At 41.8% G+C, this 947,500-nt stretch overlaps 11 protein-coding genes, 1 long non-coding RNA gene, 1 other non-coding gene and 3 pseudogenes across 47 annotated transcripts; 11 read left to right on the top strand and 5 right to left on the bottom strand.

The window, feature by feature from the left end:
- The first annotated feature begins 7,353 nt into the window (after positions 1–7,353).
- Positions 7,354–113,187, top strand: Mapt (microtubule associated protein tau). 13 transcript variants are annotated; one of them, XM_028882677.2, is made up of 15 exons: positions 7,354–7,512; positions 61,030–61,141; positions 64,210–64,296; positions 67,472–67,558; positions 72,388–72,453; positions 75,665–76,405; positions 79,734–79,789; positions 82,368–82,568; positions 83,955–84,087; positions 85,177–85,230; positions 87,279–87,544; positions 102,556–102,648; positions 105,882–105,963; positions 106,974–107,086; positions 110,754–113,187. In XM_028882677.2, the coding sequence occupies exons 2-15, from the start codon at positions 61,072–61,074 to the stop codon at positions 110,967–110,969; spliced, it is 2,265 nt and encodes a 754-aa protein (XP_028738510.1). In that variant the 5' UTR covers positions 7,354–7,512; positions 61,030–61,071; the 3' UTR covers positions 110,970–113,187. The 13 variants fall into 13 exon arrangements, with proteins under 13 accessions (XP_028738510.1, XP_037057328.1, XP_037057326.1 ...); XM_037201431.1 differs by lacking the exon at positions 82,368–82,568 and having other exon boundaries at positions 7,359–7,512; XM_037201433.1 differs by lacking the exons at positions 82,368–82,568; positions 102,556–102,648 and having other exon boundaries at positions 7,356–7,512.
- A 2,889-nt stretch (positions 113,188–116,076) lies between these two features.
- Positions 116,077–260,529, bottom strand: Kansl1 (KAT8 regulatory NSL complex subunit 1). Of its 9 annotated transcripts, none has more exons than XM_028882678.2 (16): positions 260,465–260,529; positions 258,628–258,745; positions 215,196–216,567; positions 166,911–167,052; positions 157,416–157,514; positions 141,949–142,064; positions 141,020–141,215; positions 137,442–137,613; positions 126,009–126,191; positions 125,334–125,525; positions 124,847–124,995; positions 120,654–120,775; positions 119,373–119,430; positions 119,038–119,150; positions 118,087–118,339; positions 116,077–117,808 (listed from the first exon to the last, which is right to left on the bottom strand). In XM_028882678.2, exons 3-16 carry the CDS (start codon positions 216,482–216,484, stop codon positions 117,581–117,583), a joined length of 3,312 nt encoding a protein of 1,103 aa, XP_028738511.1. In that variant the 5' UTR covers positions 216,485–216,567; positions 258,628–258,745; positions 260,465–260,529; the 3' UTR covers positions 116,077–117,580. The 9 variants fall into 9 exon arrangements, with proteins under 9 accessions (XP_028738511.1, XP_028738512.1, XP_028738515.1 ...); XM_028882679.2 differs by lacking the exon at positions 260,465–260,529 and adding an exon at positions 259,603–259,814; XM_028882682.2 differs by lacking the exon at positions 125,334–125,525.
- On the top strand, positions 202,724–203,351 carry LOC114702288 (annotated as a pseudogene).
- A 4,288-nt stretch (positions 260,530–264,817) lies between the features above and the next one.
- On the top strand, positions 264,818–265,655 carry LOC114702193 (transcription factor BTF3-like). Its single transcript, XM_037200816.1, has one exon. The coding sequence runs from the start codon at positions 264,908–264,910 to the stop codon at positions 265,394–265,396; it is 489 nt and encodes a 162-aa protein (XP_037056711.1). The 5' UTR covers positions 264,818–264,907; the 3' UTR covers positions 265,397–265,655.
- Positions 265,656–269,014: 3,359 nt separating this feature from the next.
- LOC114702194 lies at positions 269,015–283,490 on the bottom strand (annotated as a pseudogene).
- Positions 283,491–315,479: 31,989 nt separating this feature from the next.
- Cdc27 (cell division cycle 27) lies at positions 315,480–364,626 on the bottom strand. 12 transcript variants are annotated; one of them, XM_028882685.2, is made up of 20 exons: positions 364,373–364,566; positions 356,003–356,086; positions 349,407–349,482; positions 347,601–347,748; positions 346,923–347,048; positions 342,623–342,720; positions 341,513–341,667; positions 341,199–341,410; positions 340,020–340,134; positions 339,248–339,381; positions 334,976–335,075; positions 333,656–333,863; positions 332,865–333,037; positions 330,037–330,189; positions 329,296–329,504; positions 325,545–325,662; positions 323,563–323,691; positions 321,581–321,655; positions 319,488–319,644; positions 315,480–318,430 (listed from the first exon to the last, which is right to left on the bottom strand). In XM_028882685.2, exons 1-20 carry the CDS (start codon positions 364,397–364,399, stop codon positions 318,348–318,350), a joined length of 2,580 nt encoding a protein of 859 aa, XP_028738518.1. In that variant the 5' UTR covers positions 364,400–364,566; the 3' UTR covers positions 315,480–318,347. The 12 variants fall into 12 exon arrangements, with proteins under 12 accessions (XP_028738518.1, XP_028738519.1, XP_028738520.1 ...); XM_028882686.2 differs by having other exon boundaries at positions 332,865–333,034; XM_028882687.2 differs by having other exon boundaries at positions 339,248–339,363; positions 364,373–364,565.
- Positions 364,627–385,081: 20,455 nt separating this feature from the next.
- On the bottom strand, positions 385,082–388,315 carry LOC114702203 (annotated as a pseudogene).
- A 5,616-nt stretch (positions 388,316–393,931) lies between these two features.
- On the top strand, positions 393,932–405,763 carry Myl4 (myosin light chain 4). Of its 2 annotated transcripts, XM_037201284.1 has the most exons (8): positions 393,932–394,105; positions 394,366–394,519; positions 398,035–398,062; positions 402,823–402,972; positions 403,230–403,403; positions 403,813–403,890; positions 404,658–404,703; positions 405,600–405,763. In XM_037201284.1, the coding sequence occupies exons 2-7, from the start codon at positions 394,397–394,399 to the stop codon at positions 404,684–404,686; spliced, it is 582 nt and encodes a 193-aa protein (XP_037057179.1). In that variant the 5' UTR covers positions 393,932–394,105; positions 394,366–394,396; the 3' UTR covers positions 404,687–404,703; positions 405,600–405,763. The 2 variants fall into 2 exon arrangements, with proteins under 2 accessions (XP_037057179.1, XP_028738530.1); XM_028882697.2 differs by lacking the exon at positions 393,932–394,105 and having other exon boundaries at positions 394,217–394,519.
- A 1,346-nt stretch (positions 405,764–407,109) lies between these two features.
- Positions 407,110–429,760, bottom strand: LOC119086907. Its single transcript, XR_005090300.1, has 3 exons — positions 429,652–429,760; positions 411,989–412,092; positions 407,110–407,908 (listed from the first exon to the last, which is right to left on the bottom strand). It is a non-coding gene; the product is annotated as an uncharacterized LOC119086907 (long non-coding RNA).
- Positions 429,761–429,883: 123 nt separating this feature from the next.
- Positions 429,884–488,172, top strand: Itgb3 (integrin subunit beta 3). The gene is made up of 15 exons (XM_028882698.2): positions 429,884–430,015; positions 446,819–446,904; positions 457,208–457,403; positions 458,434–458,686; positions 461,442–461,604; positions 462,215–462,376; positions 464,743–464,838; positions 465,408–465,497; positions 466,532–466,666; positions 468,080–468,509; positions 477,011–477,233; positions 478,231–478,331; positions 480,456–480,575; positions 484,978–485,144; positions 487,230–488,172. The coding sequence occupies exons 1-15, from the start codon at positions 429,940–429,942 to the stop codon at positions 487,293–487,295; spliced, it is 2,364 nt and encodes a 787-aa protein (XP_028738531.1). The 5' UTR covers positions 429,884–429,939; the 3' UTR covers positions 487,296–488,172.
- Positions 488,173–504,287: 16,115 nt separating this feature from the next.
- On the top strand, positions 504,288–679,736 carry LOC114702204. The gene is made up of 62 exons (XM_037200852.1): positions 504,288–504,893; positions 506,494–506,606; positions 511,395–511,555; positions 513,999–514,113; positions 517,204–517,337; positions 518,525–518,607; positions 521,791–521,934; positions 524,612–524,686; positions 528,811–528,954; positions 533,029–533,100; positions 545,874–546,797; positions 549,064–549,201; positions 552,053–552,124; positions 555,674–555,817; positions 557,079–557,153; positions 570,421–570,564; positions 573,014–573,082; positions 576,202–576,345; positions 576,952–577,020; positions 579,541–579,633; positions 581,894–581,944; positions 584,114–584,257; positions 587,125–587,196; positions 589,303–589,446; positions 593,159–593,230; positions 595,320–595,463; positions 596,424–596,492; positions 597,569–597,712; positions 602,598–602,669; positions 603,509–603,652; positions 608,577–608,648; positions 610,144–610,287; positions 612,474–612,545; positions 614,149–614,292; positions 615,361–615,432; positions 617,442–617,585; positions 617,946–618,017; positions 621,687–621,791; positions 624,300–624,353; positions 627,091–627,192; positions 629,331–629,384; positions 630,601–630,705; positions 631,457–631,516; positions 632,226–632,324; positions 634,220–634,261; positions 641,358–641,462; positions 643,881–643,934; positions 649,669–649,770; positions 651,590–651,685; positions 652,271–652,372; positions 654,848–654,946; positions 662,035–662,088; positions 662,800–662,892; positions 663,451–663,504; positions 664,054–664,158; positions 667,498–667,551; positions 667,991–668,095; positions 672,310–672,414; positions 675,579–675,692; positions 676,592–676,645; positions 678,298–678,402; positions 679,320–679,736. Exons 2-62 carry the CDS (start codon positions 506,580–506,582, stop codon positions 679,385–679,387), a joined length of 6,693 nt encoding a protein of 2,230 aa, XP_037056747.1. The 5' UTR covers positions 504,288–504,893; positions 506,494–506,579; the 3' UTR covers positions 679,388–679,736.
- A 3,207-nt stretch (positions 679,737–682,943) lies between these two features.
- LOC119086985 lies at positions 682,944–698,717 on the top strand. The gene is made up of 13 exons (XM_037201187.1): positions 682,944–683,776; positions 685,467–685,520; positions 686,138–686,242; positions 686,783–686,836; positions 688,103–688,207; positions 691,066–691,119; positions 691,674–691,778; positions 693,468–693,521; positions 694,032–694,136; positions 697,010–697,063; positions 697,699–697,803; positions 698,426–698,479; positions 698,668–698,717. Exons 1-13 carry the CDS (start codon positions 683,716–683,718, stop codon positions 698,715–698,717), a joined length of 960 nt encoding a protein of 319 aa, XP_037057082.1. The 5' UTR covers positions 682,944–683,715.
- Positions 698,718–699,907: 1,190 nt separating this feature from the next.
- Positions 699,908–811,374, top strand: LOC119086963. The gene is made up of 64 exons (XM_037201094.1): positions 699,908–700,009; positions 701,106–701,159; positions 702,593–702,697; positions 705,083–705,136; positions 705,753–705,857; positions 709,491–709,541; positions 710,974–711,078; positions 711,630–711,683; positions 712,275–712,379; positions 718,972–719,025; positions 719,680–719,784; positions 720,710–720,763; positions 721,365–721,469; positions 722,993–723,046; positions 723,770–723,874; positions 724,663–724,716; positions 725,401–725,505; positions 726,754–726,807; positions 727,586–727,690; positions 728,986–729,039; positions 729,725–729,829; positions 732,247–732,300; positions 732,873–732,977; positions 734,076–734,129; positions 734,778–734,882; positions 737,035–737,088; positions 738,732–738,836; positions 739,567–739,620; positions 740,542–740,646; positions 741,567–741,620; positions 743,178–743,282; positions 744,264–744,317; positions 745,559–745,663; positions 746,683–746,736; positions 749,387–749,491; positions 750,221–750,274; positions 750,864–750,968; positions 753,330–753,383; positions 754,324–754,428; positions 758,431–758,484; positions 759,916–760,020; positions 764,023–764,076; positions 766,877–766,978; positions 768,081–768,134; positions 768,801–768,905; positions 769,377–769,430; positions 770,494–770,595; positions 773,254–773,310; positions 782,296–782,400; positions 783,227–783,277; positions 784,209–784,313; positions 787,476–787,529; positions 788,448–788,552; positions 789,950–790,003; positions 791,847–791,951; positions 795,935–795,988; positions 800,738–800,842; positions 802,002–802,055; positions 802,447–802,551; positions 803,688–803,741; positions 804,959–805,063; positions 808,573–808,626; positions 810,006–810,113; positions 811,090–811,374. The coding sequence occupies exons 1-64, from the start codon at positions 699,949–699,951 to the stop codon at positions 811,161–811,163; spliced, it is 5,058 nt and encodes a 1,685-aa protein (XP_037056989.1). The 5' UTR covers positions 699,908–699,948; the 3' UTR covers positions 811,164–811,374.
- A 385-nt stretch (positions 811,375–811,759) lies between these two features.
- Efcab3 (EF-hand calcium binding domain 3) lies at positions 811,760–916,118 on the top strand. Of its 3 annotated transcripts, XM_037200901.1 has the most exons (48): positions 811,760–811,879; positions 812,469–812,522; positions 813,250–813,354; positions 817,140–817,193; positions 818,056–818,160; positions 819,576–819,629; positions 820,155–820,259; positions 824,604–824,654; positions 826,306–826,410; positions 826,968–827,021; positions 827,684–827,788; positions 828,679–828,732; positions 830,472–830,576; positions 831,057–831,110; positions 831,550–831,654; positions 835,743–835,796; positions 837,545–837,649; positions 839,217–839,270; positions 839,680–839,784; positions 842,039–842,092; positions 844,518–844,622; positions 845,071–845,124; positions 846,641–846,745; positions 850,569–850,622; positions 854,621–854,725; positions 856,701–856,754; positions 858,862–858,966; positions 861,346–861,399; positions 862,373–862,477; positions 864,215–864,268; positions 864,956–865,060; positions 865,716–865,769; positions 866,971–867,075; positions 867,732–867,785; positions 869,817–869,921; positions 874,837–874,890; positions 879,786–879,890; positions 883,004–883,057; positions 884,704–884,757; positions 892,113–892,197; positions 894,919–894,986; positions 898,705–898,848; positions 901,164–901,235; positions 902,346–902,466; positions 904,534–904,709; positions 905,041–905,225; positions 913,158–913,280; positions 915,643–916,118. In XM_037200901.1, the coding sequence occupies exons 1-48, from the start codon at positions 811,858–811,860 to the stop codon at positions 915,967–915,969; spliced, it is 4,290 nt and encodes a 1,429-aa protein (XP_037056796.1). In that variant the 5' UTR covers positions 811,760–811,857; the 3' UTR covers positions 915,970–916,118. The 3 variants fall into 3 exon arrangements, with proteins under 3 accessions (XP_037056796.1, XP_037056798.1, XP_037056797.1); XM_037200903.1 differs by lacking the exons at positions 811,760–811,879; positions 812,469–812,522; positions 813,250–813,354; ... (34 more) ...; positions 883,004–883,057; positions 884,704–884,757 and adding an exon at positions 890,103–890,187; XM_037200902.1 differs by lacking the exons at positions 811,760–811,879; positions 812,469–812,522; positions 813,250–813,354; ... (34 more) ...; positions 883,004–883,057; positions 884,704–884,757 and adding an exon at positions 890,194–890,367.
- LOC114702295 lies at positions 877,161–877,264 on the top strand. Its single transcript, XR_003735959.1, has one exon. It is a non-coding gene; the product is annotated as a U6 spliceosomal RNA (small nuclear RNA).
- A 12,289-nt stretch (positions 916,119–928,407) lies between the features above and the next one.
- Positions 928,408–941,622, top strand: Mettl2a (methyltransferase like 2A). Its single transcript, XM_028882702.2, has 9 exons — positions 928,408–928,537; positions 928,663–928,754; positions 930,809–931,158; positions 932,608–932,657; positions 933,339–933,399; positions 934,484–934,623; positions 935,369–935,475; positions 939,699–939,764; positions 941,259–941,622. The coding sequence occupies exons 1-9, from the start codon at positions 928,428–928,430 to the stop codon at positions 941,435–941,437; spliced, it is 1,155 nt and encodes a 384-aa protein (XP_028738535.1). The 5' UTR covers positions 928,408–928,427; the 3' UTR covers positions 941,438–941,622.
- Positions 941,623–947,500: the final 5,878 nt, after the last annotated feature.

Here is a 947,500-nt window from a genome sequence, read left to right as displayed (position 1 = left end):
CGAGAACCAGAAGGGAAAGCCTCTTCCTTCTGGGTGCTCACTCCGGGGCATTGCTTGACAAAGCTTAACCACGGACTCAGCACTAAGATGAGCCACTTAATATGAGCCCAGCTCCATTAGCACCAAGCAAGTGAGGAAGGACTTGAGGATGAAGGGCAGCAAATGGGAAGATACCCAAACTAGCCAGGCCCAGTGGCTTACACTGGTAATCCCAGACCTCGGAAAGCAGAGACAGGACAATTGCTGCAAATTTGAGGTCACCCTGGTCTACGTAGCTAATTGTAAGCCAGCCAGGATTACAGAGTAAGACTAAAACTAAGATAATAATAGGAAAAAACTTCTACAGACTAGATTTTAACAGAGGCTGGAAAATTTAGCACAGTCAGGATTATAAACATTTGGGATGTTCTTTCCAGAAAGGGAAAGAATGGAATAAATTCACAACATGTATCTGAAACTATTAATCTTTTCTGGCAAAGACAGTGCCTCTCTCTGGCTTGTTAGGCACTGGGGGCTGCTACTCCGCTGAGCCTACGGCAGCTCAGTATCATCTTAGATTCTGTGCTTTGTGAGCCAAAGTGGTGAGTAATGGAGCGATGAAGGGACCATCACTCCTGCCCCTCCATATCCCCGAGGGGAGCATCGCTCTCCTCAGCTCTCCTGTTTGCTCCTCAATTAGGATGTTGCCATAGGGTGAAGAGTAGGGGCTCCCCAACTGCTATAGTTTCGCACTCCAAGCCCACATAGTGTGTGTGTGTGTGTGTGTATGTGTGTGTGTGTGTGTGTGTGTGTGTGTGTGTGTGTAGCAGTGATGGGACAGGGATACTCAACTCTTGAGTACATCAGTCTCAATTTTTTACATGGGAACCATGGAAATCATGGCTGTGTGGGGTTTATGGACCCAAAGGACTCCTGTCAGCCAATCATAGGACAGGACTCCATGTCTATCTATGGAGCCAGAGCCTCTTTCTATATGGAGACAGAAGAAGGCCCCATACTAAACGAAGACCACAACATATACCCTTTAATAAGCAGGTACTAATTATCCTTTGCTTGTTTACTTATTCCTCTTTTCTTAAGATATAGTCTTATGTAATCAGGTTGGCCTTGAGCTCACCATGGAGTCCAGTATAACCATGAACTTTTGATCTTCCTGACTCTACCTCCCCAGAACTGGTATTTCAGGCATGAGTCACCAGGCCTGGCTTCCTTGCATTTTTTAGACTTAGCACAGAATCAATTCCTCAAAAATTTGGAAGCTGTAGTCTAGATGGGCTGAGGGTCACCAGCACCATGGCTTGGGTCCCCTGGAAATGAACACAGGTTGCAACAAACCATGTAGTATTAATCAACAAAAGGCCACATCTGGCCTCTATTGCTCTGGGACCTATCAATTCCCATGACCAACAGTGGGTCTGACTCTATAAGAACATGTTCTAGGCTGGGCAGTGGTGGCGCACGCCTTTAATCCCAGCACTCGGGAGGCAGAGCCAGGCGGATCTCTGTGAGTTCGAGGCCAGCCTGGGCTACCAAGTGAGTCCCAGGAAAGGCGCAAAGCTACACAGAGAAACCCTGTCTCGAAAAACCAAAAAACATGTTCTGGAGCTGGAGAGATGGCTCAGTAGTTAAGATTGTGTGCTTTGCCCACCAGGTGGCTCACAATCACCTGTAACTCCAGCTCCAGAGGGATCCAATTTCTCCGGCCTCCACAGGCACCTGCAGGTCCATACCCATACCCCACACAGACACACATATAATTAAAAATAATAAAAAGAAATCCAGCACCCCATGTCCCTCATGCTGGTAACTACCGGTTATGTCTTGCAGGTCCCTTGGGCGTTTTCCTTTTTATTCCTCGTTAGATCATCATACCTGACTGAGTTATACTGTGACTTAATCCTTGTTTTTATTTAGTTTGTATTTATGCCAGGAGAGAGTGTAAGGGACAGATATCCTGCTGAAGTTACGTGTTAGTCCAGGGGAAGGCTGCATTTTCTTCCAAAAGAGATTGACAAGGGCACTCCTGCGGGCTCAGAGCTGTCCAAGGAATCTGGAAATCCAAGCATTTTAGCAACATCACCTACAATGTCTTCCTTTCCCAACAAGGGCTCTGACCTTGCTGTTGTGCCCCTGCCTTGCTGGGAAGCTCAGCCTTTGGTGCTACTCAGCTACCCTGAGCAAACTCCACTCAGTGTTTCAAACACCTGACATGCCACACCAAATATACCACATACCATGCCAAGTGACATTAACAGCTGCCTGCTGCCTGTGCTGAGCTGGCTGTGCTCAAATGACCGTGGGTGATGGGGTCCTCACTAACGAGCGCCAGCACCCTGCTTACGCTCTGCTCTCTTGGACCATTCCTAACACCAGTTAGGAATTGGATTGAGGGTCATAGGCAGCAAAGAGTCTGTTTATTAGAATAGTCTATCAACACCTGCCCAAACTGGGGCTAAGAAAAGTTGAGCCTCCATTCACCGTGAAACAGCCTGGCAGAGCTTGACTTCCTCTAAAGTTAACATGAGCCATAATGAGTGTCTGTTGTGGACCAAGAAGACCTCCATCAGTCGTTGAGTATGGGTCTTCCCAGAACAAGAGAATTTATTTATTTTTGGTTTGTTTTTGAGACAGTGTCATGTAGCCCAGGCTAACCTCAAATTTGCTCAACAACCTAAGATTATCTTGAACTTCTGATTCTCCAGACTGTTGGACTTATAGGTGTGTGCCACCATGTCCACTTGAAGCAGGGGACTTTTGTAGCTGAGGCTATCCCTGAATGTTTGAACAGCCAAAGGCCTGTCTGAAGAGAGCTCTCCAGTACTGGAGCATGTCCTCCTCCCTGAAGAGATCTGGGCAGGACATCACCATGTCACCACATACCATAGCACAGTGATTTAATGTTTTGATGACCATACATAAAATGTATGCTATGTAATTGCACACATTCTAAAGATTTGTTTCTTTTTACTTATGTGTGTGTGTGTGTGTGTATCCACGTGAGTTTATATGTACCACATGCATGCAGGTGCCTGTAGAGGCCAGAGAGCATGAGATCCCCCTGGAATTGGAGTTACAAGCAGTTATGAGCCACCTAATATGGGTTCTGGGAACCATACCTGGGTCCTCGGCAAGAAAGGCAAGCACTCTAACCACTGACCCAGCTCTCCGGCCTGTGACTATACATATTTCACTTTATGCATTTAAAAATGTTCTTCTGGAAAGGGGTTTCCTGAGATGTTCAAGAGTTCCGTGGTGTAGAACAGGCGAACCACTGTAGTGGCTGGTTTTGTATGTCAACTTGACACGAGCTGGAGTCATCAGAGAGGAAGGAGCCTCAGTAGAGGAAATGTCTCTATGAGATCCAGCTGTAAGGCATTTTCTCAATTAGTGATCAATGCGGGAGGGCCCAGCCCATGGTGGTTGGTGCCATCCCTGGGCTGGTAGTCCTGGCCTCTATAAGAAAGCAGGCTGAGCAAGCCATGGGAAGCAAGTCAGTAAGCAGCACTTCTCCATGGCTGCTACATCAGCTCTTGCCTCTAGGATCCTGCCCTGTTTGAGTTCCCTGTCCTGACTTCTTTTGGTGATGAACAGAAATGTGAAAGTGTAAGCCAAATAAACTCTTTCCTCCCAACTTGCTTTTTGGTCATAACGTTTTGTTGCAGCAATAGAAACCCTAACTAAGACAAGCACTCTCTGATACAGAAGTATTAGCAACACCTTCTTTCTTGGGAGAAATTGGCTTCATCTTTCCCTAGAAGCTTTCCACCCCCCACCCCACCCCACCCCCATCCTCCATGGTCTTCCAATATATTCATCACATCCACACAGTCTCATAACAGAGTTTTGATTTTCCCAGGGTCCTTTTAGCCCCCAGCATAGAATATATGAGGCAGACACTGGCATTTACTGAAATCCTTTTTCCTCTTCCAGAATCCACGACTCTCCTGCATTTATTGATCTTTCAGTTGGAGACTAAAGATCTGACTAAAGTGATCCCATGCCGGCCTCTGGGACAAACAGTAGCTCCTCCACATGCTCCTCCCCTTCCTCACCCCCACAAAGAACAAGGCCCTAAGAAGCAGGAGAGTCACAATATGGAAGGAGCCTGGTTCCGTAATCTCTCAGGGAGGAAGAACTTATGCACCCCAACCTGGAAAACCTACCTGTACTACTGAACTACTGAAACCAGGTTAGAACCAGTACAGCTAGGATCCATTCGTTCCAATGCATCAGGGTGTGTGTGTGTGTGTGTGTGTGTGTGAATACATTTAGTGGCAGAGCTTCCAGACTATCGATCTCGGGTCTAACCGTATCTGAGACTGTTCAATAAAGGACTTGAAGCCAGGAGAAGGTAATGAATTTGTCTAACCTCACAAGATTGGGCCCACAGTTCCTGCTATCCCTGTCAATTTCTTTCCCCTTATACTAATCTGCCTTCTATGGTCCTACACGTGTGGGCATGTGCTGGACCCAAGAGGCCATAAGCTTTCTGTTTCAGCAAGAGGGAGGGGCAGAGGGATGGGAGGGGATACATTTTCTTGGCCTGCATTAGTGAGCCATTAGCTACCCACAGTGATCAAATTATCTGGAATGAACACTCAACTTCACATCACATACATTTAAAGGACAGACTCACTCAAGACTCTTTGTAGCATTCATTACTCCATTTAGTGTGGGCAAATGTGAACACTCGGTATCAGGGGACTGGTGTCATCAGGTCCTTGACAGTTCTCCGTCATACTCTATATTACGGGCTCATAATGATAAGTTTGAATGTGGAGGAGTGTCACTTTGATGGTGACAGATGACACATATTAAGAAAATAAAGTGTAACGGAAGCATTGACCTTGAAAATGATAATGACATAAATACAATTTATCATTTAGTGAGTGAAATTTGTTACTGTAGGAGAAACCACACAGAGAGACCTGTATTAAAATGCCACAGTCAGCTTTGTCAGGCTAACAACCAGCACCCAGACTCTCGGTGGCTCCTGCAACCAATTTTAATTTTTGCTCATTTTTGTATGTACTTCCTTAGGCCTTTCGCTCCAGGATTTGGGTGGCGGTGGCGGGAGCAGCGCCAGGCAATATGTCTTTCTAGTAGTGGAAAGGAAGCCAAAGACACAGAAACTTGCCATGCCTTACATTTCTATTTGGACAGGTCCACATCTCATAGCTGGTAATGGGCAGGGGTGTGTGATTGCCCACCCAGGAAACAGCGACTACTGAAGACAATAAGAAAAACGCCAGCCCTGCAAGATAAATGTTAATTCTACTCCTCTCCTCGGGAATAATTTGGCTACGTTCCTTGTAGAGACCAGAAATAGTCCTTCTGCTTGGGTCGAGAGAAGAAGGGGCTGGTAGAATCTGAGCTTGATTGTCAAGGTTAGGTGGGTATTAACAGGTGGCAGGGACCTTGGAGGCAAAAGGAACCCAGAGCACAGAGGTGGAAAAGAGACTCAGTTAAGCAGCCTTGGTCACAGAGGTGGTGATTGATAGAAGTGGAATAGACCGGAGTTCTGATCGAGGGAAGGGCTTAAGCTAGGCCAGAGAGTTCAGTGCACCTGTTGGAAGCTGGTAGACATCTTTGGGCAAGGGACTACCATGAATGAAAGGATCGTGTCTGAAAATTGATCTGACCAGAAGAGCAGGGGAAAACTGAAAGCAGGGAACACTGAGAGTGGGGAGGCCACTAAGGTCCTAGATGTCCAGAATCTAAGTAAGAGTTTTGAAGTAGGATGGTCATAGTTGGAAGAACAGCAAGGTCAAACCTAGAAATTCAGAACCCGAGGCATAAGAAATCAGTCCCGTTTCTATCATCTACCCAGGGCTCCCAAAATAATACAGTAATTAAGCCCCTATGAAAAAAATATCGGTGGTGCCTGAAAATCGAGCCCAAAGCCTTGCACATTAGTTAGTTCAAAGATTTATGAGTGTTTTGCCTGTATGTATGTATGCATGTATGTGCCCCACAGGCATGCCTGGTGTGCCCTTAGGATCTGGAAGAGGGTGTGGGATCCCCCAGATCTGCAGTTACAGACAGCTGTGGGCTGCCATGTGGGTGCTGGGAATCTGGTCTTCTGCAAGCGCAGCAAAATTCACTAAGTAGTCCAGGATGATCTTGAACTCATGGATGATCGTGACCCTCCTGCCTCAGCCTTCCTGAATGCTGGGATTAGAGATATGAGCCACCACACTGAGTTGGTACAACACTGGAGTTTTTTAAACAATAGCTGGATGGGGACACACATCAGGCCGCGTTCTGGAGACAGAAGCAAGCGGGCAGATCTCTGTGAGCCCTGGGCCAGCCAGGGCTACATAGTGAGAACCTGCCTTGTAAAAGAAAGAAAGAAAAAAAGTTGTGCAAATTAAAGCTTCAAGACAAGATTCCACCTCTCTGGCAAGAGCTGTCTGCCCCTCTTCCTTGCATTTGAACAGGCTCCAAGAGCTTTGAGCTTTGGGGAGGTGAGAAATCTTAAATTACAGCCACAGCCCACACCTAGGTGGCTAGAATAAGGACTAGTGGCCAATTTCCACATGGAAGCCTGACATCGAGGAGGTGGCCATCTCCAGCAAGCGCCTTAAAAATTCAGCTCTCAAGCTGTACAAAGGTGTCTCAACAAACGAGATAAAAATAACTCTGTGGAAACGCCTTGCAGTGCGGTAAGCATCATTAAAACGTACCTATTTTAAGATTTCTTTTTCTCTTCCCTAGGGTCACGGTTAGATACCTAATGGGACTGAATGCTCCTTTGATTAAAAAAAAAAAATTTTTTTTTCAAGAAAACTCTAAACTGTATTACTATCAAAATCAACCTGTTTCAAGAGATTTGTCAAGGAAATAAATTCACTTTAGCCATTAACAAAAAAAGGTGGAAAAGCAAGCAAGCAAACAGCGGCCCCTGGGGAAGTGGTCTCCATCCGGAGGACCACATTTCGGGAGACGCCTGCAGGAGGCCTCGGGGTCCCGCATGTATCCCTGGCGAGCCAGCAAGGATGCGCACACCGCTCACCCTCGACCCCTCGGGGACCAAGGGAGGAGACCCCTGGACTAGACAAAGGCTGCAGCCCCGGGAGGCCAGGGTGCGCGTGCGCCACGGAGCACGCGCGTGCGCGCGGCGGTCAGCGCGGCGGCCCGAGGCGTGGCGGGACCCGGGAAAGGAAGCGAGGAGAGCAGCGAGGCCGGGCGGCGCGGGCAGGGGAGGGCTGTGGGGCGCTCGCGCGCGCCTCCTGGTGGCCGAAAGGGAGGTGCCCCGCAGGCCTCACCGCCCGCCCCTCCCCTCGCGAGGTTCGCGCTCCCGTGGCTCGCGCCTGCGCCGCCCGCCGGCCTCGGGAACGCGCTCTCTCGGCGGCGCGCGCGCTCCCAGTCTCCACCACCCACCAGCTCCTCCGGCACCAGCAGCAAGCCTCGCCGCCGCCACCGCCCACCTTCTGCCGCCGCCGCCGCCGCCGCCACAACCACCTTCTCCTCCGCTGTCCTCTCCTATCCTCGCCTTCTGTAGACCATCAGGTAAGTGCTGCAGCTCTGAAATCGGGTCTCCATCTGGCCCTGTGCGCCATCCTCCTGTCGCCCCTCACCCCAGAGATGGATTTAGGGCGCTGGGCATCAGTCAGGCGCAACGGCGGGGGCCTCTCTGCGCCCTCGGCGCTGGGGAGCTGGGAAGGAACGCGTGCAAAAGATGCACGCACGCGGGCGAATGCGTGTGTCTGTGGGTGCTGGGGTCTGCACCATCCGTTCCACGCAAACGGGGGGGGGCGTCTGTGCCAGCAGGGTGGGGCGCGGATGGCGGTGACCTAGGGGAGGGGGTTGCTCTGTGCTCTGGATCTCAGCGTTTTGCCGCAATGGGCGTGGGTCTGTGTGTGTGTATTGGGGTCCAACGACGACCCCAGAAACTGAACCTGTAATCAAATTTCTCTGCCCCTGATTGCCATCAGTCCCAAGGAAGGTGTGGATTGGGTCCTAGAAAAGATGACTGCGTGCATGCTTCGCCCCACACCTCCTTGACAGTGATTCTGATGGGGCCTTCACTGGCCCTGATTTAAGGCGGTGTCCCGCCCCCTCCCCTTTTCCTCCTTCAGAAGCCGGCAGGGGACATTTGGGGGCTGGGAGGATTCGGGAGGATGGGGAGGGGTCCAGGCGCTGTCACTTTAGCCGCCCTTCCCCCTGCGCGCGCTTGGTACAGTGACAGGGGCAGCGCCGTGCCCGAGAGAAGGTAGTGCGCGGATCCCAGGGTGGAAGCTCGAAGAGGCAGGGGTCACCTGGCCTCGCGGTGTCAGCGGGCTTGCCAGGCGCGGTTCCCCCGCCCGAGGGCTCGCACAGTCACAGCCGAGCACAGACCTGCGCTAGGGCTGCAGGTGCATTTCAGGGCGGATTCCTTTCTCTGCGTTCTGCGCCCGGCTCCCGGCATGTGCGCTCCCTGCCGGAGGCACCGGCTGGCGCGCAGGGCTCGCCCCTCACTGCGGCAGTGGGTGTGGACCTGGGTGGGCGAGGAGGGGGAGAGTAGGATGTGTCTCCTCCCGCTGCCACCCCTCCCCCGGTTTTTTCCCCCTCTGAACGCGAGGTGCCATCTTTTTGCGGCGAGTCACGTCTCTATCGTAGCATGCCAAGTGCTGTGGCCAGGCTTTGGAGGACCCGGCTGGGACTCGCGTTAAGGAGCAAGTGGGGTGTTGAACGTGGAAACCTTGGCTTTTAGCTTCTGCGCCGTGCGCACCCGCTCGTTCACCTGGGGTCTTCTAAGGGAGCTCGCTGCTTTGTTCGTCGAGGTTGTGTGATTTAGGATCTTCGCTCCTAGTCCTGTTTTTTTTTGGGGCGGGGGGCTTTCATTCGACGAGGGTATTACCTAGGCGTTACGCGCAACTCCATCCTTTTTTTCACTGCTCATTTCAGACCCTTTGTTGGATCTACTGACTTGCTGGGGGGGTCTAGTCACAGCCCCCAGGGCACACATGGAACGGACGTGACCCCCGCGCAGCCCTCTCCCCCAGTTCGGCCCAAATCCAGGGGGCGTTAGCTGAGCCACACGGGTGGGATTCGAGGTAGACTGTCGTGTGCAGGTGTCCTCAGAGGAACCACGTCCCTCCCCACACCCAGGGCGTCCTGGGGACAACACCCCACCACGTTTCACTGCTAGGGGCGCCAACTCACCCTTGGGAGTGGGGAGATTAGGCAAGCTCGGCTTCCCCACCACCACCTTTGAGCACTCTTACCTCTCCCGGTGCGAGAGTGTGAGAAGGGGCAAGAGATCCCCTGGGGTGCAGCGACCACACCCATCCCTCCCAACCCACGGGGAGGAGGGCGGGTTAGGGGTTGCCATGGAAACCATACCAGCCAGAGGAGGAACCTCTGGGCGTTACCCCGCCCCTTACTCAGCCCCTGGGCTAGTCTGACAGTGCCAACATGTCCTACTAGAAGACGCGGGGAAGGAGCCTCTCATCCTGACCTCATCATTCCCATTGGCACTGGAAACCGTAGCCATCCAGATTCGTACTTCTGCTGTATTTTGTTATAGGCATACTGACTGATATTATTTTGTTAATATTATTTAAACGAGGGAGTTTCACTTAAAAGTCCACATTTACAACCTCCCTTGAAACCGAAGAGGGATGGAAAGCGAACAGGTCCCAGCCTCCCCCATCCTGCAGTAAGCCCCAGTCTTCGAGATTTTCTAGTTAATTCTACCACTGAATACTGGTGCAGGCGTGCATTTTTGAGACCGACGAGCACCTTAAGGGCGGAATCGCCCACGTCGGCTGCCCAGCTTGATCTGCATTTCTGAGAATGTCTCGGATGGGGGTGGAACGCCCTCTCCCGGCCAGACGCGGCCCGAGGCTGTGGCGTCGTGGCTGGGCCCGCCCGATAGAGATTTCCCGAGCAGCTGAAGGATGGATTCAAAAATGATGGATTCAAATGTTCAAATATGGGAACCGGATTCTTAATCCAGAGCGGGTGGACACGGAAAAGGGAAGCCTGAGAGGGAGGCTTTCTATTGCGGCCAGTTGGGCAAAGGTGTCACAGTCCTGTAGGTGGGAGATCGGCGGGAGGGGGAGGAAGGAGAACATTTCACCCAGTGCAGAAACAAAGCACAGACCACGCGTCTTCGAACTCGCTCCATTTTGCACTGTGTTGGCGGTTGGGTGAGGTACTGTGGTCGCCAAGGCCTGAGTTGTTAATGAAAGATCATCGGGGTTTTCTGCGTGGTCCTTCTGCGGGAATCGAGAGACTCGGTTCCTGGCTCGGCCCTTGCTTTAACAAATGAGCTAGAAGTTTGTGCTGGAGCAAGAGCTGAGGAGCGCTGAGCCAGCCTGGGCTCATCCCAGAGGGTTCAAGTACGCAACAAAGGCTAAGATTTCAACCACTAGCCTCAGCGGGTGGATGAGCCCTTTTATGTCCTGGAGGCCCTATTCATTTTTCAGGCTGGTTAGCATTGGGTGGATGACAGATTCTGGAACAGACTAACCATCCCCTCTAGATCTCTTTTGGCTGGGGCCGGGCTCTTTAAGATCCCTGGCCTGTCCCTTCAACTGTCGGGTCTCGCAGCAATAAGTGAAATATGGACCTCCGTAGGCTAATTCTGTGGTCACAATTCTGAGATGGCATCTTGTGTGTATTGCTGCCGCTTGTGTCCACCACCACGGAAGGACTGCCTGCCTGCTGCCCTTTGCAAAGCTTCTCTAAATCAACGGTTATCCAGCTAAGTGCGCCAGGCTGGCTGCAATGCCTGCTGATTTTTCTGCACCATTTGCCTCGCTGGCAGATGTGTATAGATTACAGCAGTAACCTGGCTTGGCTTTGGGGTGCATCTTTGGATGATCTGAGTATTCCTTAGCTTGGCTAGGTTTGTTGTTGTTGTTTGTTTGTTTGTTTGTAATGAGTGCCAGCCCAGGGTGTGTCTCTCTGACCCTGCACAGACCCTGTATACACACTTGCATGGTGGTGGAAGGGTGTGGCTTTTAAGTGGTTTTTCTAGTGTCAAGCTCTATTCCCCGGAGAGGAACAAAGGAAGCAGAGAGTGCCCTGGAATTGCCAGAAGAAAACTTAGTAGTGGTTTGATTGAGGTAAGGTCAGGCTTGTTCCCATTGGGAAAATGAGCCCTTGTACTGAGCAAGCTTTGACCCACTCGTCCTTGGAGGGCTAGACAGCGTTCTGGTGCCCTTTGTGCAGACTGCTTCTCCTTCTCCCTTTTTAAAACCAACACATCCGGTTCATGTGTTTAACACTGTAAGGAATTGTGTTTTATTCCATCTCCCCTCAGCATGTTGTCTATGGCCTTTGTGACTCCCTGGCAATGTGTGCGAATGTGCATTGTTTTTCCAATTGAATATATGAACCTGTCCAACTATGCCTTCTCTTCTGTTTATTTAGTTAAGATCTTCCTTGATCCCCTCTTGAAAAGGAATCACTTCAAACGAGATTGTTACATATATATATGTATATATACACATATATTATATATCTCCTTAGAGATCTAATACAGAGCTAGACATATAATAGGTATTTGGCCAAAATAGTTTAACAGATAAGTGGACAAAATAGAGAGGTCAAGAAGGCATCCAAGAGAAAGTGGAGTGGGGTACATATTCAAGGTCACAGCATCTGGGAAGCTTGGGAACAAACCCAATCTATTTTGTCTGAGTGTCCAATTGGTGCACAGACAGCTAGCTGCCTACGATCTGCTGTGTGACCTTGCTCTGCTTCCGGTCCCTTGGCTCCCACAGGTGGCTCGCCTGCCCCTGCTGGTGAAAAGGGGAAGAAGCGTGAGAGAGGGCTATCACACTGCACCAGCCCCCCTGTGGGGTGGCCACGGTCCTGTTGCGGGTGGCTGGAATGGAGGTGGGGAACCCCCCCCTCTGCTCCCCCACGGTCCTCACCCTGTTTGCATCAACAGTGCAGAAGCCCTCATTACTCTTCACCCTCAGAGGCACCCATCTGGTTACTCCACACAGGAATTAGGGGTACCTGGCCAGGGGAGAAGTCCCTAACTGCTCAGCGGATCTTTTCCTACAAAATCGTGGTCCTCAGATGGTGTCTGAGATGCCTGGAAAGTAGTTGGTGGGGGGGTGGGGGTGCTGCTACTGGCATCTTGTGGGTAGAGGCCAGAGAGGCTGCTAAACATTACAGGACAGTCCCCGGGTGTCACTGGCACTGGTATGGGGAAGCCCTTTTGTAGAAACAGTGTTTCTCTGGCACTTTTTTTTTTTTTTCCGGAGCTGAGGACCGAACCCAGGGCCTTGTGCTTGCTAGGCAAGCGCTCTACCACTGAGCTAAATCCCCAGCCATCTCTGGCACTTTTATCTCAGTTGTATCTATTGTGTGTCTTCTAGGAGTGCTGCATGCATGCATGCATGCATGCTGCTGGAGATGGCATCATATGGTCCTCAGCTACCTCACTTGCAGGGTAGTAACTCTTAGAGATGGAGAAGCTGCAGTCCAGAGAGGTTTCATAACCAACTGAGGATGCACATCACATGACACACAGCTAAGCCTCCTGAGGTTTAATAGACCTTTGTGAGCTAGCCTGGGAACCTAGTCAGGCTCTCCAACCACCCAGGCCTTTTGCAAGAGTCTGATTGGATCACAGGCTATAATAAGTTACAGAGGTGTGGATTTAAGTGCTTGGTGTCTGATTTTGACATCTGGAGCAAAGAATTTCACTTCACCTTGGTGCTCTGCTTATCAAACAGAGAGAGAATCTTCCCCAGGGACCTTAACCCTGACCTGGTTCAGGGATTCTGGACTCATCTGTTATGTAAAGAGGCATCCAGGCTTGATCGACTCAGAGACAACTGTTAATTAAGACTGGGGAATCAAGGGCTGGGAAAATGGTTCAGCTGTTAAAATGCCCATCCCCCAGCATGAGGACCTTCCTGAGCTCAGATCCCCAGCATTGACATAAAAGCCGAGTGTTGTGGTGTGCATCTGTTACCCCAGTGCTAGGCAAGGGTGGAAACAGAAAGTTCGGCCAGATTCATGACCTCCAGGTTCACTAAGAGATTCTGTCTCTACAAAATCAGGTAGGAAGTGATGCAGGAAGGCACTGTCAGCCTACATATAAATATCACACACACACACACACCTGCACTCACAGCATACATACACAGAGATTGGAAGATCGGTCGGATTCAGCTGTGGCCAGGGTGAAATCACTAAGGTTTGGGGGATGTCAGATTCCTGTCTTAGATTCTGTCCCTCCTAGAGGTTGAGCATTGCTCTGAACCCATTGATCTGTGTCGAGTCGTGGGCACAAGAAGCCCTCACTGCAAACATCCCAGGTCTTTCTGGGCAACTTGGGACCCTGGAGGCTGTGTTCCCTGCCTGGCCAGACTCGGAGGTGCATTGGCATTTCTGTGTGCCACGGCGCTACTGAGACGGCTTGGGCCAGAGACGTGAGGCAGCTGCAAGTGAGCAGGCCTCCCTCCTACCCGGCCAGTACCAGGGATGGGACATACACCGTCACACTTGCCTCACTACTGTCACTCTGCCCAAGGGGTGGCTGGCCAAGAATTCCTTCCCTGCCTCCAGTTGCTAGACTTCTGCTCTTGGTGCTCCCCTGGAGCACGGGGAGGCAGTGTTGAGTTCACCCCAGGTAGCTGTGGCATTCCGGATTGTTCGGTGGGTGTGTGAATAGAAGGAGCTTTTGCAAAATGAAAGCTTAAGTGACTTCCAGGCAATTATCTTAACTTTTTCTCTCTGATCATGGTCTCTAGCAGGCTCTTTGCTGAGCCCAACCAGCTACTCAATAGAACCCCAGGAAATGTTTCTTGTACCTCAGCTACTCAAGGAAATGTTGTTGTAAGGGCCTGGAGAGCAGGTGCCCAGCACAGAGCAACGTCCTGCAAGAAGTCCTTTGGTCTAGAGTCCTGGGATGCCAATCCCAGCTTCCCCAACAATTCAACACAAGGTGGTGCATAGCTTCTTGGGGAGTTTTTTCTTTTTAATATATTCATATGTGGCCCAGGGTATAATAATGCCTGTCTAGAAGGTTGCCAAGGAGTTTCAATGAGGTGACATGGTGCTTACCGTGGCCTGGCATGTAACTGCTCAGTAAATGGCTTCCTTAACAGGATCCTTTGGATGGACACTTGTGATAACATGTGGAGGTATCTCGAGCCACTAGAGTTGGGATATGCTGTAATGGATAAATTATACCAAGTAGGAATCGAGCCCAGATCCTCTGGAGCTAGGCATTGTTATTTGGGCGGAAGTGGATCTCCAAGATCACACACACCCATGTTTAAATGTACACACAGAACTCTTGCCACAGCGAACACAGGGACTTATCTGTTGTCCTGCTTCTGTCTGCTTCCTTCCTGAAACCTGCTCCGTGCCAGGAATAAACTGCAAACTCCCCACGCCAGCCTTCCCTCCGTGCCCCCCACTGGCCCTCCCTCACGGGAAGAGTGGCCTGGTTCAGTCTGTCAGGCCCAGAGGTCTTCTGTTTACTCTTTGGATAAGAGCGGCTGCTGATGACTGAGAAAGTGTTGGTGGTAACGGAAGGCAGTGCCTGTGGGGGAGATTTCGGATGGACTGATTCCCATCCTGCAGAAGTCAGTAGATGAGCGGCCTTCGTGGCAAATGGTGTCAAGAGGCAGAGACAAATGTTAAGTAAAACACACTCCCGGGAAATGGAGCCTAGGGAGTCCAAACACCCAATAAGCCGAGTCGTGTGTGATTCAATATAGCAAGCTAAAGAAGACTTCTCAGCTGTGGAATCAAGACTAAGATCAAAATACGTCAGTTCTGAATCATTTTTAGGAATAGTTTTTAATTTTATTTATTTGTTTGTTTAGTTATGTGTATGTGAATGAGCGCCATGGATGTAAGGGTACCCTCAGAGGCCAAAAGAGCATCAGATTGGGTCTCCTAGAGCTGGAGTTAGAGGTAGTTGTGAGCCACAGATGTGAGTGCTGAGAACCAAACCTGAGTCTTTACAAGAGCAGTGTGTGTGTGTGTGTGTGTGTGTGTGTGTGTGTGTGTTTATGTATATCTCACACATATGTATTTACTTAATGTGTGTGCATGCATGCCATAGCTCACAGAACAATTTGTGAGTGTCAGTTCTCTCCTTCCAACATCTGTATCCTGCCACTCAAACTCAGGTCATCAGGCCTGGGAACAAAGCACTTTACCTGTTCAGCCATCCTACTAGACCATGCTTATACTTTTGGAGAAAATTTTATTATTTGTGTGTGCACATGTGTGGTACATGTGTATACGTGCTATGTGTATGTGTACACACAGGTGGAGGCCAGAGGACAGCATCAGGTACCTTCCTACATTGCTTTCTACCTTATTTGTTTACTTATTTCACAGTTTTTATTTTATGAGTGTTTGGTCTACCTGGAAGTGTGTGCACCACATATGTGCCTGGTGCCCACAGAGGCCAGGAGAGGGTGTTGGATCCTCTGGGACTGGAGTTACAGATATTTGTGGGCTGTGATGTTGCTGCTGGGAATCAAACCTAGGTCCACTGGAAGAACAGCTAGCACTCTTAACCACTGAGCCATCTCTCCAGCCCCCTGTTTACTTTTGAGGCAACATCTCTTGGGGAATCCAAAGCTATGCAATTGGCTAGGCTGGCTGGCTCATGAGTTCTGGGATCTCCTGTCTCCATGCCTGCCTGGGCTCACATGCTGGGGTTACAGAAGAGCATCTGTAGTGCTGAAAATCTAAAGTAAGAGTTCCTGGACTTCGAGGGAGGAGGTTTGGGAGGTGAAGTCTTTGCTGAACACGCATCAAGACCTGAGTTCAGATCCCCAGCACCCACATATAAGGCAGGTGAGGTAGTGTGGGTCTTCATGCTTTCAAGACAGGCAATTTACTGATGTCTCCCCAGCCTCTACCTTGTACTTATGTGAGTGATGCAATTGTTATGGCAAGATAAAATAGCTATATGATGATTCAAGTTATATGATTAGCATGGCAAGTAGGTTAGCTGGAGAAGGTTTCCAAACAAGCCTAGACGATCTTGAGCAAGAGCTAGGCTGTGGCAGGAGGCTGCCCTGGCCGAAGACAGGCCCTGTGGACCCCAGCCTTGACGAGTTGGTCTTTCATTTCTTACTGCAAGAGGCCAGGAAGGCATCTGTGAGGGAGACTTTTATGTTAAGTTCAAGGCAGGTATATTCCTGCCTGCCCACCCTTGCCTGTCTCTGAGGCCCCCAGCACTCTGAAATCTTTCTTGTAGAAAACACATCAGACTCAAGTTTAAATTCCTTTGACCCAGTGCCCTCCTCCTAGGAAAATGTTTTATTCAAGGTCTGACAAGATAAAGAAAGTTGAAATCAGCAAGACGTGAATCTGTGGTCACTGATGCTGGCATTTCATCTGTGGCCCCTGCACTCCCTGGCTACGTCAAAGCATCGAGGAAAAGAGGGACAGAAATGGTCGTCCCCCCACCCCACCCCCGTTGCTCACTTTCCTTCCAGTCTGTGGCTCGGTGCCACTTTCCCCGGAAGCTTGGGTGATGCTGTCCTGGTACCTAGGTCACAGCTATGCCGCAGAAAATCCAGGGATGCACTTGGATCTTGGTGTCTTCCTCCCTGGGATGCCAAGGACATCAGAAAATCTCAGGGTCCATAACTGCTTGTCATATGGTGTGCAGCCAGCAAAAGATACGTAAGGAGTGCTGGGAAGACTCAGTGGGTGGACCCACAGAAGGATGCCTTCCCCAGGCCAGCTCTTTGTGGTGGTATTGTGTTCTCCAAAATATTGTGTACTCTAATAAATTTATCTGGGGTCAGAGAACAGACAGCCACTAGATACAAAGGAAAAAAGCATCACACTTAATCCTAGCATTCAGAGATAAAATCCTTGATCTTGTGATCAAGGCAATTGAAATAGCCAAGCATGGTGAACACCTAATCCAGAAAGCCAGCCTTAATCCAGGAGTGGTGGTAGAAAGCAGAGATATATAGCGTGAGGACCAGAAACTAGAAGCATTTGGCTGGTTAAGCATTCAGGCTTTTGAGCAGTAATTCAGCTGAGACCATTCTGGATGAGGACTCAGAGGCCTCCAGTCTGAGAGACAAAACAGCTGAGACCGCGAGGTGAATATAGCTGTGCTTGTTCTGTCTCTCTATCTACCAGCATAGACCCAATAACTGCCTCAGGTTTGATTTTATTAATAAGAACTTTTAAGATTCCTGCTACAGCTCTTCCCTCCAACTGCATCAAATTATGTGTAAACAAAATTGAAGAGGGCGGGGGCTAAAAACAAAATAAAAAGGAAGCAAAACTAACAAAACCCCTCAAATTGTTCTCTATTAAATTTAGTCCTGCCACTGATTTATATGTAACTTCGGGAGTGTGTGTGTGTGTGTGTGTGTGTGTGTGTGTGTGTCTGGAAGCCAGAGGCCGAGGTTGGGTGTCTCCCTCTATGGCCCCACACCTTATTTTTTAATTTAATTTTATTATTTTATATGTATAAATGTTTGTCTGCATGTATGTACCATGTGTGTGCCTGCTGCATATGGAGGTCAGCAGAGGCATCAGATGCCCTGGAACTGGACTTACAGATGGTTTTGAGCTGCCGTGTGGGTGCCAGGAATTGAATCCAGGTCCCATGGAAGAGCAGCCACTCCACACCTTACTTGAGCTCTCCATTTCCAGTTGACTGACTAGCCAACAGCGCCCACCTGACACCCCTCCCCGACTGCCCATCCAGTATTGGTGTTAGGGACATATGCTTCCACACCTGGTTCTTATGTCGGTGCTAGGGGTCTGAACTTGACTCTTCGTGCTTGTGTGGCTGGCACTTTGCTCACTGAGCCACCCCCCACAAAGCCTCAGGACCACTTATTTCCCCAAATTATTTGTCTTGCCTTATCCTGCCTGAGTAGGGTATCCTATCCCTGCTCCCTGCCAAAAAAAAAAAAAAAAAAAAAGAGGTTTGCAGATAAGCTAATAACCTCAGAAAGTTTTAACTTAAAGACTGTCTTTGGTTACACATGCCCATAAATGTGAATATTTACTATTGTGTGTCTGTTTTTATATTGAGTTTGCTGAAAACCTGGTCACTTTTTAACTTTGATATTGGCAGTGTGTCAGAATGTAAGTGAATTTATGTTAATAGTCAGAGGAAAAGTTGGCTATGCGAATTGAACAGTGTGACCGCCGGATGCCCCTGGGGCACAGTGGAAACCGAGGTGTGAACCAGTAGGAACAGGTCTCTTTCAAAGCTGCCCATTGCCTAGAAGACTAGGACAGCATTCGGAGGCACCGCTAGCCCATTCCCTGCCTAGTCTTTTTCCAGAAGGACACAGGAAATACTGCATGGCTCAGTCTGCTCTGGGCACACTGGTTCTGTCTCTGCGCGTCCCTGTGCGGCCAGCTCAGAACAGGAGGATGGACTTTGTTTTTTTTAAAAAAAAAAAAAAAAAAAAAAAAAAAAAAAAAAAACCTAAATCCAATTAATGGAAAGATCTTCACACTCTCCCCTGACCTTCTTTAAGCCTGTTGAATATTCTCCTCCAATAAACCCCAGGGAATGATATGCCTCCCAGGTGGCTCAGTGCTGGGATGAAGCTCCTCCTCCTGGCTCCAAAGTCCCTCCCTCACCCCAACCCCACTCCCCAGCTGTGCCTGGGAAAAGGCTAGCCGTGTGCTGTTCCCTGCAGAGTGCTAATAAGGACTGAGAACACTGAAAATACCTGCCTTTTGTTGTCATAAAATATTATAAACAATCACATGCTATTGTTTAATCGCTGATGGAGAATTGCAGAAAGAAAAAAAAAAACTTTGATGAGCAGGATTCATGCTATAAGTTGACAGTCAGGACCAAGGCTTAAAATTAAGACTTTAAAAGATTTGATCCATCATTTGTCGCTGGCAAGACTGAATTAGAGAAGCCAGTGAGCCACTCACAGTGTGGTCTTGGTCATCACCCGCTGCTGCGTCCTGATTTTAATTACACTTCCCATTGGCCAGTAAAAGATTTTTGGCAAAGAAGGAGAAGTCCTGGACCTCTATGCTTCATCTGTGCCGTGGGGATGATTCCCTCTCCCCTTGAAGTGGAATGGATAGTAAGGCCTCAGCCTCCATTTTCACTGGCTAGTCACAGAACTGGAGTGAAGCGATCCATAAGAATTCCTTTGGGCATCTCAGAACACAGCGCACGGGGAGGGGTTGTCTCCCAGGAGCTGCTGCACATGCCTGACCAGAGGTCCCTCGTGGGCTGAGTGTGGCCTGAAATGGTACAGCTGCTGTCACCCTGTTCCTGTTTCCAGCCAGCCGGGGGCAGCTGGTCCCCCGTGGTGAACACCAGGTCAGCACAGGCTGTGCCCAGTAGGGTGAACAGGCGGCCAAAGTCTGATCTGTATTAGCTGGGTCTGTCCCCATTTTGGAGAGAAGGAAAAGACTCAACATCAGGGTGCAGGGCACTGGGTGTGGTAACCTCAAGCCCATGCCAGCACTGACTTTGCTGGAAAGGGGCTGGGACTTCCTCTTGGGCTGGAGTTGTGACCCTTGAATGGAATTTCCTGGGAGCGTTCCCATTTTTTATGGAATTTTCAGTGTCTTCCTAATTGCTGCAGACTTGATACAGAACCTTGTATTCTAAATATTCCCAGGGTGGATGCTCCCTGCCAGTCAATGTTAGCTCCTGGCAGGAATCGACCAAGGCAAGAGTAACTTAGAGCTGGACATTGACTTTGATAGCACGATACTCTGGTGGCTCATTAACTGAATGGCTTTAATTGAACTGCAGCTGAAGTCCATTGGCGTAGCCCTGTGAATGCAAGTTTTCTTCTTGCCCCCCCCCCCAGGAGTGGGGATTGAACTCAGGGCTTAATGCATACTGAGCAAGTGTTCTATCACCAAGCTACAGCTGCAGCCTGAATGGAAGGCTTCTGAGGCCTGGGGCTGGTGGGAGATCTGTAGCACCAATGTGTAACCTCGTCCTCACAGGGGCCGTTGGCTTCACCTCAAGGCTGGGATTCAGTGTCTACTGTCCCCACATCACTGCCCCTTTGGAAGCCCAAGACCCATTACCATCTGATCCTTCCCACTTGGGCTGTTGAAACCTGCCACCTTCCAGTCCCCTGTAGGGCAAACTACAGTCTTAAGCTTTCCTCCCGCCACCCGGCATGGACCTGTCGGTTTCCTGCAGACATCGTCCACCCAGCTTTGTCTCTCTAGTTCTGCTTTCACGGACTCCAACATGGGTGTGGTTCTTACCCTGGCATCCTTATAGAAACAGTGTTTCCTAGAGTAAGTCCTAAAATTTATGTCCAACCCGTTTTGCATTCCGTTGCCCAAGTCTCCCCAGAGCAGCATGTTGGCAGCCGTGCCCATGTTGACCCATAAATCCCCGGTCATGTCGTCTGTCACCTGCTAAGCCAAGCCTGCCCTCGTGCCTGCCACGCAGACTCTGGACCTCCCACTTCTCACTGCCAGCTGCCTGCCTTATCTCCTTCAGAGATGGCACCCACTCGCTGCTCCCATTCACCATGGCAGACCACACAGTCCCTGTCCCCACCTGTGTGCACTAGATCCAGGAGCTCCACACACTTCCTCTCCCCACTCACGCCTCCCCCCACACAGTAGTTTATGTCCAGCATTCACCTTATTGTCTTGCTTCGTGTGGATTCCGGTCTTTGCCCCCACGGTGTCTATCCTCTGAGAGCAGGAGACCGTGCATCGCCTACCGCGCCTGCTCTCTTGGCGCATGCGCAGTCAGCCAACCAGCACCCAGAAAGTTCTGTCTTGGTTTGGGCTTTTGTTTTGTTTTAAGACAGGGGTCTCACTCTAGAGCCTAGGCTGGCCCGGATCTCACTCGATAGTCCAAGTGAACTTCAAACTCATGGCACGCCTCCTGTCTCAGCTTCTTGGGTGCTGGGATTACAGAGTGTACCTGCTAGAACATGCTGGCTGAATGCAGCGGCTTGCTCATAGGCTCTACAGGCTGGTGTTGGGTGAGCCTGACCTGTTTCAATAGAGCAAGCCTCTCCCTGCTGAGCCACAGTCCCACTGCTCTGAACACCTAAAAATAAAAACCACATTTTCTTTGAGTTACTTGATTGCTGTCTGTTCTACTTCAGACCAGCCAATCAGCCAGTCTCCCCTGTGATCCAGATCTGTTTGGCTGTATGAAGATGCACAGAGCACAGCAATTATTGGCTGTGTTTCTTTTACTAAAAACTGTGCCTTGGTCCTCATTCCCCCATGAGGCTGGGTCATGGGGAGCATTCTTTGCAGAGGAGCAAAGAAATCTGGGGGCTTAGGAAAGAACCAGATGGTCCCTTAAACCCAGGTTTGCCCGTCAAGCCCACGGGGCCACCTCCATCAGACTCCACACTCTCTGCCAACCCAGGAGGAGCCAAAGGACCTGTCTTGAGTGCTAAGGACCTGGGAAGCATGCCCTGCGAATGGGTCACTTGTAACACGAGCCTGGAGAAATTATTTTAACCTGAAAGCAAGCTCTAAACCAGACTGCTGCTTCATGTGACATGACGACAGAACCAAATTTAGCAGCGTGGACAGGTCCATCCTTACCAAACTCCACTCCTTAAAAATCTTCCAGCTCACAGGAAGCGGAGGGAAACGTTCACACTCACCATAGTGCCACGGGGTTCCGAAAGATCAGAGGCTGGAAGATGAGTGTGAGAGGAGCAGTGTGTAAATAAACTCAGGGAAGAGCGAGGCCGTGTCTCCAGGGAGAGAGTTAGGTAAAGGGACAGTTTCCCTGAACGAGTCGAAGGCAGCAGCTGCTGCTGGGGAGAGGGTCAAAGTGGGTGGTGGGGTGGTGGGACAGAGGGGGACCCTGTGGTGTGCATCTTCCAGCCCATTGACCCCCTGACTCCGCATTCACAAGCTCCTGTGCTTTGTACTCTGGGACCCAGAAAAGGGGCGTGACGGGGGGGGGGCAGAGGGGCGGAGGTCCCAGGGAAGGCTGGGGTTCTGTTACCTGGACTGTTGAGGTTCAGGACGATTCTTTGGCACTGAGATCCATCTCCCACTGCTCCTCCCCCTGACTGAGACAGCATTTCTGTTCCTCTCTGCCTCCCACATTCTTACCAGCATTTAAAAAAACAAAAATCTACCAGCTGCAAAGAGAAGATACCATATGTGAGCCATATGAGATCCTACCCATTTTTTGCACTCTCTCTCTCTCTCTCTCTCTCTCTCTCTCTCTCTCTCTCTGGGGTCATTTCAGCCTATAAAAAGTATTCAGGGAGAGAACTGAGAAGTTCTACAATAAAGTCCTGTATAAGTACCCCACGCTAACCGATTACACCACTGGAGCATCCCAATAAAGTCCTAAAAGTACCATAACTGAAGGGCACAGTCCCTGGAGAGCACATCCCCATTTAGTGGGTCCTGTGGCACCCTAGACTGGATGTCTGTGGCACCCTAGACTGGATGTCTGTGGCACCCTAGACTGGATGTCTGTGGCACCCTAGACTGGATGTCTGTGGCACCCTAGACTGGATGTCTGTGGCACCCTAGACTGGATGTGTATGGCGGCAGGGACAAGAACAAGGGCATCTCTCTCAGTGGCCCACTAGACAGCTCATAGAAGACTGGTCACATTGGTGTTTGGGAACCCCATTGCCAAAGGGTGTGCCACATAAGACTCCTGACCATCCTCACCGGGACTCCAATAGTGAGGCCCTGGGAGTTGCCACTTGCTAGTAGGACAAACCCTGCCCCACTGTGAGTCCCAAATTGGCAAAGAACACTTGAGAAAACTTTTCTGGATTTACTAGAATTGGTGTCATTTGGACGAATTTAGGGACGATGAGTTGTAACTTCTGGGAGTCTGAGATCAGTGAGTGACATGGGTCACCTAAAGCAGGTACAGCAGCAGGGCATGGTGGTACACAGCTTTAATTCCAGCACTCAGGTCAGGAGGTAGAGGCCAGCAGCTCTCTCTAAGTTCAAAGTCAGCCAGGTCTACGTAGTGAGAGCCTGTCTGAAAACAAAACAAACAGAAACAGAGAGGGGCAGGGAAGCAGGCACAAGATGGATTCATGTTTGGACTGCCTAGGCAGTATAATTCATCATTTTGAAGTGTCTCCTGTGCTCAAAATTATAATCAAGGAGATAGTACTTTACAGTTTACACAATGTCATTTCATTCTTGACAGGAGCCTGTACATTAAGAATTCTTGAGGGGCGGTGGTGGCGCATGCCTTTAATCCCAGCACTGAGGAGGCAGAGGCAGGTGGGTCTCTGAATTCCAGGCCAGCCTGGTGTACAAAGTGAGTTCCAGGATAGCCAGGGCTACACAGAAAAACCCTGTCTTAAAAACAAAAACAAAAACGGAATTCTTTTTCCTCCAGGGTGTTTCAGTGATAGAGCAAGGTCCTAGATTCTGTCCCCAGCACCACAAAAAGGAGTGTGTGGGGGGGGAGTAGAGGCTGTGTGAGCGAGAGTGCTTCCACCCGAGTTTAATCCCTCACCCCCACATTGGGAGGAGAAAACTGAGCCCCAGAGGTTTCCTCCTACCTTGACTATGGCGCACAAGCACCATATGCATGCATATATGCATGCACCTGCACTTATGCATGCACCTGCACTTATGCATGCACCTTGTGTGTGTGCACGCGCTTTAACTTTTTTTTTTTTAATTTAGAAAGAGGACAAAAAGGACATCAAGACACTGAGATTTGGGGAGGTATGGTGGGGTCAAGGAAAGTCAAGGGGTACCTGAAATCACCTGGCTAGTTTGAGGCAGATGGGGAATTTGAACCCAGGATTTTTCCTTAACCCTTGCACTCACCTGAGGGGCTCCTGCCATCAGGGTATAGACAGACATCTCCACATTCCCCTCAAAGACAAAGAAATGGCTGCCTGGCTGCCTGGCTGGTCAGAGACCTGAGAGTTTGTACCAGATGATAAATAAAGGCACAGGTTGCTTTCTCCTTTAAAGGAAAAACTGAAACCATCCCACACAAGATGTGCTTGGGTGTAGGTGTCGTGTGTGGCTGCAGCACTCTCCCGTGCTGTAGCCATGAGGGATAGATGAGAAGAAAAGCCACAGTCCAGGCAGCCCCGTGGAGCTGAGAGGAGTGGGTGGGGGCTGCGGGCTTGACAGGCTGTCCTGGGAAGCAAGGGACTGCTGGACCTGGGGTGGCCGAAGGAGGCTGAGGCCAAGGCCCACGCTCACTCATATTTCCAGGGATCCAGATGGCACAGGAAGAGGAGGGCCCACACCAGGTTAACCCAGCCCCAGTTAAGCAACTCATCTTCAGATACAAGTTATTTTCCCCCCTGAAAGTAAAGGCTTAAAATAGGAAAAAGAATTTAAAGATAATTGGTAAATTAATGAGTTTCAAATCAAACTGATGTTTCCCCTTTCTCATTGCTTATGGCCATTATGTGTAATTCCCGTGACATTGTCTCATTCCACTCTTTTAAGCCTCCCTGGGGAGCAGGCTCCTCAGTTCACCCGTATGTTGAGGGGAGCTTCAGCTCTGTGTCCTCAGCCCCTGGCATACTGCAGGGCACAGAATGAGTTCCAGTCACAGTTGAGTGGATGAATAAATAGATATGGACTCATGAATGAATAAAAGGAATGGTCAGGGGAAGGATGATGTACATAAATCTATGTGTTCAGATATGGACTCATGAATGAATTAAAGGAATGGATAGAGGAAAGATGATGTACATAAATCTATATGTTCAGATATGCATTCATGAATGAATTAAAGGAATGGACAGAGGAAAGATGATGTGCATAGGTCTATGCTTTCCTCTCTCTACATTCTGGAGAGTAGTTACAGTTCTGCATTTGAGTTTTGCATGCTAAAAGTAGAAATACATGCACAATTTGGCAGTGTGTGTGTGTGTGTGTGTTACAGTTGCCTTAACTTGAAAGTTAAGTCAGTGCCTTTAAAGTTCCCCTGAACACTAGAATGGCACCGTGAGCCATAAGTTCCACTTCAGTGACAAAGGGTCTTTGTGACCAGGCTTGGGCCTGTGGCACGGGCCAAAGGCTAACCCCGGCACTCCAGCTGGCTCTATGGTTAGATTTCCAGATAGAGGTGTCAAATTAGGGCTGGTGAGATGGCTCAGCAGTTAAGGACACTGGCTGCTCTTCCAGGGGACCTGGGTTTGGTTTCCAGCACCCACATGATGGCTTACAACTGTCCGTTGTAACTCCTGTCACAAAGGATGCAATGCCCTCACCTCATCTCCAAGGGCACAGGGCATGCACATGGTACACACATAGGCAAAACACACACACACACACACACACACACACACACACACACACACACACATATATATATATAATATTGTTTTCTTTTTAAACAACTGGAATTGGCAAAATAAAACACAGAATGTCCAAGAGCTAGAGACATGGCCCATTGTTTAAGAGATCTTACTCTTCTTTCAGAGGATCTGAGTTCAGTACTGAGCTCTCATGTCCTGTAACGTCAGCTCCAGGGGAATCTAGTGCCCTCTTCTGGCCTCCATGGGCTCTGCACTCACATGCACATATCCTACTCCCTCACATCCATATACATAACTAAAAATATAATTATAAAAAATACACAATGTGTCCAGTTAAATTTGGACAGCAAAAAAAAAAAAAAAAAAAAAACTTTTAGCATAGGAGTAGGAAGCTACAGAATGTCCCCAAAAAGTGTCTGATCCTAATCCCAAGAGCCTGTGACCTTAGCTGCTAAAAGGGTCTCTGCAGCTGTGACTATATGAAGGGTCTTCTGATGAAGAGGGGATGCTGGATTGTCCTAATGATCTTAGGACAGAAACAGGGGAGGGCAAGCTGTGGCTCAGTGGTAGGGCACTTGCCTGGCATGCTTGAGGCCCTAGATTCAGTCTGAAGAAGGGGAAAGGGCACAAAAAGTACAATGTTGGTGATGGAGGCAGAGGGGAGTGATGTGGTCACAAGCTAAGGATAGCTGGGAGCCACAGGAGACGCAAGCAAGGGTTTTTCCTCTCAACCCAAGGGGGAGTTCAGTCCCACTGACACCTTACTGCTGCTGCTGTTTGAGATATAGTATCACTCTGTAACTCAGGCTGGTCTTGAACTCATTCTCTATCCCAGCTGGCCTCAAACCCATGGTGATCCTCCTGCCTCAGCCTCTTAAGAATTGAGCTTACAGACTTGTGCCACCACACCTAGTTCTGCACCGTTACTGCCCCTGGGAATTTCCTATCCTGTGGGGCTATTTTTATAATTTCCTGTTCTTTCAGTGATGGGTGGGGGCCCTGCTGAATGGGGGTCGGGGGAGGACATGACAAACAGGCCTAGAAGATTCTGTTGGGTCCAGATTCCCAGAAGAACTTTCAAGGAAAATGGATCAAAGTGCCTCCATCATTTCCTGTCAGACCATACTCTGAAAAGCATTGGACTGGAGGCCACTGTCACAGACTCGCACCCCATTTTCTCATGTGAAGAGACCTCCTCCCAAGCCAGCATGGAAGGAAGCGCAGGACAGCTCTGTAAAGGTTTCTTTTTATCACCATTGTCTTTCGCACCAGGCCAGTTTCCCCACACTCACGGGATCCACAGTTCTAGACCAAGGGTCATCCAGAATAGGACATGATTCTTAGATTCCAGGATTGCTCTCCAAATACTTCAGCGTTTGTGAAGAGAAAATGTGCTTCATGGGAGAAAGAGGAAAAGCAGGAGAGGAAAATAAACGTGAAACGCTGTCTGGTCTCACCGATAATAGGCTGCTGGTCAGACCACGGTGAGATGTCTCACTGTGCCCCAGACAACAGAGATCCGGAATGGTGGGGGCCATAACTGCAGCCTATAGACCAAGCAGCAGCCTTCGACAGAGCATCACACTCTGGAGAATTCATCCTTCCTGTGTGAGCAGAGGTTACATGCGGGGAATTGTCTGTCACGTGACAGCTGGGCAGGCACTACTTAATAGAATGTGGTCCTTAAGGAAAGGCAATGTGTCCCTGCATGTGGCTGTAGATGCATCTTAAATGCATGGTTCCTTGGAGAGCAAGGTAGGCATGGCTGGTACCACGAGTTAGTAAAGAAAGGTGCCTGCAGTCTATAAAGCTGCACTCAAGGGAAGATGGAACTCACCTTCAACAACAGCCTCTGTGGGGGACAGTTTTGAGTGAGACACGGGAGAGACCATTTTCACTCTTTCTACTTGCCATTCTTTTTCCCAAGTGTGTGAACTGCTTTGCTAAAAGATAAATGTGTACACTAAGGTACCAGCTCATCTCAAAGTGGGGATATGCCACTTTGCTTCTTAGCCAGATTGATTGGTGGTTCACACTTGTAATTCTAGACTTGGGAGCTACATCAGGAGGGTTGTAACATCAGAGCTATAACTTGGGAAACACAAAAAAGACCCTGGCCCAGGTACCACTGTCTGCTCCTCCCTAAAAATTCAAGGCCTACTATGAAGACTGTTCTTTTAAAGGTTCTCCTAGGCTGGCAGTGGTGGTGCACGCCTTTAATCCTAGCACTTGGGAGGCAGAGCCAGGTGAGTTCAAGGCCATCCTGGTCTACAGAGTGAGATTCAGGACAGGCACTAAAACTACACAGAGAAACCCTGTCTCAAAAAAACCAAAATAAAAAATTTTTAAAATTAAAAAAAGAAATTAAAGGTTCCCCAGGTGGAGGTGACCTGAGTAACATCCCTAGGGAAGAAATTCTGGTCTTCACTAACCGTCTTATGTCACAGAGAGATGGAAGCTGTTACACCATGCCCTTGCCAGCTAGCCTAGAGACAGAGGAACCTTCTAGATGAGGCATAAGGATAGAATAGCTAGGAACAGCCAGGCAGTGGTGGCGCACGCCTTTAGTCCTAGCACTCAGGAGGCAGAGGCAGGTGGATCTCTGAGTTCAAGTCCAGCCTGGTCTACAGAGTGAGTTCCAGAACAGCCAGGGCTACAAAGTAGAGAGAATGTATCTCAAAACAACAACAAAATACCTTAGAAGCATAACATGCATGAGTGTGCACATGTGTCTATGTAAAACATGCATAGAACATATATGTAGTTGAACCCAGGAACCAAGTGTTCTCAGGGAGGCAAACATGGATTAGATAGGTGAGCAAGGAGAAGTGGGTTAATGTGTTTTACTCTCTACCTTGACATGGACTGGGATAATCCAGACTAGTCACTAGGGTCCTACATGTCATGTGACCACTCATAGACAAAGCTGTTTTATAATGCCAAATCCTTTTTATATCAAAATAGCCCTGTTGCTATTTTTTCTCTTGGTGCTTTCATCCAGATGACCTCATTACAGCTCCAGGCCACTCCAGGGCTGGTGGCACTTCCTGTTTGGCCGAGGGAGGAAATGGATGCTGCCTGTCTCCATCTCCCTGCCTCCCTGGGTGCAGATTCCACACCCTACCCCTGCCCAGTCCTTTCCAAGGCAGATCATCATGGTGGGTGGTGGGCAGAACTCTTTCCAAATCCCTCCCTGCTCAGTTCTCTCCCTGTCTCTGTCTCTGTCTCTGTCTCTGTCTGTCTGTCTCTCTCTCTCTGTCTGTCTGTCTGTCTGTCTGTCTCTCTCTCTCTCTCTCTCTCTGTCACACACACACACACACACACACACACACACACACACACACACACACCACTTCCTTTGAAGGATGGAGAGAATATCCTATAGACTCTGCTCCTTGGGGACCATCTCTCCACCCCAGGAAGCAACCAGAGCCCCATCCCTCAGAAGGCTCAGCTCACCACAGCACAGCAATTTACTGAGCAGATTCCCTCCCCTGAGGCTGGAATATTGGGCTGAGCATCTCCCACCGACTGAGCAGGGATACTGTTGGCTCAGAATGGCTCCTATGACTCCATCCTTCCAGAACCATCACAGCCCCTGGCCCCACATCCTGCCCAAGCCTCCCCTTCTGCCCATGAGAGTCACCCCAACTCCCTGGTGGACCTCATTAACTAACCAGAGGACTTGGATGGATTGGATGCTTTGGTGAGGAGAAACATCCATCAAAACAAATGCAAGAGTCTGGAGAGATGATTTAGCGTTAGGAGCACTGACTGCTCTTACAGAGAATCCAGGTTCAGTTCCCAGACCCCACATGGCTGCTCACAACCTCCTGTAACTCTGCTTCCAGAGGACCCATAACCTTCTTCCAACTGCCACATGCTACTACATGCGTGTGGTGCACATACATACTCTCAGACACATACACAATAAATAAATATTTTCATTTAAAAAACAAACAGCAATGAAGGTGCACCTCGAAAGAAGGCCCCACTGGAGGTGGGTCCTCTCACTAAAGCAGGTGCTGGAAGCACCCCAAAATATGTGACATCCTTTGACTGTTCTCCCCCTTCCAGAACCTGACCCCACATTCCCTTGCTTCTTGAGGTTATGGTGAGAAGAACCCACATGAAGGATCATGAGTTCGGCATTCCAACAGATGCCAGGGCCACTTGATGAGTGAGGGAACTGGGCCCAGAGAGGTAAAGTGACAACTCCCTAGTCACACAGCAAGTTCAAGGCAAAACTCAGTTACAAAGGTCTCTCCTTCCTTCAGGTAGATGCCTCCCGTGTTCCACATCAGCTCCCTCTAGTGACTGGGCCACCCACTGAGAGACCCTCAGATTCACCTGGCCAGTAGCACCATGAAGCCTTGGTATCTGAGAGCCCAGGGAGATGAAGGCTTAGCATCCCAGATGATGGAGACCATGCCCTGGGAGACACAATCTGACTTAGAGATGCATCCCAGATGATGGAGACCATGCCCTGGGACACACAATCTGACTTAGAGATGCATCCCAGATGATGGAGACCATGCCCTGGGACACACAATCTGACTTAGAGATGCATCCCTGAGCATCAGATTCCAGAATTGTCCCGCTGTCTTCCACAGCATAAAGAACTCTTCTGTTGTCTCCTGCTCACTGAATTTGATGAGCCCTGTCACTTTGCAGTTTGGCAAAGCTCTGCCTCAGAGGGGTGGCCCCAGCCTGCATTAGTGATAAATATTGAGGCTGGGTTGTTACCCCCTTTATAGGCTGGGCAGGAGCTTGAGGGGGCTGGGGTTGGACCTGAGGAAAAAAATACACCACAAAAGCAAAGAAAAAGCAATGGCGTGCCTCAGAAGAAGGTGGGTTGGGGAAGGGGTCCTCTCTAGAGCAGCAGTGAGGCCCACCCATCTCCCCCATTCCCCGTGACCCCTCAGCAGACAATGGAAGAAGACAGTTGTTTCCCACATGCACGAACAACTCAACAGTGTTGGCTGCAGGAGAAAATCAATTAGACTTTCAAGGTCTCCCTGCCTAGGGAGGTAGGGCATTCCCGATGGCAAACACAGTCCAGAGAGCAGGCGACCCACCTGCGCCTTGGCGCACCCACGGGGCACCCGGAGATCCTGGGGGCTCTGGTCTCGGAGCTCATTCTCTGTCCACTTTGGCCAATCCTCTTTTACCTCCTCCAGACTCAGCACGGAAAACTGTGGGCCCTTTGCTGCTCACTGCTCCTCCCCCAAGGCAGGCCCACTCTCTGCTGGGTGTGAGATGACATTGACCCACCTCTCCTCGTCATCCTGGAGAGCAGGTGAGGCACAGTGGGAAGAGCCAGGAAGGAAGGCCTGACTGTAGGTCTATAATGGACAAGGGGCTTAACCTCTTTGAGCCTGGTCCCACATCTGGAAATTAAAATGGTGCTCCTCCTGCAGAGCTGCGGAAGGAGTAGCAATGATGTGTGTATAAAGCACCCGGTGAGCGCTGGTGCCCCACCCCCTCCTGAGACCCTACTGTGCTGACCTAGACCTAGGGTAGGCTTGTGTAAAGCACCACCCCCCAGCTCTGCCATGGAGAGCATTTACAAAGCATTTACAAGGCCACACAAATGAAGGCAGTAACAAATCAACTCCATTTTCTACACTTGGATTTTTTTTTTTCCAAAACCAGTAGGTCCTCATTTCTTTAGTGAGTGGTTAAAAAACCTAAAAAAAAATAAAATAAAATAAAAAATAATAAAAAAAACAATAAGGGGGGCTGGAGAGGTGGCTCATCGGTTAAGAGCACTGACTGTTCTTCCAGAGGTCCTGAGTTCAATTCCCAGCAACCACATGGTGGCTTACAACCACCTGTAATGAGATCTGGTGCCCTCTTCTGGCCTGCAGTCATACATGCTGTATACATAATAAATAAATAAATATTTAAAAAAAATAATAAATTAAACGAGAGAGAGAGAGAGAGAGAGAGAGAGAGAGAGAGAGAGAGAGAGAGAGAGAGAAAGCTAGGCAGTGGTGGTGCACACCTTTAATTCCAACACTTGGGAGGCAGAAGCAAGTGGATCTTTGTGAGTTCAAGGCCAGACTGATCTACAGAGAGAGTTCTAGGACACGTTCCAAAGCTACAGAGAAACCCTATCTTGAAGAAAACAATTAGTGATTTTTGAGATTCTCAAGTAACTCACTACATAGCTGAGGATGGTCTTGAACTTCTGATCCTCCTCCCTGCACCTCCTAGGATTGGAGAGATTACAGGGTCATTGGGATTACAGAAGTACACTACCACACTTGGTTTGTGTGGTGCTGGGGATCGAACCCAGGGCTCTGTGTGTGCTTAGCGAATACTTTACCATCTGAACTATAACCCAGCCCCCCACCCTTATTTTTATACAAGTCACACATGAAGAGATTTCCCATTGCCAAGGACCCTATAAAACTGCCTGGATTACTTCTATGATAATAATATATTTTAAAGCAGACTTCATTTTGAAAAACTCACCAACTCTTATCTCCACCATGCTGGCCATAGAGAGTCAGCCATGATCTGAATGCTGTGTCTCTGAAATTGGTGTAAGGAGATGGAGCTTAGATAAAACATGGAGCCCTCATGAATGAGAGTCTGGCCCTTTTAGGAGTCTCCAGAGAGCTAGCTCACCTCTTCTGTGGTATGAGGCCACCGTGTGAAGGCTGTGGTCTGTGAGGAAGACATGGAGTCCTCCAGTGCTTTGGTCTTAAACTTCTGGCCTCCAGAATGGTGAAGGATACGTGTCTGTTGCCCCTAAGTCGCCCGGGCTATGGGTTTCTGCAGTGTCCACTGGACCCACTTTGCTCTCACCTGCCTTGACCACGCCTCCCTCCTGGCCCCCCTTCCCCTCCTGCATGGGTTCTTCTCTGCTGACTGATTCTACCCACACCAGGCATGCTCACCAGAAAGAAGCTGGAGGGAGGTTGGAAAGGCCTCACCATAACGCCCTCACCCCAGCCTCCCACCTGCCTCCCCTCTGGAGACCCATGAAAGTTTCCTCACGCCTTACACAGAGAGCTTTACCCACAGTCAGTCCCTGGGACTGGACCTACACATGCCCTCGTGGAAAACAACTGGTTTACATCTAGAGTGGGCTGTGATCACCGTGGGTCCTCTTCTCCTCCCTCCTAACCCTAACTCTAATCTTGGTGGGGTTCAATTCTCAGCAGAGTTAAAGGGGCTGAGTCCCTGGTAGCTCGGTGTTCTAAAAGCCTACGTCAATCAAGTACATGCTGTTACCAGTCTTGGCAGGCTAGCCTGGGCGCCTGGGTGCCTCAGCGGGGGGAACCTTCCAGATGTGCTTTGGGCTTACAGCATGGGTGTTAAGAATGCTCTTCCCAGGCTCCTTCATGCTCAGACCCCTGGGTAGGTCACACACGTGATACAGGCCCCAGGCCTGGGGCCCATTTTCGGATTTTCTATTTGGAGACGTGGGGGTGGCCACTGAGCACGAAACAGCTGGTACATTCCTGGTTCACCTCCTTTCTTTGCCGTAATGGGTTTACACCAGTGTGTCTGCAGATTCTGTCTGTCACCCCCTTTAGGGAAACTGAGGATGACCTTCCCGTGGGCCCTTCGCTCACAGCATCCTCTCTGGGCAGGGGTTGCTGGGCCCTACTACTACCGACATTGCTTCATGAGAGCTCTCCTCCCCTCCTCGCTGTGGACTCTCTGTCTCGTCCCCTCATCCGCTGCCCACTCACCAGTGGCCTCACATTACCTTTGCCCCTTTCCAGTCCCCCAAGGATGCCAGTCTCGCGGGAACAGGGTGGCTGCGTGGGTGCCTGCCTGTGAGTTAGGATCCCACAGACGCACTACACACAGCCCTGTTGTGTGCCCACCTCCAGAGAACACATCTGAAATCCCCAAGACAGCAAGGCACATCTGCAGGGCCCAGCTGCAGGCCCAGGTCAGAGCAGCAGCAGATCACAGGGTTCTAGACGCTGACTGGTGTGCACCTGAGTCCTGCCTGGCGCTCAGCGCTGTCCAGCACCACTAATTGCATGCATCGTTGCAGACATCACACTGCTTTGTCACAAAGCAGGACAGAGACATAGTTCATTGCAAACCCAGGGAAACCTGACTGAGGAGATTTTTTCTCTCTCTCTGTTTCCCTCACCGGACTTTTAGGTGAAAGTCTGCTGATAATGTCCCTTCATTTGTCCCAGCAGTTGGGTCAGGAACTGAAAATATTGGATCAAGACCTGTATGAGCTTCTCCATTGTTGGGGGGGGGGCTGTTTGTTTTGTAATCTTAAAAAAAAAAAAGCCAGGCGGTGGTAGCACACGCCTTTGCCACTTGGGAGGCAGAGGCAGGTGGATCTCTGTGAGTTCCAGGCCAACCTGGGCTACAGAGTGAGTTCCAGGAAAGGCTCCAAAGCTACACAGAGAAACCCTGTGCTGTGGGATGTTCTGTATGTCCTGTGGGAGCCCTTCTTGGGTTCTTTGTGGCATTACCCAGCAGGTCCGTATAGAGGATGATTAGGACCATGGGCCTGAGTGCAGGTGTTTGAGATGGTCTGCACTTGGCTGTGCTGGGGGATGGTCTGTATGTCAAGTTGTTCTGATTGGTCAATAAATAAAACCTGATCGGCCGTGGCTAGGCAGGAAAGATAGGCGGGACTAACAGAGAGGAGAAATAAAAGGACAGAAAGGCAGAAGGAGACGCTGCAGCCGCCGCCATGACCAGCAGCATGTGAAGACGCCGATAAGCCACCAGCCACGTGGTGAGGTATAGATTTATGGAAATGGACTAATTTAAGCTATAAGCACAGTTAGCAAGAAGCCTGCCACGGCCATACAGTTTGTAAGCGATATAAGTCTCTGTGTTTACTTGGTTGGGTCTGAGCGGCTGTGGGACTGGCGGGTGACAGAGATTTGTCCTGACTGTGGGCAAGGCAGGAAAACTCGAGCAACAACCCTGTCTCAAAAACCAAAATAAATAAAAATAAACAAACAAATAAAAATAAACTTCAGATTTATTTTATTTTAGGTGTAAGAGTATTTTGCCTGCATGTATATCTGCGCTCCACACTCTTGCCTGGTGACTGCAGGGATCAGACTAGGATGTTGGAACCCCTGGAAGTGAAGTTACAGGTTGCTGTGAGCCACCATGTGGGTGCCGGGAATCGAACCTGGGTCCTCTGCAAACATAACAAGTGCTCTTAACCGACGAGCCGTCTCTTTGTTGTTTTGGTTTTGAGATTGAGTCTCGGTGTAGACGCTGCTAGCTTTGAATTCCTGATCCTCCTGCCTCCATCTCCCAAGTGCTGGATTAGACAGGTGACACCATACCTGGATTCCATCAGGACCGGGTGTTCCTTACCTGAAAGCGTGATACAGAGCTGACAGTGGGGACGTCCAGAAGCAGTTGTCCTTGTCAACAGACTCCATACCCAGCCTGAGGCCCTGACAGCCACTGTGTATCCTCAAACAAAGCCGACCTAGCCAGAGTCTGCCATCAGCTTATCAATCTCCCCCTGCCTACAGGCTTTGAGAGCAAGAGGCCCAGCTCCCAACCTGCAGGGCAGGAGAGCGACAGGCTCGGCAGCCTACAGGCGAGGCTAAGGGTGCCACAGAGTGTTTATGATAGTAGGTGACAGCACAATTCTTATTAACCAAGAGACGGTGTAAAAATCTCAACGGAGCATCATGCCACCTGGTGCCCTTGCAGTTGCTGCTGCGGGGTCCTCTCTCCACCGCCTCTAATGCTGGCGTCTCAAGGGAATGAGAGCCCAGAGCGGCCAGGTCATCCTAAATTTCCAAGCTAAGTTGGAAACCGTACTCTCTCTCTCATCAGGGCTGGCTGGCTGGTTTAGTGGGTAATGGCTCCTGTGGCCAAGTCAGACAGTCTGAGTTCAGAATCCCCATGGTAGAAAGAGAGCTCCCAGAAGTGATCCTCTGACCTCCACTTGTGCACCCTGGCACACACACACACACACACACACACACACACACACACATACACACTAAAATGTAATATAAAAATTTAAAAGCAGCTCTGCTACTACCATCAAAAATCCCTCTTGACACCAAGCATGGTGGCATATACCTTTAATCCTGCCACTTGGGAGGCAGAGGCAGGCAGATCTCTGAGTGGAATGTCTATATTGTAAGTTCCAGGTTAGCCAGGGTTACAAAGCGAGACCATCTGAAAAAAAAAAAAATTCCTCTTGTCAAATGTTGGCAACCAAGCTAGAGAAATTAATACACTCCTGGGATGTTTGTCTGGTTTGGACTTAATCTGGAGGGAGTACTCGAGGCAGACGGCAGGTAGAACTTCCTTAGATGAGGGTTTGGGGACTGTAAGGAAGAGGACAAGAGAGCAAGTCAGAGAGCAGGGGCTGCCTCCAGGGAGCGTGCCGCAGTGATGAGGCCCTCTCACAACTCATCCTGAATGTCCCTCTCGGCCACTCATGATCCGGACAACCTGGAGCCACACCCTAAGGGTGCCTCTAGGGACTCGTTTCCCTGTGGAGAGGCATAGTGGGCTCTCCCTCAACAGGGTGCCGAGAGGACCAGGCGTGGGGACCCCATCTGGCGGCAGGATTATACTAAATGCCCTGTCTCTTTCCCTTCCTCTGATGGCTGCTGCCAGGGGCTGTGAATTCTAAAGTGACCGAGACAAACCTCTGCCTTCTGGAAGCCTCTAGGAACCCGAGAGCTAGACCATCTGGAAAAAGGGGAACTGGGGTCTAGATGAGGTTTGGGAGCTCACAGAACAGGAGCGTCCCCAGACCTGGGATGGTCATGGCCAGGTTCACAGCAGACCCTCCATGGTGGGTTTACTCTCAACCTAAACCGGAGTAAGACACCCTGGGGGTGTTCCACCTTCAGGCCCCTCGTGTCTCTGGGTGCTCCTGTGACGGTGACCCAAGTCCTCCACATTCAGGTCTCTCATGTGCTCGGTCAGCACCTATCTCGCCCAGCACACTTTAGTCCTTAGTCATCAGTCCCTTCCTGAATAACACAAACCAGTGAGGGGACAGACTCAACTCCCACCCCAGTGAGAGTTATGTGCCCTAAATGTCATTGACATGGCAGTGAGATTTTTCATGCACACACGGGAAGCTTGGGTTCAAAACCTAACTCTGTCATGACTGTGTGACCCTGGGCAGGTCACTCAGCCTCTCTGGGCTTCAGCTGCCTCCTCTGTAAAATTCATACAGTGGGTTATGAAGAGAATGTAGTGAATCGAGAACGGTGTAAGTCCTTGGCATAGAGCTTTTCTGTCAGAGGAGCTATGTGGGATGGAATGGAAAGACAAGATCTTTGAGTATCTTTTACGTGCATTTCCCAAGCCCTCTGCGGTACTGTTCCCACCGAGCTTGGTAGTTGGCTCTGCCTTGGGTGTGACGCAGGCTGTAACAGATCTGTATGTAGGACGAAGAGGCTGCCCCAGCTGCAGGGGGTAAACCGGGGCCGCTCCTCCACCCCCAGCCGCTGTCCACCGTCTGCAGCCTCCGAGGCCATTCCCAGTACGTGCAGTGGCAGTCCCTTACCCCTGAGGAGCCTCGGCTCAGGCTGTAGTCATTAGCAGAGGTCATGGGAATGGGGCGTGTTTACTGACCCCCCCCCCAGACATTGGGGAGCTCTGGGTTGGCTTTCCTGCCTCCCAGTCTGGAGCCTTGTTAACCTGTTCATTCATCTGCCCTCTGAAGGTAAGCCAGATTCCCATCAGTGCCAGAGTTGGGATTGTTCCTATTCAAAGTTCCCATCAAAGGCCACAGACGCAGCTACTCCTGGGGTCACTGTGACGTCCTGTCTTCTGGCCTAGACAATCTGCCCCTGGGCTTCTTCAGGAACCATAGCATCCATTTCTATTACACAGGCGCAGGACCCTGTCCCCAGGGCCATCCTCAGGCCAGCTCACCCATCTCAACCTGTAGCGCCACTCCTAGCCACATATGATGGCGATCTGCAACTCATGCTGCAAGCATTTCTTGAATTTTGTTTAAGAGCCAGGCAGAATGGGAGGCCTGGAGTCAGTGGTCCCTGAACCTCTTCCCCCCGGGTTTCCACATGAAGAGGATCTGCTGTGGGTCCTGTGCTCCGGGACCTCACCTTTCCCCCTCCCATTCAGTCATTGCAGGCTCTGTCCCCACTCCAAAGGCAGCGTTTGTCCAATCAGGTGCCTACACAGTACAAGTGCCTACACAGACAATTTGTCAGGAAGCCATTCGGGGTGGGAGTCTTAAAAAAAAAGTTGCTGCTCTCTGATACAGAATATCACTCCTAGGAACCTGTTCTAAGGAAATAATTAGTAAGGAGAAAAGGTCCATATTAGAGCCAGATTAGAGCATGTGATGGCACATGCCTGTCATCCCAGCACTCTGTAGGCTCAGGCAGGAAGGTACAGACTTGTAGTCCATCCTGAGCTACATAGAAAGACCCTGTCTCAGCAGGTGGGGGACAAACCAGGAAGATGTTTGTCAAACTGTTGTTGATAGTACAAAATCTCAGACAAGATACACTTCCACACCGGGCGGTGGTGGCACACGCCTTTAATCCCAGCACTCAGGAGGCAGAGGCAGACAGATCTCTGTGAGTTCAAGGCTAGCCTGGTCTCCAAAGCGAGTTCCAGGAAAGACCTAAATAAATAAATAAATAAATAAATAAATAAATAAATAAATAAATAAATAAATAAAAGATACACTTCCACTCTATAGAAGATAGATATGTAGTGTCATGCCAGCTATTAGAAAATTGCGTCTGTGGGATTTTTTAAAGATGTATTTATTTTATGCACATGAGTGTTTGCCTGCATGTATGTATGTATGTGCACCACATGTGTGCCTGGTGCCCACAGAAGCCAGAAGAGGGCATCAGATCCCTTGGAAACTGGAGTTACAGATGGTTATTAGCCACTATATGGATACCAGGAACCAAACCCAGGTCCTCTGCGAGAGCCCTAAGTATAATCTAAACTGTTTCAACATGTACGGGGAAAGCTAAGCATGGTGGTGTACACTTGTTATCCCAGCATGAGGGAGACTGAGGCAGGAAGAGCAATTCGCAGGTTCAAGTCCAGCCTAGGCTACATGGTAAGAGCCTGTCTCAGTAGATGGATGGATGGATAAATAAACAAACAAACAGGTGGAAAGAGGAAATGGGTGAAAAGATTAATCGGATGTGTCCATTGGTAGCGACTTCTATCTCTATACTTCATAATATAGAAACATGTTACTTCTAAAATACAGAATTTTAAATTGGATTAAGACAGTCCACTGGTATATATCTGTAGGGCCAGCTTCTCCGAAAGCTGAGACAGGAGGATCAGTTAACACCAAGAGTTTAGGCCAGCCTGGGTAAGAGTGAGATCACATCTCCTAATATAAAATAGGTTGAAAAGGTCTTCTAGACCTTTTCAAATATCACACTTGCCTGTAACCCCAACATATAATCTAGCCAAGGCCGGAAGATCTTAAATTCAAAGCCCGTGTGAGCTACATGGTGAGACACTGTCTCAAAACAAACAAAATGCCAACCAGTCTATAAAGGATATGGTTGGACAATGGCCCCACACAAGGCAAGCCCAACCCAATGATTGCCTGAAATGCTTGGGACTAGGAGTGTTTTAGATTGAGGGGGTGTTTTGGGGAGGGGTTGGAGTATTTGTTTAGATATGCCAGTTAAACATCCCTGATCCCAAAGCCCAAAATCCAAACTGCTCAGAAATATGAATTTTTGGAGCATCAAAAAGTTTTGGATTTCAAAAGACTCTATGGAGAGGTAGCTCAGCAATGAAGAACATCACTGCACAATCATAAAGACTGGAGGTCGGGTCACAGCACTCAAGTGACAACCTGGGCACCCCAAGCATGCCCATAACTCCAGCTTTCAGGAGGTGGGGGTAGGATGACCAGCCTAGCCTGGAAAATCTGAGTCCCAGGTTCAGGGAGAGATCCTGCCTCGAAGGTATAAGCCGAGAGTGGTAGAGAATGATGCCCTCTTCTGGCCTGTACTCCTTCCTGTGTGACTACACAGACATTTTACACATAAATAAATAAGAAGTCTTTAAAAAAGATTTTCATCTTGAGCATTTCAAGTCTTAGATTTCAGCTCAGGAATGCTCACTCTGTTCGTGTTGTTTTGAGACAGGGTCTTCCTATGCAGCCTTGGTTGTCGTGGAACTCACTAACACAGACCAGGCTCTATAGAATATAGAACTCACTCTGTAGACCAGGTTGGTCTCAAACTCACAGGGATCCACCTGACTCTGTCTCCCAAGTGCTGGGACTAAAGGCGTGCGCCACCTGCCCGACCTGGAATACTCACCCTGTGGTACCCTGTGGTAATTATCACATGAGTGGCTTAAGGACTCTGTCTGTGGGCTCATTTTCTGAAGGGAATATTCCTCTACATCCTCTCTATGCCTTGCCCACTTCTCAGCCTCTACATCACTACCCCTCCCCCAGGAAGATTCTTAGGGATGTGTAAGCAGCTGATTCTCACATAGTTCGGGTGAAAATATGAATATAAATATTCATGCATGTACCGATGCACTTGATTACATACGGAACATTATATATACCTAAGTAGAGACAGCTGAAATGTAACCACCTTAGCAGGTGGTGAACTGGATCCTGGGCCTATGGTGTTCATTGTATTATTGGGCAACTCTATAGGTTTGAAACTTTCCAAAGTGGAAATATTTGAGGGAAGGAGTACCAGCCCAGCCCTCTGCCCTTTTGCCACAATGGAAGTTGAGCCCATCTAGTTTGACAGTTTAATTCCCTGAGTGTCGGTAATCCTTACGTGCTGGGGGTGGGAACTCTGGGGCTGTGGTTGTCCAATGTCCACACTCCCGGGGTACAGGTGTTTCGCTCTACTGACCTGTGGAGTGGGAGGTCCTGGTCTGTGGTGGGGATGCGCCGATTCAGCAAAGTGCACTGGCTGCAGCCTGTGCCTCCTCAGCCTGTTCCTCCCAGCGCTGTGGTGGCCCAGCCTCCCACCCCAAGCTTCAGATTCTGCTCATTGCCTTTTCCTCCATCTCACAACCCTTGCTGAGATTTCGCTTTTCCCTTTTCTATTTCTATTTCCTCCTCCGATGCCTCCCTGCCAGTATTTATTAAACTTTAAATAATTCCCCTTGGGCTGGCGAGGTTGTTCATTGGGTATTACCACACAAATATAAACCAAACCGAATGACCTGAGTTTGATCCTCAGAACCCATGATGGATGGAGAGAACCAACTCCTGAAAGGTGTCCTGTGACTGCCACACATGTGCCATGGCATACATGTGTGGGTACATACACATGCATAATTAAAATCCCCAAAGTATTAATAATTAAAGAATAAATTAAGTAAGCAATTATTATCTTTATGACAAAGTAAAGCCAGGGCCTCCTTCATTCATCCTTAGCCTCTCTCTCTCTTTCCCAGCTGCGTATGAGTTGGTTTGTTTGTGTGGGTTTGTTTTTTGTGGGTTTTTTTTTTCCTTCTGTGCTGGGGCTTGAACCCAGGGCCTTATTTCTGTTAGGCAGGTGCTCTACCATTGAGCCACATCACTAGTCCTTTTTATTATTTTCATTTTAAGACAAGGTCTTACTAAGTTGCCCAAGCAGGCTTTGGCCTCCTTAGGTAGCCCAGGGAAGCTTTGAACTTTTCATTCTCCTGCCTCAGCCTCTGAAGTAGCTGAGATTACAGGCCTGCCCCACCAGGCCCAGCTCCAGACAGATGTTTGCTAAGGCATCCTGGACATTTCCAACATGGTCACCGTCTTCAGAGGAATCCACAGAGGCCTGGACTTGGCCTTTCTCCCGAAACCACCTGTATTTGTCAGGAGGGCCAGGTAGACGCCTCAGTAACAGGCAGGTCCCAAGGTTCAGCGGCTTCACACGAGTCCAGTGCCCTGGCTGCTGTGTGTTCCTGCAGTCTGATCTTCCTTTGAGTCCTCAGGGCTTCCGTAGTTTGCTGCCCTGGGGCCTCTCATGTGCAAGCCCCTCAGCCTGGACTGCCCCTTCCTCCTGCCTCCCTTTCCTTGAGAACTTGTCTGCATCCTTTGGGTCTCAGCATGAATATCACTTCCCCAAACCTGTCCACGCTTGTGACCTACTTAGTAGGAAAATACAGGAAGAGCTCAATAAACGTTACCCACACCCCAAAGCAAACCCAAAACCTCATTGTTTTTTAATCCCTACTTAAACCTCCCCTCTTTCCTCGTTAGTCTCCCCACCTGCAATCCTGTCCCCCGCTTCTCAAGTATAGAGTGTTCTGGGGGTGGATTCATATCCACAATGCACAATGCACGTGAGTATTACAAATGCCATTTTTTTTTTTTTTTACTGTTAATAGATCCCTGAAGCACAGGCTCCCAGGCAGGTGACCCTGACACTTGGTCCCTGAGGCATTCACCTCTATCAAGCTAAATTCCTGCACGGATGAGGCCTGAGGCTCTGAAGAGGGGTATAGGCACCTGCAGAATTTACCGTGTTGCTAAGAACTAAAGGAAGGGATGGTGAGGTGTATCCGGGGAAAGGCACGTGGCAGCAAGTCTGACAGCTGAGTTTCCTCTCCGGATCCCACACGGTGGACAGAGAGAACGAACTCCTTCAGGTTGTCCGCTGGCCTTCACATGCCTGTGCCGTGGCGTGTGCATACACACGTATGTGAATAGAGAAGTAAATAGATAAATGAGTGAGGGGGAAATGAAAGGAGAGGAAGCCGAGATGCTCTCCAGGGTTTTAGATTTTGCTGTATCCCGGCACATCACAAAGCGAGAAATTGGAGCTCAGCGTGGTTATACCATGTATCCAAGACCACACAGCCAGCCTGTCAAGAACCAGACTTTGAACTCAGCTTCATGATGTTTTTATTTGTGAATTCATTACAATAAAATTATATTTATTTTTAAAAAAAAAAAAAACTAGAATTTGAACCTAGATCTGTCAGCCACAGCCTGTTTTTTTTTTTTTTTTTATCCTTCCCACCCCCATAAATTGTTTGATTTCCAAGATTAGGTCTTCTATCTATGACTTTCATCCCCAGAATATGATCGCTGTTGTTCAGAAATAAGCCTGTGATAACTCCGAATACACCTAATTCTGCTTTGTCATAGCTGCCTGGTCCCTGCCAAGCAGACCCGAGAAGTAGGTCACGGCTGAGGGGACCATGTGCTGGCTGATGCTTCTGTTTCCGGGACCAAGTGAAGGAAGGCCTAAACCTGCCAGGAGTATCGCCCTCCACGAGCCCTGCTTAAGTTTCATATCCTGACCCTGGGGAGCCATGGCCAGCTTTCACACTGCTGAGCTTTGCCTTCTAGAAGTCTCTGTCTGCGGCTGAGAAACAGGCCTTGGCAGTAACCAGGCATTTGATGAGCTAAGAACACCTCTCTTCATCCTCCTGAGGGCTACTGACCACTGACACCTACTGGGTACTGAAGGAGGGTTACCCTGTATCCCATGCCATCTTACAGAATAGTGGCATAATCTATGACAAAATTATTTTAAAAAATAACCATGGGATGAGATGATTTAACAATGGCTAGAAAAGAAACAGTTACTTTCATTAACTCGTATATTTTACTGTGACAAGATTCTTATGAGAGTTAAAGTAAGTGTCTGGGCATGATGGTGCATCCCTTTAGTCTCAGACTCATGAGGCAAGCACAGGTGGATCTCTGTGAGTTCAAGGCCAGCCTGGTCTATATAATGAGTTTCCAGGCCAGCCCAGAACTACATAGTGAGACCCTGTCTCAAAGACAAATCAAATAAAATAAAGATTTTAAGTAAATGTTAGGCAAAGTGTGGTGATCCTTGCCTTTAATCCCAGCACGTGGGAGGTAGAGGCAGAAGGCTCAACAGAGGTTCGAGGCTAGCCTGAGCTACATAGTGAGCTCCAGGTCAACACAACCTGGGCTACAAAACAACCCTGTCTCCAAACCTCACCACCCTGCAAAATAGTACAGAAGAGGAGAAGGGGAGCTGGACATGGTGACTCCTGCCTGTGATTCCCCTGCTTGGGAAGCTGAAACAGGGGGATTGCCACAAGTTTGAGAACTGCCTGGTTTGCATAGCAAGATTCTGTCTTAATGGGTGAGGGGCTGGGCGTATAACTCTGTGAGAGCACTTGCCTAGTGTGTGAGGCCCTGAGTTCAGTTCCCGGCACAGCAAAGAAAAAAAGAAAAAAAACGTGTTTATTTGTAGATCCCTAAGTTTTTTGTTTGTTTATTTGTTTGTTTTTGTTTTTGTTTTTGTTTTTGTTTTTGTTTTTCGAGACAGGGTTTCTCTGTGTAGCTTTGCGCCTTTCCTGGAACTCACTCACTTTGTCATAGATTATGCCACTATTCTGTAAGATGGCATGGGATACGGGGTAACCCTCCTTCAGGTCCAGGCTGGCCTCGAACTCACAGAGATCCGGCTGCCTCTGCCTCCCGAGTGCTGGGATTAAAGGTGTGCGCCAACACCGCCGGCTAATCCCTAAGTTTTGATCTTATGATTGCAGCCTGGCAGTGTGAAACTTTTATTTTGTTTGACTTTTTTTGATATAGGGAATCACTCTATAGCCCAGGCTGGTCTGGACTAGTGACTTGTGACTAGTCCCCTGCCTCAGCTTCTTGTGTTGTGGTTATAAGCTTGAGCCACCACAAACAGCTCTCTGCTTTCATACATCACGACTGGATTGCTAATAAATTAATTTCAAGGGAAGGAAGTGTCTGAAAAAGTCACCTACGTTTAGCAAGCATCAAACCATACCCTGAGTTACAGCTTTGCTTTTTTAATTTTTATTCACTTTTTAACTTTAAACAGTAAAATCTTTTCCTTCCTTCCTTCCTTCCTTCCTTCCTCCCTCCCTCACTCACTCACTCACTCACTCACTCACTCTCTTCTTCCCTCCCTCTCTCCCTCTCTCCCTCTCTCCCTTCCTTCCTTCTTTTTTGTTTGAGACAGGCTCTATATTCAAGGTTGACTTCAAATTTGCTATGTTGTAGTCAATGATGACTTTGAACTTTTAATCCTCCTACCTCCACCTCTGAGATTACAGATGTTTATCATCACACCCAGTCTGTGCAGTTCTGGGGATCCAGCCCAGAGCTTTATGCATCTTATGTGGGCATTGTACACACTGGGCTATATCCTCAGTCTAGCATGATTTTAACAAAGGGAGGGGCAGGGGCTGGAGAAATTCTGTGTGTGTGTGTGTGTGTGTGTGTGTGTGTGTGTGTGTGTGTGTGTGAAGAGATGGTCCCGCAGTTAGGAGTGTAGTCTGCTCCTGTAGAGGACCCCGGTTCAGATCCTGGCACCCATTTCAGGTGGCTGACAACCTTCTGTGTCTCCAGCTCCGGTGGATCTGATGTCTCTGGTCTCCTTGAACAATTGTACACGTGTGTACAAACCCACACACAGACACACATATATACACATAATTTAAAATAAATCTTTAAATATAACTCAAGTTGAGTTAAAATACAGCATGTCTAAGTAAAAATTTGTATTTACTGATTAAAAACCTAGTTTGCAATTCAGTCTTCCTTTTTCCCACACATTCATTCAGTCATCCAGGCTGTACTGGATGAAACCAGGGTCTACGTCAAGAATGCTTGGCAAGCACTCTGCGCTCACCAAACTCCCAGCTCTGGTTTCATACTTCATTGTTCGCTAATTTAGCTTTTTTAAATGGATCTCCTGTAACTAAAGCTTGTCCTGAGCTTGGTATATAGCTGAGGGTGACTTTGAACTCCCAATCCTTCTATCTCCACCTCCTGAATGCTGGCATTACAGTGCGCACCCCTGTGCCTGGCTCCTTCTTACACGCCCAAGTAAAACCTGCAGGTGGTCACACACAGTGACGGAATTGAAGGCCCGGGCCAAAAGTCCCTCCGTCTGTGTTACTCTGCTCTTGTTCAAGTTGGGAATCTGCTACTTCCATTCAGGGCCAGGAGTCCCTCAGGGGAGAGGTACCTATTGCCCCCCCGAAGCTGGAAATTCTCAGCTCTTGAACACATGTATGTGTCTGAGTCCAAGTATGTTGGTGCCGACCACGGGGCTGGGAGTGCTCCGAATAATTTCCACGGGGAAAACAAAGCGTGTTGAAGAATGACCTCTTTGAAATGCTCCTCTGGACTTGACACTCGTGTTAACTCAATAGAGATGGCTCCAATTGTTTGTAACTTAGACAGGGAAAGTATTTCTTCCGAGAGGAGTGTCTTATCGCTGGCAGTTAACCACTGCTGCCCTGTAATGCTAAAAGAAAGCTAACCAGCTTTTGGTCATGTGGTTTGATGTCTCTGTTGTGGAGGGGGCATTTTTTTTCTGGGTTTTAATTGTTTGTTTTTACTTTCTTTGAACTCTGGAGTCCACCTCTTTATTACTTGTCCTGGGGGAACTATTTGTCCCCACAGCACATCCCAGACCCAGGTCCTTGGAGAGCTGAAGGAGGATTGGGTCAGCTTCCTCGGAAGTTTCCTGGGAAACTGAGGCCCCTAACACAAAATGCCTTTGTTCAAAGCAGAGCAGCCCATCTGCCGGGTCTGAGACCCCATGACCTTCCTTCTGGAAGGAGGAAGACGCTCTGGGTTCTAGTGCTGTTGTGTTTGGTGCTCTAGACATCTTTGCACAGTAAAGTTTGTTTGTTTGTTTGTTTGTTTGAGACAGAGTTTCTCTATGTAGCTTTGTGCCTTTCCTGGAACTCATTCTGTAGCCCATGCTGGCTTCAAACTCACAGAGATCCGCCTGCTTCTGCCTCCAGAGTGCTAGGATTAAAGGCGTGTGCCGCCGCCGCCGCCGCCGCCACCCGGCTAAAATGTTTTTAGGTGGCCTTTTCTGTTATATTAACTTCTAAAAAGTAATAAGCAATAATATGTTAGATTTGAGAGGATAGACACAAGTGATTATAGTGAGCTAAATTCTTTTTCAAGCCTTATTTATTTTTATTTTATGTGTATGGGTGTTTTACCTGCAGGTATATCTGTGCACCATGTGCATGTCTGGTATCCAAGGAGGACAGAAGAGCAAACCTGAGTGCTGGGAATTGAACCTGGGTCCTCTGGAAGAGCAGCCAGTGCTCCTAACCACTGAGCTGTCTTTGCAGCCCGTGAGCTAAATATCTAACAGGCTTCACATAGGAGAAGTGATGTCACTCTCAGGCTTTGCACCGTGGCTTTGTTCTTTCACTTACCATCATTAGTGAGCGCTCATAATTAAACTGCTCATAGAATCTAAGTGATATTTACTTCATTTTATTCTCAGCTAGCAGTATGTATTGTAAGTTTTAATTTAATTTTTAAAAACCTTAGTTGGGACCAATAAGATGGCCCAGTAGGTAAAGGTGCTGGTCACACAAGCTTGATGACCCGAGCTGGAGGTGAAGAGAGAGAACCACAAATTTGTCTGATGACTTCCACATGTGTGTGCCCCCCATATCATACACACACACACACACACACACACACACACACACACACACACTGACTTCCACATGCATTTGCCCCCCATATCATAACAAACACACACACACACACACACACACACACACACACACACTCTGACTTCCACATGCATTTGCCCCCATATCATAACAAACACACACACACACACACACACACACACACACACACTCTGACTTCCACATGCATGTGCCCCCCTATCATACATACACACACACACACACACACTCTGACTTCCACATACGTGTGCCCTCCATATCATACACACACACATGCACACACACACACACACACTCTGACTTCCACATACGTGTGCCCCCCATATCATACACACACACAGCAATGATGCTCATGATAAGTAAAATAAAGTTTAAGAAAACCTTAGTTGGACAGTTGCCCAGATGGTATCGTCGGCCATCTGGTAAAGTGTGTGTATCACACTAGCTTCTTCATCGCTAGACTTTTACTGGCCGATGCTGCTGACCAGGTAGACCAGGCCACATCCTGACAAGTGTGAGACTGCAGGGCGGAACACTTCTCAGAAACACAGAAAGCTGCTGGCTGGGACTGGCACAGCCCAAGAGGAGAGGCCAACGTCCTATTCTCCCTCTGTAGTTAACTGGCTAGGCCACCTCCCACATCTTAGTCGGCCTCATCACAGTGGCATCCTCTTTCCTTCCCACAGAGAAGGTGGACCCTGGACCTGAGGCCGGCTTGTGTTTTCTCCTTGGAGTCTAACCATTGTGGGTTACTGACTGGGAAAAGCACAGGCAAGCACTTGACTCTGTCTGGATGAGTGAGCTGCTTGCATCCCAGCCTCCTGGGGTGACGGGGAAGGTCTGCAGCTGATGCTGTGCTGGGACTCATCCCTCCTAAGAGAACTTCCCCTCGGGCAGCAGTCGGGCAGCCTCCCCTGGGTACCCTGCCCCGGCTCCATTCTTCCCTCCTCCATTCTCTTCTCCTTCTCATCACAAGGCCGGGGCCTCTTCAGAGCTTTGTTTTGCAGCTTGATGGTGCTCCTGGCCCAAGACTGCCTGGAACAGTGGTCAGGGGTGTGTCTGCAGGGGGCTCTGGTACTTACCATTCCTATCCTTTGGAGCCTAGAGACGGCAAAGGAGTCTGGAGTCTGCAGGACTCAGGGGCTTCCCCAACAGCCCCGGAACCCAGACACGAGGGGGGTGTCCTTCGACCTTTGCTAACTTCTAGCTCAGTCTCTGGCTCCTGTGGTCGTCAGGGAGCCGTCCCCTGAAGCTGGTGCAGACTTTCAGCCATCTTTGGGCCTCATGTCTCTCAGATCTGGGTCCTTCCAATATATTCTTTCCCATCCCGCCCCTCTGTCTCTCTCTCTCTACCTCAGTGAAGCTTGTGTGGTAGCACATGCAGGCCTGGAAGTGAGACCAGAAGGGATGTATGGCGTGCACTCTGAGCATCCACTATTCCACTCTCCCACTCATTCCTGAAGTGCCTGTCCCATGCAGAAGTACTGAGTGGTTCCCAGTAGTTCAAAATAATTCATTCAGGAGTCTCTGCTCTGCTTAGCGCCAGGGGTGTGGTGTGACGGTGATAACCTACCTGCCCAATGTCAAGTGGAAAACAATGAAGTCAGTGATTCCTGCCCGTGTCTCCAGGTTGCTAGATTCCAGCCCAATCCTCCAGGGAAAGAGGCAGGACCAGGGAGACCAACTGTGGAATTCTTTCAAAGTGGGAGTGTGCTGGTGGACCTGTTTCTGACACTCTGCAGCTTCTGCAGCTTCCTCTGCACTCCTAGCCTTGGAGGGTGGCAGGGATTGGGAGGGGTGGGGTGGGGGGGTCCCTCTGAAACCCATCCTCCACCCCAGCACCTTCCCCTGGCAGCCACCTGCTCTCCTTGTACAGGAACACCTGCCCTTTCCTGTTCATGAGCGCTTTTCTCTGATGCACTAACCCAGCACCGGGTGTGTGTCCCCCAGCAGGGACGGTTGACCTGCCAGTCCCTGAAGGCACCTTTGGCAGGGCCTTTTTCCTGCGCCCCTCTGCTTCCTGGTAGCAGCCACATTCCACCACTGCCCTGTCCTCTGGGATCCCCACCTCCAGTAACAATCCTGAGATTGTACAAACAGTGGGCAAGCTACCTTGGCAGCTTAATACAGACAAAATTTCCTCAGCAACGTGGTTTAAGCCAAAGCCGGATTGACAAGTGCAGAAATCTGTGTACACACCATTCCTTGGGGCGAATTGCTTTTTACCCTGTGGAGCCAGAGGGCCCTGCTGGGCAACTGGAGATGGGGGCGCTGAGGCTGACCAGCACCAATCTCTGCAGGCCAGCTGGGAGTTCTGCCTTCTGTCCAGGCTCAAAGGGCATCTCTATTTTTAGACATGGCCAAAGAAAGGAAATTTAATTTCATGCCTTTTATGTAATGTTTTCTCGTTAAATTTATTTATTTGTTTTGTTTTTAGACAGGGTCTCACTGTGTTACTCTGGCTGGCCTAGATTCACTATGTAGACCAGGCTGGCCTTGAATGTGTAATAATTCTGCCTCAGCCTCCCAAGTGCCAGCAGTATAAGTACAGACCCACCACACTCACCCGAGTGTGCTTCGGCTAGTGACTCCTGAGACACTAGACGACCCAGAGTAGACATGCAGTGTGGTCATAGTTCTCATTGGCCGGTTTTCCCTCTTGATATGCACATGTGCACACAGCACACACACACATGCACACACACACACACATGCACACACACATACATAAACACACACATATATACAAAAACACACAGACACATATACATACATAAACACACACATCCATGCATGCATACACACACATGCACACATGCTCTCCCTCACCCACCCCAGTGAAATGTTTGGTCTTTTTTTTTTTTTTCAATTTTCCAAATAGAATTTTATTTCCTACTATAAGCCTAAGTTCTTCGGACTTCCTTCTCATTCCCCCTTCCCACCTCTCTTTCCCTGCCTCCCACTTCTCCCCTCCCACCAGCCTCGCTGTTTCTGGACATGACTCCTGTCCAGTCTGTCTGTCTTCAGATCTTTCTGTAGTGGGTGTTTAGCATCTAGCAAGGCTGTCGCTTCAACAGCATGTTGTTGCCCGGGCCTCCTGTTCCGTCTCTCCCTGACCCAGATTGCTGCCGTGTCCACGCTAATTGGCCCAGGTCTGCAGTGCGCAGCCAGCCCTCCTCAGCGGGCTGGACTCTGGTGCAAGGGTGTTTTGTGTTGCCCAAAGGAGAGTATGTTTGCTGCTCTTCAGAACCGTCAGCATGGCAGGTGTTTGAAAACAGTGCAATGGAGGAAATGCCCGCTCACAAGGGGGCGTCTTGGGCCGGGTGGGGGGTCCCCATGATGTGTATTTGAAGAAGCACTTGTTCTTCCTGCAACCTGAGGATTTTTGTCTGCAGTCACACTTCCTCTATAAAAGTAGCATTTGTGAATAATCTCTGCTGGCACCCTTTGCTCTGGCAGGGACCTCTGTAGGCCCCTCACCCCTCCTACAAAGTGCTTGGCTTCGCGAAGGGTGTGCCAGGACAGAGTTTTGGCATGGTCCCCGGGGTGTCACGGGACCAGGGGATGATCTCACAGGGTCTTCCATCTGCCCTGCCTGGCCAGAGGCTGCATTGGGAGGGCCAAGGGCACCACGTGCCCTGAGTATTTTCAAACAAGAGCCCTTAGAGAGAGCAGGCAATTCTCACAATCTCCCTTTTGCTGATGGGTGTTTCTCCCCGGGGTGGGCTCCAGAGCCTTCTGCAAGGGCAGGCTCGGGGAGAGTATTATTATAACACAACCCGAGGAAGACCTGTCCCATTGGAGGATCTGGGATGAGAAGGGGCATTTTCCCTGAGCAGCTTTTTGGTCTGCAAATACATTTATCCCATAAAGGTTCAGGCGCATTGATGGACGATCAAGCTTTAATGATAACTACCAGAGATGGTCCTTATGTAGTTTAAAAGCACGCGTATTCATTGTTTAACCCCCACATCTTACAGATAACTGAGGCTCAGAGAGGTTGAGTGATTGCCCTAGGGTCACACAGCTAGTGAGGAAGGAGCCAGGCAGTCAAGGCAGAGTATGCTGTGAACTCTGTCCCTGCTGCCATTACACAGAAGGATTGGGGCAACCAGGTGTGGTGGCACATACCTGTGCTCCGAGCACTTGAAAGCCTCAGCAAGGGAGATGAAGTGTTCAGGGCCAGCCTGGGCAACACAGTGATGCCCCTCTCGCCGCCCCACCATTGCAGAGAGAATTCAAACCTCATTGTCCTTGACCCAGAGAGGCATTTCTTACATGTGTTCCCGGACATTGTTTATTTTCCGTCCTTCCAAGACAACCCCAAGTTCGGGTCATTCATTACTGAGAGACAACTGCTGGTTAGCCAGCCCTCCTGACACCAGCCCCTCCCCTACGCCCCTCAGGACATGTCCTCAGACTCAAAAAATAGGAATGAAGACATCTAAAAAATTGCCACCTTCCCTTCCCAGTTCTTCCCTTCCTTCCCCGGCTTCCTGGCTGTCCCCGTCTAATGAAATGTCTTTGCAAAAAGAGCCAATTTCAGCCTGCTCCCCGTGGCCTTTCAAACTCCTGCCTCCCCCGCTGCCCCCCCTACACACACACACACACACACACACACACACACACACACTACTTACAGGCAAATCCCCAACAAGCTGAGACTCTCCTGTGGCTTTCCAGGCTCACTCAGTCCGTCCCCCCAGACCTGCCTCATCTTCCCTGCGCTTCCCGTTCACCCAAGGTCTGCACTAGGAGTGAGAAGCCAGCACCCCAACCTTCCCCTAAGGTTTCCTTCATTCCACCTCTGCCGAAACCACCCCCTGGGTCCCTCCTTTCCCTTCCCCTCCAGCTGAACCCCCCCCCCCCCCCGTCCATGGCTGCCTTCTCTCACCTCCGTCAAATTAGAGCTCAGGTTAGCCCCTGAATGCCCCTCCCTCAGTGTCTGTGTGTCCCTCAGTGCGATGGGTCTTTTCAGGCTACGGCCCTGCAGCTGCTCATGCGCCTGCCACCTTCCAAATGCAGCGTTTCCGTGACACTCACTGCAGCCTTGCATGTCAGCCATAGCACTGCTCTGTTACACAGGAAGACGCTGCACTTTGGAGAGGCAGGCGGCCCCTGCGTCTCCCCTGGGGTGAGTTTCCCAGCTGACTTAGACCTGACTTTGGACTCCACGCTGGTATCTTGTCTAGCGAGTCTGGGGCGGGAGATTCAAACCCCAGAGTGACACATTTGGAGCCACCAATTCATCTAGTAAGCTGGACCCGCTGCATTCTGGGAGGGGGTGGGTCAGGTTGGGGGTCTTTCCGGTGCAGGGAGGCTTGATATAACACTGCATCATAAGATCTTGAGGTCTGGCCTCGGGGAACCCGGTTCAAAGGGAGGCAAAAAAAAAAAAAAAAAAAAAAGAAAAGAAATTGCTCCTCTGGAGGCTCTCGCCCTGCCATGAAGATGAGGCTGCACACTTCCAGGTGCCTTCAGAGAGGCAGGTGAGGGCTGAGGAGATGCTTTAGTGGGGAAATTAGTACTTGAGCAAGCATGAGGACTTGAATTCGAATCCCTTTGTAAAGCCGGGCGCTGTCACATGAGTGTCTGTAATCCTGGTGGCACAGGAAGCAGAGACTGGAGACGCTCCATAAGCTGGCATGCTAGCTAGCCTGGCACATGCAGAGGCAAAGAGTGGAAAGGCGGAGTTGAGACAAGGTCTCACTATGTAGACCAGGCTAGCCTCGAACTAATGAACTTACAGAGATCCACTCGCCTCTGCCTCCTTAAGTGCTAGGATTTCAGGTGTGCCCCACCTTTAAGGCTGAACTATTTAGTAGTTAGAAAGCATGTAGTTCAAACAAGCAAACAGAATCTCCAGAAACTCTTACTTAAAACCAAAACTATACCCAGGCATAGTAGTGTACGCCTCTAATCCTAACAAGGTGTAGGGGGGAGGGGAGATAAGCAGGAAGATCATGAGTTCAAAGCTAGCCTGGGCTATATAGCCAGATATTTCAAAAATACCAGAGCCGTCCTCTCAGGCACAATGTGTGACTCTTCTACACTGGTGGACATCAGCCAGCTGACATCAGCCGTGACATCTGTGTGCACACGGCAGCACCGGCTTCTCTCTGAAGCAATTTCCATTCATCTTTTCACACAAATGCTATTGTTCTCCTGTCACAGAGGCCCAGAGTCCTCCCAGCTCCTCAACAACATAGCCTCCTCTACATATACTCAATTTTCCCACATTTAATTTGGCCATTCTGTTCGGTCCTTGGAGGTCTATTATTGCTCAGTTCTAGAATATTCTGTGGTAAACTGCAATGTGATATGACCATGAGCTCAGAGGTTGTCACATGATGCTGCCTTCCTCCAGCCTCCCAGAGTACCTGTCCCCACCTGCCTTGCTAGAGTGAGGACATCCAAAAGGATCTGCAGCCTCTGAGCTGCCAGGACTCGGCTTCAAGAGGTCATGCATGCATTTAAGCCTTAGAGGATCCGTCTTGTCCTTCAGTTGTGGCCTGGCCCCCTCGCTCTTCTGTGTCCTGACAGGAGGGCTTTCCTCAAAGTCTGGGCTCCAGCAGAGGCTAGACTGCCTGCTGCTTCAGTAGACTTGGTATGGAAAAGTGGAAGAGTTGGACCACAGGCATTTGTAGTAGAGTGCGAACTCGAGGAGACCAGGGATTCGAAGGTCCTCAGAGGAAACCAGGGATTCCATTTGGATGAGCCAATGCGCTTACATTCCTTAGCTGTCATCAGCCACTGCTGATAACTCATGTAGCCCAGGCTAGCCTCAAACAAGCTGAGGATGGCTTGAACTCCCTCCATCTCCCAAGTACTGGGGTTGTTTTTTTGTTTTGTTTTGTTTTTTGTTTGTTTGTTTGGTTGGTTGGTTGGTTGGTTGGTTGGTTTGGTTTTTAGAGACCAGGTTTCTCTGTGTAGCCTTGACTGCCCTAGAACTTGCTCTGTAGACCAGGCTGACCTCAAACTCAGATCTGCATACCTCTGCTTCCCAAGGGCTGGGATTTAAGGCATGTGCCACCGCTGCCTGGCCCAAGTACTGGGTTTTGAACCCCAGCTCTCTTAATATACTTTCTGTGTGGCTTCGAGAAATCGATCTTTCTAAGCCACCTGTGGAAGCAGACACAGTAACCAGCTGTTGCAGGAATTAAATAAACCAATCCCAGGAATTGTTTAAAACTTGGATCCTGGGGAGCAGAGGGGAGATGAGGTGCATAAGCCAAAACCAGCCTCTTTTTAAAGACGTTCTCACTCTGTGTGAATGACTGCTTTCCCTGCATGGACACATTGCACCACATGTGTGCCTGGTGCCCACAGAGCTTAGAAAACGGCACTGGAGTTGCGCATGGTTGTGAACCACTGTGTGGGTCCTGGGAACCGAACCCAGCTCCTCTGCAAGAACAAGTGTTCCTAACCACTGAGCTGTCTGTCCAGCCCTTGATTTTTTTTGAAACAGGGTCTTACTCTGTCATCCAGGCTGGCCTTGTTCCTGGGTGCTGAGATTATAGGTCAAAAATAACCTTTGAGAGCAGAGCCCGTTGGGAGGTAATTTGGGGACTCTATCTCTACTTGCTTTTCAGCATACATGCCTGATATCTATTTTAGTGGGTTTCTTTGGCGGGAAGGGCTTCTTTGTTGAGACAGTCTCTCTATGTAGGCTGGCCTAGAATTCGCTATGTAGACCAGGCTGGCCTTGAACTCCCAGAGATCCGCCTGATTCTGCCTCTTGAGTGCTGAGGTTAAAGGCATGGGCAACCACTCCCAGTTAAGATTTTTGTTGTTGTTGTTGTTTAAAAAGAACAAAAAACAACTAATCACTTCTGGACATAATTCAAATGCTGTTAAATGCCGTGCATGTTTTCAGGACATTCACAATGCAATGCAGTCATCCCTGTTATCCGAGCCCAGTTTGGGTTTTTAACCAGAGGCTAGTGAGGACGGTCCCTCCTTCCTTTGGATCAGAACCTGGCTGGCGGTGGTGGCCGTTCAGCTGAGTCACAAGGCAGGTGTCCGCGGTGATTCCGGGACTTATGTTTGGCGCCCCCTAGCGAGGCCTGAGCGCGGCCGAAAAACCCCACCCGCTGCCGCTCCGGGGACCGCGGTCCACCGCCACCCTGGAAGCTTCTGGGGTCCGGGCTCGCAGTGCACCCGCCTGCCACTGAGTCACTCCGGCTGCCCCTCAACTGCTCTCCCACTCCCCGTTTACAAAAGAAGGACAGCTTGTGGGAAACGCGGCCGTGTGACACAGTAGCTTAGAGATGGCAGTGTCGGAAGATCTGAGTTAGAACCCTGCCTGCCCCAGCTGCAAGGGTTACTCAGTCTCTCCTCAGGTATGAGAAAGCTGGGTAGCTGCACTTCAGAGACTATCCCGTAAACTCCTGCGGCTGGAGTTTAGAAGCCATCCTATTTAATTACCCAGCTACCAGAGGGTGTCGAGGCCCTCCCGTACTCAAGGAGCTCCCCAGAAACTCAAGCGCCGGTCCCTGAACAGTTTTGCCATGAGCAGGACCCAGGCAATGACGGACGCCTATTGTGTCTTCTCTTTAGGAAAAAAAACAAAACACAGCCCCAGAGTGGGGACCCGCAGTCCAGGGAGGTTCCTGCGTCCCTTGGGAAGAAGGTTGGATGCTCTGGGAGTTGGGAAACACCAGGGCTTCTCTGGAGCCTGCAGGGGAGTTCTCACCCGGGAGCGGCTAATTGGTATTTGTAGACTTCTCCTGCAAGTCAGTCCCAGGCAGGGAATCAGGCCCCAGCCCCAGTGCCATTGGGAACCTTGCTCCCAGGGTGGCAGGGTGGGAAGCCAGGGGGCATCAGTCAGGTGTCTTCCAAGTCTGTCACGTTCCTGGGGCACCTTGCCTGTCTGGGATCCCCATTCTGCCCACCTTAAAGGTTTCTGGTGAGCTCAGTCACTCTGTCATGGAAAGGAGCCCAGGGAAAACGGCAGACATGTTGAGGAGATCAAGCAGGGCTCCAGGAGAGCTCCAGAGGGCTCAGTGAGGGGTCAGTTGCTGAGGATTCCCTTGTCCACCTGAGACGTCAAATGGCCTGTACAGAAGACTCCCACTCTGCTGGACAGAAGGGCCGATGTCTTCCAGCTGGGAAGTCCTGTTCTTTGGAAACAGAAAGGCCTGGGGCTTCATCTGCACATCCCTGGGCCTCAGAAGGTCTGGGAAATGTATGTGTCAGGATGAACACGGCGATGTCAACAGGGATACTTATCTGAAAGGAGAGCCTACAAGGGCACCCCAGGGTCCTATGGGAAGCACACAGTGAATAATGCCCCTCTTTGGCAGGTGCCTGGTAAGCACTTCCTAATGCCATCTTGGGGCTCTGAGCCATCAGCCCAGGTAGGTGCCCCATGGGGCTCTTCTGCTCTGTGTCATCAGTGTGGATCATAAAGTTCAGGAAAGGATCTCTCCTTCTTGCTCTCCAGGGATCGGTTCTGGTCCCTCAAGGATGTTCCAGAACATTCTTTCCTTTCCTCACCATCCCTCTCTCCCTTCCTCTTCTCCTCCCTTCCTTCTGCCTTTCCTATGCTTCAGATGGAACATGGGGCCTTGTACATGCTAAGCTGGTGTTCTACCACAGAGCTACATTCCTGTCTTGGCTTGGTTCCTAGGTCCTGAAACCCCAAGCTGACCCAGCCTTGCCATGGAGGGTATGAAGAAGGAACAGAATCCTAAGGACACCTGCCCTCCCAGGACTGGGGGACTTCCCTACTTACCCAGATTTTCCTATTCCCCACGAAGGAAAATAGTGGCCCTTGAGATGTGCACAGTCTATTTATTTTACATAGTGAATAGTAGCCTGTGTTTTTAAGATGACTTAATTTCTGCACAGACCCCTGTAATTCATCCCACTTCCGGAGGGGGTGACTGGCCCTCTAGTCCTGACCGGAGGTCGGGGGTGTGTGCAGGGGCAGAGGGGTCGTTAGGAGCCAGGTCATGGCATGGATGGCGGTGTGTGAGTGCGTTGAATGAGACAACTGAGCCGTCAGACACACCCTGGACCATTATCCCCAACTGGTAAACTGCAGGCATCACCCAAATGCTTGAGTGATGCTTGGCTCTCCAGCTCCAAAGTTGGAACGTATAGAAACTTCCAGAAATAGCTGAAGACAGCCCACCATAGAAAGCAAGCCGAAGTTCACATTGAGAATACAGGGAATATGGCCATACCACCCTGAACGTGAGTGATCTCACTTGATCCTGTAATCTAAGAAGGGTCTGGGCCTGGCTAGTGCTTGGATGGGAGAATACAGGGAGAGACTACAAGGCAGAGATTCTTGCTTACAACTCATTTACTTTTAAATTATTATTATTATTATTATTATTATTATTATTATTATTTGGAGGAGTATTGAAGATATACTGGAGAGGGGGCTGGAGAGATGGCTCAGTGGTTAAAAGCACTGGCTGCCCTTCCAGAGGACCCAGGTTCAATTCCCAGCACCCACATGGCAGCTCATAACTGTTATCCACAGCAGTCTGTAATTCCATTTCCAGGGCATCTGACACCCTCACAGACATTCATGCAGGCAAACACCAATGCACATGAGATGAAGATTTTTTAAAAAGAAAACATACTGGAGAAGAGACAGGTCTGGTAATGTAAACCTGAAATCCTAGCACTCAGGAGCCTGAGGCAGGAGGATGGAGAGTTTGAGGCTCACCTGTGTCTCAACAGTAAAATGAAGGGTGAGGAGATGGCTTAGTGCATAAAATGTTTGTAGCACAAGCATCAGGACCTGAGTTCTAGTCCCTAGAACCCACATGAAGCGGGACATGCCAGCACATGTGTCTGTAAACACACCGCTCCTACAGCCAACTGGGAGACACAGACAGGAAATGGCTGAAAGAGAGGACCTAGCCTGGTGTCTGCAGCAGGAAGAAACCAGGAGACCCTGCCTCAGTTAATGTGAGCAAAACAGACAGACAGACGCCCAAGGTTGCCCTCTCGCTTCCACCATATGCTAAAGCACCTAAGCACACATAAGTGACATTCACATATACAAGTGTGTGTGTGCACTTACACACACACAATGATTAAAAAGATAATATATTTAAAAATAAAATAAAATAAGTGGTGAGTGGTGGCTCATGCCTTTAATCCTTGCCCTTGGAAGGCAGAGGCAGGTGGATCTCTGTAGCTAGAGTTTTCCTGCCTTGCCCACAGTCGGGACAAATCTCTCTCACCCGCCAGTCCCACAGCTGCTCAGACCCAACCAAGTAAACACAGAGACTTATATTCCTTACAAACTGTGTGGCCGTGGCAGGCTTCTTGCTAACTGTTCTTATAGCTTAAATTAATCCATTTCCATAAATCTATACCTTGCCACGTGGTTCATGGCTTACTGGCATCTTCACATTCTGCTTGTCCTGGCAGCAGCTGGCGGTGACTCTCTCCACCTTCCTGTTCTCTCAATTCTCCTCTCTGTTAGTCCCACCTACACTTCCTGCCTGGCCACTGGCCAATTTATTTAGTGTTTTATTTATTGACCAATCAGAGCAATTTGACATACAGACCATCCCACAGCAGATCTCTGTAAGTTTAAGGGCAGTGTGGTCTACAGATTGAGATCCAGAACAGCCAGAGCTATGTAGTAAGACTCTGTCTTGAAAAATAAATAAAAGAAAGAGAGAGAGAGAGAGAGAGAGAGAGAGAGAGAGAGAGAGAGAGAGAGAAAGGAAGGAAGGAAGGAAGGAAGGAAGGAAGGAAGGAAGGAAGGAAGGAAGGAAGGAAGGAAGGAAGGAAGGAAGGAAGAGGGGGCTGGAGAGATGGCTCAGAGGTTAAGAGCACTGGTTTTTCTTCTGTAAGGGCCTGAGTTCAATTCCCAGCACCCACATGGCAACTCACAACTGTCTGTAAGTCCAGTTTCTGGGGATCCGAGACCCTCACACAGACATACATGCAGGAAAACACCAATGCACATTAAGTAAATAAAATGGTGAAAAAAAAAATACAAGTTGAACAAGCCATGGAGAGCAAGTTGGTAAGCAGCATTCTTCCCCGGTCTCTACCTCAGCTCCTGCTCTGACTTCCCTCGATGATGAACTATGATGTGGATATTTAAGTCAAATTGAAAAAAAAAAAAGAAAGAAAGAAAGAAAAGAAAAGGTGGACAGTGCCTGAGGAGCAACATCTAAAATTGGACCTCTGGTCTCCACTCTGAGCACAGGCATACGTGAGCACACACACACATGAGCACATGCACCCTCTTGTGTGCTGGTGTGCACACGTGCACTCTCTCTCGCGCACACACAGAGGCGTGCACACACACACCAATAAATTAATAAAGTGGAATACCTCTGTGTTGAAAAAAAATTCCAGAACAGCCAGAGCTTTTATACAGAGGAACCCTGTCTCACAAAAACCAAACCAAAAATAAATAAATAAATAAATAAATTTGTAAAAATCCATAAAAACAAAAACCCATGGGGAAAAAACTTGTAATTTTAATGTAAGTCAGAGGGGGTGGTAGAAAAAAATCCCTAGAGCTTATTGTGTCATGGTTGTTTTTGTTTTGTTTTTCAACTTGACTGAAGCTCAAGTTATGAGAAGAGAAAATGGCTCCATCAGAGTGCCCGTGAGCAAGTCTACGGGGTATTTTCCTGATTGATGATTGGCGTGGATGGACCCAGCCCGCTGTGGGCAGCGCCACCCCTGGGCAGATGACCTGGGTTGTATAAGAAGGCAGTGAGTGAGCCGTGAGGAGCAGGCCAGGAAGCCTCATTCCTCCATGGCCTCTGCTTCAGTCCCTGCCTTGAGCTCCTGCCCCGACTCCCCTCGGTGACGTGTGACCTGACAGTTGAACGATGAAATCAACGCTTTTGGGTCCTGGTGTTTTCTCACGGCAGTAGAAACCCAATTAAGACAAAGTGAACTGAATCTCCAGGTAGAGGACCGTGCAGCCTTGGGGAAGCAGAGATATGCGAACGGAACTGCCCTGTCATCCAGCCCCTTCCCCTGTCCCCATGGTGCCCCTTTATCCTACCCATCTTTGCCCAGCCATGCAGGCCCCTGCCTCAGTATACTTGTGGATTCTAATCTCCCTGCCTAACTGTGGGCTAAATTTAAAAGCCAATCTACCATTTTCTCAGGTACACCTTCCTCGCCATCTGCTCTACCCACGATCTAGTTGTGGACTTTGAACTTTCCCCTGGACCGTGGCTGTCGCTCCCATGCCAGCCTGCATTCTTTTGCTCCCATTAACCCTGCACACTGCTGCCAAGATCACCTCAGGGCACCTCTTTGGTGCTGTCCCTGCTGGTGAGCAGAGTCTAAACCAACCACTTCACCCTTCTCCAGACACTGCTGTGCCCTGCAATTTACTCGGTTCGTCACTGGCTGGGTGGACCCGAAGGGGCTGGAGGAGGGTGCTGGCAGCAGCAGCAGCAGCAGCAGCAGCAGCAGCAGCAGCGTGTCTCCCTGTCTGGATGCAAGGCAGGAGGCTATCTGTCTATCGTTCAAAGGGAAGATGGTTTGCTCTGCAAAAGCACTCCCTTGACGTTGTGCCCATTTTCCCTGTGTGGGGGCTTGGCATATAGCCCAGCTGACAGACTGCTTGCCTGGGGTGCAGAAACCCTCGATTCCACCTCAGCTCTGCATGATCACGGCATGGTGGTGACTAGTTTCTGTAAACCACCCAGGAGGTGGAGGTTCAAGGCTGTTTCTGGATGCATAGCTAGTCTGGGGCCAGCCTGTGCTACCTGTGACCCTGTCTCAGAAATCAATGAAAGGAGTTCAAGAGTCAGAGACAGGAGCTGAGATTGGGGTAGGGGTGTGGCTTCCTGAAAAAAGATATAGGCTTGGAGGCTCAGCAGTTAAGAGCACTGGCTGCTCTTCCAGAGGGACCCAGGTTCGATTCCTAGCACCCACATGGCAGCTCACAACTGTCTGTAACTCCAACACCTGACAGAGACATACATACAGGCAAAAAACAACAATGCACATAAAATAAAAATAAGTACAATTTTTTTAAATACTTAAAAAAAATACATATTCAGTATTAACATAGCTGACAGCCAGGCAAGCCATAGTCCCAAACGTTTGGAAGGCTGAGACAAAAGGCTCCCTTGAGCCCAGGAGTTTGGAGAGTTGGTTTTGCAGTCAGTTGGCATTCATGGGGCAAGGCCATTCACTATTTCCTGACAAGGGAGGTGCTGTTGAACTACCTACTTGTCAGTGCCATGGAAAGAGTAGGGACTGACGGACCATAAGTCAGCTGCTTCCTCTGGTGGTTGTGGATATGAGCTAATGAGATGGCAGATGATGGGGATATTGAACACTCAGTGAGAATGAGCATCAGTCTTCTGGATGGGAAGTGGGGAAACTGAGGTCCTCCTACTGTGACTTGGGGGAGGGGTGCCTCTCTCCTTGTCCCTAAGAGGTCAGGTTGCTGGTCTCAGCATCCCACCTATAACTCTCTCTCTCTTGCCTTATTTTTCTTCAGGCTTTGAACCAGTATGGCTGAACCCGACAGGAGTTTGACACCATGGAAGATCATGCAGGGGGCTACACTCTGCTCCAAGACCAAGACGGAGACATGGACCAGGGCTTAAAAGGTCAGTGGACAGCCATGCACAGCAGGCCAGCCACAGTGGGACACAGTCTGTGTCGGCTTCAGCAAGGGCTGGCAAGAAGGGTTCAAACCGTAGTTTTTATTTTTTTATTTTTAAGAAACATCACTGCAATTCAACACAGTAGGGGTCTCCTCATCACCATCAAACTGTAGTTTTTAAAGGAGGCATTCATACTACGTAGTATTAGATCATTAGGAGAGGGACCTCTCAATTTGAGTGGGCTAAGAAAAGTCAAAATGTGAACGTGTTTGAAAATTCACTTCTGCAGATCAGGTATTTGGAGGAGAGGTTGTCTTTCTCAGCTCTAAAGGAGCCTCTTCAAGTCCTTAGCTACACAAACTGCCCATCTGGACTCTATCGGGCGAGAATAGGTTACTCTGGGATTCTGAGTCTATCCACACTAATGAACTGCATCAGGAGTGGAACGTGATGGCGCTGGTGTGTAATTCCAGTACTCAAAAGGCAGGGCAGGAGGATTGCTACAAGGCCAAAGGCAACCTGTTTTATATAGTGAGTTCCAGTTCAGCCAGGACTACATAGAGAGATCCTGTCTCAGACTGTCTCAGAGAGATGGCTCAAAGGTTCAGAGCACCTGCTGCTCTTCCATAGGACCTGAGTTGGGTTCCCAGCACCCACATCCATCAGCCCACAGAATCTGTTGTCTCCAGCTTTGGAGAACCGACACCCTGTACCTATATGGCATTCACAGATTCACACACATATGCATAAATAAAAATAATAGAAGTAAATTTTTAAAGCACTTCTCAAATTTAGTTTCATTAATTGAAACTGCAGTCTGTAATGTAGTCTTCTGGCCACATTGACTTGGCCCGACCTCTCCTCCTCCAAACTCACTGGGGGAAGGGGGTGCTTAGACACACACACACACACACACACACACACACACACTCACACGTTCTATGCTAACACTCTCCACACCGCCTTGCAAGACAAAAATCCAGCAAAGTTCATCTATATTAATACACCACACACATTCACACATACACACACACACACACACACACACACACACACACATACACACACACAAAGTTGCTACCCCCTGGAAGGTGCTGTGAAACAAGTGTGTTGCCCTACCCATAGCTCCCCCAAAAGCCAAAGAAACCTAAGAGATTTTCATGAATTAAATCTTGCTACTGGGGGTTTATAATGAGCTGTTTGTAGGTGTGCAGACAGCTCTGACTCAGCAGAAAGTATCACAGTGCTAACAACAGTTCAGATAGTGACAAAAGACTGTTTTGAATAATAGCAGGGGCCTACACGCTGAATACCGGAACAGAGAGGGTGTCTAAGTGGATGCTAAACGTTGGAATAGGACTGGATCCAGCCAGAGAGGCTGTGGAGTGGAGGAGGTGCTGATGTTTACACTTCCCAGGCCTTTGAATGGGGACTTCTTCTCCCTCCTCCCTCCCTCTGAGGATAATGTAAATGATGAGGATGGGCGTACAAAGTGATTCTGAGCCCAGCCTAGGATCTGTGAGACACTGTGATAAAGAAAATATAAAACAGGTCCTTCTTTGGCTGTGTAAGCATTTCATCCCTCACTGTACTTGAACTCCATCTGTCTTTCTTTGTGTTCTGCTTCGCCCATAGAACCAGCCACCCCCCCATCACCCTAGGACCCCAGAATACCACTGTTGCCCCAAGGGACAGCATCTGTCTCCACTGAATGTCCCAGGAGCCCTGCAGCCTAGCGAGTGCCATCCATGCTCAGTGCTCCCCACCCACTGGTTCGCCATAGCCCTGGTCAGACTTCATATAATGTCCTGTAGCTCCCTGGGGACCTCGCACTGTCTCACTTAGTCTAGACCTCCTTGACACAAACCTCAGGTTTACCTCCAGCAGTTTTGTGACCTGAACACTGCTCCCTCTTTGTCCAGTCGTCCATCATCAAGGACAGAGAGGGTCTCTCTCTACATTGCCCCAACTGTCCTGGTACTCACTATGTAGCCCTTGTTGGCCTCACACTCACAGAGATCCCCCTGCCTCTGCCTCCCAAGTGCTGGGATTAAAAGTGTGTGCACCACCGCACCCAGCCCAAGGGCCATTTCTCATGTTACAGTATTGCCTTGGCAAGCATGGCCCTTAAGGCCCTCCCTCGCCCGTGTGCATACAGCCAGCTCGCCGAGAATGGGTCTCAGTCTTCGCATGGTTGAGAAAACCAGCCCTCGTGAGTGTATGGCTTCCATCTTCGAGCTCTCTCGTATATCAGGAAGATGTGTGCCTAGCTAAGCACAGCTCTGTCCTGAATTCTGTTTTCAAGGACAGCTGATTGAATGGGCTCCAGGTGGGACCCCTCTTTGCCGAAGAGTGGGTGCTCAGACTGCACCTGATGGGGGTGTTAATCTCTTGTGGAGCGTGAGGTGATACTGAACTTTCCCCCATGGCCAGAGTCCACTTGTCCATCTGATACAGAGGACAGCTGGCTCTTGGAGCCTCTGGAGATTCCCAGTCAACATCTGCACCATAGCAAAAAAGAAAGAAAAAAAGAACCTTCCTATTGAGACACAGGGCTACCCTGAGCCCTTCATACCAAGGCGAAGACAGAGCGACAGAATGGCCATCGCCTATGAAGGGTCTCACACGCCCTTTAAGCACAGCCCCGGTTACAAAAGCCTAGGAGAGTTAGCAGAGAAAACCCTTCAGCCAATGCAGGCATGGAAGCGGAAACTTCTCCTGCACGGAGGCGGGTGAGTTTTCTGAGCTGAGCGCTGAGGCGCTGTGACCCAAAGCCTGAGATGCCACAGTGGAGGGATTTCTGAGCATGCAGGAGCATGCTTTCTAGATCCGCTGCCAGGTTGTCCTCAGTTGGACCTGGGTGATTAAAGCTTTGTCTTCTCCCACCCAGGAGCAGACACACATCACCCACATCTTCCTCCAGGGACCGCAGGAGTGGAGTATGGTTGTGTCGGGGAGGGGGGCATGGGGGGCGGAGAGGAGGCTGGTCCCTCCATGGTTTGATCATAAAGCTACGGTATCCACACTGAAGGTTCCTCTTGAGGTCTGAGGGCTCACTGTATATGTTCCAGAGTCTCCCCCACAGCCCCCTGCCGATGATGGATCGGAGGAACCAGGGTCGGAGACCTCTGATGCTAAGAGCACCCCAACTGCTGAAGGTGGGGCCTCCCTACTCCCCCCACGCCCTTCAGCCTGGTCCTTACCTTGCTTTGAGCTACCCCTCCGGCGCTGCATCCGCTGCTTCCTGTCCTGCTGGCTGAGATACGCTTACGCAGTGCTTTGCAGGGCAGCGCTTTGGGAGCCGGGCCCTGCTTCTGTGCCTGGCTCAGCAGTGTGCACTTTGGGCATCATCGTGTGTGTGTGTGTGTGTGTGTGTGTGTGTGCGCGTGTTCCATGCTTGGAGAAGCTGGGCTGCACGGCACAGTGGGGCTCACGCACAGCTCAGGAGGGTTCCCATCCTGTACCCACTACCTTCCATGACCCCTCATTTCTTTCAGGGATCAACCAGGGCCCAGAATGCTTGCTCAGTTGGCTGAGGAGGGAGGCAGGTCAGACATCTCCCTGCTCATGTGTTAGGAATGGTTTTGGTGTGGCGTCTTCATTTCTTGGGTTCTGGACTTTGGGCATGGAGTTTGTTTTCTCTCTTCTAATCCATCCACTCCAGATATTTGGTGTCTGGTCCTTTGGTTGTCGTGAAGCTGCTTGTCTTTTTCCTGAAATGCTCCTTGGTCTCTCTTGCTTCCCATGTGGGTCAGTCAAGACTATACCACATTTCACCTGGCATTGGTGGTGCACGCCTTTAATCCCAGCACTTGGGAAGCAGAGCCAGGCGGATCTCTGTGAGTTTGAGGTCAACCTGGTCTACAGAGTGAGTTCCAGGACAGCCAGGGCTACACAGAGAAACAGAGAAACCCTGTCTCAGAGGTGGGTGGGGTGGGGGTGGGAGAAAAGACTACCATATTTGACTGCAGAAAGCGGAAAGACCTCCTAACTGAAGAGGCTTATTTGCCTGCCTCGCATCATAAGACGTCTGCACGTGCGTACAGCCCCCCCCCACGGTCATTTATGTGCCCCTTACTCATCTTTGGCCATCCTAAGTGGTTGGACTGTCGCTTCATAGTTGAAAGATGGCTGCTATTCCCAAACACTGTGTCTGCCTTGGAACCAGGAGCTATGGCTGGAGAGATGGCTCAGAGGCTAAGAGGTGCTTACCACACAAGCCCGGTGACCAGCGTCCAATTCCCAGAACCTGTGTAAAGAAGAAAACAGACGGGGGCTGGAGAGATGGCTCAGTGGTCAAGAGCACTGGCTGTTCTTCCAGAGGACCCAGGTTCAATCCCCAGCACCCACATGGCAGCTCACAACTGTCTATAGCTCCAAGATCTGACACCCTCACATAGGCAAGATACCAATGTACATAAAATAAGAATAAATAAGTTATTTTAAAAAGAAAGAAAACAGACTCCACAAAGCTGTCCTTGAAACTCCATGTTATCATGGCCTGTGCCCACATAGACACATTATGCACATGTTCCATAATAATAAATGAAAGCTGGGTGGTGGTGGCACACACCTTCAATCCCAGCACTTGAGGCAGAGGCAGGTGGGTCTCTGAGTTTGAGACCAGCCTGGTCTATAGAGTGAGTTCTGGGATAGCCAAAGCTACAAAGAGAAACCCTGTTGAAAGGGAAGAGAGAGAGAGAGAGAGAGGAGAGAGAGAGAGAGAGAGAAGAGAGGAGGGGAGAGAGAGAGAAGAAGAGAAGAAGAAGAAAAGAAAGAAAAGAAATCTTCAAAAAGAAAAGAAAAGAACCAGTGCAAAACAAAGTAGCCAAAAAGACCCCCAAAGCACCAGATATGTTGCAGAATTAAGAAAATGAGAACTTTAAGTCCAACCTGGCAGTTTCCACTTTCATTCATTGGCCAGAACTGGGTCTCTGGCCAGCAAGGCTGGGATGTTGGGCATCTTTTTTTTTTTTTTCAACCTATTGAGTAGAAGAAATGAAGGAAAAAGGACATTGAGAATGACTTTTAACTAACTGTCCATAACACTGTCCCTCCGTCTCTCTAACCGCCTGAGGAGGTCGGAACATCCACTCTGAGCCCTTCCTGCAGCCCGGCACATTGTTCAGGAGTTCTGTTACAGAATGAGAATTTGGCCTCCGCATCTCCCCCAGCATCTGCCTTTGGATAAATCCAGAACATGGCTGTCAAGCTCCTGCCATTGGCTTGGTATGCTGGCTCATCCCTGGAGGATGCAGGTGGCATGGCCCTTAGCCTGGTGAGAACATCCTGGCCAGATTCCCTTTGCCCTCCTGAAAACCAGTGATGCAAGACATTTCCTGCTCATCCTGTTCGGACAGTTCTGCAAGCTGTCTGCCACCCTGAGGAAGGCTTGAAACTCGATGCTAAACCCGGTGCCGGCTTCCCAAACATGGCTTTCAGTACTCTGTCAGCACTGTCCTGGAAGAAACTCCCCCTCATGCAGTCTGGACCTGTACATGCGTGGGTCCCACATGCCTCACTCTCGCCCTCAGGGAGGGAGGGTAGCCTGGGCTGCGCTTTGTTAGCAGTTTTATCGGCACCAGAGAGGATCGTAGTGAAAATGGCCTTTGTGGACTAAGCTGTGTGGAATCCTGGGAATCTCTTAGAGCTGGCCACTCCTTAGGTGTGTGTGCCGGGCATGCATGGTGGAGAGGCAGAGCGCTCCAGAAGACTTCTGAGCTGAAGTGTTTCCCTTGAAGAGATGGCGCCCCCAGCTCCTAGCCTGTGATCCCTATCTCTTGCCTCCGCTAGAAATCTGGACTCTGGACAGAACCTGGCCTGGTTGTTGCCACATATGGAACTCTGTGCCTTTTAATTGGGTGTTAGGAGGTTGGGGAGGCAGGGAGTTAAAACCGGTAGAAGTTTTTAAGGTCACCAAGAGATGGCACTCCTGTTCTGTAAATGCGGAAACAAAGGCTTAGAGGTGACAGAGTGCTTGCCCAGGCCTCACAGGAAAATCACGGGCTCACTCTCACCCTCAGCTTCCTCACACTGCCTGGGTCCCAGCTGTGGGCACCCTGCATTGCCATAAAGATCACACAGCTGCCTTCAGGATTTCATCAATTCTCTTTAGGGGACCCCCCACCCCCAATCATGCTATGTCCTTGTAGTGCTTACATGGCCCCTCTAGGCTTTCCAGGCAGGTGACTTGCTGCCTCACTTCTGATAACTGGGGAAATGGGAGGAGAACTGTGGCCCTGCTTCGAGCTGGCTTTTCTTGCATGTGGCTGGCAGGCCCTGTCCCAGCACTGCCCCTGTATAAACAGGAGGGTGACTATTGGTGGTTTCCAGACGTGACTGCGCCCCTAGTGGAAGAGAGAGCTTCCGACAAGCAGGCTGCTGCCCAGCCCCACATGGAGATCCCAGAAGGAACCACAGGTGAGGGTGACGCCCAGAGCCCCAGGGCCGCCAGAGCCCGGCGGACCTGCCTTGAACAGGTCATCCTCATAGCCAAGTGAAGCAGATATGTAAGTGACTCGGACTTCTGGGGATCTTGGCTAGTTAGCAGTGGCTGCCTTGGAGTCTAGCTGCTTCCCACGAGGGTGTAGAGTCCTCGGATTCCTGCTGGATCCTGCCTCAGTCAACATGTCAATTAGAAATGTTCTCAGCAAGATTCTCTGGGGAAAGAGAGGATAGACCTCTGCCGTCCTCACACTTCCTCTCCGGTTCCAGCTGTAGCAAGTAGCAGGTCGCCCTCAGGGAACAGTTTGCCTTTGGAGCGCCCAGCATGCCATTGTGACCACATAGCTGGATCTCTTTGAAGGTCTAATGGGCGGGTCCTGGAGTTCAGGAGTGTGACCACAGGTCCATGTCTAGGACTGTGCTGCCTTCCAACCCTGTCTCTGTGTCCTGTGCTACCCATGGGGATGATGGAGGCATTGGTCAGGCAGCACACTGGCCTAAAACGGGCTGGGCTTGGGGCTGCTCAGTCCCTCATGAGTCAGCCTGTGTCACATCCCAGAGCCCCGGATCGCCTTCCCCACATGTCCTCTTCCAGGGGCTCACAAAAAAACTCCAGTGTGATAAACCTGAGGTGTCCACTTACTTACCAAGAACTGCCTAGTCACTGCTCATGGGACACTGTGGCAGTGGAGATGGGAAATGTCCCTTCCTTTGGATGGGCTCTCTGCAACCATGCTAGCTAGTTACTCTTTTCCTCGTGGTGACGAATGCCCGACAGAAGCAGCTTAAGGTCTGTTCGGGCTCCTGGTTTCAGGGGATGGAGTCCACGTGACAGGGAAGGCATGGTGGCGGAGGTGGCGGTGACTGGTCACGTTGCATCTGATGTCAGAAAGCAGAGAGAGTTGGATGCTGGTGCTCAGCTGGCTTTCTCCTTTTTCCCCAGGACGTCAGCCCAGGGGATGGCGCTGCCCGTATTCAGGGTAGGTCCTCCCTCCTGTGAATACCCTCAAAGGCACAGAGGTGTGTCTCCACACCCAGAGGTGGGTTCCAGCTCCATCAGGTTGACCACAAAGAGTAAACATCACAGCAGTCTGTAGTAAGCTTTCCCTCACACATTCACTGAGAACGCTCATTATGGAGCAAGCAGTGCCATCCCTGTCTTTCAAAATGTGTTTCCGCTTTGCAAAGTGATTGACTAGCAGGGAGACCTTCTGAGACAGGTGGACTAGAAGTTCTGAAAGCCTGGCCAGGCCTCAGCTTTGAGCAATGAAGGATGCTTGAAAGCCACAGAACACCTTATAGGGTGACGCCATGGCTGACTTGATTTTTGTCTCTGGCTATCCCTTCAAAGTTTTGTCATTGAAGAAATTTGTCTTCTGTCTGGGATGAAAACTATCCACATGCTTCATGGTCACAAAACAGCCTGCAAAAGGCTGGGATGTAGCTCAGTGCCTGGTTTAGCATACATGAACCCCAAGAACTTGATCCCCACGGTTATGCCCAGGTCATGGAGACCCCCAAAGGACCACCACAGAAACTGAATCCTGTATGTAAAAGCAAAGAGCCTTTATTTCAAGCTCTGAGCTTGGTCCTTCTGTCTGTCTGACACAGCGGTGAGAGCAGAGAGCCCAGGCAGGGTAGGGTCTTTATCATAGCAGAGGTTGGGGTGAGGGGTTTCCAGGGTTCAGGACCCTGATTGGCTAGGAGTATCTTGGTAAGAAGGGGAAATAGGTGTGTACTAGGTTCAAGAACATCTGGCTATCTTATTTAATGGTTGCAACGTTTGGGATGTTAGGTACTTCCCCATCCTTGGGTAGATCCCTGGGTGGTGTCAGCTTATGGCTTTTCCTGGATCTGGGTGTTGCCTGCCAGTAAGCCTGTCACAGAAGCTGTGTCTGGGCCTCTAGGCCTATCATGGCAGCTGTGTGGTCAAGCTGTTTTGGGTCCCTCTACACTCACCATGTTATTAATTAAGTGTGAAGAGGGGGAAAAACCACAGTTTATAAATGCTTATCAGAAGGGCCAATCTGATGTGATGGTCAGGCCCACAACCTTGTTCTAAACCAGCCCCTACTCTGGGATGGTGAGAGCAAGCATGTAGGAGGAGGCAGTGGCAGCTTCCCACTCCCTGCAGGAGCCTAGAGGCTACCGTTTCTCTCATGGAGACTGTATTAGCTTCTCATAAGTGTCCAGATACCTGGCAGAAACGACTCCAGGAGGAAAGCCTTATTCAGTTCATGGACCCAGAGGGCTCACAGTTGTTTAATTCCGTGGCCTTGAGCAGGGCATTATGGTAGCATGTGTGGTGGAGGAAGCTCTTCCCCTCTTGGTGGACAGGGAGCAGAGGAGTGTAGCGTTGGGCACCTTTCTCCTTCATCAGCTTTTGTTCGTCACTGCCCCAGCCCCAGTTCATGGGATGGTGCCAGCCACATTCAAAGTAGGTCTTCACTTCAGTGAATCCCATCTATAAATACCCTCAGACATAGCCACATGTGTGCCTCAGCAGTTCCCCAGGTGGTTCCAAATCTAGGCAAGCTGACTCTGAAGATAAACGGCCACAGAGACTTTTCTTGAATCTGTCCAGATTCTTTCCTCTCAGTTCCTATGTCCTGCTTCCATAAAGATTGATGCCTCTGCCTCGGACTCTGAGGGACATGTCATCCCTCCTCTCAGGGATCTAGCTGCAGCATCACCTCTGTGGAGGATGACTCGTTCCCACTAGTGACCCCTTAGGCGTGATCTAAGATGCCGCCTCTGGCCTGTGCCCACAGTTCCATGGGGGAAAAACAGTCATCCATCTTGTCTGCACTGCTGCTCACAGACAATGCTCCTTTGCTCAGCCACCGTAGCTGGGCCAGCCCTCCCCTTTCCTGCTGTGATCCTGGGCAGGGCCCTGACTGCAGTCCACCAGCTCACAAGCCAGAGGGAGCAGGAGCCAAGTGTCTGTCTGTAGGTGATGCCTTGAAGACCAGGGAGACAAGCCAGGCATGCCAGCACTTGACTGTTATCCTAGCACTTGGGCGGCAGGGTGAGATGATCAAGAGTTCAAGACCTGCCTGGGGTACATAGTGAGTGCAAGGATAAGCTACATAGCAAGACCCTCTGGAGCCACCGCAGCCCCGGGGAAGGGCCAGTCGCCTCCTGCTGGGTTTAGAGTTGAGCGGGTTTCCAGCTATTGGTGAAACTGGTAGCTCACATTGCCCTCACTTGAGCACTCGTCTGCTGCTTCTTGGTGCTCAGTGAAGCTGCCCAAGGATGCTGTGTGACTTGCTACTGTGGGAGGCCTGTCTCCCTGGAGAGCAGGAGACCTGTACCTCCCTGAAAATGCTCCTCCACCCCACCCCACTCCCGGGGAACATTCAAAGTCCTTAGTGGTACACCATTTTGACCTCACACCCGGGGCAGGATGTCACAATCCGGCACTGCAGGGGAAGATGAATAGACTCTCCCAGTGCCAGGACAGTGATGGAGTCCCGGAATGCCTCCTTAGGTCTGCTAAGGACTCCACGACTGCTTAGCTGGATTTGCTGTGGCTCTGAGCCTGCCTTCCATTCCCGTAATCTTGCTCAGACCAAATCCGCACTTGGACTTTGCCTTCCCAGACAGTTGACACAATATGTGACCATTGTTGTGTTATCTGACAAGGAACTGTCACCAAAACTCCTCCTGGGTATCACAGAGGACCTAGATGGGTCTGAGCTGATAACTGGTGGGTGGAGAGCTTCCAAGTTCACCGCCACTCACTGTGGCCCCACCCTCACTCAGCCATCTGGCTAGGTGCTTACCAGGACACCACGTGACTGTGCGGTGACCCAGGCTCTTTCCTTGTCGTGCCCTCGGTAGCAAGTGAAGTGAAAACTGGCTTGCAGTTTTAGGTGCAAAGGCCGAGCACCTCAGTCCAGAGACAAGGCTGACGGCCCAGCTGGCACTGTGTGAGCATTTCTCGAAAGCAGCAACTTCTGGTGTGCCTCAAGGCCTTGAGGTCAGCATGGGCCAGCTTGCTTTATAAACCCTACCGCTCGACTTGTGTGTCTAGACTTGTGTGTGTCCCATAGCTGTGTCCTGGTTTCTGTGTTCCCCCATAAGTGTTTACCAACTGGAGTACTGCTCCCGTGGTCTGGAACTTTCTCAGCCTTCTTCATTTGGGGTGACTGTCGGCTCCTTAAGTAGAACACAGAGACCCCAAAAAGCTGCGCATAGGCCCTGTTGGCCTTGCTCCAGCCAGGTAATGCTGGTTTCAGGCGGCGTGATGTGTGAGGGGTTTAGAGGGAAGAAACTTAGCAGCCTGAGCACCTCCTGTGTGTCAGATTCTCTTCTCCACACCTTCACTATCCTCCTACAAGACAAACCCGAATCCTATCCTTGAGATTCCCGATGAGGAAACAGGCTCAGAGAGGCTGGGCAAGTGGCGGCTCCTGGGTCCACACCCCAGCTACCTCACCCCAGCAACCTCTCCCTGAGCCCCTGTCCTCCCGAAGTGCTGGCCAGGGCAGGCAGTGGTCTTGAGAGTCCTGGCATCTCTGTGGAGCCAGGCAAGACGCAGGACCTCGGCCCCCTGTGGAGAAGCTCTTTCCTCCTAGGTCGCAGTCACCTGGAAGGTGTGTGGTAGCCGTGGGTTTTGTCTGGGCACATCTCGTCACCACTGTCCCTAGCTGCGGCCTTTGCAGAGTGGAGTGCAGCAGCTGACCTTGCAGGGCACACCCCTCCTGCACGTTTCGTGTGAGAAGCGCCAGGTACAGAGAACACGGGTCCCAGCAAGTAGTAACTGTCCACTTCTGTCCTCTCCCTTTGCTGCCTTGGACCAGCTGAAGAAGCAGGCATTGGAGATACCCCGAACTTGGAGGACCAAGCCGCTGGGCATGTGACTCAAGGTCAGTAGTCCGAATCGCCTCTAGGACTCAGAGATCAGGAGGAGGGAGATGGGAGCACCCGGTGGGCTCTGCCTTGAAAAGACAGCTTAGCCCTGGGTCCTAATTTGCAAGTCCAGGAGACCTGGGCTCTGTAGACACAGAGTTTTCTAATACCATTCTGATTCATTCCTGGGGGGTGGAGGGTGTGTGTGGGGGGGAGAGTCCTGAAGGAAACAGGCCTTGCCTAGCCTTGTGATGAGCACGGTGGGTGATGCTCCCACAGCGCCCTATGACCTGTCAGTCACGTCACCAAAGAACTTGTCCATCCGAGCTTCCTTCTCCGTGGTCTTCACTCCTTATTCTAATTTTCTTCTCAGGAACCAAACTTCTGTAGTCAAGACAAGTACTCTTCTGCAGCTGTTTATCAAAAACACATTTTTAAAAAGAATTTTTAAAACCTTAGGGAGTCTTGATTTTAGGCAGTGGAGACCTCTGGTGTAGCTAAAGCGTGAGTTAGCTTTGTTTTCAACTATTTTTCTGGATAGATGAACTTGAGTGTCCTGTATAACAAGGAGGCCCACAGACGACAGAGGAGCTGGGAGATGGTGTCCTTTCCTCTGTAAAATGATAGAGTATTTGTCCTCTAGCTGCCTATGAAGGACTCTGCTGCTTGTGAAGAAAGTCTCACTGACCTCTAGCCTGGTTCATCCCCCTTTTGGTGACTTGGACACTAGGCTCCTGAGGAGGAGTTTGGGGAGAGATTTTGTTTGGTCCTGTTTACCTTGTGCCCCTCCCCCACTCCCAGTGAGGCTGCGTGTTGAAAGGTTTGGGTTCTTTGTTTGTTTGTTTGTTTGTTTGAGATGACTTCCCATGTAGCCCAAGCTGGCCTCCATTTGTATCCAAGGATGACCTTGAACTTTTGATCTTCCTACTTCGGCCTCCTGAGTGTTAAGGTTGCAGGTATGTGCCTCCACACCCAGTATATGCAGTGCCCGGGATCAAACGCAGGGCTTCGTGTGTGCCAGGCAAGCATTCTGATAACTGAGCTGCATCCTGGCCCCTGTTTCATATTTACTGAGAAGTTTATAGTATCCTGGAGACGGAAGAGATCATTCTCCCAGCCCAGATCCTCCCTCTAGGAGTTTTGATTATGCTTAGGTTCCTCATCAGTTCACACACACAGCAATGTATGCTTACTGCAGGTGTTTACTGTGTGGGTCTGTTTGAGGCCTCGCCTCAACTTGAATGGAGTCTTTGAAAGGCCTGCAGTATATCAGACTGCAGGACACCCCAGTCAAAAATAATTTCTAGGGAGCATCTTCTTGAAGGTAGTAGAGGCCCAAGTCTGTGGGGTGGCATCATGGCTGGTAGCTGCTTTGGCCTCTGGTCCATGAGCCGGCCGGTACTGGGTAGCCGGACCCTGCTGGTTTCCTACTTCGATCCTTGAGCCAGATCAAGGGCCTCAATAAGGCATCTGATAAGGAGCAGAAATGGGTGCTTTGTCTAGACAGTAGCTATCCTATGTAGAATGCATGATTGATCAGCTATCATGTGACAACCTTGACACTGGGACCGTAGACGAATGTCACTGTGAACTCAGTCTGGCAGAAGGAAGGAGAGGGCCAGGCTGGAGCTGGGTCCCTTGGTAGTGAGCCAGCCACACTGGTCCCACAGGGTTAGAGACAGAGGTTTAGTGGACATATTACTGGTGTGTGTCCGGAGTTACACATACTTGTGGATACACATGTTCTCCCCCTCATACCCTCCCCCACCCAGACTTCTCTTCTATGTCCCCAAAGCCTTTGAGAATATTATAGGTTTTGTTACAGGAGAGCAACTGGGTAGTTGTTCGAGATATTGTGTTGGGACCAGGTAGGATGTTCAAAAACTTCAGTTACCCAAGTGTGGTGGCACATGCCTGTAATCTCAACACTTGGAGAGTAAAGATAGGAGAACCAGGGGTTCAAGGTCACCCTTGGTCACCTACTGAGTTTGACACCAGCCTCAAGTGTAGGAGACTCTGTCCCAAACGGGCGATCTAACAGAACCAGAGGGTGACCTCATTGAGGACCTTATTGAGTCAGTAAGACTCAAGTGGACTCCCTCATCCCTCACGCACAGCCAGATGCTCTAAAGAGGGTTTTTACACGAATATCACATGACTGGTCCAGGGAAAAAACAACGTGCTTAGACCGGCTGAGCTGGTGAGCAGCGTGCTGGGTGAGCAGTTAGAGCAGGGGTCCCAATGCTCCTGCCTCACCTGGGGCAAAAGACTGGCCATGAAGGTTGACCACAGAGCTATGCATGTCCTGCTGTTCCACACAGAGGCACCATACTGCGGTCAGTTAGCAAAGCTCCATGGCAACAGTCACAGCTTATGAATTTTCCAAATCAGAGCAGGGCTAGAGAGGCCAGGTTTCACCTGCCCAAAGGGGAGGGGAGAGAGGGAGAGAGAGAGAGAGGAAGAGAGGGAGAGGGAGGGAGGGAGGGAGGGACAAAGACAGAGAGAGAAAGAGACAGAGAGAACACACAGAGATCACTGTCATAACCCAGACAAGGCGACCGGGAGCCCAGAATCTTCTGGGAGCTTGGGTTCTGTAAATGGTAGCTGAGCATGCATCTGAGCCCATAATCACATGCTGGGTAACCACAGAGATGCCAGCAGGCTATGGCCCAGCCGAATGCCAGAGGACCTCAGAGGTTACCAAGTCTAAGTCTCCCTTTTATGGACAAGAACACTGATGCCCAGAGAGGGTCGTGCAGCAAGCTGGTGGCAGACAGACCAAGAGAACATTTACTCCAAGCAATGAGCTGGGCCCAAGACAGGCTTCTGTCTCTGTTGGGAGAGTCCTGATACCTTTGAGGGGTCTTTTCTTATGGCAAGTACCGTGGCCCCTTTAGATAATATCTGTTCCCTTGTTAACCATTTACCACCACTGCCTCTGCAAGCAGCAGAGAGAGATGCCTGAGAGGCTCCTGAGCAGGAAGCTTAGTGTTCAAGTCCAGCCCGGACTGAGCACAGAAGTTTCTGGGGTCTCACTACCACCTCTAGGTGAAAAGCAGTCAGGTACTCCAGGCTTGGACATCACTCACTGTCCCTAGAAGTACCCCACCTGCCCAGCCCCTCCTCCACCAGCTGGTCCTCAGGAGGCCACCCAGGAGTTGAGACCAGAGCCTGTCAAGGTGGGCCTGCCCATTCTGAAGCCCTCCTCTGCTGGATATCTTCACACAGAGCCAGAGAAGGTCCAGATTTTCCCAGAAAGTTTGCATGGAGGGCCAGGGCGCCATGAAGGCCAGGCTCCAGACCTAGGGATCTCAGAGTGGATCTGCCAACCGGTGCCCAAGGTGTCTGGGGCTCCCTTCCTGCCACACGGCCTCAGAGAGGCTACATGCCAACCTTCGGGGACAAGACCTGAGGATGTAGAGAGAAGCCACCCGGCCTCTGAGCTGCTGCAGCAAGAGCCGCCTCAGAAGGAGGCATGGGGCAAAGACAGGCTGGGGAGTGAGGAGGAGGTGGATGAAGATCTTGACATGGATGAGTCATCCCAGGATTCCCCTCCCTCCCAGGCCCCCCTGGCCCCTGGCAGGGCAGCCCCTCAGGCGGTCTCCAAGGAAACCACTGGCATGCCTGGGTCCCCAGATGAGGGTATCATCCCACTTCCTGTTGACCTCCTCTCCAAAGTCTCCACAGAGACCCAGGCCTCACAGCCTGACGGGCCTGGCGCAGGGCCCATGGAGGAAGGGCCCGAGGCTGCCCCAGAGTTCACATTCCACGTGGAAATCAAAGCCAGCATGCCGAAGGAGCAGGATTTGGAAGGGGCTACGTTGGTGGGGGCCTCTGGAGAGGAGCCCCAGGCCCAGGGCCCCTCTGTGGGAAAGGGCATCAAAGATGCTAGCCTTCTGGAACCATCTGAGAAGCAGCCCACAGCTGGCCTGCCAGGAAGGCCAGTCAGTCGGGTTCCTCAACTTAAAGGTCTGTGGTTTAAAGCCTTCTCACTCCCCCCTGGCACCCTCCAGGCTGTGGACACCGTCACTGAGCTTCTGGCCTTCCTGACTCCCGCACCTGAGATTCCAGGAGGGGCACTAAAGCCACCGCCTGGGCCGCTGCCCCCTCCCAGCCCCTGCCCTGCAGCCTCTGGTAGCACGATTCCTTTCACGCTTGCCCTCACTGTGCATGTCACCAGCACCTGGCCCTGTGCTCCCTGCCCTGTCTGGCTCTCTGCCCACTTGACGTATCCACCCTGGCCCGCCAGCCCACGGGCGGCTGGTGGACACACTACATAGAGTGGCTAACAGCATCCCTCGTTTTTGGAGGCTTGTGATGCATTTTTACATTCACAGTCGAGAACCTTCCCAGCGCTCTGAGGAGGCATCATGAGCCCCACTTTTCAGATGAGGAAACTGAGCCTCAGGGTGGTAAATTGACCTTCTGATAAGCACCCAGAGTAAATAATGGTTGGGGTCAAGTTCAGAATCCGGTTAGGTCTGCTCTGAGAGGCACCCTCTTGCCATGGTCCCCCACATCGCCTTCCAGGAGACTCTGGAGTGTGTCTTCCTGGTGCAGAGCCACTGAGTTCACCTGCCTGTCCTCTGATGCTCTCACCGACAGATGGCGTGTCACATTTGACAGGTGACAGCCACCCCTGTGAAGTGGCTAGCAGCCCCCAAACCTCTCCCCGTGTCTGCCTGCAGCAGAATGATGTATAAAGCATACCTTCCAGGTCCAGAGTGACCCTCCTGTCAGTCAGGGACGGGCTGAGTCCCTGTGTGCAGCCCCATCTGGAACCCTTTGGAGGCTGCAGGGTGAGCAGCCTCTGGGTAGCGACATTCGTGGCTTTAAGATTTTAGAATACTTGGCGTTTGGGCCTTCAGGATGGCTCAGTGGGTAAAGCTACTCGCTACCAAACCTAATGATCAAAGTTCCATCCCCAAGACCCACACGGTGCAAGGACATGCTGCCACATGGATACAGAGATCCGAGGACAACTGTGGAGTCAGTTCTCTGTTTGTCCTTTGACCTCCATATGCATGGGGTGGCATGTACGTGGTACACACACACACACACACACACACACACACACACACACACATTCATGTGCTCTTGTACGAGAACTAAACAAATGTCAGGATAGACTACTTGGCATGTTAGAACTATTTGCAGGGCCCAGAAACTGATGCCTCGTAAGCGCAGAGTCAAAAGCATCTATTAGCTACGGATTAAATTCTGCTTATAGAGAACACTCCAATATCACAAGTAGTAGAGCCTGTCGGGATGGTGGCACAGACCTGCCATTCCAGCATATTCCAGCTAAGACAAAAGGGTCACTGCAAGTTTGAGGCCAATCTGGGATACATAGTGGGATACACAGTGAGTTCAAGGCTAGCCTGGGCTACATAGTATGATCATTAAAAAAAAACAAAAAAAAACACCTGGGCATGATGCCCTGTGCCAAGAATGAGCACGGTACTCAGGATGGAGAAAAATGGGGATCAGGAGTTCAAGACCCGATGCCTCTACTTAAGACCCTGTCTTAAAACAAAAATTAGGCAGAGTAGGGAAAACCTCTGTTTTAAACTCCAAGGCAAAGGAGGACAAATGATTGCCTTAAATGTTTTCCAAAGTAACATTCTATCAAATTCTGGTCCTCCAGGTGTCAAGAGGAATGGGGGAGGGGGGTGGTAGGAGGGTATAGTTCTATGACACAGAATTTAGAAGGGGAAAAAAAAAAAAAAAAACAGGCTAAGCAAAGCTCAAGAATGTCCGTGTTTGTGGGACTCCTCAGAGCCCTTACTGTGCTGTGCACAGGGATCCTCTACAAAGGATGGGTCCTCTGGATTTCCCAAGTGTATTTGATACCATGTGCTGACATCTCCCGGAGCAGGGCTTGTTGAGTCCTGCCTGGACTCAGGAAGTGCTGATCTAGCAGGTTGATTTGCAGTAATGACGGTGATAAGCGGGTTACTCTGGTGAAATAATTCACCAACACAAAAAGTGGGCGAGTGTGTTAGCAACACTGTAGAACAGGGGCGAAGGGCAACTCGGCAGGAACTCTGCACAGAGCATCCTCAGGATCTGCTTTCTCCGGTAAGGCTGGGAATTAGTCAGGCGGTGTTCCCACGTCACTGATCCCAGGAACAATCTCAGTTGGAGCGCTTGCGGTTAGAAACAGTCTGGCCTTGTGGAAATGGTGGTTTTTCCCTCAGTCAGAATCGGATTGGCACGGCTGTTTGTCCTAAACACATACACATGGTTGACAGAGAAAGGAATGCCTAAGAGCCACTGAACTACTGCAATGCAGATTCCTGGGTACCTGTTAGCTGCACACCCAGCCTCGGGGCACCCAGGAGTCTGTAGGCCGTCTCCGCAGGTGATTCTTCCACGGTAAAATGGGGAGACTCCCCCCTGGGCTGGAGAGTCAGCACTGGTCACTCTGTAAGTCCAGTCTTCGTCCACCTGCAGGGAACCACAGGTTAACAGTGATGCTGCGGTTCCATGAGCAGGACGTGGCATATCTGAAGGGCCTTAGGAGTGGCAGAGTGCCCTCAGGCCTGTGCCAGAGTGGGAAGGACTGCCTTGAAAGCAGCTGAGGCTGATGGGGAAGGTCCCTGTTAGTGAGTTGCTCTGGGTTGTGGGTTGTACTCCATAACGGAGGGGAGGATATCCCCACGAGGCTCATCTATTCTGGTAGCAGATGACCTGGAGTGGGGGTTGGGATGGTCAGCATAAGATGGCCAAGAAGGTGAGACTGAGGACCCTTCCAGCATGGGGTAGGGAAATAGCGAGGTGGTTTCAATCGGGCCTTGAGACCCTGGAGGATAAGTGGGGCTCTCACAGGAAAGCAAGGCCAAGCTTGGCCAGAGAGAGAGAGAGAGAGAGAGAGAGAGAGAGAGAGAGAGAGAGAGAGAGAGAGAGAGAGGTCCTCCACACTGATCCAAGGATCCTGCTGCAGCCTGGAGCCAGGCTGGGCTGTCCCATCCGTGGCCTTGGGGCATTTAAATGGCCCCTGCATTCAGTGTGGTTGGCAGATGCAGAGAGTGAGCTCGCCACAGCCGCGTGTGGACCTGCACCTCTAACCGCACCTGCTGCGCTCCCTCTGCATGTGCCCCCCCTCAGCCAGCCTGCTGCCCCCTCTCGCTGGATTGCTCTGAGCAGTGGCCCTATGTGCTGTGTGACACTAACGATGGGCAAGCTAGCAGATTTGAGGCCTAAGAAAATGAGCCGGGGTTTCAGCCAAAGGGAACCGTGTCTGCGAACCTTACGCACGGGGCATCACATGCGTTCTCCTTTTCTATTTCATCAGCTCGAGTGGCCAGTGTTGGCAAAGACAGGACTGGGAACGACGAGAAGAAAGCGAAGGTAAGTTACTGACCAGCCGGTCTCCTTCGCCAAGAGGCTCTGCTTCATGCCTGGGTTTGCCCTCATCCATGATGTGTGCAAAGTGCTTGTCACTAGGGTGTGGCTGTCATTTTTGTTTTATAATTTATTTAATTTTATTTTATGTGCATTGGTGTGAGGGTGCCAGATCCCCGGGAACTGGAGTTACAGACAGTTGTGAGCTGCCATGTGGGTGCTGGGAATTGAACCCAGGTCTTCTGGAAGAACAGTCAGTGCTCTTAACCGCTGAGCCATCTCTCCAGTCCACAGCTGTCATTTAAAGGCCCTTGCTTTTTTACAAAGGCAGTGTTTCCATCTTGGTATTTAACAAAGGGAAGGGTAATCCTCAAGTTCTTCAGCCCCTCCCCGACACCCACCTCTTGTCATTTCCTCATAGTTTAAATGAAGGTGTGTGTGTGAATTTTCTGGGTGAAGTTTGGGGTTTGTGTTCCTTACCCTTACCACTACAGATCTAGGCTCAGTAAATATTCAGTGTTTCATATCCACAGAGTCCACTGGGGGTCAGAGAGCTATGAGCAAGGGAAGAAGTGATCTCCAGACAGAGGCAGGGAGGATTCTGGGTGAGCCCAGAAGAGCTGGGAGTCAAATGGGAGAGGTACTATGCAGTGGCTGCCTCAGAGCAGGGGGCAGCAGTCAGAGGCAGGAGGAAGAGACAGAGCTGGGTCTGTGGGGAGTAGGCAGACGGCCTACTACCCTGAGGTGGCTGTTGTATATGGGGCTGCCTTGGGTTCGGAATTAGTACAGCCTCCCTGAGGCCGAGCGTGGAGAAGTGTGGATTGGAAGGAAGGCCTCTCAGTCTTCTGCAGCCACGCCCGGTAGATAAAGAAAGCAGCTGCTTGCCACAGACCGGCGTCCCAAGCCCCACCTGTCCCTCACTTCTCATCCACAGTCCCCTCCCTCCATGACTTCTTATCTTAGAACCCTCTAGAACTGTGCAGTGGTGTCTTCCTGGAAAAATCCCACCACGACCCAGATTGGATCAACCGGGCAGCTAGTGTGAATGCTGCCCGGAGCATCGAGCCTGTAATCAGCGCCAGAGCCCCAGTGGGTCTCCAGATGTGAGTGATGGTGCTAGAATCGGGTAGCAGGGGTTGAGGACCACTCCCAGAAGGCCCTGTTCTGTACTCATTAGGACTTCCCGTCATGGGTGCTTAGAGAGAGAGGCAGCTGGGCCTCGGGCAGAAACTTAGCCCTGCCCTATTGCGTGAAGCAAGATCCACAGCTGCTTGTCAGTCAAGATGGTCATCCCCTTCCGGGGAGAGGCAGGGAGTTCCGGCCTCATGCTTGCACAAGTGTGCACGTACTTATTATCATTTATATGTTCATTTAGCGCACAGTCTTTGCCCTGGATTGGCTCACAGGACATCGTGGAGCCAAATCTGTTACAGATCTAGGCTGGGTGGAGAATGCTGCCTGTGGAGAGGGGTCTTGTCCAGCTAGGGAGCAAGGGGCTCCAGGCCCACTCCAGCTTTCCCTCTGTGGAAGCAGCTGTCCCTTGGCCTGTCCTGCCGCTGGCGGCACAGACTGCGTGCACCCCAGTCCCTTCAGTGAAGGGATGAGGAAATACACTGAACAGCACAGTGCAGTCTCTGGTCAGGACTCCAGACCACCCCACACTTGGCCTCTTAATTCTTTATTCCCAAAGGTCTGGTTTCACAGCCTGCATCATACCAGGCCCACCCTTCCAGTCAGAGTCCCCAGAGGCAAATGTTGAGTGTCAGCCTTCAGCCTTTAGGTACCCTGGTTCAGGGAGTCCTTTCTCGGAGAATATCCAGCAACACTTATTTCCTTAGGTGGAGTATGTTCTGGTGTTAACTTTGGCCAGTTCAAGACTCCATAGCATTAAGATTAGTATTATTCGAGTCTTTGTTTAATCAGAAAGTATGTGTGTATGTGCGTGTGTGCATATGCATGTGTATGTGCGTGTGCGAGTGCAGGCACATACGTGCATGTATATGTGTGTCCTTGTGGCATGTGTGTGTCCTCGTGACATCTGAACAAAGCTTTTGGTTGACTCTGGCACAATCCTCCTTGAAGGATTCTGTTGGCATGGTGGGAAGAGAAGGTGGGTGTCAGTGAGCCCGCACAGATGCTTCCCCTGAGGTCGAGCAAAACCTGGAAAGCCTCTGACCCATGACACATTGGCATTCTTTCTGGAGAAAACCTTGCTGCCTTTTCTCTCATGGTCTCCATGCACTTAGTAAGTGGAAGTACCTCAGAGCCAGTGTTCTCCAGTGCTAGAGACAGGATGTGCCAGAACATCTCTCCATGTCCAGCATCTCTTTAGAAGTTCTACGCTGTGTGATTTTACTCATGTCCATCCCATGTCAGCTGTGTAGCACGCGTAGCTGATAGGGGACCCAGTGCTGAGGGGACAGGACCGCTCTCCTTGCTGGAAGGGCGGTGGATGGAGAGGGCTGCTTTGACCTGCGACCCGCCTTCTTTGTGTTCAGGGTTTTTGTTGTTGTTGTTCCTTTTCAGTGTGCTTCCCTCCTCTAATGCTGACTTTTATTTCGATTTTGTTTATTTTATGTTTAAGACATCCACACCTTCCTGTGCTAAACCCCTGAGCAGTAGGCCCCACCTTAGCCCCCCACGCCCCGGTCCTGGTAGCTCAGACCCTTTGATCAAACCCTCCAGCCCTGCCGTGTGCCCTGAGCCGGCGGCCACCTCTCCTAAACACGTCTCTTCTGTCACACCCCGAAATGGCAGTCCTGGAACAAAGCAGATGAAACTCAAGGTAAGGAACGGACCTCCGGCGAGGCGCAGGCTGCTGTTCCGTGGTGTTCGAGGCCTTTCCTCACCTAAACTCACAGGCAGCACTGGATGGCTGAAGAAGGGACAGGGAGGGGACTGAGGACTAGGACCTGTACTCTCTGCCTCCCTTCCCCCCCCCCCAAACAGCAGTCCCCAAGGTAACCAGGGGACCCCAGTTTGAAAACTGAGGCTCCAAGCTAAGCACAGCACCTGATGCCTGTAACCATCCCCAACGCTGAGGAACATTCCTGTAAATCTGAGGCTAGCTTGAGCTATAGAGTGAGTTCCAGGCTAGCCTGGGCTACAGAGTGAGTTTCCATTTTGAAAACAAAAAAACAAAAACAAACAAACAAGAAAAAGCCAAGTGTGGTGATGCTTATAATTTCAGCACCCAGAGGCAGGGGGATCAACCAGTAATACTTAGAAAGACTCTTTCTCTTAAAAAATAAACAAAAACAGCCAGTTGGTGGTGGCACACACCTTTAACTCCAGCACTGGGGAAACAAAGGCAGAAGGATCTCTGTGTGTTGGAGGCCAGCCTGGTCTACAGAGTGAGTTCCAGGGTAGCCAAGGCAGTTGCACAGTAAAGCCCTCCCCAAAAAAGGGAAATTAGTTAATTAGTTAATTAAAAAATAAAAATAAATGGTGAAGAAAGCCTCAGGTCCCTCTAGAGTTCCTGTGGTAACTGGCCACGCCTCCAGCTGCACCCATATCCACAGCTCCTTCTCTCTTCCCTTCCTCCAGAGTCTGTGGTTTATGTGGTATCTTTGTGAGGTTCTAAGGGTCGTCTCCTGACCACCAGACCTGTCACCACTCACGATCAGCTGATTGTGTCTGTTCTACCCCTGGCTCCCCACTTTCAGCCAGTGTTCATGGCCAAGGGTTCTTAGCACACCTAAGGAGTCACCCAGACCCTCGGGCCATGGAGAGGGAAGAAAAAGACATGGCTTGGCTGTTGAGTGTTCTGCTGAAGGCTGAAGCATAAGTCTCTTCCAGGGCCTCTGGTGAACCCAGCCTCCATCAGCTACCTCCATAGTGAAGAGTCTGGGGAGGGGTGTCCACAAGGCATGGTCCTCCTGGGCCAGCCTATTGATCTACCTGACCCTGCTCTTGCTCCAAGCACTACTGTTATTTTATGACACAGGCTAGCTCACAATTCATCTAAGAGGAAATAGGAACCTGATACTTGACGTGCCGTGAACTGTGCGGTTGTGTGCCCCACAAACCCTTGAGACTGTACAAGACCTTTCTAGCATCCCTCTCCACCTTCACCATCTCCCAGTCAAGATGGGAGGATGGTCTACCTCTCCTGGGGGATAGTCACCTTTCCCAGTGGTAAAAAAACCTTTTACCCTGATTCGGTTTACAGGGGGCCGACGGTAAAACTGGAACCAAGATTGCCACACCTCGGGGAGCAGCCCCTCCAGGCCAGAAAGGCACATCCAACGCCACCAGGATCCCAGCCAAGACCACGCCCAGCCCAAAGACTCCTCCTGGCTCAGGTGAGAATGCTCCCTGGAGTCTTAATCCAGAAGCTTCCAGAAGGTGTAACAATTAGTAACCAGCCCCTGGCACCGACTAACTAACGCATTGCAGTTTGCTGAGCACTGGAGACTTTGTTTTCTTTTTCATCCTTTGACAATTGTCTGAGGTAGATGATGAACCCTTGCCTTTTAATCAATGAAGAAACCCTGCTCATTTTAAAAGCATGAGGAAAATGCAATCAGGTGACTGATGAATAAGTGGTAGAGAAGGAGCATGCCCCCTAATCCATGGCTCTGGGGAGGCAGCCCCCCATTGAAGGTCCCCTGCCTCTTTGGAGAAGAGTTAGCCTGGGCAGGACATCATGGAGGATCTCCAGCAAATCAGCCTCCTGCAGCTGGAATGTTAGGAATCTTCTAGCAAAACTCAAGGGTTGTAACTGAGCAGCTGGCATGCTGTGATCATTATTCCGGCCTCCTGTAAATAAAACCCAGTTGGCATGGAGAACCTGGCCAGACTCCAGTGGGGTTGTTTCGTGTCCAGTAGAGAGATACCAGGAACTGAAACCTAGAGACCTGCTCCCAGAAGGGACTTGGAGGCCACGTGACTCAGTGTTATCTGCCTGCATTTGCTCCCTCGTGGTGCCCAGGAGACCTGTGGGTCTCTGTGTCTGGCCTGGCTCTTGGTGTCCCTGCTCTCCTGGCCAGGGGCAGTCGCTGTTGTCCGCTGCATGCTTCTGCCTGGATTGCAAAGGGTGCTGCTGCCTGACGGTCGGGCTTTTTCTTCGCTCAGTCTGGTGTGTTTCCTGTGCGCTGATTGAAGTAGAGGCATTAATGGAGTGTTACGTGGGTTTGCATCCTGGTGCTTCTCCCTCAGCACTGTGCTGGCCCCACTCACACAGTAGCCTGGAGCAAGTGCCCGCCTTGCTCTTCCGACCTCACCTGTCCTTAGGTGGCTCCATGTCGATGGCTCCGTCTTCCTCACTGGTCCCCTGTTCCTGCTTCCGGCTCCCGTGCTAGGTGGACCAGCCAGACGCTGCTACCTGAAGTGCTCGCAGAGACCCCTGTGAGCCTGGTTATAATGAGGCTGTCTGGATTTTTCTTTTTAAGCTTCCAAGCAAGTGCAGAGAAAACTACCCCCTGCAGGGGCAAAACCTGAGAGAGGTAATTCTGGGTCCACTGCCCTGGGTGGGCAGACTCTCTTGGTGTGTGTTCTGCCCCTGTGCTTGTCTGCAAGGCTGGGAGGGCCTGCTGCTTCTAGCCCAGGCTACCCCAGAGAGGCGTAGACTCGAAACATCCATCATGTATGCTTTTCTTCTCAAGTGTGGTTTGTACTGGGGGCATCTGTGGACTCGAGTCCTGTGTGTTTGCATTTCCTTCAGCAACGAGGGCTGTTTGTAGGATGGGGACCATGTGCCTGCAGACATGTGGGAGTGTTGGAGGTTTGGACTGCCTCTCACCTAAGTTCCAATAGGAAAGTGTCACTGGTAGGCAGAGGGTTTTGCTGGGCTGAGTTTTTTGTTTCATTTAAGAAATGGCATTTGGGAACTGGGGAGATGGATCAGTGGTTAAGAGCACTGGCTGCTCTTCCAGAGGACCAGGTTCGATTCCCAGCACCCACATGGCAGCTCACAACTGTCTGTCACTCCAGTTCCAAGGAATCCAGCATCCTCCCATAGGCAAACCAATGTACATGAACTAAAAATAAATAAATCATGGGCTGGAGAGATGGCTCAGTGGTTAAGAGCACTGACTGCTCTTCCAGATGACCCAGGTTCAATTCCCAGCACCCATGTGGCAGCTAACAACTGTCTGTAACTCCAAGATCTGACGTACATGCAGGCAAAATACCAATGTACATAAGAATAAATAAATTTAAAAAATAAATAAATCACTTAAAGAAATGGCATTTCACTCTGAGATGTTACAGACAGATGTGAGCTACCATGTGGGTGCCAGGAATAGAACCCGAGTCCTTTGAAAGAGTAGCCAGTGCTCTTAACTACTGAGCCACCTCTCCACCCCCTACCCCCCAATACCCTTCTCAAAATAAGGTCTTGAGGGTTCTGATCTCCCTCATCTTTCAGATGAGGACGTGGGCATGATGAGGACCGTCGGCTCACCCAAGGTTACTCTGCAAGTGTCAGGAAAAGAACACAAGCCACCGCCATCCCGTGTCCCTGGGACATGGAGGAAGAGCTAAGTCCAGACCAGTGGTGGCTCCACATATCCCAGAACTCGATTGATGGCTTTAGGGCTTCCCAAGACGTGGAACTGGAGACTGAGCATGGATGTTTAGGCAGAGATCAGCAGGAAGCGTGTTTGCTATGATGCTTCTCGCCCGCTGTGGGCTGGGAAGCTTAAGAAAGGCCGGTTTTGCAGGCCTCTATCAGATCTGGATGGGGGCCCAAACATTTGCATATCACAAGTCCCACCTCCTGCTAAGAACATTAGAGGTTTTCAAACACAGAACAAAAGCCCAGGGGTGTGGTGGCTGGGTGAACTCTAGGTGTGTCCCAGGCATGCTGAGTACTATCACAGAAGCATGTGGGGGTAAAGGACGCAGGGAAGGGGCTGGACAGAACCTGCTGAGAAGTTCAGACAGGCTTCCTGGCAGTTAATGGTATTAGGAAAGGTGTGTGGGGAAGGGCATTGCACGGGCTGGAACAGCAAGGTAGGGTTCAGCAGTGTGGGGTGTGGCTTGTATGCAAAGCTCTGGGCAGGTGGTTCATACACTGTTCTGCAGCCCTGTAGTTAGGGGAGCCCTGGATGTGCCCCATGGGGGAAGGGTCAGGAGGATCCCAGCTTGAAGGCTGCCGTGGGGTCCTGTCATGGCGTCGCCTCAGTTAAGGTAAAGGACGGGCAGGAGTTTGTGGAGCAGTACCCCATCCCTTCCTTTCCCGAGGTGAGGAGGCCTCAGCTCAGTGAAAGGGGGTGACACACAGCTAGCTAGAACCCACCTCCTGACTTCAGGACACTTCAGGGCTTGGGGAGAGTTGGGCCGTCCGCGGGAGGAGGTGCCATGTTGGAGCAGGGATGAGAATGCGGTTGGTGTGCTGGGAAATAGTTGTCACTGCATCTAAGAGACAGGGCAAGAGGAGATGCTTCGCCAGAGATGGTCCTCTCCCAGATCCCCCTCTCCAGGGGTTTTAGGGACTTTGCAGACCCCCATCCACCTGGCCTCAGTCCCGTCCTCTCTCCCCACCCTCCAGGAGAACCACCAAAATCTGGAGAACGCAGCGGCTACAGCAGCCCCGGCTCCCCTGGGACCCCTGGCAGTCGCTCCCGCACCCCATCCCTACCAACGCCGCCGACCCGGGAGCCCAAGAAGGTGGCAGTGGTCCGCACGCCCCCCAAGTCGCCATCTGCCAGTAAGAGCCGCCTGCAGACTGCGCCTGTGCCTATGCCAGACCTGAAGAACGTCAGGTCCAAGATTGGCTCCACTGAGAACCTGAAGCATCAGCCAGGAGGCGGGAAGGTAAGGGGCATGGCCAGCCATGCGGGTCGGTCGGGGTGCAGCCTGCAAAGGCGTCCAGGCGGGTCTCTAGCCAGACTTGCCTCTGTCCCCCAGAGCACTGGCCCTCCTTTCCTCCCTTTCGCCTTGCTAATTGGACAGTGGATTTCACTGGTACTGCCCAGGTTGGGCTTGGCTTTCTCCCTTGGTTCTGGGGAAATTCAAGGTTTTAATAGGAGCAGCTGGTTCTATGGCTGCCGCGAACTTTCTAGGCCCTGAGGCTCCCCTTGCTTTCTGAGCATTGTCCAGGCTGACTGACATGTCCTCAGAGTTCTAGAATCTGTAACTGAGAGATTATGTGGATGTCAGCAGGCCTGACTCCCCGAGTTTCTCCTGAGCCCTCCTGCGCACCCCGATGACTCACTTGAGTCCTTGTCTCTTTTAATGAAGACATTAGCCCTGTGGGATTAGGGTCGCCCTCCGACCTCATTTCAACACAGTCGTCTAAAGTCATAAACACAGTCACATTGTGATGTTGGGGTGTCAACACGTAAATGAGGGAACACACAGCATGTCCCCTCCCCACGCAGGGCTGGAGTAAGGGGAGGCCAGTGAGGGGCCTAGATGGAGCCGTGACCCTTGCCGAGTCCACGGTCCTTGTCTTCTGGACTGCGTACTTCTGGGGCACCTGAGGTGCTGAGAGAGCTCCACAGACATTCGGGCCAATGCTTACCCCCACTCCAGCATAGCGGACACTCCCCATAGCTGAATTTGCTTTGAGCTGGTCACTGGAGGGAAGGTGGCTATGGCCTGGGTGGGCACCTACCCTGAAGCCCCGTGTGTTGTTATGGGGGAGTCTTGGGGCCCTCCTATTGGCTCTACATAGTGGAGTTTGTGCAGCATCTGGGTCAGAGTACACAACTCACATCTTCTTCAAGCCTGAGGCCGACTTTAGGTTCAGGGCTACGTCTCACTAACAACACTGGCTTGGTCCCAGCTTGTGAGCCCTCAGTCACCTGTGCTGTCCTACCTCCAGAGATGCTTACCTGCCTCCTTCGGAAGCGGCCCTAGAGTCAGGCATTGCATTCGAGAGGATCACGAGTTTGAGGCCAACTTGAGCCATGTGATAAAAAAAAAAAAAAATAGAAAGGTGCACTGGTGGAACAAACCCTTAATCCCAGCACTCAGGAGTGCCTGAGACCTGCTTCGGCGGGGTTTCAGGTCCCAAAGAGGATGTATGGAGTTGTCGGGAGAAGAGGAAGAGACAGATCTGAGGGTGAATCAGGATGGCTGCCAGCAGCATTTAATTGAAAAAAAGACTCCACCTTTTATACTCTATAGTTGCACATAGGATTAAACGGGAGATAAGGGGCATGTGAGCTGGGGTGTGGCCTGAGATCAGGAACCGAGGAATCTAACATTGACCTTGACCATAGGCACCAGTCATACGTTAATGGAAGGGCCACAAGTTCCTCTTGCTAGAGATAAGAATGAATGCTTATCAAGCAGGAACTTTCCTCAATGAAATGGAGACCCTTATTTCTCAAATACCTTGGGAAAAGGACTCTGCGGAGCAGATGCTAACTACAATTTCTTAGTCTTACTGTGTGGGCCTGTTCTCAAATGCTCCTAAAAGGGAAGGTCTTGATGTCTTACTCTTCCCATTATACCGGACCATTCTGATTTCTCTGTATTTATTAACTGAACTCTTGTACTCAATGGCCTCAGGCTTGGGGTCTGAATTGTAGGCATTTCATCCTTGGGGCCAGTAATTAGTAAATTAGTAAAATTAGTAAATTTCTAACTTTCCTGTTCTTGGTGTAATTAGGAGGGTACATTGGAATTCCTGGTTCCGTGGTGGTGGAAAATTTTTTTCCAAAGAATTATTTTGTTTAGAGAAGCTACCATTGTACACATTTTCATCCTTTACCAAAGCCCACACAGAATTTCCTGAAGGGAAAGGCATTAGTAGTGAGAATCATTGAAAAGAAGAGTAAAATGGTGCTGGAGAAGTGTGGTCTGCAATGTCGAAATGCTGGAACTTTGTCAAGCAGCAATGGTCGCCATGAGTCCAAGTCACAGGAAACAGAGTCAGGTAGATCCGTCATATGTGAGTTCCAGGCCAGCCTGGTCTATACAGTAATCTCCAGGCTAGCCAGGGGAATGTGTGAGACCCTGCCTCAAAGAAGGATAGGAGGAGAAGGAGGAGAAAATCCACAAAGCCACATGCTCACCTTGGAGGAAAATGAGCGAGGAGGTCACAATGACTTGCTGTAGCAACAGGGACATGGTGGCCATCAGCACCTTCCTGGTCCCAGCCCCAGGCCCTGGAACTCCTCTGGCAGCCACCATCTGCCCACCCCCCACCCCCACTGACAGGATGAAACTGTGGACGTGGAGCTGCACCCTCCCTGGGAAGAGGACCAGCGGGCAGAAGAGGATCTGCATTCAGAACGCCTCGGCCAGCAGCCTTCGAGTACCTCCCACCCCTGACCTAGGCTGAGCAAAGAGCCCTCTTCTGGAGGAAAAGATGATATCCACTTGTTTATCGCTCACTTACCGCAGTGCTGGAGATGCTGCAAGGAGGTGAAAAAGTGTCTCTCCGCAGCAGTGGCTCTGGGTCCGTTAAAGATCCCGAGTGTCCCCATTGTGACTTACATGTGCTTTATAGACGGAAGGTTCACAGGGCCCCATGGCTTGGTCAGGGCCTCGGCAGAGTAACTCCGAAGCCACGTGGAGGCTCTGGCCAGCACCACAGCTCCCATCTGTCATTTGGCTTCACGGTCTCCAGACTTCCAGGCCTCATCCACTTCTCAGAAATGACTGTCAGGATCTGCAAGATGGTTCAGAGGGTGAAAGTACGTGCCATCGAGCCTGAGGATGGAGTTTGGTCTCCAGAACCCACGTGGGTGAAGAGAGAACTGACTCCTGGAGGTTGTCCTCTGACACATATGCACACACACACATACAGGCACACACACACGCACACCCCACACACCACACGCACACGCACAGTAGATTAAAAATATCAAAACAGCCGGGCGGTGGTGGCACACGCCTTTAATCCCAGCACTCAGAAGGCAGAGCCAGGCGGATCTCTGTGAGTTCGAGGCCAGCCTGGGCTACAGAGTGAGTTCCAGGAAAGGCGCAAAGCTACACAGAGAAACCCTGTCTCGAAAAACAAACAAACAAACAAACATGTCAAAACAAAACAAGTGACCTCCTGGAAGCTACATCTCAGAAGCCCTCACTGTCCCAGCTGTCAGGACTTAGACAGAATCTGGGAGGCACCCTGACTTATTCTCTAGCGTCCTTCCCAGCCACAGCACCAAGACCAGGAGGCAGACCTACATAGAGTACCTGCAGCTCAGAGACCCTGAGGCAAACACAGCCCTCCTCTCTTTCCCGCACCCCAGATGCCACTCTAGCCTCAGCCTCTGCCAGGCCCCTGTCCATTCTCCCCCTTTCCTGTTTGTGCGCCCTCCTTCCTTGCTGAATCGTCCTGTTCCCACTGGTTCTGGTCCTGGATGGTGTCTCCTGCAGCACTGTGTCCAGTGAGCCCTGGGATTCTGCCAACCCCAAGCTGGGCTTCTCAGTCTCACCTCTGCTGCCTACCCCTCGGGAACTTCCGGTTCTTGCTCTGTCTGGCTGTTAGCCTAGAATGCCCTTCCCTCATCTCTCTCTTCCCCCTGGACTGCCCTGTCGGATTAGCCTTGGGCACCCTAATAGGTGGTAACTGACAGGAACTCTGCATCCCATGAGGCCTGGAGGGCGGTGAGCCCTCATGGATCAGGGCTGCTGGATCTCATCTTGGGCTCAGCAGAACCTGCAGTGTGGGTGGAGGGTGTCTGCCCGGGCAGCCCCTGCCCATAGTGGGGTGGCTTGTCCGGTTGGGCAGTTCTTTCAAATGAATACCAGGAACTGGCCTAAACGGGGAGGGCAGCATTCTGCAATGTTCCATAGAAGACAAGGGCTTGGCTTGCCCCATCTGAGGAGCTGTGCTGGGTGGTGATGACTTGCCCATATCCGCAGAGGGCTAGAAGAAACAACCACGTGACTTGTCCTGGGACTTCAGGGGTGACAGCGTGGGAAGTGACAGGCCCAGGGACAGCCTCCCTCACGTTCTGTGAGAGCAGGAGGATTGTCTGAACAAGCCCCCAGCCCTGCAAGCGAAGAGCAACGCAGTGACAAGCCATTCATTCATTCATTCATTCATTCGGGGTCGATGGACAAGGCCTGTAACACCCGCTGATGAAAGAGTCTGAGAGCTGAGCTGACACCTTGGGTCCTGAAAGGTTTGCTTAATGAGACCCTATCGCAAAATAATGATTGGCCTTGAAAGGGCAAAATTCTAGGAGTCTGAAGGACAGGGCCGGAGATGTAGCTAAGTGCTTGCCTAGCACGCACGAGGCCCTGGGTTCAGTCCACGGCACCAGATAAACACTTTGTGGTAGAGCTCGGTCAATCTCAGAACTCCAGAGGAAGCAGAAGGATGAGAAATTCAAGGCCGAGCTCCACTGCATGAAGATTCAAGGGTAGCCTAGCCTGGGTTATATGAGACCCTGTCTTTATAATAATAATAATAGTAATAATAGTATTAGTAATAATGTGATTGGAAAAAAAAGTGCCAGGGGCCTGGTGAGAGGGCTCGTGACTTAAAGGTGCTTGCTGCCAGGTCTGACGACCTGAGTTCAATTCCCAGGGCCCATGTTGTTGCAAAGTGTCTCACTCTTGCAAGTTGTTTTCTGACCTCCAGGCCCCACCTCCCACACAATGAATAAACTGGGGCTGGAGCCTGGCGTCACGGCGCTCGCCTTTAATCCCAGCACTCCGGAGGCAGAGCCAGGTGGATCTCTGTGAGTTCGAGACCAGCCTGGGCTACAGAGCGAGATCCAGGAAAGGCACTAAAACTACATGGAGAAACCATGTCTCGAAAAACCAAGAACAATAACAACAAAACCCCTGGGGCTGGAGAAATGGCTGAGGGGTTAAGAGCTCTTGCTCTTGCAAAGAACCAGAGCTCCAGTCTCAAGCACCCACTGTGGGCATCTCAAAACTGCCTCTGACCCCAGCTCCGTGGCGTCTGACACTTTTCTTCTAACTTCTGTGAGGATCCACACGCAGGCATATACACAGACACCTATATAAAAATAAAAATAAACCTTAAGTGCAATAATTCTAAAAACTACACAGGGGTCAGTGAGATGGCACAACAGTTAAGGGTACTTGCCGTGGCCATCTGAGCTTGATCTTCAGGACCGACGTGGTGGGAGGAGAGAACTGATGACTCCCACAGCGTTTCCTCTGATGCCCATAAGCACACTGTGTCACATTCCTGTCCCTACACCCACACACATAAATAAATGTAATTTACGTTTTTGTTTGTTTGTTTTTTGAGACAGGGTTTCTCTGTGTAGTTTTGGTGCCTGTCCTGGATCTCACTCTGTAGACCAGGCTGGTCTCGAACTCACAGAGATCCGCCTGGCTCTGCCTCCCGAGTGCTGGGATTAAAGGCCTGCGCCACCACCGCCCGGCTATAATTTACATATTTTTTTAAAAGACACTAAGGAAGGGGTTGGGGATTTAGCTCAGTGGTAGAACGCTTGCCTAGCAAGCACAAGGTCCTGGGTTCGGTCCTCAGCTCTGGAAAAAAAAAAAAAGACACTAGGGAATATAGACCACCTTGGAGTGACATTTACCTTGAAGAAAGGGACTAGAGGGGACTCAGCAGACACTGAGCATCCAGAGAGCCATTCAAAGTCTCTGTCAGACTGAACAAGATAGTGGCATGCTAGTAATCCTAGCACCTGAGAGGCTGAGGCAGGAGGATGCCTAGCCTGGGCTCCACATCAAGATCGTTGATTAGAAAAGAGAGTGAAACATCTCTTCCTCTACTTTGAGCTTTTTCCTGGCTTCCATGATTTGCTGCAGTGAACACGTTTCGCCATAAGACTCCACAGAGAGGTGGCATTAAAAGGGGGTGCAGCCGGTCAGAGATCCTCACTGGAGAACACGGAGATGGAGTGTGAAACTGGAGACAAGAGCCAGCCACTTGGAAGTTCTTTTAAATGCTTAATGCTGTAGTCTACCCCAGCCTCTCTGTAACCCCTGGGGACAGAGCCCACTACCCCAGCCTCTGTAACCCCCAGGGATGGACTAGGGTGTTTCCAAGGTACAGCCCAGGCTGAGGACCAAGACCACCATGTTCTTACCTGCTGGCTTCTAGTTCATCCCAACCCCTGGGGATGCCTGTGTACAAGGATCTTCCCCATTTGCTGATTCCATACCTGCCTCCTCAGCTCCTGGGTCTACATCCCCATCCAGAGTTGACCCAGCCCTGTACAGTGTCTGAGGGAAGAGAGTGGGAAGTTCACAGTAAGATGAAGGACCAGCATTTAAAACAGATTTGAAAAAGTACTTATTGGAGCCAAGCATGATAGAACATGCCTAGAATCCCAGCTCTTGAGACAATAAGACAAGAAGATTTGCTGTGAGTTCAAGGACAGCCTGCTCTGTGTGTAGCAAATGCCAGGTCTGGCAGGGCTACATATCAAAATCCTATCTAAAAAAAAAAAAAAATTGAAAAAGGAAAGGAAAGGATAGTGATCTCTTGTGAGATCTCATGTCCCTGCCTCTAGAACAGTGGTTCTCAACCTTCCTAATGCTGTGACCCTTTAATACAGTTCCTCATGTTGTGGTGACCCCCAACCATAAAATTATTTCCATTGCTACTTCATAACTGTAATTTTGCTAGTCATGAATTGTAATTATATATATATGTAAATATATATATATATGTTTTCTAATGGTCTTAGATGACCTGTGAAAGGGTTGTTCTACCCCCAAAGAGGTCTTGACCCACAGCTAGAGAATGCCTGGGAAGCCCACCACAGATCATTCTGTCCTCTGGCTTCTCACAGAGCATGAGATACAGCGAGTGCTATATTCTTGGAATGGAGGAAACCACGTGTGGTACTGATCCACGAGAATTGGTGGTTCAGGAGCGGCCTTGGTTACACAGTGAGTTCAAGCCAGTTCACTTGTAACCGGAAGTAATAAATAATGGGAGATGGTGAAGCGCGGGATAAAAGGACCATCTAGGGCTGCAGCTCAGGGGCCCCAGGTCCCATCCTGACACTAACACCAAAACTGTAGCCTGGGATCCTTGAGAGTGTCTTAAGATGTGGTGACTTCCCCCCACCAGGTAGAGGCCAGGCGGTGGTGGCGCACGCCTTTAATCCCAGCACTCGGGAGGCAGAGCCAGGCAGATCTCTGTGAGTTCAAGGCCAGCCTGGTCTACAGAGTGAGTTCCAGGAAAAGCGCAAAGCTACATAGAGAAAAACCTGTCTCGAAAAACCAAAAAAGAAAAGAAAAAAATACTTCAGGGAGCTACTTCCTGTGTGTATGTCTTTAAATAGTGTTTTTGTTCTGCCTTCTCATTGGTTGTAAACCCAAACACGTGACTGCCTCATCACTGCCTGTATGTACAGCCCTCCAGGTCTTAAAGGCGTATGTCTCCAATGCTGGCTGTATCCCTGAACACACAGAGATCTATGGGATTAAAGGCATGCACCACCACCACCACCACCACACCACCACCACCACCACCACCACCACCACCACCACCACCACCACGACGCTCTTTCTATGGCTCTAATAGCTCTGACCCCCAGACAACTTTATTTATTAACATACAATCAAAATAATAATTCAGTACAATTAGATTACCACCACATTTCCCCTTTTCTATTTTAATAAAAAGAAAAAAAGCAAAAGGTTATAACTAACAAGAGAAAAACTATATACAAAAGTACAATAACTATATACAATATATACAAGTAATAAATACCTAAACAATGTCTAGTCCATTTGTATTTGACAAATCAGAGAAAATAATTCCATTATCCTATTTTGGTAAGTCTAAAATGTATCTAATTCACTTTCTATCCTAATTAATCTTCAACTATAACTAACTAACCTTCAACTATAACTAACTAATCTTCAACTCCCTCAGAGACCCAAGAAGGAAATAATATTAGCTAACAAAAATAAAAACAGGAAGTGCATGCAAGCAACTTCCAAAAAATTTGTGAGTTGACAGAAACAGCCAGCTGCCTGGACAGTCACCTGACGTTTCTCCGCAGTGTTGGGGCATCATCTTCAGCCTATGGGCTTAGCATATCTGACAGACTCATTTGTGAAGTAGGTTGTACACAAGGTCAACAGTTCAACCTCACATTGGGTGAGAGCAGTCCATGTACCAGAAACACCTGAATTCCACTAGTGTCATGTCATGATTCAGGATTTTAAATTCTGGAAATTGTTGACGGTTTTTGAATTCATCTGTCCATTCTTCTTGGCTGTGTGTATATGGCTTCATCTTAGCATCCCCTTTTTCTCCACATCCCTCTATTAAATGCCAGTCTACTATTGAGAGGCATGAGCTTTCAGCTGCTGTTCCATTGCACAACAGAAGCCATCGACCCACTGCCTGTTAAGCTGCCTTCGAAAAAAAAGGGCACTGTACCTTTTCTGGATTACGAAGGCCACTTCAGGGATGGTGCCATATTGCCCTGGCCTCAGAAGATGCCTTTTGATAAAGCCATAACCACACTTGTTTTGGCAAGAATCAGTAGTCCTTTGTTTCATGTTCTGTCTGTCCATTTTGTCCTGTTGATTCGAGGATACTTTGTTGTCCAGTGGCTAACTTTTGCCACAATGAAAGTTAACTCCATATGCAGTTTCTTCAATGCCCATATTTTCTCTGAAGTAGATTGGTACTGCCAGGAGCTGACATGTCTCAAAAAAGAAAAATTTCTAAGTTATTAAAACATTTTAAATGCCATATTCTGTAGATCTCTGAAGGGTTTGAAGATGACCTGTCTAAAATATATCTGCTCAATTTTTAAAACATATCTAATATGACTACAAGTTCTATTGTAATGTCTAACTACTAACTTTCATTTCTTTATATCCTAATAGTTGGTAATAATAACATCCAAGGATCAGAAAATTGCATTACATTGTTAAATGAATGGTATAAATACAATTAGAAATATATATATAGCATTTTCTAACAATATCAATTTCAAATTTGTATACAATATAAAACAATCCAATCCAATGTAAAGTATTTAAAACTAGTAATTGTCTTTTTCTTTTCTTTCTTTCTTTCTCTCTCTTCCTTCCTTCCTTCCTTCCTTCCTTCCTTCCTTCCTTCCTTCCTTCCTTCCTTTCTTTCTTTCTTTTTTAACAAGAACCTTAAATCTAATCTCCTTCGCTTAGCCTTTTTCCTAACCCTTGACAACAACTTGTAACCAACCCCCCTAAACAATGAAAATTATCCCAGACCCAAAACCCATTTAAAAAGACCAAAAAACCACCCGCCCCACACCACCTCTTTGGGAATGTGGGCATCATATTCTTAAAATTGCTTCCTGCTGGGTATGGGCGAAGTTATCTTTATCCTGAAAGAAAATTTTAGGTTAGTTGTCAAATTCTAGGAAAGGTAACTATATCCTTCATTATCCAGTCTATGTATAATGCCAAAGTTCAGGGTTTATCTCAAGTCCTTATTCAAGTAGTCTTTGAGACTGGATCATCTCAGCTAGTCATATCAAAATTGCTCTGAGCACCTTGTAGTTCAAAGTTGATCTGTAGATGATGTTTGTCAGCTTAATGATATTATTATTGTCCACATTGAATTGTTGTTGTTGTGGGACCCCATCTTCTTCCTGGAGACTTCAGTTGATGTTAGGCCTGGCCGTGATTTCCTGCAGAAAACTGATAAGAGACTCGAACACAAAGACATATATATGCAGGTAATTGAAGCCTTTTTTTCTAGAATTAGAATTTTCTATATGACCATTCATAGCTTAACAAAGTTTAAAATGTATATATATCTATATATATTAATCTTGTAAATTTTGATATAAAATTCATACTTTAAGAAAAGTTTAAAGAATCAGAATAGAATCAAAGAGTTGAGATTAGTAATAGAATAGTCCCTTGGGCTGGAGAGATGGCTCAGAGGTTAAGAGCACTGACTGTTCTTCTAGAGGTCCTGAGTTCAATTCCCAGCAACCACATGGTGGCTCACAACCATCTGTAATGAGATTTGGTGCCCTCTTCTGGCCTGCAGTCATACATGCTGTATACCTAATAAATAAATCTTTAAAAAAAAAAAAAAGAAAGAAAGAAAAGAATAGACCCTTAATTAATTTGGCTTTTGTCCTGTCCCATAGCAGAAGATGGCTATGCTTGTAACCCCAGCACTTGGGAGGCTGAGGCAGGAGAATCATGGTGCAAAGCTTCCTCTACATAGCAAGTTAAGGCCAGCCTATGTTACATGAGATCCTGTCTCAAAAAACTAAATACTACTAATATTAATGGGCCAGCGAGGTGGCTCAGCAGGCAAAAGCCTGCTGAGTAAACTCAGGTACACTCAAGATGCAAGTCTGGCAACCTGAGTTCAACCCCTAGACACACGTAAGGTAGAGGGAGAGAACTGACCCCACACAGTGTCTGTCATACACATGACTGCATATGTCCATACATCATGCATGCAGTGCACACACTCTAATAATAAGCAGCAACAATAGTGATTTTAAAAAAGGCTTTAGGAGCCAGGCAGTGGTGGTGCACGCCCTTAATCCCAGCACTCGGGAGGTAGAGGCAGGTGACTTAAGGGCCAGCCTGGTCTACAGAGTTCCAGGACAGCCAGAGCTCTACAGGGAGACCCTGTCTCAAAAAGAAAGAAATTATTTCCTAACCAGTTTTTGGTTAGTGCCCAAGCACGGAAGCAGCCTGGTTGACTGAGCAGTTGGAGCGCTCCTCTGAAGATTTCCAAGACAACCCGAGTCCCTCAAGTCAAAAGGTTCCAGAGCCTGGGTGCACCAAGGGCAGAGGGCTGTTATATTACGGGTGACCACAAGATGGCGATAGAGCGCTGTAGACAGCAGCCTCCATCCCTGGACCACCCACAGCTGCTTCCTTCTCTCCAAGTGTGTTATGATTTTGAGTCGTCTTCTTTCCTGACCTTTTGGGTTTTTTTCTCTCTCTCATCCTTACCCATTTCTTTCTGTTCCTGTCTGCCCAACCTTCTTCTCCTTCACCACTGGTCATATGGAAACGAAAGCTTTTTTTAAAAAATGTTAATATTCATTTAATTGTGTGTGTGTGTGTGTGTGTGTGTGTGTGTGTTTAGGGGTGGGAGTTGGAAGTGTTTTAAATGCAACATATTCACTGACACAGAAAAAAAAGTCATCATTTTTTTTTTTTTAGACAGAGGCTCATGTGTTCCAAGCTGGCCTCATGTGGCTGAGAATGGCCTTGAACTTCTGATGTTCCTGCTCTGTCTCCCAAGTGCTAAGATTACAGGCTTGCATCACTGCATCCAATTTTATACAGGGTGAGGGCTTGAACCCAAGGCCTTGTGCATGCTGGGAAAATCCTCTACCAACTGATCTACTAACTCAGCCAATGTTTTTTTTTGTTTGTTTGTTTTTTTGTTTTTGTTTTTTTTGAGACAGGGTTTTTCCTCTGTGTAGCTTTGGATCCTGTTCTGGATCTCACTTGGTAGTCCAGGCTGGCCTCGAACTCACAGATCTGCCTGGCTCTGCCTCCCTAGTGCTGGGATTAAAGGTGTGCCGCCGCCGCCGCCGCCGCCGCCGCCGCCGCCGCCGCCGCCGCCACCACCACCCGGCTCCAGCCACTGTTGACAGGGCAGCCTTAATAGTGCCTGGCCTTGGCACTTCATTGCTTTTCACAGGTTGGCTGGACTGGATACAAGTAGGCTTTCCGCATCCGTCCCAAGCTGACGACCTTGGACTCTCAGGCAAGGCTTTCTGTGGGCCTAGCTGCTCACACCAGGTTCATTTCCCAAATGGGGCGTGGCCCTGGCCCACTGTCCAAGCGAGGCCCAGCCCAGTGCACCCGGCACCAGCAGTCTGGGCGCTCCTTGGTCTAGAGGCTTGGGGCCAAGAAGGGATCCCCTGAGAGTTCTGAACCCAAGCAGAACCAGAGGGCTTGAAAAGGCTTTGGGGGTCTCTGGGAAGTGGGTAAACCAAAGTGGACCCAGCCAGGTTCTCAGGACAACTCTGTGACCCCAGACACTTCCCTCCTGAACAGAAGGCCCTCAGATGGAAGCGTCCTCCTTCCCCTCCGGGGTATTTCCAGTGCCTAGTCAGAGCCAAAGCCCGGTAGGGTAGAAACTGAACACGCCACTGTCACTGCGACACCAGTTTCACAATGCCAACCACCTCCCCCTTCCCCACACTCTGTAAATCTGAGCTCCAGTGAAGGGCATTGGTTTAAGATGGCCACTAACAGTCACTCGAGTTTGCTTTGTAAATATCCATCTGGTGCCAAACCCCACAAAAGCTTGCTTCATTTCCTGTGGGGTTAGAATAAGAACAAACCACCCAGGGGGCGAGTGGGGGGGATCTATGTATATTACAGACTGTGTATGATTGCAACGTCCTTTGATTAATTCGGTTTCTTTGTATCCAGAAAACAGCTATCTTCCTCCAGAAACTTTTCTTTGTCAAATAAGGAGTTACGTAATCAATTGTGTTTCCTTTTTCTCATTGGCTTTCAGGAAGCTCAGGGCTGAATATAATAGTGCTGAATGCGTAGCTCAGTGACCTCCCTTTATTGTAACATCATTCTTTTTTGTTTGTTCGGTTGTTTGTTTTTGGTTTTTTCAAGACAGGGTTTCTCTCTGTAGCTTTGGAGCCTGTCCTGGATCTCGCTTTGTAGACTGGGCTGGCCTTGAACTTACAGAGATCCACTTGGCTCTGCCTCCCGAGTGCTGGGATTAAAGATGTGTGCCACTCACCGCCCAGCTGATATCATTTTTATATCTACTTGTCTTAACTGAGTGTGTGTTTTCTGATTCCAAACTGCTCCCATTCTGGTTTTCTTTTTCTTTCTTTTTTCTTTTTTTTTTTTTTTTTTTTTTTAAGATTTATTTATTTATTATGTATGCAGTGTTCTGTCTGCATATACACCTGCAGGGCAGAAGAGGGCACCAGATCTCATTACAGATGGTTGTGAGCCACCATGTGGTTGCTGGGAATTGAACTCATGACCTCTTGGAAGAACAGCCAGTGCTCTTAACCTCTGAGCCATCTCTCCTGCCCCCTTTTCTGAGACAGGGTTTCTTTGTGTAGTTTTGGTGCCTGACCTGGCTCTTGATTTGTAGACCAGGCTGGCCTCGAACTCATAGAGATCCGCCTGCCTCTGCCTCCCAAGTGTTGAGATTAAAGTGTGTGCCATCTATGGGCAGTTGATCCGTGCCGACCCTGTTCTCAAGCCTCCCAGAGGTGGATTCATTTCACTTCTCCCATGTTCTGCGAAGTCAGCAGCCCCCATCTGTAGGGGAAGCTGAGGTACAGAGGGGCTAAATGGCTATCCAAGGCCAGCAGTTGAGTGGGGTTCACACCCAAGTTTTTCAGTGCCAGCCCATGCTCTCCACTGGGAAGCACTTGCCCCTGCCTGGAACTCACCTCGGGTGAGAATCAAGCACCACCAAATCCCTGCAGTGGGCAGCACAGCAAACTGGCCTTGTCAGCAGAGGGCCCGGGGAGGATTAACCACCCTTTCAGGAGGCCATTTGGAGGGTTGGCTTGAGAGTTTTTAGAACACGTATCATTTTGACTTAGAAATCCTATTTCTGGGAGTCTATGCTATGAAAATGATCCACAATATGGAAAAAAATTCCTTGCTGAAATATGTTCCCAGTGGGCTGCTCATACTGCCTAACATGGAGTCAATGCAAATATTTGGTGGCCCAGAGACGGCGCATACAGCGAGGATGCTTATGGGAGCAATTTTACCCATTTTGGCCAGAAGCTACGAAGCAGACTCCAAGCCGGTGCTCTGAAGTAGAAGCGGGAGGCTGTGGTGTTTAAGGTCATCCCTGGCTACACACTGGGTTTTGAGACCAGCCTGGGATACATGAGACTCTTTCCAAAAAACTGAAAACATGTCTGCAAAAGGAAAACAAAACAAAACAAAACACATTTTTAGCCACTTAAACCAGATATCAGCATTCAAATCCTAGGTCAGGGTTAGGTCTAGACTTGCCTTGGTGCCCCTCGGGTTTGAGAACAGCCTGTAACACTTCCTGGGGATGCTCCATGGCTCCTCCTGTGAGTGAGAACACAGCTATCACCTCAAAGGGAAGGAGTTTATCCTGAAGCCAAATGTGAGTGACCATGGCCCCCAAACAGGAATTTACATTACCCCCAAATACTATGTTCTGATCTGGTAATAGTGGAGTGAAGGTTTTCTAATAACATGGTAAAATTATACATGGAGGTAGTTTAATTTTTTTTTTTAATCTAAAATTAAGCTGGTCAGGTGGCACACACCTTTGATCCCAGCACCTGGGAGGCAGAGGCAGGCAGATTTCTGTAAGTTCAAGGGCAGCCTGGTCGACAGAGTGAGTTCCAGCACAGCCAGGGCTATGTAGAGAGACCCTGTCTCAACAGCCCCCCCCCAAAAAAAAAAAACCTAAAAAATATTTTAAAGTATTTATTTATTGTGTGTATGAGTGTGAGTGTGTGTGTGTGCCACTGCATGCGTGTGGGAGTCAGAGGGCACGTGGGAGTCCGATGGCAGCTGTCTGTACCCTCACTAAGCCATCTCACCAGCTCAGCTCAAGAGAATTTGGCTGGGGACCTTTAACATAACAACTCTTCAGCGGCCGGGAATCGTGTATATACGTTGTCTTGCGCTGGTGTGGGTGTTTGGGGTTTTGTTGTTTTTCTTCTGAGAACTTGACACACAGGGGACTCCCTATTTACACTTGTCAGTGCCCCCCAACCTGGCAGCCTCCCACCCCTGCTCTCGAGTGCCCGGTCATGTTTTGTGATCTCCCAGTGGAGGGGGTTTGCAGTGTGCCTTTCCAGGCAGCCTCCTTGCATCCCCCGAGGAGGCGGGGCTCAGACCTGGTTCTCCCCAGCAGCCCACAGGTCAGGGGTCATGCTCGGGGTGTGGTCATCACTCATTCTTTTTTTTGGCTATCAAAGGTGCAGATAATTAATAAGAAGCTGGATCTTAGCAACGTCCAGTCCAAGTGTGGCTCAAAGGACAATATCAAACACGTCCCGGGCGGCGGCAGTGTGAGTACGATCACACTCTCCGTGCAGTGTGCTGCAGCCTTCCGTGTGAGGAGTGTCTGAGTGTGTACTTGTGAGACATTGCACAGAATAAATCACCGCAGGCTCGGGGCCTCCTGTGTCCCTACACTTAATCTGCTGTCCCCAGACTCCCCTCCCCATGTTCAATGGAGGGTTCGGCAGAATAGGGACGGCAATTGGCTCTCCCGCTGGCCCTTCCCTGAGAAGCTGGGTCCCCACAGTACCATGCCCATGTCCCTAGGAGCCCAATAGCCTACTAGAAATGGGAATTAAGACCGTGGCACCCAAGACTGGCTGTCACCTCTTCCCTCACCTCTGGAACAGGTTCTGCTGTGGATGGATGGTCCACATGATCTTAGAGGACACTAAGGACTTCTGTCCCATGCCAAGGGCAGAAAGGGCCCTAGCCACCCTAGTCACCCTCTATTTCTCATCTGAGTCTCCATCTTCAAGAGAGGAAGCACTTCCTAAGCCTCAGTTAAAGTTTAAAACCAGCCCTCCCCCCCCCTCCACCCCCCAGGGACTCTGGTTGCAAAGAGCCTAATAGAAAGGTCATGGGTGATATCTATTGTCTGAGTTCAGTTTGCCAGAAAAAGGCTGCTTAGGGTTTTAAATTTGTCCTCCTCTAAACACCCCTGTGGACCCAGTTTGTCCCCAGTGAGTCTGTGTGAGATGTTCTCAGGCTCCCTGGATGGGCTTAGAAACTCCGTTGTCCTTCAGGCTGGCCTGTGCCCACAGGGCAGGATACGCAAACTGGCCTCAGGGTTCTCCTGGCCAGCTCACTCATCCCAGCTCTGGGTCAATCCCAGAAGGGGCCCAGGCTCTCCGAGAGAGAGTTCCTGCTGGCTGTGTCCTGTGACTGCTGGAACATTGGGATGGGCCCTTCCCAGAAACTGTCTCAGCCCACAGGGTTTATTCTTGCAATGTGCTTCTGCCTCCTGCCCTGGCCCCTGCCCTGCCTTCTGCCTCTTGGACCCTTGGCCCCAGAGCAGCAAGTGCTGGCCCTGTGGCTACTGCTTCTCACGCTTACTCACTCACGGTGTCTGCCATTTCCTCTGTCCTCCACTCCCTGCCACCCCTGCCACCCCCACCCCATACTTTTTTTTTCTTCAGAAAGAGAGGCACAGCTGTCTGCCACACCGTAGTTACTGCCCAGCCTGACGCTCTCCCAGTGTACACTCAATAAACTGTTCTTTAAAGCGATGGGTGGGGCTAAGAGATGGTCACTAACGACTGCCATTGCTGTCTTTGTCCCTGGGCCCTTGAATGTTGTCATTTAGGGTACGCTGACTTCCCAGCCCAGGCCTGCCGTGGTTGGGGAGGAAAGGCAGGGGTGTCTGCTTGGGCTCGTGTCTGACGTGCTGCTCGGGCTGCAGGCTCTGGCTTCACTGGGCTGCAAAGGGCGGATGCCCCTGCAGGGGACGTTGGGAAGAGCCAGCTCAGGGCAGCTCTGGTCACATGCTGATTGCCGGATGAGAGGCTCCAGTAGGCAGGCCATCAGGGAACTTTGTAATGTGTGCAGCAGTGTGTGAGCCTGTGAACTAGCCCGTGACCACCTTATACAGAGTCACAAGATAGCCTGGGCTGGCCATGAGGGCTGTCCTTGGCCTGTGGCCACGGTTGACTACAGGATGGACCTGTAGAGAAGCGCTCTGGAGGGAGAGGGGCAGTGGCTATGGCCTCTGGCATTTCGGGCTGAAGGATCCCTGGTCTGTCTGCACATCCGGGTTGCTGCTTGCTCTCACTCTAGGGTGGAGGGATTTGCAGCAGACAGGCTGCTCCTCCATCTGTGCCTCCTGGCCGAGCTGTGGCCTCCTCTCCAGAGCTGCTTCTCCAGGCTCCGTACATTCCTCTCTCCTCTGACCATTCGAGGCTTCCAACACCTCTTACCTCTGCCACCCCCTGGTACTGACTCTCACGGGACTCTACCTAGGCCGGAGGAAGAGTGAGGCTCTGGGCATCCCTGTAGCATCCCCGTCCCTTCTTGGAGGTCTCTGGCTCCCATGGCTGCAGAGGGCCAATGCTCCCTTGGCTCTCCCATCATCAACTGCCCCAGAACTCCCACGATGCCCTGGATCTGTTTGTAGAAGGTCTTTGGGATCATCTGCTCTTCACCCACCTTCACGGGGGCAGGCTGACACCCCAGCACACTGACATGTGAGGCCACAGCCCTCCTCTTCCATGAGGTCCATTAGCGCGCGCACGCGTGCTCGAGCACACACACACACACACACACACACACACACCACCACACCACCAGCACAGCTAACCATGAAAATGAGAGCGATTTGTTCATTTACATTTCTGTAGCACATCCACCTTGCTTTGCTGATTCTCACACATAAGGCCACCCCTCTCCCAGGACAGGAGATGCCCCTACCTGTGGTCTATAGAGGAGACCCATGGGACTTGGAAGGTGGCAGTTAGTGACCGGCTATCTAAGCTGTAAACCACAGTTCTGAGAGACTGGCTTCCAGGAGCCCCATCGGCCTGGGTGGTCTTCTGGGCATTTCTCTCAGGAAGCAACTGTCATTCCTCAGAGCAGGCATTGCTGCTGGGCAATGAAGGACCCTTGGGCTGGCAGGTCTCCCTGTGTGTCCTGTCTGCTCACTCACGCTTGCTGAGACACTAACCCTGTGATTTCTGCTGTGTGTCTGCCCCCCCCCCCTTGCTGGTGTCGGCTTTGCGCTTTTCAGTAGAGGATGAAGAACCCAGGAGACTGTGTGCCCTGAGCTGTAGCGCTGTCCTGGGCCGTTTGCCGACTGGTGGTCCAGGACTGTGGGAGCTTCCAGGATGAAGCACACCCATCCTTGTGGATTCTCCTCTTTGAATCCCTTCCAAGGAGAGCACCTGGAGGCTGCATAGGCCGGTCACTTCTTCCTCCACTGCGTGTGACCGGGCTCTCCTCAATGAAAGGATTTACGTCTTTATATTTAAGTATCTGCTAAATAGATACCCCTGCTTTTCCATGGAAGTCTCTTGGGTTTCTGAGATTGAAGATGTTCAGGTCCCATAGTTACTTGGTGAAGACCCAGCGTCCTGGGGGACGGGGATTGGTTGGATTTGGGGAGCATATTTTCCTCCCTGAGTGGGGTGTATCCAGTAGCTGATGGGAGCCACTGACAAGTGGTCCATCAGGCTTTGCATTGTGTTACACACACCTAGTCATGTAACCCTTTATTCTCTGTCTCCTTCCTACCCTCTCTGACCCACAGGTACAAATAGTCTACAAGCCAGTGGACCTGAGCAAGGTGACCTCCAAGTGTGGCTCATTAGGCAACATCCATCATAAACCAGGTAGCCCTTGAGGAAGGCAGGCTTTGGGCTAGGAAGGCGCTGGCTAGGCTGGCAGGTGCTTCCTGGAATCAGCCAACCTGGGCTGTGAACAGTAAATGTGAAAGTGCTCTGTGGCCTGGGAGGTGTGACTGTCCCTGCTGGCTCCTGAGAAGGAAGGGTCTTTTCAGCCTAGACAAGGGTGGAGGGAGAGGACAAGCTGGTCCCAGACACCATCTGTGGCTCTTCAGAAAAGCCTGTAATAGAGGACCAGCCATGGGACTGATTGGGTCCCTAAAGGCCAGTTCTGTGGACATCTCAGCTTCGTCCTAGCCAGCATGGGGGGGGGGAACTGCATCAACAGTTGTGACATGAGACCATTCTGGGCTGTTGTCCTATCCTTGCTGTGACTTTGTTTAAACAAAGCACCCTTCCCAGAACAGCAGTACAGGTCACCTCCCCTCCTGCCACACCCAAGTGTGGTGACCCAAGTCAAAGAGGCAGAAGGGGGTTCGGGTTTCTCCTCCCTGTGCATTTGACATGCAGTTTCACTCCAAGGTCTTGAGGGGTTCCGCTTTACAGGACGATCATATGAAAATCTCCACCGCTGGAAGGCATCCAGTTTAGAGTTTAGCATGCCTTCTCCTGGCCAAGCTTCCTGTACCATTGGACCATTTCATGAGGAAGATTTTGTAGAGTAAATATCCAATGTGCATCTCGATTAGAGGCGAGGCAGGTGGTTTGGAAGTCCTTACAAGGGCTGCCTTGTGGCTAAGCCTCCTTCTGAATAAGTAGAGCCCTGGCAACTCCAAGAGGGTGGGCTGTTCTTGTGATCACTGGCCCAGCCTCTGTTGGAGTCAGAATGGGCACATTAACTAATGTTCCCCTCCAGAATGGTGACATCTGACCTAATTTTTATCAAGCCTCCAGCAGCCCCAGGCGCTTTGCTCTGCAGGCTGAAACTTCATTTAATACATGCTAAGTCCCCAGACCACAGAAGATGGCAAGCGGCTCTTGTGTGGGTTGTGTTCCAGGAGGTGGCCAGGTGGAAGTGAAATCTGAGAAGCTGGACTTCAAGGACAGAGTCCAGTCGAAGATTGGTTCCCTGGATAACATCACCCATGTCCCTGGAGGAGGGAATAAGAAGGTAAAGAGGGACAAACGGGGAGGTCACATGGGGATACGGGGGTTAATGGAGTGCACAAGGCTGGTCCTAGAGGGTCCCATATGGACCAGCTACAGACAGATTCTCACTCTCAGCCTGGTGTACCAAGAACAAGGCATGAGACCAAAGACAGATCTTTCCCACTGGTTACCAGAAAGCTAGAGCAAAATAGTGATGCTGGCCGAGGGTGTGGCTGGCAGAGTGACCGTTGGGCTGCCCTGGTTTTCCTCTCCGGCATAAACCACCTCCACACTTGCCTGGCCCCATATTGTGGAGGTAGCCTCCTCGGCAGGATCCTCCCAGCAAATGACTAAACAGAGGGAATGTCCCGCAGTCAGACCCAGCCTAGCCCGAGAAAGGGTACTTACCCAAGGTGGCTCAGCCGTCTTTCTACTTGGCCATGTTGGTGGCCCCTGGGAGTCCCCTGGCTGGCAAGTCCCCCCAGCTCCCTGCTTTCTTCTGCAGCCACATGTCTGCAACCTGCTGCTTATGTAAAGCCCCTGGTATCACTATGAAGCACCCGCTAAAGCAATGGACACACAGCCAACAGGCTGAGAGGGCCTTGCCCCGAGATGGCCTCTCAGGGCAGATCCTCTGGCCTTCAGGACCCCAAAGTGGACATGGACCTTTGCTGCTCCAAAGAAGGAGACCCTTCAGTCATGGAAGCTGTCAGAAGCTGAAGACAGGAGGCCATACCCGAGGGCTGCCAGGCAGGGCTCCCTTCTCTGGGAAGGTGGGAAAGCCTCCTCATCAAAGGCCAGAGCTCCGCCATTTCTGCCACACACCACTCAGTTTAAATGCAACGTCTCCGTATATTGTTCATATATGGGACTTCTTGGCCCCAGAGTGCCATAGGGACCACAGGCCTAGCTCTACCTCAGTCTGACTCAGTGGGGCTGGAACAGACCTAGGCCTTGGAGATTCCCTGGGCCCGGGGAGTTCTCCACCAGCTTGGGAAGGAAACTCTGGGGAGGCAGGACTCCCTTGGAGGCCTGATTTAGGCAGATCTTCAACCTCTTGGCTATTTCTCCTTCAGAGAAATACCTGCACCCCAGATGTGGGGTAGAATCTGAACAAAAGAAGGACCCTGTATCCCAGGACTGGAAAACTGGAGAGAGGTGGATCAGGAGTTCAAGATTATCCTGAGCGACACAGAATTTGAGCCAGCCTGGGCTATATGAGACCTTGTGTCACAAAACTAGAAACAGCTAGACATAATGGTGCATGCCTTTAATCCCAGCATTTGGGAGGCAGAGGCAGAAGATCTCTGAATTTGAGGGCTGCCTGGTCTGGACAGGTAGAGCTAATAGAATGACCCTGCAACATACACGCACACATGCACATACATTTTTATCAAAGCTTCTTGCAAGTACAATAATAATATGGAAGGCCCCTCTTTATCAAAAAGAACAGCATATGAATGTAGCCTGAGTTTTCTCTGTCCACATTCAAGCACCCAGCAAGAAGGGCTCTTCTTCACCTAGGGTCTCTGGCCTCCGAAGTCGTATGGAAATGCAGTATGTGTGCAGCATGCATATGTGCAGACATGGCTCAAAGCCTGGGATCCAGAACAAGGTTGAGGCATTTTGTGTCCACCCCTTATATGTAAAGACTGTTATACCTGCCTCAAACTGCCACCTCATGCTTTCTGCTTCCCTCTGGATTCCTGGCTATAGCATTGTGCGTCTCCACCCCGCACCGATGTGTGTGTGTGTGTGTGTGTGTGTGTGTGTGTGTGTGTACATGAGTATGCAGGTGAGCACACCCATGCACATACATGCAGAGGCCAGAACAGAACATCAGGTGCCTTCCTCTATCACTGTCCACCTCATTGTCTTGAGACAGGGTGTCTCACTGAACCGGAAGCTTGCTGTTTTTGCTGGGCTGGCTATGAGTGAGCTCCTGGGATGTACCTGTTTCCATCCCCAAATGCTGAGGTTACAAGTTACAGGCATGCGCAGATGCGCGCTGCTTTTTTATTTGAGTGCCGAGAATCCGAACTGAGGCCTTTGTGTGTGCAGAGCAAGCACTCCTACCCACTGGGCCATCTCCCCAGGCCTGTGGTAGCATTTCCTAGGAAGGGCTTCTTGGCTGCACAGCTTCTAGCACACGTGCTAGTGGGTGCCACCTGAAAATACCTTAATCTTTGACAAAAAGTCTGTGTATGGCAGTGGCTGCTGGTACCGGTGATTCTACAGCCAGCCCTTTCCCCTCTTGCGGCTTCTCCTGCAAAGCCTTTAGCTGCAAGTGGGCAAAAATCTAGCAAAGCACAGAGTCCAGATCAAGGGGTGGGAAGCATCGGTACAGCGTGTGTTCGGTGTGCTTGAGGCCTCGGGTTCCACCCCCAGCACAAACAAACAAACAAACAGTCATTACATTCTTAGGATACACATACACATGTAAAATGATGTGTGGCAGGTCACTGAAGGTTATTCATACTCAGCATTGTAGTTGCAGAAAAATGGAACTGCCTCCACTTCTAGCTGCAGGAAGGAGATAGATTTTGATGCAGATGCTGTGATGGTGTAGAATAAGCAGCCACTGGCAGGAGGAAGTTCTCTCTGCAATAACAAAGTATTAAGCCTGAACTTTGGTATCACACGCCTGTAATCTCAGAAACTGAGAGAGGGAGGGACTCATAAGGACAGCTAGTTCCAGGCCAACCTGAGCTAAATAGTAAGCTCTGGCCTTAAAAATCAAACCAGGCCAGTGAGATTGCTCAGTAGGTAAAGTAAGCCTGATGCCCTGAGTTTGGTCGCCAGGCCCCAGATGTTAGAAGGAGAGAACCAACTCCCACAAGTTGTCCTCTGCTCTCCCCACATGCACTGGGGCACAAGAACACACACACACACACACACACACACACACACACACACACACACACACACACACACACACACACACACACACACACACACACACACCACACACAAAATATAAAAGGATTAGACAAACAGCCAGGTGTGGCAGCACACGCCTTTACTCCTATCACTCAGGAGGCAGGGGCAGGCAGATCTCTGTGATTTCCAAGCCAGAATGGTCTACAGAGTGAGTTACAAGCAGGCCACAGCTAAATATTGGTATCCTGTCTCAGAGTAAATAAATAAATTAATAAAAACTAAGCGAGCAAGAATGAACAATACAAATAAGGAGGGTGGTGCTCCTGGGAGGTTGGTTAACAGAGTGCATGCCTAGTGTGCAGGGAGTCCTGGGTCTGACCCATGCCACTGCATGAACTAGGTGTGGTGGCATATACCTGTGATGGGGGACAAGGAGACAGGAAGATCCAAAGCCAAGGTCATCCTCAGCTGGATAGAGAATTCCGGGAGAGAGCCTGTTTCAAGAATAAATGTATAGCCAGGTGTGGTGGCAAATGTCTTACAGCCCTCGGGACGCAGAGGCAGGCAGATCTCTGAGTTCCAGGTCAGCCTGGTCTACAGAGCAAGTTCCAGGACAGCCAGGGCTGCACAGAGAAACCTGTATCCAAAAAAAGGGGAGGGGGAATAAATGAATGAATGAATGAAAATTAATTAATTAATTTAAAAAAAAAAAAGAGCGTTTTCCTCCCACCACAGACTGGTGTGTAGACAGTCAGGGTTTGTCTGCTTCCCCCAGCATTGATTTTCACCTCACCCTATACTTCTTGCAGATTGAAACCCACAAGCTGACCTTCCGGGAGAATGCCAAAGCCAAGACGGACCATGGAGCAGAAATCGTGTACAAGTCACCTGTGGTGTCTGGGGACACATCTCCACGGCACCTCAGCAACGTGTCCTCCACGGGCAGCATCAACATGGTGGACTCCCCACAACTCGCCACACTAGCCGACGAAGTGTCTGCTTCTTTGGCCAAGCAGGGTTTGTGATCAGGCCCCTGGGGTGGTCAGTAATCGTGGAGAGAAGAGAGAGTGAGTGTGGAAAAAAAAAAAAAAGAATGACCTGGCCCCTCGCCCTCTGCCCTCCCCGCTGCTCCTCACAGACCGGCTGACCGGCTTGTCACCTAACCTGCTTTTGTGGCTCGGCTTTGGCTCGGGACTTCAAAATCAGTGATGGGAATAAGAGTCAATTTCATCTTTCCAAATTGATTTGTAGGCTAGTAATAAAATATTTTTTAAGAAAAACACGTAAAAACATGGCCAAACCCAACATTTCCTTGGGCAATTGCTATTGATTCCCCCATCCCCACCCCACCCCCCCTCTTTGAGTATTAGAGGGTGAAGGAGGCTCTGGAGGCTGCTTCTGGGGAGTTTTGAGGGACTAGGGCAACTGATTGCCCGCAGCCCCATCCTAGGGGCATCAGGGACAGCGGCAAAAAGATTGGAAACTTGGTGTGTTCGTGGAGCCCTAGGCAGGTGATGTTACCAGTGTGGATGTGAAGGAGGGCTGAGGCAGCGAAGGCTGAGGGATGGGTGGGCTGGGAGTCAGAGGGGAGGGTGAGGAAGACAGGCTAGAGAGCACACTGGCTCCTGGAAGGACAGGTAACCTCGGCTGTCAGTCTTAGATGGCAGAGCTGCCTGCTGGGTAAGGCCCTGGAGAGTGCTGTGGGTCCCTGTGCCCCTTCTGCAGGGCAGCCTGTGGGAGAAGACACAGTGGGCCGAAGGAAGGTGGCCAGAAGGTGGCACCTTGTCGATTGGGTCTCTGAAGGCTGGCCTTGACATCGCAGGGCACTGGCTTCTTCCTCCCTCTCTGCAGGGTGGGAGTCCTGAGCTGAGGGGCTTTGCGCTCCTCTCACAGAAGAACCTCTTTGCTGAGTTCTGGATTTCTGCAGCCATGATTGGGCCACTTCACAGACCTGGGACATTAGGGCTAACCAGTTCTTTGTAAGGACTTGTGCCTCTTGGGGGACATCTGCCTGTTCTCAAGCCTGGTCCTCTGGGACTTCTGCAGTGTGAGGGTGGGGTATTCTGGGATGATGGCTCCAGCCCCCCATCCCTCCCACAGCCACTGCAGCCCCTCTACCTGTCCATCACACCCACGTCTGCCATGAGAGCCAGTCACTGCCGTCTCCCATCGTGTCTCACTGTCCTGAGTGCTCCGCCTCTCCCAGCCCCTACTCTGGCCCCTGGGTAGATGTGGGTAGTCCCTGTTCTACACTAAGAGGTGGAGTCCTGGGAAGGCAAAGATTTTGGGGCTCAGTCTCTAGTCCTACGAATCCAACCAGTGTGCCTGGAGATAACCCTGGACACCTCTGTCTGCTCTTTTTTAACTTTATAGTGGTTGCCTCCTAGGCCTGGCCCTCTTCTGGGGTTGAGCTGGAGGCAGCGAGTCAGGTGCCAAATGCTAGCACCAGTGTGAGCAGGCAAGAATCCCAGGGCAGGGTCACGCTCCTCCCATCTTTCGCTTCCACCCCAGCTCGTGATCGCTAGCCTCCCAGAGCCCAGCCGCCATTAAGTCCCCGTGCACGTAATCAGCCCTCTCCATACCCCAATTTGGGGAACATACCCCCTGGAAATGTTTTTCCTCCAGTCCCCATGGAAGTGGTGCTGCCTGCCCTGCTGGAGCAGCCAGACATCTCCATAGATACAGCCCTTCCCTCCCTGTCTGTACCCTGTTGTGTTGTAGTTGGATTTGTTTGTTCGTCTGGGTTCACCAGAGTGACTATGATAGTAAAAAGAAAAGAAAAAAAAGAAAAGAAAAAAGAAAAAAAGAAAAACGGAAAAAAAAAAAAAAAAGAAAAGGACGCATGTATCTTGGACTGTTTGTCGAAAGGTTCTAGCTCACCACCAGGGATGGAGGTCCTCGGTATTTCTTGTCTCCACTGGGACTCGGCTCCAGGCCAGTGCAGTGCTTTCCTGCTAGGACAGCCCATGCTTTGAAGGTTTTCCTCTGCATCTGGGACCTCACAGACACTGGATTGTGACATTGGAGGTCTCCTAGCTGCCAAGGCCTGAAGCACAGGACCAGCTAGACTCCAGCTGCCAGAGACAGCAGGCCCCACCTGTCAGGGAGAGCTTTCCAGCTGGCCTGTTTTGCAGAGTGAAGATGGTCCTCTCTAATCACAGCCTCATGTCCCACGGCAGCCGTGAAAGATGGTCTAATAAGACTGCATCACAAGAGAAAGAAGAAAAAAAAAAAAAAAAAAAAGGGCATCAGTGCCAGCTGGGAGAGCTGTGGCCCTAGAAATCCCATGACTCTCCAGAAGACATCCCTGGGCCCTCTCCAAGCTTCGGCCAGCTGAGGAAGGGGACATCTTAGGAGACTCCCTTTGTTTCCAAGGTGTCAGCCCACTGACTTTGCATGATCATCTCCTACAGCTGCAGGGAAGAGGCCTTAAGAGTTTAGGGAACTGCAGGCCCAGTTCTATCACTTTTGGATTGGGTACAGATAAGGACAATGTGGAGGGGAGAAGGAAGCAGCCAGCCTTTCCCATGAAAGAACTGTGCACCCAGAACTACCTACGGTGAGGCTCCCCACTGCTGATGGACTTCAACTGTCCTTAGAAATGAAGGGTCTGATGGAGATAAAGGAAGTGTGGTTGAAGGTCTGTGGTCCCTTCATCATGGCTACCTATTCTGGTTTTATCTCTTACATCCATTTGCCCATCCTGCTGCAGTTCCTGTCCTTGAATGGGGGCACTCTGCCATATCTCTTGTAGGGTGGTCAGCTCCAAAATCATGATTTGGAGTGACCAGGTCAGTGCTGACAGGCAGCTTACAAAGGGATTCTGGCTTGTGACTTCAGTGAGGACAATCTCCAGGGGCCCAGCATCTGTCCTTTCTTTCCATGCCTCCCCACTCCAGATCTTTGGGTGGGCTAGATAGGGTATACCATATGCCTGGTTCCTCCAAGCTCTTAATTCACTTTATCAATAGTTCCATTTAAATTGACTTCAATGGTAAGACTGTATCTGTTTGAGATTGCTTGTGCTGTAGGGGGCGGGGGGAGGAGCAACATGTTAACATAGTTCACATGGGCAAAGCAGCCTTGGAGTGTAGCCATCTGTGACCTCACTTGTGATATTGACCACTTGCTAGAGAAGAGGTGCCAAGAGGCTTTGTTCTGGAGGCTTGGTTGTCCCACTGACAGGCTTTACCAAGGCAGAGGCAGCCAGCTAGTTCCCTGCCTTCCCAGGCAGGTGCAGCTCCCAGGTTTGTGAAGGAATCTATAAACTACTCTTGCCTGCGGCCTTCTTGTGGTATCCAGAGCCCACAATGATGCCTCCTTAAAATTTACCCTGGCCTCCTTCCCTCATTAGCACATCAGTATCACCTCTGGATTGGCTTCAGATCCACAGCCTACATTACTAGCAGTGGCCAAGACCTCTTCCTTTAGTCTGTTCTCCAGTAAAGTAAGTGGGGACGAAGGCAGAGATGGTAATCAACTATAGGTCTGTAGCATTATGAGCCTTCCACCTTCTCTCTGGCTTCTGGAAGGGTTACTTTGGGCAGTATCTCAGTCTCACCCTCCTCATGGATTGTAGCCTGTGCAGTTACTGTGCTGGGCATGATCTCCAGTGCTTGCAAGTCCCATGATTTCTTTGGTGATTTTGAGGGTGGGGGAGGGGAGGGGGAGGGACATGAAATCATCTTAGCTTAGCTTCCTGTCTGTGAATGTCCATATAGTGTATTGTGTTTTAACAAATGATTTACACTGACTGTTGCTGTAAAAGTGAATTTGGGAATAAAGTTATTACTCTGATTAAACAAAATCTCTGTTCATGAGTTCCAAGTACAAGAAAACAATAGTTTACAAGTCCCTGTCCACCCTTGGAAAATTCACAACAGAAAATTAAAGTAAAAGCTAGACATTATCTGGGTGGTGGTGGCACACACCTTTAATCCCAGCCTAGTCTACAGAGGGAGTTCTAGGATAGGCTCCAAAACTACATAGAAAAACACTGTAGAAAAAACAAACAAAAAGCCAGACACTGGAGTGACAGTTTTCTGGAGTCCTGAAGATATAGAGTACAGACTTGGTTCCTTCTCATATCCCACTTTTGGCAAACTACCCTCAGACAATCAGTACTCTCTGGCTGAACTCACAAGGCTACATCCAAGTTTCTAGGGCCTGTGCCAGTTCATTTGAACGGAAGAAGTTTGGGGTGGGGTGTATGAGATCCTTCATCCCTGGAACTTAAATGGAGGGGCCTGGGGCTGAAGCAAACTCAAAAGCCCAAGATGCAAACCCAACATGCATACACAGGTACTGCTGCCCTCATACCTTGTAATCTTACTGTATATAGATCAAGGAGTATTTCTGCTAGGGATAGGGCAGCTTCTTGCTTGCAGTATCTGAAAGGGAAACAAGTAACCCATATTTTTTGAGACAGGCTTTGATCCTCCTAAGTACTGGGATAGGGGTCCACTATGCTGTTAATGAGATGTAGGGCCTCATGTATGCTTAGACAAGCACTCTACCAATTAAGCAATATCCCATCCTCAGCCCAAATTTTTTATTCAGTGCTACAGCATGTGGCCAAAGGACTACCTTGGGTGTCAGTCTGTCCGCCCTGAGACACTGTTCTCCTGCACATGTGCCATGTTATGTTGTTGGACTTCCTAGCTGCTAGGGATTCTTGAGTCCCAGCCTCCTATCTCATAGCAACACTGGGATTACAGATGCCTGGCTTTATATTCACTCAGGACCTCACACTGTGCACTTCATCCACTGGGCCATCTCCCTTACTGAGTTCATTGGTAGTGTGTATGTCAAGGTCACGATAGTCCTTAGACTTCCAATCTTAAAATCCTTGTCTTCTGCAGTTCCCCTTAGTGTGCCTGGCCTCTGTAGGCAACTGATTTAGTTCAGGATATCCCCATTAAAGAGAACTTTCAAATCCTACACTGCTTACCTCTTAAAGGAACAATGAGAGGCAATAAATCAACTGCTTTACTCATGAGCAGATATATCTTACCTTAGTGAAACACCCTTCACAACACCTACCTAGCAGGTCTCCTAACCCCAGAAAATGCTGAGGCTGCCACCTTCGCCAGAGACACCAGTCCAGTATATCAAGAAAAGCCGGACACATGATTTTCTGTATCTTTTTTTTTATTATTTTTTTCATTTTTCCTTCCTTTTTTTTTAAGCACTAGTCTGTGCTTTGCGAACAGAATCAAGACATTAACAAAGATCAGCTTCTCTGAAGAAAAGCATTTCTATACAACAAGGACAGCTACATGTCCGCTGCCATTACACAGCTCAAAGCAGGAAAAGAAAATATTTACAAAATACAAGTTTTTTTAAATTTTTGTCTTTTTTTGTTTTTTTTGTTTTGTTTTGTTTTTTTTACAATGCTAAAAGGGTTATTCAGAATTTTCAACCTTATAAATAGAAGAAGCACTTTATGCATAGGGATACGGTGCATTATTGTTGTTTAAAGAAACAATGACAAACCTTTTAACTTGCAAACAGAAAAAAATCACTAATGTTGAAAATTGTGAAAAAACCCCAACCATTAAGCAGTCTGCCTACTATTTTTGTATGATTATAAAATGGCAGAAAAAGAAAATGTCTTTCTCCCTCCCCTTTTTTGGTGATGTGAGTATACATGAGACAGGCACGAGGCTAACAGGAGGTTGGTGGGAACAATGGAAACCACAGCTAGGACCAGACAGTGTTCCACAGGCCAGGGAGGCCAAGAGGGAGAGTCTAAGTGACCGTCTGACAGGGACGTCAAAGAAACATGATGTGTGACTGACTCAGTGAAAACATGATACAGAAGTGATGAAGCTGTGTATTCCACAGACTTCCTAGACTGTAGGGAGTGGGAAGGGTTAACAATCCAAACCCTATCGTCATAGATGCTGAGCGGAAGGACTAACGTGTCTGTGTGAATGGATGGGAGAGGAAGATGAAGGGTACAACAGGGTGACCTGAGCAGTTGCAGCAGGGTCCTGCAGTCAAGGAGCCAAGATGGATGACCAAATGCAGATGAAACTGAAAACAGGTCTTCAAGGTCCAGGTGACAAGGAAAAGCTAGCTGCACTGCTGGCCCAGAGCTCAGTGAGAACTGGCCAACAGAGCAAAGAAGCTGGCTGAAGGGTGCTATAGCACAGAAGACCAAGGAGGTGCCCAGCTAGAGCCAAGCAACAGACTGAGGGGAAGGCTAAGATAGAGAGCCCAGACTGCTCTTGTTCTATCCACCCTAACCTAAGGAGGCTGGGCTGACTTGGAGCTTTCTAGCTGCTGCCATCTGGCTGGTGTACCCTACCGCACAGGTGCAAGAGAGAGAGAGGGTGATCATCTAATATTGGGAAGTCCAGTGATCCAACAGTGCAGAGGATATGCAGGACCAGGCCAGCAGGGTCTCTTCCTGAACTTGTCTGCTAACTGGAGGAAGTGCTCAGGTGTGACATGAAAACAAAACAAGAAAACAGAAACAACAAAAACCAAACCAACCAAAGGAGGATCTAAATTCCTTAAATTCACTAAAAACTGTGAAAATTCCAGCATATGATGTTTGAATATCAAACGCAGAGATTTCTGAAGCTTTAATGCCAATAGTAGTGAGTCTGTATAGAGTCTCATTTCCCGCTCATCTGTGAGTTGGGCGCTGAGCTGCGACTGTTGCTGCCAGATGCCGACTCTTGAGGGGGACAACAGGAGGTGAGGTGGGTGCCACCTCTGTCTCCCGACCAGTCTTGCTGCCTGAGGTGCGGCGAGTGCAGCGGGCTGCTATGTCCTGTGCATCCAGCTGCTCCTCACATTCTGCCTGGGGACTGTAAGCCAGAGGGAAGGTCCGCCGCTCCCACGGTTGGACAGACTGTGGACAGATAAGATGATCTGGTTACGATGACCTAGTTTCAGCTCATTTATTTCCTGCACCAAGGCCCTGCTCTCAAGCTGTGGCCCAGAGTTGATAACCAGTCTGTCTACTATTATTGGGAGAAGTTGAAGACCACCCCTCCCGAGGTGGGTACCCTTTGAACAATGACCAGCACACTTCTACTGCACTTCAAAACAATGGAGAGGAAGGCTCTGCCTTCACTACATGCTGCCTCCTCTCACACTCTCCCCCCATTTAAAGGAGACACCCCTCACCTGTTCATCTAGCCCCAGCTCTGGTGTGGAGCAACGGGTGTCTTCATTGGCCAAGTGTCGCAGACTGTCCCGAGCCACGGGGGTAAGGGGGGCTGAGTGCAGTTCTGGGCTAATGGGACTCCTAGGAGACTGACCGTGGGAGAACTCTGACAGAGAGTGGCTACTACTGACATCAGGAGAGGCAGGCTGAGGGGTGGAGGGGTTGGCACTGCCCAACTGCGGGGTGGTCCGGCCGTCTGATGACCTGTAAGACCTATGAACCAAGGAATACACAAGTAAGTATGACCTGGGGATCATAGGCATTTCTTCTGTTTCTTTCTGCAGAGTAGTGAGAAGAGTTATGAAAAAAGCATCTACACCAAAGCAGTTAATTTGAACTGACAGCAATGATGCTCTTCTAAGATTTATTAATTACACTTGCTCCCACTTTTACCCACATAGGTAGGTATAAAACACGACAGCTAAGAGCTGTAACCATGAGCCTAAGAAAAAGTCCTGCCTAGTGAATTCACACCAGGGACTAGCTGAGGTTTTGAAAACAAGTCAAAGAGAAATAGGTGGTCTGCTGCCACTGTCTTTCTAGTTTGTGTGTTTTTTTTTTTTTTTTTTTTTTTTTGGGGGGGGGGTATTAATGAACACGAGCACCATGCTGTAGCATAAGGCATGGAGGTAAAGGGACACTTTTTAGGTAATGGTCCTTCCCTTCCACTGTGGGTTTCAGTGATCGAACTCAGGTTCATCAAACTTGGAGGGCAGGCACTTTCAACCTACTGAGCCGTCCAAAGTTAAGATTGCAAAACCAGTCCTCATCAAAAAGAGGATCAACTTGTGAGGCCTTCTAAACTCCTCTGGCTAAATCACCATGACAACCAATAGGCCTATAATCATACTTTCCCTGGCTACCACCCTCTTTCCCTCAACATATTCTGCGAACCTGTGCCTGCCCATTACCTGCTGCCCCGACGCTGGGGTGGCACACTTGTGGTCCACAGCCACCTTGCCCTCTCCATCTCCTCACATTTGGCATGCAGGGCGGCAAAGGCTGCATCAGATAGGTCCTCGATCTGCAACAGAGCAGTTTCATTGATCTCTTTTCCCCAAGGAAGCTAAGGTTATGAATTGGAAGAATAATTCTAGAACCAGTCTTTCCCCGTTGTAGATGCTTCTAGTCACAGAAAGAATACGATTCTCAAGTTTGACACCCCTATGTCTTAAGGCATTTTGAGTGTATGTACCCATGACTGGTGTGTGTGTGTTCTTCTAAGACAGTATAACTATGGTATTACCTCCTCATTCTCTTCATCAGGACTCCCCTTCAGAGACTGAAGATCAACCTCTCGCCAGCTGCAGGAATTAAAAAAAAAGAAAAGAAAATGATGGGGTTGTAGGCAGGCTATGACTTCCCTACCTCTAAATGAAGCCTATATGTGAATAAATACCCCCAAAGGGTAGAAACAGAAGCAGCAAGTTGAGGCTGGTAGGACTGTTAAACTCAAGTAAAAGTTTAACTATTTAAATAAACACTATTTAATATTAGTCGATAGGTACCATATAGGACATATCAGTCAGACTCTCAAAATTTTTACAACTGGATACATGAATTGCCAGCTCTTTACACGGACTCTCAACTTGCCTACAAAGGCTAGAAATAAAGATTTACAAGAAATCTGGTTTGATGTTGAGATAACACATTCAGTATTTTAAAACACAGTCTGAGGGGCTTGCCAGGTTGTGACCTTGGGTTGGTGGATTCATCCAATGGAATAAGAGAAGCTAACACAGAAATAATTTCACTCCTACCCAACACCCACCCACCCTGCTCCACTAACTCCCCTCACCCCCTTATTTGCTTTTGCTCTGTGAAACAACAGCCTTACTATGTAGCCCAAGCTGACTGCAAACCCACAGCAATCCACCCGCCTTGGTCTCCCAACTGCTAAGACTATAAGCACGTACCATCCATGTCTGGCAAGAAGCAACCCCCAATAAAATAAAGTAAAATAATAATAATAATAATAATAATAATAATAATAATAATAATAAAAGAGGGACTGGAGAGATGGCTCAGTGGTTAAGAACACTGACTGCTCTTCCAGGTCATGAGTTCAATTCCCAGCACCCACAAGGGAGCTAACAACTGTCTGTAAGTACAAGATCAGACACCCTCACACAGACATGCATACAGGCAGAACACCAATGCACATAAAATAAAAATAAATTATTTAAAAAAACTACTCATACTCATTAAATAAATACATAATATTTAACAATAAAATAAAAAAAAAAAAAGAGAAAAAAGGAGACTAAGTCTGGCTACATTCTGTAGCCCAGGCTGGCCTTGAACCTGGCAATGACTGTCTAGCCTCAGCTTCCCAAGGTCTGGGATTATAGGCATGAGCTACATGTCCGTTGACCCCCCTTTTATTGTTGTTTTTGAAGACCCATAGCCCATTGTGCACGCAAGTGCAGACTCTTGAAAAGAAAACAACCCAGGGATAGGGACTGCTTGGTCAGGAGAGAAAAGGACAACAGGAAGAGAGACAGGAGCTGACCGAATAGGGCTCTACCTTGGAGTAAGGATTTCTTTGTATTGTAGTTTCTCAACACGAGTTGTTGCAGCAACAGACATCGGGATGACAATGTTGTTAATATCAAATGAGCTCTCTCCCCTTCTCCTCCTCACTGGCTGCTGTAAGACAAAAGTTTAAGTTTCAAGGGATATATAAAGCTACGAATTTAGAGTCATCAGTCATGGCAGGCTGACCACGCACACAGGTTGCGGGGTAGCAGTGTCCATCACAGCACCAATGTATATCTAAACAGACTGTCTCTGGCAGCAGAGTTCTTGGGGGGGTGGGGTGGGGAGAGGGTAACAGGTGCTGGCTCCGAGGAGTAAATCCCATTTCATAAGGCTCCCTCTAGAACTGCTGGGTTTTATAGGTGGGTGTCCTAGATCTAGAACCAATTTGGGGGTTCCTATTCCTTCATTCTACTAACACTCCTCTTTTAAAATCCTAAACTCCCTGTTACAGAACTGGAGGATTGCTCTGTGGTTAAGAGCACTGGTTGCTCTGGGAAAGACCAGATTTCTAGCACCAACATGGTGGCTCACAACTGTGTATAACCCCAGTTTGGGGATATGACATCCTTTTCTGACCTCTGCAGCTACCAGATACACATCTGCAAATATATACACGCAGGCAAAACACTCATAAATATATAAAATAAAATTCATCTTAAAATGTTTCACCCCTTCTCCTTTGTCAACAACTTTGGCTCTTGAACACAATGTTTTCATTTAGTGGTGACAGTTAAGATGAAAAGCATTGACTTCTCTCACCAGAAAAGAGGCTCAAAGGACAGGCCCATCTTAACAAACCATCTTACCTTATCTGCCATAAAAACACCTTCTTGAGGATCTCAACTCTTCAGCTAAGTCTGTACCAACCACCTTCTCAGCCCTTACATTATTCTCATCCTTCTATTATTTTGGGAGAAAGAGAAGAGTGGAAGAAAACCGGAAAAAAAAAAAAAAAAAAAAAAAAAAAAAGACCTGTCTATAGCTTCCATCCTCTCCCCTCCAAAAGGAAATGTGTTCCACAGTAAGTGGGAACATTAAACCTTTGGGGAAGTAAGACTTTCAAGAGTCCAGTAACAAAAGCAGAGTTAGACATCTACACTAGACAGGACACCAAGAATGAATAAAGAGAGGTGTAGTGCCGTACATCTTTAATCTCAGCACTTGGGTGGCAGATGTAGGCAGATCTCTGTGAATTCCAAGTTTAGCCTGGTCTACATAGCAAGTTCTGGGACAGCCAGAGCTACATAGAGAGACACTGTCTTAAAGACAGACAGAATGAATAAAGCAAAGAGCCAAATGATCGAATCTCCTGGACAGAAGAAAAACCTATTAGCTGCTTCTACCTGGAGAGCAAATACCTTTCCTGAAACAGCCTGTTAACTGAGCTGTGAGAGGCCATAGGGAAACAGTGGGATGACAAACATGTTGTCATGGCAACAATACAGCTGGAAACACCCAAGAGGCTGCATTCATACCCAAACCACCAAGTGTGGTCAGCCCACAAGGGGTAAGGAAGATGAGCTACTACCTCTAACCATTATATCTATCTCCTTGGAAGGTAAGATAATTTATTCACTCCATCATCTTAAGACACTGTAAGAATATTAAAACAACAACAACAACAACAACAAAAAACCCCAGGATTTTGGATGGTGCCATGAATGATTCCAGGTCATCATAATTTTCAATTTCCTTCTTTATCAGTAATACTAGATGGTCATTAACTTCACAATTTTTTTTTTTTTTTTTTTTTTTTTTTGGTTTTTTTAGAGACAGGGTTTCTCTGTGTAGCTTTGCGCCTTTCCTGGAACTCACTTGATAGCCCAGGCTGGCCTCGAACTCACAGAAATCCGCCTGGCTCTGCCTCCCGAGTGCTGGGATTAAAGGCGTGCGCCATCAGCGCCCGGCTAACTTCACAAATTTTTGATCATAGCTTAACTAAAATGGTTGAGATTTTTGGAATCTTGCCTGGCTGAATTCTGCAAGTAAGCATAAGTGAGCACATACCCAAAAGTTTCTGTCACTATCATACCTTGGCTGAAGTTCTATGACACTCAAGAAATAAGTCTTGAAGAAGCCCCAAAACAGACAGCTTTCTATCTTGGTCAAGAAGAAAACTCCCGCTAGAAACACCTATGTATTTCTCCGAGACATCTCAGGCCTCTGGCCTGTTCTCTCCACTTGAACAACCCATTCTGCTAGCACTCATTCAATCCAATTTAACTACTTTTTCCTATTTAGAGCCAGAAAAGGGGGGAGAGTGGGAGCATTGAGAACAGCAAGTCATTTCTAAATCTGGTTTCACAACACAAAGAAACAGGACTCTGCCTAACCTGTCCTAAGAGTCACCATACCTAGCTTCTAAAATTTTCAAAGGGTTTTTTAAAAAGCCACTGTATTAAGACACAAAACAAACACAATTTGTTTAAAAAGCACTAAGATGATTTTAATGCAAGCAATAACCACTGTGAACCACAGCTACAAATACCCGAAAGCCCTGTCTTGCCCACTTTGTCCAGGTACCACCTTGCTTCTCAACCTAAATTTGGTGTATCACTCTCTCTGCTTTCTGTTTAAATCCGGATTCCCTGAACAAATGAGGCAATAAGAACCAGAACCTGAAGGAGCTAGGTGTGGTGGTGACGCAAGCCTTTAACCCCAGCACCTGGGAGGCAGAGGCAGGAGGATTTCTGTAAGTCTGAGGTCAGTGAGCTACAGGACAGCCAGGACTACCTAGAGACACCTTGTCTCAAAAAAAGCCTAACAGATTAGCACAGTGCTGTGCATAGAATCTGTATCTAGTAAGGTTGAATTCCAAATGATCTAGTTCTAAGTCAACACTTATTAGGGCTTGAAAAAATGCTGACTTACCAAGTCGTGGACCTTAGAGTTCAGATTTTTAATTATTAGAATTATTCTCTTCTCTATCATCTGATTATGTGAAACCTTTTGCTAGTGTTTGGTTGAGTGTGGGAGGAATACTATGCACTATTCAGACAAAGTATGTGAGTTGAGAAGGTGAAAAAAGAAGGCTATTTGGAAAAGACAGTCTGATTTGTAAGAGCAAAGAACAATGTGAATTTATACCTGATGCCAGGAGCTTAGGGAGCACATTTTGTGAGCTTAGAGCCTCTCCAACACCCCTTCTCTCAGGTCAAGGCTGTGTGGTGTGCTGGTGAAGAGAGCTGACTCTGAAGTCAGTCTACAAGAGTTTGAATCACAATCACAACCCTTACAAGCTGCCTCACCTTATGAAATACATTTAACCCTGTGAAGCCTTAGTTTTCATGTCCACAAAATCAGGATTCATAATACCATCTATTTACCAAAGGACAGTATAGAATTAAATGGGATGGCATGTGTGTGCACTGATCCTTTTGCCTCAGACTCCTGAGTGCTAGAATTACAGACCTGTAACATCAAGTCCAATAGTAGTAGTGTTTAGTAAATAATCACAGCACCAGAATATTACTAATATAGTTACATTTGTTATTGTGATTACTATAGAAGGGATGTTTGGATAACTATACTCAGCTGTTACAGGTATGTGTTTAATTAGACTATGTCTGCTATGGCTATACAAATAGATTCCTGAATGGGATTTACAAGGTAGTATGCCTTACGTGGTCTTCCATTATGCATATACAAAATGCCATAGTAACCGGATGCCATCATACTTCTGCTCTATACAGCTGAAAAAGCATGGATTCTGCTGTTTCCCTTCTACCCTACTGTTCATTTTAAGCATCCCACTGCCACTGATCAATAGTAGAAACAAGGAAACTGACTGTTGTCTTCAATGCCTAAAAAGATTAGGGTCATGGTATTCAAGTTCTGGGTGAAATAGATCCCGAACAGTCACAAAGCACCTTCAAAAAACCTGCCTCTAGACCTTCTAAGTAGGCAAGGTAGACCTTGCTTCCATAAACAGCACCCTAGCACTACTCCAGGGGGGCGGATGGGAATCAACCAACCAAACCCATCATCATCAACAACAAAACCCACACCCTTGCTTCTACAGCAAACTTTCTACCCATGGCTCAGCAGAGAATCATTTTACTATGAAAAACAACTCCAAGAAGGTCAAGTACTACAACTATACTCTACATTGGTCTCTAGAGTTGATATGAGGGCCCTGTAATCTGTAGAAGGTCCTATCAACTCCACATAGATACTTACAGATGTGCTGGCTGCAACTTGTGAGCTAGAGCTGGTGGGTGTGGAGGTGTCTGATGAGGTGGAGAGCTGTCTCACCAGGGGGCTGTGTGGTGGATGGTGAGTAGTTGTCAAGTAGCTCGAACTGCTCATGTCTGTATGATGCTTCAACACTGCAAAAGTCAACAGAAAAGAGAGGAAGACATGGCTAAATGAATATTGTAACCAGTTCTACTTCTAACTTATGTTAGGAATGCCAGAAATACACACTAAAGGCAAAAAAATGCTTTTTTAAGCCTAGAGGATAAAAAGCTGCAGCAACTAGTTGATGGAAAACAGGGGACTGGGCAGATGCTGTGACAGTAAGAAGTGATCTGCATTTAGAAGCAATAGTGCCCCCTGCTATGCCTTTCTAGAAAGTAATGGACAAAGCTTGGGATAGGGGATTTTAAGAGAAGCTTGAGCTCTGAGCAAGTGCCAATGCAGGTAGAGGTGCCGGGCCTGGCCCTACCTTCACTTCTCTCAGATGAATGGTCTCGCAATCTCATTTTGCTGTGGTTTGGGTCATGGACAGGTGGCGGTAGATTGAGCAAGCGCTCTGCTTTTGGAGCTGTCACTCGCTCCACCATGGGCACAGCCCCCACATCGTCTAAGTGCTGCCTGTGGGTCCTGTCAGGCCGGGTTTGGTGGTGATGGGACAGCTCTGAAGAGGGGAACAAAAAAGAGCTGTGAAGTACATTCACTCAAATCTTATTTGAGTTCTGAGCTCTTCAGTTCTCCTTAGGCCAATGCTATATACCCAGGGCAGCATGATAGTCGTTGGGACTCAATCGTCTAGTTAATGGTACAATAGCTACTTGGACAGGGACAGGGAGTCACAAACAGACATGTTAATACCAGATTTCAGAAATCAACCTGCCCAGAGGTGGACCCAGTATCATGTTACTACTAGCTAGTCACTGAACATTTTGGGTTCTGCCTATTTGAAATAGCCTCCAAAGTCTACCTGAGAGCATCCAAACAAGCAGATATGGTAAGTACACTGTGAGCTGAATCTGTATTGGGTAACTAAATGCTTTCTCCAATCCCTAAATACTGGCACAGCAAACCAGTAACTAGAGAATATAAAAGGTATAAAATACAGCAGTAGTGATTCCAGAGGACTCCTTAGTTCCCTGAAACTTACTGGCTGTTGTAAGGAAGGAGTTGACCAACTTATGCCTGTCTTTACGAACTGGATCCGACAGACTGCATGGCATGGGTGCTCTGTGCTTAAGTGAAAACTTTTTGGTAGGTTTGATCTTGTCAAAAGGCTTGTTTTGCCACTGAGACTTCAGCATGCTCTGGAAGTGCAGGCTTGTGGGAACATCTGTAACAAACACAAAACATCACAGGTTAGTCCAAGGACCTGGCCTCTGAGCTCCTTTCTCCTTGAATGGTGTTCAGTCACTGACTCTCCAGAGGTCAATACACCTCTCTGGCTTAACAAGTAGTCTCACTTGTCAAAGCAGGGACTGGGATATGAAAGATCCACTTATGTGAACTTTACTGATGTTCATTCTATGCATAAGTAAGTAGTGTTACCATCTTGGTATGGTGATATTTTATTTGTACTGAAATGTAATTTTAATTTTATGTTAATAAAGTTGCCCTGGGGTCAGAGCTATTAGAGCCATAGCAAGAGCGTGGTGGTTAGAAGAGCTAGGTAGATTTCTGTGTGTTCAGGGATACAGCCAGTATTGGAGACATACGCCTTTAAGACCTGGAGGGCGGTACTTACAGGCAGTGATGAGGCAGTCATGTGGTTGGGTTTATAACCAATGAGAAGGCAGAACAGAAAGACTATTTAAACACAGACAAACAGGAAGTAGCTCTCTCTCGGGGAAGTTAGGAGCACTGCAGGAGGTAAGAATTTATCTCTGAGCTCTGACCTCTTGGCTTTCTCTTTTACATTGGCTCTGTGTTTTTTATTTTAATAAGACGACTGGTTACATCTACATCTTGGCCTTCCAATGGGGATAAAAATATAAAACTTTTTTGTTATACTGATGAGAGACTTCCCTTTCCATGTTGATCTTATTGGTGTGGCAGACTATGAACATCCTATTTCAATTGTTATATTTAAACTACTTCTTTCTACATGTACAAGCATGATGGACACGTTAAGCAATTAATTATGCTCCCAACGGGCCTAAGTTGGTTCTGTGATACAGCACAGGCTCTGCCATCTGGCATTATAGTAAATACTGTTACCCTTCTTCCAGGACAAGCTATGCCATCTTCCTTGCTCTGAAGCTCTATCATCTTGTCTAGTATCTATGTGGGTTTTTTTTTTGTTTGTTTGTTTGTTTTTCGAGACAGGGTTTCTCTGTGCAGCTTTCTGCCTTTCCTGGATCTCGCGTTGTAGACCAGGCTGGCCTCAAACTCACAAAGATCCGCTTGGCTCTTGCCTCCCAAGTGCTGGGATTAAAAGTATGCACCACCACTGCCCTGCCTCTATGTGTTTTATTAAGCTGACTAGTTAATGTTAATTACTAGAAAACTAATTATAGTTTACTTCCTCACTACTATTTTTTATCACACATCCCCAACACCCTCTAAGACAAAGTCTCACTATGTTGTTTAGGCTGGCCCCCAAATTCCGAGGCTCTAGGGATCCTCCTGCCTTAGCCTCCTGAATAGCTGTTACTGTAGGTATGAACATCATGCTTATCTCTAAGTTAATTTGTATTTTCCTAAGAATTAAGTATTCTAGTAATTCCTTAGAAAATCATTTCTAGTGTTATAATTATTTTCCTGTAAACTTTAAGCTATTCTTCCATCTAATATCTAGTGTTTATTTACTAATTGTCTTTCAAGCTTTTGTGAAAAACCTCTAAACACAGCACTCAGGAAACTTAGGCAGGAGGATTGCCATGAGATCTAGGCTATAGCCTAAGAGACTGTCTCAATAAAATCAGACCAGGCCCTTTAGTACCTTCTCAATTTAGGTGGCCCATTGTTCACTTATAGTGTACTTCTGATCTATATTACTGCTTTTGATTTGGCTTTTCTTTGTGACAGGATCTCTCTATGTAGCCTTTGCTATGTACACCAGGCTGGTCCAGGCTCACTTTCTTGCTACCTGTAAAAAAAACACCAACCCCCAAGCTCCAGGAGTAGGGGGGAGGGGAACCTACAAAACCAAAAAGAAGGGGTTGGGGATTTAGCTCAGTGGTATAGTGCTTGCTTAGCAAGCGCAAGGCCCTGGGTTTGGTCCTCAGCTCTGAAAATTAAAACAAAACAAAACACCTGTGGCACTCACTGAATTGCTGAATACAGATCATGAGAGTTCACTGCCATGGACAGATTACTTCAGTACATGAACACTTACTTATCTCTTTCCCTATTTCTTTTCTTTTCTTTGGGTGGTGCTATAGATTAAACCCAAGCCATGTACTTGCTACATATACTCAAGCCACATCCCCTAAGCCCTTTTTAGGTTTTCTTAATTTCTTCCTTCTATGATGTTTGGTAGTTATCAATCAAGTTTACCCCTCCAACCAACCAAGGGAAGTTGAGAAACTGTCTTTGATATGTACGAGAGGCTGGTCTTGAACTCACAGCAAGTTCTCTAAACTTGTGTTTTAATTACTGAGATTATAGGTAACATACTCATGTTTTTTTCAGACAAGGTTTCTCTGTGTAGCCCTGGCTGTGAGCTCAGAGAGCCGCCTGCCTCTGCTTCCCAAGTGCTGGGATTAAAGGTGTGTGGCACCATCACCTGGCAACTCAGGGTCTTGCTTCATAGTTCAGGCTGGCTTTAGACTTGAGGTGATCATCTTGCCTAAAATACCAAGTGCTGGGATTAAAGAATCTAGCAACCACCTTTTTTTTTTTTTTGGTTTTCAGAGACAGGTTCTCCGTGTAGCTTTGCGCCTTTCCTGGAACTCACTCTGTAGCCCAGGCTGGCCTTGAACTCACAGAGATCTGTCTGCCTCTGCCTCCCAAGTGCTGGGATTAAAAGCGTGCGCTGGGCTGGTGAGATGGCTCAGAGGTTAAGAGCACTGGCTGCTCTTCAATTCCCAGCAACTACATGGTGGTTCACAACCACCTATATAGTAAGACCTGGAGCCCTCTTCTGGCGTGCAGGGACACATGCAGGCAGAACACTGTATACATAGTAAATAAATAAATCCTTAAAAGTGTGTGCTACCACCACCCAGCTCACACTCGGGGGTTTTTTTTTCCCCCCGAGACAGGGTTTCTCTGTGTAGCTTTGCGCCTTTTCCTGGAACTCACTTGGTAGCCCAGGCTGGCCTCGAACTCACAGAGATCCACCTGGCTCTGCCTCTCGAGTGCTGGGATTAAAGGCGTGCGCCACCACCGCCCGGCCTCACACTCGGGTTTTTTAAAACAACAAAATTTTATTTTTAAATTATATGTATATGTGTGTGTCTCTGTGTAAGGTATGTGCACACAGGGCAGGTATCTACAGACGCCAGAGGCCTCAGATGTCCTTGGATCAACACAAGTGTCGGGAACTGAACTCAGGTCCTAGGCAAGAGAAGTATTCATTTTAACAGCTAAACCATCTCTTCAGGGCCCCCAATTCTGGTAGTTGGTTTGTTTGTTTGTTTGTTTGAGATGAGGGTCTCTCTATTACGTAGCTCTGGAACTTGCTATGTTATCAGGCTGGCCTTCAATTCAGAGATCCACTTGTCTCCAAGTGTAAGCCACCATGCCATCCTCATACTGGCTACACAAGGGACACTGTCTCAAAAATTCCTATCCCTTCCCACAAAAAAAGGAAACAACCTCCCTGCAAGACACACTTGTATAATAGTGGCACAAATGTTCTGGGAGTATGCAACCACTTCAAACAAACAAACAAAAACCAACAACTGGATTTAAGGCCTACTCCATGAGATAGAACCTACATCTAACACTGCTGAAGTAGCCAAGAACCTGAGACTATGTAGGTAATGAACCCCTAAGACTAGTAAGGGAAAACCTGCTGCCACCATTCTGCTAAAGAAATACATCAACGAAATGATTGTTAATAGCATATTGCTACACCCATAAATCAGAATATCACTCCACCCTCAGAGAAGCTTCTTGCAGTAGATAGTATTAACACAGAGACCCACAAATGAAAAATATGCTGAGTGAGAGACTTTAGGGCAAACTCTTTTCCCACCTTGAATGTCTATGAGGAAGAGCACAGGAAGATTCTAAGCACTAGAGGTGGTAGACAATTTCAAGCAAACAGCAATTTCCAGACACAATAGGACTGAGACACATATGAACTCATGAAGACTGTAACAGCATGCATTAAGAATTACACAGGTTCGGGCTGGAGAAATGGCTTAGAGGTTAAGAGTACTGACTGCTCTTCCAGAGGTCCTGAGTTCAATTCCCAGCAACCACATGGTGGCTTCACAACCACCTGTAATAAGGTCTGGTGCCCTCTTCTGGTCATACATGCTGTATACATAATAAATAAATAAATCTTAAAAAAAAATACACAGGTTCAAACTACACAAAATTATAATATTGGGAAGTAGAAGCAGACACAAAGTTCTACTCATAAGCAAAAAGCTGTTTGCAATTGACAGCCTCTGAGAAAGTGAAAATCAGTTTTCTCCAATGGAGTGTCACTGGGTGTATCAACCAGACCCCAGGGCAAGCCCTACATCCCAGAGTAGTTGGACAGTACAAGATTGACTTCCTGTTCTTATGTGTGCTTTTAATTTTGTTCTGTAATTTCTGACTTTTTGGTTCATTGTTGCTGAGAGAGAAAGAACACGAAGTTAGTTGGGTATGAAAATGGGGAGGACCTGGAAGGAGATGGGAAAAAGGAAAGATTACAACTAAAATCTATTCCATGGAAAAAAAAAATTTAGGCCAGGCAGTGGTGGCACCCGCCTTTAATCCCAGCACTCAGGAGGCAGAGGCAGAAGGATCTCTGTGAATTCGAGGCTAGCCTAGTCTACAGAGCGAGTTCCAGGACAGCCAGGGATACACAGAGAAACTCTTTTAAAAATCAAAAACAAATACGACAAACACACACAAAGAAAAAGAATTTTAATTAAAAAATAGGAATTCCAGGGTAAAAGGGTAATTTTTTTTATAATATTCACTACTACAACATGGAAAAAAAAATGTTCAGCTGTCTTAGGGCCAAGCTAAAACTATGTAACATGTATCATTTTTAAAAGGCTGGGCAGTGGTGGCCCACGCCTTTAATCCTAGCACTCTGGAGGCAGAGCCAAGTGGATCTCTGTGAGTTTGAGGTCAGCCTGGTCTACAGAGCGAGATCCAGGACAGGCACCAAAACCACATGAAGAAACCCTGTCTCAAAACCCTCCCACCCCCACCCCACCTACCTTTCAGCAAAAAAATATAAAAGAAAAAAAGTGTGTGCTACTAGGGCTAAGTAGATGGCTCAGGGGTAAGCGCACTTACTGCTCCATTACAAGACTAGATTTTGGATCCCAGAATACCCATTGGTAGATGGCTCATAAAGGCCTGTAAAGCACAGCTCCAAGAGATCTGATCACCCTTTTGGCTCCTGTGAGCATTCACACCCATACCCAGACAGGTAGGCATGGACTCAGACAGACAAACAGAGACACCTTTAAAAGAAAAAGTATGTCATTTGACTACAGCTTCTGTCAGTCTAGCTCCACTTACTTTATTTTTTAGTTTGTTTGAGACAGTGCCTCATGGTGTAGCCTTGGCTGGCCTAAACCCATAGGGATCTGACTGCCTTTGCTTCCTAAGTGCTGGGATTAAAGGCATATGTCACCAACTCCAGTTCACATGGTGCTGGGGAAGGAATTAAGAGCTTCATCCATGCTAGGCAAGTGTTAACTAGTTGAGCTATATCCCAAATCCCTGGATAAATGCTATTTTAACTGTACTCATGAATTTAAAGAAAATTTATAGCCCTCTTACTTCTTTGTTAAAAACTAAAAACAGGCCAGGTGGTGGCGGTGGCGCACCCCTTTAATCCCAGCACTCAGGAGGCAGAGCCAGGCGGATCTCTGTTGAGTTTGAGGCCAGCCTGGTCTACAGAGTGAGATCCAGGGCAGGCACCAAAACTATACGGAGAAACCTCTGTAGACCAGGCTGACCTGGAACTCACAGAGATCTGCCTGGCTCTGCCTCCTGAGTGCTGGGATTAAAGGTGTGTGCCACTACCGCCCGGCTCATCCCCCCCACCCCCCCCAGGGTTTCTCTGTGTAGTTTTGGTGCCTGTCCTGGATCTTGCTCTGTAAACCAGGCTGGCCTTGAACTCACAGAGATCGGCCTGCCTCTGCCTCCTGAGTGCTGGGATTAAAGGCGTGAGCCACCATCGCCCAGCTTCATTTTTATTTTATATGCATGAGTATTCTGTATGTATGTGTACTGTGTGTACCTGGTGTTTTCAGAGGCTAGAAGAGGGTGTCCAATCCCCTGGAGGTAGCTACAGATAGTTGTGAGCCACCATGTGGGTGTTGGAAACTGAATCCTGGGTCCTCTGCAAGAGCAGTAATGGCTCTTACCCAGTAAGCCATCTCTCCAGCTCCTTTAGGAGATTTTAAAAACATACTAAAATAGCATGAGTTCTTGTTAGCAACTACTGATCACAATCTGGGGCCTACCTCCCACTCTGAACTGTGGAACCAATAACAAGACTGACTGAACACTAAAAAGACTTATTCTTGGTCAAAAATAGAAAAGGTTAGACACAGACTTAAAAACAAAAACAAAAGCCTTCCACCTGTTAGGGCCCAGGTTATTATAGATCCCCCCCCCCCCCAATGAGGGTGAAAGGGTCAAGGCTATAGTTCAGTTGCAAGGCACTTTTCTATCCCAGGATTCAGGAGGCAGAGACAAAAGGATCACTTCAAGTTTGGTTAGCTAAGGCTACATATAGTGATACCTTATCTCAAAACAACAAAATATAAAATAGACTCACACTTGCCAAAACTTTACTGTATTTTCTTTTAAACGCTTCTATAAAAGAATAAGCAGGACTCTGTTAAATTCTCCAATCAGTGGACAATGCAAGTTCCTAGGCATTGTTGGCCTCCGTATACACACTAACTGAATAGTAGTTATACTAGGACATGGGAAGAACCAAAAATTTGAACAAGTTGGGGCTGTAGTTCAGTGGTAAAGTGCTTGCCTATATACACAAAGCTCTGGGTTTAAAAACAAGTACTGAGCCGGGCGGTGGTGGCACTCGCCTTTAATCCCAGCACTCGGGAGGCAGAGGCAGGCAGATCTCTGTGAGTTCGAGGCCAGCCTGGGCTACAGAGTGAGTTCTAGGACAGGCTCCAAAGCTAAACAGAGAAACCCTGTCTTGGGGGAAAAAAAAAGTACTGAAAATTAAATCAAACTAAATAGAAGACCCAAAGGGATGAAATACTAAAAATATTAAAAAATATTTCACTATTAGAATAAAAATTTATACTGCATCAAGCTGATAATAGAAAAATAAATTTTAAAAAAAGGCAGAAAAAAAATGCTGGACATGTAGCTCTCATCTATATAATCCCAGCACTTAGGAGGCTAAGGAAAGAGGGTTGATCATTAGTCTGAGGTCAGCCTGGATACAGTGATACTCTGCCTCCCTGCTCCCCCCAAAAAAGTAAAAAATGCAATAGAGATCCATTGAGTTACAGGATGTCCCACTTTCCATTTATATAAGACTGAAGTGCTGTTATCAAAGAAGGTGTAGTACTTATCGGGTAAGTAAAGGAAAATACAAATTGATAATTAACTCCATCTTAAATTACTGCTTCATCAAAGAAAATGAAATGAGACTGCGTTAAGTTCACTAAGTTCGGATATTCTGTGTTCACAAGCCTGCTCTTCTTGGGGTATTTCGCAATGCTCACTTCCTCCTCCTGCTGGAGTCATAGTACCCTCAAGAACACATGTTGGTAGTTTCTCACAAAACAGCACAGATCTTCCCAGCCAGCAGGTGGAGCTCTCATCTGGTCTTGTTTCCTTTCCCAAAGAGCACACACATAACGCATACCTGTTATTTCCAGGTAGGAACTAAGCTGATTACTAAATAAGGTGATAAGAAAACAAAGGCCATGCAAGATGGTGGTGGCGCACGCCTTTAGACCCAGCACGCAAGTTCAAGGCCAGACTGGTCTGGAGCTCCAGGGCAGTCAGAGCTGGTATAGTGATAAATCCTGTCTCCAAAACCCTGCTACAATACTAATAAATGTTCACACCCTAATTCCTTCCCTTCCCTTCCCTTCCAAAGCTAGGGACAGGAAAGGCTTCATATAATTACTGAATTTATTTTTTGATATTGGGGGCAAAAGCTCTACTACTGAGCTACACACCCAGTCTCCCCCACCCCCCAAAGCCACCACTTCCTCTTTTTTTTTTTTTTTTTTCGAGACAGGGTTTCACTGTTTAGCCTTGGCTGTCCTGGAACTTGCTCTGTAGACCAGGCTGGCCCGAACTCACAGAGTCCTGGAAATAAAGGCATGTGCCACCACACCCGGCTTTCTATTTTCTTCTTAGCACTGTTTAGATTAAATGACCTGTTACCGGTCTATAGTCTGACTCTCCATCATTAGGATAGATGCAAGCAAGGACCTGACCTCACTCAATCCCTTGATGGTATCTCCAGAGACCAGGCCAGTGTTGAGTGACAGGAGTCCATATGAAGAGCAGTGGACATGCTCAATCACTGTTGACCACTGTTACTGCAATTTCCGAGTCTTGATTCCATGTGTTCACACTTGTCTAGTTAAGGAAAATGTACTGAATGGCCTCTGCAAGCCAGGCCCAGATTGGCTGAACACACACGTGTTTCAAACAAGAAAAGGCCCTGAGAACCTTCCAGGATCCACAGCCACGCCCCTGTCTCTCTCCCACCAGGTTGAAGTACCAGAGCCTGTGCCCACCTGTTCTTCAGTCAGAAAACTGACCCAGGGGCCAAGTTGCACATTCCTGCCAGTGTGCCCTGTATCTGGTACAGTCCTGGCCCTGTTGGCAGAGCTGACTGGGATCTGGGAGACACGGGGGCTGGGTGGAGAAGTTCCAGAAAGTGCAAAGATGGGCTCCTGTGACCACTCCATGCCCCAGCAGGTCTGGGCTTTCCACACCCGCCTTCCCCTCCGCAATCTGCCTTCTTCCTCTACCCAGGTACTTAGCCTAGTACTCCAGTTTCAACTTCATGAAGCACTGTGCAGGGCCACAGGCCCTCTGCACCAGTGTGATATCTATAACTCCAAGGTGACCGGGAAGATTATTTCTTTCTCGGTCTTTTGAGATGGGAATCTCACTACAGTGTAGAACTTGTTATGCCTACCAGGTGGGCCTCAAACTCATGGCAATTTCTCTGCTTTTCTGCCTCCCAGGTGCTGTGATTTTAAGTGTATACCATCATATCTGGCCCTTTTTATTTTGAGAGAGACTCTATGTTGCTAGCAGTCCTCCTGTCTTAGCTTCCCCTGAAAGCTAGGATCATAACCCTACATCATGAGGCCCAGTTCAATCCCCCCAACCCCCTCAAAGACACAGGATTTCTCTGTGTAGCTTTGGCTGTCCTAGAATTAGTTCTGTAGAGGAGGCTGGCCTTGAACTCAAAGAGATTCACCTGCCGTTGCCGCCCCCCCCCCCGCTGGGATTAAAGGCTGGGCTAAAAAGTTTCCTTTTTTTTTTTTTGATTTTTTGAGACAGGGTTTCTCTGTGTAGCTTTGCGCCTTTCCTGGATCTTGCTCTGTAGACCAGGCTGGTCTCGAACTCACAGAGATCCGCCTGGCTCTGCCTCCCAAGTGCTAGGATTAAAGGCATGTGCCACTACCACCTGGACCAAAAGTTTCCTTTTCTTGAGACAAGGTTTCTCTATGTAGTTCTGGCAGTCCTTGAACTCAAAGATCTGCCTGCCTCTGCCTGCTTCCCAAGGGCTAGGATTAAAAGCATGTGCTGCACCACCGCCGGGCTAAATTTATCTGGACAGTAGGAGTGGCTAATGTGCTGAAGGCGGAAAAACACCACAAAATTTCAGGACAAAGAATGGCAGTTGACTAGTTGACTATGATCCTAACAACTCTTATAAACTGATTAGGAAACACAAATAAAAATTACTTTTTTTTTTTTTTTTGGTTTTGGTTTTTCGAGACAGGGTTTCTCTGTGTAGCTTTGCGCCTTTCCTGGGACTCACTTGGTAGCCCAGGCTGGCCTCGAACTCACAGAGATCCGCCTGGCTCTGCCTCCCAAGTGCTGGGATTAAAGGCGTGGGCCACCACTGCCCGACTACTATTTTTTTTTAAAACAGGGACATAGAATAGCTATCATATTCAAAGATTCTAAGTGTAGAGAGGGAAACCCCAATAGACACTCAATAAATTAATAGATAAGAAATTTGATGGAAGCAGTGCCTGTCTTCTTAAAGTCCTGGGTTCAGTGTTCAGCACCACACAGACCCAATGTGGTGATGCACATGTCTGTAAATCCAGCACTCTGGAGGTGGAGGCAGGAGGATCAGCCGTTCAAAAGTCATTCTTGGCTACACAATGAGTTTGAGGCCAGTACAGACTACATGGGACCCTGAAACACTCCCTGCTCCTAATTGAGGACAAGGAAATTAATGTAACCACATTCACACTATGGCTTAGAAGGAACATAACCATCTATAAAACTTAATTAAAGGCATCAAAACAATACTAATATTGTGTTTAAAAAAAAAAGTGGGGGCAAGGCATGGTGGCACCTCCCTTTAATCCCAGCACTCTGGAGGGAGAAGCAGCCACTGAGTTCAAGGCCCAAAGCTGGTGATGAGAACCAAACTCAGGTTCTTTGCAAGAGCAGTACATGCCCATCACTAAGCTACCTCTCCAGACTCTTGTTTTATTTTATCTTATTATTTTTGTATAGTTTGGCTGTACATAGTCTGTGCACCACATGTGTAACTAGTACTCATCGAGGCCAGAACAGGGTGTTGGTTCTCTGGAAATCGAAGTTATGGACAGTTGTGAGCCACTATGTGGGTGCTGGGAATGAAACCAGGGTCCTCTGGAAGAGCAACAAGTGCTCTCAACTGCTAAGTAAACTTCAGCCCCTGATTTTTTATTTTAAATATTTATTTTTATTTTATTTATATGCATGTTTTGATTGCATGATGAATACATACCATATGCATGCGATACCCTCAGAAGCTAGAAAAGACACCCTGGAACTGGGACTCAAACCTAGGTCTTCTTCAAGAGAGCAAGTATTCTTTTTTTTTTTCCTCTGTGTAGCTTTGCACCTTTCCTGGAACTCGCTTTGGAGACCAGGCTGGCCTCGAACTCACAGAGATCCGCCTGGCTCTGCCTCCCGAGTGCTGGAATTAAAGGCGTGCACCACCACCGACCGGCGAGAGCAAGTATTCTTAACCTCTGAGTCACTGCTCCAGTCCTACTTATATTACCCCCCCCCCCAATGTGTATACAACAAGGTCAGAAAATGACTTATAGGAACTGATCTTTCCACATGAATCACAGGATCAAACAGCAGAATTCTGACACGTTTTTGAAGATAGAAAGTGATACAGAGTATTTGACATCACTGATTTTCTTTCACCTGGAACCTTATTAGATTTCATTGGTTAGACTTAAAATTCTGTTGTCTTTCTTACCATCTGGAAATGCTAGAACAGGGTGAACACAGGAGTCCAACTGAGAAAGACGCTCCAACAGAGGGGCTTCATAGTGAATTTCAGGAGGCATGGTGTTTACACTGCCTGAACCACACAGAGCACAAGAGGGATTGACATCACAGCCAGAGCGGGCGGTGCTATTCCGGTAAACCTGTGAAAAGTAAAACAAAACTGACCATTTGTCTCTGATGAAAAACCTAACATCCTCCATGGGTATGGTGGTGGCACATGCTTTTGGTCCCAAGCACCCAGATCTCTCAAATTGTCCTCTACTTTCAAAAAACAAAACACAACTCAAGACTATATAATGTAAATAAATTATGCATATTGAATGTTCTCATTCACAATTTTTGTGTTAGATTAATTTCAAGGGTAAATTATTTTCTTTAAATTCCTTTACATACAAAGGAACAAGACAGAGTTAAATGAATAAATTTAAGTCCTCCAAAGACTTAATTATTTAAAACCACAAGCTTTTAGGCTTTGAGACAAAAAGCTGAGATGTCTAATGTGGGATCCCTACAATCTTGTGTTACAAAGAACAAGCCCGGCACTTGCCAAGCATGACTCATAACATCATCTAGGCAACACCCAATCTGCAAGAAGAATATGTCTGGGAATGGCACTGTGAAAAGGAATGCTAGAAAAAAGACTAGTTATCATAATAAAACAAAACAGGAGTACCGAAACTCTACCCAAAACTGTCATCTCTCTCCTCTCAAAATTCACAGAAATCCTTAGTTTTCCCCATTGAATGCTGGCTTCTGTTATTTTTTTGAGACAAGGTTGTACTATGTTTCCCAGATTGATCTTAAACACCCACGAATCCCTTCTTATTCTGTGTGCTAGAGTATAGGTATGTGTACCACACCTGGCTTATAATTATTATGTCTTTTCTGATTCCCCTTTTGATGGAGAAGTTAAGACAATGTCTTAGGTAGCCAAGGTTAATCTCAACTCCTAATGCTGCTACCTCTACCACCCAAATGCTAGAAGCCAGTCATCACAGCGCGTGTGTGTGTGTGCGCGCATGTGCGAGAGAGAGAGAGAGAGAGAGAGAGAGAGAGAGAGAGAGAGAGAGAGAGAGAGAGAGAGAGAGAAACAGACAGACTTTGGAAGTGCTCATTCAATGTTCCCTCAAACCTGGAGTACTGGATTAGGGACCCTGAACTATATTATATTCACAGCCTCTTCACAGACATGTTTTCAGTATGTTAAATAAGGGAAAAATAAATACTTAAGAACAATGTGGTCTTTTATCAACATTCCACAACTGCTTCTTTGTGAAGATAGGCTGCACAGAGGGGTGGCATACAAAGAAAGTCTCCTGAAGATTATATTGGGTAAAGTGAAGGGGTTAAATTAAATCCTAGTAAGTTTCAATGGTAGATTCTACTAGGAAAAAAATGAAACTAAATATATTTATGTAACCACTATTAATTACTGTTTGAAGACAAAATTACCCATTTTACCCAGTTAATTAAGGTTGCAAGACTGTAACAAAACAAACAACCAAAAACCTTAAACAAAACACCAAACCAAACCACCAAAATGTCTCCCCTTTAAAATAAAACTTTCAGAAAAAACAAAAGCTGGAGAGACAGTTCACCAGTTAAGAGCACTGGCTGCTCTTCCAGAGATCTAAGTTCAATTCCATAGAACTACCATTAAAATCTATTACTTTTACAGAACTTTTTATCATGTGGATGCTGGGAATTGAACCCAGGTCCTCTAAAAGAGCAGTTAGTGCTCTTAAGCCGTAGGCCATCTCTCCAGACGCTATAATAGAACTTTTTAAATAAAAATAAAAAATAAATAAATAAATAAATAAATAAAAAGATTTTTTAAAAGTGTGTATGTGTTTGTGTGTAGGTCAGAGCTGATCTCTCTTTCCACTATGTAGCTTCCAGGGATCAAACTCAAGTAGTTGTTCTTGATGGCAAGTACGGTTATCTGTGCTAAGCTATCTTATCAGACCATTATCTTCAGAACTTTAAGAGTCTTTATAGATGAACAGTGGTGGCTCGCTCCTTTAATTCTAGCACTTGGGAGACACAGGCAGGTGAATCTCTGTGAGTTCAAGGCCAGCCTGGTCTACAAAGTGAGTTCAAGGACAGACAGGACTACACAAAAGGAAACCCTGACTCAAAAAAACAAAAACAAAAACCAATACAAATCAAAACAAAGAGCCTTTAAACTATTGTTGCTCTGGAATTACTACTGTCATGTCCCTTTGCAGTTCCCATTCTCTTTTTCTAATTCATCCCCAATATAAATTATCCCTAGATTAATCTTCCAACAAAGAGTTTATCTTCTAACAAATACTTTGTGACACATTCCTCTCAATTTCCAAACAATAGCCTTGGAATTCAAGACCTTTTATATTTTATAATTTATCATTAAGTCATTTTCAGCTATTTCCAACAAGTTTATCTTACTGAAGCCTTTATTCTAACACTAGTATTAAGATCTACAAATGACAGGCATATAGATGAAACACCCATACACATAAAATACACTCAGACCTCAGAGGGTAAAGGCAGAAGGCCTAAGTGTTGAAGAGCAGCCTGGGCTAACTAGTGGAGACAGTCTCCAAAGCACAAAGGAAGAAGGGAGGGATGAAGAAGTTAGGAGGAAAAGAAACTGTAATGCAGATTCTCTTTCCAAAGCAGTCTTTGTAGTCGGGCTTGGCAGCTAAGAGCATGTTCAGTTCCCAGCACCCCAGATGGTGGGCTACAACCATCTGTAACCCAAGCCCAAGGGGATCCATTATCCTTTTCTGATCTCTGAGTGTACATGGCAACGCATAGGGCACACATACTAACATGCCGGTAAAACATGCAGACCATCAAAACAAAATTCTAAAAATAAAATAAAATAAAGCAAAACCTTCAACACTGTCACTTTTGGCAGGGTGTGGTGGTGTACACCTGTAACCCTTGAACCTAAGGCAGGATTAGGTTCAGGCCAGCTTGGTAACATATTGAGACCTTATATCAAAAAACAAACAACAAACAATCTCAAAAGCAAGAGTCAGGCCTGGTGGTTCACACCTGTACACAGGAGGTGAGATAGGAGTGTCACACAAGAAATCTTGTCTCAAAATGAAAAAGTGGGAGGAAGAAGCAAGAGACGGCTCCGTGGTCAAGAGGGCTTACTGCTCCACCACACCTGGTTAACAGTGCCAATGTCAGTGAAAACAGTGCAGATGAGAAACAGAAAAGTGTTTCTGGGAGTACCTCAACTTCCAGTCTCTTCCAGCAGTTTTCAAATCTGGCTGCAGTTGTCTAAGAGCTTTTTGAAAAGAAGACCTTCCTATGCACAAAGTACAATTACACACGGGAAACTGCCACATCAAACAAGGCATGCTAACTCAAAAAATTAAAATAGAAAATTTCAATCCTAACTCCAAAGCAACTAAACCAAGCTCTAGGGAGGAGCAGATTTATGAACTTTGTACTTTTTTAAGGCTCCCAGGAAATCTTGGGGGCTAGGCAGATTTGGAAAGTTGTGGGTAAATGGAGTGAGGTTGAGAACAGCCTGATCTGAGTACTCACCTTCTTAGAAAGAGGAACAATGCTGCTGGGCCTAACAAGCCGCCGTTTCTTACAGCTCAGTACAGGACGAGTCCGGGCTGCCACACAGGTGCCATCAGACGATGAAGAAACTAAATTCAGTCGTTGCTTTTTATGTAATTGTTCCTCGGCATCAGAACTGTCACCTGGAACATGGTCTGCCAGGACAGGCTGAAGACTACAAAAAGGGAGGAAGACACATTTCAGAACACAGAGGAAACAAAGCCTCTCATATGGGCTCCTGACTTTCAAATGTTCAAAGACACAGATAGGCCTTCTACAGAAGCAGGTCAACTCTGGATGAAAATGCACACTTATCTCTATGTGTGCTGACTCATGAGGCTCTCGGTGCACAACACCTATTGTGTCTGAAAGGTGTAAAAGTCAATAAGCAAACTCAAGTTTTCATTGTTAGTTTCTCTTCCGTGACAGAAATATGCCTAATAATAACTATAGAAAAAAAATGATTGTAAGAAAACAATTTTGCAAATATTAATGAACAGTCTTAAAAACAGTTCTCCAGTGAATAATGAATTCTAAGGATAAATATATTTTATTCACATGCATAGGGATCTTAGGAACTTTCACATAATTTAACTGTAGGACTTTTACTCCACGGCCAGTCTCTTTTAGATAATGGTAGGTACAAAGGATTACATAAACATACTAAACAAAATACACTTGGTATTGGGAGGCAGACACAGGTGGATCTTTAGAGTTCTACAGAGTGAGTTCCAGGACAACCAGGGCTACAAAGAAACCCTGTTTTGAGGGAAAAAAACAAACAAACAAACAAAAACCCTGGCTTACTACAAGATAAAGTATTACTGAATAATAGGGTTTCTTTAGTCAGTCCTGGCTGGGAATAACTAGGGGCATTAAGTGTTAGAAATAGAAGAGCTAAAAATTACCTGTTAACAACTCCATTGACAGGTCTCAGTGCTCCACATGATTTGGTAGACAAGGACTCTGAAATATGACTAACAGGAATACCATGGTTTTCTGAAGGCTGAGAAACAGACTCAATCTGAAGAAGGAAAAGAAATACAAAACACGCATTAGCATTTATCCCAGCAGCACCACTTCTCTGACATTTCTGACAGTGAACTTGAGAAACAAAACAAAATGTACACAAGTGAGATAAAATAATTAGAGAATTAGCTCTGGAGAAAGAGGAACCCAAATATTTACGAGATTACATGTGGCACATACATAATGACAGAGGAAGAACCTCAACATAATTCTATGGAACAAAAGTCCAGTTATATAGTAACATGGCTCTTCCAAAAGGGTAAGGTTACAGTAAACAAAGTATCAAGACAGCTAAAAGGTAATTTCAATGTCAACCCCTGCTCCTGTACCATGAAAATTTGTTTTTCAAAAACTTATTTTAGTCCATGGTACTGGAAATCAAACTCAGTACCCTGAAATCTAGGATCTTCAGTTTTAGTTTGAGAGCCTACACACATTACACATAACGTGTGTTGTCGTGCCCCCCGTCTCTCTTTGTTGCCCTGGAACTTACAGTGTAGACCAGGCTAGCCTCAAACTCAAGACACCCACCTGCCTCTGCCTTCCAAATGCTGGAATTAAAGTCACGTGCAACCCCCACCTGGCTTGCATATATTATTTTTTGACAGAAAATAAAATGAAAACTGAAATGACGGCTAAGGAGATGGATCACTTAGTAATGTGCTTGCCACACTAACACGATAACCTGAGTTCAGAGCCCTGAACAAAAAAATCAGGTCAAGCAGTACACAGATAAAAAAGGTAGGTGCAGAGGTTGGAGTGGTTAAGACTGTGTATGGCAGGCCAGAGGGGTAGGGGTGGGAGGTGGCTCACACCTTTAATCCAAGCACTGAGGAGGCAGAGGCTGGCCTATTTTCACGAGTTCAAGACCAGACCAGTCTACAAACAAACAAAAGCCTGTATACTGGTCTTACAGTTTGGTTCCCAGCACCTACATCCAGTGTCTCACAACCACTTGTAATTCCAGACACAAACATACACACATAATAGAAAAAAGGAAAAATAAAGGGAGAGATGGCTCCATAATCAAGATCGTTGACTGCTCTTTCAGAGAACCTGGGTTTGAGTCCCAGCAACACCTGACAGCTTACAACCATCTGTAACACCAATCTCAGGGGATCCCATGCCCTCTTTTAGTCTCCACAAGTACCAGAAACACATGTGGTACACAGACCTACATGCAGGCAAAATACCTAGACACACAAAAAATTAAAATCACAATCTTAAAAAAGTTGGGTGTAGTGTACATCTATAATCATTGTTGGAGAGACAGACACAGGTGGATTCTTGGAGCTTGCTTGCTAGCTAGCCTAGCTGAATCAGTGCACACCAAATCTACTGAGAGACAATTATCTCAAAAAAAAAAAAAAGTGGAGTTAGTGAGATACCATCTGATGTTGCCTCCTACTTCAATACTCATATGCACATACACATACACGCACCTGTACACAAACACAAATTTCAAATGAGTGCAACCATCTGACACTCTTTATATTTTCTATCCGGTGCTAGGCATCAAACCCAGGGCCTAGTGCATGCTAGGCTAATGACTACTTTTATACAAATCAAATATATAAGTAGAATATAAACAAGGAAGCTGTGTAAGGAAACTCCATAGTGTCAATATTCAAAATAAATTTTATACTTACAGGGCTCAAAAAAAGGTAAGAGAACTGAGTACGGTGATAATGCCAGCACACGGGAGGCCAAGGCAAGAGGAACAAGACGTTAAGGGTAGAATGGGCTATGAGGACCCTTTCTCATGATAAAAACAACAAAATGGGGGCTGTGGTGAAGAGCGGGTTTGAGTGTCAATCATAATTGTTTCTTTGAGGTATAGGCAATTGTGGTAGTTTGAATGTAATTGGCCCCTATAAGCTCAAAGGAAATGTCACTATTAGGAGGTGTGGCTGTGTTGGGGTAGAGATGGCCCTGTTGGAGGAAGTGGGTCACTCTGGGGGTGGGCTTTGAGGTCTCATAGATGCTAAAGCCAAACCTAGTATTCAGATCCACAGTCACCTGTGAATCAAGATGTAACTTCTTCTCTACTCTCAGCGCCTTCTCCAGCACAATGTCTGCTCATCACCATGTCGCAACATAAAATAATGAAATTTAAAAAAAATTATTTCATGTGCATTGGTGTTTCCTGCATATAAGTCTGTGTGAGGGTGTCAGGTCCCAGGTCCTCTGGAAGAGCAGTCAGTGCTGTTAACTGCTGAGCCATCTCTTCAGCCCCTGAAATAATTAAATCTTAAAAATTTTAATTCATTAAAATGGCCAAAGGTATTCCTCCCTTAAAGCCTCTTTCCACTCATGCTCTTACTTTTCCTTAGCCCTCTTAAAAAGGGTATGAGGGCTGGAGCCCACAGAAATTGTAATGGCACCTGCAAATAATCCACAAGCACATCTGACACACAGTATAAACTGTGGTATACCAAACTGAAATAAAAAAAAAAAAAGAAACACACCTGTGTGTCTCTGTGTGTACACTCGTGCTTGAAACTAGGGCCTAGTACATGGTAGGCAAGCACTTTACCAATGAACTGTATTCCCAGCTCTCTTTTTATATATTCTTTGAGACAAGTTCTAAGTTGCTCTGACTGGAATAAAACCTGCAGTCCTCTGTTTTGGTCTCCTAAGGAGCTATGACCACAAGTCCGTGCTATGCTCTAGCTTTAAAAAGAAAAAAAGAAAAAGAAAAAGAAGACTCAGCAGTTAAAAGCACTGGTTGCTTGCTCTTCCAGAGGACCAGAGTTCCCATGTGGCAGCTGTCTTTAACTACAGTTCCAAGGAATCTGACACCTTCTTCTGGTCTCTGTGGGCACCAGACACGCAGCTGTCACACAGATACAATGCAAGCAAAACACCCATAAACATAAAAAATTTTAAAACATTATTCTGAAAAAAAGTAAATTTAAGGAAGACTTATCTAGCATGCCTAAGACCCTAGAGGTGACCCCCAAGCATTGCAAATGGGGGGAGAGGGAGAGGGATCTTGCACTCACACACAAGCAAACCCAAAATTGTGGTTAGTTAAAAATATACATATAAAAATAATGGAACCGCATTAGAGAAGAACTATTTTAAATTTTCCTTTACAGTGGGTAATAGAAGCTGGGCATGGTGACATGGGCCTGTAATCTAAGCACCTGGGAAGCAGAGGCAGAAATAAAGAGTTCAAAGCCAAAATGAATTATACAGCCAAACCAGGTCACAACAAAACACCAGATGAGTCCAAATAGCCTCTGACATACTTGTGAAGATTTACTATTTGCAAGGAATCTGAAAAGGTACAAACAAATATTACAGCAAGAAAAAGGAATGGGGCCTGATACTACAGGCCTGTTTTTGGAAGGGGCATGAGGACCAAGAGTTCAATGGCATCCTCAGCTATAGGAAACCCCGCCTCTACCTCCCCACCCAACTCCCCAAATACCAAACAAAACAAGTATGGGGGAGCACCATGACACAAAAGAAAGATGTAGGACATCATACATGTTACAGCCTTTTTCCAGATTTACAAAAATATGGTTCAGAAGACATTCCAATTAACTTGAAGATGCTGTGACTGTCTACTTGCTGGTATGTACAAATAGGCAATTTCATATTCATTTAAAATATAGCCAAGCATGATGTTGTACATCTGTGATCCTAGTATTTGCGAGGCAAAAGGATTTCAAGCTAAGGGTTAGCGAGAGCTGGAGCCCAATTTGGGTTATATAGTAAGACTATAGCTCAGGAACAAAAATCAAATAAAACAATCTATGTGTAAAATGTTTCAGCACTAAAATACTGAAATCAGCATGATTTGTGTGCCTAAAATTTTTAAGTTACCAATGCTGACTCTTCAATCTGATTAAGGTTTCTTTAGAAGAAAAGTTGAGAGGATCATTTTTATTTTTTGACACAGGGTCTCAGTATGCACTTGGCTGGACTGGAACTTGCTATGTGAACCAGATTTGCTTCAAACTCACCAAGACCAGCCTACCTCTGTGCCTTCTAAGTGCTGGGGTTAAAGGTGTTGGCCACCACACTCAGCCCAGAGTATGAGATTTTTAACCGCAAAGACAGTTGTCAGGATAAAATGTTACTACTCTTAACAAAATCTTATTACAAAACAAATTTATAAAAATTCATTACAGAAACAATCTTCCCTAAAGGAAAAGGGAGGAAGTAAAATCAGAGGCAATCTTATCATTCACAGCAAACTACTGCTCAGCAGCCCGTTTTCATTTTTATGTCTATAGATATACACATGTAAATACAAAATTATGTCTTTGCTCTGATGAAAGAGCCAGGTTTTGTTATAAAATAATTAACACAGCAATGAAATTGAAATTTATTATTCTTTAATGTGATTTTTTTTCCACAAAGGAAGCTAAATTTTTCTCAGGTAAGTTAGTGCAAACACAAATACTGAAGTTTATTTAAAAAATATTACTTAGTGATGCCAGGGTTGAAGAACACATAGACATCAAGAAAATTTAGTTAAGAAGGTGGCTCTAGAAACTTAAAATGGATCTTTTATTTTAAGAGAAATGGCTTAGTGGTTAAGTGCATTGGCTGCTCTTCCAGAGGAGCATGGTTCAATCCCAGCAACCACATGGTGGTTCACAGCTGCCTGTAACTCCAGTTCCAGGGGATCTGGCACCCTCACACAGAATATATACAGGCAAAACACCAATGCACATAAAATAAAAATCAATTATTAGAGAGACAGAGACAGAGAAACAGACAGACAAGACAGACAGATAGACACTGACTTTGAGTTGGGTGGTGGTGGCCCATACCTTCAATCCCAGCACTAGGGAGGCAGAGGCAGGTGGATCTATTTAAATTCCAGGACAACCAGGAGGACTACACAGTGAAACTCGGTCTTGAAAAACCAAAACCAAAACCAAACCAAACCAAATCACCACAGAGACTTTGAGAGAAATCCTGTATTAAAAGCAGGGTATTTGGAGAAATAGATTAAATCATTCTCAAATGAAAAGAACTTAAAATACTAAGCCTGATCATTATGTTCCACTTAGAAATAGAACACTACTTACAAATATGTGTGAAGTGACCCAGTTTCTTTCTTTTTAAAAAATTTTTATTTTATGTGCACTGGTGTTTTGTCTGTGTGAGGGTCTCAGGTCCCCTGTAACTGGAGTTACAGGCAGCTGTGAACAGCAACGTGGGTGCTGAGAATTGAACCCAGGTCCTCTGGAAGAGCAGTCAGTGCTCTTAACCCCTGAGCCATCTCTCCAGTCCCGTTACCCAGTTTCTTAGACACATTCATAATGCCTTAAGACAAAAAGTACACACCTTATTCTGCAGTCTAAAAAGCTGCAAACATGTTAACAAGTATTTAATGAACAATCTTGATCCAGATGGACTTTGGGCTTGATCACTACTACTGTAGGGGCTCACATCATTAGTGTTTTCAGAAAATGGAAAGTATAATTCAAATGTCTTAAATACCTCCAGCAAGAAAGTATAAAAAGGAACTGGATGTGGTGGCACATTCTTTTAACTCTAGCCCTCCATGAAATAGAGTCAGGCAGATAGATCAATTTGATCTATATAGCAAGTTCCAGGTCAGCTAGAGTTACAAACTGAGACCCTGTCTTTGTTTGTTTGTTTGTTTTAAGACAGGGTTTCTCTGCACTTAGCTCTGGCTGTTCTGGAACTCACTTTGTAGACTCTGGCCTCCGGTGCAGAGATTCTCTTGCCTCTGCTTTGATTGCTGAGACTAAAGGCATGTGTCACCATCACCCAGCAGAGACCTTGCCTTAAACTGTAAGAGTCAAAGAATCGGATTTCCCTGGCCCAAAGAGTAGGCATTATCACAGAAGCTTCCATGAGTTTTTTTTTTTTTTTTTAAATAGAAGATTTATTTATTCATTATGTGTACAGTGTTCTGTTGGCATGTATCCCTGCAGGCCAGAAGAGGGAGCCAGATCTTTTTTTTTTTTGAGCTGAGGATCGAACCTAGGGCCTAGAGCATAGAGCCTAGCAAGTGCTCTACCACTGAGCTAAATCCCCAACCTGAGGGAGCCAGATCTTATTACAGATGGTTGTGAGCCACCATGTGTGTGCTGGGAATTGAACTCAGGACCTCTGGAAGAGCAGCCAGTGCTCTTAACCTCTGAGACATCTCTCCAGCCCCAGTTTTTTTTTTTTTTTTTTTTTTTTAAACATTCAGATGAACTCGATTACATGGCTCACATTTACATAAAAGGATAAAAAAGTTTTAAAGTGGCAGGCAGAATGCATTTATAATCCTTGTGTCTAAAGCAGGGCCACAAAGGATTGCCTTTTGGAATAATCATGAGAATTAAAAGGGATACATACTGTCAACTTTTTTTTTATTGAAAGAGTAAGGTTAAGCATAAAACAATTCACATAGCAATGGAAAAAGCAAGCACTAGACTTGATAATCTGCCCTTTTAGCCAAAGCAGAGAAACGTGACAAAAATCCCTGAAGAGTCATATTATGTAGAGGTTCTATAGAGTGGGCGGACACACAAGCACAAGCTTTCAAAGGAACCCCTTCTTAGCTCAAAGCCCCCATCATCTCAATGATACATTGCATAGTTTTGGGTTTTTGTTCTTTAAAATAGCTTGGGTCTGTGTGTGCCCTTGCCTGTACGTGGAGGTCAAAAGACAACTTTGTGGAGTTGGTTCTCTCCTTTCCAACTTTATGTAGGTGCAGGAGGACTGAACTTAAGTCACCAGGCTTTTGTAGCAAGTGCCTTTACCAGCTAAGTCATCTTGTCAGCTTGATAATCAAGAACAGTTTTAAATGATATCAGTAAATATTGTTAGCGACATACACAATATACCATTCAATCCTACAAACTAGCACTTTGGTCAGGAAATTATCCTAAATGGAAGTGGGAGACTCTCACTAAGTTACTTATCTGGTATCAGTTTAAGCATATTTTAAAATGAGGTCACAAACCTCACTGCACTTTCCTGTTTGCGGATTGATCATTAAAGAAAATCTACACAATTTGGTATCTGTTTGAGACATGTATTCTCATGTATCAATGGTTGGCCTCAAACGCTCTAGAGCTGGCTTATATGGTGTTAGCAAGTGAACCAGGAGCTTTCATCCCTAGGCCCTAGAACTACTATTTTCAAAATTTCAAAAGGAATAATGTTGTAAGTCCAATAAACCTACAACCAAGATTTATATTTATATACAGTATTGCAAATATGTATAATCTAAGGAAATACCAACTGAAAACCATCTTGTAAATTCTTATTGCTTAACTTCGTTATTTACAGCCAATTTTACTCAAAAAGATTGTTATGGATCAGTATTTCTTAGCCAGGTTCTATCCCTTTAATTCTATCCTCAAACGTTTGTAGGACCAAAGACTCACTCAACATCCCCAGAAAATGCAATAACTCAAGGAAAAGAAACGATTCCTGCTTAACCAAAGGTAAGAATGTTATCTTCAACTACTGAAAAAGCAATAGCTTACATTTTTAGCATACCTTTCTTGTGAGAAACCATATTAAGACTTAATAGTTCAGTTGTTTTTCCCATCACTTCTATAAAGTAGAATGAGTATGGAAAGGACAAAAGATAACCAACATATAATACTTTACTGACATTATTAACCAATACTCAAGAAAGAAATGTTTTCACTAAACAAAATCCTCAATTTTTGAATTTAAGGCTATATGGTCATTTAACCATGGTCACTCTCAGCTACATACTAGGTTTTTGGGCTATATAAAATCTCATCTTGAAACAACAACATAAACATATCAACAACAAAAATGTACAAGTGCCTATTTGTGTACAAAACAATAAAACAAAACTAAAACCAAGGAAAAGATAATCCAAAACTAATGGAAGATGGAAAAAAAGCTAAAAAAACAAAAAGAAAAAAGAAAAAGAAAAAACCCGAAAGAATGTATCTTTTAGAACCATACAATTGTTTCTTGAACCTCCTCTCCTCAAAAACAAACAAAAAACCCAAAACAAAAAACAAAACAAAGCAAAAAACCCAAAACAAAAAAATCCCCAAATCCCTCAACCATTTTGTGAAGTGGAATATAGTATGTATGTATGTATGTATATATTTATTTTAGGTTTTTCAAGCCAGGGTTTCTCTGTGTAGCTTTGCGCCTTTCCTGGAACTCACTTAGTAGCCCGGGCTGACCTCGAATTCACAGAGATCCGCCTGCCTCTGCCTCCCGAGTGCCGGGATTAAAGGCGTGAGCCACCGCCACCAGGCCAGTATTTATAAACAAATAGACCCCTATCACAAAAACACTATTAACCACCACAAAAGACATAAAGAAGGCCAAGAATAGAACATGCCTTTAATCCCAGCACTCAGAGACAGAGCCAGGACAGTCAGTTCTATGTAGAAACACCTTATGTCAAACAAACAAACAAAACACAACAACAATGAAACCAACAACAAACCCATAAAGAAAGAAATTAATTTCTACTTCAGAAAACAGTCTGAACTGTATGATAAGATAAGCATTAATATTCTGTACCCAAGCATTATACTCTAGGGTAGTAATATTTCACACTGTATATGACCAGGGGTTAATAAAACTATTTTACATAGGTATTCTATTGGATAGATAATTATTGTCAAATGTAGTGACACACATATCTAACTGCAGCACTTTGGAGGCCGAGTTAAGAGGACTGCTGTGAGTTGGAGGTCAGCCTTGGAAAGCAGTATCAAGTAACAAAATAAAAATAAACAAGTAACTGTTGATAACAAAGTGAAAACTATTATGATGAACTGTTAGCAATGGGTTGGTTTGTTTATTGACACAGGATTTAACTATGTAGCCAGGCTGTTCTCAATCTCATTTTTTTCTTTTTTAGATTATTTTATGTGCATGAGTATTTTCCTTGCATATGTGTATGGGTGCCTGGTGCCTTTATAGGAAAGGCATCAGATCCCCTACAACTGGAGTTCCATAGGTTGTGAGTCATGATGCATGTAGTTTGAAGTTTTCCTGTATCCAGCCCAGTCCAGAGCAGCTTATAAAATAAACACACAGAGGCTTATATTAATTACAAACTGTTTGGTCCATGGCCCAGGCTTCTTACTAGCCAGCTCTTTCTTCTTAAATCAACCTATTTCTATTAATCTATATGTTGCCACATAGCTGTTTATGCTGGCATCTTGTTGCTCCTTGGGTGGTGGGCTAGTGTCTCTCATGATTCCACTCTTCTTTATCTCCATCTTCAGTCTGAATGTACCACCTGACCTTATTCTGCCTCACCATTGGCCAAAAAGCTTTATTTATCAACCAGTGAGAGCAACACATATTCACAGCATACACCAAGACATCCCACAGCAGATGCAGGGGGCCGAGAAAAGAATGAAAGTCCTCTGCAAAAGCAACTTGTACTCTTAACTACAGAGCCATCTCTTTTTTTTTTTTTTTTTGGTTTTTCGAGACAGGGTTTCTCTGTGTAGCTTTGCGCCTTTCCTGGAACTCACTTGGTAGACCAGGCTGGCCTCGAACTCACAGAGATCCGCCTGCCTCTGCCTCCCGAGTGCTGGGATTAAAGGCGTGCGCCACCACCGCCCGGCTATCTAGCCCTTAGTCTTAAACTCTTGATTTTGCCCAAAGCCTTTCTAGTAGTGCTGGGATAGCGCCAACTCATAATTTTTAAAACATAAAGATAAACAGATAATGAAATAAAATAGATGTGTTAGATATATGAACACCAGTAGTTAAGTTTCTTGGCTTTATCTATTGAGAAATCTTATAATCAATGATACAGATAACATTGAGTGTAACCAGTAACCAGATCTTGGTTTCTAGACAATGTTCTCCAAGGCCAGCCAGGGCAGCTTAGTCACATATTATCTCAAAACAAAAAAAAATAAAACAAGTAACTAAACAAGTAAAAATGCCATAGGGGCCAATCTAAAGGCGATCCCAATGTCATAACTAGATAATTCAAGCATATGAATCTAAAAAAAGAACCCATATAAAATAAGATCAATGGTCACAGATCTATTATGAAACAAGTAACTGAATAAAGAGCTGAGCAAATAGGTTCAGTGAGTAAAACACTTGCCAAGCAAGCATAAGGATCTTAATTTGGATCCCCGGAGCTTTCATAAATCATGAGCTAGAGTGACAGCCCTCCTATAATCCCAGAGCCAGGGAAGCAGAGACAATGGAGCCCCTGGAGCAAGCTGTCAAAGCTAGACTACCTGAATTGGAGAACTCTGCCTTATAGTGAGGATCTCAATATAAAAGATGGAATGCAAACAGGAAAACAACAGATATCAACCTTTTGCTCCCCTCCCCAGCACACACACACTAAATAAATAACTGAATGACAAGGAAAGACATTATTGTATGTAATGGCAGTTCTTGCTTGTAATCACAGCACTTCAGAGGCTGAAGCAGTGGGATTGAGACTCTGATGCTTAACTTGACCTATACTGCCTCAGAACAAAAAAACCAATTTTTAAAATTTCTTTAGATTTCTTCAAATAAGGGCTATTACATAAATTCACTGAGCCACATCCCTCACATCCCTTGCCCACAATAAATTATCTTAACATTTGATGAAAAGTAACTAACTGCACACCATGTGCCATTCTCTCTATTCTGGTTTCTTCTTCCTCTTAATTTGGAGACAGTCTCATGTATCCCAGGCTGCCTTCAAACTGACTATATAGTCAGGGTTGACCTTGAACTCCTGATATTTCTGCTCCTACCTAGCATGTGATGTTATTACATGTGTGTACTACCATATACTCAGCTTTACTTTCTCTCTCTCTCTCTCTCTCTCTCTCTCTCTCTCTCTCTCTCTCTCTCTCTCTCTCTCTCTCTCTCTCTCTCTCTCAAGACAGGGTTTCTCTGTGCAGCCTTGGCTGTGCGGGAATTTGCTCTGTAGTCCAGGCTGGCCTCAAACTCAGAGCTCTATCTCCCTCTAACTCCCAAGTATTGGGTTTAAAGACATGTGCTACCACCGCTTTACTGTTTCTTGATGGTAATTATTCAATTACTTGCTGCCAATAAATCGAAATGCAACTAAATTTAATGTATTGACACCCCCCCCCAACACAGGGTTTCTTCATACAGTTTTGGTGCCTGTCCTGGATCTCACTCACTCTGTAGACCAGGTTGGCCTCGAATTCAGAGATCCACCTGGCTCTGCCTCCCAAGTGCTGGGATTAAAGGCATGCACCACTGCTGCCCAGCAATGTACCTTTTATCGTGAGATCTTTATATGAAAGGTCTAATGGCTTCTGCATAAAGTTTTCAAAATTGAGTTTTGCTTTGTCTTATATCCTAGCTATGACAAAGTACAATGCCTTTACAATATTCCTTCTTCTACACAGGCAAAAATGCACTGTTTTACCAAATAGTATTAACAGTGAATATATGTTTTCTAAGGAAGTTTGCTTCTAGTCACAGTTCACTGACAATTTTATTTCTTTAAACATTTTAAGTTACATTTATTTGTGTGTGGGTAAATGCATACTAAAGTACATGTGTGGAGGCCATAAGATAACCTGTGGGAGTTTTCTTTCCTCTCACCACGTGAAGTTTCCAAACCCACGAATTGAATTCGGGTTATCAGGCTCGGGGACAAGCATTCTTACTTGCTGAGCCACCACTCAAGGCCTGGTTTGTTTTTTGAAGCAGCCTATCCAGTTGGCTTTTAACTCTAATGAAGGCCTCTAACTCTAATGGTGCACCAATAGAAGCCTTTTTGTTGTTTATGACACGTCCTATATTCATTCATTTTATCTGCTACTATGTTATTGAAGGTTTTTGCTTCTGCATTCAGAAGAACAATAATGGTTAGAAATTTTTCCTTCTACTTTTTTCCATCAGATTTTGGGTACACTGCACTTATCAATTTAATTTGAAAATGTTTGCAAAACCAAATTCAATTTATTAGAAAAAAACATGGCTATTCACTTACTTATATTTGGCTCACTGTAACCACAAATGCCACCACTATGGAGTCAACACACAATGAATAGAAAATAGTCAGAAAAACATATCTGTATAGAACATTCACAGACTTTTGGGGTTATTATTCCTTCATACAATGTATATTATGTATGAGAGGTAATTTAAATGTTATTTAAGAGACAAAAGAATATGGGGAGGTACATGTAAGTTATATGGAAACATTACTATCTTCTCTATTAGAGACTGTGATGTTCATTGATGGGGAGGGGTAAAAGATAGGGGCAGTCAGTTTCAAAATCTGTATCTCTTATAGAATTTGAGTATTTCATCTATGTAGCCAAAGCAGCATTAAACTGTTTATACAATTTTATTATTTGTAAAATCTGTAGTGATAGTCTTTTTTCATGTTGGCAATTTTTATCTTTTCTTCTTTGTACTGGTAATGACTTATTAACTTTACTATCTTTGTCTTGCCTGCATGTCTGTGCATCATGCGCACACACAGCCTGCAGAGGCCAGAGGCATGGGATTCCCTCAGACTGGAGTATTAAATGGTTATGAGCTACCACATAGATGCTGGGAATCTAACTTTACTCCTCTGAAGGAGCAGCCTGTGTTCCTAACCTCTAAGCCATCTCTCCAGCCTTCGTGTGTGTGTGTGTGTGTGTGTGTGTGTGTGTGTGTGTGTGTGTTGTTTTAAATAAGGTTTCTTGATGGCTGGATAGGCCTGTGTATGAATTATCTTAATTAGGCTAACTAGTGAGTGGCTCCATTCCCTGGGATAGGGTCCTAAACTACATAAAGAAGAAAGATAACTGAGCACCAGAATTTATGGCTCTTGGCTTCTTGACTGCTGATAGAATGTGTGACTAGTTATGTCACAAGCTCCTTGACTTCCCTGCCGTGACATACTATACCCTGGAAGTATGAGCATCCTTTCATCAGGTTATCTAATCACAGCAACAGGAAAGGTAGTAATTAACAGAGCTCGAAGCCAGCCTGAGAAACTTATTAAGACCCCGTTCTCCATTATTTTTGTTTGAGACAGGGTTTCGCTGTGTAGCCCTGGCTATCCTGGAATTAGCTCTCTAGATCAGGCTGTTCTGGAATTACAGAGATCTGTTTGCCTATGCCTCCCAAGTGCTGGGATAAAGGTGTGTGCCACCACTGCCTAAAGACTGGGTCTCTCTCTCTCTCTCTCTCTCTCTCTCTGAGACAGGGTTTCTCTGTGTAGTTTTGAAGGAGAACAAAATAATTGTATTTTTACTGCCCTGCTATGTCTGAAAGACACTGTTTCCTAGCTGTCATTAAACATCTCTGGCTCTTATAATCTTTTTATTCTTCTTCCCCAATGATGTCTGACCCTAAATGGGACATCTTTATCAAACTTCCTCCTCTCCCAAAGGCTAACCCACCTGTGTGTGTGTGTGTGTGTGTGTGTGTGTGTGTGTGTGTGTGTGTTTTGAGACAAGGTCCCACGTTTCCTAATCTTGACTCAAACTCACTATGTAGCAAAATACAATATTTTTTTCTCCTTCAAACATTACGAATACCTGTTCATCTCTAGTAATGCTACACTATAATCAGTGTTTCTACAGTATAGACCCTGGATTTTGTTGTGTTTGTTTTTGTTTTTTCTGAGACAGGGTTTCTCTGTTTATCCCTGACTGTCCTGGATCTCGCTCTGTAGACCAGGCTGGCCTTGAACTCACAGACCCACCTGCCTCTGCCACCCGAGTGCTGGGATTAAAGGTGTGCACTACCACCACTGCCCTGGCAAGACCGGGTCTCAAGACAAGAAAAAGCAAGCAAGCATGAACCAAAAATAGCAGAACTAGATAAAGACCAATCCAAGATTCAGACATCTCTAAGCTCTTCCTTGGGAAAAAACTGGTTTTCACCAAATCATGAGTTCATACTAATAATAATAGAAAATAAGTGATGACAAAGTATTTTGGGTTGCAGATAAAAGTAAACTCCTTAATTTAACTTAAACAATCACCACCACCACGCACAATTTCTTTTTCTTTTAGGAAGCACAGCCAAAAGAAAACATTAACATCAACAAAGTCTGTAGTTTCAAAGTCACTGAAACTTCTACCAAGTAATGTTAATATTCATAAAAGTCAGTAGCACCTTTTTAAGGAGAAAGGATAAAGAAAAAACTTGAATCAGGACCTAATAATATAGAAGATTATTAAGATGGCAGTTTTATTCTCATTACAAAGTAAGAATCATTCACAAAAGTATTTTTGGTATTATTCTCTAATCTGACTTTTTTTTTTTTTTTTTAACCCTTTGCTCTTTTTATTTGTTCTTTGAGAATTTTGTACAATGTGTTTGGTCATATTTACAGACATACCTGTCCCATCTCCTCCCATATCTACTCTTCCCTTTCCTACACAACCAAATTTATGTAATAAAAAGAAAAAAATCTAGCCAGTCATCATGACATATGCCTTTAATCTTAATCTCAGCACTCTGTGAAGCAGAGGCAGGAGGATTTGTGTGTTCAAGGCTAGACTGGTCTACACAGTGAGTTCCAGGATTGCCTGGACTACATAAGAGAGAGTCTGTCTCCAACCCCCAGTCCCCCTAGCCGACAAACTACAACTGTGTTGTCTATATACTCCTGAATGAGTGGCCTTCCGCTGGAAAAACCTAACTCCCTCTCAGCAGCTACAGTGGGTGGCAACTTCTTGGCTATAGGTAGGACTTTGTGACTACCTCACCTCTTCTCTCTATGTTGGTATTTTGTCTGGCTAGAGAATCTATACAGGTCTTATACATACTGTCATAACCACTATGAATTTATATGTGCAACTGCCCTGCTATGTCTGAAAGACACTGTTTCCCAGCTGTCATTAAACATCTCTGGCTCTTATAATCTTTTTAATGATGTCTGACCCTAAATGGGACACCTTTATCATACTTCCTCTTTCCCAAAGGCTAACCCAACTTTTGATGTTTTTGTGGGCTGTTTTTTTTTTTTTTTTGTTGTTTGTTTTTTTTGAGACAAGGTCCCATGTTTCCTAATCTTGGCTCAAACTCACTATGTAGCAAAAGATGACCTTGATATTCTGATGCTCCTCCCAAGTGCTGGAATTATCTGGCTTATGCAGTGCTGAGAACTGAAATAGAGAGTTGTGCATGACATACAATCCCTCTACTAGGTAAGCTTCATCCCCAGCCTTAATCTTACATTTTACTTAAAAAGCATTCACACACACGCACCCATGCACGTGCACACGTTATACTGGTTCAGAAAGTTACCCCATCAAAAACGTATGAGCATGTTGTAACAACAGTGCCCTGATTTCAACCACTACTCTAACTTAGTGTTTGAGCTGGCTGTAGTTTGCTTGACTTGTTAAGAGCTACCTTATTTCTTTCCCCCTTTTCTAACTTTTATACTTACCAATTTATCAGTCCCATGATCTGTCTTCACCTCAGAACTAAGTGAAAATAAGTCTGTTGTATGGTCTGAGAAAGGTGCCTCCCCAAGGACTATCAACCCCTGTAGGACAAAGAGTAGAAAAACAGTGTGAGTGGTATAAACTCCAAGCTTAGGAATTAATCTCAAATTGGTTGGGGAAGGGAGTTTGTTAACTAGAGGCCTTTTCCCTTACCCTATGGCTCAAAAACAGCCTGGAAAAGCAACAGCTTTACTTCCCTGAAATTTATTTCAGGGTTGCAGGTAAGCTCAGTGGTAGAGCACTTGCACCCTTCTGTGCAAGGCCTTGGATTCTAACCCTGTCAAAAAGGCTTCAACAAAAAGTTGAGGAACAGCGACAAATTCAGCAAGATGTTAGGACTCAGACACAAGCCAGAGATGATTCAGTAAGTACAGGAGCTTGCTGCTATGCCTGATAATATACATGATGGAGCAGGAGAGTTGACTCCATAAGTTTTCCTTTGGCCTCCAAGTTCTCACTATGGCATATATGTGCATGTGCGTGTGAATTTAAAAGAAAGATTTAGACCTTCACATTCCCCTTTTTCTTTCACTATAATTCACCTACAAAGCTTGTCTTACATGTCACTCCTTTTATTCTGACATACCAGATCTAGAATCTTATCAAATTAGAGTACTTCACTATACCTGATAAATTATCAACTAGACTTTATTAGATCAACATGAGCAAGGGAAGGTTTTCAGTTAACCTGTCATAAATGTGTATAAAGAATTACTACAGTGGGCTACTTTTGTAAATGATGAATTCATGAACTCAAACAACTCTGAGCACAAAAACAAAACAAAAAACAAAAAAGGGAGGGTGAAGCACAAATGGAATAGTCTGTGCAACTGAACAAGGAACTTCTTTTTTTTTTTTTTTTTTTTTTTTGGTTTTTCGAGACAGGGTTTCTCTGTGTAGCTTTGCGCCTTTCCTGGAGCTCACTTGGTAGCCCAGGCTGGCCTCGAACTCACAGAGATCCGCCTGGCTCTGCCTCCCGAGTGCTGGGATTAAAGGCGTGCGCCACCACCGCCCGGCAAGGAACTTCTTAAAACAGGTCCCAAATGTGCCTATTTCTTAGAAGCTACATAATACCTCAGACTGATCTGTTCCTAACAATTTCAAATCCAGACTTTATAATCATCATATGAAAGAAGTTATTTATGAGAGCAAACAAAATTAAGTTTTTTAGTTAGCTGGTGACACAGGCTTATGCTTTTAGTACTTGGGAGACCTGAGTCAAAAAGACATTGAGTTTGAGGTGAAACTGAACTACATAGTAAGACTTAGCCTCAAAAGTAAACTTAGTAGTTTTGTTTTATTTGGCATATGTATGTGGGGTATGTGTGTGATTGCATCTATGTGAATGTTAGATCTGAAGTTAATGTCAAGTTGTCTTTCTCCATCCCTGAATTTTATTGAAGTAGAGTCCCACACTGAACCTGGAGCTTGTCAAATCGGGCCAGTCTAGCTCACCAGCTCCTCCTGGGGATCTTAGGTCTCTGTCTTCCCCATCCCCAATTACTTCTCCCTCTTGACAGAATCTCACTATGAAGCCCAAGCTGTCCTTGAACTCACAAATCTTTCTGCCTTAATTTCCTGAGTTCTGAGCATAGTCATGTGCCACAACATTCACCTGAAGATTCTGACTGTATTAGTAGTTTCAGCTTTTTAGGTCATAATATAAGCTTTTTGAACTAGTGAACCAATGATCCAGCACTAGAATCCTTCCTAACTCTACATCTTTATGAAGCAAGAGATGAAAGGGGGGAGAAAAGAACACCGGCTGCTCTTCCAAAGGACCCACGTTCAATTTCCAGTACCCACACCATGGCTTAAAATTGTCTGTAACCACAGTTCCTGGGGATACATTGCCTTCTTCTGGCCTCTGTGGAACTAGGCACACAAGTAGTGCACAGAAACACATAGTGGAAATACACAGAGACAAAACACCCAGACACATAAAGTGAAATTTAAAAAATTTAACAAACAATGAAAATAGAAAAAAATTAAAAGCACCAAGAAAACAATCTGTAGTTTAAGGGGTGGGGGTAGGGGATGGTGTCTTTTTATTTATTTTTATTTTTTTTCTCTCTGAAAGAGAAAAATCTAACTATACTAGAATGGGACTATGTATACACACACACACACACACACACACACACACACACACACACACACACACACACAAAATGAAGACTGCTAAGAAAAAAAGAGAGAGGCCAGTACTCATATAGGAGAAACATTTACCTTTGGAGAAATGGGGTTCCATACCAAGTTGATACTGAAATTTTTTATTACTTTAAAATTCATAAGCTCAGGGGCTAACGATACATTTCAGTAGCATAGCCCATGTTTACTGTGAAGGCCCCCAAGTTCAAACTCCAGTACATGAAAAAGTCCTTTATGAGACCACAAAAAGACATTTTTTTTTTTTCTCGAGACAGGATTTCTCTGTGTAGCTTTGCGCCTTTCCTGGAACTCACTTGGTAGTCCAGGCTGGCCTCGAACTCACAGAGATCCGCCTGGCTCTGCCTCCCGAGTGCTGGGATTAAAGGCATGCGCCACCACCGCCCAGCAACACAAAAAGACTCTTAAAACATTTCCACAAATGCACTTTCAAATTTTCAAATTTAATATAAAGCAGTATACATCAATCAAAAGTTTCTCCATTTAAGAGAAACTTCCATTTGAGCATAGTGGCTCATATCCAACACCATAGCATTGAGGAAGATGAATCAAGAGGAAGGCCACAAATTCAAGGTCATTCTTCAGGCCCATAATAGGATTCTGCCTCAAAAAACATAAATATTAAAAATATTTTCTTCCTTAATTTGTAAGCATAAAACAGACCCCCTAAACCTTACCACTTTAAAGTTAAACACTTTGAAAAGGCAGCGTTCTTGTATATTATTTCTGAAAAATATTCCATCTAAACTGAGTATGATAGTAATGCCTATCATCTCAGAACTTGTAAGTAGACAAAAGCATTAGGAGTTCAAGGTCAGTTTGGGATATATGAGACCCATCTCAGAAAACAAAGCAAAATTCATGAGGCTGAGATGAGTATTTGGAGTGGTGACTAATGGGGGAATCAAGACAAGGACTTGAAACATAGTCCAAGCTGGCTCTGAACTCACAATCCTCTTATCTCAGTCTTCAGGAGGTTGAGATTAAAGCTATGTACCATCATACCCATCTAAGTTAATTTCTGCGTTTAAATAAGGACCAAAAGATTAAGAATTGAGAGAGATCACAATGGTATATAGTTAAATAAATTATTAAAGTATAAGTCTTCAGTTGATTCCACTCATCTCCCTTCCATATTTTTATTAAATTCAGGGTGTGTGTGTGTGTGTGTGTGTGTGTGTGTGTGTGTGTGTTACCCATGTGCCTCAATCTCTTTAAGTACTAAAATTCCAGGCCTTAGCTCTTTCTGTATCCAGAGGTTTCAATGCTCATTTTTCCCCCTTTTCGTTCTTTTCTTCTTTCCACTGAGACAGGGTTTCTCCGTGTAGCTTTGCCTGTCCTGGAACTCACTTTATAGACCACCTGGCCTCAAAACTCAGAGATCAGTCTGCATCTTTCTGCCTGGGATTAAAGGTGTACACCAGTAGGCTTGGCTTCAAGTGTTTTTTCAGTTTCCCATCTTCAATATTTCTCTTACTAACAACTGACATTTAATTTCACAGGTGACCAAACAGGAAGAATAAAAAATAGTAATGGATACTCAAGACTGCTTACACAAAAGAAGTAGCTGTTAACATCAAACCCAACTTGGTCTCTATGCTTTTCCTCAGTTTTATTTACTAGATGTAAAATTTCAATACATATGTCCTAAAGAAATGATGAAAAGACAAAAAGCACACAATGTGTTAAAAAGAAAATAGTGTGAAGAGAGTTTACATGTATTTCTTATAAGCCTCTAACCAGATATTAACTCTAAAACTTGGATAAAGATATATGAATGAACTTCTGCATAGGAAAGTGCATGCATGTCAGATGACAGATGCTGCTACTGTAAGAGGAATTAGCCAGGACCCTCCTGCAGCCTCTTTTCCCCATCCAAGGTACACCAGACAAACTACGCACTATGTTGTTTACAAGGCAGAAGTCCCTAAAGTGGGTAGGACAAGATCAGCTTATGTCTATTCAGAGACCATTCCCCTTTCAAAGTATTCAAAGTAAGAAATTTCCTTTTTTCTGCTGGGTTGCTATTACATCTCTAAGCTACCTTCTCTAAGGAATGAATATTTCACCTAAAAACTATCTTAGCACTTCTCAATGGATCTTTGTGTCAAGAATCTTTTTTTTTTTTTTCTTCTTCCCCGAGAGAGGGTTTCTCTTGTGTAGCTTTGCGCCTTTCCTGGAACTCACTTGGTAGCCCAGGCTGGCCTCGAACTCAGAGATCCGCCTGCCTCTGCCTCCCGAGTGCTGGGATTAAAGGCGTGCGCCACCACCGCCCGGCGTGTCAAGAATCTTTATGACTCAAAAACAATGCATTATTTTCCCTTTTCTAAGGTAAGGAAACATCTTACAAGGGGGGGGGGGGAGTTAACTAGCTGACCTAGGAAAATTCAAACGAAAATGTAAGTATGTATGAGGTCCTCAATACTCTCTCTGAGTGCAACACAAACAATAAGTGGTACTGCACTCAGGAGTTAGCAACAAGAAAATGAGTTCAAGATCCCCCTTGGATACAAGTTGAAGGCCAGACTATTCTCCAAACAAAAATCTAATGATACCACAGTGTACAAAAGAGGAGGAGGGCTGGGTGGTGGCTGCGCATGCCTCTAATCCCAGCACTTGAGAGGCAGAGCCAGGTGGATCTCTGTGAGTTAGAGGCCAGCCTGGTCTACAGAGCGAGATCCAGGACAGGCACCAAAACTACACAGAGGAACCCTGTCTTGGAAAACAACAAAAAAAAGCAACCCCCCCCCAAAGGAGGAATTACTAGAAATTGTACTTTTGTCAGATAACAACAAAAATACTTATTTCCAAAAGGAACCTTTGGGAGGGTAAGTACATAAGATTTAGAAGGTAACAGCAAACTTTGATAGAACAGAAATCAGTGTCTAGACCCTGGAACCCCCTAGCAACACAATGGTCCTCAAATGCTTTTCCCTTTTTTTGGTTTTGAGCCTAGCCTTTAATGGCTGAGCCATCTCTCCAGCCCGCTTTTCCCTTTTTTTAAATGAATAGATCGCTTTAAAATTTTATTATTAAACTTTATTTTTACTTTATGTATATGGTATTTTGCCTTAATCTATGTCTATGTACCACGTGTATACAATATCTTTGGAAGGTGTTTGATCCCCTGGGACTGGGGTTATTGACAGTTGTCGGCTGCTATGTGGGTGTTGGGAATCAAAATCTGGAAAGAGTAGTCTGTGCTTAACTGCTGAATGTCTCTCAAGGCCCCTGGAATAGAATACTTTTAAGAAAGGTAAAAATCAGCCAGGTGGTGTTGGTGATTTAATCCCAGTACTCTAGAGACACAGACAGATGGATCTCTGTGAGTTCATGACCAGGACAGCCAGGAATGTTACACAGAGAAACCCTAACTTGGAGGGAGGGAGGGGTCAATGTATAGCAAAGTAAATCAGGAATGATGGTACACCCTCTATAACCCCCAGTAACTAAGGGGGCAGAATTGAACTGAGGATAACCTGAGCTACAAAGCAGAGTACTAGGCTAGAGTGTGCTACACAGTGAGAGACTGCCTAAAAACCTTTACATACAACAAAGCACCACCTTAAAAAGCCAAATATGGCAGACACCTTTAACTTGAGAACGTGGAAGACAGAGGCAGGTGGATCAGCCATTCAACACCATCCTTGGTTACATGGTGAGTTGAGGCAAGTCTGAGCTAAATGACACCTTGGGAAGGGAGGGCAGAAAATGTAACTGAGCTTCCTCATATGTAACAAAATTAATGATAACATGTGGCAAGTACTTAAAAAAAGTTCCATGTCCCCTAACCTACCCAAAGACAAATTCACAACTCAGCCAGCTGTCACCAAGCATAAAATCATCTCATAAAAAAGGAAGTACAGGGGTTGGGGATTTAGCTCAGTGGTAGAGCACTTGCCTAGCAAGCACAAGGCCCTGGATTTGGTCCTCAGCTCTGGGGGGTGGGGGTGGGGGGGAGTACAATCCATGCAAGCTTGGCAAATCATGGAAGTGAAATTTGGCAGTACTTAGCATACTTCTTCTCCAGTTTGACACATCTACTATCGCAGGAGAAAAATATCCTCCCACTTTGTATGTAAAAAAAGTAAACAAAGCAACTGCTAAATTGAACCACAGCCCTGGAATTAGATACTCAAATCTCAGCTCTGTGCACTCATTTAAATGACCTTTCATTTGTTTATTTTTAAAATCCTGGAATAAATTAAATAAAAATTAAACCATGAGCTGGGCCTCATGGTCCAAGCCCATGTCTAGGCTACAAAGTGAGTTAATGACAACCTGGGTTAATTAGTAAGACCCTGAAGATAGAGCACAATATTAGTACTTGTGCAGGATGTGCAAATGCAGGGAATTAATGTCCAGAATCACCAAACTAATTAGTTAAAGTGAATGTGGATAACATTAAAATATTTAGAAAAGGGCCTGGTGCACTTTAAAAAAAAAAAAAAAAAAAAAAAAAAAAGACCTCTATTATTATACCGCTATATAAAAACCAAACTCATGTTAATGTATAATTGGAGTAAGTTTTAAGACTTATCTGCTAGGCTGAGCCGAAGATTACTCCTTCAAAATTCATGCTGAGAATGAGGTTGTGCAGTTATTTCAAAGTAGGATCTTTACAGATGACATCAAGGGAAGATACACTCTCTAGTGTGGATAGTAATTATAACACTGTTTATATATTTTTAGTTTTATTGTTATTTGTTTTATTATTATTATTAGTATTAGTATTATTATAGTGTGTGTGCACGCGCGTGTGCGTGCGTGCGTGCACATGATATGCATGTTAACATGCCATCTGTGGAGGAGAAAGGACAAATCTGTGGACTTGGCTCTCCCCTTCAAGCTTTACATGATTCTGGAGTAAGACACTGTGGCAAGTGCCTTTACTCTGAGTCATCTTGTGAGCGCCCTGAGTGGTGTTATTTTTAAGAGGAAAATTTGGACACAGAAATACAGCAAAAAGTTAGCATTGTGAAGACAGGCAACGAGTGATGCACCTACAAGCCAAAAAACAAAACTAAACAAAAAAACCCAAGGACAGGCAGCAGCGATCATTTAGGAAAAGGCAAGAAATGAATCTTTCCTATAACCCCAGACAGAGCATGGCTTGGTGAATATCCTGACTTTCCAACTTCTAAACTTTGAAAATAACTTATTTCTATTCTTCTAAACCCATTCCACTTGCGATACTTTCTTGTGTCTGCATAGAAAAGTACTAAATCTTCAGAACAGGGGCTGGAGAGAAGGCTTAGCAGTATTATTTAGAGTATTGCTGCTTTTGTAGAGAACTGGGTTTGGTTCCCAGCATCCACATGGTAGCTCACAAACATCCACTAGTCTAGTTTCAAAAGATGTGCACCTTCTTCTGACCTCCATAGGCATCAGGCACATATAGGTGCACATATACACAGGCAAGCATAACACTCATACCCATAAAATATCAAAACAAATACATTTTAAAAAGCAAATGCTATTCCAGCACTTTGTCTGTAGAAGCATAAGGTACAGAAGTTCAAGGCCAGCATAAGCTACTTGTTTACAAACAAACAACAAAAGCAGATAAAATAATTACTTTTTTTGAATCAGGTAAAAATGTTTTATCACAGCATTCCTCATAACGTCATTTAAAGAGGAGGATTTTTTTTTTTAATGCTCTAACAAGAACTGTATTAAAGTATGTGAGCAGCAGTGACATAATAAGGACCTAGGTTCTTTATCTGTTTATACCCTGTCACCAGCATCAGTATATCAGTATCATCCATGTCATGTCACCAGATGGTGGCATCTGTCCCCAGACTGGTGCGCCCCGCCCCCCCAGAAGGTATATACAGGGACAGCACAGGGAATCTGAACAAGCACATAACAGTCAACAAAGAAAGGTCATAGTTAAAGTCAAAAACATTTTTTTAAATGATGGGGAAATATTCAAGGTTCACAGTAAGAAATTTTTATGTGCCTAGGCGAAAAAAGTAGCTAAAAAGTATACAAACACTTCCAAAATTTTATGCTGGATTAGCTTTGACTTGGGGGTAAAAAGGGTTATCAACACAAATCTAAACCTGTTTTTCTTTGATTTTTCTATATGATTTACAAAAGTTTCCTAAAAGAATTACTCCAGAGAATCAGCAACCTTAAGCCATACATTTAGATATTCTAAGATTAAAATGTATTCTTTTTTACTTCATTTATTTACATGTGTATGTGTAAGCATGCACACAAATATGCCTTGTATAAGGACATTAGGGGCCAACTCAAGTGATTAAGTTCTCTCCTTCTACCATGGAGGTCCTGGAGATCCAACTCAGGTCATCAGGTTTGGCAGCAAGCACCTTAATCCACTTTAAAGTGTTTGCAGGGGACTGATGAGCTGACCTAGCAGGTTACAGTGCTTGCCACCAAGCCTGATAACCTGAGCTTGGTCTCTAGAGCCCCAAACCACAAACTATTTTATAAAAGTTGCTTTGCAAGAATGTAAGCACCATGAAAGTAGGATTTTTGTTCACTGGTAAATCCTACTAGAGGCCACTGTGGGTACAGAGTAAGCACCCACTATTTGTTGAAGGGTTTGCTTCCTTGTATAATTTCCCTCAAGTCAAATTCAAAATGAACAGAAGACTTTTTTTTTTTTTTCCCTAAAATGACTTTTCAAGTCAGTGTTTAATGTCACTATCAAGGTAATTTATCAGTCATCTGCAAACAGAAGACAAGAAAATAAGATTTCTACCTATGTTATGTCTAAGTTTTTGAAATTTGGAAAATACTTTAATTAAAATTTTTTTCATCAATGGGCAGTGGTGGTGCACACCTTTAATCCCAGCATTCGGGAGGCAGAGCCAGGCAGACTTATTCTCTTATTGCTAAGCTTCTCTTACTTGATGAAAAAAACAAAATTTTTTTTTTCATCAAGAGAAGCTTAGCAATAAGAGAATAAGTCTAATCAAATAAGCAAAATGAAGAAGCAGCTCTCATGTCTTCCTCAAAATTAAATAAACAAGAGAGTCTGTAGTTGTATCATATGGTTTTTATTTTTCTCATATTGGCCCAGATCCCATTTTTCCTAATCATATGTCAACTGAACATTACATTCTACTATTTTCTGAGCTACACTAGTACCATCAGACTCTTAAACTATTATACCGAGTAAGTGAAACCATTTATTTTGACATAGTTAAAGCGTTGTTGAAAGAATGAGAAGGAGTGGGAGAAAAAGGATAATGGTAGCTTTTAAACGGGTCAGAAAACACCAGAAATGCATCCCTTACCTTATTAGCACGTATCTGTTTATAAATATCAGTTTGCTGACGAATTCGATATTCCAAGTCGGAAACATGGGCCTGAAGCCAGTTCCAGCGGCTGACAATAGCTGCTCGGTCTGCAGCCCATCTCCATTCAGATCTGCGTTTCCTACAAGAGAATAAACGGAGTGAAACCCAAGAGCAGCACCAACATCTATACCAAATAGGGAGAGGAACAGAGTGGGCAGGTTCTTATGCAGACTATGTTGTAAAGACAGACACAGAAAAAACACACAATCCACAGTAGTCTTGGGGTAAAGCCCTTCATTAAATTTCCTTCCAAAGTTAACTTAAGTAGAGGTGCAACTAAGTAGAGATGCTTATTGTACTCCAATAGTGTAGATAATGTTTTTCTGGAATTGCTTTAGATTCTCACGAAATAAAAGACATTTTGTTAATATTTTATCCATCCATCCATCCTTGTTTATTCTGAAGCAGGGTTTCACTATTTAGCTCTGGCTAGCCACCCGAGTGCTGAGATTAAAGAGGTGCACCATCACCACCCGGCTTTTTTTTTTTTTTTTTTTTTTTTTTAAAATCCAAGAAGCATTAAGAATTATTACAAATACAGAAATTCAAAGTTTCTGAGTAAAGATCAAGATAAAAAACTTCACAGCAGAGAAGAAAGCTTCACTTACCTAGCAAGTAACACTAACGAAAGCTAATACTAAAGAAATTTTACATATATATAAAATCAGAAAGCCATAAATATGCTACATACATTATAGAATATACTCTTTAGTACTGTGATTCTCATATACAGTCAAGAATTTTTTTTTTTATCTCAATTAAATTTAAAAAGTGATTTACCAGTATGGTGGTTTCTCAGAAAATTAGGAATCGAACTACCTCAAGACCCAGCCATCCCACTCTTGGGCATATACCCAAGGAATGCTGATTCATACCATAAAGATACATGCTCAGCTATGTTCATAGCAGCACTATTTATAATAGCCAGAACCTGGAAACAACCTAGATGCCCATCAACGGAAGAATGGATGAAAAAAATGTGGTACATATACATAATGGAGTACTACTCAGCAGAGAAAAACAATGAAAGCATGAAATTTGCAGGCAAATGGATGGAACTAGAAAAAATCATCCTGAGTGAGGTAACCCAAACCCAGAAAGACAGTCATGTTATATACTCACCCACAGGTGGATTTTAGATATAAAATAAAGAACATTCAGACCACAACCCATAGAACCATAGAGGCTATATATATATAGCATGGAGGTCCCTAGGACGACTGTGGCTTATAATAAATTTCAGTTTTACTCAATTATTGAAAAAAAAAATAGCCAAATGAATGGAAACATATGAACTATGAACCAAAGGCTGAGGGGCCCCCAGTTGGATCAGGCCCTCTGAATAGGTGAGACAGTTGATTGGCTTGATCAGTTTGGGAAGCAACTAGGCAGTGGGACCAAGTCCTGTGCTCATTGCATGAGTAGGCTGTTTGAAACCTGGAGCTTATGCAGGGACACTTGGCTCAATCTGGGAGAAAGGGACTGGACCTTCCTGGACTGAGTCTACCAGGTTGATTGCAGTCCTCGGGGGAGGACTTGTCCTGGAGGAGGTGGGAATGGGGGGGTAGGCTGGGGGTAAGGGGAGGGGGTGGGAGGGGGGAGAATAGGGGAACCCATGGCTGATATGTAGAACTGAATAGTATTGTAAAATAATATATATACATATATACATATATATGTGTGTGTATATATATATATAAAACCAATAAAGTAAAAAATAAGAAGAAAAAAAAAGTGATTTACTTGGGTTTTTGTTATTGCTGCTGCTGCTGCTGTTGTTTAGAGGTAGTCTCATGTATCTCAAGTTGGTCTTAAACTTGCTATACATCTAAGGATAACCTTGAATTCCTCATCATCCAGCCTCCATCTCCTCAGTGCAAAGTTATAGGTGTTTGCTGTATTTTGGGAGGGTGTGGCATTTGATTTAAAATTTTTTATTTTATGTGTATGGGTGACTTTTTTCTGCATGTATGTTTACTCATAGTGTGCATGCCTGGTACTCATGAAGGCCAACAGAGGGAGTCGGATCCCTTGGAGCTGGAGTTAAGAGTTGTGAGCCACTATTTGAGAGCTGGGAATCAAACCTAAGTCCTCTTAAGAGTAGTCAGTGTTCTTAATCACAGTGCCACCTCTCTAAGGCCTCTAAAATAGTTCTAATTGGAAGCAGAGAACAGAAATTCAGAAAAGAAAAGTATGATAGAAATTAGAATGACCAGGCTTCACAGATTTATTATAAAGTAGTAATAATTATGGCAGGATAAGATGAACAGAAGACCAAAAGAACACAATGCAGACTCAAAATTTATAACTGGATACATGAAATGTCATCTCTTTACATGGACAAAATTAAAATCACTTTTTGTTGTGATTTGCTGCTATGACTCTGGCTTAGCCATTTTAAAATAAAAATGAATATTTGAGACTTAGAGCGGGGAAGAATTTTCAAATAAGACATGGAAACAATCAAAATTTCAGCATACAACAAAAATTTAGTGAACAAAGTTAAAGGACAAATACTTGTTAATACAGAATGTCTAAATCAAGCATACTAAAGAGTCAGTATCATGCTGGACACAGCAGCACACACCTGTAATCTCCATCCTCATGAAGCTGAGAGACAGGAGGGATTACTACAAGACTGAGGGCAGCCTAGGCTGCAGAGTGAAATCCTGTCTCTAAAACACAAGAATAATATTCTTAAAAGAACTAAAGATAAGACATAACAGGAGCCCAAGATATAGTTTAAGACAACTTTTAAAGAAATATTAATTCACTAAGGAAAATTTAAATCTACAAACATATAAAGTCTTTCAAAACAGACTGGAAAAAGTCCCATAGAAAGCAGGAGTTGTTAAGAAAAACAAAACCTATTTTATATTGCGGGTAAATGTTAAAACTGGTACAACCAGTCTTCAAAGAATTTGGCTAAGTTAAAAAAAAATGCATGCCCAATCACAGAGAAATTATGCTTCTGAGAATATATTTTTACGTGTGTACAAGAAGCAAATGCATAACATAATCTACTTCTGCTAATGAAGGTAAATAAATTGGTTTATTCCTTGAAAGATTTTCCTATAATAATACAAATAAAACCAGATCTCTGTGTATCAACATGACTAATTCTCAAGACAATGCTAAGGGAAAAATTCACATCAAAGCAAGAATTAAGTGTAAATGCTATTGCAGGTACACACAAGTATTAAAGAAACTCAATGTACTACTGCTTAGCAATTACAGTATAAACCAATGCCTAATTTCAACAATACAGAAAGGGAAAACATGGGGGGGGGGAAACACACACACAAAAAGACTGTTACTATTACAGGTCAATAAAAATATGTATATTGTATATTGGAGATGACATGTGACAGATTCAGGGTCACAGCTAGTCACAGTTGGTGGACTAAGAATTCAGGCAGTCTCTGACAATGATCCTGAACTCAGCTCATGAACCTCTAAGTCTTCTCAGGAAACTGTTCCAGAACACCAATCACTTAAACTGTTATCTCTGAGTTTAGGCATTTTAACAGCAGCAGCAGCAATATATAATCAAGTGAGTTTGGGGGGGGGGGGGAAGCAACACTTTAAAAGTCTGTTTGAGGGGGAACAGGGGTTGGTATGTAAAATGAAAAAAAAATTAAATAAAAATAAATAAATAGCCAAAAAAATCTGTTTGAAAAGATACTGAAAGAATAACACATTTCAATATAGCAAACTAAAGCTAGTTCTAGTTTATAAACAGTATTACTAGGTTTCTTCATAGTGACCTGGACTTCTGTTTTAATAGTCCTCCCAGATTTAGTAGAGTTATACACCTCTAATTCTACCAAAACCAACATATAATCTTTGGGGAAAAAGTCATAAAAAAAAGCTCTATAATCATTCTAAAACCATATGCTGAAAAGTACTAAATTTCTCTTTGTAAATATAAGACTCAGCTTAATGTTTGGCTAATGTGTCCAAATAAAAAGGATTAGTTTTCATCTTTAAGTTTTTATTCTGAGGTTCCTTTGGTTCGTTAAAATCATCTTGAACGGTACAGTCAGTGAAAATACTGTTAGAAGGAACACTAAGCAGATTAATCTCTCTTAATGTGAGGACCAGAGTTTTTTGTAAAAATTATATAGTGGATTCTGAAAGGCATCAGTGATACCATCCACAGAAAAATTACTCAAATTAAAATAAAAAGTGCTAAATTAGGAGGTTCATGAATTTGAAGATAGCCTAGGCTGCCTAATAAAACAGCAAGACATCCTCCAACACATTTTTTTCTCCCCTGAGACAGTGTGTAGCCTTGGCTGTCCTGAAACATGCTATATAGATCAGGCTGGCCTCTAACTCAAAAAAGAATCCACCTTCTTTTGCCACTGGGGTTAAAGTTCAGTACCATTAAACCTAGCAGCAAGACCATTTTAAAACAGAAAGTGCTAAGTGATTTGATTTCTGCTAATACTGACAAGTGAGAAATTCCTGTATTACCCCTTCCACTCAATTCATTAGGCCACAAATCCAAATATGATTATTGCTATCAAAACTGCACTTTCATACACCCCATCTTCAATGATTGCCAGTACTGCCCAAACCAACAGAGCAATGGAAACTAACAAACATTTTTATCCAAGATAAACTACAGCAAGTTACTGATCTATCTTAAAGTAACAACAAAACCTAGATTCGGAACTATATCACAAACATCTGACTCCAGTGCTGCCAAGCCATCTAATTTTACTCAAGACAGAACAAGGCTGGATGAGAGCTGGAGAGTTGGCTCAGTGGTTAAGAGTACTTGCTGTTGCAAAGGACATGGATTCAATTCCCATATGGAGGGTTCATGCTCACTGCCTCTTCAAGCAGCAGGCTCACATGTGGTATACAGAGATACAAGCAGGAAAAATACTCATACACTTAAATAAAAATAATGAAAGAAGAGGGTTGGTGGATTTTACTTCTCTTCCTTGAGCTAGAATAAAAAATATATATATACATCTTGCCAGGCAGTGGTGGCGCACGCCTTTAATCCCAGCACTTGGGAGGCAGAGCCAGGCGGATCTCTGTGAGTTCAAGGCCAGCCTGGTCTCCAAAGCGAGTTCCAGGAAAGGCGCAAAGCTAAACAGAGAAACCATGTCTCGAAAAACCAAAAAGAAAAAAAAAAGAAAAAAGAAAAAAAAAAAAAGGCAACAATAACTATGCCAGAGGGACTCTAGGGCGGTATTTCTGGTGTTCATTGTTTGTTTGTTTTGTTTTTTTTTAAATATCCCATCTACAATCCTGTCTTCAGTTCTTCCCTTATAATCCAAAGAAAGGGCCTATTAGGAAACCCAAAGTAAGGGCTGGAAAGATGGCTTAGAGGTTAAGAGCACTGGCTGTTTCTTCCAGAAGTCTGCAAATAGCAGCTTACAAACATTTATATGAGATCCAATGCCCTCTTCTGGCACGCAGGCATACACGCAGGCAAAACACTGTATACATAATAAACAACACAGACACAGAACAACAATTAATAAATGGGACCTCTTGAAACTGAGAAGCTTTTGTAGGGCAAAAGACACTGTCAATAAGACAAAAAGACAGCCTACAGAATGGGAGAAGATCTTCACCAACCCCACATCTGACAGAGGACTGATCTCCAAAGTATATAAAGAACTCAAGAAAACAGACATCAAAATACTGAACAATCCAATTTAAAAAATGGGCTAAAGAGCTAAACAGAATTCTCCAAAGAAGAATCTCAAATGGCTGAAAGACATTTAAAGAAATGCTCAATGTCCTTAGTCATCAGAAAAATGCAAACCAAAACAATACCACCTTACAACTGTCAGAATAGCTATGATCAAAAACACCAATGACAGCCAATGTTGGAGAGGATGTGGAGCAAAGGGAACACTCCTCCACTGTTGGTGGGAGTGCAAACTTGTACAACCACTGTGGAAATCAGTATGGCGGGTTCTCAGAAAATTGGGAATCGATCTACCTCAAGACCCAGCCATACCACTCTTGGGCATATACCCAAGGAATGCGCAATCATACCACAAAGATACATGCTCAACTATGTTCATAGCAGCACTATTTGTAATAGCCAGAACCTGGAAACAACCTAGATGCCCATCAACTGAAGAATGGATTAAGAAAATATGGTACATATACACAATGGAGTACTACTCAGCAGAGAAAAACAATGAAAGCATGAAATTTGCAGGTAAATGGATGGAACTAGAAAATATCCTGAGTGAGGTAACGCAAACCCAGAAGGACAAACATGGTATGTACTCACTCATAAGTGGATACTAAATATAAAGCAAAGAACAATCAGACTGCGACCCACAGAACCAGGAAGGCTATATAGCAGGGGGGACCCTAGGATGACTGTGGCTTATAAGTTTTGGTTTTACTCAATCACTGGCAAGCCTCAGTGAAACATTTCACTATTAGGGTAAGAATTTGTACTGTATCAAGCTGATGATAGAAATAAATAAATAAAAATGAAAAAATAAACATACTTCAGAGTCTTAAAAAAAGAAATCCTAAGTAAAATGACTTTATAACAAATTACAAATAACAGAGCTATGCTCAACCAATAATTGGCAGGTAAGTTATTTCAAAGGGTTACGTGCTACTTCCAAGAGTGCAAGAAAGAAAGTCTGAAATCTTCCTGTTTAGATTCATAAAACCAAAAGGAAAAAGTAAGTAAAACTGTGGCTGTCCCAGAGCATACAGAGAACAACATGGTTGCCAGCATCCCAGTAAAAGAGTGACTACAAGATAGGAAGAAGAAACCTCAAAGCTACTAACTCCAGGGGAAGCAAAGATAAATTCGAAAACGTTGTGAAATAAAGAGCAGAATTAGAATAGTGTTCAAGCAATGTTTCCACTTTTTATAATCCTAGAACTGTAAACTGACCTTTGGAAATAACAGCAATATCTATCTGCCTCATAGTGATGTTATTCATAAAATAGTGAAATCCTACTATCAATGCAGTATGTATATTAAATAAGAACATGTAATAACTATAATCTGGGTTTCAATTCTTTATCATCAAAGGTACAAAAGAGAAAAAGGTGAAAGAGTAAGATGAAAGAAATTTCTAAGAGACAAAAATCATGAAATAAATTTCTTTTTGAAAGATTTATTTATATTTTATGTGTGTTGGTGTTTTGCCAGTATGCATGTCTGTGTGAGGGTGCCTGGAACTGGAACTACAGACAGTTGTGAGTCACCATGTGGGTGCTGGGAAATAAACCCAGGTCCTCTGGAAGAGCAGCCAGTGCTCTTAGGTCATCTTTTCAGCTCTGAAATAGATGTTTTAAAGTTATCTACAAGTCTAACCTTTTGTTGTTGTTGCTTTCAAGACAGGGTTTCTCCGTGTTACAGCTCTGGCTGTCCTGGAACTCACTCTGTAGAACAGGTTGACCTTGAACAACTCATCGAGATCTGCCTACCTCTGCCTCCTGAGTGCTGGGATTAAAGGCGTGAGCCACCATTGCCAGGTATCAAGTCTGACTTTCTTAAGCCTTGGGCTTTATAATCATTTACAAGTTCCATCTTAGATGGTAAAACCTAGCTTCAATAACATTAACCACTCCCCTTAAATTTACAGGCTGAGGAAGAACACATGGGTCAAGAGAAAACAATCAAATTGTCTGGTGTAAAATAATCAAGTTTAAAATAAATCCAAGACAGAGAAAAGAAAGCTCTTTTCAAATTTTCCATTAGCTTATTCTCATTTTCCTTTTTACTAGGTTACAGCTTTCTAGAGATGTTTGTAGCAATAGGAAACCTGTTTCATAGGTGCTTTTATACTGCTGACACACCTTTCAACATTTAATTTTTTTTTTTTTTTTTACCAGATTTCCTCTGATGTTAAAATGAGATGTGTGTATGTTGGTAGATTATTCAGCCAAGAAGTTAACACATTTTTCAATTCTCTCACTCATCCCCTACTTCTATTAGCAAATATTTAAACAACTATTATTTAGGAGCAGTGATTTTTGGTGATAAGAATATAAGAACCATGTTTTGTTAAGTTTAGATTTCTAGAGTAGACAGATGTTTAGTATAAACTGGAACCTGCATGGGGAATAGGGTGGAGGGAACTATCTTTTAAGAGAAATGCATGCTATGGTCAAGGGGTCTAGAGCTGGGGCGGTGGGGACTTTATACTCAAATAGACACTGTACACCTCAGCAGGATTGGACCACACATAGACATATCATGCATGTTTAGTTTAAACTTTGTGAAGCAATGTAAGTATTCTGCTCATTTTGGCCTCTGTGCACATATGCAAGCGAACACCATTTTTGTTTGTTAAATTGAAAAAGTTAAAAAAAATTGCCATCTGCTAAGTTTCAGAGAAATGCTGCTATAAACAGCAATTTCTTCTGAAGAACATAACATTTATGAAAAGAAATCTTCACAAAGTTTTGTTCCATGACCAAAAATGTTCCCACATCAAAAATCTAACCAAGGATGATCTGAGACAGAAGGTAACTTGTTCTTGCCTACATGAATGTATATATACCCACATGTGTACCTGGTGCCCAGAGAAGCCAGAAGAGGACGTCAAATCCCTTTTTGTAAAAGCAGCCAGTGCTCTTAACTGCAGAACTATCTTTTCCAAGCCTACATTCACATTTTTAAACTTCTACAGAAAAGATCTCAAAGTTAAGATTCCCATTTACATAGCTCCTGTTATTTGCTTGTACCTAAGTGTTTTCTGACCTCCACAAATGTTAATTTTTTTCTCAAATGACTGCAAGTATTTTAGCTTTTTGGGGATGGGATAAGGTGAAGGTAGGTACTTAAACTGTGTAGCCCAAACTGTACTCAAACTTGTGGCAATTCTCTTGCCTCAGTTTGCCAAGTACTTTGATTGCAGGTATAAATGAGCCTGCACTCCCAAGCAGAAGTTATTACAAAGACAAGACAACTATTTTATCAGCAAAGTTCCTAATGACTATGATAAAACAGCAGCTGATTCCTTCAGATCTGAACATGATCTGCAGTTTGAAAACCATTCCTGTTCTGAAAGATTGACTCATTTATTTTTGTCTTATCCACTGAAGAAATATAAATAAGAAACCCTGTATGAAGTTTAACTTTAAGCCTGCCAAGTTTGCTAAATGCTAGCTGTTGGTCTCCAACCCAAGTTTTTCATTCAGGAGCTCTGAGGCAAGTCGAATAATTTCTATTAGTTTCCTAAATGATGATCCATTTTTTAAATTAATGACTCATTTTACCCAGACAGGGTCAACTACTGGACTCCTTAACAATACCAACAATTTAATTAATGGAGGATGAGAGTAAGGATAGAAAAGCGGATAGATTAAGTAATCAAGTCAAATTCCCATTATTAAGTGGAAAACCACTCCTCTAAACTAAATACAGAAATATTTCTTGCCCACTTTAATAATTCTACATGTTCTCAGGATTTATGTACCCATTTCCAAGGTTGAATTACTCCTTCTACACTTCACATAGACCAGTGGTTCTCAATATTCCTAATGCTGAGACCTTTTTAATATAGTTCATGTTGTGGTAAACCCCCAAACTATAAAATTATTTCATTGCTACTTCATAACTGTAATTTTGTTACTATTATGAATTGTAATGTAAATTTCTGATATGTGACCCCTAAAGGGTTGCAACCCACAGGTAGAGAACTGCTAATGTAGACAATAAGGGCTGTAAAAATGCTGCAAAACAGCCTAAGGGTTTTATTACTTTAATTTCAACAAATGTCTATCACCAGTCTTAATATTCCTATTGATGTGTGTGTGTGTAACTGCCCTGGCTGTCCTAGAACTTGCTTTGTAGACTAGGCTGGCCTCGAATTCAGAGATCCGCCTGCCTCTGCCTCCGGAGTACTGGCATTAAAGACATGTGCTCAAGTACCACAACAGTGACAAATAATCAGAACTTCTTATTTCTAAAGGAGAGAAGGAACAATAAAAATGTCCCATGTGTGTGTGACTAAGTCAACTACCAAAGGAAGAAGTCTTAACCAACAAGTCACTCAAACAGCTCTCACAGAGCTGTTCACAGTAAAAAAAAAAAAAAAAAACTCATGAGGCACCCCAACAGGAATAACATGAGAAGCTGGGCTTACAGCTATTGAAAAAAACAATTTTAGAGACCCTATATAAATCTGTTTGAAATAAAAGAATTAAGGTGCTTATTACGTAAGACCCTAGTGTTTTCTATTTTGGCCAAAAGCATCATAATTTTCTAAAGCACTTTAATTTAAACCACATAGTTTTACACAACATAGAGTAGCAGTCTACCACAGAAGTCTTTTTTTGTTTGTTTGTTTTCTTTTTGGTTTTTTGAGACAGGGTTTCTCTATGTAACATTCCTGGCCACCCTGGAACTCACTGTAGATCCGCCTGCCTCTGCCTCCCGAGTGCTGGGATTAAAGGTGTGAATCACCATTGCCGGCTTACTACAGAGGTCTTGATGACAGCTCCAGCTATGTTTAAAGGTAATTGTCTTAGTCAGGCTTCTCACTACTGTGAGAAATACTTAGAGAAACAGTTTAAATGAGGATGTCCTTTGTCTTGCTCTTTCAGATCTGACCATTGGTAGCTGGCTTCAGTGTTTCTGGGCTTGTAACAAAGCAGTGTGTCCCAGTACAACACTGTGACAGAAAAGAGCTGCTCACTTACTGGCAGCAAGGAAAGAGAAAGGAGAGGAAAGAAAGGGCCAGGACCAGGATTTCCCCAAGGATATGCCCTCTGTGTGGCTCTTCCTCCTACAATTTCTGTAACACCACTAGCAGTAGAGGAACCTTCAATACATGTGCCTGTGGAAGAATTACCTTTTCTTGTTCTTCCTCAATATTGGGTAGTGAAGCTAGGACCTCATATCTTAAGCAACTGTTCTGTCTCAAAGTCCCCATTTTTTGTTTTGAGAAAGGATCTTGGGAAGTTACCTTGGCAGCCCTTGAATTTGTAATCTCTTGCCAGAGCTTCCTGAGTAACTGGGGTGATAAGCTTGAACCAAGGCAGGGCACAATGCATGTGACATTTCATATCCAAACTCTAAAAAGTGATATATTATATGTCTCACTTTTTTGTTTTGGAGAAGGGATTTTGTTACAAAGTCAACAAAGTTGGCCTCAGTTTTCCTGTCTCTGCCTCCTAAGTCCTGGGCTCATATGGGTATATGGCAATGGCTATGAATATTTCTCATAAAAAAATAAAGATGTGAGAAGCAGTACTTCAAAGAGCAGAGTTGAAGCAAAATAACCAATTAGACTGAGTTCAGAAGGCATGATTATATACAATTCACAACGTTTCCTTCCCCCCCCCCTTTTTTTTTTCGAGACAGGGTTTCTCTGTGTAGCTTTGCGCCTTTCCTGGGTCTCACTCTGTAGACTAGGCTGGCCTCGAACTCACAAAGATCCGCCTGCCTCTGCCTCCCAAGTGCTGGGATTAAAGGCGAGCGCCGCCGCCCGGCTCTTTCTCCTTTCTTTAAGTCTATTTTTTCCTTGTTAAAATGAGGGTACTATCCTACTTCAAAGCATTGTTACCCTGACTTAGTATTTATCTAGCACAAAGAAAAGCACACGAATTATACTTAACAAAAGTGTGAACATTATCTCTAGATTTTAGATTTGGTGCATGTGTGTACACACGTACACGTGATTGTGGATGACATTGGAGGCCAGAAAGTATCTGATCCCTTGGAGCTGCAGTTACAGGAAGTTTTGAGTCACCCGATGGGGGTGCTAGGAATCAAATTCCAGTCTCTCTAAAAGCAGCAAGAGTTCCTAACTGCCGAGCCATCTCTCCAGTCCTTATCTCTACATTTTAGGGCAATAATACAGTTACTGTTTTAATGTATTACATTAACTTTATTACTTGCCTCTCACTATTGGTGGAGACGATGCTCAACGATAGTAGTAACAGTACACAAGGCACTATGTATGTACTCAAATACATTGAATTCTGCTTGGAAATACTAGCAAGATCAAAGATGGAATCACAAAAATTTTTACTAATTTTAGTAATTTCTGTTCCAGAATAATAAACCCCAAGATTTCCTGGCCCCTATATATAAAACCACAAAATACTTTTAGCAAAAAGAACTAAAAACATATAGGGTTGGAGCGATGGCTCAGTGATTAAGAGCACATGTTCTGGCAGAGGACCTGGGTTCAATTCCCATCATCCACATGGCCGTTGAAAATTATCTGGCTCCAGTTCCAAGGGATCCACTACCCTCTTCCGACCTCCAGGGACACCAAACATAGAAGCGGTCTTCATTCAATTAAATACTCATACACATAAAATAAAACATCTTTTAAAAAGCACGCGCATGTATGTGGGAGTGGGAGTGGCGGGGGGTGGCAGCTGGAGAGATGGCTCAGCAGTTAAGAGGACCTCCAGAGGACCTGAGTTCAATTCCCAGCAGCACATGGTGGCTCATAACCACCTGTAACTATAGCTTTTTTTTTTTTTTGGGGGGGGGGAGCCAAGTGCCTATGTGAGTAATTGTCATGTATGTGCCGGTACCCATGGAGAACAGAAGAGTTTAGAAGATCCCCTAAGGGATGGAGTTACAAGTGGCTGGAAGCTACCAGACACAGCTGCTAGGAACCAACTTTGGAACCTCAGAGAGCAGGAAGCACTCCTTCTGAGCCACTTCTCCAGCCCTGAAAAAAGGACCTTTATCTATCTACTCTGAACATTTTGCCAGTTTTTTGCATACACACAAAACTGAGTATATTTATTTGTAGCCTCATTTCCATTCAGTATGCCAAACATCCTCCATTAATTACAACACATGAACGAAATAACAGAAAGATCTACTAACTACCCTATAAGTTAAATAAGTTATTTATAGATTCTAAAGACCCTGAATTCACATTAAGTCTATGGCTTTCATAAAGCTGAGAGGCAGGAAGTTTAGCTTATCTTAGCTACAGAGCAAGATACTGACTCCAAAAGATGTATTCTTTTTTTTTTTTTTTGGTTTTTCGAGACAGGGTTTCTCTGTGTAGCTTTGCGCCTTTCCTGGAACTCACTTTGTAGCCCAGGCTGGCCTCGAACTCACAAAGATCCGCCTGGCTCTGCCTCCCGAGTGCTGGGATTAAAGGTGTGCGCCACCACCGCCCGGCAAGATGTATTCTTTTTTAAGATTTTACTTCTATTTTATGCATATGGTTGCTTTGTCTATATGTACATATGTGGACCACATGGGTGCATAGTGCCCGAAGGAAGCCGGAAAATGCACTGGATCCCTGTAACCATAGTTACAGGCAGATATGAGTTATGTGGGTGCTGGGAACTGAACACCGGTCTTCTGCAAAAGCAGCAAGTGCTCTTCATTGCTGAGTCACCTCTACAGCCCCAACCAAAATAAATTTTAAAAAAGAAGCTTGGGCTAGGCACACCTTTAATCCTAGCACTTGGGAAAAAGAAGCAGGAGGATCTCTGAAATCGAGGCCAGCCTGGTCTATAGAGCAAGTTCCAGGACAGCCAGGGCTACACAGAGAAATCAGGTCTCAAAAAAATAAAAAAATAAAAAAAAATAAAAAATAAAAAAAGAAAAGAAAAAGAGGCATGGAAGATAGCTCAGTTGGCAAAGTGCTCGCCTTGCAAGCCTGAGAATCTGGGTTCCATCTCTAATCCTCATGTTCATAAGCATGTAATTCTAGCACTGAGAATAGAGGAAAAGGAGAATCCAACTGCCCAGCCAAGACTGAGAGACCTGTCTCAAAAGGTAGAGTTTCTAAGGATAAAACTGTCCTGTGGTCTGCACCTTTAGTGCACACTCACACAGGCACTTGCTCTTTAAAACACAGTAGCTTTGCTGGGTGGTGATGGCATACAACTTTAATCCCAGCACTTAGAAGGCAGAAGAAGGTGAATCTCTTTGAGTGAGGCCAGCCTGGTCTACAGTGCAAGTTCCAAGACAGCCAGGAACTTTTACTCTGTCTCGAAAAACCAAATACAAAACAAAAATAAACAAACACAGAAACCTTACACTGGATAAACTAACACCTCAACCTAACCTAATGATGAACCTTAATATCACAATAAAAGACATCATTTAACTTTTAGATGCAATTGGCAGGACACAGCTTCATCTACAAAGCACTTTTGCCTCCTTGAAACCAATGATTAAATCTCTAGAATAAATGATCAGTACATAGAAAGTAAACTGAGCACAGTAATACGATAGAGACACAAACATTCAGAATGTTGAGAGCGGCATAGAGTAAATGATCTATTGTAATATGGATGAGCAGTAATAAGGTACTGTTACAGATTTAAAATGAGGTTTAAAGACCTAACAGAAAAGCATAGTGTGTTTAGGACATTTTTGGATCCTGATCTAAATAAATCCACTTTCACATATATACAAACACATATATAAATTCATACAACAAAGAACAATAGCAGAACACTGGCCATTTATTACACTATGTAATGAAATAATTTTAGTACGGAGAATGTACTTTCAACCAAACGAACCACCATCCCTTAAGAATACAGGGTAGCCGCCTGGCGGTGGTGGCGCACACACTTTTAATCCCAGCGTTTGGGAGGCAGAGGCAGGAGGATCTCTGTGAGTTCGAGGCCAGCCTGGTCTACAAAACAAGTTCCAGGACAGGTTCCTAAGCTACACAGAGAAACCCTGTCTCAAAAAAACCAAAAGAAAGAATATAGGCTAGCATATACACAGGCAGAATAAAATAAAATGCATGAAATATGTATTAAAAGCAATACAATACTGCAATGAGGCCTAAAGGAAATAAATGAAACAGACTATGTATTGATAATTATTAACACTCCCTAAAGAGTATCTGAAAGTCAAATTTTCTCTTTTTATATTTGTAAACCTACAAATGTCTATAAAACAAGGTCATATAACTATAATTGGCTGGGGGTTTATTTACTGTTTTGGTTTTTTGCTTCATTTTAAAGTAGAATACTTCTTTAAAGACGCTAGACCTGAGAGAGATAGCGGTGGTGCCCATCTGCAATACAGACACCTGGAAGGCCTAATCGGGACATACATGGGTTTGAGATCAGTTTGGGCTACATATCAAGTGCTAAGCCAGACAGAGTTACAAACATATGACCTTGTTTTAAAATAGGTGAGGTGCATTATATACCTATATGCATCTGTATGTGTGCACACACAAGAAATGAAAATGTAAAAGAAGAAGTACTGGATCCTGTACCTTCTTGATAATTTTGACAGTTCTCTTGACAGATTGGACTTTTGAATGTTGAGGTTTAAACACAACTTTTCTATTTTCTTTCTGCTCTATCCTCACCTCTTACTGTTACCTTACCTATTACTAAAATTGAGTTATTTTCATTCTAAGTACTGTATTTTTTTTTTTAAATTCATGTCAGGATGGGCATGGTAATGCAGTGCCTATAATCCCAGTACTCAAGAGGAATAGTGGGCAGTTTCTGGCCAGCCAATAAAAGCATGTCTTATAGCCTTGATGACACTGCAATTCAACAATGAGAAGATGGTTCTTCACTTTCTCATGCTCAAATTGTCAACTTTGAGGAACAATGTCTTATTCTTTTATATATATACATATACATATATATGGAAGCCCAGCATTCGAAATTATGAAGATAATGAATAAATCTTCTACATGAATCAAAGTGGCATATATTGTGACCATATAAAGAACAGATTGCAAACCATGCATAATTCCTAGTATAGAGTATAACTTAAAAAAAAATCACAGATATAAAACAACACATTATGTACTTAAAATTTCAGAATTGTTTATAGTAGTGCTACTTTTCAATTATAAAATCAACAGAGGTTAACAACATAGCATAGCTGGTAAACACTTCCTAATCAAACCTGAGGATCTAGGTTCAGATCCCTAAGCATTCATGTAAAGCTGGACATGGGGTAAGCAGTTAGCACTAGGGGGTGGAACTCAGTGGCTATCCATCCTTGACAAATTCAGGAAATCCAGGTTCAGGAAGAAACCCTGCTTCAACTAATAAGGTAAAGCCAGGCAGGATGGCCCATGCCTTTAATCCCAGCACTGAAGGAGGCTGACTGAAGCCTGTGAGTTCAAAGCCAACATGGTCACTAGCAAATTTCAGGCCAGCCAGAGCTACAAAGTGAGACTCTATATCCCCCAAACAAGCAAAGAAAACAAAAATAAATAAGATATAGATTTAGGCAGACTCCTAATGTAGACCTGTATCCTCTACATACCCATACCCACACATCCGTATAAACAAGTACAAATAAAAATGTATGTGCCAAAAATAAAAAATAAAGGGGGGGGGATAGCAGACATTCCATTAGAACATTGACAGTCCATTGAATAAAATGATTATATGAGATAAAAAAATTGAAATACATTAGCTTCTGCTCTTAATTAAAATGTAACATGTAGGTGATCAGGTAGTCCAGGAAGAATTTTACCAGGGTTACATAAGTCAGTCTGGCAGATAAAACCAATGGGAATTGTGGTGAAATGGCAAGAAGAAAATGATACCACAAATCATCTAACCACCTCATCTCACACAAGCCATCCTAAATACCTCCTGGCCTGAGGCTGATGTACTTTTCTAGAGTGCAAAAGGATTCTGGATGACTGAGGAGCTTTACCCAGAGCTGGGTTATTAGTAGTCTTAAGGAACAGCAATCTCTTTTGTAATAGAGCTTGGGATAGTTTTCAATATATCTGGCATGCCTGCACATATTTGGAGGTCAGGGAATAACTTTAGGGAGTCATTTCTCTCTTTTTACTATAGAATCCAAGGATGAAACCCAGGTTGAAGCCTTGTGTAGTGGCACACGCCTTTAATCCTAGCACTTGGGAGACAGAAGCAGGAGGACCTTTGTGAGCTTAAGGCCAGCCAGGGCTCCATAACAAAATTCTATCTCCAAATAAAATAAAATTCAAGCGGTCAGGCCTGCACAGCAAGATTTTTACCTTCTGAACCAATTTTGCCATCCCAGGGTTAAAGTTTTTTGTTTTTGTTTGTTTTTAAACTTTTATTCCATGCAACATGGTTTACTTGAGGCATATTACATTTTACCCAAATTCAATCTTCATAAAGAAAAGTATAATGGAAAGCCTGGTATAGTGCCACATGCCTATAGTTCCAGCACTCGGAAACCTGAGTTTCAGGCTAGCTTTATGCACAGGAAGAACATAGGAAGACCATTAGAATAAACCACCACACACAGTTTAAAAAAAAAAAAAGATGGAAAGACAAGAATTTGTTAAGTATTTTTTTTAGGGACCATTGGTGACCAGTACATAAAGCTCAACAGACATCTTAGGATGTTTCAGTGACTGAACAAAGAACAATGAAACTGCACTTCCAAACCAGTTATCACTACAATTATGCTTCTTAGGTGCCACTGTTTTTATGAGCACTTTATTGGGTGAATGGAAATTTATCTGTATATTCCAAGACAAAACTTTTGAGAAATATAAGAGGGACAATACTGTGACAACAGAATGAACTATGAAGTAACTGGATAACCAAGAGGTGGTGGCACATGTCTTTAATCCTAGCTCTCAGAAGGAAGAGGCAGGTGAATCATGAGTTCAACGCCAGCATGTTCTACAGTGAGCTCCAGGACAGCAAGGGCTACACAGAGAAGCCCTGTCTTGAAAAACCAAAAGAAAAGGAAAAAAAAAACAAAAAACAAAAAACAAACAAACAAAAAAAAAAAAACCAAAAACATGCATCGCTGTGGTAGGGTTGTCATAGATGATATACCAATACTCATATTATTTTTGACAAAAGCCCGTAATTTACATTATAGTTCATCTTTATTTTGGATTCTGAAGAACATATAATGACATGCATTCAATATCTATGTAATGTTATATCCCCTTCAAAAAAAAGTCCCAGAACAGTGTTCTAGCAGCTCAGTATCTTTATCATAGGAATATGAACTCTCCTGCCCACCAACAAGTACTAGTCTTTCCACCTCAGTAGGGAGACATCTTCTACCTACTTTCTGACACCACAAAGTCTTTTCTTCTTTTTAATTCATATATCCAGCCCATCATCAAATCCTTCCTAAGATGCTGTCAAAATACAGCAAGCTAATTGTTATGTTTATTCACATAACCTCTATCATCACCTCCCTGGCCCAAGTCAGCATTTTCTCACTAGAATACTACAACAACCCCCTAATCCTCATTCCCCTGCTCCTGTCCATGGCAGTGAAGCACTCCTTTCAAACTAGATCAGTTCAAGGAGGCCACTTTCTTTCCATACCTTGGAGATATGGTTCTTAACCTGTGGGTAGCGACACCAGGTTGACTAATGCATCAGAAAACACAAATATTTACACTACAATTCATAAGTTATAAAGTAGCAACAAAAATAACTTCATGTCACCACAACATGAGGAACTGTATTAAAGGGTCACAGCATTAGGAAGGTTGAGAAACACTGCCTTACAGAGTAAGACCTACAATCCTAAAAACAAATAGCATACCAGTTTACATACAAACTGCCTCAGCCTTACCTCTCTGATTTTACCTTCTATTTCCCCTTCACTTATTTGAGCATCACTCACTCACTTGCTGAGACTACATTCAGGCTCTATCAAAGGTTTTGGCACCTGCTGTTTCCTTTTCTGTGCCTCCATGGTTGCTCATTTTTATACAAAGAATATGTTCAGTTAGGCTAGAACCATCCTACTTATCACTATACTGCCTATGGTTCTACCCTCTGTACATCCTCTTTTCTAGTTTATTTTCCCCCATAGTGTTTATCACAATATGTGACTATTAAGTTGTTCTTGAAAAACTCTCCCACAAGAAAATAGGGGCAGTATTTATATGCTGTTTTCTGCAGCAAAATGTCCAACCTTCAAAAATAGGCAGTAATTACTTATTGAATTGGTGAATTAATGAATGAATAACAAATAATGATTCTTTAAGATGACATAACTGAGAATTGATGGGGAACTGAGAACACAATATAATATAAGGCTAGCCTTTGCTTACAGGCTTGAAATTCCTCTATTAGAAATGCTCATAGCCTGAAAGGCTGGGTTTCTATTTTTTGGAAATTCCCTTATCTATTTTTCAAGGCCCTAATATAGCAAGTAAGTATACAAACATATTTATCCTATCAATAATTATAGGCAGATTTTGTAAAAAATACTTAGGCATCCACACCATAAAATATGGCATATTCATGTTTATAACACAAGTGCTATAAAATTAGCTGGCTAAGAAAAACTGTATGTGGAAGGTCCCTATCAACCACAGATTATTTAGAAATAAGTACAAAATAAATTATTTATACTAATCAAGCAACTTCATCTCATGAAAATGAAAGGATTCCCACTAAAAACCACCAAGTGCCAATACCTTGATTAGAGTGGGAGGAATGTGTGCCTCTGATCTCTGTTCACAAGACAACTTCGTGTCAAGACTCTGGCTCCTAATTCAACAAAACCAACTCTTATGGTTGAGAATAAAAGTCAACAGAAGGGTGGTCCCTGATATCAAAATTAACAGTCCTTCTTTATTTTTACTTACATATGGATTTACTATATATTCCTGGTGGGCCTGGAATTTGCTATGTAGACCAGGCTGGCCTCTGAGAACTCACAGAGCTATTCCAGCCACTGCCTCCAAACGCTAGGATTAAAGGCATGTGCCACCAGTCAGCCTAACTCTGCTTGTATGAATGCTCTATATTACAAGGGAAAAAACGGTTTAAAGAAAAAGTGGGCCACTGAGATGGCTTCAGCAGTACAAGTACTTGTTGGCAAGCCAGAAGATCTGAGTGTGAGCTCTAGAGACCACATGGTTAAAGGGGAAAACACACTCCCACTAGCTGTCCTTGACCTTTACATTTGCTCCAAGGCAGTCACCTAACAACTAAATAAATAAATGTATTTTTTTTAAAAGATAAGGAGACCAACCCCCACTCCCCTAAAACCCAAACCAAACAACATACCTGGACATAGAAACACACATCTGTAAACCTAGCACTTGGGAAGATCATGAGTTTGAGGTCAGCCTGAAACACACAGCAAGAAGCCTGCCTGGAAAAAGAGTAACAACAAAGTAGCTAAAATGATAGTTTCAATGTTTCAGATCCATATGGTTGTTCTCCATAACAAATCCCTGTAATCACTACTATCCATTTCACTTCAGTTCTTAGGCTTTAAAACACCACAATGATGGCAAGAGAGGAATATACTTCACACTGGTATCAGTAATACTAAAAGTGGCGACTACTTACTCAGTAAAGCCTGTAGAACCTTGACATACATTATTTTCTATTCCTTCTAACGACCTAACAAAATAAACATAACATTTCAAGGATGTTTACTGTTTTGTTTTGTTTTTCAAGACAAGGTTTGTGTGTGTAGTTTTGGTGCCTGTCCTGGATCTCTGTAGACCTGACTGGCCTCAAACTCACAGAGATCTGCCTGGCTCTGCCTCCTGAGTGCTGGGATTAAAGGCGTGTGCCACCACTGCCCAGCGATATTTACTCTTATTAGAAATGCAACTACCTCAACAAACATGTATCTAAGGCACTGTAAGTAGGAACTGAGGCTCAGGTTTAGCTGATAGTCTAATTGCTAAAATATACTCTATGTATTGGATTCTGAATAATATCAAGGAGTACTATCAGTAGACTACTGGAGCAAATTAAACAAAGGGAGGTTAAAAATCTTAAAATACTTTAATAACAGCAATATACTTTCTCAACTTCATGAATTTACTTGAGTCTTCCACAATCCTTTACAAAACAGTTGAGTAACCCACCCTGGGTATTTAGTTGCTTTGACTGACTAGGGAAAAAATGTGAAGATGTATCTGGTATATATTCTAATAAAATGGATTATGATGCTAATAAAAGAGAACAGGGAAACTACAGGAATTTCAGTTAACATGTCTTTAGCTTTAATTTATTATTGTGGGGGGTAATAAGTGTAAAAGTGTGGGTGTACATGTGAAGGCCGCATGACAACTGTCAGGTTCTCTATGTCATAGGTTCCAGGGATTGAAATCAGGTCACCAACACTGTGCAGCAAACACTTTTACCTGAGTTAACTTTTAACTACCTCTAGTCAGTCTACTTAAGTGGACCTATTCAGAAATCAGACAATGTGATAGCATTATGGAAGCAGATAAATATATTTAACAAAGCATCTTCTTCCGGGTATCCCCTTTTTTCCTGCAAGTGAGTTCAAAAGTTCATGTTCACCCCTCACTAAGGACAAGTATCCAATCACAGCTCAGAGGCTTTCTGAACAGAAGCTTAACTTAATTATCTAAAGAATTTTCCTTTTCCAAAAATGGAAATAGGTTCCATGGTTCAAAGTGAGAGAAAAACAGAAAATCGCTAATGGCCTGGAAAATCTATGCTCATTACCTTCAAAATGGCAACAGTCTTTAAAAGTCAAAGGCCAGTAACTTAGCACACCATTCTGTTAATTCTCAACTTTCCAAGTCAGTTGCTTGTGAAGAACCTAAGAGAGCACCATTCTGTACAGGCGTACTTAGACCAGACATAGCAACTGCTTCAGAGATACTGAAAACTCCCTTTTCTGAGTTTTAACATGGCCTATGAAATTCCTATTTGCTATGGTTCCTCCCTGCATCAATATCTTTAGGAAGCACACTTTCTTCCATGTGCTTTTATGGTCTAGCCACACTGACAAACCAAAGTAAAGTTTACTGGTAGGCCTTCTCTTAGGACCCTTAATTTGTGGTTTCCTAGACTCACAGTAACTACAATTTTCATCAGGAAATTAAAGCACTTTTTGGATGATTATGTTTCAAAGTATTTTTGTTAGGATGACGAACAAGGCAATCGCGCTAACAATAGATTTATATTCCAGAGAAGGAAAGAGAGCAAAAAGGCCCAAACTGTGTGTGCATATATTGAAAGTAAGTGTTTCTAATGAGTGCTGCAAAGGAAAACAAAATAGGTAATAGGAGAAAATGAGGTTTGTCTTTTAAAGCTGGATCTTTTTTTTTTTCTTTCAAATTGAAATTGGTAGAAACTTGAACAAGGGTAAAGAACTGAATAACCACAGATCTGGAGCAAAGCTTTTAAACAGAGGGAACCTCAAATGAACAGGGAAGAATACACTCACCTTACTGAGTAGATGATCAGTTTGACTGAACCCAGTGAGACAAGTGATAAGAGGTAAGACTATATAGCAAAAGGCAGAACCTGTATCCTGTAGGTACTTTGTAGAGCCTAAATTTTAGGTTGTGACAGGAAGGAAATTTGAGCAGGGGTACAGTATGTTATTATTTACATTTGGAGATCATATGAATGTTATTGAAGAACACAATGTAGATGATCAAGAACATCAGGGAGATATAGAAGGCGGGGGATGCCCAGGCAAAAGATGAAAAGTTAAAATAGGGTGAGAGAAACCAAACTGCACAGAGCCATATGAATTCAGAATGTAATCTGAAGGGAAGAGTTGACAACATTCATCAGTGGAATAAAACACAAGATATGAGGAAGGCCACTCATGATGATCATGACTTTTGTCTCATTTACAGGAATGTTTCTGACCACCACATATGCAGGAGTCTTGGTTGACACAGGTAAGTCTTGGACACAGGTATTATGTAATATGTTCTAGTTCAATGAATAAACAGTTCCTAATAGACCTAAAATAGTGCAATTATTTTGGTGAGAAAATATTAAGATTGTTGGGTGTAAAAATTAAACACTTTTGGGGAAAACAAAACATGACGATAAACATCCACAAGTTTAAATGAAGTTAAATGCTCAAGTAGCTAAGCCTAGTGTGGATTCTTTTCACTCTAACCACCACACATTTCCCTGAACTCGAAAATTCAATTTAAAGCACCATATGCTTGAAAATGGAATGGAATATGTGCATGTAAAAACTGCTCATTTATGGAGCTGGAGAGATGGTACCATGGTTGAGAGCACTGGCTGCACTGTCTAAGGACCTGGGCTTGATTGCCAGCACTTATATGGCAGCCAACAGCTGTCAGTAACTCCAGGTTCCAAGAGACTAAACATGACTTCTGGACTTGGAAAATATTGTACACGTGGTACACAGACTTAAGTGCAAGCAAAACACACACATATAAAAGTAAATAATTTAAAAAAACTGCTCATTCACAAGGAGAAATCACACAATTTAACCAACAGTGTTTTGCTAGAAGATTACAATATTCTCTACATATGGCAGGGTGTATTTGGCACATGTATATTTTTTTGAGACAGTTTATGTTAATGTGTACATTCTTATGTTTATGTACATAGATAGAGCCAGAGACCAACTTAATGTTCCATTTCTCAAGTGCCAACCACCTTGTTTGTTTTTGGTTTTTTCCTGACAAGGTTTCTCTGTGTATCCATCCCTAACTGTCCTGGAACTCACTCTGTAGACCAGGCTGGACTTGGAACTCAAAAATCCTGCTTCTGCCTCCTGAGTGCTAGGAATAAAGGTGCACATGTGCCACCACGCCTGACTTGTAACTTTTTTGTTTGTCTGTTTTTTGAGACAGGGTTTTCTTTGTGTAGCCTTAGCTATCCTAGAACTAGCTCTGTAGAACAGGCTGGCCTGACCTCACAGAGATTCCCCCCTGCCTCTCTCTCAGAGTGCTGAGACTAATAGGTGTGCATCACCACTGCCCAATCACCTTGTTTTTTGAGCCAAGGTCTCTCACTGGCGTGGAATCTGCTGATTAATCTAGTCTGTCCCGCTGGATTCTACGGATCCATCTGCCTTTGTCTCCCCATCTGGTGACAGAATTACAAGTGCAGACGAGCTCATGTGCAGTGAGTTTTCTTTTTCCACCTTCATGTGGATTCTGGAGGTTGAACTCCTCATTATCAGGTTTGAGAACAAGTACTAGCTGAAACCATCTAGCCAGTTCAGGGAATAATTTTAAATGTGAGTTGTTGATAACGTCAGATTGCTCCTTTTTGTGGATCATGTCACTCCTTGACATTTATTGTGGAAAATACTTTTTTTTTTTCCAAACAGGGTTTCTCTGTGTAGCTTTGCACGGAAAATACTTATTATTTTACCAGAAAAGGAGAGAGAGATAGAGATAGAGATAGAGATAGAGATAGAGATAGAGATAGAGAGAGAGAGAGAGAGAGAGAGAGAGAGAGAGAAAGACACAGACACAGACACTTGGTTATTTTCTCTGCTACCAAGAATAATACCAAGAGTAGTGAACCGGTATATATAAATTTAAGCCATGTGGTAATGTGAAAATAACTTTGCCAGCTTTCAGAAAAAAAAATATCGCTTTCAATTAAAGAAAGGCACATCAGCCTAATTTACAGAAGTAGTTAATCAAAGAATGATAAGGAATATGACATCATTTTTGTATCAGTTCCCATGTTTCTGCAGCTGCAAAAAGAAAACTCAGTTATAAAAACTGTGGTTTATAACCAGTCCCATCTACGTATATCAGCAATGAATAGAAATACTCTGCAGGAGAATATTACTCCCATATATGCAGATAAACACTTGCTTTCAGATCCGTAAGTCAAGAACACAACCAGTTATATAGATAGATATATGTGGGCAAAGGTTCCAAGTACTTTAAATCACTAAGTCTGATACAAAGATGATGTCATATTCCTTATCATTCTTTGATAACATGAACTGACATCAGATGATCATAATAATAACTAATCAACATAGACACAAATTACAATGCTAGAAGATAAAAAGTAAAAGACATGAAAGATACACAAATTTTACCTCTAATTAGGAATTCTGTGATAAAAATTCATCAAATTTCACTCAACTGACTGAATTAAGAATCAATCCTGCTGGGCAGTAATAGCAAATGCCTTTAATCCTAGCACCCAGGAGGCAGAAGCAGGCAGATCTCAGTGCATTCAGAGCTAGGTTGGTCTACAGACTAAGTTCCTGGATGGCGGTAGAGGAAGGGAGATGGCCCTACACAGAGAAATCCTGTCTGAAAAACAACAACTAAGGAATAAAAAAAAACAAACCTAAAACAACAACAAAACGAACAACAGCAGCAGCACACAGTCACTAAGGAGGATTATAACTGTAATTATAGTAAGTCTTGGGTTTTCAATGACAGACCAGTGCCATTTCATTAGATAAAAAGGAAAGCACACAAATAAAATTACAAGGTTTTATACTGTAGTCTAAGACACAAAACAATAGCAGAGATAACAGAGGACAACAAAGGACTAGCTAGAAAGCAGGAAATGAAAACACACAAGCACACGAGGCCCCACTCTGATCTCATGGCTTCTGCATTCCCAGACTCAACAGCAGATATTCAGGAAAGGCTCTGAGGGAATCTTCCTTCATTTTACTAGCCTACTTCCACTCTTATTAGGCCCTTTTTATTTCTTAATAAGTGATATCTATTTCATGCCTAACTTAAAAGGCATGACATTTTCTCCAAACCTTTTCTTGGTGAATGCTGCAATTTTCACCTTACCTCACTGGTTTTATCTTAAACTCTAAATAAATAAAATTTAAAATTAAAATGTCCAGGGAAAAAGGAATCATGAATGTGAACATAAAACATGCTTTGTCATTACTACCTAAGTAATACAGCATAACTACTTATTAACTTACAAGTAACATAACTTCCTACTTACATGGCATCAGGTATTATCCAGACACGACTTTTTACTTGAATTATAAGATGGATATACACACTAGACATACATAACTTTATAGACTTGAGCATCCTCAGATTTTGGGTGTGTAGGATGCTGTTCTGGACCCAATCCTCCAGGGACACCAAGTGACAACTGCACTGCTCTTTTTCATAAGGCTCTGGCCACATTTTGGGAAGTAAGTTTCAAATGTATTCACAAGCAAAGAAATGTATAAATGATTAATATGTTTTACATAATCATATCAAATAAAATACTTGTTCTCATTAAATTAAAAATTCCTTATTCCCTCAAGTTGAAGTTACTCATTTTATAGTTTACAATAATTTTCCCCTCACTGTTCACCAATTATGTCACTCGCATTTCTACAGGTGCACACTCCAAATACACAAGGAACTGCTTACTGTTTACTACTGAATATAAGAGAACCATAGAGAAATCCTGGCTTTCAAGCAATACAAATCTGATTCTAGCTCTTGCTTTCAGCAAATTAATAAACTGTGTAGCCTTCCTAAGTCACTTATGGTATCTAGAACATATTTTTCCACCTGTAAAAACGTGTACGTTTAAGGTATATAAATAAACATAATGCCTGGGATATTGAGATGGCTCAGTGGGTAAAACGCTTAGCATACAAACCTCATAACCCGAGCTTGATCCCTAAAGTGTAAGAGAACTAATTTCACAAAGTTGTCTTTCGGACCTCATGCACACACCCTCCACCACTTAAAAATTAAAACTGTAATACCTGGAATAGGGACTGTAAGTTTCCTTCCTTTTCTCGTCCTGTAAACAACATTCCTTTGACTCTGGGAACTAATTCTCTAACAGAATGGATTCTTAGAAAACACCATCCAAAGCAACAAATGGACTCAAATTTTAAAAAGCATTCAGGTAAAAATTTCCCATTAGTAACTTAAGTAAATCAGTTTAAGCAAGAAAGGTAAGGCCTTAAATTGAACACACACACACACACACACACACACACACACACACACACACGATTCCATAATACAATTTATAAGAGTAACATAAAAAACATTTCTCCTTCATTTTGAGATAGTTCTAGTGAATAGGCAATTCTGTTGATGTTTCCTTGAAATATATAGCTTCCATACAAGCACCCCAAATTTTAACACATACACTTCCACAGTAACATTAACATTTATTTCTCTGAAACATTTGTAGAAGAAAATATTTTTAATGTACATTCAACAAACTCAAAGTGGATCAGCTCCATATAAATGAAGAATATTAAAGTATAATCTTCCTGAAAGAAAGCATAAAGCAAAAATTGCTCAGAGTCTTAAGTTAGGCAAAAATTTCTTACACTATGACACAAAAGGCAAAAGGTGGTCAAGGGAAAACAAATGAATCACAGTAAGGTATTGCATTACGAGAAATATGGTTAGGTTATTTTGTTTTGGTCTAAACATTCTACTCTGTACTTACACAAACCTAGACAGAATAAGGCAATCACTTAATGTGGTCTTTAGATGCAATCCAAAGACACATAAGATGTACAAGGATACAACTAATATAGCACTACATACTATGTTGCAGCAAGTGTTATTTAATAAACAAGAAAACACCAACAAGTACTGTACCAAAGCCAGGAGATAAATCAGCAGTGAAAGACTTCCTGAGCAAATCTAGCAATCATGGCACATGTACTCACATATATCATGCACACACAAACAATAAAATAAAATGAAAGTAAAATAAAATGGCTAATGATCTGAAGAGACATTTCTTTACATGTATACAAATAACCAATAAATACTTAAGAGTTACTGTATTGACTCAGTAATTGTACTCCTAAGTACATGCAAAAACTGAAAGCACATCTTCACATGAAGAAACCAGTATATGAATCTTCTTATCAATATTGTTTGTAGAGTCAAAAGGAAGAAATAACCCAAAGCACATCAAAAGATGAACAAACAAAATGTCGCAGAACCACCACTGGAATACTATTAGATCAAAGAAAAAGTATTAAATATAGATGTAGTGATACAAGCCTTTAATCCCAGCATTCAGGACCGGAGGCAGAGGCAGGTGGAGTTCTACAACTGAGTCAGTCTCTCTTACTGCTCTATTCCTCTGGATTCGGTTCCAAGCATCCACATGGCAGCTCACAACTGAGTCAAACTCCAGTTCCAGGGGTTCCTGTTCCCACTTCTGACTTCCCCAAGTATTTCACAAATGTGGTGCACAGACATACACACAGGAAAAGCATTCATACACATAAAATAACGTTTCTGGATGACAATGGTTGGATTCCCCCATTTTCAGGGCCACTCTCTGAAAATAACTATAAGGTCAAATGGCACATGATTTAGACTAAATTTGAAATAACTTGTTATTTTTGTTGTTATTATTATTATATAGTATTTTATATAAACTCTTGTGTCAAGGTACCCACAGAGGCCAGAAAGGACATCAGATCCTCTGGGACAGTTATATCCGTATGACTTGAGTGGTGGGACTCAAATTCCAGTCCTCTACAAGAGCAGTCTGCACTCTTAACCCGAGTCATCTCTCCAGCCCTTTTATTATGGTACTTTGATTGTTACTTAAGACAGAGTAAAAAGTTCAAAATAGGTCTTGTCTATACTTTTTGTTAAAAAAAAAAATAAAATAAAGAAAATATTTGCCCAATACCATACAAATTAGTATCTAGAGGAAAAGGTTAGGATGCATAATTGCTCAAAATGTGTAATTTTGTAGCTCAGTGATGATATAATGCCTAGTGTGTGTTGCCCTGGGAGAGAAGGAAGAAAGAACAGGGAGGAAAAGAAAAAACCCAGCAACACTCACACCCAGGTCACTAACAACATACCTCACTATTTTCTTACTACCAATGACTCAACATCACTGATCACTAGCAACATACCTATTTTCTTAACTAACAATGACTCAACACCTTTTGATGTACAAACGTTCAATGAAATAATAACCTGGGCAGGTAGACCACAAAAGGAATTAATCTTTAAGAAAAGAGGGGGCTGGTCAGGTGGCTCATCAGGTAATAGTGTTTGTCGCCAAACAAAAGTCTAAGCTCAGTGTTAAGGATTCCTAAAAATTCATAGTACTTCAAGATCACTAACTGTTTCTTCGTGTTTGTAAAACTAGACAATGTATGCAGCTATTAAAGCACCCACAGTTCTCTGTAGAAGGCTTAACTCTAAATACAAACTATTTTAAAGTGAAAAAAATTGTTTTTTCTTGTTTTCTGAACTAAAATTTCCTTTTATTACCAAATGTGAAACAAATGTTTTTAAATCTAGTAGAGGTCTTGAGATAAAGAATAATTACATTTAAGGGTGAAGGTAGATCTGGGAAGAGGAGTTGGGGAGGAGTAAGAAGGTTAATGTGATCAAAATATACACTGTATACATGTATGAAATTTTCAAAAAATTAATAAATCTTGTTAAAAATGAATCTCCACACTTAAACTCAGAGGTTATCCAACAGAAGAGAGTTCAAACAGAAATTCTGCTAGTAAGAAATATTTCAGAAACCTCTAGACTTAGCTTATCCTGGAAGTAAGAAAAGTGCTTTTTTTTTCTGAAGACTGCACATCTGAGTCACTGGAGGTAGTGTGGTAACTGAAAGGTCTAAATCAAAGTCTTGTAATGCAGTCTATAAATGATCTCTCAATACTACTCTCAACTGTTCCACTGAACTGTTGGAAACAATGGGTTCAAAGAAAGGATAATTTTCAACATAGACACTGAAAACTGAAATACAATTACAATGACGGTTCTCTGCTATTATGGTTTTACTGTTTACTACATGAAGTGTCTCCCACAAAAGTTGTTAGTTTGGGGACATTATTTTGTTCTGTTTTAAATCAACACCAATCAATCTGAGGATGTGTATGCTAGCTAAGACCCTTGCTGTACTGGGGTAGGAAAGGTGTATTATAATCAAAATCACTTCCTGACCCTTTTATAGACAGATCAGTGTTGTCATAGTTAAACTAAAATTTAAATGATGTTGTCAACTTTTATTAAGCAAAACCTCCCCACTTTTACCTTCTTGTAAAGATGATGAACCACCAATTAAAAACTAAGGAAAATGAGACAAATACAAGAAACTGAGGCAGAAAAACCTCAATTTCCCAATCAGCCTCAGCTACAGCTCAAGACTCAGCTGAAATACAAGCACACAACAACAAAATAAAATACGTATTAACTGTCTATAGAGTTTACAGATAATGTATGTTTCTGATGAGATCATTAGTGGGCACACAACTTAAGATAATGACTGCCCCCTCCTCCAGCAGCCATCAATAGTCAGAAGAGGGTGTTGGATTCCTTGAAATTAGAGTTAGGGATGATTGTGACCCACTGGCAACTGAACTCAGGTCCTCTGCAAGAGTAGAGTGCTCTTAACTGTGGAACCATCTCTCCAGCACCACAATTTTCTTTTCTTACATAACCAATTTGTTAATGCAGTATCTAGAAATGATAGTAAATTCCTCAAATTTTTCATCTAAAATTTTGAAAAGGGGCTCTGAGAAGTAAGGTACTTACCAAGAAAGCATGAGAATCTCAGTCAGAATCTTTAGCACATGTCAAAAGCTAGGCACAGCAGAGCTCATGATTATAATACCAAGGAGGAAAGAAGGTGTAACAAGGCTTCCTGGGCCTTGTTAGCCAGACTTTCTAGCCAATCACTGAGCTCCAACTTCAGTGAAAAAAAAATAGGTAAGGTAGAGAAACAATGGAAGAAGACATCACTGTCAACGTCTAGCCTCTATGTGCATAACATGTATACATATACATATGCACACAGTTTTTTAAATAACTTTGAAAAGAGCTAAAAAGCTCTAAAGCTAAAGAGCTTTAGAGACTATCTCTCTAAAGAATGCTTTTGTGCTGTTAAAACAACAATTTCCTTTTCTTAGGAGCTAATGAGCAGCTATTATTTAGCTCTCCATTTTCATCTCAATAATTCTGTACAATTTTTAACTTAAAAAAATAAGTAGGGAGGCAGAGTTTTCTTGTGTCTCACCTGGTCCATGGTCAGGACATATCTCTCTCACCCGCCAGTCCTGCAGCCACTTGGACCCAAGTGAACACGCAGAGGCTCATATTAATTAAAACTGCTCAACCATTAGCTCAGGCCTACCACTGACTAGATCTTACATTTAAATTCACCCATAATTGTTATTTATGCTTAGCCACGTGGCTTGGTACCTTTTCCCAGTTCTGCCTTCACATCTTGTTTTTTTCTGTGTCTGGCTGGCGACTCCTGACTCAGCCTTCCTGTTCCCAGAATTCTGGTCTTTATTTATTCCGCCTATACTACAATTCCTCCCTGGCTACTGACCAATCAGCATTTTATTTATCAACCAAATCAGAGCAATACACATTCACAGCATACAGAAAGACATCCCCAGCAGAGCTCCAGAGGATCAAGGCTAGCCTGGTCTACATAGAGATCCTATGCAAAAAAAAAAAAAAAAAATACATATATACATACATATATATATATATATACACACACACAGGTATATATATATACAGGATCAAGCTAAACCAGCTTAACAGCTTTAGAAATCCTTTCTGTTATGAGCAACGGTTGCAAACAAGACTTGCCAGATAGCATACATCTGCAACCTAAGCAGTCGAGAGGCTAAAGCGGAACTCTGAATTCAAGGTCATTGTGACTATCACAGTGAGTCAGTCCTTATCAAAATGAAAAACAGCAAAAAAAAAATCACAAACAAGCAAGCAAGCAAACAAAAACCAAAAACCACCTTCATCTGAAATGTGTCTAAGGAAAAAAAAAAAAAAAAAACGTAAGGCTCTAAGTGAAATAAGCAAGATGCTCCATCCACATTAATTTCCCTCTTTATTTATTCCTTTTTTCTTTATTTGAGAAATAAAGATTGTCGACATACAATGTGCTTCCACAAAACTCAGAAGGCACTCATTATTGTGAGACTTGACTGAAAAGCACTAAAATAAAAGCATTGTTAACCACAGGATTGTGAAACTTTCTCCATAGCACATATGACTAAGCTTTCAGTTTTCATGTCCATTTGATCCTATTTAAAAACCATAGTAAACAAGATAAGCTGTCAAACTACATATCAGGTCTATTTTGCATAGGAAAGATATTTTCAATTAAAAAGTATGGTACTGGCAAGAATGGTGCTTTAATCCCAGCACTTGCAGAGGCAGGTGGAGCCCTGTAAATTCCAGGCCAATCTTCTACATAGTGTGTTCCAGGACAGCCAGGGCTATGTAGAGACCTATCTCAAATTAAATAAAAATTAAAAAATGTGGTATAGCTTAATCTAGGTCATAAAGTGATTAACTGCCCAAGCTGTTACCCAGGATCCTTTCCTCTCCGTTGATCAGGCAAAGTAGAAAAATCTCCTTCACAGGAATTTTTACAATATTTTGCTTTTTATGATTTTATTAAATTATCCAATGAACTAAGAAATGTGTTACATCACTCTGCCCATCCAACTCTCTCAAAATAAATAAATAAACGCCACACACAAAACCTAAAAAGCACTGAGGGAAGGGCATAAAGCAATATCCTTAAAAATTTTTTTTGATTTATTTTGTATGTATGGGAGCTTTGAATGTATATATGAGTACACACCATATGTGTGCCTGGTGCCCCAGAAGATCTTAAGAAGGTATCCAATCTCCTGGCACTGGAGTTACACATAGTTGTGAGTCACCATGTGGATACTGAGAATTAATTGAACCCAAATCCTTTGCAAAAGCAGTAAAACGCTCTTAACCACTGAGTCATCTCTCTAGCCTCAACCAACATTCTTTTCAATTTCACAAGGACAAGTGAGTTTTGTCACATTTCAAGGATTAGAATTAAAATATTTTAGGCCAGGCGGTGGTGGCGCACGCCTTTAATCCCAGCACTCGGGAGGCAGAGCCAGGCGGATCTCTGTGAGTTCGAGGCCAGCCTGGGCTACCAAGTGAGTTCCAGGAAAAGGCGCAAAGCTACACAGAGAAACCCTGTCTCGAAAAACAAAACAAAACAAAACAAAAAAAAAAAAAAAAATTTATATCCTCATATACTCACATCTATAAGCATTACCTAGAATGACCATTATTATTATCAACTTGACAAGATATGGAAATCACCTAGGAGACAAGCCTCTGGACACATCTGTGAGGAATTATGATTCGGTTAATTGAAGTGGGAACCCACCCAATGTGTGGTAGTGCCACTGCATGGGCTAAGGCCCCACACTGAACAAAGAGAAAGCAGATGAGTGTAAAAATCCATTGTTCCTCCCTTTCTGATTATGGATGTAAAGTGACTGACCACCTCAATTCCTTGTTGCCAGAACTCCTGTCCAATATAGACAATTCCTTCCAACTATAAACTGAAATACAGCCTTCTTCCCTTAAGTTGCTTCTTGTCAGGTAACCTTTCAAAAAAAAAAAAAAAAAATGAGAAAAGTAACTAATACACCTAATTCATCTGTCTAAAATACCCCCAACAATATGGAAGAAATATTGCATGGCTGTGTTCCAATAAAGCTCTATTTACCAAAACAAACAAAAACTAGCCTTAGATGGCTGTGGAATATTCCTTTACACTGTGTGAATCTATGTCGCTGTGATTAGTTTAATAAAGCTGATTGGCCAATAGCTGAACAGGATAAGGTTAGGCTGGAGAGCCAAACTGAGAATGCTGTGAGGAAGAAGGGTGGAATTCGGAGTCATCAGCAAGACAGAGATCAGAAGATGGACATGCCATATTGATAAAAGGTACCAAGCCACATGGCATAGCATATATAAAAATATGGGTTAATTTAAATGGAAGAGTTAACTAGTAACAAGCTTGAGCTATTGGCCAAGCATTTATAGTTAATACTAGGTCTCCATGTTGGTTATTTGGGAGGAAAGAAAAGTCCACCTACAGATGGCTGCATTTGCACTACAGAGCTAATTCTGCTAACTCAACCAACTAATACCAGCTTTCAAAATTCCATGACAAACCATGCTATTTTAAACTTTTGAATTATATTGATTAATTCTTTATTTCATTTGGGGCCATAGTACATATGTGAGGTCAAAGGACAACTTAAACTATGTATCTCTCCTACCACTATGTGGGTCCCAAGAATTGAGCCAAACAAGTCATCAGGTTTGGAAGCAAGTGCCTTTACCCAGAGCCATCTCACCAACTCTACCAAATGATTTCTGATCAAAAGTCCCTTTTCTCACAGGAGAGCTAAACACTCCCTTATCCATTTACTCAAGGGCTTCCTTCATGTAGGATTTATTCTACCATAGTTATCTCTTTACTCCTACACTATTACACTGGCCCAACTGTACTATTTGGGTGCTTTTTGTTTCTGCAATTTTGTGATAGGCTTTTTCTTCTTTCCTTCCACCATCACCTCGTTTCCTGAACTCTCGATCTAGAGCTAAATATTACTTATGCCCCAATGTCTGCTTTTCTAAGAAACTCTCACAGCATACTATTTCTCTTTTGTGACAATAACTTTTGTTAACTAGTTACCTCTGTGATATATGTAAATGTCTTAGTTTTTTTAGGCTGTGCAAAGAATATGAGTAATCTATATTTTCCATAACACTTTATACTCAACAACAAAAACTTTTTCAAAGAAAATGTTTCTAAAATTAAAAGTACTTTAATGGCATTTAAGTGAGTCTGTGTCGCTCTTATTTTGCGTTATATTATCTTTAAAAACTAATGACACTGCTTTAACAAACTATCACTTAAAAACTGAGTCTCAATTGCCAGTAATGGTAGACACCTTTAATCCCAGCACTCAGGAGACGGAGGCAGGAGGATCTCTGATTGAGGCCATCCTGTTCTAATTAGTGAATTCCAGGACATCCAGGGCAACCCAAAGAAACCCTAGGGGAAGCAGGAGGCAGGGGTAGAGAGATTGCTCAATGGTTAAGGGCACTGTCTGTTCTTGAAGAGGACCTGGGTTCAATTCCCAGCACCCACATGGTGCCTAAGAAGCATCTGTAACTCCAGCTCCAGGAGATCTGACGCTCTCTTCTGGCCTCTTTGGGCACTGTACACAAATGATACGAACACACTGATTTAGGCAAAACACCATGCACATAAAAAAGATAAAATAAAAAATTTAAAGGGTGGGGGCTGGAGAGATGCTTCATCAGTTAAAAAGCACTGGCTGCTCTTCCACAGGACCTGGGTTCAATTCCCAACTCCCACATGGCAGCTCACAACTGTCTGTAACTCCAGTTTCAGGGGATCCAACAACCTCACAGACATTCATGAAGGTAAAATACCAAGGCATATAAAATAAATTAAAAAAAAAAAAAAAAAAAGAACCTTTTTTTTCTCTGAGACAAATTAACCTCAATCACCAGACATGATGGCACGAATCAATTAGCCTAGACCTCATAAGACTAAAAGAGGTGGGGGGATCACAAGTTTAAGGCTACTACTATGGGCTATCATAAAACACTATCTCAAAAAAATGAAGGCCAGTGAGATGGCTCAGTGGGTACAAGTGCTTGCCAGCCAGCCTAACAGACTGGGTCTGTTCCCTAGAACCCAGGGGAAAGGAGAGAAAATTCCTTTCAACTGTCCTCTCCTACACACATGCATTCTGGCATCCACACACCCACCCACACAAAATAAATAAATGGAAATAAAATAAAATTTTAATAATATCAATCCCATTACTCAAGGAGAGCAAGTTTTAATAATTTAAAAGAAGATTTTTTTAAAAAAAAAAAAATCCTGACTCTGCCTCTATTGTTTAATGTTTCCTCCTCATGTAAATTGACTAAGAATTTAATAAATATTTTTTAGGGGGAGGAGAGGAGTTGTTTTGTTTTGACAGGGTTTCTCTGTGTACCTTTGGATGCCCTGGAACTCATTCTGTAGGCCAGAACTCAGGGATCACCTGCCCCTGCCTCCAACTGCTGGGATTCAAGGTGTGCACTACCTCCTTGCAAAACTATAAACATTTACTAGCACCATTTGATTCTTTGCCATAAAAAAAGTCAAAGTCACCATTCTTCAACAAAAAAGCCCTTCACTCTGGATGCCATCCTTTATATAACTTTCAGAAATATAAACTTAGGATCCCTATTTTGTCAACAAAAACTTCTGTGTTCAGAATTATGAATGTGGAGCAGTGTGAAGAAGCAGAGAGAACGACCCCCGGACGGACCAAAACCACGCACTGCTGCATCCCCGACGTCCCCCACCGCCATGCCCTAAAGAAAGGCTGACGGTGCCGGGCAGTGGTGGCGCACGCCTTTAACCCCAGCACTCGGGAGGCAGAGCCAGGCGGATCTCTGTGAGTTCGAGGCCAGCCTGGGCTACCAAGTGAGTTCCAGGAAAAGGCGCAAAGCTACACAGAGAAACCCTGTCTCGAAAAAACCAAAAAAAAAAAAAAAAAGAAAAAAAAAAGAAAGGCTGACGGGGATACTAAAGGACATAAAGCCAAGGTGAAGGACGAGCCACAGAGAAGATCTGCAAGGTTGTCTGCTAAACCTGTTCCTCCAAAGCCAGAGCCCAAGTCTAAAAAGGCCCCTGCAAAGAAGGGAGAGAAGGTCCCCAAGGGGAAGCCAATGCTGGTAAGGATGCAAATAATCCTGCAGAAAATGCAGACGCCAAAACAGACCAGGCACAAAAAGATGAAGGTGCTGGAGATGCCAAGTGAAATGTGTGCATTTTTGATAACTGTGTACTTCTGGTGACTGTACAGTTTGAAATACTATTTTTTAATCAAGTTTTACAAAAATGCAAAATTTTGTTTTTACTTTTTTTTAAGCTATGTTGTTAGCACACAGAACATTCCTTTTTTTTTGGGGGGGGGGGACATGTGTCACTAACAAAATGTGTCCCAAGCTGGATTGATGATGGTTGATGTTAGAAAACATCTTTTCCTGATAATTTTGAAAGACTGCTCTTGGCTCTCAGGAGAGACGTCCTGGTCTTGACATATGTGGCCACCATGGCACAAAATGCCTTGTGTGGGAAACTCTAAATTCATTTCTGTGTCTTCCTCCCCTGTACCATCAACATAGACTTAACTCCCTTCAAACCAGAGACCTGTTGGAACCTGAATCCCAAAATTGGCTTTGCCAGTCTATCAGGCAATCTGGACTTTGCAGTGGTATCATTGTGCCCTCAAAAGATCAGTGGTTCCTTTTATAAAAGATTGTGGATCTTCAGATTAATAATTTTGCCATGTGTGTTTTGCTTCCTCAAAGTCAGGGTTGGCTTGTGAAAAGTTGTTAAACAGCATCCTCAATGTGAACTGTCAGCCCTCACTCTAAGCTCTTGCCCTTTTCAAAGCATCGAATGAAGACTCATTGGGTTTTATAGTGGCTTTCTGATTTTGATAGAAGGGAGTCTGGAAGTTCTTGTATTCTGTTAATGATTGTCTGCCCATGTCCTGCCTGAAAAAATATGATTGTTTATGGAAAGTATCTTTAATAAAGTTGAATACAGTTTGGCTTGGGAAAAAAAAAGAATAATGAATGCCAAAAAAAAAAAAAAAATCGGGGGGGGGGGTGGTGGTGGTGGTGGTGGTGGTGGTGGTGGTGGTGGTGGTGTATCCCTCACCATAGAAATTCAGTGCAATATGAACATTAACTTTCATGTTTGGATAATAGAACATAATGAGTGCTAACTTGCCAGATGTATCTGAAAAAATGATCATTAAGTATTATTCCTAAATTATCTCAAACACAAAGGTAACATTTAATTCTAACTAACAATGTTCCATCAAATTAAAATGCCAAGGTTATTAGAGTCACATAGGGCTATCTACCACCCATTCTACACCGTTTTCTAAGAAATGCTTTCTTCATTTATTTTTCTGTTTTTTTTTTTTTTTTTTTTTTTTTTTTTTTTTTTTTTCCAGACAGGGTTTTACCGTGTAGCCCTGGCTGTCCTGAATTCTTTCTGTAGACCAGGCTGTCCTTGAACTCAGAGATCCGAATGCCTTTGCCTCCCCAGTGCTGAGATTAAAGGCATAAGTACCACTGCCCAGCTGAAAGTAGAATTTGTAATCAGAGTAATAGTAAACTTACTCAATACATTCTTTCTGGCTAACTGGTTGTTCATGGAGTATAGGAAATTTTAAGTTAAAATCTTGTTTCAAAGTCATAGACAAAAACCTAGGATCTAAAGATAAAAGCTAAAAGTCAAAGTCACCATTCTTCAACAAAAAAAGCCCTTCCACTCTGGATGCCATCCTTAAGTTTTCCTTCTCAAACACCAATATCTTTTTTTTGCCACCTTTCCTATTTCCATCAGTATTCTGCCAATTTCCTAAAACCAAAATCCAGTCATGTCACCAAGTTTCCAGTGTGTTTAATCAAGGAAAGGTATTAAATTGGAGTTAAGACTGCTACTACAGCCCTGACTCTTAACTTCAATAATCTTTAGCATGGAAGTCACCTGATGTGTCTCTTTTCGTATCTGTAAATGACAAATTTGTGCTTGTCCCCAATCTCATCTCTAAAATTCTCCAGGACATCAATATTATACCTAGACCGTTCTTTTTTTTTTTTTCTTCTTCATTCTATGAAAGCAATTTTATTTTACTTTTGACCATTCTTTCTTCTATTCCATACGCCTGCCGATACTACTCAAGGCCCCTATCTGAAGTAAGGCTATAGCAACAGCCTCTCTGCCTTATATTACACGACCTTTAGTCCCATACTACCAGAGAGCCACCAATTGATCCAACTCACAATAGCACTGACTGAGTCCTTTATGAACACCTAAAGCATTCTAACACTTAAGCAATTCTTTACCATTCTTGGGATAAAATTCTAATGTGCTAGCCTGTTAATCAAAAATTCATCACTCCAACCTACCCTTCCAACCTCATTTTTCCACTTTGAACATTTTATCTTTGGCAGACAGATCTTTTCTGTTTTCTATTTTAGAGACTTTATTAGCTTTTTTTAAAATAAAATACACATATGTAAAACCTTACATATTTAATACCATCTACATGTACAAATGGGGAAAAATTAAATTTGACATTTCTAGACTAATATGGCTATTGATTTCTGTACAATGCCAAGGCTACAGATAGCTTTTTACTGATAGCCAATACAACTTCCTCACTCTGAGCTCTCTCACCCTTAGAACTGACGCATTCTATTTCTTATTGAAATTATGCATTATCCTTGACCCAAAGTCAACTTGTGTCTCTGTTCCAAACTTTTTCATCTTAGTCCAAAGCAAATTACTCCTGCCCCTCCAAGATCCCCCAGTATTATTGCCCATATTATGTAAATTCCTACCAGGGGTTGTATTACACACCTTTAATCCCAGCATTCAGGAGGCAGAGGCAGGTGGATCTCTGTTGGTTCAAGGATAGCCTGGTCTACATGTAGTTCTAGGAGAGCCTGAGCTAAATAGAGACCCTGACTCAAAGAAAAAAACAAAATAAAACAACAACAAAACCCTTTATAAATGCCCATGACATATAACTAGTACTGGGCACACAATGTCTAACAAATGCTTCCTTTCCCACTACGCTGTAGGTGGTAATTAATAAAACACAAGACTCTTTGAAGACAAGAACTAAACTTCCATTTTCATGTGTCCTCATCATTCCTTACTTCCAAAAGCGTTGCCTTGCCCTTTTGAGGCAAAGTTAATATGGATAACTGGATCCCGAAAAGCTAGTCTCCAAATAATAAGAATCCACTGAAAGTTATTATTATTAGTCTGGGCTCAAAGAATTCTAAACTCTTCTAGAATGGCCTCAGGAACATTGTAACTAACCTCAGGATGTCACATTCAGAATAACTATTAAGGTTACTCCTCTGATCAATGTTATAGGGCTCATGGAACAAAGGGATGGGACATAAGCTTATGCAACATCTTAAAAACCATTCTTCAAGGAAATGTGGAAGCAGTTCCATGCCTTACCCTTCCATAAAATTCATCAGCCAATCTATTCACTGATGAATTCAGAGATATTTGCAGATATGGTAGTATAATTAATTACACGACTTGAGGCTTAGGTAAGGCAGGATGATCAGGAGTTCAAGGTCATCCTTAGCAACATAATAACTTCAAGGCTAGTCTCAAAAGATTTTTTTTTTTTTTTTTGGTTTTTCGAGACAGGGTTTCTCTGTGTAGCTTTGCGCCTTTCCTGGAGCTCACTTGGTAGCCCAGGCTGGCCTCGAACTCAGAGATCCGCCTTGCTCTGCCTCCCGAGTGCTGGGATTAAAGGCGTGCGCCACCAACGCCCGGCGTCTCAAAAGATTTTTAAAGAAAGAAATTAGAGCTGAGTGTGTTGGCAGACAAATTTAATCCAAGCACTTGAAGGCAGAGGTAGGCAGATCTGGCAGTTTGAGGCAGGATGATCTACATAGCAAGTTCCAGACAAACCAGAGCTATACGATGTCATCTCAAAAAAAAAAGTTAAAGATGTTTGATCGATTAATACTCTAGCACTGTGTATTTAGAGCAAACCAAAGAAAAATATTTTAACACTGCTTTAGACATTTATGGAAATAGCCCTCATACTTAATAAAATATAAAATTATAGAGGGACTAGAGAGAGAGCTCAGTAGTTAAAAAGTATATGCTGCTCTTCTAGAGGATCCAGATTCAATTCCTAATACCTACATGGTACCATTTGTAACTCTAGTTCTAGGGAACCAGACACCCTCTTCTGACCTCTACAGGTACATGTGTGGTACAGGTACATATGTAGAGAGAAAACACTCACTCATATAAAATAAATATTTTTAAAAATATATAAAAACTATATTACCAGGTGTGGTGGCACACATCTTTAATACCCATTCTAGAACAGACAGCTACAGAGACAATGTCTCAAAAATCAAAATATAAAACCATGTATATATAATATACACATACACACTTCATCATTGGGATTGCACACTTACCTGTATTTCAAGTCTAGAATGCAGGACCCACTTCCTGATAGGTTATCATTACAACAAAGCCTTAAGAATTCTCAAAATGTAGAACAACCATTAACTACACTAAGCAAATTTACTACAAATACAAAATTAACTTTTCTACTTACCCTTCCAAGCCAAATTTCTTCCATGAATGTATTTACACATGAATTTCATATACATATGGTTAGAACCAAATAAATCTTAAGAAAGCTTCATTCTGTTTTCATCTTACATAGGCCTGTCCTCCTAGCCTTCTGAATAAGGACCTTGCAAAATACACTATACACAGGGGTACTTAAAGAATACTTAGAAAAGAAAATTCTCCTGGGAGAGTGCCAGTTTCACCCAATTGGACATCTATATAAACCCTGGACTGGGGGAAGGACACCAACCTTTTTGACCTCAGACTAAAAGTTTATTAAACGCAAAAAACGTCAATGAAAGAGTCAACTATGCTTTCTTCATGCATCTAAAAAGCAGACATGAAGTTGTGCTGATATGGATGGATCAGACAGCTTTATATACCTTTTTTGTTCTACATATATCAATATTTACAATGTCATAGTTTTACTTTTGTTTGTATGTTTTTCAGTACTAGGGCATCAAGCCTAAGGGCCTCAGGTTTCTTTATTATTATTTTTTTCTTTATTTTTTTTTCCCCCGAGACAGGGTTTCTCTGTGTAGCCTTGGCTGTCCTGGAACTCTGTAGGCCTCAAACTCACAGAGATCTGAGTGCTGGGATTAAAGGAGTGTGCCACCACAGTCCAGCAAAGGCCTTATCAGACTTTTAAAAAATAAAAGTCTATTTCTGGGGGGGAAAAACTTTTGCCCATGCTTTTGATACCAGCAGAGGCAGAAACTCTTGAGTTTTGAGTTCAGCCAGGGCTACCTAAACAAACAAAAACAATAAAAGGTAGGGGGAAGCTAGAGAGAGAGAGCTCAGCCATTAAAGAGTGATCACGCTACTGCAGAGGACCCAAGTTGAGTTCCCAGTACCCACACCAGGCTGTTCATAGCTATCTATAACTCCAGATCTGGGGGATCCAATACCCTAATCTGTTCTCTGCAGGAACTGTATGTATTCATGTTCACAAACCCACACACATACACAGAAAGTTTTAAAATATGTACTTACCAAAAATACAAGACAGAAAGCAAATTATTTTATCATTTTGCTTTTTTGGGAAGGAAGAGATTAAATGATAGTTTTTTTTGGTAGATTTTTTTTTTTTCAAATCTTATCATTCCAACAAGCAGCATTACGAAGTGAAAATATTTTCATCTGGAAAAAGATCTTTGTCTTTATTATTACTATATCCCACCCTCCTCTTCCACTCAATAATCTTACACACCGATTATTTCATTTCTGCAGGGGAACATACATCAACACTAAACAGTTACTATAAGCACACATACAGATCACCAAACTGGCTGACTCTTTAGAGAACCAAGAGGCCTACTCCAGCTCTGAAAGCGAATCCCTATTGAAATGTAAGTGATCAGAGTTAAGTGACCAGGCCCCTCAGCATATACAACAAAGTACAAGGATATCACTGCTGAATAGTAAAGACAGCCTTTCCCAGATATGTAGGTCTAACCCAATAATTACCAAACAAGTTAGCAATAATGAAAAAGGTGCAATCTGCAAGTGTTAAGTGAGGGACTCAAGCCTAAAAAGACAAAAAAAATAATTCTCAACAGTGGTAAAGAATTCTACTATGCTCCTCCCTCTTTAGGAATAATTTCACAAATTCTAAGAAAATAAACTGTACTTCATCTATCAGGTGTTCTGATGCTTGCAAAAAAACTAAGACAACAAAAATAAGTATCAAGTGTAGATCATAAACCTAACTTTGGCACTGAAATGACAGAAATGCAAACTAAGTAGATGAAAAACAATCAGGATATCCTTCAATGTTCCTTCATACCTTTCAAGCTCTTGTAGTAACTAGATTTACAAGAAAAAACTGAGACAGGGTGTCTCTACATCAGTGGTTCTCAACCTTGGGTCCGAACCCCTTCAGGGTCAAGCGATTTTTTCATAGGAGTCGCTTAAGACCACTGCAAAACAAAGATACTTATATTACAATTCATAACAGCAGCTACATCTGCAGCAGTTAAAGCCCCAAATTCCTTTTACCTCACTTCCTTCAGAATCCTACAAGCATCAAGAAATTTTCAGTATCTGTGAAGAAATAAAAAAGGGAGCCAGAGGGCTGGAGAGATGGCTCAGAGGTTAAGAGCACAGACTGCTCTTCCAGAGGTCCTAAGTTCAATTCCCAGCACCCACATGATGGCTCACAACCATCTGTAATGAGATCTGGCACCCCCTTCTGTATACATAATAAATAAATAAATCTTTAAAAAAAAATTTTTTTAAAGGGAGCATATGCCTTTAATCTCTGCACTTGGCAGGCAGAGACAGGTGGATCTTTTTGAGTTCGAGGCCAGCCTGTTCCACAGAGTGAGTTCCAGGACAGCCAGGGCTGTTATACAGAGAAACCCTGTCTCGAAAAACCAGAGAGAGAGAGAGAGAGAGAGAGAGAGAGAGAGAGAGAGAAGAAGAAAAAGAAATAAAAAGGGGGAGAGAATTGGGAAGGGGTATCTGTCTCACACACAGATCATAGAAAAGGAAGAGGTATTAAATTTAAGATGTTGAGCAAATCAAATACCAAGAAACACAATAGCTTCAACAGACTACTTTTTTTTTTTTAAGTAATCATACTTAGTCCTAGAGTCAGTATTTTTGTCTTTTGTTTTTAGTTCTTTGAGAATTTATATGATGTATTTTGCTCATATCCACCACTATCTCCACCCAATAGATGATTTATCAGAGATGACAACTTAGTCCCTCTGGCTGAGTTTTCTTCTACCTTATCACTGTGGAAATGAAAGCATAGAAAAGGAACAAAACAATCTGACTGCCACTTTTGGAAGCAGCATCTCTGCATCTTTAATTTCAAAGAGGAACTGTAATATACAGCATTTCAGAGTGCCTCAAAAAACAAACAACAAACCACAAGACCTACAAAATTCTAGAAAGCCACTCTATTACACAAGTTCCACCGCAATCAAGAACATCCAAAATTCAAGGGGCTTCACTGCCTTGAATTGCACACCAGCAAGTTTATCTGGAGGTAACTGATTAGAAATAAGTCTTCAGAAGGCTACTACACAAATAAAATACAGGTTAGCATAAATTAAGCCCAAAACTAAAGCATGAAACAAGAACAGAAAAACAACATGAATCCAGGAAGGAAGCTTACTTAAAAGGATACTCACTCCTTTGGGCTGGGAAGTAGCTCAGCAGGTGGTGTGTACTTGTCCCTAGTGCACAAAGCCCAGTTTGCTCTCAGAAACTCATAAGGCACAGCAGTATCACATGTTATCTCAGCACTCAGGGTAGGAAAAGGACCCTATCTCCCCAACCCCACCCCCCAAAAGTACAATCCTTGCCAGGCAGGCGGTGGTGGTGCATCTCTTTAATCCCAGTATTACAAACTAAGAGGCAGGTGGATCTCTTGAATTTGAGGCCAGCCTGGTCTACAGAGCTAGTTCCAGAACAACCAGGGCCACACAGAGAAACCCTGTCTTGGAAAAAAACAAACAAAACAAAAGGTACACATTCCTCCAAAACTCCAAACCAATGGACGCTTGTATATGTCTCAATGACTAGATTATCCTATAGATTAAGTTCTCTCCTTGGGTACTTTAAGTTTTTGTTGTTATTTGAGGGTTGTTAATTTGGTTTTGGTTGTGGTTTATGTGGGAGTGAGGAGTGCTCGGGATTGAATCCAGGGCCTTTGCGCATGTTACAAAAATGTTCAACCACTAAGTCATATTTTCGGCCCTCTTAATCAAGATTTCACACTGGATTAAAATACTCTTAATGGTCGTTGGTGGTGCACGCCTTTAATTCCAGCACTCACGAGGCAGAGCCAGGCAGATCTCTGCAAGTTCAAGGCCAGCCTGGTCTAGAGAGAGAGAGATACAGGACAGGCACCAAAACTACAGAGAAAAACCCTGTCTCAAAAAAACCAAAATAAATACTCTTAAAAACACAAATACCCTTACAAAAACACAAAAAAGCTCTCATTGTAATATATCCTTAACACGGTAAGCATACAGATTAATATGTTTGTTTTAAAATTTTGGAAACATGACAGAGTCTATGTAGCCCTAGCTGGCTGGCCTGGAACTTACTATATAGACTAGGCTGGCTCTGAACTCACAGAAATCCAATTGCCTCTGCCTGAGTGCTGGAACTAAGTGCATACCACCCACCACGCTGGCCAAATGGTTCTATTTTTTGTTTTTTTAATTAAATAAACAAAGTAAGTTCATATGATTTACAATGTTTCAAATGCAGTGACTGTTGTATCTTTTAAAAAACGTTGGCACGCCTTTAATCCCAGCACTCGGGAGGCAGAGCCAGGTGGATCTATGTGAGTTCGAGGCCAGGCTGGTCTACAGAGCGAGATTCAGGAAAGGCGCAGAAAAACCCTGTCTCAAAAAACCAAAAAAAAAAACCAAAACAAAAAAAAAAAATGTTGGAATACAGGCATGGACCCTTAAAGTTTCCTGTCAGATACATAGTATTATCCATGCCCATAATATAAACAAACTTAATGAAGCAGCTAATTCACGGACTAAAAGCATAGCTATCTCAACACTCAAACTCTCCAATGGAAATGAATTTTATTAGCATCAAGGAGAAACTATTCTTAAGCATCTCTATATATTCAGCCTTGTCTAATACAGCAGACTGTACATCTCTAGCAAAAGAAGTAGATCTACTTTCAAATATATAGCCCATCTTTCCCAAGTCTTTTTGTCTCTGTTCTCACAAATCTAACACACAAAGAGTAAAAGGTAGGTTAAGCAGGGGACGCACACCTTTAATCCCAGCACTCGGGAGGCAGAGGCAGGCAGATTTCTCTGAGTTCAAGGCCAGCCTGGTTCACAAAGCCAGTTAGTTATAGAACACCCAGAGCTGTGAAACAGAGAAAACCTATCTCAAAAGCACTCCTCCCATCCCCACAAAAAGTAAAGGTAGATTAAGTCACCTTCAAGTATGTTTCCTTAAGTATATAAATGTAAGAAGAAAAATACCCAAGCTGGATGGTAACGGTGCATGCCTTTAATCTTAGCACTCGGGAGGCAGAGGCAGGCACGTATCTCTGAGTTTGAGGCCAGCCTGGTCTACAGAGTAAGTTCCAGGACAGCCAGGGCTATACAAAGAAAACTTGTGTTTTGGGGGGGGGGGAGAGAGAGAGACAGGAGAGAGAGAGAGAGAGAGAGAGAGAGAGAGAGAGAGAGAGGAGAGAGAGAGAGAGGGAGGGAGGGAGGAGAGAGAGAGAGGAGAGAGAGAGAGAGAGAGAGAAAGAGAGAAGAGAGAGAGAGAGAGAGGAGAGAGGGAGAGAGGAGAGAGGGAGAGAGAGAGAGGGAGAGAGGGGGAGGGAGAGAGAGGGGGAGAGAGAGAGAGAGAGAGAGAGAGAGAGAGAGAGAGAGAGAAGAGAGAGAGAGAGAAGAGCGCATGCTATCCTGAGGAGATTATGTATTTTATTTGATAAAACTAACAGATTTGGGAAACAGTAAAACTTTATCTAAAACACAAAATACGTAATACATTAACTTTTGCTGAATTGAAAAAAAAATATCTAGCTGGGTATGGTAGTATACACCTGTAATTCTCAGAAGACTGAGACAGGATGATTTTGAATAAAGGCCAGCCTATGCTGTATATTACGACTGGTTTCACAAACAAGAGCAAAAGTTTTAAGAGTCAGCTCAGTGGTTAAGAGCAGTTGCTATTCTTGCAAAGAACCCAGTTTCCTGATACACACAGCAGCTTGTTCTGTAATTCCAATTCCAGGGGATTCCACATGTCCTCTTCTGACCGCCAAAGGTACCAGGCACATACATGGTTCACAATACAATTGGTGGTGGTTTCGAGACAGGGATTCTCTGTATAGCCCTGGCTGGCCTAGAACTCAGAGAAATCCACCTGCCTCTGCCTCCTGAGTGCTGGGATTAAAGGTGTGTACCACCACTGCCAGGCTACAATATACTTTTAATAATATCTAAAAAAATTTTAATAAGACAAAACAAAAAATTATATATATATATGTACATATGTGCACACACACACTTGTGCAAGCATACACACAGCGTTTAAAGAACAGAATCAAGAAGTAAAAAGTGGATTACGTAAAAAGGCAATGTTTAAAATATTCTGCAGTATTTTCTAATTAGTCCTTAGAACATGATACTGTAAAATACATATTGGTCTTTGTCTCCTGGCACCAAACTACTAGAATCCTTGGGCTCTCCAAAGTGATAGTCTTTTTCAAAGGTTGAACTGATTGATGGCTAGCATCCAGAAGTAACTTTAAGACGAAGGTAGTCACCAGGAAGACAAAGGTGTGTTTAGACCACTGGAATTTTTGCTCTCACCAACCAAACAGACATGAAAGGGAATAAATATCATCACCAGTGACAACTTAGGTAATTATGATTTCAGACCTATCTAACCAAACTTCCCCATAAAAAACAAAAAGGACAGAGTCTAGAATGGCAGGATAGTTGTACTCAAGTTCCTAGAGACTAGAAAGTCCCGACAAGGCACTGAATCTCTACACCTCCCTTCCTCACATCTCACCCATATGCATGTATTCATCTGTTTTCTTTGTAATACCATTTACAACAAAAAATGGTAAATATTAAGAAATATAATTTCTAAGTATTGAGTTGCACAGTCAAATTAGTCAAATGTGAGTACCAAATTTTAAGAATATTGGTTTATAGCACTCGGGAGGTAGAGCCAGGTGGATCTCTGTGAGTTCGAGGCCAACCTGGTCTATAGAGCAAGCTCCAGGACAGGAACCAAAACTATCCTGTCTCGAAAAACAAAAACAAAACAAAACAAGAATATTGGTTTATAGCCAAGTAGTCAGAAGCACAGATAAAAACAATCTGGGTTTGCAACTGGAATCTGAAGCAGTACTGGGGGAGGAAGCGGGGGAAAGCAATCCTGAAGACCATATCCTGCTACTGTGAGATCTGGCACAATTACCTCTAGAAGTGTCAGAATTAAAATTAAATTGCAAGACAATCAGTTGCTATCCACTACAGGTGACTGCTTGCTTGCTGATAGGGAGACATCGTCAAACTATTTATGGTCATGGATGTATTCTCTATGTTGACTGTTAAGATAGTTGAAAGCAAAAGGGAAACAGGTTTACTTTTCAACACAAAGAAACTCTTATTAAGATGGTAGACCAGGTATGCTGGAAGTGCAATGGAAAGCACTATAAATTCCAACCAATCTAACTAAATCATCACTTGTCCCAACTTCCTAGAAACAACAAAATGTCAAGCCACACATTAAAGCTTAAAATGTTCTACAGTTTCAAAAGAAATCTACTCAGTTATGTTTTCTAGTTTCTTTCCAGTAAGACTTAAAAAGGAAAACTTTTAGCACACAGCAACACAATATTATAGCAGAAATGCCTTCCGTTTTTCCACTTCAGGTATATGCATTTACTTACCTAAAACCAGGAAATGATTAATGCAATCTAGTTGTCAATATACAAGAACTATATTCTTTACAAAATGGGGATTTACTTAAATCTTGCCAACATTTTTCAAGAATGACTGCATCATCACGGGTTCTACTCACAGGGGTACATGGCATTGCTCAGGATCAGCTCGAGTCAGTTCTTCCTCTTCAATATCAGACTCCCCTCCTGAACTACTGTCCGTGACATCTGAATCAAATGCTTGCTCACTGCACCTCAGATTGGCTATACCACTAGCTGTAAATCTCTCCAATTCTTCTGAAATTGAATCACTTTTCAAGAAGTTGCTAAGTCCCTCTGAAGTAGTAGTCTCACTGGCAGCTTTTCTCAAGGCAGCTTCAGCCTTTCGGGTCAACATCAACTGGCTCCGAGACCTCAAGGATTCCAAGTTTGGCAGTTTACTCAATGTCTTTTCCAAAAATCCACCCAGTTGGTGCTGTAAATGCCTCTCCACTTGCTTGGCTTGCACAACCTGTAATCGCTTCTGCAACCTGCGGGCACGGATCTCAATATCAGCCTGCCGCCTCAGTAAAGCTGTTATCCTTGTGTCAGAGTCTAAAGCACTGAAAAGAATGGAAGACAGAGGAGACTTTTTGACTTCTAACTTAACATTTGTCAAGTTAGAGCTGGAGTCTGTACTAGGTGATAACCTACTGCTTCCTTGAAGTGCCGGCTGTTCCATGGAATTAACAGAAGATTTGTTTGCAGTGCTATTATTGCTATATAGAGTTGTGTGTTCTATATCAAGGCTTCTATGTGGAAGAGTGCAATTGGTCATACCCCCCTTCAAGTTCCCAGAGTCAGATCCTCCCACTTCACCTCCCTGCAGAGCAGATGAAGTGAGGGACCGTTTTCCCCCATTGAGGGAACTGGAATTGTCATGATCCGAATGTGTTGAACTTTTAGTCAATTTCTTAGCCAACCCATTTACAGGCGCTTGCGGCAGAGCTGTTTGACCACTTGTATTCATGGTTCTAAGATTTTCTAACGAAAACTCCAAAACTGGCTGTCTCCCCAACAGCTCAGCTCGGAGTTCATAGGACTGAGATAAAAGAGGATGAGATTTAAGGACTGTCTGCTTGCTGAAAACTCCTTGCAATTTCAAAGACTCTTTTGCCGGAACAGATGTTACATCAGAGCAGAGATAAGATGCTACCAATGGTTGCAGCTTTCCCAAGTCTTCCTTGGTAGGATTATTTCGGAAGTCTAGACCGGAATCCTCTGCAGCAATGGCTTTTCTTTTGGTTCCGTTGGCAGATATAAGAATATTGGCGTTGCCCTTATTTTCGGCACTGCCAGGGGACAAGGTGGAGGATGGGGGAGCCAGTTTGAACCGGATGTGGTGTGCTTCAGCTGCTGCGTCAGTGAGAGCGGGCGCCATCGCAGCCATTCAGCACAGAGAGACAGGAAGTCCAGCCTCTCCCAGTGCTGAGGCCAGCTCCACGGCCCCTTACTGCCTCCCTTGAGAACAGACTGAAAGAGAGAGAAAAAGGGAAGTCAGAAATACAAGCACATTCAAAAACAACACACATTTTCAACAGAAGCACCACTTGAGGCTACTGTCCAAACTCTGCCTCAAAAAAAAAAAAAAAAAGAGGGAGAGAGAGAATTAACTAAGGAACCATTCTGGAGCCTTCAGATGTCTTTCACCTAGGGGAAGGAGAGGAACCACAATCCTTGCACAAGAAAATAACTTTACCCTTTACATCACTTGTTAACCACAGATTCAATTTTGTCAAAATAAGTCTTATTCTGAAATAATCACAAATGGTTACAATTACCTGCATTTAAAATAAAATCTCTTTGCCGGGTACTGGTGGCATATGCCTTTAATCCCAGCACTCAGGAGGCAGAGGCAGGAGGATCTTCATTTGAGGCCAGCCTGGTCTACAGAGTGAGTTCCAGGACAGCCAGGGCTACACAAGAGAAAGCCTGTCTCAAAAAACCAAAAAGAGGGGGGAGAAAAAGAAAACCTCTTTAAATGTTAAATTACTAGATTTAATATGACCATATAAGATGACTACCCAGCAATATAAGAAAAAAATTTCTTATTCTCATAAAGTCTATGCCGAATCTCATGGATCTATGCTATTTTTTCTGGCCAGAAATTCAGTTTTCATTAGCTTCTTCCTTACAAATTTAGATTGTTATTACCAAGTTAACTACATCACACTGTAACATCAATTCGCTTCATTAATTTTCTTTTCTTTCACATAGCACCTTTTCTACTGGGCTATTTTCAGAGTAAATCTGTCTTTAAATTAACAGCCCAACATAACTCTCTCCCCTTTCCCCCAAAACACTTCAAAAGACTAGTTACAGTTGCCTTTGCACTCTTCACTCCTCTAGAACTTAGTTTCTACCACTACCACACTCTAGGACAGTTAACTACTAATATTATTAAAGTATTAAATCAACAGTCCCATTCTTACTTTTCCCTAAGCATTAGGTAGTGTGGACTTTCTTGAAATTTCCTTTCCCAATATTCTTGGCATTGTAATTCTACTCTCTTCTTCCTTTCAAACCCCTAAGATGCTGGTACTGCCCAAGACCCCTTCCCCTAAACTCACTTCCTTAGCAACAACAACTACAGTATGAGGGCCACTAACTTTCAAAAAACCTTTTTTTTTTTTTTTCTGAGCTGCACTAATCAACTTTCTAATCTTCTCATCCTTGGAAATTCAGAATTCACTTCCTTCCCTCAATAAACTTTTTCCTTTCTCGTGGCTGCCTCATTTTCTTAATGATATTCCCCAATTAACTGCTGCTTCTTCATTCCTGATTCATCTATCTGGGTCTGGAAGCAAACCTATATAAAGGACTATACCAACTACCCCTAAAAACACAATCTCTTACCTCTGAGAATCTCAAAATACCCACCCCCAATTATTTGGTTGCTGGTGGTGGGGGTGGGGGTGTATACACTTGTGCTTGCAGGCATACATATGCCTATGGTGTGAGTATGGCCAGAGAACTATTATAAATTGGTTCTTTCCTTCACAGTAGATTCTAGACATGGAATTCAGGTCATCAGAATTCAACACATTCAGCAAGTGTGCTTTTGCCTAAGCCATCTAACCAGCCTTGAAAGACCATTTTTGAAAGTCAATGTTTTCACAGTAATGCTAAAACATCATTTGCCTTTAGAAAAAAAAATATATATTGGGGGCTAGAGAGATGGCTCAGCGGTTGAGAGTAATGTTTGCTCTTCCAGAGGGACCCAGGTTCAATTACTAGCACTCACAACTGTCTGTAACTCCAGCTCCAAGGAATGACACCCTCACACAGACATACATACAGGCAAAATACCCACACACATAATATAAAAATAAATCATTTTAATAAAAAGCAAAAAAAATTATGTTTATACCTATTTATTTTTGGATGGGTGTGTGTGCACGCATGCCATAGCACACCTATGGAAGTCAGAGGGCAATGTGCAGGATTTGGTTCTCTTATTGTACCATGTAGGATCCAGCCAGCAATGGAACTCAGACCATTAAGTTCCTTAAGGCCCACTGAGCCATCTCTACTGGCCCTGCCCTTTACAAACTGTGTTAACATTTGCAATGAGGGTCCAAAAACAAATGTAAGCAAAACTGCTGGTATCTTAGAACAAACCAAGACAATAGCACCAAATAAAAAAAGTAGTCACAGTATTCCTTACTCGCAGCTTAAAAAAGAATGCCAATTACATTTAAAATGTTCTTGGGCCTGTTAGATGGCCTAGCAAGTAAAGATACCTGCTATCAAAACTGACCATCTGGGTTTAAGCAATTCCTTCAAGTTGTCCTGACTTCCACACATGCACTATAGCATGAGGATCACATGGACACAGTCACAAAATTAACTAATAGCTGATTTCCTCCCTCTAAGCCCTCCCATATACACCTCCTTACTCTTTTTTCAAATTCATGGCCTCTTTTTTATTAATTGTTACATTCATAAATATAACCTGCTCAGTCGTGTAATGTTACTTTGTATTCAGAGCTGACCATTTCGTATGGGATAACAAACTGGTGTGTTCCCCCAGGATTTTATTAAGTCTTGACTCCCAAGTACATTTTTAATAATCTGTGTTGAAAGGGAAAGTATGTGTAAAAAATTTCAGCTTTACAGAATCTCAGGGAAAACTCAGGAGTTCTGAAGAGGGCACGGTATCCCCTAGAACTGGAGTTACGGAAGGTAGTAAACCACTACAGAGCACTAGAAATAGAACTCCAGTCCTCTGGAAGAGTGATCAGTGCTCTTAAGCACTAAGCTATCTCTCCAACCCCCACACTATTACTTTTAGGTTGCCAAGATTAACCAGCCTTCTTCTTGGAATACTATCCTTTTATAAAGATTATTTTATGTGTATGAATGTTCTTCTTCCATATATGCATATACGTATGTATGTCCACTGCACGCATGGTTCATGCCAGAGGAGGTCAGAAGACAGCAAGGAATCCCCTGGAACTGGATCGGAGTTGCTGTTATGGGTACTGGGAACTGAACCAGGGTCTTCTGCAAAATCAGCAAGAACTCTTTACTGCTGAACCATCTCTCCAGCCCCTGAGTACTGTCTCTATGTAACAGAGCAGACAAATGAGCTATGACTATTCAAACGAGTACAAGGCACAGGAATACAGCCTGGCTGCCCCAAGATGAAAGTGTTTGATGCCAGACTGAGATACTTAGACCATTAGCTCAAAAAAAACCTGGGTCATTAACAAATTTCTTTGTAAAATGAACAAAGTAAAACTCCAAGGAAAATCACTAATAATATTTGCTGGGTTTTCAAGTGAAATCAGTATTTTGAAAAACTATACAGAGTTTAAACCAACTTTTAAAAAAAGATGAGTAGTGACTTCTACATGAATTTCTGTTGTTTCAGCATTTAGAAGCTCTGTAAGTAACCACATGACCAAATAAATGCTTGTTAGAAAATTCACATATGGCTAAAATCAACTGCAAGACAAGCCAAAAGATTTTAATGTAACAGGGTATAAAAAGAACTGATTTTTATCTCACACAGCCTGGCCTCCTACTTGAAGGAGTTCCTTCTCTCCCCCCACCTTCCCAGTGCTGAAGTTACAGATGATACCTCCATTAAATTCTCAAAAACTTTTAAAAGTGAAAATAGACTCCTGAAATCATGAAGTTTGAATCCACTAAACTAATTCTTCTACCAAAAGAAGATAACTTCCACTTTGGGCAAGTATTCACAACTCAAGTGAGCAGGTCTGGGGTAACATCCTAGCCTGCTGGTCACATCACCACCTGTTATCAATTACTTAACTCTTCTGTTCCCTCAGCTTCTTCATCTAGTTATAGACCTATACTGCCTACCTTTTAAGACTGCTGTGATGATTACATAAGACATTTTCACTTACTTATTAGCCTATTACCTGGCCAATATTTGGTTATTATTATCTGGACCCAAAGGTTAATGTATAAGAAATAAATTCACTGGGTGTGGTGGTGCACACCTTTCATCCTAGCACTCAAAGAGGCAGAGAAAGGCAGATCTCTTTTGAGTTTGAGGTCAACCTCCTCTACATAGTGAGTTCTAGGTCAGCCAGGGCTACAAAGTGAGACCCTGTGTCAAAAAGAACTTTTTAAAAAAAGTTTCCACAGAACTTTCTATAAAAGAGGGGGAAAAAATGTGTGTGCACATGTGGGAGTGAGGGTGGGGGATGACCAAAGAGGACAGAAGAGGGCATTAGATCCTTTAAAGCTGGAGTTTCAAGCAATTAGGTGGTTGCTGGGAAACCAATTAAGGTCCTCAGGGAGAGCAGCAAGTGTTCTTAGCCACTGAGCCATCTCTCTAGCCCACATAAGACTTTTTAATGTGTGTGTGTGTGTGTGTGTGTGTGTGTGCATGTGCGCACAATATAAAACAAATAATCTGCTAAAATATCATCATTATACTAAGAACTCATGTACATAAGAAATCACCAAAACACTGGATATGGAGCTTATCAAATTCACTTCATTAGTTACAATTGCCCATAAAATACCTTAATTTAAGACTGATTCATTTTACTTTTTTTTTAAAATAATGTATTAACGTTTAAAAAAAAATTATTTCAGAATGTGGCTTGTAAAGCAAGGTATGGTTATGCACACCAGTAATCCCAGCACTTCCTAAGTGGAAGCAGGAGGATCAGAAGTTCAAGGCCAACCTCTGTTACATAGAAAGTCTAAGCCCATGTGGGTGCTGGGGAACCTAACCCATGTCTGCTGCAAAAGCAACAAGTGCCCTTACCCACAAACCCACCAAAATTAGATTAAATTTTAAAAGGATGACTAATGAGATGACCCAAGAATTTAAATTATGAACTATTCATATAAAGGAATAGGAATATATGCAACATAGAATAGCATTGCTATCTATATTTACTGATATAAAAAATGTTGTTAAACAAAAACAAACATTATACAATTTAGAAGCTCATTTTGTTTTATAAGGTAGATAGTAAAATTTTGTCCTTTGTAATGTCTACACTATAAAAAGGTATTAATCGTCAATAAAATGGAGACAAAATAAAAGAGTCAAGTTTTAGGAAGCCAAAAATCCAAGTAGAGCAAAACATTATAGTACACTTTCTTTCTTTCTTTCTTTCCTTCTTTTTAAATCAAGACAGTCTCAACTATGTAGCTATGGCTGTCCTGTAACTCACTCTGTAGACCAGGCTGGCCTTAAACTCACAGGGATCAGCCCACCTCTGCCCCCCAAGGGCTGGGATTAAAGGCCCGTGCCACTACACCCAGCAATCACAGTACACTTCCTTAAATTTAACAAACTGAGTGAATGTTGATGAAAACAATCACAGTAATCTCAGTCTTATAAATCCCCAAAAGCACCACTTAACACTCTAAAACCAAAAGACAGCTAGCTCAGAGGCATTGATCAGAGTTCATTCCCAGAATCAATGTAAAAGTGGAAGAAATACATGTGTGCCCCCACATACTCACACTATATGCACACATACAATAATAAACTTTTTAATTAAAGGGGAAAAAAGGGACCAGAAATCCTTTAATAAATAAAACAAAGTTGGGGCTGGAGAGATGGCTTATTGGTCAAAAGTAACGGCTGTCCTTCTTGAAGACTTGGGTTTGATTCCCATCAAACCATCTCAAAACCACCTAACTGTAACTCCAGTTCCAGGAGATCCAATTACCCTCTTCTGACCTCCACACGCATCATGCATCCAAGTGAGACACAGGCATACATGCAGGCAAAACACTCATACATACTTTAAGATTGTGATAAATCACTTTCTTCAAAGATATCAAGGCATGGGGGATGGAGAAGACTGGGGTTCAATTCTCAGCATCCACATGGCAGTCACAACTGTTTGTAACTCCATTTCCAGGGCTTCTGACACCCTCACACAGACATACATGCAGGCAAAACACCAATGAACAAAAAATAAAAAATAAAGAATTCAAGGCATTAAAAGCTATAATTAACTATAATATTCATAACCACCTGAGCAGTATATTTAGAGCTGACATTACATTTTTCAATTTATTGATGGAGCTACGTAACAGTCAAATTATATACACAGAATTCTAATGTATGTTTATTTTTAGCTCATCTAGTAGAATACAAAAACAGATGGCTCAGTTGGACGTTGTGATGTACGCTTTTGATCCCAGCACTTGGGAAGCAGAGGCAGGCAGATCTCTATTCTAGGCCAACCAAGGCTACACAGTGAGACCCTGTCTCAGAAAAAAAGCAAAAACAAAGAACTGGGGGGCTAAGGAGATGGCTCAGAGGTTAAGTGCACTGACTGCTCTTCCAAAGGTCCTGAGTTCAATTACCAGCAACCACATAGTGGCTCACAATCATCTGTAATGAGATATGGTACCCTCTTCTGGCATGCAGACAGGCAGAACACTGCATACATAATAAGTAAATAAATCTAAAAACAAAAAACGAAAGCACAAAGAACTGTGTGGTACCTGGCTGTGCAAAACCCGCTATCACTGACATAAATTTTGTGAAGCAAGCTTGTAGAAACAAAGGATCAACAAATCAAGGTATTTTAGCTATAGAAAGGAGAGTTGGGTAATAGTTTCTCAATTCCAAAGCAGTATTTTAAAGACAGGAAGATGAAAAATCCATTCAGAAAATATCTTTAAGGAGGGCTGACAAGATAGTTTAAGCAATTAAGGAGTAGTCTCAAGCCTGACCACCTAAATTTGATCCCAGAAAACCCACATGGTGAAAGGAGAGGACAGACTCCTATGGGTTTTCCTCTGGCCTCTACTTGTGCACCGTGGCACACATGTACACAGACTCATACAAGCACGCACACATGTAAACACATGTAAAAAGTTTCAATTAAAAAAAAAAACTCAGAAAGCTTCCCTGATTGATTCACACAGTTTGTCATCATACTGAATAAAAAGAACTGTTTCTATTAAATCTCCTAATAAGCTGGGCGGTGGTGGTGTACACCTTTAATCCCAGTACAGAGGAAGGCAGAGCTCTGTGAAACACAGAGAAACCTTGTCTCAATAACCAAAACAAACAATCTACTAATAGCATGTACAGCATCATTTTGAGGGATGTAAGACTGGACAGTGTAACTACATGACTTCTATGTTGTGATTCTATTACTTTTAATTGTGATAAAGTTCCAAAGGCAAACTCCTTAATACAAGTGGCACTTGGAAGTCGGGTGGTAAATGGTGCCTGCCTTTAGTCCCATGGGGGGGGGGGTGCGGCGGCGCCAGAGGCAGGCAGATCTCTGTGAGTTGGAGGCCAGCCTGGTCTACAAAGTGAGTTCCAGGTCAGGCACCAAAGCTATACAAAGAAACCCTGTCTCAAAAAACAAAAACAAACAAAAAACAAACAAACAAGTGGCACTTGCAAAACAAAAATATATACCCAGGGGGCAATTTCTCAACCACAGCATTACTAACATCTTGGATTGGAAATTTCTGTCATAGTGGGGAATGAAAGACATTCCTATGCACTGCAGAGTATCTGACAGAATTTCCAACTTAATAGTGACTTCTCTGGAAAGAAAAAGAAAAAAAAATGTGTCAAGTGCACCCCCAACGACAGCAAAGCAAAAGCACAACTCCCTAAGAATAGTAACTTCTGACTAGAAACAAAGCCCTCTCCCCACTCCTCTTCTGAGTAATCTAAGTCAGAACCTACACATGAATGCCTCACTTTTATTCCTTGTAATTCCCTAGTCAGAAACTCGGGTGCACAAAGACTTACCTGGAAACATGTATCCGGCAAAAAAAAAAAAAGTACATACAGAGACCCAAGTAGAAGGATTAAGGCCACTGGCTAGCCAATAAACCAAGTATTACAAGCAACCAAACTAACACTGGAAACGAAAGCAAAAATCAAGCAAGAAAGAAAATCCTACTGTTCCTAATGGGGCTTCTACTAACAGGACTTTCTCAACATTACCTCATTACTCTACACAAAGCAAAAATTTTTAAAAATTAAACTAAATAACACTTTTTTCTAAGTGCAGGGAGGTTAGAAAAGTATATATAAAGTTGGCAAGATTTCAACTGAGCTCTAAACATTTAGTGAAATTTCAGCATGAAAAAATAAGGACAAGAAAATGTTCTTTTCTGGTGAGAGGAAATAACATGAAGAAAATCGAGGCTCTAGAAAACAACAGGACATACTAACACAACTAATACAAAGGAAGAATGTTCTTGAATATATAGCATATTAATAGAAAGGCAATTTTTTAAAAAACACTGGGAAGGTATTTTGATGCTTGATTATGAATGGCCAGCATTTACTTAAGCTTCAAACAACTGGATTACCATTAAGTTTCTCAAATGTAAGCTGAGTTCTTAGACCAGTTGAATAGATGGATTTACAAGTTAAAAAGGAAAAAAGGGGGAAAAAATCTAGAGATCTAGCATTAATCAATACATGACTACAATGCAATGAAAACCTCTAAGGTTGTCATCAAAGCAAAATATTCAACACTTAAACCAGAAATGTGAAGGGGCTGAAGTCTACATAAAACTCAAATATATGGTATATACAAAAGTGTAATATTTACAAAGACAACATACAGAGAAAGCTCTCATCCATCCTAATTTCACTTTCTTTATGATCAAATTCTTTCATTTATTATTTCTCAGGCTCATGTTTGCCATATCCTATTACTAACCCTACCAGTGCAGCCCAGGCCCTCATCAACTCACTTCCTGTTACTTCAGCCCTGAAAACTATGCTTTACTTTTTTTTTTAAGTTTTTATTTTATGTGCATTGGTGTTTCACCTGTATGTATGTCTGTGTGAGGGTGTCAGATCCTCTGAACTGGAGTTACCAACAGATGTGAGCTGTCATGTGGGTGCTGGGAATTGAACCCGGTTCCTCTGGAAGAGCAGAGTGCTCTTAATCGCTGAGTCATCTCTCCAGCCCCCTATGCTTTACTTTTTTTATCACCTCACTTCCATACTCTTGAAGTTGCTACACTGCTTTTCCCACAAGTTCAAGTTCTTCAAAATAAAACTTAAAAATAACCATCAGGATATCATGGACCTAGAAACTCCCATCCCACAGACCCTCAAACTAGGTATTTTTGCTTATACTGCTACCTCTACCTGAAGTATTTTAGTCCAAAACTTCATCTCCAAAAGCTCCACAAGAACTTCTCTTCTGAATGTTCCCCAACTGCCAATTTATTAATTCTAAGAAAAGCAAAATTCCTTGATAGTTTCTTTCTTTTACCTGCTTACCAACTTTATATAGATAGTATAATCATTAAGTACCATCATGGAAACAGTTAAGAGTTCCCAAGATCACCTTCAAATACAAACTAGTTTGTTAAAAAGAAAATCTAATCAAATGACAAAGAGAGAACTTGAAAGATGACCCAAACAGCAGCTGGAATAAATCAGATGATGTACTATAGTTTCAGGAAGACAGCAACTACAGGGATCTGTGATCAAGCAACTAGAAGCTACACCACAGGATACACTTTTTTTTCCTCTGTGTAGTCCTGGCTGTCCTGGAACTAGCTTTATAGACCAGGCTGGCCTTGAACTCAGAGAGATCTGCTTTCCTCTGCCTCCCAAATACTGGGATGGGGTTAAAGGCTTGGGCTGCCACCACCATGTGCATATATACTGCAGAATGTGCTAGAGAAGAGTAACAAACTATTTTAAAAATGTGAGTCTGACCACCTTAATACTTTCCTATAACTGAGCCTCTTAACTGAAAATGTTTCATAATTACTCAGAGTATCGTAACTAGAGTATAGGTCATAAAGAGCGTTGTTCATTGGGCCAGAGAGAAGGCTTAACAGGCTTATTACCAAGCCTGACTTCTTCAATTTGATCCCCAGAGTAAAATGGTGGAAGCAGAGACCCAACTTTCACAAATAGTCCTCTGACTTTCACACCAGGTACACGCATACCCACATGCCATGGTACATGTGTGCCTAAACACACACATACACACAAACTGGAAATGTTAAAACTGCTGTTTACTAACAATAAATGTCCCTTTACTGTCAGCCAATGTTCTATTTTACATATATTCTTATTTAATCTTCACAGTTAACATTGTTTAGTAAATCCTACTGCCCTGATTTTATGAATGAGGAAAACTTGACGTTCCAAGATAAGCAATTTGCCCAAGGTCATACTACTAAGTAGCAGAGGCAAAATCTCATACTTTTAAAAGACTCATACTTTATAGTTTTGTTTTGTTTTTTAATCCATGAATATATGGGTGTGCCTATGTGCCTGTAGGCCTAAGAAGGCCAGAAAAGGGTGTCAGATCCCCTGGAGTTGAAGTTCCAGACAGTTGTGAGAAGCCTCATGTGGGTGCTAGGAACCAAACCAAGCCCTAGAAGAACAGGAAGTGCTCTTAACAGCTGAGCCATCTCTAGCCTCAGGCGCAAGCTTACAACTATTATACTAAGTAGAGTTCAAGGCTAGATTTAACACCGGAGGGCCTTAACTGCTTGACATTAAAACTTAAATTTTAGTCTTTAGAGGAAAGTCAATAAGAACACCCAACTGTTATTTCCAATACATATTTATTAAAATACATATATCAATCAAAACATTGGACTAAGCATCCACAAAGGATAACAAGACCCTGTAAAGGAAAACACATTAAGGGATTCAGATACAGGCAGAGAAGTAGTCAGGGTAGGCTTTGCAGAGGAAACAGGTCTAATTAGAATTCAGCACTACACAAACAGCTCATACAAGCCAGCATCCTATGCCAAAAAGAAAGGAAAAAAAAAAAAAAAAAACTGTTCCATCAAACTCAAAACCAATTTCTGTCCTTCAATAAATATCCCCTATGTAAATGAATTCTGATTTCAATCAGTGGTTTACCTTCTAACACAAACACATCTTTACATGTCTACTAATGTCAAGCCCAAATCATAAAGACTACAAGAGGCACTAAAAATTGTACAACCTCATTAATGCTAAAAATAAGATGTAAATTATGTGTGAAGACAGTTTTCTGTGTTTTGTCTGAAAGGGTTAAGGGAAGTTTCCAAGACAGAAGACATCCTGAATGATTCTAAGGGTGGGCACAGCTTACTCCACTTCATGAAGACACTAGGTAAGCAACTCACAGGCTTAAGGACCCTGAAAGTATTGCAATGGACATGCAATCTGTTTACCCCATTTTCCCTAAGATAGACAATTGAGCTGAACAGGTGGGTCAAAAAGCAATTCCATCCTGAAACAAAGAAGCAGTGCAGAACAATCTAAATTTTTAAAAGCCAAGTGGAAAGGTGTTCCGTGGGCAGAATGATCATCACATTCACTATATCTTTAGTGCCACTGGCCTTACTTCAGAACCTCATTATGTACAATAATTAAGGCAGCAGTAGTAATAACCTCCAGTTCTTCATCCTTTTTCTATCCAGTCTCAACAAGCTTTCAATCTTGCCTCTATTATCATGACTCTATCAAAGGCAAGAGAGGGAAGGAGGAAAATCAAATCTGAATATTATGTGGTGCTTAGACTAAGGATACATTTCAAATTCTCTATCTACTCCCTTAGCATTCATCATTATCTGAAGCTCTCTACACTCTACCCTCACTACACTCACCAGAACATACAAAATTCCAGGCTCTTTCATGCTCCTCCTTTATGTTTACCTATTCTGCTCTTTCAAGGTTCAATTCCAAATAACAAAGTCATGCAAGTATGCCTCATTCCTTCCAGGTTAAGTTAAAGATCTGTCCTCCTAAGTGCTGGAATTAGATATATGCTCAACAACCATTTGGGAAATCTTTGAACTATACTAAATATTAAATTTGGCTACATTATACTTTGAAGACAATGTCCACCAAATCTTAAATGCAGTTACTCAAACTTTTTATCTAGCAGCTATACTTCTAAGGATCTACCAAGCAGAAGTACTTTTATTGATGCAGAAAATATATGCACAATCTTTTCACTGAAAAAAAAAAGCTAAATTTTAAAAATATAAAACCATCTAAGAAATATAATCCAATTTATGCATAAGACAAGGAAACAGAGAAAGAGAAGAATGTGACAAATTTTAAGATGTCTGTGTACAACCACAGAGGCCAAAAGGCAGCACTGGATTCCCTGGAGCGGGACTTACAGGTGGTTGTGAGGCCACCTGACATGCATGCTGAGAACCAAACTCCAGGATTCTGCATAAACAGGAAGTACTCCAGAGCCATCTCTTCAGCCCCAGAATGTTTTTTTTTTGAAGAATGATTATATAGTCAAACTATTAACCATGTTCATCTATTTCTACTCTATCATGATTCAAATTCCTTACCAGTTTTTAGCTCACAGATACAAACACACAGAACTTTTATCTTTAACAAACCTAGTGGTTTTGAACAGTCATAAAATTAGAAACTTCAGCCGGGCGTTGGTGGCGCATGCCTTTAATCCCAGCACTCGGGAGGCAGAGCCAGGTGGATCTCTGTGAGTTCGAGGCCAGCCGGGGCTACCAAGTGAGCTCCAGGAAAGGTGCAAAGCTACACAGAGAAACCCTGTCTCTAAAAACCAAAAAAAAAAAAAAAGAAATTTCTTGAAAAGCCCAAGCAAATTTGGAAAGGGTTATTTTCCAAGGGTTTAAAGTCAAATTCCAGAAATCCTACCAAATCCTACTTTATCCCTTTAAATTGAATTTATTATCAAAAACATTTTCCAAGCTAGGGTAGTGGTGGCTCACGCCTTTAATCCCAGCATTCAGGAGGCAGAGGCAGGCAGATAGATCTCTGGAGTCTAGCCTGGTCTACAAAGAGAGTTCCAGGACATCGAGGGCTACTCGGAGAAACCAGTCTCATTTAAAAAAACAAACAAACAAACAAACCAAACAGACAAAAAACAAAAACAAAACATTTTTCCAATGCCAGAGAAATGTTAAAATTAATACTAATAGCCTTCTTTTATTCTATTGAGAGGCCTAAGACTAGATGGTATGGAATAAATTACCAACTACAAAAAAACTGCATATGTACAAATATACATATACACATACATTTCTTAAGGTCTTCATATATTCTGTTCTCCACATAAAAACAGCTAAGTGAAACTTTCAAGACTTAAATATTTCTTTGTGCCTATGTATGTGTGTAATGCTAGAGAACCCTGCAGGACCTCACAAGTGCTAAGCAAGCATTCTACTGCTAAGTTACACTCTTGCCACACAATACACATGCATGCACACATTCTATAAAATCTCTGTACTAGTAAATGTTAGAAACCCTCCGAAACTAGCCCTAAGCCTCTTCACACTCTCTTGAGTACTAACAAGCAGTCAATAAAGGCCAAACAGCAAGTAGGTACCTGGGTATCGGTTCTTATCTTAACAAATTACTCAACCTTGATATTCCTCAACATTTCCCCTCCAACTGAATTTAACCAGGTCTAACCTTAAACTGCTCTATTTTTTTTTTTTAAAGAAATTAAAGGGTGAGAGATATTATTAAGTTCATGCCCCTGAAGCAACTTTTTCTAAAGAAAAACAATCTACTGTACTTAAACTTATAACTAAAATCTCAGTTCGGATTCCTGGTTCGAGTACCAACTTTTGGTAAGAAAAACTACACTGAATTTAAGCTCTACTTTTCATTTCCCGAAGCCATCAGAGAAGAAATTTAAATACAAAAGTTTAGAACTAGCAGGGCAGTGCCTCCGCAGGCAGAGACAGAGGCAGGCGGATCTCTGGGAGTTGGAGGCCAGCTTGGTCTAAGGTCTAACAAAGCAAGTTTCAGGACAGCCAGAGCTGCTTACAGAGAAACTCTGGGAGGTGAGGGTGACACTTAGAACTAGATTTAAAAAACAACAACAACAAATTCAGAGCCAGTAATTACATAAATTACTCTTTGGTAGAAGTCATTCAAATGCTCAAATTCTATGAAGCTGGTTTGAAATCTTAGAAAAGCAGACTTGTGGAAAATAACTTTTATGTAGGGCATGTTGTCATACACCTATAAGCCAGCACCCAGGAGGCTGATGCAAGGTTCTTAAGTTAGCCGTAGTGAGTTGGAGGCCTGCCTAATAGACTACGTTTTGAAAAACTCTGGAGTTGGCATTACAGTTTAGCACCACAAAAGAAAAGCAACTTTTATTAAACAATTAGCATTTGCCAAACTGTGGCAGCCAACAGAGGATTAAAGACTTTACAAGAGGAATAGAGAAATGGACTAGACAGTTCCCAGCACCCTATCAGGCAGTTCACAACCACCTATATTCTTCAGTTGCAGGGGATCCAATGCCACTGGCCTCCAAAGTCATCTACACTCACTCTCACATACCCACACAAAGGCACAAACATACACATAGCTAATAAAAATAAATCTTTTTTAAAACCTGGAAAAAATTTAAAAAAGGTTCCCTTCACCTTGAAAAAGCCTCTTGGTTCCTAAAGGCTTAAAACATTCATTAAAATCTTCATATATAATCATTAAATTTTTTCTTGCAGAATACCCCAATTTGTTTTTCTTTCTTGAGACAAGGTATCACTATGTAGCACTGGCTATCCTGGAACTTACTATATAAAGCAGGCTGGCCTCAAACTCAGAGATCCACCTGCCTCTGCAGGGATTAAGGGCTTTGTGCCATTCCACCTGGCTCTCAAGTTTATTTTTTTATTAATGGGAAGTTGGTTACCTTTACCCGATCAAAAGTTAGAAAAAGCTTAACATAAAGAAAAAAAATCTATTCCAAGCTTTTTGGTAAATCACAACTATTATCTAGCTAAGTTTTTCTAATACCCTATATCCAAGAGGTCAGACCTGTAGCTAAACACAGAAACAAATCCCAGAGTATTATCTTCACTGTTTCATTTTAAAAGACCTGTCTTTGTATCCTTTCTTCATTTTAAATAAGCTCCTCCTTGGTTAGGCTGTTCTGGTCTCAGGAAGGATATTTTACATTAGTGTCCTTTCCTTGTTCAATTTATGGAATACAGTGCAGGTGTCTCAAAAAAAAAAAGTGGACTCAATAGTGGGCCTGCTGTCTAGTGCAAAACAGATTTGGATCATTTCCTTTACCTAAAAAAGACTTCTTTTATTGTTTTTTGATTTTCTTTAAATCTATATTAAGAATAATTTTTCAATCTGAATAGACATATTTATATTTCTAACCTAATAAATTTCATACTAGCTTATAGACAACCAGAGTACAGTAATTAGTCACACAAAGTAGGGCTCTTATTGATTCTTCCCATTCCCCAAAATGTAAGCTCAAAACTCAGTTGGACAACTAAAGACAATATGAATTAGGAAAGCACTGCAAGTAGAGGTCATCAGTATTTCAAGGCTGCCAGAAGAGATAGGAAGCGACATCTTTTTAATGTTATTTGTACACTGAGGAAAGACTTGTGAGTCATAGAAATAACCAGGGGATTACTGTTAGTTATCACTACCACATACTTAATCTACACTATTCCTTAACATCGAGATCAAGGAATAGACGGGTCTTGGTACTGGAAGTAATGTGTTTTTATATATGTTTAATATATATTATATATAACATGCAAAAATTTTCCAGGAAGTCACTTGCATTTCTCTGTCTTAACTGCCTCACCAAAAGGGTGGTGGGCGAGATGATCCCTAGGAACTCCCACACAAATAAGAAAAAGTAAGGATTACTATTTAAACCCAAAGCTTTCTATATGCTACATAGATTAACGTTTTAAAGAGTGTTTTCAAAAATTCTTTTTCTAAAATAAGGAAACAATTTCACTCACAACTACAACTACTCAATACTAAAGTACATTTGAAAACAGGCATCACCAACCACAAAGGCCATATGCTAGCAGAATACATGAAACAGGTCATATCAAACACAGCAAACCTAAAATTTGTTCACTTTAAAAGTAATTAATGCCAGGCATGGTGGTGCACACCTTTTGTCCCAGCACTGTGGAGGCAGAGGCAGGCAGATCTCTGTGGGTTCAAGGCCAGCTTGTTCTACAAAGCAAGTTCCAGGGCAGCTAGAGCTGTTACACAGAGAAACCCTGTCTTGAAAAACCACCACCAACAACAACAACAATAATAAATCTGTGGTCAAACTAACAAAATCCAAGCTGGGAATAGTGGCACACACCTTTAATCACAGCAGTCGGGAGGAGGCAGAGGCAAAAACGGATCTGTGAGCTCGAGGCCAGCCTGATCTACAGTTAGTTCCAGGACAATCATGGCTACACAGAGAAATCCTGTCTCAGAAAAACACACACACACACACACACACACACACACACACACACCAAAATCCAGGGTCTATACTGTAGAAACACTGATTATAGTGTAGCATTACTAGAGATGAACAGGTATTGGTAATGTTTGAAGGAGGAAAAAAATACAATATTCTTTTCTTCTCATCTTGATAAAAGTTCACAAGTAAATTAAACTGTTTTCTAGCTTCCAGACCTTTCCACAACAGGATAGTAAGTTTACCAAAGAGTGCTCTGCAAATTTAACATTATGGTAAAGCATGAAAGTCAGATACTAATGGTCTGAATAAGGTTTTCAGGACAGATGCAGCAACCCAATCAATATTTCCAGATTCCTATAGGTGGAAAGACCAAAACTAATTTATCTCAAAATCTATTGTATGTAACTGATGGTTCTTAATTGTGTAGAGAAACGAATCATAAATATTTGCTTCACATATACTTAACTGTGGTAGTTATCAAAGATAACTTCACCTGAATAAAGATGTTAAGAATTTATGTGACAGCTAATGTTTCCAAGTAGTTCACACTTCAAAAATAAAGTCAAACCACCACAAGTTCTGAGGTCACAACAAATCACACCGAATATTCTAAAGATCAAAAGATCTGCACACTTGGTTGGCTAAACCTAGTGGAAATCCAATTCAGAATTCCATGACTAAGGATCGTTATCTCATACTTATAATACATTTTTTAAATTTCCAAGGGACAAGCATTTTTACCTTGCCTTATTTTTAGAACAACACATCACATTACACCTATCACATGACATGATGTAACTGTTAGCAAAGAAAATGGTTCAAGCCATTGATAACATACATGGCAGGAAAAAACAGATGAACCATACCCAAGAATCACATTTTCATTTTTACTTTTTAAACTTAGTAACTTATCTACAAAAGAAAAATGTACTTTTGGATAATTAGAATTTATCCAATTATGTGGAAAACTGAAATGAAATAGGTAACCAAGTAGCATGCTTCTAAAACTAGAATTACAAACTTCTCTATCAAAAATGCAACAGAGAAACACATTAAAGTATCCACTGTTAGGGGGGAAAAAAAAGCCTCAACGGACAACACCTGCAGCTAATTGAAAATTTCTAAATTGGTGAGAGTATCTAAGACAAGGAACCAAGTACAGCTCATAGAAGAGGGGGAAGGGAAACACGCCCACTTTATGCCTTTGTAAATACTGGTACTTTAAATAACACTTTAAATAACCTTTAAAACAAAAACGGGGGGAAATACAAACTACAGACCATTCTAAGAAACAGAAGTCATTTTAATGTAACGATTTTCCTTACTTGAAAGTAGTTTTGAGAAGAAGTTCTGTAACTATATCATGATTATGCAAGGCAAGGATTATGTAATTTTATCGTTTATTTTAAAATGTTCTCCGAACGTATCAAAAAAAAAAAAAAAAGCCTGAAGCATTGTGATCTCTCCAATAGGCAGAGGAACGCTTCCCTAGCTACAATTAAAATTATTAACATATACCCCCAAAACAAACAAACAAACAAAAAACCCCACGCTGATTGCTAACCACGTGACGAAGGATATGGCAACACCAGGATTGTGAATGGAGGGGAGGGAAGCTAGGTTGGAGGACTAGCGAGATTTCTCTTAACTTTGGGGACTGCAGAATTCGGGTCTCTCGATTCTTTAGGTACCGAATTCTAACCCCCAGGAGTTGTACAGTTAACACCCTCAAGTGCGGTTTTATTAATAGGTCACGGGAAAATGCTCCAGTGACCTCCAGGATAAAGGAGGAAAAAACAGGCGGAGGAAAGAGCAATTTAAAGTGGCGCCATCATGTCACCCCTTTTCCCCTAAGGCAATCAATAAGCAATAGTTAAGTAACGAGTTTCTCTAAAAATCCACATTGGGATTCCAACATTGGAAAACAAAAGGATTTCTAGGTAAAACATGGGAGCAGGATTGTTTACAATATGTAAAACAATTATAAACTATTTGCTGAGACTCAAAAGATCGTCAGGCGGAAAAAAGGCCCCCCTCAAAAACAGTAAGATTCCAACTCACTTAAAAGCAAATAAATGCCTCTTCCTCTTTAGTTACAAAGAAAAAAAAAAAAAGGTCTGCCTGAGAGCAGATCCGAAAACGCAAATGACCTCAATATACAAGCAACAAAAAATGTTAACAATCAGAGTTGCGATACAAACCGTGAGAGACATACAAGACGTGTTCGAGCAAAGAAAGGCCTTTTGCAGTCAAGAGAAGTTCAAGGGAAGAGCAAGAGTTTGTTTTTGGTCTTTTTTTTTTTTTTTTTTTTTTTTTTTTTTACGGAAATAAACCATGTTCTCCAGGCCGCCTTTTTAAATAGAACGCCAAAGGAAAGCCCGGCGAACGAGGCGGCAGCTGGTGGGGAAGGGCCCCCGCACACCCCCGCCCTTGGGGCGACTCCCAGCCAGGACCCGCAGCGGGGAAGCCCGGAGAGGCCATTTAAAGTTCCGGGGATTTTTCTTCCCCTGCCCTGCCTTTCTAGTTACAACTAACAAAGAGAGGGAGAAATGGGAGCCACAGGGAGAGCGAGGAGAAGGAGAAAGGGCAGCGGGAGGAGGAGGAAAGGAGCAGCAGCAGCACCTACCACGTGATGGAGGAGCGTAGCCCGGGCGGATTCGGCCCCACAAAATGGGCGCAGTTTGCAAACAGCCCCCCGGCCTGGGCGCCGAGGACCAGCGGGCGGAGGCGCGCGGCGGCGGCTCCGGCCCGGCCCGCCGCTCTCCTCCCCCCGGCGCCCGGAGCCGCCCTGACTTTCCGGGCGGGGGGGCGAGGCGAAGGGGGAGGGGAAGGCGGCGGCGGGGAGCGGCCGCTTTTTCTTCTCTTTTGAGCCCTTTCTCCGGCCTTCCTCCGTTCCGGCGGGGCCTGGGCACGGCCGGGGACCGCAGCCCCGGCGGGCGGGCGGGGGCAGAGGGTAAAGCCGCCCCCCCCGCCCCGCACAAACAAGCGCCACCGTCTGCAGCCCGCGCCCGCACCCCGGTCGCCACCCCGGGTGCTTCTTCCCGGCCGGGGAGCGCGCTTCAGCCGCCCCCCAAGCCGCCGCGGCGAGACGAGTCGGCTTCGCTACGGCGCTTGGTTCTCCCGCCGGCTCGGCGAGCGGTGGCGGTGGCGGCGGCGGCACTGGGAAAATGGCGGCCGAGCTCCTTTTCCCTCCCCCCCTTTAATCTGAAGCGGAGGGAGAATGGAGCGAGCAAGCGAGCGGGCGAGTGCCGGGGACACGGGGAGGAGGGACAGCAGCGCCTCCGCCGGCTGCGGCTGCGGCGGGCCGCTCCGCCCCGGCGCGCCGCCAGGGGGCGCCCGCCGCGCCGCCCCCGCGGGCTGCCAGGAGGCGCGGCCGCCGCCGCCGCCTCAGTCATGGCTCCTCGCCGCGGCCGCTGCTTCTGCACCTCTGTTTGCGGAAGCCGAAGCCCGCTGCCTGGTACGTGCGGCAGCGGCACGCGGCACTGCGGCAAGCGGTGCGGGCCCTCGCTCCGACCGAGGTGAGGCTAACCTGAGGCGCGGACGCCGTCACGTTCCCTCCGCACTGGGGCTGGCGGTGCAGCGCGCCGGTATGAGGGGAGGGCGGACTGGCGCGGTAGAGCCAGAGGACGTGAGCGAAGAACTGTGTGTACAGTGAACGAAGGAAGCTGTTGCCGCCACACTACCCCAGGGCCAACCGTGCTCTGAGCCGGGCAGGAAGCTCCCTGACCGGTGACGCGGTCTCTGCCACCCGCCCTTTGTCCTACACCCTGCTCTGTATACTGCAGCACACGGCTGGCTGCTAGCCCTAGCGCCACGCTCCGCAGCCGCCAAACCAAAAAATAAGCGGACGCCATTGCGCAGGCGCGAGCTAGGGCCGACTCCGGGCTAGCCCGGGCAGGGGCAGCTGGGAGCCAAAGGGGAAGTGATGGCCCACCAGCGCCGGGCCAGCTGGGAACTGTAGTTTTCGTTAAGAACCCCACGTTTTGTTTTAGGTTTCGTGGTTTGCCAGATCCGCCAAAATAGGCAAAAAGGCATTCATCACACAATGATATTTACGTTTCCTGCTACCACTGAATTAAAAGTTCATTGCCCCGCTAAAACTTTAGCAATGAACAACAAAAACAAACTTGTCATGTAGGAACCAGCGTTGGCTTAAAAGTGGTGGCATCTTATTCCTCATGACAACTAGTTTGTCGGCACAATATTTATTTCTTCCAAATAAGGTCTTAATAAGAATTTTTTTTCCCCTGGATTTAAGGAGCTCAATATAATGCAAAGTGCCACATACACAAAGTAAAAAAAATACCACACTTTAAAGCTAAAGATGCCAAATGATCACTAGGACTAAAAAATCAAATAGCAAAATTGGTTGCAACAACTAAATCACCAAACTCAGCAAATGAGAAGGGTAAAGTCTACCAAAAAGGAAGATGCAAAATGCTCAGTACTTTTTTTGTGTGGTTTACCAAAACCAGTATCCGGTGTTATGTGTCACTGCAGCATCTTAAAAAAAATAAAAAAAATCTGCCTCGTTACAGAACATTTTGTCAGCCCTCAAAGTCAATAACTCACCAGGCCTCTGTGCAACATCTGCATCTATATTTCTCTTGAGTTTCCATCTGTATTTTTTATTAACTACACTCTCAAGCATAATCTTGGTTCTCAACTATCAAAGGCAGGAGGCAGTATAGAGTCCCAAGGTCAAATTACACAGGGATAAGCTGATAGATGTATACATATTTACATACACATCCAGAAAAGATCTGGGCTTTTAAATTTATAATCTGGGTAAGATTTATTTAACTATATACATATATAATATAGATAAATATCCACATAAATGGTAATGCCACAGAAGATGTTTATACATAATTCCAGGACCAACAGATGGCGAACGAGAGCCTCAATCTGAAGATTATGAAATCCAAATTAGAACAATGAAAATACCAAATAAGGCAACACTTTCTGCAATGTATACTTAAATATTAGTGAAAGAAGCTCATAACATAATCTTGTTACTATCCCAACTCTTAAAAACTTAGTCATCTAGCTAGCCTTTTATTTTAATTTCAGCACTAGGCAAGTAGAAGCAGGTGGATCTCTGTGAGTTCAAGGCCAGCCTGGTCTACATTGTGAGTTCTAAGACAGCTCAGGCTGGGTACAGAGATCGTGTCTCAAAAACACACACAAACAAACAAAACAAAACAAAAAACACCACCAACAACCAAAACTTCACTATCTAACTCAAGCAGGTTGATGCATGCCTATAATATATAAGTGGGGTAGGGAGGACAATCTGGTGTTCCAAATCAACCTAAACCAACTGTCAAAACAAAAAAAGGCACCAATTTTATAAACAAGTGCATTCAAGGTGAACAACTATGGACACAAATCTTTAGAGAAATACATTTCTTTTTAAAAATTTCCTCCAGCGACAGCCAGACATGGTGACAACTCCTGAAATTCAATCAATCCTGAGGTCGAGGCAGGAAGATTAGGAGTTCAAGCCTTGGCTATACATCTAGAATTGGAAGTTCAAGACCAGATGGAGTCATAAGAAATCCAGTCTCAAAAACTAACAAGGGCCATGTGACTGCTGGTATACAAGGTACAGAGAAGAGAGGAAGCACTAGGAGCCGAGAATGGGGGTGGGGCGCCAAAATGAAGAAAAAAAAATTCCCCCAGAAAAACAATGCTTGAGAAGGCTGATTAAAAACATAAACATAAGCCCGGGAAGTGGTGGCGCACACCTTTGGCCCCAGCACTCTGTTTCAAAAAAAAGGTATAGCTCTCCCTACCCCTTTCTTTTTGTTTTGCTTTGTTTTTCAAGACAGGGTTTTTCTGTGTAGCCTTGGCTGTCCTGGAACTCCTTCTGTAGACCAGGCTGGCCTTGAACTCAGAGATCCGGCTGCTTCTGCCTCCGAGCTTCCCCTTTATAAACCCCACTTAAAAATTAAGACAACTTTCCTCCTCAGATAGCATTAAAATTCAACCCAAGCCACCACAATGGCACACTGTAATCTCAACTACTCAGGAGTCTAATGCAGGAAAATCCTGAATATGATCCCAGCCTGGGCCAGGAAGGGTGACTCCATTATTGGCAGAATGCTTACTTAGCATGCACAAAATCCCAGCCAATCCCTGTCATTACATGCTCCAGACACGGATGACCCAAACATGTAATTCCAACACTTGAGTGGAGGCAGGAGTTATCTTCTACTACACAGAGAGTTCAAGGCTAGCATGCGATACATAAAACTGTGTCTAAATAAATCAATAATTTTTTCATAAGTCAGTTGCCAACTCTAAAAATACAACAAAACAAAATCTGCTCTGATAGCATAGCAAACCTAGGGATTTTGAAAAATAACACTATTCCCTCCAATGAAAAGGTACATCATTCTTAGAAAGGGTCATTCCATCCCCAAACCCCACCTCTGTTGTCTCTGTGTATGTTTCTGTGTTGGGGAAGCACATGTTACATATGTGAATGCACATGGCCATAAGGAGGCCAGAGGTGTGTAAACTTAAGTCATTGTGCTTGTACATTGTGCTCCTATCCACTGAGCTAACTCCCCAGCCTAACCATTCTTTCTTAAGCCACTGACTCTTGGGTTCTAGGCATACATAAAAACATACATTGATAGAGTAAGAAATGTCTAAAGCAGGGGGATGGAGAGATGGCTCGGTGGTTAAGGGCATTGGCTACTCTTCCAGAGGTCCTGAGTTCAACTCCCAGCACCTACATGGTAGCTCATGGCTCACAGCCATCTATAATAGGATTTGATGTCATGTTCTGTCTGATTCCCTCTTCTGTCCAGCAGGCATACATGGAAATAGAGCACTCATATACTAAATGTGAGAGAGAGAGAGAGAGAGAGAGAGAGAGAGAGAGAGAGAGAGAGAGAGAGAGAAAAGAAAGAAAGGTCTGAAGCTATTTGAATAAAAAGGAAAAAACTACCTAGGTATGATTAAAAAAACTTTAATCCCAGCACTCCAGAGGCAGGTAGATGTTTCTGAGTTCGAGGCCTGCTTGGTCTACATAGCGAGTTTCAGGACAGCCAGAGCTATATAATAGAGAGACCTTGTCTCAAGGAGAGAGAGAGAGAGAGAGAGAGAGAGAGAGAGAGAGAGAGAGAGAGAGAGAGAGAGAGAGAGAGAGAGAACTTGTTTGGATGTTAATTTAAACAAATATTGTAATAAAATCAGAAATACTTCTGCCAAAATAAACACAATTATGTAACAAAACACAAAATTGCCATCTTTGAGACAGGGTATCTCCATGTAGGTCAGGCTAGCCGTGAGCTCATGAACCCCCATGCCCCTGACTCCCAAATGGTAGGATCACAGGCACTACCATGCCTGGCAGAGAAGGTATCTATAGCAACAAGATTCTGGGGGCACTTGGATAGAGGGTAGAGGAACAACTAATTCAAACCATTCCTAGAGAGATACACACTGCAAAACCCACACAAAAATCACATGTTCAGATGATGAAACCTGAAGACATCTAACAAATCATCAAGGGTACAAAATTATCAAAGAGATGTTATGTTACTGAGAACATAACTAGAATTCAGGAAAAACTAAAGTCCCTATCTTATCTCTGTCATTCATTTACTAAGAAATCCAAATAATTTCCTCAACAGTTTTTTCATTTTTGTGTTAAGACTGACAAAAATACAAAATTCAGTATTATTTTCAACCATATTCCAAACTAATTTCTACAATCACATTAAGACACAAATTTAAGAAAATTATTCCAAATGAACTAATTTCAAGCACATAGCAAAACCATATAATAGCTAACTGAATCACTCTTCTATGATCAAAGAAGAGGAAAGCCAGGTATCTGGTGCTGTCTATAACCTCAGCTACTTGAGCTCAAGCATAGCCAGCCTCATGCACACACCCAGACCCTACCTTAAAACGGAGGAAGAAGACGCGCTGCACACATGGCTACAGAGGACTAAGGTTTGATTCCCAGCACCCACATAATGGCTCACAACCGTCCATAGCACTAGCTACAGGATCCAACACCCTCCTCTGACTTCTGCAAAGCAATAGTCATGCATATGCAAGCAAAATACTCAGACACATAAAAGAAATAAATCTAAAATAAGTTTTCAAAAAAGAAATACTTTACTAGGTAGATACCACACACTGTAATCCTAGTATGGGGAAGGTAAGAGAGAAGGATCAAGAGTTCATGGACAGCCTAGGTTATATAATGAGTGACTTCTGGGCCAGCCTAGGCACAAACAAAACTGTGCTAAAAGAAAAGGGGGGGTGGGACTCTCACAATTCCTAGAATATTTATGATAGTACTATCAAAATATAACTTTGTCCAGCTGAGCATAATGGCACACACCTTTAATCTAAGTACTTAGGAAGCAGAAATAGACAGATCTCTGTGAGCTCTAGGCCAGCCTAGAGCAAACTTACATGGCAAGTTCTACACAGTGTGAGACCCTGCTCCAAAAATAATTTTTCTTTCTTTTTTTTTTTTGGTTTTTTGAGACAGGGTTTCTCTGCGTAGTTTTGCGCTTTTCCTGGAGCTCACTTGGTAGCCCAGGCTGGCCTCGAACTCACATCACAGCGATCCGCCTGGCTCTGCCTCCCGAGTGCTGGGATTAAAGGCGTGCGCCACCACTGCCCGGCCTTCTTTTTTTTTTTTTTTTTTTTTTAAATAAAACCTTGAGCCAGGCGTTGGTGGTACACACCTTTAGTCCCAGCACTCGGGAGGCAAAGGCAGGCAGAGACAGGCAGATCTCTGGGAGTTTAAGGCCAGGCTGATCTTTCAAATTGAGTTCCAGGACAGCCAGAGCTGTTAATATAGAGAAAAAAACCAGTCTAAAAAAACCAAAACAAATAAATAAAGCCTTGTCACTAGTATTTAGGCCCACACAATAAATTTTTTATAACGACGATAATACCACTATTCTTAACTAAAACAAAGTTAATGACGATTGAACCCACAGTCTCAAACATGCTAAATACACAATAGCTAATTAACAACTGTGCTATATAATAGCCCTCATTCAACTTTAATTGTCACTGAAAATGGACATACCTTTAAAGCCCTACCATTCACTTTCTTTCATCTATAAGTATTTATTAAGCTACTGGGGGCAGGTGGGGGTATGGTTCGATTAAAAAAAATCAAAGCTAACAATTGACAAAGATCAATTAGTAAGATGTTAGTAGGTTTATGCTTCCAATTCTCTCTTCTGGACCCTTTTTCTGAAGACTGCCTAAATCATCACAAGAAGTCTAAAATTAAGTGTTACTTAAAAGCATAACCAAAATGAGGTAGCAATGCAAGTACCCCAAATAAAAGAGCCAAGTATGCAACAGGGATCTAAAGTGTTAGACTTGTCACCTCTACCCTATGTGTCTCAAAATAAGCAAAATGTCTACAAAGGGAAATTTTGTGAACTAATCTAATAATATTTGATTCTGCCTTTTCCATTCTCAAGTGTTTGCTGTTACCCCGACAAATACAGAGATTTCTCTATTTCTTCCGTCTGTAACAGACTTTTAAACATCAGTTATACCTTTAACTATTTTTATCTTCATTGAGTTATTAGACAATTAGACACATCTCAATTGAAGCCAGTATTACTGATACCAAAACCAGACAAAAACTTCCTGATAAAATTAAACAGATCAATATCCTTTATGATATAGTTATAAAAATCTTCAATAAAGCAAAAATGAATCCAAAAACATACAAAAAGGATGACCTTTGTTAAATGTGGTTTTCTTCCAGTAATTCAAGGTTAGTTTAACAACTGAAAGTCTGTTGTAATACACAATGTTATTAGAGGACAAAAACCACATGACCAGAGCTGGAGAGATGGCTCAGCAGTTAAGAACACCCTTCACAACTCCAGTTCTAGGTGACCTAACACCCTCTTCTGTTCTCCTTGGGCACTGTACACATGTGGATACATAACATACATATGGGCCAAACTTCCACACAAATAAAAATAAATCTTAAATTAAAAAATAAAAATAAAAATACTCATGTGACCATCTACACATACAAAAAAGCACTTGGCAAATTCTAATAAAAAAAATATCTAACAAACTAGAAATTGAAGGAAACTTCCTCAACCTGATTAAATGGTATCTATGAAGAATTCATAGTTAAGATTGATTTTTTTTTTTTTTTTTTTTAAGATTTGCTATGTAGCTTAGGCTGGCCTTGAACTTGTAGCTATCCTCCTACTTCAGACTCTGAGTGCCACGAATATAGATCCACACTGCTGACCTATAATGTATGTGTATATAACATACATATTTTGGAGAGGGGAGGTTGCAGGGGAGGACAGGATATCACTGTGTAACCCTGGTTTGTCTGGAACTTACTACAGAGATTAGGCAGGCCTTGAACTCACAGAAATCCACCTGCCTCTGCTTCCCAAGTACTGGAATTAAAGCTAGGCAAGACCAGATTTAAAATCCTGATAGAGAAAAAACTAAATGCTTCTCTCTAAAATCAAGAATAAAAGAAGTATGTACACTGTCCTCACTTCTAGACAACACTGTACTAAAAGTTCTAGCATGTGTGAATAGTCAAGAAAAAAATAACATCTGATAGAAAAGAAAAACTAAGACTACTTTTATTTGCAGAAAATGTAATCTTGTATGTAGAAAATCTTTGGGCTGGAGAGATGGCTCAGCAGTTGAGAGTACTGACTGCTCTTCCAGAGGACCCAGGTTCAATTTCCAGCACCCACATGGCAGCTCACAACTCTCTGTAACTTCAGTTCTAGGGGATCTGACATCCTCACATAGACATATGCAGGCAAAACACCAATGCACATTAAATAAATAAATGAATGAATGAATGAATAAGTAAGTAAATAAATAATAAAAAAAGAGAAGAAAATACAAAATAGAGCTAGGTGTAGTACATGGCTGTAATCCCAGCACTTAGAGGTGGAAGGAAACCGGGAGCCTTACTACCAAATAGCAAATCTGAGTCCAGCCTGAAATGCATGAGAGACACTCTGTCTGAAGAAAGGAAACATCAGAAAATATAAGGAGAAAATCACCAAGTATTGGCACTAATAAATACAATAAGGCTATGTCAGGTCAGTATACAAATAGTAATTTTTATTCCCCCTGCCCCCCCCCCTTTTTTTTTTTGGTTTTTGGCTTTTTGAGACAGGGTTTCTCTGGGTTAACAGCTCTTGCTATCCTGTAACTTGCTCTGTAGACCAGGCTGGCCTTAAACTCACAGAGATCTGCCTCTGCCTCTCACATGCTGAGATTAAAGGCATGCACCACCACTGCACAGCTAGTAACGGTATTTCTACTGGGCAGGTGGCTTAGTAGTAATTGTATTTCTAATGGAAGGTGGCTCAGTTGTTAAAGTACTTGCTAAGCAAGAATGTACAGAGTTCAGATCCTCAGAACCCTCATGAACATGGACTGGGCATCTCAGCCCGCCTGTACTTTCAATCTCAGAAATAGATTCCCTGGAGCGAACTGGCTAGTGACACTACCGGACCGTGCCTCAGTGAATAAGGTGCAAGAGCAACTGAGGATGATTCTCAGCATGAACCTCATCCTCCATATAAACACACACACACACACACACACACACACCTACACATATATGCCCACATATGTGTAAACACGCATACATATATACATATACCACATAGAGAGTCAAAATATGGGGGCAGGCAGGGGGGTAAAAAATTCAATCACAATAGCACCAAAAAGAACAAAATGGGAGCTGGAGAGATGGCTCAGTAGTTAAGAGAATGTGTTACTTTTGCAGAGGACCTGGATTCAATTCCCAACACCTACATAGCAGCTCACAACCATCTGTAACACCAGTTCCAAAGGATCTGATGTCCTCTTCTGACCTCTGCGGACACCAGGCCCATACATGGTACCTAGACACATATGCAGGCAAAATACACATATACATAAAATACTTTTTTAAACTTAAATTTGTTGCTAGGTGTGGTGGTGCATGCCTTTAATCCCAGCAGAAGCAGGTAGATCTCTGAGTTTGAGGCCAGTCTAGTTTTCAGAGCTAGTTCCAGGACAGCCATGGCTACACAGAGAAACCCTGTCTTGAAAATACCGATAGATAGATAGATAGATAGATAGATAGATAGATAGATAGATAGATAGATAGATAGATAGATTTGTTTTAAAAAGATGAAGCTAAGATGCAGTGGTAGCACACACCTCTAATCCCAGTACTCGGGAGGCAGAGGCAAATGGATCTCTGAGCTCGAGGCCAGCCTGGTCTACAAAGCAAGTTCCAGGCCAGGCTCCAAGCTACACAGAGAAACCCTGTCTTGGAAAAAAACAAAAAAAAAGATCGAGCTAAAATAGTATTTAATTTCTAAACAATTTCACTTTGCATAACAATAAGCCACTTGTGAAATAATAGAAGGCAAAACATATTTCTGCCCTTAATTTCTCCTTGAGAAATTACCGAAATGCACTAATCTGCCTTCATGTCATACTTGCAACTTCACTGATAATAGTGCATATATGGGAAACTTAGGTTTCTTTCAAATTGAAGTTACTCTAAATTACTCTATTGGAGAATGAAGTGAAGAGACCCAGCATGTCACAGTATAATCAGTCATCTACCAGAAAAACAGTAGCTAGATCAGTGAGTTGAAGAGTTTGAGGAACACAAAATCCTATTACTGGAAGAGTTATCTTCAGGGACTTAGGACTGGAATTATTATTTTAAAAGCTTAAGCAAAAACAACAGTATTATACATTTGCCTAAAGAATATTGTAACATAAAGTTAGCAAGGCACCTATAAAAGGGTAATTCAAAGAGAGAAGTATTGAGCATTCTTGTTACCAAAACAATCCAGGGCATAAAGATGCTCAGAATGAGCATCTAGAAGAGGGTGTGCTAGAGAGAGAATATGAAGCCATCTAAATCAACAGGTGCTTTTTCTGCATATAGTCTGACATAATTATGATTAGGAAACGTCACTGGAGTCCTGGAGTCACTGGACTGAGACAATGTCGGGCTACATTTCAAGTTATGCATCTATATTGAAATAGACATGTGATATTTGGGAAATGACTTTATTGCTCTAAATGTCCTTGTGTATAAGATGCAAACTTTCATTGGTTTAAATCAAGGTTCTCCTCTTATTTTAAGTTTTTTTTTTTCATCTTTTTTATGTGCATGAATGTTTTGCTTACACGAATATATGTGTACCACATGCATGCCTGGTGCCTGCTGAGGTCAGAAGAATTGTATCCCCTGGGAATGGAGTTACAAATGGCTATGAGCCACCCTACTGTTGCTAGGAGTCAAACCTGGGTCCTTTACAAGCACAGCAATAGCCCAAAACCAAGGTTTCTTTTATCACTAAAGTTCATGACTTGAAAACATGGAAAGTACATAATGAAGTGAGGTTCAATATTCCACGTTTAATAGCACAAAATTTTGGAGAAACTGTAAATTTTAACTAATATAACCAATATTTTCTCCAAAATTATTAAGGCCCCCTAATACATATATACATACATAATAGAACTTCTGAATTATGATCAGAAGTTCACTTCTATGAGTTGTGCTCAGTAGTTAAAGCATGGAGACTTAAGTCCTAATCCCCAGAGCCCATGGTAAGTCAGGTACAGTAGCCTGCATCCATAGCACCAATGCTCCTACCTTGAGATGGGAGGCAGAGACAGGAGACTGGCAAATATAGAACAATGTGTGTGTGTGTGAGAGAGAGACAGAGACAGACAGACAGACTCTTGTCACAAACAAGGTAGAAAGTGAAGACTGATGTCTAAAGTCCTCTGCCCTCCACATACATAATGGAATGTACACACCCTCATTCACATAATCATACACTCTCCTGTGCGCACACACAGAAAGAAATTGACATATATGACCACTAGTAATATAAAAACAAAATTATCGGGCTGGAGAGATGGCTCAGGAGTTAAGAGCACTGACTGCTCTTCCAGAGGTCCTGAGTTCAAATCCCAGCAACCACATGGTAGCTCACAACCATCTGTAATGAGATATGGTGCCCTCTTCTGGCCTGCAAGGACACATGCAGGCCAAACACTGTATACATAATAAATAAATAAATCTTAAAAAAAAAAAAAAAAAATGCAAAATGCTTCCAAACTGATGTATCAAACGTCAGACAGACATTTAAAGTATCAATTACAAAACTGTTCAGGAAAACATATACTAGCTGGCAGTCATACAGGAGAAATGACCTTCTTTAAGTCCCAGGTGGATAGAACTGGGATCTGTTTGCTTTAGCATCATTTACCCAATCCCCTGTTCAACTCTTTACATATTTATCTACTCAATAAATACTTGCTGGACAAAAATGTCAACATAACTTCCATCTACTCAAGAAATGGCAATCAGAGACATTAGCATGAATACTACATGAGATGGGATTGGAGACATTAGCAAGAAAAAGACACCCTGGCTCAAAAAGGAGAAATCACACACCAGCCTACACAAATTCTTTGAGAAGGAATTATGCAAATACTATTTATGTGTGCTTTTATGGGAAAATTGATAAAGCTCCAAATAAATGGTCTTTTTAAAAGATAAGTGACCAGAGAATGGAGAACATTTGCTATAGATGGGATGGAACTAAACATAAAAATTATGTGCTCCCCAAATGAAAAGAAATAAATGGAAGGCTGATCCTGGGCAATGTTTTAGAAAACCTATATTCAACCTTTAATATATGAAAAATATATAAAGAAATGTCTTGTGTTGCAAATGGAAGTATGATCTTCCCGAATATAAAACCACACTGAGTTAGGAAAATAAAAATCTGAGAGATGGAAAGATTTCTAAATAAGTATATCAAATGCGAAAAAGCTTTCTTTTCAGCTGACTGAATTTTTGAGCAAACATGAATGCTGCCTCAATACTGTAGTTATGTCCAGCTGAAGAGAAACTGCTCCTGCTCCAGGCAGTTCCTGTGTAGACAAAATTACAAAATCCTTAGGGATACACTTGAAACCAAGCTTCCTAATGACCTCACATGCTCTGCTTTCATTGAAGAGCCGACTAAGACAAGACAAACTATTACAGACAGAAAACAGCAAGTATGCCACTGTACCTATAGAATAAAATCTAAGTGTAGTTAAAGAATTCATCTTCTGATCAAAAAGGTATTTTTGATTAATTATAGAACTTTTTGCATTCTATAAAAGATGTTCTATGCAAAAGAGGGAAAGTAAAATTAAAAAAAAGAAAAAAATCCATTCACAACAAATAAAAGGACCACAAACAGAACTTACTTTTCTATTCTACCAAATCACAGTTTAGCTCTATCTAAAACAGTCTCAAGTTTTAATTTTTTTCTGGGAGTGGAGGAGTAGTATTTTAAGACAGAGTCTTGTTCTGTAGTCCAGGTAGCCTTTCAATTCACTATGTAGCCCCAACTGGCCTCAAACTTACAAGTGCTGGTGGTATTTACAAGCATGTGCTACCTACACAACTCAAAAAAGTTTAGTAATAAAAAAATAAAAGCCTCAGACCAGCAAGTGACCTAGCAGGGAAAGGCCTGTTGCCAGGGCTTATGAGGACCTGAGTTCTCCCAGGAATCCACATGGTGGAAGAACTTACTCATACAAGCTGTCCTTTGCTCTCCACACAAGTCGCATGGTATGCTTCTGTGATATCATACATGCACAAGCATTCACAGAAAATAAATATACAAAAAATGCTAATAGAAAAATAAAAGCAGGGTTGAGGATGTAGTTCAGTTGGCAGAGTGCTTTCGTAGCACACAGGAAGCACTGGAATCTACCCCCAGTACCACATAAACCACCCTATATTCCTAAAACTCACAAAGGAGAAGCAAGTGAAGCAAAAGTGAGTTGAAGGCCCCCTGGGCTCGAGTCCCATCTCAAAAATCAAATAAGTAAATAAATACCAAGTGTGCTAGCATATGCCTGTAATCCCAGAATTTAGAAGCCGAAGCAGGGCCTAGACTACATAGCAAGACTCCATCTCAAAATATAATAAAAGAAAAAAGAAAGTAGTTCTAGGTGATTATTATAAATCCAGAAGGGGAAATCAAGCTGTCAAAGACACAGAGAAGGTCAAATGAATGAAGAGGCTGAAGCAGGTTTTCCTGAATACTAAATTTAAAAACCATGCATCTTCAACTGAGAAAACATGAAAAACCAAGCGACAATGTGATTTATTTTTAGAAGATAGAAAAATCCAAGGCTGGAGATATTGCTCAGTGGTTAAGAGCACTGGTTGCTCCTCAGAGGACCTGAGTAAGGTTCAATTCCCAGCACCCACATTGGGGTCTCACTATTGGCTGTAATCCTAGTCCCAGGGGGATCCAACGTCCTCTTCTGGCCTGTATAGGCATGGTGCACAGACATACATGCAGGCAAAATACCCCTACATAAAATACTAAAATTAGGAGGGTGGTGTTCGTGCATGCCTTTAATCCTGGCACTTGCGATATAGAGGCAGGCAGACTCTGAGTTTGAGGCCAGTCTGGTCTACAGAGTGAGTTCCAGGGCAGCCAGGTCTACTCTGAGAAACCTTGTCTCAGAAAAAAAACAAAAAAACGAAAAACAAGAAAAATCCAATATGGTAATTCTAATCAACCAAATCTTAATACAATATATTAACCACTTACAACCAAAAATTAGAATGTGTCTTTCTATAAAACAAACAAACAACAACAAAAAACAAGCCAGGCAGTGGTAGCACATGTCTTTGGGAGGCAAAAGCAGGTGGATCTCTGAGTGCAAGGCAAGCCTGTTATATATAGAGAATTTCAGGATAGCCAGGCTATACAGAAAAACAGTCTCAAAAAAAAAAAAAAAAAAAAAAAAAAAAAAAAAAAACATAAAAGAAATCTATGGGATGGGTTATCACCAAGTGGTATGTGGAGTTAAAAATATATTTCAAGAAGTGCTTACATCTATGGATAAATTCACCCTAGCAACCTACAAGACCGAAGTAATTTCAAGAAGCCCTAAGGTTCTAAGAGTATTTCTTCAACCCAGCATTCCATGGTGCCAATCAAGACAGAGATGGATGAGAGCCTCAATGAACCTCTAGTTAATAAGTGACAGTGAGTTGTCAGCAAATTGGTTCTGCTTTTCCAAAAGCAAGCAAGTTGTTGGCAAAGTTTCTTCCATTCTCTGTATCTATTTTTATATGTGTAACAAATATATATTTTTCTATTTCATACTTAGAATCCTTTATATAGCTTTCCATCCTAACATTCTCAAGATAAAAAAAAAAAAAAAAAACCTCCAAAAAGCAGTCTTGGAGGTGAACACCTGTAACCCCAGCACTCCAGGGATACAAGCAGGATTGTCAAGGCCTGCCTAGTTTAAACAGAGTTCCAGGCAGTACAGGGCTGCATAGCAAGAAGCTGTCTCAAGAAACAAAAACAAGCCGGGTGGTGGTGGCGAAGGCGGCGGCAGCGCACAAAACAAAACCATCTTCAAGAGCTGGAGAGATGGTCCAGCAGTTAGAAGCATTTGTTTTCTTGCAGGGAGCCCAGCACCCACATGGTAGCCCACAACCATCTGTAACTCCAGTTTCTGGAGCTCCAACACCCTCTGCTGACCTCTGAAAGCAACAGGCTCAGTATAGTGGTGCATATACATGCATGCAGGCAAAAGATTCATACTCCTCAAGTAAAATAAACACAACTAAGAAAAAATTTTAATCTTCAAAACATTTTATTTCGGTCAGGCATGTTGGACTCCTGCTTTCAATCTCACCACTTAGGAGGTAGAGACAGACAGATCTCTGTGAGTTCCAGGATAGGAAAGACTACTACAGTGAGACTCTTGTCTCAAATTAATTATTAAATTTCAGCAGGGCATGGTGGAACACACCTTTAATCCCAGAACTGGAAGGCAAAGGCAGACTCTCTCTGTGAGTTCAAGGCCAGCATGGTCAACATAGAGTCCCAAGCCAGCCACAGCCACAGCCACACAGTGAGACACTGTCCCAAAAATAGAGGCTAGAGGGATGGCTCTTCAGTTAACAGTGTTTACTGCTGTTCCAAAGAACCTGAGTTCAGTTCCAAGCACCTATTTCTTTTCTTTTCTTTTCTTTTCTTTTTTCTGGAGTTAAGGACGGAACCCAGGGCCTTGTGCTTGCTAGGCAAGCGCTCTACCACTGAGCTAAATCCCCAACCCCCCAAGCACCCATTTCAATTGACTCACAACCACCTATAACACCAAATCCAGGATTCAATGCCCTATTCTGGCTTCCTTGGGCACTGCACATACATGATATATATAAATAAAAATAAAATTTTAAAAGTAAATAGAGACTGCTCCGTCAGTGGTGGCACACGTGCGCCTTTAATCCCAGCACTTGGGAGGCAGAGGCAGGCAGATCTCTGTAAGTTCGAGGGCTACAGAGTGAGTTCCAGGAAAGGTGCAAAGCTACATAGAGAAACCCTGTCTCGAAAAACCAGGAAAAAAAAAAAAAAAAAAAAAAAAAAAAAAAAAAACATAATTATCTTTATCTTCCCATTAATCTTGCTGCTCATTTAGAGGTAGTCTTAATTTTCTTTATTATGCTACAATGAGTCTCTTTATTTACAAATATTTATAAATATCTTTCCCCCTTTGGATAAATTCATAGAGCTGGAACCCCAAATGAAGGATATTTTTAGGTTTATTGATATGTACTACCCACTCTCTTCAAGAAAAATCTGGCCCAGTGCACATTCCCACAAGTAGTATTTAGAGAATTTTTAGTATCTCTGACAGTTTCATTTGCCAATTTAATAGGTGAAAATCATTTACTTTGTATACCTTTGATTAATTATCAGAATAAAAATGTTCATATGCTTCTTGATAATTTCTTTTTCTTTCTTTCTTTCCTTTTCTTTCTCTCTCTCTCTCTCTCTCTTTTTCCTTTTCTTTTCTTTAGTTTCTCAAGATAGGGTCTCTCTGTGTAACTGCCGTGGCTGTCCTGGAACTCACTTTGTAGTTCAAGCTGGCCTTGAACTCACAGAGATTCGCCTGCCTCTGCCTCCTGAGTGCTGGGATTAAAGGCATGTGCCATTACCACCTGGTGATTTATCATTTCTTTTTTTTTTTTAAGATTTATTTATTTATTATGTATACAGTGTTCTGTCTGCATGCCAGAAGAGGGCAACAGATCTCATTACAGATGGTTGTGGTTGCCAGGAATTGAACCCAGGACCTCTGGAAGAGCAGCCAGTGCTGTTAACCTCTGAGCCATCTCTCCAGCCCCGATTTTTCATTTCTTCTTGTAAACTTTTATCATGTTTGTTGTCAAAGTTATTACTTTCTCTTGACAAACTTGAAAATCAGTCATAAGTAACTTTGGCTCCCTCTGCTGGTCATATATAACTATGATCAAGAGGCAGATAAACTGGATACAACTATTGTTACAAACACCACATACAGTGTTAAGTTCTTTGTCTCTTAAACTTATACTTAACATGTTCTAGACAAAGGGAGGGCAAAAATCACTCATTAATATGTAAGAACAATTGTAACAGCTCCCTACTAGATATACTGCTTGGCTGGTACATTATAGGTCTACATTATTAATTTTGCTATACTTTATTTTTTATTTTTTGGTTTTTCAAGACAAGGTTTCTCTGTGTAGCTTTGCACCTTTCCTGGAACTCGCTTTGTAGACCAGGCTGGCCTCAAACTCACACCTGGCTCTGCCTCCTGAGTGCTGGGATTAAAGGCGTGCCCCACCACCAGCCGGCTAATTTTGCTGTACTTTAATAACGTGAAAACATTCTGGTTACTTTTTGACACTGGATTAGGGCTTGGATATAGCTCAATGACAGAATGTATACCAACATAAGTGAGGTCATAGATTCAATCCTCAGCACCGGGAAGAAAAATAAAAAGGCGAGTGGAGGGGGGCTGATAGTGTACTTGGTGTTTCCCTAATATGCATTAGGTCATAGGTTTGGTTCTCAACACCACCAAATGTAACTGTAACTACTGCCAACCCTCATCTCAAAGCTGCTTACACTTACCAGCCTGGACTCTGTACTTCAAAGAATAAGGCCAAGACTGGCGAATAGATACAACTGATTGAGCCTTTCCATTGATACTGTCCTAAAGATGTATATCCCACTGTTCCTGGAAGACCAAAGTGGGAGGACCACCTTAACTGTGAGCTACAGAGTGAAATCCAAGTCAGCCTGGGCTACAGAGTAAGACCGTTTCAAAAACAATAAAGAGGTATGTCCCAAGTCTGGCAATGTCCTTAAACAATCTATTCCAAACACATTTACTAACTAAGAGCAATGAAAATTAAAAAAAAAAAAAAAAAAAAAGCCAGGTGTTGGTGGCACAAGCCTTTAATCCTGGCACTCAGGAGGCAGAGCCAGGCGGATCTCTGTGAGTTCGAGGCCAGCCTGGGCTACAGAGTGAGTTCCAGGACAGCTGGGGCAACACAGAGAAACTGTCTTAAAAAAAAAAAAAAAGAGCTGGGTGGGTGGTGGTGCATGCCTTTGATCAGAGAGCCAGGGCTGCTATACATAGAAACCCTGTCTGAAAAAAACAAAAAAAAAAAAAGAAAGAAAGAAAGAAAAGAGGAAGAACCAGCCTTCACTCCCAAAGAACTTAAGGACTACACAAAGTGAAAGAGAAGCAAACTAGTGGCCCCTCAACATTAGATGCCCCAGGCATGGACACCCACAGCAAGCAGTACAAGCACTCTGCACACTGAGGGACCAGGGACACAAGATACAGTGACAGCTTCTGTTGTTGTTAATGTTACTGTGATAACTGTTACTAAAGGAGGAGGAGAGAGCTAGAAAGATGACTCAGTAGTTAGGAGCACTTCTTCTTCTTCCAGAAGCACCCACTGTGCGTGGCTTGCAAAGCTCACTCCAGCTCTCCAAAGGACCTGATGCCCTCTTCTGGCCTCCATTCACACACATGGCATACATTTATACAGACACACAGAAACATTTAAAAACAAAAGGAAGAGATATACGTCTCCAGGAGATAGTAAAAAAGACAACTGCCTGTGTGATGGCCCAGAGGCCAGGAACAGAGTACACATACAGAAGAACTGCCAACACATCCGTACTCTGAGTGTGAGACGACTGGATCCAGGCCATCAAAGTGCCTGGCTAAAGCAACTGAATTACACCTCTCAAGCTGAGCAGCCACAGGAGAAAAGGATATGGTCATTCAATAAGATCGGCATTTACCAGATCACTTCTGATAGATGTGGAAGATAGAAGGCAATCACAGAGAATAATGAGGTGACTCAAATGTCATGCAGGAAAAAAAAAGATCTGAACCCAGAAGGGAGAAGTGAGAATGAGCAGGAAAACATTTATAAAGAAGGTGGTAGGCCAGAAAGATGGCTCAGAAGGTAGAGGCGCTTGCTGCCAAGGCTGAGTTCAATCACGGGGATCCACACAAAGAGGTAGAGAGCTGAGCTGATCCCTGAAAGTTCTCTCCTGACCTCCCCATGTGTACTGTAGCAAGCGTGTCTCTCTCTCTCTCTCTCTCTCTCTCTCTCTCTCTCTCTCTCTCTCTCTCTCTCTCTCAATTCAAGGCCAGCCTAGTCTACATGGAGAGTTTCAGGCCAGCCAAGGTAACAGTGAAAACTTGCCTCAAAAAGAAAAAAAAAAAAAAAAGTTAAAAAAGCAAGCAAGAGGGTTCAGCAGGGAAAGGCTCTTGCCACTCAAGCCTGACATCTTGAGTTCAAGTTCTAGAAAACACATAAAGGTACAAGGACAGAGAAAACTGTTTGTTCTCTGACCTCCACATATACACTGTAACAGCATCACACACTTATAAGTCATAACAAAATGCTTTATGTGTGAAAAGACATAATATTTTAACCTTGTTTCAAAAAATCAAAAAACAAAACAAACAAACAAACAAACAAAAAAAACCCAACTAAACAAAAATAGCCAGGAACAGCAGCAAGTATCTACAACCCAAGCACTAGGAGGTGGAGATGAGAAGATCCCTAGCTCATTGGCCAGGTAACCAAGCCTACTAAATGAGCTCCAGGTTCAGTGAGACCACCCTGTCTTAAAAAAATATGATGGATGGCGATAGACGATGACATCCAACATTGACCTTTGGCCTCCATATGCATATATATGTATGCATACCTATACATATACATGCACACACTCACACAAACATGTATATATACCGCACACACATATTTAAAAAAAATTAAGGAATCTGGGTGGTGGCGGTGCACCCCTTTAATCCCAGCACTTGGGAAGCAGAGGCATGTGGACCTCTGAGTTCAAGGCCAGTCTGGTCTACAGAGTGAGTTCTAGGACAGCCAGGGCTACACAGAGAAACTCTGTCTCAAAAATCCAAATAAATAAAAAACAAATAGGTTGGTGAGATTCCTCAAAAGGTAAAGGTACTTGCAGGCCAAGTCTGCCAATTTGAGATTGATCCTCAGGACCCACATGGCAAAAGGAAAATTGACTCCCCACGTAAGTTACGTATACACACAGAGACACTCAGAAATAAGTAAACATTAAAAAAAAAAAATTTAGGCCAGGGGTAGCAGCACATGCATTTATACCCAGCACTCAGGATTCAGAAACAAGTGATCTCTGCAAGTATGAGGCCAGCCTAGTCTACATAGTGAGTTCTAGGCCAGCCAGGGTAGAGAGACAAAACTAAATAAATAAATAAATAATTTGATTTAATTAGGGACCAGCAAGACAGCTCAGCATGTAAAGATGATTACTTAGGGTATGGAAAGATGGTTAGAGCATGGGCTGACCTTCTAGAAGACCTGGGTTCATTTCCTGGCACCCACACAGTGGCTTAGAACCATATGTAAATCTACACATGTAAAACAAAATAATACTTTTTAAATGTTAAAAGAAAAAAGGGAAAAAAACTGCTGCTGGGCCTAATGACTTGAGACTGATCTTGAAAACCCACTTGGTGAAAGGAGAGGCCCAACTCCCACAAGCTGACCTCTGTCCTCTGACCTCCACACAGTACCTAAACTATGGCCCATATGTGTACACACATGTACATGTGTGCATACACAAATAAATACATGTAAAATTTTTAACTAAATTAGAGTAAAATGAGGTAAATGAAACAAACTATGAGAAATATAGAAATTTTAGGGGCTGAAGCTAAAACTCAGTAGTATAATGCTTGCGTAGGATCTCCAACACCATATAAAAAAAAAAAGAAAAGAAAAGGAAACAGCATTCTGTCATAATATATGCACTTTAATTAAGGTCTCATTTCTTTTTATTTAAAAATGTGACTCGCTGGTGGTGGTGGTGGTGGCGGCGGGCGGCGGCGGCGGCGGCGGCGGCCACTTGCTGCTGCAGCACTTGGGAGGAAAAGGCAGGTGGAGGGTCTCTTGTGAGCTCCAGGACAGCCTGGTCTACAGAGTTCCAGGACAACCAGAGCTACACAGAGAAACTGTTTCAAAAAACAAAAACAAAGGGCTGGAGAGATGGCTCAGTGGTTAAGAGCACTGGCTGACCTTCTAGAGGACCTCAGTACAATTCCCAGTACCTACAGGGCAGTTCACAACTGTCTGTAACTCCAGGATCTGACACCCTCACACAGACATACATGCAGGCAAAACACCAATATACATAAAACACAAATAAATAAATTAAATAAATACAAATATACTCCAATCTGAAAATACAGAAAAATACCATTTCTTCCAAATTTTAAAATGTTCTTAAGTATAAAAATGGGAGGAAAAGCCGGGCGGTGGTGGCGCACGCCTTTAATCCCAGCACTCAGGAGGCAGAGGCAGGCGGATCTCTGTGAGTTCGAGGCCAGCCTGGGCTACCAAGTGAGCTCCAGGAAAGGCGCAAAGCTACACAGAGAAACCCTGTCTCGAAAAACCAAAAAAAAAAAAAAAAAAAAAAAAAAAAAAAAAAAAAAAAAAAAATGGGAGGAAAATGTGAAGGAAGAAAGTTTATGGCATATGCCCATAATCTCAGCACTTGGGAGGCTGAGTCATTAGAATTCTAGGCCAGTCTAGGGTACATAGCAAGACTCTTATCTCAAAACAACCAGTTTAGATTTAGCACATTTTCACACCGATCAAAGGATTGGTAGGGAACGTAAACCTAAGGCAGCCATGTAACTACATTCTCAAGTAGTTAACAGATAGTACACACCATAGGACACTGACTGTTGGCTGTATTTCTGCCATGCCAAAGAACTCTGGTTCAACAATAGGGGTTACAGTATTATAACACCCCAGATTTACCAATAATTAGAGGTAAAACCTTAAACATTACACACATCTCTTTAAAAAGTAGCCCTCAATATATTCACTACCATAAAACCAAGAAAAGTGCAACATGAAATCTAATATACTGATCATAGAAGTCAGCAAGTCTTGGCACAAAACAATTGTTAAAAAGTGGAAACACGGGGGCCGGAGAGATGGCTCGGCAGTTAAGAGCACTTCCAAAGGACCCGGGTTCAATACCCAGCACCCATATGGCAGAGCTCACTACTGACACCTTCACACAGACACACATGTAGGCAAAACACCAATGCACATAAATAAAAATATTTTTTTTTTTTTAAAGAGAAGTGGAAACAGTTACACAGGTCCTCCAGCTCCTAGGCACTCAGAACTTCAGGCTGTCTCCCTATTCAAGCCCTCCAAAAGGATGAAAAGAATGTGTCACTTTGGACCCTTTATATTAATATATGCAATCATTATCCAACAAGAGCAGCTAGAACATAATGAGGGTAAGATTCAGTCTACATTATCTAAAGATTTCCCAAAAGTCCAAATAGTTAGGTTACACAGACTGCATTATTCTGATTTACCCACTACACTACTCTGGACCTACATGGAGCAGCTCACACCAAACAATCTTAACTATGTTGTTCTCTAACTCTCGAGGAAGGCCAGACTGACAGAGGACTTCTAGCACTACTTATCAGTTCTTGGTCCTTCCTCTCTCTCATGCCTTAAGCTCTCTATCCTCTGCTTAGTCCTAACTAAGAGGTTTTTTTTTTTTTTTTTTTTTTTTTTTTGCCATCTCTGAACAACAGATCAGAAAGAGCCATAAGAGACAAAGAACCACCATCATGGAAAGCTTTTTTATCAAATGGTCAATGTCTACACTGCCCAAGTAAGGTCCACCCTATGAAAAGAAAAGACCTGTTTCAATGGGTTACCTGTTGAAAAAAATTAGTGTAAGGGTTCATGCACTGGCCTAAGGAGCAGTAGGGCATTCCAAGAGTTGTACACATAAACTTTAATATACTATATGAAACTTCAGAGTAAACAAATGGTTAATGACACATCTTTTGTAACACATGAATCAGCTACTGATTTGCAAAAGTAGGACACACCCAAGTTCATATGACTCTAAAGTACCTGTTTGAAAATGGACCTCGAAGTCTGAACTGCCAACCCATCTACCAAGTTTGGAACAGAATTTTACAAGTATGTAAGCTGTAATAATTTAAAGGTAAAAAGATGAACTCACCATTATAATAAAAGTTAATCTGAGAACTTCATTAATATTTTAACACCAATAATCAAGAACAGCAATAATATAAATCCTAAGAAGCTAATAGTTCTGAGGATGAGTATCCTGTAAGGTAAGTGAAGAGCAGCAAATTCAAGAACATTCTAGTTAGATCTGGGGCATAGGCATTCTAGATAGATCTAGGGCATAATACTAACATTTTGGAATGTTGAGGCAGGACGTTCATGAAGTTAAGGCCATGCTCAGCAACCTAAAAAGTTCCAGGTCAGCCTGGGCGACAATGAGACCCTGTCTCAAAACACAAATAGGTGAACAAACATTCCTGATTCTACAATACTATGAAGTAATAAGGAAAAGCCAATATATCTTACCTTAAGAGGCATCCAAATAGCATTCATAGTGTCAGGAATAGTTCAGACAAGACTCAGAAATAAGCAGGAAGAAACTTAGTAATTCCCTCAGTTACCACGGATAAGGAAGTGGGAAGATCTGAAAAGGAGGATTTTTCATTTAGATGAAAATAATCTAGAATATATAAATAGCTTATTCTATCTGGGAAGGATGTTAAGTGCCAACTGCCTTACCATCCTAAAAAGTGTACCAGTGCTGGGTGTGGTGCACACCTTTGATCCCAGCACTCAGAGGAGGCTGAGGCAGGCTGTGACCTAAGAGTTCAACACAAACCTGGTATATACAGTGAGTTTGGGGCCAGGCAAGGCTACTTACTGAGATGATATCAAAACAAAACAAAAAAAGGGTACAATTTACAATTACCTTTGGAAAGGGCATATGTATATCTCTATCTGTGGAAATATTTTACATCAAAGGAGAACATAAATTTTAAATAATCGGAAATTACTTATCAAAGATTCAGAAAACCAAAATCCCAGATGAAAAATTATTCTCCCAGAGTATTTCATAAGCACTACTGAAGATGATTTATTAACTAACCACCTGAAAAAGTCTACAGCTACTTTTATTTAATAAACTTAAAACCTCTCTGACAATTCTGATGTCCTAACTTTTCTTAAAATTAAGTTTCAGAGATGATTCTAAATAATAATAATAATAATAATATCTATTCTTCACTGAAGTACTACAAGCAAAAAAAAAAAAAAAGGGGGGGGAGACCCTTCTTGCCCGGAGATCTTTAAAAGCAGATCAGAGGAATTCATTTTGAAGATGGAGGATGTTAAGTTTGTAGGAACTCAGAAGGGTGGACTAAATGACCCCTTGTAGGAGCCTTAAGTCCTAGGCCTGAATGAAGAAAATTCCAGCTTAACCAGTTACTGCTTCACTTAAAATGGAGGCTAGCCCGAGTGGGAACACAAAAATAACACACTCACCTCCTTAAAAATAATTTCTTAAAATCAGGGTCGAGGTCCCCCGTTTTAAAAATGAAATAAAGCTCTGGAGTGGGTCTGCTCCGTCTCCGCGTTGGTCACCTCGGTTAGGGAGACTTGGCATCACTTTGCCTAGCGCTCATCGGCTCTGGGGGGGTGGGGGCCGGAGGAGTTTGACTCTTGACCCGACTCCCGGGCAAGCCTGAGCGGCGCCCCCCCCAACCCCGTGACGCGACGCGACGCGACCCCCAGCTCCACAGAACCGCGGGGCCGACATCGCGGAGAGCGCGACTCCGCGCCCCTCCCCCGCCTCGGACCCTCGTCCCGGAGCCTCCCCCACCCCCGCGGCCCGCGACTCCTCCGGCCCGGTCCCCATTGTTAGGAGGGGGCGGCCGGGGCCGGGGCTCGCGGCCCGGAGCCCGGGGCCGCTGCCCGACTTGCCTCAGGAGGGGGCGGCCCGCGGGATGCCGCTTCCCGTCCTGTCCGCCGCGGTCCGTCCCACCTCGCTCGGCCTGGCGCCCCGGGGCTCCTCTCGGCGGCGGCGCCCCCCTCCCACGGCCCGCCGGCCGCCAGTCTCCGAGTCCGCCGCGGCCCACGGCCCGAGGCCCAGGCCTTGCGGGTGGGCGCCGGCCGGGGGTCCCCGCGCCCCGCACACGCGTCCCCGCGTCCTCAGCCCGGCCGCCTTCAGGGCCCTCGGCGGCGCCCGCTCCCGCGACCCCTCAGCTTCCCTCCGCCCCGCGGCGGCGCCCCCCGCGGCGTCCCCGGGACGGGACGCCCCACTCTGCGCCACCATCACCCCGACCCGCCGCGCCCCCACCCCCCGGGGCAGTAGTGCCAACGGCAGCTCCCCCGGCCCCGGACCTACCTGCACGGCTCAACCAAGCCTAGAGTGGGGGGGGCGGGCAAGCTTCCGCCCTCCTCTGTCTCTCATTGGCCCGTCTAGGGCAATTCGCGAGTGCCATTGGCTGAGAGTGGACGTCTGTCAGAGCTGTGGGGCGGGACGGTGGAGGGGGGGGGAGAGATGCTGGTGCCTCGGCGTCTCTGTCTCTGTATCTCTCTATCTCTGTCTCGGCCCTAGGAAAGGAGAGGCTTGAGCTGGATGGAGCTGGAAGGGGGCCTCGTGGGAGAAATAAGAATAAGAATCCCTACAGTGCTTCACAGCAGTCCATCACTCAACCCCTGGCCTCAGTCCCTCAGGTCCTCTTCCCTGTCACCCCCAACCCCTGCCCCTCACCCTTCCAGGTTCTTCATCCAGGAAGCGATGTGATGAAAACCCGGCCCGGAAGGCCATAGGGAGAGAGATTTTGTATATGTCCATTAAATATCCACATATAGATGTTTATGTATAAAGCCAACCAGATTGGAGGTCATGAGGGCCTGGAAAGGCCACACATCTCACAGACCAGGAAGGAATTGAGAGAGAGCTGATTGTCAAAAATCACTCTCAGAGGTGGTAACAGTGGTTACCTCCTGGGATGAAATGGACTACCCAGCAGACCAAGGGAGAGAAAGACTTAATCTCAGGCACATCCTTTGTAGATATTGATTTTCATACCGTTCCTAAGCATCCCAACTAGAAAAAAAATATTAATTAGCCAAGCGGGATGGCCTACGCCTGTGATTCTAGCACAAGAGACTAAAGTAGAAAAGTATTAAGTTCAAGAGCCAGCTTGAGCTACATGGAGAGTATTTCAAAAAAAAGTTTTTAAATTTTAAATCCGGTCACAAAATCAGAAACAAACCACAAAAACACGGCCCACAGAATCAACTAACAAGGGCTCACAGGGGCTCACACAGACAGACCGACAATCAGGGAGCCTGTTTGGGTCCGACCCAGGTCCTCTGCATACATGTTCTGGTTGTGTAGCTTGCTGTTCTTGTGGGACTCCTAAAAGTTAAAGCAGGGGCTGTCTCTGATTCTTTTGCCTGCTTTTGGGGGCCCTCTTCCTCCTACTGGGTTGCCTCGTCCAGTCTTGATGTTAGGTTATGTGCCTAGCCTCATCGTAACTGTTTGTGCCTTGTTTGTTTGATATTCCTGGGAGGCCTGCTCTTTTCTGAAGGGGAAAGGAAGAGGAGTAAATCTGGGGGAGAGGGGAGGTGGGAGGGATTGGGAGGAGAAGAGGGAGGGGAAACTGGGATGTAATATATGAGAGAAGAATACATTTTTAAAAAAGGAAGGAAGGAAGGAAAGAAAAACAGGACAACATCCAGACTTAGCCGGGAGTCTTACTTTTTAATTTGTTCAGTTTCAAATACCAGTAAGAAATGAATGTTGTCCCGAGGAATTCCCTAACACAAGAGAGAGTAAACAATCCACAGATGACGAGTTTGACATGCTAAAGGATCGACTTTCCCAAATCGTAAAAAGAAAAACACAGCTAAAATTAGGACGAAAATAATGGCGAGACAGCATGAAGGCAGAGGAGCAAGAGTCTATTGCAAAACGAATACGAAAACTATGAGCGAGCCTTGGGTCTTAAAGCTACTTAAAGGACCCTTTAGGCCCTAGTAGACAGGTGATGTAAGACCTAAAAAAAAGAAAATACCCACAAATCAGAAGTCTTCACTTTTTTTCAGTCTTAGTGTCACAGAGAGACTTTTTCTCAGAATGTTTCTATAAATCATGTTAACTGCATCTAGGATCCCAGGAGGATCACCTGGGGTACAGGGAAATCCAAAGAAAACTAGTTATACTAAAATATAGTTTCGCTTTTTTAAAGATGTTTGTATGTAAAATGCACTGTGTACATGCCCGGTGTCCTTGGAGGCTAGACACTGATCCCTGGAGAGACTGGAGTTACAGACTGCGGGAGCCACTGTGTGGGTGCTGGAAACCAAGCCTGTGTCTTATGAAAGAACAAGCACGTGCTCTTAACCTCGGAACCATCTCTCCAGCCCCTAAAATTTTAGCACAGGCATGGTGGTACATGTTGTTAATCAAGGACCTGGAAAACTGTTACAAGAAAAAAAAAAAAAAAACAGTTTTCAAAATATTGCTAAAAAATATACTAGAGCAATATAGGTGCCTTTTAATAATAATCAAGTAGTAATTAATTGAATGACCATTCTAACTTTGAAGTCATAAATGAGTCACTTTTTTAAAGAAATCTGAAACAACTGTCATGCACTATGAAGCTATGACATATTGGTGACAAAGTCACAGGTACTGCGAAAACCACTAAGATTTTGTCTACATTCACAATTGGAGGAAATGTTAATTTTCTCATTATTTGAAGCAAAACTTCACGGAGTTCCTAATCTATGGACCACAGACTTTAGAAAACAAAAACAAACAAACAAACAAAACATAACCTAAAGGAAGTATCCCCTCCACCTTCCATGTACTCTTGGTCCCTCCTTCTTGTCTTTCTCCCCACCCCCTTGCCTCCAAACACTTTCCTGTTCCCTCACACCTGCAGAAGTCTGCTGTCCCTGTGGCACAAAGAGCAAGGAACCAAAAGGAGAACTGAAGAAAAGAAAGGATATGTATGCATCTTGTCTTTTTTCAAAGAAGAGGCAAGGGCTGGGGAACAGTTCAGTGGGAGTGCTTGCCCAGCATGCCCGGGGCCAGGGGGAGAGAGGACACCCTGAGCCATGATGCAGTTCTACGGTCATGAGGAAATGGAAGCTGGGGTGTGATGCTATTCGTTATGTCCTTAGTTATCCTCAAGAATAAGGATAATATAAGACATCTTTAGCAAAGTGTGGTGGTGCTGGCATCCCTGCACTTGAGAGGCTGAAACAGGAAGATGCCAATTGGAGGCTCCCTTGGGCTACACAGCAAGACCTATCTTTATATTATTTATTCTGAATCCTGCCTTTAAATTACAGGAGGGGTTGTGAATCTGAGTGGAAATGGAAGGGGCACAGAAGTCACTGGAGGAGGAGGACACAGGGATGGCAATTACGTAAATACCATACAAACGTGTGAAAGACTTAACTTTTCCAATAAAAAATTTCCCTATCAGTCCATATTTTCTCAGTTGACTAATTCTGCTTAGATTACCTTCAGTGTAGTTCCTTGCTTATTGTCGACAAATGGGCCAGAGCAGGGGATTTAGAGGTGGCTCCGTGGTTTAAAGTGCCAGCTACTCTTGCAAAAGACCTGGGTTAAGTCCCTGGCACTGACCTGGCTCTTCAGAGTGAAACCCTGTCAGAACCCCCCCCCCAAAAAAAAAGGAGCCAGGCTTGGTGGCATCTGCCTATAATCCCTGCACTTAGGAAGTGGATGCAAGAGGTCATCCTCAGTTACAGTCAGCTTGGACTGTAGCCGGAAATTTCTGTCCCACCCGGTCCTGCAACTTCCGGCTACACTGGACTACATGAGACTTCGTCATAAACACACAAGAAAACCTCCTCCAGAAATGGGAAGGATAATAATAATAACAGTAGTAGTAGTAGTAGTAATAACATGATTTCCTGTTAGGGCTGTTATGAGGATTAAGTTAGTTAATATAGGTAATGGGTTTGTTTGTTTGTTTGTTTTTGTTTTTTGAGAAAGGATTTCACTGTATAGCTTGGCTATCCTGGAACTCATTCTGTAGACCAGGCTGGAACTCACAGAGATTCTCCCTGCCTCTGCCTTCCGAGTGCTGGAATTAAAGGGGAGCACCACCACTGCCCAGCCATACTCAGTACTTAAATACCATTGTTACTATTTTTTTTTTTTTTTTTTTTTTTTTTTTTGGTTTTTCGAGACAGTTTCCTGAGTATCTTTGGAGCCTGTCCTAGATCTCACTCTGTAGACCAGGCTGGCCTCAAACTCACGGAGATCCACCTGTGTCTGCTTCCTGAGTGCTGGGATTAAAGGCACACAGCACCACTGCCCAGCTATTACTATATTTTTGGTATCTTATATTCCAAACCATCCCATGAAAATTCTGTGATGATTATTTGTATTAATGATATGGGAGACAGCAAATTAGATTAATAAGAAGGCCTACCCCGACTCTTGTTTCTCACTTAAATATTTCAAAGTTTGACTATTCCATTTTTTTTCCCCAATTCCATTTGCCATTCTGTTGGGAAGGAAGACCAGTCTCTCTTTAAAGCCTTGCAAATTCAGTAAGTGGGAAGCGGGGCATGCTCTAATGATGAGAGACTAATTCCCAAAGGCCATGCATGTATCAACACAAATCAACGAAGACCAGCAAACCCTATCACTACTGGAATGACCCCTTTAGAAAAGACTTGGGAGCTGCCATCTTGCGTCCCCCGCGTGTGTGCGCCTTATCTCAGCTGGTCTGCCCGAGACCCCCTGAGCGCGAACCCTAAGCCCCCCGCGCGGCCCCATTTCCACTCCGACAAGATGAAAGAAACGATCATGGACCAGGAGAACCTGGCCAAACTTCAGGCCCAAGTGCGCATTGGTGGAAAAGGAACAGCTCGCAGAAAGAAGAAGGTGGTTCACAGAACAGCCACAGCAGATGATAAAAAACTGCAGTTCTCCTTAAAGAAGTCAGGAGTGAACGATATCTCTGGTATTGAAGAGGTGAACATGTTTACAAACCAAGGGACAGTGATCCACTTTAACAACCCAAAAGTTCAGGCGTCTCTGGCAGCAAACACCTTCACCATTACAGGCCACGCTGAGACAAAGCGGCTGACAGAAATGCTTCCCAGCATCCTAAACCAGCTCAGAGCGGACAGTCTGACTAGTTTAAGGAGACTGGCTGAAGCTCTGCCCAAACAATCTGTGGATGGAAAAGCACCACTTGCTACTGGAGAAGATGATGATGATGAAGTCCCAGATCTGGTGGAGAATTTTGATGAGGCGTCTAAGAATGAGGCAAACTAAACTGAGGCGACTTCTGAAGAAGATGGCGCCTGCAGAAGTTACAGGAGCTGCTATTTTATATCATGACTGCTTTTTTAAAATTCTTTTTGTTTATGGATCTGAAAAAATCTAGATCGCTAATATTTTTAAGCCCGAGCCCCTTGGACACCGCAGCTCTTTCAGTTTTTGCTTAAACACAATTCATTCTTTGCAGCAAATTAAGCTGAAGAAGCCTGGGAATAAAGTTTGGAAAAGGGTTAATAAAATTCTTTGCCTAGTATAAAAAAAAAGAAAGAAAGAAAGAAAAGACTTGGATATAATCTTATGAAATTGAAGCTGCACATACTCTGTGTCTCAGCAGCTCTACTACTAGCCATATAGAAAATGCAGAATCATAGTATCAGGGTTGCCTACAAGAACATTCACAATAGCAGCGTGCCCATGGCCTCCAGCTGGAAATATCCCAGATTGCTTACTATAGCATGATTAAATTGTGGGTTATGTTTGGTTTGGTTTGGTTTGGTTGGTAGGTTGATTTCGGCATTTGGCTGTTGCTTGGGGGGTTTGTTTGGTTTTGGTTAGATGTTTGTTGTTGGTTGTTTGTTTTAAGACAAGCTCTCCATATGTAACACAGGTTGGCTTGGAATTCATGATGTGTTCCAAGCTGGCTTTGAACTCCTAGTGATCTCCCACCGTCAGCTTGCCTCGTGCTGGAATTGGAGGTTTGTGGCACCATGCCCAGCTTTAAATTGTGGTTTGTTTGTTTTTATTATTACTGTGTGTAGGAGTGCAGGTCATAACCCCTGTGTGGAGGTCAGAGAAAAACATTCAGGAATTGCAAGCCTCACAACCTGACTTCAGTCCCTGGAGGCCACAAGAGGTTGAAAGGAGAAATCCAAATCAACAAAGTTGTCTCCTAACCTCCACAGGTATGCCAAGTATGCACACACACTGATAAATAAAAAAATTTAATTAAAAGGAAACATGCGAAAAAGTCATGCATTTTGTGTTATATTTAACAATAAAAGTAATTTTTAAAAATTTAAGCCAGGCGGATCTCTGTGAGTTCGAGGCCAGCCTGGGCTACCAAGTGAGTCCCAGGAAAGGCGCAAAGCTACACAGAGAAACCCTGTCTCGAAAAACCAAAAAAAAAAAAAATTAAAAAATTGCCACAGAAAAAATGGACAAGCTATGTGTTTGAGTGTTTTGCCCGAATGTATATATGTATCATGTGTGTGCCTGGTGCACACAGAGGTCAGAAGAGAGTGTCAGAACCCTTGGAACTGGAGTTACAGATGCTGTGAGCCACCACACAGGCGCTGGGAACCAAACCCAGGTCATCTGTAAGAACAAGTGCTCTAACTACTGAGCTATCTCATCAGTCCCCCAAAATAGTTTTTTCTTTCTTTTTTAAAATTTATATATTTGTTTGTTTGCTTGTTTTTTCGAGACAGGGTTCCTCTGTGCAACAGCCCTGGCTGTCTTGAGACTCACTCTGTAGACCAGGCTGGCCTTGAACTTAAGGAGATCAGTCTGCCTCTGCCTCCCAAGTGCTGGGATTAATGGTATGTGCCACCACCACCTGGCTCTTAATTTCATTTTTGAACTAGGATTTTGTGAGTAAAATCCGATGGGACAGTGGAGAAAAAGAATTAGCAGAGGTGATGCAACAGTTAGGTGTCATCCTTCCATGCAGACTTGGGATAGTCTGTCTGGGAGAACAGAATTTGAAGGATCTGTGAAGGGTAGGAGTGGTACTTTGAGTGTAATTGCCCCCCATAAACACACAGGGATTGGCACTGTCAGGAGGTGTGACTTTCTTAGAGTAGGTGTGGTCCTGTTGGAGCAAGTGTGTCACTGTGGGGGTGGGTTTTGAGGTCTCATATATGCTTAAGCAAAGCCTTCTTCCTTCCTTCCTTCCTTCCTTCCTTCCTTCCTTCCTTCCTTCCTTCCTTCCTTCCTTTCTTTCTTTCTTTCAGATTTATTGATTGATTATGTATACAGTGTTCTGCCTACATGTATGCCTGCACACCAGAAGAGGGCACCAGACCTTATTATTACAGATGGTTGTGAGCCACCATGTGGTTGCTGGGAATTGAACTCAGAACCTTTGGAAGAGCAGCCTCTTAATCACTGAGCCATCTCTCCAGCCCTCAGTTCACTTTCTGTTGCCTTGGAATCAAGAGGTAAGACCTCTCAGCTCCTTCTCCAGCACCATATCTGCCTGCATGCTGCCTTGCTTGCTGCCATGACAATAATGGACTAAACCTCTGAACTGTAAGCCAGCCCCAATTAAATGTTTTCCTTTATAAGAGTTGCCTTGGAGGCCAGGTGGTGGTGGTACACGCCTTTAATCTCAGCACTTAGGAGGCAGAGCCAGGTGGATCTCTGTAAATTCAAAGCCAAGCCAGCCTGCTCTACTGAGCGAGATCCAGGACAGGCACCAAAACTACACAGAGAAACCCTGTCTCAGAAAACAACAACAACAAAAGAATTGTAAAGAGTTGCCATGGTTATGGTGTCTTTTCACTGCAATAGAAACCCCAACTAAGACAGACAGTGTAGATAAAGTGTTCTGTGTAGCACCAAGAAGCCAGCCCTGCTTCAAACCAGGAGAGATATGGAAAATGAAAGCACAACAGAATGCAGCACATCTTCTGTTTTGTGGTGTGTGTGTGTTTACAATTTATTAGTCCTCTCTTTAGAAATTTGCATCATCTTGGGACTAGAAAGCTGGCTTAGAAGTTAAAAGAATTTACCTTGGTTTTGTTTTGTTTTTCGAGACAGGGTTTTTCTGTTCAGTTTTGGTGCTGTCCTGGATCTTGCTCTGTAGATCTGGCTGGCCTTGAACTCACAGAGATCCTCCTGGCTCTGCCTCCTGAGTGCTGGGATTAAAGGCGTGAGCCACCACGGCCCAGCAAATTTGCCATTCTCGCAGAGGACCAGACGTTGGTTGCCAGCACTCACACTCACATCAGGAGACTCACAAATACCCATAATTCTAGTTCCAGAGTTTCTAATGTCCTCTGGATGGCCTACATAGGGACCTGTGTGCCTGTGGTGTGCATTAAAATTCACGCAGGCACATACATACACTTAAATAAAAACAAATCTTTAAAAAAAAAAACAAAAACAAAAGAGCCCCTCGGTGATGTGCACACCTTTAATCCTAGTACTCAGGAGGCAGAGGCAGGTGAATTTCGGTGAGTTCCAGGCCAGTCTGATTTACAGAGAGAGTTCAAGGACAGCCAGAGCTGTTACACAGAGAAACCCTGTCTCAAGAAAAAAAAAAAAAAAAAAGGGAAATGAGGGGACAGAGAGATGGCTTAGCAGTTAGCAGTTAGGAGTACCGGTTGCTCTTCCAAAGGACCCTGGTTCAATTCCCAGCACCGGCATGGCCACTCACAGATATGTGTAACTCCAGGTCCAGGGGATCCAGTGCCCTCACACAGACATACGTGCAAGCACAACACCAATGCGCATGAAATAAAAGTAAATACATTTTTTAAAAAGTTGAATAAAAGAAAAGAACGATTCAAAAACAAAACAAAACAAAGGCACACAAAGGAAAATGCGCGGTCACTGAGAGGCTCACATCACCCCAGTTTCTGCTCTTTGGACTGTCATCCACTCTCCGGCTCACCTTCTGCCATCATCAACGTTGGCCCCTGCAGTCCCCGTGACCACATTCCTTCTGTTCTCAGTTTCCTTTCCTTGTTTTCTTGAGGTCTTTTTCTGCTCATACAGACCATGTCTTACACGCCTCATTTTTATTTGCGTAATCCAAAGAGTCACGAAACTAGACTGAAGCCAGTTGCCTTCCCACCATAAGAAACGATATCTGAATCCAAGTACAAAGATGACACCTGTTGTGGTTTTGTGCATTTTGTCCAGTTTTCCCCACCTTTCTGTGTTTGGTACGCTTGCCTTCCTGGGATGAAGGATGACCGTTTGTTTCCCTCTGAACTGGATGGTTGGTCATGTACTTCCTGGTCCAGTGATTGTGCCATTATGGTGTCAATGATCTTCGAACAACCAGAGGAAAAGAGGTCCCATTTTATTTATGTCTTTATTTTTGTTTTGTTTTGTTTTCCCAACAGGGTTTTTTTATTTAGCCTTGGCTATCCTGGAACTCACTCTGTAGATCAGGGTGGTCACAAACTCACAAAGATCCGCCTGCTTCTGCCTCCCAAGTGCTGGGATTAAAGATGTGTGCCACCATGGCCCAATATATTTTTTTAAGTATTTTATTTATTTATTTATTTATTTATTTACTTTGTTTATGTATCTGGGTCTGTGTGTCTATGTGTGGGCATATACATATGCATGTAGGCTCCCTAGAAGACCAGAAGAGGGCGTTGGATCTCTTGGAGCTGGAGTTATAAGGGATTATTAGCCACTCAACATGGGTACTAGGGGAACTTGAGTCTTTTGCAAAAGCAGCAAGTGCTTTTAGCCATAGAGACTTCTCTCAAGTCCAGCTTGTTGGTTTTGTTGTTTATTGGTTGTTTTGAGAGGCTCTAGCCCTGTAGCCCAGGCTACATAACTTTCCTGCTCCTTCCATCTTGCCTATCCAAGAACCATGCCAGACTGATTTGGGGGGGGGGCTGCGGGCGGGGGAGGATTCGAGACAGGGTTTCACTGTGTAGCCCTGGCTGACCTAGAACTCACTCTGTAGACCAGGCTGGCCTCGAACTCACAGAGACCCGATTGCCTGTGCCTCCCGAGTGCTGGGATTAAAAGCATGCACAACCACCACCCAGCTAATTTTTTTTTAATGTAGAGAGGATAAATAGTAAGTAATATGATTCTGACGATGCAAAAGGTCAGATCAGATCAGATTAAAAACATAAATGCAGGTTTATTGGGCAGTTCCCAGGAATTCACCAATTCCAAAGAACAGGCCAGAGAAGTCACACACCTAGGCTAAGGCAGAGGGGTTTTATAGACCTTAGGTGAGGGGTGATGGTGAGCCAACCAGGAGCTGGGACTGTGTCCAAGTATGGTCAAAAGCAAGGTCCCTGGGCAGACACTTGGGTGCCATTCCTTTATTCAGAGTTTTCTCAGTGTAGATGGAGTTGGGGGAAGCAGGGTAGATTAAAGATATTCGCCACCACCACCAGGCTAAACTATCTTTAAAGATTCTTTTCAGACATAGAATCCTAGATGGTGCTTGGTGGTGGTTGTGCACACCTTTAATCCCAGCACTCAGAAGGCAGAGGCAGGCAGATCTCTGAGTTCCAGGCCAGCCTGGTTTACAGAGCGTGTTCCAGGACAGCCAGGGCTACACAGAGAAACCCTGTCTTGAAAAACAAAAAACAAAACAAAACAAAGAAAAAAGAAATCCTGATGGTTCTTTACAGAGATTTTGTGAAGATCTTGGTGAATGGATAGATGAGAAGACATGCAGGATCCTTTGCTGGTCCAGCTGGTACCAGGTTGTTCCTGGTTTGGAGAGAATTTCATGTACCAGATGCTGTGCTCTGGGAGTGGCAGAGAAAGGGAAAACTCAACCTCATATCCAGTAAGGGATTTCGGAGTGCAATCAGAGGGAGCGTGACTGAAGTTCGGGAGACAATGGCTACCATATCAGTAAGCAGGACAAGTAACCTCCATCTCCAAGGTTGCATGGTTCAAACATAGCAGTTAGATATTTTTAAAATTTTCATGACTTAAAAAAAATTGTGGGGGATGGAGAGATGGCTCAGAGGTTAAGAGCACCAACTGCTCTTCCAGAGGTCCTGAGTTCAATTCCCAGCAACCACATGGTGGCTCACAACCATCTGTAATGAGATCTGGCACCCTCTTCTGTATACATAATAAATAAATAAATCTTAAAAAAAAGCAATTAAAAAAAATTGTAGGTGCTTGGGTATGTGTATATGTCATGGCATGTACGAGGAAATCAGAGAAAAACTTGTGAGAGTCAGTTCTTCCCTTCCATTATTCAGACCTGGGGACTGAACTCAGGTCACCAGATTTTGTGACAATGACTTTACCCACTGAGCCATTTCATGAGGTCCAGCATTTAGATCCCAATTAAGAGCTCATGTTTCCTGCATAAAGAGGATTGTAGTGAGTCTTTCTTGTGGACCACCAGCTCACAAATAACAACATGGAGACTAGATATTAATTATGAAAGGTTGGCCTTAGCTTAGACTTTTCCCAACTGGCTCTTAAAACTTAAATTACCCAGTTTCTATTACCCTACACTCTGCAACATGGCTTGGTTACCTCTCCTCTGTACCGTATGTCCGACTTCTTCAGTGTCTCACTGGCATCTCTCCTGCACCTAGATTCATCCCTCTAACTTCCTCTCCCTGCCCACAAGTCCCACCTATTCTCTCCTGTCTAGCTATTGACCATTCAGCTCTTTATTGAACAAATCACAGTGACAAATCTTCACACGGTGTAAACAAATATTCTGCAACATTTCTCCCTTCTGTCTAAATAAAAAGGAAAGGTTTTTAACTCTAACACAGTAAAACTGTAAACAAAGAACAATTATTGGATAAGAATTACATTCACAATGTCCAGTCCATTTGTATTTGGAAAATTTGGAGAAACTACTCTATTATCTATCCTACCTTGGTGATTCCAAAGTTTTATCCTAAACCATTTTCTATCATAACTTGTATTAGCAACCTAAAAATACCTTTTTAGACATTAAAACATATTCTTAGATAAACAGCTTAGGCTTTTATGTCTCTCGACCTTATAAACTTCACATCTCCTTGTAAGTTTCTTTTCTGAATTTTGTGACAAGGAAAAACTGTAAAACTATATCTATTTGTGGTGATATATTGTGCACCCCAATAAAGCTTACCTGGGAATCAGAGGACAGAGCCAGCCGTTAGATAAGACATACAGGCCAGACAGTGATGGCACACACCCTTAATCCTATCACTCGGATCACAGAGATCCATTGGATCTCTGTAAGTTCAAGACCACACTGGGAACAGAGCCAGAGCCAGACATGGTGGCACACACTTTTTTTTTTTTTTTTTTTTTTTTTGGTTTTTCAAGACAGGGTTTCTCTGTGTAGCTTTGCACCTTTCCTGGAACTTGCTTTGTAGACCAGGCTGGCCTCGAACTCACAGAGATCCTCCTGGCTCTGCCTCCCAAGTGCTGGGATTAAAAGCATGCACCACCACTGCCTGGCATGGCACACATTTTAATCCCAGTACTGACATGCATACTGGCCTTTAATCCCAGGAAGTTAAGATGGCAGGGCAGAAAAAGATATATAAGGTGTGAGGAAACAGGAACTCATTCTCTTGAGGCTGAGGATTTCGTAGAGGTAAGAACATGGTTGGCTTGTTCTGTTTCTGATCTTTCAGCTTTCACCCCAATATCTGGCTCTGTTATTTTTTTATTAATAAGACCTTTTAAGATTTGTATTATATCTATTCTTCAACCCCACCAGAGACCCAAGAAAAATATAATATTATCTGAGTAAATAGAAAGTGCAGAGCAAACAACTTCCAAAACTATAGACACAACAGAGATATCTTGCTGCCTAGCCAGTAATCCAAGTTTCCTCTGCAACACTGGGGCATTCAATCTTCAGCCTACAGGCCTAGAATATCTGGCAGACTTTTCTGTGAAGCAGGAATTTTGAAAGACTACCTACCTTGTCTTGGCGATTACCTTCTTCTTCTTCTCCTCCTCCTCCTCCTCCTCCTCCTCCTCCTCCTCCTCCTCCTCCTCCTCCTCCTCCTTCTTCTCCTTCTTCTTCTTCTTGAGACAGGGTTTCCCTGTGTAGTTTTGTGCCTTTTCTGGAACTCACTTTGTAGACCAGGCTGGCCTGGAACTCACAGAGATCTGCCTGGCTCTGCCTCCCGAGTGCTGGGATTAAAGGCCTGTGCCACTACCACTCAGCCAGCTGCTTTCTTTTGTGTCCTGCTTATCCAATTAGGACAGCATACTGACTGTCAGCAGTCGAGGTAAGAGAAGTTTCTTACCCAGTGACTAGCTTTGCCACATTTGAAGCAAACTCTATGTGGAGATTCTTTGACACCCACCATTCTCTTTTGAAGTAAATTGGTGCTGCCAGGAACAGACATGTCTCACTGTCATGAAAAGCCTTATGTTATTAAAACATAATAACATAAACTTAAATGCCATATTCTGTAGGTCTCTGAAGTATTTGGAGACCATCTATCTATCCATCTATTTAAAATATATGTTTGACCCTTGAAAACATATCTAACATGACTATAATTTGATGGTTATAGATAACTAACTACTAACCTGCATTTCTTTATTATCCTAAATTGAAGTGTGATCCTAATTGGTTTTAACAATAAAAACCCAGAGTCAGATATTGAGGGCAAAAGTTGAAAGATCAGAGAATCAGAGCAGCAGCCAATAGAAACTTCTTACATCTATGAATCCTCAGACCAAATGGAGGCCAAGATCCTTTCTCCACCCATCTTGTATTCCTGTCTCCGCCTCCCTAATGCTGGGATTGAAGGTATAGACTACCACCTCCAGCTCTATTTCTCTTTTAGACTAGATCAATCTCATGTAGTCCAGGGTAGTCTTGTGTAGCTGTGTGGTCGCTACACAAGTGTGTGGGTTCACGTGGGTTCGTGGAATGAAGACACAGAGGCATCTTAAGAATGAATCTAGCCTATCATGGCTGCAGGGGAGTCCAGCCTCCAAGGACTGAAGCATTAACCCTTTGCCTAGGGCATATTTATTTACTCTTTTTTACAGTTTAGATAGTTAATTTCTGTACCTTCAAAGCAACCTAAAAGGAACTCCCAGAGACCAATGCCAGGTATAATTATTTGATTTATCAGGGACCTCGGTTTTCTGGGTTTCCTGGACCAAGTTTTGCATAGGCCTTTGATCCTTGGGGGACTCTCTGATTCTTGACTCTCAAATAAGATTCACATAGGGCGATAACAGAAACAAAAGGTAAGAGAAACAAAAGGTGTGGTTAAACAAAGAAAGGATTAGGATTAGATGCTACTCTCTGGAGACAAGCCAGGAGCTCAGCAGGATTGCCGCCACAGCCTTGAATTCCTGATCTTCCTGCTTCCTACTCCCAAGTGCTGGGATTAAAGGTATGTGCTACCACTGCCTGACCCTCTATAGTCAGTCTATGGTTAACTAGTGGCTAGCTCTACCCTCTGATCTCCAGGCAAGCTTTATTTGTCAGAACACAAACAAAATATCATACAACGCTAAATAGGTTTCAAAAACTAAACTTTACATCACATTTTCAAATGAGCTGCATAGGTACAATATCTTAAACAAGAACAGAAACATATACAGTATATAAAAAATAATCTTGAATTTGTATTGATATACAAAAATATCTTTTTTTACAAAAATATCTTAGTAGAGTAGAAACATATACACAGTATAACAAAAATAACCTAAAATTTATATCAATATACAAAAATTCATACAATGTAAAATATTTGAGACTAGTAGTTGCTTTTTTTGGTTTAAAAGTAGATTCAATAATCTACCCTTTTATCCTATTATTTCTCTATTCTCCCCCTTTTTTTCCAGAACAAGATCCCTGAATCTAATCTCCCTTGTTTAGTTTTCTCCATGACCATGACCAATAACAACTTGTAACCAACCCCCCTAAATGATGACATACATTTATAACCCATCAAATGACCAAAAACCACCCACCTCACCTCTTGAGAATGTGGACATTGTGTTCTCTAGACTACTTCCTTTTGTTTGGGGGCAATAGCATCTTTAGGGGAACCTGAGAAAACTGACATAATGGTCAAGTCTTGGGAAAGTTAGCAGTATCATGGTCCAGTCTCTATGTGATGGGAAAGGGATTATCTGAAATCCTGGCTGGAGTAGTCTGTGAGGTTGGATCATTTCAGCTAACAGCTTTGAAGTTGTTCTGGATGCAGAATTTTGAGGAAACTGCAACAGAGGCATCCTGAGAAGCTGGATCACCTGGGCTACTTGTCTTTATTGGTGTCTGGTCCTTTTGTTCTGAAAATACACAAACTTTTAAAGGTAACATACGTATCTGTATTAACACAAGTATAGAATGTGCAGAGTGTACAAATTGACTAAAGATGATTCCCTGCTCTGTGTTTGAGCAGTGAAAGGCATCTGTCAACTTTTAAGTCCATTTGTACTGCCTAACCAAACTGTAATATAAATCTCCATTCATGTCATGTGAAAGGATGGTGTGTAATAATAAGTCATGTAGCCAACATGATTTATCATGTCTACTCCAGTCTCAGAGCTGTTCCCATGTAGAGGGATCAGCTTATATGTTACCTGTATTATAGGCCTTTTTTTTTTTGTTTTGGATTTTTTTTGTTGTTGTTGCTCCTTCCTTCCTTCCTTCCTTCCTTCCTTCCTTCCTTCCTTCCTTCCTTCCTCCCTTCCTCCTTCCCTCCCTCCCTCCCTCTTTCCCTCCCTCCCTCCTCTCTCTCTCTCCCTCCCTCTTTCTCTCTCTCTCTCTCTCTCTCTCTCTCTCTCTCTCTCTCTCTCCCTCCCTCCCTCTCCTCTCTTTCCCCTTTTCTTTCTGTAGTCAAGATTTTCAGGAGCTCTCCCCTGAAAATCTGATCTTCATTAATTTTGAAGATTTCCATAGCTTTTTGTTTCCTGTGGAAACAAAGGCATAAACTCTTACCCAATGCAACATATTTTTTGACTTTCATTTTAAAGTTAAGACATCCACAAAATACACAGGCTGGTTTAATTTCGCAGCTCTTTTCACAATCCAATGTCTCTCAGCGGCATTTGTCCTTCACTCATCAGTATTCAAAAAATTCAAAGTCAACAAAACAACATATAGGATCCAAGTGCCCCGTGTATTTCCCATCCTGATGTAGCTTATCCTTTTTACATCACTTTACTCTCTTTAAAGATTTAACTATTTTTAAACTATTTATTTATTTATTATTATTATTTTGTTAATTAGCCTTTTTATTGTTTTTTTTTTTAATTGAAGGTCCCTTACTGGTCCTGCTTCCATGAGTGGCCAAGAACAAGGGGAAGGGGAGGCAACCAGCTGGCGCAGGGAGGGTCATTTCCACATTTCATTTACACACAAATCTAAACAGACAAGCACAGAGTCACTATTGTGGTTAGAAGTTGGCAGCATGGGATGGGGGAGATGAGGAGTAGGGGTGTTGTTAAAAAAAAAAAAGCAGGCTCCCCCCAAACTGGGTGCCTGGGAAGGTATTTATTTATTTTTTAACAACTTCCTATATCCATTTTATTTTTTTTCTTCAGCATCTAAGCACATTTTTAAGCATACTATATCTGTTCAGAGATTTTCTCAGTCTGAACGTGACTTTCTGTACTCTGCAACATTTTTCTGACCGCATGAACCAAACTTTAACCTGCAAAGCCCTCTGCTGTGTGGCTAGCTATGGTGTTGGCAGCTGGCTATGTCCCTTTGGGTCTGTGAGAGCCTAATCTCATACCGATGAATAACAGCCCTGGAGCTGTATTTACCTGCCCCAGCTCTATTGGTGAAATTATTTAGGCCACTCCACGTAGTTAAAAGGGAGTTTTATTTAATGGCATAACTTACAAATGAAGGGATAGGTAGGTTGCAGGTTGTGTGAAAGACGCAGCACAGTCCGGTGGTGTTCTCTGGAGAACTCTCCTCGGTCTACCTCTAGTGTCCATGGTCCAAGAAGGACCTGGTCTTCAGGGCCCTCCCTTGGCCCCACCTTGTAGGCGTGATAGTTACCGAAGCCTCAATGGGGGTTGGAACTTCCAGACCAAAGCTGGAATGGCTACCCACTACATCTCCCACTTTTGTCAAAATAAGAAGGTTCTAACTTAATACAAGACTATATACAAAGGAATGGTTATCAAATATTGCCCAGGAGTAATGAGGGATAATGACCTAGATAAGATGGAACTACAATCAATTCAAACAATATCAAGCAAGAAACACATACTAAAATCCAGAGAAGTCTGGAGCATAGGTAAATGGTATGTTACAAAGATCATTCCAAAAGCTGTCCTATCCTAAAGAACCTAATTCTAATACTTAATATGTTCTGTCTAAGATTATATATATATATATATATGTATATATATGTATATATATATATAAAGTTGTAACTATAACTGCTGGTCTTCAATCCCATCAAAGACCCGAGAAGGAATATAATGGTACCTGAGAAATGGTAGATGGATGCAAGCAACTTTCAGGAATCTTGCAAGAGTAGACCGAGACAGCTGGCAGCCTGGACAGTCACCTAATGTTTCTCAGCATTGTTGGTGCACTCAAATTGGCTACAGGCCTAGAGTATCTGACAGACCATTTTCAGAAGCAGCAATTCTGAAAGACTATCTTAGTGCTGTGGGATGTTCTATATGTCAAATTGATCTGATTGGTCAATAAATAAAACACTGATTGGCCAGTGGCCAGGCAGGAAGTATAGGCTGGACTAACAGAGAGAATTGAGAGAACAGGAAGGTGGAGGGAGTCACTGTCAGCCTCTGCCATGACAAGCAGCAAGTGAAGATGCCAGTAAGCCACGAGCCACGTGGCAAGGTATAGATTTATGGAAATGGATTAATTTAAGCTATAAGAATAGTTAGCAAGAAGCCTGCCATGGCCATACAGTTTGTAAGCAATATAAGTCTCTGTGTTTACTTGGTTGGGTCTGAGTGGCTGTGGGACTGGTGGGTGAGAGAGATTTGTCCTGACTGTGGGCAAGGCAGGAAAACTCTAGTTACACTCCTCATAGAGGGTAAGGCCTCCCTTGGTTAGTCAACACAGGCTGGTATACCAAGGTGGGGCCTGACCTAGCCCCTCTTCCTTGCATCAAGGCTGAGTAAGGCATCATACCATAGGGAATAGGCTCTAAAAAGCCAGTTTCTGTGCCTGAGATAAGTCCTGGTCCCATTGCCAGGGGACCCACAAACACATGAAGCCATGCAACTTTAACCACATTCAGAGGCCTAGTTTGGTCCCATGCAGGCTCCCCAGCTGTTAGTTCAGAGTCTGGGAGCTCCCACTAGCTTGGGTCAGCTGTCTCTGTGGTTTGTCTCATCATGATTCTGACCCCCCCCCCCTTATAATCCTTCCTCCCTCTCTTCAACTGAACCCCAGAATCTTAGCCAAGTGCTTGGCTGTGGGTCTCTGCATCTGTTTCCATCAGTTCTATGATGACAATTAGGGTAGATACCAATCTCAGTGCAGTTCAAGCTAGTTCTCCACTATTGCTAGGAGTCTTAGCTGGGGACATCCTTGTGAGTTCCTGGGGATTTCCCTAGCTCCAGATTTTTCCCCATCCCCTTAATGGTACACTCTGTCAAGATATCTCTTTCATTGCTCTCCCTCCCTCTCTTTCCCCCAACTCGGCCATCTCAAGCTCTCATGTTCCCACCTCCCCTCTACTCCCTCCTCCCATTTTACACTTTCTCCTTAACCCTTTCCCCTTCCTGGGGCAATCCATGTGTGTCTCTCTTAGTGTCCTCCTCTGCTGTGGATATCATTCTATATAAATAAAACACTGATGGCCAGTGACCAGGCAGGAAGTAGGTGGGACAAGGAGAGAGGAGAATTCTGGGAAGTGAAAGGCTGAGGGAGAGACACTACAGCCACTGCCAGGACAAGCAGCATGTGAAGACGCTGGTAAGCCACCAGCCATGTGGCAAGGTATAGATTTATAGAAATGGGTTAATTTAAGATAAAAGAACAGTTAGCAAGAAGCCTGCCAGGGCCATACAGTTTATAAGTGATATAAGCGTCTGAGTGATTATTTTATAAGTGGATTGTGGGACTGCGGGGCTTGGGGAACCTGGAGAGAAGCTCTCCAGCAACAAATGGCCCCCATTGGTCTACTCTTGCAAGATTCCCGAAAGTTGCTTGCATCCATCTACCATTTCTCAGGTACCATTATGTTCCTTCTCAGGTCTTTGATGTGGTTGAAAACTAGATAGTTGTAATTTCCTCAGTTATGATAAAAGATAAGTTAGATATAAAACCTTAAACTCACAAATATAAGCTAGATAGGACATCTTTAATATTGTAACTGTAATTCTTGCTCGATAATTGTTTTGTTATATGTAATTTACCATGTTAAAGTTAAAACCTTACTTTTTAAAAAAAGAAAAAAAGGGGAAATGCTGTGGATATCATTCCAACAACAAAAAAATCAGATGTTTGTAGTTATGTGGATTAATGTCAGGGTCTTTGATTTGATTCCATTAATCAACATGTCTGTTTTTTATGCTAATGCCAAGCTGTTTTTATTATTGTAGCTCTATAGTAGAGCTTGAAGTCAGAGATGGTGATGCCTCTGGAAGTTCCTTTATTGTATAGGATTGTTTTGGCTATCCGTTCTTTCAAGGTCTGTGAAGAATTGCATTGGGATTTTTGATGGGGATTGCATTGAATCTGTAGATTGCTTTTGGTAAGATTGCCATTTTTTATTATGTTGAGCCTACCTATCCAAGAACATGGGAGGTCTTTTCATTTTCTGATATGTTCTTCAATTTCTTTCTTCAAAGACTTAAAATTTTTGTCATAGAGGTCTTTCACTTGTTTGGTTAGAGTTACCCCAAGATATTTCATGTTATTTGTGGCTATTGTAAAGGGTAATGTTTCTGTAATTTATTTCTCAGCCCATTTATCATTTGTATATAGGAGGGTTACTGATTTTTTTTTTTAGTTAATCTTGTATCTTGACACATTACTGAAAGTGTTTATCAACTGTAGGAGTTCCTTGGTAGAATTTTTGGGGTCATTTATGTATAGTATATCATCTGCAAATAGTGAAAGTTTGACTTTTTCCTTTCTAATTTGTATCTCCTTGATCTCCTTTTGTTGTCTTATTGCTCTAGCTAGAACTTTGAGTATTATATTGAATAGATATGGAAAGAGTGGACAGCTTTGTCTTGTTCCTGATTTTAGTGGAATCTCTTTGAGTTTCTTGCCATTTAGTTTGATGTTGGCTGTTGGTTTGCTGTATATTGCCTTTATTTTGTTTAGGTATGTTCCTTGTATCCCTGATCTCTCCAAGACTTTTATCATGAAGGGGTGTTGGATTTTGTCAAAGACTTTTTCATCATCTAATGAAATGATCATGTGGTTTTTTTTCTTCAGTTTGTTTATATAGTGGATTACATTGACAGATTTTTGTATGTTGAACCATCCCTGCATCTCTGGGATGAAGCCTACTTGATCATGGTGGATGATTTTTTTGATGTGTTCTTGAATTCAGTTTGCTAGTATTTTATTGAGAATATTTACATCAATGTTCATAAGGGAGATTGGCCTATAATTCTCTTTCCTAGTTGCACCTTTATGTGGTTTGGGTAACTGTAGCGAGGTAAAAAGAGTTTGGCAATATTGTTTGGAACAATTTCAGGAGTATTTGTATTAGCTCTTTGAAAATCTGGTAGAATTCTGTGCTGAAACCATCCGGCTCTGGGCTTTTTTTGGTTGGGAGACTCTTGATGACTGCTTCTATTTCCTTAGGGGTTATAGGTCTATTTAAATTGTTTATCTGGTCTTGATTTAATTCTGGTATGTGGTACCTATCCAAAAAATTGTCCATTTCTTTTACATTTTCCAATTTTGTGGAGTACAGGTTTTCAAAGTATGACCTAATGATTCTCTGGATTCCTCAGTGTCTGTTATTATGTTCCCCTTTTCATTTCTGATTTTGTTAATTTGGATATTCTTTCTCTGCTTTTTGGTTAGTTTGCATAAGGGTTTGTCTATCTTGTTTATTCTCAAAGAACCAACTCTTTGTTTCATTGATTCTTTGAATTGTTCTCTTTGTTTCTATTTTACTGATTTCAGCCCTCAATTTGATTATTTCCTGTCATTTACTTCTCCTGAGTGAATTTGCTTCTTTTTGTTCTAGAGTTTTAAGGTGTACTGTTAAGTCACTAGTGTGAGATTTCTCCAACTTCTTTATGTGGGCATTTAGAGGTATGAACTTCCCTTTATTACTGCTTTCATAGTGTCCCATAAGTTTGGGTATGTTGTACATTCATTTTCATTAAATTCTAGGAAGTCTTTAATTTCTTTCTTTATTTCTTCTTTGACTCAGGTGATTTATTTAAGCATTGTTCAGTTTCCATGAGTTTGTAGGCTTTCTTCATTTTCTGTTGTTGTTGAATTCTAACTTTAAGCCATGGTGATCCAATAAGATACAGGAGGTTATTCCATTTTTTTTGTATCTGTTGAGATTTGTTTTGTTACCGAGTATGTGGTTAATTTTGGAGAAAGTTCCATGGGGTGCTGAAAAGAATGTATATTCTTTTGTGTTTGGGTGAAATGTTCTATAGATGTCTATTAGGTCCATTTGAGTGATAACATCTGTTAGTTCTCTTATCTCTCTGTTAAATTTCTGTCTGATAGACCTGTCCAGTGATGAGAGAGGGGTGTTGAAGTCTCCCACTATTAGTGTATGGGGTTTGATGTGTGATTTGAGCTTTAATAATTTTTTTTTTTAACAAATGTAGGTGACCTTGTATTTGGGGCATAAATGTTGAGACTTCATCCTGATGGATTTTTCCTGTGAGGAATATGAAATGCCCTTCTTCATCTCTTTTGATTGATTTTAGTTTGAAGTCTATTTGTTAGATATTAGGATAGCTACACGAACTTGTTTCTTAGGTCTATTTGATTGGAAAGTTTTTTCCCAACCCTTTACTCTGAGGTAAGGTCTGTTTTTGAGGTTGAGGTGTGTTTCTTGTATGTAGTAGAAGGATGGATCCTGTTTTCATACCCGTTCTGTTAGCCTGTGTCTTTTTGTTAGGCAAATTGATTCCATTGATATTAAGGAATATTAATGACCAGTAATTGTTAATTCCTGTCATTTTTTGGTGGTTGTGTGTGTGTGTGTGTGTGTGTGTGTGTGTGTGTGTGTGTGTGTTTTCCTTCTCTGGGATTTGCTGGTATGAGATTATCTATTGCCTGTGTTTTGGTGGTTGCAGCTAACTTCCTTGGGTTGGAGTTTTCCTTTTAGTACTTTCTGTAGGGCTAGATTTGTGGATATGTAATGTTTAAATCTGGTTTTGTCAGGGAATATCTTGTTTTCTCCATCTACGGTGATTGAAAGCTTTGCTGGGTATAGTAATCTGGGCTGGCATCCATTGTCTTTTAGTATCTGCAGCATGTCTGTCCAGGACCTTCTGACTTTCAGAGTTTCCATTGAGTAGTCGGGTGTAATTCTGATAGATCTGCCTTTATACATTACTTGACATTTCTCCTTTGCTGCTCTTAATATTCTTTCTTTATTCTATATGTTTAGTGTTTTGACTATTATGTGGCAAGTGACTTTTATTTGTGATTCAGTCTATTTGGTGTTCTGTCAGCTTCTTGTACTGTCATAGGCATGTCTTTCTTTAGGTTGGGAAAGTTTTCTTTTATAATTTTGTTGAATATATTTTCTGTGCCTTTAAGATGGAATTAGTCTTCTTCTTCTATCCCTAGTATTCTTAGGTTTGGTCTTTTCATGATTTCCCAGATTTCCTGGATGTTTTGTGTTAAAAATTTGCTGGACTTAACATTTTTTTTTGATTAATGAAAGTATTTCCTCTATCATATCCTCAACGCCTGATATTCTCTCTTCCATTTCTTGTATTATGTTGGTTATGCTTGACTCTGTAGTTTCTGTTCCTTTACTCAGATTTTCCTTTTCCTGAATTCCCTCTGTTTGTGTTTTCTTTATTGCTTCTATTTCAATTTTCAGGTCTTGAACTGTTTCCCTCATCTGTTTAATTGATTTTTCTTGACTTTCTTTAAGAGATTTCTTGATTTCCTCCAATTTTTTGTTTGTCTTTTCCTCCATTTCTTCAAGTGAGTTTTTCATTTCTTCTTTTAGGTCCTCTATCATCTTCATAAAGTTGTTTGTAAGGTCATTTTCTTCTGGGTCATCTGATTTGGGATGTTCAGGTCTTGCTGTTGTAGGATCACTAGATTCTGGTGGTGCTGTATTGCTCTTTATGTTGTTTAATGTGTCCTTACACTGCTGTCTGCCATTTCTTCCTTTAATCCCAACAGGTGGGGCTCCAGGTCGCTCTTCTTCCAGTTGGTGCAGGTGGGGCCTCTGGCTCCTGTGGTTCTTCTTCTTCCCAATAGGTCCAGGAAGGGGGCTATGGCTCCAGTGGTCACTAGTGCTGTTCCCATTCCGTGCATGGTGGGCATATGGCTCTGGTGGTCACTGGTTGGCTTGGAGAGGGGGCGGTGCCTTCACTGATTTTTTAACAATGATTGACTTCAGATGTAAATAGAATGATATCAGATCCAGAAGTTTGAGAAATATTAATTGAATAATAGGCTTTTGAAAATGATAATTCAATCATCTTGAGTGAGGTAACCCAGACTCAGAAGGACAAACATGGTATGTACTCACTCATAAGTGGATACTCGATACAAAGCAAAGGACAATCAGACTGAAACCCACAGATCCAGGGAGGCTACCTAGCAGAGAGGACCCTAGGATGACTGTGGCTTATAATAAGTTTTGGTTTCGCCCAATCACTGGGCATGCTTTAGTGAAACATTTCACTATTAGGATAAGAATTTGTACCATATCAAGCTGATGAAAGGATATGCTGACTGTACTTTCAGGAGGGGAGGCTAAAATCTTTTTAGAGTATGGATTAACCTATAGAAAAATGTCTGCCATAAATCAAACAGTGAAGGGGAAGATGAATAGGAATCTCACTTACACAACTCAAGTAAAACATAGCTCTCTGGCCGGGCGGTGGTGGCGCACGCCTTTAATCCCAGCACTCGGGAGGCAGAGCCAGGCAGATCTCTGTGAGTTCGAGGCCAGCCTGGGCTACCAAGTGAGTTCCAGGAAAGGCGCAAAGCTACACAGAGAAACCCTGTCTCGAAAAACCAAAAAAAAAAAAAAAACATAGCTCTCTGAACATACGAAGATAGGTTTCTTCTGTATCCCAGAATCTAATGAATATTTATATGTATAATTCAGCTATTATTTGGCTTAAAAGTGCTTATTGGAAAATGTTATCATTTTTACTATTTTCTACAGAGAAAATATTTTCCAGGTTCAAATAACTCTGGACTTTGGAATTATAACCTGTTTTTATGTTAAAAAAAACATTTAAGTGGAAAAATGCTGAGGGACCACTGAACTCGATGTTGTATTCACATATCTATATCAGTATAAAATAATGACTATAAATGTTTGTTTAAAAAGGTGAAATGCAAATGTGAATTTAACAAGAAGTTGTAGATTTTCAACACTGTACACAAACTCCTTTGTTACAAATAAATATTTATGCTTCTAACAAAAAAAAAGAAAATCCTAATTCAGAATGTAAAAGGGTGATCAGATCTTTAAAAGCAAGATCAGTACCCATAGATGAATGGATTAGAAATACAGCTGATATTGGATCTCATGCTTATGATGATACTTGGATAAAAGAAGTGATTCCTAAAAATTTTAAGGAAGATCAAAAGGTTAGATGTTTTAATTGTGGTAAACCAGGTCATCTGAAAAGGGATTGTAGGCAAGGCATTCCTAGGAACAATGTTTCTTCTAGAGGTATTCCAAACAGAAGCCCCAGCCTTCTGAAATAAGCAGAAGGTGTGGCAAAGGCTGGCATTGGACTAATGAATGTAGGTCAACATGGGACAGGCAAGGTAACCCGTTGACATCAGGAAATGCCTTGGTGGGGGGGGGGGTCTTGCAGGCTCCTGCATCAAATTTGGTTCAATCATTCCCTGTCGGGACTGGAGAAACTTCTCCACAGAGCAATTAAAGACTTAATGCCTGTTGTGAAAAACCATACTGCTCTGGATGACAGAACAGCTTTAGAAGATAAAACAAAAATTTCAGGAGAAACCATAAAGCGAATATTTTGGCAAAGTTCTATAAATGATCCAAGACCAAGTGAAAAATACAAATAAATGGCATTGAAATTGAGGGTTTGGTAGACACAGAGACAGATTGTAACAATAATTGCACCAAAACCTTGACATCTAAATTGGCCTCTTCTGGAGGTAAATGCTCAGCTTCTAGGGGCTGGAAGTTTATCTCAGGTAAAACAAAGTGCAAAATGAGTCAAGTGTATAGGGCCAGAAGGACAGAGAGGAAAAGTAAGCCATGTGTGGCTAATACAGCAATGAATTTATGGGAATGTGATTTGTTACAGCAATGGAATACCCAGATTAACATTCCTCCAATCACAGAAACAAACCATAAACTAATGTATGTTTATGAGAAAAACATTAAAAGGTATTATAACCGACCATTCAGGTTGCACATATGCAGGGCACAATAGCTAGCTATCTTTCAAAGGCACCAATAACCCTACCTTTAAAGTGGTGAACTGACAAACCTGTCTGGGTGGAATAACGGTAGCTGACATCAGAAAAATGACAGGCATTAGAACAGCTGGTACAGGAGCAGCTAGATGCTTGAAATTCTATTGTATTTGTTATTAAGGAATCTGGAAAATGGAGAGTGTTAACAGATATAAGCTATTAATAAGGTGGTTCAGAAAATGGGCTCTTTAAGCCTGGAATTCCTTTGCCTTCCTTATTACCTAAAGGATGGTCTATTGTAATGATTGATTTAAAAGACTGGTTTTTTTGTTGTTGTTTGTTTTTTAACTCTACCTCTACAAGAACAGGATAGAGAAAATTTTCCTTCACAGTGCCCACTTACAACAATTCTCAAACTGTTAAAAGATATCAGTGGAAAATTCTTCTACAACGAATGTTGAACAGCCTTACCTTGTACAACAGCCATTAGAAATAATTCATAATTGCTGGGTGGCAGTGGTGCGTGCCTTTAATCCCAGCACTGGGGAAGCAGAGCCAGGCGGACCTCTGTGAGTTCGAGGCCAGCTTGGTCTACAGAGTGAGATTCAGGACAGGCACCAAAATTACACAGAGAAACCCTGTCTCAAAAAATCCAAAAAGAAAAAAGAAATAGTTTCCTCAATCTATAATTTACCATTATATAGATGATATTTTACTAGCTGATTCAGATACAGATACCTTCGAGAAAATGTTTGAAGAAGTAGAGAAAATTTTGCCTTGTTGGAGATTACAAATTACTCCTGAGGTTTTGGAGGACGAGGACAGCTAGTGAGATGGGAAGTAATAAAGGAGGTCACTGGTCACTTCTCTGCTGCTTCTCTGATCATTCAGGTTCTTGCCCCAATATCTGTCTACCGAGTTTTTATTGATAAAGAATAAGTAGATAGGGGCTGGAGAGATGGCTCAGCAATTAAGAGCACTAGCTGTTCTTCCAGAGGTCCTGAGTTCAATTCCCAAAAACCACATGGTGGCTCACAACCATCTGTAATGAGATCTGGTGCCATCTTCTGGCCTGAGGGATACATGCAAACAGAATACCATATACATAATTAAATAAATAAATCTTTTTTAAAAAGAATAATTAGGTAAACACATTATCCTGTGACTGAAGGCTGGTCAGTCTAGCTGAATTAGCTCCAGAGAGACCCTGTCTCAACAACAACAAAAATAAGGTGCAGAGCAATTGAGGAACACACCCAATGTTAATCTCTGGTTTCCATGTACACAACCCACATGCGCACATACACATGAACAGATATGTATAGGAAGAAATGAGATGTAGTTCTGAATTATGCATAATACAAGCCCATTCATTTGTATTTACTTTCCTTTACAAAGTCATGTTTATTATTTCCTCTATTCCTGCTGCTTATGGATTTAATTAAGAGATCCCTGTGCTGCAGAGTGAGTTCCAGGACAGCCAGGGCTATGCAGAGAAACCCTGTCTTAGAGAGAGAGAGAGAGAGAGAGAGAGAGAGAGAGAGAGGGAGGGAGGGAGGAGGGAGGAGGGAGGGGGGAGGGAGGGAGAGAGAGAGAGAGAGAGAGAGAGAGAGAGAGAGAGAGAGAGAGAGAGAGAGAGAGAGAGAGAGAGAGATAACTGCATAGGCTTACTGGGTGCTTCAAGGGTCCCAGCAGTTAGAAGCCACCTGACTCAGCTGTTAGGCTTCTATCTATCTCCAACTCAAGGTTCATTGTGAAAACAGTGTTAGCATTCAGACCCGCCCCTTGGGGACTTGGCCAATAAGCAGGCAATACCTTGGCCCGCCCTGGGTCCTGACAACGCCATCTTATGTAAAGTCCTCTTTAAGAGAAACCTTCTCTCCCCTTCCTCTCTCATGCCGCAAGGTAATGCGCACCTCCTCTTTTCCTTTCTTCCTTTTTCTCTTTCCCTTCTTCTCTCAGCTCCCACCCACTTTCCCTCTCTTCCCTTCTTCCTTCCTCCAAATAAATGGAAGCAGTAAATGAAGAGGAAAACGACTTAGCTGGGATTGACATAGTGCTGATTGTAATTACTATCCGGCTGGTAATTCATATTGCATCCTTTATAACCAGTGAATTTTTGTGCCAAATTTAAAAAGTGGTTTGATAATTTTGCCAAATATGAAAAGTGGATTAATAAGATACTAACCTTAGAATGACTTATACATGAAAATAAGAAAAATGCTTAGACACAGAGGAATTTAGACAAGAATGTACTGCACCACTGCATGATAAAACTGAAGAGGGGCGGCCCAAGGTTATTAGAAAACCAACCATAACTTATCTAGTTACTGTATAAGAATGAAAAGCAGACAATAGGCACCCCCAAGGTTATGCAGAAGTTAAATGGAATGCCAGGGAAATATTAGATTTGAGAAGATTTAAAGAAGCAGTCATTTTATATGGCATGCATTCACCCTATGTGGAGCAGATATTAAATTTATAGGCAATTCAGAAGAGAATTATCCTCCAAGACTGAAAAGATTTAGCTACAGCAATATTGGAAGCTGGTCCTCAGTTACAATGTAGAACATGGTAGAAAGAGGAAGTGAGGGCCATAGAAGAACAAAATAGGGCTAGAAGATTGATATTTCCCAAGATCAGCTTCTAGGTGAAGGCCAATACATTGAATTGCAAACACAGTTAATTTGATGATCACACTTGGCCCTGTGTCATTTAGTAGCTTTGAATACTTGGGACAAAGTTGAAGAATCAGGAAAGAAGTCTGACTTATTTACTAAAATTATACAAGATTCAAAAGAAGCCTTCACTGATTTTTTAGAAAGATTGACTTCAGCTGTAAATAGAATAGTATCAAATGCAGAAGTCAGACGAATATTAATTGAATCTTTGGTTTTTACAAATGCTAATTCAGAATGCAAAAGGGTGATTAGGCTGCTAAATGCAAGATCAGCACCACAGATGAATGAATTTGAAATATGGCTGATACTGGATTTCATGCTTATGAAGCTACTTTGATTGGAGAAGTAGTTCCTTAAAATTTTAAGAAAAATCAAAATGTCAGATGTTTTGATTGTGGTAAGCAAGGTCATTTGGAAAGGGATTGTAGGCAAGGTGTTTCTAGAAACATTGTTTTTTTTTCTAGAGATGATCCAAACAGAAAGCCTAGCCTTCTGGAGTATGCAGAAGGTATGACAAAGGCCAGCATTTGACTAATGAATGCAGATCAATGAGGGAAAGGCAAGGTAACCCTTTACCATCTGCAAACACCTTTGGGATCCTCCAGCAGGCCCCAATATCAAACTTGGTTCAATCATTCCCTGTAAGCATTGGTGAAACTCAACCACAGAGCAATCAAAAGACGTAATGCCTATTGTTAAAAACAACACTGCTCTGGATGTGATCAAGGACAGAACAGCTTCAATAGATAAAACAAAAAATTCAGGAGAGACCAGAAAATAAGTACTTTGGCAAACTTTGTAAATTGTCAGAAACCAAAGCTAAAAATACAAATACATGGCATTGAAATTGAAGGATTATTAGACATAGGAACAGATGATTTAGGAGGTAAATATTTAACTTCTAAGGACTGGAACTTTATCTCAGGTAAAACAAAGTACAAGATGGGTTGAGTGTGTAGGGCCAGAACAGGTAGGAAAATTAAGGCCATATGGGACTAACATACCAATGAATTTATGGGGATGGGGTTTGTTACAGTAATGGAAAAAGATTCTTCCAATCTCAGAAACAAACCATAAAGTAAAGAATGCTTCTAAGAAAATTATTAAAAGTTATTATTAAGAACAGTCACTGACCATAGATAGGGCACAAAAGCTGTTGATCTTTCAAAGGTAGCAACCTTTAACATGGTTAACTGACAAACCTGTATGGGTGGAACAATAGTCTTTGACATCAGAAAAATTGCAGGCACTAGAACAGCTGGTACAGGAGCAACTAAATGTTCAACATATCGAAGAATCAACCAGTCCATGGAATTCTCCTATATTTATTATTAAAAAGAAATCTAGAAACTAGAGAATGGTAACAGATTTGAGAGCTATTAATAAGGTAATTCAGCCAATGGGCTCTTTACAGCCTGGAATCCCTTGCCTTCTCTGCTACCTAAATGATGGCCTAGTATAGTGATTGATTTGAAAGACTATACTATACCTTTACAAGAACAAGATAGAGAAAAATTTGCCTTCACAGTGCCTACTTACAATAATTCTCAACCTGTTAGAAGATACTATTGGAGGGTCTTGCCATAAGCAATGTTAACAACCCCACCTTGTGTCAATGTTTTGTATAGCAGCCATTAGAAATAATTCATAAACAGTTTCCTCAATCTGTAATTTACCATTGTGTGGGTGATATCTTACTGGCTGATTCAGATGCAGATACCTTAGAAAAGATGTTTGATGAAGCAAAGAGAATTTTACCTTGTTGGGGATTACAAATTGCTCCTGAAAAAACACTACAAAGAGAATGTAGCTAGAAGGTTTTTCTGGTCCCACCCAGTGCCACTAAGGTCCTGCAGCTTCTTATAAAATAATTACTCAGAGGCTCATATTAATTATGAACTGGATGGCCTATGGCTCAAGCTTCTTGCTAGCTAGGTCTTTTAACTTAGCCCATTTCTATTAATCTATAAGTTGCCACATGGCTGTGGCATTACTGGTCTGCTGGTATCTTGCTGCTCCTTGGGTGGCAGCTGGCCTCTCCCCCCACTCTCCTTTCTCCTTTCATTCTCTCTCTTGGATTTTCCTGCCTGGCTCTATCCTGCCCTGCCATAGGCCAATGCAGTTTTATTTATCAACCAATCAGAGCAGCACATATTCACAGCATACAGAAAGACATCCCACTACAGAGAGATTCTATTAATTACCTAGGCTATAAGGTAGGTTTACAGAAAATTCAACCACAGAAAGTACAAATCAGGAGAGATCAATTACAAACCTTTTAAAAGAGATTTATTTATTATGCATATAGTGTTCTGCCTGCACGTATCCCTGCAGGCTGAAAGAAGGCACCAGATTTCACTACAGATGGCTGTGAGCCACCATGTGGTTGCTGTGAATTGAATTCAAAACCTCTGGAAAGAATAGCCAGTGCTCTTAACCTCTGAACCATCTATCTAGGCCCCTAATTACAAACTCTTAATGATTTTCAGAAATTGCTGAGATATTAACTGGCTATGACCCACTCAAGAACTACGTTATTTACTTCAAACCTTACAAGGTGATAAGGACTTAAATAGTCCAAGAAAATTATCAGCTGAGGCTGAGAGAGAATTGGTTCTGGTAGAAAAGAAATTACAGAATGCCCACGTGGATCACTTGGATCCAGAGCTATCTTACTTTCTACTCATTCTTCCACAGGAATAATTCTTCTTCTTCTTCTTCTTCTTCTTCTTCTTCTTCTTCTTCTTCTTCTTCTTCTTCTTCTTCTTCTTCTTCCTCTTCTTCTTCCTCTTCTTCCTCTTCTTCTTCCTCTTCTTCTTCCTCTTCTTCTTCCTCTTCTTCTTCCTCTTCTTCTTCCTCTTCCTCTTCCTCTTCTTCTTCTTTGTTTTTCAAGACAGGATTTCTCTGTGAAACAGTCTTGGCTGTCCTGAAACTCGCTCTGTAGACCAGGCTGGCCTCAAACTCATAGACATTTGCCTGACTCTGCCTCCCAAGTGCTGGGATTAAAGGTGTGTGCCAACACTGCCCGGCTCCACAGGAATTCCTATGTAGTGAGAAGATAATATCTCAGAATGGACACATTTTTATCACACAGAGTAAAAATTTAAAGACCTATGTAGAAAAGTTTTTGAACTGACTCTGAAATTCTTCAATGATACTTTGTCAATCAGCAGGAATAGACCCAATAGAAATTGTAGCACCTTTTACTAATGCTGAAATTGCCTCATTATGGGCAGGAAATGAACACTGGCAAAGAGCTTGCAGTAATTTTTTTTTTTGGAGAAATTAGCAACAAATATCCCAAAGCAAGAGACTCCAGTTTATAAAAAGAACTAATTGGATTCTCCCTCATATAGTGAAGGGAACACCAATTTCTGGAGCCCCTACATTCTATACTGATGAAAATAAATCAGGAAAGGCAGGTTATATCAGGAAAAAAGTAAAGTGGCTCAAAGGCATCATGAGTCAGTTAAAAATCGGAGCTGTATGCCATTCTTATAGTATTATTATATTTTTTTCTTAGCTTTCTTTAAGGACTTGTTGATTTCTTCCAATTTTTGTTTGTCTTTTCTTTGATTTCTTTTTTCTTTTTTTCATTCAATAACTGTATTTATTATATTCATTAATTACATTAATTGTATTGATTTATTACAGTCCTGATACTACTGTCCGTTTGTGGGGCTTTTCCATCACACAAAACAGATTCTGTACTTAGGAAATCATTGCTCTATATTCCTTTCTTGGCTTAAAAGAGCTTATTGGGAAATGTTATCATTTTTACTATTTTCTACAGAGAAAATATTTTCCTGTTTCAAATAAATTTGGACTTTTGAATTATAACCTGTTTTTATGTTCAAGCTATATGTGTATGATTTCTCCTGCAGTTGTACCTAAAATGTTTTTACATTAAAAAAGGACAAATTAGTGCGGCGCGCTCCTCGACCAGCGAGAAAACGACCACACGGAGATTCTTCTCAGATCACACTTTATTGGAGCACCTCTTGTTAAGGAGAGCGGGAGTGAGGGGCCCGAGGACTAAACTGCAGCTGCTTATATAGGGAATTAGGCAAACGTGCCGTACTGTGATTGGGTCCCGCCAGAATGTGAACACGGGGAGCCACGGGATAGGCTGAGGACATAAGCCAATTACATACTCGTGCATCATAGCCAAATATGGAGTTGTTTACAGCTAGGCTACAGAAGCAGCGCATCTTTGAATGCGCTCCTACATTAGGGTAGCAGTGGTGGTCCAAACCTTTAATCCCAGCACTCTGGAGGCAGAGGCAGACAGATCTCTGTGAGTTTGAGGCCAGCCTGGGCTACAGAGTGAGTTCCAGGACAGGCTCCAAAGCTACACAATAGAAACCCTGTCTCCCTGTCTCAAAAAAAAAAAAAAAAAAAAAAAAAAAAAAGACAAATTCCTTGATTTCTTTAAGGGAATTTTTCATTTCCTTTTTAAGGGCACTATCATATTCATAAAGTTATTTTCTAAAGGTTGTTTTCTTGTGCTTCAGCTACGTTGGAATGTTCAGGTCTTACTACTGTAGGATCACTGGGTTCTGGTGGTGCCATACTGCCCTTTCTGTTGTTGAATGTATTCTTACACTGGCGTTTACTCATCTGTTCTTCCAACTGGTGTAGACTGTGCCTGTGCCTGTGTAGTCTGCTGTGTTTGTAGAGGAGGACTGGCCACAGGGACCATGTTCATGTGCGTGGGGTTGTATGGCAGAGTGGGTCTTGAGGGACAGAGTCCAGTGGGTGGCAGGGTGGTGGTGCAGCCTGGAGGCAGGTGTCTCACCTGCTGGCCGGCTGCTGGGGACTGCACCAGAGCAGTGGAGTTCCATCAGAGTTGGGGTTAGGGTCCAGCTGCCTTGTTGGGGCTGATCTGGGAATATTATAATATTTTTCTGAATCTCTTAATATGGTTACTGACTCTCAGTATGCAGAAAGAGTTGCTTTACATATTGAAACTTCTGAACTTATTCCAGATGATTTAGAATAAACTTTGTTTTTTATTCAATTAAAATATATAATCAGAAATAGAAATCATCCCCTGTATATAACATGTATCAGATCCAATAGGAGTCTACCAGGCCCTCTAGCACAAGGTAGTGATGAAATTGATCAGCTATTAATAGAAAATATCCTAGAAGCCTCAAAATTTCATAAGAAACACCATGTTAATAGCAAAAGTTTGAAGAAAGATTTTTCTATCACTTGGCAACAAGCCAAGGAAATCATTAGGAAATGTCCTACTTGTTCTTTGCATAACCAAACTCCATTATTTGCAGGAAGTAACCCAAAGGATACTCAAAGAAATGAAATCTGGCAAATGGATGTGCTTTGTAGTCAGAAGTTTTCCTGTGTCCCAGCCAGCCAGCAGTCTGGACAAATCTCTACCACTTGTGTCCCCCAAGTAAACACACAGAGGCTTATGTTGATTATAACTCCTTGGCCATTAGCTCAGACTTATTATTGACTTAGCTTTTGCACTTCAATTAACCTATAATTCTTATCTATGTTTAGCTACGTGACTTGGTACATTTTCTCAGTTCTGCCTTGATTCCTCTGTCTCTGTCTGGTGACTCCTGACTTTGTCCTTCCTCTTCCTGTCTCTCTCCTAGATTTTCTACCTGGCTATAACCTGATTCACCATAGGCCAGAGCAGCTTCTCTATTAACCAATCATAGCAACATATATTCACAGCAGAAAGACATCCCACAGCACTTCTTCTTTTCTGTCTAATCAAAAAGGAAGGTTTTAACTTTAACATAATAAAGTTACATATAATAGAACAGTTATCAAGCAGGAATTACAATTACAATATCTAGTCCATTCGTATTTGGCAAAATTAAAGAAAATATTCTACCTGTCTTATATTTATGTGTCTAAAGTTTCATATCTAATTTATTTTTATCATAACTAAGGAAAATTATAACTATCTAGTCTTCAACTACATCAAAGACCTCAGAAGGATATAATATTACCTAAGTAAACAGGAAATGCATTGTAAGCAAATTCCAAAATTACAGAATTGATGGAGACAGCTGCCTGCCTGGACAGTCATCCAAAGTTCCTCTGCAACATTGGGGCATCCATCTTCAGCCAATAGACCTGGAGTTTTTTAGTCGCTTCTCCCTGTGTCCTGTAGAATATTTGGCAGTCTCCTCTGTGAAGCAGGAGCCTGAAAAACCATTTTTGCCTCACAAAGTTCAGTGGTCCCTTTCTATGGGCCCTGCGTGACCAGTTTATATAACGTATTATCAGCAGTTCAGGCAACAGAAGTTTTTTGTCCAAATGGCTGTTTTTGCCAAGAAGAAGATGAACTCCGTATGGAGTGTCTTCAATGTCCATCTTTCTCTTTGAAGTAAATTGGTGCTGCCAGAAGCAGACATTACTCGCTGTCCAGAAAGTCTAAGTTTTTAAAATATTTTAAATGCCATATTCTGTAGGTCTTTGAATTGTTTGAAGATCACTATCTAATTGAAATATATTTATGTATACCTAGAAAACTTAACTAATATGACTGTGTGATTATCATAGATGACATTATTAATCTGTATTTCTTAATTATACATTACAATTTCAAATGAGCTATACAAACATAATACCTTAAGCAAGAGTAGAAATATACATACAGTATAACAAAATTAACTTTAAATTTGTAACAAACTAAAATCTATAGCAATGTAAAACATTTTACACAAGTTGTTCCTCTTTAAAAGTAGATTCAATAATCTACCCTTTCATCCTATCATATCTATATCCTATCTTTCTATATCATATCCCTCTTTCTTCTTTTAGAAAGAGATTGACTATGACCAATAACAATTTGTAACCAACAACCTAAACAAAGACAAACATCCATAATCCATTTTTTTTTTTTTTTTTTTTTTTGAATTTTTGTTAGTTTGCGCTTTCTGACTTTGTAGCCAGCTCTCAACTCACAGAGATCGCTGCTCTCTCCCGATGCTATTAAGCTGCACCACCACCCCTTATAATCCATTTTTTGGGAATGTGGTTGTAGTGTTCTAGGCTACTTCTTGCTGATAGGGGGCGCTGGTAGTCTTATGGGGATTCTGAGAAATTTTGAGATAATGGCCAAGTCCTGGGAAGAACTGCTATAACCTTTGTTGATAGGTACCATCTGTTAAGGTTCAGGAGATCTGGCTTGATCAAATCTGATCCTTCTTAACCTGGAACAAATCCATAGCCTCTTGCTTCCTGTGGAAACAAAAGCAGAGCCTCCTTTCCAAAGCAACATATCCTTAGATCCAAATTTTGAAGTCAAGATACCTTTAAAATATACATATTAGTTTAACTCAGCAGCCTTTACAATCAAATGTCTCTCTGCAGTTAAAAATCCCCAAGACAATATAATCCAGACTCTCTGTGTGATTTCCATCTTTATATGGCTCATTTTTTATATTACTTTTATTGTCTCTTTAAAGACTTTATTTTTAAAAAACTATCTATTTCTCTATATGACTACATATATTACTTTTTTCTCTCTCTTCTAAGCCTACGTGTATTTTTGCACACATTGAAATCAGTTTAGAGTTTTATTCCATCTGAATCTGTCTTTTGTGAATCTATAATCCTTCTGTGACCAGGAGAGATTTTAAACTGCTAAACTGTGTAGCTAGGACCAGCAGCCTCGGCTGCTGATTCCTCCCACCTCAGCTTTTCAACATGGCGGGGTACATAGAAGTGTCAAGCTTACCCCACCAACTCTGGAGTCCATGCTGCCATCAGGGTAGCGTGCAGCTGGCCCGTAAACCATTTTTGTCTGTATGAATAAAGGCTAAGTCCATCATGCATGCAGTGTGCTGCACAGCTTGGAGGCAGCTCTGTGTACCGCAGCAGGAATCTGCCATGCTGCACTCAAGCACACACGCTATGAACCACCATACTGCAGCTCAAATTCACATGCCACGGCACCTCTGTACCTTGGCATCTCTAGATCTCAGCCCAGATGAGACATGAAGTGGAAAGTTGTTCTTAGCTCAATTTAGAGTTTCTTTTAAAGTTCTCTCAAGTTTTAGCTGGAAAGTCGAGCTAACACATTGGGCAGCCAAATGTAGTCAGAAGGTTTCTCTGGTCCCACCATGTCCCTGCAGTCCCATTGCCTGCTTATAAAATAAAAATCACTCAGAAACTTACATTAATTATAACTGCTTGGTCATTAGCTCAGGCTTATTACTCACTAGCTCTTGCACTTAAATTAACCCATAATTTTTATCTATGTTTAGCCACAGGGCTTGGTACCTTTTCTCAGTTCTACCTTGACACCTTGCTCCCTCTGTGTCTGGCTGGTGACTCCTAACTCTGCTCTTCCTCTTCCTGTCTCTCTCCTGAATTTCCTGCTTGGCTATAACCTGACTCATCATAGTCCAGAGCAGCTTCTTTATTAACCAATCATGGCAACATATATTCACAGCATACAGAAATATATCCTACAACAGTGCTTCATTTTACAGAATTTGGAAAATTAAACTATGTGCACCATACCATAGATGCATATTCAGGATTTCAATGGGCAACTGCTTTAAGTTCTGAAAAGGCCAAGCAGTTATAGAAGGACCTAATCATACTTTAAAAGATATGCTTAATAAACAGAAAGGGGTAATAGAGACCCACAGAGATAGATTACACAAGTCTGGCATTGTGGCATACACCTTTAATCCAAGCATTCAGGAGGCAGAGGCAGAGGGACCTCTGTGAGTTTGAGACCAGCCTGGTCTACAGAGCAAGTTCCAGGACAGTTATGGCTACACAGAGAAACCTTGTCTGGAAAAACAAAACACACACACACACACACACACACACACACACACACACACACAGACAGAGAGAGAGAGAGAGAGAGAGAGAGAGAGAGAGAGAGAGAGAGAGAGAGAGAGAGAGAGATTACACAGTGCCTTATTAACTTTAAAAGGAACAACAAGCCGGGCAGTGGTGGCATCCACCTTTAATCCCAGCACTCAGAGGCAGGCAGATCTCTGTGAGTTCGAGGCCAGCTTGATCTACAGAGTGAGTTCCAGGACTGGCTCCAAAGCTACACAGAGAAACCCTGTCTCAAAAAACAAACAAACAAACAAACAAACACCCAAAAACATAAAAACAAAACCAAACAAAAGGAACAACAGCCTCAGAAAGACATTGGATAGTAGAAAAAACTGCTGAATTAAATCAGCCTGTGTATTTTTTCATTTTAAAGATGTGCTGACCTTAGAATGAAACCAAGATGTGTGTTGCATTGGAGAAGAGGTTTTGCTTTTATTTCCACAGGAGAAGAAAAGCTGTGGATACCATCAAGATTCATAAATGCCTCTAAGTAAATTCAAAGGGTTACTACAGTTCAATGCCTTTCATTGGTCAGGTATCACTGCCTGGAGGGTCAGCGCTCCAGGCAGCACAGGGTATGCAAAAAAAAAAAAATATCCATGACTGCAGTGAAGGCTAGACTTTTCTATTTGAGGGGAATAAGAAAGAAACATGCACTTTCTGATGTTAACTTTCTCTTTACTTCATCTGGAAAAATCTTCTCTGAAAATATCTTTCTCCACACAACTACATCTCTTTACACAGTTATGTCTCTTTACACACATCTTTTCTTCCACACAGCTACACATCTCTCTTCTATGTAGCTCTTTCCTACATACCTACACATCTTTGCACATCTCCCTCTGTACAGCTCTCTCGACACAGCAGCTCTCTCCCACACGGCTACACATCTGTCTTCTACACATCTGTCTTGCATTTCCCTCCACACAGCTCTCTCTACACAGCCACACACCTCTATACACTCTGCTACCTCTCCTTACACAGCTGCAGCTCCTCCTTCTACACACACCTCTCTCTGCTCTGCTACATTTCTTCACACACCTACAGAACAATCTCTGGACAATATATGAATTACATTTTCAGCATTACTTCAGTAAACAATAAGAAACAGAGCCATGAGAAATCACAGTTTCTGTCAGGCTAGGGATGTCACACTGACTGTAACCATGGCAATGCTTGGCTGCCAGCCAGGTTTCTTGATGTGCAGTCTGTAAAATAAAGTAAGGAGGCATATAGGCACCTAGTGCCCAACGTTTCCTGACAGAGTGACATTGAAATTCAGGATCTAAACAACAGACAGTTGGCTGAACCTTGAGCTTTGTATTATAAAAGTGAGGTTAGGATTACATGCAAGGAGTCAGTTGCTGAGAGAAGTATGTTTACTAAAGTTGCTTTCATGCCTGACCTTGGTGGCACAAATAGACACCTGGGAACTTGTCCTTGTGTATTCATTTGCAGAGGCAACTAGTCTGCTTTGAATTTGTCTTGAGGTCTAAAATCAGCTAAAAAGAAGTCTTTGTTATTGAGAATATTATAATTTTCCTGTGTCAGTCTGAGCAATGAAAAATATCCTAGTACTCTTTCTATTCATCAAAGTTGTACAGTTTAAGGAGAAATCATCTTTCTGGCCATCCACAGATATATATGCCCCCAAATTACAAACCACACCACCAGTGGGCTGTGGAAAGAACCCCACGGCTGTTGTTTTTAGGGAGGAACTGTGGCAGCACAGAGAACATTACAGACAGAAGCGACCAGAGTCTGTGGTTCCATAAGCCTTGTTTGATGGGGTTCCTCCTTCAGAGAATTATTCATCTGGTGGGTTGACACCTGAACTATCCGTTGCCCATCTGCCGTATACTCTTGTGACTTCTGGTAAAGGCTGTTATCAGCAGCTCTCAGCAGTCAGGTATAAAAAAATAAAAATTAAAAATAATAATATTTTCAAATGCTAATTTACCAAAGGCACAACTTATTTACTGGCATGAAATGAAAAATGGGTTTTCTTAAGCCACATATCTTAAGTGTCTATGTTAGAATGTTAGACTGTAGATTGCCATATGGTCCACTCTATCTTGGACATCAGCTTTTGAGCTTTTTTTCTTCTTTCTTTTTTTTTTTTTTTTTTTTTAAAGATTTATTTATTTATTATGTATACAGTATTATGCTTGCATGTGTCCTTGCAGGCCAGAAGAGGGCACCAGATCTCTTTACAAGTGGTTGTGAGCCACCATGTGGTTGCTGGGAATTGAACTCAGGACCTCTGGAAGAGCAGTCAGTGCTCTTAACCACTGAGCCATCTCTCCAGCCCGAGCTTTTCTCTTAAATAAAAAGAATATTTTTGTTGTTTTGGTGTTAAAAATCCAGTTAAGAAATTTAAAATGTTTTAAGTAAATTCAAAGGGTTACTACAGTTCAAGTAGTTTTTCTTTAAAGATTTATTTATTTATTATGTATACAGTCTTCTGTCTTGCACATATCCATGCAAGCCAGAAGAGGGCACTAGATCTCATTACAGATGGTTGTGAGCCACCATGAGGTTGCTGGGAATTGAACTCAGGACCTTTGGAAGAACAAGCAGTGCTCTTAACCTCTGAGCCATCTCTCCAGCCCCTCAAGTTGTTTTTCTAAGTATCTAAGAGTTGGAGTGATTTGGAATTTGGAGCTAAGCTAAAATATTTCAGCAGGGTGGTGGTAGCCCATGACCTTAATCACAGTAAAGATAGGGGGATCTCTATAATTAGTTGTATTCTAATTTCTTTTTTCTTTTTCTTTCTTTCTTTCTTCTTCTTTTTTTTTTATCCGGTTTTTCAAGACAGGGTTTCTCTGTGTAACTTTGCACCTTTCCTGGATCTCACTTTGTAGCCCAGACTGGCCTCGAACTCACCGAGATCCACCTGCCTCTGCCTCCCAAGTGCTGGGATTAAAGGCGTGCGCCACCACTGCCCAGCTGTTTTCTAATTTCTAGAGTTACAGTGAACAAGGGGATGTTGGCACATGCCTTTAATTCCTCCACCCAGAGACAAAATTCAGATACAGCTCCTAATTGATATGTTTGCACACTAGAAAAATCACATATACCATATTTATAGATTATTATAGAAAGCTTCTACAGCATGTCTAAAAACACAGGCTAAAATTTGAAATGAATTTCCTTTATGATCTAAATATAAATACACTTTATGCTTGAATTTATATGTAGAAAGAGAAAGGGGAATATAGGTATATTTATCCACACATACCAAGGTATATTTATGTCAAAATTTCAAAAAAATTAGATTAGATGATAATATTTTTTCTGGTCCTCAAACAACATTTTACCTTAACAAAGATATAACCTGTCAAAAAAAAAAGAGTTAGGGTTGAGGCAGGATTTGTTTATTTGTTTGTTTGCTTGCTTTTGTCTTTCTAGGAGAATAAAAGCATCAGGAGGAGGGGACTGGACCTGCCTCAACTGAATCTATCAGGCTAGGCTGACTCCCCAAGGTAGACCTTGCCTTGGAGGAGGTGGGAATGGGGGGGTAGATTGGGGGGGGAAAGGCTGGGGAGTGTGAGGAGGGAGGACAGGGGAATCCGTGGCTGATATGTAAAATTAAATTAATTATAAAGTAAAAATATTTATTAAGATACATGCTCAGCTATGTTCATAGCAGCACTATTTGTAATAGCCAGAACCTGGAAACAACCTAGATGCCTGTCAACGGAAGAATGGATGAAAAAAAATGTGGAACATATACACAATGGCGTACAACTCAGCAGAGAAAAACAATGAAAGCATGAAATTTGCAGGCAAATGGATAGAACTAGAAAAAATCATCCTGAGTGATTTAACCCAAACCCAGAAAGACAGTCATGGTATGTACTCACTCATAAGTGGATTCTAGATATAAAATAAAGAACAATCAGACCACAACCCATAGAACCATGAAGGCTATATATATAGCATGGAGGTCCCTAGGACGACTGTGGCTTATAATAAATTTCGGTTTTACTCAATTATTGAAAAAAAAAATAGCCAAATGAATGGAAACACATGAACTATGAACCAAAGACTGAGGGGCCCCCAGCTGGATCAGGCCCTCTGAATAGGTGTGACAGTTGATTGGCTTGATCAGTTTGGGAGGCAACTAGGCAGTGTGACTGAGTCCTGTGCTCATTGCATGAGTTGGCTGTTTGAAACCTGGAGCTTATGCAGGGACAGTTGGAAGGAAGGGAGGAAGGGACTGGACCTGCCTGGACTGAGTCTACCAGGTTGATCACAGTCTTCGGGGAGGCTTTGCCCTGGAGGAGGTGGGAATGGGGGTGAGCTGGGGGTAAGGAGAGGGGGTGGGAGGGGAGAGAATAGGGGAACCTGTGGCTGATATGTAGAACTGAATGGTATTGTAAAATAAAATAAATAAAATTAAAAAAAAATATTTATTAAAAAAAGAAATTCAGATACCACTGGAGAAGTAAGACATCTGAAGAAGGATGGATCATCAAGAGAAAATGTCCCAAGGAAAAGAGCAAATTGGCCTATTGTATCACCAACCTCCAACAGGGTAGAATCTCATAAACCTTCCCAAATGCTTGTTTCTGCTGCTCGCTACAGATGTAAGTGGCAAATGATCTTTTTGTAGTCCCATTTCAATTAAAAATTAAATCTGGCTTTGGAGTTGGAGCATGGCTCTCTCCTTCTCTGAACTCCAAACATTCTTGTTAAAGAAAATCCAAAATTTCTGTCTCATGTCAGAAGATTCTCCTGGTATGAGACTGAAGAAAACCAAAATTAAGGGACTATTCTATTGCCATTAATCTCATAATCCTTTGGGTTTATTTTGACTTTTAAAAACTTTTCTTAAGGTATAAATATTATCTCAAAATCTATAAGATTATTATATACATATAAACTTTCTGTTGTGATATTAGTGGTCGTATAGAGTACTAACTAATTCTAGAAATAAGCTTCATCTAGCTTCCTTTACATGTTTTTGGGTTTGAGTCTGAAGCAGGCAAATAGGAACTAAGTTTGTGTACCTCAAATGTGCTTAATAGATTGTGGCCCTCTAACCTTTCAGGGATCTGCTGAATATGGCATTTAAAATTATTAAGTTTTCTACAGTGAACCATGACCATTCCTAACAGTGGTCTTTGAAGTCTCCAAGATGATGGGGCCTGCAATGACCGATCCACCTGGACTGTGTTAACACCATTAAACTGACAAACAACATCCACAGATCAGCTTTGGACTACAACGTGCTCAGAACTACTTAAAGTGGCTAGCTAAAATGGTCCAGCCTCTTAGACTACTCCAGGATTTCAGATAAGCCCTGCACTTTCCCATCACACAGAGACTGGACAATAAATGATGCAGCTAGCTCTCCCAGAACTTGACCATTCTCCCAATTTTCTCAGGATCCCCTAAAGATGCCATCATTCCCAGACAATAGGAAGCAATTTTAAGCACATGACACCCACATTCCTGAGAGGTGGAGTGGTGGGTTTTGGTCATTTGGTGGGTTATGGATGCTTGTTGTTGTTTAGGGGATGTAACCAGAGGTTTTTCTGTGTCACACCGGGTCCTGCAGCTGCTTATAAAATAATCACTCCAAGGCTTAATGTTAATTATAATTGTTTGACCAATGGTTCAGGCTTATTATTAGCTACCTCTTGCAACTTAAATTAACTCATTTCTTTTAATCTATGTGTTGCCACCTGGCTGTGGTGTTACCAGTCTGTTGGCATCTTGTTCCTTGGGAAACCGGAAGGCATCTGCACCTGACTCCATCTTTCTTCTCCCTGAATCTCTGTTTGGATTTCCTGCCTGGCTCTTATCCTGCCTGGCCATAGGCCAAAGCAGTTTTATTTATTAACCAATGGAACCAACACATATTCACAGTGTACAGGAAGACATCCAACAGCAAGGGGGGTTGATTGTAAGTTATTATTTATTGGTCAAGGTCAGGAAGGAAATTAAACAAAAGAAGTTAGATTAAGGGATTTCTTCCTTTTTTCCTCCCTTTCTTTCTTTTTCTATCCTCTGTCCTTCTTTCTCTCCTATCTAGAATTGGAGGGAAAAGGGGGGGTTAAGGAATGAAAAGAAGAAAAGAAAGGAGTCGGATATAGGAATGATGGGATAAAAGAATAGATTATTGAATCTATTTTTAAACTAAAAAGCAACTGCTAGTCTCAAATAGTTTACATTAGTATGGATTTTTTTTGTATATTGATACAAATTTAAGGTTATTTTTGTTACAACATACTGTATATAAGTTTCTAGTTTTGTTTAAGGTATTGTACCTATGCTACTCACTTTAAAATGTATGTTAAGTTCTAGTCCTTGAAAGGCACTATTACAAACTGTTTAGGATAATTAAGAAATGCGGGTTAGTAATTAGTCACCCATCACAATCAAACTTGTAGTCATGTTATGTTTGCTTTCAAGGTTAAACAGAGATATATTTTAGATAGACAGATGGTCTTCAAACACTTTAGAGACCTACAGAATATGGCATTTAAGATGTTTTAATAACATAAGACTTTTTATGACAGTGAGATGCATTTTCTCCTGGCACTACCAATCTACTTCAAAGATGATGAGTATCAAAGAACCTCCATATGGAGTTTGCTTCAAATGTGGCAAAGCTAGTCACTGGGTAAGAAACTGCCTCTTCCTCAAATGCTGACAGTGTGCTGCCCAATTTGGACAAACAGGACACAAAGGAAGTAAACTGCCAAACTTTGCCAAGACAGATAGGACAGTCCTTCAAAGTTCCTGCTTCACAGAAAAGTCTGTCAGATATCCCAGGCCTGTAGGCTGAAGATGGATGCCCCAGTGTTGCAGAGGAAGCTTGGGCGACTTTCCAGGCAGCCAGATGTCTCTGTCATTTCTATACTTTTTGGAGTTGCTTGCTCTGTACTTTCTGTTTACTCGGGTAATATTTTATCCTTCTTTGGTCTCTGATGGGGTTGAAGCCTAGATAGTTATAGTTACAGTTTTCCTTGTGACCAAATTAAAAAAAAGGAAACTCACAAAAGAGATGTAAAGTTTATAAAGGTTGAGAAACATAAAAGCTTAAGTTGTTTATCTAAGAAAATGTTTTAAGATCTAAAAAGTTATTTTTAGGTTGGCAATACAAGTTATGATATAAAGTGATTTAGGTACAAAACTTTGGACTCACCAAGATAGGATAGATAGTAGTTTCTCCAAAGTTGCCAAATACAAATGTACTGGACACTGTGAATATAATTCTTACTTGATAATTGTTCTTGTTTTATATAGTTTTACTGTGTTAGAGTTGAAACCTTTCCTTTTTATTTAGACAAAAAGAGGGAAATGTGGGATATTTGATCACACTGTGAACCCTGAGGTTACGTTAATTAAATAAAATCAACTTTGGGTCAAGAGGCAGAGCCAGCAACTAGTTGACAGGAAGTAGCCATAGAGAGTATGAAGAGTTGGGGAATGGATAGAGAAACACACAGGTAGCAGTAAGAAGGGACTCAGGTTTGACGGGCCTTTGGTTTGGGACAGTGGAACAGAAGCTCTCTTTTTTGGGACATCAGCTAAGGAGGAAGGTTAGCTGGTTACTCCTCAGCCCCTCTGAGCTAGCAGGTTTTACTCCAGCATCTGACTCCTGAATCTTTATTGGTAAAATTGTAAGATTGAGATTTAGTTCAAAAGAAACGTTGTTGTGATGAAATATACCTAAAATAAACCACTCAGGGTCAGACTCCAGAAGTTTTAAGCCAATGCCAGATACCTAGTCATGTTGAACAGAACAGCCTTCTCGCCTCCCTTGGATCATTACTCTGCTGGCTATGGTGGTTGCAGAGACACCTTCAGTCTGTCTTCCAGCATATGAGGAGGTGGGGAAGACAGACAAAAATGGGCAAAGGCAATACAGTGAGGTGAGATTGACCTGGAGGAGAGCAGAAGACAGGCGATAATCAGAACTGCAAATCCCCAAAGGTGAGGGGTTGGCAAATCCCTTTCCAGAGACTGAGAGTTCAGTGGGGTTGAATCATAGAGTTCAAGAAGTATTCAATGGCTCAGAGTATTAAGACACTTGCCACCAAATATGATGACCTGAGTCCAATAACTAGGATCTATATGAAAAGAGAGAGCCAGGCTGGGTGGTGGTGGCACATGCCTTTAATCCCAGCCTCTGTGAGTTCGAGGCCAGCCTGGTCTGCAGAGTGAAATCCAGGACAGGCACCAAAACTACACAGAGAAACCCTGTCTCAACAACGAAGAAGAAGAAGAAGAAGAAGAAGAAGAAGAAGAAGAAGAAGAAGAAGAAGAAGAAGAAGAAGAAGAAGAAGAAGAAGAAGAAGAAGAAGAAGAAGAAGAAGAAGAAGAAAAGAGAGAACCAACAATTCCCTCAAGTTGTCTCCTGACCTCCATATTTGTACCATGGCACATGTGCACTTGTATACACACACACACACACACACACACACACACACAAACACACACACACACAAACATACACGTTGCAGGATATTTGATTGTGCTGTGACACCTTGAGACCGTGTTAATAAAGTTAACCTTGAATTGGGGGCGGAGCCAGTGACTAGCTGATCAGAATTAGCCATAGAGATGCCAGAAGTATGGATAGAGAAGACACACATGAAGGAATGGGGAGGGACTTAGAGATCTCCAGGTCTCTCCGATCTGGGAAGTGTGGAGAGAGGGTAAACTGGTCACTCCTTTGCCGCTTCTTTGACCTCTCAGGTTCTTACCCTGATGTCTAACTCCTGAGTCTTGATTGGAAATAAAACACCTTAGATAAACACATCACACACACTCATAGGGTAAATAAATGTAATTTATTTGTAAGTATAAAACGTATCCAGAAAATACACTTGTGTATTTATATATTTTTGCTTTGTGTTGTCTTGTTTTGGTTTTGGTTTTTTGAGACATAGTTTCTCTGTTGCCCTGGGTGTCCTGGAATTCACTCTGTAGACCAGGCTAGCCTTGAACTCACAGAGATCCGCCTGCCTCTGCTTCCCAAGTGCTAAGATTGAAGGCATGGGGCACCACCACCTGTCCCTGTGTATGTTTTTCTGTATCTTGGGGCTGGAGAAACAGCTCAATAGTTTTAAGACTGTTTACTACTATTTCAGTTTTTTTTTAATTGTTCTTTGTTGTTTTATTTCTAGATGTCTGTAAGGGGACCTCATATCCAACAGAGGGTGATGAGGTCCTTCTTTTTTTTTTTAATTTTATTTTACAATATAATTTAGTTCTACATATCGGCCACGGATTCTTTTGTTCTCCCCCCCCCCCCGTCCCCTCCCCTTCCCCCAGCCCACCCCCCATTCCTACCTCCTCCAGGGTAAAACCTCCCCGAGGATTGAGATCAACCTGGTAGACTCAGTCCAGGCAGGTCCAATCCCCTCCTCCCAGATGGTTCCCAGCACCTACATGTTATGGATGGCTCACAACCATCCATCGCTCTAGTTCTGGGGAATTCAATGCTGTCTTCTGAGTTCCATGGGCATCAAGCATGATTGTTATGCACATATATACATGCAAGCAGAACACTCATGCACACAAAATAAATGAGTAAATCTAAAAATTTAAAACATATGGCTCCGGGGGCAGTGGTGGTGAATGCCTTTAAATCCAGCACTCAGGAGGCAGAGGCAGGCAGATCTCTGTGATTTGGAAGGCTGGTCTACAGAATGAGTTCCTGGTCAACCAGGACTACACAGAGAAACCCTGTCTCAAAAAAACAAAAACCAAAACCCAAACAAAAAAACAAACAAAACCATAAAGGGGGCTGGAGAGATGGGTCAGTAGTTAAGAGCACTAGCTGCTCTTCTAGAAGACCCAGGCTCGATTCCCAACACCCACATAGCAGTTCAACAACTGTCTCTTTACTCCAGTTCCAGGGGATCCAGACATGCATGCAAGCAAAATACCCATACACATAAGATAATAAAATAAAAATAATTAAAAATATATGGATCTTGGCTAGGTGGTAGTGGCACACGCCTTTAATCCCAGTACTAGGAGGCAGAGGCAGGTAGATCCCTGTGAGTTCCAGGCCAGCTTGGTCTACAGAGTGATTTCCAGGACAGCCAAGCCTATAGCTAGAGTTTTCCTGCCTTGCCCACAGTCAGGACAAATCTTTGTCACCCACCAGTCCCACAGCTGCTCAGACCCAACCAAGTAAATACAGAGACTTATATTGCTTACAAACTGTATGGCCGTGGCAGGCTTCTTGCTAGCTGTTCTTATAGCTTAAATTAATCCATTTCCATAAATCTATACCTTGCCACGTGGCTCATGGCTTACCGGCATCTTCACATGCTGCTTGTCCTGGCGGCGGCTGGCAGTGACTCTTTCTGCCTTCCTGTTCTTTCTTTTCTCTTCTCTGTTAGTCCTGCCTATACTTCCTGCCTAGCCATGGGCCAGTCAGTGTTTTATTTATTGGCCAATCAGAGCAATTTGACATACAGACCATCCCACAGCACAGCCAAGTGCAGACCATCGTAGACACCTGCACTCAGGCCAGTGGTCCTAATCATCCTCTATACGGACCTGCTGGGTAAAACCACGAGGAACCTGAGAACGGGCTCCCACAGGACATACAGAACATCCCACAGCACAAGCCTACACAAAGAAACACTTATCTTGAAAAACAAAACAAACAAAACATATAAAAGGATATTTCTTTAGTTTTATGAGGTTTTCTCATTAGCAAAACAAACAAACAAAAACATTAACTCACAGTTTTTTTTTATTTTTATACAGTAGGTTTTGTTGTGTGTATACTCATATGTACACATGCATATACGGGTGTATGTGTGTGTGGAGGCCAGAGAATACCTTTCCTCAGGTGATACTCATCCTATTTTTATTTAAAAAAAATAAAAACTTAATTTTTTTTCTAGACAAGGTTTCTCTGTGTAACCTTGACTGTCCTAGAACTTGCTCCATGGCCCAGGCTGGCCTCAAACTCATAGAGATCCACCTGCCTCTGCCTCTCCAGTGCTGGGATTAAAGGCCTGTGCCACCACCACCTGGCTTTAAAAAAAAAAAGACCTTTTTAAACTTTGGTTTTAAATATATAGACTGTCATCCTGTATGCATGTGTACACATCACATGCATGCAGTGCCCAGAGGCCAGAGAGGGCACTGCATCCCCTATGACTGGAGGTACAACAGTTGGGAGCTGCCATGTGGTGCTGGGAAGAGCAACCAGTGCTCTCAACTGCTGAGCTATCACTTCAGCCTTGGTTTCGTTGTTTTCATTTTGAGGCAGGGTTTCTCACTGGCCTGATGCTTGTTTTCGTAGGCTAGACCAGCCTTCCCAGTGGTGGACTAAAGTGCACCGCTGTGCCTGGCTTTCTTTGTTCTGAGACAAGGTCTCTCTGATGTAGTCCAGGCTGGCATCAAAATCATAGACATCTGCTTCCTGGAGTGCTGGAATTAAAGGTGTGCCCCACCGCACCTGGTTCTGGCTTTGTAAATTATAGGTTCTGGGAATCAACCCATGTTCTCATGTTTGCCAGGCAAGCACTTACTGAGCCATCCCCAGGTCAGCTCTAGGTTTGTTTTTTTTTTTTTTTTTTTTTTAAGATTTATTTATTTTGTACACAGTATTCTGCCTGCATGTATGCTTGCTGGCCAGAAGAGGGCACCAGATCTCACTGCAGATGGTTGTGAACCACCATGTGGGTGCTGGGAATTGAGCTCAGTCCTCTGGAAGAGCAGCCAGTCTTGACCACTGAGCAACCTCTCCAGTCCCCTTTTATTTTGTTTTTGAGACAGTCTTTTTTTTTTTTTTTTTTTTTTGGTTTTTCGAGACAGGGTTTCACTATGTAGCTTTGCGCCTTTCCTGGAACTCACTTGGTAGTCCAGGCTGGCCTCGAACTCACAGAGATCCGCCTGGCTCTGCCTCCCGAGTGCTGGGATTAAAGGCGTGCGCCGTTGCCGCGGCCGCCGCCGCCACCGCCACCGCCACCACCACTGCCACCACCACCGCCTGGCCAAGGCAGTCTTGTATAGCCTCTGATGGCCTTTGAAATTGTCAGTGAAGATGACCTTTGAACTCCTGATCCTTCTGCCTCCACCTTCCAAGTGCAGGGGTCTCAGCAATGTTCCACAAGGGATTCTTGATAGTAGTTCTATATGAATGAAGGCTTTATTCCAAATTATTCCATCGTAGGATCCTGACTTAACTACCCCCATCTACCAAGTCTTTTTTATTTTTAACATTCATTATTAATTTATGTGTGTGCATGTCTGTGTGTATGGGCATGCATGTGGTCAACTTTTGGGAGTCAGCAGCAATTGACTTTATTGGCTGAGCCAACTTATGGTCCCCCATCCATCAGCCTTGCCAGTGATGGCTCTTCTTGGTTGTCAACTTAACTACATCTGGAATTAACTAAAGCCCCAATATGTAGGTACACGCCTGTGAAGCATTTTTGCTTAATTTGAAGTGGGAAGATCTATTTCTAATCCAGATCTTTGAGGTAGGACAACACACTTTTATTCCAGATTTTTTGAGCTGGGAAAAAGCCACCTCTAATCTGGGGCTAAGCCTTCTGCTGGAAGCCTATGTGGGACCAAAGAAGGAAACTTTTCTTTTTTTGCCTGCTTGCTCCCCCTAGCTAGTCCATTCCTCCACTGGCATTAGAGCCTACTTCTTTGAGATTCCGGCATATACTAAAAACCAGCTGAGACACCCAGCCTTGTGGACTGAATAACTATTGGATTCTTGAACCTTCCATTCATAGGTAGCCACTGACTTACAGCTAGATCACAGTTGCAAATCATTCTAAATAAATCCCCTTTCTCTATATATAGGTTCATTCTACAGGTTCTTAGAGAGCCCTAATACATTGCCCTCCTAACCAATTGAAGGATTTTGAGTGGGGTGGGAGAATGGTGGCAAGCCTGCTTTTCTCTCCTTGGAATTCCTTCTGCTCCCGACACACTGCTTCTATGAGGTCATCCTTCTAGTCCCACATATTTTTAGGCCCTTTCCTTGGAGTTAGGGCTTTAGGACAATGAAGTCCAATCTATGCTCCAGCTTCTGCCTTTGGGATTTCTACTTTTCCTTCCTGGGGACTCTGCTTTCTTCAGTTTCTCTGCACCATTCCACTGTGTTCCATGGGCCACCTGTTCCCTTGACCCCCACACCACAGGCTTATGGTGGCCTCATCTGGCTGGAAATGTTTTCCACTACTGACAGGTGATTGAGGTCCCAGTGACTATTGTTGTTAATTTTCACAGTATTTGATTCTATCTTTATTATTTCATATACATATACCATGCATTTCAGCCATTTTGCTCCACGTTGCTGATTCCCCTCCCACTACAGGTCAATGTTTGTTCTGTGCTGGTCGATGGATTGTTGGAGGATGAGATTCCCAACCAGGCTACTGCTGCTATTCTCCCCCAGAGGTCTCCAAATGCTTTCCGTTCTTTTATAGAATATTTTTAAACTTCCCTTAAAAAAATTTTTTTTTTTAATGTGCATTGGCATTTTGCCTGCATGTATGTCTATATGAGAGTGTCAGAAGCCCTGGAACTGGAGTTACAGTTGTGAGCTGCCATGTGGTTGCTAGGAATTGAATTCAGGTCCTCTGGAAGAGCAGCCAGTGCTCTTAACCCCTGAGCCATCTCTCCTTTCTTTTCTAAAAATATAATTAATTGGCTGTAGAGATGCCTTAGTGGTTATGAGCACTGGCTGCTTTTAGGAGGACCCAGGTTTGATCTCAGCACTCACATGGCAGCTCACATCTGTTCTCCAGATGCAGATCTGATGTCCTCTTCTGGTATCAAAGGTAGTGCACATACATATATGCAAGCAAAATACCCATATACATAAAATAAAAATTAACAAAATTTTAGAGAGGGTGTTGGAGAGATGGCTTAGCAGTTAAGAGCACTGGCTGCACTTCCAGATGAGCCAGGTTCAATTCCCAGCACCCACATGGCAGCTCATAACTATCTGTAATTCCTGTTCCAGGAGATCTGATGCCCTCATACAGACATACAGCAAAACACTAATGTACACAAAATAAAAATATTTTTAAAAGTTTAAAGAGAATTACATTAGCTATTTATTTATGTGTGTGTGTGTGTGTATGTGAGAGCGAGAGCGAGAGCGAGAGCGAGAGCGAGAGCGAGAGCGAGAGAGAGAGAGAGAGAGAGAGAGAGAGAGAGAGAGAGAGAGAGAGAGAGAGAGAACAGTAGTCAGAATACCTTGCAGGAATTGATTCTTTTCCTTGGATCCTAGAACTGAACTCAGGTTGTCAGGCTTGGTGGTAGGCTCTTATACCTTCTGAGCCATCTTGCTGGTACCCAATGATTCTCTTTTTCTTAATACAGATACATTTCAGGACTGAGTCATGATGGAAACTATTGAAAATTTCCAAAAGCAAGGATATGGCTAGTGGTTATGAAAGACAGTTGAAGTGTAATTGAATGTTATGAATAGGGATTATCAAAAGAAACACATTGTAATGTTAGTGGTTTTACAGGGCATCCAGTTGAAGGAGAAAATTATTACTGGGGTCTGGAGACATGGCTCAGCAGTAAGAACTCTTGTTGCCCTTGCAGAGGATCTGAGTCTACTTCCCATGTCAGGTGGCTCACAACTGCCTGAATTCCAGCTGCAGATCCAACACCCTCTTGTGGCCTCTGTGCATACTGCACTCACACAGCATATATATACATACACAGACACATTCAAGCACATAATGCCAAAGAAAGAACTACTGTCAAGTGTTGCTTCATGTCTCCTTGTTCAGCAATGTCAACTAAGAAAGCACTAAAAAATGAACAAACAAACAAAAAGGTCACAAAACTTTCTCTATAAAGGGATCATCATAAATATCAGGCATGGAGGTGCACACCAGCATCTGGGAAGTGAAAACAGAGAAATCAAGAGTTCAAGGCAACCTGGGCTCCATTACACCTTGTCTCAAGACAACTACACCCCCTCCCCCAAACAAAGAAACAAAAGGGCTGGGAAGCTCAGAGGTGAGCGGTACTGGCTGCTCCTGTAGAGAACCACAGTTGGGCTCCCAGCATTCACATGGCAGTTCATAACTGTTTGTAATTCCGGTTCCAGGGGATCTGATGCTTTTTTCTGAATTTAGGCGGAACCAGGCATGTACCTGGTGCACAGACATATATGTAGGCAAAACACCCATACACATACAGTAGTAATAAAGTTTTAAAGTCATAAGAAAAAAAACCACCAAAAAAACTGACAGCGAACACCAAAACCAAAATCCTCACGATAACCATGAAGACTTTGCAGGAACACAGATTCTGTGCAATGCCTAAGCTATACCACCGAGGAGAACAGCCAGACAGCATGTAAACAGCTGGGCGTGACTTTTTACACAGATGTCAAAATAATTGAATTGGTAGCAGTAGACAGCCACTCCAGATCAAACGTTCACTGTTCTCTAGGGAACTTATAGAACAGTGTCTGGAGAATGTCTCATCCGTTTTCTGCATTATCTCCGTTTGATTACTGCCACGGAGTATTTGCAGTGGCTTAGTTTTATCAAGCACTACTGGAGAAGTAGCATCTAAGAGCCTCACTAAAGTCTTGTCAGGTTGCTAAGGACAGACTTCATCTTCTTTGTACCAACGAGAAAAAGGTTCGTAATTCATTCAAGTTAATTGTTCAAGATCACCGAGCTAGTGAAGGGTAAGACCTATATTCTTAGACATAGTGAGCGGCTTCAGAACAATGGGCTCCAGGGATGGCTCAGCAGTGAGAAAAGGTGCTTGCTGCCCAGCCTGATGATTTCAATTCCACCCACGGGACCAACATGGTGGAAGGAGAGAACAGACTCTAGTAAGTTGTCCTCTGGCCTCCACACACATGCTGTGACACGTACATATGTACATATGCACACACACACACACACACACACACACACACACACACACACACACACACACACACTATGGCTTCAGATTAGGTAGTGTATGTCTACAATCCCAGCATGTGTGAGGCTGAAGGACAGTGAGTTTGAGGCCAGCATAGGCTACAGAGCAGAGATACTGTCTCAAAAAATCCAAACAGAAAAACCAAAATCAAAACCCAAAAAAACCCAAAACAAAACAAAAAGCCAACAGCCAACCAAACAAATAGGGCTCTGCAGGCCTGAGACCCAAACTACTTAGGAAGCCTTGGAAGGAGAACCACAAGTTCAAGGCCCATGGGTTACAATAGTCCAAGGTTAGCCTGGGCAACTTAGTGAAAGTCTGTCTCAAACTGAAATTCACAACAAAAACAGGGTTCTAGGGCCAGAGAGATGGCTCAGTGGTTAAGAGCACTGGCTACTCTTGCAGAGGACCCGGGTTCAATTCCTTGCACCTACAGGGCAGCTCACAACTGTCTGTAATTCCAGTTGCAGGGAATTCAATACCCTCACACAGACATATATGCAGGCGAAACACCAATTCACCAAAATAAAATAAAAACAAAACAAAACAGGGTTCTAACTTGGTAAGCAGCAGCAGGCAGATCTCTATAAATTCAAGGCTAGCCTGGTCTACATAGTGAGTTCCATGACAGCCTTGAACTCACAGAGATTGCCTGTCTCCTAAGTGCTGGGATAAAAGTGCACAAGGAAATCTTTATAAAACAACAAAAAGCCGGGCGGCGGTGGTGGTAGTGGTGGTGGCGCACGCCTTTAATCCTAGCACTCGGGAGACAGAGCCAGGCAAATCTTTGTGAGTTTGAGGCCAGCCTGGTCTACCAAGTGAGTTCCAGGAAAGGCGCAAAGCTACACAGAGAAACCCTGTCTCGAAAAAGCAAACCAAACCAAAAAAAACCTAAAAAAAAAAAAAAAAACAAAAAAAGAGATCCAGTCTAAAGGTAGAATGACCTCCACAAACTCACTGTATGTTGTAGGCATGTACCCACACACACACCAGGAGCTCCTCTCTTCAACCAGATTAACTTTAACTCAGCCTGTAAGGAGGCACACATCTGTAAACTCAGCTTGAACCCAGAAGTTTGTTCCAGGCTGTTGGGACAACATGGTGAGACCTGTCTCTAAGAAAGGAATTGTTTTTTCTAAGCAAGAGACAGTGCTTTCCCTCTGTTCTTCACTACACTTAGATGACAGTGGGTGGGCACCCGGGAGTCAATCCCTCCCATCTGCTCGGTCCACACTGCATGTGCGGTCTGTGCTGTGCTGCTCTTCTTCCTTCAAGTCTCAAAGACCCTTCCTTTTTCCCTTTCTCCAAGATAACCTGAATAAATAAAAGGTTTGCAAACTAGTGTAAAACTTAATTTTGTGTATTTTATTTTTTCCAGATCTTAATTTTCATGTGTTTATGGACAGCGTACTCACTATGTAGCTAAGGATGATCGTGAATTTCTGATCTTCATGTCTCTAGCTCCTGAGTGCTGAGCTCTCATATGCCATTATGACCAGTTTCCCCAATGCTGGGGCTCCACCCCAGGCCATGGTATATAGGCAAATGTTCCCAGCCTATTTACTTTTGGCAGTTCTGAGATCATACTTGGGGATTTATGAACGATAGGCAAGTGCTCTACCACTGAGCTGTATCTTCAGCCCAGATCTTGATTTTTTTTTTTTTTGTGTGTGTGTGGGGTAACATATGCACATGTGTGCACATTGGTGGAGGCCAGAAGTCAGTATCAGGATATACCCTCCTTCTTCAATTACTTAGCTCCTTTTTCGAGACAGCATTTCTCTGAAACTGGAGCTCATTGAACAGGCTGGACTGACTGGCTGGCCAGGGATCCTGCCATCTGCTTCATCAATGCTGGGACTAGTCATGTGATGCTTGCTCAGCTTTTTACAGGACGCTGCAGATCTAAACTTAGCTTCAACTTGACCAACTGAACCAGGCCCCTTCCCCCCCTTCAAGTCGAGACAAAGTGTTACACTGTAGCCCAGGCTGGCTTTGAGCACAGGGCAATCCTCCTGCTTCAATCTCCAAGCACTGAGATCACAGATTTGAGCTATCATGCCTAGCTTCAGACCTTAAACTGTAACACCAAGGCTCTGTGTCCCAAGGGAACTTCAGGAATGACATCCCTTTACAATGAGCTGCTACCTAGGTGACCTGCAAGGATGCAGCTGCTGACAAAGGTTCTGCAGTTTGAAAATAATATATTCTAAAATTACCATTGTTTTTGTCATAATATTTATTTTGAAATTCCAAATAATACTAAAAAGGGTATGAACTTTAATATATATATATTAAAAAGAGTGTAAGTAAAAATTAGAGAAACATTGTCCTGGGCTCTGGCAGAACAGGACCGTGATCGTTGTCACTGCACTGCTCTGACTCAGTATAAAAAGGCAGATGGCACAGCTTTTACACAGCTTTAACACCTTGATTATAAATCGCTTTCAAAAGTAATTTATTTGGACTTTCCATATCCTTTAATGAACTGTAAATATATTAACAGAAAAGACTTTCCCCCCAAAGACTATACAATTTCTGAAATAAGTCAGGAAAAGCAAAAAGGAGACACAAAAGTACATTGTTTCAATGCAAATAGAACACACATATCACACCCACACTTGCATTTCCCAAAGAAAATGGGCCATCATTTTTTTTTTTTTTTCAGTGAAGACCTATACCATACTCTGGCTAATCAGAGACTTTGAAACTGTTTTCTTCAAAAAGAGTGTTTTAATAGACTAAACACTGGTTATCACTGAGTTCTTGTTTAAGGTACAACAGCAGCATGGTTCAAATGTTACTTGCAGTTCTTGGATAAAATAAAAAAATTTTAAGTAATGAAATACAGAAAGAGTTAAGAGACCACCTTTCATTATTTTGAGTACCATTTGTTCTCCTGAAAAAATATTCTAACCTTCTAAAATCCTGGTATAATAAGCATTTCCACGGGAAAAAGAAATCCAATGCTTCAATAAACTTTTGTGTGAGAGTGTGTATTTATATATGTATACATATGTATAGGTGTGAAAAACGGACAGCGAAGTACTTAGTATTCTTAATTTCCTTCAAAGCAATGTCTGAAATTTGAAACAAACATTTGGCTTACCAAAGTGTGTTTCTGGTTGTTTGATCCCTATTCTGTGAAAAGAAAAGAATAATAATAAAAAAAAAGGATAGAAAGAGAAAAAGAAACCTAAGAAAAGAAAAGAAGTTGTTACTATGTGGCAATAAGGCTTTGAAATCGAAATGTTAAAAGCAGGTGTGAGGAAAACATGAAAGCTGGCCAGGTGTCTGTGACTGTCTCTTCAGCCAGCCATGCCACAACTATCCCTCTATCCTTTGTCTCGAAATCAGTACCAGAAGGTCCCTCTGGCACAGGACATAAATCCTACTAAAAAAATGATAATTACACTTCAGCAAATTAAGTTCTGAACTTGAACTCAGGGGAAAGCGTCTATGAGACTCTAGGTCTGATAATGTAATATATATATATGTATATAGCTGACTTATGATTTGCTAATTAAAAAAATAAAGGAAAGGAAAATTACACTTTACATAACTAATGACTAATAAATGGAACATCTGTTAGAGTGGAAGTGCTAGCCTTTGGGAACTTTCAATGATAGTCACTTATTCCCAACTTTTTCTTTTCCTCATAAATTATTTCTTTTTAGACAGTACACATACATAGATTTAGGCAGGAAATTATCTTAAATGCTTCTCTGGCACCTAATACCTAACCCAAGACTTTGACTTGAATTAATAATGGTGTCTAATTCACATCTGGATGAGAAGATTAAGTAACTGACAGGAAATGACTGAGTCTACAGCTAAAACATTTTTTTCACATCTTTTGTAGTCCACCTTATTTTCACAGCTTGACTAACAAATACAAGTAACCTGTGGTAAGTTTTTCCTTCATCAAATTATCCAAAATAATAACTGTAGGCCTGTCACTCATAAGAAACTATAATTTGTTATATTCTGACATTGGCACTTAATAAAATGTTAACTAAAGTTTCTCTAAAATTTTCAATACATTACAATAAAGGAGATACACAATTTAAGACTGTTTAAATCTGTTACTGTGAAATTCCAATATTTCCCATTTTATATGCATAATTAGATCTTTAGAACTGGCCATTCCCCAAACACAGCAACCCACATTATGATGAACTCAGAAAAGAGTCTGTCTCTTTCCTAAGAAACTTTTCCCTAGGCTAAAAATTTTCAGTATTTTAAATCCAATGAATTACTCTCAGCACAAGTTTTGGTGACTCACACTACTGATAATAATATGAAGCAGAGAGCTGAAGAGAATGGAATTGACTCAAAAGGTAAGCACACATTCTTGCACTCTATTTCATTCCTAGAAAAGATGCAGGCTCACGGTTAGGTACAACTCCAACTATTTTAAGGCTTCTCTATCATGATCTCCAAAGTCTCTCTTTAGTGTTCTCATACTGATTCTTCTTATAATAAACACGAGTGGTTATTAAGGGCCTGGTTTTGGCTTTTCAGCGGGGAACCACTCCTTCGTCTGCAAATGTTAAAGGCGACTCCACAGAGCTCAGAGAGAAGAGGCAGTATCTTAAGACCAATTGTAAAGTTTGCAATACCAAGACAACAATGATCAACACTTTGAAGATGAATAAATTAAAATTCTTGGTTAGACATTAAAGCATTCTTGCCAAGAATAAGTGTACACTGTATGGAGGGATATTTGACTCCTAACATGAGTCCCAATCGGCCCATTACATTTGCTTATAGGAGACACTCCCAGTTTAAGGTAAGCTATGTTCCTTGGCAATGAACTTACTCTGTTATAGGCAATGTCTTTTATTGTTCCATCTGGCACTTGCTAACACCATTCTCGAAGAACCTAGAAATGAAGGTCAGTCACTCTGTTTATCAGGAACAGAACCAAATAAAAAACAGAATTTTGGAAAAATGACCAAGAAATTCTGGTTCATCACCATTTCCATATCTAATGGTTCCTTCAAGATAAAACATAACTCTTCCTTCCATGATAGCTTTCCATCTAAGGGAGACTAAAGAAAAAAAGAAAAAGTTCCCACCCTTCCCCCATTGTCATTCATACTGGTAAAGAGCCAGTCTGGGTAGCAGCTCAATATTGCACTGCCTTTCATTGTGTGTGCAGTCAGGTCCAGTGAGTGGCACACCAGGGCTCAGTGATGGAGGATGACAATGCTGGCTCAATAAGACTCAGTCTACGGAGGGACAAGAAACACGTCAGCACTAGCCACACATCCAGCTGTCAAAGTCTCAGCTCCACAAGTTAAAACTCATCGCTCTCAGCTGCATGAAGCTGTGTGTCGTCTGCATCTGTCATGCTGCTCTCCTGGGACTCATCTGTCCCCACTGGAAAACAGAACAGAAACGTTCATCAGCTCGTGAAAATAAGGAAAATGTCATTACATTCAGACCACAAAACCCCTAATGTTATCCAACAAAACACATTTCAAGTTATATTTTGTTTTTTCAAGACAGGGTTCCTCTGTGTAGCTTTGGAGCCTGTCCTGGAACTCACTCTGTAGACCAGGCTGACCTCGAACTCAGAGAAATCCACCTGCCTCTGCCTCCCCAGTGCTGGGTTAAGGACATGTGCCACCAGGCCTGGCTTCAAGTTCTATATCTTATAGCATGCCTGGAAGTTAACTTACTACAGTATTTAACCTTTTGGAATAGTTCTGTGGGTAGAGGGTCTGATGTAGCCCAGGCTCAACTTGAACTTCTTATGTAGCCACAGGTGACTTTCCACTTCTGATGGTCTCCTGCCTTCACCTCCTGTGCTAGGATTATAGGCCTGAGCTGCCTGACATCTGGTTGATGAACCCAGGGCCTTGGCACTTGGCTAACAGAACATTTCCAGCCTCCTCCCCGTCTTTCTGATTAACTCTGTATTCCTACCTAGGAATCAGAGACAGCTCTGATGTGTAAAAACAGCTATAGCAGCAACATCAAGACAAGCTAACATCCTGCTAACTCCTAACTGACTAACTTTGTGGATAGTCCCCATAGTACACAGAAATATGGAATTTAACCTTCAGTTTAAAAGAGCAGTACTGGGATCATAAATTTTACTTAAAGATGTTCACTAAGTTTTAGCTCAAGAAATTTCCAATTTTATATTAATACATATAAATATTAATAAACATGTACTAATCATACATCTAGATTTATTTTTATTTGCCCAGGACTGCTACTATAGAGCTGAGTTCAAAGTCAGAGAACACTAGATCTAGAACTAGTTACTTGATAGCAAATGTACTCTGGTATTGCATCATCTTAATCAATTAACCTCAAATTTCATTTTCTATTAAAAAAAAAATGCTGCCATTATGAAAATGAAAAAGCACCCCCAGGTTCTGCACAGGGCAGCTTTCCGAACACTGCAGAGCTTATGTATGATACTCACTGATCTGTTCCTCTTGGGTTATTGGCTCCTCATCATCTGGAAGGTAGCGCTTGTCAATTGCCTCTTTAATCTGATTATTGGCTCCTTTAGGATCTAAATCCATAGCCCAAGAGAAATTCATCAAGGCGAGGTGAGTTTGACCCAACTTCTTGTAAACCTAGGATGAGACAGCAGCACTTCAGTTTAACCGCGCAATCTTAAAACATCAATTAGGCTTCTGATGTCTGAACTCCAAGTTCACTCAGGCGGGGAGGACACTTTTATCTCACAGATGACTTCACATTAGCATTTAAGTGCTTTTCTTTATATAATCAGGTATTATGTTTAGAATTCCTTGCCTCTATTTTTGAGGTAGGGGGTTTCCAATAAATCTCACTGACTGAAACATTAACAATGGGAACAAAGATACAAAAGCTCCTTGTTTTGTCCTGAGACAAGTTGTTTGTTCATATGTGGTCCTGGCTGGCTTTGAGCTGGGACAATCCTCTGCCTTAGCATCCAAGTGCTGGGATTACAGGCATGCACACCACACCCAGCCAGAAGAGCATCTCCTTATTTTTATTTTTTATTGGTCTTTCAAGATAAGGTTTCTCTGTGTAACAGCTCTGGTTGCCTTGAAACTTGCTCTGTAGACCAGGCTAGTGTCAAACTCACAGAGATCCGCCTATGTCTCCTCCCAAGTGCTGGGATAAAAGGTGTATGCCACCACCACCTGGAATATTATCTTTTTAAAATGCTAGTGCTAAATCCGTTACTTCCAGGGCCCTTAGTTGAAGAATCTAGTTAAATTTTCTAAGTAGATGTTGTATACTACATAGTATATTTATTCTTCAAAATTTAGTATTTGTTGGGGTTGGAGATGGCTCAACAGTTAAGACGGTTTGCTGTTCTTCCAGAGACCCAAGTCCAATTCTCGGAACCTACATGGCAGCTCACAACTGTCTATAACTCTAGTTCCAGCAGATTCAACCCCTTCTTCCGACCTCCACAGGGACAAGAAAGAACAAACTCGGCACATATTCTGAGAGGACCAGGTGGTCAAACCAGGGCCATGACAGGCTCCCTTAGCGGCCCTGACATGGACCAGGCCTTAGTTTTGGTTCACTAGAACTGGCTGGAGCTGAGCAACCAATTCTCAGGAAAACCACAACTTAGGGGTGACCAATCAACAGGCACCCCCCCAGCCTCCTGCTGGCTCAGCAGGGTCCTGAAGCCCCTTCTGCTGGCTGAGCGGATGCCCCCCAGACTTCTGGTAGCTAAAGATAGCTTTTTCCTACCCTCTTATCAGTAAGCCCATAGACACTAGACTCCCCCCGCACCCCACCAATAAGCCCCTTATCACTACAGGCTCCTACCAATCAGCTCCCAGACTAATCTTACCCTAACCCTAACCACTAGAGCCTTCCACAAATCAGCCCCTATACTAATCTTTCCTCTACCAATCAGCACTGATTAATCCCTCCTCCCTGGAATTCCCCTAACTCTGCTTAAAAGGAACTTGTGACCTTCTTTGGGGATCGCTATTTGCTACCCCAACATGTTGGAAATAAACGCTCTTGCTAAATTGCATGATGTGACTGATGGTTTTTCTTGGGAGCTTTTCTCAGACCCTAACAATTCATAAATGAAAACAAATCTGTGTTTTTTGTTTTTCAAGACAGGGTTAAAAAACACTGTGTCATTCTTGCTGTCCTGGAAGCAAGACAAGCCTGCTCTGTGTATCAGGCTGACCTCAAACTCAGAGATCTCCTTACCTCTGTCTCCCTGGTGCAGGGATTAAAGACGTGCTGCCGCTACCACCAACCAGAAATAAAAACAAATCTTTTTTTGGCTCACACCTTTAATCCCAGCAGAGCCAGAGCCAGGCAGATCTCTGTGAGTTCAAGGCCAACCTGGTCTACAGAGTGAGTTCCAGGACAGGCTCCAAAGCTACAGAGAAACCCTGTCTGGAAAAACAAACAACAACCCCAAACAACAACAACAAACCCCCAAATCTCTTTAAAAAAAAAAAAAAGAAAGAAAGAAAGAAAGAAATTTAATATTTGTTAATTTGTTACACAGTTGCAGCATAAGACCCAGGCCCCCATTTGTACCTTTCCTATTAAGAAGTAAACGAGGGATTCTTTGGGGACAATCTGTTTCAGTTCTTCAAGTTCTTGTAAAGCAGACTGAAAAAACAAAGAAAAAACTTAAGAGGAGCAAAATTTTAGAGTTCACTAAGTAAGTGCAGTCAGATTCCTAATCATAAGAGCTTACATGCATGTCATCAACGTACTTTGTGTTGTATTAATTTCTCACTGAGGTAAAAATAAAATGCATAAAAATCGTGTGACATAAGACTAACAGATGGCAGGCATTCGTTAGATACCATCCAACCCCCCCGCTCCCCACTGCTTAGAGACCCTGCTCTGTCACCACTTTCCTTACAAACGAAATAATCACATTATGTCTGAAAATTAGTGAAGGCTTCAGAAAGCTGTCCCCAGACCTCCATGTGCCGCACACCTCCCTCATACAAATGAAAGAGAAGTAAATATTTTTAAAATTTTTCTTTTTTTCGGGGCTGGGGATTTAGCTCAGTGGTAGCAAGCCGCAAGGCCCTGGGTTCAGTCAGGGCTTCTCTGTGCAACCCTGGCTGTCCTGGAACTCGCTCTGTAGACCAGGCTGGCCTCAAACTCAGAGATCTGCCTGCCTCTGTTTCCTAAGCGCTGGGATTAAAGGCGTGCGCCACCACTGCCCAGCTCGACTCTAAACATTTTTAGAAGTATTCACAAGTCATCTTTGTAAGAACAGTCAGCTGGTGCTTGCCTTATGTTATGTAGTTCAGGCTGGCCTCAAGCTCTTTATATACAGCTGACCTCCTGACCCTCCTGCCTCTCTCTTGAGAGTGCTAGGATTACAGTAGCATCCCACCATACCTGCTCTGCTAATACACATTAACAGAGGGCAATTAGTGAAATGATCTGCCATCATTTATGACTGAATAAATGATCAGAAAACTCTCATGTCACTTCATGTCTCTTCTTTCTTAGCCTTCCTTATATTTACTTCCCATACTTCTAAGAGGTACTATGTTGGAACTCAAGGCAGGTAATGTGATTACATTATTTATTTTCCTAGGACAGCAGATACTCAATAAGTACCCATCACTGAGCGATGACAGCCCTAGAGTCACCAGTGAGTGCTGTGGTCATGCTGCGGTCATTCACCAGTCACTCTTCCGCTCACTTAGTCCCAAAAGGATGATGTTCCAGGTCTCTCTTTTAAGATAATCCTGATGCACATAGAGCCTTTCTAAACATGGAATCCTTACACATTTCTGAAACCAGGGGTATTTCTGTTAATATTCTGACCCACCCCTTGGCACCAACCTGCGTCCTGAGGTAAAAGCCCCATTCTAAGGAAAAATTCCTCCCCTTCCTCTCTTTCTCTTCTGCTTTTCCTCCCACAAGGTGCCCACTCTCTCTCTTTCCTATCTTCCTCTTCATCTCTCTATTATAATAAATTCTCCATGTGAATGCAGCATCTGGGTTGTGAATTACTGGCCACCACTGCCATGTCCACATGGTGTGCATCTGCACCAGCCTGCTGCAGCATGTCAGCATGGTTTGGGGGGAGGGGGGGTGCCACGACAAGACTGCCTTGTAATAATTCAGAATAATTTCTACTTTTTTTGTTTTTTTTTTGAGATAGAATTTCATTAAAATGTAGCTTAAAATGTATCTGGACTACTCTGTAGCTGGAGTGGAGCTAGTGGCAATCCTCCTGTCTCAGACTCCCAACTACTAGAATTATACCTCATTTTTTAGGAATAGTTCATGCAATAATATGAAACTAAGAGCCCCCCTCAACAGCTTTTAAAAAGAGAAAACAATTAAAAAAAAAGTCAAATCATCAGTAACATCTAGCTTTTAAAAAATTGTATTTGTTTTGTTGTTTTTTTTTTTGAGACAAGGTCTCTCTATGTAGCCCTCTCTCTTTGTGGCTATCCTGGAACTTGATATGCAGGCCAAGCTGGCCTTGTTTTTTTTTTTTTTTTTTAAAGAGATACAATACAATGTGGAATAAATGTTACCTTGTATTTTTCATTTGCAAACAAAACCGAGGCTCTGTGAAATTTGCATAGAGGGTTCTTGGGATCGATAACAATGGCTTTGTTTAGGGTATCCAAAGCCTTCTCCGATTTTTTGAGTGCATGCTGAACCTATAAGAAATAAAGATCGGTCTTGATATTATTGAAGAAAGGTAAGAAAGAAGCAAAAAACATAACCCAAAACCAGTATTAAGAATAAAACTATTAGGCTGTGTAGTCTAATTGGATTGTCTCCTGGGTTTAAGTGGACTAAGGAACTCATTACACTAAATGTGGTAGTTTGAATGAGAATGATGCCCAGAGGCTCATGTCTGAATACTTGGTCCCTAGTAGGCAGGCCGTTGGGCTAGGACTAGGAGGCGTGGCCTTGCTGGAGGAGGTGTGTCACTGAGGGCAGGCTCTGAGGCTTTAAAAGCCCACACCATCCCCAGTGTTTTCTTGTTCCTCTGCTCTACCATCATGAGCTTTAACTTCTGAAGCTTTAAGCCAAATCAAACGTTTTCTAAAGTTGGTCATGAGTTTTATCACAGCAATAGAAAAGTAACTAAGACACTAAGTGATTAACAGATTATCTCTAATTCTCTTCTAAGTCTGGCAATTTCTCCATTTTAAAGACAGCACACTGAGGGCCAGCAAAACTGATCAATTGGTAAAGATCCTGATCTTAGTTCAATCCCCAGAACCCATGTAAGGTAGAACAACAAACCAATTCTACTATCCTCTGACTCTCTCCCAGTAATAACAATAGTAATAATATTAATTTTTTAAAAAGCACCCTGAACTCCAAAGATATTAAATAATTTTCTATAGAATAAAAACCTAGGTCCTCAGACCCCTGCCATCTACCACTGTGAGCCTATGATAATAATCATGATTCAATATATTAGAAGAGATTTATTTTGAATTATGCATACATGCGTGTGTGTATGTACATGTGCACATGCACACAAGTGCAGGTGCCTGTGGAGGCCAGGGGCCCTCAGATCCTTTGGAGCTGGAATGACAGGTGGTTGTGGGCTGCCCGGAGCAGATGCTAGGTACCAAACTGGGGTCCTCTGCATAACCACTGAGCCACTTCTCCAGACCCATGATTTGATCTTTATAGCAGATAATTACCACGAAGTCTAAAAGGTAAGTAAAACTTGGTTTTACCTTTCACAAGAAAAGCATTTATCATTTATGCAGACAACATTTCTAAAGGCTTATTATGATCCTCTAAATATTCTATGTTCAAAGAACTTGCTCATGAATCCATATTACTCAGTTATACATTACAGTCTGGGCTACATAAAGCTCTCTCTGGAGATATGGCTTAACAGTTAAGGGTTAAGAGTGCTCTTGTCTAGCTAAGTGCAGAGTGTGTTTGTTTCCCTGTACCCAGGTCAGGTGGCCCACAATTGCCTAAAACTCCAGCTTCAGGTGATCTGATGCCTTTGGTCTCTCTGGGCATCTGCAGACAAGTGGACACATCCATTCACATAATCAAAAATAAAGCAACTCTTAACAAAACACCATTTGAGTCACAAATATACAAAAACAAAAAAACAAAAAACAAAAACAAAAAAAAGCAGAAAGAGTATATACACACAGGAATCCCACATCCCAAACCTTCCTCTCTAGAGACAGGTCGCACTGTAGCCCAAGCTGGCCTTAAACTTGCTTCACAGCTGAGAACGACCTTGAACTTAGGATCCACCTGTTTCTACCTCCAGGAAGTGTTAAGATTCTAAGCCGTGTGAGCCATGCTCAGGTATCCACCCATAGTGCTAGAGACCAAATCTACAGCAAGCGAGCTGCACCCTCAGTCCCACAGGCATTCATTTCTTCACCAAGTCAAAGGGTGACAGCTGTAAAGACTGAGACACTGCTTCTTTGACAAAAAGGCCCACTTTTCATAATAACCATGATCGAGTCACTTAAGCTATTTGAAAGGGAAATACCGGCGTGTTAGCAAGGTTACTTACTACTCCAATGTGGCAAAGTAAGACTGAGCTCTGAGGGTTGATATCAAGTGCTTTCTGGAAGTGCATTTCTGCAAGGCTGAATTTCTCCTGCTTGTAATAAATCATTCCTAAACCATACCTGAAATTGTAAAAAAAGTACGATTTTAAGGACACAATTTCTGCTAGTTTAATTCAACTACTAACAGAACAGTTATGGTACCTGACACTTTAATAAACAATGGAAAAAACAATGTTAAGTCTTTTTTTTTCCTTTTCTTCTGTGTTCGTGTGTGTGTGTGTGTGTGTGTGTGTGTGTGTGTGTGTGCGTGTGTGTGTGTCTCCTGGTGCCAAGAAGGTCGGTAGAGGGGATTGGATCTCCTGGAACTGGTTAAGTGAACCACCCATGTGGTACTGGGAATTGACCTGGGTCCTCTGCAAGAGTAGTAAATGCTCTAAACTGCTGAGCTGTCTCTCCAGTTCCCAATGTTAAGTCTTATGGGGAGACAAAAAAAGTATTAGTCATAATAAAAATCAATGAAGCATTTTAGAAGACATTTTTTTTATAATAAATTAACCAAATAGGTAAAACTATGATAATGGAGAAAAAAAGAAGTCACATCCTTAAACTCACTATTCTAATCTAGACAATTAAGTCTAGATCAAGTGTGTGGCAAACATTTTGCTAAATTATTCCTTTTTTTCCCCTCAAGACAGGTTTCTCTGTATAGCCCTAGCTGTCTTGGAACTCACTCTGTAGACCAGGCTGGCCTTGAACTCACAAAGATCCTCAGCCTCCCCAGTGCTGGGATTAAAGGTGTGTACCACCACCACCCTTTTTATGTGCCTAAGCTGGCTTTGAATTCCTGGCTCAAGCACTCTTCTTGTCTGAGCCTCCCCTGAAGCTAGAAAATAACTGCATATGTCACCGTGACTGGATCTAGTACATTCAATCTCCTCCTTTTTCCCCTCTAAACCAAACTTTATTGTATGTATAACAACTTTATATAGCAATACAATTTACAGATTAAGCAACACTATAATAAGGGGGTGGGGGAACTGCAAGTTAGAAAAACATTTTTTTGTTTAGAAAATATCTAAACAAAAAGAATCTATTTGTTGTGTGAGTCGACACAACACATCATCTATTCATTGACTAGTTGAGTTCCTATTGTACTAATGGCTAATGGAGTTAGAAATGACCAAGTTTTCACAATCACTGCCTCGAAGGAATAACACATGTTGGATTCTTGTGCATAGTTTTTTTTTCAAGACAGGGTTTCTCTGTGTAGATTTGCGCCTTTCCTGGAACTTGCTTTGGAGACTAGACTGGCCTCGAACTCACAGAGATCCGCCTGGCTCTGCCTCCCGAGCGCTAGGATTAAAGGCGTGCGCCACCACCACCCCACATGTTGGATTCTTTTGGATTATAAAAATGTTATTGATATATCAGTGCAAAAAAAAAAAAAAAAAAAAAGCTGAATTCACACATCCAGCATACAAACAAAAACTTTCATTAAGTCTTCTGTCCACTTCCTTGACTCGTGTACCCTTGTGCCTCCATTTTATCCTTTTCTCATCACCTCTTGGTCTTCTTTCTCATATTTAGACTTTACCCACACTCACACATTTACGTATATGTTATTATAGGCTTGGATCTTATGACTTCTTTGTGCGTTATTATTCGTCAATGTTTGATTTGTATACTACTTTATATTCATTTTGAGGCAGTGTCTCATGTATCCTGGGGTATCCTCCAATCTCTATGTTGTCAAGGATAACCTGACCTTCTAATCCCCATTTCTTCTTCACTAGTACAGGGATTACAGCCTGAGCCATTAGGTCTAGTACATGTGGTTCTGGGGACAGAACCCAGGGCTTTGTACATGGGAGTCAAGCACTTTATTAGGTGGGTTAAATTTTTAGCTCCCCTCCCTGACTTTATTTTGAGATAGAGTCTTCCTATATAGCTCTGGCTAGCTTGGAATTTCCTATGTAGAAAAGCTAAGCTGCAGCCAGGTATGTGCTATCACACCCAAGTTTTAATGAATTCTTTTTTAAAAGTGAAACATGAGTAAAACAAAACATTTCAATATCGTGTGTATATGCATGTGCGAAGGGACATATGTGATGTTTAGAAGACTCCTTCCATCATGTGGGTCCCAAGGAACTGAATTTAGGAAACTAGGCTTGTGTGTGGCAAGTGCCTTGAGCCACTGAGACATCTTATTGGTACTCTGTTAAATTTGTCTTTTCCCTCTTTTGAGACAGGGTCTCATTATGCAGCCCTGACTAGCCTAGAATTTGTTAGGCAAGCCAGTCTGGCATCAAACTCAGAGATGTGTCTGCCTCTGCATCCTGAGTACTGGATAAGATTATGCACCATCACTCTTGACTCTGTTAAGTAGCCCCCCTCCCAATTATTTATTCATATTTTATGTGTTTGAGTCTTTGCCTGAATGTAAATACACCAAGTGTATCCCTAGTGTCCAAAAAAAGTCAGAAAAGATCATCAGATCCTCTGGAACTGGAGCTACTGAGGATTATGAGCCATCATGTGGGATCTTGGAACAGAAATTAGGTCCTAACCACTGAAACATTTCTTCATCTCCTCTGCTAATTTAGTTAAAAATGTGTCTATATTATGGTGTGTGTGTGTGTGATGTGTGATGTTCCTGAGTGTTATAGCATGCTAATTGGAGTGGAGGTCAAAGAACAACTAGATTTGAACTAAATGGTCTTGTGTGCAAGTGTTACCCACTGCGTCATTTCCTGGCATCCTTTATTAATTCTTCTTCAAATAAATGCACTTAAATATTGTATTTAAAAATATCTACTTATGTGAGCTGTGGTGGTGGCACACGCCTTTAATCCCAGCACTCAGGAGGCAGAGGCAGGCGGATCTCACTGTGTAGCAAGCACTTTTTGACTGAGCTATTTCTCCAACCTCCTCTATACACATAATTACACTGTAAAGAATGCTACAAAACAAAACAAGGGCAGGGTGGCTCGAGAGATGGCTCAGAAGTTAAGAGGACTTTGCTGTTCTTACAGAGAATCCCCAGAATCACATGACAGTTCATGACCACCCATAACTCCAGTTCTAGGGAATTGATGTCTTCTGTGGACACCATATGTGCCAGCTATATATAATCAACTTGACATAAACTACAGTTACCCAAGAGGAAAAATGCCTCCACAAGATTGGGTTCTGCAGAGCATCTTCTTAATTAGTGATAGATAAGGGAATCATGGGCGGTGCCATCCCTGGGCTGGTGGCTCTTTATTCTACCAGAAAGCAGGTTGAACAAGCCATGAGGGGCAAGCCAGTAAGGAGTACCCCTCCATGGCCTCTGCATCAGCTCCTGCCCTGACTTCCTTCAATGACGAACATTGACGTAGAAGTATAGCCCAAATAAATAAACCCTTTCCTCCCCAACTTGCTTTTGGTCCATGGTGTTTCAATGCAACAACAGAAACACCAATGAAGACATCAGGCATGCATGTGACACACATAATACAAACATACATACAAGCATAACATGCATACATATTAAAAAGAAAAAGCCATTAAGGGCTGGCAAGGTGCTTGCTGCTCAGTCTGGCTGAGTTTATTCCTGGGACCCACATAGAAGAAGGAGAAAACCAACTCTTGGATGTAATGTTCTTACCTCCACATGTCCACTGTGCCTCACACACTCCATACATATACACATGCATGCAAACAGATTAAATAAATAAACTGATTTTCAGAAGACTTTGTCTTTACACTTACCATGCATTATAATGTCTGGGGTTTACTCTTATAGCATTTCGAAAACATGCTAATGCTTTGTCTAGTTCTTCAGTTAACACAAATTCATGTCCTAATAGAGTATAGGCGTAAGCATAATTTGGATCAACCTGGATAGCTCTTTGGAAGAATTTAATTGCAATGTCATGTTCCCGTTGCAGACTGAAACAATTCCCCGCAGCACACCAGGCCTGGCAAAATGGAAACAAACACAAAAATAATCAAACACAGTTACACATTTTTATGCTTTATTTTAAAAAATGTTGTCAAAAGCAGAAACTTATGTTTCTAAATTTTTTTGTATCTCAATTTAATTTTGACCTCAGGAACTGTGTGTGTGTGTGTGTGTGTGTGTGTGTGTGTGTGTGTGTGTGTGTGTGTTGGTCCTTGCTTTCCACCTTGTTTGAGGCAAGGTCTGTGTTGCTCTGTTGTGTGCAGCAGGCTAGCTGCCTGCAAGCTTTTAGGGCCTTGCCTGTCTCCACCTCCGCCCCGGAGAGGTGCTGGGATTACAACAGTTTACACTATGCCTGCTTGGCTTTTACATGGAAGGAGGAATCCAAGAGGCAGGAGGTCACTGGTGGTTTCTCCACAGCAGCTCTGATCATTCAGGTTCTTACCTGATAACTGACTCCTAATATTTTTACTGATAAAGAATAATTAAATAAACACATCATTAAACAAGTAAAAGAAAAGTGACTATTATTAAACAGATTGTTACCATACCTCTGGTGAATTCTTATCCATGTCTGTTAAATCTTTTGAAAGAACTGAAAGAGCAACATCTTTCTGAAGATGCCAAAGTGTTGTAGAGTAGATCTCCATACCTTCAACTCTGTAATTCTCAATCCTTCTAACTTCTGAGAATATTCTTTCAGCCTGAAATAAAAAAAGAGTAAGGGGAAACAAGTTGCTGCAGTTTATATATACAGGGTAATGCTGGTCACTGTTTTCATAGGGCCTAAACCCAGCAAGGATTGATTATGCTTTCTATGAATTACTAACAAGAACAATTGAACAAGCTGGGCGGTGGTGGCGCATGCCTTTAATCCCAGCACTCGGGAGGCAGAGCCAGGAGGATCTCTGTGAGTTCGAGGCCAGCCTGGGCTACAGAGCGAGTTCCAGGAAAGGCGCAAAGCTACACAGAGAAACCCTGTCTCGAAAAACCAAAAAAAAAAAAAAAAGAGAACAATTGAACAAATCAGCTGTGGAAGTCAAATACTGAATGAAGCAATCACTCATATTTAGCCTAGTTTTTGTATTTTAACTATGGGTAAAGACATGAAACTTGAAAAGAAATTTCCATAAAAAAGAATGGGGCTGGGCAGGCTTTGGTTTCCCAGCACCCACTTGGTGCCTCATAACCATCTGGAACAACGGTTCTAGGGGATCGAATACCCTCTTCTGGCACCAGGTACATGTTTGGTACACATACAAAATAACATTTTAAAGAGAGGGAGGGGAAGAATATACTGCAAGGCTGAGCTGAAACTTTGAGGGAATAAACAAGGTAAGATGGCTGCCAACTCTAGAGCATGCCGAGTGCAGAACCATGACCAGCACTGGACCTGCTGGACACCAACTGCCCTTTCCTGAGGTCTCTCCATAGCTGTTAGGTTCCTTTTTTCCCTCAAAATATTCACAATTTCTGGAACTGTGCTTCTTGGTTTAAAAACTTTATAAATCCAATGAATCACCTAGTTTTATCACCTTAGTAAGTTCAAAACATTCAAAGTTTAGGTCAGCATCTGGGCTGTATTCAGTGAAATAAAGATGGACAGAAAATAAGGAAAGGACTTCTACATGTATGTGGTAGCTGAGGCCAGAAGAGAGCATCCGATCCCCTGAAGATGGGGTTCAGACTGTTGTAAGCTGATGTGGGTGCTGGGAACTGGACTCTTCAAGTATCGCAAGCGCTCTTAGCAGCTGAGTCATTCTCCAGCCCCAGGAAAGGACGTTCACAAAACAGGCAACTTTCGCCCAAAACATGGGATTGGCATCTACAATCAGTTTGATGTTTTATAAGTTCCCTCAAATCTCTTAAAAAGTTGTGCATTAAGTTCTTCCAAAGACACAGGCTATATAAGGTAACAAAGCAGATGGCCATATACAGATACCTTTAGTTTCAGTTTCAGAAACCATTGTCATCTTTCAAAAGTGATTATTAGCTAGGGATGAAGGCCAAAACAAGAGGACTGACAAGTCTGAGGCCAGCCTGGGCCATGCAGTGAGTTCAAGGTGAGACTGGACTACTTAGCAAGACCTTGTCTCCCAAAAATAAAAAAGGAAAGCGATGATAAAGATCCAGGTATGGAGGCATTTGCCTGTGATTTCAAGGCTAGCAGGTAGAATACCGTGAATTCAAAGCAAGCATTAGCTTTACAAACAAAACCCAAATAAACAAAAAAACAAGTGAGTATGATCTATGCAAACAGGAAAACGGAAAAAAAAACAAAAAATAAAGCAAAAACCTAGTAAAAAAAGTTGAAGGGCTGATGCAGTTCTCCATTGATGGAGTTTGCCTAGCATGTATGAAGCCCTGGATTCAACCCACATGTGGGTTCATAAACCAGGGATGGTAGTACATGCCTGCAACCCCAAAATCTAAAAGGACAGGGCAAGAGGATCAGGAGTTCTAGGTCATCCTGGTTTATACAGAGTCCTGGCCTACATGAGACCCTGTCTCAAAGGGGTACAAAGTGAAAGATCCTGTCTCACAAGAAAAACAAAAACAAAAACAAAAACAAACAAAAAACCCCAAAAAAACCTATTATAAGAACACCGTGTCTTCAATTAAGCATAGTCTTCCTCATAGCATTAATAAAGTGTGTGTGTGTGTGTGTGTGTATGTGCTGGGATTAAAGGTTTACACCACCACACCTGGCAACAGAATTAAGTTTATAAGACACATTAAATGGTGAACATTCAGCTCAGTATATAATTCTGTACATATTATAGAAAGAATTATAAATATTGATTAAATGGTTACTATTTTCACATTCAATTGAGAACATAAATATTTCACATAACTTGATGAATGTTCTCTACAGATACTTTACAAAAAAGCCCACTAAATTCAAATGATCTCTTAATGCAAGAAATTTTATTTATAAATTATTGTGTTGGCTAAGTTAATGTCAACCTGACATAAGCTAGAATTACCCGAAAGGATAAACCCTCAATGGAGAAAATGCCTCCATAAGATCCTGCTATAGAGCTTTTTCTGAATTAGTGATTGATGGGGGAGGGCCCCTGAGCTGGTGGCCCTGAATTCTGAAAGAAAGTAGGTTGAGCAAAAGCCTCGAGGAGCAAGCCAGTAAGCAGCACCCTTCCATGGCTTCCACATGAGCTCCTGCTCCAGGTCCATGTCTTACGTGAGTTCTAACCTCACTGCTTTATATGAACTGTGAGTGAAATAAACCCTTTCTTCCTCCAAAGCTGCTTTCGGTCCTAGTGTTTCAACACAGCACTAGTAACCCTGACTACTATACAGACTAAGACAATAATTATAAAAATATATCACTATCACATAATAAATATCTTTGGATACTTACCTGCATGTATTCTGAGAGTTCAAAATAAGCCCGTCCAATTTGGCACAATACCCAGCCAGTACTGTAGTGGTGAGAAGGTAGGTGGCTCAAAATATTTATAGCTTCTTTGCAGTTGTATGAGCACAAAGCTAAATAACCTTTTCCCATCTCACGAAGAAGACTCATCAAACCTTCTAGGAGAAAACAATATAATAAACAAAGGAGAGAAACACAACTTTGGTTTTCTAAAAAAAGCTAATCACAGATTACTCCTTTAAAAAATGTTCCAGTATCTGGCTGGCGAGATAGCTTGGTGGTTAAAGGCTCTCGCTACTAAGCCTGATGAACCAAGTCTGATCCCTGAGACCTCAAATGGTGTATGGTAAGAACTGAATCCTGCAAACTGTCCTTTAACCTAAATACATACACACACACACACACACACACACACACACACACACAGTCTCTCTCTCAAATAAAATAGAATTAAGTAAAAAATGTTTTTTTAAGGGGGCTCAGTTGTTCAGAGCATTTTCCATCCAGTTCCCAGCATCTACATGGCAGCTCACAATCATCTATAATGCCAGCTCTGTGGGATTTATGCCCTATTTTGGCTTCTGTGGGCATACACATATACACAGAAATACAAGGAGACACAAATTTAAAAACATAAAATAAACATTAAAACATTTCTAATGCCAGTATTTATCTAAAAACAATGAAGACATGAAGAAACTTAATCAAAATAAGTGTATAAGAAAGTAAAAATAAAACAAAAACCACAAGAACTACAGAAAGCATTTACAACAGACCTGCGGCTGCTTTTTGGAGGTTAAATGCCTGGATCTGAGGTGTGATTGTGGACATTTTCCCTTCTAAAATGATAGAAGAGTCCAACTTTGTAATTTCCAGACTATCATTTATGTTGGGTTGAGTTAGTCCTCCTTTATTAGTTTTACTTTTTGTTTTTCTGTTTGGGATTTTAGGTGGAAACTTCATTTTTAACTTTTTGCTATTCTCCTGTAAGAAGGGATAAAATGTCATGCTTGTCACACTCATTATTTTAGATGTTTCCAACAACGTTTTCTCGAGTACTACACACAGAAGAAATGCATACTCCTCATTCGTCTTTTTGTGTTTCTTATCAGAAATTTTCTAAGATCAAGTCTTCAAAAACACTTAACTTTTTTTGTTTGTTTTTTGTTTTGAGACAGGGTCTTACTTTTTGGCTCATGCTGACCTGGAACTTGAAGCAATCCTCCTGTTTTAGCCTCCCAAATAATGGAACCACAGGAATGAGCCAGCAGCCCTGACAGTCATTTCATTTTATATACAACAATGAACTGCACAGTTAAGAGTGACTGAGGTCAGTCTGCAGTAAGGGCAGCTCTTTGCTGAGAGTATCACATTCTCATTCACTATTTAAAAATAAGAAAATGCAACACTAATTACATCAAAGCACTATAATCAATGGCATAAAAACACTGGAGGTATCAAAAGCAAATTATTCATAATGTCAGTCAGCAGACCAAGAAACAAATGTCACCGCATCTTTTGCTTTTAACTTTAAAACAATTCTAGGAAGGCAGTAACATGACTGAATTTCTACTCATTCTTTCCTCAGTGATAATATGCAGACTACAGACCCCATGTACATTTCCTAGTACTGATATGAATTCTTTTGCACATGTAGTTTTCTGTAATTTTATCAAACAAAGGCGTTTATGCAACCAACCACAACATTTATGACATACAATTACTCCTCTACAACAAAGAAATCCATTTGCACTACATTTCAATAGCCACATTTTTCCTCCAGCCGTACTTCCTGATACGGCACTGACATTTTTACTATAATTTGGTCATTTCAAGAATGACATATTACCCATGGATCAAAGAGAGTCACAAAAACTATAGCTAGTTCTCCAAATAAAAAATTATTTCTTTCAGCATGGTGGTGCATCTCGGTACTCCCAGAACCCTAGAAGCTAAGGTAGGAGGATGACGATTTCCACGACAGCCTGCGCTGCATCAAATTACAAACAAAGCCCTTTGCTTGTCTGAGTGGAGTCAGTGACACTGAGACCCGAGCCCAGGAAGCAGTAAATGACTGTGACACCCACAGTCTTTACCTTGGTTGTAGAGCTGTCACTAGTGAAGAGGCGGGAACTTCTTCGAGGCAATGCATTTGGGGGAGATGTGATAGTGGGGCTCAATACCTGAGGTGTTGTACTAAAACAAACAAAACCAGACATTTTTAAACACTTAATATTCAGCTTATGAGCATTAACTATTGTGCCAACTCTACTTTATTAAAACATGCATTCATCATAGAAATATTTTAAAATTGGTCTTTTGCTTAGTTCCTTTGGTTCTCTATGAAAACTCAGAATTTAAAAATGATTCACAGGCTAGAGGAATGGCTCATTGTTTAAGAGTACTTGATGCTCTCCCTGAGGATCCAAGCTTTGTTCCTAGTGCCCATTCTGGGTGGCTCACAACTGCCAGTAAGTCTAGTTCCAGGCGATGCTACAATCTCTTTTGGCCTGAGTGCACAGCATGTACCAGCATGCACATGACACCCTCCCCTTAAAAAAAGTTATTATAGAATGCTAAAGAGTACAGGAAAATTTGTCACTAACTGAAAATAGACATTTTTACTGAATCTACAAAAACATCTGAGTGAATAAAGGACAAACATATCTCTAGACAACTGTCTAGAGATAAGTACTGCCAAGTACAAAATGTTAAGTAAAAGGAAAAGTTAGGCATAAATAATTTAAATGTGCAGTATCTGTCAGTAAACAAATATCACTAGACTAAACAGAAGTGTAACCAGCTAAAGCAAAGGTTTATTTTACTTAGATAAGAGGATCATCACTTGTATACAGGTCTACTTGAAAGGCAAACCATAAGACTGAAGAATTCTACTTTTAAAAGTTATTTATTTTTATGTCTATGAATGTTTTGCCTACATGATATATCTAAGTACACCACAAGCATGCTTGGTACCTGCAGAACCCAGAAGAGGGCACTGTATCCCCTGGACTAGAGTTACAGGCCAATGTTACAGAGTTACAGGCCATGTTGCAAACTAAATGGTGGTTCTCTACAAAAGCAGACTTAATTGCTGAGCCATCTGTCTGACCCAAATGCAAACACACACACACACACACACACACACACAAAGGGTCTCACTATGTATCTCTGGTTGGCCTGGAACTCTCCATGTAGATCAATAGGACCTTGAACTCACAGAAATCTGCCTGTTTCTGCCTCCTGAGTGCTAGAATTAAAGGTACATGCCACCATGATCAGCTAAAAAGGAATTTCCTTTTTAAAGATTTGGTTTATTTTCTTTGAGATAGGTTCTAACTATGTAACTCTGGCTGTCCTGGAACTCATTATGTAGAGCACGCTGGCCTCAAACTCAGCCTCCCAAGCTCTGTGAGTAAAGGCACGTGTACTTCTACACCCAGCTGTTTTTATATTATGCATATACACAGGCATGCACACAGTGCACAGGCATACACGCAGGCAAAATATCCACACACTTAAAACAAAATGATCTGGGAGTTACCAACAAGTACCTTGGGGAATTCACAGAAATGACTTCTAGAGGATCAATTCTGTGAAGAAAATCATGGGGCTAGCCATTCTGGGAAGGTCCTCCATATGCATGGTAACAAAATATTTTCTAGGGGCTGGAGAGAGGGCTCAGCAGTTAAGAGCACAGAATGCTCTCCAGAGGACCCGAGTTCAATTTCCAGCACCTACACAGCAGCTCACAACTGTTTGTAACTCCAGTGCCAGGGGACCCAACACCCATGGCAAGAACACCAATGCACATAAAATTAAAATTTTTGATATTGATTATTTTAATACAAATAAATTATAATTAAATATAATATAATATATATATATTCTATTTCTTTCCACCCCAGTTTAAAGATGTTTATGCACTCACACATTCATATCTCTAAGTGTTTAAGCAAGGCCAGAAGAGGGCCTCAGGTAGCTTCCTCTATGGTTCTTTACCTTATTCTCATAAATCAGCCCCTCACTGAACCAAAAGCTCATTTATTACTAGGCAAGCTGGCAGTGAGCTCTCTAGATCCTCTCTCTGCCTTTCCCCCTTAGTGCTAGGGATACAAGCATGCCTGGCCATGCCCATGCATTCATATTTTCACAAGCAAGGGAGGACTGAGCTCTCTCTCCACTCCACACCTGGAGATGGTCTCTCCTCACTAAACTCCAAGTTCACAGTTCTGGTTTGGCTGGCTGGCTGGCTGGAACGGTTCCAGGACCTGCCTGTCTCTTCCCAACACAAGGTGCTGGGGATGGAGTGGGACTCCAGTCCTATTGCTTTCACAGAACCTGCATCTGCTGAGCCATCTCCTCAGCTGCTTCCTACTCACTAACACTTCGCTTAAAAGCAATGACATCTGGGTACAGCGCTAACCACTTGTCTTTCCAGACTCTTGGAAGGCTGAGGTAAGAGGGCTGCTTGAGCTTAGTGAGGCTAGCCTAGAAAACAGACTTCTAGAGAGGAGGGTGGGGAAACTGCTGTCAGGATGTGAAATAAATACATATTTAAAAAAAAAAAACCAAGATGAAACAGCTTTTTCCTGATATGCAGAAGAGGGAAAAAATTCATTACTGGGACACATTACAGACTACAGGAGATGGAGGAAAGTGATACCAGATTGGAGTCTGCTGAAAGACCATTAGCAATACTAGATATGTGGATAAAAATAAACAGGCTGCTTTTCTTCTTTTTATAAAAGATAAATGACTGTTTTAAGGTTTAAATAGTGATATATTGTGAGGGTTATAATATATATGGATACAAAACAGTTACAACATTCCCTAAGAGCATCAAAATGAATCATCATAAGGCTTCATGTTACAGAGTAGTTTACTGCTTGAAGGCACATTTGATACATTAAAATATACACTGTAAGCCCTAAAGATGTCTCTAAAAAGAGAAAGCTGCTAAGCAATGCTTGGTTGCAAAGTTATATGGCAGTACTCAATTGGGTATCAGTCCTCATGCCCAGAACCCGTGGCTGTGATGGAAAATGGGGTCTCTGTAGATTTAATCAGGTTAAGATGAAGTCATTAAGGTGGGTACTCATCCAGTATGATTGATGTCTTTACAGGAGGGACACTGTAAGGAAGTGTCCCTTAGACACAATCTAAGGAAGGCCTGAGGAAGAAAAGATCCTCCCTACAGACTTTGGTGGGGAAATGCTCCTGCCAACATCCTGATTTCAAACTCACATGTTTTAAAGCTAGGAGAGATTGTTGGTGACATGGGACACAGGGAAAGGGAAAAGAAAAAAGAGAAGAAATTTAAGACATCTAGTTTGTGGAACAGGCTGAGTAACACTTGGCCAAAATGCTTGAAATGAGAAGTATTTCAGATTTCAGTTATTTTGGATTTTGTAATATTTGTATAAAAATCCTTACTAGTTAAGCATTCCTGATCCAGGATGATAACATCTTACTGCTCCAAACTCTGAAGCTTTTTATGTAATACTGGTGTTCAAGGTCTTGTATTCTAGAGAAATTTGGATTCTCAGATCAGGGGGCCCAGTCTGTACTTCATTACTTGTAGCCTTAGGAAGTGAACCTTGCCAGCATTCAGGAGTTAAGGTTTGCTGCCAGTTCAGAGCTAGTGTGGGCTTCATAGTGTGTCTTGACCATACAGGGTTATGTATCAAAAAAGAAAAAAGGAAAAACCAAAAAACCAGTAACAACTGCCTACCCTGTTTAAAAAAAAAAAAATCCCAAATGAATCACTCAAATAATCCTTCTAACAGAACCCCAGGCAGCCACTCTGTAAGCTGATATTTCTGATTAGAATCACCACTCCAACATTACAGGTACAGTGATTCCTTTTAGATAGTAAGACTGTAATCTGTGACAGTTTTAAGGCTTCTGAACCTGAAGTTTGATTTTATGAACTGTGTGAAGAAATAATGGGCAGGTGGTAGTGGCGCACACCTTTAATCCCAGCACTTGGGAGACAGAGGCAGGTGAATCTCTGTGAGTTCAAGGCCAGCCTGGGGTACAAAGTGAGTTCCCAGGACAGGCTCCAAAAGCTACAGAGAAACCCTTTCTTGAAAAACCAAAAAGAAAGAAAGAAAGAATGGGGGAAGAGAGAATGAAATCTGTATTTGCCATGTGTGGTGGCACACATCTTTACCTAGCACTTGGGAGGCAGAAGTAACTAGATCTCAGTCTGGTCTACATAGTGAGTTCCAGGACAACCAAGGACTACATAATATAGACACTCTGTCTCAAAAACAAAACAAGCAAAATAAATTAAATAAATAAATAATAAAAAAAGTGAAGGAACATATACATTACTTTGAAGAAATAGACACCATAATAAATACCTTGTTTGTGGGCCAGAACTTTGTGTTTGTGCGACAAGAATTGGAGTGACCTCTCGACTATTTCCACTCTGTGAGAAGACAGACTTTGTTCCAGTTTGGCCCATTCTGGCAACAGACTGTAAAACACAAAAAGTCTAAGGTTTGTGATTATAGATTGCACTGCAAGTGATAAAAGACACAATGATGCTCCTATCTACATTTTCTCAGTGAAAACAGTTCAGAATATATAATGCCATCCTAAAACAATCATTACTATCACTATGTTGTCTTAAAAAAGATAGCTATTAGTCTCAATATTTATAAATTAATTTGCTATTTATAAAGAAAATGATACAGCAAGATTTTATACTCTTCCTTTTGCACTTAGTAAAACAGTTAAATAGGAGTGTGAGGAGATATTAAAAAAAAAATCATCTGGTCCCTTTCTAAATGCTAAAGATATTGCTCTTTTGCATCATCATTTCTTTCCAGTTTTTCTAATATTTCATTGATTGGTTTCTGCTTGCCTCATCTGACATAATTGTTCAATGTGACAGAAACAATCTTAACTTAGTTTATGGACGTTTCTTTAATTAGATACTGAAATGAACCAGATGTATGTGTCTGATATATCTGTAGACTATGACAATGACATTCTTTTACAGTTTGGGCACTAACTATAAGGAAAGAATAATTATATAAAGTTAAATTCTCTCTGAAGCTACCTTTATAAACTAGAATTTTAAAGAAGTTTCTTAATTAATACCCACACTACATTTTACACAGCAAATACCTTTTTGGTAGGGGCTCCGGTGGGTGGCACGTCAATTACAGAAGGTGTATTAGTGTAGTTTTGTAAATAGGATCCATCTCCAGGACTTGGGGTTTCTAATGGCAAAATCCCAAAACTGAGAAGAGGTTGAAATCAAGGTGTCAAAAAGTCATCAAGGCATATATAAAGCAGCAGTATACTTAAATTAGAAGGTCTAAAAGGAAGAGAATGGCAAATCAGTCTTAGGGGCAATGAGGATCTGAGGGGCAGATTTCAAAATGAGCTGTGAATGTCGAGTACTCCACCCACCAGAACTAAAGAAGAAAGGACAGGAACCTAAAGTGACCAATAGCGACTGATCTAGAAATGGACTGCCTTTTTAAAAGCTAAGATCCAAATGACGAAAATAAATTCCATTCCTGGAACAATGGAGACAATGTCCTTGAAATTATTGGTAATTACCTACTAATTATCGATACAGTTATCCATTGGTCTCTGCAGATGCCCTAATCAATCTCCTGGTCATGCTATTTCAGTAACTCCCTGGCCTTAAGATTATTCAGTCTATTCTTTTAACAAAGAACATACAGCTTTTGTGATGGGTTATCGTATACACTCAGATATCATACACTTTAATAAATTTGACAAGATTTTTACAATGACAGGTGTCAATTCTTCTTCTTCCATGTTTTAGAAGAGAGGACTGATAATACCGCCCTAACTATACCACAAACATATATTTCAAGGGTTTCATTGCTATCTGCAGATGGACAGCCATAAAGATATTATCTTTTAATACATATACTAATTGAGGCATATTTGAAAAGTTTTAATTTTTTTCCTCTGCTTTATTTTGCTCTTATTTTGAAAAAGGGCATCACATATCATAGGCTTCTAACTGGTAGCTGAGGATAACTTTGAACTTATCTTCCTGCTTCCACCTCCCAAATACTAGGATTACATGCATTATGGTAAGGATCAAACCCGAGCTTTGTGCATGCTGTGCAAGCACTCTACCAACTGAGCTACAACATCAGCCCTCTTATCTTTAATTCAAAAATTTTATACATGTATTTCTTCAGAATGCCACTTTCTCACACTGATTTCGGAAGATGCTATTTATATTCACTTGCATTACTAATAATATGATTCACCATCTTTTATAACAGAGTAAATTTTAGAATATCTTGTGTGACTTACCTTGGGGTTAATGGGCTAAGAGCAGTTGGTCCTCCTAATAAACTTCGACCAGTTTTTGGTTTATTTTGAACCTGTTTAGATAATATGGAAGTACCCATTCCAAGGGGGCCATTATCTGGTGAAATTACAGCTGAATCAATGTAAGACACGGAGGAATCTGTATTCAAGGAGTACTTTGAATTGGAAGATTCTAAGTTCAGTCTGTTTAATTCCTGAAACAGAAATTTTCTACCATGTCACTTATGATACACTGTTTAGTTCAATCATTCTTTTGGGGTTTCAGAATATTTGAACACTAGAAGAAATACACTTACAATTGTGTCCTGGGGTGTTTCTGTGAGGACTGTCTCAGGCTGTCTGTGAGATAAACTGTGATTAGATACTAGAGTTGTACAAGTGTTGGGCAGACAGCTGCTAAAATTCTGTATAGATGTCAATTTAAATGTTTGGTCAGGATCTGGCTTTTCACCTGTGAAGACCAAAAGAAAAAAACAAAAAAAAACTAAACCAAAAATTTGCCTCTGGGAAATAATCTCTTTTCAAGCATGCATAATTAGGTAGAAATAAAGCCCTATTTAGAGTTTCAAAATTCTCCTGTCCATTTATGCTAATCAATCTTATCTCCCCAAAGTCCAATCATTAATTTATTGTGGAAGTTAACCCTTAAAAATGTAAATTTGGAGCCAGGTGGTGGTGGCGCATGCCTTTAATCCCAGCACTCGGGAGGCAGAGCCAGGCGGATCCCTGTGAGTTCGAGGCCAGCCTGGGCTACCAAGTGAGTTCCAGGAAAGGCGCAAAGCTACACAGAGAAACCCTGTCTCGAAAAAAAGTAAATTTGGAAAATAAATTGTAAGTTTTAAATATCATAAATCTGGCTCATGGGTAAAGGTCTGCTGTTCAACCTGAAAACCTGAGTTAAATCCCTGAGACATGCACGCTGAAGGCAAGAACAGACCCCTGCAAGTTGTCGCACATGCTATGTGGCACACACATGCCAATTTACAAATAGACACCACACACGGAAATCCTCTTCTGTTTTTCTTATACAGAAAGTATTATATACATAGTGTTATCTGTCCTGGAGGACACATACATTTAAGGTGACTGGCTAAAGACAGAGTAGTGATTCTAAGGAGGGCCTGCTTTTTTGAGACAGGGTCTCCTGCAGGCCAGGCTGGCCGCATAGTGTAGCTGAGGCTGGTTTTAAACTGAAGAGGCTTCCACCTCTGTATCTCTAGTACTGGGATCACAGGCATATGCTAGCCAACTGGGAGCTAATCTATTATTTTTAATTTAACAACCCTTATGTTGCAAAATAGTTTCTTATAGTGAAATGACAAGGTCTCAAAACACTGGTAGGAAAACACTGTTTGAAAAGAGAAAAGAAGGAAAGAGGACTCCTGCCCCCACCCCTTCAAGCTCACCTATTTCACATAATGATTCAAAGGGAGACCAGAGAAAAGGGTTTAAACTAAGGCTCTTCTGGTAACATTCTGATCCTTTGGCAAGCCGGTCTGTCTTGCTGTGGAGAGAAACAACACATTAAACAAAGTATAAACCCCAAAGCTTTTCTTATAATGTTTGATATAAAGATCAGATCAATCTTATAGAAATTCTTTCAGCACTCTTTTGATGTTTCCCTAAATTCTTAATTTCTCTTGCTTCCTGAGATAATGTCATTTAGCTCCAACTAGCCTCAAACTCAACCTTCCTGCCTCGGATTCCAAGGTTCTATCACCATTCTCAGTTCTCACTGCATTCTTAGATATTTAATTTCTTGGCAGATAAAAGATAAGACTTGGTGTGGTGGGACACACATGCCTCTAATCTCAGCACTCGGGAGGCAGAGATAGGAGGATCTTTATGCGTTCAAGGCCAGTCTGGTCTACTAGTGAAATCCAGGCCAGCCAAGGGCTACATAGTGACTAAAAAGAGATACAGAAGACATCCAATGCTTCAACTGTATTTTTATTTGTTTATGTAACACTCCAATGGTAGATTTGAAAGCAATTTACATTTGAATGTAAATATTTAAATGGCCAGATTTTGTGTGTGTGTGTGTGTGTGTGTGTGTGTGTGTGTGTGTGTGTGTGTGTGTGTGTTTATGTGTGTTTTCAAGACAGGGTTATTACTCTTTGTAGCCCTGGCCACCCTAAAACTTGCTCTGTAGAGACAGGGTTTTTCTTCATAGCCCTGGTTGTCCTGGAACTCACTTTGTAGACCTAGACCAGGCTGTATTCGAACTCATAGAGATCTGCCTGCCTCTGCCTCCCTAGTGCTGGAACTAAAGACGTGCACTACCACCACCTGGTGATCTTTTAATAAAGAGGGAGGCTGATGATATTCTTTCTAATCAGGTATAGAAAGAATTAGATTTTGAAGCTAGATAATGCCACCCCTACCCCTGCCCACAAACCTGGAACCGATTATACCCTGACCACTCTGGGAAGTAACAGAATGGCCCTGCTGCACCTTAACCTTTTAAAATGGAGGAAAGGAAGGGTCAGTAGTTACTAAGATTCCTTTCAGCTTAAAAAACAAGAAAATAAGACAGAAAACCCAAAAAATCCTAGCTGGTCCAAAGTTCAAATACTTTATTATCTATTCGGGGAGTGTGTGTGTGTGTGTGTGTGTGTGTGTGTGTGTGTGTGTGTGTATGTGTGTGAGTGAATGTGTGTGAAGTTACAGCAATTCTAACTTTTGTTGTTTTTGGAGACAGGGTATCCCATAGCCAAAGCTGGCCTCAGATTCTATATAGCTGAAATGACCTTGAATGCCTGATCCTCAAGCCTCTGTCTCCCAAATACTGGGAGGTAACAGGTATGGCACCCCTACACCCAGCTTTAACTAAAAACAAACAAACAAACAAAAACCCTAAAGTTTTTAAAAGACCAGATAGTATGAGACTAAAATTTTCAAAGCATCCTGAAGCAGTGCTTCTCAACCTGCAGGTGGCACCCCTTTGGGGTTGAATGACCTTTCACAGGGGTGGCCTAAGACCATCAGTGAATAGATATTTAAATTACGATTCATAACAGTAGCAAAATTACAGTTATGAAGTAGCAATGAAGGTAATTTTATGGTTGTGGTCATGACAACATGAGGGCTGCAGCATTAGAAAGGTTGAGAGCCACTGTCCTGAAGTGAAACGATAGGATAAAACATATGGTTTAATGTGCAGGGTGTAACATCAGAGAAGTGTAAAGAACTCTTTGGAAAACTAATAGGTCAGCCTCACTTCTAAGTTTTCAAGTGAGCACATAACAGCATAAATATAAGAAGATAAGAATGTGGGCTGTGGGGGGGCTCATGGTAAAAGAGCTACTTAGCACTGAGAGAAAAAGAAAGTGTTATCCATAAAAACAATAAACATGGACAGAGAGAGGAGGAACAGGGGGCAGAAAAAGCATACCTAGACCATTCAGACAAAATAAAGGAAAAATAATCGTCACAAGACTGACTAAATCGGGGCTGGAGAGATGGCTCAGAGGTTAAGAGCACCAACTGCTCTTCCAGAGGTCCTGAGTTCAATTCCCAGCACCCACATGGTGGCTCACAACCATCTGTAATGAGATCTGGCACCCTCTTCTGTATACATAATAAATAAATAAATAAATCTTTTAAAAAAAAAAGACTGACTAAATTACCTACCACAATACAGAAATAACTTTAAAATAGGAAATGAAGAAAAGGCATAAAGGAAAGGCCATTTTCTGAAAGCAATAAAGTTAAAAGTAGCAAACCAATCCATAGATATTTTCAACATAATGCTAAGGAAAAGAAAAATACAGGAGTTGTGGAGTTGGCTCCGGGTATAAGAATGCTCACTGCACAAGCAGGACCTGAGTTCAAATCCTCAGCACCCATGTAAAAAAGAGCTGGGTATGACCATAAGTGAGTCTGTAACCCCAGTGCTGTGGGAGGGGGAGACAGGAGGATGGATGGGAACTGGTGACAGCCAGGCTGAGCTTTGAGCAGGGAGAGAGACCCTGATTCAAAGAAATATGGTAGAGCATGTAGCCATATAACCAACGTCCTTCTCTGGCTCAGTGCAAGCATGCTGCACACATGAATAAGTGACTTCAGTGTCTGAGGACTGACCCAAGCTTCTATGGCTATCTCATCTACATTTGTTTTCAGCAATTCTAAAGTAAGGATATTTTTCTATCTAACTTCATCATATTTTTAAAGAATATTTCTGTTTCCCTTAAGATTTTTACTTCTTTCAAAGCCCCCACTCAGTCCCTTCAAACAGTTGATTGCCCTCAAACATCTTTTCCTTGAGACCTTATAGGAAAGAAATGACTTTTTTGGAACCAAGTTTCTTGTATATATGCATTCTATTCCCCTTCCTTCCCACTCAGTGCTGAGGATGGAACCCAGGGCCTGTTGCATTGTGCTGACAAGGGCTCTGCCACTGAGCCTTTTATCTTCTTAACCAAAGAGAACCAGTATTCTCTCACTTGAAAAATATCGTGCCCAAATTTTATCATAATCCCTTTCTGCAATACTTCGTTACTGTTTTCTTCCTTCTCTATGACAAACAAGGTGGGGACTGTGAGTTATGTCCTTTAATATTCCCAGGACCAAAGACTTCTTGTTTAGCTACAAGGGGAGAAGGACCTCAACTTTCCTTGAACGAATGACAAAAATAATCATAGGTGCATGCTGATACCCGACTCCATTTTTAAGGAAATGAAGATACTTTCTTTTCTTATTCCAGTTCCTAAGTGTGGTATGAATGACTTGATGTAACACTTTTACACCTGAAATTAAGCCCCCATAATATTCAACCAAATCGGTTATTCTGCACAAAAAGTCATTTCAAGTTTTATTTATTTATTGCTTTTGTAGCTCTAATGGCCCAGAACTCACCACATAGATCAGGCTGGCCTTGAACTCAAGAGCTCAGTCTGCCTCTGTCTTCTGAATGCTGAGATAAAGGCATGTACCACACAATTGGCTATGTGTGGGTTTTTTCCCCCCCTTCCGAGACAGGGTTTCTCTGTGTAATAGCTTTAGCTTCCCTGGAAGTCGCTCTGTAGACCAGGCTGGTCTTGAACTCTTAGAGATTTGCCTGCTTCTACCTCCCAAGTGCTGAGATTAAAGGTATGTGCCACCACTGTCTGGCCTGGCCATTTGTGGGGGGAGGGGGAGGGAAGGTGGGAAGTAGTTTTTAATCACTTCTCTTATACACTCCCGATGAGCAGTCTGAATATGTATATTTTCTATTAATCTATTCAACTTCAAAAGTATTTTTCAAAAAAATGAGTGAGGCCCATGTTACTATTATATAATAATTCTGAGTTTATGTATATTAAAAATTCCTTCCAAAGATTACTATATATTGGAAGAAAACAATCTATTACCGAAACCTGTCTTGAAGCCTTTCTAAGGGGTACCAGTGACATTTTAACATCAAGGAAAACAAATTTCACTCCCTTTGTTCAGGGAATCAACCACACAAGTGCGCTCTCTTCACCTAAGATAAGAGCTTGTTAGTTTCTGCAGCTATTATCACCAACCAAGGCCATGTGGAGAGTAAAGTGGGATCAACATTTCTACTATTTAACAGATTTAATGAGGTCACGATGAAAAAGGTTAGGGACTACAAAGCCAACTTGTATCTGTTACACCTATCAATATATACTGATACTATTGCACAGTACAGAGCATTCTTACACAGGAGCCCCTTTTCTGGTAATTTGAGTCTTTCTTACTTACCAATATACATGTCCCAACAATGAAAGAGTAAAGCAAGCTGAATCACCAAACTCAGTGACAATATCATCATGGCTTTTTTGCTTATTAAACACTCCACCAGATAAGATTTGTTCCCCTTCTGCAAGCCTTTAAAATATAAATTAATTTGTCAATGTAAAAAGCTTTTCATGAAGATATCTTTTATTATCACTGTGAGTCTAACAACAGATAACAGTGAAAAATTAACGATATTTTGTAAAATAGTAGCAATCATGGACTTAGAATCATTGGGAAGCTAGAAATTTATGACCTTAAATTTTCAGTACTCCCTTTAAAATCAGAACTCATTAAAATTCAATGTCTACCGAGAAACCCCGTCTTGAAAAAATAAACAAACAAAAAAAATTCAGTTTCTGTATGGACAAATCTAGTCTGAGCAGCAAATATATTACTTATACAAAAAGAGTGTTTGCATAGCTTGTATGATGCCCAGGGTTAGAGATGCCCAGCACCAAAAAAGAATTATTTATCACCATTATAATGAACTCTCCCATGACCAAATTAATGCCATAGTCAGTGGTACAAACATTTCAATTGTTACTCAGGAGAGGAAAGGAAGTCAAGAGTTTGTTAGAAGAATTTTATCTAAAATTCAATGGAAGTATAACAAAACTAGCTAAAGAAGATTTTAATACTTACTTGCTGAGGTCAACACAACATTTTGCAAGCAGGTATTTACACTGTGGGGTGGTACAACTGTGTCCTTTCAAGAGTCTATATGCTTTATATGCCTTTCCTGAGCGGTAGTAACAAGTTGCCAGTAAAAACAAGGCTTCTTCTGAATGTACTAAGACATTAAAAAAAGAAAAGATAAATTAGCTACTATTCAGCATATTACACAGTATTTAGTTTGTCAATAAACAAGTTTAGCAACAAGAAATTAAGCATGTTATTTAATCAAAAACAATTATTAATTCAAAGGTGAGTTATGGAGAAATCAATTCTTGATAGGAAAGTTAAGGTTGGTGACCCACATCTGTAATCTCAGCACTCAGTGGGTTGAAGCGAAAAACTCACTTCAAGTCCTAGGCCAGTCTAGCTACACAACAAGTTCCAGGCCAGTCAGGCTATACAGAGGGGGAAAAAAACCTGTTTGCCAGTTCCTGATCATCTCTCTACAAGAACCAAGGTAGTAGATACAATGAAGATAATGATATTTTCTGTAAATACAGAAGAAATGCAAACACACATCTCTACCCTTCAATAGCCTACCAGGAAAGCATCTTATTTTAGGAAATATTTTTCTAAATAGACCTCTTGGGAAGACAAAAGTTACATTTTACTAGGAAGAGAAAATAAACCTCATTACTAGAGTCAAATATTTTTGCATTAAAATGAATTGATTAAAAAAACATTGTTCCTCTCGAACACCAAATGCCAAATTATATTCAAGACAGAGAAAAGTTTGGGGCCTAGGAGACAGCTCAGTTGGTAATGGTGGCTGTTGCCAAGCCTGAGGACCTGGATTAAATCCCCAGAACCCACATGAACGAAGAGAAACAACTCTTTCAAGTTACTTTCTGACTTCCATACAAGGCATAACATATGCCACCCCATTAAAAAAAAAGTAAAAAAAAATTTCTGAAGAAAAAACAATGTCAGGCATGTGGCAATCACTTTTAATCCCATTTCATGGGAAGCAGAGGCAGGAGGATTGCTGTGAGTGTGAGGCCAGTCTGGTCCATAGAAAGAGTTCCAGGACAGCCAGGACTGTTACACAGAGAAACCCGTCCTGAAAAAACAGACAGACATGGTAGTTCAGGACCATAACCCCAGAACTTGGGAGACCAAGGCAAGACAGTGGAGAGTTGAAGGCCAGCTTGGGATACAGAGTGGGAACTTGTCTCGAAACAAAAACAAAACAGCTGGGAGCTCTCAAGTCAGTGATGTGCTTACATTCAATGTACCAGGACCTACGTTCAGCTCCTAGGACCCTTCTAACTGCAGCACTAGGAGGTGGAGGGAGGAGAATTCTGGGGCTCACTGGCTACATAGCCCAGCCTACTTGAAAAGTTTTAGGCCAGAGACAGGCTGTCCCCTCTCCCCAAAAATAAGCAAAGTGAAAAAAAGCCAGAAAACAACACCCAAGGTTGTCCTATGGCTTCTGCACACACACCCAACACACATGAACATATACAAAACAAGACAGAAAGTTGGAGAGGTGGCTGAGCAATTAAGAACATACAGTGAGTTCAGTTCCCAGCACACATATTTAGGGGGCTCACAATTCTAACTCTAGGGGATTTGATACTTCTGGTCTCTGAGGACACTATCTCAACAAGTACACACACACACACACACACACACACACACACACACACACAAAATTAAAAATAAAAAGATTAAAGACAAAGAACTAAAAAGAGACTTGATAGTCATAAAACATGATGTAATTCCATGTATTTTAGTTATTTGTGGTTCTATACAAATGAGTAGATCACAAACCTTCTGCGTACAGTCGTTCTGCGAGGAAAACTGCGTCTCGGTAAGCATAGTGGTTTAGTGCTTGCCATATAGCAGCCTGTAAACAGAGGGAAGGCGCATAAATACAAACAGTTTCAAAGTAACTTTTGGCACACAGCCTTGAACATAATACTCTTGTATATATAGTTCTTACTTATAATTTATTTCAAGTCTGTTAACTTGCTGAAGTATCTTACCAGCCCTGGTTATTTGTAGTTCTTTACATGTGTGTGCAGACACCTGCGGAGGCTGGGGGTGAGCAGATCCCCTGGAGGTGATTATGAGAGACCAGATACAGGTGCCAGGAACCCTGTGGGTCCTCTGTGACAGCAGCAAGTGCTCTCTCCAGCCCACTGCCTCTAATTTGTGATAAAACTGCACTAGCCAGATTAAATTCCATAGTGTGCTGCTACATAAAGTTTCTTACTATGACTTCGAACATATCTGCATTTCCTCTCTCAATCCTTGCATGAACTGCCAATCTTCGACACCTCTGTATAGTCTTTTTCTTCACCAATAACTTGCTCATCCCCAAACCCTAGTTTAAAATAACAATCCATAAAGATCCCTTAGCCCATTCTTCCTTCTACCCTACCCCCATTCCTTTTTTGAGACAGATTTCAAATTTTTACCAATACGGTAGGGAAAAAAAAGCTTAATTTTTTTTTTTTTTTTTTTTTAAATAGGGGGCTGAGAAGATAGTGAACTCCAGGCTAGGTAGTCTCTGTGTATATGTATGTATGTACATGTTTATATGTCATTTTTTCTGCCAGCAGTTAAATACAATTATTCTAAAACACTGCCACACAAATCAGTCCAATAATGCTCAATCTTATGGAAAGAAATATTTACAATACTGAGTATCACACCACATTAAAGAGACTCATTAGGGCCAGAGCAGTGGTTTTCAACCTGTGGGTCACATAGCAGACATTTACAATTCATAACAGCAAAATTATAGTTATCAAATAGCAAGGAAATAATTTTATGGTGGGGATCACCACAACATGAGGAACTGTATTAAAGGGCCACAGTGTTAGGAAGGTTGAGAACCCCTGGGATAGAGGGTCTTCTATTGTTCAGGAAATAAAGATGAGATGAGGAGAAAAAAAATGGTAAGGTCACTAAACACAAACAGGAGCTGCTAGATCTGTTGGATCTAGGATTCTGCAACAATTAAAGCCATTTAAAAAAGTACCAAATATATGCTGTGCAGGAACATCGAGAACCCTCATCAAATGCTCCACCATATTTGCTGCTAATTTATCCACATGCTATTAGCCAAGAACTCTATTCCTTCTTATACATTTGCCTGTAGTATATATCAACATACTTATATACTTAGAGCACGACAGTAATACTATGTGTGAAAATTTTTCTCTGACTCTTCGTAGATTCTGGCAAGACTTACTCTTGCTTATCTCTAACCCACTCTTCCTTCTATCTCCTCCCTTTTTAAAGACAGGGTCTCACTATGTAGTCCTGCCTGGCCTTGAACTTACTATATAGACTAGGCCGATCTCAAACTCAGATCTCAACCTGCCTCTGCCTGCGATTAAAGGTGTGCACTTAACAAATGAGCCATTTTTCCAGCTCAGAATTACCAACTTAAGTGTTAAAACTGCAACACTCAGAGTAAATTCCATAGTGTACTAAGTAAGAATGGCTTTCACTTCTTATATACACTCTGAAAATCTTGTGGAAACTACAGACCTCCCCAGATAAAGGAATATATAATAAAACTTGCATGGACTGAAAACCTGGTGTATATCTGAGGCTTGTTATACATTTAAATATACACTGAAAAAGCTGTATACATTCTGCAATTCATAAATACTCTCATCCTGTAAGAAGCATTGATACAGTTTGTGGGAACCGTGTGTGTGTGTGTGTGTGTGTGTGTGTGTGTGTGTGTGTGTGTGTAATAAGCTCTCAATAAATACTTGTAGAATTGATTTAAATGTTTGACAGAAAAGGGGAAAGTTACTAAACAAGTAAGTTCCTTATTTACTTAAAATTTTGTTTTTAGACTTATTTATTTATGTGCTAGGTGTTTCACTTGCATGTCTGTCTGTCTACCACATGCATGCCTGGTGCCCAAGGAGGTCCGAACAGGGTACTGGATCCCTTGAACTGGAGTTCCAGGTGGTTGTTCTGAGTGCTGGGAATAGAACCTGGTCTTCTGCAAGAACAAGTGTTCCTGTCCAGCCCTGGAATTCCTTTCTCTTTTGTATTCTGAAGACTACTACATTATTAGTGTCTTAAAAATCACACAGTCACTAAGAACAGGAAGGAAATGGCTTTTAATCATACCAAGTCACAGGTGTTGGCTAAGTATATAAGTAAATGATTGCATGAGTGATTCAATCAAATTCATTCCACACCAGAAAGGTTTTAATTGGCTGGTTAATGAATTTAATCATAATTTACAGAACTAATCCTAAAGAAAGAGATCTAGGCAAGAGTACATGTCTTTAATCCCAACACTTGAGAGGTTGAAAAAATCTCTGAGTTTCAGGCCAGCCAGGACTAGAAAGACCCTATCTCAAAATAAAAACTTTAGTGCATAACAGAATTTTCTTTCCTTAAAAAAAATTCCCCTAAAATTTCCTCGTAGTTATTACAGAGCCAACCTACTAGTTCAGAGCATGAAAACAAAGTGAAAAGTGAGCCTCCCAATAAGACATGTCGAGTTGTGCAGACCACAGCAACATTTCCAGCTTGATTAGGTAAGATGACAGTGACACAATAGATATAATATAGTGTAATATATATATATAATTAAATAAGCTACCTCATGTAATTTCTTATTCTCAAAAAAGCCTCCTCTTAAAATTTTATCACCAGTTTTAATTAAAATCCATTATGGAATGGGGTAGATTTGCTTTCTAGCTTGTTTGTTTTTGACACAGGGTCTCTTCTATCACAAGCTGGCTCCAAACTTGCTATGCAGCTGAGGATGACTGAACTTTTGATTCTCCTGCATCTACCCTCCTAAAAGCAGGATTACAGACATGCATGCACCACCACCGCTACTGGTTATACAGTGCTGGAACTGAACCAAGGACTTTGTGCATGCTAGGCAAGCACTCTACCAACCAAGCGACACCATCAGCCCTCAAAGCTCATTCTTGTATGGTATGTATACAGAGGTCAGAGACTGACTTTCCACCTTAGTTTTGGAGACAAGGTTTCTCAGAGCCTGGATTGGAGTTCACCCATCCCACTAGACTGGCTGGCCAGCAAACGAGGGATCAATCATCTGATCTTTCTTTCCCAGTGCTGCGATTACGCACTTGAATTTTACATGGATGCCAGGAACCAAACTCAAGCTCTTGGGCTTGTGTGGGAAACACCTTACCAACCAAATTATTTCCCCAGTCCTTCAAAGAAGAAAAAAAAGTAGATTAACTTTATTTTATGTGTATGAGTGTTTTGCTTACATGTATGTATGTCCACCACGTATACCTGGTGACCAAGAAGTCAGAAGAGGACTCTGGATCCCCTGGAACTGGAAGTTATGAAAGGTTGTGAGCCACCATATGGGGGGTGGGAAATGAACCTAGGTTCTCTATAAAAGCACGAAAGTGTTCTTAACCCCTAAGCCATTTCTCCAACACCTCAAAATTCTTTTTTTCTTTCTTTCTTTTTTTCCGAGACAGGGTTTCTCTGTGTAGCTCTGGCTGTCCTGGAACTCACTCTGAGACCAGGCTGGCCTCGAACTCACAGAGCTCTTCCTGGGCAAGAAGAGTCCTTTAAACTTGTCAACAGTGTCCTCCTCAGTAGTGTTGCTGTCTTCCTGCCAGAAAGCGCTGTTGCAATCATCCTGTCATTTCAGAATTACCTTCCTCAAACACACTATCTCCACTGCAACAGAAGACAAGGGCTTGGCCTTAAATCCCTGAACCAGTTGTGTCTTGGGCAAGTAACTTAATGACTCTTATAGGAAGGCTTAATCTATTTACTATCATTATTATTAGCCTTTTCCAGACAGGGTTCTGTGTATCCCTGGCTGTCCTGTAACTCACTATGTAGATCAGGCTGGCCTTGAACTCAAGATATCCACCTGCCTTTCCTCAGTGCTGAGATTAAATGTTGTCTATTTATTATGTATATAAATATAAAATATATTATTGAATATACTATTTATTTATTTATTTACTTACTTACTTACTGTGCTTAGTGTGTCTCTTCATTTAAAACATAAGACCCAGTTAAGGGCTGGTACTACTCCTGCAAAGGACTGGAGTTCAATTCCCAGTACCCACATCAAGAGGCTCACAACCACTTGTAACTCCAACTCTAGCGGCTACGGCATCTGTCCTCTACAGGAACCTGCACTCATGTGCACACAGTGTCTCCCAATTAAAGACAGACTATACAGCAGTGTGGCGGTGACACATGCCTTTAATCCTAGCACTCGGGAGGCAGAGCCAAGTAGATCTCTGTGAGTTCGAGGCCAGCCTGGTCTACAGAGCGAGATCCAGGACAGGCACAAAACTACACAGAGAAACCCTGTCTCAAAGAAAAACAAAACATAGAACTCCAGTCAAGTACAAGAGTTCCCAGCACGTATCTGGTCACTGTGCAATACATTCTATGCTGTCACTGTTATCTTTCTGACATCATGCTGATTCTTTCTTCCCTCAAATTATTTTCCTTGGAAAGCTACACAAAGCTTACAAAATAAGTATCTACAGAATAAAGCACAAATTCTTTTTAGATGTTCGAATCAATTTCATTTTAATCTTCCTTTAACAGCAATTTTTAGATCTATTGTCTAAAGCCAAAAAATCTGCACTTCATTAAAAATTCAATATAATTTCATTCTTCAAACTTTTTGTAGCCACGTGATAGCTTATGTCTGTAAGCCAAGAACTTGGCAGAAGAAGGCAGGAAGATCAGGAGTTCAAGACTAGCCTAGGCTACACAAGACTGTCTCAAACAGAAACAAGAGACCTCTGTGCAGAGCTAGAAAGCTGGGTTAGCTGGTCAAGTGCTTGCCTGTAAGCACAAGGGCTTGAGTCTGATCCTCAGAACCCTGCTAGGAAAGATGGGCACAGTGCTGCAGCCTTCTAATTCCAGGGTTGGCCAGGTGCAAGCTGGTAGACGCCAGCCAGCCTGGCCTACTTGCTAAGTTCCAGATCACCAGAGAGCCCAACTCAAAAAAAAAAAGCAAGATTCTGATAAGAAAATATGTGTTAAAATCTAACAGAGGAGTCTATACATACCACACAAGTGGTGTGGTCTATACACACCTAGAAGACAGTCCAGGACTTTCTGGTCTACTGTCCCATGCACCTTCATACTACTCAGTTCACTTACTGTGTTTACTACTTTTAGACAGCATCACTCGCCCATGAAATAAAATGGACAGCAAACCTATCTTGTAGGCCACATGATTCTGGCTTATATTCTGCATATAACAATATAAAGCTCAGCAGATAAAAGCACTTGTTCCAAGGCTGACAACCTAAGTTGGTCCCCAGATCCCATGATAGAAGGAGAAAACCAACTTCAGACAGTTGTCCTCTCTCTCCTCATATGCATGTTATGGCTCATTCACTACACACACACAAATAAGAATAAGATTAAAAAAAAAATTAAGTAGCAAAATACCTAGCCAATTTAAAGTTCTTTATTTTACTTATTAACTGGGATAGTCAAAGCCTTTAAACACTTTGGATTCAAGTTTCTACTAGCAATAAGAAATTATGAAAAAGTCCCTTTACAAGGTTTGGTCAATGTCACTGGGTGATTTTGTTTTTCTTAAATCATACAGTTTGAAAGCTGAATCTTTTTTTTTTTTTTTTTTGGTTTTTCGAGACAGGGTTTCTCTGTGCAGCTTTGTGCCTTTCCTGGAACTCACTTGGTAGCCCAGGCTGGCCTCGAACTCACAGAGATCAGCCTGGCTCTGCCTCCCGAGTGCTGGGATTAAAGGCGTACGCCACCACCGCCCGGCTATGAAAGCTGAATCTTTTGTTTTTTTTCAGAGCTGAGGACCGAACCCAGGGCCTTGCGCTTGCCTAAGCACTCTACCAATGAGCTAAATCCCCAACCCCAAGGAAGCCTAATCTTAAAAACAAAAATATGGTTTGGTAAGCATGAACTCAGTCAGGTGTTTAATAATACTACAGACCAGCTGGGTGGTGGTTGCGGCGGCGGCGGCGGCGGCGGCGGCTGGCGGCGGCGGCGGCGGCGGCCCATGCCTTTAATTCCAGCACCCAGGAGGCAGAGACAGGAGGATCTCAGTAAGTTACAGGCCAGCCTGGTCTACAGAATGAGTTCTAGGACAGCCAGGGCTATAGAGAAACTGTCTCAAAAGACCGAAGACCAAACCAAACCAAAAAACGAAAGAAAAAAAAAAAAAAAACAATCTCAGATCAAAGGGGCGTGATGGCACATTAATCCCAGCACCCAGCAGGCAGAGGCGGGCCAATTCAGTGAGTGTGAGGTCAGCCTGACACATATAGTGAGACCCCCTTGTCCAAGCAAACATATTCCCACTCATTTATTCTCTTCATCTACAGAATCATTGCTATCTAGTCTACATTTGGAAATAAAATGGCAAAGTTTACCTTTTTGACAAAGGAGGCAAGAGCATCCTTTGGAGAAAAAAATAGCCTAGTAAACAAATGGTGACGGCAGCAGTGGATTTCTTTCTGCAGAAGAACGAAACTAGATTTACATCTTTCATTTGAACAAAAATCAATTTAAATGTATCCAAGACCTTAATTTAAAAGCTGATTCACGTCCTTGTTTCCGGCATCACTGTTTGCTAGGCGATAGTAGCACACACCTTTAATCCCAGCACGGAGGAGGTAGAAGCAGGTGGATCTCTGTGAGTTCAGGCCAGCCTAGTCTACAGAGAGAGTTCCAGAACAGTCAGAACTACACAAGAAACCCTTTCTTGGAAAAACAAACAAACAAACAAACAACAAAACCACCCCAGGAACTTTTAGAAGAAAACAGGGAGAATACCCTTCAACATATATTGAAGTAGTGGGTAGGTAAGAACTTTTAAAATAAAATACCAACAGCACAGGAACTAACCCCAAGTACCAACACATGGAACTACACGAAAATTCAAGTTTCTATACAGCACAGGAAACAATCAGAGTCAACAGCCCACAGAAGAAGAGAAAATCTTTACCAGCTATACTTCAGATGAGGACTAACATCTAGAATTTACAAAGAATTGTAGAAATTAAATACCATAAAACTACCCATTAACAAATGGGCAAATGAACTGAAAAGACAGTTTTCAACAAGTCTGAAAGGCTATCATCATCAACAAATTTTGACAACAAATGTCGGAGAGATGAAGAGGAAGGAACCTTTATTCACTGTGGGCAGAGCTGCAAATTAATATAGTCATTGTAGACTCAGCTATCTCACCCCTGAGCTACACCCAGACACTCCATACCCTTCCACAGGGATATCTGCACCCCATGTTTATTGCTGTTTTATTCGATATAATTTTTTTTTTTTTTTTTACCAGAACCAACCTGGTTATCCATCAACAGATAATAAAACTTTGGTATATATAAAGCATGAAATACTACTCCACTCTAAAAAAAAAAGTTTAGGGCTGGAGAGATGGCTCAGGGGTTAAGAGCACTGGCTGTTCTTCCAGAGGTCCTGAGTTCAATTCCCAGTAACCACATAGTGGCTCACAACCATCTGTAATGACAACTGGTGCCCTCATCTGGCCTGCAGACATAAACGCAGGCAGAACACTGTATATGCAATAAATAAATCTTTAAAAAAAAAAAAAAGTTTAAAAAACTTGCAGGAAAATAGATGGACCTAAGTATTGTTCTAAAATATTACTATTTGTTTACCTAATATTATTCTAAAATATATAATACTGAGTTCATACAATCCCAGAAAAAAAATCTTTTCTAGCCAATAATAAATGTATGCATGTAAACAAATGTCCATGTAGGTACAGAAAAGAACAAGAAAGGCAAAGTGTAAAGAGATGAGGATGGACAGAATGTGGGCAATGGACACTAGCTATGAAAGAGGATAAAAAGCTAATTGTTTTTCTAGTTGTAATTCTGTCATGGAGGTTTTGGTTTTGGTGGTAGATAGTATATAAAATAAATACGATACTAAGATTAAAATATAATGTGATAAACTGCAGATGTTCTCCTTAGAGAACTCCCAATATTTGGATTATATAGCAATCTGCCAAAACGTCACTGAGAAAACAACAGGACAGAAGAAATTAATTCTAACTCGACTCAGCAATTATTTCTTGAATGTTTCCTACAATCTCTATAGCCAAATCAGGTAAATAAGGATGATTCCTCTGACATTAATCAGATGACCAAGTCACTTTTGAGCCTTTATCACATGGACTAAATAGAACCAGGCCAGTCTGGGGTAAATAATAAGACTCTGTCCCAAAGTAAAGAAATTAAAAAATAAAATAAAATAAAAAAATGAAGCTTTGCCCAGAACAACAATCCTTCATTAGCTCAGCAAAGAGATGGGCCATCCCAATTTCTGCGCAGGTATCTCTCAATGCCTGAGTAATATGCCACTCACTGAGGGAAGGGGATGTGGAATAGACTATTCTCTATCACTACAAATTAGTAGCTGATGATGAACACAGAGCTAAACTCAGCACCCTGTCCAACAGATGGACAGCATCCAGGGCACCACTTCTACAGATTAAAAGCCAGACAGGTGAGAAGTTGCTAAATAGAATTAGAAGCCAAACAGAGCAGCATTCTTTCCTTCTTCCTTTCCAACAAAATGTGTAGGAGACATTCCACAGAGGAAATTAATGATCTAGTCCTGGGCTACATTTATGAAAGCTGAACCAACAGCATAAAGCTGCAAATTCTTACTTGCTATGTATTCTTTATGTATATGGTATGTACATGTATCATGTGTTTGGGTATGGCCACAGGCTGATGCCAGGTGTCTCCCTCAGTTGCTTTCCACTTTTAAACCAAACAACTTTTTTACCTGTGCACTGTATGCTGAAGTGTGTGCGGATGTATGAGCACACTGTGCAGAGGCCAGAGGAAGACATCTGATGGCCATCTCCATCCTGTTCTGCCTTATCCCCTTGAGACAGGGTCTCTCTGGTAAACCTAGAACTTGAGGTTTTTGTGAGCCAGGCAGCTCAGCCACACTTGGCTTTTTGCGTGTTTGCTAGCATCCACTCAGGTCCTCATGCTTGTGTAGCCATTCCTTCCGTGGCCGAGCCACCTTCCTGTCCACCATCTACTCTGACAATACCAAACTTTTTTTTTTTTTTGGGGGGGGGGGGAGTGTCTTGTTTTTGAAGCTAAGGATGACTTTCACTAAGTAGGGTTTAAGGAAAAAAAAGTACAGGTTAGGTGATGATTCTCACAGCTACCACAAGGAGAGATGGAGAAAGGTTGTGTCTTCTATGTTAAATATGGAATAGAAATAGACAACTTACTAAGGAAAGAACAGAGGGGCTGGAGATGGCTCAGTAGTGAAAAGCACTTGCTGCTTTTCCCAAGGAACTCAGTTTAGTTTACAAGACCCACATGGAGCAGCTCACAACTACCTGCTGGGTCCAGTTCCATGTGATCTAACAGCCTCTTCTGGCCTCCGAGGGCACCTGCAAGCACATAGGGGCATGTGCATATATAAACACACAAACAAATCCTAAGAAAAGGAAAAGCATCCCCAGGAATAAAAGTAAGCTAGTAAGCTAAGAAAGAGACCCAAAAGTGAGGTTTTGGTTGCTTAAAAAAAGGGGCTCCACTGCACAACCTTGCCTCAGAGTTGTTACGGAGTAGAGAATGCCTTTGAACTCCTTATTTGCTTGCCTTTGCCTCTCAAGTGCTAGGATTACATCTATTGTCACAACTCACTGAAATATCATTTTATTTGTGTATTTGAAGACAGGTTCTCACCATGTAACCTAGGCTGGCTGCAAATTCATGGTACTGCTTTCATCTTCAAGGTTCTGGGATTCCAAGCATGCATGCACCACCACACCCAGCTCAAATATTTTAAATGTACACTGTACTCAGATTTAAATGTGACTGCTATGAATTGTTAGGTCTTGTATTTGACGGGGAAAAAATTGCTTTAAGACCAAGAAAGCAGCTGGGTGGTGTTGGCGCATGCCTTTAATACCAGCACTTGGGAGGCAGAGCCAGGCGGATCTCTGTGAGTTCAAGAGCCAGCCTGGTCTACAGAGTGAGTTCCAGGACAGGCTCCAAAAGCTACACAGAGAAACCCTGTCTCGAAAAACCTAAAAGACCAAAAAAGCAATGAGTAAGAAAAGCTTCATACAATGTAAGATATGAGAAAGGGTGGGAGGGAGGGAGGGAGGGAGGGAGGGAAGAAGAAAGGAAAGAACCCTAACCAAAAATGCCACTGTAGAATTTATCTTATACATTAGAATCTAAAATTTCTATTTCTGTAACTCTAGTTTTTACTTATCTGATTGGTTGTTTTTATATTTCTGCTTTTGAGACAGGGTCTCATTTTGCTCAGGCTGGTCTCAAACTTAAAACACAGATGAGGCAGGCCTTGAACTCCTGAGCTTTTGCCTCCACATCCCAAGTGCTGGGATTACAGGCACATTGTCCATATAACCAGCTCTCTCTGATGGTTCTTTATCTAGATGGTTCTCTGACCCCACATTTGGCCATGTCTGGTGGGGGGCATTTTGGGCCTCAAAATGGAGGAGGCATCTGGTAAATAAACAGAGATGCATTAAAACACTCCTTAAGACACAGGTAACCACTCCATTTTCTCCAAAAAGTCAATCCTGCCAAAATTAAAAAACTTGGCCCACATTACTATGTATCGGGTCAGCCTACCGGTCTATGTATCTAACTCTGTCTTTTCCTCCTTACCAATAAAATCAGATCATTATTCCCAACACACTGTTTTCATAACATAGCTCTACTAAAATTTTCTTGCAGAAAGGGGTAGTGGCACAAGTTTGTAATCCCAGCACTCTAGAGGCAGAGACAAGAGGATACTAAATTATAGGCCAGCCTGGGCTACAAAGAACCAGGTACAAAGCCAGCCCAAGATTCATTAACTCACTAAATCTAAACCTTTCAACTTCAATGCTAAGTTTCCTGTAATCTGATTCTGGTTGTGCAAACTCTCTGTTTTCAACATCTTTTCTAGTTAAGAACACCCGTATTTTACTGTTCTTCTGAAACGACACTCTTGTCTTTGGGCTTTTCCTCATGCCATTCATTTCACACCAAGAACATTCCTCCTCTTCTTCAATTCCTAAGGCTTCAAACTCTACTTGCTCAAAAAGCCGTTCCCATTTTATTTTCTGACCTACAAAGATGTCTCTTTCCTAAATTCCTTTATTAATAGCTGTATAATCAAAAGCATACTTAACATCCAATTTTTCCTGCTAATCATTCTTCATGTTCTCAGGACTAGAACCCTAAGATTAAGAATTATGTCTCTATAGTTGGTAGTTTCACAAGTTATCTTCAAAACAGAATTCCTAAATGACAGATTCTCTTTTGAATCTGCCCTAATCCTAACAGTTCACAGAAAGGCATTTCTTATTTTTCTGGGGGGTAAGTTTTCGCTTTGGGGAATTCCTGAACTCACTATATAGACCAGGCTGGCCTTAACTAACTAAGATCCCCCTTTCTTGACTCCACAAGTCTCATAAGTGCTGAGAGTAAAAGGCATGTGCTACCACATCCAGCTGGATTTTTTATTTTTAAAATAGCACCTCCAAAATAAAATTCAGGCAGTCATTTTTGATACCAACTCCAGGAATCCCCTTGCCCTGCCCCTTGCTTCACTGGTTCTACTTACCAAGTTATTTCCTGAAATTCCACCTCTAAAACCTTTATCTGCTCCTTTCTGGTTCCACTCCTACTTTGGATACCTTTGCCTCTAAGACTACTGACTTCACTCTTGATCATGATACTTCTCACAGAGTAACCATATGATGGTACTATTTGAATCAATCTTAGATGCCACTTGAGGACATCTTACCCCAAGCCAAAAGTACTTCTTCACTATTTAATAAAACTCTAAAAGGATGATATGTATACAGATAGTACCAAATTACTTTATTTTGTTTTGGTGTTTGAGACAGGGTCTTATGTAGCTCAGACTGACCTTGAACTTCTTATCTTCCTGCCTCTAGTCGGAGTTTCAGATGCAGGTTAACACACAAGGTTTCTGCATTCAGTTACTCTATTGCATATTAAAATCATTTTCAAAAGGCTTGTCTACAATTTCATCCAATTCTTCTGTGAAACTTAATTTGCAGAAATAATTGATAAAGCTTTATCAATTGATGCATCTATATAAAATGCCTCCCTCTTAAAGCAACAACAAACAACAGAGCTGGTGAAATGGCTCAGAAGGTAGAGATGCTTGCCACCAAGACTGAATGACACACACACACACACACACACACACACACACACACACACACACACTAAATAAGTATTAAATAAAACACCCGCCAACAAAAAATGCCACCAATTTTATCAAGAGAACTTTTACAGGCATCCAAATTAGTACTGTGGTGAATGCCTTTATTCCAGCCAGGGCTACACAGGAGACCCTGCTACAAAATAAATGTTTGCTTTGAAATATGAAAGATTTTTTTTTTGTAAAGACTCAAATACAAAGTAATACTTTTTCTATGAGCACTAACTTGGGGAGGGGCTTATGTTTAAGTCTATATTCCACTGGGTAGTCCATGTAAAAGCTTGAAAAGGGGGGGGGGGATCGGAGTACTATTTCTGTCAACTTTTCCCTGTGCCTAGATCACCAGGAACAAAGCAAAGAAAATATTTTCAACACTATTTCTATCCTAATACACGGAATGAGTGATTTTTAAAAAAAGTATCTTGCCAGGTGTGGTGGCACACACCTTTAATCCCAGGACTCAGGAGGCAGAGCCAGGCAGATCTCTGTGAGTTCGAGGCCAGCCTGGTCTACAGAGTGAGTTCTAGGATAGGCTCCAAAGCTACACAGAGAAACCCTGTCTCGGAAAAACCATTAAAAAAAAAAAAGTATCTTACTATCTTCCTTTCATCCCAGCTCTTTCTCATTTTTGACAGCATTCCTCCTGGTCATAGCTTATTTTTCCCACTGTTTGAGATTCCCCCTTTTAATTGCTCCTTTTGTTGTTGGGTTTTTGTTTGTTTGTTTGTTTTTTTGAGACAGGGTCTCAGGTAGCTCATGCTGGCCTTCAACTTGCTCCGTAGCTTAGGATGACCTTGAACTCCTGATCCTCTTGCCTCCTATAAATTATAACCTAAATTTTCACCCCCTCACACTCTGAAACTTCTTACCATTATCCTAAAATCTAATGGACAAAGTTATTATGGAGGAAAGGGAGGTAAATTTCACTTTTTAGTCTTAGATATAGTAAGAATATTATTGCTAACAATACTTTAAAAACAAAGAAGAAACCTGCTGGATTCTATCTCCCATAAATATATTCTACTCTCTCATGCTTTTATATAAGTCAAAATTATTAAGTAGTGGTTTACATGCTATCATTGCAACTATATCACTTTCTTTAGAAGGCTTCTGGGTCCAGAAAAGCAAAAGAATCAGTAAGACAAAACTACAGCATGACATAAAAAATAATCATGTGAATAACCCCCTGATCCATTTAATTTCATGTTAGGCCTCAAAAGGGCCTTACAAGGGACTCTACACTAGGAAGAAAAATTTGGAAAGAAATGCAGCTTTGGAAGAACTGATACAACGTACAGAGACACATACAATTCTAAAGATATAATCAAGAATTATATTAATTCAAATACTAATAGCTGTCACCATGTAAACAGCTGGAGATGAGGCTAACTAGAGAAAACAATTTTTACACTGCGATGAGAAATTAAGGAAATGCTGTACTGACGCATTAAAATATTTACTATTTGTCTCCACAGTCTTACCTAAGGCAATTCGCAGCCATTTCTAAAATCGGTTTGCTTTATAACTTCAAAATAAAGTTTATGGCTTAATGACAGTAATTTAATGGAGGCCAACTCTGGACATGTCAAAGATCAGACGGTGGAATGAAAAATCTCCCAAACCCAGTCCATCACCAAGGGACAAAAGGTTCAGTTTCTTCAGATCTGGCAGGGAGAAAAAAATGACTTGGCACTGCATCACACACTTAAACCCCAATAGGGTTTCTTCTGACAACAGCACCGTGTGCGTCAACGCATACCTTGGTGTGGTTAAGGAATGGACGAATAGGGAAATGGATGGGAAAGCAATTATCTCTAATTTCCTAAACACCTTCTAAATCTGCACGATAAAATGCCTCTTGGTACCCATCCCAGGTAATGGCAAAATCCAGACCTGCCCTTTCGCCCACTCCCCTGCTCGGGTGTTCGCACCGCGGCACTGGCCCTGGAGTTCCCTTCTCAGATGGTCATTGTCCGGTGGGAAATCCACTGAGCGAGAGCCGTAAGGTAGGTGGACCAGAAAGTCTGCTACCGAAACAAAAACTACCAACACCACGGATAATTTTACCTTCTTCCCTCGACCATCTCACGTAAAACAAAACCACGGAAACACCAGGAAACTTGCCCCATCGGGGTGAAATCCCACCAGCGCGGTTCAACAGCGCGTCTATGCCGGGCCCCGGGGCCCCGAGCACTCGGGGCGCCATCTCGGCCCCTCGTTCCCCACCGCCCGCAGGGCCCCCGACTAACAGGAGGGGATATGGCCGGAAGCCAGTACCGACGGGAAACGAGTGATTCCCGCTGACGCCAGCTCGCACAAGAGGCGAGAAGTAATGCGGGGCCCGGGCTAAGCTCGGCCGAGCGGGCAGGCCTCGGGACTGACGGAAGACAGGTAAGGCTCGCCGAAAGGGAGGCGGGAGGAGCGGGGCCTAGGCCGCAGCAGGCCGCGAAGTGGCTGCTCGCTGCTTGCGACCCAGGCATGGCGCCAGGCCTCGGAGCAGGCGCTAGCATTACCTGGACAGGTTCCTGCAGCACCGTCATCCTTGAGGTTCAGGCCCACTTTCTGCAGTGCCTCAGGCCCCCCCCCGTAGCGGCTCCGGCCCGGCCAGCCCCGGCTCATTTAAACTCACCAGCGACCGTTACCGGGGGATGGGGGAGGCCGAGTGGTTGCCGAGCTCCTCCGAGCGCGACACGGAAATATCCGAAGTGGAGAGAGCCAAACGAGAGCGAGGCGGAAAAGCCCGAGAGATGTCGGAAATACCCGAGGGGAGTCGGCGGGGGCGGAGCCTGCAGCCGGAAATTGTCGAGTGCTACCGGAAATTGTTGGGTTGGACCCAATCGGAAGTGCCTCTTCTCAGCCACGCCTTTCCCTACGCACGCCACGCCCAATAGACCACGCTAACTAGGCCACGCCCAAAGAGCAACTAGTAGGAAGGACCTGGAGAGAGGGATGCGGTGGCTCTGCGCTGCATGGCGGAGCCTAGGTCTGGCTTCACTCCTTGGCCGGTCTGCTTTGTGCCCGGTAGATTCAGCGAAGAGTAAAATACTAGTTTGGGGTTGAATTTGATAAAGTCTTTTGAGTTTAGATCATTATCCACTCCTGGAATTCGTACTCAGGCCTCTGAGGAAAATCGAGGGATTTTTGGAACATAACAATTCCCGAAACACATAGGATTCCTGTACTCAAAGAGATTATGGTCTGTTTCGAAAAGAAAAAAGAAAAGGAAAAAAAAAAAAACAAAAAAAAACGACTAGGCTGCGCACTTGCCTAGCATGCACGAAGCCGTAGAGGTGGATCGCCACACCACCCAAACCGGACATGTTTTCACATTACACGCCTGCCTTGGGAGCTGGATGCAGAAGGATCTAGAATACAGTATTTTACAAACTAGATAGCGAGTTCGAGGCAAGCCTGGACTACGTGACACCTTGGCTCATAAGAGAATAAAGAAAATCAGTGTAACTGAAAACTACAGTTTGTGCTACCTGTTATAGATGATGTAAAACTTCAACTTCAGAGAAGAGGGAAATAAATATAGATTTAAATGATGGGTGTAGATACAGACACAAACAGGAGGTTTAACATCTGCTTTGTTGCCACGTCCTCAGAACAAATGAAGGAACTATTAAAATCTCGCCTTTTATTAGACAAGGAAAACTTCCAAAAGTTAACTTTTGTGTTTGGACTCCTGTAAGTTAGATGTGAAACCATCTCTAGACGTTGCCTACATACCTGTAGTACCATGAAGGACAGGTGCGGAGGCAATTTTCAGCTGCCCCATGTCTTGTTCTTCTAGTGGGGTTGTGTCAGATGAGTTAGAGTGGGAATAGATGTCTGTGCTGACCTACATAACAGTCTCTAGCTATTTAAAGTTCAGCTTAAATCAAATGAAATTCTTCAGATATTCTAGTCACATCCCAAAGACCTGTGTGGTAAGAGAGTCACATGGACACAGAATGTTGTCATTATTGACATGGCTAGAGCTGGAGGACAACTTTACCCGTGGGTCTAAGGCTTGGTCTTACTATTGTCTCGGCCTCTCAATTCTCCCCCACAAAACCTTTCTCTTCATACAGTGGTCACTCACCAATCAGTGGCCTATCCTAGCTTGAATTGGTGGCTGTCAAGCAAGACCGTGGAAAATAGAAGCCGTGAGGCCCCTTCAAGCCTAGATCTATAAGTCAAGTCCTTTGTTTCTTGTTGGTCAGTTTAAGACACATGATCAGTATGGATTCACTAGGAGGAAAAGAAGCCCTATCTCTTGATGAAGGAGTGACCATGCAAATGGTATGCCCTATGGGAGGGATTGTTGGGTCATGCTTGATACCACTCCCCCACCTCCCACCCGGCCACCCCCCCATACTGGAGATCAGACCCATAGCTTTGCAAATGCTAGACAAGCACTACACTGAGGTGCACCCTCAGCTCCGGCCATCCTTGGAAATGGTCTGCCATATCAGGTAGAAGACGAGAGAGTCTGTTGGTGGGAATGGAAAGAAAGGGATGGGTAAGAGATGTTACTCTTAAAACTTGACCCTATAAGCTGAACTGCAGTGTGGATTTATTGTGTTAATTTAGAATGCTGTGGGACTACGCATTAGTCATTTTTCTTGTTGCTCTGACAAAATGACAGATGAAGCAACTTAATAGAAGGGTTGCTAGGCGTGGAGTCGCATGCCTTTAGTCCCAGCACTTGGGAGATGGAGACAGGTGGGTATTCGTGAGTCGTAGACCAAGCCAGCCTGGTCTACATAGTGAGACCCAGGACAGCCAGGTACCCCGTCTCCAAAAAGAGAGGGGTTCTTTAGGCTCACAGTTCAGTGTGCAGTCCATTCTAGTGAGGAAGGCATGGCAAGAGGCACTTGAGGTGACCGGTCACATTGTACCTGCAGTGAGGAAGCGGAGAGAGGCAGACTGCTGCTCAGATCCCTTGCTTCTTTTCATTCAGTCTGGGACCCCATGCCACAGAATCCTGCAACCCACGTTTAGGGTGGTCTTCTCGCCTCAATGAGCCTAATGTAGAAACTCCCTCACAGACAGTCCCAGAGGCTCATTTCCATGGCTGGGTCACTTTAAAGCCTGTCATGTTGACATGAAGATGAACCATCACCGATGATTAATTATTTGGAAACTTTTATTAAACAGTCCAAAGCTGTGTTAAAAACAATCCAAAGCTGTGTTTGCATTCTATAGCAACCACACAACACGAGTAATGTTGAATTTGTGGTTATTTTATACCCTGAGCTCTTCTGTCACATAGGGCGTGTCAACTCAAGTCTTGACTTGTTCAAAGGAGTTTTGTAAACTATGGAGGAGGTGGATTTTGAGCTTAGAATCTATTTTTTCCAAAGTTCCTCCCCCATACGAAAGAACATCTAGGGCTGGATAACTAGCTCAGTCAGTAAGCACTTGCCTTACAAGAACGAAGACCTGAGTTCAGTCCCTAGAACTCATGGGAAAAAGCCACGCGTAGTGGCACACATTGCAATCCCAGGGCTGAGCCAGCAGAGACAGGCATGTCGCTGGACTCACTGGCCAGCCAGCTTAATCTACTTGGCAAACTCCAAGCCAATGTGAAACCCTGTACCAAAACCAAGGTGGAGCCAGACATGGCAGCACACGCCTTTAATCCCAGCACTCGGGAGGCAGAGGCAGGCGGATCTCTGTGAGTTCGAGGCCAGCCTGGTCTACAGAGCGAGATCCAGGACAGGAACCAAAACTATACACAGAAACCCTGTCTTGAAAAACAAACCAAAAAAACCACACACACACAACAAAACAAAACAAAACCTGGAGCCAGACATTGGGGTAAATGCTGAAAGATCAGAGAGACAAAGGAACAAGCCACAGCCACTTCTCATCTTGCCAACTCCTCAGCTGATCCTGTCTCCACAATCCTCAGACTGAATGCCTGAGTCCTCAGCCAAAAGAGCTTAATTCCTGTCTCCTCACACCTTCTATGTCTTTCTCTGCCCAGCCATTTCACTTCCTATCTCAACCTTCCTAGTGCTGGGATTAATGGCATGTATGCTAGGATTAAAGGTGTGTGCCACCACTGCCTGGCTCTGTTTCTCTCCTAGACTGGATCAATCTCATGTAACCCAGTATGGCCTTGAACTCACAGAGATCCAGATGGATCTCTGCCTCCTGAGTGCTAGGACTAAAGGTGTGTGCCACCACTGCCTGACCCCTGTGTTTTTTTGTTTTTTAAATAATTTATTTTTATTTTGTGTTCATTGGTGTTTCACTTGCATGTATGTCTGTGTGAGAGTGTCAGAAGGCCTAGAAGGCCTGGAACTGGAGTTACAGACAGTTGTGAGCTGCTATGTGTGTGCTGGGAATTGAACCCAGGTCCTCTGGAAGAATAGTCACTGCTCTCAACCACTGAGCCATCTCTCCAGCCCCTGTCCCCTATGGTTTTTTTTTAACTCTGTGGCTGGCTCTGTCCTCTGATCTTCAGGCAAGCTTTATTTCTTAGATGACAAATAGCACCACATAGCTTCTTCTACATAGCCCAGATGAGCCAGTGCTACATTAGGGACTCCCTGTCTCCAAAACAAAAAACCAAACCAAATCACCCTTTCCCCCATCAACCCCCCAAAACAAAACAAAACCAAAACCCCAAACAAAACTCCAGCAAGACATACAAAAATCCCACCAAGGTGGATAGTGCTTGGAAAAGACACTGGAGACCTACACACACACACACACACACACACACACAACCTTTCTTCTGACTACTGTTCACCCAGTTAATAGTCTGTTATGGTAGTTTTCTACTGATCCATGGCAAGCCTACATTATTTGAAGTACTCCGATGAGCTCTTGTCCTTTGGTTGTGAGCCTGCCCTTAAATGGCTGACTCATCTCTCCAGCCTATCCCATGAGTTCTTTTACAGCATTTTACTTATTTCTGATCCTGGAAATGCTGGTTAGTTTTTGTCAACTTGACACAAACTACCTGGCAGGGGAGAACCTCAGTTGAGGAATCACCTCCCTCGGACTGGTCTGTGGGGCATATTCGTGATTGCTGATGGATGTGGGAGGGCCCAACCCACTGTGGGCGGTGCTCATCCTAGGCAAGTATGACCTTGGCTATGTAAGAGAGGTAGCTGGCCAAGCCTGGGGGAGCAAGCCAGTAGCCAGTGTTCCTCTGTGGTTTCTGCTTCAGTTCCTGCCTTGAGAGTGCCTTGAGTGATTTCCCTTAGTTGCTTTTGGTCATGGTGTTTGTCACAGCAACAAGAACCAAACTAGAACACTGGTTGACCTACTTCAACTCAACATCTTGCAATTAGTTTGGTACCCTGCTGTTATCCAATATCAAATACGTTTACCTAGAGATCGGAATTAGGATTCAATAAGCATTAGCTCCCAAATGTAGATTATTTGTTTTAAAAGTATTATTATTTTTGGAGATTTATATTTATTTTTGTATATGTGCATATTTTTGTGTGAGTTTATGCTCTCTGTGTGTGTGTATGTGTGTGTGTGTGTGTGTGTGTATGTGTGTGTGTGTGTGTGTGCCTGAAGAGGCTAAAAGTGGGCGTCAGATCTCCTGGAACTGGAGTTACATGCAGTTAATTGTAAGCTGCCTAACGTTGATGCTGAGAACTGAACTCAGAACTGAGAACCTCTGCAAGAGCAGCAAGTGTTGTTAACCACTGAGCCATCTCTCCAGCTCCATTTTAAAATTTAACATTTTTTTTATCATTAGTGTGTGTGAGCATGTGTGTGTGTGTGTGTGTGTGTGTGTGTGTGTGTGTGTGTGTGCGCGCGCGCTCAAACTCATGCATGCATATGCTCATGGGTGAGTGTGTGCATGCCATGGTGCACATACACAAGTCAAAGGACAACTTCAGGGAGTCAGTTTTTGCTTTCCTTCTTGCTGAAGCGGGGCCTCTCCTCTTGTTCCTGCCATGCTGGCTTCCATCGGAATTACAGAGTCCAGCCACCACATCCAGCCTTTCATGTGGCTTTCAGGGATCAAGCTAAGGTGTCCAGGCATGTACAGCCAGCTCTTACTTACTGAGGCATCTCATCAAGCTCCCTCCACCCCCTTTTTTGGAGACAGGGTCTCATGTATCCCAGGTTAGCCTCACATTCACTATACAACTGAGGTTGACTTTGAACTTTTGATTCTTCTGCTGCCACTTCCTTGAGCACTGGGATTACAGGGCTGTGCCATGCACCCAGCTTATGCCATGCTGGGGATAGAACCCAGACTGTCGTGAATGCTAGGCAAACACTCTGTTAAGTGAGCTACACACACAGCCCACATTGTTCTTTTCCTTGACCTGAATTTTAATATATTTAACATTCAGTTAAATGTGAAGTCCCTAACTTGTGTCAAAAAACCAGTTATAGGAGCTGGGATATAGTTTAGTTGGTAGAAAGATGTCTGGGATCAATCCCTAGCACAACATAAAACTGTGTATCATGGTACATGCCTGCCATCCTAATGCTTGAGAGTTGGAGATAGGAGACTTAGAAGTTCAAAGTTATCATTGGCTACATAGCAAGTTAGAGGCCAGCCTGGGCTACACGAGACCCCACATCAAAAAACCAACCAAAGAAAGCCAGACCCAGTAATATCGTCGAAGGTCAGGCCCTCGGGAAACAGCTCAGAGCACACCTAGCAAGGGTATTCTTTTTCTGAGTGCCCTCACTTCCCGTCTGCAGCTGGCCTCTTGTTCCTGCCATGTAAGGCCTGTGCCCTCTTTATCTTCCTTGACCTCAAGGCTTCTCCCACCACACCATGTTCTCTCCTTCCTCTTGTTCCGTCCTCTGTGGCTTTGATAACACAGCCCCCTGTTGCCAGCACCCTCCCCCACTGCTCTGGTTTTTATCAATCTCCCTTGCAGGGCCCTATCAGCCCTTCTGACATTTGATGGCTTTAAGGGACCCATTTCAGCCTTTTCCTCACCCTACATAGTCTTCCTAGCATATTTGCCTATTCTTGTGGCTTCCATTATCTACAGATCATTAAAAGAAATGGTTTCTGTGGCCAACCACTTGTTAGAACGCCAGGCCAATTAGACATTTCTATTGGAATGTTCCACAGGCATTTTGTTCAGGATGGGACCTCCATTCACTCTACTTGAAATGCTTCCTAATCCGATTTAAGATATCACTGTATTTTACATTGTTCAGTCACATTGCTGATATTGTTGGGGGGCAGGCACAGCTCAACATTACTGAGGTTGCACCCTGAGGAATCCCCCTGAGTCACTTGGGGCCTCTACTCAGATGCAGCCAGGATTCTTTGTTAACTCTGCCGAGAAGAATTTCAGGACAGGTCATAGTAATGTGAAGTCATGGAGTTTATTGATTGGGAGAGAATTTTTGTGCACTTGAGGAGAGTCAAGTGTGGGCATTAGGAGAGCAGTATGTCCAAGTGCTACAGCATCAACTATGCAAATGATCTGGGACCTTGGGAGTCACATTGTTTAAAGGAGCTAATGTGTAGGTGAGGGAGGAGGAAAACCATGTTGATCTACTTATTTTCATAGCAGAAGAATTTGGGGGTGGGGGTTCATTAATAGCTCAGCCTTGAATTCGTGGGAATCCTGTGTCAGCAGAGCTAAACCCACTATTACTAGATGGGGCAAAGAATAATAAATTTTAAAAACATAACGAGACAAAGAGTGTGGGCCTTGGGTACTTAATAGTGCAAAATAATGAGGAAGACAAGGGTTAGTTTAACGCTTGTGTACATTTGTCCTAGCCTCGACTCTCCATCCTTGGGTAGTGTGCTCTTGAGGGTTTTTTTTTTTTTTTTTTTTTTTTTTTTGTCAACTTAGCCCTGGTTGGAGTCATCTGGGTGGAAGGAATCTCCACTGAGAAAATAGCTCCATCAGGTTGGCTTATAGACAAGTCTGTGGGGCAATTTTCTTGATTCATGATTGTTGCAAGAGGGCTCAGCCCACCGTGGGTAGTGCCCCCTTGGGCAGGTCATTCTGGGTGTATAAAAAGGCAAACTGAGCAAGCTATGAGGAACAAACCAGTAAGCAGCATTCCTCTATGCCTCTGATTCAGTTCCTATCTCCAGGTTCTTGCCCTGCCTGACTTCCTGCCTTGGATTCTCTCAATGATGGACTGTAACCTGTAAGTTAAGTAGCCCTTTCCCTACCCCAAGTTGCTTTTTGGTCATAGTCTTTTTTTTTTTAAATAAAAACGATTTTAATATTTGTCTGCATGTCTGTCTGTCTATGTATCACATGTATGCCTGGTCTCCACATAGGGCAGAAGAGGGTACTGGATCCCTTGGGACCAGAGCTAAAGATGGATGTGAGCCACAATATGGATGTGGGGAATTCTGGAAGAAGAGCCTGTGCTTTCACCACTGAGCCGTTTCTCCAGCCCCCTTGGCCATGGTCTTTATCACACACCCTAGAAAAGGTGATGTCCTTCTCCTAGAATAGGGAGGGTGCTCTTCATGTGGGCGTTTCACCACCTGCTTTTAAGAGTAAAAAGAAGGTCAGGGCTCAAGAGTGTAGCTCGGTGGTAGACCCCTTGAGCCTGGGTTCCATCCCCAGTACCACAAAAAAGAAAAAGAAAAAGGAAGGTCAGAGCGTCCCTCTTGCATCTGCTGTTTTTCAAGTGTCTTTGGCTAAAAATAACCAATGTGTCAAGGCAGCATATTTGATTCTCTGCAACCCCTACATCTAGTTACAAATAGAACTTCTCGTTTCTTCCTGCTTCCAGTCTTCCCTGTTCCCAAAATAAGTCTGATCGTGGCAGAGCCCCGTCTCTTCCCACCCCGAGGATTTCCTTCCATGCTCCTCACCTCCCTCTCCAAGGCCCCCCCAGGTCTGCTCCCACCTGTTGGGTCAGCCCTGTTTACCCTTCTCACCTTTCCACTCAGCATTTCTGCTGCACAGAACCTTTTCATCTGTTCTCCTCTCTCAGGGGCTTTCTGTGTCTTTTCCTCTCTCCTCCGACACTCCCTGTTTGTCTGTTGGGTGAGATGGGGTCTTAAGCAGCAAAGGCTGGGCTCCTCTCCTCTCCCCTCCCCTCCTCCCTGTGTACCGAGGAAAGGTCATATGCAGGCACTATAAGAGGGTTGTCAGAAAGCCAGCTCACGGGAAGCTGCTGGCTGGCACCTTGACATGGATGTCTAGCTTCTTAAACTGTGAGAACATAAATTTCTATTGCTCTTGCCACACAGTCTGTGGTATTTTATTATAGCATCCAGATGCAATGATTATCCTATTTAAGCCTTGTCTTCTAATAGGAAGGACCCAATCATTCTCTATATTCTCAAATAGTCTGTATATTTGAAAAGCATCAATTGTATAGAAGATGCTTAGAAATACTGTGATTAAACAAACAGACAAACAAAAAAAGCCGGGCGGTGGTGGCGCACGCTTTAAATCCCAGCTCGGAGGCAGAGCCAGGCAGATCTCTGTGAGTTCAAGGCCAGCCTGGTCTACAAATCGAGTTCCAGGAAAGGCACAAAGCTACACAGAGAAGCCCTGTCTCGAAAAACCAAAAAAAAACAAAAACAAAAAAAAAAAAAAAAAAAACAAAAACAAAAAAAAACAAAAAACAAAAAACTGTAATCAATACAGAATCCTTTATACGTGTTACCTTTTCTTTCTAAAACATTTTATCTTTATCTTCTTTTATATATTTTATTTTATGTGCATTGATGTCAGGTCCCCTGGAACTGGAGTTACAGACAGGTATGGGCTGCCATGTGGGTGCTGGGAATTGAACCCAGGTCCTCTGGACAAGCAGTCAGTGCTCTTAACTCCTGAGCCATCTCCCCAGCCCCTACCTTTATTCTTTTAGCAGCTGAGTTCTATTTGTCTTCTCAGCCTCAGAGTGCTCCCTGTCCTGCCTCATCTAAATGACTAGCTCCACCCTCTCACTCTCAGGGCAGTGTGCTCCTTTCTTTCATATAGGCATGGTAATTGTATTTGTATTTTTTGTTTTTAAACTCCATGAGGGCAGGAATCTTAGCCAGCCATAATTTTCCCATCACCTTGCACAGTGACAAGATCTTAAAAATATACACATTTTTGGAATACCTGATGGCTAAATGACTTGGGTGCTTAAATTTATTTCTCTTCTTTATTTGTTTGTTTATTTGTTTTAGGCATGGGTCACTATGCCTGGCTTCTCTTCTCTTCTTGGTGCTATTTTGAACTTTTTCTTTCTTTATAAACGATCTGAAGGGATTCAGAATGAAAGCAGTTTTTCCTTCCTGACTGCCTGAGAACCAGCTGCCATCTTGAACAGCATAGTAATTACACAGTTCAGGAAGTCCATGACCAGCCACCTATTGCAGAGGAATCAAGCACTCTTCAATACCCTTCACCCTAGGGAGCGCAGGGAAGATAGCTCAGCTGGGACGGTGTTGCCTTGAATGGCAGGCCCTGAGCTGGGTGGTGTGAGCTTGTGACCCCAGTGCTGGGGGGCAGAGACAGGCAGCGCTCTGGGCTCACCAGCCAGACACCCTGCATGTGGTAAGCTCCAGGCTACTGAAGATCCTTTTCAAAGATCTGAAAAAGGGGGGCTGGAGAGGTGGCTCAGCAGTTAAGAGCAGTTATTGCTCTTCCAGTGGTTCTGAGTTCAATTCCCAGTATGCACCGGGCAGCTCACAACCATCTATAACAGTAGTCACATGAGATCTGATGCCCTCTTCTGGTGTGCAGATGTACATGCAGATAAAATACCAATATACATAAAGTACACAAACAAACAAACAAACAAAAAATCCAAAGTAGATAACTCCTGAAGAATGAGGCTCAAGGTTGACCTCTGGCCTCTATACACATGCACGTGCACACACAGACTCACATTCTGTTTTTTTGTTTGTTTTTCAAGACAGGGTTTCTCTGTGTAGCTTTGAAGCCTGTCTTGGAACTCGCTCTGTAGACCAGGCTGTCCTCAAACTCACAGAGATCTGCCTGGCACTGCCTCCAGAGTGCTGGGATTAAAGGGGTGTGCCTCTGCCACCCAGCCGCAGACTCACATTCTTACACACAGCATATCCTTCACCCTAGAAGGCACCAGGCACAGATATTCAGGAAAAATGAGCCAAAATGTATATGAATGTACTTGATGTCATCCTTGTATTTAAATAGACTCAGAACCCATTTTGGTGGCTTTGGCATGATTTATGATTCTCTGGATTATGGGGGACAAATGAGCCAGACATAGGCCTTGCATGGGAAGCAAAGGTTCTCAAGAAAACAGTGAGAAGATATGGCCTTGCATGGGAAGCAAAGGTTCTCAAGAAAACAGTGAGAAGAATGTAGGAACCCAGTGAAGGAAGTGTGGGGGCTGAAAGCGGCAGTGCTGGTGCCAGAGGGAGGAGTAAGACCAGGTGTGGTGATGCATGCCTGTAATCCCAAGGCTTGAGAGGCTGAGGATCAGGGTTTCAAGACCATCTTCTGCTGCACAGTGAGTTCAAGCCCAGCCTGAGCTTCATGATACTGTCTCAAAAAGACAAACAAAAACAAGGCAGAAAATAAAGATCTTGGAATGATGTCGTTTCCAGTGACCGTGTAAATTTTTCAGAAGAGGATAAATAACACAAAAAGTTAAAAAATAAAATCAAGGTGGTGTCTGAGATGTTGACTAGTCCTAAACTGCATCTTGAGTGAAGTGAACTCTGTATGATACATGCTCCTTGACCTAAGCTTGCATATCAAATGCACAGTAAAGTACGACTGGGCTATGAGCTGGGTCAACAGTTAAGGGTGCTGCTGCATAATGATGGCCGCCATGAGGAAGGTGGTGGCCAAGAAGGACTGATATCCCCTCCCCTCCCTAATAAACATCCATGCTGGAAAAAAAAAAGTACTTGCTGCTCTTACAGAGGCCCTGGGTTCGATTCTCAGCACGCATATCCACTCCATTGCCTCTAACTCCAGGTCCAGGGTATCCATCCAGTGCCTTCTTTTGGCCTCGTTGAGCACCAGGCACACACAAGGCCTACAAATATATTTAAGCAAAACATCTATACACATAAAATAAAAAGAAATAAATCTTTAAGAATGACTAGCTGATTGCTTGCCTGAAGTGGAGGCCTTTTATGTTTGGTTAAAATGATGGTGTTGGGGACAGTTGATGAAGGTTTAAGTTCCAGGCTGATGAGTTCAGAGTCAATAAAACAGACTCAGGGTGGTGGTGACTGGGCTGGAAAATGACCTCAGGAGAAGGGAATTCAAGGGAGATTATGCTAGCAGCTGAGGATTATGTGAATTGGAGGGGAGAAAGCCCAGTGGCTAGAAATGCCACAAAGAGATGACTAGGGAGCCTAAGCCATTCTAAATTTCCATTTTCCTGACATCCTAGCCAGTTTAATCTGGAAAAAGATTGGGAATTAAAACAATTGTGCATTATGAATTTAAAGGGAATATATTATATAACATCTACATCATATATATATATATATATATATAATATATATGTTAATGAAAAGTACTGGGAAAGATTCTAAATGCATCCACACTCTAACCAGAAGGCTGCTTGGTGAGTACAGACGTAGAAGCAAAATTCTGAATTGAATTATCCTACTGGCTATCATCTTTTTTTTTTCTCCTTCAGATGGAATCCATATGCCTGCCTGATCAAAAATATCTGTATCGTTTTCACATCCGCCTCCAGTGCTGCTCTGTTCACAGTGGCTAGGAGATGGAATCAGTCTCATGTCCATCAGCTGATGAGTGGATAATGAACTTGTGGTACATGTACACACTGGAATTTTATTCAGTTATAAAGAAATGTGAAATAATGAAGCTTACAGGAAAATGGATGGAACTGTAGAACTGTTGTACTGAATGAGTTGGACCAGGCCTAGAAAGACAGATGGATGAGGCATCCCAGCTTCAAAATTTGAGATTTATATGTCTGAGACAGAGGGGTTCCTGTAGAGGCCAGGAGGCTGGAAACGGGGCATAGGCAGGACTCACAGGAGGGGATGGTAGAAAATGTGATATGAAAGAAGAGGAGGGATTGAGGATAGAAGGGTCTAAGGGAGGATGGGGGTTGGGAAGCAGCAGAAAGGACAGAGCAGAGGGAGGGTCAGAAACTGAGAATGTATGAAAAATGTCATATGGAAACCTACTGTTTCATAAGCTAATTAAAAAATAATTTTAGCCAGGTGGCGGTGGCACATGCCTTTAATCCCAGCCCTTGGGAAGCAGAGGCAGTTGGATTTCTGTAAGTGTGAGGCCAACCTGGTCTTCAAAGAGAGTTCCAGGACAGCCAGGGCTGTTACACAGAGAAACCCTGTCTCAAAAAAACCAACCAACCAAAAACCAAATAATAATAATAATTTTAAAATAACTGGATGAGAGAGAGAGAGAGAGAGAGAGAGAGAGAGAGAGAGAAGAGAGAGAGAGAAAGAGAGCTCTTTTTTTTTCTGCGGGGGCTGTTTCGAGACAGGGTTTCTCTGTGTAGTTTTGTGCCTTTCCTGGAACTCACTTTGTAGACCAGGCTGGCCTCAAACTCACAGAGATCCGCCTGCCTCTGCCTCCCAGTGCTGGGATTAAAGGCGTGTGCCACCACCGCCCGGCTTGAGAGAGCACTCTTGACTAGGTTGTTTTTTCCTTGGCTAGCTAGGTTCTAGGAACTTTTATTTAATTCTGGATAAATTGCAGAACAATAGGTTAAACATGGACACAATTGTATTCTCCATCTCCTCCTTCTAGATAGTCTCATTTAGCACAGGATAGCCTTGTAACAACCTTTGTAACCGAGGCTGGTCTTGAACTCCTCATCCTTCTGCCTCAACCTCCCAAGAGTTAGGGTTACAAGTGCATGCCATTCCACTCTTTTATTTTTAGTTTTTTGAGACGGGGTTTCTCTGTAGTTTTGGTGCCTATCCTGGAACTTGCTCTGTAGACCAGGCTGTCCTCGAACTCACAAGAGATCCGCCTAGCTCTGCCTCCTGGGTGCTGGGATTAAAGGCATGTGCCATCGCCGCCTGGCTCATTCCACTCATCTTATACTCAAGTCTTTAGTATTTACTGTAGTTGGCTTGAAGAGACTTTATTATTTTTCTTGTATTACAGATACGCTATTTGGAACCCAGGCACGGTATGTGGACAAAGCTGTTGTTGGTTGTTTTTGCTCTTTTTGGGGGCCCGCCACCTAGCTCCCAAATAAATCACACATGGAGGCTTATTCTTACTTATAAATGCCCAGCCTTAGCTTGACTTGTTTCTTGCCAACTTTTCTTAACTTTAAATTTATCTTTTTCCTCTGGGATTTTACATTTTTCTATTTACATATATCTTTCTTTATAGCTGGTTGTATAGCTGGGTAGCTGGCTCCTGATGTCCTCCTCCTTTTCTGGCTCCTTCTCTTTTTTCCCAGATTTCTCATATTTATCCTCTCTACCTGCCAGCCCTGCCTATCCTTTCTCCACCTTGCTATTGGCTGTTCAGTTCTTTATTAGACAATCAGGTGTTTTAGACAGGCACACTATCACATCTTCATGGAGTTAAACAAATGCAATATAAAGGAATGCAACACATCTTTGCATCATTAAAGCAAATGTTCCACAGTATAAACCAATGTAACACATCTTAAAATAATATTCTACAACACAAAGTCTATAATCTCAGCACTTGGGGAGACGGAGGCAGGAGGATCAGGAGTTCAAGGTCATTCTCTGCCATATAGACAGTCTGATGCCAGTCAGGGCTACATTACACACTGTCTTTAAAAAAAAAAAAGCCAGCTTTAGGAAGATGGCTTAGTAATTAAGAGTACCTTCTCTGTGAGCATGAAGACTTGACTTTAACTCTCCAGCTCCACATAAGAACCTGAACTTGGCTGTGCATGCCTGTAACCGCAGCATCATTCAGCAGAGACAGATAGATCCCAAGAGAGTTTGCTGGCCAGCCGGTCGAGCCAAATGGCCAGTTTCTGTTTCAGTGATAAACTCTGTCTCAAGGCAATATGGTAGAGAGTGACAGAGGAAGACATCTGACATATTGTTCTGGTCCTTGCATGCACTCACTTGCACACTCAAGTGCATGCAACACACACACACACACACACACACACACACACAGAGAGAGAGAGAGAGAGAGAGAGAGAGAGAGAGAGAGAGAGAGAGAGAGAGAGAGATCAAAAATCAAACCAGAATAGAACAAAAATCCACAAATCTATAATTTGGGTCATCAGGGATGGGTTAGGTTTAAAATATACATCTTCTTCCAGTATTTATGGGACTGGTTCACAAGTTCCAGGACTCAGGGTGGGTACCAACATCCATAGATGTCCAAGTCTTTTATACAAAATGGTGTAACTAGTGTAGTCTTTATTTATAATTGAAGTGCTTACTCCATTATACTCTAAATCAGCTCTACTTGTCATACTTAGTACAATGTAAATACTAGGCGACTATTATGACAGGAAATAATGATGGGGAAAAGTTTGTATATGTTCAGACACAACTGATCTTTGTTGTTTGAGAAAGTGTCTCCTTATGTAGCCTAGGCTAGCCTCTAGCTTTTGGCAATCCACCTACCTGCCTCTGCCTCCTGAGTGCTCAGATTATACTCATGCACCACCACACCCAGCTTTTCAAATATTTTCTGTTTGCAGTTGGCTGGATCCATTCATGCAGATCCCACAGATACAGAGGACCAACTGACCTGATCTGGAGTGTTTCCCATGAGAAATGTCCAGAAGTCAATTGGAAATGTGGAGCTTGAGCCATCTGGGAAAGAAGCTGGGCCTTTGAAATATAGATTTTTTCCCCCCAGGCAGGACTAACGTATATTGTTATGTAATATTTTATAAAATCTTTGCATCTTTGTATTTATCAGCATGTTAAAGCCATGTATGATAGTGAGCTTCCTGTGGCCCCTTATTCACCTTAGCAACAGTACTGGTGCATTATGGGCACTCAGTATCTGTTGGTTGAGCAAATAAATGTGTGTGGAGTGGACACAGGAGATACAGGCAAGAAGGTGAATGGCAGAGCTTTGGTTCTTCAAGTGCCTCAGAAGAAGGCTCAGGGGCAACAGCATTGACTCCAGCTTCGGGGGAAGCCACTGGCAGTGTTCTAGAGAGGAAGCTGGAACTCCGGAAGCCAAAGAGGAAGCTGGTACGGGGAGAAGCATCTCTGGCACTCAGAGTCTATTCATAGACCATCTAGAAAAAAATGGCTGCTCAGGCATTTCCTGTCTTTCCTTGAGAACTATCCCTGCTGTGGGTGTCAGGATTATGAGAGCCCAAATTACTCAAGGTCAGAGAATCTGAGCTTGCTTTACCCAGCAGGGCTGCGTAAGGAGAGGATTTAGCCATGGGCGTGTTTACCAGGTGTTTAGAAGAGTCTACACTTGGCTGTACGGTGTGCTTTGCTCTTGCAAGAGGGAGGTCTTTTGCCTCTCCCCTAGGCATATTATAAAAAGTCCTTTTGAATAAACGGAGGGGCTGCTGGGTATTGACCCAGGCCCTCTGGAAGCTATCCTGAAGCTAGAGTTTTCTCCAGTCCCACCTGGACCAGCAACTGCTCAGACCCAAATAAAAAACAGACACTTAATATTAATTAAAACTGTTTGACATAATGGCTCAGGCTTCTTGTTAGCTAGATCTTACACTTAAATTAACCCATAATCCTTATTTATGCTTAGCCACGTGGCTTGGTACCTTTTCCCAGTTCTGCCTTCACATCTTGCTTCCTCTGTGTCTGGCTTGTGACTCCTGACTCAGCCTTCCTGTTCCCAGAATTCTCTTCTCTGTTTGTCCCACCTACTGGCCAATCAGCATTTTATTTATCAACCAAATCAGAACAACACATTCACAGCATACAGAGCGATATCCGCAGCACTATCCTGTGTCCTGTGTCTCTATCTTTCTCCTGGGCATCTAGGTCTATCTTTCTATCTAACATTTCCTCATTTCTCTCTCCTCCGCCTAAGAACTCGTCAATAGATAGGAGAGATTGGAGCTGGACTCCCAAAGACTTCCACAGGACCATCACTTTCTCGGAGCCTCAGCTCTGCTTACTCCATCTTCTGCCCTAGGATAGTGTCCTGGGTTCTAGTCTCACAACACCATTGTGACCTTGGGCAGGTCACCCCCTCCCCTCTGGGCCTTTGTAGTCCCCTGTAGCTAGCAGCACATCTGGGCCAATGAAGTCTGGCCGACTTGACCTCTGCCAAACACCAGCTGTCCTGCCTTTTGTCCACTGCTTTAACTCCTATGGGAGAGTCTCGTCCCCCTGTTCCTTCCAGGGGCCTCCCCATAGGATGCAGGTCACAGACACATCACCAGGCAACAGTGTTGAGTGATTCTGCCAGACAGCCAGGTGCCAAAGCAGGCTGCCCACTCTCTGGGATGAAGTCTGAGAGAGAATGTAAAGTGCTCCGAGAGCCAGGCTATGTGATCTTTGAAATCTGATTTTAGGAGCTGGGTGTGTAGCTCGGTTGGTAGAGTGCTTTCCTAGTGGGCAGGAAGCCCTGAGTTCAAATCCTAGCCCCACAGAGACTGGGCAAGGCAGCAGAAGCCTGTAGTCTTGGCACCCCAGGAGTTAGAGACAGGAAGACCAGAAGTTCAAGTTCACCCTTGCATACATAGTAGATTCAAGGCTAGCCTGAGCTGCTGAGACCCTGCCCTTCAGTAAGAAGTAAAGACCTTTGGAGCCCAGGCCTTAAGGATCCTTGAGCCTTCATTTTCTTCCTCATTTTTCCCTCTTTCGTTGGTGGGGAGAAATCTTATATTCAGGGGTTGAGTTGGTCCTTCTGATTTATGGCCTTCAGTGGTCTACCAGACCTCTCTTGTTTAAGTGTTCCCCACCCCCCACCATTTTCTTTTTTAAAAAAGATTTCGTATTTTTAAATAAGTGTGTGTGTGTGTGTGTGTGTGTGTGTGTGTGTGTGTGTGTGTGTGTGTGTGCAGGTGTCCTCAGAGGCCAGAGGCTTTGGATCTTTTGGAGCTGGAGTTATAGGTAATTGGGAGGGGCCTAAAGTGGGGACTGGGAACAGAACTCCAGGCCTCTGCAAGAGCAGTAAACGATCTTAACTGCGAGCCCTCCATCTCTCTAGTCCCCTTACATTCTCACTCACCCTACCCATATCTCCCTAGGCAACCATTGAATTTTTTTTTTACCATTCTTAAAAATTTTAAATATAATTGTGTATTGTGTATATGTATGTGTGTGTACATGTGCAACAACGTGTGTGGAAGTCAAGAACCACTTTCAGGGGTCAGTTTTCTCCTCCATGGATTCTGGGAATCAAGCTCAGGTTGTATATTTTACTCCTATGTCATGTCTCAGCCTAGATTCTAAATTTTCATCAGAAGTATTTAATCTGTGTTTAGAGTTAATGAAATTCATTGTACCAGGCTTTCTTTTAGGTCACCAACCAGCTCCAATGTGGTGGTATTCTAATTGTACTGAAATGTGATTTTGATTGTATGTTAATAAATAAAGTTACCCGGGGGTCAGAGCTATTAGAGTCATAGCAAGAGTGTGGCGGTGGTGGCACGCACCTTTAATCCCATAGATCTCTGTGTGTTCAGGGATACAGCCAGCATTGGAGACATATGCCTTTAAGACCTGGGGGGCTGTACATACAGACAGTGACGAGGCAGTCACGTGTTTGGGTTTACAACCAATGAGAAGGCAGAACAAAATACTATAAAAAGACGGACAGACAGGATATAGCTCTCTTTTGGGAAGCTGGGACACCGCAGGAGGAAGGGTGAGACTTTAGCTCTGAGCTCTGACCTCTCGGCTTTCTCTTTTACATTGGTTCTGTGTTTCTTATTTAATAAGACTGTTGGTTACATCTACACTCCCAAATCACAACATGAGACTTATTAATTACGAATGCTCAGCCTTATCTTACGCTTGTCCCACTAGCTCTTGTAACTTAATCTGTTTCTCTTCATCTACGTTTTGCCTCAGGGCTTTTTACCTTTCCTTCCTTCTGTATATCTTACTTTTACTGCTTCTTGTGTCTGTCTGTCTGGCAGCTGCCTGGCTTCTGGCCTGGACATGTCCCTCTCTTTTTCCCTTGTTCTCTTCTCTCATCCTCTCTCTCCTATTTATTCTCTCTGCCTGCCAGCCCCACCTATCCCTCTACTGCCTAGCTATTGGCTGTTCACTAGGCCAATCAGGTGCCTTAGGCAGGCAAGGTGAAGCAGCAACACATCTTTACATAATTTTAAAAAATGCAGCATAAACAGATCTTTACATCCTTAACAAAGGCAGCAGAACATAGTTAAAGTAATACTCTGCAACACAAACAAATGTAACACATCTTTACCTAAAGTAATATTCCACAACAATTCATAGTTGGAAAAGTAGGCCCACCTGCCCAAGTTCTCCCAGGAACAGTTTGGTCTTACAATAACTGAATCAAGTGCTAACATGTACATGTGACTTGACAGATCTGTTTGTTTTGTGGAAAGACTAAATCTTATTTGAAGTCCATCACCTTCAAAAGTATACCCAGAGTTCAAGGCCAGACTGGGTTATGTGGTAAAACTCTGTCTCCAAAAACTAAATCAGGCCAAACTAATCACTCAAATAAAACCCATCTCTGTCCAGGTTAAGTAAATTAACCAACTCTTATGTCAACTCAGTATTAACATGAAATTCTAAGGAGTGTCTTATAAACTGAAAAGTGCCTCAGAATGTAGTGTCAACTCAACATTCCTCAAATATTTCTTGTCATTTTTGTGGCTCATTTACACAGTGATAAAAACTTACACATATTTGTTTTAGAAAAACACATTTGTTTTCATTATGAAAGGTTTCGATTTCAGCATAAAAGAAACTCTTTTATTTATTTATTTTTAACACAGGGTCTTACTATGCAGTCCTGGCTGTTCTGGAACTCACTATGTAGACCAGGCTGGCCTTGAACTCACAGAGATCCACCTGCCTCTGCCTCCTGAGTGCTGGGATTACCCATGTACCCACATGCCAGGCAATGTCAGTTTCAATTTTTTTATTCTAAGTTTCAAGTAACTGTTGTCTTCCCTTGGAGCTTTTTGATTTTAGTGTTTTCATATGCAATGAGATTATATACACAAATTTGTTTTTTTTTAAACAATTGAGCTTTTTAACTACTATACTTTCAAGATTATGGATTGGGTTATGAATGCTTAAAACCTTTAAAGTTATTGCCAGTTCTGAGTGTGAGAAAAGACAGGACTACAGGAAGCTATGTTGCTATACAGAAAAGAAATAACCATCGTCAAGTCCCGTGCCTAGTCATCGCTGTAAAATACAATGAAAAAGAACAAAATACCTCACTGGAATTTTTTTCCTGGGGGCTTCCACCACATTTTGGCTATGGGAGCAAACTCTATAAGTACAAATAAAACACCAGAAGCAAAATATCTTTTTGATCAAATAAGAAGCACATTATTTAGTAGTGCACGCCTTTGATACCAGCACTCAGAAGGTAGAGGCAGGTGGATCTCTGAGTCTACATAAAAAGTTCTAGGACAGCCAGGGCTACACAGAGAAACCATGTCTTTCTTTCTTTCTTTCTTTCTTTCTTTCTTTCTTTCTTTCTTTCCTTCTTTCCTTCCTTCCTTCTTTTCTTTCTTTCTTTCTTTCTTTCTTTCTTTCTTTCTTTATTTGTGTGTGAGTGTTCTGTCTTCCTGTACATCTTCATGACAGAAGAGGGCATCAGATCCCATTGTAATGGTTCTGAGCCACCACATGGTTGCTGGGAATTGAATTCAGGACCTCTGGAAGAGCAACCAGTGCTCTTAACCACTGAGCTATCTCTCCAGCCCGATGTTTTATTTTTTCTTAGCCCTCTTAATGTAGATGCTTATGTATGAGTTTCATATTCCATGAAGATTATGTGTCTGGTGTAGTTGGGGGTATCCAGATATTTTAAAAACTATCCTTTTCCAATGAAATCATTTAAACAAATTTAAACAGATGGGTGGGTGGCATGATGTGGGATTACTCACACTTTTGGATCTCACCTCTTTCAAGCACAAATGTCCCATTCACCAGAGCAAAATTATTGGGTATTTTACAGCGTCCATTAGGAAGATGCTGTCTGCTAGGCAGAAGAAGTAGCTCTCAAGAGCCAGCTTAGTACACATGACTTTGGGTCCCCTTCCTCTCCCTCTCCTGTCTCCCTGTCTTTTTATGTTTTAATTATGCACACACTGTATGTACCATCATCTCTCATCAGATCACAGTGAGCTGGGACGTTGCTGCGTGTCCTGAGTGGGAACATTGAGGACTGTGCACCTCTTAGGTCATGCAGATGTTATGGGAACATCACATGTGATGTGAAATTTCTCGTTATACCCAGAGTTCCAGTATCAAAGCCACACATGCACAACATGCTCATATCATCTGGGTCAGAAACAGTGAAAAACAAGTCAGCTGGAATATCTATTTTCTTTCAATAAATTCCCCGAGAACAACGCAGGTCACACTTCTCCAACAAAGTTCTCACCAGTGTCACGATGGACACACGAGCAGCTGTTTGTCTTCTGAGCCCAGGTCGTTGGAGGGAGGAATCAGTTCCACCTGCTGGGATTTGACTCATGGCCCTTAAAGCCTGTCTTAAGGTCACACCTAGTCACAGGGAGTGGTACTAGTTCATCTGAGAAAAGCAACAACCTAAGGATCATTTTCTGTTCATGTGACCACGGAGCACACGGCTGCAGCAGCCGCACTGGCCTCTCATACACTCACTACTCAGACCTCCGGCTCACGGAAGCCCTGCTGTCAACAGCCAGAAATGCGCTCCAGCTGGCTCAGTCTTACATATTTTTATAGAGAGCATCTAAAACTTTCATAATTTCATAATTCATCAGGGCACCTCTTAAATTTTCTTCTGAACCCCTGACCTGTTTTACTAGCTTCTGATGCATTAAAATATGAAATAGATATGTATGTTACAAGCCTTTAAAAAATGTCATTGTGTGTGTGTGTGTATGCACACATAAGGGCTTGTATGTATGTACATTCAGGGCTGGTGTGGGAACGCACATTTGTAGAGACCAGAGGACACTATCATTTCTCAGGCACTGTCCAGTCATTTTTTGTTTGTTTGTTTGTTTTTTGTTTTTTAGCCTGGAGCTCACCCTACATGTAGACTTGGCTGCCTGGTCAGCGATCTCCAGGGGTCCGCCTGTCTCCATGTCCCAGCATTGGGATTACAAGCATGCTACCACACCCTGCTTTTTCATTGCCCTGTGTTTCAAATGCTAAAGATATTTCAGAACTCCCTGGTTCAAGCACCAATGTAGCTTTCATCTTTCCCAGATTCCTCAGTCAAGCAGTCAGAGGCATTCCTTATAACAATGCCATCCACGTTTCTTCAGACCTGAAGTGATTTGTTAGATGTTGCTAAGTAACCCACGTTTCTCTGTTAGACCAATGACTTCCAGCTCATCTTTCCATTTTCCTACAGCTTCCAGGCCCTTTAATAATTTTTCTGTCTCCACTGAAAGTACTTTCTCTTCATACAGTTTGTGGACTTCTTTCCAGGCTTCTGTAATGTATTTGGTCAAGAGTGGCAAATCTTTCACTAGACGGTTAAAATGGGACAGTCTTAACAGATCGTTGAGAGATCATCCATTTCTTGGTTTGTTTTTTATAACTGCTAGAGCAAAGACCATACCAACTTTTTTTTTTTTTTTTTTTTTTGTGTGTGTGTGTGTGTGTGTGTGTGTGTGTGTGTGTGTGTGAGAGAGAGAGAGAGAGAGAGAGAGAGAGAGAGAGAGAGAGAGAGAGAGAGAGAGAGAAAACAGCTTTGTGGACTCAGTTCTTTCCTTCCCCCTATCCTTGCCTGCTCTGTTTGGAGTACATAGAAACAGCTTTCCCAGTGAAGTATGAGGATCTGAATTCGAACCTCAGCACTCATGTTGGAGGAGGCATGGTGACATGTGCTTATAACTCCAGTGGTGGAATGTGGGGGCAGAGACAGGAGGATTCTGGTGGCTTCCTGGACCTCCAGTTGAGCCAAAATGGCAAGCTCCAGGTTTGGTGTGAGATCCTGTCTCAAAAGAGAAAGTGGAACCAGGTGTGGTGGCGCACACCTTTAGTCTCAGCACGGGGGAATTGGCAGCAGATGGAGCTCTGAGTTTGAAGCTAGCCTGGGCTACACAGTGAGTTTCAGTATAGCCAGGGCTATATAGAGACCCTGTCTCAAAACAAACAAACTAACTAACTGTGGTAGTTTAAATATAATTGGCCCCATAAGCTCATAGGGAATGGCACTACTTGGGTGTGGCTTTGTTGAAGTAGATGTGGTCTTGTTGGAGGAAGTATGTCTTGTTGGAGGCAGGCTTTGGGGTCTCATATAAGATCAAGCCATGCCCAGTGTCTCAGTTCACTTCTTGTTGCCTACTGATCAAGATGTAGGGCTCTCAGTTCCAGCACCATGTCTGCCTGCATGCCACCATGGCCCATCATGATGATAATGGACTAACCCTCTGAACTGTAAGTCACCCCATTAAATGTTCTCTTTTATAAGAGTTGCTGTGGCCAGGCGGTAGTGGCTCATGCCTTTAATCCCAGCACTCAGGAGGCAGAGCCAGGCGGATCTCTGTGAGTTCGAGGCCAGCCTGGTCTGCAGAGTGAGATCCGGGACAGGCACCAAAACTACACAGAGAAACTCTTGTAGTCTTGAAAAACAAACAAACAAACAAAAAAGTTGCTGTGGTCATGGTGTCTCTTCACAGCAATAGAAACCCTAACTAAGATACTAACTAACTAAAAGACTAACAAGCATCAACACCAAAAGGAAAGAAAGTAGAGATGGAGCTCAGCAATCCTTGTAAAGGACTTAAGTTCTGTTCCCAACGCCCACTCCAGGTACTCACAACTGACTGCAGTGGTTGTTCCAGGCAATCCAACTCCCTCTTCTGTCCTCTCCATAACTCCATAAACACAAATGTATACAACACACACACATACACACACACACACACACACACGTCACAAACAGCTAGCTATAATATGTCACTTAATCACAACTCTCCTGTGAAGTTCTATTATCAGCTCCATTTTTCCAGGAGAGAAAACTGGGGCACAAAGAAGTGAACTGGCTGACCCGCGGTGCTGAGTCAGGGCTTCATCCCGAGCAGTCTGGTTCCCGAGTGGGCCTCAACCTCCCCTGCCAGCTCCTTTATGGACATGGATTAAAGCACCGTTGACTTCGGCAATGCCTTGTGATATCCAGGTTTATGAGACACAGGTGAGAAGGGAGGAGGGTGGGGGACGAGGACAGAGTAGTAACACATCTTTGCATCATTAAGCAAATGTTCCACAGCATAAATAAATGTAACACATCTTTAATATTCTATAACAGGATCCCTCTCAAGACTGAGTTCAGGTGATAAATAAGGCTCATCTCTCTGTCGGGACTCTTGGCTCATTCCCAGAAACCTTAGCTCTCCTCCAGTTGCTTCAGGAGTGCCAGGGCCCTTTCTCCTGGGGTTGCTGAGGGTCAGAAACATGTAAAGTGCTCTCACCCCCCCTGCCCCATGTTGGGGTGCCCTACGCCAGAGATCTCAGGCAGTCTGGCTTTTCTTCTGAGGAGGCAGGTTGCCTGAACCTAGGGACTCATAACATGCTTTTTAGGGGGCAATATTTCACAGGCTATTTTCCAAGCTGCCACCCTGCTCCTCTTCCATCCTTTCTTGCCTTGTCTGTCATCATTTCTAAAACCACACCTCAAAACCCCTTTTTAGAAACTATCACCATGTGCTGCCCCTCCTTCCTCTGAACCTCTGTCTCTCAGAGTTCTCTGCTTCTGAGGAAACCTGAGAAGCCAGGTGTCCTCTGCCTAGAGAACTCATGGGAAATGCAGATCTCTTGCTGGGATGGTTTGCCTGCCTCACAAGTTATTTCTTACAAATCTCACCGTAGCTTGCCATGTTAAAGGTCATGACCCTATACTGGAAATGGTAAAGATAGGCTTCAGCTATACCACAGCCTACTCTAGAGAGCCCTGCAGACCATTGTTCTGTTTCATTCCAGACTTCTCTTTTAAGTATTTATTTTGATTATTTTAAATTATGTGTAGGTGTGTGTGTCTGCTTGGATTATATGCACTTGAGGGCTGGTGCCCTAGGAGACCATAGGTATTGGATCCCTGGAGTTGGAGTTATAAACAGCTGTGAGCCCCTTGATGTGGGTGCTGAGAACCAAACTCTGGTCCTCTGGAAGAACAGCAACTGCTCTTAACTGCAGGGTCATCTCTCCCCTCTAGACTTTTTTTTGTTAATGGTGCTAGAGACTGAACTTAGGACTTCATAAGTGCTAGGCAGGTGATCTACCTCTGATCTACATCCCTGCCCAGATTTTAAAAACAAAAACAAAAACAAACAAAACAAGGAAAGTAAAACAGCCTCCTTGCTCTGTCTTTTGAGGCTCACACTAGTACACTTCTTTCTAGAATGACATAATTGATTGCCGTTTAAACTGGTCAGCAGGTGAGAGTATTTCAGTCATTGGTTATGTAAAAAATTTAAAACAGTCAAATTATTTCTTTGAAAATGAGTGTGAGGGGTTGGGGATTTAGCTCAGTGGTAGAGCGCTTGCCTAGCAAGCGCAAAGCCCTGGGTTCAGTCCTCAGCTCTGGAAAAAAAAATGATTGTGAGAACCTGAGTGTGTAAAATACACAGGAAGGAGATGGCTCATGGGTAACGTGTTGTGAGGTGTGGTGTCTGAATGAGAATGGTCCCCACAGGCTCATAGATTTGAAGGCTTAGTCACCAGGGAGTGGAACTATTTGAAAGGACTGGAAGGATTAGGAGATGAGGCCTTGTTGGAGGAAGTGTGTCACTTGGGGTGTGCTTTGGGGTTTCAGAAGCCCATGCTAGACTCACCTCTCACCTCTTGACCTCTGGATCAGGATGTAGCTCTCAGCTACTGCTCCAGCACCATGCCTGCCTCCATACCCCTGCTATGATGATAATGGACTAAGCCTCTGAAACTGTAAGCAAGCCCCTAATTAAATGCTTTATTTTATAAGAGTTGCTGTGGTCATGGTGTCTCTTCACAGCCATAGAACAGTGACTAAGACACAGGGCAAGCATGAGAATCTGAATTTGGATCGTCACCTGCTTCCTGCATCACACTTGGAACCGAAGTCCTGGGTGTGTGTGGTTTGGAGACAGTTGGATCAGGAGTTCCATGGCCAACAGTCTAGCAAATCAGTGAGCTCCAGGTTCAGTGATAGACCCTGTCTTCGAATAAGGTGAAGAGTGATAGAGGAAGACATTGGACACACACACACACACACACACACACACACACACACACACACAGTACTTTAAAAGCTGAGACAGGGGGATTGTCATGAGTCTGAGGTCAGCATGGGTTACATTGTGAGTTCTAGGCCAGCCTATCCTATGCAGTGAGACTCTGTCTCAAAACAAAAACAAAAAACAAAAACAAAAACAGCCCAATAAGTCTTGAGAGGCTCAGCAGTTAAGAGCGCTTGTTGCTCTTACAGTGGACCTGAGATCAGTCCTAGTACCCATGAGCTCATAACTACTTGTAACTCTAATCCCAGGAGATCTGAAGTCCTCTTCTGGTCTCCACAAACATACGTTGTAGAATATTCCTCTACAGTGTGTGAGCATGTGTCACTATGATTGGTTTAATAAAAAGCTAAATGGCCAATAGCTAGACAGGAGGTATAGCAGGATCATCTGGACAGAGAGAGCTCTTGGAATAAGAAAGGTGAAGTCACCAGCCAGATGGAGAGGAAGCAGGATGGGCAGCACAGAGTAAAGGTAACTGAGCCATGTAAAAGAACATAGATTAAAAGAAATGGGTTAACTTAAGCTATAAGAGGTAGCGGGATAAGCCTAAGCTACAGGCTAAGCTTTTATAATTAATAATAAGTCTCCATGTTGTTTTTTGTGAGCTGGTGGCCCAAAGAAAAATCTGTCTACAAACTTGTGCACATAACATAAACACATACTCACACACACAGTTTAGAATAAAATCTTTAAAAAGGTTTAAAATGAAAATAAAATCCAATAAATAAAAAATAATCAAATCAAGAAGATAGTTCAGTAGACAAAAGTAATATGCTGTCAAGCCCAGTGACCTGAGTTTGGTCCCTGGGACCCACGTGGTGGACGGAGAGAACTAACTCATTCAAGTTCTCCTCTGACCTCCACACACGCCCATGGTTTGCCTCCCCCCACCAAAATAAATAAATAATTGTAAAAAAAAAATCAAAAGCAAACCCAAACAAACTATAAAACACAGGATGGGGTGCCGCTTAAAGGGTTGGTGGTAGCGGGAGGCCCCTAGACCTGACCTCTCTATGCCTTGGTGCCAGAAGATGTCCTGGCATTAGGATTCTGTTTGACATGTCTGAAAGCTCCTGATTATCTTTCATGTCAGCTGGCTGTGGCCCAGAGAGACTGTGGCTGATGAGTTAGGACGGATGCCCGTCTCCCGTCTCCAAGCTTCCAGCTGCGATGTTTTTACAGGCTTCCCAGGGAAATCTATAGGTGTTTCTCCATACAAACACTCCAGGATGCTTGTCCAGGAAGGAGGCTGGAGGTGTGGGGGAGGGGAGGCAGAGTCAGAGGGGCCTGGATTTCTTCTTTTCCTTCCTTATCACCATCCACCTAACTTCAGCCCCAGTGAAGTAGGTCAGGGAGGAGACCCACAGGGCATAGAAAAGGATGCTAGAGTTGGCAAGGGGTTAGATTTGAAAAAAGAATGAGCTAACTAATTACTTCGTATTTGTGGGGGTGGGGGAGCCTAAGAGTGTGGAGGTCAGAGGACAACATGAGGAAGTCAGTTCTCCGCTTCCACCGTGTGCATTCCAAGGACAGAACTCAAGTTGTCAGCCTTGGCAACCGAGGTATTTTCCTAGGGCACCATCTCCATGGCCTCAAGGGGTCAGATTTAATGGGCAAGAAGAAAGGGAAGGGAGGCAATATAAAAAGAGAGACGAACCTGGATCGAGTTTCAGTCTTGCTCTAGTTTGGGGGGCAACTTCTGGTCCCTTTCCCTACCTCAGTTTCCTCTGAAGGCATCTTTGTCCAGCAGCAGCTAGCATAGGTGTAGGCAGGCTATGGGAAACTTTAACCAGTGTAGTATAAAGATAGCCCACACATTGTGAGTGGACTTAGGCAACCCAGTGCTGAGCACTGCAGTCTCTTTGGGCCTTAGATTCTTTACCAGGAAGGCTGTAGGCACAAGGTGATCTTAGCCCCAGGGCACTGTAGGCTTTCATAGCAATGATCTGGGGCTGGGTTTAGGGAACTGGGGAAGGGGCAGATGTTTGCCTCGAGTACCTGGAATGAAGGCTCCAGTGCTCATTGGGACTAGTCTACAAATTTTGACATCTTGTTGTCTGAGGCAGAATCTCTTGAGGGCCACATCAGCAATCTAGGTCCTCAACATCTTCAGTGATGGGATTACAGACATGTCCTACTTCCCCCAACTAGCAATCTTTATTTTTTCTATTTATTTTTTTATTTTATTTTATTTTATTTTTTTTGGTTTTTCGAGACAGGGTTTCTCTGTGTAGCTTTGTGCCTTTCCTGGAGCTCACTTGGTAGCCCAGGCTGGCCTCGAACTCACAGAGATCCACCTGGCTCTGCCTCCCGAATGCTGGGATTAAAGGCGTGCGCCACCAACGCCCGGCTATTATTATTATTATTATTATTATTATTTTGTTTTTTTCCAGACAGGGTTTCTCTGTGTAGTTTTGATGCCTGTCTTGGATCTCACTCTGTAGACCAGGCTGGTCTTGAACTCACAGAGATCCACCTGGCTCTGCTCCCGAGTGCTGGGATTAAAGGCGTGCGCCACCACGTCTGGCTGCAATCTTTATTTTATTTTGTTTATTATGTAGCCCAGGCTGGCCTCAGACTTACTACAGTCAAGGATGACCTCCAATTTCTGTTTATCCTACCTCCCCTTCCTGAGTGCTGGGATTCTCAACTCATATAATCTTGTTTTTTTAAGTGAAGAAATGGCTTAGAAAGTCAAAGTGCTATTGTGCCTTCTTTGTTTTTTATCCTGTGAACTCTACATAGTCTAAAGATTCAGCTCAACGCATGTATGTGTGTGGTAGACAAACTTTTTTTGGTTATTTCTCTGAATATTGTTGATTTTCATTTTTTTTCAAAACATCACATGATTGTTACAAAAATTTCCATTTATAGGAAGTGGAAAAAAAAAATAAGAAACTGCTGCCATGCTCCTACCCGCAAGCCCTAGGTCCCCAGGGGAGTTTCCTGTGAACAGCTGATTCTCACCTCCCATTCCCTTCCTTCTCTCTCTTTGTTTTTTGAACCATGATCTTGCTATGTAGCCCAGACTGGCCTCAAACTCATGGTCTGTCTGTTTCTGTCTCCTGAGTGTTGGGATGCCGGGCATACATCACTTTGCCCTATTTCCATCCTGCCCTTCCTGGCGACCCCCCAATTTTTCTTTCTCACGTAAATGATGCTGTAATATAAATTATTCAACTATACACATTAGAATCAGATATACCTGTCTTTCAACCCCAGCTCATAGTGAATCATTTGAGTGACCTTGGACAAGTTATTTTAACCATAGTGTGTGTGTGTGTGTGTGTGTGTGTGTGTGTGTGTGTGTTATCTGAGTAATAATAGTATCTGCCTTTTAGGATTATGGAATATTTAATGCGATATTATAGGAAAAGCGTCTAGTAGCCTAGTACATAGTAAGCAACACACACATAGTCTAGTGGCGCATAATGAGTTAGAGAGAAAGCATGCACTAGATCTTAGAGCTTGGGGTTCTAACTCTACCTTCCCAACTTTGCCTTATCTCTGTTTCTTACCCAGACAACCCCGCCCCAGGCACAAATGTGCAATATTTGCTAAATGAACAACTGCGGGTATGTGGGTCGAGGGTGGATCTAGGGAGCTGAAGTCTGTGGAGTTCTTGGGATGCCTGTCCTTGGACAATGCAGGCTTTTGCCCCAGGGGTGAGGAGAATGGGGGCACAGCAGGGCTGGTTGGACCAGCTGTTACCTCAGGGCTCCATGCCTGGACAGTTGAGCCTCTAGGGCAGAGACAGGGCTCTCAGCTTAAAGGATCTTGGCTTAAAAGGAATGTGCAGTGGGCTGCCTCTGCTCAGGAGGGGCTAAAAAAAGCCTCGGCCTCCCCTGGGCTACGTGTGAGGGTTATCAAGGCTCAAGTCAGCTCATCTCTCTCTGGCTGCTCTGGCACTTAGGAGAGGGTCTGTTTCCCTGCCCCTCTCTGGGTTTCCACCAATTGGCAGGAACGATCAGTCTGCTCCAGAGGTGCAAGCTGTGAGGAGTGAGGTGTGTGCGTGGGTGGGGGAGGGGGGTAGGGTGGGGTGGGGTGGGGGATGGGGAGGGGACTGGTGGCCCCAAACTGGTGACAATACTAGAATGTCAGCTGCGCCCTGCTGGTGTTTCTTCCTTTTATAGTCAGCGACAGTTGCTCCTGCTCTCACCAGCCCCTCTGTGGGGGCTCCTGCCCAGGATAAAAGCAGAAGAAGGCCTTCCAGTCTCCCATCTTCTCTCTCAGGGCCACCGCTCTTCTTTTGGTCCCTTTTTAGGTCCCACCTCCACTGGAGACCCCAAGACAGCATGCCTCCCAAGAAGCCTGAGCCCAAGAAGGAGGCTGCCAAGCCAGCCACAGCCGCTGCTCCAGCCCCTGCCCCGGCTCCTGAGCCCCTCAAGGACTCTGCCTTTGACCCTAAGAGTGTGAAGGTGAGTGACGCTCAGCCCACTGGGTAGGGGTAGAGATGACGGGGTCCTATTTTCTCCTTTGCCGAGAGATCTGAGTCTCTCAGGCCAGACAGAGATGAGGACCATGGCATCCATGCCCTAGGTCATAGCTCCAAAGGCCAGTAGAACCAGAACTAGACTTAGGTTAGCAGCTTTCCTTTTTAACAACAGGTTGCTGCTATGCGCAAAGAGGCTCAGCTAGACCACCCTGGGTTAGTCCAGCAGAATCCAAAATGGCGGCAGGTGCAACCAACCAGCCAGCTTTTGTAAAACATAGCGTGGGGCCACCGTAGTGAAGCCAAGATCGGCCTTCACCTAAAGTGGATTCGGAATATATCTTTTACAACTTGCTATTTTATTCTCTGTGTATGGATGTTTTACCTACATGCATGTCTGTGTGACGCGTACACACAGTGTCTGTGGAGGCCAGAAGAGGGCGTTGGAACCTTCAGAACTGGAGATACAGATTGGGAGATGCCATGTGGGTGCTGGGGATCAGACCTTAGTTCTCTGGAAAAACAGCTAGTACTCTTGACTGCTGAATTCTCTTTCCAGCCCTGAGAGGTGGAACATGCTTATGGGAAATAGACACATAATGGGAGCTGGTGGTACATCTGGGAATGGGTGTGAGCAGCCAGGGAGGACGCTTGTGTGCCGGGGCATGGGAGGCTCCACTCACAAATAGACTCTTGGGAAGGGAGGTAGAGAAGACAAGAGCAGCCTGGGGCCTCCTCTCTTCCTTTCCCTTACACTGATGGGCCACTCTTTTGCGGCCCTAGCCTGAGTGGCTTACTCCTGGCTGAGACCTCTCTAACTTGGTGAGGGAGCTGGGCCTGCTTTCTTTAGTCTCCCAGTTTTAGGCCCCCTTCATCTTGTTCTCTTCACCTGGCCCGCAACACCCCTCTCTCTGGAGCTGGTGTGAGCCCTGTTGACTGACTTAAGTCATTTTAGGCCTCCCAGCAATCTGGCCCAGCTGCTGAAGGAATGAACCAGGAAGGGCTGGGCCTGGGAAGGAGGGGGTCCGAAGCTTCTAGAAAGGAGCAGTTTGAAGACTTGACACCAGATTGGGAGAGGTCAAGTGGCTTCTGGTATGAAGAGCTATTAATATCAGGTCTGGAGTGGTCCCCGTCCCCCACCCCCACCCCCCGCCATCAGGGCGGGGGAATCTCACAGGGCGAGGCTGGGGTGAGGAGGAGGACAAGACAAGTTTCTATGACACACAGGCAAAGACCCTGAACCCAAGGCTCTAACTGTGTGGGCCTCCATAGTCTTTTCAGGATCGAGCTCACTTAAGACGCTTCATACAGTACTGTGCCAAGGGGTGGAGACCCTGTTAGCCCTCCCAGGGCTTTAGCAGAATCTATCTGTCAAAGACATGAAGGAGTTGCCCCATGCCTGGACTGGTTGTGTGGCTCCTTGTGGGGAAACAGAGTAGCGGAAACCCCCGATCATCCCCGGAGGCTTTCTGCATCATCTGTCTTTCCTGAAAGCTGACCATCTGTGTCCCCAGGAGCCTTTATTTCTGATTTGTCTGATAAAACGCCATGCCTGGTGCTTGTTGTCTGGACAGCAGCTGCCCCGTGGCGTCAAAGGAGCACGCTCCCCTTTCGTCTCTCACTTCCCCCCACTCAGGCACCTCTCCTGATTTCCCGTCCTTTAAACAGGAGAAAGGGAGAAAGAAGTCAGCGTTAGTCATGGGAGTCATTCCCCGTTCACACAGCACCCAGTGTCTGGTTTATAAGATCCCCTGACCCAAGTGAGAGCAGAGGTAACCCTGAGCCCATCGCGTCACGATGACTCCGGGGTCAGGCTGAGTGCTTCTGTCTTGGTTTCTTTCACATGTCTGCTCCTGGGGCAAAAAGCATCGCAAAGCAAGGCAAGCTTTGTCTTTCCCTCGGAGGGTTAGTGTAGACCTTGCTTTTCCTCATGCGGGGTGGAGGGTGCTTTTCTTTTCCTCTTTTACCTCCATACTTTGCAAAACCACTCCTGGCCATAGCTCCCTGGCTGAGCCCCTGTCAGTTCTGGAGAAGAGGTAGGGTGGGCATGGAATGCCTCAGGGGTGGCACCCAGCGCCACTGAGGAAGGGAGGACCAGGGTAGAGTGGAGTTGGGAAGGACGTCATCGAAATGACATCCCAGATTGTTAAAGTGATGACTCATACTTGGTCATCTTAGTTCATTTTTCAGAACGTCCCACCCGGGTACTCAGAGTTGCACAACCATGTGTGTTTGGGGACGGGCACCCCAAATCCATTTCTTCATTCAACACAATATTTTTCTTTTCTTTCTTTTTTTTTTTCTTTTTTTTTTTTTCGAGACAGGGTTTCTCTGCGTAGTTTTGCGCCTTTCCTGGAACTCACTTGGTAGCCCAGGCTGGCCTCGAACTCACAGAGATCCGCCTGCCTCTGCCTCCCGAGTGCTGGGATTAAAGGCGTGCGCCACCACCGCCCGGCTCAACACAATATTTTTGAGGACCTGCTATGCACTAAACACTTTAGTGATAATGTTACCTGGGCTGGGTGGGGGCAGGGACCTGGTTTTAATGAGACAGGCCCAGATGAGCAGTGACAGAGAATCCAGGCACCTGTGACTTACTAGAGTGCCTGGGAGAAAGGTGGTGTGGGGCCAGGGAAGGGAGAGCTTCATGCGGTGAGCTGCGGGCTGTCCCAGAATGAGCAGCAGTGAGCATGCAAAGCCACAGAAGGCACTTCTAGTCAGGGCAGTGTGAACTGGTGAGATCCTGGGGTGGCAGCTTCTCCAGGGCTCTCTAGGAGGAGAAGGAGTTTCCTGTCGGCCCAAAGAGATAGTAATGCAGCTCACCACAGGCTCTAGGACTGTGTGGACAGATAACTTCCCTTCATTTTTTCCTCCTTTTTTTTTTTTGTTTTTTGTTTTTTTGTTTTTTTTGTTTTTTTTGTTTTTCTGAGACAGGGTTTCTCTGTGTAGTTTTGCGCCTTTCCTGGGACTCACTTGGTAGCCCAGGCTGGCCTCGAACTCACAGAGATCCGCCTGGCTCTGCCTCCCGAGTGCTGGGATTAAAGGCATGCGCCACCACCGCCCGGCCATTTTTTCCTCTTGATGGCAATTTTTTAAAAGATTTATTTATGAGTATGGGGGTCTTGTCTGCATGTATGTGTGTGTACCGTGTGCCTGTCTGTCGGAGAGAGCACTGGAACCCTCGGTACTGGAGTGGTAGATGGTTGTGAGCTGTCATGTAGGTGCTAGGAACGGAACGTGGGTCCCCTTCAGGAGCAATAGTGGCTCTTAGTTGTGGAACTTTCCAGCAGCTCCACCCTTTCACTTGCCTTCTTGGTTTTGAGAGAGCTTTGAAGGCTGCATTAGCTCCTCGATCTCCAGCTTTGGCCCGTTCGTCAGGAGGCTGGTTTACACTCCATCCGGTCTCCTTCCCTCTTCACCAGTGGCCGACTGGAGGTGACCAGACTTCCTTTTGGAAGCCGTTAGCAGTCTCTGCCCTCACTCCTGTTTCTTTCCCTACAGATAGACTTCAGTGCCGACCAGATTGAAGGTGAGTGCGAACACCCCCATGTTCTTGCACTTCCAGAGAAGAAGTAGTGGTCCTTGGTTGTAACAGTAGTTATTATCATCCCAGCAGGCCTGCTCGGTACAGTCTTGGGCACTTTATATGGATCAAGTCACTTGATTCTTCAAACAGTCCTATGAGGTGTAGTAGCTATCGCTGCCCCCATGTAACAGGTAGTAAAAATGAGGCTTAGAGAATTTGGGTGTCTTGTCCGTTCTCCCATGGTCGGTAGAGGTGGATCCAGGATTCAGATTTGGGTGTCTTATTCTAGACCTTTGTTTTCAGCTGTCCTTTCAGAGTGCTTGAGATAGAGTTGATGCTCAGTATCAAGTGATGCTGATGTCTTTGCCTCTCCTCCATCCCCCCTAATCTGTTAAGACATCTGGAAGTTGTAAACAGAGGAGGAGCTTTCTGTCCTTATGCTTGATTATATCCGGCAGTTGCTTCCCAAATTACCACTCTGAGGCTGATATTAATTATAAAAGCTTGGCTGATAGCTCAGGCTTATTACTAGCTAGCTCTTACATTTAACTCAACCCATATTTCATTTATATCTATCTATCTATCTATCTATCTATCTATCTATCTATCTATCATGTATACAGTGTTCTGCCTGTGTGTACACCTGCACTGCAGGCCAGAAGAGGGCACCAGATCCTATTACAAGTGGTTGTGAGCCATGGTGTGGGTGCTGGGAATTGAACTCAGGACCTCTGGAAAAGCAGCCAGTGCACTTAACCTCTGAGCCATCTCTCCAGCCCCCATATTTCTTATATTTTTGGTTGTGAGCCTAGCCTTTAATGGCTGAGCTATCCCTCCAGCCCTGCCCCATATTTCTTATCTATGCTTTGCCAGTGGTACGTGGCATGTTACCTCATTTTCTACATGTCTTGCTTCCTCGGTGACTGGCTGTCCTCTCTCTGACTCTGCCCTCCTTCCCATCATTCTCAGTTTGGCTTTCCCACCTAATTTCCTGCCCAGCTACCAGCCAATCAGTGTTTATTAAACCAAATCTTTACAGTGTACAAGAGGGTTGTTTCACAGCAGGAAGTCCTTCTCTCTGTTCTTGATACTGGAAACACTCTTTAGTTTATGGGCACTCCCTCCTTCATCATGAAGCATCTGTGACACACTCACCCTCCCTGGTGGCAGAGCCAGTGGTGACTCGCAGGTACACTAGCCTATCTGTGGTCTCTGTCACCAAATCTTCTCATTTTCAATAGGGACAATTTATATTTTCTCAATCTTATATAAAGTGTCAGTAAATGCAACTTTAGGATAAATCTCAAGGGGTTGGAGAGCTGGCTCAGTGGTTACAAGTGTGTACTGCTCTTGCAGAGGATCTGAGTTCATGTCCCAGAGCAGTTCACAACCACCTGTAACTTCAGCTCCTGCACTCACATGCACCCGCATACACACATAATTAAAGATAAAATAAACCTTAAAAGAGGAGAAAGCTTGGGACTTCTGACACGTGGATGTACTTAAGCAATCAGAGAGACCTTCATGTTGTTTCCATTTGGTATGCATTAGCATCTTTCCTCCAGGTGGCCTTCCTAGCACTGGGTGAAAGCATGACCACATTTGGGTTGTAAGATGAATGATAGTTCTTGCCAATTTCCCTCTAAGAAAGTGGTATCAGTTTACTCACACACAGAACATGAGAACTGACACATGTGTTTTGGACCTGTGACAGGAATCTGTTTCTGTCATACGCCGTGGAGACTCACTGTTGGGTCACAGTTTGGTGGACACCGTGAAATTCTTAGTGCTTAGTTAACACGTGTGTCTGTAGCTGTGTCAAGTCCACAGCACCAGCGAGGACTAGAAACTCACTCAATAACCAGAGTCTCCCATCTCCCAAGGGAAATCGTGGCGGAAAGCTCACCAAGACAGCTGGTTGAGTTCTGTTCTCCCTGAAGTTTTCAGGTTGGGGTTTAGCTCTTGTAACCTTTCACACCCTGACTCTGTAGCCGCTTCTCTTCATTGTAGACAGATGGTTCCTGTCCCAACCGCCTGGTCCCAAATAAACACACAGAGACTTATATGAATTATAAATGCTTGGCCAATAGCTCAGGCTTATTACTAATTAGCTCTTAGATTTTAAGTTAACCCTTATTCCTTATTTACACTCTGCTACATGGCTGTTCATCTCCTTCCCTCTGCACCTGGAAGCCTACTCTCTGACTCTGCCCTTCCTCTTCCCAGAATTTTCTTAGTCTGGCTCTAGAGCTCAATCTCTTCCTGCCCAGCTATCAGCCAATCAGCTTTTTTATTAGCAAATGAGAGTAATACATATTCATAGTATAGAAAAGAATTGTTCCACAGCACTTCATGTTGGATTATGATGGTTTCTTCTTTAAGTTTCATCCCTATTGTCTCTCCATGTGCTTTTTGGTGAAGCTGTGGCTACTGGTGAGTGATTTTCTTTCTTTCTTTTTCTTAAGATAGGGTCTTAATTAACCCAGCCTGGCTGCAAATTCACTTTTAACTGAGAATGGCCTTGAACTTCTGATTCTCCTGCCTCCACCTCCCAAATGCTGGGGTTAAAAGTGTGTATGACCACACCTGGTTTATGGGGTACTGGGGATTGAACCCAGGGCTTCACCCATGCTAGGCAAGCTCTCTACTGACTGAGCTACATCCCCAGTCCCAGCCTACGGTTTTGTTGTGTTATGATGAGAAGAACATTCTTTGGGAATTAGGGGACTATTTTATTGTCACCAGCTCCTCCACTACGAGCCATAAGGTATTGTTCACTCCCCCATCTTCTTCCAAGTTCATTTTATGTTTGTGTGCATGCATATACACTCATGGAGGCCAGAAGCAGGCATCAGATCTCTTGGAGCTGAATTTACAGGCTTTTGTGAGCTGCCTGATGTGGATGTTGGGTTTCAAACCTTGGCTGATAGAGCATTAAGCACTCTTAACCACTGAGCCATCCCTCCAGGCCTGTAGTCACTTCTACAAAAGTTAATTTTCTTTTATTCAAAGCGAGGATATTTGGTTCTGTTCAGTTTTGAAATTTTGTGACTATTCAGCATCTTATCTACATCCACCCTTCATCTATCTGGAGCTAGTTACCACATTGTTCTGAGCTTTGTATTTTCTGGGTGCTATGGCTCCAATTTCCTTATTGCACCCTCCCCCCTCCACAGGAAGTTCCAGCTGTTGACTTCTCTGATCCCTTGCCAGATTTGCATAACCTTCTAGAACTGGGCTTCCACCATGTGGCTCTTTGTCTCCTGAGGCGGCTGCCTCATTACTGTCATGTGTCACCACTTGATGTGGTGGCCCCTGTACCAATGGCTAGTAGTAATTCTAAACATTGGTGTTTTCATGTGTCCACTGGGATCCCCAGCAGGAGGAATTGTATGTAATTAAATCTGGGGCACTCTGCTTTGACTGTGGAGTAATTTGTAAGTAATTCATAAGGAACCAAGCAGTTCTAAAGTACCTGGAAAGGATTAAAGGCAGCGCCCCCCCCCCCTGTCCTGCCCCCTCTCAAGTAACTCAGCATTCTTTGGTTCACGCTGTTGACCTGCTTTACGGCTGTAGGAGCTAGCTTCCAGCAGATGACTTCTCTTCCCGACCAGATTTGCACATTCCGGAACAGGGCTTCCACCGTGGGCTCTTTGCTGCGCCATCAGTGACAGCAGTCTGCTGTCACTTGCGGTTGTCCCCTCCTTTGTCCACGGCTTGAGGGGACTTAAGTGCCGCTGCCAGTTCATAGTATTCTAATACAGTCATTGAATCCAAATTGGTGGAGAATTAGCCAGACACATCTATAATCCTGCCACTTGGGAGGTGGAGGCAGGGGGATCAGGAGCACCAGGTTATCCTCTGCTACATAGCACATTTGGGGTCAACCAGGACTACACAAGACCTTGTCTCTCAGAAATAAAAGCAAACAAACCGATGAAGAGCTAAGGCTATTTACAGAGGGCCCAGGGGTCTTCATTTGACTTTGCCCCTTAGCTGCCTGCTCTGCAAACTTCAAGGTGCCAGGTCTTTCTTGTACTGAGCTAGCCCAAGAGGCAGGAGACAAGAGAGGCACCTTGGTCTGTTCCCTCCGACTGTGAGCCACACCCTTGGCACAATTTGTGCTCCCACCAGCCACACATGCAGGTGGACATTGTGTCCCCAGTTAAAGCTAAGACCTACAAAAGTGTCAATTTACCAAAAGCCACCAGTGGTTCAGTGGTTCAGTGGCAGGCCTGGTGTGGCCTGACTATGACCCCCAATGTCACCTTGTCTGGCTCTGGAGCTCTTGCAGTTGGGAACAGGTGGTCCTGATAATAGCTGACTTTGGAATAGGTCTTATCACTTTGCAAACTGTGTTCACATCCTGCCACCTCCCAGGACACTCAGGGACAGGGATAATGGGCAGAGTAGGAGGGAGCTGAGACCTGGCCTGCCTTTCCTACTCTCCTAGGCAGAGCCAAACTGAAAATCTGGAAAGCCTCATTCCTGGCAGGGATAAGATGTGGGGTGAGGAGAAATAGGGAACTAGCCAATCCTATAACTGACTGGGAGAAGGGATCCCGAGGCCAGTGCTAGGACAAGTCATGGGGTCCCCAGGTGACTTTGCTTGTCAGAAGATGGGGTAAAAGCAGTTTCCAAGGACAGCCTGGAAGAGTGAGTGGCTCAAGGGAACTGCTACGTCCTTTAACTACTCCATTGAGGAAGCCACAGGCACTGCCTTCTCCTGGGGCAGGGGGCTGTAGCTGGGTGTCTCTCTGCAGAGTTCAAAGAGGCCTTTTCCCTGTTTGACCGAACTCCAACTGGAGAGATGAAGATCACCTATGGGCAGTGTGGGGACGTGCTGCGGGCCCTGGGCCAGAACCCCACCAATGCCGAGGTGCTGCGTGTTTTGGGCAAACCCAAGCCTGAAGGTTAGTGTTGGATTAATGTTTAGATATTTCAGCACCCATACAGAACGGTCTAATAACTGGACCCCGTGCAGAGTTCCAAGGACCCTAGTTTTTTTCCAATTCTGTTGTCCCGTCCCTGTGACTCTGCCTGTCACATGTGAAGTGGCTCACTCTAAGCCCCGGGCGGTGTCAGGGCTGGGAAGAGGCCTCTCGGCCCTCTCCTCCTCTGGGCATCGACTCAGGCGGTGTTCTCGGTCTGCCCTCATGCGCTTTGGAAGAGATGAGTTCCAAGACACTGGACTTCGAGATGTTCCTGCCCATCCTGCAGCACATCTCCCGCAACAAGGAGCAGGGCACCTATGAGGACTTCGTGGAGGGGCTGCGGGTCTTCGACAAAGAGAGCAACGGCACTGTCATGGGGGCTGAGCTCCGGCACGTCCTCGCTACTCTGGGTACGTCAGCAGAGATGAAAGCTGAGTGGCGTCTGGTGGGGTGTGTCTAAGGGTCCCTGTTTCTGGCAAACCCTAATCCAGGGCCTCTTTCCCTGGTAGCTATGGGAACCCCTCACCCCATCTACCCCAGGAACTGGGTTTGCCCAGCAAGTACCAGGAGCTGGGAGAGGAGAACAGCTGGCAGAGAAGGGGTTACTCTGAGTCTGCCGTGGCCTCGGGGCTTCTTTCCTTACCTTCACGTTGCTGCTGTGCCCTGAGATACTTGATCCTGCCTTCCAGAGCTTCTGCTGAGGCTTGGCAGTAGCCATTTCTCAGATCCAGGATGGGCTTTCAGCCTTCTGAGTGCTTCTGTTTTCCTTCCCGTTCTCTGCCACTTGTCGTTTCGACCCCATTGCCACACCCCACACAGGCGAGAAGATGAGTGAGGCAGAGGTGGAACAGCTGTTATCTGGGCAGGAGGATGCCAATGGCTGCATCAATTATGAAGGTACGGTCCTTCTTTGCTTCCCAGGGTGCCCCGGGTAAGAGAGCGATGTGGGATGGGATGGGCCAGCCCAGAGGCTGCAGGATGTGTGTCTCAGATGGGCTGTGGCAGATTCTCACTGGGTGCTGTCTTTTTCCATCCTAGGAGTGAATATCTGATATAATGGAAGGGGCATCAAAATACATCTGTATTACTATTATTGTGTGTGTATATATGACTATTATTGTGTGTGTATATATGACTATTATTGTGTGTGTATATATGATTTGCATGTTGGTGTGGGCACACATATGTGTTCAGAGGTCAGAAGACAATTTCCAGGAAACAATACTTCCTTCTAACACTGGTTCCTGGGGACTGGACTCAGGTCATCAGGGTTTTGCGACAAGACTTTTACCCACTGATCCATCTCATTGGCCCAGGACCTTGACAGCTCTGTGATAAGCCATGTGTGTGACTTTGATCAAGCCACCATGTCTGAGCCTCAGATGGGGGGTGGTGGGCGTGCTGATGCCTTTCATAAGTTGTGGGGATCTATAGTGTAGTGATGGTGTAGTAGTTCATGTCACCTGTCTAATGTCAGCACAGAGGGATACAGCAGAGTTCAGGTCTCTTCCCTCTTCTGCCTTCTCCGTAAACCCTCTCGGAAGAGAATTCCCACCTGCAGAAAGGGCATGGCAAGGCTGGAAGTGTGGGTGACAGGAAGCGGTGGAGAGGAGGGCAGAGCTCCGAGGAGGACTCTATGGCTGATTCTCGTTTTCTTTCCTCAGCCTTTGTCAAGCACATCATGTCCGGGTAAAGCCAGATGTCTCCAGGGTGAGTTCTGCCTCTTCCTCAAGGTCCTTTCTGGGTCTAAGGGGTTTATGGATACACCGCATGCCCTAGAAGTCTTCTGTGCCAGGTCTGTGCAGCCACGATCGGAGGGCGACCCGGGGCTACCAGCTTGTGCTGCTCACGTCTCTCCTGCCCAACCTCTTGCGCCCTCATCTTTTGCTTGGTCTTAGTTAGCATTTCTATCACTGTGGTAAACACCATGATCAAATGCAGCTTAGGAAGGAAAGGGTTTATTCAGCTTACAACTCTCAGGTCACACTCCATCACTGAGGGAAGTCAGGGCAGGAACTCAATGTGCAGAAACCCGGAGGCAGGAACTGCAGCAGAGGCCGTGGAGGAACACTGCCCGCTGGCTTGCTCCTCACGGCTTGCTTGGCCTGCTTTCTTACACAGTTCAGGGGTGTCCAGAGGTGGCACTTCCCCAAGTGGACTGGGACTTTGCACATCAATCATTAGTCAAAAAACCAAGCCAAACAACAACAAAAAACCCTACTGACTTGCCCACAGGGACTCGGATGGAGGCATTTTCTCAACTGAGGTCCTTCTTCTCAGATAACTCATGTTGGCAAAATAACAACAACAACAACAACAACAAACCCCCAACCCCCCAAAAACAAACAAACAAAAAGCCAACCCGGACATGCCCTGTTTTTACCTTTACTGTTACACCTTCTTGCCTCTCCCTAGGTCTTTCAGGCCTGGGCCCAGCACAGGCTCCTGGGTGTGACAAAGCCTCACCCCAAGTTAAAATCCCTGGCTTATGCCTCTTTACTTCAAACCCTTGGTGTAGACACCTCCCCATGATGTGGGATTGTGATAAGGGCATGGGATGTGGGAGGGTGACGTGCTTTCTCTATCTAGCACTTTTTCTTTTTCAGGTGCTTGGCCCTGAGTGAGCAAGGGAGAGACCTATGGTGGCTGTCACAGAATCTTGGGCTCACACCACGTCACAGCTCTATCACCTCTCAGACCTATAACCCTCCCTGTAAATAAAGAGCCCAGCACCGAGTCTCACCAATCCCTGGGCTGTTTTTAAAACCTATTAGTGGAGTTAATTTGTGTGTGCGTGTGATAATGTCACCCGAGACCTCGTGTTCTTGAGAAATGAGTTGATCTGGGAACAGGGAGACTATGGCAAAAGGCCAAGGATCCAGGAATAGTGGCATCAGACACATGAGGGAGAGGCCTCGGAAGGGCCTGCAGCTTGAAGATGCAGGGGTCTCACCCCCACAAGGCTCTGTCTCCACTCCATCACCCCTAGGCAGAAGGTGGGAAAAGGAACACCAGGGACTGTCAGGATCCTTCACGGAGTCCTGGCTTCACACACCTATGATGCCAGTGGTGGAGATGTGGAGGCAGGAAGATCAGATCATGTTGAGCTACACAGTGAGTTTGAGGCCAGCCTGGGCTACATGTAGCCGTGGGCTACAGCCTGCTTCAAAAGAAAGTGTTAATTCAACACTTGCTTAGTATGTATAATTACCTTAGATCCCTAGTGCTTTAAAAAATGTAATTAAACACAGAATACAGACTTCAACATAATAACCATTTTTCAGTCAATTCAGTACTTGTCTTAGTTATTATTTCTGTTGCTTTGAAGAGACACTATGCCACAGCAACTCTTATAAAGGAAACATTTAATAGGGTGGCTTACAGTTTCAGAGGTTTAATCCATTATCATCATGGTGGGACATGGTGGTGCGTAGGCAGACATGATGTTGGAGCGGAGAGTCCTACATCTTGACTCCTAGGCAACAGGAAGTGGCCTATTTCACTGGGCGTGACTTGAGCATATATGAGACCTCAAAGCCCGCCTCCACAGTGACACACTTCCTCCAACAAAGCCACACCTCCTAATGGTGTGCCACTCTCTATAGGTTTATGGGGACCAATTACATTCAGACTACCACAGTAGTGTTAAGAATATTCACACTGTGGGGCTGAAGAGATGACTCAGTGGTCAAGAGCTCATCCAGAGGACCCAGAATTTGGTTCCCAGCCCCCATATCCAGACATTCACAACCACTTTATTTATTTATTTATTTATTTATTCTTTTTTTTTTTTTTCCAAGACAGGGTTTCTCTGTATAGTTTTGGTGCCTGTCCTGGATCTCACTCTGTAGACCAGGCTGGCCTCAAACTCACAGAGATCCACCTGGCTCTGCCTCCCAAGTGCTGGGATTAAAGGCGTGTGCCACCACCGTCTGGTGTCACAACCACTTTAAACTCCAGCTCCAGGGGATCCAATGCCATCTTCTAATTTCTGAGGATACACACATGTGCACACACACACACACACACACACACACACACACACACACACACACAGAGAGAGAGAGAGAGAGAGAGAGAGAGAGAGAGAGAGAGAGAGAGAGAGAGAGAGAGAGATTGAGATTTGTGAGTTTGGGGCTGGCCTGGGCTACAGGGCTACAGGACAACCCTGTTACAAAAACAGAACAAAATCCCCCAGACCCTCAAACTAACCCAAAAGGAAAGAAATCTGTAAAACCTTTGAAAACCAAACAGCAACAAACAATAAACAAGCAAACAACCAGACAAGAAATGGAAGAGCATTCATTCTTCTCTTTCCCAGTGAGGTCCAGGGCTGGTGGCACTAAATCCCACAGGAACTCAAGCTCCTTTATACTGTCTCCCATGTGTAAGCTGTCTGGTGATCTGAGATGGCCGCTGCTTCTCTGCCATCTTGTCCACGGAGGAGAGTTCAGGAGCATTTCCTTTTCAGTTAACGTCTTCAGGAACTGGCAAGACCAATACATCGCCTTTGTGGTGTTGGGGCCTTATTTATGTGAAGACAGAAGAACTTCCTGTCCTTTTACCTCAATGGGGGAGACGTATGGAAGGCTCTGGTTTGGGACCCATCCTGTGGATTGACGGGAAGTGATGGGTCTCAGGGCAGCTGCTGTGAGGAGGGAAGGATGGCTGAGTGTGTCCATAAGGCCAAGCTCTCTGCCACCCAGGGTCTAAGGCGGTAAACAAAGTTCCCACTTCAGGTTTCCATGGAGCTGTCTGCTCCCAGTTGGAGAGGAAGGGCAGCTTTGTGGGAACTTCCCTTATCAGAGGGAATGAGCTGGAGGCAGTGAGCAGACACTGGCTTGGAGCAGGCCTGCCTGCTCACGGCTTCCCAACTCTGCACCGAACTTCTGATCCAGCCCACAGTCTCTACTACCTGTGGGGAGAAGATGAGAAAAGTGGACCTTAGAGATGAGGTGATCAAGAGGCAGGGTCCTTCTAGCACAAAGGCAAACTTCAGAGAGAGTAAAAAACACCATTATGTCCTGAACACCTGCCCTGTGCTGTACCCTCACTGAGCCAATCACTGCCATTCCCAGCAACCCAGGAGTGGGAGTTATATTGTCCCCATTCAAGAACATTAACATATAATGGTAATAATAGTAAGGGCTGGGAATATAGCTCAGTGGTGAGCTCTTATCTGGCACCTGTGGTTCAATTCCCATCGATAACAACAGCAACAGAAATGTCCAAATACTTTTGGGTTGGTGATGTGGTTGACGTTAATTGTCAACTTGACACAATCTGTAGTCTCACAGGAAGGGACTCTCGATGAGGGACTGTCTAGATTAGTTTGGCCCGTGGGCTTGTCTGGATTATCTTGATTGCATTAACTGAGGTGTGCTGACTGTGGGTGGCACCGTTCCCTAGGTAGAGAATTCTGGATTGTATAAGAGTGGAGAAAGCCAGCAGAAGGAGCTTGACAAGCATATCACATCCATTTAGCACAATGACAGCTGTAGCATCCTCTCTAGGGCCTGTGATCTCCCCAGCCATGGACTTTGGGCCAGGTTTATAGAACCAGATGTGAAGTCTTCTTGTGGAGCGGGTCTCAGACTTGCTACTACTGTGGAGGGAGCACATCTTTCCTGACTGATCAGGAGAACAGCAACACTAAAATTATTCTAACCCTTCAAGATCTGAGTCAGCTTGGCTCTTCCCTGTTCTTTCCCCCCAGTGCCATAGATAAACACTCCCCTTAAAACTGAGGTCTCAGCTTATTCTCCTGAACAGAGTCACTAGGTTGAGAGCTGAAGATGTCAGAACTAGAGACCTTTTCGATTTCTGGTGTCACATAATCCTGAAGGCAGTATTTTAGCACAGTGCCACCATGTGTCTGACATCCTGCAAAAACTGGTTACTGGGGCATTTAAGGTAACCATAGTGTGTTGGTGACGGCTGGAGGTGCCATGTCCAGTTCTCACCACTAGATGGCGGAATTGCAACAGTGTGCCTCCACGAGGAGCCCCAAGTAATGACATGAAGTTCATAGCCTGGGCTGGCAGAAATTTCAGAAGTCATTTAGCTAATCTTTGGGCATTTATACACATGGAGGTCTTGTTTATTTTAAAAGAATCACAGCAATTAGTTAGCCTGCAAGCTTCATTAAAAGGTTTTGCAATGAGGGTCACAGAGAGGACATTGTGGTGGAAATACGGATTCCCGGCATGACCCAGTTTGACTCCTAAATCATGAACCCACTTTGCCTTAGTCCCATAGCTTGTAAGGTAAGAGGGTAGGTAATTACACTTAATTAAATGTGTGTGTGTGCGCAAGCGCGCGCATCTGTGGGTGTCAGATCCCCTGGATCTGGAGTTACAGGTAGTTGTGAGCCATCTGACATGGCTTCAGGGAACTGAACTCAGGAGGAGCAGCAAGCTCTTAACTGATGAGCTGTCTGGCCTTCCCTCTACCTTATTTTTTTGAGGCTGGGTCTCTCTCTGAACCCGGAGCCCACTGCTTAGCTGGAGAGTGAGCTCCAGGGATCCCCTATCTCTCCCTCCCTAGTGCAGGCATTGCAGAGTGTGCTGTCTAGTTACATGCCAACTTGACACAAGCTAGAGTCATCAGAGAGCTAGGAGCCTCCATTGAGAAATTGCCTCCATACGATTGGCCTATAGTCAAGCCTGTAAGGCATTTTCTTAATTAGTGATTGATGTGGGAGGGCCCAGCCCATTGTGAGTGGTGCTATCCCCGGGCTGGTGGTCCTGGGTTCTACAAGAAAGCAAGCTGAGCAGGCTGTGAGGAGCCAGCCAGTAAGCAGCACCCCTCCATGGCCTCTTCATCAGCTCCTGCTTCCAAGTTCCTGTCCTGACTTCCTCCAATGATGGACTGCAATGTGGCAGTGTAAACCAAATAAACCCTTTCCTTCCCAACTTGCTTTTGGTCATGGTGTTTCATCACAGCAACAATAACCCTAACTAGGACACAGAGGTAGGCTGCTGAATATGTTTTTGGATGTGGGCCCTAGTGATCTGAACTCAGCTCCTCATGCTTGAGTTGGATAAAAATAATCTTGTGTATATGTGCTTTGAACCTTAAGTGGTGAGAGACACTCAGTAAAAAAATAATTATGAATGCACACATGTAGATTCTTCAGGATACGAAGTCACTCATGGCTTCTCCTTCTATGAATTTATACTCTACCCAAAGGAAACTAATGTACATGTGAAAGTAAAGCTATGCTAGAAGACAGAAGAGAGTGTTTCTAAGGATTAAGGAAGGGACGAGGCCCAGAGCAACAAGAAATCAGAGGAGGAGAAGAAAAAAGAGAAGGAGGAGGAAGAGGAGAAGCAGGAGGAGGAAGAGGAGAAACAGGAGGAGGAAGAGGAGAAGCAGGAGGAAGAAGAGGAGAAGCAGGAGGAAGAGGAGGAAGAGGAAGAGGGAGGACTTCATGAAATAGGTGTGGCAAATGTAGATAGACAGGATGGTGATAATCACTTATGTCTCAGCTCCAGAAGGCTGAAGTGGGAGGCCAGTTGGGCAATTTAGTTGGCAAGATGCTGTCTGAAAAAAAAGTAAAAACAAACAAACAAACAAGTAAAAACCCAAATCAGGCATGGTAGTTATCCCTTGTAATCCCAACACTCAGGAAACAGGGACAGTTCAGAGGTTCAAGGTCATCCTTGGCTACATAGTAAGTTCCAGGTTAATCTGAGCCATATGAAATACTATCTATCTATCTATCTATCTATCTATCTATCTATCTATCTATAAATAAATAAATAAATAAATAAATAAATAAACAAACAAACAATAAATATGTGGCTGGGGATAGAACTCAGCAGTAAACTGCCTGCCTAGAATGCATATCACCCTAGGTTCAAGCCTAAAGTTTTTTTTGTTTTGCTTTGTTTTGTTTTTTAAAGGCAAGAACTGTGTGCATTGCCTTGGATTTTAAGATTTGGTTAAAAAGAGACAACAGTGAAAGAAGAGTGAGGAAAAGCATCGAGACTAGGACTTGAGAGGGGTAAGGAGATGGGAAGAAAAAGGGACCGAGAGGATGGGAAGGGATGTGCAGCCACTCAGGTGGGGAGAGGAGACCTCTGGGGACAGGCTGAGGAAAGACCTGCTCCTCTCTCTCCTGCTCCTCTCTCTCCTGTTCCTCTCTCTCCCTCCCTTCTCTCTCCTGCTCTGGTAGGACCACAGAGGCTCCCAGGGATCAGGACTTCTCATTAAAATCCCTATAGCACAGCTCACTTCCACAGTCCTAGCACCCTGAGAGGCTGAGACAGGAAGAGTGTCAGGAGTTTGAGGCCAGCCTGGGTTACAGAGTAAGACCCTGTCTCAAAAGCAACCAGCCCCAAACAGCAGCAGTAAAGGATCCCTGTAACACAACTGCTGTTTTCTACCTCCGTACCTACCCTAGCATGCAGCGCATGAAACCAAGGTAGGAAAAGCCCTAACACTTATATTTTTTTCCCCAGTAGGTCCCCGAGGTTTCTGCCTGATGCTCTGTATCCCCCAAACTGACCCGATAAGAGCTAACACCGTGCAGCTGGAGAGGCAGCTGAGCAATTAAGAGTATACTGCTCTTGCAGATGACCTGGGCACCAGGTCCCAGCACCCTGGGCAGCTCACAACCACCTGCAACTCCAGCTTCAGGGGATCTGAAACCTCCCGCTTTCTGCAGACACCTGCACTCTTGTGCACATACCCTTTCCCCCACACTTAGAGATAAAAACACATTTTGAAAACATTTTAGCCCATTCCTGAAAACACAAGTTGGAATTTCCTCTAGGCCAAGCACTCCAGCGGGTACTGGTTTCAGGCCAACATAATGAGTGCACACGTCGCTCTCCAGTTTGTTCTACCTCGCGTCTCATTTCCCTCCCAGTCAGTGGTTCTCAACGCGGCCTCCAGACTCACATGGCAGATATTAACATTATGATTCATAACAGCAGCAAAATTACAGTTAGGAAGTAGCAACGACATCAGTTTTATGGTTGGTGCTCACCGTGACATGAGGAACAGTCTTAGAGGGCCACCACATTTAGGAAGGTTGAAAACCACTCTTCCGTGGACTGCATTTTCATATTTACAGTCTGAATGTTATGACGCCTGTTGTCAGGAAAGACAAAACGAAGGTCAAAATAGAGGTTGTGGAGTTCTGGTCCTGCTCTGGTCTGGACCTAGGTAAAATCATGTTTGCCACTTTTGACATTAAAATTATTTATTATTTGTTTATTTAATGGTGTGTGTTTGTGCACGAGTGTGCACATGGGTGTAGAGGCCAGAGGTAGACACCAGTTGTTGTGTCCCGTCCAGTCCTGTCCCCCCCTGTCGTCCCCTTGCCCCCCCTTGCCCCCCCACGCCCCTCCCCCACCCCCGCCCGCACAATTCTGTTTTGAGACAGAGTCTCTCATTGAATGGGGAAACTCATTGGTTGGCCAGGCTGGCTGCCCAAGGAGCTTCAGGAATCTGCTTGTTTTTGTGTCTGCTCCCCTTCCCCACCCCAGAATTAGGGTTACAGGCCCAGGCTATCTTATGCCAATTTTATGTGGGTTCCGAGGATCCAGACTCAGGTGCTTATGTCTGTGGGGCAGACATTTTACTGACCGAGCTATCTCCCCAGCCTTTAATAATGTGTTTAAGTCTCGTGTTGAACTCAGGTCTCTGAGGCTTTAGTTTTCAGATCCTTGCCATAACTTTAAGCCCGTAAGTAGCTCTTAGCTGTCCCCTCCTGGTGTTGTATAAAAGAATGTCACAGGATCTCTTCCTTCAGCCTTAGCAGTCTCTGTGGAATCCTTTCTCACCTGTTTCCTTGTTTAATTGTTTGCAAACCACATTGTTAGAATTTCCCTGCCAAGTACCATTCATTCCTTTTGTGGTAGGAACAGGGATTCTTAACCATAAAAGACTCTTGCAGGGGCATGTGTGCTCCTTTTCCAAGAAGAGGCTTTGTGCTTTGCTATCATATTTTCCAGGGGGTCAGAGATCCATAAAAGGTCAAGAAGTGCTGTTTAGAGCCTTTGTGGGATTCTGTTTATCTTGCTGGATGTTTTGACATTGCATCTGGCCAGGCCGGTCTTCCTCCCAGGCCACCATGAACTTGACAACAGCTCAGATGGTGCTTCATTTCCAACCCTTCCCCCCACTTTGGTTTAGAGAGGCATTGGCAGTTCTTTCTCCTGGGCTCCCACTTTTGACCGCAAGGTGGGGGTGGGGGGTGGGGGTGGGGGTGGGGGTGGGGACATTTTCACTGCCTCACTCCTCTGCATCCGTTCTGAGGCGGTCTCACCACAGAGCCAGCCTGCTCAGGAACTTGCAGCCATCTTCTTCTTCCTTGCTTCTGCTTCCTGACTTCTTAGAATTACACGTTTGTAACCATGCCCAGTGTGCCTCTTTCCAGAACTTTCTGGATCTATATAGGGCACATGTCCCTCACCTGGAGTGAGGATGCAGACTCTCCTTCTACTGAGGTCACTTTTCAGAGTCCAGGGGCTTGCTCTGGGCTTCCCCCTTCAGACACCGGTGCTCCTTCTCCATCTTCTTGACGCTCGGCACTTACACGCACCTTCTCCTACCGGTTTAACTTTTCTTTAAGGTTGTATCTATTGCCAAACAAGAGTAATTCCCATCGCACAAACATTTGGTCATACACAAAAGAGCATATGTATGTTTAAAGATTTATTTTTTAATTATGTGCACAAGTGTGTCTGTGTGTAGGTTTGTGCATGTGAGTGGAGATGCCTGCACAGGCCAGAGGCATCTGATCCCCTGGAGCTAGAGTTATGGGTGGTTGTGAGCCATCCAGTTTGGGCGCTGGGAATTAAACTCTGATCCTCATCAACAGCAGTACATATTCTTAGTCTCTGAGCCATCTCTCCAGCCTCTACTTGTAAAGAATCTTAATCATTTTGCATTTGCATACGTCATATATGGTATGAGTTGTTGGAGACAGAAGTGTCACATTGCAACTGAGCTGAGGTAGGGACAGGGAGTTAGAGTGTCTCAGTTTTCCTCGGGAGACTTTGGCGTGAGAGAACATGAGCAGCAGTCTGACTGGTCTGGTCTGATTTCACCTTCCCAGACCGGGGGCAGAGGAGGTTCAAATAATGGCGTCCTTTGTCCCGCCCCTTCTTCATTCTATCCCCCACCCATAGCAGCCAGCTCAACTCAGCCTCCTCGTCCTCCATATGTTAAGAAAAGAGGGTCAAAGATCTAGCATAAAAAACCGCAGCTATTAGTTGCAATGTAGCTAGAGTTCATGCATTACCTTGCTATTTATTCAATGCATTTTCTTGTTGATATTGTTTGAATTGGAACTACTTCTCCGTCTCTTCTCTTCCCTCCCTCTCCTGGAAACAGAACCCCAGAGCCTCGCTCACCACTGCATCACTCTCCTTCCCAGCTCTTATTGTTGTTTGTTTGTTTTGTTTTTCAAAACAGGGTTTCTCTGTGTAGCCCTGGCTGTCCTGGAACTCACTTTGTAGACCAGGCTGGCCTCAAACTCATAGAATCCACCTGCCCCTGCTAGGATTAAAGGCGTGCACCACCACACCTGGCCTGCCTTCCTAGCTACTGAATTAGAATATGGCCTTTATGATATATGCTAGTGTCTCATTTCTTACAACGGTGACTGATAGTTTGCCTGGACTTTGGGGTTCTTGGTAAACTTGAATAGCATCGAATTCTTGCCTTTAAGGAATACTAGGTCTTGTATGTGCACAACACATGTAAAATGGTACCAAGTAGAAGACAAATGTAAGAGAGGCACTGAAAAAGGAAACTGGGATGGACTGGCAAGATGGCCCAGGGGTTAGGAACATTTGCTGTTCTTGCAGAGGATCCTGGTTTGATTCTCAGCATCCACATGGAATCATAAAGAAAGGCACTTTAAAACAATTCTTTGGCATTTACTAAAGATAAAAGCCAATTTGCATGTAAATGAGATAGATGCACTTGGTTATTTTTAGGTGGATAATTATATAATGCCTATTTTTAATTAAGAAAAATGTAGATCATCTTCAGTGTTCTCCAGAATTGATTGATATTTTGATTTTATAATTGTTGAAGCTGAGGATACTCTTTATACCAATACGTAGTACAAAATGGCAGAAATATATTCAAGACCATTTCAGAAATTGCTGGAAATTTGCTCCAATCTCAACCCCCAAATCATTGACCAGTTAATTAATTTTTTGACTGTTTGAGAACTTCATGCATGCACATACTGTGTCTTTTTTTTTTTTTTTTTTTTTTTTTATCAAACTCACTTTCTATTCCTCCCCTTCAGTTCTTCCCCACCACCATTTCCTTCCAACTTCATGAGCTCTTCTTTCTCAAACCCTCTGAGTTCACTTAGTGCTGCCTGTGTGTGCATGGATGTAGGGCCACCTGCTGGACCATGGGCAGCCTCCCAGGGGCCAAATCCCCGAAGAAAGCTGACTCTCCACCAGCAGCTGTCAGTCGACTCTGAGACGAGGAGGTCCTTTGAATTCAACACACATAGCCGAAGTTGACCTTCAGCCTTGACCCTCCTGCCTCTACACCCCAAGTGCTGAGACTGGAAGTGTGATGGTCACCACACCCAGGGCTTTGCCCATGTTAGGCAAGCACTCTACTGACTGAGCTACATCCTTAACCACCCTTGAATGATTCTTAAATCAAAGGCATGGCAGCAACTGAAACTGCAAATTTTAGAATTAAACATGCTAACACAGTCCAAACACAAGGCATACTAATTGGATACATATTGAGGTGTGATAGTAGGAAAATATGTAAAGCCTTTGTTTTCCACAAGCTATCATGTTTTTATAAAAATGGATAACTTTGTATACACAGAAGAAGCACTGTAATTAATAACATATGTCCTGGGTTGCTGAGATGGCTCAGAGGCTAAAGGCTTTTTCTGCCAAGTCTGATGACTGGAGTTCAGTCCTCAGGATCTATGTGGTAAAGGGAGAGAACTGAGTCCTCCAAGTTGTCCCGGACCTTCATGCATGCAGCCCCCACCCCAACAAACAAACAAACAAATAAACAAATAAATGTAATACTATTTTAAAATCAGCATATGTCTCTAATCTGAGCTAAAAGTGTTTCAGGCAACATTCATTGAAGCCTGGTGTGATGGGATGTGAAGTTTGAAAATGTGCATGTTATATGTTCAGAACCAAACCTGCAGTAGATCACGTGACACAGCATGGGCGGGAACCGCCAGAAACAGCTCAGATTCGTAATGTGTTTGGTTTCGAATTAATTTTTGGTCATATCACATTAGAAAAAAAAATCTCGTCCTGTTGCCAGGTTTTCTGGGACCCCCACATTCAGTTCTGTAATTCCCTTTGGGGTTGTGGTCCGCAGCTCAAGAGTGTGGGATCCTTCTGATGTAGGCAGACAGTACAATGCCTGGCATCTAAGGAGCCCTCAGTGCCCGGCAGTTGCGGAAATGTTGCTGCTCTCTCTTTCCACCAGCTTACATCTTGTCCAGCACATCACTTTAGTACTTCAGAAAAGGTAGACGACGTGAGTTCATTTTACGATGTCGGCAAAAGAAAGCATAAAAAACCGGGTGCTCATTGACTTAGGATAGTCTGGGTCTGAAGGCTTACCATGCAGAATCCTCTGAGCACCGAGGGGGCGGACGTGAGGGTCTAGATAGACCAAAGGTCCAAAGGAGAACCCAAGAAACAGGATGAGGATGGCAGATGAAGACAGCCCCGGGGGTGGGAGTGTGAGCCCTCGAGTGTCGGAGGGCGATGGAGCACAAGAATAGAGAGAAGGGATGGACAAAGGAAGGTAGTGAGCTCGGGGGTCCTCCTGCCTGGAAAAGTAGCAAAGGATGGCTCTTTCCCTCTGTTCCTTCCTGGGGACTTCCTCATGGCTTTCAGACCCAGGCAGAGGACTACAGGTCTTCCCGGGGTGGAAACAGCCAGGGGCACAGGGAAGTGAGGTATGCTGCTGTGGGAGATTCTGCTCCAAGCTGACGGTCACCCTACTCTTTGTCATCCTTTCAGGGAAAAGCTGAATCCCCACGGTGCTGTGTTTCACCCAGACCTTGGTCTAATGCCCGGCTTTTTCCGGAGCCCGTATCAGCATTCAGCCAGGCAGAGCTGGTGACTTCTTGTAATAGCCAAGACAGGAAGTGGTCAAGACCTAGAAATAGAGCAGCCGGTGGGGGTGGGAGGGTGGGACATGACTGGCCCTAGGTGCCTCCTGGGGTCAGTGGCACAGAATTCCTGGTCTTGGCTTGGGCTGCACCGCAGTTCTTTATGGGCTTCTCAGTTTTATCTCAGAAAGCAAGATAGTCAGGCATGTTTTAGCCAAAAGATGGGAGCTTTTCCCACCAAGTCACAGTGAAACAGTCAAGGGTGTCTGGCACCTTGTACCATATTTACAACAAAGGAGACTGGATTGTAGGGTGAGCGCCGAGTCAGACAGACAGATCCGTTTTTAATCCCGTCTTTGCCACTAACTACCTGGGTGCTCTGAAGCTAATTACCCTGTCTCTCTGAGGCCCCATTTTTGCTCACGTAGAATCAGGATTCTTGTGTCTATTTTGTGTTCACTGAACATAAGAAGTATTATGGGAAAAAACGTTCAGCATAGTATCTAGCCCCAAATACTGCAAAATAAATGGCAGGTAATAGAATAATAGTGAACATAATAAATACCTTTTCATACCTCCCAGGCTCAATTTCCATCTCTATAAGATAGCCTAATATAGCCTGATGGTGGTACATGCCTTTAATCCCAGTGCTTGGGAGGCAGAGGCAGGTGGATCTCTGTGAGTTTGAGGCCAGCCTGGTCTACAAATTGAGTTCCAAGATAGCCAGTTACAGAGAAATCCTATCTCAAATAACCCACCCACCCACCCACCAACCAACCAACCAAATAAACAAACAAAAAGATGGGCTACTATTAGGACTACAGGAGATGGTCAGCATTTAATGCAAAATATGGTGGATGCTCTCTGTTTCTCTTTCCTACCCCTCAGGAGAAACTCTGGAGGGAGGGCCTGGCTCAGGAGCTCATCATGGTAAGGGAAAGCAGACTGGCATGATGGGAAGGAAGCAGGGCTCATCATGGTAAGGGAAAGCAGACTGGCATGATGGGAAGGAAGCAGGCCATTCCTTTGCCTGGGGACCTGTGGAACTAACTCCTCTCACCCCCCACCTTTTTTTTGTGGTGTTGGGGATCAAACCTTGGGTCCTGTGTATACATAGTGAAGTGAACTAGAGCCCTGGCTTTGGAGAAGACTCTTGGAGGGAAGTGTCAAGGGACTTGGGGAGCCACTGACTAGGTCCTGCTTCTACAGAGAGGCTGGCAGAGTGGCAAAAATCACAGTTACACTGTGGACAGTGGTTAGAGTGAGGCCTTCCAGTATCATAGGGCCGTAGATGCCAGGGTTCTTTCTCTGTGTTTCTTCTTAACTCTTGAGGTCACACAACCACTTGAGAAGCCAGTGAAAGGTAAAGTCTAGTTTTCTCCCTGGAAATATAGACACCACAGAAGCTTCTGCCTATTACAGAGGGTTCACAAAGCTCCCGACACTCTCCAGGTGAAGAAAATCCCCCTGGCTTCAGAAGAGGTAAATTCTCCAGTGCTTGGGACAAGGGGCCTTATCTTAGCAGCACTACTTAAGGACTAAGGAATAGCCACTGGCTCCTCCAAGGATTAATTAGCATAGGGACAGAAGACCTGACCCAGATCTTTGGTGAGTTTGCCCTGCACTGATGAAGTGACAGTGTGATAGCTTACAGTACTCTCCTGCCTCAATTTCAGCCAGCACTGGCGGGAAGGGACAGCTAATGACAGTCAACAACAATAAAGCAATTGGCTTCCGGACTTACAGGCAGTTGGGGCTACACTGAGAACCCAGCACCCTATCAGTCATCACTTCATCTCTACAGTTATATGGAGAAAACATTCATTCGGCTCGCAGTTACAGAGGCTCAAAGGCAGAGTGTCTGCACTAGCTTGGTTCTAGAGGACCCTATGGCAAATGGCGATGGCAAAGGGGAAGTGGTGTTGGGGGATCAGTACCTCTTCTGCCGGGAGAAGTGCATTGGATAAAGCCAGACCTGCTCTTTTTATAATAACTTCCTTAGGAAAAAATACCAAAGGATCTTAGGGGACTTGCTATTATTAGTTGGTCATGTGTGAAGCATTCCTCCAGTGACTGGGACCTCCATGAGGCTCCATTTCAAGGCCTCTTGGATGGGGGCAGCTAGACCTCATCTAAACAACAACAAGCCCAAGTGGATTGGTTGGTCCTAAGGGAAACAGCAGCCTGAGCTCACCGAGCACTTATTACATGCCCGCTCCGGAGCTAAATGACTGTCACTTCAGTCCCACTTGATAGAGAGGAAACAGAAGTTTAGGACAGTTAAGCAACTTGCCAAGGTAAGTTGTGAAGCTGAGATTAAAATTCTATCTCCAACACTCTCCCTTTTTAGTCAGAAATCATTTATCTGTGTGTGCATGTGTCGCCACTTAGGTGTGAAGGTCAGCTCCTCCATGGAGGCCTCGGGGGTCAAAGGTGGTCAGGCTTAGTCACAGGCACGTCTACCGAGTCATTTCACCAAGTTATCTCTTAGGCAGGTGACTAAGGAATACCTGAGAAGTCTACAATGCATACGGGGAGCTGGGAAGCAGATTTGTTTTTCCTAGAGCTAGACCCTGGGTGTGTGGGGACAGGACTTAGGGAGGCACCAGAACAAGAATTTGGGGCCAGGACAAATTTGGAGGCAAGGAGTAGCCCACATCAGAAGGAGGCATCTTCCCTCTTGAGGATTAGCTGTGGAAGGTTTAGGAATGGCTCTCAGGATGTGGCATGGGTTGCCATGGGATGTCCTTGTGGGCACAGAGCTTCAATCCAGGCTTGACGAGACTGTCACATATATGTGGAGCTGGGATGGCAAGTTCTGGGGCTCTCCCTGTTTTTCTCAGCAGAGGAAGGGCTGGCTCCACGAGGGTGCAGTTTCTCTCTGAGCCCGAGGTAGATTTCCCAGGGTCCTTTACCATTGCATCCTCAGCATCCTGGGAGCCATCTGGCACATGGCCAACATTTCCTAATGTGGGTGAGTGACTGATAATGCTGAGTTCATTCCTCCCAATTTCCTTGATCACTTCCATGGGTACTTTCTAAGACAGCTTCCAGAACAGAGAAATTCTAAGCTAGGCCATTTTTTTTAAATCAGTGTGAACTCTGAAAAGCTCATTCTTCTGCAGGCCAAGGAACAGCTGGGTCATTTCAATGGACAGAAGGAGATCCTCGGCCAAGCTTGTAGGAGGAAGCCTGTGAGCCAATAAGCTACATCACACTTAGTATCCTCAACCAGAGGAGTGGATTTTCACCAAGAGGTCTGCAGTCTTTCCACAAATAATAAAACTGAGAACATATTCCTCGGTGCTCTGCCAGTTAGAGGGTTTTGTTAGTTATTTAGCTGTGTTGTGTTCTTACCCTGCAAGGAAGTGTCTCGAAACACGACAGAATCCGCTTATAAGATTTATTAGAGATAAAGGATAGAGAGTGCGCAGCTGTGGAGAACACGTGCGTGGAGAAGAGGAAGAGAAGAGAAGAGAGAGAACCGGGAACATGGCGCTCCGCTTTAAAACCAGCTGGGGGCGTGGCCAGGTCACGTCACTACTCCACGCGTGTGCGTAGATCACATGGTCATGTTGCGCTTACGTGGCCATGAAACGTCACGGATCCTGGTTATGCGAGACACCTTGGCCTGGAAATGGCTATCTTGACCTGGAACTGGCTAGGCGGAGGTGTCCAGGTCGCTGGTATCCTGGTTACGAGAGACGCCTGACCGAAATGCTATCCTGACTGAATTGCTAGGCGGAAGTGTCCGCCTGGTATATGCGACTGTGGGGGCGTGTTGTGAACCCTTCAGGTTTTCCTAACCATGGTCTCACAGAACCAAGCAGCCTTGAGTGTGGGTTGGGATCAGGTGTGTGTGGGAAGATAGGTAGACACTAGGGGAAAAGCATAGGAAACAGGTAGTTATTTTTACAGATTGGAAAAAAAAAAAGAGTGTAGAGAGAATTTGATAGCCTTTTCAAAATCCTGTGGTGGTTAATCTTGATCTGTCCACTTTATGGGACTTAGAATCGCCATGGAAACAAGTCTGAGGGTGTGCCCGTGAGCGTTTTCTGGATGAGGTTCGTGGATGTGGGAAGGTGCACTTTAACTGTGGTTGGCACTGTTCTATGGGCTAGGATCCTAGACTGAATTAAAGAGGAAGGTAAACTGAGCACAAGCTTCTTGACCGTGGTTGCAATCAGATCATCTGCCTCAAGTTCCTGATACCATAACGTCTTCATCACGATGGACCAACCCTCCAACTGAAGCACACCTCTCCTTCTTTAAATGGCTTTTGTCGCAGCAACAAGATAAGTAAGATACATTACAAGTGATATAACCAGTAGGTAGGGTGAGGACCTCCATGCAGACCCGCTGACTCTTTATATAAAGGGATTAACCTTGATCTTTGAATATGAAAAGTCCAAGATGTGGCCATAAATATGTTCCTTCCGACTTACAACAGCAACAATGAGGCACTGAACAGGAGTAGGGTTGCTCAGTGTGGACAGGATTTGGGGGCTGTGAAAGGAACTCTTTTGGTGCCAGCCTGAGTTGGACAAGGGACTGTATTGTGTGATGCTTGCCTCTTTAGTGCATCTTGTATACAGCTTCTCCCTGCTGTGCCTTGGATGCTCCTCCATGGTCCTGCCTGCTGACGTGGTTACATCACAGGATGACAAGCTGTTCTCCAATATCTTTGTTGGAACAGTAGATTGTTAAGATTATTTTGATTTTTGATTTTTTTTTTCAAGACAGGATTTCTCTGTGTAGCTTTGCGCCTTTCCTGGATCTCGCTCTGTAGACCAGGCTGGCCTTGAACTCACAGAGATCAGTTTGGCTCTTTCTCCCGAGTGCTGGGATTAAAAGCGTGTGCCACCACCGCCCAGCGATTTTTGATATTTTATTTATTGTGTGTGGGGAACATACACCTCCTCCACCCCCCCCCCCCCCGTGTGTGTGTGTGTGTGTGTGTGTGTGTGTGTGTGTGTAGGTCAAAAGACAACTAGTAGGAGCTGGTACTCTCTTTCTCTCATAGGAGTCCCAGGGATTGAACTCAGGTTGTCAGGCTTGGTGGCAGATGCCCTTCTCTGATGCCGAGCCATCTCTCTGGCCTTGTAATTGTTAAGATCGACTATCGAGTGTTGTGATGAAGAATAACAGATAGACTCTTATTTACAGAGGGTCTGCCATGGAATGTGAAGACAGTCCCTGCTCTCACAGCATCTGTGTGTTTGCTCAGCACTGGTTGAGGAAGGTAAATAACTACAGAATCTCAGCTTCTACTCCTGACAGTGATTGACACAGAATTGCTCCCTACAGTGATGTATCAATGAAGTTGGGCAAACTATCTGAGAAACTGTACATAGGTTCTGAATGAAATGGAGGGGTAACACAGTAGTTCCTGAAGGAGGGAAGCACACAAAGTGAGCCCTATTTGTCTAGCTTTCTACCTTGAGACTGAGAGAAGTACATGCTGGTCCACTGAACATAAGGGCAGAGTTCAGGGCTGCTGAGGATGTGATCTGTGGAAACTGCTCTTTAGAGATGAAGAAGCTAAGTGGGGAGATGCCCTCAGAAGTCCACCTGGGTGTTCCCTAGGGTCTTTGGGTTGGGGGATGGGATGCATGTGCACTCAGGGATTCTCTATGGCTTTTATGATAATAGACACTGGAGGCTGCTGCCCACCTCTTGGAGATGTTGTGGGGTGGGGGAGTCAGCCCAGCTCTCACTTAGGTGACTCCCTGGAAAGCTCATGCCCTAGGAATAAGGATGATGTTCTAGAGTGAACAACCCACTCAATGGCAAATATGAACATGAGGAGATGCTCCACATAACTTGTAGTCCCAGAGATGTAAACCAAAACAAATAGGATTGGATGATGTGTTGCTATGACCCAAATCTGGAACACTTCTATCCACCAAAGATACCTATACATGGATGGTTACTGTAGCTGAAGTTTTCCTGTGTCTTGGCCTGCTGGCAGTCAGGACAAATCTCTCCCACTCACGTCCCCCAAGTAAACACACCAAGACTTATATTACTTATAAACTGTATGGCTATGGCAGGCTTCTTGCTATATTAAATTAACCCATTTCTACAAATCTATACCTTGCCACGTGGCTCGTAGCTTACCGGTATCTTACATCATGCTTCTCCTTGTGGCGGCTGGCAGCGTCTCCTTGCCTCAGCCTTCCACCTCCCACAATTCTCCTCCTCCTTGTCCCGCCTACACTATCCTTCCTGCCTGGTTACTGACCAATCAGCATTTTATTTATCAATCAATCATAGCAACATATATTTATAGCATACAGGACATCCCACAGCAGGTTACACTATGTACATGAAGGAATAGGGATTGGCAACTGAGGTAGGCGTGGTAGTGTATTCTTGTAACCTCAGTACGAGGAGGCTGAGGCAGGAGGTTTGTGAGTCTAGGGTTAGCCTGCATGGTATAGGGAGACCTTGTATCAAAAAACAAACAAACAAAAAAACAATGAAACAAACATAGAACAAAAGGCTAGTAAGATGTCTGAGCAAGCTTAGAGACGTGAGTTTGAACCCTAGATCCTTGGAGGGAGAAACCCAACTCCCAAGAGTTGTCTCTGACCTCCACACATGTGCAATAGCACACACATGCCCCTTCTCCAACAATAATAAATAAAATGAAAAATAATAAAAAGAATGAATGTGGAGACACTGGAAACTGAATCAATATTATATAATTAATAATTATAGTTATATACTATATTATAATACATAAATTAATATTTATAGAACAGTCAAATAAAACCCAAGAGAAACCGACCCTTAGGTGAAACAGAATTAGCTAATAAGAATGTTGTGCATGTGTGTGCGTGAACACATATATGTAGGGGCTAGAGGTTAACATCAGATGTTGTCTTTTGTTTCTTTATTGCCATAGGGTCTCTAGCTGAGCCTGGAGTTCATTATTTTGGGAAGACTAGCTGGCTAGTAAGCCTTAGAGAGCTTCTTGTCTCCTGCCACACCTTCTTTTTCTCTCCTGTTTCTTTTCTTTTCTTTAAATTGTGGGTATTATGGGTCCAATGCAGGTCTCTATGCTTTGTGGAAGACACTTCATTACTGAGCCATCTCCCCAGGGCCAGCTGACTAGAATTTTGTTTTGTTTTTGTTTGTTTGTTTGTTTGTTTTCAGAGACAGGGTTTCACTGTGTATCCACGACTGTCCTGGAATTCACTCTGTAGACCAGGCTGGCCTTGAGCTCACAGAGATCCACCTGCCTCTGCCTCCAGAGTTCTGGGATTAAAAGCACATGCCTCCACTGCCCAGCTAAAATTTTAAACAACAAACAGATTTAAAAACTTACAGAGGAACAGGGACCCAACTGATAGTTGAAGAGATGAGGAATCTCAATAGAGAAATTGAAAGCAAAAAGGGAACCAAAAGAAAATACCACACTTTGAAAAGTAGGATAAAAAAAATACAATGTCTGAAATGACAGTTCTTCCCAGAGAAGCTCAACAGAATTATGAGAGGCAAAGAACGGATTAGAGATCAATAGACTAGCGTACAAGACAAGCAATTGTGATAGACCGACTGAAGACAAACAAGGCTGTGCTCAGTGACGCATCTGTTGTCTGGGATTTGTGACATCTTAAGAGTCCATTCCCAGAGCTCAAAAACAGAACCAAACCTGAGCCTCAGCCGTGTGGAAGATAACATTTAATCTAACACATGTTAACTGGTGTTTCCTTAGGTAAAGAGAAAAAATATTTGAAGAAGTAATGGCTAAAAGTTTCTAATATGTACAGTGAAAACAAACCATTTATATATCTTTCTCCCCCAGAACCCAAACAGATAAATACAAAGTCACCGTAGAGTGAAGTGGCTTAAAAAAAAATTAAAGATGGAGAAAAATGTAAAAGTAGTCAGGAAAAAAACTGGGACAAATCGAACAGCAAAATAATGATATTATTAGATCATAACCTATGGAATGAAATAAGTATCCATGGGTTCACAGTGCTCTGAACCAGTTCATTTTAGGACTAGAAGCAGGACACCTCTTCCTTATGCAGAATACTAATTAATAGCTTTTGAAGGAAGTAGAAAAGTCGCGTTAAACACACAGCAGCAAATGTTGCAGGTATGAAATACTGATGGAAACATTTTTAAAAGGGCAGAGATGATTCAGTGAGTAGAACCACCTGCTGACAGGCCTGACCACCCACTGGCTTTGCCGTCCGTCCATCAGTGGTTCTTCCATTTTAAAATTACATTTCATTTATTTACTTGTGTGTATGCATGTGGTGTGTGTGTGTGTGTGTGTGTGTGTGTGTGTGTGTGTGTGTCCACCCCCTGCCTCAGCCCCCAGTGCTCAGTCCATGGTGGCTCGTGTGGCGGCCAGAAGCAATCTTGCTGGACTCAGTTCTCTCTTTCCTCCATGCGGAGCCTGGAGATGGAACTCAGGCCTTCAGGCATGGAGGTAAAGCACCTTCTCTGTGAAATATCTATTAATGAATGAATGAAATATGCATCAATAACAAAGAGAAAAATGGTGGCTTTTAGCGAGCAGACCCAGGAAGATACTACTATAACTAGGTCATCAAAGTCAACCTAATAATAAGACATATTAACATCGTGTGCTCCTGATGTTACATACTGAGAAGACACATCATTTTGATCATTTTTGTGGGATTCTTGTCCAAAATGTCGCAATCATGAGAAAACGGAAGACAAACTCTACCTGGGGAAAAACTACAAAATAATTGGCCTTGGCTTTTCAAAAACTTCTAAGTGATGAAAATGAAAGAAAAAATGAAACTCTTCAACTTCCTGGTATGTTCTTTCTGGCCTTTAACCCAATGGCTATTTTCCACCTTGAGGCTGTTTGAGCAAGTGTGCTTAGACTGTGGCTGGCATTCCCAGGTACTCTCCTCAAAATGGCTTTCCTGACCTCAGCTTTCAGGAAACCTGCAGCTCCCAAGCTGCACAGACCCGGACACTCAACACTGGGTGTCCTTCCAATCCAGGATTCTGGGAATGGGCTCTGATTGGCAGAGCTCATAGTGTACACATACCCTTGTCTATTCATCTGTGTACAGAAAGCATGCCACCGGCTGAAATATGGCCACCGGGAACTGCCCTTGTTCCCTTAGGGTTTGGAGGGCTGGGACAAGGGAGCAGTTAGAGAAGGAGGCTGGGCCATGGACCCAGGCAAGGTCTGCCTCTCTGCCTGCTGTTCCAAGTACTCACCTTCTCCGGAGCAGTTAGCCTATTGGACTATCCTTTTAGTTTTCCAACCAGGGACAGTGTTTATAAAGGAAGACTATGAAGATGTTAAAGATTGAAGGAGAGTTGGGAGACGCGAAGATTAAATACGAGAGAGATCCCAGATCAGAAAAAAGACAATGTGAAAAGCAGCACAATTCAAAATCTGTAACGGCGTTAGTTCACAGTATGGAATCAACACTCTTTGCCGTCGATTGGTAATTATGATGTGGTAATCAAGATAAAATGTGGACCTTAGGGGAGGCTGGGTGAAGGATGGAAGGGGACTTTCCTTAGTGCTTTGTAATGACAAAATAAACATAATTAATTTCAAAATGAAAAGTTAGAGCGTGTGTGTGTGTGTGTGTGTGTGTGTGTGTGTGTGTGTGTGTGTGTGTGTGTATGGGGAACAGCTAGAACAAGAAGATAGGGAAAAGAATGGAAAAGACGGTAAACTTCTTCAGAGACCATGCGGGTCAGCACACAGGAGGACAGCTTTGTTGTGGCTTGAATGTAAAATGTCCCTCAGAGGCTCATTTTGAATACCTGGGCTCCAGTTGGTGGTACAGATTTGAGTTTGTGGAATCTTTTAGGACCTGGGGTCCAATTCCACACACACAATTGCACCCACACAGCAGTGCATAATTGCCTGTGACTCCAGTTTCATGAGATCTGACAACTTCACACAGACACACATTCAGGCAAAACACGAATGCACATGAAATAAAAATAAATAATTATTTTTTAAAAATTAAAAGAAAAGATGAGTCCTGGCTGGTAGAAGGGAACCTTTAAAGACAATAGCTCTGTCCTGGTTTTCATCCTCGTCTCTCTACTTCCTGGTCTGTTGTCACAATGTGACCAGCAGCCTCAGGTCCCTTTTATCAAGGACTAAACAGTTCCTGTTACTGGGTCATCTCTGCCATGACGGACTGAGAGTCCTTCAAACCTGAAGCCAAAACAAACACTTCCTCCTTTAAACTGTGTCGGTCAGGTACATTGAGAAAAGTAATGTGATATCGGAAGTGCTAAGAGGAGGGCCAGCGAGATGGCTCACCGGGTGGATGCGCCAGCTGAGCAAACCCGATGATCTGAGTTTCCATCCCTGGTTCCCACATTGTCCTCTGACCTCCATGTGAACGATGGCATGCATGTCCCTGCATACAACACACACACACACACACACACACACAATGCAGTTAACTTAAAAGAAGAGGATGTAATATAATAAGGGGGAAGCCTCTGACAATCTAGAAAGCTATTTATAAGAAATATCATCAAAATAAGAGTGAAGTAATTGGAAGTCAGGCATATTTGTTTAAGGAGATTTGTAAGAATTGCTAATTTAAAAAATAATTAACTTATCTTGATTTTATGTGCGTTGGTGCTTTGCCTGAATGTATGTCTGTAAAGTTGTTGGATTCCCAGGAAATGGAGTCACAGACGGTTGTGAACTGCATGTGGCTGCCAGGAATAGAACCCGGATCCTACTGGAAGGGCAGTCAGTGCCCTTAACCACTGAGCCATCTCTCCAGCCCCAGGAGTTGCTAAACTTAAGATGTTCTTCAGGATGAAGGGAAGTGTTTCTAAATCAAAATTCAGAACTATAGAATGGTGTGAAGAGTACCAAAAACAGTAAATATGTGGATTAATCTGATCTCTTTATTTAAGAGATAAATGTTTAAAATAAAAAATAAATTGTGAATTACTGTTTTGTGCGTATGTGTATATGCATGTGTGTGTGGTATAGGCACATATGTGCAGTTGCAGGTACCTAGGCACACACATGGGGAGGTCGGAGGAGCCCGGGAGGAGGGGTGTTCTGCCGTGTTACAGCCTGCCTTATTTTCTTATGAGGTCTCTCACTTCACCTGGAGCGAGGCTAGCTGGAAGCCAGCTTTCTGTCTCTGCGATCCCTCCCACTGCACTGGGGTCACAGGCCAGCGTGTGTCCATGCTCGGATTTTTATGTGGGTGCTGGGGATTTGAACCCAGGTCCTCATGTTGGTCCAGTAAGCACTATTACCCAGTGATCCATCTCCCCAGCCTCATGTTATTATTATTTTGCTTGAGATGGGGTCTTGCTGTGTAGCCTAGGTGATGCTCGAATAAGCCATCCTCCTGCCTTACCCTCAAGTGCTGGGACTGAGACATGCATTGCTGTGCTCTGCTACACGTCACTGTGTATAGTAATAATATACTAGGTCCTAATGGCATAGAAAATGTAATCGTGCTCTGCTACACGTCACTGTGTATAGTAATAATATACTAGGTCCTAATGGCATAGAAAATGTAATCGTGTCAATTAATTTGTACAGTTATAAAGTTCTTACCTGGTACCCAAAATGATATACTATCCTGGTGTTGGAGAGGTCTGAGGGAGAAGTGCCCATCTCTGCAAAGGATGAAGCTGGAGGAGGAACATCAGACAAGATGGCGTGGAAGAGATGACATTTGAGATATTTTGAAAAATAAGTGGAATTTTCCAAACGGAAAGAGGAAGGAAGGTCAGTCAGTCGGAAAGGCATGGGACGTTTAGGAGTGACAAGAATCTCTTGGGCTCAGAGCGAGGGATGGATCATGGCCAGGTGTCAGGTCTCTTCTGGCCACGCCCCTCCTCCAGGGTTTCCTGTAGCTCAGGCTGGCTTTGAACGCTCTATGTACTCAAGAACGACCTGGAACTTTTGGTCCTCCTGCCTCCTTAGCCCTGCAATTATAGGCATACACCACGTCCTGCTTTTGTCGTGCTGGGAATGAACCCAGGGCACGCTAGGCAAGTAAGCGCTGTACATTAGCGCTGCATCGCCAGTCCTGGTCTCATTTTGACACTGCCATTCTTGATCGGGATACACCGGCCTAGCTACTTCCTATGACTTGCTCTTCAGACCCAGTGTTTTGCACCTTTTGAGCTTCTAGAGGTTTCCTATCTGGGGAAGACCCAAGGGAACTAGTGTAGGGGACGGGAATAGCAGGCAAGTAGTCTCTGAGGAAAATACCACAAAGCTAGTGAATTTGAGTTTGAAGGCAATACAGTGACTGTCCTGAAACGGGTATCAGACACCTGATAGACGAGGCTCTTCACAGATCCATCTCCCCTAACACAAGCTGGAGACGTGGTATTGCCAAGAGATTGCAGGGAAAGCATTCGACAGCTGCCTGTTAACTCAATGAGAGAATGAATGAGACTGGAGGAAATCAAGAGAGCCAGGGCGAAGTGAACATAGTTGATGTCTGTGGAGGTGGGGACTAGAAGAGTCCAGGAAGTGGCCCAATAGCTACTTTTTTTTTTTTTAAACCAAGCACCCAGACGCGAACCCCTGGGACCCAGATACGCACACGACCCGGTGGGGCTCGGTTTCCTCTAGTGAGCGCTCGGGCGGGTCCTCGTGGGCGGAGGTCTGGGGAGGGTTCCGAAGAGAGGCTCGCCAGTTTCCCCATCAGCTTCAGGCAGGGTCCAGACGGGCGCCCGAGGGGAGGGAGCGCACGCCCTTGGCCCGCCCCGCCCCGCGCGTCCCACCCACTGCGTCCCCTCCTCTCTTCTCCCCTCCCACCGCGGGAAAAGCAGCCGTGGGCGCCAGGCTAGCGGTGGCGCGCGGCGTGTGAAGGGCAGCGGACAGGGACAGGATGCGAGCGCGGCGGCCGGGGCGGCTCTGGGCAGCTCTGCTGGCGCTGGGGACCCTGGCGGGCGTTGTCGTTGGAGGTGAGTGAGGCGGGTGTGCAAACTGCGGTGGGACCGTGGGATCCCCCGGAGCTCGGGCTGAGAAGCTGAGGTGTGGGGGGCGGATCCTTCCTCCGATGGTCTCGAGGGGCGTCGCGGGTGGCAGAGGCAAGGTGGGGCTCTGCGGGGCGGCCCCCGTGCACTGGCTGGAGGATGTGGCTCACCTGTGTGCACGCTGAGTTGCCCCTTTCTCCGAGTATGGCACGTCTCTTCCTTCGAGTTTGTACATCTGGCTGCTCCACTTTTTAAGGAGAAGCAGGATTCGAGTCCTCCTGGGACAGATCTCTCACCCAGCACTCCCTGACTGTGTGCTGGGAGTCAGCACAGAGGTCCTTGGGGCTGGCTTTGTTTCCCCTGCGTGCAGCTCACAACTGTCATCATCTGCCTGGACAGTCAGCTTTTGGCCTCACTGGTGCTGCCGGGATGGGGAGTGGTCCAGTCAGCAGAGCTGTAGCGGGACATGATATTGCGGGAGGTGGAGAAACGGAGGTTATGGGTCAGTTGGAGCAAGTTAAACCCTACAGATGTGTGTGTGTGTGTGTGTGTGTGTGTGTGTGTGTGTGTGTGTGTGTGTAATAGGGTCTCACATTATTGAGGATGCTTCACACTCCAGACCCTCCTGTACCTCCACTAATAAGTGTTAGGGTTGTAGATACGCACCACCACCCAGGGTTTATGCGTTGCTGGGAGTTGAACCCAAGGCCTCCTCGTGTCAGGCAAGCACTTTATTAATTGAGCTACATCTCCAGACCCAGATGGACCATTTCTTAAAGGTAAAATTTATTAAGTGACTTTGAGGCTAAGCATTCTAAAAAAATATTTTGGTGGCTGCCTTCAAGACCCTTCCATAATGATACAGATAAACACAGCCACGGAAGGGAAAGGGTGTCTCAGTGTGGTACTTACGGTTGCCCTTCTGGAATACTTAAGGTTGAAGCTTCTGAGTGACAGATGAAAACTGTGGTCTTTAGCCTACATTGAACAGGCCTTGTGACCACAGAACAGAAGTCGGGATCTCCAACATTCTGCCCTGGAGGTGTTTGAGCCTCTAGCAAGCCGCCGCTAGCCCTTGACTGGGGATGGGGAAATTCACCAGCAAAGCTGATGTTTCGTACAGATATGCTAACTTCATGAGTTTAAAAACTCACTACTTCTGAATTTTAAATTGGCATATAATGACAGGGCATGTCTGTGTAAAGTGTGAAACTGCATACACAAATACACTGTACAACAATCAGATCAGGGTAGCTAGTATTCTTTGTTGAGTTAGACGACTTCCAGCTCCTCTCAGCTGTTTTTTGAGATATATTTAAAACACATTGTGGTTTGTTTATATCCATAGCTTTCTTTCACATTAACTTCTGAGTATCACCATCACCACCACCACCGCCATCATCATCATCATGATCTGTAGTTTGAGAAGAAAGTAATGAGTTCACAGATGATGCATGGACAGCAGGGTGTTTGGGTCAACTCTAGTGAGGGAGAAGTCTATCTGCTATTTTGGTTTCTCACTCTCTTCCACCTTTCCTGAACCCCAGCGTTCAGTGTATTACTTGTTGGTTTGGTTCACACAGTTGCAATGATCCATACAGGATCACACTGCTCTGGTATACCTAAGTCTGGCTTTAAAAATCCTTTAGTGGGGATAGGGGAGATGGGGAAGCTGGGCTGATAAAGTTGGAGGACCTGAATTCTGTCCCCAGAACCTATTTGGGGGGGAGGGAAGCTTGATGTAGTGGTGTGATTGTAATTCCAATGCTAGGGGAGGAGACAGAGGCAGATAGGTCCCTTGGGGCTCACTGGTGAACCAGCCTGGCCTGCTTGGGGAACTCCAGGATAGAAAGAGATCCTGTCTCAAAAAAAAAAAAAAAAAAAAAAAAGTGATATTTGGAGGAATGATACCCAAGATTGTCTTCCGGTCTCTGCCCAGGAACAATTGTAAATGAGCATGCATGTACGAGTGCACATATGCACCAAAATAAACAAAGCCCACAAAGCCGCTAGGATATCTGTTCACAGATGTGTTGTGACTGGAATAATCCAGAGAGGTGATGGCTTATGCTGAACTAGCCCCAGACTCCCTGGGAGGGGCAGGTAGAGTCCTGCTGAGGAACAGAGGACGCCGGGGCACCCTGTGAAAGAAGTGTCGTCACACCTACACCCCATCCTGGTGCTGGTGGCAGAGCTGCGAGTATCATTAGGTTCCTGGGGAGGCAGGTGCTGAGATGACGGGACAGTGTTGAAGGGACACAGGAGGACCAGAGCAGGAGTGAGGCGACAGAGAGGCTGTCCAGAGCAGGCGATTCTGCTGTGAGGGGACAAGAGCTTCAGTGAGGATAGCATTGATGTTCAGTTTTTATCTCTAAAGATAATCTTTTTAGCTTCATCTGAATACCAGTTTTGTGGCTTCCTCATATTTAGTGTTTATTCTAACCTAAGTAGGTCAGAGTTGAGGTGTTTATTTCTCTTCTAGAGTTTGTATTCTGGAAACTCTCCAACTGAAGCCCTCTTCCAGAATCCCTGGGGCCTGGAGAGATGAGGAAAGGCGTGATGCAGGGGAAAGGGAGAGCTGGGCTTTAAGCCAGTGGGATGTCGGTTTGACTTTGCCCTTGAATGACCACGTGGTCTTGCTAATGTCTTAGTCGTGTTTCCTCACCTGTCGAGTGGAGAAAAACGGCGCCTCTGTTACGCAGACTAAATGAGACAAAGACACAAGTTAAGTGTTCAGTACCCGGCGATTCCTGTTGTCATTCCTGTTACTGGTGTATACTATGGGCTGCAGGCCAGAGCGGCTGCTACTTCATGCATTAGTACAACCAGGCTCCCAGCTGAGAATTCGTCTCTCACATCCTCTTAATTCAACCCGTTCCTCTTTGGTGGCTTGGCATGTTTCAGCCCCTCTGGTCCTGTAAGAATCTACAGAGAAGGCCCAGGAGGAGAGAGGTCCACACATTCATTTTCTCCCCCTATGAGTCTCAACTTTGTAAAATGAGGGTGGTAAAACCCAACACATAAGACTTCAGCCTCCGTAAGGAGAGCAAAGTGTCTGTTTGGTTGAACGCTGCGCCAGCACTTGGCACACAGCAGCAAAAGAGCCATGTAGGGAATGAATGGCACAAAAAGGCGTCTAGAGGTGATGTCTCTTACTTTGAAGAAATCCAATATTTACATACTTGTAACCTCGAGTGTTCTACCTGAACACCCTGGAGGGTGTGTGTGTGTGTGTGTGTGTGTGTGTGTGTGTGTGTGTGTGTGTGTATGTGTGTGTGTTTTGCTGAGAATGGAACCCAGGGTTTTGTGTGCCAAATGTGCTCTACTACCAAAGCACAACCCCAGCCCTTTTGCACTGGTGTTCACCTTCTGACCAGAGGATGATGGGAACACAGAGTCCCCTGAAGTGTCTCCCCTTTGTCCTTTCTCTGAGGGAGTCACTTGAACAATCTTTTCTGTTCTTCCCCTCATATTCATGAGCAGGAGGGCAAAGGCGAGAGGTGGCATGTGTCTCCTGGGAATAGCAGAAGGTAGGACAAGGAGGCAGTGTTGAGGGGGGGGGGAGCCCAATGTGACTCTAGAATTCCCTGATAAAAATTCTCCCTTTACAACTCCCCACCCTCCTTGGATCTCTGTTTATCATCTCCTCCCAGCTGCAAGAATCCTGCCCTTCTTGGCAGAAACAGCCAGGAAGCATGCCCACAGGAACCGCAAGTCATGAATCAGCAGACAGATAATTAATCGGGCAAGGGGCGTGTATGTGACTGAGCAGCTTTGGGGATAAACCGCTTGGCTTATCCCTCCTCTCTTTGCTGCCCACAGGGTGGCTTTTTATATCTCACCATCCCCTCCTCTGCCTTCTCCCCAAGTGGAAGAGTCATGTGCCTACTGCAACTCAGGTCACTAGTGGCTAAGAACCTAGGAGTTGGGAATGAGGCTTGCTCGAGGCTTCTTCGCTTTGGAAGCTGCCAGAGTTTATTGGGACTTGAGACTCTGCAGCAAAACAATAAAAACTTACCTTTCTCTCCAGGCACACGGTGTTCCTAGAAAACTTCCACCCCCTTAAAGGGCTAGGATTGGGGCCAGTTAAGAGCACTTGCTGATCTTGCAGAGGACCCGAGTTTAGTTCCCAGAACCTACGTAGGTGGTTCACAAGTGCCTGTAACTTCAATTTCAGGGGACCCGGCTTTCTCTTCTGATCTCTTGGGCACTGTACACACTGTGCACATACATACATGCAGGCAAAATAATCATACACACAAAATAAAAATACATACATCTTAAAAAAGGATTGGGCTAGAGAGATGGCTCAGTGGTTTAGAGCATTTAATACTCTTCCAGAAGACCTGGGTTCAATTTTCAGCACCCACATGAGACAGTTCCCAGCTACTTGTAACTCCAGTCCTTGAATGCACATGCTGCACATAAACTCATTTAGGTACACCCCCACACAGAAACAGATGAAAATAAAGAAGTCTTTAAAAAAGTTTATCACTGAAGTATAGCTTATGTACCATGGAGTTCAGCATCCTCAATGTGCAATTCTGAGTGCTTTGGGTAAAGACATACGGTCAAATAATCCCTACCATAATGAAGATAGGGAATATTTTCAGAGAAGTTCCCTCCAGCTTCTTCGTAAATCTTCTCTTCCTACTTCTGGTCCCTGGTAGCCACTGATCTGTCTCCTGTCCCCATCGATCTGTTTTACAGAATGTCATAGAGATGAAACCATAGTGTGTAGGCTTTTAAGTCTGGCTTCTTCTACTTGTAATGTAGTGTAGTTCACCCAAGGTGTTGCTTGTATCAGTGATTCCGAGAGCTCATGGGGCCATCCCGTCCTCCTGCAGTGAGATATTACCTTGAAAGCAGTGAGGCTATCGCCATTGACCACGGAGATGCCACCAGTGTTCTGTTGGAGAGACACACTCGAGCCATGTTGAAGCCTTTGGAGTTTCCAACTGCTAGAAAAAGAATTGAGGGTTTGGCATCAGTCTCCATGTTTTATTTTTATTATTCTTGGTCCTAAAAGCAAAAGATACTTTCAAATATATTTTTATTAGTTTTTAAAAATAGTTTCATACAATATATTATGATCATTTTCCTCTCATTCCTTCTCCCCAGCTTCTCCCAGATCCATCCCCCCTTCCAACTTTACCTCTCTCTCTCTCTCTCTCTCTCTCTCTCTCTCTCTCTCTCTCTCTCTCTCTCTCTCTCCTTTTTTCTATAACCCACTGTGTTCCGTTTGTGCTTCCTGTATACTCACAGGTGTGGGACTGTTCACTGAGGCAGAGGCCACCTTCTGGGGGCCACATTCTTGAAGGAAACTGACTCTCCATTCCCCAGAGGCCATCAGCTGTCAGTATTGCTTCAGTTAGGGGTGGAGCCTTGTGAGCCATCACCCCTCCATGCTGGAATGTTGACTGGCAGGACCTGGAGCAGTGACCGAAGGTGCTGTGATGTGAGTACAGCTGTCCTGTCACATCCAGAAGACGCCGTTTTACTCCAGTCCTACCCAATCTCTGGCGCTTACAATCTTTCTGTGGTCAAATACGTCACAGTTCTTCAGGACGAAGGGCTGGTTAATACACTTGGAGCCATTCTACTGCTCATGTGTTCGGTGGCATCTCTGAAAAGCAAAGTTGAACCCAACAACTCCTTAGCTGTCACGTTCCTGCAGAAGACTGCTGTCATCCCCGCTGTTCCTTTCCCTAGCAGGTCAGGGAGAAGGGATGAGGTGGATTCGTGCTCGTCATTAAGAAGTCCGATTTTGAAGGTGTTCCTATTTGAATCCTCCACAGCGTTTATAGTCAGGAAAGTGGTGTATTCTACTCAGACATTTCCTCCTGATATGTAAAATTATCACATGTGTGCAGATGTGTTTTCCTGTACTTAAATGTGTGCTCCATGCCACTTTCTTTTTCTTTTTTTCCTTTTTCTTTTTTCGAGACAGGCTTTCTCTGTGTAGCTTTATGCCTTTCCTGGAACTCACTTTGTAGACCAGGCTGGCTTCGAACTCACAGAGATCCGCCTAGCTCTGCCTCCTGAGTGCTGGGATTAAAGGCGTGTGCTACCACCTCCCTGTACCACTTTCTTTTTTGTAGAAAAAAATTCCCAAGAAAAGAGCATCGAGCCTGCAGTTAAGAACTGCATCGTGTCATAGCTCTGTAGGCTTTCACGTCAATTTGCTGGATAACTGAACATGTTGTCTTACCTGTGGCCTTCGTCCTGGTGTCTCAGAGGCTGAGGAGTGGGTGAAGGGGCAGATGGAGAGATTTTCTTCTGCTCTGGTCTCTCCTTTTCTCATCTCTTCCTGGAGACCTTTCTCTTTAACTGCTTAGTGATTTGGATCTCCACGGAAAGCTTCTTTGTGGAGCAAGAAGTCCTGAGGTTAGAATCAGGCTTGAAATATTGCACTAGAAGAAAGTTCCAGAAGGTTGGCAAAAGGCATGCTCAGTAGCCACTTTATAAGTCCCTATAAGTCATATCTCGTTGCTGATGAAATTCTGAAAATCTGGCCTGTGAGCTTGTCTCCCCGAGTGATTGATAACTCTCCCAGAATAAGCCCAGGCTGGAACTGTGTGTGAGGAGTATGTATGAGCATCTCACCTGAGACCAGGGAGTTTTCACTCTTGGGAATTCTACCCTTGAGAACAGAGCACATTTCTTCCTGAATAGCTCCAGAAGCCCATGGGGATAGACTGGCCAAAGTTTGTTTTTCTGCATTCTTTTCTAATCAACAAATAAAAATCCTATGTATGATATATAACTTATTTTGAAATGTACACATTGTGAAATGGCTAAATCAATCTGCATAACACATGCATTAGCTCTATAGTTATCACTTATTTCTGGTGAGGATACTTAAACTACCTTTTTACTTATTTTCTTTTCTTTTACTTTTTGGGATAGGGTCTCTCTATGCAGCCTTGGCTGTTCTGGAACTCTGTATTTAGACTAGGCTGACCTCAAACTCACAGAGATCTGCCCACCTCTGCCTCCCAAGTGCTGGGATTTAAGGTGTTTGCCACTAAGCCCAGCTAAACTGCTTTATTAAAAAAGCATTTTCAGGCTTGGCGGCAGTGGTGGCACATGCCTTTAAGGCAGAGCCAGGCGGATCTCTGTGAGTTCGAGGGCAGCCTGGTCTACAGAGCGAGATCCAGGACAGACACCAAAACTACACAGAGAAACAAAAACAAAAACAAAAAAAAAGCAATTTCAAGTAGAAGATACATTATTGATAACTCTAGTCACCATGTTATATACAGATCTCTTGATCTTTCTTTTATTCTGTAATCTGGACCACCATTCTCTTTCTCTTTGTATCTGCCAAAGTTGATTGTTGTGTTCCTGACTGGCTTTGGGATGTTGAAGACATAGTTTGTGGAAGCCCACCAAGCTCTGGAGAGCCTACATCAATGAATACAAGCATGGGAAAGGAGGCAGAACCAAGAACATTGAAAATTAGCTTTAGTTTTCCTTTAGACAATAAAAGTGATTCAGCTTGTAAAAATAGGCACTTCAGGGGCTGGAGAACATTTACTTGTAAGCACAAAATCTGAGTTCAAATCTCCGGAGTCCATGTAAAAGGTGGGCATGTCTGCAAGTTCCTGTAGGCCCAGTGCTAGGGAGCAGAGACAGATAGACCCCAGGAGCTTGCTAACTCATCAGCTTAGTGAAATAGTGAGCCTCAGGCTCAGAGGGACCCTGTCTCAAAGGAATACCGTGGAGAGGGATAGGACAGGACAGTTAACAGCTGTACTTCCACATACACAGTGTGTACAGTGGCACACACAGGTACGCCCAAAATAAAATAAGAAACAAGCAGCGCCAGAATGTAACAATGTAGACAATACAAGTTACTTGTAGGTTCATGTTTAGAGAACCACTGTTGACAATCATCCTTGAGTTTCCCCCATACATATGTCTCTCTATATCATCATTTATCATTATTGTTACTTCTCAAATAGGACCACCCATGGTAGGATCATTGCCACTTGATAATATACTCTAGGCACTTTAAGGTATTTATTTTTATTTTATGTGTATGCTTGCTTACTTATGTGCATGAGTGTGCACTGCATGCACACCTGGTGTCTGAGGAGGGTGTTAGATCCCCTAGAACTGGAATTACAGGTGGTTGTGAGCCACCATGTGGGTGCTGGGAATTGAAACTAGGTCCTCTGCAAGAGCAACAAGTGCTCTTACCCACGGATCCATCTCTCCAACCCTACTCTATGTATGTTTTACGTCAGCTTATGGCTCTCCTGTTTATCCCAAAGGCTATAATTCTTGCAGAAAATGCAAAGGGCAGAATGATATGTAGTACAGCAGAATACACATAGCTGTTCTGTTGGTATTTATTTGCAGCTACAAATAAAGTCACAGAGACATAGTCTTGTATATCATGTTCCTCTGTGGAAGTTTCTGCAAATGTAACTTCTTTTTTCTTTTCTGTTACCTTCCTTTCCTTCGATACAGACTCTCACTTGTAGCCCATTCTGGCCTTAAATTCACTATCTTGTGTCTGCCTTCTCTGTACTGGGATTTCAAGAGTAATTTCTTAAATTTGTGTCGGGTAGGCCAAAGGGCATGGATATATTATTGGTTTTTAATTGTTTTGTGACAGAAGTATATGACCTAATATCAGGGCTTCATGCATGCTAGACAAGCACTCGACTACTTAGGACCCCTCCCCTGCCACAGTTTATTGGTTTATTTTAGATAAAATCCTGCTGTTACCCTAGTTTGATTTCAAGTCTTAGACTTACTCTGTCTTCCCATCTCAGAATCCGGACTACAGGTATTACTGTGTTTGAGTTTATTTTTTGAGATAGGGTCTCAACCTACGATGAGATACAACTGACTTTATAGTGAGGCTGTCCTTGAACTCCTGATCCTCCTATTCCTACCTCCCAGGTGCTGGGATTATATCTGTGGACTACCACTCCCATTTTAGATTTTAATAAATGTTGCTAAAACAGTCTTCCAAAAACAGTTGAACTGATTTGCCTTCAAGATTGGCTGACAGCTAGAATTGTCCACATCACAGCCCCCTGCCCCCCTGCCATGGAGACTGTGGAGAAAAGAGCTAAGAGGGACACCCCGGAACTGCAAAGCTGGATGCTAAGGTCACCTCCAGGGCACCGCTGGGGTGGGTGTCTAACAGAGCATGGTACAGGCATGCCTCTCCTGTGCACTGAATGAGTCAGTTGGGAGGTGGAGCTGGTGTGAATAAAATATTCCAGAACTCTAAAGCGCAGCATTTGGCCCAGATTTTAGGCCATCAGGAAGAAATGTTCACTTGCATATCGAGGGACCTCAGGTCCAAGAATGCTATCTGCAGATTCTAGAGTATTCGTGGCCCCGTTGACATTTTCTGGTTCCGGAAGAATATACATGTTCAGGGCCAATAGCACCTCAAAGATCCTCTAATCTAGTACAATTTGTTTTCACAGAAGAGCTAAAAGAGAGATTCGAAGAAGTGAGAGACTCTCCAAAGTCACAAACTAGTTTAGTGACTAGTGAGGTCTGGTCCTGGGGGCTCCTGTCTCCAGCCAGGGCGATTTCCTCCCTCCATCCCATCAGAGACAAAAGGTCCTCTTCTGTGGGACCCTGAGGTAAAAAGGAAGATGAGGTGCATTCGTAGTGCCGGAAGTAATTGGAGTGAGGATGCGGGGGAAGGAAGCAGATCATTTATGGAGCATGGGGGCTCCTTCCCATATGTTAGCTCACTTAATTCTCATATAGTAAATATTATGCCCATATTTGGGAGACCCAGTTGGTGGGGAGGGGATAAAAATAGCTGTCTGGGGTTTTCAGAGCTTGTCTGATAAAGCTGGGTGGCCTGCTAAGTCCTGGGGAGCAGTTATAAATCTTGAAGAGGCATGGGACCTATTTTAAAGAGAGCACCAGAGAGGTGTAGGGGTGCCACTGAGGTGGCATGGTCTGGAGAACGGCAAAGCAGACGTTGGACCCCTAGAACTGCTTTCTCTGTCCCTTGTTCAACTGGCATGACTTTATTTCCTGAATTCCCCAGGGCGAGGTGTTAACTTTAGACCACAACTGTTCATAGGAAGGGGTTTTGTGGGCTTCATCCACAGCTTCCTGACTAACCCGCTTAGAGATGGTAACCAGACATGATCTGGCTTCACTTACAAAGGTACGGTCTAGTGGCTGAAGGGTCAGTGAAGTGGGATGGCCAGTGGTCAAATCATATGAACCTTTTCTAAAGGGAGAGTACTTGCTCAGGTTCATACATGCCTTTCTCAGTTCTACATGCCTAATCCATCAGCAAGTCCTTGGAAAGCATCTAGAGTCTGACCACACCATTAACACCACTGCCCTTTAAATCCAAACCATTGACATCTGTTGCCCGGACTGTTTTAATAATATCCGAATTGATCCATTTTCCTCTGGCTTTGATCCTGTCGGTGCACTTGGTGGTCAGGCTGAGTTTCTCCCTTCGCTTCTCAGATCCCTTCAGCATTCTCACTGTGGTGAACACCAGGCTCCAACCGTGTACGGCTTCCTAGTGTTGCTCCCTAGTTCTCCAGTCTTCTCTCTGCCTCTCTCCTCCTTCCTCTGTCCTCCTGCTACTTCTTCAACAGGAGGAAGTCCATCCAGCTCTGGTCTTTGTTCTTTGCGGAATGCTTCCCACATTCTACTCCTTAGCATCATTGCAGAATGACCACTTCCCACAAAGGCCTCTCTGGGCACTTCCTGTAGATGGGACCACTCTCATTCCCCAGTGCTCTGCCTTGCTTTCTTTGTCTTTGAGCATTTGCCGTGGCTTCTGCTGTTTGTTTCTTTGACATCACCTTCCTCACCAAAGCATGAGCATCACAGGGTCAGGGCTTGTTTAGTTCATCTGTGTGTCTCCAGCGCCTTAGAGAGTGCTGAGCGCAGGTCGGTGCTCATCAAACGCTTGTTGAGCCAATGCATGAATGAATGCTAGAGTACCATTGATAAATGGTGAGCAAATGAATGAACGAATGCTAGCACCATTGATAAATATTGATGGAAAGTTTTAAAGCTAAAGGAACCTCTTTTCTGATCTTATCCATGGTTGGATGAGACATGGCAAAGTTTCCATTCCAGGATGGATTTTTTTTTCCAGTCCATGAAAGTATCTCAGGACACTGTTCATCAAAATAATGTCACATGTGGCTATGGAAATGCTAATCCGCTTAAAATTAATTTCTTAGGACTGTTGTGACCAAGTCCCATAAATTGGACATCAGAAATGTGTGTCTAAGATTCTGAGTAGAACTCATTTTTTGTCTCTTTGTAGCTTCTAGTGGGGACTGGTAATCCTTTGGTACACCCTGGCATCTAGCTTCGTCACTCCAGACTCTGTCTCTGATGCCACATGGTGTTTTCCATCTGTGTCTGCCTTCACCTGGGATTTTCCCTTTCTTACAAGCACATCAGTCATCTTGGATTAGTGTCCACACTAATGACCTCATCTTGTTTCCATCTATAAGTTCCCAAATATGGTCACATTCACAGGTACTGGGGGGTTAGGACAACAGTATATCTTTGTGTGTCGGGGGATATATTCAACCAATAACATACTTTAATATTCACTCATGATGGAGGTGAAACACACATAATTTCTATTGTTAAATTCCACATTTAATTGGCTCTGGTGCACTTAAAATGATTTAAAATCTGAAATCGGATACTCCTGCATCCGTGGTCTTCAATTTGATAAGATATTGGAGTCTGAGCTCTCTATCACCTCTGATATCACAGAAGTCGTGTCTCTGCCTTCCTTTGGCTACTGAGCTCCCCTTAAGGGAGAAAGAAAAACAAAAGAACATTCTTTTCGACTTGTGCTTGATAAGCCTTGTGTACACCTAGGACCGTTAGCATGAGATGTTTTGTTCACTCCCTCACCCATCCAGGAGATTGCAATGGGAGATCAGGCACCACCTGGTCACCTACTGTCCCCATGGACCTAATTGGGCTAAAGGGCAGGGCAGGGCTGAGGCTGCTGGCCAGGAATTTTCTCTGGCAGGCCGTAGGAGAGATGTCCATGGTGCTCACTAGTATGGACCATCCTCCATTCTCACGCTAAGCCCTGAAGGTCCCTGGCCTCATCAGGGTGTCCTGTCCCTACATCCTGTCTCATTGGACAATGTGTCCTCAACACAACCCGTTATGACTTCCCCTGGTTCCATTCCCCTTCCTTGTTCCTTTTGCCTCTCCCCCTCCCCCGACCTTTTATCTTTTTTCTGGTTCTGCAAACCAGGCCGATGTGCCAGACCACAGCCGTTTATTTCTACTTTCCAGGCAAACTCCTTGGCTGCCCTCGCCTGTCTTTCCCAGTGACCGTCTTTTCTCAGCCGCTACTCCTAGACTGGATTTTTGAATACATATTCCTTGCTCTGTTTAGATTTTTTTCCTCCTCATCTTGATACTTTTTGGCTCCTTACTCCCATCTTAACCACCCCCTGTTCAGGGTTTAATTAGCGTTGTGCCTGGTGTCCTATAAAATGACTTTAAGGAATGAAAAAAAAAATAGTAAAATAGTTGTCTACTCTAAATAGCTTGAAGCTAAGGATAAAAATGGCAGCAACAGAAACAACTCCAGCATCAGCATCCACTGAGAGCTTTATGTGTGCCAGCTGTTGCGTTCAAGGATGCTCACTTAAGCATTACAACCTCCCGTTGAGGACCAGCTCTGGTCAGCCTAGCTCGGCTTCTTGGATCAAGTCTTGTGAGGACAGGTTTTGGGTGTCATCCATTGTTTTCACTGACGGTTGGTGAGGACCCCCTCTTGTCCAGTAGGCCCTTCTGGACTACAGAGGCTGAGCAGGAATACAGGCTTTATGAATGACTGGAAACTGGAGGAGACCCACATGTTCAGTAGGGAGGGGCAGCCTGGGAGCAGCAGTCCTTTGAATCAGCCTGGTCCCAGCTCAGAGACTTCTGATGAGTCAGCCACTTTCAACCGCGGCATTCCAGGGCTCCTGCCCTTGGTGGCAGGACTTGGTTGGGGAGATTGTTGGGGGATCATTGGTTCTTACACTATCAACCTGGGATTCATTAAAAATAAGAGATCAAGGGAGCGGGGTAACCATGACTCTCTAAAGGACAGATCCCTGCAGCTTGGCTCATCCTCTGAGGTCAGGGGCTGCTGGTGCACTGGGAGGGGCCTGCTATTTCTTATTCTTATTTCATGTTTGGCCAGGCTTTCTATTTGCAGCTGTAACTCAGGGACTCACAGGCATGCTAATTTGAGAATGGCTGAATGGCTGAATGGACAGACTGGGGAAGGTTTTGAAAACTAACTTGGGCTGGGCTGCTGAATGGCTCAGGAAGGTAACGGCACTTGCTGCCAAGCCTGACAGGCTGAGTTTGATTCTCAGGACCTACACGGCGGCAGGAGAGAACCAGCCCTGGTTCTCTGGCCTCCACGCTGTGGCACATGTGCTCATAGTCTTTCTCGTTTGCTCTCTGCCAAACAAAACGAACAAATGTAATGAAAAAGAACTTGACGGGACCCACACATCTACACTTTTCATTTTAACCACTTCCTCTCTTTCTAGTGGACATTGATGGTTTTTATGTCCAGGATCACTCTTAGCTGCTAGTCTCCATGGAAACGCTCCAAAGAGGGGAGCTACCTAAAATAGTCCAGGGTGGGTTCCTCTCAGAACTCTTCTGACCGAGCTATGATGAAGAGGGGCTGTGTTCATGTCCCCAGGAGAGAACAGCTGTGAAGCTGAGATCTGGCCAGACTACCCTTGCAGGGGGAGGCCTTGGGTGGCATTATTGGTTTTGTAGGCTCAGAACCCGGCATCTGTGGAAAGATCAGCCATCTTTCCTCCATCGCACATTGCATTGTTGAGAATTTCCCCAATTTGATGCACTGGGGCTGGGCTTGGGATCAGTGCCACAATTGTCAACTCACAATACACACACACACACACACACACACACACACACACACACACACACGCTCTTACAACACACTCACACATTCTTACACACACACTCACACACTCTTACACACTCACTCGCATACTCTTACACACACTCACACGCTCTTACACACACACACTGCCTGTCTCTCTCTTACACACTCACTGTCTCTTTCTCTCACATACACACTCACATACACACTGTCTCTCACACTCATTATCTCTATCTCTCTCATACACACTCATTGTCTCTCTCTCACACACTCAGACACACTCACACAGTCTCTTTCACACACACCCATTGTCTCTCTGTCTCTCTCACACACACTTACTGTCTCTCACACATATATACACACTCACTGTCTCTTTCACACACTCACACACTCATACTCTCTCTCACACATACACACTCACACATATGCACACACTCAGGTTTTATTCATGTCTAGAATAGAACTCCAGGAGTTATTCATGGACTTGTAGTAACAGTTGGAGTGGAGACTTTTGAAACAAGATAGAGACAAGCTTCTGAGGAAATTGGAAGCAGAAGTGTTACAAGGATTTCATGTACAATCCAGTGTTTTGAAGAGATTAACGATAGCCTATATTGTCTGAGGCTCCCTTTATATATTATATGTACATGTTTATATAGCTATATATCTAAATGTACTTCTAGATATTGAAATAGACTCTTGCTATGACTGGCCAAGTTCTTGCAATATAGTCCAGGCTGGCTCCAACTCATGATCATAATCTTTCTGTAGCCACCTGACTGCTAGGGTACAGGTGTGCCACCAAGCCTGGTCTACAGGTCTAAGTCCAGAATTTTGGTACAGTGTTTAGAAATGGACTCCCTGTCCCCGAACCTTTCAGTTGGCACCAGTCCGTGTTTGGACTGGTTTAGGCAGGCAGGAGGGCTCCAGCGGTTCAACGGACCTGTCCTTTCCTTTGCCTCTCCTCCTTCCTTCCTTCTCTTATTTTATTTCTGTGCTGGGGATGGAACCCAGGGCCACGTGCATGCTAAACATTCATGGTACCACTGAAATATTTTTCTAGGCTCCTAAAATGTAATTTTAGAAGGTATAATTTTCATACATACAAACAAAAAATGTCTATCAAAGGCTTTAGTCAGTTTAAACAGTGTGGGAAACAGAAGGTTGTTGGACCTAGTTCAAAAGGGAATTCAAGGAAGGGAGTTTTATAGTTGGCTAGGCATGTGGAAATGAATTGGCCAATGGATTTTTAAAAACTGGCTAATGTCTGTAAAACAATCAGCTTTAACCTTCAGTTTGTGTGTTCTCTACCAGGTAGACGTCATTGACATTTTTGTTAGACAGATCACATGTGTTTTTCTCATAAAAATACATTTATATTATCATTAATTTCCTGTGTTAACCTCTATCAGTACAAAGTTATACAACATCCTAATCAGTTCAAGACAAAGATACAGGTAGTCACCAGGCAGTGTTGGCACATTTAATTCCAGCACCGGGGAGGCAGAGGCAGGTGGATCTCTAAGTTTGAGGCCAGCCTGGTCTACAGAGTGAGTTCCAAGACAGCCAAGGCTACACAGAGAAACCCTGTCTCGAAAAACCAAAACCAAACCAAACCAAAATAAAACAAAAGGTGCAGATAGTCTCTGACCATGACAGGCCATTTTCCGAGTGTGTTCTGTCCAAATGTTGAGATGGATAGAATTCAGTCATAATAAAATAGATGTTTGACTAGATGAGAAGTTTTGGAGATATCAGGAAAACACCCAAGTAATTAGGATTATTCTGTTGGAAATAGATTTGTTGGGGACAAAGCCATAAATAATAGTTATGACCAAAGGGGGCCCTTCAGAAAGTTGGTAAGAGAACTGACAGGGCTAACTGGACTCACGAGAAGGAATAGATGATCTTCCTTCTGTTCCTGGGAGAAAACGCCTTCCCTGAGGCACTGTAGGCAGAGGGGGTTTATTTGCCGGAGGCCAGGGACACCAAGCCAGGGGACAGCCTTCTGCAGGAGCAGCTGCCTGGGGTTTACTTCCTGGCTGCCCTTCTCAGGCCTCTTTTGGGCCTCTGGCTGTCCTTGTCCCCCTCTGCAGTCTACCCTCTGCCTTTTGTCAACATGGGGACTCTTCACTTTTGAGTGTCGTCTTGAAGCATCCTCTTGGCTTATCGAATTCTTGCACAAATCCGGTGAGACAGACCAGCCATTTCATAGAGGCAAGGTGAATTGCTCAGGGTTTCAGCATTAAGCACACTGGTGTCCAACTCTGAAACGCCATGTCCTTCCAGTCTCTGTCAGCCTTTCCTGATTGTTCCAGTTCTTTCCAGCATTGAATGCTTGGCCTCCAGGACAGGTGTATTGGAAAGCTTAGCCCCTGTTGAGACAGTGGGACACGGCCATTAAAGTTACCCTGCCTCCTGCCCAATGGTATTTAGGTGTTAATCTTAGTGCATCTGGGCCTCAGGTCCTCTGTGTAGTAGCTGTAATGACAATAGACAGCTGGAGAAGACACATGACCATTACTCCAGGACTTGGATTTTCAGCTGCCCAGTGTAAGTTAAAACCATCATTAATGACAGCCTTTCTGTCAGTGATGATGGGACACTCGGGTCTGTGGCTCAGTCCCGGCAGCTGCTGTCACTGTGGCCTCATCAGCTGATAGGGTAATGAGTTTCTCCCCATCTTTTCTTTTCTTTCTTGCTTATCAATAGCCCATGTTTGGTGAATGTCTACGGTAAGATTGGGGTGTGTTTGTGTGCACCTGGGAAATGTTCACCTGCGTGTTTGGGAAATTCGGGGTAGTTGGGACAGGATGGTCACTGCATTGAGCAATCAGGTGCTAATGTCTATTCACGTCTCCTTGTTGCAGAGTCCAACATCTGTACCACACGAGGCGTGAACTCCTGCCAGCAATGTCTGGCTGTGAGTCCTGTGTGTGCCTGGTGTTCAGATGAGGTAAGGAGCCCATGCCTTAATTTGTCAATGCAAACACAACTCTCACCTTAAAAGGAATACGAGGAAGTTTATTCTGGAGCCAAATGTCAGTGACGGTGGCCAAAAAACACGGATTCGGGTTGCTTCAAATACTGTGTTCCCAACATGATGACCAGTTTAATGAAGGTTTTGTAGTAACAGAGCAAAGAAAGTAATGAAGCATGGTGTTTTTAAAGTACGTTGGTGGAACACAGGTGAGGTGGGTTGAAGAGAAGAGACAGAGCCTCCGCTGTAAGTGTCTGATACTGCCCGACGGCACTCCTCGCCTCTGGGTTGGTGGAAGCTAGGAGTCTGCAAATTCCAAAGAGGACTTTACTTGATAGTCTCAAGAATGTTAGGTCCAAACCCAGAGGTGGGTGAGAGACGGCTATTTAGAGGGATCCTATAGCCCCAAATAATTTGGCTCCCAACTTGTACAGGTATGCCTACCCCTCCCAAACTCGAGTTCACACCTCTTTTCCTAGATTTAGGTGCTTTGGTGTAGGCACAGACGCAGGGAACGATTTCTTTCCTCCTAAATGCAGTCTCTTTCTCTTGCTGAGCAAGACTAGGTGAAGCCTTCCCATTGATGGATGGCGGAAAGCTGGCGAGTGAGTCTGGGGCCTGTTTTGTACTCTCAGGCCCAGCCAGTTTGCTTGGGTGTCTTTTCTTGCTGTGACTGTTGCTACGCTTCACCAGCCTTTGCTTGCTTTGGGCTAGAACATCTCAGGGAGGAGGGACTTTGGTCTCAAAAATGGGAGAGTGGTATTAGGGACAGGGAGGGATGCCAGCTTAGTTTTCTCCCCAGAATGAAAAAACAAAACAAAGACCCAGAAGAGGAATCATGTGTGTGTGTGTATGTGCATGTATGTGTGCGCATGTGTGTGTGTGTATATGTGTGTGTATGTATATGTGTGTGTGTGCACATTCTTAGAGATCCTTTTTCCTTCCCTTTTCTCTGATGATGAGGCCCTTGTCTTCCTTCCTTCCCTCCCCTCCCTCCCCTCCCCTCCCCTCTCCTCCCCCCTTCCTTTCCCTCTCTGAGGTGTCAATGGGGAAGGAGCACAGCCCACTGTGCTGACCAGAGGGTGACAGGAAAGGGTCAGCCATGTCTAGGCAGAGAGTTTGTTGTGTCTGAGGCCCTAGGGAATGAGTGTGTCTGAGAGAATGGCTATGTTTGTGGCCAGGCTGGGAATTTGGAGCTGGCGAAGGCTGATGGGGAGGTAGGGGGTGCGTGTGGCTGGAGAGGTTCCCAGCAGCTACAGTGGGAGTGAGTCACCACCCCCAGCAGTTGGTTACCTGAGCTGCTGGCCTGCCTGCTCCTCAGCCACCTGAGTCAGCCACTCGGTTGAGAGCCACACCTCTGCTCTGTGTGGCTCCTGTCTGTCCTAGCTATCCCCTCACCGTCTGCTTCTCTTCTGGATCCTCTGAGTTTCCTAAAAAGGCAGCCTCCTGGGCAGGCTGGGGAGGAAGGAGCAGAGGGCTGTGTTTATCCCCTAGAGGAGGGCTGCCAGTGCCTCCGACCGGCTCTATCCACAGCTTTGGCCTCGGTGCTGTTCAGCGCAGGGACTGCTTCTAGAGACAGCTGCCCAACATCTGGGCCAGACTGATCTCATTTAGCAAATGAAACATTCTCTGGGGTCCAGGGAGAGTGAGCCCTTCTTCTCCACCCCCACAGGTGCCCCTCCCCTCTGGGCTGCCTTGGAGGCTCAAGTGTGGCGTGGCGTGGCGTGGCTTCCCCCTTCTCATCTGTCATATCCTCGTGCCTTTGGTCACCGTCATGATTTTGTTAAGCTTCCTTTCTGAGGAAGTTGTAATTCTGCAACAATGCCAGGAGAAGGAGTGGGGTGTAGAGGGTGTCTTGTTTGGATTGGCTGGCCTGAGGCTGGCTGGCTGGAACAGAGGGGAGCAGAGAGAGCCCCCTGAAGAAGACCTAGAGGTACTCAAAGGATGCTCCCCCTCCTCCCCTCACTTTCAACCTAAAGTTAATGTGGAGATAGTCAAGTGAGTCTTGAGGAAAGAGAGAATCCCCCAGAGTCTGTCCTTTAGGGGATGTCCAGTCCTGTCCCATCCTCCTCTGCCATTTTTTTTTACCCATCTGGGTCTTATAGTGACAAGCTTGAGCTGGGTCCTGACCAGCCAAAGCCCCTCCTTAGGCCGTATGAACAGATTCCATGTGGTTAGATGCAAATGTGGAATATTTATCGGTCACTATGGTGAAATCTTTGCCCTCTGGGGCAGACTGAATGGCCAGAGGGAGAGAGGCTGGGGAGGATCGGCCTATTGATGGGGTGGAGTCAGGAAACAGGGGCCAGCTAGGCCCAAAGGAAACTCAGGAAGGGAGGTAGGAAGCCCTCAGAATGGACTATAGTGAATGACAACATCTACCATTACTAAGTAGGTGAGAAGGAGGAGGGATGGGTTGGGGAGTCGGATGTGGTACAGAATGTGTCAGGCAGGGAGGAACCCTGGACTATAACTAGAACGTGGCTGTTATCTTTTTCCTGAGGAAGCGGGACTTCCCTTGCACAGGGCAAGCTTAACTATTGAAAGTGTTTGATCTTGACGTAGAAAGACCACAGGTGGGTCTGGGGGCGCTGCTCAGCCCTCTGCCTCCCCTGTCTTGACTGTCTCAGGCGGTGCTGATGCTGGCAAGTGCCTCTGAAAACAACTGGTTGGGCTCAGCTTCTGGTCCTTAAAGGACAGCAGCTCTTGGGTGTGTATAGTAAGCACTTGGCGGGGTAAGAGGAAAACAGAGCCAGTGTGCATGAGTGGGGTGTTTTGGGCCCGTCTGCATAGGGTGTGTTCTTAGAGAGATAGATATGTGGTTAGATAACGTGGGTTTGGGTAATGTGCTGTCTCTGGTCTGTGCAGCTAGCACAGACACCAGCTTCACACCAGGGCCAGTAGACCTTGTATTCTTGGCTCAAGTGGTATCATACTGGAGTCTAGAACTTTCAGAAGTCATACGGTAATTTAAAAAGCCTGAAGTGTTTGTTAAATATAAAGGCTCCCAGGACGGACCCTGGACCTATGGCATCAGAACAGATTGCTAGGGAAGCAAGGGGGATAATATTGCTACTGGTGGAGGCTGGGACAGGACAGGGAGGGTGGAGGTAGAATTGGGGTTGCCATATAAATACAGAGAACCCAATCCGATTGGATTAAATTGCAAGTCATTTTCCATCTTGGTATGCTTTGAATATTTTCTAAGTTTGGCAACCTTAAGGCAAGACGAAACACTAGGAATTGATACATGGCCTGAGCACATGTTGGAAGGTAGACCAGCTTAAAACCTGACATCCAAGAACGGAAGAATGCGGTTTGGGGCTAGCAAGTGGAAGACTCTAGTAGGGCTTCCTTCCCTGTATTTGTAGGGAAAGTCTCAGGACACTAATTACAGTGTGTGTACATACACACACACACACACACACACATATACATATCTCTATCTATCTATTTATCTATCTATCTATCTATCTATCTATCTATCTATCTATCTATCTATCTATCTATCTATCTATCTATCGTGTGGTAGTTTGAAAGAAAATGGCCCCAAAGGGAGTGGCACTAGTAGGAAGTATGGCCTTGTTGGAGTAGGTGTGGCCTTGTTGGAGTAGGTGTGGCCTTGTTGGAGTAGGTGTGGCCTTGTTGGAGTAGGTGTGGCCTTGTTGGAGTAGGTGTGGCCATGTTGGAGTAGGTGTGGCCTTGTTGGAGTAGGTGTGGCCGTGTTGGAGGAAGCGTGTCACTGTGGAGGCAGACATCGAGGTCTCATATAATGTTCAAGCCACTCCCAGTGAGACAGTTTACTTCCTGTTGCAAGCAAAACATAGAACTCTCAGCTACTTCTCCAGCACCATGTCTGCCTGCATGCCACCATGCTTCTCTCCATGATGATAATGGACTGAACCTCTGAAACTGTAAGCCACCCCAGTGAAATGTTTTCCTTTATAAAAGTTGCTGTGGTCATAGCATCTCTTCACAGCAATAGAAACCCCAACTAAGACAGCAGGATCTGGCCATGTAACTCAGTTGGTAGAGTGCTTGCATTACACACATGATGCCCTGGGCTCCACCCAACAGTTGATAGCCTGGGTATAGTGGCCACATGCCTGCAGTCTTGGTCCTTAGGGGGCAGAGGCAGGAGGATCAAGGTGAAGGTAGAAGTTCAGGGCTGGGCTAGGGAGATGGATAAGAGCACTTGCTGTGATAGCAAGAAGATGTGAGTTCAAATCCCCAGCACCCTCTTAAAGCTGGGCACGGCCATGCCTGTAGTTCCAGTGTTGGGGAGCCCAGACAAGTAGATCCCAGGAGCTTGCTGGTCAGCCACCCTAGCCAAAGCACTCAACTTTAGATTCACTGAGAGACCTTATATCAAAAAATAAGGTGACTGGCCGTGGTGGCGCACGCCTTTAATCCCAGCACTGGTGAAACAGAGGCAGACGGATCTCTGTGAGTTCGAGGCCAGCCTGGTCTACAGAGCGAGATCCAGGGCAGCCAGGGCTACAATGGTGAACCCCGTTTTCAAAAAAGAAGGAAAAGTGGAGAGTGATAGAGGAAGGCATCCAACATCTTCCTCTGACTTCCTCATGTGTGTGCCCAGGCACACCTACACATACATGTATATGTGCATAACACACACACACACACACACACACACACACACACACACACACACACATGCATAGTATGAAAATGTTCAAGGTAATTTTTGCCTATATAAAAGTTCAAAGCCAGCTTGGGCTAATTGAAATCCTGCCTCAATAAACAAACAAACAAACCCCAAACGAATAACCCAGTGGTAAGAGTGTGTCCCTCACCGTCATAACCAACAAAGTATGAATCCTAACAGCTGTGTACTAAATGCCTTCTTCTTCTTTGTCTCCCTCCACGTTTCTCTGTGTTCAGGTAATTTTTTTTACCCTCACTGAGTGAGCCAATGTCTGAGTGGGGCTGGGGAGATAGCCCAGTGCTAGAGCCTGGCACAAGCAAGTCCACCCGAGTGCTGAGAAAAAGAAAACCTCCAGGGTGTGTTTCCCCTGCCTTCCTCCAAGGAGCGAGTGCACAGTAACAGTGGTAGTCACATCTGGAGGAAAGCGGCTGCTGTTACTTACCCGGGACCCCCAGAGGATCTGAGCGTGTTTGACTCATACTGAGACTTTGTGTTTTGAAATCATCTCAGTCTTGTTTTAGCTCCTGCCCAACCCTGTGAGACAGATATCACAGTGACGATTATTCATGCTGTACTTTTCCCAAACAGGATTAAGGGGGACTGGTCCTAATAACATGCATGTGTCACTGTCTCAGGAAGGGGAGGCAATCCACCAGCTCCCAGAGCTCAGGGCAGGGAGCCTCCCACCTCTGTGGGTGATCTCTTCCCGCCAGGGGGCGGGGCTTGACTCTTTTGTGTAACGTCCGGTTTTGATGGGAACTAGAACATTAACATCAACCCCTTTCCTAGTTTTCCCTTTGAGTGACTGGGAGATATCCCCTCTTCCATCTGTGCCTGGGGTGGGAATGTGGCCAAGGGTGTTGAGGACATTGCCTTGGTATCTTCTCAGGGCAGTTGGCTCTCAGGAAGAGCTGGGCCAAGGAACCTGTTATGTTTCTGACCTCTGAGGTCAGCGATCGCCAAGGGAGGGATCTGGCCTGGTCTTATTTTTCAGTTTTTTTGTTTTTGTTGTTGTTCAGCATAAAGACTGCCAGCACGTGTGAGCATTCGGTTCTGCTTATTGAGACTGTGAGGTTAGAAAGCAGGAATGAGGAAAGCCCTCAGAAGCGCCCTCTCCCCCTGCAGAGCCTGAGGATGGGGGTGGCTTGCTGCCCCCCTCAGCTTCCTGTTTGCCCTTCTGGTTCCCTCCTCCAGCCTCTGCCTTGTTCTGGAAAGGCTCAGCTCCTCTGGCATCTTGGTGATCTCATCATTGCCTTTTTGGGAAGGTTTTCTCTGAAGTCTGTGGGCAGTTGGAATCAGAGATTGTGTGTGTGTGTGTGTGTGTGTGTGTGTGTGTGTGTGTGTGAAGGTGGAGTGTGTGTGTTGTGTGTGTGTAGTAAGTGTGTGTGAGGGCAGAGTATGTGTGTAGTATGTGTGTGAGTGGGGTGAGGGTGGAGTGTGTGTGAGGGTGAGTGTGTGTGTATGTGTGAAGGTGGAGTATGTGTGTGGTTTGTGTGGAGTGTGTGTGTATGGGTGGGTGTAGTATGTGTGTATGAGTGTATGGTGTGTGTGTATATGTGTGTGTGGTGTATGTGTTTGTGGTATATGTGTGTGTATATGTGTATGTGTGGTGTATTTGTGTGTGTGGTATGTGTGTGGTGTATGTGTGTATGTATATGTATATGTGTGTGTTGTGTGTGTGTGTGGTGTATGTGTGTGTATATGTGTGGTGTATGTGTGTGTATATGTGTGGTATATGTGTGTGTATATGTGTGTGTGGTGTATGTGCGTGTGGTGTATATGTGTGTGTGGTTATGTGTATGTGTGGTATATGTGTGTGTGTGGTTATGTATGTGTGTGTTGTGTGTGTGTTGTGTATGTGTGTGTGTATGTGTGTGGTTATGTGTATGTGTGGTGTATGTGTGTGTATATGTGTGTGTGTATGTGTATGTGTGGTATATGTGTATGTGTTGTGTATGTGTGTGTATATGTGTGATATATGTGTATGTGTTGTGTATGTGTATGTATATGCGTGCGTGTGGTGTATGTGTGGGTATATGTGTATGTGTGGTATGTGTGTGTATATGTGTGCGTGTGGTGTATGTGTGTGTATATGTGTGTGTGGTTATGTGTATGTGTGGTATATGTGTATGTGTGGTGTATGTGTGTGTATATATGTGTAGTGTATGTGTGTGTATATGTGTGGTGTATGTGTGTGTATATGTGTGGTGTATGTGTGTGTATATGTGTGTGTATATGTGTGTGTGGTTATGTGTATGTGTGTATATGTGTATGTGTGGTGTATGTGTGTGTATATGTGTGTGTGGTTATGTGTATGTGTGTATATGTGTATGTGTGGTGTATGTGTATGTGTGTGTATATGTGTGCGTGTGGTGTATGTGTGTGTATATGTGTGCGTGTGGTGTATGTGTGTACTTGTGATGTTCCTTGTGCTGCCATCTACACTGAGCAGGTCTTCAACTCCTCGAAGGGGAGGCTTTTGTGCTTTAGAATGTGCGGGTGTCTTTGTGGATCAATCCCTCTGCAGATGTCCTGGTGACCAGGTTCTGCACAGCTGGACAGAAGGACATCATCCATCTCCCCCACACTTCTCACATCTCTATCTTGTGTCTGGTTCTCAGAATGCCTGGAGCATTTTCTGCTGTGGCTCCTCCCAGGACCGTTCCTCCCAACCAACTTTTCTACTTTTTATTCCGTTCTCTCCAGAATGCAATAAGACTTACTTTATGAGGCAGAAACCCAAGCGGCATCTTAGTTGTGTCTCTCCCAAGCTCTCTAACTCCAGTCACTTAATTTCTTTGAGCCTCAAACTTCTAACTCCCGAAGTTGAGTTCTTCACTTGTGAAGCCTCCTGCCCGTAGGTTCCTCCCTTGTGAAATAATAATTGGTAATTCCAGCCTTCCCAAGCTGTTGGCATCACAGTGGCTCCTGTGAGGTGCCGCCCCCTGCCCGCATGCAGCATGTGCTCAGCAAATGTCAATAACTATTCTGGGATATGGATTTTTTTTATTATTATTTTTTTTTTGTGGGAGTGGGACGTGTTGGAAGGAGGTTGTTAGGAAAGGCTGAAGACCTAGAAACAGGTCCAGCTGGGGATGTGCCAGCTTTCAGATCAGTCTCCTCAACCTGGCAAGTGACAGTTAGACGTGTGCTCCGGTTAAATACGCTTAGTGTCGGAGTACGGACAGCTAGACATGCGCTCAGCGGTTGGTTGTACTAGTGTCGGGGTGGACAGAGACGCGCAGGGTTCTGGTTAAGTACTCTTAGTGTCGGGGTAGGACAGCTAGACGCGCCCGCGGCGGTTAAGTACTCTTAGTGTCGGGGTACGGACAGCTAGACATGCGCTCACGCGGTTCTGGTTAAGTACTCTTAGTGTTGGGGTACAACAGAACTGAAGGCATGGTGTTCCCTAACCCCACTTATTGCACAAATCAGAGTGACTTCTGTGGGGTCACACAGCTGGTGGCGACCTAGCTCTGGGTCCTGTTTTCTGGCTCCAGTGTCCTTCCAAGAACATTGCATTCTTGCATGTGAGCGCACAGAGTCCCGAAGGCCGAGGGATACGGATCAGTGTGGTTTTTGTCCAGTGCAAAGGAGGAAAGTGAGAGACTAGGCTCTGGCCCGAGGCCTGTCCTCACGTTGTTTTCCCCAGCTTGTGGAAGTAGCTCATCCGGGAACTACTTATCAACACCTCATATTAGTGGCTCGTGCTTATTGAGCACTCACTGTATACATGGTCTTATTTAGCCTGGCACGACATCCCCGTGATGGAGGATTCTTATTGTTAGTTCTTTTTAAACTAATTTTTTAATTGTGGTAGAATACATATAACAGAATTTACCATCTTGACCTTTGCGTGTGTGTGTGTGTGTGTGTGTGTGTGTGTGTGTGTGTGTGTGTGTGGTGTGCACATATGGAGATCTATTTTGTGTGTCTTTCTCTCTCTCTCCACCTTATTTCTTGAGACTCAGGGTCTCTCCCTGAACCTGAGCTCACCCATATGGTTAACCTAACTGGTGAGCAAGCCCCAGGGATCCTCTTGTCTCTGCCTCCCTAGCTCTGGGTTTGCAGGCACGTGTCACCAGACCCATCCCCCCCCCGTGGGGTGTTTACCCACCAACCTCACAGCTCCCCAGAGTTTTCTTGAGTGTGAGCAGCAGGAAATATTAGATAGAAGGATTTATAGCGGAGAACATCGCGGAGATGAACAGATAGAAAATAAAGAATAGTCTCGAGAGGGCCTGGAACCTATTCCAACGGCCCCGACTGTCTCTGCCCCAGGATTTTTATAGAGATGCCAAGGGGTGGAGCAAAAGACCTCCTCCCCCAGCACAGCCAAGTGCAGACCATCTCAGACACCTGCACTCAGGCCTGTGGTCCTGATCATCCTCTATTCAGACCTGCTGGGTAAAGCCATGAGGAACCGAGAACGGGCTCCGCCGCACCCCCCCCCCCCCTGCCCCGAGACAGGGTTTCTTTGTGTAGCTTTGGAGCCTGTCCTGGATCTCTGTAGCCCAGGCTGGCCTCAAACTCACAGAGATCTGCCTGCCTCTGCCTCTGGAGTGCTGGGATAAAAGGCGTGCGCTACTGTCTCCCGGCCCATTTATTTATTTATTTTTTAGCATGGGTGCTGAGCTCAGGTTCTCATTCTCGCGCAGCAAGTATGCACCATTTTCTGACGGAACCATTGCCCCAGCATTCATGTTGTTATTTTTCCATCTTAACCATTTTTAGTATACAGCTGAGTGACATTAAATCTGTTTATAACGTGAAACCCTCACCATCATCCATCCCCATAACTAATTTCACTATGCTAAACTAAAACTGTGGGCCTATTAAACAACTCTTCCTCCCTCCTGCTCCTTGGCCCCTAGCAACCATCATTTCCCCTTCTGTCTCTGTGGTTTCGATTGCTGTTTGTAACTAAGGAAGACTTTTATGCTTCACGTTGAGGCTGAAGGAACTGGGCTTGGAGAGCCGTGTGTCACGCTCTGGGGCCCCGTCAGTGGTGACACCGAGGGTCGGTCAGCCAGCTCGTTCCTGTGCTCTTATTCTTTGTCCTCACCGTCTCCCCTCTGTCACCTCTGTTGTGGGTGCAGTGGGGAGACGGGAAACACACAACCACAGGTCTTAGAAAGCAGCCAGCAGTCAACACAACAGTTAATGGTTTTAACCTTGACCTACGGGAAGAAACACCTCATATATTATTACTCATTATGTATGCTAGATCCCATCCTCCAGTAAACAAAAGTTTCCCCAAATAACATCGAAACTTCTATTTACATACTTGGGTATTTTCTATTCCATTCAGTTGTGTTTTACTTGGTAAACCTGATTTTGAGACTCAGAAACTAATTTCAATGCACCCTCTTCCCAGCTGTGAGCCATGAACAGGTCCTGACTCAGCCTGTTCACCCTTCCTGTATGTGTCCCTAGGGATTATCCTAGGAAGGACCACAGCAGCTTTACGATAAATTAGCCCCAAAGGGCTGGGTAAGCTCTGAGCCATTGGGAAGTGACATGTCATGTGGGGGTGGGGATGGGGGAGGGGGGGAATAGCCATGCTAGCTCTGATGTCGGGGTAGCTCTGATGTTGGGCTCCTGTCTACACAGGCTCTGCCTCAGGGCTCCCCCCGCTGTAACCTGAAGGAGAGCCTGCTGAAGGACAACTGTGCTCCCGAGTCCATTGAGTTCCCAGTCAGTGAGGCCCAGATCCTGGAGAACAGACCGCTCAGCAGCAAGGCCTCTGGAGACAGCACCCAGATCACTCAAGTCAGCCCCCAGAGGATTGCCCTTCGACTGCGGCCAGGTAGGCACAGGGCTCATCTTGGGGAGAGACCTGGTACAAGTGGACAAGGGACATCAATAGAGGTCTGAACAGGAACTCTTGGTGGGGAGGGGCAGCACAGAATAGGAATGGGGTGGAGGGAGGAGAATGGTGTGTGTGTGTGTGTGTGTGTGTGTGTGTGTGTGTGTGTGTGTGTGTGTGTGTGTGTGTGTGTGTGGTGGTGGTGGTTGTGGGCAGGGGAATGGAAGAAGATAAGAGGTATCAGGATTTGAGTCAGAAGAGTGTGAATCCCAGCTCCACCATGTTCCTGGTTATTTGGCTGGTTACTAGTTACTTAACCCTTCTGGCACTGCTCCTTCCGGATGCATTTTACCTCGTTTATAGCTTTGTGTGGAGGTGCAAATGAGAGAAAGGATGAGAAAGCAATTTGTAAGGCTGTTTCCACAGGGGATAGGGACTATTTTGGATAGACAAAGAAGGGACAGACAGAAGAGGGAGGGGTGTTAGGCTAAGAGGGAGCTTTTCAGTGCTGGACCTGGCTGAATCAGTGAGAGTTTGAGAGAGCCCTACTACGTGCAAGGCATCTGTGGGATTTGGAGAAACGCAGCAGGGTGCTATTTATTTACTTTTGAGACGGGACCTCTGTGTAGCCTGGAATTCACTGTACAGCCCAGGCTGGCCTTGACTTTGCAGGAATCTCCCTGCTTCTGCCTCATGCATGCTGGGATTACAGGCATGTGCGACCATATCTAGCATGGTTTCTGTCCTTCACAGAGTCTGAACTGTAGCAGTTGCCAAGAGTTGTGTGACTTGGGATAGTAGACCCTGGGACTCAGAGGGTCACACATGGGAATTTATAGGTGGTGGGAAATCACAGAATAGAAAAGAAGTTCAAGAGACTGCAAGAGGAATTGAGTTGTAAGGCAGAGGTGGGGTGGTGGGGGAGACGAGCAAGCTTCCAAGCTTAATTTGATCAGTTATTTATCCCCTATAAATACTTATGTATTTATTCCTAGGAGAAGAGAAAAACTAACATCCTTCTGCCTTCCAGATGATTCGAAGATTTTTTCACTTCAAGTGCGGCAGGTGGAGGATTACCCTGTAGACATCTACTACTTGATGGACCTGTCCTTCTCCATGAAGGATGATCTGTCGAGCATCCAGACCTTGGGTACCAAGTTGGCTTCCCAGATGCGCAGGATTACTAGCAACTTTCGGATTGGCTTTGGGGCCTTTGTGGACAAGCCTGTATCTCCATACATGTACATCTCCCCACCAGAGGCTCTCAAAAACCCCTGTTACAGGTAAGTCCTTTCTCCTCAAGCCAGGGAAGCCCCCTTCCCTTTGTCTCAGGCTGGTCCAAGTCCTGGTTGCCATTTTTAAATCTAGGTCTTTTTTTCTTTAAATATTTATTATTTTTATTTCTATGTATAGGTATGTGTTTGTGTCTGTTTGTATATATGCGTGCTGGGTGATTGTGGAGGCCAGAGGAGGGGCTTAGATCACCTGGGGCTGGGGTTACGGTGGTTGTGAGATGCCTAACATTGGTGGTGGCAACCAAACTCTGGTCTTCTGGAAGAGTATCAAATGCTTTAACCACTGGGCCACCGCTCTAGCCCCTCTAAAGTGGTTTTGTTGACTTTGTGATGCCAAACCATATTGTTTTCAACTTGTTCTCTGCCTGGCAGATGGGACCCCTGTCTGGAATATTGTGCCAATAGACTCAAGGCTGTGAAGGGTCTTATACAGAAATGTCATCAGCTTATTGGCTTTGTCACACATGAGTAGAGGGAAAGAGGAAAGTGAGGGGGCGGGGACAAGGTCAAAAGCAGAGAGAAATCTGGATGAGTAAAAATGTAATTGTGATTCCAGAACAGTGTCATTATTCTAGTCATCAAGAACACAAATTTTGCAAAGTTAAAATGTAAGAAAATTAAATCACTTTATTGAATTCTTTAATAGTATATAAAAGGTTAAGTTCTTCTCTCCATTTGCCTGCTTTATAAGAATATATATGTATATATATTTTAACTTTTGTTTCATGTGTATCAATGTTTGCCTGCATTGTGCATGTCTGTGTACCATGTGTGTGCCTGGTGTCATCAGAGGCCAGAAGAGGGTGTTGGATCCCCTGGAGCTGGAGTTATAGATGGTTCTAAGCCACCATGTGGGTGCCAGAAATTAAATGTGGGTCCTCTGAAAGATCAGCCAGTGCTTTTTTTTTTTTTTTTCCCCCAGAGACAGGGTTTCTCTGTGTAGCCTTGGCTGTCCTGGAATTCATTCTGTGACCAGTCTGGCTTCAAACTCAGAGATCCGCCTGCCTCTGCCTTCCAAGTGCTGAGATTAAAGGCGTGCACCACCACTGCCTGGTCAGCCAGTGCTCTTAATCACTCAGCCATCTCTCCAGCCCTCACACCTTTTCCTTTGAGACAGAGATCTTTTGCTCTGTAGCCTAGGCTAGCCTCAACCTCCCGAGTGCTGTGTTACAGACACGAGCCAACCCATCTTAGCTCTGGGTTGGAGGAGCTCTAGGAATTGAACTCATGTTTGCTAGGCAGGCGTCCTGTCACCGAACAACATCTCCAGCCCCGAGTCTCTGTTTGGCTTCTGTATTAGTTACTTCTCTTGCTGTTGTGACCAAATACTTGGTGGAGGCATCTTGAGGGGGAAAGGTTTATTTCGGTTTATGGCTCAGAGGATGTAATCGATCATGACAGGTAAGGCATGAAGTCTAAAGTGACTTGGTCCGTGGTGGCAGGAACCTGTGGTAGCTTCTTGCTAATGCTACCAGGGCTGGAAGTGGAGCTGGCTTGGGACAATCCAAACGAAGCAAGCCCTGCCCATATAACCTTATTTATGCCAGCTAGGCTCTGTGTTACAAAGATGCTACAGCCTCCCCAAAACTGTGCTGCCCACCTGGGGACCAAGTGTTCAAACACACGAACCCATGGTGCCCATCTCAGAGTCAAACCATAGCTGTTGACTGTTGAATGGCTTACTTGACGAAGACTGTAAATCTATGTACGGTAGTGATTTAAAATGATGATTACTGGGGCTGGGGAGATGGTCTAATGGTTAGGAATACTTCCTGCTCTTCCAGAGGACCTGACAGAGTCCAATTCCCAGTACCCAAGTCGGGCAGCTCTTAACCCAAGCCTGTAGCTCCAACTCTAGGGGATCTGATGCTGTCTTCTGGCCTCTGTGGGCACCTGCACAGCTCATTCTGTTTGTCTGTCCTCTTTCTCCCTCTCCCCTCTCATATTCTCTCTCTCCCCCATAATTAAAAATGAAGTATATTAAAATGATGATTGCAGGACTAACAAGGCATGGGTTTACATTTTAACTTTAAAAATAAATTCTACAGTACAGTTTTTGAACTTCTCTCTGGGCTATATGTTCCCCCAGAAAACATATCCAGGGACAGCATGTTCTATAAATTTACTGGACACCTGCTTTATTACTGCAGTAAAAAAAAGTGTTGATGATTCCAGCCACGATAGTGTGAGCCTGCCTCTTGTACAATTGCTTTCCTTGGGCTCACAATAGCTCTAATGAGATAAACACTATTGTGCCTCCATATGTAAAGCTACCACTGAGCTACCCCTCCAGCCCCTTGCCTTCATTTGGCATATGTGTTAATTACTTTTCTTGTTGCTGTGACCATATACTTGATGGAATGCAGGTTGAGAGAGACTGTCAGAGAGCCCATGCTTGGTAAACGGGGAGCCGGGGTTTAATCTGCCCTGTCTGGCTCATCTCGGCCTTTCTTGCCCTTTCGCTATCCGGAGGTATGGTTGTGGTGCCACAGGTAGTTTGAAGGGCTGGAGTCTAGACTGTCTCAGTAATTGTGATTCTGTGGGACTGTGTGGTAGAGCATGTGTCTGTCATGCACGAGGTTTTGGGTTCAATCCCCAGCATTGCAAAAAAAGAGAAAAGCCAATATGACATGGACCTGGTCTGGACATGCCACTGTCCGTGTTTGTCCCTCCCTCTTTACCTGACCCTCGTACCACGTTTCCACCACAGCTTCTGTTACGGTGACCTTTCATTTCCCCCCAGTATGAAGGTTTCATGTTTGCCGATGTTTGGCTACAAACACGTGCTGACACTAACTGACCAGGTGACCCGCTTCAATGAGGAAGTGAAGAAACAGAGTGTGTCACGGAACCGAGATGCCCCAGAGGGCGGCTTTGACGCCATCATGCAGGCTACAGTCTGTGATGTGAGTTTGGAGGGCAAGGGGTGCCAGGTGTAGCTGGCATAAATTAAAATGGGGAAGGAAACAGTTCGGGTGGGGATTTCCGGTGTGATGGGAGATAGGAACCAAGCAGGACTTTGTACATAATGAGTAATAAATTGCTCCTGCTACACGCTGCTCTCTCTCTATCCACACCAGGGCCACAGCTGACACCTCTTTGAACCACAGTCATCCCAGATCTTTCCTGGGGAGAGCATCATCCCACATTTTCTGGAATTATTTCAGAGTCAAGCCTGGGTTAACCTGACCTCAGCAAAGTGGGCAGATGTTAGGGTAGGATTTCTTCTAATCCAGGCCAGCTCTGGATTGCAGATGGGTTTCTGTCACTGGAGGAGTTGAAGAAGGCATGATTCAGTCTCAAGAACTAATCAACAATGGGTTGATTTTCCTAAGGGAACAAAGCCTGAATTTCCACAAAACCAAGCTCTAGTTTATGTTCCAAAGCTTAGGGCTGAGGTCCCTCTCCAATGCAACTTGTCCAGCTCTTTAGGTGTGGAGGTTCTGGGGTCTTTGTTCAGTACTGACGGCATAGCTAAAGTCCCGTGTCTTTTTTTTTTTTTTTTTTTTTAAACAGGAGAAAATTGGCTGGAGGAATGATGCATCCCATTTGCTGGTGTTTACCACCGATGCCAAGACCCACATTGCACTGGATGGAAGGCTGGCAGGCATTGTCCAGCCCAACGATGGGCAGTGTCACATCGGCAGTGACAACCAGTACTCTGCCTCCACCACCATGGTGAGGCGCCTGGTCCGGCTGGGCTTCTTGTTCATCTGATAGGGCTGTATCATTCCAGGCAAGGCTTTTGTGGGAATTTGAAAACAGCCCTCTACTGGGCATTCTGTGGGGCTCAGCTAATGCCTGTTTCTGCCACCCCTCAATGGAGCATCCTCATCCAGGGTGTAAACAGTCTGACCATGGATGTCCATGCCCGTGGTGAGTGTTCACACTGACTCCGGTCATCAGCATCAGCCACAGCAACTTGGCGTCCAGAATGTGCGACGTCACAGCTGGAAAGCTCACTTCCCTCCTTCCTCTGTGGATGGGGGTCCCTTCTTGCAATCAAGCTCATTCATGGTTACTGGGGAAAAAAGGACAAAGGTTTCGTTGATGAAATGAGAAAAACCCAGAGGGCAGAGCCTCTTGAGGAAAGGTTAAAGGGCACAGAGTCATTTGGTTTGAAGGAAGAATGGTTCCTAGATCATTTAGGATGATAGGTAAGAAAACTTCTTAGAAGTTATTTTATGTGTTTTAATTAGTAATAATCATAGACAATTAAATGAGAGGAAAGGAGCTTAAATTGAAATAGGAGAAATTACTGTCAGTCATAAGACAAATGGAGCAAGGTTTAAAACAATAACACTTCGAGTATTTGGAGAAAGTCTTGACTCTTTACCTGTCTTGTTCCCTGCCCCCTTCATTTTCTTGAGACAGGGTCTTGCGGTGCAGGTCAGGCTGACTAGTAATTCTCAGTCCTCCTGCCGTTACCCCGCGGATGTGAGGGTCACAGTAATGTCACCCTCTCCCTGGTTTCTGTTTGTTTGCCTTCCCTCCCTCCCTCCCTCCCTCCCCCTCTCTCTCTCTCTTTCTCTTTCTTTCTTTCTTTCTTTCTTTCTTTCTTTCTTTCTTTCTTTCTTTCTTTCTTTCTTTCTTTCTTTCTTTCTTCTTTCTTCTTTCTCAAGAGAGTCTTGTTCTGTATATAGTCCAGGATGGCCTTCACCTTACAATCCTTCTGCATCAGCCTTCTGAGTGTTGGGATTAGAAGCTTATACCACTATGCCTATTATTTTTTTTTTTCCTTCTGGTCTAGAGATTGAATCCAGAGTCTCACAATATAGTAGATAAATGCTCACCCACTGATCCATCCTCATCCTACTCTTTACTTTTTTAAACATAGAGGAACCACCCTGTAGCTTAAAAGTGATTGAAGGCAGGAGACTGAGCTGAGATCTCATGAGCTCCCTTGCAAGGTCTAGGATCCCATGGATCTATTGATTCATACTGTTTCCTGGCCTCTCCACGACCTTGGTATTAGCCATATACAAGTTGAGCCCTGTCAGACAAGGGGAGTCAGCAACCTTTGATGCTGGTCTATCCAAGGCATTGTCCAGGAGCTGAGAGATGAAAAACTAGAAGGACCTACTCTTAGAAGGTTTTTGGTTTAGAGGAAGAGAGGGGATATATTCCAACATGTGTATCAATAGCACAGAATGCACAATTAATGCTAAGTGTATGATACAGTCAAGGGCTATCAGCAGCCGAGGGAGGAAAGCTCTTTCGGAGCTGGGGTGGTCAAGGAAGGCCTCTTGAAGGAGGTGAGCTTAGACTAAGGAAGGAGGGGATTCCCAAGATGAAGGTCACTCCAGGTGGCAGGAGGAATGAGCTAGAGCAGAGCCGAGTAGAAGAGGGGTAGGGGTGGGTGATGTTTGGTGATCATGTGGTAGGTGATCTGTAGAGCGAGGCTAGGACACTTGCCCATAGCTCTGCAGCGCAGGTCTTAGCTCCTGGGGCTGGTTTGAATGTGAGTGGGAAGAAGGCGCTTGGCTTTGGAACGCCAGCCGCCCAGGGGTCGTGGCTCGCATTGCCCTGCCCCTCTCACACAGTGCCCCCTTTTCTGTCACTGACAATACAACAGCACAGACGCAGTGAGTCAGGAAAGAACTTCAGTTGTCTTCTTAGGCCTTGTGAGTTTGAGAGGCCACATCTGGTGATCGTCTTGCAGGCGGAGTCCCAAGACTCAGGCCGGCATGAAGCAGAGGTCAGGGGTCATGTGCGTGGGTTTCTGTTTTCATTGTTTTCCTCTTAGAAAGCTAGCTCTGGAGCCTTTTATGACCTCTAATCCTACTTACTTACCAAAGACTCTACCCCTAAATACTGTAGGGACTTGTCTTCACCCACTCAGCATCTCACAGTGAGAATTCAGTTTCAGTGCATGAAACCCAAAGGGACACACTGGAGCCACACCCAAACCACCCCACCTCACTTTGATTAGTGGGTAAAAATCTTTTAAGTGTCACATTTCCCTGGGTCTACCCCTGACAGGACAAGTTCAAAGGCTTAGAATCCAGGGAAGCGTGAACCTTCACCTCTTCCCCCTTTTCCAGGATTACCCGTCTCTGGGGCTGATGACCGAGAAACTGTCCCAGAAAAACATTAACCTGATCTTTGCAGTCACTGAGGATGTCGCCAACCTCTACCAGGTAATTATGCCTCTGGGACTCCCGTCCTGTCACCACAGGTGGACCTGTCCCAGGTGACCAGCTCATGCTGTCACTAGCCAGGGACCCAAGCAGGAAAAATCTTTTTAAAACTCATTCTCCAGGTACTTAACATTCCTCCCTGTAGCCTTTTTCCTCTTAACCTCTAACCTATTAGGAAGCAGGTGTGGAGCTTTGTGATGGTGGGGGGGAGATAATTCAGTGGGAGGAAGGGCGTAAAAAGGTTTCTTACTTTTCCTCAGATAGGAAAATCTGCTAGATCTGTTCTGGTAGCGACAAGTGTCCTCCAAACTTCATTTTAAGACTGCCGTTCTGGCGGTGGTGGTGGCACACACCTTTAATCCCAGCACTCAGGAGGCAGAGGCAGGCAGATCTCTGAGTTTGAGGCCAGCTTGGTCTCCAGAGCTAATTCCAGGATAGTCAGGGTTACACAAAGAAAGCCTGTCTTGATGCCCCCCCCCCCAAAAAAAAGACTGCCAATCTGACTAGGGGCACTTTGAAGAGATCACTTTCCTTCAGTAAGCTGTGGACATCTTTGTCTTCCTTTCTAGAACTATAGTGAGCTCATCCCCGGGACCACAGTGGGGATCCTGTCTGATGACTCAAGCAATGTCCTCCAGCTCATTGTTGATGCTTACGGGGTAAGAGTGTTAGCCCGGGAGGGCCTGTTGAATCTGCTGGATGTGCCTTACCCAGCAGAGCTGGTTAAAAGGAAGTAAGGGAGGGTGCAGTGGTCAGTCTACAATGGAAACCTGACACATAAATTCCTTCAGGGATGGAATTTCTTAAGATGAGTAGGCCTCAAGGCCGTGCGTGGGCCTGGAGATGGAAGGGAGAACATTAGATGGGAACAAAACAGTATGGAGGTCTAAACATAATAGGGCCGTAAGGGGGATGAGAGGCTTCCCTTTAAAGCCTGAAGAGGAGCTTCATGAAGAGAGTGATCCAGGGGGAGAGAGAGAGAACTTTCATGAGAGTGAAGGCAGGGTGAGCCTCTTCAAAAGCGGCCTTTCTCCCCAGACCAATTCCCAGAACAAAGGAAAGGTCTGGCTTTTTGTACGCTTTTAGGAGTGGCAGGAAGTTTCCTATCATGTAATTTAGTTGAACATGGCACGTAGAGAAGCCAGGTACTATACATTGAGCTATCAAGTCACAGTAGAAACTGCTTTGGAACTCTGTCCCAAAGAGAGCCAAAGTGTGTGGCCTGATTCGGGCTATGGGTTCATGCCTGAAGGTGCAGGCCCACGTCCTAACGGAGCTCAGATGTGGGAGCCCTGGCTGCCATTCCCCCATGTGGCCTTCCCGATCTCCTCTTGTGCTCCTAGAGATGGAGGATGGTCAGCCCTGGGACTGATGGCATCTTCTGGAAAGGAAATGGGCCAGAAAGGAAGGCCAAGGAGGAACAGGGACAGTGAATGGGGAGCTTGAAGGTGGAGGGGACTGCAGATGTGGGCCAGATGGACAAGGAGCAGCTGTAGGGCACAGTGAGGAAGAGCCAGGTCCTAACAACACACGAAAGAGGTGACTGGGCGCAGAGACTGTGTGACAGCAACTGGCAGAGACACCTCAGCGTCAGGTGCTGCCAGGACAAGTCCAAGGCCACCGCGTTGGCTCTGTGTGGGATGGACTTGGCCTTTGTCTATGTCCTTACTTTCTTTTGTCCTTTTCTCCTCAGAAAATCCGCTCTAAAGTGGAGCTGGAAGTGCGTGACCTCCCTGAAGAGCTGTCCTTGTCCTTCAACGCCACCTGTCTTAACAATGAGGTCATCCCGGGCCTCAAGTCTTGTGTGGGACTCAAGATTGGAGACACGGTGAGGTGGGCTAGGCAGGGACTCATATTGAAGCTGTGACCCTGGTCTCCAGAGTCTCTGTGTACCCTGGCCCTTTCCAGAATTACAAGTTGAAGTACGAGAGCTCTTAACCTTTGCTCTTGAAGCTTCTGTTGCTTAAGGTTTCTGTATCCGCCGAGTTAACCTCTCTCTCTATCAGTTTTTGAGAACATTCATCTCGGTTCGCTGTGTTTACACCTGTATATCTGATTGCAAATGAAATAATTTCTTATCTACTCACCCAGAGTAATGCCTTTTTTTTCTCTGCAATGTAAAACGGCAGTCTATCATCTATAGACTTTTGTTGAGCACTGACTGTGTGCCAGACTTTATTCTAGCTGATGAAAATCCAATAGCAAGCAGAACAGGCCAAAATACCTGGCCCTCTTGAGACTTTAGAGTGCAAATGTTCATCTTGCCCCTCCATTCCCTCCACGGTTTTCTTAATTATTATTGTTTTAAAATTTTATGCGTATGGTTATTTTGCCTGTGTGTATATTTGTGTATCATGTGGGTCCCTGGTGCCTGTGGAGGCCAGAGAGAGTGTCAGATTCCTTGGCACTGGAGTTCGAGGTGGTTGTGATTTGAACCCAGGTCCTCTGGAAGAGCAGCCAGTGTTCTTAACTGCTGAGCCATCTCTCCAGCTCCCCTGGTTTTCTTGTTTGTTGGCCCTCCATTGCTCTACCTAAGGGACTGGTGGATGGGAGAGAGAAATGAAGAGAAAGAGATCTTTTGGTCCATTGCCCTGTAAATTAATTTTTTTTCTTAATTTATTATTATTTTTTTTTCTGAGACAGGGTTTCTCTGGTTAGCTTTGGTGCCTGTCCTGGATCTCACTCTATAGCCCAGGCTGGCCTCAAACTCACAGAGATCCGCCTGCCTCTGCCTCCCAAGTGCTGGGTTTAAAGGCGTGTGCCACCACCGCCCGGCCTGTAAATTTATTTTCTAAGCGTATGTGTTCACAGCCCCACACTTCAGACCCTGCAATGCAACTTTATACTGTAATCCCTTAGTGTGTGATTGACCACTCTGTGACATGGTGTGGTGCGAAGCAGCATTTTGTGTGTCTTGCTGTTAATATGGAATAATAATACTCCAGCTGACATAGCTGTGATCACAGACTCTACCCTGCTTGAGCTGGTCAGTTTCTCAGGAGAAAAACAGCCCTCTATTGCTTATCTGTGACCATCTGTCCAGTCAGATACGTCACAGCGCTAACTACACTATGCCACTGTAGTTTTTACTCTGGAGACTCTGAGAGAATTAACGCCAAGGAACTCCCCAGGGCGGTTGGGATTGACCCCCAGTTTTGTTTCCCTCGGTAGGGTGCAGCACAGCATTTCTCTAGGGCTGGTGTTCCCCTGATCCACTTAGGTCTGTCATCTTTCCATCCAGGTGAGCTTCAGCATCGAGGCCAAGGTCCGCGGCTGCCCCCGGGAGAAGGAGCAGTCTTTCACTATCAAGCCCGTGGGCTTTAAGGATAGCCTCACCGTCCAGGTCACCTTTGACTGTGACTGTGCCTGCCAGGCCTCCGCCCAGCCTCTCAGCCCACGCTGCAACAATGGCAATGGGACCTTTGAGTGTGGAGTGTGCCGCTGTAACCAGGGCTGGCTGGGATCCATGTGTGAGTGCTCCGAGGAGGACTACCGGCCCTCTCAGCAGGAAGAGTGCAGCTCCAAGGAGGGCCAACCCATCTGCAGCCAGCGCGGCGAGTGCCTCTGCGGCCAGTGTGTCTGTCACAGTAGTGACTTCGGCAAGATCACTGGCAAGTTCTGCGAGTGTGATGACTTCTCCTGTGTCCGCTACAAAGGGGAGATGTGCTCTGGTGAGTAGAAGTGCCCCGGCACGCTCAGTAGCCGTGCATGCGTATTTCCCCAGGTGCCTCGGGAGACACATGTGGAGGCTTGAGGTTGGCGAGGTGGGCAGAACTGAGAACCCATTTCACTCCGAGTAGAAATGGGCAGAGGCGGGAACTAGACCTTTCCCAGGGAAGCTAAGGTGAGGGGAGACAGGAAACATCAAGGGGAGGGAGTTTGTTTTGTTTCTTTCTCCTGTGCACTCTGATGATGTTTCAAATTCCTAGTCCTTTAGAATATAAGGACCAACTTATTTTTCATCTTAAAAAAAAATCAGTCTCAGGGTAATTAAACTGTTAGTGTTTACAGATGGAAAATATGTGATGTTGGATATACTGTAAAGTTCAGAATGATTTTACGTGAATTTATCGTTCTATCACCAGTAGAAAGTAGTGGTATATATGCAAGACATTGGGGAGCTTAGAACGGTATTTGGAAAATGGTACATTTGTGTTAAATGTTATCCCTGGTTATCATCTGTTTGTTGCTATTGGTGTTTGTATTCTAGGTCTCTGCTGTCCAAAATGGTATCCACTAGTCACATGTAGCTATGTAAACTAATTGAGATAGAAAACGTAAATTCAGTTTTTCAGTTGGTCAGTAGTCATGTGGCTAGTGGCTATTGTATTGGACCATGGGGATAAGGAACATTTTGACATAGCAGAAAGTTTCACTGGATAGTGTTGGCATAGAGACTTTCTACCAGCAGATTAAAATTTCATTTGTGTGTGTGCGCACGTGTGCACATGCATGCACGTGTGTGTATATATAAGTACAGAGACCGGAAGTGGGCATTATGTGCCTTCCTCGATCTCTTCCCACGTTGCTTTTTGAGATGAGATCTCTCGTTGACCCTGGAGCTGACCAGTTGGCTAGGCTGGCTGGCCAGTGAGCTCCAGGGATCCAGCTGTTTTGCTTCCTCAGTGTTGGGATTACACACGTGCAGATGTGGATGTGCCGTTGAGCCTAGCTTTATTTTTTAAAACGTGCGTGCTGGAGATCTGAACTCAGGCCCTCATGTTCGCAAGGCGAGCTGTATCTCCAGCCTGGGGGCTATAATTTTGAGCCTGAAGGATCTGAGTTGTCCTTATTGCAAACTTCAATGCACTCCCCCCCCCTCCCCCAGGCCTATTGATAACTTCAAACTGGCCCCAAAGCCCGGATGCTTTCCCGACCAAGAGAAGCCAAATCATTGTTAATACATCTGAGTCCTCTCAGGGCAGATGGACAGTCTGAGCCTTGCTCTTAGGCTCTGGAGGTAGGCTTATGTTGGACTGCAGTCACTGTTGTCATCCTGTTTGGGACAGACAGGCTGCAGACATTTGCAAGTTGGTTGGAGCTGAGTTATGGGTAGTCTGTGTGATCAGCTGAACAGAGAGGTTATAATTGTTCTCTGTGATAATTTAAGACCCGGATGGGCTTCATTTGCATTGGGGTTTAACCGGCCGAGCTGAGTGACTCAGGTGTTCACTTTACCGTGGTGGCACAAGCCTATAATCCCAGCATTGTAGGCTCTAATCAGGAAGTCAGGGTCATCCTCAGATGCATAGCAAGCTTGAGGTTAGCCAACATTCAGCCACCACCACCATCACCACAGAAGAGCTCAGTAAGAAAGATAAATATGTCATTTAAAACAGGCCCCAAAGGGCTGGAGAAACGGCTCAGTGGTTAAGAGTGTGAACTATTCTTGTAGATGACCTCAGTTCAGTTTCCAGGTAGTTCACACCTGCAACTCCAGCCCTAGAGGAGCTGATGCCTCTGACCTCCAATGGCACCTGCATTCAAAGTGCACATGGCCACCATATACATATGAAAAAATCTTTTAAAAACACAGGACATATGACCGCAAGCACAAAACAAGATACCTTTTCTGATCCGTGCCATTGTTGACTTTAGTTATGCCAACAAGTTTTGAGAAAGGCCTTGGGGGAGCATGGTATCACTATTAGCTAAAACAGTGAGAGAGATCAGGGCCCCAGTGATGAGAACAGGCACACATGAGCAGTTTGAACTAGGGTGAGGCAGGGGTTTCAGGTCATCTGAATATTTAGTAGTGTTTCTGTCATGCTCATATTACCAAAGACGCACCCAAAGGAGCAAGCTGGGAATGCTGGGTGCGTTGCCCTTGGAAAGGCCTACAGAAGGGCCTCTGGGCCCCTTCACTCCTCCAGGGCTGATTGGTTCTGCTCTAGCGTGAGGTCTGCGGGAGGGATCCTAGCCAGAGTGTGTTGTTTTTGCCTGCCAACCCCATAGAGCGGCAGCAATTCCCACCTCCTGAGGTGTAGAAATATCTGGTCCCGTGGGTTCCGTTCTCATCCGCCGAGGGGACTCATTTGGCTGCAGCACCCATTTTACTGCTTCTTACCAGGGTATCTGGTGCCCATGCAGCTTCATGTCTTGCTCTTGTGACAGTGTTACCTCATCGTTAGAGGCCGTGGTCGTGGAGTACTTGGCATTGTGCTGACATTTGGTTCATATGGGTGAATGAGGGGTTGTGTGTGATTCCTGACCTCTCAGAGCTATGGCCAGCCCGTCAGTATCCCTCTCCTCTGACGCCTGCCTTGTGGGGATCACAGGGAAGGAGTGCTGTGAGCTCTGAGGTGGCTTCCGGTCTGCTCCTCCCTACTTGCTCACATCTCTCACCTGCTCCCCTTCTACCTCAGACAGCAGGGAGACAGGAAATGAGTCCTTCTCCTCAGGTTCTTTCCCACCTGCTACACACAGATAGGCTTCCTCTGAGGGCTAGGCCCTGTCCTGTAGCCACATGGGAGGAACAGGTGTCAACAGACAATTTTACTGTTTAGTGATATACCAAAGTGTCTTTCGTATTAGGAGTCACAACCTGCTAGAACCCGGAAATGAGATGTCTGCCAAGAGTCCCCAGAGAGAGACTCGTGGGTAGGGGAATCCTGGGCAGTTTCATGGGGGTGGTCTTGTCAGCTGGAGCTCCAAGGAAGGCTGGTTCACACAGGAAAGGAGTGGAGTCATGAGTCATGGAAGTCTGGCTTTGCGGGGAGGGTAATCACATACCCTCTGACCAAAACCCTCCTCCTCCTCCTCCTCCTCCTCCACTCTCTTTTCTTGCTCCCTCCCCTGGCTTTCCTGTGAGCCAGCCCAGCCCCCCTTTGGCTGGAGAGGTGCCAGCACTGTGACATTACTTACTACACTGTGGTTTCCTTTTAAGGGCTGACTCTGCCAGGGCTTGGGGTCAGCCTGCTGGCTCCGGCTACCCACTTCCATTCCCAACATCACTCTCTGGCTGGCCCGGCAGAGCATCTTATCAAAGATCACTTTGTTTTGCCTCACAAAGGAAACACTGTGGGACAAGGGTTCTGTGGAGGCCAGGGCCTCTTCTGAGTGCTGCCAGGCCTCTGTGGCATCCTTCTTTCCCCATCCAGGAACCATGGCTAAAAGCAAGGCCTAGTGGACACCATGGGATTTATTCTGCTGTCTGGCATACCCACCCCCAGCTGCTGTCTGGAGAGTTGACTGATTATAGCTCACAGTTGCCTTTCTTTGGAGCTGACAGGAATAGCCTTGCCTTCAGACTTCACCAATGACTGGTGAAGAAAGGTTTCTACAAGTGCATTTCCTTCTCCTCAAAGTGGGCCTAGCTCTGGGGTGCCATTCATACTTCCAAACTCTCCGTGGATTCAGGCTGAAGGGAGTTTCTAACCTAGACTACACACCTGCTGTGTGTGTGTGTGTGTGTGTGTGTGTGTGTGTGGTGTGTGTGCGTGTGCGTGTGCGCGTGCATGTACAAGCATGCCTGTATGGAAGTCAGATGATCACCCTGAGTGCCATTCCTCAGGAACTGCCTACCTTGCTCACTGTGACAGGGTCTCCCCCTGGGACCTGGAGTGTGTGAGTGAGCCCCGGGCCTCTTCCCATCTCTGCCTTCCTGTGTTGGATTTACACGTATGTGCCAGCACATCTGGCTTTTTACATGGGTGCTGAGGATACAGCTCAGCTCCTCTGGCCTCTGTGGCAAGTCCTTTACTGGTTCCCAAGCCTAGCTGGTGTTGACCATGCTTCTCTTCCTCCATCCCTTCTCCCCAGTAAAGAAGATCCTAACCATAACCATGCTTCTAGAGAACCCAGCCCCAAGACTTAAAGTCTTTCTGGTTCCAAGCTTTCCTGCCAGCAACCCCACCCCACCCCCCAACTCTAGATATCCCTGGACATCTTGCTTTTGGTCCAATCTTTTGTTCTTAATTAAAAATGTTTACTTATTTATTTAAGGTTTTCAAGGCACGGTTTCTTTGTGTAGCCTTGGCTGTGCTGGAATTAGCTCTGTAGAACAGGCTGGCCTCAAACTCACAGAAATCCATTTGCCCCTGCCCCCGAGTGCTGGGATTAAAGACATGTGCCACTACCACCCAGCTATTTTTTTTAATGATTTATTTATTTTTATTTTATGTGCATTGGTGTTTTGCCTGCATGTGTGCCTGTGTGAGGGTGTCAAATCAATTGGAGGTGGAGTTACAGACACTTGTGAGCTGCCATGTCAATGCTGGGAATTGAACCTGGGTCTTCCGGAAGAGCAGCCAGTGCTCTTAACTGCCGAGCCATCTCTCCAGCCTCAGTTTTTAAAAATATGTATGGGTGCTCTGCCTGCATGTATGTCTGAATACCTTGTGCATGCAGTGCCTGTGGAGGCCAGAAGAGGGCATTGCATCCGCTAGCATTGGAATTACAGACAGTTGTTAGCCACCCTGTAGGTCCTGAGACTCCAACTCTGGTCTACTGGAAGAGCAACCAGTGCTCTTGACTGCTGAGCCATCTCTCCAGCCCCAGTGTATAGCCTAGGCTGGCCTTGACCTTGTGATCTTTCTGCCTCTGTCTCTTTAGCATAACCTACAGGCCAACCACAACTGGCCCATCTGTTCTAAGAAACATATTTCTTTCAAGGCAGTGATGTTGCCGAGTCTTAATTACACGTTTGAGTCTTGAATGATGATGTGTTTGTGAGAGGATGGTGCCGGGGCCATGAGCAGAGGGATCCATAGTGTCCAGCAGACAGTGGACCAATGACAGCCTTGGTGTGACCTAGTTATTGTCAGAGTCCGGCCCTGTGCCACCCTCCTCACCTTCTTGGAGCTACTGACGTGGTTTCCAGACCAATATTTGTTCCTTGTCTTTCCTCTGATTAACAGTCACATTTTTTTTTAAGATTTATTTATTTATTATGTATACAGTGTTCTGCCTGCATGTATGTCTGCAGGTCAGAAGACAAATTTATTGTAGATGTTGCAATTGCTCAGATCTGAGAACCAGTGCTCTTATCCTCTGAGCCATCTCTCCAGCCCCAAACAGTCACATTTTTATTATCCATCCAGTTCTTCCTGATGCAGAGCCCTAGAGAATGAGCCACTTCTTGTAAGGTTAATTGCCAGCTTTTAAAACTCCTGTTAAGTGAATACTAGGGGGATACCACATTGGGAGTCAAAAACGTGCCTTTCAGCAGCCTGATGCCCCACTCACTCAGGGAAGTGAAGGGATCCTCCACACCAAGGCTGACGGCTCTTTGCGACACTGTAATACTACAACACTGGGCACAATTGATGCATGCATGTATTTTCCATGCATTTGATGAGCTTGTAAGATCCCCTATAGGACAGTCTTGTCTGCCATGCTCACCACTGAATCTCCAGTACCCAGCATGTGGTACAAGTTCAGTCAGTATCTGTTGAGTGGATGGGAGAATGAACAAATATTAACTGTCTGCCTACTCTATAAAAGATTTCATGGTGGTCTCTATTAATGATAAAACTAAGTGACATCGTGTCTCCTACAAAGAAGCCCATACGTTGGAAAGAGAAACTGGTAATCAAGCAAATGGCCATAGAATAAAGGTGGAATGTATCAGCAGCCATAATGTGTTGGGGGGACCACATGAGAAGTCAGTTGACTCAACCTGAAGAGGTCAGAAAAAGTTAATGGGAGGAAGGAGCACTTGAGTTGGGCCTGAAGGGTGAATAGGGATTTGAAAAGTCACAGAGGTAAAGGTAAAAAGAACAATATGAACAGAAACAGGAGACCACAGAAACAGTGCAGAAGAAGGGGATAAATTCAGAGTGTGGGCTGATATGTGGTCACTCAAGGCTGAGCCCTGACTCTGCTGTTTATAAGCTATGGCCCAGGACAAGTTACATAACCTTTCTGACATTATAGGATTGTGGTAAAAATGAATAGGGTAACTGGCTACAGAATATGACATGTGCTTGGCACTTATTGAACACTCAGCAAATGTCCATGGACATTATTGTCATTGCTATGAGTACTGGCGGCACAACTTCCATTGGGAATATTCATTTCCTTGGTCTTGGGAAGTAATATAATTCTCTAAATGCTTTCCAAAGCTGCCCTACTGTGCTCTCAGCTGCATAGGGCACTGTTTCTCAAACTTTTTAATGCTGTGACCCTTTAATACAGTTCCTCATGTTGTGGTGACTCCCAACCATGAAATTATTTCATTGCTGTTTCATAACTGTCACTTTACTACTGTTATAAATCATAATGCAAATATCTGATATGCAGGATATTTGATATGTGGCCCCCAAAGGGTTGAGAACCAGTGACATGGGGCATCAGGATGTATTAATTATTTCTAATGCTGTTATAAAATACCCGACAGAAATGAAGGAGGAAAGACTTATTTGGCTAATGGCTCTAGAGGGTTCAGTCTATGTTTGCTTGGTTCCAAATGCTTAAGCAGGACAGCATAACAGTAGGAACATGTGGCAGAGGAGAGCTGCTCACTTCATGGCCAACCTGGAAGCAGAGAGAAGTGTAAGCGGACATTTCTCTCCTGCCTGCCTGTTCCCAAATAAATACACAGAGGCTTATATGAATTGTAAGTACTTGGCCAATAGCTCAGGCTTATTACTAAGTAGCTATTATGTTTTACGTTAACCATATTCCTTATTTATGCTCAGCCACGTGGTGGTACCTTTATTAGCATGGCACGTTCATCTCCTGCTCCCTCTGTGTCTGGCTGGTGACTCCTCTGACTCTGCCCTTCTTTTCCTACCATCCTTAGTTTGCTCACCCCACCTATACTTTCTGACTGGCTACTGGCCAATCAGAGTTTTATTAAACCAATTCAAGTGACACATCTTTACAGTGTACAAGAGGATTATTATTCCACAGCAAGCAAGCCAGGAATTGGGCAGGGATATATCTGTTGTACCCTTGCAAGGACTGACTCCCAGTGACCTATTTCTTCTAGCAAGGCCCCATCTCTCACGTTTCCAGAATCTCTCAAACATTACCAACTAGATCAAAATGCAAGCGTATGGAAGACATATGAGAAACAGACAGGTTGTTTTGGTAGGTTGGATGCTGTTGAACCATGCCTACAACTTCAGAAAGTAATCATGGTAAATGTTTTTGCAGCTTTGGGGTGGAGAGGCCGAGATAACAATTGATCAGCGGAAGTTTGGTGGAGGCCTTTGGGCTATGCGAGGTCATCGCTAACCAGTTTATGGCTGTTTACCTTTGGAAAATCTCTCTCCTCTTTTCATCCAGCTTTTCTTGCTTTCTGCTGCCTTCTCTCGATGGCACTCATGGGATTTATTTAGCAATACTGACCCTCAGCAGGCTATAAGGTAGGCTATCTATGTTCTCTGTGCTTTCTTGGCTCTGTTGGCTGACTATAGACTCCCAGTGCCTTTTGTCTGGCCCTTGGCTACCCTATCCCATCTACCTGCATACCCAGGGCACGCTCCGTGCCTTCCCTTTGTAGCATTGGCACAAGGCTGTACCAGGATTTCTCCATACCTCCATGCTCATTACTAGCATTCCTGTCTCACGAGTTCTCCCCCTGAGCCTTGCTTCTCACCTTGTAGGATGACAATCAGCTGGTCTGAGAAACACGGCCATGGAGCTTGTTGGCTGGCCCATTATTGTGTGGGTGGGAAGGGCTAGCTTGTTCAAATCAGAGCCTGTGTTGGGGTCTGACTTAGCAGGGAGAAGGCAGTGGTAATGATGGGTGGCCTTTCAAGTCACATTGGAGAGGGAGCAGTGTTGTCAGGTCAAAGGAGACATGTGTAGGGGCTGGAGGAGCCTTTTACCATCACCAGGCTACTCTGGCAAAGTTCCCGAATGCCCCGTGTGGGCACAGGACTATGGACTCTTGCTGGGCCAGCCCTTGGGGTTAAAGAGCTGACTCTAGTCCTCAGACTGATGCTGGCAGAGAAGGAAGAGGGATTCTGAACAGGACAGGAAAAAACGCCGGCAGTCTGGGAGACACAGCTCTGGATATTCCTTTGCTTTCCAGGCCCTCCTCCTTGGGATGCCTAAATTGTTGTCTGTCTCTACTGGGCAGAGCTCTCCTGGCAGTGAGCCAGTTCCTCCACTGACCCGCAGGATCGTTGTTGGTATGGTTGGGAGAACGGGGTGACAGTCGCCCGGTGTCGTGGGACCGGCTTCTCACCAGCCGCTCTGCTGTCCTGCGCCCGGTTTGCAGGCCACGGCCAGTGCAACTGTGGGGACTGCGTGTGCGACTCGGACTGGACCGGCTTCTACTGCAACTGCACGACGCGCACCGACACCTGCATGTCCAGCAACGGGCTGCTGTGCAGCGGCCGGGGCAACTGTGAGTGTGGCAGCTGCGTCTGCGTCCAGCCCGGCTCCTATGGAGACACCTGCGAGAAGTGTCCTACCTGCCCAGACGCCTGCTCGTTTAAGAAGTGAGTGAACAGTTTGGAGAGAGTTGAGAGGCCGGAAGAAGGAAGAGGGTCCCTGTGCTAGAACTCCCAACTCTTGAGGATCTGTCTTGGAGAACAGTTGGCTCCGCCAAATGGCTACTTTGCTTTTTTTTCCATGAATGTCTTTCTTTGGGGAAGTTGGAGGTGGTACCAGTCCTGTAGGGACCAAATAGTACCAATTGGAGCAGGCCCTCTTCCAGAGTGCCATCATGGATCCCTCTGCATTGGGTGGGGGATTCACAGAATATTCTCTTAACATTCCAATGCAATGTTCTGATTATGGGAGGTGCAGGGGTTGAAGTCATGGTGGACTTCAGGTGAAATGGCCATTTTGTTGGTACAGACTTGCCCTGTTTGGAAGTCCAAGTCTGTGGCTCTGCCATAGTTAGGTCCACAGTTATGGATTTTGAGCTGTGGTAGAGCCCAGTGCTTAGAAGAAAGAGCCTCATGTTGGCCTTAATGCTCTATTTCACTGTCTTGAAATTCTTAGCTGTGTTTGAATAGAACTTTAATTTTTCAGTGGATTCTCAAATCACATGACCAGTTCTGACTTTAAACCTCCCAGAAGTGATAGGAAGTCACTCTGACTACCACCACCACCACCACCATCATTACCACCACTACCACCACCACCACCCCACCACCCCCCCCCCACCCCCCTCACCACCACTACCATCATTACCACCACTACCACCACCACTACCACCACCATTATCACCATCACCACTATCACCATCACAGCCCTTGAACCGTAATGAAGCCTATTTGAGCTATAATCCCAGCAGTCAGGAGCTCCAGGCAAGGGGACCAAGTTCAAGACAATTAGGCTCTACAGTGAGACTGTCAGATCCAGGGTTGGCTGGCCAGGTCCTGTCTGTGGGTAAGGAGGGCCGCATCCTGATCTCCACAATAATTTCCAGCTGTGTGGCACACTTAGGGCTCTTCCTCTGCTTTAGTTCCTGTGTCCTTTCTCCTCCAGGGAGTGTGTGGAGTGTAAGAAGTTCAACCGGGGAACCCTACATGAAGAAAACACCTGCAACCATTACTGCCGAGACGACATCGAGCCTGTGACAGAGCTGAGTAAGTCCAGCAGGTCTTAAGGGTCTCACACATCCAGGCTGTACATAGTTCCATTTCCATCTCAGAACCTGCCAACTTCCTTCTCTAAAGTGGAAGAGTAGTTCCCACCTCAAGAAATGCTGTGCAGGCCTGATGTGCGGTAGGCACAGGGTGAAGGCTGGCTTCCTGAGAGTCTCCTTCATCCTTGAGAATGTGTTCAGCAGCTCACACTTTCTGCTTCCTGGAGTCCCAAGCTCAGCAAGAGCCCATGTATAGAAGGCTGTAGAAATCAGACAATTCTTCGTTTACCTTTAAAGGAGAGGAAGGTGATATACTAGATGTTATAGAAGCAGAAACCAAGGTGTGGATCTGTGACTGCCCCCCCCCCCAGCTTAGAAGGTGAGTAAAGCAACAGGGCCTGGTGGCATACACCAGTAATACTGCCACTCAGGATCCTGTTACACCTCAGGAAGCTGAGGCTGGCGGATCTTGACTTTGAAGCCAGCCTGGGCTAAAATAGTGAATTCCAGGCCAGTCTGAGCTACAGAACAAGTCCAGTTCTCCAAAAACTATTTTTAAAAAGTGTTAAGGCATTGGAGAGATGGCTCAGTGGTTTAGAGCACTGGCTTCTCTTTCAGAGGACCTGGGTTCAGTTACCAGCACCCACATGGTGGCTAGCAACCACCTGTAACTCCGGTTCTGAAGGATCCAGTGCCCCCTTCTGGCCTCCATGGACACTGCATAGACATGGTGCACAAACATACATATGCAGGCAAAATACCCATATACATAAAATAAAAAACAAAATCTATCAACAGTGTCACATAATCCCCAGGCTTTTGCTTCCAGCTTGTTGGTTTGGAGAGAAACCTTCAGAGTTATGGATATGTAATCATGACTTCCCTCCTAAAGCTCTTTTGACTTTCTAGAGCCCCCCTGAACTAAGACAGAAGTATAGACAGGGGGAGCAAAATCCCCCTACAGTTATCCTGGCCTGTACTTCACGCTGTCTTTAAAGATGATCTTTGAGGCTTTCAGTATATATGATACGTTACCCAAGTTGCCAGGGATTGGGTGGTGCCCGGGAGATGGCAATCTCTGCACAGATTGCCCATGCAGACAGGAAGTGCCTCTTCACGTGAGAGCCACCGGAAGACAGCTTCGGGTAGGGGAGTTGTAAGAGAACCAGGTCTCCAGACCTTGACTGACAGGGGCCCGCAGTGAGCCGGGTGATTCCGGGTTGAAGAAGTGGTATTTCCTCCAGAGGAGACTAGACTTGCTGTGATCAGCTCAGGAGGAAAGGGTGTTTATCTGACCTCACTGAGTCTACTTTTCTTCATGTAGGAATGAAAAACAATGGCTCCCACCTTACAGGGAGAGCTAAGTGACATGAAACAGGCAGTTGCTAACGTACCGTCGGTGTCTGCTTCCCTCTTTCCCGTCTGGGCTTGCCCACTGGTTATCAATGGTTTCCGAAGGCAGCCCTTGTCAGTTTTGCCCGTCTGCATCTGTCGGTATACGGCAAAGCACACCTGGTGGAGAGTAATCCACAGAGTTACTCTAGCAGGGTTCGGAGTGAGAAGGGCTGAAACCTACAAAGCATGATGGGAGTCCGAGATGGGGGGTGTGGTTGTGAAGAGGCGCGCCAGATCGGAAACAGAAGCGAAAGGACTGGAAGGATTGTATCAACAGACTGAGAAGCAACAGGGAAGCAGGGGAAGGAAGAGAGGGAAGGGGAAGCCTGCTGTGTGTGAGCAGCTGTTTGATGCCATTCAGTTCTCACGCAAGGCGGGGACATCGTTTTCCTTTCACGGATGAAGATGATGAGGGCAGATCACAGCCAGCGTCAGAGCTGGTGGGTGGTAGAGATGGGCTTTGGATCAGGACGTACTGACTGTACTGCTACAGCGTGCCCCATTCAGAGGGAGGAGTGAGGACCAAAAAGGGCCCTCGAGAAACAACATTCATCACCGAGGGCCAGTCAGTGCCAATTCCCAGGCGTGATCTCCAATCTGGGCATCTTGCTTCACGTCAGGCAGTTTCCTATCACACACTTGGCGGGATGTCCTGTGACCTGGATTTGGGAAAAGCTCCTGTCTTCTGGGGTTTTGAGTTGTTTCTCATGCTCTCTCTTCCCTGTGTCAGCGGATACCGGCAAGAATGCAGTGAATTGTACCTACAAGAATGAGGACGACTGTGTGGTCAGATTCCAGTACTATGAAGACACCAGTGGAAGAGCCATCCTGTACGTGGTGGAAGAGCCAGGTGAGTGAGCCCCGGGGCCCTGGCCCTGTCTCTAGGGAGAAAGAGACTACCTTGTTGGGCAGGAATTTCTACTTGTAACCCTTTCAAACAGAACAGGCCGAAGAGGCAAGGGGATGTATCACTAAGTCCTAGCAAGAAAGTGACTCACTGGGGCTGGAGAGATGGCTCGCATGGTTACGAGCACTTGATGCTCCCACAGAGGACCTGAGCTTGGTTCCCAGTACCAAGATCAGGTTGCTCACGACCACCTGTGACTCCAGTTCTAGGAGATCTGACACCCTTTGGCTGGCCTCTGCAGTCCACTGCCCTCACACACATACTCTGACATAGACTCAAACACACACACACATAATTAGAAATAAAAATAAAAACTTTGAAAAAAAATTTGGAGACAGGGTTTCTCTGTGTAGTTCTGGCCATCCTGGAAATTGTTCTATATACCAGGCTGGCCTTGAACTCAGACATCAGCCTGCCTCTGCCTTCCTGCTGGGATTAAAGGTGTGTGCTACCACCACCTGACTAAAAATAAATCTTAAAAAAAAAAAGTGGCTTGTTTAATTGAGGAGACAGAAAATTAAGGAGAGGAGGAAGGTGAATATGGCTGTCTCTAAGAGCAACATACAGCCTGGGTCTCTTCGGGTGTTGATGTCAAGGAGTAAGGAATTTAAGTTCTAGGACCTTACAGTCCAGGTATATGGTCTGCTGTGGGGTGGCTGTTGGCCATGAGTAACCTTCCTATCAATTCAAAGGTGTAGTGGTGGGTTTGGCGGACTGACTCAAGGCTGTCTTCCTGAACACTGAAGAGTGCTTGTTCTCTTGGGCCAGAGATGATTCAGTGGGTAAAGGTTCTCACTGCCATGCCTGAGGCCTCCAGCTAAATCCTTAGGCCCCACATGGTAGAAGGAGGGAACCCACTCACAGGTTCTACTCTGACCTCAATATGCTGTGGCATGTGTGTGTGTGTGCGCGCACACACACACACACACACACACACACACACTCACATTCAAATAAATGGCTGTTCAAAAAAGACTATAAAAATGGGGGTTTGCCTTTAAGTCCCGGTATCGAGAGGCGTATGTCCTGCCATACACAGACCAACCATCCAACACTATAAATTAGCTTCACTCTCTCTATCGGTGATGGGAAGTGAACCCAGGAGCTTACACATGCTGAAGCATACGTTCTACCCCTGAGCTATAGCCCAAGCCCAAGCTTGCTTACTTCTTTTAAATATCAGTATGCCATTGTGGAACCAACTGGGGTTCCATAAGTACTAAATTAAATTAGCTGTATGATGTGCGCGCGCGCACGCACACACACACTTTTTTTTTTTTTTTTGAGAGACTCTCATATAGCCTAGGCTAAACTTACTTTGTTATGAGGATGACCTTGAACTTCTGATCTTCCTGCCTCTGCTTGAGTGCTGGAGTTTGGCATGAACCATCAAATCCAGTTTTTATGTGGTGCTGGGGTTCAAAATTTTGCTTACAAATTTGGCTACATTTGGAAGGAAGGGGATGAAGGTGGGACTGTGGAGGCAGGAGAATCCATAGGAGCCACCTTGAGTACCCAGGATACTGTTATCTCGGGTGAGGAGAGTGTGATGCTCTCATGCGCTCTCAGCCCTTCCTAGGCCTCTCATGCTTTATATACAGACTAAGGAATAGAAAGGGCATCATGTTCATTTTACTTAGGGTCCAGGGAAAGCTGTTGTGGGAAGGACAAAGGGAGCCTGCAGATGTGTGGAGCACATCCGTTATGGTTTGACCCCAGCTTCCTACACACTGCGTAGATTTTCCCCATCCCTCCCCCAGCGATACCTCCACCCCTGTGTGTTTCAGGCGGGCATTTGGTCTTTGCTTTTGGCTCTGCTACTAGTTTGTCTCTTTGTCACACAGTCTTTGTTGGTGTTCCTGTTGAATAACTCACCCAAATCATTTGGCTTGGGATTTTGAGACTGGAATCTACTATGGTTATGGGGAGTAAAAGATGATGATAGTCTGGGATGGTTGAACCACCCTGGGGGAATCACTTCTCACGTTCTTCGCCAGTACATCCATTTCTTCACATTGGGAATTGGGAGCCCCAGGTCTAGTGACCTACAGTGCCCGTTGACTTTGTGGTGCTGGAAGCAGAATGTAGGGCCTTGTGCAAGTGTTGTATGTCCAAGTCACACCCTCAGCCAGGGGCCCACATTTCCTCTTGCCTGGCTCTGCCTCTCCTTTGACTAACTCTCTACTATTTCCAGACATTCTAGCTTGGAACAGCATGGGCAGCTGGGTCCTGAAGCTTAGAAAGCGATTATTCTTTCTCTTCACAACCTCATGACCTTGCAGATGTTTTCTTTGAATGGCTGAGTCACTGCAGGGCAGTAAAGAATATTTCCAAATGGATTCAGCCACACGGAATGGGTCTCTGAACTGGGCTCTCTTCACTCATGGATAGGGTGCCAGAACAAACACGGTGTGTTCCATGCAGTATTAAAATAGTAACTTGTTTATCGGAAGTCAGATCGACCTAGACTTCCTATACTTTTGTTTACTAAATCTGCCAACCCTTCCAAGGCTTGTGTGGACCACTGTGGGTCCACTGCTGTGGTTGCGAGGAACCTCCAGAGACACCTGGAATTGTCTCCTGCCTTCCACCCCTAGTCATGACAGTTGTTTTTCTCTAGGATTCTACCTGTGTTGCCCAGACCACCATGTAAAATTCTCACTTTGAGGTTTGAGGGTCAGTCCTATACCTCAAACTTTCAAAGGATTCATAGTTGCTTTTCCCAGAAGAACTGGGGCTCTTTGCTCCTGGTCATTTGGACACTGGAACCACACAGGCTCTCTCCAGGAGCCCCTTAATTATAGATAGGTTATAATTTGGTGGGTTGGGAAATGGCCAGAGTGGTTTGTGGTAGCGGTTGTTTTGGGGTAGTATGTGGTGAGCTGGGGTGTCTGTTTAGAGAAGAAGGTGGGAGACAGAGTAGAAAGTGGGCGTGACTTCCTCTCCAGACTCATCAACATCCATATATACAAACACCTGGTTTCATAACACTGGAAGTTGCCGGTATGAGATCACTTGTTGGACACCTGAGGCTTATGGGAAGCTGAGCTCTACAGAATATGATTGGCTGACCGGTGAAGGGGTGACATAGCCTGTCTGCTTTGGTTGTTGTCTGGGGTTGAACGAAGAAGTCGGCTTCTGATAGGGTTAAGATTTTAGATGACTAAATATTACCCTGGCCGGCAGGTATCCTGGTCTCTAAGGATGCTGAGAAGGCCACCGAGCATCTGGCTCTCAGAGCTGTAAATATCTGAACCAGGGCAAGAGACTCGATTGCCAACGGGACAGTAAGTGAAAAGGCCAGGCCTAAGACCACCACCAGTGACAAGGGCAGCCAGTGTTGGTGGAGGAGCTAACTTTGTGCTGTTCTGAGCTCTTTAAATCTGTCTAGCTCAGTCGTTGCTCGTCACAAGTTCTTGAATGGGTTTGAGTAGTTGTTCCATTTTAAAGATAGAAAAACAGGAAACAGACACCCAGAAAAGTTAGTTTATTGAAGGGCAGATAAACAAAGTAAGCATTAAGTCAGTATTCAAACCCAGGCAGTCTTGGCTCCAGAGTGCCCAGTGGCACAGACCCAAGGACAAGTCACTTTGCCTGTGCTTAGGGGAGAGAGGGAAGAGAGAGAGGGCTCTGGTAAGTAGAAAACAAATGTCCCGAATATAAAAGGCTAGCTGCTCCCACCTCTAGCCAGTGGCTGCTCTATAGGAAGGTATGTTCTAGTATGGACAAGGGTGTATGTGTGTGTGTGTGTGTGTGTGTGTGTGTGTGTGTGTGTCTGTCTGTCTGTCTGTCTGTCTGTCTGTCTGTCTGTCTGTCTGTCTGCCCCTGTTTTTGTAGTGCTAGGGATAGAGGCCAAGGCTTCATGGAAAATAGCAAGATCTTACCACCAAGCTTAGTCACTCACCAAATCAATTTTTTAAATTGTTTTTGAGATTTATGTGTATGAGTGACTTGCCTGCTTGTAGGTATATGCACCATATGCATGCCTGGATGCCAGGAGAGGTGAGAAGAGGGCATCAGATGGTCTGGAGTTATAGATGGTTCTGGGCCACCATGTGGGTACTGGGAACTTAATGTGGGTTCTCTGAAATTTCAGCAAGTGCTCTTAGCCTCTGCGCCATCTCTCCACTAAGTTTTAAATGTACACTTGGGTGAACCTGCACCGAAGGTAAGCTTCAGCCTGAAAACTCTAATTTAGACCACTCAGGGCCGATTACTGCTGTCCCCCTTTAAAAAGTGATGAAATTACTGTTTTGATGGTCTTATTTCCAGTTCTCTGTTCATTTGTTAAGACCTCATTCCTAGACATATCTGGTGACTCCTGCTCTCTGCCTCTGCCTCCTAGAGTGTCCCAAGGGTCCTGACATCCTGGTGGTCCTGATGTCAGTGATGGGAGCCATTCTGCTCATCGGTCTTGCTACTCTGCTCATCTGGAAGCTACTCATCACCATCCATGACCGGAAGGAATTTGCTAAGTTCGAGGAAGAACGAGCCAGAGCCAAGTGGGACACAGTAAGAGGCTGGGCTGGGCTGGGCTTCGTGTTCCCTTAAGTCTTTGGTTGAAGAACCTGAGGCAGCAGATGCTCACTGTGGTCGAAGTCAGCCCCGACAGTTGTCCCCTAGTTATCCTCTGTTCTAGACGCTGGGAGATGGTTTGACTGTCCTTTTGTCTTTATACTTCATGAAAACCCCTAAAACCTTCTGCCTCACAGTGACACATGTCATGATCACTGTCTGCGTACACATAGGATATCGTGGCGAAGGGAGAAACTCACCTCCAGTTGAGGGAGACAGGACAAATCCATATCATGAACGTAGAACACACCCTACAGTGGTAAGGAAGTCTGAAGTTTAAACATGAATAGAAAGTGACAGAATAGCTAACATTTAATGAAGACTGTACACCAAGAGCTATTCTAAATGCTTGTGATACCTTACTTTGTTTTATCTCTGTAACAGCCCTTTTGATGGACAGTATTATCATCCCCATTCTATAGTTAAGGAAGCTGAGGGCAGAGAATTAAAGTAGCTTTCATGATGCAGAAAGGAATTAGGTGACTCCAGGAATTACTTTTGGGGACAAACTCATAGATGTAGTGGCAGTGTATCTATTTACTTCATCCTCTTCTTTTCTGCAAATGAGAAGTAGTAGCTTCCAGACAGGGATTCTCTGGGGGACCAAGAATGCAGTTTATCCTGATTTAATCCACCCAAACGAGCGTATTTTAAAAATTGTGTGTGTGTGTGTGTGTGTGTGTGTGTGTGTGTGTGTGTGTGTGTGCGCGCGCTCACATGCCATGGCATTTGTGCAGAGGTCAGGGGACAACTTGCAGGAGTCAGTTCTCTTCTTCCTTGTGGGTTCTGAGGACCGAACTCAGCAGGTTTCCCCCACCTGTGCCAGCTTGCCAGCCTATCCAATGAGCATTTTTTGAGAACCATCTGTATATTTAATTTTAGTCCATTCTCCTTTTGTTCACTTTATTTTCCCTGGACCTACCAAGTGACCATTTGACTCTAGAGCATCCAGGGTCAGGCTGTAACTTTGTTCCTGGTGACCCCAGACTTTGTATCCACTGGACCACTTTGTATCCACTGTTGGGACTGTGTAGAACATTTTGAGCCACCGAGGGACCAAAGAATGTTCTAAATTTCTTGAACTACTATTAATGGGGGATTCATCACTTTTTGTTGGGAAATGATTTTAGAAACCAGTAAAGGCCTTCTGTTTTCTTGAGCACACAACCGGTTTGTGGGTAGCAACAGGTTTGATTCAAGAAATAAGACAAAGTTAAGAATTATTTCAGCAAAAGCTGGGCTCTGTGTTCTAACCCCACCTACATTTTCCTTTCTGGCTCATACTGCCTGGCACTGCCTTGATGAAGGAAAAGAAAGAGCAGGGAGAGAAGAAATAGGAGAGATGTGGTAAAATGGCACATTATTTTGACGTAGCTGAAGTTTTCTCCAGTCCTGCCTGGCCCATGGTCAGGACAAATCTCTCTCACCCGCCAGTCCCACAGCTGCTCAGACCCAACCAAGTAAACACACAGAGACTTACATTACTTACAAACTGTATGGCTGTGGCAGCTTCTTGTTATCTAGTTCTTCTATCTTAAATTAACCCATTTCTGTAAATCTATACCTTGCCACATGGCTCGTGGCTTACCAGTAGCTTACATGTTTGTACTCATGGCGGCAGCTGGCAGCGTCTCCTGACTCAGCCTTCCTGTTCCCAGAATTCTCTTCTCTGTTTCTCCCGCCTCTACTTCCTGCCTGGCTACTGGCCAATCAGCATTTTATTTATACAGAGTGATATCCATTTTGGGACTGCCAAGATCTAACGGGTACCCACTCCCAACAGTTATGGGCTGAATAAAAAATCCTTGAAATAGCAGCAGACTAGCAACACACCATCTCTCCTCTTCTTATTTCCCGTCTAGTCCCATCCTCAGAGCAAAAGTGTAAATGTGAGCACGGCTCCTTTTGACAGTTCGCTCTAGAGAAGGATGTCTTGGGTAAAATTCTCAGATGAAATTCAACTGTTGAGGGTAAGGCAGTGTAAGGAACTGACCATGAGGTTCTCTTCTGTTCTTTTTGCAGGCAAACAACCCACTGTATAAAGAGGCCACCTCCACCTTCACCAATATCACCTACCGGGGCACTTAATGAGAAGAAGTCATCCTTAGACCATTGTCCGATTAGGCCAGGATTGTGGGAGTCTCTGCCATCATGTTTACAGGGGACAGTATTTGTGGGTGGGATTAGGGGCTTGGATTGGGCTGGGAAAATGTCAGTATGTGGGAGTGTGTCTCTGTGTGTATGTATATGTATGTGTTGAGTGTGGGGAAATGTGTAATTTAAAATGTGTGATGTGTCCCTATAGGCAGAGCTACACGGCCTTTGCCCTCAGAATCCCTCTTGAAGGGAGTCTTCCTGCTTAGCTTGAGGGGAACTCATGATGCTGAGCAGATGCTCTTCATGGCCTCTGAGAAGCCAGCTTGCCTGGTCAGGCCGTTCTCCCAGAAGAGAAGGGCGCGGCTGGGGTGCTTCCTTCCAGAGGAAGTGATGCCAAGCCTCGAGCCTACACTGAGTTTGTAAGTTTCTGGTTCTTGGGCCTGTCAGTGGCCACGGTAGAAACTGCTTGGCTTTGGAGACTGGCTATATCATTTGTGCCTCTGCCCACCTCTCCTCCCTCAGGCTGGAGGTGGATCGGGAGAAACGAGCCCTCAAGAGCTGTCTGCATCTTTCGCCATCACCTCAGCCCCGCTATGGGTCTCTCACAAGGAAAGTCCTGGATACCTGGCTCTTTGGCCTATTGAGCATGAAGATGTCAGGGCCACTCAGGGGTCATGCATGGCCTGGGGGGTGTGCCAGCACCTCCAAGGTCATAATCGCAGTCATTCTTCCCTAGAGATTTGTGTAGAAGTGTCACCTTTACGTCGACACCATCTCTTACCTCCTACTTCTGCATTCTCATTGTTACAGACTGCTCTGCACTGAGGATATGACCAGATGCCTTCCCCTCAGGGGAGAGTGCTTTGATCAGAACTAGAGGTCCAGCCCCACTCTCCAGGCCTTCTGCTCCTCTTCCCAGGCACCTCCTCCACACACCTCATCCCTTGCCTCTGTGCACTACACCCATCCATGGGGGTGATTGTCTTTAGCTACCTCTTGGGTGTCTTGTGAAGGGGTCATTCCCATTAGTCTGCTGAGCAAAGTGCTGGGAAGGAATGGTCGGCCAGTTGGATCTGCGTGTGTGGCCTGTTCTCCTCAGGGTTGGACAAGCCTTTAATCTGGGAGGCCTCAAGTGCAATTTATTTTATTCTCTGTGGGGACACCCAAAATGATGATGAGGTTCACTCACTGTAAAGGAGCATGTAGAGAAACATACTTGCATTATTATATTGTAACTTTATATGATGACAAGGGAGAGCATAAAACCCCACAGACTCTGTGGGATACTGGCACTCCCTTGTGGCGTCATTCTTAGTAATTTGCCACTCAGTTTCTGAGTCCCTAAGGGGCTCCCTCTTCCTGGAAGCATGTGAGGATGGGTATGTGGATATATCGAACTTTCTTTTTTTTTTTTTTTTTTTTTTTTTTTTTTTGGTTTTTCGAGACAGGGTTTCTCTGTGTAGCTTTGCACCTTTTCCTGGTACTCACTTGGTAGCCCAGGCTGGCCTTGAACTCACAGAGATCCACCTGGCTCTGCCTCCCGAGTGCTGGGATTAAAGGCGTGCGCCACCACCGCCCGGCCGAACCTTTCTTAAGGAGGGTGTTAAAACACCCACCACCTAAAGAAAAGAGACCTCTAACAGTGTTCTTGATGATCAGAAAGTCTGAGTCTTGGCCTCAGGGTTGCAGCTATTTTTTTTTTTTTTAATGTTAAAAGAAAGCCACTTTCTTTTCCCTGGAGTTCAGTTTTCTAGTCTGAAAAATGCGTTTGGAACAGGTACTTGGAAGGTTGATTTCAAGTGTCAATATTCTTTTAACGTTTTTGAAAGACAGGGTCTTATGTAGCCCAGGATGGCCTTGAACTTGCTGTGTAGCAAAGGATGACTTGAACTTCCGACCCTATTTGCCGCCACCTCTCAGGTGCTAGAATTGCAGGCATGTGCTATCAAGCCTGATTTATGAGGTACTGGGAATAGAACCTGGGACTTCACACATGCTAGGCAAGAACACTACCAACTGAGTTATAGTTCCAGCTTTAGTATCAACATCTGAAGATGCTGAGATTGAACATGGTATCAAGCATGCAGCCAAGACACTGAGGTCAGTGGTAGAATGCTTATGGAATGCTCTGGGTTTGACTCTCAGCACTGAAAACATTTATTGTGTGTATGTGTGTGTATGTGTGTGTACGTGTGTGTGTGTGTGTGTGTGTGTGTGTGTGTGTGTGTGTTGCTGTTGCTAGTGTTTGTTTTTCAGTTTTGAGAAATCTGAATTTCCTTGGTTTTTATGAGTGGATGTCATTCTCACAACGTCTCAGTGAATCTCATTCTTTCTCAGAATCGTTTGTTAATGGGTGCACCTAATGTAGCACTTGGTTATCATCCAATTAGTTATTTGTACCTTCATATCAGGGAAGACCATCAGTAAGGAGCGGCTGGCCCAGGTGTTCGTGTTGAGAACAGGAATAAACCAATGACTGTCCTGTCCTTGGGTGACTCTAGGGTTAGGAGGTAGGGATATGGTAGAGGGATAAATGAGGGACTGGGTAGGATGATCGTGGATCTAAGTTTAGATATTCACCGTAACCTTCAGTTACTGAGGCAGAGTCCATGAGAGTAGAGTGGGATTTTTCTTTAGAGATGATTTAGATGAGGAAACTATCAGAGGAAGAAGGAAATGTATTAAAAGGACGAAAAGGTGAATGGGAATCTTGTCTGTTTCTGGAATGAGGCTTGTGGTTCTTGAGGACCAGCAATGTTCATCAGCATTGGGATACCTGGAGCTGTTTTCACCAAAGGCCGAGGAACAGTCCATTTGGTATCATGAGAGTGACCATCTAAAATTGTTCTGGCATTGAGCAATCCAGCACAGAGAGATTGTGCCCTGTTCTTTTATAGGTAATTTCGGTCCGGTCCGGTGTCTGAGGACAGTAATAGGAAACAGAACATGCCCATGGGATACATTGTTGCATTTGGAGTCAATGGAACATGCCTGTGTGACACATTGTTGCATTTGGAGTCAGTTGTTTCTCTCCCAGATAGTCTGAAGTTGCCCGTGACACCAAGATATTTCTCTTTGTCAATTTCTGGCTGGAATTACTTAAGCACCTTCCTGACTTCCTCACCACCTCCTCCGAGTTGTGTAATGGAATTAAATGTGCTTTCCAAAAGAATTGGCCTAAGGCTACCCCATGCTTCCTGTGTTGTTATTTCTGATTTCTCTGGGTGCAAAGAGTGTAGCTGCTTCCAAATGTAACAGAATGGTGATAACTGTGGGAACTGGGACTAGCTTTGGAATCCAGAATTTCAAAATGAGAAGGTCATTACTTTCTAAGGTTTTGTTTTTCTTAAAATGGGGATTATTTAGGAACTTTTGAAAACAAAGCAGAACAGACTTGTCAACATAGCCTAGGCCTTGCCTGTGGGAATCACAAACCAGTGAAGGCTTCGTGGCAAATTATTTTCAGGATATTTATATGCCTAACTACTACTTAAAATGGCTCGTGGCACAGTGTGGCCCTGGGACCAACAGTAGCAGTATGGCCTAGAAAGTTTAAAAAAATGAGCTTGACAGCTCAGTGGTTAAGAATGACTTCTGCTCTTTCAGAGTTCAGTTCCCAACTACCTGCAACTCCAGCACCAGAGGCTCTCTTTCTGGTGTCCATGGGAACCTGCACATACATGTATGTACATACAAACAGACAGACAGACACACTCATACAAACACACACCAAGAAATGAAAATGGACAAGTCTTACCCAGACTCTCTCATACGTTCTGAGGAATGTTGAGTTGTCCTGTTGTGGGAGTGTGGACACATAAATCTGGGGAGTACAAGTGAGTCACGTCAGAAGGCCTAGTGATACAGTCATAAGACATGGTAAACAAAAGATAAGAGGCAGCTGCCAGGGGAACAAGACATACTTTTTCACAGTAAGTCTTTAAAAAAAATAAATAGGAGTACACACTAAAATAATGATTGAAGCATAGTATGGTAAATACATAGCCAGCAACATAGCTGTTATCAAGTATTGTATACTGTATACAACTGTAGGTTTTATACTTTGACAGCAACAGGTTAATTCATGTGTTTATATATTATATGATAACTATGATGTCACTAAGTGATAAGAAAATTCAACTCTGTTATAATCTTACGAGACTACTGTCATGTATACAAAATGCTGTCATATGTCATATAAGGACTGAATAACAAAATCTGAGGGGATGGGAACGAATACAGAGATCCATAGCCAGACATTACACAGACAGTGAGAGACCTTGAAACACTCAACCATCAGATCTCTTCCCCCCAGAGCTTAGGGGACCCCAAGGAAGAGGAGGCAGAAAGAGTATAAGAGCCAGAGGGGATGGAGGACACCAAGGAAACAAGGACCTCTAAATCAGTATGAGCAAAGCTCATATGAACTCACAGACGGAAGCATCACGCACAGGGCCTGCACAGGTCTGTACCGGGTCCTCTGTTTATGATAGCTTCCAGGGTAGTGTTTATATGGGATTCCTGAGTGTGTGAACAGGTGGGTCTCTGACTCCTGAGCCTTCTCTTGGGCTCTTTTCCTTCTGTTGGTTTGTCTTGTCCAACTTTGATGTGATAGTTTTTGTTTTATCTTATGACACTTTATTTTGCTGTATTTTATTATTATCTCTTAGAAACCTGTTCTTTTCTAAAGACGGAAAGAGAGTGGATCTGGATGGGAGGGGAGGTGGGAAGGAACTAGGAGGAGAAACTGTAATCAGGATATGTAAGAAAATAATCTATTTTCAAAAGAGGAAAAAAAGTGGAAAGTTTGAGGGTGGAGTCCAGCAATCTGTTTTAACGTGCCCTCCCAGTGATTCTGCTGAATGTTTGTTTGAGAAAACTAACGTTAGAATACTTCAGGGCCATTGTTTGTGTCCTGACATAGACGTTTATCATTAGTTCAGTTACTAGACTGTAGACATTCACGGATGGGTGGGTTCAGAAAGCCAGATATTCACTCACACGAAAAATCCCTTTAAACATTTTTTTTTTAAAAAAAAATTATATTTGTGTGTGCGTGAGAGAGAGAGAGAGAGAGAGAGGGACAGAGACAGAGACAGGAGAGGGAGGGAGGTTAGAAGATAACTTGGTAGGAGTTGGGTCTCTCCTTCCATCAAGTGGGTCCTGAAGATTGAACTCAGGGTTTGGTGGCAAGTGCCTTTACTCACTGAACCATCTTGCCAGCCCTGAAAATTAACTTTTGATTCATTTTGATTTAGGAATTCTTGAGTTTCTTCATAGCCACAAGTTCCTTAAAAACAAACAAAACAACAAAAACTAAAAGAAGCAATAGATGGGGGTCCTGAAAAACAAGTATAAGGATATACTTACATCAGTCTTTTTCTTTGCCTCATAAATTCTTTACATAATGAACATTTTGGGAGGCCGGAGAAATGGTCAGTGGTTAAGAATGCATAATTGCTTTTGCAGAAGACACAAATTCAGTTCCAGCACTCAGGTTAAGGCCACGCCAGCACCTGTAACTCTGACTTCTGAGGATCTGCTGCCATCTTCTGGAGACTGTGTGCACCTGCACTCAAGTGCACATACCCTCCCCTCCTTGTGCATAATTAATTTTTTTTTTTTTTTTTTTTTCCGAGACAGGGTTTCTCTGTGTAGCTTTGCGCCTTTCCTGGATCTCGCTCTGCAGACCAGGCTGGCCTTGAACTCCCAAAGATCCACCTGCCTCTGCCTCCCGAGTGCTGGGATTAAAGGCATGCGCCACCACCGCCTGGCTTCCCTGTGCATAATTTTAAAAAGTCCTGTGAGAGGGCATGATAATACATGCCTTCAATCCCAGCACTTGGGAAACAGAAGAGGACAGATCTCTGTAAGTTCCAGGCCAGCAGGGTACACAGTGAGACACTGTTCCCCCCCAAAATCTTTGAAATAAACATTTGGGGACAGAGAGATGGCACAATGGTTAAGAGAACCCACTACTGTTCCAGAGGACCAGGGTTCAATTCCCAGCACTGACATGGTGGCTCTAAATTGTTTGTAACTCCAGTCCCAGAGGATCTGATGTCCTCTTTTGGCCTCTTCAGGTACTGGGCATGAATGCAGGGTACAGACATACATGCAGACAAAACACGCATACACATAAATCAAAAAACTCTTTTTGGCAACACAATATACAACATCATAAAAAATACTTGCATGGACATTGACTATCATTTCATGCTGAAATCCTGTGGGATTTGTCTACAGTTGTATCACCCTAAATGTGACCAATCTTGTCTGAGGTCTTGTGAGGGTCTCTCTGTCTCATTTATATTTAGGCATTTGGTAACTAAATGTCTGGGGATGGAATTTTTGTGTTATTGTTTCTGTGACAAACACTTGAGAGAAATGCAAGAGGAAAGAGTTATTTTAGGTCACAGTTTTGAGGTTTCAACCCATGGTTGGCTGGACCCATTGCTTTTTGGTAAGACAGAAACACTGTGGTGGGAGGGCCTGGTGAAGACTATTCTTCATGGTAGACAGGAAAAGAGGAAGGGCTGGGGATGAAATAGCCTTTCAAAGGTATACACCTGTGACCTCTTCCTCCAGCCAGGCCCTCTCTCCTAGTTTTCACCACCTCAATGCCATCAAATTATGAATCCATTGCAATTTGACAGAATGTGAATCTGTTGATTAGATCTAGAGACTTTCTGATCTGAACACCTCCTTAAAATCCCTCTGACTATTGCAGTGGGGGTGAGTCTGGGGCAAATAAGGTATTAGTAATTGCGTGTGTGAGTGGGGCACGGGGAGGTATTTGGTATCCAGACCCTAACATTTTGCTCTCCGAAGCTTGTGTCTATCTTCTGATGAAAAATTCAGCTAGTCCTTTTTCGAGAGTCTCCATAGTATCAACGCTCCACTGTGCAATCCAAAGTCTCCTCTGAAGTTCTAAGCTGGGCACCTTTGTGAAAAAAATCAACAAACAAGTACACGCTTTGAGAAGCAATGGGGACCAGTGTGGTGGCCCAGTGAGTGAAGCGCTTGCCGTGTGAGCCTGATGACCTGAGTTCAATCCCTGGAACCCAGAGAAAGGTGGAAGGAGAGAGGCAACTCCACAAAGTTGTCTGTCCACACGTCATATGCACACACACACACACACACACACACACACGCACGCACACACACAGAAATTAAAAAATAAAAATTTAAGTGGGGGAATTGGAGCACAGAAAGAGTGGGACTAGAGCATGATTTTTGCCTTTCGTGGCAAACCATTCTGTAGCTCTTTGTCCTACATCTGGGGTGTTGTAAGTTATGATGTGCTGGGCAACCCTGTCCCTGCGGCCTTGTCCTTTGCAGCCCATACAGCTCTTCTAGTAGGCTGGGTCTATATACTACCTACAGCTTTCTTCAGAAGAGTCTACGTTCCGGCCATCTCCAATGTCCTAGTCTTCACTGCAGCTCTGGCTTTTTTTTTTTTTTTTTTTTTTTTTTTTGAGACAGGGTTTTCTCTGTGTAGCTTGCCTTTCCTGGATCTCGCTCTGTAGACCAGGCTGGTCTCGAACTCACAGAGATCCGCCTGCCTCTGCCTCCCAAGTGCTGGGTTTTTTTGTTTTTTTTTTTTTTTTTTTTTTTTTTTACAGCTATGTGCATTACTATCTCCAGGGGTGACTCTGGCACACACTGCCTGACCTCCTTAGGCCTCCCCTTCAAATCTGAAGGAAGCCTTCTTGACTTCACAAGGTTTGCACTTTGCATACCTGAAAAACCAGCATGCCACGGAGGATGCCAGTGCTTCTGGGTGTTCAGGATGGCTGAGTATGGAGAAACTTCCCTACAAAGTTCTGTGCAACAGAGCAATCAGGATCTCTCTTCTCAAAGCAAAGCCTTTCAAATAAGTTTATTCCTCTGCTCTACTTCTTGCTCCAGATCTCTCTGAAAACTTAGCTCAGCTGGTGATGCCCAAGCACTGCCTGTGTGTTTTACTGTCTTGAGATTTTCCCCATCCGATAAACAATTTATCACCTTAAGAGTCAGTCTCATACAATGTCTTGGGGGGGGAGATGGACAAGTGTGTGTGTGTGTGTGTGTGTGTGTGTGTGTGTGTGTGTGTGTGCATGTGTGCATGTGTGCATGTATATGCCAGGATGTAACACAAATGACTTCCAATCCCATTTCCAACAAAGTCCTCATTCTATATGAAACTTGATGAATGTGATCTTTACTGTCCACATCTCAGGGTGACTGGTGTGTGGAGCAGCAACTGTGTTAGGATTGTCTAGAGCAGCGGTTCTCAACCTTCCTCATGCTGCGACCCTAATACAGTTCCTCGCGTGTGGTGATACCCAACCATAAAATTATTTCCATTGCTACTTCATAACTGTAATTTTGCTTCTGTTATGAATCATGATGTAAATATCTGTGTTTTCTGATGGGCTTAGGCGACCTCTGCGAAAGGGTTGTTCAACCCCAAAGGGTCAAGACCCACAGGTTTAGAACTGCTGGACTAGAGGAAGCACATCTATAGAATGAATATATATTACAAAGGGTATTTATTAGGCTGGCTTACACAAAGCATGCTGGGTAGGCCAACAATGGCTGCTCACTGAAAAGGCTGAGAATACCCACTAGCTGCTCAGTCCCTGAAGCTGGATGCCTCAGCGGCAGTGTCACAATCTGGAGCTGAAGGCCTGGAGGCCTGGAGTGATGCTGGTCTTCAGACTGCATTGGAAGGCTGACAAAGCTGGGTTCTGATGTCAGTGAAGGATGGGCAGCAGCATTGGCTGCAAGCGAGTGGATGCACTCACCAGCAAGGGGCAAAGTGGGCAACAGCAACAGCTTTTCTTTTAGACTTCAGATCTGGGCAATGGAGGAAGTACCACTCACTCCAGGGAAGGGTCCTCCCCCTCCTTCTGGGAGGCAGGTTTACAGGGCCACGCCAAAGCAGGTTTTAGTTGAATTCAGATCTGGTCAAATAAATAACCAAAATTACCCATCACAGCAAACAGGGGACCCACTTTGGATGTGAGTGGCACCAACCAAAGGCAAGGGGCCTGGTCAGAACAAAAGGAAAGAAACAGCAGAACAGAAGGAGGCTACCCAGTAAGTGGAGACTCCGGTCTTGACCAGATGTGTCCAGCCCCATGGTCTTTTTGTTTTTGAGACAGTTTCATGTAGCCCACTCTGAAATCACTATACAACCTATGATGGCCTTCAACTTCTGATCCTCCAGCCTTCATCTCTTGAGCACTGGGATTTGAACCCAGGGCTTTATGCATTGTAAACAAACTATACCAACTGAGCTACATCCTCAGCTACTCTGAAAAAAATTTAAGCAAAAAAGTCCCACAATGATATGTTTTACAAAATATATTAGCTGGGCTTTCCAGTGACTAAGGCACAATTGGCAGGATTTGGAGGGGTCAGTGATGGGTGTGTAAATGTCACTTGGATGGTCAATGGAAAAATGTTTCCTGACAATTGTAATCATCATGGAGACAGATTGTTAATAGTCCCCAGCATATTTTTCCTTAGTCTTACAGCCAGATGTTTCATGCTCATCTAGATAAGAAGATGCAAATGAAGAAAGTGCATGACTTCTGGTAACACCATTTAAGGGGACAAGCATGGCTTCTCCCTTTTCTGTAGGCTGGGATGTAGAGGAAATAGACGCCAAGCAGCCACGATGGATTAGGAGTGACCTCAGGGACTGTTTGTGTTACCTAGTAGGACATAACAAGTTACTTCACAATTTAGCAACTTAAAAATACTGCTGCCCGGCTTCTCGACTCATGGATTCAGGAATGGCTTTCACTTAGTGGTTCAGGCTCAGAGTCTCATGATGTTGAGTTCAAACTATTGGCTAGGACTCCAGTCAACTGAAGGCTCAAAGAGCTGGAAGATCTTTTTTCTAAGAGGACTTACTCACATGGCCTTTGGCAGGAGGCTGTGAGTCCCTGCTGACTGGTAGTGACAGGCATTCCTTACTAGTGGGATACCTCCATGGGGACTGCCTGTTTGCTGACTTTTCTCAGAGTAAGTAACCGAGAGACTAGGGAAGAAGTCACAACAATTTCTAGGACTTAGTTGTATAATGTCACCTCATAAGCCATATTCTAGTCATATAAGTAGCTCACTGAACCAACCAATGTTCAACTGAGGATGGGACATTTGCCACCTCTTGAGCAGGTTCCATCTTTTATGGCAGAGTTCGTGTCCCTCCTTCCTCAAAGCTATCCACATCTAATAGTGGAACCTGTGACTACGCTACCTTACATGAAACAAAGGGCTTTGATATAATTAAGAATCTTATCTTGAGATAAGATTACTGGATTGTATGGTGGGTACTACATACTTAGAAGAGTCCTTCTGATACCCAGGAGGTCAGAGTAGGAAACATGATGACAAAAGGTCAGAATGAATTGGCTATAAATCAGTGTGTATGGCCTAAAACAGAGGTTCTCAACCTGTGGGTCGAGACCCCCTTTGGGGGTTGAACGACCCTTTCACAGGGCTTGCACATTAGATATCCTGAATATCAGATATTTACATTACAGTTACTAACAGAAAAATCACTGTTACATACATTGCTACAGAAGTAGCAATGAAAATAATTTTATGGTTGGGAGTCACCACAACATGAGGAGCTGTATTAAAGAGTTGCAGTATTAGGAAGGTTGAGAAGCACTGATCTAGAGCCTGGAGCCACATCTTCCAGAAGGACCCTTTGATTTTATCCCTGTAAGGCCCATTTTGGACTTTTGACCTCTAGAAATGTTAGATAATAAATTTATGTCATTTAAGCTACTAAATTTGTGGGAAAACATTTTTAACAACAAGAAATATTTGTGGATATAGTCTCAAACCACCACTGTCTAGCCTCTGGCCATGAATTATGTTTAGTTTTCCAACATGTAAAATAAACATCCTCCCAGAGCCTCAGAGTCTTATCCCATCATAGCATCAACTTGTATCCTCTAAACAGAAACAGGAGCAGAAGATCATGTTTCCTTGGTATACTTCCTTATATACAGTTAGTCAAGTACAAAACTCTCAATCTGAACTCCAGGAAACCTAGGTTGGCTAGGCAGTGAGCCCCAGGGGTCTGCCTCCATCTCCCAAGTACAAAAGCGTGCCACCATGCCTGGCACTTTGATGTATGTTCTGGGGATCCAACTCAGGTCCTCCTGCTTGCAAGGTAAGCATTTTCCTGGCTGAGCCATCTCCCCAGATTCTTTTTGCACTGTTTTGATTTTGGAGACAGGGTCTTGCTATGTAGCCTTGGCTAGCCTAGAACTCACTATGTAGACCAAGCAAGGCTTAAATTCACAGCAATTCATGGCAATTCATGAAGTCTCTGCTTCCCAAGTGCTGGATTACAGCATGCATTACCAGGTTCAGATCCTTTTCGTGTGTGTGTGTGTGTGTGTGTGTGTGTGTGTGTGTGTGTGTGTGTGTGTGTACTTCCCTCTAAGTGTTCCTGGCAGTAAAATTCTCAGAAAAAAAAAGTGTTAGTCTCACTTAAATCTTACTGAGTTCCAGCACATGAGAATTAAGTTAGTCTCCACAAATCTCTTTAAGAAACGTTTCTTTATTGTGGGCTTCTGCTGATGGACAAAGACTTTATGCTTCCTTAGAAGCTGACTGAGTTTTAATAAAAGGACCCAGAATACATAATGGGGAGATGGCAATCTCTTCCAAAAATGCTGCTGAGAAAAGTGGATATCTACATACCAGAGAAAGGAATTGGGCCCTTATAACATATGAAAAACTAACTCAAAATGGATGAGATACCTAAATGTGGATCGGAAACTGTAAAACTACTAGAAGAGAACAAGGTAATCTCATGACATTGGCCAGGCAAATTTTGCACTTGACCTTGAGAGCAGAGGCAACAAAAAGCAGGAACAGACACAGAAGATATTTAGCAGCTGGGAAGCTTCTGCACAGCAGAGGAAACAAAGGTTAAGACACAACCTAAAAGGTGGGAAAATATTTGCAAAACACACTTCTGATAAGGGCTTCATATCCAAAGTATATAAGCAGCTAACATCTCAATAGCAAGAAAGGAAGCAATCCAATAGAAACAGATCAAAGGTCCTGGTGAACCACCAGGCTCAGTCCTAGGCCCTGGTTAAATTCACTGGCCATACAATAAAAAGACATGAAAGGGACTTGGGGGTGTTGATGACGGTGGGAGGGAGATAAGAGGAGGCAGGGAGTAGAAGTAATCAAAGTACGAAGTTGTCAAAGAACGAATTTAATAAACAATAAATAACTAAATCTTTTCATGTGTGGGAAAAATGGCTAGAGCTCTCAAACATTTCCTGGAAAGAAGACAGGCCGAACAGATATCTGAAAAATATTTAGCATCATGCCTCATTAGGGAAATGAAAACAGAATACAATGAGATATCACTTCATATTTGTTAGAACACCTATTACAAAAAAGGCAAATATTAAGTGTTGGTGAGGATGTAGAGACAAGGGCACTGTGCAGGGCAGATTTTATCAGTTTGGTATGAAGTAGAGACACCTGGGAAGAGGCAATAATCGATTGAGGAATTGCTAGGAAGAGGAAGTCTCAACTGAGAATCTGCCTCCATAAGATTGGCCTGTAGGCATATTTGTGGGGGCATTTTCTTGAATACGTAATTGACAGAGGAGGGCCTAGCCCACTGTGGATGGTGCCATACTTGAGCAGGTGTTGTGAGCAAATAAGAAGGGTAATAACTGAGTGAGCCCAAGGAGAAGTGGGCCAGTTAGCAGCGTTCCTTCATGGTCTTGGTTTCAGCTCTGCTTCCAGGTTCCTGCTTGAGTTCCTGCCATTACTTCCATCCACGATGGATGGAGCATGATGTGGAAGTGTAAGCTAAATAAGCCCTTTCCTTCCCCAGATTAATTTGGTTAATGTTTTATCACAGCAACATAAAGTATACACTCTTGTATATTGTTGGTGGGAATGTAAGTTACTATAGCTGTCATGGAAAAAGTATGCAGGTTTTTCCAACAACAAGTAGAATTATTATATGATCTAGCAATCTCAAGGGAATGGAAACCAGTGTATCAAAAGACAGCTACGCAGCCATGTTTATTATTATACTATTTGTGATTGTAAAGATATGACAGCAGAAGTGGCTGCCAATGGATGAATGGATAAGGAAAATGTATACATTCACAGCTAAAGATTATTTTAGCCTTAAAATAGGAAACCCTATAATGTAATAACATGAAGGAAATGGATAGGTTTTTGCTACAAGAAATAAGTCAGGTCCAGGATAAACATTGCATGATCTCACATAGGTGAAGAATATGAGAATAGATGTCTTGAAGTAGATAACAGATTGTTGTTTGTCAGAGAATGAGTAGGGATAGGGGTGTTGTAGAATATTATTTTAAGGTGTATTACTTTTGTTTATGTCGCATTTGTTTAACTCTGTGAAGCTGTGTTACTGTGCCTGTCTAAAACACTTGATGGTCTAATAAAGCACTGAATGGCCAATAGCAAGGCAGGAGAAAGGATAGGCAGGGCTGGCAGGCACAGAGAATTAATAGAAGGAGAAATCTGGGAGGAAAGGTAGGAGTGAGAGAAAGAGGAAGATGCAAGGGCCAGCCACCCAGCCACACAGCAAGCCACAGAGTAAGAAATAATGAAAGGTATACAGAAATAGAGAAAAGTAAAAGCCTAGTGGCAATAGCCTAGATGGGATAATTTAAGTAAAGTTGGCAAGAAACAAGCCAAGCTAAGGCCAGATATTTATAATTAAGAATAAGGCTTCATAGCCTAGTGATGGTGTCTCATGCCTTTAATCACAGCACTAGGGAGGCAGAGGCAGGTAGATCTCTGTAAGTTCGAGGCCAGCCTGGGCTACAGAGTGAGTTCCAGGAAAGGCTCCAAAGCTACACAGAGAAACCTTGCCTAAAAAAAAAAAAAAGAGTCTCCGTGTGTGATTTATTTTATTTGGGAACTGGGTGGTGGGCCCCTCAAAGAGCAAAAGCCCCCAACAACACAGGGGGATTGCTCGAAGGGCACAATATTGTTTGAATGTTGGGTCATAGGTGCTTCAGTAGAGAGAGAAGCTCACCAAGATGCTAAGCCTTCATTTTCTGAAGGAGCAGACAGGTACAGGCTTCTTGGGAAATACTGACACCCAGCTAACTCACTCCAGTTTCCTTATTCAAACAATTCAAACAGATCTCAGTCCCTTTTGATCAAAAGTAAGGACTCCAGGCCTGCCAAGAGTGTCTTAGGACCAAGGTTGGTGCAGCTGCAAGCTCTCAGGTAGCACCAAGTGCAGACTCCAGAGAGACAACATTTCTTCAAGGTTTAAACAGTCTCAAAACAATTTCTCAGCCTCTACTGATTAACCCAAACATAGCAAGGGCTTTGCTGAAACATTTCTCTCTTTGTGCCAGATACAAAGGCTTTACTCTACATTTCCCTTAAAGCTGGACACAAAGCCTCTGCTTACAGATCACTACAGTACAAAGTTTCTGCTAGATAAGAGGGATACAATTTGACATCTACTGCATAGTGCTCAGTTACTATTTCATGTATTCAGTTACTATCATGTATTGTATGTTTAAAAATTGCCTGTGGAGTAAATTTCAAATGTGAGGTGATGACTATGTTAACAAATTTGATTCAATTGTCCCATTCTCTGCACGTATATTAAAACACACTGGACCTCATAACATAGTAGTTATGAATTGTTAATTTGAGAGTTGTTAATTTAAAAATAAATGCAATAGAAATAAAATACTAAATGTTTACAAATCAGGGTTTTAAGACAGGAATGGGTATCAATGAGTGAATGAAATACTGTAACATTTGCTGAGCACCACAGGCGTTATTTTTAAATTCTTAGAACTTTGGAAAGATGAAAAAACAAAAGGGCATAAAAAATTTGTTCATTGCACACAAAAACAGCAGAATATGAATTGTATTTATCTATCTAAGGCCTGTGCTGTTCACCCCAATGTAGACAAGGAGGAATTCAGGTTGAGTTATTGCCAGGGTCCAGTCTTGGCGTGGGTTCAGGTCCTGAGACAGGGAAGGGGTGTCAGTGTAAGGAAAAACTCTGATTACCGGGTGAACTGCACTCAAGTGACTCCAAATAGCTCAAGCTGTCTTTATTTCTACTTAAACAGAGTTCTTCTTACCAGAGTTAGAGGAACAGCGTTATTATGGGCTCCTATTTTTTTTTTTTTTCAAGACAGGGTTTCTCTGTGTAGCTTTGGAGCCTTTCCTGGAACTCACTCTGTAGCCCAGGCTGGCCTCAAACTCAGAGGTCTACCTGCCTCTGCCTCCTGAGTGCTGGGATTAAAGGTGTACGCCATCACCTTTTATTTTTGACTTTTAAGAAATACATCATAATCATTATGAAAGCCTCCATTGTTCCCCTTTATGCTTCCCCATACACTTTCCCATCCCCTACATAACCTTATTATAGACACAGAGTTCAGCATTTTTTGCAGGCTTAACTAAATATCAAGCCAGACACATCCTGCTCTGCAGCACTAATGTCAGCTGGCAGCACTTGTGGTTAGAAAGTTAAAAAGTAATACACATGGACACAATGCTTTAAGGACAACAATATTGAAACCTAGACAATTCTTTCATGTCTGCAAGGTATGCTTTTATACAGTTCCCTTTTCTATAAGAGGTCCCATGTCTCAATCTCTCAGTAAAAGGCAGACTTTGACAAAGCACTCTTTTCCCATCCCACTACACTGTACTTTTCCCACCAGTATAAGCTCCTGTGTATGGTGAAGGTGGATCTATCCATCCCATATTTTATATTGCATTTCCCCACTGGGTACTAGATCTTAACATTGATTCTGTTTATATGCTTGGTGTCCAGGAAACTTACTCTCAACAGTCGGCACTATGTGTTTTCCTGTGACTATCCCCATATTCTCTGTATGCCTTACTCTCCTTTCCAGAACTGTGAAGACATGGTAAATGTTTCATGTTGTTTTCTCATATGCACCCAATTGTCTCTATCGAGTCAGAAAAGTTCCCAGGATTGGGAGTTATAGTTAGTAATTCCAGATAAGAGATTTGAGAAGCATTAGCCCCTTGTTGAAACTTAGGGGCAAGTATTCGAGAAAGAGCATAATTTTGAGGGAAAATTATAGCTGTTGCATGTGTGACTGACAAAGTAAAACTAAAAACCACCTATATAAATCAACAACAATATAATGAGAGAGAAAAGAGCCTGTGAGCTGCATGAATTTTGCAAATTCCCATGCTGTCCTGTGGACTACTGGTCCTTGCCAAGTGAGAGTCCATTTCCACAGGTGCCTTGCCCTGAGGAAACCCGTTGGACAGGTAGTCACATGCTGATCTGAGTGAGACCAGGCTCCATGGCTACCAACAGGTTATATTCATATGTCCCGCTGCCTTGTTTAAATTAGGCCCAGTTGCTTCCTTTGCAGGGAGTTTGAGTGGGGGGGGGGCGCGGGGGGGGGGTAATGGGGGGTTGTCCTGTAGATGAAATGATGTCGCTATTATATCTCTAAAGTGTATAAATCCAGTTTTGTGAATATAAACGTTATTTAGGCCATACTGAATTTGTAAATTCTGTGAAGTGAAGAATGTGTTGAAAATTTACTGATCTGTTTATAAAGGTAAGATACTTGAAGGTCAGCAAGATGCCTCAGAGAGTGAAGGTACGTGCAGCCAAACCTGATGGCGTGAGTTCAGTACCTGGAACCCACATGATGGAAAGAATCAACTCCTTAAGTCCTTTCTAATCTCCACATGTACGGCTATGGCATGTGTACCACATTCCCCTAAAATAAAAACATGTAATAAAGTTTTGTTCTTTCTTCCTTCCTTCCTTCCTTCCTTCCTTCCTTCCTTCCTTCCTTCCTTCCTTCCTTTTCTTTCTCTCTCTTTCTTTCTTTTCTCTCTCTCTCTCTCTTTTTCTTTCTTTCTTTCTCTTTCTTTTTTTAATTTAAAGACTTTGTCACATACTTTTGGAGAAAAGTATTTTCAACACATTCTTCACAGAATTTACAAATTCATACGGCCTAAATATCGTTTATATTCACAGAACAGGATTTATACACTTTAGGGATGTAATAGCGACATCATTTCATCTACAGGACAACCCCCCATCCCTCCCCGGAATCAAACTCCCCGCAAAGGAAGCAGCTGAGCCTAATTTAAGCAAGGCAGTGGGGCAAATGACCTCGAGTTGCTGTCCCCTGGAGAACAGGGGGCATGGAAGGTGCTAGAAGGGAGGATGGAGGTAGTCCACGGACGGACAGAAGACAAACCTGAAGTTGGGGACAGGCCACAGTGGGACAGAGAGCACCAGGGAATGACAAAGAGCTGAGCAGGAGGCAGCTGGGACCGCAGTCGGAGGACCGTCTCCCAATGGTGTCCACCACCGGCCTCGGTTGGATCGGGTGAGGTCACAGGCCCTTGTGAGGTGTGGGGACACGCGCATGCGCCACCTCAGCGCTTTCCAGGGGGCGCCCTTGCGGCAGATGCTCGCCGGCTCAGCGGCTTTGCCCGAGGCCTGGGAGGACCCAGCGGCTCCGTCTTGGCGCCTGACCCTTCAAGGCAGTTCCATGGGCGGAGCTTCGGGCTGATCAGGTGACCCGGGGGCGGGGCCTCGCTGGGAGGGAGCGCGAGAGGGACGAGGCTAGAGCGTCTCGGCCTGAGACGACGTGATGCGCGGGATGGAGGACTCGAGGGCAAGGGTGGGACAATCCAGAGGCCAGGGTTTAGAGGACCCTGAGGTGACAGAGCTGGAGAGGCGAGACTTGCTGAGGAAAGGGTTAAGCCGTCTCTGAGGCTGAGGAGAGAATGTAATACTAAAGGAGAAAGCGAACCTCGGTGTAGCTGGATGAAGGATCGGTCCAGAAAGGTGGGGAGGTATCCAAGTGGTCAGGCGAATGGTTGTCCCAGTCAGGTGGAGACTTCGTGGTTGGGAAACTTCCCTGCGCCTTCAGCTTTACAGGCTGTTAGGTCATTTGTTGTCAGTTTGCTGTGTTTCTGTGTCTACTTAAGTTTTTACCTCACAAAGGCGGGGCTGGTGGGAATCCTCCACAGCATAAGATCTTGCGTGAGGTGGAGGCTCTCTTTTTAAGCACATATGATAAGTGGAGGTTAATGTTTGAACATTCATCGGTGGCGTTAGCCATAATAAGATTCGATCTGCCATTGTGGAAATCTGTCATAGAATATTAATACTCACAATAGAAAAAATTCACTGATGGTCGCAACTAGCACTGTAATTCAACTAATAGCATCATGAATAAATAGCTCATCAAATATTGATTGGATATTAGTTAAAAAAAAAGACATTGTGAATTTAAAAAATATTGGTTATTACATTTGTATAACGTGAAAGTCTTTGGTGTGAAGCCAGGTTAAAATACCTTTTGTTTGCAACGACATTGACTTCCACTCCACACAATTTTTTTTTTTTCAAAAAGTTTTAAAATTATGTGTGTATGTGTGTCTCTATGTGGGTTTATGCATGTGAGTGCAGTGCCTGAGGCCGCTAGAAGAGGGCATTAAATTCCATTGAGCTGGAGTTACAGGCAAATTGTAAGGGACCTGTCATGGGTGCTGGGAACCCAGCTTGGGTGCTAAGAGCAATATTTGCTCTGAACCTCTAAGCCATATATATCTCCAGCCCCATGCAGCTGTAATGTTTTGAGGCAATATTATGTAGTACAGGAGACCAAGAGTTTTGGAGCTAGATTTCCTGAATTCAAGTTCTAATCCCTCTGTTTGCTGGTTGTGTGTTTCTTTAAAATGACGACAGTGACAATCCCTTAAAGGGTAATTGTGTGGACTGTGTGAAATAATTCATGTTAATGTGTTTATTGTAATGTCTAGAACACACTAAACAGTAACATTGTGGTTGGTGTTTTAGCATGTCTTTGTATTATGGTTGGTTTGAATAAATATAACTGGGCTTCTCTTTCATGTCATTTGAGATATATTTCTCTATTTCCCTGTATACTAAAAAGGTAAACTTAAGAAACTGGGTGATCTCTAATTTATCATCTATTAGCTGCTTTTTCTAGTTTTTGCCCACCAGCCTATACTGATGCCATTTATTAGGCATTATATTCTGAGCATTACATTGAAGAGGCAATTTCAAGCAAATAAATATAATTCCTTTATCTTTTAAACAGGAGTATGATCTTTTCTTTCTTTTTTTCTGTTTATATTTTCTCAGGAAATCCTTTTCTATTATTGTTCACTTATATTCATTCATCAAGGCCTTTGGGTCCTGAAGGACAGAATTTACCTCCAAACAGGAAAATGGAGAAAACACATTTATTTTGCAAGGTAAATTATTCAAGACAGTTTTTAAAAGATTTTTTTCTCCTTTTAAAATTAGTTTTATGAGTGCTTATTATTCGTGATTGTTAAGTAGTTAGAGAGTATAAGATTCCGATGGACCTGATTAGTGACTGATAACTTCTGAGCTCTTTTAGTCGTCATATGTTGGACTAATTCAGCTATAATGTAGTACTATATAAAAAGAGCTTCTCAGCATATCATGGAATTCTATATACAGAAATTAGCATATATAAATATCTTTTCTCTTTTTGGTATGGTAATTTTTAGGCCATCAAGCAATTTAAGCATTTGTCAAAGTGGCTATACCATGCATTCCCACCAACATTAGCTAGGCTTTTCAGAGAGGGGTGGGGTTCCATTAGCTCTTCATCCTTCTGTGACAGGGTGTGGATAGGTTCAGTCCTGTAGAGATCTTGTGCAGATGGAGATCTTGTGTAGATCATCACAGCTGCTGTGAGTTCAAGAATCCCATAGCCATACCATGCCTGGACATCAGAATTCCGTACCTCTTGCTCCCTATCGATTCCCCAGGGTCCAAGGAGAATGTCTGGTGTGGGATATCAGGGGAAAAAAATCTACGTACACTATGTTCTTATGTCTGTTAATTTTATTCCTCTAAGACAAAATTCTATCAATTCAACTTTAGCTCTACCAGGCATTCAAGGCAGGAACAACTCTAGACATATCAAGCTCTATATCCGTCTACTCTATTTCTCTGGGATGAAGTCCTGTCTTCATAACTGCAGTTCCGTCCAGCTTCCTAGCTCATAGTCCTGCTAACGACTAAACTCCTATGCTTTCAGCCTCATCTTCATCCTCTGTATCCTCTTTCTCCATCTCTGCTGCTCTCTACTCCTGACACTCAGAAAACTCTACTGGAGATCTCTATGGAACCTCTGTCATCCTCTCTTCTCTCTCGACATACTACTGTTCTTTCTGTCTTAGTCTACAGAAAATGCCTGTCCTTTCTGAAAATGCCTTTCAAAGTGGCTATACTTTGGGCATGTGGTTCCCTGCCTCCTCAGGAATGTTGTTTTATCTCTCACCTTGATATGTAAAAACCTCTTTTGTTTTCAGTCAAAATGCTCTGGAGAACCTCTAGGCCTCCTCAAGGGGAGGGAATGGTCTGAGCTTCATTAGCACAGGAAACAAAGCCAGCTTGTCTCCTAAGCTCAGCAGGGCAGTTAGTAACTTAGTAAGTTCAGCATGTCTGGGGAGCTGAACTGTTTACCAATAGGTCTGGGAACATAAGGATTTCATAGCAGAAGACAGCTGGAATATTAAAGGCTGGGTAACACCAAATATTCATAATAAATGGCTTTGCCTTTTGACAGACCCTTGGCTGGTCCAAGTTCAGCTTTAATACACAGCTGAATCTCTGATATATTCTTGTGGCTTGCAAGAGCTCCCTTCTTCAGGCTTTTAAATTCTTTTTACTCTTTTTCCTCTGATGTTCCCTGAGCTGTTTATGGTTGGACATTTGTTTTAGTTATTGTTCTATTGCTGTGAAGAGACACCATGACCAAGGCAACTCTTACCAAAGCAGGCATTTAATTGGGGGCTTGCTTATGGTTTCGGAGGGTTAATTCATTATCATCGTGATGGGAGGCAGACAGGCATGGCACTGAGCAGTAGCTGAGAACTTTACATGCTGATCCACAGATAGCAGGGGGAGGGAGGGAAAGAGAGGGAGGGGGGGGAGAGAGAGAGAGAGAGAGAGAGAGAGAGAGAGAGAGAGAGAGAGAGAGAGGAGAGACAGACAGACAGACACTGGGCCTGGTGTGGGCTTTTGAAGCCTCAAAGTCCACTCCCAGTGACACACCTCTTCCAAACAAGGACACACCTGCTCTAACCAGGCCACACCTCCTGATCCTCCTGAAACAGTTCATCACGTGGGGACTAAGCACGCAAATATAAGAGCCCATGAGGGTCGTCGTTCTCGTTCAGAGCACTGCAGCATCCCATAGTCATTTGTAGTTTGACTAGTTATTTATATTTTCACTAGTTATGACTAGCTATATTTATATTACGAGTAGTTATGGTCACCAGGGACAACTGTGAACAGAAGCTTTTCTTGTCAAAGCTAATTGCACTTTCCTGTGGGCATAAACACAGTTAGTTAGAAAGCAGCTGGACAGGCACAGCATGTCCGTTCAGTGAAGCAGCTTCCCCACTCGGGCTTATGCCCCTCCTGGCTTTTGACCAGGCTTACAGTTATACCCGTGAATCCCCTTTTGTGGAGCAGGCGTCAGATCCAATGAGAAAGCAGTTGATTATCCCCACAGTTAGTGTGCCATTATTTACCTGTGAGCTCACCTTGCCTGGCCAGTCAATATTGTTACACACAGTAAGACAGTTGTTGGCAATTCTCTCCCATCAGCCTGCATTTCATGTATAACTAAGATCTGATATTATTTATCTCTCTATGCCTAACTTATCTAATGTAGCATATGCCTTCCAGTTCCCTTCATATTTTTGCAAGTGACAGAACTTCTATTTAAGTCAGTATGGTATTGTACTGTGTCTATATGTCCTTTATTTACTTGCCAATTGGTACACACTTAGGTTGATTCTGTATCTTAGTTATTATGAGTCCTGTTGAAATAAGTGGGAATGCTGATATCTTTTCAGTATCTTGATTTTAGCTTTTCTGAGTTGCTGTAATTATGTGACAGTTACATTTGAGGAACATCTATACTATTTTCCAAATTGGCTGTATTAATTTATGTACCCATCATTGTTGTAGAATATTATTTTAACTGTGTAAAGGTGTGTTACATTTGTTTCTGCTGCCTTTGTTAACGTTGCAAAGATATGTTACATTTGTTTGATTAAATAAAATTAACCTGGGGTCAGGAGGCTGAGTCAGCAACTAGCTGACAGGAAGTGGTAGGAGGAACTAAGTGTAGCAAGGGTTCCTTACTGGGGGCTGAGCAGAAGGACGCTCCTTTTTTGGGAGATGCAAGCAAGAAGAGAAGGTTAGCTACGTGCTATTCAGCCTCTCTGAGCTAGCAGGATTTCACCTCACCCTTTGAATCCTGAGTTCTATAGAAGGATAGAGATTTAGATAAAGTTTCCTTTAGCAGCATACTGGAGCTGGGGCCTGAGGGAACAGAATTCCAGCCTGGCTGTGGCCTCTGTGGCCGAGCTGATGCTGGGAGCTGTAGAGTTGGAATTGTCGGTTGGGACAGCAGTTGCTTAAGGTGCAGCCACTGTATTGAATGCAAAACATTGGTGCCTAACATGGGGTGCCAAAATATAGCTGGTTCTTTTTTTAATTCTTTGGGGGCCTGCCACCCAGCTCCCAAATGAATAGAGACTTATTTTGACTTATGAATGCCCAGCCTCAGCTTGGCTTGGCTTGTTTCTAGCCTGCTTTTCTAACTTAAATTATCCCATTTCTCTTTAACTACGTTTTGCCTCTGGGCTTTTTACCTCTCTTTATTCTACATATCTTTCTTTCCTTCTTACTCCATGGCTGGCTGGGTGGCTGGCCCCTGGTGTCCTCCTCTCCTCTTTTTCTTGTTCCTTGCTCTTCTCTTGAGCCTAGATTTCTCCTATTTTTTCTCTTTGCCTGGCAGCCCTGCCTATTCATCTCTCCTGCCTTGCTATTGGCTGTTCAGTTTTTTATAGACCAATCAGATGTTTTAGACAGGCAAAACAATACAGCTCTACAGAGTTAAACAAATGCAACATTAAAGAATGCAACACATCTTTGTGTCATCAAACAAATATTCCACAGCAGAAACAAATGTAACACATCCTAAACTAATATTCCACAACATACCATCATAATACATGTATTCCTTTCCTCTACATTTTGTTCAATTAATCTTTTTGATAACAGCTATTTGTGATGGTTAAGGATGCCAACTGGACAGAACCTAGAATCACTTGGAATTCTGTCAGCCTCTTTTTTTTGTATTTTTTTTTATCTATTTTTTATTCTTTGAAAATTTCATACATGTGTGCACTATCTCTTGGTTGTATCTGTCCCATCTCCCTTCCTCCTGCTCTCCCAGGGCTCTCCAGCATACCTCCCTCCCAATTTCATCTTGTTCTGGGTACTTAGAGCCCATTATGGTTCTATACGAATTTTAGGATTGTTTACATTTCTGTGAAAAGTAACATTTTAATTTTGATAATTTCATCAACTCTATAGATTGCTTTGTGTAGACACACAATATGTGTTCTTCCGATTTATGAGCATAGTTTGTTGATCTATTTATTTTTGTCTTCACTTTCATATTTTTTTGCCCATTTCTATATTGGCTTGCACATGTGCAACAAGGACGGATGCATCTGCATGCACACACATGTGTATACACACATACATGCAACACACACTGTTCTTTGTATATTTAGAATAGCAATTCTTTATCAAATGTGTCCTTTGCAAACTTTCTCCTAGTGTCTGGCTTATCTTTTCAATCCCTTGATGGTGTTTCTCATGCCTTTTAATTTTAATGGAGTGTAATTTATAATTTTTTTCTTGCATGGACCATGCCTTAGGTTTTTATTTGAAAATAGTTCTTTTTTTTTGTGATAAAACGATTGTTTTGAAAACACATGATAAAATTTTGCACCTACATATATTCATGAATACTGTGCATTTTATAGTTACACAAGATATTAAGGGATATGCATTCCTTTAGAATAATAGTGTTTGAATGAATAAGATCCTTTTAAAACCAAACTCCCTTTAGTTGAATGGTATATATGATATGTATGTGGGAAAGAATATGCATGATTGTGACTATTAATTATCCTCAGACAGAAGAAAGCATCGATGTATCAGTTCATGACTCTGATTCTTTCACAACTAACTTATCATCAAGAAACATTGAAAGCAAGAAATACAGCAAAATTTCTAAAACATCAGGGAAGAGGAATACATCTGACACTAAAGGCTTCGTCCCAGAGTATAAAAAAATGTAAGTTAAAAACTTTGAATTTACACTATGAAATTATCCTTTTGCAAGTTTAAGAAATCCAGACATGCAGCATATGTGTTCTAACGGTAGGATTGTGTATATTTGTGGTCAATTTTTTTTAGGAACATGGTTTTAACGGTTGCACAGCTGTTGCTAAACCTCTAACTTTAGGTGCAGCTACACAGCAGTCTAAATGGTATTGTAGAGGTCCAGTTAGTTGGGAGCAGTGGTTCATAGGTCTGAAAGTTTGTCTTCAAGAGAATTTAAGAAGGACATGGAAGGGCTCTTCCATCTAGGCTTGGGTTTGTGAAATTATCATTTGAATCTTGTAGTTCTTTTTATTTTATTTTATTTTATTTTATTTTATTTTATTTTATTTTTTTTTTTTTTTTTTGAGACAGGGTTTCTCTGTGTAGCTTTGCGCCTTTCCTGGAACTCACTTGGTAGCCCAGGCTGGCCTCGAACTCACGGAGATCCGCCTGCCTCTGCCTCCCGAGTGCTGGGATTAAAGGCGTGCGCCACCACTGCCCGGCTATTTTATTTTTTTTTTTAACATACTGTGTTATGTGGCTGTCTTTTATTACTTAAAAAAAGTTCTGTCATTTTTTCTTTATTTCTGTTTTTGTTTGTTTGTTTGCGGTTTTTTGAGACAGGGTTTCTCGTTGTAGCCATGGCTGTCCTGGAACTTTGTAGACCAGGCTGGCCTTGAACTCACAGAGATCTGCCTGTCGTTGCCTCTTGGTGCTGGGATTAAACACATTTGCTACTATGCCTGGCTTATTCTGGCATTTTGTGTATACCTAGGTCTTTATATTTTAATATAATATTTTATATTTTATTATTTTAATATTTCTTAGAGGCAGGAAAAAAAGTGCTTATTAGAAGAAATACTTTGAGAAATTGTTTTGGGTTTATCTCACTTTTTTTTCTACCAAGTAAATTCTGGTCTGCTGGATTAATGAAGTTAGAAATCACTTGTATATTGCAATGGAGAAGCAATTGAACTAAAGTCTCTCTACCATAAATTTGTGTTTCCATTTTACTTAATACAACATTTTTGCCACCACTTACATTTGTAAGGTAACAAAGAGCAAGGCAATTATCTCTGGCAAGGAGTAGAAGATAGTGTAAGTATCTCTTTACTTGCATTAGTAGTATTCAGAACATACTTGTGCCTTGGGAGACACATGCCCCGCAGGAATGGGATGTAAGGCAAATGTTTTTATTCATTATTTTTTATCAGACCATTCACTTTTCCATAAAATGTTGGAGTGAATTCATAGTTTAAAACACATGCTTTAAAAAATATGAAAGATCAAACCTACGTAGCTCAATGGGAGCCATGAGTAAGTCAAAAACAGGAAGACTCAACCTCATTGAGGATATAGGGGTTAGGTGTGGGGAGGCAAAGCAGTAGCAGATTCTAAACTGTGGTCCATGAATGGGTTATTACATGAGTTCAGGAGGTCACTATCAAGTTTTCTTTTGTAAGGAAATACATTAAAATTAAATTGAAGACATTGGAGTGTTTTTTTTTTTTTAAACACAACTGCATTTTGTAAAATAGGTTCTGTTACTCTATATTTGGTTTCTTTTTCTGTCTCTATTTCCTAATGGAAAACATATTTTAGACTGTGAGTCATAGTCAAAATAGTTGAAAGCCATTTCCTTTGACGCCAGAGGTCTGTATAGGTGACTAACCATAGGACAGCTCCAAGGAGTGTGTGTGTGTGTGTGGGTGGGGTGGGGAAGATAAAAACAAGAATCTCAGGATAGGCATTTGGGAGGGCTGGACTTAATGAGGAAATAGTATCAAAAAGGGCAAGGTATCCGCTAAGAAAGGAAGTAGATAAATGATGAAATTTTCTCTTATTTCATAATTTTGCTGAGGATTAAATTTACCAGTAGCTGTAATAGTAAAGAATCTACAGGACAATGACCCAACAGCAGCAGGAATAACAAATAGGAGAGGCTTTGTAGATGAAAAGAGATTTCAAATACATCCCAACCAAGCACGGGGAACTTACTGCATCCTGATACAGAATTTGGAAGTTTATGATATTTAGCAGACAACTGGACACTTTAACACTGATTTTACATTTGTTAATACTAAGAAATGTCCATCCATTTTTATGTGTCCTAGTAATGTCTTAAATGTCTTTAAAAAGAAAACATACCTTATAGAGATGTTTATCAAAATTGTTACAGATGAAACAATACTGATGAAATATATGCAGATGAAATAAATACTGTGATTTCAAATTTATAAAGAATGGGAGCAGAAATAAAAGGTGTAATGAGGGAGTGTCAGCCATTAGTTAAGCTGGGTGATGGTACATGGGGAGATTAGCATATTATTTGGAAATTTCCATAATCAAAGGTTGAAAGGAAGATAAAGCCAGAAAAACAACTTAGCAGTTATTCTAATTTCTGTGCCATTTAGATATGAGACATCATTATTCCTGTATAGAGAAGAAAAATCCACTGAGTTGTCAGGATCAAAGAAATTCAAGAAAAAGAAAAGTTTACAAGTACAGTTTCATAGTAAAAGAACTGAGGTAAGTTAAGACTTCTTGAAAATTTCCTTTTTGTCCTTAGCCCCCAAATATTCTTGATGTTTTAGTGCAAGTGTTGAAACATTACTATTTTAAATATTGCCTCTTCCTTCTCCTTTCCTTTCCTTATCCCTGTGACAGTTAGTGCCAATTGTTAACTGAATAAAATATAAGATTACCTCAGAGGTGGGCTTTGGGGTGTGTCTTTGGGGGAATTATCTTGACTACATCGAGGTGGGAAGAACTGTCCACTGTGGGTGCTACCATCCCTTAGGTGGGAAATCCTGCTCTGTGTAAGAGTGGAGACATTAAGTTGAGCAAGTGTGCATGCGTTCACTGCTCTCTGTTCCTGATTGTGAATGTGAGCAGTTTTCTCAAATTCTTGCCGCTGCTGTGACTTCCCTGATGTCATGGACTGTGCTGAGGAGCTATGAGCTCAAACACCCTTGCTCCCTTAGGTTGCTCTTTCAGAGTATTTCATCATAGCAATAAGAAGGGAACTAAGGTATCACCCCTTTATTTCTGCTTTGTTTGTTTGTTGTGAATGGCTTCTCACTGTGTGGGCTCAAGTGATTTTCCTGTCTCAGCCTCTTAAGCAGCTGGTACTAACGGTGCACACCACCATATCTGACTTTCTTCTTTCCCTTTCTTTATAAAAATAAGGCATTAAATCCTTTCAGAAAACTAGATTTACTTTTCCCTATTTAATTATTTTAAACTTTTTTTTATGACTGTGTTGTGTGTTACTATTTTTTGCAGTTTTAACTCTGACCCTAGGAGTTCCTTGGTTGGTGTCATGCATCTCAAACGTTTGCCCCCATCTTCAGATGGCTCTTCACATGGTCATCTTCCCTGTGTCTGGATCTCATAGTCTCTTTTCTTATTCTGACAAGCACGTCTATCCTTGGACATCTCCTATTGACATCCTTAATTTCATTACATCTGCAGAGATTATCTCTACATAAGGTCATGCTCACAGGTTTCTGATATTAGGGTGTGAAGTGGAACCAACATTGCACTTACTATATTCTCTGCCATGCCCTTTGGTGCATATTTCTTCTCATTTCTCTGTCTTGATATTTGTTGTGCTTCTTAAATCTGAGAATGAACACTTTCCTTCAATTCTGGAAACCTTCGATCTGCCACCCTTTTCGTTTTTCCGTCTCTGGAGCCCTGTGTACACCAGGCTAGCCCCAAACTCATCTTTTAGGATGTTTCCTCTCCTCCAGTTCTTTGCCATCCTTCTGGTTCTTCTGCTTCATGTGCACTGGACCATATCATTCCATTCTTTATGTTCTGTAACATTTATATTTGTTGCCTTTCTGTTACAAATGATCTGAGGCAATTGGCTGGTGAAGATAAAAGCTCTGTTTTGGTTGTGACCCTGGAAGTGCCCGTCCAAAAGCAAACAGGTCTGCTGGTGGTCCACTCTTGGTGAGGCAGCATGCTGTGACAGGGACATAGGCTAAACAATTGCTCCATTTGTGAACTCTTGTTCATAAACAGTAGAAGATGCCAGGCTCCTGCAGTCCTTCAGCAGCGTGGCCCAGTGTCTCAGGCCCCCCCCACCATTTCTTCCCAGGCAAAAAGTCTCCAATGGGTGGACCTTTGGGGGAGTACTACCCATAGTTACATTGCTTCATGTTTTTTCCCCACTTGTTTTGATTTCTCTATTTTGTTTCCTCTCTATTTTGTAGTTAATTAATTTTTCTTTATTCAGCTAAATTTAATGTACAGGTTTAACCTTGTCCATTGAGGTTTTAATTTCAATGATTGTTTTATTTCCAAAAGTTTTGTTTGGTGGTTCCTTAAAGTCCATCTGTATATCATACTCCACTCACTTTCCATAGTTATCTCAAGAAGGTGTCTGATGAATCCAGTGTATAAAACCTTTGGGTTTTATACAAATCTTGTCTTGCTCATTGTGAACCTGTGTCCTTTCATTCACATGTAGTTGATCCACATTTGTTGAGGAACTTGTGATTTCCTACTTCTCCAAGATATGTATTTTCTGGAGACAGGGTTTCACGATGTAGCCCTGGCTACCCTGGAACCTTCTGTGTAGATAAGGAGGGCCTTGAAGTTTTGCTGATCCCCCTGTATCTGTCTCCCAGTGCTATGATTACAGCCATGCACCATCCTTATGTCTGGCTACAAAATAATTTTTCTTTTTTTAGAGAGAATTTGCACCCGTTTCTGCCTTGCATTTCACAAAGTTTGCAAATTTGGGATTACTTTAATTAAAATGTTCCAGTTTTCTTGACTAATGCATTTGAATTAAATATTCATACATGCCTAGAGATGTGGTTATAATCAATTAGGAGGAGTGTTTCTTTCTTTCCTTTTTCCCTCTAGCTTGGAGTTGAGACAGACAAAGACGTTATTCTGTGTACTCCTCCACTGGGGTTAAGTTTTGTTATTGTTGCTGTTTTGTTCTAGCTGGTTCTTACAGAGAACATTAGTTTTGAGGACATCAGTTTTACATGGGACCTCAGTACCAACTCCTATAGGTCTCCTGGGGCTTGAGTTTTCTCTACATAGTCCTTAAAGCTCTAAGTTCCATGGAATTGAAAACACATATAATGAGTCCTCATTTTCTAAAGTGGTATTTTTCTATCTACCTGGTTAGTTGTCGTTTTGGACTCATCTTTATACATGCTATGGTTAAATGGTTAATTTACCCAATCATAAGGATAACCTAAAATAAAATTACTTATATCATTTGAATAACCATTGGTTCTCCACGGTATTTTGCATATATAGCTAAGGCCTTTATATGAGCCTTATCTGGTAGCTGAGTCACATTCTTACTTTGACATAGGTTTACCCTGTTCTATAAAATCTATTACAGTTAATTAAAATAAGGTAATTAGTTATAAACTTAAGAAAAATGGTGTTTCCAAAGAATATTATATAGTTTTAAAAAGTTTTTAGTGCATGTGGAATAGAATGGAATTACCAAAAGGACTTTTATACCAGGAGTGTGGGTAAGTGAGACACTGTGGTATGATTATCTTTCAAGAGGCTTACTGTTCAAGGATGCTGGACTACTAGGATCATCTCATGCGCCACTATCCTTGTTTTCGGCCCTAGGTTGCCTCTCCCTCCCTGAAGCTGTCAAAAGAGAAGATGACTGGGAAAGAAAGCACTTCACACAAGGTGCCCTGCCAGTTTGGTAGTAGTCACAAGACTTCGCTTCCTCTTCCTACAACTTCCTCAACTCCTCGGTATTCAAATCACCATGTTCTGATTTTAATGTGGGGTTGGATTTGGAGATTTTCTCTGCAATTATGTGTCTCTTCCGTATACAGAACAGCAATAATTTGTTTAAATGCAAAGACTCAGGCAGAGGTAGGAGCACTATATGTGGGATTGGAGACTTAGATCGTGTCCTAATTGGCCTCACACCCTATTTTAGTGTTTATAAAATTCATGTTGCATCTTGGCCCTACTTTCCACTTTTTTGAAGAGAGGGTCGTATGATGTAGCTCTGGCTGGCCTTTTGTAGACCAGGCTGGTCTCAAACTAAGAGATCCCCCTGTCTCTGCCTCATAAGTGCTGGAATTAAAGGTATGCACTGGCTCCATGTGTGTGTTTGTACACATCTATGTGAGTGCCTGTGAGGGCAGAAGAGGGAGTCACAGGTGGCTGTGAGCCACCAGCTGGGGGTGCTGGATCCCAGACAGGTTCTCTGAAAGAGCAGCAGGTGCTCTTAACCACGGAGCCATCTGTTCAGCCCCTCACTTTCCATTTCTTTACAAGAATCTTGTATTGTATGGACTCTTAAGCTTTCTTCCAACACTCATAATTATGATTTTAGTTATTTACATTTTACAGTAATATCAGATGAATCCTTTTCCCCAGATATTTTATTTATAGGTGCTGATGGAATCTGGAATTTCTTTCTTTTTTTCCTATTTAAAGATGTTTTTATTTGTCACATAATACCTTTCTTTGAAGAATTACTGTAACTTGTGTTAAGAGCAAAAAAATCTGGACCTGAGCCAGTGGCTAGTGAGTCAGGGTGTTGACAAGGTTAGATTCTGCTCCCTGCAGAGACACAGAAAGAAACAAGGGGAGAGTTTGGGGGTGAAGATAACAACTCTCACCACCAGGGAGCTCTTTAACAGAGGTTCTCTTGGTTGAGACTTGTATAGCACAGGGCCATAGTCCCAGCGTTTGTGAGGTTAAGGCAGGAGGATCAGCAGGAGTTCAAGGCCAGCCTGGCTTTGTGATGAGTTTGATGAAGCCTGGGCAACTTGGCGAGACTGCGTTTCACCAAAACACCAAAATAAAACCAGGCAAAAATAAAAATTCTTATGATTTCAGGTTATTTATAGGTTTGCTAATATCTTTCTGTGGGGCTTTTATAAATGTCCTTTGCTGTTTTCTAATGTGGCCCTTTCTCTGACAGGAGGAAGGAGCCAATTTCTAACCTTTACATGACATTATATGAACAAATGCCTGAAGGATCCCTAAAATTCCAAGAATTAAGTGGTAATACATTTTAGAATTTATATTCCCTCCCTCCCTTCCTCCCTCCCTCCTACCATCCCTCTCTCCCTCCCACCCTCCCAGCCTTTCTGATAGAGTCTGTGCAGGCCATGCTGGACCCAGACATGACACTCTTCTGCATGCTTGGCATTCCTTTTAACTTTTGACCAGATTTTCTTGTGTATCCTTTGAGTCTATGCCATACTTTCACTATATTTAATTAATTTAATTTAATTAAGATTTGCTTCTGTCTTAGGGCTACAATTCTCTTTGAGAGCTCAGTTGGTAAAATCCTTACCATGCTACCAGGAGAACATGAGTCAACCCCAGCATTTACATAAAAAAGCCTGGGAATGGAGGTGCACCCTTGTAATTCCAGCCCTTGGCAGGCAGAGACAGGCAGATCCCTGGAGCTCTAGTGGCCAGTCAGCCTAGCCTAGCTGGCAAGCAGGTCCTGGTGAGAGACTGTCTCAAGAAGAGACAAGCAGATGTCTCATGAGGAATGACAGTGAGGTTGACCTCTGACCTCCACACACTTGCACATGTGCACGCATACATGATTTGCTTGTCTAAAAAATCTATAAAAGTAAACATTTTACTTATTACTTCTTTCTAAATTTCAGGAACATTTAACTTGAGAACTACCTTAACATATTTTTGAGTGTACTACACAGTATTATTATTTATGAGTATAATATTGTACAGGCCTCTGGAGTTTATTATACACGATTGAAATTTTATCTCCAATGGTGAGCGACCCCTCTTTCCTCTCCCTCAGTCCTTAACAGCCACAGTTGTAGTCTTTGCTTCTTAGGTTGGACTGTTAGGTTACTAGTGTTTTTTTTTTTTACTGTGTTAGAATTGCTTCTTAGGCTGGACTGTTAGGTTACTAGTGTACGTAGAATTGCTTCTTAGGTTGGACTGTTAGGTTACTAGTGTACGTAGAATTGCTTCTTAGGCTGGACTGTTAGGTTACTAGTGTACGTAGAATTGCTTCTTAGGTGAACTGTTAGGTTACTAGTGTACGTAGAGTTAGGTACTGTTAGTTACTAGTGTACGTAGAATTGCTTCTTAGGTGGACTGTTAGGTTACTAGTGTACGTAGAATTGCTTCTTAGGCTGGACTGTTAGTTTTTTTTTTTTACTAGTGTACGTAGAATTGCTTCTTAGGTGGACTGTTAGGTTACTAGTGTACGTAGAATTGCTTCTTAGGTTGGACTGTTAGGTTACTAGTGTACGTAGAATTGCTTCTTAGGTTGGACTGTTAGGTTACTAGTGTACGTAGAATTGCTTCTTAGGTTGGACTGTTAGGTTACTAGTGTACGTAGAATTGTTTCTTAGGTTGGACTGTTAGGTTACTAGTGTACGTAGAATTGCTTCTTAGGCTGGACTGCTAGGTTACTAGCGTACGTAGAATGATTTGCCCCGCGACTGGCTTATTTCACTAAACACAGCGTCGTCCAGTTTGTTCCCATCACCGAATATTGCAATACTTCTTTCTTTGAAAAGACTAAGTGAATGATATTCTCTGTGTAAGTACCATGCTTAAAAGTTAATTCACCTTTTGATGGCTGTGCTTTTTGTCGTTTGTTCTACATGTTGGCAACTGTGAATACTGCTGGTCACAGATGTAGAGAGGCTATCTTATTGATATCCTGTTTTTTTTAAAAGAATTTTTTTTTGGAGATGGGTTCATGTATCCCAGACTGTCCTCAAACTCACAATGAGGCCGAGAATGGCTTTGAACTTCTGCTACCACCTTCCAAGTGCTGGGATTGTAGATATGCACCATCATTCCCAGTTCATCTGATTTCATAAAAAACAAAAACAAAAACAAAAACAAACAGATGTAGGATTGCAAGATCATATAGTATTATAGACAGGTTATAAAAACTATTGTGAAGAATCTTCCTAAACATCTTGTTTTTTCTACCTTTATCCTTAGTTATAAACTCCATTCACATTATTCCCTTTGATCTGTTTGGAAATGGTTCCCATTCAACAGAGAAATTCCTTTACATTTCATTTATATTTATTTATTATTCCTAGTTCTACAGGGTCAGATGTATATGTACATATACTTATATACATGTATATGTTTATATATGTATATGTTTTGTTTTGAGACATGGTCACACAACTCTGTGTAACTCTAGCTGACCTGGAACTCATTATGTAGACCAGGCTGGCTTGGAATTCGTAGAGATCCACTGGCCTCTTCCTCTCAAGTGCTGAGATAAAAGGCCACCATTAAGTATAGCTATGCTCTGTGTGTGAAGTTTCTCCTCCCCTTCCTTATGCTTCCTCCTCCTCCCTCTCCCTGTTCTACTTCTTTTTTTAAGTGTATGAGTATTTGGCCTACATGTACGTCTGTGTGCTATGTGTGTGCAGTGCTCACGGAGGTCAGAAGGGGCATCAGATGTCCTGGGAACTGGAGTCACAGACAGTTTTGAGCTGCCACGTGGGTGCTGGCAATGAACCCTAGTCATCTGGTTGCATGGCCAGTGCTCTTAATCACCGATCCACTTCTCCAGCCCAGAGAAGCTTCTTAAAATAGTTTTTTTTTATGTGTATCCCATCATTTTCACTTACCTCCTCCCCTCCATAAACCTTTTATTAACGTCCTAACGTTACTATTTTTTCAGTTTATTTTCCTTTCATCCTCTCTCCTACCCCCTTTTCCCTCTTCCTCCCTCCCCTCTCCTCCCCACCTGTCTCTCTCAGGGTCTCACTATGTAGCCCACGTTGACCTAGAACTCACTATGCAACTCAGTCAGGCCCAGAACTTTGATCATCTTACCTCAGCTTTCCTGGCTATTGGATAGTTTCCTTAAATATTGTTTTCATTGAACTAAATAGAACTCAATTTGACAGACATTTTTTTTTTTTTGAGGCGGGGACATCTATAAAGTAGCTCCTAAAAGAGGAAAAAGGAAAATTCTTGCCTTCAGAAGCAGTAAGAACACAAAATGTTTTGGTTGTGTTATGTCCTGAGTGCTGCAGGAGCACAGAGGACAGGCTCCATATTCTGGATACACATAAGTCACAAGTTAGAGTTTAAAGGGTAAACAAAAAAATGTCCTTCTCTTTCTCCTGTTAGTGATTATTGCTGTTTTCTCTTGTGAGATTGTGGGATAATCAAGATGGATATTCATTTTAATTAATTGTTTTGTTATGCACAATGCAGCACTTCCTAAAGCCTGCATGATTTTTAGTAAAGTTCGACAGGGTAAGATTTACGTGAATGACTTACCAGTGATCCTTCACAACTTGAAGATTTCTATGAGTGACTCAGAAATGCGACAGGTTCTGAAGACTGTCGACATTGACGGTGAGTTTTCTCTCAAGGTCTTGCACACGTAAATGTAAGTTATGTTTAGTAGATTAATTATAGACGATGGAAAGGCTAAATGTCAAATATTTATAAGACACATTTTTTATTATGTTTTGAAAACATTATTTACAACGATATTAAAGGGTTATACTTCAGGTGACTATAATTGGATTGATTACTACATTGGATTATGGAACAGTCTCATCATTGGACTAGGAGTGAGCTGCTTTATTTTTTAATAGTAATGCTATATTAACAATGAAATAAGTACCCAACCCAGTCTCTCCAGATGAGACCTAAGACCTTGATAAAATTTGCATCTATCCATAAAGTTCATGAATCAGCCCATTTTCTAGTTTCTTCAGTTTAAGGAAAGTACTGAGTTATATGCTCTTTATTCCCCTTTAATATATTTTCATTGTTATGGGATATGTTTTTAAAAAATTTAAAACATTGTGTCTATTTAAAAATTTTTTTACAAAGTTTGTCATGATACCTATAATCTTTATATCAATATTATATAAACTAGATTCCTTTTGTATTTTTGTATGCTACCTCTTGTTTGCTTAATAATTTGTGTGCTATTATCCCGTGTGAATACATCATATTTTGTCTTTCTGTTGCCTGAACCTGGAATAAGTACTCTGATGTGACGAAAGTGGAAGCCAGGGTAGTTCCTGATCGGTGTTGGTCCACTGGTGGCACCAGTGACATGCCTCTCTTCACTCTCATTGGTGCTGGAATGCTTATTCCAGAAAGATGCCGGCTACAACACCACTATCTCACTGATGAGTGTGGGGGTTCTTTCCAAGTCTGCCATGATACATTTCCTGATGTGTGCAACTTTTTTTTTTTCTCAAGACAGAGTTTCTCTATGTAGTTCTGGCTGTCTTGGAACTTACTTTGTAGATGAGGCTGGTCTCGAACTCACAGAGATCCACCTGCCTCTGCTTGCCAAGTGCTGGGATTAAAAGTGTGCGCAACCACCACCTGGAGATACGCGTAACTTTTAAATTTGATCTCATTATAATTTTCAAAACTGACTGTGGGAAGATAGTTTATGTCAAATTATGTTTTGAAGGTTTTGATATACTTGAAAAAGTAGATGATGGGAAAGGTTACTAATGTTTTATAGTCAGGTAGTGTATACACCAGTATGTCAGCATTTTATGCCTGATTATATAGTTCACAATTTTTAGGAGTTAAGAAAAGCACACCATATCTTTGTAATTATAAATGGTTGTCATTTACTTTAGCCTAGCTTACATCGATTGATGTCAGAGAGATAGAGATAGAGATAGAGATAGAGATAGAGATAGAGATAGAGAGAGAGAGAGAGAGAGAGAGAGAGAGAGAGAGAGAGAGAGAGAAAGTCAGAGAAGCCAGGTGTGGTGGTACACACCTTTAATCCCAGTGCTTAGAAGGTCAAAACAGGAGAATCAGGAATTTAAGGTTATCCTTTGCTACATAATGAGTTCTAGGCCAGCCTGGGTTTCCTGAGACCCTGTCTTGGAAGTCCAGAGGAAGAAAAATTGTTGAAGAAAAATACACTTATGCTTGTATACCCTTTGTTTTTACTTTCGTTTCTGAATATGTAATGCAGAAGCTAGAGTGCTTTGTGTGTGTGTGTGTGTGTGTGTGTGTGTGTGTGTGTGTGTGTGATTTTGGGGGGGCTAGTGAGATGACTCAGCAGTTATGAATGTTTACTCTTCTTGTGGAGGGTCAGAGTTTGGTTCCTAGCCTCCATGTTTGGTGGCTTGTAACCATCAGTAACTTCTGCTCCGGGAGGTCTGATGCCCTCTTCTGGCCTCTGCAGGAACTTACACTCACAGGCAGATACCCTCCCCACCCCCACAGACACACAGACACACACACAAGACACACACACAGACACACACACACACACACACACACACACACACATAATTACAAATATACATTTGATGAAATCATGAGTAAAGACCAGGAAAGTACTGATAATCCTAGTCCATGTCATTCTTATTATTACCAAAACACATACTGTGTAGATGTAACCAACCGTCTTATTAAATAAGAAACATAGAACCAATGTAAAAGAGAAAGCCGAGAGGTCAGAGCTCAGAGTTAAAATCTTACCCTGCCTGTGGTGCTCCTACCTCCCCGAAAGAGAGCTACTTCCTGTGTGTTTGTCTTTAATATAGTCTTTCTGTTCTGCCTTCTCATTGGTTGTAAACCCAAACACATGACTGCCTCGTCACTGCCTGTAAGTACACCTCTCCAGGTCTTAAAGGCGTATGTCTCCAATGCTGGCTGTATCCCTGAACACACAGAGATCTATGGGATTAAAGGCGTGCGCCACCACCACTGCCACGCTCTTTCTATGGCTCTAATAGCTCTGACCCCCGGGCAACTTTATTTATTAACATACAATGAAAATCACATTTCAGTACAAATAAAATACCACCATAATACTGTTTATTATTTAATATGGCATTCAAACTTTTTCCTGATAAGTTCTCTCTCTCTCTCTCTCTCTCTCTCATCTCCATATATATTCTCTACACAATGTAAAAATGTGACTGCTTTTGCATACAAACTATTATATTCTGACATCAGTTAATTATACCTACATTTTCAGCTTAATAAGTTTACTGATGGACTTCTTTTTTTCTTGTTTCTGAACCATTTTTTATAGTTAATGGAATACTGGATTTCACAGGTTTCCTTAAGGCCAGGAATGATGCTTCTCAATTGGCCTCTCAGGATCCAGGTAAAAATAATATCAAAAGTATAGAAGAGAATGGTTTTGATAGCAACTGGTTTTATTATGTTTTTAGAATCTCATTTTCTTTTACTCCATAGTCTAGTAGAGGTAAATTAGACATGAGTATTTATAAAGATTGTTTTATGTGTAACTGTGTGTGTGTGTGTGTGTGTGTGTGTGTGTGTGTGTGTGTGTGTGTGTATTCCATGTGTGTGAAGGTATCCATGGAGGCCAGAGGAGGGCATCAGATACCACGGACCTGGTTGTTATAAGCCGTCTGATAAAGGTCCTGGGAACCAAATTCTGGTCCTCAGAAAGAGTGTCAAGCGCTCTCAAGGGCTGAGCCACCTTCAGCCCCTGTTTTTTTTTTTTTTTTTTTTTTGTCATAAAAGACTTAGATTAGGGCCAGTAAGATGGCTTTCTAGGTAAAAACACTTACTACTCAAGCCTGACAACCTAATTAAATCCCTGGATATCACACACACACACACACACACACACATACACACACCAACCCCTGGATCACTGCTGCAGCATTATGACTTTCTATTGCCAAACTCCTGTGTCCTCTTTATGTAACTGCTAAATAACCATTAGATGAATTATTTTATTTTTTATGTATGTACACATATATGTTCATGTGTATATATAGGCGTGCACATGTCACAGTGTGTGTATGGAGGTCAGAGGACACCTTGAGTGCTGATCTAGCTTTTTGCCTTATTTGAGACAGGGCATCTTTGTTCTTCCTGCTCTGGACACCGGCCTAGCTGGTTTGTGAGCATCCAGCGCCTCTCCTGTCTTCTTCCCCATCTCACGATAGGGATCACAGACATGCGACACCATGCCTGGTTTTATGGGGTCCTGGGGATCAGAACTCAGATCCTCATACTTTGCTTCAAACTTTTTACCATCTCCCTAGCCCTTAGACAAGTTCATTTTTAAAATTTAACTTGCATGCTCATCTGGCACGTATTTTTACCCCCTGAGCCATCTCTATAGACTATTTTCCGGAAAGGACCTCCTTCCCTAGCCAGTCATAAACCTATATTCATGTTGATTTCATTTTTTGCATCCGTGTTTTTGTACTGTGTGTGCTTGTTTTCCATTTTGTCTCACTTTTCTCCGTTGACAGTACTTTCCCCACTCTATCAAAAAATCTAATTTCTTCCTAAAACTTCAGATACTTATTGACTTCCTAACTACTTATTTCACATTACAAATAAATGATAACATGATTGGAAGGATTACTCACGTTAGTTATAGAAACAGTACCTCCAAAAATCTGAGACTGTTAGTGTTTCTCATTTACTCATTGGGCAAGATCAAGTTCTTAGCTCAGTCCTTGGGATCATGTGTTTTTAAAGTCAACCATACTGTTTCTTTAGACTCAAGAATGCATGAGTGAAGAAGTATTCTCATTCCTGGAAAAGCAAGCAAAACTCTTGTTTTTCATTCACCCGCATAATGTCATTAAACACCTGTCACGTGTGCAATAGCCACAGGTGCCATAGTTACACATGCAGTATCCACAGGTGCAATAGTCACAGGTGCAGTAGTCACAGGTGCCATAGTCACATGTGCAATAGTCACAGGTGCCATAGTCACATATGCAGTATTCATAGGTGCAGTAGTCACATATGCAATAGTCACATATGCAATAGTCACACATGCAATAGTCACAGGTGCAGTAGTCACATATGCAATAGTCACATATGCAATAGTCACAGGTGCAGTAGTCACAGGTGCAGTAGTCACATATGCAATAGTCACAGGTGCAGTAGTCACATATGCAATAGTCACATATGCAATAGTCACATATGCAATAGTCACATATGCAATAGTCACAGGTGCAGTAGTCACAGGTGCAGTAGTCACATATGCAATAGTCACATATGCAATAGTCACAGGTGCAGTAGTCACATATGCAATAGTCACATATGCAATAGTCACAGGTGCAGTAGTCACATATGCAGTAGTCACATATGCAAAGTAGTCACAGTGCAGTAGTCACATATGCAATAGTCACACATGCAATAGTCACAGGTGCAGTAGTCACATATGCAATAGTCACATATGCAATAGTCACAGTGCAATAGTCAATAGTACACATATCAATAGCAATGATAGTCACATATGCAATAGTCACATATGCAATAGTCACATATGCAATAGTCACATCATAGTCACATATGCAATATCACAGGTGCAGTAGTCACATATGCAATAGTCACAACAAAACAGGTGCAGTAGTCACATATGCAATAGTCACATATGCAAAGTACAATAAATACACATATGCAATAGTCACATATGCAATAGTCACATGGTGCAATAAGTCACATGTATGTCACAGTATAGTACACATGCAGTGCAATAGTCACAGGTGCAGTAGTCACAGTGCAATAGTCACATATGCAATAGTCACACATGCAATAGTCACATATGCAGTAGTCACAGGTGCAGTAGTCACAGTGCAATAGTCACACATGCAGTATTCACATATGCAATAGTCACAGGTGCAGTAGTCACAGTGCAATAGTCACACATGCAGTATTCACATATGCAATAGTCACAGGTGCAGTAGTCACACATGCAGTATTCACAGGTGCAATAGTCACATATGCGATAGTCACAGGTGCAGTAGTCACATATGCAATAGTCACACATGCACTAGTCACAGGTGCAGTAGTCACAGGTGCAGTAGTCACAGTGCAATAGTCACATATGCAATATCCACAGGTGCAGTAGTCACAGATGCAGTAGTCACACATGCAGTATTCACAGGTGCAGTAGTCACATATGCAATAGTCACACATGCAATAGTCACAGGTGCAGTAGCACAGGTGCAGTATCACAGTGCAATAGTCACAAGTCCACAGTGCAGTAGTCACAGGTGCAGTAGTCACAGTGCAATAGTCACATATGCAATATCCACAGGTGCAGTAGTCACAGGTGCAGTAGTCACAGTGCAATAGTCACATATGCAATAGTCACAGGTGCATAGTCACATGCAATAGTCACATATGCAGTATCACAGGTGCAGTAGTCACAGGTCAATAGGTGAGATACTTGGCTCATTTTTCCCTTTTGATTCTTTATTTCCTGTTGAGATTTCCTTCAAATTCCCATGACGTTGGGCTTCCTTTTCTACTTGCCATCTGACTTAAGACCTTTTTTCTGACTATAGATTTATTCGTGTGGATCCCTAAGTACTTCATAGTTGTTAAACCAGCACTTATGTTTGAGTTTCTATTTCTTGGGTTTCAAAATCTTGGTTTCCTGTATTTATTTTACATTTACAATTTAAATGTTCTGAGAGTAGTCAAGTTTCTTTTATTCTCTTTAAAAACAACACACATAATATTTATTTTTTAAATTTAGATATAAGATGTCTATGTATTGAACCCTAAAAGAACTTCAGCCCCTCCTAGCTTATTGCAAGTTTAATATTGACTTTAGAATATTCTTGTTCTATTTTGAGACAGGGTTTCATGTCACTCAGACTGACTTTGAATTTGCTATGTAGCTGAGGCTAGCTGTGAATTCTTGATTGTCCTGTCTCTACCTCCTAAGAACTGGAGTTATAAGCATGTGCCACCACACCCAGTTAGAATGCTTTTAATATACCACTATTAACATATATGCCCACAAATACATGTATATATAATACAAATGTTTTGTCAAGGCAAATGAGTTACCAGTTAGTAACATGGGAGAATCAGAGGACCTAGATCTAATAGAATCTAAAAAACAAAACAAAACAACAGAGCATATTAATGGGAATCAGGAGATCGCTCCCCATCTTCCTCAGTGCTGTAGCCCATGTCCCATACCCATAATTAAACTCATTGGTTTAACAGTAGCAACAAAAGACCTGGAGGTAGAAGGGGAAGGGATTGATTGGTAAGAGTGTTCAGAACACTCTGGGGAAGGGAACAAGGAACAAGGGAAGGGTAAGGCAGGTGATTACGGTTGACATATTGTGTATGTGTGAAATGTCACAGTGAAAACTATGTGTCTGGGTTCCTTTTTCCTTATTGGGTTATTGGTACAGAATCAGGCTGTTCTCCCCGAAAAGCTGTGGATTTTCACAGCTCAACCATTTTTGTTCATTTTTTTCCCTCCAGAATTTCAAAATGTCTTGAAGACTTTTTCTAAGATGAAAGATGGTCGTGTGGCCGTTGATGAAGTGGCTGCTTTTTTGGATAACATGGCTATTCCAGTAAACCCTGAGACACTCAAGGACATAATAAATCACTCTTACATGGACAGTGAGTTATTTGAATTTTGTTGATTAGTTCTGCTACACATTATTTGCCTCCATGTCTTCTTTTCTCTTTTGATTTTACCCTTTGCTACTGGTACTGCTTATAGATATCGGTAGTAAAAATTAGTGTATAAAACGCATGAGAAAATTCTAAAATTATTCTGTTTTGGTATATTTTCCCAAAGTTAAGAATAAAATGAACTTTAAAAATTTCAGCATTGCCAGGTATGGCGTCATAACACTTTTAATTATAGCTCTTGGGAGGCAGAGGTCGGCAGACCTCTATGAGTCAGAGGCCATTCTGGTTTCTGTGAGTTCCAGGCCAACCACAGTTAGTCACATGGTGAGACTCTGTCTTAAAAACAAACATCTTAACATTGGGGTGGTGAAAGAGCGCAGTTAGTGAAGTGCTTATTGTCTTGTCATGAATACTTGACCACACACATATGACACACACATGTATATATATACATACATACACAATAAAAACAAATTAGAAATTCAAATCTTAAAACATTCAGCTTCATCTCATTTTCAGTGGTCACTTCCTGTCTTTATAGATGGGTCATTTCTTACAGCAGGAAGGAGGAGTGTTGACTTCAGAAATGAGGAGACATAGAAATCTTGAATTCCCAATTTTATTATGTAGTTTTGACTAAAATTCCCTATCCTGTTTGGTTATTCTCTATGCAACATAGCTTGATTTAAAATATTGTAAGGCTATATGAGAGGTTCTTTATTATGCTAACATTTGACCAAAGGATAGCCTACAATAATAGATTGGTTAGTGACTGATTAAATGATTTAGTCATTCAACAAGCCACATAGTTATTTAATATCTACTGTGCCTGGAGTAATGATAGGTAGAATAAAGATGGATAAATACACTTCTACTGTGGAGAGGACCATGATTATAGATTATAATGCTCTGTGGTAAATGCCTATAGTGAGGTGTTTGTAGGTTGCCATTGGAAGTACCAGGGAGAGATTAGCAGAGAAGGTGATGTCTGAACTAAATACTGAAGGATCAGTAGAGTTAACTGAGTGAAGTGATGGTGAAGAATGAGAGAGACAGTGTAGGGTAGTACAACAGTTTGTATAAATATGGCAGAAAAAAATCAGATAATATTTTTAAGTGGGCTCCACTGACTTTTGTCATTTTCTAGGGGTGACTTTGTAGTGGTTTGAAGATAAAACCTAGCTATGTACAGTTCCATGGGTTTGTTATTTATTTGTTTGGTTTAACATTTTAAAAAATTTATTTGAGTCATTTTGCCTGCATATAGATATATGCACCACACACATGCCTGGTTCCCACAGAGGCTAGGAGAGGGATCATATCCCCTGGAACCAGAGCTACAGACAGTTGTGAGCAGCTGTGTGGGTGCTGGGAACTGAACTTTAGTCTTTTGCAGGAGCAACATGTGTTCTTAACTGTTATCTCTCAAGACCCGGGTCTTTTTGGTTTTGAAGCAGGGTCTTTCTCTGCAACTCAGACCTGCCTAGAACTCATTTTGTAGCCTAGGCTGGCTTTGAACTTGTGGAAATCCTTCTGCTTCAGCCTCCCAGAACTGTAGGTTATTATTTATGATGAGCTCTTGGATGGTATGTGAGTAGTGTTCGTAAAAGTGGAGATTTTAAAAGACAAGTTTCAAGCCATATCATTTGATAGTCTTTAGTGTATACCTTACCAGGAGCAACAGGTTATATGTGAAACTATCGCAGACCCTTGTGTTTGGTTTATGGTTTTGTCAGAACAGAAACAAAATATCACACAACCATTACAGTGGAATTTATGTTCCAAATTGCTTTTGTAACATTTATGTCTCAAACCTAATCACTAAGTGTGCAAATATTAAGTCCATTTTCATCAAACTTTTTTTTTTCATATGTGTGTATGTGTCTAAGCAAGAGGCTGAATTTGGGTATCTTCCTCTATGGCTTTCCTTTTATTGTTCTTAGAGAAAAGGTCTCTCACTGAACCTACAGCTTGTCATTTTGCTGAACTAGCTGGCTGGTGAGGCTGGGGATCTGCATGTCTTCATCTCCTCCAGCTCTGGGCCCACAGGTGTGCATTGCTCAGCCTGACTTTCACGGGTGCAGGGTGTTTCACCTCAGGCCTTCATGCTTCCTGCAGCAAGCACTTTACCCACAGAGCTGTCTCCCCAGCCCTCAGTATTTAGAAGGGTGCTTCTAGCACATATAACTGCTAATACATATGTGTTGAATTAATAATTAGGATCTTTTTGTTCCACCCCCTCCAACCAATGAGGTGTTCTTTGTCATGTTAATAAGTTGGCTAAAATTTAAACAAAATAATTCCTTCTAAAGAAGGTCCTTAGAGCTTGGGAGATGGCTCAGTGGGTAAAGGGCTTACTGTATTAAACATAAGGCTTGAGTTTGGATTCCCAACACCCATGTAAAAGCCAGGCACGTGTACTTGTAATCCCGGTGATGGTGGGTAGGGATGTGGAGACAGGCATATCTTGGGAACTTGCTGGCCAGTCAGTCTAGAAAAAATGGTGAGCTTTAAGTCTTGTCCCCCCAAAATAAAGTGGAGAGCAATAAAGGGAGACATTCTAATGTCAACCTCTGATGTCCACACATGTATGCAACAGGCATGTTCACCTGCATACACATGTACCCCCACACACACACAACAAACATACACAACGTCACAAAGAAGCTCTTTGTCTTTTACCTGTTAAAATAATCACTCTGTTCTGGGGGTATTGGGGTTTGAACCCAGGGCCTCAGGCATGCTAGATAAACACTCTGCCAGTTCCATACCTCCTAAACCCATGAAAACCGTCTTAAAGGTATATTTGATGCTGAGAGTTAAAAATCAATGGGGAGGTTCCTAACCTCAGCAGAGAAGCAAGTTAAAGTTTCCCAATGAGAAAATAACAGGAATTTGGTGCAGAGTACTGGCTCAGTACTATAAGAAGACTGATGGAAAAGTGGAGGGGTAGGGACCTAGCAATTGATAGAGAATATCCACACAACCTCAAACTGTAGCATGATTGCTTTTTGTGCTTTTCTCATTAATTACAAATAATTGGTTAAAGGAGAAAGGCCTATAGGTTGTGTGTTGGCTCTCCCTGAGGTAGAGAGATGACAGTCTATAGATATTGACGTGAGGTCAAAAATCTATGGGAGCTGGGTGTGGTGGCACATGCTTGTGAGCCTAGCCCATTCCTGTGAGCCTGGCACATGTCTGTGATCCCAGCACTTGGGAGATATAACCAAGAGGGTTGCTGTGGCTCAGTGGGTAAAGGGCTTACTGTATTAAACATAAGGCTTGAGTTTGGACAACATGGACTATACAGTGAATTCCGAGTCAGCTTGGGCTATAGCCTGAGATCTTATCTCAAAAACAAAGCCAAAACAATCTTTGGAGTAGAAAATTGACTATGGAAGTACAAACTGCTCAGAAACCTTCAGCATTTGGGTAGATACTGATTTTTTTTAATAGTATGTGGGGGTCTTGGCTGTTTTGCTTAAATTTTAAGGGAGATAATGACCTTAAGGAACAAAGATTTGGACCACCCACTTGTGCTACACATGTAGAGGCACTGACGCTTTAGATGCGCTTCTAGCATCTCTGACTTTGTGCTGTTCTTTACAACCTTTGGGATATTTTGTTTATTAAAAATCATTTTTAAGTGATAGGAAGTAGATATTTTGCTAAAAATTGGGGAGAATAATTGAAATACACAGTCTCCATTCTTGAGTCTACAATCTAGAAATTGAGACAAAGGAGTAAATACTTGAAGTGATATCTATAGTAAATCCTATAAAATTTTATAAAATGTTAATCTGATTGTTTAGATACTTAAATTGTTTCCTTTGATAAAGAAACTTTTATTAAAGGGAAAACTGTGCTCTTAGTTTTATACTTCCTTGTGCATAGAATTATAAATGAACAATTCCAGATAGTCTTCAGAATTCATAATGGCTGGCTCTCTGATACCACCTGCATACACTTCTGAATCATATTCATATTCTGTTCAGGTTGACAGCTATATGTGTGTTCAAAAGTAAATAGAAGTACTTTAAGTTACTCTTTCTATTACAGGTAACCACACGGTGGATATTGGGGACATTATATTTACTCTGGATGAACTGCAACAACAATATGAAGATGTTTGTAAGGGACCTTTGTGGCTATAAGTTTTGTTTATAAGTAATCTTTAAGTTAACTCCTAGTCCACAGTTTTTAAGTCTTATAATGGATATTGAGCCTCTTCCCCTAACCATCTATCTACTCAGGGAGACCAAAATAGAACATTTTGTAAGTGTTCCTTCTTAATATTGATTACTTAACATGAATATTTCCCTGACATTAGTTCCTTACATGTGTGCATCTCCCATAAATGTGCACGTACATGCACGCACACACACACACACACACACACACACACACAAATCTATAGTGATGATATAAGTGAGTTACATACCATGAATTATAGTATTAGACTAATCTGAATTTGTGCACTTTTATTGGAGTGTTATAGTTTCTTGTGTTTCTTTGTTACTAATTAGTTCTTTTTGATACAGGATCTCAAGACACGATGTTCTCAAACTTACTGTATAGCCAAGTTTGACCTTAATCTCCTGATTCTTTTACCGGTACCTCCCAAGTGCTAGTTATGGGTTTACACCATCATGCCTGGCACCCTTTGACATTTTTCATAAGATAGGATTGATAGTATTGTTTCTGATTGTTTCTGTTGGTCTGGGACAGTCTTTGCATTTTGCTTTGAAGAGACAGCATTGCTGAGTAAAGTATCTCAGTTGCAGTTGTTTTCTATATCACTGAATGTATCATGCCATTTTTCCTCACCTATAAAGTATCAGCTGAAATGTGATGTTTGCTGTTGAAGGTTCCTTATATATTGTTTTCTTTTGCTGTTTAATGATCCTCCTTTTGTATTTGCTCTTTGGTTGTTTGCTTGCAACAGGTCTTGATGGCATCTTGTTTGGGTTGAATCTCATTGGAGTCCCCAGACTTTCTTGTACTTGAATATTTTTATATTTCCCAAGATTTAGAGGTTTTATTTTTTTTTTTTTACTATTTTAAAAAAATATTCTCTCTCCAATGACTTCTTGAGTCTTGCTTTCTAAAAAAATTGTTGATTTATTTTTAATGATGTGTATGTGGTGGTAGTTGTGGGTAGATATGTGTACTTGAGTGCATTTTGCCTGCAGAGGCCAGAGGTGTGGGATTCCCCTGAAACTGGATTTACAGGTGGTTGTGAGCCATCTAATGTGGGTGCTGAGAATCAAACTTGGGTCCTCTGGAATAGGTCCTCTGGAATGTGTGCTCTTCAGAGCTGAGCCATTTCTCTATTCCTCCTACTCTTATTTTTTTTTATGTAAACTTTCTACCTCCATTGTCCTTCTTTATTCTCACAAACTGCCTATAAACTTGAGTATTTTCTTTTAGCTCTGTTCCACACATCCAATAAGTTTTCTTTGTTCTTTTTCATTATTTGTTCTTAGGATTGCATATTTTAGTTTCTGTCTTTGAGATTTTTTTCTAGTTGATTTGTTCTGCTTTACGTTGTTATATTTTTCATCTCATTCACTACATTTAAGTTCCAGATTTCTTAATCTTATAAACTGAATTTCTCTGTTAAATTTGTAATTTTGAATATTACCCTTCATGTGGAATAGAGTTAGTTTTCTGTGTATTATGAAAATTTGTTTTGAAATATTTGTCAGACAGTTTGTATGTTTACATTTCTTTGGAGTCAGATAATAAGAGATTATTGTTTTCTTTTGGTCCTGTTACATAATTTTCATGCTTCTTGCTGCTTTATGCTGATGTCTGTACTAGAAACAGGCCTTTTCAAAGTTGACTTCTGGAAAAGCCATTTGAAGGTAGTCAGCCTATCCAGATAACAGGCAGGCTATTTTATGTGGTCCAAATTTCAAAGTAGAAGTCTCAAAGATTTTCTAAAAAGCTTATATCATTTTATGAACTACTGTTTTGCTATCATAAATGTATGTACATCAGTGTATGCCTGGTGCCTACAGAGGCCAGAAGAGTAGGTAGGATCCCTTGGAACTGAAGTTAAGGATGGTTGTGAACCACCATGTGCTGGAAGCCAAACTTGAATCCTCTGCAAGAGCTGTAAATGCTCTTAACCTCTGAGTCATCTCTTCAACCTTCAAAAATTTAATTATTATTAATTTACTATAACCCATTTCTCCTCATTAGGTGGCAGCTAAAGACTTATACCATCATCCTTAATGACTTTTAGAAATTTAGAACCTAAACATTTTCTTCAGATTATTCTCATACAGATCAAACTATGAAATGTTTCTATTTTTTAGAAGAAATGGCTTCATATTCAAGATTATATTGTTGCTCTGTAAAATTGTTGTATTTTCTCTGATTTGTAGGCATTTGGCAATGTGATAGATATAGTGAATCTTTCTTGCCAGACTTTCTTTGGGATCACCAGCTTCCCAATAATGACACAGAAATTTCTTGTTAGTTATGAAAGCTTGACCTTTAACTTAGGCTTGTTCCCAACTAGCTCTTATAACTCAAAATAACATGTTTCTGTTAATCTATGTTCTGCCACATGGCTTTTTATCTCTCCTCCATTCTGTAGTCTGACTTCCTCAGTGTCTGTCTGGCATCTCTAGCACACCTAGATACTAGTCCTGAGTTTCTCTCTCTCCCCAAAAGCCCTGCCTATTCTCTCCTGCCTATTTATTGGCCATTTAGCTCTTTATTAAATCAATCACAGTGACACATCTTCACACAAATACAAATATCCCACAACATTTCCCTCTTTTTGTCTAAATAAAAGGAAAGATTTTTAACTCTAACACAGTAAAACTATAAACAATAAGAACAATTACCAAGTAAGAATTACATGCACAATGTCCAGTCCATTTGTATTTGGCAAATTTGGAGAAAATACTCTATTATCTATTCTATCTTCATGAATCCAATGTTTTATACTTAACCATTTTCTATTATAACTTATATTACCAACCTAAAAATATCCTTTTAGACCTTAAAACATTTTCTTAGATAAACAATTTAAGCTTTTATGTTTTTCAACCTTATAAATTTTATAACTCCTATTTAAGTTTATTTTCTAATTTTGGTAACAAGGAAAACTGTAAAACTATATTTATTCTTCAACCTCATCAGAGACCTCAGAAGGATAAAATATTACCTGAGTAAACAGGAAGTGCAGAGCAAGCAGCTTCTAAAACTATAGAAATGACAGAGATATCTGGCTGATTGGTTAGTCACCCAAGGTTCCTCTGCAACATTTGGGCATCCATCTTAGACCTACAGGCCTAGAATATCTGGCAGACTTTCTGTGAAGCAGGAATTTTGAAGGACTATCCTACCTTGTCTTAGCAAAGTTTGTCAGCTACTTTCCTTTGTGTCCTGCTTGTCCAATTTGTAGAACATACTGTCAGCAGTCAAGGCAAGGGCAGTTTCTTGCCCAGTGGCTAAATTTGCTACAATGAAAGCAAACTCCATTTGGAGGTTCTTTGATACCCATCATCCATTTTTGAAGTAACTAGTGCTGCCAGGAGCAGATGTGTTTCACTGTCATGAAGCCTTATGTTATTAAAACATCTTAAATGCTATATTCTGTAGGCCTCTGAAGTGTTTTAAGACCACTTTTTTATCTAACATATATCTCTGTTTGACCTTGAAAACATACTTAACATGACTTCAAGTTTGATTGTTATAGATGACTAACTACTAACCTCTATTTCTTAATTATTCTAAATAGTTTGTGACAATAGCTTTCAAGGACTAGAATTTTACAATACATTTTTTTACTTTTTAAAATTTTTTATTTACTTTTGATATTATTAAGAGATTTTCTATTCATTCTACATATCAACCACAGATTCCCTTGTCCTCCCTCCTCCCACACCCTATCCTCCCCCAACCCATGCCCCATTCCCACCTTCTCCAAGGCAAGTCCTCCCATGTGGAGTTAGCAGAGCCTGGTACATTCAGTTGAGGCAGGTCCTCCCCTCATGCACCAAGGCTGTGCAAGGTGTCCCACCATAGGCACTGGGCTCCAAAAAGCCCACTCATGCACCAGGGATGGATCCCAATCCCACTGCCAGGGGGCCCCTAAACAGTTCAAGCTAAACAACTGTCTATCCTGAGGGCCTAGTCCAGTCCCATGGGGGCTCCACAGCTATTGGTCTACAGTTCATGAGTTTCCACTAGTTTGGCCTGGCTGTCTCTGTACATTTACCCATCATGATCTCAATGTCCCTTGCTCATAGAATCCCTCCTCTCTCTCATCAGCTAGACTCCCGGAGCTTGGCCTGGTGCCCAGCTGTAGATCTCTGCATCTGCTTCCATCAGTTACTGAATGAAGGCTCTATGATGACAGTTAGGATATTCACCAATCTGATTACTGGAGTAGGCCAGTTCAAGCACTCTCTTGACTATTGCTAGTAGGTGGGGTTATCCTTGTGGATTCCTGGGAACTTCCCTAGCACCCTGTTTCTCCCTATTTCCATGACATCTCCATTCATCATGATATATTCATCATATACCTCTTTCTTTGCTCTCCCATTCTGTCCCAGTTCTAGCTTGAACATCCCGTTTCCCTATGTTCTCATCCCCCATCCTCTACCCTCCATTGCTCTCCCTCACCCCCAGTTTGCTCATGGAGATCTCATCTATTTCTCCTTCACAGGGTGATCCATGCCTCCCTCTTAGAGTTCTTGTTAGCTAGCTTCTCTGGAGCTGTGGGTTATATATAGTCTGGTTATCCTTTGCTTTACATCTAGTATCCACTTATGAGTGAGTACATGCCATGTTTGTCCTTCTGAATCTGGGTTACCTCACTCAGGATGATATTTTCTAGTTCTGTCCATTTGCCTGCAAATTTTATGATGTCATTGTTTTTACTGCTGAGTATTACTCCATTGTATATATGTGCCACATTTTCTTTATTCTTCAGTTGAGGGGCATCTAGGTTGTTTCCAGGTTCTGGCTATAATGCTGCTATAGACATAGTTGAGCATGTGTCCTTGTGGTATGATTGAGCATTCCTTGGATATATGCCCAAGAGTGGTATAACTGGGTCTTGAGGTAGATTGATTCCTAATTTTCTAAGAAACCACCATGCTGATTTCCAAAGTGGCTGTACAAGTTTGCACTCCCACCAACAGTGGAGGAGTGTTTCCCCTTGCTCCGCATCCTCTCCAGCATAAGCTGTCATTAGTGTTTTTGATCATAGACATTCTGACAGATGTAAGATGATATCTCAGAGTCATTTTGATTTGCATTTCCCTGATGACTAAGGATGTTGACCAATTCCTTAAATGTCTTTCAGCCATTGAGATTCTTCTGTTGAAGATTCTCTGTTTAGCTCTGTAGATTGTTGGGTATTTTGATGTCTAGTTTATTGAATTCTTTATATATTTTGGAGATCAGCCCTCTATCAGATGTGGGATTGGTGAAGATCTTTTCCCATTCTGTAGGCTGTCATTTTGTCTTATTGACCATGTCCTTTGCCCTACAAAAGCTTCTCAGTTTCAGAAAGTCCCATTTATTAATTCTTGTTCTCAGTGTCTGTGCTACTGGTGTTATATTTAGAAAGTGGTCTCCTGTGCCAATGTGTTCAAGAGTACTTCCCACTTTCTCTTCTATCAAGTTCAGTGTAATTAGATTTATGTTGAGGTCTTTGATCCACTTGGACTTGAGTGTTGTGCATGGCGACAGATATGGATCTATTTGCAATCTTCTACATGTTGACATCCAGTTGCACCAGCACCATTTGTTGAAGATGCTTTCTTTTTTCCACTGTACAGTTTTGGCTTCTTTGTCCAAAATCAGGTGTTCATAGGTATGCAGATTAATGTCAGGGTCTTCAATTCAATTCCATTGGTCTACATGTTGGTTTTTATGCCAATACCAAGCTGTTTTTATTTCTCTAGCTCTATAGAGCTTGAGGTCAGGGATCATGATGCCTCCAGAGGTTGCTTTATTGTACAGGATTCTTTTAGCTATCCTGGGTTTTTTGTTTTTTCATATGAAGTTGAGTATTGTACTTTCCAGATATGTGAAGAATTGTGTTGATATTTTGATGGGGATTGCATTGAATCTGTAGATTGCTTTTGGTAAGATTGCCATTTTTACTATATTAATCCTACCTTTCCCTGAGCATGAGAGATCTTTCCCTTTTCTGATACCTTCTTCGATTTCTTTCTTCAGAAACTTGAAGTTCTTGTCATACAGATCTTTCACTTGCTTAGTTAGAGTTACCCCAAGGTATTTTATATTATTTGTGGCTATTGTAAAGGGTAATGTTTCTCTGATTTCTTTCTCAGCCCATTATAATTTGTATATAGGAGGGCTACTGATTATTTTGAGTTAATCTGCCACATTACTAAAGGAATTTATCAGCTATAGGACTTCCTTAGTAGAATTTTTGTGATCACTTATGTATACTATCATATCGTCTGCAAATAGTGAAAATTTGACTTGTTCCTTTCTAATTTCTATCTTCTTGATCTCCTTTTGTTGTCTTATTGATCTAGCTAGAACTTCAAGTACTATATTGAATAAATATGGGGAGAGCTGACAGCCTTGTCTTGTTCCTGATTTTAGTGGAATCGCTTTGAGTTTCTCTCCATTTAATTTGATGTTGCTGTGGCTTGCTATAAATTGCCTGTATTATGTTTAGGTATGTTCCTTTTATTCCTGATCTCTTCAGGACCTTTATCATGAAGGGGTGTTGGATTTTGTCAAAAGCTTTTTCAGCATTTAATGAGATGATCATGTATTTTTTTTTCTTTCAGTTTGTTTATATGGTGTATTACATTGACAGATTTTCATATGTTGAACCAACCTTGCATCCCTGGGGTGAAGTCTACGTGGTCATGGTGAATAATTTTTTTGATGTGTTCTTGGATTCGGTTTGCCAATATTTTATTGAGTACTTTTGCATCCCTCATGTTCATGAGGAAGATTGGTCTGTAATTCTCTTTCTTTGTTGCATTTTTGTGTGGTTGGGATATCAGGGTAACTGTAGCCTCATAAAAAGAGTTTGGTAATGTTCCTTCTGTTTCTATTGTGTGGAATAATTTGAAGAGTATTGGTATTAGCTCTTCTTTGAAAAGCTGGTAAAATTTTGTGCTGAAACCATCTGGTCCTGGGCTTTTTTTTTTGTTTGGGGGACTTTTAATAACTGCTTCTATTTCCTTAGGGGTTATTGGTCTATTTAAATTGTTTATCTGGTCTTGATTTAACTGAGGTATGTGGTACCTATCCAGAAAATTGTCCATTTCTTTTAGATTTTTCAATTTTGTGGAGTACAGGTTTTTGAAGTATGACCTGATGATTCTCTGGATTTTCTCATTGTCTGTTGTTATGTCTCCCTTTTCATTTCTGATTTTGTTAATTTGGGTGCTTTCTTTCTGCCTTTTGGTTAATTTGGATAAGGGCTTGTCTATCTTGTTGATTTTCTCAAAGAACCAACTCTTTGTTTCATTGATTCTTTGAACTGTGCTCTTTGTTTCTATTTTATTGATTTCAGCCCTCAGTTTGATTATTTCCTGGTGTCTTCTTCTCCTGTGTGAGTTTGCTTCTTTTTGTTCTAGAGTTTTCAGGTGTGCCGTTAAGTCACTAGTGTGAGATTTCTCCATCTTCTTTACGTGGGCATTTAGTGCTATGAATTTTCCTCTTAGCCCTGCTTTCATAATGTCCTATAAGTTTGGGTATATTGTACATTCATTTTCATTGAATTCTAGGAAGTGTTTAATTTCTTTCTTTATTTCTTCCTTGACCCACTGGTGATTCACTTGGGCATTATTCAGTTTCCATGAGGTTGTAAGCTTTCTGTAATTTTTGTTGTTGTTGAAATCTAACTTTAAGCCATGGTGGTCCAATAAAATACAGAAGGTTATCCCAGTTTTTTTTTTTTTTTTTTTTTTTTTTTTTTTTGAGTATCTGGAGCATCATGGGGTGCTGAGAAGAAGGTATATTCTTTTGTGTTGGGGTGAAATGTTCTGTAGATATCTGTTAAGTCCAATCGAGTCATAATGTCTGTTAGTTCCCTTATTTCCCTGTTAAGTTTCTGCCTGGCAGATCTGTCCATTGGTGAGAGTGGGGTGTTGAAGTCTCCCACTACTAGTGTGTGGGGTTTGATGTACAATTTAAGCTTTAGTAATGTTTCTTTTATAAATGTGGGTACCCTTGTATTTGAGGCATGAATGTTCAGAATTGAGACTTCATCTTAGTGGGTTTTCTCTGTGATAAATATGTAATGTCCTTCCTGATCTCTTTCAACTGATTTTAGTTTGAAGTTTATTTTATTAGATATTAGAATAGCTACTCCAGCTTGCTTCTTAAGTCCATTTGTTTGAAAAGTCTTTTCCAAACCTTTTACTCTGAGGTAGTGTCTGTCTTTGTAGTTGAGGTGTGTTTCTTGTATGCAGCAGAAGGATAGATCCTATTTTTATATCCATTCTGTTAGCTTGTGTCTTTTTATAGGCAAATTGAGACCATTGATATTAATGAATATTAATGACCAGTGATTGTTAATTCCTGTTATTTTTTGGTGAAGGTGTTTGTATGTTTCCCTTCTTTGGTATTTGTTGATGTGGGATTATCTATTGCCTGTGTTTTCATGGCTGTATCTAATTTCCATAGGTTGGATTTTTCCTTCTAGTGCTTTCTGTAGGGCTGGATTTGTGGATAGGTATTATTTAAATCTGGTTTTATCATGGAATATTTTGTTTACTCTGTCTATGGCGATTGAGAGTTTTGCTGGGTATAATAGTCTGGGTTGGCATCCATGATGTCTTAGTGTCTGCATAATGTCTGTCCAGGACCTTCTGGCTTTCAGAGTCTCCATGGAGAAGTCAGGTGTTATTCTGATGGGTCTGGCTTTATATGTTACTTGGCCTTTTCCCTTTGCAGCTCTTAATATTTTTTTCTTTATTCTGTATGTTTAGTGGTTTGATTATTATGTGGCAAGGGGACTTTTTTGGAATCCAGTCTATTTGGTGTTCTGTAAGCTTCTTGTATCTTCATAGGCATTTCCTTCTTTAGGTTGGGAAAGTTTTCTTCTATGATTTTGTTGAATATATTTTCTGTGCCTTTGAGTTGGTATTCTTCTCCTTCTTCTATCCCTATTATTCTTAGGTTTGGTCTTTTTATGGTGTCCCAGATTTCCTTGATGTTTTGTGTTATGACTTTGTTGGTTTTAGAGTTTTCTTTGACTGATGAATCTTTTTCTTCTATCATATCTTCAACACCAGAGATTCTCTCTGAACTCTTGCATTATGTTGGTTATGTTTGCATCTGTAGTTCATGTTTGTTTACTCAGATTTTCCATTTCTAGCATTCCCTTAGTTTGTGTCTTCTTTATTGTGTCTATTTCAGTTTTCAAATCTTGAACTGTTTCCTTCACCTGTTTAATTAGTTTTTTCTTGGTTTTCTTGGCTTTCTTTGGCTCTATCTTCTTAAGGGATTTGTTGATTTCTTCCAATTTTCTGTTTGTCTTTTCCTCGATTTCTTTATGGGAATTTTTCGTTTCCTCTTTAAAGACCTCTATCATCTTCTTAAAGTCATTTTTAAGGTCAGTTTCTTTTGTTTCTTCTGTGTTGGGAAGGTCTTGCTGATGTAGAACCACTAGGTTCTGGTGGTGCCATATTGGCTTTTATGTAGTTGACTGTATTTTTGCATTGGCATTTACTATTCTCTTCCTCCACTTGGTGCAAGCAGCAGTGTCTGTGTCTGAGGGAGCCTCTCTTGGTCTGATTGATACTCTTGGTCCAATTGGAGCTCTTGGTCCAATTGATGCTAATGGATCTGTGTCTCAGGGAGTAGCTGCAGTCTCAGAAGGTGGGTGGGTTTGGGGATGGGGTGGGGCTTATAGGTTACAGGGTCCTATGGGGGATGGTGGTAGTTTGGCCTGCCTGCAGGAGACCTGCCTGTTGGCCTGATACTGGGACTACAATAGGTGGTGGTGTGGGGGCACAGGGTTGTGCTCCAGGCCCAAAGCCTAGAGACTAGGGTGTTCAGCTGTGAGAACAAAGACTCATCTCTTAGTCCAATCAGTGCTGTCAGCCTACATTACATTTTTAAATGAGTTGCATAGGTACAATACCTTAAATAAGAGTAGAAGTATACATATAGTATATTATAACAAAAATAACTTTAGACTTGTATCAATACACAAAAATCCATACTAATCTGGAATATTTGAGACTAGTAATTGCTTTTTAGTCTAAATGTAGATTTGACAATCTACCTTTCAGCCTATCATTATTATACCCCCATTTTTTCTTTTCAGAAAGAGATCCCTGAATCTAACTTCCTTTGCTTATTTTTTTCTCTATGACTAGTAACAACTTGCAACCATCCCCTCCTAAATGATAATAAACATCCATAACCCAACAAACAAACAAAAACCACCCACCTCATCTCTTGGGAATATGGGTGTTGTGTTCTCTAGACTGCTTCCTATTGTCTGGAGGTGATGGTATCTTTAGGGTACCCTGAGAAAATTGGGGTAATGGTCAAGTCCTGGGAGAGCTAACTGTTGTTTAGTCTCTGTGTGATAGGAAAGTGCAGAGCTTATCTGAAGTCCTGGCTGGAGTAGTCTGTGAGCTGGACCATCTCAGCTAGCACCTTTGAAGTTATTCTAAGAGCAGATTTTTGAGGAAACTGCACCAAAGGTATTCTAAGAGGCTGGATCACCTGGGCTACTTGTCTTCATTGGTGGCTAGTCTCTTTTTTTTCTGAAAACACACAAACTTTTAAAGGTAACATACATATCTCCATTAGCATAAGTATGGGATGTGCAGAGTGCAAGTCAGTTAATGATAATTTTCTGTTCTATGTTTGAGCAGATAAAAGGCATCTGTCAACTTTATGAGTATGTTTGGACTGTATAACCAAACTATCATAAGGACTCTGTAGCCAACAAGATTTATCATGTCTCATTCATTCTCAGAGCTGTTCCCATGTAGAGGGATCAGCTTATATGTCATTGGTCTTGTAGTTTTTCTTGATTTCTTCCTTCATGTCTGCAACCAAGATTTTTGGAGATCTCCCCCAATCAAATCTGATCTTTATTAATTTTGAAGGAATCTATAGCTTTTTGTTTCCTATGGAAACAAAGGTGTAACCTCTTCCTCAATGTAACACATTTCCTGACTTCCACTCTGAAGTTAAGACATCTTTAAAATACATAGGCTGTTTTAATTTAGCAGTTATTTTCTGCAATCCAGTGTCTCTCAGCAGTGTTTGCCCTTCACTCATCAACATTTAAAAAATTCAAAGTCAACAAAACACCATAGAGGATCCAGACTACCTGTATATTTCCTATCCTTACATGGCTTATTCTTTAAAGAATTTATTTGTAAACTATTTTTCTATGACTATCTATACCCATTTTTTTTTTCTTTCTTCAGCACCTAAGCACATTTTCAGGCATACTGTAACTGTTCAGAGGTTTTCTCAACCTGGACCTGGCTTTTTTTTTGTGTGTGTGTGTGTGTGTGTCTGTGTCTGCAGCATTTTTCTGACCGCTTAGCCAAACTTTATATGGTTAGGTGGTGGCTAGGTTACCTGCTGCATGGCTCTGCTTAGCACATGGTGCTGGTTGCTGGCTCTGCCCACTTTAGGTAGATGAGAGTCGAGCCTCATGCCTGTGGGCCCTGGATTGGAGTCATGTCTATCTGCTCCAGCTCTGGGAAATTTTTGATTTCATCCTGTGGCAGGCATTTCTATCTAGTCTCCCATTCTATCTAGTAGTGCACCCTTTAAGTTCTCAGCTGCGTAGCAGGGTCTCTTAAAGCAGCCATACACCGCAGGCACTGGGACGGAATGAAAGACTGAAGTTACTAAGGAGTTGTGTCTGGCTCCATGTTCAGAACATTTTTTCAGCTTTCTCAGGCCCTATGTTTTGGGCACCAAATGTATTGAGTCTTTCTTGTCAGACTTTTTTTTTTTTTTTTTTTTTTTTTTTTTTTTAGGACTGCCCGCTTTCCAATAATGACTTGGAGACTTCTTATTAATTATGAAAGCTTGGCCTTTAGTTTAGGCTTGTTCCCAACTAGCTCTTATAACTCAAATTAACCTGTTTCTATTAATCTATGTTCTGCCATATAACTCTTTATCTCTCTTCCATTTCGTATGTCTGATTTCCTCAGTGTCTCTCTGGTATCTCTTATGCACCTAGATTCTAACCCTGAGTTCCTCTGTCTCCCCAGAAGTCCTGCCCATTCTCTCCTGACCTTTATTAAACCAATCACAGTGACACATTATCCCATAGCAGATAAGAGTTGTGCTGAGGAGCAAGTATTAAAACTCTTGAAATAGTTTAAAATGTGTTTTCATACATAAATTATCCTTCTGAACCATCACATGGATTTTTATAAATGAAGTTGTGACTCCAGACATTTCATTTTCTAATATTTTCTAAAGTTGTGACTTTGTATGAGATTATTTCTGCCTGTAGACATTGAGAGTATTCATGAGAATAATTATTTGGATTTTAACTTTATTAACAAAGCTTCCCTTCTGCAACTTCTTATCGTTCTGCACACTTACAGTGAAGGTATTTCTAACTGTCTGACCTTTCTAGCCTGTTGTTTCTCTAAATTACCAAGTAGAGAACAGTGCAGCTCAGCAGAGTATTTTATTTTAACTTTAAATAGATTTGAGTGAATGTATTGAAATATAATAACCTCTAAGATTATACTAGTTAATAGCTTGACCATTTAATCACCAGCCCTTTCAACTTTGTTAAACTTTGCTTTATTTGTATATTTAAGCAATTCATAATTTCTGGATTGGCCTCTATGAGGACTTAATTGATTTGCTTGAAATATTATACAAATCATACAGATAAATGAAATCAATAAATAAAAGAATCTATTTCTCTTACTTAGCAATTATGGATGAAGCCACTTCAAGTAAACGATTATCAAATATACCAGGACATCATCTACAACCTAAGAAGAAAGGCAGTTCATTTTCCAGATTGTCCGAACCTCTCACATCAAAAAAGCTGAATGTACCTCCCTTTCAATATCACAGTAAATCCTTGGAGAAACATGATGAGCCTGAATTTAAACGATCAAAAACTTCCTTACAGACAAAAAGATTCTCAAGTGGGGTTGACAGCGATCATGTGGGATTTCAGGAACCATACTCAAAGAGTCAAGATTCAAAGTCTAAGCTACCTATCTTGAAGAGTACTTCAAGCCTCGATAAGTTTCCGGATAAAAGTGATACTTCTAAGTTTCTGGATAAAAGCGACACTTCTAAGTTTCCAGATAAAAGCGATACTTCTAAGTTTCTGGATAAAAGCGACACTTCTAAGTTTCCAGATAAAAGCGATACTTCTAAGTTTCTGGATAAAAGCGACACTTCTAAGTTTCCAGATAAAAGCAATACTTCTAAGTTTCTGGATAAAAGCGATACTTCTAAGTTTCCAGATAAAAGTGATACTTCTAAGTTTCTGGATAAAAGCGATACTTCTAAGTTTCCAGATAAAGGCGATACTTCTAAGTTTCCAGATAAAGGCGATACTTCTAAGTTTCCAGATAAAGGCGATACTTCTAAGTTTCCGGATAAAAGCGATACTTCTAAGTTTCCGGATAAAAGCGATACTTCTAAGTTTCCGGATAAAAGCGATACTTCTAAGTTTCCGGATAAAGGCGATACTTCTAAGTTTCCAGATAAAGGCGATACTTCTAAGTTTCCAGATAAAGGCGATACTTCTAACATCCCAAAACTGCTAACTGTGAGAAAGCAGTCCAGCTCCCTAAAACCAGTTTCACCTAAGGAAAAAGCTGTAATTAATACCTTAGGTCAGTCAGTACCACAGACCCGGGTTCTTGAGTGTTTCAGTTTTTGCAGAAATGGGCACGAGTCAATCACTGAATACTTGCACTTTTTTTTTTTTTTTCTGAATAGTTAACCTTTTAGCTGTCAGCCTGTGTAACCACCACTTTTGATATGCAGATCAGTGAATATAATTCTGTGATTTTGGTGACAATTCCTGGGAAAAGGTGGAGACAGGTGGATCTTTGGAGCTTGATGGCTAGCTGGCTTAGCCTAAACAAAGATCTCCAAGCCAGTGAAAGACTCTGTCTCAAAAAACATGGCAGATAGCACTTGAGAAACAAGCACCAAGGTTGACCTTTGACCTCCACATTCACATGCACACATGTCCATATCCAATCCCACAACATGCGTGCGTGTATGTGCGCACACAGAGAGAGAGAGAAAGAGAGAGAGAGAGAGAGAGAGAGAGAGGAGAGAGAGGAGAGAGAGAGAGAGAGAGAGAGAGAGAGAGAGAGAGAGAGAGAGAAGAGAGAGAGAGAGAGATTGAGGTGAGAGAAATTGGGGGGAGAGAGAATAGAAGGTGTATTTTTTTTGGTAATTTATTTGAATATATAGGAAATCTGTAAAATTTTTGTTAGAGTCCTTCAATTCAAATATGTGAAGATATTCCTGGTATGTCAGGTATTATTTCTTATGGATGGAAAATACTAAAAACAGAACAATTAATAATATACTTCTTAGGCATCTAACACTGTACGCCCTCATCAAAGATAATTAATAATTTCCTTTCTTGTTCTGCTTCCATCACAGAAATACCTTATATGGAACTTAATTGTGTACTTCTTACAGTCTGCTGAAGTTACTCCATCATGTCTGCTCTCTTTAAAGAAACTTTAAAAATACACTTACTATTTAATGCAGTAGTTAAAGTAAGGGATTACCAAAAAATAAATGATTCATACACTAACATGTAGCTCAAATAACTTAGTTGAGGGAAAAATATGACATTAAGGAAGACTAAGGCATTCATTCTGATTCCTCTACTACTAGGCTGCTATTACTGTGTGTGAGGTAAGAAAGTTCTGGGTTTACAGAATAGCAGAGTAGTAAACATTTAGTCAGTGGGTGGAAGATGTCTACCTACCTGGCATTACTAAATCAAATGATGTCACCTACTAATTCCAAAGCATGTTCTGTATGTAAGGAAGAATGGAATCATTTGTTTAGTAGGAATAACTTCCCTAAAAATAGCAGTAGTAGCAGGGACTCTATTTGATGTGACTTCCTCCATGATTAAATTAAAAAACTAACCCTTTATTTAAAACTGACATTACATTCACAACAGTTGCAAATATAGTGAAAAACATTCCCAAATATTCTTCACCTGGTTTCCCTATGAGTTAATAACATATCCATGGCCTAAAGATCTAAATCCAGAAGTTAACATTGATATAGCAATACTTACTGACATTTGACCTTATTTAAATATTATCAGTTGTCTCAGGAACGTCCTTTTTCTGATCACAAACTGACCCAGGATTACACACTGCATTTAGTGGCCAAGTGACCCCAGTCTTTCATTCTAGAATGTTTTCTCAGCCTTTCATGATCTTGACACTAGAAGAGTAGTGACTAGTTATTTTGTATAATACTCCTCGTTTTGACTTTTCCTCATATTTCCTTAGAATAAATTCAGGCTATACATTTCTTACTGAATATCTTAGAAGTGATACTGTCCATGTATATATACCTTTAGGATTTTTATTGAAAGTATGTACACAAAGCATAGTAGGGTCAGTTTATTGGAGGGAAAAGGACTTTTAAAACTGTGCTTGGGGTTCTGGAATTTAAACAAAATACACTGGTGGTTTGATGTCTTGGACTCCTGAACTATATTTTAATCAGAAGCAAGCAGCCTGGTTGCTTTTCTGAATAGGAGCTTGTAGAATTATAACAGTGTTGTGCTTGATATAAAAGCAAAACTGTAAGATAACAGAAAAAGCAATTCATCTGTTAGCAGTATTGAGTAGATGAAACCTGTTCTCTGATTATTCAAGATTTTAGGTGCCAGCTGTACATGGTGGTACATACCTGTAACCCCATTACTCAGGAGGTCAAGGTAGGTGTATGAGTTCAAGGCCAGACTGGCTGTGTAGAGGGTGGTAGTCTAGTCTAAGATGCATGGTGAGATTTTGTCTCAAAACATGTTAAAAAAAAAAACAACAAAATGATTTTGCTAACCACTATTGTTTTAGATACATATAATCGTTTTGCATTCTGTGTATTTAGAAAGTGTCCATGATGTTATCAATAAGCTCCAAGGAGATTACATTTCCCCAGAGGAACTTCTGTCTGTTTTACCCATGGTAGAGATTACTTTATCAGATAAAGACTTCCAGAAGATTATGCCGGAGACTACTAAAATTGGTGAGAACTTGCTAACTCTAAACTAGAGAAAGTGAATACTTTTGTGGAGTTAAAATCTGGGGGGAATTTCTCTTACTGAGGAATGGGCCAGAATGGGCCATTCTAAAGCATAAGAAAGAACAGATATGGGGCCTGAGGAGATGGCTCTGTGGATAAAGCTCTTGCTGTTCAACTGTGAGGACCAGAGTTCAGATCCCTCTAGCCCCATAAAAGCCGAGCAGGCATGGCAGTGTGTGATCACACACACACACCACTATATCACCTCCACACCTCACACTTGGAGAAAAAAAGAAACACAAGAGTGGAAAAAGGTAAACAAAAAACCCTGTGAAGTCTGAGTTCCCGGTTGCTCTGGAAACGAGGCCTTGTTTCGGCAAGGCCCACGTTGCCTTCCTTGCTGTGTCTCCTCAAGTGAGGACAGATGCTGCGCTAGCTGCAGAGGCCAGGGAGTCAGCCAAGGCCTACAAAAACCTCTAAGCAAGTAACTCAGATTTGAGGAGAAGTAACTGAAGGTTCTATGCATAGGAGGCATTTGGAGCTAGAGCTTAGGGTAGCATTTGGACCCTTAAGTTTTTTTCTTCTTGAGAGGGCTTTCATATTGGAGTTTTTTTCTTTTTTAAAAAATTAAATTGGCTGGGCAGTGGTGGCGCACACCTTTAATCCCAGCACGCAGGAGGCAGAGCCAGGCGGATCTCTGTGAGTTCGAGGCCAGCCTGGGCTACCAAGTGAGTCCCAGGAAAGGCGCAAAGCTACACAGAGAAACCCTGTCTCCGAAAACAACAACAACAACAACAACAACAACAAAAATTAAATTTATTTATTTTATATCCCAACTGCAGTTTCCCTTCTCTTGTCGTCTTCCATTTTCTCCTCCCACTTCCCCTCTGTCCTGCCCTCCCCACAATCCACTCCTCTATTTCTGTTTAGAGAGGGGCATGCTTCCCATGGATATCAACAAAGCATGCCGTATCAAGTTGCAGCAAGACTAAGCACTTCCCTTGTATTAAGGCTGAGCAAGGCAATCCTGTATGAGGAATAGGTTCCCAAAAGCTAGCCAAAGTGTTAGGGACAGCCCCTGCTCCCATTGTTAGGAGTCCCACAAGTAGACCAAGCTACATAACTCCCAAGTATGTCCCACGGGCCTACGTTGGTTCCATACAGGCTCCCTGGTTGTCAGTTCAGACTCTGTGAGCGCCTAGGAGCCTAGGTTAGTTGTTTCTGTGGGTTTTCGTGCGGTGACCCCTCTGGCTCCTACAATCCTTCCTTAATTTCTTCAGCAGGATTCCTCAAGCTCAGCCTAATGCTTGGCTGTGGGTCTCTGTATCTGTTTCCATCAGTTACTGGATAAAGGCTCTTAGATGACAATTGGGGTGGTCACTAATCCCAGCACATCCCATAGGCAGGACAGACTGTAGGTCAAAGATTGTATGGCTGGTTGGTGTTTCAATCCCTCCATTGGAAGTCTTGCCTGATCACAGGAGATGGCCAGTTCAGGCTACATAGCTACTGTTACTAAGAGTTTTAGCTGAGGTTAGAGAGTTATTTTTTATCAGTAACTAAGACTTATCCACTCTAGAAGCTCATCTGGGGAGAAAAGAAGGAACTTTTTTTTTTTTTTTTTCCAAAGAATGACTTGGGAATAACAACATTAAGAGTGAATTTTCGGAGTCTGGGTATAATTCTTAGCTAATGCAAGTAGGAAGAAAATTTGATTTCGAAATGTATAAGAGTGGGTGCTAGAGAAGTTATTGAACCCTTTGCACGGTTGAGTGATTGCTATTGGAAGGATTATATTTAAAAATTGGTAGTGGATCAGACCTCTGAATCCCAGGGGTCAGAGTGTGACACTTGGTCAGTGCTGGTTAATACTGTCAAGATGTCTTAATGGATACCATGTTGACTGGCTTTTCACCTTGGTTTGAAATTGACTCCTCAACTATCTTATAGTCCAGCTATATGGACTTTGGTTTTTCTCATATTTATCAAATCTTAGTATCCAATCCAATCTTTTGCATGTAATAACTATTAAAAAACCAGGGACTGTCTTACTTATTTTTGTGTCCTTGGTGATTAGTTAGTTTGTGGCTCTAAGATGCCTCCAGTGGTTACTAAAATAATAGGTGTGTGTATGCATGCATGCAATAATAATTAATAAACAAAATTATTGTTGGTTGTTTTTACTCTTAACTCTTTTGGGGGACTGTCACCCAGCTCTCAAATAAATGCATGTAGACTTATTATTACTTATAAATGCCTAGCCTTAGCTTGCTTATTTCTAGCCAGCTTTTCTTAAGTTCTCCCATCTACCTTTTGCTTCTGGGCTTTAATCATTCACTATTCTATATACCTTTCTTTATTTCTTACTCCATGGCTGCTGTGTGGCTTGGTGGTTGGCCCCTCGTGTCCTTCTCTCCTCTTTCTTTTGCTCTCCTCGATCTTCTCTTCCCAGATTTCTCCTCCTATTTATTCTCTCTGCCTGCTAGCCCCACCTATCCTTTCTGCTGCCTAGCTATTGGCCATTCAGCTCCTTATTAGACCAATCAGGTGTTTTAGACAGGCAAAGTAACACAGCTTCACAAAGTTAAACAAATGCAACACACCTTTGCATCATTAAACAAATGTTCCACTGCATAAACAAATGTAACACATCTTAAAGTATTCCACAACACAAAGAGGCCATGAATTTGAAGGAGAGCAGGAATGGGAAGGTTTAGAGGGAGGAAAGAGAAGGCAAAATAGGATGGTGAAATTAAGGATCAAGTAAGTTTTTACTCTTAATTTAATAAAAATGAAAACATACTTCTAATGTAAAATATGTCAGAATGTGTAATTTAAATTCTTTATTTTACAGAAAGTGGAATGGTGAATTTAGATGACTTTATTATGGCAGTCTCCAAGGAGCACAATATACCCGAATATGATGGTAGGTAGAAAATTTGATTTAAAATGACTTGGAGGAAAATTAATTAGGTTGAAAAGAAGATTGAATAGATCACCTTGAACTTGCTTCTGTGTGGCATGGCGGAGCATACCTCTCCAATTCCCACACTTTGAAGGTTGAAGTGAGAGAATGGGAAATTCAAGGCGGAGCTACATAGCTTGTCTCCAAAACAAACGAAACAGAGCACAAAATGAAACAAAACTAAGACAAAACTAGAAGAACTGGACATATCTTTGAGATGGACACTCACTGCCCCTGGGGTAGACATTTACTGCTGCTGTGACTCTTAGAGTCAACAGTCAGCATGTAAGAACTTCCTGTTTCAGGAAGTAACTGTAGAGACCCACAGAGGTTTCCTGGTGAGAACTTACTCAGGATCTGAGAATCTGAGCTTGCTTTACCCAGCAGGTTGCATAAAGGGATGATTGGACCATGGGTGTGGTTACCAGGTGTTTAGAAGAGTCTGCACTTGCCTGTGCAGTATGCTTTGATCTAGCAAGGGGGAGGTCTTTTGCTCCACCCTTTGGCATTGTTATAAAAAACCCTTTGAAGAGACAGAAGGGGCCAGTAGATTTTGATCCAGGTCCTCCTGAAGCTATTCTGTGTTTCTGTCTGTCTCCTCTCTGCTATCTTTCAATCTAGAAGTTTCTTATTCCTCTCTCTTCCTCATAGGATCCTTTTAAAAGGTGGGAGCTGGCCTCCCATAGGTAACAATAACTAACTTGCTCATCTCATAGAGTTGTCATCTGAATTTTATAAACTCAGAGTGCTACACAGAGGCCTAGTAATACAATGATAGCAAGGAGAACAAATGGGTAATTAGCCCCATTGGTTAGGAATTGATTTTTCAACTATTCATGAAGAACATGTTTGAATGAAATATTGATATAATTTAGTTTTAGAACATTTTATGAAGCACTTATTAGGCTATAATTTACATACATAATATTGATCCACTCACCGATTTTCAAGTAAATTTATAGAGTTGTGCAATGGTCACCACCATCCAGTATTGTTTTCATTTTGTTATTGTTTTGTGCTTGTAATTATTTTGTTTATACAAATAGTTTTTTAAACAAGATTAAAATATGAAATAAAGTTATTTGAATCTTACATTTGAGAAAACCTATTTAATTTTTGTTTTTGTAATTATTTTGTTTATACAAATAGTTTTTTAAACAAGATTAAAATATGAAATAAAATACTTTATTTGAATCTTACATTTGAGAAAACCTATTTAATTTGTGTACATGTGTGTTATTTTTTTCAGATCTCACTTTTCTTCAGATGATTTACAACACCTCTCCTACTTAAAAATTTAAACTTTTGTTAGCTCTTTGAAAGTTTCATACAATGTGTTTTGATTATATTCATTTCCCACCAACTCTTCCAGATCTACTCTGCTTCACTACCTATGACTTTGTGTCCTTTTTTTTCCCTTAAAGAAAAAAAAAAAAACTTTTAAGACCAATTTGTGTTGGGCAAGTATTTTGAGATGTGTGGTATTCCATGGTCATCTCACTAGGAACTACACTCTTAGAGAAAACTGTGTCTCCTTCCCCTAGCAGCTACCATTTTGTCAATAGCTCCATGGCTAAGGGTGGGATTGTGTGCCTAGCTTCTGTCTCTATGGGATTTGGTCGGATAGGTTTTATACATACTGCTGCAACTGCCATGAGTTCATAGGTGCAGCTGCTCAGTTGTGTCCAGAACACTGTTTCTTGTTGTCACCCATTGCCTCTGGCTCTTGCACTCTTTCCCTTTCTTCTTCCACAATGATCCCTGAGTCTTGGGAAGTGGACATGTGGTGTACATGTTCCATTTAGGGCTGAGCATTTTGAAATCTTTTACTCTCTGCATCTTGGCCAGTTGTTCTCTGTGTTTATTGCCACTGGCCTAGCAACCTCTTTAAAAAACTGTGCATATATTTCTATATACATACAATAATGTTTGCTTGTTTTTTTTAATAAATTTCTTTTTTCTCACTTTTATTAGTTCTTTGAGAATTTCATACAATGTATTTGGATCATATTTGCCTCTCCTACCATTCCTCCTAGATTCCCCCCACCTCTCTACTCACCCAACTTTGTGTCCACTTTTAAAAAATACTCACCAAATATAGTTGACACTGCCATATACTCTCGGGTGTGTAGCCTTCTACTGGAGGGTGCTCAACCAACTTTTAAAGAAAATTGACTCTCCCTTTCCCAGCTTCTATCAATTGCCAATAGAAGCTTAGCTAGGAGAAGTACAGAGAGTAAGAGACCATGAAATGCTCAGCCCTAAATGAGACAGCACACACAGGACCTGCTGCAATCTCAAGCTAGACAAAATCCCAGCATAAAGAGATGGGGGTAGGCAAACCTGGATATTTTGGAAGAATTTCTTTTAAGAATAGCCGGACATAATGGCACATGCCTTTAATCCCAGCACTTAGGAGGCAGAGACAAACAGATCTCTGAGTTTAAAACCAGCCTAGTCTACATAGTGAGTTTCAGGAAAGCCAGAGCTACATAGTGAGACTGTGTCTCAAAAAAAAAAAAAAAAGGAAAGGAAAAAAAGGAATGCTTTCACTGTAGCACAAATTTAGCAATTTAAATTTAATGAAGGCAACATTGTCCATATTAATAAAGTATAGATTTTAAGGTATTATAAAAGATACATAGGATAATTATTTCTAAGTAATCATATTTATATTTAAAGAAGATTAAACTAAATGAATTTACCATGGACCAAACTACACATTCCCACAAAGCACTATCTCATTAAGGATGGAAAGATTTCTGCTTAATTTTTTGCAGAAATAAACCACCAAGGAATTTTAACTTGTTGAATTAAGTAGGGCATTCTCATGGGATTTTTGTTTCTATGTAATTTCAGTGGTGATATTGTCAATATGACTAAGTTGACATTTCTTTTTTTTTTTTTTTTTTTTTTGTTTCTCGAGACAGGGTTTCTCTGTGTAGCTTTGCGCCTTTCCTGGAACTCACTTGGTAGCCCAGGCTGGCCTCGAACTCACAGAGATTCGCCTGGCTCTGCCTCCTGAGTGCTGGGATTAAAGGCGTGCGCCACCACCGCCCAGCTGACATTTCTTAGGTATAGGAATCACATAGCAAAGTAGAATATTTTTGACTGATTCTGAGACTTACTGATTTTTAGCATGGAAAAATTTGTGTATGGAGGTACAGCTCAGTTGGTAGAGTGTTTACCTAGAATGCACATGGCTCTGGGTTTGATTCCCAGCATTGCAGAAACCATGTATGGTGATTGAATATGAGAAGTTCAGGGTTGTCCTCAACTACAGAAGGAGTTTGATGTCAGCCTGGGCTACATGAGACCCCCCTCCTCAAACAACAACAGAACCCAAACAAACCAACAAAAGTCTCTTAAAGCATTCTTATTATGCAGTTAGTATGCAACACGTCTAACGGGATTTGTATTATTGTTTAATGTTGGACCTAGCATTCATCTTAATACTTGTATTTTTTTTTTGGTTTAAAGTTTACTTAATATGAACAAATTTATTTCCAGCATTGAATGATGCCATTGAAGGCGCTAATAAAATTCAGAATGAAAATGTTGCTGATGAGGATCTAGACAGTTGTCTTCAAAATTTTGGAGTTTACCTTCCTAAGCCAGAACTAGAGAAGATCAAAGAATTAACAGGAGTTGATGGTAAAAAAATTTCAAGGAAACTATTCTTCTCAGAATAATGAATTTATTGTTTTTTATTATAACAATAATGATTTTATTGTTAGAAAAAGTATTAAGTCAATAAAGGAAAGTTCAAAAGTACAATTAAATGCTTGAAAATCATCATCTAGACATTGCTGGGGTTAATAGTCTTTTCAGATACTTTTCCCTAGGAAAAGCTGCAAAGACAAAGCAAGCAGCTGGAAGTCAGGACACAAGGCACTGAAAGGACAAAGGTGGCTTCCTCGTGTCAAAGCCTTCAACTCGCAGTAAAGGCTTACCAATGAGGGTTTCAGTACCCACATAACTGAGCAAGAACTTTCCTTAAGGGAGAGAGAGTGGTGGGCTATAGTGGGGTTCACATGGACAAACAGCTGAGTTAATAATGACTGATTTAAGGATACTGTATGAGAATTCATTACAACATCCTTAGTTGTATTTTTTAAAACCTTCATAATAAAGGAGTAGAAACATATAATCTATGTAAAACTTGTATAGAGAAAATACGACTTGGTTCAGAGGATAATTTGAATGGGAACATGTCCTGTGCCGATAGGTTGGTTTGGATGTAGAGGATGATTTGATGAGAATCTGTCCTATGCTGATAGGTTGGTTCAAATGTAAAGGAAGATTTGAATGGGACCATATCCTGTGCAATAGGTTCATAAACTGAAACCTGTCAGTTCTTCCATTCAGTGCTATTTAGCTTTTGGGATGAGCTGCGATCTGGGAATGCTGAGGGTTCTATGACCATAGACGAAGACTGTCATTTCTCTAATGTGTTTGTCTAAAGAAATTCCAACAAAATTCAGGCTTTTATGAGCCAATTCTAATGTTTATGTAAATGAACAATGTCCAAGAATAGTTAAAACACCCCTGGACCAGGTGTGCAGAGGTAGACTTGCTTTTCTTGAAAAGTTATTGCAATTATACTAGTGTCTGTGAGAGTGATATGGGCAAAGAGAAACAGATGGAAGATATTCAGACATTCATGAGCACACGTGGACAAAAGTGAGATGTCAGGTAACAGATACTAAAAGTTACAATGCTGTGCACTATTTTGAACAACTTTCTATTAAGTGTTTGATTTTTGCTTCTAGATTGAATTGTCTTTCCCCCCAAAACATACATTTTAGTGATTATTATTATATGATGGATATAATTATATCTTCACATAATTCAATATTTGTCATAATAATTTAATACTTGAAGATATTAAAGAAAATGTTTCTCTTCTCTTTAGAAACAAAACAAGTGAATTTAAAAGAATTTATTGGTAACATGATGAGCAACACGGAATGCTTCTCTCAAAATTTATGTACGTATGAAAGTTACTGACACTTTCATGGACCAGGTGGTCTGAAAGATTTTAGAAGATAACAGGCTTTTATAAGATACTGAAAGAATTAGTCATCTGACAGCTCATCAGGCAATGACTGCCTGACTTTGTGCTGCTAAATGTGGCTGTAATCTTTTCTTTACTGTGTGCAGAATAACTATTATAGAGCTATTATAGTCTTTGACCTCCATACTTACTGTGGGCAGAACCATGTGTATCACATCTATTTGGGGGAGGGGGATTGGAATGTCTTCTCACTCTGAGAAAGTGATGCTACTTAGAATCTGAAAACTAATATGAAGAGTTTCTGGTTTCAGCTGTTTTCTCAGCATGTCTTTCAATATTCTAACCTATTTAATAACATTCAAGAACCAGGCTTTATGTTAAGCTGTCAGTAAACTAATATGAGCTAGTATTTGGTACTGTGAAACTCAGCATAGAGAAAAGTAAGGTTATAACCTCTATTTAACAATATTTAATTATATGTGTATGTTGGTGTCTGGGATGAGGGTTGGGTATGTGCACATGAGCATGGTTCTCTTTGGAGGCCAGAAGCATATGTTGGATCCCCTGAAGCTGTACTCTCAAGTAGTTGTGAGTTGGTGGCCTGGGTGTTGGGAACGGAACTCAGGTCCTCTGAAAGAGCATGCTATGCTCTTAACTGATGAGCCATCTCTCCAGTCCATAACTTGTAGCATGAATCTTAAAGAGTCTTTATTAATAAAAAACAAACCTGGAGCCAGTTATTGGGGTGAATGCTGGTAGATAAGATGCAGAACAAGCCACAGCTACCTCACCTTGCCAATTCCTCAGCTGGTCCTGTTTCTTCAGACTGGAAGCCTCTCAGTCCTCATCCAGAATGAATCTCAGCTGAACTGTGCTGCTCCAAAGCCTGAAAGCTTAACCAGCCAAATGCTTCTAGTTTCTGGTCCTCACGCCTTATATACCTTTCTGCTTTCTACTACCACTCCCTGGGATTAAAGGCTTGCTTTCTGGGATTAAAGGCATGTGTCACCATGCCTGGCCATTTCCAATGTGGCCTTGAACTCACAGAGATCCAGAGGGATTTCTACCTCTGGAGTGCTAGGATTAAAGGTGTGAGTGCCACTATTTTCTAGCCTTTGTATCTAGTGGCTGTTCTGTCTCTGACCCCAGATAAGTTTATTAGGGTGCACAATATTTTGGGGAACACAATACCACCACTATAACTATCTATTTTTAATGGACTGACATTAGTACTTTAAACATTTTGGTTAGAGTTACGTTGTTTGGTGCTTATATATTGAATGGTACTGGATTTTAATTAAGAGTTATTTTTAGTTTATAGTTTTTTTCTATATTAGGTTTCACCATGGATAAAGATGAAGAGGTTATTTGTATTATCAGCCATTTCATTTTTTCCTTAGGATTTTCCGTCATGGAAGTTAAATTTTTTCATAGGATAATTGCATAGTATATTTTCATTCATATATTTAGTTTTATTTTCTTTGTAAGTCTTAATATTATATATATATGCTCACTTTTCCATTTTCAGCAGATTGCTCATGTCCTATCTTCTTCCTTTTTCCCCCTTGATTCCTTGTGGGTTTCATATTATGCATTCCAAGCCTACTTTTCTCCCTCTGCCCTTGCAACCTCCTTCCCAGAACAAAACAAGATTTAAAAGAAAACTCAAAAACTTAAAAAAAAAAAAAAAGGAAAGGAATCTTGTCTTGAAGCTGTAGTGTAGCCTGTTGAGTCACAGTTTACCCGGTAGTCCATTCATCTTTACTTGCAAGGGTTCATTGCCACGAACCATTTGTCTGGCTTCAGACCCCTGGCTTCTGCCACACCACCGATAATGGGCTCTCACTGGGGTTTTTCTTGGCCGTCCCATTGTTGTCCTGTGTCATGGAGATCCTACTGTTTTGGATCCATAGGTTCATCCCCTTCATATGCCCCAACAATTTCATAGATGAGGTGGATGTTGGGGTGGGCCAACTCATAACTCTGGTTTTGGGCCTGGGTGGTAGCTGGCTTGGTCAGCCTGCCACTTTTCCCTCACGGTCACTACCCGGACGAGCTCTTCAGCACTGCCTCAGCTGCCTCACCCAGTGCAGAGGCCTATCTTCTTATTGGTTCTATATTCCTTATATTGTGGACTTCAGTCAGTCTCCGCTCATTTTTGCTTTTCTTATTTGATTTAAATTGTCTGATACATATTTACACAATACCCTGAAATCTCTAGCCTTTCTGTACTTCATTGGAACCCATGCAGTGAAACTCCCTGCTCTGCATGAGTCTGACTACCCTTAATTTCCCACTCTCTGAAACAACTGTTTACAATTCCTGTTCTCTACAACTTTTGGTCCTATCCTGGCTCTACCCTTGTCAGGCTTAGCTTCTGACTTTGCTTTCACATGGAAAACAGAAGATGATCTCAAGTTTGACCCTATTAAAGTATTTCCCAGTGTCTTCTAAAAGTTTCAAGTTTTTCTTTTCATTTATAAAATTTCAATTTCCTGGAAATGACTTTTTTGTAGTAAGTGAGGTTAGGGTCTGACAAAACAATTTTCTCATAAGGATAATGAACCATGCCACTTTAATGCTGAATCTTGGTTTAGTGTTATGCGATATCTGACAGTCACAGATGCTAATCTGGGCTTTAAATGATCAGAAAAAATTTCCCTAGTCTAGTTCTTAGGCAGAATTCAAGCTCTGTACATAAACTCCTGAAAAAAAGTAGCAAAGGGCAGGCCTTGTGGCATACATCTTTAGTCCCAGCATTTGGAGAGTAGAGACAAGTAGATCTGTGTAAGTTCAAGGCCAGCCTGCTGTATGTAGTATCAGGATAACCAGGGCTACATAAGGAGACCCTATCTCAAACAAAGAAACAAACAAACGAACAAACAAACAAACCAAAGTAGTGAAGGTCCATTAGTCCTAATTTTCAGATAGACTTTGTAAACATTTCAGTTATAATAGACTTATATATACTACATAATAGTAATTACAATGATTGTGTTATTGTCACTCATACATAGTGTTTATCATGCACTACTATTAATTTTTTCCATTACCCTATGGATTCCCATATTAATGCTATACTGTTTTTTAGAAGAGAAAACCAAGGTACAGAGTTCTCCTTATCTTAGGCCTGCTTAATGCCATGTGTCTGGTACACACTAGCTCAGACAGAGCTCAGAAAAAGCTGTGTTTCCTAAGCTCCACATTACACCACCCCACGAGCACACACAGTTAACATTTCTTACTTGTTTTTGTCATTTGGTGCTCTTCCCTCGAGCTTTGTATCACTTGCAGACCCACAGGGAAGAGTCATCCTTACTCAGCTTTCCCACTTTGGCCCCAATGCCACACTCCCAGCTTCATCTCATCCATCATACTGTTTTGTTTGTTTGAAATGAAGCCTATGTTTTCCAGGCTGGTCTTAAACTCCCCAACTTAGTTCTGGTGATTTCCCTGCCGTGGCTCCCTGGGTGCTGGAGGTACACAGACATGTGCCAAGATGCTTAGCCATTCCCAGATACTTTTATTGGTGTCTTAAAATTTGGTATAAAAATATGTTTCATGGCTGCAGTGAAGGAAAATCTTGGTGTTCTTAGTCTACAGTTTTTCTGTTTGTTGAACTATTTATTTATTTATTTGGTGGTAGGATTGGGTCCAAGTCTTGACATGCTAAACTACATCCCCAGCCTCAGTCCTTCCTATAAAATGATGCATTATTACACACTAACTTTCTATAAAACTTAAAGTGCATTTTGCTAAGTCAAATTTTCATCTTCATCTTATTAACCTTTTAATCCCTGTTACTTCTTGGAAAGTTTTCCTTCTGGTACCTGTGGGGCATTTACCCACCCACCCCACAGCTCTCCAGAGTTTTCTTGAGTGTGAGCAGCAGAAATATTAGAAGGATTTATTGAGGAGAATCTTGCAGAGATAAACAGATAGAAAATAAAGGATAGCCTCAAGAGGGCCTGGAACCTTTTCCAACGGCCCTGACTGTCTCTGCCTCAGGGTATTTATAGAGACACCAAGGGGTGGAGCAAAAGACCCCCCCCCCCCAGCACAGCCAAGTGCAGACTATCTCAGACACCTGCACTCAGGCCTGTGGTCCTGATCATCCTCTATTCGGACCTGCTGGGTAAAGCCACGAGGAACCTGAAAACAGGCTCTCACAGGTCCCCCCTTAATATATAAAAAATAACTCATTATTAGTGGCTTACAGCAATCTCCACAGCTGTTACACCTCCCAGTATGGGAGTAGAGGATGATATAGATGGCATTTCTCTTTTGAATTAGGTCCAAGGTGACTACAGCAGTCTTTAGCTGCATCAAGTCCTTTCTAAACCAAAAACTTAATGCAATTGCAAACTTAATCCCTTAGCTTCATCATTACCATTAACAGGTTAACATAAATATTGCTATACATAGTCACAATCCTCCCAATCTTACAACTCAAAGCAAACTCTTAATAGAACCATTTGAATTAGTATATATGGTGCTATATATAGTCAACAATTTTCTCAGTCATATAACTTTAACTCTTAATCATTTGAATTTTCTTGCTAACAGAACATAGGAAAAACTTTGATGTATTCACAAATTTAAATATTTCCTTAACTCCACAAAACCAGGGTGCATTAATACCAATAGGTTAAACATAATTTCTGCAAACATAATTCAACCTTAATTCACTTATAACTCCTCCTTTTCTTTATAATTTTTTAAACAAAATCTCAAACCTAGTTAGAAAAAACCCAAACTTATACAATTCCTACAAACCCATATTGAAAAGCAATATTCTCAATCTAACCATTAATACTTTGAAAACTTTTAGCAAAACATCCAAAAGCAGTTTCTTAATAAACCTCTTTACACTTTAAAAGTAGTCTCTTGGTATACCCCATTTGCATTTCTTACTAACAAAAACATGACATTAATCCACTCAAACAATTTTTGAAATTAGACTAAGGAATATTAACTCTCCCTTTTCTTTATAATTTTTTAAGCAAAATCTCAAGCCTAGTTAGAAAACCCAAACTTTTCCATTTAAACAGTTCATTTGTAACACAAAACCAGTTCTGTACGTAATTCCATTTTTACATAAACAGTTCACAAAACAATTGTATTTTTAAACACAGAACAATACATGAATCACCAGCATATATGCATACACAAAACTGCATCTTGAGTCAAGGTAGAAACAATAAATTTCTTTATTTAAACAGTTCCATTTTTACCCCAATTCCAGAAAACAGTTCCTAGGTCATTACTATAAGTAAACTCAAAATTGTCCCATTGCATGAAATCTCTATTGTTCATTTCTTTCTTTCTTTCTTTCTTTCTTTCTTTCTTTCTTTCTTTCTTTCTTTCTTTCTTTCTTTCTTTCTTTCTTTCTTTCTTTCTTTCTTTCTTTCTTTCTTTCTTTCTTTCTCTCTTTCTCTCTTTCTCTCTTTCTCTCTTTCTCTCTTTCTCTCTTTTTTTTTTCGAGACAGGGTTTCTCTGTGTAGCTTTGCGCCTTTCCTGGAACTCACTTGGTAGCCCAGGCTGGCCTCGAACTCACAGAGATCCGCCTGGCTCTGCCTCCTGAGTACTGGGATTAAAGGCATGCACCACCATCGCCCGGCTCATTTTATTTCTTAAGTTCCAAAATTCAAATGATAAATTCTGGTACTAGCCTTCCAAATATGAAGAAATCCATAACCAAAATCTTTTTGTAGTTTTATCTTATTTTAAGTTCAAAAAGTTCAAACAAATAAATTCTGGTATCAGGCTTTCACTTCCAAATATGAAGAGACGTTTTACAACCAAAACTTTTTGCAGTTAACAATTTTAGTTCAAACAAGCATCTCTGCAACTTGTTCTCACAGAGACCTTTTTAGGTACAGTATTATTCTAAACCGCACCATTTTTGATGTTAGCTCAGGTTTTTCTGTTTTGCATTGATTTTCCACAGATCTCAGCTGCAGATGCCTTGTTGTGCTGGTTCTGGTGTCCGCCATTCTTAGCGGCTTCTGGAGCTTTTGAAACCATTCAGACTGCCTACTTTGCAGTCTACTAGGACACTACACTTTCTGTGTCTTGGGTTCTTTTACCATATACATTAAGTATAGATTCACACACAACATTTACACATTTTTACAAACTCACATATAACATATTAACATCTACTTATTTATACTCTTTAAGGAAACTATAGAGCTACTTTAGTAAATATATTTCTTATTACTTCTTATATACTTATATTCATTCTATCTTATTTCTTATTTAAACTTACATTTACAACTAGCATCTTACAATCTTATTACTACATGTCTTAAGACTACCTTAGATACTTCTTGCAAGCTTATATTCTTTTTTTTATTTGTTTTTTTTTTTATTTTTTGGTTTTTCGAGACAGGGTTTCTCTGTGTAGCTTTGAGCCTTTCCTGGAACTCACTTGGTAGCCCAGGCTGGCCTCGAATTCACAAAGATCCGCCTGGCTCTGCCTCCCGAGTGCTGGGATTAAAGGTGTGCGCCACCACCGCCCGGCTGCAAGCTTATATTCTTAAAGGAACTCTATAGATCTATTTTACAAACTTATATAGGGCTACCATTAGCATATATCTAATTTAGCAAACACCTAAAGATTTCTTAACACAGATCTAATAAGAGAATAATTTTTACAAACTCACATCTTATTTTCATCTTTTTCTACTTCTTACTCTTAATCATCATCACTATCTCTATTAGATTCTCTTAACGAGACAGGAAGTACATACATCATTTCTAAAGTTTAGAGTTTATAGTCAGCTTTGCTATAAAACACGGGATTTAGTGAGTGTTGTCATTATAGAGTTGTGATATGCCATTCTGGAACTGGCAGAGATGCACTATCAGCGGTAAACAGTTTTTAACTCGAGGCTGTCCCTTCACCCAAATTCATAATAGCTCCCCTAAGAACTTCAATTCAGACAAACATTTCTATAATAGCAGTACTTTTGGTTCGTTCTACCAGAAAAACTTCACTTCACACTGAGGGTGAAATTACCATATTTAGCTGCTATAAAGCTCTTCGCCAAATACTGCACAGCTATTAGGTGATATAAAGTATTTTTCTAAAGGAGCTAGTAAAGCCAAAAGCAGCACAGCTCCGAACTCTTTCCTCACTGTTTGCATTAACCAGTGACAAAACCTCAGAAACACTAATCGAGCCACTTTCATTCTGGTTCCTTCCTTTATAGGAATGTCATTGGAACTGACCTTCCTTAGTTCCACGGTCCTTACCAGACGCTCCGGTAACCACCGAGCTTCATTCTCCTCTTGTGAAAAAACACAAACATGTCCTCGACCCCATATTAAAACAGGATTGGGACCCTTCCATAATCCCGAGCAGGGATCTTTCCATTTCACTTGAGCAAAAGTCGCTTGGGTGCCACTGTGCCAAAATCTATCTGCGGCAGACTGTTCACAGACATCTATATTCAAAAAGTTCAGAACAAAAAGAGCATGATTTAATGCATTATGTGGAGATTGAGGGTAATTTTTTTTATTTTTATTTTTTGAAGTTGTGTTTTAAGACTGCTATGAGCCCTTTCTACAATACCTTGTCCCTGAGGATTATAAATAAGGAATACCTGTTTTATGTACGATTTCCCATTGGGTACAAAATTGTTGAAATGCCTTACTATATCCAGAACCATTATCAGTTTTAATAATTTTTGGTATACCCATATACGAAAAACACTTCAAGCAGTGCATAATTACGTTTTGTAGCTTCCCCAGGTTGTGCACTAGCCATTAAAAATCCTGAATAAGTGTCACTGATCACATGTACATATCTTAATTTGCCAAATTCTGCAATATGAGTAACATCCATTTGCCATAGATGATTGGGAAGAAGACCTCGAGGGTTTACCCCTAAGTGAGGGACAGGAAAATATTTTGGACATACCCCACATCGTTTAATTATTTGATGAGCTGCTTCTTTGGCAAGATTGAATTACTTTCTCTTAAGCTTTTGCTATTTTGATGAAGAACATGTGATTGTTGAGCCATTTCCACTTGGGATAATGCTACTAATCTTTGTTAACTTATCAGCCATTGCATTACCCCTCAGCTAAAGGACCAGGAAGATTGGAGTGAGCTCTAATATGGCCCACAAAGCATGGCAAGTTTTCTTTTGTGGAATAGCGTCTTGAATTTGTTGAAACATTTTGACTTGATTGTTGTTAGCTCCAATATTTTCACCAAAACTGTTACTATTCAAAGTAGTCAAGAACATATAATGTTCTTTCATGAAACATATCCTTCACTAGCTTACTTTGAGAAAAAGCATTTTCAGGATTTAATATTTTCACTTCATTAGCTTTAACTCCTGATGTTATTAGCAGCTGTAATATTTAGCATTAATTATTTATAAGGAACTTTCAGGTGAAGCAACTCTTTTGCAAGACAGCTAGATTTTCTGAAGTTTGTTCCCATCTAAAAAGCAGTCATTTCTTTTCGAATGCCTGTTTCCTTGTATCCTTATTAGATTTGCAAAGCAATTACTCATTGCAGGCAGTTTGTTCAAAAGGCAAAGAACTTTATTTTCCCATAATTTTCTTCATATCTAAAACAATGTTCCTTGTATAAACTGATTTCTCTTGCTTTCTTAAGGATTTTAAAGTGGCTTGTTTGCTCTTAAAGGTAGCTTTTTGTCATCCAAATACCGTAAAAACTTTGCACAGCTATTAGGGTAAATAAAGCATTTTTCCAATGGAGCCCCAAACCGCAAAGCACCTAGTTCTGTGTCCTTTCAATTTTTCATTGGAACTGACACTTAAACTCTTAGATGATTTTCCTCCTTATTCTTTTAAAGGGCTGTATTTTAAGTTTACTATGGATGTATTTTCGAGCTGACAAGTGTTTCAGGGCAATATCGCCATCTTTAGCGGAAAAACTACCTTTCCCAGAATGCATTTCCCTTATATCAGCCCCTTATTGCAAGCTAGCTATTGGACTTCATTTCTCGTAGTTCTTTTTCGGGTCTGAGAGTCAACTGGTTCTCTTTTACCAGACTTGCTTACAAATTCTTTCCTGGGAGGTTTGAACAAAGTCTCTTGCCTTTGCAATGGGAGATTTAAACAAGCATTTTACATTTTCAGCTATGGCACATTGGGAGATTCCTATTCTCTCCTCAGCTGGCTTTAACAGGTGTGTCTCCTTCATCAGACACTGGCCCCAGATCAGAACTGCACCTGCCTCGTTAGCGCGCATTGAGGCTGGCATTTCTGATAGCAGCTTTCCTCGGGGCTTGAGTTTGTCTTAGCCAGTGAAAAACAAGATCATGTACAACAGTTTTTCCATAGCTCTTTCAAGAGATTTTCTCCCACTGATCTATCTCATTTTGTTTGTTCCTCTCACCCCCCCCCCCCCCCCAGATGCAGAGCTTCAGGTATCTGTCTGTAGCTCTGTACTTCTACTAGCTGCTTTCGGAGGTAGGGGCTTTTTTTTCTCCCCCCGAATCTGCCTCAAATTCTAGCAGCTTTTTCAGGTCATGCATTTTCTGGGAGAATTATGTCCCTTCTCTGTTTTTTCAGAGTCTTTCTCCCTGACAGTATCCAGTTTGGTCTCAGTTTATTCCCTCTACCCCAGAAAGTTTCCGACACTACAGTGGCAGCTTTTTTGCTTCTGAAGGTAGGGACTTTAGTCCATTTCTGTTTTTCGGGGTCTGAGGTTTGTGTTCATAAATCAAGCTTAGCGAGGGAGGTTTTTGCTATATCTAAGCTCACATTAGGACAGGTGTTTTGCTTCATCAGGCCTTCACCTGGCCCAGTCCCCCAGTGGGTTGTGTTTGTCTGGGTGCTCAAGGACAGAGCTTATGCCAGAGGCAATCACACCTTAGGGCTACACTCCCTCATCTCATCAGGAGTCAGTTGAAACAAAGCTTTTCTCAAAGAGGTGCTTTCTTTGACAGAAAAGAAAGCTTTACTCCTGGATAGTTCTGTTCTGCTCTGGCTGGGCTCTTTCCCCAGACAGCGTTCTGACTCAGCAGCACGACTGCTTCAGACACAGTTCAGCTTTACTGTTTTCCCAGAAAGGTCCTTTCTCTAATAGGAAAGCTTTTTCTCAGATTTCTTTTTGCAGTTGTGGACCTATCAACCCGGGACTTGTAGGAAAGCGCACAACTGTGCCATTCCCACCGGCTTTAGCTTTGGTTGTTCATTAGCAATCTTCCCCTGGGTCCTGCACCTTCCTGCCTCAGCTCTGTGCTCCAGGAAGTTTACAACTGCAGGAACCCTAGTATCCCGAAATGCACTCCAACTCATAGACACTGGCCAGTTGCTTCTTAGTTTTTGGTTAGAACCGAGGATATAATGCTAACAGTTTGCATTGCTTCAGGGGATCTTTGCATTAGGATGATTAGGAGCACCTTTTCATAGCTCACTCAGAAACAAAACCCTTGATGCCTCAGCTCGGCTGTAACTGAAAAGCTTGGCTTTTTTGCTTTTCTCTGGTAGTTTCCTGCCCTTTTGGGCTCTCTATCTCTTTACCCACACTCTCCTGAATGTTTCCCTCAGGGGACTTTGACCCACTGCCTTTTACTAGCTTGAGACAGAGCTTAGAAGAGAGGTTTTTAGGAACTCCATCCCTGCCTCCTGTATTGCAGGGAGGATTTTTAAAGCTTGAAAGACAGAACTCAGAGAGGTTTTGCTGTCTTAAGAGGTTTGTTTTTTTCCCTTAGAGCTAATCACAGGTGGTCCCCATACTAATATCTTCAGGTGATACTAATTTGTCCTTCTGAGAGAGAAAGTTGAAGGCTTTAGTTTTTAAGTTTTTTTAAGAGAGCTTTTGAGAAAGATTAAAGCTTTTGAGAGAGATTTTTTCCCTCCAAATTTTCCAAGAAAAGCTTTTTAGTTTAAGAGAAAGATTTTTTTCCCCCAAGAGAGAAAGACCAAGTTTCCCTAAAACTTCTGAACTTTAAACTTTTTGGCTTTTTACAGCCCCATTTTTGCCTCGGAGAAAACACTTTCTCCTGCCACTTGGACTTAGCATTTCAGCTGTCCCCAGGTCAAAAGCTTCCATAGGAAACCTTTTCTTCCCCATAAGCTCAAAGAAGAGCTTTTTTTTTTTTTTTTTGGTTTTTTTGAGACAGGGTTTCTCTGCGTAGCTTTGCGCCTTTCCTGGAACTCACTTGGTAGCCCAGGCTGGCCTCGAACTCACAGAGATCCGCCTGCCTCTGCCTCCCGAGTGCTGGGGCGCCACCACCGCCCGGCTAAGAAGAGCTTTTTTACTACCCGTAAAGCCCAAAGAAAGATTTTTTTCCCCCAGTTTGCTTTCATAGCCCCCAAAGTTAGAAAATTGAAGAGTTTTTCTGTCTAGTTGTCTTTTTTTCTATACGATCTTACATTTCTAAGTTTTTCCTACACTGTATTACTACCCTATACCTTATACTTATTTTTCACAGATAGAAATTGAGAAAGGGATAGAAGATAGAAAATTTTGACAGAAGAGAATTTTGCGCTGCAGCATCAGACATCCTTCCAGTCTCCTTTACTCTTGAGGATAAAACCCCTGCCCCTCAATAATATATATATATATAATATATTTTTTTTTCCATAACACCGGCATGCCTTTCCACTGGCCACACTTTCACCAAAAACTCTATAATAAAACTATTATTTTTCTTTATCTTTAGTCCCTATTACTTTGTCTTTAGTTCATTTGTCTTAGTCCCCCCTTTTTTTGTCTTTAGTCCCCCTTTTTTCCTTTAGTCCCTTTTTCTTCTTTTTTCTTTAGTCCCTGTTCATGGCCCCATTCTGTGGGGCGTTTACCCACCAACCCCACAGGTACCCAAGACAGTATTGGCTCCTAGTCCTCTCTACCCACTGCCAGTTTATCAGCATTTACATCTTGGTCTTGTTTAACGGCTGCTACTTTGGTGGCTGATTTTTAAGTTATCCGCATGCCCACAGACTCCATTCTGGGCCCCATTCTTGCAGGTGTTTTCAGAGTGACCTTACTGCTTTGAACTGCCCCTCTCTCCTCTGACTCCCAGATCATCTCCAGCTCTTCCCCAGCAGATTGCTTTTCCTGTGGCAAACTGTGCACACATTACTGTTTACTCAGCTTCTCAGGACTCGGTGGTCCCAGTCTCTTCAGCCTTCCATTTAATTCATTGAACACATCTTCATTCTCAAAGTACATCCTGATTTGTCGCCGTCTCAGATCTCCATTATATCACCCTGTCACAGCCACCAGCATCTTTGTTGCTGAACCTCTACAGAATTTTCCTGCCTGATTTTCCAGAGAGTCCATTCTTTACATTGCAGCAAGGAAGTCTTTCTGTAATCTGTAAGAAGATAATTTCACTCTCTTGCTTAAAATTATACTAAAAACAAAACTTTCATTATAGGAAGAAGGAGAGAGCGAAGAACTTTGAGAAAGACAGGAAGCAAAAACTATTTGATTCGTTGTTTTTAAAAATTGGGAACATGAGCCGGGTGGTGGTGGTGGTGGTACACACTTTTAACACCAGCACTCAGGAGACAGAGGCAGGAGGATCTCTGTGAGTTTGAGGCCAGCCTGGTCTACAGACTGAGTTCCAGGACAGCCAGGGCTACACAAAGAAGTCCTGTCTTGAAAAACAAACAAAACAAAAAAATGGGAACATGGGGCTGGAAAGGTGCCTCAGCTATCAAAAATGCTTGCTGCTCTTGCAGAGGACCCAAGTTGGGTTCCTAGTACCCACACTGAGCAGCTCACCACCACCCTTAACTCCAACTTCTGGGGATCTGACACCCTCTTTTGTCATATGTGGGCACCTTCATGCAAACTTGTACCCCTACACATAAACACACAATGAAAAATAAGATCTTAATGTTTTTTGAAATGTTTGGGAACTCAGACTTTTATAAATTTAAAATTCAAGGAAAATTATTATTTTTTTGTCGTATTGAGCATGGTACTGAGACCCTTGAGTGTGCTGAGAAGCCCCTCCACTGTTCCACATTCCCAGTTAGGAAATTATTTTTTGTGATTACCCAGGAGTGAGGGCATACGTTCTTCAAACAGTTCAGAAGCTTCTAAGACATATTATATATAGCAGGTTAAATATTTTTATTGTGATTTGATCCTTGAAAATTGGCTGTTTATTTTTGCTCTATTTGATGTTTATCTTAAACCCCAAATCCTTAATTGTTAACTATTCCAAATAATAGTTTTTTGTGTTGATATCTTGGATAAATATATTATTAAGCTTGTGTTTTTGTCCATGGTTTAGTGTTGCCGGATGCTGTTGACATCCTCCACAATCTCAGCAAGGACAAGATGGATGTTTCTCACTTGTGGGACACATTATCTAGTTCAAATAGTCATTTAAAAAAAGATGAATTCTTAGAGGCATTGAAATCAGCCACAGTTGATGGTGGGTATCCAAAGGTAAAACTTCAGCGTCTGTTTTTAGTGCTAACCAGTCTAACACACATGAAGCGGGCTCTGCCTTTGAGGCCAGCTTGTGTTTGTCTCATGCTTGGAGTATGTTTCACACATCTGTGAGCTACCTGTGTATTTTCTTGGGGGAAGTATTTATTCAAGACTTTTGCCCATTTTAAAAATAGGGCTATATGTTTTCTTGCTATTATTTTGATTTGAGTTCATTATATATGTTAGATAGTAAACCTCTTATCCAATGTATGATTTGAAAATATTTTCTCTCAATTCATGGGTGAGTGGTTGCTAGCTTACTGCCTAGTGTGTGTGTGTGTGTGTGTGTGTGTGTGTGTGCGTGTGCGTGTGCGTGTGTGTGTGTGTGTGTGTGTGTGTCTGTCTGTCTCTTGCTCACTCTGGTGATTGTTGTTCTGTCTATATTATTCTTTTTATTTTGATGCAGTCCTCTTTGTCTATTTTTTGTTGGGTCAGCTGTGCTTTTTAGGTTATATCCAAGAATTCTCTGCCTAGGCCAGATAACATGGAGCATCTTTTCATTTTCATTTTTTTTCCTCCTTTAAAGCAGTCTCTGTAAAAGGTACTCACAACAGCATAATCTAAAAAAGATAAATAAAGATCAGATGTGACTCCATCAAAACTCTTTGTAAAGTCATAAAGATAGGCTCTATAGATTGACTGAAGAAAAACAAATTTATGGTAAGATCTGGGAGAGGGTCCAGTGCTAGAAGAGTGTCTACACAGATAATGCAAAGGTAACCAGACTAGAAAACACGTCTACTCCAGCCCTTTGGTTGGATAACAGGTTTTGCATTCCTCCCTTTGAAGGAACAACCCTGTGTTCCAAGTTCCTCTAGTGCTTATCTGTGAGCACAAAGATCTTCATGCCTCCCACAGATTCAGATCTCAGTGAGGTGGAGTGTCTTACAGCTGAAATCATAATCCACAGACTTAGGAACTATAAAGAAAATTCATGTAATTTGGCTGTTGTAGCTAGAGTTTTCCTGCCTTGCCCACAGTCAGGACAAATCTTTGTCACCCGCCAGTCCCACAGCCGCTCAGACCCAACCAAGTAAACACAGAGACTTATATTGCTTACAAACTGTATGGCCGTGGCAGGCTTCTTGCTAACTGTTCTTATAGCTTAAATTAACCCATTTCCATAAATCTATACCTTGTCACATGGCTCGTGGCTTACTGGCATCTTCACATTCTGCTTGTCCTGGCGGCAGCTGGCAGTGACTCCTTCTGCCTTCCTGTTCTTTTCTCCTCTCTGTTAGTCCCACCTATACTTCCTGCCTGGCCACTGGACAATCAATATTTTATTTATTGACCAATCAGAGCAACACATTTGCCATACAGAACATCCCACAGCAGGCTGTTCTATATAAAACATCAGTATCTATTTTTTACTTCAATACCTTCGTGTTGTATAGTGTGTTCCTAGTGAGAACAGACTGGGAGATTGGGAAATTTGAGATATATTTGAGGCAGGGTATGTCATGGCTCACGCATGTCATCCCAGCTTATTTAGATGGTTGAAGTAGGAAGACTGAGAAGGCCAGCCTGGGCTGCAGAGTGAATTCAAGCCAGCTGGTATTACTGAGCCAGAACCTGTCTAAAAAAAAAAAAAAAAAAAAAAAAAAAAAAAGGTATCTGTTCACATTTTATGGTAACATTTTATTATTACATTAGTCAGGACAGATTTTGGGGCAAAGTCTTTGTAGTTAGGTATATTCTGGATATTTCTATAAGAAACAGGAAAATGTACTGCAGTGTAGGAATGTGATTTTATTATATAGTTCCTAGGAATTCAAGTCCTAATTTAAAACATATGGTGGATAAAAGGCAAGATAGCATATTTGTAGCTATATTTGAAACCTGTAAAGTAGGATTTTGACTGCTTGTGGATGTGCCTTGTTGGCCTCTATGTTTTGTTCTAGTTTGTGATCCTCAAGTACAATAATTCTAAGTCTCCAGCCATCTTCCTGATGGTGGTTTGGAGACAAAGTTGCTTCTGTCTCCCAGGTTTGTCCCTTGACAGGAGTCTGGTACTTACATGCTCTTGCCTAAATAAAAGGGTGTCAACCTTGTCAGACTTTATGGTCAAAGAGCCCCTCAGGTGGTCTGTCACAGAGTTCGCCTCTTCAGGCAAAGTCTAAACTAAGACTGAGACCTATCTCCTATTTTTATTTAGGATCCTGTCTACATTTTATACAACTATAGATTGTATGGTTCCTCTTAAGTGATAGAAACTGAAAACTCAGTTTAAATTTTATAGTCTGTTCGCTCTTTCCATAAATCAACCTGTTACTAAAAAATATGATTCTTAAGTGTATATCAAATGATTTACATTCTTATAGATTGCTTCATTGGCTGTGACTTTTGTCTACTGAGGGTAATCTAATAAAATATTTTTCTCACCAAAGGTGACAAAGTACAACTCGAAGAATTTTCAAAAGCAGTAAAGGATATGCAGGACACCCGTAGGTTGAAAGGTAAATATGGGTTTGGAGTGGTTGGGGAAGATGGCTCTGCAGATAAAGTGTTGCCATGTACACTTGAGAATCTGAGTTTGGATCCTTAGAACACACAGAAATGCCAGGTAGATATAGCATCTGCCTATAATTCTAACTCTTAGAAGGCAGAGACCTAGGACACGCAGAATAAATGGGCTAGCTAGACTAGCCATATTGATGAACTCTGATTTCAGTGGAGAGTTTCTACCTCAATGAATACAGTAAACAATCACTCAGCCTCAACATGAATGTGCATATGTACACCAGTATCTCCATACATGTATACCCCCCCACATGTGAGCATACCACACATATGCAAAGAGGAGGAAGGGGAAATTAAGGCGAAGGAGGATGAGGAGGAGGAGGAGGAGGAGGAGGAGGAGGAGGAGGAGGAGAAGGAAAGATATTGGAACTAGCATTGTAGCTTCGTAGAACCCCTGCCTAATGTGCACTGAGATCCTGGGTTCAGTCCCCCAGTGATAGTTAAGAAAAAAAAATTGAAGGTAAGTGAATTATTTGTGACTCTTCAAACTGATTTTTTTGATAATTTGCTTTGATTTCTAGTTAACATATTTGCATTGTTCTGATGGAAGGCAGGCAAAGCTTAGTTTGATTAGAAACTGGCAGCTTCTTTCAGGGGAAAAATACTTTATTAAAAAGCAGTCTATTGAAAGATCTTTTAAATTCCATCTTTACTTCTTGAACTCTATGGGAAATATGCTACTTTTTTTTTTAAAGATTTATTTTTTATTTTGTGTGTGTGAGTGTGTTGCCTACAGATAGGTTTGTCCAAAGAGAGTGTTGGATCCCTTGGAACAGGAGTTATGGATGGTTGTGAGCTACTATGTGGGTGCTGGGAACCGAACTCTGGTTCTCTGTAAGAGCAGTCAGTGTTCTTAACTGCTGAGCCATCTCTCTAGCCCCTCTCTTAGTGGTTTTTAAAGTTTTCTAGGTATAAAATCTTCCTATGGCATTTTAGGCCTCAGGCTTAGAACTATTCTATGGATTGCTTTATTTTTATAGAATCTCTTGTAAATCCTCTGTTTTATTAGACATTCCTCATCACCTTTCTGTAGTTCAATAGTTTTTTTCTATGCTATCTGACTTCTAATTTCACTTCTTTATCGTCAGAATTAAGAAGCTAAGAGCATCATGTTTATAGAGCTATTAGTATCAAATGTTGTTATCCATGTGCAGTATATAGCATGGTATTGGGAGCATGTTATGTATTGAATAAAGAGTTACAACTTTATATCTAATTTTGAAACTGGAGGGCAGTGCTCAGAAAGACTGTTGTTCAGGATTGGTGACATTTTATAAGGTGGGGAGCAAAGTAAATTAAGTCACGAAGTGCTGACATTAGTTGGGTTACTGAATCTGAGAGATGAGGAAGCTGGCATTGCCACCTAGTGCAAAGTAGGGCAGGAACTTTTGGAAGAGTTTAAAGGGCAAGAAAAAGTTAATATAGCAGAACTGAGGCTGATATCTTTTGAGAAGCCTATTTGGAAGTTTGGTGGCATATGGGAACTTGGCTTCCAGAATGTTCCCTCCATTACCAACTTACTACACCTATACTACTTATGGGAAAGCATGGAAGCATCAGAGAATAGTTTTGTAAGTTTCTATGCTTTCCTTCAGTATATATACATAAAAGTTTATGATGATGATGATGATGATGTGTGTGTGTGTTTATGATGATGATGATGATGATGATGATGATGATGTGTATATGATGTATGTATATGGGCACATACACACTACAATATGTGTGTGGAGGTGAGGGGACAACTTTCAGGTGATTCTCTCCTTCCACTGGGAGTTCTGGGGATTTAACTCTGGTTTTCTTTTCAAGAAATTTTTTATTCGTTTTTACATACCAACCACAGATCCCTCTCTCATCCCTCCTCCTGCTCCCCCCAGCTTTCCCCCCACCCACTCCCCATCCCCTCTTCTGAAAAGGTAAGGCCTCCCATGGGGAGTCAGCAAAGCCTGGTACATTCAGTTGAGTCAGGTCCAAGTCCCTCCCCCTGCATCAAGGCTGTGCAAGGTGTCCCATCATAGGTAATAGGCTCCAGAAAGCCAGTTCCTGCACCAGGGATGGATCCTATTCCCACTGCCAGGGGCCCCTTAAACAGACCAAACTACACAACTGTCTCCCAAACTACACAACTGTCTCACTTATGCAGAGGGCCTAGTTCAGTTCCATGAAGGCTCCACAGCTATTGATCTAAAGTTCATGGGTTCCCACTAGCTTAGTTTGATTGTCTCTGTAGGTTTCCCCATCATGATCTTGATACCCCTTACTCATAGAATCCCTCTTCCCTCTCTTCATCTGCACTTCTGGAGCTCGGCCTGGTGCTTGGCTGTGGATCTGCTTCCATCAGTTACTGGGTGAAGGCTCTGTGATGATAGTGAATTCACCAATCTGATTACCAGATGATTACTAATCAGTTACTGGCTGATTAGGCCAGCTCAGGCACCCTCTCTACTATTGCTAGTAGTCTAAGCTGTGGTCATCCTTGGGGATTCCCAAAGAAAGGAAATACATACACACTACCATCAAAAAAAAAAAAAAAAAAACCAGGAATTAACAATCACCGGTCATTAATATCCCTCAATATCAATAAACTCATTTCGCCTATAAAAAGACACAGGCTAACAGAATGGATGTGAAAACAGGATCCATCCTTCTGCTGCATACAAGAAACACAACTCAACTTCAAAGACAGACACTATCTCAGAGTGAAAGGTTGGGGAAAGACTTTCCAATTAAATGGACTTAAGAAGTAAGCAGGAGTAGCTATCCTAATATCTAACAAAATAGACTTCAAACTAAAATCAATCAAAAGAAATCGGGTGGAGCATTACATATTTATCACAGGAAAAATCCATCAAGATGAATCTCAATTCTTAAATGTAACTCTGGTTTTCTTCAGGCTTATGTAGTAAGTGCCATTACCCACTGAACTGCCTTGAAACCCTAGACTCAGGATTTAATAATTAACCATGGACTGCACAGACAAAAGTCTTTATTATTCTATTTTGAAAATCAGAGCTCAGTTCAATTATCAAATGTCTTTTTAAATATATATTTCTAGAGTTGCAGGAGATAGCCTCAGCTCTTAATTCGCTTAAAGGCGAGACGATAGCTCGGGAGAACTTGGAAGATTTTCTAAAAAATCTTGGGATTACATTATTTAACGAAGAAGTGGAGGAAATCCTTCAATCAGACATTGTTTCTGGTGAGCATTTACACTGTTCTCAGTGTTTATAAAATTCTTTGGTTTGGTTTGTTGTTTTGTCTTTTTTTGTTTTTTTTAGGAAGACCTGCAAAAATGGTGTGCATGTCTAGAGATGTTTGGTTATGTTTCTGAAAATATTATCTTTGAAAAGGAGCTTTTCCTTTAAAAATCTGCTCTTCTGAAGTTATAAGAATAAACAAACCTTTTAAATAAATAAGCTTTTAAAATAAACAAGCCTAAGTTTTGTGGGGAGCACCCTTGTTGAAATCCTTGTGCTTGCAGATCTTGTTCCTTTCAGTGAAGAATGGCTTGGGAATTTAAACTGAGTAGAGATACTACTTTGCCATTTTGGGCCAAGTGAAATTACAGGCCCTTCTTGGCACTTGAATTCCATTTCAGGCCAAGTTGGAACTGGTATGTCTGCAGCCTTGTAGGGTTGTGGTAAGAAATAACAGTTGGCAATGAATTCAAAAGTACCTTGTAAATAAATTGTTTAAAAAATGTAAACATTTAAAAATGTTTATTTTGATATTAGTCTTTGAAAATTACTTTGCCCAGGAATTCTTATTTCTCACTTCTCTTTTTTTTCCTTTTTCATTCTAAAAGACAACATGATGAATGTTAAAGACTTTATGAAAGCTTTGAAAGACACCTTGAAATTTTCTAACTATACTGGTAAGAGCTTTATGACAAAACTGTTACAAGGCAACAACTGGGAATCATTTAGAGGTCATTTAGTCAAGCATCACATTTAATGCTTACTCTCCACAATACCCATTGCTATTTGTCCCCTTTAAACTCATGTGTGTGCTGAAGATGTAGAGGTAAGAGCACTCACTGCATTAGTGGTGTTATTAGACATGGTGGCCCACCATCTGTATGAGATCTGTTTTGTGTACATAAAAAAAAAAAAAAAAAACAAATCTTAAACTCATGTGTGTGAAGAGTGGAACTCCTGATTGGTGTTGATCCTTGAGCTGAGCATTCTAATCAGCAAGTGATCCTCATGGTTGACTCCTGGTGGCTCGCACAGTGACCTCATGGTTGACTCCTGGTGGCTCACACAGTGACCTCATGGTTGACTCCCGGTGGCTCGCTCAGTGAGCACTTTATTCACTGAGCATCTCCTCATTCCCTGTTGTTTTCTAAATATTTCCAGTTGTGCATTGGTTTCCCCCTTGATCTAAAAGCAGCTTACGAGGTCATTTTAAATCCCGCAGTGCTGTGGCTTCACTGCAACCCCCATGCTTGTTACTTCTAGTTTTAGTTTATTTGAGTTAGAGAATGAGATCTCCAGTAGGGGACCTCACACTTCATTAATCCATTAAAAGCTAAGTTTCAGAAAGTTTTATATGTTGATTTAAAATCAAAATCAAGTTACTTGTAGGGAAAGGCTGATGGCCCATAAAAATAATCTATTAAACATGGTTACTTTTACATAAAATTTAAACAATTTATTACCTATTTCTCTCAATGAATTATTAGGGAAGCCTTTCTTTTTTTTATTTAAAAGTTTTTTTTTTTTCATTTTACATACCAACCACAGTTCCCCCTCCCTTCCCTCCTCCTGCTTCTTCCCCACCTCCCCACCTTTTCCCCATCCATTCCTCAGAGAGGGTAAGGCCTCCAATGGGGAGTCAACAAAGTCTGGCATATCAAGTTGAGGCAGGATCAAGCCCCTCCCTGCTGCATCAAAGCTGAACAAGGTATCCCACCCTAGGGAATGGGCTCCAAAAAGCCAGTTCATGCACTAGGGATAAATCCTGGTCCCACTGTCAGGGACCCCACAAACTGCCCAAGCTACACTACTGCCACCCACATTCAGAGGGCCTAGTTTGGTCCCATGCAGGTTCCCCAGCTGTTGGTCTGGAGTCCGTGAGCTCCTACAAGCTCTGCTCAGCTGTCTCTATGGATTTCTCCATCATGATATTGACACCCCCACCTGCCTGCCCCCCACTCATATAATCCCTCCTCCCTCTCTTCGACCGCTCCCCAGGAGCTCCACCCAGTGCTTAGCCATGGATCTCTGCATCTGCTTCTATCAGTTACTGGATGTGGGTTCTATGATGATAATTAGGGTAGTCATCAGTCTGATTAGAGGGGAAGGCCAGTTCAGCCACCCTCTCCACTATTGCTTGGAGTCTTAGCTGGGTTCATCCTTGTGATTCCTGGGAATTTCCATAGCACCAGGTTTCTCCCTAACCCCATAATGGTTTCCCCTATCAAGATATCTCTTTCATTGCTCTCCCTCTCTGTCCTTCCCCCAACTCAACCATCCCATTCTCTTGTGCTCTCATCACACACACACCCCACCCCCGCCCAACCCCAGCACTCCCAGTTTAGCCAGGAGATCTTACCTCTTTTACAGAAGCCTTTCTAGAGGTAGATTTTTTTTTTTTTTTTTTTGGGTTTTTCGAGACAGGTTTCTCTGTGTAGCTTTGCCTTTCCTACTCACTGGTAGGCTGCTCGCTCACAAGATCCCTACTCTGCCGATGCTATTAAAGCGTGCCCCACCCCCCTTAATAATTTTAATTACGCTCTTCTCTCTCTCTCTCTTAAAGTCTGTCTGTCTCTCGACCCCCTCTCTCTGTCTCTCCCTTAATTACAGGATATTATTGGCTGTAGGCTTCCTAGTTCAAATGTCTACTAAACACAAGGAGATTTGGATTCTCTGCAATGATAGGTGAAGTTAGCTGGAAGGAGCAAGGATGTAGGGAAGGAAAGTGGAAAGAGAAGAACTGGGTTCAGAGGATGCTTGAGGATGAAAAAGTAATATGCTTTTGTGTATATTTTGAAACACTCCATCCAAATCCTAGGCTTTACAAGATTGTTTTGAACATAACAAGGGTTGTTCTCTGAGCATGGCGAGAGGATTGCAGGTGTAAGCCCAGGCTGGGCTACATAGTGAGACTCTGATACAAAACACAAAAACGAGAGGTGGGTTTATCTGTAATGATCAAAGGATCTACATAGAAGACAGTTAGTGTGAAGAAGACTATCAGAGTGGAGATGGAGTGCTCTACTTATGTGGCCACATGTGGTTAGTGAGTGCTGTACTGGACAGTGCAGATCTAGAAGAGGTCATGGATTTCTTACTGTGCTCAAAAATTTAGATCCACAAACTGAATGATGTATTGAATGTATGGTATATGTATATTGTATGTATATTTATTTGCATATTTTCTGTACTTGTAGCATCAAAAGAGGCCATTAATAAGCTGGACTCCATGAAAGGAAGTTCCTGGTCTGATAAAGACAAATATTTGGGGGGACTGGAAAATGTCGAGGGTAAGTTGATTAAGCAGACAGCCAGCAGCTTGTAATTAACATTTGTTTTACATCTTTTAAATTAAGGGAAACTTACCCATGGGCTTTCAGTTTTTAATGGTTAACATTACTGTTTTTCTGACTTCCCCTAAGATTGTTTTTAATTATGCATGTCTCTGTGTATGGGTATGTATACACATGTGCAGGTACCAGAAGAGACCAGAGACATGGATCCCCCTGGATCTGAAGGTATAGGAAGTTGTGAGCTGCCCAATGAGAACAGAACTGAGTAGCTCTGCAAGAGCACCTGAGCCATCTCTTCAGCCCCCTTTCTAAATGTTTATTCAAGGATTTCAAACTCTTTTACCAAATACCAATTAATTTTTAAATCCTTAGTTCCTAAATAATGGCATGGACACATTGGAACAATATTTAGTATAGATTAGATTTTGGACTATATTTTCACTGAGATTAAAAAATTTTAAAGATAGATTTGTTTTTATTTTGCATGTATGAGTGTTTTGTGTGCATGTATGTGTTTGCACCGTGTGCATGACAGGTGCCTGTGGAGACCACAAGGGGGCATCGATCTCCTGAAGTGCTGTTGCAGATGGTTGAGAGATACTATGTGTTCTGGGAATTGAACATGGGTTCTTTGTAAGAGCTCTTAGCCACTGAGCCTTCTCCCCAGACCCTAAAGTAATTTGGTTATGAAATTAAATGCCTAGGTTATCCTATGGGCTGGATTACAAACTGGGTCTCAGATTAGTTCACCATGTTGTTGTGTGTCTTCAAGACAATATTTATTTCTACATAAATTTAATTCCAAATTAATACATATTTGGGTGTATTTTAGATGATCTTATTATTATAGTTTTCCCCTTCTCTTCTCCCTCCTTCCCTCCTGCCTTTCCCCCTCTTTCTTGTAAAAGGCCATTAGGTAAAGTATTGTTGAATAATTTAATTGAAGCATGCTTATTTTTTGTAGCCATATCTGTTTATTTACGAAAAGTTTGCCTGATCATCTATATGGTTCTTAACTATATTTTAAAAGACATTTACTGCATTTGAATGGCACTTTAGCAAATAAATATATATATTTAAAATTCCCCCAAGGAATGGCCAGTGAAATTGCTCAGTGGATAGAGATGTTTGTGTCTTACCCCCTATAATTTCCTGAGTGTATATTTGGAACTCCAGGACAGTCTTTATTGCTAGAACCAATGAGGAAGGACTACATCCAGAGAGTAGAGGCAAGAATCATGGGCTAAGCATCCTCATCCTGTAATCTCTAGGACAGCACTACTGCAACCAGTAGTAGTGGACCAAAACATTAATAGTTCTGAGGTCTAGAAATCTTAGAGTTATCTACAAAATTATTCAACTCTACCATTTTGGAAGTATTTTTAATAAGGTTAGTTCATCATATCCAGACAAAAAAAAGTAAGGTTTATTTACTTTTTTAAAGTAAGGTTGATTTATCTCTGTTTTAACCTCCTTTTGTTTCAAGTAATACCCTGCTACTCATAAATTATTCTAAAGCATTCTTCAACTGCAGTCAGACCCATTTACACAAATAGAGTGGGGTTGAGAAGATGTCTCAGCAGTTAAGAGCACTGGCTGTTCTTCTTGGGGATCTGCGTTCATTTCCCAGCACCCACATGGCAGCTTACAACCATCTGTAATGCCAGTTCCAGGAGATATGATGACCTTTTCTGTCCTCCATAGGCAACAGCTGCACCTGTAGTTACAGACATACATGCCAGCAGAATGTCCATACATATAAAATAATAAAAGTTAAAACAGAGTGACTTTTCTATTATCTATCCCTCAAATGGATCTTTGTTCTGATTTCCATCTCTGTAGAAAGGATGTGGGATAATGAGATAACTGCAGTTGGTACATAGGAAAAGCTCCAGGATTAGCAGCTTGGTAGATGAGAGGAAGAGAAAAAGAGAAGACTAGAAAGAGAGGAAGGGAAGGAGGGAGGACGAGAGATCGATTTCAGAGTAATAAGTAAATACTTTATTGGATAGGCACCAGGAAAGCAGGGACACCTGCTGGGAACTGCCATGTTTAAAGAGTTGGTGAAGGAAATCACAGAGGCAGCTAGGAAGAATGAGAGTGAAGAATGAGAATATGGTTGTCTGACAAGGGAATGAATGGTCATCACTGATTAGTACTATCAAGAGAAGAACGTGATTTATCCCCTTGTTTCCTGCCCAAGTAGGTAAGGTCAGAATGCTGTTCTTCATTTCACTGTTTCACTCTGCATTTTCAGGTCTGAAAAAGGAAGTGTCGTCTCCACACCTGAAATTACCAACAGCAGGTGGTGAGTATGAGCGTTATATGTGATATATTGTACACACACATATCTATTTCATGTAGCAAGAGAATTGTTTTAGATGATTGTCAAATGCTGATGTATTTCTAATGTATCTCTCTTGATTGTGAGAGAAAATGTGGTATTTATCTTTCTCTGAATCTTTGTTTCGTCTCTTTACATAATTTCCTGTTCCATTTTTTTTTCTGAAAATGTCATGAGTCCATTTTTTCTTTACGGCTGAATACAATTCCATAGTATATAATAACCACATTTTCTTTATCCACGGACATCTAGGTTGGTTCCAGTTCTTAGCTGTTATGAATAAAGTAGCAACAAACACAATGAGCTAATATCTCTGTGGTAGGATGTAGAGGTCTTTGGGCAGATGTGCAGGAGGGGTGTAGCTGGGCATACAGATGTTCTCTCTTCAGTTTTTTTTGAGAAATCTCCATACTGTTTTCATAGCATGTATGCCATAATTCTGTAGTATTACTTTGGACCATTTACTTTGCAGTCTGTGCTACTGCGTTATTTCCCCCGCTCCATCACAAATTCCGTACTTTTTTTTTTTTTTTTAAACTCCTAAACATTTGTATATTCTGTTTCTTGGCATGCTTTTCCCTGACCTGTTTTGCTCATTTATGTTTACTGGTGAGCCCGCTTCCTTGGAGATACCACTTCCTCATCTGATAGCTTAAATTAATTTCTTTTGCTGTGTGCTTTCATTAGTTCATTTCTGGCTCACAGTATTTATTCCATAGAAATAACTGTTCCTGGTTTTCATTATTTGATTAATGTTATTGCTTCCTATTTGCCTAGAAGTGCCATTGGCCTAGGGATAATTGTAGCTCGAGAATGCAGTGAAATCTTGGCTCTTATCTTACTGTTAAGAAAAGCTAATGTTTATAGCTAATTAAATTTAGTATGCCAGATATTGTTTTGAGACTTTTATGATAACTCATAATTTTAAATATTCATTGAATGAAAGATCTGCTTTATCTCTTTATCTTTGATGTTTATCATACTTGTGTTTATTCTGTAGCTATATTACTTACCATAATTTAAATTGCTTCATCTTGCTTTTGGGTCTGTGATTTTGCATACACTATTTACTTTGTATATTTCCTGTTGGATCAACTTACCCCCTACCCTTGCCCAGGAGCTTGGCTCAGATATCATATTTCATTTCATACAGCCTTATTTAAGTTTATCACATACTAATGAAGTGAGGTTAATCTGAGATTGATCTTGTGTATACTTTTCTTATAGCACCAATTATGTGATAGATTTTAATTATGTTTACAGAGATAGCATAAGTCGTTCTCTCTCATTAAGGAATTTACAGGAACCTCTTTGAAAAGAGGGATTGGATTTTCAATGTTGCTTGTTAGTAGCTGTATAATGACTGTTAGTGGAAAGGATGTAGATAGTGTTTTTTCCCAAGTGACTTTCATGAAGGCTTGAATTATTTCATATAACTTCAGAGTATGGAAAAACACACAACTTCATTTTGAGTTAAAAGAGAAATGGTATAGATAGAAAATTTAAAATACTGATGCTTTCAGATATATCTTATATTTTAAATTGTGTGAGATGGTAGGACTATCATTTGGCTATAGAGGTTGTGAATAGAACCTGGTTGAGAGAGAACACTGATGACTGATAAACTTTTAATAAAGCTCTATGAAATGGAGTCCAGGTTCCTGACTTCCCTTCATAAAGGACTATAAGTTGTAAGGTGGAGTAAACACTTCCCTCCCCAGGACTCTTGGTCAGTGTTTATCACAGTGACAGAAAGCAAACTAGAACATCCACCACTGTCTGTTTGCCATAAACCATTTTTTAAAAAACTTAAATACTGTTTGAGGTCATCATTATCAGTAGAAAATATTTTACTTCTACTAGATTTTTGGTTCTGGTAAATATTTATCACATAACTTTGTCCATAGTAGGTTTTGGATAAATTGGTTTGTATGTTTTTTTTTTAAAGACAGTTTCTCTGTTATGTGGCTCTGGCTATCCTAGAACTCTCTAAGTAGACTAGGCTGGCCTCAAACTTATGGAAATCCACCCACTTCTGCCTCCTGAATGCTGGGATTAAAGATGTGCATCACTATTCCCAGCCATGTATGTATTTTTTAAATAACAGTATGTTGTACATATTTATTTTTGTAGAGATCAAAGAAGCTGCTGACATCTTGTCACATGTTGATAATGGCAAGATCTCTATATCTGACTTGCAGCGTGCCTTGAAATGTTTGAATGCTAATTTGACTGAAGAAGACTTCAATGAAGCTCTTGAACGTTGTGATATCAATGGTGAGCTGTTTATTTTATTTTATTTTATTTTGTTTTGTTTTTTGGCTTAAGAGTGTCTTCATTTTTCCTACTTCTTGGAAATGTAGAATGTATATATAAGGTTAAAATGAGAACTAGAGTAATGATATTGGAAGCTTGATTGATATAAGTCATGGCCAATTCTAATTTATTGACATATCTAACTGCACATACTCATCTGGTTATGATATATACTGTAGCTGGAGAGTTTTCTCTCCGGGTCCCGCCAAGCCCCAGCAGTCCGACAGCCCACTTATAAAATAAACACACAGATGCTTATATTATTTAAACTGTTTGGCCTAATGGCTCAGTCTTCTAGCTATCTAGTTCTTACATCTTAAATTAATCCATTTCTATGAATCTATACCTTGCCACGTGGCTCGTGGCTTACTGGCATCTTCACATGCTACTTGTCATGGCAGCGGCTGGCAGTGTCTCCTTCTGCCTTCCTGTTCTGTCAATTCTCCTCTTTGTTAGTCCTGCCTATACTTCCTGCCTGGCTACTGGCCATTCAGTGTTTTATTTATTGACCGATCAGAGCAACACATTTGACATACAGACCATCCCACAGCAATATACTTATTAGATAATTACTATTCATTACTTATAAGCCTGAGTGGGGAAATATCATACATTGTAGACAGTATTTTGTGCTGATATAGATCTTTCCCTAGAGGAGATCCAACTCCACCTGTTTTATATATAGTGCTTGTCATATTTGATTTTTTTTTTGAGACAGGGTTTCTCTGTGTAGTTTTGCGCCTTTCCTGGAACTCGCTTTGTAGACCAGGCTGGCCTTGAACTCACAAAGATCTGCCTGCCTCTGCCTCCCAAGTGCTGGGATTAAAGGCATGCGCCACCACGCCTAGCTCACATTTGATTTTTAACCAAATAAAATAAAATGCATTTTAAAAGTGCAATTGTTTTGTTTGAGTAATTGTTTCCAAGTGGCTCCATATTTACCCTTGTTTTTCACCATTGACTTCAATAGTATGCACTTGATCCCTCTTCATGAATTATATATGTGACTATAAATTTGTGTGTGTGTGTATATGTATATATATGCATATTTACTTTTAGAAAATGAAATCTGGCAATCTTCTAGAAGATGCGGAGTTTTATTAGTTTTAGGGGAGCTTTTATTTGGGGGTATATCTGTCTTTTTTTTCCTGTGGGAATCCTATGAATTCCAGGTTTGGAAGCACCTGTGTTACACAATTTGGTTATTGATTTATCGACTCCTCTAGATTATTTTTTAAATCTGGGTCAGTTTTTATCTGATTTGGTTATTTAGTCTTCCTTGTTTATACTGAGTCAGTGAACATATCTTCCTATTTCATTTTTCAAAATTTATTTTTATTTATGTGGATGTATATATGTCTGTGAGAATGTATGTCATGTGTATCTGAGGAGGCTGAAGAGGCATTGGATCCTCTGGAGCTGGAGTTAAGGAGGCTGTGAGCTGCTGGACAGGGTGCTGTGCACTGAAGTTGGACCTTTAATTTTGCCACACCCAAATGACATAAATTTAAGTCTCCAAACCCATGTCAGATTCTGCGGGGACCTTCAATTTCCCACAGGAATCTCCCCATCACCCAATTGTGTGTCAGGTTGGGTGGTTTGGGCCTCCTTTTTCCATACTAGATCAGTGAACATACATCTTCCTTTTTAATTTTAAGGATTTATTTTTATTTTTACTTATGTGTACACACGTGTGTCTGTGTGAGTGTGTGCTACATGTATGCAGGTACCTGAGGAGGGCCGAAGAGGGCATCAGATTCCCTGGAGCTGGGTCAAGGTGGTTGTAAAGTGTTGGACATGGGTGCTGGGAACTGAACTTGGGCCCTCTGGAGGAGCAGGGAGCATCCTTAACCTCTGAGCTTTTTTCTCTGCCCCTATATGTCTTCCTTTTACTGGTTGAAAGAAACCCTTTATACATCCCAGTTGACTTGGTATATGTTCTAACTCCCATTTTAGAATAGACCCAGGTGTTTTGTATGGCTCTTCACAAACACTTAGGTAAATTATTTAGTCATTTCTGGATCTTTGTTTTATCCCCAAGATGGCTGTAGTTTTGCTACCCACTGCTCACCAGTCTATATCTTAGTTCCTGGTTAACCTTTCTTATTTCCTTTACAAGACTCCAGTCATAGGTAAATAGACTGGTACATTTTATATCCTGTCTCTTGGGGTTTATATTGGTATATTTTTCTGTGTTACCCACATTGTCATTTCATTATAATTTAGGCTCTTTCAGAACTTCTGTGACTTTGTATCAGTGTATGTATGCACTTACAGTAACATTACCACTCCTTCAATGAGACTGAATCATTTCAAATTTCTAACAGCCTTTAGAACTTCCTGGTCTTATTGTTTGAACAAGCTAATTTCTTTTTGCTTTCATCTTTTAACAATAGGCATATTAATGATACATGTAATGTTGTGAATATTAAATGAATTAATACATGTAAAGTATTATATATAAGGAACTAAAATGTTATTTAATATTAACAATGAATCCTAGGTATTAGAAGTTCTATTGAAATAGTTTCTATAATTTGAGAAAAGTGAATGAAAATGAGTTTTTATATAATTATTATGAATCAGAAAATTTGATGTGCTGATTAAATACAACATTTTTTTTTTTTTTTTTTGGCTTTTCGAGACAGGGTTTCTCTGTGTAGCTTTGCGCCTTTCCTGGAACTCACTTGGTAGCCCAGGCTGGCCTCGAACTCACAGAGATCCGCCTGCCTCTGCCTCCCAAGTGCTGGGATTAAAGGCGTGTGCCACCACCGCCCGGCTTAAATACAACATTTTTAATGACAGCATGTTTGATTTTGGCCTTCCAGATAACATGGAGGTGGACTTAAAAGATTTCTTAAGGGAAACGAAGAGTATGCCAAGCTTTAAAGAGTCCATAGGTATGTGAATACTTCTGGTGCAAGAAGGTGACTGGAAAATTGCTTTATAATCTATGAAAATTTAAATTAGTTGTGTATTTTAAAAATTTACTTAAGTGTGTGTGTGTGTGTGTGTGTGTGTGTGTGTGTGTGTGTATGTGTCTGTGTGTGTATGTGTATATGTGCTTGAGCATGGCCATGTGGGTGCCCATGGAGGCTAGAGACATTGGATTTCAGGAGCTAGAATTGCAGGTAGTTGTGAACCCTCAATGTGTGTGATGGGAACTGAACTGAGGTTTTCTGCAACTAGCAGTATGCACTCTTAACCACTGAGCCATTTCTGGAGCTCCTGGATGAGTGTTTTTAATTGATAGTAACTTTTAAACATAAACCTTGCCCTTTAAAATATGTAATTTATTGGTTTTTGATTACACAATCTTATAACCTGCCTCAGCCTTCCTGAGATCCTGGGACTGCAAGCATTCACTATCATGTTGAACTCCTCTTGTTTTAAAACTTGTATATTTTCTTACGGATCTTATTTTTTTAGATCTCACAAAACTGTCAACACACACAGGCTTATGTCCTTCAAATGCCCTTCCCCTTGCCTGCTATTCAGCTAGCTCTTGTCTCAGGACTTATTTTTAGTTCCATTCTGTGGCTAGCTTGCTTCCTGAATCTGTACTTTTCCTTGCTGTGATTTTTCCTGTATTTTGCTAATGTCCATTTTTCCATGAGAGTCAAAGAAAGGAAAGGTGAGAGTTAGGGTTTTGACTCTTTGAATGCTTGTAAACATCCTTCTTTGACCTTTTCTGCTTTGGTTATGTGTCTGGTATGGTAATTGCTCTTCTTAAAGCTGTGAAAAACTGCCTGATGAAATCAGCTTGAGGAAATGAGGTTTATGTTGGATTATAGCAGTTTGAAGGGACAGTCCATCATGATGTAGCATGGTGGCAGGGGGTCAAGACAGCTGGTCACATTACATTCACAGTCAAGAAGCAGAGAGAAATGCATGCTGGTGCTCAGCTCACTCCCCTTTTTATTCAGTTCAGGACCCAGCCTGTGGGATGGTGCAGCCCACATTCAGGATGGGTCTTTTCTATTCAGTTTAAATCTTTCCAGAAACATCCTTGATAGACTTAGCCAGAGATATATTTCCATGTTGACTATAGACTTGTCAGGCTGACAGTCAAGATTAATGATCACAACTGGGTATTAAATGTTACATCTATTAAAATGCTTATCATTTAGTAGTTGTTAGTAAGTGAATATGATTCTATTGCTGGAGTTGTTTGCCTTTCTATATCCAGCCAGCTATACTTTCTATTTGGTATATCTATCTATTTATCTATCTATCTATTTATCTATCTATCTATCTATCTTTCATCTATCATCTCTCTCTCTCTATGTATATATATATGATATATATATATATATCTTATATAGATTCTCAGTTATGGTCAGTGTTAATAAGAATTGGAGGAAGAAGCTTCCTGGGTCAACAGATGTCTGGCAATTATGTCTTCCAAGAGTACTATCTATTAATAATTTAAAACAAAATGGCAACATGTTTACATTTTGCTCCTCAGGGTAATGCTTTTGTTATATCCTCTATTTTATTTCAGCAACACAACTTTAAGTTAAATAATGTAGTGTAGCTTTGGCTTAAAAATTATTTGTAGCACTTCATAGTGGTCTCAGGGGCCACATGTGAAGCAATAAATGGCCCCAGGGATAGTTGACTACTTGACTGTGTCTGTATGAAAGGTATAGTGGTGAAAAGCTTTGGCTTTGAACCTATGTTGCCTGAATTTGAATCTTGTTCTTACCATATAATTACCAAAGTACTCTTCAGCAAGTCAACTTAAACTTGCTAGCCTCAGCCTCTTCATTTGAAAAATGGGCATAGTAATGATTACCTTTAAGATTATTGTGAGATTAAATAGGTAAGATGAAGGTACTTGGAGCAGTGTCTAGCACTAAGGCTTTAATGATTGTGAGCTCCTGTTTCTAAAACTGTGTTCAAAGTTTCATGTACTTTTCCATTATTTTATGCAACCTGAGTAAAGTGCTGGGTAATACACAGTGTCTGCTCTTGAAACATTTTCTTTTACTGTCTTTCTGTAGTCTCACAGGTACTCCTAACCACTCCCCAAGTTCTCCAGAAGGATCTACTTGATGTCTCTGACTTCAAGAAGTTATTGAAGAATGATGACCTTCATTCAGCTGAAGCCACACTGACTGAAGTGTTGAAAAATGTTCCTGAGCATGGTGCGTACTTTCAATCTATCTACCTTCAATGGGCTGTTCTCTACATTGAGAAGGAAGATGCCTGGGGGGAGCACACAGGATGAAGGGTCATCCTGTACCCACAGCAGTGAGATGGATAGTCACACTACCCTACTGGTGTGCCAACTCAGAGCTCCACAGGGGCAAATAAGCAGAGAATCCAGGCCCATCCTGTCCCTGTGGGAAGCCAATGGTGGTGCCTATGGAGTGAGATCATCCTGTGAACTGACTGGGCTGTGATCTACCTGCAGAGCAGAGCAGGTTCCTGAGCACCGAGCCAGGCGCTCATCCATCAGAAGCGAATCTCAGATGATAGAGGATGCTGCACACAGTAGTGACTCAGAGAAGTGGACATTGACTAGTGTACAAGAAACCTCATTAGTTTAGTGACAGGTGCAGTTGAGTGTTGTCTTTACTGAGTTCTTAAAACGAATTGGAGAATATCCTTTCTATTTTCTTCCTCAGCTATTTAGTAGAACTCACAAGTGAAGACGTGTACTAAGAGTTTTTTTTTTAAAGTTTTATTTTAAGTGTGTGTGTGCACATGTTCTCTCTCTCTCTCTCTCTCTCTCTCTCTCTCTCTCTCTCTCTCTCTCTCTCTGTGTGTGTGTGTGTTGTGTGTGTGTGTGTGTGTGTGTATGTGTAGTAACCATGGAGGCCAGAGGTATCAGATCCCCTAGGGATGGAGTCACAGGCAGTTGTGAGTTGCCTGATGTTGGGTTCTGGGAATCCAGCTCAGGTCCTCTGGGAGAATAATATGCACTCTTAACCACCAAGCCATCAATTCAGGTTCAGCACTGAAAGTTTTATATGGAATGACTTTAGAGTATAAAGGTACTCATTTTTCTTAATTTCAGTAAGCTGTTTTTTTTTTTTTAAAAAAAATAAGAATCTGTGCATTTTATCTTCATTTTTAAGCATGTTAAATAAAATTGTTGCTGATATCTGTAGCATGAATCTTAAAGAGTCCTATTAATAAAATCGAACCTGAAGCCAGATATTGGGGTGCATGCTGGAGGATCAGAGAAACAGAACAGCCACAGCCACCTTACCTCGCCTCGCCAGTTCCTCAGCTGGTCCTATTTCCTTAGACTGGAAGTCACTGAGTCTTCATCCAGAATGAATCTCAGCTGAACTGCTGCTAGAAGCCTGAAAGCTTAACCAGCCAAATGCTTCTATGTAGCTAGAGTTTTCCTGCCTTGCCCACAGTCAGGACAAATCTTTGTCACCCGCCAGTCCCACAGCCGCTCAGACCCAACCAAGTAAACACAGAGACTTATATTGCTTATAAACTGTATGGCCGTGGCAGGCTTTGCTAACTGTACTTATATCTTAAATTAATCCATTTCCATAAATCTATACCTTGCCACGTGGCTGGTGGCTTACCGGCGTCTTCACATACTGCTGGTCATGGCGGCAGCTGGCAGTGTCTCTGCCTCAGCCTTCTGCTTCCCAGTATTCTCCTCTCTCCTTGTCCCACCTACTTCCTGCCTGGCCACTGGCCAATCAGTGTTTTATTTATTGACCAATCTGAGCAACAGATTTGACATACAGACCATCCCACAGCACTTCCAGTTTCTGTTCTTTTTTTTTTTTTGGTTTTTCGAGACAGGGTTTCTCTGTGTAGCTTTGCGCCTTTCCTGGGACTCACTTGGTAGTCCAGGCTGGCCTCGAACTCACAGAGATCCACCTGGCTCTGCCTCCCGAGTACTGGGATTAAAGGCGTGCGCCACCACCGCCCAGCTACTTCTAGTTTCTGGTCCTAATGCCTTATATATCTTTCTGTTTTCTACCACCACTCCCTGGGATTAAAGGCTCTCTTTCTGGGATTAAAGGTGTGTGTGAGTCACCATGCTTGGCTGTATCCTTGAACACAAGGATTTCTGCTTCTGGAATGCTAGGATTAAAGGTGTGAGTGTCACTATTTTCTAGCCTTTGTATCTAGTGGCTGTTCTGTCTCTGACTCCAGATAAGTTTATTAGGGTGCACAATATTTTGGGGAACACAATACCACCACATTTCCCCTTATTTTGTCTAAAATTAAAAAAAAAGCTTATAACTAATACAAGAAAAACTATCCAATAAGTATATACAATATATACAGTCAAAAATTACATAACAATGTCTAGTCCATTAATATTTGACAGATTCAGACAAAAAACTCCATTATATATATTAACAATGTCCAGTCCAGTAACATTTGATAAACTCAGAAAAAAATTTTCATTACTTATTTAAAACAAATAATTCCTTTTTAAAAGTATTTTTCTTTTCATAATAGATTCAGTAATCTACGTTTTGTCATTTTTATATCTTCCCCTTTTTCTTTTTAGTGTAGATTCAGTGATCTACCCATTTATCCTATTATTTCTTTATCTTTTTTCTCAGAGTAGATTCAATGATCTATCTCATATCTATATTCTTTTTTCTTTCTTTTTTTTTAAACAAAACTTCTGAATCTAATCTCCTTGTTCAGCTTTTTCCCTGACCATTAACAATTAACAACTTGTAACCAACCATCATAAACAATGACAATATCCAAAACTCATAAAAATAACCAAAAACTTCCCATCCTACCTCTCAGGAATGTGGGTGTCATATTCTTAAAATTACTTCCTGCTTTCTGGGGGTGAAGACATCTTTAGAGAATCCTGAAAAGAAAATTTTTGGGTTAATTGTAAAATCCTGTATCATTTGTCCATTCGCTGCTCTGTGAGTTGGAGGCCTGCCTGGTCTACAGAGCGAGATCCAGTGCAGTCACCAAAGCTACAGAGAAATCCTGTCTCGAAAAAACGAAAAAAAAAAGAAAAGAAAAGAAAAGAAAAAAATTGTTTCCTAGGAGGAGAGGAGGGAGGGGAAACTTCGGTCAGGATGTAAAATAAATGAAAAAAATTTAATTAATAAAAACATAGTTCCCCCATTATCATTGCCCTGCAGGACCTTTCTGGACAGTTTTGTTCCTAACCACTACCCGTTGCATTACAAGCGCCTTTCTTGATATACCACATGCCTGCTTGTATACTGTGGCGACAGACCATTGTAGTAACTAAGACTGTCTCTCCTCTAAACACAAATTTTATTCCTTGTGGGCTATAACACTCTTAATGGATGTATATTCAGTAGGAGTATCATACTTTCTTGTGTGCTGATGAATCCTGTTTGCTAGTATGCTACTTAAATTTTAGCACACTTACATAGCTAATGTTGGTGTACAGCCTCTCCTCATTATCCCATAGTAGTTCTGCACTTGACAGTTTTGTAAGGGAGTGGAGCTACTGAAGTATTTATGTGAAGTGGGCAGTTGTTCCAGCTTTGACCTTGAAGCACTGCCCCAGTGCCAGATAGACTACTTGAGTTGCTTTGTTAATTCCTTGCATTATTTATGGAAGGGATCAAATATTTTTTTAACTAGAAAGACTTCTCTTGTCAAGTTGTGGAAAGTAAATTGAAAAAAAAAGTAGAACTAATGTCGAAGAGTCTTTTAAAAAGATACTATTTTAATAGCATATATTATGCATATATTATCATTAATATGATAAAATCAGTAAGTATTTAGAAAGAAATAGAACTGCATATTTTGGAGAATGCAAGAGACAAAAGAAAAGAAATAGTCCAGGCTGACTTGGCTGTTATATTGAGTTCTAATATATTAGAAACATTATTTCTTTCAGCTAAATTTTCCCTTGCTTTACAGAAAAAGGCAAAGTTAGCGTTCAAGACTTTCTGACCACATTTACAGATACCTTGAGAACTCTAAAATCTGAAGGTGAGTTTTACTTAGAATGTGTTTAATGCTCACATTTGGAAAGATAAACAGTGGCTTACATATTAAAACAATCTAGATTTAGATAAAGCACAAGTAAAATACAATATGAAAACAAAAGGGCACAAGGTAGATTATTTGTAACTTTGCTTTGAAAGATGATGCAAACATTGCTAAGTGTAACCTAAACCTAGAATTGTGAGCAGTTTCTGACGGTGCTAGAAAATTATCCACTGAGGTTTTATTCTCTGAGACTATTCAGTATTCGTATTTGACTTTGGAAATGATTAGAAAATTAAGAATAGTTAGAAAATATTTTTTAAAAGGTTTGGCAAACTGAGTGGAGTAGACCTTTAAGACTATTTATTATGGCTTTTTTTCTCATAATCAACTACTGTATACTGTGTTTTTCACAAATTCATGAAAACATATCAACTTTGTTAGCAGTGTGGTTCTGTGTAACTGCTACCATAAACAACATGTGAACATGTCTTAAGAGATCCGTTATGGTGTCTGTTGACCCATTTCCTGCTCCAGCCCTCAGTGCACAGGGACCACTGCTGCTTTGCTCTGTGATAAACTTCCAGAACTTACCATGTCTAACTACAGCTTTCTACCCTCTGACCAGCACCATCTCTTTCCTCCTCACAGTCACCGTCACCCTCTCTGCTCTTATGACAGTGTTTTTGGATTCTGTACAAGTGATATCATCCAGTAATTGTCCTGACATTTCACAGAGTACAATGTCCCCTAGGTTCATCCGTGTTTTTGCAAATGACGGGATTCTTGATTTTTTGAGGCTGAAAAGAATTCCACAATTATTTTATTTTTGAGACAGGGTCTTGCCACATAGTTCAGGTTGACCTTGTACAAACTATGTAGCTCAGTCTGTCCCAAAACTCAAGGTAATCCTCCGGCTTCAGTAGCTATGGTGGTGCACACCTGTATTCTCAAAGATCACCATACTTGGATTTTCCATTATTTAATCACATTTGTATTCATCTGTTTTCTAAGAAATGTACAAAATTTGTAGAACAAAAATCCTAAAACATTCCTAAAGAACACAAAATTATATTTTACTTGAAAAAATATGTCTTTTCTGGAAAGGACTATCTTAAGGTTAATAAGATGTCAGTTACTTTTCCCTAAATTTATGTATTTAATACAGTCTCAATAAAGGTATATAAAGGACAGCTTCCTTCTAGAACCAGACAAGCTTGATACAATATAAACCAACATATAAAAACTAACATGAGAACACAGAAAGGGAAGAGCTGCTAAAAGCCAAACACTACCAGGTGCTATTGTCTTCATTTTGATATTATAAAATCTTTATGATCAAATCATTTGGTACCATTGCATGAAAATATAAAAATGCCGAAATGATATGGGAAATACAGGAATAGACTTCATTACGTTTGTTAAGCAGTTACATAATATTGGTATCATTTAAGGTTGCTATAGGAAATAAGATTGGTTCTTTTCCAATGAGGATGGTGTAAAAACTAGGTAGGCAAAGGGAAAAGTATATATATATTCACAGATAAGAATAAACTACAAACTTTTCAGTATTTAAGCACAAAAGTGAAATCCCAAATGCCTCAGTAGTTTGGATATATGAGAAGTCTTTCTGGTTTTGTTTCAAAATATAGATGCAATCACAGTGTGTATCTTTTTGTTTTTTGCTTCTTTTCTATAATACACTTTTGGATTTTTAAAAATTGTTTTGTTGTTTTGTTATTTTGTGTGTACTGGTGTTTTACCTGATTATATGACTGTACACTGTACACTTGTTTGGTGCCTGTGGAGGTGAAAAGAGGGAGTCACATCCCCTGGAACTGCAGTTACAGACAGTTGTGAGCTACAGTGTGAGTGCTGAGAATTGAACCCAGGTCCTCTGGAATTGCTCTTACAGACTTAGCCATCTCTGAGGGCCCAAGAATACAATGTTTATTGTGATCTACGAGGAAACCAGCCAGTGTTTCGGTGTTAGGTTCATCATTTACTGTAGGCATGTTCATTTGTTTGCCAGGTTTAATAAATTCTCTTCTAATTCTGTGCTTCTCTAACAGAAGTCATTGTCTCTTCCCAGGAGAAAAAGAGAGACTTTACAACACCAAAATTGACAGAAATGATCGTAATGCCATTTCTGACATTAAGCAAAGTTTAGATGCTATAAGAATCCACCTAACAGATGGCGAAATACAGAAGGTGTTGGATAACACTACTCCTTCTAGTGAGTGGTTATTTCATTTTTAAATAGATTTTTAAGATTATTTTACTTTAAACCAACGAAGGTTCCATATTTCTTAAGTGTCACTTAGCCTAAGTGCCCAAGGAGTTTCAGCCAGCCTATTTCTTGTTCCTTCTCTTCCTCCTCCTCATTCTCTATTTCAGAAAAAAAAGAATATTTTTCTTACTTTTTAAATAAAACATTTGTATTAAAGCGCATATTTTATTTATTTACTTCATTTTTGGGGGAGGATGGGTTTTCACCCATACTTCCATATAACAGTTCATCATTGAAAGCAGTTAGGGCAGGAATCTGGAGGCAGGAGCTGATGTAGAGGCCATGGAGAAGTGCTCCTTACTGGCTTGTCCTTATGGCTTGCTCAGCCTGCTTTAAAAAATAATATTTTTGAGACTGTAATTTTTTTTTGTTTTTTTGTTTTTTTTGAGACAGGGTTTCTCTGTGTAGCTTTGGCTGTCTTGGAACTCACTCTGTAGTCCAGGCTGGCCTCGGACTCACAGAGATCCTCCTGCCTCTGCCTCCTGAGTGCTGGGATTAAAGGCGTGCGCCGCCACTGCCCGGTGACACTCCATTTAATTACAATGTTTCTCTCTTCTCTTTACATCCTCTAAACCCTCCCAGGTATCCTTCCCTGCTCTCTCTCTAGTTCATGTCCCCTATTTTCATAAATTGTTACTGTATGCACATGTGTATTTGTATACATATATATTCATATATATATATATGAATATATATAATATAACTTATTGAGCCCACAAAAGGAACATATTTTCAAAGTAATATCCCTGATAGTTTTTATTCTAGATCTGCTTATCACATGTTCCAAGATAATTGTTGCATTTCCTTTTTATTTTTGTGTTTTATAACTATGGCTTTAAACCATCAAGTAGTCTTTTTTAAAGAAAAACCAGAATACCTAAACTGTTCCTTCTCTTTGTTCTAAAGGTGATGTGGTACAGTTTAAGGATATCGTCAGAGAACTGGCCAACAGTGAGATATTTAATGAGTGCCGGAGTAAGTATAATTTGAAAAAAATACAGAGAGAAGCCTCATGCTTGTAGGCTTATGTATGGATTTAAGTTTTTGATATGTGTGTATGCATGCTGGCGTGTGTGTGTGTGTGTGTGTGTGTGTGTGTGTGTGTGTGTGTGTGTAACTTTGTATTCAAGATATCAGAGGTTGATGTTGTTATCTTCCTCAATTGCTCTTTACCATATATATTGAGGCAGGGTTTCTCACATGAGCCAGAGCTCACTGATTGAGTCTGTCTACCTAGCTACTGTGTTCTGGGGATCCCTTTTCTCTTTCATGGACGGGGATTACTGGTGGGTTACCTTGCTTGTTGGACATTTATGAGGGTGCTGGATATCCAAATTCTGGCCCTCACCCTTGTACAGCAAGTACTTTACCTACTGAGCCAGCTCCTCAGCCCTTTATGTGTAATTTTTAGCAGAGTCCCTTCTCAGCTTCTTGCCCACACCTCCCAGGTGCTGCTATGCACCATGCTTATGTGATACTGGAGACTGAATGCATGCCAGACAAGCACTCTACACTGAGCTACATCCATGGGCCCTGGCACCATTAGGGGTCACTTTGCTGGTTGTTGTTTAGTTTTGTGAGTTAAATGCTTAACATAATAGGTCTTAATTTATGTTGTTTTCTAATAGAGCATCAAAATCTCTAAATTTTATGTTACTTCCTGTTTAACAAAGCAAAAAAAAATAATAGAACAAGTATTCTAGAAAATGAATACATTTCCTTCACATCAGGTTGTTATGGGGCTGGAAAGATAGTTCAAGAATTAGGACCTGAATTCTGTCTGCAGTGCTCATGAAAAAGTTTGGCATGTCTCATGCAGGAACAATGATAATGCATGCTTGTAATCCCAGCAATGAGAGGAAGTGGACATGGGAGGGTTCCTGGCCAGATACAGTAGCTTAATTGGCCAACCAAAGTCCCATTGAAAATGCTTTCAAAAAACCCAAGGTGGATAGCTAAGTACCTGTGCACATGTGCACACATGCAATCAGGTTGTTATGTGATTAGCTGGATGCACTAACCCTACTTTTTATATTTTGCCATCAAAATAGGAATAGAGGACACATGCAATGTTGTCGATAAAGTCACTGATGGAAAAATTGAAGTTAAAGACCTTTTAGCTGCCTTGGAGAGCTTCAAGAAATCTTTACAGGAGAAAGACCAGCCTGGGATGTTTCCAGTTTCTGAGATGGATGGTGAGTACTTCAGTTACTTCTCAGGTCTTGCTTAGAGGATGCATGCTCACACTGGCTCTTTTTAAAAGAATGATAATACTGTATATTAGGGAGCTCTTTATGGAACTGATGCCCAAATATTAGTCAAGGTGGAGAATGTTTGGATAGTCTTTACTTGGTTGAGACTAATAGAGGTAATCTTGTTATTATTTAAAAAACATTCTCATCTATTGGAATGCAATAGTTAAAATAAAAATATGATATTTCTATTTCTTCAGTCCTGGATTCTAGGGGTGACACAGAGCTCCATGGATTTTTTGATTCCTTTGATATAGAATATAATATCTCTTCACCATTGTCATAGTCATAGAATGCTTAGGCTCGATGAGCTACTAAAGGACAAGATGTGTGTGGCTTCTGGAGTAGTCACCAGAAGGCATCCACTGGAATGGTCCTATTTTCTTTGTAAGAAGAATTGATGTACACAGCTTGCAGTTTACATCAAGGTGGGCAGCTGCACTCATTTAGATGCTTGGTCCAACTGGCTGCTGGGAGAGGAATGCAGTCAGAAGCTTTTGTTTCTCAGTTCTGTAATTGCTTCAATCTTTATAGTAACCAAATAAATCTGCTTTTAATATTTGCTCAGTTGAGAAGCTTTGACTAATATTTGTACCCTTGAGTTACATTACGTTTATTCAGTATGGGACCTTTGGGGTATCTGTTCTGTTATTTTGTTTTGCTGTTTTGAGACAGGGATTCATATATCCTAGGCTGCCCTCAAATATATTGTGGTCAAGGATGATCTTGAACCTCTGATCCTCCTGCCTCTACCTACTGATTGCTTAGATCAGTGTGCACCATCATGCCTAGTTCATTCAGTCCTGGGAATCAAACCTAGGACTTGTGTAGCTAAGCAAACACCAGTCGAACTTTATCCCCAGCACATAGGATATCTTTTTCATAATATGAAATTTATCTTACCTACCTATTCTAATGTATGATTTAACTAACTATAAAGTACTTGAATTTCAATTGTATTAAACATTCTTTTTTTTTTTTTTTTTTTTTGAGCAGGTTTCTCTGTGTGCTTTGGCTTTCTGAATCATTGTAGCCAGCTGGCTCGAACTCACAAACCCGCCTGCTCCCGCGTGCTGGGATTAAAGGCGTGCGCCACCACCGCCCGGCCAATTGTATTAAACATTCTTAGAAGATGAAGAATATAAATAGTGTGACTATTTACTGAGATCATCTTTATTCTATCATATGATACATTTTGGATACAAACAATGACCCATAAAACTTAGTTAATTCAGAAATTTATCTGAGAGTGATGTTTATAAAAAGAATGAAGAGATTTGGGAATGAAGATCTCTATGAAAACATAATGAAAAGATGAGAACAACCTGAGTGTTCAATAATCGTGCAAACTATCTGCTCAGATCATAACTACACAGTCATTGAATACAACAACCATAATGACATAAAAAATGAAAGGTAAAATATACAGAAAATACATAGACTATAACTTCATGAATAGACTTATTTCTAAGACACATATGCCAGAGAACTTGGGAGAATGGAAGTGAAAAAACAAGGAAGTGATGGGTAGATTTTGTTACTCTCTAGGAGCAAACTTCTATGTTCTGATATCTTGTGACAGCAGAGAGTGTCTGTGACTGTAAAGAGTCTGAGCTGACAGTCCACTGGCCTCTAAGAACTCCTCTTCTTCTGCCTGTTTGAGGCTTGAAATTGATCCCCCCTTATTATTTACTTATATTTATGTTTCAGATTTTTAAACTGACATTTCATAGTCTATGTTGACATGGGCAATGGCTGTCACTCCCCACCACACACTGAGAATTGATTCTTTGTGGCTAATTAAGTCCTTACCTTGTTTTGTCTGGTGTCAATACAGCCTCATACTATATTTTTTCTTGTGTATTTACTTTTTGTCATTTTAATGTTGCTCATTCTAGTCTTTTTTTTTGTATTCAATTAAATAAATAAAAGATAAAGTTGATGGTAATGTGCAAGAGAAGCATAAACATTTTAAAATGAAGAAATCTGTAAAAAAATAAACAAAAATTTAGAAATTAAAATTAATAATCTCTGAATTATATTAGTATGTTAAACAAAAACATAAATATGAATTATAAAATGGTTTGAGGATTTATATGGGGAGAAGTGCTATGGGATGTTGTTCTGTAGGCTGTGAATATGTGTTGCTCTGATTGGTTGATAAATAAAAAGCTGATTGGCCAGTAGCTAGGCAGGAAGTATAGGCAGGGTAAGCAGATGAGGAGAATTCTGGCAAGAGGAAGGGCTGAGTCAGGAGTCGCCAGCCAGACACAGAGTAAACAAGATGATAAGGCAGAACTGAGAAAAGGTACCAAGACACATGGCTAAACATAAATTTGGTTTAGAATTATGGGTTAATTTAAGTGTAAGAGCTAGTCAGTAATGAGCCTGAGCTAATGGCCGAGCAGTTATAGTTAATATAAGCTTCTGAGTGATTATTCTATAAGCAGACCACGGGACTGCAGGAGCTTGGTAAGGCTGGAGAGACATTCCTACTACAGAGAATCCAATAAAGACAAAGATTTGGAATATAGGAAAGAGTTCAAGGCATAAGAAACAGAGACTTTTAAGGCTCTTCAATACACAGGAGGGGAAGGGTGGCTGTTCAGAAGCTATTTAAGAGGGTGTGGCTGATGACCTTTCAATACTGAGAGAGACCATCACCTATAAATTCCCAAAGTTCAAAGACTTCTACATAGATTAAAAAGGAATATATATGGAAGGGTATTGCAAATTGCAAGAGAGCGACCCCTAGAGGTATACTGAGAGAAAAGCCAAGCTTGCCACCTTCAAAGAAGGAACATTTCCCAATTTTTGATATTTTTTCTTGGGTGTTGAAATGCTGGGAAGTTTTCATAAGTTGAAGGAGGGATATTTTCCAGTTCAGGAGGACTCTAGACACTGAGATTTTGAAAGTACAAACTAAAGTTGTCAGTTTTTGTTTAGTCTTTACAAATACTTTGGGTGAATAGCAGCTGCTATGCTTCTGGGTTAGAGCCTCATGGTTAGTCAGTGAGGACAGCCTGGCTGGTGGGGGGCGGAGTGGGAGGTTGGGGGTGGGGTGGAGTGGGGTAGGGTGGAGGGGTGGAGGGGGGCTGGAAATGCATCACTGGGTTAGAGCCTCTGTCAGTGAGGGGAGCCAGGAGTGGGGAGCTGGAAATTCATTACTGGGAAGCACATCGAGTGTTTAAGACATAGAAAAACTTACTTCAGTTAGAGTTTTTAGTTCTTGTCAGGGGATTAATCCAGGCATCTAACTGCTGTGGTCCCAGGATTCCATTTGCTTTGCTTTAGTGTAGTTAAATGTAACCCAATGACGGAGCAGTTCATTGTTGAAACCTTCTCCCACTCAAGGGCCATGCCATAGTGTGAGAGAGGCATATGAGACAGAGGAAGCGCTCCAAACCCTGACCCCTCTTCCCTTTTGTTTCTTCAATATCCTTCTGGCTTTGGAGATGAGGGTGCTGCATCCTTGTATGTGGGGCATCTCTCACCTGAAAGTCTCCTGGCCTGGTTCAGGCGCTATGGACACATCCAGTGGATGTGTTCTTTCCATATCCATCCTATGATCTATCTATTCAGCTTAAAATATTCAATATACCACCAGGCTACGGACATCACCAGCCCTATTCATTTGCTTCGGTGCATAGTTTTTATTTGCTTCCATGTTGAACAGGGAGTAGTAGGAAAACAAGGAAATTGTTCTTTTTTGTCACCAGATTTCAAAACAATGATGTCCTTGCAGAAAGTGGATCTACATGTTGTCTTTTACTCCTATTTATATCTACTTTAATGAAAATTTATATACATCTTCTGTGTATGAGTTCTAAAAGTGTGTGCGTGGGGGGGTCACATGAGTTATGTAATAAATGTGATAGGTCCTGAATAGCATTAAAAAGGAAACGGAATACTTTGAAATTGGGTAGAGGATTTTAGAGTATATCACAGGTGGTAAGGGTAAATGTTGTTCTATAAAACTTGAATCTTGCTGGGCAGTGGTGGCCCATGCCTTTAATCCTAGTTCTTGGGAGGCAAAGGCAGGTGAATCTCTGAGTTGAGGCCAGCTTGGTCTATAGAGCAAGTTCCAGGACAGCCAGGGCTACGCAACCCTGTCTCACAAAAACAAAAAACGAGCTACTCTGTCTCAAAAAACCAAAACCAAAAACAAAAAACACCAAAACCAAAACTAAACAAAACAAAAAACCAAAAAAACTCCAAACCCTTGAATCTGTGTATTGTGTCTGTATGTTGTGTGACTGTGGGAGGTGTGACCATGCACATATTTGCATTCTCTCAGTCTAACCAATGTGTTGTGATCACAGAAATTTGATAGTTGAGTGGAATAATACTAACACAATTATTGCCTTAATACATTTTTAAAGATTTATTTTTAGCCAGGCAGTGGTGGTGCATACCTTTAATCCCAGCACTCGGGAGGCAGAGCCAGGCAGATTTCTGTGAGTTTGAGGCCAGTCTGGTCTACAGAGTGAGATTCAGGACAGGCTCCAAAACTACATAGAGAAACCCTGTCTTGGAAAAAAAAAGAAAAAAAAGATTTATTTTTATTTTATGTGTATGAATATTTGCCTGCATGCATGTAGGTGTGACACATGCATGACTGATACCCTCAGAGGTCAGAGGAGTGTGTCAGATTCCCTGGAGTGGGAGTTACAGATAGTCATGAGCTGCCATGTGGATGTTGGGAAGTGAACCCCAGTCTTCTTTAAGAGTAGCCAATGTTTTTAGCTGCTGAGCAATCTCTCCAGCTCCTGCTGTTGTAAGTTTTAAATTGACTCATTTAAACCCTAATTTTTTTTTAACTTTGCAGAAAGAGAAGTGGTCTTAAAAGAAACAATTGGTTCTTTTGTTGACTCATCTAGCCCAGCAACATCATTCAGCAGTAAGCATACTAAAAGAATAAAATCAAAATTTTTAAATCATCTTATGGTATTTTAAACTTTTCTGAAGTAAATTTTGTTTTATCTTTATTTTTAGTATTTTCCCAGAGTTCCCTCTGTCTTATTTTAAGTGTTATATCCAGACTTTTCATTTCTTAGTATATTTAATTCATGTTTTGAGTATAATTAATTATTTAGAATTTCATGTCTACAATGATTCTTTAAGGCAAATTACTTGTCTCAGTATATGTATGCTATATAGTAGAAATATCCCGTTACCCCAGGGGCACATTACCTCTCATTTCTATGAATACCCATGCGGTTATCCTCCCACTCATGACGCATGCTGTGAAAGAGCGCTGCAGAGGTCCCGTGCAGGAAAGCTAGCAGACATGGCTGTGCAGGAGGAAGGCTCCTGAAGTCTAGGACAAGGTCTTACTCTTTAGTCTGCACCAGATGTTTCTTTCCTTGTTTTCTTTCCCTCGACTCCTTGGCTTCTGTTTCTGCTTCTCGACCTTCTTCTCTGAACAGCTGCCCAGCTGTTGGCAAGCTCAACGGCTGGTGTGTGTTACAGTGATGTGTGTAGCAGAAACATCTCTGAGAGCAAACAGTTAATGACCAAAATGAACTTCCTCAGAAATTATACCTAACTACTGTTTGATATTGTTTATTGTTTAATTGACTTCTAAAGAAAAAAACACACCGATGTGTTTTAAAAGCTTTTTGACTCAGAATTTCTTTAAAGATATACCTATCTCCTTTTGTAAACTGTGGGTACCAAGGATTAAAAAGGACTTGATCTCAGTGTCAACATCTGTTCTCATTTCCCCAATATTTGCAGGTTTATTGAAAGAGATTACAGCTTTTGATAATATCAGAAATAATACGATGCCTGCAAATGAGCTGATCTCCAATCTCACGAGTGCTGGAATTCCAATAAGCTACAATACAATGCAGGAGATCCTGAGACAGGCCTCGTTCAATGGTGAATTCTTCTTTCTTTTTTTAAATTTAATTTTATTTTTTTAAATTCTTCTCTCTTACTGTACAGTTTCTTCTTTGCAATTATTTGGTGTCTTTTTAATATTGAGATATAGATCACATGCTGTATAATCTACCCCAATGATGGATGATGATGATGTGTACATGTGTAATGAATGAGTCTTTTTCTGTCCTGATAGCCAGCTCCCAAATAATGACACAGAGATTTATTGATTATGAAAGCCCAGCCTTAGCTTAGGTTTGTCCCACCAGCTCTTATAACTTAATTTAACCCCTTTATATTAATCTACATTCTATTACGTAGCATTACCTCTCTTCCATCTAGACCTCCTGTTTCCTCTCTGTGTCTCCTGGCTTCTCTGCTTTTTTTGTTCCCAGAGTCTTTTCTGTCTCCGGAAGTCCCTCCTAACCTCTTCCTGCCTAGCTGTTGGCCATTCAGCTCTTTATTACACCAATCATAGTACAAATATCCCACAACATTTCCCTCTTTTTGTTTCAATGAAACGGAAAGCTTTTAATTCTAACATGATAAAACTGTATACAATAAGAGCAATTATCAGGTAAGAATTACATCCACAATGTCCAATCCATTTGTATTTGGAATAATCAGAGAAAATACTCAATTGTCTATCTTATCTTGATGAATTTAAAGTTTTATACCTAAACCATTTTCTATCATAACTTGTATTACCATTCTAAAACTATCTTTTTAGACCTCAAAACATTTTCTTAAACAGCTTAAACTTTTATGTTTCTCAACCTTATAAACTTTTTTCTATGTAAGTTTATTTTACATTTTTATGTAAAACTATAACTATCTAGTCTTCAGCTCCATCTAAGACCCGAGAAGGATATAATATTACCTGAGTAAACATTAAATAGAGAGCACACAACTTCCAAAACTACAGAAACAACAGAGACATCTGGTTGCCTGGACGGTCACCCAAGGTTTCTCTGTAATGCTGGGGCATCCATCTTTGGTCTACAGGCCTAGAATATCTGACAGACATTTTTGTGAAGCAGGAATTTTGAAGGACTGTCCTATCTTGTCTTTGCAAAGTTTGACAATTGCCTTGTTTTGTGTCCTGCTTGTTCAATTTGGACCGCATACTGTCAGCAATTGAGGCAAGGGCAGTTTCTTTTCCCAGTGGCTAACTTTGCCACAAATGAAAGCAAACTCTATATAGGGGTTCTTTGATGCCCACAGCCTTTTTTGAAGTAGATTGGTGCTGCCAGACATGTCTCGCTGTCATGAAAAGCCTTATGCTGTTAAAACATTTTAAATGTCATATTCTGTAGGTCTTTGAAGTATTTGAAGACCATCTATCTATTTAAAATATATCTGTTTGACCTTAAAAACATACCTAACATTACTATAAGTGTGATTGTTATATATGACTACCAACCTGTCTTTCTTTATTATCCTAAATTGCTTTCAAGGACTAGAACTTTACATTACATTTTAAAATGAGCTGCATATGTACAGTACCTTAAACAAGAATAGAAATATGTACAGTGTAACAAAAAATAACCTTAAATTTGTATCAATGTAGAAAAATCTTTTTTAACTCACAGAAATATAAACAAGAGTAGAAACATATGTAGAGTATTTTCTAATGAAAATAACCTTAAATTTGTATACAAAAATCCATACCAATGTGAAATATTTGAGATTAATAGTTGCTTTTTAGTTAAAAGTAGGTTCAATAATCTACTCTTTTACTCTATCATTCCTATACCCCCTTTTTTCTTTTCAGAAAGAGATCCTTGAATCTAACCTCCCTTGTTTAGTTTCCTCTCTTACTATGACCAGTAACAATTTGCAACCAACCCCCCTAAATGATGACAAACATCCATAGCCACCGAACAACCAAAAACCACCCAACCCACCTCTTGGGAATGTGGGTGTCATATTTTTTAAATTACTTCCCACTGTCTGGGGGTGACAACATCTTTAGGGGACCCTGAGAAAATGAAGATAATGATAAAGTCCTGGGAGAGCTAGATGCATTACTTTTTGTTTAGTTTCTGTGTGATGGGAAAGTGTAGCGCTTATCTGAAGTCTTGGCTGGAGTAGTCTGTGAGGCTGGATCATCTCAGCTAGCAGCTTTGAAGTTGTTCTGGATGCAGAATTTTGAGGAAACTCAACAGAGGCATTTTGAGTCTGGATCACCTAGGCTACTTGTCTTCATTGGTATCTCTTTTTTTCTGAAAATACACAAACTTTTAAAGGTTTTAAATGTGCCATCTAAGTACATTTTTAAGCATACTGTATCTGCTTAGAAGTTTTTTTCAACCTTCCCTGAGAACCTAGGCTCATGCTGTTGGGTATGGGCAGGAGCTGCATTTATGGACCCAGCTTTGGGAAGTTGTTGAGCATGCTTTCCTTGAGAACAGCAGCTGACTGTTACGAGTGCTCTCCTGTGGTGCTGGCTGACTTCTCCATCTGTGTGATCATGCCATGTGTTGGAGCACCAAACGTAACAAGTCTTTTTCTGTCCTGCCAGCCAGCTCCCAAATAATGAGCTTAGGTTTGTTCCACCAGCTTTTAAAACTTAATTTAGGCCGGGCGTTGGTGGCGCACGCCTTTAATTCCAGCACTCGGGAGGCAGAGGCGGATCTCTGTGAGTTCGAGCAGCTGGCTACCAAGTGAGCTCAGGAAAGCTACACAGAGAAACCCTGTCTCGAGAAACAAAAAAAAAAAAAAAAAAAACTTAATTTAACCCCTTTATATTAATCTACATACTATCACATGGCATTACCTCTCTTCCATCTAGCACCTCCTGTTTCCTCTCTGTGTCTCCTGGCTTCTCTGCCTTTCTTCTTCCCAGAGTCCTCTCTGTCTTTGGAATTCCTACCTAACCTCTTCCTGTCTAGCTATCTGCCATTCAGCTCTTTATTACACCAATCACAGCAATACACCTTCACACCGTGTACAAATATCCTACAACATATATGTGCATTATAAACGTTCTGGGTTCTCAACTGGTTCCTCACCCTTACATGGCAAGTGCTTAACCACCAAATCTTCTCTCTAGACCCTTCAGCAATTTTTTAAATGTTGGATATCCTCCTAACCCCCTATTGTTATATATATTTTTTAATTAGCTAAACATAATAATTTCCCTTTGGCATTTTCATACATATTTAGTTTCAGTTGATTCCCCTCTCCCATACTCCTTGAAGTGCAATCTGTATGAAGCCTAATGAATTCTTAGTCTTACTACATTCTTGGAATCCTGTAGCATATATAAATATATTTCATTAGTGAATATGTTTATTTCTTAATTGGAAAATGATAAATTGTATGTATTTATGTTGTACAGTGCAGTATTTTGGTACATGTATGTTGTGTAAAGTAATTATATTAAGATAACCCATTCCTTGTCTCACATCCTTATAATTTTTTGATGACATTTAAAATCTATTTCAGCAATTTTTAAGTAGAATGTATCGTTATTAATTACAGTCATTTACGGTACAGTGGACCTCCTGAACTCCAGCCCATGTATAATGGAAACTTTCTTCCCTGTCACCAACTACTCATCTCTAGTTCTCACTCTTCCACCCCCAGCCTCTTCCCCTACATTCTACTCTGTTTCTGACTGTTTTTCTTTGTCAGAGTTCCCATGCTCTATCTTCTACATAGTTTTCTTTACTTTATGCACTGTCCTTCAGATTCATCTCTATTGTTTCAAATGACAAACTTTCCTTTTGAAAGCCAAATAGTATTCCACTGTGTGTGTCTGTGTGATCATCCTGTCTACTTTATTCATTTATTAACACACACTTAACACTTGTTTAATATATTGGCTGTTTGAATAATGATGCAATGAACACAAGCATGCAGCTATTTCTTTGATATCCAGATTCAGTTTTCCTTAGTGCACACCCAGAATTAGAGTTCTGGATCATATAGTAGTACTGTTTTTGTACTATTTTAATTTTTGGATGAATCTCCATAGTTTCTTGTATAATGGCTATATTAATTTGTATCCCTACCCTTCATGTATGGATTACCTTTTCAACATATCCTTGCCCACATTTACACACACACACACTCTCTCTCTCTCTGTATCTCTCCTTCTCCCTCTCCCCCCTCTCTGTGTCTATGTTTGTGCACATGTGCGTGCCTCTGTGCACCTGTGTGCCTGTATGCACATGTGTTTGCATGTGTGTGTTTTCAGTCACTCTTCACCTTGGATATTGAGGCAGGATCTCTCACTTGAATCCAGAACTTGCAAATTCAGGTTGTCTAGCTATATATTTGCTCAGGGATCCCTTGTTCCACTTCTCACAAACTAGTATTACAGGTGAGCCACCACACCAATTGGTGTTTACTTGGTGGCTAGGGTCTTCATTCTTGCATGGCAAGCACTTGACTTGCTGAGCCATATCCCAGGCCTCTCTCTGTTTTTCTGATTAAAGTTATTCTTCCAATTGAGAGACAAACTGGCCTTTGAGATATAACAAAAAATAGGGCATACATAGATAGATGGGCTAGAAGATCATAACAGAAGGTAGACATATTGAAAATGCATTAAAATTCATGCTATTTTCTCCTGGGGATATTTATCAGTCATACTCTGTGTTTCCCAGATCAAGTCTATTTTACATATATACATATTTATATTCATATGTAAAATTTATATTTTATTTTTAAGCCAAGTAGTAAATAAAAATAGTTAAAACTTTTTAGAAGGAAGAGATTCTTGGTAGAGCTATCTGAGATAGCTCTGGTTTTAATCCTGTCACATTTCAGAAGTTAGAATATTTGGCTATTTCCATCTTCTGTCATAGTTGTTTAATGATGGATTATTGGCACCTGCCTGTCCCACCTCCTGTCGTTTAGTGATTAGTAGCACTAGCACTTTGCCATTTTATAATTATGACCTTCTATTTTTTAGAAAATGATGAAGTAAGTGTCAAACAGATTTTGGAGAACTTAAGTACACAAAAACCAGATTCTGTATTGGAAGGTGGGTAAATGCCGTCTGACTTCAAATACTTTTTAAGGCTTTCATTGTCTTAAGATATTATTTTTGAAGTAGCATTATGAAATATAACTTGCACATAAAATTATGTTTTTATATTTAAACTGCCTGATTTGGTGAAGTGTTGGCCTGTGCATGGTAATAAACACTTTTTACCCCCAGATTTTCTCCACATCTCTTGATAATGTCACCTGCCTTCTCTACCTTCTTTCTACTTATTACCCCTAGGCAGTCACAGGTCTTTCTGTCACTAAAGATTTATGTTTGGATTTAAATCCTTTTTGGTAGCTTCCTTTACATGGCACAGTAGTGTTGAGGTTTATCAATGCCTGACATGCTTTAGTAACTCATTCTTTTATTACCAAGTACTATTCCATTTTATATTTATAGTACAGTTTATCTGTTGACTTGGTGGTATATGATGTCTTTAGTTTGGGGCTTTCACCTAAAAGCTGCTGCAAACATACATGTTAAGGTTGTCATATAAGCATGCTTTTACTTCTGATTAATTACCAAGAGGTTGATGACTGGGCCATATTTTGATGTATGTTTAAGTTTTTGAGAAACTGTTTTATAAAGTGGTTACAAACTTTTTTATCCATTGGCATCAGTAGTGGAAGTATTTGAGTATGCCAGTGTCTCCACATCCTTGCTAATTGTGATGTAGTAATGTAACTGTTCTCACAAGTCTGAGTAGTGTGTCACTGTGACTTTGTATATTCCTGGTGACTAATGATGTTGAAATCTTTTCATTTCTTTATTTTTCTCTTTATATTTCTTTGGGTTCATATTTTTTTACTCATTTTTAAGTTGGGTTATCTTTATTATTTCTTTATATATTATGGATGTAAGTGCTTTATCAGATACATGCTTAGCAATTTTTTTTTCTCCAAGTCTTTTGCTAGTCTCTATTTTCTTGAGTGTCTTTTTTTGCGGGGGGTTTCAAGACAGGGTTTCTCTGTGTAGCTTTGGTGCCTGTTCTCGATCTCGCTCTATAGACCAGCTTGGTCTTGAACTCACAGAGATCTGCCTGGCTCTGCTTCCTGAGTGCTGGGATTAAAGGCGTGCGCCACCACCGCCCGGCCATTTTGAATTATATTTTTAAACACTGGGATTCTTTTATTTTTAATGGCATGCCCAATTCTCATTATTCATTTGTTCATTTTGAAACTGAGTCTTAATCTATTTCTAGGCTGGTCTCTAACTCTTAAGTTAAGTGGTCTTCCTTCTTCAGACTCCAGCCCTTCAGTTCCTGTTAGCTTTTCATACTGAGATCAAAACAACTGGTCACCTCAGGGAAATACTCAGGATACTGGAGTTGATGTCTAATTTGATTAGTTTTGGAACCATGGAGACAATGTTGTGTTATATTTTTGGCTAGCTGCCTGAATTATTGGCATATTATTGTTCATCACATAGAACACAAAAGCATTTACAAAGAAAAAATATGAAGTGCCTTTGACTGTCCATTTGCTTTCAGATATACAAACAGCCCTTAATACTACCACGTTGATGAGCTCCGACAAAATTCAAGTTGCCAACTTAAAAGATGCTTTTAGTGACCTAAATATTCCTTTAAGACCCAAGGAACAGCAGATGTTAGAGGAAACGCTTAATGCTGATGGTATGTATAACCACTGTCAGCCTGTTTGCCTTAACAAAATTGTTCTTCTGAGATCAACATTAAGCTTAATAAATACCTTTGTGTGTTTGAGCTTTTGAGACAGTGTCTATGTAGTCCAGGCTGGCCTAGAATTGTGTATCCCAGGCTATCTCAAACTCTTGACTCCTGAGGTTGTGGATGCCCAGTGCCACTCTGGCTAATAGAACATCTTAAATAAGTTTAATGAACATGTTTAACACCACCCTTTAAAGTCTCATTTATTGATGCCACTGGGTTAAGGCAGATTTGTTTTGAACACCTGGTGAACATGAAGGAAGGTAAAGTGATTCTCTGGGAGGGCTGGGGTGATTTGAAACTGTTAGGAAGAAAAAGAGGGGTCTTTCTGCTCTGGTTGAGATATTTATGACATGAGGTTGGGTGAGAACTTCCAAAGCTTTCAGACAATAGGACAGAGGATTTTCAAATTTGGAAGCTATTGTGTGTACTTTAAAAAAATTGATTCCTAAAGTTAGAAAGGAACTATATAGGATAAGGAAGGGGGCTGGTGGGGTATGGGGAGAACCAGAGGATGATGGTAGCAAAGTAAATGTAAACAAATAAGATTATAAATACATGCTATGAAACTACATGTCAGTTTGTATGTTGAATATATACCAGTAGTAAATAAAATTAAAAAATTTAAAACATAATAAAGTGAAAATAAAAAGCTTGGCAAAATAAAACCAATTCCTAGGACATTTTTCTTTTATTCATTATTAAATGAGCTTGGGCATTGCTCCGTTAGTTATATTGACTGGGGCACTACATGGCATCACATCAGGGATATAGTGTCATCTATGTGAATAGAACCAGCTCATGTTGTGCAGTGTGATCAACCTGACATTCAGTGCCTTTAATATGTCAGGGGTTATTTACTATGCAGCATATGAAATAAATAAAAATATTTGCATTTTGAAAACATTTGGTGAGATAAGACATGGAAGACAAAAGTGTGGTGGCTAGAAATGTAGCTCAGCTGGCAGAGTGCATGCCTTGCCTGAAGCCCTGAGTTTGATCTAGTCCTGTAGAAACCTCATGTGGTGGAATGGCCCTGTAATCCCAGCACTCAGTGGGTGGAGGCAGGAGGATGAGAAGTTCAAGGTAATTTTCAGCTATACAACATGAAGCTTGCTGTATAAGAAGACATACAATGGGAACCGAATCCACACGGGGTGATAGGGTAGTCAACAGAGATGTTTTAGAATAGATGACTTTGGAGTTGAATCTGAAATATGAGTTGGAATTTGGCAAAATTCGGAGACACAGGGAAGGAACATCCAAAGAATTAGGTAAGAAAGTTCATTGTGTACAAAATGTAAACATTAAGCAGTATTAAGGGACACCAAGTAGTCCAGAATATCTGATGTCTTTTCATATGTGAGATACAGGAAAACCATCAGGTTTTAACCCAAAGATGAAACATTTATATTAGGATACTTTTGTAAACAGAAAGCTGAAAATGTGCAATAGACAGTAGTCCAGGCTGGAAATAGAAACTTTGAAGTCATCCACATATAGTGCACAATTAGAAGACAGCTAAGTGTAGATGCTGGGTGAAGTGAGAATAAGCCAGGGACAGAGCACCAGGGCATCCCCTCGGTTAAGTAGCGGTGAGAAAGAAAGGGTAGTTATAAGGGCCTTAAGAATTAACCAGAAAGATGGGGAAGAAATCAAGAGGTAGCCGTATTAACAAAGGAAAGTGAAGTCAGTTTGAAGGCGGGAAATATTAAATTAGACAAGAATTAGGAAGTACTCACTAGCTTGGTGGTAAGTAGTCAACTGGTAGACTTGATAAGAACAGGTTTAGTGGTGGTTGATGGAAGCTAGCCACTGGTAGTTGGAAGATATGAATAAAACCATTTCTTTCCAGAAATTAGCCTGTGATAGGAAGGGAAGGGATAGAGTAGTATTTAGGAGGAATGCAGGCTGAAGGGAAGTGTTTTAAGGAAAGTAAACGATGAACTGGTTTTCACGAGTGGGGTTTGAATAGATGCATGGTGGGTAGCATTCTGGACAAAAGTCCACAGTGCAGAAAACTATATAACATGCTCGAAGGGGGCAATAAGCAAACTGATGTAGCTCACTGTGGATATCCATCATGTTTCTTAACTGTTAATTTAATCTTTGTGCTGCCTTTCTATTTATAGAAAATGGAGACATTTCCCAAAGGACTGCTCTTTTAGCATTGAAGAGCAATAAGCGTCTACAGGATTTTAGAGGTGAGGATAATTGATAAGTTTTGTGTACATTTAGAACTTAGAAAAAGAGCCATCATTGTTGAAAGGGATTGTCTATTTACACACAAATATAGCTAATATTTTATCTTATTGAATAAATGAAACACAGCAGTGTCAGGGCTTAGATGAAGGTGAGCTTCTTATGTGTATGTAAGTCGGGTTTTTAACATTGCTTATTAACCTCTTTCTTCCTTCCCTCCCTCCTCATTCCTTCTTTCCTCCCTCCTTCCCTCCCTTTCCTTCTTTCCTTTCTTTTCCTTAGTAGTATGGGGAACCGAATCTATACCCCAGTCCTATTTATTCATTCTCTCTCTCTCTCTCTCTCTCTCTCTCTCTCTCTCTCTCTCTCTCTCTCTCTCTCTCTCTCTCTGTGTGTGTGTGTGTGTGTGTGTGTATACACACATGTGAATGTGCATGTGCAGAACCAGAGATCAACATTGGGTATTTCCCTCAACCTCTCTTTACCTTATTTTTTGAGACTGGGTCTCCTTCACTGAACCTAGAGTTCATTGATCTAGCTAGACTGGCTGCCCAATAAGCTCTAAGGATCCTCCTGGCCCCTCCCATTCCTACCTGCATATACACGTGTCTGCTTTTTATATGGGTGCTCAGGTCCACATGTTTTTTTGGCAAGCATGTTACTTATTAACCATCTACCCACTACTTTACTATTAATTCTTAGTTTCCTGTTTATTGTAGTTTTATTTATTATTTATTATTTGGTTTCAGGCCTTAAATTAACTCATTCCAAATTGATGTTTGTATATTCTCAGAGATAGACTTCTAGCTTTATTCTTTTTTTTTTTTTTTTTTTTTTTTTTGGTTTTTTGAGACAGGGTTTCTCTGTGTTAACTTTGCTTCTTTCCTGAAACTCACTCTGTAGTCCATGCTGGCCTCAAACTCACAGAGATCTGCCTGCCTCTGCCTCCTAAGTGCTGCGATTAAAGGCGTGTGCCACCACCGCCCGGCTCTAGCTTCATTTTTAAGCATTTTTTTTTTTTGGAGGCAATGTGATTTTCCCAGAACCACTCACTGAGGAGACTTTTCTTAGTACATCTTTAGCACCTTTGTTGAAGATAGTCATATTTTCTTGACTGTTCTTAGACAAGCTACTTAAAGTACAGTACATACATATACAACTAACTATATTGGTCACTATATATTCCGCAGGGATTTTTTTTTTTACATTTATTTTCTTTATTTGGTACTTGTATCCTTTGAATTTATTAATACATTATTTATACCAATTATTACTATAATAGCCCCTATTAAAGTGTTTGTTTTTAAATAGAATGGAGACAGGTACATGAGAGTAAATTCCCCTTTCCATTAACATTAGTTTCCAATTATTAGCTGAAGTTTAATTTCTTCTATGAGTTTGTCTTACATTTGGTTCTATTTGATGTATATTAAGTGAAGATTAAATACATATTTAGAGCAAGCAACTACTTAATGCAAATCGAACTGGGCTATCGTGCCGCTAAATGAAAGAATGCAACTGTCCATATTAACTTTTGAATTAGAGTTTAAAGTTTGTTATTTAGAATTTAATTGTATCTAAATTGGAAATATTTCCTTTTGATAGAGGCTAATGAACTTGCAAAGGCTCTGAACAAAGTCGCCAGTGGAAAAATTAGTATCGATGATATGAAACTTATTTCCAAAGGCCTGGGACTTCATGTTCCAGATGAAGAATTACAGAAGGTGGAATCAGACATTTCTGTTGATAGTATGTATTTCCTTTTCAGAGTAATCTATCATCTATCTATCTATTAATCGATTGATCTGTCTATCTATCTATCTATCTATCTATCTATCTATCTATCTATCTATCTATCTATTGTTTTTCAAGACAGGGTTTCTCTGTGTACCTTGGCTGTCTTGGAACTTACTCTGTAGACCAGGCTGCCCTTGAACTCATAGATCCACCTGCCATTCAAGTCCTAGAATTAAAGGCATGAACCACCACTGCCTGGCCAGAGTCATTTATTAAAAGTCCACATAAAGCTGTATTTAGTTTCACTCATAAATCCATGGAGCTGGGTGATTCAGAATTAATTGTAATAAGTTCAGCAACAGTTGATTTTCCTTGCCGACTGGATGGAACTTTTTTTTTCTTTTTCCTTATACTGAGCATTCTAGGGAAATATAATCTTCCCTTCTCCTCCCATCTCTTTACTTTTTGAGACTTAAATAACAGGTTACCACTGGTCAGAGACTGTGAAGCTATATCAATTCCATGAAATAAATTCAATTTGATTTCCCCAGAATCCTCAAAGAGTTAGGTTGGTGATTTTCAATTCCTGCCATCATTTGCTTACCTTACATGGAGGCCTGGTGGTGCTGGTTTCTCCTTAGGTTCCAAATAAATGACTGATTAAAACAAAGGACTGTACATATTCTTGTCTGATATGTATACGCATTTTAGGTAGAGTCTTCTTTAGATACCATGGTTGAGTTTCATGTCCAGTACTTACTTTCTGGTGAGTGAATTATCACCATGAAAGTGTAATCATTATGTGGGACTTGTAATGCCAAAAACCAGAGACTATAAAATCTGGGAGAAGCACTCCAAAGCAACCACTGTAGTTGGTTTAAGGTAAAACTCATGTACAATGCTCATTGGCTCTCCCAAAGAAAGACTTTAAGAGCTACTCTATCCAGATTGCTTTTCAGTCATTCTGAGTTTGTGTATCCCAGACCCAGAGTTAGAAAGCCACAAGAATAGTTTTAGTTTTGGAAGTTAAGTAAACATACATAACTTTTAACTAAAAGCCGCCCATTCTTTCATTTTCAGAGGAGGGGAATGCGGATTTAAAAGATTGGCTGACAAAGTTGAAAGAAACACCATATTTCACTAAAAGTTCAAGTAAGTGGGAATTCTTAAAAGACAGCTTGGGAGGAGTAGATTCATTTCCATTACTTGCATTTGTTAAGTTTCTAGTTTTATTTAAGCAACACACAATTATACAGCAAATATGCTTTGGCTATAGAGTCAACAGGGATCCAGTCATGAGCTTTTCTTGATTTATGTTTTCTGTGTCACTAAATAAACAGTAAATACCCCAAATCTATCTGGATGATTCATCTTTCTGTCCAAGTTTGTAATACAAGATGGCTGACCAGTTGGCTATTTTACTGGATTTTACTGAAATCCTGGGGGAGTGAACCTATTGTTCCCTCCTCTTTTTCATCCTATTAGCTCTTTATTAAAAGGAGATTTTATTATGAGTTTCACTGCTGAAACATATAGGAATAAGGAAAAGTACTAAAACTTAAGAGAATTCTCTCATGAGAGTCTTCCCATTAATCCCTACCCCCAGTGGAACATTGGATATAATCTGGCTTTGATATATTTAGTTAATTACTGTCTCCATTTTAAAGAGATGTGTTTGTAACTTTCGAATTGTCAAAGTTTAATTGATACTAGGTTATAAATCTACAACTATTCTGGACTCTCTGGGTCTGTTTGGAGTAGTCCATATCTTGAGAAGTGTTGAGGTAGTTTAAAGTTTAGTCTTTGTCTTTCTGAACTTGAAGCAGAACTTCATTCAAGGTTCAATTTGGATAGCTACAAAAGTAAATCATCTTCAGATCCAGGATTTGGGATGTATTCAAAAGTCTATTTATTTTACCCTTGATCCTTCAGAATGGGGCTGATGAGATAGATTTTATAGGTGTATTGTTCATAAACTTCTTACGGAGTTAGTGTTTATGAAATGATGGTTACAGAGCTTAAGAGTTTTTGTATTTGGAAATAATTTATACATAATTTCAAAAGTAAATATTACATTTTATCGACATATTAATGCCATCTTATGTGATATTTTTGTGTATTGATGCATGTGAGCAATTCACTTTAAGGAAAATAAATACTTGAGGGTAGTCAAACTATGACTAGGTTTTCGGTTTTAAATTACATTTCATTTACTTATTTACATGCATGTATGTATGGGCATAATGTATGTTTGAAGGTCAGAGGACAATGTGTAGGAGTCAGTTCCCCCCTTCCATCATGAGGGTCTGGGAGAGAGAACTCAGGTTGTCGGACTTGGCAGCAAGTACCTTTACCCACTGTGCCAGCTCACGGGCCAGCAGTTTTCCAGTTTCTGGCAAGTGAGCTACTTTAGGAAATCTTGAAGAGTGTAAGTAGATATTCTGAGATTGCTCTTTACATAATATTATTTTTTCAAACTTAATTTAAAATTTTTATTAGATGTTCAAGGAAATTAGCATACAAAGCAATAAGCTTCATTAATGGAATTTTCATAGCCACTTAGTTCATATTGCTCCTCATCTATTCTCCTCTCTAATTTCTTGTATCCCCTCTTTGCTGACTCCTCCCTTCCTCCAACATCTCCCTTTCTGTGTTTATGATACATGTATTCTATTACTCCTTTCTTCTTCCCATTCCGTAAGATTTCTTTTGCCTCTCTCATGGTCTCCTTCCTTCTTTCATGACTTACATACCAACATACCATATATACATATACACATAAGTATATGTGTATATGTATATATGGTATGTGTGTGTATATATTATTACCTCTCAGATTTAAATATCTACAGTGACTTAGTTATCTTAAATAACTATAAATTAAATACTTTGGCCTTTAAACTTGACTTCACAATTAATAACTGTATTTAGGGACAGAACAGTCTTTCCAAAGCTGTTTTCCTTTCTTACTTCATAAGTCAAGGGAAATTTGAGAGTGACTTCCCCACTTGAGGGGTGGTTTAAATTAGGAGATGTTACATGCAAAACACTTCTCATAGTTTAGCAAGGTCAGGCTGCAATAAATAATAGACATGATGGTTATTATTCAGGATATTTCAGTGTTTTTGAAATTTATACATTGTGTATTTTTTTGCACCTAGAAATGCAAGGTCCCTTGAAAACTCTGGCCTCCATTAGGAGAAATGAGGTGAATTCTAATGATCTACTCTCCATTTTGAAAAATTCGGGGGTTGTTTTACCCCAAGATGTGATTGAGGCAGCCCTGAAGAACGTGGCACCCAGGGGTAAGTACTTAATGTTCTAAGTACCTTTGCTCAGTGAAATGAGTCTTCTTGAACTTTCCAAGTCCGCAGAGGTGTGTTTGCATCATGGATTAGCCTAGGCTTCTTCTACCTACCACTTAATGAGATTCCAGTTGCTATTATCCATGGTCTAATTATTTTCAGCAATGCCTTGCAAAGCAGGATATGCAGGGTTAGTGTATGTCTGAATGATACCATGAGTCTGTCTTTCTGACTGATTATATCTCCAGATTTCAAAGCCAAGCCTAGAGAGTATTTTCCAGGGGAGCAGTTACTACAGTTGCCTGTTTGCTTTCTCTTATCATTGACTTTCCTCATGTTCTCTGACATTTTTCCTTTTAGAGAATGGGACATTGGATTTGGTAGAGTTTCTGAACCATTTGATCAAGTCACAACTTACATCTGCTCCTGAAAGTAAGTTGGGTTTGTTTTTTTCCCCATTGAATGGAGATAGTTAATAACATGTTGTAGGTCTCTTGCAAAAATCTCAGAGGGTCTTTTCAGATGATATAAGCCCAGTTAACACCATGAAAGGCTCAATTTTTAATGCCTTTGTGCCATACATGTTTAATCTGTAGCACAACTAAAAAAGACCAGCATAACAGGAGGCTGTTAGTTAGCTCTTCTTTCTAGTCTTGACCCCAGAATCTTGATGACTGCAGTTTTTCACTAAGGGCCTCATGAAGTTAAAAGTAACATTAGTTAAAATGAATGAACCAGGCCAGGCAGTGGTGGCGCATGCCTTTAATCCCAGCACTCGGAAGGCAGAGCAGGCGGATCTCTGTGAGTTCGAGGCCAGCCTGGACTACCAAGTGAGTTCCAGGAAAAGGCGCAAAGCTACACAGAGAAACCCTGTCTTGAAAAAAAAAAAATGAATGAACCAGACCTAGAATTAAATTGCTTGGTTGTAACCAAAGTATACTTATGAGACATATTAGCATATGATAAATATGAATTCTTAATGTTAAATTATAGTTCTTCACTAAGAAACAAGAGAAAAGTTTTATTGTTATTAAGAGAATTTTCTTTGGATTTTTCTTTTGATATTTTAACTTATTTCTTTGGTTAGTTTTTTGTATGTGCCTCTTTTGTTCTGTATTTTTTTTTCTGAGTAACTAAACTCAGTCTGGTAAAATTTTTGACAGTACCATACAGTGTGATAAGGATTTTATTTAATTTTTTCAGTGTTCACAATATTTGTGTTTTTTCAGCCTTCTGATTTTTCTGATGAGCTCCTGTTTCTCATGCCTACAGTAATAGTGGGATGAATAATTTTTACTTTAGGCTGCAATCATGTCCCTTTCACCCTGCTTCTCAGGGGCTTAACGTTTACATATTTGGTTATTGCTCATGACTTTGGATTGACACAAATTTGACAAACCAAAAATCATTATGGTGAAAACTTTTTTTGTAGAAATGCCTTCTTTGAGGGAATTTCTTAGTACTATACTTCAACTATTTAGTGTACACACACACACACACACACACACACACACACACACAAATATATAAATCCAACATGCTGAGTCCTTTTTTGTTGTTTGAGTGTGTATGGTTTCAAGGCTGACCATTCTGCATTGGACAATCAATTAGGGCACTCATCCCTGGAAGAGGCTAATTCTTCCAACAATCAGCAGTTCCCTGTAGTTCTTTGTGTAGGGGTGGGACCTTGTGAAATTTTACTCCCTCCATGTTAACATTATTGATATTGCATGCAGTTTTTAATTGTGAGCAATCTTCTGTGTTAGAATTAAAAATACAAGGAATCAGTTTTAAAGGGGATTGAGTTAATAAAGTTTGTACATTAGAACACTCACTCATTCCGGTGCCTGAGTGAGGAATGGATTGGAAAACAATTAGACTGAAGGCAGTCTTCAGTTGGAGCTTGGGAAGTGAGAAATCAAAATAGAAATGCTCTCTTTTTCTTTGCTCCTCCCTGAATTTTTTCTGTGGGAATTGGGGGATAGGGAAATATTGTTTACCCCTAGCAACCCCCAGCAGATCACTGGGTAAATGGGCACCTTTGCCACTTGGCTTGACTTGCCAGCTGCTTGGAAGCTTTTTCCTCCTTCCTTCACCAACATGTTTCCTTCACCTTATCAGAAAAAGAGTTTTGTTTTCTTGTACATGATTCTGGGGCTGCAGGACTGTCTGAGACTTTTCTCAGACAACAACACATCTTCTTTACACTCTCACTTCTGTAGCTTCTCAAAAAAGTTTGTATATACTGGTACCTTTTAGAGTTCCTAATGGACTAGAAGTCACAGGCCAAATTTTTTTTAGTGTAAGATATTCAGAGTAGTAGCTTACTAAAATGGACTACTTGACAGTATTTTGTGAGATAATAAAGAAAAAATATGTAATGCTCCTGTTTTCTTACACTTGCTAAGTAATGTTTTCTCTACATATTTCTCCTAATGTCTTCTTGATGAGTTATGAAAGATACTGAGAAACTTGTGTATTGATTTTTGAGGTATGTTTACACATTTGAAAAATGTGCGATTCATTATCTCTAAGAAACATTTTTTTTAAAAAAAATTGTATTTCTTATATGGATATAAACATTTGAGTACAAAAGTGCGCACAGAGGTGTTGGATCTCCCTGGGGCTGGAGTTTGGTGGTTGTGAGCTTCATCATGTAGATGCCGGGAACTGAACTCAAGTCCCTTGTAAGAACAGCACATGCTTTTAATTGCTGAGCCATTGCTCTAGCTCAGAAAAACAAAAACGAAAGCAAAACTTTGGTAATGATTTTGGGAGGCTCCCTATGCTTATGTTTATTTGGAATTGAATGAAGTCATATTTTGGGCTACTTTATACATTTCAGTATCACCATGTTTAACATTCATGATTTTATTAAGGTTGGTAGAACTATTACTTATATTTTCAATCTAGTTTCTTATTTTATACTTGCTAATAAAGAGACAGAAATGGTGGGATAAGATATGGGAAGGAATCTACAGGTAAATGAAGAGTTAATTAGTTAACTAGCTAACTAATTAAATAACTGCCTAATATCTACCCAGTGCTGGATATTATGCTATGGGTAAGAATGAGTAAAATTTAATTGAAAGATTTTATTGGATTTATTCATTTTATGTATAAATTTTTTCCTGCATGTATGTAAGAATACCTCATATGTGCTTGGTACCCTTGAAAGTCTAAAGAAGGTGTCAAATCCCCTGGAAACTAAGGTTGTGGATGGTTGTCAACCACTATGTGGGTGCTGGGAATCAAACTTAGGTCCTCTGCAAGAGCAACAAGTGCTTTTAACCACTGAGCCATCTTTCCAACTCCAAAATTGAAATTTTAGACTAATAATACTATCTGTGACAATATTCATTTAATATATTTTAAACAATATATATACACTTTTAATATATTTTAAACAATATATATATATACACTTTTAATATATTTTAAACTATATATATATATATATATATACACACACACACACACTTTTGGCAAAACATAGAAACAACACATTTATTTAAAATACCCATTTTATTTTTTAATACTAGTTTAATAGTTGGTTTTACATGTAAATTTGTCACTAGATGCTTATTTATTAGACCTTTCATTTCTGTTGGCTATTTTATGTTGAAGAAAATAGTGATGCTGTGTTTTAGAAGCAACATGCCATTTGTGATAGTTTAGACCTTGGCAAAATAGAACCAACAAAAATGAGAGATGTTAATGAAAACTAATTTTAGTAATTGTTCATTTACTAAGTAAAGACTATAACTTTAAGACTTTAAGGAAAGATGCTTCTAGACTTAGTTGTTCTGTATTGTCACAATGAATTAGACAAGGTGTTATACTGAATTAAAATTTTTCCTTTTACTGTCTTTACAGTTCTAGGGGTTGAACTCAGGACCTTGTTCATGCTAAGCAACTACTCTGCTGCTGAACTACATCTCTAGACATTTATTTTACTTTGTGATGATTCATGTTATAAAGTGTAACAGAGACCCAGCCACAGTTTTCTTATATCTCAAACAGTATGTAGGACTCACATAGACATCCTACTTTTATGTGATTTCATATCTTCCTTAATTCTATCATGTCATGTTTCCTTAGGAGAAAAGATTGATGCCAGTACTGTAGATAAAGTTTTGAAAGACATGAACCTAACACTCAATGAAGAGGAGGAGCAAGTTCTGTTTGAACACTTGCGAGCTCCTGGTGAGGCTTTAAACCACTCATAGTAGTTAACATTATTGAGTTTATTTGTTCTGAGGTTCCCCTGGGGAGTTTCTCATACCAATTAAGTCACCTAAGATAGCTCTTTTCAAAAACAATCATTACAGAATTACAGAAGTCTTGATAGATTGAGATGCCGTAAACTTAGATGTGAGTAACTGCTTCATTCTACCACCAGGTGAGAATTACTCCCTAAAGCACACCTTTTAAAAGGCTATCCCTCTCTTCAACATCCCTCCAGTGGTTGTCAGCTTTACCTTAAGGTCTTTGATCCATTTTGAACAAATTTTTGTACAGGGTGAGAGATGGAGAGATGGTGTCTTCTATATGTGGATATCCAGTTTCTCATGCACCAGTTGCCACTTGATAAGGAGGGGATAGCTTTTTCAATGTATGTTTTGGGGTGCCATTGTCAAGAATCAAATGGATATAGCTTCTTCAGCCTATTTTTATTCTATTTGCGATGCATCTGGATTTTTGCCAGTACCATGCTATTTTTTTTTTTTTTTTTTTTTTTTGGTTTTTCGAGACAGGGTTTCTCTGTGTAGCTTTGTGCCTTTCCTGGGACTCACTTGGTAGTCCAGGCTGGCCTCGAACTCACAGAGATCCGCCTGCCTCTGCCTCCCGAGTGCTGGGATTAAAGGCGTGCGCCACCACCGCCCGGCTATCCATGCTATTTTTTAAAATATAGTTTTATGGTATAGTTTAAAGTCAGAAATTAAGATACCTCCAGGATTGTTCTTTTTCCTCAGGGTTGTTTTCAGCTATCCAGAGTTTCTTGTGTTTCCATACAAATTTTAAGGCTGTTTTGTCCATTTCTGTGAAGAATGTCACTGGGTTTCTTTTTTATAATAGTAACATTAAAACTGTAGATTGCTATTGTTTATATGGTAATTTTTGCAATATTATTTCTGTTACTCTATCAGTATGGGAGGTCTTCCCATCTTTTAGTATCTCCCATAGTTTCTCTCTTCAGTGCCTTATGGACTCAATGTAAAGGTCTTCAATATCTTTGCTTAAGTTTTTTCCTAGGCCTGATTTTTATTGATTCTTAGTTCAAAATATTGAACAGCCCCGAGAGAGTCTTTAAGGGACTCTCAATTTCCCCTTTAAAACTTCACAAGCCATGCCTCCATCATCTGCCTCTATTCACAAGCCGTGCCTCCATCATCTGCCTCTATTCACAAGCCATGACTCCATCATCTGCCTCTATCTCAGCACTTTCCTTTCAAGTTTCCACACTGCTCAGTAAGCTCTGAACACACGGTGGCTTTTTTAACTTAAAGTTCCACAGTCCTCCCACAATTCTCCCCATATCAGCATCGTCAGGCCTGCCACAGTAGTCCACTCTCAGGTAACAATTTCTGTCTTAGTTAGAATTTCTATTGCTATGATAAAACACCAAGGCAAAAGCCACATAGCGAGGAAATGTTCATTTCTGCTCATGACTCTTAGGTTACATTCCATGACTGAGGGAAGAAAGGGCAGGGACTCTAGTCAGAAACCTGGAGGTAGTAACTAAAGCAGAAACTATGGAGGGGTGCTGCTTACTGGCTTGCTCTTCATGGCTTGGTTGGCCTGCTTTCTTATACAACTCAAGACAGACTGCCCAAGTTTGGCAACACCTACGGTGGGATCAGCTAGGCTCCCCTACATCCATCATTAATCAAGAAAGTACTCAACAGACTTGCCTATAGGCCAATCTTACAGAGTTCTCTCAGTTGAGAGTCCCTCTTCCCAAATGACTCTAGCTTGTGTTAAATTGACATAAAACTGACAAACACATTGCATAATTCAGATTTTCTTTCTACAAAGATAATTAGCAGGAATGTATAGAGGCTGGAGAGTAATATTAGTCTATATTGTCATGACTTGTAACTTTGCAAATGAAACTCATATCCCAATAACTTATTTTAATAGACCTCCAAATGTGAAAATAGAAATATAGATTACTACTGATTTTTCTGTCTCCATATATTCAGGCATAATCTTTTTTTTTGTGAAAAGCTATTCTTCAAGGCTCTATAAGTCCCAAAGTCATGTATTACATCTAAAGACTATATTAAAAATTCAGCATATTAGATTTCACATTTCAATGTGATGTTATCATTATCATCATCATCATCATCATCATCATCACCATCATTATATCCAAACTTTAGGGAAAAGATTATAGTGTTACTTTTCTTCTTTACATTGAAACAATAGGTATAGACTCCGATTCCCTTATTTTCAAAAGTATTACAATATATACAATTTTATATTGCAATTTAAAAATGTTTGCCATTTATTGAGGATGTACCATGTGCCAGGCATGGACTTAAGCACTTTGATGCTTCTCAGTGCTCTGAGGCAGGTGCTGTTAGGTTTTCTGTTATAGAAATGGAGAAATGGAACTAGAAGGGAGGGAGAAATTCTAGAGAAAATTATGCAAATGGCCAAACAAATTATTTTTTGAGTATTAGTGCTATATATGTCTTTACTTTATAGATGATGAAGAAGTGGATATGGAAACATTTATCGGGACCATGAAGATGCTCAAAGGTGAGCGACATTGATTGCCAATGAGACTGGTCAGAGCACTGAGCTCATTTCCATCTTCATTTATCTTAAGTTTCTTTTTATTGTATTGATTTGGTTCTTTTAATGTATATGTTAATTATAACAAGTAAATGGTTTTATTATGATTTCATACATGCATATAACATACTTGGATCAGATTCACCATCTCTTTTACCCTGTCTTTTCTCCTTTTTCCTAATTCTCTTTTATTCCCTACAAGTCCTCCTTTTATGTCCTGTTTCTCTTTTTAAGTTCTATATACTCTACACACAAGAGAAAATATGTGAGACTAATTTTTCTGACTATAGCTTATTTTGCTTAATATGATGATATCTAGTTTCATCCATTTTACTCCAAATGGAAAAAAAAAAAGTCTTCTTTATTGCTAATAAAACTTAATGGTAGCCGGGCGGTGGTGGCACACGCCTTTAATCCCAGCACTCGGGAGGCAGAGCCAGGTGGATCTCTGTGAGTTCGAGGCCAGCCTGGGCTACCAAGTGAGTTCCAGGAAAGGCACAAAGCTACACAGAGAAACCCTGTCTCGAAAAACCAAAAATAAATAAATAAATAAATAAAATAAAATAAAATAAAATAAACCTCAATGGTAGCCGGGCGGTTGGTGGCACATGCCTTTAATCCCAGCACTCATGAAGCAGAGTCAGGCGGATCTCTGTGAGTTTGAGGACAGCCTGGTCTACAGAGCGAGATCTAGGACAGGCACCAAAGCTAAACAGAGAAACCCTGTCTCAAAAAACAAAAAACAATAAACAAAAAGCAAAAACAGAAACAAAAACCAAACTTAATGGTGGAATAAAACTTCATTGTGCATATCAATCATATTTCTCTCTATATTAATCCATCGATGGGCACTTGCTAGTTTTGTAACTTGGCTATTACTAATAGCCACAATAAACATGGAGCCAATTATAACTGGCTTTACTTCTTTTGGATATATGCCTAGAAATATAAATCTGGGCCGTATGAAAGTTTTTTGTGATTATTTTCCCCCAAAAATGCTATACTGAGTTCCATAGTGTCTAGAATAATTTATATCCCCACCAGGAATATATGAATATTTTATCCCCCCAGTTTCTTGCCAACATTTTAAAAAAATATTTCTTTATAATAATTAATTCTTTACTAAATTGGTTATGTTTACTACTTATTGAAGTGATTGAAAACCAAGATGCGGGGGCTTGGAGAGATGGCTCAAGTCATACATGCAAGCAAAACACCTGTATGCATAAAATTTATAAAAAGGGAAAAAAAACATAAAAAATTCTAAATGGCAAGCAAAGGCTAAAAATGAAAAGAAATCATCTTTTTTTTTTTTTTTTGCATCTTTCCAAAATTGCTTTCCTTCAGAAAGCCACTTTTAAAAGCATCTGGCCTTCGTTCTTTCATAATCAATTCTATAGCTTTAAATAATATATTACTGTATGTTGATGTGTTTGTAGTAGTGACTGCCAAGCCTCTTGCTATCTGACTCTCATATTCTTAACAGTCATTAAAGATCCTAAAGAGCTTTTGTTCATATAGGCTTTATCTACTAATAGTTACCAAATTAGAATTAGGGAAATTTTAAGATATTTCTATGATAATTTGTTTAAAAATAACAATACCAATTACCTGTGTATATAAATTGCATGCTTTTAATAAAAACTTTTTCTGAAAATTTAGTGAAAAGCTCAGTGTTTTATACTTTTGTCAGTATCTGATTAGATTACCATATCTTCTTGAATTTGACACAGTAACACTGTGGTTGAAAAATATGACAAAAATGTGGCCTGACGTGGTGGGAATGTAAAATAGTCCAATCACTATAGAGAGCAGTATGGAAGTTCCAGGAAGTTAGAAATAAAACTTCCCTGGATCTAGGCCATACCATGACTGGGTTCCTAGGTAAAAGAAAGCTTACTATAAAGATGCCTGTATATCATGTTTATTATAGCACTAATCATAGTCACAAAATTATGGAATCAGTCATCGGTGGTGGAGTAGGTAAACAGTGGGATTTTCACATAATAAGCCTTATTAAGCCATAAAATGAAACAAAATCATGTTTTTAGGAAAAGGGATTGAATTTGAGGTCATCATGTGAGTGAAATAAGCCAGTCACAAAGTCAGGTGCTGCCATTTTCTCTGACACAGGCGCTGGGTGCCAGAGAAGAGGGGACAGAAAAACCATTTAAATTGTGTTTAGGGGGTTTGGGGGAGAGAATGAGAAGAGAAGCTGTCATCATTGCCAGATATTAGGCTTACTTATGAGACGACTTTTATGGAAATAAATAATTCCTATTTTATGTGTTCATTTCATTTTTTAGCAAAAATCTATTTTTTTAAAGATTACTGAATGATAAAAATGAAGGTTTATGTTGTTACTGTGATCTTATAAAACAGCCACAGAAAACTCAATGTATGGAATATTTTAATAGTAACCAATTTAAGATTTGTTCTCAAACTGTTACTTTCAACTCAAATTTATATATATTTTATGTATAATTGTTCATGTTATTATGTAAGGACAGTTTTACTGTCCTTAGTCATTTACCAGGATCCAGTAAAGATCAATTATGAAGAGCTGTTTCTTCTTTGGCCCTTTATTCTATTGAACAATTCTCACCTTTTAGTTCTCTACAACAGTAAAGCATTGTTTATTCATGCGTTGAAATCATGATAAAATTACATTTTTATCATTTGTTTTTCTATATTGTCAAAGTAAAAGTTGATGTTACTAATCTGCACAACTTCCTGGATGATATGGGTGTTGAGCTTTCTGGTGAAGAATATGATGACCTAGTAAACCATCTCCCTGTCCATGGTGAGCATTTCAATTATTGTGATGCCTTTCAAAAATGACTTTCAGAATTAGTTATAAGGAATATTGATAGTACACAACTATATTTAATATTCATTTTATTGATTATTTGTTACCTTCAAAGTATACAGACATGTCTGGTAGTAAAGGAGGGAATGTGTTTGTATATGTTTATTTATAATTTGGACATTTAAATAAATAATAAGCTCGTTAAGTAGAAAGTACTTGGATCCTAGATGTTACAAGCTAACTCAGAAGCACCATTGAGGTCATTAGGAAGCCTAACATAAGCAGAGAAAAGAAGACGGAAGGACATAGAGATAGGTAGAGAAATGGGAAACAAGCTCCATTGAAGCTTTGTAGACAGGTTACTAAGAACAATTGTATTGTAGAATTTATGACATTTAAAATATTTAGGTTATATAGTCACAGCAGTAAATGAAATGTTCCTAGCACATGATGTATAATAGCCTAGTTTTTAAAAGATTTATTTATTTATTTATTTATTTATTTATTTATTTATTACGTATACAGTATTCTGCATGTATGTATGCCTGCACACCAGAAGGTGGTACCAGATCTCATTATAGATGGCTGTGAGCCACCCTATGTTTGCTGGGAATTGAACTTAGGACCTCTGGAAGAGCAGCCAGGGCTCTTAATCTTTGAGCCATCTCTCCAGCCCCCCCCCAGTCTAATTATTTTACTTATTTCAAGAGTAAAAAAGTAATGAGGTCTGTAATAAATATTAGTTATCCATACTCCTCTATGTTGAATTAGCAGTGTCAAAGTAAGTGTAAAAGAAGTAGGTCTAATTCTTGTGATTTATTTTTAGTTTGCTCATTTATTCCATGGCTATGCTAGGAGCTATACTAGGCTCAAGAAAACACAAGAAGAAATAAACTTACGTCCGCTAGCAAATAATGTATAATTTATTTGGAAGCAGGGTGGAAATATGAAGAAAATTACATAGTGAAGTTTGAAAAGTACCCCAATATTTTTTTGGAATGATGGTAAGGAAAGGGAAGTAGAAGGAAATACTGATTGCTTTCAACGGTAAGCAGTTGAATCAGATGAGGAAGATTTATTTATTTATTTATTTTTGCTTGTCTATTTTAACAAGTTAGAACTACAGAAGTAGGCAAAGCTCTGTCTTAGAAAGTCTGTACTTCATCCTGCAGGTCATAGTGTAGAAGAGCTGCCAAAGGTTTTCTTGGTTGTGAATGGCTTTATGTCTTGTCCTCTGTATTCGAAAAGTTACTGGACCAAGGACTATTGATTGTGATTTATGAACTATCTTAAATTCTAAATACATTTTCACATACTTGTCAGAGTCAGATACCATGAAAGTATCCACACTATATTCACCTAAGTGTCTGTAGTGAACAAACAGATAAATATATGATAAATCTGCACAGTAGGCTACTATATTCAACCTTTGGGAAGGAACACATTCTGTCGTTTACAATAACATGATAGATCTGAAGGACAGCATTTACAAGGATATGAGCAGGCACAGAAAGACAAATACCACCTGATTTCACTTATGTGTGGAATCTTTGTGTGCGTATATGCATGTGTATGTATTTCTCCTGCATTTTCCTTCTATGTTTTTTCTATGTTTGTTTGCTTTATTTGGGTTTGTTTGTTTGTTTACTGGACTGTTTGTTTTCTAAAAAGAAAAAGAAAGAAGACATGGAGTTGGATGGGTGGGGAGGTGGGGAAAGATCTGAGAGGGGATGAGGGAGGGGAAACCATGCCCAAAATATTCTGTATGAAAAAAATTACTTTCAACAAAAGGGGCTTATTTTAGCTAAGAGAAGTTAAACTCGTAGACAGAAATAGACAACAAAATAATAGTTAGCAATATACTCAACATGTACTAGGATGATAAACTTTAAAACTAACCTTCAATTTGGCAAGAAAAATTAATTCAGGAGATCTGCCATACCCATGGTAACCAAAATGAGTGACAGTGAGTTAGGTTGCTAAGAGAGGCCAGTGAGATGGCCCAGTGGGCAGTAGTAAATCAAATGTTGCAGATTTGCTGCTTATACTGCCTTTGAGAAGTTACAGTGCTTTACATTTGAATTTCAGTCATCAGTACTGCTTTTGTTGAATCTTTGAATCTTTTCTCACAGCTGATAAGAAGATAAGTCAGCTTGAGCTGATAGATACTATCAAGACTCTTAAAAGTGAGTAATAGGCATGAAATTAAAATCTTAAGCCATTGTAATAATATTTTAATGCTTGAATGTTATCTGTGATTATAAACATGCATATTCATAATATACAAACTTAGAGAATATGTAGAATAAATAAAAAGGACAAAAGAAAATCACTCAAACTTAAAAACCAAAATTAAATATTACAATGTTCATCCTTCAGTACATTTTCTTTCATTCTCTTATATATTATGCATTGAAAATTTGACTGTGGGTTTTTTCTTTTCATTCATACTATTTTGAGCTATAAAGTGATAACTATTTTATTGATGGATAGATAATTTATATCCATTGATACTGAGTTTCTTCCACAGCAGAGAATCTATACAACTGTAGCATTGAACATCTTCTAATATCTTTTTAAAATCTATTTCTAAATCATGTATTTACTCTGGCTTTCAGTTTTTTTAGACCTGCATAGAAATGTTAATCTCAGTCATCACATTATTTTAGTAGCTGAATAACCAATTGGAACTCCAGAAAAATTTATTGAATTAGAGGGGGCAAATACCATTTCTAGTTTAGTTAATTCAAAATAATTGAATCATTTTCTTCATGATGTAATTTATTGGTAGGCAATTACAAATTTTAAAATTCACATTTTAAGACTTAGTTTTAGTCTTATCAGGTATAATTATGATCTTGAAGAGGATTAATGATATCTGGTCCTCTGTATGACTTGGACATTTTTTTTTTCAAGACAGGGTTTCTCTGTGAAGTTTTGGTGTCTATCCTGGATCTCACTTTGTAGACCAGGCGGGGCTTGAACTCACAAAGATCCATCTGTCTCTGCCTCCTGAGTGCTGGGATTAAAGCTGTGCGCCACCACCGCCTGGATAAAGGTTTATTTATTTATTATGTATACAATGTTCTGCCTGCATGTATGCCTGCAGGTCAGAAGAAGGCGCTAGATCTCATTACAGATGGTTGTGAGCAACCATGGGGTTGCTGGGAATTGAACTCGGGACCTCTGGAAGAACAGCCAGTTCTCTTAACTGCTGAGCCATCTCTGCAGGACATTTATTTTGTATCAACTTTGAAAAGCATTTCATTGAACAGCCTTGCTTTGTACTTTGAAACCAGGAAGCAAATGTTCAGAAATAGAATGTATGTACCCAAACATATGTGTTCCTCTATGTTCACCATTATGAATTCTGTAACAAATATTTGTCTCATTTTTCTTAAGGAGGAAAGGTTGACACCACAAAATTAGACAATGCCCTGGAGAAGATGGGAGTGGAACTCACAAACAAAGAATTGCAGCATCTGCAAGAACATCTGCCAGTTGACAGTAAGAATTTCTGCTGTTGTGGATATTATCCAAGGGAGTTAGGCATATGTATGAGGAGTCGTGAAACTACATTTATTTCTCTGTATTGAAGCTTTGTGATGCATTCAGAAAGGTTAAGTCTTGAATTTGAATTTATCAAAGCATTGCCTTATCTATCTGAAGAGTTCAGATGATCCAGCAGTGGACAAATATGTGTCTTGACACCATCCGGAGCTCTTGCCATCCTTAGAAAAGTACTTTGGAAATTGTTTGAATTAATGTGGCTTTAGGTTTCAAAGGTTAATTTTCATTCTTTCAGGCTTTAAAATATAGACATGGAAGGACTTGGAGGGGGAAACTTGGGATGGGCAGAGAGAGGAAAGGGAGGGGGGAAATGATGTAATCGTATTTTAATTAAAATGTAAAAATATATAGATCAAGATGTGATATGAATTCATTAAAAAGTGTCTTATGATTCTGTGGTATAACTGGCAGGTGTCTTCACTGGGAGTGACTTAGCTTAGGAAAAGAAAACAGGTAAAGAAAAAGTGAGAACATTGGTAAATAGAAGGAGCGAGAAGAAAGCAAGAAGTGCTGGAGACAAGGAACAGAGTTGACCCACTGTTTCTAGACTGAGGCTCCTGGTAGGATCTGGTTCTTCTATCATAGCAGTGGCCTGATGCAGAGTCAAACCTTAGTTTTATATATTTAAAGTATATTAGTGGATTTGCTAGGTAAGGCATTCTGTTTTCAAAATGATTTTTTATTATAGCTGATGGAAAGATACATCTAAGTACACTTCTGGATGAAATTGATCATCTTAAAAAAGAAGGTGAGTGCAAAATTATGTCTAAAATAAGAAATCTTAATCTGTATTAATAAGCTGTGTAATAGATGTAATTCACAGTACCTTGGTCCTTTGCACTTCGGAAAATAGTACTCATTACAGTTTTTGACTAGGAACCGAGAATTTGTTAACCATATAGACCATTTTCTGGATAGTCTGTACAAAAAGATAGTCCTATTCATGTAGCTAAAGTTTTAGTCTTGCATTGTTTACTTTCAGTTCGATAATTTATTCAGTCAGTCTTTAATGAGTCTTGAAGTTCTAGGTGCTTCTCTAGGTGTAAGGGATGCAGTATGGAATCAGATTATGTCCTTGTATTCATGGAACTTTCATTTCTTTGATAAGTGGGGCAGAAATTAACAGAAAAAGAAATTTTTTGGAAAGCAGTAATGCTATTAAAGAAAAAGGTGGCATGGTTGGCAGTAACAGAGAACTGGCTTTGCCTTAGACTTGGTAGTTATTCGATGCCTGGAGCGATGCTTGAGTTGAAGTTTGCAGCTGGCTTCCTTTTAGAACTTTGGCCAAGTAGATGTTTCATCAACATCAGTTGAATGGAATAAAGTTTCAACTGATTCTGGTATCAAATCTCATTTTTACTTGGATAAATTTTGAGCATAGTAATGATGATGTATGGACATTGTTTTTAGACCATGGAGTTGTAATACATTTTTCAAAGTTCATTCTCTTTCCTAAGAGGAGAAGACTGATGTCAGTGACCTTGACACCATTTTGGAGAAAATGGGAATGGATTTCTCTGATGAAACATCTGGAGGAGTGGCACAGAATTGGCAAGGTAATGGTGAGCATGCTAGACACGCTCCTTAGAACATGGGATAGTGTGTTTCTGACCTCACACTCCTGAAATTTGAGCCTCCAAGGACAGTTGAATACATCTTAAGATAATCCTGCCTGAATAGATTCTCTCTAGCTGAAATAAGCCCCACTTTTATGGTATTTAGGGTAGTTTGTGTTTCTTGATCTAAAGCCAAAGACATGAAACCATGCACTTTATGCTGCATTTTGAAGAAGAAAATTACAAAATGTGTACAGGGGGGTGTCTGTCCTTTATGGTGCATTAGAGGTAAAAAAAAAAAAAAAGAAAGAAATATATAGGCAAAAGTACAAGTGAAAATAATTTGGGAGTTAGAAATATGAGAATAATAAAGGTCCTTGCTGAGGAATAAATGTGGTTATGATCAGTTTAAACAATACTGGTGTGGGGCTGAGGAGATGACTCAGTTGGCGAAGTGCTTACTATTCAAGCATGTGGACCTGAGGTGTGCATCTGTGATCTGGATGCTGGGGATGTATAGACAGGAGAATCCAGCTAGCCAGTGGATAAGCTCTAGGTTCAGTGAGAGACTGTCTCAATAAATAAGATGGGGAAGGATCAAAGACAACATCAATATGCACACCAAGAGTACCCCATGTCCTTGTACACACACATGCACAAGCACGCAATACTGGTGGCAGATGGTGCTGCTTTTAAATGTTGCTCCAGATTGATTTGGTGGAATGGAACAAGGGCTGATTTGGGACTCTGAAAGTTTCTAATCTCATATGCTCTGTTCACAATTAAAATTTTCACAGGGGTTGCAGATTTAGCTCAGTTGTAGATCACTTGCCTGGCAAACATAAGGCCCTGGGCTCTGTCCTCAGATGTGTATGTGTGTGTGTGTGTGTGTGTGTGTATAGTGGGGAGGTAATTTTACGGTTTGGGAAGCTCATTGTGGTCTTTGTGATGTGTACCTTGCCCTACGGTTGATGGGAAAGTTCAATTTAGTAACCTATGAAGTGATATTCTGCTGTTCCTAGGAAGAAGTTGATGTACTAATGCTTAAAAAAAATATTTTTAGACCCAGCACTCAGAGGCTGAAGCTGTAGGATTTATGGCACAAAGCCAAAGCTTTAAACTTTTCTGAGACTTAATTTTTTCCTACGTTAAAATCCCTCGCTTCACAGGTTGTGCAGTGCAGTGCTTGCCCGTGTCTGTCAAACAGAAGGGTTGTGACCAGACACGGAGTCTGCTGGAAACTTGATCTTGGACCTCTCGTATCTGAAAACTGATTTTTTTTTCATCAAAAATAAGTTTTTAATTTTTATGAACTTTTTAAAAACATGAATTTCTAGACATTTGTTAAATTTAATTTTCTTCCTTTCCTTGAGGTTAAAAAAAATCAGATTAACGGGCTCAAGAGAAAAAAATCAAAATGATGAGTTTGGAGATTATGTTTTAATTTAAAATAATTTATTTTGTTATTTTTAAATTCTGTGTATGCTTATGTATGGGTTTGTGCATTGAGTACAGGTATCCACAAAGGCCGGAGGAGGGCATTGGATGCCCTGGAGCTGGAGTTACAGGTGATAGTGAACTGCTTGATGTGGGTGCTGGGAACTGAACTTCAGGCCTCTGCAAGAGCAGCAAGACCTCTTAACCATCTCTTTACTCCTGTCTTTAAATCATTTTCCTAATGCCTAATGTAGTTTAACATTGTAATGCTTCAAACGAAAGAATATGTGTGCTACTTTAAGAGAGCTCAGTTCTCACGTTTTCTGATATGGGATGGAAATATAGAAATGTGACTATAATGAAAATCATGTGGGTTGCCTATGTTGTTTCACAGAGAAGAATTTCGCGTTGTTTGTGAATCTCACAGTGGTCTCTATGATTTGTACTTTGTTTCACAGTTCAACTTAGCCAACCACTGGGTGCAGTTCCACGTGTTTCAGGTAAGAAGACCAGACAAAGTGGAGGAGATACTAATGCTTTGAAAATATGCTTTTGCCAAGCATGGTGGTGCATGCCTATAATCCCAGGACTCAGGAGACTGAGGCTAGGAGATTGAAAATTTGAAATTTTCTGGCACTTAGCTTTTGAATAAAAGTTATGTTTGTTGTTTGTATGTGTATGCACCTATGTGTTTATATGTGTGCATGTATGTGGATACATGTATCAGAGAGTGCATGTGGAAGTTAGAGGAAACTTTTGGGAGTTGGTTCTCTCCCTCTACTATGAGATCTGGAGATCAAACTTAGATCATCAGCCTTGTGTAATGAACATTTTTACCCACTGAGCCTTCTCACTGGCCCAGGATTAACTTTATGTGTTAAAAGTTACCTGCCTGGAAATCTCTGGCCAGATGTGGTAAGGCCCCTTCTCATTAATCATGTTTCCTCAGCCTCTGAATGTGCAGCTTGTGGACCAGTTAGGTGATGAGAGGGACTTTTGGAGAAGATGTGTAGTAGAATATTATTTTAAGGTTTGTTACTTTTGTTTATGTTGCATTTGTTTAACTCTGTGAAGCTGTGTTACTGTGCCTGTCTAAAACACCTGATGGTTGTAGACGAATTTCTAAATGATCTTATTAATAGAAAACATGGAGCCAGATATAGGGGAGAAAACCTGAGAGAGATCAGAGGAATAGGAACAGCCACATGCTAACCTCACCTCACTAACTCCACAGCTTCCAAAGGCGAGACTTCTTGTCTACCCACACCTATATGCCTTGCTGTTCTACCATCTGATTTACTCTCTCTGTCCAGCTACATCACTTCCTCTTCATGCCCAGCTCTGTCACTTCCTGTCTGTCTATACAGACCTCTACACCTCCATGGTTAACTAGTGTTGGAATTTAAGGTGTGTGCCACCACGCCTGGCTCTGTTCCAAGTGTGGCCTTGAACTCACAGAGATCCAGACAGATCCCTGCCTGCCAAGTGATAGGATTAAAGGCATGTGCTACTATTGTCTGACTTCTATGTTTACTAGGCTGGCCTTTTCCTCTGATCCTCAGGTAAATTTTATTGTGAGACACAGTATATTGGGGGACATAATACATCACCACAGGTAGTCTAATAAAGAACTGAACAGCCAATAGCAAGGCAAGAGACAGAGATAGGTGGGGCTGGCAGGCAGAGAGAGAATATAACAGGAGAAATCTGGGGAAAGGAGGAAGAAAAAAAAGAGATGGAGGAGTGAAGAAGTAGTCAGAGAAGGAGGATGACTCCAGGGCTCAGCCACCCAGCAACACAGCAAGCCGCAGAGTAAGAGTAAGATTTATAGAAGTAAGAATGGGAAAAGCCCAGAGGCAAAAGGTAGAAGGGTTAATATAAGTTAAGGAAAGCTGGCAAGAAATAAGTCAAGCTAAGGCTAGGCATTCGTAACTAAGAATTAGCCAACGTATGTGATTTATTTGGGAGCTGGGTGGAGGGCCTCCCAAAGAGCAAAAAACAAACAACAACAAAGATGTTTTTAAAAACCGTCAGCAATTTCAGAAGGAGGTGGTGCAACCACCCAGATTTATAGAGCCTGAATCCTCTGAGTATGAGGATGCTATGTGCTAAAAGGCAATCATTGAGATGGAAGAGCATCGGCTGGGCCATGTGGACCACAGCAGTAAGGAGTCTCAATAACTAACTGGAGGAGCCAGAATTGGAGGAGCTGGAGGAGCCAGGGAGCCGGAGGAGCCCCTGGAGCCGGAGGAGCCAGAGGTGCTTACAATGAGCACCAAGTGATTCTGTGGGCAAGATCTGATGAACTTCCAAGAACACTGGAGAATGGAAGAACTGCACCGCCAAGAGGTTCAAAAGGAAGCAGCTGGCGCTCACGCAGGAGGAGCAGTGCAGGCACTGTGCGGAAGAAATTTAGAGGCAACGAATGGTCTGGTGCCCTGCAGTAGAAGTTACCAGGACTTGCCCCAGTGTGAGAGCAAAAGATATAAAGATGGAACAAATAGCTATGGGAAGCACTATGAACTTAAACACGAGACCTCCCTGCTCCTGTGCTCTAGGATGTGCTCCAGCTCCTCCAGGACCAGCCACTCTGATGTCATATGGAACCTTGGGATTCATCCTACCAACCCCTGAATGTTTTGGCCAAGTTGTTAGAAGGGATTGGAGTAATTGATGGAAAGTACTACTGCATTCCTCAGTGCAGCTCCTGAAACTTGATTAGCCCCAAACAAATGCTGCCATCGCCAACCAAGGTGCAGTGTCTACTCTCCTACAACTAGAAGCCATCCATTTGGACTAGCCATGATTCTACCCAGGAAGAGTGTTAGGAATTCCTCCCAAGATGGTTCTTCCCTGTACCACTACTCTAGGGAAGATGTGTGGGAACCGATTCACAGGCTCCGAGAGGCAGTGCACGAACACCTGGTTTCTATTGCTGTGATAAAACACCATGACTGAAAGCAACTTTGAAGGCAACAGTCCCCTATTACGGTCCTTCATCAAAGGAAGTGAGGCCAGGAGCTCGAGTCAGAAGATGGGAGGCAGAGACTGGAGCAGAGGCCACAGAGGGTGCTGCTTACTCGCTTGCTCCCCATAGCTTGCTCAACCTGCTTTCTTACACAATCCAAGACCAGCTGCCCAGGGGTGGCACCATCCACAATGAACTGGGCCCTCCCACATCAATCATTAATCAAGAAAAATGGTCCAAAGGCTTGCTAACGGGCCAATCTGTGGGGACATTTTCACAATTGAGAGTCCCTCTTCCCGAAAAACTAGCTTGTGTCAATAAAAATTTGACAAAAAACTACCCAGGACAACTCTTGTCAAATACAATGTTGGCACCAGACCCCGAGTCTTCAGGCACCTTGATCCTGGACATCCTATGTCCACAACTGATGTCTTGTTTGAACATAACTTTCTGTTGTCTGTAATTTAAAAGATGCATGGCTTGCTAGACATTCTGTAAGTTTCATTTTTTTCTTTGAGTAAAAAAGAACAGATTTGAGAGCTCAGGGAGAGCATCAAAATGATGGGTTTGGAGAAGAATATTTTTAAACTCTTATGTAATTGATCTAATGCCATGATGTGGCTTAGCATTGTGGTGTTTTAATAAAAACAGGATATGTGTACTATTATTTTATGAGAGTTCATTTCTCATTTACTTACAGTTGGGGAAGGGTTGCAGAAATAGGACTCTGTTGAAAATTATGTCAGTATCTTACATTTTTCTTCACAATTAAATTCCTCATTGTGAATCTTGTTATGGACTTTGTGATTCATCTTAGTAAACCATTGAGTGAAGTACTACCTGTTCCAGGTAATAAGTTGATACAGAGATGAGACACTAATGTCTTGTGAGGGGCTAGAGAGATTTCTCAGTTGTTAAGAACACATACTTCTCCCACAGAAAACCCAAGTTTGGTTCCTAGCACCCACATCAGGTGACTCACAACTGCCTGTAACTCCAGTTCTGGGGGATCCTATGCCTCTGGCATCCATGGACATCTACAGCACAGTACACACACACACACACACACACACACACACACACACACACACACACACACAATTAAAAATAGCAAAAATAAATAAAAAAAGTATTTGTGCCTGGTCATGGTCATAAATGCCTACAATTCCAGTACTTGGAGGCTAAGCTAGGCTGTGTAGTAAGACCCCGTCAGAGACAACAAACAAACTACATGTGTGTACCTGTGTCTTTGTGTTCTTGTGCATGTGCTTGCACATGTCTGTGTGTGTGTGTGTGTGTGTGTGTGTGTGTGTGTGTGTGTGTGTGTGTGTGTGTGAAAGCTGGAGGACAACCTCGGATGTCATTTCTAAGAGCCATTTGTCTTTTTTTTTTTTTGAGACAGTCTCTCAGCAGCCTGCAATTTGCCTAATTTCCCCTGTTTCTCTGAATTTTCTCTTTTTCTTTAGCCATCAGCATAGACTTGGTTGAACTGAATCTCACAGCTGACTTTGAACCTTCCCAACTTATTGTTAATTTGTTTTCCAGTGCCAGGACTGCTGTTTGGTTGTTTAAAAATATTTAAAAATATTCTGTTGTGTTTTTGGAATTCTCTGTTTTCTTAAAGTTCTTTGAATTTCCTTAAAAACAGCTATTTTAAATTAATTTTAGTTTGTACATATCCATCACTTGTGTGTGTGTGTGTGTGTGTGTGTGTGTGTGTGTAAACCAGAGATTGACATCAAGTGTATTCTTCAGTCGTTCTCTAATTTTTTACCTCATTTTTTTTTTTTTTTGAGTCTGGGTCTCTTACTGAACCTGGAGCTCTTACTGAACCTGGAGCTCACCAGCTGGTTAGGCTGGCTGGCCAATGAGCCCAAAGGATATTCCTGTCTCCACCTTACCTAGGTTACAGGATATTTCTGTCTACCCTGCTGGGTTATGCAATATGGGGCAGCATCCAGCTTTTATGTGGGCTCTGGGGGTCCAAACACAGGTATCATGTGTGTACTGCAAACTTCACCTACTGGTCCATTCCTCAGACTCTGGCCTCAGATTTTGGGGCTCATCTTGTCCATATAACTTCAGCATGGTTCCCTACAGTTCTTGGAGGTTTGGGGCCTACCTACATCATTATCTGCACACTGACGATTAAGCATCTACTCCAATCCTTATAACTTGACTTTCCTCCTCCTAGAAATCCTAGCAAGCTACTTGTCTTCTGTGCCTGATCACTACTCCTATTTCAGCACGAAATGTGCCCCAACCCAGATTTACTGCCAGGCCACACTTGGTGTATTGTCACTGTTTCGACACTAGAGACTGCTGTAAGCCCAAGTTTATCCCAAATCTGCAGTTTCTGGAAGAGAAAAGAGTAGTCCACCCCAGGGCCAGAGTGGCCCAAATGCCTTATACATAGCCATTGACTTGTGTCCTGATAATTCCTCAGGTCTTGGCTTCATCGTAAGGGTCCAGCTTTAGTCACCAAAGCAGAAAACCACACCTCTCTCCCTTCCCTAAAGCAGAGAATGATTCTCTTTGTGCTGTACTGCCTCGGAATTTAGAAAGGAGAGGCAGGGCAATCTCAGGGCTACAAATGCTCAAACACTGGCTTACACCTGTTGCCCACAGCTCACTGAAATCAGAGCAGTGCAGAGGTAGGAACAAGGTCTATTCTGTTATGACCTTATTGATACTATGATTGTATACATGGCTTGAAACCCCTACAGGTGGCTAGGGATGATGCTATGCAGAATCCAAGTCCATCTAATTGCTGATATTGGTCTTTGCCTGATACACAGGCAATTTTGGAGGCTTTATCCACAGGTAGGGGACAGGAGCTGGTGAGGTCTGCTCAACATTGGGTTTCAGTTACCCAACCCTGAATTCCAAGGTAAATTCCTGTGTTTGCTTCCTTGTTCCAACCCCCAGCAACTGGTTAAGCTGTGCTAGCAAAAGTTTGGGAAGGGGCATGGTGGAGATAGTCCCTTGGCTGCCCACTAAGACAGGTCCAGTGCTTGGTCCATGACCACAAGTCTAATAAGTGGCCACAAGGCTTTGTCCAGTACTATACTCCAATTCTGAAGAGTATATTTAATTTTGAATCCTTTCCCAAGTGGGAGGCATCTCTTTCATGCTGTGCTTCAGGAAAGGGTGGTCTATCTCCTCCCTCCTTCCTGTCTTTTCTCACTTGATTTCCTTAGTTCTTGTGAAGGTAGTTGCATGTGTGAATAACCATTCAGACTGGTGATTCTGGAAGGAGATGGATGGAGAGTGTTATTCTGCAGCCATCTTGCTCTGCCTTCTGTTAAAGAATTCCTAAGCATCTTTCTGGGCTCTATTCCTAGCTTTTCAAATGAGAGAAAAATTAATTCCAATGACATTCAAAGTATTCTAGGGAACATACCAATCCAATTTACAGATAAGGAAAGCAAAATGTTGAGTTGCCGAATTTCCTTTCAAAGGAGCTTTGCAGTGAGGCTTCTGTGAGATAAACATATTTAGTATATTGGTTCTAATAAACCATTCACTCACTGTTTTTAACCATCTAAATTAAACAATACCCAACAGTGCCATGGAAATGGTGACAGACCTAAAGTCTAAATATAGAAAATAGGGAATTTAGGCTGAGGGAAAAATCAGGAAGTGGTTATGAAGAGAAAAAAAATATTGATGGGTGTGTATGAACAGCATACTAAAATTTAACAAAAGACAGACTAAGATACAGATAGATTTAATATGATATGTTAAGGAATGAAACTCATTGCTCAACCTTGCACTTATTCTAGCTGTGACTAAAGGTCCCAAAAGGTGCAATGGCTGAACTTAACTCTGCTCATTAAAGTAACCCAACTTCTTTTATTTAAAAGAATGGTGTTTTTCTAGTTGACTCATTTTGTTACAGGAAGTTGTAAGTGTTCTCTATGTATATGTGTCCTTGTGTGTAGGTTTGCATGTTGGTTTGTGTGTAGATGCTTATGTGTGCGTGGAGACCAGAGGTCAGCCTCAGGTATTGTTCAAGAACCATTAACTTTTTGTTTTGAGACACTCTTCTCACATCAGCATTGACTTTGAACTCATAGAGTAGAGAAATCATCAGTGACTGTGGTTAATATAGCAATGAATGTAGCTTTCGTTAAAATAGAGAATCAGTCCTATATTGACTCAGAAGTTATCAAAAATGCATCCCATACTTGATGTGTGCTTGATGGAGTTCTAGATCTTCTCATGTGAGTAACTTCATCCTCACAGGAAGTCTGTGAGGCAGATAAGATCATTTCATACAATGGAAAACTGGAAATCAGTTAGATTACTGAAGAAAATTCTATTAAATAATGAATAGTAGAGAAAAATACTCATACCAATGTGTTCTTGTTCCAGCATAATAATTTTTCTTTTCATCTCGGCAGAACTTCCTATTTCTTATTATAGAAATAATGCACTGGAAGGTGATTTTGTTACTTTCAGAAATTTGTGGTATGTTTATTTTTCCACAATAACAATTGTTGGGAGTAAGCTTAATTCTAGCCATATTGAATATTGTCTTCTTGCCAAAAAGTTATAACTCACATGCAAGAATGAGAGACATTTTAGCATTAGTGAGAACTTCCATTTTTTTTCTTTTTACTAAGGGGAGACAATGGACATCAGGGACTTGGACAGCGTGCTCAGGAACATGAGTATTGAGCTCACCAAAGGAGAAGTTGAAGAGCTGAAAAGAAACCTCTCAGTTGATGGTAACTAATTTTTGATTTAGGAAAACAATCTTCAGGACTTCTTGAAGTTTATAGACTATGATTTCTGAAACCTAGTTGATTTTGTACTAATAAAAATAATGCATACTCTCCGAAAATGCAGTTATAGACTAAAAGCAAAGGCTGTCTTCAATTTCTAAATCTAGATCTAGTATAAAGCATTTGTCTAGCCTATCACTCCAAGGTCACTTTCCACAGCAGTGGATGTTTGAGAAGCAAGAAGGGAAATGAGTAGAAGTTAGTGTGTATCCTTTCCACACTTCCCATGAGTTTCTGTGTTCTGACTCTGACCTCTACTCAGGTGTATCTGAGAACACCAGGAACTTGCCATAGTCTGTCTCATTAATGAACCAGCCCCCACCCCTAAACCTTACCTTTGCCCCACCCCATCCCACCCTTAACTGTTCCTCCTCCATTTCTATTCAGGGAAGGGCAGGCCTCCCATGGAAATCAACAAAGCATGACTTATCGAGTTGCAATAAGACTAAGCACCTCTCCTGTATTGAGACTGGGCAGTCACCCAGTATGAGGAAAAGGTCCCAAATGCCAGTGAAAGAGTTAGAGACAGTCCCTATTCCCACTGTTAGGAGTCCCACAAGAAGACCAAGCTGTCACATGTATGCAGAGTGCCTAGGTCAGTCCCTTGCAGGCTCCCTGGTTGTTGGTTCAGTCTTATGAGCCCCTATGAGTCCAGATTAGTTGATTCTGTGGGTTTTCTTGTGATGTCCTTGACCCCTCTGGCTCCTACAATCCTTCCTCCCCTTCCTCCTCAGGATTCCCAGAGCCCAGCCTAATGTTTGGCTGTGGGTCTCTACATCTGTTTCCATCAACTACTGGATGAAGCCCCTCTGATGACAGTTTGATTAGGCTCTAGTTTATGAGAATATCATTAGGCATTATTACATTGGCTTTTTTTCTCCAACCATGTTTGGTTCTATCCTAGGTCTCTGGGTCATCCAGCCTCTGGGTCCTGGTACTCCAGGCAGTGTGGGCTTACTCTTGTGGCATGGATCTCAGGCTGGACCAGTCATTGGTTGGCCACTTGCACAGTCTGCACTACCCTTACCCCAATGTATCCTGTAGGCAGGACAGACTGTAGGTCAAAGGTTATGTGGCTGGATTGGTGTCCCAATCCCTCCACTGGAAGTCTTGCCTGGACACAGGAGATGGCTGATTCAGGCTATGTATCCCCAATTGCCTCATTAGTCTTTATTCATTCTATTACTAATGGGAGCTCTCACTTGTCTTTGATATTAGTGATAATTTTGGCGTTGAAATTTTGGTTCTTTCATTTCCATCTCATTCTCCCAATGTCATTCTTATTCATGTCTAATACCTTTTTTTACATACTGTCTCTGGAAGTCTTACTGATATTCATACCTTTACCAATTACTTCCATGCAGATCAATTTTATGTAGACCTCTGTCCTATGTTTCAGGAAGGGATATGTGAAGGGCTGTTAGACATTTCTATTGGATATTCCATAGAAATGAATATTTAAAATGAAATTTAATGTTTCCATGTCTGGTCTACTAGTTCTTCATTCACTGCCTCATTCATGTTATCTCCTAAGTTATTAATGGAACATGTTTTGTTCTTGCTCTTTCACATCATGAATTATCTGCTTCACCCATTCTGTAATGCCTGTTCTACCTCAGATTACCATACATAGAATATAAAGACGGATGGAGCAATCTATGAAAAAATAAATGTAGCCAAGTATTAATAGTCAAACCTAGATATGAAGCATAAGTTGTTCATATTCAGCTCTTTCAAGTTTATGGTATTCTTGTAACATTTCAAATTAAATGATTCTTAAAATTTTATAGTTTAAATTTTGTAGTCTCAGGCCACCAAGATGATGGCTTAGTGGATAAAAGGGCTTCCTGCCAAGCCTGATGACCTGAGTTGATTTCTAGAAGCCAAGTGGAGGGAGGAGAAAACTGACCCCTGGAAGGTGTCTTCTGATGTGTGAGCATGCACACACGTGCACACACACACACACACACACACACACACACACTCACTCACAATGTGTAATCCCATGAGTCTTCTTTAGTTTCCTTGCTTTTGCCTACATTTACAAATGGCGTTTGTCTTTCTGGGCAAAGATTGATAGCATTCCCAGAATTAAGAATCTTCAGAGAATTAAGCTGCATACATGGCAATTTACATCATGCTTATAAGGAACTATCATAGCCCAGAAAGAATATAATTTTCCCAGGTCCAGAGAATATAGTCCAGTGGTCAAGGGACAGTTTACTAACAAAGAATCAATCTGTGAAAATGAAGGATTATGCAATTGAAGTTAACCTAAATAATGATGCATGAAATAAAACTTTAGCTACTTCCTGAGTCATTATTTAAAATTTATTTGCTTGAATTTATGTTTTCTTACAGCTAAGGGGACAACTGATCTGGACTCACTGGTGAATGGACTACAAGTCATCACAGGTCAGTGAGAAGTTGTATAAAGTAAAGTCTCTAATTCTTTACACTAGGCTATACTTTATATGATAAATATTTTATTGAGATATGACATAAGATTATTACATATGCTTATGGGGACAGCTTAAAATTCATTACCAAATAAACTTGTCCATATTCCTACTAACCTCCACTTAAGATGATGAGGTAGGTAGATTACCAATAATCTAGAAGATCCTTGTTTTACTTCATAGTCATTCTGCTTGGCTATTTGGAGGTAATTATAGTTGACCATCATATCTATAATTTCTACATACTGCTCCAATCATGTGATCATAAGTATTTGGAAAACAAATCCATCTGTGTTGAAAGTATAGACTTTTAGTACCTCAATAATATTATTCTCTTACATAGTAATATTCTCTCAATTATTTATATGGAATTTACATTTTATTAGGCATTACCAATATTGTAGAGTTGTCTGAAAAGATAAAAGATAATGTATATTGGTTATATGTAAATGTTGTGTCATCTTAAATAAAGGCTTAAAGATCCAGATTTTTATGTTTTTAAAAAATCATTTATTTTTAATTAACATGTAATAGTAGTACTTACTTATAATAAGTTGATATTTCAACACATGTACACAAAATGTACTGACCAAATCAGGGTAATTAATATTCCAACCTCTTTATTATTTCTTTATATTTGGAACTTTCTGGTTTTTGTAGCTCTTTATAAAACATAAAATAGGCTATTGCGAACTATAGTCATCCCAGTGTGGAGTACTGGAATTTATTCATTGTATTTATGTTTTGATACCATTATTAAACCTCCTATCATCATTCCCCTGACATGTTTCCTAACTAATGGTCACTATTCTACAATCAAATGAACTTTTCAAGCTTCCATTTATAAGAAAGATGTGCAGTATTTGATTTTCTTATTTGATTTGACTTAATGTCCTCCACTGCTACCAGTGACAGTATTTCATTCTTTATGCCCAATACTTTTCTGTTCTGTGTACCTGCCCCATTTCTTTATCCAGTCACCTGATTTGTTTTCATATTTGGGCTGTTGTCAAATAGCGCTGCAACAAAGAGAAGCATGTGAACTTCTTTGAGACCATGATTCCATCTTTTTTCAAATATATACCTGGATTTCTATGCCAGCACCATGCTACATTGGTTACTGTAGCTCTGTGGTATGTCTTGAAACCAAGTGTTACAGTGTGTCTAACTTTGTTTTTTATATGTAAAACTGCTGGGCTATTTGTGGTCTTTTTTTTACCTTCATGTACATTTTAGCTTTTTTTTTTTTAAAAAAATTCTTGAATTATGCCATTGATATTTTGGTCACGATTGCACTGAATCTATACATTACTTTAAGTGATCTGAACTTTTCACAATCTTATTGTGTCTTCTAACACATGCATATAAAAAATCTTTACTTTTTTTGTCTTTTTCAGTTTCTTGCATCAATGTTTGATGATTTTTATTGTAAGGTCCTTCATTTCTTTTGTTAAACTTATTCTTATGCTGAATCTGTCACGATGAGTGAAATTGCTCTCATAATTGCTTTTTCAGAAAGATTGTTATTGGTGTATAAAAATACTATTGATTTTTCCATGTTGGTTATATATGCCATAACTTAGCTGAAATAGAAACAATTCTGTTATTGTTTCTAATAACGCTTAGCATCATCTTTAGACCTTTTTGCATATAGAATTATAGCACCTGTAAACATCTATGATTTGATTTCAACCTTACTATTTGTAGGATTTTTATTTTTTCTCTTGCCTAGTTACTCTAACACCTATCAAACTATGTTGAGAATAAACAGTGAGCATGGACAACATTGTCTTATTTCAGATCTTACATGATCTTTCTGATTTTTTTGGTCAGCATGAGCTAGCCATTGGTTTGTCATAGACAAAGCTTTATTTGAAGTGGTATCCTTCTGTATGAAATGTATCTTTTTTTACATGATGGAATACTGAATCTTACTAAATGCTTTTTTCTGAATCTATTGACATTTGACTGGATGATTTTTGTTTTTTACTCTGTTAATGTGATGTCTTTGTTTTTTTGTTTTTGTTTTTTTTTTTTTTTTTTTGGATTTTTCGAGACAGGGTTTCTCTGTGTAGTTTTGGTGCCTGTCCTGGATCTTGCTCTGTAGACCAGGCTGGCCTCGAACTCACAGAGTTCGCCTGGCTCTGCCTCCCGAGTGCTGGGATTAAAGGTCTTCGTTGATTTTTATGTTGAAATGACCTTTCATTCCTAGGACAAATCCCACTTGAACATGGCCAATTGTCTTTTTGATGTGCTGTTGGATTTTATTTGCTAGTCATGTTTTGAAGATTTTTGTAACTGTAGTCATTAGAAATATTGGCCTTCAGCTCTCTGTTTTTGCCATTGTGACCTAGGCTTGTTTGATTCCAGATATAGAATCAGTTTATAAGATCTGCCTTCCTTATATATTTATGGAATAATTTGAGGGGAAAAAAAGGTTATTAGTGCTTCCTTTAAGGTAGAATTGAGCATTGAAGTTGAGTAGTTCTGGGTTTTGCTTTGAGAGTCTTCTCGTCACTGACTCAGTGTTACTAACTCATCTTTGGTCTGTGCAGGTTTCTGTGTCTTCATGACTCAGTTTGGCAGGTTATATGTGTTCAGAAATTTTTCCGTTCAAGTTTTCCAGTTTATTGCCATGCAGATGTTCATAGTAGTCTCTAGTAATCCTTTGCAATTGTGATATTTTTAGTGTCTCTTTTTTAGTTTATAATTTTATCTGAATCTTTTTTTACTTGACTAGTCTATGTAAAGAATTGCCAATTTTGATGTCTTCTGTAAAAAAAAATTGTTGATTTCACTCATGCTATGTAATGTTTTTTAGTCTGTATTTTGTTTTCTACTCTGATCTTTGGTTTAGATTTTCTTCTGTTACCTTTGGAGTTTGTTGAAGTAGGTGTGGTCTTGTTGGAGGAAGTGTGTCACTGTGGGAGTGGGCTTTGAGGTCTCCTACATTCAAGCTATACTTAGTTCAGTGCACTTCCTGTTGCCTGTGGATCAAGATAAAGGACTCTCAGCTCTTTCTCCAGCACCATGTCTGCCTGCACACCTCTGTGTCCCACCATAATGATAATGGACTAAACCTCTGAAACCGTAAGCTGGCCCCAATTAAATGTTTTCCTTGAGAAGAGTTGCCGTGGCCATGGTGTCTCTTCACAGCACTAGAAACAATAACTAAGACCGATGTCTAGTGCTCATCTTCTTACTGAGGAAAGAAATGACAACAACACATAGAGAGCTGCCTTTTGAGGAAAGCAGCACTGGACTCCAGCAAAGGAGAGACGGGAACCCGATAGGCATGAAAATCTGGGGACAGGACAGCAGGACAGCAACCTAAAAACAATTTCAGAAACTGTAACTCTTGTTCTCAAGTCAGAAGACATATTTCAGAGGGAAAAGAAAGAGAGCGCCCCAGCGGACTCACTGCAGGAGGTACCAGCAATGCCAGTGAGACAAAAGTGCCATGGAGGACACACACCTAAACCCGGCCCTGCTATTTTGCTGCACATAAGTACCTTGCATGAGTTAAGTTGTTAACCATCAATAATTACCATGAATTTAAACTAAATTTCAGACCACAGAATTATTCACTTTCCCAGTTTTCAACTTTATATAAATAGAATCACAAATCTATAGTCCAATATTTTTTAATTTGTCCATTACTTTTATTAGTCCATTAATTTGTATTGTCCATTATTTTAATTAGTCCATTATTTTTAATTTTTAATGAATCTCAGAGAATAACATATGACATAATGTTGACTTTTTAAATTCAACTTTGTGTCATATGTTGTTCTCTGAGATTCACTCATAGTGCTGTATGCAGCAGTGGTTTATTGATTTTCATTGTTGTATAATACAAATAAATTATAATCAAATAGGGATCTGTGATGATTATCTTTGCTATATGGAATGATTTTTAATTAGTTGATTGTACCTGAATACATTTCTGTATATTCCATTGTATAAACATATAAAAATTTGTTCTTATATTCTATTATCAAGGAATTTTTCCAATTTGAGGCAGTTATAGCTCATTTACTGATTAAAAACTACCCTGGCATATGCATTCTGATGAATGTATGTGTTTGATTCTCTAGTCATATATTTTTCTCGTAATGTTAATGTTGTTAGATTTTGAGATAGTCTTTTCTATAAAATTAAAGTAGAAAAGTTTTCCTTCTTTTATATTAACTGAAGGAGTTTGTGTTTAATTACATTAAAGATGAAATGTTCAGTTACATTACACTGTGAAACATTTCATGTGGGAAGATTTTAAATTACCAGTTCAGTAAAAATAATAAATATAAGACTCAACTATCAAGCTATCTTAAATTCCTTCCATCACTGTCAAATAGTATTTTGTTAAGACTTTATTCCTTTATTTTAAATAGTGAAATTGCTTGTATAATAATCATAACATTCTTGTGAGTATTTTAGTGTCTGTGGGAATGGTGGTGATGTCTCCTTTGTCAGTGGTGTGCTGTGAGAGTTTCTGTATGTCCTGTGGGAGCCTGTTCTTGGGTTCCTCATGGCTTTACTCAGCAGGTCTGCATAGAGGATGATTAGGACCACGAGCCTGAGTGCAGGTGTCTGAGATGGTCTGCACTTGGCTGTGCTGGGGATGGTCTGTATGTCAAGTTGCTCTGATTGGTCAATAAATAAAACCTGATTGGCCGTGGCTAGGCAGGAAGTATAGGCGGGACTAACAGAGAGGAGAAATAAAAAAACAGGAAGGCAGAAGAAGTCACTGCCAGCTGCCATCCTGACAAGCAGCATGTGAAAATGCCGGTAAGCCACAAGCCACATGGCAGGGTATAGATTTGTGGAAATGGATTAATTTAAGCTATAAGAACAGTTAGCAAGAAGCCTGCCACGGCCATACAGTTTGTAAGCAATATAAGTCTCTGTGTTTACTTGGTTGGGTCTGAGTGGCTGTGGGACTGGCGGGTGACAAAGATTTGTCCTGACTGTGGGCAAGGCAGGAAAACTCTAGCTACAATGGTGATAATCTTTATTTGTGCTTTCTTTAACTTGTCTCTTTCTTTGTCATTTGGTACTGGTATTTACCAGTTTTGTTCATCTTTCCAACATTCAACCTTGAGCAATATAAATTTAAAATTTCTTTTCTGTTTTGGAAATCCTGGCTTTGCTTTTATTGTCTGTTTTCTACTATTTTTAGGGAGAGTGTGTTTGCTGTTCTTTTCTATTTTTTAAGAATAAATCTAGATTATTTGTCTTTTCATTTTTTTAGCATACACATTTAAGACTAATTTTTCTCAATATATCTTTGCTTTATTCCATAGTTCTGTCATTAGATTAAGCATATATTCTTACTTTCACTTGGGATATATTTGATGTATGGTTTATTTAGAAACATACTCTTTATTTTTTAAGCATATAGACATTTCCTTAAATCTTTCATTCTTGATTTATACCCTAATTACAAACACGAAATTGCACATATATTTGTATCAATTTTACAAATAACCTTTAAGTGACTTGAACTTTAACTGTGAGATATTATTTCATAACCGTCATTATGGTGACAAATTTTCTAAAATTAAAATAATTCTCTGTATCTGAAACTTAATGTTTATTGTTTAGTAACTGTTACGCCTTAGCTCATTATTCATAATTTGGGATTATAATAGTTAGAAAACATTTCATACTTCTCTATTTTTACTCTGGAGGAGAGAAAATTGATGTCAGTGATGTGGAAAATGCCATCAAAGATGTGGAGAGTGAAAGGGCGTCTAGAGAGCATCTGGAGCAGAAGTCATTCCCAACTCATGGTGAACATTTCCAATAGTAGATTAAACTTCCGAACAGCTGATACGCTTTCAAGAGAGTTAGAGTAGTCATCAATGGAATATTCAGCATTACTGATGTCTGTAGAATTATAAGGGAGCTGGGATTATATGCTTAGAAATTTTCATTATCTACTAACCTATGAATAACTATGTAACTTTTATAAATAAGAGATAATACTAAATATCTAAATCTCAGATACAGCTAACTTTAGTACTTAGAAATGTGTAAATTGTCACTTAATAAAACATACTTATGCCATTTCAAATCATAAATCTTGCCACCAGGGATAAGGAATGCTGATACTTTCATTGTATTGAGCTGTATTGGTTTAAGACCTACAGGGAAAGAGGAGGAGGGAGAGTCATGTGACTATACTGATAGAGGAAAGGCGAGTGTAGTAGGAAAAATATGAAAAAGGAAGTGTTTTTGCATTAACCTACTTGGTGTTAATAATTGACACATTTACTGTAGTAAGAATTTGGTCTATATATTCTTTTGAGATGGGTACATTCTAGGAACAAAGTAATTTCATGCTTTGCATTTTGTTTACTACAAATAAGGCATTTTGTTTACTTTAGCATAATAAATCTTCTTAGCCATCATTTGGGATATGTATTTCCTAATAACTAATGGAGATGTGTATAAGAATAGGTTACAACAATGTGTGAAAGTTATTGAAAGTGAAGTAAATACAAATCAAGAGCCAGATTAGAGCTGGAGAGATTGCGTAGTAGTTAAGTATACTAGCTGCTCTTCCAGAGGACCCAGGTTTGATTCTCAGCACTCATGTAGTGGTTCACAACCACCCATAACTCCAGTTCCAAGAGATCTAACGCCCTCTTCTGTCCGCCACAAGGACCAGGCACATGACTGGTGCATAGACATCCATGTAAACAAAACACCCATAATAAGCAGATTATGTGCACGCCTAATAGCACTTAGCAGAGCAGCGATCTGTGATTCGAGCCAGCCTGCTACCAAGTGAGTTCAGAAAGCTCAAAGCTACATAGAGAACCTGTCTCGAAAAAAAAAAAAAAAAAAAAAAAAAAAAAGCCAGATTAGCAGAAGTGCTTTGCTTTGCCTTTGTTCTTTCTTTCTGGTTAATTTTGTTGCTGTCAGTCTCATATATATTTATATAATTAATTTTAATATTATACTGCATTGCTTGTACTAAGTGATTTCCTCTTTTCTTTTTAAAAGATGTTCTGTTTATTTTAGGTACCTTTCAATGTCAGCAGTAGAAGTAACAAAACTGACATAGGTATCACAGCTGGAGAGAAGGAAACAAACTGTTGAGAGAAGCAGCTCATGTGGCTTGAGGCTTAGTGACCAGACAAACCCTACCATTTGTTCAAACATTTATGCTAAAGCTTTGAGATTGGCTATCTAGCTGCTATAGATAACCTTAGTTATTTCATAGTTCTCTTTTGACATATAGTTTGCCGTTTGCTTAATTTCAGTATTAAATAAAAGCAAACAGATTGATTTCAGTTTATTAGTAACTCCCTCAAACACGTAAGGACCTTGCTTGAGGTACTCCCCCCCCCCCCCCCCACCCGAGACAGGGTCTCTCTGTGTAGCTTTGCACCTTTCCTGGAACTTGCTCTGTAGACCAGGCTGTCCTGTAACTCAGAGAGATCCGCCTGCCTTTGCCTCCCAAGTGCTGGGATTAAAGGCATGCACCACCACCACCCAGCTGAGGTACCTTTTTATAATGATATGATAACCATGATACATAGAGATTTACATTTATTTTATTTTGACTGTATTTCAACCTCCTCATGCCACTGTCTTTTGTAGGGATGCAAGTGGATATCAGTGATCTTGACAGTCTACTTGGAAACATGGCTTTCAAATTGACACCTGAGGAATCAACCTCAAAGTTACCAGATTATGGTAAATGGCTCCATAGCACTGTACCCACGAAAGAATTGGGGCTTGAAGCTAATGTTTTTGACATGACAAAAAAGAATAACCTTTTCCTTTTCTTTTAGTAATATAAAGTGATGTTTTTCACTATTCATTCATTCATTCATTCATTCATCAAGTTTATGCTGGGCACTTAATAGCCATACATGGCTCTGTGTATTTGCATAGTACTTACATTGCATTAGGTATTAAAGTTAATCTGGAGATAAATAAAGTATCTAGAAGGATGCATATAGGGTGCATCCAGTATTGTGCTGTGTTCTAGAAGGGGTTTGAGCAGCTCTGTGTTTTGTTTTCTGCTGCTAGTCCTGCAACCAGTCATCCATGGAACAACTGGATTTACAGTTACATGGTCTTTTGCTTCACCCTTAACCCACAGGTCATTCTAGAATTCAGGAAAGGCTTTCAGGATCCACTGGGCATATACAAGGGTTGAGTCTTTTTGTCTAACACTAAAATGTAGTGTGTGTGTGTGTGTGTGTGTGTGTGTGTGTTAGTAAACTGTGCCACATGATGCACAATATTTCCAAAAGTATTTCTTTTGTTTTGAAGGAAGTCGTGTTGGTGTTGACATGAAAGAAAGTTCTCAATATGAGGAAATGGAAAGTAAAATTAAGGAACCCTCGGAATTGGTGAATAACCTGCCCATTGAAGGTGAGACTAAGAAATGACAAGTCTTTTTTTCTTTCAGCAGAATTTGTTTAGAAGATTTTCTACAGCTCAATTCTTTTTTATTTTTAAATAGCTAATGTATTGACTTTAGTTTTTTTAAATATTTTGTAACTTTCATACATGAGTACCATATATTTTCATCATATCTACCCCACCTCTCCTCATCACCTCCTGTATGCCCCCTTTACCCTCTCTTATAGTGATGTCTTTATGATTATATATATATATGCATATATGCATGTATGTGTGTGTGTGTGTGTATGTACATGAATGACCTACTGAGACCAGCTAGTGTTGTCCATATGTAGTTGGGTGTAGGGTTGACCTGGGGATGGGTAGCCTATCAGAGGGCTTATCCTTGAAGAAAACCGTCTCTCCTCCCTCAGCAGTTCTCAACTGCCTAAAGCTCTTCAACTAGAGGCAGGCCTTTGTGTGCTCTTCCGCCATTTGTGGCTAGAATGTAGACTGGTGTGATCTTGTGCAGGGACCATATTGTTGGGGTTTTCCTGGGTACGACATCCCTGTCATGTCCAGAAGACACTATTTCTCAATGGTCCTCCTGGTCCTGTGGCTCTGTAAATCTTTTTTTTCCTTGTCTGTGAGATTCCTTGAGCCTAGCGTATAGGAATTGTGTTATCAATAGTCCATTTGGGAACAGGCGCTCAACAGTTGCTTATTCTCTGCACTTGAATTTATTATGGTTTTCTGTAATAGCTTTTGTCTGCCGTGAAAAGCATCTTTTTGGTGGGAGAATGAGAACCATACTAAGAAATGGTTAGAAGGCAGTTAATCTGCATCTGGTTTTAAATGGTTGTAGTAGGTTCTCCTCTAGAGCCTCTGGCCTCTCCAGCCATAGCCTCTTGGTTAGGCAAGAGGTCCTTCCTATTACGTGGACTCTAAGACCAATCAGATAGTTCGTTGGTTACTCCTGATATTTTAATGCCACTAGTGCACCACTGGGCATCTTTTGGCTGGACCAGTAGTTATTGCAATTTGAAGGATCTGCAACTGTGTAAGACTGTTGATGACATTTCCCCTCAGAAGCTTTGTAACACCTTCCAACATCATTAAAAGCTAATTGGCACCAAGTGGTGGTGGCGCACACCTTCAATCCCAGCACTCGGGAGACAGAAGCAGGTGCATCTCTGTGAGTTCGAGGCTAGCCTTGTCTACAGAGGGGATTCCAGGATATCTGGGGCTACACAGAGAAATGTTGTCTCAAAAACAAAAACAAAACAAACAAACAAAAAGCTAGTCATCAGTGCGAAGGCTTCTGAGTCAGTACCAGCTTGATTTCCCCAAGTCCTTTACCATACAATCCTATTTCCTAATTAAGTAGAGAATCACTCAAAAGAAACTTTTAGGAGGCATTATTGTTTTATCTTAAGAAGTACTAAGCCAGGCGGTGGTGGCACAGGCCTTTAAACCCAGCACTTGGGAGGCAGAGCCTTCAAGAATCATGCCGAGTTCCTGCTTTCCCAGACATGTGACATTTTGTTCACCTCCTAAGTCCAAAGAACCTTCCCCTCTCTTCCAGAGGGATATTTCAATTCTGAGCAAACTGCTATCCAGCAGAGTGTCCATATGTGTGTGAGTGTGACTGTGCACAAGCAGGTGTTTATGCTTGTGTGCACATGCAGAGGCTGGAAGAGAGTGCAGGGGTATGGTTCTCTATCGCTCCTCACCCAGTCTTTGAGCAGCTCTGTGAATCAGAGGCTCACGTTTTCTCGGGTAGGCTGGAAGCCAGCAAGCTCCACAAGTCCTCTTGTTTTTACCCTGTTCGGGACTGGGGTTGCAGGTGTTTATGGGGGTCCAGCCAGCTATGTTGGTGCTGGAATCTGAATTCTGGTTTCATGACATTTTAGCAAGAGCTGTTCATGGTTGAGACACCATTCCAGCCATGTTGTTCATTTCATCAGCAACTTCTTTCACTCTGACAGTTTCCAGTGCAGAGAAGCGTCAGGGAAAAGAAAACAGATAGGAATCAGGAGAAGAGAAATGAGATTAAAAAAACTTAAATTGAAAAAAAAAAAAATCAGGTTAAGAGACATACAGTCCACACTGCAGTTAAGGATTAACAGTTACTCCATTAAAAAATAAAAAGCCTGGAAGCTCAGGTGACAGATGGTAGTTTTTTGTTATGTCTAAAAGTATAAAATCTGTGATTATTGTACTCTAAACCACAAAATACACTTGTGCTTTACTACCTCAGGTTATCCCAAAATAAGTTAAAAGGAATAGGTTTTAATTTACCTATCATACTGATTTTTTTTCTGGATAACTAGAAAAGCCAAGTTAAAGTTCTGATAATCCTATAAAAACATTAAATTACGATACAAAGATAGAAATGATATATCTTGCCTTATTAACACTCAATCAAGTTAATAATAGCCAGAAATGAATGCATTTAAAAAACAATCTGTCTTTTTTACCTTCCATTCCTCTTGCCTTTCTAAGGAAGAAAAGTTGATGTGGGCCGTTTGGACAGCATTCTGGGACAGATGCAGATCAAACTCTCAGACGAAGAACTCAGGAAGCTGTCAGATGGCCTTACAGGTGAGTGTCCCAGAAACGAGTCCCTCCAAGAGTCGGTCCCTGCGACCATGGATGCGGGCTCTCCAAACCAGTGTGCTCTGTTCCAAAAAGGCATTTTGCAGAGCTGAGGGAAGAATTTATCCCTAATATGAAGGTAAGTCTTAGTTTTCATTAAATAACAAAATCTTCAAGAACAGCAAGAGAGAAGGATAAAACTGTCTCCAGCTCTTTGTTTCATTTAACACTTATTTCCTATATCCTGAAAAAGTTCAGATTAATTTATTTATTTATTCATTCATTTACCTTTGTATGTGTTGTGTATACTCATGTGTGTGGATGCACGTGTGTGTGTGTGTGTGTGTGTGTGTGTGTGTGTGTGTGTGTAGATTTGATGCATATGTTTGCACATACTTGTGGTAACCAGAGGACAACCTTGGGTGTTGTTCCTCAGGTGCTGTGTACCTTATTTATTTTAGGATCCTTAAAAAACATTTCTTTTAGATTTTTTTATGTCACGTGTATGGGCTTTTGCCTGCATGTATGTGTGTGCCTACGGAGGTTGGATGGGAGCATCAGATCCTCTGAAACTGAACTAGAGCTTCCATATCTGCTAGGAATGAAACCCCAGTCCCCTGCAAGAGCAGTAAGTGCTCTTAACCATTGAGCCATGTCTCCAGCCCTCCCACCTGTATTTCTAGGCAGGTCTCTCACTGGGCTGCAAGCCTGCTGGGTAGACCGAACTTGATGGCACTGAGCCCTAGTGATCTGCTCATCTGCACCCCACCAGTGCTGGGATTGCAAGGATGCACTGTCATGCTTGTTATATGTGTCCTGGGGATTGAACTCAGGTCTTCACGCTTATCTGGCAAATGCTTTATGGACTAAGTTTTCTTCAACACTGTCTTTTTGTATTATATATCTTAATTTATGTCATATTTTTATGATTGACCTTAGATATCAGAGCAATTGATAGAAACCAAATTTTTATTTATTACTGTGGAATTTGACTGAAATATGCTTTGCTTTTTATACTGGGTTTTACAATTATTATGCAGAGACACATCTGGTTGTCATAGTTGTTATGTGGGTGGGAGCTGTTAGCATTCAATTTCTCATGTATTAGAGATACTGGATACCCTGAATTCATGCGACCTTTTAACACAATGAAAACTGTCCTGTGGTAAGTTAATGTGCTTAGTAATTGGGGATCCTATGCCCTAAACTAACTGCTGTTTCTGTGTTACTGTCTGATTACTACAAACTAAACCTTGGGAGTTAATGCTCACTCAACTTTTTCTGACTTGATTCATTGTATTGCAAATGAGCATTGCCATTCCTTTATAAAATGTGAGTTTTTTAGAAAATTTCATATCTTTATTTTTATTGTATGAATTTTTTTGCCTTCATGTATGTCTGTTTGTCACAAGTATGCCTGGTCTCTGTGGAGGTCTCTTGGATATTATTAAGGACCAGTCTTAATAATCTTCTTCCCAGGGGCCCAGAAGAGAAGCTATGAATGGCAAGAATTATTTTCGGGGAAAAAAAAATCTAAGTACACTGAGCTCTTTAGATTGTCTACTTTATTATATTCCTCTGGGATAAAATTCTGTCTACACAGCTTCAGTTCTGTTCTCATGCTTACCTCCTTTTTTGCCTGATTTCTCTCTACCTTTATCTGCTGCCCCCTCTAAGTTCTATCGTAATTCTCTTATCTTAGTTCTGCCTCATCTTGGTCTTTCTCATCTCTTTCTTACCCATCTCATTCTTCCCCATCTGTCTCTTCCTCATCTTCCATCTCATTCTTATAGTTCTCCAGTGAAAATCCTCAAAATCCTCCCTAAGTCTCTGAGGTTTACAGTTATATACCCATGCAACAGCAGTGCTCCAGCTAAAGCAAGGTCACCAGGCTTGAATTCTTACAGGGTCATAAAGGCAGACAAGAGTTTTCCTCAGACAGTGATTGTCAGGCTTTCTTTTATAACCCAAAAGGGGAGTGGTAAAGGAGGAGGTCAACTAAGAGCTAAGATTGGTTAATATCAGAAAAAGGGAATTTATGTGCTCAATCTACATTCCTAGAAGTGGTTAGGTAAAAAGTTAGGAGTCTATAATGTTAGTATAAATACCACTAAGGCTGTATAAGAAAAGGAGGGTCTGAGCTTAATTTGCCTTAATTCAGGAGATCATTTGGCCTTGGTTGCTTGATAGGTATTTCAGATAGAATACACTGTTATGAGTTCTTGGAAGTATACAAGCATACAAAGAAATCATTACAGGAATCAGCTTATACACACACACACACACACACACACACACACACACACACACACACACAAACACAGAGATCCGCCTGGCTCTGCCTCCCGAGTGCTGGGATTAAAGGCGTGCGCCACCACCACCCAGCAAGATTTCTTAAGCCATGGCTTGACCTTCGGAAAAGTCCTTGACCTTTCCAAGTAGTAGCTTTTGTGATAGTAGCTGAATTCTATTACATTTTCCTTTGGCTTGCAGGAGAGGTCAGAAGAGGCCATTGGATCCTCTGAAACAGGAGTTACAGGTGTTTGTGAGCCATTGTGTGGGTGCTGGGAGCTGAATCTGGGTCCTCTGCATGAGCAGCCAGTGCTCTTAACCACTGAGCTGTCTCACCAGCCATGATAATGTGAGCTTTTAGCAGAGATTATGCTGGCTAGTTTTATATCATCTTGTCAGAAGCTGGTTCATGCGGCAGTTTTCAAAGGTCTAGGTTCTGTGTTCAAGGGCCAGTGACTCCCTCAAAGTATACAGTAAGCACTGATAAGCAATCTCATTAAATAATTGATTCAATGTGGTGAATTAAGAGAGTATGGTTTTGGTTGAAAATTTTTAAATTGATATAGTGTATGTCCTATAATAAAATGTGAAATGTTTATGTTATCTGAGTATGTTTTATTTATTGAGTTGGGGGAATTTTTTTTCATTTATTTCTTTCCAGGCAAATAACTATATGATTAGAGGCAATGAAAAATATTAGACTGCGGTTTATTGTTTTTAAAGTGTATTCAAAGTTGAAGACTGCCACTACAACCTACTTTTAGAACATTTTCATCGGCTGCAAAAGAAAACTCTTACCTTATAGCCATCGCCCTCCTGGTTTTCTACACCACCTCCCTTTCTCAAGCCCAGGCCTCTGCTAGTGTATTTCCTCTCGTCGTAAGCTGCTCTGGATGTGTCAAATCCTGGAGGATTACAGGCTTTCATGATGGGTTCATTTCACTTAGTGTGTGTTTTATAGGCTCATCCAGATAGCAGCATGAGTACCCCATTCTATATTATTACTAAATCATATTCCCCTGTGGATACACTTCCTTTTGTCTTTATGAAATCTCCAGTTAATGGAAACTTAGGTCATTCTCATTGTTTGTCTATCGTGTTGCTTTTGCTATTTGTGTACAGTTTTTTTGTGAACATATTTTCATTACTCTTTGGCGTGGAATTGTTGAATCAAACGGTAAGTGTGGTTAACTTTCTAAGGAACTAATTGTCTTTTGAGTGTTGCATATTTACTTACATTCTTGCAAAAAATGTGTGTGGGGGATTATGATTTCTGCATCTCTTCTGATTCTTTTTATTCTTACAATTTAGGCATGCTAGTAAGTGTAGAGTGGTATGTCATTGTGGCTTTGATTTATTTTCCCTTGTGACAATCATATTGAATATCTCCATGTGCTTATTAGCTGTTTCTTTAACTTCTTGAAGACATGGCTGCTCAGATTCTTTGCTCATTTTAAAATTAGATTCTTGTCCTTTTATTATTGACTTAAAAAACTTTCTTTACCAATATTTTCTCCATTCTCTTATGTCTTTTTATTTTCTTGATAGTGTTATTTGTAGTGCAAAACTTTCAAATTGTGATGTAATCCAGTGTGCCATTTTTATTGTGTTTTATTTTTATTTTTATTTATTTATTTTATTTTATTTTTTTTACCATTAATGTGACTGTTAGCCCCTGGAATATTTCCAGACATTTGATTTTTTGGATGTTCCTTAGGGGAAATTGCACCTCACAGTGATATTCTGGAAGCAGGACTCGGGTGATAACTCTTTGATCTGTTTCACCATTCACTGAATTTCTCAGATTTTTGACTTAATGGAAATGGATGCATGTAGTATGTATTTTATGTCTTTCTAGGGATGACTGTGAAATTCAGCCATGTGGTTGCATGTAGACTGTATTACCCTTTATTGGTGAATAACATTCAATTGCATGAATATACTATGATTTATTTATACTCTTATTGATGGACATGTAATACTTTTCTATTTTGGCCATTCCCAATAAGGTTGATAGGACCATTTGTATGTACAACTTTTTGCAGGAGTGCATTTTAATTTCTTTTGGATAAGTACCTAGGAGTAGAATCTTCCTATATTATAGAGTATATGTAGATTTTTTCTTTTTATTTATTCTCTCATACTATGCATCCTGATGGCAGCCTCTCCTCCCTCTCTTCCTCCCACTCCCCCACCTCCCCTCTCCCCCAGATCTACGGCTCCTCTGTTTCTCTTCAGAAAAGAGCAGGCCTCCCAGTGATTCCACTGAACACTATATAACAAAATGCAATAACACTAGGCACAACCCTTTGAGAATTCCAGTTTCTTCACATCCTTTCCTAATATTCTTTTTGCTAGTTTTCATTTTAAACGATATATATGAAATTATAATTTATTCTGATTTTAACTTGCATTTTGCAGATGACTAAATATGTTTTAAATATTTTTCATGTTCTTGTTGGTTTTAATATATTTAATATATAAAATGTATTTTACTATATTATATAAAATAGATTTGATATATAAAATATTTAATATATTTATTATATAAAATATTTTAATATATAAATATGTTTTGATATATGTATATAATATGTTTTAGTATATTTATATCTAAAATATTTTAATATAGTTTATTATAATATTTTTAATGAAATGTTTGTTAGGCCTTCTGACCATTTCTTTTAGATTATTTTTATAATAAGCATAATGTTGGTAAATTGCCATGGGCTGCTGAAGTTTGTTGAAAGCTGACTCTGGAAACTAAGAGGGCAGCTCTCTTGTCTCAGACCCTAGCATGTTTAGTTAAGCATTCTCTAAAATTCTTTGTCCTGGGGAAGGCTGGCCTGCTAACTGAAAAGGGGAGAGGAAAACAGCAAATAGCTAAGGGTCTTAAAAACATTACACCTTTGAGAATGCCCAAAAGACATTGTCCAGAGATTTTCAAAAGATGTTAGAATTGTTTATCCCACAACACAAACATGCCTGTTGTTGGCATATACACACAATGGCCATCCATGGAGAGAATTTTCTGCTTGGCATGGAAATCTCTTTACCCGAAACTCCAGGATGAGGACTTCACCAGGACTTTCTCAGCCATCAGCTGGATAACATTACCTTTGCTTGTTTTCCAGCGGGACTACTCTAGTCACTTCTGATAGATATTGTAAGTGCCTAATTTGATGGTGTTTTTCTCTCTCTCTTTCTGTTTCTATCTACGTGCTAGTTGATATGTGTTCTTTTACATTTGCTCACTATATACCCAACAAACTCATTCATTTGAAACGAAAAGTATGGCTCTTATAGATCATTGTCCTCACAGAATATCTTTTTATTGTTTATTTGTTGGATAGCTTTATATATTCTCATCTATTTTACATATTCATTGTCAGATATAGGTATTCCAAATATTTTCTATAAGACTATGATTTGCTGATGCATTTTCCTAAACTTGCCTTTAAATAAGAAATTTAATTTTGATAATATCCAACTTATTAATCTTTGTGATTAGTGCATTTTTTATGTTACTGAAAAAATCATTGCCTACATCAGGGTCACTCAGTGACTTATGCTTTTTCTAGATATTTTCTAATCATATAAGATATATTTAATTGTATGATATATTTTCAGTTAATTTTGTATGAAATGAAAGATAGTAGTCAGTGTTTTATAAATAGATAGCTACTAATTTTAGCACCAATTCTTAAAAATAATTTCCTGCCTTCATTAAATTAACTTGAACTATTATTCAAAATATGAGTCAGTTTCTGAATGTTCTGTTTTATAGAACTATTACTGTGTTAGTTACTGTGGCTTCAGAGTGAGTCTTTTCAACATTGTTCCGTGTTTTCCAGATTCCTTCACTGTTCCTTAGCATCTCCATTTCAGTTTTCAGGATGACTATCAATTTCTTCAAAAGACAATGATGTAATTTTGACATATATAGTATTGTATCTGTAAATTCATTTGGAGAGAATAGACATAGTCACAGTGTTGATCTCTCTCTCTCTCTCTCTCTCTCTCTCTCTCTCTGTGTGTGTGTGTGTGTGTGTGTGTGTATTTGGGGACAGTAGAGATTAAGTATGGTTATCTTAGCAATAAACACAATGCTCCTTTCTTTTTATGAAAGACTTTTATTTCTTTTTTTTTTTTTTTTTTTTTTTTTTTTTTTTTTTTTTTTTTTTTTTTTTTTTTTGTTTTTCGAGACAGGGTTTCTCTGTGTAGCTTTGCACCTTTCCTGGAGCTCACTTGGTAGCCCAGGCTGTCCTGGAACTCACTTGGTAGCCCAGGCTGGCCTCGAACTCACAGAGATCCACCTGCCTCTGCCTCCCGAGTCTGCCTCCCGAGTCTGCCTCCCGAGTGCTGGGATTAAAGGCGTGCGCCACCAACGCCCGGCTGACTTTTATTTCTTTAAACAATATTTTGTAACTTTTAGTTCAGAAGACTTGGGCATTTTTTGTCAGCTTTGCTTGTATCTTAATATTTCATCTTCCAATTCCAATGGTTTTCTGCTGCAAATGATGACACTTCCCCTCCTCCCTTCCAACATCACAGTGCTTTTCTTTGTTCCCCCTGCCCTCTTCTTGCCTTGCCTGTGTTTCTAGAGCAATGTCAAATAAAAGAGACAGTAGTAGGTCATCTTCCTCCTGGCCCTTAATCTAAGGGGAAAGGACTTCAATATTTTATGTTATTATGTTAGCGACAATATTTTATAGTTGTGTAGATACCTGCTTCTAAATTCAGCTAATGTTTTTGCAATAATGTTTTTATTATCCGTCTCTCAGTTATAGTTTTTCTTATAGGTAAAGAGGAGATTGATATCAACAAATTAATGGATACAATAAAAGCTGAAAAAGGTTGGTCAGAAAATACTATGAGTCTAAAATCCAGTTTCTCTAACCTAATTTTAATATACTTAATTATCTAATCATCTATTTATGATTCTTTTTGACATTTGTATTATGGAAAGTCGTATCTAATATCTTAGGGCCTGGCTATATATTGTCTAGTTCAGCAATTCTGTATGAAACAATGATGGCATTTTCTTTACCCTGGGAAGATTTTACTGGCTCTACCCTCCCTCATGCATAGGCCCAGAGAAAGCATTATCTGGGATAAAAAAAAAAAAAAAGGATGTTGGCTGGGTGTGGTAGTGCATGTCTTTAATACAAGTACTTAGGTGACAGAGGCAGGAGGTTCTCTGTGTATTCAAGGCCAGCCTGTTCTACAAAGTGAATTATAGGCTAACTAAGACTATTTAGTGAGACCCTATCTCTAAATAAATAAATAATAGGCATAGGCTGTCTCATAATTAAAGAAAATGATTGGACCTATGCATGACAGTATCATTAAATAATATCATGTATATTCCATCATTATGATTATTTTTACTAGGAATCAGAAAATAAATCACATTCCCATGATTGTCACTAACAAATGGGTAGGCATCATTGTGCTCTTACTGTCCATATGGCAGTTAATACAGGGTAAGCATGAAAGTCTGCATGTGCTTAGAATTTTTAGGTCTTTCGTTAGTCTTATTTACCTGTGTTTTCTACCATTAGAAGGAGAAACGGTTGATGTTGCTGATATTAAAAGTATACTGCACTTAAGGTATCTGCCTAGAGGAAGCATGGATATAGCAAATATTTCTGTTGATGGTAAGAATTTTAAATTGCGTAGAATTTAAGATAATTTATAGTTATACCTGTTCTGTGAGAATGTTCATCCATTTTTATGCAAAATGCCATTAACTTGCCAGAAAATTTTCAAAAAGAAAAGACTTCCATTTTTTTAAAAGTAAATTTCTAATAGTTCTCCTTTAAAAGAAAGTTCAACTACATTATGCAAAAGTTTTCAGACTGTCTGCTCTGTCAATCACTGATTCTGCCATTAGCCAAAAGACTGCCTATTTTGGCTTTAGAAACCAATGATTGAGCATCCCCAGGATTAGTTGGAAAGAATAAAAAAAAATTGAATAGGAATAAATTAAAGAGGAGAAATGAAAAAAATTAATGGTAGGAAGAATGTTAAGAGGGATAAGACAGATGAATGGGTATAGAGGCCTCATAGAAGAGTTTTTCGTTCTATAATTGTATTGTTTATTTGCAATTATGTTATAAACATTGGGGAGAAATCCTAATGCCTACCATTATGAATTATGGCTTTTAAAATGACTCAATGAATTGCTGGCAACCTGATTTGTACCTTTCACACAGATATTCGAGAATTCTACCAAAAGAAATTGACTGATATGGTGGGAGCCACTGAAGGTGAGTGGAATGCGTACAGGAAAAGCAGAAGAATTTGAGATCACTGTGTTGTATGTTTGTGCAACTTTCTAATAATTAGATTGCAATTTCTGCCATCCTTGTCTGTATTCTGATCCCACGTGTACATTTCTTCTAAAAATTTGGAGTTTTACAAATAATCATGCATGTTCTATGGTAGAAAGAAAGAAAATAATTAGATACCAGGTTAGCTCTTTCAAAAAAAAAACTAAATTAAGTAAAAACTTTGCATACATTATTATATTGGCTGACACAGGCAATCTGGCCACTGAGGAAATAAACATAAATGGTACTTCTTGTTCATAAATCTTAGATTTGTCCACTATGCATTCTTAAGCAGTGTTTAACTAGCCAGCTAATGAAAACCAGATCAGGAAAGTTACTCTGGATGTCATCCTGGTGCTGATGTCTCTGGCACAGCTGGGCAGACTTCCCTGGGCCTTGGTCTTTGTGGGTTAGAATCATTATAAGGATCTGAATGCATTACCTTTAAGACAGTAACTAAAGTTTGCTTACATTCTTTTTCTGTAGGAGAGGATATTGATGTTCATAAACTGGAGTCTGTTTTGCAAACTATGGATGTAAAACTTTCAGAAAATCAAATGAGTGACCTAATGAAAAACCTGCAAGTTGATGGTAAGATATAGTGAGATTGCTTGTGAACGTTTGATAATAGTAACATTTCCACAAGAATCCCTGAAGTTCTTAGTTTTCAATAAGATATTATTTCGACAAGAATAAGACAATAGCAAGTTTCATCTCTTGATATTAAAAGTTACGTTTCAGCAATTTGATTTATCTCTATTGGTAATATGATTGTATCTACTATTGCTCCAAAGGTTTAGGGAATTGACAACTTTGAGGATGTTCCATGAGATGGACATAAATAGAAACAATTTAAATTCAGAAAATTTTAAGAAGACAGAGAAAACATTGCCAAGAGTAAAAAAAATTATTTATTTATTTTACATCCTGATTGCAGTTTCCCTTCCCTCCTCTCTTCCTATTCTCTCCCTTCCATCTTCCCTCTCCCCCCACCTATCCACTCCTCTGTTTCTATTCAGGAAAGGACAGACCTCCCATGGATATCAACAAAACATGGCTTATCAAGTTACAGTAAGACTAAGCACCTCCCCTTGTATTGAGGCTGGGCAAAGCAACCCAGTGTGAGGAATAGGGTCCCAAAGCCAGCAAAAGTGATAGAGACAGCCCCTGCTCTCACTGTTAGGAGTCCCACAAGAAGACCAAGTTACACAGCTGTCCCATAAATGTAGAGGGACTAGGTCAGTCCCATGCAGGCTCCCTGGTTGTCAGTTCAGACTCTGTGAGCTCCTATGAGCCACGGTTAGTTGATTCTGTGAGTTTTCTTATGATGTCCTTGACCCCTCTGGCTCCTACAATCCTTCCTCCCTCTCTTCAACAGGATTCCCAGAGCTTGGCCTAATACATGGCTGTGGGTCTCTATATCTGTTTCCGTCAGTTACTGGATGAAGCCTCTCTGATGACAGTTGGGCTAGGCACTACTTTATGAGTATTGCAAAACATCATTAGGCATCTGCCGCGCCGGCATGGCAATTGGGCCCGAAACCTGGCGAGGGAAGTCGGGATGAACATAGCACACACCAGTCAAGTTGCAAGCATCAGGACTCTCTTTATTCTTTCCTCCCCATCTTATATACCGTTTCAGGAGGAAACAAACAAAATTGTTTATCAAGCACCCAGGGTCAAGGAATGGTCAGCGTGCCCCAAGGAAGCCACAGCTGCCAAACCACGAGATAGATATACCAAACAGCAAAACATCTGCAGAACAGCCTGACCTCAGCGCACTCAGAACAGGGGAGGTGGGGGCAATCTTAGAGGGGTCAGAACCATTCTTATCCCAACAGGCATCATTACATTGATATTTTTTTTCTCCAGTTGTGCTTGGTTCTATCCTATGTCTCCAGCCTCTGGGTCCTGGCACTCCATGCAGTGTCAGGCATGGACTTCCTCTTCTGGCATGGGTCTCAGACTGGACCAGTCATTAGTTGGCCACTTCTTCAATCTCTGTGCCACCTATACCCCAGCACATTCCATAGGCAGGACAGACTGTAGGTCGAAGGTTATGTGGCTGGGTTGGTGTCTCAATCCCTCCATTGAAAGTCTTGCCTGGTCACCGGAGATGGCCAGTTCAGGCTCAGGCTATATATCTGCTATTCTAGGAGTCTTAGCTGGAGTCACCTTTGAAGATTCCTGGGAATTTCTCTTGCACCAGGTTTCTACTTTACCTCCAAATGCTGTCCCCCTTTCCAGTTGTCTCTTTCAGTACTCTCCTCCTCCATCCCCCTCCCCAACCTGATCCCTCATGTTCCCATCCCCACCTGCCTTCAGTCTACCCATGAAATCTTTCTATTTCCCCTTCCCAGGGAGGTCTGAGCATCTCCCGCCCTTTACCCTTTTTGTTACCTAGCCTCTTTGGGTCTGTGGATTGTAGTATAGTTATCTTTTACTTTGCAGCTAATATTCACTTATGGGTGAGTATATACTATGTTTGTCTTTCTGGGTCCGGGATACCTCACTCAGGATGATTTTTTTTCTAGTTCCATCCATTTGCCTGCAAATTCATAATGTCATTGTTTTTAACAGCTGGGTAATACGCCATTGTGTAAATGTACCACATTTTCTTTATCCATTCTTCAGTTGAGGGGCATATCTAGGTTGTTTCCAGGTTCTCACTGTTACAAATAAATCTGCTATGAACATAGTTGGGCAAGTGTCCTTATGGTATGATTGAGTGTCTTTGTGTATATGCCAAAGAGTGGTATAGTTGGATCTTCAGGTAAGTTGATTCCCAATTTTCTGAGGAACTGCCGTATTGATTTCTAAAGTGGCTATACAAGTTTGCACTCCCACCAGCAATGGGGGAGTGTTTCCCCTTGCTCCACATTCTCTGCAGCATAAGCGGTCATCAGTGTTTTTGATCTTAGCCATCCTGACAGGTGTAAGATGGAATATCAGAGTCGTTTTGATTTACATTTCCCTGATGGCTAAGGATGTTGAACATTTCTTTTAGTGTTTCTCAGCCATTTGAGATTCCTCTGTTGAAAAGTCTCTGTTTAGATCTGTACCCCATTTTTAATTGGATTATTTGGGTTTTTTTTTTGATGTCTAGTTTCTTGAGTTCTTTATACATAAAGAAAATATTAGAATATATATTTTTTTTCTTAAAATATTATCCTTTCAGGGATGGAGAAATGGCTCAGTTATAAAGAGCACTGGATGCTCTTACAGAGGACCTAGGTTTGATTCTCAGCACCCATATGGTGACTCACAACCATCTGTAACTCCAGTTCCAGGGTATCTGACACCTTCTTCTGACTGCCTTGGGCACTGCATGAACATGGTGCACATACATACATGCTAGCAAAACACCCATACACATACAATAAAATAAATAAGTTGAAAAGATGTTATTATCCCATCCATCCCACCTATTACATGGACCAAATGAATGAGAAAGGAATGAAGCATTTCTTAAATCCTTCCTTTTCTACTTGAAAAGTTCAAGAGAAACTTATAGACCCATTTTCCTAACTATTAGCACGTTTGTGTGTCTAGCCATTCTAAGGTAAGGTTAAGATGAACTAGAGAAAAAGTATTAGGACAATGTGAAAAAATAATACAGTGTCTTTACCATACATGCCTGTCTGAGACATGTGACTTTTTTGGACAGAAGGTTGATATGCAGCTAAGGATGTCACAAGCAGTTCCCCAGTGGCCTGGGCACTTAACTGTGTTCTCACAGCAGTCCTGTCCCAAAAGAACAAAGGCTTTTTGCCTAACATAGAGTGATTCTCAATACTTGTGATTGAGTCCAGTGAGCAGAGTGTATCTATTCTGATTGGTCTTTATTTCCCAAGTTCACCAACTTTACAGTTTTAAGTCTTCATTATTATAAGTAAATGATGCTTGTTGTTTTCTTTCTTTTTTTAACAGATAATGGAAAGACTTCATTCAGTAGTTTGTTGGATTCTGTCACAACAGTTGTAGGTTAGTAAGAAATTTACTAAGACTGGGGTGCAGCTCAGTAACAGCTCTTGCTTACCATGTGCACACACACTGTTCAATTCCAAGAATCACAAAAACAAAACAAAACAGTTGAATGAATCCATCTCTGGCCATGCTGCTTATTAAGGAAATGCATTTGTTTGTCTAGATTTGAAATGTAAACGATCTGCATTCCAATGGCAAATGTTTTTTAAATACTTCATAACAATATTTTAACAAGTTTCTATTCTCTGGAGTATGTCCTACAAATTTTGCTTTATGTTTGATATAGACTATATACGTTCTTAACACATTAGATGAAGGAAGTACAACAAAAGTAGTCAATTCACAATGAAGAAAAATCACGCAAACACTCTGCAGTGAATAAAATGTTCTGTATAAACCCCAAATTCTTACCTGTCTATGTTTCCAATGTTTGAAGCAAAAGATTTAGGTATTGAAGACAGGAAGAAAGTTCCAGAAGATGTAAAGTCAGAACACAGGGATAAAGTTAAACGAGAGAGCATGAAAAGTCAACAAGCTGATGGTAAGCACTCATACTGTAGCACAGCCAACAAGGACTTATAATTGTGCACGTTTGTGAGGAGTTTACGTATTGAGAAATATAAAGGTTTTTAACTTTTCAATATTTACCCACTATTATATAAATAAAATCCAAGCTTTCACATTATATTTTGGTTTATGGATAATCTGCCTTTTTGGTCTTTCAAGCTGCCAGTAGGACAAAGAATTGTCATAATTTATTGGGCTTTTTTTTTTTTATTTAGGGCTTTTTTTTTTTTAAGAAGGGTTTTCTCTGTGTAGTTCTGGTTGTCCTAGAACTCACTCTGTAGACCAGGCTGGCCTTGAACTCACAGAGTTCTGCCTATCTCTGTCTCCTGAGTGCTGGGATTAAAGGTGTGAGCCACCACCACCTGGCTCTACTCAAATTTTAATCCAGTGAGAGAATATCCTTAAGATAATAAGGAGGAATGGAGAGATGAGAAATCAAAATGGATGAGAATTTCTCAGAAGTTTAGAAAATAAGAAATCATAAAGAGAGTGTTTTCTGCAGAGTGCCAGCCTTAAATGCTAATGTCTGAGTAGAATGACTGAAATAAGTCTTTCTCCATTCTACTGTATTAACATTTTATTTGAATATGACTTGAAGTGATTATGTGACAAATCATAAGGTCTCAACTTCTGAAATCATATTTTTGATGTACAACCCAGCTGATGTGCCAATCACTCTTTGTGTCTGTTTCTGTAGCAGTTGCCAAAGCCTCAATGGGGGTTGGAACTTCCAGATCAAAGCTGGAATGGCTACCCACTACGTGGGGTGTTTACCCACCACCCCTACAGTTCCCCAGAGTTTTTTTGAGTGCGAGCAGCAGGAAATATTAGATAGAAGGATTTATTGCAGAGAATATCGCAGAGATAAACAGATAGAAAATAAAGGATAGCCTCGAGAGGGCCTGGAACCTATTCCAACGGGTCCTGACTGTCTCTGCCCCAGGGTTTTTATAGAGAAGTCAAGGGGTGGAGCAAAAGACCTCCTCCCCCAGCACAGCCAAGTGCAGACCATCTCAGACACCTGCACTCAGGCCCGTGGTCCTGATCATCCTCTATTCGGACCTGCTGGGTAAAGCCACGAGGAACCCGAGAACAAGCTCCCACACCACTACAATTTTGTATTCTAGATTTATGTCTAATACATTCTTTTTAAATTAACTAATAAGTTAAGTAAATAGTAGTGTATGTGCATGTATGTGAAGGTGGGTGTACTTGCTGCCCAAGTGGGCGTGTATGGAGGCCAGAGGTTGGTGTTCAGGGTCTTCCTCAATTTCGTGTGTGTGTGTGTGTGTGTGTGTGTGTGTGTGTGTGTGTGTGTGCTGTGTCAGAGTCTCTCACTGAACCTGAAGTTCATTGATTTGGCTGGACTGGCTGTCAGTGGGCCCTGGTATCTTCTTGTCTCTGCCTACCAGCTTTTAGGTTATGAGATAGGGCTGTAGCTTTCATATGGGTTCTGAGATTCAAATTAAATTCCTTATGTTTGTGAATCAAGTGCTTTACCCATGGAGCCACCTCTGTAGCCCATATACTCTTTTTAAAAGTATCCATTGTATTACTTGCTTATATTTGAAGCAGCATTTCTTTATGTATTCCTGGTTGACTTAAAATTCTTTATGTAGACTAGACTGGCCTCAAACTTGCAGTGATCCTTATGACTCTATGTCCCAAATATTGGGAATATAGGCATACACTGCTACACCAAACTTCCAATATATTTTTTTTTTATTTTTGTCAAGAAAAGAAAATGAAAGTCTTTGTCCAAACTTTTAACTTTTAAGTATAAAGGAAGAGCATTGATTGGATTTTTTTCTTTTAGTTAATCTATATATTATTTTCACAATCCTATTATTTATTTATATTGTTGTTACTTCCAAAACATAGTAATAACAACTTGAAAATTAATAATACAGACAGATTGCATGCCTGATTATGTTTATTTAAAGGTTTTACATTTGTAGCTGATTTGTGTTGTGTGTAGGGATAGATGCATACAATGTATGGCAAGCATGTGGAACTCAGAGAACAACTTGTAAGCATCACATCTCTCTACAATGAAGGTTCTAGAGTGGAAAGCAGCCTGGCCTACAGGAAAGTTCTAGGATAGCATGCCCTACATAGAGAGACCTTGTTTCAAAAGCGAAACAGAACAAAGCATAAATACAGCAACAACAGAAAACAAATAACGAAAAGAACAACTCATTTCTCAGTCATAGAACTATATACACAGAAATGGCAATCAAGTGAAAAATGTGTATCAAGAAGTAATACTTAGCCAGCTCCTCACAGATCTTCCTATTGCATCCTAGCACCAGCCATATTCCTTAACACCAAAGAAAGCCCCTAACTTCAATTATAATAAATACTTTCTTTGCTTTTCTTGTTTTTCCACATTTATTCATATTATTGGATAGTATAGCTGTTTTCTGATTTTTAACAGTATAAATTGAGTTATACCATATATATTCCATTATGTCTAACTTTACACCAACCCCATATTAGATACAGCTGTGTTTTCTTTTTTTATTATTATGATCCCTCCCTCTTAAATAGTGATTATATTATAATACCCTGTATTATATTACAAATAGTACAAATACCCTGGTGCCCTGGAAGCATGAGTTTCTAGAGTACATGTTTGGGACTCACATTCCTAATGCTTATGTAGCATCACTTCTGTTTGACCAGAAGTCTTATACCATACTGCTTGTATGAGACTTACTGGTACTTCTAATCTGTTCTAAAACTTATACTGTCTTTCAAATCTCTGCCAATCTGATGCATGTGTTACTGGTATATGGCTGTGGTTTTAATTGATATTTTTGTAATTACTAAGAAGAGTAAACATCTTTTTGTATCTCAATGGCCATTTGCATGTCTTCCTTATGATTACTTATCTTTCTTCAGACTGTGTTATAAAAAAGCATACATCTTGTCAGGATTCTGTCCTTGTTACTATGTATTAGAAATACCTTCTTCCATTGTCTAGTCTTTTACTCTCAGTGGTATCTTGATGAATAGAAGTTCTTAATTTTATGGTAGCAAAATTGAATCAATGTATTTTGCTATTCCATTTTGATGAAGCCTTCTCTACTCTGAAGCTTTTTTCATACGTTTTCCTTGTAAAATCTTTATAATTTTTCCTTTCACCAGCTCATTGATGTCCCTGGAATTAGTGAATATAAAGTAAGATAATTTTAATAATTTTTGCATGGGTATCTAGTTGTCTGGATAGCAGCATGTCTATAATCCCAGCTCTTGTGAGCTTGAGACAAGAGGCTGGTGTGCTCAAGGACGGCGTGGACAACATTGAAAGAATACACCTTACTTTGCCTTACTCTTTAGGAATTTGTTCTACTGCTTTAAAATTTTAGAAAAAATTGGTTGACATATTTTTTGGCTGAGGTATTCATGTACACATTAGGTAGTGATCAGCTAGCATCATGTCCAGCGTGGGCATACATATACACACACATATAAATGCATAAGACACACAAACACACATACATAAGGCTTATACCATCCTTGTTGATATACATATGCCATCTCTGTCATCAATTAAATACCCATAAACAAATGAGAATCATTCCGTCTCATTTAGTCTCAGTTGGAAGGTGTGGCCTCTAAGGTTGCAGGAGTCAGCTGCACACCTTTGCCTTTGTCCCCTTCACTACATGAGATCACCAGCATCAAAGACCAAACTGGGCTTCAAAACTTGCCATCAGAACATATTTATGGTGGCCTTCACTTCCTGGGCTCCTGCTTTCTAATAGCTTTGGGGATGGTCATTCCTACCCCCTTGTCCACTCTTTGTTGCTTAGGAGGAGATGCTTTGATCATTTTGTCCAATGTTGCAGTTTCAGCATTGATCTAAAGGAATTTGTTAATGGGATTTAATTAGCAATAGAGGTGTCTAATTTGGAAGTTCAGAAAGCTAAATTAAGTGCTACCCATCATCACCTAGTTGACTCACTTTAGCCTTTTTTTTTTTTTTTTAGATGTTTTGGCAGTTGCTTAACCATGTAGAACATTTTTATTCTAATTCCAACAGCATTATGGACCCTATCTCCTATATATGAACAGGCTATTGAGCCTTGATCTTTCTCATGAGATTTATAATCATAATTCACAGTAGTATTAATGGTTATATTACAGCATCAATGATTTTCCTTGTATTCTCTTTTTCCTAAGAATGGACTCCTGCTTCCAAAAAATTGGATAGTCTTTTACAAAGCATGGGAATCAACCTTGCAGAAGAGGAAATTAATGACCTGCTACAAAATCTGCTAGTTGAAGGTAAGCATTAAGATAGCTTTAGATTTTTTTCAGAGAATATGTACTTCTAGAAAAGGATCTTTGAACACTTGTCATTAAGAAGACACAGAGTATGTTAGAAAATTTGGCCCCAAAGTGAATGTGGTTTTTGGCTCTTGAGCTTTTCTTTAACTTTATTTTTATTTTGAGTGGGAGTATGATCAATGTCACTGCTAGACTTGGGCTGAATTAGAGAGACACAATGCTGCTGAAGAGAAAGGATATACACAGGATGAAAGCAGTGAAAAACAGAACAGAGCCAAAAGGGAGGAGTTTTTAAGTAGCACTTTTACTCTGAGTTCCCATCATCATTTTCAGGGACATTTTAGAGACAGAAGGGTTGAGGCAGCATAAGAGATGTTAGACTCCTTTCTTACATGAGATGAACAGCGTTCTCCAAATATCTCACAAGGACCCTGAATTCAGGCCTGAGTGAATTGCATACTCATGGCTGCTTATGCTTTAAGTTTGTACTCTCATATTTCTAAGCGAAACTCCATGGCCCAAAGACTGTGTTTCCAGACAACTAATCTCCTTTGGTGAGCTAGAGATAAAGTCCAAAATTTAGTCGAATTGGGAGTAAATTAACTACCAAATCAAATAAGTAAAGTTAAATATGTTAACCTGAGGATATTTCAGTGGGGGCTGTCTCTATGAAACATAGCCCAACAAACTTATGATCTTAGACAATACTTGCTCGTGTTGTTAAAGTTGCATCTCATTCTGTCACTGTAAAGGGTGGGCAGTGTTCTCTAAAATGTGTTTTTGTTTATTCATTCTTTAAGTTTTATTGTTTTTGACCTGTCAGACCAGTCTCATTTAATTATTTCCTTTGCTTGCAGTGAGTGATACAATCACTAGAAAAACTAAGTCTAGATGTGGTTCCATCAATTTCTAAAACAGAAAACTACTTTTAAACTCATAGGTCTACCTGAAATTATGATAGAGTTGCTCTTTCTCTTACTGACACAACATGAACAGAATTATGAGGGAAAATATGTACCTATTATGTGGAAACATCCTCTGTCTAGCCTTGCCACTGATTCTAATTCATTTTCAAACAATTTAAGGTCAACCAAGGCATGTTAGAAAAGATTGTTAGACAAAGAATGGCCATGTAGAATGAATGTACCTTTATTCTTCTGAATCAGCGTCTTAGTTTTAAATACTGCTTAGTGGTAATCTGATCATTTGAGGTGTTAGTTAGGATGCTGTGAAGTACATGTAGTGAAGCCTCCTGAAATACTGGCTCAAGCATAGATCCCCAATGAAGTGAGAGATACAGAAGGACCTTGAACTTCACATTTGTAGTAGCACTTAACACATCAAAGAGATGTAAGTTATTAGAGAAGGCCACGTTGGTCTGCAATGCACCCTGCATTTTGTAGTCTTGCCTCTCTGTTTCTGAAAACTGCCAGTGGCTGAGTGAAACACATGTTTTTCACTTTCCCAACCTAGCTGGTTCTGCTGTGAAGATAACTTGTGGAATATTCTGCCTTAGTAGGTCCAGAAGGAAAAAAAAAAGAATCTATTTGGCCCAAGTTTAGCCACCTATGAGCAATATATAAGTTTATATATAATAATACATTTTTTGCTTAACATATATTTCTGTCACTAATATATGCATATATATGTGTACAAATATTATAATTTGACATTTAATAACAGTTACCTCATATTTTAACTAATTCAGAAAATATTTATTGAATTATCAGTCTGCATTTGAAATTTTTCCATGGCATAAAAGTGTTTTATATAATGCTATAATATATTACTTGCAATTTCAAAAAATTAGAAATACTTAAAATAACTTACCAATACTAAAGATATTTATTCTTGTGGTAAAATATGACATATGATATATCAAAGATCATCTGTAACATAATTGTTTTCTTTAGTGTATTTTGTATTAATAACTTTTAATTGCTGATTTTATAACTTTGCATGGACTACATATTGTGAAAACATTCTGATAATTAGAATTGAGAGATTGTCTTTAAAATGGTAAGTAGTTTACTCAAGTAAATCAAGTTATCTAGTGAAGTTACTCAGATCTCAGTAGAATAAGAGATAATTTCCACAGTGATGAATGGTGAACTCAATTTTAAATTTTGTTCTTTTTTAGATTAAAAAAAAAAGTTGATTCTCCAAAGTCTAGGAATTCAATAAAAAAGAAGTCACATTAAATTGTGCATGTTTATTATTAGAATTTCATTTTTCCTTATGACAGTATATAAAATCCAATGTTTTAAGAAGCATATTTATAAGTAGTGAGTTTACTTCATGTTACTTCATCCAAGTGTTCTCTGGGGAGGACATAGGCTAAAATTCAGTTTCTAATAAGTGCTTTTGAATTTATTTAATGCTTCAATTTTCTAAATGAATGTTATGTATACATTTTCTAACAGTACAAGGGGAAGTGGAAGCACCCTTTTAAAACTCCACTTGCCTCACTTCTTACATATACCCATACAATACTATACTATACTATAATACTATACTATACTATACTGTACTCTAAAAACCGGCTACGGTGACCTGTAACCCAGCACTTCGTGGGGCAGATTCCCAGATCTCATTTTGTGAATTATTTATAGGGCAGGTACCTGACCAAGGGAAGATTTAAGGAAGGTATTCCATTTCTGATTCATTGCCCCCCTCCGTGTGTGTGTGTGTGTGTGTGTGTGTGTTGTGTGTCTGTGTGTCTGTGTGTGTGTGTGTCTGTGTGTGTGTCTGTGTGTGTGTGTGTGTGTGTGTGTGTGTCTGTGTGTGTGTGTGTGTGTGTGTGTCTGTGTGTGTGTGTGTGTGTCTACAGAAGACAACTTGTGGTAGAGAATTGGTTCTCTCCTTCCACCATGTTGGTCCAAGAGATTAAACTTAGGTCCTCAGGCTTGGATCCAGGTGTCTTTACCCAAATGAGCCATCTTACTGTCCTGTTAATGGTTTTTGTATTGGTTATTACATGCTCTTATATGGGCTAAATGGAAGTTCAAACAGAAAAGTCTTATTCATTTAAGTGCATTTTCTCTTCTGTCTTCATTACAGTAACAACTAAAACCTTTGAATTCAAATATTGCACATGCAAAAACACACTTTTCCTGTCTTGAACACATTTTCTCATTTTCTATCCTTGTGCATTTTCTAAGGAGGAAACGTTAAGCTTGATAATGTGGACACTGTCCTGAAAAACCTGGGAGTGACGCTCACACCAAAGGAGCAAGAAAGATTAATGAAGCAACTGCCATCTAGGGTCAAGAGTTGTAAGTCCCTTCGTGTCTTAGAGGAGAGCAGGGCACCTGCAAAGCTAGGCAAAACTACTAGTCATGTGACCGCAATTTCTTCACGTGACCATACATGCACAGGTGGAGATCAGAGAACAGCTTAAAGGACTCAGTGCTCTCATTCCACCATGGGGCACCTTTACATTCCGAGCCACCTCAGCCCTCTTTTAAATCTTAAGGTCACAAGGTATTTTCTTCACTAGTAACAACCTCACAAGGACCAGGATAAAAGTTGTAGTTCAGAGACTAAGAACAAATGGGAAGTGGTGACTAATTGTTATTAGTAGTCCTCAAAATGTTGTACTGAGTCCAATAATCATTCTACTCCTATTTTACAGTATTTTATTTAAAAAATTATGTTCATATTTTCATGAGCCTCATATTGCTATTTGCTGAAAACTCAGTTCTTTAACTTCAGCCCAGACTCTTCCCTAGTTGAATAAAGCAGATTTCTAGTGTATCCTGTCTGTAAAGAAGGTTTTGTCCTGATGGTGCCTCAGCTCTTTAGCTCTCAATTAATCATATTTAACACTTAATATATTGCTTCTTGGCTTTTGGCTAAGATAAAATGTAAAAATATCTACCATAAAGTGTCTCTTATTTCTATATTCTCAAAATGGTAGAGTGTGTGGAAGGGCCACATTAAATACTGATGGCATTCTCTCATTTTTTATTAAAATTGGCCTCATTTCCCCTCAAATGTGTGGAATTTAAATATAAAAATCTATGGTTAATATTCCTTAGCTTGATAAAGAGGTAAAGATAAAAGATAAAGATGAAAACTTAATGGATTATGGTTTATCTCTTCTTTTGCATCTTATGGTTTGCTTTATGTGTGGCATTTTGAATTTCACGCCTAATTTTGAATTTTCTTGTAGCTAATGAAAAAATTCCACTCAATCAACTGATAGATACAGTAACAAAAGTTACAGGTGAGATTAATTCAAATTGTTGTCCCTTGTTACTACACTAAATTACATTTTGATGCTATTTTCTGATTATTGTGTCTTTTTGTTCTATCATTTTACCATTTCAGTTCAGAAAATATTTCTGTTTATTTAAAATAACAGATGGCAAGCTGGGTGGTGGTGGCGCATGCCTGTAATCCCAGCACTTGGGAGGCAGAGGCAGGCGGATCTCTGTGAGTTTGAGGCCAGCCTGGGCTACAGAGTGAGATCCAGGAAAGACGCAAAGCTACACAGAGAAACCCTGTCTTGAAAAACCAAAATAAATAAATAAATAAATAAATAAATAAATAAATAAATAAATAAATAACAAAAAAAATAACAGATGGAAAACTACAACTCTTAGGCCAAATAATTTTGGGAGAAAACATTTTATTGTACCATACCTACCTCTGTTAGCTTATGTACTATTGATGAATTCTTTCACACTGTCATGATAAAACTAAGTGGTCATGATGTTGATTTCTTGTTCTATAAATCCTAAATGATCTACTATCTTTCATAAGAGTGTTTTTCTTCTTTAGGCAATGATGATGTACTAATGAAGTGGACAAATTAAAATTATTTTAACATTCTCTTATACTCTAAGTAGTCCTGTAAATGATAAGTTATATGAACACTCTAACTTTGGGTTTCCCATATTTAATATATATCAGTGTAGTGCCTTGACAGACAGTTCTCTATTCTTCAAGATATACTCTAAACTGTACCTTAACATATATATATAATCTGAACACCAGGAAGAATTTTTTTCTGGTTGCAATCAAACCAGATTAGATTTAACATTAAATGAAATCCCCAGAGAACACAAAACAGAAAGGTTCGGTCACAGTCACAATGCTGTGAGCACGCCAGGTATTAAACTATCATAAGACAATGCAAGCAACAAGTGAAAATGTTATAAGTTAATGAAGTTGGGGCAGAGGGCATGAAAGGACCACTCCACCTAAATCTAGGATATACTGAACAAAGGTTCTGAGTCTGTCAACAGAATCAATCTTCCTTGTTAATCATTTGGTTATAAGGACCTGAGTTCAAAGTCCAGCAAGCAGGCCTGCGGATGAATAGCATTCTGGTCAAGACAAAAAAAATTCTCCTTTCAGAAAAAAATACAGATATGTCTAGTATATAGTAGTAGGTTGCCAACAAATAGACAAAATATAAACCTGAAATAGTCAATTTTCTTCATTTCTTAGTAGAATTAAGTATGTTCTGGAGTACAGTCACCTTGAACTGAGCTAATTTATTATGTAGTTAGATAAAACTAAGGATAACAGCATTCTTAAAGAAAAGTAGAATTACTGAATTTGAATCAACTATCTGTGGTATTGCAAATAACTTAGAATCTCTAAACTGTGTACCTTGTGGTTTTGTTACATTACTAAAGATACTACATTGTAAGGAACAGTAATTTTTGTAGTGACTGATGATACAATAGTCTCAGGCCACTTTTTTGTGAAGCTTTTGAAGCTGCTGATTAATAAGCAAATGCTTTTATTTTCCAAACTTTAGAGATTTTCATATCACATATATATGTGTGTATGTGTGTGTGTGTGTGTGTGTGTGTGTGTGTATCACACACACACACATTCTTATCTACATTATGCTTTATTTTCAAGGAGGAGAAGTTAATGTCAAAGACATAAAAAGTACTCTGGAAAAAATGGGAATAGAGCTCACAGATGAAGAATGCTCACAAGTAGAGAGCATGCTTCCAATTAATGGTAAGCATTTAAAAAAAACCGATATAGCATTTAAGAAGCCACATGAAACCCTACTGTTTTGTAAGCTAATTAAAACCACACTTTTTTTTTTTTAAGAAAAAGAATTTGAGCAGAGGTCCCTCATGTGGGTGAACAATGCTATTCCCAGAAGACATGGGTTATTAAATGAAAATCTTAGTTTCAGGCTCAGGTTCCCTTCTTGTGAGTAATTCGTCAGGGAGGCCTCAGAGACCCCCAAAACAATACAGAATATTGCCACTGTTCACGGTTGCCCACCAGAGCTAGATGGTAAGAGCCTATTGCTGAAGACCCTATCCACTTTGGTAACAGGAAACTCTTCCTACAAGCTGGCTTCCACGCATTGGAAGGTGGTATGCAGGCTGTGTTTCTAGGGGGAGGGGCACCACAAGTTTTGCTTGATTTAAACTTCCATGACTACTTATACTTGAAACCTTAAAAAAAAAAAGATAGTTTAGCCATAGCCATGCAGTCCCACAGCTTAGAAAGAAGTCTTAGATGTTTCATTATAGTTTGGAATCATCTGCATCTTCAGTCATTGATTTATCTAGTCTTAGAAAAAGGATATGTCTATTTTTATTTTTTTATTCCAATGAGAAGTATCTTCAAAGCTCTGTAGGTTTACATGTAAAGGTGAATGCTTGAGGAAGTTCTAGATGAAAAACTGGAGAAATTAAAGGCAGGACAGGGAAGGACTAAGATACCTTTGTTTTATTTTAGCATGCTCGCAATAATTGTCCCAGGGTCTAGGAAGCCATACTCAGAACTTTTTCCAGTTTGTATTGATTTTTTTTTTCTTTTGCAAATAAGATATACCTTTTCTGGGGTGAATCATAAAGTTTAGGCTTTAGTATTCCCTTGCTTAATCGTATCATGTGACCTGATTTCTGTCCTTACAGCGAATGGCAAGGTGTACCAGAATAGGTTGCTGGAGGGTGTGTTATCCTCTAAAAGTAAGTGGGTATGAAAAGGCTCGTGACTGAAGTATGTTTTGTGTTCTCCTGATTTAGAATCCTTCAGTACATTGATGATATTTTACAAACATAGTTTCTGCACATATTTTACCAAATATTCTCTTGAACCATTCTTTTCTTTCAAAATCCTTTTAAATTAATAGTTTAGGAAATTGTACAAAGTAATGGGTTATGCGCAGGCATCTTTATGCATGTATGTCATTACACTTTGTTCTCATCCTTTCTTCCCATTGCCCCCTTGTACCCTGTCCTACCCATTTGTTTCCTTCCTGTTCCCTGGTTTGTCCCCTTTCAGCTTCCTTATCACATATACTTCGTGATCAGCTCTTTTCCCACCTAGCTTAAGAGCACCTCTTCCCTCTCCCTTTCTAGTTTCATGACACACACATACACACACACACACACACACACACACACACACACACGGACACCCACACACCTATATTACACACATGCATATATATATACACTCGTGTACGTGCATGTGTGCACAAACATTTAGGGGAAAAAAGTAAGATAAAACCAAATACTACTAAGTGTAGAGAAGAAGGAAGGAGAAGGGAGGAAAGACCAGTGGAGACAGTTGAAAAAAGGAAAGAAACTAGAAACAGGAAAAAGAAAAAAATTGCCTCCAAATAAAAAATATATAAACTTAACTACATGAATATTCGAAGAAGAATAACAAAAAATATGTTAAAACACAATAAAGTAAAAGTCCTTGTTATGTAGTATGTTGTAATATGTAGTAACAAAAAGCCAGGAATCATAGGGGAAAAAATAAACAACAATAACAACAACAACAACCAAAAAACCACGAGACAGGAAATGTTAGAGAACCTTCCCCTGATCCTCAAAAGTTCAAGGCTGACAGTAGTGTGCATGGAAAGGAGGGAGATGAATGAAACTCGTGGACTTCTTTTCCCTTGTGAGTTATGCTGCTGCTAAGTCTGCATTGAACAAGTGTCTGCCTTCCACCAGAATTGTCTTCACCAAGGTCATTTTTTTCTTTGTGTACTAGGAACCTCTGCTGGCCACACTTAGTTTTGCATTCTGTAGGCTGGGTGGGTTCTCTCACCCTCCTGAAACTTCCAGGACCACACAAAAGCTAATGAATTAACTAGGGGAAGTCTCCCCAGTGCATTGGGAATCTGGAAGCAACCACAGCACTGAGATTTGGCACCAGGTGGAGAACCCGTCTGCATACTTTGAGGTCCTCCTGCATGTTAATCACCTTCACACAGGGATTCTACTGTGGGTTTCCAGTACACCCCTGAACTAGGAAGCAGCAGTGACCGATGAGCTGTCCCAGTGTCTTGGCTCCTCCTGCCCCCAGGCGCAGAGCTGTCAACTCTAGCCTCATTCTCAGTTGATGAGATCTGCTCACCACCAAAAATGATGGGCCTAGATCTTCTGCCCCTCCTCTCTGTGTCCCCTGACCTTTAATGCAGGAGTGGGCTGTAGATGTATCCACTGGGACTGCGTCACATGCTCATTGATCTCGGCACCTGTTGTGGCTTTCTGTAATGATCTCTCTGCTGGAAAGAGAAGCTTCTTTGATGAAGGGAAAAAGCTATGCTTATCGATGTGTATAGGGGTAAGTTTTATAATGCAGTTAGGAGTTATTGTGGTCTGGGTAAGTTATAGTAGTGATCTCTCTTCTAAAATCCATGACCTCACTAGACCAAGTAGTTGTCTAGTGTACTAGTATCAGGCATATGTCCTTTCTATTTATTGGGCCTTATGTCTAATTAGACAGCTGCTGGTTACCACTAAGATATGAGTGCCACTAAAGTATCTAGAATATATGAAGAACTCAAAATACAAAGAATCAAGAAAATAAATGACCTGATTTTAAAAAAAGTAGGCTATGCGTCTGAACAGAGAGGACCCTAAGAAAGACACAGGGATCGCCCAATGACAGAGAAATGGATGAGATCTACATGAACAACCTGGACGTGAGTGGGGATAATGAAGGGCAAGGGTCAAGGGAAAGAGAGCTTAGGGGAGCAGGAGATCCCAGCTGGATCAAGAACAGAGAGGGAGAACAAGGAATAAGAGACCATGATAAATGAAGACCACATGGGAATAGGAAGAAGCAAAGTGCTAGAGAGGTCCCCAGAAATCCACAAAGATACCTCCACAATAGACTACTGGCAATGGTTGAGAGAAAGCTCGAACTGACCTACTCTGGTGATAAGATGGCCAAAGAGTTCTCAATAGAAGAAAAAAATAAAAATTTCTTCTCATCACAGTCAGAATGCTTCAGATCAATAAAACAAACAACAATGCTGGTGAATGTGTAGGAAAGAAGAACCCTCATTTACTGTTGGTGAGAATGCAAACTGGTGCAACCACTCTGGAAACCAGTATGGAGAACCCTCAAAAATCTAAAAATAAAGTTATTTTGCTAGTTTTGATACATTGGTTATTTAAAAAAAAAAAAAAAAAAAAAAAAAAAAAAAAAAAAACGAAGAAGGGTATGTAAAATATAGGAAATACAAATCAGCAAGAAAAAAAATCAAAGCCCCAAAGTGTTAAATTGGGCAAATACAGTAGTAGAAATTTGATGATTAGTCAATATTTTACAATATTTTAAATGGCACCCGATGCCGCCAGCAATCGTGAAAACCTAAGTAAAAAAGCAGCAAACTAACACACACACACACACACACACACACACACACAACACACACACACACACACACACACACACGTACGTCAATTTAAAAAATGTGTCAAGTCAAACAAGTCCTATCACATTGATATCAAGCAATGGGACCATGCATCACTAGAATATGAAGTGACTCAATACTTTCAAAAGAGACTAGGTAAAGTTACAGAAATTTAAATATATGCATATTTTTCTGAAGTGGAAGGGAGGGCATTTTCTACTGGGTAATTTGACTTTACATGCACACACATGCAGTTTTCTTGCAATCAGTACTTTTTCTTCTAACAAAAATGTGAAACAACCTAAATATTCATCTACAGAATGGGTCAATATAAATGGTTCGTTATTGTTGTAGAGCAATAGCTCATAAAGTGAATGAAGAGTTCCATGTTTTGATATGAAAAAACACAAGACTACAGAAAGAATGCAAATGACAGTGGCAGGAGGAACTCATGATGTGGTTGGTGTAAGCTTTACACCCGTGCAAACCATTTCCCACGTACCCATGAGAACCAGAACCATTTCCCACATACACGTGAGAACCATTTCCCATATACACATGAGAACCATTTCCCATATACACATGAGAACCATATACACATGAGAACCATTTCCCATATACACATGAGAACCATTTCCCATATACACATGAGAACCATTTCCCATATACACATGAGAACCATTTCCCATATATACATGAGAACCATTTCCCATATACACATGAGAACATTTCCATATAACATGAGAACATTCCATATACACATGAGAACCATTTCCATATACACATGAGAACCATTTCCCATATACACATGAGAACCATTTCCCATATACACATGAGAACCATTTCCATATACACATGAGAACATTTCCATATACACATGAGAACCATTTCCCATATACACATGAGAACCATTTCCCATATATACATGAGAACCATTTCCCATATACACATGAGAACCATTTCCCATATACACATGAGAACCATTTCCCATATACACATGAGAACCATTTCCCATATACACATAAAACTGTTTCCCACATACATGTGAAGTAGCCTTAAGAATTGGAGCATGTTTAAGACACTGGATTCCTCCGAGGAGAAAGGGTAAGAAAACAGTGAGGATGATCTTCCTGCTTTGTCAGTAACTGTTTCTTCCTAAAGCTGGTTGGGTTACATAGATGTCAGTCATATCACCGTGAAGATTTTGCAAACCTGCCATTTTTTAATTTAACAAAAACATCAGAAGAAAGCTTTGAAATTCTTAGATCAACTTATTCTGGAGGAAGGACTGTGTGATCTTTTCTGGACTGGAGGCAAGAACTAACTAACCTTCCTGTTGCCTGCATTTGTGTGACTTTCATTTTCTCGTTTATGTAAGTGGTATAGGACTTAGACCATAACCTTTGGCAGTTAACTATATAAACTGATCCCATACCCTAGAAGAGCTCTGAGGTAAAGGTTTTAGCTCTACATTCGTACTGGTAGTCCCTGTACAAACCAACCGTACTGCACTGGGCTTGAGAATACCATACTATGAAAGTAGTACATCGCTTGTGTCATATTTTGTGGTTATTTGATCTTGTTTATATTCCCCTTTCTCCAAAGGCGGGATTGTGAATGTTGCTAGCATTGACACAATTTTACCACACATGGACATGGAACTCACAGAAATGGAGAAAGAAGATTTGGTAGAGAAACTGCCTCTTGATGGTGAGCATGTAAATCTAAATGTTCGTGATAACTTGAAAATGAGTGCATTTATATAGTGAACTCTGAAAAAGAATTTTCCATTAAGATGGCATTTATAAAAACAGACATTGAACTCAAAATAACATAAAATGGTATTCTTTCAATTTATTTATTAATATATGCCAGCAACTACTTAATTTAAATCCAAGGAGAATGCAAAAGGTGTGAATAGAACTTGTTACCAAGAGTAAAAAAAAAATCAGAGGAAGTTGAGGCAAAGTAACCTAAGAAAGTCTGGAAGGGAGTTCAGTCTGGGAAAATAGAAAACGGCAACTCAAAACTAGAGCATATTAACATGAGAGACAAACACCACAGCCATGTGATGATGCTCCCTCACTTTCTCAGCATCAAGGGCCTTCAAACCTTCAAACTACAATGTTTGGGAGGCTGCCTCATTATAAACCTGCGTGATGTCCCATTTTGGAGCCCAGGCCCTGTGAGCCTTTGGCCATTTCTCTCTCTCAATTCTCAAACACAGTGAAAGCTGAATTAGTATTGAAGTACAGTAGATCCAAGAAATTGGTTAAAGAATAAATTAAAGAAGCCGTTGATGAAAGAGAAGATTTTGTATTATTTGATTAATGTCTAGAATTGGTAACAGAGCAGAACTGCAGTGAAGTGGTGGCTACAGACTAATGGATGTGAGGTTTGATGTGGTAAAGTGTTCTTAAGTCATGGTCATGGTTGCACAGCTCTGTGCACACTAAAAACTTGCAACTATTTTGAGTATAATTCACACACCATAAAATCCAACTGTGTAATATGTGAATTATTTACATGTAAGTCTTTCAAAAATATTGATGATAGTCTGCTTTACTTTTTAGTTAAAGGAGAAAACAAGGAACAAAAGTTCTCGGAGAAGATTTAGTGACACTGGACAATTGATACTCTCTTCTGGTCACTTTCAATTGTTGACAGGAGAATTAATAAAATCTCAGATTATTAGGGGCATGTTTGAGTTAATGGTCTTAATTATAAGTTTCTCAATTATATAAAATGTGTTTAAATATTTTATTGGCAATTAGAAAACAAAATTATATTTTGCAGAGAACAGTTCTTAGCCATTTTTTTTCAATAAAGGAAGAAACATCTAAAATTCTAAACTGCCTTAAATTTCTGAGCAAATTCTAGATGTGTAGCATCCTTTCATTGCAATTACTTTTAAACTGGTTTTACAAATAAATATTGAGATTCTGCTTTATAAGAAATATTAATCATTGGAGTGATAATTCTATATGACAGAAGAGTAACAAACTGGAGACAGGAAATATCAACTCGTTACATAAGGATATCCTTTTAAAATCCAAATTAAAACACTATTATAGCACATGCAATTTGTAAATCCTGATGTTTGTTCTTGATGTAAGCAGAGTTTACAGAATATACAGTTTTCTGTGGCATAAAAACCATCAAGCAGACTCTATGGGAGAAGGTAATTTAATATTGTAATTTACCTCTAACATTTGCAAGTTGAATTTCCTATCCCATAATAGATTGTGCTCTAGTAATCATGATTTAGATTTCTAACTCACAAGACACAAAAATATGAGATAAAATTATAGAGTCTATAAATATTAACCTTATTTCTATTTCATACTTTAGTAAGTGTCAATATGCATGTCTATATTGGACATATATGTTTTCTTACCAGGTAATAAGAAGGTTGAATTGAGAAATTTACTAAATTCATTGAAAAATTATACTGGTGAGTATCCACTTTGATGTGTACTAATGTTTAAAATAATTTCTCAAGTTATCCAATTGGTATATTTTGTTTTATGACTGTTTCAACTAATCTTATTTGGAGCTTGTCTTAGATTTAATAATAAAATTTAAGTATCTTATTTTTGGAAGTAATTTGAAGAAACTACTTTTTATAAATCAATAATATTATTTACTTCATCAGGATTCAAATAACCCTTGTCTTGATGTGCATAGTAAGTAACAAGCTAAAACTTTTATGGGATCCATGTATCATGCCACTGTAAAGACAATGCTCATATTACTAAAAATCTCCCTATTAGTTTCTCCTTCCAGAATTATAAATCTCTCATTCTAATTTGCTAGGAACTCTTAACCAAAAAGGACCACTCAGCTGGATTTGCTGCACACAAACTCATCACTAAGAGAATATTCCTTTTATAGAATTAAGGGATGCTACTCTGTCTGTGGTTTCCCCCATAGTTCTTTGAAGTTGAAGGTGATTTTTCCAGTGTACTGCTTGAAGTTGAAGATGAGGTGGAACAGATGAGGTTCTCATGACTAGATATAATTAGATTTTTCTCCAAATGGCCAGATGTTAATGTTACTATTTTTCAAAAGGAAAAAAGATTGATGTCAACGATCTACTACGAGTTATGAGAGACATGGGGATTGAACTCAACAAGAAAGAAGAGGAGACACTACTTCGTGCCCTCCCCGTGGATGGTGAGCCACGTAAATGCCTCTTCAAGGGACTGGATGCCTAAGGGTCATTGCACAGTTTCCTAAACTTATCTCTTCAGTTATTTCCTCTAAGAAGTGCTGGCAGTGAATGGGAAAAATGTGTTCTGTCATAAATCTAAGACTCACCAAGCTCTTCAATAATTCTGCCATCAGAGCTGACATAATTGCTGCAGTGTGGCCCGCTCAGGTTCCTGGACCCCAATCACATGAGAGAGAGAAGAGTGAACCAGGGGGTGAGAGGCCAGGCTGGGCAAAGGAGGGAATGGGGCAGGAGAGGAGACAGAAGGAATGGAGATAGTTTCTGCTCTTCTCCCCATTGGCTTTTTCGCTGTATATATTTTTGTCACTAAAAGAATTTATTTTTAAAAAATTATTTTTATTTCATAGGATGTTAGGGAAGATTTCTCTTTTTTAAAAAAAGCTTAAAAATCTTGCTTACTGGGAACTAGTGAGTTGCTCAGTAACTGAGTGACTTGCTTTTCTTTGGGAGATAAATTTCTCTCTCTTTTTTTTTTCTTGTAGATGCCGGAATGGTGTTTCAGAACAGACTGTTGGAAGAAGTGAAGACTAGGAAAGGTTTGTAAAAAGTGTGATCAGTAGAAAAATCTGCTAAAATTCAATATGTGCATTTATAACAGTAGGTTTTAATTGTGCCTATGTCTCTATATTTAGATTTCCCATTTCCTACACTCAGTCTTTGATATAATTATCCATATTATGTCATTACAAGATGTCCATTCTTGAGCCTTTTTAAATTGCACCCTCAAACAATCATTTAAAAATCTAGCTACACACCAATCCCTCTTGGTATGTAAAAGAAAAGAAAAAAAATTTTTTAAAGATTTATTTATTTATTTATTATGTATAAGCATGTATGACTGCAGGCCAGAAGAGGGCACCAGATCTCATTACAGATGGTTGTGAGCCACCATGTGGTTGCTGGGAATTGAACTCGGGACCTCTGGAAAAACAGTCAGTGGTCTTAACCTCTGAGCCATCTCTCCAGCCCCAAGAAAAATTTTTTAAATAAAAAATTATTTTAAAAAATCTATACACAGAATATAATATGGAAAATAATATCCCTTTTTTCTGTGAATTCACAAATCAGAAATTCTTCATTTTTTATATCATTTCCCCTTAAGCCAATTAACAAGAAATGAAGAAGAAAAAGCATGGATTATGGCTAGGCTGCTCTTCACTCCTTTCTTCACGGAGAATAGAAAGGAAAGAGCAGAGTTATCAAGCTTTGCCTCTTGGTGTGTATGGAGAGAGGTCTCTTTCAGATCTCAGCCAACTGCCTAACAGTTCACACTTCCTAAAGCATGTCAGCCAGCAATGTTCCTTGCAGAATTTTGTGATGATGAATCTATTGTCAGTGATCTTCAGGTGGAGAAAGTGGTTATAATTTTACTACATCTCAAACTGTACCGATGAAGCAAAAATTGACTATCAGGAACTTGACCGTCACTCTTGTGCAGCCATGGCCTTGCTGTAGAGGAGGCTTACCCAGGGTTTTCCTCCTGTGCCCGCAGAGACAACTCTATCCTTGATATGATTTTGGTTTTTTGGACAGGTCATTATTAAAGCTGTATAACTTGAAGCATATAATCACAGTGCCAAGCAATGCTTCAACCTTAGACTATTTCCGTTGTAAGTTCTTGGCTTGGTTATAGCTGATTTGCTGAGCTAACTTTCAACATCCATTCACTACTACAAATAAATTATACGCTTATACTTTTTGTTGTGCTAAAGCATAAGATTAAAATTTTAGGCCTAGATATATACATATTTTGGAACCATTAGCTATTTTCTTCATAATTCTTTCTTTGTTTGTTTCCCAAGGAGGAATGGTTAAAGTCAATAACCTGGACACTGTTCTGGGAAGTCTGGGCATTAAACTCACAGATAAAGAACACGAAAGCCTGACAGAAAATCTACCACTTACTGGTGAGTGTTGTGCCACAGTGGATGTCCCTTAGTGGTGAGTGTTGTGTACCACAGTGGATGTTAGAAAAGAACTGACATTGTGAACTTGTGAGAATGAAAATATATTTAGTGATATTTACATACAAAAATTGTTTTTCAAAGGGAGGGGAGAAACCAGTTCCAGTTTAAGAACAATGTGTAGTAGGGCGTTTAAAGAACAAATTCAACAATACTCATCTTTGAATGTTAAAGTCTGGGCCACTCTCAGAACCAGGTATTTAGAGAATTCAGAAAGCTATTTCAGCAGTGTAAACAGCAGTGAGATGAAGTTGTACTTTGTAGCCCAGCAAAGCCTTGAACTTGCCACCTTCCTGCCTCAGCCTCTCCAGTGCAGAGAAAACAGTCATGGATTGCCATGTAGGCATTTACAGTCTAACTGTAGAAACCGATCAGCTGGTTTTGGTGTGGTCCCCATGATTAATGGCTGGTTGTTGTTTATAACCAGGTTAAGTTTTATTTTTCTTTAGATTTTTTTCTTCCCAAATCTATCAGTTAAATGGAATGCCTTTAAATTCCAGCTTACTTGTATAAGGATTCTGAGTTCAGAAACAACCATGGACTAATGGCTGCCTATTTGTTTTATTTTAACAAAAGAGTAAACTATTTTTTATTTTAAAACAATTGAAATTAAAAAAATGTATCATGTTGCCTCCCAAACAAGTTCAAGCTAATCAACTGTCTCACTTGAACTCAATCCCCAGGGGAGTCTCTGCCCTAGAGGAGATGGGAATGGGGGGTGGGCTGGGAGGAAGGTGGGGGAGGGCGGGAGGGGGAAGGACAAGGGAATCTGTGGCTGATATGTAAAATTAAATTATAAAATAAAATTAAAAATAAATAAATAAATAAAAAACCCACAGGCCCACAAAAAAATGTATCATGTTTAAATACACTAAAGTTATTCTCTCTGGTACAGGATGAAATGAAGATAGGGAGACAGAATAAGCCAAAAATACTTGACAAATGAATGAAAGTGAACTGGCTAACTAGAGTGAAAACAAATTAAATTGCTGTTTCTGAGTGCAAAGAATAGAGATTAATTTATAATTGCCTAAACCATGTGCACATCCTGTGATTTCAGGGCAACCAGCACATCCATAGAAAAATTACATGACTATAACTAAATCTAATTAGTACAAGTTAATTAGGACCATGTTCTCAATTACCTTCCTTGAGAAAGAAAACTATGTTCCCATGTAACAAGCCCAAAACCACTGTGCAGCTGTTTTATTCCAATTTAACAAGTGTGTGTGTGTGTGTGTGTGTGTGTGTGTGTGTGTGTGTGTGTGTGTGCAGGCCAACGGTTGGTGGCAGATGTCTTCCTTAATTACCTTGCCACCTTATAAGATGCAGGTTCTCGCTGGCCTAGAGCTTACTGATTAGGGCTAGGCTGGCTAGACAGGCTCCAGGGATCTTCTTGCCTCTTTCTCGTCAGTTCTAGGACTATGGGCTCATGCAGCATATGTGTCTTCTTCCATGGGTGTTGGGGATCTGAACACAGGGCCTCATGCTTGTGCAGCCTTATTGACTGGCTCATCTCCCTAGCCTCACCAACTAAGAATTGCTGATTCCTGAAGAAGTCTGTCACAAGCTGCCTCCTAGGCACATCTTAAATTCTGCAGTAGAGCAGCTAACTTAAAGAGTGGAAGTTTCAGGACCCCTCCCTTCTCTTGAAGACCTCAACTTCTCTGTCACCACCCTATTCCAACCTGGTGTTTCTTAAGCTCTAGTTACTGGGCATCTTATCTCTGTCTGCTGTTTTCTATAGTATTGTGACTCATAATCATATATTTCAAAGGTTTGTCTAAAAATTTGATGAAGGCCTAAGGAACAGGATCTACAGTTCATGCATTCAACATTCCTTTGGAGTCTTTTGAATAAAGAACTTGTTTGTTTTGAGTCTTTTTAGTTTTTGTTTTTGTTTTTTTTTATGATGAGAGTTTAGAACAAGCTTTATGGCGAATGGTCAGTAAAAGTGAATAGAAACTCAAGTTCAGAAGAATGTTGTGTTTCAGATTTAATGGGCTGCCATTTGATATTCTGAAGTTCTTCATAAATTTATCATTGAATTCATGGTTCCTAATGAGATCTAGTAGGAAAATAGAATAAAGCTGGGGCTTAGAGTTGCCTTGGATAGGTTCTTCCCAGGACACACTCTGGGTGAACTGCTCCACACATTGTTGAGCCTCCTACCTCCTTCTTACTGCCTGGACCTCGTAGCCCCTCCCACCAGAGATTATAGTCTTTCTTAGCAGTGAACCAGTGCCATGTGTCCATGACTCTACCCACAGATGGTAGAAACAGTTATCTAGACTTTAAATACATTAGTAACAAAACGTTAGTAACGTGTATCGGCAGTCGTCCCAAGTTATCAGTTAAAATAGCAATAAAAGATAAAATGTAGCTAAGGGTGAGTAGATATATATGTAGTTGCACTCAGAGGCCAAGGCAGAAAGATTGCAAGTTGAGGCTAGCCTAGGCTACACATAGAAAAACTTTCTGTGTCTTTCCCCTCCCAATACACACACACACAGAAGATGGTGAATATTTGACTGACTCAGCATAAATCCTGGAAAGAACTTGGGGTCTGCACTAGAAATATGGGTTTCCAGAGTCCCATCCAACATCATTAGTCTATTATTCTATCATTTCTATGAACATTAAACTTAGAAAATGTCTTCTTTGCCAACCCTCCACCAAACATAGAATAGATTCTTGTCCTTATTGTACACTGAATGAATTTTAATTGATTCAGGTTAAGTTGTGATAGACTTCAATTCTTAATTTTTAATCTCTTGTGCTAATTATGGTTTTTCTTGCAGCTGATGGAAAGATTCATCTTGAAAAAGTGCTAGACACAGTAGAATCTATTACAGGTTAGTGTCTATACATCTGAAGTCCATTTTACCAAACTATATATTTATATGGTACTATGATTTTGTATTGGCTTTTCTACTGTCCTTTCCTTCCATGTTGGGGAAGTACCTGTAATTGTAGTTTAGAACATTTGCATTTAAGCACTACTTCAGTACAATATCTGATAGAAAAATTCTTTTGCATTGCATCTGGTATATTTATCATGATAGTCACTGCCTTCAAAATCTAAATTAGCACAGAATATTATAAGCAGATTTTCATAAAGATAAAAATTCTCTTACTGGGAAACTAGAAGAGAAATAGAATTCTGATAAAATTAATAGATTTTTTTTTACCTACAATATACTAATTTACCTCTTGCAAACTGCATCTTTATGTCTATAATTACACTGAGTGAAAAATTATATTTCTGTCCCAACTAATGAGAATTGTGAGCCCTTGGAGTATTTGTGTGCACTCATATGGCTATTGTAACTGGAGAGACCTCCACATGAGTTTGAAGGGAGGAGAGTTTTCTCTGCACTAACATACGCCTGATTCTATGATGTTGAAGGAGGAGACATTGATGTCTGCCATGTGGCAAATGTTCTGAAGGAAATGGGAATAACTCTCACAGACAACGAACACAGAGACCTGCTGGAGCAGCTCCCCATCAGTGGTAAGCGTTTTAAAATGCCAATATAGTATTGGTTGTCGTTTACATTTTTATTGCTTCTGAGAATGTCTATAAACATTTTCTAAAAGGCATCAAAAATACTTTCAAATTTCATTCAGATAAATTATCTCGTGCCAGTGTGATATAGATAAATGGACAGTTGGATGGATGGATGCATGGATTGATAGCAGATAGATAGATAGAGAGAAAGAGAGAGAGAGAGAGAGAGAGAGAGAGAGAGAGAGAGAGAGAGAGAGAGGGATGACAATGACTTATTGAAATGAAACACTTGAGACCTATAACTGCACTAGAAGGCTGACAATGAGGGAGGAGAGAAAATAACTTTAAAGTTAAAAGGTATGAGAGGGGCTGCAACAATGGCTCAGTGGTTCAGAGCTGTTTCTGTTCTTGCAGAGGACCTGGCTTTGGTTCCTGACACACACATGGCTTCTCACAATCAGGCATTAGGGGATCCAATGCTCTCTTCAGACCTCCCTGGACACTAAGTATGCATACATACATACGTTCAGGCAAAGCACGCACACACATAAAATTAAAATAAGAGAATTTGGGGACTGGAGAGGTGGTTTAGCAGTTAAGAGCACTGGCTACTCTTCCAGAGGACCTAAGTTTGATATGCAACACCCATAATGGCAACTCACAATCATCTGTAACTTCAGTTTCAGGGGATCTGACATCCTCTTCTGGCCTCTGTGGGCACCAGACAAACATGTGGTGCACAGGCATGCATGCTGGCAAAGCACCCATACACATAAAATAACTTAAAATTTTAAAATTATTTTTAAAAGACTCAATTTTAAAAAGCATCATTTTATATGATACCCAAATGTATATAGTATGTAAACTTGTAAAGGATAAAAATTATCAATAACTTTAAAGAAATGAATAATCTAACTTCATATTAAAAATGTCATCTATGGGCTAAAGAGAATGCTTGTCATCTGTGATGTTTGAAAGAAAATGGCCCTCATAGGCTCATATTTGAATACTTGGTCCCATTGGTAGAACTTTTTGGGAAGGACTGGGGGTGTGGCTTTGTTGGAGGACATATGTCACTGGGGGGTGAGCTTTGAGGTTTCAGAAACTCATACCATTGCCAGTTAGCTCTATCTCATTGTTGTGACTCAAGGTATGAGCTCTTAGTGCTCTAGCATCAGGCCTGCCTGCCTGTGGCCATGTTCCATCCCATGATGGTCATGGACTCCAACTCTCTGGAACTGTGAGCCCCAAATTAAATGATTTCTAAGTTACCTTGGTCATAGTGTTTTATCACAGCAATAGAAAAGTAGCTAAGAGAATGTGTTATCATGAGAATCTGAGTTCAAATCTCTAGCACTCACATAAAAAGAATGGTATGGCAGCCTGGGCTATAGTTTTAACACTGGGAGAATAGGGACAGGCGGATCCCAAAGGCTTGCTGGCCAGTCAGTGGCAAGCTTCAGGCTCAGAGCTCTTGTCTCCAAAACATAAAGTGGAGGCTAGCAAGACAGTTCAGAGGGTAGAGGAACTTGTCACCAACCCTAATGACCTGAGTTCAGTCCCCACATGGTAGAAGGGGAGAACCAACTCCCCACAAGCCACTAGTTTCTTTTACTTTAAATTATGAGTTTTTCTGCCCTTCATGACTCCCCACGATTCATTTGTGTGTGACCTGATTTATGTTTCTTGTAGCTGATGAAAAAGTCCACAAGAACAGAATGATGGATGGTTTGAAGTCTCTTAGTCGTAAGTAAAGAACATAATAAAAAATGAAGAGACCCATCAACTTACCTACATAATGCCATCTTTATCTTCCTTTGTAAATATGTTTGTTACCAAAGAATCTTTACATTAGAGGATTTGTTTTCATTTTTTAAATTGTATTCCTGTTTGTTGAAAAAGGAAGTTGTATAAGTATGTGAACCAAAGGGGAAATTATGTAGACAATTCAGTGGTAAAGTTCTTGCCTACCATGAATAAGGCCCTGGGTTCAATCCCTACTTCCAGAAGAGAAAAGAAAGGAAGCCATTGACTTGAGTTCACCTTGACAGTTAATGGATGAGATTTTATGCTGCTCTAAGGGAGTTCTGTGAGCATAGTACCACAGTTTAAACTGAGGAAATATATTCCATTTTTAAGCCCATTTTGACCTTTCTGTGGACTAAATGGTCTCACTAAAACTGGAAACTTAATTAAAATCAGGAGCATTGGAATTAAAATCCATCAGATTTTACTAATTCTTCTTGGTTTTCCCAGATGGGACTGTTGATGTCAATAAAATCGACACAATTTTGAAAAATATGGGGTGGAAGCTAACAAATGACGAAATTAAGGATCTGAAGAAAAATGTGCCTGCCGATGGTGAGCATTTAAGATATTTTTAAGTCAGAAAATCTGGGACTTGTGTGTATGCATCAGTTAGTCAATCCCTAAATGTTCATCAGACACAGCTGGATTTTTTAAATATAAAAGAAAGTGATGACCTCATGTTTTTGTCCTTTGTGATGCAGTTCTTGTCACTCAAGTGGTAAACTGAATTTATTTGGGTATTCTACTAGGCTAGGAAGAGCTGGAGGGGAGGGAGAGTACAATTAAAATGTTAAAGGTGAATTATCTGAAAATGACAAATGAATGCTGAGGGTAGGAGTGATTGAAGCACCTCAGCCATCCAGGGAAATGATTATTTCCACAGTCACTAATCCTACTCAATCCAGACATTTGCCACTGTCCAAGAAAACAAGCAAGCAAGGGACAGGAGAGAATGATAGGTTGAGCACATATTCCTTTGCCATGAAGCGTGGCAAAACCAGGCAGCTGGCACAGGGCAAGGACGATGCAGGATTCACACCAGCATTGTTGGCATACTCCTCTATTCTGGGCCACCCATCCTGGTCTAAGCTTTGTCTTCTTGAACTCCAGCTGCCTCTGCTTGGGATGGTGATAACAGCTGTGTGCATCAAAGCACAGAGGAATTCAACCACAAATGAGTAAAACGGGTGAATATGAACCTGGGGAGAACTCTTGGCTAAAAGTATTCATTTGATCATATGCCATGTCATTTTATTATTGCCACTAATGGCTGTGCCCTTCAGCAGGATATATATTATTTTCAGATATAGTCCTATAAATGTACTCATTTACTTCTAAGAGTATTACTTGTGTATTCAGATATGCTTACTACATGTTAAATAGTAGGAAGTGCTTAAATTGCAAAAATTCAAAGTTGAAAAATAATTACAATTCTGGATTTATCTAAATGTATTTCTTTTCACTTTGTTCAAATCATCCAAATTTCATAAGATATAAAAAGTGAGACAATAAAAGACATGTTAGGTATGGAGCAACATAAAAAGTCACTGAAATACATGTAACTGACAATGTCATACTCTTGCCAACTGATTTTGGCCATGCACATTGAAGTACTGGCCAACTGTTCTACCAATGATTGGCAAGAGTTATGCAAAGGAAACCGTGCATGATTTGAATGCAGCTGATACTGAATACATAGTTTTAAATATGATGTTTGGGAATGTAAAATTATGCTTTATACAATACATTTTATAAAGTATTTGTAAATGAAAAGCTGTGGTTCCTTAATGTAATTTAAGCACTACAAATGATCAGTAATTCTTGCGTTCATATGGGCTCTTCCTCTACCTCACACCTTTGCTAGTCTACTGCTATGTTAAATTTATGTTTGTAGTCTCCTTGTTTTAAAAGCACTTGTTTCAGATAAATCTGTGGTTGTGGGTGTGTGTTCCTAAACAATATTTAAAAATAAATATGTATTTACCTCTTTGTGAGTTTTATAAAAATGTTATCTTACAATCTCTCACAGATTTTCTGGAACTTACTTCCTCAATATTGAATTCCCCCCTAATGCCTAAAAATACCACAAAAGTAATACTTCCTTGTTGCTATGAAATATTTTTTCCATATGTCTTTTTTTCATTTTTTAAATTTATTTATTAAATTTAATTTTACATATCAGCCACGGATTCCCTTGTTCTCCCCCATCCCACCCACCTCCATCCCACCCCACCTGCCTTCTCCCCAGCCTGAATCTACCAGGTTGAACTCAATCCTCGGGGGAGTCTTTGCTATGAAATATTTTAATTCATGAATATACCACAATCTATTTATAATTTTCCTACTTAGTGGATATTTTCATTGTTTCTAGCTCTCACCATTACAATGATTCCCTCCCAAAGCATGCCTTGTGATGCACATGTCCAAGAATTTCTTTAGATATATACCTAGAAGTAGAAGTATATACTCTAGAATACCTGGGTCGTATGGGGTGTGCACCTATTTACTTTTACAAGATAAGAATAAGTCAAAATTAATATCTTCATTAGAAATCTTAATGGAATTTTTTCCATTTAGTTATTAACATTTATAGTAATCTTGTATAAATATGCATCCATATCCTGCTGAGTCTCACTAATTTAGTGATGGTGATGTTCTTCCTGGGTATTGATTACTGCTGACGTGCTATTTATGAAACATTTCCAAATGTTTGTTAGAGAGACAAGGTTCCTCTTACATGACTTACACTACTACCATAGAATGAGTTGCTTTTGACATTGTATTTAGTTCTAGCAATAATTCTCTCTTGTGCTTTCTCCTTCCCTCTGTCCCTCCCTCCCTCTGTCTCTTCCCCTCAAGGTCACTCTCTAATATTATTCTGACTACATGAGTTTTGACACCTTAGGGGAAATACCTTAAATGCCATCTGCTCAGAGGTGTCACTTTTCATTGTGCAGATGGTAATGGAGCAGTAAGTGTAATCCTCCAACCCAGAAACACCTTTTGTAGTGTGAGTGTAGTCAGCACTCACACTACAAAAGAATTAGCAAGTCTGCCCAGAAAAATAGGTAAATACTGATTGAGAACTTACAACATGAGCAAATGGTTAGTAAACTCCAAATTGAAACATCATTAAGTGTAGTATAAAACAGCTCTAAATCCTGTTTTAGTGATCTGATCTAAATAAAAGTTATTTAACGTAAATGCCCCTGAGTCTTACCCTTGAATGTGAAAGGTTTGAGTAGAACTGACTAACAGTGGCATTGTTGAAATTGTTGGGTTTTTAGCATTTTGTTTCTTTATTCTGACTCATTCTCATGAAAAAGATAAAGCTGCAGAAATTCTTGAGTGTGCTGCTAGAATCTTTTCCTCTTTCTATTTTTAAGTCACATGATACATTTCTTTATTTGAATTTCTTCTTACAGTCCATGGAAGAGTTTCAATGAAAAACTTGTTGAAGGGCTTAGAAGCATTTACAGGTGAGTGAGAACTTGTATACGAACAAACCCCCCAGACTATGCAGCAGTATAGTTTCAAACAGATTTTTTTGCTACTCTATTCCTTATCTTGTTTGTTTTAATTTTTAATATTTTCTTAATAAGTGTGTGTTTTGTCCTACAGTTTGCCCTTATGCTGGTTAAATGTGTAAAACATTAACTTCTGAGCTCTCTAAGGCATTTATTTTGGCAGTATCACTTCCTGGAACATTATTAATAAACACCCAAACCAGACTATATCAAGTAACAATCATAAAATACTTTGTTAGTATCTACGTCAAGAGCAAATAACATATTTTAGAAAAAAAAAAACAGAAAAAAAGACAGTATACAGTACTTTCTGGTTAAGACGCACAGATGAACTGATTCTGATATCTTAATTAGGAGTCATACAAATGAATTTATTCCCTTCTCCTTTGACTCGGCCTCAAATCATAAAATATGTCCCAACATTTCTATGTAAGCAGTAAATATGGCATGTGACCATCTTGATTCTATATACATATATTTTAGTGTTTTTAATTTTTCTCTCAGATTTAAAAACCCTTCTTTAACATTACATTGCCTCTTGAAATAATTATAATGTTTAGGATGATAATATTTTATATTTTTCAAAGGATCAAAGTTCGACATGAGATTTCTTCCTGCTATGATGAACAAAATGGGCCTTGAGCTGACAGATAAAGAACGGATGAAGCTGATGAGTGAGCTGCCTATTGACGGTGCGTTGTGCGGACGGGAGCTTAGCTGTATGGGACTGTGGGGAGGGTCCTTCTTTTAGCACATAGTATCTCAAACATTTTGTGAATGAAGCTTTGTGTTGTGCATAGAAACACCCTCTCCCTTTTAATCCAAAACATCAGTATGATATTAGACTGCGCTATCTATAACAATAATAATTGTAGAGGAAGAGGATGTAAATTTAAGATAAAGACACAGGAAGGTGTACAAGGCAGATGGCTGTGATAAAAATACATTGTATCCATGTATGGAATTCTAAAATAAAAATTATCTCAGGTGTTTAAATTATATAGTCTGTCAGACTGATAGTTCTCATTTCTAAATTCTTCAGGTTTTATTGGGGGCATAAAAACATATTTATTCAATAAATAGTAAAAATTCTTCCTGAAAGAGAGAAATGTGTGTAGCTGAGTGTGTTTGCACAGGTCTCTGATTCTAGTACTCAGGAGGTGCATAAGTTCAAGACCAGCCTATGCTACGGTGACCACACCTCAAAAGAAAAACCTAATAAAATGATTGCAATAAGGAGAAAGAAAGAAATATGTGTTTTTATGAGCATCTGTATCACATTTTACTTGACATTAAATACGTTTTTTACTATAGAATCTGGGAAGATCTATAAAAACAGATTGTTGAATGAGGTAAAGTCTTTTGAAGGTGAGTAACAAGCAATTTGAAAATTGATGTGTAAGTTGTGTTTTTAGAGATATCATACCCTTCTTTCTGAATTTACCTTCTTCACTATAGACATTTTTACCTCTATGACTTGTTTTTGTCTTTGTAGAAGGTCTCACAAACTCTTAAATTTTTCAAAATAAACTGTCAAATTGTCATTTGAATTCTAGATAGATATATAAAGTGTAACGATGACAAGAATGACCCTGGAATTAGCTAAGGAAGTGCAGGTGACCCCAGATTAATCACATTCACTGTCAGAAATATTAAGCATTGTTTTCCTCTTACAAGAACTTATTTTGTGTGTATGAGCACCTGTGTGGATGCATGGTGTACCTGAGGAGGTCAGGGGACAACTTGGGGGAGTTGGTTCTCTCCTCCTGCCATGTGGGTCCTAGGGGTCAAATTCAAGTCATTAGACTTGGTGGCAGGTGCCTCTGCCTGGTGAGCTGACAGAACAAAATCCATTATTTCACTGTTATTTCTTTAACTAGAACATCTTTTTAGTGACATCTAGCTAAGGAAAAAACTGTGGACAAACATGTAAGATTATAGCTCAGGTTTTTCCCACTAATTACTTCAAAAAAGAGGAGGAATTCGGGGAATGATTAAAGAGCTAGAAGCTCTCTCTACATTGGATACCTGTTGAGAGGAATGCTCCAGTGGTAGAAAGGGTGCTTCCTGGAATTCCTAGGCCTTTCGGAAGAAGACAGCCAAAATCTTCCTTGAAGAATTTAATGTGGAAGTTCAAGGTGCTGCACATTTTATAATTGAAAAATGTTACCATTAAGTCAATTGAATGTCTTTTAAAAATTCATTAAAAAATGAAGCACTGATTGCCAGGAGCCTCACAGGTAACTCTCCCTGGTGGGTCTCTCATCCCATGGACCCCATGTTAACAAGCTTCTCTAATCTTTTGGCCCCTGCTTTACAATTTTAAAATCATTTTCTTCTCCGCACCCTACCATCCCCAATTCATGTTCAGCTTCAGAAAATTTTACTCATGTCTCTGCTATCATCTCAGGTAGTTTATAGAGACAGGTATGTATTTTTAAACCAATAAGAGCTTCCCCCTCTTTTTCATAATGTATACTCAAAAACTATCTTCAGGCATGGATAAACCAGGTCTATTAAAATTTCAAAGTCTCCGTGGAAGCAACTAGTCCTGTTTCAAAATCCCTCTGCTTTGCACTTCATTCATTTTCTTCTGTTTTAATTTGGCGCTTTACCAGTGCTGTTATTTAGTACAGAGTTCTAATGGTATTCAATCATATTTAAAAACAGTTTTGTATCTAGAAATGCATTGTTTTCTTTACTTTGTATTTTAATGTAACACAAACATTTCTAATACTTAAAGCATCTCTCATTTTAATTTATTTTCTCATTCTTTGTACCTCTTTTTCTAAGGAGGAAAGGTTAAAACAAATAAAATAAACACTGTTCTGGAAACCATGGGAATCAAGCTCGAAGAAAAGGAGCTGGATCAATTAAAAGAAAACCTACCAGATAACGGTGAGCTCTGTAGTTAACTGCTCCGCTTGTATAGCTCATCCCTTGCACATTAGTTCACTGAACTCTCCTTTTGTACCTTGCTGAGTTTTCCCAAGATTGTTATTTTTAATTTCCAAATGCAAATTTTAGCTTGGGGTCAAATTATTAGAATTAATTGGGTATATTACAGTCTAAAGTAAAAGAAGAGACAGACAGACATCAAATAAGGTGCTCAGAGCATCCAGCAGAAACCAACTGATGAAGCCCTAAGGCAGTCGTCAGCTGGAGATCCCAATAGAGTTCCAGGGATGGGGGAGCATCCTCTCCCGTGAAACAACAAATGAGCAGAAAGTAACATCATTAAAGCAGGGCTTACAGCATGAAAGCAGAAGTTGACTGAGGAAGTCCCATGAAGACAGCAGCTGGAGTTCCCCAAAACAAGAGTCCTTGACAGAGCAGTGTCCTCTAGGGTGGGGCTCTCAAATGAACGAACAGCTAGCAGGCATTAGACTGTGGGTTAGTCTAAAGCTGTGATGTTTTGTTGATGTTTGCTTTACAGATATGAAACTGTATTAAGTACACACAGATTCAGATTGTTATCTTTTCCATTTAAATAATCTTATCATCAAATGTCCTTTTTATGTCTTTTAATGCTCCCTGCCTTCATGTTGCCACAGTAGATTTGGTCCAGTTTGGGGCTTGCATGGGTCTTATGCACAGCACTGTGTTTAGCACGTACATGGTTCATCTTTTATCATCCATCTGAATCTTCATGCTTTTTGTAAACCTTACAAACTAAATTTTCTCTAAAAATATTTTTTCTTTAATTGGCATTTTAGTCCATGTATTCTTCTTAATTAGTACTTTAATCGTAGAACATAATGCGTAAGTAGAAAACAAATTGTTATAAAGTTAACATCCCTAAAATCACCTCTTAGTTAAGAAATGGGGACAAAGTACCTTTGACTGATATGTCACAGCTTCCTAAGAGCTGATCATTACAACTGAAGGATGATTGTCAGAACGTAATAGGGAGAATTTGCTTGGGTCAAGTAAATTTTATTTGCATATTTTTTTCTCTTTGACAATGTTTGCATCCTAATATCTGTTCTTATAGGTGATGGGAAAGTTAATTTCCAAGACTTGATGAATGAAGTAAAAGCTCTCATAGGTGAGACATGATTTTCTATAAATCCATTTATAAATCTATTCAATGATGTCACTCTCATCACTAACTAGTAACTGTCTTGATGCCTCTCGTCTTCTCTTTTGCTCTTGCTAACATCTAGTTAGTCACAATTATGACTTTGAATTGTCTATATTTTAAGGGTAATTCTTTGAACTGTTCTTTGCTAACAGTAAGATCCCTTTGCTCTATCTTTTTTTTAATTAATGTAACTTCGCTTCTCTATCCCTTAAAAAATACAGAAGTATAAATTATAAAATCATGTTTGGTAAAAATATAAACATAATTTGAATAACAAATCCATTCAACATCTGACTATTTTAATCAATTGTCCAAATGGTTAAAATATAAAATGAATTCTTCAATAAATGTTTGATTGTGCGCTGTATTTGATGTATCTGAAATCACCTGACTTACTAGGACAAAGATGAGAAGTCCTCTTCTTCACCACACTAGGAGCGGTCAGGTGGAGCCTGTGCTTTTTTGTTCAGTTAGCAATTGAGGTTAACACCGAAGAGTCACAGCTATTTGTTCATTCATTTTTTTATTTTAGTTTTTTTTTTTTTTTAAGATTTATTTATTTATTATGTATACAGTGTTCTGTCTGCATGTGTCCCTGCAGGCCAGAAGAGGGCACCAGATCTCATTACAGGTGGTTGTGAGCCACCATGTGGTTGCTGGGAATTGAACTCAGGACCTCTGGAAGAGCAGTCTTATTTACTTGCTCTTAACCACTGAGCCATCTCTCCAGCCCTATTTTAGTTTTTTTAAATGATTTATTTCTTTTTATTTTATAAACATTGATGTTTTGCCTCCATGTATGTCTGTGTGAGGGTGTCAGATCCCCTGGAAGTGGAGTTATAGACAGTTGTGAGCTGCCACATGGGTGCCAGGAATTGAACTCAGGTCCTCTGGAAGAGCAGCCACTACTCTTAACCACTGATCCATCTCTCCTGTCCCTCATTTACTTTTTGAAACAGAGTCTCCCTATATAGCACAGATTGGCCTCAAACTATATCAACCATGCTAGGCTTGATCTTTTAAAAGAGCCTCTTGCCTTTACCTCCTGAGTGATGGAATTAGAGGCATGTTTCATGGCACCTGATACAAAAAAAATATTTATTTAATCTGTGTGTGTGTGTGTGTGTGTGTGTGTGTGTGTGTGTTGCCTGCATGTATGTCTGGACACCACATGTATGCATGGTGCCCAGGATAGTCAGAAGAGGGCACCAAATCCTCTGTAACTGGAGTTAAAGATGGTTGTGGTCCACCATGTGGGTACTGGGCATCAAATGCAGGGCCTCTGGGAGAGCAGCCAGTGCCACACCATCTCTCTAGCCCCACAAATAATTATTTTAAAATATCATCTAGTCTCAGAGTAACATATAAATTTTTCACCTTTTCTTTTTTTTTTTCAGGAAATGAAGAAAATATCAAAGACGTGAAGAATATTCTTGAAGGCATGGGAGTAGAGCTCACACAGCAGGAATATGCAGACCTGTTGAAAAATCTCCCTGTTGATGGTGAGCATGTAAGCAGCACTTTAGACATCAGGAGAGCTTGGGCAGAAGCTCACTTATGAGGACTTTCCTAATCTTCCTTCTGATGGCCAGGGAGACAGTAAGAACAGATGTCCCAGATATACTGTATGAGCAAGCCCAACTGGGCCGTTTAACTTTTCTTCAATTCTTTAGATAAAATAATGCTTTTATGTAGGAAAAATAAAACAATACCCCCAAATGCCCCTTATAATAAAGAGGAATAGTACTCTCATTTGAATCTTCACTAGTTGCACTTCCAAGAAGGAAAAAAGCAAACAGGCTTTTAAAATTTTTCTAGAGGTGATGGTGAGATGGCTAATCGGTAAGGAGCAGTGGCTGCTCCTGCAGAGGACCAGGGTCCAATTCCCATCACCCACATACGTGGTGGTTCACAACCATCTGTAAATACAATTCCAGGGCATCTGATGCCCTCTTCTGGCCTCTGCTGGCCACACATGGTACACAGACCCACCTGCAGGCAAAACACTCATTATACATATATACATACGTACATACAAACATACATACAAACATATATACATACACATAAATAAATAAATAAATAAATAAATAAATAAATAAATAAATGTGTATATTTTTCTGATAGATACCTCCTTAAAATTCTAAATAATGAATATATATATATATATATTCCTGTTATAATAACCAACCTTCCTTTATCTTAATACTTGCATTGTCATTTTTTAGATAGTTTGTCCTATATTTTTTTGTTGCGATTGAGAGATCCTATGCTATTTCTATTCATGTTTTTCTGGTAGTAGTTTGATAGACAAAAAGTCACGTGTGTTTAATGTCACATTTTACCCATAGTTCTTTGACCATCCATGGTCAAGGTACTAATTGCATTGTTCCCAAACCTTTTCTCATGTTCCTTCAAAACATTTTTACTATATTTGTGTGTGTGTGTGTGTGTGTGTGTGTGTGTGTGTGTGTGTGTATGTGTATGTATGTGTGTGTGCCTCATGCCATGTTGCGCATGTCTCCTTCTGACATGTGTGTCCCAAAGGCTGGACTCCTGTCATCAGTCTTGACAGCCGGTACCTTTACCCTTGAGTCACCTCACCAGCCCTTCTTGTGTTCTCTTATTGTCTTTAAATTTTCAGACTGTCCAACAGGCAAAGAAATATCCTAGGGCAGAAATGTCCTTGGAAAATGTAACTGTGTTTGGCTGGGAATCCTACCATGCACCTTAAGGAAGATGGAACCCAGAATATTTAACAAACTCATGACTGCTCCAGAATAATTTCTCCCTTTGCTTCCCCATGCCTCATATTGTCAAATGTCGGCTAATCTATGATGGATATTTTCATATATTTATAAAGTTATTTCATTCTTTGTAAAGTGCCCATCTTGTGACTTTTGCCTTATAGTCTCCTAGTTGGCTTCTATTTTTCTTTCTTCTTAGTAAAAGTTCTTTGTATTCCATGCCAAGAGCAAGCAAATGATTTCCTCAAAAAGCCAGATGGCAAATATTCTAGGCTTTACTGCCTCTATCAAAACTGCTCAGCTCTCTTGTTGTAGGCCAAAATTATCCATGGTTAACAGGTTAAAAAAAATTGTTATAGCTGTGCACCAGTAAAACTGTATTTATAAAGCAAGTATGGGGAGGGTAGCTCTCACTTTGCTTGCTTGTTTTAAATACTAAGTTTTTGATTACATTTAACAAATATTCCTTGAAGTTGATATGGCTTTACATTTTCATTACGACGCATATGCTCTTCAAATTTATGTAAATTCCTTTTAAGATTTGAATTTTTATGTATTTTTACTGCAAACTCATAAAAATATCCTGTATTTTCCTCTGAAGGTTTTTAAATTTGCCTTTCACACTTATATGTATATGAATTATCTGTGATAAAAAAAAATCTGGTAATCCACTCTATTAGGTCAAAATATTAACCTTGAAAGCTGGAGAGAAGCTTCAGTAGCTAAATGCACTTGCTGCTTTTGCAGAAGACCCAGGTTTGATTACTAGCACCCACATGACCGCTCACAACCATCTGTAACTCTGGTTCTAGGGGAATTCAGTGTCCTCTTGTGACCTCTGTGACCACTGCACTCATGTGTTGTACATTCAAACATGCAGATAAAACCCTCTAACATATGAAACATTTTTCAATGTTAACCTCAAAACTCATTTTTTTCTTCCTCACTTCCACAAAGAAGTTTGATTCCAGTAAATAAGATTTTTTTTAAGTATAGAGATGTCATAGAAGGGAATTAAAGAAATGATCAGAAATTAAGATGTCTGTTTCAGCATGATCAGTACTAATAGTTCACTGACTAAGGTTCAAAAGATTAACCCGAAGTCATCCTACCTTGACTTAACTGTGTTTTTCCTTACAGTTGATGGAAATTTCTACCATAACAGATTAATGAACACTCTGAAATCTCTTAAAAGTGAGTGAAAGGCAATTAAATCTGACATTAGTATTTTCCATTTGTAACACTTTATAGTTACTGAACTGCCAAGTCTTCAATCCACTTGTGTCTTTATGTCTCCTATTAATCTGTGGTTGCTGTCTGTGCCTCATCCTCTGTAAGGCTAGCTGCATCTTAGCACCTAGTCCTGTTGATTCTCAGATAGATTCCCCATTTTGTGCTGGAGCTTTAAAGTCATTAGTGTAGCAGAAAATAAAGTGGGAATCTAAACAATGAATAACAAAGAAAATTATTAACAATTTAAAAATCTGTTGCAGGGCTACGAAAAATTTATGGAAATATCAGAGAAACAAATAATCATTGCACTATCCAAAATCCCCTAAGAGGGATTTTTATTGTTTAATTCTGTGGATAGATATTAATATCTCTAAAACCATTTGAAATATGACTGATTCTATTTTTTTAAAAAAGACTCAGAAAAGAAATTTTATTTCACTGTATTATGATTTTGTGCATTTAAATTGACTTCTGTGGATCTTGACCCTCATACTGAAAATCTTATAATAGCCAGGAAATAACTACATTTGTCACGGTTTGTCACCAATTTTTCTTTATGGTCTTTTTTCCCCATAAGGAGGGAAGGCTGATGTCAACAAACTGGACACAGTGGTGAAAAACATGGGGAGGAGAGTTTCAGGAACGGAATTTAACGATATGACCAAGAGCTTACCAGTGCGTTGTAAGTGTGTAAGATCTAACAGCCCCAAGAGTACTGGAACTCAAGATTTTTTGTTCTTTTGGGGTTGTTTTTTGTTGTTGTGGTGGTGGTGGTAGTGCTTTTTTGTTAATTTAATATTTTTATTTATATTCTTTGGTAATTTCATACATGAATAAAATATATTTAGAATATATCCATGCCCCATTTCCCCCTCAGCTCCTTCCAGAGGCTTCTCTCCCAACCTCTTCCCAATTTCATGCTTCCCTTTTCTTTTTTCTTTTCTTTCTTTCCTTTTCTTCCCTTTCCTTTCCTTTTCTTTTTTTAAGACCTACTGACTACAGTTAGTGATGTCCATATGCACATGAGTATAGGACCATCCTCCAAAGCAACCTACCACAGACCACAGTGCCAAAGAAAACTGACTCTCCTTCCCTCAGCAGCCATCACCCTCTAACAGCTCCTCAGGCTCCAGCCAGCTCCTCCCCTGTCCATGTTGGGTTGATAATGGCCTTGATCTTGTGCAGGCAGGTCTTGTGCAGGGTTTAATGTTTTTGACAACTTCTAACCTGTATTTGGCAACAAGGAAGTATTGAGAAAATCTAAAGAACAACAACAACAAAACCTTCAGATTTAAAATAAGAATAACTTGTAGAATATTCAGTAACTTTATACCAATAATACATTTTATTTGGCAAGCTCAAAATTGCAATATAGAAAGAAATGTTAGTATGCCAGGAAAGAATACAAATTGGAGTTAGGAGCTGGGTAAAGGCAGTTGGTAAGGATACAGCTATCAGGCTATCTAATTATTCAGACTGCAGTGTAGACAAGGAGTAGGAGGGAATGATAGAAATGTCACCTTTTCCTTTCAGCATAGCTTGTGACAAAGACCAAACTATAATAAAGGATACAGAATAGATATATGTGCACCCAACACTGGAGCATATCCATGTGTGAAAAGCACCTATTAATAAAGCAGACGAAGGGAACAGACTGTAACACAGTGATCATAGGGGACTTTAACACTTCAAGTTTCACAATGAACAGATTTAGACAAGAAATCAATAAGGAAACATATGCTTTAGAACACATCATCTGACATCACCAGAATCCACATTCTCCTTGAACACATGGGTAGTTTCTAGGACAGACCATATACAAGATCACAAAATAGGTTTAAAAAAATGAAGAAGAAGAAGAAGAAGAAGAAGAAGAAGAAGAAGAAGAAGAAGAAGAAGAAGAAGAAGAAGAAGAAGAAGAAGAAGAAGAAGAAGAAGAAGAAGAAGAAGAAGAAGAAGAAGAAGAAGAAGAAGAAGAAGAAGAAGAAGAAGAAGAAGAAGAAGAAGAAGAAGGAGAAGATGATTAAATGTAGCTGGGCATAAATGGCATATGCCTGTAATCTCAGCATTTAGGAGTCTAAGGCAGATCACTGAGAGTTCACGACTATCCAAATTATATAGTGAGTATCGAGACCATTTCAAGACTTCAACATCAAGAAAGTTGTTACAGTGAAAGAAGGAAGGGAAGGAGGAAGAGGAGCAAGAAGGGAGGGAGAGGGAGGAGAAAATAAGAAAGATTGCTGACTACTTTTAGAAGAAGATATGTCTCAAATAGACAACCAAGAGGTATGCTTCAGGGAACTAGAAAAAATTTTAGTCCAAATTTAGAAGGCTATAAATAAAGAGTATAGTGAAACACAGCCTAGAAAAACAATAGGAAAGTCAACAAAGCTAAAAGTTGAGCTTTTGAGAACATAGAATTGACAAACCTTTAGCTAGCCTAATAAAGAAAATAATAAGAAAGCTAAAATATACAAAATCATTAATAAAATTGGAGACATTACAAACAATACCATAGAAATACAAAAGCTCATAGGAGACCTAGAAGAGAGGGACAAATCCCTAGACACACAGTCCCCCCTCTGTTAGCATTCCTGGTGCTGTGAGAGAAGACCTGAGAAGAATCAATGCAATGGAGGAAAATTAGACATAGAAAGGCAGATGCTGTGTGTCTCTCTTTATGCTGCATCTTTAAGAAGTATAACTCATAGAACCAAAGGAAGACTGGAGGCAGGCAACCAGATTGGAGAGAGTTGGGGTAGGAAAGGAAGGGGATATATGTTTAAAGGATTCAAAGTTCTGATTTTATAGGAGCATTATTGAGTTGTACAACATGTTTACTACAGTTAGTAGTAGTGTATACTTTTACAAGGACAACACCAATAGATGTGCCAAAGTGGATGGGGGAAAGCCCATGAGGCCTCAACCCTACAAAAACAACTGCAGGCAATTAAGGAATACAGGGAATGAAAGAAATAGCCTTCGCCAGAGAAGAGCACACCAACTGGTTATCCAATATCAAATGATCGGCCCTGAAAACATACATACATACAAGTAATAGTGTACAGACTAAGGATGTTATATTTAGGAATATGTGTGTATACATATATTCTTGTAATAATGATTAATGGAAAAAGAGAACATGAATTTGAAGGAGAGCAGGGAGGGAGTGTATGGGAGAGTGGAAAGAGGAAGAAGAAGGGATAAATGTTTTAAGCATATTATAATCTAAAAAATTAAAAACAGAAAAATAATAGTGTATATTTTTAAGTTGCTGAAAGAATTATTAACATTCTCATCAGAAAATAAGCAGGTGCATTGGTGACTTATTTACATGATAAGCTTTCTACAGTGTATACCTCTTTCACAACAAACTATATTTCTATGTTCAATTATTATTTATCCATTTTTGTAAGTTAAAGGGAAGGTGCTCACAATAGTTGCTTCTAAAGTGAACAAGATTACTAGGAGATGGGGTACCAGAGATCCCTGGAGAATCATGTCATAAAATATTCCTTTGAGCACTTGACTTTTAAAAGATGTAAATTTATTGCCCAGCCCCCAAATAAATCATATTTTAAATTAAAATGTGGGACACGCATACACCATTTTTTTATTCTGCATAAAGTCCATACACACTGTGAAGGCAAAAATGCCCTCAAAATTATTTGCAGTTTATACATGCAATGCAAATAAACTAAAGAAAAGTTTTCCTCCTTCTCAAAGAAGTACTGAGAATGGGCCAACTATATTGGAGCCATTTCTGAAATCTATATCAAAATATTATCTATCTTGTACCTTCTCTTAGTCCTAAAAGAAACTGTCAGTTATCTGGAGAGGTGGTTCAGTAGTTGAGTGCACTTGCTGCTCTTGGAGCAACACCCACAGGGCAGCTCACAACTGTCCAGAACTTCAGTTCCAGGGGATCAAACACTCTCTTCTGACTTCCATGGATACCAGTCAATACACATGGTGTACAGACATACATGCAGACAAAACACTCGTATGCATAAAAATCTAAAGATAGTTTTTTAGTTGTCAATTGTAAATAGCTTTCATAAGCTTGAAGCAATCTACTTTAGAACTTATCATTATTAACATTATTATTAAAGTTTTTATTACTTAGATCAGTAAAAGATGATAGATTGGGAATTTTTATATTTGTCATGATTAAATGTTTTTACCCCTAATTCATGCTTATGAAGTATTTAAAATATTCTAAAATGCTAGCATATATAGATACTCTTTAATGGCATGAGCCATGTTTTCTGAGTCTTAGGATCATGTCCATATGTGAATGCTTATTTTCTTACAGCTGGGAAAATTGAAATGAAAACGTTGATCAATGCAATGAGAGCCTTTACAGGTGGGTAAGTTTAATGTAATACTGAAACTCTCGTCCTTTGCTGTTTTAAGTGGCATTTTATCAGTAACGTGAACAACCTGTTAAGTTATGCATTTTTACTCATTGCTAAAGAATAATTGTCTTTAAGGGCTAGGGAGATGACTCAGTGGATAAAGAGTTTGGCTCATAAGCATGAGGAACTGAATTCAAATCCCAAACATTCACTTAGAAGTCAGGCGTGTAACACATATGTGTACCTGAAGTGCTGGGGGCGGAGACAGCTGGACTGGGGGCTTGTTCCAGGACCACTTTAGCCATTGCTATCTTTCAGGTTCAGTGACAGAAGAATGAGGAGGAAAGCAATAGAGGAAGACACTCAGGGTCAGCCTCCAGCCTACACACACACACACACACACACATACACACACACGCACACACGTGCACACGTGCACACACATACATATACACACACATGCACACATACACGCACACACTCACACTCACACATGCACACGCACACACACAGGCACCATCCACATACACATTTACAACAATAAATTATTATAAAATTCATCTGCTTCTGCTTCTGATACCCCATCAGTAGGTATTAGAGTATCAAGATTTTAGCATTGAAATGCAATTTGTTTTCTCTTGGAATCAGTTTCCTTGTCTCTAGAGACACTCTATATGGGGGACTTTGTTTACTATCATATAAATATGCACATTAAAATATACATATACATAAACATATATCCTAGAAATTCATAGCAAATGGCAAGACAAAATTGGACATATGTGCTGGGCATGGTGATACACATCTTTAATCCCACACTCAGGAGACAGGTAGGAGAATCTTTGTGAGTTCGAGGCCATATTGGTCTACATAGCGAGTTCCAGGAAGCCAAGATTACATAGTGAGACCCTTTCTCAAAAACAAACAAACAAACAAACAAACAAATAATTTTGGAGATTCAAAATGTTTTTGTTACTCTGAGGAACATTAATTTTATTAATTTATTTTTTTGTTTGTTTTTTCGAGACAGGATTTCTCTGTGTAGCCCTGGCTGTCCTGGAACATGCACTGTAGATTAGACTGGCCTCTACACCCCAAGTGCTGGGATTAAAGGAGTGAGCCACCACTACCCAGCTTCAAATATTAAATCTTGCATTTTAAATCAAAAGAAGTATATTTGTAGAAATGTCTGGTTATTTCTGATTAGACATCTAACTTTCTGGTTTTATATATACTTTTGTCCCTGCCACTTAGTCAAGTCTCCAAAATTAGAAAACATCTTTTTCAAACTAACAGTGGAGACAATATTTAAATGTCTCTCCCATTGGTTTAACATAGACAAGTATTGTATAAACATTAAACTTTAATTTGTACATCATACCTTACAAGTGAGGTTTAATATCTGGTTTTCCTAATGTCAACACTGCTGTCTTTTCAAAGGTAACAAGATTGCTATCAGTGATCTCCAAGATGTTCTGGGAAGCATGGGCATTGAGCTCACAGATAAGATGCTGTCCGATCTGCAGAAAGCCCTGCCTGTGGACGGTAAGCCTCCAAGACACTACTGGAGCATCACCAAGGCATAGCAGGAGACGTGGAAGGAACTCTACTTAATTCTCTGTGAAAATTGCTGGAGCATAAGTTCAGCTATAAGTCCTAGGTTCTAGTAAGAGCTATGCAAAAGGCTTTAGGTTGTATAGACAAGAAAATACAGAGGAAAGTGAAGAGTGAGAAACTAAGAAGGGAAAGAAAAGGAGAAAAAAATATGTATTTTGGTATCATAGAATTTTATCGGCTATGCATGTATCTCACACACTACAGAGCAACTGAAAATGGTACCCAATGCCAGACTCTGTAGATTTATCATGAAGCAGAAATTTCCTATTCTCAAATTCATTGATATTTGAGGGCAATGTGATGCAAATATCCAAGGACATATCATTTTTAAATTCTATGTAATCATAGTACATGTAATAGTCTTTAATAATCCTTCTGTTGTGAAATAAAACATTAATATCCATGACACAAATAAATGCCTACTAATATTTTGTGATTTTGTATTATAAAAATATATAATAAATATTACTTTATTGTAGATGATGAAATGGTATTTCAGAATAGATTGTTGGAAGAAGTGAAGTCTCTCAAAGGTAAGTTAGAGAATTAGTAAGAATTAGGAAGAATTTTCTCAAAAATCTCATGGTGTAGATAGTAATTCATTTTATAGGAAATCCTGTTTCTTATTTATAGGTCATTTCCTATATGTGCTTAATACATTTTTAAATACATGTGTTATTTACCAAATTGTGTCCTAGATGTATCTTTGCTTAAACCAAAATAAATTTGGAATTTCCCAAATTTTACTCCAAAAGAATTATTTCAGATATTTCTGGTTTTCTGTTTATCTTATTTTGTTTTGTTTTGTTTATTTGCTTGTTTAGTTAATTAAGCAAGCAATAGTGGCGCACGCCTTTAATCCCAGCACTCAAGAGGCAGAGCCAGGCAGGTCTCTGTGAGTTTGAGGCCAATCTAGTCTACAGAGATAGATCCAGGACATGCGCCAAAACTACACAGAAAAACCCTGTCTCAAAAAACCAAAATTATATATATATATGAACCATCAAGGTTTTTTCATTTTAACATTAGCATATGTTAATTAAATCAAGCAATAGTATGTGATTGTTTAAATAATGTTTTCAATTATTCACTTTTGTACATTTCTAATTTAATGTTTTTCAAAGGAGGGAAAGTTGACGTCGATAACATTGACACCATCCTGGAAAATATGGGGATTAAGCTCACAGAGGCGGAGCTTAAAGAGCTAGCGGAAGCCCTGCCAGTCGATGGTGAGCACTGTAGAACTGCTGTCTCTATTGTGTCTTCACTAGTTATACAGGATCTCTAAAGTTGCTTTCCCCCCCTCAAAAAGACACTGGAGGAACATAAAAAAGAAATCCTATTATTTCATTAAAACCCAAAGTCATCAATCCCATCTCAAAGTAGATAAGGTATTCCTGAGAGTAAAGCCAGGACTGCTATCTAACCTCAAAAAAAAAAAAAAAAAAAAAAGTTAAGGAACAGAGCAGATATTCAGTGAGTAAAACACAAGATTCAAAAGAAATCATGACCTCAATAAACAATATTCCTCAACCAGTCCCTTTAGGGTTTATCTATCACTCATGAGCTTTGTGGTCCTTGTCTCGGTTCCAGTCCATGCCGAGCTTCTAACTCATAACGCTGTGTGCCAACCAGACCTAACCTCTTGAATGATCCTTTAGAAACTCAATCTCAGCATTTCCAAGTTGAAATTCATTCCCTTTCCTTTCAAGCTTACTCTGTATCATCTTCTCAGTTGATGACCACTCATGACTTATTTATCCATACTTAACTACACTGTCATCCTCTCTGACATTCTTTCCCTTACTCCCAAAATTGGCTTAAAGGCGCATGTGTAGTTCCTCAGTTTATCCCTATCTGTTCTTCTCTAACACCGACCATATTTCAAGCCTGGCACCTCCAGTTGATGCCTCTGTAACAACAGTATAACTGTTCTCTCCATATTGTCTTTAAAAAGAATTTTGCACTATTTCTCAGTTTATTATTTTTCTATTTTATGTGTATGGGTTAACTTGCCTGCATGTATATGCATACACCATATACATACCTAGTGCTCACAGAGGCCAGAAGTGGGCATTGGATCCCTTGGAACTGGAGTTATAGACAGTTGTGAGCTATTATGTGGGTACTGGAAATTGAACCTGAGTTCTCTGGAAGAATACTCTGTTCTCCTAACTGCTGAACCATCTCTCCAGCCTCATTTGTAAAGATTTATTTAATTTTTAAATTATGTGTATGTGTCTGTGTGTAAGTACATACATGTGAGTGTAGTGGCCATAGAGTCCAGAAGAAAGCATCGGATACTCTGGAACTGGAATGGCAGGTGGTTGTGATCCGCCCAACCTGAACTTGGATTCTCTCTGAGAGCTGTATGTATTCTTAACCACTGAGCTGTCTCTCATTGCCACTGCTGCTTCCCCATCTCTGGGCCTCCCCTCCTGCTCCCTTTGCAATACATCATCCACTGAGCTGCTGGAATGATTTATCTAAAATTCAGACCTAATTCAAATAGTAAGCACATTGTTTTTCAGGGGCATGTCAAGACCTATCAGGGAACATGCTTTACATGACAATCTAGACGTTCCAGGATCTTCATTTCCAGGATCATCCTTTGCTTGCTCTTTAGACAAAAGAAGCATATCCATCCACAGTCTTAATTACACACATATGCAAGAATTCTTGACCTCCTGTCTTTAATTTTGCTTATTCCGTTTTTTTTTTTAATTATTTTATTTCTTCTCACATGGTGTATGTGTAAACTCATTTTTTTTTTAACTTTAAAGCTCCAGTCAGACACAGAAGCCCTGGTGTCACTCACTAGTCAGACTCATTCTCCCATTTTGTAGGTGTTCTTCCCATTACCCCCAATACATGTGACAAGGTCACCTTGTGATGGCCAATCTTCACTGTCAACGTGATTGTATTTAGAAATACCCAGGTGATGGGTAACACACATCTGTGATGTGTTTATGTGGGTATTTCTTGAGGGGGATTAACTGAGGGGCAAATACACCCCTGAATGTGGCTGACAGCATCCCACAGAATAAAGAGGAAGGGGGACCCATGAGTCTTCTTTTCTCCTTCCTCAACCACCATGAAGTGCAATGGTCTGCCCCATGATGCCCTACTCACTGTGATGGACTGAATTTTCATCTTGATTTTTTTTAAGTTGAGGTTGTATATGTATTCAGATGGACAGTTCTTCAAGGTTTTATATTGGGATCTCTTTAGTGACCATCCTTCTCCTGTGGGCTCAGTGTCCATTACCACTGAGAGGAAGAGATCACTGAAACAGCAAGAACACCAGAACAAATTAAATACAGAAATAAAGCTAAAATCAGTTACATCAATTGCTATACCATCTATTATCAAGGAAAAGGAAACAGCAAAAATGTGATAAAATAAAATATGAAAATTAATTAATAAGTGAGGTAAAGGAGGAAGCAAGGTTCAATAAAAGAGAAAAAGAGCAAAAAGGAAAACAGTGTGAGGAAGAAGAAAATAAAAGCAAGGTATAAAAGTATGACTACATGATAATGAAAGATAGGTAAGTAAAATTGAATAAGAGTAAGAACAAAAACAAAATACTTTTTAAAATAAAAACTAAAAATATAGTGGAAAGAAATTAATAGATGAAAACGAATGGATGAAATTTTTTGTAAGTCCTGCACTTTGAATTTTCAATTTCATACCTCTCTACCTATTCTCTAAGCCAGTCAACCCAAAGGCAAAATTCCAATCTATGTTATTATATTTTGTGGCATTTCTAGATGCATGGTCATACAAGATAATTTTGAAACTCAAAAATTATTTTCTGTACTATACTGTACAAAACAATGAAGCTATTTTCTTTAGAGTCTGCCAGGTGTGGTGAGTGGTAACAATGTACAGCTAGTGTTAATCCTGAAATTCACCTGAAAAATCAGTTCCACCAATTTGGCCAAATTTAAGCAAGCTTTTATTAAAAGTATTAAATACTGACTAAGATGGAATTTTGTTCAGGACCATCACTTGGAAATTTTCCAGGTGAATGGCCTTGAGAAATGTGTTGGCAGAGCTTATATGGGCAAAACCCATGGGCCACCGTACTTTCCTGTGAGGCTTTGTTGTTATTTTCCAAGAACTCCAACTCCCAGAATTCCAGGAAATTACCTGCTCCTTGGGAAGGTTTGTTTGTTTGTTTTGTTTTTAGAACTATGACTCCCAGAGTCCCAGGAAGTTACCTGGTCTTTGGGCAAGTGGAGATTATAGGTTAACTTTGAATCTAACATCCCCCCCCACCCCCGAAGTTGTATCCTAGGTCAAAACTTTGACTCTATGATGGGTACCAGTTTGTATTTGGATCTAATAACTATCAGCTTAATAGTACCCAAATAGGAATTACCATTTTGTTACTGTATGATCTTTGTTTTGCATAAAACAGGTTAAGTATCCTACTATAGATAAATCTGAGCCCATTTTTTTTGGCATTATCATATCAATTGGCATTATAGGTAGCCATTTTGTTCCCTATGTCAGAGAGTTTGCTTTTGACTTAGCCTTTTATAGCCTGTTACAGGGGCAGGGACAATGTACTCTCTTCTATAGCTGTTTCCAGCTGAAATGGAGCATTTCAATGGATTGTCAGGGCCCAGGAAGGCTCAAAGGCTAGTCAAAGGCTGGGCAATGGGGCATTTATCAGAAGCATATGATTTTAGCTGATCCAGGTAAAGGGACAGGAAGGGGAGCAATCACATCAGCTGGACTGGTTCACATCAGCTTTCAGTGTAAGTCTAAAGCTCAACCACTTGCAGTTTGCAGATGCTCCCTGGATGGTGTCTGTCAGTCAAGTGGAAATCTGCTGAGCTATAGACTAGAAACATTAGTTAAAATTCAAGAATTTAAAGAAAAACCTTGCATTTAGAACTTTTTCATTTGACCTGTGACAGGTGGACCCAAGCCTTATGACTTTATGGTTTTTGAAGCTTACATGAATTTTAGTTTACCAAAGGAGATAAACATTCTAGATATATTAGCATTACAATTGTATTGAAATCCACATTGTAGAAAAAGCAGTTAAGAGGCATCTGTAAAATGACTGGAACAGATTTACACCTTGGTGTCATAGCAAAGGCTATGGTTGTGGATTAAAAAGCATGAACATTTCTCCTATGTCTAGAGAGCCTGATATATATTTTAACCAAGTGAAAAGCACCTTCAAGTCTACATTTAGAAGACAACCAAAGAAAACATAAAATACCAAGCCTGTGACTGACTAGTAGCAGTGCTTTGTCAGAGCTAGATTAACAGCCTATCAGAACTCTATAGATCAATGTCAAAACTCTGGACTTTTGAAGTCTTAATATAATGATAGCATAGCAGGGAAAAAATCTGAAACATTTTTTATATTTTAAGCTACCTTCTTGTGAGAGTTCACAAATTGCACCCACACACCTTAAAACATTCTTAGACCCTTGTAACTCAAGCCTTTATGTCCTCAGACTCCTAAAGCTTGTATTTACATACCTTAAGTCATTTTTAATCACAATTTTTTTTACATCCAGTCAGCTTTAGAGACACAAAAATATTTAAGAACGTTTTTTTTTTTTTTTTTTTTTTTTTTTTTTTTTTTTTTTTACATCCAGTCAGCTTTAGAGACACAAGTAGTTATTAACTGAGACCAATCATTACAAAGCATGTTTCTTTAGTGGAAAGTTATACCTGAAACCTGTTTATCATTTAATATGAAGCCTATAAACAAGGCAAACCTGTCTATCTTTGTTTAACAAGAGAGACCTAGTAGCTTTAACTAACGGATGTACTGAGTAATGAACTAACAAAGTGGCTACAGCATTGGGGGAAGGAGCTGTTAAAATGGAGAAATTTGAAAAGGACCAACCAAAATGACAGAGACTTACCTAGACAGCTACCCCAGCTTACTGTATGCTCATTGGAGTCAGAGGTTCGAGGACAGCATCAATCTTCAGCTACCAGGCTCAAATCCAACAGACTTTCCTGTGGAGTAGGAACTTGGGGAGACTGGCCTATCTTGTTTAGGCAAAGTGGGGTAATCAATTCCCCAGTGTCCTGGTTGTCCACAGTCTGGACAGCATCCTGGCAGCAGTTGAGGTGAAGGGCAGTTTTTTTTGTTTTGTTTTTTTTAATCCAGTGGCTAGCTTTGCCACATTTAAAGCAAGCTTTAGGTAGAGGTTCTTCTGTGCCCATCTGTAGGTAGAGTTTTTCACTGGGACCGCCGATCAGCTCTGTACTACCAGCCACTCCCAAATAACTGCACAGAGACTTAATATTAATTATAAATGCTCAGCTGATAGCTTGGACTTTTTACTAACTAGCTCTTACAGCTAAATTAACCCATATTTTTATTTATGTTCTACCACACGGCTCGGTACCTTATCTCAGCATGGCATGTTCATTTCCTGCTTCCTCTACATCTCGCAATTCTTGAGACTCTGCCCTTCTTCCCAGTATTCTCTCTGCCCCCCAAAATCCTTCCTAGCCATTGGCCAGTCAGCTTTTTATTAACCAGTGAGAGTAATACATATTTACAGTGTACAAAAAGATTATTCCACAGCACCCATCATCTTCTTTGGAGGAGATAGAGGTATTTCCAGGAGCTGGCATGTCTCTCTATCATGAAAAGATTTTTTATTAAACATTTTAAATGCCATATTCTCATATCTCTGAAGCATTTGAGGATGACTATCTGGTAAGTATATCTAAACTAGACAAATGTTTGTTTTAGGCTTAACTTTGAAAACATTTATAAAAAGCTAATCTGAATATATAACAATTTCTGAATTGAAGCTCTTTTAATATCAAGATAAGACTTTTAACTCATAAACACAGTTTATAAAGATACAAGGAACTTTTCTGATCCTTACATAGTGTGCCATTATAGAACATAACAGTTCCCTGTATGACTTGGTTCACCAAAATAACTACAGTATAACAATGCTAGCAAAAACAAGGAGGTTAGACATATATCTTCAAACCAGTCTCTGTTCACTTGAATAGACCTTAAGTAAGGACAGACATTTTCTAAGCCAGTGGTTCCAAGTTTCTAGTCAAACTGCTTAGGTCACCATCTTACTGCATCATAACACAGGGATACTTTGGTCTCTGGAGTTTAGCTGTGGTCCTAATTTTTAACCCTTTATCAAGATCATATATTAACAAAGACATTTTAAATAAAATGCCTTATAAATTTTAAAATGTACCATAACCTTATAAATGTAAACATTTTTAAAAGTTGTTTCTTAAAAATATCCAGCTTTTTAAATTTTCTGTAAAACTCTAAAATTTTCTTTTAAAGAAGTTTAAAATCTTACCAAATGGACTATAGTGTGATAATACATACTATATTTTTTTTTTTAGCATTTCCATGTTCTTCTTACTACTTTGTGTTTAGATCCATCCATTTCTTCTCCTCTTGTAATTAACAAAATAAATTTTAGGTTTTGTGAGCTATAGGCCCCTCACTGTTCCTTAGGACACTGGAACGTACTTGTATCTGAATGTGGACACCTACCATCTAATCTCCAACTATCCCTTCTCTCTCTACCCATCAGATCCTCTAGAAGTCCCTCTTCTTAGATTCCTATTGGCTTTTCAAAGAAAACAAAACAAAAAACCGGACACATTTGAGGATGGGGATCAGGGGGTGGGCTGAAGAACTTTTCTTTCTGCTTCTGATTAATTTCATTTAGCATGATGTCTTTCAGGTCCATCCATTTGTTTGAACTTATGAAATATCATTCTTTTTATGGTTGAATAACTCTCCATTATGCTGAATCTTTCTATTTTTTTAACCTTTACTTACAGCTAATGGGAAGGTTGAACTTACTAAGTTGATGGATGAAGTGAAAGCTCTCACAGGTAATAAATTAATCTAAATCAAATTATAAATTATATTTAATTTGTCTTACCACTTTATCTTTTGTATGATAAATTTTTGTCTGATTTATCTACTGTCCTAGAAATGTGTTTTTTTTTATTGTCTTTATTTTTGTAATAAATTTTTAGTTTTGTATCTTGGTAGAAAGTTATTTGATATTTATATATGACATGAAAATATTTCACTATGGAGGAAAAAGAAAATTCTAGGTTAAATCATTGAATGATAAAGTAAAACTCTGATAAAGATGTAGGTGATTTTATTATTTAAAAATGTTCAAAAACCTGACATAACTTGTTTACTTGGACAGTAAAGTCCCAATTCACTAGGAAATTGTATGTGTAAGCCTCTTTTTCTTGTATATTGGTAGTCCACACCAAGGTTTAACCGTGTTGTCTTACTTTTATTAATATGAAATGAAGCATTTCACTTGTATTAAGCAAAAACATTCATTCAAAAATCCAATTGTGTGTGTGTATGTGTGTGTGTGTGTGTGTGTAAATGTGTGTATTACACCTGTCCTTACTCCTTATGAAGCAGTAAAATTAATATGGAATAGGGTGAGATGAGATGGTTTTTATGAGTGTTTTAAAAGTAGGATGTATTTATAAATTATTTTATTTTGTGTTTTGAAGGAGGAGAGACTGATATCAACGATGTGAAAAATGTTCTTAAAAAAATGGGGATAGAACTCACAGAAAAAGAAATGTTGAAGCTGCTAAAAAATCTACCAGTCAATGGTGATAATTTCAAATATTAACATTAGTTTTTTTAAAAGGACTTAATGCTAATAGAGAGTTCAGGACAGCCATGGATGTATAGTATAGTAAGACCCTTTCTGGAAAAAAAAAAAAGGAAGGAAGGAAGGAAGGAAGGAAAGAGATAACTTAGTATTATACATTTGTTACATTTGTGTGTGTGTGTGTGTGTGTGTGTGTGAGAGAGAGAGAGAGAGAGAGAGAGAGAGAGAGAGAGAGAGAGAGAGAGAGAGAGAGAGAGAGGGAGGGAGGGGGAGAGGGAGGGAGGGGAGAGAGAGAGAGAGAGAGAGAGAGAGAGAGAGAGAGAGAGAGAGAGAGAGAGAGAGAGAGAGAGGAGAGAGAAGAGAGAAGGAGAACTGCCCAGCTTGTTTTTTAGGCTTATGTGGCTGGCTGGTGAGCCACAGACATCCTCCTGTCTCCTGCTCCTCAGTGCTTTTGTTTTCCATGGGTTCTGGGTAACAAACTCAGATCCACTAAGTAAACACTTTACCAACTGAGCCATCTCTGTAGTCCCTGTTGGTGGCAAGCTTTAAAATTAACATTTATTTGATTGTGGAAGAAAGAACATACATCTCAAGATCCTTTGCACAGAATTGTGCTGCAGCTATGAGTGCAAAGACTAAACATTAAGTTATGATTGAGAAACAGATTGGGACAAGTATAATAGAGAAATAGATTAATTACAAGGCTATAAAGAAGAAAGCAAGAAAGTTAGCCGCAACCAACTGCTGCTGTTGCTCATGAGGAGGATGCACTAAAAACTGTCTCTGCTCCTTGAACTTACTACTTTCAATTGACCTCGTGTATGTAACATAGTCAAATAAGTCTTTTTCAAAGTATAGCTTTTATATTTTACCTTAGTGAGTTTTCCTGTATATCTGTGACCTGAAATGTACGTTTCTTACAGAAGATGGAAAGATCTATCACAAGAGGTTGATGGACAGTCTGAAGTCTCTTTCAGGTGAGTGAGACCCTGATGACATGCAGATAGATCTGAAATGGCTGTCTCTTTGTCACTACATCATGGGGGCTGTGATTACTACACCCAAGCTTCTCTTGTGGGTTACTTGCCATTTGCTGCCTTTGCTCTTGTTGTTCCTAGAAACCCCATGCTCTGGTGAGTGCGGTACTGAGGGGGAAACAAATGTCAACCTCACTTATAATGTTAAAAAAGGAAAGAATAAAGACTGATTTATGAGGGACATTTGGCCAGTAGTAGAAACAATTGGAAGCTTCAGAAAAGAAAAAGTAAATTGTACATACACAAAAACAAACAAAACCACAAGACTTGGCATCCCTTCTGCTGAACTGACAATGCAATTCATCTCTCAAATCCTTTCAAACTGTGTGCTGTGTAGATTGGTGCTTGAAGCCAGCTTCACATGGAAGGGTTTCTCTTATTAAGTCCATTATGGAGTCTCTTTGTTGTTTACTATTTGTTGGTTTTTTTACTATTATTGGGTTTTGTCTGTCTCCTGAAAATGATAACAATGCATAAAATTTAATAATTTTGAAACTTTTGGTTCCTTAAATTTTGTTCACATGCCTGTGTCTTTTACAAGGAGGGACTATTAGTGCCAATAAACTGGATTCTCTTCTGGAGAGCATGGGCATGAAACTCAAAGAAAAGGAATTTGAAAACCTGACTCAGAAGCTGCAGCAAGATGGTAAGCCTTTAACCTCACTGAGCTTCTCAGCAGCATAGGGGTCTCCCTGTAAATACAACCAGCCTTACACACATCAGTTCACCCTTATATGGCATGGTGGCAATGCCCTTCCTGTGTAGTTAAACAGGGAGGGATCTGTAAGACTACTGTGTGTGTGTGTGTGTGTGTGTGTGTGTGTGTGTGTGTGTGTGTGTGTAGTAGTAGTAGTAGTAGTAGTAGTAGTAGTAGTAGTAATAGATGATGTTTGCTTGCATGTATGTTGTGTCTGTGCAGCATGGATGTGCTATGCCCACCCTGGATACTATATAGAGAATGGGTAAAAAGGAAGTGGTAGGAACAGAGAACAGTCAGAACATACTACAATAATCCAGAAAGAGGGATAAAACTCGGACAGAGAAACTGTGTTAGAACTAGTAATTGTGGCAGAAAAGCTACAGTTCTAAAGGGAGCCTATAATAATAATTCAAGGATTAGATATTAGTCTGGTTCTCTACATAGCATCTGGAATTATCCTGTCAATGTACAAATCACATCATGAAATTCCTGTACTCAAAATACCCTTCAAGCTTCCCAGTTTCTCCCAGGGTTAAAGTCAGAGTCCTTACTATGATTAGGTCTTATAGGATTTGCTGAGCCTCCTGAAATCTTCTGCCGGTTTCCCATGCTTAGCCCACTCTAGAAACACTTGTTCTCAGACACATGAGCCAGTCGGGCTGCCTTCTCAAGCCCTTTTCACTCACTTTGAACGACCCATCTCTCAGACATCTACCTAGTCCATTCCCTCATCTTTAGGTCTTCTCAAATGTCACCCCATGACTTCTCTTTAACCTTCAGCAGAACCGCTTGGCAGCATTCTTTGTACCACTTCTCAGATTTACTCTCATTCACCACCACCTGATGCCCCATACAAGCTTTCATTCCATGTATTACTATGTGTCTATTGTTTGAAAAACAATGCCAATTACAAAAGAAATACTCCAAAACTGTTTCATTTCATTGAATTTAGTAGGCCTCTACAGTATGCCAAGTTGATTGATTGCTAAGTAATATAATTAATATTATAAAAGTATAATATTCTAAAATTTTCTATAATGACAACATTTACTATCAAATAGCAAATCAAATTAAAATGAAAATGTAAATAATGATTTGTAGATTGGACAATCTCCCTAACCCAGCTGAACCACCAGCATGTGATATGAACCAGTTTTAGGTTTTGCTTCATTCATGTATTAAAGAGGAAGGTATGCTCTACAGTTTCCAAGCAAGAAAATTAATTCCAAAGAAAGACTTGAAATTCAATTTTTTTGTACTCAGGGTAACTCAAAAGATAGAAAATGCAGAGTGGCATGATGATTACAGGAATTTTAACATGCAGGCAACATGTCCCTTTCAACTTTGAAACAAAATTAAGTTAAAATTGTAAAGACAATTCTAGAGCAAGTTTTAGGAGGTGCATTTTTTGGTATCTTGTATCAAATTTGTAATCTATGTTGATTATTTGGCTTTCTATTATTTTGTAGTTAATGGAAATATCAGTCTTAAAAAGGTGATGGATGAATTAAAAAAAGTTTCTGGTGAGTAAACACTTACCATGAAGTTACCATACTTAAGCTTTACACTGTTTCTTACTTATGTTTTCTAGCTTCCTAGTCACTGACTTTGAAAATGTATGGGGTTTTATTGTTACTGAGATTGTATTCACTACAACTGGATATTATATAATTCAGGTTTTTAAAGCAATCAGTAGGTTGTATATTCATAGCATGTGGTTTTACTCTGTAATTTGTTTTCTAAAAATACCAATTGCTGTAGAGCATTGTCTATTCAAAATTTGGATAGACTTAGTAAAAATATAAAATAATTGCCCTTGTTACTACAACCGCTTAATCACATAAATCAGATCAAAAAGTACCTGATCAGAATGTGAATCATCATTAAATCACTCATCTTTGTTGTTCTGATCACTAGCCAGTGCAGCAAAAATTCAGTATTGACTTTAGACTAAGATCTTCAATATGTTAGATAATTTTAATGATTCCTTCATTAAAATTCATTCTCTTTTCCTCTTCCTCCCTCCTTCTCCTTCCTCTTCCTCCTCTTCTTCCTCTCACCATTCCTCTTTCTTCTCCCTCTTCTTCTTCTCTACTTTTCCCTTTCAGGAAAAGGGATAATTTCATTCTTCTCTTGGTTAGTCTCAAATTGTAGGTGACTCTTTCGGCGGGCATGAGTATTACATTATTTGAAATCATTAAGTAGGTCCTTAAATTCTCAAATAATTGTGTTCTCATTTTTTAAAGGCAACAAGCTTGCTGCAAGTGGTCTTCAGAGTTATCTCAGAAACCTGGGGGTCCAACTGACAGATTCAGAGTGTTCGAAGCTAAAGGACACTTTGCCTACTGATGGTAAGCCCCATAGTTACATCTTGAGCCATAGGAAGGCATTCATTTTGTGGCTATTTATGAGCACTTGTAAGAACATTCCCACCAATAATTCTAGAACTCTATTAACTAATTAATTAGATCCCAGGTTATCTGGAAGTCATGTAGTTATTCATTAAATTTTACCTCTTAAATCATTAAAACCTTCAATCATAAGTAGTTACTATAACTTAGTATTTATCCCAAATTATGAAGCTTAGTTATGATTAGAGAAAGAAAGAAAAATGACGAGAGTGAAGAGTTAGTACAAGGACGAGAAAGGAGAAATCAAGTAGAAATGGAAGAGAAGCAATGCTAGAGTGACGTGGTTAAGAGTCTCAAGTCTGAGTCTATAGATTCAAACCCTGGTTCCACTACCTGTCACTGTGCTGTCTTGGACAAGCTACTTCAACCAGTGTACATCCTGAGTTCTGCATCTTCAAAAGGAGAGTGAGACTTTAATGAAATAAAGCACCTTGAAAAGGATTGGTATATAATTAAACACTGATAAATGTTAAGGACTGAGCTGTTGTGATGGGATGCTGTGATGATGGTCATGGTAATGGTGGTAGAGACAGCAATGTGATAAGGTTTGAGGGTGGTCCAAGTACCCAATAGCTTAGTACACAATAACCTAGTACACAATAACTCTATGAGTTGGTCACTTTTTCAAGGTTTGCCATTCCAACTTGCAATTTAGAGTAAATGTGAAAAGCAGTTTATAGAGTCATAAATCATCTACATGATTGACATGAATTTACTTTTCCTCATAGCTGCTGGAAAGTTAGATGAGAATAGCGTGCTGGATGCTGTACAGTCTTTTAAAGGTAACAATTTAAAAATTAAATTCCTGCATCTGTATTTATAAGTATTAGACACTAATTACTTATGCTTCTTTACAAACTGGTTTTATTAGGAAATATACTTATTTGTATTTCTGCATATAACCTTGAGTTGTCCTAAACTTTACCAAAAGGAAAAAAGTTATTTGAGAATTATTTTTATATAGCAAAGAGTTATTTTATAACTTTGTATCAAATAGTCTAAGATTTCAAGACCAAAAATAGACTCTACTACTTCTAAATCAAGATAAGTTGATTCTGCGTTAGTTTAAAAGTTGTTCTTTTTTTAAGGGTGGGGGTTCCAGACAGGGTTTCTCTGTGTAGCTTTGGAGCCTATCCTAGAACTCTCTCTCTCTGTAGACCAGGCTGGCCTTGAACTCAGAGAGATCCACCTACCTCTGCCTCCCAAGTGCTGGGCTTTAAAGGTGTGTGCCACCACCACCCGGCTAAAGTTGTTCTTTTTATGGCCCCTTTTTCTTCCAATCAACATTTAGTGAAACAAGTTCCATTCATAATTCCCCTACCAACTTCTTGTCATTGGTATAACTTACTGTATCATTGTTTTTCTATCACACCTCTTAGGTAATAACATCCATTAAGTAAGGTGCAGGTGTAGTAATATCTTGAGTGCACTGGAGCCATTTAACTGTCTCTTTTTCTTTTTTTAAGGAGGGATGGTTAATCTCAGTGACCTGGACAAAGCTCTTGGGAACATGGGAATTGAACTCACAGAGAAAGAACGTAAACATCTAAATGATGACCTTCTAGCCAAAGGTGAGCATGGAATGATAACATCTCAGTGATTTTGGAGTTCAAAGGATTATCTCCAGATATCTGTAATATATGCCAATCTAAGATGGTCCTGAAACTAGGAAATTTCAGCAGGTCCAAAAAAGAATACATTATATTTCATTATGTTGACATATTCTCCCTCTATCCCTTGTATCTTCAGGGTTTTTATCATGAATGGATGTTAGGTTTTCTCAAAGGCCTTTTCTGCTTCTTTTGAGTGATCATGTGATTCATGTCCTTGTAGTCAGCTATGTGATTAATTATATCTATTGATTTGTATATATTGAACCATGTCTTCATCTATGGAAAGAAGGCAGCTTGATCATGATGAATGATCTTTTTGTGTGTTCTTAAATGGTGTTTATAAGTATTTTACTGAAAATTTTTGTGTTTGTGTTCAACAGGGAGATTGGCCTGTTATTCTGTCTTTATCTGATTTTGTTATTGGAGTAGTACTGGCTTTTAAACAAGTATTGGAAAGCATTCTTTCCTTTTTACTTTAAGGTGCTGGATAAAGATTTGCCAATTTTATTGAATTTTTCAAAGAACCAACTTTTTTCCTTCAATTCTTTGTTCTATTATTTATTCCATTTCTCTTCATCTAAGCTTTGGCCTAACTTTGACACAGCTCACTTCCTGGGATTTATGAGGGCTGAGTCTGAGATGATTGGACACACAAAAGAGAATTAACAAATTAGACTTCTTTTATTCATGACTCGTTTGTAGACACCAACAATGTCTCACACATACCTCCCAAACCAGTTATTATATAAACTAATTCATATTAATGTTTTCTATACTCAATAAATGAATTACCAAATATTTTAATGAGGAAGTCTACAGAGGACAGGAAAATGCTTTAGTAGTTGTCTCACAAATATAGAAATAAGTATCCAGAAAAGCCACAGTAATTGAAAATATAACAGAGAAGAATTTTAAGCAAAAGATAGAATTTTTCCATTTTTGATGACCACTGATGGAACTTTATGGCTAGTATAAGCCATATTTTATACTCTCTCTAAGGCAAAAAGTATCTTAGAACATGAGAGGCCATATAACCCAGGACATACATGGTCTTATTTTGTTGGAAGGTTTGCTTGATTCTATTAATTATAAGTTAAATATAAAATCTGGAAAATATAACAAAAAGGATTAGATTTTGACTAAAGTTATGAATAGCATGTTGTGTATTTATATGTGTCATCTAGTTGTTTGTGTCTTTTCTCATAGCTGAGGGGAAGATTCGTCTCAATAAGCTTCTAGATGAAGTAAAAGCAATTAGAGGTAAGTGATAAACTACTGAGAATGAAATTAAGAACATAAAAAATTCTGCTAGATCACATTGTGATACTTTCATCATAGCTACTGCCATTATTTAAATATTTTATCTTTTATTAATAAGTGGTATATCTCTAATTTACTAGAGTTAAAATGTGGATTAGCTATACTTCAGTTATTATTTCTGTGCCAAAAAAATGTATAGAATGTTTTTCCTGTATGTATATCTGTGTAGTGTGTGAGTACCTGGTGCCCCTAGAGGCCTAAAAAGGGGTATCAGATCCCCTGGAACTAGAGCCACAGATAATTGTGAGCCACTATGTCAATGCCAGAAATCAAACCCAGGTCCTCTGCAGGAGCAGCAAGTACTCTAATCACTGAGCCATCTCTCCAACCAGCCCCTCTATGCAAAGTTGATTGTCTGCCTTTAACTAGTCTTTTTTCTCTTAAATACTTCTCAGAAACATTATAACTACTGAGTTTAAATGACTCATGATTAATAAATAAAGTTTCAGTTAGGGATATAGAGCATCACAAAAGATTAACATAAATTTTACTGGCTAATATATGAATACAGTTCACCTAAAATACTAGGATTCATAGTGATGTCTTACTCCCAACACAGGTGTACACTGTGTTATACTTTTCCCATGATTATGAGAAGATAACTTTTACCTGTGTTTATATTGAAGTTTTGCTCTTGATACAGTAGTGGAGAGCAATGCTAAGATGAGAATATTTACATACTTTTTTAACTTCTTGGATTTTTATTTTTTATTTATAGGAGAGCCTATTGCCATGGCTGATTTAGAAGATGTTCTAGACAACATGGGGGTAGAACTTACAAATAAGGAGTTCAGGAAGCTGGTAGACAAGTTGCGAGCTGATGGTAAGTGTTTAAAATAGACAGTGTTTTTCCTTAATAGACACCGGCAACATCTAGAGACAGTTTTTTGGTGTTGCAGCTGGCAGGGGCGGGTTGGTGGTAACACTGGTAACTAGTAGATGAAGCCATGGATTATTGACACCCGTACAGTAATAAACAAGTGTTGGTGAATAAGACAGCCCTGCACACAAGAATCATCCAGCCTAAAATGTGTAGTTCTGCTACTAAAAGCGCTTTCCATGTAACCTTTTGGGAAGCTTATATTTGTGAGTTTTTGTACAAACACTGTCCTGTTTGATTCTCAGTGAAAAAGCCTGTCAGAAACAATAGAGCTTAATCCTAGCCGAAGAAGACATATTTAATTGTGCAGTTAGTTCTTCGTTTAAAATAAATTTCATCACTATGCTTCAATGCCAAGAAATGCCTACTTTTTTTTTTTTACAAGAATTTTTTTACAAGAATGCTTAACATTAAACAAAGAGGCAAGGAAAATGAAATGGGATGGTGTAGTAGGCATCAGAATATAAAAAGCAAAAGAGATGATAGGCTACATGCTTCATCATCATGCTGGCTTTACATAGTGTGATGCCTGATCTTCCTTGTCATTTTGAGAAGTGCCTGAGAAATTACTAAAGCAGACATAGGAGTGTGCCTATGAGTGTTTCTAAGAATGATTAATGAAGGAGGAAACCCACCCTGAATGTGGCACCTACCCAGTCATCTGGGGCCACAGATGAAACAAAGTGTGGTGGAGAAGGTGGAAACTCTTGCATGGGCATGCTCTCTCTGTCTCTCTCTGTCTCTCTCTCTCTCCTCTCCCTCTCCCTCTCCCTCTCCCTCTCCCTCTCCTCTCCCTCTCCCTCTCCTCTCCCTCTCCCTCTCCCTCTCCCTCTCCCTCTCCCTCTCCCTCTCCCTCTCCCTCTCCCTCTCCCTCTCCATCCCTGAAAGCATCCCAGCCATGTCAGGCATTTCTGCTATGGTCTTCTCACTCATCTCTGTTATGGAAACACGGGCTAGTCGGCTATGATCTAAAATCCCTGGAACCATGAACCGAAATAAATTTTTTTCTCCCTGAAATTGGTTTTCTCAGGTTAATCTCACAGCAGCAGTCTGCCTAACACATGCCAAAGAGAAAAAAAATGCTCACCTTTTAAAAAGTTCTCTACCATAAAACGTTGCTGTATATTTTTTTAAATTGGAAGAAACTGGAAAATCAGTCTAGAGACATAATTCTGAAATGATTTTTATACTGTCATAATAATTGATTTCTCCTTGGCCTGAATTGTTTGTTCTTACAGATGGTGGAAAAACCTATCAGAAGAGGTTGCTGGAGGGTTTAAATACATTTACAGGTAAAATGACTGTGATAGAAAAACAGATGTACAAGGAGGGCTGTGGTTAGCTTTACTTTGTCTCCTGGACATTCAGACATGAACCCCCATTCTGGTAGGCACAGTGCTTTATCTTTGTCATTAAAATCTTCTGTAGAAGCCCCTGTAATTTGCCATGTTTATTGTGGTAAGATATGCACAGCATAGTCTACCATTTTAAATGTACAACCCAGTAACATTGGGTATGTTCACAGTGTTGCCCAGCCATGACCACTACTCACCTCCAGAGCCTTTCTGTCATTATGAACAGAAACTTCGCACTTGCTAGGGAATCACTACTATTTCCTCATTCGTCCAGCTCCTGGTAGCCTCTGCTCTGCTCTCTATGAATTTGTCTCTTCTGGAATCCTAGAAGTGCTAATAAATGGACTGCATTTAATTTTATATTTTGAATTATAAATGGATTTACCCCATTCCTTGGGAAATTCTCAAAAGTTTATCAGATTCCCAAGTGAAATCTAAATATATATAATTTTAAAAAGACTTTCTTTTATTTGGAAAATTTAATAGGACAGCAAAGTCAATCAATTTGAAAGTTCAATCAACAGCAGTCATCCGATTATCTAAATAACAAAGAATAGGATTGTCTGTTTTTGTCACATTTTAAAGTTAATATATTTTACTCTTACCTGTATCTCTTTTTAAGAGGGGAGAATCAAGGCTGAAAAAGTGGACACGTTTCTGAAGAACATGGGGATGAACATCTCAGAAAAAGAACTTAAAGATCTAACACAAAGCCTGCCCGTGAGTGGTAAGCATCTACCATCCAACATCAGAATGGCAAAGCCGTGGAAGCACAGATTCTGGAGCAAGGCTGCCTGATTTGAGTTCTGGCTCTTCTGTTTAATGCTCATGTTATCTTAATGTTCTTTCTGTGCCTCACTTTCTTCGTCTACGAAAGGGGCACATTAAGCCTAATTACAAACTTTTGTGAGGACCAAGTTGTACCAGTTTTGTTGTTGCTATTAGTAGTATCATAACCTTGTGTGATTAAGCATATAGATCTCTTCAGAATCTTGACATCAAGCCATTTGAAAAAACATTGAAAAGAACTCAAAGCTTGGACTGGGAAGCACCCACCACACAAGCATGAGGGCTTGAGTTGGTCTCTAGAACCCATATTTTAAAAGCTGAATGTTGGAGCTAGAGAGGTGGCTCTGCTCATCCAGAGGACCTGGGTTCAATTCCCAACCCTCACATGATGGTTCACAATCATCTGTAACTCCAGTTCCAATGGCTCCAGTGCCTTCTTCTGACCTCCACAGGCACCATGCATGCAGGTGGTGCACAGATATACATGAGAACAAACATATACACATTTTTTAAATGAAAAAAAATGAGTATTATAGCATCTACTCACTTTTAATTCCAGCACTGGAGAGGTAAAGATAGACTAGCTCATACCTTGGGCTCCCTGGCCAGTCAGCCAAGCATAACCTGTGAGGTTTAGGCCAGAGAAAGGTCTTCTTTCAAAAATCAGGACAGATAACATCTGAGGAATAACAGCTATGGTTGTCCTTTGGTGTGTACACACACACACACACACACACACACACACACACACAAATACTAGACACACAGACACATAGACACACACAAACACTAGACACATACAAACACATAGACACCCACACACAGAGACATACACACACACATACACACACACACACACACACACACACACACACATACACACATACACTAAAGCAAGACCAAATCCTCTTCTTGGCATTTGCATCAGGAGAATGACTTCTTTCACTGTGAATTCTGTATCTTGCTGAGGTGTCACTAGGAATCAGGAAGGGCCAAGATGAGGCAAGGAAAAAGAAAACACTCAGAGGATGTTATAAAAGGACAGTGTATTGGAATGCAGGACAATTTAAAGATGAATTCAAGTAGGTGAGAAACAAAGACCACTTTGGAGGTGTGAGGATCAAACTTCTCTCCAAACAGCTTCAAATTTGCAGAGACTGTTTCCTCCAGTCAGTTTAAAACAGAAACAAAGTTTCAAAGAGTTAGTAGGACACCATCTATTTAATTTCTTGTCATAGACCAAGACACTAGGAAGTTGTGTTTTCCAAGATCTGGCACAATACTTCAATTCATATACACTCATTCATACATACACACATATATTGATTTATTTTTTTACCAATTTTAAAGAGACATTATAGTAAAACAGTACAGAGATAGAATTACTCCACTAAATTAAAATCTCAATTGTCCTAGTTTTTTTTTTTTTTTTTCATTTCTATTTAAGGTGAAAATTTGAGCTGTTGGGTGCCATTTGTAGCTGGAGTTTTCTCTCTGGGTCCTGCCAAGCCCCAAGCAGTCCCTTAGCCCACTTATAAAATAAACATACAGACACTTATATTATTTAAACTGTTTGGCCATTAGCTCAGGCCTATAATTGTCTAGCTCTTACTCTTATATTTAGCCCATTTTTATTAATCTATACTTTGCCACATGGCTCCAGCAGTCTCTCCCTCTGCCTTCCTGTTCCCTCAGTTCTCCTCTCTGTTAGACCCGCCTATACTTCCTGTCTGGCTACTGGCCAATCAGTGTTTTATTTATATAGAGCAATATCCACAGCATTGATCTCTTTTTTTGAGATTTTCAATGTGAGTCCTGTTGTATAGACATAGTTTATATTTTAAATTTTGTCTTTTGGTACCAGGTAAATGGTAGGTAAATAATCATTAAAAACAAACCTCTAAATATCTGGTATAGAAAGACTGTGTCACTAATATGTGACATTAATAATTTCTATGTATAATTCAAAGCATTGGTGAAGTCTGTTCAGTTTAATTATAACATTACATAGATTGTGGATATGAGCAAACTCCATATGAATGGCAATTTTCCAAACTTACAAGTGTTGAAATATAGCATAAACTTCTTTTTAAATTTTTTCTTGTAGTCTAGCTAAATAATAGGAATTCACCCAAGATTAAAGTGCTGGAAGGGAACTCAAAACAGAATGCATTTCCTATATATATCATTCTTTTGTGGCTAGAATTTTAATATCTTTTAGCTATATTGTCAATATAGCTTCATTGTGGAATTAAAACTTTTTTCATTTTCACTAATGAAAAAGAAAAAATGCAGTAATAATTACCAAATCGTGCTTGTTTCTGATCTTTATTCTGATTATTTGTCATTTTGCAGCTGATGGGAAAGTTGATATAAAAACTATAATGAAGGAGGCAAAGACTTTCACAGGTTAGTGATGAATTCCTCCCAACTGAAGCCTTCAGACTTTCATAATAGTGTCTTTCTGTTGCTGTTCTCCACTGCCCTAAAATTAGAAAAAGACTTCTAATAGAAGTTTTCCAATAGAAAAAGCTTCTTAGAGTACATGAATTTGGCAAAATATGGCAAAAACAGTACAAAAAATACCTATAGGATTATGTCTTAGTAAAAAATCCTGCATTCTATGGAACCTGCCCTCCTAATCTTTCTCTGAAATACACAGGCTCAGTACATGGTACTCTGAATTTTTTTGATTTTTCATTAACATTGCTGACAATTACAACATTAACAAAAGCATAAAGTTCTTCCTTAGAGGATTACTTGTATTAACCACCCTATAGATTGATTTTACAGTAATAAACTTGATTTAGTTTTCCTAGAATTTAAAAAGAGCCTTGTATATATGACTATTAAAGGGACATTTAACATTCCAATTTCCTCCAATCCAGAGCAGTGTGGAAGGACAGTGTTCTGCTTTTGTTATTCAACCTAAAATTTGAGGTAGCTAATATATCCACCTCTCACTATTCCTAACTTTTTAGGTGAAAAGATGGATGTCAATAATCTGGAAGATATGCTAAGAAAAGCGGGGCTTGAGTTTAATGAGCTGGAATATTCGAAGCTATTGAAAACTCTGCCAGTGGACGGTAAGCCTTAAAAAGCCGCTGACGTTTCCAGACTGCGATTTAATAAGCTGGAGAGGGAAACAGGAAACTTTAGAATTCAGTGCTTGAGAGGTTTGGAAAGTTTAAAGCCTCTCAATCCCAAATTGAAGAATATGTTACAAAATAAATGACTTGTAACAATGATGAGAGACAGAGACTGAGGTGATAGCCTCTACTGAAAAATTAGTCCTTCACTGCTGTCAGTGACAGCACGGGAGTGGTTGATGGTATTTGAATAAGTTTGTAGAGTATTTGTGTTTGGATGGATAAGAAAACAAATACAGTAAGATGAAGAGAATTATGAGAACTCTTCACGCTATATTTCCCAGTACCTATAATTCTGAAAATGTATCAAAATAAAAGGTAAAAATAAAGAAATTCTGACACCACAGAGATACTTGGTTTGAGGGCCACTGAACTCCTCTGTGAACACCAGCCGTGTTGAGATAATGGTTTTACTCTAATCCAGGCACAGTCCACAGTCCCCATCTGAGTCTTCTGAGTCGTTGTGTGTAAACCACATAACACAGGAAGGGAGCTGCTTCAGTTCTTGTTGTCGTTTTCCCCACAGTTTTACATTTGACATTTCCTAAGGGCTAAGGGCCTGTGGTAGAGTGCGTGCTTGGCTTGTCTGAGGCCATAGGTTCAATGCCCAGCACTGCCAGGGGGAAAAAAGCCACTTTTTCTGGAACATCAACCAGTTCATATCTAGAACCTGGAAAATATTTTCACATGATTTAAAAATACATAGTCTATCCATAAGCATTGTCACCTCATTCCTTATTTGCCGTCGACTTACTTTGTCTTCTCGTTGTTCCTTGTGGCTTATTAGTGTTGCTTACAATTTATTTTCCTCCTGTAAAGAAAAGGCTCTTACCATCTTTGTCTTTTGTTTAGTGCTTTTCTGTCTTACTTCTGTTGAGACCTACCTTTTTATTTTGAGGACTCTTTAAATGCCCTGTTCTTGAGGATGAATGATTGGGTCTATTTTCACTCTGTTGTTTTAGCATTCTGTTCTTCTCTCACCAGCTTCCTTATATGATGTAAAAAGCTCCTTCCTCACCTTTTTCCCCCACACAGATAATGGGATGGTGCATTGGGCTAGAGTCCTGAAGGGTGTGAAGTCTCTCAAAGGTGAGTTAAAACTCATACTAATGTATCTGTCTGAAATCTTCGAGCTTTGCAATGAATTTTTGTTGTTTCTCTCTCCTCTTTGAAGGAGTCATCACACTTGGAATCTTCCTAATTATTACAAAAAAAATGCTTTGTTATCTAAATATACGTGACAAAATTGTAGTGAAAGGATCTGATTATTTTGCCAGTTTTAGGAATTTTGTTCATTAATAGACAAAACCAATCTGTTAATCTGACAATCTGGCAATGGAATAAATACTTTTTACTCTTTACTTGAAGTATTGGAAGTGATTGTAGCAATGAGCTGACGTCAAGTCTAGGGCCATGAAGCTGAATAGTCTTCTAAAGAATGTCTTTGTTCTAATAGGTTTGTCACTAGGATGGAGCTTTTAAAAAACAGGTTGCATTTACCTTATTTCTCTTTACCTTCTCTGTTTTATTGGAAAAGCCAAGTGGAAATTATAGGGGTTTTTGTAATGAATACTAATGACAATAAAAAAAATGCCAAGTATAGGCTTTTTTTATATTTTTCTTAAAGTAGTTACACATAGTCATTAAAAACACAAACATGATTTTCATATTTTACATCTTTTATTTACTCTCTTGTTCCTTTTTGTTTCTTTCTCTCTTTCTTTGCTTTTTCTTAAGGAGGAAAACTTGATGTCAAAAACCTGCACCCTTTCCTGGAAAACATGGGTATCAAACTTCTTAATAAAGAAGTGGAGCAGCTGAGGGAAAGCCTGCCAGTTGATGGTATGCCTGCTAGATAGCACTGTGTGGCCCTAAAGGAAGTTGTTGTTGTTGTTGTTGTTGTTGTTTTTAACTAGATTTAGTTGGTGTTAAGATAAATATTCAAAATACTAGGGAACCCTAACATTACAAATAACATTTTAAAGACCAACTATAAAACTTCTAACTACTTCAGTGAGAAAATCAAATTCGATAATTTTGGAAAAGAGACATCATTACCCATAGTTTAAGATTTTATTTTTGTGTGTTTTTTAAACCTAGGAAACAAACCAAAAGAAGTCTATTAAAATCATTGAGTTTTTGAGATGTCAATTTGGTTCATGGGCCTTTGTGCAAGATTAAAAATTAAAATTTCAAGTGGTTTCCCTAGCTAGAAATAAGCTAATGGAAATAGAAGTAGAAAATATTCAATTTAAAGCAACAAAACATACACATAAAATACCTAGAAATAAATTTGACATTCTAAACCCTTCCTATGTCACCTAGAGATTGTAAAATGTACCACTGTCAAGGTATTTGTTTTTTCTTTTCCAAAAGTCAAATGAAAATCTAAGAAGTCCAGGGCAGCTTTTTAGGTCCTTTCTTCCCATATCTGTATCCATGAAGGCCACAGGCTTACTTCAAACAGCAGAAGCATTTAAAATACTGAAACAAACAGAAAACAGTTTGCAAAATATAAGAAAACTCCTTAGCTATCAATAACTACATTGAATGTTAATAGATTAAATCCTATAATCAAAAGACAGAATATATGAATAGATAAATAAAACCCAACCATTCGACTCAATTCAGTTTAAGTACATAGAGAAAAAGTGAAAGTGGGAGGTGGGCAGGATTTCATGTAAAAGGAAGCCAAAGAGAGCAAGGGTAACCACATCAGAAAACAGACACTTAGAGGAAAAGAAATATAATAAAACCTTTTAAAATGAACATAAACACCCAAAATTTATGAGATGCATCAAAAAAAAAAAAAACAGTTCGCAAGGGAAAAGTTAGAATAAAGGATTGACATCAGCAGAGATCTCAAATAAACAACCTAATGGTACACCTCAAGGTACTAGTGAAGGAAGAACAAACTAAAGCCAATATGGCAGAAGGTTAAAAAAATAGTAAAAGTTGATGTAGAAATAAATGAAAGGGGCTGGAGAGATGGCTCAGAGGTTAAGAGCACTGACTGCTCTTCCAGAGGTCCTGAGTTCAATTCCCAGCAACCACATAGTGGCTCACAACCATCTATAATGAGATCCGGTGCCCTCTTCTGGCCTGCAGTCATACATGCTGTATACACAATAAATAAATAAATCTTTAAAAAGAAAGAAAGAAAGAAAGAAAGAAAGAAAGAAAGAAAGAAAGAAAGAAAGAAAGAAAGAAAGAAAGAAAGAAAGAAGAAAGAAAGAAGAAAGAAAGAAATGAAAGACCAGGAAAACAATAGAAAATGTCAACCAAACTAAGATTTGTTTTTCTTTAAGTATAAATGAAATCAACAAGCCTTTAGCTAGACTAAGGGGAAAAAATGAGAATGCTCACAGGAAAGCAGAAATTAAAGACATTACAACTGAGATCACAGATAGACAAAAGCTTAAAAGAGACTGTGAACAATAATGCACCAACCAATTGGATAGCCTAGAAGAAATGATAAGTTTCTAGGCAACCTACCAATTCTGAATCATCAAGAAATAGAAAATCTGAGCAGACCAAAAAGAGCAAGGAGATCAAATGTATTTGTCCATTTGCCATTGGTGCATCAAAATACTTAAGGCTGGTTAATGTATTATGATGGAGATTTAGCTCTTAGGTTGCCTGTGAGACATTAAAGAGCATCTACTAACCCCAGATAGGGAACCAACAATAAACTGAAGTAATTTCAATTTACAGATAGGAAGAATTAATACTATTATAGTATCTATATTACACAAAACAATCTACATTCAATATAATAAAGATCAGTTTTTCACAGATATAAAAGCAATTCTATAATTCATATGGAACAACAAAGACCTTGGAGACCCAAGGCCAACTTTAGTAAGGCATCCCACTACCCACTTCAAGGTGTATGAGAAATTTATGGGCAAGTTTCTCCACTGTAGATCCTTTGCATATGACTTCTGAACTTATCACACTAATTGCATGTCTCCATTGACCCTTTCATTCATAGCTAATGGAAAAGTTGACCTAAATAAGGTACTGGACGGAGCAAAAACCTTTACAGGTAAGTGAGAGTTAATGTAAATATAGGGTCCTAATATTTTACAGTTAGATATTTTTAATTTTTATAGTATTTTAATTTATGTGTATGTGACTATCTATGTGAATATGTGCCACATGTATGCAGGTGCCCACAGAGGCCAAAAGAGGAGGCTGAATTCCTAGAGCTGAAGTTACAGGCAGTTATGAGCCAAATTTAGATCTTTTAGAGGAGCAGCAAATGCTTTTAACCAATGAACTATCTCTCCAGCCCCAACGTACTTTTTTTTCATGCCTTTATTACTGTTAATTGTATGATTTCTGACACCTCTTTGTTTAATCTTTTTTCTGTTCAATGGCCAGAAGTTACAGTGTTTTCTCGTGTCTTTTTTTTTTTTTTTTTAATGTTTGATTGGGTAGTTTTGTCTGTTTCTGTTTCTGTTTTTGTTTTTGTTTTTCTAGACAGGGTTTCTCTTTGTATCCCTGGCTATCCTGGAACTCACTCTGTAGACCAAGCTGGCCTTGAACTCACAGAGATCCACCTGCCTCTACCTCCCGAGTGCTGAATAAAAGGCGTGCACTACCACGCCCAGTTTTAGTGTGTTTTCTAATAATGTTTTTTTCCTTACTATAATACAGCCAAATTCAACAATAAAATGAATCTTTTTTTTTTTTTTTTTTTTTTTTGTTTTTGTTTTTGGAGACAGGGTTTCTCTGTGTAGCTTTGCGCCTTTCCTGGAACTCGCTTTGGAGACCAGGCTGGCCTCGAACTCACAGAGATCCGCCTGGCTCTGCCTCCCAAGTGCTGGGATTAAAGGCATGCGCCACCACTGCCCGGCCAAAATGAATCTTTTTAAAAGACTCTAGCACACATTGGTAGGCTTAGGAGAAGGCATTTGCAGTCTTCTAATTGAATGGAGAGATTCACAATACCTGCTCCCCATTACCAGTGTGAGTTCCATTGTTCATGCAAGTTCTTCAAGAACCATATACCAAGATGGGATTAAATATGAAAGAGGCATTATTAAGAGAAATATTTATGCAAGGAAAAAATAGAGAAGCATCTGGTCAAGGCTAGAAGCTTGAAGTCTGGTTCCAAGCAAAGCAGAGACAGAAGGTTGGATAGAAGCATCCTATCAGAATTCTTAGATTTCTCTATAGTCATACTGCTTTGAACTTACCCAACTGATACTACTTGATGTCAGAAGCTAAGCAGGGTCATCCCTGGTTAGTATTTGGATGGGAGAATTCTTAACCAATAGCCACCCATCCAGTCCTTAGAAGGATTGGCAGGGATTTCTAGACATCCTCCAGCAAAGTCAGCAGCTGCTTGTAGAAACAAGTTGTCCTTTGTATCTTTTTACACTCAATCCTTAATCTCAAGAAGCCTAAGGGAGATGAAGCAGATACAGGGATGAATTTCAAAGCAGCAACTTTGGCAATTTATTTTCTCAGTACATCCTATTGCCATGTTCTCATGAGCAGCATTGAGGGTAACCTCTCATCTCTTGATGGTCTCTACAAACAAATCATGTTCCTTTGAATGATCTTGTTTTTAGATACTCAGTGGCCAGGGTTTTCCCCACCATGTGCTCACATTGTGTGGCTGAATTATTTACAATTGTGCTAAATTCCATGTATGTCACTGTTTTAATCTTTATTATTAAGGAGAAAAAATTGGTATTGGCGATATAAAAACTGTTCTGGAAAAAATGGGGCTAGAGTACAAAGATCAAGAATTCTCCAAACTGATGGAAAATCTGCAATTTGATGGTAAGAATCTCAACTATTGATGTAATCAAAAGGCTTTAGGATCTCTCTGTGACAAAGCTACCCTCGTTTCATGACACTACATTAAGTATAAATCACAAAGTTAGAGTATCCCTGAACTCTGATGTGAATCCTCTCTACACAGGCTCCTATTTTAGATCTGATATTCCTCTTTATTATGCTGCCTATACAAAAAGTTTATGTATATACCAAAAAGTAGTGTAGGATATGTGTAAAGAGAAAGGGATAGCTTAGGAGTGAGCAAAAACAGGATTGGGGATGAATAAAAGAGGTGTGTGTGTGTGTGTGTGTGTGTGTGTGTGTGTGTGTGTGTGTTGTATAGAGCTTAATGTACTAAATTTCCCCCACTTTTCTCTCACATTTTCATTTGTTTATTTATTGTGTGTGTGCATGTATGTGCATACCCACATGTATGTATTATGGACACATGTATGTATTATGGACATGTGGGAGGATGTCCATGCCGTAGTACATATGTGGAGGTCGGGACAACTTGTAAGAGTAGAGTCTCTCTTTCTACCATGTGGGTCCAGGGGATTGAACTTGAGTCCTAAGGCTTGACAGCGAGCACCTTTACCCACTGAGCCACCTCACTGGCTCTCACAGTTTTTATAAGAAAAAATATGTAGTGAAGATGCTAAAAGTCAGTTTTCCTGAGCATATGCTAATGGTTATCCACATTTTTGTAACTTGAGCCTTGTATTTCTTACAGATGATGGAAAGATCTTTCAAAACAGGTTACTGGAGAAAGTAAAGTCCCTGAAAGGTGAACGTCAAAGTCCTCATGTCTACATTTTGAACACATCCCTGCATTTCACCAAAGCACATATGTACCTATAATAATTTTGTTCTCCATTTATGTGGCAGCCTTTGCTGCAGCTGCCAAGTCCCTCTATCTTAGACCTGAGGGGAAAGCGCCCCACTTTCTCAAGATTTTATTTCCTCTTTTGAACAAAAAAATGTAATGGGATTTCACATTTGTATAGAAAAAGGATAACTTGGAAACATTATTAGTCACTTGGGTTTAATTGGGAGGAAATAAAAACTAGACTTTGAGTTCAGCCATCTTAAATGAACCCCAGATATTGTTCAGAAGTTACCTCCAGAACTAGAATAGAATTTCCTCAGTATTTTTTAGTTTAAAGTGAAATTCTACATATTTATCATGCACAACATGGTGCTTTAAAGTGTAAATGACTAAAGTTGGCAGACTGTCGTACTATATTACCCCATCTGGTTTCGTCGTTGTGATGAAAACAGTTAACAACCATGGCCCTGGCTTCACCTCTGTTGCTGTGGTAAATCGCCTTCACCAAACAAAAGCAGCTTTGGGGAGGAAAGTGTTTATCAGGCTTACAGTCTCAAACCATACTCTATCATTAGATTTTACATTTTCACGGTTTAACCCTTAAGAATGTTCTTAAGTAGAGTCTAAGAGTTTAAAATAATGTTAGCATAAGTAAAATAGGGTTTTTTCATATTTTAGACATTACTAATACTAGTAGATAACTAAGAGAGCCTGTGAATAGGCATTAGAGAATGCAGGACCCATCCTAAAAGATTGGATTCCAATCTTCCCGAGAACTGGCACAATTTGTGAGTATGCAACAGGGCATATAGCCCCAAAAGTGCTAAGAAACTGTCTGGGGAGCTTTGTACCTTTCTTCATAGGCCTCTCTCTCCTCAGGTGGGAAGGTTAGCTCCAACAATCTGAAGACTCTGGTGGATAGCTTAGGAATCAAGCTTAAGGACAATGAATTTAAGGATCTGGTACAAAATCTCCCTACTGGTGGTGAGTGGAATTTTTAAATGTCCTAGTTATACTGAGAGACTTTACTTTTTTTTTTTTTTTAAAGAAAAGAAAGACCTTTAACTATAAAAGTCCTAGGATAAGGGGCCTTATGAATGGCAGTCTAATATGATGTAATCAGAAAGTTATACATATGGGAGGAGCATATAAGCAACTAGTTACCAAAATCAGTGTTGAAGCTTCATGTTTGAAAGCATGCCTTTTGCATTCTCTACCCATATTATGATCACTAATAGACAGTCTTCTACACTTTGGATAGCAAAATACAGGCTTTTGAGATAAGGGTACTTCAGAATTTCTTCCCATCACTAACACACTTGACTTTGGGATATTAGAACTGTGAATGAAATTTATATTTTTGAAATGGAGCTTTGTACTTATTTATTTATTTTATAATTTAATTTTATGTATCAGCCACAGATTCCCCTGTCCTCCCTCCTCCCACCCCCCACCCCACCCTCTGAATCCCCAGGGGAGTCCTTGCCCTGGAGGAGATGGGAATGAGGGAACTTTGTACTTTTAAGATTTTCTTCATGATACTCATGAAAGCAGTGAGATTGGATAAAATAACAGAAAATGTTGCCTGTATATTCCTTTTCTTTAAAAAACTATTATTTTATGTGTATAAATGTTCTGACTGCATGTATGTCTGTACACTACCTGCGTGCAGTGCCAATAGAGGCCAGAATTGGGCATTGGATCTCCTGGAATAGGAATAACAGACATTTGGGTAGTGAGAATTGAACCCGGGTCCTCTAGAAGAACAGCAAGGGCTCTTAACCACGGAATCATTTCTCGACCCCCACAGTACATTTCTTAAATAAATATGTAAAGCACGTAGGTTAGGGCCTTTGTAACAGTAACTGATGGTTTACCGTCTTCACTCTCGTGCTTTATTCCAGCTCTTAGGAAAGTTTCTGTGGATACACTGATGAAAAAGTTGAATGCTTTTACAGGTGAGTAAGGAGGTGCTGTAATTCTCATGGTGTAAACGCTTACACTAGGTTTAATTAAATTAAAGGGAACTGAAAATAATAGAGATCATTTAGGGATTCTAATCAGTAGCACCTCATTTTTCTGTGACATTTCTAGAATCGTATAAAATTAAAATGTTTCATAATAATATATACACATCTAATGCCCCTCAGACTAACTTAAGGTGATAAGGTATTTTGTGCTGTCAGTTTGAAATAATGTCACTTCACAAATGCTTAAAACAATCTAAAGCCTTATAGAATATGGTACAGTAAAGCTTAGGGATGGTGACAACACCATTTTTACTGAAAGCATCAAGTAATTCTTGCCACACAAATATTTCTGAATAGTGAGTCATATAAGAATTAGTGTTTTAGGAATTCACTGATGAGATTTCATTCTAGAAGTTCTCTTTCCTACTTTTAGTTAAAAAAAAAACAAAAAAAAAAAAAAAAACACTCCTTAACTTATGCAAAGCTAATACCATGAAACATGCCCATTGACTCTGCAATCGATTCTTCAACCTAACAACTGACTCCACACAAAGTAAGTTTTACAACTCAAGACAAAATCTCACTGAATTCAAAGTCCATGTGCCTGTGACACTGTATTCAAGTCCATGTGCCTGTGACACTGTATTCACAGTCCATGTGCCTATGACACTGTATTCACAGTCCATGTGCCTGTGACACTGTATTAAAGTCCATGTGCCTGTGACACTGTATTCACAGTCCATGTGCCTGTGACTCTGTATTCACAGTCCATGTGCCTGTGACTCTGTATTCACAGTCCATGTGCCTGTGACACTGTATTCAAGTCCATGTATGTGCCTGTGACACTGTATTCACAGTCCATGTGCCTGTGACACTGTATTCAAAGTCCATGTACCTATGACTCTGTGTTCACAGTCCATGTGCCTGTGACACTGTATTCACAGTCCATGTGCCTGTGACACTGTATTCAAAGTCCATGTACCTGTGACTCTGTGTTCACAGTCCATGTGCCTGTGACACTGTATTCAAGTCCATGTGCCTGTGACACTGTATTCACAGTCCATGTGCCTGTGACACTGTATTCAAAGTCCATGTACCTATGACTCTGTGTTCACAGTCCATGTGCTTGACACTGTATTCACAGTCCATGTGCCTGTGACACTGTATTCAAAGTCCATGTACCTGTGACTCTGTGTTCACAGTCCATGTGCCTGTGACACTGTATTCAAGTCCATGTGCCTGTGACACTGTATTCACAGTCCATGTGCCTGTGACACTGTATTCACAGTCCATGTGCCTGTGACACTGTATTCAAGTCCATGTGCCTGTGACACTGTATTCACAGTCCATGTACCTGTGACACTGTATTCACAGTCCATGTACCTGTGACTCTGTGTTCAAAGTCCATGTGCCTGTGACTGTGTTCAAAGTCCATGTACCTGCGACACTGAATTCAATTCCATGTACCTGCGACACTGAATTCAATTCCATGTACCTGCGACACTGAATTCAATTCCATGTACCTGCCACTCCCTCTTTTGAAAGGAGACAAAGTTGATTCCAGTGACCTGAAAAACATCTTAAAGAACCTGGGGGTTGAACTCACAGAGAGGGAGCAAGAAAGGCTGCTGAAAACACTGCCTGTTGATGGTGAGCCAAGGGAAGACCCACGGGTTTCTAGGAGCCTTTCTGTTTTGCTGTGGCTTTTGTTTTTGTTTTTGTTTTTTTTTTTGTCTGTAGGGTCTGTGTAAAGCTCTCTAGCTCTACTACTGTTTATTTTCCTCTAAAAATACAAAAAAGAAAGAAAAAAGAAAAGGGAAGGAAGGAAGGGAGAATATTGAATTGTTATAGAATAATTTTGCCCCATTGTCTTTGATACTTTATATTGGAAGTGCCAGAAGTCTGGAGGCGAAAGTTGACATCAACCATAAAGAATGTTATCTTTAGGCCACTAATTTTCTTACATCATAAAATGAGAAAAGAAAACGGAGAGGAAAGTATCATATTCATGGCAAAAAAGTAAAGATGAAGCAACATTTAGCATGTGGAGTCTCTCAGGCACTAGAGAGGTTTGTCACAGTGAGGAAGTTTCTATTCCATAGCTTCACTGTCTCAAATTAAATAGTATACAAAGCAGTGACAGTTCTTTATTTTTGTTTTAATGCTTTATGATTATTGTGTGCATGATATATGTGTGTGCATGTGCCATGGATTCGTGTGGAGGCCAAGCGTGAGCTTGTGAAGTCAGTTCTCTCCCATCACCTGTATGTAGGTGCTGAGCTGCAACTTGTTGTCAGGCTTACAGAGCAGACGCCTTTACCCTCTGAGCCATCTCAGCAGCCCTAGACAGCTCTTTTTAAAATGATGATTATTAGCCGGGCGGTGGTGGCGCACGCCTTTAATCCCAGCACTCGGGAGGCAGAGGCAGGCGAATCTCTGTGAGTTCGAGGCCAGCCTGGGCTACCAAGTGAGTTCCAGGAAAGGCGCAAAGCTACACAGAGAAACCCTGTCTCGAAAAACCAAAAAAAAAAAAAAAAAAAAAAAAAATGATGATTATTAAATAATTTGTATTATGCTACTTTTATGATATCAAGTCAGTTTCCCATTAAATGAACTATGGTTTTTCCTTAGATTCTGGGAAAGTGTATTACAACAGGGTGTTAAAAGGCGTGAAATCCTTCAATGGTAAGTAACTCAATTAAAAGACACATGTTGACATTCACTGTTTATTAAATAATTAATTGTGAATCCTTGCTTTGCTATAACTCCTTATTTCTGATTCTTTATATCAGAAATAGCATATATTTCATCTTAGAGCAGTGGTTCTCAACCTTCCTAGTGCTGCGACCCTTTAATACAGTTCCTCATGTTGTGGTGATCCCTAACCATAAAATTATTTTCACTGCTACTTCATAACTGTAATTTTGCTGCTGTTATAAATCATAATGTAAATATCTGGTATGCAGGATATCTGATATGTGGCCCCTGTGAAAGGACCATTTGACCCCACTAGGGGGTCACAACCCATGGATTAAGAACCACTGTCTTAGAGGGAATTCTATAGCATTTTTCATATTTTCTTACCTTTGTCTGGCCTCCTCATGTTGTAACCGAGACAAAATTTATTTTTACCTATTTTATTGACTTTCTGTGTGTCCTTGGACAAGGCTATTTGGGGTTTCAACTTTGTTGAAACAATTTCAAGGCTCTTTTGTACTATTTTATTTTAATGGAATTTATGGTCATTGTATCACTTAGAATTTGATTGGGGAAACATAGTTACTAGGAGCAACAAGGTCAGGGAATTTATTACAAGATTAAGCCATGGAGTTGTAAGATATGGTGAAGGACTCTGAGGGCTGCTACCTCTGCTCCTGGTAATGGGCTCGAACTCACTTCATTTGTGACTCCTAAGTATGCAGAATTTATCACAGAACTGTACAGGAAAGGAATCTGCAGACATAGAACAATAAGAATATTATGCTTCTCAGCCAGCTGTCCCACTGCCCTAGGAAGCAACTGGGTAGCCTTATGCAAACACGCTTTGCCCCTCAGTGTAAATAGAAAGCCCGACTTGGCCCCATTCGCTCACAGAGGGGGGTGACTGAAACCTCACTTCAGCTTTGCAATTATGCAGGGTTCTCTTTGACAAATACTATCCCAAAACTGCACAGAAAAGCTGTGGGTGTGACTCAGTGGTAGAGCTTCTTGCTTAGCATGTGTGTGAGGCCCTGGGTTCAAGTCAAAACACAGAAGAAAAAATAAAAACCTATACAGAAAATGGAATTCTTGAAAACATAGTTTCAACTTAGTAAGTTGGTACAGTCAAAACCAGTTAAAATCATTAAAGGTACTAATAATGAGTTTGCATATAGAAGGCGTTGGTAAAGTTCACCTTCTTATTACCTCATATCTTTTTTCCTAAGAGGGAAAGGTTCAGGTAAATAACCTGGATGGTTTCCTAAAAAGACTGGGAATCAAACTCAATGAAGAAGAATTTGCAAAGCTGTCAGAAGACCTCCCAGTGGATGGTGAGTGCTACAGATCCCCCCAGGCATCTTCTTATCTTTGTGTCATAAAATACATGTTAAATTGGGTGTAACTGATGACAGATACATGTTAGAAAAATTGGAGAAGCTAATATTAAAACAAGAATAAAACTTGGATCTTTATTACACCAAAACAAAATCAGCATAATCTATCTGTTTCTAAAAGAATTGCTAAAATGCCTTTAATCCCAGCACTCAGAAGGCTGAGGCTGAGGCAGACAGACCTCTGTGAGTTCAAGGCTAGCCTCATCTACATAGTGAGTTTCAGGCTGGCTAGAGCTACACAGTGAGACTCTGTCACACATGCATGCACACACACATGTGTGTGAATATGCACACACACGCACTCACACACAAATTATAGTGATATGAAAAGTTGTAGAGAGGTCAACAGGCCCATCCTTCCACCGTTCCTCAGTTTGTGAAATCTGAGGTTCAGATGATGGTGCAGGACACCTTCCAGTTCCTTCTGTGCCTCGAACAGCTTAGTTTGTCCCATTTTCTTCTCCTTAAGTTGTCTTGTTCCACATCTTTATGTTCCTTGATTTTTTTCTTTATTCAACTTCTCTTCCATATAAAATTTCTTCGTTCTTTCTGAATCTCTCACAGTCTATGCCAATACATCAAATATTTTGAGCCTTGGTCCTCCAGGAAGGAATCCTAGAGCATACGGGGCTAGGTTAGTAGCCCCTGCCTCCGCTGTTTATTCATACATGGACTTAAATCACTGGAATCCTAGGTCAATCCAGTAGTGTTTTCAAAAGTTGTTTATAATGGCTTCTGAGACACCATGGAAAATATACTTGTCCTGACCCAGTTTCTTAGGTATAAGTGACATTCCCATTTAATGGAGATCACATTAATTCCTTGAGGTCCAGGAATTTAATAAGTCAATGGAAAATTCAGAGGGTGAAGATTTTTATTGGTTGTTTTTACCGCAAATATACCCTGTTTCTTTTTCTCTGTTTATGGTATTAATTCCATTGTGCCTTTTCTCATAGATGATGGGAAGGCTGATCTGAAAAAGGTGATGGATAGAGTTAGAACCATTACAGGTGAGTGGGCAATTGTGAATCCCAGATGCTCAGTGTTTATAGTCAGTATATTTTATCATCCTTTAGCTGTCATGTTAATTATGACATTTGCCTTATTTGTTAAATATTGAAAATCAAATCAGTGGCATTTTGCTTGTTTCTGGTATATTTTTCATTTCAATATATTTTTTCTCTCTTTATTTTAGAATAACCAGTCTCTATATTAGTAAGATAATAGCTGCCACAAAACTGTGCTAAATATTTCAGATAACTTATAACGTCTAACGATGGGACTGGCAGATATCACTTTAGTGCATGCAACTATTTGCATGTATTATAGTTGAATAAAGGAATGCATGGTGTGGACATCTGTTGTTGGTTGATTTTTACTCTTTGGCTTCCAAATAAATCACACAGAGTCTTATTATTACTTATGAATGCCCAGCCTTAGCTTGGCTTGTTGCTAGCCAGCTTTCCTTAACTTAAATTATCCCATCTACCTTTTGCCTCTGGGCTTTTTCTTTTTCTTACTTTTGTATATCTTACTTTCACTCTTACTCTGTGGCTGGCTGGGTGGCTGGGTGGCTGGGTGGCTGGGTGGCTGGTTCCTAGCATCCTCCTGTCCTTGTTCTTGCTCCTTCTTTATCCTCCCAGATTACTCCTCCCATTTATTCTCCCTACTTGCCAGCCCTGTCTATCCTTTCCTGCCAACCCAATGACTGTTCAGCTCTTTGTTAGATCAATCAGGTGTTTTAGACAGCAAAGTAACACAGCTTTACAGAGTTAAACAAATGCAGCATGAAAGAACGTAACACAAACTGGCTTTTTAGAGTCCATTCCCTATGGTGCGATGCCTTGTTCAGCCTTGATGTAAGGAGGAGGGGCTAGGTCCAGCCCCAGTTTGGTATGCCAGCTCTGTTGACTACCCAAGCAAGGCCTTACCCTCTATGAGGAGGGGATAAGGGTGAGATGGGGGTAGGTGTCGGGGAGCAGGAGAAGGGGAGGGAGGCAAAACAGGGGTTGTTATGTAAAAAGAAAGAAAAAAATTTTTTTTGTTTTTTTTCAAAACAGGGTTTCTGTGTGTAGTTTTGGTGCCTGTCCTGGATCTCGCTCTGTAGACCAGGCTGGCCTCAAACTCACAGAGATCTACCTGGCTTCTGCCTCCCGAGTGCTGGGATTAAAGACATGTGCCTTCACTGCTTGGTGAAAAAAAAATTTTTTAAAGAAAAAAAAAGAATGCAACACATCTTTGCATCATTAAAGAAATGTCCCACAGCATAAACAAATGTAACACATCTTAAAATAATATTCCACAACAGATAATCTCTACATTCAAAGTTACCTTGACACTTTATATATGTGTGTGTGTGTGTATATATATATATATATACATACATATATACATATATATATATACATCTGAATGTGGGTGTGTGTTCCCGAGTTCAGGTACCTAAGGAAGTTAGAGGCATTGGATGCCCCTGGAACTGAGGTACAGGTGGTTGTGAGCTGAGAATCAAACTCTGGGCCTCTGCAAAAACAGAAAATGCTGAGTCATCTTTCCAGCTTTTTTTATTAGCATTTAGGATCAAATCTCTTTGACTGTAATAGTAGGTACCCTTGTAGAACTGTTTGACCTCTGCTCCCATTCCGTACCTTCTCATGCAGTGTATCATAGATTATTTATTTCCCCATTTAGAATTATTAGATGAAAATCTAAATTTGTATATGTAATGATGTGTATTGATTTTTTTAAAATTTTATTTTACAATACCATTCAGTTCTACATATCAGCCACGGGTTCCCCTATTCTCCCCCTCCCACCCCCTCTCCTTACCTCCAGCCCACCCCCCATTCCCACCTCGTCCAGGGCAAAGCCTCCCCAAGGACTGTGATCGACCTGGTAGACTCAGTCCAGGCAGGTCCAGTCCCTTCCTCCCAGACTGAGCCAAGTGTCCCTGCATAAGCTCCAGGTTTCAAACAACCAACTCATGCAATGAGCACAGGACTTGGTCCCACTGCCTAGTTGCCTCCCAAACTGATCAAGCCAATCAACTGTCTCACCTATTCAGAGGGCCTGATCCAGCTGGGGGCCCCTCAGCCTTTGGTTCATATTTCATGTGTTTCCATTCATTTGGCTATTTTTTTTCAATAATTGAGTAAAACCGAAATTTATTATAAGCCACAGTTGTCCTAGGGACCTCCATGCTATATATATAGCTTCCATGGTTCTATGGGTTGTGGTCTGATTGTTCTTTATTTTATATCTAGAATCCACTTATGAGTGAGTACATACCATGACTGTCTTTCTGGGTTTGGGTTACCTCACTCAGGATGATTTTTTCTAGTTCCATCCTTTTGCCTGCAAATTTCATGCTTTCATCGTTTTTCTCTGCTGAGTAGTACTCCATTGTGTGTGTATATGTACCACATTTTTTCCATCCATTCTTCCGTTGATGGGCATCTAGGTTGTTTCCAGGTTCTAGCTATTACAAATAGTGCTGCTATGAACATAGCTGAGCATGTATCTTTATGGAATGAGTCATCATTCCTTGTGTATATGTCCAAGAGTGGGATGGCTGGGTCTTGAGGTAGTTCGATTCCTAATTTTCTGAGAAACCGCCATACTGATTTCCACAGTGGTTGTACAAGTTGTGTATTGATTTTTTAGGAGGAGAAGTGGATATCAAAAATGTGAAACCCATTCTATCAAAAATAGGAATAGAGCTTTCAGACAAAGAATTCTCAAAAGTGATGGAAAAACTCCCTTTTGATGGTAAGTATTTCAAATGCTAATATGACTTTAGAGCATTTGGGCTTTTTAATACTTAAAAAAATTTAACATGGGCTTGGAGAGATGGCTCAGAGGTTAAGAGCACCGATGACTCTTCCAGAGGTCCTGAGTTCAATTCCCAGCAACCACATGGTGGCTCACAACCATCTGTAATGAGATCTGGTGCCCTCCTCTGTATAATAAATAAATAACTCTTTAAAAAATTTAACAACTAAAATTATCCCCATTTCCTAAGATTAAAGGGATTCTTGAGGGATATTTGCACCTATAAAATTCTTAACTTTTAATTTGGGAAGAAGTGTCCCCATCATGTTGAACTATGCTGTCCAAAGGAAGGAGTGTCCACTGCTATCCTTACCTCCTGGGTACCTACAGGTGACTATGGAATTACGGAAGGAAAGGGTTATGTTAACCTAGAGGAGGATTTTTAAAAAGGTGAGATGGAACAAACACACACATGTACATGCACACATACACAAGCATGCATGTACACACATGCATACACATGCACACACACTCAAGCAAATTGTACTTAAACTAAATTTTCCAGTAACTCCACCATGTTCTAAACTTTCCCTAATAGTATCTCAAATTGTATTTTAATGGAGTACTTTGTAAGGCAAGCAATAAGATTTTAGTCTTACTGAAATAATGTTAGTGAATTACCACATTATTTCACCATTACCTTAAATTTGCACTTTTTTTTTGTAGATGATAACAAGGTCTTTAAGAACAGGTTACTAGACACGGTGACGTCTCTCAAAGGTGAGTGAGAAGTGTGTTGAGAATGAAAAGAAAATTGTGATTCCCCACATCTATGTAGTCAGCATGACAATTTTGAGCGCTGGACGCTAACATCTCTGTGTATCAGTTGGCAAATGTCTCCTCTGTGTTCCATCTTACAAGAGGAAGTTCCACATGGGAAAGGAAATACCACATTTCAAGTTTGCATTGCAAAAATTATAGAAATGATCACCAGTGATCCAAAGGATTTGATCAGCAGCAAGTATAAGTAAAATTAGGATTTCAGCCATTAACAGTGAGCCCTATGTATTATTCAGAATAAAGAATGTTTTCCACCCATAAACTAAACTTCCCTGAATATTTGTTGCCATTTTAAACTTTGGTCTGTGTAGGTTCCTCAAGTTAAGACTCAAAGGAAGTAGCGTGTGTCCTAATTAAATAATAGACTTTGAATAGGTTTTAGTGAGTAGATAATGATCCCAAAATAGTATGCACACTCTGTGAGTAATGACATGGTGCTCAAAAAACTCACAATGTGGTATGTGTATCAATAAAATGTAAGAAGGCCTCTGTGGGCATCATTTAATCTTCTCTGTGCTACATTCTTTAGGTGGTAAAGTCGATGTCAACAACCTGAACACAGTTCTGGGCAACATGGGAGTCAAACTTTCAAATATGGAGCTTAGAGATCTGAATCAAAGCATACACGTTGGTGGTGAGCATCTGACCGACATCAAACATCAGAGTCCCTTCGTGTCACTGTAATGTACTTACATAGACTGTATCATTTCTAAAGAAGAGAACCTTACTTTCTCAGCTGGGGAAGTTATGAAGTCCTAGATTAAGGCTCCTGCATCCACTGACTGCTTCTTGCTGTATCATTACACAGTCGAGCCCTCATGGACTAAGCTATTAAAAGTCCTGCTTTCAAGGCTAAAGGAATGACTCTGTGGGTAAAGCACGTGCAGGCATTAGGCCCTTGGTTCAGATTCCCAGATCCTGTATAAAAGGGGCACAGTAGCATGACTGCAATCCCAGCACTTCTACTGTGGCATGGGAATCCCCAGCAGCTCAAGGGCCAGGCAGCCTGGCATAGGCAGCAGCTAAAACAGAGATCCTATCTTAAACAAGATAGGTGAGGATCAAAACTCAGAGTTGTCCACTGACCGCCCAACGGGCACACACATGCGCACGCACATACACACACATACCAATGAGATTTTTTAATCCCACCTTTTAATAGTACTAAGATGGCAAATAAACTCTTTGTGAGTTTTAAAGAGAACATACATTCAAATAATGATACCACAGTTTAGTTCAAAGAACCTTTGTATGTATGTATGTATGTTTGTTTGTTTGTGTTACATATCCTTTTCAAAGAAGAAGGGAGAGCCCAGAAGAGCCATGTCGGGGGCACCATGCAAAACACCTGATTGTATTTTAGCACATGAGCAGCCACTTTCCTATCTAAAAAGATAAAACATTATTCTTTGGTTCATGAGATTTTTGCTTTCACAAGTACCACATAGTACATAAGTCTTCCACATTTTGACTATGAGCTCAAACTCTCAGGATAGACCTATGTCTTAGTCACCTTTTCTCTCAATATAAACAAATCTGATCCACTATAAGCCAGAAATTGCATTGTTGAACTTTTAAGTTTTTTTTTAAGACTTTTGATATTTTAAGTGACAAGAAAGTTGAATGAATCATTTACAGAGTGTTCTTTCGGATGTGTATATACATTGTGGAATGGCTACATCCAGCTGATTAGCATACTCATTACTTAATTTCTGTGATGAGTACACATAAAATCTGTTCTTACTAAATATTCAAATATAGAATACTAACTGTTGTACGGTAGATATTTTGAACCATTCTCTGATCTAGCTGAACTGTTTACCTTTGATCACCATCTTCCCGACTTTACTCCTGGGCCAGCCCGTTAGCCAGCATTGTACTTCTTATTTCCCAGGCTCAACTCTTTTACACTTCATGTGTATTTGTAAAATTGTGTGATGGTTTTCTTTCTGTGCCTGACACCTCATGTTGTCCCTTCCCTCCCAATGCCTCTAATTTATTTTCTGGTCTGCTCTTACTAGCACTTCAGTGCTATGCTGAATAGAAGTGATAAGAGTGAATGCAGGTGTCTTGTGATAAATCTTGGTGGAAAAGTTTTCATTTCCCCATTGGTTACAATATTAAATTGTGGGATTTTTATGAATGTTCTTGAGTATATTGAGGATCATGGGTTGTTTTTTTTTATCTATTTAATTATTCTATCTATTGATTGAAGAAGGTAGTAGTTATCTTCCTACCACACCTACAAAATACCTGGTACAAGTTATTTAGGAAATAAATAGATGTCTGGATGACTGAAGAGTCTTGGAGATTCAGAGTCTGATATTGGTAGAGATACACCTCTTGGTCGTATCACCACATATGTTCCATATGGTAAATGTGGCTGTGGGGGGAGGGGGAGCAAGCAACTGATTGTATCTTGAACTAGGAACAGAAAGAAAGGATGGTGCCAACTTCAGGCTTTGATGAAAATCTGCTAATGAGCATTACCACTGACTCCGACAGGAACCTCCTGAGGTGTATCTCAAGAGACTCTGCTGTCTCTGGTAGTAATGGGGCTGCAGAAGGCCTGACTGTCGTTTTCCCACTGAGCTCCACACTAGTTGCAACCAGGGAGGTGGAGTACCATTCGGGATGCTTTTGTCCTCTCCCAGCACATCCAGCCTGAGATTTCCACACCTCCCTTGCTGTACACCAGGGCTCCCCTTTAGAAACTAGTCAAGATATAGTTTGGGTCCTTTTTGAAGAAGCCCCAGGAGACAGTGCTAGGCCTTTCATGTTGACCATCTTGCTGATGTCACTCCAGAATCTTCCTTTTTGATGCTTGTCGAAGGAGAAAAGACAAGGTGATAACCTAGAAAGTGTGTTCAATGGCTGTTTCTGAAGTATGTGGGCAATGGGGTGGTGCCCAAAGTGATGAGAGTCATTCCTGTGAGTGTGTGCAGAGTCCCATAGTCTTGGTTACATCGTAATGTGGTTTTAATCTTCCCTATAGTTGATGAGAAAATTCCTCTACAGACACTGATGGAAAAACTGAAAGACTACACAGGTGAGTGGAAAAGTTATAAAATTAGGTTTGGGCTATCCACATTAACGTTTTATAGTCACTAATGTTTCTCAGTACTCAATGTTTGACTTATAAATTCTACTGTTTTTGCATACTTGATAACGATATTTGACTCTAGAACTCCATGTTTTAAAATTCTCTGTAGTTTGGAATGAGATTCTATAGTCTGTTATGATATTATAATTTACTTCAGTGGTTCTTTGTAAACAAAATAGAGAAAGACACAACAAACCTGAATGAAGTTTTCAAATGATCAAGTCAATGTCCTCATTGTATTCATTGTAATTCTTTTCAAAACCAAAATGATATTTTTGGCTAAGTATACCCATAAACCCAGAGCTCTGGAGACTGAGGCAAGAGGATCCCGAATTCAAATCAAGTCTCAGCTATGTAACTCTGAGGCCAATATGGGACATATAGGAAGACCCTGTTCAAAAATAAAGACACAAATAAATAAACATGAAGTTATCTTTGAAGAAAGTTGTATATAAGTATCTTTTTATAAATTAAGTTAGACCTGATGAGATGGCTCTGCAGGAAAAGAGAAAATTGGCTCCTGCAAGTTCTCCTCTGGCCTCCACACCTGCACCATGGCATGTGTATACCACACATGAGCATGCACACACGCACACACACACACACACACACACACACACACACACACACACACACTAAAAAATAAATGTAATAAATTCATCCAGCTTCATTCTAGAAGTTATTATTCAATCACTGTAAAAGAAACTTATTTATATTGTAAAGAGAAATTTGCCTAACAAAGTTATTGATGCAATAGCTTAAATTTTTTTCTTTTTACTTTAATCTTTGGCCTTAAAACTAGGGTATTTTTAATTATAAAGGAACTCTTCCCATTAGACATCAAGCATGGTGTGAACTGTGATGTTCAGCCAGTCTCTTCTGACAGGTGAGAAGATCTCGACTGACGATGTACCAAGTGTCCTGGCAAACCTTGATATCGAGCTCACAGACAAGGAACTGCAGGACCTGATGAAACCGTTGCCCCTCGATGGTGAGTTGGTGGGAGCTTCTCATGAGGTTGAGGCTCCTTTATCAGCATTGCTTTTTTTTAATTGTTCGAAGTAATTAGAGAATAATTTTTAAAACTAAGACTGAAGATGCATAAGAAAGTTATCAGTGTCAGAGTTTGTTTTAGACATAAAGCAGCCATTGGTAAATGTTTTCTGTTCCTGCCCACACACCACTAATGAGCACACATCATAAAAAGACTAAGGGGAAAATGGAAGATACTAGAAACATCAGAATTTTTTTTTCGAGACAAGGTTACAAGGTTTCTCTGTGTTGTTTTGGTGCCTGTCCTTGATCTCGCTCTGTAGACCAGGCTGGCCTCAAACTCACAGAGATCCTCCTGGCTCTGCCTCCCGAGTGCTGGGATTAAAAGTGTGCGCCACCACTGCATGGCGAAACATCAGAATTTAAAAGAAAGGAAAAGTGCATGTATGTGTTGGCATAATAAGACTCATTAAAGGAATATATTTGGCACATTGAGAAAGATCATTCATTTCATTGTTAGAGATGACAAGTTCAAGCAAAATATTGTCTAACAGCTCCATTGAGAATAACTCAATGTTATATAATTAATCCAATGAAAGTGTTAGAGAGATGGCTCAGTGGTTAAAAACACTGGCTGCTTGACAGAAGACCTGGGTTTAGTTCCCAGCCACATGTTAGCTCACAAATGTCTGTAACTTCATTTCCAAGGACCTGACACCCTCTTCTGAACCCCTTGGACACTAGGCATGCATATAGTGAACAGATATACAGGTAGACAAAACACCCTCACACATATAATAAAAGTAAAGTATATGATTTAATGGTGTTTCATATAGTCACAGACTTGTGTACTTATCACCATTGTCCATTTTAGAATATTTTTGTTATCTGTAAACAGAAACACCACACCCATTGCTAGTCATTCTTTGATCCCAATTCTTCCATACTACTCGGACAGCCACTAACCCATCTTCATCAATTTACCTATTCCAAACAGTTTGTAGAAATGGGATTATGTAATATCTGGTCTCCTGTGAAAGTGCACCCATGTCCTATTATGTACCAGTACTTCACTCCTTTTGTTACTGAATAATCTTACATATTAGAAATATCACATTTTATTTATTATCCGTTCATGAATAAATGAGTATTTAGTTATTTCCACATTTGGGCTAGTATGAATGTTCCCGCAACCATTCACATACAAGTTTTGGGGTGGATGTATGTTTTAACTTTTCTAGGGTATATCTAGAAACAAAATTGCTGGGCCATACAGTAACTTTGTATCTAATGGTCAAAGAAAGCCAGGATAGGGGCTGAGGAAATGACTCAGCAGTTAAGACTTCTCTTTGAAAATACCAGAGTTCAGTTCCCAGTACCCAAATCCTGTGATTCAAAACCACTTATAACTCCATCTCCAGGGGATCTGATTCCTTCTTACCTGCATATACATGTGTACACACACACACACACACACACACACACACACACACACACACACACACGTTAAATAATGAAATAATCTTTTTTAAAAAGAAAGGCAGACTGTCTTCCAGAGTGCCTGTGCTCTTTGGCATTCCCACTAGCAGAGTGTGAGGGTTCTAATTTTTCCACAGCTCCTGTTATTATTACCTGTCCTTGAGTGAGCTGAAGTGGTACCTCAGTCTGTTTCTTTATGTTTCTCTAACAGCACTGATACTGAGCACCTTTTCATGTACACATTGGCCATTTGTGTATCATCTTTGGAGAAATGTCGAGTCCTTGCCTGTGTCCAGTTTTTGTTTGTTTTTGTTTTTGTTTTGTTTGTCAAGACAGGGTTTCTCTGCATAATAGCTCTGACTGTCCTGAACTTGCTTTGTAGACCACACTGGCCTTGAACTCACAGAGATCAACCTGTCCCTGCATCCTGGAGTACTGGGATTAAAGGCTGGGCTACCATGCCCAGTCCTTTGTCCAATTTTAAACTGTATTGGTTTTCTCAGCATAGAAAGTTCTTCATACATTGTAGAAAAGGCTCTTACCATATATTGCTTGCAGAAAGTTTGCTCTATTTTTGTGTGTGGGCTTTATTGACAGTCTAAAAATAGTATTGCCTAATCTAAAGATATTGATGTTTTACATAAATTTCCTCTAGGGTTTCAGCTCTTATGTTTAGGTGTTTGATCTATGTGGAACATATTTTGTGTCAGAGGGATGAGATTAGAATCCTAAGCAATGATCTCCTCTTACATGTGAAGATCCAGTTCTCCCAGCACCATTTGTTATAAATACTCTTTCTCCCTTGGAATGAACTGATTGTAAACATAAAGAATTATTTCTGCCAGTTTTCTTCTATGGTTTCTATGATTCATGTTACCCCAGAACCCCACTGCCTTGATTGTAAATGCACTGTATCCAGACTCTCTGTATTTTCCATCTTTATGTGGCCTATTACATTTTTTATTACTCTATTTCTTTTTTAAGGACTTTGTTTACCTTTTTCTCTCCCAAGCCTACATATATTTTTAAATCCATTTAGAGGGTCTTTTTGTCTGAATCTCCCCTTACTCTTCATTTGTAACCTTTTCTGTCTGCATGAACAAAAAAAAAAAAAATTGCTGTGTCACTTAGATGGTGGTGAGATGCTGCTGGCTCCTCCCACTCAGTTCCCCTAGTCTCCTGGTGAAGGCATGTTTACTGCCAGCTCTGGGAGCCATTTTCCCACCCCAACTCTGAGAAGCCGCCACCAAGTAGCATGCTGTCAACTGCTCATAATCACCATGTAAGGGTTTGGTAGTAGGACCTCTTAAAAGAGCCACAAACACTGAGCCAGAAAGCCATCTCAGCCTACCAGAGAAAAGGTAACTAGAGAAGCCATGCTTGACTTCATTCTTGTGTGTCTAGAATCTTTTTTTTTTTTTTTTTTTTTTTTTTTTGGTTTTTTGAGACAGGGTTTCTCTGTGTAGTTTTGGTGCCTGTCCTGGATCTCGATCTGTAGACCAGGCTGGCTTCAAACTCACAGAGATCCACCTGGCTCTGCCTCCTGAGTGCTGGGATTAAAGGCATGCACCACCACTGCCTGGCTAGAATCCTTTATTAAGCTTTGTCAGGTTTTATGTAAAAATTTCAGCCACATGTTCAAACACCATATGTAATTGGATGTCCATACCACCTGGCCCCAAATAATCAACTCAGAATCAGAATATAAATTATAAATGCTTGGCCAATGGCTCAGGCTTATTATTAACTAGCTCTTATATTTTAAGTTAACCCATATTCCTTATTTATACTCTGCTATGTGGCAGTACCTTTATTAGCATGGCACATTCATCTCCTGCTCCCTCTGCATCTGGTGGTTACTCCTCAGACTCTGCCCTTCTCCTTCCTGGCATTCTTAGTTTGGACACCACCCCCCTTTACTTCCTGCCTGGCTACTGGCCAATCAGTATGTTATTAAACCAATTTGAATGACAAATCTTTACAGTGTATAAGAGGATTATTCCACAGCATTTGATTATTGCTGCCTTGTAGTAAGTCTTCAGGTTTTAAAGTGTGAGTCTTCCTCCCTTGTCCTTCATTTTCAGGATTATTTGGGGTCTCTTTGCAAATGAATCTTACTATTAGCTTCTAGTTTACTCAAACAAGTTAGTATGGGTTTTGATAAATTGCATTGAATCTGTAGATCAGTTTGAGGGAGAACATCAGGTTCACAATATTGAGTTTGGCGATGAATTTTGGACACAGTTTTATTATTTGAGTCTTTGAACATTTCCCTCTACCATGCTTGTCATTTTCAGAGTATAAGTGTTCCCATTTTGTTAAATGTATTCTAAAGTATTTTATTCTTCTAGATGTTATTATAATTGGAGTCACTTCTATTTGTTTATTAATTATATACAAAATGGAATTGGTGTTTATAAACAAGTTAGCAGTTTTGAAAGTTTGGAGCTTTTATTGTTAAATTCATACTATTTTGCTAATCTCAAATTTACCATTATGTCATTTATGGGTTTTCTTACAGATACTGGGAAGTTAAGTACTAACAGGCTGCTGAAGGGTGTGAAGGATCTCAAAGGTAAGGGGCCACAGGACAAGGCATAGCATCTGGATTCTCCAGACTTCATGCCACCCAGTTATGGACTGGGACTCATTTAGTGCACAGTTGTGATTCATGGAGCATGCATTTTATCTGCTGTTTCAGTGTAGTTTTTGTGACATGAAGTCTACTATATTTTTACATTTGTTCCCCTTTTTCTCTAAATAAAAAGAGCAAAACAAAGAGCTAGCTATCCATTATTGAAGTACATCATGGAGCCACAGAGGTAATAGTCCACAAACACAAAATGATCCTGCCTTCTGTGCTATGGAATAAAGTTGTGGTATCTGTGGTTTGCTTAGCTCAACTCTTTGATACTGTTTAAACATGTCAGTTTATCAATAAGAATAATTAAAACACATACCACATCTGGCTTTCCTGTTCTCTTGAGGCTTTTGAATGGACAGATTTATTTAGGACTTCAGCCTTATTGAAATGTAATATTACAAAACTGTAGCTAGAGTTTTCCTGTCTTGCCCACAGTCAGGACAAATCTTTGTCACCCGCCAGTCCCACAGCCACTCAGACCCAACCAAGTAAACACAGAGACTTATATTGCTTACAAACTGTATGGCCATGGCAGGCTTCTTGCTAACTGTTCTTATAGCTTAAATTAACCCATTTTTGTAAATCTATACCTTGCCACATGGCTGGTGGCTTACCGGTGTCTTCACATGCTGCTGATCATGGCGGCAGCTGGCAGTGTTTCCCTGCCTCAGCCTTCCGCTTCCCAGAATTCTCCTCTCTCCTTGTCCCACCTACTTCCTGCCTGGCCACTGGCCAATCAGTGTTTTATTTATTGACCAATCAGAGTAATTTGACATACAGACCATCCCACAGCACTTTTTTTTTTGTTTTTTTGTTTTTTGTTTGTTTGTTTGTTTGTTTGTTTTTTTAAAGAGAAAGCCGAGAGGTCAGAGCTCAGAGCTAAAATCTCACCCTTCCTCCTGCTGTCCCAGCTTTCCGAAAAAAGAGCTATATCCTGTCTGTTCGTTTTTTTTATAGTATTTTGTTCTGCCTTCTCATTGGTTGTAAACCCAAACATGTGACTGCCTCGTCACTGTCTGAATGTACAGCCCCCTAGGTCTTAAAGGCATATGTCTCCAATGCTGGCTGTATCCCTGAACACACAGAGATCTATGGGATTAAAGGCGTGTGCCACCACCGCCACACTCTTGCTATGACTCTAATAGCTCTGACCCCCGGGCAACTTTATTTATTAACATACAATCAAAATCACATTTCAGTACAATTAGAATACCACCACACAAAACCATAAAATTTTAGAATTTTAAAATATCTTATTTTGTTTTAGAAGTGTTATTTAAGTTTAATGCTGAAAACAATGCCTTTTTTATGTTGCTATCATGTGACTTTTTTCAAATGATGTTTCACTGCCTCTTTTCTAAGTGGGGAAGATCAAAAAGGATAATCTCCATAGTTCTTTGGAAAATATGGGGTTCAAACTCTCAATGGAAGAATTTGCTGAAGTGACAGAAAACCTAGACACTGATGGTGAGCAATAAGATGGATTTAAACTATCTGTTGACTTTATCTCCTATATGATGAAATATTTAAAATTGTAATCAATATTGACTAGATATTGAAAAACTTAGAGGAGATCTCAATGTTAAGGTAAAAATACTCAATTTAAAATTAAAAAATAATAATATATTTCTATAGGGATTACAAAAATTGCTGGGAGCTAGCAGAATTAGTAAGACATTAGTGAGGGCTGGGCACACAATGCAGTGGTTCAGCGTTTACCTAGCATACATGAGGCCCTGCATTCAGTCCCCAGTACAAGGAAGAAGGGGAAGGGGAGAGGAAGCAGAGAAAGAGAGGGGGAGAAGGGGAAGAGAAGGGAGGGGAAAGGGAAGGAAGGGGAGGGAAGGAAGAAAGGAAGACAGGCAAGGAGAAAAGGAAGGAAGAAAACGTGACGAGGAGAGCAAGAAGTGTAGTGCTAGCAAGCCGGGCTGGAGTGTACAACCGGACTCCAGAACCGTGGGACCTCATCTTGTTTGTTCTGCTGCCCAGTCACTCTGCTGTCTGTCATTACTCCCTTCAGGCAGTGCACCACACAAGCTCAGCAGTGATCTAACTGTAAAGCCCTGTGCATGGTCAAGTCTTTTTAGCTGTTCTGCTGTGTAGTTGGAAGTTTTCCTGTGTCTCTGCCAGCTGGTGGTCTGGACAAATGTCTCCCACTCACATCCCCCAAGTAAACACATAGAGGCTTATATTAATTATAACTTCTCGCCCATTAGCTCAGACTAATTATTGACTAGCTCTTACATTTAAATTAACCCATAATTCTTATTCATGTTTAGCCACATGGCTTTGTACCTTTTCTCAGTTCTACCTTGTCACCTTGCTTCCTCTGAGTCTGGCTGGTGACTCCTGACTCAGCCTTCCTCTTCCCAGAATTCTCCTTGTCTGCTTATCCTGCCTATACTTCCTGCCTAGCTACTGGCCAATGAGCATTTTACTTATCAACCAATCAGAGCAACACATATTCACAGCATGCAGAGTGACATTGCACAGCACTCTGAGGGATTCTTAGTTATTGAAAGTATCACCTTTGTTGCCTGCCTCACTTCCGGATGGTCTGCTCTGACCTCCATTCCTGTCTTGCTTTCTCTCTGCATGAACAATTTAGTCTTCAACACCCACTTGAAAGCTTAGATTCTCCCGATTACTTCATCAGGTCAATATTGATTGCTTTTTGTTTTTATTTATTTGTTTGTTTTGATTTTTTGGGACATGATTTCTCTGTGTATCCCTGGCTGTCCTGTAACTCACTCTGTAGACCAGGTTGGCCTCGAACGCACAAAGATCCACCTGCCTCTGCCTCCCAAGTGCTGGGATTAAAGGCAAGGGCCACCACTGCCTGGCTGCTTTTTGATTTTTTAAATAACAATATGTTCTTTATAGAAATATTTTCATACATGCATATAATATATTCTGATTATATTCACTGCTCCATTATCCTCTCACATACACAAGTATGTGTATGTGTTCTAATTTCTGCCTAAAAAGACACATTTGTCTGAGTCTAGTTTATTTCACGTAGAGTGATTATCCCTAGTTCCATCCACTTTCCTATAAATGATGCACATTTGCTCTTTTGTCTGAATTAACACTTCACTGTGCATATAAAACCACCTTTTCTTTATTCATTCATTGATTAACAGGCACCCAGACTGATTCCTTAACTTATCGGTGGTGACTAAATCCCACAGTAAACACTGTACAGATAGTTCTACAGCATACTGACTTAGATTCCTTCTGGCGTATATCCAGAAGTCTGCCTGGGTCATGTGGCAGTTCTAGTTTTAGTTTCTTGAGAAACATCCATACTAACTTCCATGCCACCAACAGTTGGTAAGTGGTCCTTGTGCATCCTTCCTCCACATCCTCACCAGCACTTGTTTTTGATTTCTTCATGATAACCATTCTGATTGAATGACGCAAGAATCTCAATAATGATTTTATTTGTGTTGCTCTGATTCCTAAGGATGCTGAACACTTTTGCATGTATCTGTGTGGTTTATGCCACTCTTCTTCCCGGAATTTCTGGTTTATGAAATGAGTGAGCAGGATCCCAAGGTTGGTAAATCAGTGGAGAGAGCTCTCAAGTGTTTCCCCCAGTAGTTTCAAATATTCAGATGTTATATTAGATTTTTGATCCATTTTGAGTTGGTTATTTTACAGGAAGAGAAGAAGGGATCTACTTTGTCTTCTCTATGGCTATCCAGTGCCCAGAACATTTGTCAAAGAGGCTATCATTTCTCCAGAGTATGGCTTTTTTTATACATTTGTCAGAATCGGGTGGCTATGGCTGAGAGTTTGTTGGTGGGTCCTCTGTTCTATTCCATTGGTCTAAACATCTGTTTTTCTACCAGTAACTAGCTGCTTTGCTGCTATGGCTCTGTAGTGTAAATTAAAATGAGATATTGTGGTAACTCTAGAATTGCTTTTTTGCTCAGGATTACTTTGCCATTTGGGGGTCTTTTGTGTGTCCACATGGATTCTAGGATTATTACTCTATTTCTGTGAATAATGCCATTGGAATTTTGTGACAGTGACTAAATATGTAGGTTGCTTTTAGTAATGTAGTACTTTTCATACATAAACTTAGTTCCGCTCCTACATCAACATGAGAGGACTTTCCATCTTTGAGTATCTTCAATTTCTTCTTCATTGTTATGTGTTTTTATTTTAAAAATCTTTCACCTCATTGGTGAAATTCCCCTGTATTTTAGGGAGATAGTAGATAGGGATGCTAGATAGAATCGTTTTCCTGCTTTTTTTTTTCTTCTCAGAAATGTTCACTATTGGCTTATAAAAAAAAAGTGCTTGTTTTTATGTGGTGGTTTTATATCCGGTACTTTGCTAAAAAATGTTTCTCAGATCTAAGTGTCTTCTGGTGGCATGTTAGGGTCTAATTTAAGTTTAAGTTCTTAGCATCTTCCCGACCAAGTAATGGAGTCTTTCCCTTTCCTTTCCGTATTCCCTTTATTTCTTTCTGTAGCCTCATTGCTGTCCCTGCCTGGGTCAGGTCGACAGTTGGTGCTTATGTCCTCCCTACTATTTGGAAATGTCCCCAGGGCTCAAGTGGGACTGGTGTGAACCGGAGCTGGGCAGTTCCACCCAGATGGGCTAGGAATTCATCCTAGCAGAGTACAGTGCATGAGGCTCGGGCTTGATCTCCAAGACTTGAAATTAAGTTCCTAATTTATTCATTAAGGCATTAAAATGGAAATGATTATAAGGTGTTTTTAAAATTAGGGGAAGGATTAGGTACACGTGCTATGGCACATGTATGGGGGTCAGAGGACAGCTTCCAGGAAGTCAGTTCTTTACGTTTACTGTGGGGGTCCTAGAGGTAGAACTGAAGTCATCGAGCTTGGTGGCGAGTGCCTTTACCTGCTGAGCCACCTCACTGGCCTCTGGTTACAGACGTTTAAAGGAGAATGAACAAGTTTCCAACAAATATTCTTTTTTATTATTAAGAAATTCTTTTTATTCATTTTACATACCAATCACAGATTCCCCTCTCTTCCTTCCTCCCATCCCCCCTCTACTCCCCTCAACCCTCCTCCAACAAGGTAAGGCCTCCCATGGGAAGTCAGCAGAACCTGGTACACTCAGCTGAGGCAGGTCCAAGCTCCTCCTTCTGCACCAAGGCTGCGCAAAGTGTCCCACCATAAGTAATGGGCTCCAAAAAGCCAGCTCATGCACCAGGGATGGATCTTGATCCTACTGCCAGGGGCCCCTTAAGCAGATCAAGCTACACAACTGTCTCGCTTATGCAGAGGACCTAGTCCAGCCATGGAGGCTCCACAGCTCCAACAGATATTCTTAATAGGGCATAAATTCCTAAAAGTTCAAAAAGCTTAAGAAGTGTCAGAATTGCAATGGGAGTTAAATTAGCTAGACTTCATTATGTATGCATAATCTGTATTTTGTTTTCTGAGCTCATGCCATTGATTGTGTGTTTCTGTTGAACATTTACAGCAAAGGGGAATGCTGATCTGCAGAAAGTGATGGAAAGAGTGAAAGCTGTCACAGGTGAGCACAAAGTCCTGCCACCTAAGTCTTGTATTGAGTCTATTCTTGTAATTACCATTGGCAGTAACTGCTGTGATACTGTTACTTTACTCTGTTTTATAAGCATCTGCCTAAATTGGGCTTTAAAATTAGACTCTTGGTAGTAAAATTTTAGTGTTATATCTTGATGGAGATACTTATTTTCTAAAAATAATTTTGGTAGATGTTTTCTCTTGGTTAATACAATAAAGGTAAACAGAAATTATTGCTTAAAATCTATATAATTGAAACCAAATATAGTGGCACATTTAAATTTTTTTCTTTTCACTCTTTGGAGGCCTGCCACCCAGCTCCCAAATAAATACATGGAGACTTATTTTAACTTATGAATGCAAGGCCTTAGCTTGGCTTGTTTCTAGCCAGCTTTTCTAAATTAAATTAGCCTGTTTCTCTTCTACATTTTGCCTCTGGGCTTTTTCACCTTTCTTTTTCTATATGTCTTTCTTCCCTTCTTACTCCATGGCTGGCTGAGTGGTTGGATGGCTGGCCTCTTGTGTCCTCCTCTCTTTCTCCTTTTCTCACTCCTCCCTCTTCTCTCTTCTTCCAAGTCTGGGTTTCTCCTTCCAATTATTCTCTGTCTGCCAGATCTGCCTATCCTTTCTCCTGCCCAGCTCTTGGCCACTCAATTCTTTATTAGACCAATCAAATGTTTTAAACAGGCACAGTAACACAGCTTTACAGAGTTAAACAAATGCAACATAAAAGAATGCAACACATCTTTGCATCATTAAACAAATATTCCACAGCATAACCAAATATAACACATCTTAAACTAATAGTCCGTGACACACATTCTTGTCATCTCAGTACTCAGGGAGGCAGAAGCAGGGGGATTGTAAGTTTGATACCAACTTGGACTACATAACAGGACCCTGTCTCAAAAATAAAATAAGACTTTAGTTCCCTAGCACTTCTGGTTTATGAAAACAGATGGTTCCTCCTAATTAGAGGATAGACACTTTGTTCCTTTTGTAGACCATGCAGAAGCCTCATTTGTGGCAGACTCCCTTGAGAGACTCTTTCCTTTCTAGCTACTAGACATACAATCAGTGTGAGCTTCAACCCACTGGGAGAGTGGTAGCTCTGCTAAGGAGGGAAGTCATTATTCCTGGAAGAACTACAAGGCCTGGCCAGTAGTACTGCGGTGAACTGGAACAGGTACAGGACAGGATCTTGAGAGTGCTATAGCAAAGTGCTATGTGACATGTAAGGGAGTTAGTTACTTAGTTACAAGGACATGCTCCTGTAACTCAGATTTGAATGTGTAGTGTGTGGTCAAATGTACTGCTAGGATGGCTCCTAGAAACTGGGCAAACAATGTTCCATGTTAAATTACTTAGAAATTACAGAAATACTTAGAGGTATATGGAGACAGAACAAAAATGTTAAGGAGTCTGTTACATAAGACTGGAAAGAGACATGATGGGCTCACTATATTGTGTTGACCGAGATAGCAAGACTGAACGGTTCCTCCCTCTAATGTGAGGATCCCACTTCCTATCAGAGCCACGACTTTGGTGAGGGGACTTGGGAACACAGACTCTGCTATCTATGAAGTTATCTTGTTGTTCTTGTCTTATCTCGATCCTGGCTTCAGCTTGGTTTCCTTAGCAAATAGGAAATGTGGACCCCTTTAGAGGTTGCCACTGAGGCTTTCGAGCTTTACTACACCAAGCTGCTAAGCATCAGCCTTCCAATGCTACATTTACAAGTACAATTTCCTCAAAGCTCTGAAAGCTATAAATGCATGTAGGCAAAGGAGTCTTGAGTCCCACAAGGGTTGTTATTGGGCATATCCAATAACAGGCTACAGGTGCTAAGTTTTACAAGCAAAACCACACTCAAACTGGCTTGCTCAAACTGATAACTAGGAAGTCTGTACAGGGATTACAGACTAATAAATGGCTGTCTGATTTTTATCCACATGAGGATCCTATGGGTTAGTGAGGAGCCATGGGATAAAAGAAGTACAATCACTATAATAAAAATAAAGAAGGAAGGGAAAAATTGGAACAGGAAAAGAAAGTAGTAACTATTTCATCATGCTGATGACATGCCAACTTGTACATAGATTCTTTTCCAATTTAATCTAAAATTTTCTTCTAATTTGATTGTAAGTTGAGCAAATTTTTAAAGCAAATTATTAAAAGCTTGTCCTCTTTTGCTGCCCTAGTAGATCATTATGGCTTTTCTGTGACCTTCAATTGAGGCAATTCTTAAGAGTTTCCAGACAGTCCAATGGGAAGTTGGGTTTGTTAATAGTTACTTATATCATTATATGTGAGTTCCATGGTATATTGTTTGTTATAAAAAGCCAAGTGTGGAATACTTTTGATACGTGTCATATAATAGCAGAATAAAATAAATATGAAATATGTGATGAATGGCATAAAATAGAATATCTTAGATCCCAATTTATTTTATACCCTATATAATACTACATTCCTTATATATTTTGTTCACTGAATTGTTGCTTTTATGTGAAAAGCAAAATCATGATTCAGAACACTTTTTTCAGTGTGAAACATGTTTTGAAATGGATTTTATGAGCATTTGTGAGACCTATTGTTGAGCTTCAAGCCTGTCCTCTAAGATCTTAATGCAGTTTATAAACACATCAAGTCTGTGGAGATGTACGATCAGATCCATAACTTACCTCAGATTTTCAAAGGGAGTGTGTCTCAAAAAAACAAATCCCCTTGGAACTCACAATTTTTGTGCTAATGGTTTTCTTCCCATGGTTCTGTCTTTTTCTGAGCAGAGAATGTCAACATAAAAAATCTGGAAAATGTTCTAGGCAACATGGGAATCAAGCTGTCCAGCAAAGAACTTGACGATCTGACAAAAAACCTGCCCGTCGGTGGTGAGTGTGTCCAATGCCATTGACTCTATTTATGATTTCTGATTTTGGAGACATGATCTTACTATCTAACTCAGAAAAGCCTGGGATTTGCTATGTGTCTTAGTTAGGTTTCTTCTGCTGTGATAAAAACACTATGACCAAAAGCAATTTGGGGAGGAAAGGTTTATTTCTTCATTACAAAGGGAAGTCGGGGCAGAAACTCAAGACAGAAACCATAGAAGCAAAGGCCATGGAGGAACACTACCCACTCTGGCTTGCTCCTCATGGTTTGCTCTGCCTGCTTTCTTATAGAACCCCGGATGACTTGGCCAGGGATGTTACTATCCCCAGCTTTCTTTTATCACCCAGGATGACTTGGCCAGGGGTGTCACCATCCCCAGTAGACTGAGCCCTCCCACATCAATCATTAAGAAAGAAAATGCCCCACAGACTCGCCTATAAGCAATCTGATGGAGACATTTTCTCAATCGAGGTTGCTCTTCCCAAAAACTCTAGCTTGTTTCAAGTAGACAAAAGCTAACCAGGATACTATGCAACCGAGACTTCCCAAGAACTCTTGATCCCCTGCCCCACTGCCTGAGTACAGAGAACACAGCCATGTGCCACCATGTCCAAACCCATTGACTTATGAACTTTTGGTTTTATAGACATTAGCTTCAGAATAAATAAATGAACTTTTTCTAGGGAAAAATAGTAATGCTGGGTAAGACATGCCAGTAACAAAGCCCTTGAGAAGGTAAGTCCTGGGCATTAGTGACACGGTCAGGAAGAGTCTTCTAAATTTGGGAACAGGAAAGCTGGCCTCTAGGAAATAGTCACTTTTGAATCCTGTCTTTTCATTATCAAATATGAGATTTTTCTCTTTCATACACATTTTTGAAACAAGATTATTTTCAATTCAAATTTTTCTGTATTTCATTCTTTTTATATATTATGAGTAAACATCTGAGTGACTACTTAAAGTGCTTAACAAGAACCCCACTGTAATTCATAGAGTGGGCCATAGCTTTAGGTTATTATTATCTTAGGAGAATGGAGAGTGTTCATAAGTTATTTATTTTGTATCATATTTTGAGCTTCAAGTTATGTTTTTGTGTTATAGCTGATAAGAAAGTGCCTCTGAAAATTTTGAAAGAAGAAGCAAAAGCTTTTACTGGTAAGAATTTGTCATAAATGATTTTTAAACAAATTATAATTTATGTTTAATCTTTTAATAGTATTCTCGGAAATGTAGTAATAGCTTATAGATTCATGTATTTTCAGTATTCCTCTTGATAAAATATGTATATCCCTGCCCAAAGATTTATTTACTTTATTTATTTACTTGTTATTTTATAAGTAAAACAATACTGTCTGTTTTTTGATAATGTCTTACTTTCTTTGCTACTTTTTTCCAATAAAATGGTGTCATTATTTACCAACATCAGAACTAGGTAGTTACAATAAGAGAATAAAGCATTTAAAAATATATAAATAATGTCTCATGAGCAGCATAAGGTTTTGACAAAATAGAAAGTATATGTAATATTTTAATTATGTATTTTTATTAAGCCAGCTATTATTATCCTAAATAGCCAATAATTATATAGCCATTCTGTACTACCTGCTACTATTTTCATCACTAGAAATATACACTAGGATCTACAAATATTAAGTGATAAATTCTGTTTTAAACTTACAACAAACTATTTCTACTAGGAGATTTTACATCTTTTTCCTCTTTGTTCTTGCATTAGGAAGAGTAGTAACAAAAGCACATTTGTAGATTATTCAAAATAATTCAGTTATTCCCTAATATTTTATGAATATCCATCTTTTTAAGGTGAAAAAGTTGACTCTCGTAACCTCCAAAATGTACTTAAAAATGTGGGGATTGAGCTTTCTGACAAGGAATTGAATCAAGTCCTGAAAACATTGCCCACTGATGGTAAGTCACGCCACCTGTCTCATGCCACATGGCAGATACCTTCCAGGTAACTTGGCTTAGTGGGCTTTTGAATTCTCAGTGTTTCAAAATATCTGTAAGTTAATGCAAAGCCACTTTCAACTTGAAAGTAAACTGTTATTACCTCCTCAGACACCATTTGAGAGTCATCAGCATATTGTCATTTGAGGACTAGAACAGCTACAGAATAAAAAGAAAATGTGTTGTATATATCTTACTGTGATACAGCATGGAAGAATTAAACTCATAAATGACTATAAAACCAAAGAATGAATAAGTTTATGACAATGAAAAAAAATTTGCATTTAAATGTCAATGTTGTGTGACTTTGAAAGACCAACTTTGATATCAACTCACTAAAATGCATCTTGCTACAACCACACAACCATATAAGAGTGTTGATGACTCTCCATGTCAGTGTTCTAGAGATCTGAATTCTGCCTCTATTTACAGATCATGGAAGGGTGTTTCAAAACAGATTGATGAAAGAAGTGAAGAGTAATAAACGTGAGTAGCAACCGTGAGAAGGTGTTTGAACTACCCTCTGCTATTGAATTTGCATTACTTCACTGCAAAGACGTATGTTACTTCTTGAAGAATATTTGTTTTTCTTGATAATAATCTATTATACAAGGAAGTTTTCCACTGTCTTGTATTTTACAAACTTAACTGAAATATATTAATATATATTAGCTATATATAAATATATATTTATAAACTGAATATATTATATATTAATATGTATATGAATAGAAATGCATATAGAAAGCAGTTGTGTGGCATATACCTCTAATCCCAGCACTCCGGAGGCTGAAGCCAGAGATTCCCTGTGAGTTTAAGGTCAGCCTGAATTATATATTGAATCACAGGCTGTCCAGACTACACTGTGATACTCTGTCTCAGAACAAAAGAAGCTGGAAAGTTAAGAGAGAAAGAGAAAGGGAGGCAAACAGAAAAGAAATATAAGACAGAAAAGGGCCAGCAAGATGGCTCAGTGATGGGTAGAAGTGCCTGCTGCCAGGCCTCACGACTTGAGTTCGATGCCCCAGAAACACATGATGGCAAGAGAGAACTGTCTCACACAAGTTGTCCTCTAACCTCCACATTCATTAATTAATAACTTTTGGACTGTGAGTGGGCGTTTTAGAAGAAGAGAAAGAGGAGGAAGACAACAGGAAGGAAGGAGGGGGGAAAATAACCAGGAGAATAATCTGAAACCATTTAGGAAACAAATGAAACCTCTTTGTAGAGATTATTGATTTGTGTTTCTTATGTTACCTCTGCCTCTGCCCACATTCTCAAGTGTAGATACTTTTAATTTTTTATGAAATAAGTTGGTATTTTAACCCTGCCCTTAACCTTTAGAGAACTGGATGAAAATCTGTTATGGTTTTGTTCTTTTGTTTTAAAATATTAGCAGTTATACTAGACTGTGGAAGATTCTCTTTTCCAGCACATAGTAGGTGGTAAGACCTGTTAAACATAATAACATATGTGCATTTTAGAATACCTTCAAATCTCAGTGCTTTAGAACCATTCCACTTTTCCCATTTTCTTTCGTGTTCAATAGGAGGGCAGGTTGACGTCAATAATCTGGATGCTGCTTTAGACGCCCTGAACATCAAGCTCACAGAAAAGGAACTTGAGCAGACAAAGGCTGATCTGAGTGGTGGTGAGTGGTACAAGAAGTCTGATTTTAAATAGAAGTTGAGTTTGCAGCATTTGCTATGAGTGCTTTAAGGTTTAATCTACTTTTATCCCAAGAGAGATTCTAATAGCTTTCAGAAGAACTTTTAATGAAACAAATGAGAGACCTCATCTTTTGTCCCTTTAAAACCTATAATCTGAGCAGGCACGATGGCTCAGCAGGTAGGGGCACTTGTCAGTAAGCCTGATGATGTAAGAAGCCTATGGGAGCCACATAGTAGAAGGAGAGAATAAATCCTACTCCACATGTACACCATGGTACATGCACACACTCACCACACATGCACCACCCACCCACACACTCACACAAAATAAATAAAAAATATAGTACTTTAAAATTGAAAATCCTTTCACTTTTTCTCCGTGCATTGTAGAGTAAGTGTTTTCTAGTAGTGATGAAGTAAGAGTTATTGTTTGATTTTACAAACACAGTATCTGCAGCCTGATTTTTCTCACTGATCCATATCTCACTGACATTAATCCAGTGTGTCCAATTTCCTCAACCATTCTTCATTCTTCTATTCATGGATTTTGAAATTTTCCTCCCTTCCATCCACCCTCTCTTCCTTTCGATTCTTTTTTTTAATATTGTCACTGTAACAAATGTTATAAAGCAATATTACACTACTAACTTTCAAGATCTACACTGATTGGGTATGATGATGCACATCTATAATCCCAGAACCTGGGAACTTGAGGCAGGAGAATTGTGAGTTTGAGGTCAGGCTTGGCTGTGTCATCTAGACCCTTTCTCAGAAGACAAAAATGAGAGGTTGAGTAGGGAGCTCAGTGGTCTAGAGCACCCGCTCTCAAGGAGGTCCCAGGTTCAGTTCCAAACACCCACATGGCTGCTCAAAATCATCCCTAAGTCCAGTCCTAGGGGACCCAACAGGCTCCAGGCATGTATGTGGTATGTGTACATACATGCTGGCAAAGCACTCATCCATAAAACATAAAATAAATAAATCTTTAAAATTAAAAAAATACCCAGGGCGACAGAGTTGGCTCGGTGAGTAAAACCACTGGCTGTGCAAACACTCAGGCCTGAGTGTAGCTAGAGTTTTCCTGCCTTGCCCACAGTCAGGACAAATCTCTGTCACCCGCCAGTCCCACAGCCACTCAGACCCAACCAAGTAAACACAGAGGCTTATATTGCTTATAAACTGTAGTGCCGTGGCAGGCTTCTTGCTGACTGTTCTTATAGCTTAAATTAATCCATTTCCATAAATCTATACCTTGCCACATGGCTCATGGCTTACCAGCATCTTTACATGCTGCTTGTCCTGGCGGCAGCTGGCAGTGACTCTGACTCAGCCTTCCACTTCCCAGAATTCTTCTCCTCCTTGTCCCGCCTAACTTCCTCCTACCTGACTACTGGCCAATCAGTGTTTTATTTACTAACCAATCAAATCAATACCTTGCCACATGGCTTGTGGCTTACCGGCATCTTCACATTCTGTTTGTCCTGGCAGCGGCTGGCAGTGACATCTTCTGCCTTCCTGTTCTTTCTTTTCTCCTCTCTGTTAGTCCCACCTATACTTCCTGCCTAGCCACTGGCCAATCAGTATTTTATTTATTGACCAATCAGAGCAACACATTTGCCATACAGAACATCCCACAGCACCTGAGCTTGGATCCACACCACCACATAAAAGCCAGCCACAGTGACCTTGTGTCTGTGTCCAGGAAGGTGAAGAGTGGCAGAGGAAGACATGTGGCATTAACTGCTGCTGTTACTATTAACGTAACACTAACAATAATAAACTTTAAAAGTAAAAATACACATAGCATACTCTCCATGGCCCGTGAACATTCTTAGAGCCTGGATGCGAACCCGTTACTAGTGGGGTATAGTAACTGAAATGAGAAGAGGAAAGAAGAGAAACATCTTTTCCTTAGACACTTGTGTGCGATTTTTAATTTTATACAAAGTTATTATAATTTTAACTTGATTTATTTTAACTTAAAATGGCTACACATGATACAGCGAGCTGATGCCTAACCTGATACCAATCAGTGGGTTCAAGGAGTCACTAACCTGACCTACTGAAGCCATTTCTGCTGTCTCCTTCCTTGCTGCTTACCATCCGACTCTTCATCTCTATCAGCACTGGACACAGTACACGATAACTAACAGTCTTTGCAAATGCTGAGAAAACCATGACTTTGAGAAGAAAAGGTGGAGGACTGCTTAATCCCAAGTAAAGCCACTTAAAATATGTACATAACATACTTTTAATAATAATTGAAGAAGAAAAATGTAACTTTTTATATTTTTTGTTCCAAAATTCCAAAAGATGCTGTAGTGCAAAATAATAGAATTTTGCCAGAAAGTCACAAGCCAACACTTCTAAAAGTTAATATTTGTTAACTTTTGTACTAAAGATTATGGAGTAGCTAGAATTATAACTTGAATTTTCTTAAATATAAGAAAATAAACATATTTTACAACTTGCCTTTTGTTCAAACATTTTTAGAATATCTTTATTCATTATTAAATGTCAGTCTTCATTTTAGTTAGATTTATTTTATTGGGTTATTTAGTAATCTTAAATATGAAGGATCTCTTGAGCTATATAGCTTTTTCTGAGTCTATGTTATTACTCCCCTCTGCTTAACTTAGTAGGGCATAAGAAAATTGACCTGGGGAAACTGATGGATAAAGTACAGTGTATTACAGGTAAGGAGAAAGTTAACACATATATAATGTTTTGTAGTAAATTGATTTTATTTTCCTTGAATTAGACATCTTTGAGAGAACACCAAGTAATAAAAATATACTCAATCTTACGTAAAAAAATTTACATAAGATTTTAAGATTTAATGTTTTTAAAAGAGGACTTGGGCCTTTTAAAATCTGAGATTAAAAAGTATGCTTCAATGAGAGAATGATTTATATTTTAAAGGCTGCTCAAGTCAAAGTAAAGACATTTAAATACAAGAAAAGTTGATAGTATATCAGGCCAAAAAAGGTCAGAGTTTTTTTCAATGATTTCTAGTTTTCAAGTTTATATAACTTTAACTCTTTTGGAATTTCATTTGTGTGTGCAGTGTGTTTTGATCATACTCACCTCCCACTCCTCCCACTAACTCCTCCCAGCTTCATGTCCTGTGAGTCCGGTTTGTGCTGCCTCTATACTCATGGGAGTTGGGCTCTGCACCTGAGGGTGGATGATCTACCAGGGCTTCACCCTCAAAGAAACTGACTCCCCATTCTCCAGCTAGGAGTGGGGACTCATAAACCCCCATACTGGAATGTTGATTGGCTTCATCTTGTGTAAGTAACTACAGCTACTGTGGGTTCAGAAGTATGGCTGTCCTGTCGTGTCCAGAGGACACTGTTTTGCCCAAGTCCTCCCCAACTTCTGGCTCTTGAAATCTTTCCCCTCTCTGACTCTTTTCTGAGATGCTCCCTGAGCCACTCAGGAGGCAAGCTAACTTGTTCTCTTAAAGCTTTTGAGTAAAGGGGAGGCAGGGTCGGTGATGCCTCTGTAAGTTCTTTTATTGTGCAGAGTTGTTTTAGCTATCCTGGGCTTTTTGTTTTCCATATGAAGTTGAATATTGTTGTATTGGATTTTGGATGGGAATTTCATTGAATCTGTAGATTGCTTTTGATAGGATAGTCATTTTTTCTATGTTAATCCTACTGATCCATGAGCATGGTAGATCTTTCCATCTTCTGTTATTTTCTCCAGTTTCTTTCTTCAAAGACTTGAAATTCTTGTCATGCATGTCTTTTACTTGCTTGGCTAGAGTTATGCCAAAATATTCTATATTATCTGGCTATTGTGAAGGGTGTTGTTTCCCTGATTTCATTCTCAGCTGTTTACCACTTGTGTATAGGAGGGCTATTGATCTTTTTAAAATTAATTTTGTATCCAGCCACTTTGCTTAAAGTTTTTATCTTCTGTAGGAGTTCCCTCGTAGATGTTTTGGGGTCGTTTAGATATACTGTTATAGCTCTGCAAATAGCAATACATTGACTTCTTCTTTTCTAATTTGTATCCCCTTGATCTCCTTTTGTTGTCTTGTTGCTCTAGCTAGAACTTTAAGCACTATATTGAATAAATATGGAGAGAGTAGACAGCCTTGTCTTGTCCCTGATTTCAGTGGAATTGCTTTAATTTTTTTCTCCATTTAATTTGATGTTGGCTGTTGGCTTGCCGTAAATTGCCTTTATTATGTTTAGGTATGTTCCTTGTATTCCTGATCTCTCCAAGACTTTTATCATGAAAGGGTGTTGAATTTTGTCAAAGGCTTTTTCAGCATCTAATGAGATGAGCATGTGACTTTTTTTTTTTTTCATTTTGTTTATATGGTGGGTTATATTGACAGATTTTCATATGCTGAACCATCCCTACATCCCTGGGATGAAGCCTACTTGATCATGGTGGATGATCTTTTTAATGTGTTCTTGGATTTGGTTTGTGAGTATTTTATTGAATGTTTTCGCATCAAAGTTCATGAGGGAAATTGGTATGTAATTCTCTTTCTTTGTTGAGTCTTTGTGTGGTTTGGGTAGCAGGGTGACTGTGGCTTCATAAAATGAATTTGGAAATTTTCCTTCTGTTTCTATTTTATAGAATAATTTGAGGACTATTGGTATTAGCTCTTAACTTTTGTAACTGGTAGCTAGCAAGAAAATGTCCATTTCTTTTAGGTTTTTCCAATATTGTGGAGTATGGGTTTTTGAAGTATGACCTAATGGTTCTTTGGATTTCCTCAGTGTCTGTTGTTATGTCCCCCTTTTTGTTTCTGATTTTGTTAATTTGGATATTCTGTCTTGGTCTTTTGGTTAGTTTGGATAAGAGTTGTCTATCTTGTTGATTTTCTCAAAGAGCCAACTCTGTCTTTAATGGATTCTTTGTATTGTTCTCTTTGTTTATGTTTTATTTATTTCAGCCCTGAGTTTGACTATTTCCTGCCATCTACTCCTCTTGGGTGTGTTTGCTTCTTTTTGTCTAGAGCTTTCAGGTGTGTTGTTAAGTCACTAGTATGAGATCTCTCTAATTTCTTTTTGAAGGAACTTAGATCTATGAATTTTCCTCTTAACATCACTTTCATTGTGTCCCATAAGTTTGAGTATATTCTATATTTGTTTTCATTGAATTCTAGAAAGTTTTTAATTTCTTTCTTTATTTCTTCCTTGACCCAGTGATCATTCAGTAGAGAGTTGTTTAGTTTCCATGAGTTTGTAGACTTTCTGTTGTTTCTGCTGTTATTGAAATCCATCTTTAATCCATGGTGGTCTGATAGGATGCAGAGGATTATTTCGATTTTCATATATCTGTTGAGATTTGCTTTGTGACCAAGTATATGGTCAATTTTGGAGGTTCCATAGGGTGCTGAGAAGAAGGTGTATTCTTTTATGTTTTGGTGAAATGTTCTGTATATATGTCTATTTGAGTCATAAAGTCTGTTAGTTCCATTATATCTATGTTTAGTTTCTGTCTGGATGACCTGTCCATTGGTGAGAGTGAGGTGTTGAAGTCTCCCACTATTAGTGTGTGGAGTTTGATGTGTGATTTTTAAGCTTTAGTAATGTTTCTTTTACAAATGTAGGTACCCTTGCATTTGGGACATAGATATTAAAAATCAAGACATGATTTTGGTAGATTTTTCCTTTGATGAGTATGAAATGTCCTTCTCCATTCCTTTGATTATTTTGGTTTGAAATCTATTTTGCTAGATATTAGGATAGCTACACCAGCTTGCTTCTTAGGCCCATTTGCTTGGAAAATCTTTTCCCAATCCTTTACTCTGAGGTAATGTCTCTCTTTGATGTTGAGGTGTGTTTCTTGTATGCCAGCAGAAGGATGGATCCTGTTTTTGTATCAATTCTGTTAGCCTGTGTCTTTTTATTGACGAATTGAGTCCATTGATATTGAGAGATATTAATGGACAATGATTAGTAATTACTATTATTTTGGTGGTGGTGAAGGTGGAATTTGTGTGTGTGTGTGTGTGTGTGTGTGTGTGTGTGTGTGTGTGTTTTCCTTCTTTGGGCTTTGCTGATGTGAGATTATCTATTGCCTGTGTTTTTCTGGGTGTAGTTAACTTCCTTGGGCTGGAGTTTTCCTTCTAGTACCTTCTGTAAGGCTGGATTTGTGAAGAGATGTTATTTAAATTTAACTTTTTCATGGAGTATCATGTTTTCTTCATCTATGGTGATTGAAAGTTTTGCTGGGTATAGTAGTCTGGGCTGGTATCCATGATCTTTTAGAGTCTGCAAGGCATCAGTCCAGGTCCTTCTGACTTTTAGAGTCTCTGCTGAGAGGTCAGGTGTAATCCTAATAGGTCTACCTTTATATGTTACTTGGCCTTTTTCCCTTGCAACTTTTAACATTATTTCTTTGTTCTGTATGTTTAATGTTTTGATTATTATGTGGTGATGGGGCTTTCTTTTCTGATCCAATTTATTTGGTGTTCTGTAACCTTCTTGTACCTTTATAAGCATGTCCTCCTTTAGGTTAGGAAATTTTTCTTCTATTATTTTGTTAAATGTATTTTCTGGGTTTTTAAGTTGAGATTCTTCTCCTTTTCTATTCCTATCATTCTTAGGTTTGGTCTTTTCATGGTGTCCCAAATTACCCGGATGTTTTGTGTTAGAAGTTTTTTAGGTTTAACATTTTCTTTGACCAATGAATCTATTTCCTCGATCGTATCTTCAGTGCCTGAAGTTCTCTTTTCCACTCTTGTCTTCTGTTGGTGATATTTGCATCTGTAGTTCCTGTTCACTTACCCAAAATTTTCCATTTCCAGAATTCCCTCAGTTTGGTTTTTGTTTTTGTTTTTTGTTTTTATTGCTTCTATTTCAATTTTCAGGTCTTGGATTGTTTCCTTCAACTGTTTTGTTTGTTTTCTCTTGGCTTTCTTGGCATTCTTTAAGGGATTTATTGACTTGCTCCAATTTTTTGGTGTTTTTTCCTCAATTTCTTTAAGGGAGTTTTTCACTTCCTCTTTAAGGAGCTCTATCATCTTCATAAAGTTGTTTTAAAAGTCATTTTCTTGTACTTCAGTTGCATTGGAATATTCAGGTCTTGCTGTCCTATGAGAGTTGGGCTGTGGTGGTGCCATATTGCCCTGGCTGATGTTGATTGTGTTCTTATACTGATGTTTAGGCATCTAGGTTTGGGATGCTTATAGGTCTAGGTCCTGATTTCTGAGTTTGTCTTTGTTGGACCAGTATTTTTTTGTTCCTTGGTTTCTCATTCCCTTTTGGTCTTCTAGTCTTTGTGGCCTAGATTTCTGGTGGCTGGAGTGACCTCTGATCTAGTAGGGAGTCTCTGTTCAAGTTGGGAGCTGATCTGGTTGTTAGCTTAGCCTTTGGTACAGCGGGGGGTGGGGTGGGGGGAGTCTCTGTTCTTCTGACTGGTATGGCCTGCACCCAGCAGTGGAAGTCCTCCACAGGGGCAGGCCATGAAGTGGGAGGGGCATGAAGTAGAATGGGTTTTTAGGAACAGAATCTAGGGAGTAAGGGCAGTTCAGCTGGCTGGCTGGTCACTCACCTGTTCTTCTTACTCCACAAATCCATTCTTTATGACTGAATAAAACGTGTTGTCTCTATTAATGTGTTGATGCTCCTGTTTCTGTGACTGACTTTTGTGAGTAGGTAAACAGAAAGGTTGGCCACTCTGGAAAACTGGAGGCTTGTGATTTCAATTTTTGTGCAATTAAACTAACTCATAATGCAACTATGAAAAAGCCACCTGCTCAGTTTATTTGCATCTTTATTAATTAGATTATTTGTTCTGTTGATTTTTAAGTTCCTCGTATATTCAGGAGGCTAATAACCTCTGGGATGAATAGTTGGCAGAGATTTCCCCATCTGTAATCTTATCATTTTAGTGTAATTTACACAGAACTTGTAAACTTAGTGAGATCCAACTTATCATTTCTTGTTCTTACTTTCTAAGTAGAGTCCAACTCAAACAGTCATTACTTATGCCTACATCTGTAAGTATTTCTTATTTACATTTAAAAGTCTCAAAGTTCCAGGTCTTACCTGCTGATTTTTAAACAGGTGAGAGGTGGGGAATCTAGTTTCCATCTTCTACAGGTATGAATGTCCAATTTTCTCCATATTAGTTATTGAAGAAGCTGTTTTTTTCCTGTGCGTGTTATTGGCACCTTATAAAGAATGTGATGGCTGTAACTATGTGTGTTTATCTCTGGGTCTTTTGTTCTGTCCATTCATCATATATATGTTTTTGAGCCATGGCAAGGCTATTTTATTCTGTTGGGCTCTGTAGTAGTTTCAAGTCAGGTATTGAGATATCTCCTGTATTGGGTTGTTTGGTTTTTTTTTTTTTTTTTTTTCCTCTAGAGTACTCTGGTATTTGGAGGTCTTTGACTTATCTAAATGAATGTTTGGATTTTTTTCCTACTTCTGTAAAAAGCATCATAGCAAATTTAACAGGACTTATATTAGATCTGTACATCACTTTTAGTAATATGGCCACTCTAGTAATATTAGTTCTGCTAATCCATGTAAATGGGAGCTCTTCTCATCTTCTGCTGCCTTCTATGATTTCCTTCTTCAGTCAGTGCCTTGTAGTTTTTGTTATAAAGGTTCACATATAATGAAATTTATACATAGGTGCTTGATTTTGAGGCCAATATAAGACTGTTTTCCTGCTAGGTAGTGGTGGCACACACCTTTAATCTCAGCACTTGGGAGGCAGATGCAGGCAGAGCTCTGTGAGTTTGAGGCTAGCCTGGTCTACAAAACAAGTTCCAAGATAGCCATGGCTACACATAAAAACCCTGCCTCAAAAACAAACAACAAAAAAAAAAAAGTTTTCCTGATTTCTTTCTCATTAAACTTATCATTGGTACATAGAAAAAGCTACTAAATTTGCATGCTACTAATGGCCAAAGTTCTTGAGTAGGTCTCATGGTCTTTCTGGTGGAGTCTTTCAACTTTTTAAACTACAAGGTCATATCATCTGAAAACATGGACAATTTGACTCCCCCCTTTCCTGTTCCTATCCCTTATTTCTTTTTCTTGCTTTATTGCTTTGGCTAAGATTTCAAGCACTACAATAAAAATAAGTTGTAAGAGTGGACACTGTTATTCTGATTTTAGACTTTCAGTTCTTCCTTACTAGTATGGTATTGGTTATTGGTTTGCCATAAGTAGCTTTGGTTATGTTAAGGCATACTCATTTTATCCTACTTTCCTCAGAATTTTTGTCTTGAAGGAATGTGGAATTTTATCAGAGGCTTTTTCTGCATCTGTTTAGTTGACCATATGATTTTTGTCCTGAATTCTATGTGTAAGTCATATTATGTTCTACCATTCACATACATTGAACTATCCTGACATCCCTGGAATAAAACAAATTTGAATATGGTGTATAATCATTTTTACTGTGTTATTGCAAATATTGTGTAGAGAATTTTGTGTCTCTGTCCATCCAGGAAATTGGTATATAACTTTCTTTCTGATATTACCATTATTATACTCCTGTCTGGTATAAGTTTCAGGGTATAATTGGATTCATGGTATGAATTTAGAAATGTTTGTTCCTTTATTATTTTCTAGGATAGTTCTTTATTTTTATTTTCTAAAATAGTTTAAGGAGCTCTGATGTTGGTCCTTCTTTAAAGATCTGATAGAATTCATGAAATAATCGGTTTGGCCTTGGAGTTGCCTTATGAAAACACTCTATTAATGCTTCTGTCTTGTTGCTTGCTCCTTCCTGGTCCACTTAGGTTGTTTATATCCTCAGTTTAACTTTGGTATGTCATATGCATCCAGAGACTTCTCCTATTCTTGTAAGTTTTACCACTTATTGCATTGAAATTTTTCTAAATGTTCCCCCATGATCACCAAGATGCATGTAGTGGTTTTGTTATACATGCATTTTCATCCCTAATTTTATTGATGTAGGTCTTCTCTCCGTGTGTTTTGGTCAATTTGATTAAGAGTTTTTAAATCTTATTTACCATTTTAAAGAACCAACTATTTGTTTCACTGGCCCGTGTACTGTTTTTTAAGTCTCTATTTCATTAGTATCTGCCCTGATATTTATTTGTTCATTCTGTCTACCAGTTTGGTGATAGATGTTAGTCTGGATGATCTTCTTATTGGTGATAATGAGGTATTGAAGTCCTCCAATATTATTGTATATTGACCTGTTGGTCCCTTTATGTCCAGTATTATTTCCTTTATGAAATTTAAAATGTATTTGCAATCATTATATCTTCTTGATGAGTTATTAGAATACAGTGAATTTCTTTTTTTCTAATTTTGGCTTGAATTCTTTGTCAGATGTAAGTATTACCTTTAGATTCCAATGTTTTATACATTTTCAGCCTGCATCTTTCTGGCTAGAAAAGTGTGTTTCTTCCAGACAATAACAGCTTTTATACTGTTGGCCATTCAGACAATTTGCAACTTTTGTTTCGTTTTTGTTTTGTTTTTGAGACAGGCTTTCTTCGTGTAGCCCCGGCTGTCCTGGAACTCACTCTGTAGACCAAGCTGGTCTCGAATTCAGAGATCCACTTGCCTCTGCCTCCCGAGTGCTGAGATTAGAGGCGTGCACCACCAGTGCCAGCTCAGTTTGCATCTTTTAATTGAAGAGTTCCAAGCACTTCTATGGGGTTTCTGCTGATGGGCTTCTATTAACCCTGAGCTCTGTTGAGTATTCTTCCATGGTCGACTGGCTTTACTCTTTGTTCTTCCATTTCTCTTAAAGATTTGCTGATTAGCAGAGCAGAACATGCCTGATTCTTTGTTAATTCTTACTTTAGGCTTGTGACTGTCTTCCCTTCCACAATAACCATTGTTTCTTTTACAAGTCTAAAGTTCATTATTTCTGGATTGCACTTGTCCACTGTTCGTTCTTGTACACCGTGCCTTTCCATGCCACTCACCCTGCCTCCAGACTCACACCTGATATTTTGTTGGACTCGTGAAAAAAATAGGATGAGGGGATATCTTAAGGCATCACATTCCCTCTAATATTAATTTTATGTAATTTCATGTTGTTTTTCTTCTTTGTGATATATTTGCTTCTGCTTTGATATTTATTTATTTCCTTCTGCTAAGTTTGAGGTTTGTTTTCTTCTTTTTCTAGTTCCTGGAGGTATAACTTTAGGTTGTTTATTTGACATCTTTCTTCTTTTTTAATATAGATATTTGTTGCTATAAATTTCCCTCAGAACTCTATTTTTTGCAGCCCATAAGTTTGGATATTCCACGCATCCATTTGTAAGAGAGTATCAGGTGTATTCAGATCATTCTGTCCTTACATGAAATGGCTTTGGTCCAATTTCCTAGACCTTAACTTTGGCTTACCAATATTTTGGCAATGCCATGTAGTTCTGTGCTTTTACCAAACTATAATCTTGTGGGGAGTTTTTATAAATTATTCAAAGGCATTTAGTAAATACTTGTTACTATAATAAAAAAGATAAAGTCTTATTACCTACTAGTAATCTCTCACAAGCAGAAATTATGATGATCTATTACAACATATTTTGTTTTTCTTGTCTTTGTACCAGAGTTGAAGCCAGCACTTCCATTTTCTGCCAGAGATAGCCATGCCCAGATAAAACTAACCTAACTCTATTATGAATTGAGTGGAAGATGTCATTGTCATTCTGTAATAATTAAATGGTTCTGTGAAATGTCATGTGTTACCATTTTTATCTGTAGGAAAGGAAGTTGATGTCCATGATGCAGCGAAAGTTCTTCAAGACATGGGAATAGAACTTACAGACTCACAGCTATCCAAAATAGTGAACAACGTACCAGTTGATGGTAAGTACTTCCCATCAGAATATAACAGAGAGACTTATTGTTAAAGTGTGGAAACTAGAATTGTCTAGAATTGTCTCTGTCTGCTTGCTTGCCAGATAGTAATAAGTGACTTATGCCATTTCATCTTAAGTGATCCTCTCACAGCCCTGTCCAGATATACAACAATCAGTATATAAAACTGAGGAACAATGATATCACAAGTGGAAAATTCCATGTGACTTCATAAGATAGATCATAATCAAACATTAGACAATGGAAATGTTATATAAAACTACTTGAGCCTAGGCATATGAGCTAATTTTGAAACATGAATTTCATTTTTAAATTTGGACCCTGTCTTCAAGGCATTTCATTATGTATATTCAAGCACCCCCAGATCAGAAAAGGTCCAAGCACTTCTTTGGATAAGGGATGCTAATCTATATGTCATATATATATATATATATATGTCATATATATATATATATAAAAACTAATGCCTTCTAATCCTTAGTTTGAAAATCAATAATTATATCATCATTATATAAGTTCAGTGTATTTTTATTAACTTTTTCTATTGATCCATCTAACATTAACCAAGAGTGCGTGAGAAAAGAGAAAGTAGAGAGTGATATAGTAGGAAACTAAGGAGATATCACAAAAGGAAGGAAAAGATGTGTTGTGGCATGTTAGTGAAGTTAGAACATTCCATACATTCTGTGTAATTTCATTATTTATTGGTAAATCAAAAAAGTCCTTGACAATTTACAAGGAAAGTTTCTAAAATTACTGGTTCATAAAGCTCCACTTTGCCCTTCTACGAGCTGAACAGTTCTTTTTCCTCCAGATGGAAAAGTCTATCTGAGACGGTTGCTGGACGGTATGCAGTTCTTTAAAGGTAAGAGGGACACTAAGTCAAGTGAATGAATCTGGGACCACCATGTTTGTCATTGATACCATTTCCTTGTGATTGAAGTGTGGATACATTTGGGCTTTTTCATACATCCACCTATATTTTACCCAGTAATTTCCTTCAATGTAACTGTGAAAGAGTGTCTATGCCCTCATGCAGTTTTTTTTTTTTTTTTCAGACTTTAATAAAAGAAAATATCGGAACTTGGGTCTTACAATGGTAAAAAAAAAAAAAAAAAAAGTAGGGTGAATTATCATATCTTGAGTAAATTTATTCAGTGGCAGACTACTAATCTGACATTTGTGCCAGAAGTAAGAACGTTACAAAGGCTTCATGAAAGTGGAGGGACATAGACTAATAAGACATCTGGGAAGATGCAGAGCACAGACATTCTTTCCCAGTTACACTGAAGGAAATTACTGGGTAAGATATAGATGGATGTATGAAAAAGCCCAAATGTACCCACACTTCAATCACAAGGAAATGGTATCACAAGCCATAAGCACATCCACCAGACCCATGTACCACCAAAACTACCACTAAGATTTTTACTTGAATTCACTTACTTTTAACCAAAATGCTTCCAAATTGGACTTACAACCCAGCATTCTTAAGATGCTAGAAGTTAGTTATAAATACAAGAGCAAAACAAAATGAATTAGAAATACTGGGCATATTGTCACCTTTCTGTGACTTGGTGAGGCATCGCTTTGTCACATCTAACTTTCTCTAGTGGGTATCTCCTCCATAAAGATTAAAGTGACAGGCACTAATTCTCTGTTAGATTCTGCCAGTATTGAAGCTCTTCTTGGGCCCTGGTGCTTGGATTGAAAATGACAAACATAATCCTCAGGGACTGTAAGTTTTCTCCACAGTTGAGGGACACTAACTTTTGATTGTCTCTCTCTCTCCATAGGACCCAAGGTTGATGCCAGTAGAGTGGACACAGTTTTGGGAAATATGGGAATGAATCTCAGTCAAAGGGAGCTTCAAGATCTAATGAAAAACCTGAAAGTTGATGGTAAGAGTTTTGACTATTATTGAGCTCTCAGGAAAAAACTAATCATGAAAGCCTATTTTAATAAGTGCTTATTTGACATCAGGAAATGCATTCTGAAACCTTGGGTCGGAAGGAGGAACATACCCTGTCTCTGGCTGGCTTCAGGCACATTTTAAAGAAAGATTTGGATGACACCACCCCCTCCACCATATCTTCCAATGAGAGCTCCTTTCTACTTTATCTTTTTCATTTTGTTTTGTTTTGTTTTTTAGACAGAGTCTCACTATGTAGACCATACTGGCCTCAAACTCACAGAGATCCACCTGTCTCTGCCTCCTCAGCTGGGATTTAAAGGTGTGTACCAGGAGGCCTGGCTTCAATCTTTCCTGATATAAAGAAAGTAGGGAGATTTGGAGATTTGATAGGTGTTACTCAAATTTCAGTCCACCTCGTTGGCCACCTTCCTGAGTAGGTAGCCTCAGTATTTATTTTTAAAGGTAGAAGCACTGAGTCTTTATGTTCTTTTAATGTAACTAAAGTAAACCTGCTCCACATAGCAGCCTTCTAACTCAGTGCCCATGTGTCTATCTCTTACATGGGTCTCATGGAGAAAAGTCTATGGTAAACAGCTTGAACTACAGCTTTCTAAACTGTGGCTCACGATCTATTAGAAGCAATGTAAATGACTGTGGGGGGGTGCAAAAAATGATAACGGTATAAGATTTCTGAAAGCTAGATGGCCAAAAACTAATTCAAAATCAGTCACATAACAAATCTGAAGTATTCTGAGTGCTCATTCACGGTGCATTGGGAAGCTTCATGGCAGCCTTGGTTGTGAGCACACAGAGGTGCTCCACACCTTATGTGTAGCCACACCACACGGCAGCAGTGAAAGCTGCCTGAAATGCATTGGCATGGACTAAAAGTACTATATGTTGTGGACTGCAGTGATTTTTTTTTATGTACATTCAGTTTTTTCACCCTCCTAAGTAGATATCAGGCACATACCATCCATGCTTCACGCTGTGCATGTACTTTCATTATATGTGTTTAAATTATTTTAACACATGTGAATTGAGAATATCATATTATCATATTTCATTTCAATCAGTCCATTTGTCATTATGAAGGGTTTTTTTACTTCTAGTAATGTCTTGCTTTAAAGAATACTTTGTCCAGTGTTACCAATGCTACTAGACATGTTTGTCCTGCTTACACAGCCTATCTTTATCTTTCTTTTTCCACAGGTTTAAAGGGTACATTTTATGAATAGCATATAGTTGGGATGTTTTTAATTGAGTCTGATGGTCTCTGCCTTTCAGTTGAAGCTTTTATTACTTTTAATGTGGTTACTGATACAAACCTATCCAAGGTGGTTGCTGAGTTTGGCTGAGTGCTCACATCTGTAACATTAACATCTGTCAAGACAGAGCATTACCTCCTCCATGACCTTCCCTTGTGGCCTATCCTAAACCATCTCCACCCCAACTCAAAATCAACTGGTACTCTTGTTTTTCTCAAATTAGTTCTGCCTACCCTGGATGGCATGTAGTGAAACTACTGTGTGTGTCCTTTATAAAGTCTGTCTGTCTTCTTTCTAATACTGCACAATAACTACTCCGAGAATTAGTGGTACAAAGCAACTATATTTTGTGACTACAAATTCTCTAGGTGGGAATGGGGTGTAACCTGGTAGGTTTGGCTTCTTTCTGATATGTGACATCTGAAGTTGGCTCGTCTCTCATGTGCAGTAGTTGATGGCAGCCATTGGATTAGCATTGGGGCAGTCTGTTTCTCTCCACATGGACACCCCATGCATCTACTAGCTTGAGCTTTCTCACAGCATGGGCACTGAGATCCAAGTTCAAGCATCCTAACAGACAGGGAGGTAAAAACTGCATCCTTGATGTAACCTAACCTAGAAAGTCACACAGCATGCTTTCACTACATTTCTGTCAAAGGAGTTGCCAGACCCTACTCCATTCAAGGTAGTTTCTGGGTGAGGAGCTTGTCAGCCACATCTCAAAAGAAGCATGTGGGGTAAGAGAATTACTTTACATGTGTTCCTACCATGAGTGAAGCTGCTGAGGACACAATACAAGACAGTGTGGATGTGTGCATACTTTTCCTGCGGGTAAATGTCTCAGAGTGGAAACAGTGCATCATAGTCTTCAGTTCTATAAGAAATTGACAGATGGTTTCCAGAAGTGGATGTGCCATTCTGTATATTGTACATCCCTCACAATGCTAACAAGTTCTGTTTGTCTTCACTCGTTATCAGCATTTGGTGTTATCGGTTTGGGGGGAGGGGCAGTAACACTGGGGAGCAAATGCAGGCCCACACCTGCATGCCATGAAGACATCACTGCAGAGCCAACTTCCCCAGTCCCTGCCTTCAGATGTGGACTTTCAATCATTCCATCCCCAAATGGCTTTAACTCAAATTTCCTTGACTCATTAGGATATTGAGTGCTTCTAAAAGTGCTCATTAGAAATTTTGTGCCGCTTTTCTTCCTGTAGGTGAGAGGCAATTTTGCTTTAGTCAATTTCATTTAAAAATGAGTTTAAAGCCAGCAGTGGTGGCACACGCCTTTGATCCTAGCACTCGGGAGGCATAGGCAGGCAGATCTCTGTGAGTTCGAGGCCAGCATGGGCTACAGAGTGAGTTCCAGGAAAGGCTCCAAAACTACACAGAGAAACCCTGTCTCCGGAAAAAAAAAAAAAAAAAAAAAAAAAATTTAAAATTAAGATTTTTAACTAAGATAAGTAGAATTGGCTACAGTATACACAGTATACATGCATAAAATTATTAAAAATAAAGAGGTTTTCTCAAACTGTCCTATTTGTTAACACCACAAAACTATACCAGGCTGCAAAGTACATTTAGGTTCTGATCATTTATATGTGTGTATGCTTAACTGGTAAAGAGCTTCTCTGGGTATACCTTATTTAATAAGGTTCTGGATAACTTTTTTTTTTTGCTTACTTTAGATTATTTATCTTAAACTGTCATTCAGATTTCCATGTGCGTGGCATGCCAGTCCCATTTCAGGCAGGTGTGGGCTCATTCTTACAATTGGACTTCAACTTGTTCCCTTGAGGAGAGCGATACAGCTAACTCCTCAGCTCAGCACCGTTTTCCTAGTCCCATTGTCGCATTCCTGTTTGTTTTGTGTCTTTCAGAAAACAATAAAGTTGACGTGAAAAGGGTAATAAGTGAAGCAAAATCTTTCACAGGTAAAACATTACTAAGACATTTTTATTTTAATAATGCTGATGAGTTTTGCTTGGATTTCCCCAATATTGCATTGTAAGTTTATTAATGTTCATATTTTAAACATTTATAATGAAATTTTTTGCATCCAATTTTTCTTCTGTCTTTGACCTTGAATTAGAGTTCAGCCATACAAAGAAATAGTGATATTTAATAAATTACAATTTGTGGTTTCTGACAATACCATGCTCATCTTTCACTGATGTTTTAATGGGAGATCTCAGATCAGCTATTCATGAGTTGAAAGGTCATTCCTTCCCTCCTTCCTTCTTGTTTTGAGACAGGACTCTGCTATGTGACCCAGGATGACCTTGAACTTACTGTGTAGTGGTAGGGTGGTCTCAAGCTTGAGTCTTTGTGCCTCAGCCTCCCACATGCTGGAATTGCAGGCATGAGGATCCATACCCGTTCCTTATTCTTTTCACCCCTCCCATCCTGACCCTCTTTTGCCAAGGCTTGTACCCTCTATTCCCCACAGCCACATCTGCTCATTGCCTGCCTCACCCGCCTCTAGGCTTTGTGAGCTTGGAAGCTCTTGTTTAGAATCCAGGCAAATACTAAACTAATAATAATACTTCAGAGGAGTGAAGTGAATTGAGCTACTTCAGTCATAATCACATCTTGCAGTGTTAGGGGGTGACCAGGTAAGCCTGACTTAGTGGCCCATTAAAAATTATTAATTTCTTTGGGGTTGAAATGTCTTTTTGCCAACAGGCTCAGAAGACCATGCTCCCTTTTTATCAAAAATTAAGAAATATGTTTGCCTTACTAGGGAATGTGTGAGAAGGTGATTGTAATGGTGACATTGTATGGGCCAGCATTTTCATGATTTCAGATCCTAAAATTGTCATATACCAACAATTTTTCTTTTTCTTTCAAAGGAGGGAAAGTTGATGCAAATAGACTTCCAAACGTTTTGGACACATTTGGTATTTCACTCAGGCCTTATGAAAGCCTGAAGTTGCTAGATATGTTGTCAGTTAATGGTAAGTATCATGGGCACCACCTGGGCTTGTTAGATAGTTTGGTTTTGTGTCTAGTCTATGTAAAGAAGTTCCCAAATTAAAAATGCTTGAAAACTATTAAAACCTAATGATGATGCAAATAAAATCTCATCATTTAGATTTTAATTTAAGAATCATCAAATCTTTCAGCTGTAAATTTGCTACCAAAGTTCTTTATTGGTCTTGTTTTTAGCGAGGGGACAGGGAGGGAGGAGGGAGGGAGGGAGGGAGGGGGAGTAGAAAGTAGAGGTGGGTGAGGGAAGAATGACCGACTGCAGGGGACAAAACAGCTGAATGACATCGCTGCGTGTTTTCACAGGAGTGAAATGTAGACTTTACCAAAAAGGTGATTTTATATATTTTAAAAAATTATATGTGTGCATGTAGTCAGACACATATGGGTCCATGCATGTGTAGAAACCAGAAGACAACCTCAGATGTCATCCTTAGACCTTCACTGCTCTGGAGTCCACCCCTATGGCTAGCAGGGCAGGTCAGTGAGCCTGCTGGTCCTCCTGGTCTCCCCACACACACACACTGGATTTACAAGCTCGCCACACAATTGCAAAAGTTGGGGAGATGTAACTCAGATACCAGTGCTTACAAGACAAGCACCTCACTGACGGACCCACCCAACCCAAGGCCAAAAAAAGAAGATAGATTTCTCAACTTCACTATGAAATGAAATAAAACTAAAAACAAATCAGGGAAACAAAAAAATACATTCAACTCCGTAATTCAAAGACAAACCCACTGTTAGTATTTTCGTGGATTTGCTCTTCATGCTTTGAAGACATGAAATGACGGATTAATTGACAGATAATATTTGTGTTTGTATTAACTTGTTAATAACTCTTTTCATGGCATTAATATGTGTTCTGATCATAGAAAACCTTGATGATATAAATAAGCCAAAGTAAAGCTGTATTTAGGCTTTCCTCAAAGCTGTACCTACTGTCAAAGTTGTGATCCATGTGCTCCAGCACCCTGACTATAACTCTGTCTTCACTTCATACTCTTATAGATAAATCTGCACAGACAGCCTTAAGTCTCTTGAGACTTAGTTGTAAATGAGAAGGTATTTTGTTTATTTCCTTCCAGAGAAGCTGTTATAATTGAACACCCATCAACAGTGGTTAAGGTCTTTATTTCCCTCACATTTATAATACAGGGAAAAAAGAGGGATTTTAGACATCTCATTATTATTTGAATTTCACTCAGGTATCACTGAGACTGAGCATTTTGGTTCATATATTATCTGTATATATTTGAAATGCTCTTTAGGCAAAGATTTTTTTGAATTCCTTTTTTTTTCCTGAGGTAGGAGTTGTGTACTCTCTTTTGACTCTTATTTCCAAAACACCTTTTTTTTTAAATAGATGATGGAAGAGTTTTTCAGAAACAGTTGGTGAAGGCTGTGAAGTCTCTTGATGGTAAGGAGCAAAATAAAAAGGCCTTTAAGGCTATTCTTTGTACTGTGGAAAGAAGCATCCAGCTTTCTTGTACTCCTGTGTCCTCACTTAGGCCAGAATAGTGTCTGTATCAACCAAGTACTTTCCCATGCCGGAAGTGTTAGGCTCCTGTGGATTTCCCTCCTCTGGGTCCTAAGGGGGAATTATTGTTTTGACTAGAAAACAAATAAGAAATGAGGAGTGTGGTCTCTCACCTAAAGACTTAGGTCAAACCACATGAGAAATGGAAGAAACAAAGTGCTAAAGAGGCCCGCAGATATCCACAAAGATACCCCCACAAAAAGACTGCTGGCAATGGCCGAGAGACAGCCGAGACTGACCTACTCTGGTGATGGGATGGCCAAACACCCTAATAGTTGGGCCAGAAACCCCATCCAAGGACTGAGGAATCTGGATGCAGACATCCATGGCTAGGCCCCGGGTGGAGCGCCAGGAGTCTAATTAGCGAGAAAGAGGAGGGTTTATATGAGCGAGAATTGTTGAAACCAAGGTTGGATAAAGCACAGGGACAAATAGCCAAATGAATGGAAACACATGAACTATGAACCAAAGGCTGAGGGGCCCCCAACTGGATCAGTCCCTCTGAATAGGTGAGACAGTTGATTGGCTTGATCCGTTTGGGAGGCATCTAGGCAGTGGTACCAGGTCCTGGGCTCACTGCATGAGATAGCTGTTTGAAACCTGGGACTTATGCAGGGACGCTTGGCTCAATCTGGGAGGAGGGGACTGGACCTGCCTGAACTGAGTCTATCAGGTTGATCTCAGTCCTGGGGGGGGGGCTTGATCTGGAGGAGGTGGGAAAGGGGGTGGGCTGGGGGAAGGGGAGTGGGGCAGGAAGGGGGAGAACAAGGAAATCTGTGGCTGTTATGTAGAACTGAATAGTATTGTAAAATAAAATAAATAATAAAAAAATTAATTAATTAATTTAAAAAAAACAGCTAGGGTATTCATGAGTGGTGTACAGCTGTAACTCTTTTTATCTGATAAAGAACAAACTTATAACAGTATAACAGTTTGGATCTTTTGAAGTTGTGGTTGCTATATTTCATACTTGGGTTGGGAACTAGCTAGGATTTCTCAGAAAATGATACTTGTATTATGGCCATTATTATCTGGGAACTAAAGTCCTCCACTGATATTGGCTGCTGGGAAGTTACTACTCTTTCATAGAAGGGAGGTCTGGTTAAGCATGGAATTTATGCCATTAGAAAATATGTTCTATACTAATCGGAGAAAAAGAGTGTTCATGAAATATTTCAGTTGCTATTCTAATCACCCATGCTAGAAAAACCATAATTTTTCCTTTTGCAATTCAGTGTTAATAAACTATGTCCCATGAGGTCAATAGAGGGCTTTTAGAAGGTGTATCTCTGAGTTCTCTGCTTTTAGTAAATATAAAATAAAACTGGTCACAATCACAAAAAAAAAAAAAAAAAAAAAAAGACTTAGGTCAAAAGTAGAGACTAATCATTTGCAGGGTCATGTAACAAAAATAATTCTTGTTCTACAAAATGTCAGTCAACTTTACATGGATCTTTTCATAGACTCTTTAAGATGGTTTTGCTCTGTAGGCTTGTGCCCAGCAGAAGCATTGGGGGATTTTACTCTCCTGTTTATTGAGCAAAGTTGAAAGTTTGGGTTTATCTTGAAATCGTAACAATAATATCAAGAAATGAATGGTGTTTTAAAATGATAATAAAATGGATGACCACCGTTAAATAAAAGATATACTAGAACATACAGCTGCACAGTCCAGTTAGAATTGTTCTGTTTGATTGCATCTGTTTCCTGTCCCCCTTCTCAGAAGGCAGTGTTGATATCGATAGCCTGGATACGTTTTTAGAAAACATGGGGATCGAGATGACAGAGAAAGAATTCATGGATCTAACAACAAGGCTGCCAGAAACCTGTGAGTGCTGTGGGACTGGGGGAAGTGGGGAGCACATGTTCTCTAGTCTTGAAAACAAGGATTTCTCCAGTCAGACCTTGAAAATGTCATAGATTTTCCAAAAGCTTAGGGGAAAAGTCTGCATCTGAAAAAAGGTCAGAAAAAAAAAAATGCTGTAACTTTACTGCCAGCGATCTAAAATCCAGTTTCTTCCTCTGTGGATACAAAATGCTGTACAAGATAAAGCAAAGCCTTTAAGTCAGAGAATAACCAGGGAGTAGAAACCAGATGAAGGATTTGCAAGAAGAGCATCAGTCCCATTTGCTTCTCCAACATGTCCAGTTCCCACAGCCGCCGCTCTGTTGAAAGCTGCTGTTCCCGAGTGCCCTGCTATGTCCCTGTAGCTAAAGTACATGACTCTGGCGTCTTTAATGCTTCTTTCGTTTATTGCCACCCTGTACTCTCGGGTGTGAATTCCCAGAATTGTCTCCCTTTCTGCCTTTCCTGAGCTCAGGTGCTCCTTCCCCCAAACCAGTGGGTTAAGTGTTCTCAGTGGAAATGTATAGAATGGAATAGGAAATTTCAGACGTACCACAGTGTGACATCAATTGGTATGTTCAGAGGTCTTATTGTTGCTTACAATAAGAACAGTTTAAACACTGTCATAAGTTATAGTAATAAACAGTTCTAACCTTAGTTTACTGTTTTTTCCACAACCTTGTTTTTCCTAGATGAGGTCACTTACTTATTGCATTATGCTTAAAATGTCACCTCTTTTACTTCAAACCTGAACTTACGGGTTTCAGTCTAGGAGAGCAAAGTTTTTATTTGTGACTGAGACAAATAGTTGGTCTGATAATCTCATATAAGGGATCATGAATGTGATAGTATTTACCTTAAAATTTTTACTTCAGTGAAAAAATAGAACCAAGGCCATATTCATTTAATACAAGAATATTCTTTGAAGGACATCTTACATAAATATACTTATTTATCATTCCTAATTTCACTTGCTTTTAAGAAGGACATGGTTTTTGTTTTGTTTTGTTTTTTGTTTTTGTTTTTGTTTTTTTACATTCATCAGAAACTTGCAGTCAGAATCTATCTGGGTTTTTATTCTTTCTCCAGTCTTCTGAGAATTATCCAGCCCAAATTGACCACAACTTTTTAGCAATTTGCCTTTAACCAAAATTCATATACCTTCCATTTTTCCGTAGGAAAAGTTCCCTTTTCCATTTTCAGTTTGTCAGTTAATATAGTGATTAAAAATGTCCATTTAGTAAAGAGTAGAGCTCCTGCCTGACCAGCAAGTCTAGAAACAAACTCAACAGTTCAGTCCATAAGAACATGTATTAGTCAGGGTTCTGTAGACGAACGGAACTTAAGGAATGAATAGATATAATTTATTAGAATAGTCCACAGACTGTGATCCAGCTAGGCCAGCTGGGCCAGGCTGTCTACCAATGGAAGGTCCAAGAATCGAGTAGTTATTCAGTCCATGAGGCTGGATGTCTCAGCTGATCTTCAGTATATGCTGGACTCCTGGAGAAGTAGGCCCTAATGCCAGTGAAGGAATGGATTTGCTGGAGAGAGCAAACAGGCAAAGAAAGCAAGCTTCCTTACTCCATGTTCTGCTGCCAGCAGAAGGTGTGGCCCAGATTAAAGGTGGATCTTCCCACCTCAGAGATCCAGATTAGACGTGGGTCTTCCCACTTCGAATGATTTAATTAAGAAAAAAAATCCCTTACAAGTGTGCCCAGTTTCTTGGGTTTTAGTTAATTTCAGATGCAGTCATGTTGACCATCAAGAATGCCATCACAAATACAAAGACACTAGTTTGTCAAAAAATGCAGCGTATATTCATGAACTCACAGCAGTCCTGGCTGCCTGCTCAAGATCAAGACAGTCAACATTCTAGCATGGAAGGGGATGGGCTTATGAGCTGAGGGGCTATTGAGGGATTCCAGGGAAGGGAGAGTTGGTTTTAAGGATATAGCCCAACCATGCTAAGCCAAACATGCATATATAGGCAGTGCAGATTAGCCTCTGGTTTATTTATTTTTTTTAAGGGCACAAACTTGAAAGGGGTAGGGACGAATTCAGAGAAATTGGGAGGAGTAGGGAGTTAATATGTTCTACATGTATTGTATGCATATATGGAATCCTCAAAAAAATTATAAAAATATTAGAAAACTGTAGCTTACAAGCTATGAGAGTTCAACATGCAGTGGACAACAATCTGAATGTAAGAATTCACAGTAAGAATTAAAAATAAATGGGGATAAATGGATAGTTCAGTCATTACTTACATCCCCACACAAGAATGAGGATTTAAGTTGAATTTCCAGAATCCACATTTAAAAAAACAAAAACAAAAACAGGCAAACAAACAAATCAGCGTTGTGGTACACAGGCATCAGAGAGACAGACAGATGGATGCCTGGGGCTCTCTGGCCAACCAACCTAACCTATATGCAAGTGAGAGACCCTGTCTACAAAAAAACAAGGTAAGCATCTACTAAGGAATACCACTGGAGGGTGACCTCTGACCTCTACTTATACACACACAAGCATCTATGTGAATGCACGCCCACATGCCACATACATATACACATACATGTTGTTGTTTGTCTTTGCTCTTTTGGGGGGTCCACCACCCAGCTCCCAAATAAATCACATACAGAGGTTTATTCTTAGTCATAAATGCCAGGCCTTAGCTTGACTTGTTTCTTGCATACACACACACACACACACACACACACACACACACACACACACACACACACGGAAGTGAAAGTAAAGCTGAGATCATCAGGTTGATAGAGACCTTCTCCTATATAAACCAACCCCTGGCCGGGCGTTGGTGGCGCACGCCTTTAATCCCAGCACTCGGGAGGCAGAACCAGGCGGATCTCTGTGAGTTCGAGGCCAGCCTGGGCTACCAAGTGAGCTCCAGGAAAGGCGCAAAGCTACACAGAGAAACCCTGTCTCGAAAAACAAAACAAAAAAACAAAAAAAAAAAAAAAAAAAAAAAAAAAAAAAAAAAAAAAAAAAACCCAACCCCTGTCAATGCACAGTTTTTACTAGCAATCTAAACAGCATGCAAAAAGTGAACTTGCTCACCCTTAGTTCTTGACTCCTCTTCTATTTCCATGCTACCATAACCTCCCACAGCTACTCACTAATCAGCATATTCAGCTGTTCCTGCCCTGTCCTGTTTCCCACAAGAACAAATTCCTATCTTTAGTATTCTACCCTTAATTCAGACACTTGTGATCCTGGCTGATACTACTAACACAGCCTCCAGGATGGTCTAATGACTATATTGTTGTCTTAAATTAATCCTGCATAAAACAGCCAGGATAATTTAGTTAAAATGTAAATATGGCCTTTTTATTCCTCAGTTAGAACCTCCTCAAGGGACAGGAGAGGACCCAGGCTCTTTTCCCAACATCTACATGTTGACATTTAAATGTTGATTGACAAGTATCTGTAACTCCAGTTCTAGGTAATCCAGTGCCCTCTTCTGGCCTCTGCAGGCTCCAGGCATGCAATTTAGTGCACAGACAGCATGTAGGCAAAGCACTGACACACGTAATTTTAAAAAAAAAATTAAACCCCTTCAAATAAGAGAGTAATGGAGCAATGAGTATGATCAAAGTATATTACATACATATAAAAATGTCAAAATGAATCCTATTGTTTTGTAAAGTTAATATGTGCTCATTAAAAACTTAAAACCTTCAAAGACCCCCTCATAGCTTATAGACATTTAGTTTAACAATATTCCAGGGACAGTACAGAACACTTTTTATGAATTATTCAATTAATTTATTAATGTCCATTAATGGACATGGAACCATTGAAGTCCAAAATTGTCTGTTATAGAGGGACAATTTAGTTAATGACTTCGTCAAGGCTGTGCTACATAATTAAGGACTGTATGTTTTTGTCTTTTTACTGAGTTTCGTTTTCTCAATATCTGAATTTTTCCTGTCTTACAGCTGAAGGGAAAGTGAAACTAAATAATTTAATGAAAGAAGTGTATTCTATTTTAGGTAAGTATGAAATTACTTATTTTTTTACACTGCTTTAATGATATCTCCTACTATGTCTTCATTTTCTTGTTAATTTTACCACTTTAACCTTTTGTTAATTAAGCTTGCTTTGAATCACCTATGCTTTTGCAACAAACACATGCCAAAACTTCAGATATTTCAAAAATTAGACAATGACAAAGATACTATCTACAGATGTAATTTTGGGGGTGGGTCATCAACAACATTATAATTTTCTGGGAAATTAGATGAGCATTGGGTTCCATTAACAGCAATAAGAACTAAGATAGTTTGGACAATATTCTCTTGTGGATAAGATCTCTCAAGCTTTCTGGATGCATTCTGTTTCTAATTTGACATTTCTTGGAAATGCTGATCATGCGTTCTGGTACACACTGAAAAGCTGGTAGCATTACGTCACTTTTTATAATTAGAGAGTGACAGTGAATGAACTAGGAAAAGGAGCTACCGGAGCACAGTGCATGATCAACTAAAGCGTTTCGATCTGGCCTGATTGAAAACTGCTGTAGGAGGACTTCAGATATTTCAAAAATTAGACAATGACAAAGATACTATCTACAGATGTAATTTTGGGGGTGGGTCATCAACAACATTATAATTTTCTGGGAAATTAGATGAGCATTGGGTTATTTGAAGTATGTTCCTTATAAGAACATAAACTTGGCCGGGCAGTGGTGGCACAGGCCTTTAATCCCAACAATCAGGAAGTAGAGCCAGGTGGATCTCTGTGAGTTCAAGGCCAGCCTGGTCTACAGAGCGAGATCCAGGACAGGTACCACAACTACACAGAGAAACCCTGTCTTGAAAAAAAACCATGAACTTTGTTGTAAGTAAGAGAGTTTTATATTTCTAAATCCGATGCGTAGACTACATGAGGACACAAGTATCCTCACATGTTGATGGTTTATCTAACAAAGAAAGATGCCAGACATGTTTTGTTTTTCATAATTCGGATTCATTTGATGGTGTTGTGTAGCAAAGACAACACATTTCTCTTAATAGTATGAGAATTTTTGAGTTCTAATTCTACTTTTTGGTACCTCTTCAACCAAAGCCACAGAAGACACCATCAGGGTTGCCAAATCTCCTTCACTAGTGCTGATTCTCATTGGAGGAGCTAATGCCTGTGTCAATCAGGATAATTCATCCTGTTCTGTCTTTAAATCAACACTTGGGTGTTTTGTAGTGTAATGGCTGTATGCAAGTATTCGAGACTCTCAAGAACAGAATTCAAATAGCTATGAGATGAAGATAGCAGAAGGGGTTATACAAAGGGACTGGAAGGTGCAGGAATCCAAGGCCATTATCTTATCAGGCCTGAAAGATCAGTTCAAGTAATGCCTTAAATCTAAGACAAACAGTCAAGCATATTTTTCTTTTAGCATAGATAATCTCATCCATAGTATGAATCCAAGTACAACATGAAGAATTAGCAATGGTGCAAAGTCTCACCTCATTAGCTAAAGAAAAAGCAAGCTCTCTTCTATTTTAACTGCTTTATTATGTTCTGTAGGGTGATGATTGTATTACATGATAGTCAAGTGAAATACAGGTTTTATGATGACCTTGAATTAAACAATTCCTGTGAATGGCATCAGTTACACTTAGTAATCCATCCCACCAGTTACTATTTACTTCCTCATAAACATTAGCTTGAGGCCTGGGGATGTGACTCATTTGCTAGAGTACTTGCCTAGCATACATAAAGTCCTGGATTCAGTCCCCAGCATCACATAATCCACGAATGGTGGCACACTTCACACTGGCACTGGCACTAGGAAGGCGGAGGCAAGAGGATCAGAAGCTCAAGGTCATCCTTGACTACATAGCAAGAACAAGGCCAGCCTGGAATACATGAGAATCTGTCTACTGCTGCTACCACTACCACTAATAATAATAATAGTAGCAATAATGATAATAATATAATAATGATGTTTCTTCTAACTCTAGTAAAGTATTGTCCCTAGTAAAACCTAAGTGGATATTAGTACAGAAGATTATATCTTTAAGTCATAAGTGTATGATAGTAAATCAACAAAAAAGAAAATGATGACAAAAAGAATAAAAAAGAATATAAAAAATTAGTAAATCACTGCGTTTTCTTGTTCTGAAGATCTTAAGTGGAAGATTTCTATTTCTTGAAGGATGTGTACTTGTTCTGAGGGTCTTGTATCATAAGTCAGAGGTCCCATCCACATGCACTTTTACTATAGTGAAGATCTTCATCCCCCTAGAGTTCATGCTGAAGCCCTAATCACCAGTGCAATGGCATCCGGAAGGAGGTGAGCAGGTCATAAGGGCTCAGCCTTCAGGAGTGGACTTCGTGCCTCATAAACTGTAAAATGCTTGAGGGGAAATAAGCTATTAAACTCTCAAAGACTTTCTAACAACACTCAGTCCTTGTCCAGTCCCAACCCATATTGTTATTCTGGGATCACTGTTAAGATGAGTACTCTATTCTGTGGCACATACCTGTGTGTTTTACAGCTAAGAATGGTCTTGACATAGACATTAGTAAAACTCGAGTATAAATGATTCAAGAAATAACCAAAGAATGAGTGATCATCCTGCAGTCCCTGAGGGCAATAAATTCCACTGCTATGGACAAAATAAACTCTGAATCTGTAAGAATCCAGAATGATTCTTTTCTGATTATCATACATCTTCTTTGTATTGGTACATAAAAAGTTTAAGTATTAGAGCGTGCCAGCTACATGCATAAAAGACTCTTAGGGATAGTGTCAATGAATTCACCCTCCTTTTTGCACTGCAACATGCTTTGGGACTCTATAGAGTATCGTGATCTCATCTAATCTTGCTTCCTAAAAGCTTCATCTGTAAATACCATTAACGTAAGAATTTTGTATTATATGTAATATATGAACTTTTGCAAGGCACATTCAACCCATCACATGAATTCTAGATTGCTTTTCCTAATTTTGTGCGTTAGAATTCTGATAGACAGGGGCTAGGAATTTGGCTCAGTGGGTAAAGTGCTTGCTGTGCAGGATGGGGACCTGAGTTCGGATCCCCGGCAACCATGTAAAAAAGGAGGCATCACACTTCTGTAAGCCCAGGACCAGGGACCAGAGGCAACAGGATCCCAGACATTCATTAGCCATCCTGTCTAACTGAAATGGTAAGCTCCAGGTTCAGTGAGAGAACCTGTCTCAGACAATTAAGGTAGAAAAATGATTACAGAAGACACCCTGACATAGTCAACTTATGTCTTCCATGTGAGTTCTCATGGGTGAGTGTACTCACACACTCATGTACACATGCATGCACACGCACAAGAATTCAGTTAGGAATCCAATAGAGTCTATAGACCACCTTGGGATGGTCCACATTTCAATAACATTAGTTCTTCTAGTCCATGAACGCAGGGTTTCCTTCGGTTCACTTGGTTCTTGTTTCTTTCATCAATTTTCTTTTCAGAAAATTTCCTTAGCTAAATTTATTCCTAGATATTTTTAAATTTTATTTTATTATTTTTTAAATGGTGTGTGTCTGCATACATGAATGAAGAAGCCAGAGGCCTGGATCCTCTGGAGCTGGAGTTATCGGTGATTGTGAGGCACCGGACATGGTTGCTGGGAATGGAACTCAGGTCTTCTGGAAGAGCACAATGCACTCAACCTCTGGGACATATCTGCAGACCCTTATTCCTAAGTCCTTTTGACAGCTATTGTAAATATAATTTCTTCCTTGGTTCTTTTTTTTTTTTTTTGATAGTTCATTGGTACTATATAAAAACACTACTGATTTTCACATGTTAATTCAGTATCTTATAACTTCATGAGTCTATCTATTAAATATTTTAACATGTTTGTGGTGGGTGATATTCTTTATGTAAGATTGTGTCATCTATAAGATGATTTAACTTCTGCCTTCCAATAGATATATTGTTTCATCCTTTCTCTTGCCTGATACCTTTTACTAAAGATTTCCACTGCCGTGTTAATAGAAGTGACCGGAGTGGCATGCTTAATCTCCTGTTAGAAAAGCTCCATTTTTTACTATAAAGTATGATATATGTTAACTACAGGTTTAGCATTACTGGCCTTTTAAGGCACATCGCTTGCATACCTAATGTATGTTTTAATATGAAAAGCCATTGAGCTGAATGATTGTTCTGCACCTATTATGTGATCATATGGTTTTTGTCCTTCGTTCTACTAATATGACATAACTTATATATCAGGGTTTTTTTTGCATATTGAACCATCATCACTTTACCATGGTGAAAATCTTTTTGATAAAAGTTTAAATTTGTTTTGTTCATATTTGGTTAAAATTTGGTTTGTCAAATTCTGTATATGTCTTTGTCAGAAGTACTGGCTTGTGATTTTCCTTCTTGTTGTGTGTTTTTCTAGCTTTGTTATTAGGATAACAGAACCCAAGTCTATTTTTGAAACACTTTCTCACAAGCATTTACCAAATGCATTTTTGGTACATTCTATTACTTAATAATTAACTAATTAATATAAGACATGTAATATATGTGCCTTTCTACAAGAAATTTATGTGCATCATAACTTGTAGTTCCAAATACTATCATTTCAAACTCCTTAAGTAAATATTTAAATGTTACTTCATACAAAAAGCACTCAATTATTACTTGTTTTATGCATAATTAAGGTTCACAGATTTCTTGATTTCACAGGGTCAAGAATCATCACTTTCATGTTCTCAAATTCTCTTCTTGCCGCCATTTGTGTCTTCTAGGAGAGCCGATAGATGTTTATGACCTAGAAGATACGCTGAAAGACATGAAAGTGGAGTTCACAGACAGAGAGTATGCGACCCTGATAAGAAGTCTTCCACTTGATGGTAAGCATATGCATACTGTATTGCTATGTATTGCTAAGGATTGATATGTACATAAATCCTTCAGAAGGTTTTTGAGTACTTGATCGTGAGACTTTTCTAAGATGGTAGCAAATTTTTACCAGGGTTTTTTATTTCTTAATATTTTATTCAATATTCATCCATGCACATAATATGTTTTTATCAACTCTATCCCCATTCCCTTCCCTCCAACTCCTCCCTTAAATACCCTCTACTTTTCCCTCCCAACTTCATGTGACCAGAACTTTAAAATCATTTCTTAGAACTTCCAGAATATTTTTGCCAAAAGAATATCTGAATCATTTACTTTTCAATAAACAAAAGCTGTTTCACTCACTCCTCCCAGTAAGGCCTGTGTATTGTCTTTGTTTGCATTAATATCCCAGAGAGTACAAATAAAAATGCAAAAAGGGAAAAACAAGTGAGGTTAGTCACTTATTTATAATTAGAAATTTAAAAACAAATCAAACGGGTTATGTGTTTCAGAGTTTACAGCCAATGGTCATCGGGCTTTGTGCATGAGTGAATAGATTTGCCTCATGAAAGTCTTTCTCAAGGGGCTGGAGAGATGGCTCAGTGGTTAAGAGAATTTGCCTTTATTGCAGAGGACCCAAGTTCAATTCCCAACACCTACATGGTGGCTCACAACTGCCTGTAACTCCAGTCCCAGGGGATCCAATGCCCTCTTCTGGCCTCCCCAGTCACAGGCACACAAATACCGCATATATGTTCCCCCAAAACACCCACACACATAAAATGCAGAGGGGGGTTTCAAATTGAAAAAAAAATCCTTTCTCCAAACAAACTACATTTCAATGAGAGAATACAAATAAATCTAGAAAGAAACCAATAAAACTGATCTTTTTGAAGTCATGGGATTGTAAGAATTGTAGTTCATGCCGGGCGGTGGTGGTGCACACCTTTAATCCCAGCACTTGGGAGGCAGAGCCAGGTGGATCTTTGTGAGTTCAAGGCCAGCCTGGTCTACAAAGCGAGTTCCAGAAAAGGCGCAAAGCTACACAGAGAAACCCTGTCTTGAAAAAACAAAAAAACAAAAAAAAAAAGTAGTTCATTGCTTGTATACTTAAGCAAATCTACCTTATTAATGTTTTCTGACCTGAGTTATCTTTTCTTCTCACAGCTTCAGGAAAGGTGTTTAAGAAAAGGATATTGGATGGTATAAAGACTCTTAAAAGTGAGTGTAAAGCATCATGAGAACAGATAAATATACATGATTCTGATCCTGTTCATGTACATAAATCCATCTTTATTAAATAGAAATATCATAAATGTATTTTCTCAGAATTATATTTTAGATTTTATTATATTTCCCAACATAATGTGTTGGGCTATTATGCTATAATTCCCTGGGAATTTATCTAGACCCATTCAGAATTGAATATGTTTGATATGAGCAAAAGACACCATCATAGAATGAGATACTACATCTAGTTTCAATGTTGTTTCTCCTTACACCTGTCTTCCTGAATCTAGGCCCTCATGAATAAAATGATAACCATAGAATACCTAAATGCATAAGAGTTTTCCACATTTTAATATCTTTTTAATACCTCACCTCTCCTCAGGGGGAAAAGTTGATGTAAATAACCTGAGCCCATTTCTGGAGACCATGGGACTTGATCTCTCACAGAAGGAATTTGAAGACTTTGTAGAAAACCTACCAGTTGATGGTAAGCTCTATAGGTTTGAGCATCTCCCTCTGGGGACACCTCAGGTTTAACAGCAACCCTAGAAGGCATTGATTTGACATCCAGAGGGTGTTCTGAAAAGTTTACAGTAGAATACAGATAAAAACACATGCTGTCTTTAATTAGTTTAAGTCTCACAAGTGTCCTCCACATGGACGGCAAAAGGAAATGAGTCCCAACAGACCATTCTCAGGTCAAAGAGTGAAGAAGAAAGAAAATCAAATGAGAGACATTTGGTAGGCACACGGAATAGTACGTGATTGCAAAGGAGTCCGCCTATTGGGGATGTGGAAAATAGACTGATGATACTGAATACTGTGAATGCTTTACCTGTCCTGAATTAGAGAAGCAATGGCTAGAGAGAAACGGGAATTTTAAAAGATACAGAACTGTGGATACTGAGAATAATTAGGTATTGTGTGTGATATAAGCTTTGGGTTTTAAATACAATAATAAAATGAGAATTTTTCCCAATGGAAAATAATTTGCCAATATTGACTGAAGATGTGAAAAATATAGCTAGGTAGACATGGTAGTTATAAAATTAGTCAGCTCTCTACCACTAGCCATCATGCCAACAAGAAACAACGTCTTAAAACAGGTCTTTCCTTTGTCCTCTTGTTTTGTGGTACTAGAGATTGAACCTAGGGCCTCGCACATGCTAGCTGAGTTCTCTTTACCACTGTGTTATATCACCAATGCAAGCCCAGATAATTATAGAGATAACTTCTTTCAAATCTTCCAATAACTGTTTGTTTTAATGCTGTTTAAATGGATCCAGAAAGCACACTGGGAATGATGGAAGTCTCTTGAAACCTTGAAGTCTACCTCCAGTGACATGCCTCTTCCAACAGGGCCACACCTCCTAATCCTTCCCAAACAGTTCCACCAACTGGGGACCAAGCATTCAAACATAGGAGCCAATGGTAGCCATTCTCATTCAAACCAGCACAATGTACAAAACTAAATAGAAAAGGGAGGAAGATATGTTACATCTACTTGGCATTAAATACCTAAAAATATAATGTAAGCATCTAGAACTAAATTTTGGATGTTGCCAGTGTTCTAGCTGGAACAAGGGGAAAGATCCTCACTGTTGCTCTGTGATTTTCTTGCAGAGAATGGAAAAGTTGATATGAAAAACATTGTGGCAAAATCGAAAGATTTCGAGGGTAAGTTTCTCCAATACTGATATGCAAATGCTATAAATAAATATCTTAGGGAGCTGGTGAGATGGCTCAGAGGTTAAGAGCACCGACTGCTCTCCAGAGGTCCTGAGTTCACATGGTGGCTCACAGCCATCTGTAATGAGACCTTGTGCCCTCTCCTGTATACATAATAAATAAATAAATCTTTAAAACAAAAAAATAAATATCTTAAATGTTTCCCCCAATATATTGTTGATATCAGCATAGACATTTTACTCAATTACTTGTCAGATCAAATTTATTTGATAATTTATGTATTCAAAATAAGCCACAAGATTTATCTTTTCTTATTATTGTTTGTTTTGTTTGATTTATGAGGAAGGGTCTCTCTATGCAGCCCTAGCTGTCCTGGAATTCCCTGTGTAGAGCAGTATGACCTGGAACTCACAGAGATCCTACTGTCTCTGCCTCCTGCATGCTGGAGCTAAAGATCTAAGTCACCATGGCCAGAGCAAGGCCTGTGTTCCTTAAGGATACATACATTTCCATTATAAATATTTGTTTGCTTCATGTAAATCACTAAATTTCAAGTAAGCACATTAATGTCTAGGTAAAGTTTTGGAAAGCTCAAGATGTTTTTTTCTTCATGATCAGTTTTATAAGTCTGAATAATTACTATCAGAATTATTTCTTCTGGCAACTCATTATCCTATTTGTGTACTAGATTGCATTCTGCATGCCAGTCCCTGGCCTTTGTTACGTTAGTATTATAAGGGTAGCGTTGCCTTGATGTCCATCCGTTGACACTTTGTCACTTTGTATTTGCTTCTCCCATTTTGTCTTTTCTCCTTAACTCCGAACTGAGATTGTATCCATATAACTATTATTTTTAAAAGACATATCACAGATCATATTGGTTAATAACATGTTCTTACAGATACCTTTTTTAAATTAAATTATCAGGCCAACCCAGTGGGAAAGCTACGTGCCATGCAAGCCTGGTGACATTAGTTCAACCTACTGTGGAAGGAAAGAACTGAGACACAAAAGCTGCCCTCAGACTTCCATATGCCATAGCATGAGTCCATGCATGAACACACACACACACACACAGAGAGAGAGAGAGAGAGAGAGAGAGAGAGAGAGAGAGAGAGAGAGAGAGAGAATAAATATTTTTAAATAAGTTACCAGTTCTTAAAATTTTTCACCTGTAACCATTCAAACATTCTGCCTCTTGAAAGGAGAAAAGATTGGTGTCAGTGGCCTGAAAAACACTGTTGGAGAAATAGGAGTTGACCTCAATGACAGAGAATATGTGAACCTGCTGGAAACATTGCCATTTGATGGTAAGCTGCATGCATGTTACTGTGACCTCCAGAAACTATCTAGTCTTTCAGTTCTACTTTTTGAAATGTATGTAGTTTTGTGGGGTTTTTTTTTAACTTTTCCCTTTCCATATGTGTGCAGTGTGCATGTGTGGTGGACATTAGTTTTTCAGTGTGTGTAGGCACAGTGTGTAGGTGTGCATGCACGTGGAGTCCCTGGTTGATGTCGTGAATCATCCTCAATACTCTCCTTCCTCATTCACGGAAGCAGTGTCCCTCAACCAAACCCAGTCCTTCACAGGCATAACTGGCTCACTAGAAGCTTGCTGGAGGACCCCCATCTCTACTTTTTAAGGCTAGAATTACAGGGCCAGTGGAGGGAGGGCTGCCACACACACTGGCATGTACATGAGTTCTGGGGACCTAACCTCTGTTCTTAGTGCATGGTGCAAGCACTGAAGTGTGTATTTTCAAATGTGTGTGTGTGTGTGTTGAAATGTTGCCTGCTGCTCCTATGATGCTTCTGGCACAGAACTTAACACTTTTTTTTATTTTATTTTATTTTTATTTTTATTTTTTTGGCTTTTCGAGACAGCGTCTCTCTGTGTAGCTTTGTGCCTTTCCTGGAACTCACTTGGTAGCCCAGGCTGACCTCAAACTCACAGAGATCCGCCTGGCTCTGCCTCCTTAACTCTTGAAACATTTTCCATATAATCACTGTTGAGAAGAAAGAAAATAAAGCGTTCCTGCTGCTTTTTCAGTGCAGGGAGGGAGGGGTACATCTTTGATCCTGGTACACAGCAGAGGTCCTCCTGAGACATCCCTGCCCTCTCTAAGACACTTTTCTAAGTCTTGTTACTAAGATTCACCTTTCCTTACCTTTTACTCCTCCCCGGACGCTAGACCCTCAAAGTTCTTGTCTTGATTCTCATTGCTTAGGAGTAGGCCAAATTCCTCTCCCTTTTCCCTCAATGTTGTTTCTTCTTTAGCCAAAGAAGCTCAACGTGTTCCCAAAATAAGCCTAGTTTAGTTTAGCGTAGTTTCATTAGGTGAGTCGCACACTGAAGCCAAGGTTAACCTTATACTCACTATGTAGTCCAAGCTGGCCTCAAATTCACAGCAATCCACCTGTCTCCCAAAGTAAGCTTTAAAAAGCTTAGCCAGACATGGTAGCAGCTGTCTGTAATCCCAGTACTAGCGAGGCAGGGGAAGAGATGGAGGGAGTGGGGAGGGATCGAAAGATAGTCTGGGCTACATAGTGAAACCCTGTCAGAGGGAGGGAGGGAGGCAGAAAGAAAAAAATTAACTTCTTCTTGGGCTGGAAAGGTAGCTCAGTGATTAGGGGCACAGGCTGCTCTTGCAGAAGAACTGTGTTTCATTCCCCACCCATTTGGTGTCTCACAACCATCTGTAATTCCAGTTCCAGGGGATCCGGTGACCTCTTCAGATCTCTACAGACACTAGGCATACAAGCACACACTTGGTAAATAACATATGCAAGCAAATACTCATACATATAAAATTAAAAATAAATCTTTTTTTAAGTGCCTTCTCAACAAATACCTACTTCTGTAAGTAATTCTTGTATCAGATCCTAAAAAAAAATTAACTTTTTCCATATTTTTACACCAGTTTGGAAGTTAGGAAAACCTTCAAGTATGATTCTTGCTATTAAGGATTTGCTGCTGCCTCTTAGGGCACAGACATGTCCACACTTTAGTATGAGATAAGTGAAAGTAAAAGAAGGAATATGTGGTAGAAAAGAAAGATGGAGCCGGGCGGTGGTGGCGCACGCCTTTAATCCCAGCACTCGGGAGGCAGAGCCAGGTGAATCTCTGTGAGTTCGAGGCCAACCTGGTCTACAGATCGAGATCCAGGACAGGCACCAAAACTACACAGAGAAACCCTGTCTCAAAAAGACCAAAAAGAAACAAAGAAAGAGAGAAAGAGGGGGGAGGGAGAGAGGGATGGAGGGAAGTGGGAGGAAAGAAAGAAAGAAAGGAAGGAAGGAAGGAAGGAAGGAAGGAAGGAAGGAAGGAAGGAAGGAAAAGAAAGACAGAAAGAGAAAAGAAAAGAAGGATGGGGGACTTCAAAAGTAGGAAATATCCCAGCACATGGGAGGCTGAAGTAGAAGAATCCAGAGTTCAAGGCAAGTCTGGGATACACAGCAAGACCCTAGCTAAAAGAAAAGGAAAAAGAAGAAAGGCTAAGAGAGTATCAAGGAAGCAGGGATGGAAAGATTGTATGAACCAAAGGGTGGAGAGGACTACAGTGAAACACGTGAGGACCATTGCACTTGGGAGCCCACAGCATCTATGACTATATGTATGAGAGCAAACCATTGGTTTATGTTCCAGCATGGATGAGGAATGGACATGACAGTCCCCACCCCTGGCTGAGAAGCTATAGACAGTTGGGCCGCTGCTAAGGGAGATTCTGTTTTCTTTGGGAATGTGGTCCCTGGCAGGTTGCTCCAGAAGGGGACCCTATATCCATTCATATACAGGGAATACTAGTTGGATTCAGTGGGCAATTTTAAAAAGTGGTGGTGTTGGGAGATGCTCAGCAGTTGAGTAGTTGCTGTTCTTTCAGAAGATTTGAATTTGGTTCCCAGTATTCACATCAGACAGCCCACAGCTCCTGTAACTCCAGGTCCTAAGGATTCTACCCCATCTTCTGGCCTTCAGGGGCATCCACAGAGCATGTACACTTGTGTACACACAAAAATTAAAATATTTTTTAAGAGGACATGAAGTTGGGAAGAAAACATGGGGGAAACCTTGGTCGTAAATATGATTGAAACACAATATATACATGTATCAAATTCTCAAAGAATAAATAAAATATATTTTAAAAGTAATTGAAGGAGCTGGAGAGATGACTCGGTGGTTAAGAACACTTGCTGCTCTTGCTGAGGACACAGGTTTTGTTCTCAGCACCACGTCAGGTAGCTCACAGCCATCTGTCACTCTAACTCCAGGGAATCTGATGCCTTTTTCTGGCCCCTGAGTACACCAAGCAGGCATGTGGTGCACAGACATACATGCAGGCCAACACTCATACACATAAAAGGTAAAATTAAATATTTTTATAAATAATTAAAGTTGGAAACAAAAATAAGAATGATGAGTGCAAGTTTCAGCTCTTGTATAGAAGCCAGTATTTGTCTTGGAGGTGGGTGTATTAACAGAGCAGTTACTAACCCATAGCATTTGTCTGGTCCCAATGATGTTCAGGAGCCATCCTTGACACACAACAACACCTTATCCCAGTGTTACAGTGGAGGAAACAGAGGCATAGATCTGCTTAAGCTAATTAATAGCAAAGCCTGAGCATTTACGCTCGAGCTCTCAGCCCTACACCAGACACTCTGTGCCATCATGACGTTCGTTCTTAATTTCATGACTCGAAGGTGGAAGAGGACCCACTTCTTAAGGTCAACCACAGAATGAAAGGCTCACCCTATATTCACTGAGACATTCTCTGTCCTGAACTGTAACTTTCTCTTTTTGTTTGTTTGTTTTCTACAGAAAATAACAAAGTTTTTCTAAATAGACTCCTGTCAAGTCTGAGGGCTTTCAAAGGTGAGTAGTAAATGTTAGGAGAAAGTAGTATATAGGATTGGTTTGAGATTCTCCACCTTTGTCCTTTTTTCCTAGTTTATGGTCATGATTCTTCTGGAACCTGTTCTACACATTGATCAGTTTGGTCTTTGTTTATGTATGGCATGTAAATAGGTCAGCAGCAAGTTCAAAGGAACCAGTTTTGAACTCACAGCTTTATTTCTGTGGGTCTTGGACAGATCTCATTAGTACTTGACTATCACTGTGCTGGACCATAGCCATCACAATGCTCAGCTAAGAACTGCAATTTAATAAAATGACCAGTTTAGAAAATACTGCAACTCAGATTCCAGTTTTCTGGTCATAAGCACTCCATATTTTCAAGCCACATATAATTAAAATATCACCATTTGCGTAAGTCACAACTGCTCTAAGATCTCGTTGGAAGTTGGCATCCATGACACCCGAGTGCTGGTCTTTATGTTTAGTAGTCACTGTCTTCCAGTGCTGGAAGAAATTATCATGCCTGAATTTGAGATGAAGGAACTGACCTAAAGAAGAGTCACAATATAAAAAAGATGTTTAATACACATGGAGTTAAGATGTCCCCAGTATGATGGGCATCTAGAATACCCATCCATCTGGCCAAGGAATGAAGGAGTCCTTCTGAGACTTACTACTTATTATGCACTTGCTGTCTCTGGACTGCTGACTATGGCAGTGATAATCACAGGCATCATTTATGCTGTTCATGACATGACTATTTTTACTAGGACAACAATTTTAACTTCTCTAAGTTAAATGATGTCATAACTCTACCCAGTTCAAAAGCAGCTTTTCTTACTGTGTCCATCTTTTATGATTACATGTAACTTTTTTACATTACATGTAAATTTTTCTGTGGAATAAAAGTTTACTCAATAGCACCCACTTAAGTAGATGTTTAAGCTCCAGAGATGCTGTTTGGTGTCTGATTTTTTTCTATTATAGTAAAAACTATAATGTACATTTACCCTTCTCCCTTTGGCATGACCTCTTCATATGAAAAGTGGAATTAGTAGCCCAACAGTTATAAAAACTTAAAAGGAGCATGATTGCTAAACTACTTTCAAATAACTTTCTGATTCTTTTTTGTATGTTTATTTGCCTTTGTTTCTTGAGAAAAAGTTTCACTATGAAGTGCCGGCTGGCTTGGAACACTCTGTGAAGACAAGGCTGGCTTCAAACATGGTAGAGATAGATCTACCAGCCTCTGCCTCCAAAATGCTGGCAGTAAAAGCATGCACCACAACCAAACAAATTAACTCTTAACAAAAGCCAGGCCTGTCGAAAGTTACTCTAATTTAGCAAGTCTTTATGTCTGGATTGAGTTTTTCTCATGTGTCTGAACTTTTTTACAGGTGGAAGGGTTGATCCTAATAATGTGAAGCCACTCCTCCAGAACTTAGGGCTCAAACTCAGAAACAAAGAATTGAGAAGTGTGGTACAGAAGCAGGCTGCTGCTGGTGGTAAGCATGAGGACTGACTGCCCTTGGGTGTCAGGAAACAGAATCTTGGGATTAAATATAAGAGAGTCTAAGATTAAGCAGGCATGCTGATGCACACCCATAACCTCAGCACTTGGGAGACAGAGGCAGGAGGATTGCTGGAAGTCCCAAACCTACCTTCCTGTGTGGTAAGTTCCAGACCACACACACACACACACACACACACACACACACACACACACACACACACCACATACTTCTACAATTAGATTGATCTGAGAATTTTAGGTACTATTTATGAAGAAGAATTTGGCCTGGAAATCAGAAGGAATTCTATCTTTTGTCATTTTTTTAGTAATCTGATGTCATCATGCTATTCCCTCAGGGCTTGGGAGTACACTGACAGGTCAGGGCCTTGTAGGAAAAAAGAAAATGGGAGCAGGGGTAAAAGAGAATGCATTGTAAAGATAGCCAGAAATAATCAAGAAAGAAAAATCTACAAAGGAATTAGTGGAACACCATCAACATTCCCGAAGGTATCCAATAAATACAGAAGTGGGAAATGTTAAAGGGCAACACATCAGGAATCGATGGGGTACAGGAAACATCTAGGTCAATGTCTACATATATGTGAGTCACACACACCACCACCACCACCACCACCACCACCACCACCACCACCACCACCACCACAGCTTTTGAATGGTTTCGTTACCATTCTTAGAAGGCATCTAAAAACCCAAGGACTGAAGATATGATACATAAATACCATGAAGACACGATACTTCTCATAGCCAAACCCTGTGCTCAAGAGAATGGCCACCGTCCAAGGTCCTTCTTAATAATGAGGAATGCAGCTTTCAAAACAGGAAATGTAAATTTAAGGTTAAACACAAATAGATTAGTAAAATTTATAGGCTCTCATCAGATCCTAATTTATAATTTGTCTAAGTTATATATATATCATCATCTTAATTGTTTATGTTCTGTATTACAGCTAATCGAAGTATCCCTCTGAAAAAAATATTAGCGGATGTGAACTCGGTTGTAGGCAAGTTAAAAGTTCTCTAAAGTTTAAAACCCTAAATTTTAATGCTGTCCTCAGATCTTTTCATTAATACATAAACTCACAAGTCCAGGAGGCATATAAACAAAACTCTGGCATCTTCTTAGTGTTCTGCTTCCTCATCTAGATGTCCCAAGGGTGGGTGATGTTGGCACACAAGCGTGAGGATCAGATTTCAATCCCCAGAACCTACATAAATAGCAAGTTGTGGTGGTCCACCCTTTTAATCCCAGCACTGGGGAGGTGAAGATGGGTGGACCCCTGGGGCTTGCTGGTCAGCCAAACTAGCATAACATGTGAGCTCCAAGCCAGTGAGAGACACTGTCTCAAAAAGGTGTATGGCCCCACAGCTGGAGCTGACCTCTAGCCTCTATACCCACACACACCTGCACATACCCATGCACCCACGAATACACCCACACAGGCATATACAACACACAAGTGATTTTTAAGTGTACTAAAAGAGCTCCCCTCCTTAGAGTGAAAGAAACATGGTTTATTCTCTTCTGTTGTTTACTCTGCTTTGGAGCCTTTCTGTGCCTTGGTTTTCTAACAGTTACATGTTGTGATATTTGTTAATATTGCAAATTATGCTTACTACTTCTTTTTTTTGAAGGAGAAAAAATTAGTGCTAAAGATGTGAAAAGTTTTTTAGAAGCCGCTGGAATAACATTAACACCTAAAGAATACTTAGAACTGATGAGAAATCTACCGACTGACGGTGAGTTTTTCAAACACTATTAGAATGTTAGGAAAAGTTAGGTTGGGTGTCAAGATACTTTAAAAAGTGAACACTTTTATCTCCTGGTATAATTGACTGCATCCCATTTGTTGTTGTTGTTGTTGTTTTTAAGAGCTGTCAAAAATTTTTCATAGGACCTTGTTCTTGCCTCAGAAAGTGTAATCTTGTTCTTGCACTGGGAGTCAGCAACTCTGTTTTCTTGATTTCCTATGGTTGAGAATGAAAGCCATTATTCTGTTCCAGTCTCCCTACCAGGGAAAGCTAACTTTGGAGATATAAAGGAAGGGAGGCTGGTGGGAATAGGGAAGAGGAAGAGAGAAGAGAAGCAGAGAAAAGATGGACTGTATTCCTATAGGATGTAGTGACAAGCTATTACTTCCATCCAGTTTACATGTATGCTCTGAAAGTTTTCTCCATTCCTCGCTTTGGAATTCAAGCAAAATATCAAACTATTTATAAGGCAAATCACTGAAACGCACCAAAGCACCTGGGTGGGATGGTAGCTCTGCCCTGTCCTTCTGAATGGCTGGCACCACTTTTCTGTGATGTGTGTGCCCCTGTTTTGCAGATAATGGAAACATATATGAAAACAGACTGATCGACCGTCTGAAATTGTTCGAAGGTGAGGGGCAGGATGAGAAGAAGGGTGAACAGAGCCCTTGCCTCACACTTGTATCTGGTTGTGCTCTCATGGGGACCACCCTCTCCCACGCCAGTCCCACACTTGCTCTCCTGGCTTCCCACGCCAGTCCCACACTTACTCTCCTGGCTTCCCATGCCAGTCCCACACTTGCTCTCCTGGCTTTCCATGCCAGTCCCACACTTGCTCTCCTGGCTTCCCACGCCAGTCCCACACTTGCTCTCCTGGCTTCCCACGCCAGTCCCACACTTACTCTCCTGGCTTCCCACGCCAGTCCCACACTTACTCTCCTGGCTTCCCATGCCAGTCCCACACTTACTCTCCTGGTTTCCCATCCACATTTTCCAAATAATTTTTCATTCTGCTGCTAAGATTAGCTTTTGACAAAAATCAGATTGAAATCTGGTTGCACATAGAAAGTCTCCTTTGGGGCTATTACTTGGGGAGAAATTTCCTAACTCGACAAGCTAAAGTGAGCTCTTGAGCCCTGTGTTGTACCTGGTGGGAGAGTGAGTTCACACTTTTAGGGATTTTCCCCTACACCAAGCAAAAGCATTCTCAGTTCTCTTTGCATTTTGGCCATTTCTGTGCACTTGAACGTCTGGGGGCTGACACTCTTGCTAACAGCCATGATATAGGGGAATCAATGAAAGTGTTCTTAGTCAGCAAAGTTACTAAGTTCCTTTTGTGTCTCTGATTCTTTCCTTAGGTGGGACAGTTGATGTCAATAACTTAGAAAATGCTTTGGAAAACTTGAAAATCAAGCTCTCAGATGAAAAACTAAAAGATCTGTCAGAAAACCTTCCATTTGATGGTAAGCATGTGACTGGTATCAGACCTTCCAGGGACCCTCGCCCTGCATCTGTTTTGATGCTAATATGATTTTTTTATCTTTTGTTTGTTTGGTTGGTTGGTTTTTCAAGATAGAGTTTCTTTGTGTAACAGCCCTGGCTGTCCTGGAACTCGCTTTGTAGACCAGACTGGTCTCAAACTCACAGAGATCACCTGCCTCTGCCTCCCAAGTGCTGGGATTAAAGGATGATTCACCACCACCCAGCTGATTTTTTTTTTTTATCTTGAAGAATCTAGTCCATGTAAGAGCACATTTTGGTTTAGTATATTTTCATTAATTTTGATATATATGACATAAGTGCTAGAGTGAGTTATGGGGTAAATATCTTTACTTGAGGGACACTGAAGGTTATTATAGTGAAAGGGTTGCTAATTTCACATTAATTACATCATTTCAGTATCTTCCAAAAGCTATGTCATCAAACTACATGTTTCTCTGCCTTGTAATATATAGACTTCCTTGTCTGTTCCTCCTCTATTTTGACACTGTCCACAGGATTCCAACCTGGCCTCAAGTCTTTGATAGACGAGCAATTTTGAACTACAGTGTTATATCTTCTCTTTAAAAGGAACAGACAGGAGAGAAGAGACTCCCACAAGTCATCCTCTGACATCTGCAAGGGTGTTGTGACATGTGCGCACCTACACACAGATACACACGGTGGTGGTTTGAATGAGAATGGCCCCCAAGGGCTCTTATATTTGAATGTTTGGTTCCCAGTTAGCAGAACTGTCTGGGAAGGACTGGGAAGTGTGGTGTTGGAAGGAGTGTGGCCTTGTTGGAAGAGGGTATGCCACTGGGGATATATTGGCTTTGAGGTTTCAGGAGCCCATGCCAGGCTCTACCTGTAACTTCTGGTTAGATGTGATCTCTCAACTGGAGCTCCAGCACTGCGCCTCCTGCCACACTCCCTGCCATTATGGTCATAACTCACCCTCTGAAACTGTAAGCCAGCCCCAGTTAAATGCTTCCTTCTATAACTTGCCCTGGTCATGGCATTTTATCACAGCAACAGAATAATAACTAAGACACACACACACACACACACACACACACACACACACACACACACAAATAAAAAATGTAATAAAATAGACTTCCAGTCCTCTTATTCTCACTACCAAATAATGTAGTCCTCTTATTCATTGCAATTATAGTCCCTGGATGCCTCTTTGGTTTGTATACATAAACCATCTCCTGATTTCTCTCACTATCCAACACTCTTCTGTCCCTCTGCTCCCTGATGATCTCAGCATTGGATTGGCCATCACTGAAGTCTCACATCCAGCACTGAGCTTTACTATAGAATGGTGTGAGCCTGTCTCTTCAGATTAACTTCCTCTTGGGTAACAGAAGGACATAAGAACATTTTACCTCCACTCTCTTCCTTCTCTATGTTAAGGTGCTTCTCTCTTTAGTTCTGTGCTGGTCTTTTGTAATTTAGAGAAACATCAGTGGTCGGATTAGTTATTTGTCTCATCACTGAAATGAGCCCATGACAAAGGCAGCTGGAGGAAGGAGGTTTGTTTTGGCTGATGTTTTAGGAGATGCGGCGGCAGGGATGGTGTGTATGGCAGCAGGGATGGTGTGTGGGGCGGCAGGGATCATGTGTGTGTGGCAGGGATGGTGTGGGTGTGGCAGGGATGGTGTGTGTGTGTGGCAGCAGGGATGGTGTGTGTGGCAGGGATGGTGTGTGTGTGGCAGGGATGGTGTGTGTGTGGTAGGGATGGTGTGTGTGGCGGCAGGAGCAGGAGTTCACATCCACTGTCAGGAGGTAGAGAGCAATGAATGCCTGTGCTCAACTTCCTTCTAATCCAGTCCAGGACCCCAGGCAAAGGAAGGATGCAACCACAATTAGGGTGGATCTTCCTACCTCAAATACTCTGGATAAGCCCTCACAGACGTGCCTAGAGATTTTGTTTCCATGGTGATTTTACAACCCATCAAGTTGACAATCAACATTGACCTAGTAGTGTAATATTTTTATAACACCAATGTTCATTCGGAGTTACTCAAGTGTGCACACATTCTTAGCTTTTTATTCTTTCTTGCATCTCCAACTTTGCCTTTAGGATGATTTTTCTTCTGCCAAAAGTAAATATCATTGATAAATACTCTTTTTCTGCTATAAAATTATCTATTTAGTCAGTTTAACATGTGATACATGCTTATATGCTTATACCACTCAAGAGGCTGAGGCAGGAAGATTGCAAGTTTGAGACTACCCTAAGGTTTGTATCAAGAGCCTGTCTGAGTAAAACACACACACACACACACACACACACACACACACACACACACACACACACACATGAGTTTGCTATAGTTCCTGATAGATATGTTTTCTGAGCATAGAATTCTCGTTAGTCATTTTCTTTCATACACTTAAAGTATCACCCTACAATCATGTTTTCTAATGTTGATGGGAAGTCAATTGTAAATCTTACTTATTCTTGGAGAGTAATTGTTCTGCTGTTGTTGCTTTTAGGACATTTACCTTTAGTTCTGAAGCTTCACTGTGATGTGGAAATTTGAAATGGATTGATTTTCATGTATCTGCCTTAGGATTCATGGGCTTTTGAATATAATTGAAATCCTTTATCAGATGTATAAAACTACCAGATATTTTCCTTATAATCTTGTCCTTATTCTGTAGGTTTTTTTTTTTCATTTCTTCCATAACTTTGATTAAAGAAAGACAAACTATCTTCTTTGGCCTTGATTTCTCTTCATTTTTGTCCATATGTTTTCTTCCTATGATCCATAGAAGTCTTAAATATATACATTTTGTAAGTGGTAAGAATTCTCAAAGCACCCATCTGCCATCTTGACTGTAAGGAGTATTTGTAATAGAAATAGCCTCCTAAGGAAGAATGGAATTACATACTAGTGGCATTTCCTTTATTGTAAGAAATACCAATAATGAGCATAGTTTCCAGTTTTCTTTTTGTCCTAAAATGTCCTACATCTTTGGCCTGGGGCGATGGCTCAGCAGTTAAGAGCACTGACTGCTCTTACAGAGCAGCTGGGTTTGGCTCCCAGCACCCACATCGTTCCTCACAACCATCTGTAACTCCAGTTCCAGGGGATCTGATGCCTTCTTCTGGTCTTTTCAGGTCCTGCACACAGATAGTGCACAAACATACATACAGGCAAAACACCTATACACATAGTATTTTTAGTGAAAAATTAAATATACTACTTCTTCAATTCCAACAAGTTTTACTGACTTGAGGACCCGCTAGTAGACAGTATAAACTAAAGAGAACAAGCCTGAAGAGAGGGATGTACATGCTATGCAAAGCTTAAGATCTTCTTTTCTTTTTCTTTTAGGAGTGTGTGTGTGTGTGTGTGTGTGTGTGTGTGTGTGTGTGTGTGTGTGTGTGTGTAGTGGGCAATATGTGCCATGGTGAGTGTGGAGGTTAGGGGGCAACTTTCTGGAATCAGTTCTTTCCTTCCACCATGTGGGTCCCAGGAATTGAACTCAGGTCATCAGGCTTGGCAGCAAGTGTCCTTGTCTACTGAATAGTCTTTCCAGCCCAAGGCTGAGACCTTGAAAAAGAAAAATAGAGAGTAGATAATGAGATTAATAGTCAACATATTTCAAGAGTAATTTTCCTTATTTCATGTTTGTGTATGTATGCTATAATTCAAAACAAATCAGCAAAAAGTCCTACTTAACATCCCCTTTACCTCTGAGTCGGCGCACAGTTATTCATGTATGTGTGACTGTGGCCTTTTTACAGCCTCTGGGAAGATTGATCTGCAGAGACTAATGAAAGAAGTACGAAAATTCACAGGTAAGCAAGGCCTTTTGTAAAAGACACAAGACTGTTTGTTACACAAAAGCTTCACATCTACATACATTTTTGAAACTGAGTTTTCTTAGCTGGACTGCAGTGCACGCTCATAATTTCAGCATTCAGGTTGCTAAGGCAGAAGAATTGCTGCAAGTTCAAGGCCAATCTGGAGACTTAGTGAGAACCAAGTCAGCCAGGGCTAGATAGAGTTCATCACAGTAATTCAGCATTCAGGAACACTGCAGAGGTTCGAGGCTAATTTGTCCTACAGTAAGGAGAGTTCCAGACCAGCAGAGCTGGATAGAAGAAGCTTTACACAATGCTGGGGGTGTTCTGATCTTGTCACTGGCTTTACATTTTTTAACCTGCATAAAGATTACATCTGTTTATTTAACCTTTGGCAAAATTTTGTGATTATCTGTGTCTATAATGAGTTCTACATTTATTCTGAAACCTCCGTTAGTTTATGCTTCGTGTCACCATGGTAACACAGCTAACAAACGTCATCATGCATTCAAAATACTCAGCAACTACTCTCACTCAGGAAACATTAGGACAACTGTGACAGTATGCCAGTGATGTGGCTTGTGAGGTGACCCATCTCATCATCCAGCCAAAACAGAGGGCAGTACAGATCTGAGCTAATGTTGGTACACCTGAGATTAGGTACAGCCATGCAGGGGCTTCCTGTGCATCTCTTTGTTGTAAGCAGGATTAACACCTCTGAGGCCATTTAGAGCATTGCAACCCATAGTTTCTTCAAATTTGAACACATTTCCATGAGTCCTGTACCAACTTACTTTTATCATCTAAAGTCAGCAAGCAATTCTCACTTTTGCTATTGCCATTTTTTTTTCCAAAGGAGGAAAAATTGATGCCAAACTCGCACAAAGAGTGCTGGGGAACATGGGCATAGAGCTCACGAACAAGGAAATCAATGAGCTACTGAAAAGGCTGCCTGTCGCTGGTAGGTACTCTGTTGACTGGAATGCATCTCTGTGCTTGTATAAACTTCAGTGTGAGAACATCCGAAAACCTGACGCCTCTTCTGCCCTGCAACACCTAAAACACAAAGAGAAAAATTGTAATTGGGCCGGGTGGTGGTGGCATATGCCTTTAATCCCAGCGCTCGGGAGGCAGAGGCAAGCAGATCTCTGTGAGTTCGAGGCCAGCCTGATCTACAAAGTGAATTCCAGGACAGAGTCCAAAGCTACACAGAGAAACCCTGTCTCAAAAAAAAAAAATTGTAATTGGAACAGTGTTGTGTCTAGCATTTAAATTTGTTTTGATAGTATCTCCCCCCACACCCCACCAACATCTTTAAACTTAATCTTGGTATTAAAAGTGTTGTTCCTGGCTGTGGAGATGGCTCAGTAGGTAAAAGCACTTGCTGTGTAAGACTACTGATCTGAGCTCACATCCCTGGAACACATGTAAAAGTTGCATTGCTCAGGTCTACAATCCTGGCCCTACCACAGTGAGATGGGAGGTAGAGACAGAGTCCCCAAAAGTTTCCAGACCAGCTAGCCTGGAATACACAGTGCAAGAGCAAACAAGACAGACCCTGTCTCAAACAAGATGGCTGATAAGTACTGACATCCAAGATTGTACTCCAGCCTACACACACACACACACACACACACACACACAAATAGATAGACAGATAGATAGATAGATAGATAGATAGATAGATAGATAGATAGATAAGCAAAGTTTAAATAAAGAGGACAAAACATGATGAACTAATGGTAACAGCAAGAAGAAAGGGAAAGCAAGCTCGGCATGAGGAAAGACATCTGTCAGCCACACATTCAGAACTCTGTCCAGGGCTGGGGGAAGGCTCAGCGGTAGGGCACTTGATTAGGTGCACAAAGCCCTGGGGGAAAAAAGAGGAGGATAAAGGGAGACCTTGGGGACTTAGATACATGGAAAGCCCTGGGTTCAGTCCCCAGCCCCAAAGAAGGTGAGAGGTGAAAGTCACAAAAGAAGGAGGAGGAGGAACAGAAGAGAAAAGAAAAAGAAAGAAAAAAATTCTTACTTTGCACTTCTTTATAAAGACGTGTGTAGATATGAGAACTATAGAAGTATAAATTTAAGGGCTAGAGGGATGGCTCAGAGGTTAAGAGCACTGGTTACTCTTCCAGAAGTTTTGGGTTCAATTCCCAGTAACCACATGGTGGCTCACAACTATCTATAATGAGATCTGGTGCCCTCTTCTGGCATGCAGGCAGAACATGCAGGCAAACACTGCATACATAATAAATAAAGAAGTATAAATTTCAAAGGTAAATTCTTATAATGTGCACTTAAAGTTATATCCTTCTATACCTTTTTACAGTATATATAATTTTTCTCTAATTTTAAATGTTTCATATTTTACAGATGATGGGAAGATACCTAAAAACATATTACTTGATCATATAAAGTGGTTTCCTGGTAAGTGATAATCACAATAAAGCAATTCAAACTATTATCTGTGCTTTACCTTGACTTAACAAAAATCATGTCATCATTATATAATAATCAGGTGATTTATTTTCTCTAAGTTTGTAGATCTTTTAGATGCAGCTATAACTAATGCAGTTTATAATTTTCTGTTATAATTGGCAATGCAAATGCTTCAAATTCTGTTTGCAAATCAAGAGTGCTAGTTGTTGTCTGATATAATTCATACTTCATCTGAAAGATACAATTTATAGTATATAGAATCAGTACATGCAATCAATGTATAAATAAAAATTTACATAACTCTTCTGATAAATAATTAACTTCTAAATACAACCTTCCTGCAAACTGTAGAAAACGTCCCTGAAGCAGGATTGGCAAAATACATTGTGTTCTCAGCTTCCACCGTGTCTCTGCAGCCCTAAGAGTTGTCTGATTTTACCATGCTCTGCGTTGCTTCCATCTGTGGTAACTTAGGCTCCAGCTCCTTCATTTGTGACCTCCTTCTTTCCTCAGGGGGCAAGTGTCATGCCTCCAAAATGGATGCCATCCTAGAAGACATGGGCTATGAGCTGGAGGACGAGGAAATTGAAGACCTGCAGAGCCATCTGCCCATTGAAGGTGAGCATGTCATGGTGTCTTCGGAGACACTCTCAGCTCTTCCAATAAACTTCCAAATATACTCATGGGAGAAGCTGTTATCCCAGACTGTAATGCTTCAGCCAGAGGTGACTTGTCTGTTAAGCAAGGAGTTCCACTTGCAAAGCTAAACCCTAACACCACTGAGAACACTTAAAGACCCAAGAAGCCAGAGAAATAAAATGAAGGAGCATTTCAACAAGGAAAAAAGTGACAGGAGCTAAGAATCAGTGCTTAAGAGAGCCCATTGCTTTTCCAGAGGATCTAAGTTCCATCCCCAATACCCATGTTGGAAAGCTCACAGTTGCCTAAATACTCCAGCTCCAAGGGATCTGATTCCCTTTTCTGGCCTCAATAATAATAATAATAATAATAATAATAATAATAATAATAATTCCATCAAATCACCAGGAAGCTCAGGAAAGGAAACATACCTAACCAACCGTTGTAGATTTTCTTAATTGATAGTTATGTGTATATATATTGTGTAACGTAGTGTTTTAAAGCTTACTTATTGAATGGTTAGATCTAGCTAATTAATGAAGGCCTCATCCCACACAGTTACCATTTTTCTGTGATAGCAAACGGCATGTGTATTTATCCCTTTAAAGAACTCAGCAGACTGTCGCTGCCAGCTTTGTCCCTTGTGGAGCAGTGGACGTCTATGATTGTGCATCCTCTGACCAGCACCCTGCTTCCAGCTTCTGGAGGTCAACGTTTTCATAGTCAACAATGAGAGAGAACAGTGTCTGTCTTTGCCTCTCTTGTCTCAGCTCATATAAAGTCCTCCAGTTCATCAGGGAACTCTCACAATGACTGTATCCCAGCTATTGGGAACAGTGTTGTGTGAACATGAGCTCACAGACCTCTGTTCAATACACACAGTGCCTTCCTTTGATCTACCAAGTTGTGGAATTGTTGGTCAGGCAGTAATCCTATTTTTGTTTTTGAAGAGTTTCCATGTTGTTTTCCACAATGGCTGATGTTACTCCCACCAACATTGTTTAAGAGTTGCTCTTCCCCCCGGGCAGCAGTGGCGCACGCCTTTAATCCCAGCACTCGGGAGGCAGAGGCAGGTGGATCTCTGTGAGTTCGAGGACACCCTGGTCTACAGAGCGAGATCCAGGACAGCACCAAACCTACACAGAGAAACCCTTTCTCAAAAAAAAAAAAAAAAGAGTTGCTCTTTTTCTCTACCCTTAACATTGGCTCTTTATTGTCTCTCTAGAAATGGCTGCCCTGCCTCCAGTTAGGTGATGTCTCGTTGTGATTTTGATTTGCATTTCCTTATGGTTAAGCAATGCCCCAGGTTGGTTTGTTTGTAGGAGGTTGGGGTTTTTTTCATATACTTATGCTGAAACTACATAATGCTGTTATCATAGCAATTGAGACAAAGTTATACTGCTTCCTAAGGTACCAAATCCTAGACTGAGTCTGCCTCCAAGAAATAACCTTCCTTTAATTTTAAATCACAGTCTTGTCATTCAGACCTGATAAGAAGGGAGGTGAGTTGTCAGCACTTAGAGCCACTTCAAGTAAATCTGGAGCCAACAGTCCCCTGTGTATGATGACTCCTACTCTATGCAGACAGATGGTTGGTTAGTTAAGGCAACCGGAAGCCATAGCCATAACCTCTAGCTAGCCTCAACACTAAGGAAAATGACACTTCTCCAGCTTAGTCTAAAAACCTCAACTAGAGAAAAAAAACTCTGTGTGTGTGTGTGTGTGTGTGTGTGTGTGTGTGTGTGTGTGTGTGTGTGTGTGTTTTGAGGGGTCTTGTTTATCTGAGGGAGGTTGTTGTTTTTACTTTAATTTTTTAGAGATGGAGTCTTATTATATAGCCCTGGTCAGTCTGTAAACCAGGTTGGCTTCTAACTCACAGAGACCTGCCTGCCTCTGCCTCCAGAGTGTTGGAATCAAAGACATGCATCACCACACCCAGCCAGAATTTTTTTCTCAATAGTAAAATCATATCCTCAGGTTCTGGACAAAAGAAGCTACGTCTGGCTAGCTTAAGCACAAAAGAAAACTGTGGAAGGTCATAGAGTGATTCATAGAATCAGAAATTTGAAAACCCAGGGTTGGGAAGAGCAAAGCCAAGGCTGCATCAAAACGATCACATGACCACAGAGCTAATTAATAGTGTTATCAGGTGATGCAGCTGGATGTGTCACCTGTCCACACTTTTCAGGATTCTGAGTCAGAAAGTCAATCAGGCTCACTGAATTACATGCCCAAAAGACAAGGATAGGGTAGGACACACCCCTCCCTGAGAAGGGAAAGCATTGCACCCAAGGAACACAGAAATGTGTGCTACTTAGCTGACTCAGGTGGGAAATACTTCTTAATTGCATTATCCTCAGCTCTCAGCTAGGGGTGATAATATAGACTTAACTTTTTAAAGTATATTATTTGGACTGGGTGGTGGTAGTGCATGCCTTTAATCCTCGCACTCAGGAGGCAGCGTCAGGCCTGGTCTACAGAGGGAGTTCCAGGACAGCCAGGGCTACACAAAGAAACCCTGTCTTGGGAGAAAAAAAAGTATATTATTTGGCTGTATAAATAATTAGGGCAACTTCTATAATCCTGTAAGGAGAATAGAGAAGCTATATAACCTTCTGTCTGAAAGCAGCGTGGCAACTTCCATAGATATTACAATACATTGTGTATTGTTTGGAGTTAAAATTATGAATAATGTATCTATTTAGAAGCCAGTCTTCTACAATTCTCACTGTACCATGAAATTTTATTACATCGACTTACTTAGTTTTGTGCTGTTATAATAGAATACATGAGACTAGGTAAATTATGATGGACAGAAGTTAATTTCTCATAGTCATAGAGGCTGGGAAGTCCACTATCAAGGAATTAACATGGTAGGAGCTTCCTGCTACGTCACCCATGGCAGAATGCAGAGAGGTAAAAGGCATGTGCCTGTGTGAGAGAAACAGACAGAGCAGGCAAGAGCAAGCAAGTGCAGTCGACCAGGAGGGGCTGCAAGAGGGGTGGGTGTAACTCATCTTCATAACAAAACACTTCTCACTAGTACAATCCACCCATGCAGTGAGACCAGTTCATCAGGACCCTGCCCACACGACCTAGTCACCTCTTAAGGTCTCACCTCTCAACACTGTTAGCACGGAGATTGTCTCCAACACACATTCAAACCATCAGAACACCTTTATCTCTATCTTCATCCAAATCACGCAGGGGCTCCTGGGTAGCCTGCCTTTGTCCTTCACTGGAAATCTTTACAGTAAGTGAGATCTGACTTACCCACTGACTATTTGTACAAGGTTATATGAAGAAGATTTAGTTAACAAGAACTCAGAATTATGTACTAATTAAATAGCAAATTCCCTTTTACTGTTTCAATTCTGTTGCACGCCTGGCCAGATAAACTAACAATCTCGGTGATGTAACCACAACTCATACTTATCAAATATTAACTGCCTACTACTTATGTGGCACCAGATCTATGTTATCAATAGTCCCAAAGCAACCCTGTGAGGTAGGTTATTATTTATTAATTAATTATCTTAATTTCTCTGATGTGGAAACTGAGGCTACATTACAGAAGTTGATAAATAGAACCTGAACAGATCTACATAGCTTCAAGGATTTAACTTCTCCACCAAATAATATTGCTTCTTAGAAAACATACAGAGTTGTAGAGATTATGAGTGAATGGTAGCTTCAAGGGACAATGTGACCTAGAAATAAGATTTTCAACAAGTCAGCATATAATTTAAAAAAGACAAATGTTGGAGACCTTGGAGTTGGAAGCATAAAAAGAGTGTTCAGTAATGGCCGCATGTACAGCAGTGGGAAGCACAGGCAGGGAGTTAGGTTCCGGGGCACCCTAGAGTACCTGTTCAGAGAGTTCCAGGTCAGTCTGGGCTACATAACAATGCCACAACACTGCTTTTCAAATCTGAAATACTCAGGTGACCAAACAGATTGCTCTTGAATTCTGACATAGAACAAGTCAACTGGAAAGATTAAACAATGCCTTTTAAATTTCCTAGCACCATTGTGTATAGAATTGATACATTCTGCAATTTCTCCTTCAGTGATATATATATATATATGTATATATACATATATATGTATGTATATATATATGTATATGTATGTGTGTATGTGATTTAGATATATATCATATTTATAGATCTTCAATTTTTAATTCCATGCTCATCTGGGGATGAAAACTGATGTATTTACAGAACAAATCAGGACAAACATTCGAATGTCAATGTTTTATTTCACACTGTAAGACCTTAAGTTTTCTGGGTCTGAGTCACTTATTTGTATTTTGTCTTACAGATGGAAAGGTTAAACTGAGTAAGATGATGGAAAATGTAGAGTCATTCACAGGTGAGTAAAAGGCCATGGAGGAAAAATGATTTTAAATGGCAATATTTTACATTTATGCTTTTAAATATCCAAGCACCATCACAGGGGCTTTGTTAGTACAATAATTTGTTAGTTTTATTCATATATTAATAATATTTTATGGATCTTTGTGATATGGCTCAGCAGACACTTGGTGCCAAGCTTGATGACTTGAGTTTGCGCTCTGAGACCCACATTGTAGAGAGAACTGACTACTGCAAATTGTCCTCTGACCTCCACAAGGGTGTCCCCAACACACACTAAATAAATAACAAATGTGATGAAAAATAGAAACATTTTATCCAGTAGTCCAGATTAGTTTTGAGTCATATGCTTTTTGACAAAATTGTTAAACTCTTCTATTGTTGTAGTATCGTATAGCAATTTTCCTAGATTTTTTTCTAATGATTCAAATCAGTTGCACTGTTCAAACAGCCAAAATAAACCTAGGTAACCACGTTCACTGGTGAAATAATGCATTATAACTGATCTTTTTAGTAATAAATCACCTTGTCATATTATCATATATCATAAAAAAGGAATGTGTAGCATGCAGAAGGGAGGGGCTCATGAAGCCCTGCCCCTAGCTGAAGAGCTGTTGGCAGTTGTTAGCCAATTGTTGAGAGGGAGAGTCAACTTTGTTTAGTGTTGTGATCCATGGAGGCTGCTCATGCTCCAGTAGATGGTGCCCTGCATGCATGTGCATAGAGACAACAGAAATCCAACTCAGGGAGTTATTTTTATAAAAAAGCAAAAGAAAAAGAAACACACATGAAGATGGGTAGGGCATGTGGGGGGGATCTGAGTTGGAGGTGGAGGTAGATACGTTCTAAATACATTATACTCATATATGTAATTACCAAAGAACACATTTTTATTTATAGACATTATTTATCTATAAAAATGTGTATATAGTCATTTATATCATAACAATACCATTCTCTGAACTCTATTTTAGAATGCTAGTTATTATTGTTGTTCTTAGTGAAATGATCCACATGAGATAGTTACTGACAATCACACTGATTAAGCCAATGAAAAGTTTTAAGTCCGTTTTGTGGGGGAGAGGCACTGGCCCAGCCAAGAGTGAGCTTGTGCCTCTAAGAGTAAATTGGTACCCAAGCTCAGCAGTACAGTTTCTAACGGCAAAAACCACAAAGACCATAATTTATATCAAAGGTATGTAAAGGTCAGAGGAACCTTGAAATATTCATTCCTGGAAGAGCACAGTAATTATTTTAGACATAATAAGTCAACTATTTTTCATTTATATTTTTTCAAGTTATTTTAGGGTTTTTTAAAAATTATTTTGGTTAATACATCTGGACAATGGTCAAGGTCATGGGAATCTCAAATGTGTTGCCAAGGCAGCTGTGACCATTGGGAAGGAGAATAGAGGACTGAGGACTATCTAAACAAGCACAAAACAGAGTCAGAACAGGATGACATTGCCTTGGGTGTTTCATTAGAACTTACAAAATTCTTTTTCTGTCTAGAATTAAGCAACTGATCCCTTTTACTGATGTCCTCTCAGACTCTCAGCTGAGACTTTTGACTATTCAGTCCTTCCGGTGCATGCAGATGACACGCTTTAAAAATCACGTGTTGCTCTCATTTCTACTTTTCTCCAAAGGAAGCAAAGTGGATGTTGATGAACTAAGTGGCACTTTGAAAACCACAGGGATAATACTCACACCTAAGGAACGCTGGGACCTGCTAAAGACCCTGCCTGTCACCTGTGAGCATTTCTGATCCCGCTTCAGCTCCTAGGGGACTTAGTTTGCGGGTGTATATCATGGGGGCTGAGGGGCAGTCGCTGAGCATGCATTCCACATTTGTTTGTGTCCAACATATTGAAGACTTCTCAAATGGTAAGATGAAAGTCCAAAGTCTTTGTGTTCATGGAGACTATTTGACGGAGGGTCTCTATTGGATTTGAGAGCTTCTTAGGAAAGGAATTAATCTATGAATCAAGATCTGATCATGAATTTTTGAGTTGAGATATTACTTCTGGAATGTCTGATAATCCTAAAGCAGAAAGAAAAATAAGGGCAGGAGAGAAGGCAGGACCAAAAAGAATGAGTTAGCCTCAGTACCAGCCTAGCGAAGTGGAACATTAGGAGATCCAATGCTTCACTTTATTAATAAAGCCAAATTGAAGAAAGCTGTGTGGAGAGCGGGCTGGATAAGCCAGGTCCTATAAGGTTACAGTTTCGATGGTGGTAGTCATCCACGGTCCTGTTATGGACGTCTGTACCGCTTTGTCTGTGACCGTGGTTATGTCTTCCGTTACAGATGATAATAAGGTGTATCGCAACCGACTGTTTGATGGTTTAAAAACTTCGCACAGTGAGTAACAAATACAAGGTCAAGTGAGACAGGCCTTCAAGTTTGTGTTTCTTTCTGGGAAGTCTGCTTATCTCTCAATGGTAACAGTAGCTTATTTCCATTGAGGGTAGGTCCAAGGCAGTATTCTGTCCCACAAATGCTGCAGTGGCAATTTTCTTAACGCCACGCCCCATGTGCATTACACTGATCCACTTGTCTCATGTCTCACAACTTGAACGTGGAAACAGTTATTTGAGGCCACATTCTTGCCCATGGTGCTATATTCAACAGTTTATCAATCTTTTCATCCCCCTTTCTGGCTTTTAGCTTAAATTCCCAGAGATAATTTACTGTTGTGACAGGTTTCAAACCTGGCGACCACAATTATGGTTGTTTCTGACACCTCTGCTGTGAATAAATGAGGAACAACTAACAGACATTAGTCACTTCCTTTGCTGTAGGTGTCTACGGCAAATTTTAGCAGCATACCTTGCGACATGCATAGGGGGTGTTCCTTTCTTCCCCTCCCGTCTATCCCCTGCCATCTTTTTATTCTTCCTTCAAACATTCATGGCCTTGCTTCCTTCCCTCCTGTGCGACCCAGTCCTTAGAGCTAAGGAGAATTTTAAACGTTAAAACATAATTTTACATTTTTTTCTTATTGCATCTCTTCCTTTCTCAAGGAGGGAGAGGCTTTACAAGTAAACTAGAAACCATTATGGAAAACTTCAACTACCAGGTTGGAAAATCAGACTTGAAAAGTCTATGGAACTTCTTGCAAATTGACGGTATTTTATTTACTACTTCTAATTTCTTTTAAAGACCATTGAGCCCTTCTTGTAGACTCTGCATGGGTATTTTTTCTCAGTTATTCTTAGGAAGGAAGAAATACTTGTGGAGTTATAATCCTCAAGGGTAAAAATAGGGCTTCTTCCAGGTGTGGTAGCATACACCTTTAGTCCTAGCTCTTGGGGTGGGGGTAAGGAGGAGAAGCAGGCAGATCTCTGTGAGTTTGAGGTCAGCCTAATCTGCATAGTGAGTTCCAGACCAGCTAGGGCTACACAGTGAGTCCCTGTCTCAATAAAGTTAGGTAGGAAGATAGATAGATAGGATAGATAGATAGATAGATAGATAGATAGATAGATAGATAGATAGATATATTAGATATAATAGATAGATAATATATATATTCTCTTAATCTATTATCTACCAGTATTGACAGAGGACTGATAAAGGCATTGCTAAGCTTATATTGAACATTACAGGGAATTTTTAGAAGTTATTGGGATAGCTGGTAGAAAAGGCCAGAAACGACAAGTCAAGTGAGGAGGGAAAAGGGGTGTGGAGTTGTCTGACATGGAACACACAGTAAAAGGCAGTATGTTTTCGTTCAGCTAATAGGAGATGGGGTGGAACTGTCAGGTGGGGTAGAAATAGAATGCCAGTGATTTCTGCCTGGAAAAAGTTTATCTATCACCAAAAGAAGTATCTTTTAGGTCCCAGTAACCATCTAGAAGAAGATTCAATTTAGCATGCTAATTCACCTCCTACAAAAATTCTGTTCCATGATTGGATACATTCAGAAAATAGCAAATGTCTCCTGTGAATACAATGACAACTTAGAAAATCTCACAAGCAAATAAGCAAAGTGTGGTCTGTGTCTGACTTTGTGTTTCAGATGCTGGACGGTTCTCACTGAGCTCCTTGGCAAATGCAGCCAATTTGTTTTCTGGTGAGAAGTAATGATGGAAAGATTTAAAAATCAAGATCCTTTGGGGGAGTGCGCGTGCGTGCGTGCGTGCGTGCGTGCGTGCGTGCGTGCGTGTGTGTGTGTGTGTGTGTGTGTGTGTGATCTCCATTTCCTATCTCACTGTAGGAGTGCTGGGATTATGAATGCACAACACTGCATCTAGCTTTATTACTTGGCTTCTGGGAGCTGAACTCAGATCATCAGTCTTGTAGAGCAGAGGCTTTTGCCCATCTCCCTGGCCCCCTGCTTTAATTTCATTGAGTAGAATTTCTATACTTTAACTTTTATCTCTGTTACTTCTTGACCCCATGGAATTTTTAGGTTTGGTCTCTTGATCATATCCCATGAGTTCTTACAAGCTGTAGTCATTTTTTTTTTCTTTATTGCTATCTAGTTGTAATATTAGATCAGCCTTGTCATCAATCCCTGATATTCTTTCTTCTGCTTGATCTAGTTTATTGGTAATTTTTCTACTGTGCTTTTCTTTAATTCATTAAGGATTTTTTTTCATTTCTAGTATTTTTGGTTCTGTTTTGATTTGTTTTGTTTTGTTTATCAAAATCTTAATTTCCTTGCTGAGTTTTCTCATCCATGTTGCTAACTTCCTTATCTATATTGCTGATTTTTTTCCAGGTCCTGAATTTCTTGTGTTCATCCATCTGCTTATTTGTGTACTATTTGAGGTCATTTATCATTATTTAGGACAGGAGCCTGAAGAACACCCAGTTGGATGCCCTCTTTCACAAGACACACCCTACCAGCACTGCCAGGAGTGGGGGTGCCTGTGCAGCTGCTGAAGCCCCGCCACGCACCCTGGGACTATTGAAAGTGTAGAAATTAATCAAACCAAAACAGTTTGTGTGGCAGGGCAGGGCACAGACATTGAGAGACTCCAGGTACCTGGCTTCGCTCATCTCCATTCCAGCTCCCACACACCCTCAAGTAGTCTGTGTCTGGTCCTGCAGTCTCTCCAGATGTTGGAGCCTCAGTTTCCACTGTGAGCACCCTCTGCAGTGTGCCTCACATTGCCCACAAAGTAGACCTGTGTCCATGGATCTGTTTGCAAGTTGCAACCAGTTTCCTGGGTCCAGGCTGATTCCCAGAATGGTCACTAGCTTAGCCAAAGAAGTGAGGACAACCTTCAGGAATTGGAGACATAAAACTGCAGGGGCTTCAGCTCTGACTGCCTCACATAACCCGCCCCTCCCAGTCTCTGGCATCTCCCTTCTGCATGGATGGTAGATCTGTCTTGTCTTTTATTCTTTGGGAAGTAACTGACTGGGTACCCATGCAGCTCACAAGGGCTTTCTTTTCCATTTTGCTTAAAGGCCACTGCGAGGGGTTCCTTCATTATCAAGCCATGTTTTTTAAGATTATTATCCATTGCTTATTTTTTTAATCTTAATTTTAACATGTCCCAACTTTTCCCTGGTCTCTGTCTACTGTTTACTGCTGTGCTCTTGTGCCTTCCCACGCCACCTCCCTTTTGTGCCACCCCTGACCAAAGTCTTCCTCCTCTTTACTTGTTCTTCCCTCCTTTCACTGGTACAGGAGACATGCTTTGCTTTAGCGCGTTCCTGTGATGCTCTGTGGAGAGACAGGCCTCATTGTGTCCTCAGCTCTCTGCTACTGTATCTCTTACAATTATGTATTGTCGTTTCCTTAATGGAGAATCATTCTATATGAAAATGCTCATTTATTATGTCTCTCATCTCTTAAAGGTGTTAAAATAAATGCCAAGGATATAAAACCATATCTGGAAAGCTTGGGCATTGAATTAACAGACGGTGAAAGCCAGCTGATACAGAACACACTTCCAATAGATAGTAAGTAGTTCAGACCTCACCATTAGTTACAGTACTCCTTCCTGGGCTTGAGCTGTATATTTAAAGTTATATAAGCATCGTTATTTAACAGCTCATTGAAAATTAAAAGAGCCAATTTTGACAAAATATCCTTTCTTCAATATTCAAGTGCTAAATTAAAAGGTAATACTGTTTGGTGGGGGGAGCATTGGTAATTACGATAAACAATTTTAAATATTGGACCAAATATCTGTAACATGCCCAAAGCAAAAGTCAGAAAAGGTGATGGCCAGAAGATCTCTGTAGTGGAAAGGAGGGGAACCTCAGAGAACCATAAAACAACCCGCGTTTCAATGTGTTGAAGTTCTACCTGCAGTATATCACATACCACAGAAGAATAGTCAGCCTTGTGAGTCCCAGTAATGAATATGACTAATAACATTCATGAACAGGACTTCCTGGCTTTCTACTTCCTCTATTAATGTGACCTTTACCTTACAGATGACAACATGGTGTACAAAAATGTGTTAATGGACATACTGCGGACTCTCAGAAGTGAGTGCACAGTGTTCTAAAAAGGGAAAAAACTACAAATCCCTTCATTCTCTGGTTACATTACTAATTGTGTTGCCATATTGTGTGATGTAAGCACTAGAACACCTGTCTATCAACAGTTGGGGTAATCATCGATCTGTAGCAATTTTCAATCTTTTTCTACTGTAAGAAATTGTTGGTGAGTTGTCAACTGCTGTAATAGTAAGCCGTGCCTGATTTTCTCTTCTGTAAACTCCTTCTAAGGACAGTTGTGACAGTGCTCTCTAGAACATGAATAGGAAAGACCATTCCTCTCCCAAATTCCTGATTTATTTTATCACCTCAAGGACTGTATGGTGCTGGGACTTTTCATCTCCTGATTGTATGGGCTGATGGGTATGGGTAATCATTTTTTTCCTTTTGGCATAAAACCAAATTTCTTCTATTCTTTTTTCTTAAGGTGGAAAAGTCGATATTGATAAAATCGATGATGCTCTTGAACACCTGGGATATCCTCTTGAGGAAGAGGAGATAGAGGAGTTGTCTAAAAATCTGCCAGTTAATCGTGAGTATTTCAAATACACGGTGCTTCATAAAAAGAATTTCAGCTCCTTTTGTATAGCATTTCTAGGTGGTAGGCTGCATCAAAATGAAGCTGAATGTCTCCTTCCCAGTCACTGGCTGTCAGAAACTCAGTGAAACAGATGAACTCAAGCTTTGTACTTTCCATGAGAAGCACATGGCCACAGAAGTAGCTGCTGATGCTCCAGGTGGAAAGTGGAAGCGTTGTGTGGTCTGAATCAGTGGTGAGGATGACAAACAAAGTTTCCACATGAGGCAAAGACCCCTGGCAGAGTGTGTCTGCTGTTCAGTAAGGGGCATTCCTGTTATAGACCAAGGAGAACTGAGAGAGCAAGCCAAGTCTTTTCATGGATGCATTGTGGATGCCAATTTCAGTGTTCTCAACTTGGTTATTGTTGAGAGAGAGAGACAGAGACAGAGAGACAGAGAAAAGGATATTTATTTCTGAACTGACAAATATTAGCGTGTCTCAGCAGCTGGGGTCCAACAGAGCTAGCAGAATCTAAAAGCTTTTCAAACTCTCTAAAGAAGATGATGTCCGCCAATAATGCAGTCAGAAAGCCCTTAAACAGAGAAGGTAGGAAGTCTAGGACCAAAGTGACCAAGGTTCAGGGTCCCATCCCTCCATGTGTCCCGCGACACAAATGCCAAAGTAGTGCTCTAAAAAAACAACAAAGGAGGAAGCTTCAGAATATAGTAAACTTTTGACCAAGAGAATGAAGGAAGCCAAAGAAAAACACCAGGAACACACTGCCAAGAAACAGGCTGTCCTCGCTGAGAAATTCTATTTCTGATTCCAGTTATAAATCAGTCTTTAAGAGTAACAACAAGAACAAAAAGATCATCAGACCTTGAAAAAAAAAGAATTTTCTTTCTCTATAGAAACATTTCAAGTGTTCTTGTTGATTTCCTAGAGAAATTCATAAGCACAGACCCAGCCCTAAAGACCAGGGGAAAAGACTGTCTCTTAGTATTAATTTGATACCAGCTCATCTACCAAATTAATTGGCCCTCATTGCTTCTACCAGAGTTCCTATGTCAGAGAGTACCATAGAGAGATCATAGTCAATACTAGAATCAAGTAAAAAAGTTTCTTAAAAGGAATATTTGAAGGATGGCAAGATGGTTTGGTGGGTAGAGGCTCGTGCTGCCCAGGCTGAAGACTGAGTTTGGTCCCAGGCCCCATGTGATGGAAGGAGAGCATGGACATTCTAGAGCTGTCCACTGACCTCCTGCCCGTGGAGTGCTCACACTGCCTCTCCCACCGACCGCAGGCAGGTAGATAGATAGATGGAAAAAGATGTTTAAAGAGTATTTGAGATGAGGGAAGTGAAAGGCAAGAAGACAAACAGCGATGAAGAAGAGAGAAAAAGAAAGTGGTAACCAGGCGTGCCTTTAATCCCAGCACCCTGGAGGCAGAGGTGGGTGGATCTCTGTGAGTTGGAGGCCAGCCTGGGCTACAGAGTGAGTTCCAGGACAGCCAGGACTACATAGTGAGACCCTGTCTCAAAAAACAAGAAGAAAAAAAAAAGAGGAGGAGGAAGGTAATAGAGATTATTAAATATTATCTGTAATATTATAAAATAATACTTGTGTGAACTTCCCTGGAGGATATACATATGTCTGCTCACTCCATACAGGGCACCAACAACTAACCAAAGAAATGATTCCTCCTGAGTCCTTGGTGAGCCAGTGAGTCTATGGGGATACTTGCAGAACTTGGGAGAGGGATTATTATAGGAGTATGGGTGAACAGCTACAAAAACACTACTTCATAGAAGCTGCATCGTGGAGTTTCACTTCAGTCAGCCTTCTACTTCTTGTATAGTCCAGCATCTCCCAAGATCACTTGCAGTAGAGCATGGGAAGGAGACAAAAGGGAGTTGTCTTAGTCAGTGTTCTGCTGCTGTGAAAAGACACTATGACCATAGCAACTCTTATAAAAGAAAGCATTTAACTGGGGACTTGGTTACAGTTTAGGAGGGCTAGTCCATGATCATCATAGCAGAGAGCGTGGTGGCAGGCAGGCAGACATGGCCCTGGAGCTGAGAACTTTGCATCCTGATACACAGGTAGCAGGGAGGGAGACTGGGCCTAGCATGGACTTTTGAAACCTCAAAGCCCACCCCCCACACCCACACCCCTCCACCCACACCCCAGTGACATACTTCCTCCAACATGACCACACCTCCTAGCCTTTCTAATCCTATCAAACAATTTTACTTCCTGATGACTAAGCATTCAAGTATATGAGCTGACTGGGGCCATTCTTATTCAAACCACCACAGAAATCATGGCTGGAATCCCAGGTGAGACCCTGTGGTCCTCTCCTTTGGCCAAGGAGTATTAATAGCTCCATTACCACAGACCTAGCTGTCATAGTATTATTTTTGGTATTTAATTGCCATGGCTACATGACAAGAAAATATCCACTCCAGGATAGCAAAGAAAAATAAGCCACACTATAACAATACTACACACCTAACAATTACGTTTAGTAAATTCGTAGATATCAAACTTTAGATCCAAAGAATCACCCTCTCTAAATTGTGTTCAAGTGGATCTGTAGAGCTCATGAGTTTTTGTTAAAAATAAATAATCTTGTTACAGTTCTTTAAAAAAAAAAAAAAAAAACTTAGAAAAGAAAGACATCCTGAAATATATATTGGGGGTTAGTAGTTTTTCATCATCTTTAGTAAAAAACAAGTTAAACATTGTTAATTCTGAGCATGGTAAGCATCGTTGGCATGGTGAAATAATGTTGAGGACTGGTAGCAGTTTGATGAACATCCCAAAATGCTCATCTACCAACCTTACCTAATGCAATCTAATCATGCTTCAAATCATAAGACTTGCTGCTCACCAAAGAATGACCACCTTATTTTCTTAACCAGCCTTTAATCCTTTTGTTCAAGACTCTGTGTAACACAGGAGCCAAGCAAGATTATGGAAAGTTATGTTGGAATATTGCCTTACTCTAAAGATCTAGAGATCAAGCTGATTAAATGTCATAACATAAATATTAGTGAATTTTGCCAAAGGTCTGCAAAGGGTGATAGAAGCCTCGTTTCAAAACTGTAGTCAAAGGTAGAGTACTTAAGCAAAAGTGTCTGAAGAACAGCTGAGGAGATACTTAAAATATTCTTTTTAATTAGGAGGAAATACATTTCTATGTTTCATGAAGTACTCTCTGCTGGGTCTAAAATCCTTTGTAACCTGGTGACTGCTATAAGCACCATGCACATCCTGGTACCTGCAGAGGCCAGAAGAGGAGGTTGGATTCCTTGAAACTGGAGTTCCAAATGGTTCTGGGAATTAGCTCCTGCCACCACAGGACCAGACATTTTGTCAGCTCTTGTATTCTCAGCACTAAAAAGGGGCCTGGATATGGTGGACATCCGATGAATACTTGATTCATGAAAAGCTAAAACATTATAATTTCCTCTTTCCCCCACTGTCCTCACTAATGAGTAAGGAACAGACATCAGGAAGCATGACTGGGTGTAGTGAATATGTTTATCATATTTACATTCTTTTGCTTTTTCCTCAACTTTATGCTTATGTAGACAATAAAAATAAAATGTCTAGTTAGAAAAAAATTCTAGGCCATTGTTCAATTGTTGAACCCTCACAATTAAGAATTTTATTTAACTGGAGCCTGTATGAGTCTATTCCAGCTGTCATAACAATATGGCACCAACTGGGGGTCTTAAAGAACAAAATGTCTTCTGTCATAGTACTGGAGTCTGAAAGCTCCAAGTCGAAGGCTGGAATGTGTGGTTTCTGGGAGGACTGTATTCCGACTGTATTCCCAGGCTCCAACAGTTGCTGTCCCACGGTATTCACACCTAACCAAGGGAGCTGGAAAGAGGCCGCTCTTTACACTCCTTACAAGCTACAGCTCCCCCAATCAGGCTTCACCTCATAATTTTATTCAAACTTTAATTTTCTTCCAAAGAGCACATTTCCAAATACAGACACATGAGGGACTAGGGCTCCAGTGTCCACATTTGGAGGAACCATCGCTCAGCCCCCAGCAAGGCTTTACCTAAGGACTGTCTTGTATTCCAGGCGAAAGGAGTATCCGCATGGATTTGCTCCTGAAAGAAGTTGATGCCGTTTTAGGTGAGTGAGAAGAAATAATGGGAAAATAATGTCAAAATGATCCCTTTCCTGGTGTGCTAGCACATGCCTCTAATCCCAGCGTTCAGGAGGGAGGTTTCTTGTGGCTTTGAAACCAACCTGGGCTATCTAGAGAAATAAATACCATTTCAAAAACACACAGGGCCAATAAGGTGGTTTATCATTAAAGGCGCTGCCACAGAAGCCTGACAATGTGAACCCATGGTAAAAGGAGAGAATTACCTCCACAAAGTGGTCCTTTGACTCCCATACCCATGCTTTGGCACACACGTGTGTGCATACAATAATAATTAGTAAGTAAAACTAATTTGAAAATGGATCTCTTAATATAGAAAACAAGTATTTTTTGTTTTTGGTTTTTCAAGACAGGGTTTCTCTGTGTAGCTCTGGCTGTCCTGTAACTCATTTTTGTAGACCAGGCTGGCCTCAAACTCACAGAGATCTGGCTGCCTCTGCTTCCTGAGTGCTTGGATTAAAATATATATAGCCACCACACCCAGCTATATATAAAACAAGTTTTTAAAAGTATTTTCTGTTATCTTGTCAAAGTAATCATATCATCCTATTTGTGCTGGTAATCACAACTTAAGTGGCCTGATTTATATAGAGACATCTTTGCTAAAATCATTTATTTACATCAACTTTGTTTTATTTTGAGACACAGTCTTACTCTATAGCTGTGGCTGGCTTGAAACTCACTCTGTAGACCAAGCTGGCCATTCTCAAGCTCCTAGAGATCCCCCTGCCTCTGTCTCCTTAGTCCTGCGATTAAAGGCCACCATGTCTGGCCTAGATCTTATTGTAAAGCCTGTGGAAGAATTCCCCAACAGCAAACCCATATTCTTTGAAGTTTCTCAGTAATATAATTTTTCTTTATTTATTTGTTTTGTGTGTGTGTGTGTGTGTGTGTGTGTGTGTGTGTGTGTGTGTGTGTGTTATTTTGTTTAAGCAAAACAAAATATTTTGTTTGGGCTTTTTGTTTTAAAAGGTAGAGTCTTACCAGAACCTAGGCTGCCTCAAACTCACTACACAGCCCAGGCTGTTCTCAAACTTACAGCCTGCTTCCTACTTCAGCCTCCTATACACTGGGGTTAAGCAAGGTATAAGCCACCATACATAGCTAGCAACGTGCCCTCTTTTTCTACTGTTTTAATAGTAAAATGATATGACAGATTTGTACCTGTGACATCTGTGAACAAGGTCATAGTTCAGGCAAAAATGAGAATAAAGTAAATATTAGGTACAGGCAGAATGATTGACACCAGCTCATTTAGTGGGCTATTACAGAAACACCAGCTTCCTGTGTGCTTGTTTTTATTCCCCAAATTGAAGAGCTGCCTTGACCAGAAAGAATTTACATTTCTGTCACCCTCCGGAAACTACCCTTCAGTATTTCTGTTGTTGGTTATTAAAATATTTTTTGAAATTATTTTTATTTTATGCATATGGGTGTACTGCCTGCATGTATGTCTGCGTACCATGTGTGTGTCCCATGGAGGTCAGAAGAGGACCTTGGAGTTACAGATGGTTGTGAGCCATCATGTAGGTACTGGGAATTAAACATGGGTCCTATAGAAGAACACCCAGTACTCTTAACTGCTGAACCATCTCTCTGACCCTTGTTATTGTTTTTTCAGATATTATATTTTATAATGCTACATAGACATTTGTGATTGTGTTATTACTTAAATTTGTAGTTTAACAATTTTACTATCAATTTCTTTATGTAGGGGAAGAAATCGACTATAATGACATGGACAATGTTCTTAAAAACATTGGGTTAAGACTCCAACTAAAAGAAAGCAATGTATTAATGAAAGCTTTACCAATGGATGGTAAGCACTTTAATTTATCAATGAGTTCTTTACTGACCCAATGAAAACTGATAGTTACCATTAGGCATTAGTGTCACAAAAATGAATAAAACAAAGTCTATAATGTATAGTTTAGGGATAACAGTGAGGATTAAACAAATATTGAATATGAAAAATAAGTATTTTAAGCATAAATTATGAATATAAATTTTTAAATGTTGTATACTTTATTTTGATGAATAAGAAATCAGTTGTGACTATTTATTTTATTGTTAGCATATAATCCTTATACGAAATATAAGGTTTCATCCTATGTTTAAACACATATTCATTGACTTTGATTCTCAGTCCTCCTTCAGCCTTTGCTGTCTCCCCCACAACAAATAGGATCCCTTATTTTCATGTCTTTTTTTTTTTTTAATCTAGGTTCTGCATATGAGAACAGAAAGCACTGATCAATGGTAGAGTTTTTGCCTTGGATGGCCAAGGCCCTAGGTCTGATCCCCTGCAGCACACACATGATTCTGCAAAAGAGAAAAAACATAGAATTTGACTTACAAATATGGCTCATTTATCACTTAGCATCATGATATGCAGTTCTGTCCATTTTCTGCAAATGACAGGATTTTAAGATTTTGTTCTTCTTTATGGCTAAAGAATACAGACATTTTTCTTCTGCCACACATCTGCTGATGAGCACCCAGACTGACTCCAGCACCAACTAATAGGACCAGTGCCACAAAAACCATGAGTGTTTAGGCATCCCTACTGTATACTGAGGGCAGGAGGGAGGTAGGGAGGTCCATCTAGCCACCATTTTTCAAGTGGATAGATTTACTATCTTTTTTTTTATTTTACTTTCTATATTTAGTACATTTATGTACTAAATATTTTATTATTATTATTATTTATTTTACAATACTATTCAGTTTTACATAATAGCCACAGATTCCCTTGTTCTCTCCCTTCCTGCCCCCCTCCCCTTCCCCCCAGCACACCTCCCATTCCCACCTCCTCCAGATCAAGGTCTCCCCCGAGGACTGGGATCGACCTGATAGACTCAGTCCAGGCAGGTCCAGTCCCCTCCTCCCAGATTGAGCCAAGCGTCCCTGCATAAGTCCCAGGTTTCAAACAGCTAACTCATGCAACGAGCCCAGGACCTGGTACCACTGCCTAGATGCCTCCCAAACAGATCAAGCCATAGATTTACTATCTTAAGAACATTCTTAAACCAAAAAAAAAAAAAAAAAAAATGCCGGGCGGTGGTGGCGCACGTCTTTAATCCCAGCACTCGGGAGGCAGAGGCAGGCGAATCTCTGTGAGTTCAAGGCCAGCCTGGGCTACCAAGTGAGTCCCAGGAAAGGCGCAAAGCTACACAGAGAAACCCTGTCTCGAAAAAACAAAACCAAAACCAAAAAAAAAGAACATTCTCCTATTCCAAGTCTTAGCTTGTGATATAAATAGAAAAAATAAAAACAAAAAAACAAAACAAGGAAAATCCCTAGAGTTGTTTCCTGAGACTTGAGAGTTTGAGCTGTGTCGTACATGTCCTGGGTTCGAACTCTGCAGTGTGTGCCTTGCTTTGCAGCTGCCGGGAAGATATACAAGCACAAGCTGATAGACAGCGTCATGTCCCTCAAAGGTAAGTGAGAAACTGGGTGAAACTGGACTTCCCATGCTTCGCTTCTCATGCTTGGGGTGATGACAGATCTGTCAGCTGGCCTGCTTTGTTTCTTAAGTTGTTAAGTCACTTGTTGCTTTAAACATGACCACTTGTAAAAATGTGATGTTTCACACTCACAGCAGTTCAAATCTGTTTTCTGAGAGTTCTGAGTATGAGTGGTTTCTGGCCAGAATTCAGCAGACCTACCTAACTCCTTATAAATGTCCCTATAGAGGCTCTGGGCAGAACAAGGGAGCAGTTTCTGGCCCAGAGTCCTGTGACAGCTCGCTCCTCCAACAACTTTGTCCTTTGATTGTGTACCCTTGACTAATGCGTGGGCATGACTAGTGTCTCCATTGCTTATCTTCTTCTCCCGCTGTTTCCTAAGGAGTTCAGATTGATTTGAAAAAGATAAAGACTTTCATGGAAAATATGGGTTATGAACTTGAGGAGAATGAATATGAAGACCTGATAAGTTACCTGCCTGTTAATGGTAAGTTGCTCCTGACTTTGGGTTTATATAGGAGGATTTCAAAAAGCAAATCTGGATTTGTGCAAAAGTATTTAAAAGAAGAAATAAAAAATAAAAGATAGAAAGTCTTGTCCTCAAGGCTGGAGTTGGCTGAGTGATAAGGACATTCTTAATTCTTTTCCCAACACACTCAAGTTTGTTAATGCATCCATGTGAGATAGCTCACCACTACCTGTAGCTCCTGCTTCAGAAGATCTCTTCTGGCCTCCAAGAAAACACACACACACACACACACACACACACACACACACACACACACAATTTAAAATAAAAATAAATCTTTAAGTCTAAGGTCTGGAAGAATGGTTCCACAGTTAAGAACACATGCTGCTCTTGCAGAGGACTTCAGTTCAGTTTCCAGCACCCACATCCCGCAGCTCACAACTGCCTCTAGCTCCATTTCCAGGAGATCTGATGCCCTCTGCTGGATTGTGTAGACACCAGGCACACATGTGCTGCACATACACACATTCAGGCAAAAAACTCATACACATAAAAATAAAAATAAAATAATTTAAGTCTAACCCTCAAGAATTTATCAGTTCATTGAGTGCCAATATATTTAACTATTAGGAGTATAGCAACCTAACCGTCTATCAACTAGGAAGGAGGCCTAGAGGCCAAGACATCATTATAGTGTTATCTAGTTGTAGTATAGTACTAAAAATGCCTTCACTGAGATTCTGAAAAAGCAAAAACCTAAGTTTTCCAGGAAAAGGGTCAGAGAAAGCTGTCATATGAGCAGAAATCCTCCACTAATAAAGGCATTACAGCTAAGAAAAACAGTGCATGCCAAAGTATAAGTGCAACAAAATCATGGGACATTAGGAAAATAGCAAGTATTCCTTCAAGGCTGGAATTTCTGCTTCAAGTAACCAAGTGTCCAGGGTGGAGAGGATGGACAGGGAAGTCACCAGAAGGGCCTTAAACCAGGCAGTGAAATTTAGTCGTCTTTCTCTTGAGTGAGATTCTGTAGTTTGTGCCTTTCTAAAAATGTATCCATTTCATCTGAATTGTCTGAGTGTCGGTATGAAGTCACTTACATTCCTGTATATTCCTTCTAATTTGTGTAGTTGGTGGCAATGGTCTCTCTGGTTTTGACTTTTTTTTTTTTTAACTAGTCACAAAGGACATACTTTTTCTTAGCTTGTTTTCCAGCTGTTTGGAAGCATTAGTGAAATATGACAACTATTTTAATTCTAGAAGTAGCAGTTTCCCCCTGAGGCACACATCTCAGTTGCTGACCCCACAGGAGACACATCAGAGACCCATCTCCAGCTTGTCAGTAGCCACCTGCTGGACTAATGACAACACATAAGACACCTTCCTCAGAAGGAAAGAAGGGAAGCAGAGGAGGGAAGGGAGGCAGAGTCTGTGAGGTACTAGCTCACCACATTGTCTACTTAAACAGGGTGGCAGAGCAGTCTTCAAACCCCAGGACTTGGGAGGCAGAGGGGGGAGGACCACCCTAAGTTTGAGACCAACCTGAAGTAAACAGAGTTCCTGGCCAGCTAGCTCTCCATAGAAAAACACTATCTCAAAATTTTTAATTACTTAATTAAAGTAAACCAAATACCAACACTGCATTTAAGCTGGGCACACTGGCATGAGCCCATAACCTCAGCTCTCAGGAGGCAAAGGCAGAAGGATCAGAAGGGGAAGGTCTTCCTCCGCTCACAGTAAACTCCAGGTCAGTGGTAAGTGACGCCCTTCCCAATAAATAAGCATTTTAACTGCTATTAAAGTTCAGCCAGTTCATCAAAGCACTTTCGGCCATGTTAAGTGTGGCTAGTGGAAGAATGGCAGGTGGAGCCGAGCCCTGCCCGAGGACAGAGCATGGAGACGGAAAAGCACTGCTAATGTCCCAAGTCAGATCTTCCCTCCACAGCACTTGATCCATTTGATTGCTTACCAGCTTTGCAGCCAGTAACAAGGAACTCCTCCAGACAGGACAAGGAGCCACTGCTGGCGTCAGCCCAGGGTCTTCCTGGCTGTGCTCTGCCGTCTTGACAGAGCACACAGTGACGTAAGCAATGTAAAGTCAGTGTCCTTCTCAGAATCTTTCCCCATTTTCAATGGAATGGAAACGGGATAAAACTCTAAATCGAATATTAAAAATTGGCTAGGTCTCTGTGTTTTTCTTCAGTGTATAGCTTTATGTCTTTTTCTATGTGTATTATCATTTTTAATGCATACACTCTGTCTTGTTTTACAGATAATGGGATGGTTAATATCAATGATGTCATGGATAAAGGGAGTCTTTTTACAGGTGGGTCACTAATCATTAATGAGCATCTACTAAGTGAACCTAAGTAGAGATCTGTACAAATCAACCATCTAGGAGCTTCAAGTAGTTGAATCTTCTGCAGCTGAGGGAAAATATGTATAAACAAATGCAATAATATCATAGGTGTTATGTTAAAGGCCTTATAAATAGAAAAGGATTTGCCAGGCAGTGGTGGTGCACACCTTTATTCCCTGCATGTGAGTCTCTGTGAGTTTGAGGCCAGCCTGGTCTATGGAGTGAGTTCCAGAACAGGCAGGGCTATGCAAAGAAATCTTAGGGAGGGGAATGATCTAAGGATTTCTCAAGGGAGAGAGCACAGGAACTGACCCTTAAAAGGTATGTCAGTGCTTTCTAGACACACTAGAGTGGTCGGTCATCTCTGACAGAAGAAGAAGTATAAAGGGTAAGATAAGAAGTAATTTGTTGTGGGATATTTGATCACGCTGTGTGAAAGGCACCTTCTGATTGGTTTAATAAATAACTGAATGACCAATAGCTAGGCAGAAGAGGGTAGGTAGGACTTCCTAGGAGAGAGAGGAACTCAGGGTTAGAATCTAGGTGCAGAGAGATGCCAGCAAGACACAGAGCAAGTCAGACATGTAGGAGAGGTTAAAAGTCATGTGGCAGAATTAACAGATTAATAGAAACAGGTTAATTTCAGTTAAAAGAGCTAGTTAGGAACTAGCCTAAGCTGAAGGCCAAGCTTTCATAATTAATAATAATGAATTATGTCTCTGTGTCATTATTTGGGGCTGGCGGCCAAAAAGAAAGTCCGACTACAGTAATTGAAATAATTTAACATAGACCATAAGACTAGGGCATATTGGAAGGTTCATGTCTTGTCAAAAGCAGTTAGCAGGAGGAAGTGGCCCTGCTATGCCTGGAATCCCCCAAGCTGCTGACAGCCAAGCTTTAGGAACCCCAGTGGGAGAGGCAGGCAGAGCGGTGGCAGAGACACAGTAAAAAAGACCAGAAACTGAGCTATTACCCGCTGAGGAGTTAGTGAAAACAAGAAGACTAAGAGCTTGGAACAGGGACGCCTTTAATCCCAGGAACCCCAGTGGTCCAGCTTCACAGGAAAGGTCTCGAAAGGTCTTGGGGTCAACAGCCCTTGTGCCTCTTCCCTCCAGTCATTTGTGCAGAAGAGCCACCAACACCCCCCACCCCCCCACCCCCCCACCCCCGCATACCTCCAGGGGACTGAAAACAGGAGTTTGCTTATGCTGCCTGGCATTGGGGCTATCTGCCTAGACCTTGTCATCAAGCTAAAAAAGAACCAGCATGGGGGAAATTTCCACACAGCCATGGAGAAGGTTGGAAGGGGAAAGGACCTATGGTTACTTACAACCTCATCACCAGGAATGAAGAATGAGTGCTCATCACCAAGAATGAAGAATGAGTGCGCTCCCAAGCAGACTTCTCTACTTTGTTCCTTACCCATGTCTGTGATAGTTTGTGATCCAGCATGTTTCCCTCCATCACTTTACATTATAGACTTGAAAAACATTTTAAAAGCCTGGTGGTGGTGGTGATGGACTACACAGAGAAACCCTGTCTTTAAAAAAAAAAATCCTTCTAAGCTAGTGTTTCTGGACAGGAATAGAGGTGAGCTTACTTTACAGAGGAAACTCAGGATCCACAGGGAGTGGTAATTGCTGTCAAGAAGAGAGAAAGGAAAGCCACCAAATCTATAAGGTCCCACAGAGAGCCAGGTGAGTTAAGGTTTTTTTAAAGCCCCAGAGAGGAAAAAGCATCATATAGTGACATGGTGTGTGATTAAGAAGATTGTAGGGGACGCAGAAGATGGCTCTGCAGGCGAGAGTACTTGGTATGCAAACATAAGGACCTGAATTTGTATCTCAGAATCCACGTAAAAAGCCAGTATGGCCACACTGGTCCTCAGAACCCCAGTGCTGTGGAGGTAGAAAGAGGAGGATTGCTGGGACTTTCTGGCTGTCAGCATAGCTCCAGGTTCAGGGAAAGGCTTTGTCTCAAGGAAATAAGACAGAGTAACAGAGCAGGGAACCAACATTCTCCCTCTGGCCTCTGTGCATACCTGCACAGGTGTACACATATGCACACAATCCATACATTGCACACACAAACACCACACACACATAACCCTGAAAAGTCAGATTCTCATTTTTGCATAATATAATCAGTAGTGTTTCCTTTGTTGGCACGGGCCCTCACTCTATTTATGGGTAAATGTTCACATCTACTTACCCAACCTAACTTTGGTCATCATTGTTTTGGCCAAAGTCTCTACAGTTTTGTCTTAGTAATTTCTGACGTTCTTGCCAACTTGAGTTCATTAATGTTTACTTAAAGAATAAGCATTTTTTTCTGTAAAATAGAATCATCATTCTTTAAATTTTCAACTGCTAGTCCTTTTGACTTTTTAAAGGTGAGAAGATTGACATTGTTGACCTGGACGATTTCCTGGAAAAGATAGGGATCAAACTCCCAGAAGACAAGATGATGAAGTTGCTGGGTAAACTGCCGACTGACGGTGAGCACGAAAAGACACCACAGTAGTCATGGAGAAGCAGTAAACATGAACTTGTGTGACAAATAAAGATGTCGCATACTACCCATTACCAACACATCACCAAACAGATTTGTTTCCATTCCTGAGTTTTATTATTAGACTGAAAATATTAATTTCTAGAATGAAGCATTTTAAAAGTTTCTGTGGGGTGGAGAGATGGCTCAGCAGTTAAGAGCACTGGGTGCTCCTCCAGAGGTCCTGAGTTCAATTCCCAGCACCCACATAGTGGCTCACAACCATCTATTATGAGATCTGGTGTCCTCTTCTGGCATGCAGGCATACATGTAGGCAGAATACTGTATATATAATAAATAAATCTTTAAAAGTTTCCACTTCTTAAGTTAGAAACATTTATTCCACTTCTGAATAACTGTATTATTTCCTGAGACTTGAAATTTCTATCTTGCAGCTAGTGGAAAACTGTACAAGAAAAGATTAATAAGAGAATTGGAGAATGTTGAAGGTGAGACATGTGATGCTTCTTTTCTTGGCAGGTGACACTGGGGTCCTTGAACCCTGCTGTTATTGTCAAACACTCTCCCTACTTGACAATTTTCAGATTATTAATCTTGCCATCCCTCCTGTTGAGTCCTTTAGACAGATGATGGTCACCAAAACAGTTTCCCTGTAATAGACCTAGAAACAGTAGTTCCTCTAAAAAGCCATATACTAGAAACATCAGGAAGAAACAGCACTTCAAACACTAGGCACTTTTCCAACAATATTGATCTTGAATTTCCAGAGATACTATTTTAAAAAAATGTTGTTTAAAAGTTTTCCATGGTATTATAATAGATAAGAAATGTAAACAGTGGATAAAGAAAAGTTATTGCCTATATACAACAGGATACTAATTGGCCATGAAAAAGTGAATAAAATCTCATTATTCACAGCAACATAAACAGAAGTGGAGGTCATTGCATTAAGTGAAATAAGCCAGGCACACCCCACACAACAGACACCAAATGATCTCACTTACAATGTAACTAAAACATTGATCTCACAGGGGTCTAGAGTAGAATGATGTTCAGAGGTGGGAGAGAGCAGAAGGGGACATTTAAATGAGAACAGGACGCCCTGCTGGCTACAGACAGTGGCACCACTTCAGGAGGGTAGAGAAAAGAAAAGAATTTGGAAAGTTTTAGCCATGAAGAAATTGACAAATGTTTGGAAAAATAGACATGTTCAACCTGATTTGAACAGTACACACGTATGCATGCATTGGAATAGCACATCCTCTCATCTATAGGGATATTTTTGTTTGTTTGTTTTCATGTATCAATAAAAAGATCACTTTGGGTCAGCAGAATGGTTCATCAGGTAAAGGTGCTTGCCACCCAGACGGAGAATGTGAATTTGATTCCTGGAACCCATGTGGAGCCCAGTGGAAGGAAAGAACTGACTCCTGGGAGTTGTCCTCTGACCTCCACATACATACTGTAGAACAGGAGCATTCTATACACACACACACACACACACACACACACACACACACACACACACACACACACACAAATTAATTTAAAATAAATAAATTTAACTTTTAAGTTTCTTACCAAATTGTGATGTAATAAATCCATAGACTTTATTTATCTCCATTAATTTCAAGGTTCAAATCCTATTATATAGGTCCATTGACAAATACTCATTTGGGTCTTTAATAGAAACTCCAAACTCCTCACTTCCTTCTTTTAAAATTTCTTCTAGAAGCTAGGATCAAGGTATTACTCAAGGACAGTGTTTTTCTAGCATGTACATGCCCTGAATTCAGTCATCAGTACGTGCAACAACTCACACAGCTATAATTGAGTCCTGAGAACAAGAGCTAAGAGCTCACAATTAAGATATGAAAAGTCTTGTTACTAGAGTAGTTTGAATGCCCTTTGCCCCTCATTCTCTGAGCAACACTGATACTTAGGCATGACCTTGAATGACTTACTCACTTCCTCATTATATTTCTCAAATCCTTCTTTTCTAAGGGATAAAGATATATTCAAATAAGGTGGATGCTTTCGTTAAAAATGCAGAAATTAATCTCAACAATGAAGACATGCAGACGCTGATGGACCATCTACCAGTTGATCGTGAGTTTACTTCCTAGTAAAACTTGCAACGTGAGCCCAGTAGTAGATCTGGGATGAGGGGAGGATATACGTGAAAAGAAGGGAGATAAAATGTGCAGTCTTCACACATAGCTACCACACTGGCCACCACTAGGGAAGAGGCACCAAGAGCACAGACAGAAATGACAAGTCTCCACTAGACACCGTGGGAAATGCCAAGCTCAGACAAAAATACTGAGGATGTTCATTTTTTTGGTTCATAGTGCTAATCCAATAGTAAATATCACTAAGTAACACTGCATAGTTCTGACAGATGGGAGCAATTGTTCTAAGTGCTGTACAATTAGCTTATTGCATTTTCCAAATAATTCTGTGAGTTGGGGGGTCTAGTTTTACCTCTGTTGTACATACAAGGAGACCAAGAGGCAGAGAATACAAGTTGTTTGCCCAAACTCAGCGAGCTAGAAAAGTGGTGGAGCCAAGAAAGCTCAGGTAGTCTGGTCCTAGATTTTTTTTTTCTTTTTGGCTTTTTGAGACAAGATCTCTTTATGTTGCCCAGGCTTGCCTCAAACTTGTGATCCTCCTCTTCTTGGCCTCCCATGTACAAAGATTATGGGTGTAAGCCACCACACCTGGCCTCGAGAAATTAACCTTCATGCTGTGCTGCTATGAGTTCTTAGGATTTTAAAAGTTAAGGTGCTATAGTAATATAGTAGCAGTGAGAACAAAATTAATCAAAGATGGATATGATGACAGAGGCTTGAAATCCCAGAACTTGGGAGGTTGAGCCAAGAGGACAGCAAGTTCAAAGCCAGTCTGAGCTACATAGTAAGACTTTATCCCCCCCCCCAAAAAAAAAGAGAAGGGTCAACAAGATGTCTCAGTGGGTAAAAGCATTTGCCACTCAAGCCTGGTTCTTTTACAATGTTAAAAGGACCAGCCTTAATATTATACTTCCCAGAGCTCAGGAGAGACTAACGGCAAGGACTATTTTTGGGAAACAGAATCTCAGCACACCGAGCTCTTTAGTCTACTTACTTTAATTCCTCTGGAATAACATCCTATTTACACAGCTTCAGTTCTGTTCTCATGCCTAGCTCTTTTCCTGCCTGATTTCTCTCTATATTTATCTACTGCTCCCTCTAAGTTTTATCTTAATTCTCTCATCTTAATTCTGCCTCATTTAGGTTCTTTTCATCTCATTCTTACCCAGCTAGTACTTTCTCATCTGTCTCTTCCTCATCTTCCATCTAGTCCACACATTTTCTCTGGTCAAAATCCTCCTTATCCCCAACCAGTTCTCCACCTCTACGTTCTCTACGTACCTCCCAAGTCTCCCAGGAATCCAGTTATAAACCCAAGCAATAGCAATCCTCTGGCAGAGCAAGATCACCAGGCTTGAATTCTTATGGGGTCATAAAGGTAGGTAAGAATTTTCCTTAGACAGTGACCACCAGGCTTTCTTTTACAATCCAAAATGGGAGTGGTAGTAGAGGAGGTCAACTGAGTACTAATGACTGTTAGTATATGAAAAAGGGGTCTATGTGCTTAGTCTACATTCTGAGAAGTGGTTAGGTAAGAAGTTAGGGGTCTATAAAGTTAGTAAGGCTGTAAGAAAGGAGGGTCTGAGCTAAATTGTGTAAAGCTATTACTTAAGGTCCACCTGACCTAGGTGGTGTCTCCTTGTGGAATTTACCTTAAATCAGGAGATTAGCATGTGGTGGTCTGGACTATTATTTCTGTTAGTCCTTGAAAGTGGCTAAGGAAGATATCTGATTCCAGTGTTGAAAGGGGAGAAATGGATGGGCTGGGAGGAAGGAAGCCTTTCCTGAGGCTGTTCTCCAAATACCTTGAATGTGTATGTCCAAAGAGTGACCAGTCCACACTGTTAGCAATTCTTAGGGAAAAATCAATTGGAAAAACTATGAAGGCACACATGATTTTCATAATAGAAGACAGATGATATATAACAAGCCAAATAACACCAAAAGCTCCTTGGAATTTGGCTTCCTTTGGAAGAATTCCTTGATCCCTTCAGGTAGTGGCTTTGCCATAACCAGCTGAGTTCTTATGACATATTCCTGCGGCCTGCAGCACTTGGTGACCTAAATTCAACCTCCAGAGCCCACATAAAGGTGGAAAGAAGGAGGCAACTGACTCCACAGAGTTGTCGTCTCACCCCCCCCCCACATGCTGTGCCACACATACACCCCACCCATCCACATATCAAACATATGATAATCCTAAATAATGACTAAAAGAAGATAGAATGAATTAGCTGTGGCAGACATTTGGTGATTTTCTCTATTGACCTGAGAAAATTTTAGGAAATCTGGGAGGATGCCAGACCCTAAGGAAGTATTAAACACCATAAGATTCATTCAAGTCCATTGATAAGTATTTTTCTAAATCAATAGAAAATGTCATTCCTTCATTCAGTTGACTGTAGTGTTTCTAATGTTTTAGGCAACCAGCCTTTTGCCTTCATAAGAGATAAACAGTTCTTCCAAAAACTACTTTTGTTTTTTAAACCCCTTTGATGGCTATTTTAATCTACCCTGGCCATTGCCCTGTTTTCTTGGTATTTAGGAACACAACCATCACAGTGATTTACAGTGCAGTGATAGTCACATAATTTTTGGAATACCTTATATATCTATGTAATCATCTAAGAAAAGATAGATACTTCTGGGCCCAGTGGGCCTCAGTGGGACACAGAGTTAAGGGTGTAATGACATCTGTACTTTACAGACATACCTGTATCAAAAAAGGTTCTTCCTATCCCATTTAAAAATGGCAACACCGCCGGGCGTTGGTGGCGCACGCCTTTAATCCCAGCACTCGGGAGGCAGAGCCAGGCGGATCTCTGTGAGTTCGAGGCCAGCCTGGACTACCAAGTGAGTCCCAGGAAAGGCGCAAAGCTACACAGAGAAACCCTGTCTCGAAAAACCAAAAAAAAAAAAAAAAAAAAAAAATGACAACACCAATCACATTAACGAGATGCTAACAAAAGATTACCATAACTGAAAAAGTATTTTTGAAAAATTTTACATCTAAGGTGAATATATATTGGTTTTAAGGTAAATCTGTTAGCTGCAATGTGTTTGCATTTTGATATAACCGTTGTTTAATAAACACTTGTGTAGCATTGATCTTGTGCAAGCCACTACACTAATGATTATCAGATAATAGTAAGAATAGAGACTGATCACTTGTACTTTACCATCAGTGTTACATACAGTGTTGGAGTATTACAGAAAACACAACAGTACAAACAAATTGTGTCCTCTTGACCAAGTCACAGTCGAAGAGACTGTCCATGGCAGCTAAAGTCTTGGCTGTCTCAGTGGCCACCCCTCCCATCCAGTGCTTTCAAACTTGCAATTTTAGAAGCTGTTTTAAATGTATCCAGTGACTTTCTACTTTAATTTGAGAAACACTGGGTAAAGGAAGTAACTATACAGTGTTTGAGAATGGTCATTGCAAAACAAGGTTCTGTCATTAGAAGTGAGCAGTACTAAACACATCAATATGACAGTTATCATATTGAAGTTCCAGGAGCAGCCAGGAGTAGACAGATGCTCTCATTTAGCAGAAAAGACTAGCAACAGATTGAGGCTAAATTCGAGGAGAGTGCTTGATCTTGCATTGTGCTATACAAATGCTCATAGTGGAGATCAAAGCAGCTATATTAATTAAACTGATGAGGATCAGACATGAAAGATATAAACTTCATAAAATTTTTTTCAAGTGAGTGAATATAGGTTTCTGTTTTATAATTTACAATTTAATGATTTCATATAATTTTCCTATAAATTTATTTTATCCTTTTTTTGTCTTAAAGGTAATGGGAAGGCTGACTTCCGTGTATTGATGAACGAAATTAAAAAGATTACAGGTGAGTGAGCTGTTAAAATGAGTATTATATTGTGTGGTCTTTACATTTTATATTCAAATATGTTTTAACATAACATAAAAATCAAAGAAATTTCCAGCCTAAACTATATCATAGATTAAACAGATTTAACAGCTATCTCCAGGGGATTCTATACAACAGGTACAGAAAACTCATTCCCTTCTCAGCACCCCATACTGTCCTCTCCAAAATAGAGAACTTCACAGAGTAAGTCTTAACAAATACAGAAGAACTGAAAATGTCTTATAACTCATTAGATCACAGTGGAATAAAACTAGAAACTAATAGCAAGACAAAAAACACATAAATACTTGCAACTGACAGTGTGTTTTTGAATGACCAGTGGGTCACTGAAGAAACCAAGAAAGAAAATTTTAAATTCCTAGAATCAGATAAAATGAAAGCATAGCTTACCAGAACCTTTGGAATACAGCCAAGGCAGTTCTCAGAAGAACATTTATAGCCACAAATATTTGTATTGAAAAAATCAGAGATCTCAATTTAACAACCTAGTAATATAACTCAGGATTTTAGAAAAGCTAGAACAAATACAAACCAAGAGAAGTGGGTATCAATAAAGATTGGGGTAGAAATTAATGAAGTGAAGACTGAAAGTATAACACAGAATTGTAGCACGAATCCTAATTGATCTTAATAATAAAAACCCAGAAATCAGAGAAGTAGAGCAGCCAGCCACTAGAGAGATTTCTTATCTCTACTGAATCCTCAGCCTGAAAGGGCTGAGCTCCTGTCTCCTCCCACCTTATATTCCTTTTTCCGCCCAGCCATATCACTTCCTGTCTCAACCTCCCTAGTGCTGGGATTAAAGGCGTGTGTCATCACTTCATGGCCTCTATGGCTAACTAGTGGCTAGCTTTGCCTTCTGATCACCACACAGAATCTATTGAACAAAAAGTTAGTTCTTTGAAAAGGCAAACTCTTTGCCAAACTGACCAAAAGAAAGGAAAGACCCAAACTAGTAAAATTAGAGGGAAAATGTGTGTTACAACAGTGCCAGTAAAACCCAGAGCATCGTTAGGGAATGCTTTCAAAACAAATTAGAAAGCCTGTTGTTTTTCTAATGACACATACTTAGAGACGACATACCAAAATCAAATCAAAGGAATAAAAAGCACTTAAAGAGATGCCTAACAAAAAATAAGACTGAGAGGGTTGCAGGAGCGCCTCAGTCAGTAGAGCACCTGTGGAATGTGCAGGAGTGCCTGAGTTCAGAGCCCCAGCACCCATTTTAAAAAACAAAACACACAAACAGACAGATGTGACCGTGTATGCCTGTGACCCAGGAGTGAGAACAGGCAAATCCCTGGAGCTCATTGGCCAGTCAGTCTAGCCAGTCAGTGCATCCCAGGTTCAATAAGATAACTGCCTCAAAAATAAAGGTCAAAAACAATAGAGGAAATCAAAAACAATACCTGAAGTCAACCTCTGGCCTACACACACACACACACACACACACACACACACACACACACACACACACACACATACACACACAACTAAACAATCATGTACATACACCACACACACACACATACTCAAAAAATCAAAAATAAAAATAAGATTGAAGAAGCAATAAAAATTCTCCTCACAGACAGGCAGTGGTGGCACACGCCTTTAATCCCAGCACTCGGGAGGCAGAGGCAAGTGGATCTCTGTGAGTTATAGGCCAGCCTATAACTCATACAAATCAAGTTCCAGGACAACCAGGGCTGTTACTCAGAGAAACCCTGCCTCAGGGAAAAAGAAAATAACAAAACAAAAAACCTCCCCACAAAGTAAAGTTCTAAACCAGATGGCTTCTCTGCTGATTTTTAGCTACCACTTAAGGAAGAGCTAACACCAATACCCCTCAAACTGTTCTACAAAGGATGCAAGGAAGACGCTCACCATATAGACTCACTCTACAAAGCCAGTAGATTCCAAAGCAGGGTAAGGACACAGCAAGAAAACTATAGGCCAGTTTCCCTATTGAGCATAAATGCAAAAATCTCAATAAAATACCTCCAAATCAAATTCAAGAACACATTAAGATCATAGATCATAAGCAAACTGGTCTAAGCTCAGGAATACGATACTTGTTCTGCATATGCAAATCAGTAGGTGTAATACACCACGGATACTGAAGAACAGAAATCACATGATCAACTCAATAACTACAGATAAAAACCTTTGACAAAAAGCTTTTTATCCTTCAGGATAAAGCCCTGAATAAAGTAGAAATAGAAGGTATATGCTTCAGAAAATGAAGACCACATATAACAAACTTACACTCAACATTATACCAAACGGGAAAAAAATGAAAGCATTTCCTCTAAAATCAGAAGCAACACTAGGTGTTCCCTCTCACATTTCTTAATCAATATAGTACTTGAAGTCTGATAATTAAGATAAGAGAAAATGGATATAAATAAGAAAGCAAGAATTCAAAGTATCCTTGCTTCCAGATAGCATGATCCTATACTTAAAGGACATTAAAGTCTCTTCCAGAACCCCTTAGAGCTGATCAGACATTTTTAGTGAGGTAGTAGAATACAAAATCAGCATTCAAAGTAAGTAGCCTTTCCATATATCCATAACAAACTTGCCAAGAAAGAAATCAGGATGGGGGAGGGGCACTCACTCATGAGAGCTTTTAAACATAGATTAATGCTAAGGGATAAACCTAAACACGGAGATGAAAACCTCCACAATGAGGCTTTAGAGGAACTGAAGAAGACACAGGTCTGTAACCCCATACTTGGCTCTAGGGACAGGAAGATCCAGAGTTCAAAGTCATCCTCCACTACATAGCAAATTTAAGGTCAGCTTGGGCTGCATAGGACCCTGTCGAAAGAAAGAAAGATCAGGGGAGGGGGAAAGGAGGAGGAGAAAGGGAAGGAAGGAGGGGAATGCCATAATGATGCCCACTACTTTTATGCTAACATAAAAATTTTAAACTTGTGTTGGGGAGGGCTATGATTCTTGCCCTCTCAAACTTAAAGTAACTGTATACTATAAATTCTGCTAGGTTGTCATTTTACAAACATGAGTAACAGAGACAAAAAGAGGAAGAGGGAAGCGGTAGAAGTGCTAGAGGAAGAGTATGAAACCAACAAAAAGAATAGAATTATCACAGCTGAGAGCTGGCGCAGCAGCTCACCCTGCCTGTGCCCTTGCAGAGGACCCAAGCTTGGTCCCCAGCCCCCGGTCAGGCTGCTCTCAACCACCAGTAACTCCAGCTCTAGGGCATCAGATGGCCTCTGCAGGCCTCCTCAGTCTTGGACTCACAAGGTGCACAAACCACACACATAACTAAAAAATAAAATCTTTTTTTAAAAAAAAAAAAGAATAGATTTGTTATTTTAATGGCCAAGTGTCCTATATTAGCTATCACAAACAACTAAATTACTGAAAAGTTCTATGATCCCTGTTGTACTGTTATATGACAGACAGTGTAGACTTCAAGAGATTCCCTTTTACTTGTTAAAATTTCTTGTTTTTTTAATTATTGTTTGTTTGTTTGTCTTTGTTTTGAGACAGGATCTTTATATATAGCCCAAACTGACCAAACTTCCAATCCTTCAGCCTCAGACTCCCAAGTGCTGGGATTTCTAGCATGTGCTACTCCACCCAGCTGATAGGAGAAAAAAAAAAAAAAAACTTCCTCTCCATCTTTTTTCTTTTGTTTTAGTTTTTGAGACAGGGTTTCTCTGTGTAGCTTTGGAGCCTGTCGTGGGACTCACTCTGTAGACCAGGCTGGCCTCAAACTCACCAAGCTCCAAATGTGCCACCATCACCCAGCTCTTCCTCCCCTTCTTGACACTGAAGAGCTAACACATCCTCCCTGGGTCCCTTGCTCTTTCCTTGGATGTCAACAGGGATGAGACTCACATGTGTGTTACATGTACACATTTCATTCATATAATGTTAGAAAATACATAATTCTATTGTCTCACCTATGATGGTTTTCTTTTTTAAAGGAGAAAAGATTCATGCAGAGGACATAAAAGAAATTCTGGAAAACATGGGTATAGAAATGACCAATAAGGAAAACAAAAAACTGCTCAAAACTCTACCTGTCTGTGGTAAGCTTTGTGTGTTGTTTCCCCGGATCCCTAAAAAATGTATTCATTCGACAAGCATTGACTAATGTCTGCACATATATGACTCTGTCTGAACCACAGAAGAAATGGGGACTGTTTCCATTGCCCCAGATTCCTGCTGTCAAAGGTTGTTTTTAAAGTTGGAATACTTTAAAATATTTTGAAGATTTTGTATTAATTCTAATATTTGAAATATTCTATGTTTTTTTTTTTATAAAAAGACCCAATTCTATACTAGGCATGATAACACATGCCTGCAATTCCTGAACTTCTTTGTTTGTTTTACATTTATTTGTATGTGTGTATACATGTGCACAAGCACATACCATGCACATGTGTACATGTGAAAGTCAGAGGACAGCTAGTGGAATGGGTTCTCTCTCCATGGTGTTTGTTTTTGGGACTGAACTCAGGTCTTCAGTTTTGGTAGCAAGTTCATTTACCTACTAAGCCAACTCTCTAGCCCAAGCCCAGCCCCTCAGAGATCCAGGTAGGATAATCACTGCAAGTTCAAAGCCATTCTGCTCTACATGTGAGTTCCTGGCAAAAAAGACTCAACCCTACCTAGCATTTCTCTTATTTTTTTCAGTAACTTTTTATTACTTATTTTCATTGGCATATAATATGATGCATTTCATTATGGCATTTTCATACAGATATATCATTCTACCTCACTCATATTTACCTTCTCACTACCCTTCCCTCATTCCCCTTTTCCCCCTTTTCACTGACCCCCTTCTTTTTTTATTAAGAAATTTTTTATTCATTTTACCTACCAACCACAGATCCCCCTCACATGCCTCCTCCCACTCAACCCCCCCCCAGCCTTCCCCCTCAACCTGTCCCCCATCCCCTCCTCAGAAAAGGTAAGGCCTCCCATGGGGAGTCAGGAGAGCCTGGTACATTCAGCTGAGGTAGGTCCAATCCCCTACCCCTGCATCAAGGCTGTGCAAGGTATTCCACCATAGGTAGTGGGCTCCAAAAAGCCCCCTCATGCACCAGGAATAGATCCTGATCCTACTGCCAGCCCCCCCCCCCAAACAGACCAAGCTATATAACTGTCTCCCATATGCAGAGGACCTAATTCATTCCCATGCAGGCTCTGCAGCTGTTGGTCTAGAGTTCATGAGTTCCCACTAGCTTGGTTCAGTTGTCTCTGTGGGTTTTCCAAACATGATCTTGATGCCCCTTGCTCGTAGAATCCCCCTACCCTCTCTGCGACTGGACTTCACTGACCCCCTTCTTTCTCCCAAGTAATTCCATTTCTGCTTTCATGTCATATGCGTGTATGATATGTAAATATATGTGTGTACTTATATTTTAAAATACAGTCTACATAGGAAAGAAAACACAGCCTTTTTTTTTTTTTTAACAGTCTCTCACTATGTCTCCAGAACTGGCCTGGAACCCTAAACTCTGGTGTTGCCTCCCAGATGTTGAGATTTCAGGCAGGCGTCTATGCCAGGCTTCCAGCTGGCACTTCTGAAACTGTACTCATTTTACCTTAGGATCAGGAAAAGGTCCCTTCAGGCAGACGTCCTGTCTTAAGATGTGTTGTTGTTCCTTTAGGAGAAATGAAAGTCTTATGAATCTAGAGGAAATGGAAGGACAGAATGGTATAAAAACTAAAGAAAAAGAATGAAGCCAAATATAAGCAGAAAAATACACAAGTTTTGTCCTTCAGTGCACTTGGGTACCGCTGATTGCTTTTGTACTCAACTCCCCTCCCCGGATCAGGTCCCCTGGGCTGAGGTTTCTCACAGAGCTGGAGTCTAACCAGAACCTGAGCATCCTAAACAAGCACACCACCTCTGACTGTGTTCTTGATGGGCTTTTCCTGAGCACCTCTCATCTCATTGAGAATGAATTGTGATACTTCTAAGTTTTTCCTTTCTGTATGTATGAGCGTAGACCTTTATCATCATCCTTCAAAATATGATTGTGTTCTATCCTACAGCTGACAAAACAGTGTTTAAGAAAGAATTACTATCTGGTGTGAAGTGCTTCAAAGGTGAGTGAAAAAGAGAATAAGAACAATAAAATTTGAGGTTCTCTTTAAGGTATAAAATAACAAAACTATGAGTTTTATTCAATAATTATTTGCTATCTACTAGGTATTTAAGAATCATCTGGAATATAAAATAAAGTATAGAAAAATGGACTTACACATTTTTTACTACCTTACCTCTTGTTTTCCCTGTGTACGTGTCTATTTTTAATTAAACTCTTACTTGGTGTTTTATTCATTTTACATTTAATACTCAAATATCATTTTCAGAATTTTAGATTCTTGATAATTTGATTCCATAAAAATGAATGTTTTCATTCATTATTAAAAATAAAAAAATGTTTTTATTTTTTATTGTCACGAAAGTGAAAGGTTATTATATTACCTGAAGTCACCTGAGAGGAGGGAACTCAATTAAGAAAATGCTTCCATAGGATCACTGTAGGCAGACCTGTAGGGCATTTTCTTAATTAGTGATTGATGAGAGAGGGCCCAGCCCATTGTGGGTGGGGCCACCCCTGGGCTGCTGGTCTTGGGTTCTATAAGAAAGCAGGCTGAGCAAGCCATGGGAAGCAAGTCAGGAAGCAGCGCCCCTCCATGGCCTCTGCATCAGCTCCTGCCTCCAGGACCCTTCCGGCCTGAATTCTTTTGATGATGAACAGTGATACAGAAGTGTAAAAAAAAACCTTTCCTCCCCAACTTGCTTTTGGTTATGGTGTTTCATCACAGCAATAGAAACCCTAACTAAGACATATAACATTATTGCTTCCAAACTTTGAATTTCTTATCAGGGCCATTTGTCCATTATCCTACTAGAGTATGAACATTTATTTCTAATAATTAAAATAATTAAATGTGTTTATAGTTAATATTATATATTAATTTTATATAAACACATTGTCATATACATAATAAATATTTTCCCAGTTGGTTATTTGCATTTTATTTGCATACGCTGTATTGAAATAAAATGGAAAAACAATTCACATGCTATCAGATTCATTCATTTAAAGTATACAACTCAAGGGTTTTTAGTACACTGCTAAGTTGTACAATTTCACCACAATCAAGCTCTACCCATTAGCAGTGACTACACCTACCCCTAGTCCTCTAGGTCTAGGAGACTATGATCAACTTTGATATATGGGTATTTTTCATTTTTGGGTACTTAATTTTATCAACCACTTCTTTTCTAGCCTCTCCTTATTTTCCTGTGGTTTTTTGTTTTTTGTTTTTTTTTTTTTTTTGTTTTGTTTTGTTTTGTTTTGTTTTTTCGAGACAGGGTTTCTCTGTGTAGCTTTGCGCCTTTCCTGGAGCTCACTTGGTAGCCCAGGCTGGCCTCGAACTCACAGAGATCCGCCTGGCTCTGCCTCCCAAGTGCTGGGATTAAAGGCGTGCGCCACCAACGCCCGGCCTTTCCTGTGGTTTTTTAACATTTAATTTTTAACTCATCTAAAATACAATAGATTATATTATATTATATATGTATAATATATATTATATATATCACATATTATATAATATACATGTTGACACTTTATAAGTAACTCATATTTCAGATTGAGTCAATAAAAACCCTGACAGTAGTTTGGGGTTTTTTGGGGAGGGTGTTGTTTTGGGTTTTGTTTTTGTTTTTTGTTTTTTGCGTTTTTTGGTTTGTTTGTTTTTCGAGACAGGGTTTCTCTGTGTAGTTTTGGAGCCTGTCCTGGAACTCACTCTGTAGCCCAGGCTGGCCTTGAACTTACTGGCTCTGCCTCCCAAGTGCTGGGATTAAAGGCATGTGCCACCACCACCCAGCATGCCAGTAGTTTTTAATAATTCTTTCTCATTAGCTACAGTTTTCCTTTTATATAAAAGTATATTTGGGAGGTCATTTTCTGTTACTGTAGTAAGTTCAAATCTTACTTTTTATCCAGAATAACTTAATTATTCTTTTCGCCTAGCTCACCAGAATTGCCAAAGTGTACTTTTTCTCCCTGGGGTAGCTCTCAGAAGTCTGACTAAGGAAGCACAATCCTGACTGCCGCTGTGTGCTTTCACTTCTGGGGAGGAGTGGACAGTCCCAGCCTTTAATCTTGTAACAGCTTTACTGTTTCTTGTTTTCATTAAGGAGGGAAAGTTAACGTCCATGATATGAAGACTGTTCTTCAAAACACTGGTTTCAAACTGGAAGCAAAAGAGCTGAAGGACCTGCAGTCCCGCCTGCCCGTGACCGGTGAGCCTTACCCCACCTCCCTCCCCAGACAATGGCCTGTCCCGCCTGCAGGCAGCAGAGAAGAAATGACGTGCAGAGAACAGTGCAGAGAACAGAGCAGATAGAATTTCGGCCGGCTTCCCGACAGAACCACGCTGCTGACCACCGCAGACGGCTGGTCAATGTAGAAACTTAGAGTGTGGAGACTTGAGAGGGAGGGGACAGTGACACAGAATAAAGAGAAAAATACTGTTCAGCAATTGAAAGTGTGTGGGCCAGAGTGGCACAGCACTCAGGAGACAGAAGCAGGCGGACCTCTGTGTGTTTTATGCCAACCTGGTCTACATAATGAGGTTCAGGCTAGCCAGGACTACATAATGAGAGCCTATTTTAAAAAAAATTGAAAATGCATTTCCTGATTATTAATGCTATTAAATCTTTAAGAAATGGATCTGAAAACTATGAAGCCAACCAGCAAAGATATCAGTGCCTTGTTATGGCCCCTTAATTGTTTTGACTCTTAATTGTTTTGACAATTATTAGTTATCAATATTTATTGTGTTAGAAACTAAAACACATTTTAATAATGTTTATATATTAGTTCTTTAAACTCTTACTGCTGTTATTTTTGGAGACAGGGTCTCATTGCATAGCCTGGTGAAGAAATTACTATGAAGCCCCAGGCTGGCTCCAAACTCCTGATTCTCCTGCCTCAATCCTAAGTGCTGGGATTACAAGTGTGTGCCACAAAGCCCGACTCGTTACATCCTGTGAAAATAGCAATAAGTTTATTACTTGATAAAATACATTTTATGAAAATATTTCCCTAAAACAAAGCCAAGAGGTGAGAATAATTGTCTTAAATTATTAATCATTTTAATGTCTAGACTCCCATATTTACTTTCTCATGCACTCTGCTGGAATATTTTGATTATTTCATTTTATTCTGGTTTTGAAGTAGTACTGGGGATTGAATGTAGGTCCTTACACACGGCATGCATGGTAGGCATGCATGGTAGACATGCACCCAACCACTGATTTGCAGTCTCAGCCCTCATTGGACTAATTTAGTTTCAGTAAAAATATATATAAATAACCTGACTTCATACATATGCAAATATTTGGCAAGAGATGCAACTGATAGCCTTTTCAAATAGATCTTTCCTTGCTATTATCCCAAAACTCAACAAGTAGCTTCTTAAAACTTAGCTACCATATGGGATCAAAAACTCTCTCAGTGAACCTTCTCTATACTTAATTACACTAAAGCATATTAGTCTCCCTAGCCTTTGATCTTCACCCATGCATGATCTCATAACAGCATGCTTTGGTCATTTGCACAATACTGACTAATTACACCACTCCTATAAATATTACATTTAGTTATTCAAAAATTTTTAAATCAGATTTATGGCTGAGGAGAGAGCTCAGTCCATCAAGCACTTTCTGCACAAGCTGGAGGACCCAAGTTAAATTCCAGAACCCTCATAAAAAGCAGGACATCACACACACACTTGTAAGCACTGAGGAGGTGAAGAAGGGACTTGCTGGCCAGCAATCCTGACATAATTGGTCCCACGTCCTAGTGAGAGACCTTGTCTCAAAAAATATGGTAGATTACACCCAAAGTTGAACTCAGGCCTCCACACACACATGAGCACACCATGCCACACATCACACACACACATACACACACATACACACACACACACACACACACACACACACACACACACCTTTGTTGCTTTCTCAAGGACATTCTTAAGTGAAACTGGCATCTTACTGTAAGAACACATAGCCCAGGATAGAATGACGGCTAATGCCTTTAGATGCCATTAATTCAAAGACGGCAGGAGTTTTCCCCAATCGCCACTGCAAATGGAGACACTGTGGAAAAGGTGAGAGTGCGGGTGACTCAGGAGGCTGGCGGACCACGCTTGGAGAAGTGCTGCTGTCCTGGCATGTCTCTACATCCACGCAGCACAAGAGGACTAGGTCTCCCAACACCAGCAAAACTCTACTCCCAGAATGCTGAGAGGAAGAAGAGGAAAATAATAGTCACTGAAAGGATATACACATATAGCTTGAATCTTCTCTACTACTTGTTCTTGTTGATTTAGAAGATAAAAATTCTGGGCCGGGCGGTGGTGGTGCGCGCCTTTAATCCCAGCACTCAGGAGGCAGAGGTAGGTGGACCTCTGTGAGTTGAGGTCTACAAAGCCAGGGTAGCCAGAGATGTTACACAGAGAAACCCTATCTCAAAAAACCAAAAATAAAATAAAAATTCCAAACAAAAGCATGAAAACTTGCTATTATTCTATATGCCACATTTCAAGAAATTAATATGATTTTTTTAAATCTGTCTTCATCTCTGAATCTAAATTTTGAATTTTCCTACAGAACATGAAAAGGTTGACTTGGATGTGTTGATGGATGCAGCAAAATCTTTCACAGGTGAGAATTCATGTAAGATGTAATTGGTGTAAGACTGAGACCCTGATCTGAGTAGGAAATTGCCTTTCTTTAGAGTCAGGCTACCCCTCCATCTAATTTTGTCTCAATGACAGCAATTTTGAGTATTAGAAATTTAGGAGAAGTATAGACCTCTCAGAGAGAAATATTAACTTCAATATTTGTGTCTGTACAGTATTCATTTCACTAGTGTTTGAAGAAACAAAATATATATTAGCATAGTGAACTTGAATACAAAATTTTTGCATCAGGAATATGATCAGTATGAACAGTCAGTTCTATAATTCAGGCCATTAAGTAGAAGTGAGAGATTTTTACATACAAGTAGAATTATGTAAGTCCCATGCCGTCTGTCTTAATGTTCTCATACTTTTATTTAAAAACAAAACCAACCACAGTCTGAGTAACATACAGTCAACAGATGATTCCTTTTCATCCCTGTGGAGTCCGACAAGTCCACACCTCCACACCTGCATACCCAGTGTTGGCTGCGTTTCGGGCCACTTCCTGCTCTAGTGCCTTGGACACTGTGTCCTCACTTTGTGGGGGGTGGAAAGGGAAAACCGAGGGCCTCCTGCTTTGTGAGCCTCTCCAGAGGCCTATAACCCCATGCAGGAAAAGCCTGGTGACCTCACTTCCTCCTGAAGCTCCTGCCTCTTGTTACCACTGTACTGAATATGAAGTTTCAATGTGAATTTCAGAGAGAACTCAAACTGTAGTGCTGCCAGGGTCCCCGGCTGTCACACAGTGCTGCTCCATGCTATACTGACCCCCAGCACAGGAGACAAGTGTTGTCCTCTAACCCGACTTAATTTGCTTTCAAATACTGACTTTCAAATCACTCCAACTTAGTGACTTTGGCTCACATCTTTGTGCTTGCTTCACCCAGCAGCTAGATAGTGCTGTTGTTCATTACATTATCTCTCAACCTGAAATAACTCCCATTTACTTCAAGGAGAAAGAGTTGACACCAAAGACTTAAAAGACGTTCTGGGGAACATGGGAATTGCCATCAGTGAAAGAGAAGAATTGAAGCTATTGAAATCTCTGCCCATCACAAGTGAGTATTTAGCATGCTGCTGGTGTTCAGAGAAATGAATGGGGTACTGTGGGCTTCTGGGTGAGAACAGTGGTGAATAAAAAGCCCTTGTCTTGTTTGTGTTTTAATTTGAAACTAAGAAACTTCTATTCAACCAGTGAGCCCTGGCCAAACTCTGTAGCCTCGCCCCCAGCTCCCTGCAGTGTACCACCCATCTGTCTGTCCCCTGGGAAACCTCCCATCTCCCCACAATCCAGCTAAAAGTAAATTCCTGTGAGCAGGGTCCCTCCAGCATCATGCATCTGTACAGACAGTATCCACTGTGTCAGTGGCATAACCCACAAGCCCCTCAAAAGTTCTACCTCCAGATCACCTGCATGGCTCATGGTGGGGAAAAAAGACCTAGAGGCTATCCTGACCTTCACCTGTGCATCCTGACCAGTTCCAAGGACCCTGACAGAGCCATTCTTCCCTGCCCCAGCTCCCATCCTTCCTATTCCAATTGTCTCCCAAGCAAGGGTAAGCTTGCACATTGGCAAGGGTACTCTTGCCCCCTGGAGGGAGCAGCAGCATCCTGAGCAATCAAAGCTCAATGCCCATCTAAATTCTTACTGCATGCACCTAAGACTACCATGCCCTGTGTCTGCAATCTCCCCCATCTGAATTCTAGCCACATGTACCTAAGATTGCCCATTCCCTGTGTCTGCAATCTCCCCCATCTGAATTCTTGTTGCATGCACCTAAGGCTGCCCATGCCCTGTGTCTGCAATCTCCCCCATCTGAATTCTAGCCACATGCACCTAAAGCTGCCCATTTGCTGCATCTGCCGCCTCTCCCACCTGCCTCCTCATTGTTCTCTCAAGGAACCAATCTCAATAACTGCCTCCTCCTTCCCTCCCTTACGCCCTCCCTTCTTTCCTTCCCTGCCTTCCTCCTTCCCTTTGATACTGCTGGTGATCAGGATGGTCTCTTCTGCATGCTAAGCAAGCCCTCTTAACACCCTGCAGCTTTCTTAGCACTTTGGTTCTGTGAAAGTAGCAAAGAGAGGCAAATGGCCTGGACTGGAGTCTACATCAGACACGTGCCAGACACTGAGGGTCCACAGGCTGAAGCTCTCTGGGGACAGATAGAACCCATAAGGATACATTGTACTGGTGGATATTATCTGTCCCAATTTTACTTCACCTTCGCTTATGGAGTTAATTTAGCAAGTAATTTAAAATGTTTGTTTTTATTACTGCTCAAATTGACACTTTTTTTAGAGAGACTCATTATATACCTCAGACTGGCCTTGAGCTCACTATGTAGCCCAAGTTGGCCTCAAATTGTAATTCTCCTGTCTCAGCTTCTCAAATGCTGAGAGGAGGCATAAACTATTGTGCCTGGCTGGTAACTATTTTTAATATTATTCTTTTATATGGTCTGCCATGTTGGGGTAAACATCTAGCTATACCTCATGGGCAGAGAAAAGGGTTGGAAAGACAGAGACTAGAGTGCAATGTCAAAAGTGCAACCTTACCAGTTGCCATGTGTTCCAACTAAGTCTTAGACTCAGCACATTGAGCACAATCCTTCTGCTGTTAGTTAAGGATGAAACAAATTTCTAGGTGAGTCATATAAAAATATATTATAAAATTATAGACTTTCATGGCTAGAGATGTCACTTAAGGATAGTTGCTTGCCTCACTCGTACAAGGCAGAGAGAGAGAGAATATATTACAGAGATTCTCATCCTTCTCCTTGTGCCATGTCTTACAGAAGATGGAACAGTCTATAAGAAGAGATTACTGGACAGTGTGGCGTCAATCAAAGGTGAGAATCCCGAGAACAGGACCTGCAATTCCTGTGCTTTGCAATTATGTTGTTTCAAGGTCTCACTGATTAGAATCTTGCTATTCCATGATGCTGCTAGTTTGCTGATTCTGAATATGTCCTCAGAACTCACCTAGGGCTTACAGGCTTACAGGGTAACATTCCTCTTTTAGCTTACTGTAGCTGAGGAAGGTGGTGTTGGTACTGTGTGTGTCACTGTAGCAGATTTGAGGTTATCTTTGTCACAGTGTATCTTCATCTGTGATCACTTCAACTGGAAGTTGCATCTCAGTGAGGGGGCTTTCCTCTTCCCAACTCCAACAGTGACTGATCTAGGTTGTAAAACAGCCAATAGTTCTCTGTCCCCCCTGGGACTGGATCTGTGGTCTTTAATATCTATAGTCTTTTTTAAGGATTTAATGTTTAAATTATGTGTCTTGTATGTGGGTATATGCACGTTGTGTGCAGGAGCCCATGGAGTCTAGAAGAGAGTCACCTCCCCTGGGGCTGGAGTGACTGTGAGCTGAATAATGTGTGCGCTAGGAACCAACCTGCAGGCTTCTGGGGGAGCGGAAAGTGCTCTGAACCCCTGAGCCGTCTCTCTGACCCCACTCTCCATACCCCCAAAGCTGTCATCTCCCACCTTGGGAATTCCTTGCGTTTACTTCCATCTCCATGTCTCTTAAGGGAAAAAAATCCAAGTCTGTCATATACCACTCGTTTTGAAGAATGCAGAATTTGAACTTGAGAAGGAAGACTTTGATGATCTCATGAAACATCTGCCTGTCGATGGTGAGTATTTCAGATACCACAGAAGGAAGTTGGGGCTTCTGTATAAGTTCTTAGAAGAGTTTAAAAAACAAAAAAAAAGTCAGTCTCGTAGGAAAGCTTATGAAACATTTCACCATGTCCGCATAGTCTGTGCAGCCAGTTAACGAATGCACTTCACCCATATTTCTTCCTCTGTCTCTTCCTTCTCATATTTACAAGTTTCTGCTATTTTGTCTTCTACTGTAGCCTGTGTGCTTCGAACACCTAGCAATTCTCCTGAGTGCTGGGATTATTGGCATAAGCTTATAGACCTACTTTTAATGAAATAGTTCATAAATGATTTGATGAGATCAATTTGGCTGGACAGGAATGTCAAGAGGCAAACCCAGTGTAATCCATTAGGAAGAAATAAGAGAGGAGCTGCTGCCCAGGGTCTTCCCAGAGGGAGAGAAGGACAGTGGCTCTCAGAATGCTATTCAGTGACAGGAGATGTCCTTAAACTTCCAGCTTCATCTATCCGTTTCTTCTCGAGCTAAAAGAGTTTATAATAATAAAAATCATGAAAGATGGCTGAATCCCAGCTCTTTACATCTTACCTTTTTTTTTTTTTTTTTTTTTTTTGGTGACTTTTCCAAATCTAACCGTGTCTCTGTGCCTGGATTGTCTTTTCTTACAGAAAATAAACTGGTTGATTTAAGTGCGTTAATGGATGAAGCAAAAACTTTTACTGGTAAGTAGTGATAGTTAAAAGGCATTCATTATTAACTAAGGCCTTAATATTTTGTAAAAAAATAAATAAATAAATAAATATTGGCTGGGCGGTGGTGGCGCACGCCTTTAATCCCAGCACTCGGGAGGCAAAGGCAGGAGGATCTCTGTGAGTTCGAGGCCAGCCTGGTCTCCAAAGCGAGTTCCAGGAAAGGCGCAAAGCTACACATAGAAACCCTGTCTCGAAAAACAAAATATATATATATTGTCTTCAAACATTAATTTTCTTTTGAGGTGACTACTGACATGGTAAATTAACTCTCCTACAAAATTAAGAGTTGAATATTTGTTCTACAATCTTATATTTGATTTAGGCTTTATTTGTTATAGGGTGTGCGTGCGTGCGTACATGTGTGTTGGATTTGGGGAGGCACTACTGGGGATTGGACATGCTGTCAAAACAGACAAAGCATAAATCAGTACTATTCAGTCTCACGGTGGGGTTTGATCTGTATCTGGAATGTGAGCTTTCCCTTTATTAAAGTATAAATTCTCATTCTATAACAAATGATATATTCACATGTCCCTGAATTTAGGTAGCTTAACAATTTCCCTTGAAATTTCCCCCCTCTGGGGCTGGAGAGATGGCCCAAAGGTTAAGAGCACTGACTGCTCTTCCAGAGGTCCTGAGTTCAATTCCCAGCAACCACATGGTGGCTCACAACTGTCTGTAATGAGATCTGGTGCCCTCTTCTGTATACATAATAAATAAATAAATCTTAAAAAAAAAAGAAAGAAAGAAATTTCCCTCCTATAATATGGGGCTATGCCACATAAGTAATTTAGATAATTTTTCCATGATCTAAAACCCCATGCTTGGGACATAGCTCAGTCCAGAGAGCACTTGCAGGAGGAACTGAGTATTAATCCCAGAGCCCACAGAAAAAGCTGGGCATAAACTTGTAATCCAAGTGCTGGGATACAGAGCAGGGAAATTCCTGGAGTTCACTGACAGTCAGCATTGCCTACTCAGCAAGCCCCACTTTGCAGTGAGAGACCCTTCCTCAAAAAAAGGACACCTCCTGAGGATCAAAGGCTGACCTCTCACCTCCACATGCACATGTGCACAGAAGCGCTTGCCCAGCCATATACACAATAAGTAAACAAAATCATTTATCCCTTGCTGAAATTCTTACCTGTTAAAAATCTGCATCTTCCTAAAGGGAGGAAGGTTGAGGTTGAAGATCTGAAAAATGTGCTGAGGCGAGTGGGACTGGTGCTCCCCGACAGAACGTACAAGGATCTGCAGAAAAGCCTGGCCGTCTACGGTGAGTACTGAAGTCAGTCCTTCAGACTTGCATTCAGGGGCACCCTTCGGGAATTACACATCGGCATCCAGGAAAACCCATGAAGAAAACCCAATTCTCACTGTCGAAGAAATCTTGTTGCCTGTTCTTGAAGGTTGATAATATCTCTCACAAACCCCTACCACCAAACTTAAGTGTTCCTGCTCCCCTGAGCATACTGCCAGCTCTAAATGATGACCCAGAAGAGGAGTGGAGGGGTGGCTCAGCGATTCTGAGCACTTGTTGCTCTTGCAGAGGACCAGGGTTTGCTTCTCAGCACCCACAAAACAGTTCAAACCCATCTGTAATTCTAATTCCAGTGGATTTGACGCCCTCTTCTGGACTCTGCATGCTCCGCATGCATGTAGTGCACAAAACATCCACCTACAGTTTTAAAAAAAGAGAAAAGAAAAGGGAGAAAGGGAAAATTAAGACTTTTTAATTCAGCCAAGATATGTATTTGTAACTCACTTCTTCATATTTGGTTTCATTCTTACATGATGGTAAAAGTAAACTTCCAAACAAATCAGAAGGTGGTTGGAAGGGTTTTTTAAATCGTGGATGTCATCCTGTGTCATCTGCCTTTGTCAGTCTTCCCAACCGTTAACTGATATTCTGAATGCTATCTCACCTTGCAGCTGGTGGGAAGATATATAAGAAGCGACTGCTAAAGTATGTGACGGATCTCAAAGGTGAGTGAGCTTCGTGGTAGAAAAGCAAGTAAAAAAAATCCTTGGCCAGGTGTAGTGGCACATGTCTACAATCCTTCCTCTTAGGACGCTGAGGCAGGAGGATTGTGAGTTCAAATCTTGTGTGCACTATGTAGCAAGGCCCTGTATCAGGGCAGGGGGGAGGGGGGGTCATGTTTAGTGTTAGCTCTTAAAATGTTCCAGCTTTGCTTCCTGCCAATTTATTGATCCATCAGTATGACTTATAACTTGCTTCTCATGTTTGAATGCATGAACTTTGAGAGACATAGGTTAAGTATCATAATACTGTAGAAAACTCCTAACAGTTTTCTGGTTAGATTTGTGTAGGTGGCTGTTTCAACCATCAGACATTAATTAGACTGGCCTTCTCCTCTGTTGATTTCTCACGGATCCTGGAGAGCCTGGATTGGTTTAAAGGGAATACCCTATTTCTATTTTATATACTCCATGCAAACCACTGTCCTCCTATTTTGTGTGTGTGTTGTTTGTTTTTTCTTTTTGTTTTTTGGGGGTAGGACCTTATTCTGTAGCCTGGACTGGCCTAAAATTCGTTTTGTACTCCAGGCTGGATTCCAATTTGCAGCAATCCTCTTATCTCACCCAATTAAGTACTGGGGTACAAGTATAACCCACCACACCCAGCTGTTTTTTTTTTTTAATTAGGAGACTATATTTTAAAATGCTACCAGAAGCTGAGACAGGAGGATTTCAAGTTTGAAGGCATCCTGTACAACTTAGTCACACTCTATCTCAAAAACAATTTTAAAGACATGATGGGAGTGTAACTCAGTGGTAGAGTGCTTGCCTAGTGTGTGCAAGTCCTGGATTCAATTCTCAAAGAAAAAGAAAAACTATCAGAAAATTCTCCAACTCAAGAAAAATAACTACTTGAAAAGTAAAGGCCAAGCAGGGCCGGGTTAGAGAGACAGCTCAGTGGCTAAGATCACTTACTGCTTTTATAGAGGACCCATGTTTAATTCCTAGCACCCACATGGTGGTCACAACCATCCTTAACTCCAGTTCAAGAGGATCTGATGCCCTCTGCTGACCTCTGTGGGCACCAGATATGTACATGGTGCATATAAATATGTGTAAGCAAAATACTCATACATCTAAAATAAAGTAATTAAATCTAATTGACATGCCAATGTGGTTGAGGGAAATCCGATGGGGTCCTAACCTGAAATGAAAGCTACCATCAATGACTACTGAGAGAAAGAGGCTTAGTCTTCCTAGGAATGAGTCCCCTAACTTGTCATCCAATACCAATACCAAGTGGTCAGTCATAGATAGATAGATAGATAGATAGATAGATAGATAGATAGATAGATAGATAGATGATAGATAAATTTATATGTGCAATACTAAATGAACTCAGTAGATTGTATTTATATATTTATTCATATATATGTACCAATAATTAAAGAATAAGTGATCATGAATTTGAGAGAGAGACTTGGGAGGAGTTGTAAGGAGAAGGAGGATAGAGGAATTTATATAACAATATTTTGCCGGGCGGTGGTGGCACACGCCTTTAATCCCAGCACTCAGGAGGCAGAGCCAGGCGGATCTCTGTGAGTTCGAGGCCAGCCTGAGCTACCAAGTGAGTCCCAGGAAAGGCGCAAAGCTACACAGAGAAACCCTGTCTCAAAAAACCAAAAAAAAAATTTTTAATTTTTTAAATATTCTTGAAGTTTGTAAAATGTCAGGCAGAGTAATGCCTGTTTGATTCCTAGCACTTACACTTTAAAAAAGGCAAAAAGTCTCCTTGTCTTCCACAAATATAATCTTTCTAATAAAGACAAATACTATTAACAAGTGAATGCTTATTTCCTTCAGTTTTTTCTACTGTTAACAGATATATCTAAATCTTGGACGTACATGCAATAACAGTTTCCTTGGGCTCTAGTGTTTAGCTTCCCAGTAAGAGTGTTTGATGTATGAGCATGATCAGTGCTTTTCACCCATAAGAATCAATACTCACATTCTCATCCCATGCCCTTCTTTCCCAAGGGCCACGGGCCAAAATAAAAAAAATGGAATCTCTCTTGGAAAACCTGGGAGTTAAGATCAAAGATGAAGAACTTGAAGAACTAATGGCCCAGCTGCCATCTGATGGTGAGTATTGCAGATACTACCCTATTAGTCAGAGAAATACAGCTCTTCTCTGCACTCCAATTCTCTGTCTCCTTCTCTTGTTCCTCCTGTTCCTCCTCTTGGAATTACAGTGTCTTGTAGCTTAGGGGTTTTAACCTTACTGTGCCATGCATCTGTTTCTACATCTGCTACAACAGTATCCTTCTAAGTAAATTTTTGAAGCACAAGATTACAAAGAAATAAGTCATATTAAAATATGGTTTATCAAAACATTCATGTTACAAATGGTTAATACTTTTTAAAGCCCTTAAGTTCTTCTAGCAGGTCCAATTGTTGTCACTTTAAAATAGAGATGGGCATAAGCAACATTTCAACATATTTGCAACAATAACACTGACATGAACCTTGGGTGATTTATATCAGTGACAAAGTTACAGATTCTGCTGTCTATGGTTTGCTGTCTGAAGAATCTGTAAAAAAAAAAAAAAATGCTAAGTTTCAGTTAGTGGTTAGTGAAAATAAGTGTATATTTTTCCCACTCAAACTCAAGAAATCCCTGAATTTTATCAATATATGAACACCAGGTTAAGAACCCCCGATAGTCATCCTGATCTCCTGTTCCTGACTTCTTTGTAAGCAGTACTCTAACAAAACAATAATGGAGACTATATGAAACAAGTTAAACAAGGATATAACTCTATAGGCGGAATTTTCCTCTTGTAGCAGCCACTTCCAAATTACCACATAGAGGCTTAATATATAAATGCTCAGCCAATAGCTCAAGCTTATGTTTTGCCATGTGGCCTTTTCTCAGTACAGCGTGCCCATCTTGCTCTCTTTCTGTCTGCTGGCATCTCTCCTGACTCAACCCTCCTTCTTCCCATCATTCTCAGTTTGGCTTTCCTGCCTAACTTCCTGCCTGGCTACTACTGGCCTGTCAGCTTTTTATTAACTACTGAGAGTAATACATATTCACAGTGCACAGAAGGATTACTCCACAGCATAATTCAGTGGCTGGAGAGATGGTTCAGCAGTTAATACAGACTGTTCTTGCAGAAGACCCCAGTTTGATTCCCAGCACCCATGTAGGGCAGCTCACGACTGTCAGTAATTCCAAATCCAGGGACATCAAATACCTCTGGTGTCCACAGACACCTGCTCATGTGCACATTCCCACACAGAGACACAACACACACAATCAAAACACGTATGCGCGTGCAGACCCATATGCAATGAGGTGAGAATCGGCCTTGTTTCTCTGAAATGATGGAGATGAGAGCAAGGGCTCTGAGCTGGAGAATGGCACTGTTGATTAGGAAGAATTATATATGGACCAAAACATATTGGTGTGCCATCGTTCTGTAAACATTGAACATGGTATCCTGATGCCACTGAAGCACATGCTGTGGGAGAAAAGAGCATGAAATGCCAACTCCAGCTTCTCTCCAGCATGAAGGCCTTTATACCTTTCCCTCTGGCTTGTTATTTATGCAGTAACCACTCACCACTGCCATCTTCCTTCTTTAGATTCCATGCTTAATATCACATAACATTACAAAGCCTCAGAACTCCTACCAAACATACTTGGCAAAAACCAAGCCATCTCCTTACTCTGTACTTACTCTTCAATAACTCAAGAGGGCTGGAGAATCATAAAACCAGGCTAATAGAATTCACTGCAGATTAACAGTCACAGATTTCCACGACAGTCCCGAACACTTGCAAGGAAGTCTCTGCTACATTTTCCAAGGACTGTTGTCTTACTCTGGAGATAATTTCACACCTTCTTACTCAATTTCTAGTACCTTCTCACCTTAACTTTTAGATGATGACCTCACTTCAGATTTCATAAAGAAAACAGATGCAATTAGACAAGAAGGTCCTTCTTTCCTTCCCTCCTTTTTAGGAGCCATCTGCACCCAGGGCCATATGCCCTACCTTTTGTCCTGCTCTAAAGGGACAAGAACCACTTCTACAAAGAGCCAGCTTCTTCACTTGTGCATGGACCCTGGTGCTTCTTGCTGTCTTAGAGACCTGGCTCCTACAGGGCTCCCCTCTTATCGCCCATGCTATCCTCCCCTGTGTCCTGAGTGTCTTCCTCACTATGCTTTCTCTCTGCATGTTGCCATTGATACTGATATGCCAGTCCATCACACTTGTCTCCTATTACATCCTGTCCTTAGTTCCTCTTGACAGCAGACTACTCAAAAAGTCATACACTCCTATAGTACCAGCACTTGAGAGGTGGAGGCAGAAGTCCAAGGTAATCCTTAATGACATACTGAGCCTGAGGCCAGGCTGTCTCTTCTTCCTCATCTTCTACTCCTTAACACTCCAACTAGGTTTTCATCCCCAGCATCACATTTACCCAACTCTCAACAAGATCATCAGTGAGCTATCTTTGCTCAGGTTCATGGTCAAGTCTGTTCTCACCTCACTTGGCATCTTTACAACACTTGCCACATGTGGCCACCCCTTTCTGAAAACTTTTTTCCAGACTTGAGAGGTCCTGTTCTCACATGATGTTCTTATCCACTCACTATCTTTGTCTCCATTTCCTTTTCTAACTCTTCCTCTCATACAAGATCTCCAAATCACACAGTGCCGGGGCTGGATCCATGAGTGCCTTTTTCATCTACACCCTCCTAGGTGATTACATCCAGTGCCATTGGGTCATATGCTATCTCCAATCTGATTAAGTACATGTATTTCTCTAGGTCAGTCTGAGTCAGGAATAGTATATAAAAATTATCCATTTGATGATCCCATTTAGATTTCTGGAAGACATTACCGATTCAATAAAACTATTAGTTAATTCTTCCAGCCTTGATCCTTCCCCATCACCCTGATGATTGGAGAGTGTGGAAGATGAGACATCACTCCTCTGTTCTCCCTTTCTTCAACCCACATTCAAATCTATCTCTACCTGACAAACATGTTCTAAATCCATCATTTTTTGTTTGTTTGTTTGTTTGTTTTGTTTTGTTTTGAGACAGGTTTTTTCTGTGTAGCTTTGGCCTGTCCTGGATCTTACTCTATAGCCCAGACTGGCCTCTGCTGGGATTAAAGGCGTGCCGCCGCCGCCGCCGCCACCACCACCACCACCACCACCACCTGGCCTAAATCCATCCTTTTTATCATTGTCTCCATTGCTGCTCTCCTGGCCCTACCCACCATCATCTTTTCCTTATCCAGTGAAATAATCTATCTAGTCTCCATTTTTCCAAGTTCCTTATTCTGCACACACCAGCCAGAGTAACCATTTGAAAGCTGAAATCAAATCAAGTTATTCCTTGTCTTCAAGATCTACAATGCTATTACACTGCAACCAGAATAAAATCCAAGCTTCTTTGTAGCCTGCAAGGCTCTTTATGATTGGAGCCTGTGGGAGCCAGGATGATCCAAGGCTTTCAAAGAGGCCTGATTGAAGGACAAAGGGAATGTTAGTCCTATACTCTTGCCCAGGAGCAGACTTAACAAAGTCTAAGCTGGAGCTGGAGCCAGCGCCTCAAGGAAATTAAGGTTTCAGTTCTTGTGTGTAGACGGATTTTTCTTCGGGCTGCCAGTGCACAAATAATGAAATGCAGACTTATTATTAATTATGAAAGCTTGGCCTTAGCTTAGGCTTTTTCCCCAGCTAGCTCTTATAACTTAAATCAGCCTATTTCTATTCATCTACATTCTGCCAAGTGGCATTACCTTTCTCTGTACTGCCCAGTCTGCTTCCTCCACCTCTGGCTGGTGACTCTGCCTTTCTTCTTCCCAGAGTCTTCTCTGTCCCCAGAAGTTCCACCTAACCTCTTCCTGCCTACCTATTGGCCATTCAGCTCTTATTACACTAATTACAGCACAACATCTTCACAGAGTATATAAATATCCCACAAAGCCTGGAAACTAGACTTTTCTCCCTTTGAAGGGCTGTATTTACCAGTCCCAGGGCTGCTGTGTGCTCGGCCTATGTGCACCTGAGATATACTGTGTTCCCTTTGTTTACACATTTGATTAGCTTCCTGATGACTTCCTTCCAGTTTTCCCCTTCAAACAGTGTACAAGAGGCTGTACTTCTTAATAAACTTGGTGGCATGAGTCATCAGCTCATGCTTACCTCCCTATCCTAGCTTTCTGTCTTCTTTGTTTTCCCATCTCCAGTCCTTCCCCTCAACATCTCACTGTTTGGGACCCTTACTCCTGTGGGTTTGAGTCAGGACCTTGCATATGTTCCTTTCCTTATTCCGGTGGGTTTGAGTCAGGACCTTGCATATGTTCCTTTCTTCTCCTGTCACATCATTCCCATCATAGTACAACTGTACATCATAACCTTCTTTTGGAATAGTCTCCCTACAGTTCTTCACATGGCTAACCCTTCTCATCATTCAGTCCAAAACCCAACTGACTCTCCTCAGAGAGGCCTTTCCTGCCTCCTTGTCTAAAGCATTCCTATCCTCTATTACTTTTTATTACAGGGTCCTCTTTCATTTTTGGTAGTGAAAAATTATCCCTTTGTGTGTTCATTTGCTTGTCTTCCTCCCTAGAACCCATCCTCTTCCTTGAGGATGCTCCCTTTAGCACCCACAAGTCCTCACAAAGTACCCAGCACAAGGAAGGTACTCTGTATTTGCCAATTAACTGACAAAATAAAAATCTATAAAGTCAGATTCTCCCTATGCATAACTATGCTAAATCATTTCTTAACTTAGATGACTCTAGTGGTCTCTAAAACAACGGGGGAAAAGATGATATAATTATTATTCATTTCACAGTATAAGCTTTCTTCATTTCCAAGATAACATTGTTAACTGTGGATAAACCCATAACATTCTAAGGAAATCTAGAAAAAATGTCACTAAATTCTTAGGTTCTTTATAATTTCAGAAGGTAATGGAGTATAACTTCTATGAGTCTTAGAAACATGGAATCATCTTCCCTTAACTTACAGGTAACAGAACAGTGGATCTGAATGATCTGATGGATGTCATCAGTTACATCAAGGGTAAGTTTCAAGTCATAATAGGAAACACTTAAAAATAGCATCTTAAATACTTAGCAATTAATACTGGGCGAGTATCTTTACCATTCATAAAGGTTGCTCTGTTTTTGTATGTGTGTGCTTGGTTGGTTGGTGATTGGTTGGTTGGTTGGTTAGTTGGATGGTTGGTATTTCATTGGTGGTTGGTTGGTTGGATGGTTGGTTAGTTGGTTATGTGGTTGGTTAGATGGATGGTTGGTTGGTTATTTGTTGATTGGTGGTTGGTTGTTGTAGCCAGAGCCTTTTCTCTGTCCCGCTTGGTCCTGTAGCAGCTTATAAAATAATCACTCAGAGGCTTAATATTAATTACAAACTGTTTGGCCTATGGCTCAGGCTTATTATTAGCTAGTTCTTATATCTTAAATTAACCAATTTCTATTTATGTATCACCACGTGACCGGTGGCTTACCAGTACTTTCACATCTTGCTTCTTGAGCAACTCGCTAGTGTCTCCCCAGCTCTGCCCTCTTTTCCCTCTATCTCTGCTTGGATTTCCCACCTGGCTATATCCTGCCTTGCTATAGGCCAAAGCAGCTTCTTTTTTAACCAATGGTAATAAAAACATATTCATAGCACAGAGAAAGACATGCCACAGCAGGTTGGTGATTGGTTGGTTGGTTGGTAGTTGGTTAGTGATTGTTTTATTGGTTGGCTGGTTGGTTGGTTAGCAGGTTGGTTAGATGGTTGGTTGGTTGGCTGGTTGGTTAGATGATTGGTTGGTTGGATGGTTGGTTGGCTAGGTGGTTGGATGGATGGTTGGTTGGTTGATTGGTGAATGGTTGGTAGTTGGTTGGTGGTTGGTTAGTTGGATGACTGGTTGGTTAGTTGGTTGGATGGTTGGTTGGTTAAATGATTGGTTGGATGAATGGTTGGTTGGTTAGTTGGTGGTTGGTTGGTTGGTTGGATCGTTAGTAGGTAGTTGGTTAGTGGGTGATTGGTTGGTTGGTTGGATGGTTGGTTGGTTGGTTGGTTAGGAGTTTGTTAGTGGTTGGTTGGTGGTTGGTTGGTTGATTGATTGGATGGCTAGTTGGTTGTTTAGATGGTTGGTTGGATGGATGGTTAGTTGGTAGTTAGTTGATGATTGGTGGTTGGTTGGTTGGTTGGTTGGATGGTTGGTTGGTTGGTTGGCTGGTTAGATGGTTGGTTAGATGAATGGTTGATTGGTTAGTAGATGGTTTGGGGTGGATAGTTGGAAGACTCTTTGGTTTGTTATGGTTTGGTTTTTTTTGGAGGCAGAGTCTCATGAAGACCAGGCTACTGAAACCCACTATATAAGTAAAGATGACCTTGAAATCTCAATCCTCCTGTCTCTATCTCCCAAGCACTTGGATTATAGCCACATACCACCATGGGTAAATTTTAGATTCTTTTATATGGCATTTTTCCATTTCTGTGGATTCACTGAACTCAAGTAAACCATAACATGTATTTATACTGATATTTATAGTAATATGTGACATTTTCCCTGAAATTTTCCAATATAGAATCAGATATTGTCTTGGTTAAGGTTTTTATTGCTAAGATGAAACACCATGACCAAAAAGCAAGTTGGGAAGGAAAGGGTTTATCTGACTTATACTTCCATACTGCTGTTCATCATCAAAGGAAGTCAGAACAGGAACTCAAACAGGGCAGGAACCTGGAGGCAGGAGCTGATGCAGAGGCCATGAAGGGGCACTACTTACTAGCTTGCTCATCATGGCTTGCTCAGCCTGCTTTCTTATAGAACCCAGGACAACCAGCACAGGGGATGGCACCACCCACAATGGGCTGAGCCCTCTCTCATCAATCACTAATTAAGAAAATGCCTTACAGCTGGAACTTATGGAGGAATTTCCTCAATTATGTTCCCTCTTCAGATAACTCTAGTTTGTGTGTTAAGCTGACATAAGACTCGCCAACACAGAACCCAAAACCCATAGAACCAGTCATACCCTTTACCCCAAACAACCCCTCCTAGAAAAGTATCCTACAGGAATACTTTACTGGTAAAATTTAAAATCCTGTTTCAAGACTTTTGTTCTCATAATAAGTAGTAAGAAACTGTAATAGATTAGAAATATTTAAGTGTATATATGAGAATCACTATACAAGCCATTAAGTAGTAAGAGAATCACAAACTTGAGATCAGCCTGAGCTTCATAAAGACTTTGTCTAGAAAAAAAAACAAACTTAATACAATGTTAAGTGGGATAGCATGGATTAAAACACTAACTACAAAGATTATATGGAGCATTCACTTGACTGCATATTTACTACAACTGGAAGACTACACATAAGGTTAGTGTGGTCCCTGCACAATGATGATACACAAATTCAAGATATATAAAGAACTGTAAAAACCAAACACATAAGCTAGGTCTGGTGGCACACGCTTTTAATCCCAGCACTGAAGAGGCAGAGGCAGGTGGATCTCTGAGTTCAAAGCCAGCCTGGTTTATAGAGCAAGTTCCAGGACAGCCAGAGACACACAGAGAAACCCCTTCTCAAAAAAATAAATAAATAAACACCTAAAATACAACTTACCCAGTTAATTAATAATCTAATAAACTGAACAAACAGTTCTCACAAAGGAAATGCAAATAGCCAATACATGCTTTAAATGGTTCTCAACATCCTTAGGTAGGATAGCTAAGTCAAATCAAAGCTGCTTTGAGACTCTATCTCATCCCAGTCAAAATGGCCTCATCAAAAAACATACGCTAGAGGGGCGGGGGGAGAGGAACACTTATTCATTGCTGATGGAGATATCTCGTGTAGTCAGTGTTGAAGTCAGTCCTCCAAAAGCTGAAAGTAGAACTTCCATATGACACAGTTATCTCAGGGTAAATACTGGCAAGACTCTAATCAATTAACACAGAATACTTGTACATTCACATGCTATTCACAACAGCCAGGAAATAGAACCAGTCTAGATGTCCATCAAAAGATGAGTGGATAACACAGGACAATGGATTTTTGTTTTGTTTTGTTTTGGTTTGGTTTTTGTTTTTTGAGACAGGGTTTCTCTGTGTAGCCCTGGCTGTCCTAGAACTCACTCTGTAGACCAAGATGGCCTCAAACTCACAGACATCCGGCTGCCTCTGCCTCCCAGTGCTGGGATTAAAGGCATGCGCCACCACCCCCCAGCAGGACAATGAAATTTTAATCAGCCATAAAGAAAAGTGAAATCATAAAATTTTCAGAAAAAATGAAAACTGCAAATCATTGTGGTAAATGAATTAATCCAGAGTCAGAAAGACAATACAGGGTTGGGGATTTAGCTCAGTGGTAGAGCACTTTCCTAGCAAGTGCAAGGCCCTGGGTTCGATCCTCAGCTCAAAAGAAAAAAAAAGAAAGAAAGACAATACATAGTCTCTCATTTGTGAAACCTAGATTTAATACTGTGTGTGTGTGTGTGTTGTTAACTATATATTTGTAGCTCATAAAACTAGAAAGGGGATCTTAAGGGAGGTGGGACATAAAGAGGATAGCAGAGTACATGTACTAGGACAACAGGGGACACTAACTGGGGGAAGGGGAAGCCAATTGGAGATGGGGGAGGGGGAAGTGATGAAAGGCAGACCAAAGTAAAATGGCATATGTATGAAGATGCTGTAATGAAATCTGTTATTTTGTATGCTGACTTAAAAAAACAATTTTAAAAAGTGTTAACATTTTAAAAGATTATGTAGTACATTAAAAATATTTATAAAGAAATTATTTTAGGTTGAAAAAGCAAAACACAAGCCAAGCGTGGTGGCATACACCTATAATTTCAGCACTCAGGAAGCTGAGGCAGGAGAATCACAAATTTGAGATCAGCCTGGTCTTCATAGTAAGATAAAATACAAAATTATATTTAAATTAGATTTTCACATTATATAAATACAGTCATTATCAAAGATTAGAAAGAAAAACTGATCATTGTTTTTGTGGTAAGGTAGTGGGATTTCTTGCCCCTACCAGCCCTTTATAGTAGCCTTTAGTGTAGTTAAATCTCTTAGAATTATTAAGAAAAACTTTGTCCCTTGTGTTGAGATGAGATGAATTGTGGAATGCATAGTGACCAAAGAAGTAAATTACAGGCAAATGTAATTAAAGTAAATAGAAATTAAAGTTTTCACTAGTGTGTATTTCCAGGTACAATGATATATACCTGTAGTCCCAATCTACTTAAGAAACTGAGGCAGCGCCTTTAATCCCAGCACTCGGGAGGCAGAGGCAGGCAGATCTCTGTGAGTTTGAGGCCAGCCTGGTCTCCAAAGCGAGTTCAGGGAAAGGCGCAAAGCTACCCAGAGAAACCCTGTCTCGGGGGGGCGGGGGAGCCGGGTGGTGGTGGCACACGCCTGTAATCCCAGCACTTGGGAGGCAGAGGCAAGTGGATCTCTCTGTGAGTTATAGGCCAGCCTGGTCTACAAAGCTAGTCCAGGACAGACTCCAAAGCTACAGAGAAACCCTGTCTCTGGAAAAAAAAAAAAAATGAAGCAGAAAAATTGCATGTTTGATGTCAGCCTGGGCAACATAGGCAACATGAGCAAGACAGGGAGACCTTTTGAAAAAGAAAGGAGGCTGGTACATAGAGAAAAGGGATATTCACGTGGGCAGAAGGAAGAGAAAAAGTTAAAATAAACCTTGCTCATAACCTAGTCTGGTGCGGGTTCCACACAGCCCACAGGGGTTTCCAATCTGGGGTACATCCTTTGTCACTGACTGCTGATGCACCAAAGCAGAACTGTAGACACAGGATTTCCACTTCCCATGGCTCCTTTCCCTGCCAGATGTGCAGGGCAACAGTCTACATGAGCACACACAGCTTGTCATCCTTTGTAAAAACTGTTTCTATAATAAATCTGCACCCGTTTCTCATCCTTTCTAAGGAGAAGTAATTGACATCCAAAACCTGGGCAAGTTTCTAGCAAATGAGGGGATCGAGCTCACAGAAGATGAGATGAACAACCTGATGCCTTACCTGGAATTTAACGGTGAGGGTTTCTGCATGTAAGGTGGTGTCTTCCTAAAAGTGCTTTTGTGACCAGCATAGAAGATCTTCAGAAATTATCTGTTCTGTATCATCTAAAGCACTTGAGTGTGTGTGCGAATTACCTTCTGTCTTAGTTAGGGTTACTATTGCTGTACAAAATATCACAACCAAAAAGCAAGTTGGGAGGCCGGGCGTTGGTGGCGCACGCCTTTAATCCCAGCACTCGGGAGGCAGAGCCAGGCGGATCTCTGTGAGTTCGAGCAGCCTGACTACAAGTGAGCTCAGAAAGGCAAAGCTACACAGAGAAACCCTGTCTCGAAAAAAAAAAAAAAAAAAAAAGCAAGTTGGGGAGGAAAGGGCTTACACTTCCATATTGCTGTTCATCATCAAAGGAAGTCAGGACAGGAGCTCAAACAGGGCAGGAACCTGGAGGCAGGAGCTGATGCAGAGGCCACGGAGGGGTGCTGTTTACTAGCTTGCTTCCCCTGGCTTGCTCAGCCTGCTTTTTTGTAGAACCCAGGACCATGAGCCAAGGGATGGCACCACCCACAATGGGCTGGGCCCTCCCTCATCATTCACCATTTAAGAAAATACCTTACAGCTGGATCTTATGGAGGCATTTTTTCAGCTTACATTCCCTCCCTTCTGATAACTTTAGTCTGTGCATCTAGCTGACATGGAACCAGCCAGCACATCTTCACATCTTGTTGAAATGTAGGCTTGGGTTCAGGTCTAGGGTGAAGCCTGCATGTCTAACAAACTCCACTGTGGCACCATGGGCCACATCTTGACTACTGAACATCTGAAAAGAAAAGAGAAGCAACTATGCCTCTGGTCTCCTTTTTAAAATCCCAAGTAAAACCAATAAGCCAATGTGTGAGGGCATGATTCTAACCCAAAAAGGAAGTACAAAATTATCAGAGTGATTGAAATTAGGAAATAAAAGTGAGCAGTAGCAGAGACTCAGGAGAAGCAGGAGTTTGGAGCTGACTGACCACTTTCTGGCTGAGATACAGATCAGTGATGGGCACTGGCCTAGCTTCATGGGTAAGGCCCTGGGTTTGAATTCTAGCACCATAAAAAACACACAAATTAAAGCTAGTCGTGGTGGTGCATACCTTTAGTCCCAGTACTCAAAGCAGAGGCATTTCTATGAGTTTAGGGCTAGCCTCGTCTACAGAGTGAGTTCCAGGAAAGCCAGGGCTACACAGAGAAACCCTGTCATGGAAAGACAAATGAAAAAGAATTCAAAACCTACAGCAAAGCCCACATGTGCTCCTCAGCCTTCTCCTCCGCCTCTTCCACCCTGTTATGCCGCAAACCACTGAACTGTGATTCTCTAAAGCAGCTTTGTTCCTCCTTTTGTCCTTTAGCTTAACTACCACTTGGTCTAGAATGTTCCTCCTCTACTCCATCCCCATCCCACAATGTGCTCATGAAATCCTGTTGACTGCACCAGGCTCCTTCTGCATTCTATGACTCCTATTTCACCATTCACCCCTCAACTAAAGCAGCACTGTTTCTTCTCTGAATTCTGATAGGATTTTGTTAGAGACAGAATACATACCTCCTGCTCTGACTTCTTTTTTACACACTTCTGTGGTCTCCCAACAAACTTTAAAGTTCTTAAAGAAAAAGTCTGATTTCAAATGCTAAGAACACAAAAAGGAATGAATCACAGCCCTTGTCCTTAAAAAGCTTTTGGTCCAATAGAGGAAGAAGCACAAGAAATAATGTGATACAATGTGAGATATATATATATATGCAGAGAGAACATATGGCTGAGACTGGAGTAGTCTTCTGGAGAGAGACTGGCTTAGTCGTTGCGGGGCATCTTTCCAGTCAGAGACAGACTGCGTCCTCACTGTAGCAAAGCACATTTGTGGTGGTTCTCAAAAAGGACTTCCAGGTCACCAAAAAATTAATAAAGATGTGGAAGTAGAAGAGCTAGTGGAAGAGGAAAAGGATTAGCAGGAGTTAGATGAAGAGAAAAGGTAATAAGGGGTGATTATGGTCAATACAGCAATGCATGTGTGAATGATGAAATCCATTGTTATGTATAACTAATATATGCTAATAAAAAACTCTCAGAAAGACTTGTCAGAAAAGAGCAGGTCCTTCCCTCCCTATTCTAACATTTGAGCATATGCCAACATATTTTCCTTCATATCTTCACTTTTACATATATGTAACATATAATATATACAGATTTTGTATATATATATGTATACACACACACACACACACATGTGCATTCCAGTGAGCTGGCTCAGCAATAAGGGAACTAGTTGCCAAGCCTGACAACCTGAGTTTGATTCCCAGAACCCACATGGTAGAAGGAGAGAATCAGCTCCTGCAAGTTGTCCTCTGATCCACATGCATGCTATGGTACTCGTGCATGCATGCATGCATGTATGTGTGCACACTTGTGCAAGCACACATACACATAAATTAAAAATGTAAATAAAATATATATCTATTGCCATCTATATTGGGAAAGATATAGATTTGAGAGCAGACTCTGTTGGCAGTTTCCCCTCTCCCACTTGTGACCTGTAATTATCAACCACATTCTTGAAACTATGAAAGAGGACCCACATTGAAGAAGTAGAGACATTTGTCTCCCTACAGAAGTCATTATTTGCTGCGTCATTATTTGCTGCATCATCCTCAGCCGAGAGAAAAGCTAATCCAAATTCTAAAGCAAATGCAGACAAGTTCAGCCTAGTACTTCCTATGGGAGACAGGGGGCGCTTGAGGTGACAGGAAATCATGTAATGCTTTGCTTTTATTTATTTATTTGTTTGTTTGTTTTTTGGGTTTTTGTTTGTTTGTTTGTTTGTTTGTTTTGAGACAGGGTTTCTCTGTGTAGCTTTGCGCCTTTCCTAGAACTTACTCTGTTTACCAGGCTGGCCTTGAACTCACAGAGATCTGCCGGGCTCTGCCTCCCAAGTGCTGGGATTAAAGGCATGTGCCATCACTGCCCGGCTATGCTTTGCTTTTAATAATGTCACAACTTTTATTAACCTTACTGAGTTTGTTTTTTTTTTTTTTTTTTTTTTTTTTTTTTTTTGTTTTGTGAATGCCTATGTGTCTGAATCAAATGTTTTACAGGAAGTGGGAAGGTCACCATACAATCGATAATGGAGGGTCTGAAGAAACTTAAACGTGAGTGTGAACTTACAGGACAATTAAAAATTGATCAGTTGATGCCATATATTAATTTTTATATGTGTTTTCTTGGTTGTAAAAGTAATACATGGAGGTTTACAGAGACAGCTCAGCTGTTAAAAGCTCTGGCTACTCTTCCAGAGGACCCAGCTGTAGTTCCCAGCATCCACATGGTGGCTCACAACCACCTGTAACTCCAGTCCCAGGGCATCTAATGCCCTCTTCCAGCCCCCAAAGGCATTGGACACACATGATTCACATACATGCAGGACAAACACCTATATACATAAAAATGAAAAAGGAAAAAGAATTTTTAACTTTTGAAATATACTGCAAACAGTATTTTTTAAAGTAGTACATGGAACTAGGAGTGTACTCAGTGGTACAGCAATTGATTGGCATGCACAAAATCATCAGCACCAACACTGAAAAATCAAGGTAATGTAAATTCATTATAGAAAATATATATTCAGAAAGATAAATTATTGAAAAGGAAAAATTAATAATCTTACTAGTTCTGCTTTCTGGCAATAATCCATAACTTTATCACCATATTCTCCCTTATGCATACATCAAAGGATTAACTCTGAAGGTATCAAAAGGTAATATATTAATATCAGAAGATATTTCTACCCACACTAGCATATTGCTTCTGAGTAACAGGTTACCTTGTGCATGATACCTCCATGGCCACAAAGAACCACTGTAACTTTGTAGGCTTCCACAACTTGCCACAGATCTTTCTTGGTGTTAAAAGAGAGCAAAATTGGCTTGTCTGGCTGTGGCCAACCCTGTCAAATGCAGAAAACTAAACCCTATGTCCACTTTCTCCTGAGACTTCATCTCCTCATGTTTAAGAAATAAAATTAACCCACATTTTGATGAGAAAAGATAATAAATGATATGTGGCTAACCTTGATTTCAGTCCTGACCCAAGGTTTTTACTTGGGGACTAAACTTGTCCTGTTGCTGTGAAAGACACCACAACCATGACAACTCTTATCAAGGAAAACATTTCATTGGGGCTGGCTTACAGTTTCAGAGGTTAGTCTAAGCGGGAAGCATGGTGGCACGCAGACAGACATGGTGCTGGAGAAGGAGCTAAGAGTTCTGTGTCCGCCTTGATGCAAGGAGGAGGGGCTAGGTCTGGCCCCAACTTGGTATGCCAGCTCTGTGTTGACTGCCCAAGGAAGGCCTGTATGAGGAGGGGATGGGGGTGGGATGGGGTTAGGTGGGGGAGAGCAGGAGAAGGGGAGGGAGGCAGAACAGGGATTGGTATGTAAAAGGAAATAATTTTTTTTAATTAAAAAAAAAGATGAGAAAAAAATTCTATGTCCAGTTCATCAGGCAGCAGGAAGGGAGAGATCTTAGGTCTGGCTTGAGCATCTGAGATCCCTAAGCTCGCCTCCAGTGACACACTTCCTCCAACACAGCCACACCACATGTCCTGATCTTTGGTCCCTAATGACCAAGCATTCAAATACATGAGCCTATAAGGGCCATTCTTATTCAAACCACCCCAAGCAGCAAGCAATATGAATTAAAACAGATAGCCCAAATGAACTTGGATGTTTTCTCCAGTTCCCCCCTCCTAGTCAGCTTCAGGACTGTATATAATCTTGACTCTGAACCTTGTCTTTCAGCAAAAGGAATGATGAATCTGCACAAGTTGTTAGGAACTGCCAGTGGTATTAACGGTAGGTTACAGCTCTTAATCCTGTTGTTACTGTCCAGAACTGTCTTAGTGTTTCTACTTTCTGTCTGCTAATCAGTCAGGTAGCTATACGTTAGTCCTCCAACTAGTTCTCTAAGTTCATTTTGCCTTTATAGTCCATGTCTCACTGTATCACACTGCTTATCAGATATTTTATATTGTTTTCTAATGTCTTCAATGATATTTTTAATTACATTATGTCTCTGGTATGACCATATAGTTTATAAAGTAACTTCCTGATTCTAGTCTTAAGGAAAGCAACTCAGTTTATTGGACTTTTGTGTCCATATCAGTAAAGCAAAAGAGGTGAGTTTGGGTAGTGATCTATTAGTTCTCTTTTGACTTTAAAATTCTAGTTTTAACTGTTAAGGTTGAAAGGACACTATTAAGGTGGGGGCGGGGGTGAAGGGACCAGAATAAGAGAAAATATTTGTTAAGTACTTATAAATGATATACTAATAAGGGTTTAATATTCAAAATATGTATAACTCAATAATGAAAAGTGTAGATGTAGGGCTTGGACTATAGCTTAGTGGTAGAGCACTTGTCTAGCATGTGTGAGACCCTAGATTCATTTCCCAGGATTACATGCACCAAAAAGCAAATACAGTCATTCTCTTGGATAGAGAACTCCACTTTCTATTGTCCCACTTAAAGTCAATGGCTATCCAAATATATTAAATGGAAAATTCCAGAAACAAATAGTTCATAAGTTTTAAATTGTATGCTACTCTTAGTAATGCGATAACATGTAGCACTGCCCTCCCCCGACTGTGCTAAGGACAAGAGTCAATCCTTTGTGCAGAATATGGACTTTATACACATCACCTCATCAGTCACCAAGTAACTATCTCAGTTACCAGATAACTGCTGCTGCATTGCATTGTATTTCTTGTATAGTCTTTATTTTACTTAATAATGACCCTAAAAACACAAGAACAGTGATGGCGACCACTCAGCTTTGCCAAGAGAAATCAGGGAGTGCTTCCAGCAAATGAGAAGGTGAAAGAGTTCATTCAGCTCAATGCAAGAAAATATTAGCACCTAATTTTGAACCTCTTACTGTGCTTACTTTATGAATTAATATTTTGCCATAAACATGTGTGCATAGAAAAAAAGATAGTGTAGAGATAAGGTTCAGTGTCCTCCATGGTTTTAGGCATCCACTGAGGATCTTTGAACATATCATCTGAGGATGAGATGAGACAGCTGTAACCAAGTGTTTCTGAATGGCCAAAGTATATGAATAGACATTGCTTCAGAGATTACATTAAAATGACAATGAATCAGATGAAAAGATGTTAAACATCATTATTCGCTGAGGGGACATGAAACAACAATGAAATACTACTTTACACTCTCTAGTGTGGATGCATTTAAAAAAGAAGAAAGCTGAGTGTGGTGGCGCACGCCTTTAACCCCAGCACTCAGGAGGCAGAAGCAGGAGGATCTCTAAATCTGAGGCCAGCCTGGTCTACAGAGCGAGTTCCAGGATGGCCAGGGCTATACAGAGAAACCTTGTCTCAAAAAAAAAAAAAAATGCACCATGAGCAGCAAGATGGTTTAGTGGGTAAAGGCCCTTGCTACCAAGCCCAACTGCCTTAGTTTACCCCCAGGACCCACATGCTGGAAGGACAGAACTGACTCCACAACAGTGTCTTCTAGGGGCTGGAGACATGGCTCAGCAGTTTAGAGCACTGCTTCTCGCAGGACCCACATGATGGCAGCTCACAACTGTCTGGAACTCCAGTTCAGGGACTCTGATGCCCTCTTCTGGCCTCTGAGGGTACGCATGTGGTGCACAGACATACATGCCGTCAAAACACTCACACACTTAAAATGAAATTAAACAAAGAAACAAAGTTTGTCCTTTGCCTTCCACATACCTGCTGTGGCATATGTGAGCACACATACACACACAACAAATAAATGTAACAAAATTTTAATTAAAAATTTTTAAAAGATAACAAGTGTTAAAGATGTAAAAAAGAATGAGGCCCTCATTAAACTGGTGAGATAATTGTAAAATTGTGCAGCTGGATTGTTATCTTTGTTGATAACAATAGACACACTCAAATATTACCAGAAGAAAAATATTAAAATCACATATGCATATATGCATATAATTAATTAAAAAGGAGGCCATGAATTCGAAAGAGAGCAAGGAGGGGAAAATGATGTTATATTATAATCTCAAAAATAAAGAATATTATTTTAAAAATCATGTATTTAGTAGTTTGTGGAACATAAGCTAGATGATTTAATATTATGATTTGCTATAAAGTTGATGCTAGGAACATTTTCTGCATTTTAAAGAATTATTTCATGTGTAAAGATGTTTTGCCTGCATGTATGTCTGTGTACCACGAGTATGCAATGCTCCCAGAGGCCAGAAAAGGGTGTCATATCTCCTGTGGGACTGGAGTTACTGATAATGGTGAGCCAACATGTGGGCTCTGGGAATCAAACCCAGATCCTCTGGAAGAACAGCCAGTGCTTTTAATCACTGAGCTATCTCTCCAGCCCTGTGTCGTTTTTTGTTTTTAAATCATTGTTTCAAGACTAAATCAAGCATTTAGAAGGCAGAGACAGACAAAGCTCTGTTTGAGGCCAGCCTGGTCTACAGAGTCAGTTCCAAGTCATCCAGGGTTAAATTCAGGACCCTATCTAAAAATAAATAAGTAGAAGTTGATCTATGAGGAGTCAGTCGTGGTCCATGTGTCCATAGCAGTCAGAAGAGAGAGCAATGTAAGTGTCCATCAGTGATGAATGGGGAAACAAAATGTGGTGCTCACATAGATTATCTGTGACTCACACCACAACACAGATGAACCTCAAGGATATTATGGAGTGAATGCACCAATCACAAAAAATAACTACTATATTCTTCTACATATAGGAGATCTCTAGAGTGGTCAGATTCACAGACATAGAATGTAGGGTGGTGGAAAGAGCAGGAAAAGAGCTGTTATCTAATGAACATAGATTTGGGGCCTTGCAAAATGAGAGCGTTCAGTAGCTGGTGTGTAACAAAATGAGGACAATTAATAATACTGAACTATGTACTTAAAACTGTTAATCTAGGAACAGGGGGTAGCTTTAGGGTAGGAAGAGCACTTGTTAGCCTACATGAGACCCTGGTGTTGACCCCAGCACACACAAAAATGGAAGTGAAAGTAGTTGCTTCCATATAATATAGATTTTAGCACAATTAATAATAAAAACAATTGGGAGTTTTTACTTCTATCTAGGCACTTGGCCCATGCCTGTAGTCCTACATATTTGTGGGGCTGGGGCAGGAGGAATTTGAGCTCAGGAATTTAAAGCCAGCCTAGGAAAGCATAATGAGGTTCCCTCTCTAAAGAAACCACAGCTTAGGGCTGGAGAGATGGCTCAGCAGATAAAAGCTTACACTGTTCTTCTAGAAAAGTACTGTTTGATTCCCAGAACCCACATGGTGGCCCACAACCATCTGTAACTTTCAGGGAGTCTGATGCCCCCTTCTGGCTTCTCAGAGCACCAAGCACACATGTCACAGACACCTATTCAGCCAAAACACCTATACACGTAAAGTAATTTTTAGGATTATCCTAAAATAATAAAATAGGAGATGAAGAATTGGCTCAGTGGTTAAGAGCACTTGTCTGTTGCAAAGGATCCAAGTTCGATTCCCAGCACCCACATGGAGGCCCACCACCTCTTAGATAACAGTCAAGTATGTAGTACACAAATATTCATGCAGGCTAAACACTCATACACATAAAATAATAAAAATGAAAATAATTAAATAATTTTTTTGGTTTTTTTGAGACAGGGTTTCTCTGTGTAGTTTTGCACCTTTCCTGGAACTCACTCTGTAGACCAGGCTGGCCTCAAACTCACAGAGATCTGCCTGCTTCGGCCTCTTGAGTGCTGGGATTAAAGGCGTGCGCCACCGCCGCCCAGCATAAATAATTATTTTTAATAATTATTATTTAATAATTATTGGTATTAAATAATAAACAGTCAGACCTAGAATAGGAAACAACCAGAAACACTGCCACTGAATAAAGCCTGAAGCATTTTTCAAAGCCAGAGTCTGTGTTTATCCACCATGGATTACAGGCCATCCTACCCCATGTGCTAGAGCCGTTTTTTGTTGTTGTTGTTGTTATTTGCTTGTTTTGGGGAAGTTTTGGGTTGATTTATTTAGTTTTGTTTTCGTTTTTGGAGATGAGGTCTTACTTTGTAGCCCTGACTGACCTAGAACTTCCTAGGTAGACCAGGCTGGTCACACACACACACACACACACACACAGATCTTCCTGACTCTGCTTCCTACGTACTAGAATTAAAGGTATGGGCCATCACTAGCTTTGAGGATTTGAATGTTATGAGGAAAGTCAGAACATGATATTATAGTTTCTGCCTAATTGTCAGCTTTTCCTTTTTTATTTTTGTTTTGAGACAGAATCTTAAACTCACAGTCCTCCTGCTTCTGCCTTCCAAGTACTAAGATTATAGGCACACATCACCATGTCTGCAATTTTAATTGCTCTATTTAACTTACTTTTCTCACTATTAAAGAATGCAAGTGGGCCGGAGTGACGGCTCAGCAGTTAAGAGCACTTGGTGCTCTTCTAGAGAACCCAAGTTCAAGTCCCAGCACCCACATCACATGGTTCTCAACTGCCTGTAACTCCAGCTCCAGAAGATCCCATACCTCTAACCTCTGTGGGTACCTGGACTCACGTGCATAGATACACACATATATACACAGGTATTAAAATTTTTTAACTTAAAAGAAGAGTATATGGGCTGGAGAGATGGCTCAGCAGTTAAGAGCACTGACTGCTCTTCCAGAGGTCCTGAGTTCAATTCCCAGCAACCACATGGTGGCTCACAGCCATCTGTAATGAGATCTGGCGCCCTCTTCTGGCATGCAGGCAAACATGCTGTATACATAATAAATGAATAAATCTTTACAAAAAAAAAAAAAAGAGTATAAGCACATGGGATTTTTTTTCTTCCCTTTCTGTACTTAAAAAATTAATGAAATGGTTTTTAATTACTCCCCAATCAAAGGACCTGGGTAAAATGCTTTACATAAGTAAGTTTTAACAGACTAAAGAAAATATACCAATACATAATTTGAAGCAAAAAAAAAAAAAAAAAGTCCTCTAAAGTCTCAACAGGCTCAAATTGTTATGATTCTGTAGTTCATTTCCTCATGTGCCACGGGGGTACTGAGTGAACCCCACTGAGTACACATTTGCTGTAACCCTGGAAGGAGCCTGCAGGTCCCCATCTCCCTGAGCAGTGAGTGAGGTCACAGCTGTGTGATGGAACAAACCCTTTATTGGATTCTTGATCTGAAGGCTCAGATAAGGCTGGTGGGTTGCTAATGTTGGTTAGTAGCACAGCTCAAGAGTAGGTAATGTCAGAATTTTGTATGATTCTATGCTGAGTTCTTTTTTTAAAAAAATCTATCAACTATATAAGAAATTGAAGGTATTTATTTTTAAGTAATGATTATTTTGAGCCATGGGGGCAATTTCAAAGCACCGTTCCAGTGCCTACATTGTTGAGCGCCTCTGAGGTTCCCAGCTTTATGGTGGGTTCTAGATTCTGAACATTGTGTAATTGAGTTCTTTAGAAAGCTGCTTTCCAGGTTCTGAGGCAATGACCTGGGGAGAATGAATTCTAACCAAACATTCTGAAATGTGTTTTTTCTTTTTTTCCTGGTTTAAGAGTACTTGCTGATTCATTATTCCCAAGCTAGCAGCCCTGTCTGCTAGCCCCGTCAGTGAGCTTCCTGATCCAGAGTATAGTTTGGAAAGCTAACTGGAGTGATTAAGAACCCAAAGGGGATGACTGCCTCCCAGCCCCTGGTCTGCAGCCTGGTTCTCAGACTCTGCAGGGGGCCAGGGGAAGCCATAGTATCGAAAGAAAGAGTCTGTGCAAAGGCTATCTTTTCTGCTTTTATGAGAAAGCAGTGGGCAGGGATATGGGTCCCAGAAGGAAAGCCTCCGAAAATGTACTTAGTAGAGTGTCCTGAGACTGAAACAAGTAAGCAGGTAGTTTAGGGATGCTTTAATACTTTCTTCTTGGTCAATTGTGACGTGAAATGTTTCAGAATAAATTTTGTCTTTAATTTTTCCTATATATTTCCACATGCTTTGTATCCTGTGCTATTTTTTAATTAGTTAAGGAATACAATTTGATGATTTGTTATATGTACACATTGTAAAATAATTACTACAATCAAACTAACATACCAGTCACCTTTACATAGTTATTATGGGGCAAACTTCAAGTACTCTGAAAAGTAGTGCTACCTAGCCATGGTGTTATACATTCAGTCTTTACAAGCTACTCCTCTTTCATAAGTGAAGGTTTGTGCTCCTTACCCAACCTCTTCCTGTACACACCCCCTTCCCACCATTCCATACTTCGGTGGGTTTGACTATTTGGGATTCTACATGCAAGTGAGAAAATATTTCTCTTTGTGTGCCTGGCTTATTTTGCTTAGCATTTATTTTGTTTGTTTTGTTTTTTAGGGGGGTTGTTTTTGTTTTGGTTTTGGTTTTTGGTTTTTGGAGACAGGATTTCCCTGTGTAGCTTTGCGCCTTTCCTGGTACTCACTTGGTAGCCCAGGCTAGCCTCGAACTCACAGGGATCCGCCTGGCTCTGCCTCCTGAGTGCTGGGATTAAAGGCGTGTGCCACCACTGCCTGACTTATTTAGTTTTTTTAAGACTTATGTTTTTACTTATGTGTGTGTATGTGTGTGCAGATGCCCATGGAGGCCAGAAGAGGGTGCTGGATCCCTTGGGACTGGACTGTAAAAATGGTTGTGAGCAGCCATGTAGCCTGGGAATCTGGTTCCTCTTCAAGAGCAGTAAGAGCTCTTAACCACTGAGCTGCCATCTCTGAAGCCCTGGCGTTTAATTTTATATAAGATCAAAGAGACATTATTTGAAAGGTTGAGCTATGACAAGAAATTTTGCTCATGGATCTTGGCACAGTAAAAGGACCTTTCCACACAGCCCTCCAATCTTGCATATTTCTAGCTTGGATTTGCATATGATGCCGTGCTTTGAAACCCTAGACATTTTAGCCCCAGGCCTTGAGCAGGAAAGAATGCAAAGAAATGAATGAATAAACAGATATAGTGGCACTTGCCTGCAATTCTAGTACTGGGAAGATTCGGACAGGAAGGACTGAGTTCTAGGCCAGCAGAACTACAAAGTGAGATCTTGTCTCAAAAAAAAAAAAAAAGGAAATAAATAAATGGGTGGATGGATGAATAAATGAATGAATCTGTGGATTGATCCTTTATTGTATCTTCTGAATTCCAGAAAGAGTCTCTGACCAAATGGCAGTTTCAGGACTTAAACCCACACTGAAGCTGAAGCCCCTGAAAGCACCTCTCTTTCACAGGAGGTAGGTGATGAAGTGTGAGCAGACTATACAGAATCTTTGGGTAATGAATGTCCAAATTACATTACAGAGACTGGGATGAAACAAGGTAGACTATTCTGTTCTATGGTAAAGTTACTTAAAACATCTGAGTAAAGAGTTCCTTATATTTTATTTCTTTTGTATGTGTGCTCACATGCATACACCACAGCATGTATATGGGATGGAGGTCAGAGGACAGTTTGCAGGAGTCAGGTCTCCCCTTCCACTCTGTGTGTCCCAGGAATCAAACTCAGATCCTCGGGCTTGGCAGCAAGCACCTTCCCACTGTACCATTCTGTTGGCTTATGGGAAGATTTTTCTTGCAATAAAAAAAAAAATTAACATTCTTTTTGGCTAGAAAAACAGAATTTTCATCCCCTTTCTCCCAAATGAAGTCCAGTAAATTAGCCATGAACAGCCCTAATGCGATACAAGGGAGATTCTCCTATTAGTAGCAATGTTTTTGCTCAATCAGCTGCCAATAAATTCTAATAAATAATCACTAATTGGCTGAAAGTGAGACCCCAAGATACATTTTGTCACACAATAAAAGGAAAAAACACCCCTCTCTCCCAACTGCCCATTTTCTTTCCTGCTTTGAAAGTGTTTTCAACTTTACCACTGCTAAAGCAATAAATTTCTGACATTTTCAAAGAAAGAAGTAGGAAAATAACCGCATAACAGCCAAACCCTTGTTATCACTGTCTCCTTTGGAAATGGTGAGCTCTTTGACATTGAAAATAATCCAGCAAAGACTAAAACCACAGGCCAACAGAATCCCCACTGTAGGGGAGAGGTGAGGCTGGTTTTGTTTCAAATGGAAAGTTCTATGATCCCTTGAAACAGTATAAAATAGACTTTCTGTGGGGTTTAGTCCAAGATGAAGTTTGAAATGGTTCCACAGGTTTTCTTGTTCTTGTTGTTGGGGTGTTTTTTTGTTTGTTTGTTTGTTTGTTTGTTTGGTGTTTGGTTTTCAAGACAAGGTTTCTCTGTGGACCAGGCTGGTCTCAAACTCACAGAGGTCTGCCTGCATCTGCCTCCTGAGTGTTGGGATTAAAACCGTGTGACACCACCACCTGGCTCCACAGGTATTTTTTACTTGTAATTAGCAAAACTCTTTGTCCACCTGGCCTTCTGCTTGGCTTTGGGTTTTGACATATTTCTGTGTCTGCTTACATCTTTTACATCATACAAAAATAAACTATTTTTATTTGGAAATGCAACACATAGATAGTAACCTTAGTAAGAGCAGACCTGAGTCTACAGAAGATCAAGTTAGGAAAAGAGAAAACGCACACACACACAAAGAAATCGTGTTAGTAAAAGCTGAGAAAATAAAACAAGTTAGATACAATTTCATGCCAAAAAGTTGCAAACAGGACATCTTTAGACTTCACCACTTTCTTCTATCCCAGGCTACTCTAAAAATAAATTGAATCTAATGCTCTGGTGGGTGTAAAGTAAATCATAATGGTTTTATTGTTTAACCATAATATTTATTATTCCTTCTAGTTTTACTGTTATCTACTGTTTCTCGTAAAACCACAAAAAGTGGGGCTGGAGAGGCGGCTCACCAGTTAAGAACACTGGCTGCTCTTCCTGGGCCTGGGCTCAGTTCCCAGCACCCACATGAAGGCCTGATGTCCCTTCTGACTTCCTTGGTACCAAGCATGCACATGGTGCACATACATACATGCAGGCAGGCAAGACATTCAATTCATTATAGAATAAATCTTTGTCAATGTTTTAATAAAAATAAAAACACAAAAGTAAGAGATTCCGTATTCTTAAAACTTTTGTTATCAGTATCAAAACTAAAGACTTCTAAAATAAATTTATAGGAGCTAGGTGTAGTGGCACATGCCTATAATCCCAGTATGCAGGAAGATGGAGGCAGGAGGATCAGGAGTTCAAGGTCATCCTCAGCCATGTAGGCTACATGGGATCCTGTCTCAAAAACTTTTATGATTACTTAATTTGCTACTAAATTATACTTAATCAAAAATAATTACATTCCACTTGCTGTATTATAAGCAAAGCTACTTGTGTATGTTCATAAATTATTGCAAACTTACACAAAGCCTCCTGGAAGTATTAATATTTTTCCTCCTTCTCCAGATTTCACTTTCCTGAGGATGTAAAAAGACACCCAGAGCTCCACACTTTCCAGAAGTGTCCTCTGTCTCTGTCTCTGTCTCTATCATTTACTTAGTCTCTCTCATATATACTAAACATACATGTTGGCGATTAAAGTTATAAAGTGATAGATGCACAAGTTTCTCTGCACAGGTAGTCAGCACAACATTGTTTTCCAAATCAACGTTTAACAATAGTAAATGAGCTCTAACAATAGTAAGAGCTTCAGGTTTCCAGCCTGGAACTTTGCAATCAGAGCCTCCTCTCACACTTACTTACCTGCCTGACTTTGGACAAACCCTTTAATCACCCAGAATGTCTGTTTTGTAAAAATGAGGGAAATCGGGTAGTTTTGTTTTGTTTTTTAGGAGAGGTAAGAACACTGGAAAACACAGGTGGGCTGCAGTTGTCCTGTCTTCTCAGTCTTTCAGGCAGATATTAGTGAGAGACAGCTCTGCTTACGCACTGAGACTCTGGCATACTGTGATGCTCGCCGCCATTATCATCAGCAAAAGTCAAAGGTTGCACTCCTGTGTTAAATCCTATGCTTTTTGTGTCTCTTCTCAGAGATAGAGCATATCTTCCAGGTTATTTACAACACAAAGAATCGAAGCTGAGCCCTTCACAACTAGAAGGTAATGAAAACCATCCTAAATGTTAAAGCCTAACAACAGCCAGGATAGGGATGGTGCACGCCTTTGATCCCAGCACTCTGGAGGCAGAGCCAGGCGGATCTCTGTGAGTTCAAGTTCATCCTGTTCTACTGAGAGAGTTCCAAGACAGCCAGGCCTACATAGAGAAACCCTGTCTCAAAAATAAACAAACAAAAAAAGGATCTAATAACAACTGCTCCATGTGTCTGTGAACCTGTTTTATTGTTTTTGAGGCAGAATCTTCCTCTTCTGTCTAAGGCTGGCCTGGAACTCACAGCTGTCCTATATCCTCAGCCTCCCGAGTGCTGGCATTGAAGGCCTGTGCCGTTGTATCCAGCTAGCTCCCACACTGACTTTCTGTAGTGCACAGATGAGATTTCAGGGAGAATCTGTATCCTCCTGTTGTTTAAGAGAGGGGAAGGGAAGGGAGAAATAAACTTTTTAACCAGACATGATGGTACACACCTATAACTCAGGAAGCTGGTGCTTAGTTCAAAGCCAGTCTGCCCTACATATTAGGATGTATCAAAAAATAAAAAATAAACTATTTGCTAGATTGAAGGAGGATAACTTTCATATTGACATTTCTCAAGAATTGAAACAGGCTTGGTCAAATATTCTATTTATTTATTTATTTATTTATTTATTTATTTATTTATTTTTGGTTTTTCAGGGCAGGGTTTCTGAATGCTGGGATCAAAGGTGTGCTCCACCACCACCTGGATAGGTCAAATATTCTTTTTTTTTTTTTTCCGTGGCTGAGGAACAAACCCAGGGCCTTGCTAGGCAAGCGCTCTACCACTGAGCTAAATCCCCAACCCCAGTCAAATATTCTTATCCAGATAACATAAGGGTGGTTAACAACAAATCCAAGGTCACATATCAATCAGCAAATTGAACAGTACAAACACAAAGTCTCAAGACCAGTCAGTGTGGTAACACGTGTCTGTAATTCCAGAATTAGGGAGGCCTCTAGAGGCAAGAAGACCACAAGTTTGAGGACAGCCTGGTCTACATAGTGTTTGACAAGCCAAGTCAATTTTGTTCTCAAAAAACCAAATTAAATTAAAATGGAAATAAAATACCAGGATTTCTTAGAGACAGACAAAAAAAAATGATAATGATGAAATTTGGTACACTGTCTACAGGTCATTGATCCAAACAGCAAACATATATTTAAGCCAGCAGTGTTCCAGATATAAGAACATTAAACATGTTCCTGCCCTGGAAGGAAATATGCAGGGAAAATACAGTTAAAGGACAAAATTATCGATGACAGAGATATGAGAGAAGTACAGAGTGCTGTGGGAGCATGACATAGTGTCCCAGCATGATATAGTGTCCCAGTATGACGTAGTGTCCCAGTATGACGTAGTGTCCCAGTTTGATCTTCTGGGGCAAAGAAGGGAGTCCAGAGAAAGCTGAACGAGCAAGTCCAGGAAGAATGCAGAAGAGTGCTCCAGGGAAAGGACAGAATCTACCCACAAAAAGGAACAATGTTATGCCCCAGAAAACCTGCAGGGGGCTGGAGAGATGGCTCTGTAGGTGGGGACACCTGCTATGCAAGCGTGAGGAGCTGAACTCAGATCCAGGCATAGAATGCTGTGCGTGACTATCACCCCAGTACCGAGGTGGGGGAAACAGGAGGGTTGCTGAGCTTGCTGGATGCCAGGATCCAATAAAAGGCCCTGTTGTTGTGGATTAGAATATTTGTTTAACTATGTCAAGATGTGTTGCATTTGTTTGTGCTGCAGAATAATTGTTTAACTATGTAAAGATGTGTTGCTGTTTCACCTTGCCTGCATAAGGCACCTGATTTGTCTAATAAAAAGTTGAATGTCCAATAGCTAGGCAGAGGAGAGCTAGGTGGGGCTGGTGGGCAGGGAGAAAAGGAGCCAGACAGACAGACACAGAGGAAGCCGGAAAGCAGGATGGGCAGTATATAGATGAGGTAAACAAGCCTCAGGGCAGCACATAGGTGAACAGAAATGGGCTCACTTAAGTTAAATAAAAAAAAAAAGAACAAGCTAGAAGCAAGCCTAAGGTAAGGCCAAGCATTCATCATTAATAATAAGTCTCCATGAAATGATTTTGGGGGCTAGCGGTCCAAGAAAGCCTTCTTTACCCTGTCTGAAAGGATAAGGTGAAATGTGATAGAGCAGGATGCCTGGCCTCCACACTCAAGAGGTGAGCATACCCATACATACACATGTGCCTACACCACACACACACACACACAGATACCCTACACTCAGAGGTGAGCATACCCATACTACACCACACACACACACACACACACACACACACACACACACACACACACACAGATACCCTACACTCAGAGGTGAGCATACCCATACATACACATGTGCCTACATCACACACACACACAGATACCTTACACTCAGAGGTGAGCATACCCATACATACACATGTGCCTACACCACACACACACACAGATACCCTACACTCAGAGGTTAGCATACCCATACTACACCATACACACACACACAGAGAGAGAGAGAGATACCCCACACTCACACCTAAAGAAGAAGAGGAGGTGGAGGATGTGGGGAGAGAAGCACCTTTGCCTGCTGAAAACCTGAAGTCTACCTCAAGGTCCCACAGAGTGGAGGGAGAGAACTGACTCTTACAGTTATCCTCTGACTTCCATATGTATGCACTGTCACATACATACATACACCTACATGTGTACATACACACACACATACATACATACATTCTCCCTCTCTTCCACTACTTACTTGAACAATTTGAGAAGTTGATATGTTTGCCCAAAATATAAAATAAATAAATCTATGAGTCTATACTGATAGAAATAAACAATGAAGCTAGGAATATAGGTCAGTAGTAGAGCAGTTGCCTAGCATGTGTGAGGTTCAATCCCCGGTATTGTAAAAAGAATTAAAATTTAAAATAATTAAATATTTAGCACAAAGTAGAGACAAATGACCAAGTAATGGCAACAAAAGGGAAAATAGATTATATATGTGTGTGTATGTATATATATGTATGAATATGTGTGTGTATGTATATATATGTATGAATATGTGTATATGTGTATATATATATATTTGTTTTCTTGCTACACAGGGTCTGATGTGGCCTATTCTGACCTCAAACTCACTATGGATTATGGATTATAGGAATGCTCGCCACTACACCGGGCTCTACATTTGGTTTTCCTACCAGTTACTTCGCATTCTTCCTGATTCTAGTTCAAATCCCAAGAAAAGACGGCCTTCTGTCTTTTTAAAAATCTATTATTCACTGGGTAATGTTGGTACACGCCTTTAATCCCAGCACTCGGGAGGCAGAGGCAGGCGGATCTCTGTGAGTTCGAGGCCAGCCTGAGCTACAGAACGAGATCCAGGACAACTAGGACTGTTACACAGAAAAAAAAAATCTATTATTCTTCTCTCCACGTTTTTTTTTTTTTTTTTTCAGAACACAATTGACTGTATGATGTCTCCTAGCCTTGTTAGCATATATGTTTCTCCCTCCCCTTCTCCACTTCTACCTGGCTGACCTCGCCATTACTGTTTAGCCCAAGTGGGCCTGGGATGATCAGATAATCTTCCCACCACAGCTTCCAAGTACTAGAGTTGTAGACTGAAGTTATCATCCCTGACTGTGTTTCTTCTTAAATAACTGTCCTAACATAATTCCATCTCCTCAGCCTTCCAAAATGCTTACAACTACTTCACCAAGGATAAAACTGGCTGTATTGATTCACATGGATTGATGAGCACCTTAGCTAAACTGGGGATGAATCTAAACACATATGATATCTATAATGAGTTAAAGTGTGCTGATCTTGACAGTGAGTATTTTGACTTATTCTTTTCCCATCATATGCTTTTATGAATATCTGTGTTATCATTTGTGCTCTAAGTGCAAGAAATAACTCTCCCTTATTTGCCAAAAGTATACCTCTAAACAAAAGTAAGGTTTATCTTCCCTGACCTACATTTCACTTTCCATGGTTTCAATTAACTGGTCAATTGTGATCCAAAAATATTAACTCTTTCAAGAGAAAAAGACCACAGTAATATAACTTTTTATAATAGTATATTGTTGAAGCTAGACAGGGTGGCACATGCCTTTAATCCCAGCACTCAAGAGGCAGAGTCAGGCGAATCTCTGTGAGTTCCCAGCCAGTCTAGTCTACATAGTGAGTCCCAGGACAGCAAAGGCTACAATAAAGAAACCCTGTCTCAAACACACACACACACACACACACACACACACACACACACACACACACGCTCACACACACACACACACACACACACACACACACACACACACACACAGAGTATATTGTTATAATTTGTTGTTGCTAATCTCTGACTATTCCTACTGTATCAGATAAAGTTGATCACAGATATGTGTATGTGAAGAAACACAGTAGATACAGGGATCAGAATAGTCCCCAAAGTCCCCAAACCTAACAAAGCTAACCAAAGCTCTCTCAGTCACTTCAAGACATTCTCTAAAGTGAACATCATGACAAATACTTGAACAAGAGAAACACAAACTTACTGCCTATTGTCCTGCCAAAGGCTAGGATTGTAGATGAGAGCTGCCACACTCAGGTCTAGCCAAGGTTTTAAGGCTTGGAGGTCTTGAAATGTCACTTCCTATCCCCATGGACAAGGAACCACTGCGTTTGTATGTGTTTCTCTTTAAGGATATCTATGGAGTATATGTATGAGCTTAAAAATTTTTAATTTTTTGAGAAAATTCCTGTGTGGGAACTAAGCGTGACGGTCCCTTCTCAATACCAAACTGGAAGTATTTGTCAGGATGCTCACTTTAGAGGATGTCTTGAAGTAGCTGAGAGGTACAATGGCATAAACAGCTTCACAAACAGCAGAACACCAAGAAAATCCAAGCCCACTGTTTATATTTAAACCATACAAGTCTCCCTTCTCTCCTGAGAACCCACTAAATTTTAAATGCCAGAGAAATTTTGTTAATGTTTGAAAGCATACAGGTCATTGAATTTGTTTTCTTCTTTGGGGCTATTTATTGTTAGTATTTGGTTTGGTTTTTTGGAGCAAGGTCTTAATATATCCCAAGGTGGCCTCTAACTTGCTATGTAGATGAGGCTGGCCTTGAACCGCTGATGCTTCTGCTTCTACCTTTCAAGTGCTACAGCCTGTGCCTGGAGTCCAGTCTAATATGTTGTGTGGAAAATGTTTGCAGCATATAATTTTCTCTTGCCCCTCGTCACTCAGCTGCCAGAGAATCAAGGTCATTAGAATTATCACTTCTTTCCATTAACTCCATTAACAGTTATTTTATTTTTGCAAGTACATACACATCCTCTAGTAGTAGTTACTGTCTTTTTGTTTAGTTGTTTTTGGGTTTTGGTTGTTTTTTGTGTTTTCGAGACAGGGTTTTTCTGTGTAGTCCCTAGCTGTCCTCGATCTCACTCTGTAGACCAGGCTGGCCTCGAACTCACAGAGATCCGCCTGGCTCTGCACCCGGAGTGCTGGGATTAAAGGCATATGCTGCACTGCTTGGCAACTGTCTTTTAATTTTAGAGGCAAGTGAGACATGTAGATAAACTCCTCATGAAAGTGACACTCTCTGGCAAAGAACAGCAGCAAACAGGTTTTGCGGAATGCCTACACCTTGTCATTGTTCCTGGTGGCTACAGGAGACTAGTGTAATTGTAGAGCAGCATAAAGACCGAAGGAAATACGAGGATTTTAGCTTCAAGACCAGCATGGGCGACATAGGGAGCACTACCAACAATAATCTCTTTAAGAAGGAGGGAGAGGAAGGCAAAGTTTCCCTGAGCATCTTTCCATCCCTGAGTACACTGATTTTAAGTGTTAGATGACTCAGGCAACTTTAGCTTTTATACTTAACATACACTAAAGAATTCAAATACATCCAAGCTGGGCATGGTAGCAGGCACCTGTAATCTCAGCAAACTGGAGGCTGAGGCAGAAGGATTGCAAGTTTGAAGCTGGTCTAAGTTATATATAACAAATGTGCTCTCTCTCTCTCTCTCTCTCTCTCTCTCGTCTCTCTCTCTCTCTTTCCCTCAACTTTATATACAAACTGTGTATTTATATAAATCTTTAGCAATCTGCTTGCTCTGAGCTCAGCTTCCTGTTGCAGGAGACGGTAAGATCAACTTCTCAGACTTTATAGAGGTGCTGACAGATAAGAAACTCTTCCTCAAGGCTGTGGGTGAGTAGGTGACAACCAGCAGCCCTGCCCACTGCACAGAAAACACTATCCCCTTAGGCCTCCAGTCAGGAGACAAATCCAGAAGGTAGAGTCCAGGGTGTGATTTTTCTTTGTACTTTTCCTACAAAATAATATCAAACAAATGGATAGTATCAGAATTGCAATTTAAATACATCAAGCAGCTCCTGGCCACCTGGGAGACAGTGCTCTTGTCTCTAATGAGAACTAAGGAAGTGATGGGTGCAGGAAGTTTAGTTTTCCTTCTTTTAATTTATTTTTATTTTATGTGCATAGATATCTTGTCTTATATGTCTAGATCCCCTGGAACTAGAATTACAGACAGTTGTGAACTGCCATGTGAGTGCTGGGAATCAAACCCAGGTCCTCTGGAAGAGTAGTCAGTCAGTGCTCTTAGCCACTGAGCCATCTCTCCAGACCCTTGTTTTCCCTTTATAGTGTTTTAGTTCTTAATCAAGTGCATGTACTACTACCAAAAGTATTCCTTTTTAAAAAAAAAATTAGTTTTCTAGAGCATGAATGACTTACTGTTTCTACACCCTGATGAAGCCTCAGCCCTCAGTGAGAGGCTGGGAGGTTACAGAGCATGCTCTCTTGCCTGTGCCCATCAATCTGTGCAAACTCGAAGCTGCCATCAGTCTCTCATGCTGTTTCTGAACTTAATAGGCTGCCTTGGAAAATCCAACCACTATTCATATCACATGCTCTAGGATTCCAGATTCCAAACCCCACAAGCAGCTTTGAAAACATACCCAAGCTTAATCTGTAGACTGTCTGAAGATAAACACTGTGACAAATGAGAGTTTCTCTACAAACTAGAGATATTAATTCCCTTTCATAGAAGAAGAAGACGATAGTCTTTAACATAGTATGCATGCAGATGTTAAAAGTATTACCATATTTACTTAGGTGTCATTGAACTATGATTATTCTGTCAGTAATCAAAATGACCTTTCTTCAAATAAAACATTTTTAATGTTTTACCATATTTCTAGTCCCTAATTTAATGTTGTTATAAATTCTCAGCAAAATTTTAATAGATGGCTTGCTTAGAAGACATTTTGAAATTTCTCTTTTCTGTTTCCTCTATAGTTCCAGAAAAGAAACTGTGTTTAGATTTAGCTAACAACCCAGGGATCTTATTATTTGAAATCCTATCAAAACTTGTAGAGACGTCAGCCCTGCACAGAAAGGATATAATAGAGCTAGTAAGGTAAGTGGTAGTGAACAGGGGAAGGCGGCTTACTGGGATGTCCCAGCATCCTACTCTACAGAGTCAATCCAAAACAGAAGAAAGGGTCAGGGCAAAAGGCTACGTGCCACAGCACTCTCTCGTGGTTCTGAAATGATAAGGCTGAGCTCACACTGTGCTGAGGCTCCATGTGGGCATAAGACATAAAGAAACACACACACACACACAACACACACACACACACACACACACACACACACACACACACACATAAGCTAGCCATTCCTAACCCAAGGCAGAGCTGCTGGTGCACAGGCTAGCCCTTTTCTTTACTTCTCAGTCTTCCTTTCCTCACCTACAAAATCCAAGTGGTGATCGCAACCCTGCCCTAAAGGGCAGTTGTGGGATGACACAGAACAACACAGCCCAGCACTTAGAGAGTTATGTAGCACAGTGAAAGAAGATTTGCATGTTACTTAATAGAGTCCGGCAGGCAGATGAGGTGCTTGCCCAGGAGGGAAGAGCTGATGTTAGCACAGTGATCTCTGCTAACATGTCCTCCTGCACCCCTCTCACCCCTACTAAGTGGACAGGACACCTTCGCTAACACTGCTCTTTTTATTGAAGTGGATTGTGGTCGTTGTTTATTTGGTTATCTTATGAGGTTGTTCTTTAACTGCTGAAAAATTTCCAAATCCTGGGAAGATCCAGGAAGCCATGAGACCCTTACTAAATACAGTGAAAAAAAAAAATCATCTCCAGGGTATCAAAATACAAGATAACCAGGCACTCGAGAGACAAAGGCAGGTGGATCTCTGTAAGTTCAAGGCCAGCCTGGCCTACAAGGACAGTCAGGGCTGATACACAGAGAAACCCTGTCTCAAAAAACAAAACACAAACAAAAAAAAAATTAAGAAAAGTATCAATGTCAAAAATTATAAAAAGAGACCAAGATGGTCCTTACATAAATGGTAAAGGAATCAGCTTAGCAAGAGGAAAGACAGCTGAGGCTGCAGCTCAGCATCTGGAGGCTGGCATGCACAGGTCCCGAGTTCAGTCCCCCACACTGGAAAACTAGTCATAAGCTTTCTAAAAGAAATTAAAAAGAGGAAATAGGGATAGTTGTGTAGCTGAGTGGTAGAATACTTAACTCACACACACAAAGGCTTGGGTTTGGTCCCAGAACATACAAAACATTCAAATGATACAAATAAACATAACTTTCTAAGCAGGCATATGGGCTCAGGCTGTGATCCCACCACTCTGGAGTCTAAAGCAGAAAGGACACCATGAGTCCAGTGCCAGCCTAGGCTACAAAGTGAGACCCTGTCTCAAAAAGAAAAAAAAAAACTGCATTTCAAAACCCAATACAGGGCTGGAGAGACGGCTCAGAGGTTAAGAGCACTGGCTGCTCTTCCAGAGGACCTAAGTTCAATTCACAGCAACCACATGGTGGCTCACAACCATCTGTAATGAGATCTGGTGCCCTCTTCTGGCGAGCAGGCGTACATGCAGGCAGAACACTGTATACGGAAGGGAGAGACAGACAGACAGACACAAACCCAGCACAGACCAGTACAGTATACGGCAGCACCTACAGTGGTGTAGCTGCGAGTAAGGAGCCGTGCTCTTGTAAAGAATTCTTCGCCCCGGACCCTGTAAGCAACCCTAAAAATACACATTGAGTTTTTAAGCCAGAAAGTAAGAGAGGGGAAGGTAAAGATGAGGGGAGGGAGGAGAGGAGAGAGAGAAAATGAGGATACAAAAGAAGATAGGGAGGAAGTGGAGAGAGAGAGAGAATGAGAATGCAAAGGAAGAAAGACAGACAGAACCGAGACTCAAGTGGAACGAGAAAGGAGAGCCAGAGGGGAAAGGAGAGGGTCATGGAGTGAATCTAATAAAAATGCATGTAACGTACAAAAATGCCATAATGACCCCTATTATTATCATGTATGATTCACATATGCTAATAAGTTTTAAATAGATTTAAAATAAACATAATCAACATCTATCGCTTGCAGTTTGATTTTCTTTTTGTCCTAACAATTTTTTATTCCATTTCTGAATTACATGTATTTTCTCTTTAAGCTATTTCCGAAAAAAATTCCAGGAAAGCAACGTGGAAAGACTGTGGAGTCCTAGAAGGGGCTTTAGGGCAGACATATGTACTCCTCCGCGCTCAAGCACGGCTGCCTTTGCCAACTCGGCCAGGATCTCCATCATGAAAGAAAGGGATCTGTATAAGTTTCTTGAAGCGCTCAAGCGTAAGCCGTTTTCCCTCTCCCCGGTTACAGACTGACTTCCCTGCAGCTGGTCAAAAGTAAACCCCAGAGGCCAAGAGCAGGGCCCGGGGCTCTTCGAGTAACTGCTCTCCGTCCCACAGAAACCATTTGGAAGCAAAGTCCCCCTGACCGAGCCCTCTGACACCTGAGTGAAGCCTGCCGGATGGGTGTGGGGTGGGAACGTGCATGCGTGCCACTGAGGCGGAGGAGCCCGGGCCACACGGGAGCAGACGAAAGCTCATTAGGCTCTGCGTGCTTGTCATTCTGGGACATTTTTACATCATTTATGTCATTTTTGTTTTTCTCTTTTCAGGGTGCGATCTCCCTACAGGTAGCCCATACTCAAAAATACCTATCTTTCCATTGTTCCCCGATGTGGACGGGATGGTGATGGGAAGGCCATTCAAAGACATACAGAAATTAGAGATGCTAAGGAGAAAGGAGCCACTGAGTTTCTTTGAGGACTATTTTTTCCATAAAAGAGATTGGAAAGCACAGGTGAGTTTTAATCTGTCATATTAGCTAATTTAAAAACTTCCACTTGTAAAAACCCAACTCAAGACTAAAAGCATGTTTTTGTTACAAATATTGGACAGCGTCTTGGGTGATTGCAGTTGCTTTGATGTGTTTATTTGGTTTGGGGCTGGGATTTTTAGAGACAAGGTCTCATGTAGCCTAGATTGACTCAAACTTGCTGTGTAGCCAACAAGGACCTTGAACTTAGTTATAACTATTTCAACAAAATAATTCGATTTACTGAAGATAACAAACCTTGGTTTGGGGTTGGGATGAAGACTATAAGAACAATAACAAACTAAACATGGTGGTTCATTCCTGTAATTCTAACATGGAGAAGGCTGAAGCAAAAGATAGCAAAGAATTCAAGGCTAGCCTGGGCTAAGTATTGAGTTTCACACCTGTTTAAGCTACAGTGAGCTTTTGTATTTAAAAAAACAAAAACAGATGGTGGTGGCACACACCTTTAAGCCCAGCACTTGGGAGGCAGAGGGAGGAGGATCTCTGTGAATCTGAGGCCAGCCCGGTCTACAGAGCCAGTTCCAGGACAGCCAGGGCTGTTACACAAAGAAACCCTGTGTCAAAAAACAAAAAAAAACACCAAAGCTTAAATGACAGCAAACTGCATGTGATGGCATATGTCTATTAATCCCCGCACTCAGGGAGCTGAAGCAAAAGAAGTGAAAGCTATCTTAATACATATAGCAAGATCCTGTCTCAAAGACCAAAAACATAGTAGAACACTAAAAGGTCTCAAATCTGCTTTCATTGCTTTCCCATCACCTCAAGCTGGAGCTGCGTTTTGAACTGTCAGCCAGCTCCAGGTTGGCCAGACATCTTGGGAGGGAAGGCCCAGACCCACATCCGTGGAGCAATACTGTGATGGAGGGGCCTTCCTGCCTGCCCCTCACTAGAACCTTGCCGCCCATGACCCCGCTGTCCCTTCTGGCCCTCTGTCACTCTGTGGCCTCCAGTCCGTTTGCTTGTACATTACTGTCCTGAATTACAAAGTCTCAGGATGCCCAGGTGTGCTCATGCTTCCAGACAGTCCCCCAAGTTTGTTCTAAGCCTTCCAGCATAAGCCGCAGGACTGAAATTTACCTGGAATAGAGCCTGGTCCAGGCATGGCAGTTCACACCTGTAATATCAGCATTGAGAGGGTGAGTTCAAGGCCAACCTACAGTACACAATAGTTCCAGGCCAGCCAGGCTATACAATAAGACCTGGTCTCAAAAAAAAAAAAAAAAAAAAAAAAAAAAAAAAAAAAACTGGAGAGATGGCTCAGCGGTTAAGAGCATTGACTGCTGTTCTTCCAGAGGTCCTGAGTTCAATTCCCAGCAACCACATGGTGGCTCACAACCACCTGTAATGAGATCTGGTGCCCTCTTCTGGCCTGCAGGTGTATATGCAGACAGAACACTGTATATATAGTAAATATATATAGTAAATAAATAAATCTTTAAAAATAAATAAATAAACAAAGCCAAGCCTGGCTCACAGAAAACTCAATATACTTGTTTGTGTTTGGTTTTGCATGGGGACTGGAACCCATGTACCAACTATGCACTTTACCATTGAACTCTACCCCATGCCCTTTGGATAAAAGAAAACAATAGTTTATTTACTGAGTGCACATTATATGCTAGATTGTCCTCATCATAGATTGTCTCTCACCAGAGATCGTCTGTCATATTAGCAGCAATGGCATCCGTGACTTCTAAGTAATCTACTTGCTTTTACTTTTTCCCTTTATATGTTCTCAGTATACAAATAGCAGCCAAAACAGCTCTGTTCAAATCGACTTGAAATCTTCCAGTTGAGCTTTTCAGATAACTCAGGGGAAAAAAAAAAGATAATCTTCATGATTACTTACAAGGTCCTGAATGACTTAACCCTAAGAGTCTGCCAGGCATGGTAGTGCATGCCTATAATCCCATCACCCAGGAAACTGAGGCAAAGAGATCATAGATGACTTGCACAATATAGGGAGACCCACGCCTCAGATAACAATAGTAATAAACCTGAACCTTCCAATAACTGAAATTCATCAAAATTACAGATCCAGTTCTTCAGTTGTACTACCCACAATTGAAGTGCTCAAATGGCCTCTTAAAACACTCGAACATATAGAACATCTCCATCACTGCGGAATGTTCTGTGGACATCACCAAAGCAGACCCTCACACACATACCCATTTTGTCGTCACACTCTGCTCTTCCTCTGCTTGAACGCCATTCCCTGTGTGTCTGAAAAGCCCTGTTCCTTGCTTCTCGTGAGTCTTCTTGCAACTGTCACTTCAGGAGTTTCGCACAAGTCAACACAATGAATGCCACTCAAATGTTCACTTCAAATAGTCATTTTAAGTTATAAACTTCTACCATTTTGGTCATTTTATATTATGAACTTCTACCACAATCGGTTTATTTTGGATTTTTGAAATAGGATCTCATACTGTATCCTAGGCAGGCTTTCAATTTGCAATGATTCTCCTACCTCAGCCTCCCAAGTGCTAGGATTTACAAGCCTGTACCACCACGTCCAACAGTAAATTATCTATTAAATATATAGTTTAGAGTCTGGAGAAGTGATTCAGTAGTTAAGAGCACTTATTGTTCAGTCATACTCTGTTTTTTGTTTGTTTATTTGTTTTGATTTTTTGAGACAGGGTTTCTCTGTGTAACAGCCCTGGCTGTCCTGGAAATCACTCTGTTGACCAGGCTGGCCTTGAACTCACAGAGATCCACCTGCTTCTGCCTCCCGACTGCTGGGATTAAAGGCATGTCCATTACCACCCAGCTCATACTCTTTGTTTTTTTGAGACAGAGTTTCTCTGTGTAACAGCTCTGGAACTCACTTTGTAGACCAGACTGGCTTCAAACTCACAAGAGATTTGCCCTGCCTCTGCCTTCTGAGTGCTGGAATTAAAGGCCATACTCCTCTTTTGTTTTGTTTTGTTTTTTGGGACATGGTTTCTCTGTGTAGTTTTGGTGCCTGTCCTGGGTCTCGCTCTGTAGACCAGGCAACACCACTGCCCGGCCCATACTCATTTCTTTCTTTTCTTTTTTTCTTTTTTTTTTTTTTTTTTTTTTTTTTTTTTTTTTGGTTTTTTGAGACAGGGTTTCTCTGTGTAGCTTTGTGCCTTTCCTGGAACTCACTTGGTAGCCCAGGCTGGCCTCGAACTCACAGAGATCCGCCTGGCTCTGCCTCCCGAGTGCTGGGATTAAAGGCGTGCGCCACCACTGCCTGGCCTCATACTCATTTCTTAATGCTACTTTTACAGAGGACCCAACTTTGGTTCCCAGCACCTATATTGGGTGGCTCATAACTGTCTATAATTCCAGCTCCCGGGGATCTGATGCCTCTGAACTCCACAGACATCTGCACTCAAGTGTACATAACTGTAGCAGGGTCCTGTGCTGTTGTTCCCTTTGGGGGAGGGGACGAAGTAGGCGCAGAGTCAATGACACAGACTCTGGGAGAATGTCAAAACAACAAGCTCAGTTTATTCAGGAAGAGGCAAGCCTTATATACCCTCCACCCACCCTGGGGGGAGGTCTGATGAATATTCATCTGTTGATATGACATGGCTGCCTCTCATTTGTCCAGATCATGTTTCAGCTGCTGTTGCTAAGGTCCTTAGGCATACCCAGGTTGGCTCTCAGAAAGTATCTTTTTTACTTGTTTGGGCCTGCTGGCCCTCAAGCCTGTTAGAGATATGTCATCCCACACACAACCACACACACAATTAAACATAATTTTTAAAATATATTTAATAAAATAACAGCCCATCCCTTTCCCTAATTTTTCTATAACATATGTTGCCATCTATTGTTATACCTCAGGTATCATATTCACATTTATTATATGTAAAAAAGATATAGTGCATTATAATCTATATCTACTATATGTACATTTATAAATATGATAATGTGCTATATCTACTGTCACACAAGTGCCTATTAAAAGATATAATATTGATATATTAATGTATATAATAGATAGCATGTTGATGTATATATAGCTGTGGAGATGATTCAGTGAGTAAAGTGCCTGCTGCACAAACATAAGGAGCTGAGTCCAGATCCCCAACACCCATGTAAAAGCTGTCCTGGTGGTACATTCCTATAACCACCTGGAAGACAAGTAGACCCTGGAGCCAGCCAGGCTAGCTGAAAACAGTGAGTCCTAGTCCAGTGAAAGAACCTGTCTTAAAAAATACAGTGAAGATAGATAGAGAAGGATACCTGAAGTCAACCTCTGGCCTACATACTCACATGCACAAGGGATCACACTCACAGATACAACTAGATCACTTTCATAATTTCATGTGTATACATTTTATATGCATAAATATATAGGACATTAAATATATACCACATGAGATATAATATACTACATGGTGTATTGTGTCTAAGCTAATATATTATAATAACTCATGCAACATTCTACATATTTACAAATGTTAATTGAAACCAAAAAAATAGGACTTAAGTGTCAGAATGAAAATAACCAGATACACATTATCAACCCACTCCCCGTGACCTACCCCACTCACAAACTCTGTATGTCCCCATTTTTTAAAAAATGCTGCATGAAAAGCTGGACAGTGGTGGCGCATGCCTTTAATCCCCACACCTGGGAGGCAGAGGCAGCAAGACTCTTGAGTTTGAGGCCAGCCTGATCTATAGAATGAGTTCCCAGACAGCCAGAACTGTGGTGGTATTGTGTCCCCCAATATATTGTACACCCTAATAAACTTATCTGGGGTCAGAGAACAGAACTGTAGATGAACAGTCTTATTAAATAAGAAACACAGAGCCAAATGCAGTTAAAAGCCTAAGAGGTCAAAGCAGTAGCTGAGAGCTGAGACTTAAAACCGCCTTCTTACCCTTTCTGCTGCTACTGTCCTTCCCCTCAGCAAGAGACCTACTTCCTATGTATCTTTCTTTTTATTGACTTTCTGTTCTGCCTTCTCATTGGTTGTAAACCCAACCAAATGACCTCCTCATCACTGCCTGTCTATATAGACCTCCAGGTCTTCTATGGTTGGTATTGAGATTAAAGGCAGGTGTCTCCATACTGGCTGTATCCTTGAACACACAGAGATCTGTCTATCATGTGATCTGGATTAAAGGTGTGCGCCACCACTGCCTGGTTTCTGCTATGGCTTGCTATTAGCTCTGACCCCCAGGCAACTTTATTTATTAACATACAAATAAAATCACATTTCAGTACAAATAAAATATCACCACATAGAACAGCCACTACAGCCGGGCGGTGGTGGCTCACGCCTTTAATCCCAGCACTCGGGAGGCAGAGGCAGGCGAATCTCTGTGAGTTCGAGGCCAGCCTGGGCTACCAAGTGAGTTCCAGGAAAGGCGCAAAGCTACACAGAAAAACCCTGTCTCGAAAAACCAAAAAAAAAAAAAAAAAAAAAAAAAAAAAAAGAACAGCCACTAGACAGACATAGAGGCCAGAAAATGGTGGCACACACACACCCTTAATCCTAGCATTCCAAAGGCAGAGATCCATCTGGATCTCTGTGAGTTCAAAGCCACACTAGAAACAGCCAGGCATGGTGACACACGCCTTTAATCTCAGGAAGTGATGGCAGGAAGCAGAAAGGTATATAAAGCATGAGGACCAGGAACTAGGTGGGGTATGCTTTTAGCTTTTAGCTGCGGTTCAGCCTAGATCCATTCAGATGAGGATTCAGAGGCTTTCAGTCTAGGGAAACAAGATCAGCTGAAGAATTGGCAAGGTGAAGTTGAATGTGGCTTGTTTTGTTTCTCTGATCATTCAGTGTTCACCCCAATACCTAGCTCTGGGTTTGTTTTTATTAATAAAACTTTTTACAATTCAACTACACAGAGAAACCCTGTCTCAAAAAAAATACAAAAAGAACAATAACAAAAAATGCTGAATAAAATGACAAATATTCAAAAATCCTCAAATGCAAGCAAAATTCCCATGTTTCAAAAAGCAAGACAGCCAGGCAGATCTTTGTGAGTTCAAGACCAGACTGGTCTACATATCGAGAGCTTCCCTTGGGGAAAAAAAAAAAAAGCAAGAGAGACCCTACAAGCCAGAACACCAAGCTCATAATATGACCCTTGGGATAGACAGAAAAGAGAGGCAGGAAGGTCACATGGAGGTACTTAGACCTGATAGCTAGGGACAGGGGTTGGCCTGACAATTCAGGATCAGATGTGGATGCCTAGAGTTAAATCTAAAAAAAAAAAAAAAAAAAAAAAAGATTAGATTTAATTTTAAATCTAAAAATTCTACAAAAGATATCAATCTGAGAGGAAAGGTAAATACTGCTCAGCACAAGGCCCAAGTTCAACCTGCTAGGAGCTGTCAATGGAGAAGAAAGTATTCCTTGAAAATGTGAAACCTGAGGTTTGAGAAAACATGGGTATGCTGCTGGGATTCACAGTTCCCACACTGGATGCAGTCTCCAAGCTGTGCATTACCCTAAAAAATCAGTTTCAACCTTAGGAAGTCTGCAAGACACAAATACAAACATATAAGTCCTGAGCTACATAGTTCATACATAAAAACAAAAAACGTTTTGAGAGATGGCAAGACGGCCCCGTGGTAAATGCACTTACTGCATAAGCTTGACACCCTGAGTTCAGTTCCCAGAACCTATGTGAGGAATGGAGAGAACTAACAATATAAAGTCCTCTGGCCTCTGCATGAGTGCCATGCACAGACACACAGACATCACACAATCAATCAATTAATATCAATTAATGTAGAGAGATCCCAGAACAGATTACATAAAGAACACAGGGAGACTTTTGGCCTTGGAAATCACAAAAGACTCACTTGGGAGGAAAAAATGATGGATTAAAGGATAGAGAAATCTCACAATGGGGGGAAGAGTTAAGAACATTCATGCTAGATAGCTTTAGAGAGAGCAGATCAGTAACTAATAGAGTTTGAAGTCTGGCTTTCCAGCAGCCACTTGGAATGTTAACAGTGAACAAGAGCCTAAGAATGCCAAGTAGTAGCAAGGAGGGTCTGGAGATTAGACAGTAAGCGTGTCCAAAGAAAGTGAGCAGTATGTTTACCTAACTTCACCTAGCATTGTTCAACAGCCCAGCAACAGAACAAACAAATGTAGCTTCCTTCCAGAAGTCTGGAAACAACAGAGGTTGCATTCTGTGGAGGGCACCTTCCTAACAGCGTGGAAAGTCTGGGTCGGGATGGAGTTGGCTCCTCTCTGCCTTCCTTATCCACTCCGCATCAGTGTTTGTCTTACAAGTAGCTTTATTATTATTATTATTATTATTATTATTATTATTATTACAGTGGATTTACTAAATGCCTGTTCACACACGTACCATGCTAAGTGTGCTAGTGCAACTGACAAATGTCTTAGTGACAGCCTTATAAATCACATACAAATCCTCCCATAAAAAAATTCTGACCCAGAGGTGGTGGTGCACGCATCTAATCCCAGCTCTCAGGAGGCAGAGGCAGGAGGATCTCTGTGAGTTGGAGGCCAGCCTGGTCTACAGAGTGATTTAGTTCCAGGACAGCCAGGGCTACACAGAGAAACCCTGTCTCAAGAAACAAAAAAGAAGGAAAGAAAAAAAAATCTGGTTTTGTTTTTGTAAAACACTGTCACACTGTAGCCCAGGCTGGCCTGGAACTCATACTGGTTTTCTTGCTGTAGTTTCCCAAGGGCTGGTGTTACAAGTATGTACCATTATGCCCAACTTCATATTCATACTTCCCCTCCCCAATTATTATGTCTTTTTATAATTAATGTCTAAAGTTAGCATACATAGTAATGGGTTTCACTGTGGCATTTTACACATATGTATAATTATGTCTTTGTTATATAATTCAACCTGAACTGTTTTACTGATCTTTTTTTTAAATTTTTAATGTCCATAAAGGCTGCGGCTGTAAAACCTATCAAGTCTGCCTCAGGCTATTCAGATGACATCCTAGCCATTGACCAGCTGTTCAAGAAGAAGCATCACTGGACAGTGTCTGATGCGGCGGCTATCAAACAGCACGTGAGTACTCCCTGTCAACCGCCTTCCCAGACTGCGCCTCAGAGGTGTCTTCTGCTGGGGAGACTCCGCCTCCAAAAACAAGCCAAATCTCTACTTCAGAGCGAGACAAGATGACTGTGTCGCTCCCAGAAGTCGAGGGAGCTGGCATTACTTGAGGGGTTCAGGAAAGAGGAGAGGAAAAGACCAGGAATACAAGTGTCTCCGGTGTGATTTGAGTAGAAGCATTGAGAGCATGATGATTAGCATCAAATGTGGAAGCGGGGAACAGTAGACGTGAATCCATCCTGTCCTTCTCTGTGAAGTTGCCTAGAAGTTAGGCTACAGCCAGTGAAAGTGTGCATTCTGGAGCCTCTCTGCCCATGCCTTAATGTGTGTGTGTATGTGTCCAAGTGTGTGATCACATGTGGGCCAGAGGTCAGTCTCGGCTGTTAGATTCCTTAGGTATCTTTTGCTTTTTTTTTTTTTTTGACAATCATCACACTCTCCATGCCCCTACTCCCAGCTTTCAACTCCCACCGCCAATCTTCTCGTAGCACCCACTCATACACTCGCTTGTAAGTGTGTATCCATGAGTTCTGAGATTAGGAGACACCATAGAGAGAAAACACAGTTCCTACTCTAAGAGAGCTTTCGGTGAGGGCGAAGTCACAGAGAAGGAAGTGGACAGTAGCCATGAGCTGGGATGTGTGGAGCTTCAGAACACAAAGCCATGGGCAGCTGACTCCTGTCTCGCCATTAGCACATAAACAGGCAAGTAAATGGAGGCTGCCTGTGGCCAGATACCTCCAGCACCAGCACCAGCTGCCCCAAAGGCTAAGAAGCTTGAAAAGATCATTAGTTTAGCATCCCTATAACTCAGCCATAGGAGAACAGCAGGGATCTCCGTGCCAGGTGAAGGAAGCTAGGGTGAGCATGTGAGCTATTTCAGTCTGCCTCCTTTGTTTAGCAGTAGCCACCTACATACTAACAACTCATTTGCCCCAGCCTAGACTTCTTTCTTGTACATTGGCCTTACCTCACTCACCATCTGATAAACATTCCCCCTATGTGCTACATCTCATAACACATCATGCTCAGCGTGTCCCACGCTCACTCATCATCTCCTGCATCAGCCTGACTCTCCCCTGAGAATGCTGTATCTCAGTTGTTGATACCACCATTTACTCAGTCACTGAAGCTAGAAGGCCAGGGGGCACCCTGAACATTGCTTTCTTCCTCCTCCTCCTCCTCCTCCTCCTCCTTCCTTACCTCCACCAGTCACCAAATCTAGTCCAACTCATTCTGGAAGCTTTCCAAATCTGTTCCCTTCACTCAATCCCTGTTCTCTCTGCCTGAGTTGAGTCCTTCCGTAAGGCTTGCTTGGACAACAACCTCTAATCTGCTATCCCAGCCATTTTCCACACAGCTACTAAATGATCTAACATGAAGATCCAAACACGCCATTGTTCTGTTTAAAGGTAAATGCTTGAGCTGAGGGTACAGTTCAGTTGGTAGCGATCTTGCCTAGCACAGACAAAGCCCTAGGTTTGAGTCCCAGTTCTGGAGGCCAAGAAGGATGGGTGCAATAAATGTTTCCAAGTAGCACCCTAAAGGTGGAAAAGGCAATCGTGTTACAAGCTGAAGAGCAGCCTATGCTGCCCAAAAAAACGTCAAGGTCAGCCTGGGTCACTGAGGCTTCCCCTCCAGTGGTGGCAGCATTTTCTACTCTGCTCAGCTGAGGAATTTATCTCACTTCCCTCAGAAACTGCTCCCACCGCGTGCTTTCTACAAAGGGCTCTCCTCCACTACACTGAACCTTCAGTGACTCCTCCATCCCTACTCCCTCCTCTCACTTTAACCCCTACCGACGCTCTGGCAACACCAAGGTGCTCCAGCTCCCCTGCCAAGTCCAGGCTGTTTATTGTCTTCAAGTACTTGTTTATGCAGCCTCTTCTTCCTGGGGCTCCTTCCCGTCACCCCTCGATGCCTCAGCCTTCATATCCTTAAGGATTTCCTCAGCTCAGCATCTTCTCCCAGCTGACTCTCCCTGTCTCTGCCTGAACCCCATACCTATATATCCCAGCTTGGCCCCACAGTTCTCTCCTGGAACTCACTATGGAAAACGGGCTGGTCCCAAACTCCCAGAGCTCCGCCTGCCTCTGCCTCCTGAGTGCTGGGATTAAAGGTGTGCGCCACCATGCCTGGCTTTCAAGTGATACATTTTGATTTCCACCAACCCCTAGCTCATAAGTCCCATGCTACCCCATATGTAGTCTCAGTGATCTTCACATGTGTGACTCTCAAGTCACCAATGACTATGGTTTATAAATCAAAGATCGTTAAGGTAACTCCACTAAATTAATTACCTGTCCTCTCGGTGCAGGTAAAGAGAGCCACGGACACCTATAACTTAGGAATTGCGCTTGAGCACCGGAAAGAAATGCTGAATCTCTGGAAAAAGATCCGAGGGGATTTGATTGGGATCGAAACCAACAATGAGTCCTTTTACAACACCTTTTCTACGTACACGTGGTCCTGGAATGTCTGCCAAGAGCTGCTTTCCCCTAAGGACTTGCGCTTGCATGATGCCTATGCGAACAGAAACTCCTCCGGCAATTCTGGATTATCTTCCCCATCAGACTTCAGTGAGTGTGACCTGGAGACAGGAAGGAAAAGGAAGCGGAAAGGTTTCAGGGGATTTCGGCAATGAAATGTCTACATTTTCTAAACAACTCTTCGAAAACTGCTTTCCATAGTTATCAAAATTATGATTTCTTGCTTTTATCTACTACAGTCTTAGCAGGTGGTAAATTTGACATCTTTTGGATTCCATCCAGTAAAAACCTTTAAATCATAGAATGGTTTCTCTTCCCACGGTTTCTCTTTCCCAGATCTTTGCTAGTTAAAAGCAGTTACCCTATTATTAGAGCCAGTTACTCCCTGCCACTCCCACTCAGCTTAAAACAGCCAGACAGCAGCAGAAAGGAGTTTCTAAGGGCCCTCCCTGCAAGAAGCATTTGAGTTTGGGGTGACTGTAAATGAGATGGGTTTTGAATGTTTGTGACAGACCCCCCCATCAGAGGATGGCAGCTGCAGGGAATAGCACCAACATGCCCTCCACCCCCACCACGAAGAACCTCTGTGAAATTTAGGAATTCCTAAGGCACAACTTTCACTTGGATTGCTCCTGCAAATAATAGATCTCACCCATTACACTAAAGACACACATAACTGGGCGGCAGCGGCGCACGCCTTTAATACCAGCACTTGGGAGGCAAAGGCAAATGGATCTCTGAGTTCTAGGCCAGCCTGGGCTACAGCGTGAGTTCCAGGACAGCCGGAGATACACAGAGAAACCCTGTCTCAAGGGAAAAAAACAAATATACACATAACTATATTGCAAATTTGTGGAGATATCATAGTATCTTGTTTTGTGCATGTACATGTGCTATTTTTGCAAGTGTGTACATGTGTGAGTTCACTCGGGTGTTCTTGACCGTGCTGGTGTGTGTGGAGCCTAGAGGTTGATGTCAAGGCATCTTCCGAAATCACTTCTCCCCTTTGCTTTTTGAGTCAGGGTTTCTCACTGAACCTGGAGTTCAACCTTTCTGCTAGATTCCAGAATCTACCTGTCTCCATCTCCAACTCAATGTTAAACACTACTGCCCTCAAATTTCTACATGGATCCTGGGGGTTGGAACTAAGGTCGTCATGCTTATACAGCAAGCATTTTGTCCACTGAGCTACCTCTTCATGCTGGAATGTCAAGATTTTTATTGTGATAAAACTTAACTGTAGCCAGGTGATGGTAGCATGCCCCCATTAATCCCAGCACTTAGGAGGCAGAGCCAGGCAGATCTCTGTGAGTTTGAGGCTAGCCTGGTCTACAGAGCAAGATCCAGGACAGGCAAAAGCTACACAGAGATACCCTGTCTTGAAAAACAAACAAACAAAAAAAAACAAAAACAAAAAGCAAAAAAACAACTGTGTGGTGGTATTATTGTGCACACTAATAAACTTATCTGGGGTCAGAGAACAGAACAGCCACAATATTAAACATAGAGGTTAGGCAGTGGTAGCACACGCCTTTAATCCTAGCATTCCAGAGGCAGAGATCTACCTGGATCTCTGTGTGTTCAAGGATACAGCCAAGCATGGTGACTCACGCCTTTAATCCCAGAAAGTGAGCCTTTAATCCCAGGGAGTGATGGCAGAAAGCAGAAAGGTATTTAAGGCATGAGAATGAGGAACTAGCCTGGTTAAGCTTTTAGGCTTTTGAGCAGCAGTTCATCTGAGATCCGTTTGGATGAGAACTAAGAGGCATCCAGTCTGAGGAAACGGGATCAGCTGAGGAACTGGCAAAGTGAGGTGGCTGTGGCTTGTTCTGCTTCTCTGATCTTCCAGCATTCACCCCAATACTCAGCTCCAGGTTTCTTTTTATTAATAAGAACTCTTAAGATTCTTGCTACATAACTGTATAGAATTTACCACCTTAAAAATAAGTAAGTGGGGGACTGGAGAGATGGCTCAGCAGTTAACAGCACTGGCTGCTCTTCCAGGGGACCCAGGTTCAATGTCCAGCATCCACATGGCAGCTCACAGCTGTCTATGACTCCAAGACCCTCACACAGACATACATGCAGGCAAAACACCAATGCACATAAAATAAAAAATTTTTAAATTATTAAAAACAGGGTTGGGGATTCAGCTCAGTGATAGAGCACTTGCCTAGCAAGCACACAGCCCTGGGTTCGGTCCTCAGCTCTGAAAAAAAAATTATTAAAAACATTTGTGTGTCATTCTTGTTCTTCTTAGACCCCCTTTTGTAGCTCTTCCTCCGGCATTCTGGGGGTTTTGACAGTTTATCAAAGGGAGGCACACAACTTTGGGATTCTGCAAACACTAAATCTGCTTTAACCTTTTGCTCTATTATCAGGATGACAAAGGTATTTTATTTCCTCTGCCGACCCGCCCCCCCCCCCGTGGGGGGTGCTCATTTAGCCCAGGCTAGCTTCAGGTTTGATAAATAGTCAATGATGGCCTTGGATTCCTGATCCTCTTGTCTTCAACCCCTGAGTGGCAGGAGTGTGGAGATAAGTGTACCCCACCATGGCCAGTTTGTGTGGTGTTGGGTGTCAAAACCAGGGCTTCATGAATGCCGGGCAAGCACTCTGCCAACTGAGCTACATCTGAAATCCCATTAATTCATATGGATCCTCTTGCCTTCCCCCTGCCTGCCCTCCCTCTGTAACCCTGGCTGACCTGGAAATCACTTTCTAGATCACACGCGTATGTAGAATTTACAGCACCCCTCATGCTTCTGACCCCCAAGAGCTAGGATTACAGCTGTGTGCCATCATACCCAGCTCTTCGTTAATTCTCATCCGAAGTTGACAAAAGGTATCAACTCTCTGCAAGGATTTTCTATGAAACTGTTTTGGGGGAGTGTTGTTAAGACCATCCCAATCACTATGCAGGCCAGATTCTCTAGCCATTGTTCTAGAAAATAACCTGATCCAGAAGAGAAAGAAGGAACCAAGCACGGCAGCACACACACACCTGTAAGTCCAACTCACTGGGAAGCTGGGGCAGAAGGATTGCAGGAGTTCAAAGTCAGTCTAGGCTAGCAACGTAAGAGACCCTACCCCAGACCAGATGTAAAAGACACATTCACCACTGTTGAAAAGGGAGGGCTGTGTGAAGAGTTTGTGTTGTCTCTTCAGAAGGATCCTCATCGTGAGCTGTATGTTCATTCTACTCTGCATGCCCAGTCCTCCTGTGTGCCACCATGACAGGCTACAATATAAAACTACAAAATGCCAAGAAAAGGCAATGGACACTGTAAGGGCCTCCAAAACCATTTACTGAAAAGGCTAGCTGGGGACATGGCTCGGTGGTGGAGCATTCACTTAGCATGTGCAAGACCCTAGAGGCAATGCTTAGGACAAAAGTCCAAATCTGTTCACCATCTAGGCACATTGGCACATGCCTATATGCCTAACTACTTAAGAGCTGAGGCAGGAGGATCAATTGAGCCCAATAATTCTTTCTTTCCTTCTTTCTTTCTTTCTTTCTTTCTTTCTTTCTTTCTTTCTTTCTCTCTTTCTTTCTTTCTCTCTCTCTCTCTCTTTTTCTTTCTTTCTTTTCTTTCTTTCTTTCCTTCTCTGTCTGTCTTTCTTTCTTCTTTCTTTCTTTCTCTTCCTTCCTTCCTGTCTGTCTTTCCTTCTTTTTCTCTCTCTTCCTTCCTTCTTTCCTCCCTCCCTTTCTTTTCTCATTAAATATATCCTGATTAGTTTCCCCTGCCTCTACTCCTCCCAGTTCCCTTCCATCCAGATCCACTTCCTTTCTCTCATTAGAAAAGAAAAGGCTTCTAAGAGATAACAACAAAACATAACAAATGAAAATATAGTAAGAGAGCTGGGCAGTAGTGGTACACGCCTTTAATCTCAGCACTCAGGAGGCAGAGACAGGCAGATCTCTGTGAGTTCGAGGCCAGCCTGGTCTAAAGAGTGAGTTCCAGGACAGGCACCAAAACTACACAGAGAAACCCTGTCTCGAAAAAAAAAAAAAAAAAAAAAAAAAAAAAAAAAAAAAAAAAAAAAAAAAAAAGAAAAAAAAAAGAGTACATGCCATGTGACTTCATCATCTTAAGATGACCACATGACATAAAGCAACAATTATGAAACTTCTTGGTCCAAATGATTTCTCTGTTTATCATTGTATCTCTTTAAACTAAGGACGCAACAAGTCTCAAATATTTTGGATTGGTATGGATTTTTTGTTTGATGATAAAAATTTAAGGTTATATTTGCTACAACATACTATATAAGTGATTCAACCCTCATTTAGAATATACTGTATATGATGATAAACTTTTAAGGTTATAAAGGTCTATTCAGATTAACAAAAGTTGATTTAAGATGTATGTCTAACTACTTATGTCTTTGCTAAGTGTTTAACACCAAGTTGCTAAAAAATTTAGATAAGTAACATATGTTTGATAAGGCATATTTGTAGGTGGAGTTTCTCTGTTTCTCAGCAGCTGCTCCCAAATAACCACTCAGAGACTTATTATTAATTATAAATGCTCTGCTGATAGCTCAGGCTGGTTACTAGCTAACTCTTACATTTTAAATTAACCCATATTATCTACCCATGTGACTGTACCTTCTCTCAACACAGCACATTCACTTGCTTCTCTCTGCATCTCTCAGGACTCTTCAGACTCTGCCCTTCTCCTTCCCAGCGTTCTCTCTGCCCCGAAAATCCTGCCTAGCTATCAGCCAATCAGCTCTTTATTAACAATGAGAGCAACACATTTTCACAGTGTGCAGAAGGATTATTCCACAGCATATATTTGATAAGCATAATTTATAAATTCCTAAGGTCTATTCAAGTTCACAGTAATAATATTGATTTAGCTTCATCATTACTTTAAGCTTTAGCTATTTATATAGAGTAAGCTATACAAAAAACTGCAACATTCTATAATGGTGTATCTGGGCCCCCAAGAAAGTCCTTTTCCCAATGTCAGGCATTTAGGCAAAAGCCCCCATTCCTTCAGGGGCTTGAAGAAAGTCTCTGCTTGCTAAAAAGGGAGTCATTCTCATCTGTGGCAAGAGGAATTTGTAGCCCTTCATTAACATATGACTGTGGTGCCTACAGACTTATCTCTAGGCTCCCTCAGTCACTGCTCACAAGTCCCCTTTCTCTCCTTCCCATTTAACCCTGAAAATCTTTCCCCTGTTGCTACTTGCTTTCCTAGAAGACAGCCTTGGCAGTTTGGAATAAACTTTTTCCCTTTTCACCCATGGAGTAGCTATTTTGTTTTTTACTAAGTCCATTTTCATTCATGGTGCACTATAAAAAGATCAGTAAAGTTACTAGTCTCTCTATGGACTGTATCTATGATTAAAAGTTCTATTTTAACACTAGAAGAACTTTAATTCAAACAAAAATTTTTTTTCAAGACTGGGTTTCTCTGGATCTTGCTCTTTAGAATAGGCTGGACTCTAACTCAGAGATCCGCCTGCCTCTGCCTCTGCCTCCGGAGTGCTGGGATTAAAGGTATGTGCCACCACCACCTGGCCAAAATCATAACCTAACAGGGATGGAACATAAAGTTCTAGTCTTATGAAAGCTACTAACTTATTATAAATTGTTAAGGATAATTAAATAATCTATCCTTCTCAGTTCTCTGAGGATATTGACTGACTATGGCTTTAACAATAACCTGAGTTCAATCCCCAGAATCAATATGGTAGGACAAAACCTCCTGACCTCTTGGATGTTTGGTAAGTAAATAAAAAGTAATTACATAAATAATAATTTTTAAATTAAAAATAAATATTAGCTATTCTTTATAGTTATAATTTTGGGGAAGACATCCATAAGTAGCCATATTTTCTAACCAGAAGGTAAAATTAGTAACTTTGAGAAAATATTTTTATATAGCTATGTGTCTAGGAATATAGAATTTGGATGCCAAATTATGTGTTAGGCATAGTGGTACATGCTTGTAATCCCAGCACTTTGGAAGTAGAGACAAGAAAAGAGTTCAAGATCGTACTGCAATGTGACAAATTTGGGACTAGCCTAGACTACATGAGGTCCTGTCTGAAAAGATAGCACCCAAAATATTAGAATTACTGCAGTGTTTCTTTGGATCAGTGACATAACAAGACAAGATACTTTTAAATATTTTTGATGGAAAAAAATGTAAATTGTGCAGCCGTCCCATCTCCCTGTTACCCTGTTGTACACTGCAGGTGGCAGGATCACCGACACCTCTCTGTTGTGATACCTACGGGGACAGTCATCCCATGCGCTCACCAACGTGCTGAACTGCATGCAGTGTGCCAGACCCTGGTCTACCGTCCAGCTCTGAGCAGACTGAACCCCTGACTTCCACGGGGCTTAGAAACAGGTCTGGTTAGAACCAGTGGTTCAGCAATGCCTGCTGGTGACTGATTATAACCAGTAGCTCAGCAATGCCTGCTGGTGACTTTTTCAGGACAGATGAGAACAGACATCTAGTCAGCCCGGATAGGGACATGACCAAAGCCATTCCACCTGCTGAATCAGTAAATTTATTGGAGCTACTTACAGGCGCATGAGTGAGGAACTGCGTGGGTGACTCTTAGCAACTGCATCACTGAAAAGCCCACCCAGCATGAGTAAGGACCCACGAAAGCTGCATCCCTAGAGTTCCTTGCCCATCTTTCAGGCAGTGTTACCAGAGATGACCCCTCTCTCCCAGAAGCTGTTTGGGGCTATAACCCAGGAGAAGTGGCATGTGAGTTTTCTGTTTCCTAAGCTTCCTGTGTCTTAGCTTCCTTCCTTCCTCCAGGAGGGAAAGTTCCAGTTCAGAGGAAATCGTCACATCAGTGCCATTTCTAGAAATTAACCCTAAAGATAATCATGAATATACAAAGTAAGTTACAAAGAATTTTATCATGTAGAATGTTTAATAGATAGGGTCTCACTGTGTTGCCCAGGCTAGCCTTTCATTCCAGACTAAAGCAATCTTCCTACTTTGGCTTCCTAAGCAGATGGACTAAAAGTGCACACCACTATAGCCAGGCTGAATTTTTAACAGCAAGAAACTTAAAGTAGCCTAACTGTCAATAAATTATGTTACCGTTATCCAAAACAAGACCAGAAGTTCATTAAAGTGATGTTTCAAGCAATGAAATATTTCCCCAAACTTTTTATTAAGTTAAAATAAGATAAAAGGTGCTTAAGACATGGCTAGGGGCACACATGTGGTAACATGGCTCTGACCCCATCACTCAGACAACTGAGGCAGGAGGATCTCAAGTCCCAAGTCAGCCTGGGCTACACAGACCACCTCAGGTCAGTACCCCCAACTCAGTTATCTATGTAAACAAATTAATGGAGAGACTAGGGAAATATCAGACAAAGTGTTGATAAATCAGTGGTGGACCAAATGAGATATAGCACTGTAGGCAAAGTTTCCCTGTGTCTCAGCAGCCACCCCCAATAACCACACAGAGGCTTAGTATTAATTATAAATGCTCAGCTGATATCTTAGGTTTGTTACTAACTAGTTCTTACAACTTAAATTAACCCATATTTCTTATCTAAATTCTACTATATGGCTCGTGGCTTGTTACCTAATTTTCTACACATCCCGCTTCCTCTGCATCTGGCTCACAACTCCTGACTCCGCCCTTCTTCTTCCCAGCATTCTCTCTGCCCCAAAATGCTGCCTAGCCATCAGCCAATCAGCTTTTTATTAACAGTGAGAGCAACACATTTTCACAGTGTACAGAAGAATTATTCCACAGCACAGCATTTTTTAAATATATCTTCTAAATATTCTACATACTTTTGTTTTTTGAGACAGGGTTTCTTTGTGTAGCCTTGGCTGTCCTGGAACTAGCTTTGTAGACCAGGCTGGCCTTGAACTCACAGATCCACCTGCCTCTGCCTCCCAAGTGCAGGGATTAAAGGCCACCCTGTGTGCCACCATGCCTGGCTGTAGTTATTTTTTAATAAGGAAAAATGAAGCCAGGAATGGTAACACTTGCCCAACACTTAGGGGACAGATGACAGAACTCTCATGTCTCAGGTCATGCAGGGCTATAGCAAGACCTTGTCTAAAGAAACACAAACGGTGTGGTGGTTTGAATAGGAATGGCCCCCATAGGCTCATAATTGAATGCTTGGCCATCAGGGAGTGGCACTACTTGAGAGGGATTAGGATGTAAGGCCTTGTTGGAGTAGGTGTGGTCTTGTTGAAGGAAGTGTGTCACTGGGGGTGGGCCTTGGGGTTTCAAAACCTCAAGCCTTTGAGAACTCCTCCTGCTACCTGCCAATCTGGATGGAGAACTCAACAGCTGCTTCTCCAGCACCACATCTGCCTGCATGCCACCATTCTCCCTGTCATGATGAGAATGGACTAAACCTCTGAACTCTAAAATGCCTTCTCTTGTAAGAGTTACCACTGTCTCTCCACAGCAATAGAACCCTGACTGAGACAAAGGGCCTGGCCAGATGGCTCAGCAGGTCAGGGCACTTGCCGCCACGCCTGGCAGTCTGAGTTCAATCCCCAGAACCTACATGGTGGTAGGAGAGAACCAACTCCTATAGGAGGTTCTCTACACTCTACACAAGCACTTTGCACACTGGCACCCACAGCAATGTACACACACATGCACAAACAAAATAAACATGTAAAAAAATTAGAGTGCCAAAAACAAACAAACAATCAGGGCTGGAGCAGTAACTCAGTGGAAAAGCACTTGCTAGCATACAAGAAACAAAGAAAAAAGAAACCAGTTACTGTGGTTCATGCCTTTAATCCCAGCACTCAGGAGGCTAGCAGCAGAGGTAGGGGGATTTCTGTGAGTTCAAGGCCGGCCTGGTTTACATAATAAGTTCCAGGACAGCCAGAGCTACATAGTAACACCCTGTCTCAAAACACTAAAACTAGAAGAAGAAAAAAAAATGAAAGAGAGAAAAAGTAAGAAAAACAAAAAGAGGTTGTTAAATCAGTTTGTACAAATCTTCAGCAGCTCAAAGGCTGCCTGTACTCTGAGACCCCAGGACTCTTCCTTGGAAGCTCTTAGGCCACAGCTCATGCCCAATGGCCCAGAATTCACACTGTCTGTAGCTGGAGGCAGAAGGAGCATGGAATGATTAACTGCCCTGCCTGGGTAACACCCAGGACAACTTCTCCTGAATTGCCCTGGGCCTTTACAAGTATTGAATGCATCCACTGAGTAAGGGAGTGCTCTTTGCTCTCCCCCAAAAGGGCCCCTGGCTCCTCTGAAACACAATTCTCAATGTATCCTGACCACAGGAGAAACCTTGCAGCCATGTCTTCCAAACGCCTTTCAAAAAATGTTAGATGAGCCTGGCCATGGTGGCACAGGCCTTTAATCCCAGCACTTGGGAGACACAGATCTCTGAGTTCAAGGCCAGCCTGGTATACAGGACAGGCAAGGCTACACAGGGCAACCCTGTCTTGAAAAAAAAAGAAAAAGATTTTCAAACACTGAAGAAAAATAAGTTATACAGGCCAACAAAATACAATGTGTGAACTCATTTAGAAGGCTGGAGAGATGGCTCAGTGCTTAAGAGCCCTGGCTGCTGTTGTAAGACCTGAGTTTGACTCCCATCACCCACGTCAGGCAGCTCACAACTGCCTATAACGCCAGCTCAAGGTGACCTGATATCCCTCTGACCCACACACACACACTAAAAAGTTTTAAAAGAAAATAGTTTTTTAAAACTCAAGTTTAAAATGGTTAAAACATTTGGAGATGCTTGGTTGTAATCCCAGCACTGGCAAAGTTAAACAAGGCAGGGAGTCTAACATTTGAAGCTAGCCTGGGCTACACAGTCAGGCACTGGCCCATCTTCAAAGGCCATGTATTTGAAAGAAAGTAATGGGAGGAGAAGAGGGAAGAGGAAAGTGATGTAATTATATTATAGTCTCAAAAAGAATTAGCCAGGTGTAGTGGCGAACACCTTTGATCCCAGCACTCAGAGGGCAGAGGCAGGCGGATCTCTGAGTTTGAGGCCAGCCTGGTCTAGTTCCACACAGCCAGGGCTACACACAGAAACCCTCTCTTGAAGAAGAAAAAGAAGAAAAGAAGAAGAAGAAGAAGAAGAAAGAAGAAGAAGAAGAAGAAGAAGAAGAAGAAGAAGAAGAAGAAAAGAAGAAGAAGAAGAAGGAGAAAAATAAGAATTAAAACACACAATCGCGAGCGCGCGTGCACACACACACCAACAGCCACAGGTTCCACTTAGTGGAACTTCAAGTAAAAGGACAATGAGCTTTCTGCACTCACAAAAGTTATATAGTAGGATTGCTGAATGTGATCTCTAATAGTTTTTAATGAAGGTTTTTGGCTCTTGAAGAACATGCTATAAAAAAAATAAGTGTACCTGGATGTGGTGGTGGATATCTTTAATCCCAGTATTTGAGAGGTAGAGACAGGCAGATCTCAGAGTTTGAGGCCAGCCTGATCTGGTTAGCAAGCTTGAGGCCAGGCAGAATTACACAGACCCTGTCTCAAAACAAAAATAAAATAGATATCACTGGGCTGGTAAGACGGCTCAGCAGGTAAAGCGGCTCGCCACCAAGCCTGAGGACCTGAATTAGACCCCAGAACACACATGGCAGCAGACAGCCCACTCCAGCAAGTTGTCACTGATCTCCATAGGTGCACTGTGGCATGTGTGTGCACACACATGTGCACACACACGTGCACACACACTAAACAAATGCAATAAAAATGATCTTTAGAAATGTGAAGTCAACTGCTCTAACTACACACAGCCAGCCTTGGACATTGTCCTTGCTCTTTGGAAATGGGTTCCTGTTCAGAGTCTTTCAAGATGCTGTGAGTTGAATGACATTTTTTGTCTTCAAACAGAACACATGCTCTTGGGGTTGGTGAGACGACTCAGTGGGTAGAGGTGCTTGCCACCAAGCCTGACGACCAAGTTTAATCCCCAGTACTCACATGGTAAAAAGAGAAAACTACCTCCAGCTAGCTGTTCTCTGACCTCCACATGCTCACTTGATCATGTCACACACACACACACACACACACACACACACACACACACACACACACGCATGCACGCACACACGCACACACATAAATATAAAATACATGTCCTTGACTGTCTTTTGTTCTCATGTCTTTGTCTTCATGATTAGGAAGGGCTTAGAACATGTTCCCATGGGAAGACTGCAGTCTTCACTATGTCCTTCATTCCACAGAATGAATATCGTAGGCTATGTCTACCTCCACTGACTAAAAACTCCTTCCTTCACTCCAAGTAGTCAGCACTTGGAGTCTTCTCAGCCAATCTTATATTGACAGCATGCTTTCTACGAGATTCTTTTAAGAGTCAATTTGTTTCTGTATGGATATAGGGCATGAAGTAGAAACAAAGGAGACTAAAGGGAATGAGGAGGACCGAGAAAAGGGAGGGTAGAAGGTTACAGAGGAATGTGCCCAACCTACAATATATATGTGTACAAAACCTTTAAAATAAATTATTTGCCAAAACCATCCTAACACTTGAGACACTAAGGTAAGATCATCATGATTTAAAGGCCAGCCTGGGCTACAAAGTAAATTCTAGGTCATCCTGGGGTAGAGACTCTGCTTCAAAACAAGTAAACAAGAAAAAAACTAAAATTGTAGCTAGGCATGGTGGTGCATGCCTTTAATCCCAGCACCAGGGAGGCAGAGGCAGAAGACCTGAGTTGAGGCCAGCCTGGTCTACAGAGTTTCAGGAAAGCCAAAAAAAAAAAAGTAATAATTTAGGAATAAAAATGATAGAGGCTGGAGATATTGTTCAGCAGTTAAGGGCACTTGCTGCTCTTCTAGAGGACCTAGGGTTTGATTCCCAGCACCTACATGGTGATTTCACAAGCATCTGTAACACCAGTTCCAGGGTTCCAGGGGATCCAGTGCCCTCTTCAGGCCTCCATGGGCATTGCACGCATGTGGTGTGCAGACATACATGCAGGCAAAACACCCATACACATAAAGGGGGAAAACTTAAATAGAAACATAAGTCTGAAAATGCACAATTATAGACTATATGCCATGATCTACCATTAGATTAAAGATATTGATCATATATGTATAATAAATTGAATATTATATACATATTACAAACTGTGTTTGCATGTATTACGATCTTTATTATGCCAGTTAAGCTGTTTCTAAAAGGTGTGGTCATGTATATATTCCTTTTAAACGTGACCATGTCTATGCTCTCAGAACCCACTTGGCACACACGCCTTGCCTCCGGGCCGACTGTGGTCTTGCTGGCTGTCAGTCGGCTACCCTGTCTCCTCACACTCAAGGCTTTCCTGGAGGGAAACTGGGGGAGCCTGCTGGGGTTCCAGCCCTGGACCGGGCTCAAGGAGACGGGCTCTCACTTCCTCCCGGTCCTGCACGCCCATCACGCCTGGAATCCAGCCAACTCGGCTGCTGCCTCCCCAGCTCCCCAGCTCCCCGGCGAGGGCTTCCGTCAAGCGCCCCGCGAATCGCCCCGCCCCGCCCCGCCTCCCGCTTTTCCCGCGCAGACACCGCTTCTACCGGAGGGGGGGCGTGGTCCACCGGAAGTCCTTACGTTATGGAAAAGAAGGGTGCTTCCGTCTCCGGTGTCATGGCGGCGTCCTCCCCTGAAGGCGTGCCGGAGACCCAGGACGGGAAAAGACGGCAGTTCGGGAACCGGTTCCTGAGCGACCCGGCGCGGGTCTTCCACTACAATGCCTGGTAACTGCCCCGCCCCTTGGGGGCCCGGCTCTCGCCTCTCGGGGACGGAAGTTCCCGCGCCAGCGACTTCCCGGGCCGCAGCCGGCACACGAGGGCTCTAAGCTCTGCCTGTTTGGTTTCCGCAGGGACAATGTGGAGTGGTCAGAGGAGCAGGCCGCGGCGGCGGAGAGGAAAGTGCAGGAGAACAGTTCCCAGCGGGTGTGCCCGGAGAAGCAAGGTGCGCTCGGTTTTTCCCTCGGTGGTATCCACAGCCGCCAGTGCAGGACGCGTCTCCAGGAGGGGAGAAAAGAAGTGCGGCCACCAGGATCCCTTGTCACTACTGGCCTGGTGAAGAACTCGGCATAGAACCGGACGGGGAGGGGACGAGCCAGGAGGCAAAGGGGCTGCTTTCTAAGAAAATCTTGGTGGACCGTGGGGTTGGGTTTTCTACGTCTTTGCGGTTTGTTTTCGGAGGTGAACCGTTCTTGTTTTATTTTCTAGTATCTGCGTTTTTAGATCATGTTGACGTGGCTGGCCTGTGGCAACCACACAGTCGTTCCTTCACTTTAGCGTAGCTTCTACAGTTGACGTTCTGCTGGGGAGTTTCCATTAGAGCTAGATTGATGTGGTCAGATCCTAAATACTGTTGGAGGAGAGGATTAATGGCTGATACATCTTTTCCTGAGGTAACAAGTTTGGGAATTTGGGACTTCTGCCAAAGAAAGATGAGTGTAGCGGAGTGGAAATGAATCTGGTCAAAGAAAAAAAAAAGAGGCCCTTCCTGAAGACAAGAATAATTTCATTATAAAATATCTCTAAAACTAAAACTGGTTGGCTCTATTTCTAAGAGGCATTTGAAAGTAAAACTGAAAGAGTTTCTGTGTAGTAGTAAGGTCCCAGTACAGACCAGGCATGTACCTCCTAGGATGTAGAAGTGATGTCTCTAGCAAGGTAGAGGCCGGAGGACAAGTAGGGTCAAGATCATCCTTGCTGTGTAGAGTTCCAATCCAGCCTGGGCTACATGAGACCTTGTGTCAAAAATAAATATGCGTATGTATGTATTCCAGTTGCAAAATAGGCGCCCTGCATTGTTTGACAAACACTAGATAAAGCAACATAGAATTGAAAGAAATTTTGAAAATCACGTAGCCCAATATCCTCTTTTTACAGTTAAAGAACCGGTTAGCCAAGTGCAGTGGTGCATACCTATAGACTCAGCTGCGTGGGAGGCTGAGGCAGGAGGATCACTGAATTGGAGGCCATCCTGGGCAACAGGGTGATCTTGTCTTCAAAAAAAAAAAAAAATTACACTTGGACCACAGGGCATTAAGTGCTTTGCATAGAGGTAAGCAGTCAGTGGTGGAATCCCATTTTTTATTCTTTCATTCAGTCAAGTCAGAGTTTTCATGCTGGCAAAAAGCCAAGAAACAGCCCACACTTACTAGTCTCTAAACTCATCTAAACTCTTACTTCAGGAAAGGAGTTTTGCATCGTTTAGTTTGCTATTAGCTGTTTTTCCATTTCTAGTGTTCATTAGTAATCTTGATTTGGTCCTGGCCTCCACATTCTAAAAAGCAAGAACATACCTTCCAAAGAGTTGCATGGATGATAGTCATTGAATTTATACAAATGTCCAAAGGACCTGAGACATTTAGTTTATAAATAAAAAATTTACAAGGGAAAATAATTACCACAGATAACAAAGGATCTGTCTATCCCTGACAAATAGAACCTTGAAACCAAGAATAATTAGATTTTTGGGTGTGTGTGTGTGTGTGTGTGTGTGTGTGTGTGTGTGTGTGTGTGTGTGTGTTGCAAGGGGTTTGCTTAATTTCACAATATTTCTGTAATGGAGGGCCATCCAAAGATGTAGAAGGAAAATGATAGGTAGCTAAACCTGTGTGATAGTTCTACCAGAAGCTGGGAACCCTGGGAATGAAAAGTGAGTGGCATTAATGTATGATAGATGGGTAACAAGACAATAACCTGAGAAGGTGTTCAGTTCTAAGAATGACTCTTTGTTTGTTTTTGAGACAGGGTTTCTCTGTGTAGTCCTGTCTGTCCTGGAACTCGCTCTGTAGACCAGGCTGGCCTCAAACTCACAGAGATACCCCTGCCTCTGCCTCCCGAGTGCTGGAATTAAAAGCATGCACCACCACCGCCCAGCAAGACTGATTCTTAAGGATACTTTTAGGATAAAGTGACATTTGATAAAACAGGACAATTGACATTAGATATAAATAAAACATTTGAGACTGATTCTTAAAATTCTTTCTTAAATACTATTTACAGTTGATTATGAAGTCAATGCCCATAAATACTGGAATGACTTCTACAAAATTCATGAAAATGGATTTTTCAAGGATAGACACTGGCTCTTTACTGAATTCCCTGAACTGGCACCTAACCACAATCACCTGACGGATTTACCCTTGGAGAGGCAGAAGAGTGAGGTCTCTAAATGCGGAAGCAGCCAGGATGGGCCTGGCTTGATAACAGAGCAGCACGGGTGTTCTTGTACCAGCCAGGGATGTGAAACTCAGCTGCCTCCTGTGGAAGAGACTGTAATTCAGAAGCTCGGGCACCTAGAAATGTGTGCTGATGAATTTCCTGGATCCTCAGCCACCTACCGAATACTTGAGGTAACTTTGTATTTTCCTAATAATGGAGTTAGTGAGGATGGCCATTTTATATGCAAAGTAAGACTAGAAAGGATAACCCAGATTGTCGTCTTTCTGTTGAAGCAGACTAGATTTGAGCCTCATGTCAGCCTGGAATCATCTCCATGTTCATTTATTTATTGTTTCTTTTTTTTTTTTTAAACTGGGAAAATGCCTAGGCAGGTCCTATAAGGGAAGTGCACAAATAAATAGTGTGTACCAACTTCACTGGAAGCTGCTTCTACAGCTAGTACAACTTGGAATTAAGTCTAATGCCATGGGGCATGCTTGCTGGCAATTGAACCCAAGTCCTCACACGGCAGGCCCTTCACCACTTAGCTCATCCTTATTACCTCCTGTGAGATATCCCATAGCCCGTGTCCCACCTAGAGGATTGGGAGCCTCTTGGTCTTGTAGCTGTAAGGAACTTTGAGGTGGTATATGTAAAATGGCTAAGAAGTGTGTCTGCCACATAGCCCTCTGGTAAATATTTAGTTTTCATTGCTTCGGAAAGCACTATATTTAGCACAGTGTTTCTATGCAGATGTTTCAACCCAGCCTGTTGTAGAGGCAAGGGGGTCCTTATGCTAACAGATAAGCACTAGAGGAACCTGGAATGTTGGCATTCAGGGTTGTTCCTTCAAGGGAAGGAAGGCAGTGTCTGTTACCAGCCCAGAAGGCTGGGAGCAGAAGTGGTTAATAGCATGGTGACCCCGGCTGAGCATCCCCTGACCCTTGTGGTTAGCTTGTTTTTCTCACTCATCTTTAAGGTGTCGTGTGTACTTTACAGAGAGTTTCGATGTACTCATGTTGGATCTTTATTTAACTTACTTTGTTTCTCACAGAGATTTATACAGCTTTATTGTGCATGTGGGATTGTCACCAGAAAAGTTTCCACCCAATTGTGCTGTGCTTAGATATGCCTAAAATAAACCACTCAGGGTCAGACTCCCAAAGTTTGAAGCAACACCAGCTACTTGGTGGTGTTGAACTGAACTGGCTTCTCGCCTCCCAGATTGTCTCTGCTGGCCATGGAGGTCACAGAGACCATGCAGTCCATCTTTCTAATAGTAGTATAGTGAAGTTCATTAGGAAAATAGTTATCTATAGGGCCTTCTGCTAGAACTCAGAAAGTAAAACTAACCCATGCTTTTTTTTAGACCAGCTTTCTTCAGCCAGTGAAAGCCTGTGTTCTTGCCTTTTACTATCCTCTGTAATTATAGTCCATGAGGGATAAGGAAATGCCATGGGTTCTTTTTAGTTCTGGTCACTGTACTTTTACTAGTACAGTTCTTAAAACCCCAGCACTTGGGAGGCTGTGGCAGAAAAACCATAAGTGATATACCAGTCTGGACTCTTTAAAAAAGAAGAAGGTGGGAAGGGGTTTTTAATGAACTACTTTTGGGACTAATGGTTTGTTTCTGTCTGCAGGTTGGTTGTGGTGTAGGAAATACAGTCTTTCCAATTTTACAAACTAACAAGTAAGTATATTGTCAGATTTGCAGGACAGCAAAGAGGAAAAGTGAGAGTTTGCTCCTGGAAGCATGAGTTATGTGGAATTTAGATGGCTCTGTTGCCCACTTAGGGGTGGGTTTAGTTTAATGTTTAGTGAAATTAGAGTTAACACCAGCTGCAGTGCTAATCTGTGATGCCTTCCTCTGAGGGGCCTAAAAGATGTTGTTTCTCTCTGAGCTCTGGAGGAGCAATTGATGTCAGAGTCTCAGTAACTCTTCAAACGAGAGTGTTTCAACCTCTCTGTAATTGCGTAGGTGCTGGGATCTGAACTTTGGTCTTCATGATTGTGCTGCAGGCACCTTTAATTTAACTACTATGGCTGTGCTGGTCTTCATGATTGTGCTGCAGGCACCTTTAACTACTATGGCTGTGCCATTTAAGTGAGATTACTGGAACCCACTTGATGTGATATTTGCTTAGAAGTGACAGGGTTTCTTACTGACGGTTTGATAAACTTAGTATTAGCCATATCCACAGGACCTAAAAGAAGACAAAGATCACAGAATTCTAACCAGCATGCTGGGTGTTGTGACTGATAGGTGCACTGAGTGAATGGTATTCTTTGTCGTTTGACTTTGCTTCTCTGTAAAGAGAACCGACATGATCCAGTTTGTGTCCTAATTACTGTTGTTTTCTGCCTGCCTCAGTGACCCAAACCTCTTTGTGTACTGCTGTGATTTTTCTGCCACTGCTGTTGAACTGGTCAGGGTAAGTACAGTGACTCCTGCGGTAATCTCCACTAATTAAAGGGAAGGGGGGTCTCCTAAAACTTGGTTCATTAACTCTGTTACTGTGGCCTGAAAGTTTAGAAAGTTAGCGAAGCAGCCTGGAATACAGAGCCAGGCAAGAATGAACTTGGGCATCTAGATCTATGTAAAAATTTTAAGTTATGTGTATGTGTGAGTATGTCAGCGGGACCAGAGGCATTGGATTCTCTGGAGCTGGAGTTACAGGCATTTGTGAGCTGCCTGTGTGAGTGCTGGGAATCAGATTCAGGTCCTCTGCAAGAGCAGTGTGCTGTGCTCTGAACTGCTGAGGCATCTCTCCAGCCCCATCTCCAAACATGTTTGTCCTGTCTCGTGTACCTCATGATGACCTTGAGCTTGCTGTGTGAGTCTTCCTGATCCTTCTCTGCTTCTCAAGTGCTAGAATTTCAGGCATGCACCATGACTAAATTTTTTGTTTGTTTTGTTTTGTTTGTTTTTTTATTTTCTTTTATTTTTCTTTATTAAGAAATTTTCTACTCACTCCTCATGCTATCCACAGACCTCCCCCCTCCTCCTTCCTCCCATCCCCCAGCTCTCTTTCCCAAGCCACCCAGCATCCCCACATCCCCCAAATCGAGGTCCCCATGGGGAGTCAGCAGAGCCCAGCTCACTGAACCTAGGCAGGTCCAAGCCCCTTCCCACTGCACCAAGGCTGTGCAAGGTGTCACACCACAGGCACCGGATTCCCAGAAGCCTGCCCATGCTTCAAGGACAGATCCCGATCCCCCTGCCTGGGTGCCCCCCAAACAGTTTGAGCCAACCAACCATCTTCTGTGTCCAGAGGGCCTAGTCCAGTCCCATGGGGGCTCCACAGCCACCAGTCCACAGTTCATGGGCTTCCACTAGTGTGGTCCGCACCATGACTAATTCTGATTCTTACACTCTGGGTGCCCTGGAAAACCTCTTCATGGTGACTAGAAGTCAGTTCTTCAGCTGGGAGTAACAGTAGTGGCATCTGAAACAAGGTCAGCTTCTCTTTGTGCTGTGTCCACCTTTCTGACCGATTTATCTCTCCACCTCTGCAGACAAATCCAGAATATGATCCTTCTCGATGTTTCGCCTTTGTTCATGATCTGTGTAATGAAGATCAAAGTTACCCAGTGCCCGACCACAGTCTTGATGTCATTGTCCTTATATTTGTTCTTTCAGCAATTGTTCCAGACAAGTAAGTTTTAGGTCCCTTAACCAATAGCCTGCCTGAGAAGAAACTTTAGTGTGAAGACCTTAAACTCCAGTTATGCCCAAATTAGAAAGGGTTTCCTCACGTCTGATAGACATAAGAAGCCACAGAACTGGAGTGTTGGCGTCCACCTTCTGTTTCAGCCTGTAACCTCTGCCTGCTGGCTATGGACTGGCTGCTGCTTTCCCTGTTGGGAGCTAATGACATTGCCTAACGGAAGTAGCCCAATTTTCCTCTAGATTAGCAATAAAGTTCTGACCTCACAGGAGTGTGGTAAGACTTTGAAATGTTTTGTGGGGTCTGGAGAAATGGCTCAGCAGTTAAGAGCACAGCACACTTTGACTCCGTCCTCCTGCCTCAGCCTCCCAAGAGCTGGGGTAGCAAGCATGTACCATCACACCAGCAACTTTAAATTCTGAAGGAGAGTTTTTCATTCAACAAAAAGACATAGTTGATCAGAGTTTGGGACAGATGAGTCATGGGTATTCCCTACACTGTGTGGTCAGGGCTCCCAGAGAGCTACAGGAGCATATGGCAGGCGTGGCAGTCACGGGGCCAGGAGGAAGTGAGCCCCACTTAGTGCTTGGAATATCCACCACCATGTGACACGTAGGGCTGGCTTTTACTATTGATGTCAGAGTTAGCAAGTGTGTTGGTTTGGGGTTTGTGCTATAGGGGAGGAAATGCCATCCTTAGGGACACTTAAGCTTCATTCCTTGCTGCCCTGCAGGATGCAGAAAGCTATCAACAGGCTAAGCAGACTCCTGAAGCCTGGAGGGATGATGCTTCTTCGAGACTACGGCCGCTATGACATGGCTCAGCTTCGGTTTAAAAAAGGTATGTATGGAGAGCTGAATCAGTGCTGTACTGGTTCAATTTCCAGTACCCCATGGCATGTCTCAACTAACTCCAGTTCCAGGGGATCTGATGCTCTTTTCTGGCCTCAGCAGGCACCAGGCATGCATATTGTACAGAGATACACATGTAAGCAAAATATACATAAATTTTTTTAAATATATAAAAATGCCAGCTGATGATAGCACATTCCTTTAATCCCAAAACTTGGGAGGCAGGTGGATCTCTGTGAGTTCAAGGCCAGCTTGGTCTACAAAGCAAGTTCCAGAATAGCCAGAGCTACACAGAGAAACCCTGTCTTGAAAACCCAATCAATATATACATATGGCTAGGCTTGGTGGCATATGACTTTAATCCGAGTACTCAGGAGGCAGAGTCAGGAAGATCTCTTGAGTTCAAGTCCACCTGGTGGTAAGTTCCAAGTCAGCCAGGACTACACAGTACCATACTGTCTACAAAAAAAAAAAAAAAATGTAAGAGTGTGTGTGGGCTAAGGCATAGTATAGCTCATTGGGTTTCTGTTGCTGCTATTAAACACCATGACCAAAAAGCAAGTTGGATAGGAAAGAGTTTATTTGGCTTAACATGTCCACAGTGCTGTTCATCATGGAAGTCAGGAGCTCAAACAGGGCCTCAACTTGGAGGCAGGAGCAGATGCAGAGGCCATGGAGGGGTGCTGCTTGCTCCTTGTGGCTTGCTCAGCCTGCTTCCTTATAGAACCCAGGACCACATATTCAGGGATGGCTCCACCCACAATGGGCTGGCCCCTCACCCATCAATCACAAATTAAGAAAATCCGTGGGATTAAATGCATGTACCACCACACCTGATTTAGAGCCTGATCTTATGGAGGCTCTTTCTTTCTTTCGGTTTTTTTTTTTTTTTTTTTTTTTTTTTTTTTTGGTTTTTTTGAGACAGGGTTTCTCTGTGTAGTTTTGCACCTTTCCTGGAACTCACTCTGTAGCCCAGGCTGGCCTTGAACTCACAGAGATCCACCTGCCTCTGCCTCCTGAGTGCTAGGGGAGGCATTTTCTTAATTGAGATTCCCTCCTATCAGATATCTATAGCTTGTGTCAAATTGACATAAAACTAGACAGCCCAAGTGCCTACTTAGATACATAAAGCCCTGTTTTGATCCCTCAAATGACATAAAACCAGGCGTGTATACACCTGTCATCCCAGTGCTTAGGAGGTAGAGGCAGGAGGGTCAGTAGTTCAAGGTTGTCCTCAGCTACAGGACCTGTCTCAAATAAGTTTATTTTCCAAAGATACTTTGCCACTTAAGTAAAAAAATGAGTTTGCCAATCAGACTAAACATGTAGTAGAAAGGTGGGTTTTGGGTTTTGGTTTTGGTTTTTCAAGACAGGGTTTCTCTATGTGTAGACCTGGCTGGCCTTGAACTCAAAGAGGTCCACTAGCCTCTGCCTCCCGAGTGCTAGGATTAAAGCCATGTGCCACCACCGCCTATCTGAAAGGCAATGGGTTTGTGTTTGTTTGTTTGTTTTAAGAAAATAAGCGGGTGGCGGTGGCCCCAGCCTTTATTCCCAGCGCTCAGCAGGTGCATCTCTGAATTCAAGGACAGCCTGGTCTACTGTTCGAGTTCCAGGACAGCCAGAGCTACACAGAGAAAAACCTGCCTCAAAAAGAGAGAGTGAGAGAGAAAATATGAAGAGGTTGGTCTAATCTGGGTATTATAGTCTTTTAACCATAACAGCCACTTTAGCAAAGTTAATTTTAGAAGTACTTAATTTATAAATCATTTTAATAAATGTGGAACAGCAGAGCCGGACTGTATATGCCGGTAATCTCAATACTTGGGATGCAGAAGCATGGGGAGCAGAAGTTCAAGGCCCTCCTCAAAAACACACTGAGTTCCTGCCCAGTATATGCATTGACAGTATGTCTTTTAACAAAGGGACTGGGGAGATGGCTCAGCAGTTACAAACACTTGTTCTTGCAGAGGAGCTGTGTTTTGGTCCCCACCACCCACGTGGCAGTTCCAGGGGGCCAGATGCCCTCTTCTTGTCTCCACAAGTTCTACACACGTGTGGTAACCATTACATACAGTCAGGAGCGCGCTCGCACATGCACATAAAATAAATAAATTTTTGTTGTTTTTCTTAATAAAACATGAAAAAGGGCTGGAGAATTGGTTCAGTGGTTAAAAGTACTGGCTGCTCTCCAAAGGGCCCAGGTTTGGTTCCAGGCACCACATGGTGGCACACAACTTTCTGTTCTTAGAGATGTGATGTTCAGTTCTGGTCTCCAAGGGCAAAGTTAATTTTAGAAGTACGTGCACACTGCGACAAAAACACCCATAACATAAAGTAGTGTGTGTGTGTGTGTGTGTGTGTGTGTGTGTGTGTGTATACATATATATTTTTTAAAGGGAAAATATAAAATGAAAAGACATAATCTTTTCAAGTTCATAACAAGTTAAAAGACATAATCAGGCTTGGTGGTGCATGTCTTTAATTCTAGCATTTGGACAGCTAAGAGACAATATTTTCATGAATCCTAGGCCTTATCAGAAGTTAAAGTAAAATCAAGAGAGTTAGATACATAGCTCAGTAGCAGAACACTTGGTCATGTTGAAGCCTCTGGTTGTTCCCAGGACACAGGAATGGTTTCAGTTTGAGGGGCCTGCCTGGGAGTTTAGCTCATAGTAAAGTCCTTCCTAGTATGTGCAGTGCCCTCAGCACCAAAAAACAAGTTAGTCAGCAGGTCGCAGGGTAAGAAGACATTTTCAGTGTTGAGGACAGATAAAATCTTAATATTTGTGTTTGTCAAGGGGCTGTTATGAACTTGATAAGGAAAAGACCCATAACCCACCCAAAAAACTAACAGTTCACAGAAGAGTGTATGTAAATGACCAATAAACAAAAGTTCATGGAAATAAAAGTAAAAAGATAATTCTTCTCAACCCAGTTCAAGGAAAGAGCTAGATGCTTCCATTTATGATAAAAATACAAATTGCAGCCAGGCAGTGGTGGCACACGCCTTTAATCCCAGCTCTCAGAGGTAGAGGCAGGTAGATATCTGAGTTCGAGGCCAGCCTGGTCTACAGAGCAAGTTCCAGGACAGCCAGGGCTACACAGAGAAACCCTGTCTCAAAAAAACAAGCGCCCTAATATTTATTCAGTTCATTAGTCTTTGAAGAAGCTCTGCTGGTGTAAAGTAGGTATAAACAAAACCTTGTAAATTGAATGCCTGTGGATAAGGGGTGCTAGCTTTAAGATGGTTCCCACAGTTGGTTTTGGAGAGGTTTCTAGTCTGTATTTCTAGGTGATATAATCAATGTGCAGATGATCATTTTAACCCTGATTGTTTGAATAAAAGTTCACTGGGAGGAAATAAATGTTATCATATGTAAACTGTTAAGAACATGTAGGGGAATTGCAGGCAGGTTGTAAGACTGGAGAAGGATTGTCTGCTTGAAAACAGTGAGTTCTGCCGGGTGTGTTTGTGGACCCAAGAGGGAGCCAGGCGAGTTTAGTCAAGAGTCAGTTACACTGGTTATTGTTTTCCTTTGAACAGAATTTCTAGGCTGACTGTGGGGGGGGGGGGCAGTCTAGAACTCAGCTGGGAATCACATTATAATCTAATACTATTTTTCCCCCTATGGTGCTGCTCTTTGCTGAAGTGCTGTGCCTTTATAGGAAATTGCAAGTTCCTGTGAAGTATCATGTGTCACCAAAATGCACATCTGGGTTTCTGAATACCTAGTGTTGACAGGAAGGTGCTGGGAGTTGAGATGGGGTCTCACTCTATCCTGGATGGCCTGGAACTCAATGCCAGTCCTGCCTGAGCCTCCCAAGTACTGGGATTATGAGTATGAACCACCACACTTAGTACTAAGTACTGGGATTATAAGTATGAACCACCACACTTAGCCTGTTGCACATTTGCTAAAGTGATGAAATTCAAAGTACTCCAGGGACTGGAGAGAGGTCTCAGCTGTTAAGAGCACTTCCTGCTCTTGCATAGGACCTGGGTTCAGTTTCCAGCACCCACATCAGACAGCTCACAACTTCCATAACTTACTAATCCAGGGAATCTCACACCCCTGGACTCCATCGGCTTCGTGGTACAGATAAACTCATTCAGGTACAAGCCCATATATAGAAGCTTGAAAAATAAGAAAACTTTTTCTTTTTTCTCTTTTTTAAATGTATTAATGTATCTGTTTTTGTCGTGTAACTTAGGTCAGTGTCTCTCTGGGAATTTCTATGTGAGGGGTGATGGCACCAGAGTCTACTTCTTCACACAAGGTATGGATGATGTTCTTTATCCGTGCTAAAGGCAGGCGGTACGCCAGCTCAGGTAGACGGTTACCTCCCTTTCTAAGTCCCTGGTCTCTACCCTGCCCGTTATCCCCCGAGCTGTCGCTGTCCCGACACCTGGCAGGTGCTGACCCTGGTCAGCTGCTCTCCTTTCGCTTGTGCTGCCCACAGTGGGAACCGGCCCTCTGCACCAGGCTGTGCTGCGGTACAGCTGTGCGGGGGAGTCGTCGTCGTCCCTTGGCTCCAGGTGACCTGGACCTGCTCTGCCCAGTCACAGGCTTCACCCTCCACCAGCACGTTAGGAATATTCTTAGGCCCTTTGTCCAGTCACACATATACTGAGCCTTCAGCTACATAGCATTGAAAATTGTCTGTAAAAACATGTCAATTTTTGCCTGTAGTTTTTGTGTTGGGGGTTGTTGCTCTTTTGAAACAAGTCTCCCTGTGTATCCCAAGCTGACCTTGAACTTGCAGCCCTCCTCTATCACCTTGCCAACTACTGGTGTTACAGGCTTCCTTCACCCCCATTGGCTATGCTTTTTTTGTTTTTTAAGGTTTATTTTTATTTTATGTGTTAGTTTTGCCTGCATGTATGTCTGTGTACCACATGCATGCCTGGTGCCCTCAAAGGCCAGAAGAGGGTGTTGGAGGCCCTGGAACTAGAGTTGTGCAGATGTTCTGAGCCTCAGTGTGGGGGCTGGGACTGGATCCTCTGGAAGAGCAGCCAGTGCTTTAACTGCTGAGCCATCTCAAAGTCGCTCATGTAACTTTACAGGGTTTGTTGGGCCCTTGGGGGCTTTTTAAAAACTGGACTAGTAGAGAGGGCCTGGGAGGACAGGAGGAAGGGAGGGGAAACTGATTGGGCTGGAAATTAATTGATTAATAAAAAAAAATTTTTAAAAAGCTGAACTAGTGGCATGGAGACGTGTGCTTGTAATCCCAGCACTGGGAAAGGAGACAGGAGGATCCCTGGGGCCTGCTAACAAGCCATTCTAACCTCCTTGGTATGTTCCAGGCTAGGTCAAGGGTGTCCTCTGACCTCCACGTGCATACGCACCCACATACACATGAGCACAAAAGCACATCCTGTAGCTTTCGCCTTCTTAAAACTCCTCCCCATTGTAGGCCTTCCTCCTCCAGGGCTTTGGTACCCAGACCTGGACCTGCCATTGCATTGCAAACTGTCACTGCAGGAGTGAGGAGCCAGTGCTGCCGAGGCCTCTTGACAAGCACTGACCAAGTTGTCGCAAAGCTCCCGTTACCGTGGAAAGTCATCAGCAAACTGCCCTTTAATACACAGGGAGACTTGTTTCAAAAGAGCAACAACCCCCAACACAAAAACTACAGGCAAAAATTGACATGTTTTTACAGACAATTTTCAATGCTATGTAGCTGAAGGCTCAGTATATGTGTGACTGGAATAAGGGACTAGAGAGATGACTCAACAGGGAAATCCGTAAACATCTGCTCTTTCCAAACCAGATGAGCTGCATGCACTCTTCACCGCTGCGGGTCTGGAAAAGGTGCAGAACCTGGTGGATCGGCGCTTGCAGGTGAACCGAGGCAAACAGCTGACCATGTACCGAGTCTGGATTCAGTGCAAATACAGCAAGCCTCTCCTGCCCAGTGCCAGCGGAGAGGTGTCCATGCCTCACACATGAGGTCATCATGTTTCGGGGCTTTTGTAAGGAAACGTCTGTAAATGGCAGCTCGTTGATGGTGGACAGTCTGGGAATCCAAGGATCTCAGACCTTAAACCAGGAACAATTACTTTCTATTAACATTAACAATTGTGTTTTTAATTGATATTAAATTAATACCATTAATATATACTTTCTCAAGTTCATCTTTTTATGATTATTATTACTATTATTTAGTGGGGACAATGCTGTGATAAATGTGTGGTATTCAGAGGACAGCTTGCCTGAGTCAGTTCTCTCCTGTATGTTGCTCCTGGGGTTCAAACTCAGGCTTGGCTGCAAACACTCTTGAGTTTTTTCCCAGCCCTCAATTTTTGTTTTTAGATTTATGTACCACATATACAGTGTAATGTCTGCATGTATGCCTGCGGGCCAGAAGAGGGCACCAGATCTCACTATAGAGGGTTGTGAGCCACCATGTGTTGCTAGGAATTGAACTCAGGACCTCTGGAAGAGCAGCCAGGGCTTTTAACCGCTGAGCCATCTCTCCAGCCCTAGGCACTCAAATTTAAATACCTAGAATTTTGTGTATAGGAAACTCACTCTGCAACCAAAAATGACTTTGAACTCCCGCCTTCACATCATGAGTGATAAGGTTAAAAATGTTTGCCAACACATTTGTTTTAGGAGATAAGAATAAAAAAATAAGGGACTAGAGAGATGACTCAACAGTTAAGAGCACTGGCTGCTCTTCCATAGGACCTGGGTTCAATTCCCAGCACCCACACAGCAGCTCACAGCTGTTTGTGGCTCCAGTTACAGGGGCCAGACACCCATGGCAAAACACCGATGCACATCAAATAAAAATAAATAAATTTTTTAAAAAAAGAAAAAAAACAAGATTGGCCAAGTATGATGGCTCACAGCTGTAATCCCCACAGGTGGAACGCTGAGGCATGAGGATCCCTGTAAGATCAAAGCCAGCTTGGACTATAGTGGGAAACTGTCTCAGAGGATTGAGAAGATGGCGCATTTGTAGAGCACGTGTTTAGGATGCACAAGCCCTGGAGCCAGAGGCCTGGTATTATGTAACTGATCCCAGCACATGGGAGTCTGAGATAGGAGAATTGCCTTAAGTTCAAGGCCAGCCCAGGCTACATAGTGAAAGCCTGTCTCAACACACACACACCATGAGACAATGCTGTATATTAAACACAAAAGGTGTGCTGCTATAAAATGCATTACAAGTTTTGGGGAACTCCTGTGTCTGTTGGAGCAGTTGTAGTTGATATATAAGGATTTGCTGCTGAGTCTTAAGGGAAGAAGCAACCTGATAAGTAACTGTTTTAGGATGTTTTTCTTAGAATTTTAAAATGCTAAGTAATCCTAGTACTCAGCTGATGCAGAAAGATCTCGTTAAGTGCTAGCCTGGGCTATGTGGCAAGACCCTGTCTCAAAATATATATATAATAACCTTGGTACATAATTACTTGTAGGCCCTTAAAGTCTTGCATCCCTTGAATTTTCACACTCCATCTTCCAGACTGTCTTAGTTAAGGTTTCTATTGCTGTGAAGAGACGCCATGAGACCACAGCAGCTCTTATAAAAAAAACATTTAATTGGAGTGTCTTGCTTGCGGTTTCAGAGGTTCAGTTCATTATCATCATGGTGGGGATGGGCAGGCAGACATGGTGCTGGAGTAGTAGCTGAGAGTCCTACATCTTGCAGGCAACAGGAAATCAGCTGGGACACTGGGAGGTGTCCTGAACATAGAAAACCTCAAAGCCCGACCCCACAGTGACTCACTTGCTCCAACAAGGCCACACCTAATAGTGCCACTCTCTGAGATTATGGGGGCCAATTACATTCAAACTACCACACAGACTCCCTAAAGAATTAAGAAAGATCCTTCACTTTTAGCAAACTTATCTCCTTTTCATCGTGCCCTTAAATACTTGCTCCAGTAGCAGTTAGAGAGCGACTTACTGTGTCCCTTCACTTGAACGTGGTCTTCATCCATAGGGTCTGTTTGCCTCTTCCCTGTTGGTTGTGCACGTTGATAGGATATGTTCGTGATTTTAACAAATAAGCAATTTTCATTTCAGATGTTTCAACTGAAATGTTCCCATAATTGCCTCACTGTTGTGTCTGTTCCCATGGCAAGACAGGCATCTTTTCAGGAATCTAAATGTTTGGAAAATGGGGCTACTTTTCATAAGGAGAAGCAGGAAGGTTTAAGGGCAGGCTGAGTGTGAGTGTGGTGGTGCACACCTGTAATTCCAACATTTGGGAAATTGAGACAGGAGGACTGAATCAAGGTCATCCTCTGTTGTACTTAAAAAAAAAAAAAAAAAGATGAAGCTGAGAATGTAGCTCAGGAATGATCCATACTTCTAGGAAAGTTTGGTGTGAGAACACTGGGCATGGTGGCACAGGCTCATCCCAACAGCTCCCTCTCTGAAAGCTAAGGCAGGAGGATTGCCAGCTGAACAACCTGCACCCTCTCTCAAACATAAAAGATCTGGTGACACAAGGCAGTGCTAGAGTGCTGGGCATCTTTAAAACCATAGCTTCAGTCCAGTGTTCCCCAAAGGATGTTTTCTATAGAGTACGAGGCAGGTCACAAGGGGAGATGTTACAGCTCTGTGTATTTTAATGTGTAATTTGTCCAGCTGAAAACATCACCTCCTTTACCACAAATATGTCTCTCATGGGTAGAAACACATGGTGACTTTCCTACCGTTCAGCCTTTCTGATGTCCTCAGCACACAAAAACTTCCTGTGTGCAGCTGAATCGGTGTGCTTGAGTTACCTCCAGCCCGGAGCAGGTCTACCTTCCCTGACCTTGGCATTGTAAGATCACAGGCTACTTTAAATTTTCAGGCCAGCCTTGCTCCTGTTTCCTTAAGAGTCCGTTCAGCTTAGTCCTGTGGGCAGGAAGAGAAGCAATTCACGTTCTGTTGCATTGTACTTGGTTGTAAGTACCTTTTAATATCCCCACTATTGGGGCTGGCAAGAAGGCTCAGCAGGTTAAGGCACTTGCCACCAAGCATGACAACCTGAGTTTAGTCCTCAGGACCCACACGTGGAAGGAGAGAACCGATGTGTGCTATGGCATGTGGGTAACCTCAGACATACACACCAAAAAAATAAATGTAACTTTTGAAATCTCCATTGGTGATAGTGCTTAATTGAAATGGTTTTGATAGGTCCTCATGCTGTTACCTCGGAACAGGGTGTGAGGGTAGCCTGGCTGTGCCGTCTGCCACCCTGTTGACCACTAGGGTGCATTTGGTTAATCTGGCCATCTAGCAGGCGTCCCCTTCCTTCACTATCAAAGAGAGCAGCCTTCCCCTAGTAGAGGAGGACTGGGCTTCTCTCCCCTGCTGGGACCACCACATAAGCTCTCAGGTCATCACTAAGTACTGTGTAGGGGCTTCCTTGACGTATCTACTCCTCATACACATTTCGCATGGTCTCTGGCTATCATTAGACTTTTAGCTGAATCATTCTAATAGCTGCCAGATGTCTACGTGGTGTATATATTTGTACATGTGCTGGTGTACATGTATGTGTGTACACATACATGGAAGCCAGAGATTGGTGTCTTACCATCACCTTCCACGCTTTTTTGTAGACAGTTTCTCTTTAGACCTGTAGCTTGTCAATTCAGCTAGACTAGCTAGCAACACTTCCCCACACTAGGACTGCTACAAGCTGTGCCACCCACCCACTGTGTGTGCATGTCACCGCTGGTGTGCTGTGCACCCGCCCTGTGTGCGTGTCACGCTGTTGCTGTGCACCCGTGTGTGCTGTGCACCCGCTCGCTGTGCTGTGCATGTCACCGCTGTGTGTGCTGGTGTGCTGTGCACCCGCCCTGTGTGTGCGTGTGCGTGCACCGCTGTGTGTGTGTCAGGTGTGCTGTGACCCGCCCTGTGTGTGTGCAGGTGCGGCACCTGCTGTGTGTGCTGTGTGTACCCACCCTGTGTGCGTGCGGCCACTGCTGGTGTGCTGTGTACCCACCCTGTGTGCGTGCGGCCACTGCTGGTGTGCTGTGCGCCCGCTCTGTGTGCATGTCACCGCTGGTGTGCTGTGTACCCGCCCTGTGTGCGTGTCACCGCTGGTGTGCTGTGCGCCCGCTCTGTGTGCATGTCACCGCTGGTGTGCTGTGCACCCACCCTGTGCGTGCGGCCACTGCTGGTATGGCAAGGACTTTGCTCACTGAGTTGTGTTCTCCCTACAAACAGCGGTGTCTGTCCTCACTGTGCCTTTCATTCTGGTGTAAAGGCTTTGTGTGTGCCTTTTCCGGTTGGTTAGTTGGTTGATTTAGTTTTGTCTTTTTGAGGCAAGGTCTCATTCATCTTGTTTTCTAAATTTTATTTTACTTTTAGTTATGTATGCATTTCTGTGTGTCTGTCTTTGTGTGGGTGTGTACACAGGTGCCTGTGGAATTCTTCGGGCTTGGATCCCTTTTGGAGCTGGAGTTAAGGTGGTTTGTTCAGCCACCCAGTCCGGGTCCTCTGCGAGAACAGCACTCACTCTTACTCACTAAGTCACCTCTCCAGTCCTGGACTCAGCTTTTTGTTTTATTCAGTGATTCATTTCTATTATTATTTGGATTTGTTGGTTTGTTTGTTTTGACAAGGACTATATATATATATATATATAGTCCAGGTTCACAAATATTGAACTCACAATATCTCTGTCTCAGCCTCCTCAGTGCTGAAATCACAGCTGTGCACCACCATACCCAGCTAAGCTGGCATTTGAAGCACTTGGTGGTGAGTCAATGTGTGACACCTGTAATCTGAGCACTGTATAGGCTTATGCAGGAGGGCTGCCACAAGTTCAAGGCCAGCCTGAACAGCATTACTGAGGCTCTGTCTCAGAGTATGAAGAGGAATAAAGATAGAGAGCTCAGTGGTAAAGAACTTGCCTAATGGGTAGGAACTCAGGCTCAATCCCCAGCATAAGAAAAAAAAAATTAAAATGGCCCAGATGTGATGGCGCACACCTTTAATACCAGCACTTGAGAGGCAGAGGCAGTCAGATCTCTGTGAGTTCAAGGCCAGCCTGGTCCATAGATCAAGTTTCAGGACAGCCAGGGCTACACATAGAACCCTGTCTCGAGGAGAAAAAAAAGGCCATTTTGAAGCTTGGTAGGTAGTGTAAACCTACATCCCCAGCACTTGGTGCTGAAGAAGGGAGGTGGTGAGCCGATGGCCATCCTGTTGTAACTGAACTGAGAGAACTAGTTCTTACCGCTGTCCTCTGACCACAGTCACGTGGTGCACAGGGGGGTGTGCACGCTTGTACCCATCACACAGATTTTATCCCCCCTCCTTTTTTTTTTGGTTTTTCGAGACAGGGTTTCTCTGTGTAGCTTTGCGCTTTTCCTGGAACTCACTCTGTAGCCCAGGCTCTCGACTCACAGAGATCCCCTGCTCTCCTCCCGATCTGGATTACGTGCCCACCCCGCCCCCCCCTCCCTTTTTTTAAAGGATCTTGGCCAGTGAGTTGGCTCAGTGGGTACAGCACTTGCCACTGAGCCTGACAACCTGGGTTAATCCCCACATGATAGAAGGCAAGGATTCATTCCTGCAAGTTGTCTTCTGGCTTCCAAGTCTCCCACCCCCAAATAAGTGTGTGTGTGTGTGTGTGTGTGTGTGTGTGTGTGTGTGTGTGTGTAATATCAAAATAATGAGGTAGAAAACATGATCAATGAAGACAGCTAGCGTCAGCCTCTGACCTCCACACTTGCACATGGCCCATGCCCACACGAACATGTGCAAACACTATACCAAGAGGGAGGGAGCCTGACCCCCGTGAGAGACATCTGTTGGGTCCACCCCTTGTGCACTGCCAATCTCTTTGCCACCACCCCTGCTGGATGTTCCCTTTACCTCCTTTATGTTCTGTCACCCCACACTAAACCATTGCTAGTCATTCCCCGCTGTCCCTGCTATCATGGCTCACCCACACCTACCACCTCCCCGCTCCCTTGCCAACATTCCCTTTCCTTGGCTCCGTCACCTGCATTTTAAAATGTAAAGAGAAGAGCGCTTCTTTCTTCTCAATTGCTG

This window comes from Peromyscus leucopus, chromosome 8b (assembly GCF_004664715.2).
Source record: "Peromyscus leucopus breed LL Stock chromosome 8b, UCI_PerLeu_2.1, whole genome shotgun sequence".
NCBI lineage: Eukaryota > Metazoa > Chordata > Mammalia > Rodentia > Cricetidae > Peromyscus > Peromyscus leucopus.
The sequence above is the reverse complement of the archived record's forward strand: the minus strand, read 5'-3'. Positions and strand labels throughout refer to the sequence as shown.

Coding starts and splice junctions, on each gene's coding strand:
- Mapt (XM_028882677.2), top strand. CDS start 61,072: ATGGAAGATCATGCAGGGGGCTACACTCTGCTCCAAGACCAAGACGGA. Junction 84,088..85,176: donor AAAGACTCCTCCTGGCTCAG/GTGAGAATGCTC, acceptor TTTCTTTTTAAG/CTTCCAAGCAAGTGCAGAGA. Junction 105,964..106,973: donor CAACATCCATCATAAACCAG/GTAGCCCTTGAG, acceptor GTTGTGTTCCAG/GAGGTGGCCAGGTGGAAGTG.
- Kansl1 (XM_028882678.2), bottom strand. CDS start 216,484: ATGGCTGCGATGGCGCCCGCTCTCACTGACGCAGCAGCTGAAGCACAC. Junction 157,515..166,910: donor AACAGATACGTGCTAATAAG/GTAAGGGATGCA, acceptor TTTGTCCTACAG/GGGTTGATAGTCCTTGGGGA. Junction 125,526..126,008: donor CTCCTTCCTTACAACAGCCA/GTAAGTTTCAGG, acceptor TCCCCTCTTCAG/AGCTGTCCCATCACCACCAA.
- LOC114702193 (XM_037200816.1), top strand. CDS start 264,908: ATGAAAGAAACGATCATGGACCAGGAGAACCTGGCCAAACTTCAGGCC.
- Cdc27 (XM_028882685.2), bottom strand. CDS start 364,399: ATGACGGTGCTGCAGGAACCTGTCCAG. Junction 347,049..347,600: donor TGTTGTGTTGACCTCAGCAA/GTAAGTATTAAA, acceptor TATATTTTAAAG/GCTTGCAGAAGGGGAACAAA. Junction 333,038..333,655: donor CCTCCAAAAAGCAGCCGCAG/GTCTGTTGTAAA, acceptor GTTTTCTCCTAG/AAGGTTTGATGAGTCTTCTT.
- Myl4 (XM_037201284.1), top strand. CDS start 394,397: ATGCCTCCCAAGAAGCCTGAGCCCAAGAAGGAGGCTGCCAAGCCAGCC. Junction 402,973..403,229: donor GGGCAAACCCAAGCCTGAAG/GTTAGTGTTGGA, acceptor GCGCTTTGGAAG/AGATGAGTTCCAAGACACTG. Junction 403,404..403,812: donor GCACGTCCTCGCTACTCTGG/GTACGTCAGCAG, acceptor CACCCCACACAG/GCGAGAAGATGAGTGAGGCA.
- Itgb3 (XM_028882698.2), top strand. CDS start 429,940: ATGCGAGCGCGGCGGCCGGGGCGGCTCTGGGCAGCTCTGCTGGCGCTG. Junction 446,905..457,207: donor GTGCCTGGTGTTCAGATGAG/GTAAGGAGCCCA, acceptor CTGTCTACACAG/GCTCTGCCTCAGGGCTCCCC. Junction 464,839..465,407: donor ATGTCGCCAACCTCTACCAG/GTAATTATGCCT, acceptor CTTCCTTTCTAG/AACTATAGTGAGCTCATCCC.
- LOC114702204 (XM_037200852.1), top strand. CDS start 506,580: ATGGAGAAAACACATTTATTTTGCAAG. Junction 618,018..621,686: donor ACTTACATCTGCTCCTGAAA/GTAAGTTGGGTT, acceptor ATGTTTCCTTAG/GAGAAAAGATTGATGCCAGT. Junction 651,686..652,270: donor CTCAAAGTTACCAGATTATG/GTAAATGGCTCC, acceptor TTTGTTTTGAAG/GAAGTCGTGTTGGTGTTGAC.
- LOC119086985 (XM_037201187.1), top strand. CDS start 683,716: ATGGACATGGAACTCACAGAAATGGAGAAAGAAGATTTGGTAGAGAAA. Junction 686,837..688,102: donor AGAAGTGAAGACTAGGAAAG/GTTTGTAAAAAG, acceptor TTGTTTCCCAAG/GAGGAATGGTTAAAGTCAAT. Junction 693,522..694,031: donor TGGTTTGAAGTCTCTTAGTC/GTAAGTAAAGAA, acceptor TGGTTTTCCCAG/ATGGGACTGTTGATGTCAAT.
- LOC119086963 (XM_037201094.1), top strand. CDS start 699,949: ATGGGAATCAAGCTCGAAGAAAAGGAGCTGGATCAATTAAAAGAAAAC. Junction 732,978..734,075: donor GAAAACTCTGCCAGTGGACG/GTAAGCCTTAAA, acceptor TCCCCCACACAG/ATAATGGGATGGTGCATTGG. Junction 766,979..768,080: donor AAAAAACCTGCCCGTCGGTG/GTGAGTGTGTCC, acceptor TTTGTGTTATAG/CTGATAAGAAAGTGCCTCTG.
- Efcab3 (XM_037200901.1), top strand. CDS start 811,858: ATGAGAAATCTACCGACTGACG. Junction 811,880..812,468: donor GAGAAATCTACCGACTGACG/GTGAGTTTTTCA, acceptor CCTGTTTTGCAG/ATAATGGAAACATATATGAA. Junction 827,022..827,683: donor TGGTTTAAAAACTTCGCACA/GTGAGTAACAAA, acceptor TCCTTTCTCAAG/GAGGGAGAGGCTTTACAAGT.
- Mettl2a (XM_028882702.2), top strand. CDS start 928,428: ATGGCGGCGTCCTCCCCTGAAGGCGTGCCGGAGACCCAGGACGGGAAA. Junction 928,755..930,808: donor GGTGTGCCCGGAGAAGCAAG/GTGCGCTCGGTT, acceptor TACTATTTACAG/TTGATTATGAAGTCAATGCC. Junction 939,765..941,258: donor AGTCTACTTCTTCACACAAG/GTATGGATGATG, acceptor TTTCCAAACCAG/ATGAGCTGCATGCACTCTTC.